The sequence below is a fragment of the Panthera tigris genome, chromosome X, assembly GCF_018350195.1.
Source record: "Panthera tigris isolate Pti1 chromosome X, P.tigris_Pti1_mat1.1, whole genome shotgun sequence".
Lineage (NCBI taxonomy): Eukaryota > Metazoa > Chordata > Mammalia > Carnivora > Felidae > Panthera > Panthera tigris.
This window is the reverse complement of record NC_056677.1, coordinates 87,668,618-88,822,050: the sequence shown is the minus strand read 5'-3', so window position 1 is coordinate 88,822,050 and position 1,153,433 is coordinate 87,668,618. Positions and strand designations below refer to the sequence as shown.

At 40.0% G+C, this 1,153,433-nt stretch overlaps 10 protein-coding genes, 2 long non-coding RNA genes, 1 other non-coding gene and 3 pseudogenes across 23 annotated transcripts; 8 read left to right on the top strand and 8 right to left on the bottom strand.

The window, feature by feature from the left end:
* Positions 1-96,979: 96,979 nt before the first annotated feature.
* Positions 96,980-97,546, top strand: LOC102952466 (annotated as a pseudogene).
* Positions 97,547-145,225: 47,679 nt separating this feature from the next.
* Positions 145,226-148,981, top strand: IRS4 (insulin receptor substrate 4). Its single transcript, XM_042975282.1, has one exon. It carries the CDS (start codon positions 145,226-145,228, stop codon positions 148,979-148,981), a length of 3,756 nt encoding a protein of 1,251 aa, XP_042831216.1.
* A 21,671-nt stretch (positions 148,982-170,652) lies between these two features.
* Positions 170,653-170,759, top strand: LOC122235560. Its single transcript, XR_006213614.1, has one exon. It is a non-coding gene; the product is annotated as a U6 spliceosomal RNA (small nuclear RNA).
* An 18,760-nt stretch (positions 170,760-189,519) lies between these two features.
* On the bottom strand, positions 189,520-425,873 carry COL4A5 (collagen type IV alpha 5 chain). 3 transcript variants are annotated; one of them, XM_042974017.1, is made up of 54 exons: positions 425,495-425,873; positions 332,798-332,857; positions 313,341-313,430; positions 306,044-306,088; positions 301,342-301,386; positions 301,191-301,253; positions 298,816-298,869; positions 298,452-298,478; positions 296,226-296,306; positions 293,800-293,862; positions 292,111-292,146; positions 291,980-292,021; positions 291,728-291,820; positions 290,495-290,548; positions 290,342-290,398; positions 290,034-290,078; positions 288,414-288,467; positions 286,242-286,283; positions 283,344-283,476; positions 278,226-278,399; positions 277,846-277,929; positions 271,925-272,017; positions 270,237-270,307; positions 269,746-269,937; positions 268,877-269,045; positions 266,072-266,164; positions 265,875-265,979; positions 264,768-264,865; positions 263,387-263,537; positions 251,565-251,678; positions 246,343-246,510; positions 245,321-245,410; positions 244,449-244,598; positions 242,583-242,681; positions 241,116-241,205; positions 240,556-240,695; positions 220,826-220,952; positions 217,757-217,837; positions 217,019-217,117; positions 216,170-216,220; positions 214,549-214,734; positions 213,023-213,037; positions 212,828-212,836; positions 207,714-207,722; positions 204,931-205,064; positions 202,479-202,551; positions 202,272-202,343; positions 201,364-201,492; positions 200,210-200,308; positions 197,593-197,805; positions 194,201-194,378; positions 192,170-192,284; positions 191,613-191,785; positions 189,520-190,806 (listed from the first exon to the last, which is right to left on the bottom strand). In XM_042974017.1, exons 1-54 carry the CDS (start codon positions 425,573-425,575, stop codon positions 190,725-190,727), a joined length of 5,091 nt encoding a protein of 1,696 aa, XP_042829951.1. In that variant the 5' UTR covers positions 425,576-425,873; the 3' UTR covers positions 189,520-190,724. The 3 variants fall into 3 exon arrangements, with proteins under 3 accessions (XP_042829951.1, XP_042829952.1, XP_042829953.1); XM_042974018.1 differs by lacking the exon at positions 213,023-213,037; XM_042974019.1 differs by lacking the exons at positions 207,714-207,722; positions 212,828-212,836; positions 213,023-213,037.
* Positions 382,958-383,317, bottom strand: LOC102949431 (annotated as a pseudogene).
* Positions 425,874-427,389: 1,516 nt separating the features above from the next.
* Positions 427,390-716,246, top strand: COL4A6 (collagen type IV alpha 6 chain). Its single transcript, XM_042974020.1, has 46 exons — positions 427,390-427,619; positions 427,813-427,864; positions 552,128-552,211; positions 643,147-643,281; positions 644,419-644,463; positions 657,886-658,002; positions 661,424-661,492; positions 663,195-663,230; positions 666,302-666,364; positions 667,438-667,473; positions 667,653-667,694; positions 668,705-668,797; positions 670,104-670,157; positions 675,570-675,629; positions 676,669-676,713; positions 677,201-677,254; positions 678,501-678,570; positions 679,533-679,640; positions 680,544-680,684; positions 681,540-681,644; positions 683,413-683,573; positions 684,075-684,254; positions 684,813-684,996; positions 687,499-687,552; positions 690,306-690,377; positions 690,652-690,759; positions 692,346-692,567; positions 692,962-693,123; positions 694,772-694,942; positions 695,680-695,823; positions 696,507-696,632; positions 697,067-697,248; positions 699,579-699,642; positions 700,234-700,308; positions 700,808-700,915; positions 701,009-701,116; positions 701,693-701,764; positions 702,083-702,208; positions 706,234-706,350; positions 706,678-706,839; positions 707,032-707,130; positions 708,932-709,078; positions 709,789-709,905; positions 710,810-711,001; positions 712,104-712,390; positions 714,658-716,246. The coding sequence occupies exons 1-46, from the start codon at positions 427,609-427,611 to the stop codon at positions 714,916-714,918; spliced, it is 5,121 nt and encodes a 1,706-aa protein (XP_042829954.1). The 5' UTR covers positions 427,390-427,608; the 3' UTR covers positions 714,919-716,246.
* ATG4A (autophagy related 4A cysteine peptidase) lies at positions 715,855-779,986 on the bottom strand. 3 transcript variants are annotated; one of them, XR_006213376.1, is made up of 14 exons: positions 779,927-779,986; positions 739,313-739,423; positions 736,732-736,803; positions 734,058-734,156; positions 731,268-731,369; positions 731,019-731,091; positions 727,869-727,948; positions 726,975-727,162; positions 726,775-726,853; positions 721,865-722,010; positions 720,712-720,768; positions 718,940-719,048; positions 717,704-718,151; positions 715,855-715,930 (listed from the first exon to the last, which is right to left on the bottom strand). XR_006213376.1 is itself a non-coding variant. In XM_042974021.1 (13 exons), the coding sequence occupies exons 1-13, from the start codon at positions 779,934-779,936 to the stop codon at positions 718,081-718,083; spliced, it is 1,197 nt and encodes a 398-aa protein (XP_042829955.1). In that variant the 5' UTR covers positions 779,937-779,986; the 3' UTR covers positions 717,141-718,080. The 3 variants fall into 3 exon arrangements, 2 of the variants coding, with proteins under 2 accessions (XP_042829955.1, XP_042829956.1); XM_042974021.1 differs by lacking the exon at positions 715,855-715,930 and having other exon boundaries at positions 717,141-718,151; XM_042974022.1 differs by lacking the exons at positions 715,855-715,930; positions 731,019-731,091; positions 731,268-731,369; ... (2 more) ...; positions 739,313-739,423; positions 779,927-779,986 and adding an exon at positions 728,933-728,986 and having other exon boundaries at positions 717,143-718,151.
* Positions 779,987-780,179: 193 nt separating this feature from the next.
* Positions 780,180-787,988, top strand: PSMD10 (proteasome 26S subunit, non-ATPase 10). 3 transcript variants are annotated; one of them, XM_042975030.1, is made up of 6 exons: positions 780,180-780,351; positions 782,763-782,861; positions 783,780-783,926; positions 784,021-784,126; positions 784,242-784,310; positions 787,035-787,097. In XM_042975030.1, the coding sequence occupies exons 1-5, from the start codon at positions 780,238-780,240 to the stop codon at positions 784,283-784,285; spliced, it is 510 nt and encodes a 169-aa protein (XP_042830964.1). In that variant the 5' UTR covers positions 780,180-780,237; the 3' UTR covers positions 784,286-784,310; positions 787,035-787,097. The 3 variants fall into 3 exon arrangements, with proteins under 3 accessions (XP_042830964.1, XP_007090708.1, XP_007090709.1); XM_007090646.3 differs by lacking the exon at positions 784,242-784,310 and having other exon boundaries at positions 784,021-784,187; positions 787,035-787,988; XM_007090647.3 differs by lacking the exon at positions 784,242-784,310 and having other exon boundaries at positions 784,021-784,108; positions 787,035-787,127.
* A 6,241-nt stretch (positions 787,989-794,229) lies between these two features.
* Positions 794,230-832,512, bottom strand: VSIG1 (V-set and immunoglobulin domain containing 1). Of its 2 annotated transcripts, XM_007090645.3 has the most exons (8): positions 832,155-832,512; positions 816,594-816,757; positions 812,968-813,075; positions 806,758-806,956; positions 801,739-801,894; positions 800,992-801,111; positions 796,490-796,643; positions 794,230-795,675 (listed from the first exon to the last, which is right to left on the bottom strand). In XM_007090645.3, exons 1-8 carry the CDS (start codon positions 832,201-832,203, stop codon positions 795,342-795,344), a joined length of 1,284 nt encoding a protein of 427 aa, XP_007090707.1. In that variant the 5' UTR covers positions 832,204-832,512; the 3' UTR covers positions 794,230-795,341. The 2 variants fall into 2 exon arrangements, with proteins under 2 accessions (XP_007090707.1, XP_007090706.1); XM_007090644.3 differs by lacking the exon at positions 812,968-813,075 and having other exon boundaries at positions 832,155-832,440.
* Positions 832,513-854,059: 21,547 nt separating this feature from the next.
* On the top strand, positions 854,060-854,184 carry LOC122235651 (annotated as a pseudogene).
* An 18,843-nt stretch (positions 854,185-873,027) lies between these two features.
* Positions 873,028-880,559, bottom strand: LOC102959884. The gene is made up of 4 exons (XR_006213547.1): positions 880,396-880,559; positions 879,928-880,091; positions 879,637-879,807; positions 873,028-875,043 (listed from the first exon to the last, which is right to left on the bottom strand). It is a non-coding gene; the product is annotated as an uncharacterized LOC102959884 (long non-coding RNA).
* A 3,398-nt stretch (positions 880,560-883,957) lies between these two features.
* Positions 883,958-895,448, bottom strand: LOC122235462. Its single transcript, XR_006213546.1, has 3 exons — positions 894,850-895,448; positions 892,156-892,245; positions 883,958-884,039 (listed from the first exon to the last, which is right to left on the bottom strand). It is a non-coding gene; the product is annotated as an uncharacterized LOC122235462 (long non-coding RNA).
* Positions 886,954-888,879, top strand: TEX13B (testis expressed 13B). Its single transcript, XM_007090642.3, has 3 exons — positions 886,954-887,009; positions 887,565-888,052; positions 888,154-888,879. The coding sequence occupies exons 2-3, from the start codon at positions 887,597-887,599 to the stop codon at positions 888,844-888,846; spliced, it is 1,149 nt and encodes a 382-aa protein (XP_007090704.2). The 5' UTR covers positions 886,954-887,009; positions 887,565-887,596; the 3' UTR covers positions 888,847-888,879.
* Positions 895,449-932,251: 36,803 nt separating the features above from the next.
* Positions 932,252-1,030,096, bottom strand: MID2 (midline 2). Of its 2 annotated transcripts, none has more exons than XM_042975161.1 (10): positions 1,030,012-1,030,096; positions 1,015,664-1,016,379; positions 1,001,882-1,001,977; positions 957,065-957,172; positions 955,272-955,420; positions 944,379-944,506; positions 943,039-943,272; positions 935,027-935,188; positions 933,402-933,609; positions 932,252-932,774 (listed from the first exon to the last, which is right to left on the bottom strand). In XM_042975161.1, the coding sequence occupies exons 2-10, from the start codon at positions 1,016,321-1,016,323 to the stop codon at positions 932,372-932,374; spliced, it is 2,148 nt and encodes a 715-aa protein (XP_042831095.1). In that variant the 5' UTR covers positions 1,016,324-1,016,379; positions 1,030,012-1,030,096; the 3' UTR covers positions 932,252-932,371. The 2 variants fall into 2 exon arrangements, with proteins under 2 accessions (XP_042831095.1, XP_042831096.1); XM_042975162.1 differs by having other exon boundaries at positions 943,129-943,272.
* A 36,465-nt stretch (positions 1,030,097-1,066,561) lies between these two features.
* Positions 1,066,562-1,117,938, bottom strand: NCBP2L (nuclear cap binding protein subunit 2 like). Of its 2 annotated transcripts, none has more exons than XM_015541311.2 (2): positions 1,117,713-1,117,938; positions 1,066,562-1,067,263 (listed from the first exon to the last, which is right to left on the bottom strand). In XM_015541311.2, the coding sequence occupies exon 2, from the start codon at positions 1,067,231-1,067,233 to the stop codon at positions 1,066,715-1,066,717; it is 519 nt and encodes a 172-aa protein (XP_015396797.2). In that variant the 5' UTR covers positions 1,067,234-1,067,263; positions 1,117,713-1,117,938; the 3' UTR covers positions 1,066,562-1,066,714. The 2 variants fall into 2 exon arrangements, 1 of the variants encoding a protein (XP_015396797.2); XR_006213571.1 differs by lacking the exon at positions 1,066,562-1,067,263 and adding an exon at positions 1,113,052-1,113,531.
* Positions 1,086,832-1,148,594, top strand: TSC22D3 (TSC22 domain family member 3). Of its 2 annotated transcripts, none has more exons than XM_042975163.1 (3): positions 1,086,832-1,087,361; positions 1,145,832-1,145,883; positions 1,147,004-1,148,594. In XM_042975163.1, the coding sequence occupies exons 1-3, from the start codon at positions 1,087,042-1,087,044 to the stop codon at positions 1,147,232-1,147,234; spliced, it is 603 nt and encodes a 200-aa protein (XP_042831097.1). In that variant the 5' UTR covers positions 1,086,832-1,087,041; the 3' UTR covers positions 1,147,235-1,148,594. The 2 variants fall into 2 exon arrangements, with proteins under 2 accessions (XP_042831097.1, XP_042831098.1); XM_042975164.1 differs by lacking the exon at positions 1,086,832-1,087,361 and adding an exon at positions 1,144,772-1,145,125.
* The last annotated feature ends 4,839 nt before the right edge of the window (positions 1,148,595-1,153,433 follow it).

The window sequence follows — 1,153,433 nt, the reverse complement described above, 5'->3', positions numbered from 1 at the left end:
ATTTTCATTTTCATTTGTTTCCATATATTTTTTAATTTCTTCTCTAATTGCCTGGTTGACCCACTCATTCTTTAGTAGGGTGTTCTTTAACCTCCATGCTTTTGGAGGTTTTCCAGACTTTTTCCTGTGGTCGATTTCAAGCTTCATAGCATTATGGTCTGAAAGTATGCATGGTATGATTTCAATTCTTGTAAACTTATGAAGGGCTGTTTTGTGACCCAGTATATGATCTATCTTGGAGAATGTTCCATGTGCACTCGAGAAGAAAGTATATTCTGTTGCTTTGGGATGCAGAGTTCTAAATATATCTGTCAAGTCCATCTGATCCAATGTATCATTCACGGCCCTTGTTTCTTTATTGACCCTTTGTCTAGATGATCTATCCATTTCTGTAAGTGGGGTGTTAAAGTCCCCTGCAATTACCACATTCTTATCAATAAGGTTGCTTATGTTTATGAGTAATTGTTTTATATATTTGGGGGCTCTGGTATTCGGCGCATAGACATTTATAATTGTTAGCTCTTCCTGATGGATAGACCCTGTAATTATTATATAATGCCCTTCTTCATCTCGTTACAGCCTTTAATTTAAAGTCTAGTTTGTCTGATATAAGTATGGCTACTCCAGCTTTCTTTTGGCTTCCAGTAGCATGATAAATAGTTCTCCATCCCCTCACTCTCAATCTAAAGGTGTCCTCAGATCTCAAATGAGTCTCTTGTAGACAGCAAATAGATGGGTCTTGTTTTTTTATCCATTCTGATAGCCTATGTCTTTTGGTTGGCGCATTTAATCCATTTACATTCAGTGTTATTATAGAAAGATACGGGTTTAGAGTCGTTGTGATGTCTGTATGTTTTATGCTTGTAGTGATGTCTCTGGTACTTTGTCTCACAGGATCCCCCTTAGGATCCCTTGTAGGGCTGTTTTAGTGGTGACAAATTCCTTCAGTTTTGGTTTGTTTGGGAAGACCTTTATCTCTCCTTCTATTCTAAATGACAGACTTGCTGGATAAAGGATTCTCGGCTGCATATTTTTTCTGTTTAGCACACTGAAGATATCGTGCCAAACCTTTCTGGCCTGCCAAGTTTCAAAAGAGAGATCAGTCACGAGTCTTATAGGTCTCCCTTCATATGTGAGGGCACGTTTATCCCTTGCTGCTTTCAGAATTTTCTCTTTATCCTTGTATTTTGCCAGTTTCACTATGATATGTCGTGCAGATCGATTCAAGTGACGTCTGAAGGGAGTTCTCTGTGCCTCTTGGATTTCAATGCCTTTTTCCTTCCCCAGTTCAGGGAAGTTCTCAGCTATAATTTCTTCAAGTACCCCTTCAGCACCTTTCCCTCTCTCTTCCTCCTCTGGGATACCAATTATGCGTATATTATTTCTTTTTAGTGTATCACTTAGTTCTCTAATTTTCCCCTCATACTCCTGGATTTTTTTGTCTCTCTTTCTCTCAGCTTCCTCTTTTTCCATAACTTTATCTTCTAGTTCACCTATTCTCTCCTCTGCCTCTTCAATCCGAGCTGTCGTCGTTTCCATTTTGTTTTGCATTTCGTTTAAAGCGCTTTTCAGCTCCTCGTGACTGTTCCTTAGTCCCTTGATCTCTGTGGCAAGAGATTCTCTGCTGTCCTCTATACTGTTTTCAAGCCCAGCGATTAATTTTATGACTATTATTCTAAATTCACTTTCTGTTATATTATTTAAATCCTTTTTGATCAGTTCATTAGCTGTTGTTATTTCCTGGAGATTCTTCTGAGGGGAATTCTTCCGTTTGGTCATTTTGGATAGTCCCTGGAGTGGTGAGGACCTGCAGGGCACTTCCCCTGTGCTGTGGTATATAACTGGAGTTGGTGGGCGGGGCCGCAGTCAGACCTGATGTCTGCCCCCAGCCCACCGCTGGGGCCACAGTCAGACTGGTGTGTGCCTTCTCTTCCCCTCTGCTAGGGGTGGGATTCACTGTGGGTTGGCGTGGCCCATCTGGGCTACTTGTACACTGCCAGGCTTGTGGTGCTGGGGATCTAGCGTATTAGCTGTGGTGGGTAGGCAAGGTGCACGGGGGCAGGAGGGGCAGGCTTAGCTCGCTTCTCCTTAGGTGATCCACTTCAGGAGGGGCCCTGTGGCAGCGGAAGGGAGTCAGATCCGCTGCCGGAGGTTTAGCTCCGCAGAAGCACAGATTTGGGTGTTTTCGCAGAGCAAACATTCTCAATAAGATACTAGCAAATTGAATTCAATAGCATATGAAAAGAATCATTTACCATGATCAAGTGGGATTCATTCCTAGGATGCAGGGCTGGTTCAACATTTGCAAATCAATCAACGTGATACATCACATTAATAAAAGAAAAAATAAGAATGCTATGATCCTGTCAATTGATGCAGAAAAAGTATTTGACAAAATTCAGGATCCTTTCTTAATAAAAACGCTCGAGAAAGTCAGGGTAGAAGGAACATACTTAAACATCATAAAAGCCATTTATGAAAAGCTCACAGCTAATATCATCCTCAATGGGGAAAAACAGAGCTTTTTCCCTGAGATCAGGAACACGATCTGAGAGTGGGATGCCCACTCTCACCATTGTTGTTTCACATAGTGTTGGAAGTCCTAGCATCACCATGCAGAAAACAAAAGCAAATCAAAGGCATCAAAATCGTCAAAGATGAAGTCAAGCCATCTTCCCTCTCCTCCCCAGAATATACTTTCATCTCGAGTGCACATGGAACCTTCTCCAAGATAGATCACATACTGGGTCACAAAACAGCCCTTCATAAGTATACAAGAATTGAAATCATACCATGCATACTTTCAGACCACAATGCTATGAAGCTTGAAATCGACCACAGGAAAAAGTCTGGAAAACCTCCAAAAGCATGGAGGTTAAAGAACACCCTACTAAAGAATGAATGGGTCAACCAGGCAATTAGAGAAGAAATTTTAAAAATATATGGAAACAAATGAAAATGAAAATACAACAATCCAAATGCTTTGGGATGCAGCAAAGGCAGTCCAGAGAGGAAAATACATTGCAATCCAGGCCTATCTCAAGAAACAAGAAAAATCCCAAATACAAAATCTAACAGCACACCTAAAGGAAGTAGAGGCAGAACAGCAAAGACACCCCAAACCCAGCAGAAGAAGAGAAATAATAAAGATCAGAGCAGAAATAAACAATATAGAATGTAAAAAAACAGTAGAGCAGATCAATGAAACCAAGAGTTGGTTTTGTGAAAAAACAAACAAAATTGATAAACCTCTAGCCAGGATTCTCAAAAAGAAAAGGGAGAGGACCCAAATAGATAAAATCATGAATGAAAATGTAATCATTACAACCAATCCTTCAGAAATACAAGCAATTATCAACAAATCCCTCAGAAATACAAGCAATTATCAGCAAATATTATGAAAAATTATACGCCAACAAACTGGATAACCTGGAAGAAATGGACAAATTCCTACGAACCGACACACTTCCAAAACTCAAACAGGAAGAAATAGAAAACTTGAACAGAACCACAACCAGCAAAGAAATTGAATCAGTTATCAAAAATCTCCTAACAAATATGAGTCCAGGCCCAGATGGCTTCCCTGGGGAATTCTACCAGACATTTAAAGCAGAGATAATACCTATCCTTCTCAAGCTGTTCCAAAAAAATAGAAAGGGAAGGAAAACTTCCAGACTCATTCTATGAAGCCAGCATTACTTTGATTCCCAAAGCAGACAGAGACCCAGCAAAAAAATAAAACTACAGGACAATATCCTTGATGAATATGGATGCAAAAATTCTCAATAAGATACTAGCAAATTCAATTCAACAGCATATGAAAAGAATCATTTACCATGATCAAGTGGGATTCATTCCTAGGATGCAGGGCTGGTTCAACATTCGCAAATCAATCAACGTGATACATCACATTAATAAAAGAAAAAATAAGAATGCTATGATCCTGTCAACTGATGCAGAAAAAGTATTTGACAAAATTCAGGATCCTTTCTTAATAAAAACCCTCGAGAAAGTCAGGATAGAAGGAACATACTTAAACATCATAAAAGCCATTTATGAAAAGCCCACAGCTAATATCATCCTCAATGGGGAAAAACTGAGAGCTTTTTCCCTGAGATCAGGAACACGATCTGAGAGTGGGATGCCCACTCTCACCATTGTTGTTTCACATAGTGTTGGAAGTCCTAGCATCACCATGCAGAAAACAAAAGCAAATCAAAGGCATCAAAATCGTCAAAGATGAAGTCAAGCTTTCGCTTTTTGCAGATGACATGATATTATACATGGAAAACCTGAAAGACTCCACCAAAAGTCTGCTAGAACTGATACATGAATTCAGCAAAGTCTCAGGATACTAAATTAATGTACAGAAATCAGTTGCATTCTTATACACTAGTAATGAAGCAACAGAAAGACAAATAAAGAAACTGATCCCATTCTCAATTGCACCAAGAAGCATAAAATACCTAGCAATAAACCTAACCAAAACTGTAAAAGATCTGTATGCTGAAAACTACAGAAAGCTTATGAAGGAAATTGAAGAAGATACAAAGAAATGGAAAAACATTCCGTGCTCATGGTTTGGAAGAATAAATATTGTCAAAATGTCAATACTACCCAAAACAATCTACACATTCAATGCAATCCCAATCAAAATTGCACCAGCATTCTTCTGAAAGCTAGAACAAGCAATCCTAAAATTTGTATGGAACCACAAAAGACCCTGAATAGCCAAAGTAATATTGAAGAAGAAGACCAAAGCAGGAGGCATCACAATCCTAGACTTTAGCCTCTACTACAAAGCTGTAATCATCAAGACAGCATGGTATTGGCACAAAACAGACACATAGACCAATGGAATAGAATAGAAACCCCAGCATTAGACCCACAAAAGCATGGCCAACTCATCTTTGACAAAGCAGGAAAGAATATCCAATGGAAAAACGACAGTCTCTTTAACAAATGGTGCTGGGAGAACTGGACAGCAACACGCAGAATGATGAAACTAGACCACTTTGTTACACCACTCACAAAAATAAACTCAAAATGGATAAATGACCTGAATGTGAGACAGGAAACCATCAAAACCCTAGAGGAGAAAGCAGAAAAAAACCTCTTTGACCTCAGCCGCAGTAATTTCTCACTTGACACGTCTCCAAAGGCAACGGAATTAAAAGCAAAAATGAACTACTGGGACCTCATGAAGGTAAAAAGCTTCTGCACAGCAAAGGAAACAACCAACAAAACTAAAAGGCAACCAACGGAATGGGAAAAGATATTTGCAAATGACATATCGGAGAAAGGACTAGTATCCAAAATCTATAAAGAGCTCACCAAACTCCACACCCGAAAAACAAATAATCCAGTGAAGAAATGGGGAGAAGACAGGAATGGACACTTCTCTAAAGAAGACATCCAGATGGCCAACAGGCACATGAAAAGATGCTCAGCGTCACTCCTCATCAGGGAAATACAAATCAAAACCACACTGACATATCACCTCATGCCAGAGTGGTTAAAACGAACAAATCAGGAGACTATAGATGCTGGCGAAGATGTGGAGAAACGGGAACCCTCTTGCACTGTTGGTGGGAATGCAAACTGGTGCAGCCACTCTGGAAAACAGTGTGGAGGTTCCTCAGAAAATTAAAAATAGAACTATTCTATAACCCAGCAATAGCACTGCTAGGAATTTACCCAAGGGATACAGGAGTGCTGATGCTCCTATGTTTTCTTCTAGGAGTTTTATGGTTCCAGGCATTACATTCAAGATATTAAATAATTTTTAGTTGATTTTTGTGTGAAGTGAAATGAGGGGTCCAGTTTCATTCTTTTGTATATCTCTTTAATTAGATAAAACTCCCATACACTGAAATATGCAAATTTTGCTGGGACCATTTAATAAGATTTAACAAATGCATACACACACACAACTCAAGCCCCACTGAGATAAGCATGTCATTTCAAAATTTCTTTCTGCATGCTATTGTGTAGTGTACTCTTTTTTTCAGTTAAAACTATATTTTCATTATCACTTGTAGTCAATAAATATAGATTGTTTTCTTTTATATTGTAAATGTAAAATATGTTCATGTTGTAATTTCAGATGGTCTTTTTCTCCCAAGTGGTGAGAGCATATAAACAATACTGTTTTGCACCTTGGTTTTACTTCTATCACCTACCAATACATCACGCATCTTTCCATACCAGTACATACTGCACTAATAAATTTTTTACCAAATATGTAATATTTAATAATAGGAACTTAGTATAATTTATACAATCATCCCCCTGTTGATGAACATGTGAACTGCCTCATTTTTCACTATGACAACCAAGGTTACAATGAAAAGCTCTGTAGATATTTACCTCCACTCTTGTTTTATTATATCTAGGACAGAATCCTAGAAATGGGATAACAGGACTTTTAGGCAGAGTTCATTCTCACATATATTCCACACACCCTGAAAGCAGTGTCTGTGATTTCTATTATCTGAGTGTATGTTTTCTGGGTTTTTAAAGCTGGGAAGTTAAAGCTTATATTCTAAGGCTGAGGAGCCAAGTTAAGGATCAAGGGATGGAAAAACAACCTGGGGCCTCTGGTCTAGGAATCTAAGCATTATAAAGCACAGGGGCAAAGGGAACTGGGACAATATTTATAACATAATAATAATAATAATAATAGTTAACACCAGAAAACAATACATCACCATTCCGATAAAGGAAAAAATCAGGAAGGAAGATGTATGATTATCCAGGGAATTCATGAAGTCCAGGAATTTAGAGCAGTAGTTCACTCTCAAACTTGAATTCAATCAGAATCACCTGCAGGGTTTGTCAAAACACAGATTGCTAAGCCCCATCCCAAGAGTTTCTGATTCAGCAGGTCTTTGGTGGAACCTAGAATCTGAATTTCTAATAAGTTGTTAGGTGATATCAATGCTGCTGGTACAGGAACTGTACTGAGAAGCACTTATCTAGACAATAGAAACTAGAAAGATAATTCTCCTATTTCAGCCTGTATCAGCCAAAATATTGTCCCAATTTTTCATTTAGCCCACATGGACAAATTCATGTAGGTAGAGATCTAGTGATAACCATTTCTTTCAAGTGTTGTTTGGACTTCCTCTTTTTCTGTGCATAAAACCATGCCAATTCCTCTTTAATCACAGCTTCCTTAATGTTCCATATCTCTCAATCTCTATTACAGGACTGATATTAGAAATTTAAAATTTAATGAAAAACATCTTCAAAACTGAATTTATCAAGCGATCATATCTGAAATGTAGGTACAGATCTTTGTCACATATGCCTGCATAAAGACTATCTAGAAAACATGCACAGATTTAATATTCCTACTGGAAAGTTGGACTGTAGAATCTCTAGATGTAGTGTGTATTAATTCCATTAATTTACAAGGCTACATGCCAAAATCAAAATCATACTGAATCAGAAAAAGAGAATTACAACTATGAGTACTTATGTATGCATGTACACAGTATTCCTTAGGGCTATTTAACCTTTGAGACATCAAATTTACTAGCTTTTCAGGAACAAGCCACCTCCATATGTCATAAAATTTCCTGTAAACCATCTATATATGCAGAACATAAATGCAAGATTACATGCCTCATTCTGCTATTTATCTTATTTTCATATGATTGATATCTTAAATAAAACTGATCTTCACTTCTAAATAAAAAGAGTAGCCAACATAATATCAGCTTGTGCAGCTCAAAAGCACATATGTTTCCCACAAACATTTATTGAGCACCCACTATGTACAGTTTAGTAGTGCTAGGAGTACAAAGCATTCCTGCCCTTGAGTAGTTCATTCTCTGTCTAGTGGGGGCAACAGTTATTAATAAATAGCTACAAGGCTATGTGAAAAAGGGTATTATAGAGGCATAAATAAAATTCTGTGGAATCACAAAAGAATGAACTACTGTGTTTTTTCTTAAGGAATCAGAAAGGTCTTCATAAAGATTGTGACATTTGAACAGTTTTGAAGGAGTTGCCTGGTAAAAAGATAAGAAAGGCCATTTCAGGCAAAGGGACTTGTGTACAGGCAGAAGTTTGGTGGAATGAAAGAAATTAATGTGTTCAAGGAAGAGCAAGAAATTTGGTGTGGCTGGGTTTTAGGTGATGGGAATGGAAGAGGTGGGAGATGAAGTAGGAAATGTGGGCAGGAACTAGATTATGTAGAACTTTGGAACCCATGTTAAGGAGTTGGGACATTTTAGTGAGTGGTAAACCTTTGAAGGAAATAGATGCTTCATTCATTTATTCATTCATTTAACATATATTGAGAACCTACTGTGTGAAAAGCACTATTCCAAATCACTTTGAGAACTACAAAGATGAATTGAATAGCCAAATAGCTAGCTTCCTAGTCTTGTATCCTAGTGAATTGTTTTGGTCACACACACACACACACACACACACCTTGAGCAGGAAAAGGGGAGAGAACTATGGACTGAATTATGTGTCCCCAAATTCATATGTTGATGTCCTAATCCCCAATGTGACTGTATTTGGAGATAGAGCTTTTAAGAGATTAAAAGAGGTCATAAGGTAGGGGTCTTAATCCAATGGTATTGCCCTTATAAGAAGAAGAAGAAGTAAAAGAAATTCTCTCTCTCCAGGCACATGCACTGAAGAAAGGCCATGTGCAGACACAGTGAGAAGGTGGCCATATGCAAGCCAGGAAGAGAGCCCTTACCAGATCTGACTATACTTGTACCCTGACCTCAGACTGCCAGAACTGTGAGAAAATACATTTCTGTTGTTTAAGTCACCCAGTTGATGGTATTTGTTATGGCAACTTGAGCAGACTAAGATGGAGAGAAAGGGTATTGCCAAGTTGATTTTGAACAAGAAGTCATGATAAAACCTTAGAGTAAGTCAAGATTTCTGAACTCATTTAGACCAAGTGTCCACTGAGTACAAGAATCAATTCTACAGTATACCTTGGCTTGAAGCTATTCAGTGATAAAGGATTCACTACCCAATGAGGTAGCCTATACCATAGTGGGTAGCTTCGATAGTTTGAAAAGTTTTATACCAAGATGCAATCTGTCTGCCGCTAATTACCATTGTTCCTACATTTTGCTCTCTAGAGTCACCCTGCAAAGATTGATAACTTTAAGACTTCTAGGTCTAATAAGCAGCAGTGTTCATTAAAATAGCAGAGACCCTTTTCAACCTTACATGTATAAAATGACCTGAGGTTGAAGATCTGTGTTTTTCCCATGAACCATTTTTGGAAAATGTATACTGACTATGAATTCCTATCAGAGAATTTACCTTAAGTCATTTACCTGATGTCAGCAACATGGAACCCTGAAATCCCTGCTGTTGCACCCAAGCTATGTCCCATCTGATCAAAACCCATGGGTTGAGGTACCCCGTGGCTGAAGTTTCTCTAGCCCTTCAAGAATTCTAGTTGTTGTCATAGCATGCTGTAGCATGTGTATATTCTGTTTTCACATCTAAATCCTTTCTTTTTTAGGGCGCCTGGGTTTCTCAGTCAGTTTAGCATCTGATTTTGGCTCAGGTCATCTCTGGTTTGTGAGTTCAAGCCCCACAAAAAGCCCCGCGTTGGGTTCCGTGCTGACAGTGTGGAGCTTGCTTGAGATTCTCTCTCTCTGTCCCTCCCCCACTTGCACTTTCCCTCTCAAAATAAATAAATACACTTAAAAATCTTTTCTTTGTACATAAAAGACTGGAAGTTTACCTGTATTATAAAGTATGACCTAACAGAAATACCCTAAGTTATTGGTCAGAAAAACTGGGCTTTCTCTGCTTTCTCCTCGTATTCAATTAGAAGTCACTACTTAACATGGGGAAAAGTCTAACACTTCTGTGCCTCAATTTATCTCTAATACATGAATATTATTTGCCTTTCCATTATGAATATTTAGTGAGAATAAAATGAGAATTTATTAAGAAATAGTTTACACAGATTTGTTCTAAAATGTTTTTAGAGACTTATTTTTCTAAGGAGATGTAGTAGACATACTTTTCTCTATTTCTTCTATCTTCCACTAAGTCTAATATATATACATATGTGTACACACATATGTATATATATTAGACTGTACATATATATATATATACACACACACATACACACACATATATAGGGTACACACACACACACAGGAAAGGAAGACAGAAGGTAGACTGACTAGAAACCTCAGGATCTAAAAAGTATCATAATGGTGAGCTCCCTAGGTTTTCTTTTTGCCTCATATATCCCAGATGAGGTGCTAAAGGAGCAGCAACTCAGAATGCCAATGAGCCTAGGCAAAAGTGTCCCCCAAAAGTACCGCTTTCTCTATCCAAAGGACCAGGAAAGAGGCAACCTAGCAAGACAGAAAACTTTTAGACAATAAACACTCTATTCGAGCTAAACACCACACGAAAAGCTGGGTCGCATACATAGCAGCAAAAGTGAAGTAGAAAGCCAAGTTTTCCATGTTAACCAGGCTATAATGAAGTACCCCCAAAACCCAGCTAGAGTGTGGTCACAGAAGGCCAAACAAGTTGCTGGGACTTCATCCCTGCTGGGAAGTAATGAGACTCCTCTTTCCTACACTGGCTGTCTCTTGCCTCCTCAATGTCAGTAGAGACCATGTGGAGAGCCTGAACTTCTTCCTCCATCTGACAGTAATAAGGCACCACTTCCCCTCCTCACTTAGGGTGATGTCAGAATAGGTTTAGAGATTTTCAAGATTTTCACCACCACCCAGTGGTAAGGAGGCCATCATCTGGTGGTGTCAGTGGATCACACTTGGGAAAAGCAGTAATGAGGAGCACCTAATCCTCCCATTCAGGGAGGTATTACTGTACACCTAATGGAGAGACAAATGTTACCCTTTTACAGCAATAATGAAGAGCCCCTCTTGAGTATCAAGAAAGACCAAGGAGGGAGACGACTTCTACTTCCACCTTGTAGTAATGAAGTAGCATTCCAACTTCCTCCAATGAAGTTGTCTTAAAGGAGACCAACTGAAGTAGAAGATTTAAATAGGAAACAACCTTATAATTTAATAACTCAAATCCATGTTTCAATCAAAAATCACTTGTAACAAGAATCAAGAAGATGAGTAACTAAATAAGACAATGAATAGATGCCAACACAAAGGTAACAGAAATATCAGGATAATCTGAGAAGAGATTTAGAGTAGCCATCATAAAAATGTTTCAATAAGCAATTATGAACACATTTGAAACAAATGAGCAATAAAAAGCCACAGGAAAGAAAAAAAAATGTCTCAGCAAATAGAAGGTTTAATAAAGACCCAAATGGAATTCAGCAAAGTTGTAGGGTAAAAGATCAAAACAAACATTATTTGCACATCTGAATACTTCCAGTGAACAATCTAAAAAGGAAATTATTTTAAAATTCCACATAAAATAGCATCAAAAACAAATAAAATACATAAGAATAAATTTCATTTATTATTACCAAATTCCAAATTCCATTTATGTATTAAATAAGTACAAGATATATACAACTAAAAATTATAAAATATTGTGCTGAAATAAATTAAAGAAGACCTATATAAATGGAAAAGCATCCTGTAGTCATGAATTGGAAGATTTAATACTGTCAAAATACTCCTCAAACCAACCCACAGATTAAATGCAATCTGTATCAATATCCCAACAGCCTTTTTTCCCACAGAAATGCAAAAGCTTATACTAAAATTCATATGGAAATGCAAGGTACCCAAACAGCCAAACAACCTTGAGAAAGAACAAAGTTGGAGAATTCACACTTCCCAATTTCAAAACATATTACAATACCACATTAATCAGAGCAGTGTGGCACTTGTATAGAAATAGACACTTAGATCAATAGAATACAGTAGAGTCCAGAAATTAACCATTAAATTTATGGTCAATTGATTTTCAACAAGGGTGCCAAGACTATTCAATAGGGAAAGGCTATTATTCTCTTTAATAAATGTTGCTGAGAAAACTAGATGGTCACATACAAAGGAATGAAGTTGCATATACTTCACACTATATACAAAAATTAAGTCAACACAATCAAAGACCTAAATATAAAACTCTTAGAAGAAACCATAGGGGTAAATTTTCATGACGTTGGATTTGTCAATTATTTTTTTAAAATATGACACAAAGAACATAAGCAACAAAAGAAAAAAATTGATGTTAGACTTCATCAAAATTAAAAGCATTTGTGTATCAAAGGACAACCAAGAAAGTGAAAAGACAACCCACAGGACAATCCAGTTAAAATTGGGCAAAGGACTTGAATAGACATTTCTCCAAAGATATACAAATTTCCAATAAGCACACAAAAAGATGCCCAGTATCATTAGTCATTAGGGACATGCAAATCAAAACTTCAATGAAAGGAGCACCTCGGTGGCTCAGTAGGTTGTGTCCAACTTTGGCTCAGGTCAAGATCTTACAGTTCATGAGTTCAAGCCCCACATTAGGCTCTCTGCTGTTAGCACAGAGCCTGCTTTGGATCCTTTCTCCCCCTCTTTCTGCTCCTCCCCCACTCACGCTCCCTCTCTCTCTCTCTCAAAAATGAATAAACATTAAAAACAACAACAGTAACAACGAAAAACTGCAATGAGATACCACTTCACCTCCACTAGAATGGCCAGAAGAATTAAAAAAAATGGGGGGGGGCTCTGGTCCAAGATGGTGACACAGGAGGACCCTGAACTCACCTCCTCCATGGATGTAGCAAATCTACACGTATTTATGGAGCAATTCCTCCTGGAGAAAAACTGAGGGCTGACTGAGCAACTTTTGCACAACAAAAGATAAAGAAGTCACATAGAGAACAACAAGACAGAGACATGGTAACAAAGGGAACACCCATTGCTGGCATTGCAAACTGCAGTGGGGAAGGGTAGTATTGAGAGACCATGAGCAGATTCATCTACCCTGGAGCACAGGAAAAAAAAGCTGCAGTTTAAAACAGCAACTAGAGTATAAAAAATCCAGCCCTAGATCTCCCAAAGAGCACTAGACTTGATGGAATTCTCTCCAGGTCAGAGGGGTTGGTGAGCATCATGGCTAACATCACTTTCCTCCTCCACCTTGATAGCGTAGACAGGATCAGGGTCCAGGCATGCTAGCTGGCCTTGCTGTCTCAGTGAGCCAGGGACCCTAGCCCACACCAGCCCCAGCCATACCACTAAGGTAGCCCCAGCATGGCACACATTGAGACACCCCTGCTCAGTGCTCACTATAGCTCCAGCCATCTCACCAAGCTGACACAAGGTGTAAAGCACTCCAGAACAATCTAGGCCCACACCATTTTGGATCCAAACAACTTGTCAGGGCACCCTGGTGCAGAGCACCCTGGGAATACCTGTCTTTAGCTGCCCCACCAGAGTACCCACTGCATGGAGCACCCCAGGACTCCTGCCTTCTGGTTCACACACACTTTGCAGCCACCCCAGCAGGTATCCCATGTGTAGGGCACACTGGGATACTGCCTCAGCTCCAGCTGCCTTGCTAGGGCACTCCAGAACATACCAGCTTGCACCCACTTCAGCTTCAGTCATCCTGCCAAGATGCCCTCTGTGAGGAGAGCTCCAGTACTCCTCACCTTGCACCCACTTCAGCTTCAGGGGTCCTACCAGGGTTCCCTCTGCATGGAAAGTCCTGCAACCACCCCAGCCTGGGTTCCACTTCAGCTTAGGTCATTCTATCTGGGCAGCCCAGCACAGAATGCCCTGGAAACATGAGCCCATGCCAGCCACAGTTCCAGCCAACCAATGAAACAAGGCACACACAGTCCACACAGAGGACAAACATACAAAAGACTATTCTTTCAAGTTCAGAAGTGGCTGTTCTGCTTAATTCATAGAAACAAACACAGAAAGTCAAGAAAAATGAGGAGACAGAGGAATATGCTCCAAATGAAGGTACAAGACAAAACCCCAGTAAAAGAACTAAATTAAATGGAGAAAGTCAATTTACCTGATAAACAGAACCAAGTAATGGTCATAAAGATGCTTACTGGACTGGAGAGAAGACTGTATGGACTCAGTAAGAACTTAAAAAAAGAGATAAAAAAGGAAAAAAGAAAAGAACCAATCAGAGTTGAAGAATAAAGTAACTGAAATTAAAAACGCACTAGAGGGAATCAATAGTAGATTAGAGGGTGCAGAAGAACAGAGCAGTGATCTGGAAGACAAGGTAATGGAAAACACCCAGGCTGAACAGCAAAAAAATAATAATAATAATTTAAAAATGAGAATAAGTTAAGGCACCTTTTAGAAACCACTAGGGGAAAAACCCCACATTTGAATTATAGGAGATCCAGATGGGGAAGAGAGAGAGAGAAGCATAAAATTTATTTCAAGAAATAATACGTGAAACCTTCCCTAGCCTGGAGAAAAAACACATCCAGGTTCAGGAATCACAAAGAGTTCCAAACAAGATGAACTCAAAAAGGTCCACATCATGACACATAATACATAAATGTCAAAAATTAAAGATAAATAATTTTTTTTTAATTTTATTTTTTATTTTTTAAAATTTACATCCAAATTAGCATATAGTGCAAAAATGGTTTCAGGAGTAGATTCCTTAGTGTCCCTTACCCATTTAGCCCATCCCCCCTCCCACAACCCCTCCAGTAACCCTCAGTTTGTTCTCCATATTTATGAGTCTCTTCTGTTTTGTCCCCCTCCCTGTTTTTATATTATTTTTGTTTCCCTTCCCTTATGTTCATCTGTTTTGTCTCTTAAAGTCCTCATATGAATGAAGTCATATGATATTTGTCTTTCTCTGACTAATTTCGCTTAGCATGATACTCTCCAGTTCTATCCACGTAGTTGCAAATGACAAGAAATATTGCTTGCCGAGTAATATTCCATTGTATATATAAACCACATCTTCTTTTTCTTTTTTTTCTTTTTTATTTTTTTTATTTTTTATTTATTTATTTTTTTTTTTATTTTTTAATATATGAAATTTACTGTCAAATTGGTTTCCATACAACACCCAGTGCTCATCCCAAAAGGTGCCCTCCTCAATACCCATCACCCACCCTGCCCTCCCTCCCACCCCCCATCAACCCTCAGTTTGTTCTCAGTTTTTAACAGTCTCTTATGCTTTGGCTCTCTCCCACTCTAACCTCTTTTTTTTTTTTTTCCTTCCCCTCCCCCATGGATTTCTGTTACGTTTCTCAGGATCCACATAAGAGTGAAACCATATGGTATCTGTCTTTCTCTGTATGGCTTATTTCACTTAGCATAACACTCTCCAGTTCCATCCATGTTGCTACAAAAGGCCATATTTCATTTTTTCTCATTGCCACGTAGTATTCCATTGTGTATATAAACCACAATTTCTTTATCCATTCATCAGTTGATGGACATTTAGGCTCTTTCCACAATTTGGCTATTGTTGAGAGTGCTGCTATAAACATTGGGGTACAAGTGCCCCTATGCATCAGTACTCCTGTATCCCTTGGATAAATTCCTAGCAGTGCTATTGCTGGGTCATAGGGTAGGTCTATTTTTAATTTTCTGAGGAACCTCCACACCGCTTTCCAGAGCGGCTGCACCAATTTGCATTCCCACCAACAGTGCAAGAGGGTTCCTGTTTCTCCACATCCTCTCCAGCATCTATAGTCCCCTGATTTGTTCATTTTGGCCACTCTGACTGGCATGAGGTGGTATCTGAGTGTGGTTTTGATTTGTATTTCCCTGATAAGGAGCGACGTTGAACATCTTTTCATGTGCCTGTTGGCCATCCGGATGTCTTCTTTAGAGAAGTGTCTATTCATGTTTTCTGCCCATTTCTTCACTGGGTTATTTGTTTTTCGGGTGTGGAGTTTGATGAGCTCTTTATAGATTTTGGATACTAGCCCTTTGTCCGATGTGTCATTTGCAAATATCTTTTCCCATTCCGTTGGTTGCCTTTTAGTTTTGTTGGTTGTTTCCTTTGCTGTGCAGAAGCTTTTTATCTTCATAAGGTCCCAGTAATTCACTTTTGCTTTTAATTCCCTTGCCTTTGGGGATGTGCCGAGTAAGAGATTGCTACGGCTGAGGTCAGAGAGGTCTTTTCCTGCTTTCTCCTCTAAGGTTTTGATGGTTTCCTGTCTCACATTCAGGTCCTTTATCCATTTTGAGTTTATTTTTGTGAATGGTGTGAGAAAGTGGTCTAGTTTCAACCTTCTGCATGTTGCTGTCCAGTTCTCCCAGCACCATTTGTTAAAGAGACTGTCTTTTTTCCATTGGATGTTCTTTCCTGCTTTGTCAAAGATTAGTTGGCCATACGTTTGTGGGTCTAGTTCTGGGGTTTCTATTCTATTCCATTGGTCTATGTGTCTGTTTTTGTGCCAATACCATGCTGTCTTGATGATGACAGCTTTGTACTAGAGGCTAAAGTCGGGGATTGTGATGCTTCCTGCTTTGGTCTTCTTCAAAATTACTTTGGCTATTCGGGGCCTTTTGTGGTTCCATAGGAATTTTAGGATTGCTTGTTCTAGTTTCGAGAAGAATGCTGGTGCAATTTTGATTGGGATTGCATTGAATGTGTAGATAGCTTTGGGTGGTATTGACATTTTGACAATATTTATTCTTCCAATCCATGAGCACAGAATGTCTTTCCATTTCTTTATATCTTCTTCAATTACCTACATAAGCTTTCTATAGTTTTCAGCATACAGATCTTTTACATCTTTGGTTAGATTTATTCCTAGGTATTTTATGCTTCTTGGTGCAATTGTGAATGGGATCAGTTTCTTCATTTGTCTTTCTGTTGCTTCATTGTTAGTGTATAAGAATGCAACTGATTTCTGCACATTGATTTTGTATCCTGCAACTTTGCTGAATTCATGTATCAGTTCTAGCAGACTTTTGGTGGAGTCTATCGGATTTTCCATGTATAATATCATGTCATCTGCAAAAAGCGAAAGCTTGACTTCATCTTTGCCAATTTTGATGCCTTTGATTTCCTTTTGTTGTCTGATTGCTGATGCTAGAACTTCCAGCACTATATTAAACAACAGCGGTGAGAGTGGGCATCCCTGTCGTGTTCCTGATCTCAGGGAAAAAGCTCTCAGTTTTTCCCCGTTGAGGATGATGTTAGCTGTGGGCTTTTCATAAATGGCCTTTATGATCTTTAAGTATGTTCCTTCTATCCCGACTTTCCCAAGGGTTTTTATTAAAAAAGGGTGCTGGATTTTGTCAAAGGCCTTTTCTGCATCGATTGACAGGATCATATGGTTCTTCTCTTTTTTTTTGTTAATGTGATATATCACGTTGATCGATTTGCGAATGTTGAACCAGCCCTGCATCCCAGGAATGAATCCCACTTGATCATGGTGAATAATTCTTTTTATATGCTGTTGAATTCGATTTGCTAGTATCTTATTGAGAATTTTTGCATCCATATTCATCAGAGATATTGGCCTGTAGTTCTCTTTTTTTACTGGGTCTCTGTCTGGTTTAGGAATCAAAGTAATACTGGCTTCATAGAATGAGTCTGGAAGTTTTTCTTCCCTTTCTATTTCTTGGAATAGCTTGAGAAGGATAGGTATTATCTCTGCTTTGAACGTCTGGTAGAACTCCCCTGGGAAGCCATCTGGTCCTGGACTCTTATTTGTTGGGAGATTTTTGATAACCGATTCAATTTCTTCGCTCGTTATGGGTCTGTTCAAGCTTTCTATTTCCTCCTGATTGAGTTTTGGAAGAGTGTGGGTGTTTAGGAATTTGTCCATTTCTTCCAGGTTGTCCAATTTGTTCGCATATAATTTTTCATAGTATTCCCTGATAATTGTTTGTATCTCTGAGGGATTGGTTGTAATCATTCCATTTTCATTCATGATTTTATCTATTTGGGTCATCTCCCTTTTCTTTTTGAGAAGCCTGGCTAGAGGTTTGTCAATTTTGTTTATTTTTTCAAAAAACCAACTCTTGGTTTTGTTGATCTGCTCTACAGTTTTTTTAGATTCTATATTGTTTATTTCTGCTCTGATCTTTATTATTTCTCTTCTTCTGCTGGGTTTAGGCTGCCTTTGCTGTTCTGCTTCTATCTCCTTTAGGTGTGCTGTTAGATTTTGTATTTGGGATTTTTCTTGTTTCTTGAGATAGGCCTGGATTGCAATGTATTTTCCTCTCAGGACTGCCTTCGCTGCGTCCCAAAGAGTTTGGATTGTTGTATTTTCATTTTCGTTTGTTTCCATATATTTTTTAATTTCTTCTCTAATTGCCTGGTTGACCCACTCATTCATTAGTAGGGTGTTCTTTAACCTCCATGCTTTTGGAGGTTTTCCAGACTTTTTCCTGTGGTTGATTTCAAGCTTCATAGCATTGTGGTCTGAAAGTATGCATGGTATGATTTCAATTCTTGTAAACTTATGAAGGGCTGTTTTGTGACCCAGTATATGATCTATCTTGGAGAATGTTCCATGTGCACTCGAGAAGAAAGTATATTCTGTTGCTTTGGGATGCAGAGTTCTAAATATATCTGTCAAGTCCATCTGATCCAATGTATCATTCAGGGCCCTTGTTTCTTTATTGACTGTGTGTCTAGATGATCTATCCATTTCTGTAAGTGGGGTGTTAAAGTCCCCTGCAATGACCACATTCTTATCCATAAGGTTGCTTATGTTTATGAGTAATTGTTTTATATATCTGGGGGCTCCGGTATTCGGCGCATAGACATTTATAATAGTTAGCTCTTCCTGATGGATAGACCCTGTGATTATTATATAATGCCCTTCTTCATCTCTTGTTACAGCCTTTAATTTAAAGTCTAGTTTGTCTGATATAAGTATGGCTACTCCAGCTTTCTTTTGGCTTCCAGGAGCATGATAAATAGTTCTCCATCCCCTCACTCTCAATCTAAAGGTGTCCTCAGATCTCAAATGAGTCTCTTGTAGACAGCAAATAGATGGGTCTTGTTTTTTTATCCATTCTGATACCCTATGTCTTTTAGTTGGTGCATTTAATCCATTTACATTCAGTGTTATTATAGAAAGATACGGGTTTAGAGTCATTGTGATGTCTGTATGTTTTATGCTTGTAGTGATGTCTCTGGTACTTTGTCTCACAGGATCCCCCTTAGGATCTCTTGTAGGGCTGGTTTTGTGGTGACAAATTCCTTCAGTTTTTGTTTGTTTGGGAAGACCTTTATCTCTCCTTCTATTCTAAATGACAGACTTGCTGGATAAAGGATTCTCGGCTGCATATTTTTTCTGTTTAGCACACTGTAGATATCGTGCCAAGCCTTTCTGGCCTGCCAAGTTTCAAAGGAGAGATCAGTCACGAGTCTTATAGGTCTCCCTTTATATGGGAGGGAACGTTTATCCCTTGCTGCTTTCAGAATTTTCTCTTTATCCTTGTATTTTGCCAGTTTCACTATGATATGTCGTGCAGAAGATCGATTCAAGTTACGTCTGAAGGGAGTTCTCTGTGCCTCTTGGATTTCAATGCCTTTTTCCTTCCCCAGTTCAGGGAAGTTCTCAGCTATTATTTCTTCCAGTACCCCTTCAGCACCTTTCCCTCTCTCTTCCTCCTCTGGGATACCAATTATGCGTATATTATTTCTTTTTAGTGTATCACTTAGTTCTCTAATTTTCCCCTCATACTCCTGGATTTTTTTATCTCTCTTTCTCTCAGCTTCCTCTTTCTCCATAACTTTATCTTCTAGTTTGCCTATTCTCTCCTCTGCCTCTTCAAGCCGAGCTGTTGTGGTTTCCATTTTGTTTTGCATTTCGTTTAATGCGTTTTTCAGCTCCTCGTGACTGGTCCTTAGTCCCTTAATCTCTGTAGCAAGAGATTCTCTGCTGTCCTCTATACTGTTTTCAAGCCCAGTGATTAATTTTATGACTATTATTCTAAATTCACTTTCTGTTATATTATTTAAATCCTTTCTGATCAGTTCATTCGCTGTTGTTATTTCCTGGAGATTCTTCTGAGGGGAATTCTTCCGTTTGGTCATTTTGGATAGTCCCTGGAGTGGTGAGGACCCGCAGGGCACTTCCCCTGTGCTGTGGTGTATAACTGGAGTTGGTGGGCGGGGCCGCAGTCAGACCTGATGTCTGCCCCCAGCCCACCGCTGGGGCCACAGTCAGACTGGTGTGTGCCTTCTCTTCCCCTCTCCTAGGGGCGGGATTCACTGTGGGGTGGCGTGGCCCGTCTGGGCTACTTGCACACTGCCAGGCTTGTGTTGCTGGGAATCTGGCGTATTAGCTGGGGTGGGTAGTCAAGGTGCACGGGGGCTGGAGGGGCAGGCTTAGCTCGCTTCTCCTTAGGTGATCCACTTCAGGAGGGGCCCTGTGGCAGCGGGAGGGAGTCAGATCCGCTGCCGGAGGTTTGGCTCTGCAGAAGCACAGAGTTGGGTGTTTGCGCAGAGCGAGCAAGTTCCCTGGCAGGAACTGGTTCCCTTTGGGATTTTGGCTGGGGGATGGGCGGGGGAGATGGCGCTGGCGAGCGCCTTTGTTCCCCGCCAAGCTGAGCTCTGCGGTCCGGGGGCTCAGCAGCTCTCCCTCCCTTTGTCCTCCAGCCTTCCCGCTTTCTGAGCAGAGCTGTTAACTTATGACCTCCCAGACGCTAAGTCGCGCTTGCTGTCGGAACACAGTCCGTCAGGCCCCTCCGCTTTTGCCAGCCCGACTCGGGGGCTCTGCTTGGCCGGCGAGCCGCCCCTCCGCCCCGGCTCCCTCCCGCCAGTTCGTGGAGCGCGCACCGCCTCGCCGCCCTTCCTACCCTCTTCCGTGGGCCTCTGGTCTGCGCTTGGCTCCGGAGACTCCGTTCTGCTAATCCTCTGGCGGTTTTCTGGGTTCTTTAGGCAGGTGTAGGTGGAATCTAAGTGATCAGCAGGACGCGCGGTGAGCCCAGCATCCTCCTACGCCGCCATCTTCCGGACTCCTCTCCTCAAACCACATCTTCTTTATCCGTTCATCCATCCATGGACATTTGGGCTCTTTCCATACTTTGGAATAATAATAATCAATATATAATAATATATCAATAATAATTGATAGTGCTGCTATACACATCGGGGGGTGCATGTGTCCCTTCGAAACAGCACCAAAGATAAATAATTTTAAAGGCAGCAAGGGAGAAGCAACTATTTACATACAAGGAAAACACCATAGCGCTATCAGCTGATTTTTTAGCAGAAACTTTACAGGCCAGAAGGGAGTGGCATGATATATTCACAGTGCTGAAAGGAACAAACCTGCAACTAAGAATACTCTACTGGGCATGGTTATCATTCAGAATTGAAGGAGAGATATAGTTTCCTATACAAACAAAAATTAAAGGAGTTCGTCACCACTAAGCCAGTCTTACAAGAAATGTTAAAATGACTTTTTTAAAAGGAAGAGTCCATACTTAGAAGTAAAAAAAAAAATTATGAAGGGAAAAATTTCACAAGTAAAAGCTAACATGCAATAAAGGTAGTAGAGCAATCATTTATAAGGTTAGTATGAAGGTTAAAAGACAAGAGTAGTAAAATGAATTATATCTAAAAAGTTAGCTAACATAATTCACAAAATAAAAAGATGTAAAATATGGCAACATATGCATTAAAAGTGAAGGAATGATAAAAGAAGTTTTTTTAGAATGTGTTCAAACTTAAGTGACCATCAACTTAATATTAATCACTATATACTTAGGATGTTATATATGAACCTCATGACAAACCAAAACCTATAATAAATACACAAAAAGTGAAAAGAAAGAGAAACAAGCCTAACACCAAAGAAAGTCATCAATCACAAGGAAAGAGAGTAAGGGAAGAAAGGAACAGACAAAAACTACAAAAACAATTCAAAAACAGTGAACAAAATGGCAATAATTACATAACTATCAATAATTACTTTACATATAAATGGTTTAGGTGCACCTGGGTGGCTCAGTCAAACATCTGACTCTTGATTTCAGCTCAGGTCATTATCTCACTGCTGTGAGATCAAGACCTGCATCCGTCTCAGCGTTTGGCATGGACCTGCTTAAGATTCTCTCTCTCACTCTCTTTCTGTCCCTCCCTCACTCAAAAAATATATATAAATGGTCTAAAGATCACCAATCAAAAGACACAGGGCAATGGAATGGATAAAAAACAAGACCCATCTATATGCTGCTTACAAAGGACTCACTTCAGACCTAAAGACACACACATAGTGAAATCGAGGGGAGGAAAAAGATATTCCATGTAAATAAAAGTGAAGGAAAAAAAATCTGAGGTAGCAATGTTTATATCAGACAAAATAGACTTTAAAACAAACAATATAACAAGAGATAAAGAATGGCACTACATAATGATAAAGGGATAAATCCAACAAAAAGGAAATAACAGTTGTAAATATCTATGTATACAATATTGAAATACCTAAATATATAAAGCAAATATTAATGTACATTAGGGAGAAATTGATAGAAATATAATAATAGTAGGGGACATTAACATCTTACTTATATCAATGGAATAGATCATATAGGCAGAAAATCAATATGGAAATAGTGTCTTTGAATGACACATTAGACCAGATGGACTTAATAGGCATATACACAACATTTGTAGGTAATAGAATAAATAGGTACAAATAGGTATTAGTAGGTATAAACACAACTGAATACATATTCTTTTCAAGTACACATGGAACATTCTCCAGGGTAGATGACATGTTAGGCCACAAAACAAGTCTCAATAGATTTAGGATTGAAATCATATCAAGCATCTTTTCTGATCACAATGGTATCAAGTTTTAGAAATCAAATACAGGGGAAAAAAACTGGAAAAGAACAAACATGTGGAGGCTAAACAACATGCTACTAAACAACCTATGGATCAAGAAGGAAATTAAAGAATAAATTAAAAAATGCATGATACAAGTGAAAATGAAAACACAATGGTCCAAAATCTTTGTGACACAGTGAAAGCCATTCTAAGAGGGAAAATATAGTAACACAGGCCAAACTCAAGGAACAAGAAAAATCTCAAGTAAACAAATTAAATTTACATCTAAAAAACTAGAAAAAGAACAAAGCCTAAAGTTAGTAGAAGGAAGGAAATAATGATCAGAATGGAAATAAATAAAATAAAGATTTAAAAACAATAGAAAAGATCAATAAAACCAAGAGCTAATCCTTTGGAAAGATAAATAAAACTGATAAACTTTTAGCCAGACTGAACAAGAAAAATGTACAAAAGACCCAAATAAATAAAAGCATAAATGAAAGAGTAGAAGTAACAACTAACACCACAAAAATACAAAGATTATGGGACAACTACAAAAAAATTATATGCCAACAAATTGGGAAACCTAGAAAAAAATGGATAAATTCCTAGAAATGTACAACCTTCCAAAACTGAATCTGGAAGAAATAGAAAATCTGCACATGGCAATTACTAGTAATGGAGTTAAGTAAGTAAAAACAGCACTCAACAAACAGAAGTCCAGGATCAGATGGATTCACAGGTAAATTCTACAAAATATTTAAAGAAGAATTAATACCTATTTTCCTCAAACTATTCCAAATAATAGAAGAGGAAGACAATTGTTCAAATGCATTCTACAAGGCCAGCATTACCCTGATACCAAAACCAAACAGACACTATTAAAAAAAAACAACTACAGGTTCCCTAAAGAACATAGATGCAAAAATCCTCAACAAACATTAACAAATCACATTCAACAATACACTAAAAGGATCATTCACCACAATCAAGTGGGATTTATTCCAGGGATGCAAGGGTGGTTCAATATCCACAAAGCAACACGATATGTCACATTAACAACATGAAAGATAAAAATCACATGATTTTATCAGTAGATGCAGAAAAGGTATTTGACAAACTTCAACATCAGTTCATGATAAAAACTCTCAACAAAGTGAACTTAGAGGGAATATGCTTCAACATAATAAAGGCCATGTATGACAAACTCACAGTTAACATCATACTTAATGGTGAAAAACTGAGGGCTTTCCCTTTAAGATCAGAAGACAAGGATGTCCACTCTCACTACTTTTATTCAACATAGTACTGGAAGTCCTAGCCATAGCAATCAGATAAGAAAAATAAATAAAAAGCACCTAAATTGGCAAGGAAGATGTAAAACTGTCACTACTTGCACATGGCATGATACTATACATAGAAAACCCTAAAGATTCAACCAAAAAAAACTATTAGAAGTAACACATGAATTCAGTAAAGTTGTAAGATACAAAATTAATATACAGATATCTGTTTGGTTTGTATATAATAATAATGAAAATATCTGTTTGATTTGTATATAATAATAATGAAATAGAAGAAAGAGAAATGAATAAAACAATTCCACTTACAATTGCACCTAAAAGAATAAAATACCTAGGAATAAAGTTATCCAAGAAGATAAAAGACCTGTCCTCTGAAAACCATAAAACATTGGTGAAAGAAATTGAAGATTAAACAAACGAAAAGATATTCCATGCTCATGGATAGGAAGAATTAACATTGTTAAAATGTCCATACTACCCAAAACAATCTACAGATTCAATGCAATATCTATCAAAACACCAGTGGTATTTTCCACAGAACTAGAACAAATAAGTCTAAAATTTGTATGCAACCACAAAAGACCCTGAATAGTCAAATCTCTCTTGAGAAATAAAAACAAAGCTGGAGGTATCACAATCCCAGATTTCAAAATATACTACAAAGCTATAATAATCAAAACAGTATGATACTGGCATAAAAGTAGATACTTAGATCAATGAAACAGGATAGAGAGCCCATAAATAAACCCAAACCTACATATTTAATTAATCTACAACAAAGGAGACAAGAATATACAATGGGAAAAAGGCAGTCTCTTCAATAAATGGTTCTGGGAAAACTTGACAGCTATATGCAAAAGAATAAATCAAGATAACCTTCTCATATCATTCACAAAAAATACACTCAAAATGGATTAAAGATCTAAATGTGAAATGTGATACTATAAAACTCCTAGAAGAACAAAATAGGAAGTAATCTGTTTGACTTTGGCTTTAGCATAATTTTGCAAGATACATCTCCTCAGGCAAAGGAAACAAAAGCAAAAATTAAGTATTGGGGCTCACCAAAATGAAAAGCTTTTATACAGTGAAGGAAACCATGAACAAAAGAGAAAAGCAATCTACTGAATAGAAGAAGACATTTGGGAAAATTATATCTAAGTAAAGGGTTAATATCCAAAGTTGATAAAGAACTCATTCAACTCAAAAACAAAAAAAAATCTGATTAAAAAATGAGCAGAGGTGCACCTGGGTGGCTCAGTCAGTTAAATGTCTGACTTCGACTCAGGTCATGATCTCACAGCTTGTGAGTTTGAACCCTGCATCGGGCTCTGTGCTAATAGCTCAGAGCCTGGAGCCTGCTTTAGATTCTGTGTCTCCCTCTCTCTCTCTGCCCCTCCCCTGCTCACACTCTCTCTATCTCAAAAAATAAATATTAAAAAAATTTTTTAAATGAGCAGAGAACCAGAATAGACATTTTTCCCAAAAAGGTATACACATGGCCATAGACACATGAAAAGATGCTCAGCATCACTAATCATTGGGAAAATGAAAATCAAAACCATAATGAAATATCAACTTATACCTGTCAAAATGGCTAGTGTCAAAATGTCAAGTAATAACAAGTCTTGGTGAAGATGATGGAGATGTGCTTCCAGAGAGCCCCTGCCCTGGGAGATACAGGGTTCCAGTTATGGAATGAATAATTTACAGAAGTGAATGGCACAGTATAGGGAATGGAATTCAGTCAATGGTATGTATTGTAATAGCACTGTATGGTGACTAGTGGTAGGTACACTTGTGGTGAGCATAGCCTAACGTATAGAAATGGGGAATCCCTCTCTTGTGTACCTGAAATCAATGTAACATTGTGTATCAGCTATACTTAAATTTAAAAAAGAGGATTATAAGTGTTTGTGATAATGTGGAATAATAAAAACTTTATTCATTGCTGCTGGGAATGTAAAAGGTGAAGCTCCTGTCCAAACCTGGTTAAGCATAGTTTATTATATATAGTTAAACAAAGAATGATTACTATGATTTGACAATTCCACTCCTGCATATATTCCCAAAAGAAATGAAAACAAGTGTTCAAAAAAAGTATACACAAATGTTCACAGCAGTATTACTCACATTAGCCAAAAGGTAGAGACAACACACGTGTCCATAAATTATCAGTTTGGATCATCAAAATGGATAGACAAAATTTGACATATCCATTCAATGGAATATTATTCAGCTATTAAATGAAATAAAGTACTGAAGAAGAGTTAAAATGGTGGAGAAGTAGGGAGACCCTGGGCTTTCCTCATCTCTCAAAAACAGCTATATTGAGGTCAGATTACTTGGAACACCCAGGAAATCGATCTTCAGAATGGCAGAATGACCTCCACCGTTGGAAGGAGACAGCTTGGAAAGTGTGAGGTGTGTGGATGTGAATTAGGGGAGAGAAAACTGGTGACACCATGGAGGAGAGGGAACGCTTTCCATGGAGAGACAAAAAGGAGAGAAAGAGAGAGGTTTTGAGACAGTGCAGCATCGAACTAGCACAAGAGGAAAATCTCTTTGACCACAGACTGGGGAGTGAGAAGTACTGAGTGTCACAGTTATTTTTTGCAAACATCTTTTGGAGCTCAAACTCTGAGGTTTTGGAAGTACGCAACTTTTTCTGGAGTGGAACTGTGCTGCACACTCCTGGGGAGGAGGGAGTTGGCCCCAGAGTGCATAGCACAATAGAGACATCTCTGGGGTGTTCTGGGAGAAAACAGTCCCCTTCTTGGAGTACTTTTGGAAGAGGGTTTATTGCCTCCCAAAGGACAATAGACCCTGCAGGCACCAGCAAAAGGCCTTTCTTCAGCAGGGTGGAAAGGCTCTACTCTGGAGGAGGGGAGCAGATCTGTGCTGTTCCAGGCCTTTAAAAGTTTGGGTTTTGAATCCCAGCTGCGTGCCAAGGAGGAGATGCAGGAGATTTGTGGTGCAGGGCAAGCTGACTGCTCTCACTACTCTGTGAGGGCTGTATGAATAGTGAGGACTGAGATCCCCAGTCCAGGGATGAGAAATTGGGATGGTGCCATTTCCTTCCCGACACCAACATGGTGGGACTTCAAGAGCAACCCAGCAGCCCCCAGTGGAGGCGGGACCCACTTACACCAAACCCTGCCTCTCTGTGCCTGGCAGCTATTTACTGGGACAAGACAGACTTTGAGCCAGTGCAGCCGGCCTCTCCTCCAGACCAGCACAGCTACCAACCCCCCAGGCACCAAAGGACAACTCTTTTCTTTTATTACTCTTTCTTCTTTTTTTCTTTTGGAATCACACTCATAGTTTCTGATTTGATTTTGTGTCATTTCCTTTTATCATTTTTATTTTTTGATCAGGTTTTTAATTCTTTTCCTTTTCCTTTCTCTTTTCTTCTGCTTTTTTTCTCTCTCCCCCCCCCCCTTTCTTTTTCTTTGGAATCAGCCTTATAGTTTTTTTATTATATTTTTTTGTTCCCTTTCCTTTTTTCTTTTTATGGAATCAGGTTTCCCCCCTTTTTTCCAGGGTTACTTCAACAAACAAATCAAAGCACCCCTAGTTAAAGGTCCAAACACTCCACCTCTGCAAGCAAAAAGGAGTTCTGCAGAGGACTGATCAGGGAGAAAGAGCAGCCAAAACACAACAACAGAGTGCACACAGCATACACCAGAAACACTTCCTGAAGTGCCAGGTCCTGGACAGTGTATGACTCATTTTTAATATAGTAGTACTCTCAGGTGCAGAAAACATAACAAGCTTTTAAAACACACAAAAGACAGAAACTTAGGCAAAATGATAAGACAGATGAATTCTTCCCAAAAGAGAGGTAAGAAGAAATCACAGCCAGGGACTTGCTCAAAACATATATAAGCAATATATCTGAACAAAAATTTAGAACAACAGTCATAGACTACTATCTGGGCCTGAGAAAAGAATAGAAGACACCAGAGAAACTCTTGTTGCAGAGATCAAAGACATAAGAACTAGTCAGGATGAATTTAAAAATGTTATATCTGAGATGCAAAATAAACTAGATATAGTCACAGCGAGGATTGAAGAAGCAGAGGAGAGAATAGGTGAAGTAAAAGATAAAACTATGGAAAATAATGAAGCTGAATAAAAGGGAGGAAAGAAATTACTAGAGCATGAGAGGAGACTTGGAGAACTAATTTATGCCATGAAATGAAACAGTATCTGTATCATAGGAGTCCCAGAAGAAGAGTAAGGAAAAAGGGCAGAAGGTTTATTTCAACAAATTATAGCCAAAAACGTCCTTAATCTGGGAAAAGAAACGGGCATCCAAGTCTAAGAGGCACAAGGAACTCCCTTCAAAATCAACAAAACCAAGGATCCTGGGAAGATGGCAGCGTAGGAGGACGCTGGGCTCACCGCGCGTCCTGCTGATCACTTAGATTCCACCTACACCTGCCTAAATAACCCAGAAAACCACCAGAACACTAGCAGAACAGAGTCTCCGGAGCCAAGTGCAGACGAGAGGCCCATGGAAGAGGGTAGGAAGGGCAGCGAGGGGGTGCACGCTCCACAGACTGGCGGGAGGGAGCCAGGGCAGAGGGGTGGCCCGCTGGCCAAGCAGAGCCCCTGACTCTGGCTTGCAAAACAGGAGGGGCCAGACGGAGTGTGTTCCGACAGCAAGCGGGACTTGACATCTGGAAGGTTATAAGCTAACAGTTCTGCTTGGAGAACGGAAGGGCTGGAGGACAACGGGAGGGAGAGTTGTTGAGCCCTGGACGACAGAGCTCAGCTTGGCGGGGAACAAAGGTGCTCACCAGTGCCGTCTCCCTCGCCCATCCCCCAGCCGAAATCCCAAAGGGAACCAGTTCCTGCCAGGGAACTTGATTGCACCACGCAAACACCCAAAACTGTCCTTCTGCGGATCCATCCCTCCGGTGTGTCTGACTCCCTCCTGGTGCCGCAGGGCCCCTCCCGAAGCGGATCTCCGAAGGAAAAGCTAGCTGAGCCTGCCCCTCCCACCCCTGTGCACCATGCCGATCCACCCCAGCTAATACACCAGATCCCCAGCACCACAAGCCTGGCAGTGTGCAAGTAGCCCAGACGGGCCATGCCACCCCACAGTGAATCCCACCCCTAGGAGAGGGGAAGAGAAGGCACACACCAGTCTGACTGTGGCCCCAGCGGTGGGCTGGGGGCAGATATCAGGTCTGACTGCAGCCCCGCCCACCAACGCAAGTTATTCAAGACAGCACAGGGGAAGTGCCCCACAGGCCCTCACCACTCCAGGGACTATCCAAAATGATGAAACTGAAGAATTCCCCTCAGAAAAACGTCCAGGAAATAACAACAGCTAACGAACTGATCAAAAATGATTTAAACAATATAACAGAAAGTGAACTTAGAATAATAGTCATAAAATTAATCTCTGGGCTTGAAAATAGTATAAAGGACAGCAGAGAATCTCTTGCTACAGAGCTCAAGGGACTAAGGAACAGCTAGGAGGAGCTAAAAAATGCTATCAATGAGTTGCAAAATAAAATGGAGACAACTACGGCTCGGATTGAAGAGGCAGAGGAGAGAATAGGTGAACTAGAAGATAAAATTATGGAAAAAGAAGAAGCTGAGAAAAAGAGAGATAAAAAAAATCCCGGAGTATGAGGGGAAAATCAGAGAACTAAGTGATGCACTAAAAAGAAATAATCTACGCATAATTAGTATTCCAGAGGAGGAAGAGAGAGGGAAAGGTGTTGAAGGTGTACTTGAAGAAATAATAGCTGAGAACTTCCTGGATCTGGGGAAGGATAAAGGCATTGAAATCCAAGAGGCACAGAGAACTCCCGTCAGACGTAACTTGAATCGATCTTCTGCACGACATATCATAGTGAAACTGGCAAAACACAAGGATAAAGAGAAAATTCTGAAAGCAGCTAGAGATAAACGTGCTCTAACATATAAAGGGAGACCTATAAGACTCGTGACTGATCTCTCTACTGAAACTTGGCAGGCCAGAAAGGAATGGCAGGAGACCTTCAATGTGATGAACAGAAAAAAATATGCAGCTAAGAATCCTCTATCCAGCAAATCTGTCATTTAGAATAGAAGGAGAGATAAAGGTCTTCCCAAACAAACCAAAACTGAAGGAATTCGTCACCACTAAAACAGCCCTACAAGAGATCCTAAGGGGGATCCTGTGAGACAAAGTACCAGAGACATCGCTACAAACATGAAACCTATGGACATCACAATGACTCTAAACCCATATCTTTCTATAATAACACTGAATGTAAATGGACTAAATGCGCCAACCAAAAGACATAGGGCATCAGAATGGATAAAAAAACAAGACCCATATATTTGCCATCAACAAGAGACTCATTTTAGACCTGAGGACACCTTCAGATTGAGAGTGAGAGGATGGAGAACTATTTATCATGCTACTGGAAGCCAAAAGAAAGCTGGAGTAGCCATACTTATATCAGACAAACTAGACTTTAAATTAAAGGCTGTAACAAGAGATGAAGAAGGGCATTATATAATAATTACAGGGTCTATCCATCAGGAAGAGCTAACAATTATAAATGTCTATGCACCGAATACCGGAGCCCCCAAATATATAAAACAATTACTGACTAACATAACCAACCTTATTGATAACAATGTGGTAATTGCAGGGGACTTTAACACCCCACTTACAGAAATGGATAGATCATCTAGACAAACGGTCAATAAAGAAACAAGGGCCCTGGATGATACATTGGATCAGATGGACTTGACAGATATATTTAGAACTCTGCATCCCAAAGCAACAGAATATACTTTCTTCTCGAGTGCACATGGAACATTCTCCAAGATAGATCACATACTGGGTCACAAAACAGCCCTTCATAAGTATACAAGAATTGAAATCATACCATGCATACTTTCAGACCACAATGCTATGAAGCTTGAAATCGACCACAGGAAAAAGTCTGGAAAACCTCCAAAAGCATGGAGGTTAAAGAACACCCTACTAAAGAATGAATGGGTCAACCAGGCAATTAGAGAAGAAATTAAAAAATATATGGAAACAAATGAAAATGAAAATACAACAATCCAAACGCTTTGGGACGCAGCGAAGGCAGTCCTGAGAGGAAAATACATTGCAATCCAGGCCTATCTCAAGAAACAAGAAAAATCCCAAATACAAAATCTAACAGCACACCTAAAGGAAATAGAAGCAGAACAGCAAAGGCAGCCTAAACCCAGCAGAAGAAGAGAAATAATAACGATCAGAGCAGAAATAAACAATATAGAATCTAAAAAAATGGTAGAGCAGATCAACGAAACCAAGAGTTGGTTTTTGGAAAAAATAAACAAAATTGATAAACCTCTAGCCAGGCTTCTCAAAAAGAAAAGGGAGATGACCCAAACAGATAAAATCATGAATGAAAATGGAATTATTACAACCAACCCCTCAGAGATACAAGCAAATATCAGGGAATACTATGAAAAATTATATGCCAACAAACTGGACAACCTGGAAGAAATGGACAAATTCCTAAACACCCATACTCTTCCAAAACTCAATCAGGAGGAAGTAGAAAGCTTGAACAGACCCATAACCAGCGAAGAAATTGAATCAGTCATCAAAAATCTCCCAACAAATAAGAGTCCAGGACCAGATGGCTTCCCAGGGGTGTTCTACCAGACGTTTAAAGCAGAGATAATACCTATCCTTCTCAAGCTATTCCGAAAAATAGAAAGGGAAGGAAAACTTCCATACTCATTCTATGAAGCCAATATTACTTTGCTTCCTAAACCAGACAGAGACCCAGTAAAAAAAGAGAACTACAAGCCAATATCCCTGATGAAAATGGATGCAAAAATTCTCAATAAGATACTAGCAAATCGAATTCAACAGTATATAAAAAGAATTATTCACCATGATCAAGTGGGATTCATTCCTGGGATGGAGGGCTGGTTCAACATTCGCAAATCAATCAATGTGATACATCACATTAATAAAAGAAAAGATAAGAACCGTAAGATCCTGTCAATCGATGCAGAAAAGCCCTTTGACAAAATTCAGCAACTTTCCTAATAAAAACCCTTGAGAAAGTCAGGATAGAAGGAACATACTTAAAGATCATAAAAGCCATTTATGAAAAGCCCACAGCTAACATCATCCTCAATGGGGAAAAACTGAGAGCTTTTTCCCTGAGATCAGGAACACAACAGGGATGTCCACTCTCACCGCTGTTATTTAACATAGTTTTGGAAGTGCTAGCATCAGCAGTCAGACAACAAAGGGAAATCAAAGGCATCAAAATTGGCAAAGATGAAGTTAAGCTTTCACTTTTTGCAGATGACATGATATTATACATGGAAAATCCGATAGACTCCACTAGAAGTCTGCTAGAACTGATACATGAATTCAGCAAAGTTGCAGGATACAAAATCAATGTACAGAAATCAGTTGCATTCTTATACACTAATAATGAAGCAACAGAAAGACAAATAAAGAAACTGATCCCATTCACAATTGCACCAAGAAGCATAAAATACCTAGGAATAAATCTAACCAAAGATGTACAAGATCTGTATCCTGAAAGCTATAGAAAGCTTATGAAGGTAATTGAAGAAGATATAAAGAAATGGAAAAACATTCCATGCTCATGGATTAGAAGAATAAATATTGTCAAAATGTCAATAGTACCCAAAGCTATCTACACATTCAATGCAACCCCAATCAAAATTGCACCAGCATTCTTCTCGAAACTAGAACAAGCTATCCTAAAATTCATATGGAACCGCAAAAGGCCCCGGATAGCCAAAGTAATTTTGAAGAAGAAGACCAAAGCAGGAGGCATCACAATCCCAGACTTTAGCCTCTACTCCAAAGCTGTAATATTCAAGCCAGCATTGTATTGGCACAAAAACAGACACATAGACCAATGGAATAGAATAGAAACCCCAGATCTAGACCCACAAAAGGATGGCCAACTCATCTTTGACAAAGCAGGAAAGAATATCCAATGGAAAAAAGACAGTCTCTTTAACAAATGGTGCTGGGAGAACTGGACAGCAACATGCAGAAGAATGAAACTAGACCACTTCCTCACACCATTCACAAAAATAAACTCAAAATGGATAAAGGACCTGAATGTGAGACAGGAAACCATCAAAACCCTAGAGGAGAAAGCAAGAAAAGACCTCTCTGACCTCAGCTGTAGCAATTTCTTACTTGACAATCCCCAAAGGCAAGGGAATTAAAAGCAAAAATGAACTACTGGGACCTTATCAAGATAAAAACCTTCTGCACAGCAAAGGAAACAACCAACAAAACTAAAAGGCAACCAACGGAATGGGAAAAGATATTTGCAAATGACATATTGGATAAAGGGCTAGTATCCAAAATCTATAAAGAGCTCACCAAACTCCACACCCGAAAAACAAATAACCCAGTGAAGAAATGGGCAGAAAACATGAATAGACACTTCTCTAGAGAAGACATCCGGATGGCCAACAGGCACATGAAAAGGTGCTCAACGTCGCTCCTCATCAGGGAAATACAAATCAAAACCACACTCAGATATCACCTCACGCCAGTCAGAGTGGCCAAAATGAACAAATCAGGAGACTATAGATGCTGGAGAGGATGTGGAGAAACAGGAACCCTCTTGCACTGTTGGTGGGAATGCAAATTGGTGCAGCCGCTCTGGAAAACAGTGTGGAGGTTCCTCAGAAAATTAAAAATAGACCTACCCTATGGCCCAGCAATAGCACTGCTAGGAATTTACCCAAGGGATACAGGAGTACTGATGCATAGGGGCACTTGTACCCCAATGTTTATAGCAGCACTCTCAACAATAGCCAAATTATGGAAAGAGCCTAAATGTCCATCAACTGATGAACGGATAAAGAAATTGTGGTTTATATACACAATGGAGTACTACGTGGCAATGAGAAAGAATGAAATATGGCCCTTTGTAGCAACATGGATGGAACTGGAGAGTGTGATGCTAAGTGAAATAAGCCATACAGAGAAAGACAGATACCATATGGTTTCACTCTTATGTGGATCCTGAGAAACGTAACAGAAACCCATGGGGGAGGGGACGGAAAAAAAAAAAGAGGTTAGAGTGGGAGAGAGCCAAAGCATAAGAGACTGTTGAAGACTGAGAACAAACTGAGGGTTGATGGGGGGTGGGAGGGAGGGGAGGGTGGGTGATGGGTATTGAGGAGGGCACCTTTTGGCATGAGCACTGGGTGATGTATGGAAACCAATTTGACAGTAAATTTCATATATTGAAAAAAAGTCAACAAAACCAGATCAACACCAGAAAATATTATATGAATCTTGCAAAATACAAAGATAAATAGAGAATTCTGAAAGCAGCTAAGGAAAAAAAATGTCCTTAACCTACAAGGGTAGACACAAAGTGTTAGTAGCAGACCTGTCCACTGAAACTTGGAAGGCCAGAAGGTAGTGGCAGGAAATATTCAATGTGCTGAATAGGAAGAATATGCAGCCAAGAATCCTTTATCCAGAAACGCTGTCATTAAGAATAGGAAGAGAGATAAAGGTTTTCCCAGACAAACAAAAACTAAAGGAGCTTGTGACCATTAAACCAGCCAAGGAAGAAATGTTTAGGTGGACTCTCTGAGTGCAGGAAAAAAAAGAAGACCAAAGAAGCAAAGACTACTAAGGACTAGAGAACATCACCAGAAGCACCAACTTTACAGATAACACAATGGCACTAAATTCATATCTTTCAATAATCACTCTGAATATAAATGGACTAAATGCTTCAATCAAAAGACATAGGGTATCAGAATGGATAGTAAAGCAAGATCTATCTATATGCTGCCTACAAAAGACTCATTTTAGACCTAAAGAAGCCTGTAGATTGAAAGTGTGGGGATGGAGAATCATTTATAATGCTAATGATGGTCAAAAAAAAGCCATAGTAGCCATACTTATATCAAACAAATTAGATTTTAAAACAAATACTGTAACAAGATATGAAGAGAACATTATATAATAATTAAGGGGGCTATGCATCAAGAAGATCTAACAATTATAAATATGCCCCCAAATTGAAGCACCCAAATATATGAATCAATTAATCACAAACATAAAGAAACTCATTGATAATAATACCATAATAGTAGGAGACTTTAATACCCCAGTTAAAGCAATGGACAGATCATCTTAGCAGAAAATTAATAGCAGAAAACAATAGCTTTGAATGACACACTGGACCAGATGGACATAAGTGATATATTCAGAACATTTCATCCTAAAGCAGCAGAATACACATTCTTTTCGAGTGCACATGGAACATTTTCCAGAATAGATTACATATTGGATCACAAATCAGCCCTCAACAAATACAAAAAGATCAAGATCATACCATGCATATTTTCATACCACAACACTATGAAACTTGGAGTCAACCACAAGAAAAAAATTAGGGAAGGGGCTCCTGGGTGGCTTAGTTGGTTAAGCTTCCAACTCTTGATTTTGGCTCAGGTCATGATCTCATGGTTCATGAGTTTGAGCCCCACGTTGGGCTCTGTGCTGACAGCGTGGAGCCTGCTTGAGATTCTCTCTCTCCCTCTTTCTCCACTCCTACCCCACCACAAACATTCTCTCTTTCCCTCTCTTCAAAGTAAATAAATAAACTTAAAATATAAAAGAAAAGAAAAGAAAAAGAAAAAATTTGGAAAGCCCTCAAATACATGAAGATTAAAGAACATCCTACTAAAGAATGAATGGGTTAACCAGGAAATTAAAGAAGATGTTAAAATGGTTCCAAAGAATAGAAACAGAAGGAAATCTTCCAAACTCATTCTATGAAGCCAGGATTACCTTGGTTCCAAAATCAGACAAAGACCCCCCCCCAAAAAAGGAGAATTACAGGCCAATATCCCTGATGAACCTGGATGCAAAAATTCTCAAGAAGATACTAGCAAATAGAATTCAATATTACATTAAAGGAATTATTCACCATGATCAAGTGGGATTTATTCCAGGGTGGTAGGTTTGGTTCAATATTTGCAAATCAATCAATGTGATACACCACATTAATAAAAGAAAGGATAAGGACAATATGGTCCTTTCAATAGATGCAGAAAAACCATGTGACAAAATACAGCATCCTTTCTTGATAGAAACCTTCAAGAAAATAGGGATAGAAGAAACATACCTTTCATATATGAAAGGCCCACAGCAAATATCATCCTCAATGGGGAAAAACTGAGAACTTCCCCAATAAGGTCAGGAATACGACAAGGATGTTCACTCTAACCACTGTTCTTCAACATAGTACTGGAAGTCCTAGCCTCAGCAATCAGACAACAAAAAGAAATAAAAAGCATACAAATTGACAAAGAAGTCAAACTTTCACTCTTCGCAGATGACATGATAGTCTACATGGAAAACCTGAAAGGCTCCACCAAAACCTGCTAGAACTGATACATGAACTCAGCAAAGTCACAGAATGTAAAAGAAATGTACAGAAATCGGTTGCATTTCTATGCATCCATGATGAGGCAGCAGAAAGAGAAATCACAGAATTGATCCCACTCACAATTGCACCAAAAACCATAAGATACCTAGGAATAGACCTAACCAAAGAGGTCAAAGACCTATGTGCTGAAAATTATAGAAAGCTTATAAAAGAAATTGAAGTAGACGCAAAGAAATGGAAAAACATTCCATGTGCATGGATTTGAAGAACAATATTGTTAAAATGTACTCAAAGCAATTTACACATTCAACACATTTCAAAATAACACCAACATTCTTCACAGAGCTAGAACAAACCATCCTAAAATTTGTATGGAACCAGAAAAGACCCCAAATAGTCAAAGTAATGTTGAAAAAGGAAACCAAAGCTGGAGGCATCATAACTGCGGACTTCAAGCTATATTACAAAGCTGTAATCATCAAGACAATATGGTACTGGCACAAAAACAGACACGTAGATCAATGGAACAGAATAGAGAACCCAGAAATGGACCCACAAGTATATGGCTAACTAATCTCTGACAAAACGGGAAAGATTATCCAAAGAAAAAAAAGTCAGCCTCTTTAGCAAATGGTGCTGGGAAAACTGGACAGCAAGATACAGAAGAATGGAACTTGACCACTTTCTTACACCACACACAAAAATAAATTCAAAATGTATGAAAGACCTAAATGTGAAATCATCAAAATCCTAGAGGAGAAATAGGCAGCAATGTCTTTGACCTTGGCCATAGCAACTTCTTACTAGACATATATCTGCAGGCAAGGGAAATAAAAGCAAAAATGAACTACCTCATCAAGATAAAAAAAAAACAAACAAAAACTTCTGCATGGTAAAGGAAGCAATCAACAAAACTAAAAGGCAACCAACAGAATGGGAGAAGATATTTGCAAATGACATATCAGAGAAAGGGTTAATATCAGAAATCTATAAAGAACTTACCAAACTCAACACCCAAAAACCAAATAATCCAGTGAAGAAATGGGCAAAAGACATGAATAGACACTTTTCCAAAGAAGACATCCAGATGGCTAACAGACACATGAAAAGATGCTCAACATCACTCATCATCAGGGAAAAACAAACCACATTGAGATACCACCTCACACTGGTCAGAGTGGCTAAAATTAATAGCACAGGAAACACCAGGTTTTGGTGAGGATGCAGAGGAAGGGGAACAATTTTGTATTGTTGGTGACAGTGTAAACTGGACAGGAGATGGGTGGGGGGTGGGTTAAATGGGTAATGGGCATTAAGGAGGGCACTTGTTGGCATGAACACTGGATGTTATATGTAAGTGATAAACCATGTTTCTACTTCTGAAACACACTACACTGTATATTAACTAACTTGAATTTAAATAAATATTTTTTAAAAAAGGAATAAAGTACTTATGCATGTTACAACATGTGTGAACCTCAAAAACATTACGCTAGGTGAAAGAGGCCAGACACAAAAGGTCACATATTGTATTATTCCATTTACATGATAAGTCTAGGCAAATAAATAGAGACAGAAAGCACATTAGTGGTTGCCTTGGACTTGGTGGAGAGAGGAATTTTAAGTGATTACTTAATAGGTAAGGGATTTCCCCTTGGGGTGATGAAAATGTTCTGGGACTAGATAACAGTGATGGCTACACGTAGTGAATGTACTAAATATCTCTAAGGGTAAAATTTTTGTTATATGTATTTTATCACAATTAAAGAGATAGAACCAAATTGAAGTTTCAGAACTAAAAATAAATATAATAAACAAAATAAAATACAAAATGGATAGACTAAAGAATGGAATGATGAGGTGGCAAAAAATAGTGAAAATGAAGTTAGAACCACATAAATTACACAATTTGAACAACAGAAAGACAATAGATTTTTAAATTAAACAGAGTCTTAATTTTCTGTCTGTGACATAATAACAAAATTTCTATGATTCATGTCCCTGGAGTCCTACAAACAAGAAAGAGAGCAGTGCTGAAAAAATATTTGAGCAAATAATGGTTGAAAACTTGCCACATTTGACAGAAGACATAAACATGCATATGCAAGATTTTCAAGTCCCAAACAGGATAATCCCACAGAACCCACACCAAAATCTCATGGTAAGACTTCTGAAAATTAATGACAAAATAAAACTGGACAACAGTGGAGAAAAATGACAGTTTACCTGTGAGGGATAAATAATTCAAATGATAGTAATATCAATAATGCATTAAATATAAATGGTTTAATGACACCAATTAAAAGGTAGGGATTGGCAAACTGGATTTTAAAATATGACCCAACCATATGCTATTTAAAAGAAATTCATGCAAAAAATAAACAGGTGAAATATGAAATCATAAGAAAAGATATATCACATGCAAATTAATAAAAGTAAACCAGGAGTAGATATATTAGATAAAGTAGACTTCAGAGCACAAAAAGTTACCAGAGGCAGTGAGGGCCATCATATAATTAAAGGCCTAATACACCAAGAAGACATAGCAATCCTAATGCATATCCACTAAATAACACAGCTTCAAAATACACAAAGCAAATACTGATAGCACTGAAAGAGGAAATAGTCAAATTTACAATTATAGTTAGAAACTTAAACATTTTTCTCTCAACAATTGATATAACAACTAGACAGAAAATAAACAAGTATATAGAAGAACTCAACAACATTATTAAAGCTGAAAAGATCTTAGAGACATCTATAGAACACTCCATCTGACAATAGCAGAATGCATCCTCTTTTCAAGTGCCTACAAAACATGTTTCAAAGTAGACAATAACCTGGACCATAAAACAAACATCATCAAATTTAAAAGAATTGAAATTATGCAAAGTGTTTTCTCTGACAAAATGAATCTACATTATAAATCAATAACAGAATGACAACAAGAAAACCCTCAGACATTAGGAAATTAAACAACACACTTCTAAATAATTCACAAGTCAAAGAATAAGTCTCAAGTGAAACAGAAAAATACATTGAAGAATAGAAATGATATATCAAATTTTGTAAGCTGCAGCTTTAGCGATAATGAAAGGGATATTTATACCACTAAATACTTACATTAGAAAAGAGGCAAATTTTCAAGAGTAAAACAAACCCTAAACAAGCCAAAGCAAGAACATAATAAAGATATGAGCATAAATCAATGAAATTGACAATAGAAGTTTAATGAAAAAACATTACAATTACAATTAAAAAATTAATACAATTTACAAACCTCTAAGAGGATTAAAAAAGAAAAAAGAAGACATCAAAACGATCATAAGGGAATACTAAAAACAACTCCACACATATCAATTTGACTACTTAAATAAATTAGACCAATTCACCAAAAAATACAAACTACCACAACTCATCCAAAATCAAATAATTTGAATAACCTTATATCTATTAAGGAAATTAAATTCTTTTTTAAAGTTTATTTATTTATTTTGAGAGAGAGAGAGAGAAAGAGTGGGGGAGGAGCAGAGCGAGAGGGAGAGAGAGAATCCCAAGCTGACCCCACGCCGTCAGAGCAAAGTCCGACATGGGGCTCAATCCCACGAACCATGAGGTCATGACCTGATCCAAAATCAAGAGTCAGATACTTAACTGACTGAGCCACCCAGACACCCTAGGAAATTAAATTCTTATTTTGAAATCCCCCCTCAAAATTTCCAGGCCCACATGGTTTCACTGGAGAATTCTACCAACTTTTAAAGAACAATTTTTGCCAATTCTCCACAACCTTCCAGAAATTAGAATAGGAGGATAGGAGGAAATTAATTTTATGAAGGTAGTATTACCATGATATCAAAATGAAATGCCAGTACAAAAAAAGAAAATTTTCAACTAATGGTCTTTATGAATATAGCCAGAAAAAATCAACAAAATATTAGCAATAATATTTAGCAATACATAAAAAGATTATCCACCATGACCAAATGGAGTTTATTCCAGAGATACAAGTCTGGTTCAATAATTGAAAATCAATCCTTATAATCTACCATATTACCAGGCTAAAAAATTTATGATCATATCAATCAATGTAGAAAAATAATTTGATCAAATTGAACATTTATTCATGATTAAAAGAAACACTCTCAGAAAAAAAGAGAATTTGCACCAGTTAATAAAGACCATCCAAATAAAAACTGAAGCTAAAATTTTAATTCTTTTTTTTTCTAAAAATTTTTAACGTTTATTCGTTTTTGAGAGACAGAGAAAGACAGAGCATGAGCAGGGAAGGGGCAGAGAGAGTGAGACACAGAATATGAAACAGGAACCAGGCTCTGAGCTGTCAGCACAGAGCTCGACGCGGGGCTGGAACTCACAAACTGTGAAATCCTGACCTGAGCCGAAGTTGGATGCTCAACTGACTGAGCCACCCAGGCGCCCCTAAAATTTTAATTCTTAATGGTGAAATGCTCTTCCCCTAAGAAACAAAGCTAGGAATCTCACCCTCATCACTCTTACCACACTTTACATTCTAGGCAGTTTATAGTAAGACCAGAAATGGAAATGAAAGGAATACAGAATAGAGAAGAAATAAAACTGTCCTTATTTGCAAATCACACAACGATGTTTGTAGAAAATAACCAAGAAATCTGCTCCAAAAAAATCTCCAATTTCTAATAAATAGCTACAGCAAGGTTAAAGTATACAAAATAGACATACAAAAAATCAATAATATTTCTATATTAGCAATGGACACACAGATGGTTACTGAAATTTTAAATATAGTACCATTTTGATGGATAGTAACTGGATTTATTGTGATTTTTTCATAGCTTATAGAAATAATAAATCATGTTGTACATCTGAAATTAATATTATATTATTTATCAATTATAACTAAATGTTTTAAAAAGTAAGAAAAAATAGGGGCACCTGAGTGACTCAGTCAGTTAAGTGTCTGACTTCAGCTCAGGTCATGATCTCACAGTTCGTGGGTTTGAGCCCTGCATTGGGCTCTGTGCTGACAGATCAGACCCTGGAGCCTGCTTCAGATTCTGTGTCTCCTTCTCTCTCTGCCCCTGCCCCGCTCATGCTCTGTCTCTCTCTCTCTCAAAAATAAATAAAACATTAAGAAAAAAGGTAAGAAAAAATAGACTACCATTTATAACACTCAAAAAATTATTTGTGTATAAATATTAAAAAACATGTTCAGGATTTGTATGCTAAAAAATGTAAAACATGGATGAAAGAACTTTTGTAAACATTTAAATAAATGGAGATGAATACTGTGTTAATGGGTTGAAAGACCCAGCATAGTAAAGATGTCAATTTTTTCCAAATTTATTCATAGGATAAATTCCCATAAAGATCTCACAAAAAGTAATTTTTTTGTAGATATAGCCAAGATTATTCAAAAATTTGTATGGAAAAGAAAGAGGACTAGCAAACTAAAACAATTTTGGAAAAGAAGAATAAAGTAGAGGAACCACTCTACCTGATTTTAGGACTCTATAGCTACAATAATCAAGACTATATGGTATTGATTTAGGAAGACACATCTAGATCAGTGGAATAGAATAGAGAATCCAGATGCAACACACCCATAGCAAAGGTAGTGAACTTATTTCAAGATATATTGAGTTTAGGTGAAACAAGCAAGGGTAAGTACCCAGCAGGGATTTGAACATGAACAGAGCTTGAAGAAATATTAGGGCCTGGAGAAAGTTTTGGGAGTCATGGATATTTTGGTGTCATGTGAAACAGGATGAGACTGTGTATATTCAGAAGAAAGCAGAGAGCCAAAGACTGAACTGAAATACATATTTGGGAAATAAGATTATGAAGGAGATCAGTAAGGAAGATAGAAAAAGGAGGAAGTGGTGGTGAGAGAGGTAGGACAGGAACAGTGCAGTATATGGTGTCATAGAAACCAAAAGAATAACATTTCAAAAAGGAGAGAGTGATCTACAGGAAAAATTATAGGCAACTAGAGGACAAGGATAATAGAGTCCAAGAGGCCCCTGAAGTATCATGTGTCCTCTTCAAACTTCCTGATCAGTTTTGTCTTTACTAAAAGGAAAAGAAATCAGAGAAAATTAAAAAATGATTTAAAGATCATTTGCAGGTCATTTCATTTAGTCTAAATCCAACTTTCTCCAAGCTTTTCATGGTGAGGCACTATTATGCTTCTCAACCAAACCAGCAGAGACAGCTGCTGCTGAAATCAGATGTAGAAACCTCTGAGAGATCCCCAAAATCTATTAAGAGAGGCCACATGTGCAAAGCATGACACTACCATTTCAGGCATGAGGGTATGGGAGCATTGTAACTCAGTGTTCACCAGGATGGATTTTGTGATAAACCACAGGGTGTATCTGACCACTAGATGATATCTTTAGAAGAGATTCCTATGCGATTATTTTTCTCTCGTTGTACAACCCACTAAAAAGCATCATTATTAGGCGCAATTAAGTACATGTCTCAATTTTCATGCAAACTTCATTAGTCTTTCATGGTTTGCTCCAATTTCTTTTTCTTATTGAGCCAGGTGAGTCTTAGTTTCTGATTATAATTAAATGCTGCAATGCTATATTAGGTCCGGCATCCATTATCAACATTACTTTTACCCAATTTTCATTTATAGAATGAATAAATTGACTACTAATATGTTATATTCATTATACCACACTCCAACTTCATGTACTGTAGATGCCCTGAGCATCTGTATATAAGTTGGCTAATGTACAAATATAACCATGATAAGGACTTATCTCTACCCACCATTTGCCTTCTGGAGAGAGATGGCCAGCTATAAACATCTTTCACTTACCCCACTTACCCCAATCACTTACCCCAATCACATGGTAATTCCTTATATCAGACAACTTCCTTCCAACCAGCATCACTCTAGTCTCAGATTTCATCAGCTGCTTGGCAATTTCTGCAGATCCCTGTTCATGGCATCACCATCTTTGTCTACTCTCATTCTGAATGATGCCTGCAGCTACAGGAGCTGGAAAGATAGGATGCTCGAACGTTTTCTCCTCACACTCACTATTAAGAAATCTTTGCTTTATCAAAATATTCCATTGAAACTGTTACATCCAGAGTGGGGTAGATTTTTAAGCATAGAGAAAGGACAACTCAATTTTCTGGGTCATTTAAATCAGCCCCAAAGATCAAGCCATTCAATCTTCATGTAAAGTGAGTAAAAGGAAAAAGTCATAGTTTGATATTTGGATGAAGTCAATTTTAGATCCCTTTCTAAGTGGAAGCCACACAATGGAGTCTTATTTTTGCATGTATTATAACTATTTCTTTTCCCAGATCATCAGACTCAATTATTAACTTAATAATGGTAACAATAGTAGTAACTAAACTTTATTGAGCACTTACCATATGCTCTGTATTGTTCCTAGCGTTCTACATGTATAGTGTCAGGTTCTCTTATATTTTATGAATGTCAAATAAATACAACACAATGTATGGTGAAGTACACAAGATGATAAAAGATAACTACTGTTTTTTCAAGACAAATTTTAGCATGCACAGTATAAATTGTAAATAGAATATAAAAGTAAAAGATTCCAAATAGTAAAAGACAACTTAAAAGATGAAGGGAACAACCAATGAGGAAAAATATTTGAAACATGCATGACAGGCAAAGGTTAATATCCTTAATAAGCAAAATAGTTCTTTCAAACAAATAAGAAAAATAATACCTTAATGAAGAAATGGACAAGAACACGGATAATTTGCAAAAGAAGAAATACAAAGGCTTAATAAAATATTAAAAGTATATACATTCTCAATAATATTCAAAGAGATATAATATAGTTATGAGATAGCCACTTGTCACATGTCAGATTTACCAAGAAGAAAAAATAGACTCAGTGATGACCGAGTGTGGAGAAATAGGCACTCTCATATATTTTTGGCAGGAGTGTAAGTTGCTGTAACCTTTTATGGATGGCTATTTGACAATATGCACCAAAAAAGAAAAAAAGAAAAAGAAAAAGAATTCCTTGACATAGAAATCAACTATAATAATTTATCACAAGAAAATAATAGGGGCGCCTGGGGTAAGCATATGACTTCAGCTCAGATAATGATCTCACAGTTTGTGGGTTCAAGCCCCGAATTGGGCTTCGTGCTGACAACTCGGAGCCTGGAGCCTGCTTCATATTCTGTGTCTCTATCTGCCCCTCCCCTGCTCGTGATCTCTCTCCCTCCCTCTCAAAAATAAATAAACATTGAAAAAAATTTAAGAAAAGAATATAAAAATGTGCAAGGATATATATAGAAGGACATTCATGCCAGTTTTGTATGTAATACTGAAATATTATAAATAAATGCTATAATAGGGGACCCACTGAATACAATATAGTATATATATATATACACAATAGAATATTATATATCCATTAAAATATTTTGTCAAATTATATTTATTGACATAGATAGCTATTATCAATGAATGAAGCAAAAATCAAATTTAAAATAGTATGTATTGGGGCGCCTGTGTGGCTCAGTCTGTTGAACATCTGACTTCGGCTCAGGTCATGATCTCACGGTTTGTGAGTTCAAGCCCAGCGTCGGGCTCTGTGCTGACAGCATAGAGCCTGGAGCCTGCTTCAAATTCTGTCTCCCTCTCTCTCTGCTCCTCCCCCGCTCATGCTCTGTCTCTCTCTCTCTCTCTCTCCTTCAAAAAAAAATTAAAAAGAAAACATTAAAATAGTATGTATTATATGCCTGTAAAATACATGTCCATCTTTAGGCATGTGTACAGAAAACACAAAAGAAGGTATATACCAAAATGGCAGCCATGGTTATCATCCTTTTTTTCTATTTTTTAAATTAAATGAACTTAATTAAAGTATAATTTTCTTAAGATAAAATATACAGATTTTAAGTAAAAGTTCAAGGAGTTCTTAAATTCCTTTTCAAAGCGGCTTTACTGGGGTATACTGAATATACAATAAACTGCACATTTTTAAATTGTATAGGTTAAGTTTGGACATACTTATACACCCATGAAACTATCACCACAAATGAGATAATGATCACACCCATTACCCCCCAAAAGTTTCCCCAGTGCTTCATTTTAATCAACTCATCCAACCTCTACCACCATGCTACCCCCATCCCAGCAACTATGACCTGGCTTTATGTCACCATGGATCAGATTTTCTAGAATTTTATATATATTAAATGTATTCTTGTCTGCCTTCTTTGACTAAGAATAATTATCTGAGATTCATCTATGCTATTGTGCTATCATTCCATTTTTTCTGACTAGTATTTCCTTCTATAGACAAACTACCATTTGTTTATCCATTTCTCTGTCGATGCACATTTGGTCTTTTCCAGTTTTTACCTATTACAAATAATGCTGCTATGAATATTTGCATATGAGAATTTATAGGGACATATCCTTTCTTTTCTCTTAGATAAACATCTCAGAGAGGAATAGCTAGGTCCATATGGTAAGTTTACCTTTTTAAGAAACTATCAAACTGTTTTTCAAGTGCTTGTGCTATTTTACAATACCACTAGCAATATCTGAGATTTCCAGTTTCCTCCATCTTCACTAACACTTGATATACTTAGTGGTTTTCATTTTAGCCATCCTAGGGCATATGTAGTGACACATCACTGTGGTTTTAATTTCCAATTCTTCCTAGTGACTCATGATATTGAACATGTTTTCATTGGCTTATTTACCATCCATATAGGTCTCTTGATGAAGTGTCTGTTTAAATCCCTTGCCCATTTTGAGGAACTGAATAGACAGCTTTCTTTCATATATGTATATTTTTATATAATATTATAAATTTAAATATATACATATGTATTTAACTTTTATTTATTCTTGAGAGAGAGACAGAGTGCAAGAGGGGGAAGGACATAGAGAGAGGGAGACACAGAATTGGAAGCAGGCTCCAGGGTCTGAGCTCAAACCCACGAACAGCAAGATCCTGACCTGAGCCAAGGTCAGACGCTTAACCGACCAAGCCAACCAGGCGCCCCGAACAGACAGTTTTCCAAAGAAGACATACAAATGGTCAACAAGTACATGAAAAGATGCTCGACATCACTAATCATCAGGAAAATACAAATCAAAACCATAAACAGTTATCACCCCACACCTGTTACAGTGACTAGCATCAAAACACAAAAGATGCTTAGTAGGGCAATTGCACTACTAGGCATTTATCCACGGGATACAGGTGTGCTGTTTTGAAGCGACACATGCACCCCAATGTTTACAGCAGCACTATCAACAATAGCCAAAGTATGGAAAGAGCCCAAATGTCCATCGATGGATGAATGGATAAAGAAAATGTGGATGGAGTATTACTCGGCAATCAAAAAGAATGAAATCTTGCCATTTGCAACTATGTGGATGGAACTGGAGGGTATTATGCTAAGTGAAATTAGTCAGTCAGAGAAAGACAAAAGTCATATGACTTCACTAATATGAGGACTTTAAGAGACAGAACAGATGAATATAAGGGAAAGGAAACAAAAATAATATAAAAGCAGGGAGGGGGACAAAACAGAAGAGACTCATAAATATGGAGAACAAACTGAGGGTTGCTGGAGGGGTTGTGGGAGGGGGGATGGGCTAAATGGGTAAGGGGCATTAAGGAATCTACTCCTGAAATCATTGTTTCACTATACGCTAACTAATTTGGGTGTAAATTTTTAAAAAGTAAAAATTAAAAATTAAAAAAAAATTAAAAAACAACACAAAAAATAACAAGTGTGGGCAAGGATGTGGAGACAAAGAGAATGCTTGTGCACTGTTAGTGGGAATGTAAATTGGCACAGCCACTATGGAAAACAGAAAGGAGTTCTCTCAAAAGATTAAATATAGAACTATCATATAGTCCAACATTCCCAATTCTGGGTATATATCCACAGGAAATGAAAATAGGATATCAAAGAGATATGTGCATTCCTGTGTTTATTGAAGCATTATTCACAATTGCCAAGATATGGAAACAAGCTGAGTGTCCACCTATGGATGAATGGATAAAGATGTGATTGATTATACACACACGTGTACAGGCACACGTGCACACACACACACACACACACACACAGGAATATTATTCAGCCATGAGGAAAAAGGAACTCTTGCCAATTGGGACAACTTGGATGGAACTTGAGGGCAGTACACTAAGTGAAATAAGTCAGACAGAGAAAGACAAATATTATATGATATCACTTACATGTGGAATATAAAAAGGACAAACTCAGAGAAACAGGGTACAGTGGTGGTTACTAGGGGTGTAGGGGTGGGGAAAATGAGGAGGTATAGCTCAAAGGGTATAAACTCCCAGTTACAAGATTAAGAAGTTCAGGGATCTAATGTACAGCATGGTGATTATAGCTAAAAATGCTTTATTATATACTTGAGTGTTGCTAACAGAGTACATTTTAAACATTCACACCACAAAAAAGAAATGGATATTATGTGACAGAATGGAGTTGATGACTAATGCTATGGTGGTAATCAATTTGCAATTTATAGATTATATTTATATACCTTAAACTTATACAATGTGACATGTCAATTATATCTCAATAAAGCTGGGAAAAATAAAATGTTCTAAGTCATTAAAAAATTCCTTTGCTCTTTTTATATATCTGGTTGTTTTCTTATTTTGGGGTTTTGAGAATTCTTTATATACTCTACATACAAGTCCTTTATCAGGTATATGTTTTGCAAATATTCTCTCCCAATCTTTGGCTTGTATTTGTATTCTATTAACAATGTCCTTTGAAAAACAGAAGTTTTCAATTTTGAGAAAGTTAAATTTATCCATTTTTTAGTCATAATTTTTGTGTTGTAAGAAATATGGATGTGTTAAATCTTTCTTTACATTAGATCTTCTTGAATTTTTCAGCATTATTTGATATATAAGATATTACATATTATATATATATCACAACTTCATATATATATATATATATATATATATATATATATGTTTTCTTCTAGGAGTTTTATGTGTTTCATGTCTTAAAGTTAAGTCTTTACTCCATTTCAAGTGAATTTTTCTGTTAGAAAATAGGGGTCTAATTTCATTCTTTTGCATTTGAATGATAAGTTTTCCCAGAACCATTTATTGCAGTCTATCCTTTCTTCGCTGAGCATTCTTGGTTCAAATATTAGTCAAATATTAGTTGTCAAATATATTGTCAAATATTAGTTGACTACATATGCATGGGTTTATTTCTGCGTTCTTAACTCTGTTCCATTGGTCTATGTGTCTGTTTTTATGCCAGTACCACACTATTTTAATTACTATGGAATTTATATAGTTTGAAATCAGGAAGTATGATTCCTCCAATGTTGTTTTTTCTCAGTATTTCTTTGACTATTTATAGTCCTTTGTGGTTCCATACAAGTTTTAGGATACTTTTTCTATTTCTGTGGAAAATGCCATTGGAATTTTGATAGGGATTGCACTGAATTTATATATGGCTTTGGGTAGTATGAATATTTTAATAATAGTAATACCTCCAATAACATGACCACAGAATAACTTTCCATTTATTTTTTCCTTCTTCAATGTCTTTCATCAGTTTCTTATGGTTCTTGGTTTAAATAGTATTTATTATTGTACAGTATGTACAGTATATATATATTATATGTATTGGTGTACATATCTTTCACTTCCTCGGTTAAATTTATTCCTAAGTATCTTAATAATTGTTATGGCATTGTAAATGAGATTGTTTTCTTTATTTCTCTTTTGGATAGTTCATTTTTAGCATATAGGAACCCAACTAAGTTTTGTGTATTTAATTTGTATCCTGCAATGTTACTACATTTTTAATTAGTTTCAACAGTTTTTTTGGTGGAAACTTTAGGATTTTCTATATATATAATTATGTCATCAACAAATAGAGATAATTTTAATTCTTTTTTTCTGATTTGGATACCTTTTATTGTCTTTTACTTACCTCATTGTTTTGGCTAGAACTTCCAGGACTATGATGAATAGGAGTGGTGATGGGGCACCTAGGTGGCTCAGTCACTTAAGAGGCTGACTTTTGATTTCAGCTCAGGTCATCATCTCACAGTTTGTGAGATTGAGCCTGGCATTGGACTGTGCACTCACAGCATGGAGCCTGCTTGGGATTCTCTCTCTCTCTATCTCTTTTCCCCTCCCCTGATTTGGTGTCTTTCTCTCTTTCAAAATAAATAAATATTTTAAAAAAAGAGTGGTGAGAGTGGACATACCTATCTTTTTCCTGATATAGAGGGAAAGATTTCAACCTTTCACTGTTGAATATGCTGTTAGCTGTGGGTTTGTCATATATGGCCTTTATGAAACTGGGGTAATTTCCTTCTGCTCCTAATTTGTTGAGAGTTTTTATAATGGAAGGATGTTGAATTTTCTCATATGCTTTTTCTGCATCTATTTAGATTATCATATGATATTATTATATAAATAAGATAAATAATAAATAAGATAAATAAGAATGATAGCCCTTTGGTAAAAAAAAATGAGCAAGGACATGAACAATTTGCAAGAAGAAATACAAATGCCCAATACAATATTACATTTTATCATTTCCTTTCTGCCTGAAGAATTTCTTTTAATACTTCTTATAGAGAAGATCTACTGGAGACAAATAACCTCTGTAAAAAATGTCTTTTTTTAAACTGTCATGTCTGAAGATTCTTTTTAGTGGATGTCAAATTCTGGATGACAGCCTTTTTGTTTGTTTCTCTCATATACTTTGGGCCTGCATGGTTTCTAGTGATATATCAGCCCTTATTTATATTGTTTTTCCTTTGTATGGAATTTCTCTTTTTTTATTTTGGACAGGTTGTGATGAAACAAGGTGTGGATTTCTTTGTACTTTTTTTCTTTGCATTCACTTAGCTTCATGGATCTGTAGGTTGCTGAATATCCACAAATTTTAGGAATTTTCAACCATTATTTCTTCAAATATTTTTTCTGCTTCTTTCTCTCTCTCTCCTATCTTGGATTCCAACCAATCACTGCAACTCTGTTCTTTTTTTTCTCAATCTTTTTTCTCTCTGTTCTTCAGATTGTGTCACTTCTATGGCTTTGTCTTCAAATTCACTGCCTCTTCCTTCTGGTATTTTCAGTTTGCTGTTAGGTTCATCTAGGTTGTTTTTTATATTTTTGTACTTTTTTTCTAGAATTTCCATTCTGCTATGATTCATCTTTATGTTCTTTAAGATTTTTTCTTCTGTATCTTTGAATATATTTAAGGTATTGATTTAAAGTCTTGATCATTATAATATCTGGATCATCACAGAGGTTTTTTTCCATTGACAGCATATATTGTCTTCATTTTGGTGATATTTTCCTGATTTTTCATATGTCTAGTGATTTTTTTGTATGCCAGTTATAGTGAATGATACATTTTAAGGAGTCTGGATTTTTCTTATGTTAGAGTGATGACTTTTGTTCTGTTATGCAGTTTATTTAATAGTGGTTCTTCTCTAATCTGTGGAGGCTTGGTTTTAAGCTTTGTTGGGATGTGTCTAGAGTAGCCCTACCTCTAGGGAATGGTCTTTATTCTTAAGTAATGCCCTTTCTGATGCCTATTCTGTGTGCCTAGATTTTAACAAGGTCTCTCCCCTCTGGCTGGAACAGATTTCCAATATTTCCCTACATTGTGTGACCTCTAGTATCTCCATTCTACTCACAACCTCTAACAGCCACATTATGCTAGGTCTCATGGAAATTATTCTGCAACTGTGCAGTTCAGACCTCAGCCAAATAACTGAAGGAAATCCTTCAGCAAACTTTGGTCTCTGTGTCATTGTTGGAAAATTGTTTCCAGGCAGATAGATGGGAGAATGTTAGGCTTACCTCATTTTTCTTCTTTCTCTCAGAGTTCATATTTCTCTACTGTCTGTTGTCCAATTCCTGAAAATAGTGTCCTCAAATATTTTTTCCAGTTTCATTGCTGTTTACAGCAGAAGGCAAATCCACTGCCAGTTACTCTACCATGATGCAGAAGATATCCAGCTATTACCTATAGTTTTCTAAATTTTTAATATTTTATTATTGCTACAATAACCAGAAGAAAGAATAAAGGCATTTTTTATTTAAAAATTTTTTAATGTTTTATTATTTATTTTTCAGAGAAAGAGACAGAGTGTGAGCGGGGTTGGGGCAGAGAGAGAGGGAGACACAGAATCCGAAGCAGGTTCCAGGCTCTGAGCTGTCAGCACAGAGCCTGACATGGGGCTCAAATTCACAAGCTGTGAGATCATGACCTGAGCAGAAGTTGGACGCTTAACTGACTGAGCCACCCAGGCACCCCTGTTTTTTAGAACCATAATAAAGTTAAATATAAACCACAGAGAAAATACATGTTTTTGAATCAAAGGTAATATTAGGTGTCTATGTTACACACTCTATTAGCAAAATGTTATTAAAGATACAATGACAGAAATATATAAATAGCTTAATTCTTATTTTAGATTGTTGGTTACATTGTTTCATTGAATTGGCTGAATATTCAAGCTGGAGAATAGTATAAAAACATGAATGGTAGGCTTTGAATGCAAGTTAGTGTAATGTAGATGATTCCCGAGTCTTTGAGAGTATGTATGGATGCATGTACAATGTGAGTGTGTGAAAGGAAAGAGATATGACTGAACGTAACAAAAGAAAAAATGGGGAAATGGAGACAAGATGTATGTTGAGGAAAAGGTGTTTTTAAAAGTAGGAAAAGAATGTGCATAAGTCTACACGATATCACTGTCCTTATTATGCATGTTACGTATTAATTTATTCACAGTATTGTCATTGATGTGGGACAGCTGGATACACAATAGGGACTTAGTAAGAATGTGTTGGTGTGATATTTTATTTGTTGTTTCTAAAATTCTCAACTATTGTATCTTATCTCTTTGGCATCACTTACCCAATTAGCAAAGAAAGGTATGCTTTTTGTAAATGAGTATGCTTGACTATATTAACTACCTAGGAAGGAAGGATTAATAGCTGATGGATTCAGGGAAGCATGAATTGAAAGTGATTTAGACAGTAGGAATAATAATTAGACTCTGAGGCCCAGGAGGCCCATCTAAACAATGGATGGAAAGAAAAGCATGGGACCAGGTGGGGGAGTGAAAGAGTGAGTACATAACGAAAAAGTCAGTTAGGGACCTATGAATTAGTACAAAAGTCAGTAGGCTTCTCTCACACTGTTTCTCCTTTTATGTTTTGAATTCTCTGTCTCTGGCTCCTCCAGCTTTCCTTTTTCCTCCCACTTATTCCCTCTGGCTGTCTCCCCAAATCCAATTCTTACCCCCCACCCATTCCCCTTTGTACTCACTCCTTTAGAGTTCATCTATTCTCCCAATTTTGGCTACTCCTTGTATACAAATGAATGTAATATGTCCAGCACCAGCACTGACTAATTCTAGTTTCTTATTTTCTTTTTTATATTCTAGTTTCAGTTACCCAAAAGATATTTTTCCCTTGGGTTTCCTACTGTCCTCTGAAACTTAATGCATAAAAATGCTAATTATTCTCCTTTCTCACTGTCCTGACCCTTTTAAAAAATTTTTAACGTTTATTTTTGAGAGAGAGAGACAGAGAGACAGAGAGAGAGAAAAGAGCACGAGCTGGGGACGGGCAGAGAGAGTGGGAGACACAGACTCCAAAGCAGGCTCCAGGCTCTGAGCTGTCAGCCCAGAGCCTGACAGTGGGCTCATTTTCCAGTGTCTCATCCTTGAAACTGTGGAATGTTTTTGATTCCTCTCAAATCTTTATACTATATCCAATATGCTGCCAAGGCTTTCTAATCCTGTCTCTGCAAAATTCATTGGATTTTAGCTTCATTTTTCATTCTAGAATCACATCACATAATATCTGGATTATCATAATTATCCTGATATGGCTTCTCTGACCCAGCTTCTTTTTGCTCTAGTGCATCCTTCTCAGATGCTAAATTCAAATCATGTTATTCCTCTTCTCAGAATCCCTTTAGCCTGGTAACTTTGTCAAGTTAAACTCTTCAGCTTTGACTTTAGTACTTTACCTCAACTCTGTCTGTGTCCCTCCAAACTCTGCTTTCATTCCTCCCCAATGTAGAATCACAGAAAGTGATTACATGTATCTTTAAGATGCAAATCCATGTCAGGCATTTAGGAGAGGTTTCTAGGGACCTACATCTAGGTGTCAGGTATCCAAATATCTGTATTAGTTGAACAGATGGTGGTAGGTAAGACACTAAGGAGGTACAGTATGATGGGAGAAGTAATTCAAAGGCAAAATCTTGGGCAAGCAAGACTTTTTAAGAAAGCAAAGGGAGGAAAACTCAGCAAAAGTGATTTTAAAACTCAATCACAGAAGGTGGGGGGAAATGACTTAATTAGCCCCTACTGTATACTTTACATCCATTGTCTCTAAACCTCATCAACTCCTGGAAAGGTAGATATTATCAACCTCTGTTTAGAGATAAAAAATAAAAACAACTGTGGCTCAAATTTTTAGAAAGGTACACAGTGGCAGGGTGAGGGTTTTAATTCAAATCCACATTGGTTTTGATCCAAAATCTGTGCCCTTTTCATTAAGGCCCATTATAAAGGAGCCAAGAATTAGGAGGATTACAAATACGCTTTTGGATCTGGTGACAAAGAGGATATTAGCAAGCATCCTGAGTTCAGTTTTGCACAGAAAGAAATTAGAAGTCAAACTGCAAATGGGTTGAAACAGAATAAGCAACACAGCTCTTTTATGAAATTTGAAAGGGAAGAGACATGAAGCTGTTGCTTGAGTATGTAGTAGGGTTAAAGGAAGGTATTTTATGGTAAGGGAGGCCTGTGTATACTTGTCTCCAGAAGAGAAGGAACCAGCTGAAAGGAAGGGTTTGAAAATGCATGCAAGAAAGGGGATAAGGAGGGTAATACATAGGAATAAAAAGCACAAGTAGAGAGGAGTCAGCTTTGGCAAGATAAGAGAAATAAGTTTTTCTTCTTTAAAAATTTTTTTAAAAACTTAATGTTTACGTATTTTTCAATGTTTATTTTTTTATATTTATTTATTTATTTATTTATTTATTTTTTAATATATGAAATTTACTGTCAAATTGGTTTCCATAAAACACCCAGTGCTCATCCCAAAAGGTGCCCTCCTCAATACCCATCACCCACCCTCCCCTCCCTCCCACCCCCCATCAACCCTCAGTTTCTTCTCAGTCTTCAACAGTCTCTTATGCTTTGGCTCTCTCCCACTCTAACCTCTTTTTTTTTTTTCCGTCCCCTCCCCCATGGGTTTCTGTTACATTTCTCAGGATCCACATAAGAGTGAAACCATATGGTATCTGTCTTTCTCTGTATGGCTTATTTCACTTAGCATCACACTCTCCAGTTCCATCCACGTTGCTACAAAAGGCCATATTTCATTCTTTCTCATTGCCACGTAGTATTCCATTGTGTATATAAACCACAATTTCTTTATCCATTCGTCAGTTGATGGACATTTAGGCTCTTTCCATAATTTGCTATTGTTGAGAGTGCTGCTATAAACATTGGGGTACAAGTGCCCTTATGCATCAGTACTCCTGTATCCTTTGGGTAAATTACTAGCAGTGCTATTGCTGGGTCATAGGGTAGGTCTATTTTTAATTTTCTGAGGAACCTCCACACTGTTTTCCAGAGCGGCTGCACCAATTTGCATTCCCACCAACAGTGCAAGAGGGTTCCCGTTTCTCCACATCCTCTCCAGCATCTATAGTCTCCTGATTTGTTCATTTTGGCCACTCTGACTGGCGTGAGGTGATATCTGAGTGTGGTTTTGATTTGTATTTCCCTGATAAGGAGCGACGTTGAACATCTTTTCATGTGCCTGTTGGCCATCCGGATGTCTTCTTTAGAGAAGTGTCTATTCATGTTTTCTGCCCATTTCTTCACTGGGTTATTTGTTTTTCGGGTGTGGAGTTTGGTCAGCTCTTTATAGATTTTGGATATGAGCCCTTTGTCCGATATGTCATTTGCAAATATCTTTTCCCATTCCGTTGGTTGACTTTTAGTTTTGTTGGTTGTTTCCTTTGCTGTGCAGAAGCTTTTTATCTTCATAAGGTCCCAGTAATTCACTTTTGCTTTTAATTCCCTTGCCTTTGGGGATGTGTCGAGTAAGAGATTGCTACGGCTGAGGTCAGAGAGGTCTTTTCCTGCTTTCTCCTCTAAGGTTTTGATGGTTTCCTGTCTCACATTCAGGTCCTTTATCCATTTTGAGTTTATTTTTGTGAATGGTGTGAGAAAGTGGTCTAGTTTCAACCTTCTGCATGTTGCTGTCCAGTTCTCCCAGCACCATTTGTTAAAGAGACTGTCTTTTTTCCATTGGATGTTCTTTCCTGCTTTGTCAAAGATGAGTTGGCCATACGTTTGTGGGTCTAGTTCTGCGGTTTCTATTCTATTCCATTGGTCTATGTGTCTGTTTTTGTGCCAATACCATGCTGTCTTGATGATGACAGCTTTGTAGTAGAGGCTAAAGTCTGGGATTGTGATGCCTCCTGCTTTGGTCTTCTTCTTCAAAATTACTTTGGCTATTCGGGGCCTTTTGTGGTTCCATATGAATTTTAGGATGGCTTGTTCTAGTTTCGAGAAGAATGCTGGTGCAATTTTGATTGGGGTTGCATTGAATGTGTAGATAGCTTTGGGTAGTATTGACATTTTGACAATATTTATTCTTCCAATCCATGAGCAGGGAATGTCTTTCCATTTCTTTAAATCTTCTTCAATTACCTTCATAAGCTTTCTATAGTTTTCAGCATACAGATCTTTTACATCTTTGGTTAGATTTATTCCTAGGTATTTTATGCTTCTTGGTGCAATTGTGAATGGGATCAGTTTCTTTATTTGTCTTTCTGTTGCTTCATTGTTAGTGTATAAGAATGCAACTGATTTCTGTACATTGATTTTTGTATCCTGCAACTTTGCTGAATTCATGTATCAGTTCGAGCAGACTTTTGGTGGAGTCTATCGGATTTTCCATGTATAATATCATGTCATGTGCAAAAAGCGAAAGCTTGACTTCATCTTTGCCAATTTTGATGCCTTTGATTTCCTTTTGTTGTCTGATTGCTGATGCTAGAACTTCCAACACTATGTTAAACAACAGCGGTGAGAGTGGGCATCCCTGTCGTGTTCCTGATCTCAGGGAAAAAGCTCTCAGTTTTTCCCCTTTGAGGATGATGTTAGCTGTGGGCTTTCCATAAATGGCTTTTATGATGTGTAAGTATGTTCCTTCTATCCCGACTTTCTCAAGGGTTTTTATTAAGAAAGGGTGCTGGATTTTGTCAAAGGCCTTTTCTGCATCGATTGACAGGATCATATGGTTCTTCTCTTTTTTTTTGTTAATGTGATGTATCACGTTGATTGATTTGCGAATGTTGAACCAGCCCTGCATCCCAGGAATGAATCCCACTTGATCATGATGAATAATTCTTTTTATATGCCGTTGAATTCCATTTGCTAGTATCTTATTGAGAATTTTTGCATCCATATTCATCAGGGATATTGGCCTGTAGTTCTCTTTTTTTACTGGGTCTCTGTCTGGTTTAGGAAGCAAAGTAACATTGGCTTCATAGAATGAGTATGGAAGTTTTCCTTCCCTTTCTATTTCTTGGAATAGCTTGAGAAGGATAGGTATTATCTCTGCTTTAAATGTCTGGTAGAACACCCCTGGGAAGCCATCTGGTCCTGGACTCTTATTTGTTGGGAGATTTTTGATAACCGATTCAATTTCTTCGCTGGTTAGGGGTCTGTTCAAGCTTTCTATTTCCTCCTGATTGAGTTTTGGAAGAGTGTGGGTGTTTAGGAATTTGTCCATTTCTTCCAGGTTGTCCAATTTGTTGGCATATAATTTTTCATAGTATTCCCTGATAATTGTTTGTATCTCTGAGGGATTGGTTGTAATAATTCCATTTTCATTCATGATTTTATCTATTTGGGTCATCTCCCTTTTCTTTTTGAGAAGCCTGGCTAGAGGTTTGTCAATTTTGTTTATTTTTTCCAAAAACCAACTCTTGGTTTTGTTGATCTGCTCTACAGTGTTTTTAGATTCTATATTGTTTATTTGTGCTCTGATCTTTATTATTTCTCTTCTTCTGCTGGGTTTAGGCTGCCTTTGCTGTTCTGCTTCTATTTCCTTTAGGTGTGCTGTTAGATTTTGTATTTGGGATTTTTCTTGTTTCTTGAGATAGGCCTGGATTGCAATGTATTTTCCTCTCAGGACTGCCTTCGCTGCGTCCCAAAGCGTTTGGATTGTTGTATTTTCATTTTCGTTTGTTTCCATATATTTTTTAATTTCTTCTCTAATTGCCTGGTTGACCCACTCATTCATTAGTAGGGTGTTCTTTAACCTCCATGCTTTTGGAGGTTTTCCAGACTTTTTCTTGTGGTTGATTTCAAGCTTCATAGCATTGTGGTCTGAAAGTATGCATGGTATAATTTCAATTCTTGTAAACTTATGAAGGGCTGTTTTGTGACCCAGTATATGATCTATCTTGGAGAATGTTCCATGTGCACTCGAGAAGAAAGTATATTCTGTTGCTTTGGGATGCAGAGTTCTAAATATATCTGTCAAGTCCATCTGATCCAATGTATCATTCACGGCCCTTGTTTCTTTATTGACCCTTTGTCTAGATGATCTATCCATTTCTGTAAGTGGGGTGTTAAAGTCCCCTGCAATTACCACATTCTTATCAATAAGGTTGCTTATGTTTATGAGTAATTGTTTTATATATTTGGGGGCTCTGGTATTCGGCGCATAGACATTTATAATTGTTAGCTCTTCCTGATGGATAGACCCTGTAATTATTATATAATGCCCTTCTTCATCTCGTTACAGCCTTTAATTTAAAGTCTAGTTTGTCTGATATAAGTATGGCTACTCCAGCTTTCTTTTGGCTTCCAGTAGCATGATAAATAGTTCTCCATCCCCTCACTCTCAATCTAAAGGTGTCCTCAGATCTAAAATGAGTCTCTTGTAGACAGCAAATAGATGGGTCTTGTTTTTTTTATCCATTCTGATAGCCTATGTCTTTTGGTTGGCGCATTTAATCCATTTACATTCAGTGTTATTATGGAAAGATACGAGTTTAGAGTCATTGTGATGTCTGTATGTTTTATGCTTGTAGCGATGTCTCTGGTACTTTGTCTCACAGGATCTCCCTTAGGATCTCTTGTAGGGCTGGTTTAGTGGTGACAAATTCCTTCAGTTTTTGTTTGTTTGGGAAGACCTTTATCTCTCCTTCTATTCTAAATGACAGACTTGCTGGATAAAGGATTCTCGGCTGCATATTTTTTCTGTTTAGCACACTGAAGATATCGTGCCAAGCCTTTCTGGCCTGCCAAGTTTCAAAAGAGAGATCAGTCACGAGTCTTATAGGTCTCCCTTTATATGTGAGGGCACGTTTATCCCTTGCTGCTTTCAGAATTTTCTCTTTATCCTTGTATTTTGCCAGTTTCACTATGATATGTCGTGCAGAAGATCGATTCAAGTGACGTCTGAAGGGAGTTCTCTGTGCCTCTTGGATTTCAATGCCTTTTTCCTTCCCCAGTTCAGGGAAGTTCTCAGCTATAATTTCTTCAAGTACCCCTTCAGCACCTTTCCCTCTCTCTTCCTCCTCTGGGATACCAATTATGCGTATATTATTTCTTTTTAGTGTATCACTTAGTTCTCTAATTTTCCCCTCATACTCTTGGGTTTTTTTATCTCTCTTTCTCTCAGCTTCCTCTTTTTCCATAACTTTATCTTCTAGTTCACCTATTCTCTCCTCTGCCTCTTCAATCCGAGCTGTCGTCGTTTCCATTTTGTTTTGCATTTCGTTTAAAGCGTTTTTCAGCTCCTCGTGACTGTTCCTTAGTCCCTTGATCTCTGTGGCAAGAGATTCTCTGCTGTCCTCTATACTGTTTTCAAGCCCAGCGATTAATTTTATGACTATTATTCTAAATTCACTTTCTGTTATATTATTTAAATCCTTTTTGATCAGTTCATTAGCTGTTGTTATTTCCTGGAGATTCTTCTGAGGGGAATTCTTCCGTTTGGTCATTTTGGATAGTCCCTGGAGTGGTGAGGACCTGCAGGGCACTTCCCCTGTGCTGTGGTGTATAACTGGAGTTGGTGGGCGGGGCCGCAATCAGACCTGATGTCTGCCCCCAGCCCACCGCTGGGGCCACAGTCAGACTGGTGTGTGCCTTCTCTTCCCCTCTCCTAGGGGCGGGATTCCCTGTGGGTTGGCGTGGCCCGTCTGGGCTACTTGCACACTGCCAGGCTTGTGGTGCTGGGGATCTGGCGTATTAGCTGGGGTGGGTAGGCAAGGTGCACGGGGGCAGGAGGGGCAGGCTTAGCTCGCTTCTCCTTAGGTGATCCACTTCAGGAGGGGCCCTGTGGCCGTGGGAGGGAGTCAGATCCGCTGCCGGAGGTTTGGCTCCCCAGAAGCACAGAGTTGGGTGTTTGCGTGGAGCGAGCAAGTTCCCTGGCAGGAACTGGTTCCCTTTGGGATTTTGGCTGGGTGATGGGTGGGGGAGATGGCGCTGGCGAGCGCCTTTGTTCCCCACCAAACTGAGCTCTGTCGTCCGGGAGCTCAGCAGCTCTCCCTCCCTTTGTCCTCCAGCCTTCCCGCTTTCTGAGCAGAGCCGTTAACTTATGACCTCCCAGACGCTAAGTCGCACTTGCTGTCGGAACACAGTCCGTCAGGCCCCTCCGCTTTTTGCCAGCCAGACTTGGGGGCTCTGCTTGGCCGGCAAGCCGCCCCTCCACCCCGGCTCCTTCCCGCCAGTCCGTGGAGCACGCACCGCCTCGCCGCCCTTCCTACCCTCTTCCGTGGGCCTCTCGTCTGGGCTTGGCTCCGGAGACTCCATTCTGCTAATCCTCTAGCGGTTTTCTGGGTTATTTAGGCAGGTGTAGGTGGAATCTAAGTGATCAGCAGGACGCGCGGTGAGCCCAGCGCCCTCCTACGCCGCCATCTTCCCTCTCCCTCAATGTTTATTTTTGAGAGAGAGACAGAGTGTGAGTGAGGGAGGGCCAGAGAGGGAGGGAGACACAGAATCCAAAGCAGGATCTAGGCTCCAAGCTGTCAGCACAGAGCCAGATGCCGAGCTAGAACCCACAAACAGTGAGATCATGACCTGAGCCAAAGTCAGACATTTAACTGACTGAGCCACCCAGGCGCCCCCTTTTTTTTTTAATGTTTATTTGTTTTTGAGAGAGAAAGACAGAGCATGAGCAGAGGAGGGGCAGAGAGAGAGAGAGATGGAGACACAGAATCTGAAGCAAGCTCCAGGCTCCCAGCTGTCAGCACACAGCCCTATGTGGGGCTCAAACCCACCAACCACAGGTTTGTGACCCGAGCCGAAGTTGGACGCCTAACCGACTGAGCCACCCAGGCACCCTGAGAAAAAAGTTTTTCTTAAAGATGGAATATAGCAAGTCAGAGAGGAGGCAGTAAAAGACTTTGAAATAGAAATTATGGGAGTCTCACTGAATCTCTTTACACTCTTGGTAAGAAGTCCAGCATGGGAGGTACTAGAGGAAAGTCGGAAGGAACTGAGGAAACATTCCACAAGAGCCTGTAATGTTCCAAGCTCCTTATGCATGCTTTCTCTTTAAATCCTTAGGGCCCTATTTATTAAGAATTTTATAGAGGAGGTAGTCACAATGAAGTAGATGACAAGAAGTGTATGGATAAATCTTCTCTCCACCTTTCACCATTTCCTTTCTAGATCACATTTCCTGATAATGGCTCACTCTGTTCCAGCCCCTGGGCATCTCCCCTGGGCCTTAAAAAATGCCAGGCATGCCCCTTCCACAGAACCTTTGCACTAAGCTATTCTACGTGCAACAAAGCTCTCCCCCCCCCACCCCAAAGCTGCATTTACTCTCTCCAATTCTTCAAGTTTGGGCTCAAATCCCACCTCCTTTGTAAGGGCAAGTCAGACTACCCCACTTAAAACCACAATTTTTTTTAATGTTTATTTATTTTTGAGAGACCGAGAGAGACAGAGCATGAGCAGGGGAGGGGCAGAGAGAGGGGGAGACACAGAATCCAAACTGGGCTCCAGGCTTCGAGCTGTCAGCACGGAGCCCGATGCGGGGCTCGAACTCAAGAGCCATGAGATCATGACCTGAGCCGAAGTTGGAAGCCTTAATCAACTGAGCCACCCAGGTGCCCCTAAAACTGCAATTTTTGACACCCATCTCGACACTGGAGCATATATATTCCCAGTCTCTAATACTTTGTCCTACATTATCACCTTCTAACATAGTATGTCATGTACATGCTTTTTATGTTTTTTTCTTTAAGCTGCTGGTTATCTGTCTCCCCACATTAGAATATGACCTCACGGCAGGCATTTTTGTCCCTTTTGTTCACTGATATATCCCACATGCGTGGAACAAACAGTATCTGACACATGAATATCCATCACTGACTATTTGTTGCGTGAGTGAATGAATACATGAATGAATAGAAGGTTATAGTAAGAGAGACAAAAATTCAGAGTTTAGGAAATTCACAGAAGTAGAAGAGCTGTGAGTGGCAACAAATCCTAAAGGTTTGGACTTCCTTGAGGTTGCTGAGGTAGCAGTGAGGAGGAACACTGGGAGTAAGGAAGCCAAGGTCACTGTGGTGTCGGGGTGTTTTCAGGGGCACCGGGGAAACACTTTGAGAACTACCTGAAGAATTTTATATCCTCAAATTGGTGGACTTACCAAAGATTACTCTCTTTCTTACTGTCACCCTTACAAGGCTTTTTCCTCAGGGTTCCTTCACCGACTCTTCTTCAGCATCTAGTAGGGTGCTGGGCACACCTCCAAAAGGTGTTTTGACTTAATCGTGGGTGGATATTCCTGGAGACAAAAATGGACAAGGCTATGGATGAAGAACAAAAGACAGGATAAAGATAGGAATAACTGGCTGAGGGAGGAGGAGATTTTGCTTTGACATTGGAAAGAAAATAAAAGAGGAGGAGGAAGAGGAGGTGGAGGAGGAGGAGGAGGAAGGAAGAAAAGAGAAGGGACAGACAAAATGAAAGGAAACATGGTAGGAGAGAATTCGAAGATCTGTATTAGGAGAGGAGTGAGGCTTAAGAAGGGTTTCACATTAGTGGTTTTGAGAACTGCTAATGTACAGAGCACATATTCTTTCTTTTCCTCACATACACACATACAAATCACACACAGAGTCAAATTACAATTTACACAGACTCTCTACCCTTCACACAGTTGTTTATACAGATTATCTCATACATGCCCATATCCATAAAAAAACTCAGATCTTAGACATGCACATCCTGATTACCTATATACTTAGTGACCTAAACACACATCCAGGTGTCCACCATGCCTTTATCCACACAGACGCATAGCCAGACTCCCTCACGTAGGCTACTATACATAGCATCCTCTTAAGTCCTTCTCCTTTGTATAAGTGCTCATGAATAGTCTTGGATGTGCGCACACAGACACAAATCCCCACATCCACATGGCTCAGCTTCACAACAACTCATCTCCACTTCCCTCTCCTGTTTAGCATCTGCAATGGGAAAGAGCTCGCCATCTTTATAAGAGGATGACTATTAAATAGATAGGGACCAAGAAAAGCATTTGTTGTACATTATTGTCAGTGAGTTTTGGTAACCAGATCAACAAAGCACTGTTATAATGGACCGTCTGCAGTGACATGGGAATCAGGGCTATAAAGAACTTTTGTAATAGGATTTTACCTGTAGCTACGAAAAGAGGTCTACTAATAGAGATCTCCTACAAATAAGGGAGCTAGCCTGTTTAAGAGTGAGGACCTTAACAGCTGCATAATAATGCTAATTTTACATGATGCATACCTCTTTGTTAAAGCACTTACATGACTCCCTTAGATTCTGTTCCAGTTAGCAGTATTACTGGATGTACTTGAAAGTAATACAATTCCATTTCTTTCAAAATGTTCTACTAACTTAGATTTTTCATTAATTCCGACTGACCTTAACTCTGCCCTTTCTCCCACCCCTAGTCTCCCCTTGACAATTGGGATGAATTAGAGCGGTTTCAGTGTATGTAAAGACTTAAGGTTTTTATCCTTTTCTGTCTTGTACTAGAAGGAAGTGAGGGAGAGAGCAGAACGTCAACACTGAGGCCCCGAAGGGGAGTGATCTGGGAGGTCTTAGCAGATGGATCAGAAGGAAGAAAAACAGGAGGGGGATTAAGAGGAAAGGGAGGAGAGCAGGAGAGAGGGGTACAGAGAAGGGGAGTGTGGAAAACGTGACACTAGAAGGGAGAGCAGCAGGGAGGAAGAAGCTGAGAGGGAAAGTGCTGAGGGCCTGAAGCCCAGGGAAGCAGGGCACCAGAAAGGGGGCAGGGAGGAGGCAATCGGGAAACCCAGTAGGAGAAGTATGAACACGGGCTGCAAGGAGAGGTTTGGGAAGGCAGCAATGGAGGACATTCAAAGCCAGTCTGCGTGCTAAATACTATGCGCCTCTAGGAATTTTACACACACACACACACACACACACATGCACACACACATGCACACACACACACACACATTTACTCAAATTTGTATGTAGACCAAAGCTAAACTGTGCCTCTCTCACAATTTTGTCCTAGACCCACTGTGCACATAAATACAGCACACAAACACTGCCCCACCTCTTCTTGAGAGAGTCTGCCGTCACTGCGCGGCTTCGAGGAGACTTAAAACCATGGCACAGTTGCCTATGACCCTGTCAGCCCCACTTTCATTTTCCAACATCACAGCGATTGCTTAGGCACAACCCCGCTGATTGATTTGTTTTCTCTTCATTTCTCTCCCACAACCCCCCTGCAACCTTCCCTCCAAATTCTTTCCCGAGCTCCATCCTCTGAAGTAGCCAGATGACACCCAACCCCACCCTGGCCTCACAGCAGCAGCAGCTGCTGTATAGGCAGCTTGTGGGTGTGTCAGGGCCCAGCTGTGGAGCTGCTTGAAAATGTGGCCTATCCTTGGGGTCCATGTAGAGGCAGCTGAGCTAGGCAGCAAACCGAATCTACTCTTTTTGCTCCTGGACTGAGGTGGAGACAGCGACTCACCTCACCAATATTTGCAACTTCTCCTCAGGCTCCTAAAGGGTAATCTGGTTCTTTGAGCTCCTGGTCCCCTCTGCTTAATGCCTTGGGATGAGCTGTCAAGAGCTGAGGTGGACCATATTTTATGTATTTACTTACTTTATGTCTTACTCAGAAGTGCTCTTCCAGAAGACGAAAAACTGATCCAGGATGTACTCCAGAGCTCTCAATACTCACCCACCTCTGGGTAAAATTCTTCCTCACTCTTTCGTTTAATGTTTATTTTTTATTTATTTTGAGAGACAGAGAGAGAGAGAGAGAGAGAGAGAGAGAGAGAATGAGTGCAGAAGGGGCAGAGAGAGGGAGAGAGAATCCCAAGCAGGCTCCGCACTACCAGTGCAGAGCCCAATGCAGGGCTTGAACTCACAAACTGAGTTCATGACTTGAACTGAAACCAAGAGTCAGATACTTAACTAACTGAGCCACCCAGGCGTCCCTCCTTTCTCACTCTTGACACCATTACACCCTTCCCCAAAAGGTGGTAAGTAGGAGACACCATTTTGTCCTCTCTTTGATCTGCAGTATTAATTTAGTTGTCTTATAGCCTGACCATTGGTCCCCAAATCCTCTTCACCATTGACCTCAAAAAGGTCTGGTATTCCTGATACTACTAGGTGGCTAACAACAGTTCGTCATGAGGGAAGTAGGGATGGGGGTATGACATGAGTACCTGCCTCCCTCTCTGCATGCCAACCCAGGCCCTCATTATATTCCTTTTGGGAATCCCTGTAAACCTTCCAAACAGGCACAGGGCAAATAAGGAAGTGCAGGGTAGTCTAAATAGGACAACCGAGTAACCCCAAGACTCGGTTCCCAGGATGGAGCATGCTTCCACATGCCAAGCACTCTAAACTGTGTGGGTGGCACACCAGAGATACTGAGGTATGCCAAGCTACACATAATAGAGTTTTCCAGCTGCTTTGCCCCAATACCTCTATCTTCAGGATTCTTGCTTCCTGGGGAGTTTCCTCAACCTAGCTCCCTAGTTGCCTTGAGTGCTAACAAAGGTGTTGTGGGTAGGGCCCTTTCAGAGCCCCAGAACCCTTATCCCGGATCCCAGGCAGCCAGGCAAGGGAGCCCAAGAATACAATACTGCATCTTCAGCCTCAGGTTAAGCAAAAGGGGTGGGGAAGAAGGGAGATGGATTTAGAGATGCATTTAGAGATGGATGAGGAGATGAAAACTGTGAAGCCCTAGATTAGAAGCATCTCTGGTGACAGAGACAGATGTGCACATACTTGTGGGGTGAGAGAAAAGCCATAAACATGTCTTTTTTAAAGTTATGTATTTCAGGGAGTGTTCCCCTGGAGACTTCCTCAGTACTAAGAGTTTTCGCCAGGTGCAGAATGCTCCATGTCCTGTCAGCACTGGCATTTGAGCAGCCGAGGAACAAGCTGGAGTCACCTGGGAGTAAGAGGTGCCCCTAGCTCATTAATCCCTGGGGAAAAACAGATTTGGGGGGGGGACCATCACTGGCCAGCAAGACATTTGAACCTGAGAAAGCTGATGTCACTATTGTTTGAAAGAACTCCCACTGTATCACCCACTCTTTACTGTCTTGATAGCTCAACAGGTCACAGCAGTAGGGTGAGGCAAAAGAAACACCAAAGGCGAAGAAGTTAAGGAGGCATTCGCTCTCGGGGTCATGTAGTTGCCAACCATGTTCCCCCATGATACTGCGAATGAGTGCCTCCCTAAAGTTTGCACCCTGAGTGCCTGTCTTGTCTCATCCTATTCTTGGCCCCGTATTTTGGTCGAAAAAGCAAACTGCAGGAGGCCACATCTGGAGTGGAAAAACCAAAAAAAAAAAAAAAAAAAAAAAAGGTCCATTGCCTCGCCTGCATCTGATTGTAGTACGCAGCTTGCACAAGCAAAGGAACTTTAACAAAACACTTGGACCACACAACCAAGAATTAAGACAGGGCACATTTTGTCGGGATATTATTTACCCTGTTTTATTGCTTCCCACACTGGAGAACTCTTAAGCTGCCGAGGCAACTCATTCCATCTTTGGTCAGTTCTATTAGAAACATCTTCCATTACTAGGCAGTAACTTGCCCCGCCCCAAGGCTTCTACCCACTGGCCCCTAGTTCTAACATACAGAAAAGCTCATCCCATCTTCTACAAGACATTCATTCGAATATTTGAAGAGAAATCCTTATGTGCATCCTTATGTATACATACAGTTGCCACTTATTCCACACCTACTAAGCCCCAGCACTGTGTGCTGAGCCAAACTCCCCACGTGCATCATGCACCACCCTATTTAATCCTCATGGTACTTTTATAAGGCAGGTGCTATTATTAACCCCATTTTACTGGTGAAGAAACTAAAACTCTATAAAGGCGAGGACTGGGCTTGTTGATGTTCCTGTCACAGACCCAGTGCTTAGCCTAGTGCCTGACACACGGCAGAAGTTCAATAAACATTCATTGATTTGAATGAGTGAGGCTCAGCACCCAAGTCACACAGCCAGTAAGTGGTAGAGCTGAAATTCAACTTCCAAGGCCAAAGCCTGTTGTTCTTTGTGTTATTCCCACATTGCTAGTTCACTCATCTGATCTTCATAAGACACTCATCTAAAGTCCCCTCATCCTGATAACTCTCCTCTAACACAGGTCTGTATCTATTTTAAGAATGACTGGGGTGGGGGGGGCACATGGGTGGCTCAGTCGATTGGACGGCCGACTACAGCTCAGGTCATGATCTCGCAGTCTGTGAGTTCGAGCCCCGCATCAGGCTCTGTGCTGACAGCTCAGAGCCTGGAGCCTGCTTCTGATTCTGTGTCTCCCTCACTCTCTGCCCCTTCCCTGCTTGCTCTCTGTCTCTCTCTCTCTCTCTTTCTCTCTCTCTCTCAAAAATAATAAGCATTAAAAAAAAAGAATGACTGGTGGAATGCTAACTGGAATTAAAATAAAAATTAAAAAACAAACAGAATGAGAAAAAAAAAAGAATGACCAGAACTGACCAGAGAATGCCAGCAAGCTCTCCCTTTTGACAGCACGATGCACAGATTTTCAGACAGGTGTACACAGTATTGATGTAACTGTGCTCCGTGTGCTCTCAGAGTTGGTCTTCTGGTGAGCTTTCAGGTCCAATTTCCAGCCAGAAGTTCTATTCCATCAGGTCTGCATGATACTAATGATCTCATGATTGGTGTCATTCTTTCTAATACAAATTTCACTTTATTACACATACTGTGTTTGGACATTAGCATACAAACATTTGTAGACACAAGTTCTGTGATTTGCCCTCTCCCCAGCTGCTTTCTCATGTTAATTACCAGGTAACTCCTAAATATCTGTTTTCCTTTCCTGTCATACCTGCCATTCTCCACTATACCTGGACTTAGAAGTGTTTCTGGGTATATTTCTGTTACTGGACACAATCTGTATCACCAGGCAGTTGCTTTCCAGATCCTGTTTACACTTTTTCCAAAGGCCTAACCTTTCAAAAGAAGAAATAGAAAAAACAAACAAAAAAGAATCTGTGTTCCTCGGTTCCCAGGCCCTTCAATTCACTACCTCAAATTCCACAATCTTTAAAGATACCTCCCCGATCTTCTGATGTTGTCAAAGAATTGACAGGAATGGGTAATAATCAACAGCTTTGCTAATTCCCTTGCAGTCTCTATGGCACATCCCAGATAAGTGGTCCTGGGAGATGGCTCACTCTCCCATATTTGAGTTACTCTCAACTTCCACTGTACCTTCAATAAAAATCCCAATGAGTAAGACCCTGAAGGTTTGAAGCACATTCCCTTGCTTCGAATAGTGCTAAGGAATCCTTCATGTAATTTATGCTTTTCAAGATGGTCCTGTTCACTCCACTGTGATTACAGTCACATATCTATTATTATATTTTATACATATTTATGTCCATATCTATTTATAGCGGCACAGAGATTCCTCTCCTTCTCTTCCGTTCCTGTGAACCTTTTTCCCACTGCTCCCCCATGACTCAATCTTTGATACCTTTATCCATGACACCTTTGACCTATGGATCCTGAGATGCTGCTGCTTCTTTAAAAAATTAATCTTTGTTCTCTGGGTAAAGGGCTTTATACCTACTGGACATGTTATATACCTCACTGGGTCAGGGGGGTGTTATTCCCCCTTCTTTTCCTCATCTGTGAAACATTCAACTAAAATTCAACTATGAGCAGGCCACTGTTTGGGGGGCAGTAGGTATAAATAGTTGCTAAAATTAGAAAGGCTGGCAATCTTGCCTAAGCTTTGAGTTCTTTCTATGTTATTAGGATCTGAAATTTCCTTGTTTACCCTTATTAATATTGCTTCAATTGTTGTGGATGTTTTTCACCTTCCCTGATAATATGAACTCCAGAGGGATGTTCTGTACAACTTTCACCTAGTCCACAAACATGACAACTAGTGTAACAATGATTTCAGGAGTAGATTCCTTAATGCTTCTTACCCATTTCACCCATCCCCCATCCCACAACCCCTCCAGTAACCCTCTGTTTGTTCTCCATATTTAAGAGTCTCTTATGTTTGGTCCCCCTCCCTGTTTTTATACTATTTTTGCTTCCCTTCCGTCGTGTTCATCTGTTCTATGTCTTAAAGTCCTCATATGAGTGAAGTCATATGATATTTGTCTTTCTCTGACTAATTTTGCTTAGCATAATACCTTCTAGTTCCATCCACATAGTTGCAAATGGCAAGATTGCATTCTTTTTGATTGCCATCTTTTATGGGCACCATTGGTAACCAACTCATTCAACAACCATAATATGCCACATTTTCTGTTGCCCTGGTAATATGAGCTTCTGCTCAGTACTTTGGAGAAAAAAAAAGTATATATGTATATTTTACTTTTAGAGAGCATGAGCAGGGGAGATGGGCAGAGGGAGAAAGGTGCAGAATTTAAAGCAGGCTCCATGCTGAGCATGGAGCCCAATGTGGGGCTCAATCCCATGACCTTGGGATCATGACCTGAGCTGAAATCAAGAGTTGGACACTCAACCGACTGAGCCAGCCAGTTGTCCTTCAAAAAATTTTTTTTGAAATAAATATGTAAATCACATACATAAATACATAAGCTACATGCAATTGTATACAAAAGTTTTATAAGCACACATAACTAGCTGCCTTGCTGAGCTAGGAATTACTGGGAATAGTGGGGATACTGAAATTGAGGCTGCATGACTATCCATAAGGGGTATTATAGTGGGGATTTCTACACTGAGTTGGAAGCTAATCTAGCTAGTCTCTAAGGTTCTTCCCACTCTAAGGTTTCATGTTCAAAAACCAATCCTCAAAAGGTATACCTCATGCTATATGACCCAGAGCCAAAGTCCTAGGCCCTGGAGGCCCTCTGCATATGTTTCAAATGTCTTCCTGGCACCCCTGCTACACGTTCTGAACTCTAGGGTAGTGTTAAGATAATTTCAGGACTGTGCAATTGAATACACTGCTCCTAGACAGGCTGCATCTTCATATTCCCCACTATATTTAGTATACTCACGCACATGGTAAGAACAGATGAATGCTTACTGTATCTGAATTTTCAGATCCAAAGTTGTCACAGAATACCTGCTTTCTGCCATCCCTGAAATTCATGGTAGCATGGTAATGACACTCTGGCCGGGTCATATCCAGTGGCCTCGGCAATTTACAAGCACGTGCTCCTCTATCATGGCATTCTTTAGGGTGGCATGAACCCAGAGTCACACAGTGGAGGAAGTCATGAAAGAAATCACACCATATTCTTAAACCTACTTAGTGTAAAATAAGATTCCAATGTACATTGGAGATAACTTTCAATGAAGGAAATAAAATTAAAAGGAAATATGTTGGAAGTGAGGAGGAGTAGCCCAAGTACTTTACACTGGAAGTAACAAGATTTTATGAGATTAATTTTTTGTTTGTTTGTTTGTTTGTTTAAAAGTCTCAAATAATTTTAGTGCTCATGAAGGGAATCACTTCTTCTCCCTCACTACCTATTCCCTTGTGCAAGGAGACCAGACAATTTTAAATTCACAGTGCTAGAAGGACAAGCCTGACTGAAGTTCATTATTGATTTTCTATTTAGTTGCTAGGATGTTGAGTTCTTTCCGGCTATGATTCTAGGCTACACCACTTAGCAGTAAACATAGTGATAACTTCAGTTGTTTCAGATGGAATATGGTGTGGTGTGAAGGTCAATAGAACAAGAATGAAGATGAATGGACAGGTAAATGGAAGAACGGTTACCACTGGAAACAATGGTTCAAGAGGTAGATGATGCAGATGAGTTTTGGCATCTTAGAAAGGTCACCCTTTTCCTGCATGAATTCTGTATCTATTGTGAAATAAGACAGAACAATTGAGCTTTTATTACTGGTAAGAGATAGGCAGGAAGATGTAGCTTATAATATTGGTCTAGAGGGCTTCTTGATACTGAATTCCAGAATTCACAGAGATAGCCACCTAGACACAGGCAATACTGTATGGAATTAGGCCGCTCCCCTCCGCCCACCTGGGTATGTGGAGAGTTCTTCTTTCATAAGAGCTAAAGAAGAACAAAAGAGGACGTAGCTCACTTTCAAGAAGGAGGGGAGAGTCTGTTCAAATCCAATTGTTGCTCTCAAACTCATCAACTGTGTCACCTCACCTCTCATGGAGAGGAGTAGTAAAAAATGGAGAGAGGACAAGTACATCACAGTGATGGCCATCTCTCTACATGATAGGAAACATCTGGAGTAAATAACAAGCATTTCACATTCCCCTTTACTCCAAAGTGGGCTTTTAGGTACAAAATTAGTAGTTAGCCATTTGTGCTGTATGAGAAACACTCTTAGTAAGATCCACAGTGTGCTATCACTTCAACCTACAATTACTTATCTGAATCCAATTAGTGCAGTAATTCAGAATTATACACTACAGTAATGAAAAGAAAGTCCTGATCACATTTAAATATTCTCTTTGATATAGAATACACCTTGCTGAGGGTAATTTTAGCACATACATGATGACTACTTTCGTCCATCTTAAGAGATCCAAGGCCCAGAGTGGAAATAAAACATAAGTATGCATACAAAGTGGCTACCAGTGATAATGGATTCCAAATATCTAAGAAACTTGTATAGTTAATAGCTAAATTCCTCTGAGACTGATCCTTTACTGACAAGCACATGAGTAGGGCAAGTTGTCCCTTGAATTTTATAACAGTCATCTATCCTAAAGCTGGATAGGAAATTAATATTTTTCATTATTCTAAGAGAGCATCCACACCAACAAGACAAAACTTAATAACTTTGTCTATCAATCACTTTTCATAGATGGACAAACTCAGTATTGGGCTTAGAATTATGAAATGGGGTGTTAGAAAGAATTTCAAACAACACAACAAAGGTTTAATAATATTGCATGAATTATGAACCAATCTCCATCAGCATTTTTAGGATGAGTTCTGGCTGGAAGCTATTACTTTTAACATGGTTATGTTCAAACTTTAAATTAAAATATATTTTGTTAAGCACTGCACACAATTATCATTTGCATTATTCCTCAGTAGGTTTAAAAAATTGCATGCAGTGTAAACATAGCTAGAGACAAAACTGATATTGATACCAGAGAGAGTAGTTTATAGTGGAACACACATATTATGTGCCATGCCCTGATTTTGATCCTCTCCACAATGACCAGGCCTCTTGCCTCTTAGATTACATCAAATTTCCAAATGGAACAAATGGAAAAGATGACTAGGAGCTGCCTTTTGATTACTACAGAATCTACAATAAAGGCAAACCGTTGATGGGAGAAGTAATTAACAACATCGCTATTACTTGAAATGGAGTTATACTCTCGCTCCAAACCTCCAACACCCATGAGGAAAAACAACAGCATAAAAAAACAATAGCGTAGCAAAAAATGATTAGCCTTAATGTTGGTAATTAAAACCTGATCTTAACATTTTAAAGGATTAATTACCTTCTAGAGCTTCTACAACAATCAAATCAAAACTGAATATAAAGGGCATTTGTGTGAAAGCACATGATTTTCCATACAGTTAGATATGGAGTTTTCTGAGTGCTGTGATTTCTTAGGTACAATAAACACATTTCCTCCATGGGTGACTAAGATTACCCTCTTTTCTTTGGTTGTAAGAACTCCCTTTTTGGCTTTTTACTTTCCATTAGTCTATAAAGGCAACAAATATTTATTGAACGCTGATTGTTCCAGACAGTGTACAGGTTTCTGGGGTTACAAAGATGGATAAGAGCCGTTCTCCACCCTCAGGTAGTAAAAATACTCCTCAGAGGAGTATGTTTAAATCCCTACCACCTAAGTGAGAATTAGTTTTATTGATCCCTTCCCTGCAAGAGATACTAAAGGATAAAAAGGTAGTTGGAGGGTACTAGTGTTCTGGATGTGAAAAGACAGGGAAAGGAAGAATTGTGAAAGGAGATTTTGGAATGCACTTCTACTAGCATTAATGCATGTTTTCCCTCAGAGTCATTAATCCCTTTCAATGTATCAGGAATAAAATAGAAACACATGAAATAAAACAGTAATTATATAAAATCTTTACTCGCTCCAGTAATACAAACTCCTACTTCTTTCAGCCAGTGGATGGAAGCAGGTTTTATGGCCACACTTAAATTATCAGTAAAATGGGTTTGGGATAAAGTGATGAAAGCCCCTCCTTTAGAGGCAGAAAAGGCCAAGGTTTCAATCCTAATGCTGCCATTCAGTACCTGTGTGATCTATACACCTCTTAATGACCCAGAACCCTGTCTCCTCACCTATAAAATGAGGATAATAATAAATAATGTATGCAAAGTATTAAACACAGTGCCTGGTTCATAGTAGGTATGTCACAAATCTGGTGTCTTTTTCCCTACACCAATAGCATAGATTTGCTCTTCTTAGTGTGGTCTGGGGATTCTGGTGGATCTTCAACAACTTTTCAGGGGGCCCATGAGATCAAAACTATTTTCATAATAATACTAAAATGTCATTTGTCTTTTTTACACTCATCCTCTTATAAGTTTACAGTGGAGTGGCGTATCACAATAGTTTGAATGCAGAAGTAGATGTGAGAATCCAGCTGTCTTTTTTTTTAATGTTTATTTTTTGAGAGACAGAGCATGAGCAGGGTAGGGGCAGAGAGAGAGGGAGTCACAGAATCTGAAGCAGACTCCAGGCTCTGAGCTGTCAGCACAGAGCCCAATGCGGGGCTTGAACTCACGAACCGCGAGATCATGACCTGAGCCAAAATCGGACGCTTAACTGACTAAGCCACCCAGGTGACCCCAGGTGTCTTCTATTAAGCAAGATATTAAAGATTTTCAAAAAATGTAAAATAATGTCATTCTTCTCACTTTAAACTGTTACTTTGTAGTTTTTGAAAATGTAGGCTTTTATTTACAAATATGTACCATTATATATATCAACATATAATGGGTCTACCATTGTTCATTTTAAATGAATTCAGAAATAAATATTTTAACTTTCTCAGTGTTAATTTCCAATACAGTAAATATTAATGGACATAACTCACGTGAACAAAAGCTCTTTGGGCTCTCCTGTTTCAGAACAATTGGGGACAGATCATTGAAGTCCATAGCATGCTCCCCAAATCTAATTTTAGACCTTGGTTTTCCTCTATTTACCTCTATTGTTTCCATAATTAATATGTATCAACTGATTTAAGTTTTACCCCATTCTGATTTTAGCCTCCATCTCTCTTTGGTAGAGGTGTGAATCTGCTAGGAACCAACCAAAATGTGGGCAAAGGAGCTAGAAATTTCACCAAATGGTTAATCATCTTTGAATAATTGTTCACTGTAATGGTTAATTTCATATCTTGCAGTGTATTTTCTTTTTTTTAAGTTTATTTATTTTGAAAGTCAGGGATATGCTATGGATTTCAGAGGGGGAGGGGCAGAGAGAGGGAGAGAGAGATCACAAGCACCCCTGCAGGGTGTTTTCTTAAAGGGAGATTTATTAAGATACAGTGAAATTTCCCTTACAGTGTACCATTCTATGAATTTTAACAAATGTATACACCCATGTAACTACATTCATGATAAAAAATGTTCCCTTTGGGGACACCTGGGTAATTCAATTGTTTAAGGATCTGGCTCTTAATTTCAGCTCAGGTCATGATCTCATGGGTCATGAGTTCAAGCCCTGCATCAGGCTCTGTGCTGACAGTGCAGAGCCTGCTTGGGATTCTCTCTCTCTACCCCTCCTGCGTTCTCGCCTCTCTCTCTCTCTCTCTCTCTCTCTCTCTCTCTCAGAATAAACTAAAAAAAAGTTCCCTTTGAATTCAACCCTTCCCCCTCCCCCAGCCATTGGTTTGACTTATACTCCTATAGTTTTTCCTTTTCCATAATGTAATATCAATGGAATTAAGTATTATGTAGTCTTTTGAGTCTGGTTTCTTTCACTTAGCAATACACATTTGAGATTCATCCATATTGTTGCATATATCAATAGTTTGTTCCTGTTATTATTGAATTTGTATTCCATTGTATGCATGGATGAATCAGAGTTTGTTTCTCCATTCACTAGTTGATGCATATTTGGGGGGTTTTCAGTTTGGGTGCTTACAAACAGAGCTGCTATACATAGTTGTGTACAAGTTTGGGTATAGACATATGTTTCCCTTTCCCTTGGGTAAATGCCTACTAACGGCTCCCTAAAGTGGCTATAAAAATGACTTTTTCATCATGTATGCCATTGATAAAGATTTGAAGATTTCAGTAATAAAAAAGTCTATCTCCTATTGGATAGCTGTGTTCATAAACAGTAAAGGACAGACATTGGGAAATATAAATGCATTCTGCTTGTCAATATTTATTCTGAGGAATAGAATTAGAATTTCCATATATCATTCTGCTTTTCAGCTTTTGTTCATTACAGGTATGTTGTTCGCATTTGATTACCCATTAGGAAATATAAGTTTATGCATGTTGACTAGTGCTATCATAACAAAATTCATAAAACATTTGATGTCTTTTTTTTTGTCTAGCATCCACCATAAAATACAAAACAGAACCTGGTGGGGGACACTACTTTTCACCTCCAGAAAAGGGAGTGAACACAGGGCAGTTATTTCTTATTTAAAATTATGAACCTAACAATGTGGCCTTATCCATAATTTTCAGTAAAACATTAATGAGCCAGTTAGAATCAATATTGAGACAGTGGAATTATAATTTTCTCTGCTCTTACAACCACACAGAGCCAAAGGGGATTATTCTCAGGAGAGGAGATCTGAGACCTGGAGAAAGCCAAATTTGTTTAGAATTTATGTTTTTTTTTTTTATCAGTAGCTAGAAACGTGCCTTTTTATATGCTATTAGAGGAGAAATACTCAAAAACTCATAAGCTGCCTTGAATTTCAGGTACCCTTTTCACATGCTTCAAAGCTTCTAGCTTCTATATTAAAATATTAGATTGCAAATATTACTATAGGACATACAGCATTCAACCATGTGGCTCTTTTGTAAATGACAGTTACAAATGTGGCTTCAGAATCACATAATGATGATTTGTATTCATAAGAGAAATTGTCTTTTGAATAGCCACAATAAGGTTCTAATCACTTGATTTTAAGATAACTATCAGTGCTCAAGTGAACACATTTAGGTATATTAAATGAAATCTGAGCTCTGATAATATGTGTATAGAGGAAATCCCTGTCTTAAAACCGTTGACCGTAAATCTATTCCCTTTAGTGGCTTTGGCAGATGTAAACCTATCTTTTCAAAATTCATAAGGCTCCAACATTAGTCATTCCTAAGATACTGCTAAGCTTTGAAATCTTTGAGCCATAGTTCAGACAGCTATCCTTATTCATTTTGCATGGCATATCAGTTATCATGCCAGAGGAAATGAGGCAGGGAGATTTGGATGACCACTAGGGCTAACAGCAAAATTGCAGATTTGGCCAAATTGTTTTTGACCCTTCTCATCTTTTCTGATCCCCACTCTCACTTCCAGTTAGCCTCTTTTCACTCTCCAGGGCCATTGTATTATCCCATTGTCTAAGTTCAAAGCAACCCAGGATGCTCCCCTCAGAAGTGATCTATACTAGGAGGGCCTGGATAGCTCAGTCAAGCATCTGAATCTTGATCTCTGCTCAGGCCATGGTTTCATGGTTTGTGGGATCGAGTCCTGTGTCAGACACTGTGCGCTGGTAATGCAGAGCCTGCTTGGGATTCTCTCTCTCTCTCTCTCTCTCTCTGCCCCTCCCCCCACGTCCATTTTCTCTCTCTCTCTCTCTCAAAATAAATAAATAAGTACACTTTTAAAAAAGTGATTTATACTAAAAATAATCTATCTCTCACTCTTCCCTCTCCTCAAGATCTTGGTTTCTCAGCTGAGTAGCCAAAAATGAAATAATCCTGGTTACTGAATAAAATAATTGATATTAACTAGGGTAGGAATGATTTATAGACTTGAAATTCCTGGGCTAGCTATTTTCTGTTGTCCACCCAGATCCATTCCCACCCTCATCCTGCTCCATGGCCTGAAAACTGGGCCTTCTGGGCTGTGTCAACAAATAATTTTGTCCTCTAGCTTCCCAGTAGGTTTGGCCAATGGGAGATACTGGCAGATGTTTGAAGGACATCATAGTGACATCAGAATATTTATTTCCCAAGTTCCTTTCCAAGTTCCTTCTCAAGGTTGTCTAAGTCAATTGAGCAAAGTCCATACCTTCTGTCAGGTAAGCTTTTCATACAGCTTTTTATGCACTCTGGCCACAATGCAGTCCTCTTGTTCTTCTGGGCCTAAAGGCTCCCCATTGTTCCTAGTTCTAGGATCTTGTACCATCCTTTGTTGGATTTCCCCAACCCTGCTCACACCTCTACTAACAGTACCTTTAATAAACTTTCCTCAATTACACCATTTATACACGCCATCTTTCACCTACAAAGACACTGACTAGGTCTGCAGGTTATTCACCCTGCTTTCTTCCTGCCATGCCCTTCCTCCCCAAAACAGAAATTAGACATCCAGATTATGGAAGTTATGAAGCCTATAAGATGTGGAAAGAAACCTCTGCTTCTGGACATATTGGTATGTATACCCTTCTTAAAGATTTAAGGAACATATCTGAATGTCAATAGAAATGATAAAGAAAAAAGCATATAATGATAATTCACATAATTCGACCCCTGGCCTTGCCTGAGGCACATAATTCATTTTCACTAATTACACCAATTAACCTTCATAATGATCCAATATTTATTATCTCCATTTTAGTTTTCAGAAGTTTAATTATCATGTATTTTTACATGGATTGATTTAGGTTCATCCTGGATGGGGTTTATTCAGCTTCTTGAACCTATAGTTTTGTGTCTTTTGCCAAACAGGGGAAGTTTTTGGCCATTATTTTTTCAAATACTCTCTCAGCCTTCCTTTCTTCTATTCTCCTTCTGGGACTCTGACGATAAGAGTGTTGGATATTTTGTTATTGCCCCACAGGCTCCCGAGGTTCTGTCCTTTTTGTCGTTGTTTTCAGTCTATTTCCCTTCTGTTGTTCAGATTAGGTAATTTATTTTTTAATTTTTTTAATGTTTATTTATTTTTGAAGGAGAGACAGAGCATGAGTGAGGGAGGGGCAGAGAGAGAGGGAGACACAGAATCCAAAGCAGGCTCCAGGCTCTGAGCTGTCAGCACAGAGCCCGACGCAAGGCTCAAATTTATAGACTGCAAGATCATGACCTGAACCGACATCAGAAGCTTAACCGACTGAGCCACCCAGGCGCCCCTGTATTAGGTAATTTCTATTGATCTATCTTCAAGTTCAACAAGTCTACCTTTTATCATCTCTGCCCTACTAATGAGCTCATCCAGTAAGCTTTCTCCCCCTGAGGGATAGAGGAGTCTCAAGGTCAGAGATCAAAGGGGTACAGACCTGGACACATTTTGTGGCATGGCCCCTCTTGCTAGTGCAATCCATCTGCCCGGGTGCCTCTGGGTAATAGAAGGAAGTCTCTGCTCTGCAGAGACAAAAAGGCTTCCTAAGCCAGTCCACTTTTAGTGGTGGGCCCCTCTTGAAGATACCTGCCACTCCAGTATTTCTCAGTGGCAGAGTAGAATCTCAGGTCCAATCTCAGGAAGAAGAACACTTCACCTGGCTGCTTATTGTCAGCAGGACTGTCAATCAGTTAATCCTCATTGCCTTTGCTTCTGGGCTTGCCTGGTCTTGTCGGTGGGACTTCCGTTTAATCAGAGACTAAATAAGCCTACCTGGACTGCCTTCTGTTGCTAGGCTGGCAGTCAGGAAATTCTGCACCTGGGTCACCTTCTGTTGGGTGGTTTGTATGCACTGCCCCTATGTTGTTTCTCTAGTCCTCAGGCTCCAATCTAATTCCCCTCCCTCTTCCCACTAATCAGAATTATCTTCTTGCATAATTTCCTGGATTTAAAGTGGTACTTAGTGGGGAGAATCAGGGAGAGACAAGTCTATGCCATCTTATCCACACTGTAAATCCTCATTCATATTCCAAAGATGAGGAGACAATATCATGGATAGGCTAATGAATTTGTGAAAGGTCATACAGCTAGTGAATGGCAGGGGTGGGACTCAAAGCCAGGTGGGTTTTTCCCAAAGTCCACTTCCCTACCTTCAGATTTGGGGAACTCATCAAATAACCAATGCGTAGAGACTGAAATATCTGCTTTATTGCACATGGAAGGAGTGAGCCCTGAATATAACTGCTTATCCTACAGTATGATCTAGGGGATGGTTTCAGTTTCTTCCAAGGGTATAGTTCATAGAAGAAAAGAATTTGAAGGCATGGAGTTAAGAAATAGTGGCTTTGATTTTATTGAACAATTTCTTCCTTTCAAAGTACACAATATATGAAAAAGAGGAAACACCAGACCATTTTATAACTATAACTTCAATTTGGCACTGTAATTATGTACAGCATTTTCCAAATTTATCCACCTACCCATTATCGTTATTTTCTCCCTGCCTCCACCCTAGTCAACAACAACAACAACAACAAAACCTTCATCAGACAACAAAAGAAGACTTTATGCCCCCATATACATTAACTCATGCAGATAGCTCTCCTTAAAGGTATTTGGATGGACAAACACTGGTTTTGTAGCACACATTGGTTCCACAAACTACAATCCACTTTAGGGACAAATAGAACACTCAACTACATTTATAATAATGAGATAATTGAAAGCAACCTAAATTGTCCAATCACAGGGAAAAATTTAAATAAATTATGCTAATTTCATACAGTTGAATAATATCCAGCCTTTGAAAAGAAAATGGTACTAAAAGGAACCAGGCAGAAGTGGCTGATTTCAGAGATAGGGCTGGTTTTGTACAAACAGAGGCTTATAGATACATTATTATGCCATAAAGTAAGGAAGTAGCTTTAAAGAAATGATGGGAGCATGTCAAAAGTACATGGGAGCCAACTTGAAGGAGATACCATTGGCCAAATCTGGAATAAATTAAGGATAGAAAAAAAAGTGATTAATTATAAAACATTGAAAAGTAAGAATCCATGAATCCATACTGATAACAATTAGATAAATAAGAGAGGAATGAGGTCTTGTAATTACTTAGAATGCTAGGTGCCGACTGGTGAATGTGAAAGGAGTGATGGAATTGGAAAATTATGATTTTGTAATCTTTATGATAAAAAGATTGGTCCAAGCAGGAATCATCAATGGATGCTAAATCTAGGGAAAAGGTTTGATTAGGAGGATATTTTCATGTTCTGAAAGTGTCTTCCTATGCATTGCTTATTATTTTCAAGGGAAAATTACTAATTATACAATGGAAAATCATACAATACCTTGAATAGAGGATCACAAGTGACATCACCAAGGAAGAACAGACGGACAAGGTATACCCACAGATATGTTACCCTAAGTTGGACATAGCATCACTTAAGTACTATTCTGACTAGGAATGCATAAACCTAATCTATGAAAACACCAGGAAGAAAAGAGAAACCACCTATTAAAAAAGAGAGAAGGGGACTATATTCTTCAAAATTGTCAATGTCATCAAAGACAAAAATAGTATGACAGCTAACTGCAATACTTGACCCTAAACTGGCTCCTCTAGCGGAAGAAGAGTAAATGGTATAAGGGGTATTTGGGGTCAATTAACACAAATATGATATGGCTGGACCATTAGTAAAAAACATTGTTTCAATGTTATATTTACTGAAGTTGGGAAGCGTACTGTTATGTAAGAGACTATATCTATTCTTAAGAAACATGCAGTGAATTATTTTTAGGAGTAAACATGCAACTTATTCCAAAATGGTACCAGATGGAGGGGAAGAGAAAAAAATAGAGCGCGCACAAATGATAAAGTAAGTGGAATAAATTGTTAATAATCAGTGAATTTCTATTTGGCTAAAAAAAAGAGAGAACAGGTAAAACTCTATATATTGCCATAGAAATACATTCACCATATATTTTAAGGGAAGGAAAGCAGAATGTAACATATAACTAGTATCCCATTATGTAAAGAAAAAATACCTATAGGAGCGCCTGGGTGGTTCAGTCGGTTGAGCGTCCGACTTCAGCTCAGTGAGAACCTATGATCTCATGGCTCATGGGTTTGAGCCCCACGTCGGGCTCTGTGCTGACAGCTCAGAGCCTGGAGCCTGCTTTGGATTCTGTGTCTCCCTCTCTCTCTCTGCCCTCCCCCGCCCCTCACACTCTGTCTCTAATTCTCTCAAAAATTCTCTCAAAAAAATTCATGTAGGCATAAAAACATAGAGAAGGATATACACAAAACAATTAACAAACTTTCTCTTTGAAGGTGTGAATCATGGGAGTTTCATTTTTACTTTATACGTTTCTGTACTGCTTGTATTGGTACGATGAACATGAATTACTTTCATCAATAATAAAAATATTTTCCACTTAAAAGAATTCACATGAGGAAAAACTCTTCTGAATTCCAAGTGAAAGAGCAAATCATTCACAATGAAGTTTGACTAGAAATATAAAGCTAAAATCAATGTAAAGCACACATACAATATAGAAAAGTATAGCATAGATATTCAAGTTATCAGTGGCAAAAGTGTAAATATCAAGTTGCAGCTGGATTTTCTTAGCAAAATAAATCCAGACCAAATCCAAAGCGAGTCGTTTTTCCAGTCAGGGTAAAACTAAATATTTTTTGGCTGTGTTAAGGACCTTTGTGAATAAAACCATAAAACTTTACTGAGAAAGAGAAAAGACACAAACGTAGACTTGAATGGAGAGATGTATCATGTTTCTCAATGGGAAGACTTAATAGTGTAAACATGTGACCATTCCTTCCCTCCTGAGACACATCCTTCTCTTGGCATTTATGCCACAACCCTCTCCTATTTTTGTTTCTACCTTACTGCCTGATCCTTTTCAGTCTCTCTTCTTCAGTTCTCCTCCCTGGAACCTCTGAAGGAGTTAGTCCTTAACCATCTTCTCTTCTATCTTGACTCACCCTCTCTTGTTATTTCAAATACTATTTATATACTGATGACGTCAGCCCTGACATCTCCTCTGACTGCCAGAGTCATTTTTTCCACCTACCTACTTGACATTGTCTAACTGATGAATCAAGCTTAGGCATATCAGACTTCAAAAGTACAAAACAGAACTCTTGATTTCTAACTTTAGCTTGGGATATTTATCCTCCAGATCTTCATAAGGCTCCTTCTCCTCACTCAGGTCTCAGTTTAAGTGTCAACTCCCCAGGCCACCTGATCTAAAAAACCCCTCTCCATATGAAACAGATATTCATATCATATTGCCCTGCTAAAATGTTTTCATGGCATTCATTCCTATCAGAACTTATCCTATTTGTGTATTGATTTACTTGTTTACTACCTATTTCCTTTGTCCCCAGCACCACTACTAACTACAATGTAAGCTTCTGAAGAGCGGTAATCTTGTTTGACTTGTTCATTGCCTTGTTCACTGATTCCCAGAACGTGTAACAGTGTCTGGCACATAGTAAGTGCTCAAATATTTATAGAATGGATGAATAAAGGGAAAATAATATGTAAATTTTAAATCATTTCAATCAAACCCCAGCAGTATGGGAGAAAGGGGTTCTTGACAAAGAGATTATTCAGCCTTTTGGGAAAAAATAAGCATAATAGAATAGTGAAGAAACTTCTGAGGAAAAAAAAAAGAAACAAGGGAAATTTGTCATAGTGGGTGTTTTTTAATGTTAAAAATCTAATAATGAATAATTAAAATACTGTTGTGCTGGTGAGGTATTGGAGTGGTAAATCCATAGAACAGAAAATCCAGACCAGAGCCAAGTACATATAAACCTTTAATATATGACAAAGGCAGTATCTTGCATGAACCACAGACAGTAGTGAAAGGTAGATTATTCAGTCAATAATGTGGAGATAACTAACTAGGTCTCCATTTCTTCTGTGTACTACAACCTCCCTGGAGTAATAACAGTTTCTTGTGAATCTTGCCAGAGATCACCTCTGTACTTCCAAAGATTTTATATTTATTGATTCTTTTCTCCCCATATAAATGGTAGTACACCACTCTGCTCTGCATCTTGCATTTTCATTTGAAAAATATCTTGGGGGCACCTGGGAGGCTCAGTTGGTTAAGCCTCTGACTTCAGCTCAGGTCACGATCTCACAGTTCGTGAGTTTGAGCCCCTCATTGGGCTCTGTGCTGACAACGCAGAGTCTGGAGCCTACTTCCAGTTCTGTGTCTCCCTCTCTCTGACCCTCCCCCCGCTTCTGCTCTTTGTCTCTCTCAAAAATAAATAAACATTTTAAAAAGTTAAAATAATAAAAACATATCTTGGATATCTTTCAATATAGCTACATATTGAGCTGCCACATCCTTTTTAGTAACTGGATAGTGTTGCATTATATAGATGTACCATAATTTAACTAGTTCTCTGTGATGGTTGCTTCCAAAATTTTTCAAGTACAAACAAGGCTGCAATAATTATTCCGCTCAGATATGATATTTGTAGGATACTTAGGAGTGGAATTTCCAAGTCAAATGGTTTGTCCCTTTTAATTTGTGATATATTATTTTCAAAATTCCCTCCATTGATGATGTTCCAATGTATTTTTTCCAGTTTTATAAGGATATTATTGACATATAACATTATATAAGTTTAAAGTGTACAACATGCTATCACCTCACATAGTTACATGTTTTTCTTGCAATGAGAACTTTTTAAGATCTACTATCTTGGCAACTTTCCAATACACACTACAGTGCTATTAACTATAGTTACATGTTTTTCTTGCAATGAGAACTTTTTAAGATCTACTATCTTGGCAACTTTCCAATACACACTACAGTGCTATTAACTATAGTCGCCATGCCATACATCACATCCCCAGGACTTATTTATCTTATAACTAGAAGTTTGTGCCTTTGAACACCTTCACCTATTTCCCCCTTATCCCAATCCCTACCTCTGGTAACCACCAATATGTTCTGTTTCTTTAAGTATGATTTTTTTTTGGATTCCACATATATGTGAGACCATACAGTATCTCTCCTTCTCTATATGACTTATTTCACTGAGGGAGTACCAAGTTAAACTCATACCAGCAATTCACGAGACTGCATGATTCCCCTTACAGTTCCCAATACAGAGTATTTGTGAACTTTCTGATCTTTGCCACTCTGATAGGGGAAAAATGTTATCTCACAGTGGTTTTAGTGTGCATTTCCTTTATAATAAGTGAGTTTGATGTAATTCCATATGTTTACAAGCCATCATTTTTATTTTCCTTAGAGTGGGGAATGGGGAGCTATTGCTCAATGGGTATAGGGTTTCTGCTGGGGATGATGACAGAGTACTGGAAATGAGTAGCTCTGATGGTTGCACCACAATTTTAAAAAGCAGATTGCAAATAATTATGTATAACATGATCCCATTTTGTGCCTACCATAGGCATATATATTCACTAAAATGCCCAGTTGATTAAACACCATCATGTAATCAGTGCTTTATCAGGTGGTAGTTTATTATGGGTGATATTATTTTACCTTTTCTATCTACATTTCTATAGTTTTTAAGTTAAATTCCAGTTAGTTAACATACAGTGTAATATTAGTTTCAGGTGTACAATACAGTGATGCAACACTTCTATCACTTCTATACAATACCTAGTGTTCATCACAACAAGTGCACTCCTTAATCCCACCACCTATTTCACACATCCCCCCACCCACTTCCACTCTGGTAACCATCAGGGTGTTCTCTATAGTTAAGAGTCTGTTTCTTGACTTCTCTCTCTCTCTCTCTCTCTCCCCCCCCTCTTTTTTCCCTTTGCTTATTTGCTTTCTTAAATTCCACATGAGTGAAATTATATATTTATCTTTCTCTAACTTATCTCGCTTAGCATAATACTCTCTAGCTTGATCCATTTGTTGTTGCAAATGGCAAGATTTCATTCTTTTTCATGGCTGAGTCATATTCCATCGTGTATACACACCATATCTCCTTTATCCATTCATCAGTTGGCAGACACTTTGGCTGTTTCCATAATTTGGCTATTGTAGATAATGCTGCTATAAACATTGGGGTGCATGTATCCCTTTGAATTAGTATTTTTATATTCTTTGGGTAAATACCTATAGTGAAATTGATGGATCATAGGGTAACTCTAGTTTAAAATTTTTGAGGAATCTCCATACTCTTTTTGACAGTGGCTACACCAGTTTGCATTCCCACCAATAGCACAAGAGGCTTCCTTTTTGTCCACATCCTTACCAATACCATTGTTTATTGTGTTGTTGATTTTAGCCATTCTGACAGGTGTGAGGTGGTATTGGTTTTGATTTGTATTTACCTGATGATGAATGATGTTGAGGACATCTTTTCATGTGTCAGTTGGCCATCTGGATGTCTTCTTTGGAAAAATGTCTACTCACGTCTTCTGCTCAGAATGTGCAATATTTGTATAAATTATTTTGTAAAAATAAAAACTGATAAGAAATACCTGATGGGTGAAACTACTGAATTAGAAAGCAGAAATCTCTAGAAATTTGGGAGAAACAAAAACTAAATATAATTCTTAATTAACTTACACTTCCCAAATAACAGATTACTCTGTCATAGCTTTGAAAGTAGGTTCTCTACTCTGTGTTTACAGGTTCTTTATTAACCTATATAAATCTTTCAAAGTTAAGTCTTAAGGTTTTAAAATTTACCCTAAAATTTTCAGTGCAGGAAGTTTTTAGTGTAGATCTTTATTGTCGACCTTACCTCTATTTAACTTGAATATTTCTGCGTTTTGCTTTAAAATAGGTATCTCCAAAATCTTAAAATTATTTAACAGATAAATATGTATGATCTTATTTGTTTCTAAATTAGCAATTGCATTGATTTGAAAATGGTACTTATATCAGTTTACTGCAAATTGAAGTACAGGAGTAAACAATATGTCATTCATTCAGTCAGGCAGTCAATAACGTTTACCAAATGCTTAATACAGCAGTGAACAAAACAGACTTAATCTCTGCTTTGATGAAAAAGTGAAACTTCAGTTGAAACTAGAAGAATGAGAAGGAGTAATAATAGATGGAGAATGGAGGGAAACACTACTTTAAGAGGAATGGCTGGCTTCTGCACATTTTTAGAAGCAAGAAAAACGTTAAAAGCTTCAGATCCAGTAGTGAGTGAGGAATAATATAGATAGCTAGATTGTAGCAAGGGAATGAGGAGGAAAATGCAGATGCAGAGACTGCAGCCAGGTCATACAGGGCCTATCTGACATAATAATACTCTTAAGTTCAATAAGAAGCTATTGCAGGAGATGACATAATCAATTGTACCTTTTTAAAAAGTCTCTTTCCCAAACTTCCTTTGCTGTAGTTATAGCTACTAGGTTTTGTGGGAGTACTTGAAAGTTTCCAAGGCCTATCCACACACATTATCTTTCCATATCCTGTTTGGTAGATATCATTCCCTCCATTTTACTTAGGAGGGAACCTAAGTTTACAAAATTATAAGTGAACTCACTAAGATCATATAATTAAATATCACAATTAAGACTGTAGTTCAGGTCTTCTGACTCCAAATCTTATACCCTCTATTACCCTGTTTTGGATGCCAATCATATCACTGGCATTTAATTAAACTCATCATCTTTTCAGTAGCTTATGGAACTTTGATCTTAAAGAGAAAGGACAAGATAATTATTTGGTATCCTCTTAATTTTTCAATAGGAAAATAAAAGTGCCATATATCTGGAAAAAGTTCAGTGTTCCACTTAGGGGGAAATCCGGCTAATAGTGAATTATTTGTACAAGATGAACTGCACTCAATATGGCTAATGCTGTTTTCCAGAAGTTTGATTATGAGACATGAAAAATATAATAAAATGAAATAGGAAAAGGTTAAGGCAGATGCACACCAAATTGGGTACAGTAGTTAATGCAAGTAAACACTGCAAAATAGAAAGCACTTACCAGTAACTCAGATGTAACCAATTATTAGAGAATGTTTTCCATAGAAATGGTTTTAATAGTAGCTATAGCTAAACAAAAAGATACACATCTTCAAAAACATACACAAAACTATGGAGCACAATTTGGGTACATACAGATAAGTACTATTTATCAGCAAGGCTGTATCTATCTGTAAGTACACAATGAATTAACTGAAGCCTAGCCAATCCATTTATTTTGGTTATCCTCATGATTGATGTGGAGATCCAAATGATTGAGCGAACCAGAGAAATCAGCATCAATCTCGAGGATGACCAGAATGAACAAAGTGGTTGTGCCTAACTCAAAAAGTCAATAAGTCAAGTGAACAAGTGCTTGTATACACTGGCTGTATGCCCAGAAATGTTCTAGATGCTGTGGGATCTACAGTTAGAAGACACAGTCTGGGCCCTAAACGAACTTATAATTTTGTTGGAGTCACAAGTTCTAAAGATATAAAGTACCAAAACAGTATAGCCCATGTAGAGTACAAAATATGGTACATGCTATATGGCTTCAAGATTGGTATGAGGCAGAGTGAACGAAATTAAGTTAAACATTAAAGAAAGATAAGATTTGAACTGTTGAAGAGAAAGAGAGGGAAACGGTAGCACACTTTTGCTGAATGCTTCCAAAAAAAAAAAATCTTTATCTCCTTTCTCCTGGCAACAACACTGAATTTTTGCTTAGAAACCATTCCATCCGCAACACTTAGCCAAGTGCTTTAGGCACAGTTGACTGTAGTTCCAGGTGTGCAACGTAATTGTCTTAAGTCAATCAGGATATTCTAACCTCTTGGCACTAGTGACTGCCTTAGGAACAGGCATGTAACCCAAGCCTAAATGAGTTACTGTATCTTATTCCTCTGGGCACAGTAATCAATTTAAAATAGATACTGGAAAGATCTTATCAGAGGAAACTTCTGTGTATTGTCTGGGAATGCTGGAACACAGATTTTCTCTTCTACTGGATTGTATATTATGAATATTCAAAGCTTCTAGCCATTTAAAACAAATAATATGTGTGTACTGGGGAGGTGCCATAGTTACCAAAGATCTACTATCTGGACCCTGAGGGTTAGTATGAACACCATTGAAAGCAGAATAGAAGAGATTCAGAGTAAACCTGGATCCTTGGTAACATCATAAGATGCTAGATTAATCCTTGCCTGAAGCCAGAATTATCTCTAGATTTTTCAGTTATATGAGCTAGTAAATTCCCTTTGTTTGAATGAGATCAGTTTTTGTCCAACCATTCACCTGACTAGAGCAAAGGATTCATGTTGGTGAATAGTGGACAATCATATTGGAGTTTCCAAAGAAACTCAAGTAACAGGGATACAGTTTAGGACTTTACTGATGGGCAATTAGGAACCATAACTTGTTCCTGAAAAAGGATAATTATGTGGGAACACCTGGGTGGCCTGGTTGGTTAAGCATCCGACTTCGGCTCAGGTCATGATCTCACAGTCTGTGGGTTCAAGCCCCGCCTCGGGCTCTGTGCTGACAGCTCAGAGCCTGGAGCCTGCTTGGGATTCTGTGTCTCCCTCTCCCTCTGCCCCTCCCCCACTCACGCTCTGTCTCTCTTTCTCAAATATAGGTAAATATTTTAAAAATTTTAAAAAAGATAATTATGTGAATGAAATGGTGGCGTAGGGATATTGATTAGACTAAGATGAGAAGAATGGACTGCAGGAAAAAGAACAAGAAGAAAGCAGGGAAATCCTTTAGGAGGAATTGAGGACCTGGCCTATGAGAAAATAGAGGAGCTCAGAAGTCTAAGTAATTTACCAAAATATATGTAATGTTCCTAAGATTAAAGTTTCAAATACAATTAAGTGATACGCATAGTTGGATAGAAGTCACCATTCCTGGTGATGATGGAAATATAGAGAAACAGCTATAGGAAAGGCAATAATGTATACTGGTTAAGAATACAAGTTCTGGAGGCAGATTGCCCTAGTTGGAATTTGAAATCTTCTATTGCTACTTATAACCTACATTAGCTTATTTTGGATACCAGTCATATCACTTCTATCCAACTATGCATATAACTTCATTATGTTTGAAACTTTAATTTTAGGAAGATTACATATCTTCTGGTAAACTATTTAGTTTTGTATGCTCCTCAGTTTTTCTCTGAAAAATGGGAACAAAAATAACACCCTCATCTTCAGGTTATCATTATGATTAAATATGAACAGACATGTAAAAAAATACTTGGAAGAGTGGGTAGCACACAGTAATACTCAATAAATGTTAGCTATTATTCAAACACTTTTTCAAGCCAGGATCTATAGTACCTGGTGACTGACTGAAAGAAACAAAAAAAGCAAAGAGGACAAGATTTGGACACTCGTGTTATAGCTTCAGGTCTGCCACACTAGCCGTTGTGAACCTGAGTAACTCTTAATCTCCTTGGAGACTGATGAGTCATCTGTAAAAATATGTATTTTTATGTATCTGTAAAAATATGTAAAAATATGTAGATGATCTCTAGAGCTATCTCCAGGTCTAACATTTTATTAGTCTATAAAATCTAAGTTGTGAAAATATACAGTATTATATATCTTATATGTTATATATAGTATATTATATACAATATTATATATAAATTAATATTTATATACAGTTATATAGTAAAAATTTATATAACACTTTGGATGCATTAATTAATTTAATCCTTTCAACAACTCTGAGGTGAATCATTTTACAGAGGCTTAGAGGGTTTAAATGATTTTTTCAAGAATATACATTTGAATATGGGACTCAAAGTTAGGGCCTTGGACTCTGAACACCACACCACTTAGTATGGCCTGCTACCTTCAGTTAAAAATGCCAAGATTAGCATGGAATCTATAGTACCCATGTAAATTGTGGCAGGCACACATTAGGTTCAAATAACTCTTGCCCCTCATAGAACAGCCTCCATTTCTATCAGTAAATAAAAGAGAAGTAGCAGATACAGACAGCATCAGTGGGCTTCTAGATTATTGTAGAATATTCCCATTTCCATGAGGGCAGTTATTGTAGTGCTCATGAGAAAAAGAGCCTTAGAGAAGGTGGGCTTAAATAAGAAAACACTCTTCAATAAGATCCAAGCATTAATATGATGACACAGTGTCCTGTATATGGAAAGTATGCCTCCAAAATAGGTTAGTAACAAATGGTGCTGCCGGATTAGATTGCAGGCTGTATGTACAGCCATGCCTATGCTAATAATGAAGGTGATGTAATAGAAAACCATCTTAGCCATATGGCTAACCTATGCCAAGTCGACTTCAGGTGATGGCAGGAGGAAAAGCCTGTAGTCACTGCATATCTAAATATGAAGACTTAAGAAAATATAGTCTTGGGTTCCTGGGTGGTTCAGTCAGTTGAGTGTCCAACTTCAGCTTGGGTCATGATCTCATGGTCCATGAGTTCCAGCCCCGCATCAGGCTCTGTGCTGACATCTCAGAGCCTGGAACCTGCTTCAGATTCTGTGCTCCCTCTCTCTCTGCCCCTCCCCCATTCATGCTCTGTGTCTCTCTCTCTCTCTCAAAAACAAATAAACATTAAAAATATTTTTAAAAAATTAAAAATACAGTCTTGAAAGCCAAACTTAGAGCCCAAGACAAGAAATTCCAGACCAAAATCTCTATGTTAGTTTTCTAAAAAGCATCAGTTCCATGCAGAGATTTAAAAAAAAAAAAAAGGTGGATTCTAAAAATTCTCCAGAACCCAGAACAACTCTTGTTGTAGGCCTCACAGGAGGGCTAGGCTCCTCTTAAACAAAATGTCACCAGAATCTTGTATGAAAAAGGAAAGACCATGAGGCAAACTATGCCAAAAGCATAATATTCAGACCAATGTAGATCTCACTAGAGTAAAAGAAACTAAACACAGGTGTGAAAATAGGTCAGGGCTGTGACAATGGTATAAAGAAAATTGACGGTAACCTAGGATGCCAACCTTTTAAATGTGCAATTGACATATATAGGAAGTGGTTAAAATTAAGCAAGAACATAATATACATACCTATATTTTTACACATTTTCTAGAAGCTTTAAAAGGAAAATAGCTGAATTGGAATGTGGGCCAGCATATAAGGATATATAACTACCAATTTGGTAGGAGGTGGAAAACCAACCATTTACAATGCCAAGTTACACACAGACTACAGAAATGTCCAGCTTGGGCTCATAGGTAAGTATGCTGTTATACGTATAAGAGCCAACATACATAGAATAAACAGAATATTTGAAGGAGAGAGCACTAAAACTTTTGTGAGTGCAAAGATATCATTTAAAAAATGTAAAATGTGTTAACAAGTTAGTAGCCTATGTCTACTTTACAGAAAACTTGACCAGAAAACACAGTTTTTCCCCCAAAATAGAAATTAGGCAATGTTATAATTTTGGAGGTTTTTACTTATCTACAAATAAATTTGTAAAACATTTCATTGAGAATAAATATAGAATTGAGATTTGCATAAAACAAATGGCTACTTCATATAATGAAGTTTCTATGAATGTAAATAAAAGAATATGATTTTCAGAGGACAGAAATATCCAAAGGAACTACTGCGTAACAGTAATTATGTTTTGTATACTAGCTTAAGCAAGAAAACTGGAATCATCAATCACTTAATTATTCACTTTTAGGTGAAAGAGTGATGATAAAATGTAGATGCTGCTGTTTTTTAAACATACCTTTACAAGTTAAGAGCCTACAAGAATACCTTTTAAAATCACTTAAAAAGATAAAAAATCAATGAAAACTACAATCCTTTGTTGAAAGAAATCGAAGAAGACAAAAATAAGTGGAAGGACATCTATGTTCATAGACTGGAATTGTTAATAGCTGATATTGTTAAAATGTCCATGCTACCCAAAGCCATCTATAGATTCAACACAATCCCTATAAAAATCACAATGGCATTTTTCACAGAAATAGAAAAAGCAACCCTAAAACTCACATGAAACCACAACAGAGTCTGAACAGCCAAAGCAATCAAGAAAAAAACAAAGCTGGAGGCATCACACATCTTGATTTCAAACTATATTACAAAGCTGTAATTAAAACAGTGTGGTACTGACATAAAAATAGACATACAGATCAATGGAACAAAACAGAGAACCCAGAATGTATGTAGAGGAAATACTTGAGACATATAACTATGTTAAATGTGTGATAGTAAAAGGGTGTCAACATTCAGGGCAACATGGAAGCCATGTGTTGAAGACTCTTGTGCTTTCTCAGCTAAGTCTTGAATAACAACATAAAGGAGAGCTATACCACCAACCTGAAAAATCTCTCACAACTGTTAGAAGAGAAAGAAAATATTTATATAGTGCTAATGTGATAAAATTTTGGAATCTATTTGTTACTGCAGCCTGGTATATCATAACTAAAAGGAAGAAATACCTTAACTGTGCCTGGGGAAGTAAGTAAAACTTAAAGTTTTACTTGAGAATGACAAAGTAATATTTGAGAATATTACTTGGGCCTTGGGAAATGAATGAGTTCTCTTTGTGGCAATGAAGGGAACAGAGATTCCAGGCAGAAGGAATAGCATGCCCAAGTGCCTATAGGCACAATGTGATGTGGGAATTGCAAGATGTATATAGATGGAACATGGGAAAATGAGAGAGACACAGAGAGAAAGTGATAAGAAAGGAGGCTGAAGAGTAGATAAGGACTAACTTTGAAGGGTCTTTTATGTATGTAAACAATTTAACTTTATCTTTTGGGTACTGAGAAAACAGTGAAGGTCTAAGCTGGGAAGTAAAACAATCAAGATAGTAGATGAGATATGTAACTAGAGGCACTAATGGTGATTAAGTTTTGGTTGCATAGAGGATAGATCTTTTTAACTACTCCATCTTTAAGTTCTGTCATAATCAAGATCAGAAATTTGTTAGAATTATACCCACTACTGAAAAGAAAACACATGCATATTCAAAAAGATCTTACAAAGAAAGGTTTAGCATAGAGGCAGAAGAATTCAAACTCCAAGGTTTATTTAAAATGATATTCTTAACATTGGAGATGATCATATTAATCTGAATAAGGCTTTTCTCCCCAAATTCCTAATATTTTGCAAATTCCATAATTACTGAATATTAGACTTTTGGTTTCAGGAATATTAAAAGCCTCAGTTAGCACTGTACATACAAAGAGGCTGACAGAACAAAATATAAAGTTTATTTCATCTCTCACATTGTATAAAGTATATTATATAATAATAGTGTCTGTTTCAGATTTAGAAATCCTAACATTGATATTTGGATCATTCACAACATTAAATTATTCTTTTTAAAGTTATTTCTTTTATGTCTAAAATAGCATTTAAGTGAGTGCAGTAGATTCCATTTCTGTTTAATATTATAGCTAGCCACAGATGTCAAAAAATTATTGAGTTACCTGTCTATAGAGAACAACTCTTTATTTATAGCATAAATTGGCAGAAATGTTAGATTGTAATAGTACATAAATACTTTTCCATAGTGTAAGGGCACAATAAAAGCTTTTATTAAGATTTAGGGAACTCAATATAAATATAAAAGCATGGAAATGTCATAAATTCAGAAATTACGAAGATGAACTGAGGATGACTTTTTCCACTTCAAATTATGGCCTTGTTTGACAAGCTCATGACAAATTAATCTTTTGCTTCAGAAACTCCAGGCTTTTCAAATTATCATATCACTAAAGAATATTATACCACCAGGATAACTGCAAAACAGAAGCCATTTCATATTTCTACAGTCTCTTTGAGAGAGAGAGAGAGAAAGAGAGAGAGAGAGAGAGAGAGAGAGAGAGAGAGAGAGAGAGAGAGATAGTTCTCCCCTAATCACAAAGACAAGGAAATTTCTAAAGATATGACAGGTATCATTCACTAATCACAATACACCTTCATCTTTTGAAAGACTGAGTCCTTATAATCCATAGAAATTGCCAAGATGTGTAATATGGCTTTCATTCAGATTTATCACAGCTATAAAGAAAGATATTACTAAAGATTTTGATAACCTATTTTCCAGCACAGTGGTAAGAGAAGATGCCTTTAAAGGCTTTCTCTTTAAAAATGAAGCAATGAATAATATCAAAAGGTTGAAAAATTATCTTTTGTAATCTCTTTTTCAAGTAGAAAGGAAATAAAGTTGATAGTAATGATTATAAGATAATGTATTTGCTTTTAATTATTGACATGTTGTTTCTAGTCCTTCAGGATCAACTGTATTATTAATGATGACTACCCTAAAAGGAAACTAAGTGTTCAGACCAAAAAATAGTAGAATGTATTTTTGTTGTACACAAAATATACGAAAATATAAAACTACGGTCTTTTCTGTTTTCTCAAAAGGTTTCATTTTAGCAACAAAACAGAATATGTGCCCAGAATGACCCTCCATCTGAAAACAACAAAAACAATTCATCAAATATTTTCAGTGCCTCTTATGCTCTGGCAAAAGGTGAGGAATAGTTTGGCTAGGTATTAAAAAAATATGGTTTCTGTGTATAGAATTGTTGAATCACTATATTGTCCACATGAAATTAATATAGCACTGTATGTTAACTATACTGGAATTAAAATTTTAAAAACTTAAAAAACATATGGCTTCCCAGAAAGTTAAGTAGAACGCTGAAGCTTTCATCTTGATAATACTAAACTGGGTGGAATTAAGCATTATTTTGTGCATATTTAAAGGGCACAGGGAACAGAAGACAAAGCCCAGGGCCTCCTCAGGTGTGGAATTAAACAAAAGGTCCTTATACAAATCTTGAATCCCCAATTTCTGAGGTCATTTAAGAGTAATCTAAAAATAAATCTGTCTTTTCAATAATCAAAAGGAATATATTTCCTGTCTTGAGCCTTGGAGCTGAATGATGATGGAAAAATAGAAGAAAATATAGGGGGGGGAAGCACCTTATGTATAAAGAAGGAGGGATAAAAATTATAAGAATTATTGGAGCCTTGGAGCTGAATGATGATGGAAAAATAGAGGAAAATGTAGAGGGGGGGAAGCACCTCATGTATAAAGAAGGAGGGATAAGAAGAGATAAAAATTCCCCTTCAGAAACCATGCAGTAAGAAGAAAGTGATTTAAAATACTAAAGTGCTAGGGGCGCCTGGGTGGCTCAGTCGGCTCAGGTCATGATCTCGCGGTCTGTAAGTTTGAGCCCTGTGTTGGGCTCTGTGCTGACACCTCAGAGCCTGGACCCTGCTTCGGATTCTGTGTCTCCCTCTCTCTCTGCCCCTCTCCCGCTAATGCTCTATCTCTCTCTGTCAAAAATAAATAAAACATTTTTAAAAAATGTTTTAAATACTAAAGTGCTAAAAGAAACAAATCATCAACCCAGGATTCTGTGCCCAGTGAAATGATTAATCAAAAGTGAAAGAGTAGCGGCACCTGGCTGGCTCAGTTGGTAGAATGTGCAACTCTTGATCTCAGGGTTGTGAGTTCGAGCCCAATGTTGGGTGCAAAGATTACTTAAAAATAAAATCTTTTTAAAAAAGCAAAAGAGTGGGGCACCTGGGTGGCTCAGTCAGTTAAGTGTCTGACTTTGGCTCAGGTCATGATCTCGCAGTTCGTGAGTTCAAGCCCCACGTCGGACTCTGTGCTGACAGCTCAGAGCCTGGAGCCTGCTTTGGATTCTGTGTCTCCCTCTCTCTCTGCATCTCCCCTACTCATGCTCTGTCTCTCAAAAGTAAATAAATAAACAGTTAAAGAAGAAGAAGAAGAAGAAGAAGAAGAAGAAGAAGAAGAAGAAGCAGCAGCAGCAGCGGAGCGCCTGGGTGATTCAGTAGGTTGAGCATCTGACTTCAGCTCTGGTCATGATCTCACGGTCTGTGAGTTTGAGCCCCACCTCAGGCTCTCTGCTGACAGCTCACAGCCTGGAGCCTGCTTCAGATTCTGTGTTTTCCCCTCTCTCTGTCCCTCCACCATTCACACTCTATCTCTCTCTCAAAAATAAATAAACACTAAAAAAATTTTTAAAGCGAAAGAGTAATACATTCTCAGACAAAAATTGAGGGAATTTGTTGCTACTAGATCTGCCTTGGAAGAAATGATTTTAAAAGTTCTTCAGGAAGAACAAAAATGATATAAATCATAAACTCAGATCTACGTGAAGAAAGGAAAAACATTAGAGCAGCATTAGGAATAAAGGTAAAATAAAACCTTTTATTTCTCTTATGGTTAACCAATCTAACAAGTAACACTTTGTTCAAAATATTAGCAACAATATATTCAGTGATATAGCTTATAGATAAATGAAATGAATGATAACAATACTATGAGGGACAGGAAGGAGAAAATGGGAATACTTTGTTATAAGGTATTTGTACTCTGCATGTAGTAGTAGACTATTATTTGAAAGTAGACTTGAATTAGTTGTAAATGTATCTTGCAAAAGAATGGAAAACCACTAAAACGTAAAAGAGAAATGTAATTGATATGCTAAGAACAGAGAAAAAAGGAAATCAGTCAAAATACTCAAAACCAGAGAAGACAGAAAAAGAGTGAAAGACCAAAAAAATAACAAAGAACAAGGGCAAGTAATAGAAAACAATAACAAATGTGGTTGATGCAAATTCAACTATAATAATAATCACTGTTAATCAATAGATTAAATATACCAGTTAAAGACAGAAATTGTCAAAATGCATCAAAAAACAAGACCCAACTATATTGTCTACAAAAAGACACTTTAAATGTGAAGACATATATAGATTAAAAGTAAAGGGACAGAGAAAGATACAACATGCTAAAAGTAAACAAAAGAAAGTCAGAGTAGCTTTATTAATATCAGACAAAGCAGACTTCAGAGCAAGGAAAATTATTACAGATAAAGAAGGGCATTACATAATGATAAAAGTTCAACTCTCCAGAAAGAGATAGCAATCCTTAATGTGTGTGCAACTAACAACAGTGTCTAAATATGTAAGGCAAAAACTGATAGAACTTCAAGGAGAAATCGATGAATCCACTATTTTAGCTGGACCACCAACTACTTGGCCCCTCTGGCCAAAGTCATCCATGACAACTTTAGCATCATGGAGGGACTCATGACCACAGTCTATGCTATCACTACCACCCAAAAGGTTGTGGATGGCCACTCTGGAAAGCTGTGGTGTGATGGCTGATGGGCTGCCCACATTATCCCTGCTTCTACTGGTGCTGCCAAGGCTGTGAGCAAGGTTATTTCTGAGCTGAATCAGAAGCTTACTGGTATGGCCTTACATGTTCCCATCCCCAGTGTGTCAGTCATAGATCCGACCTGCTGCCTGGAGAAAGCTGCCAAATACAATGACATAAAAAATGTGGTGAAGCAGGCACCAGAGGTCCCCCTCGAGGGCATCCTAGGCTACAATGAGGACCAAGTTGTCTCCTGTGACCTTAACAGTGATACCCACTCTTACACCTCTGATGCTAGGGCTGGTATTGCTCTCAATGACCACTTAGTCTAGCTCATTTCCTGGTACTACAGTGAATTTGGCTACAGCAACCAGGTGATGGACCTTATGGTCCACATGGCCTCCAAGGAGTAAGAGCCCCCTGAACTACCAGCCCCAGTGACAGCACAAGAGGAAGAGAGAATCTCTCAGCTACTGAAGAGTCCTTGCCCCAACTCATCCCTCAACACACTGAGAATCCCCAACCTCAATAAAGTTTCAATCTCAGAACCCCTGTAGAAAGGGACAAACTTAGGGAGCCCAACTTTGTCATGTACTATCAATAAAGTGCACTGTACCCAGCCAAAAAAAGAAAAAGCATTTGATAAAATCCAACACGATTCATTATAGAAACTCTTAGCAAACTATGAGTCAAGAGGAACTTCTTCGACCTGATAAAGAACATCTACCAACAGCCAATAGATGACATCTTCTCTAATGGTAAGAAAATAGATGCTTTTCCCCTAAAATCAGAAACAAAGTCAGGCTGCCCATCTCACCATTCAACATCATTCCTATTCAACATCATACTGAAAGTCCTAGATAATGCAATATGGCAAGAAAAGGAATACAGGTCGGGAAGGAAGAAATAAAACTGTCTTTGTTCACAGATGATATGATTGTGTTGAAAAACCCAAAGAATCAACCAAAAGGCTCCTGACCAAGAAGCAACTATAGCAAGGTTACAAGGATAAAACACAAAAGGCACAAATTGGAATTTGAAATTAAAAACAATAATGGGGATCCTGGATGGCTCAGTTAGAAGAACATGCAACTCCTCATCTCAGTGTCATGAGTTCAAGCCCCGTGTTGTATGTAGAACTTGCTTAAAAAAAAAAAAACCAACAATATCATTGTTGTATATGGTATCATGCACTTTAAAATATGTGAATATGATATATCCCATGTTAAGTACCCTTAACAAAACAAAACAAAATGCAAAAGAACACAATGAAATGTTTGGAGGTAATGGTTATGCTTAATACCCTGGTTGTGGTGATAAGTATCACAAATATATTTATATGCCCAAACTCATTAGACATATACATTTAATATGTGCAATTTTTTTGTAGTAAACCTCAGTAAATCTAAAAAAGTGTTTTAAACACAATGCATTTAGCACCAAGAAAATGAAATACTTAGATATAAATCTAACAAAATATGTGCAAGGTATAAATCTAACAAAATATGTGCAAGATTTATATGAGGAAAGCTATAAAACTCTGATAGAAAAAATCAAAGAATATCTAAATAGAAAGATATTCCATCTACAGAGATAGGAAGAAATAATATTATCAAGATATCAGTTCTCTCCAACTTGATCTATAGATTAGATCTATATATATATATAATCCCAATGAAAATCCCATCAGTTATTTTATGTGTATCAAAAAAACTAATCCTAAAGTTTATATGAAAATGTAAAAGTTAGGGCGCCTGAGTGGCTCAGTTGGTTGGGTGTCTGACTCTTGGCTTTGGCTCAGGTCATGATCTCACAAACTGTGAGATAGAGCCCCACACCAGGCTCCATGCTGTCAGCATGGGATTCTCTCTCTCTGCCCCTCCCCTGCTTGTGTGTGTGCATGCACATGTGCTCTCTCAAAGAGAACAAAATATTGAAAGAGAATAAAGTCAGAAGGCTGACACTATCTGGCTTCAAGACTTACTATAAAGCTACTTTAATCAAGACAGTGTAATATTGGTGAAAACAATAGACAAATAGATCAATGGAATAGAGAGACCAGAAATAGACCCACACAACTATAGTCAACTGATCTTTGATAAAGGAGCTAAGACAATCAGTGTAAAAAAGATAATCTTTTCAAGAAATAGTGCTGGAACAACTAGACACATGCAAAAATATTCATATAGATGCAAACTTTAAGCCTTTCACAAAAATTAACCCCAAATGGATTATAAACCTAAAAGTAAAATGCAAAACTATAGAACTCCTAGAAGATAACAAGAGAAAATCTATGTAGCTTTTGGTTTGTCAATAACTTCATAGAACACAATACCAAAAGCGCAATCCATAAAAGAAAAAATTAATAAGTTAGACTTCATTAAAATTAAAAACCTCTGCTCTACAGTAGTTGCTGTTAACAGACAAGCCACAGACTGGGAGAAAATCTCTGTAAAACATATCAGACAAAGAACAGGTATCTGAAATATATAAAGAGCTCTTAAAATTTAACAGCATTAAAAAAACAGAATTTTAAGATGGGCAAAATATCTCACAAGATACCTCACCAAAGAAGATATACAGATGGCAGGAAGCCTATGAAAAGATGCTCAAAGTCATATATCATTAGGGAAATGCAAATTAGAACACTGAGATACCACTACACACCCATTAAAATGACCAAAATCCACAACACTGACAACAATAAATGCTAGAGAGGATGTGGAGCAATAGGAACTCTCTTTCATTGCTAGTGGGAATGCAAAGTGGTACAGCTGCTTTGGAAGATAGTTTGACAGTTTCTTACAAAATCAGACATAATTTTACCATATTTTCCAGCAACTGTGCTCCTTTGTATTTTACCCAAATTGGTTGAAAACTTATTTCTATACCAAAACCTGCACACAGGGGTGCCTGGCTGGCTCAGTCTGTAGAGCATGCAACTCTTGATCTCAGGGTTGTAAGTCTGAGTCCCACATTGGGTGTAGAGATTATTTTTAAAAAATAAAATCTTAAAAAAAACCCTGCATACAAATGTTTATAGAAGATGTATTCACAACTGCCAAAATTGGAAACAATAGGTGAATGAATAAACAAAGCATCCATACAATGGAATGTTATTCAGTGATAAAAAGAAATGAAGTATCATGACATGAAAAGACATGGAAGAACCCTAAATGCATACTGCTAACTGAAAGAAGCCAACCTGAAAGGCTATACATTGTGTGATCCCACCTATATAACATTTTGGAAAAGACAAAACTATTGAGAGAGTGAAAAGATCAGTGGTTGCCAGGAATTTGGAGGGGATGGGCAGATGAATAGTTGGAGCACAGGAGACTTTCAGGGCAGTGAACTTTCTGTATGATACTATTAATAATTGATATATGTTAATATACATTTATCAAAACCTGTAGAATTTACAACACAGAAACTGAACCTTAATGTCAACTATGGACCTTGTAATCCAAGATGTTAAAGATAAAGGAAACTGCAGGGAAATGAGGAGCATATAGGAACTCTCTACACCTTTGGCTAAAACTTTTTCTGTAAACCTAAAATTGCTTAAAAGGTCTATTAATTATAATTTTAAGAAAAGAATGAAGATCTCTTAACATTAGTTCCAGGACATACTGTTAAGTAGATGGAAAAAGCAAAGTGTAAAAGTGTATTGTAAATTATATTTTGTGTAAGAAAGAAGGATAAATATAAATATAAAAGGATATATATATATATATATATATATATATATATATATATATGCAAAAGGAAGCATAGAGCATAGAAAGCAGAAATAATGAGATTTGTACTATGGCCAAGTGGTGGTGCAGGTGGTGCAGAAAGGATAAGGGATGGAAGAGGAATTGAGGATGGAGGTAATTACACTTTTCTGAGTATTCTTTTCTCTATGGTTCTGACTTTGGGAACCATATCAATGTTTCACATACTAAAAAAAAAAAAAAAAAACTCAAAAAGGATGGGGCGGGGGCACCTGGGTGGTTCAGCCAATTAAGCATCGGACTTGGGCTCAGGTCACAATCTGGTGATCTGTGAGTTAAAGCCCAGCGTTGGGCTCTGTGCTGACAGCTGGGAACCTGGAACCTGCTCCAGATTCTGTGTCCCCCTCTTACTGCCCCTCTCCCACTTGTGCTCTTTCTCACTCTGTCTCTCAAAAATAAACATTAAAAAAAAGGATGGGGAAAAACAGAAAATAAAATGAAAATAGAAACAAATGAACCTAGCTTATAACAAAGCTGAAGGAAGGGGCAGAATAAACTCAAATAATGTTTGAACATAGTGTTTTGACTACATGTCCTCAAACTAAAAACAATGACAACAATAGCAACAACAACAAAACCTGCAAACAAATAGTGAATATAAGTTATGGGGGGGGGTTTCACAGTGAAATGGGTTGGCAATCATAAAACTGCTTCCTCTGCATTCTAGGATTGAGCAAATGAGTAATTATATTATGGATAATGGGAGCCAGATATCTCACTGTTGGAAAAAGGAGTTTCAACTGTGAAAAGTGGGAAAGCTAGAATCAGCTCTGTGGTGTTGGACTAGAATTAAAGGTTTCAGTGTGAAGTCTTGGATTTTCACACACACACACACACATATAATTTATATATACATACAGATAATTAATTTATATATACAATACATGCATATATATTTCATTTCTTACCACTATATATTATAACATTATAAATTGAAATAAAAATTTGCATCTTATGTACTTTGTACTTCTATATATATAGTAGCTTGACCTATATACATACAGAGGACCTGGAAGCAAAGACACCTGCAGTAGCAATGAACACACATAGTAACACAGAACTCCTTGAAGAAATGGCTCGCTCATTCCAGAGCAGGAGCTGGGTAATTAAAAAATGATTTTGGAGTATCTCATAAAGTCAGAAAGCAAGGAAGTGCTCAAATAATAATAAGCACATGGCAAAGGGATATAAGCATCTGATGAAAGGGCTTTCACTAGCCAAATCTAAGATTGTTGAAATATCAAAATACATAATGAGAGTGATAAATTATAACCTGTCAAATAAAATAAGAATACATGAATGCATACTACTATAAGTAAATAAATACATAAAGAGCAAAATATATTTTTACATTAGAATGCCAATTAATGAATGTAGAAGGAATTATGCATTTAAAAATCAAAATTTGGAAGCCAAACTATCATGGTAATAATTGGCCAGGTAAGAATTTCCTTGGAATGCTAAAACAAGTGGGTGAAAGTTTAAGGAGGAGTAGGATATTTACATAATTTCAAAATCTCTCTCTCTAACATATTTGTTACTTACAAATTGAAAAATGGGAAGCTAGGGGCACTTGGGTGGCTCAGTCGGTTAAGCGTCCAACTTCAGCTCAGGTCATGATCTCACAGCTCATGAGTTTGAGCCCCACATTGGGCTCTGTGGTGACAGCTCAAAGCCTGAATCCTGCTTTGGATTCTGTTTCCCTCTCTCTCTGCCCCTCCCCTACACGCATTCTGTGTCTGTCTGTCTGTCTGTCTCCCTCTCTCTCAAAAATAAATAAGCATTAAAAAAATTAAATTGAAAAATGGGAAACTTATAGTGGAGAAATTTGGTAGATTCTACCTTATCCAATAAATCAAAATTAATATCAACAGAAATGGACAAACCAGCATTGTTGACACCTCACCTTAGAAGGACACAATATTAATTCTGTGGTACTCCTGCCAAAACGTGTAGCATGAATCTAGTCATGGAAAAAAAAAATAAACATATTTTGACAGTGTTCTACAAAAATAACTAGCTTAAACTCTCCAAAAGTATCAAGGTCATTAAAGACAAAGAAAGAATAAGGAACTATTCTAGATTAAAAGAGGCTAAAGAGACATCACAAATAAATGTGATGTGTGATCCTGAGTTGGAACCTGGACCGGAAAACAAAAATCTTTTTCTATAAATGACATTATTAGCATAAATGGCAAAATTTGAAAGAGGTTTGTAGATTAGATTACAGAATGAGCCAATGTTAATTTCCTAATTTTTATATTTGCTGTGTGGTAATGTATGAAAATACATACAAATATTTAAGGATAAATAGTCATTATATCTACAGTGTACTTCCAAACAGCTTCAAATATATATCTCTTAAGAAGTTCGTAAAATAACAGCAAAATAAGCCCAGATAATATAGAAAGAAATAATAATGAACAAAAGCATAAGTTAATGAACTAGACAAAAGCAAACAATAGAGAATTAATGAAGACAAAAGACAATTCTTTGAAAAGACCAATGGGAAAAAAAAAAAAAAAAAAAAAAAAAAAAAGAAAAGACCAATGGAACTAATGAAATTACTGTCAAGATTGAACAAGGAAAAATAAGATAAAAGACAGAAATAAACAATATTAGGAATGAAATGGGGTACCTAATTATAGATATCGCAGAAACAAAAAAATATAAAATATATAATAAAATTATGCCAATAAATTGTATCAATCTGTATAAACCATAGATAGATATACCTTACCAAAACCGAACTGGAAAGATTATATGTGTATGTATGTGTGTGTGTGTGTGTGTGTGTGTGTGTGTGTGTATGTTGCAAAAATTGAATTGGAAAGAAAAGAAATAGAAAAACTGAATGGTTTTATAACCTTTAGGTAAATGAGTAATTATTCAAAAATATATATACAAAAAAAGTCTAGTTCCACAAGGTTTATCAGTGAACAATAATTCACATTCAAAGAACAAAGAATTCCAATCTCACATAAACCAGGCAAAGTCAATCTCATTCATGAACCAAGACACAAAAATCATTTTTAAAAATTACCAAATCAAATCTGGAATTGTGTAAAAAATAGCATATCATGGAAAGAAGGTATTTATTCAAAGAATTAACAATTTACTATTTTTATACCAAATACAGTAATACCTCCTTATCTGCAGTTTCACTCTCTGTATTTTCAGTTCTCCGTGGTCAACCACTTTCCAGAAGCATATGTATCGTCAGAAGGTCATTGTTTGCCTAACATTACACCACAATGGCTACAGAATTCATCTCATTTCACCTCATCACATAGGCATTTTATCATCTCACATTGTCACAAGAATAAAGATGAGTCCAGTATAATAAGAAATTTGGAAAAAGACCACATTCATATAACTTTTATTAGAGTCCATTGTTATTAATTATTATTAATCTCTTACTGTGCCTGATTTATAAATTCAACTTTATTGTAAGCAAATATGTATAGGAAAAACATAGTATACATAGGATTTGGTACTGTCCACAGTTTCAGGCATCCACTGCTGGTCTTGGAATGTAACCCCCTGGGATAAGGGGGAACTACTGTAATGTAATTCACCACATCAAAGATTTAAAAAGAGAAACCAAGTGATCATCTCAATGGATGTAAAGAGAACTTGATAAAATTCAACACCCATTTGTAAGAAAAGTTCTTAGAAAATTAAAAGTAGGAGAAAGCTTCTTCACCTGATAAAGGGTACCTGCAAAAAGATGATGCTAGTTCATAAAAAAAATGAAGACATCCCCTTTAAAATCATAAACAAGATAAAAACTGCCCAGTATTATCATTTCTATTTGCCATTGTACTGAAGAACCTAGCCTGCATAAATAGGCAAAGAATAATAATAATTAAATAAAATGCATAAGGATTGAAATGGAAGAGACAAACCTGTCATTATTCACAGATAATATACTATACCAAAAATATGCAAAAGAAGTTATAGATAGATCATTAAGATAAAGAATATAGCTGAGCAAGGTAGCTGAACACGTAATCTACACAAATTAATTGTATTTCTATAACTGGAAACAAACAATTGAAAAAAAACTTTATTTTTAATTTTTATTTTGTTAGTATTCTCTACACCCAACGTGGGGCTCGAACTCACAACTGTAAGATCAAGAGTCATATGCTCAGGGGCGCCTGGGTGGCTCAGTCATTTAAGCATCTGACACCATCTCAGCTTAGGTCTTGATCTCAGGGTCATGAGTTCAAGCCCCATGCTGGGCATGGAGACTATTTAATAAAAAGAGTCGCATGCTCTACTGACTGAGCCAGCCAGGCACCCCTGTGTCCATCAACTGATGAAAAATGTTTTTAAATGTTATTTCTATTTTATATAACAAAAGTTTCAAATAGCTGGGATCACATTTCATAAAAGATGTATAAAAGCTTTAAGATGAAAACTACAAAGCATTACTGAGAATAGACATAAATGAATTGAGTTATATGATGTTCATGAATTGGAATTCTCAACGTTGTTAAGATATCAATTCTCCTCAAATTGAACTATGAATACATTTTAATCCAAATAAAGCATCCAGGAAGAATTTTTTGTGGAAATTGATAAGCTAATTTTAAAATTTGTATAAAAATGCAAAGGTTCTAGTATAACTGAGACAATCTTGAAGAAGAACAAAATTGGAGGATTTATACTACTAGTTTTCAAGGTTTACAATAAAACTACAATAATTAAGACAGTGGTATTGGCAGGAAGATAGACAAAGATCAATGAAAGAGAATAGAATCCAGAAATAGACAACCTTGATGACTATCTCACACCATAGAAAAAAATTTATTCAAAAAGGATGGTATTTCTAAATATAAAATGTAACAAAAAAGCTTTAGAAGAACACATAAAGGAATACCTTTATGACATTTAGATAGACAAAAATTTCTCTTTTCAAATTTTTTAATGAGACAGAGAGTGTGGGAGAGAGGCAGAGGGGGAGAATGAAAGAAAGAATCTTAAACAAGCTCCACGTCAGCACAGAATCTGATGCAGGGCTCAATCCCATGACCCTGGGATCATGACCTGAGCCAAAATCAAGAGTCGGACCCTCAACTGACTAAGACACCCAAGCACCCCCAAAAAATCTTAAATAGGACACAAAACACACTAATAATTACAGAATTATGAACTTGATTTTCTTGACACCAAAAACTGTCTTGTTTGCCAAAATGCTATTATTAAAATCAACAAAAAATAAAAACCTTTGTGCATGAAAGGATACCATAAAGAAAGTGAAAAGACAATCCACAGAATTGAAGAAATTACCAATGGAATGGGAGAAGATATTTGCAAATGATATACTGAATAAAGAGTTAGTATCCAAAATCTATAAAGAACATATCACACTAAACACCCAAAAAACAAATAATCCAGTGAAGAAATGAGCAGAAGACAATAATAGACACCTTTCCAAAGAAGACATCCAGATGGCTAACAGACACGTGAAAAGATGCTCAAATCACTCATCACTGGAGAAATACAAATCAAAACCACAATGAGATGCCACCTCACACCAGTAAGAGTGGCTAAAATTAACAACTCAGGAAACAATGGATGTTGGTGAGGATGCAGAGAAGGAGGACCACTTTTGCACTGTTGGTGGAAATGCAAACTGGTGCAGCCACTCTGGAGAACAGTATGGAGGTTCCTGAAATAAAAAATAAAAATAGAACTACTGTATGACCCAGAAATTGCACTACTAGGTATTTATCCAAAGGATAAAAAAATCCTGACTCAAAGGGGCACATGCACCCAAATGTTTACAGCAGCACTATCAACAATAGCCAAATTATGGAAAGAGCCCAAATGTCCATCCACTGATGGATGTACATACATACAATGGAATACTACTCGGCAATGAAAAAGAATGAACTCTTGCCATTTGCAACAACATGGATGGAACTAGAAGGTATTATGCTAAGTGAAATAAACCAGTCAGAGAAAGACAAATATTATATGATTTCACTCTTATGTGGAATTTGAGACACACAACAGATGAACATAGGGGAAGGGAAAGAAGAATAAGATAAAAACAGATATGGAGACCAACCATAACAGACTCTTTTTTAATTTTTTTAACATTTATTTATTTTTGAGAGACAGAGAGAGATAGAGTATGAGCAGGGGAGGGGCAGAGAGATTGGGAGACACATAATCTGAAGCAGGCTCCAGGGTCCGAGGTGTCTGCACAAAGCCTGACGTGGGGCTCAAACTCACAAACCACAGGATCATGACCTAGCAGAAGTCGGACACTTAACCGACTGAACCACCCAGGTGCCCCATAAGAGACTATTAAATACAGAGAACAAACTGAGGGGTGCTGGAGGGGAGGTGGGTGGTGGGATGGGTTAAGGGTGATGGGCATTAAGGAGGGCACTTCTTGGGATGAGCACTGGGTATCACATGTAAGAGATGAATTACTGGTTTCTACTCCTGAAACCAATACTAAAAGAATACATACAAGGGGCGCCAGGGTGGCTCAATCGGTTAAACGTCTGACTTCAGCTCAGGTCATGATCTCACGGTCTGTGAGTTCGATCCCCGTGTCGGGCTCTGTGCTGAGAGCTCAGAGCCTGGAGCCTGCTTCAGATTCTGGGTCTCCCTCTCTCTCTGCCCCTCCCCTGCTCATGCTCTGTCTCTCTCTGTCTCAAAAATAAATAAAGCATTAAAAAAATTTTAAAAAAAGAACACATACGAATGGCCAGTAAGCACATGAAAAGATTCTCAACATCATTAGCTATCAGACATGTGCAAATCAAAACCACAAGATTTCATTTCACACCCACGAGGATGGCTATCATCAAAAAAATACTGGACAATAACAAGTGCTAGTGAGGATATAGAGAAACTGGAACACACATGTACTGTTAACAGAGATGTAAAATGGTGCAGCCATTTAGAAAATGGTGTGGCAATTCCTCAAACAGTCAAACATAGAGTTAAATTATGACCCAGCAATTTCACTTCTAGATAGATTCCCAAGAAAAACTAGAACATATGTCCATGCAAAATCATGTACTGTGAGTGTTCATAACAGTGTTCTTCATAATAGTAAAAACAAAAAAAAAAACACCCTAAATGTTCATCAACAGATGAATGTATAACAAAAGTGGTATATTAATACAAGTGAATTTATTCAATCATAATAAGGAATGAAGTACTGATACCTACTATATGGATGGCACTTGAAAACATTATTCGATGTGAAATGAGCCAGTCACAAAAGACCACAAATTATAGGATTCCATTTATATGAAATTTCCGGAATAGGAAAACTTGTAGAGACAGAAGGCAGATTAGTGGTTGTCAGAGGCTGGGGGTACTGGGCTACAGTGAAAAGTGACTGCTAATGAGTAAGAGGTTTCTTTCTGGGGTGATGTCCTAAAATGTGTTGTGTTAATGGTTGCACAACTCCAAAAGCTATTGAATTGTATACTTCAAATGAGTAAACTGTGTGGTCTGTTAATTATATCTCAGTAATGCTATTTAAAAACACAGCTTTACACTGGGTGTTGTATGGAAACCAATTTGACAATAAATTTCATATATTGAAAAAATAAAAAATTTAAAAAAATTAAAAAAATAAAAATAAAAATAAAAATAAAAATACAGCTTTAGGGGCACCTGGGTGGCTCAGTGAGCTAAGCATCCAACTCCTGATTTTGGCTCAGATCATGATCTCATGGTTCGTGAAATCGAGCCCCAGATTGCTACTAGCACGGAGTGTGCTTGGGATTCTCTCTCTCTCTCTCTCTCTCTCTTCTCTCTCTCTCTGCCCCTCCCTTTCTTGCACTCTCCCCCTCTCTCAAAACAAATAAATAAACTTTAAAAACTATATAGCTTTAATAAAATGAAAAAGCAAGCTAGAGGATGGCAAAAGATATTTGCAATGCATAAATCTGACAAATGACTCATGCAGAATGTATATATTTTTAAACCCTAAAAATTAATAAAAGCAAGAAAACAATAAAAACATGGCAACAAATTTGAAGAGACACTTTACAAAAAAGGATACACAAATGAAAATTAGCATGTGAACAGGTGCTCATTAGTAGTCCTCAGTGAAATACAAATCAATGCCAGAGTGAAATACCACCCACCAGACTGGCTCTAATTACAAATATTGATAATTCTAATTGTTAGCAAAGATGTGGAAAAACGAGAACTCTCAGGGCGCCTGGGTGGCTCAGTTGGTTAAATGTCCAACTTCCACTCAAATCAAGATTTCGGTTTGTGGGTTGGAGCCCAGCATAAGGCTCTGTGCTGACAGTGTGGAGCCTGCTTTGGATCCTCTGTCTCCCTCTCTACCCCTCCCCTGCCACCTCTCTCAAAAATAAACATTAAAAAAAGAAATTGAATTCTCATTCACTCCTTCTGGAAATGCACAACTATATAACCACTTTGGAAAACAGAGTATTTACCAAAGCTAATCATATGCTTACTCTATAATCCATGACCTGGCAATTTCACTTCTGGGCCTAAATCCCAGTGTCATGAATCCATATATATCCACAAAAAGACATGTACAAAATTGCCTATAACAGCTTTATTTATAATAGCCCAAACTGAAACCAACCCAAATACTCATCATCGAAAAAATTGCCAAAGAATTGTGGCATATTCATACAATGCAATACTACTGAATAACAACAGAAGGACACACTAATGGTATCAAAACAGCGTGAATGACTCACAGACATATAACTTTAAACAAAACAAGCCAGATTCCAAAAGATCACATACTGTATGACTGCATTCATACGAACAACAGTCAAAAAACAGTCAAAACTAACTATTAATGATAGGGAAAGCTCACACAGGACTCTTACAGGGTGCTGAAAAAAAAAACTTTATTTTGGTCAGGGTGATGGGTATGTGATTGTATACATAAATTTCTAAAAAGCAATAGATGTATAATAAGTATTAGTGTACTTTATGTACTTTACTGTATATTATGTCTCAGTATAAAACATCAATAACAAACATGATTCAAGTAGAAGAAGGGCAGACATAAAAGAATACACACTTTTGACTTCATGTATATGAAGTTCAAAAATGGGCAAAATTAAGCAATGCATTTTTCAAGATACATATTTAAGTGTTAAAATTTTAAAGAAAACAAGGAATGATTAGCACAAAATTCAGATGTTCACCTCTTGAAAAATGGGAGTGAAATATGATGACAGAGGGTCATGTGCTTTTGGGGTGTAGTAATATTCTATTTCTTAGACTGAGTGGTACGTATATAGATGTTGATTTCTACCTTTTCCATCAACTGTACACATAATTTTCATACACTCTTCTGCAGGTAGGCTAATTCTCAAAATTAAGAAAAATTTGAAATGTAAAACTATTACCCTACAAAGGAAAAATATGTTAAAGTGCATCACACAAAGTTGGTTCTCTGAGAATTTCAGTCATGTTCTAAGGCTACGTAAAACCATTTCCAAAAGGAAATACTCAGAACATTAGTTATGAAACATTTATCCAAGTACATCAAATATTTCCATAAGTGAATTGCAAGAGTAATCAAACAAATTGTGTATGGCACTGACAAAAGAGTTTGAATTGATAATACACCAGAAAAGTGAACTAGTATCCTTTCAACATACCTCTTTCTTTACAGTATTCATCAGTGTTGTTTATAATAACAAACACTGCAAGCAACTTATGTCTACAAGTTAGGTATAAGCTAAATAAGTTGTGGTGCATCTATTCAATTAAGTACTCTGCAAACTATTAAAATGAATATGTAGGTATTATATACCTGTGCTGTCCAATATAGTAGTCATTAGGCATATGTGGCTACATAAATTTAAATTAATTAAAATTAAATAAAATTTAAAATCCAGTTCCTTAGTAAAACTATCATACCACATGTGGTATGTAGCTGCTGTATTGGATAGTGCCTAATGTAACATTTCCATCATTCCAAAAACTTCTACTGGACAGTGGTTTATAGATGTCTTCAGCAGGTTGTTAAGCAAGAAGTGTATGTTATACAGTTAGAAAATGAGTAAGTTCTGAAGATCTAATGCACAGCATTGTGATTATAGTTAACAACACTCTATTATATATTTTAAAGTTGCTAAGAGACTACATCTTAAATGTTCTCACCACAAAAAAGGAAATGATAATTATGTGACATGATGGAGGTGTTAGCTAATGTTACAGTGGTAATCATATTGCAAATATATAAATGTATCAAATCAACACCTTGTACACCTTAAACTTACACAATGTTATATGTCAGTTATATCTCAATTTATTAAAAAAGAAGTGTAAGTAATAAGAATAGATTCATTTTTAAATCTTTATTTGTATTTGTGCACATTCGTGGAAGGATATACCAAGATATTAAAAGTGGTTATCTCTAGGACAGGTTGTGGGATTTGGGGTGATTTTTGCTTGCTTTCTCCTACTTTTTCTCTACTTCCTGAAAATTTCTACAAGCATGTATTACTTCTATAACCAGAAAAAAATCAACAAATTATTAATTATTGGAATAATAAATTAATGGAACAATAAATTATTCCATTTTCTGGCAGAAAATATATAAATTGTTTGTTCTCTTTGATATATTTCTTGAAATGTGTTCCAGGGAAATGATCAGGAATGCAGACAAAAGTTTAATCACAAAGCTATACACTGCAACATTACTCATAATAAGGGAAAATTAGGGTGGAAATAACACTATAAATCCAATAATAGTAACATAGCTACATAAATTTCTGGTTTGCTTTTATGATGAAATATTATAAAAGCTGTTAAAAATAAAATTATTTGACATGAACAGACATGTTTCCAAAAAAGACATCCATATGGCTAACAGACACATGAAAAGGTGCTCAACATCACTCATCAGGGAAATACAAACCAAACCACACCTGTCAGAATGGCTAAAATTAACAATGCAGGAAACAACAGATGTTGGTGAAGATGTGGAGAAAGGGGAACCCTCTTACACTGTTGGTGGGAATGCAAACTGGTGCAGCCACTCTGGAGAACAGTATGGAGGTTCCTCAAAAAGTTAAAAATAGAACTACCCCACGACCCAGCAATTGCATTACTAGGTATTCACCCAAAATATACACAAATACCTATTTGAAGGGGCACATGCACTCCGATGTTTAGAGCAGCATCATCAACAGTAGCCAAACTACGGAAAGAGCCCAAATGTCCATCTGTTGATGAATGGATAAAGAAGAGGTGGTTTATATATACAATGGAATACTACTCAGCCATCAAAAAGAATGAAATCTTGACATTTGCAACCATGTGGATGGAGCTAGAATGTATTATGCTAAGCAAAGGAGTCAGAGAAAGACAAATGCCATATGATTTCAGTCACATGTGGAATTTAAGAAACAAAACAGATGAACATAGGGAAGGGGAAAAAAGAGAGAAGGAAGCAAACCATAAGAGACTATTGCAAACAAACTGAGAGTTGATGGAGGGAGGTGGGTGGGGGATGGGCTAAGTGGGTGATGGGTATTAAGGAGGGCACTTGTGATGAGCACTGGGTGCTATATGTAAGGGGTGAATCACTAAAATCTAAACCTGAAACCAATTTTGCCATATATGTTTTTTATAAGTTTATTTATTTATTTTGAGAGAGACAGCACGATCGGGGGAGGGGCAGAGAGAGAGGGTAACGGAATCCCAAGCAGGCTCCGCACCGTCAGCATGGAGCTTGATGCGGGGCTCAAACTCACCAATGGTGAGATCATGAACTCAGCTGAAATCAGAAGTCCAATGCTTAATGGACTTAGCCACCCAGGTGCCCCAATTTTGCCATATATGTTAACTAGAATTTAAATAAAAACTTGAAAAGAGAAAAAATAAAATACAATGATTTGATACTTTTATTTTTTTCAGCTTTATTAAGATATAATTGGCAGGACACCTGGATGGCTCAGTTGGTTAAATGTCCAACTTCAGTTCAGGTCATGATCTCACGGTTCATGAATTTGAGCCCCACATCCTGGCTCTGTGCTGAACAGCTCGGAGCCTGGAGGCTGCTTTGGATTCTGTGTCTCCCTCACTCTCTGCCCCTCCCCCACTCATGCTCTGTCTCTCTCTCAAAAATAAATAAACATTAAAAAATATAAAAATATATATAATTGGCAACTAAAATTGTATGTATTTAACATGTACAATGAAATGATTTAATATACATTTTAATATACATGTGCATATACACTTAATATACAAATACATTATAAAATACATGTACATACATCATTGAAATGATTCCCCAATCAAGTTAACTAACACAACCATCACCTCACATAACCATATTTTGTTTGTGTGTGGTGAGAACACTTAAGATCTACTCCCTTAGCAAATTTTATATATATAATACAGTATTAGTAACTATAACCACCATGTTGTGCATTAGATCCCCAGAATTTACTCAACATATAACTGAAAGTTTTCACCCTTTGACCAACATCTGTTCATTTCACCCACCTCCCCACCACTGCTAACCACCATTCTGTTCTCTGGCTCTATGAGTTTGACTCTTTTAGATTCCACATATAAACGTGAGATCATGCGGTATTTTTCCTTTGGTGCCTGGCTTATATCACTTGGCATAATGTCCTCCAGGTTCATAGACGTTGCAGCAAATGGGAGAATTTCCTTCTTTCTAAGGATGAATAATATTCCATTGAATAGGTGTATCACATTTTCTTTATCCATTCATCCATAGACAGACGCTTAACGTTGTTTCCATATCTTGGCTATTGTTAATAATGCTGCAATGAACATGGGAATGCAGATGTGTCTTCAAGATACTGATTTCATTTCCTAAACCCAGTAGTAGGATGGCTGGATCATATGATAGCTCTATTTTTAAATTTTCAAGGAAACTCCATACTGTTTCCTATAATGACTGCACCAGTTTGCGTTCCCACCAACAGTGCACAAGGGTTCCCTTTTCTCTACCCCTTTGCCAACACTTGTTATTTCTTGTCTTTTTAATAATAGTCATTCTAACATGTGTGAGGTGATGATATCTCATCGTGTTTTTCATTTGCATTTTCCCATTGGTTAGTGAGGTTGAGCATCTTTTCATATATCTGTTGGCCATTTTTATGTCTGATTTGGAAAAATCTCTATTCAGGTTCTCTGCCCATTTTAATCAGATTATTTGCTTTTTGCTATTGAGTTGTATGAGTTATTTACATATTTTGGATCTCAATCTCTTATCAGTGTATAGTTTGCAAATATTCTTATTTTCTAGCTTGCCTTTTTGTTTTGTTGATTGTTTCATAGGCTGTACAGAATCTGCCTTAGTTCACGTTGCTGTAACAAAATACTACAGAGTAGGTAGCTTATACACAACAGAAATTTATTTCTGTCTTTTGGATATCAGGATGCTAACGTAGTGAGGTTCTGGCAAAAGCCTTCTTCTGGGTTGCATACAACTGACTTCTTGTGTCCTCACATGGCAGAAGGGGACCCAATGGGACGTTGGATAGACAGGGATTCTTCTGCAGTTCAGCTAAGCAAGGCTGGAGCCAGTTCATGGGCTGCTTCCAGATATGCATTCGCACTGAGGTTGGTGGGCCTGCCTTTGTGACCACTGACAAGTGTGTCCCCTGGTAGGTCTCTGGCCAGACAGGATTGTGGCTGCGAGGGGCTGGAACTTGCTTACAGTACTGCTTCAATATCTGCAGTTGGATCAAGGACTGCAACCCTATCTCTGGGAACACAGATGGGCATACCATCCAGTGGATCCGTGGAATCAGGTCACTGGCAACTCCAGGGTCCACAACTAGGACCAAGGTTAGTGAGCCTGTTACCAGTGGCATGGGCAGGTGTTACTCTTTCAAGGTCCCTTGGCAGATGGTACTACTTAGTGATAGAACAAGGCTAAATGGGGCTACGCCAGAGTCCACAGGAGCCTGGGTTGTTGCCCAGTCTATAGCCAGGACCACAATGGGTGAGTCTGCCATCTGGGCATGGGCTTGGCTTCTCAAAATGGTCCTCCTCAGTCTAGTCTCCACTAGGGTTTCACAGTCTACTCCCTGGATTCCAAATCTCCCACAAAGGAACTTTTGTCTCTGGATGGCCACCAAATAATTGTTGCTAAGGGTGTAAAGAGTGGGTAACCTCCTATTCTGCATTTTTCCTGTCACTTTCTTATAGTTTAAATAACATGAGGAAATACTAAATTGATACAAAGTTAAATAAAAAGCAGAAGTGGGGGTGCCTGGGTGGCTCAGTCAGTTAAGCGCCTGAGGGCAGATCAGGTCATGATCTCACAGTTTGTGAGTCTGAGCCCCACATGGGGCTCTCTGCTATCAGCACAGAGCTTGCTTCAGATCGTCTGTCTCCCTCTCCCACCAGCGTTCGCTCTCTCTCTCTCTCAAAAATAAATGTTAAAAAACAGAATTATAGTTACAATGTGTTCTTAAAAATGTGAAAAAAATTTTGAATTTATTAGTTATATTTAGGTGGGTTTCAATGGGAATGTATTACCCATATAATAATATGAAGTGATGAGCATAGAAAAAGAGCATTTCCTTATAAAGTCTTCCAGCCTGCAAACTAACGTCCTAATGATAGAGGTCTTACAAGCAAAAGTGGGAAGTTATTTTTCTCCCTCCTGAAACCCCACTAAATCAAGTAAGGTGAATTGTGTAAATTGCAAAAACCGACAAAGACCCCCCAAAAAATGTTGGAAGGGGAGATAAAATCAACATTTCAGGTAAACAGACGGACAAGTGGTAACTGACAGCTGTGAAGAAAGACCTTTCTCCTAACTCAGTCCTCAGGACATTGGAAACCAGCTCCAGGCCTCCCAGACAAGAAATTTAAAGATTTGTTCAGATGAAGCAAATTTGCCACCAGCCCCAGAATACGATTCAGAATCCCTTCCAATAGCCAACCGCCCATTCATCGCCCAGAAGTAAACACTATTTTGATGGTAAGAACTTCCTTGATTTTCTAGTTTTACTACCTGATCATCCATCCCTAAACATTATTATTTAGTTTTGCCTGATTTTTTGGATTTCATATAAATAAAATCATATACTATATATTGTACATAGTTTCTTATACTCAAAATTATATTTGTGAGGCTCATCCATGTTGCTGCATATTGTTATGCTTCATTTATTTTTTTTACTGTAGAACAGTAATTCTCAAACTTGAGAGTATATTAGAATCATCCAGAAGGCTTGCTAAAACACAGATTTATAGGCCCATATCCCCAGAATTTCTGATTTGGTAGGTCTAAGATGAGGTTCAAGAATTTGAATTTCTGGGGCACCTGGGGCTCAGTGGGTTAAGTGCCTGACTCTTGACTTCAGTTCAGGTCATGATCTCACAGTCCCTGAGATTGAGCCCCACATCAGGCTCTGTGCTCAGAGTGCAGAGCCTGCTTGGGGTTCTCTCTCTCCCCCCCTCTCTCTGCCTCTCTCTCTCTCTCAAAATAAATAAGTAAACATTAAAAAAATAATTTGAATTTCTAATTGCTTTCTAGCTGATGTTGAGGCTGCTGGTCCAGAGACACATTTTTAGAATCACTACTAGAGGGGCACCAGGGAGGCTCAGTTGGTTAAGTAGCCACTGTTGGTTTTGGCTCAGGTCATGATCTCATGGTTCATGAGTTTGAGCTCCACATCCGGCTCTGCGCTAACAGTGTGGGGCCTGCTTGGGATTCTCTCTCTCCCTCTCTCTCTACCCTTCTTGTACTCTCTCTCTCAAAATAAATAAATAAAACTTTTAAAAAAGAATCACTACTATATAATATTCCCTTATATGAATATGTTATGATTTATTTATCCATTGTACTGTTAATAGACATTTGGATTGTTTCCAACTTGGAACTATTTAGATAATACTGCTATTAAGTAGTCTTGTACATGTGACTTCATGCACATACGCACGCATATCTACTAGGAATATACTTTTGCTAGGTTGCAGGTAAGGATATTTTTATCTCTTTTTATTTATTTTATTTACTTTTATTTTTAGAGAGAGAAGATAGAGTGCAAGCAGGGGAGAGGCAGAGGGAGAGAGAGAGAGATCAGCACAGACCCCAAGACAGGTCTTGATCCCATGACACTCAGATCATAACCTGAGCTGAAGTCAAGAGTCAGTGCTCAACTGACTGAACCACCCAGGTGCCCCAAGGATATTTTTAAATTAGTAGATAAAACCAAATAGTTTTGCAAAGTAGTTGTACCAATATATACTCCCCTTAGTACTGAGAGTTTGGTTAACCCACATCTTTCTCAACACTTGGTATAAGCCATTTTATTGGATCAATTGTATTATCACATTGTGGTTATGATTTACTTTTTCCACATAACTAAAGAGTATGAGCAAGTTTTCATATGCTTATTGGCCGTTTGGATGTCCTCTTTATGGAAGTGTATGTTCCTGCTCATTTTTCTATAGATTTGTAGGCATTTTGGCTATGAGCTCTTTGTCAAATAGATACTTTGCAAATACGTTCCATGGCTTCACTATTCCCTTTGCTGAAAAGATGTACTGAATTTTATATTATCACATTTTTTTCCTTTTATTACTTTTCATCATGTTAAAGAAATATTTCCCTGCTCAAAGCTCATAAATTATTCTCTTATATTATCTTCTAGATGCTATATTATTTTGCCTTTCATATGTAGACCTATACCCCTGGTAGAATGAACTTTTTATGTATGGTATAAAGAATAAAAATTCATTTTTTCTTTCTAAATTGCTAACTGTTCCTGAACTATTTATTGAAATAAAAGCCCTCATCTTTACAAATACTACCTCTGTCCCATTCTCTCTCTCATTCTGAAATTGCAGTTACATTTATGATAGATCTCAATGTATTCTCTATGGTTCCATTCTCATTGATTTTTACCTTTTTTAAAAAAAAAGTGTTTATTTTGAGAGAGAGAGAGAGAGAGAGAGAGAGAGAGAGAGAGAGAGAGATGGGTGGGCAGAGAGAGAGAGAGAAAGAGAATCCCAAACAGGCTCCAGGTTCAGTGTGGAGCCCCAAGCGGGGCCCAATTCCACAACTGTCAGATCATGACCTGAGCTGAAATCAAGAGTCAGATGCTTAACCGACTGAGCCATCCAGGCACCCCTGATTTTTACCTTTTGTTCATGCCTCATTCTGGCTATTTTCTTCTGATATTTCAGTTAACCAAATTACTCTCCAGTAAGGTTTAACCTGATGTCAAGACACACCCACCAAATTCTTAATTTCAGTTATCACAGTTTTTCAATTCTAAAATGCCCATCGTATAATATTTCAAATTTCGCACATCTTTTTAAAAATAGTTTTTAGTCTTCTACCAAAATTCTCAGTCTTGTCTTATATTGACTTGAGCATGGTAAGCATAGTTATTTTAAAATTCGTGTGTGATTCTTCGTATTTCTCGGTCTCCTGTGGGTATGTTGCTATTGTCTATTTTTTTCCCACTAGTTCTTGTTCATGTCAGATTTTTTATGATTCTAAAAATATTTTTTATTTACATTATCGAAGTATAGTTGGCATACCATGTTATATTAGTTTCAGGTGCACAACATAGTGATTTGGCAATTTATGTATTGTGCAATGTTCACCACAATAAGTGTAATTACCATACAATGTTATTACAATATTATTGACTATATTCCTTATGCTATACTTTCATCTCCATGACTTATTTATTTCATAACTCAAGTCTGTGCCTCTTAATTCCCTTTACCTATTTCATCCATTTCTCCACCCCTCTCCCAAAATGGCAACCACCAGTTTAGTCTGTTTGTGAGTCTGCTTCTGTTTTTTGCTGCTTTATTCATTTGTTTTGGTTTCTAGATTCCACATATAAGTGAAATCATATGGCATTTATTTTTCTCTGTCTCACTTATTTCACTTAGTATAAGATCCTCTAGGTCTATCCATGTTGTTACAAATGGCAAGATCCTGTTCTTTTTTATGGTTAATATTCCACTGTATATATCCTATATCTTCTTTATCCATTCATCTATTGATGGACACTTTGGTTGCTTCCATATCTTGACTATTGTAAATAATTCCCATTGCAATATTCACATTATTTTGTCTTCTGCTGTGATTTTATTGCATATTAAATATTTTAATTATAATTTATTTATAGAATTCATTTTAAACTTAGAATAATGTTATCATACTCCAGAGAAAATTTATACTAGCTTTTACCAATATGTGTGGCAAATAACAATATGGAATCACTATATTATAATTTCAGGGATTGATATGATTTGAAGACAGGCTATAATTCCTGCAAAAGTTATTCCAATTTAAGGTCACTCTTACTTCTGTGGTGGAGCCCTCAGGGCCCCAACCCAAAACATACGGGATTACCTATGCTTTCTGCCTCTTAGCAGATTTTGGATTCTTTTGCTCCTCCAAACTTTGTATCTTTGCCATGTCTTGTAGAATTGGCAACATCCAAGAGGAAGAGCAACCCCAAAAGGGCAGCCCATATTTCTGGATTTCCATCTTCTTTGATCCATTTCTAGAGCTTCTTCACTATTATTTTTTAATTTTTTAAATGTTTATTTATTTTTGAGAAAGAGAGAGACAGAGACAGAGACCGAGTCGGGGAAAGGGCAGAGAGAGAGAGGGAGACACAGAATGCAAAGCATACTCCAGGCTCCGAGCTGTCAGCACAGAGCCCAACGTGGGGCTCAAACCCACAAACTGTGAGATCATGACCTGAGCCGAAGTTGGACGCTTAACCAACTGAGCCACCCAGAAGCCCCATCTTCACTATTTTCTTTAAATGTTTATTTTATTTTTGAGAGACTGCAAGTGGGGGAGGGGCAGAGAGAGGGGGACAGAGGATCTGAAGTGGGCTCTGTGCTGACAGCAGTGAGCCTGACATGGGGCTTAAACTCACGAACTGTGAACTGCGAGGTCATGACCTGAGCCAAAGTTGGATGTTCAACCCACTGAGCCACTCAGGCACTTCCAGAGCTTCTTCACTGTCTTGTTTATTGTCTAGTCCACTGATTATTTTAAGAGATATGTTTTGTGTGAGTGTGTGGTTGTCCTCAGTGGGAGGGTTAGTCCAATTTACCAAATCTGTAATTACCAGAAGTCCCCACTCATCGTTTTAGTCCCACGATTTTTTAAATGAGCAGACAACCAATAATAACCTGGTAACGTTCTTTTATGAAGTCAGCAACCAAAAGAAATAGAAGAGATCAACTTGGAATAAACAGATTATGCAGTGTATTAGATAGGCTATAGATTCAAGTTCATGTAAATGACATGTTAACTTCCTCTCCCCACGCCACCCACACAGCAATAAAATGATGGAGTAAAATACAAGGCAAAATACAATAAAAACTTCATTCCAGAAAAGAATGAGAACATGTAATCACTGCTCTGTAGCATTTATCAAATCTTGCTAAGCATGATGGAAATGATTCATTCCCTACCTTAGACGTGAAGGAGTTTACCCTTTGGAAGTCTCTACTTCTGCTCCATCATGACAATCCTCTTATATAGTTACTTCATATTCCCCATGTGTGTCTTTTTATGGTTCCTCCTTGCCTATTTTCTTCGATGGGCATATAGCAGGTGGCTCTTAGAATGCTCTTCTTTGGGGGCTGGAGAACTTTACAGCCTGCTTTCTGTGGGTGAAAACTTGGGAGTGCAGGAGTGAGGCTAAGGAGTTAAATACACACAGGCTATATTTAGTTCCATTTCTTCCCTACTTTTTCATTGCAGAATAGTCTACAAATAGTAAAATTTACTCCTTTTGTTGAACACTCATATATGGCTTTAAAAAAGCATACATCTGTGTAACCACCACCACAATCTAGCCTTATGATGCTCCTTTGTAGTCAACCCCTCTCTCCAACCCCAGCCCCTGAAAACTACTGATTTGTTATCTGACCCTGATGTTTTGTCCTTTCTAGGATTCATATGATATGTAGACTTTGAGTCTAGCTTTGTTCGCTTAGCAAAGTATATTCATGCTGTTGTTTACATCAGTAGTTACTTCTCTTTTAATGCTGACATGTATTCCATTGTATATATAACCAAAGGTTTTTTTTTCCTCTTTACTCACCAAATTAAGGACATTTGGATTGTTTCCAGTTTGGGGCAATCATGAAAAATAAACTGCTATGAACATTCACATGCAAGTTTTTGTGTGAACATAAGTTTTCATTCATGTGGCTAAATACCTAGGAGTGGACAGAAATTGGTTGCATTTTGATACACTAATAATGAAACAGCAGAAAGAGAAATAAAGGAATCGATCCCATTTACAATTGCACCAGAAACCATAAGATACCTAGGAATAAACCTAACCAGAGAGATAAAAGACTTATACTCTGAAAACGATAAAACATTGATGAAAGTAATTAAAGATGACACACAGAAATGGAAAAACATTCCATTTTCATGGATTGGAAGAACAAATATTGCTAAAATGTCTACACTACCCGGGGTGCCTGGCTGGCTCAGTCAATTAAGTGTCTGACTTTGGCTCAGGTCATGATCTCATGGTTTGTGAATTTGAGCTCTGAATCAGGCTCTGTGCTGTCAGTTTGGAGCCTGGAACTTCCTTCGGATTCTGTGTCTCCCTCTCTTTCTACCCCTCCCCCCCACATGCTCTGTCTTTCTCTGTCTCTCAAAAAATGAATAAACGTTAAAAAAATTTAAATGTCTACATTACCCAAAACAATCTACACATTTAATGCAATCCCTATCAAAATACCACCAGCATTTTTCACAGAGGTAGAACAAGTAATCTTAAAATTTGTATGGAACCTCAAAAGATCCCTGAGTAGCCAAAGCAATCCTGAAAAAGAAAAGCAAAGTGGGAGGCATCACAATTCTAGACTTCAAGTTATATTACAAAGCTATAATCATCAAGACAGTATGTTACTGGCACAAAAACAGACACATAGATCAATGGAACAGAATAGAAAATACAGAAATGGACCCACAACTATATGGTCAATTAATCTTTGGCAAGGCAGGAAAGAATATCCAATAGCAAAAAAGACACTCTCTTCAACAAATGGTGTTGGGAAAACTGGACAGCTACATGCAAAAAATGAAACTGGACCACTTTCTTACACAATATACAAAAAATAAATTAAAATGGATGAAAGCCCTAAATGTGAGATAGGAAACCAGTAAAATCCTACAGAAGAATACAGGTGGCAACCTCTCTAGCATCAGCCGTAGCAACTTCTTTCTAGATAAGTCTCCTTAGGCAAAGGAAACAAAAGCAAAAATAAACTATTTGGACTGCATCAAAATAAGAAGCTTCTACACAGCAGAGAAAACAATCAACAAATCAAAAAAGGCAACCTACAGAATGGGAGAAAATATTTGCAAATGACATACCTGATAAAGGGTTAGTATCCAAAATATGTAAAGAACTTATATAACTCAATATCCAAAAAACAAATAATCCAGTTAAAAAATGGTCAGAAGACATGAACAGACATGTTTCCAAAGAAGACATCCAGATGGCGAATGGACACATTAAAAGATGCTCAACATCAGCCACTATCAAGAAAATACAAATTAAAACTACAATGGTATATCATTTCACACCAGTCAGAATGGCTAAAAGTAACAAAAAAGGAAACAACAGGTGTTGGCAAGAATGTGGAGAAAGGGGCACTCTTTACACTATTGGTGGGATGCACACTAAACTGCTGCAGCCATGTAGAAAACAGTATGGAGGTTCCTCAAAAAGTTAAAATAAAACTATCCTATGATCCAGCAATTGCACTACTAGATATTTACTCAAAGGATGAAAAAATAGTAATTCAAAGGATTAATACACCCCAGTGTTTATAGCAGCATTATCTACAATAGCTAAATTATGGAAAGAGCCCAAATGCCTATTGACTAATGAATGGATAAAGAAGACGTCATATACATGATGGAATATTACTCAGCTATCAAAAAGAATGGAATCTTGCCATTTGCAATGTCTGGATGAACCTAGAGAGTATTATTCCACTCTTGTGTGGAATTTAAGAAACAAAACAAATGAACATAGGGGCAAAAAATGAGAAGGAAACCAAGAAGTAGACTCTTAACTACAGAGAACAAACTGATGGTTACCAGAGGAGAAGTGGGCGGAGAGTGACTTAAATAGGTGATAGTTACTAAGAGGGCATTTGTGATGAGCACCAGATACTGTAGGTAAGTGATGAATCATTCAATTTTATATCTGAAACTAATTATTACACTGTATGTTAAGTAACTGAAAGTTAAATAGAAAATTGGGTAAAAAATAAAAGTACAATTAGAGTTTAGACAAAAAAAGAATCCAGAAGGAACAATTCAACATCTATTTAAAGAGCATTTAGGGGGGGCACCTGGGTGGCTCAGTAGGTTAAACGTCCGACTTTGTCTCAGGTCATGATCACTTCATGGGTTTGAAAACTGTCAGGCTCTGTGCTGACAACATGAAGCCTGGAGCTTGCTTCAAGTTGTGTGTGTCCCTCTCATTCTGCCCCTCCCCTGCTCACGCTCTGTCTCTCTCTCAAAAATAAATAAATGTTAAAAAAATAATAAATAGGGGCGCCTGGGTGGCGCAGTCGGTTAAGCATCCGACTTCAGCCAGGTCACGATCTCGCGGTCCGTGAGTTCGAGCCCCACGTCAGGCTCTGGGCTGATGGCTCGGAGCCTGGAGCCTGTTTCCGATTCTGTGTCTCCCTCTCTCTCTGCCCCTCCCCCGTTCATGCTCTGTCTCTCTCTGTCCCAAAAATAAATAAAAAACGTTGAAAAAAAAAAATTAAAAAAAAAAAAAATAATAAATAAATAAATAAAGAGTATTTAGAGGCCAAAACTTCCTCCTTGCTCAGCTCAGTAGATGGCTGCCATGTCTATTCTCATCCCAGCAGAAGTCTACAATTTTATTCTTTGGAGAAGTCTCTGAAACGCATAATAACAGGCACATACCATAATCCCAAACCTAACCCTAATACTAAACATAACTGTAACCCATAGCACCTAAAGTCTAATCCCTAACACTTACCTTAATGCTAACTGTAAATTTAACACTCTGAAGAGGTCTCTGAACTGCAGGATACCAGACTCATAGCCACACCCTGGCCTTAAACATAACCCTCACCCTGTCCCTAACCCTAACCCTATCCCTGGCCCTAACACGAACCCTAACCCTAGATCTGACGGGGAAAATGGAAGATGTGGTATGTGTGTGTGTATGTGTGTGTGTATATATATACACACACACATACACACACACATATATACATACATACGTATATATGTATACATACATATATGCATACATATGTATACATATATACATGTTTATGTATATATGTATGTGTATATATATGTATATGTGTGTGTGTGTGTGTATATATATATATATATATATATATATATATATATATATAATAGGATATCACCCAGCCATAAAAAGTACGAAATCTTGCTGTTTGCAATGACATATAGATGGGGCTACAGAAGTCAGTCAGAGAAGACAAATATTGCATGACTGAACTCATATATGGAAATCAAGAAACAAAACAAATAAAGGGGAAAAAAGAGAGAAACAAGCCATGAAACAGACTCTTAACTATACTGAACAAACTGATGGTTACCAGAGGGGAGGTGGGTGGATGGGGGGGATGGGTTAAAGGTGATGGGAATTAAGGAGTGTATTTGTGATGATGGGATCATGAACATGTTCATGGAACAATCCATGAACAACAACGGGGTGTTGTATGAAAGTGTTGAACTATATTGTACACCTGAAATAAATATTACACTGTATGTTAACTGGAATTTAAATGAAAACTTAAAACAAATATCTATGAGTGGGATTGTTGAGTTGTATACTTAAGTGTATGCTTAACTTTATAAGAAACTAAACAAGCTGTTTCCAATGTACAATTTTGCATTTTACCAGCAATAGCATGAGTTTTCCAGTTGCTCTTCATCTTTACCAGCACATTGTGTGCCAGTATTTTTATTTTATTTTAGCCAATATGATAAGGGTGTATCTCATTCTGGTTTAAAATTGCATTTCACTAATGACTAAGATGCTGAGCAGTTTTTCATGTGTTGCTTTGCATTTGTTTATCTTCTTTGGTGAAGTATCTGTCCAATTTCTTTTACCCCTTTTATATTTGAATTGTTTTTTATTGAGTTTTGAGAATCCTTTACATATTCTGGATACGGGTGCTTGATCAAGCATATGCTTTGCACAAATTTTCTCCCACTCGGTGTCTTGTCTTTTTATTGAATTCAGATTTACCAGCTCTTTCCTTCACTAATGAGTATGTGGTACCATATCCAAGAAATTTTTGCCGAACAAAGTTAACAGAGATTTTCTTCTGTTTTCTTCTAGGAATATTACAGTCTTCAGTTTTACATTTAGATCTATGGTCCATTTTAAATTAATTTTGTATAGTATAGTATGGTGTGCAAGGTATGGGTCAAGGTCAAAGCTTTGTTTTTTCTTTTTCCTTTTTTTTTTTTTTTTTTTTTTTTTTGCATATGGATGTCCAATATTTCCAGTACCATTTGTTGAAATGATCACTCTTTCTCCTTTGCAACTTTGTTTCCGGATTCTGTCTTTGGTTCCGCTAACCTATAGTCTATCTTTTCAGAAAAACCACACTGCCTTGATTTCTGTACCTTTATAGTAAATTCTGAATTCAGGATTTGTGAGTACTCCTACTTTATTTTTTCAAACTTTTTTGGCTATTCTAATTCTTTTGCTTCCCATGTAAATTCTAGAATTGGCTTATTGATATGTGCAAGAGATCCTGCTTGAATTTTGATTGGGATTGCACTGAATCTAAGAGTTAATTTAGGGACTACTGACATTAAGAATATTGAGTCTTCCAATCCATGAACATAGCATGTTTCTCCATTTCTTTAGGTCTTTATTTTAGCAGTCTTTTGTAGTCTTTAAAAAATATTTATTTTGAGGTGGGGGAGAGTGCAAGCAGGGGAGAGGCAAAGAGAAGGGAACAGAGGATCTGAACCGGGCTCTGTGCTGACAAGCTGACAGCAGTGAGTCCGATGTGGGGCTCGAACCCACAAACCATGAGATCATGACCTGAGCCGAAGTTGGTTGCTCAAGCAACTGAGCCACCCAGGTGCCTCCTTTTGTAGTTTCTAATATACAGATTCTGTGCATATTTTATTAGATTTATAAATAGTATTTCATGGGGATTTTTTGTATCACATGCTTTCGAAACCTTGGTTTGTGGTTTCTTTGGCAATTCATTGCCCTCAAAAACTTACAGGCTTCTGGGGCGCCTGGGTGGCTCAGTGGGTTAAGCATCCAACTTTGGCTCAGGTCATGATCACATTTTTTTTTGTGGGTTCGAGTCCTGCATCAGGCTCTGTGCTGACAGCTCAGAGCCTAGAGCCTGCTCTAATTCTGTGTCTCCCTCTCTCTCTGCCCCTGCCCTGCTCACACTCTGTCTCTCTTTCAAAAATAAATAAACATTAAAAAAAAAACCTTACAGGCTTCTACACAAATAAACTCCCACATATACAATCAACTAATATTTCACAAGGGACTCAAGAATACACAATGGGGAAAGGATAGTTTTTTCAATAAATGGTTTGGGGAAACCTGGATAAACACAAGCAAAAAAAATGAAATTGGATTCCCATCTTACATGACTCATAAAAATTGACTAGAAATGGATTACAGTTTTAAATATAAGACCTAAAAACATAAAACTCTTAGAGAAAACATAGGGAAAAAATGTTCTGTGACACTGATCTTCGATGTGACATGAAAAGCAGAAGTGGGGCGCCTGGGTGGCTCAGTGGGTTAAGCATCCAACTTTGGCTCAGGTCATGATCACATTTTTTTTTGTGGGTTCGAGTCCTGCATCAGGCTCTGTGCTGACAGCTCAGAGCCTAGAGCCTGCTCTAATTCTGTGTCTCCCTCTCTCTCTGCCCCTGCCCTGCTCACACTCTGTCTCTCTTTCAAAAATAAATAAACATTAAAAAAAAAACCTTACAGGCTTCTACACAAATAAACTCCCACATATACAATCAACTAATATTTCACAAGGGACTCAAGAATACACAATGGGGAAAGGATAGTTTTTTCAATAAATGGTTTGGGGAAACCTGGATAAACACAAGCAAAAAAAATGAAATTGGATTCCCATCTTACATGACTCATAAAAATTGACTAGAAATGGATTACAGTTTTAAATATAAGACCTAAAAACATAAAACTCTTAGAGAAAACATAGGGAAAAAATGTTCTGTGACACTGATCTTCGATGTGACATGAAAAGCAGAAGTGGGGCGCCTGGGTGGCTCAGTCGGTTAAGCATCCGACTTCGGCTCAGGTCATGATCTCGCGGTTCGTGAGTTCAAGCCCCACGTCGGGCTCTGTGCTGACAGCTCAGAACCTGGGGCCTGTTTCGGATTCTGTGTCTCCCTCTCTCTCTCTGACCCTCCCCCGTTCATGCTCTGTCTCTCCCTGTCTCAAAAATAAATAAATGTTAAAAAAATTTAAAAAAAAAAGAAAAGCAGAAGCAACAAAAGCAAAAAAAAAAATTAATAAGTGTGACTACATCAAACTAAAAGCTTCTAAACAACAAAAAATGGTTAACAAAATGAAAAGGCAATTTACAGAATGGGAGAAAATATGGAGTTTTGCAAACCACGTATCTGCTAAGGGGTTAATAAACAAAGTACATAAGAAACTCCTAGAACTCAATAAGAAAAAACCAAATGATCTGATTTTTTAAATGGGCAGAAGAGTTGAGTAGCCAGTTTTTCCAAGAAAACATCCAAATGGACACCAGACACATGAAAAAAATCCTTGACACCACTAATCATCAGGTTAATGCAAATTAAAACCACAATGACAAGATTATACCCCTCTGAGGAGCAATATCAGAGGCTTAATACTGCATAGAGGCAAATAAAATAGACTTCACTAATATATTTCAACTGATCACTAAGCAAATAAGCAAGCAAGAAACAGAAATTGGTCCAGAAAGGGTGGGGGATGGGAGCCAGGGTAGTACTTCGAGCAGATACATTATACGATCTACAATGTTTAGTTTCTAGCAAAATGTTACAAGAAAAGTAAAACCAGGAAGATGTGACCCCCCCATGCTAAATGAAGAAATGAAAACAGGCAAAATAAACTGGGAATAAAAGCAACCAATATCAGATTTGACAAATATTTCAGTGTAGACAATTTAGATATTTTTTAAACCAGAAGAAATTATGATCAAATCAGTGAGGATGACAATATCACATCAAATAGAGAATACTAATACAAATATAGAAATTATTTTATTATTTTTTGGTCAATTCAACTTATTTTTTTATTTAATTTAATTCAATTTAATTCAATTTTATTTTATTTTATTTTATTTTATTTTATTTTATTTTATTTTATTTTATTTTATTTCATTTTATTATTTTTTTCTTCTCCAGTTAGTTAACATACAGTGTAGTCTTGGCTTTCAGGAGTAGAACCCAGCAATTCATCTCTTACATATGACACCCTATTTTAAAAAGAACTAATGGGAAATTCTGGAGTGAAATTGGACAAGTAAAAAGAAATGTTTAACGAGGGAGCTCAAAATTTTTTAAAAATTAAAAAAATAATAAAACCACAATTAACTATCACCTCACACCTGTTAGAATGGCTAGCATCAAAAAGACAAGAGGTGAGTGTTGGTGAGGTTATAGAGAAAAGGGAACCCTTGTGCACTGTTGGTGAGAATGTAAACTGGTGCAGATACCGTGGAAAATAGTCTGGAAGTTCCTCAAAAAATTAAAAATAGAACTACCATATGATCCCAGCAATCCCACTTCTGGGTATATACCCAAAGGAAACGAAGACAGGATATTGAAAAGATATCTACACTCCCATGTTCACTGAAGCACCAAAATAGCTAACATATGGAAACAACATAAGTATCCATCAGCAGATGAGTGGACACAGAAAATGTGATACACACACACACACACACACACACACACACACACACACACACTGGAGTATTATTCAGCTATGAGAAAGAAGGAAATTCTGTCATTTGAGACAACATGGATGGACCTTGAGGGCACTGTGCTAAGTGAAATAAGTCAGGTAGAGAAAGACAAATATTGTATGATATCACTTATACGTGAAATATACAAAATCCAAAGTCATAGAGAGTTGGGGAGGGGGTGTTAGTTAAAGGATACAAACTTCCAGTTAGGAGATGAATAAGTTCTGGAATCTAATATACAGCATGATGAATATACTTAACAATATTATATTAGATACTTAAAAGTTGGTAGAAGAGATCTTAAGTGTTCTCACCATGAAAAAGAAATGGAATTATGTCAATGTAATGGAGGTTCTAGGTAACACCATGGTGGTAATCATACTGTAATATGTAAATGTATCAAATAAACACATCACACACCTTATGCGTACACAATGTTATATACCAACTATATTGCAATAAAGCTGGAAAACAAATAAGAATCAACAAAGAAAACTGACAGTCTTCTAGTCTCATTATTTCCGGTCAGTCCCACAAGGCATAGACTCATACAGAGAGCCTTTCTAGACTTAGTTTTTAATCCTGTCCTTGGTATTTTATTTATTGGCCTCTGTTTTTTTGGCTTGACCCTTTCTTTTTTTTTATTTTTTTTAATATTATTATTTATTTTTGAGACAGAGAGAGACAGAGCATGAGCAGGGGAGGGCAGAGAGAGAGGGAGACACAGAATCCAAAGCAGGCTTCAAGCTCTAAGCTGTCAGCACAGAGCCTGACTCAGGGCTCGAACTCACAGACCTGAGCCGAAGTCAGATGCTTAACCAACTGAGCCACTCAGGCGCCCCCAAATGTTATTTTTAATTATAGTACAGTTGACATATAATATTATATTAGTTTCAGGTGTGCAACATATTGTTTCAACAACTCTATTCATTATGAAATGCTCACCATGGTAAATGTAGCAGGATGGTATTTTAAAATGAACTTTCAAGAATGAAAAGACAGCTCCTGGAAGATGTTTTTGAAATGAAATGAAAAATGGAAAACCCAATAATGACAAAGAGTAAAAAAAATGGAAAATAGGGATGAGCACTGGGTGTTGTATGTAAACGATGAACCACGGGAATCTACCCCAAAAACCAAGACCACACTTTACACACTGTATGTGAGCCAATTTGACAATAAATTATATTAAAAATAAATAATAAATAAATAATAAAAATAAATAATAAATTAAAAATATATGGAAAGTGGGACAGCATAGAAAATGCAAGGATTTCCTGCATCCAGATGAATTAAAAACATATTTGGAAAATAGGTAGAAAATAGATGAGTGAGTTTTTTGGTTTTTTGTTTGTTTGTTTTTTAGCTCATAGAATTTATTCAGAAACTCATCACTGGGACTACATTATATCCAGCAGAAACCAACTGAAAAGAAAAAGGCAATGGGAGATATGATGCCAATAACACAGACTGCTAATAACATAGAGAATTCAACAACAAAAATAATTACTAATTCCAAGGAAAATATCAAGTTGTAGAGGTAATTGAAAGTATTCTAATGTACTAGCTGGCTCATCTGTTAATTGCTTTTACATCATCAAAACACTAAACACAGTATACTTATTTTTTTAACGTTTATTTTTGAGAGAGAGAGAGAGAGAGAGACAAAGAGTACAAGATAGGAAGAGGCAGAGAGAGAGGTAGATAGAGGATCCAAAGGGGTTCCAGACTGGAAGCAGAAAGCCCGATGTGGGGCTCAAACTCACCAACTATGAGATGGTGACCTGAGCCAAAGTCTGAAGTTTAACTGACTGAGCCACCCAGGAGCCACAACACAGTGTACTTCTAATGGGAAAATGAAGGAGTGGGCAAATCACATGTGTATGCTACGGGTACGACTGTGTATGTGAAGAAAAGCAAAATCCTCATATGCCACGGTGACAGGTTGACAGATGTCAAAAACTGAAAAATCAAGACATAGCAACAGAGACATTTAGTTCAGAAATAACAGGTAAGTATCAAATGATAAAGATATAGGGGTACCTGGGTAGCTCATGCAGTTAAGCCATCCGACTATTGGTTTCAGCTCAGGTCATGATCTCACAGTTGATGAGTTCAAGCCCCACATCCAGCTCTGCGCTGACAATGCAGAGCCTGCTTGGGATTCTCTCTTTCCCTCTCTCTCTGCCCCTCCCCTGCTCACTATCTCTGTCTCTCTCTCAAAAATAAGTAAACTTAAAAAAATTAAAAAAAAACTTATTCTCTAAAACAAAAATTAAAGATATAAAGGTTAAATATGGCTGTCTCTGGCAAGGAGAAAATGGGGGATGAGATCGGCTGTGTTTACAAGCTTTGTGGGCATATTTAATTTTTTAAACCATGTGCAATGATAAGAAGAACGTACACACAACTCTGCCAGGATTCCCCACCTAATTCCAGATTAAACAGAAGTGCTAGAATTTGGCACACCATCTTTCTCATAGCTATCAATCACAGACTACTATGGAGAGCCTGATAGCCTTTTGGGCATTCTCATTAGTGTCTTCCAGGAGTCCCACTTAACTTTAAATGGCAAGATAGAATCTTGGCAAAGTAAATGAGAAAGATGGATGAAAGCAGGCATAGTGATCTTCAGAGAGGAAATAAGGAGAACAGAAGAAGCATTGCAAGGGCATTCTGAATAATAAAAAAAAAGCTGCAAACAATGTAACATTCTCTGTTCAGCTGAGAAATAACAGCGGCAGAAGGCACATCAGTTTGGTTTATGTAGCTATCAGAGATTGAATGACTGGTTCCAGGATAACACCACTATAATCCAAAAAACAAAAATGGTCATCATAAAGCTGTCAAGGATCTTCTTATGCGTACTGGTTTTGTGCAACAGAGCCTTCTAGTACTAGCCAGACATGAGGACGGCTACAGTTAATTCATATCATGTATGACAGCATTAGTCCTAAAGTGACTTAATACCACATTTGAAACTAAATAGAACAAAACTTCCTCAATGCTCTCAGGTGCTCCGTGCAGCTAACATCTGGCAACCTTGCCTCCAGAGTGGCACATGGTTAAAAAATAAAACATTTTAAAATTAAATGATGTGGTTAGTTACCTGGTAGGTAAAGGTGCTTAATAAATATTTGATAAAGATGAAATATAGGGGAAAGCAATGTAGTATTTGCCCCCAAATTAAGGCGACAGTGTTTGTTTTTTTAAAATAAATGTTAATATTTGGGTAATAACAGGAATAATAACAAGGGCATGTATTAGAATGATATAGTCTTGCTGAAAATGACAAAGATTGCAGATTATGTTGATATATAGATTCATTTGCTTGAAATAATGTTAACTTAAAGATAACATCAAACAGGGTGCCTGGGTGGCTCAGTCGGTTAAGCATCCGACTTTGGCTTAGGTCAAGATCCCAAGGTAACGTGGGTTCAAGCCCTGCATCGGGCTCTGTGCTGACAGCTCAGAGCCTGGAGCCTGCTTCAGATTCTGTGTCTCCATCTCTCTGCCCCTCCCCCACTCATACTGTGTCTCTGTCTCTCAAAAATATATAAACATTAAAAAAATTAACAAAAAAATAACATCAAACAGTTCAAACATTCTGCTTCACTAATTATAGTTATACAAAATCAGATAAGCTTATACTAAAAGATGGATAAAAAAATTAAGTCACATATAGTTTAATGTTAATGAGTTATATTTTATTTTTTAAAACTGTTTATTTATTTTTTTTGAGAGAAAGAGAGACAGAGGGAATCTCAAGCAGGCTCTGCACTGTCAGCACAAAGCCTGATGTGGGGCTCAATCTCATAAACTGTGAGATCACGACCTGAGAAATGGGTTCTATTTCCGTAAAAATGTTTAACTTCATAACTCCACTAAACCTGCCCATGCCAGCCACCTAGGAGTTATCTTTGAATCACTCCTGTCCTTCACACCCTAAATTCAATCCTTCTGCAGCTTCTGTAGGCTTTACTTCCAAAACATACTCCAACTTTGTCCTCATATCTCTAATTACACTACTGTCACTGTTGTCTAAGCCACCTTTATCTGGAGCACTAAGATATTCTCCTAGCCAGTCTTTCAGCTTCTACTTTGGGTCACCATCAATCCAAGTGACAGCTGGAGCATCCTCTTTAAAATGTAAATCAGATCATGACACTCTCCAGCTTAAACTTCTCCAATGGCTGCCCATTGCATCTAGAATAATCTCCACACTCCTTACCTTGACCTACAAACCCTTCCTTGATGTGGCTCCTGACCTCTGACCTCACTGTGCTCCAGTATACTGCCTTCTTTCTGTTCCTCCAACAGTCCCCGCTCATGCCTGCTTTTATGCCTTATACTTTCTGTTCCTCTACATGGCATTCTTCCTTTGACCTTTGCATGGCTAGTGCCTTCTTGGCATTTGCATCTCAGCAAAAATGTCCTCTCCTTTGAGACAGACCTTCTCAGACCACCCAACACACTTATATTCTCTATATCATGCAATTTCATTTTTAAAACCAGACGTTCCATTAGCTGATATTTTCTTCTGCCCTTATTTGGCTACTCCCTACTAGAGTGTAAACTCTATGAAAGACATTGTGTGTCTTATTCACTGTCATATCTGCAATACCTAAAACACTATCTGGAACATATCTGATTTGTGATAAAATTTTTAAATATGTGATTTAAAAAGGGAATGGAGGGACACCTGGCTAGCTAAATCAGAAGAGCATGTGACTTTCATCTCAGGGTCCTGAGTTCAAGCTCCAACCCCTCTCCCACTCCCACCGCTGGGTGTAGAGCTTAAATAAATAAATAAATAAATAAATAAATAAATAAATAAATAATTTTTTTAAAAGAGATGAAAACAAATTTGTGTTTAATAATTTAAGGAGATGTTCAAGTTCAACTGCTAAGATTTTTGTTCTGAGAGCACAATAAAGCTTTCTCTCTGTGTATGATTCAAAATGAGGAACAATCTGCATATACAGAACCTGGAAGGTATGTGTTTGTCCTTTCTCTCTGTTTCCAAAACATTAGAAAACCCTTGCCTGTAACCTCTCATTTTTTAAAAGGGTAAACAAAGATAAATAGGATTAAATGATCATCCTAAGTGGCAGAAATGGGGCTAGAACCCACCTCTCTGGAGCTCCAGTAGAGTGTTCTTTCCACACTTGTCCTATTACTAAAAATCAACATTTTGGTCATTATCAAATACTGGTTCTATAATGGCATACCAAACTTAAAAGGCAATACTAATTAGTAAGGAGAACTGATGAACTGAAGAAAGAAGTTTGACTTAAGACTATGTGGTTTGCTATGGGGGAGTATTTGAAATTGTAAAACAAATATAAACCACACATGTACAAGCCTCACGAAATACTAACACTCAGCCAAAGCGGAATCATGACATATAGAAGTTAGAGATGTATTGCAATACAATTGCTAAAAGTAATTGGTAACATTGCAAAATGTCACAGATGATGATTAAATTTTAACATATTAGACTTTCAATTCACAAAAAGATTGTATATAGCAAATCAGTTTCAACGTCAAATAATAGCAGTTTAAAGAAATATTTCTCAACTGTTGGGCCATGTTTTTGTTTCAGGCATAAGAGAGTTCTAGTAAGTTGATAGATCTTTTTTTCTTTTATTATTTAAACTTAGGGTCACAATACCAAAAAGTCAATTTAACCTGATGCCTGAAAACTTTCAAAATTGACTTGCAGAATAATATCTTAAAAGATTTTCAGATCACATCATGCTTTCACATTTATATTTCAATCATTTTAATTGTGCAAACACCTTAAGACACCTTAAAACACCAAACACCTTAGGACAATCAGTGGTTAGAATTGCCACTACACTGTCTCCAGATCATCCACATTACAAGAGAGGCGGCTGTTAGCTTTATATTCTCCAGCACATTCTTTTGGTTATAAAACAGATGAGACAAAGGAGTCACAAGCTATCAGAATGTGACTTGTATGCATTTGCAAATCAAGCGAAAGTATTAGGTGACTGACACACAGGGAGGTCATGCAGGGAACATGAAAAACAATAGATTATCCCTTGTCCTCAAGAAATTTACAACCTGGTTGATGAGAAACAAGTTTACATTAAAAACCACACTGACATTGTACACACATACACACAGAAGGTAAAATCATAGAAAACAAACTTTAAAAGTTGAGTCTTCCCTGTAAATCAGTTTGTACTATTAGGTACTGCATATAGGGTTTCTCAGCTTACACAGCTCACTTTTTGGAGTGCACTTAGCTTTGATTCTCTAACACCTCAAAGATTCCACAGAAGTACTGAACCATGTGACAAAAAGTCTTCAGGTGAACCTGGAAGCAATCTTTAAAGAGATATTTTGGGGTAGGCAAAACACTTTATCTTATTTTGTTTTGTTTGGTTTGGTTTTAATTCTGAAAGCACCAATTTTATTTTCCAAGGGACCCCTCTTTTCAGATGCAAATGTAACTATTTCTTAAACACTCTATTCAAATGTTAACATTTTTCCTTTCTGACTGCTAATTAACAAAAGGAAAGAATGATTTATACTTATTTGGTTCTTGATTTTGAATCAAGGTGAAATATTGATGTTTCGCTTGTGGACCACATTTGTCTTCAAGGTATCTTTGATTGTAAAATATATATATACAGAAGAGAGTATAAAAATACAAATGTGCAGTTTAAATAATAACTGCACCCATGTAACCATCACTCAGGGTAAGAAATAAGATCCCAGGTGTTTTCAATGCATTTTCACAGAAGGAAGGGAGTTTCCTATGAGTCTGAGTCTAAATTTTCTTGTTGTTCTTTGATCAGAAATGCACGTTTTCCCTCCTTAGTCTCAAATTTGGAAAAAGATCCTGAAATAAATAATCAGAAACATCTTCCTTCCCAACTCCTGAACTCAAATTAAATAATTTACATAATAGTTCATAATTCTCCCTGATGACGTATTTCAGGGGAAGAGGGAACATGTAATTAATTAAGAATGAAATATTTTAAACCTATGCTGCTTCTTTTATAATTATGATGTACTTTCCTGGATTGTTGCTATTTTTACTAAACTCCGTGTGAAAAAGTTTGGTGAGAAGGAATGATTGCTAAGCCTAAACACAATGTGGTCTCTAACAGGACTCTCAAGTGAGAGGCCCTAAATACTGAAGATTGCATTGAATGACTGATGTTTCATCTTTTTCAAAAAGTAATACATTGTCTTCTGGGTTTATCATCTTATGTAGTATTTTGCATTTAGGTAAAATCCTTCATTCAACAAGTCGTTCCTGAGTACAATGCAGTACTAGGCACCATGAAGGGATGAACAAAAGTAGAAAAACATAATCCCTGCCTTCAGGGGAGGCCTACAAAACACTGCGGAAGATAAAGCATCCACTAATGAGGCAACTAGAAAGTACTTACAATCCATAAACAATTGTCTGACAGACAGTAAAGCACAGACTGAATGCAAAAACTCATGAAACTAAAAATGGTTACATTTCAAAAGTGGTTTGTAAGGCAGTTGTTTTGAACTTTGAACACATTTTACCCACAGGAGCATTATGAATAAATGTTGCCTGGATTTATAGGTTTGCCCAAAGAAACTCCTTTAATTCACAATACACGGAAATTCTGTCTGTATACCTATTTGCTATGGAAATATAGTACAAAGCAAATGTGTTGTAATATTAAACCATTAGATAAAAATAATTATGAAATACCCTTATAAAATATATCGGGGCATATTTTGAATGATAATGCTTCAGAAAAAGCATGTTTAATTAAAGCAGGTAGATGAAGACTTCTTGGAGATTCTGAAAGGGATCCCTATCAAGAGCACATGTGGTCCGTGAGGTATGTCTATTTTAACTTCAAAACATCTATTTTTCATTTTCATTCACTCATTCAATATTTTTAAGGGGGTGCCTGGATGGCTCAGTTGCTTAAGTGGCCGACTCTTGGTTTCAGCTCAGGTCATGATCTCACAGTTTTGTGAGTCCGAGCCCCACATTTGGATCCTGTGCTGACAGTGCGGAGCCTGGTTGAGATTCTCTGTCTCCCTCTTTCTTTGCCCCTCCCCCACATATGCTGTCTCTGTCTCTCTCAAAATAAATAAATGTAAAAAAAAAATATTTATTGAGGATCTTTGTTATGTGTCAGGCACTGTTCTAGGCACAGGGAATACACAGAGAACACACAGCAACACACGGAGCTGACATTGTAGTGCGGGGGGTGGGATGGAGAAACACAATGGTGTCAAGAAGGGATAAGTACTTTTCCTTGGTAGAGATTTATGATTACCATGTCTCCATGTTTATGCCCAGTATGAACTTTATATGTATCGCCCTACATGATTGGGGTTGGAATTTCCCTTTGTTCCCCAATAGAACTAAAAAACAGAGGTGAAAATATAGGGTACATTTTCTGAGGTTTCTGAGAACAACTGTAAGATGTGAAAGGGATATGTGTGAGCAAAAATTACCTCAGCTACGATGAATGAGAGGGAAAAATGAGCATCATTCCTTTGAGGGGGAAGAGATGTTACATGGGGCAGAAGTCACCAAGACTTTCTCTCACTCATGGAGAGCTTAGGCACTGTTAAAAAGACAGGGCATAACAAGTGTTGGCGATGTTGTGGAGAACACAGAACCCTTGTGAACTGTTGGTGGGAAGGTACATTGGTGCAGCCACTCTGGGAACAGTATGAAGGTTCCTCAAAAAGTTAAAAATGGAACTACCATATGATCCAATAATTCCACTACTGGGTATTTACCCAAAGAAAACTAAAACATCAATTCAAAAAGACGTGTGTACCTCTATGTTTATTGCAGCATGATTTACAATAGCAAAGTTATGGAAGCAGCCTAAGTGTCCATCAATAGATGAATGGATTAATGAGATGTGTCACACTCACACACACACACACACACACACACACACACACACACACACACAGAGGAATATTATGTAGCGATAAAAAGGGATGAGATCTTGCCATTTGTGAGAATGTGAACAGACCTCAAGGGTATAATGCTAAGTAAAATAAGCCATCCAGAGAAAGACAAAAGCTGTATTATTTCATTTATATGTGGGATCTTAAAAACAAATGAATCAACAGAAAAAAAAGCAGAATCAGACTTATAAATACAGAGAACAAACTGATGGTTGCTACAGGGTGGGGAAAGGTCAAAATGAGTGAAGCAAAGTGGGAGGTACAGGCTTCTAGTTATGGAATGAATAAGTCATGGGAATAAAAAGTCCAGTATAGGGAATATAGTCAATGGAACTGTAAGAATGTAGCATGGTGACAGATGGTAGCTGCCATGGTAGTGAACATAGCATAATGTATAGAGTTTTTGAATTGCTATTTTGTACACCTGAAACTAATGTAACATAATGTGTCAAACTAAAAATAAAAAGTATTCTGGAAGAGGAAGTAGTCTGCATTGGCCATTTTTTAAATGTTTATTTATTTATTTTTAAGGGTGGGGGAGAGAGGCAGAGAGAGAGAAAGCGAGAGGGAGAGAGAGCATCCTCAGCAGGCTCCTTGCTGTCAGTGCAGAACACAACTCGGGGCTTAATCTCACGGTGAGATCATGACCTGACCCGAAATCAAGAGTGGAAGGTTTAAGGAGGTTTAACCTACAGAGCCACACAGGCACCCCTACATGGGCCACTTAAACCTATCCTAGATATTTCTTTTCTTCTTTCCCTCCCTTTCCACCTTCCCTTCCACCATGCTTCCTCTCCCCTCTCTGTCCTTCCTTCCTTCGTCCCTTTTCTTCCTCCCTTTTCCTGCCTTCATTCTTTCCTTGAGGCAAACATGTATTGGAGGCTTGCTGGCACCATACTAAGCATTAAGGATACAAAGATGAATATGACACAGTCCCTGTCCTGTTCCTCAAGGAGTTTATAGTCTAGAACAGCGTTCCTAACTTAGGGATTAGTTATATCTGGGGGTAGTACTTTTAACTACTTAAGAGCCTGATTGGTATCACAAGCATACCAATCAGAAGGTATGCCAGTTCAAAGCTCTAGAGTAGGGTCTTGGGAATCTACCACTGTGCCTCCAGTTGACTTTGTAGTGGCTAGATATTGGAGAGGTTGGAGGTCCTGAAGGAAGGGCTGAAGCAGCCAGGACAATTGGGTGGGTAAGAGCACTTGGGAAGGGAAGGTAGTCCCAGGGTAGTAGCTATTGACCAACAATACTAAATCCTTAGCTCTACTTAACATCCAATGCTTATGAAAAGTTAGGAGTGACTGCAGTAAGATTATGTGATTATGTGAGTGAGGGAAGCTTTCCTGAGTGAGTCTTGAGCTTACTCTTGAGGAAGGTGGTTGGCATAAATTGGAAATTAGAAAGGGTAAGACATTTAGACATGAGAGATATCCTAATAGTGGAAATGGATAAATATACGCAATGCCATAAAGAGATCAATCTAACTGTTGGTGTGGGCAGGGAGAATGTATTGTATTAGATGAGGACTGACTTTGGAAGCATGGGTTGTGTGCAGCAAGGGGATGAGAAAGGGGGTTGGCTGTGGTGTCAATTGGGAAAAGGGGAATTTATAGGTTAGAGCTAGGAGTTTAGTTCTGACACAGCAGAAGAAACAAGGGGGGTGTTCTGTACTTCCTTAAGCAATGAATGGTATGATGAAAGGGACATAGGACAGAAAATATTCTGTTGACCATAGGGATACTGAAGAAGGGTAAATCCAGTTGAAGAGGCTACTTCAGCAATACTGGTAGAGTTGACTAGGGCCTGGACCAGAACCGTAGCTATGAAAACAAAAGGAAGGGTTCAATCTGATAGAAACTGCAGGCCCGTGTGAGGACTAGAGAAAGGAGAATCCGTGATAAGTGTAATACAAATCACATGTTATAAGATAAAATGGGATGTAGAAACATCCAAAGGAAAATGTCTCTAATAATAAGCCTTTTAAAACAGCAAATTCAGTCATGCCATGATGCTCTTTAATTTACAAAATAAAGATTCTAACTTTTGAAGTCAAGGCAATAGAAACCAATAGTCTTTTTGGCACTAAGAACGAGGTTGCTGTACAATACCAACGAGGACCAGCATTAAGCAAAAATTTATATTGGTCACTTATGTTTACATTACAAAAGTATGTGGTGTAAAATCCTTGAAATTCACGTGAAATATGCTAGATTTCATTGTTCTGATGTTTAGTTTACTTACTCCAAGTCATTTCCAAATGAGTTTTATGTTTCAAAGGTGGGGAGAAATGCTTGATTTTTAACGGAGTTAATTTTCAGTTGACTCCTAAGATAACAGGCAGGCTTTAGGAGCCTAATTAAACCATGTATTTGCTCTAATTACTCTAGCTGCAGAGTATGAGGAAACAAAAGCAGCAAACAGACCTGTTCTGTGTGCAGCAGTCAGGCATTTGATGGTTGTTTGCTCCGGCAGAGGTTCTGAGTAGCACAGAAGTAAAGAAGCTGAGACCAAAGCCATCATCTGCAAGCGGTGGCCGCAGCCACAAATCACAGGGCAGCCCTTATCCCTGCATAGTGTAGAAAGCATCATTCATTGTGCATAATTTCATTTATGTCCAAACACAGAGACAGCAATCATCATCACTAGCACCCATTTTTAATAGCAAGAGCAGCACATTTTTATCAACATACATATTAGCTCACAAAGACTATAGAGTTAATACTTAAAAATTTATACATGGGCAAAAATAATAGTGCTTTTATAATGCTTTTTTACTTTTGCCTCTTAGGCTTCATTCTCTTGAACGATGCCCACATTTAAGGCAAAAGTTTAATTTTTAAGCTAAGTAAATCCACATTTCTATTATCCATTTTGATTTTAGCACAAGTAGAGTTTAGAATAGTGATGATCATTTATGTGAGGGAAAAGCCTGATGAGTTTTTATTACCAGTGACTGCTCAATTCAGTCAAACGACTGCTTTCTTAAAACAGGATTCACAGGAAATTTCTTCTAAAGGCAAAGCCCATTAAAGGCATATTTCTTCATTAGTCAGAAACTGTTTTAAAGGCACTGTGGCTGTGTTTATCCATTTACCTTAGCATCTAGGTGTAAAATACCAGCTGAATGCTTGTGTTTCCCCCTCCTCAGCTAAACTGGCAAACAAGAACTACTGGAGGTTTTATTACATCTTATTCTGTTGTTTTAAATATCTGTATTTGAGACTCTTGGTTCAGAGTCCAGCCTTCACAGAAATCATACCTGGAAATGGAAAACAATTTCTTTCTGGGGTAACTTGTCATAAATATAAAAAGAAAAAGAAAAAATATATAAGAGGCAGGAATCTAGAACCAAAGAAAAGCAGAGCATTAAAGTGACCATCTGGTGAGTTCAAACCAAATACAAAGTCTCTACTTTTTGTGTTAACCATCTAGATGTCTGTACCACTCCTCTGCTTTATTTTGCCTATGGAAACCTGACCTAAACTAAACAACTATCCTATATCATTAAGTTGTCCAGGAAGATGAAAGTTTAAATACATGTCAGACAAGCTGCAGCATCTGGTACAATTCAGTAATGACGGTCTCCCCTAGAGAGCTTCAGTGTTGGAACAACTTTTAGAAGTGAGGATATCTGGTTGACCTGTGTAAAGAAAATAATGTTCTTCTAGCCACACTTTCTCCCTGTTCACAAGCACAATTATGTGCCCCATCTTCTCTCACTGTAGGAAACTTACAAAGTAAAATCCCTCTCTGAAATATCTTATGATATCTGTAACTCCATTTTGATGCAGCCAATAATACACTTTGGATACAAATGATCAGAATTGTTCATCTTTTCACTGTAATTGTTTAAACATTCTTTTCATACTTTTTTCTTGATACATTGATTCTTAGTCCTAGGGGTTTTCCCCAGAGTGGAGATTAATGCATTACAAAGTATCATTTAAGAGTACTACATAAAATGTAACAAGTTTAGATGCTCTCTTATAGTCTGTTGGTATAAGAACAAACTTAGTTGTCTCTTTAAAAGACCATATAAGCTTAGATACAGAAGATCTTTTAAAAGAAGAAATGATCATGGTGATATTTGTGTGTGTCAATCGCTCCCTTCTAAACTGCACTAGAAACCTCACTGTACAAGTTCACACACCTCTCAAAATAGAATATAATCAAGTTTGAATGCACTGTTTTTCACTAATAGACTGGGGGAAAAACTTGCAACAAATATGATAAAGTTTTAATATCTTTATTATATAAGCAAGTTGCACACAATAAGGAAAAAATACTGAGAATCCAAGAGATAAAGCAAAGGGCACTTTACAGAAGATAATCTATTGTCAGCAAAGATATATAAAAGTTTTTTTTTATCTTACTAGTAAACAAAAATGCAAATTAAAAGAACAGTCGAATACCATTTCACCCATCTTATCAGTGATTTTTTTAAAAATAAGAATGTCCAATTGTGCCAAACTGTATGGTGACATGGTAAACTGATATATTATTTCTGAAAAATAATGCATAGTGTGTTCATACATTTCACCCAGTAATTCTACTCCTTGGTTTCCACCCCAGGGGACTAATTGCAAACATTAAAAAAAAAAGCTGCAGGAACAACATGTTCGTTGCAGCATTATTTATAATATTACAAAATAGAAACAATCTAAATGGCTCAAAGCAGAGAGATTATTAAGTACATTAATACACAGCTCCCTAGAATACTCTGCAGCATTTTAAATGATGTTTAGGCTGATCCATAACAATACAGGAAACTGTTAGTATCCAATGTTAAGGGAAAAGAACAAGATACAAAATTATATACATTATAAGCCTACTACTCTGTGACAAGAATCTATAAGGACATGAGGATTTAAAAATCTAGTATTTCCACTATTCTCCAAATTTGATTCAGGATGTCATTTCATGTGTTTCAATACATTTTTAAAGTGCCATGTTTTTACTCACAGTACTTTCAAATGCACTGCCTTATTTTCAGAACACTTCTATCAAAAGCAAAACCTTATGCTTGGAAAACTTATGAAACATCATAATACCTACCATAAAAATCTCAAATCATTTTATTCATCGTCATTTTGGTTGTAAGTGTGGGGAACTGTCTACATGTCTGAGCAGGCAGCTGAAACATATAGGGAGCAGCTCCAGAGTCAGGACTCTCTGATCATCCACACTCATTCTGTCTCTGAGAGCCTGTTTCAGAAACCACGGATGTTCCGAGCACCTGTGAATATGCTGTGCTTATAAACCGGCGGCAGCGGAGGGAAGGTTAAGGTTTCTAATATTTTGGAGACAGCCAAAACCAATTTATTTTTTCCCCAAGTGGGAGCATCGAAAAGTAGCCCTTCATCCAAATATGTTTATTATGCTTCTAACAGAGAACAAATTCTTAAGAAGGCAGAGATGTGGCTTATTTTTATGATGTATACATTGCCTGGTTTACTGTTAGATTTTATAAATTAATACCCTTTTGCAGCATCCACCCTAAGGCAAAGGTGAACCCACATTCCATTCTTTCAGATAGAAATACCATAGGTCTCCCCTATTTTTGCTCCCAAATCCCTCTTTGCAACTGCGGTCACTCCTTTGACATTTTAATGTAATATTGACTCATCTCTACACTTAGTAAGCTGCAATACTAGTAAAAGACAAACTGAGAGAGAGGAGGTGGGGGAGGACAGGGCCAGAGGAAAGAGAGAGACTTGAAGAGGTTGAACTTACACTCCAGCAGTTTCTCCAGAAACAAGGGAGGCAGTAGTTCTTATCTTTGTAGCCTCAAATTGTAGACTTAAATTCAGCAAAAATCTTTTCTTGACGCGAGGGATGTGAACTATATTCTAGGATATGTATTCGGTGTGATCCTTTGTTCTAGGTACAAGCTTTTCTTTTTCTAAAGTTTTTCAGTCTCGCTCAAGGAAAGGGAAACAATATTATTCTGAAATTCCCTTAGAGGCGCCTTTCGATCCATCTCTCACGGGAAAATATCATGACAGCTCAACGCTGGCTTATTTCAGTGAGAATCGAGTCCGAGTTTTTTGTTTTGTTTTGTTTTTTGTTTCAACATGGCTGTATACTTTACAGGCCCCCAAATTCGTGCTTTCACGGACATCGCTCACTAATCAAAATGCCAGAAACCGCATCTTTAGCCAACCTGCGTTTCGTGGACTAGAAATGCGCTCTGATTAAAGATCGTGTTCGTTTTAAAGGCGTAGCAGTTACTGGGTGCCTTAGAGTCGCGGGCTTTTGTCAAGGCTGAGGCCGGCTCGGGAGCGCCTGCAAGCGCGGTGGGAAGCAGGTCTGAGGGCCCTGGTCTTTAACACGTTTCCAGGGGGTGCCCACACTTTCTCCCGAGACGCTCAGCTCCCGGCGCGCGGCAGCAGCGAGTACACCAGACTGTGACAGGAATAGAGAATTTCTGTGAGGGCCGGGAGAAGAAACGGAGGGAGCCTGGCTCGGTCCCCGGGTCTCGGGGGCTCAGGGATTTGCACGAGTTTGATCACTGCCATTAGCAGCTACTCGCGGAGGGTTGTTTACCGCTTGCGTGCGCGACAACCAGACTGCGGGGCCCACTCTGGGATTCAAGCCCCGCCCCCCTCACCCCTCAGTTCCCCTTCTGCTCCCCAAACTAATTAATTCAAAGCCGCCTGCCTGCCGGACACTCCCATTGGCTCCTATCCCGTCCAATGAGAACCTTGCAACAGTTTCACCTGGCTCCCGCTTCCCAAATAAACAAACAAACCGTCCTGCCGCCGGGCCAGCTCTCCTCCGCTGAGCGGCCCCAGACGGCTGTGCTCCGCCTCCGCCACCTCCTCTCGCCCCCTCCAGCCAATCGAGCCCGGGCTGTGGCGCCCCCGCCCGGCCCCGGCCGCGGGCCGCTCTCTCCTCCGCCCCTCCCGCCTTCTCCCGCCCCCTCGTGCCTTCGTGGACTCCTGGTTGGGACCAGCGTGGCCGGAGAGCCCCGCCTCCTCCCGTCGGTCCTCCCGAGGCCCACAGGCCCGGAGATTCACCAAGCATCTAGGCCGGGGAGGAGGTGGCCCCGCCTCTCGGGCCCGGCGCCCCCTCCCCCGTACACCTTTGCTGGCGCAGCTCGCGCCCCTCCGCTGCGCGGGTAGCTGGAGCCGCAGCGGCCGCCGCGTGAGGCGGTGGTCACGTGTTGTTTGCCCGCCGCCGCGCGCTTTGAGTGGTGTGGGCGGGGGCGGGGCCGAAGCGGGACGGGGCTGGGGCGGGCGGTCGGGCTAGACGGCCTCTTCCCCCAACCCTCCCTTCCCGGAGTCCCCCTCCCCCGCGCTCACCTTAAAACCATCGTGCATCACCATGGCGAGTTGCTCCTTCGCTCGCGACCAGGCGACAAGGAGGCTGAGAGCTGCAGCAGCGGCAACAGCTGCAGCGCTAGCTGCGGTGGCGACCACCCCGCTTCCTTCCTCGGGCACCCCGACCGCACTCATTGGGACCGGGTCGTCTTGTCCGGGAGCCATGTGGCTCTCCACGGCCACTGGCTCCCGGTCAGACTCCGAGTCCGATGAGGAGGACCTCCCCGTCGGGGACGAAGTCTGCAAACGCGGCTACCTGCGGAAGCAGAAGCATGGGCATAGGCGCTACTTCGTGCTCAAACTCGAGACCGCGGACGCCCCAGCTCGGCTGGAATACTACGAAAATGCCAGGAAGTTCCGGCACAGTGTGCGCGCCGCGGCGGCTGCAGCGGCGGCGGCCGCCTCCGGCGCCACGGTCCCCGCGCTCATCCCACCGCGGCGCGTGATCACCCTGTACCAGTGCTTCTCGGTGAGCCAGCGGGCCGACGCAAGGTACCGACACCTCATCGCCCTCTTTACCCAGGACGAGTACTTCGCGATGGTGGCCGAGAACGAGTCGGAGCAAGAGAGCTGGTACTTGCTGCTCAGCCGCCTCATCCTCGAGAGCAAGCGCCGCCGCTGCGGCACGCCCGGCGCGCAGCCGGATGGAGTGCCGGCCGCGCTGGCGGCTGCAGCGGCGGCGGAGCCACCCTTCTATAAAGATGTGTGGCAGGTAATAGTCAAACCCAGGGGGCTGGGGCACAGAAAAGAGCTGAGCGGCGTGTTCCGGCTCTGTCTTACCGACGAGGAGGTTGTCTTTGTGAGGTTGAACACCGAAGTGGCCAGCGTGGTAGTCCAGCTCCTGAGCATCCGTCGCTGCGGGCACTCAGAGCAGTATTTCTTCTTGGAAGTCGGTAGGTCCACCGTCATCGGTCCGGGGGAACTCTGGATGCAGGTCGATGACTGCGTGGTGGCCCAAAACATGCACGAGCTGTTTCTGGAGAAGATGAGAGCCCTGTGTGCAGACGAATACAGAGCCCGCTGCCGCAGCTACAGCATCAGCATCGGCGCCCACCTGTTAACCCTGCTGTCCGCTAGGAGGCACCTGGACACGCTCCCACTGGAGCCCGGTGGCTGGCTGAGAAGGTCCCGCTTTGAGCAGTTTTGCCACCTCAGGGCCATCGGTGACGGGGAAGACGAGATGCTCCTCACCAGGCGCTACCTAACACCCAGCGAGCCCGTGCTCCCCTCCAGGCGAGGAAGACTGCACCTGCCCAGAGCGCGCAGGTCCAAGAGAGCGATTTCAGTGCCAGCCAGCTTTTTTCGCCGCTTAACACCCAGTCCGGTGCGTGTCCCGCATCCTGTAGAAGCCCCCAACCACGGATCTTGCCTGTCCTCTGAAGCATCTCGCCCTGGCAACTCTGGGGAAGAAGACAGTCCTCAGGGCAAAGAGGATCAGGAAGGAAACGAAGGTGACTACATGCCCATGAACAACTGGGGCTCAGGAAATGGCCGGGGTTCCGGAGGTGGCCAGGGCTCAAGTGGCCAAGGCTCCAGTAGCCAGAGTTCAGGAGGAAGTCAGTGCTCAGGCGGAGGGCAGGGCTCCGGAGGTGGCCAGGGTTCAAGTGGTGGCCAGGGCTCAAGCGGTGGCCAAGGCTCAGGGGGCCAGGGGGCAGGAGGAAACCAGCGTGCAGGAGATGGCCAGGGCACTGCGGGTGGGCACGGTTCAGGCAGTGGCCAGGGAGCCGGTGGTGGACACGGCTCAGGCAGTGGGCAGGGATCTGGAGATGGTCATGGCTCAGGTGGTGGCAAGAACTCTGGAGGGGGCAAAGGCCCAGGAGGTGGGAAGACCCCCGATGGCAGTGGTGAACGTGGAAAATCTCTGAAGAAAAGATCCTACTTTGGCAAATTAACTCAAAGCAAGCAGCAGCAAATGCCACCACCTCCACCTCCTCCACCTCCACCCCCTCCACCTGGAGCAACTGGTGGTAAAGGGAAGTCTGGGGGAAGGTTCCGACTCTACTTTTGTGCCGACAGAGGAGCCACAAAAGAACGCAAAGAAGCCAAAGAAGTCAAAGAGGCAGATACCCCAGAAGGTGCAGCTCGGGGGCCCCACAGAGCCAGAGCTTTTGATGAAGATGAAGATGACCCATATGTGCCAATGAGGCCAGGGGTGGCCGCCCCTCTGGCAAGCTCCAGCGATTATATGCTGATGGCTCCTCAAAACTTCTCTGCTTCAAAACGCCACTCTCGATCACCTTTTGAAGATACAAGAGGGTACATGATGATGTTTCCCAGAGTGAGCCCACCACCTGCCACAAGTTCTCCAAAAGAGCCTGATCCTGATAAGGACGACGAGGCAAGGGACAATGACAGTGACAGTGACTATATGTTTATGGCTCCCGGAGCCGGCGCAATTCCAAAAAATCCCCCAAACCCTCAGGGTGGTTCTTCCTCTAAAAGTTGGAGCTCTTACTTTTCTCTGCCAAATCCCTTTCAGGGCTCCCCATTGGGACAGAGTGACCACAGTGAGTATGTACCAATGTTACCTGGAAAATTCCTGGGGAAGGGCCTAGACAAAGAATCTGCATCTAACAGGGGCCCCAAAGACGCAGTTTCAAAGCCTTCAGTTGAGGGGTCGTTCTCAAAGCCTGGAGATAACGGCCCCCCCAAGAACAAGGCTAAGAGACCTAACCGCCTTTCTTTTATTACAAAAGGAAATAAAATCAAGCCCAAATCACAAAAACCCACACGTGAGCAGAGAGAAGCTGACAGTTCTGGTGACTACGTCAACATTGACTTCACTAAGAGAGATACTAATATGCCAGCCCCCTTTATTCAAGGACTGCCAGGTTCGTGGAGTATCATTGCTGGCCCCAGACCGTCAGCCTTTTCTAATTATGTGAATGTTGAGTTCAGAGTGCCATTTCCGAACCCAGCACACAGCCTCTCGAATCTATTAAGAGCTTTTCCAGGTGCCAACCCCCTCTTTCTGGAAGGTGCTAGGTGGCCATTTGTGCCTCTTCCTCCCAGTGCTACAGGTGGCAATGCTAATGAGGAAGAGGGTGACTACATCGAAGTGATTTTCAATCCAGCAATGACACCAGCCGTGCCTTTTGCTGACAGTGCCATTCGCTATGATGCTGAAACAGGTCGAATCTATGTGGTCGACCCATTTTCTGAGTGCTGTATGGACATTTCTCTTTCCCCCAGCCGCTGCTCTGAACCACCACCTGTGGCTAGGCTGCTGCAGGAAGACGGGCTGGAGCGCAGACGCCCGCAGAGCCGTTCGCAAAGTTTCTTTGCCTCCGCTAGAGCCGCTGTCTCGGCTTTCCCCACCGACAGCCTTGAGAGAGACCTCTCCGCCTCCTTAGCCTCCGTAGCTGCGCCAGCCTTAGCCGTGGGCCGGGCTTTGGCCGCCGCCTCCGCCCTCGCCGCGGCCCCGGGCATCGGGGCGGCCGCCAGAGGCTTGGAGGCCTCCGCTGGACTTGACTCCGCCTCAGTCCGCCGGTTCCAACCTGTTGCTAGCGCTGCTGCCGCCGAAGCGGTAAGGGGGGCCCCAGGCGTTGCCCGTGGCTCGAACCCGAGGGCCCCAAACCCAGATGCAGACCTGGCCCGAGGTGAGAACGGGGCTGCAGCGGCCGCCCCCCCACCGCCACCACCCCGCCGCCGGGTGCCGATTCCCCGGGAGCGAGAGGATTCCGACGACGACGACGACGACACATACGTGAGAATGGACTTTGCCAGACCTGACAACAAGAAGTTCGACTCTCCCCACTGAGGTTGGTAACTTTAGAATTCATTTCCCCACGTTAATGGTTATTGCCTAATGAATCGATGTCTCTGGTGTTAGGAAAAAGGGAGTTAATATTTCATTAACTGGTGCCTACTTAGCAGGAGAAGTAGAATGCAGTTTTCAGTATTCGTGCAGTGCCTTGTGATCTTTGCAAAAACTTTTAAGTTTTAATCCAATCATACATTTCTTTATTTGGAAAAGAACCGATTGTCATTTAAACATGGGTTCCATCCTTTTAGGAGTAATTAAAAGCTTAAGGATATATATAGCATGAGGATGCTTTCAAAATCCTTCCCTAACAATGATTTTTTGCAAACAGGATACCATAAATTGGATCCCATCAACTCATTTTCAAATCAACAAGTAAAAGCTACTTTTCTACAAATGCCCGTATTTGATTACAAGTTTAATAAGACCAAGAATATTCAGCAGTGATGATCAACTGTGACATTTGGGGGAGGGAGACCTCCTTTGAAAGTCACTTTAAAAAAATCAGTCATTGTTACTTTTTAAAAGCGGTCATTGTTACTAAGCTAGTTTGCTGTGATTTACCAAGAAGGTTAAATCTCCACTGTTAGCATAAATGTCTGGAGGGAACAAAACAGAAATAATCTGAAACAGGTGATTAAAAGAAGACAGTATTTGGCTCTGGAATGTGTTTTTGTGTTGATTTGTTTTGTTTTTACACAGGATACATTGCCAACAACCTTGAGTGTTCCTTTCCTGTCACTCGTAGTGACAGGCAAGCCACCTTCGCTGTGCCTCATTTTCTTCATATAACTCCCCCAAAAGAGGGATTTGTGACAACTTGATAATGGGTATGAATATTGTTTGAAAGGTTTAAAAAGCACGGAAAACATCTAATTGGTATGTCTTCTGGGAAATCCAGTAAAGCAAGATAATAAGGCTGGAGGAAGACCTGACCCCAGGGGCAGTCTACCCTGGAACAGTGGAAGTTTTTTAAAGGGTTACTTTTCCAAAGGAAGAAATAAGGAAGAGTAGGAGCTGTCACATTTGAGAAGCAGACCTTGAGTAATCTCGTGTACATTATGCAATGTTGTTATCAGCGTGTTTAGACACACGCTCAAGAAATGATTTCGGAAGATGATGTCTCCATAGCATGTGCCTTCCCTCTTCAGTAGAATGTGCTTCTCTTCCAGTGAAGGGAAGAGATGCACCCCAGCAGTTTCCATTCCAGTAGTCAGTTTAGTGAAGATTTTTGCTTTGCTTGCTTTGTGGAATTCTTTTGTTATTGGATCTCTGCCCACTGTGCTTGATCAGGCAGAACAAGTTGGGGACTGATCACAACAGTCACCTAACAAGCTCCCTGTTTAGTGCAGGTGTAACCCCTCCCCTTTCTTCCCCTGCTTTGGAAAACTTGCCGTTCAAAAACTCACATTTGTGGCATGGACATATTAAACAGCAATCATTAAAACGACAAAAGGATGCTTTGGCTTCCCAGAGGATTCAGTTCAGATCTCCTTTAAATTGTGACCCCCACCTCCCAATACACACACACACACACACACACACACACACACACACACACACACGGTACCCGCTACTACCAGACCCACTCATTTAAAATAGAGAATTCTATTTCCAAGAATTTAATCCATAACCAGCTTTTCAGGAACAGGTCTATTTTATTCTGTAAAATATATCCGGAAATTGGTCTCAAGCTATGGCTTTAACCTCGCTGCTGAAGTTACCGTTTGTGATGTTAATGTAGGTGTGCCTAGCTGCCTGTTTCCCTGTGGTTCTTTGGCTGGACAACTTTTCATAGAGGTTTGTCTATACTTTTCAATACTCTTTGTTTAAACAAAGGTCACAATTAGTGAAAACTTGTTCCTGAAATAAACCCTGACTTCCCAAGGATTATCTACATCCAATTGTCATCATTTTAGGTTAAGTTATTGATTTATAAATAGCTTCAGATGACTTTATGGCTGTTTTGGAGATTTGCTATTCTCTAAATGTGTTGTCCATTGAGGACATTCCTGACTTTATTGAGTGACTACAGAGAGGAGGCTGCATCTTGCAGGGAGGAGGGTGCTTAGGTTAAAAAAAGAGAATGAATGTGGAAGCATTGGGGACTTTAAAGCAGTTTACAAATATAGTTTTATTTTGTGATTGGATTAACACTGAAGTTTCAGCTGTTTAAACTGCTGATTTAGATTCTTGCAAAAGTAAATTGGTCCTGAGAGTGAATCAGGCACATAAGTTGCTGGGATATAGATATAGATATAGATATAGATATAGATATAGATATAGATATAGATATAGATATAGATATAGATATCTCCCATATATATATATATATATATGTATATATATATATATATGGAAAGACATAGAGAGAAAGTATTGCAGGAAACAACTTTTGTTACCATTTTAATGTAAATTGATAAGGTAGAATGTTGTCTGTGAAGTGGTAAGAACTGTGGATAATTCTGATAGGTTTGTTTTTTTTTTTACTATAAACCTATAGAATAATTTTCACCCATTTTTTAAAAATTTTTTTTAACGTTTTATTTATTTTTGAGAGAGAGAGAGACAGAGCATGAATGGGGGAGGGTCAGAGAGAGAGGGAGACACAGAATCCGAAACAGGCTCCAGGCTCTGAGCTGTCAGCACAGAGCCTGACGCGGGGCTCGAACTCACGGACCGTGAGATCATGACCTGAGCCGAAGTCGGACGCTTAACCGACTGAGCCACCCAGGTGCCCCAATTTTCACCCATTTTTTATCTCTCTCCACCGTTGTATCTACATTAAATATATGTGTGTATATGTATCATATATATGCATCATGTTAGAAGAGAAAAAATCTTCTTTCACAAAGGAACAAAGTCATAGTCTTTACTAGGAGTTATGTATCTCAAAGGGTAATTTTAATTTATGGCAAGTGCTTAGAGCAGTGCCTGGCACATAGTAAGTGTTGTACATGAATTATTAGATAACTAATATCATTGTTGTCATTGCTGTTACACTGTTATTATTACCTTTAGAGGCACAAAGCTAAATTAAAGTTCTCTGTCCTCAAATCCCAATTTTCAGTTAGTCTTTACTTTCATTTAAAATGGTTTACATGGTTGTTCAGGGCTGGGATCCTTACAGTTTGGGTCTGTTTATAACAAAATGAAGTGAGACTATAAAGCCGTGTGACACCTTTGTTCATGTAACACAAAATTAATAGATAATCTCATTTACCCATAGTTACATTGCATATAAGTAAGTGTGTTAAAGCTATCCATTCAAGACAATTAGAAACGAGCAGAAAAATAACCTGGGTTTGACTTTTTTTTATCAATTAAATAATTTTTAAAGGGCAGAGAGTCTTCACATTTTAAACACATGGGCTATCAGCATTAGCATTTGGGAGGAGAATGTAGTTTCTTATTTGGCTTAGTCTGACTCTTGACTCATATATGCATTTTTGCCTCTTCTCCTGTATCTGAGGTAGAATCCATAGTTTGAAATGACTTAAGGTGAAAAACTCAGATTTTTCCATTCCAGAGATAGGAGGAATAAACAGCTCTAGAAGGGGCAATAGAATTGATCAGCCAAATTAGTAATGTTATGATACCACTTGTTATTAGAAAGCAAAAAGAAAGAAAAAATCTGTAGTAACTACCTTTTGAAATGTTATACACTGTTATTAGCATGAAGGAAGGGTAAGCTTCTTTTCAGTGTACTACTGCCAAATCCTCTTGCTCTAAACTATAGGTGCTGAAAGCAAATTCCTTTTGTTGTATTGGAGTTATTTATTATAAATTACTAGAATAAAATCTTCAGGATAGCGGAGATTTTCAGTCACCATTGGCAGGTCACTTATTTTAGACAACATCTACCCCCATCCCCTGAAAAAAAAAATTGGACAGTTGTTTGGAGTAGAGGTATTTGACCTATAATAATTAAAGAGGACCTCATTCAATTAAAGTTCACTAAAGTTGTTGGCAGTCATTACGCATTTACATTCATTCTAACAGTGATGCTCCCAGGGTAAAAATTTCGGCCACTAGCAAAACATCTTTAAACAAGGACTAGGACTTTAATTGAGCACCACATAATATCACACGTGCCTAAAAACACAAACAAGACCTCTTGCTTCCCTTTCCTCTCCCAGATCACCAAACATGAACTAAGATACTTCAGAGTCATTGGCAGGCAGCTGTTTGGGGATCAAACTCGGGCTTCCTTAGAATGACACAAAAATCTTCACATTGGATTAGATAAGAGTGACCAGTATAAAGGAGAAATAAATACTGCATGTGAGTTAAAAAGGGCTGTTATTAAACTGTCAACTTGCTGGCTGAGGGAATGTTTAACAGTTGCATATGGCCTTATAATTTGCAAAACTCATTCACATTCATTATTTTACTGGGGGACAGTAGGTACTGGAACTGAAGCTGCTGTTAAGAATTTTCTCATGGTCAAAGAGGTAAGTGACAGAGCTGAAAACCAAACCCATGCATCTGATTTCAAGTCCCTTTCATCATATGCCCAATCTGTTCTTTTCCTATTGATGAAAGATCATTATACAGATACACTAGACTGGTTATAGAATAAATAAGACATCGGAGAAACTGTATTTCTGGTTTAATAATGTAACATACAACCTTGTGAACATGTTTTCCTTCCTTGGACCAATTTGAAAGATTAAATATCAAGAAAAATGAGAAAAAAAACCCAGATTATTATATAGGCAAGGATTGAAAAAAAATACAAGTTTTCTTGAATTTGATAGTAGGAATTTGGGGGGAAGTAATTCATTTAGAGTGTTACAGCTGTGAACCATCTGCCAGAGCTTGGGTAATTTTCATTACGTTGAACTGTTTGTCATGGCTCTTAGAATAAAAGACTTTGACCTGTACTGGAATTGCATCTTTAAATCTGGTTTGGGTAGGCGTTTGCTAATCTTTGCCTCCTCCACACAAATGGTGTATCTAGTTGGATGCCAGGGACACACTGAAAGGAATGGAAGCGAGATGAGAGTGCATTCAGTAAACTTCCATTAATGGTCATTTCCTTACCAGAGGTTAGACATCTTTGGTTTTCCCAATAATCCATCGGCATTTGCCAGTTACAGCAAAAAGCCCTTTTAATTTCATTTTTCCGTGTGTATCAAATCTGATATTCGAATCTCAACTGTCACAGTGAGAAAATAGGAAAAAGCGAGACAGGTGGAAGAAAAGGGGTGGTAGAAATAGATGCTCTTCATTTGTTTAAAAAACGAACTTTGTTTTGGCAGTCAGGCAAGTAGATTTTAGAAGTCTTGAAAATCAAATCCTCTCCTTGGGACATAAAAATCCTTATTTAAAATTAAATTCATTTTCTTTAGCACCTTTTTTTTAAATGCTTTAAGACTATATAAAAATATCCCAGGCATTTTATTGGCAGTATTGGAAAATAGCTTTTGTGAAATGCTTAATTAAAGCCTGCAGTATGTTTTGTCTAAGAGGTGTGGCCAGGCTCTTAGATGGTTAGGATCATTCACTGGAAAATATCACTTAGTCCTGACTGAGGACTGAGAGATGAAAAAGGGTACCTTTTTATAACAATAAAATGAATACATGACAACACATTCCATTTTCACCACACCTACCAGCTTGCTAATTTAAAAGCTGTTGATAAAATTGCCAAGATAATGTGCTTGGCTCTCTGAACTTAAGATGTGTCCTCTAGCCATTCTGCCTTGATTACTGGTTGTGCAGCTATAGGTCTTACATTTCCATCTTCTTTTGGGAAGGTATGCTGAACACTTGAGAAACAGGAATTTTTCAAGATTTTTTCAAATGTAGATGTACATTCTATTATAGATTTGCGTTCTTTTAGAAGGTACTTTGTAATTTCTGCTTGAGAGCTTAATTCCTTGTGGAATTAATGGAAAACATGTACTTATATGTTTTTTAGTGAAATGAAAAAGTTACTATTTTTCCCCCTCGCTTCCTGACACCCCTTTCACATGGTTTAGGGGTGCATTGGTTGGGTTATGAGAGTCTTAGCCTCATGTGCCTTTTGCCAAATTTGTGTCCCTAAGTTTAGGAAACCATGTCCTTTCCTGGTATCTCTCTGGCTGAAAAGATGAGGAGTACTCTGGGAGTCCTTCGGGAGCTCCGGGAGGAGTCATTCCCCAGGTGTTGCTTGTTCCTGTTTCACAGTAGTTTGGGCTTAGCTTGCAGGAAGGGCCCTTCTCAAAGGTCTCCTTGCTCTGCAGGCCCAAGGCTGCACTGCCCGCTGTCCTATCACTTGTTGCCACAGAGGTGGCTTTGCCAGTGCTTAAAGCTATTTTCATGGTTGGATTGGCCACAGTACATCTGATGCTAGCCAGACCTTCTTGGTTTACTGAATATCCGATTCCCCATAAACTGTAGTCATTTTAGCTAGTTTTCACAATTTATATAATTTGCCTTTCTACAGTTACTCATTTTCTACTTGTAGACTTGAACCTTAGAGTATCAATGAAGTCTATCTCTACATTCATCTCGGAAGTTATTCCCAGTGCGCCTGGGTGGCTCAGGCAGTTGAGCGTCCAGCTTCAGCTCAGATCATGATCTTGCGGTTCATGAGTTCAAGCCCCGTGTTGGGCTCTGTGCTGACAGCTCAGAGCCTGGAGTCTGCTTTGGATTCTCTGTCTCCCTCTCTCTCTGCCCCGCCCCTGCTAGCACTCTGTCTCTCTCTCTGTCTCTCAAAAATAAATAAACATTAAAAAAAATGAAAAAAAAGAAAGTTATTCCCATGTGCACCAATGGTATCCTTGAAAGTCTGACCAATAAATGTGACTTTTCACTCCTGCTTTTTCATCAGTTGTACCTACAGCTTCAGAGGCATACCAACACAGTCCTCACCCCCAGAGCCCACCCGCTCCCACCCCATGAAGGACACCCTATTGTGGCTGAAGCTCTTACCATAGTTTCCTTTCTACTGCCACACCACCCCAGTTATTCCAGCCATTTGAGTTTAGAGGGGACACTCTTCCCATTGCCTTGGTTAAAAGAGCTACCTCCCTGGAGTCTTAAATCAAAGCCTCAAGTACATCTTCCGATAGAAATGAGGTCGTAATTTTAAGTGACGGTTGGGTAGAGTCAAAGCAGTTCCTCTATTAGGTTAAGAACTGCATAGATTAATATAGGCTCATGTAGATGGACCTCCGAACCTACCCACCATTTATTTACAACATTGCTTCTCTGGGGATAATTTATTCAGAGTTTCAACTAGACAATGAGCCTTGAAATATGTCTCTTTTGTAAATCAGAGACTGCCTGTATTAGAATTCTAGTAACTTGGATTCTTTAAGTCTGCAGTAACTAGGCAGCAGAGCGAAGTGGCCCAAGTGTGTGTTGGGAAGTAGGGAAAAGCTAACCTGGGGTAAGAATCCTGTAGCTGATCCCTGAATATTTTGTATCCAGATAATCAAGGCTGGAATGAACATACATAAGTCGTCTGGGGCCCGCTGGCGAAGGGCAGGTGTGCAACAATTGAGCTGACCTTTGAGGAGATGGAGGTTTACAAGTGTCATCAATTTCCCTTAGGGATTCTTTCGACACTTCTGTACCCAAACCATTGCCACCATGGGGAGAAGTGTTTGCTCTTCTGATCTAGGAAGGAGACAATAGTGGGGTACGATTGGTGTTGTAAAGACTAGCATAAATTATAGCTAGTTTTCACCCTTGAGGGACAGCACTTAGATTTTTACCAGTTCCTAGAGAATCACCCTCCTGTTATGTTCACAGGGTACAGTGAGGTGTGATGGTCTGTTCTTATTGAAAAAAAAAAAAGAGCTATATATAAGCCAGAGGCACCACTAAGCTGAATAATATAATTGTGTTACTGTGCATTCATCGTTGTGGTATATGCTTCTATTTCTCTTCGTTTCCTTGCATCTGTTTGGCTTCAACACTTGTCTTGGTTGCTCCAGTCTGATCACCAGTTGATTGCAGGGGTAGTGTACTGACTAATAAGTGGAATGAGGAATTTTCAGAAGAACTTGAAAAACTTTTTTTTTTTTTGAGTTATAGGAAAATTGGAGTTGAAAGATAACTAAGGCATTGAGATTGGGACGAATGGAAAGAGAAAGAGAGAATAACTGGATATCTTGTTATAGCTTTGGCTTTCGCTGGGCAAGGGAACTATTGCTGCTTTGGACTTCAAACTGCAATAGAGGCATGTTTATGATTGGTATAAAGAGGTCTGGAACGCCCTGGAGGAACTGCTTTCTTGGCTCGCCGTACAAATTTCCAGGGATATTGAAGTCATGTGTGCTTTATTAGTATATTAAAGATTAATGTTCAGGCTTATAGCATTATACAAATTGAAACAGAAAAGTTTACTTCATTTGTTTTGAGGAGAAAATAATACTTGCCAGGTTTTTTTTTGGGGGGGGGCAGGAGGAGTAGGAAAATGTTTTGATCCATCAGAGTCCAATGAGTTTTTTTAGAGAAAAAAGAACTTGAAGAGTATACCTCCCACTTAAATGGGTGGAATTAACTCATCACTCAAAAGATCTTTGATTAATTAGAAAGTAAGAATATCCAATAATGCAGTCATTTATAACCTGTCAGTATCGAGTGGCAATAACATGTCAAAAACTCGCCACATTTTTAAAAATCACCATTTACGCTTCTGGTGGTGGAATGACATCAAAATGAACAAGGGACAAAAAATAAATAAACAAGACACAGAACTAAGATGTGATTATCAGCCCTTTGATACTCATTGCACAGAGCAGAGTGCAGAGCAGAGCATTGTTGTGGAGTTTTAATCCTGAATTGCTTTCCTTTGCCACCTAGCAAGCTCCTGAGTTACTTCCTTCTCCTGTCCTTTGGAATGTGCTCAGAAAATGTAAACTCATTTTAATATTGGCCTAAGTAAAACAGGATTATAAAGGTAAATATGTGGTTCGAATTCTCACAATGCATTTCAAAAGTATATTAAATGATTTTTGGATTATCTTGTTTGGGATGGTGGTATTCATTTCTCCTAGCATTGAGTTGACAAATATATTTTGTAATGTAAACTTGGAATCCCACCATCATATTCTAGGGTTTAGTAGGTTATCAAGCATTCATTTCATGCAGGTATAATTGTTATAGGGAAGCAATTGAAATATGAATCCAAGGGGCACCTGTATGGCTCATTTAAGCATCCGACTTCAGCTCAGGTCATGATCTCACAGCTTGTGAATTCAAGTCCTGCATCAGGCTTGTGCTGACAGCTCAGAGACTGGAGTCTGCTTTGGATTCTGTGTCTCCCTCTCTCTCTGCCCGTCCCCTGCTCGCACTCTGTCTCTCTCTCAAAAATAAATAAGCATTTAAAAAAAGAAATAAGAATCCAATTTTTAGTAGAGTCTCATTTAAACACAAGTGAAGAAGAAAGTAAAGCAGCTCAAATAGTAACAAATGCTCCTAATTTCAGATGTAGTATAATGTTGAGGCAGTAGTCATATGAGGCTTAATTTGTATGTTTTTAGAAAAGATGTGGAATGTGGTGTATTACTTAGGTTAGTAAGAAATCATTTTTAAAGTACATGCAGTGTGCTATATATGAACATGTTTGGTTTTCATATTAAAACAAAGCAGCAATCCTTAGTTTCTTCTCTGTATTTAAGAGTGTCTTATGGTTTGCCTCCCTCTCGGTTTTTATCTTATTTTTCCTTCCCTTCCCATATGTTCATCTATTTTGTTTCTTAAATTTCACATATGAGTGAAATCACATGATACTTGTCTTTTCTCTGACTGACTTATTTCCTTAGCATAAAATAGGAGGTGGAAGGGATGGGCTACATGGGGGAGGGGCATTAAGGAGGGCACTTGTCAGGATGAGCACTGGATATATATGTAAGTGATTAATCACTAAATTCTTCTCCTGAAACCAATACTATACTATATGTTAATTAACTTGAATTTAAAAAAAAAAAAACAAAGCAGCAACGTAAATTAGGTGAGATGCCTTTCTAACCTTACATTTCTGTTAAAAATATCTAGCTGATGGTTGGTGCAAAATTCAATGATGCTCATTTTGCAGCAGATAATTGAGCTGCTCGTATGCACTCGCACGGATAACTCTCACAGACACCTTCCATCCTTGGTGTAAACCTGATAGATCAATAGAACTTAAAATTTCCTAAGCGCACTGCTGACACAAAAACTTAATGTCTTTACTAACTGGGGTTGTATTTTTTTTTAAATAAACCTTTTAATGTGGAGGAACAGCCCTATATAATGAGTTAGGACTAATAGCCACAAATGGGTGGACGTGGGGCATGGAGACCTTTGATGCTTCATCCACCTGCAAGTTGGTTACATTTTTAAAATCTCTGCGGAAAGAACAAGTAGTTATAATGTGTACTGACTGCTGGTTTAATACAAGATGTTATACTTTGACGGGAGCCTGGGTGGCTCAGTCCGTTGAGCCTCTGACTTTGGCTCAGGTCATGATCTCGTGGTCTGTGAGTTCGAGCCCCACGTCGGGCTCTGTGCTGACAGCTCAGAGCCTGGAACCTGCTTCAGATTCTGTGTCTCCCTCCCTCTGCCCCTTTCCCACTCATGTTCTGTCTCTGTCTCTCAAAAATGAATAAATGTTAAAAAAATTATTTAAAAAAATTAAATTAGAAAAAAGATGTTATACTTTGAAACCTCCTTTGAGGGATGCTTACCATGTATTCCTTTAGATTGGTTATAATGAAACAGAATGTGTGGTACTTTGCAATGACCTGATCTTAAAGGAACACTAGCATGCCATAATCAATTTCCTAACCATTTATCCCCATCCATCCCCCTCCAGTCTAGTATGTTCTTCAATGTACCAGACCTCCTTCCTCTTGTCCCACTCCTGGTCACCCATCCTCTCAAGAAGCAAAAGTCCAAGACAGTAATACCAGAGCTTCTTTTTATTAGACAGATGAGGATTGTAGCCAAATCTCCTTTACAGGTATCATTTTGCTCTTTTAGGAAAAATGTCAGTGACCAAGTCTGGAGACTGTCACGAAGGCTGTACTTAAATCCTTTTTTTTTTTCAGTGGTTTTTTTTTTTTTTTTAAGTTCATGTATTTATTTTGAGAGGGACAGAGAGAACGCAAGCAGTGGAGGGGCAGAGAGAGGGGAACAAAGCAGGCTCTGGGCTGACAGCACAGAGCCCAATGCCAGGCTCAAACTCATGAACCGTGAGATCATGACCTGAGCCGAAGTCAGACGCTTAACCAACTGAGCCACCCAGGCACTCCTGTGCTTAAATCCATTGACTTGTGCCACGTCATCTGTTGAGGGCATAATCAAGCATGTAGGAGAAGAAAAAATTTCTCTTTGCCCAATGCCTGGCTCACTTGACAGCCCCACTGGGAAGAGGTAGAACAGTGCACGCAAATACAAAGTTGCCTTCCACCAGAAATGTCAGAGGGACAGCCTGGGGGCAAAAGGAAGAACTGCCCTTGCATTTTTGCCAGGCTTGCACTAGTGTTTGTCACAGGCGGCAATAGTTTGCCATGCCTATGCCAAGGAAATCTCCTCAGCGTGGCTCACAAAAACTACTAGTTCGATTTTGGTTTACTTTAGAACAGGGTGGGGGTGAAAGCACTTCATGTTTTAATTTTGAAAGTAACTGTTTTGTCGTCTTGTTTTTCTAGAGTGATTACATTGCCACAAAAACACATTCTAGAAGAAAAGTGATGCTTATGGAGTTTCATCTTTGTCTACTCCAGATCTCCCTAAAAGAAAGAGAATTCAGAGGCTTCTGAATAGAAAGCAGCTTGAATTTCTATAAAAGCCGACAAGTGGATACAGGCAGGTGAATGATCCTAATACAGGTCATTCGTACTGCTGCCTTATGGATCAAGTAATTTTGAATTAAGAAATTCACACTGTACTTTGTTTTTGTCTTTTGGTTTCCCTCCCCACCCCTAATCTATCTCTTTGAAAAGAAACAAGTACTATAAAAGCAAGCCTCTCTTGTAACTCTTTCCTTTCCCTCTTTAAAAAAATGTTATTTACAGATGTGTAAATGTGGCCAACACCAATTTTACCGATGTATAATACTTAGATTTAGTTTTGAAGTTGAAAATCCTTCAAACAAGAGCAGAAAAAAAAAGTTACGTTAATGAGAAGGTAGGTATGATCTGGAATCTTTTTCTTCTGAGTATTACATACATAAATCATTTCTTGATCAAGGAGTTACACATTAACTGAACTGATAATCCTGATGAGACATTTCTAATATTTTAAAGGCAGGACCAAAGGACAGATCATGTCAGTTTTTGCTCAGTAACAAAACTGCAGCATTCTGTCCACATTCAACGTCAACTAAACTTCTGTCTTGAATGAACATTTCCAACATTTTTAAAGGCAGAACTGAGAAACAGATTATTTGTTCATACAGCACTGTGATGTTCTGCTCACAAATCAATTGAGAGTTTCCAAAACTGCTTTTAAAAAATTTTGAAACCTACATCTTTCCCCTCGAAGAAGCAAAGTTACCTAGAGCCTCCTCACAAAGCCCCTCTCTGCCTCTCTAGGCCTCTCCTGCCCCCTTCACCACCCCCCTTCCCACTGTTCCTCTCTTTCTGGCTCTCTCCGGGACACACACTCTCCCTCCTATGCCCAGGGCTCCTATAAAGATATCAGTTTCCCATATTTAAGAAACTAGTGTGTACGTATCAATCAGTATTCGAACTAAAACTCAAGCCAAAAGGAACCTCTTACAAGGTCTTGTTTTCCTTTGGATGACGAACCTAGGTAAGATGTATCAAATTTTAAAAAATCAGAGCAAGCTTCCTCCTCCTGTTTTTGCTTGCCTCTGATGGAAACTGAATTAAGATTTTAGGAACCTGGACCTTTGAGAACATGACACTAACAGGTGGTGATCACAGAGGATAGGTACAAAGGTCTTGAAGCTTGCTTAGAGCTTTGTTACGTGGTGGCACACCAGCCGTGACTTGTGCCATCACTGGCAAACCTCATCATATCACAGATGGGTGTAAGTGTCTGTCTAACTGTGTGAGTGCTAGTGTGTGTGTGCACATGTATACGCACACCTTCGTGTACCTGTGTACATGTGATTGTAGATGTACCTGTTGTGCGTAACTGTTTAAAAAAAAATTGCTTCGCAGTTAATGTGCAACTTTGAAGTAGTGTAACATTCACCTCAAGTTTTTTGCCGCTCGGTTTTGATGTCTTTGAGTGTGTACTTCTATTTTCAAGCAGGCTTCCAGTACATGTTGCTATACTAACTTTGCTGAAGAACCGAGTTGACTTGTGTTTTTTCCTTGCCTACCAACCAGAGGGATGGGGGGGGCTCTGTTTTTCCCTTGTGAATGGTGCTGAGGTGAGGATGTGACCGCAGTCCCAACCCCTCCTTCAGTTCCTTCAGACTCTTCTCTTTTCCCCACCTAATCAAATAGTGCAGTGTGGCTTTTGTTCATCCTGGTAACAGTGCACTCTTCAGGCAGCCTTTCTTCACGCCTTCTGTCACCACTTTATTTTCAAGTAAGTTTCCAGTCACAATCGTTCAGAATCGTGGAAAGAAAAAATGCTTTGAGGGGGAAAAGGCTATATTGCTTTATTTGGATATTAGGTTCTGGGGCTGCCAGCAGACAGGGTACAGCACGGATGTTAACACTTTGCTGAATAAATGAACAGGAGACCTCATACACAACAGTACATCCAAATAGTAACAGGTACAAATAGTCACAGGTACAGCATAACAAATATGCAATCTTCTTGACACTACTTCTTAGTTTACAGACACAACTAATTTATTCAGTATTGTGCTGGGAGGATCCTTGTAGAATATGCGTACCAACATATCACTTACCTTCCAGCTACCAGTTTATGCTGCTGTTAAGAAAAACCAATGATGGAACGATTTGTGTGTGTGTGTGTGTGTGTGTCTTCTGTATGTGTGTGTGTCTTCTGTATGTGTGTGTGTCTTCTGTATGTGTGTGTTTGTGTGGTGTGTGTGTGTGACCTCTGCATTTAATTTGGTATCAGACGTACTCATTTGGTCAGTAACAACTAACACATTTGCTATTTCTGCTTCACAGATCTACTTTCAGTTGCTCTGGCTTTGTCTTCCTCTGTAAATACTCTTATACTCTCCTTTCTTTGTAAACATCTCATTTGCCGTTTTGGGAGACAACCTTGCAACTTTGTATAGTGTTTATATATATATCTGACTTGCCTTTCCATAGAGCTACTCGCAATAAATGTGTTCATGGAAGTTGCGTGTACGGAGACTCATTTCTCTTAATAGTCTTGTCTCTACTCTGTTATAAATAGGTTTTTCTGCTCCATGGAAGCGCTGACTGCATTTTTTCAGAAAAAGCTGTTGGGATAATTTAGGGTTTGGAGAGAAGTTACTATGCTTAGAAACGTGAGGCTTTTCAGCGGTGTCAGCACACGAACTCTTGATTCTCCAAATGTGGAGAACACCTGAGTTTTCATGTCAACTGTGATGTGTGAAATATATATTGAATTGACTACTCACTGAGGTTAAGGTAATCATTTACAGTCTTCATTTGTCTCCTTCCTTTGCCACTTACTCTTGCCTTTTAATTGACTCCCTTTTCATTTACAGTTGACCCTTGAACAACACAGGGCTTAGGGGCACCGACCCCTGCACAGTCTAAAATTCACATCCGACTTTGACTTCCCGAAAGCTAAATGATTAATAGCCTACTATTGACTGAAAGCCTTGCTGATAACATAAACAGTCCACTAGTACGCATTTTGTATATGTATTATATACTGTATTCTTACAATAAAGAAAGCTAGAGAAAAGAAAATATTAAGAAAATAATAAAGAAGAGGGGCGCCTGGGTGGGTCAGTCAGTTAAGCATCTGACTTCGGCTCAGGTCATGATCTCACCGATTTTGAGTTCAAGCCCCATGTGGGGCCTGTGCTGACAGCTCAGAGCTTTGAGCCTGCTTCCGATTCTGTCTCTGTCTCTCTCTGCCCCTCTGTCACTCATGCTCTGTCTCTCTCTCAAAAAATAAACATTAAAAAGTTTTTTTTTAATTGTGAAGAAGAGAAAATACATTATGGTACTGTAGTGTATTTACATTTAAAAAGAATCCATGTATAAGCAGACGTGCACAATTCAAACCTATGTTGTTCAAGGGTCAAATGTACTTATTTTTAACCACTGGGAAGGCAACTATGAATATATTAAAAAAAACACCAATGAACAGACAGAAAACATTTTTGCATTGACGGCAGATAGAAGGATGGATGGGTTGAATATCAAGAATATATTAGTAAATCATATTGTCAGCCTTATCAGAAACCAAAGATTTAAAGGAACACTAGAAAAATAATCGCCTCCCTGATTCTTTTCTCTACCAAATCACCCTTGTCACACAGAAGGGCAGTGAAAGTAAGACTTTGGGACCAATGCTTGACCAAGGATCAATGGGCAGTGGGGACGGATCTGTGGAGTCAGATGGGGAACAGGGTAGGGAGTCAGTTCTCACATTATGTGCATAATCCACAAGCTATATTGTATATTTGCAGACAATTGAGTTCATTGTGCAACTTGACCTTACTTATGTACCTGAGTTGTGTATAAAGAACATCACAATGGGAAGGTATAATTAGACTGCCTTCATCATTTGAAACTAATAATCAAGGGGTATACATATATATATTCATTCAACATCATAGATTATATATGAACTCTAGCCCTAGTCCTCACTGTAAGAGAGGCAATCTGTATTTGTCAGAACACAGCCCAAATATAGTTTGTTCATCTTAACACAGCCCCTCAAAGACATGGGCACATCTGTGCTTACCAAGACTATGTGATCTCTGTATATTCATTTGGTGATTCACATCTTAATGAGACTTGAACTCCTGGAACAGTGGACAGAGTCAGTGAGGCTTCTTCAACCATCAGCAGAACTCACTACCTAGAAAGATCTACATTGTGGAGTGTCTGAGCAGAACTCTGCTGCTCCACTTCCCTGTTCTCCTACATCTTAACCACATGCTCACTAGAGAATGTGAAATGGTACTGTTTCTTTAAAGCATAAAACCTATTCGGAAGACTTATCAGGTTAAACATGCCTAAGTACACACTAGTTAAGCACCTCCAGTGACTTAGAAAAATATTACTAGGTGCTAATTGAACCCAAAAGGCATCTTGGAAATGCACCTAATTTTTTTTTAATATTTTGAAAACAAAACTGCCCAAAGGCAGAACCTGGAAAATGTGAGCATGGGAATTTGTGTGGGTAAGCCAGAGATCAGAACCCCTAATTTATAAAATGTGCAAAAGAGAAATATGCAAAATTAATGCACAGAATGAAGTTGAACTGTATTCTGTTTTAGAAAAACCAATTCATTTCCTCTCCAAGACATGCATGTTAATGGATGCTGGTTTTCAGGCAGCTACCTTAAGTCCCAGTTTGCTGCTTAAGTGTACTTCAGAGATAAGAAATGCAACTGAGCTGTACAAAATGAGACAACTTTCCTCCTGTCTCTTGTGCATGATAAATGCTAAAGCAATTAGGAACCACTGTTGCATGTTACATTGAAATTTGTCAGGAACATCAGTGCTGTGCTATATAAATGGAGGAAACTTATTTAGAATGAAGTCCTAAGAACCTAAGAGGAGACTACTGGTCTAACTTAATATTAAACATTTAGGGCCATAGAACTGAACTAGAAGCAATCCCCTCCTTGATTTTTCAATCTCAGAATATCCATCACAGTGTTGTCTATTTCACTGGCAGTGATCTGAATTAGCATTTCAATAACAAAAGGAGCAAAAAAATACTGGAATGGAAAGCAGATTTTTAAATGTCTACAGAGAAAAAAAATGTGAAACTTATAGTTCCTTCTGTAAGTCCAAGAAGCTTTTCAAAATTTTTTGCACTTTCTGCCTCATTTTCAGGGAATTGAATACATGTAGGCCTATATTCATGCTCATATTTTTGTTATTGTTTCTTTTCACTTTCTCAGAAGGAGTTTAGGAACAATCTGTCTGACCTTACTTTTTTATTCTTTTTTTTTCTTCTTTATATTAGGATAATGCTCATTCTAGGAAGACAGGCAGTATTGGTGGTGGTGCTTTAGAATTATAGTTAAATATATCACATTCATTACACAGTAGATATAACCCATGTAAGATAACAATACTGCAAAAAACCTCTTTTGCAAGACTACTGTGTCTTTTTGTGGGAGTGTGACAGTGACACTTGGTGAACACTGGAGTTGTCAAGGGTTCTCATCTGGTTCCTTAACACCTTAGAAAACTATAGTTGTCATTCTGGAATTGGGTTTAGAACTACAAGGGATCTTAGGCATGGTGTAGACCAAGCTTTATCACCCTTCCAACCATTTCTCCATTCACCCAGTTCTTTCCCATGGAGAAATTATTTTAATCACCTTTCTTAGCGACTAAAGTCCTGATAGGAAGTCTGGTAGGAGGACAGGATAAAATGATTAGAAATAATTCTTCCTAGTCTAGAGTTTATGACCCTTGATACTCCATGGAAAGTGAGAGTTCGCCACATAGGACTTGACAAGGGGATATTTTCTTCTGCCTCCTTGCCCACCTCCGCCAAGAAATGCTCACTACACCAATAGTGATCATAATATTTCACTTTGTGGATTCAGAAACTTAAACCCATTTCCTACTTCCCCCAGTTATTATAAAGTAAAACTTTATCTTGCCAGAATTAGTGAGAAAAAATATTACCCAAAATTCTAATTGCTAAATCACAACTGAGACAAAAGACCAGCCTCTCCTTATAGAAATAGTCATATTACAAAAGACACACCCGATGACCCTACACTAGAATCCCTATGTACCACATAGTAAACAAAATCCTCTAGGATGATTTTGATGTACTCTTGTAATGAATAATTACCCTATTCTGGCACCAAATTACTGTAAGTAATGAGAGATAAGACCTCCACTTCTGCTCAAGATAAACCAGATTTACTTTCCCACCTGAACAAACACAAAATAAAAACGCTTCAAAATATGAAACAAGGGTTTTCAAGCCACCAAGTATCAACTAACAAAAGGCAGTAATCCCTATAAGGTGAGAACAAACTTGGTAAGCCCTACAATTGCCTTGTCTTACTACCTTGAGAGCAGTTTCAGGCAATGGTGTATGGTTGGGAAACCCAAACCAACACCTTGAATTAATGAGATAGACCTTTAAGAACAAGGAAGTCAAGATGGCTACAATTCATGACATACAGTCCCCTAGAGGAAGGAGCTTCACAGAGAACTCCAGAGACCTGTAGATGGTTGTCCTTGAGTAGTCAACAGTATACTGATCACACCAGACATGAGAGGAAATTATCTGAGCCCATAGAAAGAACCACCTGAAAGGATTAGAGGTAACAGTGCTTGGTTCTCACACAGGTTCAGAAGTAGGACATGTGTCCTATCAGCCAGAATGGAAAAAACTCAAGAATTGGATATGGGATATTGGATAGAATACTCAGAAGGATCTTGCCTCAGTATCGGGGAAAGTTAGTCTTATATTGAGCAGTGCTCCAGACTTACCTAAGAAATCTTACAAACAAATTTGAAAGGAACAGCTTTCAAATAATTTAAGTGTTTTCCAAGAAAAAAAAAGAAAACCTTAAAGAATAAAATTACAAAATATCCAATAAAGAATAAAATTACAAAATATCCAACATTCAACAAGATAAAATCACAATTTCTGGCACCAAATAAAAAATTAGTAGGCATGCAAAAAACAACAATAACAACAGAGAAATATGACCCATAATGAAGAGTAAAATCAATGGAAACCTATCCAAAAAATAACACAGATGATAGAATTAGTATACATGACCATTAAACAGTTATTATAACATACATTAAAACATTATATAAAAATATATAAAAATAACAAATATTAATTATAACAAGGAAGGATGTATAAGTGACATAAATTGAAGAGCTAGACATGAAAACTACAATTTTGGAGATGAAAAAATGTACTAGATGGCATGAATGGCAAATAAGATATTGTAGAAGAAAAGATTGTTCAACTTGAAGTCATAGCAATAAAGTCAATTCAACATAAAACAAATAGAAAAGAGAAGCAACAAAAAATTAACAGGGTAGGAACATCTGGGTGGCTCAACTGAGTGTCCAACTCTTGATTTTGGCTCAGGTCATGATCTCATGGTTTGTGAGATTGAGCCCCGCATCAGGCTCTGCACTGACAGCGCAAAGCCTACTTGGGATTCTCTCTCTCTCTCTCTCTCTCTGCCCCTACCCTGCTCTCTCTCTCTCTCTCTCTCTCTCTCACTCTCTCTCTCTCTCTCTCAAATAAATAAATAAACTTAAAAAAAACAACAGGGCAATAGTGAATAGTGAACTGTGGGACAATTTCAAGTGTGCTAGTATATGTGAGTGAAGTCTGTGCAGGAGAGGTGGAATATCAGAAAAAAATATTTTAAGTAATAAGGGACAAAAATTTTCCAAATTTGATGAAAACTATAAATCCACAGGCCCAAGAGGCTTTATAAATACAAAACACAAGAACATGAAGAAACTACACCAAAACACATCGTGATCACATTATGGGCAGAGGAACAAAGATAAAGATCACAGAAGCTTTCTCATTAGAAATTGTGCAAGTTAGGGGAGCCTGGGTAGCTCAGTTGGTGAAGCGTCCGACTTCAGCTCAGGTCATGATCTCATGGTTCATGGGCTTGAGCCCCACATCAGGCTCTGTGCTGACAGCTCAGAGCCTGGAGCTTGCTTCAGATTCTGTGTCTGCCCCTCTATCTGCCCCTCCTCCATTCATTATCTGTCTCTCCCTCAAAAATAAATAAACATTAAAATAAAAAAAAGAAATTGTGCAATTGAGAAGACATTACATCAATATCTTTAAAGTTCCAGTAGGATTTTTTTAAAAAAAAAAAGTCTACTAGATTTCTATATCCAATGAAAAGAGCTTTCAAAATCAGTAGTGAAATAAATATTTTTTTTCAGATATAGAACAGCTAAAGGAATTTGTCAGCAGCAGCCTGCTCTTTTAAGAAAGGGAGTTTCTTATGCATGGAAACTTAAACAAGATGGAAATATAGATCTACACAAAAGAATGAGGTGACTGAAAATGGAAACTATATGGGTAAATTTGTGAACTATTTGTCTTATTACTTAAATGTCTTTAAAGGATACTTGAGGACATCAGTGGGAATATAAGGACCTATGAAAATTCTTTCTCCCCAAGGCAGCAGACTGACAAAAATGGTCAGAATCAACTTTTTTAGAACTCTGGAAATTAACCAAAGACTTGCAGCAATGCAGGAATGGTTTCCTCAGAAACAAACAAACAAAAACCAGTTGAATCTTGGTAAGAACAATGACCTTTGCAGTGTTTTGACTTGCCCTATTGCCATCTCCTCATACCCAGCTATGTGGTAGCCTGGAATACTAATAGCCCTCAATCATTGTGAAAACCAACCAGCTATTGGAATGGGCAGAAAAGGGTAGGAGCTCCTTCAAAAACTCATTCCCAAATGACTGCCACCATTGACCTGTTTGGTGGTTCCCAGGATGAAAATACTCACAAAAACTTGTCTGTGTTAAACCTAACACAGAGGTGTGCCAGTGACAACAAACTTTTCCCCGGGAGCATTTGGTAAAACCAATCACTATTAGTTGTTTAATATTGCAATGCTGTGGAGAACAGTTGAGATAAATAATAAGCTTACTAAAAATCTTAAGAAGAAAATCCAGAAGATATGATGTCCATAGGAGGCTCTGAGAAACTCTGAAATGTTTTTCTAGAGGGAAAAGAACAGGTGTAGTGATGAGGGGATGCCCAGGGTTGTGCACATGCTCATGTGAGATCTGAGAAGACTCAAAAGTTCTCACCACTGCCTAACCTGTAGGATTCTATACAAGCAGGAGGAAAAGGATAAAAGACGGTTGTAAGCTGCCTGGCTGAATGTTGAAGATGTACCCCAGCGAGCTCATAGAGCCACTCAGCAATGACTGGGAGATTTAATGGCTCCAGGCATTTAAATAAATCTCTGTAAAGTAATTATCTGGACACTAATGTAAGTGGGCAGAAACTTTAGTGGCCACACATGACAAAGAATACAAATTTTTACAGAATTAGTACAGAAATATCATTAAACAAACAAGCAACAACAACAAATCATTTATTGGGGGACATTTGATATACAGAGTCCTCACATTATTATTTTAAATTTACAATTTTCTTTTTTCAAATGTTTATTTTGAGACACAGAGAGAGAGAGAGAGAGGGCACACATGTGCAAGCAGGAGAGGGGCAGAGGGAGAGAGAGAATCCCAGGCAGGCTCTAGAATCAGTGTGGAGCTCAACATGGGGCTGGATCTAATGACTGTGAGATCATGACTTAAGCCAGAATCAAGAGTCAGATATTTAACTGACTGAGCCCCCCAGGTGCCCCTAAATTTCAAGTAAAATTTATGAGACATTCAAAGAAGCAAGACAATATGGCCCATGTATAGGAAAAATAGTCAACAGAAACAGAGCCTGAGGAAGTCTTGACTTTGGACTTAACTAGACAATCACTTTAAATCAGCAATTTCAGTTTTCTTAAAAGTAAAGGAAATCATGAAAATACAAAAATTATGTCCCACTAAATAGTAAATGTTAATCCAAAGATAGAAATTATTTTAAAACAACCGATAAGAGTGTTCACTTTGGCAGCACATGTAATAAGATTGGAAGGGTACAGAGAAGGTTAGCATGGCCCCTGTGCAAGGCTGACACGCAAATTCATGAAGCTTCCATATTTTTAGTCAGAATTTAAATAAAAACTAGAAAAAGAAGAAGAAAAAAGTAAACACTTTCCAAAAAAAACAATAAGAAATTCTGGAGTTAAAATGTAGAAAGACTGGTATGAAAAATTCATTAGTGGGGCTCAACAATATATCTGAAGAATCAGCATATGTGACAGTTGGTCAAATGAGATGATCCAGTATGAAGAAGAGAAAGAAAAAAGAAGGAAGAAAACTGAACAGAACCATCTGAGACCTATGGAGAATGGTCAAGTGAACCAATATACATGATAACAGGAATCCCAGAAGGAAAAGAGGGAGACAAAAGGGCAGAAAGAACATTTGAAGAAATGATAACCAAAAGCTACCAAAATTTGATGTGATAGATTAATCTGCACATGCAAAGAATTCAACGAACTCCAAATAGAAATAACTCAATAAGAATCTCACCAACATACGTTAGAATCAAACTGTCAAAAGTCAAAAACAGAGAGAATCTTCAAAGCAGCAAGGCAGAAGCAACTTGTCATGTACAAGGGATCCTTTATAATATTACTAGCCAATTTCTCATCAGAAACCAAGGAGGCTAGAATTATTGGGATAATATATTCTAAGTGCTAAAAGAAAATAACCCTATCAACAAAGTATCCTATTCTGGTAGAACTACCCTTCGAAAATGAAGATATCTTTTTTTAAACTTTATTTATTTTGAGAGAGAGAAAGAGAGAGAGCATGAGCAGGAGAGGGGCAGAGAGAGAGAGAGAGAGAGAGAAAATCCCAAGCAGGCTCTGTACTATCAGTGCATAGCCCAATGTGGGGCTTGAACCCATGAACAGTGAGATCATCACCTGAGCTGAAATCAGGAGTTGGACACTTAACTGACTGAGCCACCCAGGTACCCTAACTATCCTTCAAAAGTGAATGAGAAAGTAAGACATCACCAGATCCACAATCACTGAAAGAATTCATCATTAGCAGACTGTCATATAGGAAATACTAAAAGGAGTACTTTTGGTTGCAATGAAAGGACAGTAGACAGTAACTCAAATCCGCATGAAAAACTAAAGAATAATAGTACAGGTAATTATATGGGTGAATAAAAGAAACAGTGTATGTATATATATATATGTGTATATATACATATATACATATATATGTACATATATACATATATATACATATAAGTATATATGTATATATACACATATATACATATATACATATATACATATACATATACATACATACATATATACATATATGTATATATATGCATATACATATATGTACGTATATATACATATATACATATATACATATATGTATATATATACATTTGTTTGTAACTCTTCTTTCATCTAATTTAAAGGACAGTTGCATAAAGCAATAATTATAAATCTGTGTTGATGGACATGCAATATGTAAAGATGTAATTTGTATTATAATAAAAACATAAAGAGGGACAGATAATGGAGTTATATAAGAGCAAACTTCCATATACTCTTGAAATTGAGTTGCCAATATCTTAACTACATCATTATAAATTAAGATGTTAATTGTAATCCACAAGCAAGCAATAATAACTCCAAATAAATAGAATTTTAAAAATGTCAAGCGAATGAAAATGGTATTTAACACAAAAGAAGGGAGTTATGAAGAAATATAGGAACAAAAAAGACATAGGATATAAAAAACAAGGAGCAACATAGCAGTCACAAATCCTACGTTATCAGTAATTACATTAAATATGAAGGCATTAAACAATACAACCAAAAGGAAGAGATTGGCAGAATAGATATAAAAATTATAGTCTATCTATGTGCTGTCCACAAGAGATACACTTTAGATTCAAAGACACAAATAGATTGACTGTCAATGGGTACAAAAAAATACACCATGTAAAGAGTAAGAAAAAGAGAGATGGACTGGCTATAATAATATCAAACAAAATAGACATGTAAGACAAAACTTTTTACTAGAGACAAAGACATTTTATAAGAATAAAAGGATCTATATATATAAGGATATATACATATCCCATCAGAGTCCCAAAATATATGAAGCAAAATCTGACAGAATTGATTAATAGACAATCCAACAATAATATCTGGATATTTGAATACCCTAATTTCAATAATGATAGGACAACTAGGCAGAAGATCAACAAGAAAATAGAAGACTTGCACAACACTATAAATCAACTACATCTCATAAACTTCTATAGAATACTCCACCCAGCATAATACACATTGTTCTAAAGAGCACATGGAACATTATCCAGGATAGACCATATGTTAACCTATAAAAAACTCTTAATAAATTTTAAAGGACTGAAGTCATACAAAGTCTGTTATCTGATCACATCAGAATGAAGTTAGCAGCAGGAAATTTGGGAAATTCATAAATGTATGGAATTAAATAATACATCCTTAAATAACCAATGGTAAGTGAAGAAATAACAAAGTAAATTGGAAAATACTTTAAAATGAATGAAAACAAAACCAAAACACTTCATAACTTATGTGGTATGGCTAAAGCAGTGTTTAGAGAAATATTTATTGCTATAAATGTCTACAGTTTAAAAACCCAAAAGATCTCAAATCAATACCTAACCTACTATACTACACAAAGGGCACCTGGCTGGCTCAGTTGGTGAAGCATGTGACTCTTGATCTCTGGGTCATGAGTTCAAGCCTCACACTGGGTGTAGACATTAATTTAAAAAAAAAAAGACTACACAAAGAACAAACTGAATCAAAAGCAAGCAGAAGGAAGGAAATAATAAAGATTAGAGAGTAAACCAATCAAGTTGAGAATAGAAAAACAATAGAAAAAATAACAAAATCAAAAGTTGGTTCTTTGAAAAAAAATTAACAGAATTGACAAACTTTTAGCTAGACAGACCAAGACAAAAAGAGAGAGAGAAGACTCAAAATTAAGATTGGTATAAAACAAGGAACATTACTATTGATGTTACAGAAATGAAAATAACTATAAAAGAATACTATCAACAACTGTTTATAGATAAATTAGACGTACTGGATGGAATAGACAGATCTCTAGAAGGACACAAACCACCAAAACTGACAAGAAGAAATTGAAAAATTGAATAGATATAACAAATTAAGAGATTGAATAATTATTTAAAATTTTCCCACAAATAAAAGCCTAGGACCAAATAACTGATGAATTCTAGCAAGTGTTCAGAGAAGAACTGATGCGATCATGTACAAAATTTTCCCAAAAATGGAAGAGGAGGCAAAACATCCCAACTTATTCAATGAGGCTAATACTTCATAGATACCAAAACCTTGATACCAAAGCCAGACATCACAAGAAAAGGAAACTACAGACCAATATTACTTATGAATATAGATGCAAAATCTTTAAAACTCAACAATGAACCACTAGCAAATCCAATTAAGCAACATATAAAAGCACAGGACCATACCAACCATGAAGCAACAGAAAGAGAAATCAAGGAATTGATCCCATTTACAGTTGCACCAAAAAACATAAAATACCTAGGAATAAATCTAACCAAAGAGGTGAAAAATCTATACACTGAAAACTATAGAAAGCTTATGAAAGAAATTGAAGAAGACACAAAACAATGGAAAAAGATTCCATGCTCCTGGATAGGAAGAACAAATATTGTTAAAATGTTGATACTACCCAAAGCAATCTACATATTCAATGCAATCCCTATCAAAGTAACACCAACATTCTTCACAGAGTTAGAACAAATAATCCTAAAATTTGTATGGAACCAGAAAAGACCCCGAATAGCCAAAGCGATCTTGAAAAAGAAAACCAAAGCAGGAGGCATCACAATCCCAGACTTCAAGCTATACTACAAAGCTGTAATCATCAAGACAGTATGGTACTGGCACAAGAACAGACGCTCAGATCAATGGAACAGAGTAGAGAACCCAGAAATGGACCCACAAATGTATGGCCAACTAATCTTTGACAAGGCAGGAAAAAATACCCAGTGGAATAAAGACAGTCTCTTCAGCAAGTGGTGCTGGGAAAACTGGACAGCGACATGCAGAAGAATGAACCTGGACCACTTTCTTACACCATACACAAAAATAAACTCAAAATGGGTGAAAGACCTACATGTAAGACAGGAAGCCATCAAAATCCTCGAGGAGAAAGCAGGCAAAAACCTCTTTGATCTTGGCCGCAGCAACTTCTTACTCAACACGTCTCCGGAGACAAGGGAAACAAGGGCAAAAATGAATTAATGGGATCTCATCAAAATAAAAAGCTTCTGCACAGAGAAGGAAACAATCAGCAAAACTAAAAGGCAACCGACAGAATGGGAGAAGATATTTGCAAATGACATATCAGATAAAGGGTTAGTATCCAAAATCTATAAAGAACTTACCAAACTCAACACCTAAAGAACAAATAATCCAGTGAAGAAATGGGCCAAAGACATGAATAGACACTTCTCCAAAGAAGACATCCAGATGGCCAACCGACACATGAAAAAATGTTCAACATCACTCATCATCAGGGAAATACAAATCGAAACCACAATGAGATACTACCTTACATGTGTCAGAATGGCTAACATGAACAACTCAGGCAACAACAGATGTTGGCGAGGATGTGGAGAAAGAGGATCTCTTTTGCATTGTTGGTGGGAATGCAAGTTGGTGCAGCCACTCTGGATAACAGTATGGAGGTTCCTCAAAAAACTAAAAATAGAACTACCTTATGCCCCAGCAATTGCACTACTAGGCATGGGATACAGGTGTGCACTACTAGGCACGGGATACAGGTGTGCTGTTTTGAAGGGACACATGCATCCCCATGTTTATAGTAGCACTATCAACAATAACCAAAGTATGGAAAGAGCCCAAATGTCCATTGATGGATGAATGTATAAAGAAGATGTGGTATATATATATATATATATATATATATACACACACACACACACACACACACACACACACACACACACACACACAATGGAGTATTACTCGGCAATCAAAAAGAATGAAATCTTGCCATTTGCAACTATGCGGATGGAACTGGAAGGTATTATGCTAAGTGAAATTAGTCAGTCAGAGAAAGACAAAGATCATATGACTTCACTCATATGAGGACTTTAAGAGACAAAACAGATGAACATAAGGGAAGGGAAACAAAAATAGTATAAAAACAGGGAGGGGGACAAAACAGAAGATACTCATAAATATGGAGAACTGACGGTTACGGGAGGGGTTGTGGGAGGGGGGATGGGCTAAATGGGTAAGGGGCACTAAGGAATCTACTCCTGAAATCATTGTTGCACAATATGCTAACTAACTGGGATGTAAATTTTAAAAAAATAAAAAATAAAAAAAGCACAGGACCAGGTAACATCACTGGTGAATTCTACCAAACATTTATTGAATGAACACCAATCCTGCTCAAACTCTTCCAAACAATTGAAGATGAAGGAACACTTCTCAAGTCATTCTATGAGGCCAGTAATATGCTGATACTAAAGCCAAAGACACCATGAGAAAACTACAGATCCATATCTTATATGAGTATCAATGCAAAAAATCCTTAGCAAAATACTAGCAAAACAAATTCAAAAGTACATTAAAAGGATTATACACCACAATTAAGTGGTGTTTATACCAGAATGTGAGGTTCATTCAACATGTTAAAATCAGTGTAATACATTTAATTAATAGAATGAAGAAAAAAAAACACATGATTTTTTTTAATTTAAAAAAATTTTTAATGCTTATTTTTGAGAGAGACAGAGACAGAACACGAGTGGGTTAGGGGCAGAGAGATAGGGAGACACAGAATTGGAAGCAGGCTCCAGGCTCCGAGCTGTCAGCACAGAGCCTGACATGGGGCTCGTACTCACGAGCTGTGAAATCATGACCTGAGCCGAAGTCAGACACTCAACTGACTAACCCACCCAGGCGTTCCAACCACATGATTATTTTGATGCATAAAAATCATTTGGCAATATCAAACAACCCTTCATGATAAAAACACTCAACAACTAGGAATAGAAGGAAAATTCCTCAACCTGATAAAGGGCATCTATGAAAAAAATCATAGCTAACATCATACTTAAGGGTGAACGCCTGGAACTTTCCCCTTGGATTAGAAACAAGAAAAAGATGTCCACTCTCATCAACTCTATTAAATATTGAGCTGGGATATCTATCCTGACAAATTAGGCAAATAAAAGCGATAAAGAGCATGAAGATTGAAAAGAAAGAAGTAAAACTATTTCTATTTGTAGATGACATGACTTTACATATAGAAAATCCTTAAAAAATCCACTAAAAACTATTAAAACTAACAAATGCATTCAGCATAGTTGTAGGATATAAGATCAACATAAAAAGTTATATTGCTATACATTAGCAATGAACAATTTTTTTTTCATAGTTTTATTCTTTATTTTCACATTTAGATCTTCAGTCCACCCAATACAGAATTTTTTTTTCTGTGAAGTGTGACAAAGGGGTCAAATTGCATTTTTTCCTCTATGTATAGTCAGTTGATCTTGCATAATTTTTCTTGAAAAGTTAGTCATTTTACCCACTGCTATAAATATTCCATTTGGTATCATTCAAGTGTCCACAGATATATGGATCTATTTTAGTATTCTACTTTGTATTCCTTTTTCTATTGTATCCTGTTCTATTCTGTTCTATATATGTCTATACTTGTACCAATTCTACCCTGTCTTAATTAGTATAGCTTTACAATAAGTTATATATGCCATCTGGTAGACTAAGTTTTCCCATGTCAAGAGTTTTTTTTGGTTACATTGGCCATTTTTATTTCCATATGATTTTAAAATCAACTTATCATTTTCCACAAAATAAAGTGTTAGGATTTTGAATGGGGTTTTACTGAACCTGTGGATGAATTTTGGGAGAAATGACATTCTAACAATATTGATTTTGAACATAGTATATTAGTCAATTTACTTGGAGTTTCTTTAATTTATCCCAATATAATTTAGTTTTTTTGTTTATAGGTCTTATTTTATCTTTTGTTAAATTGATTCCTAGGCACTTTTTTTGGTATTATTGCAAATAGTGTCTTAAAAAAATTCATATACTGCTTGTAATTAATATATATAAAAATCATTGATTTTTGTATATTTACTTTGTATCTGGCAATCTTATTTATGCAAATTCTATAATTCATCTGTAGATTGTATGTTTTAATGTGCGCAACTGTATTGTTTGTGAATAATGATTTTTTTAATAATTCCATTTTCATTCATGATTTTATCTATTTGGGTCATCTCCCTTTTCTTTTTGAGAAGCCTGGCTAGAGGTTTGTCAATTTTGTTTATTTTTTCAAAAAACCAACTCTTGGTTTCATTGATCTGCTCTACAGTTTTTTTAGATTCTATATTGTTTATTTCTGCTCTGATCTTTATTATTTCTCTTCTTCTGCTGGGTTTAGGCTGCCTTTGCTGTTCTGCTTCTATTTCCTTTAGGTGTGCTGTTAGATTTTGTATTTGGGATTTTTCTTGTTTCTTGAGATAGGCCTGGATTGCAATGTATTTTCCTCTCAGGACTGCCTTCGCTGCGTCCCAAAGCGTTTGGATTGTTGTATTTTCATTTTCATTTGTTTCCATATATTTTTTAATTTCTTCTCTAATTGCCTGGTTGACCCACTCATTCATTAGTAGGGTGTTCTTTAACCTCCATGCTTTTGGAGGTTTTCCAGACTTTTTCCTGTGGTCGATTTCAAGCTTCATAGCATTGTGGTCTGAAAGTATGCATGGTATAATTTCAATTCTTGTAAACTTATGAAGGGCTGTTTTGTGACCCAGTATATGATCTATCTTGGAGAATGTTCCATGTGCACTCGAGAAGAAAGTATATTCTGTTGCTTTGGGATGCAGAGTTCTAAATATATCTGTCAAGTCCATCTGATCCAATGTATCATTCAGGGCCCTTGTTTCTTTATTGACCATGTGTCTAGATGATCTATCCATTTCTGTAAGTGGGGTGCTAAAGTCCCCTGCAATTACCACATTCTTATCAATAAGGTTGCTTATGTTTATGAGTAATTGTTTTATATATTTGGGGGCTCCGGTATTCCGCACATAGACATTTATAATTGTTAGCTCTTCCTGGTGGATAGACCCTGTAATTATTATATAATGCCCTTCTTCATCTCTTGTTACAGCCTTTAATTTAAAGTCTAGTTTGTCTGATATAAGTATGGCTACTCCAGCTTTCTTTTGGCTTCCAGTAGCATGATAAATAGTTCTCCATCCCCTCACTCTCAATCTAAAGGTGTCCTCAGATCTCAAATGAGTCTCTTGTAGACAGCAAATAGATGGGTCTTGTTTTTTTATCCATTCTGATAGCCTATGTCTTTTGGTTGGCGCATTTAATCCATATACATTCAGTGTTATTATAGAAAGATACGGGTTTAGAGTCATTGTGATGTCTGTATGTTTTATGCTTGTAGCGATGTCTCTGGTACTTTGTCTCACAGGATCCCCCTTAGGATCCCTTGTAGGGCTGGTTTAGTGGTGATAAATTCCTTCAGTTTTTGTTTGTTTGGGAAGACCTTTATCTCTCCTTCTATTCTAAATGACAGACTTGCTGGATAAAGGATTCTCGGCTGCATATTTTTTCTGTTTAGCACACTGAAGGTATCGTGTCAATCCTTTCTGGCCTGCCAAGTTTCAAAAGAGAGATCAGTCACGAGTCTTATAGGTCTCCCTTTATATGTGAGGGCACGTTTATCCCTTGCTGCTTTCAGAATTTTCTCTTTATCCTTGTATTTTGCCAGTTTCACTATGATATGTCGTGCAGAAGATCGATTCAAGTGACGTCTGAAGGGAGTTCTCTGTGCCTCTTGGATTTCAATGCCTTTTTCCTTCCCCAGTTCAGGGAAGTTCTCAGCTATAATTTCTTCAAGTACCCCTTCAGCACCTTTCCCTCTCTCTTCCTCCTCTGGGATACCAATTATGCGTATATTATTTCTTTTTAGTGTATCACTTAGTTCTCTAATTTTCCCCTCATACTCCTGGATTTTTTTGTCTCTCTTTCTCTCAGCTTCCTCTTTTTCCATAACTTTATCTTCTAGTTCACCTATTCTCTCCTCTGCCTCTTCAATCCGAGCTGTCGTCGTTTCCATTTTGTTTTGCATTTCGTTTAAAGCGCTTTTCAGCTCCTCGTGACTGTTCCTTAGTCCCTTGATCTCTGTAGCAAGAGATTCTCTGCTGTCCTCTATACTGTTTTCAAGCCCAGCGATTAATTTTATGACTATTATTCTAAATTCACTTTCTGTTATATTATTTAAATCCTTTTTGATCAGTTCATTAGCTGTTGTTATTTCCTGGAGATTCTTCTGAGGGGAATTCTTCCGTTTGGTCATTTTGGATAGTCCCTGGAGTGGTGAGGACCTGCAGGGCACTTCCCCTGTGCTGTGGTGTATAACTGGAGTTGGTGGGCGGGGCCGCAGTCCGACCTGATGTCTGTCCCCAGCCCACTGCTGGGGCCACAGTCAGACTGGTGTGTGCCTTCTCTTCCCCTCTCCTAGGGGCGGGATTCACTGTGGGGTGGCGTGGCCCGTCTGGGCTACTTGCACACTGCCAGGCTTGTGGTGCTGGGGATCTGGCGTATTAGCTGTGGTGGGTAGGCAAGGTGCACGGGGGCAGGAGGGGCAGGCTTAGCTCACTTCTCCTTAGGTGATCCACTTCAGGAGGGGCCCTGTGGCCACAGGAGGGAGTCAGATCTGCTGCCGGAGGTTTGGCTCCGCAGAAGCACAGAGTTGGGTGTTTGCGCAGAGCAAGCAAGTTCCCTGGCAGGAACTGGTTCCCTTTGGGATTTTGGCTGGGTGATGGGTGGGGGAGATGGCGCTGGCGAGCGCCTTTGTTCCCCACCAAACTGAGCTCTGTTGTCCGGGGGCTCAGCAGCTCTCCCTCCCTTTGTCCTCCAGCCTTCCCGCTTTCCGAGCAGAGCTGTTAACTTATGACCTCCCAGACGCTAAGTCGCGCTTGCCATCGGAACACACTCCGTCCGGCCCCTCCGCTTTTGCCAGCCAGACTCGGGGGCTCTGCTTGGCCGGCGAGCCGCCCCTCCACCCCGGCTCCTTCCCGCCAGTCCGTGGAGCACGCACCGCCTCGCCACCCTTCCTACCCTCTTCCGTGGGCCTCTCGTCTGCGCTTGGCTCCGGAGACTCCGTTCTGCTAATCCTCTAGCGGCTTTCTGGGTTATTTAGGCAGGTGTAGGTGGAATCTAAGTGATCAGCAGGACGCGCGGTGAGCCCAGCGTCCTCCTACGCCGCCATCTTCTTCCTCTGTCCAGCAATGAACAATTTGAAAAGAGAATTAAGGTAATAATTTTATTTCAGTAGCATTAAAAAGAATAAAAATGCTTAGGAATAAATTAAACAAAAGAAGTACAAGACTTGTACACTGAAAGCTATAATACATCATTGAAAAAAATTAAAGAAGACCTATATAAGTGGAAAGACAGGCAGTGTTTATGGGCTTGAAGGTTTAATATTGTTAAAATACAACATCACCCTGGTAATGCACAGATTCAATGCAATCTATCAAAGTCCCAGCTGACATTTTTCTTGAAGTGACAAGCTGATCCTAAAATTCATATGGAATCACAATAGGGACCCTTTTTCAATCATGAAAAAGAAGAAAGCTGGAAGACTCACTCTTGATGATTTCAAAACTTACTAAAAACTTACAGTAATCAAGATTTTGTGGTACTGTCATAAAGACAGACATATAGATGAATACAATGGGATTGAGAGTCCAAAAATAGGTCTAGACATCTATAGTCAGTTGATTTTTCAAAGAATGCCAAGACAATGCAATGGGGGAAAAGAATAGTCTTTCCAACAAATGGTTCTGAAAAATCTGGATAGCCACAAACAAAAGAATGAAGTTGGGGCCTTACCTCACACCATGTATAAAAATTAATTTGAGTGAATTAAAGAATTGAATGTAAGAGCTACAACTATACAGCTCTTAGAAAAAAACAGGGGCAGATCTTCATGACCTTGGTTTAGGCAATGGTTTCTTAGCTATCACAACAACAGCAAGAACAACAAAAGGAAAAACAGATAAGTGAAATTCCATCAAAATTAAAGTCTTTTTGTACTTTAAAACACACCAACAAGAAATTTGTAAGACAACTCTCAGAATGGGAAAACATATTTAGAAATCAATATCTAATAAGGGACTAATATTCAGAATATATAAAAGTACACTTGTAGTTCAACAATAAAACAAAAAATAACCCAATTTAAAAATTGGCCAAGTATATGAATAGACATTTCTCTAAAGAAGATATGCAAGTGGCCAGCAAACACACAAAGATATTCAGCATCATTAACCATTAGGGAAATGAAAATCAAGACCACAATGAAATATTACTTCATACGCACTGGGATGGTTGTAGTTTAAAAATGGAAAAATAAGTTTTGGAAGGGATGTGGAAAAATTAGAACCTCTATGCATTTCTGGTGGGAATGTAAATGGTGCATCTGCTGTTGGAAAACAGTCCGACAAATCCTTCAAGAAATTAACCATAAACTTACTATATGACCAAGCAAATATATTCCCTGGTATATACTCAAGGAATTTAAAACAGGTATTGAAACAAATACTCGTATATGACTGTTCATAACAGCATGATTCACAATCACCAAAAGATGGAAGCAACCAAATGTCGATGGACAAATCGATAAACAAAATGTGGTATATCCATGCAATAAATTATTATTAAACATAAAAAAGACTGAAGTACTCATACGTGGTATAATGTGGATGAATCTTGAAAACACACTGCTAAATGAAAGAAACCAGACTTAAAAGGCCACATATTATGTGATTCCATTTATATGAGACATCCAGAATAAGTAAATTCACAGAGACAGAAAGTAGATGTGTGACTGCCAGGGTCTTTGGGGAGTGGGAAGCGAATGCTTTCTTTTGGGATAATGAAAATGTTGTGGAACCAGATAGAGGTAGTCATTGCACACATCATGAATGTACTAAATGCCACTTGAATTGTTTGCTTTAAAATTGTTAGCTTAATGTTACGTGAATTTCACCGCAACTAAAAAAAATAAAGGAATGAAAGATTGATACGTTACATGAATGAGCCTTGAAAACATTATGCCAAGTGAAGAAAAAAACAGGCACAAAAGGCCCATATATTATGTGATTCTATTTATATGAAATGTCCAGAGTAGGTAAATCTTTATTTTGTTCTATTTTCATTGAAGTATAGTTGAAACACAATATTATATTAGTGTCAGGTGTACAACATGGTGATTCAATAACTCTACATTGTGCTGTGCTTACCACAAGTGTGGCTGCCGTCTGTCACCACACGATGCTATAACAATATCATTGACTATATTTCCTGTGTTGTGCCTTTTATTCCCATGGCTTAATCATTCCAAAATTGGAAGCCTGTACTTCCCATTCCCTTCCACCAATTTTGCCCATCTCCCAACCACCTCCCCTCTGGCAACCATTAGTTTGTTCAGAGTAGGCAAATCTTTAGAGAGTAGATTAGTGGTTGCCTGGGGATGGAGAGGGAGGGATCAATGGAGTGGCGGGGGTGGTGGTAGTGGGGAGGGGTGAGGGTGGTTGGGGAGAATAAGGAGTCACTACTAACGGGTATGGGGTATGGGTTTTTTTTTCTTGGGATGATGAAAATGTTCTGGAATTAGTGATGATTGCACAGCTTTGTGAATATACTAAAAACCATTTAATTGTGTACTTTAAGAGGGTAAATTTCATGGTAGGTAAGTTATATCAAATATAAAAGAGGATGAACTGTTTAAACAAAAATAACATGGATGTAGTATGGGGTTTATAACATATTAAAACTACAGTGTATGAAAATAGTAGCACAAAGCTCAGGAGGGGAGAAATTGCCAAGAATACTATTGTAACATTCTTAATGCATATGTGAGGTGGTATTATAAAACTTGAATGTAGATTGTGATCAACCTTAAGGCAGTCACTAAATTAATCAAACAGAATGCCATAGTTACTATACCAGAAAGAAGATAAAATGGAATCAGAAAAAAACACTCCATTTGTCCAAAATAACGCATTAAAAAGTGAGCAAAATACAAAATGATACAAATAGAAAAGAAATAGCAAGATGATAGATTTAAACCTAACCATATCAATAACATTACATGTGATCTACTAAAGGGCAACGATTTTTAGATTGCATAAAAAAGCAAGATCCAACTATATATTTGCTGCCTAGAAGAAGTGTACTTCAAATATACAGACAGAAAAAGATTAAAAGTAAAGTGATTGGGGGGTGCCTGGGTGGCTCAGTTGGTTAAGCGTCCAACTTCAGCTCAGGTCATGATTTCATGGTTTGTGAGTTTGAGCCCCACGTCGGGTTCTATGCTGACAGCTCGGAGCCTGAAGCCTGCTTCAGATTCTGTGTCTCCCTCTCTCTCTGCCCCTTCCAAGCTTGTGTGTGCACGTGTGCGTACATGCACCCTCTCTCTCTCCCTGTCTCTCTCTCTCTCTCAAAAATAAAGAAATGAACATTGTCTTAAAAGTTTAAAGAAAATTAGAAAAATAAAATATATATTTTTAAAAAGTAAAGTGGTTGGGAAAAATATACATGCTAACACTAACACAAAGAAAGCTGGATGGCTATATTGCTATCATTGTAGATTTCAGAGCAAGGAGCACTAATGTTTTCTTTACCATATTATCATTACCATAAGGATAAAAGGATCATTTCATCAAAAGGGCATAACGATCATAAATATTTATGCACCTAATAACAGATCTTCGAAACAGATGTAGCAAAAACTGATAGTAGCTAGGAAAAAGTTCTTAGCACGTTGTCTTGTGCCCATGGCTGCTTCTGCTTGCTCGGAGAAGTCAGAAAAAAATATACTGGTTTCTCAGACCAGAAGGATGTGTTTGTGCAAATGGCTTTAGGCTGTTATCTCTTTCCACTCCATAGGGGGAATTTTCTGTGCTGCTGGCCTTAAGGTAGGCAACAGCTGCACATCGAAAAGTACATAGTCAACTTAAGAACATATTTAAACCCAGTAATCTCAAAGCCTGGCTTTCTGCTATACTGATTACTATAAACTAAGTAGGGCCCTATTTTAGCCTAGATGTTTTCCAACTTGTCTTTAACTTTTCCTGCCTCTCTAATCTGATAAATAACCACATACTGCTTGGCCCAGTTGGCTTGATGTTTGTTCATCTGATTCCCAGCCTAAATTTCCGCTGAAGGGAGCCAAATAAAGAAAGCTACTACATGTGAAACATGACCAATGGAGTTTACAGTTAGTGAACTCGAGTTGTTTCTGTGTGTTTATGTGTATTAATGTAAATAAAATATAACCAACTTTCCTGTTGGAACTAAAGAAATCTTCCCCTCCGCAGAGTACGTACTGCAGCTTCTAGAACAGATGATAGATGGCATCTGCATAGTCTCAGATTTACATAACCATCAAGACACTCTGGTCCTTACCTGAATAGCAGTAGCACTGGAGAGTGTGTAGACTAGGGCATGCAAATTCCAGGAGCTTGTCTGGATTCAAGAGCCCTGAAGACACTCAAGTGAGGTGGGTGCAGGCCAGCCTCACAAGGTTTTCTTTAGCTACAGAGGTTTAGACCAGACAGACGAGAGTATCCTGAAGTGCAGTGAACTCACTGTAAGTCCCCTGTGTCCAAGGGCTAATTCTAAAGGGCCTCAGGTGCTGTGAGAAGCACTCATCCCTAACTGGGAACCGAGGTTTCCAAAACATGCAGCTCATTACTTCTCATGTGACAGAGATCTCTGTAGTGCCGAGGATCTCCACCACACAGATTTCTGATTTTTTTTTTTACAGGCATATTCATGACTAAAAGGTGATGATTAGATTTTGAGTGTGAAAGACCTTAGTAACTTGTTCTGCGACCTTGGGATAGTTACTTAACTTTTGTAAGGCTCACTTTCGGCATCTGTAAACAGAGACCAATCCTTGCACTGTTTGAATACATCAGGGGTGTTGAGGCTCAGACGAAATAACGTGTGATGAATGACATTTTAATGACAATTATATAAATGTAAGGTGTTACTTTTTGTTGTTACTGAGGCATCAGGAATAGTCTTTCTTAGAGTTTAAGCAAGGGTCAAATTATTATGTCGGAGAAAGACAAGGATCGGACATCTGGCTTACTGTTGTGGCTTGTGATAGACTTGCAATTGCAAGCACTTTACTGGCCCCGAAGAAATCAACCAGAAAACTGTTTTACTTCAAAAGAAAGTATCACCTTTAAAGTCACCTGTTGGTAGGTTCCATGTGACCCTGGTTGGAAATCAGCAAGTAGTCTCAGACTGCCTTTAGCTTTAGAGCCTGTCCCATTTTCTGCAATCTCTAGTGTTAAGTATTCACTCTTTCACCCCTGATAAACAGAAGGGAAATAGGTCTGAAGTGCTTCTGCAGGCTCACCTTTCACGGAGGCTCTTGAGGCCAGAAAACCGCTTATTTTAGGACATTTAAATTGTTTATTTCTTGGCCTAGTAACACGTTGGGGCATTTTTTTTTTATTGACTGCAGGCATGTACAACTGACTTGGCAAGTTTCTCTGGTGGAAGTAGAACTACCAGGAATTTTCTTTCTGGAGCTTTCAAAGATTATCAGTGCTTAGGATCTAGTCTGTCATTGAGGCAACTGAGATTCTCCATTTGGAGTAGGATGGGGCAAGGCAAATGACCACACAGGGGTAAGTCAAAATGTATTTTCTTTTAGAGATCCAGTGGGACAAGATTTGGAAAAAGTAGAATAATTTAGGACCATGATGAACATATTTTGCCTCATTTCACCCTAAGAGCCTTAGAATACAGCTTCCCATAAAGCATGGTAAGCTAGGTCTTAGATGAAGTAATGTTCATGCACACTTCTGCTGGTCTATCCCTCAGTTCAAAGTGGAAGATGCTAATTATGCCTGTCCATCTTATCAATTCACCCTCATTTTTCCACATGTAGGATAAAGCACCTCCGCTAGATCTTGGAAACTAGAAGCAGTTGTGCATTTGTCAGGGTGTCAATAGCAAAAAGACAAGACACTAAATTATGATCATCTGAGGAGGGTTTAATTAGAAAGATATAGGTGCTGTGTAGGGGAACCACAAAAGGTAATGCAGAAAATCAGGGCTAGCAGCATGGCAGCAGCAGACTTGTCACCATAAATATAGATTTGGAGAGATGAGAAGAAACGGGTTACTTAAATATGGTAAATAAGTTAAAAGAACAGATCATCTTGAGGGGAGCAGGAACATTCAATGGAGGCGCATAAGCCAACCCGAGTTCACTACATGTGCCCCCATGAAAATAAATTACCCTAACGTCAGTCTTGCCTTTCACTCTTCTATCCTGCTGAGGGTATCCCATTGGTTGAACTCAACCAGAGGCCAGAGGGCACAGGGTCCCGCTGGGGCAGAGAAGAGGGCAAAGAATGCCATGAGAATCTGGAAGAGGAAAACAAAAAAGAGATCTGACATAAAATGGTATCATGTCAGCAATCTGTCATCCTGTTAGGCCATGTGTTGGGCATGCTATGCACTCATCGAGAAAGAGAGTCAAGGTTACATAAATGTGATTTTAGCTTTCCATGTTTTAGGGAACAGTTTGGTAAGCCAGCTTCTTCTGGACAGCTAATGCTGCAAAAAGCTTCATGATATATCCTAGTCTAACCTAGAATTAGTAAGATTTGGTAGTCAAGATAGAAAAGCATACCTCTTCATAGAAGTATATATTATAGTGACTACGTATCTTTCTGGTTGAGTTGGTTTTGGATTGTTATCTATCATGGTGCTCTACAGCTAGTGAACATCTAATGAATGTTTGTCGTTGTGGAACTTGGGAGACAGGATTGTCTGGATTTATTCTTTCAGTGTCCCAATTTATGAGTACTTTCAGTACAGAAGCCTTCCAAACATCCTGAATATACTCTAGAAACCACTGCTTTAAAATAAATGATGTATGACTTATAAATATTATTCAATTTATTTTGGAGCTGCCTAGGGATCAAGGTGTTTGTATAGTCCAGCATGAAAACAAGAGCTGCTCTGCTAAAGAAGCCTACTGAAGTGTTGACCAAATGAACATAATTGCTCTTTGCTTCTGTGTTGAGAGGCATGGGAAGTACTATCACAGCCAATTCCTAATCAGGCTCTTAAGAAAATCTTTGACAGCAAAGCTGTCCTTTATTTTGGATGCAGACATTGGGAAACTGGGCCACCTCTTAAAATACTTGCTGTCGATCTTTATGAGGAAGAAAGAATGCATGAAGCTTAAAACAGGGAATCTGGAGGCAGAGCTTCAGACAACTTCACCACCACCATCAAAGATGAGCTCAACAAATTATTACACACGCTTGTTTATTTTTAGATGCAATAGTGCCCTCTTGTGATTAACGTATGAATACACTTCTGATGGCTTGGTATAACCAGGGAGTTTTCAATTAACCATGCCAATTGAGGCAAAGAACTTCACTGACACAAGAAATAGAAAGGGTTCTTCAAATTTGGCCAAATGGGAAAATACACTGTACAATCACAGAGTGTCCAGCAGAACTTCTTTTAGAAGCTCGGAAGTGATGAGTGACACCAACAAAATATATATATATATATATATATATATATATATATATATATTACTTGGTTTGTAGACGTAGAAACTACTTGTATCTGATTAAGCAAGAACAGCTCATTCATTGCTTGCTCCCATGGGAAAACCATTAAACATGTATGACTACAAAACTCACTATAGGTAACAATTAGAGCAGTTACATCAGAATAATTTCTGAATGTTCAATGGTAAGGGGGGGGGTCAACAACATCAAGGTCCTGCAGTGGATTGAATTCATGTACTTTAAACAACGAAGCAGGACTGGCGAGAGCTGGGTGTGAGGTGGTGGTTAAGAAACACATAGACTAGCTGCACATGCAACTATTAAAATGTTAGGTTCTTTTGGAGGCAAGGTTTTCAACCATATACAAATGAGACAGAAAGCTGCAAAGAGCAAGATCTCTGGACGATAACTCAAGGAGTAACCTTCATGTGCACTGCATGGAGAAAAATCTACATGATGTAATGTGGTGTTTTCATTTACAATTACCCATTAGTGTTTTCACTCATGTGGCTACATGGAAAAATAAGGCTTGAATTTGCACTTGGCTAGCTTGCCATCAACAGTATTATTAAGTAGGTATCATTGTTTAGAATCTACCTTCTACAACAATAGACTCTGAGCTGTAGCTTTTGCATGGGTTCATATTAGGGTCTATACTTCTGAAAATTGTTTTGGTTGCTTCATATTTTAATTGAACTAAAAATTTTCTTATAGAGGCTTTCAATGCCTCTTACTTTTAGCAAGTTCTCAACTGGAGAGCTACATGTGTTCATTTTTAATCATCAGGAATATTAACTCACTAATCTGCTTTAAACATTATTAATGAATTCTCCCCTAAATAGAAAGTAGTTCTGCTTCCTTTCTCAGCCAGCAACACAATATTGTTAATAAATGTATTATCTCGAAAATACTTTCCAATGGGTTGTTTTGTTTATTAGAAAAAAAGTTTACATTCCTCTACGTTTTCTATCAGCCATGAGAGTAATCAAAGTCTGCAGAAACTTCTATGGGAGCTGCTCAAAGTGATTCTTTGAGAAAAGACTGCTTGCTGATGTGCAGATATGAGTCTATCTGGAAATGCACAAGTTTTTACACATAGCCTGAAGAGATACACAACAATGCATTCTTATGACATATGATATCTTTAATTAAGTTGATATTGGTAAGTTAAAAAACATGAAGTGAAAAGAGGACAGCTAGGGAAATAAGGTACTCTATGACTATTTATAATAAAATGTTTAAAATAAAAAAGAGGAAGGAACATCAATTGGCTTCGTAATTGAAGAGAGACTAACCAAGTATGGTCTTCCCAGTTCTCGTACAAGCAGAGACCACAGGAGAATAATTCTTACAGAAGAAGCACAGGGAACAAATCATCATTTTTTTTGCATATTTTTGTTTCTGAAAATAATTTGGGAGAACTTTGCCTAGTAAGGGATGAGCAAAAACAAGATGCAAGAAACATTAAAAAGTGGGGGGCATCCGGTATTAAGAGTCTTAAAGAATACAGCAAAAGAGAAATTGCTCTATTAGATATTATACTTTGGCATGTAACATGAACATTTAAAATTCTGATTAAAGTGATGAAAATGAACTATTTTTTTTTCAAAAAGTCAAATACGAACTTAGGGAATAGAAATCAAAATAAATTTACTCTTGGTAGTAACTTGATGCAAGAATATAAGTCCTCTCACTTTGATAAACATGGATACAAACCTTTGTCTATATTGTAGGTTTTCCTAGATTGTCTGGAAAGAGTGCTTCGTGTCAGGCCACATCTACATGACTCGACATTTTGAGCTAAAAGGCTGTTTACACAATATACACATTCTTTACTTACAGAGCAAAATAAGCTTAACACTTTTATATTAAACACCTGGGATACAGTAGGATTAGTAGCACCATGAAAAATAATTCTTCCCCCAAACTGCAGTCTTTTATTTTACTCAGTGTGATTCTTCTCTTAATTGAATTTTTAATATGCTGTTTTAGTTACTGGGCAAAATATATAATCTTCATCTTACAATCCTTGGGAAAAGTCATTCTGGACCCAAAAAGTAAATTCATTTCCTTATTTCATTCATATAAAGATAATAGAGACCTTGCTCTGGCACATTGTTGAGGTACATCTGAATCTTCATGGTTACTAGTCAGCATGTCCTCTTGGTCATATATATAGTAGCACCATTGGTGGCAGCACTGGTAAAGTTGGGAAGAGTGAGACGTTGCATCCTGGGGATTTTATATATATATATATATATATATATATATATATATATATGTATATATATCACATTTAAAAACACACAAGGAATTCTGCAAAATGTTATGTCCTCTTCATGCACACTTGACATCGGCTAATTCGTGTCCTCAAGTCTCCTGCTTTCAGTGTTTCTGACTGAGGTTTGCTGGAAAACAAGAAACAAGACAATCAAATTAGCCTTTCCAGATATTTCACTTCTATTACTGGTTCAAATTCACACTCAGACATTCTATTTGTGCTTAAGTAGCTCTCCTTCTGACTCAATGATTAAATTCTGAGCAATGTGACTCTTCTCTCTACCACTATTATCTTTATTTGTCTCACCCTCTTCTTCTCTTATACATTTCTCTAATAGCCCTAGAATGAGGCAGATCTGGGCAACTGGTGGTAAATAAATGATAAAACAATAATACATATGAAATGCATAATGATAATTGTAACAAAAATATCAAGTAATGATAACTCAAAAGAAGTAATATATAAAAATTAATTTAAACTGAAAAAAATCTAATAGATTGAACTATCCTGAAGCAAATATACCATATGTGGTCTTATTCAAACACTGAGATGACAGCCTTGAAAACATCTTGGGAAAAGAGATCACTGGACTGGGGCAAGGATCATATTACAGCTTCAATTCCTGGGGTGGCCTCAGTAGAGTTTGAGCAGCTCAGTTATTGAGCAGGTCACATGACCTTTCCTTGCTTTGTCTATTTTGTTACTGAAGGATTAATACCAAGCCATCTGAAACCGCACATACTGAATATTAGCCACGTTTGTTTTTCTGACCTGAGTCAGGTGTATGAAAAGAACAAGTGAAAATAAAAAACACAGTCCACTAAATCCTTAACATTTGTTGGGTATAAACCATCCATGAATTGCTTCTCTCTTCCCCAGTATCTCTGAAGGAAGCTTAGGACCTAAACTAAACTAAAGCCATAAGTAACTTACCTGAACATGTCTGACACATCTACAGTTGCTAGCCAAAAGCTGTAGGAGTTGGCATAGTAATTGCAGGTACCCCGGCCGTGACATTCAATGAAAGGAGCTGAACGAAACTCTTCTAAGCAGGAACCAGGGGAGGCCAGGGCTTGACCTGAGCCCTCTGCTCCTGCGCTTGTGTGCTAGAAAGATAAGGGAAAATGTCCCACAATACCCATGTGCTATAATACCTGAGTGCATACCCAAAGACATGTGCTGAATTTGGCCAAACATTCAAATCCAGTGAAGGAATTAGGGCAAGAGGTAAGAGTATATGTGCTGCCAAAGCGAGCACTGGGCAAGAGGCAAGAGAATGGCACCCACACTAAGGGTATTCAACAAAAGTAACAGGCGGATTATGAAAATATGTTCCAGAAAATATGTGAAGGGGAACACAATACTTGGGCAGAAGCTATTTGAGGCTCAAGCTTACTATGAAAACGGCAGGGATTCCTCATATTGGTAAGATACACAGATATGATGGACAGTCAGCTGTGATGACAAAGACAAGAAAGAGTATTTCATACCATCATGAAGGAATAGCCAATCCAGAGAGAATCCCATCCCTGAGGACAGTGGGGAATCTGGATGGTCTGACTGTGAACTGCAATCACCATGGCGGGAGCTTCACATACTGCACATCTGGTAAGGGAAAGGGAGGGGAACACATCTAAATAGTGAGTACGTGGGAAACCGCAGTCCCTCTTCTTTGGAAGCCTTCCTGGTACAGAAACCCATTAAGGTGTCTTCAGTGCTCACAAAAGCAGGATTAAAATGCACTTTGAGAACTGCTTTTGCATATGCTCTGTCTCCAAATGTACACAATAAAGTTATAAACGAAAACTGTAAGCTTTTTTCAAGAAACTACACAACCCCTGTTAAAGCACTTTCATTTTCCATTCTGCCCTAAATTTGTATTCATACTTGCTACACTCAATGCCGTAATTGCTGTAAGACTTTGGCTTAGTGTACTGCACACACTACTTGCTGTCAAAGTGCCCAACTGAGGGTAGACATTTAGTAATGCTGAAACTGTGGTAAGAACAATGCCTGGTGAGCTGGAAAAGACAAGAAACAGACACTTTCTCAATCCCCACCCATTATTCTTGTTCCAAAAGATATTTATTAACCATTTGGCAATATTGAGAGAAAAACAGCATTTCCAGAATGCTGGGCAGCTACCCAGGCACGTGGAAACATGGCTTAAAATCTATAAAATCAAGTAAAGCAGCAACAAAGTAAATATAGCTGAGTCTACCAAATCTTTAATAAAAAGCATGAAGGGACCTTCTGACATATGACTGAACCAATTTGGTGAAGTTTATCTACAAAATAGGGTACACCTTTAAAGGACTTTTTACTCCCAAGAGTTGGGGCTGACAAAAATCACAAAGAATAAATTCCTCTGCAAATCTGGGCAACTGTATTAAAAAGAGCACTGTGAATTTGCTACTAAGAGAAGCTGAACTAGGTTTAACCTTTATATTCAATGTCAAAGAAACTATACTTTGCAAGGATTCATTCTAGAAACTAGACTAGTCATGTGCACTAATGATGGTTAGTGGACACCTAAGTCAGTTGGGTCATGATCAGAATAAAAAATGGCAATATCTCATAAGCCTAGAAGATCGAGTTAAACTAGAGTTCTATTGTGGCAAAACTCTAGAAAAATTTCTATTAATGGTACCACTCTCCTGTTAGTTATTCATGCTCTAAACCTCACCTATCACTTCCTCCCTCCCATAACTAATCAACTGCCAAAACCTATCTATTCTATTAAAGTGATACATATTCCCCACTGACAGTTCCACTCCATTCCTACCAGGACTATAGCAATACCTTCAATCTAACTGGTCTGTTTTAGGACTATCCCCTTTGTAATCCATGTTACATTTCCAATGGCTCTGTAATTTTCCGTGAAATGTACCTCAAAAGCTTTTAGGCTCCCCATTATATACCAGATAAAGTCCAAAATAAAATCAGATGTTTCATGAAAGTCTTCTGCAATCTGGGTCCACGCTAACTTTCCAATCTCTTCTTCCTATGCAGCCTTTACAAACTATATTCTAGATACATCAATCTACTACCCATTCCCATGTTCTCTGCCTAGTATGCCCCTCCCCCTTATAACTACCTGTGTCTCAAGTCCTTCCCATCCTTCTTCAAGTACTAACCAGGTTAAAATACATTTCTTCCATATAGTCATCCTAGATTTATTCAGTTAAAATTAAACATTCTTTTCCTTATGCTTTCATAACATTTTATTAGATCTACTGTAGCACTTAGCCAAGCCTGATATATATTAAATTAATTTACATATATTTGACTAATGATTAGTCTGATTTTATTGTATATTACACTATTTCTATCATAGGGTTTGGTCAAAAGTGAACCCCCAATTACTATGGCTTAAACTAAATACCAAATTGAATATTATAAAGGCACTTTGTCTTACCTAACTTGGGAAGAATATAATGAAATTCTTAGCTTTAGATTCATTTCTGACTAGTTACATTAACTGGGGATTGGTAAAAGTCAAAGCTATACCAGTATCTCACCGACTAATGAATGGCTGGATTCTCTGGCCCTTCAGGGGTTCCATGCTCATTGGCATGGGCTCTGGGGTGGACAGCCAGTAAGAATAGTCATTTCTTGAAGCAAAGTTGCAAACATTATTGATGTTGCAGAACATGAAAGGCATGGTACTAAAGCGACGAAGGCAGCTGCCAGCCGTCCCTAGGAAGAATTGGGGAGAAAAGGATGAAGGACTATATTATGATGATACTTTAGTTTCTTTTGAAACCCAAACAAGCAACCTTTCAAAGAGAAACTTGCTCACACTTCTTAGATAATAAATATACTTTAGTTCTTCAATTATAGGATGCACACTTACTTACATTTGTAACATTTCTAAAATCAGGAGATATCTTATAACTTATATAGGTATTTATTGTTGCAATTCATTATATATTCCCCAACGCCATTTTTATGCTGGAGATACATTTATAACAATGATGTCTCATGGAGAATATTGACTAATCTATTGCAAACAAATGAAGAACACACTGATTTCCTATAATATCTTATTAGTACTTCCTCTCCAGGACACCCTCTCTCCCTCCAAGACATCCCCAGTATGTTATCTTGTTTGTTTTTGCAATCTCTCTCATCCTAGGGACAACTGTAGTGCTGACCTATATGAACCATGAACAGGTTTGGAGGTGAATAATAAAAAGGAAAAAAAATAAAAGAGAAAGGAAGGATGTGAGCGGGAAAAAATTTCAGAACTGGTAAGGGCAATAGAGGTTACTTCTACCAGTGATTAGACCATTTTTCTTTTATTCACCAAAGAATGATGAAAAACTATGTATCCCCTCATGCATTTTTAAGTTTAAATATAAATTTTTTCATAAGAATTTTAAATTGATACTATGCCAGTTATTAAGATATTGGTTATTGTCTCTTGGCTCCAAAACCACTTTTTTATACTCTACTTTATGATCTGGAGTCTGGGACTTTGCAAACCATATTTCAAATGTTACCAGCTGTCATGTATAGTGTTTTGTGAATATTTATATTTAAAAACAGACTTCTTATCATGCTTTTAACTGTATCCAATATAATGTTTTGAAACCAAACAATAACCATTTTTTAAAGTATATAAACTTTTTTCCCAATTAAATATGCTTTATTATTTTTTATTTATTTAAATCCAAGTTAATTAACATACAATGTAGTGTTGGCTTCAGGAGTAGAACCCAGTGACTCATCTCTTCCATATGATACTCTATTTTTGCATATAAAATAGAAGAAAATGATACTTGTCCTATATCTTTCTTGATCATAATTGTGAAAATCAAATTGAAGAATGGAAATTCAAGTGCTTTTTATTTATAAAGTATTTAAAAAATAAAACTCATATTACTGCTTAATTGAGGACAGAACTGGAAATATCCCTGGTCTTAGAAAGAAATGAAAAGGAAGAGGTACATAAAAGGAAGGCCCACAATGATGAGACAGGGATATTCGGTTGCATTTGTGCTTTAGGCTGCCCAAAATGATGCAGAATTCTGTGTAGTTTCCAAATTTTCAAAGAAAATTTTGAAGAAAAATCTCATGAATTCTCAATGCCTCCATATTCTTACAATTATAAGGCTTTAATACACTAATGGTTCTTAGTATTTGTTTGCTTCCATACAGAACAGTTTTAGTATTCAATCTGTTACCTCCACCATCTATTTTTACACACCATAATCCCTTCACTAATCCAACATAGACTGTATTTATGTGATCATGTGATTGTTTCTTTAAATCAAACCTACAGCTGCCTCCACTCTTTGGATCAAGCTTTCTTCAGTTTGATCCTTGTGCGAGCCATGGAAGAGACTCTGCAATATGGGATCACCCTTAGCATCTTGGGCCTTATATCATGGCCTTCCCACATCTGAGGGCTAAACTACCTGAGCCAGGGCCAGTCTGTAGTCTCCAAGTCTGAATGCATATTATGACAGCCCTTGCTTGACCAAATACATGCATTTTGAAAAGTTACAATGACATGCTGGATATCAGATTCCATTTTCAGTTTGGATTATATTTTTGAATGTCATGGTTCTCAAAGCCTTCTAATGTATCCTCGACTTGAAAGGAGAGCAATCTGAACTTTACAGGCTTAATTATGGGTATAAGTTAAGATGCTGATAGTGAAGAAAAGATGGACTAAAAGGAGAAGAATTTTATGGGAGGAAGACTAGAGAAATTTATGTAAAAGGTAGGAAGACTAGAGAAATTTATGTAAAAGGTAATGATATTTTCACAATGAAGATTTTTCAATTATGAAATTAGAAAAAGAAGATGTTACATAAAAAAGTATAAAAAGGAAAGGCAAATAAAAGAGAAAAGATGAAAAGGAGACCAAGAAAAGTAGAAGTAGGAGAATAAAGTTGGTGGGCAAACTCCTACTTTATTTGGCTTCATAAAATAACCTTCATAAAATGACCTTGGTTTCCATGTAAGTGGATATGCTTGCTCTGGTGGGCCAGCACTGCCTGACAGGTGTGGCCACATGCCCTAGGAACAGAGTGAATAGAGGTCTCTATTGCTACAGAACTGTTTTCACAGAATAGTCTAGCTAGAGACCTCAGGAGGCTTCCTAACATGAGACCCCAGAAACTTGGAGCCCAGACTATCTTCTTAGATGTCCTTTGGAGGCAAAGGGGATAATGATCTCTAAAATTGGTAGCTGCAGGTCAAACAATGGGGCCTCAAAATGCAAAGTCAAAATTCCACAAAATTAAGGATTTAAAAAGGTCTTGAGAGTCATCCATCCAGTCCAGCCTCATTTCATCAACCAAACTGCCTATTACAGTATTGAGAAGATGCACAGGAACCCACGAAATGAAGTGGATTTTATATACAAATATGGTGCTTTGTGTAGTTTTAGTCAACTCTGGTAATACTTTACAAAGCTAAAGCACTTATTTTAGGAACTATAAACTAGCATCATTAAGAAATGACCTTATTATCTTTGATTTTAAAACCAAGATTCTCTTCAGAATTTATCTTTCAATTTGATGAAGACCAGTGTCAGAGAAAAAGAAACTATCTCCTCTGAGTTGTGAACACTGCCCTCTCAAGTAGCTGCTAGACTGCATAGAGCCCAGAGAATCTATGTCCTTAATAACTAAGCTAAAAGTACATGTGGCCCTTCCCCAAATATGCTGCTTTAGGCCAAGAATTGTACTTTACACTAGCTAACTAATGCTTTTAAAGTAAAATATTACTTATTTAAAACTTACAGTGAATATATTCAGCTGCCCTTGACATGGTCTTCAATTCGGAAGCCCCAAGAGAATAGAGAGATACATTTTATCCAAAGCTACTCTAGAACCCAACAGGATTTTCAAAACAAAACACAACGCACAGTAAAAAATTAAAATGCCAATGATCTCACCCAAGTCTTGACCATGAGCTCTTTTATTTCCTTGAACATACAGGAGAGAAAATCCTTCATAAATCTGGACAGTTCCATGTGGGCATTGTGGTGCATCTGTTGTCTGGCTGTGACGTGTGATGAGGAATCCATGGGCAATAGAGGAGGTTCCTGGGGGGCCTGGGGGACCCTGCAATCCATCTGGTCCAGGGGGACCATCCAAACCACGGGTACCTATTTCCATGGAATCATCAGTATACAAAATTTAAGTAAGCTCTGATCCACTATTATGGCTATTGACAAAACACTATGACCTCATTTGATTCATTATTTTAGTTACTATTTATAGAGTGTCTATAAGGGCATTGTTAGATATCATGTATTTGGAGATAAATAAAATATGGTCCCTGCTCTTAAAGAGATTTAAACATATATATATTTTTTCCTAATGGAATTGGTTGACAACATTAGGCATTAAATGAGTACTGGGCGACAGAACATCAGATGGGAAGAAGTGATGATTATTCAGGAAGCCTGTGTGTTATCTAGTCTCTCGCTCTACTACAGGAGTCCAAACTCCAGGACGAAATTTCAGTTTGCTGTTTTGTTCATCAATGAGAAAGGAAGGGTGTGGTTGCCATCAGTCTGCCAGTTTCAGTGCTGAAAAACATTTTCCTTTGAATCTGGGGAATTATTCTCCAGCATACCTTTTTGTTTAGAGAATAGGCAGGGCACTCTAAAGCAGTCGTTTCAAAATGTCTATTTTCAATTTGCCACTGATTCCCTTTCTCTAGTTAGCCTCTTGATTTGAGCTTATTTTAAATTTCTCTTTATACACAGGCATTTTGCCACTGTGTATACACATTTTCACTTTGGGGAACCTTCACAGCAATGCCCACATGTGATGATACTAACTTGTTTCTTTCCTGTATGCAGTTAATGAAATGGCAGGGTATTGGTTCCAGGAAGACGATAGGTATTACCACTCTGTTTTGCTGCCACTGATATTTTTTGCCAATAAATATTCTTTATGTTTATATTATTCAGAGTTATATTTATATTGTCTAGAGTTGCTAACACATATTAAAAATCTATTGAGTTTATTATCATTTATTTCTGTTTTAGCAATCTTCCGAGTGTGTTTTTTTAATTTTAATTTTTTTATTGAAGTAGAGTTAACAAACAGTATATTAGTTTCAGGTGTACAATACAGTAATCCAACAATTCAATACATTAATCATTGTTCATCATGATAAGTGAGTACTTTCAATCCCCTCTATTTCACCCACCCCCAATCCACCTCCCCTTTAACAATCACCAGTTTGTTCTCTGTATTCAAGAGTCTAGTTTTTTGTTTGTCTCTTTTTTTTCCTGTTTGTTCATTTGTTTATTGAATTCCACATATGAGTGAACTCATGGTATTTCTCTTTCTTTGAGTTATTTCATTTAGTATTATACACTCTAGGTCCATCCATGTTGTTGTAAATGACAAGATCTCATTCTTTCTTATGGCTGAGTAATATTCCTTTGTGTGTGTGTGTGTGTGTGTGTGTGTGTGTGTGTATCACATCTTTATCTGTTCATCTATTAGTGGACAGCTGGGCTGCTTCCATATCTTGGCTATTGTAAATAATGCCACAATAAAGAGGGGTGGGTATATCTTTTGGAATTAGTGTTTTTGTTTTTTTTTGCAGAAATACCCAGTAGTAGATTTACTGGATCATTGTGGTAATTCTATTTTTAATTTTTTGAGGAACCTCTATACTGTTTTCCACAATGGCTACACCAATTTGCATTACCACAAACCGTGCATGAGGGTTCCTTTTTATCCATGTCATTGTGAACACTCGTTATTTCCTGTCTTTTGATGGGATGAGTATAAGATGATATATCATTGTCATTCTGATTTGCACTTCCCTGATGAGTAGTGATATTGAGCATCTTTTCACGTGTCTGTTGGCCATCTATATGTCTAGTTTGGAAAAGTGTCTATTCAGTTCCTCTGCCTGGATTTTTTATTGCAAGGTGATTCAAATTCTTCTAGGAAGTAGCTGGAGAACATATTGGAAATCTAGTGGATACCAGAATCAATATTATCAGGAGCACCTATTCATCAATGAACGAAAAAGTCTGAGTATTAATTTGTCATCTCAGTATACCACTATGACTCTCAAAGTTCTATGGGGATCAGTTTAAACTTTACAAACTCTACAACTACATTTACTGAATTTTATGGGGGAAATTAAATTGTATTGTCATATTTTCAAACATGGAAGGATTCACAATAGTGTCAAGATGGTCATGGGATTTAAATCAATACACTGAAAAAGATCAGAACAGGTTAAGTACAGGGAGTGCCTGGAAAAACTTTTGAGGAAGAGCTGGGTTTTCCAGTGCTCTAAACACACACACACACACACACACACACACACACACACACACACACATAAGCTTTCTATGCTTTTCTTATACTGGGAAATTTCCTTGTATGTGCTATCCTCTTTTCCCCCAGCAACAGAGTCAGCAGGTAGGTACATTCTCTCAAGAGAAAACTCTCACAGCTCCAATTTGACACCATACATGTACAAGTGTCTCAGACTTGAGAATGCTATTGGCAGCATTATTCTACTTGTCTCACCTGGCTGGCCTGGCAGACCTGGGTCTCCTTTGCGCCCTCCTGCACCATCAAAGCCCGGGAGTCCGTTGCGTCCAGGATCTCCTGGAGGGCCAATTGGACCTATAGGGGAAGAAAACAGGTCTTCAAATATGGGTGTAATTCCATATCCAGACAGATACAGGAAACTTAAGGTCCTTCAGTGTCACTAAATTCATAATTTGGTCTTGTCTTCAATCCAGATACATGAAGGAATAGCTCAAGCCTGGGGCAAACGAAGCAGACAAGGATTTAGCTTTAGTTTTATTTTTTTTTTAATTTTTTTTAACGTTTATTTATTTTTGAGACAGAGAGAGACAGAGCATGAACGGGGGAGGGCAGAGAGAGGGAGACACAGAATCTGAAACAGGCTCCAGGCTCTGGGCTGTCAGCACAGAGCCCGACGCGGGGCTCGAACTCATGGACCGCGAGATCATGACCTGAGCCGAAGTCGGACGCTTAACCGACTGAGCCACCCAGGCGCCCCTAGCTTTAGTTTTAAATGATCAATTTTTCTCTGTAGAGATTCCCATAATATGGCAGTTGTGTCTTTGCCTCAGAACAAAATAGGAGTACAAGGCCTGACTTTGTTATCTGTCCCACCACAGGTGGGAGTTGTTACTGCCTGGTTCATTTAGATTATGGAAAGATTGACAACCAATCACTTAATAAGTGAGAAAGACTGAAGTTAGTTTCTAGCTTTGTTTTATAATCAGAGTTGGCTGCAAGCATAGAGCCAAATGGCCAACTAGACAGGATTTAGTTTAAAAATCATGAGGTCTCACAGTGGGGAAGTGAGTCCACCAACTTAGCTTTGTATCCTTCTGGTGGTTGGAACAGAGAAAGCACCAGATCTTGAATGCATTTTCATTTCTTCACAAAATTTGTAACAACATTAACACAATCATTCAAATTAGAATAGCCAGAGGAACTGGCTAGGAGAGGTCAGACTTGGCGTAAAGGATAAGATTAGGGCATGAGAAATGAACATTTTCAAGAAAACGGGAGATGGGACCTGTGGCAGTCTGCTATTCTACGAGCTGTTGAGACTCCTCAGAAATGAACTCTGGCAAGTAACAGGAGAACTAGGGAAATGTTCTCAAATAGATAAGGCTTAGAAAGATGATCTGCAAAGGTACCTGGTAAGCCTTGAGGTCCTGGTAGTCCTGGTAGACCTTTTAATCCAGGCTGGCCTGGGATCCCTGGTGGACCAACATCTCCTTTGATTATAATACTCTGTCCTGAAGGACCAGGTAATCCAGGGGGACCTAAGAGGTAAAATATTCAATTTTGAAGGTAGGAAAAAGAAAGGCCAGAAGGAATGGATGCCAAAGTGTCCTAAGGTCAGAATAAAAATTGGTATGAAAGACACAAGTTATAGGTGTTGAAATACTGCCATGTCCAAAAGAAATGTGTCTGGGAAAACTATCATCTCACCCAGAAGACTGAAAAAATAAATAATTTCCTTAGGGTCAATGGAAAAATTAGGCCTACTGTCCCTATTTTCAAGCCTTGAAGCATGACTTGGTTACTAGAAAGTCTAATCCATTACAAATCTGTGTCAGGAGAAGACAATTCTATTTCCGGACAAGTCCATTCTGATTCTAACATCATTTGCGCTTCTTTGTGCTTGTCAAGTGTCCCACTGAACTAGTGATGGAATTTAGCGCTTGTCCTATTTCAATTTACAGGAAACCTCTATAAGTCTCCAGCAAAAAGAACTATTCTCATATTAAAAATACTTCCAACTAAAAATGACTTGCTCTTGTGATTTGTTCAACTGAATACGGGAAGGTTAGTATAAAAGCCAATAAAAATCTTAGTGAAGCATTATTGTTAGCCCTGTATCCATCTTAAACTTAAAAGATCTGGTATCAATATTACATTAGTAATTAGAGAGGTTGAGAGATGAGTAAATAAAGGGAACAATCCCTCAGTTGTTGGGGACTGAGACTCTAAAATTTTAGTTGAAAGACAGAATGCAAACATTCAAATTCCTCAATGTGTTTAAAAATTAGGTATAACTAGCTCCTGGAGTAAGTCTTACCTGGGGGGCCAACAAGTCCTGGATCCCCTTCAGGGCCAGTTGAACCAGGTATTCCACTGGGTCCCTTCATGCCTGCAAAGAAGGTACATATAATGGCACAGAAAAGCAACAGGGGCCTAGCATTTACCCAGTCAAATCAGAAAATGGGTATCTTATCCCAAAGGAGTTTAAAATAAAAAGGGAACTTCAAAATATCCCTTCAAATACCTGGAAATCCTGGAACACCTGGGAGACCAGGATCTCCTTTCATTCCATTGAGACCTGGCCGACCAGGATTACCCTGAATAAACAAAATTGTTAATTTTAGAAAAGAAAATTGGAGGGGGAGAGAGTGAGGTTATATAGTATTCATATTCATTTATAGCACTGGCTCTAGAGTCAAACTTCCAAGATCCAAATCCCAATTTTGCCTCTTACTAGTCCGTGTGACCTTGAGTTGATTATTTAACCCCTTTGATTCACAGTTTTCTCACCTCTAACATAGAGAAAATAATAGTATTAACTTCATGGAGGTTTTGTGAGGATTAAATGAGATAGCTCATATTAAGTACTTATAAAACTGATTGCCATATAGTGTGTACTTAAGAAATGGCAGCTATTATTTTATCATCATTAACAAAGAGGTTTTTTTTTGTTTTTGTTTTTGTTTTTGTTTTTTAGTGTAGCACTGAGGTGATAAGTGCTTCGGTTAGAATCACAAGTGCAAGTGCAGAAATGATAGTCTGCAAGACTTAGCAAAAAATATAGCAGGACCTGTTACTTAATTGGGTTTGAGGGACAGGAAAACTATGGGAAGAAGAAGAGTTGAGAGGAAGTCTAGAATGTACCTAAAGGAAGAGTAAGTGTGTTAAAATGAAACTCTCATTATTAGGAATAAAAGAGGGGCAAACATGGTACATATTAGTCCAACATGTAAGAAACAGCTTAAAAAAACAGGGCATGTTAGAAAGACATAGGATCCAGCTTGAAGAAGTTTCCAAATCCAGGATAATTTGAGCATGAAAATAGGTAATTACAGTTTAAAAAACTTAAAAATGATTAAAAAAGAGAATTTATGTGTCCATACTAATAATAAATAAACAATACATGGAAGAGAAGGGAGGCTCTTGCTTACCAAAGGGCTGACTGGTATATGTAGAGGTAGTGCTAGAGTTAAAAAATTATCAATTTGCCACTATTCTAGTATTGGTTGGTTGAGACAAAAATCATAAATAGATTTAACTATATGGGGAAATTCTGATGAGCAATATATTTGCATGGTCTTAATGTGCATTCCTATAGTTTTGCTTATTAGTTACAAGGAGAAGAATAGTAACCATACAGTGGAGAAATCAGATAACAATTTGTTGGAATGATCAAAATTAAAATCACCAATGAAGGGCAGATGACCATTTTGGGCCTAAATATCTGATGGAGGACACAACATCACTCATGTAGTATTCCAGCTTGGGATGCATAACTAGAGTGAAGAAAGAGCAGACAAAAGAAGGAACATTCTATTTTTAAAAATAGAATATATTAAAATCAGTATGCACTCAGGTATTTAGTACTAAAAAAGCATGACAGTTGCAACTTATTCTCAAATGTTTATATATATACACACACATACAACATACAGGGTAAAACATTAACAACCAGTCCATCTGAATAAGTGATACATGAAGTTTTTTTTTTACCATTCTTGGAGTTTTTCTGTAAGTTTAACATTATTTCCAATAAAAGAATTAAAAAACATGCAAATATAAGAACTAATTTACACAAAAGAAAATGAACAGAACTTGATAATACTAGATTCATGAAATCTTGGTATCAGGCAGTAGTAGTCTTGAATCAAGTATAGAGACATGTGAACTGGAAGAATGAGGGAAATGAGTGAGGAGGGAGTAAGTAGAGAATGAATAAAGAGAAGACTAAAATTTAATTCTAGCATGTGTCTAGAAGAATAGTGGTGACATGAGGAAAAGAGGTTAGTTGCTGGAAAGCTTTAAGGACTACTTTTTTAGATCCTTTTTCTTTTTTCTGCTATAAAGCAGCCACCAGAGTTAAAAGACTGAGCCCAAACTGTGTTGGTCGCAATCTAACAATCCTCCTGAATGAATGTAAGAAACATTAATGATCCATAAAGAAGCATGTGACTTTCTGGGTCACTCAAACCAATGTGCAAAAGTACAGGAGTACAGATGTAGGGATATGTTATTCCTTTTTTACAGGACTTTTTTTTTTACTCATAGACACAAAGCAGAAGTGTGAAGTGGAGCTGAAATTTGAACCTAATTCTAATTTCAAAGTCTAAAATATCCCCACTCAACTCTAATTACTTCCCTGTGAAAGGTCTCATCCACATTCAATGCTCTGATATGTGTGTCTCCTTTTATGAATTTGCTTTCACTGAAAAGAAGGTTTCTCAAACCTAAACAATATACATAGCAATGACTCCAGGTAAAATATCTTCTGAGGAACTCCTTAACTATACAGTAACAAAGTTCCTTTAGTTGGAAAAAATAGGAAACTTGCCTTTTTTTTCTTTGTAATTCACCAGGGAGCCATATATACAGCCTTGACCAGTAAATACTAATAAAAATAATGCAGCTTAGAATTCTCATTTTGAATGCAAACACCCACACCCCTTTCTCATCAAATATCTACCCCCATTTCCTACCTGGAGTCCTGGTGGTCCTTGATCTCCTTTCAAACCAGGCAAACCAGGTTGCCCAGGTTGGCCTGGGTTTCCTCTCTCTCCTTTAATACCTCCTTTTCCAGGGAGACCCCGGGGACCTTCTGGACCTGGTAGACCTTGATAATGCACAACAAATGGCCAAATTTCAGTATAGCATAAGAGTAGTATAAAAGTCTGGCTTTTAAATTATCAGTCACCTAAATCCTATTAGTTTGCAGAATAAAATCCAGACTACATTAAAATATATAGACCTATGATAACCCTTTCTAATATAAATTAGGCTGGGTTCTTTTTGTTATTAACTCTTATTTGCAGACCATTTTAGTTTGCATTTTATTGTATGTTAAATCTAATAAGATCACAGTTAAAGAAAGGACCCAGGACATTATAATAAAGATTGCTTCTGTAACCCCAAGTGTTTAACTTAAGTGAAAGTAAACAAACACTATAGGACACTGTTCTCAAATTGGAGCATATATCAGAATCCCCAGGACACTCTGATAAAACATATTCTTGAGCTTACCCCCAAAGTTTTGGATTCAGTGAGGCTGGGGAGGGGTCCAGGAATCTGCTTCTAACAAGTGCCCTGTAACTAAAGCTGCTGGTTTCAGACCACACTTTAAGAATTGGTACTTAGGACAATCAGGGATTCAAGCAATTTGTCTCATTGCGATTAATATCAAATTGCTTTATAAGTAGTTATTTTGTAAGTAGTATTTGTAAGTGGTTTCATTCGGCTTTTATTACTATGCAATTAAGATAGTTACTTGAGCAAACTGTTTGATTTCATTTTAGTGCCATGCTTATTAATATACGGTAATATTTTAGTGTCAGAAATTCATTTAAATTATTTCTGAAGAAAAATTTTGCATATGTCTTGTGAATAAATAAAATTATTTAAAATAGGATTTTTGCTAAGCTCTTTTCCTTATACTATATTTTTAACTTTTCATTCTAAATAAAGATATTAGGTCTATGAAGCAACCAAGGGGATCTTGTGAATGGCCACATGTTTTGTCACTAGGTGGGAAATAACTGTTACTTACTTGCTACACAGTGATTGAAGCTAGGACTATCTAGTTCTGCCTTAAGAAACTAGTTATGAAGCACTAAGAAATGAACAGGCAAAAGTTAGCACTTACACATTTTCTCCTCTGGTTATCTTAGTGTTTCATTGGTTTCAATAAAAAAGGAAAATATATAGTGATTACTTTGGAAGGAAATATCATAGGCAAATGAATTTAGAATACCTGAATTCATGCTTACCTATGGACAAAGGGTCATCTTTTTGATCTGAGATAAAATTCAGACTTTAGTTCTCTTCCAATACTCCTAAGACCCAGAATCAATGACTACATTCTAACAAGGCAGCATGGCCTACAGATTAAGAACGCTGGGCTCTGGAGCTAGAATGCTAGGTTGGAATCCCAGCTCCAATAATCATTAGCTGCTAGGCTTTAGCAAGTTTGTTAATCTCTTTGGCCTCAATTTCCTCCTTTTTAAAATGGAAATAAGAATAGTACCTACTTTATCAGGTTGTACCAAGGATTAAATAAGATAATATGTATACATTATTTAACACAGTGCCTGCACTTAGTAAGAATTATGAAAGAGACTTTTAAAAATTATTAGCACTATTATTACCTTCATTCTTAGTAAAACTGAAAGAACCTATCTTTGAAATATGAGCCCATTTTAAATATTTCAGCTATTTCTATGTTATTTCATATGATAACACTATTCTATCTGGCACATAAGAAAGAGGAAGCAGGTCCACAACAGCACAATTGTTTTATCTTTAAGCAGTTTAAATTATATAGTCACCCAAATCCAGCAACCAGAAAGACACACTTAGAAATTCCCTTCCTGATCATAAAGAAAGGGCTGGAATACTTAACACTAAAATAAACAAAGAAAAGCAATTGTTGAGTTCAAACCCCTTAGATAGGGTTTTCTAAGCAAAATTATTTGCTTTCATCCATAATGTATAATTTGGACTAGAAATCAGGTAGCAAATCATCTTATTAGGAAAAAAAATAAACTGTTAATCAGCCCAACAATGACAAAGTAAGAGTAAGATCAGGGGAAAAGGGGAATCTTTTATGATTCTTTTCCCCAGGCTGAAAAGTTATCAGAATATTTGAAAAAAAAAGTAGGCATGTTATGGGCATTGTTCTTTCTGCAATTAAAATAAGATATTGGGAAATTTACATGTTATTAATTCATACCTGCCATTCTGGAGTCCTTCAAATTTAAATTAATGATTTGCTAATGATATAAGGGACATATAGATTTTATTTTTAAAGTCCTCAACAGCTATGCTCTTCCATTTTTGAAAATAGCCACATAAACACAAATCAGAGCAATGTCAAGCAACAAAACTTCAAGAAAATAATATCAATATGCAGAAATTACAAATGGACCAGATACCTGACTAAAAATCTTAACGCAGTCTTAAAGATAACAATATGTGTATATCCATTTAAAATTCAACATGTCTTCATGTAAGAATTACCTATTATAAACAATTGAAGCCACAAAAACCTAATGTCATTTCAAACTTGATTATAAACAACTAACATTACCCTCACCAATATGTTAAATACCAGAGCAGGTAGTATTTGAGAATAACAGCCCCCTTCAATGACTTCTGAGTTATAGCAAAAACAAAACAAAACAAAACAAAAACAAAAAACTGCATTTCTCTTATCACACATGCAAAACATTTAAAAAAAAATAAAGAATTGACCAGTGAAGAGTCTAACCTTGAAAACCTGGGAAGATCAGAGTTCACCAAAGCTCAAAGATCGATGTTAGCAGTATCAGACATCACACAGTACAAAATAAGATTATGAGTTAGAAGTGGTTCACATTATAGCACAAGTTAAACAATAATCCTCTTTGCCAGCATATCTCATACCTACAGCGTAATCAGTAGGCAAACAGAACCATACAGAAGTATAGAGAGCCAAACATTTTCAAATAGAGCTTATTATAGGAAATAAGCTGCTAGTTTTCATTAATTCAAAAAATGGAAAACTCTACTAAAGATATCATGTTAACACTACTACCATGGCTTTCCAAAAGTTAGCATCTCAAACATTAAAGTTGGAAAGACAGTACCATTTCGCTGATAGCCTTCCATTCCCTTCACGAAGGGTTAATTTTGTATAAATGTTTAAGTTTATCTTGGCCTCTGGCTTCTCTTAGGAAAAATTCATGGTGCAAACTTCTTGATATGTTCAGATTGCCTCAAAGAGGTACAGTTAACTTTAAAAGGCCCATTAGACAAAAATACAAAGATCACAGGTGACTAAATAGAGAAATTAAAATACAGGTACACAATGGCCATTACCAACTGTACTTCTATTTGCCTTCTTTGAAAATCATTCCATGTAGCCACCTTCTGATTTTTTTCATAATTCATCAAGAAACTTTCTTTTCTGCATTATTATTTGTAACAAGTTATTCAGAGAAAAACCAATATATATATTTGTTCATCACTGAACTTTAAAATATAAAGAGCCAAACTTTCCAAAAATGTGAAGGCCATCAGTGAAAGGGTACTTTAAAATATTTTGACATGCAATATCCTACCCCAAACCACAGAAAATACCAAATTAACTTTATTGTTATTCAATGCACATATTAAATCAGTCTATTAACTATTAAAAGAAGGATCATTAAATAAAAAGATAAAAAGCCTACAAATAAGACCACTCTTGGTTAATGTTAATTAACTGTAAACACAATTTCCTTTCCTTACAAGTCTTGCTATGATTTATAAACACTGAGGTTAGCAGAGAGAATAAATTGTGCTAGAGAACTGAATCCTAGGAATTAGAAAACTTAGGATCTATTCTTGGTTCTACTATTTATATCGATGGGATTGTGGACAATTCAATTTCTCTGAGCTTGTTTTCTCACCCACATAATGCGAACAGTGTTGTTTTAAAGATCAAATTGAATTTTGAAAATATGGACCTGATATCTCCATGTACAAGGTGCTACAGGGAACACAAAGGTTAGCTAGACCCAAACTCTGTCTTTAATGAGCTTATAATAAAAGTACATTATATGATGTAAATGGTGGCATGTCACATAAATATAAAACATTATTATTATTACTGCCAGGTAATAAACTTTTAAAGCATTTGGCAATTTGGAATTCAGAAGGCAAACTGATTTATGACAACAGTTTGGGAAGAGTCTGGCCACACAATTAGTTAAATAGAATTCCTACCTAAGATAATTCAGTTTGAGTAAAGACATTTTATCTATGTGCATGCTGCATGCTATAGTAGGACCAATACAAGAATGCTTAGAAAAATGTCACTGAAATATATATTTTGGTCTTAGTAGGTAACAAGGAAAACTTCAGATTGTATCATAGCAAAACTTCTAAGATCTTAATTTCCAAGAGGTAAAATTTTAATGAGTTATATGCCAAGTCAATTTTGTACATGGAGCTCTCAAAGCATTATTTCTCAAATGACCTAACAAAGTAACTGAAAAAATAAAGTAGAAAATTTAAAGTCTTGGACATAAGTGGTAATAACTAAAGATAAGCTGATGAATTGATTAGTAAATTTTAAATCCAGTTTCCATTTAAGGTTGTAGTCTTTCACTATTGCAAAGAGAACACTGTAGACACTAGGTTCCAATAACTATGTAATTTACAGTACATCTGGTAAATAAGATGTCAAATTGCTTTTAAAGTAATTTGGCTACTTCCCTTTTTCTTCTTTGAATATATTCTGGTGCCTCAGAAGAAAGCAATCTTCTAGCCAACACTAAAATCTGGAAGTGATCAAGGCAGCAGACGTCTATGCAAGTCAGACAGGGGCGTACTCAAAACTACTTCGAAGTATGCTTTAAGTTTTCTCTTTATCATGGTGATAGTTAAATCTTATGCACTTGTCTTAATCTTTTTGATGACATCCATTTTGTAAAAACACACGAGGCAGTTAATAGGGATTGATGGAATTTATGAGGTAACAAAAACAAGAGAGTGGAGGCAGGCTCCAGTTTCCTATAACTAAGAGTCTCCTAAGATGGCAGAAGCAGCTTTGCTTCATCACTTGTATTTTTTGAAGTTTATTTACTTATTTTGGGAGAGAGAGAGAGAAGCAGAGAGAATCCCAAGCAGGTTCTGCACAATCAGTATGGAGTCTGATGTGGGGCTCAACCCCATGAACCATGAGATCATGACCTGAGCCGAAATCAAGAGTCAGACACTAAACCGACTGAGCCACCCTGGCGTCCATTTTGCTTCATCACTTATTATAACTAGAATAAAAAGTCAGATCATAAGCATTGAGCCATATAACTGCCTTTGTAGAAGGATTATGTGTGTTACTAGTAAAGCAGACACTTAACACAAGAGCACTGGGAAGCTCTCAGTCAGATTCCCAGCTATGCCAGCGATTAACCATATGACCTTGAGCAAGCTTCTTGACATCTTTGGGCCTCTGTTTTCTCAAATGTGACAAAGATTCTCTCTTTGACTAAACTTTAGACAGGCTCCTCTGAGCCTTCTTCTCAACCTGGCCTCATGCCAGGGCCCTGTTCTTGGTATGCTGAGTCTAGTTTTAGCAAGAATCCTGCTAAGTCAGTTTAGGGAGAGTCACCCCACTGTTGATATCTGATCAAGTCCCCCATCCCCCAACCTTGATGTCTAAGTCTTTGGCTTGACTTTAGTAAGGATTCTATAAGGCAAGTTTAGCAAGAATCTACCTTCCCTTGATGTTTCTTTCTAGTAATTTTTCATTCACTTACTCTCACTCTGCTGGTTGACCATAAATCCTCATTTTTCTTTGTTGTATTCAGAATTGAGCTCAGTCTGTCTCCCCTAATGCAACTGTCGGTGCCCTACTGCAACTGTCTTTAAGTAAAACTTGTATTGCTATCTTTAACAAGTGCCTGGTGAATAATATCTCTTTGAAAAGTGTAAAACTTAGGTCTCTTCTACATCAGATACTCTGGCTGTATGAAATTATGGGTCTGCGGAAGGAATTAAGTAGCATGTAGGAGTAAGTTACTGGGGAATCAGTTCAGATAGAGATAGATGGCTTCCTAAAAAGAAACTTGAAAATCATGAATTTTAAACTCCTAGCCATTCCCAGTAGTCAGAACTCAGGAATATACTTTCCCCCTTGTAGTTCCTCCTTAGAAATTTGAAAAGGCCTATTTATCTTGAAATAACAAACACATTCAGTTATTTGTGGTTCTTTTTACTCCTATTAGGGTAACATCTTTCACTATGAATCAGCAATTTTCCATTGGACAACTTCTGGCAATTAACTGTTCTTTGGTGTGTACTGTTTTTATATGTATGGTTAAAATAAGATTAAGAGGCTTCTATTCTGTGCTGGTTGTAAGGAAATTTTTTTTACTCCATACCTATTAGTCCATTTTCATAGCAGTAGAATTTAGAACTTTGTGACAACCCAAAATGTGAAGATGAGATGATTTGAAAAATTACAAGAGTTGTGGCAAGTCAAGAACTGCGAATTTGCAGGATCTGATAACACATATTATTGTTTAAAAAAGAATGCCTTTTCAAGGATGTGGAGAAAGGGGAATCCTCCTGCACTGTTGGTGGGAATGCAAATTGGTGCATCCACTCTGAAAAACAGTATGGAGGTTCCTCAAAATGTTAAAAATAGAACTACCCTATGATCCAGCAATTGAACTACTAAGTATTTACCTAAAAAATATAAAAATACTAATTCAAAGGGATCCATACACCCTGATGTTTATAGCAGCATTATCTATAACAGCTAGATTAGGGAAACAGCCCAAATGTCTATCGACTGATGAGTGGATAAAGATGTGGTGCATATGTGTGTGTGTGTGTGTGTGTGTGTGTGTGTGTGTGTGTGTATAAAATATGGAATATTACTCAGTAATCAAAAAGAATGAAATCTTGCCATTTGCAATGATGTGGACGGAGCTAGAGAGTATAATGCTAAGCAAAATAAGTCAGTCAAAGAAAGACAAATAACATATGATTTCACTCCTATGTGAAATTTAAGAAACAAAACAGACAAGCAAAGAGAAAAAAAAGAGAGAGAGGTAAACCAAGAAACAGACTCTTAACTATAGAAAATAATTAGATGGTTACCAGAGGGGAGGTGGGGTGGATGGGTGAAATAGGTCATGGGGATTAAGGAATGTACTTGGATGTGATGAGCACTGGGTGCTGTTTGTAAGTGTTGAATCACTAAATTGTATTTGAAGCTGATATTACACTGTATGTTAACTAATGGGAATTTAAATTAAAACTTTAAAAAAAGAATACCTTTTTGAAGGATGGCTTGATTTCATTTACATTAACAGATATAAAACAAAAATAAGAAATACACTCTACTCTGAAGGTAAAAGTAAAATATCATACAAAATACACTTTTGGGCACTATAAATTTTTGGCTAAAAATGACAAAAACTTATGAATTTAAAATGTTAAATTAATGTTCCTAACTAGGTAATTTTGGGTTACTCCAATAGACAGAAACATTGGAGTCTACAAGTTCCTTTCAAGTTTCAGAGATAGGCCAACATGTAAGAACTGAATTGGCATATATGCTCTTAAAATACATCCAAACACTTGAAAGCATTAGGTACAGATATATATGTGTATTATATGTGTGTATATATATATATATGTGTGTGTGTGTGTGTGTGTGTGTGTGTACACATATATATCTGTACCTATATATAGAGAGGGAGAGAGAATTATATATACACACATATACATATATATACATACATGTATATATGTATAACTATATATACACACATACATATAAATATATATAAAAATATAAGAAAAGTTTCAAAGTTCATGCAGTTACTACTTTGGAGTTAAAGAGCTAACCTGTAGGACCTGGATAGGGATCAAAGTTCACCAAGGCCCAATGTCATCATTAACAAAAAGGAAAAATATCAAAATTGTTAGCAATATCAAGAAACTAAAGCATCACACTAACTTCTTTCAAGTTAAACTTTAATTCAATAAAAGAATACTATGAAAGTTCATATTCATGCATCTGTATACAAACCAAATTATTACCAGTCAGCATCAACACTAAAATAAAAACAGCATATGTGACATATTTTGAAAGGCAAAAAAGTCATTTTTATAATAACCATTACCAATGAGTTCAGACAAAAACAACCAATTCTATGATCAATTAGGTTTAAAACTCCATTTTAATTTGTAGTTTATGAACAAATGAGAAGTCACAAACTACTCATCAGGTAAGTGTTCTTCTTCCTATTTTTGTTATTATTTCTTTAGAAACAGTAATTTTTTAAGCACCTTTGTGACTAACGTCTTTATGTTGACAGTAATGTTCAAGAGTGACCTTCATTACTAGTAAAGAACAAATAACCAGAGTGCTGATTAAAATATAAAAAAAAGATAATAGTTTGGTTTATTTTATAATTATTGCGTGCATGCCAAGCAAGATATTTGTGTTAATTCTTTACATGTAAGAGTTAACATGGCTGAGGAGAATTTCACTGGTTTTCTTCAATAGTGAAAACAAGGTAAAACTCTAAACACCTTGTATAAATAATCAAGTCAGATCAGATAAAATCTGGTTTTGAAAATGACCTTCTGAACAAAGTGTGTGATCCCATTTGATTCATGTTTTCAGAGCATATCTTATTAAAATGAACTCCAATCACTTCAGAGTTTATCATAATTTAAATGGAAATTTTCATTTTTAAGTACATTAAAAAATGAGCCAGACTTTCAAAGGATAAAAGGACAACTGTTTTGTTTCTTTAACCTTAGATTTCTCTTATTATTTTAAATCACGAAGACCAAATTTTTAATTACCTGAAATATAAAAATTGAATATCAAGTCCCAAAAATCTGTTAATAATCTATCACCAGTGATTGGGCTCAGCGACATTAACCCCATATGAGAACAAGCATTCCAAACTTAGCAAAATGAAGTGACACAGCACATACACAAAATGAAAAGTGAACTTTGGATGCAAAATTGAGGCCACTAGAGCAGTTAACATAAGACAAATGAGGTATAGACATGAAGTTGGTATGAAGAGATCGCTATTCAATTTAATCATGCTGTGATGTTGAGGATAAATTTGATTGCCTAGTTCCTAGAGAAGATCACATTTTTTTATTGTGCTTGGTGACATTGGCTGATCATATGACAGAACCATAGCAACACTTTTGGTATGAACCACAAGCATCTATGGGGTGACCACTAAAATGATTTCTGTGATGACATGCTGAGAAGCTCACATTAAAAATGCAGAGGCATTTTGCTGCCAGGTTATCAGTATAGCTTTACGTTTAATAAAAAGACTAATAAATCCACAATTTTCTTTTTTCTTCCATGTTGATTTGTTTTAGTTCAACTTTATGTAAATGATGAAAGGCATTAATGAAAAGAAGGATTAGATGCCAGAGAAACAGATGGAGCTAGGTATAAACCAAGCTATTTACTTGTAAGAAGTTCTTAGATTATAGAGTCTAAAGTCCCAAAGACTGAATAACCTGCCAGCAAAATGAAATAAATTAACTAATAAAATAGACCATTCCCCCACCACTCATGTACATACCTGGTCTCCCAGGAGGACCTTGGGGCCCAGGGTTGCCTTTAGGGCCTTCCAGAGCTGGACCTGGAGAACCAGGAGGGCCTGGGGGACCCTGCACACCAGGAAAACCCTGAAAGCCTGGTTCTCCCTTTGGACCAGGAAGTCCAGGATTTCCTGGAATGCCAGGTAATCCTCCATCACCCTTTTGACCTATGAAAGCAAAGTGACATTAGGGAACACATTAAATGATATTGAGTATTAGGCTTGCCTGTAAGGCTAAATCTATTCATTCCTATTAGAACAAGTAATAGAATGTGCTAGGGTCATTTCTATCTCCTGCCAAATCCCTAACCCATTAAAAACATTCTTTTTATTAAACATATTAATTTGTTATAAGAAATATTTATTAGAGTATGTATAGAAATATAAAAACAATTACACCTTGGATCCTGAAAGATACCCTTTGTATTAGGGCACAAAGCAATGATCACATGATTAGTAGCTGTGAGAAAAAAAAAAAAAACTAGAACAGTTTAAAGCATTGGCATGAATAAGTTAGAGATGGCTGGAGGAAATTCCTTAAACAAATATTTTGAGACTAATTTTGAGACCAATGAAGACATAGATCTTCAGCAGCTGCTGTGTGTCTCTGAAGACCATTCTATCCAAGATTTAGAATCCCAATCTAGACAAACTGTTCTCAACATTTTGTATACACCACCAACATGCCTGAAAGTGATATAACAGTGGCACATTAAAGTAATAATTTTCACATTGGGATCATGGGAAGGATATAGGAATTTCTATGAGGTATGTCTGTGGTTTGAAAAAAGCCCCCATAGAATAGCCAATGGTCCTTTCAGAAAATGAACAGGCATACCTGTACACACATTCAGTCATTCATTTAACTATCTGGTGCTTACAATGAAAGTAAGAACAAATGCAAGAAAGTAGATGTGTATGTGCACATACTCACTCAAAATGCAAGATGTATATTAATATGGAGTTTTCAATTTTTATTATTGGTACATATTCCTACAAAGTTTCCTTATATTACCTTGGTTTTATTTCCATGGGGATAAAAGAGTGGTAGTTTTTTTTTCCAACTGAAAGACCTTTTTTAAAATTTTATTTATTTATTTATTTTGCAAGAGAGAGAGAGAGAGAGAGAGAGAGAGGGAAAGGGAGAGAGAATCCCAAGCAGGCTCCTCGCTGTCAGGCTATCTGCACAGAGTCCAACGTGGGGCTTGATCTGAACCATGAGATCATGACCCGAACCAAAGTCAAGAGTCGGATGTTTAACCAACTGAGCCACCCAGGTGTTCCCTGGCTGAAAGATTTTGAAAACATTTAGTGAAATCTACTTCTTCCTACAAATGTGCTTTATATCATTTCCTCAGCAGTTATTGATGAAAGTAATGAAGAGATGTCTATATGTTAATTTCTTTAAGAATGCATTTTTATATAGCACGATTCTTTATACTAAATTCTTAATTAAGAACTGCTTTAAGATAGAACTTGAGCTTTGAGTTTTCTGGGATTGTATGTGAATTTTATAACAGCAAATGGTGAAGATGGAAAATTAAGTGTGCTGGAGCATATTCTCTTTATTTGGACTGATTTAGCATGTTTTATTAAAGTTTACCAGAAAGTCCTGGAAGTCCAGGGGGTCCTGGGATTCCAAAGCCTGGTTGACCTGTCAGAGAATAAACCAAAAACTCTCAAATAGATAATAATAAATGAAACAAGGACAATTTTTTTAAGGACCATTCAGGTTTTTATTTTTTATTTATTTATTTATTTTTCGATATATGAAATTTATTGTCAAATTGGTTTCCATACAACACCCAGTGCTCATCCCAAAAGGTGCCCTCCTCAATACCCATCACCCACCCTCCCCTCCCTCCCACCCCCCATCAACCCTCAGTTTGTTCTCAGTTTTTAACAGCCTCTTATGCTTTGGCTCTCTCCCACTCTAACCTCTTTTTTTTTTTTTCCTTCCCCTCCCCCATGGGTCCTGAGAAACTTATCAGGTTTTTCCTAAGTGTTACTACATATATGAACCATGCAGAAGATTTATTTCCAACATGCAATCACAATTCTAACATGAGAAAACTGTATAAAATATATTCTACTTGTGATAAGTGTTAAATACATCTTTACATATTATACATATAATATATATAAATGGAAAATAGATTGCATAGTGAAACGAGGTCATCCAGAGAAGTTGAAAAAAGCTGGGTAACTTCTTCACATGAAAAACTTGGAAAGAAATTATATGGAGTTTTTCATAAGAAGGAGGCAACCTGATGGATAAATGTGAAGTAATATTCTCAGTACAGAGTGCAAGAAGGTAATTAGGAAGAGAAAAGTGTGTAGTAGCTTAGAGGTTAAGAAAGAAGATATAAGTTGATTGTGGAGAAAAAAGGGCAAAAATTAAAGAAGACAAAGAAGAAATTAGAAAATTAGGAACAATGAATAAATATGGCACCTGGTTCACCCTTCTGTCCAGCTGGGCCAGGGATACCATCTTGACCCGGATTGCCTTTTTCACCTGGAGGCCCTGGTGGCCCAGGACGACCGCCACCACCTAAAACAGAGTACAGCAGGTTTCACCTATCTTCCCAATTCCATTTCCTTCCATATTCCCCATTCTTTTCATACCAGCTTCAAACAGTTCTATCCAAATGACCACAAAGTACCTCTGAGACACCCCTTTAAACCACAAAATCTTGTGAAAAAGAGGCATTAAAAGAATAAAAGCTAATGAGAATAAGAGCCTTATCATGCATTCAGTACCCAAAATTTTCAGTTTCTCATTTTAATCTAGCTGTAGAATATCAAGGAGAGCAAGGTGTGGGAGTGGAACAGGGTGCATTATAGGCCTCAGATGGGGCCATGAGGAGTAATTTGCTTTAGAATGCAGCAAACAAACAACAGTGCTACACCTTGCCATTCTAAAAAATACGAGAGCTTCTACTATTGTAGAATACTTGAAATAACTCTCCCTGGAAAGAGCCCCCCAAATAAGGTTCCAAAGTACTAATTTTAAGTAACTTTTATTAAGAGTTGTTCAGTTTGTGCCTAACGAATGGTACTAAATAAATGAATGATCACCATGTTTCCTTGTCTTAAAAATGTTCACAACTCCCAGAAATGATCTGACTTTCTCAAAATGAATATGAGCCTTAGTTTTACAGAACAACAAATCCTTAGGTTTCATGCTTACCTACAGGACCAGGTTCTCCTGGAAGGCCAGGGTTCCCAGGAGGACCACTAATACCTTTTGGTCCAGGAAGTCCTGGGGTTCCTAAAGTAGAGTTCAATTTAATAATAAAAGGAAATCTGCATTGTGTTAAGAATTACAACTCAAACTCACTATTTATAGTATTAGCAAAAAAAATAGTGAATAGGAAAAAAAAGAAAGATGCTGATGTTTGTAATATTTTTAAGAATAATTTTAAGTTTTAAACTTATTTATCCAAGCATGGCATTATTATATATTCATAATAAAAATAATTACCACAACATTACAGTAGTAGAATTGATAGGATTCTATTGTATGGATATACCAATTTTTTAATCCATTCATCTACTGTCAGACATTTGGGTATTTGTCAGACATTTGTCAGGTTTTATGTATTACGAATATCTATCTTTATGGAAACCTGGTCTACTTCCAGTTTTTAGCTATTATGAAGTTAACACTGCTATGAATATTTCTGGACCAGTATTTTTGTGGACATGTCTTAATATATCTTGGGTAAATACCTAGATAGAAATGGAACTGCTGAGTCAGAGTAAGTGTATGGTGTGTCTTATAAAAAAAACAAAAAACAAACAAACAAAAACACAACCTGCCAAACCATTTGACGCTCACAATAATGTTTGGGAATTCTAGTTGCTCCAGATCCTTGTACAACATATGGTGATATCAGTTGTTTTAATAATAACCATGCTGATAGGAATAAACTGCTACTTCATTGTGGTTTTAGTTTGCATTTCTCTAATAGCTGATAATACTGATCACCTTTTCATGTGTTTATTGGCCATCAACATATCTTCTTTTGTGAAACGTCTTTTCAAAGTTTTCCCCATTTAAAAAAAGTGGACTGTTTATCTTGCTATTATTGAATTGTAGAGGTTCTTTATATATCCCAGATATCAGTCATTTGTCAGATACATGTTTTGCAAGTATTTTCTCCTAGTCTGTGGCTTCCCTATTCATTTCCTTAATGATATCTTTTGATGAGCAGAACAGAAGATCTCAGATTCTTTAAAAGAAAAAAAAAACGTGTGGAGCAATTGAATATCTGTATGGAAAAAAATGAACCTTGACCCCTACTTCATACCATAAAAATATTTTTATTTGAGACAAACCAAACCTAAATATAAAAGCTTAAACATTAAATGTTACAAAAAAATTAAAGGATATTTCCATAAACCCGAATAGGAAAATATTTGTTCAATAATTCAGGATACAAAAAGCACTAACTATGAAAGAAAATTAATAAACTGGACTTTATTAAAATTAACAACTTTTGTTCATCACACAACAGCATTGAGAATGAAAGGCAAATTTGAGACAGAAAGAACATACTTGTAATACATGTATCTGACAAAGACTCAGATCCAGAATATATAAAGAAGGGCTGTGAATCAATTAGAAGAAAAGGGCAAACAACCCAATAAATGTGATCAAAAAATATGGAGCAGGCATTTCAAAAAGATGCTACCCAAATGGTCAATAAGTATATGGAAAGGTGTTTAACACTGTCATTCATTTAAAAACTGTAAATGAAAATTTCAATGAGACGCTTCTTTTTGTATGTTAGCTAACTTGACGATAAATTATATTAAAATAAATAAATAAATTTGAACATCTAATGTTGAAAAAAAGACCCCCTATGTACTCACCAGAATAGCTAAAATTAAAAGACTGACAATACCAAATGAGGTGAGGACATGGACAACTGGATATTTCACAACACAAAGTACTAACCACAATATAAGCACGACAAGCCACTAGAAGCCACCCAGGAACATTTCAGATGTTGCAGGTTGGGCTATAATTTATAAAACCACTTTGGACAACTGGCTAAAAGCTAAAACTTCCTTCCTAGTAGTAGGAAAACTATTAAAGCTAAATGTCTACCTATTCTATGATTCAGTAATTCTACTACTAAGTTACTAAGAGAAATGAGTATATATGTCCATGAAAGGACACGTCAAAGAATGTTAATAGCATCTTTTTTTAATAGTCCCAAACTGGAAACAGCCTGAAAGTCCTTCAACAGAAGAATGGGTAATTGATTATTATGTATTTCTTCAATGGAAGGTTACAGAGCAATTATAAAAAAACAAACTACTGACACATGCAACAAGAAAAATGAATCTTACAGACATAAGTGAAAGAAGCCAGACACAAAGATATATACTGTATGATTCCATTTATATGAATTCCCAAAACAGGCAAGATTAATTGATGGTGATAGAAATCATAGCAGTGGTTACCTTGGCAGGGGTGGTTTCACTGTAAAGAGGCATGGGTAAACTTTATGGGGTGAGGGAACTATTTTATATCTTGATATGGTGGGTGTATACACACACACATACACACACACACACACACACACACACACCGGTGAAAACTCATCTATAGTCTTGCATATAGTCTTGTATATTTTACTCTACATTATACTTCAATAGAAGGTTAAGGAAAAGATAGCCAAAGGCCCACTCCATCCATGCCACTGTGAAATCCAAAAGACAAACAAGTGAACAAATTAAATACAAGCATAAACAGAGCAGATAGTATAACAATCTAGTTTAGGCTACCTACTTGACTATAGTGCTAAGTCCCTTTGCTTACATGACTCAGTCGTTGTCATATAAATGAACTGAACAACTGTTCTACCAACAGCCACCCAACTGTGTGCCCGAGTACAACTTTCTAAGAGAATCAGCAGCAGGCTAAGGTTTGGTAGTGTACATTATCACCTACAAAAATAGTCAGGCTTCTTAATTGACTTGTGGCTAACAGTCAAAGGTTGAAAAATGCTCTACCAAACAGTCTCTCTGCTCACAGGATATTGTCCTGCTGAGTTGGTAATACTCATTCTCATTTTATACAGAAAGAAATTTGGGCAAAGAGAAGATAAAGAGCTAGTTCAAGATTATGTTGCTAGTCAGTGTCTGATTGGGAAATAGAAATCTGCCAAATAAGAAGTTGCTCTGCAACACAGGTTAGACTAGATAAGGAAGGACATAAGGAAGCATTCAAGAAAAGGTATATTACCAGGGAATCCAGGAAGGCCTGGATGTCCTTTTGCTCCAGGGGTCCCTGGTAATCCAGGCAAACCAGTATCTCCCATAGAACCTTTGATTCCCGGGTTTCCTGGGTATCCAGGCAGACCAGGTTCACCCTAAAGCCATGAATAAGAAGATAAAACTGAGTCTCTACATGACTTAGATTGTATAACAACTTAACATTATTTATAGAGCTTTTATTATATGTCAGTCACTCTGCTAAGTGGTTTACAGAAAGTGCTTTCTTTAATCACTTGTAGAAATTTAACTTGAAAATGCTTTGTTTAATCATCACAACAGATCTTTGAGTTAGGCTTTATCATCTCCATTTATAAATGAGAAAACTGAATCTTGGAGAACTCAAGTGCCTAACGTCTCTAGCAAGTAGCAGAATTAGAATTTGAGCCAAGGTCTGTTAGACTCCAGAGATCATGCTATTTCCACAATATGTAGATGTATTTTCTCATTAATCCCTAACAATCCTAAGAAATACACTATTATTATCCCATTTTACAGAGTTGCAACTAATAAGTTGTGGAATCTGCATTTGGATCCAGACAGTCTCATTTGAACCTTTGATCATTATCCCTAGTATGCTAAAATGGAATTCACTGCTTACAATAAGCATGTCAAACAGTGGTTACAAGTAGGTTCTACCGAAAAAAGTAAACTTAGTCCACACATACATACGTCTATCAATTCTTCAGTGAACATCTGAAATCTCATATATTCCATGAAGCTTTCCAGAACAAAGAAAGCTCATGCTAAGAATGTATGGCATGTTCTTATTCTGTCAAATCAATAATGGCTTCACATATGCATGTCTTGACTCTTAAACAACACTGAACATTTCTCTGTGGTTAAAGACAACTCATATGTAACCATTTTTGGTTAGTGAACTTTTGCACTGTTTCCTTCTAATAGAATCTAAGAATTCATATCCACTTTCACAATTAAAACAAGTTTTTCCCAATAACAATGAGAACATGCTATAACTAAGTCTACCAGTGTCCACTGCTCTGCTCATGAATATCATGACCTCTCCAACAAAGTGTCAGTGTTCAACATCATCTACTGAATACCTCCTTCTCCATTTAGTGCCTATGCTTGTCTAGGTGATGAAGATCATCTATTTGTGACTCAAATGATTCTGCATTATGGTAAAAGCTTTTTCAACTAATTCCTTTTCTCCTTACAACCCCACTGGGCTGGAAATATATATATTTTGGTCTGAACTTTTATAAATCAAACATCTATCACATTTTTGCACACATAATAGTATACAATTAAATTTTGGATTGAACTGGTTCCATCTTAGGTATTTACACAGAAAAACTTTGAATAAACTACCATAATTCTTCTTGCTATTCATGAACCAGTGACATTTTATATCAAAATAAAAAGCAAGAAGAATATTCCAATCATCTGCTAATGGCAAACCTGAAAGGCAGTACATGAGCACTTGATGATTTATGATAAAGTATGTGAAATTCTACAATCTATAATTTCAACCAGCACTTGGATCCCCCCTACAATTCTTTTCACCACTCTATGACCCTACTTTAAATTCTAAAAGGAAAGTAAATGTTTTACCAGGGCTTTTGAAAAGGACTAAGAGTTGCTAGTTTAAGTTTTATCTAAATTTTTATTATTCACAAACTTGCAGAGAAAACAATGAGCTTCAAAAACTGTTTTTGTATTCAAAAACATACTGGACAAAATCATGTAAATCACTCTGAGAAGAGAAGATTTTATTACAAAACAGAAGCAAGACATGACTCGAATAGACTTAAACCACAAATACCTACATTTCTTCAAATGTAATTACTTGATATAGTTCTTTTTCATTTAGACAAAATTGACATATAACCTTATATTAGTTTCAGGTGTACAACACAATTTGATATTTGTATATATTGTGAAATGATCACCATAATAAGTCTAGTTAACATCCATCACCATAGTTACAAAGTTTTTTGTTCTTGTGATAAAAATTTTTAAGGCTTACTCTCTTAGCAACTTTCAATATATGACACACTATTAACTATAGTCACTGTGTTGTACGTTATAAGTTTGTACTTTTTAACCTCCATCATACATTTTACCCACTCTCCAATGCTCCATCCCCATCTCTGGCAACCACAACTTTGTTCTCTGTATTTATTAGCTCATTTTGAAAAAAAAAATTGTCTATTTTTAGACACATACAAGTTAAATCATAGGGTATTTGCCTTTCTCTAACTTATTTCACTTAGCATAATGGCCTCAAGGTCCATCCATGTTGTCACAAATGGCAAGACTTCATTCTTTTATATGGTTCAATAATATCCCATTGTATATATATCCCATATTTTCTTTATTCATTTAATCCCATATTTTTTTTATCCATTCATATACCAATGGACAATTGGTTTGCTTCCACATCTTGGCTATTGTAAATAATGCTGCCACGAACAGAGGGATGCATATACCTTTTCAAGTTAGTGTTTTCATTTTCTTAGATAAATACCCATGGTACTTCTATTTTTATTTTTTTGAGGAACCTCCATACTGTTTTTCATAGTGGCTGCACCAATTTACATTCTCACCAACAGTGCACAAGGATTCCCTTTTCTCCCCATCTTGCCAAAACTTGCGGAAATATGTCTTTTTGATAGTAGCCATTTTAACAGGTGTGAAGTGATATCTCCCTTGTTTTATTTATTTATTTTTTTAGAGAAAGAGAGAGAGAGAAGGGCAGAGAGAGAGGAGAGAGAATCCCAAACAGGCTCTGTGCTGTCAGCACCAGCCTGACCCAGTCCAGTGCTGGATCTTAAGAACCTAATTGTGAGATCATGGCCTCAGTTGAAATCAAGAGCTGGATGCTTAACAGACTAAGCCACCCAGGTGCCCTCATGGTGGTTTTGATTTGCATTTCCCTGATGATTAGTGATTTAAGTACCTTTTCATGTACCTGTTGGTCATTAGTATGCCTTCTTTGGAAAAATGTTTATTCAGTTGCTCTGGTAATTTTTAGTTGTATTCTTTGTTTCATTTTTAGTATTGATCGTATGAGTTCTTTGCACAGTTTGGATATTAACTCCTTATCGATATATGACTTGCAAATATTTTCTCCCATTCAGTAGGTTGCCTTTTCACTTGATGATTTCCTTTGCTGTGCAGATCTGTTTGATGTAGTCCCACCTGTTTATTATGCTTTTGTTGCCTTTGCTTTTCAAAATACAAGAAAAACATCACCAAGATGAAGGTCAAGGAACTTGCCTGTGTTCTTCTAGTTTTATGGTTTCAGGTTTTACATTTAAATCTAACCCATTTTCAGTTAATTTTTGTATATGGTATAAGGTAGTAGTCTAGTTTCATTCTTTTGCCTGTGGCTGTAGGTTTTCCCAACACCATTTATTAAAATGACTGTTTTCCGCATTGTATATTCTTGCTTTGTCATAAATTAATTGACTATATTTGTGTGGGTTTATTTCTGGGTTCTCTATTCTATTCCACTGACCTGTGTTTGTTTTTATGCCAATACCATATTGTTTGGATTACTACAGCTTTGTAATATAGTTTGAAATCAGAGAGTGTGATACTTCCAGCTTTGTTCTTTGTCAAGATTGCTTTGGCTATTCAAAATCTTTTGTGGTTCTATACAAATTTTAAGATTGTTTATTTCTTTGAAAATACCATTGGGATTTTGAAAAGGATTGCAATGAATCTATATATTGCTTTGGGTAATATGAAAATTTTAACAATATTAATTATTCCAATCCATGAGCATAGAATATCTTCACATTTGTGTCTTCAATCGTTCGTCAATGTCATCATTTTCACAGTGTAGGTTTTTCATCTCCTTGGTTAAATTTACTCCTAAGTATTTTATTCTTTTTAATGCAATTGTAAAGGGAGTGTTTCCTTAATTTCTCTTTCTGATAGTTTGTTGTTAGTATATAGAAATGCAACAGATTTTTGAATGCTGATTATGTACTCAGTGACTTTCCTGAATTTTTTTATTAGCTCTAACATTTTTTGTTGGAGACTTTAGGGTCTTTTATAAATATAAGTATAAAGTATAAATATACATACATATGTATACATATATTTGTCTGCAAATAGTGACAGCTTTTACTCCTTCTTTTCCAATGTGGATATCTTTCATTGCTTTTTCTTGCTTTCTTGCTCTAGCTAGGATTTCCAATGCTATCTTAAATGAAAGTGGCAAAAGTGAGCATCCTTGTTTTGTTTCTAATCTTAGAGGAGAAACTTTCAACTTTTCACCATTGAGAATGATGGTAGCTGTGGGCTTCTAATATATGACCCATATTATGTTGAGGTAAATTCCTCTGTACCCACTTTGTTGAGTTTTTTATCATAAATGGATGTTAAATTTTGTCAAATATCTTTCCTACATCTATTGAGATGATCATATGATTTTCATCCTTTATTTTGTTAATGTGATGTATCATATTGATTGATTTGTAGATGTAAACCATTCATGCACCTCTGGAATAAGTTTCACTTGAGCATGGTATATGATCCTTTTAATTGCTGTTGTATTGTTTCATTTACTTTGTTAATATTTTGTTGAGGACTTTTGCATCTGTTTATTAGGTATACAGGCCTGTAAATTTTTGCTTTTTTTTGTGGTGTCCTTATCTGGTTTAGGTATCAGTGTAATGCTCATAAAATGACTTCAAAAGTGTTCTCTCTTCTTCAATTTTTTGGAAAATTTTGAGAAGGATATGTATTAAATCTTCTTTAAGTGTTTGGTAGAATTCACCCGTGAAAATGTCTAGCTCTGGACTTTACTGGGAGGTTTTCTTCTTTTTTTCCTTCTTTTTTGATTACTGATTCAATCTCTTTACTAGTAATTGGTTTATTCAGATTTTCTAATCCTTCTTGATTCAGTCTGGGAAGGCTGTATATTTCTAGGAATTTATTCATCGCTTCTAGGCTCTCCAATGTGTTGACATATAATTGTTCATAATAGTTTTTTATGATCTTTTGTATTTCTGTGGTATCAGTTGTAAATCCTTCTCTTTCATTTCTGATTTTATTTATTTAATTTACTTATTTGAGCCCTCTCTTGGCGAGTCTAGCTAAAGGTTTGTCAATTTTGCTTATCTTTTCAAAGAACCAGCTCTTAGTTTCACTGATCTTTTTTTATGTCTTTTTAGTCTCTATTTTATTTATTTGTACTTTGACCTTTTTAATTTCCTTCCTTCTAACTTTGAGCTGCGTTTGTTTTTCTTCTTCTAGTTCCTTTAGGTGTAAATTTAGTTTGATATTTTTCTTGTTTCTTGAGGTAGGCCTGTATCACTATGAACCTTCCGTTTAGAACAGCTTTTCCTTCACATCATATATTCTGGTAGGCTGTATTTCCATTTTCATTTTTCTCAAGGTATTTTTTAATTTTTCCTTTGATTTCTTCATTGGCCCACTGGTTGTTCAGTAGCATGTTGTTTAATCTCCACTTATTTGGGTTTTTTTTCATTTTTTGTTGTAATTGATTTCAGTTTCATGCCAGTATGTGGCATTCAGAAAAGATGCTTGATACGATTTGAATCTTCTTAAACTTACTGAGACTTGTTTCATAGCCCAACATATGAACTACCTTGGATAATGTTCCATGTGCATTTGAAAAGAATGTGTATTCTGCTGCTTTGGGATGGAAAGTTTTATATATATTAAGTTCATTTGGTGTAATTTAAGGTAGATGTTTCCTTATTGATTTTCTGTCTGGATAAACTATCTACTGATGCAAGTGGTATATTGAATTCCCATACTATTATTATATTGCTGTCAATTTCTCCCTTTAGGTTTGTGAATATTTGCTTTATTTATTTAGGTGCCACTATGTTGGGTGCATAAATATTTACAAATATTATATCCTCTTGTTAGAGTGGTTGCTTTATCATTATGTAATGCCCCTGTCTTTTAATACTTTCTTTTAAAGTCTATTTTCTGTGATATAAGTATAGCTACCCTGGCTTTCTTTTGGTTTCCATTTATGTGGGGTATCTTTTTTCCAATCCTTTACTTTCCGTCTCTGTGTGTCCTTACACATGAAGTGAATTTCCTGTAGGCAGCATATAACTGGGTTTGTTTATTTATTTATTTATAAAAGTTTATTTATTTATTATTTGAGAGAGAGAGCAAGAGTGAGCACAAGTGGGGGAGAGGTAGAGAGAGGTGATTAAGAATCCTAAGCAGGCTCTGCACTGTTAGCACAGAGCCCGACATGGGGCTCGATCTTATGAACCACAAGATCATGACCTCAGCTGAAATCAAGAATCAGACACCTAATCGACTGAGCCACTCAGGAGCCATAACTAGGTCTTTTTAAAAATCATCACACAGTGTCTTTTGATTGAAGAATTTAGTCGATTTACACTTAAAGTAATTATTGATAGGTATGCAGCTATTGACATTTTGTTAACTGTTTTCTGGCTGTTTTGTAGTTCCTCTCTGTTCCTTCTTTTGCTCTCTTCTGTTGTGGTTTGATGACTTTCTTTAGTGTTATGATTATATTGCTTTCTAATTATCTTTTGTTTTTCTATTATAGGTTTTTGCTTTGTGGTTACCATGAGGTGCACTTGTAACAACCTAGATATACTAAAATCTATTTTAAGTTGACAGCAACTTCAGTTTGAACACAATTCAAAACTACATTTTTACTCCCCCCTGATTTTATGTTTTTGATATCACATTTTACATCTTCTAATTTTGTGCATCCCTTAACTGATTATTGTACAGTTATTTTTACTACTTTTGTCTTTTAACTTTCATACTAGATATGTAAGTAATTAATCCACTACCTTTACTATGTATTTATTTTCACCTTTGAGATTTATACAGTCACATGTTTTCTTGTCACTAATCAATGCACTTTCTTTTCAGCTTAAAGATGTACCTTTTTAATATCTCTTATAAGTCAGTTTAGTGGTAATGAACTCTTTTAGCTTTTGATTGTCTGGAAAAGTCTTTATCTCCCCCTCAACTCTGAATGATAACTTGGCTGGGGAGGGTATTCTTGTTTGGAAGTTTCTTCTTTTCAGGATTTTGAATTGTTCCATTCTCTTCTTTCCTACAAAACTTCTGCTGAAAAATCTGCTTATAGTCTTATTGGGGTTCCCTTGTACATAGCAGGGGTCTTCCTTTTGCTGCTTTTAAGATTCTCTCTTTAACTTTTGACAATTTTATTATAATGTGTCTTAGTGTTGATCTTTTTGGGTTGATCTTATTTGGGCCTCTGTGGGTTTTCTTGATCTGAATGTTCCCTTCCTCAGATTAGGGAGGTTTTCAGCTATTATTTCTTTAAACAAATTTCCTTCTCCTTTATCTCTCTCTTCTTCTAGGACCCCTATAATGCAAATGTTATTGAGATTTGTGTTGTCTCATAATTCCCTTAAGCCATCTTTACTTTTCAGTATATTTTTTTTTCCTCTTTTGAAGTTCTGTTTGGGTGAGTTCCATTGCCCTGTCTTCTAGATCACTTTATTGTGCTTCATGTAGTCTGCTCTTCCACCCCTCCTGTATGTATATTTTTCAATTCTGTTATTGTATTCTTCAGCAAAACAGCTACTTCTCCTGGTCTTGAAGGAATAGCCTTGTGTAAAAGATCCAATTTATTGGTCAACCTTAGCCCTTGTTCTTTGTTGTCTCTCAAACCTTTGTAACTGTCTAAGCAGCCAAATTTACTCTTGACATGTACTGGCTGCTGATGGTGTGCCAAGACCTCTCAGTGTTCTAAAGGGAGGAATCTCAAGTCAGCACCTAGTTTCAGGCTGATTGGAAACCATATCCTCAGGCAGAAGCTTTAAAAGTACGCAAATATATATAGTCCTGTGATATCACAATAGTAAACCCTGCTGGCCTGCAGACCAGGTGGAACTGGAGGTGTTGCAAAAATCAGGGCTTCAGGCAAATGTATCAGTTCCTTTCTGGGAGGTACCAGCAAACTGTAGCAAGGCTGAGGAAGAATGCAAAGATGGTATCCTCCAGCCTACATTCCCTGAGAGCACCCTTGTAGCCTCCAGACGTATGACAAACTTTTTTTTTTAACATTTATTTTATTTTGGGGGGGGGCAGAGGAAGGCGGAAAGAGAGGGAGACACAGAATCTGAAGCAGGCTCCAGGCTCTGAGCTGTCAGCACAGAGCCCGACGTGGGACTCGAACTCACGAACTGCGAGATCATGACCTGAGCTGAAGTCAGACACCTAACTGACTGAGCCACCCAGGTGCCCCCACGTGTATGGCAAACTTTAAGTCTGCCCCTCAGGCTGAAACTCCAAGGCATGTCCCTTTTCACAGACAGACTGGGGGTTTGGTTTAGTCTGCTGTCTGTGTAGTCCCCTGGTGATGGTAGCATGCCAAGAACTGTCTGTCTGATTATTAGTTTTGTGGGATTCAGGAATTCAAGCCCCCTGGCCACCAGAGCCAGATGACTACGGAGTGACCCCAGTATGGACTGCGTGCACCTGCAGGTTTTTGTGGGGGCCACTGAAGAGCACAGAACTGGCATGTCACTCTCGACTTTTGCAGGAATGAAGGAGAATCTAGGGCTGGTGCTTGCCAGCCATCTTTAGTGGGGTAATGGGAGAGTGCAAGGCTAGGTCACACTTGCCAGCACTATCAACGTAGAGGGAGAGTACAAAAATGGTGGCTTCCAGCACTTCCAACCCTGGAGAGAGGTCCAACGTGCTCTGGCAGATGTTTTAATACTAGCAAATGAATCTCCTTCACATATAGTGTAGACATTTTTCAAACTGTTGTCTTTTCACTGGTTCCTAAGGTGAGTGAGTTTGCATGCAAGTTCTTTAAGAAAGGTGTTTCAGTTCCCGACAGCCCTTTGGATGTAAGCTCCTTTGGTCTTCAAAGCCAGATGTTTTGCAGGATTGTCTCCCTGTTACAGGCCCCAGGGGTTAGCATGCTTGATGTGGGGCATGAATCCCTCACTCCTCAGGGAATAGCCCCAGATTTGTGAGATCCCTTCTGATTGTGGGTCATCATGGCAGGGGTAGGGTTTTGGATGAGTCAGTATCTCTGCCTCTGCTAACCACTATGTGGCCCTTTTACTATTTGTTGTGAAAAAAGCTGTTCAGTTAGTTTTCAGGTCTTTTTCAGAGGGAATTAAGTGTTCTCTATGTAGCTATAGATTTGTTTTGTCCATGAGAAGAGGTATGTTCAGGATCTTCTTATGCCTACATCTTCTACTGCCCTACCACTATCCTTGTTTCTTAGCAACTCACGAATTATAGAATTCTTTCTTATGCTTGCCATCCCCCAATAATACTATTATGTCTCCTAAAATGTTAATTCTACTCTTTCTTTATAACATAGGCACTACTCACTTTGCACAATAGTATGGAACAACAAAAATGAAGATGCAAGCTGAAACCATGCTAAAGAGGTCTTCATAATTAATGAGAAAAATATGATTGCTCCATGACCTTTAAAAACTTTTCTCACAACTTTAAAATCTCTCTTCATGTAAGTTATATATGTAAAGAGAAAAGTCATATATTGCTAAGTTTTCTTTCACAAACTTCCTTGTCTACACCTCTAAAGTCTCTCACCTCTAAAGTCTAAAATCTGTCAATGGTGTCAGTGTCAACATTCCAGTGTTGCCGTTTTCCATTTTTTTTTTTTGCTACACTTTCATTTCTGTTGGTTAATTTTCTCCTTTGAGTAACCGTCTTTTTAAAATTTCACATTGGTGATGGAAGTTGGAAGATGGCAGCATAGGAGGATGCTGGGCTCACCGCGTGTCCTGCTGATCACTTAGATTCCACCTACACCTGCCTAAATAACACAGAAAACCACCTAGCAGAACGGAGTCTCCGGAGCCAAGCGCAGACGAGAGGCCCATGGAAGAGGGTAGGAAGGGTGGCGAGGCGGTGCGCGCTCCACGGACTGGCGGGAAGGAGCCGGGGCGGAGGGGCGGCTCGCCGACCAAGTGGAGCCCCCGAGTCTGGCAGGCAAAAGCGGAGGGGCCTGACGGACTGTGTTCCGACAGCAAGCGCGACTTCGCGTCTGGGAGGTCATAAGTTAACAGCTCTGCTCAGAAAGCAGGAAGGCTGGAGGACAAAGGGAGGGAGAGCTGCTGAGCTCCCGGACAACAGAGCTCAGTTTGGTGGGGAACAAAGGCGCTCGCCAGCGCCATCTCCCCCGCCCATCCCCCAGCCAAAATCCCAAAGGGAACCAGTTCCTGCCAGGGAACTTGCTTGCTTTGCGCAAACACCCAACTCTGTGCTTCTGTGGAGCCAAACCTCCGGCAGCGGATCTGACTCCCTCCCGCGGCCACAGGGCCCCTCCTGAAGTGGATCACCTAAGGAGAAGCGAGCTAAGCCTGCCCCTCCTGCCCCCGTGCACCTTGCCTACCCACCCCAGCTAATACGCCAGATCCCCAGCACCACAAGCCTGGCAGTGTGCAAGTAGCCCAGACGGGCCACGCCACCCCACAGTGAATCCTGCCCCTAGGAGAGGGGAAGAGAAGGCACACACCAGTCTGACTGTGGCCCCAGCAGTGGGCTGGGGACAGACATCAGGTCGGACTGCGGCCCCGCCCACCAACTCCAGTTATACACCACAGCACAGGGGAAGTGCCCTGCAGGTCCTCACCACTCCAGGGACTCTCCAAAATGACCAAACGGAAGAATTCCCCTCAGAAGAATCTCCAGGAAATAACAACAGCTAATGAACTGATCAAAAAGGATTTAAATAATATAACAGAAAGTGAATTTAGAATAATAGTCATAAAATTAATCGCTGGACTTGAAAACAGTATAGAGGACAGCAGAGAATCTCTTGCTACAGAGATCAAGGGACTAAGGAACAGTCACGAGGAGCTGAAAAGCGCTTTAAACGAAATGCAAAACAAAATGGAAACGACGACAGCTCGGATTGAAGAGGCAGAGGAGAGAATAGGTGAACTAGAAGATAAAGTTATGGAAAAAGAGGAAGCTGAGAGAAAGAGAGACAAAAAAATCCAGGAGTATGAGGGGAAAATTAGAGAACTAAGTGATACACTAAAAAGAAATAATATACGCATAATTGGTATCCCAGAGGAGGAAGAGAGAGGGAAAGGTGCTGAAGGGGTACTTGAAGAAATTATAGCTGAGAACTTCCCTGAACTGGGAAAGGAAAAAGGCATTGAAATCCAAGAGGCACAGAGAACTCCCTTCAGACATCACTTGAATCGATCTTCTGCATGACATATCATAGTGAAACTGGCAAAATACAAGGATAAAGAGAAAATTCTGAAAGCAGCAAGGGATAAACGTGCCCTCACATATAAAGGGAGACCTATAAGACTCGTGACTGATCTCTCTTTTGAAACTTGGCAGGCCAGAAAGGATTGGCACGAGATCTTCAGTGTGCTAAACAGAAAAAATATGCAGCCGAGAATCCTTTATCCAGCAAGTCTGTCATTTAGAATAGAAGGAGAGATAAAGGTCTTCCCAAACAAACAAAAACTGAAGGAATTCGTCACCACTAAACCAGCCCTACAAGAGATCCTAAGGGGGATCCTGTGAGACAAAGTACCAGAGACATCGCTACAAGCATAAAACATACAGACATCACAATGACTCTAAACCCGTATCTTTCTATAATAACACTGAATGTAAATGGATTAAATGCGCCAACCAAAAGACATAGGCTATCAGAATGGATAAAAAAACAAGACCCATCTATTTGCTGTCTACAAGAGACTCATTTGAGATCTGAGGACACTTTTAGATTGAGAGTGAGGGGATGGAGAACTATTTATCATGCTATTGGAAGCCAAAAGAAAGCTGGAGTAGCCATACTTATATCAGACAAACTAGACTTTAAATTAAAGGCTGTAACAAGAGATGAAGAAGGGCATTATATAATAATTACAGGGTCTATCCATCAGGAAGAGCTAACAATTATAAATGTCTATGCGCCGAATACCGGAGCCCCCAAATATATAAAACAATTACTCATAAACATAAGCAACCTTATTGATAAGAATGTGGTCATTGCAGGGGACTTTAACACCCCACTTACAGAAATGGATAGATCATCTAGACACATGGTCAATAAAGAAACAAGGGCCCTGAATGATACATTGGATCAGATGGACTTGACAGATATATTTAGAACTCTGCATCCCAAAGCAACAGAATATACTTTCTTCTCGAGTGCACATGGAACATTCTCCAAGATAGATCATATACTGGGTCACAAAACAGCCCTTCATAAGTTTACAAGAATTGAAATTATACCATGCATACTTTCAGACCACAATGCTATGAAGCTTGAAATCGACCACAAGAAAAAGTCTGGAAAACCTCCAAAAGCATGGAGGTTAAAGAACACCCTACTAACGAATGAGTGGGTCAACCAGGCAATTAGAGAAGAAATTAAAAAATATATGGAAACAAATGAAAATGAAAATACAACAATCCAAACGCTTTGGGACGCAGCGAAGGCAGTCCTGAGAGGAAAATACATTGCAATCCAGGCCTATCTCAAGAAACAAGAAAAATCCCAAATACAAAATCTAACAGCACACCTAAAGGAAATAGAAGCAGAACAGCAAAGGCAGCCTAAACCCAGCAGAAGAAGAGAAATCATAAAGATCAGAGCAGAAATAAACAATATAGAATCTAAAAAAATGGTAGAGCAGATCAACGAAACCAAGAGTTGGTTTTTTGAAAAAATAAACAAAATTGACAAACCTCTAGCCAGGCTTCTCAAAAAGAAAAGGGAGATGGCCCAAATAGATAAAATCATGAATGAAAATGGAATTATTACAACCAATCCCTCAGAGATACAAACAATTATCAGGGAATACTATGAAAAATTATATGCCAACAAATTGGACAACCTGGAAGAAATGGACAAATTCCTAAACACCCACACTCTTCCAAAACTCAATCAGGAGGAAATAGAAAGCTTGAACAGACCCATAACCAGCGAAGAAATTGAATCGGTTATCAAAAATCTCCCAACAAATAAGAGTCCAGGACCAGGTGGCTTCCCAGGGGAGTTCTACCAGACGTTTAAAGCAGAGATAATACCTATCCTTCTCAAGCTATTCCAAGAAATAGAAAGGGAAGGAAAACTTCCACTCATTCTATGAAGCCAGTATTACTTTGATTCCTAAACCAGACAGAGACCCAGTAAAAAAAGAGAACTACAGGCCAATATCCCTGATGAATATGGATGCAAAAATTCTCAATAAGATACTAGCAAATGGAATTCAACGGCATAGAAAAAGAATTATTCACCATGATCAAGTGGGATTCATTCCTGGGATGCAGGGCTGGTTCAACATTCGCAAATCAATCAACGTGATACATCACATTAACAAAAAAAAAGAGAAGAACCATATGATCCTGTCAATCGATGCAGAAAAGGCCTTTGACAAAATCCAGCACCCTTTCTTAATAAAAACCCTTGAGAAAGTCGGGATAGAAAGAACATACTTAAAGATCATAAAAGCAATTTATGAAAAGCCCATAGCTAACATCATCCTCAACGGGGAAAAACTGAGAGCTTTTTCCCTGAGATCAGGAACACGACAGGGATGTCCACTCTCACCGCTGTTGTTTAACATAGTGCTGGAAGTTCTAGCATCAGCAATCAGACAACAAAAGGAAATCAAAGGCATCAAAATTGGCAAAGATGAAGTCAAGCTTTCGCTTTTTGCAGATGACATGATATTATACATGGAAAACCCGACAGACTCCACCAAAAGTCTGCTCGAACTGATACATGAATTCAGCAAAGTTGCAGGATACAAAATCAATGTACAGAAATCAGTTGCATTCTTATACACTAACAATGAAGCAATAGAAAGACAAATAAAGAAACTGATCCCATTCACAATTGCACCAAGAAGCATAAAATACCTAGGAATAAATCGAACCAAAGATGTACAAGATCTGTATGGTGAAAACTATAGAAAGCTTATGAAGGTAATTGAAGAAGATATAAAGAAATAGAAAGACATTCCCTGCTCATGGATTGGAAGAATAAATATTGTCAAAATGTCAATACTACCCAAAGCTATCTACACATTCAATGCAATCCCAATCAAAATTGCACCAGCATTCTTCTCGAAGCTAGAACAAGCAATCCTAAAATTCATATGGAACCACAAAAGGCCCCGAATAGCCAAAGTAATTTTGAAGAAGAAGACCAAAGCAGGAGGCATCACAATCCCAGACTTTAGCCTCTACTACAAAGCTGTCATCATCAAGACAGCATGGGATTGGCACAAAAACAGACACATAGACCAATGGAATAGAATAGAAATCCCAGAACTAGACCCACAAACGTATGGCCAACTCATCTTTGACAAAGCAGGAAAGAACATCCAATGGAAAAAAGACAATCTCTTTAACAAATGGTGCTGGGAGAACTGGACAGCAACATGCAGAAGGTTGAAACTAGACTACTTTCTCACACCATTCACAAACATAAACTAAAAATGGATAAAGGACCTGAATGTGAGACAGGAAACGATCAAAACCCTAGAGGAGAAAGCAGGAAAAGACCTCTCTGACCTCAGCTGTAGCAATGTCTTACTCGACACATCCCCAAAGGCAAGGGAATTAAAAGCAAAAGTGAATTACTGGGACCTTATGAAGATAAAAAGCTTCTGCACAGCAAAGGAAACAACCAACAAAACTAAAAGGCAACCAACGGAATGGGAAAAGATATTTGCAAATGACATATCGGACAAAGGGCTCGTATCCAAAATCTATAAAGAGCTCACCAAACTCCACACCCGAAAAACAAATAACCCAGTGAAGAAATGGGCAGAAAACATGAATAGACACTTCTCTAAAGAAGACATCCAGATGGCCAACAGGCACATGAAAAGATGTTCAACGTCGCTCCTTATCAGGGAAATACAAATCAAAACCACACTCAGATATCACCTCACGCCAGTCAGAGTGGCCAAAATGAACAAATCAGGAGACTATAGATGCTGGCGAGGATGTGGAGAAACGGGAACCCTCTTGCACTGTTGGTGGGAATGCAAATTGGTGCAGCCGCTCTGGAAAGCAGTGTGGAGGTTCCTCAGAAAATTAAAAATAGACCTACCCTATGACCCAGCAATAGCACTGCTAGGAATTTATCCAAGGGATACAGGAGTACTGATGCATAGGGGCACTTGTACCCCAATGTTTCTAGCAGCACTCTCAACAATAGCCAAATTATGGAAAGAGCCTAAATGTCCATCAACTGATGAATGGATAAAGAAATTGTGGTTTATATACACAATGGAATACTATGAGGCAATGAGAAAGAATGAAATATGGCCTTTTGTAGCAACGTGGATGGAACTGGAGAGTGTGGTGCTAAGTGAAATAAGCCATACAGAGAAAGACAGATACCATATGGTTTCACTCTTATGTGGATCCTGAGAAACTTAACAGAAACCCATGGGGGAGGGGAAGGAAAAAATAAAAAGAGGTTAGAGTGGGAGAGAGCCAAAGCATAAGAGACTGTTAAAAACTGAGAACAAACTGAGGGTTGATGGGGGGAGGGAGGGAGGGGAGGGTGGGGGATGGGTATTGAGGAGGGCACCTTTTGGGATGAGTACTGGGTGTTGTATGGAAACCAATCTGACAATAAATTTCATATATTAAAAAAAAATAAAATTTCACATTGGTTTATCAATGAGAGGCAAAGAGGCAACACAACTACATGCTTTGCTACCAGGGCATTAAGGGAATATCAGATTCACAGTGATTAATGACTGATTCAATTTGAAAGAACTGAAATAATTGTTCACTGATCATGATACACGACTGTTATTTATATAGTGATTTATAGATTGATGGATTGAAAAGCTAACATACCATGGTAGCTTGAGTTTGAACCATGCTGTTGTGGACTCATGTCATTTAAATAAATTGTGGCAACAAATTTGTGCATATCAGAACTGTGCGAAGGACTGCCTGCATCTAGTAGAAATGAGGTATAAAATCTTATTTTTCAGTGTGTCACCATTATATGATAAAATAACAACAGGCTACTTCAAATACATGATTTATTTGTTTTATCAGCTCTGCAAGTATCCAAATTTAGTTTAGAATTTGCTTGAAGGCTGCATAGAGAAAGAAACTAAAAGTTAGCCTCTTGCTTGAAGAGTTGAATATACTATGGACATTTGCCAACTGAAACATGTTTTTCTGCTGATATTCATTATAATTTCAGAGACAAGTTATGGTAATTTGATTTAATTATATAAATGTTAACATTTGCTCAGCCCAGCAAAAAATATATAGGAAAACATTTAGAAAAAAATTTAAATGGAATTTCAAATCAATGAGTAAGGAATGGAGACTTTACTCCAAACAAATGGAGTTGGGTTATCTGGATATCTAATTTGGAAAAAAATGAAGCTACTTCTCACCTCATACAACATATGGAAAAAGCCAATGGATTAAAGATATAAATATAAAGAACAAAATCATGCAGTATAGAAGAAAGACATAGTCTATTTTTATAATATTAGGATATAGGAGTTTTTATAACCATTAGAAGATTATGCTTCTGATCTTTCCCACTAAATCTCTTTCCCCACATCTCTCCTGTCTCAGTATCTAGCAACTCCATTGTTCCAGTACCTTAGGAAAAAAACTTTAGAGTTATCCATGATATCTCTCCTCCCATATTCCAAGCAAATCTTTCTGACTTGCCCTGGATCCAAACCATCAAGATATCAGGTCTGTATTATTTAAATAGTGTTATAACTGGTCTGTTTTCATCCTTATTCCTCTATGATCTGGTTCCAAAATAGGAGCTATGATATATTTTTAAATTTAAGTACAATCATGTTACTCCTTCCAGTCACTCCCCATTTCATTCAGTAGTAAAATCCCTTACTATGATCCACAAGGGCTCTAATCTATCTCCCATTACCCACCTGATCTCATCACCTACTTAGTTTCACCTCACTCACTCTGCTTAATCCACCCTAGTCACGTTTATGTACCTCAGACATGTCAGATACACTCCCACCTCAGGGTCTTCGAATGACTCATTCCCTCACTGCATGTCACTTGATCAACTGTTATTAGAGCAGCTTTCCCTCACTACTCTATTTTTCAAAATGTAACAATTCTCAGCAATTCCTATACCCAAGTTATGATAGCTAGGTCCGGAGCAGATATATAGTATGAATTTTTTTTGGTGTAAATTAAACTATAAGATACCTGTATTTGGAAGATGCAGCATCATTTCATGAATCAGTAACTGAGGAAAAATGCTTCCAATTATAATTGTAAGATGCTTTCCATTGTAAGATGCACCTCAATATCAGAGATTTTGAATATAAAAAATTGAGTCTTAAACTGATAAAATACTGGGGCGCCTGGGTTGCTCAGTCAGTTGAGCATCCAACTTGGGCTCAGGTCATGATCTCACAGTTCGTGAGTTTGAGCCTGCATCAGGCTCTGTGCTCACAGCTTGGAGCCTGGAGCCTGCTTCGGATTCTGTGTCTCCTGCTCTCTCTGCCCCTCCCCCACTCACACTGTCTGTCTCTCTCTCTTCCCAAAATAAATAAACATTAAAAATATTAAAAAAAAAATAAAATTGATGAAATACTTATCATACATACATGCTTACATGTGCATAAAATGTCTTTTCTGGGGGCACCTGGGTGGCTCAGTCGGTTGAGTCTCCGACTTTGGCTCAGGTCATGATCTTGCAGTTAGTGAGTTAAAGCCGCATGTTGGGCTCTGTGCTGACAGCTCAGAGGCTGGAGCCTGCTTCAGATTCTGTGCCTCCCTCTCTCTCTGGCCCTCCCCTGCTCACTCTCTGCCTCTCTCTCTCTCTCTCAAGAGTAAATAGACATTAAAAAGAATTTAAAAAAGTCTTTTGTGAACAACTATTAAAAATAATAAGAACTATGAATTTGAGGTATGTATATGTGTGGAAAAAGGACTTTTTGTTTCACATTGTTTCATACTGCTTGATTTTTAAAATCAAGTTTATTGATTACTATTAATATAAAACTTTATAAGACAAAAATCTAGATGTACTTATGTTTTGACCTAGACACTTTCAGGAATCTATACAGTATAACTAATTATACATGTGTCCACAGATATGTCTAAGAATATTCATTATGATATTATTTGCAACAACAGAATATCATGCAAATATTAAAAATAATGTACAGTGACAACAAAAATTGTCTAATATATATTAAAAAAGAAAGATTAAAAGATATAAATGATAAAGCAAATATAGGATAGCATGTATTCTATAATTCTACACACATACAATATATGTAGAAAAAACAAAACAAAATTTTGTATATATACATAAAAATGTATAGTAAGGGATTCAAATTTACACACTAATTATTATCAGTGGATTTCTATAGGGAAGGGAATGGAATAAAGAAAATATGTTATGAAGGAAATTTTCACTTTTACCCTTGACATGTCTGTATTATTATTATTTTTTTAATGTCATGTATTGCTGGTAAAATTTAAATAGAACAGAAAAATTCAGAATCCTTTCAATAGACTTTACACTGGTAATCTATAGTTAATATGCAGAGATTTCTCTTGATTATCTCTTACAATAAGTTGATTGACTACACAATCAAACTAAAATCTTTTTGTATACTGTTAAAAAGAAATGATCAAATTCCACATGAGTAAAATCATTGAACAACAACAACAACAAAAAAAAGCAAGAAACAGACTTTTAAATATAGAGAACAACCAGATGTTTACCATAAAGGATGTGGGTGGGGGGATGGGTTAAATAGATGACAGGGATTAAGGAGGGCATTTGTGATGAGCATGGGGTGTTGTATGGAAGTGTTGAATCACTACACTGTACACCTGAAACCAATATAACATTGTATGTAATCATACTGGAATTAAAATTAAAAATAATAATTTTTTTTAAAAATTAAAAAATAAAAAGGACAGCTTAAAAGGAAATAAAACATTATTCAGTAAATTCATATCTCAGTGGGAATTTTCATTAATTCCATGCAAGTTTAGTAACACTATTCTTTTTCTAATACTTCCTAGCTTTGTAGTCTGACTGAATGATTAAACAATATTATAAGACAAACAATTGACTAGGAGAAAACATCTGTAACATATATAATAGACAATGTATGCATCTCTCCTGGCTAAAAAGTACTTCCCCAAATCAGTAGGACCTATCACCTTTTTACATGGAATTAAGAAGGTATCAAATATTTGCTGAGTCTAATGATTCCAAAATACATCCTAAATTTGATTGGTGGAGAAACACTACCAAAGTTTTCACACTGACTAGGGGCATAGAGGGGCATGTAAAACTGTTTTAAGAGAACTACCTCCGATATGCAGTTAGGAATACTACAGCACTTTCATTAATTACGTAAGTTACTTTGTTTATATAAGTCTCTTCATATTCGTTTATAATAATATTAGGATACAGATCAACAATTCTGTCACTAAAAAGGAAAAATACACCTTTGGTTTACTGAAATATACTCAGAGATTAAGATAGAGGGAAAACAAAGAAATCAGAATGTCTTCCCCCTCTTTTTGGATTGGCTACAAACCCTACAAGTATCTCCTTACAAAATAAGAGAAAACAGAAGGAATGAATTTCTAGAATATACCATGTCATTCTATAGTTTGTTTAATGAAGAATTAGGAATGAGCACAGTATTTTAAAAAAATCACATCTGCTCAGGCATATGCATGGAGTAGAATTACCTTTGGGCCAGGAAGACCTGGAAGACCAATGCCTGAAATACCAGGATCACCTTTTTCTCCTTTCTGTCCAGGTAATCCTGGGGAGCCAGGTTGTCCAGGAACTCCAGGAGATCCAGGAGACCCTTTCACACCCTGAGGGCCTGTTGAACACATGTAACATGCATTTTTTTTTACAAAATATTCTTTATTTATGGCATATCTATGATGCATATGACCAAGGGAAAAGATTTTTTAAAAAAGAACTCTGCAAATTCTGAGTTAAAAATAATCCTTTATAACTAGGATTATTTAAAAGCCTACTTTTCAAGGAAGTTTAGGTGAAAGGGGTACAGCTAGAGAAAAGATACATGTTTGTTGATTCTTACTCTTAATGTTTCTAAAACTCTGTCCATTAATTCCCACTTCAAATATTTGTGTGATGGGAGAGCTCTATCCACGGATTACCTTAGTAATTGCATCAGTTTGATTTTATCCACAACCAGCCTCTATTTTGATAACAAATTTTCCAAAGCCATCTTCCATTGGTGGGATTAAATATTTGGGAGACTGCCATCACTCACCTGGAAAACCCATATCACCAATGCTTCCTTTAAGTCCAGGAGGTCCTGTAAGTCCTGGCTTCCCAGGGAGACCAGGGTTACCTTTGGGACCTAGAAAAGTCAAATTGGTTAAATTAAGATAAGTCAGCAATATTGAAGTTGCCTGGTTTCTTGGAGTGGGCTGTAATTATAATGCAAGCATGGGATTGGATGGATCAAATCTTAATACCTGATTAAGTTCCACAGATCTAACTCAGCATAAAACAGGCAAGAGATACCTAGGAAATCTCCTTGGGAACATATTACAATATAATCATGGTGATAGAGGTCTCCTAATTCAAATTAGTTTTAAAAATGCAAAAATTTTACCAGGACATCTGGTGTCTTGCCCTAAAACATTTCCAGTTGGAAACAAGGTTCTATTTGTTGTATGTGTGTAACTACCCTTACTGTATTTATCACAGATAAATCCAATGTAATGAGTCTGCTTTTAAAAGATTCATAAATGGCTTTCCCATGTAAGTCTGATATTATGAAACTGGCAAATGGAAAGTGGTATCCTGTTATGATATATTCCCAGTTCATGAGGCCAGGGATAGATGAAGATTGATGGAGAAGTACTATACTGTCACCTCCAACAGTCCTGGCTGCTGTGTTCAGACATTCTTCCTAGAGCTTAAGTGCCTAAGCTGTGCGGTGTTACCTAGGTGTTTTCTAAGGACCACAATGTTGCCTTAAACATTTTTTCTTTTTTTTTCTTCCACACTGGCTTCCAACTCAGGGAAGAGAATACAGAAGATATGAAGGATAAAAAGGAAGAGAATTTCTCTTTCCAACTATATTAAGGCAACGTAGTAGAGTCTAGAGCAGAATAACTGACCTGAAGGACGCTTATGAGGATGGAGACTAGCTTCTCTTAATTCCTTAGGAGCCTAACTGAATAAAGTGGCTTAAGAAGCAGCAAGAAAGAGTTTTATTAGAAATAAGGAAAAAATCCATGTGGCCTCTGAGGGTGATTCATGCTGAAACAGACTACCAAGGTAGGTTGTAAAATTTTCATCCCTAGAAACTTTAAAAAATAGAATGAGCAGCCACCTTCACGTGGTTTAATGATTGACTTGTCTGAAGGCAAAAACTAAAAAAAGGTAAATTTCTCAGCGCCTATCAGATAACTGTCTCATTTACATATGTTTCAACGTACGTAAATAAAACACAGCACCTTATTTGGATATACTTCTGATTCTGTATACACCCTCACTGCGTCAAAAAGAAGAAATTGAGCAAAAAAATATTCTACAAATCTTGTCAGTTGACGCTTGGGCCAAATGGCAACATTTTTGCCAAAAAAAGAGCTCCAAATCTCAGTAGTTACCCAAGCATCTTGTCATGAAAAGATCCAAAACATCATCACATATGATAAATACATAATAATTTTTCTAGGGTTTGAGACCAGTCATTATATTGCTACAGGTGGTCTATCATACTTACCTGATGGTCCTGGTAATCCAGGTTGTCCACTTAGTCCAGGTTGCCCTGGGTCTCCAGGCAAACCCTGGTAACCTTTTGGACCCGAAACTCCAGGAATACCTTCCAAGGATGAGTAGAGGGAAGACAAGTTAGGTTTATGGGCTAAATGGGTGATGGGTATTAAGGAAGGCACCTGTTAGGATGAGCACCGGGTGTTATATGTAAGTGATAAATCAATAAAGTCTACTCCTGAAATCAATATTACACTATATGTTAACTAACTAGAATTTAACTATAATAAAATTTTAAAAAATCTTAACCATAAAAAAATAATTTGACAAGGCAAGCAACCCAAATTCTGAACTATGAATGAAATACAGGAACCCATGATATTCTGATATAGCATGAACCAAATAGCACTGGACACATACTAAACTCCTCCACTTTTTATTGAGCTATCATTAAGAAATTCAACGCACTCATTACTGAAGTCACTTTCCTCTTTGGGCCTCAGTTTCTTACACTGTAAAATGAAGGAACTGGAGCAGATTATCTTTAGACTATCTCTTAGATTCTACAGCTATCTTTAATAGCCGTATTATATTATAATAGAGTTTACTGCTTCTTATTTTACAGAAGGCATAATTGAAAGAGAAGTCTTATAAGGAGTCATTCAAGAAAGATATCTCATTTTAGCAATACAAAAAATGGGGCAACCCTGCCTCTTTTCTGACAACATACAAAACTATAGTAATGTCTTAAACTCTTTTGAGAAAAAAAATCCCACCAAGTCCTGCTCATAGGGAAACATAACATCTGTGTACACACACACACACACACACACACACACGAACAATATTAACGTTTACAAACCAAAAAGAGCCACAAACTTTACTATAAGCTGCAAATAAACACAGCTAGTTTTAAAGTTCCATGTTTTTTTTGAAAGGCTATTCTATATAGATTAGATTGTAAGTACTTTATTTGATTCATGCTTATCTACATGTTCTGATGCCTTGTTATATGTTACAGTTTTGTAAAACAAAAAAAGAATTTTGTATTTAAAAAATCAATGTTGGGGTGCCTGGGTGGCTCAGTTGGTTAAGCATACGACTTCAGCTCAGGTCATGATCTTGCTGTCTGTGAGTTTGAGCCCCACGTCGGGCTCCGTGTTGTCAGCTCAGAGCCTGGAGCCTGTTTCAGATTCTGTGTCTCCCTCTCTCTCCCTGCCCCTCCCCAACTCACATTCTGTTTCTCAAAAATGAATAAACATTAAAAAAAATAAAAAAAAATCAATGTTATACTTCTTATTTGTTTCTAGTAAAATAACAATAGTAACACAGTTGTTCCCTAAACCTACTTTCAGCAACTTCCCCCAGGGCTGAGATTGGCTCTTCGTAGTCTAATACTTGTTATTCTTCCATGGCAGAATAACAATGAACTGCATTTAGAGCCAAGTATGATATGGATATCAAAACACTGCAGGGCAACAATATACCACTCATTCCCATCTGGTTTCATGGGAAAAAAATTAAAGGACCAGAAAATTTCCTAAGCACTGAAATCTGTTTTCCAAGTGATTCTGGCCATATATCCATTTCTCTCAACCACATCCTGTACTACTTTCTGGAAAGCCTGAAAATGACTGCCTTAAGTCTATTTTAAGACTTCATAGTTTGTGATAGATTAAACTACAAAGAAAATACTTAAATAAAAGTTGATCACTGAAATAGTACAAATCAGGTGAAAATTTTCATTACCAAAAATTGATACATCTAAGTGCCTTTTGTTGGTGACTCCTATGCTACAAGTCAACTTTTCATGATATTAAAAATTAAACTTCAGATATACCAGTAAACACATTCACGAATAAATACATTCACTCACCTGGTAATCCAGGGTCCCCCTTCTCTCCTTTTGAGCCCAGCAGATCTGGATCCATTGGTCCAGGAGGGCCTGGAAGGCCAGGCTCTCCTTTACCACCTTTTTCTCCTACAGGGCCAGGAGGTCCTGGCTGACCCTGAAAACCATTATCACCTAAAACCGACATGTGTGTGGAGGACAACAGATCAGATTCATCCTTCCAAGATTAATGCATATAAACATTATTCATATGTTCCACAGTTTGGTAGGTCACTGACCATCCAAAACACTTATGCGCCATGGTTATTGTCTATGAATAACTTGAATTCACACACATTTTTATACTCAAATAACACTTCATATATTTTCTGGGGTTCTTTGACAATTATAGGAATTGTAAAAAAAATCAAAATTTAATACCTATATTTTGTTATTTTGAGCTGAGCATTTACCACATTTCATGGTATTCAAATAATACATGCCACCACATTGAAAACAGAACCTATTTAAATGCCATGTCACATACAAACAAACACAAGTAGGGCACCTGGGTGGCTCAGCTGGTTGAGCATCTGACTCGATTTTGGCTCAGGTCATGATTTCATGGTTCTCATGGGATCAAGCCCTGCATTGGGCTCTGCAATGATAGCATTGAGCCTGCTTGAGATTCTCTCTCTCTCTCTCTCTCTCTCTCTCCCTCTCTGCCCCTCTCCCACTTGCATGCACACACGCTCTCTCTCAAAATAAATAAAGAAATAAACATTTAAAAACTTAAAAAAGAATATACAAGCAAGCATTGCTCATTTTAAAGCAGTCAAATAAAAATGTTTTGTATTGACATAAAAGATGTTAAATTTTCTCTCTTACATGCATCTGCCGCCAACTCTGAATATTACCTTTGAGACCAGGAACACCACTCCTGCCAGGAATTCCCAAAGGTCCTGGTGGGCCTGGAGGTCCCATCATACCCATTTCACCTTTGGCACCTTTGAAGAATATAAATAATTAACTTTTACCTTTCCTTGACCTTGGAAAGATAAAAGGTAAGTTTTAAGATGGCAGTTGGAAGACCTGAGGGTTGGAGGGAAGGTAAGTTTTAAGATGGCAATTGGAAGACCTGAGGGTGGGAGGGAAGGCACTAAGTCTTACCCCTTCTAAACTGTTGTAACCATAGTGACCACTATTGCCAATACCTATGAATATGAAGACTCACTGTGGTTGCTTATCTCCAAAGATGACCTCACAATGCACCACACTTACCAGTATACACACCCTTGTGTAGCCTTCTCCCCTTGAATTTGGGCTGACTCTGTGCCTTGTCCTTGACTAAGTGACACTGTGACTCCCAAAGCTAGATCATAAGAAGTCTTGTGGCTTTCACCTGAGGTTCTTGGAACACTCGGTTTTGGTTTGGGGGATTCTCTTGTTTGGAAGCCAGCTGCCTTTAGAAGGAGAGCAACTACCCTGACTTTATCATAATATAACAATCCTAAGCCACGTGAAGAAACATTATGGATAATCAGAGACATGTGAAGAGGCCAAGGTACACTCAGGTGTCAGAGAAATGCCATTCTGGAAGTAGATCCTTCATCCCAACCGCTCCAGTTGATGCCATCTGGATCAGAGATAAATGACCCCATTCAAATCATGCCTTAATTCCTGACCCACAAAATCTTGAACAAAATAAAAAAGGTTGATTTAAACCATTAAATTCTGGGGTAATTTTCTATACAGCAATATGTAACAAGAAATCTCCCAGAGAAAAAGTATAATGTAAATAACAAAGTGAGTCTCTTGAAAAGACATTTAACACTTTTCCTTAAGGACTAGGTCAATCCAGACAAAGGAATAATATAATGGAATCATAAGAGTTTTAACTTACTGAATCCAAAACCTGAGAAAACTTTAAATAAATTACCTGGAAATCCAGAGGCACCTGCTTTTCCTGGAATCCCTGGTGATCCTGGGGGTCCCATAGGACCGGGTGCTCCAGGAATTCCTGGACTGCCTCTCTCACCAGGGGGTCCTGGAACATCAAACCCAGGAGGTCCTGGATCTCCCTTCTCTCCTGGTATTCCATGTAAGCCTAGTTAATACAACACCAATATTAACCAGTTTTGAAGTAGTTTTAAGAGATGTGTCTGATCATTTTTCTAGCAAACAAGTGACAGACTCCTTTCTATAACAAACCTAACAGTGAGTCAGAGATTCTTTTGGTATCATGCACATAAAATGACCTAACCATCAAACTTCAGGATTTTCAGGTACATTTCTCTATGAAAGTGCTTCTCAAATTATTTCTGGTGAAGGACGAATCTTTTCTTAATTCTTGGTCAATCCTGGACTAATATTTTTCATAAAATATAGTAAAATGACTAAAAGAACTAAAATAAAAAAACCAGAGACATACATAATACATGTCTACCTTCGGCTATTAAATTCAACAACTACAATTACACTGTCAAATTGCTATAAAAGTTTCTAAATGCTTACTCTCAGTTTCTTTTAATTCCAATGCAGACTGGTAACAAGCAGTTTGTGATTTGACATTGGTCCGTTGACTGCATTTGGATTTGCATTGCTCTAAGGTACTATGGATTATTGGGCTATATTTCCATAATCCATAAGAATGATTAATTACTGAATAAGCCCATTGCATGGACCTTTTTGACTTTATTTTAACCTCATTTTACATGTTGTTTTAATAATACATTACCATAAGTTTTTGTTGTTAAATTTTGTTTCCCAGTATTCCAACCAGGATTTTACAGAAAAAATATGACATTGAAAAAATGCTTAACCTTAGTAAGTTTTGTAAGACTGAACTACTCCAAGACACAAGATGGTTAGAATATAGGGAAAAGAATTACTCTACAAACACAGAGCAAGTTCCCGCTCCAATACCTATCAGCTATGTGACTTAGTGAGTCACTTAATATTGTTGATCTACATCTGGGGATACAACTGACTGGAAGCTAGAGGCTGAGCCAGGTGACCATTCCAAGGGTCCCTTCAACAATAAGACCTAATTTTATTGTTGAAGCTTCATAGACAATTATTTTTATAATAGAGCAAGATGCTAGGATTTTAAGATCTGTTTGGTGTCATATACCAGCATGTCCTTAAACCAATAAAATTCACTTCGAAGATTAGAGAATTCCGTTTAGTTGGCACAGTGGTGATGGTTCCAATGCTGTCATTTCATAAAAAAATACTATAAAAAGGGGAGAGAGATTTTATATTATTGTATTTGTGAAGTATGATGATACCTAAAAATGAGCACTATTATAGCTCTATATGGATTGCTGCCTATTGTTATATTCCAACTAGTTTTTGACAGCTGAGGTTTTGAGATAAATAATTTGTCCTTTGAAATATGCTCCACAAAAGAATGAAAAGAAACCAAAGACTTAAGTCTGGAGAAATCTTGTTTGTTTTTCATGTTTAAAGCTTTACTTTAAGATCCAGCTTTTGGGAAAGAACTACAGTACCTGGTAGGCCTGAAGTTCAAGAGGCAGGAGTTACAGTTTAGTAGCAAGATGAACTACCCAGGCAGAAGCAAGTTGCCAAAAGATTGATTAGGTTAGGAGACAAAACTAAGCATGTTAAGATGAGAACAAAAACGTCTACAAGTAGAAGTTATTAGATACTGATTCATGACTGTCATATATCAGTAATGAGTAAAGAAACTTACTGTAGGCATTCATTAAGGTGTTCATATACCATATTCTATAAATGAGATGTATTTGCCAACAGAGACACACTAAAATATTTACATTCACAAAAAGTAATGCTGTCTTTTTTAAGGTATCATTTTATTTATTTTTATTTTTATTACTTGTTTTATTTATTTTTTATTTTTTTAAATTTACATCCTCTTTGATGAAAATCAGCTTTACATTTTTATCTCTGATCCTTATATTACTTTGAATAACCCTTTTGGAACTTAAGCTCCTAAAGATAAGTTAGAATTTAAAACTGAATTTGATGTTATACTATAACAGCTTAGGTACAGAGAATTCAATAATAATTAGTGGATGACTGTGATTAAACAAACCCGCATGTACTAGCAAAGATTTTTTTTATTGTTATTTGTAGTAGTAACAGATATTATGCTGTACTTTTCATAGCATAGATATTTTCCATGAATATTGTCAGAAATAGGCATCCTAGTAAGATCAAGAATTAAGATGATGAAATAAAAGAAATGACAAAACACAACAGAAATGATAAATTCATCCTTATATAATAATAGGAATTATATGGCTATATCTATAAAGGGTAAGTGCATGAGGGGTATACAGATGTGCTTAATTTATTGGCAGCTAAATGGAACCAGTTACTGAAAAAAGGGGAATAATTCAAAAACACATATTATCTGTGAGAACTTTACACACACACACACACACACACACACACACACACAAACACACACACGCTAACTGAGGGTTTGATAGCTGAAAAAAAGTTAGAAAACTTCGTAGATGAAAATATGTTAGGAAACTTCATCTATGAAATGACATGACTAATTCCTTGTTTCTTTGTTTCACGTTAGTAGCAATGAGGTTGAACTGATTCAGTTATGTACTTTTTCCTGAGGCCAGGCAAGCATTATAATATATTTGGCTCAGGATAGGGTATGATATGTGAACATGGAATTGAGTATATCTAACCGACCTCTAAAAGATTCACTAAAGCAGCGATCTCCTAGCTAATAGCCAGATCAAATAATAAGAATCAATAATTTCCATTTCTGCCCCGATGAGTAGGGCATGGAATGAAAAGCATTTTGCTTATCCTTTGGCATTTTTTTCTTTAATTTCCCTGCTGTCAAATGAGGAATTGATAATTCAACAGTTCCTTAATTTATAAACATGCATTAAACTGTGTATCCTGCCTTGGAAAGGAGAATGACAAATAGTAAAGTTTAATTAAATTACAGCAGAACGCTGGAGTCAAAAATGCTTGAAAAGCATAATGCAAACATTTTATACTGGGCAGATGACAATATAGAATATTTTGCATTACGTTTTCTACTGCAAAATGAAACACAGCAAGTATATTAAATAAGCTTATTAGAAAACATTAGTAGCTAGAATTTTAGCCATGCAGTCTAAGTCAGGTGTATCAAAATATAAGTAACAGCCTTCCTGATCACCCTTTCATTTAGATGTATGGACAGAAATTACAATGTTTTTGAAATGGGCTAAGATAATTTTCTGCTTTGGTGATATAAAAAAATTTATATAAAAAGTGAGTATATGTGGCTAGTATTAAATATAAAATGTGGTTTATCCTATAGTAAAAAAATCTGTGATTTGATAACATATCTATATTAATAAGAGTGCATTGAATACATTTTCATGACAGTTGCTATTAACTTCATTTGTTGAACCATATTAGTTAAGATCTTGACTTCTATGGCAAAGCATATATTTACAGAAGAAAGAGATGAGATTAAATCAGCAACATTACTTTTCCCCTGCCTGTCCTATCTAGACTTTATAAATTAATATACCTATATATACATAAGTTAAAAAGCAGAGAACATTGGAAGAATGAAATATTTAGAGTATTAGCTAAATTTGAGAAAGCATAAACCACAAATAGATGTATTCTTATTTTGTTCAGCTTGTTATTAACAGTAGTATTTCCACTCTTGTTTAGCTGTGATTTAAGAATTCAGAATGCTTACAAAACCTCATGCAATTTTGGGAAATAAAAGAAATGACAAAACACAACAGAAATGATAAATTCATTTTAGCCATCTTTGTGGAAAAGCAGGCCAAGACTATAATGACCAAACCTAAAAATTGTTTTTTCTCAAGATCCTTTCGCTGCGTTACTTGAACAGAATGGTTTTTTCATAAGTGTTGAAGCAGCTACAACAACCTGGTTTGAACAACCTGGTTCAAAGCAACACTGTAAGTTTTCTTATTTTTAAGTCAGTAGTAGTGACATGTTAGGGGCCATTAAAAAAAGGTACAATGTGCCATAAAATAAAATATTTAAACAGGAAATAAGCTAAAATAACCTTTACTTCCAGACTTTTTATATTGTTAATTGGTGTTTCTAGATTTTAGCATAATAATTAACAAAATATCTATTGTCATTTAAGGGCAGAAAATATATTTCTACTGTAAGTCTACATGTAAGTCATCTGACATATTCATGTAAGTTAAGGAATGATTAAGTTTTTCATATTTGTTTTAACTTCAGGAATTATTACATTGCTTTACAGTAACATGCCGGCTCAAGAGTGGCCCTTACTGTGCATAACCAGATGGCTCAGAATCCACAAAACTCAAGTAAACTCTCACACAAACGTAGAGGAACAATATGATTCTCTATCAGGTTACCAGCTGACAAAACTTGTTTTGCCTATGTATATAAAAAAAGTTTAGGGGCGCCTGAGTGGCTCAGTCAGTTAAGTGTCAGACTTCAGCTCAGGTCCTGATCTCATGGTTTGTGAGTTTGAGCCCCATGCCAGGCTCTATGCTGATAGCTCGGAGCCTGGAGCGTGCTTCAGATTCTGTGTCTCCCTCTCTCCTTCCCTTCCCCACTTGCGCTCTGTCTCTCAAAAATAAACAAACAGTAAAAAACTTAAAAAAAAAAACAATTTAAAAAAAGTTTAGCGAGCTTATGAGTTGCAAAGCAACTGCTGATTTAGGGGCAAAGGGGGAAAAATTCAACGCACTTGTTTAATTTAAAAAAGAAAAAGAAATGAGAATGCCTAAAAAATATTTTTAACAGAATGTTAAATGTGCAAAGAAATGTTAAAAGATTCCACAAAGGTCTATTAATTCTGTACAGCTACTCAGATCTGAAATAATCAGCACTAGACTGTGATTCCAAGACTGCCACTAGCTTAATGACCGTATGCTGTGGCAACATACTGCAATGTGAAACTGTATTATTGTCAATAGATCAATTTTAAATGAACACGAAGGGAAAATATGGGATTAAAGTAGCTCTTATGCTGTGATCTATACGTTTTCAGTTTTACAATATTATACAAGTAGACATGTTATTCAAATCTGTTTTCTGGAAAACTGTTACATAGGTTGTACTTTACTGATGAGCTAACCAACCTCTAATAATGAGTGCTACAAAATGCACATTTATTTACTCCAATCTTACCAGGTTGGCCTACTGGTCCAGGAATCCCTGGTGGCCCTGGTGGTCCCTGAACACCTATCCCTGGAAGCCCAGGAGGTCCCATTGGCCCAGGTTGTCCATTTGGCCCAATATCACCTTTAAGAAATAAATATAGTTTAAATATTAAAAACAGCAACAATAGCTGAGTCACTAGTCATTAGGAACCACAACACCCATGTGAAAAGGCACATCATAGTAAGCAGGGATCTTGAAAAGCTAACCAATCATAGAGCAAGAAAAGTATGCAGAAGTACTCACAGAAGATAATAGGAAATGAATTAAAAGTTACAGACTTATAATTTAACCTATGCTGAGCACTCAACCTCAATACCTAAAATCAAATTCACAAAATAGTACATAAGATTACAAACCACACATTTCTTTTGCCTGCAACTCATCTATAAGTATCTATAAGTTTGGGTAAGTATCTATAAGTATAAAATATATTTTCAAGTTGCTTTTTTAAGGTAGGTAACCTTTAACATCTTCTTATTTGTTAACTTGGGCCCATGTCCCATAAACAAGCTAAAGCCTGTCCCATCATCAGTAAAATACTTTGACCATAGAAACTTCACTGTCCCTCTATCTTCTGTCTCTCTTAGTTTAAAAAAATTTTTTTTACATATACTAAAACTCTCTAATGTACTCTGATGGGTTTTGACAAATGTATACTGTCATATAATCACCACCAACATCAAGATATATAAGATACATATATAGTGCCATCAAACCAAAAGGCTTCCTGTACCTGGTTGTAGTCAACTCCTCTCTACACTCTAACTCCCTGGCAACTGCTTGATCTGTTTTACGTCTTATAGTTTTTCCTTTTCCAGTATAGCATATAAATGCAATCATATAGTATGTAGCCTTTTGAGTATGTCTCCTCTCCCTTAACATAATGCATGATGCATCCAAGTTGCTGTACAAATCAGTAGTTTGTTACCTTTTATTGATGAATAGTATTCCATTATGCAAACATGCCACAATTCGTTCATCTATTTACCAGCTGAAGGAAACTGGGCTATTTCCAATTCTTGGCAATTATGAACAAAGCTGCTATGAACACTGACCTAGAGATTTTTGTGTGAAGTGTCACATTTTTTCTTGGAAAAATAACTAGGAGTGGGATTGCTGGGTCATGTGGTAAGGGTATGTTTATAAGAAATTGTCAAAATGTTTTTCTTTTTTTAAGTTTTTCTTTAAATTCCAGTTGGTTAACAGACAGTGTAGTATTAGTTTCAGGTATAGAATTTAGTGATTCATCACTTCCATACAACATCCAGTGTTCATCAAAAGTGCACTCCTTAATCTCCATCACCTATTTCCCCCATCCCCACATGCCCCCTCCCCTCTGGTAACCATCAGTTTGTTCTCTATGATTACGAGTCTGTTTCTTGGTTTGCCTTTCCTTTCCCCCCACCCATGTTCATTTGTTTTGTTTCTTAAATTCCACATGAGTGAAATCATATGGTATTGGTTTTTCTTTGACTTATTTCGCTTAGTATAATACTCTCTAACTGCATCTATGTCTTTGCAAATGGCAAGGTTTCATTGTTTTTATGGTTTAGTAATATTCCATTATATATGTACCACCTTTTCTTTATTCATTCATTAGTCGATGGACACTGGTTGTTTCCATAATTGGGCTATTGTAGATAATGCTTCCATAAACATCGGGGCGCATGTGTCCCTTTTAATTAGTATTTTTGTATTCTTTGGGTAAATATCTAGTAGTGCAATTGCTGGATTGTAGGGTAGGTCTATTTTTAGTTTTTTGAGGAACCTCCATACTGTTTTCCAGAGTGGCTGCACAAGTTTGAATTCCCAAAAACAGTGCAAGAGTTCCCCTTTTCCACATCCTTGCCAACACCTGTTGTTTCCTGTGTTGTTGATTTTAGCCATTCTCACAAGTGTGAGGTGATATCCACTGTGGTTTTGATTTGTATTTCCCTGATAATGAGTGATGTTGAATATCTTTTCATGTGTCTGTTGACCATCTGTATGTATTCTTTGGAAAAATGCCTATTCATATCTTTTGCCCATTTTAATTGGATTATTCATTTTTGGGTGTTGAGTTTGCTAAGTTCTGTACAGATATTGGATACTAAACCTTTGTCAGATATGTCATTTGCAAATATCTTCTCCCAAACTGTTTTTCAAAGTGGCTATAACATTTTGAATTCTAACTAGTAATGTATCAGTTCTAGTTACCCCACATTTTTGGCAGCACTTGGTATTGCCAGTTTTCCTTCTTTTTTGAAGCCTATTCTGACAGGATAAGAAATGGTATCTCATTGTAGTTTTGAATTGCATGTCCTAGATGACTGATTATATTGAAAATCTTTAGATGTGCTTACTATTCAGATACCTTCTTTGGTAAAGTATCTGTTCAAATCATTTGCCTGTATTTCCAAATTCAAATTTGGTTGTTTCCTAATTACTGACCTTGAAGAATTCTTTATATATTCTGGCTAAAAGTCCTTTTTGTCAGATACATGGTATGAAAGTACATTTCGTTTTAATTAAGTCCAATTTATCAATTTTTAAATGTACTGTTCTTTTGGTATTTTATCTAACAACTCTGCTCAACCTACAATCATAAAGAGTTTCTCCTATGCTTTCGTCTAAAATAAAGGATAATAAAGTACTGCCCATGGGCTAAATTTGGCCTGTAGGTTTCATTTTGAACTGCCTGTGAGCTAAGAATGGTTTCTACATTATTTAAAGTTGTTAAAAAGGAAAAAAATATTATATGACAAAACCCATAGGTGGCCCATAAAAACTAAAATATTTATTATTGGGCCCTTTATAGAAAATGTTTGCCTCTGTTCCAAAATTTTTTTTTATCATTTTAGGTTATATACTTAAGTCTATGATCCATTCTGAGTTAATTTCTGTATACGGTGTGAAGCGTGGGTTGAGGTTCATCTTTTTTGTTTTGTTTTACACATGGATGACCAATTGACTTAGCACCATTTGTTGAAAAAACTTATTCTTCTATTGAAATTGCCTTTTCCACTTGTCAAAAATCAAATTCTATAAGTCTATTCTTGGACTCCCTATGGCCTTCCATTGATCTGTATGTGTCTCTCATTTCACATATATCACACTATCTTAATCACTGTGGCTTTACATTAAGTTTGGAAATTAAATACTATGAATCCTCCAACTCTATACTTCTTTGTGAAATTATTTTGGCTATTCTAGGTCCTTTCCCTTTCCAAAAAAAATTTTGAATAAGAAACTACTGCGAATTTTGCTAGGAAACATGTTAAATCTATGAATAAACTTGGAGAAAACTGTTATGTTAACAATATTGAGCCTTCCAATTCATAAACACAAACGATCTTTCTATTTGTTTGGAGTTTGATTTCTGTCATAAGTGTTTTCTAGTTTTCCACATACAGATCTTGCACACATTTTTTAGAACTATACCTAAGTATTTCATGTTATTTTATTCTATTTCAAATAATGCTGTTCTGTGTAATTTTCATTTCTAGTTGCTCATAATAGCATGTAGAAATACAATTTACTTTTGTATATTTGCCTTGTATCCCATCAATTCTTAGTTCAAGGAGTTTTTTTTGTAGATTTTTGATTTTCCATATAGAAAATCAAGTCACCTATAAAGAAAGTTTTTTTTTCTGCCTTTCCAATCTGTATGTCTTTTATTTCTATTTTGGGGGGGTTATTTAGTGATGAGTTTTTTTTTAATTTAAATTTTCTTAGTTAAAATACATTGCAATATTAGTTTCAGGAGTAGAATTTAGTGATTCATCATAACAAGTGCCCTCTTTAGTACTCATTACACATCTAGACCATTTCCCACCCACCTCTCTCCATCAACCATCAGTTTGCTCTCTATCATTAAGAGGATCTTGTGTGTTTCCCTCTCTTCTCTGCTCCCCCCTTTTTATATGTTCATCTGTTTTGTTTCTCAAATTCCAGGTATGTGTGAAATCATATGGTATTTGTCTTTGACTTATTTCGCTTAGCATAATACATTCTAGTTCCATCCATGTCACTGCAAATGGCAAGACTTCATTCAGTTTGATGGTTGAGAAATATTCCACTGTGTGTGTGCGTGTGTGTACACACAACATCTTCTTTATCCATTTATCAGTCAATGGACATTTGGGCTCTCTCCATAGTTTGGCTATTATTGATAATGCTGCAATAAATATTGGGGTACATGTACCTATTTGAATCTGTATTTTTATATCCTTTGGGTAAATACCTATTAGTGCAATTGCTGGATGACAGGATAGTTCTGTTTTTAGTTTTCTGAGTAAACTCCATACTGTTCTCCAAAGTGGCTGCACCAATTTGTATTTCCACCAGCAGTGCAAGAAGGTTTCCCTTTCTCCACATCCTCACCAACACCTGCTGTTTCTTGTGTTGTTAATATTAGTCATTCTGATAGTGTGAGGTGGTATCTCATCTTTGTTTTGATTGTATTTCCCTGATGATGAGTGATGTTGAGCATCTTTTCATGTGTCTGTTAGCCATCTGGATGTCTTCTTTGGAAATGTGTCTATTTGTGCCTTCTGCCCATTTCTTAACTGGGTTGTTTGTTTTTGGGTGTTGAGTTTTCTAAGTTCTTTACAGATTTGGGGTACTAACCTTTTATCAGATATCAGATATGTCATTTGCTAATACCTTCTCCCATTCCGTAGGCTGCCTTCTAGTTTTGTTGATTGTTTCCTTCACTGTGCAGAAGCTTTTTATCTTGATGAAGTCCCAATAGTTCATGTTTGCTTTTGTTTCCCTTGCCTTTGGCGACATGTCTAATAAAAAGTTCGTCCAGCTTAGGTCAAAGAGGTTGCTGCTTGTGTTCTCCTCTAGGATTTTGATGGTTTCTTGTCTCACATTTAGGTCTTTCAAATGATGAGATTTTATTTTACTTGAGCATAGTTGACACACAACGTTACATTAGTTTCAGGTGTACAACACAGTGATTCAACAAGTATATATATTATGCTATGTTCACCACAAGTGTAGCTATCATATGTCACCATATTATTTGTATTTCTTGCCTGATAGCATTTCATTGCTTTATAGGACTTACAGTATGATAATGAAAAGGAGTGGTATGAAAGGACATCTTCATGCTGTTCCATATCTTCAGGTAAAATCAGTCTTTCACCACTAAATATAATGGATCAAGTTTCTTGTAAATGTTCTTTATCATGCTAAGGAATCTCTCTTTTATTTCTAATTTTGTGAGAGCAACCTTTGCAGAATGAATGTTGAATTCTGCCAAATAATTTTCAGCATCTATTAAGATGATAATATTGTGTTTTTTCTTTAGACTGCTGATGAAGCAAATTACCCTGATTTTTTAAATTTTTTAATATTTACTTATTTTTGAATGAGAGACAGAGTGCAAGCAGAGGAGGGGCAGAGAGACAGGGAGACACAGATCCAAAGCAGGCTCCAGGCTCTGAGCTATCAGCACAGAGCCCGACGTGGGGCTCGAACTCATGAACTGTGAGATCATGACCTGAGCTAAGTCAGATGCTTCACTGAATGAGCCACCCAGGCACCCCAAATTACACTGATTTTCTAATCAGCCTTGTATTCTGAGGATAAATCTTACTTGGTTGTAGAATATAATCTTTTTTATATACTGTTGGATTAGATCTGCTAATATTTTCCTGAGACTTTATATATATATAAATATGTTCCAGAGGGATATTGGTCTACAACTTTCTTTTCTTATGATGTCTTTGACGGTTTTTGATTTCAGGGTAATGCTGGCCTCATACAATTGTTGGGAAACAATCTATCCACTTCTATTTTTGGAGAGAGATTGTGTGGAACTAGTATTACTGTTTCTTTAAATGTTTGTTTGAATTTACCAACGATGCCATCTGGATCTGTAGTTTGTTGGTAGGATTTTAATTACAAACTAAATTTCTTTAATAAATATTGTATTATCCACTTCTTCTTCAGTGAGCTTCAGTGGTTTGTATCTTTTAAGAAACTAAACCTTTTCATCTAAGCTGTCAAATTTATGAGCATACAGTTGTCTGTCATATGCCCCTGTTATTCTTTTAATGTCTGTAGGGTCTACAACGATGCCCCCTCTTTCATTACTAATAGTGGTAACACGTGTCTCTTCTTGTTTCTTTTCTTGGCTGGCCTGGCTAGAGGTATATCCATTTTATTAATCTTTTCAAAGAAAGCCATTTGGTATCACAGAATTTTTCTATTGTTTTTCAGTGTTCAATTTCACTGATACCTGCTCTTACTGTTATTTTGCTCTATCTTCTGATTGTCTTTTTATTTTACTTTCCTTGTCTAATTTCTTAAGGTGAAAAGTTGTTCTTTTTATCTAATAAAAGCTTTTCACACATAAATTTTCTTTTAATTACTTCTTTATCTGAATTCTCTGAATTTGATATGTTTTACTTTCATTTTTATTAAATTAAAATACTTTCTAGTTTTCACAGTGATTTCCCTTTTGATTTATGAGTTATTTAAAAGTGCTTTGGTTATTTTCCAAACATGTCAAGATTTACCCAGATAGCTTTCTATTACTGATTTCTTGTTAAACACAGTATGCTAAAAGACTATACTACATAATTTCAATATTTTGAATTTTCCAAAGTTTGTTTTAAGGCCTAGATTATCATTGATCATGATGAATTTTCCATGTGTACTTTATTGTTTTACATTTATCTATTTAATTTGAGAGACAGAGAGAGAGAGAGAGAGAGAGAGAGCATGCGAGCAAAAGAGGGGCAGAGAGAGGAGAGAGATAATCCCAAGCAGGCTCTGCACTGTCGGCATGAAGCCCGACATGGGGCTCAAACCCACGAACCATTGAGATCATGACCTGAGCCAAAACCAGAGTAAGACATTTAACCAACTGAGCCACCCCGGTGCCCACCATGTGCACTTTAAAAGAATCTGTTTCGTGCTCTTGTGGGGTGGAATATTCTATAAATGTTAATGTTGAGGAGTTATGCACAAGGGAAACTCCTAACACTGCTCTGCTTAGAACACTGTACATCCTATCCTTGTATTCTACATGAAGCTGATGCAAAGTATGGCCTATGGTAGTTGAATGAGTATGACAAGCCTAGCTGGACTGAAGACCACCTGATGTTGGGCATTACAGTATCCCAATTTTCTATTTGTAATTTTGTATTCTCTTTATTAAAAAGAGCTGCCAAAATTGTATGATCTTAAGGTGCCACAGAAATCTATCTTTTTCTGTCTTCCACATTTCTCATCCTTTGAAAATTGTACTTTTCATAATTATTATTTCATTCTTTTTTTTAACATACTGTGTATCAGAAATTTCTTTAGTTGAGACCACTTACTCAATACCAACTTTAAAGAATCTATTCTTTCCCTACTGACTGAGGATATTTCTGTGATATATCAAGTTGCTATATATACATAAGTATGTGTGTATGTATGTGTTCCGTATATACATGTTTCTAAACTCTTTCTATCATATTGGTCTACTGGTCTGTTCCAGCACTGGTTCACAATGGTATAATTACAATTATATTGTAATATATTTTAGTAAATGTTTGGTAAATGTTAAGTTTCAGAATTAGTTATGTCAAGTGCTTCCAAAAAAGTCCTATTTGAATTCTCATTGAAAATGCATTATATTTAGACAAATTTGGAAAGAGTTGACATCACTGAGCCTTCCGATGCACACATATGATTTATCAACCAGTTAATTTTACCTTTTTTCAAGTTTGTTAATAATAGTTTTAATTTCTTCCACAAATACATTAGGCATACTTTATTTTATTAATTTCTAGATATGATATATATTTTTTGCAAATTACATTTTATTTGTATTTATTTCAATATTTCCATTTCTATACCATTCTATTTGTTACAATACTTTTGGATGTTATTCCTGCTACCTGGAACATCCTTTCCTAAGGATACAGCTCAAGTGTCACCTCCCTTATGAAGCCTCCCAAGGCATCTTGGATGAGGCCCTGAACAAAAGTAACATATGAGCCAAACTGAATGTTTCCAAAGTCATCTTTTTTTACCTTTTTAAGATGATTCTAATGCTGAGTCTTTCTTTTTCTAATGTTGAGTCTTAAGCACATTTTCATCCTCATATAGTTCTTTCCTGATGGGTATTAGCCTAATTAATTTATTATTGGTTACCATTTTGCTTTGAAAGTGCAAATCTCCTATTAGAAGAGATTACTAGGTTCTAATACCCAACTACTGGAATAAGCGTATCTGATAGGTGAACTTTTATTATGATTTGCTTATTGAGTTCTGACAGTGGTTTACTGACCCAAAACATTAGCAATACATATTCATAAAGGTTCCAGATAAAATAACCACTATCACAGTGAAACCATGTAGATTTTCTTATAGTAGTCACAGAGAAGACTCTATGCTTTTGTGTTTCTAGTGACTCAAATAGTATCTGGCACAGAATAAAAACATAATGTTTGAGGAATGAAAGAATTCTATGGCAGAAAATCCCAACTTCTTTTTCTTCTAGCGACATAGGAACTGTACTGGAGTTTTAATATTTCAGAATGATTCTTATTAGGATATGGGGATCCTATATTTACTTTCAAAGATTAGGAAAATAAATGCCTGTTAAGACACTGATGCTTAAAATAGTCTTCAACCCATTTCTTCCTAACCCGTCTCAAGGATATTTTAATAAACAAAAGTATCATGAGTGAGTAAATCCCATATGGAGACTGCCACATCGCTTATCATTTGGAATGTCTCTATCTGCAATTTTTGGAGTCACATGTCTCAGCTAGGGTAGATAATTGGTGGGGAACACTATGTGTAACTTTGAGTGTTACAGTTTACAGGTGGCCAGAAGTGTTTACATGAACACAGATAGGTATTTTTAAAAGAGCTTTATCTAAGAAGAATTAGTATTGGGCTAGTTTGGGGCTTTTGCTGGTAGAATATAGGCTGGATAAATTGGGCTGTGCTGTCATATTGCTTTAATGGGAAATAATCCAACATGTTTCGGGAGTATAGAGTTGCTCAGATTATTCTCTGGAAGCCAAAATATTGACCAGGAGAGCCCCATTCCTTGCAAACCAGTAAGGAAAAAGCAATTGCCAAACCATGTAGGCTAATTCTATTTCTGTATATAATTAGGGGAATCAGAATCAAGTGGGTAGAGGAAATCAATGGAGAAATAAGCAAAGTACATGACCAGTTCACAGGAAAAGTATGTATGACCCTTAAGCATATGAAAAGATGTTCAATTTTATTCATAATAATGGACATACAAATTTAAACTACCCTGAGAGTAAAGGCAAAGGATCTAGTATATTCAAAGAAAAATTTTAAAAAGAACAAAATTGGAGGATTACATTACCTGACATCAAGTCTATTATAAAGCTACTGTAATAGAAACAGTTGGTAATGACTTAAGGATAGTAAAATAGATAAGTAGAATTAACAGCACAAAACAGACCTACACATATATAGCCATCTGATTTTTGACACAGATGTCAAAGTAATCAAACGGGAAGGGAGATATTTTGAACAAATGATGTTGAATAAAATTATCTGGAATGAATGATAGTCTTAAACATAAAAGCTAAAATTATAAAATTTATAAAATAAAACAGAATATCTTTGAAACTTTGGGAAAGGAAAGGTTTCTTAGACAAAACACAGAAAATAATTATATAAAAATAGATAAATGAAACATCAATAAAACTAAAACTTTTATTCATTAAAATACACTTATAAAAAAAGGATAGGCAAACCAGATCAGGATAAAATACTCATAAACATATATTGAACAAAGGAACAGTATGCAGAATATATAAAGATCACTTCCAATTTAACATATAAATAGAAACAATCCATATTTTAAAATGGGGAAAATATATGAATGTGTAAATAATCCACCAATACATGTAAAAGAGTTCAACCTCATTAGTCATCAGGGAGATGCAAACTAAAACCAAAATATGTTACCAACACACTTACCAAAATTCAAAATTAAAAAGACTGATAACACCAAATGTTGGAGAGAATGTGGAAAAATTAAAACTTTCATACCATATTGATGTGAATTTAAAATGGTACAACTGTTTTGGAAAAAGGTCTAGTAGCTTCTCATACAACTAACATATACTTACCTTATGACCCAACAATTTTACTCTTAGGTATTCTCCCAAAGAAAAATTAAAGCACAAATCCACAAAAAAGACTTATAAAAGAACGTTCTTAACAGATCCACTCATAATAGTCAAAAACTTGACACAGTCCAGGTGTCCATCAACACAGAATGGATAAACAAACTTTGGTATATTTGTACAATTAAATGCTTAATAATAAAAAAATAAGAATAAAAACTCTCACCAAACACAACATAAATAGATCTCAAAAACAATATTCAGAGTGAAAGAAGCCTTACAAAGAAGATACCCACTGTGCTATTCCATATGGAGTTCTACAACAGGTAGAATTAATTTACAATGAAGAAAAACCATTACAGTATAGTTGTCACTGTGGATACTGGTGTAGAGACTGAGGAAAGGGGCAAAAGGGAAATTTCTGGGATTATATTTTGATAGGGGTTTGGTTACTCAGGTATATGCATTTGTCAAAATCCAGCAAATATCTCCTTAAGATATGTGCATCTCATTGAATTGTATGTCAAAAAGATTAGCAACCATAGAACTGTAATTATAATACACATGCTAAACTATTTAGGGAGAAGTGCACTCCCTAAATTGTAAAATTGACTTTGAAATGCATCAAAAAATAAGTTAATGGATAAAGGGATGGATTAATATGTGACAAATCATGTATAGTAAAACGTTGATGATAGAATTATCAATAATGCATATATAGTAGTCACTAAAAAATTTTTCCTACTTTGCTGTTTATATGAAATTTTAAAAACATATAATGTTGGCAGAGATAAAATGTTAATTGTAGAATCTCGATGGTGGATATAGGAGTTTTCACTGAACCATTGTTTTAATTTCCTGTGTGTTTGAAAATTTTCACCAATAAAACGTTTAGAAAACTATACTGATAACTACTTCTATCAAATTTGCAAAAATTAAAGAGTTTGTCAATATACTAACTTACCAAGGCTGTGGAGAAACAACTACACTCATACACTGCTGATACGGTGCACATGGAGAAGAATCTGACAATATCTAGAGATGCATTTAGCCTTTAATTCGGAAAATCTATTTTCATTAGTCTGTTCTACTATTACACCTGTACATATATAATAAAATAACATGTATGCAAGACAATTCACTGTGATATTATTTCTAATAAGAAAAGATTGCCAAAAACCCAATCTAGTGACTAGCAACTGGTAGAATAAATTATGGTATATCCAAGCAATTTAATACTAGGTAGCTGTTTCTTAAAAATCAAGATCTCGATGCAATGACATGAAGCGATCTCTAGGATATAAAATTAAGTAAAATAAGTAACGTGCAAAAAGTCAAAAGATATACTCTACTTTTTGAGAAAGGTAGAAAAATATATATTTTTACTGGCTTGTGTTTGTATGAAGGAACACTAGAAGGATAAATAACTCAAAATGGGTAAAACAGAGTGGATGGAGATGGGGTAAAAGGAAGACTTCTCAGTGCCACTTTTATGCATATATGATTGTATCACCTATTCAATGAAATAAAACGCCAAAACACCAATGGTAGATGAAAAAGAGCAGTGACAGAGTGGTAGCATAGGCTTTCAGCTAATTGGATTTATCACCCATAAACTTTTCCAAAAGTTTCAATTTCTATAAAAGTTAAACGCAAATTGAGAAGTAATAATAACTTCTATACCTTTTGGTCCAGGAAGCCCATCCAAGCCAGCATGCCCTGGAGGACCTGGAGGTCCTGGGAAACCACGATCCCCTTTTGGACCAAGTGTTCCTTTGAAACCTGGGAGTCCTGGGGGCCCAGGTGGCCCAGGTAGCCCAAGTCCTGGTTCTCCCTTAAGCACACACATGAGAAAACACAACAAAAACTCCCATGATTTTCTTGGTGTTTATTGTTTACCATGGAGAATTTAAAGCAGAAAATACAAGGTAATACCATTTTTCCCTATGGGGGGGAGGGAGGAGGACAATTAAATGAAAAATAATTGGTGTATTGGAGAGACCATCTAGAAGGATGAGAAATAAAATGATTTGGTTTCAGGACAAGAAAGATAAAGAGAGAATGAGATTAAAGAACTCAAGTGAAGAAATGGGATTACAGACTATTAGATAATTATTTTAAATTTGACTAAGTATGATAATGACATTGTGTTTTTTTTTTGAAATGTCCATTTACTTAGAGAAGAATACTGAAGTATTTATAGGTGAAACAACACGATTTTGAGAGGAGTTAAAATACTTTGTCAAAAAAAAAGAATAGATGAAGTAAATATGATAAAATCCTGATAATTTGGAAACTGAGAAGTGGATATATGAATGTTCATTGTATCACTCTTTTTACTTTTGTGTTCATTTGAGAGGTACGTAATAAAATAAGAACAATTAAACAATAGAGAAGAGGTTTCTCATTAGAACTGGGGTTATGGTCAATTGTTCTTCCCATGGAAAAAAATAGTAATGATGAAAACACAAAAAGTTTAAATTAATTAAATAAAAGAAAATTCAGGAACAGTCAGGGTAATTATATACCATAGTAGTTTGCTGAAGGCTGACTAAGGAAAATTTTAGATTAGCTAAGAAATAGTAATAAAAAGAATGGAAAATAACTCAAACAGTTGTTGTTGTTGTTGTTGTTGTTGTTGTTGTTATATTACTACGCTAATAGCAGTGGCTTGCATTATCTCTGTGGGATGGAATTGGGACTGGGAAACAGTATGGGAAGTTCCTGACATGATATTCAGCCAATCATCACATAGGCATGGATAGAGATGAAATGGTATGGTCATACTATAGAGAAGTACAGAGGGAGCTGATGATTGTATTCTCTCATCTAATTTCATCTCATCAAATAACCTGTCACTCTAAAACAGAAACTTTTTGTTTGCTTTAAATATGACCTCCTGGACTATTAAAGACTGTTTTGGGTTAAATATTTTTAAATTAAAATATAATCAGCTAACTTTATATAGTGAAGACTTGGGATAATAATGTCTATATCAAAATAGAGAGCTAAGGCTAACAGGAGAAATAGGAAAAGGAGAAAGAATAAATTAAATGTCCCAGACCTTTGGTCCTGGAAAGCCTGGTGGCCCAGAAGGGCCTTCTAGACCAATTCTTCCAGGTGTCCCAGGTGCTCCTGGAGGTCCTGGAATTCCAGGAAAACCTGTGAAATGATGAGTCATTTTTTAATTTTTAATCTCCAAAGAGAAGACACTTTAAGAAAGATATCCAAACTCCCAAACCCACACTTTTACCCTGTCTAATCATGCTTAGTGACTACAGTGAGATGTTAAAACTACAATGACATTCTACATGACTACTCAGAATCAAGCCTTACAAATATCGGATATTCCCTCTCAATCACCTTATGGTCCTACCATTTTCATACAGAGCTAATTTGTGTGGAAGATACATTCTTCTAAAGTAAAATGAGAGGTATTACTAATGAGATAGAACTAAACGTAAGGAATGACTACCACACAAAAATGCAGAAAAACTTTTATTCTGCTTATATCTGGATATAGTATGCTAAAAGGCCTACCATATTATTCTGGAAACGATTTAAAAACAATTACAAATATTACACAAATATATACACATAAAGCCAAATCTCTTTCAAAGTCACTTAGAATAAATGAGTAAGGACATGTTTAAAGACCGTTCTCACACCAATGTGCATGCTTGTCATTCATGAGAATAAATTCTGTGAGGAATAAGGCAGAACTGAAACAACAGCCCTAAAAAATTTCAGTAAATCAAGAAAACATGATTAAGATAAAACATTACTTGGATACATATGTGTAATAAATATGTTTTCCGTTTAATACAACCCATTCATTCAACCAATTATCTACTGAGTGCTTACTATGTTCCAGAAACTTTTCTAGCCCTGAAAATACAATGGTGAACAAAAAAAGACAATAATTCTGTAATTTTTAAAGCTTATATATAATTTTTGTATATATATGATTTAGATATTTTCTTGTCTAGACTGTTTTAGATAAAGACAATAAAATTATAGTGCATACATGCTGTGACTTTTCATTTACATTACTTATGGTACATAGAAAAGAGGTACAATTAATATATTTTACTTGTTGAGGGAATTATATCAAAGAATAATGTAATACTGACCAGTTGAAATAGCCTGCCTGCTGCCCAGTCCTACATACCTTTGGGACCAGGTGGTCCAGGAAGCCCAATTCCAGGGATACCTGGTTCTCCTTTGCTACCAGGTATTCCTGGCAAGCCTGGCTGGCCAGGAAGTCCAGGGTCACCTATGGATAAATAGCAGTTTTTTGCAAGGGATACTTTCAGAGAAAGAAGCCAGTAAGTGTTAAAGACATGACCAAATAAATTCCTCACATACCTGGAAGACCTACTTCACCATCTCTTCCTGGGTTACCAGGCAGACCAGGCTTCCCGGGTTGGGTTATGGTCTGACCTGGATCACCTTTAGGACCTAAGAACAAGAGGGAATCAATGTGAATGAGAAGTGTTCACTTGACTAAAGGTCTCCTTTCATTAAAAACAAAAAAGAGGGGCGCCTGGGTGGCTCGGTCGGTTGAGCATCCGACTTCGGCTCAGGTCATGATCTCATGGTCCGTGAGTTCGAGCCCCACGTCGGGCTCTGTGCTGACAGCTCAGAGCCTGGAGCCTGTTTCAGATTCTGTGTCTCCCTCTCTCTCTGCCCCTCCCCTGCTCGTGCTCTGTCTCTCTCTGTCTCAAAAATAAATAAACGTTAAAAAAAAATTTAAAAACAAAAAAGAGAAGTATCTATAATCTTTTTTAAATGCACAGTAACAAAAACCCACAAGAAAAATAACCACATATCATATATTCAAGGAATATACCAAACAGAAGTATAAAATTTCTAAAAGAAAAAGTAGATGACAGCTTTAAGAGTTTCCAGGATTGAAGACAGCATCTATAAAAATATTTTTAAATGTAGGTTGAAAGAGCCTAACAAATTTGAACTGCAGTAAACAAGAAATATGCTTTTTGGCTAATTAATGGTACATTGAGGTTTTATGTGTGCAAAGTCCAAATACACCTACTTCTCATTAATTAAAATAATGACTTGAAATAGTCTCAGGACAACGATGGATCTCTACAACATGACATAAAAAGCACTAACCAGGAGAGAAAAAATTGATACATTTGACTACATTCAAATTTACTTCTGTTGATTAAGGACACCATACAGAGAGTGAAAATGGCAAGCCACAGAGAGCAAAAATTTTGCAGAACAGATAACAAACAACTAACACACAGAATACATATATTTGAAAAACCCCAGGGGCACCTGGGTAGCTCAACTGGTTAAGCGTCCAACTTTGGTTCAGGTCCTGATCTTACGGCTGGTGAGTTCGAGCCCCATGTCGGGCTCTGTGCTGACAGCTCACAGCCTGGAGCCTGCTACAGATTCTGTGTCTACCTCTCTACCGCCCCCACTCCAGCTCGTGCTCTTTCTCTTTCAAAATTAAAAAAAAAAACATAAAAAAAAAGCTAAATCAGTAAGAAAGAGAAACAATCCAGTAGAAAAAAATGGTAAAAGAAAAAAACTACTTGAATAGGAATTTCACAAATGGATATTGAAACAGTCAATAAGCATATGACAAGGTGCTAAACTTTAATGTAAACAGAGAAATGTAAAATGAAACTGTCATGAGATATATCAAACTCAGCAGACTGAAAACATGCAAAAAGTCTGACAATAGAACATATTTATGAGAATGTAGAACAGTAAGAAATCTCCAATACTGCTGGTGAAATTGGTACAATTGCTTTGGACATAGTTTAGAATTATCTAGTAGAGCTGAAGATGGATTTATTCTATGCCTTGAGAATGCTCATCTTAAAGATATACCCTAACCCAGGGATTGGCAAAATTTTTCTGGTAAGGGCCAGCTAGTGGGCCATATGATCTCAGTAGCAACTATTCAACTCTGCAAAATGTTGAGTCTATGGTAGTAATACAAAAGCAACCACAGATAATAGTGAATGTGTGCAGATGTGCTCAACTAAAAGTCTCATTAATGACAAGCAATGGGCCAGATTTGAACCATGTGCTGTAGTTTACTGACTCTAGCCTCATAGAAGTACATGCACATATTTACCAGAATGAATATATATATATGTACATGTATATATACATATGTATATGTATATATATACATATGTATATGTATACACACACACACACACACACACACACACACACACACAAGGATGTACACAGAAGCATTATTCATTGTAGGCCAGAAGTATAAATAATCCAAATGTCCATCAACAACAGAATGGATAAATCAACTGAGACACACACACACACACACACACACAATGGGATACTATACAGCAATGAAAATGAATGTATTACAGCTATACACAAAGTTAATATAAAGAATACTTACCCTAGGATTCCATTATTAAGAAGTTCAAAAAGAAGCATAATTAAAGTACTTTGTTTAGGGATCCATATCTAGGTGATAAAACTAGGGGGCAAATGGAAGGAAACTGTGCAAAAGTCAGGACACTGGTTACCTTAGGAGAAATGCAAGGGGATTATGATCAGGAAAGGACAGAGAGAGAAGGATGGACATTTCTAGGATGATGGCAATGTTCTGTTTTTTGACATGTGTGGTAGGTACACATGTAATTCCATTATAATTATTTGTTAAACTTTATGTACCATGTATTTAAAAACAACAAACAACAACAACAATGAAGACTGTCAGAAGAACTTTAAAGAGGAAACCTCCTCCTCTTTAGAAAAAACACACACAATGTGCTCCCTTGCTAACGAGCTCTGAAAAACCCAAATATAAATGGCCAGGGAAACACATCTCTCATGAAAGGAAGCCAAGAGTGGCCAAAAGATAATACATTTCTGCTTTAAAAATTTTTTTAAATGTTTATTTATTTTGAGTGACAGAGAGAGAGACAGAGCATGAGCAGGGGAGGGGCAGAGAGAGAGAGGGATACACAGAATCTGAAGCAGGCTCCAGGCTCTTAGCTGTCACCACAGAGCCTGACACAGAGCTCGAACCCACAAACTGAGAGAGGAGGACCTGAGCTAAAGTTGGACACTTAATTGACTGAGCCACCCAGGCACCCCAATACATTTCTGCTTTTAAGCACCAAATTAAAAATGAAACAACAATAGTAAACTCACCTGGTATTCCTGGCTGGCCTGGATTTCCTGCCACACCTTGATTGCCTTTTTCACCTACTGGGCCTGGAGGGCCAAAACCCACAGGGCCCATAGGCCCCCTATTCCCTGGGAGACCTGGCAAGCCTGGATTCCCAGGGGGGCCTCTTTCACCTTTAAAAGCAATTCCACCCTGAAAAGGGAAAAATTTAATAAAGAAACATACAGATATAGGTTGGTATGCTGGTATTACTGAATACAACTGGAGAAATGATACAGCCATAAATAGTTCTTAAAAGTTGTAAAAGTGTGTGTTATTATGGGATGGTATGTGTGATCATTCCACTTAGTCTTTAATTCCTTCAACAAATTTTTTTTTTAACTCATACTATGTATCAGGGGCTGGTGATACAGCAAAGAACAAAAATAGACAAAAATCTTTGCCTTCATAAAGCTTACAGTCTAGTAATAAGTCAAGAAGTTTATAGTCTAGCTAACACATGGCCATCTACTCACAGTAATCTCTAAGCTTACTATATATAAAACCAAATTCGACTTCTGTTCTCAGATCTAAATAAACCTAGACAAAGATTTGTAGTATAAGAGAAGGGGAACCTCCCATTGACCCACAGGCATCCTAACCTCCTGCCCACCTATTTGTAGCCAATATTACTCAATATAGTAATGGGTTAAGAAGCAGGAATTTATAAAACAACTGAGAGAAAAGAGTGGTAAAGAAACACTACATAGTCAATAACAATGTACCATTACTATATATAGTCACATTCTTTTAAGCACTAACTCGGTGTTCATCTTAGCACCAGGACCATCCTGGGAAACAACCCTAAATAACATTTTGGCATCACAGAACCAAGACTATCAAACCAACTCACAGGTTCTCCTTTGGGGCCAGGAAGCCCTGGTAGTCCATCCTGTCCAGGGGTACCGGGTAAACCAGGAAGCCCGGGGACTCCAGGGGAACCCATCTCTCCTTTGTCACCCTTCATTCCTGGAAAAGTGAGGATGTCACCAGGTTCACCTTTAGATCCAGGAAAGCCTGGAGGACCTGGAGCTCCTGGTATGCCCTGAGGGAAGAAAAAAGAAAGAAAGAGAAAAGAAGAAGAGAAAAAAATCAGTTTCTTTTTTTTCTAATACTTTTCTGTCTCCAGTTCATCACATCAACCCACCCAGTAACATTTAGTATATGCAAAGCTATGAACAAAGTGAGGCATGTGAGTCAGGGAGACTCAAGGAATAAAAAACAACACAAATTAATAGAAACACTAAATTTCTTTTATTATATATATCCAAAAGTGAAAAACAAAGTGTAACTGGATTTCTTCCACTTTTTTTGTTGTTGTGCCATAATATACTCAAAACTTACTGTTAATCCTTTGGGACCGGTTGGACCAGCATGTCCTTTTTCTCCCTTCTGTCCAGGGAAACCAAGAGATCCTAATACACACACACACACACACACACACACACACATAATAATGTGAAATTTGACCCTGAGCCCCTGACAAAGCTCATATAAAAATCAGCAAATCAAATTTTAAAATAAGAACCCCATTCAATTGCATTTAACAAGTCACAGTTTAATTTTCTTATGCTATCCTCTTAAAATGGGCAAATCAGGGGCACCTGGTTGGCTCAGTCAGTTGAGCTTCTGACTTCGGCTCAGGTCATATCTCATGGTTTGTGGGTTCGAGCCCCATATCTGGCTTTGCGCTGACAAGGTGAAGCGTGCTTCGGATTCTCTGTCTCCCTCTCTCTGTGCCCCTCCCCCATTTGTATGCACGCTCTCTTTCTCTCTCAAAAATAAATAAATATTAAAAAATGAGCAAATCATCCTTTCTTTTACATGAATCTGATCTTTCATGTTACATACGATATTGTATCCTTAGGTATTTCCAACTACAAAGCTTCTCAGAACTCACAGCTACCAATTGCTAATGCACAGAGATGCTAAGGCCCCTGTAACCATCTTATTGCTAAGGGGAGAAAGAGATAAGGACACAGTCTGCATATCTTTCTTTGTTCTGATCTAAACAATTTCCCCAGTTCCTTTCGAGTTCTTCATTTGCTTCATCACTTCATAAATTTGGATTAAGAGAAACATTTGGTGCTCAAAGACTAGAGGAAATACTACTAAAGCAGTGGTCCCAAAATGGGTCCCTAGATCAGCTGTATCAGGATCCCTTAGGTACTGTTTAGAAATGCTAATTCTTGGGCCACCACCCCAGATCCACTGAATCAGAAACTTTGGGTGTGGGACCCAGCAATCTGGTTTTAACAAGCCCTCCAGGTGATTCTGATGTCCTCCCAGGTTTGAAAAACACTAGACCAGAGGTACAAGCCTAGATTATTAACTTCCAGTGGCAGCTATAAGACCTGCTCAAAATCTATTTCCAAGTGCTAAATAAATTGGTTTCTTTGGCAGACATACTAGACAGAAAGGTAAGAGATCTGGCATCTTCTCTCAGCCCTTACACAAACATAATGTGTAATTTCAAGAAAGTATAGTATTGGGATATCCCAAGAGGCAGTTGAGTGAGAGTTGTTGGTCTGATGGATATCAAACATAATTTTGATTGGAAACAGGGAAGGAAGAGTTATATATAGAAAGAGGAATATTGGCAGTTGGTTGCCAAACTACCGCAGAAGCCCCATCCCTTAATGACAACATGTGATCCATCCGCGAAGACTAGAAGCTATGCCACTGGAAACTATACTCAGGGGCCAGGCATTATGAACTTTTTCCCCAGCTTTTTGGAAGAGAGAAGTCTGACTCTGTATGAGTTATTTTCCTCACCATATGGAAAACAGGGAAGATATTTTTCTTGGAATAATATTGTCAAAATGCTTTAATAAAAGATATTGGTAGCTTCAGATATTAGAAACAAGAGAATAATCTACTTCATAGCAGATAGAGGCATTTCATATTCAATTATTTGTGGATATGAGTGAGTTGCTATCAACTGAGAAACTGGCATCATTATAAAACTATGAGCTCACTAAAATCTAGCCAAGTAATATTTTTAAAAGGTTGTCCTGAGGCAGAATGTTTACCTGGAGGACCTGGAAGACCTGGCAGACCAGGTTGACCTGGAGGCCCTGAAATACCAGTTCCAATACAGTTGAAGCAGGTATCACCTTTGTCACCTAGAGAGAAGCATAATGAAAAACAAATTTTACTCAAAGGGATACATCTACCTTCTTTGATAGGTTCTAAAGAAGTTTGTACCAAGGGACAACATTCCTACCCAACAGTGTAGTTTAGAGAAGCCTATATCTAGAATCAATTCATTTGGTAAATATTTGCTGAGTACCTATTATTTGCTGAGTACTGCTCTAGGTGTCTGTGGTATACTGGTAAACAAAACAGACAGAACAAAACAGGCAAAACAAACAAAAAAAAGACAAAAATTCATGCCTTCATGGTGCTCACATTCTACCAGTAGAAAGGGATAATAAACAATGAAGGTAATAAATTATTAACACATATACATATATATCAAAACATGTTATGTTTATAGAAAAAAATACACCTGGGTAAATGCGATTGGACATGGTAGGGATGGGTGGCAGGTTGCAATTTTAATTGGGTGGTCAAACAAGAAGATGATATATAATAAAAAGCTTAAAGGATCTGGCATGTGCCTAATGAATGCAGAGCACTCCAGGGAGAAAGAATAGCCATGTTTGGCATATAAAAGAAATACTCAGAAGACCAGAATGCTGGAGTACAGTGAAGAAGGGGAAGCAGGTCAGACAATTTACAGATTATAATGAGTGGATATTATAAAATGTCACATAGGCCCCCATAAAGACTGGCTTTTACTGTGAGTGAAATAAAAGTCTAGTAGAAAAATTTAAACAGAAAAACAAGATGGTATGACTCAAGTTTTAAAATGATGTCTGTCTCTGGCTGCTATATTAAGAATAGAAACAAAGTGCAATGATGAAAATAGGGTAACCATTTAAGTGGCTACTGCTGCAATGATCTAGGAGACATGACAGCTCATCCTAGAGTGATAGCAATGAAGATGATGAGAATTGGCTAGATTCTGGGTATATCTGAAAGTAGAGCCAATTAGATTTTCTCATGGAACATATATGGAATACAAAAAAGAAGAGAATCAGAGATGACTCCAAGGGTTTTAGCCCAAGCAAAAGATGTGGCCTGCACTTAAAAAAGGGAAGATATGAGTGCTAAAATTATGGGGGAGGAGTTAGCAGAGATGAGGACTTTACCTTGATCAAGATATCTGGTTCAAAATGTTGAATAAATAGTTGCATATACTAATCTAGAGGAAAAGACTTATATCTGGACAGGAGACAAATCTGAAAGCCACTGGCAAATAGGTGGTATTTAAAATCATGAGACTGAGTTCAAATACAGAAGAGGAAGAAGGACTAAAATACTGGGGGAATTCCAAAATTAAAAGTTGGGTATATAAATTTAAAATACGTATGGAAATGCAAAGTAAGCCAAAACTTACCATAAAACTACAATAATTTAAGCTAACACTGGTGCAAAGAGAAACAAATAGAACAGTGAACCAAATAGAGAGGTCACAAACAGACTCATTTTATGACGTATACTGTCATAAAATTTACAACACAAGTGTTAATGCATTTGAGTGGAGAAAATGATGGTCTTTTGTATTACAGTACTGAATCAATTGGATATCTATATGGGGAAAAAACTCTGATGCCAGCTTCAAACTATACACAAAAATTACTTGAAGACAGGTCAAAGATCAAAATATAAAAGTCAAAATGATAAAGCTTCTAGGAAAAAAACACACAACAGAAGTGGATGCTTATGTCCTACAAAATATATGTATAAGAATGTTCATAGCAGCTTTATTCCTGATAGCCCTAGACCAAATATCATCAGGTCCTTAGGATAAGCAAAGATTTCTAAAACAACATAAACAACACTAACCAAAAAAGAGGATACTAATGATTGGATTTCTTTTTTTTAATAACTTCTACTAAAAAAAAACAACGAGTAAAAAAGCAAGTCACAACATGGGGGAAGATAGTTGTGATACATACATTCAACAACCCAATTAAAAATAGGAAAAGACAGGCATTTTATAGAAAGAATATACAAACTATAAGAAAAGAGGCTCAGCATCAGTAAGCCATCAGGGAACTGGAAACTAAAACCACTCTGGAAAAATGGTTTGGTGACATTTATGGGAAAAAAAACCCTGCACCTACCCTAAAACCAGCAATTCCATTCCCAGGTAATACGCAACACAAGTGGATGCTTATGTCCTACAAAATACATGTATAAGAATGTTCATAGCAGCTTTATTCGTGATAGCCCTAGACCAAATGTTCATTAACAGTAGAATAAATATTTAGATATTTTCATACAATGAATACCAAAGAGCAGTAAAAAAATATTGCTACAAACAAAAATATAGGCATATCCTACAGATAGAATATTGAGCAAAAGAACCAGACACAAAAGAGCCCATGCTATATGATTCCATTTATACAAAGTTCAAGATTAGGCAAACTGATGAGTGATATAGGATAAAAGAGTGGTAGGATACAAAATCAATGTACAGAAATCAGTTGCATTCTAATACACTAATAATGAAGCAACAGAAAGACAAATAAAGAAACTGATCCCATTCACAATTGCACCAAGCAGCATAAAATACCTAGGAATAAATCGAACCAAAGATGTACAAGATCTGTATGCTGAAAACTATAGAAAGCTTATGAAGGTAATTGAAGAAGATATAAAGAAATGGAAAGACATTCCCTGCTCATGGATTGGAAGAATAAATATTGTCAAAATGTCAATACTACCCAAAGCTATCTACACATTCAATGCAATCCCAATCAAAATTGCACCAGCATTCTTCTCGAAGCTAGAACAAGCAATCCTAAAATTCATATGGAACCACAAAAGGCCCCGAATAGCCAAAGTAATTTTGAAGAAGACCAAAGCAGGAGGCATCACAATCCCAGACTTTCGCCTCTACTACAAAGCTGTCATCATCAAGACAGCATGGTATTGGCACAAAAACAGACACATAGACCAATGGAATAGAATAGAAACCCCAGAACTAGACCCACAAACGTATGGCCAACTCATCTTTGACAAAGCAGGAAAGAACATCCAATGGAAAAAAGACAGTCTCTTTAACAAATGGTGCTGGGAGAACTGGACAGCAACATGCAGAAGATTGAAACTAGACCACTTTCTCACACCATTCACAAAAATAAATTCAAAATGGATAAAGGACCTGAATGTGAGACAGGAAACCATCAAAACCCTAGAGGAGAAAGCAGGAAAAGACCTCTCTGACCTCAGCCGTACCAATCTCTTACTCGACACATCCCCAAAGGCAAGGGAATTAAAAGCAAAAGTGAATTACTGGGACCTTATGAAGATAAAAAGCTTCTGCACAGCAAAGGAAACAACCAACAAAACTAAAAGGCAACCAACAGAATGGGAAAAGATATTTGCAAATGACATATCGGACAAAGGGCTTGTATCCAAAATCTATAAAGAGCTCACCAAACTCCACACCCGAAAAACAAATAACCCAGTGAAGAAATGGGCAGAAAACATGAATAGACACTTCTCTAAAGAAGACATCCGGATGGCCAACAGGCACATGAAAAGATGTTCAACGTCGCTCCTTATCAGGGAAATACAAATCAAAACCACACTCAGATATCACCTCACGCCAGTCAGAGTGGCCAAAATGAACAAATCAGGAGACTATAGATGCTGGCGAGGATGTGGAGAAACGGGAACCCTCTTGCACTGTTGGTGGGAATGCAAATTGGTGCAGCCGCTCTGGAAAGCAGTGTGGAGGTTCCTCAGAAAATTAAAAATAGACCTACCCTATGACCCGGCAATAGCACTGCTAGGAATTTACCCAAGGGATACAGGAGTACTGATGCATAGGGGCACTTGTACCCCTATGTTTATAGCAGCACTCTCAACAATAGCCAAATTACGGAAAGAGCCTAAATGTCCATCAACTGATGAATGGATAAAGAAATTGTGGTTTATATACACAATGGAATACTACGTGGCAATGAGAAAGAATGAAATATGGCCTTTTGTAGCAACGTGGATGGAACTGGAGAGTGTGATGCTAAGTGAAATAAGCCATACAGAGAAAGACAGATACCATATGGTTTCACTCTTATGTGGATCCTGAGAAACTTAACAGAAACCCATGGGGGAGGGGAAGGAAAAAAAAAAAAAAGAGGTTAGAGTGGGAGAGAGCCAAAGCATAAGAGACTGTTAAAAACTGAGAACAAACTGAGGGTTGATGGGGGGTGGGAGGGAGGGGAGGGTGGGTGATGGGTATTGAGGAGGGCACCTTTTGGGATGAGCACTGGGTGTTGTATGGAAACCAATTTGACAATAAATTTCATATATTGAAAAAAAATAAAATTAAATTAAATTAAAAAAAAAAAGAGTGGTTACCTTTGGGAGTGTTGACTAGGGGGCACAAGAGTCCTGGAAAAGTTCTATATTTTGATTTAAAAAAAATTTTTTTAACGTTTATTTATTTTTGAGACAGCGAGAGACAGAGCATGAATGGGGGAGGGTCAGAGAGAGAAGGAGACACAGAATCTGAGACAGGCTCCAGGCTCTGAGCTGTCAGCACACAGCCTGATGTGGGGCTTGAACTCATGGACCGTGAGATAATGACCTGAGCCGAAGTTGGATGCTTAATCGACCAAGCCACCCAGGCACCCCTATTTTGACTTAGATGGTAGTTATATGGGAGATTATATAGATACATTTACAGAAAGATATATATATATATATATTTTCTCTCTATCTCTACATCTAATATATATTATTAATATTCCAAGGAGGTATGAAGAATGAAGAAACTCAGGACATGTAATATACTGAAAACCAAGTGAGGAAAGTATTTAAAAATGGTGGGGAAAAAAGACTGAGATTTGGTATCTGGATTAACAGGGTACAGACTGCTGGTGACTTTGACAAAAACAGCATCTATGGAGTAGTGGATTAGGGGAGCAAAATCTTGACTGAAGTATGCTTAAAAGAAAATGAGAGAAAAGTATCCACAGACAGCGAATAGAAAATTCTGAAGGAGTTTTGTTGCAAATGGGAGCAGAGGAATAGAGCAGTATCTGGCAGGGGAAGTAGGATTATGATAAGTTATTTTTTAGATAAGTGAAAAGAAAGGTGTATTTGTGTGCTGCTGAGAATGATCCAGTAAAAGGGAAAAATTGATGATGTGGGAGAGGCAGGAATTTCTGGAATGAAATCCTTGGGAAAACAAGGGGGAATGGAATCTATTGTACAAATAGAAGAACTGGCTTTAGATAGGAGCAGTAACAGTAATTAATAGGCAGGAAGGAAGAATATACGTGCACAGATGCAAGTAATGTGGTGGGTAAATGTGGTAGTAGTAATCTGTGAGAATTCTCTTACTGCTTCAATTGGTCAATGAAAAAGGAAGCAAGGTCAGAACACTAAAATGAGAACGGAAGAGAAAGTGTTAAAAATTTGAAGAGAGAAGAGAAGGTGTAGGCTCGGAAGACGTGGTAATTTGGAATTACCAAAACTAGGTTTTTGTTCCAAGTTAGTACAATGAAGTGAGAGGAGGGCAATGGAGGCCAAGATTTATGCATGGGATTGTTTACAATGATGGATCATGTAATTTTACCTAGGTGAAGAGGGAAGAAAGGACATGAAAAGGTTGAGGGATAGTCAAAGTTGGAAGGTATCAGTGTGGCTGAAGTGATATTGGAGTCAGGTTATTACAGGTAGTGAGCTAGCCAGGAGATAGTGGTCAGGAAATGGGACTCATGAGATCAAGATTACAGAGGTGTGCACTATTGGTAAGGAGATGGTCTTGGGGTAAGACCCTGGGAATGAGTAGCTGAGGTAGAGTGGAGGATACAGGGGATTTTGCCGATGATCTGAAAGAATGAAGGAATGACTATTGGGATCAAACCTTTCACTCCTTGTTCTCCTTGGAGTCCTCTATCACCTGGAGATCCTGGAGGGCCTGGAGGGCCTGCTTCACATATCTCATCACCTGAGATAAGATGAAGGATAACAAGCTACTTGTGAAATATTCAGAAGGCTAAACAAAAAGAAATCCTGATAGGGTAAAAAAATATTTTCAGTTACTTCTCCGTGGTAATGCAAGGACCTATAAGCAAAAGGAAGATATAATACTGGTGATGATTTGAAGTGAAAATTTAAACATCAAAGAATCACCAAAAATCAAAAGTAGAGGCAGCAGTAGAATAATGCCAACCTTCAGTTGGATTCACTTACAAATGAAAACAAAACAAAAACAAAAGAATTTAGGAGAAAAGTATATCTTACTAGGAGGGATTTGAGGGCCAGGAGGGCCAGGAGGCCCTGGAAGTCCAGGAGCCCCAGGCTGTCCATCAAGTCCAGGAGATCCAGGAATAGAAAGTCCAGGTGGACCTTCATCACCTTTCTGGCCCCTTTCTCCAGGAAAGCCAGGGGGGCCAGGAGGACCCATAACTGCAGTCCCTAAGATAAAAAACAATTAAAGTGATAAAATGATCTTATTTTGGAGATATTACTTTAGTTCTCAATGAGACATAAGTAATGATAAGATCTTCCTTTAATGTATAATGCAGTTATGTTGTTTTTTCTATGAGAATCAATATCTGAAGAAAGCATGAAAAGATTTTTTTAATGTTTATTTATTTATTTTTGAGATAGAGAGAGGCAGAGAGGGAGGGAGACAGAATCCCAAGCAGGCTCTGCACTGTCAGTGTAGAGCCCAATGTTGGGGTTGAACCCACAAACCGTGAGAGCACGACCTGAGCCGAAACAAAGAGTCAGATGCTTAACCGACTGAGCCACCCAGGCGCCCCACATGAAAAGTTTTAAATAATGTAAGTACCAGTTTGAAAGTAAGAAAGAATAATTTAGTGTAGCTTTACTACTTTTGGAAATGTACTAATAACCCTCTACCCACTCTTTGATGCTATGATCTTTTAATCTAAGAAATACTAGAAAACCATTAGAAAGAGAAAAAGAGGCATCTCAAAGTTCTCATGTATACATGGCTCTATTTCTGGACATTCTTCTGTTGCAATGTCTATTCCTGAACCACAAACATATTTTTATAATAATGAAAGTAATTATTATAATTATAAATAATTTGAAAACTGTTTTCAAAACGGGTAAGAAAAATATGCCCATCTTTGTCCTTTTTAAAAACCATCCTGGAACACTCGGGTGGCTCTGTCGGGTAAGTGTCAGACTTTCGACAGAGAAAGGGAGCCTGACTTGGGTCTCGAGCCCACGGACCATGAGATCATGACCTGAGCTGAAGTCAGAGGCTTAACTGGCTGAGCCACCCAGGTGCCCCACTGTTTAACTGTTTAAATGAACTAACTCTCTCTCTGCTCCTCCCCTACTCGAGCCTCTGTCTCTCTCTGAAAAATAAACATTAAAAAAAAATCTTTATTAGACTTATAAATTTATCTTCTAAATGCATTTTAGAATCAACTTGTCAGTTTCATTTTTTAAAAAAACAGCGGAAGTTTGAATGAGATTACTTTGAATTTAAAGACTAAATTTTGGAGAATCAACTGTTTATAATATTGAGTTCTTATATTAAGAAATTTTACAGAATTCTGAAAAAAAGGCATACGCATCTTCTCTTGAGTTTATTCATGGGTTAATTTGATTAGTACTGTGAATTTTATTGCTATTACTATTGTTAACTGGATTTTTTTCTCTTACATTTTCAACTTTTCATTGGTGAAGAGGAAGACAAATTATTTAAGTATGCAACTAGCATATCTGCCCACCTTGCAAACATTCTAAATTCTGGTAATTTGTCATTTGATTCTTTTAGGCTTTCTGGGTAGATTATAATAGGGTTTGTAAATAACTAAAATTGTGGGTTTTGTTCCATCCTTACACCAGACTTGTAGTGAATTGGCTGGGCACTCCAGTATAAGGATAAACAGTATAGGCGACTCTGAGTATGTGTATCTTATTTTTGACTTGAGTGAGAATGTTCCTGATGTTTCACCACAAAAATATGACATTTCCTGTACAGTCCTGTACTTCCTGTATGAAGCAGATAGCTTCATCAAGTTCCCTTTTAAACTTAGTTCAATAACTTCTTTACCCTTTAAAAATGAATGGATACTGAATTTTATTGACTGCTTTCTTTGCAAATATTGCCTATTCTCTTTTAATCTGTCAGTGTAGTCAATAATAGAAATGTTAAGCCATCCTTGCAATCTTAATATACTTCTGAATTGATCTGCTAATATTTTATTTAGTATTGTTGCTTCTATGTTCATAAATGAAACTGAATTATATTTATTACTAGTGTTATCTCCCTGGTCACTTGGCATCAATGCTTTTAAATTAAAGGTCTTTTTTTAAAAATATGTTCTGAAAAAGTTTGTAAAATATCAGAATTTCCCACCCAACAATTTAGTAGAATTCATTCACAAAGCTGTATAACCACTCATAAAACCAGTGCCTTTTTGTGGAAATTTTAACATTTCCAAATTTTCCATGGTAATTAATCTACTTAGTTTTTTTACTTTCTCAGGAAAACTTTAGCCATTTATGTTTTTTGTTTCCTGAGGAATGCGTATTTCATTTAGAATTTCCAATATATTGATATAGTTTTACAGTTTTCTTATAATTAAAAAAAATAATTGTATTTATGGTAATAATATTTTCTTTACTGATTTTATTTGTGCCTTCACTTGCTTTTCTCTTGATCACAGTTTATTCTTATTTTTATCTTTATCAAGTTTTTCCTAATTTTTTTATGTTTATGTTATTTCTTATAATTTTTTCAAAGTAGCTCATTTACTTTTAGTATCTTTAATTTTGTGATAAATTAAGGATACCATTTTGGCTATGTTTAATAAGTTTTGATATAAGTTAGTTTAGCATTCAGTAGACTGTCATTTCCATTTCTGTTTCCTCTTTACCTCTCGAGTTATTTACAAATGTGCATTTTAATATACAAATGTAAAGAAATTTGGTGCTTTCTGTTGTTAATTTCTAACTTCATTTCACTGTGGTCACGGAGCATGGCTTGTGTATAATTTTAAAAGATTTTTTTCTGATTGAATAAATTTCTATAAATGTTTCATGTAAGTTTGAAAATAATGTATATTCTCTGCTGCACACAGCTTTTCTCTTTCCCACATACACAGTTTAATTGTCTTACTCAAATCATTTATACCCTGATTTATTTTACACATCCTTGGTATGTTAGGGATTTACCAACTTATCACTTGTAGTTTTTCAGTTTTCACTTTATATATTCAAAGCTGTATTTTCAGATGCATGGTTTCATGACTTTTACATCATTGTGGTTTAATTTGTCTATCTATCCATATGAAATGTCTTTTTAATGTATTTCTTGAATTCTATTTCATACTATATTAGAATTGTTAAACCACCTTTCTTTTTGATATCACTTGCCTAATATCTTTCAACTGCTGTATTTAAAATTTTTTATGTCCTTTTAATTTATATAGGCTTGTTATGCACAGTATATATTTTTATTTCAATTTTATTTTAGTTTTTGTCTTTTAATCAATGCTTAGTCCTTTCACATTTATTGGAGTTACTGATTTATTTTTAACTTCTTCTTGTCATCTTATATTTTATTTTCTATTTACCACAGTTCATGTCTGTTTTGTTCCAATTCTAACTTGTATTATGTAGATCAAGTTTTTTGGTTATTTTCTTTCCTCAAAGGATGTGTAAGCCATGCATTTTATTTACATTTTCTCTAGTGGTTACTAAAATTTTAGCCTATGTATTTAAACTTATATTTTTCTAAAACCTTACAGAGTTAATAATATTAGTATTCTCTTTCTCTAATAAGACAAAAAAACCTTATGATTGATTTCCTCTTACTCTCTCTGCACCCTTACATCCTATGTTAATAATGTATATAGTTATCGTTCCATTTTGTTACTTAAAATACCTCTATTATTTTTTTGATCAATACTTACTTAGACCTCATATATTTTACCAGTATCTTTCCTAACCACTGGTTCTTGCATCTTACCCATCCCCACCCCCAACTTCATCCTGAATTAATTTCTTCCTTCTTAGACTAAACTGTCCAATATCCATTTTAGAGAAGTTCTGGAGGTGGTAAACTTTCTAAGTATCACATGTTCACATTAGGATGATAGTTTGATATAATACAGAATTCCAAACTCATAGTTATTTTCTTTATAACATTGAAAATTATCTTCCTTTGACTCCATTATCTTCCTCTGACTCTTATTGCTTTGTTGGTCATCTGCTTTTCCCTCATATAGTTGTTAAGGATTTCTTTTTATCCTTAAATTCTAAAGTGTCCAAACAATGTGTCATTATGTATTTTTGTATTATTCTTATTTCACTCTTGCTTGGTAATTCATAAGCTGTTTCAAAGAGACTCATGTTTTCTTTCAAATAAGTAGAAGTTCTCAGTCATTAATTTTTCAAATATTACCCCTTGTCCCATTCTCTCCCCTTTCAACTGCATGTAAATTCTAGAACTTCTAAATTTATACCTATGTCTCTTAATTTTTCTTTCATATGATCTAATTCTATAACGTTTTTGCTGCATCCTGGGAGAATTCCTTATCTGAATTTTCTAGACACAGTATGTGTTTAGTCCACTATCTTGAAATTGGAAATCCAAAGTGTATACTTAGAATTAAATGAGACCCACATTTATTCTTTTTCCTTGGGAGGATCATGGATTGTCACTCATCTCATTATGTTAATATTTCATTAGCCAAATTTTTGAAGGGTGGGGAATAATAATTTATTAAACATACATGTGTGTCAGGTACTATACCAGATGCTTCCTCAAATTTTACATAAATCCATACTATCACTTCATTTCAGAGAACATCCAAATAAACATGCTAGGCAAGGGTGGTGCTCAGGCTGGCCAATTTAGAAATGCTGTACTATGTTGTTTATCTTCAACAAGGGAATGATATAACAGTTAGTATTGAGCCCCCAAATTTTATTTCACACCAAATCACCATGGGGATTTCTAAGCAGATATTTCTGGCCTTCTAAGTGGATAGTTTACTATTTTTATGCAGGAAATCTTATAAAACTAGGCATTATTAGAATAGCATTCCCTTCCATAGCAGCATAAAAAAATGCAACGAATAATTTTTGGATCACAGAATCATTGGGTGTAATTTATTAATAATAAAAAGTGGAAATGGTATTTTTAGGGTAAAAGGGAACTATCCATCTGACTTGGTCTTTTTTCTCTTTTAAGTACAAGTGAGAAATTTGGTGAGACAGGTTATAGTAAGAGTTGAGAAGTTTCTGTCAATTAGAAAATACTCATGTCTTTTACTGCCATGCTCACCTTGGAACTAATATGATAATACTGGACATGGGGATTAGTAAGGGTGCTGTAAACACAAGAGCATTAAGTACAGTCTCTTTTACCTGGAGGTCCAGGGAGGCCAGGTGGACCCTGTATTCCAGGAAATCCTCGCTCTCCTTTTTCTCCAGGCAAGCCAGGTAACCCAATGCTTCCTTTTTCTCCCACAGTTACGCCAGTCCCAGGCCTAGGGATTACCTTTATTATGAAAGAAAAAAATAAAGGAATTCAAAGAGGAAGAGACTTGTTCTCCTAAAAATAACCTAGAAGCTATTTATGATTACAATCCCATCATTTCACAGAGCTCTTGGATGCAAAACTATTAAGACTACCACACAGATTATGGGTCACATTCCTCATCACTCCTTTCCTTCAACTGATTAGAAACTGCTTAATACCAGTAATAATATTGCCACCCTCCTGAACCCCAGCCCAAGATTACAGAGCTAGAATTATTTTTTATGTCTCTAATCACATTCAATTCATTCCAATTACCTAAGCTTGATAATTATTTACTGAAAATGTCTCTCTGATTTGTCCCCTTCTTTCCTGTTGCCACAGCTACTATCCCCATCTCACACTTGGACGAACAGAAGCACCTCTGAACTTCTCCCCTTAAATCCAAATCTGCTAACAGATACTTTCTCAAAAACCAGTTTTTCTGTGTTAGATATGCGGTGTAAGGCCTCAAAATTCACTACTTCTTACTATGTCTGATGCCACTTTTCACCCTGGACTCTGTCAAGTCTCTTCTCACTTTCAGTACCTCTCTCCTCTATCACATCTCCTGTTATTTTTAGCAGTAAAGTTTTAGGACAGTGAGGACTATCTCATTATAACCACTTCAGGCATCTTGCACATTCTTGTCTTTCCCTCTGAATATGCCATTTCTTTTTTTTTTAATGTTTATTTTTGAGAGCAAGTGAGCGAGCAACAGAGGGTGACCATGGGAGTTGCAGAGAGAGAGGGAGACACAGAATCTGAAGCAGGCTCCAGGCTCTGAGCTGTCCACACAGAGCCTGTCGTGGGGCTTGAACTCACGACCTGTGAGATCATGACCTAAGCTGAAGTCAGATGCTTAACTGACTGAGCTACCTAGCCACACTAATATTGTCTTTTTAAAGTAGCACCACGTATATTTATTTCAGTGATGCTACCATTCAACAAAGGGTGCTTGGACTCCTCATTTGTTTAATGTTTATTTATTTTCAAGAGAGAGAGAGAGAGAGAGAGAGAGAGAGAGAGAGAGTGCAAGTGGGGGAGGGGCAGAGAGAGAGGGAGACACAGGATCTGAAGTGGGGCTCGTACTCACGAACTGTGAGATCGTGACCTGGGCCGAAGTCGGACACTTAACCAACTGCGCTTACCCAGGCGCCCTGAATATGCCATTTCAAACATCTGTAATGCCATCTCCCAATCCTTCCCTTTATCAACCCACATTTTTTTCTTCCTGTAAAACAAAACAAAACAAAACAAAACAAACTCCTCTCTTTTGGGAGGGCTTTATTGATTTGAATCAACTAACTGATTATTGCTTTTCTCTTGGTCTTTGTAGAATCCCAGTGTTGAAACAATTTCATATTAAATAATCTAAATATAAAGAAATTAATCTCATAGAGCTGTAATGATAAATAAGCTTTAGTTTTAAGATTGGACTGAGGTACAAATCAACACCCACTGGCAAAGTATGGTATTTCATCCTGGCTCTGTTGGATAGAAGAAATATTCAGACAAAAGGAGACTGAAAGTTGTGGGACTTAGAATGGAGATAGTAGTTCAAAAAGGAAAGTGAGCTGCTGGATAGGACTGCAGTCCCCAAATTTCCATTTCTTCTGGTTTTTATCAAAATGTTATTATCTCATTTCATAAAGAAATTATTTCTTAGACAACAAAAGTTCTGATTTTACAATGAAAATTAATAAAAATTGTCTAAGATCAGGGCGTCTGAGTGGCTCAGTTAGTTAAGCATCTGACTCTTGATTTTGGCTCAGGTCATGATCTTGCGGTTCATGGGATCGAGCACTGCATCAGGCTCTGTGCTGACAGCATGGAACCTGCTTGGGATTCTCTCTCTCTCCCTCCCTCTCTCTGCCCCTCCTCCACTCACACTCACTCTCTACTCCCTCCCTCTTTCTCTCAAAATAAGTAAACTTTAAAAAAATTGTCTACGATCTTCTTTATGTATATCCTTGTTAGATCTGTGAAGTACTAACTATCAATATCTGAGACTAACTCTGGACAGAAATAATTAAATTAATATTACTCAAATGTCCTGAACATACAGGCTTTATGGCACTTGCACCTTTGCAGATTTAATGCAATATAAAAGCAAGAGTCTTACCAAATTTCAACACAAACAAAAGCCAATATATTAAATTGCATCAGTGATATTTTATTCTTAGTAAGATTGGAAACGTATTTGACTTAAATTTCATAGCGAATGCAAACATTACAGAAAATCCATAAACCCCCTATGTGTATTTTCATAGAGCAGTTACCTACATTTGATTAAGAGCCCCTAGAAGGCACATACTCAGGGAAGAAAGAGGTATCAATCAGGCAATTGTATAATTGAGAAAACCTATTAAGACCAAATCCATCTTTCCAGGGCTCTGTAAGGGAAAGGGCCGATCCCTAGTTCCCCAAATTTCTTTTATTGAAACTTTGTAAGCCATACTTGCACCACCTGCTGGTTACTTGATAAATACTTTGGCAATCATGAGGCAAAACAACACAATGCCATAATTTTGGATCTTTACCATGGAGAAGTAATATACAGGCAGAGCAATACAAAGACTTTCAGGTCAACAGCACTGAAGTTTTTATATGTAGACTTTTAAGCCAGTAAAAGTTGATAATGACTTAGAATTTTGTTCTATGAGGAAAAGGTACAGAGTACATTAAGGCACAAAAATGAAAATGCATTAAGAAGTTTGATAAATGAAGACTTAAAAGAAACTTACAAGTCCAGGAGGCCCAGTTGGGCCAATGTCACCTTTTTGGCCCTGTTCAATACAAGTGTAAAGTAGGTTAGTAAAAGTCATATGAAAACACTGATTTCCTTAAAAATGTAACAGATATCTAGGTTTCATGAAGACCCAGGAATCCATAATAAAATATCTCTAAGAGAAGTACTACTTGAGGTAATGAGACAATACTGAAATAAGCCTAGTCAGACCCGTGATGTTGTTTCAGATATACTAGCTATACAATTTTGACCAAATCAATTAACTTAACTGAAATAAGCCTAGTCAGACCCGTGATGTTGTTTCAGATTTACTAGCTATACAATTTTGACCAAATCAAGTAACTTAACTGACACATATACAGACCAGCCTTCTAAGGTTTTTCTAGATGCAACATCCTTTGATTTTAAGATTACTATTTTCTAGCAACTATAAATACTTTAGAAAGAAGATACTGAATAAAGAAATTGGTACCACTAGAATCAGTTAAAAGCATTATATTTTTTTACATCTAGCCTTGTTTCTTTTCATAAAACTTGTTGAAGGCATAAACTAGATGTCATTTCCATTAGTCACAGATATTTTAGAGCTGATGGACTTAGCTATTATCAGGAACAGCTAATAAATTATAACTGCTTTTGTGAGTTTGCTCTTAGAAACTAATGAAAGACAAATTCAGAAGCAAAACTGTTACTCTTAACCAGTAGCTACTACAGCATGAAAAACACAGTATATAATTGTTATTCTACTGGCCAAAACCCAAGGATAGATGTCTCTCTCACACCTCTCTTCTTGTTCTAGACTTGTTCATAGGAACTTTTCATCTATCTAAAAGCTCCTTTTAGTTTAAAGAGTTACTTTTTCCTATCACTTTATTTACTACTTGAAAAAAAAAACTTTTGTTCTCTGAGTATTTATTATCTTCCTTTATTCTAGCTGTGGTTCTCAGTCCAAGCTTCAAGTTGGATCTAGTTTAGAGATAAACCAACATTAAAATATGCACCCTCTGGGTACATTCAAGTTTGTAACACTTTTTCCTCCTTGCCTGCAGAACAAAGCTTTTCAGCACTAGTTTTCATATAAAGCAATTAGAGACCAGAGAGACTGGAAAACCGGATATTTTGTGATCTGCTATAAACAAGGGAAATGTGTGCTTCATATATTCTTTCAAGGTCACTTTTTTTCCAAAGTCACTTTTAAAATAAATAAATAAATAAATGACTTCAGTCAGGCTGTATAGCCAAATGGGAAAAAATGACAAAGAATTAGCCACAGACTTTCAGACAATAATTGCACAGAGAATTGAAATGTTTAGTGTAGACATTCTAAATTCACAGCTACAAGCCTTTTTAGTATGAGGACCTCACTAAAATAGTGCTGGATCCACTTTCTGGAGAACAAAAGTTTTGCTGATACATGCTCAAAATAAAGGCACCAACTTTTCACAATGTAAATGCTAAAGTTGAACAATTCTTCATGTATTTCCACGACATGAATTGTGATTTGTGGCAATGAACAAAAATTTAGAGGAAATGGTACAAAAGAAAAAGGAGCGATACCAAAAGATGAATAAGGAAGGTATGTTTTGAATACAAAAGCTAGTTATTTATAACTTTTTCATTTAGAACTCAACCTTGGCTTATATATATACACAATGGAGTATTACTTGGCAACCAAAAAGAATGAAATGTTGCCATTTGCAACAATATGGATGGAACTAGAGGGTATTATGCTAAGTGAAATTAGCCAGTCAGAGAAAGACAAGTATCATATGACTTCACAAACATGAGGAATTTAAGATACAAAACAGATGAACATAAGGGAAGGTAACAAAAAACAAGGAGGCGGACAAAACATAAGAGACTCTTAAATACAGAGAACAAACTGAGGGTTGCTGGAGGGGTTGTGGGTGGGGAGATGGGCTAAATGGGTAAGGGGCATTACGGAGGACACCTGCTGGGATGAGCACTAGGGGTTATACATAGGGGATGAATCACTGGAATCTACTCCTGCAATCATTATAGCACTATATGCTAACTAACTTGGATGTAAATTAAAACATAAATTAAAAACAAACAAACAAATAAATAAATGAACTCAACCTTGGCAGAGAACAGGATTATGTTAAGTGGAATAAAACCAGTCACTTCAAAGTATTAAAATTCTTACCTTTTCTCCATCCCTTCCTGGTTCACCAGGGGAACCAGGATCACCAGGTAAACCCTTTAAAACATAGAGGACAGAATGACATCAGCAAAAATGGTGAAGTAAGGATGTCCAAACATGCTCTCCTCCATAAAAGCAACAAAGAACACAGGCAAAAATGGTCAGAGTCAACTTTTTTAGAAGTCTAGAAATTAGCCAAAGGCTTGCAGCAATCCAGAAAGGTTTGTTGGGGAAAACAAAATGATTGAATCTTGGTAAGAGTACAGAGCTTTCTGGTATTTGAACCTGCTCTATTCCCATCACCCTTCTTCAGCTCCACACAGCCTTAAAAACCAACAGCTCACAATCAAGGTGAATACCAGCACCCTAGCAGCAAATGGAAGGGACAGAACTGGTTGGAGCACTTTCAAAGACCCACTGACAAAGAACTGTCATTATTTGACCTGTCTGGTGATTGTCTTTATTTGACCTGATTTGAGTTCTCCCAGGGAAAACAGAGAACATCTTTTCCCTGAAGATATCTGTGAAAATCAATCAGAGGTAATTACTAATCATGGCTGCCTAAAACATGAAACAAAGACCACAACTGTTCCCAAAAGCTAGGAACTAAGACCCCGAATTTACCTCCCATTAAACCATTTTATGTTAATTTGTGAATCTAGAGTTTATAAATTGAGGACTGCCTGTTTAGCAGAATCATCTGGACACTGATTTATCTGATTTTATTACTTCCAACTTCCAGTCTTGTTAAGAAGTATCCCTTTCTTTCAGAATGGTCTCCAAAATTTTATCAAATTTTGTCCTTGAAAACCTCTTTTAACATTACTGTAGATACTCTTGATACTGAGGTCGCTTGAAATAATGTTCCTGGACTTGCACATTTTTATTTTCCTCTTTAATTTATAGTAATTAGAATGATATGTAAAAAGTTTTATTGAAAAAACTTCTGTTCACACAAAATATCGTATGTGAATGTTTTAAGCAGCTTCATTCATAATGGCCCATACCAGAAACAACCAAAATATCCTCCAGTGAGTAAACAACCAAACTCCAGTGAGTAAACAACCAAACCTTGATACATCCCTACATTGAAATACTACTCAGCAATAAAGGGAATGAACTGTCGATATACAGTACCATGTATAATGCTATGTGAAAGAAACCTGATTCAAAAAGCTATATACAGTATGACTGCATTTAAATGAAATTCTGGAATAAGGAATATCACAGGGATGGAGAACAGATCAATTGCTGCCAGGGGCTTTTGGTGGTAGGTATGGGAGAAGACTACAAAAGAACATTGGGGGAACTTTTGAGGGTGATGTAACTGTTTTTTTTTATTATAAAGCTGGTTATACAATTATATGTGTTTGTCAAAACACACAGAACTATACACTGAAAATGGTTCATTTTACTGTATACAAGTTATAGCTCAATTAAAATATGAACAAAAATTCCTTTTTTAAAAAAGGAATTTTAAATTCATATTCAAAAGAGAAAGTATAATCTCAATTTCTGCTATTTCCAAACTCAAGCCTGTTTGCCATCCTGCTTCTCTACCACCACATACAAATGTTGCCATTTTAGGGGGTCAGGTGGGAGGATGGACCTTTATCTACTCACTGGAATTCCTGGCTGCCCATTCTCTCCATCTTTGCCCGGTTTACCCTATAAGAGTCAAAGACATGCAATAATATAAATTTGTTATTTAGGAAGTATGAGATTAAAGAACATAATAAGTTTTCTTTCTGCCTTAGACTATATATTAAGTAGACTCTTCAGATTTCAATACTATGATAAATAAATGACTATGTCAGTTGTGACATTTTGAGACAAAGAAAGTAGGATTTACGAGGAAAGAATAAAATTACACACGCACAAACACACATTTAAAATCTTTTGTAAAGAGTATTAATAGTCGTAACACTTACTCGTTTGCCAGGCTCTCCTTGCTCACCCTTCTCACCTTTCACACCACCTGGAGGACCCTGTACACAGAAAAGTAGTTTTACACAGGTTCGTGGAGTGCTATGTATCAATACCAATTTACATTAAATGACTCTAAAGAATTTTAGGCTACTTACTGGAGGACCACGTATCCCTGGAGGTCCAGGAGGCCCTCGGTCACCAGGAAGTCCCTATGCAGTAATAGGGGAAAGGAAAATAACATTAATACTAGAGCTAGCTAAAAACACTTTTAACAAGCTGAACAATGGACTCATGTAGTATAACCAAAGATAACAGGATGTTTCTAATTCAAAGTTGAAATTTTCTAGGCAAAAGAACCTGAGCCATCTTTGCTTACCTCAGTTAATTTCTAATGTGTGCACAAGCCAAGTTTTTAGATAAATAAAAAGACAACACTTAAAATGAAATTATTAATGGTACATTTTATAAAAAGCAAGAATACCCATAACCAGTCAATATAGGAGCTATATAACACACATCCACTTTGGCAGAGAATTAAATGACCCGATCCATACTGATGGCAGAGTTTCAGTGAATCTGTTCTTTATTAGCATTTAAGTGAAACAACAATGTACACACTTTGTTCAAGGGTTGGCCACTATACTATAAATGATTTGTATGATCCCATCTACACTAGTAGATACAAGGTATCAGATAATTATTTCTAAACACAACAAGGGTTTATACAGTAACACTATATTTGTCATCTAAGACAATGATGGTCTACCTTACCATGACCTAATTTCATACACAAATGCATTACCCATAATAGCCAAAAATGCAAATGATCCAAATGTCCATCAACTGATGATGCATAAACAAAATGTGGAATATTCACACAAGGGAATATTATTGAGCCACAAAAAGAAATGAACTACTGATATATGCTACAATAAGAATGAACCCTCAAACAAAGTAGAAGCCAGACACAAGATCATGTATTGTATGATTCCATGTATGTGAAGTGATCAGAATAGGTAAATCTACAGAGCCAAAAAGCAGATTAGCAGTTGCCTAGGGCTGAGAGTTTGGAGGGAAATGAAGAGTGACAATAAATAGGAATGGGGTCTTGTAGGGGGTGGTTGAGGAGAATGTTCTAGGATTATATTGTAGTGACAGTTTCACTACCCTGTGAATATACAAAAAAAATGTAACGGTACACTTTAAATAGGTGAATTGTGTGGTATGTAAATTATATCTCAATGAAGCTCTTTAAAAATTTTAATTATCTCAAATTCTTATTTTTAAAATACCTTCACATATATAACTATATTCCAGCTTATAATGCATTTTAATGGAAAGCCACTTTTATAGCAAAATGTTCATTGGTTTCCTGTCTACATACTCACCTGATCTCCTTTCTGAAACTCTACATCAATTGGTCTTTTCTGTTCACTGATCTGTCCAGGTGGCCCAGGGGGGCCCTGAAGGCCTTGCTCACCCTGTTTGCAAGATTTAATAAGAAAGTAATATTTCATAATTTACACAGACAATAATACAAAACGTAAGCTAAGTCAGTGGCAAGAAGAAAAAAGACAAGTTCAAATGATGAGGAAAGGAGAAAACTGAGGGCTGAATAATCAACTTTTTCCTTTACTCACCTTTTCACCCTTGGGTCCTTGGAAATTTAAGCCCATATTCCCCTGAAGAGAGACATTTTAGTTTAAAATCTCATTGACAATAACAAAAAGAATTCATACCAAATAAAAAATGTAAAGAAAAAGAAAATTACCTTTGGTCCTGGAAGTCCTGGTGGGCCAGGAGGGCCCTAAGAATAGTAGACACAGAAAAAGAGAAACAGGATATACATTTATTAAAAATTATTTGGCTTCAAAAAATTATTTGTTTTCATAAAAAGTGAGGACTTAAAATGCCCTTCAAAATAGTATCTTCTTGTTTTATTCTCACATTTAAATTGATTTTACCAATCTAGATGAATGTGGAGACTTCCTGTACCAGTATACAAGTAGGCAGAGGAAGAAATGCAAGGATGAGTAGAGGCAGAGGGGCAACACCAGTGCCAAAAATCAATACAAAAGTTAATCTCAACAAACATATCAAATTTCTCATATCAGAATTATAGGTAAATGTAGGTGTTACAAGGCAATTAACTCTCTAGTTCTAAAAAGCATGTGTTTCCCTTTTTTAGTTCTGTCTCATTTTTATGTGACCTGACTTTGTATATCTGAGAATGTTTCAAGGCTTGAAAAGTTAGATAAGCATTTGTTTGCCCAAGTATATCACCTCTTGATCTCAATGGATCCATTTATTTACATATTGGACCCTGGTGGCATTTCTAAGACTTTGCTTCACCTGTTGAATCAGGGTTAACTGAAGGAACATTCAGGAGTGCAGAGTGCATCAGTTACATAGCCACAAGAGTTGGGGAAACTCAAGATGTAATAATACTCGTAGGGTTTACTGATGTTGTAACAATGGAGTCAGGAAAAAGTGCCATAGTCCAGGGTCTCATGCATTGCAGGGTGTCTACAACTAAAATAAACTAAACAAAAGGGTTTACTAATTCTCCCCAATATATTTCCAGCAAAGCAGAAATCACAATCTTTTCTGGCAGATTCTCTTAGTATTTACCAAATACTATTTCCTTCATTCAAGAATAGAGGACCAATTGTCACAAGCAAAATTGTACAATCTATAAAGAGATAATGAAAACTGTCACTTAAATATATGGGACATGAGAGATAGAGTGGCACATGAGAAATAACTTTGACTGAAGTACAATTTTCTTGCCCTTTTAAGAGGGCAGTAGCAAAGCTCTAAGTCCAAAGCCTGACTCGAATGAAATCTAAGTATTGCAGGGGCAAAAATACTCAGAATTTAATTACAGGAAAAAACATGAGTGACCATTGAGGTAGTAAAGTAAGAGAACTGGTTGCATACTCAAGGTCTTTACAAGTTGTTGCTTCTTTCCTGAGGTGCACAAATCCTTATCCCACTGCAAAATGATCCACTATCCTCACCAATCCTGTTTAGTCCCAGGCCCCTTAGAAACAAGAGCCAATATTTTTTTGGGGGGAATACCTGTTTTTTGTTCCTCTTAAACTGAAAACTGCAGATGGAAGAAACATGTTTCATCAAGTGACTAGAGAATTGCCTGAGAAGACTTAATGAAATGGCCAGAATCAGCTTCAGCACTGACACATCAAGAGGTAACCAACAAGATATTTTATTTTAAATCTTTCCTTTTGTGTACCTCATTTTTCTCCATCTAGAAAATGGAACTATTACTTAGCACATATATTGTTCACCATAACATTGTAAAATAACCTGTAAATAAAATATATATATATATTATAAGCATTGACAATGCATTGTACTTTCAAGTAACAGAAACAATATTAGTATTCCTATAAGAAGTTTTTTTAAAGTAGGAGAAATGAAATTCCAGAAGCAAACTTACCGTCAAACCTGGTGGTCCTGGGGGACCAAATGGCCCTGGTAAACCAGTGGGACCAGCTGGGCCCTGTTATAAAGGAAGTGAAGAAAAGGATGAAAAAAAAAACCTCTCATTATATCACACAAAGAACTACACTAAATGAGATTTATACTTAAAGAACTGCCACAAATTGCTTATACAATTCTACAATTCTGCAGTATTATAAGCAGAATTTTAAAATGTATAAGAATAAAAGGATTAACTACAAAGAAATTCAACTAAACAGAATGGATGCAACTTTTAGAAAAATTGTTTTACAGTGGTAGATAACAAATATAGGACAAATACACTGTAAGGAAGTTTTACAAAATAAAGTGATAAAGATGGGCATTTACTGGGGTTTTTATGCTAGAAATGGGAAAGGAAGGGCTACCAGTTTCAAGGTAGCTTCTCTATTTTAAAGGAAAAAATAACTATGTATTTACCCAAAGAAAATGAAAACACTAATTTGAAAAGGTATATGCACCCCCATATTTACTGAAGCATTATTTATAATAGCCAATATATGGAAATAACCCCTGTCCATCTATAGATGAATGGATAAAGAAGATGTGGTACACACACACACACACACACACACACACACACAGAGGAATACTCCTCAGTCATAAAAGGAACGAAATCTTGCCATTTGCAACAACACTGATAGATCTACAGGGTATAATGCTAAGTAAATAAGTCAGTCAGAGAAAGATAAATACCATAGGATTTCAGTCATATGTGGAATTTAAGGAACAAAACAAAGAAAAGAGATAAACAAAAAGGCAGAGTCTTAAATAAAGAGAACTGGTGGTGCCAGAGGGGAGGTACATGGGGTGATGGGCGAAATAAGTGAAGGGGATTAAGAGAACACTTATTGATTGTGGTAAGTACTGAGTAATGTACAGTTGAATCATTATATTGTACAGCTGGAACTAATATAACACTGTATGTTAATAAATATTTTTAATAATAAATTTAAAAAAATTAAAGATTTTTAAAAGATGCAAAAAATTAAATTAAATTAAATTAAAAATAAATAAGATTGAATACAAGAAAGGAAGGCAGAATAACTGGAACAACAGATAAGGGAATGATGTAACTATTGTGGAACACAATTTGGCATCTTGCAAAGCTGAAAATTTGACTTCAGTGAACTCCAGCAATTCTATATCTAGGTGTAAATCCTGGATTATTCTGTAATTAAAAAAAATCCCAAAACAACCAAATATTCAACAATAGGAGGCTGGAGAAACAAACTGTAGTATATTCACACAATGGAATGTTATAGGGAAGTAAAACTGAATGAACTATAGTCACAAACAGTAATATGGATGTATCTTAACATATCAAATAGAAAAAGTTGGAGAAAACTACATAAATTTTATATTATTTTCAAGCAAAATTAAACACTCTTGCTTAGAGATATACATATATAAAATAAAACTATCTTTAAGAAGTAATAGAAAACTCAAAATGGTACTTATGTCTTAATAGAATGCAGAAGGATGTGAGTCCCAAGGGAACCACAGGCTGATTCACAATTATTTGAAATGTTCTAGCTCTCAAATGCTATTTTGGGATCATAGGTGTTCATTTGGTAGTTATGGTTCATAACATACATATATTTTGCATGTATTCTGCTGCATTTTCAAATATTACATAACAAAAAATTATAAGAAATAAAGGGCAACACTGAGAGTTCTTAACAGCACATGGATGGGTGATGTCAAGCATGGAATGAGATGGCAGTTACTGAAAAAAGTGCCCAACATTACATCTTAGTAATCAAATATTAGAAAATACTGATTATTTTGGCAAAGGGATCAATCCTTGTGAAATACAAACCTCAAGAAATTGACTACCTGATCTATAAATACTTGAAAAATATTGTTATTTCTATGCGTGTTATCTATAGGCTAAAATAACTTATTTTCTTAAAATTATGCTTGATGTTCACTATGCATAAATTTTATTCCTTCAGGCTTCAAAACATGTTCATGTGTTATGCATAACTAATAGTGTTACAAATGATGTCTTTTAATATCGCAAATGGGAGACCTATGATTTGTATTTTCAATCAGGCCATTTACAATTATCAGGACTACCCCTACTACTTACTGATCCTCACAGCACAAGAATAAGAATACAGAAGCCTATTTCCGCTGCCAAACCCAAAAACAAAAATTTCCATGGAAACCGGATAGAAAGATAAAATAACGAAACAGTCCTTTATAAAACTCTCCCTGGTCTAGATTGCTTTCATTTTCAGGTATGAGGTATATGCGATGTCTATCAAACTTCAGATGATGATTTCTGTAACTAAAACAGAGGGTACTAAAGGCTGAAGAGGAAAAACTGATGCTGTGATTGTATTTAATCAGTAAAGAAGAAAATCACTGGATGCTTACTTGTATTCCAGGAGGACCTGGATATCCTGGATTACCCTTTGGTCCTGGCAGCGATGACATAATTATACTACCTGGTTCTCCCTGAAAGAAATTATCAATGGAAGTTGTAAGTAACAGTTACAACACATGAAAACTGGCAAAAGCACAAAAAACGATCTGAGAATTAAATCTGTCACATAAATGTCCTGAGGATTAGGTGATCTCAGTAATTAACATGAATAAATTTACCTTTTAAAGACAAATGGGAAAGTGGCCAAAATACACTGAAGTACAATCGATTTATTAAGAGCCTGTGATACCTTCAGTTACTCATTCATTACAAAAACGTTTATTAAATATTAACATTTGCCAAGAATTGTGTTAGGCTCTGGATACTCAGTAGAGAAGGAGACAAACAAGACCTCTGTCCTCATGTTGCTAACAATATACTGGAGAAATGCAGACCATAACATGTAAACAAATAAGATGACAAAATGTTCTGTTATAGACTATGAAGAAAAAACATGGTACATGATAAAGAAATAGTGGAGGACTAAAATGAATTGCTAATTATGTGACCTGATAGAGGTGCTAATTATTGTTACAATGGCAATCATGATATATAAAGGTATCACATTAACATGTTGTATACCTTAAATGTATACAGTGTTATGTGTCAAATATATTTCAATTAAAAAAAGAAACAGTGATGGAAATCAATTTGGGTAGTCAAAACAAGGGCAATCTGTGAAGGCAACATACAGGCAGAGATGTAAAGGATAACGAGTCAGCCAGGTGAAAATGGGTAAGAGTACTAGGTAGTTTAAGAAGCATGTGTAAAGGACCCCAAACGTGAAGAGTTTGCTACATTCAAATAACTTAATGCAGACCCGTGTGATGAGCAAGCCCAGGGAAAAGTGGTTTAAAGAGAAGTCTGGTTATGTAGGCAGGGACCAGAATACGCAGGTCTTACAGGCCATGGAGAGGAATGTGGACTTTATCTCAGAGACAGTGGGAAGCCCTGTGAGATTAAACTATTGATTTATGTTTTTAAAAGATCATTCTTGACTACTATATATAGAATAAGTCAGGCTGGGAGGTGACGGGATAGTAGCGGGAAAAAAAAAAAAAAGACTAATTAAGAAGAAGCTATTGCAAGAGTCCAGATGAGACATTATGGTTAGTCTGGTGGCAGTGAGGATGGAGAAAAGTGGATGAATTTAAGATATATGTTATTTATTTATTTATTTATTCATTCATTTATTTATTTATTTATTGAGAAAGAAAGAGAGAGGGAGGGAGGGAGAGAGCGCTCAAGCAAGGAAGAGACAGAGGGAGAGGGAGAGGGAGAGGGAGAGGGAGAGGGAGAGGGAGAGGGAGAGGGAGAGGGAGAGGGAGAGGGAGGGAGAGAATTTTAGGCAGGCCCCATGCCCAGTGTGGAGCCCAACGTGGGGCTCAATCTCACAACCATGAGATCCATGAGATCATGACCTGAGCTGAAATCAAAAGTTGGATGCTAAACCGACTGAGCCACTCAGGCACCCCAAGATATATTTTATAGGCCACATTAACAATATTTAGTGATAGAATGGAATGAGGAGGTGTGTGAAGTTGTAGGAGACGTAAATATTAACTCTCAGGTTTTGGGGGGGTCTAGGTCTACATTGAATGTGTTAATTTGAATGTCTCGGGGATATCTGAGTAGAAGTCAGGGATGCAGTTTAATACATGCATCCAACTCCGAAGAAAAGTCTATTTTAGACTTACTATCCAGTAGCTGGGTAGTAAATAATACCATGAACATTAAGAATATTGCTAGGCATAGACGAACGTGTCAGAATTGTGTCCTGATACCTGCTGCATAGAATAAAATGAGCTTTTATAGAAGACTGTGTGATGACCAGAGAGACACAGAAGCAAAATCACAAAAAGGTAGTGTCACAGAAGTCAGGGGAAAAGAGCATTTCTAAAGGGAGCAAATGGTCAACTGTATCAAAAGGTAATGGGAATTGAAAGATCAGAAAAGAAATCTGAGTCTTATATACACGTTTACAAGTATAACAGCACACAGAAAATACTTAAAGCCATGGGAACAAAGGAGATTACTTAAGGGTAGCTTGTGTGTACCTGCACAACTTCTAGAAACATCCATTTTAAGACAGAAGTCAGAGACATTATCTGATTGAAGTTGTAGGCTTTTCATATATTTTATTCAAAATGTTTACTTTCCTAGCATGGAATGCTTACCTTCATACCTGGGATCCCAGGAGGTCCCTATTATTAAAAAGAAAAGGACTGTTTTATACATATGAGAGGGGATCGAGCAAAAGAACATACTACTTTCCAAATAGTCAGTTGAGTAGATTACTGTAGGGTCATTCTAAGTACAAAGTATCTTAGAGATGACATTTATATGAAATACAATGGAATCCTTACATTTACCCAGCACAGAGCTATACTACCAACTTTTTTTTCCTAAAAATCTTCTTATAGTTTACTAGTTTAAAATGTACTAACTTTGCTCCACATGAACACACTGAGCTCACTTTCTACCCTTCTGATTCTTCTGTCAATTCCTGTGTTCATTATAATCCTAAATTTTATAACTTACTGGAGGACCCTGTAAACCAGGAAAACCGGGACTGCCTGGAAATCCACGTTCTCCCTAGAAGGAGTTAAAAAGAAAGAGTAATGGAGGAACAAGAAACAAAACATAACTATACCAACAAACAATGTCTTACTAAAAAGATTTCGGTTAAAAGGCATTTTGAAACATGCCAGATTGCCAAAAATTCATTAGCCTTCTCTTTCCAATTACTTCAGTATCAACTGCCCATATCAATTCAACCTTCTAAGATACTTTTATCCCTACTCATCAATCCCAATCAGAAATAAAGAAAAAGATCTTCTACCCTAGTCATTTTCTTCTGACAAATCCATTTTGAGACAATCACACCACAGATTCCTGGTCATCATCACATTTAATAGTTAATGATTTATCTCAATTTCCTGCCCATGTATTATATAGATCTTTATTTTAACTGCCCCATTGCATTATTCTTTTATTGTAAACTATTTCAAATTATTTTTGTAAAGAGGAAAAGATGGTAAGAGAGAATGCCATTAATATCACCAAGAGGACAATAATAGCAATAGTTCTAGCAATTGCAGGTCATTATGTTTTCTAGGCATCCAATTTTTCTCACTCGCTATTGTAAAGTACTAATATACACATTTGGTTTAGAAAACAAAAGCTAAAATTGCTGTAGAAGAACCCCAATGCAACCTCCTTTCTAATACCTACATGCCATGGTAATCCTAAAGACATCTTTGTCAGAGGCTTAAAAGAGCAAAATTATTACAGCTCTGTGCCTTTGAGTTATTGTCCAGTACTCCTCTCTCCATCACTTTTTACATATGGAAAAAATCGGCCCAGAGAGAAAGGAAGTGGCCTGCCTATCAAGTTTAGAAGACAGAAAACCAAAGAACCCATATATTCTGATTCCATCTCTAGAGCTCATTCTATTAGTTACATAGTAAAGAATATTAAAAAAAAACCATTTAATCTTAAAGTATACATAATGAATCCATCTAGAACATTTTTTGCTCACATAATTGGGGGCCTCAAACACAAAGTAATCATGAGATCTGCTAAGGTGCTGCTTTACAAAAAAAAGAAAAAGATCCCTTTAATCACATAGCATACTATATACATTGTTGACACATTGGTCTTCAAATTTACAACTTTGGCTAGTGGTTTGTTGCTCAAGGCAGGCTGGCAAGCAAACAAACAAATAACCATAATAGACACAAGAATGCAGCCCATTTTAACAGCAATGTTCCATGCAAACTAGCTCCATGCAGGTAAGTTTGTCCCAGCTGAAATGAAGAACACAAGTAAGCCTCACAAATCCAAAATAAAAAATTTATTATTGTTGTTATTATTATTATTATTGGCTATTATTATTGTTATTGTTGTTAATTGTTGGTGGTAGTGTTGGTAAGGGTCACATGATCTGAAGAAAAGTTGGAGGTAAAAATAACTTTATTGCCTTCAAGTATATGCTACAATAATTATCACAAAATATAGCCTTCATGATACAAAATAGTTTGTTCAAGTTATTTTAAATATGTACCCTATATAAAATCTAACACATGCCATTAGCTACAAAATCTAGGATATTTCATGAACAGTTCCATAAAGTATCATGTGCAGAATGGAAAATGCTGAAAGGATATACAGAAAATAATAACATATTGCATTAATATATAGGAAAAGGAAAAAAGTGAGCGAATAAGATGTAAACTATCAAAAAAAGCAAATTTTCCTCATTGTTTTTCCTTGCTATCACTTTATGATAAACCCAAACAGCTGATGAAACACAAGAAAAATGGGTCATGAAAAAATGTTTTATCATATGTAAAGTTTTATTTTTCTTTTTAAATTGTTAAATTCATCATTTTTGCCGACAGGGAAGAATTTCTGTTTTCATACTAATAGTTTATAGTAAAAACTGATGTGCTGTATTATAGGTAGATTTTTAGGATTTTTCTTAGGGATGTTATTAGGCAAGGTCAAAAAAATGTTTTAAACATGAATTTTTGAGAACTTACATTGTACCTAGTTTTTAAAAAAGGCAAAGCTAATGAATGACATTTACAAGTATTACTCTTAACAACTGATATAATATTTGAAACATATATATCCTAATTCCTTTTTAACTCTCACCCTACTTTACACTAAAGTCAAAACAGGATTCAATAAAATAACTTTCAATCCAATGCAATATCACAGCTGAATACACGTGTTTAAAGAATTACTGATGTTGTAATATATTGAAAATGTTAACTCAGAACATATCCTATGTATGTATGTTCTAGACCTGTAGCTACTATATCACCAACATTCTTCACATTGATTTCTTCAAATTTTAAAATCTATTTTTATAAAGCATATTGCCTAAGATTAAGTTGAAGAAATCTCACCTTGGTTCCATTGCATCCTGGGATACCTTGAGGTCCTGGGGCTCCATCATGGCCTGGCATTCCCTTTGAAAAGAGATATAAACACATGTATAATATTTCTTTTAGATTACTTTTTAAGGAATCTTCAATTAAGAAGCCAAATTCTACTTACAGGAAGACCTGGTGTCCCTGGAAATCCAGGAAGTCCAGGAGGACCCTATAATTAGAAATAAATTCCTTGAACCAAACAACAATCAGTAAGAGTAAAATTATATTCTACCCAAAGGAATTATAAAAATTACATTTAGAATAGCAATGGACAAATGTGTCTCATTGATAATTAACATTCACTCTTGCTATAGAAAAAAAGGTCAACTCCTACACGTGTTTAAAAGTCTCTTTTATAGGAAACTATAGAAGCAACTCCTATTTGAGGGAGCATTGTCTTCATTGCACTTAGCAGGAGCAGACAAATTAGTGGAATAAATGTCTTTTCTAAAAGATAAAGCAGTTCTGCCAGGTTGGTGATGAATACTGAATTTAGCAGGGGATGGGTAAGTGGCAAATATATCTGCTCCTGAGAGTATCAATGTGATCACTCCAAAAATTCTTCAATCAAATTTACCTGACAGAATTGGCAAAAATACAAGTTTGACAATATTCTCTGTAGGTGAGGCTCTGGGAAAAGGTACTCTTATACACAGCTAATGGGATTCAAACACCACGGAGAGAAATTTGAAGTATCTAGCAAAATTACACATTTTTACCCTTTGAAGCAACCCATTTCTAAGAACCTATCCAAAGGTACACTAGAAATTAGGAAAAAAAATCAGAATTGAAAGGTTATTGACTGCAACACTGTTATAACTGAAGTTCGGAAATGACCATATAACCATAATTATAGCTAAACACTAGAAACGATAGGGACATAACTAAATAAATTATGGTACGTCCACATGTTAACCAATGCAGCTTTTAAAAAGAATGAGAAAAATCTATGTACACTGAAATGTGTAGTTATCTCCAGGACATAATATTAAATAAAAGAAACGAAGTATAAGTAGTGTATAGAATATGCTACATTTTTATGAGAAGGATGGTGGCACAAAACAATGAAAAGATGTACCAAAAATAGTAAAAATGATTACCTGTGGGGGAAAGAGGAAAAAGGGGATGGCAAGAATGGGTGGGAAGCATCTCTGATTATACCACTGTTAAACAGCAATGTAAATATTTTAAATAATTAAAGGTAAAAATTTAGAAGAGGTAGAAATATTATTAAAAATTGAAAACAAACTGAAACCGGTGAACCTAATATAAACCAAGTTGTTGACATAAACCATACAAAGAAAAAATTACTTTAAGTGCCTCTAAAACATATTTTGACTACACTTTCTTAGTGAAATTAGTCCATTCAAAGAGGAAAAAAGAACAGCAAAGAAATAATTAATGGCATTTAAAAATCCTATTATTACTATTAAAATTGAAATTGCTATTTTGTTCACTTGCAAATTGCTATTTTGAAGCTATCATAGGTATATTGTAGGATAAAGAAAATAACAAATTATACTAATGCTATTAGGAACCAAGATTTTCATCACAGGGAGGGAAAGGTGGTGAAGTGAGGGAGAGTAAGTATACAAATCTCTTTTCATTTTAAATTTCAATTGGAAGTAATAATATAAGCTCATGATATTTTTCTCTTTAAAAATACATATTTCCTAATTTTGTCAACTGAAAAGACATCAAATCAACTGACCATCAGTAACCATGAAAACCCCTAACACCAGATGGTAGCATCTAAATCACATCTTTCACTAAAGAAGAACCTAGTATCAGATATATGGTCACTTTCAGATTTGGAGAGTAAATGTACAACATAAGCCTGAAGAATCTTGTGTCAGAGAGCAAGGAAATTATCAAAGGTCAATAGAGTTTGTCAACAGGACACAGGAAAGGGGCCAGCCAACTTAAAGGGGCTCCCACAGGCCAAAGATCGGAGATTTTGGCTTCAAAAATAATAATGAGTAAAATTGATTTAACCACATAAATTCCACATGTTTATAATGATAACAAATTCTGTAAACCTTCCTGACCATCACTCAAAATTGCTGGTGTACTAATTCATTACCCTATTAGAATAACTCATTGCCCCATTACAATTCCAGTTGATAAATTAGAATTCTAGCTGATAAATGGTTCATAGGAATTTTTAAAATCATCATTTTGCACCTCTGAACAAAAAAATGGATCTAGGCAAAGATCATCAATGACTACTAAACCACTGGATCAAAGTTGATGGGGAATTTTTGGTGGCAAAATCAGGCTCATATACTGAACCACTGATCAAACTTAATAAAAAAAAAGTGGGATAACAGATATTTGTGAGAGAAGATGTAATTCAATAGTAAGTACACAGCACTATATACAAAGTATTCTTTTTTGTTTTCTTTAATTTTTTGCAGTATAATTTATGTATAGTATAACACACAAATCTTAAATGCACAGCTGTTTCTATATCCCCAGAAAGTTCTCTAGTTGGTGCCTCTTGCAAGGCAACCTCCAGTCTGTAGGAAATATTGGGGACAGAGGAACAATTTAAATGACATCATGAAGAAACAGTCAGATCAAGAATGTAGAATGTAGGTGCCTGGGTGGCTCAGCTGGTTAAGCGTCCAACTTTGGCTCAGGTCACGATCTCACAGTTCATGGGTTCAAGTCCCACGTTGGGCCCTGCACTGATAGCTTGTGGTCTGGAGCCTGCTTCAGATTCTGTGTTGCCCTCTTTCTCTCTGCCCTTCCCCTGCTCCCACTCTGTGTCTCTCCCTCTCAAACAGGATAAATAATAAATAAACATTAAAAAAGAATGTAGAATGCAGTAGAATACAAATGACCCAGTTTCTCTAATAGCATAATAAAAGAGTTTTAAGAAACATAGAAACCAAATGCAATATGTGAAACTTGAACAAACCAATTGTAAAAAGATATCCATCTTTGAGACAACTGAGGAAATCTGAATAAGGACTGAGTTTTCAAGTATATTTGAAAATTATTGCTAATCTTTTGAGGTGTAATAATAGTATAGCGGTTATGTGGTTATCAGTTGGAGTAACATATTGAAATATGTATTCATTGGTGGAATGGCTGATATGAGGGATTTACCTAAAAATATTCCAAAAAAATAGTGTGTGTGTGTGGGATAGATGTCAAACTGTTGCTAGCTTTTGAAGCTGAGTGATGGGTACATAGAGGTTCATTGTATTATAATCTCTGTACATTTGGGTATGCTTAAAAATTTCCATAATAATAAAACTTTTAAAATTTTCATGTCAAGAGTTGCCTCTGAGCTGAGACATAAGGATGCAGGAACTATCAGGCTACCTATTCCTAAGCACTTCTGAAGTTCTAGTTGAGGGACATGGACTACTCAGGCACTCCTAGACACTTGCAAATGGGAATTGAGAGAATGGACAAGTTTTTTTTTGAGTCTCAGAAGGGCTTATGACATAGTTAATGGTAGCTGTAGTTATTATGAGATATATTATGATTCTTAGGAAGAGCTTCAATAGTCTATTGATATCCACTTATTACACAATAACACAGAAACACATCTGCTAATAAAACCAAGGGTTTTGAGTTTCTTCCCTGCTTTTCCAGGTCCTTACAAACACCAGGCATGAGTAGCACATAAGGTAAGCTACATATTGTTAAGAAGTATAAAGCAAATAGGATGTTTTAATGTTTACATAAAATTTGTACATCCACTAAATTTCTGGAGATCAAGGGATCAGAATGTTTTAACTGTCTTTGTCACATAAACAGACATACTATGTCATCACCCATGTACTTTATACTTGTATAAGTATACTCATCAATCTATGAACACAGAATTTTAGAGCTAAAAGGCACCTTTGACTCTCTAATTTAACAAATGAGAAACTGAGGCTCAGAAAAGTTAAGTATGATTTTCCAAAAGCCAGGACTATTTTTGAACTATAGTTTCCTCCCAGCTCTAAAACACACTGAAAGATATATTTCTACCTAGAAGCTTTTCAGAAAAATTACACTAAATGTGTACTTCCATTTTGAGACACATCCTGATTTTCAGAACATTAAAATGAAAAAGTATACATCTTAGAATTGAGAAAACATTGTATACTTCCAAAGTAGTTTTCTTTTAAGCTTATTGATTTATTTTCAGAGAGACAGAGAAAACAAGCAGGGGAAGGGCAGAGAGAGGGAGAGAGAATATTGAGGCTCCACACTCTTAGCACAGAGCTCAACACGGGGCTCAAACTCACAAACTGTGAGATCACGACCTGAGCCAAAACCAAGAGTTCAACACTTAATTGACCAAGCCACCCAGGTGCCCCCAAAGTAGTTATTTTTTTTAACACAGTGGTTTAAATTAGTGCTTCCCAAACTGATGGTCTTCAAGATACACAAAGAAAGTTATAATATTTGTACATGGTACACTGGGAAGGATATACAACCTGCAGTGATTGGCCCTCTGAACCCAGAGGACTGAGATGATCACGAGGTTGGGAAGTTATGTTTAAGTCAGTTGTAAGATATACATATTTTTAATAAATTGACAAATTGCTAGGATTTAGCACTTTTGTATTTCTTGTCCACATAAAGTAATTTAAAATTTTGGTACATTAGTTTAAATAGACACCTGGATATATAGATAACTGCCAAAATAATAAAGAAAGGCTAATTGTAGGCATATGCCAATTCTTACCCTTAACTTTTTAAAAACTATTTATTTTTTCATTTTAATAGGAATCTTTTCCAGTTGTCTCATAACACTTCGTTTGCTTTTTCTCTGTCTTGACCAACAAAACATTTGATATACAGCAAATATCACTTACTCTGATCCCTTTTGGTCCTGGTGGCCCTGGAATTCCATCATCACCCTGAAAGATACAACAGATTTAGTTCTTGTTCCTCCAAAAATAGCCCTCAAATAACTAATTCTAGATTATGACAATAAGAGACTTAAATTTTTGTGAATCTTTGTGAAAGTGAGAAACTTACCCAAGGAAGAAGCATTTATTATTGAGACTGAAAGCACCTTATTTTTTATCATATAGAAAATAAGAAAGGTCTTGGGGTGTCTGGGTGGATCAGTTGGTTGTGCTTCTGACTTCGGCTGGGGTCATGATCTCACAGCTTGTGAGTTCAAGCCTTGCGTTGGGCTCTGTGCTGACAGCTTGGAGCCTGGAGCCTGCTTTGGATTCTGTGTCTTCCTCTCTTTCTGACTCTCCCCTATTTGCATTCTGTCTCTCTCTCAAAAATAAAAATAAAACATTAAAAAATCTATAAAAAAGTAAGAAAGGTCTTTATTTACTGAGAAGAAAACTGCTGATATGTAGTAGAAACTTTGTACCTGACCTGTAAAATTAATTATGAAAATCATACAAAACAAAAATGTAGTGGTAGTGATACTCCTCAAATCATTTATGCATAAGGAAAATACAAGCTGAAAATCTGGGCATTTTCTATATATTTTTTAAACATTATTTTTTAAATTTTATTATATCTTCTTTTAATGTTTTATATTTGGAAGAGAGAGAGTGCAAGCGGGGAAGGGGCAGAGAGAGAGAGGAGGACAGAGGATCCCAAGTGGGCTCTGTGCTGCTGGCGGAGAGCCTGATGCAGGGTTCCAACGCATGAACCCTGATATCATGAACTGAGCCAAAGAGCCAAAGTCAGATGCTCAACCACTCAACCAACTGAGCCACCCAGGTGCCCCAGGCAGTTTCTTTATTATGTCAATCTGCTGCCATGCTGGTAATAAATGGCATAATCTGAGCCTTAGTATGTGCTGCTCTTGAGTTTGCTGTTCTAAACCTTTGCTTTGTTTTATAAGGCACTTTCTACAGGAAGAGCTTAGGAAAGAACAAGAACAAACCAGACACTCCTTTCTACCTTCTTCTGTTGACTGTAAACAAAAGAGGCTGACCACATGTGTGTTAATTTACCCATTTCTAGTTACAATTGCATTGTTGAGAATTTGAGGTTTTGTCTCACTAAGTTTTTATTAACTAGTTTTTTTAAATAGAATAAAGAAAACCCAATTCTGCTCCAAAAGATGGGAATTTCAGTGGAACATATAAGCTAGTAGGCCACCACCTGAAGCGTTTAGACAGATTTTATTAAACTAAGACATCTTGCTTTACACAAGTGGTTTCTAAATCACACAACTCACAACCTTAGAGGCTCCACTGGGGGTTCCTTGATGCCTATGTCACTACCCTCTTTCAATCAGCGCAGCTTTGTTTTTATGTTTTATGTGGGGCTTCCAGGAAAAGCTTCATTTGGGAAAAGGGTTACCTGGTATATTAGTTTCTTATGCTGTTTTTATAAATTACTACAAACTTAGTGGCTTAAACCAACACAACCTTACTGTTCTGGAAGTCAGAAGTATGACAGTGGTCTCAGTGGCAGAACACTGTTGCTTTCTGGAGGTTCTAGGAGGATAAATCCATTTCCTTTCTTCCAGCTTCTAGAACAGCCAGCCTTCCTCAGCTCTTCAATCTTCAAAGCCAGCTATGGTTGAATGAATCTAACACTGCAACACTCCTACACTGATTCTTCTGCCTCCCTCTTCCCCATTTAAATGACTCTTGTGATTATACTGGGCCCACCTAGATAATCCAGAATAATCTCTGTGGTTGAAGACCAGCTAATAAGCAAATTTAATTCCATCTGCAATCTTAATTTTGCTTGTCTATATAAACTAACATATTCACAAATCCTGAGGATTAGGTCATGGACATCAATTAGGGGATGGGCAGTATTCTGTCTACTATCCTTAACTTCTTAAAAAGTTTAATAATCTATTTCCACAACAGACTCATCTCTAAGGAGATTAAAGTAAATCCAAGTGTATTTTATTTTATTTATTTATTTTTTTAAATGTTAAATTTATTGTGAAATTGGTTTCCATACAACACCCAGTGATCATCCCAACAGGTGCCCTCCTCAACCCAATTCTATTTTAAAACAAGGAGAAGACTGCTTAGTGCATCTTTTTGGGTCTTTCCACAAAAGGCAGGTATAAGACAAAGATTCATTAATGTTGTACTGGTTGTACTAACCAACATGGTTAAATAAGAGACAGATAATAGAGGTACCAAAATTGGAAAGGATGAGGCAAAACTACCACTAAAAGCAAATAAATGATTGTATGAGTGGAAACCCAAGAAAATTACATGAAAGCTACTATAATCAATAAGGTAACTCAGGAAGATAACTGTACACAAAATTAATATGAGAAAATAAATAGCTTTCTTATATACCAACTACCAGTTAGAAAACATAATGGAATAAAATATACAGTTTACAGTAGCAAAAGTAGGATAAAATATTTTGGGATAAACTTAAGAGATGTGCAAGATTCATAAGAAGAAAAGGTTAAAACGTTTCTGAAGTTCAAAATGGGAAATAAGAACAAATGGAAAGGCATTCCATGTTCTTGCATAATAGGAGTCAACATAAAAAATGATCAATTCCCAATAAATTTAGTTAAAATTTGACACAATAAACAGAAATAACATGAGTTTTGAAAAGGCAACTGGATAAGGTGACTCTAACGTTCATATGGAAAAATAAATAATCAAGAACATTGAGGAAAATTCTGGGGAAAAAAAGAGCAGTAAGGGGACGCTAGCCCTGTCAGATACAAAAATACAGCATAATACATCAATAATTAAAATAGTTTGGTTCTGACATTTGAATAAACATATCATTGGAAGAGTATAGAAGGTCTAAAACAAGTGCGTATATTCACATGAATTTGGTTTATAATGAAAGTGGCACTGCAAATCAATGGGGAAATTTATACTGGGACATACTTGTGAGGACATTTGTAAAAAAATAAACATGGAACTTACATCACAAACCGCACACCAGGATGAATTAGAAATAGATATTTACATGAAATGAAACAATATACTTGGATAAAACATGGGAAAATTATTTTATAATCTTACAGTGGGGAAGGCATTTCCTACTCAAAATTCAAAAGCCATAAAGGACCCCTGAAAAACACAGATATACAAAAATATATATACACACACGCACATACTCAGCAAAGACATGACCACCTAGGGGAAATAACTGCAACTCACAACACAGACCAAGGGTAATCTCCCTAATGTATAAATAGCTCATTAACATATAAAATTACCAATAATACAGTAGAAAAATGGGCAAATGATATGAAGACAGTTCACAGAAAACACAAATGATTCTTATACCTATGAAAAGATCCTTAATCTCACTCTTAATAAGAGAAATGCAATCTAAAAGCATTGAGAGACCATTTTCATCTATCAGATTGACAAAAAGTCAAGTCTCATAATAGGGTTGGTGAAACTAGGGAAATTGATCTTCCTGTATATTGCCAAACCAAGGATAAGTCATATAACTTCTTGGGGGGCAATTTGGCAATATCCATAAAAATACATAAAAACATGTACCCTCCTTATGGTAATCTTACAGAGATAATCCCCTATTGGGGAAAGGAAGTCTATTAAAATTATACATCTTAGCAGCACTGTTTGTAGTGGCAAAAAACTGAAAATTATTTAACTAATCATCAATAGGGGACTGGCTTAATAAATTATGGTTTATACATGCAGTGGAATACAATCAAGTTATAAAAGATAATGAGGAAGTTCTGTGTGTACTGACATGAGATGTCTACAATATATATTAAGTGAAAAACAAAGGCCAAACATGTTGAATATGTTACCACTTTATAAACAAACGTAGGTAAAAGTGCGTCTGTGTGTATATAAGCATGTATGTGCATGTATATATTTGTATCTGTGTGCATATCCATAAAAATTATTGAGCATATTCACAAGAAAGTACTAGAAATTAGTATCTGTTAGGGATATGTAGAATTCAGTGCTAATGGATACAGGTGGAAAGGAAATCTTTTTCACAATATACTTTCCTATGTTTATTATTTTGTGTAAATGAATATATTATCAAAAATTAATTTAATTTTATTTTTAAGAATAAAGAAATCCTTTGTAAATTTTTATATATACAATCTATACATGTATTTGTTTTATATATCTTTACTTTCATATATAAGAATATATATTGGGAAGCCTTGGTGGCTCATTTGGTTAAGTGTCTGACTTCGGCTCAGGTCATGATCTCACAGTTTGTGGGTTCAACACCCACGTCAGGCTCTGTGCTGACAGCTCAGAGCCTGAAGCCTGCTTCAGATTCTGTGTCTCCCTCTTTCTCTGCCCCTCTTCCACTTGGGCTGTCTCTCTTTCTCTCAAAAATTAATAAACGTTAAAAAATTTAAAAAAGAATATACATATTAAAAAACAATCCTACCAAATTTTTGACTGAGCATATATGTCAACATATATGCATGTACTAGAACACCCAATCACATAAAAATTATGAAGTATAAATTCAGCTACATTGGGAAGCACGAAATCAGACTGGAAATAGAGGTACAAGGCTCTTCAAATTTAGAATCCCGAAAGTTTAGAAAGCAGTCCAACCTTTTCATTGTACAGATACTGAAATGGAACCACAGCAAAAGACTGGACTAATTTCTAAATCTAAAATGCATACAATCACACCATTAAAAGCTGTCATACTATTGTACAATAGTTCTAGTTAATGCTATATTATTTCAAAGGGATTCTAAGGTAGTTAACTTTTTTTAATCTGCTGCAAATCTTTATTAAAAGTGCCACCTTTCAGCAAGTATGGTGCACAAGAAATTCAGCCCATAATTCACCTGGGTAAACTCAGGTGCAAGAAATGTATCTTTATTTTATTATGGTTCAAAGTAATTTCTATTTCGAAGCTAACATGACTGAACACTTCACTAACATGACTGAAATTTAATCTCAGTTGCTTGAAATCCCCATCTCATTTTTATAAGGCTGTGTCTAAATTATGGAGAGCTTAAGGAGTTCCGAGATGTTGAGGGGTGAGTTAGTCCAGTCCAAGCTAGAATTCATTGAGATGTCCCACGCCAGTAGGACGCATGGATTACTGCTGAGTTAGTGCTCAGTTCCATCCACTTGACTCTTTCAGATCCAGCTGCTACTTCTGTGCCACTTCTGGGTGCACAAGAAATAATCTGCTGTTTTTGCACTTCATTAGACATAAGAAATTCTGTTAAGTGCCCCATCTACTTAACTTCTAGGCAGTCATTTAGAGTCTTGCTTTTTCCTTAGTGTAAAGTTCTACTCAGAAAATTTAGTGCAGGTCCCTTCTGCTCTTGAATCTAACAAGACTACCTTGATATACTGTCACTTCCTCAGAGATCATGCCCAAGCACACCCCCACAATCTATGCTCTGATACAGTTAAGTGTTTATGAGTATTTATGTATTTAAATTAATTTCCTCCTTTATTGGAAAGACTACTTGATGAGTATCCATTTGATATCCTTAATACTCTAATGACATAATGTACCACTATTACATGAAATAAAATTAGGGGGAAAAAAAGGTTTTTAAACTACTTTTCATTTCCAGGCAAAAAACAGACTGGCCCCTTTCATGGTCAGTTCACCAGTCTACCTAATATAGATGGTAAAGGGCAATCAACCAAAAGAACTATTTTTAGAAAACCCAGAAACTTCTCCCAATCTTAGCATTCACTATTATCTCTTTGATTCCCTATCATAACATGCACATGGGGTGATATCCTTGCTTATGGTATAGGAGAGATTGCCTACGCAGCAGTCAACGGGGAAAAGTCTTCCCAACTGATAGGAAAACAGTACCTTTGGATCCATGAGCCTGCACATAGGAAAGAAAGGGTGTATGAACCTATCCTCTCATCTTTCTCTCCCACAGAACAGCCTATGTGACATCTACCTCACCAAAGTCACTGATATACCTATCCCAGGTAGTTGCCACGACTCTGAATTTGACAAACTGCTGAATATGTCACCCACTGTCCAACCCTATAGGTAAACACCTTACTGCTGTGCCACTGAATACAACAAATAGACATGTCTCTAAACATGAAACATTTTAGTACCTCAGATACCCCAACCGTATCACAGTGGACCTGATGTGTTGCCACAGTTGGACTCTGACACTACAGAAACAAAATGCCTCCTCACGTGTCAAATTTCTTCTGTCTGAGATGGGATTAACTGAAGCATCTGGGAAAAGGGAAATGAGATCTGCCACTAGGGCTATTTTGACCTCTATAGTGGTGGTTTCCTCCTCCCCTATACCTGTGCCCACCTGACACAAATTTTCCAATTCCACTTAAGTACCCTACCCACCAGAAGGAACTTTGGGCTGGCTGATCCCCACGGCAATCAATGGCTTTTATACTACCAGCACTGTGTGTGTCTCCCTTGGGGTATTATTATTTGGTAAAAGCCTGGCCTTCAACATTCCTACCAATGTAACACGTACCTACAGGGCATTGATAACAGACTACCAAATATTCAAGACAGTCTCTCCTATTGAGCATATCAAACTAAACAGAGTAAGAGGGGAATTCCAAAACCAGGTGTTCTGGTTACTGAGGAGAACTGTCACGTGGTGGTATTGATTCTATTCATGCGTATGCTCCAGGCAACTTTTCCCACTCAGGGTCATTCAATTACAGCAAGTTATGTACAACCTGTCTTTGACCATTATTTAACTCATCAATGACACTACTTCAGTTTTGGAAGCAGAACAGACTAGCCTCAACACAGCCCTCAACTTCCTCTTGGCCATCCAAGGCAAGATCCTCACTGGTACAGTTCCATGGGGAAAAATAGGACAGTGGGAAAGTTGGTGCTTTTTCTAGTTAAACATTTTGTTTATTACACTGTCACAGTAAAAGGTTTGACTATTCCTTTCATTTTGGCTTGTTGCCTTAATCAGCTACTCTGACACCTGGCAGTTTAGCTCTCTCCAGCTCAGCTGAGCTCCTGACAAAATTCAGTTTTTGTTAAGGATATCAATAATTACATACAATTAGCAACATCTTCCAAAACCATTTGAATATGACAGTAATATTCAGTTTTTTAAACCAACAACAGAATATAGACTCTCAGCTATCCTATTATTTTATTTAGATATATTTTTAGTTGACTTGATACCTAGTCCCACATTTAAGATGACTTAATGCCTCTAGTATTACTGGATGGCAACCTGGTACATACCTTTTGTCCCCGAGGCCCTGGAGGCCCTTCTGGACCTGGAAATCCAGGCAAACCTGGATGGCCTTCCAAACCTGGAAACCCTCTCTCCCCCTGCAATTGAACAAGAATGAAATGTGAGTGAATTTTCAAGCGAAGGCATGGTTGAGATTCAAAAAGATCAAAAAATTATCTAGAGAAAACTAACTTAATTTAATGATACTAAATTCACAGTACCCACAAACAGGAGAAAACCTGTAAGATGTGAGTGGAAAACCACAAACCATTCTGAATTTGTCATATATGGTAATGCAATCAATTGCTTTCCTGTAAAGGTAAAAAGCATATCAGAGATGAAATGAGGTTTAAACATACTGACATCAAGAGTTTACCACGGAAGATGGCAGTAAATCCAGGAAACCAGGTCTGTAGGGGTTACATAAAATAAATATGGTGCAGGGATAAAGAAGTGCAAAACGAAACCATCTGAGAAGTTTTCAGATTTGTTGCAAAGTGGAAGAGTTGCAGAATTACCCAGAAGGGAAATTCATTACTGACTGGAGATAAATTAGTCAGAAAAGGGCTCTAGAACACCAAAAAGTTTATATTTTTCTTATTGTAAGATTAATACAGAAAGGAATGCATGGTTATTGTAGAAGCACAAAAAAACATAAAAGAAAAAAAAAACCGGGAGGAAGAGTTAAGATGGCAGAGTAGTAAGGGGACCCTGGGCTTGTCTCGTCCCTGGAACATACCTAGAGCAACATCAAACCATTTTGAACACCTAGGAAATCGATCTGGGGATTAGCAGAACAATCCATAATTTGAGGGAGAGAATGCAGCAGGTACATGGTGCGGAGAGGTGAATTGGGGGAGAGAAGAGGCCGGTGCCACAGAGGAGGGAGCCGTTTTCACGGAAAGGAGAAAGAGAGAGGGGGAGATTGAGCAGGGCATCAGGTTTGCACAAGAAAGCACTGCCCCTGAAAGCAGCTAGAGAGAAAGAGTGAAGACACACACAGGAGACCGCATAAGAAAACAGTTCCCTAAAACCATTGACAGGGGAAAAGGGAGAGGGTTTCAATACTGCCAGTTTTTTGTAAACAGTGGAGCAAAAAGTCTGAAGTTTCAGAGCCCAGCCCCTAGTGGTGCTCTAGCGAGGAAGGAGGGCAGAGCACAGGCAGCGGACAGCTTGGTCTGAGGATCCCCTGGGTGACACAGAGAGAAGCGGTTCACCTGCTTGGACTGCATTTGATAGAGGTGATACGGCCTCTCCTCTGGCAAAAGACCCAGCGGGCATGTCATCAAGCTGCCATGCCATGTTCACCTCTATAGGAACAAAGACGCCAGCTGAGGGCAGCAAACCCTGGAGCCGGTTGTGTGTTGCAATTTATCATAAATTCTGAGCTGCTGCCACTGTGTGGTAGCACGACCATTTCTGGGACAAGCTGGCCACAGTGTGCACTGGCCACAGTGTGCACTGGCCACAGTGTGCAGAGACCGTGGGTTGGAACAGCGGGGATCTGTGAGGTGTGGGATTTTGAAACACAGCCACACCTGAGATAAAACTCTGGAGAGGGGCACCGCCTGGTAGGCAGACAGCTTGGACACAGATAAGAGGGAGGTGGGGAGCTGATGGAAGCCAGGGACACAGGAGCTGTCAGGGGTGACTGATAGTGTGCCTACAAGGGCACGAAATTCCCATTCCGGAGACTTGAGAGAGGGGTGAAACAATTTTCACCATTAGCCCACCAACACTGATCGACCTCAGTGAGCTAAACAGCGCCACCAAGTGGAGAACAGAGACAACATACCAAAGCCCTGACCACCTGCACACTACAGGCACATCTCCACTAAGGGCAAGTGGGCCTGAGAATCAGAACAGCAGGTCCCTCCCCCCCATAAGACCAGCACAAATCCTTTCCAAGGACTTACTCTACTGACCATAGACTGCTGCAAAGTTTCGACTCTAGGGGAAACTGGATCTACCTTCATGTGGGTTTTTTTGTTTGCTTGTTCATTTGTTTTGTTGTTGCTTCTGTTTTTTTTGTTGTTGTTGTTGTTTTTCTTTTCTTTTGTTTTTGGATACAGAACAAGCAACATTTTTTATTTTATTTGATCTTTAATTTATTTTATTTTTTTTACTTTTAAAATTTTAAATCTTTTTTCTCTCTTCTCTTTTTTCTACCAAGCTTCTCTTAAACAGATCAAAGCAGAGCAAAACATGCTTAGCATCTAACTTTCTTTATCTGATTTTTTTTATTTTTAAATTTTTATTTCATTTCATTATTATTTTTATTGTGTTTTTCTTCCTTAAAAGTGACAAGATAGAGGAATTCACCTCAAAAGAAAGAACAGGAAGAAATGACAGCCAGGGATTTAGTCAATGCAGATAGAAGTAAGATGTCTGAACCAGAATTTAAAACAACAATTATAAGGATACTATCTGGGCTTGAAAAAAGCATAGAAGACACAAGAGAATCCCTTTCTGCAAAGATAAAAGAACTGAAATCTAGTCAGGCCAAAATTAAAAATGCTATAACCAAAATGCAAACCCATATGGAGGCCATAAAAACGAGGATGGATGAGGCAGAGGAGCGAATTAGCGATATAGAAGACAAAATTATGAAATATAATAAAGCTGAAAAGAGGGAAACAAATGTCAGGGGTCATGAAGGCAGACTTGGAATTCAGTGATTTTATTAAGACATAAAAACATTAATATCATAGGAGTCCCAGAAGATGAAGAGGGAGAAGGAGAGGCAGAGGTTTATGTGAGCAAATTACAGCTGAAAACTTCCCTAATATGGGGGAGGACACAGACATCAAAATCCAAGAAGCACAGAGAACTCCCATTAAATTCAACAAAAGCTGGACATTACCCAGACATATCATAGTCAAATTCACAAAATACACAGACAAGGGAAGAATCCTGAAAGCAGAAAGTGGAAAGAAAGTCCTTAAACTTATAAGGGAAGACAGATCAGGTTCACAGCAGATCTGTCCAAAGAAACTTGGCAAGTGAGAAAGGAGACAAGATATATTCAATATGTTGAATGGAAAAAATATGCAGCCAAGAATACTCTCCAACAAGGTTGTCATTCAAAATAGAAGGAGAGATCAAGAGTTTCCCAAACAAAAACTAAAGGAGTTTGTGACCACTAAACCAACCCTACACGAAATATTAAGGGGGGGGGGTAAAAAAAAGATGAAAAGCAACAAAGGCTAGAAAGAACCAGAAAGCATCACCAGAAACGCCAAATCTACAGGTAATATAATGGCACTAAATTCATACCTTTAAATAATCACTCTGAATGTAAATGGACTAAATGCTCCAATCAAAAGACATAGGGTATCAGAATGGAGGAAAAAAAAAAAAAAAAACAAGATCCATCTATATGCTGCCTACAAAAGACCTATTTTAGACCTAAACACACCTGCATGTCGAAAGTGAGATAGAGAACCATCTATCATGCTAATGGCTGCCAAAATAAACCCAGAGTAGCCATACTTATATCAGACAAACTAGATTTTAAAACAAAGACTGTAACAAGAGATGAAGAAGGGAATTGTACCATAATTAAGGGGTCTATCCATCAAGAAGATCTAACAATTGTAAATATTACGCCTCCAACTTGAAAACAGCCAAACATATAAATCAATCAATAACGAAAGGAAACTCACTGATAATAATACAATAATAATAAGGGACTTTAACATCCCACTTACAACAATGGAAAGATCACCTAAGCAGAAAATAAACCATGAAATAATGGCTTTGAATGACACACTGGACCAGATGGACTTAGCAGATATATTCAGAGCATTTCATCCTAAAACGGAAGAATACACATTCTTTTTGAGTGCACATGGAACATTCTCCAGAATAGATCACATACTGGGTCACAAATCAGCCCCCAACAAGTACAGAAAGATCAAGATCACACCATGCATATTTTCAGATCACGACGCTATGAAACTTGAAGTCAACCATAAGACCAAATTTGGAAATGGGTGCCTGGGAGGCTCAGTTGCTTAAGCGTCCAACTCTTGATTTTGGCTTAGGTCATGATCTCATGGTTTATGAGTGAAAGCCCCACATCGGGCTTTGTGTTGACAGCATGGAGCTTGCTTGAGATTCTCTCTCTTTCCCTCTCTCTCTGCCCCTTCTTTCTCCACTCTCTCTCTCTCTCTTGCTCTCAAAATAAATAAATAAACTTTAAAAATAAAAGAAAAAGAAAAAAATTGGAAAGCTTTCAAATACATGGAGGTTAAGGAATATCCTACTAAAGAATGAATGGGTTAACCAGGAAATTAAAGAAGAAATAAAAAAATACATGGAAGTAAATGGAAATGAAAACATGACAGTCCAAAACCTTTGGGATGCAGCAAAGGCACTCCTAAGAGGGAAGTATATTGAAATTCAGACCTAGCTCAGGAAACAAAAAAGGTCCCAAATACACAACCTTACCTTACACCTAAAGGAGCTACAAAAGGAACAGCAAATAAAGCCTGAAGCCAGCAGAAGAATGGAAATAATAAAGATTAAAGCAGAAATAAATGATATAAAAACAAATAAACAAAAAACAAAGAGTAGAACAGATCAACAAAACTAAGACCTGGTTCTTTGAAAGAATTAACGAAATTGATAAACCCCTAGCCAGACTTAACAAAAAGGAAAGAAAGGACCCAAATACATAAAATCACATATGAAAGAAGAGAGATCACAACCAACACCACAGAAATACAATTACAACAGAATACCGTGAAAAATTATATGCCAGCAAACTGGGAAATCTGGAAGAAATGGACAAATTCTACAAAATTGCATACTACCCAAACTCAAACAGAAAGAAATAGAAATTTTGAACAGACCCACAAAAAACAAAAAAATTGAATCAGTAATTGAAAATCACCCAACAAACAAGAGTCCTGGGCTAGATGGCTTCCCAGTGGAATTCTATCAGACATTTAAAGAAGAGTTAACACCTATTCTTCTCAAACTGTTCCAAAAAATAGAAATGGAAGGAAAACTCTCCCAAACTCATTCTATGAAGCAGGCATTACCTTGATTCCAAAACCAAAGACCCGAGTAAAAATAATATCCAGGCCAATATCCCTGATGAACACGGATGCAAAACTTCTCAACAAGATTCAACAGTATTCAACAGTACATTAAAATAATTATTCTCCATGATCAAGTGGGATTTATTCCTAGGCTGTGGGGCTGGTTCAATATTTGCAAATCAATCAAAGTGATACACCACATTAATAAAAGAAAGGATAAGAACCATATGATCCTATCAATAAATGCAGAAAAAGCATTTGACAAAATACAGCATTTATCCATTCTTGATAAAAATTTTCAACAAAGTAGGGATAGCTGGAACATACCTCAACATCAAAAAGTCCACATACAATACACCCACAGCTAACATCATCCTCAATGGGGAAAAACTGAGAGCCTTTCCCCTATGGTCAGTAACAAGACAAGGATGTCCACTGGCATCAGTACTATTTAACATAGTACTGGAAGCTTTTGCCTCAGCAATTAGACAACAAAAAGAAATAAAAGACATCCAAATCAATAAGGAAAAAATCAAACTTTCACTATTTGGAGATGATATGAGATTCTATGTAGAAACCCCAAATGACTCCAACAAAAAAATTGCTAGAACTAAGTTGCAGGATATAAAATCAACGTGCAGAAATCTATTGCATTCCTATACACCAATAATGAAGCAGCAGAAAAAAAAATCAAGGAATCAGTCCCATTTATAATTGCACCAAGAACAATAAGATTCATAGGAATAAACCTAATTAAAGAGGTAAAAGGTCTGTACTCTGAAAACTATAGAAGACTTATGAAAGATATTGAAGAGGACACAAAAAAATGGAAAAGCATTACATGCTCATGGATTGGAAGAACAAATATTACTAAAATGTTTCTAATATTCAAAGCAATCTACACATTTAATGCAATCCCTACCAAAATACCACCAGCATTTTTCACAGAACTATAACAAACAATCCTAAAATTTGTATGGAATCACAAAAGACCCCAAATGTCCAAAGCAATCCTGAAAAAGAAAAACAAAACTGGAGGCATTACGATTCCAGATTTCTTTTTTTTTTTTAATTTTTTTTAACGTTTATTTATTTTTGAGACAGAGAGAGACAGAGCATGAATGGGGGAGGGTCAGAGAGAGAGGGAAACACAGAATCTGAGGCAGGCTCCAGGCTCTGAGCTGTCAGCACAGAGCCCAACGCGGGGCTCGAACTCACGGACCGCGAGATCATGACCTGAGCCAAAGTCAGATGCTTAACCGACTGAGCCACCCAGGGGCCCCACGATTCCAGATTTCAAGCTATATTACAAAGCTGTAGTCATCAAGACAGTATGGTACTGGCACAAAAACAGACACATAGATCAATGGAACAAAACAGAAAACTCAGAAGTGGACCCACAACTATATGGTCAACTAATCTTCTACAAAGCAGGAAAGAATATCCAGTGGAAAAAGGACTGTCTTTTCAACAAATGGTGTTGGGAAAACTGGACAGCTACATGCAAAAGAATGAAACTAGACCACTTTCTTTCTCCATACACAAAACAAATTCAAATGGATGAAAGACCTAAAAGTCAGGCAGGAAACTATAAAAATCCTAGAGGAGAACACAGGCAGCAACCTCTTTGACCTATGCTGGACCAACTTTTTACTAGACATGTCACCAAAGGCAAGGGAAACAAAAGCAAACATGAACTATTGGGACTTCATCAAGATAAAAAGCTTCTGCACAGTGAAAGAAACGATCAACAAAACTGAAAGGCAGCCTATGAAGTGGGAGAAGATATTTGCAAGTGACATATCTGATAAAGGGTTAGTACCCAAAATCTATAAAGAACTTAACAAATTCAATACCCAGAAAACAAATAACCCAGTCAAGAAACGGGCACAAGACATGAATAGACACTTTTTCAAAGAAGACATCCAAATGGCTAACAAACACATGAGAAGATGCTCAACATCACTCATTGTCAGGGAAATGTAAGTCAAAACCACGATAAGATACCACCTCACACCTGTCAGAATGGCTAAAATCAACAACACAAGATACAACAGGTGTTGGCGAGGATGCAGAGAAAGGGGAATCCTCTTGTAGTGTTGGTGGGAAATCAAACTATTGCAGCCACTCTGGAGACCAATAGTGGTCTGGAGACCACTCTTGGAGGTTCCTCAAGAAACTAAAAATAGAACTACCCTATGATGCAGCAATTGCACTATTAGATATTTACCCAAAGAATACAAACACAGATTCGAAGGGGTACATGCACCCCAATGTTTATAGCAGAATTATCAACAATAGCCAAACTATGGAGAGAGCCCAAATGTCCATTGACTGATGAATGGATAAAGAAGAGGTAGTACATATATACGATGGAATATTGCTCAGCCATCAAAAAGAATGAAATCTTGCCATTTGCAACGACCTGGATGGAGCTAGAATGTATTATGCTAAGAGAAATAAGTCAATCAGAGGAAGATAAATGCCATATGATTTCACTCATATGTGGAATTTAAGAAACAAAACAGATAAACATATAGGAAGTGGGCGGGGTGGGGGAGAGAAGAAAGGGAAACAAACCACAAGAGCCTCTTAATGATAGAGAACAAACTGATGGTTGATGAAGGGAGGTGGGTAGGAGATAGATGGGTGGTAGGTACTAAGGAGGGCACTTGTGATGAGCACAAGTATGTAAGTGATGAATCACTGAATTCTCATAAAATCAATATTGTACTATATGTTAACTAGGATTTAAATTTAAAAAGGGGAAATACATACATACGTACGTACATACGTATAATGAGGAATCACTAAAAAAAAAAAAAGAAAGAGGGCATTCTAAAATTAACTGGCTTATATTCTTCAAAAATGACAAAGAATACCTGAGGGACTGTTCTAGATTAAAGGAGACTAATGAGATGTGGCAGATAAATGTATGACCCTAGACTATGAGGGGTAAAATACACACACACACACACACACACACACACACACACACGTGCATACACATACTTTGAACAATCAAAGGGAAAACTGACAAAATTCAGATATGGACTGTGGATTAGATAGTAGCATTATATCAATGTTAATTTCCTGATTTCAATAATTGCACTAGGTTATTTCAAAATTTAAATATTAAGTGTCTTTGATAGAGCAAAAGTGGTAAAGGATGTAGAAGAGTTCCTTGTATTACTTTTGCAATTATTTTGTAACCTTAAATTATATCATAATAAAATGCTACCCAAAAATTAAAAGAAAAAAAGAAAAACCCATCAGTAATTCCTCTACTCAGAGTTACTATTTGAACTGTGACTCAAGTCCAATTCTGAGCACAGCACTTAATCAACACCAACACAGGAGGGCTGCCAACCCACCAGTGAGGATTCACTACATCTTATCAGCATCTATACACTAAGGTTGCCCAATATGCATATCTGCACAGATAGATAACTGGGGGTTGCAGAGTCACCATCTATACTAATATACCATCATATCAACACATTAAGGGTTAGTTGACTTGCATATAGCCAATTATAGAAAGAGTATGAATCCCGACAACCCTAGGCGATCCAATAACAGAAAGCAAATCCACCACTATCAAGTTTAAGAACTGTGAGGGCTCATAGCTCCATGACATGTGCTCCCAACAGCAGGGTCGCAAGGAGTTCCTCTACTTTTCTAAGGCTTGAAGGCTGAATCTCTGGCCAGAGGCTCTGGACCTCATTCTGGGAACCCTTTCACACCAGATCCTATCCACAGTGACAGCCTAGGTAGCACCTAGAAAGAGAAAGCATCCATATCTATAAAGCAACTGACTAGTGGGCCATTGCAGGCACATACCCCTAGAGGTTAAGGTACAGTAGAATTTTACTACACACCCCCAGTGTGCGTGTATATGTGTATGTGAGAGAGACAGAGAGACAGAGAGAGAGAATGTGTATGTGGTAAGTACTAAGTTTAGTCTAGGTAGCTTAGACAATTTTGTATTAAATAATTGTTATGTTGAATCATTTTATAATAAAAATAAGTACTTTGAAAAAAAAAGCTACTTCTGGCCAGTTTCCACTCATTACTTCAAAGCCAATAAAGCAAATGTCAGTCAAATAATGGTAGGTCTAAGAGCCCAATGTGGGGTTCAATCTCGTCAACTGTGAGCTCATGACTGAGCTGAAATCAGGAGTCGGATGATTAAGCAACTCTGATACCTAGGCACTCCTCTTTGTTATTTTAATTAGTGATATAATTATAATAATTTAGTATTAATCAAACTCATCAATTATTTTCAAGGAAACAGAGCAAGAGGGTAAATAAAAGGTTCAAACTTTTAGAGCTGGATTGTCTCAAATCATTACATAGCTCATTTCTGGCAGAGCTGGTAGTAGAAATCTGACTGCAAGTGCAACTCAAAAAGGAAGCTGGAAGGAAAAAAAAAACTAGTTTAAGTAGATTTCCGTAAGTGGAAAACATAGCTACATTTTGGGATCTCCACTGGTATTTACAGCATCTTTCTGCCAAGACTTGAGGATAATATTTGAAGAAAGCAAATTTTCTCAGAAGCAAAACTGCTATTTAGATAAGAGAGGAATAAACCAGAAATTGAAAGAGAGGGCTAAAAAGTTTAATTGTGTTTGTATTAATAAAACCATATACCTATAAATTACATATCCTGAAATCTCCTCATAATAGTCAAATGATGTGGCCCTATCTAGCTGACTGAGCAATATTATACCAAGGAAGATAGAAGAGCACCTACTGGACAGTGGCAAAAAAAAATTGTAACAACCATCTCCAGCCTTTAAAGGTAGAAAGTTTCCTGCAGTAGAAACTATAGAAGCCTGCCATGAGACGGGTGAGGGAGGTTTTTCTACCTAATTCCTACGTATGGTAGGGAGGGTTGACATCTCGTTTGCCTACCTTTTGCTACCAGTGGTAAGGCAATCATTTCATCCTTAAAACTAACCTAAAATTTACTGTAATTTGCTAACACTCACGAACATAGAAAATGGCATAATTGTATCTATTTGTGAAGGTCAAACTTTTAAAAAAAAAAAAACCTGGTTGATGCTGCCTGTCCATATTTGGATAAAAAATTACTCTTATTTTCTCTCTCTGCCTGTCCCTTAAATACTGTTTTACTCTGGATTCCCTTTTTGACCCTTCTCTGTCTTTCTCTGGGATATCTCAAATATCAACACTGTTTTTAAAATCTAGGCTCATAGGGCTAACTGTCTTAAATATCTCCACTTGAATATCACAGAGGAACCTAAAACTCAACAATAATAATAATAACAAACTATCGAACTATTCTAACTCTTTCCATGTTTTACCTTATTTGATTCTCCCAATGACAATGACAATATGGGGTAAATACTACTATTATTTCCATTTTACAGATGAAGAATTAGAGCAAAGAGAAATTGTGTAATTTTCCCCAGAGCAAACTTCATATAAAAAATTGAGTTCGTTATCTTTCTACCCTCTTCTCTATTCTAGGAAATAGGACAACTTAGACCAGAAATGTGTAATAATCTTGACTCCACTCTCCATTACACCTTCATCTAATTAATCATGCTATGTCCATCATCCCATTCTTAGTGCCCAACAGGACAAATAGTAAATATTCATTCAGTGAATGAACTTCCTTAATGGATTATATAACACTTATGGCACATACTTTTGCCCAAATTCAGAAAAAAAATGTTAGGGTTAGGAAAAATTATATAAAGGATAACTTTTTGTGATAAAGCACTTTTATATACACAAGACAGCATTAAAAAGAATAACAGACTGATTTACTTAGAAGGAGAACGTGCTTTGTGAGTCAAAGGTGCCCATTAAAATGTTACAATTTTATAGGAAGGGCACTTTATAATCACAATAAGAAAGTTACATGATCATGGGAATGAAAAACATATTTTAAGAATACTTTCTCAAGGCAGATACAAAATTAACAGGAAAAGTACTGGCTTTATGAGGATAGAAAAAATAAAAAGTGGGGAAAACTGCTATAATGAGCATTAAGGTTTACATTATTTTTGTATTATAATATTGCAAAAATCTAAAAACTATATAAACATGGGAAAGGCAATGTCGTTAATGAACAAATGAAAACAATGATTAACTTAAAAAAATGAAGTTATAGGCAATTTTCTCTTCTTTTTGAGTAATTACTATTGTGTTTTTATAATTATATAGTACAAAGAAATATTTGATGTAATATAATTAGGAGAACAAGAATATAGATCTTTGACAACTGCCAAATGGAGATAATGTAGGTCAGATTAAATTGTAGCTTGTATCAAAACCACTTAGACAACTTGTTAAAACACAGATTGCCTGGTCTTACCCCCAGAGTTACACTGAGTAGGTCTGCTATGGAACCTAGGAACTTGCATTTCTAACAAGCTCCCAGTAAGTACTGATGCCACTGGTAGAGGGGAACACCTTGTTAAGATAATGTGTCAGTGTGACATGAATTTTTATTTTACTTTATAATTTTTATTTAAGTATAGTTGACATACAATGTTATACCAGTTTCAGGTGTACAACATAGTGATTTGACAATTCTATACATTAATCTATGTTCACCACGATAAACACAGTTACAATCTACATGACATGAATTTTAGGTTGTCAGCTGGTAATTTCTTGTTGTCATCAGGAGTCTAGCAAGTTTTGGTTTTAGCAGTGTGTACTTGGACACATTTCTTTGCCAGAATTGGCATATTTTATTATTTCTGTATTAATCTTACTTTTTAAAAGCAGATTTACTGAGCTACAATTAATATACAATAAATTGCACATATTTAAAGTATACAATTTGAAATTTTTTTCACATAGGTGACAATCAAAATAATGAACATATCTATCACTCACAAAAATTTCCTTGTCTTTTCAACAAATGTTGCTCAAACAACTAGACATCCATATGTAAAAAAAAAAATCTAGACAGAGACCTCACACTTAATAAAAATTAACTCAAAACGGATCAAATAGAAAACTATAAAACTCCTAAAAGATAACACAGGAGAGAAAATCTAGGTGACCTTGGGTGTGGTAATAACTTTTTAGGTACAAAAAGGCATAATCCATGAAAGAAATAACTGATAAGCTGAACTGCATTAACATTAAAAGCTTCTGCCCTGTGAAAGATAGTGTTAAGAGAATGAGAAGGTAAGACAGACTGGGAGAAAATATTTGCAAAAGACACATCTGATAAAGAAAAATTATCTGAAATATACAAACAACTCTTACAAGTCAACAATAAGAAAGCAAAAAAACCTGATTTTAAAATGGGCCAAAGACTTTAACAGATATCTCATCAAAGAAGATATACAGATGGAAAATAAGCATATGAAAAGATGCTCCACACAATATGGCATCAGGGAAATGCAAACTAAAACACCTACATACAACCACACACCCAATAAAATGGCTACAATCTAAAACCCTGACAACACCAAAGGCTGGCAAAGATGTGGAGCAACAGGAACTCTCATTCATTGCTGGTGGGAAGGCAAAATGATACAGCTACTTTGCAAGACAGTTTGGCAGTGACTTACAAAACTAAACATACTCATATGATCTAGCAATGATGTTTCTTGGTATTTATCCAAAGGACTTTAAAACTTACATCCACACACACAAAACTGCACATGTATGCTTAAGAGCAATTTTATTCATCATTGCCAAAACTTGGAAGTAACCAAGATGTCCTTCAGCAGATGAACAGATAAAGAAACTGCCACATGCAGACAATGTACTATCATTTAGCACTAAAAAGAAATGAACTATTTGGCTATGAAAAGACATGGAGGAACTTTAAATGCAGATTACTAAGTGAAAAAGGCCAATCTGAAAAGGCTGCACACTGTATGATTCTAACTATATGATATTCTGGAAAATACAATTATGGAGACAGTAAAGAGATCAGTGGTTTCCAGGGGTGGGAATGGTAAAGTTGAATAGGTGGAGCACAAACGATTTTTAAGGCAGTGAAAATATTCATATGATAATAAAATGATGGATACATGTCATTATACACTTGCCCAAATCCACAGAATGTACAACACCAAGAATGAACTCTAAGGTAAACTTGAACTTTGGGGTGGTAATGATATATCAAATGTAGGTTCATCAATTGTAACAAACGTACCACTCTCATTAGGGAAACTATGCATGTATGCATGTGTGAGCCAGAGGTATAGGCGAAATCTCTGTATCTTTCTTTCAATTTTACTGTGAACCTAAAACTGCTCTTAAAAAAGTAAGTCTTTAATTAAAACCAATATTGAAGTTGGGGCGCCTGGGTGGCTGTCAGTTAAGCTTCTGACTCTTGATTTCGGCTCACATCATGATCTCACGGGTTCGGGGGTTTGAGCCCCGCATCAGGCTCTGTGCTGACAGCTCAGAGCCTACTTGGAATTCTCTCTCTCCCTTTCTCTCCCTGCCCCTCCCCTGCTTGCTCTCTCTCTGTCTCTGTCTCCGTCTCTCTCTCCCTCTCTCTTTCTTTCAGTCTCTCTCAAAATAAATAAACTAAAAAAAATTTTTTTAAATAAAAAAAATATTGAAGTGAACATCATAAATATAAAAAAATTTTCCATGTTCTCTTTTATAATATTTTCCTCATGCCTCTACTCATCCCCCACCCCAGGTGATGACTGATTTCTTTTCAGTCATTATAAATTAATTTTCATTTTCTAGAATTTTATATACATGGAATTATACAGAATGTACTCTTTTGTCTAGTTTTCCATTCAGCATAATTATTTTGATATTTAGACATGTTGTGGTTTATGTCAATAGTTCATTCCTTTTTATTGCTGAGTAGTATTCCACTGTATGAAAATATGACAATTTGTTGGTTCATCCACCTGTTAAATTTTTTTAATGTTTTATGTATTTTTGAGACAGAGACAGACAGAGCATGAATGGGGGAGGGTCAGAGAGAGAGGGAGACACAGAATCTGAAGCAGGCTCCAGGCTCTGAACTGTCAGCACAGAGCCTGACATGGGGCTCGAACCAACCAACCATGAGATCATGACCTGAGCTGAAGTCGGACGCTTAACCAACTGAGCCACCCAGTCGCCCCATCATGCCTGTTAATAGCAATTGAGTTTCCTGTTTCTGGTTATTACAAATAAAGCTACCATGAACTCATGTACAAGTTTTGTATGGACATATGCTTTCACTTCTCATCAGTAAATGCCTAGGAAAGGACAGTCGTCTGATAGGTTTATGCTTACTTTTAAAGAAACTGTCAAACTTTTTTCCTGTGTTCGCATCATTTTGTATTTGCATCAGCAATCTTGCTATTTGCAACAACGTGGATGGAACTAGAGTGTATTATGCTAAGCAAAATAAGTCAGTCAGAGAAAGACAAATATCATATGATTTCACTCAGATGTGGAATTTGAGAAACACAACAGATGAACATAGGGGAAGGAAGAAAAAATAAGATAAAATCCAAAAGGGAGGGCAAACCATAAAAGACTCTTAAATACAGAGAACAAACTGAGGGTTGCTGATTGGGAGGTGGGTGGAGGGATGGGTTAAATGGGTGATGGGCGTTATGGAGGGCACTTTTCGGGTTGAGCACTGGGTGTCATATGTAAGAAATGAATCACTGGGTTCTAATCCTGAAGCCAGGACAACACTGTATGTTAACTAACTTGAATTTAAAGAAAAAAAAAAGCAATCTATAATAGTTCCAGTTGCTTCACATCCTCACCTATACTTAGTATGGATGTATTTTAATATTTAGACATTCTAGTAGGTTTATGGTGGTATCTTATGGTTTTATTATGCATTTCCTTAATTAACAATTTTGAGTAACTTTTAATGTGTTTATTTGCCATATACATATCTTATTTTGTGAAGTACCTTAAAATCTTTTGCTGGTTTGTTTCTAATTTAATTTTATTTTGGGATACTTGTTTTATTATTGACTTTTGAAATGTCTTTACGTATTTTGCATAGAAGGCTTTTTAGGAGATATGTGATTTGCAAATATTTTTTCCTAGACTGTAGATTGTGTTTTCATTCCCTCAACAATGTCTTCAGAAAAACTAAGTTCTTAATTTTGATGAAATTCAATTGAGCAAACATGGGCTTGAACTCATAAGCCCAAGATTAAGAGTTGCAGCCTCTACCAACTGAGGCAGCCAGGCACCCCCGTCAAGGAAATTTTAGTAGTGACTATAAATTTGGTAATATTAAGGAAATGTTAATTCTTCCAGTATAATAATGGTATTTTTGGTTATGGTTTTAAAACTCCTTATATATTAAAGATATACAATGAGATACTTATGGATGAAATCTAGGATTCCTTTCAAAATAATCTAATACGTGTTTTGGCAAAGGGGATGGGGTAGAAGTGAAATAGAACTGGCCATGATTTGCTACTTATTAAAGTAAAATGATTGAGGGGTGCCTGGGTGGCTCAGTTGGTTAAGTGTCCGATTGTGGCTCAGGTCATGATTTCATGGTTCGATTTGTGAGTTCAAGCCCCGCGTCCGACTCTGTGCTGACAGCTCAGAGCCTGGAGCCTGCTTCAGATTCTGTGTCTCCTTCTCTCTCTGCCCCTCCCCCACTCGTGCTCTGTCTTCTCAAAAATAAATAAACATTAAAAAAAATTTTAAATAAAGTAATATGATTGATACATCTGTGTTTATTATATTAAAATTTTTAAATTTGATTTACATGTCCTTTTCTAGCTTCTTAAGTGGAAAGCTTAGATCATTGATTGTCAATCTTTCTTCTTTTTTAACATAGGTATTTAAAATTCTTTCCCACTAAGCCCTGCTTTAACTCCATCCCACAATTCTCAGCATTACTCAAGGTTCACCCTAAGTGTAGTCTCCACCTGTCACCATACAACGTTATTGCAATATTGTCGACTATACTCCCTATGCTGCACTTTTCATCTACATGACTTGTTTATTTTATAAGTGGAAATTTGTACATCTTAAGCCCTTCCACCTATTTAACCCATCCCTCCCTCATTCTCCCCTCTGGCAACCACCACTTCATTCTCTGTATTTAAGAGTCCAGTTTTTGTTTCTTAGTTTGCCTTTATTTTTATGTATATTTTAATTGTATATAACAATTGTGTTTGCAGATTTTTTAAATTCTCTAGTGATGTTTTTACATTGTTGTACAGTATCCATTCTCTCTGATGAGAAGCCTGTCATCATTCATATCATTGTGCCTCTTTATGTAATGTGTATTTTTCTCTCTAGCTTCCTTCAATATTTTCTTTTAATCTGATTTTTCAATAGATTCATTATGATGTGTCTAAGTATAGTTTTCTTTGTTGTTATTCTGCTTGTGATGTGCTGAATTTCTTATATCTATAAATTTATATTTCTTCATTCTTCTGCATGTTGCTGTCCAGTTCTCCCCGCACCATTTATTAAAGAGACTGTCTTTTTTCCATCGGATATTCTTTCCTGCTTTGTCAAAGATTAGTTGGCCATACTTTTGTGGGTCCAATTCTGGAGTCTCTATTCTATTCCATTGGTCTATGTGTCTGTTTTTGGGCCAATACCATGCTGTCTTGATGATTACAGCTTTGTAGTAGAGGCTGGAAAGTGTTATGCTAAGTGAAATAAAGTCATACAGAGAAAGACAGATACCATATGTTTTCACTCTTATGTGGATCCTGAGAAACTTAACAGAAGACCATGGGGGAGGGGAAGGAAAAAAAAAAGTTAGGGAGAAAGCCAAACCATAAGAGACTCTTAAAAACTGAGAATAAACTGAGGGTTGATGGGGGGTGGGAGGGAGGGTAGGGTGGGTGATGGGCATTGAGGAGGGCACCTGTTGGGATGAGCACTGGGTGTTGTATGGAAACCAATTTGACAATAAATTTCATATTAAAAAAATTATATTTCTCACCAAATGTGAAAAATTCTTGCCATTACCACTGTCCTATTAATTTTTATTCCTTTTTCTCCCCTGTTTGATCACTCCCATTGTTAGGGGACCACATTTACATTTACATTAAACCATTTTTATTGTCCCAGAGGTCACTGAGGCCCTATTCTTTCCCTTTGTTCTTCAGGTTGCATTTTTCCTCTGATTCATCTCTAAGTTCACTGACCCTCTATTCCACTGTCATCATTCTGCTGTTATAAGCCAATCTGGTAAATTGTTCTCTCTGATATTTTGCTTTTCAAATCTAGATTTTCTTCATTATTTTTAGTTTCCAGTGCTCTGTTGTGATGCTCTATTTATTCATTCCTAGGAGCACATTTCCCTTTAAAACAACAAATATATTTATCCTATCTGCTTTAAATCTTTATCTACAAATTTTAATATGTGTCATTTCAGAGTTAGTTTTCATTCATGAGTCTTCTTCTTGACTATGGATCACTATTACCTGTTACTTCTCATGCCTATAAGTTTTAATAGCACATTAGAAATTGTATATTGTAGACATCCTAGGTTCTTTTTTCTTCCTTGGAAGAGTATTGAACTTTTGCTTTAGAAAACAGTAAACTCAGGTGAACTAAAACTTAAAAATTATATTTTCCCTTCAGTGGACAGCAGTTAAATCTATGTTCAGTTATCGCAGCCTTCCAGCTATTCCTTTTGGTGGATTGTGTGAATCCTCCCCTATACATATAAAGTTCAGGACTCAATCAAGAATTTGGGTGGAGTTTATAAGGAAATTTTTGGGCTCCGTTCTCTGTGGCTCCCTCTATTGCAGCATATCTCCTATCACTTTCCAGTCATTCTGGAATCCTCAACTCTTTCCTCAACTTCTCAAGCCAAGAAGACTGTGGCTTTTAGTCTGGATTCTAGCCATCCTTTGCCAAGCAGACTGAAGGGTGCTCTCAGGAGAAAAGCCACCTAAGTGCAAACTTGCTCAGTGTACTCCCTTTCTTTCAAGAGTAGAATCCTCTCTAACTTTTTCCTACTTTTGGTCACTATATGACCATTAAGTAGGTGTTATTTTTGTCCAGAGTATTTACTTCTTATTTTAAGAAGAGTTAGTCTGATAAAAAATCACTGTGCCAATATCAGAAATGAATCTCTTTTGGTCTTTTTATCACTACAGAAAGCACCCTTACTATAAAACTACTCCCGGGGTGCCTGGGTGGCTCAGTCGGTTAAGCGTCTAACTTTGGCTCAGGTCATGATCTCACAGCTCATGAGTTTGAGCCCTGCATCGGGCTCTGTGCTGATAGCTAGGAGCCTGGAGCCTGCTTCGGATTCTGTGTCTCCCTCTCTCTGTCCTTCCACTGCTCGCACTCTCTCTCAAAAATAAATAAACACTTTTAAAAAATAAAAAAATAAATAAAACTACTTCCCTCAAACTAATGTCACTTAAATAGGTGTTCTAGGAGTGCTTGGGAGGCCTAGTCGGTTAAGCGTCTGACTTCAGCTCAGGTCATAATGTCACAGTCTGTGAGTTTGAGCCCCACATCGAGCTCTGTGCTGACAGCTCAGAGCCTGGAGCCTGCTTCGGATTCTGTGTCTCCCTCTCTCTCTGCCCCTCCCCTGGTCACGCTCTCTGGCTCTCAAAAAATAATAAATAAACATTTAAAAAAATTTTAAAAATAGGTGTTCTAGATAACACAATTCAATTATTATTAATAAGTGTTCTGTTAGAAAGAAGTGGGTCAAACTTGGAAATATAGCATTGCAAAACAAATACGTTTCTTTATATCAAGACTGAAGCAGGCTCCAGGCTCTGAGCTGTCAGCACAGAACCCGACATGTGGCTCGAACTCATGAACCTTGAGATCATGACCTGAGCCGAAGTCAGATGCTTAATCGACTGAGACACCCAGGTGCCCCATCAATACTTACTTTGTAATTATCGTATGTATACAATAGGGGTGCTGCTATTGGAAAAGTGAGATAAAAATAGAGGTTCACTAATCGTTAACTTACGTGGACTAGATAAAAATACATGAAATTGGCTAGTATGATACTCAACACAGATGAGTAGCCTGATAAATGTTAGTTTTTTTCTTAGTGTTTTTCTCTTCTTTTGCCTATTAAGTTAGTGGTTTTAACAAGATTGATCATAGATAGGTTGGCAGACTACAGCTCTCAGACCAAATGCAGTAAGAAGTCTGTTTTGTACAGTCCAAGAGCTAAGACATTTTTTTATACTCTTAAAGGACTTTTTAAAAAAAATGTTAAAAATTGTGTGATAGGGATATTATGTGGCCCACAAAACCTAAAATATTTACTATATGGTCTCTTACAGAAAATGTTTGCTAACTCCTGAGATATAGTCTAATCCTTATAAATTATCCCTTATAATTATCTAAAATAAGCAGTATGGTAGAATTCATTTTATTTACTTAGATGCTGAGGTAGAAGCCCTGATTTTAAAAAAAATATTAAAACACTATTTTACTGGTTTTACTAAGTTTCAAAGGCTCATCTCAAATCTCACCTTTTCTCCTTTTACACCACTACAGTCACATTTTGATCCTGGAGAACACCCATAGCAAGCCTATAAGGAAGAAAAAGAGGGAAAAAGATTATTAAATATGAACCTGAAAATCAGTCTCTGACTTACCCCTCAACTAAACTCAACAATCCAAATTTGTAAAACTAATACCAGAAAAATATCTGAACAGATATATACCAAATTGCAAACAATGGTTGCCTCTGGGGAAGCTTTCACCTTTTATGGTACACATTTCCATTTGATCTTTTCATAATGAGCAGATGTAACTTTCATAATTTTAAAGTGAAAAATATCCTTTTAAAAAGATACTAAAAATTAAAAAGCAATTCAAACAATTTCCCTGTAATATTATTTGCCATTTGTCCAAGCTCTTAGGAACTTTTCTTCCTCCTAACGTCACATTCAAGAAATGACCTTTCAATCTATATTAGCAATGACCTTGGTGACTAGCTAAAGATGTCTGACAGCCGAAGTTGCTTGACTCCCTGCACTCGTGAGCAATCATGGAGCATAAAATATGTAATGCTATCTTCTACCAACTTTTTTTTCTTTGCTCCCATTCTCTCTTGCTAGTAGTTCAGTCTATAATGACTCCAACAAGTTTTACCACAAATGTTGTTCCCACAGCCTAGATCCTCTAAAAAGCCACTACTAATAAATTCTTTTACTCATATTAAGAATTGAGGTCTCGAAGCCAGAAAAATATCCTCCTCCAAAATAAGGACCCATAAGAGAGGCACTTGGCTAGCTCAGTCAGTGGAGCAGTCAGTGGAGCCTTGATCTCGAGGTTGTGAGTTTGAGCTCCACATTGGGTGCAGAGATTAGTTAAAAAAAATAAAAATCTTAAAAAATAAAATAAGAACCCATAAGAGAAGAAGATAATAGATGACTTCTGCCATCCAGATCTACCCTATACTCTGACATAAAGCTGAACTCCTTAGAAAAACAAATAGTAGTTAGTTTAACCTATGTAGATAGCTCACCATTTATGGACAATAAGGTGGTATACTTTTCTTCTTTTATTTATTTATTTATTTATTTTTTTGATTTGGGGATATTTTTTATTTTTATTTATTTATTTTTTCAATATATGAAATTTATTGTCAAATTGGTTTCCATACAACACCCAGTGCTCATCCCAAGGTATACTTTTCATTAAATAAGAGAAACTTTTATGTGATGTAAATACCAAATAATGTGTATCAATGCTCAGCCTTAGAAAACTGTGACTTAAAAAGTACCTAAGTGTCCTTTCCAACATTCCCTGTGTTCCTTTACTCCAACCACTACCAGAATACTTTCCCCAATCCTTATCAAATTACTGACCTCATCCTTCTAGTCATAACTCCTAATCTACTCAGCTGCAACTGGAAGCTAGTCAGATGCTGGAACTCCTTTTCCTGATTAAGAGCAAACAACAATGGTTTGATGTCGGGGGTAATCTCTCACTCACACTGCAAGTTGTTGTTCCTGAAACAGATGCTCCTGACATTTCTAATCGAAAGGCTGTTATGCAGCTATTATTCATCATACATAGTTGATATTAGGTTTCAGTATCATACATCAACTACGTTACAAGTGAAATGGACTTATACAGACTTACTCATCAAACATGAATTGAGCATTATTAGAGGCCAGAAAACTTGTTAAGCAATAAACACGAATAAGACACAGCTCTTTCCAACATATAAAACTAATTCAACAAATACTTATTGATCACCTGTTATATGCCAGCCACTATGTCACATTAGGTGTAGGTAGAGATGCAAAGACCGTACATCACTGCTCTCTAATGGAAAGGATAATTCCATACAGAAAAATTACATTACAGTATGTCAGGAACAGAGGCTAATTTAAGATGTATAACTTTTTTGTGCAAACATGAATTGCAGATTCCAAAATATAAACTTACAAATTTTAGAAGATACCAATTCACAAGACGAGAACTGTCAATGGTCATATTCACTGAATTAGATTGTGCATATTATCAATAATCAGTTACAAGCATTAATGGAGGATAAAGGATAGTGTACAAAATGGCTATACATTTAAAAATAATTAACATTTGACTTTGAAATGTATGTCTATACTTTATTTTTTAAATTTTTTTAACGTTTCTTCATTTTTTAGAGATGGAGAGAGACAGAGAATGAGTGGGGTAGGAGCATAGAGAGAGGGAGACACAGAATCCGAAGCAGGCTCCAGGTTCTGAGCTGTCAGCACGCAGCCCGATGCGGGGCTCGAACTCATGGACCAAGAGATCATGACCAGAGCTGAAGTCGGATCCTTAACCGACTGAGCCACCCAGGAGCTCCTGTCTACACTTTAAATGTAAATATTGGTGCATAGTCTTCTGGTGTTACAACTAAAAGATAGTATAACTTTCCATTTTCATCTTTCATTAAGAAATCCTTCTTTTTAAAACATAAATTAAGCTCCTGAGAATAATGCAAAACAATAGACAGAAAGGGTTTGTTAATACGGAGAAGATACTACATGAATTTTACTTATAATATTTTTGACTTCTAAGTATCGAACAATATCCTCCAACTTCTAATATAATTTGTAAACAAACAATATAACTTTGAATAAGTGTGCATGTCAATTCAAAGGTAATTTTATATATAATTTTTCTTAAAAATTAGTAATTTCACCTTTTTGTACTTATTACTTCAAATGTAGCTATACTTTAGAGAGGTCGCTACTTAAAACATTTGATATTTGTTTGAATTCAGTTTTAAAATTTAATTTATATTCTATTTATTCCACCTACGTTACAATGACACTGGTACTCTGGCTTTTTTTGTTGTTTTTAAAGCCAATTGTAATACACACACCGACCACTAGATGCCACTTTTCATACAGTTATAACAGTGAAGCCCACATGGAAATAGCCCCAATTTGACATTCGGTTAATGCAGCAACATATTTTTTACAAACAGCCATTAATACTAATTAGGTGCCCAATAAGCACAAAGCACAGTTTTAGGGCTATGAGTTGTACCATAAAATGTGTAGACACGAGTGCTGTCTTTAAGAAACTTCCAATCTAGTTAAAAAAAAAACCAAAAAACCCTATGCCTAAATAAATAAAAATAAAATTTAAATACAATGAAATAATGACATAGGAGACAATGGTAACAGAATGAGCTCTAAAATACAAGAAATACATTCTGAGTTTACTTCAACAATTGAATCATTAGGAAACTCTAAAAAAAGAATATTTAAAAAAAGGAATCTATAAACAAGTCATTCCCATATCCTAGACCTCAATTTTCTCTTTGGTAAAATGACAGATGGATGATATAACCTCTTTAGGAAGCTTCCAGATCTTACAGTATGTGATTCAGTAGGATTTACCAAGTAAAAATGAATGGTATAGTCAATAATTGCTATCAAAGTTAACAAAGAGGACTCCCTTGAGTGTGGAGTGTTCACTAACAGCTCTGTAGAGAAGGTAAATAAATCAACTTCAATTTTGAAGAATGGACAGAAAGATATCTAGAGGGAAAATGTCCATGCTAAGTACTAAAATCAAAACACAAAATTTTTGTGGGCAAAGAGCCAGATTAAGTATTAAGTACCTCAGTCTAAGGACTTCTTAAATCCATATGAAAAAGTATAGTAGGAAATAAGGCCAAAGAAAGAAAATCTTTTCAAAAACTGGAAAAACTAATTCTGCAAAGTCACTGAACACTGTTAAAGCAAGAAAATGATGCAACTATAGTAATGTTTTAAAACTTTTAGGGAGAAAATAATAAAAAGTATGGAAGATTTCTTATTATCACATAGTAAAACACATCATGAAGCTACAATAATTAAAACAGTATGGTGTTGTTCAAAGAACAGGCAACTCAATGAACTGTAACAAAAAGACCAGAAACACACACACATAATATGATAAAAATTGGCTTTTGTCCAATAAATGTGAAAATAATGGATTGTTCAACAGAGGGTGCTAGGACAAGTATAGAAAACAATGAATTGAGATCTCAGGCCCCCACGGTTAAAAAAAAAAAAAAAGAAAAAGAAACAGATATGAGAATTAAAAGTGTAAATGAAAGCAAACTTCTGTATGTATTAAGATCTCTTAAAGAAACTCACAAAAATTCAGGTATTAGGATCCCATCTTACAAATGCTATTTCAATAAGCTTGAAATTGGCTACCAGAATCCAAACTTTTAATAAACATCTCCAGGTAATTCTGATTCAGTGATTCAAGCTATATACACTACAAAATAATGGCATAGAAAAATAAGAAATAGTCCAATAATGTGGCTAGTTAAGTATCCTGACTGACATGCCTGCTTAAGAAAGAAACTAAAAATGCTTTTAAAATGTAAATAGGTCTTAAAGCATCAAAAAGAAGCACAAAAGGAGGTATCAGGCCAAAATCTAGACAGAAAAAAACAACAGTAAACTGACCAATGAAACTACTTTTGCCTTGAGGGCATTTAGCAAAACTGGAGAATTTGAGATTCTTGTTTCACAACTTCTTCAGTGTAAAGGTATTATATAAGTACCCGATGGATTTCATCCCCAGGGAATTTTAAGAAAGATACCTTAGCACTCAGCAGAGAAGTACAGGGGGAAAACATCTTTGAGAAAGTATAACCACAAACTGGCCCTCATAAATATCTGCAATCCAAATTAGCATTTGGCTGGGTGACCCAGTAATCTCGAATTACAAATTTGCTTAGAGTAGACTCCTATTGCTTTGATCTCCCAGAGGCTGGGCAGAAATACATACAAATCTTATGTAGAAGAATATATCTTCATAGTAAACTTCAAAGAATTCAAAAATTTTTTTTATATTTTTAATGTTTATTTATTTGTGTGAGAGAGAGACAGAGAGAGAGAGAGAGTGAGCAAGAGACAGAGTGTGAGAAGGGGAGGGGCAGAGAGAGAGAGAGAGGGAGACACAGAATCTGAAGCAGGCTCCAGACTTTGAGCTGTCAGCATAGAGCCCAATATGGGGCTCGAACCCAGAGCTGTGAGATCATGACCTGAGTTGAAGGTGCCCCCCCCAAAAAATTTTCTTGAAAGGAAAATAAGATATCTTATTCAAAAATCACTAAGCACACAAGGAAACAAAATACCATAAGCAAAAACCTAGAGAAACATCTGACAGCAGAAGCTGCTCAGCAAAATTTCGGGTATTAGAATTATTAAACACAAAATATATAACTATTTTTATAATTATTATAGATATTTTAAAACTTGAAAATAATAAATGAACCAAGAAATTGTAAAAAAAGAAAGGTAACATAGCTGAATTGAAATAAAATATAAATTTTAGAATTTAAAAACCATGTAATTTAAAACTCAGTGGATGGGCTTCACAGCAGACTGCATATAGCTGAGAGACAGTTTAAAACATGACAAAGTTAAGAAATTATCTATAATGTATTATATATATAATGTATTTCTATACATTATAGATATATCTATAATTATCTAAAGTATCTATAATGTATAGATATAATGTATTTATAGAGATAAAACAGGGAAAATGTGAAATGATAGTTAAGCATGGAAGCAAAGTGAGGAAGGAGAGCATATAGGTAATCAGGTTTACAGAAGAAGAGGTGAAAGAAGGAATGGAGCAGGGACAAGAATTAGAGATAATGGCAGGGTTTTCAAGAAATAATTAAAAATATCTGTAATTCAATAAGTCCAAAAGATCCAATGGAAGAAAAATCAAAAATTTGTACACTAGATACAAATTAGTGTAACTTCAGAACATAAAACCAAAGACAAGGCTTTAAAAATATCAAGAAAGACAAGGGAGACTGCCTTCAAAGGAGTGACAATTATTTATAGATTAATTCTCAGAAGTACAATGGAAGCCAGAAGACTAGAATGTCATCTTTATATGCTGAGAGAAAACTGTCAACTTATATTTTTTACCCAGTAAAGATATCTTTCAAGAAGGTGAAAATACAGACATTTTTAGACAAATAAAAACTGAGAAAGTAGGTACTTAGCAGGACTACACAAAATGAAATTCAAAACCTTTTAATATCTTCTCCCTTCATATGACAGGAAATGCAATTGAAATGGGAGGTCTAAAATACCAAAAGTAATGGAGAAAAAAAGTGTTATATTCATGGGTAAATGCAAATAAGTAGTAACTATAAAACACAATTATAAAGAGAGCCACAGGGTTCAAAAATACAGACCTAAAAGAAAAACACAGTGATAACACATTATAAATCAGGAGAGGATGACTGAAGTTAAAATATTCTAAGGTTATTGTAATTGTGTAGAAAACAGGCATAGGTATTGACTACTTTAGACTTTGATAAGGTAAGCATACAATTTAGGTATTCTAATTCCTAGGGTAAACCTTAAAAGAAGGTAAGTGAGGTGTTAATTCTAAAGGAGTGGAGGGGACAATATTTAATAAATCCAAAAAAAAGCAAAAGAGAGAAAGTGCTATCTTAGAAAAAACAGGAAAAATAAAAGAAATGTATCAGTAATTACATCAAGTATAATTAATTGTAAAATGACATGATACAAGGAAATAATCAGACAAATTTGGAATGTGGTACATATGAAGGACAACTACCATGGACTCTTCAAAAAGTCAATGCCATGCCTTGGCTTTGTGAATGACAGCTTGAAGAGCTCTGTGGATCGTCTCACTAGCAAACGAAAAGAGCTGGTGACATTTAGGAAAAACAAAATTTATGTCTCTGGATATTACCCTAAGAACCTACAGCAAATGAAGAAACACCATTCAACAAAATTTACTACATCTTAGTTATGAAGAATAAGAATCTATGGCATTTTAGCCATGACCCACCCCCTTCCTCTCCCCTTTCTCTATTCAGCTTGACAAAAGCTCCACACAAGGTGGAAGCAGACATGAACGTGGAGCTCCTTCTCCCTCCCTCCAGCTCTGAGTTGAGTACTACAGTGTCTCACTAGAACAGGCCATCAGCATTTCTCATTCTCCCCCTTGACCAGTTTGAAGTTGTAAAAGCTCTATTCCAACTTGAAATAGCTGAGAATTCTAAGGCTTTTGTGTTCCACATAGCCTCAACTCACAAGACAAAAATTCTACCCCAGGTATGGCCAACTGAGAGTACTGTACTCAACTGCCCTAACCACAGTTCACTCACAGAGCACAGGGTGGATACTAGCAGAAGCAAGTTGAGAAGACCAGATGCTACTGTCCTTCCCTGTGCCCCTGCTCATAAAGCAGAGCGTCACTTCGAGAGAAGCAGGTCACTGTTCCTGCACCCCACTCTGGAACACTATCATGGAGGTTTTACCTGGGTGGTGGTGGGGCTGGGGTGGGGGAACCATAAAACCAGAGACCTCTGAAGCTCTCTCTAAGAAACTTGAGTTTACTTGGGACATTCTAATTATAACAATGTATTTTTGAGTTTGTAACTTATATAGACATAATATGTATAACAATAATAGCATAAAAAGGAGAAAAAGGGAATAGAGTTTCAGAGGAGTAATATTTCTATATCTTACTGAAATTAAGTTAATGTAAATCTTAAGTAGATTCTGACAGGCTATGATGCCCATGGTAAGCACTACAGCAACCAGTAAGAAAATAACTCAAAAATATAGTGAATAAAATCATTAAAGGAATTATAATATTTAACTAGAAGATATTCACTTCCTAAAAAAGAAGGCTATAAAGGAGGTACAGAAGAACAAAAAAAAAGCATGAAAAATATCAAAAACAAAAAAGGCAGAGAAAAATCTAATTATATCAATAATAACACTGAATGTGACTGTATTAAACAAGCCAATCAAAATTCAGAGATTGTCAGACCATATTTAAAAGCAGGATCAAATGATGGCTATAGGAGAATATATTAGATTAAAATATACAAAAAGCCTGAAAATAAAATAGAAATACAATCAGGCAAAGAGCATCAGCAATAGACAAACTATCTGTTTATCCCCAATACTTCTCCAATACTGCCAAATTCATATGTTGAAATCTTAATCCCAATGTTATGGTATTTGAAGGAGAAGACTTTGGGAGGTAATGAGATCACGATGGCACTGTCCTCGGAGTAGGATTAGTGCGCTTATGAGAAAAGGCCAAAGAGTTACCTAGCCCTCTTTCTGGCATGTGAAGATTTAAGAAATCAGCAGCCTGCAAGCCAAAAGAGGGCTCCCACCAGAACTGACCATGCTGACAGCCTGATATTAGAATTTCAGCCTCCAGAATTGTGAGAAATACATTTCTATTGTATATAAAGTACCAAATATGTGGTATTTTGTGATAGCAGCATGAAGATAGCAACCATAAGAAAGTTGGAGTGGATATACTCATAACAGAAAAAATAGATATAAAATTATTACTGAACATAAAGAAGGACATTTTATAATGATAACAGAGTCAAATCACCAAGAAGACATAACAAGTATAAACATGAATGCACCTAACAAGAGAGCCCCAAAACACATGAAACAAAAAATGACTGAATTGAATTGAGAAATAGTTCAACAACAATAGTTGGTGACTTTAATACCCAAATTTCAATAATGAGCAGAACAACAAGGCAGAAGATCAATAAGGAAATAGAGGACTTGAACAACAGTATAAACTAACTAGACCTAAAAGACATCTATTCAACACTCTACCCAAAAGCAGTATAATATACATTCTTCCCAAAATTGTATAGGACATTATGCAGGATAGATCATATGTTGGGCCATAAAATAAATCTTAATAAACTTAAGAAGGATTAAAATCATACAAAGTATGTTTTCCTATGATAATGGAATGAAATTAGAAATCACTAACAGGAAGATGGGAAGCCTGGATGGCTTAGTTGGTTAAGCGTCTGACTTTGATTCAGGACATGATCTCACAGTTCATGGGTTCAAGCCCCACATTGGGCTCTGTGCTGACAGCTCAGAGCCTGGAGCCTGCTTCAGATTCTGTGTCTCCCTCTGTCTCTGCTTCTCTCCCACATGCACTCTCTCTTTCTTTCAAAAATAAATAAACATTAAAAAAATTTAAAAAAAATCACTAGCAGGAAGAAACCTAGAATATTCATAAGCATGCAGAAAATAAGCAATTTATTCCTAATTAACCTTTGGGTCAAAGGAGAAATCACAAGGTATTATTAGAAATTCTTTGAAAAAAATGAAACTAAACCCACAAAATACCAAAACATATGGGATGCATTTAAAACATTGCTTAGAGGAAATTTATATTAGTAAATGCCTAGGTTTAAAAAAGATGTCAGGTCAATAAACTAATCTTTTACCTTTAGATATTAGAAAAAAGAGGAAAGGGGCGCCTGGGTGGCTCATCCGGTTAAGTGGCTGATTTTGGCTCAGGTCATGATCTCATGGTTCGTGGGTTCAAGCCCCAAGTTGGGCTCTGTGCTGACAGCTCAGAGCCCAGAGACTGCTTTGGATCCTGTGTCTCCCTCTCTCTCTAACCCGCCCCTGCTTGTGCTCTCTCTGTCTCTCAAAGGTGAATAAATATTAAAAAAAAATTTTTTAAAGAAAAGAGGGAAACTACCTGAAGCAAGTGCAAGGAAGAAAATAATAAATATGTGAAATTAATTAAATGGAGAATAGAAAAATAGAGAAATAGAGAAAAGCAAAGAAACCAAAAGTTGGTTCTTAGAAAAGATTGACAAAATTGACAAGGCACAAAGAAAGAGGGAGACTCAAGTTAATGGGTTTTTTAATTGAAAGACTCAAATTATTAAAAAATAAAAAGAAGAAAGAAAGAAAGAAAGAAAGAAAGAAAGAAAGAAAGAAAGACTCAAATTATTAAAATCATGAATGAAAGAGGGGACATTGTTACCAACATGAGTAGTAAGAACAGGGAACTTTCTCAGGCTAACATTATACTTACTGGTGAAAGATTGAATCCTTTCCCTACAAGATCAAGAACAAGACAAGGATGTCTACTCTGTTACTTCTTTCAAACACCATTCTAGAGGTTCTAACCAGGGTAATTAGATAAGAAAATGAGCCATCCATATTAAAAAGGAAGAAGTAAAGCTATTTCTATTCACATATAACATAGTCTTGTACATATAAAATTCCATTAAAGCTAATAAATAAGTTCACAAGATTACAAGGTATAAAATCAGTATACAAAAGAATCTATTGTATTTCTATACACTAGCACGAAATTAAGTAAAAACCATTTACAACAGTGTGAAGAAGAATAAAATACTAGGGAAACTTAACTAAAGATATATAAAATTTTTACTATGAAAACTAAATCATTATTGAAAGAATTTAAATAAGATCTAAACAAATGGAAAATAACCTATGTTCACGGATCAGAAGATATAATATTGCAAAAATAATAATGCTTCTGACTTTTTTCAGACTCAAAGCAATCTTTATCAAAGTTCAACTACCTTTTTTTTGCAGAAATGGACAAGCTGACTCTAAAATTGATATGGAATTTATATGAAATTGCAAGGTACCTCAAAAGTCAAAACAATTTTGAAAAAGAACAATGTAGAATTCACATCTCCCATTTTCTAAACTTACTACAAATCTACAGTAATCGAACCAGTGCCGTGCCAGCATCAGGACAGACATAAATCAACAGAATAGACATGAGAGTCCAAAAATAAACTCATGAAAATATGATGAATTTGTTTTTTATAAGGGAGTCAAGAACATTTACTAAAGAATAGTTTTTTTTCAGCAAATAGTGCTGAGACAACTGGATATCCGTATGCAAATGAATGAACTTGGACCTCTTCCTCATACCATACATAAAAATTAAAACAAAACGGATCATAGATTAAATGTAAGAGCTAAAACTATAAAAATATTTTTCTTATTTTTTAAAATTTATTTATTTTGTAAGAGAGAGTGCAAGCACAAGTTAGAGAGGGGCAGAGAGAGAGGGAGAGAGATAATCCCAAGCAGACTCCACGCTGTCAGCACAGAGCCCAAAATGTGGCCGAATCTCATGAACTGTGAGATCATAACCTGAGCCAAGATCAAGAGTTGGACCCTTAACCAACTGACACCCAGATGCCCCTAAAACTATAAAACTCTTAAAAGAAAATGTAAGAGTAAATCTTCCTGACCTTTGGTTAGTCAAAGCCTTCTTAGATATATTATCAAAAGCACAAATGACAAAAGAAAAAAGTTAATTTTTAAATTTCATAAAAATTTATTTTTTTTATTTCCATCAAGTTACAAAAAATTTGTGCTTCAAAGAACACTATCAAGATAGTGAAAAGACAACCCGTAAAGTGGGAAAACATTTGTAAATGATGTACATGATAAGGAGTGTGTATCCAGAATATATAAATAACTCTTATTAACTTACTGGCAAATAACCAAATTTAAAAATGGGCAAAGGAAGCAAAATGTCCATCAACAGATGAATAGAAAAAGAAGATGTGATAGATACACAATAGAGTATTACTCAGCCATGAAAAAGAATGAGATCTTGTCATTTGCAATGACATGGATGGATAGGTATAATGCTAAGTGAAATAAGTCAGAGAAAGACAAATACTATATGATTTCACTATATGTGGAATTCAAGAAACAAAACAAATGAACAAAGAAAAAAACAGACCAAAAAATCCCAGACTCTTAAATACAGAAAACAAACAGGTGGCTGCCCAGAGGGGAGGTGAGTTGGGGGCTGGGTAAAACAGATAAAGTTACAAAATAAATATGTCACAGCAATGAAAAGTACAGCATAGGGAATATAGTCAATAATATTTTAAAAATATTGTTTGGTATAATTATACTTAATGCAGTGAGCACTGCATAATGTACAGAATTATCATTATGTTGTACATCTCAACACAACACTGTATGTTAGAAATATGTTATACTTCTAAATAAATAAATACATAAGCAAGACAGAACAGAAAAAGTGAAAAAATAAATATTTATAATTATTGGTAATTAAATCAACTCAATTTTGAAGTATTTTATATATATATATATATATATATATATATATATATATATATATATATGAAGAATGGCAAAGATAGAAAAATACCTAGTGGTAAGGTAGGAAAGAAAAAGCAATGTCACATGCTAGTCTTAGGAAAATGACTTTGTATATCTCTATGTGTAAATTTGGAAATATTTTAATACTTACATTCAATGAGGAAGTTAGTTAAGACACTGGGTTAAAAATTAGTGATGAAGGCCACCTGGGTGGTTCAGTCACTTAAGCATCCAACTTCGTCTCAGGTCATGATCTCGTGGTTCATGGGTTCGAGCCCCGCGTTGGGCTCTGTGTTGTCGCCTCAGAGCCTGGAGCCTGCTTCAGATTCTGTGTCTCCCTCTCTCTCTGCCTGTCCCCTGCTCTCACTCTCTCTCTTTCTCTCTCTCTCTCAAAAATAAATAAACATTAAAAAAATCATAATAAAATAAAATAGTGATGAGAGGAAGGAGGTATTTTTTAATTATAAAAAGAAAAATAAAGGCAAAGTCTTCAGAAAAAAGATCTATAAAAGAAAGTCATGGTCCAAATAGGACAGAAACCAAGTGAATTTGTAAGACTACATTTGACTATAATTCAAGACTCTAGCTTGAGCTGCATAGATTTTGTGGCTTAAAATTATAATTTTTTGTCTCTGAATCCAATCATAATATGAAGTTCTAAGTATAACTGATATTTACATAATTATATTGCTGTCCATTTTTTATCAAATTTTACATTAACTCTGAAGGCAAACCCTAGGAGAATTAATTATTATGATAGAACAGCATGTACAAGTTATAAACTCTGATAGCAAAATAATGACACAACTGGGAGAAACTGGCAGGAGAAGGATGCAGGAGAGTAATATAGGAAGCCTTTTTTCCATAAAAAAATAAAATAAAATAAAAATGGGAAAAGGAATACGAATAGACATTTCTCCAAAAAAGATAATATAAATGTTCATTAAATACATAAAAAGATGATCAAGATCATTAGGAATCAGGGAAATGTAGATCAAAATTACAATGAGATAGAACTTCACACACAGTAGGATTGTTATAATAAAAAATATATAATATCAAGTGTTAACAATGATTCCAAAACAATTAGAACCGTCATATATTGCAGGTGGGATGTAAAATGATGCAATTGCTTTAGAAAACAATCTGGTAGTTTCTCAAACAAACATATGACCCACAGCAATTCTACAATTCCACACCTAGGTATATACATAAGCAAAATAGAAACATATATCCACACAAAAATATATACATGCATATTCATAGTATCATTATCCAGAATGGCCTAAAAAGTATAAAACAACCCACCTGTCCATCAATTGGTGGACTGACAACCAAAATGTAGTATTTGCATGCAACTGAATATTATTCACCAATAAAAAGAAATGAAGTACTGGTTCACTCTATAACATGGATGAACTTTAAAAACATTATGCTAAGTATAAAAAAACCAGACAAAGTACCATGTGTTGAATGATTCCATGTACATGAAATTTTCAGGAAAAGTCAAAATTACAAAGACAGCAACTAGATTTGTGGTTGCCTAGGGCTCAGTAGTTGGGGGACCATAGCGAGTGACAGCTAAGGGTTTCTTTTGGGGTTGATTAAACTGTTCAAAAATGGATATTGGTAAAATTCTAAAAGTATTGAACTGTGAACATTAAGTGGGTGAATTATATGTAAATTATATCTCAATGAAGCTGTTAAAAAAATCAGTGTCATGTGAGAAGTCCATTCTATCAAGAATAATCAAGGTTCTGAGATTTTTCCCTAGTTGGAAGCTAACCTGTTAGCCTGCCATAGTTTCATGGGTACTGGCAGAAAATACAAGACACTTTAACCAGGGACAATAATTTATTATTCACAGCAGTGGCCCTAGCTTCCCTGAACCACAGTTCCCACAGGGTGATATGAAAAGGACAAGGTAATGCCTTCACATACATATTATTGTTTAGTAGAGAAACTGAATGTTTAGAAAACCCACATATTTTATAAAGGACAGTAAGCTTGTTTGACTTTTGCTCTGAGATGTTATCTTTATTATACTAGACAGTAAACAAACCTGGTTTTTCCTCCAAATAGAAATACTATTTCTATTTTCCAAGTTGCTCACTACACAAATACCTTTGAAAAGATAATCCGGAACAAAGAGCCTGCTCCACTCCTCTCAAGATATACAGAGACATGAGAGAGCTATAGTAAATTTTCTTCCAACATATTCCAGCTTTTAAAAAATTTAAGAAAGTAAAACAAATGTAGGACATGAACAGCTATAAAAGACTTTTTAGGACCACTAGGGACATATGAATATTAAATTATACTTTAAAATCAGTGTTAATTTTTTCAAGTGTGATAATGATAATGTTTATGTAGTATAATGTCTTTTTCCTTTGGTGAGACATGATGCTTGCTGGGGTATTTAGGTATATAATGTACATGATGTGTGCAAATTACTTTTAAATGGCTTACCAAAAATAAGTGTTTTTTTACTTCTTGTGTATACTTGTGTATAAAGTTTTTTACACACTTTATACACACTTTATATACACACAAATTACTTATATAATCATTAAACTTGCACAGACACAGATATTGGAGAACAAGAGACAAAAATATAAATATGGCAAAATGCTAACAAGTATTGAATCTACAGGGACAATACAGTGCTTTTCATGGCATGTTCTTTCAATTTTTGAAAATATTGTTACTAAAAAGTTAGGTAGGTAAGTAACTAATAAAAGTGTTAAGAGGCAAGCATCCTCAAACTGCAAAAGAAAAAAAACAAAAACAAAAGGACAAATTGCGACACGTATGTTATTTCCCAGAGACATCAAAACATAAGTTTCCATGGAAAGGTTCAAATAAAAGATGAAAAAAGTTGTATCGTACAAATAATAAAGAAACCTGATATCACTATACTAATTTCAGATAAAATAGATTTCAAGGCAAAAAGATATTCATTACATAAAAAAGACTTCATTACAAAAGATAAAATAGGGTCACTTCAAAATGATAAAAGATTCTGTTCACAAGAAATACACTTTAAAAATACAGAAAAGTTGTATGCACTAGTAACATCCTAAAATATACACAGTTGAAAGTACCAGATCTACAAGGAGAAACAGACAAGTCCACAATCATAGTTGCAAATTTTAAACAGATCTCTGATTACTGATAGCACATGGAGACAAAATAATCTATGAAGATGTGGAAAGATTTAAACATGATTACAAACTTGTTCTAGTGAACATACATAAAATAGTGTACTCATCAAATGAAGCACACACATTTAGATCAGGCACACCCTGGATATTTATAAAAATTGACCATACATACACTAGTCTTCAAGGTTAATCTAAGCCAATCTTAAAGGATAGAGTTTATGCGGAACATGATCTCTGACCATAATGCAATTAAGTTAGAACAAATAGTTTAAATCTAACCAAACTCTTCCAGAGAACAGAAAGGGAGGAATAAAGCTAACATAACCATGATACCAAACCTAAATAAGACTGAGTGTAAATAGAAAATCAGAGGTCAATCTTACCAATGAATATAGGTGTAAAAATTCTAAATAAAATGTGACAGAGGTGGATTTAACCTAGGCCCTAGCTATTATTGAAAGGAAAGAAAAAGTTTGAAAAAGAAACAAAAATGTCATTCACAGATAATATGATTGCATAGGAAGAAAATTTAAAAGAATATAGATAGAAATTAGAAATAATAAAGTTTAGCAAAGTTTCTGGGTATAACCCTAATATATTAAAGTGAACTATATTTTTATATACTATCAGAAAACAAAAAAATAAATAAAATAAAATAAAATAAAATAAAATAAAATAAAATAAAATACAATAAAAAAAGACACAACTTACAATGGTGTCCCTAGTGCAGTCTCCCAGGAAAAAAAAAAGTAAAGGAACCAAATATGATGAGCATTTGACAAAAAGTGTATGAGAAACGCCTGTTAAGAATAGGTGAAATGTAAATGTAATCATAGAGCTTTTATCTGGCTCTACAATAAACAACATATTCATAATATTCACATCTTCAAAATACTATAAACATCGCTTACTGATTTAGCTGAAAACAGCATCTTTTATTGGGAGGAGTTAGAAGAGATAAGGGTGGTAGCAGAAAGAGCACTTCATCTGTCCTAACACAAAGCAAGTAGATAATGTGTTAATAAAGAAAAAAATTATTTGCAAGTTTTTGTTCTTAAGGAACTGATCCAGGAAGTCAAAATGGATGAGGAAAGGAACATGTTTTTTCAGTATAAGTTGTACTTTCTAAGCCATATCCATGCAATATAATATTGTGTCATATTACTATACAATGGTTACTCTCATGAGTCTCATAAACTCTTAGAAGATATTAATTTAAATTTAACATTTCAAAACAGAAGTCATCTTTAACCTGGCGACTCTTAACACAGAACCTCTGTTTTAGAGAGCATGTATAGTCCAAGGCTAAAAATTTTACATATCTTTCTTTACATCCTTTATTTGGTATCTCATCACAGTCCATAAACAGATCTTGCTGTTTCTTCCTTATAAATGCTATCAATAAAAGAATGGTAGCAGAGTTGAAAGAGGTCTTAGAGACTATCTAATCTATTCCCCTGGTTTTATACAAGAAATGAAGGGTCAGTCAATGACAGAGCCAGAGCTAGAATGAGTTTCTTGACTTTTCCAATACTTTACACTGATTCCCATTCAATTCCCAAATCTGAGCAAAAGTCAAGATATTTTGCCAGATTTTGTATGAAGAGGAAACATTTTCTTCTCACTGCCATAAAAGTATTTCTTAAAAAATCAAATTGTAGACAAACATATTAATCAATTTGAAAGTCCTATAACCAAAGCTGCCACTTTCTACAAACCCAGAACTGAAAATAAGAGGAGACTCATTAAAATATGATGACTACAACATGTTATTCACCAACACTAACAGTTAATGATTTTCTCTGATCAAAAACATAATAATTTGGGGGCATCTGGGTGGTGTAGTCGGTTAAGCATCTGACTTCGGCTCAAGTCATGATCTCTCAGTTCACGAGTTCGAGCTCCATGTCAGGCTGTGTGCTAACAGTTCAGAGCTGACAGCTCAGAGCCTGGATCCTGCTTCAGTCTCTCTGCCCCCTCCCTGCTTGCACTCTGTCTCTCTGTCTCTCTCAAAAACAAATACACATTAAAAAAAATTTAACATAATAGTTTTAAAGAAAACTAAAGAATAGGGGCACCTGGGTGGCTTAGGTCATGATCCTGGGGTTTGTGGGTTTGAGCCTCCCGCATCCGGCTCTGTGCTAACATGTCAGAGACTGGAGCCTGCTTCAGATTCTGTGTCTCCTCTCTCTTCCCCTCCCCCACTTGCACGCTCTCTCTCTCTCTCTCTCTCTCTCAAAAATAAATAAAAACATTTTGCAAAATGTTTTGAAGAAAACAAAGAATAAAGATACACTCATTTAGTTTTCAAGAAACTATTTTTTTTCCAATGGGAACGGAAGAAGGTTGGGGAAAGGGGGTGAGAGGCCTAAATAAAAGGTTACCAAGCAGATGTGTTCTAGACTATAAGTTTATACTCATAAACTAACATTGATCAAAGTTAGCAGGAAGATTTAAAGGCATCAGTTAACAGACAGTGGTATCTTATCTGGAAAAACTAGCAAACATGTCATTATCAGAAGTACTTTAACCTTAAAAGTCCATAGCCCTAGTGATTTTACACTTAGGATAAGGAAGCAATACCTATTTTGGGTAAATAATTTATTTCCATGTACTTTTGGATACCATTTGAAAATATGTCAAATGGAGAGCTTTTTAAATAATTAGGTTACTAGATGCTTTTAATGGCATTTGTGTAAATGTGATTTTTACATTAGAAAGTTATCCTAAATCAGAATGGCATTTGTTAAGAGTAGATTCTATGATTAGCAGATAAGAAAGAAACCAATTATAAGCTACTCTAATCAAAAGCAATTTTTCCCCCAATTTTAGGTGCCAATAACCAAAAATTAAATTTAAGGAGTTTTTATTGAGTCTGGCTTTGTACAAATTAATATGGGATATATGGAGATTCTTAAATATATTATCTCCCCAGAAAATTTTATAACCTAAAAAGGAGTATTAGAGAAATAAGCAAATAGTACTTAGTAAACAGAATGAGATAAGTGACATAAGATGAACATTAAGTATTCAAAAGAGAAAAAATGTTTAGAAAACTGGTAACAAACATAAAATGTACTTTTTCACATGCTACTCTAGTAGGTTTTTCCCTAGCAAGAATTCCCAAAGTTTTTAAGCAGAACACTATGTGAAAAAATAAGTATATATGCACATGTTAATTATCTAAATTTGAAAATAAACACAAGTGAGGATCACAACATGGCAGAATTAGCTTTCCAGTCCTCAGCTCTACATGATCTATGATATCCACTTAAAACATTTCTAACCGTCCAGTCTCATCTAGTTTACACCTCTAATGATGATGAACTCAAAAGGCAGCCCACGGTGCTGAGGCTTAAGACACTTTTGCAGTATGATTTAACCTGCTTAAGTCCTTTACAAAGAAAATTCAACAATGGGAACTTAAGCGAGTAATAGATTAAAATCATCTTAAAATGAGGTCAACCCAACAAATCACTTAATATTGCTTCTTAAAAGATATGATATAACCAGCAGAAGAAACATTTAATTTCTGTATTTAAACTGAAAGCAGTTATTTTACTTTGGGAGAATAGGGAGGTGGGCAGGACTTATACATAAATGTTTTCTGCCATAATGATTATTAATTTTTAATATGAACTTTTGGCAAGAAAATCTGGTGATATATATTTCTTATCTAACCTGCAACTAAGGGATTACATGCATGGCATAAATGTGTTAATGATTCGGGGGTGAAAGGGCTACAAAACAATAAAAATGTAGCTCTTTACAATTCACAAATTATATCACATATATCATATTTGGTCCTCTCAGTAATAATGCTGTGATGTATGCAGGTATGTTTATGGTTTTAAATGCAGAAATTGAGGTTTAGAGAGCTTAAACAAGCTTATCTAGGACCACATAGTAAGCTAACCCTTGAGCTCAGATTTTTGTCTATTGTCTCTAAGTGCCATTTCTTCTACTAACTCCAGAAGAAAAGTATCCAAACTTCCAACTAAGAATTAGTGGTCCAGAATGATGGGATGATAAACACAAGTAACACAATAAAGTCACTGGATTTTAAGTTATAATTTAATTTTGGATACAATGAAAACTTCCAACACCATTTAAAATGGTTTATTTTCAGATAAATGAGTTAACCACAGCTATGGCTTCACAGAGAAAACTGAAGAGTAAGATAAACCTTCATTTTGTGGCAAGAAGGTCTTTATGGACTGTCTACTGACAGCACTGCAGCTCTCCATTCTACCAGGCCTGTACAGACGTATCCTGAGTTTTCAGCAGTAAAGGAGTTCCATAAATATAAAGAGATTAGCACAAGTCGAACTTATCTGTAGTTATTTGTTTTAACTTGGCCTTGGAAAAGTACTAACATCACAGATAAAAGAAACAAAAAGACCACAGTACCATGATAATAAGAATAAAAACTTCAGAGTTGTGCTGAGCATAAATATGTCTGGAATGTCTCCTATAAAGCAGTCAAAACCTGTGTTCTAAGTGCATTTAAGACTCAGTGAGTCCAACTCCAGGGCTCTATGCCAGTGTAAAACTGTACTAACATGCCCCAGGCCTGCCTGTTGCCTGCTGGCAGGAAGGGAAGAAGAAGAAATTGTGTTTTGCCCATACACTGAGTAGACCAACATTTCCTGTGCATTTCTAACAGAATTACCGGCTAATGATCTCAGCTGCTGGTATTCATGGCAGATCAGCTAATATGATCTTCATTTCACAGGCAGCAAAGCAGGAAACCCTGCTACCACTTTCAGTAAAGCAAGTGTTCTGCATGAACGCCTCCATGGTATTTTCCAACATGGGCAGAAATCTGGAAAACCCTAGTTTAGTTCAATCACAAAAAGCAGGAATGCTTCAGTTCTGGTGGTTTCGCTTATAATCACTAGGAAAAAAAACAATGTCTTATTAAAAGTGTTCTTGATTATGGAACACTGATTACATAAAATCCCTTATCAAAAGTGGGAAATAGTAAACTATCACCACCACGGCCCCTCCCAAATCACAAGAGCTCCAGCTCCATGCAATAGTCTCATCAATATTTAGAAAACTAACAACTTCCTCTAATATTAAAGCTGGCAGCACTTTTTCACTCAAATAGAGCAATTATATCCAAAGCAGCTTCAACTTATATACTACTCAAAATCTATTGTTACTTTATGCCCTTGTCATAACAAAAATCTGTCCTTTACTTATTAGCCTCATCTTAGGGAGACCATAGTTGACAAAGACATGATTTAACAAGAGATGAAAACAGAAAATCCTCTACAGGCAGAAAGTGTCCACAATATACCTTACAAACACAGAGTCAATCAGTGAGCTTTTATCTTAAAAAATAGCAACAACCTGGCAATGTGCTATTTAATAAAATTTGTTAACATGGATTTGCACCTGATTTCTATCACCAGCTCATTTCCAGTGAATGAATACTAGATTGCTGGGTGAAAAGCTTTAAGAACCATACATAAACTAGCAAAAACAATTTATTTTTTAAATGTTTATTTATTAATTTAGAGAGAGTGCAAGTGAGACAGAGGCAGAGAGACAGGGAGAGAGAGAATCCTAAACAGGCTCCATGCCTTCAGTGCAGAGCCTGATGCAGGGCTCAATCCCACAAACCATGAGACCATGACCTGAGCTGAAATCAAGAGTTGTACACTTAACCAACTGAGCCACCCACGTACCCCACAAAAACAATTTTAAAAATCAAAGTCTATGAGGCTAGTCATCTGCAAACATAATTCAAGGCAACAGTGAATTTGAAACAAAAAGAATGAAATAAATATTGCATAAAGTACCTTCCAAAGGCACATCTGGTAGAACAAGAGCTACAGATATGTGATTAAACAAAATCAAAACAGAATGTATGCCATTTTGATTTGTGGCTAGACTTTCGAAAAATCGAATGCCTTTTTATTTTTGAGGGAATACTGACCACATTCCTAGTTACTAACCCTCTTCAGTGTGTTGGCACATCAAGAGATGGGCTGTATGAAACTCAATTCCATAAACATTTGTTGCATGCTTTAGTGTCTCAAAAAGCAATGAGAACTGCTGGGGATGGGAAAAGATGGCACAAAGATGTATATGGTACAGAGAATCTGCCTTCAGAGACCCGGCAATTTAGTTGGAGAAACACACAAAGCAAGACAATTATTATAATATAATAAAAACAATAGGAAATAAAAATACTATGAGAGAAGTATAAATAAAGTGCTATAAAAATAAAGGATTAATTCAAATTAAGAAGAAATTGTGACAAAAGAACAACCAAAAGGCAGATGTTAAAGGAAAATAATATGAACAATTTTGCATTTGGACCCGCTCTGCCCAATACACTAGCCACTAGCCACATGTGCGTATTGAACAATTGAAACGTGGCTAGTCCAAATTGAGATTTTCTACAAATGTAAAATACCGGCTTTCAAAGAATATAAATATTCCATTAATAAATTATGTATTTATTATACACAGCATGTTGAAGTGATAACATTTTAGATACAGTGTATTAAATAACACGTAACTAAAGTTCATTTCACCTGTTTTTAAAAATAATTTTTTAATGTTTTATTTATTTTTAATACAGAGAGAGATAAGGCATGAGTGGGGATGGGGCAGAGAGAGGGAGACACAGAATCTGAAGCAGGCTCCAGGCTCTTACCTGTCAGCACAGAGCCCGATGTGGGCCTCAAACTCACAAACTGTGAGATCATGACCTGGGCCGAAGTTGGACGCTCAACCGACTGAGCCACCCGGGCGCCCCCATCTCACCTGTTTTTACTCCTTTCTTAATGTTACTTCCAGAAAATATAAAATAATATACATGACATACTGTGACATTTCCATTGAATAAAGCTGATCTTGAAAGGAAAAATAATGACAATTGTAATGGTTACTTGCAAGATATAAGGGCAAAGAGTTATCATTCTATAGAATAAGACATTCTTAGACAAGATAGAGAGCCAAGGAAAAAAAAGAATGAAGAATGGGTGGAAAAAACTATCTTATGATGGGAGGAAATATTAAGAAGATGGTAATGAATAAACAAAAATAAATCTCATCACTTGGGTAATAGAAAAAGGTCTGTAATCTTCCTTTTCCATTACAACAGTAGTCCTAAATCTGACTGCCTTGTCCCCAATCCAGACCAATTAAGTCTAATGTGCACCTAGGGCTCAGAACCAATGTGTTTAAAAAATTGGGAAGACTGATAGCCTTGAGAGAAGATGGTTGAAATCAGATTATTTCCTACAAAAGCACTATGTACTTTAAGCCTGAGGAGCAGAGTTGAATTGATTGACATTTGTCAGTAAAAGGAACCTAAGGATGAAAAACTGTGATGTCAAATTAGGGTTGTTAATACTAAGGGAAGAGAAAGCTGAGTACAGTCGACCACATACCCTGTAAACTAAAAAAGTCAATTTTGAAGTTCAAAATTATAACTGTGATTTCATGACCAAAGATTCTAATAGGATAGTGATTATGGGCAATTTTGAAAAGTAAAATTGTATCAAACAAGCATGAGAATTCAATGAGAAAGAAAAAAGACGTGTGAATAAACCAGAGGTAGGACACAAGGGAACAAGTAAATCAGACTTTTAAAACATGTGATACATGAAAAAGGGGGGAAACAAAATAAAGACAGGCACGACTGAATAATGTAAACATGTAAGACCAATCACAAGAAAACTAAAAACCTAGAAGAAACCAAAGCTAATGGGAAAAAATGGCTTAGAAAAACAAAAGTAGCAGACAAGTGGTTAGTCTAGTTTTGGGGAAACGTTTGGTTTTCTTCATCTCCAACAAGAAAGGTAGTCTTCAAACTAAAAAGAACAGGAGTTGAGACCCTATTTAAGGGCAGGCAACATCATAACTGCTGCATATATTCATCTTTCAGGTTCAAATAAAGTATACATTAAGCTATTGAAAGCTTTCTCATTACCACTGTTAGGAAAAATATTAAATGTATGGAAAGTAGTAAAGATGTTTAGATGACTCAGTATTGTTAAAAAGAGAAGAGTTACAGGAACTATGGAAAAGTTAATATGACATAAACGGGTAAGAGAATAGTTTTTAGATAAAGGAAATGGAATAGAATAGTGATTTTAATTTCAGCAAGGCATTTAACATAATATACTTAACAGACAAAATGGCAAAATGTGATACAATGAAATCTGAATTTTGTCACATGGATTCCCTAAAGCCCTTTCCATAGGCCACAATACTTAATTCCCCTCCTACCTTTCCGACCTTACTTCTTCCACTGTCCTATTGTTTAACCTCACGTTCTGCCTCAAACATCTCAAAAAGTGTTCATGTTCATGCTTTGGGGCTTTTGCTCTTGCTGCTGCCTCTGGCTGGAATGTCCTAAATTCCATATATTCACATGCCTGGCTCACTCACTCACTCACTCACTCATTCAGGTTTCAGCTCAAATATTATCTCCTCAGAGAGTTCTGCTCTGATAATTCTATCTAAAAAAGCAAAACCATAATTCTCTATTTCTTATTTTTCTTCATAATACTTATTATTATGTGGTCCATGTATGTACGTGTGTGTGTGCGTGGTGGGGGGAGACCATGGTTTATCCAACTAACCTCTGTCTTCTAAGTTTCCCATTGGGAATACAGGACCACAGGCACCATGCACTGACAAACTGCTCCACAAATCTGCATGAAGTGGATGTGTGCATCACATGGAAATGTGGAGGTCATGGTTTTTATACAGCCCAAGAACATCGAAGAACAAGGCCATGCTTCACCCAGGCTATTCTCAGACAATGAGCATAGCCGGAATACTAGCACAAATCCTTTCCTGTAGGACAAGGGACTCCATTGACAGGTGACTTTGGCTCAAGGACTCTCCATTGCCGAGCTAAAATTTGTTATAACTGTACTATACAGTCCGTCATGCTTCGTACTCAGTCCTTTCTTCCCCCTGTCCTTTCACAGATGTCAGACCTTCAATGCAATCTGAAGTTGCTCCCTGCCTATTATTGCTTCTTTGTAGTTTATGATACCTCTTTGAACTAGCCAAGTTACTAAAACCGACTTGCCTACTGAAGGTTCTAACATGCTCAGAAAAAAATGACGACTTTTAAAACAAAATTATAAAAGACTGCCAGATAAAAACTGTAATGAAAACCATAAAAAATGTGAATTACCATTTCAAAGAGACTTTCATGATTTAGAGAAAATAAATAAACCTAAGTATATATGAGTTAAATACTTTTTCACTAATGTGCTATTGATCCACTTAATTCAGTCTAGTTTCTTGAAAACAAAGTTAGTAAGATGGCTGGTTCCTTTAAATTATGTTTATATTTACTCTAATACCAGATCCATTATTTAATGTATCATCAAGATAATTACTATCAAAGAGTGTGAACTCTTCGTTTTCATTGGTATTCAATGTAAGCAACCAAACCATTACTGTTGTACTGAAAACCAGCATGATGTTATCATCGGCAATGCTATCACTGAATAACACATTTGCAGTAAACATCCGTGGGTACAGTTGACCTGCCAGAACACCCATGAAGAGAAAAATAGGTAACAACAGTAATGAAAATAAGCAAATTGCTCTACTTTCTCCCACTTACATAATAGGAACAAATGACACTTTTAAACTTCTAACCTGTTAGGAGAAAGTCATAGTTTCTGACTGAGGTGATCGCATGGATGTAAACTTTTTTAGCATTTTTTAATTATCAAAAACAGTTCAAAGATTTATAAACATATAGTTTCCACTTTGGTACATAGCACAATACTTTTTTACCACGATAAATTCTCAAAGTCCTAACTGCAAAAAGCAACATAACATCTTTATATGCTGATTTTGACTTTAGGGACTGTTCGGGGGGTGGCGGGTAGAAGAGGTGCGAATGGAATGAGCTCTGGTGATCTTATACACATATCCTTTAGCTAGAGAAGCTACACTTTGATCTGCTTTATTTCTTTGAGACTTTTAAAATAAATGATTGAAACTGAAACTTCTAGTCTGTCTAAAGGATAAACACCTTATGACCTACCATGTACACCATATATATTTCTCTTTCCTTTTTTCCTCATCTTTCCTCTCTGTTCTTCTAATCTTTCTTGCTTTTATTTACTTTTCTACCAACATTGCCAGTGTGAATGGCACCCCCTGGAGGTGAACAATGTAAAACTAGAGCAGTGGTCCTGGATGTCTGAGTCCCACCAGGAGTTTCAGGAAAGGGTACTAATGCTAGGTTCAAATTTTCCCAAAGATTATGCCCCAAATTATACATATAATTAGTTTCCCTAGTAAAAAGTAGTGATTTTCTGAAAATTATAATGGCTTATTTAACCTAGTTGAAAATACTCAAAGTGAATCATTATTTGTATTAGAAAGATGAAGGCATTTATCATAACTTAGTTAAAATCTTGCTTTTCTTTATTAGATCTTTTGCTTAAACTTGATAGGGGTGTTCACAAACTTGACTTCAAGACCTACTATATATGTACAGTAATTAAGACAGTGTGGTATCATCATAATAATTGGAAAATAAATCAATTAAACAGAATACAGTATATTTGATTTTCTTTTTTTAAGTTTATTTATTTATTTTGAAAGCAAGACAGCACACACACAAACTGGGAAGGGACAAAGAGAGGGAGAAAGAGAATCCCAAGTAGGCTCCACTCTGTCAGCGCAGAGCCCAATGTGGGGCTTGATCCTGCAAACCACGAGATCATGACCTGAGCCAAAATCAAGAGTCAGATGCTCGACTGACTGAGCCACCCAGGCTCCCATATATTTGATTTTCAATAACAGTGTCAAAACAATCTGATTTGGGAAAACATTCAAACAATGGTGGTGGGATAATTGAGAATCTCTATGGGAAAAAATAAGCTTCAATCCCTACCTCATAACAAATACAAAAATTATTTGAAATGGATCACAGACAAAAACATAAAAGCTAAAAACCTACTGTTGTTAGAGGAACATATCATTATGTTAGGTTAGGCAAACATTTTTTTTTTAGACAGGAAAAGAAAAGAATAACCACAAAAGAAAAAACTGATAAATAAGATTTCATCAAAAGTGAAAATGTCTACTCATCAAAAGACAACATTATCAGTATGAATAAACAAGCCAGAGAATGGAAGAAGATATTACATATATTTAACAAAACTGATATCTAGAATATAAAAGGAACTCCTACATTGAAACAATAAAAATACACAACAACCTAATGGAAACACAGGCACAAGATCTGACCAGAAATTTTAAAAAAGAAGATATACAAACGGCCAATAAGGATATGAAAAAGTGATCAGCATCAAGTTATCAGTGAAATGGAAATTAAGAGCACAATGAGATACCACTATACAATCAGCACAATGGCTAAAAATAAAAAGATTGACAACATCAAATACTAGAGGAGTTGTGAAATAAGTAGAACTCTCATACATAATTGATGGTAATTTAAAATGGCATAAGCATTTTGGAAAAATTGGCAGCATTTTATGAAGGTAAGCATATATCTTCCCTATGACCCAACAACTCCTCTCCTAGGTATTTATCCAAGAGAAATAATAAAAACATAGGTCCACAAAAAAAACTTGTAATAAAATGTTTCTTGCAACTTTATTCATAATATCCAGACACTGGAAAGAGGTTAGGTATGTGTCATTATGATAATGAATAAACAATCTTTGATTAATTCATACAATGTAATACGACTCAGCCATTAAAGGAATGCAACATGGATCAATCACAAAAATAGCACACTGAGTGCAAGTCTTACAAAAAGTGGTACCTATATTATGCCATATATATATAAAATAGTGAAACAGGCAAAATGATTCTGTGGTAGAAAAAAATCAGAACAAAGAACAAAGAATGCCTCTTGTAGGGCATAAGAGAAAACTGACTGGGAAGATGACAAGAGAGAACTTTCTGGAGGTGATGTTAATATTCTGTAACATGATAGGGGACTCGGTTACACAGGTGTATGCATCTGTCAAAATTCAGTGAATGCACACTCGAGATTTATGCATTTACTTTATATAATTATATACAAAAATCTATAAACAAATATTGAATATATATTAACAATATATGTTGAAATATTTAGAAGGAAATGTACTTATTTCTGCAATTTACTTGTTTTTTCTCTAATAGCTTATTAAGCCATAGTTTCTGTACAATTCAATGTTTTTTAGTATATTCATAGAGTTTTGCAAACATCAGCATAATTGATTTTAGAATATTTTCATCATCCCAAAAAGAAATCATGTACCCATTAGTCATTCCCGATTTTCTCCAACACCCTCCCAGCCCTAGGCAACCACTAATCTACTTTATGCCTGTGAAAATTTGTCTATTCTGTATATTTCATATAAAAGACCCATTTTGAATTAAATTTTGTGTATGGTGGAGGTAGGGGTCCAACTTCACTATCTTGCATGCAGACCCAACATGATTTATTGAAAAGCCTATCTTTTCCTACCCCTGTCAAAAATCAATTGAAAAACTTAGGGTTTATTTCTGGACTCTCAATTCTATTCCATTGATCTGTATGTCTTTCCTTATGCCAATATAATATAGTCTTGATTACTGTAAATCAGTAAGTTTTGACATTGGGAAGTGTGAGTCCTCCAAATGTGTTCTTTTTCAAGATTGTTCTGGTTATTCTGGGTCTCTTGTATTTCCTATGAATTTTGAATTTTTTTTTACATTTTTTTGAGAGACAGAGCATAAGTGGGGGAGGTACAGAGAGAGAGGGAGACGCAGAGTCTGAAGCAGGCTCCAGGCTATGAGCTGTCAGCACAGAGCCCGAAGCAGGGCTCAAACCCACAAACTGTGAGATCATGACCTGAGCCGAAGTCAGTCGCTTAACTGATGGAGCCACCCAGGCACCCCTGCTTATGAATTTTAGGTCAGCTTCTTGATTCTGTAAAGAAGCCAGCAGCAATTTTTATGGAGACTGCACTGAATCTTTACATCAATTTGGGGGAGTATTGCCATCTTAACGATATTAATTTTTCAGATGCATAATCATAGGATGTATTTCCACAATTTACTGTTAAATGAGTCAAGTAATTCATATGGATTAATGGATAGATAATAAAATGAATATAAATTGACACAGAGACAGAACAACTGTACCAAAATTCAATGGTAAAATCTAGATAGTGGCTACATGAGTGGTCACCGTAAAACTCTTTCAACTTTACTCCAATCCTACTGCCATACCTATCATGTTGATTTGGATCTTTGCACATCGCCTCCTACAAGCTCCCCTGGCTCTTGTATTCAACTCAGCTGTAAACATTACCTACCACATTCATCCAGGCTGTCTATACAGATAACTGGACTAGCTGCCTACTGCTGAAACCTGCCACATATACTGGTTCTGGTCTATACTCTCTGTGCCCCGTCCATGTTCAACATACATCTGGCTGCAAAAAAATCAAAGATGATACTTCAATTTTTCCCACCACAGGATCTCCAAGTCCTTCTCCTATGGTTTCCTCCCTTTCGAATAATCAAAGGGAAATATGGAAATACAAATAACCCAACAGGACTTTGATAACGGCCTAGTGGGAAAAAAAAGAAGACAGGTAGAATGCTTCCCATAAGTTTTCAAATGCTGTCCATAAATTTTCAAACTACAAAACCCTCAAATTACAAAGAGCACTAAGGTATGTAATGTTCCAAACAAATTATAGTAGTAGGTAACTGAAGGGTCATTTACACAACTATTTCAGGGCTAAAGGTAACTTTCTCACACTACTTCACTTCTACCACAATCATTAGCAGGTAGCTTTCTGGTTAGGCTCATTGTGACTAAAAATAAATAAATGATACCTATATACATACGTACATACATACGTACTATTTATAACTTCACAACAATTAAAGCGCACCTAATAATGAGCAGAAGAAATAGGCCACAAAGAGAGATAGCTGTCCAGCAGGCAGTTGCCTAGACTCACTCACAACTCAAGTGACATGCCCTGTACTGGTTGAAGGTGCATTACTCAATTTGGTACCTCGGCAAAACAGCAAACAGCTATAAGCAATGTATTTTAGTCAGTACTGAAAAAAGGAGTGATAAGACCAAACAATTTTGAAGTGACCCCTATTCCAGATGAAGGAAATAATTCACATGTGTGTTTAAGGGGGAGGGGCAATGGGGTTGAAAAAGAGGAGAGTTACAGATTAGGACACAATGGGAACAAGTCAGCCTTATACACTAGACAACAGTGCTTCTCAAACTTTCCTCTGCTATGAGTCATCTGTGAAGCTTGTTAAAAATGCTGATCCCAGGTTCAAGCCTTCAGAAACTCCTTATGCTTGAAGTTGGGCTCAAGACACAATCAGATTCTATTTAGCAAGCATCCCAGGGGATGCAGCTGTGAGTAGTTTGCTGACTATACATTATGAAATACTGAAATAGAGAATTAGGGCAAATAAGATTTTACTCCTATCCTTCATTCTTTCTTTATCTTCTTGAAGGTCTAATTGTTTCTAGCATCATTTAAACCTAGACTGATGTAAAAATAACAGATGTTAGGTATAGATATTGATCAGAGCATCTAGAAGTCATCCAAATTTGGGAATTAAAAAAAGAAAAAAACTTCCTCACCATATGCCCAATACATTTTGGATTTTTTTCCAATTATTTTGTTTGCAGTTTTTCTCTCAAACCCTCGACTAACTCTCATCCTTCCTTGGCCCTCTGGTTCCATTCCTCCTACTATACTTATCCCTATCCCTCAATGTTGCTCTGAAACAGTCTAAGTAATCTTAGAGTTCTAATGATTTTACCTTCTTTTCCCCAATTTTGTTGAAAGGGAAAGTTAATACTTGATCTCTGCCTATATACATGTACCTTTTAAAAAGCCCTTCTCTCAACGTTTCTTCTAAAACTAGTAAGCTGTCACATACCTTTGTACAAGGCCAAATAAGAAGTTAAAGCATTTAGGTATCACCTTTAAGCTTCACCCACTTAATCATTCTACAGTCACTTGATGAAGTAACCATGTATTTTTCCAATATTTCTTAAGACTGAGCAATAAAGTTTATTTCTTTTTTTTAATTTTTTAACGTTTATTTATTTTTGAGACCGAGAGAGACAGAGCATGAACAGGGGAGGGTCAGAGAGAAAGCAAGAGACAGAATCTGAAACAGTCTCCAGGCTCTGAGCTGTCAGCAAAGAGCCCGATGCAGGGCTCGAACTCACGGACTGTGAGATCATGACCTGAGCCGAAGTTGGACGCCCAACTGACTGAGCCACCCAGGGGTCCCTAAAGTTTATTTCTTAATTGTCCTGAAAAACTATAGCAATCAGAATGGATTACATATTTTAAAACTTTTATTTTATCCTATCATTGGTCACATTAGCCCCATTTGGTTGGGTAATTCTTCAAAGTAATTTCTATCATCTCCCTTCCCCTTCTCAAACAACTTTAAAGTTTCGAGCCAAATTCTTCTGGTGTCTCCTGATATTGGCTGGCCTTCCATGTTGTAAAGCAAACAGAGTAACAACAACAAAAAAGGCTTTTTGCTATGAAGATTTTCATTTCTTTAAGACTTTGAAGAAGAAAAACTAAAAGCTGGACCTATTCCCAAAGAGCATAAGTGCCCTCTTAATCATTTGGCAATTCCCACGGTAGCCTAAAATACTACACCGACTCAGACATCATTTAATGTTTTGCTTTTGGGGGGAAAATCTCAAATGTGAATATTTCCAGAATTTTAATTACCATATAGTATTTTAGTAACTTCTCAACCTGCCTGTAATAGCTTTAAAAATCTCTTATTTTTTAATTCCCAAGAATAAAAACCGTCTAGGTCTTTTCTTTCCTGTCTAATTATAAAGTGACATTCTCAGTCTGGAAAAAAAAATATAGAAATACTGAAAATTATGAAAAGAGCACAAAAAAATTCCTGAACTCCCAACATCTAAAGTTGGACTGTACTGGAGTGCCTGGATGACTCAGTAGGTTGAGTGCCCGACTTCAGCTGAGGTCATGAGCTCATGGTTCATGGGTTCAAGTCCCACATCAGGCTCTATGCGGACAGCTCAGAGCCTGGAACCTATTTCAGATTCTGTGTCTCCCTCTCTCTGCCCTCCACCGCTTGTACTCTGTCTCTCTCTCTCTCTCAAAAATAAATAAACATTAAAAAATTAAAATTGGACTGTATTAATGCACTGATGTATCTAATACCAGAGTCTATCAATCTGCCTGTCACTCAACATATGTATGTACATGCATGTGTGTGTATATGTATTTTCATAATACACATTTATTTATTATATACATACACAATGTATATAATATACTCTACTATATACTTTTATATAACATATAATGTAATATATATGTTATATATAAATATTCATACACATACATGTATGTTTTAGAGAAAAAAGCATCATAATTTGATTGTTTTATTGTTTGGTAATAAGAGATCAATGAGGGGAATATATTTAACAACAATACCCAAATGTAGGGGACTAGTTACATACATTACAGTATATTTATTCAAATAAATGCTAAAAAATATCTTGCTTTTGAAAAATATTTACTGAAAAAGGAAAGTTCTCATGATTTAACGTTACTTAAATAACCACAATATAAAACTGTGTTATAACACAAAGAAAAATCTAGGCCCAGATAGCTTCATTAGTAAATCTGATCAAACATTTAAGAAAAAGAAATACTGATGCTACAAACAATTCCAGAAAATACAGTAAGAGAAAATACTCATTTAGAAGACTCTATTACCTTCATACAAAAACTAGACAAATGAATTACAAAAAAATATAATTAAAGACAAATATTCCTCAAGAACACAGATGCAAAACTATTTAATAAAATAGTACCAAATCAAATACAGTAGTATATAAAAAGATATTACATCTTTTTCAAATAGGGTTTGATTCCCAAAATGCAAGATTGACTTAGCAATCAAAAATCAATAAATACAATCCTATTCATTAACAGACTAAAGGAGTAAAATCATATGGTTATGGGACAAAATTCAACACCATTCATAATAAAAATGGTTCCAAACTAAAAATAAATGGGAACGTCCTCAACCTGATGATATGCATGTAAAAAATACATATCTAACAGTATAGTTAATAAGGAAATATAGGAGATTTTTCTTCCTATGACTGGGGACAGATACAAATGTCCCCTCTCATCACTTCTATTCAACATTGTGCTATTGAGCTTAGCCTTTGTAATAAAAAATAAAAAGCAATAAAAAAGCAAAGTCATACAAAAGGAAAAAACAAAATGGTGTTTATTTGAAGATACTATGATTTTTTAAATATAGAAAATTCTAAAACAATGAAATCTAAACAAATGAATTTTGTAACATCACAGTATAAAAAGTATTTATACAAACATCAAATTAACACTAAATCAATTAATCACTATAAAATGAAAAATTTTTAGATAATATCATTTACAATGGAATCCAAAGTCATAATTACTTAGAGATAAAGTTAATGAAACATGTACAAGACCCATACAATGAAAATAATAAAATATTGCTGAGAAAAACTAAGGGTCCTTAAATAAAGGGAAATATATGCTAGGTTCATGTATTGGAATCTAAATATTGTTATCAATTTTCCCAAAATTAATCCATAGATTCAACTTAACCCCCCTCAAAATCCTATGAGTCATTGTTGTAGAAATAGACAAACTAATTCTAAAACTTATATGGAAATGCAAAGGACATAAATGATCCAAAATAATATTGAAAAGAGGAAGAAAAATGTAAAACTTACCTTACCTAATATTTAGACTCACTCACTATAATGCTAGAGTAGCCAAGACAGTGTGGTGTTAGTAAGAGGATAGATCAATGGAACAAAATAGAGTATCCAAAATTAGATACACACACAAATAAAATAAAATGATTTCCAAAAATGGTACCAGAAAAGTTCAAGATCAATAATGCCCTTAAATATATGTTACTTAGAGCTTCTAGAAAAATATTATAAATATCTTTGTGACTTCAGCATAGGAAAATATTTGTTAGACAAGATACAGAAAGTACAAACAATAAAAGAACAAATAATAAGTTAGATTTCATCAAAACTGAAAACTTGTGTTAATCAAAAAACACCATTAAGAAAATGAGTAGGCAAGCAGCAGAGTAAAAGAAAACTTTTGCAAAACATATACATAATAAAGGACTGGTATCCACAATATATAAAGAACAGCTGAAATTCAACATTAAATGGCATTTTTAGCTTGGAGATATAGAAAACTAGAAAGACATTTACTCCTCAACTTGCAAGAAAAGAAAAGCTAAGCAACTTGTAGATTAACAGCTTTTCTTGGAACTATCACCAAGAACAGAGACCACAGGACAAACAACATGCCCAAACCTCTAGAAAGAAACAATTTTAAAGCATTTGCTAACCTGGGGAAGACAATACTGAATGCCATATAAGCAGATAGGAGGATTAAATTAGAAATTTTAACTAAATGCTAAAGGCCAAGCATAGACTAGACAGAGTATGAAAACTCTGGGAGGTAGCAAATTAGAGGAGCTCACACTCTGTAACAGCCTTCTCCAGAAACCCCACCAGACATGAGTGGGAATGTAAAATGATGTAGTCACTTTAGAAAACAGAATGATAGTCCTCTAAATAGTTAAACATAGAGTTACCATATCACTCAAATTCTACTTCTAGGTATATGTCAAAAATAAATGAAAACATACAACTACATAAAAAGTTTTATACAAATGGTCATGTCAGCATTATCTATAATAGCCAAAATGAGAAAATAACCAAAATGTCCATCAACTGATGAACTGATAAGCAAAATGAGGTGTAGCCTTATAATGTAATATGATTCAGTGATGAAAAGGAATGAAATAGTGATTTATGTTACAACATGGCGGAACCATGTAAACATTCTGCTAAGTGAACAAATCCAGCCACAAAAGACCACATATTGCATGATTCCATTTATATGAAATATCCAGAATGGGCAAATGTATTGACACAGAAGTAGCTTAATGGTTGCCTACATGTGGAGGATGAGGGGAGAATAGAGTTACTGCTAACTGATACAGGATTTAGTGCTGATACGGGGTTTCTTTATGAGGCAATGAAAATGTTCCAAAATTAGACTGCAGACATAACTGTACAACAATATGTGAATACACTAAAAAACATTGATTTGCATTGTTTTAAATAAGTGAATTACACCTCAATAAAGTTTTTTATTTTAAAAAAAGAATAACTGGGGCTGTCTGGGTGGCTCAGTTGGTTGAGTGTTGGACTCCTGATTTCAGCTCACGTCATGATCCCAGGGTCTTGGGATCGAGCCCTGTACTGGGCTCTGTGCTGAGCATGAAGCCTCATTGGGATTCTCTATCTCCTTCTGCCCCTCTCCCCCACTTGTGCATGCACTCTCTCTCTCTCTCTTTAAAAATAAAAAAAAAATTAAAAAATAAAAATGTGACTATATCAAAAAAATAAAGTTGCAATAGCAATATTAATTTTTTTTAATTTTTAATGTTTATTTACTCTGATACAGAGAGAGAAAGGCAGAGAGAGAGTCTCAAGCAGGCTCTACACTGTCACCACAGATCCTGACACGGGGCTCAATCTCACACTGTAAGATCATGACCTGAGCCAAAATCAAGAGTCAGACACTTAACTGGCTGAGCCAGCCAGGCACCCCAAAATATTAAGTTTTGACATCATAGTCTCCAGAATAAGAGATATTATCATAAATAAAAAAGAGAATTGTATAATAATAAGGGGATTAATTATTCAAGAGAACATAACAATATCTGAGTGTGTATACAACTAGCAACAGATGTTCAAAACACATGAGGCAAAACTTGATAGAACTGAAAGGATAAATGGGCAAATCCACAATTTTGTTTTGAGACTTCATTAGTCCTCTCTCAGTAATTGACAAAACAAACATGAAGAAATCAGTAAGGATATTTATAAACTTGATATTTGTAAAATATTTCATCCAACAGCAGCAGGATACACATTCTTCTCCAGTGTACACAGTACACTCACCAAAATAAAACCAATTCTGAACCATTAAAAATTATAAATTTAAAAGAATAACAATCATAAAAAGTTATCTGACCATGACACAATTAAACAGAAATCAGAAACAGAAAGATATTGTTAAACTCTCCAAATGTTTGGAATAAAACAAAACACTTATAAATAGGTCAAAGTAGAATTCTTGAAAAAAAAACAAATATTCTGAATAAATGAAAATAAAATCACAACTTGTCAAAAATGGGTGGCATACAGCTAAAATACTTCTTAGAGGGAAATCTGTAGCATTTAAATGCATGTATTAGAAAAAAGATCTCAGGTCACCTGACTAGTTCAGTCGGAAGAGCAAGCCAACTCCTAACCTTGGGGTGGTGAGTTCGAGCCCCATGTTGGTTATAGTGGTTACTTAAATAAATAAAATTTAAAAAGAAAAGAAAAAAAAAAGGTCTCAAATCAATAAAAAAATGTAAGGTTATCTATCACTTAAGAAATTAAAAGGAAAATATAAAATAAAACCAAAGAAAGCAGGGAGAGGGGCACCTGAGTGGCTCAGTTGGTTAAGCATTTGACTCATGATTTCAGCTCAGGTCATGATCTCACAGTTCATGAGATCAAGCCCCGCCTGTAGCTTGGGCTGAAAGCATGGAGCCTGTTTGGGATTCTCTCTCTCCCTCGCTCTCTGCCCCTCCCCCACTTGTGCTGTTTCTCTCTCTCAAAATAAATTAAAATTAAAAAAAAGAAGCAGAAAGAAAAGACTAGAGTAGAAATCAGTGAAACTGAAAACAGAAAAACAATAGAGAAACTCAGTGAAAACAAAAGCTCGTTCTTTGAAAACATCAATATAATTGATAAACCTCTAGCCAGGGTGACTAAAAGAAGAAACACACCTAAATTATCAGTATCAGAAATGAAAGAGGAGACATGATTACTAATCCAAGAGACCTTAACATAATAAGGGAATACAATCAACAACTCTCTGCTCATAAATTTGACAATGTAGATGAAATGGAACCAATTCCTAAAAGTCACGCCAAATGAAACAAAAAACTTGAATTGTCCTGTAGTTATTAAAGAAACTGAATTCATTATTTAAGCCTCCTGAAAACAATTGCTAAGCCCAAATAATTTCATTAGTAAATTCCATAAACATTTGAAGAAGTAATAATACAAATTCCATATAATCTCTTCTGGGAAATGGAAGGAGATGGAACATTTCCCAACTCATTTTATGAGGGCAATATTATGCTAAATCCAAAACCACACTAAGACATTCCAAAAAAGGAAAACAACATAAACATATCCTTCATGAACATAAATGCAAAAATCCTTAATAAAATATCCACATACTGAAATCAACAATATACATAAAGAATAATATATCAGAACTAAATGGGGTATGTCTCAGGAATTCATGGCTAGGTCAATATTTGAAAGTCAATGTAGTCCTACAAATTAACAGTCAGAAGAATAAAAACATCATGCAGTAAAAGCATATAACAAAATTCAATACTCATTCATAATAAAAACATTGAGCAAAAAATATAAGGGAAATTATTCAACCTATATTAAAAGCACCTATAAAAAATACATATGTAGTGGTGAAAGACTGAATGGTTTTGGAAAGAAGCATCTCTCTCACCCCAAATTAGGCTGAAAGTCCTGGCCAGAGTAGTGAGACAAGAAAGAGAAATATAAACCATATATATTGGAAAAGAAGAAATAAAAATGTCTCAATTCACAGATTACATGACTTTCTATGTAAAAATCCCATGACTCTTAAAAACACCTCCTAAAATGATAATAAGTGAATTTATCAAGTTGTAACACATAAAAATAACATGCAAAAATCAATTTAAATCAATTGTATTTCTATATGCTAGCAATGTGCAATTGAAAACTGAAACTAAAATGGAAACATCATTACCAATGCCAACAAATAAAATATTTTAGTATAATCCTAACAAAATATAAGCAGTTTTATATAATTTTTTAGCATTTTTAAAATAAAATGCTCATAAGGGCAGGGGATGGGCTAAATGGGTGATGGGCATTAAGGAGGGCACTTAGGATGACCACTGGGCGTTGTATGTAGTGATAGATCACTAAATTCTACCCCTGAAATCATTATTACACTATATGTTAACTAACTTGGATTTAAATTAAAAAATTAAATTGAAAAAAAGACATAGAGAGAGAGAGAGAGAGAGAGAGAGAGAGAGAGAGAGAGACAGCACTAGCGAAGGAGAGGGGCAAAGGGAGAGAGAGAGAAGCTCGAGCAGGCTCCACACTCAGTACAGAGCCTGATGTGGGGCTCGAACCCACGACCCTGGGATCATGACCTGAGCCGAAATCAAGATTCAGACACTTAACTGACTGAGCCACCCAGGTACCCCTAATATTTATTTTGTTAAATACATTAAAATATCATTCATCTTTGAAAAAAAATTAAGAGGGCAGGTGATGGGTATTGAGGAGGGCACCTTTTGGGATGAGCACTGGGTGTTGTATGGAAACCAATTTGACAATAAACTTCATATATTGAAAAAAAATTAAATGCTTATAAGAGAAATTAAAGACAATATATATATATATATTTTTTAATATATGAAATTTATTGTCAAATTGGTTTCCATACAACACCCAGTGCTCATCCCAAAAGATGCCCTCTTCAATGCCCATCACCTACCCTCCCCTCCCTCCCACCCCCCATCAACCCTCAGTTTGTTCTCAGTTTTTAAGAGTCTCTTATGCTTTGGCTCTCTCCCCCTCTAACCTCTTTTTTTTTTCCTTCCCCTCCCCCATGGGTTTCTGTTAAGTTTCTCAGGATCCACATAAGAGTGAAAACATATGGTATCTGTCTTTCTCTGTATGGCTTATTTCACTTAGCATCACACTCTCCAGTCCATCCACGTTGCTACAAAGGGCCATATTTCATTCTTTCTCATTGCCACGTAGTACTCCATTGTGTATATAAACCACAATTTCTTTATCCATTCATCAGTTGATGGACAATATAAACGGAGATGCATATTGTGTTTGTTGGTTGAAACGTGCAATATAGTAAAGATATCAATTCTACCCAAAATGATATATACATTTGGTATAATTCCAATCACAATCATAGCAGGAGTTTTTGTAGACATAGAAAGGCTAGTATAAAAATTTATCTAGAAAAACAAAGTAAGGTAGAGGGGTGCCTGGGTGGCTCAGTCGGTTAAGTGTCTGCCTCTTGGTTTTGGCTCAGGTCGTGATCTCGCAGTTGGGTAAGTTCGAGCCCTGCATTGGGCTCTGCATTGACAGTGTGAAGCCTGCTTGGGATTCTCTCTCTCTGTCCCTCCCCCCCCTCTGTCTCTCTCAAAATAAATAAAGGTGAAAAAAGTTTAAAAAAAAAAGAAAAACAAAGTAAGAAGAAGAAACCCATTAAAGGATTTCAAGACTTGATGACAAAGCTACATAATCAACACAGAGTTGTAGTGATGAAGGGATGTACACATAGATCAGTGTAAAAGAACAATCAGGGAATAAAATCATGCAAATACGGTCAAGTGATTTTTAATGAAGGTACAAAAACAATTCAATGGAGAAAGAATGGTCATAAACAAATGGTATTCAAACTGGAAAATCACAGAAGCATGGTTCTTAAATGGAATTCCAAATTTATACAAATTTAACACAAAATGGAAGACACATCTAAATTTAAACTTTAAAACTATAAAGCTTTTGTAAGAAAATATAGGAGAAAATCTTCCTTAGGCAAAAAATTCTTAGACAATAAAATTTGTCCAACACACACACACACACAAATTCTTAGAGACATGACAAAGAAGGCACATTCAATAGAAGAAAAAAATGATTAATTGGACTTCATCAAAATTTAAAATGTTTAACTTTTAAGTTTTCAAAAACACTGTTAAGTGAATGAAAAGAAAAACTATAGACTGGGATAAAACATTTTAAATCACATAGTAAACAACAGACTTGTATCCCAAGCATATAAAGAAATCTGAAGTTAGTAAATAAACATCCCAATTTAAAAATGGGCAAAGGACTTAAACAGATACTTCACAAAACAACAAAATAAGGTATATATATAAGCATATGAAAACATGTTCAATGTCATGAACCATAAGAAAAGGAGATCTAAAACCATGATGAAATATCACTACAAAGGAAATATATGAATAATTCAGTTTCTCTACATGCTTGTCAGCATTTGGTGCTGTCAGTATTTTTCATTTTAAACATTCTTATAGGTATGTAGTATCTCATTGTGATTTTAATTTCCATTTCCCTAATGGCTCATGATGTTAAACATAATTTCATGTGCTAAAGTGTCATCTGTGTATCCTTTTATATGAAATGTATATTCATATATTTTACCCCTTTTCTAACAAGATTCTTCTAATGATGAGCTTTGAGCTTTTTATATATTTTAGATACTAATCCTTTGTTGCATATGTGTTTTACAAATAGTTATTCCCAGTCTATAGCTTGTATTTTCACTCTTAACAAAGACTTTCACAGAACAAATGTTTTTAAATTGGATGAAGTATAATGTATTACTATTTCCTCACATGAATTGGGATTTTGGCATCAAGTGTAAGAACTCTTCACTTAGCACTAAGTACTGAGAATTTTCTTATTTTTTTTTCTAAAAGTTTTAAACTTTTATTTCTACATTTATTTCCATGATCCATTTGAGTTAATTGTTTTAAAAATGTGAAGTTTAGGTCAAGGTTCATCTTTATGTCTATGGATGTCCAACTGCTTCAGCATCATTTATTGAAAAAGCTACCTTCCTCAATTGAACTGCTTTTATTTCTTTGTCATGAATTAGATGGAAATATTTATGTAGATCTATTTCCTGATTCTCTATTCTGCTTCATTAATCCATGTGTCCACCCCTCTACCTTTACCACAGCTATGTTGACTAACTGTAGCTAGGTAGCAGGCCTTAATATCAGGTAGTGTGATTCCTCCACCTTTGTCCTTCTTTTTAAATATTCACAACTGAGTTTTTAAGCATCCTGCTCTAACCCAGAGTCTGAACACATCAACTGTACATCTAAATAAGTATTCAGTGTCTAAGTACTCATCATCTAAGTACTTCAGTCATGGGAATTGATAAAATGAGAGAGTGGAAAAGCTTAATTTTATGTTAATTGTTACAAAATCAGTGTTATTTCTGCAGCATATAATCTGCCACTCATATATCTTAATACATATAAGTCATTTTGAGAACATGTGGGTGACTCAGATGAGTATGTATAAAAACAATTATTTCCACATAAATCTCTCTCTACTTTATCTATCCTATAAATGCACTGAACAACACACCTGCAAAAAAACATGTTTAATTTATAATGACAGACCAAAGTCCTTCTGGAAGTACATGCTTATTGAATGCTGAAATACAAATTAAGAAAATAGCATAAACGTATTGAAACTAGAAATATGTTCTTGTCTATAAAAGATTTAGCATGTCAAAATAGAAGAACTAGATGTTCTCTTACCTCCTGCCCCTTGTACTAACTGCAGCTGATTATATCTTTATTTATGGGTCTTTCCTGTTTTTTCGCCCTTCCTATCACCCATTTGCCATAAGAATCCCTTATATAAAATGCTGACCCATGAGAAAATGCATGTGTTAGAGTGAATCATTTTTCTAGAATAATCATTTCAAGCAATTCAATGATGGGTCTTGTTATACCTTGAAGCAGCTTCTTTTATGTAGTCTCCATAATGCTACATCTGTTTGGATTTGCAGAGAAATTCTGCAAAACTACACACAGAGCTCAGTATTAAAATTGTTTTAGTCAAAAACAGCCTTAAATGTAGCCTTGTGCTTAAAAATTAGTTTATAATTTTTTTAGAGAGAGAGAGCAGACTGGGGGAGAGGGGCAGAACGGAGGAAGGGTGAGGGAGAGAGAGAGAGAGAGAGAACGAGAATCTTAAGCAGGCTCCACTCTCAGCATGGAGCCCAATGTGGGGCTGGATCCCAGGACCCTGGGGTCATGACCTGAGCTGAAATCAAGAATCGGATGTTTAACCAAGTGAGCCACTCAGGTGCCCCCAAAATTAGTTTATAAAAACAAGAAAGAAGTAATGTAGCCTTAAATAGTTGTGATCTGTTTTCTTATTGAGATTTTTAAAATTATTTTCTCAGCATCAGGCAATTATCAAAATAAACCACAATGTAAACAAAGCATAGTCACAACTCAACACTGTATTATAAGGTACTTCAGTTACATCTTTACCCTATTGCTGGCAAAATGCTAATTTACAATACAATTAAAACTGAAAATTGGTTAAAATTTCAAAGAACATTTATATGATACCATTCTTTACATCAGTTCTTTTATGTTGGAGATACAAGACATACCTTATAAATGCTGGTTAATCCCCCATGCAATTGGAGAGTTTACTCTAGTGATATATGGTACTTTATTTGATGGCTATATAGACCCGTAATCCCTGGATAACAGAGAAACTACACTGTACATACATTTCGTTTTTAAGAAAATCAGAACTGGAGTTAAACAACAGCATATCTGTTGCCATATGATTTCTACTGATGATGTGACTCACTAACATGAAGTATGTAAATAAAAACCAACATAAAAAAAACACTACATAAAAACAGCCCAGTCACTAAATTCAACTCTTCAAAGAAGTCTTAATTAAGAAAAAACTTTAACTTGTCTACAGGCTGTCCCAGTACACTTCTTAAATACTCACTACTTTAGTTAGTAACTTATGAAGTGAAATTGTTACTTTCCTCTTTCATTTTCCCTCTGAATTCATTCTGCTCAAATTGCTTTATATGCATGAAGTGCATTTAGTTAATAAAATCGAGAGTCTTTTCCCCTAGTGTTCTCTATTTTTTAACGAATAAGATCCCTAAAATAAATGGACAATTCGAGACTCACTTACTGAGCCCCATCTACCATTGCTATCTTTTTAGGGGCACCTGGGTGGTTCAGTCAGTTAAGCGTGCGACTTCGGCTCAGGTCATGATCTTGCAGTCTGTGAGCTCAAGCCCCGCATCAGATTCTGTGCTGACAGCTCGGAACCTGGAGCCTGTTTCAGATTCTGTCTCCCTCTCTCTCTCTGCCTCTCCCCCCACTCGTGCTCTGTCTCTCTGGCTTTCACAAATAAATGAAACATAAAAAAATTTAAAAAAACATATCTTTTAAAAAATTCTCCATCTCTTTGCAAAGTCTCAATAGCTACTCAATAACTCAATAGCTACAAAATAACCCATTTAAAATCCATTTTACAATGCTTTCTCTATAAAGATGAAAATGATAACCACCCATACTTAACATAATAAAAATGCCCATCAGAAGGTGCAAGTGACACAGTAAGGATTTAAGAGCTGGGCTTGGAAGAAAGAGAAATGTAGCAGAACCAGGTACTATTTAGGAGTTTATATATACTATCTTATCTAGAGTCAAAGAATTACAAATCCTATAAAAGACTCAATGATTTTCCATACCCGTGCAAAACTCATCAACCCATCTGCTCACAAGAGATGGGTTAGCTTCTACATATCATAATAAAAGAACAATAGTCAAAATTTAAATTATAGGTTATAGTGCAATAGAAATGGCCAGACATTTTTGGAATAGCTTTCAATCTCTATAGAATAAAATTTTACTAATAAGCAGGAATCCCTACAGTTGTGTTAAATATTTTACTTGTCCATTTTACTTGTCCAATTAGCTATATACAGCAAGTTAAATCTCTCTCACTCTACCATTTCCATCCTTCCTTTTCATCTTTAATGATGAATGTTACATTTGAAAAATAAAAACAGGGAGGGCACCTGGGTGGTTCAGTTGGTTAAGCATCCGACTTTAGCTAAGGTTATGATCTCATGGTTCGTGAGTTCAAGCCCCAAATCAGGCTCTGTGCTGACAGCTCAGAGCCTGGAGCCTGCTTCAGATTCTGTGTCTCCCTCTCTCTCTGCCCCTCCCCTGCGCACACTCTGTATCTCTCTCTCTCTCAAAAATAAACATAAACAAAATAAAATAATAAAAAAATAAAAATAGGGGTGCCTGGTTGGCTCACAGTTGGTTAAACATCTGACTTTTGGTTTTGGCTCAGGTAACGATCTCACAGTTTGTGAGCTGGAGCCCCGCATTAGGCTCTGTGCTGACAGTGTGGAGCCTGCTTGGGATTTCCCTCTCCCTCTCTCTCTGCCCCTTCATGGCTCTCTCTCTCTTTCTCTCTAAAAAAAAAATAAAATAAATAAACATTTAAAAATAAAATAAAAAATAAAAACAACCTCAAAATGGGCTGAAACCTACACATAAGGAGTTAAAACCCTAAAACTCTTAGAAAAAAAACATATAAGAAAAGCTTCATGAATCATACTGGATTTAGCAATGATTTCTTGGACATGACACCAAAAGCACAGGCAACAAAAGTAAAAAAAATAAACTGGACTATATCAAATACAAAAGTTTCTGTGCATTAAAGGACACAATCAACAAAGTGAAAAGGCAACCTATGGGATGGGAAACATGTTCAATTCATATCTGAAAAGAGATTAATATCCAGAATATATAAAGAACTTTTACAACTCAAAAACAAACAACGTGGTAAAAAAAAAAAAAAAAAAGACAAAAGATTTGAATAGGTATTTCTCCAAAGAGGATATAGAAGTGGCCAAGTACATGAAAAGATTCTCAACATCATTAGGCAAATGCAAATCAAAAACCACAATGAGATAGCACCTCCAAAAATTAGGATGACTTTTATAAAAAAAATAATTTGGGTTGGTAGGAATGTGGAGAAATCGGAGTCCTTGAACACTGTTAGTGGAAATGCAAAATGGTATAGCTGCTACGGAAAACGGTATGGCAGTTCCTCAAAAAATTAAAAATAGAATTGCCATATGATCCGGCAATTTCACTTCTGAGTACACAAAAGAATTAAAAGCAGGGTCTCAAAGAGATATTTGTACACCCAGATATTATTTTCAGTTGATCTTGTTTGTCTGTTATTCCTTGCCATGGGAGGTGGTGGTTAATATATTTGCCTTTAAGTGTTTTCCACAAGTGCCTCCCAAGTAGCTGCCTCAGCCTTGGGAGAGTTCTGAGTTAGGCAAAATAAGGGCAAGTCTTTTGAGCTAGTCCTTCAGGGAGCCACCAAACTGGTCAAAATAAACCACCACAGTTCCTTAAGAATGAGGCCACCTTTACTCCCTCCAATTCTAGAAACGTGTACAAGGAATGTGGACTGTTGTCTTCAAAGCTTCTGCCAAACTAGAGAGCAGGGAATGGAGACTAGGTAAGTTAAAACACCACCAAGCTCTTTAACTGGAATTCAACTGCTTCTTCCTTGATTAAGCATTTGCCTAGTTGCTATATTTTTTTTTGTTAGTTTCCAGATTGCCAATAAAGTTGATTCTGAGAATATTTGCTAATTTGCTATTTGTGTAGAAAGATAAATTCTGGGGGTTCCCTACTCTGCCATGTTCAATGGCATCAGAATCAAGTCTGATTACATCTAAACATTCTTTCAAGCCAAAAAATTACCCTGCGACTTCGCTGAATTCATGTATCAGTTCTAGCAGGCTTTTGGTGGAGTCTTTCGGGTTTTCCATGTAGAGTATCACATCATCCGAGGAAAGTGCAAGTCTGAATTCTTCTTTGTCAATTTTGATGCATTTTATTTCATTTTGTTGTCTGATTGCTGATGCTAGGACTTCTAACACTATGTTAAACAACAGTGGTGAGAGTGGACATCCCTGTCATGTTCCTAATCTCAGGGGGAAAGTTCTCAGTTTTCCCCCAGGGAAATACAAATCAAAGCCACACTGAGAAACCACCTCACACTGGTCAGAGGGGCTAAAATGAACAAATCAGGAAACTACAGATGCTGGCGAGGAGGTGGAGAAACAGGAACCCTCTTGCACTGTTGGTGGAAATGCAAACTGGTGCAGCCGCTCTGGAAAATAGTGTGGAGGTTCCTCAAAAAACTAAAAATAGAACTACCCTATGACCCAGCAATAGCACTGCTAGGAATTTACCCAAGGGATACAGGAGTGCTGACGCATAGGTTCCTTAAAAAACTAAAAATAGAACTACCCTATGACCCAGCAATAGGAATTTACCCAAGGAATACAAGAGTGCTGATGCATAGGGGCACATGTACCCCAATGTTTATAGCAGCACATTCAAAATAGCCAAATTATGGAAAGAGCCTAAATGTCCATCAACTGATCAATGGATAAAGAAGATGTGGTTTATATATACAATGGAATACTACTCGGCAATGAGAAAGAATGAAATCATGCCATTTGCAGCAACGTGGATGGAACTGGAGGGTATTATGCTAAGTGAAATAAGACAGTCAGAGAAAGACAGATATCATATGTTTTCACTCATATGTGGACCTTGAGAAACTTAACAGAAGACCATGGAGGAAGGGAAGGTGAAAAGTTACTAACAGAAAGGGACGGAGGCAAACCATAAGAGATTCTTCAATACGGAGAACAAACTGAGGGTTGATGGGGTTAGGGGAGAGTGAAAATGGGTGATGGGCATTGAGAAGGGCACTTGTTGGGATGAGCACTGGGTGTTGTATGGAAGCCAATTTGACAATAAATTATATTTTTATTTTTTTTTAATTTTTTAACGTTTATTTTATTTTTGAGACAGAGAGAGACAGAGCCTGAATGGGGGAGGGTCTGAGAGAGAGGGAGACACAGAATCCGAAACAGGCTCCAGGCTCTGAGCTGTCAGCACAGAGCCCGACACGGGGCTCGAACCCACGAACCGTGAGATCATGACCTGAGCCAAAATCGGACACACGGACCGCGAGATCATGACCTGAGCCGAAGTCGGAGGCTTAACCGACTGAGCCACCCAGGTGCCCCCAATAAATTATATTTTTAAAAAAACACACAAAAAATCAGCATAGCATCAAAAAGTTAAAAAGTGAAAAACAATTAATGGATGAAGTGCCACACTTTGCTATGGGCAAGAGGGGCCCCATAATTTAGCAGACCTCACTCTAGCCATTCCTAAGCTGCTCCTAGTTCTAGGAGAGGAATCTATGGGGCCGAAGGGAAAGAACCATCAGAAGCCTGTGCCTCCCCCTTCTAGATCATAATTTGAGTACCAAAGATCCCCAAATTTCCTGCCAAAATATCCCCCACCAGGAGCACACTGTATACACTGTATGTTGGCCAAATATCCCTAAGCCACTTTCATGAGCATGAGCCCACACGGACCTCTTCTTCAGGTCTTCTCTCCACCAGCTTTTCTCAGCTCACTAGCTTTTCTTAAGCCCTAAAGAAAATTATTCGTGTAACCATTTTACCCATTCTCCCAAATATGGTGCAATTTTATTATTTTTATCTAATGAATGCCTTAGGGTATTATGGCTTAATTCTCTCTTGGAACCCATTTTGAAGTGTTGTTCCGGAGGGGGGATCTTGCTATCTATATGCCTACTATTGGCTCCAAGGGGGTGTAAAAGCAAGTCGGAACCATGGACAGAGCTTATATAGATAGGCTGGAGTGAAACCTACGTTAGAGTAAGGCCCCTCATGCAAGACAAAGTCAGGTATCTAAAGAGAAGGCCAGCCAAGCATTAGAAGTCAGATTTCCCAGTGCAATCATATTCTAGTGTTAACCTGTGAGGAGTCTGAGAATTCTAAACTTGAACCTAACCTTCCAGTTCATTATAAAGGCATATGTCAAAACATGAGAATACATTATTCTAGCTAATAGTTTGTAAACTTGGTTTAAAATGTTTTTAAGTTTTACATGTATGGTATGCACAGTTGCATTTGTATTCTTGGCTCAGTCTACAGAAAGACTGACACAGGCCTGAATAGATAAACCAAACCAATGTTATCTCTGTAAAGTCAAAGAGGTTCAAACTGGATAATGAACTACCAGTAGATAGTATCCAAACGATTTACACTTTATTATATTAATGCAATACATATAAATATTGTAAAATGAAGACCTGAAATTTGTCCATTTTCCCAAGAGTAATATGTGCAATGCACACTTTAGGGTACCAGCAACCTTCTTCTTTTTAAATTTTTTTTAATGTTTATTTATTTTTGAGAGAGAGAGAGACAGAGTGTGAGCAGGCAAAGGGCAGAGAGAGAGGGAGACACAGAATCTTAGCAGGCTTCAGGCTCTGAGCTGTCAGCACAGAGTCCGTCGCAAGGCTCGAACCCACAAACTGTGAGATCATGACCTGAGCCGAAGTCAGACACCTAACAGACTGAGCCACCCAGGCACCCCAAACTTTCTAAAACCAAGAACTAAGACAACTCTGAATCAACATGACACCCCAGATAAGTATAACACAGCGTAGGTATTCTTTCTAAAAACTGGCTTTTAGGCCTAAATAAGCCTACTTGAAGGTAGCATATTTTCATAAATTACCCTTTACTATTATTAATCACAGTGACAACTAAAGTCCTTGCTAAGTGAGATGGTCCTGCCCACTGTTCCTAAACAAAGTCAGCCACAGACAGTCATGTTTTATACTATATGACCCAGAATTCCCATGCATGACTATGGGTAATTATAGACCAGGAAGGAGCAATGTAACTCAAAAATAACCAATCCATTGACTGGCCAGTAGACTAGGAGGAGGTGGCCAGCATGAAAAATAAAAAAACAGATTGAGCAGATTTCCTCCCATGAATTTGAACTAGGAAACAAGAGATTAATGTAGGTAGCAATGGGAACAAAGCCAAGAGGTCATGATACAGAATGGCCTCAAAGGCTATGTTGGCCAGGTACACTATGAGGTAGAGAAAAAAAGAACAAAATAAATACATATAGACAATATGGAATCTTGAAGCTCAAAAACAATTTATCTTCTTTTCGCTGCCTCACTCTTGGAATGCTCTACAGTTCCATTCTACAATAACCACTCCACCCATATCTTGGGCTAGACTGGATATCTAGTTCTCATAACCCAGATTATACCTACCAGTTCCCAAAATAAAAGACTGTTTCTCTAATCAAAATTCAAACAAATCACATTGTATTGATTAATTTGATTGAAATTATAAATATTTTAATAGATATGTCTTTTTATAAAAGGCAGCTACATGAGATACCGTGTTTTATGCAATTCTATTTCATGAAAATTCAGATCTTCACAGAAAACCCTGGGAATATCATTCCTTACAAAACTAGATATCCCTTTAATCTTCCTTAGTAATTTATGGGAAATTTTCCAGAAATGTGTTTACTGAGAATAGTAGAGAAAGCAAATAGTGAAAATCACTAATATCTCAAAAAGAAATACATAAATAAGGAATTCATTAAGAATAGGAAATTCAGGGGCGCCTGGGTGGTTCAGTCGGTTAAGCCTCTGACTTCAGCTTAGGTCATGATCTCATGGTGAGTTCAAGCTCAGTGTCAAGCTCTGTGCTAACAGCTGAGAGCCTGGAGCCCACTTCGGATTCTGTGTCTCCTTCTCTCTCTGCCCCTCCCCCGTTCATGCTGTCTCTCTTTCCTTCAAAAGTAAATAAACATTAAAAAACGGTTTTAAAAGGAAGAGGAAGTTCAACAATTCAAAATATTCAAAAGGAATTTTTAAAAGTAAAAATAAATGGTTGTGCTCTAACAAATGAAATATACAAAGGAATCAGCAGTTTGAAATATATACTCATTCCCAATATTCCTATAAACATGTCAATTTAAAACATATTTTTTCTTTTTTTAAATTTTTTAAAACTGTTTATTTTTGAGAAAGAGAGTGCAAACAAAGAAGGGGCAGAATCTGAAGCAGGCTCCAGGCTCCGAGCTCTCAGCAGAGAGACAATGTGGGGTTTGAACCCATGAACCATGAGATCATGACCTGAGCTGAAGTCAGACGCCTAACCAACTGAGCCACCCAGGTACCCCTAAAACATATTTTAAAGTGGGCTTCGGAACACCTGGGTAGCTCGGTTGATCGTCTGACTTCAACTCAGGTCATGATCTCACAGTTCACTAGTTCAAGCCCTGCATAGGGCTCTGTGCCAACCAACAGCTCAGAACCTGGAGCCTGCTTCAGATTCTGTGTCTCCCCCTCCCCACCTGTCTCTCAAAAATAAATAAACATTTTAAAAATTTTTTAAAAAGATAAAGTGGGTTTCAACTGTAACATGTCAGGAAGCGTACTTGTTTTGCTTTCCAGGATATCTATTTAAATATGAACATTTCAAAGGTTTCTACAGACTCCCTGATCTTTTTTGAATAAAGAGGAAAATACAATGCAACTCATATTTTTAACATTATCAGCCATTTATTAATGTCGATTTCTCATATCAAAGGTTGTATATGTCTTTCCTTTTGACATATATTACCAATTCACTAAATATACTTAAAATGGATGGCTCAGCTAAGACACAGAATCTTAGCAGGCTTCAGGCTCTGAGCTGTCAGCACAGAGTCCGTCGCAAGGTTTCTGATGGCTCAGAAAACACCTATATAAGTCATAATTAATTCATTTGACAATCAAATCAATAAATTCAAATATGCAGAAATCCAAAACCTTAAAAAATTAGTAAAACCAGAAATATCCTTGTAACTTAAAAACTGATATACAAGGTTGGTATTCCATTTTGTACTTACTACTAATACCATAAATAGGCCTATTCAAATAATAAATTTATCATGCCATTTACTTGCTGAAATAAATCTATATAGATGCTATTATTGCTATATTACTTGTCATATCACATTTTAAATTCCATGAACTCAGGGATACTTTTTTTTTTGCTTTTAAACCGCTTTATTAATTTAATATTGTGAAAAGGATAGTTTTTCCTAAAATTAAGTGAAATTGCCCTACTGGACAGAAAGTTTTATACTGAGACAAAACAATATTTAATTATAAATTGGTAAGTAGAAACATCAAAAGGTTTACAAAAAAATGAAATCACAAGACTACAAGCTTGTAGAGCAGAGGCCACATTATTAACCTCAGTGAAAAACTTAGGATTCAAGGTATAAGGCAAAAGTCATAATGATTATCAGGTTCAGGAGTTTGGAAGCACTTATGATGCCTCATTTGCTGCTCCTTAGTCTTTCTCTAGATTTCCATCATCTGCTCTATGAACTTTTCTACATCATCTCCCTCTTGATTGTGATCAATATGCCTGTTAGGTATGTTCCACTGAAAATTAGGGACAAGTCATCTCATTGGCCCCAGCCTGACATTTCCTCCAGGCTTCTGGCTTTCACTCCCTCTCAAATTGAGTGATTCCTCTCCATTCTGCACAGGGCCCTGTTCTCTTTCATTTTCCTGCTGGGCATTTTCCATGTTGAGATTTTTCACCGCTTGTTTCTCTTTGGATGCCATTGCTCCTGGGTCTATCCTTGCAGTTTCCTCCTCATTCCAAGGCTCACTGCAAGTGTGCCGCCAAGCAGTTAGACCTGAACACCTGCTCCCCCTTCACTTCCTAATATTTGGGGCCACCCCTGGCCCACAAACCTTCAGGGCCACTGGAAGCAGGTACCACACAAAGGGAGCAAGGGAGCGAGCAACTGCTGGGTCTTGGGATCCTGACTTTTAACAGCTATATGTTGCCAGACCCCAGCAAAATACGGGAAAACTGTAGGGGCTCCATAAATACTTGTTAAATGAATAAATGACTCAAAAAAAACTCAAGAAAAATTGATATTCCTATTTCAAGGAAGAGTTACAAACTTACCTAAAGGTTTGCATTACTCCATTAATGGGATCTCTCCAGTACAGCCCTTATATTTCTACTCTTTCCTAAATATGTAATTACTTAGTCCTACCTCCTAAGTTGACTCTCTTAATACCCTCTCTTTCTCTTGATACTGGGGTTAAAATTGCCAAATAAGAAAATTTTCAAAGATTATACCCTCCCTCTGCTAAATCCTATTCCTTTAGTCAGGAATCCCTCCCTCATCCCATCATATTTATTTAGTACCAAAGACAGAAATCTTTACAGTAAATATCATTACAAAAATTCCTTAGTGTACAACATTAATGTCCTTTCCTTAGTACAGTTTCTCATTTGTTTATAGGGTTATAACCTTTAAAATCAATATTAATGCTGCAAATAAAATAGTATCTATCAATTGCAATGGAGCAAGATAAATATATCTGCATTGTGAATGAATGAATGAATGAATGAATGAATGAATAAGTAAATAAATAGTGAATGAACAGTAATGAATTTAACCATTCTCAGCAAGCCTAAACTTTGAAATTCAGATTATTGTATGTAGTCTCATCTGACACCAAAACAAGGAAAACACAAAAGAGACTATTTTGGGTAGAAAAACCTAAATAATGGAGTGCCATACCATGCTCATGCATTGGAAGACTCTACATAGAAAATATGTCAATTCTCCCAAATTGATCTGTAGGTTTGATTAATTCCAATCAAAATTCCATCAAGGACTTGTTGACACAAACTAATTATAAAATGTATATAAAATGGGCACTAGAATACCTAAAACTACCTTGAGAAAAAAGAATAAAGTGGGAAGACGAATCTGTCTACTTAATATTAAGGCTTACCATATAGCTACAGTAATCAAGACAGTATGTTATTAATGAAAAAAGAGACACCCATATCAGTGGAACAGAGTAAAGAGCCCAGGAATAGATACACACAAACAAACCCAGGTGATTTTTGTTTTCAAAACTATAAGAGCACTTCAATAGAGAAAAGAAGAAAAGACAGCCAGAAATTAAAAATGGATCACAGACTTAAATGATTAAAATGAAAGTATAAAACTTTTAGAAAATCTTCAGTATCCAGGGATAGGTGAAGTATTGTTAGATGACACCAAAAGCACAACTCATAAGAAGAGATTATTGAATCATTGGACTTCATTAAATGTTAAATCATTTGCTCTGCAAAAGATCCTATTAAAAGGATGAAAAGACAAGCTACAGATTGGGAAAAAATACTTACAAACTACATATCCAAAAAAGAACTAAATCTAGAATATATAAAGAACTCAAAAGCTCAATAGTAAAAACACAAAACAAACAGTCCAATTAGAAAATGGGCAAAAGACAATGAAGAGCCATTTCACTGAAGAGGATACACAGATGGCAAACAAACACACCAAAAGATGTTCAACATCATTAGCCATTAGAGAACCACAAACTGAAACCACACTGCGCTATTACGACAAACCTATAAGAATAGCTAAAATGAAAAATAGTGTCAACGGTATATACTGGTGAGGGTGAGGAAAACACTGGATCACTCATTTAGGGTAAGAATGCTACTCTGTAAAACAGTTGACAGTATCTTATAAAAGTAAACATGTAACTACCATATGACCCAGCAATTTTACCCTGGTCATTTAGCCCAAGAAATGAAAATTTGTGCTTACACAAAAACCTGTGCAGTAATATTCATAGCAGGTTTATTTGTAATAGCCCAAAAGTGGAATCATTCCAGATTTCCTTCAATATGTGACTGATTTAGCAAACTGTGGTACATACATAACATAGAATATTACTCAGTAATAAAAAGGAATAAACTATTGATAATCAGAAAAACTTGGATGTATCTCCAGGGAATTACACTGATCAAAATGCTAATCACATAAGGGGCGCCTGGGTGGCTCAGTCAGTTGAGTGTCCGACTTCAGCTCAGGTCATGATCCATGGCTCATGAGTTCGAGCCCCATGTTTGGCTCTATGCTGATAGCTCAGAGCCTGGAGCCTGCTTCAGATTCTGTGTCTCTGTCTCTCTGTGCCCCTCTCCTGCTCATGCTCTCTTTCTCTCAAAAATAAATAAACATCAAAAAATTATTTAATTAAAAATTAAAAATGCTAATTACATAAAATTTCATACTGTATTATTCTATTTATGCAACATTTTTGAAGGACAAAATTTTGGAAATAAATAACAGATTATGGGTTGCCATGAATTAGGATGATGGGGGGGAGGGGAGAAAACGGGAGGTGTGTATGGTTATAAAAGCACAATAGGGGCGCCTGGGTGGCTCAGTCGGTTAAGCGGCCGACTTCAGCTCAGGTCATGATCTCGTGGTCCGTGAGTTCGAGCCCCGCGTCGGGCTCTGTGCTGACAGCTCGGAGCCTGGAGCCCGCTTCAGATTCTGTGTCTCCCTCTCTCTGACCCTCCCCCGTTCATGCTCTGTCTCTCTCTGTCTCAAAAATAAATAAACGTTAAAAAAATTGTTTTTTTAAAAAAAAGCACAATAAAATATCCTGTGGTGTTGAAACTGTTCAGTATTTTAGCTGTGGTGATGGATACATAAATCTACATATGTGATAAAATTGTACAGAACTAAAACCCACACACACAAATGAACACAAGTAAATATGGTGAAATTTGAATAGACTGATAGATTGTGTTAACATTAATATCCTGGTTGTGATATTATGCAATAGTTTTGCAAGGTGTCACCATTTGGAGGAAACAGGTAAAGTATACAAAAGAACTCTCTGTATTATTTCTTAGAACTGCATGTGAATCCACAATTATTTCAATAAAATTTTAAATTAAAAAAAGGTCATTTGAAAAGCTGTTCACTCTGTTATAGAACCTTCTAAATTACTTAATATTAGCAATGACCAGAACTTTAATTGCACATTTCAAATTGCCTACATAAATTGGGAACATAATGACATGAAACAATTAATATACCTTACCACAGCGCCCAATCTACCCACCATTGCCCAGTAAATGTTTGGAACTGCCTCTGGTTAAAAGTAAAGTAGGACTTTGATGGAAGAAAATGAAGAACAGTAAGGAAATATATGTACAATTAAAAAAAATCTACCTCTTCAATGCTATTATTAGAGGAGAATTTTGAGTATTTATTTTCAATACGAAGTCAATAATATCAGCAGAAAGCAAAGTCGAGCAGCATTAGAATAAGACATTATGCAAAAATGAAATAAAAACTAGGTGGAAAAGTGTTTTTAAAAATGCAACCTCAGAACCCCAATGTAAATGTGCTTCAATTCAATTCAACAAACATTTTATGAATATGGAGTCTATGCTAGTGCTAAAGGGGAATGCAAATTATATCCTCTAGAAGTTCACAATCTAGTGAGAAAGGCAGACACATAAATAACTAATGATGATACATGGCAGACATTAATAAGTGCTATAATAGAAGTGATATACAATGCCATAGACAAAGCTCTGAGAACAATTTGTTGTATGATGCAAAGGAGTCCAGAGCCATTTATGAATCAGCCAGCACATTTAAATATACACTGAACTTCTAACCTTCCTATAATGTGTCTTAGGCATTGAGAAAGAAAATTGCAAATGCATATTTTAAATGAGAACATATAATTTTAAATAATTCTGTGTAAATTCTAAAACATGGATAAGTTTCTTAGTAAAGAATAATTCTTTTTTCTTGATAGAAACATTTTAAGTATGATATATACTAAAAACTAACAAAATATTGATTTAAATTTCTTATAAGTAATTTAAATCATTTAAAATTACTAGGGGATACTGGTTCAGTTGTTTATCAACTATGATATGTTAGCTGTATAATGAGTTAACTGTAAAAAGCTAGTGAATTTTTAAAACACATAAAATGTTCTGACTTAGAGTTTAATGTGCTCTTTGGAATTACCCTTGTTCTCTTGTGTAAAAAAAAAAAATGTTCATTGGTATAAGTTAAGGAGAAAAGATATTATGCCATCAGTCCAGTAGCATCCCAACCATCAAAAAAAGGGAATTATTTTTATAAATATCACAGGGTCTTAAATATATGAAAAGATGCTCAACCTTACTCAAAACATAAATGCAAATTAAAACCACAATGAGATATCATTTTTCACGTATCATATTAGCAAAGATATAGTGTTTGATAGCACAATGTGTTGGTGAGGGTTGGGGAAACAAGCACTTTTATCTATTACTAGTATAAGTATAAATTGGTACAACCTCTATGAAGGATAATTTGGCAATATCCATCAAAATGACAAAGGCACATACCATCCAACCCAGCAATTCCATTTCTAGAAAATTATCCTACAGATAGTACACATCTGAAATGACCTATTACAAGGTTATTTGTTGCAGAAAGGTAATAGCAAAAGTCAGGAAACAAGCTACATATTTCTCAGCAGAGGATTGGTTAAATAAATTATGGCACATCCATACAATTGAATAATACTACGTAGCCAGAGCTCTTTATGTACTAACATGGAATGATCTTAAGCAAAGTACAGAAAATGTATAAAAATGGGAAACATAAGTAAGTGTGTGCATGTTTGCAAGTGCCCATGGTTATATATGCATGAAATAGTTCTAAAAGTAAAAACAAGAGAAGTTAGTTAACACAGGATGCCTCTAGGAAGAACTATGTGGCTGGGCACAAAAAATGAAAGACTTTTAGTTGTATAGATTCTAATAACTATCAAAATTTGAACCACCTGAGTGTATCACCTAATCAAAAATAAGTGTAAACTGTGGGATGGTGGGGAGAAAAAGAAAAACAATGCAAAGCAGCACAGCACATCTTCCAGAGCAAATAATTACAGCTAATTTCGGTTTAAAAAAACACCTTGGGGCAGGGGAAGAACCAAGGGAACCAATTTATTTCAGTCACAGAGTCAGCAGTTAAACAGGCTGATGTTTGTTTCATGGCATTGTAATTTTTCAAGTTATTATATGTATTATAAGTATTGCTAAGTATTATAAGTATTGTAGGGACAACCCCACTGAATTTTCCCAATTAGCTACAGGAGAGCTTTACCTTTAGTAGATCCTCGAGATCCAAAAGAAAATACTTGGTCAGAGAATCTACATTTTGGAATAAATCAATATTTTGCACATAGAGTGGAACTATGTTACAACATTGTGAGCATCATTACTTTCAAATTAGTGTATATGGAATAAACAACTTTTATTTACTTATTTTTCCTTTGAAAACTATTAGTTAACTCTCTTTTTTCTCTCTCTCACTTTCACCATCCCTCCATCCCTTATTCTCTGCCTCTGTCTTACACACACACACACACACACACACACACACACACACAGTTTTAGAACTCAATATAGATCATTTCGTCCTCAGCCCTATGTACAATTCTACTATTGCACTCATCATGCTATATTGTAATCTGCCTCTCAACAGAACTGTAGGTTTTTTGAGCGTGAGGAGATTATGTATTAGTCAACCTGGCACATGTACCGGAATGCAAAAGTTTGATGACTGTCTCACAAACCTCCTCCTCCAAACACTTTCTAATGTAATGATCATTTACTTTATTCCAATAATTTATTTTTTATTTTTATTTTTTAAGTTTATTATTTTTTATTTTTTTTTTATTTTTTAATATATGAAATTTACTGTCAAATTGGTTTCCATTAAGTTTATTTTTGAGAGAAAGAGAGAGCAGGGGAGGGGCAGAGAGAGAGGGAGAGAGAGAGTCTCTCAAGCAGGCTCTGCACTGTTAGCACAGAGCCTGACCCAGGGTTTGAACTCACTAACCGAGAACTGCAAGATCATGACCTAAGCTGAAATCATGATAATTTTTTTTTAGAGAGAGAGAGTGGGGGCATGCGTGAGTGAGGGCGGATGGGCAGAGGAAGAGAGAGAAAGAAAGAGAGAGACAGAGACAGAGAGAACCTGCAGTGAACTCCACATTCAGTGTGGAGCCAGCCAGATGCGGAGCTTGATCACACAACCCTGGGATCATGACCTGAGTCGAAATCAAGAGTCCAACACTCAGCCAACTAAGCCACCCATTTGACACTATTCTGATAAATTTAAATCAGAAAAAAATAACAATATCATATCCTTCCACATGTTTCTTGTTTTGTAAACTTTGAGAAATTCTATATTAATTTTAGACAGTCTATCTGAACATTTGCATATAGGACTATTTATATTTGGCATTTAGACCAAAGGACATTAAAATAAAAATATTTTTCGAGGCGCCTGGGTGGCTCAGTCAGTTGAACGTCCGACTTCAGCTCAGGTCATGATCTCGCGGTTCGTGGGTTAGAGCCCCGCGTGGGGCTCTGTGCTGACAGCTCGGAGCCTGGAGCCCACTTCAGATTCTGTGTCTCCCTCTCTCTGCCCCTTCCCCGCTCAAGCTCTGTCTCTCTCTGTCTCTCAACAATGAATAAACGTTACAATTTTTTTTTAAATAAAAATATTTTTCAAGGTATCATTTGAAAGCATAAATAAAAAATTTTCTTATGCATAGTGTACTCCCAAAATTCATGCCCACCCAGCCCCTCAGAATGTGACCTTATTTGGAAATAGGGTCTTTGCAGATGTAATCAAGTTAAAATGCAGTCAAATTGGATTAGGGTGGGTCCTAATCCAATTACTTGGTGTCTTTACAAGACAGGGGAGATTTGGATACAGAGACACACACAGAGGGAAAACATCATGTGATGATGAAGGTAGAGATTGGAATGATGTATGTATAAGCCAAGGACTGAAATGAACCACCAAAAGCTAAGAAGAGGAAAGGAATGATCCTCTCCTAGAGCCCTCCGAATGAGAATGGCCCTTCTGACACTTGGTTTCAGACTTCTAGCTTTCAGAATTGTGTGAGGCAATATTTTTTTGTTATCTTAAACCACCCATTTTGTGGTACTTTGTTAGGGCAGCCCTTGGTATCCATGGAATATTATATGTTCATTGCCAAGTAAAATGAAATAGTTAACTAATGTTAACAGCATTATCTTGGTTCTAAAAACATCCTAGTATTTTCCAGCTTGATTGCAATGAGATAATCAACAAAGGGGTAAAAATTGTCTTCCACATCTCCCAATGTGAGGCTCTGGGAGTCAGTTTAATCACACAAATCCCAAATAAATCAAGTGCATTCCTAGATCCAGATTTTGTTCCAGTTGTCTATGAACCAAGAGGGGTGCCTTCACCGGACACTGACTCTGCCAGCACTCTGATCTTGGATTTTTCTGCCTCCAAAACTAAGAAATAAATTTCTCACCCCAACTATGATACTTCGTTATAGCAACCTGAATGGACTAAGACAGTAATGCATTCTGTAAGTACAATAAAGGAAAAAATACTATATAATCATCTCTGTACATGCAGAATTATAGTAGCCATTTCTGATTAAAACTCTCACCAAACTAGGAATAAAAGGTAACTTGTATAATCTGATAAAAGGCAGCCCATAAGGCACACAGCTAACACAGAGTTTCTCAACAGTAGAACTATTGACATTTTGGCCTGGATGATTCCTTGTCATGCAGACTAGATGGGTATAGGTACTGTGTTTTGGAGGATAGTGAGCAGCATCTCTGGCCTGTACCCACTAGACACCAACAACAGCTCCCACTCATGACGACCAAGAATGACTCTAGACATTTCCAACGGTTCTCTGAGGGCAAAGTTTATGAACCCATTGAGAACCATTGAACTAACATCACATTTAATGGTAACAGACTGAATGATATCCCCCTAGTAATTGGAACAAGGCAGAAATGACTAATCTCACCACTTTGCTCTCACAGCCTCTACTGAATATTTTAGTGGTGGTCCTATCCCAAGACAGCAAGGCAAGATACACAACTAATAGGCAGACAGAATGGAAGGGGAAAAGTAAAACTTTTCAAAAATGACATAATTGTACATATAGAAAATCCTCAAGGATCTACAAAAAGGTACTACTAAAAATAATAAAACTGGTACACTGGAATGTATAAGGCACTGCCAAGAAAAATTAAAGAATACCTAAAGAATAAATATAACATAGACATACAAAGGGAGATTTAATATCATTAATGTCAATTAGGCTATAAATAAAAACACAATCCAAATAAACTTGAACTGCCTGATTTCAAGCCTTATCATAAAGCTAGAATAACCAAGACAGTGTGATATTAGTATAAAGATAGGCAAGCAGATCAACAAAACAGAGTATATGGTCCAGAAATAGATTCATACATAATATGGGCAACTGACTTCCAACAAAAGTGAAAAGTAACTCAATAGGGAAAGGATTGTCTTTCAAAAAATAGTGAAAGAACAACTGGATTTTCATATTAGAAAAATTTTGGACATCAGTGAAATGGTTGAGTAGGAAACTCTGAGCACCTGTCCCTCCACAGAAACATCAAAAAATCAAGGAGGAACTGTCAAAATTAAATTTTTCAGAACTCTGGAAAATGATCCAAACTTTACAACAACCAAGCAAATGTTGAATCAAGAAAAATACAAATGAAAAGTGGTAGAAAATGTCTGTGGTGCTTTTGTTTGTCCTTACCCAGCTGCCTCCCTGGCTCGGTGGCACCTTCCAAGAGAGCAGCCACCTTCACACTGTGGGACCCTTGTCCTTGGTACCAGAGGCAGCAGAGAAGATTTTGTTCACAAAGTATTGTTTGTCTGCACTCACCTGTCTGGGGGCCACCTGATGCAGGGTATTTGTCTTTGTTTCACCTAACTTAGAAAAGACTCAGGACAGCAGAGCAGTAGTCATTGTGAAAAACACTGTAAGGTGAATGGATAATTCACAGTTGCCTGGGGCAAAAGACTGAAGGTAAGTCATATGGATAAACTCCCAAAAGCCTGTGAGGAAAGCAGTGAAGTTTTGGGGGGAAAAAAAAAAAGGGCATTGAAAAATGTCCATGTTTACTGAGGAATTTAAAAAGCCAGGTATATGTCCGGGGAGGACCCATGCTCAGCAAAGACCTGAGAAAAACTTATGCTTTCACAATGGCTGATCTCCAAGCACAGTATAAGCAGGAAGTGAAAGCTAAGGCAGAGTTGCAAATGTCCTGGCCAAGTGTTGAAGGAGTGCTACAACAAAGAGCAAATGCACAAAGACGGGAGATTTTTCTTCTTCCTCCTCTTTTTTTTTCTCTTTTGTTCTCCTTTTCTCTCTCTCTCTTTTATTGGTTCCTGGCATTCAAAGAAATATCCATCAAAACGTTATCTCATGGGTGCCTGCGTGGCTCAGCCAGTTAAGCATCTGACTTCAGCTCAGGTCATAATCTTGCAGTTCGTGAGTTCGAGCCTTGTGTCAGGCTCTGTGCTGACAGCTCAGAGCCTGGAGCTTGCTGTGGATTCTGTGTCTCCCTCTCTCTCTGCCCCTGCCCCACTTGCAGTCTGTCTCTCTCTTTCAAAAATAAACATTAATTTTTTTTTAAAAAGCTATCTGAGCAATAGTTAAAGCAACACAGATTTCAGTACCACACGTGACAAGGTATATGGTCTCTACGTAAATAAGTTGCAAATGTCACTAAACAAATAGATAGCTACTTCCCTCAACAATAAAAAAGAGGAAACTCTAGTAAAGGGAAAAATCTGATTTCCAGTTACCACATTTAAAATAATCAAATTCTGTTTTCAACCAAATATTACAAAGTAAAAGGAAAGTGTAGCATGTTTAAGAAAACATAATTGACAGAAATTATCACTGAGGAAGTCCAAATGCTGGCCTTATTAGACAAGGACTTTACCTTTTTAATTTATTTTCTCATTAAACTTTAGTTTTAATGGGTCTCAAAATTCTGTGACAGATTTTTGGTCAAGTTATTTCCATTAAAAATTACTAATTTTAAAAACTAATAACAAAACTGTCTCTCTCTCTCTCTCTCACACACACACACACACACACACACACACACACACACACAAAACAAATGGTCTACAGAACATTCTTCTTTCCTTCTGAAGGTTTTACAATGCATTATTATCATTAACTTGTCTTTTACTATTAAACTTACATGGCCAATTGACAGAACCAGTTCTGAAACCATTCTTCCACCACTGTTTAAAGACTGGGGTGGCAGGTGGCAGGGTTAATATTAATTTTGCCTTCTGAGTTTTCTGGGCAGACTTGGTGACCTTGCCAGCACCAGCTGTCTTCTTGTCCACCACTTTAATGACACCCACAGCAACCACCTGTCACAACCAGCTGTCACATGTCATGAACAGTAAAACACCCCAGAGGAGGATAGTCACAGAACCTCTCAACACACATAGGCTTGCCAAGAACCATTTATTAACAATGGCAGCATCACCAGATTTCAAGAACTTGGAACCATCTTCCAGCTTCTTTCCAGAATGATGATCAATCTTCTCCTTTGGCTCAGAAAACGTGCAACGTGAGATTGGGACAATCTAGCACAGGTGCATATCCAGCACTGATTTGGCCTGGATGGTTCAGGATAATCACCTGAGCCATGAAGCCAACTGCTTCCATTGGAGGATCATTTTTGCTGTCACCAGTCACATCACCACAATGAACATTTTTTACAGATATGTTCTTGACATTGAGACCCGCAGTGTCCCCAGGAAGAGCCTCACTCAAAGCTTCATGGTGCACTTCAACAGACTTGACTGGAGCAAAGGTGAGCATTATACCAGGTTTAAGAACACCAGTCTCTACTTGGCCCACAGGGAAAGTACCAATACCACCAAATTTGTAGATATCCTGGAGGTGCAGAATCAAGGGCTTGTCAGTTGAATGAGATGGCATAATGCAATCCAGAGCTTCAAGCAGTGTGATTCCACTGGCATTGCCAACTTTATGGGTGATTTTCTATCTCTTGAACCAAGGCATGTTAGCACTTGGCTACAGGATGTTGTCACCATTCCAATCAGAAACTGGCACAAATGCCACCTGTGTCAGGGTTGTAGCCAATTTTCTTAATGTAAGTGCTGACTTCCTTAATGATTTCTTCATATCTCTTCTGGCTGTAGAGTGACCCAGTGGAATCCATTTTGTTAACACCAACAATTAGTTGTTTTACACCCAGTGTGTAAACCAGAAGGGCAGCTCATGGGTCTGCCCATTCTTGGAGATACCTGCTTCAAATTCACCAACACCAGCACTAACAATCAGGACAGCACAGTCGGCCTGAGATACGCCTGTAATCATGTTTTTGATAAAGTCTCTGTGTCCTGGGGCATCAATGATGGTCACATAATACTTGCTGGTCTCAAATTTACACAGAGAGATATCACTGGTGATATCACATTTATTTTCAGCTTTCAGTTTATCCATGACCCAGGCATACTTAAAGAAGTCTTTTCCCATCTCAGCAGCCTCCTTCTCACATTTTTTGATAGTTCTTTTGTTGATCCCACTACATTTACAGATCAGATGACCAGTAGTATTACATTTGCCCAAATCTGTGTCCAATGACAACGATGTGGATATAAGTCTTTTCCTTTCCCATTTTGGTTTAGGTTTAGTGGTGGTTTTCATGACACCTGTGTTTTGGCAAAAAACCCATTGCAAAAAAGCTAGACAAAGACGTTAAAACAACTGTCTTAAACATACTCAAAGAGCTAGAGAAAACCACGGACCAAGAACTAACGGAAACCAGAAAAACAATATGTGAACAAAAGGAAAATACCAACAAAGACATAGAAAGTACAAAAAGGAACCAAACAGAAATTCTAGAGCTAAAAAGCACAGTATTTGAAATGAGAATTTCAACAGAGGTGTTTAACATCAGCTATCACAGGCAGAAGGGAAAAAATCAATAAACTTGAAGATACAACTATTGAAATTATCCATTCTGAGTGGAAGAATGAAGACAAATGAGTAGAGCCAGGAAACCCATGGGACACCAAGCTGAACAACGTATGCATTTTAGAAGCACCAAAAGAAAATAGAAAATAATATTTAAATATTCTTTTAAGAGTATTTTAAGAAATAGCAGATGAAACCTTCCCAAGTTTAATTATACATGAATCTACATATTCAAGAAGTTCAATGAACTCCAGGTATGATAACCTCAAAGATATCTAAGAAATATTCTAATCAAACCGTCAAAGACAGGGGCACTTGGGTGACTGAGTCAATTGGGAGTCTGACTTCATGATCTCACAGTTTGTGAGTTTGAGCCCCACATCAGGCTCTCTATTGTCAGGGCAGACCCCACTTTGGATCCTGTGTCCCCCTTTCTCTGCCCCTCCTCCGCTCATGCTCTCTCTCTCTCTCTCAAAAATAAATAAAACATTAAAAAAACACTGCCAAAGACAAAGACAAAGAGAGAATCTGTAAAGCTGCAAGAGAGAAGCAACTCAACACAAAGAGATTTTCAATAAATTAGCAGCTGATTTCTCATCAGAAACCATGGAAGCCAAAAGGCAGTGGAATGACATATTTAAAGTACTGACAGTAAAAGAATGCTGAAAATCAAGAATTCCCTATCTAGCAAAAACCATCCTCCAAAAATGGGAGGTAAAATTAAGACACGTTTAGATAAATAAAACCCAAGAGTGTTCATTGCCAGTAGACCTGCCTTACAAGAAATGCTAAAGGAATTTTTTCAGGCTGAAATGAAAAGACACAAGATAATAACTCACAGCCTTATGAAGAAATAAAGATCTCTAGTAAAGGTAACTATATAGGTAAATATAAAAGCCAGTATATTATAGTTTCAATTTGTAAGTCTTTTTATTTCCTATATAATTTAAAAACCAAACACACAAAGAGATAGTTATATTTTACAAGGCACACAATATATAAAGCTGTAACTTATGAGAACAACAATATGATATGAATTCAAATCAGACTGTTATAAATTTAGGATATTAATTTTAATCCCTAGGGTAACTACTAAGAAAAATGTAGTACTACTATGTAAAAGAAATACATAAAAGGAAATGAAAAGAGAATGAAAATGGTACCATACAAATAATAAATTATACACAAAAGAAGAAACGAATAGAGAAAATGAAGGCAAAAAAGTTATAAGACATACAGAATATAGCAAAATAGCAATGGTAAATCCTTTTTATAAGTAATCATTTAATATGTAAATGCATTAAACTTTCCTATCAAAAGACAGAGACTGGCAGAATGGATTGAAAGTTAAAGAAAGAAAAAAGATATTCCATGCAAATAATGACCAAAAGAGAGCTAGAGTAGCTGGCTATAATATCAAACTATATTTTAAGCCAAAACCTGTTACAAGAAACAAAGAAGGAAGTTACATATATTTTTAAAAAGTAAATGCATCCGTAATTTATAATAATTATAAGAATACACACCAAACAGTAGAGCCCCAGTATATGAAGCAAATATTGATAAACTTGAAGACAGAATTAGACAGTTTTATAATAATTGAAGTTGGAGACTTCAATAATCAAGTTTCAAAAATGGATAAAAACATCTAGACAGAAGAATAATAAGAAAATAGATGTCTTGCACAACACCTTAAACCCAGTCCTAAAACACAAATATAGGACACTTCACTCTACAGCAGAATATACAGTCTTCTCAAATGTTCATGGAATATTCTTCAAGACAGAACCTATACAGGCCGCAAAACCAGCCTCAATAAATATAAAAACACTGAAGTCCTATAAAGTATATTCTCCAACCACTAAGAAATGAATTTAGAAATCAATAAAAGGGGAAAAACCGGGAAAATCACAAAAATGTGAAAATTAATACACTCTTAAAGAACCAAAGGTCAAAGAAAAAAATCACAAAGAAAATTAGAAAACACTTTGAGAAGAATGAAAATGAAAACACAACATACCACAACTTATGGGATGCGGTAAAGGGAGTAGTGCCAGGGAAATTTATAGCAGTAAATGCCTACATTAAAAAAGAGGAAAGATTTCAAATCAGTAACCTACTTTTGTACCTCAGAAAAACTAGAAATATAAAAGCCAACTAAATGCAAAGCAAGCATAAGGAAGTAAATTATAAAAATTAGAGTGGAGATAAGTTATATAGAGAATAGAAAAACAATAGAGAAAAGTCAATTAAACCAAAAATTGGTTCTTTGGAAAAGATCAGCAAAATCAACCAACCTTTACCTAGACTGAAAAACAGAGAAGATGTAAATAACTGAAACAAATAATGAAAGATTATGGAACATTACTACTAATTTTACAGAAATAAAAAGGATTATAACAGAATACTATAAATACTTACACACCAAAAAAATTAGACAACTTAGATGATATGAACAAATTCTCCCAAACATGCAAATTATCAAAACTAAATCAAGAAGAAAATAGAGATGGAGCTAGAATGTATTATGCTACGTAAAATAAATTAGTCAAAGAAATACAAATATCATGATTTCACTTATATGTGGAATTTAAGAAACAAAACAAAAAAGCATAGGGAAAAAGAGAGGCAAACCAAGAAACAGACTCTTAACTATAGAGAATAAACTTCTGGTTATCAGAGGGGAGGCGGGGGGAAGGATGGGTGAAATAGGTGATGGGGATTAAGGAGTACACTTGTTGTGTTGAGTATTGGGTATTGTATGGAAGTGTTGAACCGCTCTATTGTACAGCCAAAACTAATATGAAACTTTATGTTAACTAACTGGAATGTAAATAAAAACTTAAAAAAGCAGATGAATGGATAAAAAAGAAGTGGCATATAGAGAGAAGTAAATATTACTCAGTCATAAAAAAAAGAATGAGATCTTGCCATTTGTGCCAACATGTATGGACCTAGAGGATGTTATGCTAAGTCAGAGACAGACAAATACCATATGATATCACATACATGTGGAATCTAAGAAAAAAAACAAGTGATCAAATAAAGCAGAAAAAGACACTTAAATACAGAGAACAACTGGCAGTTGCCAAAGGGATGTGGGTGTGGGGACAGGCAAAATAGATAAAGGGGATATAGACGTACAAAACTCACAGTTATAACATACATAAGTCTCAGAAATGAAAATAAGCATAAAGAATATAGTCAATAATATTGTAATAATATATGGTGACAGTGACTACACTTATAGCGGTAAGCGTTGAGTGATGTATAGAATTGTCAAATCACTATGTTGTACACCTGAAACAAAGATAACATCATGTGTGAATTATATTTCAATAATTAAAATAAGAAAAATGAAATAGAGAATCTGAGAAAAAAGAAACATAGAATCTAAGAAAGCTTATAACAAGTAAAGTCATTGAATCAGTAATGAAAAACCTCACAACAAAGTATAGTCCACAGATAACTTCACTCATGAATTCTACCAAATATTTAAAAAAAAATTTAACATCAGTTCTTCTCAAACTCTTCCAAAAATAGAAGAGGAGGTAATACAACCTAACTCATTCTGTGAAGCCAATATTATCCTGATACCAAAACCAGACAAAGATACTAAAGAAAATTAGAGACCAACACCCTCTATAAAAAACAAATTTAAAAAATCTCAACAAAATACTAGCAAACTAACTCCAATAATATACGAAAAGGATTATATACCATGACCTAGTGAAATTTATCCCATGATTGCAAGGGTGGTTCAATATAAGAAAATTATTGATATAATAGGACACATTAATAGAACAAGGAGAAAAAAAATCATGTAATCATCTTAATTGATACAGAAAACACATATGACAAAATCCAACACCCTTTTATGATAAATGTACTCAGAAATTAGGAATAGATAGAAACTTTCCTTTTTAAAAATTTTAATTATTTATTTTTGAGAGAGAGAGAGAGAGAGAGAGAGAGAATCCCAAGCAGGCTTTCTGTGTCATCAGCATGGAGTCCAACACGGGGCTCAAACCCAAGAACCATGAGATCATGACCTGAGCTAAAATAAAGAGTCAGACACTCAACCAGGTGCCCGTAGATGGGAACCTTCTTAACATGACAAAAATTATTTATGGAAAACTCACAGCTAACTCAATACTCAACTGCAAAAGATTGAAAGCTTTTCCTCCAAGATCAGGAGTAAGACAAGAACGCTTGCTTTTATCAATTCTACTCAACATGGTACTAGAAGACTTTGCCAAAGTAATTATGTAAGGAAAAGAAATAAAAGACATCTAAATTTGAAAGGAAGAAGTAAAACTGTATCTATTTAGAAGAGATTATCCTCTATACATAGAAAGTCCTAAAGAATCTACAAATAAAATATTAAAGCCAATAAATGAGTTCAACAAAGTCTTAGGGTACAAGATGAACACAAAAATCAATTTTGTCTCTATACAATCCTAATGAGCAATCTATAAAGGAAATTAACTAAATAATTCAATTTACAATACCATCCAAAAGAATAAAATATCTAGGAATAAATTTAACCAAGTAAATGAAAGACATGTACATAGAAAACTAGAAAACATTGATGAAAGAAATTTAAAAAGACCTGAATAGGGGTGCCTAGCTGGCTCAGTTGGTAGAGCATACAACTCTTGATCTCAGGGTCATGAGTTCAAGTCCCACTTTGGGGGCAAAGCTTATTTTTTTTTTAAAAAAGTGGGGAGTGAAGATGTAAATAAGTAGAAAGACATCTTGTGTTCCTGAATTGGAAGACTCAACAATATCAAGATGGCAATACCACCCAAAACAATCAACAGATTCAGTGAAATCTTTATCAAAATTCCACCAGCCTTTTGAGCAAAAATGGAAAAGCTGATCCTCAAATTCATGTGGAATTACAAGGGTCCCCAAATACCCAAAATAATGTAAAAAAGGAAAAGAAAGTTAGAGGACCCACACATCCCAATTTCAAAACTTACTATAAAGCTAATGTTGGTACTGGCATAAGGATGAACAAATAGCCAGTGGAATAGAATTAAAAGTCCAGAAATAAACCCATACATCTATGGTGAATTGATTTTTGACAAGGGTGCCTAGACCATCCAATGTGGAAAGAATAGTTTCTTCAACAATAGTGCTGGGATAACTGTATATCCACATGCAAAAGATTTCTACCTCATGTCATTTACAAAAACTAATTCAAAATGTATCAAAGAACTAAATATAAAATCTAAAACCAGGGGCGCCTGGGTGGCTCAGTTGGTTAGGCGTCTGACTGCATCTCAGGTCGAAGTCTCGCGGTCTGCGAGTTCGAGCCCCACGTCAGGCTCCGTGCCCATTGCTCGGAGCCTGTTTCGGATTCTGTGCCTGCCGCTCTGTCTGACTCTCTCCCGTCCATTGTCTGTGCCAAAAAGATAAATAAAGGTTAAAAAAATTAAAAAAAAAATCTAAAACCATAAAAATCTTAAAAGAAGCCATAAGAGTAAATCTTCATGACGCTGGATTTGGCAATGGAATATTAGATATGACACCAAGAGTATGAGCAACAACAAAAAAATAAATTGGACACCATGAAAACTAAAAACTTTTGTGCATAAAAGGATATTACTAAGAATATGAAAAATGACCTACCGAATGGGAGAAAATATTTGCAAATCGTGTATCAGTTTAGTACCCAGAATATATACAGAAGTCTTATAACTCAACAACAAAAGGACAAACAGTCCAATTAAAAAATAGGCAAAAGCCTTGAATAGACATTTTTCCAAAGAATGGATACACAAATAGTGAACATACACATGAAAAGATGCTCAAAATCATTAGTCATTAAAAAAATGCAAATCAAAACCACGATGAAGAATTATTTCATTAACAAACTAAGATGGCCATAATAATAATAGTAATAACAAGAAAACAAAATAAAAACTATTTGAAAGAGGTGGAGAAATTGTGCTCGTGCATTGCTAGTAGGAATATAAAATGGTTCAACCCTGTGGAAAACAGTTTGGTGGCCCCTCAAAAAGACAGAATTACCATATGGCCCAGTAATTTTATTCTTAGTTATATACCCCAAAGTACTGAAATCAGGTGCTCAAACAAATGTGTGTGTGTGTATGTGTGTGTGTGTGTGTATACACACACACACACACATACACACACACACATACACACACACACACATATGTGTTCATAGCAGTGTTATTCACAATTGCTTAAAGGTAAGCAATCCAAATGTCCATCAATGGATGTATAGATAAACAAAATGTAATATATTCATATAATGCAATATTACCCAACCATAAGAATGAATGAAGTACTGTTAGATGATATGATGAGGATCAACCTCAAAAATATTCCAAGTGAAAGAGGCCAGACACAAATGGTCACATAATGTATGAAATATCCAAAAGAGGTTAAATCCACAGAGACAAAATGCAGATTGGTGGTTTCTAAGGGCTGAGGGGAGGATGGAAATAGAGAGAAACTGCTTAAGTATGAGGTTTTATTTTGGAGCAATAAAAATGTTTGGAACTAAACAGAGGTGGTGGCTGCACAACATGGTGAATGCACTAAATGTCACTGAATTATTCATGTCAAATGATTAATTTTATATTAATACATTTAAATCAATACATTTTTTTAAATTTTTTTTTAACGTTTATTTACTTTTGAGACAGAGAGAGACAGAGCATGAACAGGGGAGGGGCAGAGAGAGAGAGAGAGAGAGAGACACAGAATCTGAAACAGGCTCCAGGCTCTGAGCTGTCAGCACAGAGCCCGACGCGGGGCTCGAACCCACGGACCGTGAGATCATGACCTGAGCCGAAGTTGGACGCTTAACCAACCAAGCCACCCAGGCGCCCCAAATCAATACATTTTTTAAAGAATTGAACTAGGATCCTTACATACTGTACACAAAATAACTCTAAATGGTTCAAAAGCTCTAAGTATCAAATAAATAGAAGAAAAATTAAAAACTTTAATGTAAAGGCTTCTTGCACATGACACAAAAAGCAATAATGATAAAAGAAAATAATTGATAAACTAAACTTATTTGTTAAGGGAAAGAAAATACAACCCACAGAATGTAAAAAATACTGTGTGTGAGAGTGTACATATGACAAAGAATTTGTACTCAGAATACAAAAATTTTCAATTTAAGAAGATAAGCAATAAAACTTTTAAAAAATGGGCAAAGATTATAGAATACAGATCACAAAAAATATTTGAAATAAATAAGTCAGATAAAGATAAATATCATATGATTTAACTCATGTGGAATTTAAGAAACAAAACAGATGAACATAGGCAAAGGGAAGGAAAAATAATATAAAAACAGAGAGGGAGGCAAACTATAAGAGACTCTTAAATACAGAGAACAAACTGAGGGTTGCTAGAGGGGAGGTGGAGAGACAGGCTGGATGGGTGATGGGCATTAAGGAGGGCAGTTGGGATGAGCACTGGGTGTTATATGTAAGTGATTAATCACTGGGTTCTGTTCCTGAAACCATTATTACACTATATGTTAAGTAACTTGGATTTTTTTTCTTTTTCTTATTAAATATAATTTATTGTCAAATTGGTTTCCATAAAACATCCAGTGCTCATGCCAACAAGTGCCCTCCTAACTAACTTGGATTTAAATACAATTAATAAAAAAAGATATCTGAATAGTCAGTAACTACATGAACCCATGTTCAGCATTAGGAAAATCCAAATAAAACAAGATACCCTCTCATATCCACTAGGATGTCTATAATTACAAAGATCCTATACACTGCTGGTAGAAATGTAAAATAGTATCATCCGTTTGACAAATATTTCGGCAGTTTCTTGTTAAATACTTTATACACTCCATTTCTTTGTATCTACCCAAAAGAAATGAAAATTATGTGTACAAAATGACTTGTACACAAACGTTCATCGTGAAAGATAGATCAGTGGCTCCCAGGGAACAGAGACAGGGCAGGATTTCACTGGAAAGGGATATACGTGAATTTTGGGGGGTAATGAAACTATTCAATATCTTAATTATTGAGGGTGTATACATTTGTCAAATTTAGTAACTGTACACTTAAAATGGATGCAGTTTATTATATGTAAACTATACTTCAAAGAAAGTTGATTTAAAAAAATAGAAGAGAGGGAAGCCTAAATTGGGACTTGGATATCTTCAGTAAGATTTCCACAGGCAACTCCCAAGAGGGACGCTTCATTGAGGTCCCTGTTTGAGCCAAGGAATGCGGAGGCAAAACATTGTTGGAATAGCTAAGTTATTCACTTGTTCCCTTAAATTTACTAAACGGTATGCTGTATTTCCTGAAATATTCAAAGTATTTATTTAAATTTCCTTTGAGTGGAAAAGAACCCCCTAAATTAGTTTAGGAATAATAAACTTGCATATATGTGACATATATGCATAACAATATATGTACCTATACTGTATCTAAATATTTAATTTCAACTCAATAAATAATTAATAATCAAAAACCTTAGGAATCAAAATCCTTAGGATTTTCCTAGGAAATCAAAGTGCTCAAAGTAGTCGTAACAGTTTCTTCCTATGGCTACAGATAAACCTGTTTTCCTGTTTACAAATTAGTTTTAATTTTCTCTTTACAACTACTTCCATCCCTCCCCCCCATTTTCCTGTCTCTCTTTTGGTCCATTTAATTTCTAATCAGATAACACTATTTAAGGAATTGTATCTGGTTTTTTTTAATGTATCAAATATTGGTATATTCATATTTAACTGGCATATACCAGTGAATATGGTATTAATACCTTTAGAAATACCAATACCTTTAGAAATAAACCAAAAAAGTTCTTTTAAGTCATCTTTCCACTTGATGGTAAAGACTAAAGCTGAAGAAAGATACTCAAAAAAGGAAAAAACAAATTAGTATGCCTAAGGAAAGGCAACTAGATTTCACTGAATTATACTAAACGATACTACAGATCCCATGGAAAATCACAGTTATTATTTATTTAACACATACTATGTAATGCATATTAAGATACTTCAGGCTAATATTATTGACCTAATGAGTACATGGAAAAGTCATGACTTAAATTAAGCCTGACGTCAACATCCATGCTCTAAAACCAACCATTACTCAATTCTACTATAGAAACTTTAAAACCAACTATTTATTTATTTTTATTTTTTTAAAAAATCTGTTTATTTTTAATGTAAACCCAAGTTACTTAACATATAGTGTAATAATAATTTCAGGAATAGAATTTAGTGATTCATCAGTTACATACAACACCCAGTGCTCATCCCAACAAGTGCCTCCCTTAATGCCCATCACCCCTTTTATCTCTTTCCCCCACCCAACACTCCACCAGCAACCCTCAGTTTATTTTCTGTATTTAAGAGCCTCTTATGGCTTGTCTCCCTCTCTGTTTCTATATTATTTTTACTTCCCGTCCCTTATGTCCATCTGTTTTGTATCTTAAATTCCACATATGAGTGAAATCACATGATATTTGTCTTTCTATTGCAGGGACTTCATACTGCCATAAAAAGAGAAGAATTTGTCCTACCTAGTGCAAACACCAAAATTCTAAAACAGTCCATCATTCTAATCCTAGGCCCTTTGGTGTCCAGGATACAGTATTTCAGCATTCTTTCTACCTCAGTTCTGAAGTGTAACCTAACTTCCAAATCCTACTCTTCCAAAAGTTTGCCAAATTCCAATAATTTGTCATTCCTGACAAAGGAATGGCTAAGAAATGTGCAGAATCTTCCAAGAGGATGGATATAACAGCCTAATAGCATGCCACTCTCACTTTACCTAGCTGCATTCACCTATACCATCCTCTAGACAAAATCAGAAAGTCTACATCCTTTCAGGAATACAAACCCTAAAAGTGTTATCTCCCTTCCACAACACCCTTTGCTCCAGCTGGGAGACAGGGCCAAATCTCAATCACTGAGTTTGACACAATTTTCTTCGTCAGGAAAATTATAACTTGGGGTTGGGTATTGGGGAAGAAACAGGAAATATGATTCAAAATTTCCAATCAATATTGGGAAAAAAGCATAAACTAATTAAAAGTTATTTAATTAAGGCTTTGGAATAAATTATAGAAATTACAAGTAATTAAAAACTAAGATACCTTTTCGAAGTATTAAAGAGTGATGACATATCTTACAAATCCTGAATATTTCTAATTCAACTAGAAAACACACGTTAATTTATTTTTGAGAGACAGAGAGAGCACAACCAGGGCAGGGGCAGAGAGAAGGGGACAGAGGATCCAAAGCAGGCTCTGTGCTGACAGCAGCAAGCCCAATGTGGGGCTTAAACTCTTGAACTGCGAGATCATGACCTGAGCTGAAGTTGGACGCTCAATGGACTGAGCCACCCAGGTGCCCCAGAAAACACTCAAATAAAACATAAAGGTTTGAAATTACTTTTTTAACCAGGAAGGAATTTGTATTTTGTAGCAACTTTTATGTCAATTTATCTAAAGATTATAGATACATTCACAAGAACCTAAAATAAAATAGGTTTCATACATACATTACATATTTTGCTCCAAATATAAGTGAAAAAGTTGGATCCAGCATTCAAAATCACTTTTTAAGTGTTGGCAAAGTAAAAGTGGAAAGGTGTGTGTTACTCAGTGGGGGGCAGGGGGGAACATAAGGAGAATATGTGTTATGTTTTACATGAAAGAGTACAAATTAAAAATGACTCCTCTTCATTGTGTTCAATGACAAAATTATTACTGGCATTAGGTTATTCTGGCAGCCTCTGGAATTTTTTTCAAGACTTTTTAACCTTTATTTATTTTTGAGAGACAGAGAGAGACAGACCATGAATGGGAAAGGAGCAGAGAGAGAGGGAGACACAGAATCCGAAGTAGGCTCCAGGCTCTGAGCTGTCAGCACAGAGCCCAATGCGGAGCTCGAACCCATGAACTGTAAGATCATGACCTGAGCTGAAGTCGGATGTTCAACCAACTGAGCCACCCAGGCGCCCCGCCTCTGGAATTTTTTAAATTTTTTTAAATGTTTATTTTTGAGAGAGAGAGAGAGAGTGTGTGTACATAAGGAGAGGGGCAGAGAGAGAGGGAAACACAGAATCCCAAGCAGGCTCCAGGCTCTGGGCTGTCAGCACAGAGCCCGAGGCGGGGCTCAAACTCATGAACTCTGAGATCATGACCTGAGTGAAGTTGGACACTTAACCAACTAAGCCATCCAGGCACCCCCTGGAATTTTTTACTTAAAACAAAACAAAACAAAACAAAACAAACTACAACAACAAACATTGAAGTTCTATTTTACTACACTTGATCTTAGCCAAAAGGCTGAAAAGCAATGAAGTTCTATTTTAGAAAAGCAGATAGGAGAAAACTCAAAAGTTGACCTGTTTATTAAAAAAATAAAATCCTGTTTTAGTTATTTCATTAGTTCATCTAGCATTCTTGTCCTTAAATAATGATGGCATAAAATAGTTAACTGTAAAATATGTTGTTAAACTGTTTAAATCCAAAAAATGTTGAAATCTACAGCCATAAACTAATACTCAATATTACTTAATATTTTTTATTGCAAAAGTAATAAGCATTTACTATAAATAACTGAGGAAATACAGATAAGAAAAAAACCCTATAATTTCACTATCATCCTCTAAGTCTTTTTTTTCCAATTAATTTTGAATAAACATTTATCAAGGAGATGAAACTTTAGGCCCTAGAGTATTCTACCCAAATGAACCAAGTTAATGTTCCTATAAATACATATTTCCATTAACTATGATTTAAAGAGTATCTATGTCTATATGCTTGCTTTCTATATCAATTTACAATTCTATTAATGTTTAAACCCAATAAAAAATCTTTACAGAATTTTAAAGTACCATGAGGTAAAAATACAGATGAAAAAGTAAACATGTAAACAAAACTAAGAAAAAGATTATAATCTGAAATAATTTAATCCCTTTGGCCTCTTGAATATTTTTCGTTTTTTCAGATTAAATCAAGACTTGATTTTAAAAGGAAGCCTGGGCATGCTAAGTGAAGTAAGTCAAAGACAAATACCATATGATTTCACTTATAAGTATTATCTATAAAACAAAACAAATTAATAAACAAAAAGCAGAGCCAGACTATAAATACAGATGAAACTAATGGTTACTAAAGGAGAAGGGGAGGTGGGCAAAATGGGTGAAAGGGACTGGAGAGGTACAGGCTTCCAGTTATGGAATTAATGGGTCACAGGAATAAAAGGTACAGCATAGGGAATATAGTAAATAGTGTGGTGATGTCGTTGCATGGTAACTGATGGTGGCTACACTCCTGGTGAGCAAAACATAACCATAAGAGTTGTTGAACCACTATGTTGTATACCTGAAACTAACATAACATCATGTGTCAACTATACTCAAATAAAAACAAAGCCTGGGTAAATAATGTTCACAATGCCTCTTGAAAATCAGAAAGACTTGATTTTGAACTCATCCTTGTTTTTTACCATATTGACAAATTCAAATTATAATGATTTTAACCATCTGAACAAAAAAAAATATTTCCCTTTCCCTATATGTGTATCATGGTGTGGATTAAAAAAAATGAGACTATAAGTGTGAAAATCTATTAGGAAACAGATACGTTTATAAGCCCATGTTTTTAATATAAGGGTTGTCAATCTGCAAACTCAAATGTGTCAGTCAAATTAGTCAGGAAAACAAATTCAAGCCCCTGGAGATGAACCCCTTTTTCAGCCTCTAAAAAAGGTGACCTTTTTCAGTTTAGTCTCATTTGTTATTTTACAACATTATTCTGTGGTTTTTTTCCATTATACAGTATACACAAATGAAGGCATGAAGGCAGTGATAAGGTCTAATAAGCTTGTGACATAACAAAAAGAAGTCTTTACTGCGACTGTGGAGAAAAATGAAATGCCCAAATAGGCTGTAAAAGATAAGCGAGCAAACAGAATCAAGAGAGGTGATGGCAAAAAATGAATTTACCCACTATTAACCAAATTACTATGAACTGAGTATACTCATTCTGAAGGAAAATCATCTTTAAAAATTAAAAACCCAGAAACTCAACTGACCATAAGAACTAGAAAAAAAGCTATTATTTTCTTTCTTCCAAAATGTATCCAGTATTTCCAGGGAGTAAGGGGAATGGGAGATGAGGAAATCCAAAACCTATGGAGATAAATTCTGCCAGACAGTGGAAACTTTCAACATACTCACATCTGAAGAAAATGTATAGTTTATTTTACAAATCACAATGTAATAAGAACTGACTCCTTCATTTTGAAACAAAACAATGAAAATTAACATGACCTTAAAGGTAGGGCAAATTGGCTCATTAAAAGCCAGCTAGGAAAACTACTAGGGAAGGGATACTGAAGCTTAATAAATGCTTCACATTTCAAAAGGCTTCCTGAAACTAAATTAACTCAAAATGGGTAAGGCCATTTCCTACAGGGTCATTGTTGAAGCATTTTTCCTACAAAGTCAAAATGAAGGAGGATAGAAAAAGAGTCTTCCTTATTTCAAAATAAACTGAAGTACATTTTTTTCTAAAATATTTTCTAAAATATTTTTATCTATGACCAAATCTGACCTATTATAGTTAAATTCTGTTTCCTAAACATTATCAAAGAGAAATAAAACCCCTAAATAAATAGAAAATAAAAACTATCATACAATCCTAGCTTCTCTTCCCTCAAACTTCACAGGCAAGATCAGAAATATCTTTATCTTAAGATTAAAGAAAGATTCCGAGTATGAGAAAATTAATTAATCATAAAAACTTTAGTTTCTGTTAATTATGTGAAAGGCTTTCTGCTAGATGACGTGAAGTATAGAAGTAGAAAATGATCACTGCTCTTGAGGTAACTTGTATACTGTTGGTTTAGACAGATGGATAGATGGATGGATAGATAAGGTAGACAGATACACAGGTAGAGATATAGGTATATAGATGAAAATATGTAGTTTTAAAAGTCTTCTCAAAGGAAATAATCTGAAATACAAATAATTTTATTCAAAAATGTTGACTGCAGTGTTATCAAAAAAATGAAAGCAGGCTATGTTGGATCAATTGTTATTGGACTTGCTGTCTTCCATAAACTATCAGAAAACTGCAAAATATGTGAAACCAATATTTTTAGACATTGAGAAAAGTTAGAAAAGACAGTAGTCTCAACACTTATATTAAATGTTCTCTTGAATGACCTAACAATAAGATAAAGAGGAAAAAAAAAGAGTGTGCATAGTAGAATAAAAGAGGTAAACCTATCTCAATTCACAAAAGACATGACATTTGCAGATAATTCTAAGTAATCCACAAAAGACTTCCAGAAATAGTAAAAACAGTTTAGCAAAATCACAGAATATAGGTCAATAAAAAATCAATTGTGTTTCTATATATGACAATAACTGAAAACAGAAAATAAAATACAATACCATTAATAATACTATTCAAACAAATGAATACTTAGGGATACATTTAGAAAGTATGTATAACACCTACACACTAAACAGTAGGAAACATTACTGACAGAAATTAAAGAAGACCTTAATAAACAGAAATATATATCATGTTCATTTATCAGAATATTGAATGCTATTAATATATCAATTTTCTCCCAAATGATCTTCAGATTAAACAGTCTCATTCAAAATTCCATGAGTTTTATTTGTATGAGTTGAAAAGCTAATTATAAAAGTTATATAGAAATGCAAAAGATAAGGAGGAAAAGGATGAGAGGAGAAGGGAGAGGAAGATGAGGAGAAAAACCAAAAATCCGAAAAAGAACAAATGTGGAGATTTGCACCGCCTGATTTAAATCCTTATTATAAAACTACAGTAATGAAGACAATGTGGTATTAGCTTAAAAACATACATATAGGTTGACCGAACAGATTAGAGTCCAAAAATAGACCCACACATATAAGGTTAATTGATTTTCAACAAAGGCACCTAGTTAATTCAATGGAAGAAGAGATCATCTTTTCAATAAATGGTGCTAGAACTAAACATAATGGGGAAAAAAACTGCACCAGTATTCTTACCAAATACCATACACAAAATAACTAAATGAGTAAGAAGGTAAAACTATAAAAGAAACTTTTAGAAGCAAACATGGAAGAAAATCTTTATGCCCTTAGGGTAGTCAAAGATTTTTTATAAAGGACACAGAAAGTCATAACCATAAAAAGGTGATAAACTGGACTGTATCAAAATTTAACATTTCCTCTCTGAAAATACCAGTTACAAAATTTTTTTTTAATTTTTTTTAACGTTTATTTATTTTTGAGACAGAGAGAGACAGAGCATGAACGGGGGAGGGTCAGAGAGAGAGGGAGACACAGAATCTGAAACAGGCTCCAGGCTCTGAGCAGTCAGCACAGAGCCCGACGCGGGGCTTGGAGTCACGGACCACGAGATAGTCATCTGAGCCGAAGTCAGACGCTTAACCGACTGAGCCACCCAGGCGCCCAACCAGTTACAAAATTGAAAAGGCAAGCAACCAAAAGGGAGAACATATCTACAAAACATGTATGTATTAGATTAGACAAAATGTTGAATCCAGAATATATAAAGCTCTTAATACTCAGCTATGAGAAAACAAAAAAGAAATGGCCTACTGAAGCACATTACATGGATGAATCACAAATGTATTATGTTAAAGAGAAAAAAAAAGCTAGACTCAAAAGGTTACATACTGAATGATTCAATCTATGACATTATGAAAAGGTAAAATTATACAAAGACAAAATAGATGAGTAATTGCCAGGAACTGTGGGTAGGCTGGGGGGAGGGGGCTAATTATAAAAGGGAAGCATTTCATATTTTGAAATGATGAAACTGTTCTGAATCTTGATTACGGCAGTGGTTACAAGATCATATGCTTCTATCAAAACTCATAGAATAGTACACCAAAGATAGCAAATTTTACTAAATATAAATAAAAAGACAACTATAAGAAAACTACTACGTGATTACAAAACTCAGATATCAAAATGGTTACAATTAAAGAGTAACTGGGGCACCTAGGTGGCTCAGGTCATGATCTCACAGTTCCATGAGTTTGAGCTCCAGCCTTACATGGGGCTCTCTGCTCTCCATTCTCAGCATGGAGCCCACTTCAGATCCTCTGTCTCCCTTTCTCTCTCTGCCCCTACCTTGTTCACACATTGTCTCTCTCTCAAAAATAAACATTAAAAAAAGGGTTACTATAATAATAGCAAATACAGGCAAGGATGAGGAATAACTAGAACTTTCATATACTGGTGGAATGTACAATGGTACAACCACTTTGGAAAACAATTTATAAGTTTCTTGTAAAGTTAAAAATAGAGTTATGATAACCCAGCAATTCCATTACTTGATATTTGTCCAAGAAAACAAAAGCACATGTCCACACAAAGATTTGTTGCAACGTTCATAGCAGAGGAAGTGGGGAGAAACTGAAGACACTTTTCTCCATTCTGACTCAGTACTTGGTACTTTTCCACTCCTAGTCTTTCTCTTCTTCTGCCTCTGGGCCCCTAGGTCCATAAAACCCTGGGAGCTTTTTGTTTGGGGCTTCTTCATCAGTGAGATGACCTACCCCAAGTCTGTGCTTATCCAAAGGACCTGGAATCACTGTGTTGAGAAAAATGTAAATAGGAGGGACGGGGAGTCAGCCCTTTCCTTGGTTTAGTCTCTTGCTTATACAATCATAGTAAGCAATTAAAGACTTGACTGTTACTTTCATTTTGGCTTGTTTTAGTTGGCTACTCAGATTTAGGAGCTCAGCCGAGCTCCTGACAATATGATCATTTAAATAGGTGCCAGTTATTTCTTGATGAAATTTAACACTATATTTTTAGTCTAAGGAAATAGGAATGGAAAAGGGCCTCCTCAATCTGTAACTATGAAAAACTTAAAGCTAACATAAGGGCAAAATACTGAATATCTTCCCCAAAAGACACAGTACCAAAATGGATGTCTTCTGTTACCACTTCTATTAAACTTGTACTGGAGGTTCTAGCCAGTTCAAATAAAGCAGCCAGCACAAAAAGGCATAGGAATTGAAAAGGAAAAAGTGGAACTCTCTTTCTTTGCAGATAGTATAATCATGTACATGGAAAATACAAAGTAACTACTAGAACTAAAGAATAAATTTAACGATGCTGTTCTATATCGTAGATTACACTTACACTGTTGTATGGATCTATCAAAACGCACAGAATGCACTCATAAAATAGGTGAATTTTATAATATGTACCTCAAACCCTAGAAAAAAGGAAAAAATTAGTAGTATCTTAGGATAAAAGTATCAATCTAAAAATCTGAAACTATAAAGATTCTAGAAGAAAACATATAATATTATTGCAACCTTGGAGTTTTAAGATTTCTTAGAGAAGACACAAAAGGTACTGAAAGGAAAGGGGCATGAGTGAGCTTGGGGTAATGGAACAGTTCTACATCTTGACCTGATTGTGGTTACTGTGTATACAACTGTTAAAAAACAATGGAGCTGTTCACCTAAGATGGGTGAATATCACTTTTTGTAAATTACACTTCAATAAAGTAACAGTTGAAGTGCAAATATTAAAATGTTCACAGCAGCTTTACCTGTAATAGCCACAAACTGGAAACAAACCAAATGTCCATTAACAGGTAAATGGAAAAACAAAATATGGCATCTCCATACGATGGAATACTAACTACATAGCAAGAAAATAATGAGCTATGGAGACACATCACAACATGGATGACTCTCAAATGCTGAGAGAAAGAAGATAGAACAAAGTATACATACCATATGACTCCATTTAAATAAACTCTAGAAAATGAAACAAATGTAAGAAAGCAGATCAGTGGTTACTTGGTGGTGGAAGATGGATTTGGGAAGGGAGGAAGGGACCACAGGAAGGCATGGAAATCTTTTGGGGTGATATATATGTTCCTTATTTTTAATGTGCCAATTTCACAGGCATTACATAGGTCACAACTCCTGAAATTGTATACTTTAAATATGTGCACTTTACTGTATGTCAGTTATACCTCAAAGTTGCTTCAAAACTACAGAGAGGCAGATTTGAGCTCAATAAAAGAGCTTTTCCTTCTTACAACCAGAAAAATAGATTTTTAGAATTAAAAGAAACTTCATAGGTATTGCTGACAAGGTAGCATACATTCCCTATTTGAGCAATTTTAGTAATAGGACATTTCCATTATTAAATAGCTTAATTGTTAGAAAATTATTGGTATCAAGAGTTCCTGTAATTTAATCCATTGATTCTCAGTCTTGTCTGGTCTCTGGTGCTATCTAAATCTACCCCCCTCAAATTCAAAATTCATTCAACAACTAACTACTGAGAACCAACTATATACAAAGAACCAGTCTATATACTGTCTATATACTGTGTGAATACAGTCTATATACTGTGGTGAATACAAAGATATATAAGACAAAGACCCTGGTTTCATGGATTTTCCAATTTAGTATCTAAAAATAACTCTGATTATCTTTCTTCATCAGTCTCCTCTGCTTCGGTTCACATAGTGAGAAAATTTCTGACTTGACAATTGGACTGAAGATGGTAGGAAAGACACAAGTCCAATCTAGTATCATCATTTTGTATTTGCTAGATTTATTGTGTCTACTAGGATAAATAAAATTACAAAGTCATATTATCAGCTCACCAATCCCTAAACCAAAGTGGTATCCTGGAAAGAGGATGAGAATAAGATTCCTGCTCTGCTTCTGCAACTAGCCACATCCCTCATCAATATTTCGCTTTCCTGTAAAAATGATGGAGTTGGTCTCTGTAGTGGTTTTCAAACTTTTTGGTCTGAAGACCCTCTTACTCCCTTAAAAATCATTGAGAACCCCAAGAGCTTTTGTTTAGGTGGGTTATATCTAACAATATGTACCATATAAAAAAACTGAGTAAAAACTAAAAATTAAATAAAACTGAGAAATATTTAAAATAATTATTAATTCATTTAAAATGAACAATAATGAACCGATTACATGTTAACATGTTATACATTTTTATGAAAATGAATTACATTTTCCAAAAGTACAAAAAAAAAAGTATGAAGAAGGATTGTTTAGATTGTTTTACATATTTTTGGCAAATCTCTTTAATGTCTGCCTTGATAGAAGCCAGCTTCCTCATATCTGCTTCTGCATTCACTCTGTCTCACTCAATATGTTGTTTTGGTTGAAATAGTTGGGATCTCCATATCTGCTTCTACATTCATTCCATTGCAATATGTTGTTTTGGTTGAAATATATGAAGAAAATCTGGCTTCATAAAGTTATACATTTGAGTATTTTAATAGCCTTTTAAGATAATCGTGGATATTCTTTGATACAATGCCAAAGCTCTGTAAGTGGTAGAGTCTAAGGTTAGTTGCAACACAGAATCTGAATCCTTATCAATTAACTATTTGTACTCAGTTACACTAAAACTCATTGATCTATCTTGCCTCTGAATGGATCTTTTATCCATGCATGATATGGTAACATCATGCATTAGTCATTTGGAAAATACTGGTCCACTGAGATTTACACAACTTACGAATGTTAACACATTTCATTATACAATATCAAAAAAAAATCATATACATTAATATAGTTACTAATCTCATTAGAAAAGGCTAAGATTTTGAAAGCTGTCAAGCTCATAGTGGCAGATTCAAATTTTCCAAAATTCCAATTCTTACTTGAAAAGTTCAAATTTGTTTATTGGCAGCAAATACTGACAGTAATTTTCCTTTAAGTGATAGAGTCACTTTGCTCATTTTCGAGAAAATGCCTGCCAAATACCCAAGTCTGAATAACAACAGTTAGTCTCAGTTGTTCTTTCAATAAAAATGTGTTCCATGCAAAGATCAGCTAGTTTGAGCCACAACTGAATCAACTGCACACGTGCTTTCCCTAAAAACAACGACCTTACTTCAACATACAGAAGTGTTGTGTGTACTTCCCATTTTGTCATACAGTATGTTAAAAACATGTGCACCTAAGGGTCAAGACTTAATAAAATTAATGCTCCACTGAGACGATTCTTAAGTAAAATTGGCTTTTTATCCCCTGATAATATGAAGAATACAACTACTAGGACAATTTGGTACACTGCACTAGCAGTTTTACCCACCATCAGCGCAAATGCCAACACAGTGAAAAAGGCACACTTTGAAACCACTGACCTGAAAGATCTTTAAATGTACCTCTAGCTCTAAAATGTCTATAATTATGTAAATAGTCACCATCTTCCATTTGTACAACTCTACAAAACATTAGTTTCTCTATTAAGTGATACATCTTACATTTAACAAATAAATCAATTTCTTACAAATCTGCTATTTGTAAGGACATGCTCATGAGGTCATGCTCATGAGGACATGCTCATGAGGTCATGGAACACGACCTATTTCTTCCTTCCTAAACTAACCTTGATTTCATTCAGATTTCCCCACTCTCCAACTTTTCCAGGCACCAATGTGCTTTTGGGGAGGGGGGTGGTTAAGTCACTGGTCTAACTCTACTTTTATGGTCCTTCATTTGCCAATGTACTGGTATAAATATATACATATAAAACAATTCTAACCAATGAGATATAAGAGGTGTTTTCAGAGTGGAGGTATGGGACTCTTGAGAAAGTTTTCAGTACTGAAAAAAAGGACACAAATGAACAAACAGTTCATACTCTTCTTTACTGGCCATTGTGGTGTCTGCATGTGATCTCTGGAACTGCAGCAGCCATCCTGCTAGTATGAAGGGCACTAATCTGAATTGAGTAAGCTGATAGGCAGAGTATGGCAAAACAGAAAATGGAAAGAACCTAGGTCATTATTTGGCTGAATTAATTAACCTCGGAGATATTCTACTTCAAAACTTCTTGTTAAGTGAGCTAAAATTTGTCTTTATTGTTGAGACCATTGAACTGGTGTTTTCTACCACTTGGAACAGAAAAACCCTTATCTGATATAAACAGACACTATTATGTCTATCCTTCATATACAGAAATGTTTTACAACATCAATTAAAAGATGAGATTATGGACCAAGAAGGACCTCTCTTCCTTTAGCAAAGTCCTAGAGAGCTCAAAATGCAGAATACACTAAACAATCTCACTAGTGTCCGATTCTTAGTACCATTTCCCTCCCAAAGTTCCAAAATCTCCTTCCCTATCCCATTAATGTCATATATACTATAAGAAATTCTGGATGCAAATCAGCCATTTCTCATAACATATAGGAAGAGTGTTATTTGACTGAATTATAAGATGATATAAATGCCAACAGAATTTCTTACAGTCCTATTTTAGTACTCACTGTCATAAAACCAATTCCATTAACCTGACTAGCACTTGCTCATAAATGGTGCTTAAGTCACCAAGTTAATAAGTAAATGTAATGTTTACATCGGATTCAGTAAAATTAAAAAGTAAGTTAAAAATTAAATTTAGCGAAAGCTTGTTTCCTTTATAACATTTGCCTTTGGTTGGCTTTGGTTAGCAAATAGCAAGGGATTTAAGATTCTCGTTTCAACAGGGCAGCAAGTACCATTGCAGACTACACTTTTGGTTAAAGGCCAGCAGAAGCTGCTAAAGGAACAAAGGGCAGTTGGACCTGGATAGATTATGAAGGTAAATAAACTCAAGCATTGATGCATAAAATGAGAATCTGGTTTGTTAAAATTAAAGGAGCCTATGTATCAGAGATCACACTAAAGATACCGCTCCAAAATCCTCAAGAAATACTGCTATTAAAAACAAATCTTTGTAATCAAGATTTAGTTAAGTGGCTGGGTGGTTCATTTATAATGTTAATTAGAGAGAATATATTTTCAAAAATTACTTCTGTTCCATAGTTGCTATTGTCAGAAGGGGATGAGATAATGGAATCATTACACTTTAAAAAGAAAATCATTAGAGGATAGGACCAAATCAACCAACCAACTGGCAATCAATTGAGCATCAATTCCATAGTCACTCTACTAGATAGAAAAAAAATGATTAAGGTTGTCTCATAGGCACTCTTACACACTACTGATAGGAGTATAATTGGTAAAACCATTCTGGAAAGTAATTTGGCAAGAGCAGATCTCTATCATTCGGAAGCTTAAAGTTTAGCTATTCAAATGCCACCTGGAAAAGCCATAATGCATAACAGTTTGTGATTTTACAGAGGAATACATTTGAATTGCACAAGCTACAAGGCTGGCATAAAGGCAATAAAGTCTCTTAGCTAGTGAGGAAACACAAGAAGGTAAAGTGGGAGTGGTACAAAATGGATGGGGGACCTCTGATCTCATATATACTTACAAGTTTGTTTCTAAAAGAGGAGATGGGGGCTGGAATAGCATCAACCCAAAGTGGGAAAAATAGATTAGCAATTAATGGGGGAAAAGGTCCTGGAGTAACACTAAGGGAAAGATGAAAGCAAGGGACAGAACTAGACAAAGACACGGCCATTTAAGTGCACACATCATTGGCAGCTACGGGTCAGGGCTGGTGAAGAGGGTGGGGAGGGAGAGCAGAAGGGGCTTCCATTTCAGTCTCATTCCAAAATTCTCTTAGGGAAGGAGGGATATCAATGGGTTTGAGGTATGTTATACCCTTGCTATGGCTAGGAAGAAGTCAGTAGGGGATTTATTCATGGAGGGCAGGCTCCACCTTCTGTCCAGGGTAGAGATGTAGAGGAATGTATGGTTCACAAAATTAAAATTTAGGCCCTTGAAGATGGATGGCCTAGGCAATTATAGTAAAGAGTTATCAAAGGATGGGTCAGTGGTGAGTGTATCTTTAAAATCAAGTTAAGTGACCAACCGCAGGACAGGACTATGGGCAAGGCAGTGGGAATTATTCAACTTTTCAACATGACTTTACTTTTCTGTATTATCTATAATGTATTAAATAGGAACTGAGGAAAATCTCATGAGCAGGTTCTAGAGCCAGACCATTCCAGTTCAAATCTTGGCCCAATCACTTACCAACTGCATGACCTTAGACAAGTTATTTAACTACCTTGTGGGCCTCAGATTCCTTGTACATAAAAATGGAAAGAGTATTACCTATCTAATAGGGTATAACACAGGAACTACTAAAAAAAAGTTAGCTATCATAATTTATCTGTTAATGTCATCTTTCTAAATGTCAGAGTCTACTATATATACCAAAGACTCTGAAAATACTTATGGCCTCTAACCCACTAACTCCCCATAAAGGAGGAAATACTAAAAAAATAATACAAAATATGGAATAAGAATTGTTCACTGCAGTTTTTCTTACAATGGCTTTAAAAACTTGATATTTAAAGATATATTCTATACGGGTACCTGTCTGGCTCAGTCAGTAGAACATGCGATTCTTGATCTTCAGGGTTGTGAGTTTGAGCCCCACATTGGGTGTAGAGATTTTTTTTTCTTTTAATTTACAGGTTAGTTAGCATATAGTGCAACAATGATTTCAGGAGTAGATTCCTTAATGCCCCTTACCCATTTAGCCTATCCCCCCTCCCACAATCCCTCCAGCAACCCTGTTTGTTCTCTGTATTTAAGAGTCTCTTATGTTTTGTCCCCTTCCCTGTTTTTATATTATTTTTGCTTCCCTTCCCTTATGTTCATCTGTTTTGTATCTTAAATTCCTTATATGAGTGAAGTCATATGATATTTGTCTTTGTCTGACTAATTTTGCTTAGCATAATACCCTCTAGTTCCATCCACATAGTTCCAAATGGCAAGATTACTTTTAAAAAATCTTTAAAAAATATTCTGGGGTGCCTGGGTGGCTCAGTCGGTTAAGCTTCCAACTCTTGATTTTGGCTCAGATCATGATCTCATGGTTGTTGAGATCATACCCCAAAGAGTCCGGCTCTGTGCTGATAGCACTAGGCTGCTTGGGACTCTTTATCTCAGCCCCTCTCCCGCATGCGTGCATACACAGCCACTCTCCCCCTCTGTCTCAAAATAAATACATAAGTATTTAGAAAGTATTATATAGGGGTACACGGGTGGCTCAGTCAGTTAAGCATGAGACTCTTGATTTTGGCTCAGGTCATGACCGCACAGTTCATGGGATAAAGCCGTATGTTGGGCTCTGTGCCAGAGGGCAGGGAGCCTGCTTGGGATTCTCTCTCTCCCTTTCCTTCTGCCCCTCCCCTGCTTGCACTCTCTCTCTCTCAAAATAAATAAATAAACTTAAAAATATACATATATATTCTATAAAAGTGAATAGGTAAATTAATTGTGGTGTGTATACATATAAATTGTATACAGCCATTTAAAACTAATATCTTTAAAGGAAGAATTTTAATAACATGGGGAAATGCTTGATAAGTGAAAAAAGCATTAAGTTATAAAACTATATATAAAGTAATTCCAGCTTTTAAAAATTTTAACCAATATACTCTTTTAAGAAAAGATTAGATACATAAGGAAAATCATCAAAACAACAATAGAGGTTATTTCTATGCTATTGGTAGAATTGTGGACATGTTTTTATTTTGTTTATAATTTTCTGTATTTTTCAAGTTTCCCATACTGAACATGTATTACTTTTGCTATAAGACAGAACCAACATGGAAACTGGTTGAACAAATGAACAGATATACAGTTCTTGCTTATGATTTAATAGGGAGAACAGATAAAATCCCATGAACCAAAATACTTGTAAGACCAAATACATTTGGATACTAGACAGGAAGAGCATAAATACTGCAAGTGTTCAAAGAAGTGTAAAATCAGTCATTGGTATATAATAGTAAGGGAAAGTTTAAGAGAAAGACTATTTATTCTCACTAGCATGTAAACTCCATGAAGGCCAGAAACTTGTCTATCTTCTTTAGTTTTATCCACAGTGTCTAGCACAAACTGATTTTGTGAACAGTACATATCCAAGAGTGTGGAAATAAAACAACATAAATACAATTGTTAAATACTTGTAAGTTGCTGAATAAATATCTGCTGGATGAATATAAACATCACACTGAAACTGAGTAAAGATTTAGATCGATAGGACTCTAATCAAAATGGAGAGGCAAAATATGTATGTAGTAATCAAGGGATTATAGAAAAGCTGACCTAGGCTACAATGGAGAACATATATTATAAAATGTAATGAAAAATAAGGTTGGATGGGGAGAAAGATAATGTTAGATCCTGAAAATCAGGCAGAAAATTTGAGAGTTAATGCAATAAGAAATGGCAAGTCAATAGTTTGTAATGACAATAATGAAATCTTTAATTTATTCATTATTTGCCAAGTATTATTCTAAATACTTTACATACCTCTTCTCATTCTATCCTCAAAACAATCTGTGACATAGGTACCACTCACACCCTTTTGCCAATAAAGGAATTTGACTCCAGAGGCCAAGCTTTTAAAGACTGTACAAGACCTCTCCAAAGCCCATCAAACATGTCTGAGGAAAGATACCAGAAAGCAGTGAGATTCCAAAACATCAAAGATGTGTTTTTATTCTGTGGTCTTGGACTGGAATCAGTGATGTAAGTACAAATTCATGTTGTTTAATCATATATATACAAAGATAGGTTGTAAAAAAATAAGATATAGACGTGGGTATGTATCTATGTTTTGTCTGCTGAGAAGACATAGATGCAATGACACCTCAATAGCAATGAGCACACCAAGCACCCAGACATTGATCTCTAAATACCATTATCCAATAAAAGAATCAAAGCTCCTTGGAGAAACAGCTGATTCCAAGGCTGGGGCAGAGAAAGTAGAAAAATGAGGCTGGAACATCTTATGGTACCAGAATGTAAGGCAATGCTCAAAAAACGATAGGGACACACTGAAAGGACACAGGAGCCAACTAGAAGAGGCTCCTGTTAGCCAAAAATGGGGTAATTTCAGCCAAAAAAATTAGCAAAATTCATTATAACTCATAGAATAAACAAATATCCATAATTCCATACTACCTTAAATAACTGAATAAATAGATAATAAATAAATAGCAGAGAACATAAAGTTCTGTTACATTAGAATTCAATTATTAAATGCAGAAAATGTTAAAACCTGAAAATCACCATTTGGCAAATGTCAGAGTAATAATTATTCAGGCTAGAATCCTCAATAGATGCTAAAATTAGCAGGCAAAAGTATGATGAGAAACAGGATATTTACATTGTTTCATAGTATCACCCCAAACAGTCTCACAAGATCTGCTTACTCTGTAATTATGAAAAGGACAAAATAGTGACTTTATGGCATATAAACCTGGCAGACATAACATGAATCAAGTTATCAAGGTTGGATCTTGAGAAACTTAACAGAAGACCATGGGGGGAGGGGAAGGGGAAAAAAAGTTACAGAGAGGAAGGGAGGCAAACCATAAGAGACTCTTAAATACAGAGAACAAACTGAGGGGTTGATGGGGGGTGAGGGAGAGGGGAAAGTGGGTGATGGGCACTGAGGAGGGCACTTGTTGAGATGAGCACTGGGTTTTGTATGGAAGCCAATTTGACAATAAATTATATTAAATAAATAAATACTGTATCAACAACATCAAAAAGTTAAAAAAAAGGTTAACTCAAGTAAAGAGTCTTATGTGTTGTATATACAAACATCAAAAGCCAAATAAAAACAGAAAAAAAATGTACACACTCTTACACAAAGGACAGGTACATATATAAATATATACACAAGACTAAAGTTGTATAGATAGTTGAGTAAATACAATTGGATATGATGGGTAAGTAAATTGGTAAAAACAACATATGTGAATTGGGCATATTAAGCAGAGTGCCACCATATACACATACCCTGTTTTATCACAATAGACATGCTCCTGAAAAGTTCAGTATATTTAAAATTATGGAAAACTAATTAAAAGAAGGATAAAGCAAATCTTTCCTCAAAATAATCATCCACCACAAATTATAGTTGTTTTAGAAATCTAACTTAAGTTAGTTAATATAAAAATGTGATTGTATAAAATCATACAACCTGCATCAAGCAATTGCTTCTATATTGCTTTTAAATTATCTCTCTATATGTAGACATACATATGGAGATCAAACTGATCTCTATTATGATCTTTTATTCTACCTCCAAAGCTCTTTCCATTATGCCATGCTACTTCTCCCAACATCAGCAGGAAGAGATGTAATCCCCATTATCATTTCCATTTCAACTCTTGTGTCTCCACCACCAAAAAAAAAGAAAAAAAGTAGCAGAGATCCAAACACTCTGAAGAGCAAATAAATCTCTACACACCACATACAAAAGAGGCAATATAGTACAGTGATTGAGGGTAAAGGATTTGGAGTCAAGGTGTCTCAATTCACATTTCCAGCTCCCCAACTTAATAACTCTGTGACTTTTTGCAAGATACTTAACCTCTATGATCCATAGATTCTTGATCTGTAAAGTGGGGATAACAATGATATACACCTCATAGGTCTGTTGTGAAGATTAAATATGATAATGTACATTACCATATTAGCACAGTGCTTGGCACATAGTAAACACTCAAAAATGTACGCTACGGAAACAGTGTCAATAAATTCTTCCTATGGAGCAGTTAATTCATTGCATACTTCACAGGAAAAACTGTTCCTGGTCACAAACCACAATACCACCCTTAATGAGTTGTTGCCACTGGTCACAAGAGAGATGGTCCGTTTAAATTAGAGAAACCTATCCACTCTACTGCACAAAAAACTCACTATCCATAAATCTAAGTGCGTATCCTACTGACAGTGAATAAATACAGGTATAATTACCTTTGCATAAAAATATGTTATTTTCACCACTACAAATGACCATTGCGATCTAAACCTGCCTTTTTCTCTTACTGCTAGGTAAGTAACATAAAAGTTACTCTATTCCACCTAATAAACACTCTACTTAAAAAAAATCTTCCACATACTTGTGATATCCCAATTTGGCATGACTTCAGAGATAAATCACTTAACTATGAAAAATGAAAGCAATTTAGGTTATCAATGGTCTTCCTGATATAAAAGTCCCAATACTAGACTACTGAAGCCAATAATCAGTCAGCCCCAGTACCATCCAGTTTACTCTGGAGAAGGTCACCAATATCCCTGCACTAATATGGAGAGAAGATACCATTCAGATCTTTGAGATGATTAAAACATTTCATCTAACTAGGATATTGATGTGTGAAGCAGAAAAACCAAACCCCTGGCTTTATTACAGGCACGGTGTCCTAATGACAGAGAAATGGGATACAAAAATGCTCTTTTAAAATTACATAGAAAGAAAAAGGAAAAAACTGCACGGTATCTTCTGTAACTACTTCATGAACACTCAACCATTAAAGAGTCCAAGAAAACAAGCTTGCTCCCAAGTTTTGTCAACCATAAAAAGAGATCTCACTTTTAATATAAATTGATCTAATACAAATTGATGTATAGTATTGTTATACATACCTGTACAACTGGTATCTGGTACACATTTACTAATAGCAATGTCACATAAAAAATTCGAAATATTTAATCAAACATCCACAAAATCTTTGCCCCTGGCCAAATGCCATAAGCAGTAAGCACCATGTTTTTAAAGGTAACTATTTTCAACACAATTGTTTTATCTAAACGTCTATAAGCACTATCGAGTGGCAAAACCTTACCCCATTGAGATGCTCTGCATCCAAAAAGCAATTTTAAATCATATAATTGTTTTGGAGGCAAAATTACAAATGTAGTTACAAATACTTGATATTCATGGTTTTTCAGCAGATTTGCTATCATAATTATGCTGTGCTTAGAGTAATATGAAAGTTAGTTTTCATACCTTGAGTACACATTTTCTGGAGGATAAAAGAAGGACAATGTAATGTAAGGTATGCTGAGTGTATAGAGAAACCAGACAGCTAACTTAAAAGTGGACCCAGATAAGCCCTAACATAGCAGCTGCATATATAAAAAAGTGCCAAGTCACTCAACCACGTGAAGGCCTAAGCCATTCTCTCACATTAATGATCACTCAAATATAACTTTTAAATAATCTTTCACGTACTTAATTCTTTAGAGGTTAAGTGAAATGAAGGATGATGGCTTCAGGCTGGAGAACACTTCTTTAACAAGGCCATTCATTCCTACACATCTGCCTCTTCCCCAGAAAGAGAGTGGGTGGGACTACCCAGAGATCCTTCTAGGAGATATATTGGGGTTTTAATTCTCCATTCCTAAAAACTAAGTGGAACTTTTCTCTCTGTCATTTCACATGAGCATCCTCCTTCACTGTCCTTTAAACCAGAACACTTACTCTCGGGGGGAAAAAGAGAATTCCTTTCCTTTAAACAGGTGATGGGCAAATTCTCCATTTGTTTAGGTGCCTTAGTTTTTTTTTTTTTTTTTTTTTTTTTAAGTAAACAACAAACAGAAACCCAAAACTTAAAATTAAAAAAAAAAAAAAAAAAAAAAAAAGACGCAAAAAAGACCTGAAGCCTAAGGCCATCCGTCTGGATCTCCTTCTCTGGTGTGTTACCTCAGCTTTTACAGTAAGAATGTCAAAAGGGGAACGAGGTCTCTACAGAGGCTTTCCCGGCCAGAGAAGGCAGATTCGTGCTGCTTAAGGAAGGGGCAAAAGGGAAGCACTTCCTGGGCGCGCTCAGCACTTTGATGGCAGCTGGATTCGGAAAAGCCTAAATATTAATACTACAGCCCAAGTTTAAAGAGTGCGTGGGTTGGGCACAACTAGTGTAAAGGTTAGCCGGCAGACAGGGAAACCCCCGAGGGCGTAGGGTGGGGAGGAAAAGTTTCAAATACCCTCCAGAGCCTGGCGATCTGTTCACCGGCGTCCCCCAACCCCGGCCCCGCTCCGACCCCCGAGCGGCTAGCTGCAGGAAAGCAAGCAGCCCCATTTTTAAACGTAAACCTCTCCCCCTGGGCTGAAGAAGGCTGGAGTTACCAGCGTTGTAAATAATGTTTGTTTTTTGTTTTCCTAAACAAGTGAGGGCAGACTGGAATTCCCTAGCCAAGGCCGAGGAGAAAGGAAGGTAAAGGGACAAAAAAGTAATTTCTGCGGGAGAGTGAGGTGGCGGGGGAGGGGGGAGTGCATGGAGGGGGGGGGGGTAGATCGAAGGACTTACCGCAGCCTCTGCAGGCTGCCCCCAAAGACTGAGGGCCAGTAAGAACAAGCCGGCAGCCAGGCTGATTCCACGCAGTTGCATTCTTCTCCGGCTCCCGCAGCTCCTTCAGCACCCGCACGAGATCCCTGGCTAGCTCGGACCGACTGACATAATCTTGAGGGTTTATGGGGAGAGAGCTGGAGTCGGAGAGGGACAGCAAGGGTGTCCCAATTGTGCCCGTGGGCTTAGGTGAGACGAAAGCTTTTTAAGAGTGGAGCGGGGGTAAAAAAAATAATAATAATAAATAATAATAAATATTTTTTTAAATTGGGGGGGGGGAAAGGAGAAGCTCTTCTTCCCTCCCCCCTCCCCTCCCCAAAGCCGATCTCTCGGGAGCACTTTTCCCTTCTGTCCGCACTTGCAAACTTTTTCTTCACGCAGGTCCCACAGCTCTACTTTCCTCCCTCTCTCCTCCCGCACCGCCCCCTCCCCACCAGCCCTGGGGAATTTGAGGATCACTCCGCCCCAGTTTTAGCCTGCACCAGCAACCTGCGAGGGAGTGACGCTCAGTTATTTGGGGGAGGGAAACTTCCAGGCCAGTTGGCCGAGCACCGAAAGTCCAACCGGGAAGCTTTTCTATTTGTTCACTTGCACCTTCCTTTGGCATTACTCTTCCCTGCCCAGTCCCACTCTCATTGGTGAGATCCCCAAAGCCAATTACAAGTAGACCTTAGCTGGGACTATTTTTTTTTCGCGGATGAATCTTGGAGGAAGTGTGCTTTTTATTGTTAATGGTTAGAAAGAAATTTTGGTCGCCGCTCCCAGGGCTGCTGGTGCTCTTTACCTTACACCTGCTCGCAAGACAGTTTCTACATACAACAGAATATGTGAAAATATTAGAACTATATAAGTATATCTATATAATTAAATATATTCTTATAACCGAAGAATTAAGAAAATGAACATGCATGTATGTGAAGACTTTATGCGTGTTATATGCATCTAAGATTGAGGCGCATTCAGTAGATATTAGTAATTATCATATGGTTGGATGTTATTGTAATATAGTCATATATTTTTATTTAACTGCATCGCTAAATGCCATTATTTTTACCTTTTATATTGAACCAACGTAAAAGGTATTGATTCTCATTGCGATTGTGTTTCAGAAGGATTTAGTACAGGGAATTAAATAACTTTCTTGCAGTTGCCTTTAAAAGTAACACAAACACCAACTGGAAACGTTTATATAGAGTTAATGGCATTTGCATTGATGTTTCCCAAATAAAGTAGACTTGAACATTACTTTGGTAATCCTGATCTACAGATTGGTTAAAGTACCAACAGGCCCAGAAAATATTTTGTGTGGACTCCTGGGAAGATCTTTCAGAGATTTGCCCAAGAATTCTTCAGAACATTTCTGTTATCTCAGACCCTAGAATCTGTCACTAGGGAGTCTTTCAAGGCTTTGGACCTATTCATGGGGGCCTACTCATCCTTAGGTTCTACTCCACTTTGGCTAGATTTCCAATTCCAGAAACAACCACCACCGCCACTCCCAAGAGCTTAGTATACAATCAATTAGAATGAGTGTTGTATGCATTTGGGCCAAGTGTGCAATTGTAGTTTGGGGCCCATTTGTAGAAGTCAGTCCTGTGCCCTAAATCTATTTATGTGTAATAGTTAACAGTGGTTTATGGAAGTGTATGCTGCATAGTTGCTTAGATCTTAGTCTTATAGGTCTCTATGGGTCTGTGCATGAAAACTATGGAGATGCGTGCGAATGTTATGTGCAGAGGTGCCTGAAAGTGAGAAAGACGCCCGGCTGCCCAAGGTAGGGGGGATGATTGACAACAGACAGCCCCGCCCCTTTCCCCTCCATTCCTTCCTCTCCTGGTGTATGGAACTATCTTTTGAGTGCGGCAAGTTGTAGCGGGCACCGCTGACTGTTTCCCTTTGGGGCACGTCTTATCTAGAAGCTGAATTTAGTTTCTTCCGAAGTGAGCCAGTTCGCCCCCCAAGCCCGTCCTCCCGAATAAGGAAGCAGCCGCCGAGCATCAGCGGAGCCCTGATGAGCCTGGGCTGTGGAGCCGCTTAGCAGTCTCCCAGGACCCAGCTCCGGAGGAGCCGCAAGCATGCACCCTGGGTGAGCTGTTGCTGCCCGAGCTCCCCTCCCTCTTTCCCACTTTGAGCTACTTTGCCGGGCCAGGACTGTAGTTGTACTTATGTCATTGCAGAGAAAGTGGGGGCAGGCAGCAAGAAAGGGTCGGGGGCTATGGACAGACGTAGGACCCCGGAGCCTAGAGAGCCCATGTTACTCACCGTCCCTCCTGTTTCAGGTTGTGGCTGCTCCTGGTTACGTTGTGCCTGACCGAAGAACTGGCAGGAGCGGTGAGTCTCTTCTCCTGACCCCTTTCCCTCCTCCTCCCTTGACCCCCTCTCCATTCCACTTGTGTTTGTGTTAGGGGGTTACAGAAGGTTGCACTGCGAAGCAGAGTTTACATCACTCTCGTTTCTAGTGGGAGTTAATGGGGTTCTTAGAGAGGAATAGCGCAGTGTCACACGTATGCCTTTGGGACTCAGGCGTCTTTCTGTCCCAAAATCTTCGTAGCGGGTTGAGAAAATAAAAGTAGAAGACACAAGAGGCACACATTTCCCAGCGTGTTCCCAGACGACTTAAGAGGACTGACATCTGATGCCTTTCTCTGCATCTATCTCCAAGGCGGAAGAAATGTAATTTTCCCTGCTCTACAAGAACATGAATTGGCACACAGGTTTGAGAGTGGGAGGAGAGCACAAGGAGTGGGAATTGAAAGCGTCCTGAAAATTATGGAAGTTAAGCTTAAGTATTTGCTTGTGAGTCCTTTGACAGTACCAGATGACAACATCTGGATCTTTAACTACCTGAACTTAACTAATACCACTAATGATGTTCAATTTCTGTCTGATGTTTCCTTCCACTGGTTTTCTGTGTCATCAGAAAGTTAAAAGTTAGTGTTTAGAATAGAAAAAAAAATCTAAAAGTTAACATTTTATAGGCTGTTTAGATATCATCCATCAAATCAGCTAGGAACTGCAGGCAGAGGAATTTCTGTAGACATCTGGTCAAGAAAAGTTTAATGGATCCCAGAAAGTGGAGAGACCTCAAATGTAATTACTAGGATAATTTACCAAAGGTAGAATGACCCAAATAATCAGAGATGCTGCTGTTTTCCAGCCTCACTAGCTGTTTATGCTGGCAGAAATAAAGTTAGCTGTTAAGTTCAAATATGAAGTTGTTCAACTATTGACTACTATATCACTGCTCTACTTAATAAACTGTTAATAGCCAAAGTTACGCACTATATAGATGACAGATTAATATATATTCCAAATATTTACTTTGTGGGTTTTGACAATTTAAAATGATTGGCTGTATTTTTAATACTTAAAATGTTTTTAAATACTATTTATAGAGCCATACTTAATGCAACCCAATAAAATTGGCTAATAGTTTATGGGAGGAAAAAGGATTACTTTGTCCCGGCATATATCTTTAAGAAAATATTAAAATGAAGTGAAATGATTTCTCTTATGAAAAGAGAATGATGCCAGAATACTTGACTTTTAACATCTTGTGACCCCCCCCCACCCCCAACTCAGAACATCAGCTCCTATGTAAGTAAATTCTAAACTTTGTAAACAGAAGTATTGATCTAGGGTTCTGCCTACTTCTCCATCTGATTCCTCCAGTACACAAGTTTAGTTATGTGTTACCTTGAGGCTCAATACTACATTTATTGAAAATGCCACGTTTTGATTAGTTAACAATTTGTCTGGGAATCTTGCCACTTGTAAAAATGTTATGCTTGGGCAGCATACCCTCCAGCAAAACCTTTATTTTCAGACTCTAGCTGATTGTATTCAGTGTACTTTGGGAGAAAAGGCATTAACAAATCATTCTAGATAGCTGGAGACTTCCCAAACACTGCATCTTATCACTTGATCTCCTTAAAAGTCACTGAAGGATTATGCCTTAATTCTTAGAAGTATTTAAGCATGTCTCCAAAATCAAGCACTGCTTTGGTCTGTGGATTTTAGATTCTGTCTCATTGTTTTACAGTGTCACCTGCTATGTCAGTGTGAGTGACCCTGGTAAGACTAAAATAAACCTTGAGATACACTGACAATATTTTTTTTAACCTTACTTATGTCCAGAGCTGCTTCCTTCACTGCTGTTTACTCCTGCATAATATCTTTCGAAGTGTAAAGCTATTTTGTTTTCATTTTGTGGAAAATGGCAAAGAAGAAGAGGAGAGTCTCAAGATAAGTTCTCAAAAGGTGACTTTTCTGAAGGCAAATTTCTTATTTGTTTTTACTCTTTGTACCGGATTCTCATCTATATTGGATGGTTCTCATCTCCTCATCTCAAGTCCAGTTTATCCTCTGGGTTTGCGATGTTTCACCTTTCAAGTGGTCTTAGATCTTTGCATTCTCTGTACCTTGTTTGACTAACATTAATGAAAAATAACTTACAAATAGACTGACAAGGAACTAAGTTGTGGTTCTCTATAAGAAAATTTGTTCACTGTGAGAGTTAAGTTGCCAATAACAGAATATTGGTGAGCATTTGAGATAGGGTCTTTTAGGTGCTTTTGAGTTCTCTTTGTTTATACAGCAGTGCTATTTAAAGGGATGGAAAGCTAAATGTTAAAACCTGGGATTAAAGAATGAGTTTCTGTAAACTTCTTTTAAAAGAATGATGATCTTCATTGAGGTGAAATATTTGCACAATTTATCTGAATGAGATAGAGCCTAGGGTTTCAGAATATCCATAATCAGTTTTGGTTATTAAGTGCCTGAGGCACAGCACACAAAGATTTATTTAAACATAGTCTCTAACTTTCTAGGATTTTACTTTCTCAGACAATGGTGGTCATTACATTCCTTAAAAGATAAGATACCTAATGATAAATTATTATCTGCATGTGCCTGCATTGTGTTAAAGAAAAGACTAGAAAGATTCATGTCTCGCCATAATAGGCCAACATGACCAGCAGTTAAAATATGCGCCCAAAGTAGTCAGGGTCCTTATTTTTTCGTCCCACTTACCCCACATCTGCTTTCATGGGTAGCTCTAATACAAGCAAGTATATTTGAAGTCAAAGCCTGATGAGACTCATTTGGGTGGAGAAGATGCAAAGGGGGGGAAATATACGTCTGGCTGTTCCCTTCTGCAAAGAGCATAGGCAAATGCCTTTAGCCACATTCAAATCAAAGTCTGATTGAAATACAAACTTCGTTCCTTAAAGTTGTGACCATAAATTCACCCATTTTATGTATACAATTCAATGATTTTTAGTAAATTTGCCAAGTTGTGCAACTATCACCATATCCAGTTTTAGAACATTTTCATCACCTTGGTAAGATTCTTCATATCCAGTCATATCCCCATTCCCACCCCTAACCCCAAGCAAGCATGAATCTACTTTTTTAACTCTATATATTTTTCTTTTCTGGGTATTTTCATATAAACAGAATCATATACTATGTAATCTTTTGTTTGGCATCTTTCACTTAGCATAGTGTTTTTGAAGCTCATTCATGTTGTAGCATGTATCAGTATTTTACTCTATTGGTATTGGCATTTAATATTGCTATTCCATTATGGATATACCCCATTTTGCTTATGCATTCACCAGTTAATAGACATTGGGCTCTTTCCAGTTTTGGGCTATTATGAATAATGCTGTTATGAATATTAACATGCAAATCTTTGTGTGGACATACAATTTACTTTTCTTGAATAGGTATGTAGGAATAGATTTGCTGGGTCATATGAAAAATTTATATTTATGTTTATTTAAATATTTGTCCATTTTCAAATTGGGTTGTCTTCTTATTATTAAGTTGTAAGGGTCCTTTGTATATTCTGGATACATGTCCTTTGCCATACATATAATTTGCAAATATTTTCTCCCAATCTGTGGATGATGGTTGGTCTTTTAATTTTCTCAGCATGAAAATTTAAAGTAGTCTTTTGCTATACTTGCTAGCAAATAACCTATATCAGATCGTTATGAATAATCACAATATATAACATGTATTTGTGTGTGTACACCTAGAATATATCTCTTGGGATGACTGGGGATACTGATACATATGTATGAGTACATCATCAAGAGAATCTTCGGGGCGCCTGGGTGGCGCAGTCGGTTAAGCGTCCGACTTCAGCCAGGTCACGATCTCGCGGTCTGTGAGTTCGAGCCCCGCGTCGGGCTCTGGGCTGATGGCTCGGAGCCTGGAGCCTGTTTCCGATTCTGTGTCTCCCTCTCTCTCTGCCCCTCCCCCGTTCATGCTCTGTCTCTCTCTGTCCCAAAAATAAATAAAAAACGTTGAAAAAAAAATTAAAAAAAAAAAAAAGAGAATCTTCAAATGACTACATGAATGGATAACACATAATTGATAATGTGGCTATATTATTGACAGATCAAAAACAAACATTTCAAGACAAGAGAGGAGGGGAATTAGATACTAGTATTTAATTTGTTACTAAAGAAACATATATAATTACATATCACAAATTTGTTTTATTATATTTATTGATGATTGTATTTCAATATAATTGGTTTCCACTGTAATCCAATGTGCTTTATTGAATATATTTAAATTTTGTTAATGCTTATTCATTTTTGAGAGCGAGGGAGACAGAGCATGAGTTGAGGAGGGACAGGGAGAGAGGGAGACACAGAATCTGAAGCAGGCTCCAGGCACTGAGCTGCCAGCACAGAGCCCCACGCAGGACTTGAACCCACAAACCGTGAGTGAGATCATGACCTGAGCTGAAGTCGGATGCTTAACCGACTGAGCCACCCAGGCACCCCAAATACATTTAAAAATATTATTCTGAAAAGGAGTCCATAGGCTTCACTAGACTGCCAAAATAATCTATGACATTAAAAACAGAAATCCTGGTTATGCAATTGGATTTTAGAATAAACAAATTGTCACTTTCTAAGGCTTGTTCAGGCATGAGGGCATTTGTATTGACTATGAATACAAATAATCTGTTAGATTTTAGGCATACCATGGAGTCCCCAGTAAATATGCCCTTATATACTAGAATCTTATAATCCAGCCAGATCACAGGAGCAAAATATGCTGTTTCCCTTGTTACTTCCTTAATATAAGAATGAAATAATTCAACATCATATTGTGAGTCCTAGCCAGAGCAATTAAGCAAAAAAGAAATAAAGGCATCTAAACTGGAGAGGAAGAAATTGTCACTTTTTGTAGATGACATGATATTGTTATTGAAACCCCTAAAGATTCCATCAAAAAAATGTTAGAACTAATAAATTTAGTAAAGTTGCAGGATACAAAATTAATACACTAAAAAATCTGTTGTATTTCTTTACACTATTAAAGAACTATCAGAAAGAGAAAATAAGAAAACAATGCCATGTACAAGTGTATCAAAAATAATAAAATACCAGCGAATGAGTTTACCAAGAAGGTGAAACACTGTACAGTGAAAAGTGTAAGACATTAATGAAAGAAATTGAAGGAGACACAAATAAATGAAAACATATTCTGCGTTCATGGATAGACAAAAATTAATATTGTTTAAATGTACATACTACTCAAGCAACACACACAGATTCAGTGCAATCCCTATCAAAATTCCTGTGGTATCTTTCACAGAAATAGAGCAAACAATTCTAAAATTTGTATAGAACCACGAAAGATCTTGAATAGTCAAAGCAATCTTGAGAAAGAAGAAGAAAGCTGGAGGCATCACACTCCCTGACTTCAAACTATATTGCAGAGCTATAGTAATTAAAACAGTATGGTATTGGCATAAAAACACATAGAACAATGGAAGAAAACAGAGAGCCCAGAAATAAACTCATGTATATATGGTCAATTAATTTGTGACAAAGGAGCCAAGAATATACAATGGGGAAAGGACAGTCTCTTCAATAAATAGTGTTGGAAAAATTGGACAGCCACATGCAAAACAATGAAACTGGATCACTATCTTAGACCATAAACAAAAATTAATTCAACATGCATTAAACACTTAAATATAGGACCCCAAACCATTTAACTCCTAGAAGAAAACATAGGCAATAAGCTCTTTTACATAGGTCTTAGAGATGATTGAATTGGATACCAAAAATAAATAAGTGGCACTACATCAAACAAAAAAGCTTCTGCACAGAAAAAGAAGCCATCAACAAAATGAAGAGGCAATCTACTGAAAGGGAGAAAATAATTACAAATCATATATCTTGTAACAGGCTAATATCTAAAATATACAAAGAATTGATACAACTCAATAGCAAGAAAAAAAGCAGTCCTATTAAAAATGAGCAGAGGATCTAAATAGACATTTTTCCATAAAAGACATACAGATAACCAACAAGTACATTAAAATGTGTTCAATATTATTAATCTTCAGAGAAATGCATATCAAAACCACAGTGAGATATCACTTCACACATGCTGGAATAGCTAGCATCAAAAAGACAGTGATAACAGGTGTTGGTGAAGGTGTGGGGAAAAGAAAACCTTATGCACTGTTAGTAGGAATGTAAATTGCTGGGACCACTATGGAAAACAGTATGGAAGTTCCTCAAAAAATTAAAAATAGAGCTACCATGTGATCCAACAATTCTACTTCTGGGTGTTTATTCAAAAAACAAACAAACAAACAAAAAACAATTTGAAGAGATATGCACACCCCCATATTCATTGCAGCATTATTTACAATAGCCAAGACATGCAAACAACTTAATTATTCATTGATAGATGAATGGATAAAGAATTTGCTACACACCCACACACAGTGGAATATTATTAACCCAAAAAAGAATGAAATTTTGCCATTTGCCAAAACATGGATGGACCTCAAGGACATTATGCTAAGTGAAATAAGTCACACAGAGAGAGACAAATACCATATAATCAATCTTATATGTGAAATCTAAAAAAAGAAAAACCAAGCTCATAGATATAGAGAACAGATTGGTGATTGCAAGACGCAGGGAGTAGGGGATGGGAGAAATGGGTGAACTGTTTTTTTTTTTTTAGTTTCATAAATTGAATAAAAATTTTTAAAGAATGAAATAGATCGATATCAATTGTCAATATGTATTAGTTTTTACTTGCCTCAATTATGTGAATAGTTCCATAATTTCACCACCATGCTTGGAGTATAGACTTGTCCTATTCTGTATGGATGACAGAACATACACATATAGAAAGAACATATTAGGAAAGTGCCATGTTGTATTAAACTATCAAGTCCTTTTAAGCTGACTATATGTCCCAGTGAGGTAGATCATAGGGCTCTAACTTGTTTTAAAATATAATTAAATGTACATAAAAGATCTGATAAACATGCTCAAAGGAAAACGGTGATGGGAAAATTAGCTAAGAGCAATTTTCCACTCTCTTACCATCTTTAATTATTCCCTCTCCTAGGATTTCTTTTCTGTTCTACTATAATGTCTCCTCCATTATAAAAAAGATAATAAAAAACATAGCTTTGTTTTTCTCCATCACTCTAACCTTCTCAGTCATATTACCACCAAACTTCTTGTTATTGTCTACTGTTCTTCCACAACCATTTACCTCTAAGCCTATTACAGTCTAGACTGAGGCTATTCCACCAAAATTGCTGTCTTTCAAGTTACTAATAGCTGCCTAACTACCGAGCCCAGTGGATTCTTTTCAGTCCCCATTCTATCTGACTTATCTATTGGATTTTCCTCCAGTTTTATTGAGAAATAACTGGCATATATCACTGTATAAATTTAAGTCATACAGCATGATGGTTTGAATTATATGTATTGTGAAAGGATTATCACAATAAGTTTAGCAAACATACATCTTCCCATATAGATACAATAAAAAGAAAAAAGGGGAAAAAGTTTTTCTCCTTGTGATGAAAACTCTCAGGATTTACTCTCTTAACATCTTTCTTATTTACCATACAGCAATTTTAGCTGTAGTCATCATGTGTACATTACATCCCTAGTACTTATTTACCTTATAACTGGAAGTTTATACCTTTTGAACACCTTCCTCCAATTCTCCTTCCCCCCATCCTCTGCCTCTGGCAACCACAAATCTGATCTCTCTACTGTAGTGTTGGGCATTTTCCAATCATTCTGAAACTACCTTTACTTTTTTAACTTTCAAAACACTATGTCTCATTATTTATCCTTGTACTTCTCAGATATTTTTATTTGATTCATTCAACATTTTTTACTGAGCAAGCACTATATTCTAAATAGTATGTCAGGCTCTGATGACACAGTGATGAATAAGTCTGATCTGATCTTTGCTGTCATAGAGCTTATAATCTTCATTACTCTCTGGTCCTACAATGGTGCTTTTTTTTTCCTCAGCATTTTATCCTTTGCCTTCTTCTTGCATCAACAGTTTTAACTATGACTCCTATACACTGATGACTATCAATTTATATTTCCAACTTAGACATGCTTTTTGAGTTCCAAACCTATATTTCCAATTATCTAGTAAGCCCTTGTACTTGGATATCAATTCGTTGATACACACAAAGCACTTAAAACAGTGCCTAGAGCACTCAACCAATGCCAGCTATTGTTATTTTCTATTGCCCCTAGTACAATGTATCCAAAAATGAAACTGTTTTCCAATCCTTTCCATGACACTCCAACCTGCTGTTTTCTCTCTTTTTTATCTTTGTGAAATATCACTATTTACCCAGTTTCAAGCAAGAAACTATAGAATCAGCCACTAACTCCCATTATCTCCATCCTTCTCACCAAGCTCCATTAGTTTTACCAAAAATCTGTAGAATCTAGCTATTCCACTCATATTCTATTGGTTCCAAATCTCATCATCATGTATCAATAGCGTCTTAACTAGTTTTTCTACCTCCTGACTCCATTCTAATCTCTGCACTGCCACCAGAGTTATTTTACTAACAGCAAATCCAATTACATTATCTCCTCATTTCAAACCTTTGTTGGTTTCTCGTTTCTTCCAGTATTAAAATACATACTCCCTAGCTTAGCACATTTAAGGGCCTTCATTATCTGGCCCCAACTACCATTCTAGCCTCATGTCTGTGTGGTTTTTTTCTTGCCAACCCTCCTTCTCTAGTTCATAGTGTACATTACACTTCATTCAGACTGAACTCTCTATTTCCAAACTACCTTAGGTTCTTTCCTATCTCTTTGCTTTTACATATGTTGTCCTCCTTACTTGAAATGCCTTGCTCCATTATTTATACTTTCTCCTCTACCTAGGGAACTCCTGCTCAATCTTTAATACTCAGATAAAATGTTATTTCTTCTATGAAACCATCCCAGACCTCTTCAGAAAGAAGGTGTTCTTCCTTCCCCCCGGATTCCAAGGTTCTTTGGGCCTCCTTGTAGCCCCTGCCATGTAGTCATGAAAGTCCTGTGCTTACTTGTCTGTGTTGCCCTGTTCAGCCTTGTATATACAATGTCGAGGATACCGCCAACCATATAGTAGGTGATCAACAAATGACTTTCAAATGAGTAAGCAGATTTATTTTTAATGGCCTGCAACAACTGTCTTTTCCTTGTCTACCTTAACAGTTACTAGTGTTAACTCTAATAACAATTGCTTTGATGGCAAAATAGCAATCTTTTTCAATGGTGTAACATTGAAGAGAAAAGACTCTGGAATCAGACTTGTGTTTGAATTCTGCATCTGCCCTCTAACAGTTACTAGCTGTGGGACTTAGGGCAACTCAATTTACCTTTCTCAGACTCAGTTTTGTCATCAGTAAAAGTTGCATAATGACATCTTCCTCTCGAGAGTGCTGTGTGATTAGAAGAAATAACATATGTGAGATTACCATTCACAACATATGTGCTGAATTCCCCTTCTGTCCCCCCTGTAGGCATTCTTGATTTCTTTTATTCTTGAGGGAAAACTAAAAAAGGATTCCCCAATTTTGACAACTGATATATGACAAGGTGAGAAAAAGGGAGATGTCAAAGTAGACTCTCTCAACCACAGACTGTATGTCTGGAAGATTGGCTATGTTTCTCAGTTGTCCCCCTTATCTCTTTTTCCCTCTTCTACCACATTAAAAGTGACATATAATTTCTAGTGCTTTAAGTTTACAAAGTATTCTCTCAATATTATTTTATTAGCTGCTTACAGTGACCCCGTGAAATATACAGGGCAAATATTCTTAGCCCAGAGGGATTAACTGATTTATCCAAGATCACACATCCAGCGAATGGTTTGAGTTAAAACCCACCATACAGTGCTGTCTCTCTAATTCAGGCATTTTATCATCTCTTATCTGGACTCCTACAACAGACCTGACTGTTCTGGTTTAAGTCTTCTGCTGCCTCCTACCTTCTTTCCTGATATCCATCCTCTCTGCAAGCAAAGGCCTTATTCTAAAACACAAATATGATCGTACCACTCCAACGTTTGTGAAAGCTCCCTATACCCATCATCATCTGGCCCTGCCTACCCATTTGATTCCATCTGCTGTTATTGTTCTAGAACTGATGTTTAGATCACAGTTATACTTTTGATGTTGGCTCAACATGCCATGCATAGTCACTCCTCCTGCTTTTCCTTCTGTTTGATACACCCTTCTTTTCTCATCCCCTGCTTTCCTCCTGTCTCTGCAGATGGACATATTATTCTTCCCTTAAGGCCCACTTCAGTGAATATTTTTCTGAAACGACTCCTTTCTATCCTTCTGTCTCTCCTTCTGTTTTTCCTTCTTTCCTTCCTTCAAAATGGTATTTATTTAGTGCCTACTATGTGCCAAACACTGTAGTCATCCCTGTCGTTTGAAGGGCCGTGGCAAGTACTAAGCCAGGGTGGCTGGAGTGTGGGGGTTGGAGAAGTGGAGGGAGGTCGGCAAAGATGGTGTAAGAGGAGGCTGGAGGAATAGGAAAGAGCTAGACATGACCTGCACTCTTGTTGACTCCCTGACTCCTCAGAGCATTTACCTAATACCTGTAGTAAGGTGTATTTCCTTAGATGGAGGATCATAGGCATCTGGAAATTTTGGGAAGCCGTGAGGTATGTGTCTTCTCTCAAGCTCTTTTTGTGTTACATGACTAAGTCTAGAGGTCTACTTCCTAATTTTTTTTCCTTTATGGATTATAGTGTGGTCAAAAAATAGAGAACTCCAAATCTGGAGCCAGATGTTCCTGGGCTCAAATATAGACTCCAGAACAAACTATGGCCTGAGGACAATTCACTAAATATATTAGCAGCTGTAAAATTATTACTATTGTTATTCTTCTCTGATCACTCACTGTGACTTCCTGTGTGCTAGGAATGAGTAGTGAACACATTTGAGGGGACATTTTAGAGAAAATTGCTTAATTATTTGTTGAATTCCTTTCTCAAGCTTCCTAGGGGAGAAGAGGGGGTAGAATTGTTACACTGGGTCCAGTTTCTCCAAAGTCCTCTGCCTCTGTGGCCCTACTTTTGTGACCCCCTGTGGAGACCAAGGTCCCAAGTAAAGATTACATTTGAAGGGAGCTTCTCTGGCATCTTTGAAGTCCTAGTTCCCCTTTGTCTAACAACAATAGGGCTGGTTTGCCATTATCTTTCAATCTGGTTTACTTGTACTGAGTGGGGGGGGGGGCAGTTGGTGCTCTTCAGTGGAAATTTCCCTGGCCTTAAAGCTCTACAGCATTTACCTCAGAGAGACCAGGCTTTCCCAGAAATGTCTGGGACTGCTGGCCAAGAGGCTGAATTGGTCCTTTGGGAGGCAGATTCTGTGTTGAGGAGGGAATAAAAGTTAAGTGGTATTTCTCCTTGCTCTCTAAAGCTTTGAATGACCATTTTTTTTCTTACCCAGACGGAAGAGGGTTGGCAGAAACAATTGAAAATGCCTAGAATCTCTAAATTCTGTTTGTAAGTGTCGCAGATACCTTAAAGATGAGGATTAATTTTAGACTTACAAGATTTATGTGACCTTGCCTTAGAGATAAGATTAAGTTGCATAAATACTTACCAGCACCTAGCCTGCAACTAGATATCCAGAGCATGCTCAAAGATAATAATGTTCATGTTGATGTTGATAATGATGAAGAAAAAGAATAACTAAAGCATTTTTCAAAATTTACAGTAGACCCTTTTCTCCCCAAACTTTTTTGACACATAGGATATAGGGAGTTATTTGTATAGGCAAATGACCCCCAATGACTCCCTATGACCCCCAATATAATATCCAAATTTTTTCATATGATGCCCAATATAAAATCCAAACCAAAATAGCTGTTTTGCAGGGCACCTGGGTGGCTCAGTCAGTTAAGCGTCCGACTTCGGCTCAGGTCATGATCTCACGGTTCATGAGTTCAAGCCCCGCGTCCGTCTCTGAGCTGACAGCTCAGAGCCCGGAGCCTGCTTCAGATTCTGTGTCTCCTTCTCTTTCTGCTCTTCCCCCGCTCATGCTCTGTGTGTGTGTCTCTCTCTCAAAAACAAATAAATATTTAAAATTTTTTGAAAAAAAAACTATATAGCTGTTTTGCCAGTAAGTGAATGTTTTTAACATTCATTTATTTGTAAAGTCAGTAAGAAGGAAGATATTGAGAAAAAAACATAAAAATCTGAAATTGAAAGCTATTAGCAGTCTTGGTGTCCAGGTTTTGTTTTATTTTGGTTATAGAATATGAAGAAAATTTTGATGTACCCAAATAAATAGTAGACATCATAGGGTGAGGACTCTTTCATTTAACACCTGGTCTTGCCATTATCAGGATACACTTTAAACAGATGTGGCAAGAGAATCTATATTTCCAGATCTACAGACACTACCTTCTCTCTTCTCTCTCTCTCTCTCTCTCTCTCAGGCATACACATAAATACGCATTGTTACCTTGTTAACTTGGCAACACACATTAACACAATCAGTGGTTTCTGATGAGTTAATGCTTGGTATGTAACCCATTTGGATGCTTCATGCTGTGTTTTATTGCAGTTTTAAAATAGCTTAAAAATATATATCTTAAATGAAATTAAAATTAGATATTGCGGAACTGTTGCGATATCTGCACAGTTTTAAAACACCGAATTATATAATAATTGGGAATTAAACTTCATAGGACAGAATGAGGTGCTATAGAAGGTGAGAGAAGAAAGGTCGGTATGGGTTGTAGTTGGGGAAGGCTTCACAGAAGTAGGATTTGTTCCAGGACTGAAGGGACTAGTAAAAAATGAGTGGTAAATGTGAATACTCTATGTTCTAGGACATCCTTGATTTCCATTTACCTTCTCTAAGCCGTTATAAATGTATTTGCCAGGAAAGATGATCCATCTTTGATTTAAAATTTTTTTAAAGTTTATTTACTTTGGGAGGGAGAGAGACAGAGTGCAAGCAGGGGAGGGGCACAGAGAGAGGGAGACACAGAATCTGAAGCAGCTTCCAGGCTCTGAGCTGTCAGCACAGAGCCTGATGCGGGGCTCGAATCCACGAGCTGTGAGATCATGACCTGAGCCAAAGTCGGACCCTTAAATGACTAAGCCACCTAGGTGCCCCTCATCTTTGATTTAAAAATGTAGCCTTGTTAAGTCATCAGAGAAACAAACTGATCAGAGCATGAGCAAAAATATGGAGGAGGTATCAGTTTACAACATCTTTGGGGAAACTAGGAATAGGTCCTTTCCTCCAGGCAATCATAGCTCCCTGCCATGTCTTACTCCTTGCTGAGCAGTGAGCAGTCTGGATTTCAGTTCCCACTTGCACCCTCAATCAAGTTTCCTTTGGCAGTGGACCCTATGAACAATCATACACTATAGCCCTAGCAGGAATGAATATGGTTAAGTAGGGGACAGTGAGAAGAGCTACCTGGCTAAAACACAGCAGTAGAGGGAAATGACTACAGGTAATTGGAGCAGAGTCAGGCCATGGAGGCCTTAAAAGCCAGGCAAAGAGAAGAATTTGGCTACAAAGCACTGTATTGAATGCTGCGATCAGTGGATCTTTTGCCCATTCTTCTTGGGCCAGACAGTTGCCTATACAAATAACTCCCTATATCCTATGTGTCAAATGTAAATGCACATACCAAGAGTCTTCTTTTTTATTTACATTTTCATTATAAAGACAAATACTATCCTTAACCAGTTTTTGCCTTTAGTTTTTTCCTCTATATACAATGCTCCTAAATCACCTCTTTTATCTTTCACCTGCTCAAGAAGTTGTAACATCACCTAGACACCTAGTTGATTAAAATTTCCTATTTCTCCCCCAACTTCCCCAATCTCTCCCTACTGGACTGCCAGAAGAATTGAAGGCACAGTGGTCAAGTTGGAAGAAACCCATAGCTTTTTCTGGTTTGATGCCCGGTACCTGTTTGGAGTGTTCAGCCTGAGCTCTCCTGTCTTGAAGCCATGAGAGAAGCTTGAAGCTCCCACTCTCTCTCCCTAATGGCCATGAGAGCAAAAGGTGCTGACAGAGATTGCTGCTTCTTTGTCCAATGACTCCCAGTTTATCCCCTCCCAGTCAGAGTATTAGTCAGTGGGGAAAAGAGAGTTCTGCCATAAAACATTGTTCTTTAGAGCTAAATTAACAGCAGTTCCTTTGTCTATTTTGAAGGATCACTCCATGCATTTCTACAAGTCCATTTCTCTGTAAGTTTGGTTATGCCTTCCTGTATACCTGTGAGAGTATGTCTTTAATTAAGGTTTTTTTGTTTGTCAGGTTTTTTTTCTTTTTATTGTTAAGTGTCCATTACTGTTTTAAAAAACATTTTTGAAACAATCTCAGCATTACAGAAAAGTTTCAAGAATGGTACAAAAAAATCGTCCTTTAACATTTTGAGGGTAATGTGCCCATGTGATGCCACATAATTCCTTAATACTTCAGTGTACATTTCCTTCCAACAAAGATATTCTTGGAGCACCTGGGTGGCTCAATCAGTTAAACATCTGACTTCAGCTCAGGTCATGATCTCACGGTTCTTGAGTTTGAGTCCTGTATAGGGCTCCTTGCTGTCAGCGAAGAGCCTGCTTTGGATCCTTTGTCCCCTGCTCTGTTCCCCTCCCCTGCACATGCTCTATCTCTCTGTCTCTCAAAAATGAATAAACATTAAAAAAATATTCTCCTATATGACATTTTTCTATTTAAAAAGTTAATAACAAAACAAAAATGCTTTATATAAAATATTACATAAAATAATATAATGAACATTCATAATCATGTAATGAACATAATATAATGAATATATGAGCATCACTCAGCTTAAGAAATAAAATATTACCAGTGCAATTGAAACCACCTGTGTATTACTCCCACAGGTCCGTGTCCATCATCTTGTTATATATCATTCATTCGTAACCTGGAATTTCTCTGTGGGTTTCAGGTGGGTCTATGAGTGCCCCAAAGTTGTATGTAAATTAGATATGTATGTACATTTTTCTGGGGCGAAAAAGTCTATAGCTTTGATGAGATCTACAGGGATAAAGGTAAACTGTATGCAAAGTGCTGTATTTCATGAAAGAATGGTCTACAGTTAGTGTACATCCTTTTCTGCCACTCATTTATTGTTTAGCCCTTTGTCTTCTGGGTTTCTTCCCAACCAACTCACTGAAATTAACTTCTTAAGAGTCACTTCTTAATCACCAAAATTGAATTGCTTCTCTTCATTGAACTACCAGTAGCATCTTACTCTTGGTTCACATATCCTTCTAGGCTCTCTCCTTCTGCATCTTCCTTGACATTCTTCTGTCTCCTTTGAAAAATAACATTCAAAGTCTCATTCAAAAATTACATTTGAAAATTGTAATACCTACCTCATGTGGTTGGGAGTATTGACTATAATGTGCAGGAAGTAGCTGGTTGTTGTATGTGCTTCAACAAATGATAGCTATTATTGGCAGTTACTGTGGCACAGCTCATCATCTCCCAGCACCCCCATGTAAGGTGTCAGTAATGGACAGAGGTCATTTCAAGTAGACAGCCTGTAATTACCACCTTGGCTTCCTGCAGTGCTGTTCACTAGCCTAGTCATAGCCCCTATACCTATTAATAGTCCTGGTTAGGGCAGGATCAGTGAGCCTTAGAGTCTCCAGGAGAAAATAATTTAGATGGGGACTAGTTAGCCTTACATTACATAGGATATATTTTTAATTTCATTCTCCAAATTTCATAATGTTCTTCTCAGCCTGGTCACCTTTAAGAGCCTCAAATGGTGAAAAGGTAGTTCTTTCTTCCTTGTTTGTTCAGCTTTTTGCCCACTCTGCTACTGAATACACTGACAAATGAAGGTGCCAACTCTATTATGAAGGACACCTGCTGGCTTCAAACTGGCCTAGAGCCAGTTATTCTGGACAGGCCATTGAAGAGCCATATGACTTTCAGTCACTATTTACTTGGAACAGAATGAGAGGAAGGATTTATATTAAGTTGCCAGTCCCTTGAGCCTGCCCTGTCCTGAGTTGTCCTCTTTATTTTTCACGGCCACCATTAGCTGCCAGTAACAGTGACATGGTTCTGTTCATATCCATAATAGAACCTTGCAATATTTGAGGGCACAAGCCTCCAAGAAGCACCAAGTCCCCTTAACTGAGGCTCATCTGCTGAAAGAAAAGCAGCCAAGCTATTTTTTTCCCTCTGTTAGGTAGAGTTTGACTTCATGACTGCCATCCCTTCAGTCAGGATAGGATGGGCTATGTTGCTATAGCAAATGACTCCCAACATCTCAGTGGCTTAAAATAGCAAAGGGTTAGTTTTTGTTTACACTGCATGTCCATCATGGGTCACATGAGGGACATTATGCGGTCTTCAACCTAGGACCCAGATGGAGCAGCCACCATCTGGAACACTGCTGATGGTTGCGGCAGAGGGAAAGAGAGCCCTGAAAGTCTCACTCTCCAGTCCGAATTAAATCTTATTTCTACATCTGACACATGTCACTGTTTTCATATATCATTGGTCAGCTTTGATAAAGGATCAATTGGAGGCCAGAAAGTGCAATCCTACCATGTGCCCTGAAGGTGGAGAACTGGAAATACTCAGTCACCCCATTATTTAATGTGCCCTGTCGAAATACATCACTGGTCTCTCAAGCCCTGTCCTTTTTTCCTGGGATCATCTTGCTAAGTTGCTTTCTTTCAACTTCAGTCATTCTTGTTTTCTTGCTTCTGTAGAAACCAAGCTACTTGATAATTATTGTCCATACTGTAGGCTGTGTTGTTTAATGCAAGGTGTTTCTCCCCCCAACCTTGATTTGAATTCCTTCAGCCTTTTTGGTGTTCCTATAGTTTGTGCTGCAGTGATATACAAAGTTGTTGACCTAGAATGGTTGTTTCAATAAAATGCTCTTTTGGACTCTTCTTCACCTCCTGCTGTTTACTTTTATAGTCAAAGAACAGCTATAATTTTGTGCTCCTCTGACCATAAAGATGAGGTTAAATGACTTGCCCAAGGGTATGTAGTTAGTTGGTATTAGAGGAGCCTGAACTAGAACTCACGTTTTCTGACTCAGAGTCTGTTTTCTTTTTATTACACCAGGTCCTATTATAAAGAAAGTTGTATAACTGGCTGCTGTGTAATTTACTCCCAAAGATGACTGGTAACAACTGAATCTGGCCTTTAATCTTGAACAAAAGGAATTTTCCATTTAAATGTCTCCTTTTGAGTATTTTGATGAATTCCATGTCATAAAATCAGATTCCTGGGATTCCTATGCCAATGAATGTGTATTCTTTCTTGAAGCAAACAAATAACTGGCCCTGAATAAATCAATGACATGATCCCCACTATCTGCAAGATTCAAACATATAAGGACTTTCACCACCCCTGCTGCATCCCAATGTAGAATAAGCCATTGTATATATTGTGTTATTGCAAGTTGGTTTCTTACAAGTATTCAGAATGGGAGACAACGTTCAAGGATTAAAACTACAAATTGCATCAAAAGCCTAGTGAGAGCATTACTGCATATGCTGTATCAGCCTGTCTCAATTTGTAATTCATTTTTGTGTGAACTGCTGTGGTCTCTTCTCATACAGAGTTTGCTCTAAAGCTCTTCAGTGATGCTTCATGTCTTAACGAAATTTGCTATTGCTAATGGCTTAAGAAAAGGTCCTAGCCAATGGGACTATCCCTAAAAATCATAGATAATAAAGGAGACATCTCTAATATAAAGACAAATCTTAATACACAGGCACAGAGGTCTCGTGAAGATATCAACCAAATATTACATTGGGTAGCCTGGAGTATACGCAGGTACCACAAACCTCTACCTGGGCTTAGTATAGGCCCCATTACTTAATACACCATTAAGTCTTTATAGAGATTCAATAGTATACATTGTAGGTTACAAAGAAAGAACCTTTTTAAAGAATGCCACACAGAACCCATTAGAATGATGTTCTGAATAGTTCCAATACTTTGTCTTCTGGCATCAGGTGTTCTTGATTACTCTTCTGACACTAAAACCCGAGATGATTGTCACATATAGAAGCATAAGGCTAGATATTGGAGGACAGTGGCCAGTAGTGCAAACTTAAAGCCAATTTCATTTATGGGATATCGTGGTTATAGACTATCTTCCTTAATATTTCTTTACAGTGTTTTGTTGTAGTCATTTAGCTAACAGGTCCATTTTCCTTGTGGGAAATTTCATACGTGAACACAGCAGAGAAAACAGTATATATAATATGACTCCGTGTTCTTATCACCCACCTTCAACAGTTATCAACCTATGCAAATATACTATGAGACCATTATGAGGATTACCATAACCATTTGCATATCATGGCTATGAACTGTTTTTAAATGCTTTTCACTTTTTATGGCAACTGTAAGTATAAAAGGTATTTACATAAAGGAAATTTATTCACACCGCTAGAAAATGATATGCAAAATATTTATGTCACCAGAATAGCTCAACCACAGATATTATCAACCAGTTTCCTAAGAAACTTTTAGATCTCTCTTTTTTTTTTTTTTTTTTTTTTTTAATTTTTTTTTTTTCAACGTTTTTAATTTATTTTTGGGACAGAGAGAGACAGAGCATGAACGGGGGAGGGGCAGAGAGAGAGGGAGACACAGAATCGGAAACAGGCTCCAGGCTCCGAGCCATCAGCCCAGAGCCCGACGCGGGGCTCGAACTCACGGACCGCGAGATCGTGACCTGGCTGAAGTCGGACGCTTAGCCGACTGCGCCACCCAGGCGCCCCAAGAAACTTTTAGATCTCTCTTACCACAACTTCATTATTAGCGTATAGCAATGCAACAAATTTCTTTGTGTTAATTTTGTGTCCTGCAACTTTACTGAATTCATTTATCAGTTCTAGTAGCTTTTTGGTCTTTACTGTTTTCTATATATAGTATCATGTCATCTGCAAATAGTGAAAGTTTGACTTCTTCCTTACCAACTTAGATGCTTTTACTTCTTTTTCTTTTTTGATTGTTGTGGTTAAGACTTCCAGTACTATGTTGAATGAATGGGTAAAGAAGATGTGGTGTGTGTGTGTGTGTGTGTGTATGTGTGTGTGTGTGTGTGTGTGTGTGTATACACATATATACATACTATGGAATATTATTTAGCCACAAAAAAGGATGAAATCTTGCCCTTTGCAACAGCATGAATAGATCTAGAGGGTATAGTGCTGAGTGAAATAAGTCAGTCAGAGAAAGACAAACATCTTATGATTTCACTCATATGTGGAATTTAAGAAAGAATAAAAATGAACAAATTAAAAAAGAGATAAAAAAATAACTAGACTCTCTTAAGTACAGAGAACAAGCTGGTGGTTGCCAGAGAGTAGGTTGGCAGGCGGATGAAATGTATAAAGGGGATGAAGTGTATACTTATCTTGATGAGCACTGAGTAATGTATAGAATTGTTGAATCATTATATTGTATACCTGAAAATAATATAACACTGTATGTTAACTATACTTGAACTTACCAAAGAAAGAAATTCTTAGACCCAGCATCTTTCTATTAGGATCTATCCATTATATCAAATTACTTGAAAGCTAAAAAAGTACTGTTGCTTTGCATATTGTGGTCTATTAACCTTTGGGTGTCAGCAAATGTATTCTTGGGGATCTAGAAATTCTTACATTTAAGAAACATTCTTCTAATATCAAAATGGTAGTAATCCTTCTGCATGTTCACTCTGATAGTCGTGCTGAATTCATTTACCAGCACTTGCCTTTTAAAATGGCAATGCATTATCAGAAGGTTTTTTTTTTAATCAAATAAGATTTAACTTTATTATGTAAGTGTTTCTCAAATAGATCCATGAATCCATTCTAGAGTTCCTGGGCATTCTGAAGAATGAGAAATACCACTCTAAGGGAAGAACATAGGAAAATTTGAGAGTTTTAGCAAACAAGTTGCCATGGAAACAAATGCATAGGCCCTGAGGTTTATGCTAGCTGTGCCCTTAGTGAACAGAATGTGGACCTTCTGGTGGAGCAAAAAACTTTCCAAAGAACATGAGGTTGAAAAGTTAGTGGTGGAAAATAAGATTCGAAAGGTATATTGGTACTGGATTATTTGAATCAAAACGTAACACTTTTCCTTAAGGTTGAAGAGTTTTCACTTTTATATTTTCCATCAATGTGATACTATTTCATATGAGATTAGGAATGTTATAAATGTGGATTCTATAGACTTGGTATGTTTGGTAGGAGAATATTTTGGAAGTCATTTGCTACTCTATGTGCAGTGTGGAAGCCTGCTTCAAAATCTAGGTAGGATTCTGTACTGGGTTTTAATATTGTGTAAGTAAGATAGTATTCTCTTTATTTTGTCTCCATGAATAATCATTGAAACTGGCAACAATGGGGGTGCCTGGGTGGCTCAGTCAGTTGGGCGTCTCACGTCAGCTCAAGTCATGATCTCATGGCTCTTGAGTTCAAACCCTGGCATCGGGCTCTGTGCTGACAGCCCAGAGCCTGAAACCTACCTCGGATTCTGTGTCTCCCTCTCTCTGTCCCTTCCCTGCTCATGCTCTGTCTCTCTCCCTCCAAATAAATGTTTAAAAATTAAAAGAAAAGAAATTGACAACAATGAAGGCTTTAGTCCTTTTTTGTCATCCAGAACTGAACATTATTTTAATTTTATACCTATCTTACATGGAGCAATAATCTGCTGGATGGAGGACTCCCCTCTGCTGACACACAGGTTATTTAATTTTTTTTAATGTTTATTTATTTTTGAGAGTGAGAGAGAGACAGAGTGTGAGAGGGGGAGGGGCAGAGAGAAAGAGGGAGACACAGAATCCGAAGCAGGGTCCAGACTCTGAGCTGTCAGCACAGAGCCTGACGCAGGGCTTGAACCCACGGACCGTGAGATCATGACCCGAACTGAAGACGGACAACCAACCAACTGAGCCACCCAGGCGCCCCTGACACACAGGTTAGTTAGAGGCAGTCAGAGGATTCTAAGCAGGCTTCAGGATGGAAACTTACTAGTGCTTTCATTTCTCACTACAGAACTCTTAAAAACAAGAACATAGCGTAAGGTATTGTATGCAAATGCCTACTACTACTTATAATATGGTAACAATGGCAAAATGAAGATGATAATAGCATATGCCAGTCATTGTACTAATAACCTTATTTCCAATTTTATTTCATCCTTACAACAACCCAAAGGCAGTAGGGTGGTAGGATTCTCCTTCTTTGCTTGAGGTACTGTTGACATCAGGTAACGTACACTAATGGAAGGCCCTAGAGCTCATGTGTTTGTGTTTCATACGGGCAGTTTCTCCTTACTCATCTTCCAGTGTGGGTGTGCCACCACTATAATTCTCATTCCCATATCACAACATGAGCCCTTCATCAGCATCTAATATTCATATGCAGTTAACCAAATCTCTTTTATGTGTGCTACCTCATTTGATCTTGGCAAGAACACTATGAAACAGGAAAGGAAAATTTTGGAGAGTGTTACATTCATTTCAGATGAAAAAATGGAGGCTCAGGTCTGTGTAATTTGCTCAAGGTTTAAGTCTTGGTCACATTACCTTCTGCTACTGTTATATATATATATATATTCAATTTGACCTTCAACTCCTTTCAAACTGTTAAAAGTATATTCATATATATATATACATATATATACATATATATAAGAGGAGAAAGAAACTAACCTTCATTTACTATATCCTTCACAGCATGATGTCAGGCATACAACAGGCACTTAATAAATGCCTGTTGACTTGACTTGTTAGATTTTATATTTAAATGGAGGAAGGGATAGGAGAATAAAATAAATTTTAGGTAAGGCTTGCTATTAGTATGTGGCTGCTTATTAAGCTGAATAATCTCTAAATATTCCTAGGAACTACCTACTACACAAGGGTTCCAAATATTTTACCCGACATTTATTATACTCTGTCTAAAATCAGACAGTTATAGATTCATCCCTTTGGCCACTGATACTCCTAAACATTATCTTAATATATATCTAGAAAGTATAAGTCATTTACATATTAGTACAAAAAAAATTTTTTTTAATCTTCGCTGAGGATTTGGCTAGAGTAGTTTTGAAAGACCATTTTGGAGCAAGGATCACTACTGGGGAGAGCTGTGAGAAGTGTATTAGGATTGTTTATTATTTAGTATGACAACAATAACCAATACTTGTTTAGAATAAACTGTGTGCCAGACTCTGTGCCTTAATTACTATTATTATCTCATTTTACAAATGAGATACTGAGATTCAGAAAAGTTGAATAACTTGCTAAGGGTCATAATGCTAGCAAGTGGAAGAACTGGGATTTAAACTGGGATTTAAAAGAACTGGGAATCTTAAACTAAGATTACAAATCTGCCATTCGTAATCATTACTCTGCACTACCTAATCAGTGGGAATAAAGAAAGGCAGAGAAGAAGAATGGAAAAGGATATATAAATGGTTGCTAGGAAGATACCCAAGCCAAATATTTACTAAAGTCACAATGGAGACTGCAAATCTGTGGACTTAAGTCCTGTAGCAGGTATTTTGGCCTAGATTCCTGTAGGTAATCACCTTCCTTTCCTTCAGCATTACTGGCTACTTTGCCTTTATTTGTGATTATTTGGTTACCCTCTTTGGTCTTCACAGTTGTTTCTCAAGTGGATCCTGAACAATATAGTCAGATCTCCTTTGTAGAAGTCTTAACTCCAATGTGCAGCTCAAAATGTGTTACTTATAAATTCTCATCATGCAGGGCTACCAGGAACAATGAATAATAATATGTAACGAAAGTTGCTTTTTGCAACTAGTAAATTGACAGGTTGATCCTTCTTTCAGAGTGAACTTGAAGCAACCCATTCTCACAGACTGGAATGATGACTAATAATGATGGCATTACCTTTACACTTCTGATAAGGGCTTGCATATGTTATCTGATTTGAGCTATTCACCAGTTATATGACATAGGTAGAGATTATTACACCCATTTTATAGCTAAAAGGGACTGAGGCTTATTGATTTTAAGTGGTCATCTGGGTGATAGGCAGAAAATCCATTTACAGAGCCACAACCCAAATCCAGTGGTCTTCCAACAATCCCACATTGTTTGCTTTTCTGCCCATCCCATGACCTGATACATCCCATTTCACAAAAAGATCTATTTTATTGCAAACCCCTCTGTGAACAAAATAAATGGTACAGTCCTAGAGTAGTCAGTTGGAGTGGCTGAGGGGAGAGCTCATATGGGACAAAGGTAATCAGGAAAGTTTCCTTGGATGAAAGGAAATTTGAGTTGTAGCATGGTTTATCAAGTTACTTCCTTCTTTGATAAATCCTGTAGGTGGGAAAGAAATGTTTCCCTGATTCTAAATGGATGGGGTATAGGTATGTGCTGATAGGGAACAGTGAATGTGTTGAGTGTGTTGGGGGTAATGTTTGTAGACCTTTCAAAAGTAGGTTTACATGGGGCGCCTGAGTGGCTAGGTTGGTTAAGTGTCCGACTTCAGCTCAGGTCATGATCTCATGGTGGCTCTTGAGTTTGAGCCCCGCGTTGGGCTCTGTGCTAACAACTGAGAGCCTAGAGCCTGCTTTGGATTCTGTGTGTCGCTCTCTCCCTATGCTCCCCTCTCCTGCTCTGTCTCTCTCTCTCTCTCTCTCAAAAATAAATAAACATTAAAAATTTTTTTAAATAGGTTTACATGAAATGAAGTAGTTGGAGAGAGGAGAAATCCTACTCATGTGCAAAGATCCATCAAATTGCACTGCTTCTTCAAAGCATACTATAACCATTCTGACCTCCATTAATCTTTCTTTTCTCAGAAATTCTCTAATAACTGTAGTCTAGACAAAAGATTACAAACTGGTGAGCCATGGTTCAAATCTGGTTCAAAGACATGTCTTATTTTCACCAGCACTGCTGTATGCTACTTGTAGGATTTTATTTGCTTTCTTGGAGAGAAGGGCATACTTTTGAGACTACAGGCTTTTCATAACACCCTCCCTGTCCAATAAGGCCCTCCAGATGCTCTGGTATGATGAAATGCAACTATAGTGGGATATTCAGATGTCAGCAGTTCATAGCTAAGGACACGTGTGGTTCATTGAGCAAGATAACCCTCTTCTTCTTCAGCATGGATGTAGAATACATTTGGGAATGGTCTCAGCATTAGTGTCTTCCCAACTGGAGAGAAAATAGAAAGTGGCACCAAGCTTTCTGAGAGATTAGATCACTGTCCTATTATATTTCTTTCTGCCTCAGAGCATTTTCCACTGAAATTGATTAAAGTCTTGTAGTTAACAGGCAGATTGAATATAATCTTTCCCTCCTCAACCTATTAGTCACTGACTACTGAGCATAACTCTGAGAGTTTTGATTAGAGAGTTCTATTAAAAAACATCATACACTGCATTTTCCATGTCTCTATGAATTTCCCTTTGCTCTGTACGATCGCCATAGACTTAACCCTCAACCCATGTGTTTTGTAGCAAATGAGATGGGGAGAGCATGAAACCTTTAATTAGTGTCTCTTAAGAATGTGATGGTTCTGAACAGCTTTGCACAGATGAGAACCACTAGATACTACCCAAACTGTTCCTGAAAACCAGTAGTAATAGATGTTTAACTCCTATGTTGCCTTTAGTCTTTGTGAACCTCTAGAGTACAATGGACCTAGGCTGGAAAACCAGTTCTGACTGGACTATACAGAAACCAGGAAAAGTCAGTGCGTCCTATTTCTAGAAAAACCGTGGAAACTGCCTAAATGTTGCTAGCAGCATGGCAGGTCAGGTTATCTCTTCCCTTTTGGGATCCTGCAGACCATGCTAAATCAGCTCAGATGGACCAGATTGACCCTAGCTTCTGGTGTTATGATTAACTTTGTAAGGCAGGCAATCCAGTGACTCATTTCCCTCAAATAGATAATTTTTTTTCTTTTAAAATGTGTTAAAATGAAATCTATCATCTTTTTGCACCTGAATTTTAACATGAATACTTTCATTTGGAGATTAATTTTGTGTGGGATTGTGGTGCTGACTCTCTAGCATGATGATCCCCAAATAAATCCTTTTACCTTGTATTACCTTAATGGATGCAGCAATCTTCCTATGTGCCATTAAGGCTACTAAACATTCCAAGTGTATAATCTACTCTTGTAAATTCCACAGTAAGGTGTTACCAACCTTCAGCTATCCCCAAATGAGAACAAATGAGTCAAATAAGAGACTGCCCAGCAATGATAAACAAGACCTTTCAAAAGAAAGTCACTTTCTTAGCTTTGATTATTTGGCATGCATACCCCAAATCAATTTCACAGGACTCCAGGCTGGATGGACTTTTTGACTGTGCCAGAATTGTGTTGAATTAGCTGTAACACGAAATTCAATGTGCCATTTCCTGCATCAGGGAACTGCCTCTGTTATGCAGCGGTGGTTTGACTAACAGGTGTGTAACCACTTGAACCATTATGTGCTGCCTGTCAGAAACCCAGAACTTTCCTAAGTCAACTGGGCTCCCTTTTCATTTGGTGGAGTTGGTCCCTGAGGTGGTTGGGTGCCAGAAGGTCACAGGAAAGGCAAAGGTATTTAGCACTTTTGTCAAATTAGTGAGGATAAGGGTGGGGTGGAGTGATTCCCCCCCCCCCAAACCGGCCCCTCAAATGGCACATGATGATGATGATGCCTGACCTCTCACCTCTGCTTCCTCCTTCCTTCTGAATTTATGGCAGTCCTAGATTTAGTAGAGTGCTCCTTCACACAATAGGCTTAAGACATGTTAAGCAGTGAGAACGTTATCTCTGTTTTCAAATTTCCAGGGAGAGAGACAGAGAAACTCTGGCCCATGTGCTGTACTGCATCTGATATTTCCGAGAGAATATAAATCTTTGTTTTACCTTATGTTGTGCCAGATCATCTAATATAATTAGAATCGGCAGTAATAAACCAGTATTTACATACAATAGTTGTTTGGGAAAATGAGATAAGCCTACAAATCGACTGACTGACAGCATCTCTCACTCCTTTTACTGGGCAGGCATTTTGGATAGGCCCCAGAACACATTTCCTGCTTTTCTATTAAAACAAACACTAATGTTATTCCTGTGAGTCTTTTCTTTTTCCCTGATAAGGCTTATCTCCTGCTCCTCTTCATTAAGATCTAGGTATGCTTTTGTGAAAATGCCTATTTTAGCATGTGAAATGTAGCCCTCCAGCCCAGCAGGCACTCCTATTGCCTCCCTTGCATGGGCTCCAGAAGTCTCTCTTCCTTTCCTCTGATTCCCTCCACCACTATTGTCAACATTGAGTATCTCCTCCCTTCAAACAGCAGTAGAAGGGAAAACATGAAACTAAAGAGGTGCACTTGAAATGTCCATAGCTTTTAAAATAAAAATGCTCTAGGGGCCCCACCTGGGTGACTCAGTTGGTTAAGCGTCCATCTTCAGCTCAGGTCATGATCTCACGGCTTTTGAGTTCAAGCCCTGCATCAGGTTCTGTGCTGATACCTCAGAGCCTGAAGCCTGCTTGAGATTCTGTGTCTCCCTCTCTCTCTGCCCCTCCCCTGCTTGCGCTCTGTCTCTCTCTCTCTTAAAAATAAATACACATTAAAAAATTATAAAAAATAAAATTAAATTAAATAAAAATACTCTAAGCATCTACCTTGGCATGTGCAGGTACCCTAGAGGTACAAGTCTCAGATACTTACAGTAGGAAAGCAGTTGAAATACATTTCACTCTGTTTTTCCTGCTGTTCAGTGAGAGTATCTTGGATAAATGAAATCCATAAATGGCCTAGTACCATTATCTAACCCTTTGTTTCAAGGAAATAGGGGCAATGGATACTCATTGGGTACCAATTGGAAGACTTTTGGCCTTGCTGCTTATGGCCTCAGTTGATTCACTTCATCTCTTCCGGAGTTGCTTCCTTTGCAAAATGGTGATAACAGTATCTGCCCCCACACTTCACAAAGTTGTACACAAGTTCTCACATATAATGGATGTGTACGCAAGGCTCCACAGAACTTTAAAGTGATATTATTTCAGACACCTCCCATCCCTATCTCGGAGGAGATGAAATTGCCTACCATTTCCTATCAACTGGCAGCTAGAAGAAATTAAAGGGTAGACTTATTATAATCATCAATCTTTTCTGTAGCTTTATTATATTTTTAAGGCTCTGTCCACTTGCCAAGTGAAAGGTACCTCCTCCGAAAGACTTTATGATCCTGGTATGTAATTATGATTTACTGGCAAGATTTTTTAAGAGAATATATTTACTAGTGCCTGCCTTGGCCCACCCTTGGGCTTATCTTTCTTGTGCATTAATCACCATACTGAAGCGCAGTTTCTTTATTTTTCATCTACCTTTGCTCTGCCCAAATGCTTCATCTTGGCAGGTGTTGATTGTTTTACCCTCTGACAGTCCCCCCCACTTTTTAGTATGAGTTGATGTCTAGACAGATAACAGTTATGAAAAATTTGGGAAATGATTGTTGTCCTAGGTGGGCTGGCATATGGTTTGTTTAGGAGAAAACATTCTCTGTTTAAGCTTTAAAAAAGCACATCTCAGTTGTCATTCATACAAGATGGAAATTGAGTTTTTGGTGCAAATGTCACTTGAGAAATGGAAATACAGGGTGGAAAAGTGATATTGATGGCCAGAGTCTTGCTGCGGAGGGTCCAAAGCAAGCCTTTGTTCACCATAAAATGGTGATAATCAGTTGTTGAAGAAATACTTATTGATCAATTATATTAATTATGCACGTATTCAGAACCTTCAGAGAACATGCTGATCACTTCCGAAATGCCCTCAGACATACTGCTTGGCAGCCACTTGGGAAACTCTGTCCTTATTTTTAATTTCTCACCTTCTCCAAGGATCTCTCTTCTGGATGATCAAAGGAGGATCCTGGAGAAGACTTCAAGGGACAAGTCTGGAATAAGCTGCTTGAGATACGCAGAAAAGTTGATCATGCCCAAGTCAGGGAAAACATTGTTGGGGGAAATCTCATTAGCCATTCAGTGAAAGAATGAAGATCATTCTCCACCCTGGATCATATAGTGCCACTATTATCCTTAAGAGGGGCATAGCTTTCAGCAAGAAATTTGGTATTCAACCCATTTTCTGCCTGATGCCTTGCCAACTTTTCCTACTACTTTTGAGGGGCTTAAGTTGAAGAAAGCAGCATAATGGAGTTTTTATATAGCTGGCTGGGGGGCAGCAGGCTGTTTGCCATACCGGTTAAAAGCAGACGAGGTAGTAGTGCTGGACAGACCTGAGTTCCACTCCAGCTCTTCCTCTTCCTAGCAGTGTGACCTTACACCAGTGATTTAGCCCCTTCAAGCTTACCCAAGCCTGCATCTTTGCACTGGTAAAATAGAGATAATAATAGTACCCATGTACTAGGATTGTTTTTAAGAATAGATGAGATAATGCATGAAATCACTTAGCATAGTAATCACTTGATTACTGCTGGTAGTTGTTCCCAATGTCATAATTTCATTATCATTATTATTATAATATATAATAACTTCCTATCTTTGTGGTTATGGAGGGTCTCTGGGAAGCTCTGTTAGCCACAGCTTAAGAACAGCTGCTAGGGGCGCCTGGGTGGCGCAGTCGGTTGAGCGTCCGACTTCAGCCAGGTCACGATCTCGCGGTCCGTGAGTTCGACCCCCGCACCAGGCTCTGGGCTGATGGCTCGGAGCCTGGAGCCTGTTTCCGATTCTTTGTCTCCCTCTCTCTCTGCCCCTCCCCTGTTCATGCTCTGTCTCTCTCTGTCCCAAAAAAAAAAAAAAAAAGAACAGCTGCTAGATTCCTCTCCTCACACACTCTGGCCAAGTTGCTTCTACCCAAGGTAAATTATGCCTTCTGTGAGTACAGACTGCTTAAAAGGTGGCCATTGCAACCACAAGGTTCCCAGCTATAGAGACCAAACATCCTGAACATTTCAGTTAGGCTGCATCTCTTCTTAATTCCCAAAGTCCAGTCCTTAAATGGTCTAGACCAGTGGTTTTCAAAACTTTTTAACAAAAACTTCCTCCATCTTTCCCCAACTGAAATCATACAAAGAATCATAATATATAAAAGATACAAATATAGCATTCTATTCATATGGAATTTTTCATAGGTTCATATTTATGGTATTTGTACAGTTAACCCTTGAACAACATGGAGGTTAGGGGAGCCGATTCCCTGCACAGTGAAAAAGCCATGTGTAACTTTTGACTCATCAAAAAACTAACCACTAATAGCCTACTGTTGACTGGAAGCCTTACTGATAACATAAATGGTGATTGACACAGATTTTGTGTGTTGTATGTACTTTATACTATATTCTTACAATAGAAGAAACTAGAAAAAAAAGTTATTAAGAAAATCATAAGGAAGAGAAAATACATTTGCGGTACTGTACTATATTTATAAAAATATATGTGCATAAGTGGACCAATGCAGTTGAAAACTGTGTTAAGGATCAACTGTATATTATTTTCAGTGCACAAAATGAAACTGTTGCTAAGAATGACAATTATAGTCTTTTATCAGTGTCTATAATACAGTTTGTTTTTGCATTTTGTTTTCTGTGCAGTAGTATTTAAAACATAAAGTTCACAGAGATGTAGTAATTGCAAATGGCTGCAGGTTTTGTTTGTTTTAGTAATTGATCCAGAAGCTTAAAAGAATATTAATAGAAAAGATTTGTGTGGCCTTGTATAAGCTACTTATCTTCCCTGAGCCTTGGTTTCCTTATTTGTATAATAGTACCTATCTCAAAGGGTGATGTGGGTTAAATAAGACGTTGTATATAAAGTTTTTGCAGGATTTTGTAGGCTTTTCACAATGCCTGGCACATGATAAGCAATGAAGAAATACTAACTTGCACTATCATGATCACTACCATCACCACCAGCAGAGGCAACAACATCTGTTCGAATTCCTTAAACCACACAGCAATAGAATTAGTCAGTAGATTCCTTAGCTCATCGCTGTTGGGTGGGAATCACTTTTTCAAATGAATCTTACAACGTTAGTTGTAAAATGCTTAGTAAAATGCTTAGTCTTAAATGCTCATCTCTGTCAGGTACTAACATTAGGTCCTGAAGTACACAATTTGGAAACCACTGATATAGATGTCTGCCTCAGTTTCTGCAAAGTCCTTGCCTGGCAGATTATGAGCTCTTTGACAGGTCTATATTTTATTTATTTGTATATTCTTTGCAGTGTCTGGGACAACAAATGTTCAAAAACTATTTCATGGATTATATCCAAGTTCTCTAGATTTTAAAGAAATTTTCCATCGTCTCTAACCACCTTTCCATGTAAAAGTAGAATTTCTTCTCACCACCCTCACTGTTTTTCCAACATTGCTGTAAATTTTTTTCCTGTCTCCTGAATTGAAGGTTTCAACCTTTTTGTAGGTAAAGAGTTCCCCAGTTTCTCAGCTAGAAGCTCCAGATTTTGAAGGCATAAAATCCTCTAAATAAGGAAAGCAAGGTACTACTATTCAACAGTCACTAAAAGGTCACTGGCCCACCTTCTCAAATCACTGTTTGGGGCCCACCTGAGATTAATTTAGCATTAATCTCTCACGGGAGAGGCAAAAACATTTTATTTTAGACTTGACAGTTTCTAGTTACAAAAGTTTCTTCTAGCAGTCATAGCAAAGCCATTAATTACATATAATTTGCTCCCAGAATTTAAGTGTCTTGTGGTAAAATCACAAATGCCATAAAGCCTTGAAAGTTGTGTATTAATACAACCTATTCTTATGATCCAGCAGGCAAATTTAGATTGACATGCTTAGAGTTAGAGAAGTCCTGCCTTTCTGCCTCCCTTCCTTCCTCCCTTCCACAAACATTGTATAACCCCCACCACTACTATGACCATCAGTCCTCACTCTAGGAGTTAAGAGTCTAGTAGGAGAGACAGATACACAAACAGATTTACTTTACAGTTATTGCATGACATTCTAATTGAGATATGAAAGGATATTGTAAAAGCACAAAGGAGGGAAGTATCTAAAGCAGCCTTGATAGGACATCCTGAAAGATAGAGAGCACTTTCCCAGGGACAGGGGTGAAGACAAAAAGAAAGACTACTTAAGGCAGAGGTTGCTGCCCTGCGTATGAAACCAGGGCAAGAACCATCATGGTGTGTTTGGAAAACGTCAAGCAGTTTGATGTTAGAGAAACATAATGTACCAGGTAGAAATCAATGCAAACCAAAGCCAGAATAAGCAGGCACAAGAACAAGAAGGACCTTGGATAACATAAGCCTGAAAAGTATCATGTAAATGATAGTGATCTACTAGAAGATTCTAGTATAAGGGTGGACACTGGGAGACCCATAGAATGGTTTGATGATGATTTTTCCAAATAGTCCAGTGAATAAGAGGTGATAAGGGCAGGAAATAGGGTGAGGATTATAGCAATGGAGGGGGAAAACAGATTCAAGAGATACTTAAGAGATAAAATTGGCATGATTTGGGGATTTAATGCACATGGGTTCAGAAAAGGGGGAATTATTAAGGAAAACTCCTGTCCTGGTATCAAGCTTAGTGACGATGATGACTGATATGGACAACATGGTAAGAAGAAGACAGGAGGAACTCAACTTGGCCATCAGTTTAGAAATTTGAGATGACCAACCTCCCTTGGTCTATGCAAGTGTAGATAACCATAAAACAGTTGGAAATACTAGTAGAGGATTGGGCTAGATATAGATACAGGAAATACTTGGTAGAGGATTAGGCTAGATATAGATATAGGAATGATGGATATTTTTGATAATGGTTGAAACTATGGTAATAGATGAATTTAATTAAGGGGAACATGTGGAATAAAAAGAACAGAAATCTAAGAATAGAAGCCGGGTACAACACCACTATTTAACAAATATTTCTTGAGTATCTATGCTAAATATGGGAGGAATGTCTATGCTAAATATAAAGTGCCTTGACCTCAAGCACTTAACAACCCAGTTAAAGATGAAACCAAGGGTGCCTGGGTGGCTCAGTCAGTTAAGCGTCAGATTCTTGGTTTTGGCTCAGGTCATGATCTCATGGGTTCATGAGTTCGAGCCCTTGCATCAGTCTCCACATGCTGACAGTGCAGAGCCTGCTTGGGATTCTCTCTCTTTCCCTCTCTGTCTGCCCCTCCCATTCTCTCTCTCTCTCTCTCTCCCTCAAAATAAATAAATAAATTTTAAAAAATGATACTGAATTTCAAACTGTTCCTCAAAGTATCAAGATTCTGTGGAGCTACCATCCCTGCAGGCTACTGCATGGGGCAAGGAAAAGGCAGAGCAGCCCTCTCACTCATACTAGAACATGCTTCCCTAGAAACATGTTCAACTTCTCTATGTATGTGTGTGTGCACACGTGTGTGTGTATTTTTTTCTCAATGTTAGGTTGGCTTGGGTGGTGGTGGGTGAAGAGAACCCTACTGTTAAAAAAGAAAGTTGGCAATCACCTCTGTAAAGAACTGATTTAAATGTAATCAAAACCCAAAATATGTGAAATGAATATATGGTTCAAATGCTACTTTTGATGGAAAGGAAGGGATGTTATCAATGTTAAAAGATAGATGATTTATGGCTGCTGTTCAGTTCTATTTCATTCACTTCAGCATCATTAAATCATCACATATTGCTAAGTATGAAATAATATATGGGAAGGTGGAAGGCATATTTGTTAGGACATGCCTGCCAGATGAGGTATTGGGTACATGAGACGGGGCCAAGTAATGTTGATTCTTAAATATTACACTATTGAATTTGGATATGATCAGATGAACAATTAGAAGCCATTGTTCTCCAGTGGGCTTCTGCCTTATGTCTGTTTTACAACGATCGGTTTAACCTTTTCACTCATCACATATGACACATGAGGTAAATTGACAGTTACCATTCCTCAATGATGAAATTTCCAGAAATTAAAACTTCTTCTGGAATGTTAGTCAATGTTTCTATTGAAAACCTGAGTAAAGGATAAACTGCATGTGCAGCTGATAGCTTCTGTCTCCTCTCCATCCCACTCCAGTAATTAACCAATAAGATGTATATCAGGTTTACAATTTATCAGTAGAGGAAATAAATCCCTGGAAATTGAACACTTAATCAGTGTTTTTAATTTTAACCATTCTGATAGGTATAAGGTAAAATCTCATTGTAGTTTTGATTTGTATTTCCCTGATGATGAGTGATGTTGAACATATTTTCATGTGTCTGTTAACCATCTGGATGTCTTCTTTGGAGAAATGTCTGTTCATGTCTTTTGCCCATTTTTAAATTGGATTATTTGGGGTTGTTTTTGGTGCTGAGTTGTGTAAGTTCCTTATATGTTTTGGATCCTAACCCTTTATTGGATCTGTCATTTGCAAATATCTTCTCTCATTCCATACATTGTCTTTTAGCTTTATAGTTCTTTGATAAGAACGGATTAATAAAGTTTTCATACATCGAAAGTGAAAGATGAAGTAGTTATTGACAAGTTTTTACTTTTGTGTATTAAAATAAGTTATAATTGGTCCCTTGAAAAATAAAATAAATGTGCTTATTCATTATTATTATTATTATCATGAAAGCTTCTAGGTTTCCCTCCATTTGTGCAAAACCTGTATTCTAGTCAACTTGGTTGTGAAACAAAATTTCATAGATCAGACATTGCAGCAGGTGTAGAGGGAGAACTTGAAGGGGGCCATGAGGACTAGGGTGGGAGGAAAATCTGCTTCCAGCAGCTGAAAAGGGAGACAACTTTTACTTGCTTGAATTTGATAAGGTTAGAACAAATAACTTTTATATGAATCTCTGCCAAGTCAAATATCCAGGTAAGGCATACAACATTTGTTGCTGATTTGTCAATTCTTTAAGTTTAATAATTCACACTAGGCTAAGGGAAGACAAGTTATGAATTTTAGAAGACTATTAGTGGCCCAGAATATAGTCGTTTGTAGTAGTCTATCTGAGCCCAAGAATCAAGGCATTTAATATAGTGTTTGGGCATAAAAATGTACATTGCCTAGACATTGCTGCTCCCAGCCATATGATGTAATCGACATACTGGGAGTATTCTGTAACCTAGAAACAATAAGACCCTGGATAAAATATAGTTTTATGCATTTCTTGGATCACAGAAAGTAAAGGCAGATTCAAAGAACCATCTCAGATCCCCAAATTGAAAGAAATAAACCACCAACTAAAACAAGAGCTGGTATTGGGTTGCCTGGGTGGTTCAGTCAGTTAAGTGTCTGACTTCGGCTCAGGTCATGATTTCACGGTTTGTGCGTTCAAGCCCTGCATCAGGCTCTCTGCTGTCAGCACAGAGCCTGCTTCATATCCTCTGTCTCCCTGTCTCTCTACCCCTTCCCCGCTGGTTCTCTCTTTCTCAAAAATAAATAAACTTAAAATAAGTAAATAAAAATAAATCAAGAGCTGGGAGTGAGAGCCAGAAGAAAGCCAGACATATGGAAATTGCTCTGTGTGAAAATACCTATAGTAGTTCTGCTTTCAGTTCACTAAGACTTGGAATAGCAGTAATATTGGGGACACAGAAAGTGGGGATCTGAAGCCGACATTAAAGCAGGACACTTGAAGAGACCAAGGTGGTCCCAGATTAGTAGCATCATTCTTCCCCAGGAAAAGCAGACAAGAATACCCTTTGGAAAAACAACAACAACAACAACAATTTAGCCCTGCAATTATACATGTTATAGACAAGCATGTATGAGTTCACAGTAATCAAAGATCATCAAGCACTTGACAAAACAAGATACCATAAGCAAGAGTCAGCAGCAACAATAACACACAGATTTATATTCCCAAGGACTTCAGATATTCAGAATACCTATGTACGAAGTGTTTTTAAAAATTAAGTATATATCACAAAGATGAACAAGCAGTAAGAGACTATTAAGAGTTACCAGGAAATTTTGAAAAATAATTATATGGAAGTTTAAAAAATGAGCAATATATTTGTTGAAATAAGAAATACAGTGAATTGTTAAAAACATCTCAGAACACAGGTGAAGAGAAAATTGCTGAACTAGAAGAAAAATAAAGAAGAATTATCTACAATGGAGACTGAAATACAAGGAGTTGGAATATAAAAAATAAGAGATATGGAGTACAGAATGAGAACACTTATATCTGATTAGAGCCCCAGAAGACGAGAATAGAGGCAATTGAGGAGAGGTGCTATTTATAGATGTAGTCACTGAGAAGTTTCCAGAACTGATGAAGTACACAAATCTTCAAATTCAGGAAGCACAATATATACCAAACAGGATGAGACAGGTAGAGAGATAAAGAAATAGACTGAAAGATAGAGATAGGGAGAAAGAATCCTAGCCTACACACATGTAGTGAAACTTTAGAACACTATCAACAATAAAAAAAATCTTAAAAGCAAAAAGGCATATCATTTACAAAGTAGCTAAGTTAGACTGATAACAGGCTACTTATTAATCACAATGGAATGCAAAATTTAATGGTAATGTAGGAAGAAATTCACAAATTTAACATTTTAGAAGGAGATTTCAAAACACCTCCCCAAATTATGGATCCTTAAAGCAGATAAAAAATTACAAAGCTATAGAACATTTGAATAACCTAATTAACAAGCTTGATACAATGAATATTTATGGAACATTGTACCCAGCAAGTAGAGAACACACATTCTTCTCAGGCATACATGGAACATATGTAAAAACTGAACATATATTGTGCCCTAAAGCAAATTATAACAGAATTCAAAGAAATTCATATCCACAGAACATGTTCTCTAGCCAGAGTGAAATTTAGTTAGAAGCCAATAACAAAAAAATAATTTTGTAATCCTCATACAGACATTAAAAACACATTAAAAAAGAAATCATAATGTAAACATTAGAAGTAAATGATAATGAGAATTCTATACATCAAAACTGTGAGATGTAGTGAAAGATATACATAGAAGAAATTCTATAGTATTCAATGCTCATAATAAAAAATGAGAGACTGAACATTAATCATATAGGCATTCACCTTAAGAAGTTAGAAAAAGAAAAATAGAATAAATGCAAAAGTTTGAAGAAAATAAAAGTAGGATCAGAAATTAATGAAATACAACATAAACAGTCAGTGGAGAGCATCATTAAAATCAAAAGTTGCTTCTTTGAAAAGAATAATAAAACTGAAAAGCCTCTGGCAAGAAGAAAAGGTCACAAATAATCAATATGAGTAAAAAGAGGATATAACTACAGATACACTAGATATTAAAAATACAATAATAGGATGTTATAAGCAACTTTATGCCAATAAATATTGATCCAAATAAAATGGTCAAATTCCTAGAAGACTAATTATTTTAAAAATGAATTCTGTAGTTAAAATGTTACCAAATTTTCATGAAACAGATTATCCCAATCTGTCTACAAATCCTTTCAGAGAATAGAGAAACTTACCGTATCCCCCTACCCAACTCATTCTATGAGATCAGGATAACCTTTAGGAGAGAAAAAAAAAAAAGATAATGGCAATGAGAGAGGAAAATTACTGGATAGTTTCTTTCATGAACATAGATGTAAAGATCCTAAACAAAATATCAGGAAATTAAACCCATCAGGATATAAAAAAAGAAAAATCTCATGACATTTTCAACTGATTCCAGGAATGCAATAGTATTCCTGACATTAGGACATATATAAATGTAATTTACCATAATAATAAATTAAAGGAGAAGAAAAAAATATCTGCTGCCCTCAGTAGAGAGATTTTTGTACAATAGTATGTGGATAACTCCCTGACAATTCATTTGACCTCCATAGAAGTTTTTATATTTTTAGTTTATATTTTTATAAACATTTTTATATTTTAAAGTTTTTTAAGTTTATTTATTTATTTATTTATTTATTTAGAGAGAGAGAGAGAGAGAGAGAGCACAAGCTGGGGAAGGCCAAAGAGAAGGAGAGACAGAATGCCACACTGTGAGATCATGACCTGAGCCAAGATCAAGAGTAAAATGCTCAACCAACTGCACCACCCAGGTGCCCCAAATTTGAAACGTTTTTAAAGCAACAAGGAATAAACTTTATTTCTCAAATTTCTGTTTGGTTACTCTCTGTTAGCATGTAAATATTACTAATTTTATCTTATTTGAAAATAAAACTTAAAATTTCCAGATTACAAAATAATATATCTTTATTAAAGAAAGTAGGAAAATACTGAAAAGCATGAACAAGAAAAATGTGATCACTCATAATTCCACAATCCCCACCATTTTAGCATATATCCTTCCAATAGTTTTTGTGTATGTGTGTGCATTTGTAACTTACATGTATGTGAACTTACTGTACATACTACTTTGTTGTAACTTCTTATTTTCATTTACCAAAATTATGAATATTTTTCATATCATATCCCTAATGACTTTATATATAGTCTTGTAATGGCTATCTTATATCAAATGGTTATACCATAATGTATTCATGTACTCTCCTATGTGTATACATTTTAGGTTGTTTCCAATATAAATTCTTATGGATAATGCTCTGATTAACGTTCTTTATAGCTGAGGCTTTATACTTATCTATAATTTTCCCTAGGATACATAACTGCAAGTAAAATTGCTAAGTCAAAGGATATGCACATTTCTAAAAGCTCAAGAAATTACCAATTTCAGACACATATCCAAGTATGTACATGAAGGTAACATCTCAAGTCAGGTTTGGGAGACAGTTGACTAATAAGTTTGAAAAAGTCTAATCTGTATTGCATACAATGCACCAGAATATATATGTGCCAGGTATAGTAAAGTTTTAAATGGAAGAGAGAAACACTGCCAAAATCCTAAAAGAGAATGTAGAGAAATATTCTCATAAGTATAAAAAGTAGGGGGTAAATACTGTTATAAAGATCTGAAAGCATAAAGGAAAATATTGATACATTTGAACACTTTCTAAACTTTTTGTGTCAAAAATATATCATGAAAAAGTTAGTAGACAAATGCCACGTACCAGAAAACATTTACATGTGCACAAGAAAAGCTTAATTTATCACTGCGAATGAGTTAAAGACTACCTATTGTTTATATGTAAGTGCATGTATGTATGTGTGTGTGTGTATAAATATAAACATACACACACATACTTGCTTGTGTCTTTTTCAATAAAGAGAAGTCAGATCTTTCTTGGGAGCTGGAAAAGAGATTTTTTGAGACCAAAATGAAAATTACAAAAGGTTTTTTTACTCTGACGTTCTGGTGAAGTGAGGCATAGGCATTTCACCCTGCTATACTTGAAGCCCAGATAGAGGGCATATTCCTTTCATCATTGCTTCTTCATTGCTCCAGTCTTGAGCTAAGGGCAAATATAAGTGAGCCATGAAAATCTGGGAGTGACTATTTAAATGCTGATAATCTATTCCAAGCTAAGATGAGCAATGAGACAGTACCACCTGTATATAATTTGTATGGCCAAAGTCTTTATACACTGTAAAAGAGAAGTCTTATATTTTAAGGCACTCTGAAGGAGAAAGGAGAGGGAAGAGAAGAGAAGAGAAGAGGAGGGAAGAGAAGAGAAGAGAAGAGAAGAGAAGAGAAGAGAAGAGAAGAGAAGAGAGCAAAGAGAAGAGAAGAAGCAAGCTGAACTAAACTACAAACCTACAGCCTTTTTCCTAGCAATAGTAACAGCAAAATATAGAAACCATTTCTTACAAAAATGTCTTAAACATGTTTTCCTAGCACATACTAATCTCTACTAACCTTCACCTCATAATAAAGGAGGCTTAGTGTTGGTCTTCAGAAAAGAAATGTTTTATTGGCAGCCATGTAGTCTGGATAGAATGTCTTATAGAAATCTTAAAGCATGTCTTGACTGGTAGTAATGATGACAAAGACAGAATAGCTTTCAGGCACTGAAAATAAACTCCCTGAAATTAGCCATCTCCATTATCTTCTTCAATGTAAAACTGACTATCCATACCTTCCAACTCACTGTGACCTCTCTGTTTGACAAGTAGGAAAACAGAGTGGGCTGGGAAGTCTCGAAGCTTCTCTATTGTCTGGGTTTATGTACTTGGATGGACTCTTCCACAATCCTTTTTCATTATCAAACTTTCAAGATGGTTAATAATGAAAGATGCTAGGGTGAATCATTGGGCTATTCAATGATTATTAAAATCTTCTGCCTCCCCTGGGTGTCTCATCTTCTATCCAGCCCTAGCATTTTGTGTGTTGAAAAGAACATTGCCTGAAGGGGAAACACTTGGACAAACAGTATGCTTGGAAACAAGCCAACTAAAAACTTTGAGGCATGTTCCTGACCCAAATAGGAACATATCCTGTTGTCTTTTTGCCCCAGTTTTGCTTGATTTGTAATATCCAAAGAGTTGGAATTTTGAATAAATTCCAGTCTAATTTATACCAACCTAGAATGTAAATGTAATTCAGCAATTTACAAATTAGACAGGTCTGGTACTTCTGAAAGGCACAAAACAGAGCATCTTAGATACTATTTAAAACCGTCAACCAAGGCAGAATCTAGCATAGTACATTGAACCAAGTAGGCATTTAGTAAACGTTTGCTGTATCAAACTTAATAAATTAGTAAAACAGTATTTTCTCTTAGTGTCTTGCTAAAAACTCTTCAGTTGTTTCCTATTAATAAGAAATCCGGGGCGCCTGGGTGGCGCAGTCGGTTGAGCGTCCGACTTCAGCCAGGTCACGATCTCGCGGTCCGTGAGTTCGAGCCCCGCGTCAGGCTCTGGGCTGACGGCTCGGAGCCTGGAGCCTGTTTCCGATTCTGTGTCTCCCTCTCTCTCTGCCCCTCCCCCGTTCATGCTCTGCCTCTCTCTGTCCCAAAAATAAATAAAAAACGTTGAAAAAAAAAATTAAAAAAAAAAAAAAAAGAAATCCAAGTTCAAAATTGTCTTCCCATTCCAAACCTAGCTGTAGTCACCAGCTTTATTTCATACTACCTACTGGCCTCCTTTGCCTTGGCCAAATGGGTACAAAGTCTTTCAAGCCCTTGACTGGCCATACTACAACTTGCCCAAACACTTTACATCCTTCCATTTACAGCATGGATTCCACATCCTCTACTTATTCTGCCCTGATACTCTAGTTCCAAAGTACTTATTCCCACTTTTTTCTTTTGCCTTTCCCTCTCATTTGACTCTTATTGTGGATACTTATTGGTTTCTTCAAATTTCAGGTTTTCCAGGTTTTTTTCCCCTCTGCCAGATTATTAACTCTTAGATATGAGGACTCCTATCTCAATTCTTTTTATATATCCTACCTCTTTTTTCTGGGTTCTTAACCTAGGGAGGGGACCCCACTAAGGGCCTGTGGATAGAACTATATTTCAGTGTGATAGATGTCTTTGTAATGGTACATCTTATTTATTTTTTAACTTTTTCATTGAAGTCGAACATAACATCCATAAAAAAACACACAAACCACAAATGTACAGCTCAGTAAATTTTTACAAGGTGAACATAACTGTATAATTAGCATCCAGCAGAAACAAAAGTCTTGCCTGCACTCCAGAAGGGCCCCTCATGCTTCCTTCCAATAGGTACCCCCCCAAGGGTAACACTTATCCTGATTTTTGACACCATAGATCAATTTTGCCTGTTTTTGAAGTTTAAATGATAGGAATTGCTGTTAATCTTAGTTTAGGCACTTAAAAACATAATTCTGAGAAGGTATCCAAAACCTTTGCCAGACTGCAAAAAGAGTCTGTGTTGTGTGCACACATGTGCACATGCAACACACACACACACACACACACACACACACACACACACACACATACCACAATTACAAGAACCCCTGGACAATTTCTTAGACCTTCCTAGCTCTAGGATTTCTAAGAGTCTGATCTTTACATAAAATGAGGGAAAATTTACAGAACTAATTGCAAAAGCAAAGTGACTCAGAATCTGATAATGCCTAAAATAGATGGGCAGTGCCTAAGGTTTGAAAAGATTGATTCATTGTTAAGTCAGTTCTTGCTGCGAGGGCAGGGTGGGGAGAGTACTTTTTGACTGAGCAAAGATGAGCTTTATTTAACAATTTTATCATAGATTGCTTGCGGCTTTGTGTGTTTTTCTCTTTCAAAATAATTTTCAGAAGTCACCCATTTTGTAGATGTTGTGGATATTTCATCTAGCACAGGGTCTTGCAATGCATAAAGAGCTCAATAAATATCTGATTATTCATTTTGTGCTTCAGGTGGCCATCTTGAAACAAAATATCGGTGAATTAAACCTTTCAAAAAGGTAAACTTGTCTAATTTGCAGGGTTTTGTTAAAAACAAACTGGAATAGAATTTGTTTGCTTGGTGTCAATTGTAGGGAAATAGGTTTGCACTGAGGACGAACACTACATGGACCTCTGAGTACAAGCAGAGACTAATTTACTTGTTCAAGAAAAGCTGCAAACGAGCATCAGTTCCCTGCAATGTCTTTGGAACATAAATACATCACTATGCCTATCCATGTATTTTGCGTAGGGAGTTAGATGGCTCCTATCTGCATGTTCTTTTTGCCTAGCATTTTTCTTATCTTGAATATCTTCCACATAGTCAATATCATTTTTGGAGTGTTTAGTATTCACACAGAACTGCATTTAGAGGCTGTGGCTGATGAAGCAAATAGAGTATGCTGACCCCAATCATCCCGTAATTTAATAACTAGTTTGAGAAACAAGATATAATAACAAAAGAGCTAAAGAAAAGTATAAGGCTGACTATATTCAAATAACAACAATAAATGACAAAATTACTGAATGTTTAGTGATTAACATCTATTGGGGTGGTTGCAAGACCTCAAAGAAGAGATCATCACCACTGTGGCTGATTCAGACCTTCTGTATAGGAGAGGCTCAGGTGGTAGCAATCTGATTAGAAGGGAGGGCTGAAGGGCTTGTCTTGAAGCTGCATTTACATTACCAAACACATTATTCTTATGTGGATTATGTGTTTATTTGTGGTAGTCCTTGAAGAATAGATGGGGTCTGGCTTAGTGAAGGAGAGAGGCTCTTCTTGGGTTGAGGATTCAGAATCTGCTGTGTGTATAACTGCCTTTGTGGAAAATGTAATGTGGAAGACAAGGTTTCTATTTTCAAGAAAGTTGTATGTAAGAGGTATGATATACATACATAGAAAGTCATTACAGATGGAAAGCATTTTAAAATAAATGCCAAGTTCAGACAATAAGTGATCAGAAGAGAAAGCATTCAACATTTGCCTTGGTGGTCAAGGAAGTCTTCCTGGATCCAGTGGAACATGAGGTAGGCCTTGAAATAGACATGGAAATTGGATAGGCAGAACGAAGATGGAGCCCAGGCTGAATTATGTTGATTGTCTAGTCTCTGACTTCTCAGTCAGCATTGAACACTCTTCCTGTGACTCATCTTCTGCAAGACATCATTTTAAAGATCTTAAGCAAATAGTGCCTTGAATTGTTTTTGAATGATAAGCTTTATTTCCCCCAACCAGCCTGTTGAATGATTATTTAGCCTTGGGAGGTAGTTCTGGATCATACCTTTCTGTCCTGAAAGAGTTAACAGGACACTCCTATAGGTATCTCACTGCTAGGAGTTCAGGCACTGGGCCACAGACTTTAGATAAGAGAAATACCTTCGTGCTGGAGTGCACTTAATAAGAGGGAGCATCTCTGTCCCGACACATTTGATGAATTCACTCAATTTGGGAAAACCCAAGCCAGGGCACAGACGTTAAGATGAGTAAAGAAAAGCTCTGTTCACCTTCATTCCAAGGTTGTGAATTCATTCTTGGGAGGCCTTGAGAAGGGAGGGTGGAGAGAGTAGGAGGAGGAGTAGAGGTGGGGGATACAGAGTTTCTGACCTGAATTCCACATCAGAGGAATGTGTGAACAGTGAGAGCACAGGTACAGGCTAGTGCTTTCACATACCTGGGGAAAGCAGTTTTTATCCAACTCCCATTACTCCATAAACAGTTGACAGTTTGCTCTCAAGAATTAATATCATTTGCTGTGTTTCCCCCAGAGTTTGGAGAATGAGAGAGGGGTGCTATGAAAAGGGAGGACAGAGAAATAACATTTTAAAACAGTTATGTCTAGAATGACAATGTGAATGGTTTAATGCAAGTTAAAGCAGTCTTGGATCAGTCATGTTTTAAAGGGGGAATATAAGGAACACAACTAGTGTTTGTTCTGATTTATCATAAAACTACAAGATGGTTAACAGGGATGTAAAATGAGGTCAGCCTCTCTTATTATGAAATCCTTTGAAAAAAGCTAGATTGATATATTTTGAACTGTTTTAGTGAGTGACTCTTGGGCCAGGAGTTGGGTTCAGAAAATGTGAAGTGTCTGCTGGCATAAGCATAGTACATTTGTTCAAATTGCCATGCAAACTGTAAGGGTAAATGTAAAATAGAGTTCAAGGCACATAAAAAGGTAAATTAAATGCACAAAGTGCTTAAGCAGACTGACAGGATAAACCAAAGAAGTCAAGTCACTTCTATCAGATATAATGCTTTCTAGATATCAGGTTAAAGAAAAATATGAGATACCTATAGTTGTAGTATCTGCTGATTGTGATTTTTCCTCCCACAGTATTTTTCTTTGTGAATGAATACTATCAGGGGGGCTTCTGCTCCTCACCTTAAGATTGATTCTTTTAGCTGAGGGAGCACATTTCATACTGCAGGCAGGATCTGCCATCATGGAGAATAGTCTCCCTCAACCCCCAAATAGATGTTCTTATTTTATTTTATTTTATTTTTTATTTTATTTTTGTTTTTTTTTGTTTTGTTTTACTTTGTTTTATTTATTTTATTTTACTTTACTTTATTTTTAGAGAGAGAGAGAGAGAGAGCAAGAGTGGGGGAGGGGGCAGAGAGAGAGAGAGAGAGAGAGAGAGAGAATCCTAAGCAAGCTCCACACTTCGTGCAGAGCCCGATGTGGGGCTCAATCCCATAACCCTGGGATCATGACCTGAGCCGAAATCAAGAGTCAGATGCTCAACTGATTGAGCCACCCAGGTGCCCCTTTTCCCATTTTAAACTGTGAGTCAAAATCTGATGTTCCAGAAGTAGCATGTGGAAGGCCATAAAGTAGTAACATGTGGTTAGCATTTGATGAAAGAGCTGTTTATAAACTTCACTAGTAAAGGGTATTCTTGTCCTTATTGTTTTCTGTAATACATGAAGAGGCAAAGACAAACAATGGTAAATTGGATTCTGTTGGGGTGGGATGGTGATAATATAAAAACGAACTTCATTCAATAATATACATAAATATAGTTTTCTTTTTTAAATATTTTTAAACATTTATTTTTGAGAGCCAGAGAGAGACAGAGCGTGAGCGGGGGGCAGGGGGGAGCAGAGAGAGAGGGAGACAGAATCCGAAGCAGGCTCCAGGCTCCGAGCTGTCAGCACAGAGCCGGATGTGGGGCTTGAAATCACAGACCATGAGATCATGACCTGAGCCGAAGTCGGTTGCTTAACCAACTGAGCCGCCCAGGCCCCCTGCATAAATATAGTTTTCTAAAGAAGGTGGTGTCTAGCAACATAGAACCCCAGAACCTGTATTCATATATGGATCATTTTTAGTGTCAATTTTTTATTGAGGAGTAATACACATTCAATAATGTATAAAAACCTTAACTGTTCAGTTCAATATAGAAAAACAACCACCTAGATGAAGATATAGAACATTTCTAGAATTGCACAAGACTCATTTCTATTTAACATCTATTACCATAAATTATTTTTGACTGTTCTTAAACTTTATAAAAATGGAATCATAGTCTAGCTTTTTTGTCTCATCAGGTCTGTGAGATTTATTCATATTGTTGCAAGTAGAATTTACTACTAATTTTAATGGAAATCAACCAGTGAATAATTCAGTGATTTTACAAGTAGATAATGAATACCTTATATGCTCCAGGCATTGTGCTAGGTGCTAGAAATCCATAACCCAGATGTATGTGGCCCCTGCCTTCAAGGAGCTCACAGTTTTAGTAGGTAAGATGGACAGATTAAAAATGATGATATAGGGGCGCCTGGGTGGCTCAGTCGGTTAAGCGTCCGACTTCAGCTCAGGTCACGATCTCGCGGTCCGTGAGTTCGGGCCCCGCGTCGGCTCTGTGCTGACCGCTCAGAGCCTGGAGCCTGTTTCAGATTCTGTCTCCCTCTCTCTCTGACCCTCCCCGTTCATGCTCTGTCTCTCTCTGTCTCAAAAATAAATAAACGTTAAAAAAAAAAATGATGATATAGCCACACTGGCTTCCTTGCAATTACTATTTGCAAGGGAGACTTTTTCCATCCTTTTACTTTCAACGTACCTATGTCTTTATAGTTACTTAGTAACAGCTTTATTGAGGCTTAATTCATCTAACAGCATTCTATTCACTTATTTAAAGTGTACAATTCAATGATATTTCGTATATTTACAAATACATACAACCATCACCATGGTCAAGTTTGAACCAATTTCACTGTCTCAAAAAGAAATCCTATACCCATTAGGAATGACCCCCCCCCCATAACCTCATCTGCCCAGATCCTAAGCAACTCCTAATTTACATTCTGTCTCTGGAAATTTGCCTATTCTTGGGGCGCCTGGGTGGCTTAGTCAGTTGAGCGTCCGACTTCGGCCCAGGTCATGGTCTCACAGTCTGTGGGTTCGAGCCCTGGGTCGGGCTCTGTGCTGACAGCTCAGAGCCTGGAGCCTGTTTCGGGTTCTGCATCTCCCTCTTTCTCTGACCCTCCCCTGTTCATGCTCTCTCTCTGTCTCAAAAATAAATAAACATTTAAAAAATTTAAAAAAAAAGAAATTTGCCTATTCTTGACATTTCATATAAATGAAATCATACAGTATGTGGTGTTTTTAACTGGGTTCTTTAATTTAGCATAAATATTTTCAAGGTTCATTAATTTGTACATGAATTAGTACTTCATTCTTTTCTATGGTTGAATAACATTTCATCATGTGAATAAACCACATATTATTCATCCATTCATCAGTTTAAAGACATTTGGATTTTTTCCACTTTTTGGCTATTATGAACAATGTTGCTATGGACATTCACATATGTTTACCTATGTCTTGAGGATATACATAGGAGTGGAATTGATGGGTCGAATAATATCTATATTAACTTTTTAAGGAACCATTTAGACTGTTTTCCAAAACGGCTACACCATTTTATATTACCACCAGCAGTGTATGAAGGTTTCAGTTCTCACATCCTTGTCAGCACTTGTTATTGGCGTTTCGATTATAGCCGTTCTAGCGGGTATGAGGTAGTATCTCATTGTGGTTTTGATTTACATTTCCCTAATAGCTAATGATGTTTAGCATCTTTCCATGTGCTTATTGGCCATTTATACATTTCCTCTGGAGAAATGCCTATTCAGCTCATTTGTCCATTTTTAAAGTTTATTTATTTTGAGAAAAAGAGAGAGAGAGAGAGTGTGAGAGAGAGAGAGAGAGAGAGAGAGAGAGAGAGCAGAGAAGGGGCAGAGAGAGAAGGAAAGAGAGAATCCCAAGTGGGCTCCACACTGTCAGGGTGGAGCCCAATGCAGGACACCAGTCCACACACCACAAGATCATGACCTGAGTCGAAATCAAGAGTCAGATACTCAACCAACTAAGTCACCCAGGTGCCCCTCATTTGTCCATTTTTAATTGGGTTGTTTTCCTATTACTAAGTTGTAAGAGTACTTTACGTGTGCTAAATATAAGGACCTTTGATATATGATTTGCAAATATTTTCTCCCATTACCTGGGCTGTCTTTTCAATTTCTTGATGATGTCCTTTGAGGCACTAAAGTTTTTAATTTTAACAAAGTCCACTATATTTTTCCCCTTATTGCTCATTCTTTTGGAGTCATATTTAAAGATCCATTGCCAGATCTGAAGATTTATCTCTGCTTTTTTCTAAGAGCCTTACAGTGTTAGCTCTTACGTTTAGGACTTTGATCCATTTACAGGTAAATTTTGTATATGGTGTGAAGTAAGGAGCCAATTTCATTCTTTTGCATGTGGATACCCAGTTGTCACAGCATCATTTGTTGAAAAGGCTTCCTTCCACATTGGTGATCCTGAAATCCTGTCAAAAATAAATTGACTCAGATGAATGGGTTTATTTCTGTAGTCTCAATTCTATTCCATTGATCTATATGTCTATCCTTACACCAATACTACACTGTCCGGATTACTGTTGTTTTGTGTTAAGTTTTGAAATCAGGAAGTGTGAATCCTACAACTTTGATCTTATTTTTCAAAACCGATTTGGCTATTCTGAGATCCTTGCAATTCCATATGGATTTTAGAAGCAGCTTGAAATTTTCTACAAAGAAGCCGGCTGGGATTCTGGTGGGAATTGAATTGAATTTATAGATCAACAGGGGAGTCTCACCATTTTAAAATATTGTCTAATGATCATTGAACATGGATTTTATTTATTTATTTATTTATTTATAAAGTTTATTTTTATTTATTTATTTAGAGAGAGAGAGAGAGCAAGCAGGGCAGGGGCAGAGAGAGGGGGAGACAGAACCCAAGCAGGCTCCACCTGGCAGCACAGAGCCTGATGAAGGGCTCCAACCCATGAACTGTGAGATCATGACCTGAGCCAAAATCAAGAGTCAGACACTTAACCGACTGAGTCACCCAGGCACCCCTATTTCCACTTATTTAGGTTTAAATTTTTTTTCAAATATGTTTTACTGATTTCAGAGTATAGATTTTATACATTTTTATTGAATTAATTCCTATGTATTTTATTCTTTTGGTGCTATTATAAATGGAATTGCTTTCTTTTTAATGCTTATTTATTTATTTTGGAGATACCACACATGTGCGAGCATGGGAGGGGCAGAGAGAGAGAGAGACAGAGACAGAGAATCCCAAGCAGCTCCACACTGTCAGTGTGGAGCTGGACACAGGGCTAGATCCCATGATCTGTGAAATCATGACCTCAGCTGAAATCAAGAATCAGACACTTAACTGACTGAGCCACCCAGGCCCCTGAATTGTTACCTTAATTTCACTTTCCAATTATTCATTTTCAATGTATAGAAATATAATTGGGGGCACCTGGATGGCTCAGTCAGTTGAGTGTACAACTCTTGATTTTGGCTCAGGTCATGATCCCAGGGTCATAGGATCAAGCCTCATGTTGGTCTCCATGCTCAGTGAGGACCCTGCTTAAGATTCTCTCTCTCCCCCTCTGCCCCTCCCCTTCACTCGTGCACTCTCTCTCTCTAAAATACATACATACATACATACATACATACTTAATACATACATAAAATACAAAAAATATAATTGATTTTTGTGTACTGATCTTGTATCCTGCAATGTTGCTGGACTCTTTACTAGTTCTAGTAGTTTCTCTTTTACTAGTTTTAATGGATTTCTTAGATTTTTTATATACATTATTATGTCATTTGTCAATAGTTTTGCTCTTTTATAATATGTATGACTTTGATTTCATTTTCTTGTCTAATTGCTCTGGATACAATTTTCACAGTACACTACTGAATAAAAGTGGTGAGAACGAACATCCTTGTCTTGCTCCTAATCTTAGGAGGAAAACCTTCAGTCTTTTACCGTTAAGTTTGATATTAACTTTAGGCTTATAGTAGATGTCCTTTATCAAATTGAGGAAATTTTCTATTTCCAGTTCATTGAATGTTTTTATCATCAAAGCATGTTGGGTTTTGTCAAATGCCTTTTCTGGGTCTATTGAGATGATCATGTTATACAGTATATTACATTAATTTATTTTCAGTTTTGTTTGCTCTTCCTTTTCTAATTCCTTAAAGTGTAATTTTAGATTATTGATTTGAGATCTTTCTTCTGTCTTAATATAAGCATTTATAGCTATAAATTTCTCTTTAAGCACTGTTTGAGCTGCATGTCATAATTTTTGGTAAGTTTGTCTTTATTTTTATTTATCTCAGAGTATTTTATGATTTTGCTTTTTATTTCTTCTTTGATCCACTGGTTATTTAAGAGAATGGTTCAATTCCACATACTTGTGATTTTCCCAAGTATTTTCCAGCTATTGTTTCTAATTTCATTACATTGTAGTTGCAGAACATGCTTTGTATTATTTCTATCCTTTTAAATGTATTGAGGTTTGTTTCATGTACTAGCATATGGTATGTCCTGGAAAATATTCCATGTGCAATAAAGAGGAATGTATATTTTGCTGTTGTTCAAAGGAATAATCTATAGATGTCTGTTAGGCTTATGGTGTTGTTCAAGTCTGCTGTTTTCTTATTGATCTTCTGCCTACTTGTATCCATTATGGAAAGTGAGGAATTAAAGTCTCCAACTACTTTTAATGAATTGTTTTCTCCCTTCATTTCTGTTGATTTTACTTTATGTATTTTGGTGTTCTGTTAAAATGCATATATGTTTATAATTGTTATATCTTCCTAAATGATTTTAACATTATTAAATGCCCCTCTTATCTCTAGTAACACCATTTTAAAGTCAATTTTATCTGATTTTCTCTTTATTTAAAGTATGGTTTTTTATACTAAAATTATGATTCTATAGTTGAGTCAAATGGATCTTGCTTTTTATCTATTCTGACAATCTATGCCTTTAAATTGCAGTGTTTAGTCCATTTTCTTTGAATGTAATAATTGTTATGGTTGGGTTTAAGTCTGGTTACTTGCTATTTGTTTTCTATTTGCTCTCCTCCTGTTCTTTGTTCCTTTGTTTTTCCATTCCTGTATGCTTCTGAATTAATCACAGATGTTTTTAAATTTTGTTTTGTGTTCCATTTTATCTCCTCACAATATTTTCTTTTTATATATGGCTCTTGGTTATTGTAGTTTTTAAGGGGGAGGTTTCCACAGTGCTTGCGCTGGGAATTACAGTTCATCACAATACACATGTTGATGGGTAGAAAAATATGGAATAATCAAGATTTTCTTTGTACCTGGATCTCAAATACTAAAGTAGAGGTTAACATAACCATTAATCAGACTGGACTGATGATAATATTTCCATTTATCAAGCACTTATTATGTGCCAGGCACTATGCTAACTCCTTTATGCACTTTAAATTAAATCATTTAAACCTGACAACCACCTAATGGAGGATATATGAGAAAACCAAGGCTTGGTAACCTTTCAAAGTTCCCATAGCAAGCAAGAGGAGGTTCCAGGGTTGAAACTCTGCTAGAAATAGTGGAGATAAAAGAGAAGTTACATATTATTGTTGAGGTGCATTTGAAGATTTCTCAGCAGAGGTGAGATGTGAGCAGACTTGTATTTCAGCTCTGGGTGCTGAATTGGAAGTTGATTGGAGGAGATGAAACCTAGGGCTGAGAAACCAGTGAAGACACCACTGTTATAACCTAGGTGAGAAATGATGAGGGCATAAAATTAGTAATAGTGGAGGTGGAAAGGAAAATTCACATTCTAGAGAAAAAGAGAAATGAATGTATTCACTGGAATTAATATGACCTGCGGGGCACCTGGCACCTGAAGGGCTCAGTTGGTTAAGCATCTGACTCTTGATTTTGGCTCAGGTCATGATCTCACAGTTCATGAGTTCAAGCCCTGCATTGGGCTCTGTGCTGACAGCCTGGAGCCTGCTTGGGATTCTCTCTCTCCCTCTCTCTCTCTGCCCCTCCCCTGCTCTTGCATGTGCAAGTGTGCTCTCTTTCTCTCAAAAATAAACATTAAAAAAAGAGAGAAACTATGACTTTAGAAAAAAGAATTAACATGACCTGATATTGCATTAGTCATAAGGAGTGAGAAAAAAGAGTAAAATTGAGAATGAAAAGTTCTTACTTTGTGCCTAGTACTGTGCTAAACTGAGGAAGAATAATAATATCAATTATTCACTGTAGTATGATCAATTGCATAGACATATATATGTTAGACTATGTACTAATGCTGTTGACATTAATAACGTTGTTGTTGTTAATGATACTCTTGTTACCAATAACTTTTTAATGAATATGATAGTAATCAACATTTACTAAGTGCTACAATGTGCTATGTAGTGTTCTAATGGTTTTCTTTACATACATTACCTCCTTGAATCTCCGTAACAGTTTAAGAGTTAGGTACATAATTCTCATTTTGCAGTTGTGGAAGCTGGGGTACAAGGAGGTTAAGTAACTGCCTAAAGTCACACAAGCTAGGAAAGAGTGCGGCCAAATCTAGCCTGAAGGTGTAGCTATCTTTTATTTGGTCTGCACAATATTTTAAGTTAGTTTGTTTTTAACATGTAAACATAAAGACAATTCACATTTTTTAAAGGTACAAATAGATGGTTCAGCTTGTTTTTTAAAAATATGCTAGAATGTAGCTACACTTGGCTTGCTTTCCCACTTGGCTTGCTTTCCCACATGGCAATGTTCAGCCGGGCTCAATGAGCTTCCCCTTTAGAGGAGGCATAGGCTCTCATAGACCTCAATGCCCACCCAGCCTGCTTCACTCATTTATGTTACTTGACTGTTTCTCTGGGAATATCAGTCAGGAACCTTAAGGCGTAAGACATAACCTACAGTTCTCACGGAATTTTAGAAGTAGACAAACATGGATAAAACAAAAATTAAAAATACAACTTATAGTTTAATAATACACCCATGATTGAAAATACAGCATTTTAAAGGGATAGTGATGAAGTAGGCATTTTAATTGCAGATGTCTTACAATCGAAGAGTAGGTGAAAAATAAAGTTATAAGTGGTGTTTACGTACTTTATGGAAATAATATTCTAATAATAGTGCTCACCATGTCCCAGTCATTGTAATAAGTGCTTTATATGCATGTATCTCTTTGAATCCTTTCAACAACCCTATGAAATAGATGATTATTATCCCTTTTTTATAGATGAGTAAACCGAGGCCCATACCAGTTTGGCGATTTGTTCAAGGACACACAGTAACTTAGTGACTCAAGAACCCTGAGCTGCCGACTTACCGTTCAATGTCCTTCATAGTATAATTTCAGAAAGAGTTGAAATTCTAGACAGTTTCCCCATTCTCTAAGGACAGGTTGTAAACTGAGGAGGTAAAATGGTGCAACGAATTTACAAGTAGATTTGCCTCAGGTGTTCCAGAGTTGTCTCTAAATTTCTTTCAAGGGAACAGTTGAATAAAAGATGAGAGAGATCAGTGGTGGTGAAAGAGATCCCAAAAGTTAATCAATACCACAGATTGTTCTGGATTGAAAATGATAGTTATTGCTTTGTGGAAAAGCTCCTAGGCCCAATGTGTATCCACTCCCCTGTCCATTATAAAGCTCAGTAAATAACCTGTGGGCCAATGGATACCTCACTATTCACTCTGGCCAGTGGATGATCTATGCCTCTAGCTCTGAAGAAATCCAGTTTCCAAAAAGTCAGTTTAACATTTTTTCTTAAATAGCAATTCAGCTATTTATGCACTAGTTTACTGAGATAATCTCCTTAAGCTGTAGTGAGCAATTTATATAGGAAAGAATATCAACAGTCTTGATTCACAGAAGTGAAAAATAGCCTTCTTAAATTTAACCTATGTTAATTAGATATATTAAGATTAGATTGTGTTATGGAAATGGATTGATGGCATTACCTAGTTAACTGAGTGTAAAGCAGAAACTCGTCTGCTAAAAAGTCTCAATAATGCATAAACCCAGGAGATTCCATGCTGAATCCTTAGTGTGGTGGGTCAGTTAGTGGATTCTTGGGATCATTATCAAATATTGGTGACAGTGGGATTTGTAGGACAGACCACTGGGTTCAGCCTCTTGAAGAACTCTGAAGGACTCTGGTTGTTGGCAATAATGAAGAGAGAGGTCAAAAAGAAAATTTGTAGAGCAAATAGACAACTATGAGTCTCCAACTCCTGGTGGGATGTGTTTTTTTCTGTACCATCCAGCCTTGAGAGCTTTTTAAAAATATTAATTTATTTTAAATGTCATATGGGGACAACTCTTGTATTTTTTCACATGTAATGCTCTAATGCTACTAGTGTGTCTCCATCAGTTGTGAGGTGTACTTTAAATAACACAGTAGTAATAACACACTAAAATTTGTGATTTTCTGATATAAATAAACCAGACTCAAGTTTATTCCATGCATCGGTCAGGATCTCAGTAGAAAGCAGATGGCATACTCAAAAGACTAATTAAAGAGAATTAATTTTTCCCTAGGCACAAAACAGAATAGAAAAAGGTAGATCTGGAGAGGCAAGCAGAATATGCAACACAGCCCTTAACAATATGTTAGATCAATTGCAGTAACAAAACAAAACAAACCAAATTTCAGGGGCTTAACATAATAAAGGTCCAATGTGAGTCCATGGAAGAAACAGGTGCCTCTGTTCCACGTAGTCATTCAGGGACCCAAGCGCCTTCCATCAAGTTTGTGTCATGGCCTAAAGCAGAGGGCAGCAATCTGTTCTGTAAGGGACCAGGTAGTAAATACTTCAGGCTTTGTAGGCCATACATTCTCTCTCATAACTACCCAGCTCTGCTATTGTAACATGAAAGAAGCCATAGACAAAGCTTAAATGAACAAGTGTGGCTGCATTCCAAGAAAAATTTTATTCACAAAAATAGGCAGTGGTTGGATTTTACCCATGGACCATATAGGTTGCCAACCTTTGCCACCAAAGTCTTCCTTGGAATCCTCTGTATCTGAGGGCAAGTAAGAGGAGAGCTTGTGGAAGATTGCATGAGATATTTTTATGGATCACACCCATAAGTGGCATATAAGAATTCTACCCACATTCCATTGGCTAGAACTCAGTCATGTGGCTGCACCTAACTTCAAGTAAGGCTGGGGAATGTAAGCTAACTATGTGTCTGGAAAGAAAAGGAAAATCTTTGATAAACATGTAGCCAATCTCTACCACTTACTACTTCAAACTTTGCTCTAAACCAATATTTCTCAAAGGGTATTCCGTACATGCAACACATATACCAGAGACTTTCTTAGGAAAAGAAAATGAGTCTGAGGCCTTATAAGATTGGGAAATATGGGGCACCAGCATGGGTGGAAGAGTCGGTTAAATTTCTGACATCAGCTCAGGTTATGATCTCGTGGTTCGTGGGTTCCAGCCCCATGTTGGGCTCTGTGCTGAAAGCTCAGAGCCTGGAACCTATTTCAGATTCTGTGTCTCCCTCTCTCTCTGCCCCACCCCCCACTTGCACTCTGTCTCTCTGTCTCTCTCTCTGTCTGTCTCTGTCTCTGTCTCTCTCAAAAATAAATACACATTAAAAAATCTTTTAAAAGATTGGGAAATATATTTACTAAAGCCTCCCCTAATTTGGGATTTATAATGCATATTAATATATCAAAGGCTGTGAAAAGCCCTGTAGTGTATAAAATTTTAAAAGCTTTGGCAAGATCTGCTTTATAATGAAGTCACTGGTGCTCACTTGCATTCTGAATGGAAGATGAAGAGAGTAGAGTTACAGGTAGTGCTGGGGGAATTATTTGCAATCCCAGATATGCTCGTGGGAATTCTTTATGCACGAAAACTTAAAAAAATTAATTGTAAAGCCAGTACATGCATAGTTAAAAAATAAAAGTACCCTTCCTCTTAATCCTTCCCTACAGTCTGTATCAATTACCTGCTTACTTCAGTTTCTATGTGTTGTACTTGTATGCCTATTGCTGTGCTCTGCTTCATGCCTCTGGCATGCTGTCCTTCATGCCACATTTACATTCAGCTCTCCCACTGGAATATAAATTATATGATTCCAAAGACTTTTGTCTGTTTCATCTATCCCTTTGGTATCTTCAATGCCTATAACATTGCTTGACATATAGTAGATGTTCAGTAAATGTTGCATAAATAAAATCTTGTACTGCCTGATAGACTAGATTTCCTCTTCGTACACAGAGCCAGGTAAAACCATGGTTTTTTCCCCTCTCCTTATATCCAATAGTCAATTCTAGTTCCAGACACCCCCCAGTTAAGACAGGCCATTTAGGGTATCAAAGAAAACTTCCCTGTTGTTCAGAGCAGTGATTCACAAACCGGGATGATTAAAAAATCACCTGGGGAGCTTTTAGAAGAGTGTAGATTTCCAGGTTTCCAAAATCCACATTTCTAATGATGAAATCAGGGACTCTGGAACTTTAAAAAACACAATTATTACACTTTCAAATACACAAACATTTAATTAAAGGTTATTGAGTACCAACAGTGGACAAAATAGACTAAATTCCTTATTTCGTGGAGTTTGTATTCTAGTGTGTGTGTGGGGGGGGGCGAATTAGCAAATAAAATAGTTAACAAATAAATATATAATGTGTCAGTTCATATTAAGTCCCATGAAAAAAACTAAAAGAGTAATGTGGTATAAAATGGCAAGAATGCATATAATATTTTAAGTGGGGTGGTCATTGAAGGGTGCTGGTTGTTTTTTGATTTTCACCACCTCCCCACTCCATCCAGCTCATTCTTCAACATTCTCTGTTCTGTTCTGTGCCTATGGTAGGCAGTCTCCAAGATGACCCACAGTGAATCTCAGCTCCTGCTATTCACACCCTTGTGTGGTCACCTCTCACATTGACTCAGAATCTGTGTGACCAACAGAATATGGCAGAGGTGACAATATGTGATTTTCAAGGCTAGGTTATAAAAGACATTACAGCTTCCACTTTGACCTCTTGAATCACTCACTCTGTGGGAATCCAGGTGCCATGTCACGAGGCCACTCAAGCAGTCCTGCAGAGAGGCCGATTTGGGGGAGAACTAAGGTCTCCTGCCAACAACCATCATCAAGAGGTCACTCATGTGAGTGAGCCACTTTGAAAGGGGATCCTCCAGTCCTAGGCAAACCTTTAAATGACTGCAGCCCCAGCTGGCATCTTGACTGCAGACTAATGTGAGATCCAGGGCCTGAACCAAGATAACCTGCTCCCAAATTCCTAACCCACAGAAACTATAAGACAACAGGAATTTTTATTGGTTGAAAAGAAACTCAAGTGACTCTGATGCTTAGTTGGGTTTAGCACTCTTCTCAATATTTTTTTTTCATAAGCCATGACATCCAATGAAAATTCACATGCATGACCTGTAGAAATTTTTTTTTAAGAAAGAGAGAGAGCATGCAAGCTGGGGAGAGGGGCAGAGGGAGAGAGAGAGAGAGAGAGAGAGAGAGAGAGAGAGAGAGAGAATCTTTAAGCAGGCTCCAAGCTCAGTGCAGAGCCCGACACAGGGCTCGATCCAACGATGCTAAGATCATGAGCTGAGCTGAAACCATGAGTCAGATGCTCAACCAACTGAGCCATCCAGGTGCCCTGACCCATAGAAATTTTTAACAGTGGCTAGTTCTGAGGAAGGTGACTGGAATGTGCCTGTGGGAAGGGTAGGAAACTCTACATATATTTTATTATGTTTTTAAGTAATCTCTACCCCCGACATGGGGCTTGAACTCAATGACCCCAAGATGAAGAGTCGCATGCTCTACCGACTGAGCCAGGAAGGTGCCCCTATATATTTTATCTATGTATATATACACCCTGGGGCATGCATGATTCCAAATATACAAATACTAGGGTACTAAGTTAAGCATACTACGAAACTCAGGCAACATGACAGTTCAGGGAGGGATGGAGGGGCCCAGTTTCCATCATTAACAAGCATACAAAGTGGTGACAAGGTCTCTCCTGGACTTTCATAGCACCCTGGGCATTAAGTCTAGCTCTGAACACATGTTGATAATATTATGTGTCTGAAACCTTAGTAAGCTGTCTCCAAGGCCTAACTAAAGTACCTGGCACATAACAGATGCTAATTAAAGCCTGCTAAAGTGAACTGAATAGAAGAGCCATCAAATTATGAGGACAGGAATACAGAGTTGGGGCCAGATCAGCAATGACAGTGATGTTGCATTATGTGTAGATTAGAGAGTTGAGTTAGAGCTCTTTAAATGCTCCCCCTCTCAACTATTATTTAGATTTATCCTAGGGGTTAGAGCATAGTTGAGGCTTCAGGTGAGAAGCAAATGGCCCCAAAAGTGAGGACTGAGAAGGCTGGAAAGCAGGTAAAAGCCTGACTGGTATATTAAGATATCTGAAGAAAAGGCAGAGATGGAGTAGGTAATGGAATCTATTCTATACCAGCATATGAAGAAGGGTGTTAACAGCAAGGTGTTGGTATCATTTTCCAAGAATCTCAAACAATCACATTAAATTTCTAAACTCTCACTGATTCTGATTGTAAAATGTCTCTTCTTCAGGTAGCTCAGAAAAAAAAAATTTTTTGGATAATACTATTTTCTTTCATCTTCCAGTCAGGTTAATCCAGATTCTTGAGATCAGCAATTTGTAGTCCTTGAAATGTTAAGGAGAAAGCATACCAGGCATGTCAGATTAGTGGTGTTCACCAAAGAGGTATATTGTGATGCATACCCACACAGACCAGCATCTTTCACTAAATACCAAAAACGAAAAAAAAAAAAAAACTTCATTCCTGAGACAAACACCATCAAAATGATTGAAAAAGCTACAGTCCAAATCATTCAATTCTTAATCCCTAGAGATGCTCTTCCCCTACAACCTAGCTGAGTAAAGAAGGCACTTCCTTGGAGATAGCAATTAGATTAGAAAGCCTGGAGCCTTCCCCTTGATTACTTAAAATGATACTAAGTCCTTGAGCTAACTTAGATGGATGGTAATGGTTTCCAGGGGACAGAAAACTCAGAAAAGACAACTTCATTGCACTTCCTTTCCCGTCTACTTACTTCACGCTTTGGAAATACTTTTGTGAATTTTATTAAAGAGGCTGCAAGCCTTTTTAAAATGGATCAGAGAGCTCTCTCCTGATTTCAAATAGCTGAGTGAAATTCTGCCAAGTGCTGATAATAACAATCCTTCTGTGTCATGGATGGTCAACCCTTACTCCCACCCTTAGAGTGAGTGTGAAGTTCTAATCAGTATAATGAATGAAGTACTTATTAACCTCTCAAAAAATACCCAAAATTGCTGTTCTCTTGTGAATTATATTGGTAGATTCTAGCTTTTTTCTCTGGTCCAGCTGCTCATCCAGGGGCTTTGTGATTAAAAAGGCAGGAGGTTATTTACCAAATGGATAAATGAGGGGGTTGTTTACTAAAGAATTCACTTGACGTTGAGAACATTCTCTCCATGTTGAAAATAGGATTTGATTTATACCCCTTTAAAAATTACCTTTGAAGACTAAAATGTGAGGCACACCTGTGTTTAGGGACTATCCGTGGTTTATAAGCAGCAAACAAATGTGTAGAACGTTCATTTCAGGTATATATACCTTGGACAACTTTAGGCCCCTACAAGTCACTTAGCCTGGTTGTCTCAGTTTCCCCATTGTTTAAGTGTGATAAGACTTTCTACCTCAGAGAGGTGTTTTGAGAATTAAGCAGTTAGTGAGGTGCTTTGAAGATGAGCTATCATGTTTTTGTGATCCCTTTGCTTCTAGTCTGGTTCAGTTGCTACAGCAGTTAAACATTTGTAAATATGCCATGTTTGGTTTTCATATAACCATACTTTCTTGAAAACAAAATTTGCTCAAAATATTTTCCTACTTCTCTGCCTTTAGTCTGTGTGGGGCCTGGGGTTAATTAGCATCCACAGGCTCTTATCTAAGCCTTTTCAAAGGGCTAATTAACTAGTGTATACTTTGTCAAATTCTAATGAGAACTGATAAGGCATCTTCCTACTCAGTTTTATTTTCTCTTGGGGAGGATATATTATTTTGGCAAACATTTGTTTTTTTCAAGAGACAATATTTGTTAATTTAACTAATGTTTACAAAACACCTTTAAGGCCCATAGTGGATACAAAAGAATATAAAAGAAAAAAAAATTAAAGGAGCTGATGGATTTGAGAAGGTTAAGCTAGCTACAAAAAAAAAAAACAAAACAAAACTGTAAGCTACAAACATTATGCATATGTGTGAAGGGACTCTCCAGTAAATGAGCATTGAAGTGGGCTTAAGGTGACAGGCTTGACTGATGTAGAGGCCTTGCTTTGGATAGTAATGAACAAGATGAAGTGCATAGGATGAAATTGGTGGGGGAGATATAATGGGCTTAATCAGGGAAGAAGAGCTTAATCAAAGAGGGTAGGGAAGCAGGGAGAGGGAGGCCTGGGGGGCGGAGGGAGGGGGGAAGAAGTGCTGGACTGGGATTCAGGAGACCAGAGTTTAGCCCTGATGCAAACTTCACCATTCTGTAGCTCTTTGACCTTTGACTTGTCCTTTCCCCTCCCAGAACTTTAGGTCATCCCCTCCGCAATACAGAGGTTGGAACTGCAAAGGGACTTGCAACCAGGGTATTTAAGGATTGGATAGCTTCCTCGAAAGAAGGGAGTTTTCAATTTTAAATCCAGTCAGGTTCTTGAGTTCTCAATAGGTCTCATGGCTGAAGAGAAACAAGATTCCAAGGTAAAGAAATGAACCTTCTGATGGCTCCTCCATTAAAACCCAGGACCAGAATAAGGAAAATCTAACCATGGACAAAACAAACAAACAAAAAACATGTGAGAGAAAATTCTGTATCAAATACATTTAATAGATTCCTTGGGAAGTAGTATCATATAGTAGAAAGAACACAAGCCTAAAGAACACAATCTTTGGAGTTGAATACATGTGGCCAAGGTTTGAATCCCATTTTATCCACTTAGTTGGGATTTCTGGCAAGTTCCTTAACCTCTCTAAGCCAGAATTTTCTAAATATTAAATTGGAATAATAATACTATATACTTAATAGGGTTGTTTTGAAAACTAAATTAGTTAATCTGAGCAAAACATGTTGCACTCACCTGGCTCACCATAAACCCTCAATAAATGGCAGCCATTTATAGCTCCCAATTAGTGGAGCCCTGCTTTGTCTTGACTGCTTTGCTAGACAAGTTAGATTACACAAAGGGGCCTCTTTAGCTCCTCCTTAGCTCCTTCCTTAGACCTTTTATCATCTTTAAATTGAGGGCCTCCGTGTCAGCTTACACAACAGCCCCCTCCCCCAACACAATTAGACTTCCTCAGCTCCCCTCCCAGAAAACAAGTTTTGAGGCATCTCTGCTGTTTTCAGTTTGTCGGTATCTGGATCTGCCTGGTCCCAATCTAGACATAGAGGGTTGGACTGTATCCTTGTTCTCCAAATGCCTGTGGGTGTATCTGATGTAATTCCTATCAACATAAAGAGTTTTTCACAGAATCCTGAGGAAGCCCTTTCCCACAGCCAGACAGCTCGACCACCCTTTCTCTCATTTACAGGGGCTTACTGGGGGCCTCCGCTAGGGTAAAGACTTCGGCTCTGTTACTCAGATATGTCAGGCAAAGATCTGTTTGGTGATTAGTTTTGATTAGATAGGAGTTCCACACAAAAGGGAGCTTGTGCATTTATTGTCGTTACTGAGATTAAGGGAGCCAGGTACTGCTGTGGGAAGCTGCCTCTTTGAAAAGAGAGGCCATTCTTTGATGTTGAGAGGCCCAGCCTTCCCCAACAGAAAAAAATGACTATTAGTTTCCTTGATTTGGCAAAGCACTTGAAAAGCACTTTGACCAACTCCTTAGCTTGGATAATGCTTGTCTGAGGGTGGGAGTCCAAGTCTGTGTAGGGGAAACAAAGTGGAGATTTTGGTTTTTTTACTTGTTTCCCATGATCTCAATGGCAGCTTGACTGACATTTTTTCTCCTGCTTTTGTTCTTTCTCTTCTTTCCATCTTTCCTGTCTCCCATGCTGGCCTCTTTTTTTTTTTCCCAAGTAGCTCCTCTGTCATGGTCTACATTGATCTAACCCATACCTCTCCATAGCACTCACCCATTTTTTTTGACAAATACAACTCCTATCACTGTACACACTCCTTGCACTCAAAACCTTCCTCTCCATACACTTAGTTACTTGGATGATTAGAAGAGAAATTATATAGATCATCCAAAAGAGTATATAGATTTGCCTTTGAGTGCTGTACTGTGCTTAATATCAGAATAGCAGTGCGTCTGATCTTGAAACAGCCACCTAAATAAATTCAGAAGACATATTATAAGATCTAAAAGCATGAAAACCTGAGAAGTGACTCACTTTGCCTTCTCCCTTCTTTGTCCTCTACTCAGTGAAGCTGGACAGTGTCAGCCCTCCAACTGATTCTTTTTTGAGAGAGAGAGAGAGAGAGAAGCACATGAACAGGGTAGAGGGGCAGAGGGAGAGAGAGAGAATTATAAGTAGGCTCCATGTTGAGACCAATGTGAGGCTCAATCCCATGACCCTGGGATCATGACCTGAGCCAAAATCAAGAGCTGGACGGTTAACCAACTGAGGCACCCAGTCACCCCAGCCCCCAAACTGGTTCTAAAGACAAGCTTAAGCTAAGTGGAGTTGTTCTCTTCTTCCCCCATCCTGTTCTTGTTCTCCTCCCTCTCATTTCATCACATAAGGAACATGCTTGGCACTGAGCCCGGCATATAGGAGGTACTCAGCCAATGATAGCTAAACCAACCCCCACTTGACCCCCTTTCCCTGCTTTATTTTTCTTCATAACACTAGTCACCATCTGCCATAGAATATATTTTATTTAGTTTATTGTTTGTGTTCTTTCCAGTCTCCCCACCCCATATACACACTCAACAAAGACTGCACAGAGGCAGAGGGTTTGGATGGTCTCTGCTGTGCCAGTACCATTATCACTTAGGATGTACCTGACATTTGATAGCTGCTCAATACATATTTGTTGAATAAATTAAGAAGGTTTTGTCTGTTTGTTCTTCTCTGGGACATTTATTAAATGGATACACTGTTGATGATTTTAATGAGCTCACTTCTTCCAAGTAAGAAACTGCACCCACCTCAGAACCAAAAATGAAAATGACAATTCAAAGGTATTAAGCCACCTAAAAGTGCCTTGCTCTCAAGTGCAGGTTTCTGTCATCTAGATGTCAAGATCAATTGATAAAATGAGACAACATTTTCCTAGAGAAGATAGATCTCTTCCCGGAGGATGGATGATTCAGGACAGATTTGGGGGCTGGCTGAAACAATGGTCCAGAAACCTAAGAAGGCAATCAGTTAAGCAAGGTTAGGAGAAGCTCAGAGAAAGCTGAGCTCTTGCTTCAAATCTGAGTGATTTCAGCTTCTCCTGTGAAAGGAGGGAGTGTTTTTCTTATATAAATCTCCAGTTCTGCATCTGGCCTTATTTCTCTGTCTTGCTGTGCTTTGGCTCAGAGATACTGCTCTGAACGGAAAACTTTCTCTTTGAATGGACTTGCACTTGAAAACTTCCGATTTGGTGGGGTCCATTGTTGAAATTTCACAGGATATCAGAGTATCTCAAGGTTGAAGGTTTGAGAGAGCATTTCGTGCAATGATTTTCAAACTGTACTTCATGAAGTTAGGTACAATCTCTTTCTTTGGCAATTAAAATGTTGGCTATTGCCAACTGTTGTTAAGAGTGTGGGAAAATGGTCACTCTCCTACCTTGCTGCTGGGAGTAGAAGTTGATGTAGCCTTTTCGTTCAGCAATTTGGCAACACATGTCAAAAATTTAAACTCACGTACTCTTTGACCCATCAATTCCACTGAGACTATTTCACAAATATACCATATTTCATCAATTCTAAGGTGCACATTTATTTTATAGATGTGCATTCTATGCACATTTTAATATCTCTGAAATTGGGGTGCATTTTTTATTCAATATGGTACTTTCCCATATTCACAAAATGTTACTATACAAATTTTTTTTTACTATATGGATTTTCATTGCAGTGTCACTTGTAACAGTAATATTGAGAAAAGCATAAATGTCCATAGATAGGAGACTGTTTAAATAACTTACATTCATCCCAAATAATATCCTATGGAGTTACATAAAAGAGTAAAATTGATCTATCTGTGATAAGAAAAAAATGTCTGAGATATATAATTAAGTAAAAAAAAATAAGGTACATAATATTGTGTTGAGAAAAATCTTTTGTGTAAAAACCTATTTTAATAAGATCCGGTATATATACAAGTTCTGACATATATGTACAAATGTTTTTATGGTAGGATATGTAAACAACTGTTATCAAAAATTTCTTCTTGGGTGAGGGTTGGCTAGTGGGAGACTTTTACTTTTCATTTTGTACCTTTTTGTACAGTTTGAATTTTCTTACCGTGTTCATATATTGCTTTATTTTCTTAAAGACTAAAAGAGGTTTCTTGGAGATGAATTACGGTCCTTTTTCCCTTTCTATACTTATCTGTATTAAAAACACACAATAGATGTTATTTTAAAAAGGAAACCAATAAGATGGCCCCTGTCTCAGTAGAGCTCATAGTGTGATAAACCAGAGAACAGATGCTTTACTAGGTCCAATAATAGAGATTTGAACAAAGTGCTGAGAGGGGGGAGCCTAGACTAGAAACTGTGTGACTTTTACAGTGTCTGGATTGTCTCCAGAGGCATCAGGGAAGTATCATAAAAGAGGTGACATTTGAGTGGAGGCTTAGTAGAGCAGAGATATGTGGTGGGAAGCATTCCAGGAAGAACAGGCAGCTCATGTAAAGGCAAAGTGGTGTGGAAGGGCATTGCTTGTACTGGAAGTGTTGAGAGGTTCTGTATGGTCAGAGTGTGTGTCTGTGTTTGAGCATATGCAGGAGAGTGGTGAGTAACAAAAACAGATGAATGCATGATTCACTGCATTAATGCAGTGTCTAGATGCTAGACACTAGACTAAGTGCTTTCAGCCTTTCACCTCCAATCCTTAGAAGAGTGTTTAGGAATCAATAGCCTTGAGAATAGAAGTAGTGGTAAAAAATAGCACAGGGTTGCAACATAGATCAAATTGGGTTCCAGTCCAAGAAATTTAGTCCATCTGATTCTTCCTTAAAGGGTTGTGATGAGCATTTAGGGAAGTTGTAATATAATGTGCTTGATGTATAGTCGGAACCCATGAAAGTTAGCTGCTATTAATATTCTCATCCTTATCATTCCTTCCCTCCTACAGCTAGCTTAGTGTTGTACATATACAGTTGGAACTCGGTGACCCCTGCAACAGAATGATATGTGAGAGAGCTGGGTAAGGTGTGTGGCAGGGAAAGATATAACAGAGCTCTCACTTCCTATTCCCCCACATCCAGCCCTTGATACCATAGAAGTCAAAACATTTTGCCAAAAAGCACCTAGTATATACTCTCTCTGAATATGTAAGGAGGCAGACCTCTAGGAACCTGAACTAAATTGAAGGATTTGTAAAATCTCTCTGTGAAGCTGATTACTCCCAAGGCTCTTAGACTATATGGATGACAGAATAAAAAGGAAAAGTAAAAAAACACCAACACAAATCAAATCTAAGGTAAAGTCCCTTAGCATCAATAACCAAGGCAGTGTAGTACCAACACCAGGACTGAAGCAGGCCGACTGTCAAACATGGCTGCTATGGTGTTCTGGAAATTGAAGTTGGAGGTTGAAAGTTCCTGTTTGGTCCTTTATTAACGGTGTGATCTTGAACATACCATTTCCCCTCTAGGTAAACAGCCCTCTGTTCTCACCTATAAAATATGGGAGTTGAGTTAGGGTTGGATTAGGTAGGTAAGGTCAGCAAACTGCAGTCAAATCCAGTCTGCCACCCATTTTTGTAAATAAAGTTTTATTGGGACACAACTTTGCCTATTTGTGTAAATATTGTTTGTGGTCGGTTTTGCACTACAACAACAGAGTTGAATAGTTGTGACAGAGATTGTATGGCATACAAAGCTGAAAGCATTTACTATTTGGCTCTTCGCAGAAAAAGTTTGCTTATTGCTGACTGATATGTAAGGTCTCTTCCACCTTTGACATTCTGTGATTATCTGTCCTGCTAAAGGCTTGATACATGAGACCATCTGTAATCATTAGGTTTACCTTGGAAGCCTTTCATGAAACCTGGAAATGTTTCAGAGATTCCATCTATACATTTATTATTAATGCAACAAAACTTATCAGACCATTTGCTGTTTGCTATGGACCATGCTGGTTCTGGGGTGAAATGGGGAATGAAACCAGACATGATCCTGTCATTCATGGAACTTACAGTCTGCTGAAGGAGACAATTATTAATAGAACCTCATCACATCTTTCACTTTGGAAAGCAAAGTCAACTAATTATTTCACAGTAGGTTGATGACTAACCAGGCTTACCTATTGGTTTATGAACACCTTTATTCATTCATTTGTTAGTTTGCACATTTATTCATTCAACATATATTTATGAAATTATTACTACATGCCACATGCTGGGCTGGTCTAGATGCTGAAATATACTAATGATGGATGAAATTCCTGTTCAAATGGACTTTACATCATATTGGGGGAGATATATATTAGTCCAAATATATCACAAATAGATAATTATTAACTGTAATAACTGCTCTGAAGGAAAGGAACATGATCATACAGCAGCATATAACAAAGGAACATCCTCTAGATTGGAGAGATCAGAAAACGATTTCTGGGGAAGCATTTCAGCTAAAATTTGAAGGATGAATCGGACCAATAATCTAGATAGTACTAGTGAGAACTGTTTCTTTTTTTGATAGATAGAAATGGAGTTTAGAGGCATCTAAATCAGTATTTTTCCAACTACAGGTTGAACGAAACCCATTCTAATTTTTAAAAATCAATTGTATGGATCCTGACCAGCATTTGTTTCCCAGTACAATAGAATGGAATGAACAAGACAGGAGAAGAGTACAATAGAATAGAATGAAAATTCCCAATTGCATTACTGGAAATGATTATTTTGTGAAACTATGTAAAATGCCTCTCTTATTGTGAATCTCAATCCAGAAAGTGAGAATAACTGATCCAAATGACCTGCCTTGCCTCTATACGGTTTAACCCTTAGACAACATGTATCCTTCAATCAAGAAAAGAAACGGTTCTCACTAGTACTATCTAGGTTAGTAGTCCGATTCATCCTTCAAATTTTAGCTGAAATGCTTCCCCAATATCATTTTCTGATCTCTCCAGTCCAGATGATGCTCCTTTGTTATATGGTGCTGTATGATCATGTTCCTTTTCTTCAGAGCAGTTATTACGGTTAAGAATTATCTATTTATTTGTGTTATTTTTGGATTAATATATATCTCCCCCAATAAGATGTAAAGTCCATCTGAACAGGAATTTCATCCATCATTAGTATATTTCAGCATCTAGCCCAAATGAATTGTGTGGATCCATGTATATGCAAATTTTCTTACTGTCCAGTACTGTAAATGTATTTTTCTTATGATTTTCTTTTTTTTTTTTGCTTTACAATGTCAACCTTATTTTTTTTATATTAAATATAATTTATTTTCAAATTGGTTTCCATACAACACCCAGTGCTCATCCCAACAGGTGCCCTCCTCAATGCCCATCACCCACTTTCCTCTCTCCCTCACCCCCCATCAACCCTCAGTTTGTTCTCAGTATTTAAGTCTCTTATGGTTTGCCTCTCTCCCTTTCTGTAACTATTTTTCCCCCTTCCCCTCCCCCATGGTCTTCTGTTAAGTTTCTCAGCATCCACAAATGAGTGAAAACATATGGTATCTGTCTTTCTCTGCCGACTTATTTCACTTAGCATAATAACCCTCCAGTTCCATTCACATTGCTACAAATGGCCAGATTTCATTCTTTCTCATTGCCAAGTAGTATTCCATTGTATGTATATATAAACCACATCTTCTTTATACATTCGTCAGTTGATGGACATTTAGGCTCTTAGCCAAATTATGGAAAGAGCCTAAATGTCCTTATGATTTTCTTAATAACATTTTCTTTTCTCTAGCTTACTTTATTGTAAGAATACAGTATATAATATATATAACATACAAAATATGTATTAGTCGACTGTTTATGTTATCGGTTAAGGCTTCCTGTTAACAGTAGACTGTTAATACTTAAGTTTTGAGGGAGTCAAAAGTTATATGCATATTTTTGACTGCACAAGGGTAGGCACCCCTAACCCCCATGTTGTTCAATGGCCGACTGTATAATTACAATTTATCAGATAACAGCTCTGTTCTCCAGTTTCCTATCTTTAAAGACAGAGGGGTATGTTCTTCAGGTCTTTCTAAGTTTCCTTTCATGTTCTTTTCAGAGAACACATGAGTGAATGGGAGAACACCAGCCATCATTTCCTGAGCACCTACTCTGGTGCCAGACAGGGTGCAACATGCTTTGTGTACATTATACACGTTTAATCCTCACAGCAATCCCACAAGAAGTATAATTCATTATCCCCTTTTGAGATAATGATATTTGAGGTTCAGAGGGGTTAAGGGACTAGCCCACTAAATTCTTTTTTGCATTAATAATTAGTAACTAGACAAACACAAATAAATTCAATTTGGTAGTCTGAACATTCAACAGACATGTTAGAAATTAATCAAATCTGAAACACTGATTGAGGACCCTGTTTGATAATACAAGTTCTGTAGACCTTTCAACTGAGTCTGTCTCTCTGTCTTCTCCTTTCTAGAAAAAGTGTTTCCTAACTCCTGGGCTGCTTGGATGGAGTTTGGACCCACTTAATTCCAGTGTGGCAAAACTCAGTTCCCTGCAAGTGAAAAAAAAAGCATCAGAAAGTAGGACACTGATGTCACACTATCAATCCCCTTGCCCTGAAAGTCTCCGAAACATAATCTCTAAAGAAGGGGAATTTGGGAAACAGTAGATTCCTGTAGGATCATAATAGGGAATAACAGAGTGATCGCATCTCCAGGCTGGGAAATACAAACAAAAGATGCACGGCAAATGAAACTACAATAGCAAGGCCTCTGGGAGGAGATCCTGATGTCATTAATAGGCTCAAACTGGTTTCTTTTAAATTTCTTAAACAAAATAGATTAGCAAGTGCCTCCCCATATTCTTACGTGAATAATTTCATTCTTCTTTAACATACAATAAGAATAGGCAGGGAGAAATCCTTCAGTGACTAAATAGAAGGAAATTAATAGCCTTCTGGGTCAGAGAATTATAATTCTGAAGGCAGATTTCCCTTAGCCAGATAATGAACTGCAGTTAAAGAGAAGATTGGAATAATGTGAAGATAATTTCACAAATGCCCCTTTTTAGGACCCTCTTGTTTAAAGTGGCAATCTGCAGCATGATGTGATGAAAAATTACTTTGGACTGGGAGTCCTAAAAACTCAGTTTGGATACTGTCACTCATCCATGTTTGCATAACTGTGGGAAAGTCACTTCAGTGAGCCTCAGTCTCCTCATCTTGTGATGTGGGAATGAAAACAAGACACCTGACCCAACACTGTTGCATGAGGGTGTTGTGAGGATCAGATGGCAATAACCCTTAAGAAAATGTGTTTCATAAACTTAACATTTCTACAACAATATACAGTGTGAGGATGATACGTTGAGTTCTTGCTTAAGAATTTACACTGAAAAGTTCAAACTCCTCAGAAGAGTCTTTAGTATAGCTCATAATCTGGCCCTACCTAATCTCTCTGGATTTATCACTAATTATGCCCTTACAGGACCTCTCCACTCTATTTATATGGTTCTATTGTCCGTCCTGCAAATAAAATGTTCTCTTACTTCTGTTACTTTACTTTCGCGGTTGTTCTTGCCTCCCCTCCTTTTTTTTTTTTTTAAACAGATAGAAAATGCACCTAGCTTAAGAAGTGCCTCTTCTTTGGGGTGCCTGGGTGGCTCAGTCGGCTAAGCGTTCTGACTCCTGATTTCAGCTCAGGTCATCATCTCATGGTTCACAGGTTCAAGCCCAGCATCAGGCTCTGCGCTGACAGTGTGAAGCCTGCTTGGTATTCTGTCTCCCTCTCTCTCTGCCCCTCCCCTGCTGGCTCTCTATCTCTTTCTCAAAGTAAATAAAAATGAACTTAAAAAAAAAAAAAGAAAGGCCTCCTTCAGGAAAGCTTTCTACATCCTCACTACTACTCAAAGTATGGTAATCACACCAACAGGATAGGCATCACCGAGGAGCCTGTTAGAAATGCAGATTTGCAGGCCTCTCCCAGACCTACTGAATCAGCTTCTGCATTTTAACAAATTCCTCACTGCACATTACAGTTTGAGAAGTGCTGTCCTACACAACTCCAGCCTACACTCGACTTCTCCCTTCTCTGAACTTCTAGAGCACTTAGGGTTGTCTGCCTTGATATTGAATTTCTCTCCAGTTAAACTATTCAACTTTGACACTGTAAGTACTTGGGGGACAGCTATATATTTAATGATTTTCTATATAGAAATCATTTTTTTACCTGCTTTCAATTCCACGGAAGTAATTGTGTGTTTGCCTCATATAAGCCACTGTGGGTACAAAAATAAGTAGGAGGTAGTACCTACCCCGAAGGAGCTCAAGGTCCAGTAAAGGAAGAAATTCCTTCCTTTCCTCTTTCCCTTCCTTCCTTCCTTCCTCTCTCCATCCCTACCTTTCTTCCTTCTTTCCTTTGTTTGATTCCTCAAAATTTCCCAAACATCACTCACTCAGACACTGCATTAGTTGTTAGGAATATGAAATAGCCAAGACAAAGCCTCTGCTTTTGAGCCTAGTGGAAATACGTATACATAAACAAGTAATTTTAATAATTGTTTGTTAATGTTCTACCTGAAGAATATAGTTGCGTGATTAATTTGGGATTTGAGGAGGTAGGAAAGGCTACAGAAAGAAATTAGGGTTAAATTTGGAAGTTGAGTTTGAGCCCCCAGGGAGATAGGGGTCTTCTATACAAGGAATAGCATGGGTGCATGCACCACACACGTGTGCGCACACACACACAAATACACGGTGTGTTTTAGGGAATAGCAAGTAGTCAGTTGTGGCAACATCAGAATATATGTGTGTGCTGGGGTAGGGGGCAGAGAAGTCAAGATGGCTGGAAATAAGGCTCAAAATTAGGCTGGAAGTCACAATACAAAAGGTCATATATATAACATGTATCACACTGAGGAACTTAAGGGTTTTTTTCTTTCATTATACAATGAGGATTTCTTAGTGATTTTCAGATGTTATCTCATAACAAGTGCTCAATAAAACTTCCTTGAATTGATTGTGTAAGGAGAGAAAAGAGTCTCTTCAGGAGTATAGGCAAAATGTCCCTTACTTTGCTCTGGATTTTGCAATCTTGATTAGGATTGGCAAGAGGCTGCCATGGTGGTGGAAGAAAATGAGCCTGACTGAAGAGACTTCCCTATCAGGATGGCAAAGTCAAAGCACAGCTCTAAAGGCTCAGAGCAAATTGATCTGAATAAAAGGCGGGTTATTGAAACCCAGACAGAATGTCTGATGTGAGTGAAGAACCCTTCAAGGCCTCCTTTACAGGTAGCAGGCATACAAGGTGTCTGGAAAGTGAAGGTGCAAGTACATGAGCTTGGTGTTGACATAAGCTCGCAGCTGTGAAGATAAAGATGGGAGGTTTGGAGTCTTTATGCCCAGCTTCCAAGCCTTCCTCTTTGACTTACTAGTGGTGTGTCTGTGTTTGGGGGCTGAAAGTAGGCCCCACTACTTTCTGTTTTTATCACCTTCTTCCCTATTTGGGAAAGATCTTCCTGTGTAAAACCACCGGGACAGCTGTGGTGTTACACTACTAACTGACAACTACTTTCCTTGCAGGAACTTGCTTTATTGACTTGACTTTTGAGGAACCTCTGAAGAGATTCTGATAATCCCAGGCACAGAGATTTGTGAGAGATTGCAGGATGTCAGTTGATTCATGGAATCAGACTTTCAAGGCTCAAAGGGAATGGGGAAAGTATTGCTTAGCCCACCAAACCCCCTCTACCAAGTGATAATCTCATTTTGAGTTTACACTCTTCCAATAGGCCCACATCACCTCCAGCTACAGTTCACTCTGTCCTGTGCTACAGTAATTCTCTTTGGCCACTCTGAGTTTGAGGAGGTTCATCCTTGTTTTGAGCTACTGTAATATCACATTGCATAGGTAGAAATAAACATGGAATAGCCTCTAGACCAAGAAGCTTGATTGCCCTGCATTCTTCTGCAAAGTTTGAGGACAGTTCTGGGACGTGAGGTTGAACACATATGTAAAGCAACTTGGGACGTAAAGGTACAGGTGAAGGAACTGGGGCTGTTGAGACTGGAGGAGAGGAGACTTCTGGAACATGTAAGCTGTCTTTAAATATTTGGTAAGCTGTCATGGGGAAAGGGATTAACCTTTTTCTGTGTTGCCACAGGACTGGGGCTAGGGTCAATAGGTTGAAGCTACAGGAAATAAATTTCAGCTCAATATTAAGAAAAGCCATCTAACCATCTGACTCTCTAAAGGCATGATAGGCCACCTTGGGAGGGAAGGACTTGCCAGTCAGGGCAATTATTCCAACATTGGCTGAATTTCAGAAATAGAAGGGATGTTGTAGAGGACATTTCGTCATTGAATTGAGCAACCCTTGGTAGACCTTGACATGCCCTCAAGGAACCTTGTTGTTCCATGGAGTCATTTGAAAACCACTGGTTTAAGTGACTTTACAACTAGTTTATCCCTGATCATACATCAGTATACCTGGAGATTTGACCCATTTGTCCAAGTTGTACCCTCTTCACAATCTGTTCCTATTTTTTTAATGTTTTCTTAAACTTGCTCTAAGTAGCAAGTACTTGCTCTAAGTAGCTCTAACTAGCTCTGTGCCATCTAGTAGATTGTATTTCTCATGTCTCCAAATGAGGCCTTGAGCCAAATGACCTGTGACCACTCCACACAGATAGGTAAAAGAGTTACTAAAGTTATTAAAGTTATGTGGTACATTCTGTCTCTGCCCACACCTCCTTCTCCTCCTCTCTCTCTCTCTCTCTCTCTCTCTCTCTCTCACACACACACACACACACACACACAGTTTGATAAAATTGAGATCCATAAATGCCAAATGACTGGTCCAAGATCATACAGCTACTTAACGTTAACATCCAGAAATGAAATCAGAACAACATGCTCTTTATTAATAGTATGGCTTGAATCTTTGAAGACGTTTTAAGCCCTTCTCCTGAAATGTACTCCTACTAAATATTTATTGAATTAATTTATCTGGAAATATATGTTAGTAAGGTAAATCTATGGTTTCAAGATATGAAACAATATCTGATGGCATTTCAGATTTCTTTTATCTCAAATCAGTGAGGCTAAAGCTAGCCTCTGAAGCTGCTGTGATCTTAATGCATGAGACATAAGGTGACTATGAACACACCTGTTGCTCCCAGGCTCTCTCCTGTGAAAAGATTCTGGGATGTTCTTTATGCATGCTGTCCAGGTTTTATGACTTGGAGGTTCCATCCAGTTTCTTTTAAAATCCCTCGGCTAAAATCAAACGCTGTCCCAGGAATGACTTAGTGCACTGAGCCTGGGAGAGAGGGCTTCCTCTCTTGGATGGCTGAATAGCTCCTTTAATCTATTTACCACAAGGGTTCATTGCTCTGAGGCTCTGGGATTCCTCAGGATGAAAGCACTCTATAAATATTTGTTATTGTTATGATAACCAGTATGGCTTGAGTGAGATAAATTTGTCTTCTGGCTTCTGCTTCTCATAGCTTCCTTCCCTATCCTTTTATTTCTCTCCCCAGATAATTTTTAGGTTAGAGAAACAATCTATTTGTGCAGTTAATTAAGCTGAGTGCAGTGTGATAGGTGTTAGCGACTTTTCAGGTTGTGACTGCTAAGGAACAAAGAAAGGCACTGAAGCTGGAGGGGGGTTCACATAATAAATATATTATTTTAATCAGCCAGAGGGGAAAAAAGATCCTTGAAAACAGAATTAAAAGTGATAGCAGAAAAATAATTAAATATGGCACAGAGAGGTCGTAGGGACCAGCTTCTACAAAATTAAAAATGGTAAATCAATGTTTGCAATATCCTCTAGACTATCATCATGATAACTCTGGCTTTCAGGTTCCTATAGGATGACAGTCAGACTGTTTACTGGGAACACAAACCTCCCCAATCTGGCCTCAGACTAGTTTTCCACACTCATCCATTCCTTCTCTCTCCAATGAATCATTCCCATCCCTCATTGCTCACAAAGTTCCTTCCCCCATTTCTTAAATCACAACATTCAAGAATTCAGGTGACTTCGGATGACTTCGGGTGACTTCAAGAATTCAGGTGAATTCAGGTCCTTCAAGAATTCAGGTGACAATTCCTTCATGAAGCTATCCTGACTATGCTTACCCCCAAATATCCATCTCTCTGCCCCCTCTTCTGAAATCCGATAAACCTGTCTGCATTCTCATTTGGCACATCAGTTTAGGGTAGCAAATTCTAGTAATTTTCTCACAGGTCATTCTTGTCTCCCAAATATTAGTAGTTTATAAGTTCCTGAGAGACAGAGCCCATTGCTGCCTCTTATGATACGTCCTTGTGTTCCCAACAGCAGCATGTGGATAGTAGACACTAGATTAATAGGCTAATAACTTCATGTTAAAGAGAATCCTGGTTGGACAGAATGGAAAAGCGACATTCATGGTTGGATACTGCCATGAATGAAAGGATGTGGGGACCATAGCAATTGAAATGAAAGAAAATGATAGCTCTCTGGAGTTTGGGTTTATTTAGCAGCTGGGTACAGGCATTTGCTGGAGCCATGACACAGACCAAAACATCTGGTTGCCGCCAAATATGATTGACACAGCTGTTGGGGTGCTTAGAAATACTTCACTCTTGAAGTTAATGACTTTTGTCCAGCTGTGGCCAGTCTTCTAGCAGCTGCTCTGAATATAGCAGCTCTGGATTTTATCTGTTGACTCTACACAAATAAGATATATATATGGGGCTTCTTTTTTATTTTCTTAACTACAAATACATTATGCCGGTGTTATTTTCCTGAAACCCATACTCCCCAAAGCCAAATGATGACAGCCTTTGTCTTTTAACTTCCCTGAAGATATGAACGTTTAAAATAAATATCATATATTTTCTCACTCATCCTTACTCCCCACTACCTTGCATTCCATATCTATACTTTTCTCCCACTCCAAGCCAAGAACTTGTATCAAGTTCTGAAACACAGAATGGGCACCTAGTAGGCAGTTAATAAATTTTTCCAAGTTTGGCTGATTTAATTAAGGATCTGCTAAATAGAGTCTAAAGGCTAAACCATCTGTGTTTAATTTTAAGAAGAAATGACTAGAGATAGACTTGATCATGAATCTCCTAGTACAAGGTACAGTATTACATAGATAGTATAGGTAGTTGTCCTCCATTACCTTGGAGGACAGGATAATAGGAACAAACCTGCAACAGGAACTTTCTTGAGTTAGATAAGAAGACAAACATTAGCAGAGTTGGTTAAAAGCAAGGACTTTGGTTATCAGACAGCTCTGGGTTAGAGACCCGGATCTGGTCACTTACTAGCTTTGTGGCCTTGGGTAATTTACTTCATTCTCTGGCCCTCAATTTTCTCAATTCTTTTTTTTTTAATGTTTTTTTTTTTTTAGTTTTGAAAGAGAGTCAGAGTATGGGATGGGGGTGGGAGCAGAGAGAGAGGGAGACACAGAATTCCAAGCAGGCTCCAGGCTCCGAGCTGTCAGCACAGAACCCGATGTGGGGCTCAAACTCACGAACCGTGAGATCATGACCTGAGCTGAAGTCGGATGCTTAACCGACTGAGCCATCAAGGTACCCCTCAATTTTCTCATTTATTAAATGAGGATAGTGATAATGCCTACTTCATGGGGTTGGTTGGAGAATCAAATGAAATGATGCAGGAGATGTGCCCATTTTTTTAGGAGGTGGGGAAAGAGCCAGTAGAGAATGAGAGGTTGATGGCACAGGAAAGGGAGGGAATCCCTGATGGGCAAGAACTTGGAGATAATATCTTTTGATTGCAGTGGATAGATCTGCTTCCAAAATGGTTTGGGGTTCTGTTCTGTCTGAAACCACATCACACTATATTATATATCTCTAGTGTGGATCCAATCTCTAGGATTCTGAAGCTCTTTGCAATTTATGCCCTCTCCTCATGCCTGATCTAGAAACACCACCCTCTCAAAAGGATCTGGAGTCCCAACTTTCCATTTTAGCTACTTTGTTCTACCCATATCTTACCTTATGCTATGTTGTCAGCTCATAGAATTCAAAAGAAAGTGTTACTAAGGCAAACCTTCTGGTCTATTACGTTTGCAGTCTCCCACATCAAAAAGAGTATTGATTAAGTTCTATGAAAACTGATGGAATGAGAAGATGAGACAATTTCTTGAGAATAATCATCCATGGAACTTAGGTCTGCTTAGATGTGACAGGTAAAATAAGATGGAGCCATATTGGTCCTCAAAGGAATTCTTACTGTTTTCTAAGTTACTTTATCTGTTAATGTTTATGCCCTCATTCAGCACATGCCCACTCTGTACCATGTGCTGTGCCTGACACTGGAAATACAGAAGTGAATAATATATTGATTTGCTCATGAGGAACTCATAGTCTAGTAAAGGAGACAGAAAAGAAAACTGACAGTTTTAAAGCAGAGTGCAAAGTGCTGTATATAGGGGTGCTGTGGGAGTCTAGGACAACCTAAATTCTATGGGAGATGTCAGGCATGACTTCTTGTGGAACCTGAACAGTAGTGATATTATATAGGAATAACCTAGAATATGCTTTCAATCATTTGCAAACTTTGGGACTTTATCAATTCTTGGTAAAAATTATTTGGATATAGCCTACAACTGATTTTAGCAGATTGATGTGTTATGAAAGTTAAAATTATATAAAATGCCTTTCTAACCAGGGACCTTCCTAGTGCCTAGCTAACCCTGTTCTGGACCATCTGTACTTCACTGCCAGAGTTGCTCTTCTCAAAGTTCCCAGAGACAAGTTGGCAAGTTGGAGTTATCAGGAGAAGGGGGAAAGGGAGAAGTAGGGAGAGGAAGAAGGGGCACATTGCCGGGAGAGTAACAGTGTATGCAGAAGGAATGGGATGAAAGATGGGATTTTTAGTATAAAAGGAGGTTGGTGGAAGTGACAAGATTAGGTGGGAGAAGCAGACATAGAGGGCTTTGTATGCCATGGAAGGAAACTGGACTTCATCCTCTAATGAAAAACCACAGAAGCAGTTTGGCATAATAGGGACCATTACTGTGTTGCCATTGTCTCTTCTCAGTGGTTATTGAGGAGGAAAACTGAGGCAAGGGGTACAAGTGGAATTTTTACGAAATTCCAGAGTGGAATGAGGGCCAAACCTGGTATGGAGTCAAATCATTTTCTAGTGTCTTGACTGAGAAGTCACTCAGCTCTTGGCTGTCGACTGAAAAATAGCAAATAGGGGAGGCCTCGCCTATCTGTTGCAGGTTTTTGGATCTTGTATGGTCTCATCTCCAATGTGTATAATGATAAAACTCTGCCATATGTCTTCCAGTTCTAACATTCCTTTTGCTCTTGTCCAAGCCCTATGTATTTGCAAGCTCTCTGTCCATCATTGTAAGCATTTACCGAATGAAGTATCTATACTTGTCTCTGTATATATGTATGTATGTCAAGAAGATAATACTAACAACCATGAGACAGCTTAAAAGGAATAAAGGACAGTCTAGAATGAGCAGTGTGGATGAAAAGTATTTAGAGTTCAAAATCCTTCTCTTTTTCCCTTTAAAAGGAATTGAAAAGACTTTTCTGCACTTTGTTGTTATATCATGAGGACAATGTGTCAATGTTTGCAGGCATTTTTCATTTTTTTCAGGTGAAAGGTATTACTTCTGCTCTTATTATTTTAATAGATAAAATATTGCAGATGAAAATTTCCAGGGAAATGAAGAATAACGATTACACCCATGAACCCACTGTCTCTATTGATGACATGTTGCCAGCTTCTTCACACTTATCTAATTTAATCAGGCTGTTTTTCTTGGACAGTCCTTTAGGTAGGTGATGGAAACTTAGATTTATGGTTGTTGTTTATGAAGAGGGTTAATATTCCTACACTCTGGTATTTCCTGCCTTTTTTTTCCTGACGCTTCTGAATGTTTTAGAAAAGTTGAAGTCTGGGTACTCAAGCACAGTTCCATACATCAACATTCCGTGTTTCAAATCTGATTTAATATTGCAATATGTTCTTTTACTGCTCCAATCTACCTGCCTCCTAGGCGCCCTGTTACTGGGTGAGCTCCATAGCTTCCTAGGTTGCTTTGTAAGACTTTTCCGTGTGTGTTATGCAAATTACAACCCTTAAGGATAGATCCTTGTATTGCTTGAACACCTCCCCCCATTATGGTTGAGATACGGACTTTGGAGCAAGATTTATCTAGGTTTCAATCCCAGATCTGCCATTCATCAGCTATTAACTTTGGGTTAGTCTTGCAACCTCTCTTTGCCTCAGTTTCCTCCACAAAAACCTGGGGTTATTAATAGTATGTACTACTTTGTGGTTATGGTGATAATTAAATGATTTTGATATGCAAAGCATTTGAACAGTGCCTATCACATGGTTAATATTATTATTTGCCATTGAAACTTTGTATTTGATGTTCCCTCTCTCCATAACTTTGTTCCCAAAGAGATATGGATAGCTGACTCTTTACCATCATGCAGATGTCCACCCAAATGTCATCCTGTCAGGCCTTCTCTGGCCATCTAAAGTAGATCTCTCCTTACCATGCTCTATCACATCAGCCTGTGGTTTCCTTCTGTATCCAACCATTGTTTGTCTCTGAAATTATCTGGTTTCGTCTGAGTACCCTTGCCAAAACACAAGCTCCATGAGACCAGGGACCTTGTCTGCCCTGTTTCCCACTGTACCCGTATAGTAGTGCATAGCATCTGGCAGTGTTCAATTCATACATGTTGAATGAGTAAGCAAATACAGTGATTACACTTTCTGAACCCAAAACCAGAGTTCCTCTTTTATCAGAGAACCTTCGTATGTTCAAAGGTATACAAAACAGTTGGAATATATACTTTAGATCCTAAAACATTGAAATTTCTGGCATGTTTTTGATGGTTTAGGTGGTGATAGGACAGAGAACATCATTAGCACTGCCTTAGAAAATCCAAGCCTGTGATCTCTGCAATGCTAGTGTCCCCTATAGTGATCATTGCAAAATGAGTACCTTATGATGTTGTTCATTCCTTTTTCTGTTCCTATGGGTCTCCCTGGATAGATCTTGACATCCATCTCAATGGGTGTCCTTGCCATTTTTATTGTGGTATCCCGAGAGTATTTAGCACATGATTTGCACATAGCAGGAGCTCAATAAGTGACAACTATGTTTACAAACATTCACTTTTTCTTCAGCATTGCAACTGTACATGGCAGTGCGGTGTGGAAAGAAAAGAGACCACTTGCATAGGAATTTCAATAGTCAGGGCTTCTAGTTATGGTTTAAGAAGTGGATACACTAACAACAGCCAACCCCTTAAGAGATTGTCTAACCCAGGCCCTAGAGACTTCTCAAAGAGACCATTGTTTGGTGATTTCAAGGTGGGCTCCCTCTCAGACTTTCAGGTTGCCATAGAGATGGCATGTTTTTCTTCCTAAATGATATTTGCTTGTAATCTCAGAAGTCTGTTCAGCAAATTAGTACAGGTGATTTGGGAGTGGGGAGGGGGTGGCTATGGCAGTTTTGAGGCCTGGCTACCCTATAACGGCCTAGTGTGCTAAATGAAGTGAGGAAAGAAACTCTAAAGACCATCATAAGAAAAAGGCTATTGTTGGAAAGCCCTTCTTTCTCCTTCTGGTGAATGAGGAAGTATTAACATGAGGAAAGAAGGAAGGGTTCTAGGTCACAGGGTTCAAAATTCAGGGCTGCAATGTGCCAGTCATAGTTGTCGCCACAGAAAATAACATTTGTGGGGGAAAATGTGTGTTCATAAGTTGCTCTAGTCAGTGTCCTATAATAAAGCACTTATAGGACTGTGCTCAGCAGTATAGAATCATTTTACAGTGTTTGTTGGTTTAAGTTTATCTGAATTTGTGCTTCTTGAGGAAAGACAATACCTTAACATTCCTTTTGCATCCTGCATAGCACCTTATTTTGTTTCATCTGCAAGGTTTTCTCTCCTTTTCCAACTCCCTGGTATAATCTTTCTAAATCACTTGTCTGATAGCATCACTTTCTATCAAAACATTTAATGGCCCTGCCCTGCCAGTTGAGTAAAGCCAAACCCTTGAGTCTGACACTAAAACCCTTTCAAGATCTGTCTTTCCAGTTTACTTCTCACCACTTCCATAATATACTCTAATCTCAGACATCCTGGAGTACTTACCTTGCATTTCCTGGATATGCCCTGTGCTTTTTTGATTCAGTCTTTCCCATCACCCCTTCCCCCAGAATATGTTTGCTTATGCTGTTCCTTCCCTCTGGAATGCCTCTCCCTCACCCTATAATCTCTAGCTAATGAAATTCTTCCCATCCTTTAAAGCTCATTTAAATGCCACCTCAGTGGGAAGTGATCTTTTGGTGGTTTGCATTCCTCTAGCCTTTTCTCCTAATCTCCTTTTCCTCCTTCGAAGGCTTAACACAAAGCCCCCATACAGGTATTTGAATATTTGTAGAATCGTAAATGAACTGTAGGCTGATGCACATATATCCCAAAGCCATAGAGGCAGAAATGGTGGCTGTCTAGCAAGGCTGGCCAAGACACATAGTGTGTACTGAAGCCTGTTTTCTCATTACTTCCCATGATAACAAGAGAAGATGAACTTGGAGACTGTTTGGGAAGTGATAATCAAGCAAAGAGAAATAGGCTCACTTGACTACAGCTGGGAAGGATTTTCCAAGGAGACCTGGCTTGTCACTGCATTGAGGAGTGGAACACAGACCTTAGGGGGGAAGAACATTGGGACCTAGAAACCCTGAGGACTGTGGCCTTATCTAGCCTTTATTTCTTGCCACCATTACCTGCGTAGCTCAGCCACCCTATCAGAAAACTCAGTGCCTTTACCATCACCTCTCCAACCAGTGGCCTATCACCCTGATGCCAAAGAAACTTATGTGATGGGATTTCACAGGGAGGGGATTGATAAGAGTAAAGAAAAGCAGTATGTATCCCCTTAAGACATTCTCACAAGGAACCCTAAGTTCTAGAAAATCTCATAATATGATGGATGATTATTTAGAACCAGTATAGTATAATGTAATGCCAGTGACAGAGGGTGTAAAGACATACCCCTTAGGGACCTTGGCATGGTGCTCCAAACCACCTACCAGAAATTTCATTCCCATGCTTTGTCTTAAAAATCAAAACCAATTTTGTAGTCTCCTCCATCATACAGTTGTGTTTGTTTGAGTATTTAAAACGTTTTTTTTTAATTTTTTTTAACGTTTATTTATTTTTGAGACAGAGAGAGACAGAGCATGAACGGGGGAGGGGCAGAGAGAGAGGGAGACACAGAATTCGAAGCAGGCTCCAGGCTCTGAGCTGTCAGCCCAGAGCCTGACGCGGGGCTGGAACTCAAGGACCGCGAGATCGTGACCTGAGCCGAAGTCGGATGCTCAACCGACTGAGCCACCCAGGCGCCCCGAGTATTTAAAATGTTTTAAGTTGAAGTTGACACTCCAAAGGTGTGTGCTAGGTTTATGCTGTGGCTTTCCAAGGACTACCTGGCACAGAACTGAATATCACAAGAGCATTGTCAACTCTGATGCAGTGAAGATTAAATGAGGTAAATGCATAGAAAGCTTGTAGCTCAGTGCCAAACACAGAGTAAGTACTCCACGCGTGAGACTTGCCTGTGGTCGATTCCTCTCAGAATACAGTTTTTGGTCCATTAACACATTCATATCTTCCTCAAAGGTTTGTTACAAGGATTCTGTGGAGCATGTATGCAAAGCACATCAACTCCTTGCTTCCTGACAAAGCAAAAGTCCACTTTGGAGGGGAGTGCTTTGCTATTCACACCTTGCTGAGTAAAATGTTGGGTTGTATTCACTTTAAACATGTTTTTTTGAATTTGCTTCTTATGGGTCAGGTGTGTTTCTTCCTTTCTTTTTTAAAAATTTTTAAAAAATGTTTGTTTATTTTTGAGAGAGAGAGAGAGACAGAGTGTGAGTAGAGGAGGGACAGATAGAGAGGCAGACACAGAATCCAAAGGAGGCTCCAGACTCTGAGCTGTCAGCACAGAGCCTGATGTGGGGCTTGAATTCACAAACTGTGAGATCATGACCTGAGCTGAAGCTGGACACTTAACCAACTGAGCCACCCAGGCACCCCTTCTTCCTTTCTATCTGGAGACAGAGGAAGGAAAGCAGAGGCAATAGCCAGATGGGGAGCACGCATTCGTGTGTGCGCATGTGCATGAAGGTACACTCACACACACACACACACACACACACACACTCTTCATGATAGTCTCACCAAAACTCCTCCTAATGCCTATATTTAACGCCAAAGCGAGGACTGCAGGCCAGAACGTTCTGACCAAGATTCCTGTGTACCGAAGACCTTGCTACATTGATGGGGGAAGAAGAGGTTTTATAATAGCATGGCAATTATCCAGGCTATTTGCAGAGGATATTTTATCTGCCAGTAGGGCTCTCTGGCAGAAATGATCTCTGATTACAAGCCTGCAATGAATATATAGACAGGTTGTTTTACTATCTTGCCTGTGTGTGTGTGTGTGTGTGTGTGTGTGTGTGTAGTTTGTGTGGTTTTTTGCTGCCTGAAAAAAAATATAGCTTCAATGGTTTCGCCTTGCACATAACATCTCTATTTATCCCAGTTGGAAAGAACTTTATTTTGTTGTTCTTGCTTTTCTTCCTGTCCCTTTGCAAGCAAAGAATCTTTTTGTATCTTGAAACATCTGACTTTAAGATCAAGGTACAGTCTTGTAAGAGTATTACCATCTGGGATCTGTCACAGAGGCCATGTAGCCTCTGTATACCAGCAGATCATAACCAGGCTCAAGGTGTGGCTGTGAGATTCTCCCAAGCCACCCTTCGAACACACACACACACACACACACACACACACACACACACAGTCATTGGTGTTTTAGAAATACTGCTTATTTTTTTATGTTTAAAACTTAAATTTTAAAAGTTAAATCATACTCATTGCCAAGTAATTTACTTTTAAATAAAAAAACTACTGATAAATATAAAGGAAAAAAGGCCACCCCACCCTTCCCCCCCCTCCTGAAATAGCCACTGTTAACATTTATAACAGTGGCTATTATATCTTTCCAGAACATAAATTCATTTAATTTCACTTTAGTAATGAAAAGTAAGTTGTCAATAGGGCACAGTTCTTTTGGGGATGACAGTAATGTAACTTGCAAGGAACCAAAGTCAGGGTGCTTGGATGTGCACCTGAGAGCTGATTGCAACCCCTGAGGCTAACCTTGGCTCCAGTGGAATTCATCGCGGATAAAACAGAATTAAGTGCTAGAACATAAGCCATTTCTGAGGGATTGACTGTCCTTGCTGAGGCTCTGTAGTGTAAGCAAAACTTTCCCTGCTCATTGCTGGCTAAAACCTTGAGTTCGGGCTCTTGAGAAGAGAAGGGTTAGATTTTGACAGTCCTGTGCCCCCAAACCAGAAACAAAGTCAACAAAGTCAACACTAAGTACCAAAGTAAGTCCTTTGAACATCATTTATTTTTCAGTAACCACTTTTTCAAAAAACTCTATTAGAGGCACTTTTTGGGAGTGTTTGGATGTATGGCAAAAAGACATGAACTACATGTTCTATAAGATTTAGTTGTTACCTATAGAAAGACGAATGATTTCAGTCTTTCTTAAAGCTGTAGCACATTAAATATTCACTTATATCATCACCTTCTATAACCATTCAGGGCAATGTATTTATATATAAAGATTTCTTTAGACACCTGAATTGAATTCATTTTTTCCCTCACTTTTTTTTTCCACCTACCCAAACAACTCTGGTTCTCAAACTGTAGCATGCCTCAAAAGCACCCGTACGGCCTGGGAGAAGCAGTGGGGTTGCTCCCAACTTTCTAACTAAGTAGGTTTGGAGTGGGGGGCTGAGAATTTGTATTCCCACAAGTTCCAAGGTGATGCTGATTTTGCTGGTTTCAGGACCAGTTTTGGAGAACCCCTGCCCTACAAGAATGTACAGGAATGGTTCTATCCCAAAATATTTTAGGAAGAAGATGAAATCGTATAAAATTTCGAAAATATTATTCTCAATTTAGGCTAGTTTTATAAAAAAAAATTACTGGATTTAGCCACCACTACTCCACCACTCCATACCTGTTGCAGATTTTATTTTTTAGATCGATAATAGCACTTTTGTTCCAGGACTCCTCTTAATCTACCTCTGTACTTTGTAATCAACAGAATTGTTTCAACATTTGTGTTTCTGAAAAAAATATAGTCTTCCAGTACCTTCAGGTGATATGTAGGCTGGTCTCATTTGGAGAGGATTTCTGGCTCTGCCAATTATTAGCTGTAGACCCTTGAGCAAATGACTTAACACCTCTGAACTTCAGTCTCCACGTCTGTAAAAAGGGCAAAACCCAAAATAAGCAGAAAGACACCTGGCTTACCCAGGAAGTGTGAGCATTAGACAAGATAAAGAATGTATTAAAAGTCTAGCACAGGGGACAAGGAATGTTAGGCCCCATCCCTGTTTTATTGTCTATATTTATGTTGCAAGTGATTCTCTATCATGATTTCCAGTGCTGATTAATCTGTAATAAGTTATAAATATCTAATGGAGCTTGGACAACATCTTAAAATTATCATAGCAAATCAAGTTTTCTCTATAGTTTTAAGGCATTTTTGTGTCAGGAACAAGCAAGAACAGGTTCAATGATAATAGTTAGCATGTATTGGTGCTCACTACTATGACTGCTAAGAATGATCTCATCTAAACATAACAACAGCTGTATAATGAGGGTATTATTACTATTATTATCATTATCTTACTGATGAGAAAATGGAGGCTCAGAGAAGTTAAGGTAACTCACTAGGATGCTAGGAAATGAAGAGCCAAGATTCAAACCAAGGGCTGTCTTCTCTCCAAAGTCTGAACTTCTAGCTACTACCTCTTCAGCTTGGAATCATAAGTGGTCATTGTCTGGAAGGGACCTTAGACATCATTGTCTAGCCCTCCCATTGTGGAGATGAAAGAACTGAGGCCCACGATCAGGGGCAGGGGGTGGGGGTGGCAAGATGCCCCCACTGACTAATCACAGGGCCAAGAGCTAAACTTGGGTTCAGTCCCACCTCTGTGATTTTTACAGCAGTGTCATTTTGCTTTGGTACAAATAAAAGTTTCACTCCCCAATTCAAGCATTGGACAAGCAATACCTCTGTTGAATTCAGAGAGGAAGTTAGATATTCCCATGTTTAACAGCCAGCTCTCTGTGGGAGGAGGGGAAAGCTCTGATTTGTAGCATTTACCAATGTCCATGGCATAAATACTCCCCAAGGCTGATATCAAGCTACCAGTGTGATGTCACTGAATGCAGAGTTTTGCAAGAGATGTACACAATCTAAAGTCTTAAGTGGATGGGAGCTGGCTCTAACATACCTCGGCCTCCATCTTTGTAGAGAATGACAAACCAAACCCTGCGTGTTGTTCCAAGGTAAGATTCCACCAGTCAAGAAGAGAAAAGAGTGTTTCTTACATATGCCAGGATTCTGAAATTCAGTAGAATTGGTATTCTGGCCAATTCTTCTTTTAGGGTTTAGGACTGGCTCTCTTACTGATATTGAGCCCCTGCCAAGGGCCTCTTGTGATTTATTTATAGAATCTTTATTTTCCCGATGGGTGCATACATATAGTGTGTCATGCTCTATCTTTAGAAATGCAAATCCCTTTTCTCAGATGGGATCTTTGAGATTCAGGATAGATTAAACACTCATAAGAAGTTGTTTGTTTGATTTTATTTAAAACAACTCTACAACAACCAAAAACCTTCTCAAAACGTATAAAATAACCTAAGGAATATGTATTTATTTGAGGAAATTTAGAAACTACAAGCAAACAAAAGAAAATAGGTTAAAAAAATCTGTTATTCTAAGATCCAGAGATAAATGTGAACATTTTAGTGTGGATACTTCTAATATTTTTCTCTTCCTTTATGCAGATAAAAAAAGTTTTTTTAAATGGCTCTACTGTAAAGGAAATCCATTTACAAATGAAAAGATATCACAGATTATTATCCTCCTCATACAGGTCCTGCCAGTCTATTTGTATTCACGGAAATGGTATGTTAGCTATATTTATGCTGATGTTCTACACGCATCTGAAGATAATACTACTAATGGGGATTGTTATCTGTGAGGACAGATGGGGCTAAAAAGACCAGGGTGACAGTCTCAGCCCTTTCCAGTCGGTAGACCACTATTCACACAAAGACTGTTTTTGAGTTACAATTGCAGCTGTGCTGATACGGTGGTTGATTGGAACTCTGTCTCTGAGGCCTGAGGTCATCCTGGAGCTCAGAAAACAACACCCTCTTGTACTCCCTTATTGGTGTAGCCAGCCCGGCCTGCCTGCTGCTGGTTTCCTGCTGCCTGCAGCTCCGCCCAATTGTTTGAAGTGGGGCCTCTGAGCTGCTTTAATGGGTTTTCTTCCGCCTTCCCTGCTTGGGGTTGCCTCACTGCAGCTCGCCATACAACAGTCTGATCTGGTATCCTGGGGTCATCCATCCTTCACACATGTCCAGCCCAGTGGGGCACTGTTAGAAATGGAATTTGTTCATTCCCTCTACCCAGTCTTGATTTTAGTGAAACAATACCCTAGAAAAAGTTAACAGTCATGATAACAATGCCAGATCAGTGACTCTGGGAAATTAATGTTTTTTTCTGAAATAGATGCTCATTATTAGGTTGGGGGGACAATAGCCAACAGGAGTTGCCAACAGGTAAAGGTAAAGGGACTGACCTGTCTGGAATCTTTGCCTTTGGCTCCTTTGGCTCTTAGTCTCAGGTGTAGATTTTCTTGACCGATTCTTTTCTGCCATGTTTCCTGAGTCCGACTGCTTACTTGAAGGCCCAAGTTGAAAGACAGCTAACCACAAAATGCTTTGGGAGATGTAACTCTTAATTAGGAGCTGCTTGAAGTTGTGGTAAATTGCATAAATATAAATGGGTGATATTTGGTGGATTTATGCTGACATTTTTTGTTATAGTGCCTCATTATTGGTGAAGGTGGACTGCCAGGCTTGCTCCAGAGAGAAGAAACCTTTTTAGCTGGGAAAACATGATGAAAGAGAACCCAGGCCTGTGAATGGTTTGTGAAAGATAAAGCATGTTTCTAGTTCCAGAAGAGTTAAGAGTAGCTGTGTGACCTTGGGAAAATCACTTCACCTGTCTGTGCCTTAGTTTCTTCCTCAGTAAAAAGACAGTAAAGGTAATATATCCCTCATAGAGATGTCATGAGAATTAAATGAGACAGTGTATGTGAAGTTCTTCACACACAGTGCCTGCCTGGCACAAAGTAAAGGCCCATTAAAGGTTGGCTATTTTCTTTAAGGGGTAGGCAGTGTCCCCAGTCCCCACCTGTAAGGTACTAGTCCCAAGGCAGGGAGTTAAGTATTAATGCCGTCGGATGCGTGTCCCTAGTTTTCCCCTATCGTGTTGCTTTGAATCCTTGCGAATCACAGCATTTAGACGTGTGGTTCTCAACCGTAGCTGCACAATGGAATTACCCAAGGAGCTTTAAAAAAAACACAGATGCCTGGGCCCTACCTCCAGAATAGGGCCCTGCCTCCTTACTTCATTTGTGGTGGGGCCCAGGCAATGGGAGTTTGCAAAACTCCCCAAGTGATTCTAATGCACATCAAAAGTTGAGAACCATTTGATTTTAGGCAGATGCTGCACATCTGTGATAAAGATGATGAAAATTAATATCATGCCATTGAAGGCAGCTGCGTGCCACCACTGCCACTACAGCCTTGATCATGGATCTTTCCCAAATCTCTTGACCCAGGTCAATAATCACCAATCTGCAAAATTTGCATTGGCCCCACCTGTGTTTACCAGATGTCACCTCTAGGCATACTGTACCCCTCCCCATTTAATGTATCCAATTTGCATGAGGGGGGATAAAAAGCTCACACCTGGCCTTTTAATTAAGTTGAGTAACCATACAATGGTAGTCTAAGAGTTAATCTCATTAATGCTGAGCTCTTATGCTTGGGCTGTTAGCTATTGCTCAGTTTTTATTAATTTAGGCTTCAACATGTATCTGCCTTGTCCACAATTCCAGATGGTGCTATAACTCATACCCTTCTGTCGGTTCCAGAAGATGACTACATGTGTTTTATTTAGATAAACTGTAATTATGCCGACTTTCAACTGTTTTGGTAACTTTGGCCCATTTGTGGATAAGTGGTAAAATACACTCTTCATTATTACATACTAAAAATCATCTGAAAACAGATTTGTTTGGTTAATGAAGTCTTATGGGATGGGAGATATAGGTGAGGGAACATAGTACTTGAGGTTTTAGTTAAGTATGGATTAAAAACAAGTAGGACAACTTTTGTTTGCTTGGAGGGCTCAAATCCAGGCAACAAAAACCTGCCTTGGGAGGACAGCAGTTAGGAACAGGTCCCCACCCTATACATCTATGATGTATTCTACCTTAGTGTAGACACTTAATCCAGGGTGGGGCCTATTAGTAACATAGGCACAATTATTCTCCCCCCTACCCCCCATGGCTAGTATTCATCTGGGTAACAGGCTCGCTTTACAGTTAATTTCTCTGTAAAATAGAAATATAAATTATAACCACTCAAATACTTGCATCTGTGCCTGGATTCTTTCCTGTAAAAGTCTCATTGCTCTTAATGGAGGAAAATGGATATGGTTTTTACACAGGGACATGATTTACTAAGCAACTGCCTGAACCCCAAAAAATCCAGTTGCAAACAGATTTGTCAACTTGAAATCAAAGAATCTTGGATCAGAAACAAAAGATGGTTGACCATACAGTACTGTATTAATTTAAATCATTCTTTTCTCATAAACATTCACTGGAAATGAGTTACTGATAATATGGGGTTTTTTTGATACTATGGTTTTTAATGTGTGACTTCAATTGCTGAAGAAAAGTTAAAAGTATCTTTTTGAAATGTTTAAAACAAATGCCTTCTGGAAAGGCCTTAGTGCTGAGCCTCAGCAAAATTCAAGTTTTATCTGAAGCACAGATCTGTTGTATTCCGAAATTTTCCCCAAACTCTGAGATTCTGCCAAGTAGGATGAAGAAAGCAGAAGGGGAGGATAGTTAGTTTTGTTTTGTTTGTAAAGCTGTTCCCTTTTTCTTGTTTATTCTTGGTGGCCAGGAGAGAGGACCTAAGTTGCTTTATTCTTTGGCTGGGATCACTATTCTACCAAACGAAGGGTTTTGAGATCTTTAGTATCCTGCCTTAAAGTAAAAGGCAGAGGCAACTTTTGCCTCTAAGTGGATTCTAAGTGGAAACTCCTGTTTTGGGTGTTTTTGGGTGTTTGACTTTAGTCATGGAGTCCCGCCTTGGAAATTTTAATGCAGATCTGAGCCTTCAGGAAACATTACTTTTTGGAATGGGGTTGCTTTTATTCTTGGAGCATCATAAAAAATGGATACAGTACTTACTAGCACAACCGCTCAAGTGGATCTTTACAGACAGAACAGTCATGAAAAAGAAAACAAAAATCAAACTATTGTATTTCATCCCTACCACTTGGTCATAGGCAGTTAAAGGTTGTCTAATCAATTTCACTGTTGATGCTCTTCCATGCTGCCTGATAGGGCCACCTTTGCTTAATGGCTAGATATGTTTAAATGGCAGGCAACTTAACTCTCCCCGGTCCTTTCTCCCCAACTCCCCCTCCACCTTTTTTTGGCTTTTTGCCTTTGCAGACAAAAATAACTGGTAAATTATGTTCATTTCATCCTAATTTGGAATGAAAGGATAAAGCCAAAGTTTTACTGCAATCCTTTTGGTGCCTGAGCCACTTCTGGCATCCAGTCATTCTGAACATTTATTGAGTGTATGGATAATGAATGCTTGGTTTTCTGGTTCAACTAAGAATTAATCAGTGAAGTCAAATTGCAAATTTAAGGTCCTTTCCAATCTCCAAATCCTGTTCATCTCTGATCCCAAACCTATATGGCACTATGGCAAGGAATGTTTATTCTTGTTAGGTAACATTTGTTTTGTTATTTTTTTTTTCTTGAAAGAGAGGAGCTGTTTGATAAGCAGTAGTTTTCAGTGTGTAATTAGATATCCCATCCAACCAAAAATGAACCTGTTATCTGTATATCCCAAATCCTGCCACACTACTGTCCCCCTCATTTATATGGCATGAAGACAGGAGCCATATTTTGGTGGCTTACACATAGCAGATGTTTGTTAAATTGAATTTAGTCTATCTTATATTTTATGAGTTCATTGTCAGGCCCCAGACTTTGCACATATATACCAGGTGCTCAATAAGCCTTGGTAAATTGAATTAATTCTGTGTGTTGGAACTGGAATAGGGTAGGAATTAAAGAATTCCTTTGGTTAGAATATAACTTGTAAATAAGCATATGTGTTTATGATCTGTCGTTTGGGACATACACGCTTTACCAGAAAACCAGACTACTGCTGAAATATTCATATTCCTCAATTTAAAAGTATAGTGTAATTTAGATCAAAATATATAATAACTTTAAAATTTTTCACCTGTAAATATTTCAGTATGTATCTCTAAAAGATAGTCGTTTTATATAACTACAGTAGTATTATCACAACTGCAAAAATTAAGTCATAAATTTCATTTCATTTTATTTTATTATTTTTAACAACCAAATATTTTAAAAGTTAGATTTCTTAACTATTTGCCAAAGTTCCCAGCTTCTACCTTTATTTTCTTCTTCTACTCTGTTCTTTTGCTACCTCAGAAAAGAGAGACTCATGTGGTTTTTGGAGGAATATAACTGATGCTTCTCAGTCATCCATTGTGGGGTCCTGGGCTTGGATATTTTTTTCAGGTAGATTTCTTGGGGACAGGGAATATGAGCTTTTTCATGTGTGGATATTGGGCCAAGCATATGAGTTGCCTTCTTTAATCCTCACATTGTCCCTGCCAAATAGATTTTATCAACAAATACCTGATAGTTGAGTTTTGTAAGTCACTTTTGGACACTGGATACGAGTCTATGTAGGCGACCTTGACAAGGCAAAAAGAAGAATAAAAGAAGCCAATGAGCATTTATTGACCACTTGCTGTGAGCCAGGCACTATGCTACAGGCTTTTTATGTATTTCATTTAACTCTCAAATAACCCCAGGGCATAATTATTCTAATCCCCAGTTTATAAATAAAGAAACTGAGATTCGGAGATAGGAAATATTGTGCTTATTTTTTTAGAACTTTAGTTAAAAAATCTGAAGATCCTAAAGGCTAGATATGGCTAGAGTTGTTTACAGTGAGAAAAGAACTTAATGTTCTAGGCTCGTTCTGCGTGATTTATCACATATTCTCACCAGAACCCTGTAAGATATGTATCATTGATCTTCAATTTAGAGATTAGGCGCAGCAAAGTGAAGTCACTTATCCAAGGCACAGCAGGCAATAAAGTAGCATAAGGGGAACTTAGACCCAGGACAACCTTAAAACTTGTGCTTGTCCCCTTGCACTGTGCTGCTATTTCTCCAGTTACTGCTAACACTTAACATACAGAATTGTCTTTGACCTTACTTATGGCAATTAATGTGTATTATTAACATGCTTATTCTGTATTCTCATATGCGTATTATAGCTAATTGTATTCTCAACTGAACACAAACTCCATGAGGGCAGGGATCTGGGTCTGTTTTGTTCTTTGGTAATATCCCCATGGCCAAGAACAATGCTTGATATGCAGTAGGTGTTAAATAAATAGTTGTTGAATGAACATGTATAATCTTTGCTCCCCTGACATACACACTTTTTGTGGGTCAGTGAATCTTGGCCACCTAAGACAGCAACTAGCACAGTGCCATGCACCCAATAATAATAATGCCTTTAAATTTGGCTTTATATTTACCAAAGTGTTATCATGTATGTTAACTCGAGTGTTAACATAAACTGAAAACCCAAGACCAAGATTTATAGGAGATGTCAGGAGTTGGAAAAAGGTGGTCTTCAGAAGAGGCTGCAACACTCTAAATGAGGGAAGGAAGAAAAGGGACAACTTCCAGGGAAAGATAATGAGCACCTCTCCTTCTGGCAAAACCAGTAAAGGGTTAGCAACTTGTAAGTCTTAGCTTGAGAATATGTTAACAGGCCTGTGCAAGGCTAGGGGGAGCCGCCAATCACTGTGTGATCTGTAGAAGCAGAGAGGGTCTGATCTGTCAGCCTGAGTGCCCATAACTTCACCCTATCTAGACCCTCACTCTTCCTCCACCCCCTGCAACTTTGCCAGTGGCTATGGAAAGGAAATAAATATTTCCTGCCTGCTTCTAAGATTTGGTGGGTGCTACACGGGGAGCTGGGGAAGGAATAGACTTCAGCCCCATTTGGGGGTCTTAGAAGAAACCAGTCAGCTCTTTCAGGTCAGTTCCAACTAGGTAGGCTCAGAAGCTGCTAGCAGAGAAGTTACCACATCCTCAGAGTCTTATAGGCCAGCACATGTAGTCAGTACATGGTAAGGAGATGGTGGGAATGGTGCACTGTAAAGAATAATACTGTTTGGGGTGCCTGAGTGGTTCAGTTGCTCGAGTGTCCAACTTTGGCTCAGGTCATGATCTCATGGTTCGTGAGTTTGAACCCCATGTTGTGCTCTACACTCACAGTTCAGAGTTTGCTTGGTATTCTCTCTCTCCTCTCTCTTTGCTTCTTTCCCACTCATGCTCACGCTCTCTCTCTCTCTCTCTCTCAAAAATAAATGAATAAACAACAAAAAATAATACTGCTTGGGAATTCTCATGGTTCTGATGCAGTTCCCTCACCTAATGTTTGTTTGCACTATATAATAATTGTGTTAATTATGCTTCTTAGTGCAACTTTGTGGAAAAAACAAGTGTTTGTATTTCAGACATCCCCAGGAATGCTGAGAAAGGAAGGCAGGACTAGACCGATCTGACCATATTCCATGAAAGTAATGTCAAATTGCATGGATGCAAGGCCCAGACACATGCATCATTTAATTTGATCTTCATGCTAATACCGTGAACCAGAACAGTTATACTTCTCCCCATCTTCTAGATGGATAAGTGGGGTAACAAGGAGGGTAATTGTCTTGCCCAGGAACATACTGTTATTAGTTGGTAATTCTTCTGATTATAATTATTTTGTTCTTTCCACATTATATCTCAGTAAATAATGAACAATTTGTTTGTAGGAATATTAATCTGGTTTTGGTATTTTGTATATAAAGGAAAATACGGGAGTCCAAGGGCAGGGTGTTATCACCAAGCAACTGCAAAGATCTAGGTAAGAAATAAGGAGTCTGCACTATCAGTGAATAAATTACTCCCAACTCCAATGGTAACTTCTGTCCCTCTTATTTTTTTAAAGAGTTTATTTTAAAAAAAATTTTTATGTAATCTCTTACCCCAATGTGGGGCTCGAAATCATGACCCTGAGATCAAGAGTCATGCTTTACTGACTGAGCCAGCCAGGTGCCCCTGTCTTTTTTATTATTGGGCCCCTCATCAGTACTCAACAAAGTTGCCTATTCTCTTCTTTCCTCTCTGGAAGTTCTTTCCTATTCTACTTTAGTGGCTTAGTTTCCTCTGACCTCTAAATGTTATAATCCCCCAGGGCTTGGCACTAAGCCTTCCCTTTTCTTTGTATCCTAGTCAATCTTAAGGATTTCCATGGCATTAGTGATCTCTTAGATGCTGATGACTTCCAAAGTTATACCTCTGGTCCAGAACTGTGTTCCAAGTTCCACACCCACTTTTGTATTCATTCATTCATTCAATTTAGGAAATATTTATCAAGTGCCTGCTATGTGCCAGGCACTGTTCTAGGCACTTTGGTTTCATCATTAAATAAAACAGACAACAGCTTTCATTTCACTTACATTGAGGGAGAAAACAGACAGTGCATATATTAAGTTAGTTGTATGCCAGAAGGTCATAGGTGCTATGGTAAAATGGAAAGAGGCACCTGAGTGGCTCAGTCGGATGAGCCTCTAGCTCTTGATTTTGGCTTGAGCCCCGCATCGGGCTCCATGTGGAGCCTGCCTAAGATTCTCTCTCCCTCTGCCCCTCGCCTCTGCTCATGCTCTCTGTCTCTCTCTCTAAAATAAAATAAAAAAAGGAAAGCTAGAGCAGGAGGTTGAAAGTGTTGGGAAGGAAGTAGCAATTTTAATAGGGTGGTCAGGATAGGCTTCATTGAGAAGGTGAGATGTGAGCCAACACTTGAAGGAAATGTGAAAATTGGCTCTGTGGATATCTAGAGAGACAGTGTCCCAAGCAGAAGGAAGAGCCAGTTAGTGCAAAGGCCCCCACAGTGGGAATTTGGCAAGGAAGCCAGTGTGGGTAGAGTGAAGTGAATGGGAGGTAGAGCTGCAGATCAGGTTACAGGGTTTAAAAAGAGAGTATGTAAGGGTGCCTGGGTGGCTCAGTCTGTTAAGTATTCAACTTCGGCTCAGGTCATGATCTCAAGGTTCATGAGTTTGAGCCCCATGTCAAGCTCTGTTCTCACAGCTCAGAGCCTGCAGCCTGCTTCAGATTCTGTGTCTTCCTCTCTCTCTGCCCCACCACCACTTGTGCTCTGTCTCTCAAAAATGAATAAATGTTAACAAAACTTTAAAGAGAGTATGTAGATCATACACAATCTTGTAGGCCATTGTAAGGTTTTTTTTGCTATACTTTGAGAAAAATGAGAAGCCTTTGGAGAAATGGGGGTTGAGGGAAGACATTATCCACTTCTGTTTTAAAAGGTTGACTGGCCAATCAGAGAAAGACAGATACCATATGTTTTCACTCATATGTGGATCCTGAGAAACTTAACAGAAAACCATGGGGGAGGGGAAGGGGAAAAAATAGTTTCAAACAGAGAGGGAGGCAAACCGTAAGAGACTCTTCAATACAGAGAACAAACTGAGGGTTGATGGGGGGTGGGGGAGAGGGGAAACTGGGTGATGGGCATTGAGGAGAGCACTTGTTGGGATGAGCGCTGGGTGCACTTGTTGGGATGAGCACTGGGTGTTGTGTGGAAACCAATTTGACAATAAATTATATAAAAAAAATAAATAGAAGGGTGACTGGCTGCTATGAAGGGGCAAGAACAGATGGAGGAAGACCAGTTAGGAGATTACTGCAATCGAATTGTCTACTTGATAGCTCTTCTTGGATATCTCAAAGGTATCTCAAACCCAACAAAAGATATCTGCCTCCCCATCCCCACAAAAACCCTTTCTGGCCCTCCTCATTGTGCTTTATCATAGTGAATGGTTCTACCATCCACCTAGTTGCTCAAGGAGAAACCTACTTATAATCCTTGATTCCTTCCTGTCTCCCACATCCCCAAACCAGTTCTTCACCAAATCCTGTTGATTTGTATCTCACATTACATTTCTCTAATCTGTCCTTGTCTCTTTGTCTTTACTCATCTTTCAGACCACCATCATCTTTAGCTTGAATTACTGCAGCAGCCTTCTAGTGGTCTTCCTTAGCCACTGTCCTCTTCTCATGTATTTCCTACAGGGCAGTTAGTGATTTTTTTTTAATTTCTTTTTAACGTTTATTCATTTTTGAGAGACAGAGTGCAAGTGGGGGGGGGGGCAGAGACAGAGAAGGAGACACAGAATCCCAAGCAGGCTCCAGGCTCCGAGCTGTCAGCACAGAGCCCTATGCAGGGCTCAAACTCACAAACTGCAAGATCATGACCTCAGCCAAAGTCCGACACTTAACTGACTGAGCCACCCAAGGACCCCTCTACAGGGCAGTTAAATTATCTTTTCAAAATGCAGATCTGCTCAAGTCAGTGTCATTGATTAAAACTTTTCATTTGTTTCCCACAATCCTCAGGATGGCCCACAAGATTCTGGGTGGTCTGGTTTTGCTTCCATCTCCAGGCTCAACTCAGCCCATCTTCTCCCTCACTTATTACATTCTAACTATACTTTCATTTCCTCAACTGTACCAAATAATTTCCCCGACTATACCAAATAATCTCCTAACTCAGGACCTGCTCATTATTTATTTCCACTATCTGGAATGCTTTTTCTCCCATTTGTTTCTTTTTTTTAACTCTACTTTTAATATTTATTTATTTATTTCTGAGAGAGAGAGAATGAGAGAGAGAGAGAGAGAGAGAGAGAGAGAGAGAGAGAGAGAATCCCAAGCAGGCTCCATGCTGTCACTGCAGAGCTCGACACAGGGTTCGAACTCATGAACCGTGAGATCATGACCTAAGCCGAAATCAAGAATCAAACCCTTGACCAACTGACCCTAACCCTTAACCGGTGCCCCCCCAATTTGTTTCTATGACTAACTACTACCTCAAGTATTAGCTTAACTGACATTAGTCAGAGGGGCTTATCATCCCTGAGTACTCATCTAATTTAAGCTTTCTCATTAATCCTCCTCATAGCCTTTGTTCTTTTTCTCCAAGTGTTTATTACAATTTCTAAATTTATAGATGGGTAGAAACTGCATATCTACAGACATACAAAACTGCTGCTTAGTACTTTTCTATATGTTTGGAACAACTCTGTAAGTCATGTAGGTTCCATGAGGGTGAGAGCCATGTCTGTCTTGTTTTCAGTATATCTTCAGTATATAATATAGTATCTAACACATATCAGGCACTGTTAAAAAATTTTTTAATAAATTAACAAAGTCCCTTTTCTTCTCCTTAAACCAACCCCATACAGTTCTATAATTATACCATGTAGAGTCAGTTTCATTTATTAAATATCCATTGAGTGCTTACCTAGTCAAGCCCAGTGCTCTGCCCTATTGCAAGCCCAAATAATTTAGCAAAGCATGCCTGCCCTTGAAAAACTTATGTTTAAATAAAAATGCAAGGCACACCTATCCAGCAAGATTTCTGCCTAAAATTATCCATAGAATGTGCCATTGCTTTTCCCACTCAGTGAAAACAGTGTATTTGTTGTTCAAAAAGGGTGATAGCAGGGCACCTGGGTGGCTCAGTCAGTTAAGCGTCTGACTTTGGCACAGGTAATGATCTCACAGTTCATGGGTTCAAGCCCCATGTCGGGCCCTGTGCTGACAGTTCATAGCCTGGAGCCTGCTTCGGATTCTATGTCTCCCTCTCTCTCTGCCCCTCCCCCACTCATACTCTATGTGTGTGTGTCTCTCTCAAAATAAGTAAACATTAAAAATTTTTTCAAAAAAGGTGATAGCATAGGAGCGTTCTCAGGAGAAATTTAAATGGCCCTTTGGGTGGCAACTTACTTAGTTCCTCACATTTCTGAATCTGGCTCTAAGCATTGCCTACTTGGGAAATTAATTTTGTCAACCCAGAGGGAGTATATATTTTTCTTAGGGCATACCCACACTAGCCACGTTCACAAGAGGTAGATACTTAAACTAGAATACTAAATGTATTGAGTTAGCATAAGAAAAAATAACTATTAAGAACAACCAAATAGCCACATGAGCAGGTTTTCAGCCTGTAGGAAAACCCATGTGGGAAGCCAACAGATAACAGGAAGCCTGCTTGGTGTGTTCAAGGGGAGTTGGATGTATAATCCCAATATTTGTTGCCAGCCAACTGTAATGGGCTGACCCATCCATTTTCAGGATCAGGATGTGCTGACCTCAGTAAATGGAAAGTAGATTTCTTGAGCCAGAGGTTCTTCCTAGCTTTGGCAGTGCCCATTGCCAAGGATTTCCTTTTGAAAATGCCCATTTTCAACATTTCCAACTGACCTTCTTCCTCCCAATAGACTCTCTTTCTTTAAATATGATAATAACATTGATTGTGTTATTGTCTGGACTGGCACTCAGCCTAGAACCTCTGCTATTTCTTTTAAGGTGACTTTGCATCTCACTTGTTTTATCTAACATGCTTTAATTTTGTTCATCAAATTCTTAGAATTTGGTGAGTGCTCTGTGGATTCTCCATTGGGAGAGCAAAATGCAATCTGACCCAGGACACACTGCCATTTTTTTCAGGCAGAAGAAAGATTATTAAGTGGTAGGAGTAATTAATTTTGTCTTGGGCAGTTAAGAAAAGCTTTCCAGAAGAGGTGATGTCAGAGCTGAATCTCAAATTAGAAGCTTTGAGGGTGAGGTGGAGAACATGGTAATTTTGAAGTAGAGAGAACAACTTATATCAATGCTATATGTTATATGTAATATATATAAATGTATAAATGTTATTGCATACCTGTAAGGCACTGTTATGTATTAGGGTAAATAAAACAGCCCACTGGGAGCTTAGATAAGTCCAATGGCAGAGAGCTTAGGTACATCTTCTGTCCCATGGCTCTCAATCAGCCTTATAAACCCTGTGACATAGCAACTGTTGACTGTTCTGCCTGAAACACACTGCACACCAACCAAGCCTTGAGACTTGAACTGTCAAAATCTATCCTAAGTAAGCAACAACAAGTATGAGAGTCCTTCCCCTAAAAGCTTCTAAACGTTTTTCTCTTCTCATGGCCTATATGAAATATAGTTATTTGTGTAAATATACAAATTTGACCTGCCGTCCTATCCATCCCCCCTACTAGTAGACTGTAAGTTCCAGAAAGAGAAAGAACTTTATATTTTAATAAACCATTTCAGATATTTGTCATTCCTATGCACGTCTTTATACTTTTAGTACCTTCCTCAAAAATGTAGAATATTGCTTTACATGTTTAAATTTTCCATGAATGATATAAGGCACAGCACTCTCCAGTTTGCTGTTTTCTTTCTTTTTTTTAATGTTTATTTATTTTTGAGAGACAGAGAGACAGAGCATGAACGGGGGAGGGGCAGTGGGAGAAGCAGACACAGAATCCGAAGCAGGCTCCAGGCTCTGAACTGTCAGCACAGAGCCTGATGCGGGGCTTGAATTCATGAGCTGTCACATCATGACCTGAGCCAAAGTCAAACACCTAGCCAATTGAGCCACCGAGACACTCCCAGCTTGCTGTTTTCATTCAATATTATGTTTTAAAATTCATCTATGTTAAAGTCCTCTTTATTTCATTTTAACTGTTATATACTATTCCATAGTATACCTATAATCCCAGTTTGTTTATCTTTGTGTCTCTTATTGGGCATTTAAGTTATTTTTTCATTTTTGGGGCAACATAGGCAACCATTCTGGAAAACATTTGGCAACATCTAGTAAAGTTGAAATGTACATGTTCTTCTACCCAAGCAAGTCCTTTCCTAGATATATACACTAAGATCTACTGTATATATTTACCACATGTGGTTGTTTAAATTTTAATTAATTAAAATTAAGGAAAATTTAAATATTAGTCCCTCAGTTGAACTGTCCACAGCACTATCTATGCTGAAATGAATAGCACAGATACAGAGTATTTCCATCATTACAGAAAGTTCTATTGAACTCTCTAGTTGTGCCTCAGAGACTGATGTTATTTGCATATTCGCAGTATACTGTGAATACAAAAAACATTTGTTATCTGTGGACTGAATGGATGTAAAAATATTACATAATGAGGCTGTATATGTTAAGTGTTAAATGGGTTCCAGGAATACTAGCTAACCAAGTTTAGAGGGGGTGGGATTTGATCAGAGCTTCAGGGTCCTGTGCATGAGTTTGGAGAATTGAGTAAGGTGTTTGTCCAGGGTGGTCAAGTGCAACATAACAAGGAAAGGAGTTGGAATCATCATGGTAGAGGAAATCAGATAAGCCCCAACACAGAGAGAATGTAGCAAGAATCAGATCCAAGGCAAGACTGTGAGTGGGGAAAATGAGTCATGAGGTCAGAAGCCAAAAAAGATTAAAAGGAAGCCAAGAGGTGGAGTCAAGGCAGGTCAGAGAGAGCAGTTCAGGACACTGGCTCTGAAGCCTGTGCTCCTTGCTTTAAGATCAAAATCTGTTCATTTCCCAAGTAGATTGCCATCACTCACAGGAGTGGAGGGCCTGTCTACTTTCAGTGGAGGCTGTGGTTAGGAGAAGGTTATCTGTAAGAATGTGGACTAAGATTAGGATTTGGCTCCCACAACAAGTAGCTGTGAACACTTGGAAGGGTGAGGGTTAGGCCTGGACTAGGCTATTGAGAGCCACATTTCTGAGAGACTAATGACTCTGGGTAGAGCAAGAGACAAGGGAGGGAGGGAACAAGTGTAGTAAAAGAACAGATCAAAAAGGAAAAGGGGATGAAGGGGTCAAGGGTCGGATGAAGACAAAATGCAATGAGAGAGAACATTATACATGTCTTAATATTGGTTTTCAATTAATTGTAGAGTTTTTTCAATAAATAAATTTTTTAAAAAAACACCCAGCAGGAATGTGGTGTGAGATTCAGAAACCATGGGTCTGATTTAGTCTGAAAGTACAGTTTTAGCCCCAGGCTTTTGTCCAGCTCTGGAGCTGCCCTGTAGTCCATTCCTGGTTTTCCTGAAAGCTCTCCCCCACAACATCCCCACTCCCACCTTCCCTACTCCAATAATTTCCATAAGTCAGAGGTAGTGATTTTAAACTGTTGGTTCATTTTTGGCAGGGAGGGGACAGGTGTGTGGCCACAGGGAAAGTTGGGGATGAGTGGAAAATTAGAGAAATTCATTGTAAAGTGCATGAGTCAAGAAAGATATCCTATGTCATTCTCTGATATCTTGTGAAGCTTAGCTTGACAATAAAAATTCTCTCTCTCCTGGCCCACCTCTCATCTTTTACATGCTATAGATAGTCCAAACTCAGTTAAGATTCTAGTTGCGATTTTTAAAACTCAATAATCAGATTTGTGCCTACCTTCAAAAGAAATAAAACTAACTGCAGGACCAGACCAAACAAAGCTGTTTAACTGCTTGCTTACAATAGTGCAGACTCTTTTCTAACCATGGCTTTTGAGAACTGTGGCATATGGCAGAAAGGCTAGAGATAGTTCACTCAAACAGGCAAACAAACCTATCCAACCTTAGGAAAGTAATTGTTCAACTGGACATTGTGCATTATGAGAGTAGCCAATTATCTACCAACAGTGGGTTTGCAATCCCAGAAATCTTTGCCAATGGCTTTCTATACCCTCTAGTGATACTGACTGACGTTTGGATTCCTAAGCAAGGCCAGTCTGAAAGAGCTGTGTGTGTGCATTGCTAATTCTTTACAAAGATTACAGCCCTTTAATTCCCAAGGCCATTTCTTGTTCTGACTCCCCTGCTTCTTTCCAACTCATGTCACTTCACTCTTCAGCCTCAAATTCCTGTGCCCAGGCATGAGCCAGTCTACTGAAATGTGGGCAACTGTCTTGGCATGCATGGGCAATCAGATGTTTGAAGAAAATTGATGAATAACCATTTGTCCAAGAGATCCATGGGGCTTAGGGAACTAAAAGGCTTATTCTTGTGGTTAAACACTGGGAATGCCATCTCATTCCCGTCCACTGATTTCTCTATTATCAGCTGGTAAGCCACAAGCAGATCTCTTGTTCATCTGCCAGGATGCAAACTAGCCCTTCTTTCTAGTCGCACTTTTGTTCTCAGGCTTAGGAATGCTGCAGTTATTCCAAAAGGAATCTGGCTGGCACAGTTAATTGGACTTATTGGGTCATAATTACAGTATCACAGCATCAATCCACATTTTCCTGGATTTGATTACTGAACCTTCCTAATATATATCTTTGGGTCCTGATGCCATCAGTTAGGACCTTGTGGTTGAACCTACCATACTATAGACGTCTAGGCTGAATGCTTCCCTGAGCCCTAGGTTGATGAATAAACTGTTTCCTTAGGAGGGAGGTTTAGGAAAGCAACTGATAATCATAAATACTAACATATGTTGAGTGCTTGCTATGTGTCTGGCACTATGCTTGCATTATCTCATTGAATATTTACAATAACCACAAAAAGGCAGATACTATTGTCAATGTCCTGTGTTTACAGCTGAAGAAACAAAGAGGTAACATACCTTGCCCAAATTACACAGATAGTAAACACAGAATTGGAGTTTACTGCCATATCTGTTTTGGTTCAGAACAAATGCTCTTAAATACTACATCATTTTGCCTTCTTGGAAAGTGTCCGTCTGCTCTTTGCTTCACTAGTAAGAGCTCATCTGATCCTAATTTGTTAGAAACTGGAATACAGTAGAATAAACACATGTTTCCTTTCTGATGAAGTGATGGGTTATACTGTCCTATTTTACATGTCAGCAATGGATTTGAGACAGGTTGTGAAACTATGTAGATCACTCATCAGAAGTATTTGATTGGGCATCTATTATGTGCCAGCACATGCTGGGTGACTCAAAGATGTGTGAGAGACAGGTATTACCATCAAGAAGTGAGTGTCTTACCAGAGAAATAATGCTAACCCACAGAAACCCCTCCCAAACATATTTATATATGCATATTAAATAATATGCCAACTCATGTGAAAATTCTAAGTGTTGTGGGAAACAGTGAGGTGTTAATAGAAGGGACACTGGCCTGAGAACCAAAAGGTGTTGTTTTAAGAAATAGTTGTGTAATGGTTAATTTTAATGTTAATTTAAAAATAAAGTGGGGCTACTTGAGTTATTCTGGGTTTTTTGATTAGAAGCAGAAGAGAAGAAATAATCAAGAAGTCCTCATGGATGAGATGAACTATGAAGGATGGTTAAAATTTGAGGCGATAGGCAGGAAGAAGGAGAATCCAAGTCCAAGGAAGAGGGAAGGGATATTAACAGTATGGCAGAGACGGGGAAATGAGCCTAGAGTGTTTATGGGCCAGCAGAAAGGATATCCTTATAAATGCTTTAAGGAGCAAACCCCACAAAGTTAGGCATAAGGAAAATCAGGGACCAATGCACTGATTAATTGTTGATTGATTGATTTTTATTGTGGCCAAATACACACAACCTAAAATTTATCATTTTAACCATTTTAAAGTGTACAATTCAGTGACATTAAGCACAATCACAATGCTGTGCAACCATCGCCACTACCCAGTTTCAGAATTTTTTCACCACACCATTGGGAACCCTGTACCCATTAGGTGGTTACTCCCCATTCCCACCTCTCCCTAGACCCTGGCAACGACTCCACTCTTTTTATCTCTGTGGATTTGCCTATTCTGAATATTTCATATAAATGGAATCATACAAGACATGGTCTTTTGTGTCTGGCTTCTTTCACTTAGTATATATTTTAAAAATTCATCCATGTTGTAGTATGTATCAGAATTTCATTCCTTTTTATGGCTGAATCAAATTTTGTCGTGTGAATACACCACATCTTGTTTATTCACTCATCTGTTTATAGATATTTGGGTTGTTTCCACCCTCTGGCTATTGTAATTAGAGCCTCTATGAACATTGGTGTATAAGTTTTGGTGTGAACACTTATTTTCGATACTTTTGGCATATAACTAGCAGTGGAATTGCTGGATCATATGCTAGTTCTATGTTTAATTTATGGAGGTAAAATAATGCTTTTCACAGAAAGCTGGCATAGTGGTTAAAGGAAGGGCTTTGACATTTGAGTTGAATCCTGGCTGTGTGACTTACTAGTTGTATGACTTCGAGCAATGAGAAGTATGATATAATCATTGAGCTTCAGTTTTCTCATCTGCTAAATAAAGTTGTTTGGGGGATTACATGGCATAATACATAAAGCACTCAACACAGTGTCTGGCACATAGAAAGCACTGGATACATGGTAGCTACTAAGGAATACCCTATATCAGTCTCATGTAAAATGTGATGTCAACATCACAGATAGAGGTGTAGCCCTCTTACTGACTTTGCTAACTACCCCCACCCCACCTTGTAGAACTCAGAAAATGATCTGAATTTTGAGAAAAGTGAGCAACCCTGGTTTCTTAACCCCTCAATTTTTTTTATTTTATTTTTTATTTTTTAAAATGAACATCCAAATTACTTAGCATATAGTGAAGCAATGATTTCCGGAGTAGATTCCTTAATGCCCCTTACCCATTTAGCCCATCCCCCCTCCCACGACCCCTCCCGTAACCGTCAGTTCTCCATATTTATGAGTCTCTTCTGTTTTGTCCCCCTCCCTGTTTTTATACTATTTTTGTTTCCCTTCCCTTATGTTCATCTGTTTTGTCTCTTAAAGTCCTCATATGAGTGAAGTCATATGATTTTTGTCTTTCTCTGACTGACTAATTTCACTTAGCATAATACCCTCTAGTTCCATCCATGTAGTTGCAAATGGCAAGATTTCATTCTTTTTGATTGCTGAGTAATACTCCATTGTATATATATATATACCACATTTTCTTTACCCATTCATCCATTGAGGGACATTTGGGCTCTTTCCATACTTTAGCTATTGTTGATAGTACTGCTATAAACATGGGGGTGCACGTGTCCCTTTGAAACAACACACCTGTATCCCATTTAACTCCTTAATTTCTAATTATTTAAATTGTTTGTATATGTGGGAGCCTATGTACACACTACTAATTATTCTAGTGAAAAACTTTTTTCAAAATGTCAAAAGCCTGTGTGTGTGTGTGTGTGTGTTTTATAAAACAGATCCTATCCAAGAAGAAGCAACTCAGTGTAGTAGTTAAGAGCCTATGTTCTGAATCAAATCAGACATGAGAGTAAATTCCACTTCCGTGTTTACTAGCTATGTAATCTTAAGCAAGTTACATCATCCTGCTGAGCCTCTGTTTACTCATAAACATGGAATATTAATAATAGTATCTACCCTTGTTGACTTATTGTGAATATTAAGTGAGATAATGCAAGCATAGTGTAAGATGTGTAGCAAGCACTCAACCTTCAGTTATTGCAGGGATGCCCATAACTTTGACCTTCCTTTCTTTCCAGAACCCCTACAAGCCATCAAAGTGGCCCATGGGAGTTAAACAGCAAAGGAACTTTAGCCAGACCTGAAAGAATACCAAATGTCCATAAATATTCTTTCCAAATGACATGAAATTCCACCATAACAAAAGCAGCTCAAGACTCTATAATCTCAAATGCATCTTTTGAGTTTCCTGCTTCTGATTAGTCTCTCTGTTGGAGGTTGTATTTTTCTAAGATGGATTAACTTTCCACCTTCACAGAAAAGAATCATATAGTATTCGAGCTGAAAGAGGAAGAGGCAGTGAAAGGAATTAACATCTATTGTGCACAGTGCACCCAATTTGTCTTTTTTGATCTTTGTAACAACCCTGTTGTAAGTATCTGTATTTGCATCTTGCAGCTTCAGAAATGTGCTCAAAAGTAACTCATGAAAAACTAGTAACTGTTGGAACCAAGATTTGAACCCAGATTTTTTGAAAGCCTTCAATTTATTATACCACATTTGGTTTAAAGACTCTCTGGGATCTTGTTTTGCTGTTGGGGAAGCAGAAGCCAAGAAAGGTAAAATGAGTTGCCCAAGGTCACTTAGCCAGTTAATGATGAAGCCGGGCTAGAAACCAGTTCCAAGAATGCCAGCTCATGTTATTTTATTGCCTCTTAATTGATGAATAATGTAGTGGTTCATCAGTTAAAAAATGATTAAAAGATTGGAACGAATCTGGAAATAGATTCCATCTGTACCTTAATTACTTCCATTTTATGTTCCACAGGCTTTATTGAAAAACTTTTTTCTAGTCAGAAATGAACCAGTGCCCTGGTATTCCCTGAATGCTTGTGTGTCCACTGCATTTGGTGTTTGATATTCAGAAGCAGTATGTAAATGCAGGCATTCTGCTTTTGACTGCAGTTCATTTTCTAAACAGATGTTAACTACTGTGATGGTTAATTTTATGTGTCAACTTGTCTAGGCTCTGGGTGCCCAGATGTTTGGTCATATATCAGTTTAGATGTTGCTGTGAAGATATTTTTATTTTTTTAATATTTATTTATTTTTGAGAGAGAAAGAGAGACAGAGACACAATTAGCCGGGGAGGGGCAGAGGGAGAGAGGGAGACACAGAATCCGAAGCAGGCTCCAAGCTCCACGCTGTCAGCACAGAGCCTGCCATGGGGCCCGAACCCACGAACTGTGAGATCATGACCTAAGCTGAAGTCAGACACTTAACTGACTGAGCCACCCAGATGCCCCAAAGTACTTTTTTACATATGATTGACATTTAAATCAGTAGACTTTGAGTTAAGCAGATAACCTTCTACAGTGTGGGTAGGCGTCATCCAGTCAGTTGAAGGCCTTAAGAGAAAAAGACTGAGGTCCTCTGAGGAAGAAGAAATTCTGCCTCCAGACTGCCTTTGGACTTGAGCTTGTCCTGCAGATTTTGGACTTGCCAGCCCCCACATTGTGTGCGCTATTTCCAATCAATCAATCAATCAATCAACCAAATAAGCATGCACACACACACGCACACACACACACACACACACACACATCCTCTTAGTTCCGTTTGTGAATTAGTCAAGAGAGCCCTGACTAAGACAACCACCTACTAATATACCAGGCACAGTATGAGGTTCTGCGAATATAGACATCTCTGTATAGAGATTTGTACAATGTGGCAAAAAATGACAAAGCACATTGCCGAAGTAGGACAAGGTGGGAAACAGAGCCACAAGGAAAGCATTGAGGTGTATTTCCTGATGCTCTTTACACTTGCTAATGATACTAATGATACTCAGATTTTATTTGTAAGTGGACTACTTATTTAATTCTGAAAGAGAAACTTTGACAGTAAGCAAAAATAGATTCTCCTCCTCTTAGACTATCCTGATCTATTCATTGAATTTATTAATTCAGTAAACATTTCTTCAATCGTGGCTTTGTGCATGGTGTGTGACAACAACGTGGTAATGGTCTGAGGAGCCTCAGAGTTACTAAGGCCCCTTCTTAATCTTGGCCTAATTTCTGGTACCCAGGCTAGGGATGGAGAAGTTGCTTGATGTAGCTGTGGAGTGAAAATTGGGCACATGGAAGCCCACTTGTCTCTCTGACAACTTGATTTGGACCAAATTAGGTAATGTACCTATGAGCTGGGGTAGTAACCTGTCCCCAGCCTCATACCTCCTGGTTTCCAAGACTGCCTCCTGAGTTTTCAGCCTTACCAGTGTCTATTTTGCATGAACCATTCATCAAAAAGTCTGACCCTGGGTATTTTAGAGAAGGCTTATGCCCTTAAAACGTGAATTCCATTTATTCCCCCAAACACAAGCTTTTCTGTCACTCCCTGCACTGGAGTCATCTACAATCTTGTGGGAGAGAAGACTAGTTAATGCCCATAGAATACTTGGAGAACCAAGCAAGGAAGCCTATGAATATTTTCAAAAATTTGTCTTCTCCACAGTATTTGGGCTGCTAGCAGGCCTACGGAACTTATCTGAATGTTTCTCCCTGGCTAACGTGTGAGCTCCACAAAGGCAGAGTCTTTGTCTCATTCTGCTTTGTACCCATACAATTTTGGGCCCACTTCCTCTGCTCACATCTTAAATGTGGGTGTTCCTCAGGCCTCTGTACCAGGATCTCTCCTCTCTCTGCACAGTGCCATCAAGTCACAATTCTATGCTTCAGCCCAAATCTCTCTTCCAAACTCCAAGGCCACACATATCTAACTGCTGAGACATGTCTCCCTGGCTATTCACAGTACTTCAAACTCAGTACTTCATTCTCTACACACACACACACACACACACACACGCACACACGCACACACACACACGCACACAAATTGGTCCTAGTCTATGCTCCCCCAGCTCAGCAAATAGCACTACCATTCTCCCTGTCACTCCCTGTTGACTCCTTTCTCCTTCACCTACCACATCTGCTCATTCACCTTCATCCACCCATTCACCAACTCAAACCTGAATTCCTTTTCTAAAATGATGTTTTATAGAAAACTTCAGAATAGAATAGTGCAGTGAAACTCCTCTCATGTACCAATTGCTCAGCTTCAAATTTACCAGTTTATAGAAAATCATAGTTCATCTATCCCCACTTCTCTCCACTTTCAATTATTTTGAAAATAACCCCAGAGATTATTTCATTTCGTATTTCATTATGTATGTCTTCAAAATAAGTTACAAACATATCCAAAATCCCATTAGAACACCAAAACCAAAATTAACAATTATTAAATATCCAACCAGGGTTCATGTTTCCTCATTGTTTTCTTTATTAATTTTTATGAGAGAGAGAGAGAGAGAGAGCATGAACATGGGAGCAGGGCAGAAGGAGAGAGAATCCCAAGCAAGCTTCACGCTCAGCCTGAAGCCTGCCAACTGACATGGGGTGGGGCTCAATCCCTGAGATCATGACCTAAGCCAAAATCAAGACTCAGAAGCTCAACTGACTGAGCCACCCAGGTGCCCCTCATTGTTTTATAAATCGTTTTGCTCTCTTACATTTGAATAGTTAAATAAAATCCCTACATTGCAATTGGATAAGTCTCTTAAATCACTTTAATGTATAGTGACCCCCTTACTCTTGTCTTTTTCTCCCTGAAATCTTTTTCTGAAACAAAAAACTGCATCATTTATGCTGTAAGATTTTCCCATGGTTTTGATTATTGGTTGGCATTCCCCTACATTTACTGTAACATTATTGTAAAGTATTGGTAGTTAGCTCTAGAGACTTGATCAAATTCCGTTTCTCTCTCTCAAAGACTATTTGTTCAGGTGGCTTTATGCTTTCATTATGAGACGCAAAATATCTGCAATGTCTGATTGTTTCTCTTTTTGTGGTGTTGTTAGCAGCCGTTAATATTCATTGTCTCAATCTGTTATTTCATAGAATCTGTTGATTCTCTAATTCTGTCCTTTTTCCTCCATGAGAAACATCCCCTGATTGATTTTTATGGTTATCCTGAATTCATTTGGGATAGGTAGGATAAATGCTTGAGTCTGCCACCACTTCCCTTTTTTAAGCCAATTTTTAAAATACAGTAAAAACTTGGCTTGCAAGCATAATTCATTCCAGAAACATGCTTGTAATCCAAAGCGCTCATATATCAAAGTGAATTTCAAGAACGATTGGCTCAGTTGTGGTCATGTGAGGTTCAGCATCATGTACTACGCATATTGCAAGACAGCGCTCATTTATCAAGTTAAAATTTATTAGAAATGTTTGCTCATTTTGCGCAACACTCGCAGAACAAGTTACATGCAATCCAAGGTTTTACTGTAATTAGTTATTCCCCTAGCATCCTCCAAAGGTGGCCAGTGAAGGGTTTTTGTTGGAGGTGGGATAGGAAAGGGAGAGTTACTGTTACAAACTCATGGAGTTTTAAATATTTTAAGAATTTTATTTTTGCAGTTATCATTGTTGACTATCAAATCACCAGTCATTTGACCATTGAAAGCCTGTTCATATTGACTATAAAATCCTTGAGTACCCTATTAGTATTTGTAACAGCTTTGCTGAGGTATAATTGACATACAGTACTTTGCACATATTTAAACTATACAATTTGATCAATTTAGACATATGTATACAACCATGAAACCTTCATCACAATCAAGATAATGAACATATCATTCAGTAGCAAATGTTTCCTTATGCCCTTTTGTATTCTTTCCCCTCACACTTCACCACTCCCCATCCTTGGGTAATGACAAATCTGCTTTCTGTCACTGGAGATTAAATTTCATTTTTCAGAGTGCTATGTAAATGGAAATATAGAATATATATGCTTTTTTTACCGGCTTCTCTTTCTTAACACTATTATTTTGGTATTCATTCATGATATTGCGTGTTTTAATAGTCCCTTATGAGATATGTGATTTACAAATATTTTCTCCCAGTCTCAGACTTGTCTTTACATTCTTTTAAAAATATCTTTCAAAAAGTAGAAGTTTTTAATTTGGATCAAGTCCAATTTCTCAATTTTTTTCTTTCCTTCATCAAGTTTTTGGTGTTGTATCTAAGAAATATTTGCCTAATCTAAGGGCACAAAAGGTTTCAACTAATTTTTCTAGTGAAAATTTTAACGTTTTAGGCTTACATTTAGGTTGACAATCCATTTTCAATTATCTTTTGTATATGGTGTGAGGTATAAACCAAAGTTCATTCCCTCTCTCTCTCTGCATATGGATGTCCAATTGTTCCAGTATTATTTGTTGAAGACTATCCTTTCTCTGATGAGTTGCCTTTGCAACTTTGTCGAAAATCAATTGACCATATTTGTATGGGCCTATTTGGGGGCTCTCTATTCTGTTCCATTGATATATGCATCTATCTTTATACGAATAACACATTGTCATAATAAGTCTTTCAGGTCAAGTCCTATAAGTCTTAAAGCTTTGTTTTTCCATTTCGAAATTATTTTGGCTATTCTAGGTCCTTTGAATTTTCATATGCATTGTAAATTATATTGCGTGTATGATGATCAATGGGGGCAAAATTGGTTTCAACAATAGCTTTCTATTTCTTTAGGTCTTCTTTAACTTTCTCAGCAATTAAGTTTTCAGTGTACAGGTTTTGCATATGTTTTGTCAGATTTATACCTGTTTCCTACATTTGATGCTATCATCATCATATTTTTAATTTCAATTTCCAATTGTTGTAAATATATAGAAGTATAATTTATTTTGTATATTGATCTTGTATCATCAAACATTACTATACTTATTAGTTCCAGTAGCTTTTTTGTAGATGTCATATTATTTTTTACATTGTCATCTGTGAATAAAAGACAGTTTTACTTCTTCCTTTCACATTGGACATCTTTTCCTCATCATTCTTTTTTTTAAAGTTCATTTATTTTGAAAGAGAGAGAGAGAGAGAGAGAGAGAGAGAGAGAGAGAATCCCAAGCAGGTGCCACACTGTCAGTGAGGAATGTGACATGGGCTTGATCTCATAACTGCCATAACCTGAGCCGAAATCAAGAGTTAGAGGCTCAACCTACTGAGCCACCCAGGGGCCCCTTCCTCACCATTCTTTGCCAGACTGGTTAGAACCTGCAGTACCATGTTGAATATAAGTGTAAATGTGGGTATCTTTGCCCTGCTCCTAATCTTAGTGGAGAAAGCATTCAGGCTTTAGCCATAAGACATAATATTGCCTGTAAGATTTTTCAAAGATACTCTTTAGCTGATTGAAGAAGTTTTTTTTTTCTAGTTTGCTTTGAATTTTTATCAGGAATAGATGCCAAATTTTGTCAAATCATTTTCCTATTGTGATAATCATATGTTTCTTTTTCTTTTTTGGTCTGCTGAGATAGTGAATTACACTGATTGATTTTTGAATGTTAAACTAACCTAACATTACTGGGGTTAATTGCACTTGGTCATAATGTACCATAATTTTTATATATTGTTGTATTCAATTTTCCTAAATTTTTGTAAGAAATTTTCTGTCTATACTCCTCAAAGATGTTATTCTATAATGGTAATGCTTGACTCATAAAATGTATTAGTGGGTAATCCCTCACCTTCAATTTTCTGAAAGAGTTTGGGCAGGATTGGTATTATTTATTCCTTAAATATTTGGTAGAAATCACCAGGAAGAGTATCTGGCTTAGGAGTTTTCTTTTTGAGGAGATTTTAACTACAAATTCAATTTTATAAGTCAATGTAGGACTATTCAGATTATCTATTTCTTCTTCAGTGAGCTTTGCTAGTTTGTATATTTCAAAGGAATTACCAAAAATGTAGTTGAAGCCTTGCCACAGATCTGAAATCAGTTTTTCATTTCACTTTGCCTAGAAACAAAAGGAAAAGTAGATGAGTTTCACAGCCATGAAACATAGAATCAGAGACAAAAATACTGGACCACTCCTTTGCTTATGGGCTTTGTATAAGGCCAAAAAGTTTGAACTGGAGTTTGAACTTCACTTGTGATATATAGTGCTGTATTTATTTTAGCATGATTCTTTTTAAAGTCTGTTCCCACCAACCAAGTAGACTACTTGACTAGTTTCTATTTTCTGCATATGAGAAGGGATTAGGGCTGTTTCTCCTAATTTTAGAAATGCAGGCATACGTGACAAGTTGGTTTGTCTTGTTCACCCTGCAAGCAAGATTAAAATTAGCTTCTGAAAGGATTTACAGCTTAAAATTGCAGCCATAAAATTAGGTAAAAGTAACATGCTGTTCTTGGCAAATGAAGACAGAGATCCTGGTCTACTCTTTACTGGATTTGGGGGGAGGGGGTCTCCCTCTCATTTTTCTTCTAGTCATAAGGGATGGATTTGCTATGAGCCATTCTATTTCCCTGGTTCAGATCCTCCTCTCCATGTCATCTTTCCTCATCTCTGAGCAAGGCAAAACATCTTTAGCCTCATCTACATCAGTAGGCCTTAGAAACACTGGTGGTCCTTAGAGACATAGGCCTTATGCCTCTAAGGCCCACTGATGTAGATAATAATAGATAAATATTATTTTTATGGAAACAACCTGTATTTGTCTTCCATTCTGTCTCCTTCTTGTAGTTGCTACAGCTGGTGAACTCCACATGGGCTTACCATCCACCTCTGCTGGGCATTTGTTAGACTCTCTTTCCCTAGTATAAAATACAGAAATATCAGTGTCCTTAATCATTTGGACTCAATAACAGATGAGTTATTCTGTCAGGATATTTCCAGCAAAATGCAGCTTTTGTCCTGGAAGGCCCAATCCTTCCCATTTCTATAGGTTCAACTCTTAGACTGTTTATCGAGTCTTCCATCCTAACTTAGGCTCCCAACTAGAAAGCTCAAAGGATTTTGTTTGCAAATTTTTGGAATGATTTTCCTAAAGACCTCATATTATAAATGAGCGATACGGCTCTGGGCTAAGCCACTAAAGTCCATGGCACTGTATACCAAGACTAATAGCAAGAGTAGGCTCACAAAAAGCAGAAGGACATGCAGCCCCACCAAACATGCACAGCTGAGGAAACTGAGGCCAGCCTAACCACTCAAAATAATCTTGTATATTTTTATTAGAAAACTATCATCCAAATTTATCTGAAGTAGTCAAAAGGGAAGACTGTTAGAGTGGACAGTGAATACCATAATTCAACATAAATAGTACCATTTTTGGAAAAGAGAGAATGTGACATTTAAGAAAGGATGTATGAATGTATCATATATGAATATATCACAATAAAATTGTTACAAAAAAGAAAAACATGTGACTAGAATTCACAGAGAAATGGATGGAATACAAGAAGCATTCGAAGAAAATGGAATCTCTGATAAATAGATGTCTACGAGTAGAATATTAGAGCTGATAGGTGGGTCTGCAATGGTAGGTTGACCCTGATTTAGAAGGGCCCTTAAATGTCATATTTAGATGTTGAACTTTGCAACTTTACAGGTAAGAAGGAGTAATCAAAGGTTTTTGAGAGAAGACAGAACATAGCATACCATCTCAATTATAGAAAGGTATCTCTTTACTTTTTCCAATGATACTTTCTCTTTCTTCTTTTGATTATAGTTATCTCATTAGGTTTTAAGTTCCTTGTGTGAAATAAATGTTTTCTAAATATTTGTCTTTTTCCATAGTGGCCAGCATAGTGCCTTTATACACAGCAGATGTGCATTGACGGTTGTTCTCAAATCAGTGGATTAGATGTAAGATAGCCTTGGTTCTAGTCTTGTCCCTTGTTGGCCATGCCCCCTCTATTTAACTGTGCCTTAGATCCATTCACTTCTCCGCATCCAACCTCCATAACCCTTGTTCAGACCACCAACTTCTCTCATTGCAACAGTCTCTTAATTGGTTTCCCACCTCACTACCACCCCCTCCTGTCCATTATCCTTACTGCCACTAGAACATTTTTTTCTAAAATATCAATCTGATCAAGTTATTCCCTATTTAAAATTACTCAGTGACTTCTTGTTGCTCTGAGGATAAAAATCTACCTTCCCAACATGTCCTACAAGACTCTGTACCTAACATGTCCTACAAGACTCTGCATGAGCAGGTATTTCCCTGCCTGTACAGTATCATCTCATGTTACTCTCCCCTTTACTTTCTTGTTTCAGTCACTGTGGCTTTCTTTAAGTTCCTCCTATGTGCCATGCTTTCTTTCACCACAGGGCATGTGCCTATATTGTTTTCTCTGCCTGGAAGATCCTCTGCTCACTCCCATCCCTTGACTTAGTTTATGCCACTTCATTCTTCAGACCTCAGTTGAACTAAACTTTCTTAGATAAACCTTCACTGATCACACCATGGAGGCCAAGTGCCCCTGCTATATGTCCTCATATCCTTCTGTTGGTGTCCTTTGTATCATATAGCACAATTATAATTAAAAGATTATCATTTACTCTCCCAATGTCTGTCTCCTCTACAAGGATATACAGCAAAGAAGCAAGTCTGTTTTATTTAATGTTATACTCCCAGGGTATAATCCAGTAGCTAGCACAGAGTAGGCACTCAGTAAGTCTTTGTTAAATGAAAAAATAATGCTTATGTCTTAATGACTTAAACATCGTAAATTTTCATAGCACCCTGTTTCTCTCTGTCACACTTTTCACAATTATTATTCTTTAAATATTTGTTTAAGTATTTATCTGTATCCCATATGAGAATGTAAGCTCCGTGATGGCAGGGACTCTATTTTTTAACAGGGTTGTAGCTTACACAAATGAAATGTACTGATCATAAATGTGTATTTTCATGAGTTTTGACAAATGTGTACACTCATAAACATCACTCCAAACAAAATATAGAACATGTCTGCCATCCCAGAAAGTACCCTTTTACCTACCAGTCAACATCACCTTCCCACCCCTGCAGAGATAACCACTATAATGGCTTCTATGATCATGTACTCCCTTTGCCTGTTCTAGAGCTTTGTATAAGTAGATTCATACCAAATGTGTTTTTATGTGTCTGGCTTCTATAATGTCTGTAAGATTCATCCATGCAGTTACACGAATCAATAGTTTGTTCATTTTTAAATTCTTGAACAGTATACCACAATTTGTTTATTCATTCACCCATTGATGGAACTATTTCCACCTTGGGGTTATTATGAATAAAGCTCTAAGGACGATTCCTATACAAGTTGTATTCAATGTTTTTATCATCATATCCCCAACACCTAGCATAGTGCCTGGCACAATGTTAGTTATAATTCTACTTTCCTTCCTGCTTTGGATATTAGAATGGAAGTAAGAGTGACTTGATTACAGAAACTTGAATACCATCTCAATTTTCTGAAAAGTAACTTGCAGAGTTTGTACTAACAATTACTTCAACACACCTCACAACCAAACTTGTTGCACAAGTGTGTGATATCATGTGGCACTCATAGTATTTCCCAATAAAATAGAGGATGCACAGTTATATTTAAATTTCCCAATAAACAACAAACAGGTTTTTAGTATAAGTGTGTCCCAAATATTGCATGGAACACATTTATGCTAATTTAGGACACACTTATAATAAAAAGTTTTTCCTTTTTTTTCTGAAATTCAAATTTAACTCCGCATCCTGCATTTTTATTTGCTAAATCTGGTCACCCTAACTATGTGTGAACTGTGGAGCCTTGTGTCCTTAGGCCCTTTCCAGCCTTAATGCTCAAAGATGCCTCACCTGCTCCCAGTGACTGGCCCTAGGGAATGCTGTTCTTTCATAGCCGCTCAGTCAGTAGTTACTGGCAAGGGAAAGGGAGGCATCTATTTTAAGAACATTATGGGCAACATCTAGTTTGTCTATTTGTGTGTTAAGCGTTTGCTTGGCAAATTCATTTGAAAGTCTAACTGAGCAGTGCATCCCCTCAGGCCCTGGTTCATTCTGGCTGGCTCCGGTTTTTCAAGTGAAATCCAGCATGGCCATTTTCCTCCCTACCCCTACCCCAACCCCGTCCCCATCAGTTTTGCTTGTGAATGTGTGTGAACACAGACACATGTTGGAGGGAACTGCCTTCCTGAACTACTCAGTAATGTCTGGTGTCAGCTTCATCCTTAAAGTGTGGGTGACAAGTTCCACCTGATAGGGAGCCAGCTCCCACAGATCACTTCCTTCTTTCCCCAGAGCCTTTCATTCATAAAGTCACAGGGAGTTGTTCTTAAAAGGCAAATGCACATTAAACATGGGACAAGATTCAGGTTGGTTTAGGGGCGCCTGGGTGGCTCAGTCGGTTGAGTATCTGACTCTCAATTCCAGCTCAGGTCATGATCTCATGGTTCATGAGTTCGAACCCCACACTGGACTCTGTGCTGTCAATGTGGAGCCTGCTTCAGATTCGCTTTCTCTCCCTTTCTCTCTGCCCCTCCCCCATGCTCTCTCTCTGTGTAAACTAAATAAATAAGCTTAAAAAAAGATTCAGCTTGGTTTAGTGTGTGTATATGTTTAGATTTCAATGAACAGGTTGTGTTTTAAAATTGCTCAAAGTAAAGCCAGACTTTCTGTATTATTAGCATAAAGTTCAGAAACCTAGGCAGGTGCTTAAGGGGTCTGGTTTGGTGGATGAATACTAGCCGCGATCATGAATGTGGCCCCAGGAATAAGTCTGATCCAGCCAAAGAGGCCTCGCTGGGTTTCTGGGCCCTGAGATGACCCACAACTGATAAAATGGCACCTCAGCATCTTATATCACTTTTCCCCTTTTAGAAGTTTAGCTGTGCACTGAGATATGAAGCCCTGGCCTTGAGTCTTCACTTTGTAATTTAACTAGCAAGTGACACCAACTCTCTGAGATTTAGGTTTGTTTTGTTTTATTTTTTTAATCTGAAAAATGGACATATAAAAATTCTTCTTTTGTATGTTTCAAAAGTATCTATGAGAATCATATATGAAGGTTGTTTAGAAAGTGTAGAAATGGTACAAGTAATATTGTAAGATCAGTAAACTAATGTTGGTAAAAAATGCAAAAGAAGAAAAAGGGCACCTCTCTTGACCCTTATTTTTCTTTCCCTGACTCCTCAATTTCAGGGTAATTCTTGGAACTAGTGGCAGTGGGTCTGATGGAAAAAAACAAGAGGCAGAGAGTGAGGATACCTGGGTTCTTATGCCAACCCTGACACTGAACTTCCAATACTGAGGAAGTCATTAACAGCCAAGTTGTCATTTCTTCATCTTGAAAATGGAAAACAGGGGCACCTGGGTGGCTCAGTCAGTTAAGCATCCGACTCTTGGTTTCGGCTCAGGTCATGATCTCATGGTGCATGAGCTCGAGCCCCACATCGGGCTTTGTGCAACAGTGCAGAGCCTGCTTGGGATTCTCTCTCTCCCCCCTCTGCTCCTCTCTCTCTCTCTCTCTCTCTCTCTGTCTCTCTCTCTCAAAATAAATACACTTAAAAGTAAAAAAAAAAAAGAAAATGCAAATCAGTCATTGAGTCGACACCTGTTAGGTACAGCAGGCACAGTACTAGATACTGTAACTATAAATAATACCAGCTAACATATACTGAGCATACTATATCTGGCAAGCATTTTGTTAGGGGCATTATCTCTAACTTCATGAAATCCTATGAAGTAAAATATTACCCCTGTTTTAGAATTGACGAAATTGAGGCTTAAAGGGTTGGCTTAAATTGATTTGCCTTATGGTGAATAAACCAGTCTTCAATCTCAGGAGAACTTACTGTCTAGGAGGGTAGTTGTAGATAAAAAGAAATCATTGTAGGGCACTTGCATGGCTCAGTCGGTTAAGTGTCCAACGTCACCTCAGTTCATGATCTCACAGTTTGTGGGTTGGAGCCCCACGTCATGCTCTGTGCTGGCAGCTTGGAGCATGGAGCCTGCTTCAGATTCTGTGTCTCCCTCTTTCTGACCCTCCCCCTCACACTCTGATTCTCTCTCTGTTTGTCTCTTTCTCTCTCTCAAAAGTAAATTTTTAAAAAATTTTTAAAATTCAGGGGCATCTGGTGGCTCAATCGGTTAAACGTCTGATTTCAGCTCAGGTCATGATTTCATGGTTTGTGGGTTCGAGGCCTGTATCAGGCTCTATGCTGACAGCTCAGAGCCTGGAGCCTGTTTCAGATTCTGTGTCTCCGTCTCTCCTGCCCTGCTCGTGCTCTGTCCCTCTCTCTCTCAAAAATAAATAAAAAATTTTTAAAAAACATTAAAAATTTTAAGAAATCATTGTAATATTGTATATGGGTTTATGTTTCTACACATATCTGTACATCCAAAATACCCATTTCAGACTTGTGGTAGGAAATCAAATGAGATTTGGTGTGAAAGGTGTTTTGAAGAAACCTGAAGTCATCAAAAGAGAAGAGTTCTGTTATGTTGTATGAACCCAGGATTGAGCAACCATTTCAACCATTTACTGAGCTACTTCAGGGAGTATTTATTATATTCCAAGGTGCATCTGAGTTTGCACTATGTAGAGTATTAACAGGCCCCAGCCTCTTTACAACACCACCTCTTCTATCTTCCAAAATCTGGTCACAATTCTAAAATCCACACATTGCTTCAACTTCATCAGCATCAATCATCCATTGATTCTACTACCTTCTTCACTGCCTGTTACCCACCGCCTGCCTGTACTCACTTCCCTCCTTAGGAAGTCTAGATCCTTTTAACCACATATCTTTACCATATACCTTTGAATCCCTTGCCGTTCTTTTCCTTTATCACGCTCCCCTAGCAGAAACCAACTTTGATTATATCTGATTCTTCTGCCAATGTGCATCTGTACCCACCTGGCTGAACAAGGCTAAAGAAAACATCATGGTGTTGATAGCTGATGTTCCTTTAAGTTCATGACCACTAACCTCAAGTGGGCCCTGTACTACAGTTTGTCATTCTTTCTCTACATTTGCTCCCTTGGTACTATCATCTAGTCTTGTATATACATACCAGTAGTGACAGAAATGGTGCTCACCAAATAATCCCTGTTCTCTCCTAATTTCCATGCTGTTAGGTCATCCACTCTGTCTAGTTCTTTCAATGGGGAATATGAGCACAGTGGGGAGAAACTATTAGCATCTGAGGTAGTAGAGTTGCTGGACATAAGCATCTTGGAAATTCAAATCACGTTTGGAAAGAAACCACTAAAGAGACCTGCCTATCCCTCATTGAATCATGACATGAACAAAAAATAAACCTCAGTTGCATTAAACCACTGAGATTTGGGGTTTTTTACTACAAAATAGTGGAGTTGTTACTGACTAAAGTACCATATGTACATGTCTAAGTTAGCCATGCTCCCTGGGACTCCAGATTCCATAGCCAGCTAGCTAGCTGATTTCTCCATTTAGATGTCTAATAGATATCTCAAAACCAAAATTCTTGATGCCCATGAAGGCCACCTCCTCCAACAGGAGATGTCACTCCTGTGCTCAAAACCATTCTTTTAAAAAAGTTTTTATTTAAATTTCAGTTAGCTGGGGCACCTGGGTGGTTCAGTTTGTTAAGCATCTGACTCTTGACTTTGGCTCAGGTCATGATCTCACAGTTCGTAAGTTCAAGCCTGGCATCGGGCTCCATGCTGACAGCGCAGAGCCTGCTTGGGATTCTCTCTCTCCCCTCTCTGCCCTCTCTGTCATATTCTGTGTGTGTGTGTCTGTCTCTGTCTCTCTGTCTCTCTCTATATCTCTGTCTCTCTGTCTCTTTCTCTCTCTCTCTCTCTGTCGAGCACAAGCAAGGGAGGGGCAGATAGAGTGGGAGACACAGAATCCCAAGCAGGCTCCAAGCTGTCAGCATAGAGCCTATGACCTGAGCTGAAGTCGTGCATTCAACCAACTGAGGCACCTAGGTGCCCCTCAAAATAAATAAATAACTAATTTTAAAGAAATAAAATAAAATTCCATCTTTGTCCCAGCAATTAAAAAAATAAATATAAGCAAAAAATAAATAAATTCCAGTTGATTAACATAGTGTTATATTAGTTTCAGGTGTACAATAGAGTAATTCAGCACTTCCATACATCACCAGGTGCTCATCACGACAAGAACACTCCTGAATCCTCATCACCTATTTCTCCCATCCCCCCTGTCCTATCAGTTTGTTCTCTAGAGTTAAGAGTATGTTTCATGGTTTGTCTCTCTCTCTTTTTTCTTTGCTCGTTTGTTTCCAAAGGCAAAGTTCTTAGAGTGGTCTCTAAAATCTTTGATGATCTGGCTCCTGCTACATCTCTGACTTCCTCATCATTTCTATTCCCTTTATTCCATTCCAGCACTCTGGCCTCCTTGCTGCTCAGCCAAACATCAAGCATGTTCTCTCATCTATTGCCTTTGCTCTTGCTCTTCCCTTTGCCTGGAACACTCTTACCCAAGATTACTACCTAGCTCTCTCCCTCATTTTCTATAGCAGAGATTCTCAGACTTTACCATGCAGTAGAAACACCCGAAGTGCTTGTTAAAACACAGATTTCTGGGTCCCACTCTGAAGTTTATGATTGATTAGGTCTGGAAGGGGGCAATAATTCACATTTCTAATAAGTGTCCAGGGCTAATGACACTGGCCCAAGGACTATGCTTGAAGAAACACTGTTCTCTGCTCAGAAGTTACCTTATGAGCAAAGCCTTCCCTGACTTTCCTATATACAGTAACAAGCTGACTACAACATTTCATGTCCTTCTTGCCCTACCTTTATTTTCTTCTGTGACACATATGATCAGACAAATATGGATGTAGCATTTATTTGTTTACTGTTTGTCTTCCCCTCTGGATTGCAAACACCATGACAGCGGGGATTTGGTTTCACCTGTGGCTGTGTGATACAGCCTCTAGCTGCCATGTTTAGTGCAGTACCTAGCACATGGTAGATGCTTAATAAACATTTGTTGAATGAATGGTCAAGATAAAGTGTTGCACAGCCAGCTTCCTGTGACCTACGCTTCTGGAGGAACTTCTCACAAGAGTAAATCACTTTGGCCAACCATTCAGCCACTCCAGCTAAACTAAGCTGCTCTTATATTCTCACATCACATCTCTTGCTTCCTGGCTACCTTTTGTGTCATTGTCATCCCTGCCACCACTCCTGACAGAAAGCACTGGTGATGCCTGGAAAAACGTACTGACTTCTGGAAGGGATACTGTGATGTAAATGTCTATTTCAGGAAACCAAAGGGAGAGGGAGAATACCACACAGAGCCAGTCTAACACTTGTAACTCCATTGTTGTGAGATCAATTATTTCACAGCCCCTTACCAAGTACCTGCTTCTGCAAGGGCTAAAGAGAAGAATAAAACAGAGTTCTGTTTCCAGTCTGATGGCAGAACCAAATGTGTTGCGTCAAATATAGCAAAGAGGAGCGAGTAAAAACTTCTGCCTGAAATCACTGAAAGGCAAAAATTGGTGATGGTGGTGGTGGGGTGGGGTCTTCACCAAGAAGATGATGTTTGGGCTGGGTTTTGAAGAATGTGTAGAAGTTTGGTTTGTGATGAATGGGGAAAAAGGATAAGGAAAGCATTTTAGACAAAGGAACCAGCATCAGCAAACAGATAGATGTGATACTGGTGATAGATAGATACTGGTGATCTTAAAATATTTAACAATCAATTATATACAGACATCAACAATCCAAATATGTCCTCACCAAGCTGAGTGGATATCAGCCATAGATAAACTGGCATGGACATATCATTGCATATCACTTGACCCTCAGTTCCAGAGAGCAGCCGGAGTGTTACAGGAATGCCAAACAGTGTGGCCCAGCTAATATTAATGTAATATTAATAGCTGACACAAAGTGCTTACTGTGAGCCAGGCACTGTGCTTTTCGTGCTTTATCTTCTTGAATCCTCCAGCCAACCCCTATACAGTAGATATTGTTGCCATTTCCATTTCATACTTTAGGTCACTTGTCTAAGGTCAATCCCATCTAGGCTGGGATTTAAGCCTATAGAGATTGACTCCAGAGCTTATACACTTAACTAAGGTATACTGCCTCAGGTAATGACTAGATCCTAGGATGCCCTTCTAATACTGTGGGAATATACAAAGAGGTAAAATATGTTGATCTTTCTCTTATCAACATTATTGTTTGGTTGAGGAAACAAGACTCTCGATCATGCAACCTAAGAAACATTGCAAGGGCTGTCCCACAGCAACATGTGACACTTGTTCAATAGGCAGAATACTCAGGGCCTGCTGTGTCTTTTTACTGAGCTGGAGTACTCATGGAAGAAATGGAACCTGAACTTGGCCTTGAGGGGTTTTGAATAGTGGGAAGAATATGGAATTAGGATAACAATTGCTAACAGTGTGACATGGACCAAAGTTATTTCCTTCAGAGTTCTTATCTGTAAAATGAGTGGTGTGGCTTAGACTATAGTTCTTAGCAGAAATACCCTACCCCAGGAGGTATTTTGGAAATTGTGAGGGCACTTTTCATTGTTAAAATGATTAGGGGGTGTGGCTCTTTTAGGAGCCAGGAATGATAGGTGTTCTACACACTACAAAGAATTGTCTTGTATCTTTCCCTCCATTTAGAAGACTTCTGGACATTCAGGGAAGTGAAAACTGTTTATAATTTTCTGAGCCTAGAACATAACCACATGCTACATATGGCCATGAGTTGTTTCCTGGTTTTATTATTACTGATTAAAACTACACAGTAAATAGGGGCATCTGGGTGGCTCAGTAGATTAAGTGTCTGACTTCGGCTCAGATCATGATCTCACGGATTGTGGGTTCAAGCCCCACATCAGGCTCTGTGCTGACAGCTCAGGGCCTGGAGCCCGATTTGGATTCTGTGTCTCCCTCTCTCTCTGCCCCTCCCCTACTTATGCTCTGTCTCTGTCTCTCCCTCTCTCAAAAATATATAAACATAAAAAAATTTTTTAGATTAAAAAAACCTTCACAGTAAATAAAGGAAATATTGAACTTTTTTCCCCCAGAACTTTACCAGGAGTTATTCACCATTTCAGAGAATTACCATAGTAATAGCAACACTATTCATCGTACTTGAGTCACCAATACCACATCCCAGTGTCATTCTGCTTCAGCAGGCTGTCCCATTCATAGTGATTCTGCACTGAGTTGCTAGCCTCTGACAACTTCATTCCATCTTCTAATATAGTGATGTATGAGCATTTACATATTGGAATATATATTGTTTCATTATAAATGGCTTTTGTTTTTGCTTTGCAATACAATTATGGCATAATATGTGCTTTTTAAAGTATTGCTTACATCTTTATTATAACTTATTCCTATGAATTTTTTTTCAAGATGCCAAGAAAGAATAATATACATTCACAATTAAAAAAATGGTGTGCCAGTCTGATAGAATTAAGAATGGCTGTACCAGATGATCTCTCAGGGCCTTTCCAGTTCTAATTTTCTGCGGATGTAGGGAGGGGTTGGGTTTTGAGAGGAATCCAGAGAGAATTCCAGGATGGGAATGACACTAGTGATGTGATCTGGTTGAGAAGGAGTTGGAGTATCCCCAGACAAGCCAGGATAGGGAAGAAACTTCCTCAGAGCCTGGACTTGTCATGTTCCCTGGAAACAACTTCTTTCATTCCTCCCCCTGACTGTAATTGAAGACTCCTGGGGGATCTGCCAGGGCCAGAATTACAGGAAATTGCCTTGTGGCCAGTGGGTCTTCTCTAGTTACTTTCCTCAGTGACAGAGGGCAGTGATGGCTTCCTGTCTGTTAGCTGGATGTCTTTGCCTCCTTGTTCTGCCAAGTTCCCAAGAAACCTTAGCTTCTGTTCCTTACATTTTTATTCAGTGCCTGTTAATAGGATTTTATCCTCTATATTCTCCAGCTCTGTTGCTTCAGGCCTCCTTGCTCTATGCTAGTAATCTTGAAAGTTTTGGTCCATGATAGGCAAATTTTATGGGACACCAAAAAGGCATTGTTTGGAAGTAGGCCACAGCTCCAAATGGATACTACTTCAACTTTGGCAATGCCTGTTGAGTCCTCTCCCTTAAAGAGGATGACTTTTATCATTTAGTAATATAATTGCTTTTCTTCTTCCTAATTATATGTGCTCATTGAAGACTGCTTGTAAAATACAGAAGTATATGTAGAAACAAATGCAAATTATCCACTATCCCAAGAAATATAGTACTCAACATTAGGCAAAGGTGACAGCATGGGTGAAGGTTAAATTCAGAGCTGGTCTGTCTCTCTATTCTCTATCCTATGCCAGCCCCCTGCTTCCTCCTCCCACAGCACCTCTTGATCTCACCCTTATGAATACTTGCCTGTCCTATATACCATAAAATGGAGGGCAAACTGGAAAGTGTACAATAGCACTTACCATGTCAAAGGCATATAAGAGAGATAAAATATCTCATATCAAGAAGGTGTTTGGAATCTAAAATAGCAATATTTTGTCATAGCTCTGCCATCACTACCTTATTACCGAGGTGTTGTGGTGATAAAGTGTTGTGGGAATGTCTAAAGAGATAAGAGACCATCTGCGAAATTCACAGTGCTCCCTGGGGATTAGGAAAATACTCACAGTACAAAGAGGCAAGAATGATTAAGTATGAGACTGGCTCATAAATATGCCCTTCTCTTTTGAAAAAAAAAAACAGCCAACATTAAACAAAAAAGTTGGATGATACTAAATCCATCCTAGAGATAAAGTTCTTGTTATAGATAATAGTTAGAATTTATGTTTTGCTCTTTTTTCCCAAGGTGGATAGGGTCAGAATGGCACTTTTCTCATTTTTGAGCCCTTGCATTGAGGCTCTGGTAGACAGAGGACTTAGAAAACTCTAAGACATAAAGGTTAAGGTCAAGATTTTTGAGTTAGTCAGATATGGGTTCAAATCCCAGATCCATTCATATGGTCATCAAAACTTCTTATGTGCCATCCACTCTAGTAGACACTGGGGATATAATATCAGACAATATAGATAAGGCTATTACTTAAATGCAGCTTACATTCTAGTCGGGGGAGAAGGGATGTTTAATGCTGAAAGGATAGCATAGTAATATGATGGAAGTAATGGGGCTGCCTTAGGTTGAGTAGTCAGGAAAAGTCTCTCTGAGAATAGACAATTGAACTAAGACCTGGATGATGAAAAGAGGCCAGCAATAAAAAACATCTAGAAGAGCATTCCAGGCAGAAGTAACAGCAAGGGCAAAGGCCCTGAGGCAGGAACAGGCTTAAGCTTTTATAGAACGAATACCAGTGTGATTGAAGAAGAGTGAGCCAGGGAAAGAGTGAAAAGGTGAGGTTAGACAGGGTCAGTACATGTCAGGTCATGCAGAGGCTTTGCAGAAATTCAGCTAGTAATAATAATCATCATCATAGTAAGGCAGATAAGAAAGAAGGAAATTGAACACTTTGGGGTATACTGTATGGTACCAACTGAGGAATTTGGATCTCACTGGGCACAGGACTGTTAATGTAAGGTCTGAATGATGTGTTGCAAATAGAGCCTGAGGAGAAAAATTCCAAGAGCAGAGTACAGGGTGGCCATTTTTACCTATCATTACATTTCTAGCCCTTGAATTTCTCTCCAGTTCTCTGCTACAGCTACTGCTTTCTCACTGAACACAAATACACAAGTCCACTATGACTCAACATTACCATCAAATGAGACGATTAAGCCACTCTAAATTTACTTGGTTAGGAGGAGTGTGGCTAAGGGTTAGGTTCCCTGGGGCTACATTGCTTCTTGGTTCACATAGTTTACTAACTTTTCTCTCTCTCTTTTTTTTTTTTTTAAATAGGGAGAGAAGAAGTCCTATGGAAAGCCATGTGGAGGCCAAGACTGCAGTGGAGGCTGTAAATGCTTTCCTGAGAAAGGAGCGAGAGTAAGTTGCTTCTTCCACTGCTGAAAGACACATACTCAGAGGAGTTGTGACCTGAAGTGTGTGTGTTTTCTTTAGAATTAGGCTGCTTAGAATTTACTCTTATGACTTCATCAAACAAGAAAAGTGATGAGGACCAGCTGGAAGGAGCTTTGCTAGCCAACTGAGAGGCAGAACTAGATTGGTCAAAGTCCCTGGGGGACCAGGAGGAGGTTTCCTTCATTGACTTAATGCCAAGGTTTCCTCAAGGTTTCATCTGGAGTACTTCCAAAAGCCAATTTGGTGGTGAAGAACCAGATTATGTTTGTAGATATACATAAATTTTCATAGCTCATTAAAAATCTTTTGTATCATTTTTTATTTTAGAGAGAGAGAGTGCAAGTGGGAGAGAGAGGCAGAGGGAGAGAGGGAGAGAATCTCAAGCAGGCTCCACGCTCAGCATGGAGCCCAACACGGGGATTGATCTCATGATCTCATAACTGTGAGATCATGACCTGAGCCGAAATCAAGAGTCAGACACTCAACCCACTGAGCCACCCAGGCACTCCTCATAGCTCATTTGTATCAACTTGGTTCTTCTCTCTGGGAAACAAGTGGTCCAATTGTTATCTACAGACTATGGATGTGACTCATCAAAAATCAAGGGTTTACAGCGTAGCCAAAAATATGGATGACTATTGCACACAAAGAATGATTTGTTGATATTACATTAAAACTTAGGATTTGTTTAGAAGCATGATGTGATGTATTCAGTGTCTTGTTCCTTATTAGCAATGCACAGTTCAAACAGTGCAGATTGCAGTGAACACAGTGCATTTGCACAGCATTTCCATCAGTCCCTGTATATGCATACGGGAAGCATTACTCCAGATAATTTGTACCTCTACTTCTCACAGAACAAACCTACATCTTTAGCGTGACTCATAAAAAAAGCATTTGAGGGGGTTCAATCTTGAAAAAATAAAATAGAATCTATGCTTCTGGGATTTATGGCCACCGTTTAGAATTCATATCTTCTGACTTACTGCATTGCGTCTGTAATCTCATCACACTCAAGCCTAAGAGCTTCCGCTGTCAAAGAGAGGTAGCATAAATAGGTCAACCAAACCCTCAAAACATAGCCAAACAGGGAACAGAGTGACCACTCCACCTTCTCTTTCATTATCTTCCATTTAGAGTAAAGTGAAATATCAAACTATGCCAGAATTTGAAGGAAGAGAAAAAGCTGTCTTCTCATCAAAAGGGACCAGACCCATTATACGTTAAAGGCACTGACTTAGAGAATCCTAAAATATCAGAAAGAGAAAGTATCTTAGTGAGCTTCTCATCTTATCCACCGATTGTACAGAGGAAGCAGAGTCTGAGAAGGAAAATGACTTCCTGGGGTCACACAGCAAATTGATGACAGATTCATACTATTACTTGGGTCCTTTGATTTCTTGCCTATTTACTTTTACCCACTGGTGCCTTCCAGAGAAGTCATGTTCACCGTAGTCACCAGAGCCCGTGCCTTTGCCTCTGATCTACAATCAGGATACACTTCAGAAAACAGATAATTCTATAATAAGTATATGAATACGTTCTCAAGCAGCATGCAAGCGATATAGGCAAAGCAGAAGTCTCCTTTGAGACTCTAGTCCCTCTATTGTCTTCCTGGTCTTTCCCTGTACACAATCAGAGATATGTAGAAATATGAATAAAACTAGTTTCATTTTCTGTATTTTTTTTCCCAAAACCCCATCCTAAGTATATATTCTGTGCCTTGTTTAGTTTTTGGATTTTTTAGCCCTTTAATATGTTTTATTTTTAGAAAAACACATTTTTTAAGGTTTATTTTATTTATTTTGAGAGAGAAATAGAGCGCGTGTGTGAAAGGGGCATAGAGAGAGGGAGAAAGAATCCCAAGAAGGTTCTATGCTGTCAGCATGGAGCCTGACACAGGGCTCGAACTAACGAACTGTGAGATCATGACCTAAGCTGAAATCAAGAGTCAACCACTTAACCGACAGAGCCACCCAGGCACCCTGCCATTTGATATGTTCTTAAGATCTTTTTCCCTATCCCTTAGTTTAACCCAGCCATTCATTCCCCTTTTGGTGAACATTTAGGTTTTTTCCCAAATGTTTGCCATTAAAAAAAAATGGCAGTGATACAGTGGAAATCCTTGAACAGATCTTGTGCTTATGTCTAGCATAGATACTAAGGATCAGAATTTCCAGATACAAGATAATAGATATTTTTAATTTTCAAAGCTAATGCTCACTTACCCTGTAAAACATTTCAATTTACACTCCCATCAGCATTGTACAAGAGCTCCCACGTTTCTATACCCTTGCCAATACTTGATATTTTTGCTGATATGGGTAAAATCATCCCAATTCCCAGACTGCATGTGATGTTAAGTGTTATTTGACATACTCATTGAACAAATTTTGTATTTCTTCTGCAAATATCTTGGATATGTCCTCTACCTACTTTCATCATGGGTGATTCTTATTGACTTACTTTACCTCTGCGAAGGTATAATAAATAAAAATGGCCCAGGTGAAACTGATGAGATTTGAAGTTTGACACAAAAGGGCATTTCCTGGCAGGTTATAGGAGGTGGTTGGTCAGACCCCACAACCAGGGAACTGAGAAGCAGATCCAGGCTGTTTGTCGGGTTGCAGAGCCTTTAAAAGTAGAAAATATTTTTTTAACATTTATTCATTTTTGAGAGACAGAGAGAGACAGAGCATGAGCAGGGGAGGGGTAGAGAGAGAGGGGGAGACACAGAATCCAAAGCAGGCTCCAGGCTCTGAGCTGTCAGCACAGAGCCCGATGTGGAGCTTGAACCCACGAACCGTGAGATCGTGACCTGAGCTGAAGTCAGACCTTAACTGACTGAGCCACCCAGGCACCCCAAAAGTAGAAAATCTTCTTATATATCTGAACAGAGGTTAGTCCTACACCAGATAGACATGACTAAGGTGACCTCATTGTTTAACCTCTGGCTGAGATTTTGATCTTTGAAGATGGAAGGCAGTGGACTTCCTCAGTATGGAGCTCTCATTTGGGTTCCAAACATCTGGAGCCCTAGTCTGTCTTCTCCTTTGAAAACATGAGTGGTTGAAGGGATGTGGGACTGAGGAAAATAAAATATCACCACAAGGATTTTTTTTCAATATTTAAAAGATTCAGAGTCTGCACAGTTAAACATGGTCCTAAAGTTTATTTGTGAAGTCTGAAGTTGCTGGGAACGTTTGTCAAGGTTATTGAGCCAGACCAAGCTGTATTTCATGAGTCAAGACCAGGGATGTCCTATTTCCCAGATAGATCAGGAGGCCGGTGCACGTGGGGCAGACCCTGTGAACACGGATGCTTGAAGCCGCCTGGGCCACCAGGTCCCTTTTAGTCTTTCCCCCCTACCCTCCTGCGTTCCCAGGGCCAAGCAGGATTGTTTAAACTGGCCCCAGCACTGTTGACCCTGCAGGGCAGCCTCTTGGTACCCCTTTTGTGCAGATGTCAGAAAGATTTGAAACTGTTTTCCTTAGCCGAGCAGCGGGCCCCATTCGGATTTCAAGCTGTTCCTCTTGATCTCGGTGAGCTGGGAGGGGAACAGAACGTTGGGTCACCCCTGAGATATGCTGCAGCCCTTGGCTGGCCCGTCTCCTGCCTTGGGGAAACATCAAGCACATAGCTTGCCAGGCAGTGTGTACTTTTCCTTTGCCAGAGGCCTCTTGAAATGACTAGGACATTTACACAACACCTAGCACTCCTGCACACAACTGCAATCCAACCCGTTTCTGGCTTATGCTCTCTCAAACTGCCTTCTCGAAAGTATGCCCTGCCTGGTAACAGCCTCTGCCTAGCATTGCTGCACTGCTCTGTATGTTTTCAAAGATCTTCTCCCAGGGTCCGTATGAGCTCCATGCAACAAGTAAAGAAACTGATAAGTGATTTTGCCCAAGCTCCCTAGCCTGTCAGTGGCTAAACTTTATTTAGCCTACATTAGGAGAACGGCGACTTTATAAAATGGCACCCCTGCTAATGTTAAACAAAGGGAGGGGCACCTGGATGGCTCAGTCAGTTAAGTGTCAGAGCTCAGGTCAGGATCTCAAGGTTCCTGGGTTGGAGCCCTGCGTTGGGCTCTGTGCTGACAGCTCAGAGTCTGTAGTCTGCTTTGGATTCTGTGTCTCCCTCTTTCTCTGCCCCTCCCCCACTCCCGCTCCGTCTTGCTTTCTCTCAAAAATAAACATTAAAACAATAAGAAAGGATATTTTCCCCCCAGACATTGCAATTTGGACTTACTGTTTGACTTTCAGTTTCCTTTCTCAGGGATATGTTTTATTTTATGGGAGAACTGTTCTTTGGACTTTTTATCTTCCCTAGTATTATTTTTTTTTTACATTAAATTGAACAAAATATATCAGTTTTCCATTTTCATCTCTTCCCAAGTTTTCTCTACTGGATTTGCAAGCTACCTCTGCATTGTTTTCCATCGGCGTGTTTGTCTGAATCGGGAACAGGTGGACTGTTTGTTCTGTTCTGAGCCTGTTATTCCTTAATACTATTGCAGGGGCACCTGGGTGGCTCAGTTGGTTAAGCTTCTGACTTTGTCTCAGGTCGTGATCTCAAGGTCCGTGGGTTCGAGCCCTGCATAGGGCTCTGTGCTGACAGCTCAGAACCTGGAGCCTGCTTCAGGTTCTGTGTCTCCCTCTCTCTCTGACCCTGTCCCGCTTGTGCTCTGTCTCTCTCTTTCTCTCTCTCTGAAAAATAAACATTAAAAAAATTTAATATTATTTCAGAATTTTCCCTGTTTTAACAGTGTTCTGACATTTATATATCACACTGAGCTCCTAATTATCCATGCCATCTAAAGGAACATTATCATAGATTATCCCAAGCCACAGGGAATATTTGGGTTCCTCCCAACCCCGATAAGTGCTGTGTGCCCCTGTTGTTCGGCTATGTCCTAGCTAGAGAGTTAAGCGTGAAACAGCACAGATTTCTTAAATCCTCATCTCATGCCTGCATCCTGCTGCTTCTCTGTCAGAAACTGCGTGTTTCCCATGAATTCCAGGACCAGATGCATTAACCACTAAGTTTTTGTTTTGTTTTGTTTTGTTTTTGTTTTTGTTTTTGTTTTTGTTTTTGTTTTTGTTTTTACTCTCCTCCTGCAAACAGCTGGCATTCCCTGTGTCAGCTGCCTGGTTCCATGGCTACCAAGAGGCCTCTCCATTGGCTCCTGATTTAGGCAATGTTTATGTGCATCTTTCCCTTCTCCCTATGTACCCACCCCCCCACACATACCCCTGTGCAGACCAACCACTGCCACACACACCAATGTCCTTATCCTCTAACTCCTCCAGAGTCAGAGCTCATATTGCACATGACCTCCTTGGGTGGCCAGGCCTTGCTCCAGCTGCCTGCACTCAAGTGCCTTCATTGCCCCACCCACTCTTCAGCCCTCCACGGGCTGGCCTCGCTGCAAACACTGGTCACCAGTAACCTGCTTGCTGCCAAACCCAAAGAACATTTTTCATTTTTAAAAAAACTCTTCTTTCACTTCTCTGCTGCACGAGATACCTTCTTCTTTCCTGAAACTCTCTATTCCCTTGGATTTCATAATGTTCTCTCCTCGTTTTTTCCCTACAATTTGGGACTCCCCAGGGTTTTGTCCTCATCCTATTTCTCTTCTTGCTGTAGGCCTCTCCCAAAGTGGTTTCATATATGCCAGGGATTTCCACTCCCACCAATACAATGATAAATATTAAATCTGTATCTTTTGCTCAGACCTTTTTCCTTAGCTTCAGGTCAGCACAGTCAATTTCTGCTTGGATTTCTACTTGCACCACAACCATATCTCATATAGAATTCAACTATCAATCCCCACCAGACGTGTCCCTTTCTAAGTCTTAGCTATGTCTTCTCTATCTCAGCAAATGGCACCACCAAGCACTTTATTTGATCAAGCCAGAAACCTGGGAATTGTTCTTTCTTTTCTTCACTACCACCTCCAATTCATCTTCACATTCTGCCCACATCCTCCTAAACAAAGCCCAAATTCATCCGCTCTTCTCCATACCTGTCTGTCCACTCCAGACCTGTATAATGTCTTGTCTGAATTACCATAATAGCCTCCAGACTGGTCTCCGAATCACCAGTCTCACTCTTTTCCATTCATTTGCCACTCTGCTATCATAATCTTTCCAAAACATAAATATGATCATGAAACTCTTGCTCAAAAGCCTTCAGTGGCTCCCCATAGATCTCACAATAAAATCTTAGCTCTAGTAGGGCTTACAAAGTCCTCTGTGGCTTGGCACTTCACTGCCTCTCCAACATTATCTCTCGTTGGAGCCTCCTCCTTCGGAAAACAAAGCCAGGACATACACATGAGCTGAACTCTTTACAGTTCACAGAACCTGCTGTTATTTAATAGGATCTAGGTTTTCTACCTGCTATTCCAATTCCATGTACTCTCCTTCCACTAGCTCTACCCTCTTTCTGCTGACTTGCTTCTATTACCCATTCTTTAAAACCTTACACAGGCTTTAGAACCTCCTCATGAAGCTTTCCACCATATGCAAGGCTGAGGTTATCTACGTTCTCTTCATTCCCTTCATGCTGAACACAGCAATCTATATTGACTTGTCTGCCCTCCCCTATATTATGAATTCCTAAAGGACAGAGACTGGGTTATTTTAGACTCCGAAGGGGCAGTAGGCACTACAAACAGTTTCATGAATGACTGGCCAACTGTCCGACCAATTTGGTGAGTATGGGTCTAGCCCTACTCTCCACATCCTGGGTTGGCCATGAAGTTGCCATGAAGCAGATGAGAGTGCGCTGTCTAGGGAGGAATTCCTCCTGCTAAAAGAAGGCAAGGAGCCAGGGCAGTCATTTCCATATCATTTTTAGATCCCGTTAGCCATAAGGGCCCCAGCTCTTTCCCACACTCTGGTTCCTATAGCTTGCTTTGGGATTCTGTTCTACCTAACTCCTCAGAATTTTTGACCCTGACCTCTTCTTTTGTCTGATTCCTTTTTAATCTGTGCCTGCCAAGGCAAGGGACTTGGCAGAATGCTTTTATTTTGCTACCAGCAATTGGTCCTTCCTCCAAGGTGATATCAGATATTCTTGAATAATTGTGAGTCAAAGATAATCACAGGCTTTCTTTTTGACATTGATTGCATTCTCCTCTCCACCAAACCTTTTGCTTAAAGCCTCTTAGCTTTATGCAAAGTTGATGGTCTTCAGTTTCCCTTGTTTCGCTCCCTTGTGGGAGGAGAGGAATAGCCTTTGTGCAGGGAAGTAGCCATTGGGTAGTAGTAGGGGAGAGGTAAAAAAAATTAAAAGTCTCTGTGTATTTAAATATACTGTAGTTATTTAGATCGAGGATAATTGATGATAATGTTAAAGTGTAGTGTCTCTGAGCTGAATCAAGATGCATTCATAGCCCAGCAGATGTTTGTGGTTATCTTAATCCCTTCTTTGATCATTTTGGGGTAGTGTGGGATTTGTGGAATATATTATCCATACTAGTGAGGGAGGCTTCTCTTAGAAAGGAGCCAAGGAGCTGGAGGAGAAGATAATACACAGCTGTGGAGTCAAGAGCACCACTCTAGATATCCAGAGACCCAAGTGCCATGCCTGAGCATTGCTAACTAGATGACTTTGGGCTGATGCTTCCCCCTCTCAGGGTCTCTGTTTACCTATCAGTAAAATGAAGGGCTTATGCTGAGTAACCTCAAGATACCCACCAGCTCGGATCATCTAAGTCAGACACTGTTACTGTACTGTACCGTGACAGTTCCTTGCCCCTAAAGTGTCTTATTGTGCTCTCTAGTGTTGCCGTGAGATTTGGAAGGCAATGTTTGACAGTGTTCTACCATTTGGAGTGATGTCTTGGCAGCTGCCTCCAATGTAAATCACTTGCTGTGGCTTTTTACTGCTGGTGCTGGAAGCTCCGAACAGGTGAAGTTGCACTCCTGCAGGAATGTGCAGTCCTCCCCCTCCTTGGTCATCTGAGTGGTGTGACTTGAAAAGTATCACAGGGCTATCTCCTCACCATCCACACCCCCAAAATATCTTCCCTGCCTTGCCTGGGAATCACTCTTCTTACAGTTCTGGCTTCATAGACCCACTCTTTAGGTTAAGTGTTGCTCTACCCTCGCATTGCTTGAATAAGTTACATAGACTATTATTCTGACAAGAGGAGGCAGGTGCACACTGTGCACCTGGTGAGGAGTTGTGTGCACAAACCTTTTGAGACCACTTAGTTTTCCTTGGCCTGCGTTGCTAACCAATATGTCAGAGACATTGGATATCAAGCCTTGGGTGAGCTTCTTGCATGCCACTGTGTGACATATTCTCTCCTCACGGAGTCTGTCCTCATCTTCCCTTGCCAGCTGTTTACCCCTTTCTGAACTTCCTCCTTTCTCCATCCATGCTTCCTCACCTCTTGCTTCAGCATTTCTAGCTGTCCATCCCTCCTTACCATTTGCTCCACTGTGGCCTTCTCAGTTCCTCCCCTCTGCCTTTAGTTCCCTGGGATCATTTCTTGTGGTACCAGTCCTTTTTGTCATCTATCAAAAGGCATAAGAACTACAGCAGCAGGACATCAGAAAGAGTTGCTATGGGGGTGCCTGGGTGGCTCAGTCAGTTAGGTATCCAACTCTTGGTTTCAGGTCAGGTCATGATCTCACGGTTTGTGAGTTTGAGCCCTGTGTCAGGCTCTGCACTGACAGTACAGAGCCTGCTTGGGATTCTTTCTCCCTCTCTCTCTCTCTCTACTCCTTCCCCACTCGTGAACTCTCTCTCTAAATAAATAAATAAATAAAACTTAAAAATAAAGGAAGAGTTGCTGTGATGTACTTTATAGATGTATACCCACTTATCTGGAGATTCTAAACCTCAGAGCCTGGATGAGTGGTCTTCAAAATTGGAGGTGGGAGGAGTGCAGTGCATGGAAGTCAGTCCATAGGGGTGTAAATATTACAACTTCCAACTTAAGTTGAGAAAGTCTTGAAAGCAATTAAGATTTGGATTAAGTTATTTAATTTATGTAAAGTGTTTAAAACAGTATGTGGCAGGGGCGCCTGGGGGCTCAGTTGGTTGAGTGTCTGACTTCGACTCAGGTCATAATCTCACAGCTTGTGAGTTTGAGCCCTGCATCAGACTCTGTGCTGACAGCTCGGAGCCTGGAGCCTGCTTCAGATTCTGTGTCTCCCTCTCTCTCTGCCCATAACCCACTCACATCCTGTCTCTGTCTCTTCAAAAATAAATAAACATTAAAAAAATTTTTTTAAATAAAAAAAAACAGTGTGTGGCACACTAAGCACTAGTGTTCGTGTTAGCTATTATTACTGCTATTTTAAGCCTTTCAGATATGTAATACACAGGCACCCTCACCAGGTGGGGGCCTGTCTTCACCTTTCCAGTTGCATATGCTCCATAGGTAATTCCAAGGGAAGAGTGGGAGCCCACAAGATAGAAGGGGTGACCCTGGGCCCTCACATTTTTTCCCTATATGTATACCAGAGATATTGCTATTTCCTGGGGCCCAGTTAAGTGAATTTATGGATTATATTGTCTAACTCCATTAACCCTCACAAAATGGATAGTTTAAGAAGACTCCTGCAAATAAACCATGTATCGAAGATAATACTAACAACGTAAGCATGTGAAGATGGCAGTGATCACACTTCTCCTAGACCGAGTTTTTCCATCAGCCTCATTAAAAGGTTAAAGCTAATTATATCAGACAGGAAGCTGGCAAAAAAGTAATGCAAGAATAATCAAGAAGACTATATAAAATATGGATTTATACCCATTCTCAATAATGAAAATTCTTGTCCTAAGTGTATATAGAATCTTGAAAAGTTAGCTAAAAATATAATGAAGCCATCCTGACAAGACATTTGACATGCTATTTATTTCATCTTCTTAAATTTTCTATTTATTATGTGTTTCATAATATATATGTAGAGTAGGACATGTATATGATTTAAATAATTATTAATAACATATTGTGTGTAATATATAAATATATATTATATTTATATATATATTATATATATATATATATTATACAGAGAGACAAAGATAAAGAGAAGAAGCATGCTCAAATTTTTTAACCTAAGAAAAGTATGCAATCAGAAATTTTTGGAGGCCATTGACCTAGACCATATTTACAATAGGTGGGGACCCACAAGCAGAGGCAAAAGAACTTTAAGTAAGAGAAAAATAACTATCTTGTTGTCTTTTGCTCTTTCCCTGTAGAATGGCCATGCCACCAACTTTAGAGCTCTACCTTGGCAACTTTATATAAAATAAAGCAATAGGGATATCAGGAGTTGGGAAACATGAGGCAGTAAAGAAATTTTAAAATCATAAAATTTCAAGCCTAGAAGGTTGGATCCAAGCCCCAAGTGACATATCATAGTTTATAAAAGGCTTTCTCAGCATGCTTGTGAAATCCCTTACCCTCACTCTAAATATGAAGACTTTTAGAAGAAAAAGTTTCAGAGAGGTTAAGAGACTTTCCCAAGGTCCTTTGTAAGGGGCATAGCTGAGATTTGAAAGAAATATTCCATTCTCCTGCTCAGTGTTCTTTCCGTCATGCCAAATGTCCTTTTAATCCCATGGCCATAATCAGATGAGCCCATTTTGGCTGGATGGTTGTAAATGGAGAGACACTTGTAGTGGAGAAAATCTGCTAAGACATAGACCAGATATCAGTAAATGAGTAGTTCTTCCCCACGCCCAGTGAGAAATAACTCCTGTGTGGATAACATTTGTTTATACTCGTGTGGGTTTTAAAATGTTTTCCTAATACTCCTGTCTTTTAAAAGTTAAAGAAATATGGGGTGCCTGTGTGGCTCGGTCGGTTGAGCGTCCGACTTTGGCTCAAGTCATGATCTCACGGTTCGTGAGTTCAAGCCCGGCATTGGGCTCTGTGCTGATAGCTTGGAGCCTGGAGACCAGAGCCTGCTTTAGATTCTGTGTTTCCCTCTCTCTCTGCCCTTCCCTCTCCTCCTCCTCCTCCTTCTTCTTCTTCTCTCTCTCTCTCTCTCTCTCTCTGTCTCTCTCTCAAAAATAAATAAACATTAAAAAATGTGTTTAATAAAATAATTTAAAAAAATAAAATAAAAGTTAAAGAAATAAAACGCACGCATAAGGACAGCCTGGGTTTCACCTGTGACTACACGTTTTGCCAGGAGTCATGTCAGTCTTTATAGTTCTGGTGTAGGTCCCTCCCTCTATGTAGGCCACTCATTATATGGAAGTTCACTGCAATGGAGTTAGAAATGTGTGTAGATGAAATTACCAAGAATATATCAGGGAAGTAATTTGGTGTCTATTCTGAGAAGCCTTGTCTTAATGTAAGTCTTGCAAGAATGTTTGAGAAAATTAATTGCATGGCATCTCTCTTAAGCTATAGCAGAAGTGGATGGGAAAAAATGTGCACTGCTTTGCAGAAATTTGCTTCACTGTCATCTCTTCAAAAGAGCTTTTATTTTAACAAATGGGGCACATAGCCATTTGTTTAATGACTACCTTTATTTATAGAGGTAGAAGTCCTAGACTATGTTCTGTATTTTGTTTTCCTCATTGTGTTGTGTGAGGCTCAAGCCCATTAGACAAGATTTGAGAAAGCACTCTGGGGGCTAAATATTGGTGCGGGCACTGTGGGGAATGCAAACATATTACAAGTGCCAGACCTCATTTAGGGAGACTACACACACACATACACACAACAGTGCTTCACTACACAGCACTACATCTGATTGGAAATCTGAAAGGCAGAGCACAAGTCCTCAAAAGGAGATATTGGTATGGACTGGAGTGATTAAGCAAAGTATTTTTTTAAGTTTATTTATTTATCTGAGAGAGAGAGAGAGAGCCCATGTGTACAACTGGGGAAGGGGCAAAGAGAGAGGAAAGAGAGAGAGAATCCCAAGCAGGCCCTGCACTGCCAGCACAGAGCCCAATGTAAGGCTCGAACTCATGAACTGTGAGATCATGACCGGAGCCAGAGTCAGACGCTTAACTGACTGAGCCACCCAGGTTTCTTGACCAAACTATTTTTTTAATATTATAACAAAAATGTTTCTTTATGAAGATTCATTTGGTGGGGATTGTGCAGGGTGGATTGGAGTGCCAGACATAATAGGTAAGTAGAATGCTCCCTATTTTTATTTTTTTGAATTTTATTTATTTATTTTGAAAGAAAGAGAGTGTGTGAGTATGGGAGGGGCAGAAAGAGAGGGAAAGACAGAGAATCCCAGGCAGGCTCCGTGATGTCAGCGTGAGAGCCTGACATAGGGCTCGAACTCATGAACCGTAAGATCATGACCTGAGCTGAAATCCAGAGGGTCCCTATTTTTAAAGGTTAAGTGGCATATCCAAAATCCCCTAGAAAACCAGAATGGAAACTTTGCATCATTTTCTGCTGCTCAGGTTGTATCTGTCTTTGAATGATTCTCTCCAATCACAAACACACATATAGACACACATGTACCTTCACCTAAAATAGTGATTTGATAATGAGGACTTGTCTTCACGTTAGATGAGTGTATAACCTTTTCATTGTTTTTAATCAGCTGGAAGAGAGTGCTAGCTTCCTTTCCTCACATTTCTCTCACTCCTTGGAAATGAGTATCTCCATGAATTAGTCTCTACTAATCCCAAATGAGGAAAATTCATCCCCAAACCCAGTGAAGTAGGCAGCACTGAAGTGAGCCTTGTCTTGATTACAGAGAAGATTGCCATACCCAGTGAGAAAAGGCCACCCCTATGGCTTCTGAAAGAGCTTCTGTTGCCTAACTTGACACATTTTGTTACAGAAGTTATGAGTGAAAGGTAGGGTTTGGGAATCATGGAAGAAGGAAGTCATTCTTTCCCGTGAGACAAATTCTGAAGCTTGGTCAGCGGCAGTATCTGCAGTGTACCTCAGAATTGTGTCCTTAGGCTGAATCACCAGCTGTGACCATAGCAGGCTCATTCTGTGGACATTAACTAAGCACTCGGCTTTGCTATGACAGCTTTTACAAGTTTTCATCCTCAGTTTTACAAGCTTAGTTTTCGTCTTTAATTTTGGAAAACCCAAAGGGAAAAAAAATGCTCATTCCTTTGGGCCTCAGGGAGATTACTGTATATGTTTGGTTATTGTCCATATCAAAGAAACCATGATCTCTGTCCCTGTGCATGTCTTTGCTAGTTCAAGTAATTGTAGTGACTTGGCATTCCACTGTTTTAGTTGGGTTCCCTCTTGGAGCTGACACCAGTCACTGATTGCTGCCCTCTTCGCATGTTGCTGGGGGAATGCCAGCAAGGCTAGGAGCAAAGGAGGGAGCTAGGGAGAAACATGCTGTGGGGCCCAGAATGGAATGAGGGGTAACCAGGGTTCAGGAGCCAGGTTTCCCCAGAGAGAGACAAAAAGAAAGCAAACAAAAGGAAGAGACAGGTCTAAACAGGCTCCCCAGACAGGGCCCCTTTGCTGTAAGAACAGAGCCTTAAACTTCACAAAGCTCAGGGAGGGAAGGGAGCCAGGGGTTAAACATAGCCTTTGCAATTCACCTAAGAATTGTTAACTGAGCACACACAGAGAGAAAAGCCACACATGTTCATATACAGCAACATTTATTTTTCTTAAAACCCATTCAGACACTCCATGAACTCAGAAATGTATCTAAGCCTGCATGTCCACATCGATATTGATCCCTACAAACCTGAAAAGTGCTGACCCTACGCAGATAGAAACATAGAGACTCAGAGATTCAGCAGGGCAAAGACACCCTGAGCCTCATGATGCCTAACATAGGCTGGTGTTTAAGACATGTGATGGGAAGTTTAGTGACCTCATAAAATCCATATTGGAAGCATGACCCATGGCTCCAGTGACTGACACCACAGTAAGGCAAACTTCTCTCTGAGTTTTACCTTCCAAATCAAATCAAAACCTAGCTAGAGCTCTGAGAGCAAGATGGAAGCCTGTCTCCTTCCTCCCTTGTGAAGTGAGGAACCGGGCTTGAAGGCCTCTGGGGCTCCCTCAGGAACCGGAGCGTGGAGTGTCACAGATCCCCCTGTCCCCTCCCATCCTCCAGGCTCATTTATGGCCTAATGACAAAATGCCCCCACTCCAACCAGCTCCCAGAGGGCCTCCACCAGTCCCCAGCTTCCCAGATTCCTGAGGGGAACTTGATCTGGCCCAGGGGCCCGCACCGGCTCTTCACATCGTCCCTGGAAGTCCCTGCTCCTTGGGAGCCCCCAGCACAGAGCTCACTCCCATACCCAGCCAGCCCCACAGAGGCACAGGAGGCCGGGTCTCTGAGGGAACCTCTCAGGATCAGCTGCAAGGGTGCCGCACAGGTGAGGGGGCCCTGCCGAAGCCAGCAGGAGTGACAGAACTTCCTCCCCAGCCCAAGGGGGAGGTGGCCACTCCACCTGAAGCAGCTCAGGGTGACCATAAACCACTGACCGCTGCCCCACTGTGCCCATGGCCCAAACCAGAGTGGCCCTTGGCCCTTTGCAACGGGAGAAACGAAAACAAACACAGCTTGGGAACTTTGGACCAGCTTCCAAACTGAAGGTCCTCAAGTGTCCCTTGTCCCTCATCCCCCACAAAAAGCATTTGCCTCATGAAAAAAGGGAAGACATGTAGACTCTCAGGACATCAGAGCCAGTTGTCACTTTAGGAATCTAGTCAAACCATTTCATCTTACATATGGGAGTCCAGACTGGGGAAAAACTCTAGGAGGTTTTTTTTTTTTTTAACTCCTTTTCTTTTTTTATGAAGGTCAGGTGTGTGTGTGTGGGGGGGGGGAAGAATGGGAGGAGAGAGAGAGAGAGAAAGAGAAATATTGATTTCAGAGACTATATGCAAGCCCAAACCACAGAACTTGTAAGCAGGAATGCACTTACTTGCCCCAGTGGCCAGATACTCTTTGTACTTTCCAGAAATCCACAGAGACCCAGAAGAGGGTAGGGGAAATTTGTCATCTTTGTAGTACAAATAAGCCCAGTGGCTGAGAACACAGGTTTTGGAGCCAAATAAACCAATCATTTAAGACCCGGCTGTATCATTTACTAGATGTGTGATCATTACCCTGTGTACTCTTGTCCCCCAGGGAATATTTGGCCAGGTCTGGAAACATTTTTGATTGCTATAATTGGTGGGGTGCTACTGGCATCTAGTGGGTAGAGGACAAGGATGCTGTGAAACATCCTACAATGCACAGGACACTTTCCCACAACATGGAATTATCTGGCCCAACATGTCAAGATGTCAAGGTTGAAAAACTCTACATCAAGCAAAGGGCTTAACTATTCTGAGCTTCAGTTTCTTCATCTGTGAACTGGAGTAATAGTAACTGTCTCACAGGGTTGTTATGATCACTGTATAGGCATGATATTAATACACATAAAGCAATTGGGATAGCTCCTGACACCAAGTTAGTGCTCCATTAATTATTAGCTATTAGTATGATTAGAGCCTCCCTTAACTTTATGTTCTCCTATAGTTACCATCCCATTTCTCTGCTTCTCTTCCACCATAACCCCTTGAAATAGCTGTTTATTTACCCTGCTCTGGATCCTTTGTCCACCTCTCTCTGCCCCTCCCCCACTTGTGATCTCCTAAAAATAAATAATGAAAACAAAGAAGTAGCTGTTTATGCTGAAAATCTTCTTTTCCCATGCTCTCTAAAATCTACTCTAATCATTGCCACCACTCTTTTCTCATAAAGGTCACCGGTGACATCTACGTTGTTAATTCCAATGATCATCTCTCAGGTTTCTTGCTTGGCCTACCACCAGAATTTAAAATGGCTTTTCACTCTCTCTTTCTTGAAAAACTTTCTTTGCTTGACTTCCAAGATCCCACTCCTTTGATTATCCTCCTGCCTCGATGGAAAAAGCTTCTCAGTCTCCTTTGCTGCAAGTGGAGAGGGACTTGGTCTGATTTGTTTTGTTTTGTTGAGTGAAGGAATGAATAACATTTATTGTGAGGATTAAATAAGATAACACATGTAAAGAGCTTAGCACACATTAAGCAGTTAATAAATGGTCATCATCACCACCACTACAACTGTTATCACTGATGTTATTGCTATTATTTATTATTATTATTATTATTATTATTATTGCTATTCTCCCCTACTGCTTTGAGTCCCTTGAGCATGGGATCAATGTTTAGTTTGTCTTGGTCTTCCCTTGTATAGAACTTTATTCAATGGAAGAGTATATATTCAAGCCTGGATATATATCCAGAAAACAGTTTACTAGGGACAGGAGCAGTTAATGAGGGCATGAGACTGGAACAGGACCTTAAAGGAGAAACAGATTTGGAAGAGCTTGACCGGGGTGGGGGATGGGTGACTAGAGGCTCATGGGAATCCAGAGCATCCCGAAGGGAGTCACACCCTAGCCACTTTTACTCTCCCCTTCATAAATGATGGGGCTATAAAAAGAAGGGAGTAGCAGTTCTCACCCATTAATCATCCCAATTCCTCCTCTCCCAAGTATGGGGGAGAAGTGGGACTGTGGCCAAATGTTAGCATGAACAGGACGTATCTGTTGGGTTTGACAGAGTAAACAACATAAATCCACTTTACTCACAGGACTGGTTAAAATTCATTTTCATCCATCTTGAACTTGGAACAATTTTGTACACTAATCAGCTCCTACCACCATCTTCAAGGATTGACAAGTGGCACTTATAATTAGCCTGAGAACTTGGTCCCTTAAGGATAGCCACTGGAAAACACACAACCCAAATCTTATTAGGAAACTCGTGAACATTCAAAACATCCATTAGGTATTGCTGATCATTCTAATAACATAATTTGGCAGCATTTGGAGTGAAAATGAGGTAATAATCAAATAGGCTATTTGAACCAAGATTTTTTTTTTCCATTAAAAGTAGAATGTCTAGTTTTTTATAATATCCATGCCATTGACTACTGCCAGCTGTGGCAGTAAATGATGGCTAGCCTTTCCTTTCTCTCTTTTACCACCTACTTCCAGCACAATGTCTGTACCTTAGAACCTGAGAAAGGCTAGTAAATAACACCCATGTGTATCTGGTCCCTGACCATCCAAAACCTACACTCCTGCTCACTTGAATTACAGCCCATATGCAGTAACCAACCTGCTTTGCAGATGGGTCAGCCTATCTAGCTTACATAAAACTCCAAAAAATTGTTTTAATTTACAGAACCCAAATCATTGACTTCAAAGGGAATTATGTTAATACAACTTTATTTTTAAATTAGCATTTATTTTCTTTGAGTTTGAACTTGCCATCAACTCAAAGTTCTTCCAAAAATTAACTTAGTTTCTAAATTTTCTAAACTTTTTAATTTTAACAACAGTTTTATTTTTAAGCCTTCCAGTAGGTTAGGTGCTTAATAAATACACAAGTCACATAAAGGCCACCATGATTTTCCAACTGGCTGGGCTGTTGGTGGCTTTTGGAAGTTCTATTATTATTTGTCAAAGATTCTCCAGTATCCATCTGGCCCACAGATAGCCAAGTCTCCTGAAAGAAGTGTTGATAGAGCCCAAGGGGGAAGTTGTAATTCATTCTGGAAAGGTAACCCAGCTGTCTGAGTCCCCTGGGCTTCCTGTAGATGCCAAATGAGTTCCTAGCCTCGTAATCCCATCTGTGATCTAAATGTATCCAGAACCTACCCACTCATCTCCTTCTCTTGACTAATGTGCTCACAGAGATGTATTTTTTCCTAAGATAATAAAGGTTGCCTTCAGAACTATCAGAGATCATGATTGTCATCTTTTTCACCATCATAAAAAGTGATAAAGATAATACATAATAATGAGATAATAATAGTTTTACCATTTATAAAGCATTTACTCTGTGCAGGCTTTGTGCCAGCTATCTTATATGTGTTGTACCATTTAATGTTTTTAATGATATATAAAAGTCATACCACAAAGTTCACCATGTTACACTTGAGGAAACAAAGATTTAGAGAGGTTAAGTGATTTGCCAGTTTCCCACAGCATGTAAGTGGTAGAGCTGAGAGTCCGAGGCCCCCTTCCTAATCCCCAAACCCATGCATCTCTTTCTACATCCCTGATGGTCTTTAATATGTACCATGCTCCATTAACATTTTCCCTAATAGGGAAAACAGAAAACTGTAACTTTCTCGTTTCTCTCTTCTACATCCTGCTCTCTGCTCTTTTGTCCCTTAAGGGATTGATGTCTTTGCTGTCCCTAGCAACCACCCTCTTCCTGCCCACACCTCCTTCATACACATACTAACATACAGCACACAGTTCCCCTGTCAAAATCTGCTCTCAGCTCCTGATAGTAATTTGCATTGAAGGTCTAAAAGACTTATAACTTCTTAATTTGTTATACTATCTTAGGACTACTTTTGTTTAATAATAAACCATTATTTAGCATAGTGATATGAACAACACTTTGGCAGTAAGCTTGGACTTTAAGTTCCGGTCTGGTTTCCCCATGCTAAATGTGTTACTCTGGACAGCAAACCTTTATTATCCTCAGTTTTCTTAGCTGTAAGATGGACTCAGCAATGCTACATACATCAAAGGACGTTTATGAGGGCTAAACTGAACATACATGCTAAATGTATAATACAATGCTTGAAACAGAGCACATGTTCAATAAATGGGAATAGTTACTTTGGTGACATCTGTGAAAGAGTAGAATGGGGAATTATAGAGAACCCATCAAGTTGTATGGCTTAGAATCTCCCTAGGCTGCCTGCCCACAAGGCAAGCTTTGATTAAAAAAAAAAAAAAAGCATTTATTACATGAAGAAGTGAATGATAGTATGCCAGGTAGTATACCAATCAAGTTGAATACCTCTTGCAAACTCTTGCCAGTTTAATCAACTAAAAGCATAAAGATCACTTTTGGCACTAAATCTCTGACTGCTTTCCTCACAGCAATCACAGCATTTCTCTCTTTAAGAAACTACAGTGATTCACCATTGTCATCAAGGAGCAAAATTTCACTTGACCTGTAGGATATTGAGCATGTTCAGAAGTTGCCCAATGTCAGGATGGGTCTGACCTGCCTGAGATCAAATAGTCCTGCCAGACCTGTGTGGTTGTAGAAAGGCAAAAGGCCCACATATAGTTAGCAGGTTGAGATGAAAATTTGGAATATAGATTTCAAGCCAGGTTATCAATTTAGAGCTTAATTTGATTCTGAAATCCTATCCAAACATGGACAGGATGAGCAATCAGCAGAGTTTCAAACAGCAGGATGTCCCTATGCAATCTAAGAGCAAATACCGGAGACCTGAACTTGACTAATAATAATAGCTGCCATTAATAATTTACCATATTCCAGACACTTTGCTAAAGGCTTTACTCTGCATTAATTACCTCATTTAATTATGATAATCTTATAAAGGTAGGGGCACCTGGGTGGCTCAATGAGTTAAATATCCAACTTCAGTTCAGGTCATGATCTCATGGTTTGCGGGTTCGAGCCCTGCGTTGGGGTCTGTGCTGAGAGCTCAGAGCCTGGAGCCTGCTTCAGATTCTGTGTCTCCATCTCTTTCTGCCCCTCCCCTGCTTATGCTCTGTCTCTCTCTCTCTTTCAAAATTAAATGACCTTAGAAATATTTTTATAATCTTATAAAGGTAAATAGTATTATCCTCCCCATTTTAAAAGTGAAGGAAACCAAGGATTGCAGAGCTAGAGAGTGGTAAGGCTGGGAATAGATGCCAGATCCAGCTGATTCCAACATACATGCCCTCAAACACTATACTATATTAATGCCTCCCAGAAGACTAGAGTGCTTTTGGTAACCACAGGCCACACAATTGGAGATTTAGGCACAAGGATTAAATGATCCCAGCAATAAAGCTGACTTGCTGTTTAGCCAGAGAATTATTGAAGGGAGGCTCATGGTATTTTTCTACTGTGTGGTGACAGGAGTTGGCCAAGAGTCTGAGGTGTGGCTGAGGCTATCAGGGAGGAGCTAAGAGAGATTCTGGGTTGGATTGAGGCAGGCTACTGCAGGGATTTTTCAGGATTTTATTTTTTTGCTGCTGTATACAAGTTCACTTTGTCCTATAGATATGTCCTGGAAATTTTGTCTTTAGTGCCTCATGTATTCTCATTTTCAGTGATCACAAATGGAATGATAGTTCTTTAAATTTATTATCTGCTTCCCTTGACCTATAAAGAAAGTACAAGCAAGAGGAGATGGTTTTCTTCCTTAAAGAGCTCTGTAAACTTCTGGTAAATTAAATGACAATTCTTGGAGTCTGGGAGCTACAGAAATAGCCTCAGCAGGAAATTGCTGAAGAGTGTGACAGTGTCAAGTAGGTGGCCTCTATTGGAAACCACCTTGGTCCTTTTGGAGGATGGAGATAATGCTGTGAGCTACCTCTGAATGTTTTCTTCCCTCTAGTAGTCAGTGGGAGGAGGAAAGAATGATGGTATATGAGGTCCCCACTGTTTACTGTAGATGCAATCCTGGAATCCAAAGAAGATTGCTTCCTTAACAACAATATTATAATTGGAGCTATATTTCAGATCAAGGACACCTTATCAAATAAATTAAAAAATATGACCAACAATATGTCATATTAGCAAAGATACAATTACAGTAGGACTATAATAATTCTAAATAATAAAATTAAGGCATATGCCTTTTAAGGGCATAGATACACTGTACATAATGATTATAAGAGTGGCCTCTGCTGTATCATCTTTTTCACCGAAATATAAAGTGCCACTTAAAATAAACAATAAAATACACATTGACTAAACGTTTTATAAACATTTTTTCACCTTCTTAGAGTGTAACTTTAAAGCGTTTTCCAAAGTAAATTTTCCCCACAGAGCCATTTATAAAATGAAACTCCACAATCACCCAGATATTGTTCAAACCACTTCCAAATGTGTCTCAAAAATTAATACCAGCAATTTCCCTTCCTAATCTATTTTCTCTGAATTTTGGCAATATGTATCAATAGTCTTGAAAATGTTCACAGCCTCTGACCCAGTAATTTCACTCTTATAAATTTAACTGAAGAAAATAAGCAAAGCAGTGCAGAAAGATTTATGAATGAAAATATTCATCAGAGCCCTGTTTATAACAGTGAAACCATGGAAAAGAACTCAATGGCATACAATATGGAAATAGTTAAGTAAAGAAGTAAGGTATATCCCTTACAGTGGAATATCATATACTCATTAACCTGATGTTTCTTTGAAGAATGACTTGGAAAAATGCTCATTATATATTGTTAAGAATTATGGGAAACAAGTATTTATATAGTGTTATCACGAGTTTTTAACAAGAATAATTATAATACATACCCAACTTTTTCAAAAGATTAAAAGAACATTAATATTATGGGGGAAACATTGGACAGGCAATGGGGAGGAGCCCTCAAAAAAGACTGAGGAAGTATACAGAAATAAGGTGTTAATGAGAGCCGAAGGAACGAGGTGACAGCCAAGTAGGGTTTCTTGGCAAAAGGCCTGCGTCTATTCTGTGAATGAGAGGGAAGACTCAAGCACGGGGACTGATCATCCTAGCGTACCGAGAACAAAGGAGTTTTCCAAGACATGGGACTTTAAGTGTTAAAACTGGGAAATTCCTGTGCATACTGAGATGAATTGGTCAGCCCAGATCGAAGAAAATAGCCTGGGAGATGGATAGTGTCATGACCAAAGTCATGCAGGAAGCAGAACACCAGAGTGGGCATTCAAAAGGCTTAATTAGACTCCCTGCTCTGTTGCCTATTAGCAAGATATTTAAATTGAGGCTTAGCTGAAGCTATAAACACTTATGCTTGTTCACCATGTTGTTATGCAGACCAAATTCAATTATTCACGAATACAAGGGATTATCAGTAACCAGAAACATGGACTAGGCACATACGACATTGCTTTGGGCACAGTTCTAAGATCAGGAAAGTATTAATAATTCCAAATTTGCAGAATTGTGGTGAAGTCTCAGCAACAGTATATGTTTAAGTACATGGGAACAAATTTTGTCTTCTAATCAACACTTATTAAACATTTGCTCAGCAAAATACATAAATATATAAATAACACATGAATACGTATATACATAAATACATAAATAAATAAACATTAGCTCTGATGATTATGTGTGGTTGACTATATGTCTCAATTTGAAAATAGATTATGGGGATCCCATGCCACCTAATAGCAGCTCTGTGAGACAGGTACTTCCATTAATGCTCCTGTTTTACAGATGGGAAAATTGTGGCTTAGAGAGGTTAATTCCCTTTCCTAAGTTTATACATCAGTAAGTGACAGGGCCTTTTGTCTCCCAGTCCAGCACTCTTTTCCACTTCACTAAATAGAGGCCACAATTCTGTGGGGTATTTTGTTACCAATCCACAGAGAATTTCAGGATCCTTTAGAAAGGCTGTGAAACAATTAGAAGGTCTGCAGGACACCTCTCACGGGGTAAATGTTTTACCACTAGTTCTGGGGGAGGAGGTAGAGGGACCCTGATTTGTAGCATGTGCAGATATCCATGTCATAAATATTCCCACTATGGCTGATTTCAAATTGCCAATATGAGTGGCTTCTGTGAAATGGTAGTAACCAGTATAAGCCAGTGCAGGCCAGTTCCAGCATGCCACTAGAAGCAGAATATTAACTTTGAGTTTATATAAATTTCTTGAGTTTATATAAGTTCAGTGAGAATTAAAGTATGGGCATTATTCAAGGAACTTGGTTTTCATATGTGAAAAAGGTAGGCAAAGGGAACACAACGTGTTAGCACACTCCAGATGATGGGACGATTTGAGGGAAGACCCAGAAGAACAGAGGAGTTTCTGGTTACTGTCCAGGTCTGGTGACAAGTTCAAGTCTGGCCTCTCATGAAACCTCTCAGTAAAGCCAAAGCTAACAACTATAATAGGGATTAGAGAAACTTTTTTTCCCTTACTTGTCACAAGCTTTTTGTTTTCCCACCAACTTTCTATTTTGAACATTTTCAAACCTTAAGAAAAGTCACAGTGGAACAATGAACACACACACACATATACATATATGTGTATATATGTATATACACACAGACATATATATGTGTGTGTGTGTATATATATATATATATATATATATATATGCTTCACTTAGATTTACCAAATTCTTAATATTTTTCTTTTTTTTAATATGTATTTATTTTTGGGAGAGCATAAGCAGGGGATGGAGAGAGAGGGGAAAGACAGAGGATCCAAAGCAGGCTCTGCACTGACAGGCTGACAGCAGTGAGCCCAATGTGGGGCTTGAACTCACAAACCGCGAGATCATGACCTGAGCTGAGGTCAGACGCTCAACCAACTGAGCCCCCCAGGTGCCCCTTAATATTTTTCTACATTTGCTTTTTCACTATTTATTTTTATGAACTATTTAAGAGTCAGTTGTAGAAATCTTGACTCTTCACCCTTAAATACTTGAGTAAGAATATCCTAAGAACAAGAGCACTATCCCATATAATTAAAGAATAGTCATCACATTCAGGAAGTATATACAATGCTGACCCAATATTACAAGAATAACATCTGTGTTCAAAATTCCCCAGTTGCCTAAATAGTTTCCTTATAGCTTTGTCTTTTTGATACAGAATCCAATAAAATATTATGCATTGCATTTAGTTGTTGTTCTCTTGGGTCCTCTCTAATCTAGAACGCCATACCCCATCTTGATTTTTCTTTTTTGTTTGTTTGTTTGTTTTTTTTAATTTTTTTTAACGTTTTATTTATTTTTTTTTAATTTTTTTTATTTTTTAATATATGAAATTTACTGTCAAATTGGTTTCCATACAACACCCAGTGCTCATCCCAAAAGGTGCCCTCCTCAATACCCATCACCCACCCTGCCCTCCCTCCCACCCCCCATCAACCCTCAGTTTGTTCTCAGTTTTTAACAGTCTCTAATGCTTTGGCTCTCTCCCACTCTAACCTCTTTTTTTTTTTTTCCTTCCCCTCCCCCATGGGTTTCTGTTATGTTTCTCAGGATCCACATAAGAGTGAAACCATATGGTATCTGTCTTTCTCTGTATGGCTTATTTCACTTAGCATCACACTCTCCAGTTCCATCCATGTTGCTACAAAAGGCCATATTTCATTTTTTCTCATTGCCACGTAGTATTCCATTGTGTATATAAACCACAATTTCTTTATCCATTCATCAGTTGATGGACATTTAGGCTCTTTCCACAATTTGGCTATTGTTGAGAGTGCCGCTATAAACATTGGGGTACAGGTGCCCCTATGCATCAGTACTCCTGTATCCCTTGGATAAATTCCTAGCAGTGCTATTGCTGGGTCATAGGGTAGGTCTATTTTTAATTTTCTGAGGAACCTCCACACTGTTTTCCAGAGCGGCTGCACCAATTTGCATTCCCACCAACAGTGCAAGAGGGTTCCTGTTTCTCCACATCCTCTCCAGCATCTATAGTCTCCTGATTTCTTCATTTTGGCCACTCTGACTGGCGTGAGGTGGTATCTGAGTGTGGTTTTGATTTGTATTTCCCTGATAAGGAGCGACGTTGAACATCTTTTCATGTGCCTGTTGGCCATCCGGATGTCTTCTTTAGAGAAGTGTCTATTCATGTTTTCTGCCCATTTCTTCACTGGGTTCTTTGTTTTTCTGGTGTGGAGTTTGATGAGCTCTTTATAGATTTTGGATACTAGCCCTTTGTCCGATGTGTCATTTGCAAATATCTTTTCCCATTCCGTTGGTTGCCTTTTAGTTTTGTTGGTTGTTTCCTTTGCTGTGCAGAAGCTTTTTATCTTCATAAGGTCCCAGTAATTCACTTTTGCTTTTAATTCCCTTGCCTTTGGGGATGTGCCGAGTAAGAGATTGCTACGGCTGAGGTCAGAGAGGTCTTTTCCTGCTTTCTCCTCTAAGGTTTTGATGGTTTCCTGTCTCACATTCAGGTCCTTTATCCATTTTGAGTTTATTTTTGTGAATGGTGTGAGAAAGTGGTCTAGTTTCAGCCTTCTGCATGTTGCTGTCCAGTTCTCCCAGCACCATTTGTTAAAGAGACTGTCTTTTTTCCATTGGATGTTCTTTCCTGCTTTGTCAAAGATGAGTTGGCCATACGTTTGTGGGTCTAGTTCTGGGGTTTCTATTCTATTCCATTGGTCTATGTGTCTGTTTTTATGCCAATACCATGCTGTCTTGATGATGACAGCTTTGTAGTAGAGGCTAAAGTCTGGGATTGTGATGCCTCCTGCTTTGGTCTTCTTCTTCAAAATTACTTTGGTTATTCGGGGCCTTTTGTGGTTCCATATGAATTTTAGGATGGCTTGTTCTAGTTTCGAGAAGAATGCTGGTGCAATTTTGATTGGGATTGCATTGAATGTGTAGATAGCTTTGGGTAGTATTGACATTTTGACAATATTTATTCTTCCAATCCATGAGCAGGGAATGTCTTTCCATTTCTTTATATCTTCTTCAATTACCTGCATAAGCTTTCTATAGTTTTCAGCATACAGATCTTTTACATCTTTGGTTAGATTTATTCCTAGGTATTTTATGCTTCTTGGTGCAATTGTGAATGGGATCAGTTTCTTCATTTGTCTTTCTGTTGCTTCATTGTTAGTGTATAAGAATGCAACTGATTTCTACACATTGATTTTGTATCCTGCAACTTTGCTGAATTCATGTATCAGTTCTAGCAGACTTTTGGTGGAGTCTATCGGATTTTCCATGTATAATATCATGTCATCTGCAAAAAGTGAAAGCTTGACTTCATCTTTGCCAATTTTGATGCCTTTGATTTCCTTTTGTTGTCTGATTGCTGATGCTAGAACTTCCAGCACTATATTAAACAGCAGCGGTGACAGTGGGCATCCCTGTCGTGTTCCTGATCTCAGGGAAAAAGCTCTCAGTTTTTCCCCGTTGAGGATGATGTTAGCTGTGGGCTTTTCATAAATGGCCTTTATGATCTTTAAGTATGTTCCTTCTATCCCGACTTTCTCAAGGGTTTTTATTAAGAAAGGGTGCTGGATTTTGTCAAAGGTCTTTTCTGCATCGATTGACAGGATCATATGGTTCTTCTCTTTTTTTTTGTTAATGTGATGTATCACGTTGATCGATTTGCGAATGTTGAACCAGCCCTGCATCCCAGGAATGAATCCCACTTGATCATGGTGAATAATTCTTTTTATATGCTGTTGAATTCGATTTGCTAGTATCTTATTAAGAATTTTTGCATCCATATTCATCAGGGATATTGGCCTGTAGTTCTCTTTTTTTACTGGGTCTCTGTCTGGTTTAGGAATCAAAGTAATACTGGCTTCATAGAATGAGTCTGGAAGTTTTCCTTCCCTTTCTATTTCTTGGAATAGCTTGAGAAGGATAGGTATTATCTCTGCTTTAAATGTCTGGTAGAACTCCCCTGGGAAGCCATCTGGTCCTGGACTCTTATTTGTTGGGAGATTTTTGATAACCGATTCAATTTCTTCGCTGGTTATGGGTCTGTTCAAGCTTTCTATTTCCTCCTGATTGAGTTTTGGAAGAGTGTGGGTGTTTAGAAATTTGTCCATTTCTTCCAGGTTGTCCAATTTGCTGGCATATAATTTTTCATAGTATTCCCTGATAATTGTTTGTATCTATGAGGGATTGGTTGTAATCATTCCATTTTCATTCATGATTTTATCTATTTGGGTCATCTCCCTTTTCTTTTTGAGAAGCCTGGCTAGAGGTTTGTCAATTTTGTTTATTTTTTCAAAAAACCAACTCTTGGTTTCGTTGATCTGCTCTACAGTTTTTTTAGATTCTGTATTGTTTATTTCTGCTCTGATCTTTATTATTTCTCTTCTTCTGCTAGGTTTAGGCTGCCTTTGCTGTTCTGCTTCTATTTCCTTTAGGTGTGCTGTTAGATTTTGTATTTGGGATTTTTCTTGTTTCTTGAGATAGGCCTGGATTGCAATGTATTTTCCTCTCAGGACTGCCTTCGCTGCATCCCAAAGCGTTTGGATTGTTGTATTTTCATTTTCGTTTGTTTCCATATATGTTTTAATTTCTTCTCTAATTGCCTGGTTGACCCACTCATTCGTTAGTAGGGTGTTCTTTAACCTCCATGCTTTTGGAGGTTTTCCAGACTTTTTCCTGTGGTTGATTTCAAGCTTCATAGCATTGTGGTCTGAAAGTATGCATGGTATAATTTCAATTCTTGTAAACTTATGAAGGGCTGTTTTGTGACCCAGTATATGATCTATCTTGGAGAATGTTCCATGTGCACTCGAGAAGAAAGTATATTCTGTTGCTTTGGGATGCAGAGTTCTAAATATATCTGTCAAGTCCATCTGATCCAATGTATCATTCAGGGCCCTTGTTTCTTTATTGACTGTGTGTCTAGATGATCTATCCATTTCTGTAAGTGGGGTGTTAAAGTCCCCTGCAATGACCACATTCTTATCAATAAGGTTGCTTATGTTTATGAGTAATTGTTTTATATATCTGGGGGCTCGGGTATTTGGCGCATAGACATTTATAATAGTTAGCTCTTCCTGGTGGATAGACCCTGTGATTATTATATAATGCCCTTCTTCATCTCTTGTTACAGCCTTTAATTTAAAGTCTAGTTTGTCTGATATAAGTATGGCTACTCCAGCTTTCTTTTGGCTTCCAGGAGCATGATAAATAGTTCTCCATCCCCTCACTCTCAATCTAAAGGTGTCCTCAGATCTAAAATGAGTCTCTTGTAGACAGCAAATAGATGGGTCTTGTTTTTTTATCCATTCTGATACCCTATGTCTTTTAGTTGGCGCATTTAATCCATTTACATTCAGTGTTATTATAGAAAGATATGGGTTTAGAGTCATTGTGATGTCTGTATGTTTTATGCTTGTAGTGATGTCTCTGGTGCTTTGTCTCACAGGATCCCCCTTAGGATCTCTTGTAGGGCTGGTTTCGTGGTGACAAATTCCTTCAGTTTTTGTTTGTTTGGGAAGACCTTTAGCTCTCCTTCTATTCTAAATGACAGACTTGCTGGATAAAGGATTCTCGGCTGGATATTTTTTCTGTTTAGCACACTGTAGATATCGTGCCAAGCCTTTCTGGCCTGCCAAGTTTCAAAGGAGAGATCAGTCACGAGTCTTATAGGTCTCCCTTTATATGTGAGGGCACGTTTATCCCTTGCTGCTTTCAGAATTTTCTCTTTATCCTTGTATTTTGCCAGTTTCACTATGATATGTCGTGCAGAAGATCGATTCAAGTGACGTCTGAAGGGAGTTCTCTGTGCCTCTTGGATTTCCATGCCTTTTTCCTTCCCCAGTTCAGGGAAGTTCTCAGCTATAATTTGTTCAAGTACCCCTTCAGCACCCTTCCCTCTCTCTTCCTCCTCTGGGATACCAATTATGTGTATATTATTTTTTTTTAGTGTATCACTTAGTTCTCTAATTTTCCCCTCATACTCCTGGATTTTTTTATCTCTCTTTCTTTCAGCTTCCTCTTTCTCCATAACTTTATCTTCTAGTTCACCTATTCTCTCCTCTGCCTCTTCAAGCCGAGCCATCGTGGATTCCATTTTGTTTTGCAATTCGTTTAAAGCGTTTTTCAACTCCTCGTGACTGTTCCTTAGTCCCTCGATCTTTGTGGCAAGAGATTCTCTGCTGTCCTGTATACTGTTTTCAAGCCCAGCGATTAATTTTATGACTATTATTCTAAATTCACTTTCTGTTATATTATTTAAATCCTTTTTGATCAGTTCATTAGCTGTTGTTATTTCCTGGAGATTCTTCTGAGGGGAATTCTTCCGTTTGGTCATTTTGGAGAGTCCCTGGCGTGGTGAGGACCTGCAGTGCACTTCCCCTGTGCTGTGGTGTATAACTGGAGTTAGTGGGCGGGGCCGCAGTCCGACCCGATGTCTGCCCCCAGCCCACTGCTGGGGCCACAGTCAGACTGGTGTGTGCCTTCTCTTCCCCTCTCCTAGGGGCGGGATTCACTGTGGGGTGGCGTGTCCCGTCTGGGCTACTTGCACACTGCCAGGCTTGTGTTGCTGGGGATCTGGCGTATTAGCTGGGGTGGGTAGGCAAGGTGCACGGGGGCTGGAGGGGCAGGCTTAGCTCGCTTCTCCTTAGGTGATCCACTTCAGGAGGGGCCCTGTGGCAGCAGGAGGGAGTCAGATCCGCTGCCGGAGGTTTGGCTCCGCAGAAGCACAGAGTTGGGTGTTTGCGCGGAGCGAGCAAGTTCCCTGGCAGGAACTGGTTCCCTTTGGGATTTTGGCTGGGGGATGGGCGGGGGAGATGGCGCTGGCGAGCGCCTTTGTTCCCCGCCAAGCTGAGCTCTGCCGTCAGGGGGCTCAGCAGCTCTCCCTCCCTTTGTCCTCCAGCCTTCCCGCTTTCCGCGCAGAGCTGTTAACTTATGACCTCCCAGACGCTAAGTCGCGCTTGCTGTCGGAACACAGTCTGTCCGGCCCCTCCGCTTTTGCCAGCCCGACTCGGGGGCTCTGCTTGGCCGGCGAGCCGCCCCTCCGCCCCGGCTCCCTCCCGCCAGTCCGTGGAGCGCGCACCGCCTCGCCGCCCTTCCTACCCTCTTCCGTGGGCCTCTGGTCTGCGCTTGACTCCGGAGACTCCCTTCTGCTAATCCTCTGGCGGTTTTCTGGGTTCTTTAGGCAGGTGTAGGTGGAATCTAAGTGATCGGCAGGACGCGCTGTGAGCCCCGCGTCCTCCTACGCCGCCATCTTCCTTAAAACTCTCACGTTTTATTTATTTTTGAGACAGAGAGAGACAGAGCATGAACGGGGGAGGGGCAGAGAGAGAGGGAGACACAGAATCGGAAGCAGGCTCCAGACTCTGAGCCATCAGCCAGAGCCCGACGCGGGGCTCGAACTCACGGACCGCGAGATCGTGACCTGAGCTGAAGTCGGCCTGCTTAACCGACTGAGCCACCCAGGCGCCCCTTGTTTGTTTATTTTTAGGACATTGACAAATTTGAAGAGTCGAGGCCAGTTGCCTTGTAGAATGTCTGTCAGTTGGATTTGTCTGATTTTTTCTCGTGAATACATTGTGGTTAAACCTTTTTTCTGTGATGTTATATCCTCAGTGCCTCACAACAAGAGGAACATGGTGTCATTTTCCCCATTACTGGTAATGTGAAGCTTAATCATTTGGTTAGGTTCATGTCCAATGTATTTCTCCACTGCAGAAGTAGTAAAGCTTGGACTTTGTGTGAATATCCTGTTCCAGGAGAAGCTTCTTTATGCTGAAAGTACAAGTTACTTTATTACTGAAAATACAAATTACATGGTTCATTGCAGAACCATGGGTTGAAAAGGCATTTTCCCTAATTAAAAGAAAAAAAGTAGAAGATGAGATTTATTTAAAAAAAAAAAAACTGGCACTAAGCCTCTTAGGCAAATTCATGAGCTATTCACATGACAAGGGGTCTTATCTAAATGAGGTTTCCTTATCGAAATTGTGAATTGCTGGTGGAGGCTCACGCCCCAGTCTGTACATATATCCCTACAACTTAGCCTAGTGCCTAGGCTACAGTAGATGTTCAGGAAACCCTTATTGAATAAATTCCTCCCCAGTTGTACTGTCTCCATGAATGAGAAATTAATCACACTAAGCAAAAAAAATGTACTTTATTTTCTCAACTGGCACCAGCTGGAGTTGATTTGGCTGCTTAAGCACTACTCTTCTCATGGGAAATGACAGAGCTTTCAGTTTTCATCCAGGTATTTGACCTTAGGCGTTATTCAAGTCTCTGGTTATTCTAAAAATCTTAGCTTCTCTATATTAAAGTCACAAACTGTTCTAAATAAATCAAGGATCAGCCCTGTATTTGTTAGGATTAGACTTGGCTGCAAATGACAGAAAACACAAAATAACAGTGGATTAAACAATACAGCCATTTATTTCTCTCTGATGTAAAAGTCCCTAGTTCTGGCCAAGATGGAGTAACAGGGACCGGATTTACCTCCTGCCTGAAACAAGTGGAAAACCAGACAAAATGAAAACAATAGTCTTTAGACATTGGACACCAGGCAACAAAGAACAGTGATCTCTGAGAGACAGGAAACAAACAAGGTGAGCCCTATGATTGCCCCAGCTTACTGCCTGGAGAGAGTTTCCAGGCAGTGATGGAGGGAGAGGGAAGCCATGCAGGGCCACGTGGATGAGGAGACAGAGCTGGGAGTCAGGAAAACCAAGGCAGCTAGAATTTGCAGGATACTGTAGTACTGGAGGAGAGAGAGAGAGAGAAAGAGAGGGAGAGAGAGAGCTATGTAGAAAGAGAACTCTGGAGATCTGAGAAGAGGTCCCCCTGAATCTTCTGCTGAATGCTGATGAACACACACATAAAAGGCCAGGTAAAAACCACCCAAAAGGAGCAGGAGGAATAATCCTTAGAGATCACACAGAACCAGGAATAGTGCCTGTCCCCACTAGCCAGAGTGGAAAATCTCAATTCACAGAACATCAGAGAACTCAAAAGGGTCTGGCCAGTCGTGGTGCCAAATTAGCCCTAAACTCAAGGCTGCTCTGGACCTGCCTAATGAAGTTTAAAAACAAGAGTTGAGAGGATCAGACTGTTTCCAAGTAACTTAAATGTGTTCCAGAACAAGGCACAGGGCTATTTATAGAAGTATAAAGTATCCAACATCCAACAAGATAAAACTGACATGACAACCAGTTAAAAACTACCAGACATTCAAAAGAAAAAGGAAAATACAACCCATAATAAGAAGAAAAATCAGTCAAAACTGACCCAGAAATAACAGATGATAAGATTGGTAGACAAAGATTTTTAAACAGTTATTATAACTCTTTTCTATATGTTCAAGAGGCTAGAGAAAAGATTGAGCATGTTAAGTAAAAACATGGAAGACATTAAAAAGACCCAAATAGAACTTCTAGAGATGAAAAACTTAGTGTCTGAGATAGTGGAAAAGTCTGTATAGGTAATTGAGGGCTAGTATGGCAGCTCCATGATCACCAGGGACCCAGGAACCTGTCTTGTTTCTCCACCATTCTTGGTATATGGCTTCCATTTTATGCTCCAAAATGGCTGTTCTAGATCCAACCATCATAATCTGCATTCCAACCAGCAGGATGGGAGACTAGGGCAAAAGTATGTGCCCCCAACAATTTAAAGACACTTAAAAATCACATGATGTCACTTTCCCTTGCATCCCATTGGCCAGAACTTATTCCCATGGTCATACTCATCTGAAAGTGAAATCAAGAACTATAGTCTTTATTCGGGGTGACTTTGTGCCCAGCTACAATATCAAAGTTCTACCACTTAGTGAAGAATGGGAGAACTGAAATTGGGGGATAGCTAACCATCACTTTTCCAGTTCAGAACCTTATCAGGGCAAGAGAGGTCCTGATCCAGTTTGAATAAAATCATGACTCCTGGATTAAAAATAATCTGAATGAGACTGCACCTCAGTGTTTTTGATAATCAAAAATTAAAAATCTGAAGGGCTCCTTGGTGGTTCAGTTGGTTAAGCATCTGACTTTGGCTTAGGTCATGATCTCACAGCTTGTGGGTTCAAGCCCCATGTCAGGCTCTGTGCTGACAGCTCAGAGCCTGGAGCCTACTTTGGATTCTGTATCTCCCTCTCTCTCTCTGCCTTTTCCCCACTTGTGCTTCCCCCCCCCCTTTCAAAAAATAAACATTTAAAATTTTTTTTTTAAAATAAAAATCTGATTAATTCGTTTTGGAGTTGTTTGACTTCCAGCCCCCATACCTCCATATACTTTTGACATTATCTCAAACAAACTGACAGAGTTGCTCCATTTTCCCAATCAGTGACACCAAGCCAGAGATCGAGTTTAACATTTTGTTTGACTTATGCCTATGTTTATCCTGGCCAAGAAACCAGGGTCATTCAGTGTGTTTATGCCCTAGTCCTGAAACAGCTCAGTTTCTTTTCTTTCCTAATAAAGTCACTAACACCTGCAGCTGAAACCAACTTCCACAGGGGCATCCACATCGCATGCCCTGGAACCCAAGTGCCTTCTTCCTGATGGAGAAATTTTGGTATATGATAGATATAATCTTTTCTATTAACCATATAATACCCAGACTTTCTTTTGGTTGGCCATACAACATTCCTAAATCTCAAATCACTTGTCATTACAAGTAATTAACCATTTTGAACAGCCTTTCAGTATTTCTGGGGGTGTTATTGCTCTCATAATGCCAAAGTGGATGCCATTCTTTTCAAGAGATGGTAAGCAGGCATGCAATTGATCTGTTTTTGTCAGGAAAGAAAGCATTGCTGGAAAATGACAGTTCTTTCAAAGGTGCCATACAAACCAAGTATATGGCTGGCTCACTGAGTGATCCTACAAAATATTTTGCACTAGCTTTGTGTGCTGTCTTGAGCAACCCAGATCAGAAAATCTGTAGAAAGTCAGTCCTGGATACTTTCCATTTGCTATTGGCTTTGATTGCATTAACAACCTTGCAGTGTGACATATTTTACTTGCCCCACCCCATATAAGCCCTCTTCTCCTGTAATCCCACTGCTTTTCTTACTATTAAGAATAATGGTTGTGATGCTGATTATTAGCATCACCATCACCATTATTCTTTACACTAAATAATAGTGATTTCTGAGATAGAATATTGATAGGGTTTTCATATAGCAAACTAACAACCTAAAGAAATGGCTTGGCAGAAGAGGTTGGGATGGAACTTCCAGTGCTAATTTGGACCCCAAACTGTGACCTCAAGGGAAGACACTTTTCCCTTGGATTCTCCTACTGTGTACCTGTACACCAAGGTCACAATGGAGTAGGTTCAGTAAACATACTCACTGACCTTCTGTGCCCTATCCGGTTTGATTTCTCATCTGGCATCCAGTAGACCCAGAATATACTGTCTTGGCCACTTGGGAAAAGAGAAGATGGTTTTTGACCTGACAAAAATGCTGTTTGTCAGGTACAGTTTTGTTTTTAGTAATACCTTTCTGTTTGGATAAAATTAAGGATAAGAGTGGAGAGTTGATGTAAATGGAAAATAACTCATGGGATAGGGTAGGGGTTTTTACTCAATAAAGAAATGGATATTAAGAGGTTAAGTTGTTTTCCAGGTGAAGGTAAAGAGGAAACCTTTGTTAGGCATGGAAGCATGCTTGAAGCTTGATGCTTTATGAGCTCCAAAAACTGGAACTTTGTTCCATTTATTTTAACTAACCCCTCATTGACCAAGACTATCAAAAGATTGAGGTGAACACTTGAACTGTCAATGACTATTAACACTGTAAATTGCAAACATTTGCTATTTGAGTTCCTATCTTTCCAACCTCTCTTTTTTATTGATTTGGAAAACAACATTCTTTGAACTGGTTGGCTCCAGATCTGTGAAGTGTTTGGATCCAAATAGCGAATTGCCCCAAACGAGGCAAATCAAAGAGGTGTGTGTGTGTGTGTGTGTGTGTGTGTGTATGTGGTCTTAAAAAAAAAGTTGTTGAGAGTTTCACCCAATAATACAAATGGACAATTCAGCTTTAGGACCTTATCTTTTTTTTTTTTTTTTTCAGTGGATGACACCTAAATAAAGCATAAGAGCTGCCTGTCCTCTACTAGTCAGGCAGGGCAACAGTGTAGTGTTAATGAATCAAGAAATAGAACACTAAACCTCCTGAATGTATTACAATTCTTTCTGCCTCTGTATTTGGGGTTTCTTCATCTCACTTACATTTCTCAAGTGTGGCCCTTCTTCAGATGTTGTCTTGTATCACCAGAACATATTTTCAAACAGCAAATTGGTATCTAACAATCTTCCCTCACCCTGGTCCCTCTATTAAAGAGGTTCTACCTTCCCCCAGGCCCTCTTTTTTCTTGGGAGCTCATGTCTGATACATTCTTGTCACTTTGTATGCCATTGGCATGGTATTTTGAAGGCATTTTTAAAGTGTCTCAGTGATAAAGCACTGTGTCCCGCCATTTCCTGTAATCAAGGATATCAGATCCCACAACAGTCAGCTGTAAGTACTGAAGAGAACAGAATGACAGTCTCTGAGACTGGCTTCCCTCTCAAAATTTTAGAGGGCCATCCTATGGCCAAAAGAGGATGTTCATCTCTAGGTACAGACACCCCAGGGCAAATATTCTCTTTTAACCAATAGGTACATAGCAAATATTTACAGAACACTTATGAAGTGTACAGCATTGAGCTAGGTACCAGAGTAGAAATATGACAGGCATAGCATGGTCTTCATCCTGGATGATATTCTATTTTCAGCTTGAGGAAGGGAAAAATACATTGCAAAATCTAAAAGTAAACTGTCCAGCTTATGAACCGTCATGACCTTTAGCTTGCACCTAGTACAATTGTGTCTTCAAACCATGGACTCTCAAGCCCTAAGATTCAGCAGAGTGCTTTAAAATCTACCTCTCTGCCCTTCTTGCCTCCACCCCTTTCAACCAGTCACACTGCTTTGGATTTCTATAAGATTGTGTTTCTGTAACAAAGGTTCCATGGCTTTCGAAATTTAAAAAAAAATTTTAATGTTTTTCTATTTTTGAGAGAGAGAGAGAGAGAGAGAGACAAAGTGTGAGTGGGGGAGGGGCAGAGAGAGGGAGACACAGAATCCGAAGCAGGCTCCACACCCTGAACTGTCAGCATGGAGTCCGACATGGGGCTCAAACTTACGAACTGTGAGATCATGACCTGAGCCAAAGTCGGACGCTTAACCAACTGAGCCACCCAGGTGCCCCTTCAAAATTTTTTAAACCATAAATCAAGTCCAACCCTCTCGTGTTATAGATAAGGAAATAGAGCCCAGAAAGGGAAAAGAATTTGGTTGAGGGTCCGTAGCCCATTACAAGCTGCAACCCTCAATTTTCTGATTCCGCTGATTCACTTCCCCATGCCATCCATCACCCTAGCAACACGCATTTCTAAATATCAGAGTGGCCTTCTTTCAGGAAGAGCCACTTGACACGGGAACCAGAGGAAGTTGCTTCGCTGTATTCTGAGCCAAGTGCTTAGATCCTGAGTTACTCCAGGAGACCAGAGAAAAGAGACATCAGTGAGGGATATTATTCAGACTCCCATTTTTCTGCCCCCAAATGGGTTCTTATCCGTCACAAGAGAATATGAGGGTTCATTGAAGTCATGGATACAAAGTATCTGGCGCATAGTAGATGCTAAACAAATGGTAAATCTTAATAATACAGCTATTTCTTTGTAACATAAAGTGGTATCTTTCATTGATGTGTCTCCCAATTATTATATAGGCAAAGAAAATGAGGATTTATAAATCAGAATCCAGGTCCACAGTGAGTTAACCTGGTATATCAGATAAATACCAATTTCATATATAATTTGGTGGAGTCAAGGCACAGTCCTCACTTCCCAGGGAGCCTGGCAGAGTGTGGCAATCCTAATGTGCCCCACTGTGCCAGTTCAGAGAGCTAGACAGATGATGTGGCACTCGATTTCTTTTAAGCACAGATCTGGAAAATACATAATAATAAATAAATAATCTGGCATAAATGGAGGAGAAAATTGTCAGGATGGTTGTTTCTCTTGGATAAATTCAATTTCTGAAAAAAATCACACACGCAATTTCCTCACTTGGAATTAACATACTCATGCATTACTACAAATAGGAAGAATTCTGTCTTTTGGAGAAATGACCTGAGAGGCATCATTGATGACATTGCCTGGTTTCATGGAGCATTTGCTTCCTATTTAGTATCTGTGACTTTGGCTGGGGAATTTTCCAAGGCAAAGGTTATGTTTTTGGCTTGAACTTCAAAGCACCACTCATTTGTACCCCCATCCTGTCTCAGTCCTACACAGTTGATTTTCTTCTAAAGGCATAGTGGTCTCCTTGGGTTTTCTGACTTAGATATTTCAATTCCAGGGTTCCCACTTTTAGTTCCACTTGGATTACAAAATAAAATATCTCCTCCCAATCGCTTTATCTCATCTAAGTGGTGGTCCTGACTTACTAAAAGTGAAGCAATTTACCCCAGATCGCTTAGCAAGAAAGTAGCAAGAGCCAGGAGTAGAACTTAATACAACCTTAGAGTTTCAGAGCTTAACCCCTATCCTCTATTGCTCAGCGATTTCAAAAGCAAGAGGAAGCACTCATGACTGGTGGTATCAAGAATTAGTTTGCAGAGGAGATAGCAGTGGGCCTTGAAGTAATGGATAGGATTTTGACAGAAATAAAGCAGTAGAGTAATATGCGTGTGCCTGCCATATAGGTAGAAAAGCATAGGGTAAATTGTGGACCAGGGTACTTAGTTTGGCTTGAATATGGGATCATTTGAAGGGGGTATTGCAAGATGACTCCTTGAACAGAGTTGGGATTATGTTATGGAGAACCCATTTAGACAGGATGGATTTATACTTAGTTCCATAAGCAGCTGAAGGTTTCTTCTTTCTCCCCTTTTTCCTTCCTTCCTATTTTCTTACCTTGACTCCTAGATAAATATATGCTTTACAGAATAAAAATTAATCTAAAAAATGAATACCACAAGAAAGCCCCTCAACAGAGATATTAACATCTTCCAGACTTTTCTCCTATGCAAATACATACATATAAATAATTCCATATCTTGGAAGGCATAATTCTAAGATTCCTGCTACTTTCCTATATGCCCTGTATGATCTGCTCCTCTTTGAGAGTGGGCAGACATGTGAATATGATGTGGTATCACTCCCTCGGTTAAGTTATGCTATATGGCAAAGGTGACAAGATAGCCACACTTGTAATTACATTGAATTATATAAGAATTTTCTCCTTGGCTTTAAAGAAGAAACTTCATGTTGTGAGAGAGCCATTTTGCTAGGACTTATGAGCTGGGAGTGACCCCCATGAGTCAGCCAGCAAGATATCAGGGACTCCAGTCCTAAAACTACAAGGAACTGAATTCTGCCAATAAACTGTGAGCTTGGGTCCACAGCCCTCAATGATACTGCAATTTCAACCTGGTGAGTTTATTAGCTATATTTTCGTATTTTTTGCATTCTTGTTGCTCTGGCATCTGGGGCCTACTGTCTGGGGAGAGATTGTCTCTCTCAGGGCTAGCCAATTCTTAGAGATAGCAAATGACTTTCCCAGGAGGCTACATTTCATATGTAAACCAGGCAATCCAGACCCCATATCTGAACCACCTCCTCTATCTGGCTCTTATACTCTAGGAGGGAATATTCCTCTGCCCTAACCATCCCAGAGCCAGGTACCAGACAACTAATGACAGATCCTATACCTGAGAGCCCTCAGAAATTATTCAAACAAGCCAATCCTAAGCCTGCTTACCCTGCCTTGCCTTTTTTCATGAAAGCTACAGTAAAGTCTCTTGCCCATGTTCTCCCCTCACTCCTTCTACCTCCTGACCAACCCTGGTGCTTTCCCCTGTGGCCCTGTGTGACATGCTGTGCCCTCCTTTTGGGACCTGTCATAACAAACTATCTTTTCAATGGCAGTCATTCTCTGATCTGTTGGCTTCACTGTACCTGATTGGTAATAAAACCTACATTTTAAAACAGTGAGAGACCCTTAGCAGAGGGCCTAGTTAGACCATTGCTTAGATTCCTGGCTCATGGAAACTGAGACTTAATTAATTTGTGTTGCTTTAAGTTGCAAAGTTTGTGGAAATTTGTTATGCAGCAATAGAATACTAGTACATGTATAAAAATGATAATTAAACATTCTGTATTCTTCTCTAATGTAGGTTTTTTCATTTAATATGAGATATATATACACACGCCATTAAAAAATTTTTAGTAAGGGAATGAAACACGTGGGGCTGAGAATTTAAACAGCAGTGAAATTGTGGGACAGTTGAGAGAAGCAAGAGGGGGAAAAACATGGAAGTAGATTATAGCAGTCATCTGGATTGGTGGTTCTCAACCTTGGTCTCACCTAGATAAATTTTTAAAATACTGGTAGGGACTCACCACCCCCAGAGATTTTGATTTAGGGTGCAATCTGGGTATCCAGTGTTTTAAAAGCTCTGCAGGTGATTCTAGTACACAGCCAAAATAGAGAACCACAAACAGATAGGGTAGAGAGTACCATCTTGAATGTAAATGGCTTTATTGAAATAGGAAAGGAGGGATGGGTAAAAAAGGCATTGCTGAAGAAGCCACCAATAGCCCAGCAGTAAGAAGACTGGGAATCCTCCTGCCCATCTTGCTTTTGTTATTGTTTGGTTTGGTTGTTTTTAATTAGTTTTCTACTCATCTCATTAGTGTTATTAGGAGAATTTTCATGGAGAGATAGAAACTTGAGGCTACTTACGCATACATGCAATGGTAGGACTGTTGAAGAGATCTCAAGGAGCATTCCAAGCAAAGGAAATGATTTGAGCAAAGTCTCAAAGGTAGGCATTAGTGTTCCAGGTACTGGCCTAAACACAGTAGAGTAATGGTGCTGCCACACAGAGGCTTTGATGCTGTAAGAAACTAGGAGTCATTCTCGTTCTTGAAAAGAAGGGGAATAAACTGATTTTTCAAAATGGTAGGTCAGGAAGATGACCCAAGTTTAACATGAAGAAAAGTTACAGAAGACCTAGAAGCCAGGGAGCTTACAGGCTGCTACAATAATCAAAGCTTGAGAGAACAAATCTTACTATATGGCAAAGCAATGGAAGAAGAGAGGAACAGGACAAACCAAGAGATGAACCTGAAGAAAAGACAAATTTGAAGGACCTACTAGATGTGGGAGTAAAGGACAGGAAGGAAGGGTTGCAAACTTTTGGCATGGTAGGCTGGTAGTAACGCATCTGATCAAAAGGTATCTATTTTGACCTTGTAGTTAGAGAAAGGGTAAATTGGTTAATTAGGTTTCAGGTGTTCTTGTGTGTCCCTGGATAACAAGGGAATTCATCCACTGTAGACTCACCCTTGCTCAGGGTGGGTGGATGAAGGATAGATTTCACAAGGGAAACATGGTAGAAAGAAAGTGGTTTAAAGTAGTTTGTCTTCTTCTGACTCTCTGTAAAGGGGAGAACTCCCTCTGGACGGTTGCATAAATTGAGTACTAGCAATCCCAGCTGCCAATAGAGTGCACAGTTTTTTTTTTCTCTTTATAGACCCCCAAGGTAGAACTTGCTGGGGTATCTGGTTGTGACTCCTATCTTTGGCTGTGGTTCAAGCCTTGGCATGCGACATATAAGCTGGTCACTTGTAGCTGGAGCAGCAGATGGTCCATTCCTCCCTCCCTTAAATGGCTGAGTCTGCCCTGGATCCTTAAGAGTGTAAATAATTTACTCTCTATTCCACTGAGCCAAGTTAATATTATTTCTCCAAATACCCCTGCCTGTGCTTTTATATTTACTTATACTTTCTTGCCAAGGCCTTCTAACCATCCCTTCTGATCTTTATTTTATTGGTAGAAATGCTGGCCAGACTCAAACTCTGAAATAAATTGTGACAGGTAGGAGCATCTTAGCCCAATGGGACTTTTAAGTACAATTGTCCCCCTCCCTTGGGGGAATTTTGTACCAGAAACAACTGTGTGAGATCCTGCTTTTCATCAAGGGTTTATTGGTTAATGAGGCCTGTGGCTGGTGTGGTTTTCCTGTGTTTAGCTTTTGGAACTCTTGGAGACAGTTCCTTGGAATAGAGAGCTGACAGAATTATTGCCCAGCAAGCCTGCTGGCCCCAGACCACAAGACTCCACCAACACTGATGAATTTTATGGCAGAGTCAATGGACAGCACAAGTATTTGAGAAGGCAGAGTGAAGAGCTGTTGGCATCCTGTCCTGCTGTTTGAAGAAGTCTTTGAGGCTTCTCATTAAGCCATTCTTTTTTCTATCTCATTTTACTCTAGGCTTTATTGTCCTTCCTCAAGTGCCTGAACAGAGATTCGAGGTCAACTATGGTTTCAGGATGAGGTCACCAGAGTGGCACCTTGGGACTTCCCTTCCTTAGTTTTCTTGTGGCAAAGGGGACCCTTTCCATTCAAACCTGCAGTAACAGAACATGACCAAATTCCACTTTACCCTACCATCCGGCCCTTCAAGCTACTTAGCTGCTCCTACAGTAGTCCATTACATTTGTATAAACCTTAAAAATTTTGAAAAAGGTACTCATATATTATCACAGTTGAGACTCCTATCACTTCTATAAGTTTGTGTATCAATAGTTGCTCTATAACAAACCACCCCAAAACTCAGTGGCTTAAAACAACATTTATTATTTCTCGCTGGTCTGTAGGTTTGCTGGACATTGGCCAATCCAAGTCGGGCTGAGTCATGAGTCTAGAACAAGCTAGGGGTTAGCTGGTCTAGGCTGGGAGTGGCTGTGCTTCACATATTTCTCACACTCTTCCCAGAACCATGGGATGGCCTGAGCCTGCTATTTCCATGGTTAACACAGAGATGCAAGAGTGGGAAGAAACAATAATGCCTCTTAAGGCCTTGGCTCATAACTGACTCATTGTTACTTCCACATCATCCAGTTTGCTAAAGCCAGTTACATGATTGAACCCAGAGTCAATGAATAGGACATATATTCCACACATTTTATAGAAGAAATGAGTCAAGTGGCAGAGATAGAGGAAGGGCAACGAATTGGGGTCAATAATGCAATCTTCCACAGGTAGGTAGGGCAAATATGACTATTCTCATTTTACAGGTAAGAAATCTGAGACCCAGAAAGCTGAAATGATTTGCCCCAGGTTATACAGAAAATTTGGACACTTCTGGAATGCAAACCCAACTCTCATGACTTCTAATCCTCTCAGCTTTTTGCCACACTGAATTCTATGATTCCATAACATATGTCCCATCAACTAGTTAAAGGTGCACGACTCCTTTCTTTTTGGGAATGAATTATTATGGCCTGGTCCTTTTTTGTTCTCCCTTATGTTCCTGGGATTTGGCCCATGTGCCTTCTTCAGAGTCATCACCATCTACTTTTCCATTTGGACCTACTTGGAGTTGCAGGATAGATGAAAATCCCCCCCCACCGCAACTGAAGCACATAGGCACAAATTCTCCTGTCCCTGAAACAGATGTAGGAACCTTTCCATTTTTTAATTGTTTTAACTTTATCTAAATCCAAGTTAGTTAGCATATAGTGTAACAATGATTTCAGGAGTAGAACCCAGTGATTCATCACTTACATACAACACCCAGTGCTCATCCCAACAAGTGCCCTCCTTAATGCCCATCATCCATTTAGCCCATCCCCCAGCCCAACACCTCTCTAGCAACCTCTCCATTTTTAATAAAAATAGACCTTTAAAACAAAAACCCAAACAGCACATGATAGTTGGAACAGAATGACCTCAAACCCACCTGTATTCTGTCAACATGCTTATTACTGACTCTGAGCTTTGCTTAGATGCTAATAGGTCCAGGATAGTTTTCTTTCAGCCCTTCTCTGACTGCCTTTGTAGAGAGTTCTTTTAGTGGCACTCAAATTATGAATCTACCCCTTCCTGCCTAGTCTGGGCTGGGTAGAATTTTAGTCCAAGCTGCTCAAACCTCACCTGAAGAAATATGAGCTAGTATCTCTGATACAGCCTGTACGATTTTTTCAGGTGTGAGTCTCCATGGCAACCTTGTGTTTCTGTCTTTCAATATACTTGTACTCCTAGATCTGGCTTCTAGCATCCTAAGGTAGGAAGGTGCCATCTGACCTTAACTTCTCATCTTCTGGATCTCTGGCCAACATTCACATGATGCAAGCACACCTCAGTGTGTTTCTAGACAGAGGTCTCCATGGCCCCAGTCTCTGAAAGCCCTTCTCTTTTCCTTGGCATAGTTTTTTTTTTCTCCCTGATTTTTGTTTCTGTAGCATAACTTCCAGCAGCTAGTTGATATGGCTGCTGGCTCTACCATCCAGGGAGGCTTTGCCTAATCTCTTGATTCCAAGGGCTAACTTATGTGGCATAGCCATAGCAAGGAGGCTAAGTTCCGATCTTTCTTCATACTTGCATGGAAGACTGGAAGACAGATTACTTGCAGTAATTTCTGAAGGCAAAAGGTAAGTGAGTGACCTTTATAGTGGTGGAACCAAGAGAAAATGATGGTTGTCCTTGAGCTTTCAGAGATGATAACTAAATCCAGAAGGAAAGTAAATAAGGACAAATGTGTTTTAAAAAATGCTGCTGAAAAAAATAGCTGCTGCTGATAAAGAACCTCAATAAATTCAAGCAGTGTCTGCTTTTGGTCATTGATTATCTTTCTGGCTCATTGCTAGGGAGAGAGAACTGTGCAGCTACCATGTCAGAGAAGATAAGGAAACAAAGAAGTGTAGTTAGGACAATTACCATAGATATTTTGCCTTCTGGTTTGGAATGATCCATCACTGGACTATGAGGAGAAAGGAAGCAAAGGGGCAGCTGGCAGTGTGGCACCACATACTATGATTTCTGATATGCTTGTCTGGTAGTTGGTATAGTACAGTAGTAATATGTGTGGGCACTACAGGTAGACTTCCCGGGCTTGAATATCTTTTGATATGGGACATTTGGCAAGTTTCTTAATTCTTTTAATGTTTATTTATTTTTAGATAGAGAGTGGGGAGAGGCAGAAAGAGAGAGAGAGAAGGGAGAGGCAGAGAGAGGGGGACAAAGGATCTGAAGCAGGCTCTGAGCTAACAGCAGAGAGCCTGATGTGGGTCTCGAATTCATGAACTGTGAGATCATGACTTGAGATGAAGTCAGATGCTTAACGAACTGAGCCACCCAGGTGCTCTGGTAAGTTTCTTTTCTAAGTTTTAGTTATCTCATCTACAAAATGGGCTTGATGGATCTTACTTCATATGGTTGTTGTGAGGATTAAATAAAATAATGTTTATAAAGTGTTTGGCACAATGCTGGGTATATAATAAGCACACAGTAAATATTAACCATCGTTAATATTAACTGATACACCTTTCAGGGACTTACAGGAAGAGTATATTGAGACTATGTGGTATCTACTGATTGTTTCTTTTTTTAGTAAACTCTTAAATATAGTAAAAGCTCTCCTCATTTACCTCCATTTAGCTGACTTGGTGGACTAAGTTGATACTTTTCCTTCCTACTGAAATACATATTGACTGATGCTCAGGGTACAAGGAAAGCTCATGGTTAGTAAGTTACCCTCTGATTAACCCTCACACTTCTGCCCCACTGTGTCGAATTGATACTTACCAAGCACTAGTTGTTTTCTTGCCAAACCCATGTATGCCAGTTGTACTTGCTAATAAGATTAGGTAACTTAATGTAAGTTTATGAGATGTGAGCATAAAAAGGAAGCTATTGTTTCCATGAAAACATACTTCAATGCTCTGGAAAGATTTGATAAATAAATGTTACTTTTAAAAGATGTTCTAGGGGCGCCTGGGTGGCTCAGTCGGTTGAGCGTCCGACTTCAGCTCAGGTCATGATCTCGTGGTCCGTGAGTTCGAGCCCTGCATCAGGCTCTGGGCTGATGGCTCAGAGCCTGGAGCCTGCTTCCAATTCTGTGTCTCCCTCTCTCTCTGCCCCTCCCCAGTTCATGCTCTGTCTCTCTCTGTCCCAAGAATAAATAAACGTTAAAAAAAAATTAAAAAAAAATAAATAAAAGATGTTCTATTGTTAGAAAAAAACAACAACCCGACCTGGAAATCAAATGAAATGCATTAGGGAGGTAACCTATGTAAGAAAGAGTCTGTGCAATTCCAGTAAGAGGGCTCACACTCCAGAAAAGGGCCTTGGTCTCACATCACATCACCAGATTGGTGAATGAATGTACATTTGTATGTTTTAAGTTGAATTAAAATGCTTAAGGACTGTATGTATTCTTTTATGTGATTCTTCACGTTAATCAGTCAGTTACTTATTCTAATAGTGTTATACAAAAGAGCTTCTACTGTACAATGTACTGTGTTTAAGTGCTTTGTATGCTATGGGCTTGAAAGAAGGGAGCATTGTCCAGTAGAGTATATTTGCCAGTTTTATGGATGGAAGCTTGCAATAGGCAGAATAATGCCTCTACATCCCAAAGACATCCACATCCTAATCCCTGGAACATGGGAACATGCTATATCATATGGCAGGGAGGAATTAAGGTTGCAGATGGAAGTAATGTTGTTAATCAATTGACCTGTAAATGGAAAGATGATTCTGGATTTTCCAAGTTGGTTCTGTGTAATCACACAGGTCCTTAAAAGTGAAAGAGGAAGGCTGAAGAGAGAGTGTCAGAGTGATATGAAGTGAGAAGGACTTGGCCAATGTTGCTGGTTTTGAAGATGGAGGAAGGAGCTATCAACCAAGGAATGTGGGCAGTTTTTAGAAACTGGAAAGACAAAGACATGGATTATCTCCTGGAACCTTCAGAAAGGAATATCATTCTGCCAATATTTTTATTTTAGCTCCGTAAGACCCATTTCAGACTTGTGACCTACAGGAGAGTAAGACAATAAATCTGTGTTGTTAAGCTACTAGTTCGATGGTCATTTGTCACAGCAGGAATAGTAAACTAATGTAGAGGTTTAGCCAAGTTGATGACAAACAAAGCCTACCCCTTAAACGCCCCCACCCCCACAACTGTGCGTGTGGGAAACCTAGGCTTTTCATACTTTCAGGACCCTAGATACAAGATTCACACACTTAATATTTGGGTCTGGACTTAGAAGTACTATATTTACTCAGGCTTTACCATTTGCCAGGCAGTATACTGAATGCTAAGGCCACACTGGTGAACAGCATAGATATAGTCTTTCTTCATTAAGCTCTCAAGCTGTTTTCATTATCCTCCCATTTCAAAATCTGTACTTTGTGTGGAAGGGATTCTCAACATCTTCCTGTTTCTGGACTGAGGAACACCTTGTTTCTTGCTCAGTTGTAAAATAGGATATTTAAGCCATTACAAACACTCTTCTTCCTCTAACCATTTTCCTCAGATTGCCTTTGATTTGTGACTCTGGTATCACCATTTTCATCCATTCACCCATCCCACAAAGTGATCTTCCAGAATTCTGTCATTACCATCTTCCAACATCAAAATGCCAGCCACAAAATAGATATTTCCACCAAGAATAAAATAAGGGTGGTTCTCTTATGCTTCATCTTCCCACATGGCCAAGTTTATTATATTTATTTTTTTAATGTTTGTTTATTTTTGAATGGGGGGGGGGCGGGCACAGAATCTGAAGCAGGCTCCAGGCTCTGAGCTGCCAGCACAGAGCACGACGTGGGGCTCAAACCCATGAACGCAAGATCATGACCTGATCTGAAGTCAGATGCTCAACTGACTGAGTCACCCAGGCGCCCCCATGTTTATTTTAAGTTTTCCACTCCACTCAGGTGTTTTCCTCCATCCAAAATGAACCACCTCATCAAATTCCAGTCTCTCCCATTTATCAGGTCCAGGTCATATCTGCCTTTAATAATGCTCTCTGTAACCAGAGTGGTTCATCTTTGCCTCTATAGTACATATAGTTATTTCTGGGCCATGCCTTCATGCCCTGTATTATTTATGTCATTTCATTCTCTATTACTTGTGGCATCTGTGTTTTATTACTTCCTTGATTAGAAACCCCTGTAATAGTTTCCCACTGCACCCAGAATAAAGTCCAAACTCTTCATCATAGCAGTATGGGCCATTATGATCTGGTGGCTCTGTGTTCCTCTCCATTCTAGTGTCATTCTTTCCACCCCTCCACCTGCTTTAGCTCATTTGGGCTGCCATAACAAAAATACCATAGACTTGGTCACATATAAACAACAGAAATTTATTACTCACAGTTCTAGAAGCTGGGAAGTCCAAGATAGAGGTGCTGATAGACCTGGTGTCTGAAGAGAGCCCGCTTCCTGGTTCATAGAAGGCCATCTTTCTGTGTCCTCACATGGTGGAAAGGGTGAGGTTGCTCCCTGGGGCTTCTGCACTAATCCCATTCATGAAGCCTCCACCCTTATGAACACATCACCTCCCAAAGGCCCCACCTCCAAACACCAGCACACTGGGGGAGTAGGTTTCAACATAGTAATTTGGCAGGGACACAGACATTTAGTCTATAGCACTATTCTTGGTGGTCTTTCCAATATCTTCAAATGCACCATGTTCTCTTCAACTTTTGGGCCTTCAACATGCTGCATCTTTCTGAAATTCTTATCATTAAATATTTCTTCTTTCACTCCTACCCCCACCCTCTTCACCTGCTTTACTCATCCTCCAGTTGACAACTCAAATGTCACTTTCTATAAAAATCACCCCTGTATTAGGGATCCCTTGATAGTATCCTCCCTTAAGTGCATAATCCCTTAACACCATACATTTCTTTGTAGTCCCATGCATTTCCTTGCAACACTTATTGACTTGTAATTACTTGGATTTTTATTGCCTTCCTCTAGATATAAGCACCATATTTTTTGAAAAAGAGAGTGAATGGGTGAATAAACTAACGAATGATTGATTCTTTAGTCTCAACTTTTAAAATGGTTTACTATCTGTCTCCTTCAAGTAGAATGTAAGCTTAGCAAAGCCAGGAACCTCCTTTATCTTATTGACTGCTGCTGTGGCTTATAGTATATACCAAAAAAAATGCTAGTTAAAAATGATTTCGGGGGTGCCTGGGTGGCTCAGTCGGTTAAGCATCCAACTTCAGCTCAGGTCATGATCTCACGGTTCATGGGTTCAAGCCCCGCATCAGGCTGTGAGCTGACAGCTCAGAGCCTGGAGTTTGCTTCAGATTCTGTGTTTCCCTCTCTCTCTGCCCCTCCCCCTCCCCCTCCCCCAATCACACTCTGACTCTCTCAAAAATAAATAAACATTAAAAAATGATTTTGGCACTTTTGTAGAATTCAGTCAAAACATATCTTTGTTAATTCTTATGCCACTTAAAGAGAAAAGCAATGAAGGCAGAGAAAGCTTCCTATGTTTTGGGATTCCCTCTGAACCTGGAATCCTGAAATTCTCTCCATTTCCTTTCCTGTCATCTAAATGATGTTACTTAATACCACCTAGAAAGTGTGTAATGTTGTTTGCCTCAAATACTTGTACACAATTTTCCCATATGAGTTAATTGTATTTTTGTGGGACAAACAAGCCAGAAATAATCAGCCCTGTTATATAGATCAGTGGTTCTTACACTTAAACATGAAGCAGAATCACCAGAGTATTTGCTAGAATAGCTTATTCCTAAACCCAAGCCCAATTCTGATTCTTTAAATCCAGAATGTTGCCTAGGAATCTGCATTTTAACAAGCTCTCCCAGGTCATTCTGATGTTGATTGTCCAGGACTAATCCCTTGAGAAAGGCTAGTATGAATTTGAAATTGGGTATCCAAGCAGTGTAGTGACCTGATCAGATAATATTAGCCACCATTCATTGAGTGTTAGTGTTTGCTGGGCACTGATCTACTCTAAGAGGCTATCACTATCTAACTTAATCTTTTCCATTAGCCTAAAGGAAGGTATTATTATAATCCTCCATTTTGTAGGTAAGATAACTGAGGCTAAGAGAGGTCAAGTAATTTGCCCAAAGTCACACAGACACTAAGTGGTAGAGATATTTGACATATTCTCACTCCAAACTGCCTCCTCTTCCCCTTAATTCCAGGCTACTTGCCTCCCACAGAGGTTTCCTCATTGGCAGACTTCTAGATCCTTGGCATGCTCAGTGTGCACTTACTTCTCCAGTCCTAATCAGAATTATGATCTGTTGCCTTTAAAGGTGCTTTATTGCAGGTTACTAAGGGAAGAAGCCCTGTATTCCTGCAGTTCCTTGTTTTGCATTTGTTGAAACAACTGGCCCCAGGGAAAGAGGCCCTTCTTTAGAAGAAATAAATATGTTCTTTCTGCCCTCCTCACATACCACATTAATTATCAGCTACAGGCGAAACTGCCGAAACTTCTGGCCCACTGGGCCCTTCTTCTTCAAAGCAGGAAGCAGCACAGCAAGAGAAGAGTTTCATTCTGAAGCTCAAGTGCTCTCCCGCATACAGTAATCTGGGACAAAGGTTCAGCATGCTGGGTATAAGACAACCACCAATAGGTGGAATGTTTAGGGAAAGTAGATTGGTATCTACAAACAAGAACTCTCATCAGAGATTTGAGGTAAATATTGAGTGACTTCCCTTTACATTTGGCCTTTCCTGTACACTTGATACTAGAATGTCATACAGAGACCTTTCATTAACTCAATGTGAATAAATTACTCTGCATACATTTTTCTACTTGCAGCAGAAGATGAAGCTGAAAGTGCTTCGCTGGTTAGTAGAGGTGGCTAGATGGTGGCTCTCTTTATTGCAGCCACCTTCTCCTGCTCCAGAACAATCTGGACACTTAAGTACTATACCTAGAAACAAAAACCAGGAAGGGATTTCCAGAGGTTATTAGATTTCTGCCAGGCAAGATCTAAAATAAAGATGGCAAACAGTAGTTCCATGCTCACTTTATGGACAACGTACTGAGAAGAATTATGAGGCCATATATGGGCAGGAAAGAGTGCCAGAATTGATTAGTGATGTCTTCCATGGACATGAAAATACAGAGGACCAATAAATTGGCTACTTTTTTTTTTTTTTTTGCCACTCTTGCCCCAAGGTTTCTTAACCTGATTATACACAAACTGCTGGGAGCTTTTTAAAAAACTGCTGGTACCTGGGGTCCACCTCAGACCAATTAGATTCTCTGGAGATAAGATTCAAGCATCTGAGTGTCCAGGATTGAGAGCCACTGCTCTGCACCAACACAGATATACAGATGACTTAACTTAGTAGTTCTGAAATGTACTTCCTTCAACAAGGAACAGCAGGTGGTCTGAGGAGCTTGTAAGATTATGGGTTCATGGAACCAACTCTTAAAATTTCTAATTTGGGGGGCACCTGGATGGCTCAGTCAAGCATCTGACTCTTGGTTTCAGCTCAGGTCATGATTTCATGGTTCATGAGTTCCAGCCCCATGTGTGACTCTGTGCTGACAGAGCTTGCTTGGGATTCTCTCTACCTCTCTCTCTGCCCCTCCCACTCATGCTGTCTCTGTCTCAAAATAAATAAACTTTAAAAACTTTCTACTTTGGGGGGCAGCTGGGTGGCTCAGTTGGTTGGGCATCCGACTTCAGCTCAGGTCATGGTCTCATGGTCCGTGAGTTCAAACCCCACATGGGGCTCTGTGCCGACACCTCAGAGCCTGGAGCCTGCTTTGGATTCTGTGTCTCCCTCTCTCTGCCCCTCCATCCTCATTTTTTTAAATGTTCACTTATTTATTTTGAGAGACAGAGAGAGAGAGAGAGACAGAGAGAGACAGAGGCAGAGAGAGAGCGCAAGCAGAGAAGGGGCAGAGAGAAAGAGGGAGAGAATCCCAAGCAAGCTCTACACTACCAGCACAGAGCCCAACACAGGGCTCCATCTCACAAATCCATGAGATCATGACCTGAGCTGAAATAAGAGTCGGATGCTTAACTGACTGAACCACCCAGGTGATGCAAGAATTTATTTTTTAAAAACTCAAGAAGGATCCTGATGTGCAGTCAGGTTTGAGAACTACTGCTCTAAGCTATTCTTAATGCCTCAGATAAATAAAAACTTTGAGCAGAACCCTATTGCTCTAAGACAGTGTTCATCAACCCTGAGTACACACCAGAATCTCCTAGGAAACTTTTCGAAGACACCAGTACCTGGGTCCAACCCCAGATCAATTAAATGAGACTTTCTAGGGTGGAATCTGGATGATTCTAACGTGCAGCTAAAAACTGAGAATCTCTGCTTTAGAGAAGTGAGATGCAGGTATCTCCTTTGAGAACATAATCAGGTGCATTTCATTTCCCTTTTCTTATGGATTTAGTTACTGACTTAGTCTAGTGCTCTGGCATGGCGTTAGGTGGTAGAACTGCTTCTGTTTCCTAAACCTTGTTTACCCACTAGAATCTATCATTTATGATGGTTGTGGTGGTCTTCTGGGTCTTCCTGGACTTAGTAAACATTGGCTGCAGCCACTCATTTTTTTTAAACAAATAGATACTGAATGCATCAGTGTTTATAAAATGTAGATTCCAGTATCTTTTACCTCTGTAAACAAAGGTTTTTGATGACGGTTTATTTAAAATTTTTTTAGATCATCATATAAAAAATAGAGCAACTGATGCTTTTAAGAGGCAGAGTCTTTGTAAAGACAAAGTTGTATTTAAACATTTAAAACTAGAGGCATGCAAATAGACAGCTTAACTACAATCCATGATTGGCTCTTGTAAGGGAGGAAAATTTTTTCCTCATCCCTCCTAGGGTCCTTGGCTGCGTCTGAAAATTAAACTGACAGTGACGGATGAGCAGGGGAAAAGCACACAAATGTCTTTAACATAAGTTTTACATGACATGGGGGACGTCACAAGGAAATGACCCAAATAAATTGTTAGGCTTGTGTATTTTTATGCTAGGTTTGATGAAGAGTGGACAGTTGTGTAGAAATATCATAGGTTAAGGAGTATGAGGGGAGTGTAGTAAACTGATCGAAACTTAACAAGACCTCTGGGTATGGGGAGGGAGCCTTTCACATGAGGGTTTTATGACCTGTTTCAGGGGAGAAGGGTGGAGGGAAGGTCAAAGTTAACTTCCTGCTTCTGCTGTTTTCTCCTCAAGCTTAAAATATTCAATATGCCAAGGTGCCATATTTTGGAGTAGCATGTCCTCAACCCTGTCACCCTGCTAGTGCCTTTGGAAGCAAAAGGAAGGGATGTGATTCCTTTCCTTTAGAAGCTTTGCCATTATGTTTATCTGTTTCACATTAGTTGTATGAGACAGCCAGGTGACAACAGACAGTCAGCCTTACAGGGATGGTCACATCAGAGGTTTGAATGGTAGAGCAGGACTCTCCTTCTTCCTCAAAATATGTTTTAAAAAATTACTCCATTTTGGGGTGCCCGGGCATCTGATTTTGGCTCAGGTCATGATCTCATGGTTTGTGGGTTCGAGCCCCATGTCGGGCTCTGTGCTGACAGCCCAGATCCTGGAGCCTGCTTTGGATTCTGTCTGTCTGTCTGTCTGTCTCTCTCTCTGAGCCTCCCTGTTCATGCTCTGTCTCTCAAAAATAAATAAACATTAATTTTAAAAAATTACTCCATTTTCTCACTTATGCTTGAATTTCCATCATTAGTGATTAATGTATTTGATTTAAACATGCCTTCTTTGGATCCTTGTTTTAAAATATAAACAAAACCAACACATTAAGTCCTTAATACCTCCAATACCTAGTACCTCCAATACTGTCAGGTGGAGAAATTACACTAAAGGAGAGAGGTAAAAAGGCTTAGAGGACTAACTCCTCTTGTTAATACAGGTTAGTTTTTCCTCACACTTGCCATTTCATGACTTCCTTGCAGAGGTAACCTGCTTTGAAAGGCAATGTGAGTCCTTTAAGAAGTAGTGAATTGGGGTCTAACCATCTCTGTAGCCCTAGCACCAGTTTGGGTAGTTGAGGAAATGGCAGCCAGTGAAATGTACCATCCTAAAACTGTCATGGGAGGTTTTGGATTCAGTCTTGGACCCATCTGATTGCATCCCAACAGCCAAACCTCTGGAGGACAGCCTAATTATCCTTGTAAACAAGACCATTTCCTTTCCCCCCACCTGTGGAAAACAGGACCCAACAAACCCCTCACTGATACACTGCCCCATGCATGTGCTCTGAGAATAGACCATTGTGTTTTTGCCAAGAGCTGGTATCAAGTGAATAATCTGTTCCTATACATTTACACTCAGTGCAGAGTATCCCAGGACATGTTTATACTCAAGAAAGGTTAGTATTAACATTGTGTCAGGAAATTAATCCATTTTAATTGTAAATGCCAAGAACAAACTCCCGTCTTTGGGGCCCAGATGTATGACTTTGGTTAAATATTTATAGATCAGTTGGAATGTTTACTCTTAATTCTGGAGCTAGGTATTTACTTGCATAATTGCATACTCCTTCCCAACCTCCAACCCCATTTACTGTTCTGTTTTCTCTCTAAAATATAAGTGGATGGGGCAGGGGGAGATGAAGGGAACATCTGGCTACTGGAGTCGAGCTAGTGATATTGATGGGAGTTGACCCTGAGATAGAATAACCAGAAAACTACTCTAGGTATATTAACGGGATAATGTAATGAGTAGGGGCCTCAGAATCCAGAAAGTCTGGATTCTCGTCTCAGCTCTGCTACAAATCAGCTGTGTGACCTTCTCTGGCTCACAGTTTCCTAATCTATAAATAAAAGGAGATTAATTTGAATTTTTAAAACTCTTTCCAGCTCTGAATCTTCCCGGAAGCATTCTCTAACCCATTTTGAAACTCCTACCCCATCGAGGTGTAATATACTTAGGCTCTCTGGAGCACTACCATTCAATAGAACTTTCTGCAGCGATGGAAATGTTCTATATCTGTGATGTCCAATAAAATAGCCTCTAGCCACAAATAGCTATTGAAATGTGCTGGAAATGAGCACTTGAAATGTGGCTGAGGAACTGAATTTTAATTTTTTTTATTAATTTAAATGTAATAGACACGTGATTAGTAGCTGCCATATAGGGCAGTATAATGCTAGATGATTAGCAATAGTATTGGCTAGCTCCTTACAGAAGGCCATTATCTGTGTTAATGATGGCTCCTAATCTGGGGAAGATTAAAGAAGTAGTTGGTAAACACTGTTCAGTGGGAATGCTCTTTCTCTGATGTGGAAGGTGGGATAAAATCAAATATTCTAGATGTGTTGAAGTTTTCCAAATGCACGACTCCTGAGTTCTTATTAGTTCCACTAAAAAGTGGAAGAGGGTGACAAGCCATTGAACTAATTTCTTCTTTTTATCTGTCTGAAATGTTAATATGCTTTTAGCTGCACTATGTTAATCTGGGAAAACAGTACCACTGTAGGGCATTCTAAGATATACACAGCAGATAGCACAGAATCAGCTTCCATCATTCCACATTAATTAAACATTTTTCATACAAAAAAAGAGCTTGTTTACTTAATTTGCAGAATGTTCTTCGCCATTTAGTAGTTTATTGATCTATATCCCATAGCATTGACTGCAGAGAGTTATTAATCTGTCTGAATTAAAAAACAGTGGCAGGTCTTCATTATACAACTCATTGGGTTGAAAATCAGCTATGACTGTTCCTAGATTTGCCTTTCCCGCTTCAAAATGTACATTTGTCTTGATACAGTAAATAATATTAAGTATTATTATTGTTATATTACTAGTAGTCACATACCTAAATACTAATAAGCATTTATTAGTCAAAACTTTTTATTATAGCTTTTAGAGAGCATATAGCACTCATGATTAGTCTAACAGTATTTGAAAATATACTAAACTCCAGTTCCATAAACTGGTTAGAATGGAGGCTTCTAACTAATATGATCCAGTTGCCCAAGTGGCATTATCTGTGTTTGGGGTGGTAAATCCATGGCATGAAAGCTGTCATTCCCCACCCATTCCTTTTTCTTTTGCTTTCTTTTCTGCTAAGCTTGGACCTAGCCTCAGAATTCTTCTCAACACAGTTTCTGGACAACCAGGATCAAAACCATTAAGGCAAGCATCTGGCAACATTTAAGATGAAACTTTTCTTCCCTCTCTAATTTTTGCCATGGGGATGTGATCAATTTATAAGAAACAAAAACAAAAGCACATTCAGCGCTAGAGCTGATAGGAACCCAAAAGAGCACTTGGTTTACGCACCTTATAGATGAGGAGATTGAGGCTGAAGGAGAAGAGAGTTATACAAGGTCAAAAAGTCAGTTGGTGGCAAAAATGGGACCACGTCCCAGCCCCCTGACTCAGACTTGGCAAGACACCATCTCCAACTCAACATGTGATCATTGTACCTTGGATGTTTGGTGTAAGATTATAATTGCTCTTGAGTTTACTGGAAATGATGTCTACTTGCCTGGACAAATGAGGCTGGATAGCCCTATTAAACAGGGTTAATCTCTTGGTCCATCCAAACAGGTTATTTGATATATTTTCCAATGAGTTAGATTTATGTGTTTTCCAGACATCTGTGTCCAGTGCCACCTGACTAGAAGGAAGAAATAGCAGCCCATTAATTGAAACGACCACTCTTGCTTAGCAGGACCTGCTGGAATGTGTAGTACTGATTAACAAATATGATCTTTATTGTTATCATTAGCAAACTCCCAGATGTTTGCCTTCTTTAATGTGTTGCTCTCCACCTAATAATTTGTTCCTCTTACTTATGGCTTGTGTTCTCAATAGGGGTTGCTCCTATGCAAAAATTGCTTATTACGTCTAACAACATTGATATCATTGTCAAGCCATATCTAAGAGTTGAGCCCTCACAGTTTCAATAGAGAAAAACCTGCTATTCTAATAAGAGGCAAGAGCAGGAACCTGGAAGTCTTGGTTTTCAGTCCTTTAGATTGTCTTTATGATCTAAATAATCCTTTAGGTTGGAAATGTTAAATGGTTTGCAAATGTGAATCATGTTTACTTTATATTCAATAGTATAATTACCATAAATGAACAATCAGGGGAAAGGTATAATTCTGGTTAATGGAATTTCTGTGTGACTGCCAGATGCATCTGATTCCGAACAAACATTCAGTGCCTCTGTTTATAAAATGTGTTTATGTCCTAACGTTTCCTTTGCAGCTGAATATTGCCACTATGCAGCAAGTTGTATTAGAGTACTTTACCCCCCTTTCTTTTTTAAAAAAAAAAAACTCTTTGTTGTGTCTTAAAGATCCCATTCTTTGTTGTTGCAATTGGTTCCTTATAATCCTCTAAGTAAACTAAATTTTGGTGTGTTTGAAGCTGCTCAGCTCTTCTGAAGACATGAGTAAGAGGGGCCTCATCCCTCAGTTTCCTCAGGAAAACTCACCCTTCAGCTAATAACTTCTACTTGTAATTTCATTTACAAGACTGACTTGGTTCTTGCCATACTCTGGGGTCTTGAAGAAGTGATCTGGTCATCCAGGGATCTTTTACAGAGAAGACGGCATGAGTGTCCTTCCCACCAGTGCAAAACCAGCAAAGATAGAGTTGTAAATGTTTGGTGTTTTTTTCCACCATAATATCTCAGCTCATTTTTCAATGAGACACCACAGCTCATCCCTAATGAGTGCATTGCAACTGTTTCACAGATTATCTCCTCTAGGGTGTTAGATCCTAGGATGTTACTTCTCCCAGGATATTTAGCCAGGGAGAGACCCCTTCCAAAGAATTTATATGGTAGAAGTGTACACTTTTGAAACAGGAAGAAGTCTGACTGCCAACATCAGCTTCTTCAACTTCTGAAAAATCATTCTTCTTTCTCAAATGCGCTGTCACCACCATCATCATTTTCACATGGAATCAGATACCTTCCAATCATTCAAGGATAAAAGTATCTCATCCCACATTATGATCCCCCCACATCATCAGCTCCTTTCAAACTACTAGGCTCAAGGCCTTGTCAGCTTTTCCTGTGGAATCCTCATACAGAATAAAACTAGTATAAAAGTAAGCTTTACAAATGCTAATTTCTAAATGCCTGACATTTGTCTCTATGTTACTGAAGAATCTGAATGAAGCAGGTCCCCTGTTGTAAAGCTCCAGGGTTAAGGCTATCAGAATTTTTACTCCTGCTCCTTTTTACCTCCTTACATGTATTGTTACTCTTAACGTCAAACCATCCAACCTCAAGACACTCCCAGAGTCCACCTCTTCACTCATCCAGCAAATCATGGCTGATGATAAAGAACCCTTTACTGGTTTTTGGACCTCTATAAAGCAGAATCCAAGACGGAATTTAGACATACAAGAGATTTATTGAGTTAGGCTCATGTGAGGCACAAAGGAAAGGGGTCCGAAGGAATTCAGGGCTATCAGAAGACAGTGCAGGTCCAACTCTTGTGAAGGAGAGCGGGAAAGAAAGAGGATTGGACAAATTGAGGTTCAGACTGATGCACTATTCTAAGAAAGTTTCAGCCTAGCCAATAAGGAATTCTCAAGCCAAAGTCACTCATCAGAGGAGTCCCTGTGTCACAGGAATGGGCCTACCTTGTTATTCTTGCCATGTACAGTCATTGGCTGGAAACTGCCTTGTTGGAAGCATATCCTCAGCTTAAATGTAGTGATGGATCCAGAGGACCAACAGTAAGGCCATCTGTCAACTATGCCCCCAAAGCAAGAGATCTAAGTGGCACATTTTCATGGCTGCAAAAAAAAAAAAGCCAAAAAACCTAATAATCACTGGATTTAGTTCATTGGAAAATCATCTCCAGCTGTTACTCTGACCTAAGCACTGTAAGTACATATTATTTCACCCATGTCAATGTTGTGGCTCACAGCACTTTGCTTGAATCAGTCATATTTTTCCTTAAAACCTTATCACTTCTCCTCCACCATCACTAAAATCTGTTAATTAATTTACTTTTTGTCATACAGGCAAAAAATCCAAAGCATCAGGTTCTTCTTCCTTGAGTCCATCTTTGTTTTTTCCAATCCCCTGAAAGATAGGCATCCTCACTGTCCTTTGTGACCCCAAGCTACTCTGCTTTCTTCCTCTTCTCAGTTTCCATAATCTGGCTCTTTCCCTTTTGCTATCAGACATGTCCAGGTCTCTTCAACATTGCATTTACCTTCACTCTATCTCCATTTGTCATCCAAATCACTCTCCCATCATTCTATACTTGCTGCCATTGGTTCATTACAGCATAGTACCTGCTCAAGTGTGTGTGTGTGTGTGTGTGTGTGTGTGTGTGTGAGAGAGAGAGAGAGAGAGAGAGAGAATATCACCTGTAGGGCTTGTTAAAATACAGACTATTGGACTCTGAGTTTCTGATTCAGTAGGTCTGGGGTGGAGACCTGATAATTTGAGTTTCTAACAAGCTTCCAAGTAATGTTGATGCTGTTGATCCAAGGGCCACACTTTCAGAAGCACTGATATAGCAGTTAAAGAGTGTGGCTTCTGGATCCAGTCTTCATGAGTTCAAATCCTGGCTCTGACTCTTATTGTGTCACATTAAACAAGTTCTTAGTCCCTCTATACCTGTTTCCTAATCTGTAAAACAGATATAATAATAGTGCCTACTTCATAAGGTTGTTGTGAACATTATATGATTTAATATATATAATTCTTAGGATACTGGGACATGCCTGGCACATGATAAATACTGAAAAGTGTTAGTTACTTGTTTAAGTGGCCCAGAGTTCTAGAGCCAGTAGGAATCACTTAGCTCAGCCTTCATCAAATCCAAGTCAAAATTTGTGTGACGCCTTTACTCTTGCTATGTGCAGCACTTAAAACTTTACTAAATGCTTTTCTTTAAGTTGGTTCATGGTTTTACCTGGCTAAATTTATTTAAAAATGAACCTGTAAGTGAAAAACCAGTGTCTTCCAAATGTAAAATAGAGTATATATATATATATATATATATATATATATCTACCACAATACAAAAGACTTATCTATGTATCACCTCAAGCCACCAATGGTTTGGGTAACCCTCTTAGAAAGAGGACTGATTTCACTTATAAGCCCTCCTTTTCAAATAAGGAAACTGAGATCCAAAGAAAAGGAAGTAGTCACTTAAGAGCACAGAACGTTGATGGTAGAGCTGAGAGCAAGTCTCCTAACTCCCTGGCTAGCATACTTTCTTTACTGCCTCTGGAAAGAAATGCCCCACTACTCCCTCCTCTTGCCTTCTGATGACTTTCTAGCAACTGTATCTCTATTATTGAAGAGATTTCATTTTCTATTAAGGCTTCACCATTTAACCTAATTTTAAAGGTTTTGTGATGGCATCTGTTGTTATGTCATAGGGGTTTTGGCCATGGTTAAGTGTTGTCCTAAGGGCTTAAAGTTGGAAGAGAGGCTGAATGTACTGGCTGCTAGATAATTAGGAGGAAGTGTGAAAAATGAATGTGGGCGAGAAAAAGGAGTCAAGGTTTGTTAACAGGGTGAGGTTGGCAGGCCAGTGTGACAAGAGAGAACTGAAAAACAGATTCAGGATTCACACAGAACTTGGACTTTAACAAAATTAGGGGAAAGAGGGGACCAGAGCAGGGAAGAGAAGAGAGCTTCTGAATGTGATATTGTTTGTAGGAGGCCCTGGGCAGGCAAGGGAAAAGTAGATTTTGCTACCCAGTCTCTTTATTGAACCATCAGCCCTTTCTCAAGGTTCTTCAATACCCAAGGACATCCTAGCCCTCACTTTGAGACATGCTGCTCTACATTTTAGAGTTACTAAAGTGTGTATCGCTAACACAGATTCTTCTAGATAACATAGACCCGATTACATAGACCCTCTCCTTGGTCCAGGTCAAACAGCTTGGCCATCAGACAGCTCTCTTTAGGAGGTAACACCCCCATCCATTTAGGGGTGCCCTTTGTTTTTCTTTTTCTCTGTGAGGGTCAGAGTGGCTTGAGCAATCAGCAAAACCAACACTGGGGGTTCTTTGTAAGTGTACTTTCAAGAGGGACAGAGCCTTCTTAAGGCTTCCAACTTTTGGAAGGTTTCCCTGGCAGGTCTAGGGAAGAGTTTATACAAAACTTGGTCAGGGTTTGCTTTTTCTCTGAGGCACCATTTTCCATTGTTGCTTTTATATCGCTGGAGTTAAGAAGTTTAGGAGTTGCCTGGATAAGGTAAGGTGAAAAAAATGCTTTACCCCCCGGTGGTTTCTTCAAGCTCAACTTACCCTCTCTCCATCTGCTCCCATCCTTCCACTACAGACCCTATGATCCTGGCATATACCTACCTCTGACCCCTTTTCCATTCTGCACAATCCCTCAAGATAGGCAATAATATTCAGAGTGCCCACCCACATTACCATATCTTTTGATACAAAATTTAGAGGAGTGTGTTAGCTGTACAAAATGGACATTTCAGCCTCAAATCAGTGTGCATTTAACATGCACAATTGGTTGATTTCATCTTTTTTCTTCCCTAGAGAGGAACTAATTATTCCCCTTGCATATTAGCAAACCAATGTGTCATATTCTTTGGCACTTGGAGTGTTTATCCAAACCAAACTACAATAGTCTCCTGATATCAGCTTCAACTGTCCAGGAGTGCTTTTGTTGAAACCCTATTTCAGCCAACTTAGGAAAGAAGATTATAGAGTGAAAGTCATTTTTCTTAAAGTAAGTGTGCCTGTAGGATTACAGATATCTCGGTGAAATGCTCAGTAAAATCTTGATAAGCCAGAACTTCTGCTATCCGGGATATTTGTGGAATTCTTCTTTAGGAAGAATCATATATGATAGGAAAATGATCTGAGAAGAAGTGAGGGATATAGCCCAGAAAAATAAAGGATCCTCCAGGTAGCATCCTGGGCTCCTTACTTATTTAGTCCATGTCCTACATGTCTAACACCTAATGGAAATGGATGGATAATGGAAAATGATGTACTGGAAGATAACTCAGAGCCCACCTAGTCCTCAAACAGCAAAGGAAGATTTTCCATCATCTCCCTGTGACTCTACCTTGTGAGGCAGGAATGTTGCCTCTGACAATTTAGAAAGATTTGCATCAATAAAGGTTTTCCCTTTAGGCCTCAATGAACCATATAATTCTGTAAACTTTCACAGTCCGTACTCCAAGAATCCCCATTACATAAAAGATTTACTGTAATCTCTAACAAATGACTTAATAAATTAATTAGTTCTTTGAAAGATAGGACACCCAGGAGCCTACAGATCACAGATTGTAGAATAAAATTCTCAAGGGCCGAGGAAGGGCTTGTGAATCAGACAGTGCCTTCTCCAGCTTGGGAAAGGAAAGGGTGTTCTAGTTTTGCTCCAGCCTGGTCTGGACTCCATGGGGCTAGATGCATCCTCTGGTCTAACTTGGTTCTTGGGATTTTCCATGCAAATCATTCAGTGGTCTCAGTACTTATGACAAGGTCTGGGATTCTCATTTCAACAAATACTTTTGACCATGTGGATGAATTCTAGGGATACAAATAGTAGTAAGACATAGTCCCTGCCCTCAAGTACCTCACTACTCAGTGATAGGAAGACACCAAGAGATTAACAATCACAATTCAGACAGACAGATATTATTATAGAAGTATAAACATAATGCAAAGTAAGCACTTTTTGTTAGTTAACAGTGTGGAAATAGCTATATAAGGATGATGCTTTCCTTTGCTGATAACCACTTTTTTATTATGGGTTAAGATCAGATCTATCTGAATGAGAAAATGAAAAGAAACATAATTTGTTCATTACTGTACATTAATAGGGATATACACTGACCAGCATAAAACTTCTTACAAATGTTTCATGGCATGAGAATTCACATTTGGGCCTTTATTGACTATGTAATGTAATATTACTTTTGTATATTTATCTCCTCCATAATAATATAAGCTACATGAAGGCAAGGGAATTTTTTTCTGTTTCATTCACTGTTGTGTCTACGGAGCCTAGAACTGAGCCAGTAAATGTGTAATAAATATTTGTTGAACCAATGAGTCAAGTAAATATAGATAATTAAAAATTATGATACGTTCCATGAAAGAAAATTAACATGTGTGGTTGCAGATTATAACAAGGGGATCAGATGTAGATTGGGGCATCAGGATAGGTCTCTCTGAGAAAGAGACACTTGAGCAGAGACCTGAGGAGTTAGAGCAAAGACAACAGTGTTACCTTCCAGACAACAGACAGCTCACATTTGGCATACAAAAGCCCCTGGAAATCTGAAGATGTCTGGCTTTTAAGTGACTCACATTCACAGGCTACTCGGTTGACATGTTAAGGAACTGGTTTGAAGTGGCAATTTGGGGTTTTTCTTATTTAAAAGATTCTCAGAGTGTCCCAGCTCTACCTCAGTCTTTGGGTTTAAAACCAAGGAAGCAGAGTCCAGACCCAAGTTTCCCTCCTGCCTCAGTCCCTGTGTGGAATTCTGGATAGACTTAGCTCTGTGCATTCAGCCTCTTGAAACTCCTCTGTGAGCCCTTCGTAGCTGGCACCACCGTTCAGGATGCTTTTCTTCCTTGGCTTGCCTGGCAAGAGATGGGTCTGCCATCTGGAATCAGAAAAACAGCCTGCCATCCACTGAACAGTTCAGCCTGGGCCCCAGACAATGAGAATCTGGCAATAGTCAATTCCTTGTCTGCAATTTGCTGATTATCACACCCCAGGGTGTGGGATTGTACAGCCAGAACCGCTTTGCTCTGCCTCTCATCAAGGCAAAATGAACACAGATCCTGACAGGTCAAATCTTCCCCCAGACCTCAGAGGTTGCTGTACAAAGGACCAGGCTTAATCTCTGGCCAAGTGTATAATTCATTTATCTGCACGGTCATGAATTCTGGGCTCTCAGGGCAGGAAGCGTGGGGCATTGTGACTGGTTCTACAGGCCCGGGGAGTCACTTAAACCCTGATTGTATTGTGGAGGGAGGGATTTTAGAGACAAAGCCCTCTGTCCTCCAGAGATTGAGCAGACTGGAAGGGGAGCCTATGCACACAAAGGAATGGCGCTTTAGGGAGAGGTTGACAGCCTTGTCATCAATGCCCGTGAACTTCTCTAGATCATGCAAGTGATGACAAGGGGGCTGGAATTAATTATTTCATAGACTTTAGCCAAGGGGAATTGAAATAAAGAGTTCATCTCAGGATGTTTGCCTGATGCACATCCGCAACTTTGTAGTGGAGGGAAGTTTTAAACACCAAGAGCCATTTTTTCACTTATTCCCTTCTCAGGGAGTTGTTGGGGGGGGTGGGTCTTAAGTTTTGCCTCCAGCTGTCAGAGCTCCTTTACCACCACCCAAAACACTTGAAGTAAAAGGCAGTCCTCTATAGAGAGCTGGTACTTTACAGCTAATTGGAAATTGTTTGAAAATTTATGGTTTCCTGGCTTGGCCAGCTGGTTGCCTCTCTAATCCTCTGGACTTCCTGCTGAACAGAGATGGGAATGGGATGCCATTCTGTGTTCATGGAGTTTCATTTGCACAGTTCCACGGTCTGGGGGAGACTGGCCTATGGCAATAAATGTAGCCTCAAATTTAGAGTTATTTTGGATTTTGAAAGTATTTCAAGCTCCATGTCTTTCATGTCACTGCAACCTACATTGTACTGTGCAATGGAGGGCATTTTAATCACAAATTATATGTTATATATATGCTGCAGGCTCCAGAAATTGAGGAGGCAGATTGTCATGGAAGGCAGATAGTGCTGCAGAGGGATGCAGAAAACAGGGCTCCAGTGCTTGCTCTGACCTTGGAGAGGCACTTCACCTCATTGTACTGTGAAAAATCCTGATGCCTCCATTTTCCCTTTTCCCTCCTATTCATTTTTGCAGTGTAAGGTGAAGGATATGAGGAAGCCCCAAGCCCAGATCACCCCCAACAAGCCTCTTAGTACCCACAGCTGACAATCATTCATCACTCCACTAAAGGTCTCTCAGTGCAACCATTATCTGAGATGGGGGTCAGGCATTAACTACATTATCAGTCATTAATACATTGCCCCTCATATACATTTATCCAATCAGTCTCAACAGAAAATAGTGACCCCTGGAGAAATGGACTGGACAGGATTTTGTTTGCTTAGTCTTTTTACCCTTTGACACCTGGTTTCTAGATTATCTGCAAGTACTTAGACTTCCTGCTTCAAGCGAGTTCAATTATCTGCCACCCAATATCCTTATCATCATTAAGACCACCAGAGGACTCTACATCCCACTGTGTCCCAAGCAGTTTGTTGCTTTGTCTCCATTCATCAAGTCTCTGTTAAGCACTGGTTCTAGTACTGTGCTAGGTCCTATTGAGGATATGGGAAATATTTCCATAATCTTTCTTTAATGAGCTTGTTCTCTGTTGGAAATAAGTTGATAAAAGCTACAAAATACACATTTAAGAACCATCTGCTGAAGTGACATGAGTGTTCCAGATGGATTAGTCAGGATAGGCTTCTTGAAGGAAGGTGGGACTTTTCCTGGAGCCTTGAAAAACATGGATGTAATTTTAACATGCAGAGAAGGACGAGGGCAGTCTGTGCAAAGAGAAGTACATGAACCAAGGTCCAGGGGTGGGAATTAGCCTATAATGCATATGCAGGGGGTCACATGAAAGACACAAGGGCTGAAAAAAAACAGCTTTAGACCATAGAGTGAAGAGAAGAAGAATTTTGATTTGATTCTTTAAATCAATATCTTCAAAACTGTCTTGATCATACACTCCTATCAGAAAAATACACTAGCATACCCCCAATATGTGTATATTTATTTATAAACTTTATACTTATACTAATGCCCTCATACATAATAAAGCATACCAAAAAGTCATAAAGGATGATGTAATGAAATTTTAAAAGTTCTAATATTTCCTTCTCACATGCCAAAGAATCATCTTGTGCTTCCCCTGGGGTGCCTGTGCCCCTACCCTCAATACCACTGTCCTAGAAAATCAGCTAAACATTTTGGGGCCACAGAGCCCTTGAAGAATCTGATGAAAGCTACACATCCTCTCCCCTCCCCAGAAATCCATGCACAGATGCTTTTTTTTAAACTTTTTCATACACTTAATTTCAAGGAGGGTGGGGCAAGGAATGAACCCTCTGAAGCTTACTCATGGACCCCAGTTCAAGAACCCCTTGTCTAGGTACAGAAAAACACTGAAGACTTTTGAGTAGCTTCATGGCCTATAGACTTTAACCTTTTAGGAAGTTGAATCTGCTCAATGTGCAGAAGATGAATTGGCTGTAGCCAGGGTAGGGTGGGGTGGGGGCAGATGGTAGAAGCAGGGACACAAGTTGATAGGCCATTTCAAAACCTCAGGCCTGAAATGCAAATGTAATGACAATAGAAGAGAGATAGCAGTTGCAGGTGACATTTCAAAGGAAGCACTGGACAGGTCTCAGTGATCAATAGAAAATGAAGTTAGGGGTGGCTAGGTGGCTCAGCCAGTTAAACGTCCGACTTTAGCTCAGGTCATGATCTCGGGTTCACAAGTTCAAGCCTCGCACATCAAGTTCAGCACATCGGGCTCTGTGCTGACAGCTCAGAGCCTGGAGCCTGCTTTAGATTCTGTGTCTCCCTCTCTCTCTGCCCTTCCCCCACTCGCACTCAGTCTCTCTCTCTCCCTCTCTCTCTCTCTCAAAAATAAATAAACATTAAAAAAAAATAAAAGACAAAGTGAAGGGAGGGGAATCAATGGCAGTCCTGAGGCTTCATGTTTGGGGTGGTCAGGGAAGGGCAATGGCTACTGGAAATCATACACTAGTTTGAATGACAGCCCAGCATCTCAACAGAAATGGTCTGAGGGCAGTGAGAAACATGGGAGTGAAGCTGGGAGGAGCAATCGGACAGAAGACACAGACTGGGGCATTGGAACAATGGGAGCGGAGGCAGCTATGAGAAGAAACAATAACAATAGTAAACATTTACGTACCAGGCACGGTTCTAAGCACTTTATGTAAGTTGATTTGATGAATCCTTCCGACAACCTCTGTGAAGTGCCAATATGATCATTCCATTTTATGGATGGGAAACTGAAATATTTTACAAGTGGGAAACTGCCCCAAGGTCACACAGCTAAGAAGTATCAGAGTAAGGATTCAAACGCAAGCAGTGCCCCTGAGCACTATGTCATGCTGCTTCTCAAGAGAGAAAGGTGGGAAGTGAGTTATAGGAAAGTCCACGAGGCAGAGGGGAAGAGGAGGAGCTGAGGAAAGGACTGGTACCTTCTGAGTACCCGCCTTGGATCAAGCATTGTGATAATAATAATAAAATAATAAGCAGCAGCAACAGCATAGTTGAAACCAGCAAGCACTTTATGGGACAAAGTGAATACATGTCATTTTTAAATCACTTCAGCACCCAAGAGCCTTTTCTAGTTGGAAAGGATCTCTCATTGTAGGAGTCCCTTGTGGGCCAGGGCCCCACCTCTCACTGTAGAAGACAAAGGAGGTCAGATATTCCATTTACCTGTTCCTGGGGAGCAAGGGTGAGGGCATAGGACCTCTACTGCACCAACAGGACACTTTCCCAGTGACTTGCAATCTGTAGCAACTGTAGGCTAAGATGATGAGAAGAAATTCAACCATGGTCGTAGTTCGCACCTGTGTCTGTGGCACCCTGACCAGACTGCTCCTGCTACCTAGGCTTCAAAGTCTCCTCCACCCTTCTGTCTATTCTGGAGCTCTCTATATCACAGATTGGAAAGATACAAATGAAGCAAAATAGGGATTTACTGGATGGATGGAGAGCAGGGGTGGGCAATCATTTTCTGTGAAGGGCCAAGTAGTAAATATTTCAGGCTTGGTGGGCAGCTATAGACAGCCAAAAATATGCTGAATATATGGAGGGTTGGTTTCTTGTCTTTTATAGCCAAGAACTTTAATACAAATTAGATGACTTATTGCATCTAATCCTTACTGCAGCCCAGATAAGTAGGTGCTACTGCCAACCTGACATCGAAGATATGCAAACCGACACACAGGGACAGAGTCTGCCCAGGGTCACACAGACAGTAAATGCTAGTGCATGACACAGCTGAAATTCCAACCCAGACCTATCTGACTATCACACACAAAAGAGATGAAGAAAATGGAGATGCAGCACTTAGTGGTCTCAGAACCTCTTCTGAGATAACAAAAGAGAGGAAATTATTTCCCCCAGTTGTTCAGAGGCACCAAAGTGATCACTACCATGGAAACAGAGAGGTACGCAGCAGCTTGGGTTTAATGTGTTTATCTCCCTCTTGGCTGCTTCTATGCAGTCTATTAAAATACTGGTTTGAGCCTCTATCAAAAGGTTACACTGACCTCCCAATTCCTGGATCCTCCGCCAGCCTTTTGCTTGCTGAGAAATCTAGAATACATTTGAGTTGCAGCCCAGAACACAGTCTGGTAAGACTGTGGGGTTTGAATTCCCTCTTTAGGTCATTGGGACCTATGTGGGATCCAGGTGACAGTAACCAAAGTACCGCATTGTTTCCTCTGTTAAGATGTGTGCCTCTTGAGAACATGTAAAGCTTGCTTCCTAATTTCACCTGCATATGGAAATATGTGGTCTGCACTATTTTTTGAGGTGGCTCATAGGCAGAAGACCACAAAAGCTTATTTCATTAGCAACCCTCTGTCCTCTCCATGTGGCTAGGGCGGATGATCACTTTCACACTGAGCTCAGCGGTCTGGAGCTGTTGTTTTGCTAAACACAGAAGACAACCACCAAAAAGCCACAGGTTTTCAGGAGTGGGTGGGAGAAGTTTTGGGCATTTACAACTTCTCAGTCTTACCCACTGGGCCTGGAGTTCCTTCAGTAGGACTGCTGTGAATGCTTACAATAATATGGTGTTCCCTCTGCTCAGTGCACCATTTAATTGAGCTAATTAATGACAAGTAAACATCTCACAACAGTGAGCCTTCTGTTGGAAGAGTCGGAGGTAGGATCAACACGCACACTGGTGAAAGAGGCTTCTTGGACCAGGGCATTTGTAGTGTTGTTGGTCTGACCTGTTCCTGTGTGTGCACGTTTGCATGAATTCTGTTAAAATAACCTACTTTTTAAAAGCTAGTTGGGAAAATTTGCAAGTGAGTTTCTTTACTGTCTTGTCACATGTACTGATGGAGTATTTTCCTCTGTGATTTTTATCCCCAAACTTCAGTGACAGCTAAAGAAGAAAACCTTATGTCTGCCAAGTTGTTGGTTGGGAGAGAATTTGTGAGGGCCCTGTGTTTTGTAGCACATCCCCTAAGAATATCTTCATTTTACTCTCTGCTAATGTGGCCAGGAAACACCTGAATGGTGGCAGGAAACAGACATCTCTTTGCTGTGGATCAAACCCAGCTCTGTGGCTGTCCAGGCTGGCTCTTTTTTTGGATGAACGCCTGGAGCTAACTAGCAAGAGTGAACTCAGGGAAGCCATTGGGAGTGTTCATTATTATTTCTCAATTATCTCCATGTGGGAAAGGAGCAGTGGTTAGGACAGTTGAACCAGCCTACAATTTACTCATCCCAATGGTTTCAGCACGATCAAACATTCAAACGACCTAATCACCGTGCTGGGATCATATTCACCTGGTACTGAATCCTTTTGCAGAGTATTTTCCCATTCAAGATTTTCATTTAACCCTCCAAACAATCCAGTGCAAGTTCCATGATTAGAGGCTGCCCTGTAGATCAGTTGGTCAACAGCCATGCCATTTGGCAGGTCAAGTGCATAGGTGTGTATTTCCATGCCCTGGTCCTGGGACTTGGGAAACTGGCATGACTGGTCAGCCCAAAGAGAAGCAGAGCCTAAGCAAAACTGAGCTCACAGTTGCATGGTTTTTTTGATTGGTGACCACCAGTGCACAGTAGGTGATTAACAGGAGAGTTGGAACCCTCAGTTCTTTGATTTTGCCATAAGTCTTTCAAATTAAATCTATTCTTTTCTAACCAAACTCCATGCCGATTCTGACCATTCTAATTCTGAAAATGTTGCTTAAAGGTGAACACTACACATTACATTGCAGCAGTGCAGCCTTGCTTGGTTTAATCAAAAAAGAGTGTTTGATAGCTCTCCTTTCATTCCCCTGTGAAAGAAGCAAAAAAAAAAAAATGTTGATGAAGTTATCTGAAAGAACTCATTCACAGCGACTTTCCATATGCCCACTCAGGTAAGAAAATCATATGTCTTGGTTAAGGCCACAAACAGAAAATACAAATCATAACATTGTCTTCCACCTTTCTCCTGAACAGGACTAAGAGAAAATATGACAGTTGTCATTTTATTAAATGTCACATAAGCTGCCCCAACTGTTACGCAGGGCACTCATGTCTTTGACGGATATGACTAAGCTGTTTGAACAGGATGGGGACTCATGTCTGTCCTCTAATGAATCACTGGTGTGGGTTGGTATTTCTCCAAGCATACGCAGGAGCCTTTGTGTTCACACAGGTGCAAGGATGATGCAATTTTGACATGCATTCACTTCAACTACAATTTAGAGCAGAGGTTTCCAGCCTTGGCTGCGTATTAATATCACCTGGGGAGCTTTTTAAAATCCCACTGCCCAGGCCACACCCTGTATCAGCTTGGGCTGATACATAACAAAGTATCAGAGACTGAGTGGCTTGCACAACAGAAATTTATTTTCTTACAATTCTTTTTTTTTTAAGTTTATTTATTTATTTTTGAGAGAGACAGAAATGGTACAAGTCGGGGAGGGGCAGAGAGAGAGGGAGACAGAGAATCCCAAGCAGGCTCCACTCTGTCAGCTTGGAGCCCAACATGGGGCTCGATCCCATGAAACCACAAGATCATGACCTGAGCAGAAACCAAGAGTCAGACGCTTAACTGACTGAGCCACCCAGGCGTCCCTTCTAACCATTCTTGAGGCTGGAATTCCAAAATCAGGGCACCAGGATGGTTGAGTTCTGGTGAGAGCTCTCTTCCTGGCTTGCAGATGGCCAATTTCTTGCTGTGTCGTCACATGGTGGAGATAACTTTGATGTCTAGTCCTCTTCTTAGAAGGGCACCCATTCTCTCCATTTGAAATGCTACACTTATGACCTCATGTAACCTTAATCACCTCCTTAAAGACCCTTTTCCCAGTATGGTTACATGGTAGTGGTGAGAGCTTCAATACACGAATTTTAGGGGAACATAATTCAGTCCATTGGATACCCTAATTAATTAAATCAGACTGTCTGGGAATGAGACCCAGACATCTGTAGTTTTTAGAGCTCCTCAAGTGATTATATGTTGCAAAGTTGAGAACTTTGCTATTCAGACCCTTGCTATTCAAACTGAAGAGTAGCAGCAACATCACCTGGAAACTCATGAAAAGTGCAGAGGGGCACCTGGGTGGCTCAGTCAGTTGAGCATCAGACTCTTGACTTTGGCTCAGGTCATGATCCTAAGATCATAGGATTGAGACCTATGTCAGCTCTATCCTGAACATGGAGCCTGCTTGAGATTCTCTCTCTGTCTCTGTCTCTCTGTCTCTCTCTCTCTCCCTCTGCTTCTCCCCCCTCTATCTCTCTCTCAAATAAACAAACAAACAAATAAATAAAGTAGAATTTTGGGCCTCACTTCTGACATACTGGATCAGAACCTGCATTTAAATAAGATCCCCAGGTGATTGAGAGCATCTAGCAGGTTTCTACTCTAGAGAATCTTCCTATTGTACTCAAACACTTGCAACAATAACTATGTGAGTTCTCTGCATACTATAGGATTATCTCCAATTCCAGTTGTTTGTGCAGTCTTCTGACAATTGCTTGACGATACAGAGTACATGAGGTGGTATGCTGGGGTTTGATCACTTACTCAGGTGCCATGCACATTGTTGGGTAACCGCCAGTCAATGAGTGAAGTGACTGGTTTTAGGTTCTCTTCCCAACAGGGCTACAGTCCCCTTTCTCTTCCTGGTGATTGATTTGCTTTTGGATTAGTTTCATGGAGTTGTCTTCTCGCAAAGCCATTTGAAGCGTCTTGTTCACTCAGATGGGTTGCTTAGCTTTTTATTGCCAAGATTTTGTGTATTAAGAGGGTTTGCCACTAACCCAATCTAGACGCTTCCTATATGTACTGCTTATACTTAGCTATTTCCATGGTTTCCATGTAAATCAACCTCTTTGGTCTTGTTACAAGATAGTTGTTAATTGCATGGTTGTATGGGTTATACACTTAAAATTGGTTAAAATGGTAAATTTTATGTTATACATTTTTACCACAATTTTGAAAATTTATGCATTTTACTAAATGTGATGATGTATCCTGGTTTGACTCCTGGAACAGAAAAATGGAATTGGTATGAAAACTGATGAAATCTGAATAAAGTATGGAGTTTTCTTGATACTCATACCAATGTTAATGGTTTAGTTTTGATAAATGTACAATAGTTATGTTACATACTAACATCAGGAGAAACCAGGTGATGGGAATGTGGAGTAAACAGGAACTCTGCTACCTGTGTAATTTTTCTATCTCTGAGATTGTTCCAAAGTAAAAAGTTTATTTAAAAAAGACAAAATTGCTTCTATTATGAGCCATCATTTTGAAAAGGAGATAGAAATGATCAGTAGAAATAGTCTGATGGAAATCAGCAAGAGCTAGAAAGCTTTTCTTTTTTTTAAATTTTTTAAAGTTTATTTATTTTTGAGAGAGAGAGACAGAGAGACAGAGTGCGAGCCAGGTAGGGGCAGAGGGAGAGGAAGACACAGAATCTGAAGCAGGCTCCAGGCTCTGAGCTGTCAGCATAGAGCCCAATGTGGGGCTTGAACTCATGAACCATGAGATCTTGACCTAAGCCAAATTCAGACATTTCACTGACTGAACCATCCAGACACCACCCCCCATTCCATTTTAAATAAGGTTTCCTTTACTCAGTTTCACAAGCATTCAAGGACTTTGCCTGAGCAAGTGTCCCCTATTGGTCCTGCATTATTAACCCCTTCCCTGCAATGGAGCATTGCCATCCACATTCAAGTATACTGTAATGTTTCCTCTCTTTTTTTTAATTTTTTTTGTTTTTAAATTGTTTTAATGTTTATTCATTTTTGAGAGAGAGAGAGACAGAGTGTGAGCAAGGGAGGGGCAGAGAGAGAGGGAGACACAGAATTTGAAACAGGTTCCAGGCTCCCACAAACCATGAGATCATGACCTGAGCTGAAGTTGGATGCTTAACCGACTGAGCCACCCAGGTGCCCCAGAACCCTTTTCTTCTTCAGAGGACACTTTTCTTTCAGAGCTCTAAGCTGTAACAAACATACATATTCATATATGCATTTGTTTATTATATATTTATATATTTGTACATATATATATATTTGGTTGTATTTTATTTGGTTTATATTTTTTAAATATATAAAACATCATAATCACACTATCAAATGTCACTTCAGCATGCGCGTTAAGAGTGAGGAAACCTGGGTTTGAATAGTACTTCCTCCACTTCCCAACTGTACGGTTGCAAGTAGTAATTTAACCTCTCTTTGTCTCATTTCCCTTATATATAAAGTGTGGATGACAATAGTACCTCATAAGAATTTCTGAGCATTGAGACTGTCCTTATGAGGTGCTTAGCACAAGCATGACATACAGTAAATACTAGATGTTATTATGTGCAGGGGCTATATTAAGTGTTCTATATACATTTACATGTATATAAATGATCCTCATATAAATATATATGATCCTCCTATAAGTCTCATTTTTTAAAATTTTTTAATTTAAAAAATGTTTTTTTTTTTTTTTTTTTTTTTTGAGAGAGAGAGCGAATGCAGGGACGGGGCAGAGAGAGAGAAGGGGGGAAGGACAAAGGGTCCAAAGTAGGCTCCACGCTGACAGCAGTGAGCCGAATGTGGGGCTTGAACTCACGCACCATAAGATCATGACCTGAGCTGAAGACAGACACTCAACCGAGTAAGACACCTAGGTGCCCCTAAATTTTTTACCTTTGAATTATATATACAATGTGCCCAAATTATAAGTGTACAGAACAATACATTTTTACAAAGTTAACACACCCATGTAAGCAACAACCAGATCAAAATACAGAGCATTATCATCACCACAAAAGCCTCTCTTATGTCCCCCTCTCAGTCTTACCCACTACAATGAATTCCATTTGTTTATTTTTATTTTTTTAATGTTTTATTTTATTATTTATTTTTGAGAGAGAGATTGCAACAGGGGAGAGGGGCAGAGAGAGAGGGAGACAGAGAATCTGAAGCAGGCTCCAGGCTCTGAGCGGTCAGCGCAGAGCTGGATGCGAGCCTCAAATTCATGAACCGTGAGATCATGACCTGAGCCGAAGTCTGAGGCTCAGTTGAGCCACCCAGGTGCCACTCATTTGTTTTAGTTTCTATTCAGTTTCAAAGATCCTTCACCCTCCATATTCCATGGTTTAATTTAATTTGGGAGGGACATATAAAACATAAACATGGTTCAAAAGTCAAAATTATACATTAGTAGTAATCTATTTTTCCTCCTTCCCTCTCTTTCCTCCAGCACCCAATTTAAAGTAACACGGCATTTACTTTATTTTATTTTTTTAATTTTTTAAATGTTTTTTATTTATTTTTGAAGGAGAGAGAGAGAGAGACAGAGCATGAGCGGGGGAGGAACAGAGAGAGAGGGAGACAGAATTCGAAGCAGGCTCCGGGCTCTAAGCTGTCAGGACAGAGCCCGATGTGGGGCTCAAACCCACAGACTGTGAGATTGTGACCTGAGCTGAAGTCGGACGCTTAACTGACTGAGCCACCCAGGTGCCCCACATGGCATTTATTTTTAAATGAGAATCACACAGCAGTTTTGTCAGAAAAATTACATGGATGATAATTTCCAGAGCATTCTGAAGTACTTTGCAGTCCTCTCTATTCAGTTTAACTAATAATATTAAGTGAGCACCTACTATAACAAAGCACAGTAGTGGAAAGAAAGGTGAACCAAAGGCCTATCTTTAGATGCTTCAAGTTCAATTAGGGAAAACAGGCCTTGGACACATACTTCTAGTTCAGTGCACACTCTGCATATAATAACAGACATACAAAATTCTGTATGTAAATTAGCATTCACAATAACAACAAAAAAGAAAATCTGTTTAAAAAATGTTTAATGTTTTATTTCTTTTTGAGAGAGAAAGAGAGAGAGAGAGAGAGAGAGGCAGAGTACAAACAGGGGAGGGGCAGAGAGAGAGGGAGACAAATAATCTGAAGCAGGCTCCAGGCTCTTAGCTGTCAGCACAGAGACAAATGCAGAGCTTGAACTCGTGAACCACGATAGCCTGACATGGGGCTTGAACTCATGAGCCATGAGATCATGACCTGAGCCAAAGTCGGACACTTAACCAACTGAGCCACCTAGGTGCCCCTATAATGTATCTTTTTTTGTTAGTGATTTGTCTAACAAAAAAGATATATTGGACATTTTATAAATAAGAATTTTTAATATTTTTAAATGTTTATTTTTGAGAAAAAGTGAGAGTTAATAGGGCAGGGACAAAGAGAGAGGGAGACAGAGGATCTGAAGTGGGCTCCACACTGACAGTAAAAAGCCTGTTGCAGGGCTCGCAGTCATGAACTGTGAGATCATGATCTGAGCTGAAGTCGGATGCTAAACTGACTGAGCCACCCATGTGCTCTGGAAGTCACTTTTGTATTTTACACAGGGGTAGCAACCCAACTTTATTTCTCTCCATACAGCAGTGCTTCTCAGTCTTTTTCAATGTCATGGCACAGAGAGAATATAATAGCATATGGTTGGCATAAGGTGGGAAACTAATGGGGCTGCTCATGGCCAGAGATGGAAGCTATCAGCTTGGGAGCTCTGCCACTTTAGGTCTTGACTGGCCATCCTAAGGGTCAAAGGGGATCAATAATAGCTCTATACTCCTCTAATCCATGTGTGGCTTTCAGTGTGACACACTGGTTGAGAAGTTCTGTCACACAGTGATCTACTCTTTCTAACACCAAACAATCCAACCTTCCCTTGCTGTGAAATTGCATTGATATTATCATGCTTCTGAGCTCTATATTCTATTCCATTAGTTTATTTGCCTTTTATTGCCCTACAGTAACTTTTTATTATTATTATTATTATTATTATTATATTTTTGTAGTGTGTCTCAAACTGTAGAAGGACAAGCCTCTATTCCTTTTTAAAATAAACTTAGATAGGCATAGAAATTTATTTTTCTAAATGCATTTTAGAATAAGTTTTTATTAATTCCTTAAAGTATCCTGCTGGCATTTTGATTGGAATGGCATTGAAGTGGTGGATTTAGGAAAAATTGACATCTTTATAATAATAAGTCATCCCATTCATCAGTATGGTGTCTATCAACATTTATTCAGATATTTTATATCTATTAGTAGAATTTAAATATTTTATTATACAAAAGTGACTTCCAGGTAGATTAAAAACCTAAATGTGAAAGGTAAAACTATAAATGAAGGAGAATTTTTTTTTAATTTTGTTTTTAATCTTTATTTATTTTTGAGAAAGAGAGAGAAAGCAGGGGAGCAACAGAGAGAGAGGGAGACACAGGATCCAAAGCAGGCTCCAGGCTCTGAGCTATCAGCACAGAGCCCGACGTGGGGCTCGAACTCACAATCTGTGAGTTCATGACGTGAGCTGAAGTTGGATGCTCAACCGACTGAGCCACCCAGGCACCCCAAGAATTTCTTAATAATTTGAGATGGTATAGGACTTCATAAATAAAACCCTGAAGTACAGAACATAATGTAAAGAAGTCATGAATTTTACTCCATCAAATTTGAGACTTTCAATTCAATGAATGACACTACAAAGTTAACAGACAGATGCTAGACTAAGAGAAGATATTTGCAATATCTAAAACTGACAAGGCATTGATGTCTACGATGACTAAGAAACTTTGGTAAATTAACAAAGAGAAGCACAGAAAAAAAAAGGGCAAAGCATATTCATAGAATGGACAACTCACTGAAAAAGAACCTGGATTGGCTAACAAGCATATGAAGAGAGGCTAGATCCTGCTTGTATTCAGAGAAATACAAATTAAAATAACCACGAGATACCAAGTTATGCTCATCCAAATGACAAAAATTCAAAAGATAACACCAAGTGTGCATGAGCATGTGGGGGGAAAAGATCCTCAGCATCGCTGATGGGAGTGTAAGATGGTATAGCTTTTTGAAGAGCAATAACATGGCAGTTATTGATAATAACAATGTATACATTCCTACAACCCAGCACCTCACTCCTGAGTTTGTGTCCTGGGAAACCTCTCTGTGGTTCTAAAATGGGATGCTTATAAAGATATTTATCACAGAATCATTTGTTTATCACAGAATTCATTTGTGTAAGGGATTGGAGGCAAACTAGGTGTCCATCAGTGGGGAAATACACATGTAAAGTGTAGTGAATGCATACTAACAAGGATTAGAAGCCATAAAATAGTTGTGCATATACCAAAGAGATCTTGAAAACATTCTTGTGAAAAAAATAATAGAAGAATAGCCCAGTAATATTTACATCAACTTACACACACACACACACCAAAAACTGTCTATTGTGTCAATGTATCTATGTATCTATGTCTATCTATCTATCTATCTATCTATCTACACACACACCAACTATCTACCTATTGTATCTATGTATTTATGTATCTGTGTATCTGTATATCTGTATATCTGTATATCTATCTATCTATCTATCTATCTACCTATCTCCTGGACTTACATCAGATACATTATAGAAGGTTCCTGTGGGGGTATAAGAATGAGAATGGAGATTTGGGTGAAGGAAAGTAATAAAATAAAAGGAGGGACTTTATATGGACTAATGATAATATTTCATCATGAATTGAGGGGTATGATTAACTCATCTCTCTATACCTGAGCTCCAAACAACAACAACAACAACAACAACAACAACAACAAAAATATGTTCAAGTGTTAGGAGAAGGGAGACAATAACCTCAACCAGGGAAATCAGAGAAGTCTTTTTAAAAGAGGTCAGATTTGAGCTGAGCTTTGAATGGTAGATAGAGCCTTGGTAGAGAGTTCTGGAAGAGAGGGGTATATTTGGCAAGGAAACCACTTGGTTGAAGCCAGGTGGAGAGAGAGTAAAGGATGGATCTAAGTATCAGCAAGGAGACTTATGCCTGGAGTCTAGTCCGGGCAGGAGTATTTAGTGGAAAGCATGCAAAGGCAGTTGGGATCTGAATGGTGAAAAAGTTTTCAATGTCTGGTTAAGGAGTATAGGTTTTATTTTGAAAGTAATAGGGAGTGATTTACAGTTTTCAAGCAGAAGAGCAATAGGGTCAGATCTAGGAAGATTACTGTCCAGAGTGGTAGATGGCAGCAATGTTTGGATGCAGAGAGAACTCCAGAGATTATTGTCATTATCCAGGTGAGAGCTAGGCTTAATAAGAGGGGTGTAGACATGAACTTGAGAAATTGACAGGACCTGAGAAATAAGAGTGATGTCTCATCTTTATAGAGGAGGTAGTAGAAGCTTTAGGAGGTGGATAAAATCACCAAGAGAGGAGCAAGCACCTTTGGGCAGAATGGAAGAGACCAGTGAAGAGGACTGACATGATGAAAGACTGAAGGACCCACAGTACCATGCAATGAAAGCCAAAGAGATGGTCCCAGAATGGAAAAGAGTGTTCAGCAAGGACTAACACTGCAATGAAGGTCTATGGGATCAGAATTTAGCAGAGGTCACTGGTTACTTTCCGGAGAGTACTTTCAAGAGGGAGTTGCTGATAGGCCCAGATTGCCAGGGGTTGGGAAGGGTGGTAAGAGAGGGAGTGGAGGCAGTGAGTTTTGTCTGGTGTATCAAGAAGTTTGTTCTTGGAGGACACAGTGGTGGAGAGGTCCCTGGGCAAGGGTGGGAAGAAAGACTTTTGTTTTATTTTTGAGTATCAGGTAGATCAGAGCGTGTTTTAAAGACTATAAGAAAGCAACCAGTCCAGAAGATATAAGAGGGAGGAAGGGTAGTTACTAGAATAGGATCCCAAGGGATAGGAGGGCCCCTGTGAGCCTTGGAGCAGCCCTGGCAATGCTCATTGAAAGCCAGCCTTGCTATATACCTTGATTTACATGTTTCCCCTAATCATGCCCCTTCACCTTGCCTTTGAGGGGTCTTCCCTCTCCCATATGGCCTTACTAGATCTCCCCTCCCATTTTACCCCCTCACTTTCTTTTCTTCTCCTGGGTTCCAGAGAATGGTTGCAACTGGACTAAACAAACCTCTCTTTGTCAGTCAGCAAGTCAAGTGAAGCAATTAGCTTCTGGGTTCTCAAGCTGAAGGACCTGAAACACTCAAAGCCTTGAAGGGGAAAGAAAGTACTTGAAGGTTTGTTTACCACTCAGCTTTAGGGGACAATAGTTGTTACTCTCAGCTATGACAGGCTTCACTGGGGACTTTATCAAATCCTCTGTTAAATTTTTCTGAAACATTGCCAGCACCAGATCTAGAAACTTTTCAAATCCTCACAAAACTAGAGAATGGAAAAAAAAAAGCAGTGATGGATGGTGGGGTAAGGGGGGCATGGGGCCTCTTTCCCTGTTAACCTCCCCAGATCAGGCCCCTGGACTGGCCAACAGCTTTTTAATCTTTTTTCTACCCCTTTTTTCTACCCTTTTTTTCTACCCCAGGTCCTAGGGTTTGGCTAGTTTTGCTTTCTTTTCCAGTTGCCACTTCCTCCCTCCCCAATTTCCCATCCAGATTACTTCTCAGAATAGTTTCCTGATTTATCCCTAGCTCTGCTTTCCCTGGGAAGCAGATCAATGCTTTAAGTCATTTAAAGTGCTTTCATTGCTACTATCACTAAGGGAATAGTTGTGCAATATGACAAAAATGTAAATGACACTATGGAAGTGGGGAAGGTACAGTGAGCTGTGTACATGTAAGCTACCTGCCTCCCTCCTTATATAACATGCCGTTGACTCTGCATCAGCTGAAACCACCACCCTTTGAGCTAGATACTAGACCCAACTACAAGGTCTTCAGTCCATGGTGCATGTGGCATGGCATTGCCAACAGTGGCTTTTCTCCACCTGTGCCTCTCCAGGTTGTGCTCTCTGGCCCAAGATTTTGTGTTGACAGCACTGACTCAAGTACTAAATGCTATCCATCATTCATATCTTATAGCTAGTTCAGACTTCTCACTTTGAGCAAAGCCAACTTCCCAATAAATCATCTGTTTATCAGGAATTGCTAGCTCCCTTCTGGAGCACTCTCCAGCCAGGACCCCAAGATCAGCTATGTCAACAAGGCTCTCATGTCGTCCAATTGGACCTATCCCTCCCCCTCGCCCCCATCTTCACCCCCATTACTTCTGATGTATGTATCAGAGCCAAACCCTGGAAAACCCCACTGCCTGCTTTGCTGGCTCCTACTCTTGGACTTCCAAGTATTGTTTGAGGAGGCCTCCCTGACAAAAACATTCTCTAGTGTCAGCACAGTTCTTGGGGCTGCTTGGCAGCCCTTCAAACTTTTCTAACAGCTGACTTCCTACCCATAGCATCTCTTCCTGGGCTGTTCCAGTCATCCTCAGCCTCAACTACCTTCATTCTTATATAACCTCGTTTCCTATGTTTACTGGGAAAATGGAGTTCAATTTGAAATGGACTTTCTCCACTTCCCTCTTGCTTAGCAAATCTTGTCTTGGGTTTGTTTAGTTTTTTGGGTTTGTTTTTATTAGTTTTTGTTTGTTTGTTTGTTCATTTGCATCCTTCTCCACTCTCTACTTTGGAGGACTAAAAGGCCCCCCTCTATTTCTAAGACAAACTTATCAACATTCTTCGGTTGAGTTCAGAATCATATCCCTCCTGCCTTCCTCCGCCTTATGATAATACTCGTGTGTGTACATAACTCAATCTTTCTTTTTTTGAATTCTTTAAAGTTTATTTTGAGAGAGAGGGAGAGAGCATGAGTAGGGGAGGGGCAGAGAAAGAGAGAGAGAGAGAGAGAGGGAGAATTCCAAGCAGGCTCTGCGCCAACAGTGCAGAGCCCAATGTGGGGCTCGAACCCATGACCGATGAGATCATGGCCTGAGCCAAAATCAAGAATCAGACACTTAACTGACCGAGCCACCCAGGTGCCTTCATAACTCATCCTTCTGACTCAGAGTGAGCCCTCAAGGGCAAGGTCCATATTACATTTCTTTCTATGTTCCCAACATGTAGTATTGTGGCTGACATATAGGAAGTGCTCAACAAATGTTTACTAAATTGATGAGTTGTGAAGGGACTAATTAGAATGACTTGAGTTCTTTGCACCTTGTGCAGATACTTAATGGGTTAATGAGGGTGCCACCAGGCAGCAAGAAAAATGAAGGGAAAAATCAAGAGGGCTCAATAAGTTCCAGAACCAGGGTTTTTCATGGAGTTATATAGCGTCGTGGTGGGAATATTTTATGTAAAATTGACCTGTCACTTTATAAAGGGAGTAGTGGAAAGAGCACTAGAGTGGGAATAAGAAGGTCTGGCTGTGCCGCTCATAAGCTGTGTGGCCATGGACAAGTTAATTAACCTCTGGGCCTCAATTACTTTCTCTAGTACATTGAGGACGAGGTTATTACGAACATTAAATGAAGTTGTGGATGTGAAAACACTTTGAAATCTGAACCCCCTCTCCAATGCAAGCTGGTAACTCTTATTCTTGATATCACTATGACCCTGGAGCTTCTACTTTTCTTCTACACCACAGCCACCATCACCCCTACAACCCATCTTTCCTGCGGCAACAGAAGCTAGATTTTATCTCAGCTTCTAACTGTCCATCATGTAAAAGGGAAAGATATCAGAATTGGGGAGCCCCCACTTTCAACACCCCCTTGCCATCTCCTTTTTGGCCTGTATGTATCTGTGTGGATGACTTCACTTGTCCATGGGTACTACTGCATACAGTTGGTGGGGAAGATGTATATCATCATCCCATCTTCTGAAATTCAAATCCAAGGCTGACTGAGAGCTATATGGTGGACTATGCTGGAATACCAACAGGCCCTACCATTTTCACAGACTCCTGCGCCTGTGGGCCTGTATATTTGGGTTGGAATGTGTATCTCTTTATCTGCATGGGTGTGGCTATGAATATGGGGTGTGGGTCTTTGAGGGAACTGCACTGAGAGTATGTAAGTTGTTCCTCTCCCTTCGATGCCCCTCCCTCCCCTTTCAGAGCTCCCTGAACTCTTTGGCATGGGTCCTGACAGGGAATTTCTTTGATCCTACCCTTCTTTTATTCTCCTTTTGTTTAAGGAGCAGTAGTTGGTTACTCCACATTCCCTCCTACTCCCAAAACTTGATGGCTTCTCGTCAAAGACTTGGGGAAGCCAACATCGATCCAGAAGCAATCAGCTCACACCAGCTCAGTATTGGAGCAAAGGTTGTGCAGAATATCAATGATGGGTAATTTATTATGTTGGAGAAAAATGCCACATGTATTCCTTGTCTAATGGAATAGATACACTGCAGCAAAAATTGCTGGCAAGTGAATTTCTGGCAAATCCTCTTTCACTTTGATTTTTATTATAAAACCATGGCTATGTTTTACTGGAAAAACTAAAAGAAAAAGTTTGGCTTTGGGCTGTAATTAAACCATGTACTTTAAAATAAACCACATTTTAAAAACTACAATAATAAGGTGACAGTGCAGGTCCAATCATTTTTAAACTGTGATTAGAATCCTGTGCAAGACAGTCAATCTGCCCCCACCTTTATCAGCTTTAAATTCTCATATCATTCAAAATTTTTTTTCCTACTGAAACCTCCTCCTCATGGCTTTTATTATTTCATAGCTTACTGCCTTATATACCTAGCAAATGGGAAGGGGGGTTGAAAATTGGAAGTTTAGTTATTAGCATATATTTCCCCCAAAGCAGAGCTTTGTCAGTAGAATGAACTCTCAGCCCCTTTCACATACATTGTCTTAACTGATGCCCAAGGCAACCCAGGAAACAGGTGGGGCATGTAATATCCCCATTTTGCTGATGAGAAAACTAAGGTATAGGAGTAAATTGTCTTTCTCAAGATCATGCAGTTAGAAAGTTAGAACAGGGAATAGAACATAAATCTTAAGGTTCTGCTGTAACCAGGCAATGGCAATATCAATCCAAGTTTACCAGAAGGCTTTCTTTTATTTTATTTCTTATTTTTTTATTTTTATTTTTTGAGGGGGCCAGCAAAGAGAGACAGAGAGAGAGAGAATCTTAGGCAGGCTCCTCCATACCCAGTGCAGAGCCTGATGCAGGGCTCAACTCAGGGCTCGATGTGGGGCTTGACATGGGGCTTTATCTCACAATCATGAGATCATGATCTGAGCTGAAATCAAGAGTCAGACGCTCATCTGACTGAGCTACCCAGGCACCCCTACCAGAAGGCTTTTATAACAGGCCTGTGCCATCAAATCATACACAAGTTGTCTTCTAAATTCTAAGAAGGAAAACAATATTATGGCAAATGCAGTATTTCAGTTTTCCCAACTCTTATATCAGTTTTGGATTAAATTCATCCCAGGTAGAGCTGTATTTATTTTCTCATGCAGTCCAGAAACTCAGTGCATGCTTTGTAGTACAGTGGGGTTCTTTGTATAGACTGCATGCCCATTCAAAGGGGTGTGGTGGCTCATTCAACTATCTGTAATTATTACAGAAGTGGTTTTCTGTTTTTTTATTTTTATGGTCAATGGTCATATTTATAGTGTTATTTGATTTTTGGTTCTTATACTTCCCAATTACAATATTGACACAAAAGGAAAGTTTGGTCTGGTTTTGGATGTAGTTTTATGAATATGTTGTAGACAACAGGGAGACCTGAAAATTCTTCACCTTATCTGCTTCTATATAGCAGATACCTCTGCTTCATCCTATTTTAACAATTATTGGTGTTCCCCAGGGGCAAGGGAAAATATGTTTAAAAACAAAACTCTCCAATTTCTGCTCAGCACAATGATCATCAAATTAGTATACTGTTCCTGTAATCTGTTTTCTGTCCTTAATATGCTAGCATTAGGGACTCATAGCACATCAGAATTTGTCTACAAGAGCCTAGAAAACTGTCCATTGCCCACAGACCAATTAAAGAAGCCATTTTAACTGTAGAAATGGGAGAAGGAGAAGGAAGAGAAGAAGGAAGAGGGGGAGGAAGAGGGAGGAAATTCAACAAAAAGAAATCTCCCATCTTTTTAAGTTCTGGGGAGTATCATTCCTTCAAATGCCTGTTATGACTTAATTTATCAATTCCATTAAATGAATTTCTATTAAATATTACTTGTTCCAGTGAAAACATTGGGTAAATTGAGATCAGTTGATCTGCTGTTAATGAAAATGGCAATGTTTCCTGCCCAGAGTAGCTCTTACTATCCCTTTTCAAGTGGGTTTGGGTTTCTACCTTCAGAGCATTATTCAACGCAGAGAGGTAATGTAGCTTGGTGGAAGAAACAGACTTTTGTATCACCAAAATTAGCTTCACTAATTGCTTGATGTATGACCTCAGGCCAGTTTCTTACCCTCTATGAATTTGGATTTCAGTGTCCTCATCTGTAAAATGAGTCTAATATCCACTTATTAGGGCTGTTATAGGATTTAACGAGATGGATTCAAGGAGATGGTACTTAGTAAGTGCTTGGTAGTAAGAAGGTCATTATTGTGTTTTAGAAGAGAAATGTGAATGAACAGGCAGAAAGGAGGGATACAGAGTGTTGACTAGCAAGAGTTAACTTTATCCCTCTGGGAGGTGTCTTGCTGAAAATTTCAACATGCTGACAATAGCCAATGGAATAGGTGTGTGTGTCTTTGCAAACAAAACATGTAGATGCATGTCTTCATGCCTCGGCTGGCTGCTGCAAACACTGATTATAGCTTAAGGACCAGAAAATAAATGTGTTTTCATTTGGGTGTTGAGGGCAAGCCTCTGATACTGCTTCTTAGCTGTGGCAGACACTAACAATTTGGGGGTTCACTTTGCTAGACACCAATCACCTTTTACATACATATGTATGTATGTATGTATGTACGTATGCATGTAGGTAGGTGGGTAAGGTCACTGCCCTTGCTGGAAAATTGTAGATGATGCTATTGTTATCAAACTGAACCAGGGTTTTCTGGGCCACAAAATGGGTCTGTTTATCTGTATGATATGAGTCTTTGTCATACACTAGACTTATTCTTCACCTACTGGTATTCTTTCTGCCTTATTTACTTCTATGGACAATATTAGCCCATTAGTGCTATGACTAAGAGAGTGGAGTGTGAGGCTATATGGATGGCTGTCTCCATATGTTGTAACAGAAGGAGCACAGAGTTGATTGGGAGGCCCTGACACCAGCTCTGCCACTGACCAGCTATATGACATGGGCAATCCCCATTGGCTAACTGCTTTGCAGCTTGGTGTCCTCAGCCTACCACACAGATGTGTTGTGATCCTCCAAAGGAAGGGCAAAAGAAAAAGTATTCTGAAGTGTCTTAAATATTCTGCCCTTGGGGGTGTTATCATTAATTTTCTTCTTACCACATATTTCATGGCTAAGAGAGAGACCCCAGCTACTTAGGCCAGAGTCTGATAAGTTCTTGCATTTCCTCTACCCAGCCCCATTACTAAAATGGGAATTCCAGTTGGATGCTTTAAGGGCAAAGTGTAGAATTCAAGCCGCCTAGTTCTTAGGCTGGAGGTCAGGGGGTCAGCAATCTCTGCTTCATTTTCCCCAAAGGCCACACAGGGGTTTTTCAGGATAGCAACAAAGTCTTTTTAATCTAATTTTTCCCCTAGCTAATGAGACTTTGGACGTGGCCTTCTTGAAGATTCCCAAGTGCACATTTAACTCTGCATTTTCTTGCACTCCACAATTACACCTTTTTCTCTACAATTATATTTTGAGTGCCTACCGTATACCAGACACAGCATCTCTGGAGATACTGTGGTAAAAGTGTCAACTGAGCTCCCTACCCTCTCAGACCTATGGTCTAGTGAGAACAGCAGGTACAGAATATCCCCTTAAATGGTCCCAGGTATCTTAATCCCCACTTCTCCAAACGTGGACTCCTACTCCTCAACTTCCATCCAAGACTCTTCTTCCCCTAGGTTTCCTCAGGTCAGTGAAGAGATCCACTCAGTTGCCCAAGCAAGAAACCTGGGAGTCATCCTTCATAACCCTCTCTGTCTTACCCACAAATTTGATTCTAGCACTAAGTTTTATTCTTTTTACCCTCTAAACTATCTCTCAAATCTATCTTCTCCCTGTCTTTTCCTGCCATGAACGTAGTCCAAGTCACCGTTATTTCTCTCCTGGAGGTGACAGCCTCCTCACTGGGTTCTGTGTCTCTGGCCTTGATGCCTTATCCACTCGCTTCCTATATGTGCAGAGTTGATATTACATGGACTTTGATAAGTTCCTTTCCCTTTCTGGGCTTCAGCTTCTCTACCCTGAGCTAGATGATTTCCTAAGTCTTGTGCAGCTCTCTTTTCTGTGGCTCTGTGATCAGATGGTTCTTGATTGCACTCTGGTACGGCTATCTAGGCTTCCAATGAAGGTATTGCTGTACCTGGCCACTGGCTTCTCAGTGTGTATATTCATTCATTCATTTCTCCATTCATTCAGCATTTACTGAGGTCCCATTGTGTACTAGGCACTGTACTTAGTACAAGTGATTCAGTGAAGAAAAAGACATAGGACTTGCCCCCAAGGAGCTCAATCTGTTGGGGGTATAGGCACAAACAGGCAACCTAGCACATACTGTGGGGTGGGGGCAATCATGGAAGGCTCCCTGGAGGAGCTGATAACTTTATTGGAGTTTGAATGATAAATAGGAGCTAACCAAGAGAGCAGAGACATGTACAAAGGCCCTGGGGCAGGATGGATGCTAAGAGAAAGTAAATCAAGATTGGAGGTTGCCAAACCAACTAGGAGGCTGTGGCAACACTGTAGGGGAGACATGAGGAAGACCTGAAAGAAGACCATGAAGATAGAGAGAAATGGGCAGGTTTGAGTTGTATTTTGGAGGTGGAATTGACAGTCCTTGCCGGTGAATTGGATGTGGAAGATGAGGGAAAGAGAGAAGTCATGGGGAATCCTTGGGCCTCTGGTTTAGTCAACTTTATGGATAGACTGTCATTTTCTGAGTTAGTTCCATTAACTCAAGAGGAAGGAGCTGGTTTAGGGAATAGGTTTAAGGAGAAGATGATGAGTTCAGCTTTGGTCATGTTGAGTTTGTGATGGAATATCCAAGTGGAGAGGCCTGGTAAGCCATTAGCTATAAGAACCTGGCACCCTGAGAAGAGAAATTGGGGCTGGAGGTTCAGACTAGGGAGTCATTAGCATGTAGAGGAAATTCTTTTAAGAGAACGAGCCCAAGAGAGCAAGGACACCAACATTGAGTAAGGGGGGAAATGCTCTCCACAGATGTGGGATGCTGGCATACATGCTCTTTCATTCCTGGGCACACATCTCTGCCCCAAAGAGAGTTTCTCCATGATATGTGTGCATCACCCACTTAAACTTAAGAGAAGGAACATCAGGTACCCAATCATAACTTCTCCATCTTACCATGAATGATACCTAAAGAAGAAAGAGAACTGATACTTTCATGCCAGGTGTTTTCATTAACTCACTTAAATGCTTACAATAATCTACACCAGAGCTATTATTCCTCAGAGCCCTAAAGTCACTTGCCCAATGTCACATAGCTATTAAATGGCAGTAATGAGATTTGACTTCAGATCTGTCTGATTCCAGATCCAGCACCATGACACCAGGTAACAGCACCGAACCATCTCTGCTGTATAGCTGGGTCCTTAGGAAAGCCTGGGCACACCCCCTCTTCCCTTCTGCTTCACAGATATCATTTGCATCCCCTAGCTTAATGCTTTGCTCTCCATTAAAATACAAATCCCCTTAGGGAGAAGTAAAGCTCTAAGTTGTTGTCAGTCATTTATGCCTCAGTGGGAATGAGTTTCAGATTCTTCCGTAGGCATAAATTTTAATTTTATGGGAGAAGGACAGTGGAAACTTCAAGGAGGGATAAGAAGAGAGAAAGGGCCTAGCAATGAAAAGTCGGCTGTCTCTGTTTCACAATCCCACCTAGTCTGAGGTATGTGCTTTTAAGATTTGTAGATACTATTTCTGTATATGTGTACTAAATAGTCTCCCTTTATCCATGGTTTCACTTTCCACAGTCAACCATGGTCCAAAAGCAGATGATCTCCTGACCATAGGTCAGAAGGTCAATAGTAGCCTAACCCTACATCACAGTGAGTACATCATTGACCTCACTTCATCTCATCATATAGGCATTTTATCATCTCACATCATCACAAGAAGGGTGAGTACAGAACAGTAAAGATATCTTGAGAGAAACCACATTCACATACCTTTTCTTACAGTATATTGCTATAATTGCTCAATTTTATTATTGTAAATATTTTACTGTGCCTAGTTTACAAATTAAACTTTATCCTAGGCATGTATTTATAGGAAAAAAGATAGTATATATATGGGATTTGGTACTACCTGCGATTTCAGGAATCCATTGGGGGGTCTTGGAATATATATCCGTAAATAAGGGACTACTGTTCTTTATATGCAGACCCATTGCTGAGTCTGTCACCCTGGTTATCTGGGGTTGGGGATGTGGGTGTGGTCTGATCTAAGGTGACCTTTAGCTGCATACTAACCCCAATATTCTGTGGTCAGCAGGAGGAAGCCAGCCTGGGCTTCAGTCAGGATTTGCAGTTCCTGGCCTCAGGCATTCTCTTGAGTCCCAGTTCATTCTCTTGAGAATTAGACCCTGCTGTGCATATTTAAAATCCCGAGCAGATGGAGGCAGGAGAGCTTGTTGGAAAGAATTGGAGGAGTCCCTTCTGCCCTGTCTCGGTCTGTTTGCCAAAATAAATGACATGTATCAGGGCAGGGCATTGGTCCAAGCCCATTGAAATTCTGCTAGCGGTCCAAACAGTGATGGTGTTTCAGATTGGTTCTGTGAAATGATCAAAGTTAGGAAGAGAGAAATGATGTGTGAGCATCTGGTTGCTGCAGCCTACTGATGGGGACAGTCCCAGGGGTGGGCGTGGGTAAGGGGGGAGCAGCTTCGAGGACCCCCTAGGACATCTGCCACTGGCAAACAGGGAAAGAGCCACACACTGGCAGCAGGCAGTCTGGTTTGAGTCCCATGCTGTTTTCCTCACCAGCTATGTGACGTGAACAAGTCCTTCCCCTTCTCCAGGCCTGCCCCCCACCCCTCATATAAAATAGAACCTAGATGAAATGGTCTCCAAGGACCCTTTCTGCTCGAACATTCTGTGACTTCTCTGACACTGGTTTGATTTTATTTGTAGTGAGAGAGGCCCACCCACCCACCTGCTTATCTGTAGTTACAATGTTCTCACACTGACCTCTGCTGGCCATTTTGAGAAGTGCCACCGATAGCTTCTTGGGAGGAAAAAAAAAAGCAGTTCATCATTGATTTAGTATTAAGCTTCAACAATATGCTGGGCACTGCGACAGAAACCCTGTGTACTGGAGATGAGCAAAAAAGACCACATAGCTGTAAGCACAGAATAAGCATATCTAGAGATGGCTGACAAAACAATGCACAAAAGAAAGGTGTCTCCCCCCCCCACCCCGGCTTTTTTTTTGGCCATCTTCATTTGTTCATGGTGCTCTGTGCCACTGTACGAAAGGACCTCAGTGGGTAGGAAGATTCTTTGTCTCATATCCTATGACTGCAGGCTCCAGAAGGGCCTGGAACCCCACTGAGGAGGCAGTTCTGGGCCAGTAGTACCTCAAAGCCTTGAGACATCTCACAGGCCCTGCTTCTGGCCCCTAGATCATCAGTCTGAGAGGTTTCTAGCTGGGGCCAGCCCAGACACTGTACCTCAGAGGTATACATTCCCCTGAGGGGTGCCATTTCAAAAACCCCTTTGAAAAAAGAATTCAAAATCAAAGAATCCATGAGTTCTTTTTTTTTTTAATATGAAATCTATTGTCAAATTGGTTTCCATACAACACCCAGTGCTCATCCCAACAGGTGCCCTCCTCAATGCCTATCATCCACTTTCCCCTCCCTCCCACCCGCCATCAACCTTCAGTTTATTCTCAGTCCTTAAGAGTCTCTTATGGTTTACCTCCCTCCATGAGTTCTTTCAGAGAGTCACTTTAAGCTCTCCGGCTGGAACGGAAGAATTGGCTCTACAACTGTGGCAAATTCAGCATGGCCACCCAGCCAAGAGAAAGGAAGCAGGCCATGGAATCCTGCCTTTTATGGATGGAATCAGATTTCCTGTTAAGTCCAGACCTAGAATTGTCTCACTCCTAAGTCTCTTTAGTTACTTTTGCTGAGCATGTGCTCTACAAAGGCAAGAGGCCAGAGCTGGAACGTGCCAGCCCATGTGCCTATGCCAGGCACTGCTCAGGCTCTAGTGATGTGAGCAAGATGGAAATTGGGCCACACCACAGTCTGCTTTCTCAGTTCAATGGTTTATTGTGCTCTCCATCTCCCATCCCTTGATGTGGGAAAGCTTTGGGCAGGGCTCAGATTTGGGTCAAGCATTCAGTGCCTTGACCGCATCCTCTCTGCTAGTAATAACATGGCCTCAGCAAGTCCATCCTGCCCCTATCCTCCCACCAACTGGTCTCCTCCTCCCCCAACAGCTGGTTCTTATCTGTCTCCCTTGTTCCAGCCTCAGGCACGCTGCCCTGGCCTCATGCTGACACACACATGTTCTCCTGAATGCTCATTGATGAGTTTCAGCCCTGAAATGCTGCCTTCTTCCCATCCTCCCCTTCCCATCCCCAAACCTCTGAGGGTTCCCTATTTGCTACTATATCAAGTCTTCAACTTCCTTCCTTGCTTTTCAGGCCCACCTCAATTGGGGCCCACTCAGCCTTTCCAGCGTGGGCCGTGATTCCCCCCAGCCATGAACAGAATGTAAGCATTTCACAAACCCTCCACAGCCAACCCTTTCTTTGTGTTCCTGCACTACTTAGGCTCTGTTCTGGATTTGTACTGTTTGCTATGCTTTTGGGTACATTAGTCTTGAAAGCGAGGTCCCCATTTTAGACTTCTTTGTTAATCCTCAACACCACAGCACTATTTTTTAAAGTATTGGTCTTTTTATTTTTAGATATAGATAGATAGATAGACATAGATATAGATAGATAATTTATTTTTCTTTTTAGTTTCATATATACATGCATAGTAAAGTTTACAAGGGTAACAAATAAACAATCATTGTAAACAAAATTCCAGCTATGGGAGGTAAGGGCCTAAAGAGTGAAAGTTCATGCCCTGCTCCATCATTCCCATAAACAAGTTCCTTAAGTAGTCTAGAGCCCAGCACCCAGTAGAGGCTATATGTTGGGTGCTAGAGAAGGTTAAGTGGTGGGTGGTGCCCCCAGAAAATTGCATCTCTTTAGGAAAAGCATTTTTGTACTTCTTTTCAAGAGTCCTTGGTCTTTGTGGGCCTGATTGACACTGGAAATTTTACTCCAAAGGCCCCACACAGCTGGTGACCACTTGCATCTCCAATACGTGACTGTAGCCACTCCAGAAAGCATCTGTCCTGTTTCCAGCCTTTTAAAAAGTAACCATTGAAGGTGAATATTAAAGGGCATGTTTAATGGGCTTTTCTGAGTTTTTCACAGGTCTGTAGAAAATTGCAGACAGTCAGTAAAAGGGCCAAGAGGTAGAGATGGGAAGCGTTCATGAAAATAAGCTTTCTATCTGGTATGGTGTTGCGTTCTCTGAGAGGTAATGCATGTTACTAATGGTTGTAGTCTTTCTGCCAAGAAAATTCAGTCCCTACTGGGATTTGTTCTAAATGATAGACTAGCCCGCCTGTGCTGCACCCACTGGGGTTAATTCTCTGTTTCGGTCAGCTTTGAAATGTCAGCCTGAACTTTCAGACTTAATTGTTACAGACACTTTATAACTAAAGCATTCAAAATATTCAAGCTTCTCCCTCTTGCTATTATAATTAATACTTAATGGATATTTTCAGGCTTCTTGAATTTTACACATTCAACAGTCTACAGATAGTGGGTTGAAGGGAAAGAGATATATAGAAAGGGAACAAATAAATAATGTGTGTGTGTGTGTGTGTGTGTGTGTGTGTGTGTGTGTGTGTTTCCTGTAAGCATCTGTTTCCAGTTGCAGTGATGGGGTCCTGGGATCTGCCAATAAAGATGGGCTTTGACAGGTTGGTCAGCCCATGGGTTTCTGGGTTCTCCCCTCTCTGGACCCCCGAGGCAGTGTTCTTTAGACATTGCCATTTCTGGATTTCACTGCGAGTATGTGGTTGGCCATTTGAATGGGAGTTATAAAATGTCACGATGTTCTCCAGCATTCTGTTCTTTCACTATTTTGACAATCTGATGGATGCCCTGGCATTAACTAGGAAGAGGACAGTATTATCCCGCCTGAATAACTAATCTCCTAAGAAGTACAAAGTTAAAGGATCTTGGTGCACATGAATCTTATTAAATGTGCTTATAAAATATGTTCTATCCAAATAAGCTTAGCGGCCCCTAAAATAGCCTTTTCTGATCCGTGTCTGGAACTTTGGCATGCTTCACAGATCTCTAAGCCAAAATTGTTTAGTGAAGTGATGACAGTATTCTCTGTGTATGGGAAAATGGGAAGCGTTGATGTTAAGTCCTCTATTGACTAAGTGCACTCCTTCTCTCCATCTTAGGGGCGACCAGGACCAATTGGAATTCAAGGTCCAACAGGTCCTCAAGGATTTGCTGGCCCTAGCGGTTTATCAGGGTTGAAAGGAGAAAGGGGCTCCCCAGGTCCCCTGGGACCATATGGACCAAAAGGAGATAAGGTAAAAACACCAGAGTTTGATTTTTCTTTGACAGATGAACCATAGGTATGAAGGTGAAAAGTTCTAAATCTCAGTTCTGTTCGTTTATGGAAATAATACTAATCCTGAGTACCTTGGTGCCAGGCTATAGACTTTAATAAGAGACAGGCTGTGTGATATGCTGCTAATAGATCAACCTATTTCCAGAGAGACTCCTATGGCAAGCAAGCCACAAAGTGCATGTATTGGCTACTTGCTAGACACGTGAGCTTGCTGGGGTGGGAATTCATGTGGGTTTGGAGTGGGAATGGGTCAGAAGTTCAATCAGATGGGCAATAGAGGTCAGGAATCCAAGCAAGGAGACTGGGAAGCAAGATGTCGGAATGCTTGGAAGCAATCTGGGCCACAAATGTAGGGAAAGAGATGCAAGAAAGGAGATTGATCATGTCGTGCTAGCTGGCTGAGTTTAGCAGCTTAGTTTATGTTCCCTTCAGATTTTAATCACCTCCTCTTTGCCCCATTGGTAAGGGAGGGATTCCCAGCCTAGGGTTCTGAGGATGGCAGAAGACATGACACCTGATACTGGACAGAAAACATTGACAGCAGGTTTATTACTCACATATACTCACAGTGCAGGGTGAAAGGACACCACACACCACACAGGGCCACACAGGGGAGGCAGATTTTGAGGTGGCAAATGGGTGAGGTGCCCCTTGGCTCCTGAGGGATGTTTGTTTGAATAATACAGTGGGTCATCAGGGAACTGAAACCAGATTCAGGGATAAGCGGGAACTGTATCTGCTCTGTTTGATAAGGAGGGCCATTTGCCTAGGAGACCTCATCTAGGGGAGCAGAGTTATGGGGAACTTGTGGTTAGGCCTTTTGAGGCCCTCCACCCCAGTTTTCCCAGTTTCAAAGCAGCATGTCACACTGAGCCATCATTTTAGGTTTTGCACCACATTGCTTAAGATAAAAACTGGTCTCAGAACACAGACATGTTTAAGACCTTAGGTAGAGGCAAGGTGACACAATGTGGAGAGTGAGGTATAAAACACTTCTAACAACTTAGGTCATGAATCACATGAACAAACTCACCAAATCTAATGGACATCAGTTGGATTGTCTGTTACATTCCTCTTCCTACTCCTTTTATTCTAGGGTCCCATGGGAGTTCCTGGCTTTCTTGGCATCAATGGGATTCCGGTGAGTGTGTCCACAGAGGTATTTTTTTTTATTACCACTTCTAGGTTGTGCTTCAGAGGTCAAATATCTTAGCCTTAGCAACATCCTGTGGCATGCAAGCATTCTCTGGGTCAAGTGTTGAGATGCACATGATAAGGTTTGAAGAGAGGTGGTCACACACACTTTCCCTGGGATTTAGTTACAGGTAGCACTAAATCAGATGGTTGGGACAGATGCAGGCATAAGAAACCATCAATACCTTAGCCAAAATGCGTTAGGTCTCATGAGCTGAGGGGAGCTTTAATTAGGGATGAGGGACTGGTTCTGAAGTGTGGAGACAGTGCCACATTCAGAGTACATACGTACTCATTATAATAAAATTATGAAGACATGTGATATTAGATAGAAAAATATTTAGAGATATCTTGATACATTTCGTTTCAGTAATTTGTTCTCTTCCACCTTACCTCATTGCAGAGTGAATTTCCCTTTAGTTTTTACAAAGCAACCATTCCAAAGATCACTTGCAGGCAGCCCCTTTCCTTTATCCTGAAACCTGGTTTTGCTGGAGATGAGTGAGGAATCTGGAGCTCACAGATATCTCCTTTTCTCATTACATCCAGTCCAACCCCTTAGGTTCTCGATTTTCACACTGTATCCCTACTTATCTCACCACTGGAAAATCCATGATAACATTTCGCCAGCCTTGAAAATACAGTATTTGCAACTTGGCTTCTATCAATTTTTAGTTATATCTTTTGGCACATCTCTATATACTACATCTTTATCCTGAGCTGTGTTTTTCTATAGCAGAGCTCTTCAATCTTAAGAGAAGACACAAATGTTGTATGGAAGCTCAGAGTACAGATCAGGAAGAAATAGAGCTTCTTCATTTCAGGGACATGTTAGAGCCTGCTTTTATCCTTTCAGCCTCGAAGGGGTTCTTCTGAGCCATATCTAAGCACAGTTTGGCAAATCCTAGACTTAATAGCTTTTTGTGTGATACTGCATAACCATCTAGTATCAAGGAAGGGGGCTTAAATCTCTTTGTGACAATCTCTAGGTATTTCTTGGGTGCCGGCTAGGTGCTATGACTCTACTATGGGGATACAGAAAAAACTTATGGATCTACACTCAAAGACATTATCATTTGATCCATTTTCTTCCAAGATCTAGCATACATTTGGAGTTGGAGGACAGAAGTCTTGCTTCCTTGTATTTGTTGTATGTATCAACAAATAAGCCATCAGAATTCTGCATTTTATTCAACTGCAGACTCTGAAAAATGCTCAGAAATGGGCCAGCGGGCAAATAAGAGGATGGGGTTGGCTGTCCTTTTATAACATCCTCTGGCATTTTCTCCTGGCTGTGTTCCCACCTGCACTTTATCCAGAGCCTCCACTCAGACTGTGTATCTTCTGGGAGCCACTGGGTGAGGAAAACTAGAAAGCTGGAGATCACCTCTTGCATTCCTCCTGCGGAGCTGGCTTCCACTGGAGATGAGTGGGGGATTTGAAGCTTGCAGCAGTACTATGCCTTTCCTCCTGTAGTCTTTTTCTAATGGGGGCTGGAAGGAAGTGAATCCTGTGACGCAGAGGCTGATTCCAATTCTGGACTAGAACATACCCTAGGATCCAGCTGGCCACTTCTGCCTCCAACTTGTGTCCAAGAGAGCCGTAGACTTTGCAGGGATTGATCATTTCTCGTTGGGGCTTCATTGCTTGGGAGAATGAGTTACAGGTGTCCAGATACCTCCAAATTAATGTGCCACTCCCAATAGAAGTCCCCACTCACTCGGCCCTTCCCTTGACCAAAGGCTCTATGTGTTTTCTTTTGACTAATGACTGCATTACTCTCAGGCTCCAAGCCTCTCTTACTCCATGAAATGATTTTTTTCCTTGTTCCTTCCCTCTCTTCCATCTATTCGAGATGTATTTACTGAGCACCTTCTGTCCACTGCCTACCTCTCCCTTCCATCTCTAGTGTCTTAGGAGTCCTTGGTGTCTGTTCCATACACCTAGCTCCTTATTACATATGGCCCACAGTATTTATTATTTGTCTTGTGTAATGGTCTTATCTAGCTTTCTTGAAAGCACAGAATAGGTCTTCTGCTCCACTCATAAGCCTCAGAGACCCCAGGGCTGAATTTACCATGTACTAAGAACACTAGGAACACCAGAGGTGTGGTTGGGTGGCTCAGTCAGTTAAGTGTCTGGCTGACAGCTCAGAGCCTGGAGCCTGCTTCAGATTCGTGTCTCCGTCTCTCTTTCTGCTCCTCCCCTGCTTTCTCTCTCTCTCTCTCTCTCTCTCTCTCTCTCTCTCTCTGTGTGTGTGTGTGTGTGTGTGTGTGAGTGTGTGTGTGTATCTCTCTTTCTCTCTCTCAAAAATAAATAAACATTAAAAACATTAAAAAAAGAAATACTTAGGGGACTGATTCCAACCTCTAGTGCCTACAAAAGCAACAGTTCTCGGACTGGCAGGACTCCATCAGACACAGGAAAACAGACACCCTTGGCCTAGTCAGACTAATTATTTTGCTCTACTTTCGGCAGCTGAAACCAACAGCTTCCCCAACACATCTTAGTAAACTGGATTACTGCACAAATCTGATTCCCCTGTAACATACGTGCCACTGGTTTTAGTCCCCAAACTCTGTTTTTGCGTCATGTAGATAGTTTCAACATAAGTGAGCAAGTATGATCATCCAAGTCTGTGCACCAAGGGCCACAGCAATCAGTCGGGGGAATGAACAATCATGGGGTGCCTGGGTGGCTCAGTCAGTTAAGCATCCGACTTTGGCTCAGGTCATGATCTCGCAGTCTGTGAGTTCGAGCCCCGCGTTGGACTCTGTGCTGACAGCTCAGAGCCTGGAGCCTGTTTCAGATTCTGTGTCTCCCTCTCTTTGACCCTCCCCCGTTCATGCTTTGTCTCTCTATGTCTCAAAAATAAATAAACATTAAAAAAAATTAAATATATTCAACATTAGTGCAACATAGACCAGGGGTGGTTTTTTATGATATCACAGATGTGAGTTGGGGCTGTTGCCACCCACAAGAAATGTATGTTTATCAAATGTTTTCAGTTCTTTGGGCACCTCTGTGGCTCCGTTGATTAAGCCTCCAACTCTTGATTTTGGCTCAGGTCATGATCTTGTGGTTCATGGGTTCAAGCCCCACATTGGGCTCTGTGCTAACAGCATGGAGCCTGATTGGGATTCTCTCTCTCCCTCTCTCCCTGCCCCTCTCCTGCTCACTCTCTCTCTGTCTCTCAAAAATAAATAAATAAACATCAAATGTTTTCATTTCAAATAAGTCTGGAGCAGAAATTTTCAAGTTGTCCTTTGCAATTTATGTTTAGCTTTTCTCATGAAGTTAATCTCAAACATTTTCCTTCCTAAAGACTAGTAAATGAACACATCAGATTTATACCCTCAAAGTGAACACATACTACTCAACAAATGGAAATTTTCCCTTTAAAGTCTGGGTTCTGAGGAACATGGTTTTTCTGGATTACAGCGCATCTTCTTATTCTGTGCATTCAGTCCCTTGCGTTTATATAGAAACATGGTTTCCTCCCTCAAAGAGCTACATTCTCTTAGAAAGCTGGCACACATGTATATAAAAGCATTAGCTAACACTAGAAAAGGCAAAGTGCCAGAAATGCTGTGGTTCTACTGAGAATTGAAAAGTAACCGTGTATTTCATTTTAATGTTGGCAACAACCCTATGAGGTAGTATTATTCATCTCCATTTCACAGATTGTGAAACTGAGACTCAAGTTGGGCAGTGGCAAAGCTGGGATTGGAACACAAACTCAAAATTCAAAACTGACTCAAAACATTCTTTAGCTATCATTTCATGGTATCACCTGGACAGGAAGGGGCTGACAGGTCAAAGTCAAATGTCAGAGGTGAATTCCAGAGAATTCAGCTAAGGTAGGAAAGAGTGAGCAAGTACCCCTGGAATCCTACAGGTGGAAGATACTAAGAATTCAGGCAAGAAAACTACAGGAATATTGGGGCCCCAGTAAAAATACTGTGGATACCAAGGGATAAGAAGCCAGGCAAATGTTTTGGTGTCAAACAGAACCAAGGCCCCAGGAGTAAAAATGGTCCCCAATACTGAGCCAGCCTGTTGTCTTGCCTTAACTCATCCCTGTTACCCAGCTGAGAGATAACCTCTAGCAAGTTGGGCTGGGACATTTTTTTTTCTTCAAATTTTTATTTAATTTGTTCTTAGTTAACATATAGTGTAATATTGTTTTGGGGAGTAGAATTTAGTGATTCATCATTTACCTATAGCACCCAATGCTCAACATGACAAGTGCCCTCCTTAATATCCATCACTCATTTAGTCCCTCCCCCCTGAGCCTCCCTCCATCAACTCTCAGTTTGTTCTCTATCATACAGAGTCTCTTACGGTTTATTTCCCTTTTTTTCCCTCCTTCCCACATTTGTTTTGCTCCTTAAATTTCACATATGAGTGAAATATATGTTATTTATCCTTCTCTGACTGACTTATTTCCCTTAGCATAATACCTTCTAGTTCCATCCACATTGTTGCAAATGGCAAGATTTCATTCTTTTTGATGGCTGAGTAATATTCCACTATATACCCCATATTCTTTATCCAGTGATCAGTCGATGGACATTTGGGTTCTTTCCATAGTTTGGCTGTTGTTGATAATGCAAAGGGGTACATGTACCCCTTTGAATCTGTATTATCTTTATCCTTTAGATAAATACCTAGTAGTGCAATTGCTGAATCGTAGCGTAGTTCTATTTTTAACTTTTTGAGGAACCTCCATACTGTTCTCCAGAGTGGCTGCACAAGTTTGCATTCTGGCTGGGACATTTTTTTTTTTTCCTTTTCTTTCTTTTTTTTATTTTTTTTTATTTTTATTTTTATTTATTTATTTATTTTTTAATATATGAAATTTACTGTCAAATTGGTTTCCATACAACACCCAGTGCTCATCCCAAAAGGTGCCCTCCTCAATACCCATCACCCACCCTGCCCTCCCTCCCACCCCCCATCAACCCTCAGTTCTCAGTTTTTAACAGTCTCTAATGCTTTGGCTCTCTCCCACTCTAACCTCTTTTTTTTTTTTTTTTTCCTTCCCCTCCCCCATGGGTTTCTGTTATGTTTCTCAGGATCCACATAAGAGTGAAACCATATGGTATCTGTCTTTCTCTGTATGGCTTATTTCACTTAGCATCACACTCTCCAGTTCCATCCATGTTGCTACAAAAGGCCATATTTCATTTTTTCTCATTGCCACGTAGTATTCCATTGTGTATATAAACCACAATTTCTTTATCCATTCATCAGTTGATGGACATTTAGGCTCTTTCCACAATTTGGCTATTGTTGAGAGTGCCGCTATAAACATTGGGGTACAGGTGCCCCTATGCATCAGTACTCCTGTATCCCTTGGATAAATTCCTAGCAGTGCTATTGCTGGGTCATAGGGTAGGTCTATTTTTAATTTTCTGAGGAACCTCCATACTGTTTTCCAGAGCGGCTGCACCAATTTGCATTCCCACCAACAGTGCAAGAGGGTTCCTGTTTCTCCACATCCTCTCCAGCATCTATAGTCTCCTGATTTCTTCATTTTGGCCACTCTGACTGGCGTGAGGTGGTATCTGAGTGTGGTTTTGATTTGTATTTCCCTGATAAGGAGCGACGTTGAACATCTTTTCATGTGCCTGTTGGCCATCCAGATGTCTTCTTTAGAGAAGTGTCTATTCATGTTTTCTGTGGCTGGGACATTTTAAAGTGGTGATCAGGATTGCAGGAAGAAATAGACAATCCACCTGACAGGATTAATTGAAGAGAGTTGCATGAAGGGATGTAGACTTGATTCAGGGGAACAACAATGGATTGTAAAGTAACTAATATCACTTTTGCCACCCCTTGGCCCAAGGGGGAAAGAAAGAATGGTAATACTAAGAACCCTCTCAAGACCCATGGAATAGTGGCTTCTCAACAAGAGCTAAGACTTGTAGAGAAATGTGGCCATTTCCAAAAATATGGCCAGGGAGGGCATGGGGGAAATAAATGACCTGTGCTCTTTCTCTTCCTGTTCTTTGACCTTCTGCTTGTGTCTCCCAGTGGCCAAATAAATACAACTGGGAGGCAGAGGGCAAGGGAGTCTAGGTGGTACTGTTCATAAAGGTCAGCTTCCCAAGGCACAGATCTGGGGAAGGTGGAGTGTAGATCTTCAGGGCAAATAAGAATATCCATTTCATTTGGTAATAAAATGTTGATGACTTAGTAAGCTGTCTCACCCAGTGCAGCTAAAAAGCATCACCTGAGTCTGGACAGGCACAGATAACAGCAAGTTTACTGCAAAGATAAATTTATTGCCCATTCTTCTGTTCTTAGCATCCTATAAATCCAGAAGTCTAGACTCATACTTTTTGTATCAACAGATGGTCTATCTCTGACAACTATAATAACAATGAAAATGCATCAAAATTCTGTGGGATATTTTCTCAATAAGAATTTGACAAAAGCTCATTTCCTCTAATAATTTGAAAAGTTGATTTTTGAATACATGGCATGTTTTCGTCAAATTATTAAATATACATACTTGGCGTTAAAAACTGCATGTGGGAGGGTAGGAGTCTACCTTTTATTGACCCATCTAGATTTCTGTTGTTTCATGTCATCTCTTTGCTCCATACCCAGCAAACATTCCACTTTTGATAGATTCAAAAAGATAGATTCTCTACAAAAGCAGACTCTATGCACCTTGTAAGCTCCACTCTAGAAAATTATTGAATTCTGATCAATTATGTGATTGCTAATTCCCCAACAAAACAACAGCCTCAGTAGCAAGCATGGAGAAGAGGAGAAGATACATACAGTTCCCTAACTGGAGCAATAGCCTGACGTATGATAATGACAAAATAAGATTGGAAGTGTAGTTCTTCAGAGACTTGCTTATTTTTTTTAGCAACCATATAGAATATATTTCTTTCTTTATTTTTTTAATATATGAAATTTATTGTCAAATTGGTTTCCATACAACACCCAGCGCTCATCCCAAAAGATGCCCTCTTCAATGCCCATCACTTACCCTTCCCTCCCTCCCACCCCCCCATCAACCTTCAGTTTGTTCTCAGTTTTTAAGAGTCTCTTATGCTTTGCCTCTCTCCCACTCTAACCTCATTTTTTTTCCTTCCCTTCCCCCATGGGTTTCTGTTAAGTTCCTCAGGATCCACATAAGAGTGAAGACATATGGTATCTGTCTTTCTCTGTATGGCTTATTTCACTTAGCATCACACTCTCCATTTCCATCCACGTTGCTACAAAGGGCCATATTTCATTCTTTCTCATTGCCACGTAGTACTCCATTGTGTATATAAACCACAATTTCTTTATCCATTCATCAGTTGATGGACATTTAGGCTCTTTCCATAATTTGGCTATTGTTGAGAGTGCTGCTATAAACATTGGAGTACAAGTGCCCCTATTCATCAGTACTCCTGTATCCCTTGGGTAAATTCCTAGCAGTGCTACTGCTGTGTCATAGCGTAGGTCTATTTTTAATTTTTTGAGGAATCTCCACACTGTTTTCCAGAGTGGCTGTACCAGTTTGCATTCTCACCAACAGTGCAAGAGGGTTCCCGTTTCTCCACATCCTCTCCAGCATCTATAGTCTCCTGATTTGTTCATTTTAGCCACTCTGACTGGCGTGAGGTGATATCTGAGTGTGGTTTTGAGTTGTATTTTCCTGATGAGGAGTGGCGTTGAGCATTTTTTCATGTGCCTGTTGGCCATCTGGATGTCTTCTTTAGAGAAGTGTCTATTCATGTTTTCTGCCCATTTCTTCACTGGGTTATTTGTTTTTCGGGTGTGGAGTTTGGTGAGCTCGTTACAGATTTTGGATACTAGCCCTTTGCCCGATATGTCATTTGCAAATATCTTTTCCCATTCTGTTGGTTGCCTTTTAGTTTTGTTGATTGTTTCCTTTGCTGTGCAGAAGCTTTTTATCTTCATGAGGTCGCAATAGTTCATTTTTGCTTTTAATTCCCTTGCCTTTGGGGATGTGTCAAGTAAGAAATTGCTGTGCCTGAGGTCAGAGAGGTCTTTTCCTGCTTTCTCCTCTAGGGTTTGGATGGTTTCCTGTCTCACATTCAGGTCCTTTATCCATTTTGAGTTTATTTTTGTGAATGGTGTAAGAAAGTGGTCATTCTTCTGCATGTTACTGTCCAGCTCTCCCAGCACCACTTTTAAAGAGACTGTCTTTTTTCCATTGGATATTCTTTCCTGCTTTGTCAAAGATGAGTTGGCCATACGTTTGTGGGTCTAGTTCTGGGGTTTCTATTCTATTCCATTGGTCTATGTGTCTGTTTTTGTGCCAATACCATGCTGTCTTGATGATGACAGCTTTGTAGTAGAGGCTAAAGTCTGGGATTGTGATGCCTCCTGCTTTGGTCTTCTTCTTCAAAATTACTTTGGCTATTCGGGGCCTTTTGTGGTTCCATATGAATTTTAGGATTGCTTGTTCTAGCTTCGAGAAGAATGCTGGTGCAATTTTGATTGGGATTGCATTGAATGTGTAGATAGCTTTGGGCAGTATTGACATTTTAACAATATTTATTCTTCCAACCCATGAGCATGGAATGTTTTTCCATTTCTTTATATCTTCTTCAATTTCCTTCATAAGCTTTCTATAGTTTTCAGCATACAGATCTTGTACATCTTTGGTTAGATTTATCCCTAGGTATTTTATGCTTCTTGGTGCAACTGTGAATGGGATCAGTTTCTTTATTTGTCTTTCTGTTGCTTCATTGTTAGTGTATAAGAATGCAACTGATTTCTGTACATTGACTTTGTATCCTGCAACTTTGCTGAATGCATGTATCAGTTCTAGCAAACTTTTGGTGGAGTCTATCGGGTTCTCCATGTATAGTATCATGTCATCTGCAAAAAGTGAAAGCTTGACTTCATCTTTGCCAATTTTGATGCCTTTGATTTCCTTTTGTTGTCTGATTGCTGATGCTAGAACTTCCAACATTATGTTAAACAACAGCGGTGAGAGTGGACATCCCTGTCTTGTTCCTGATCTCAGGGGGAAAGCTCTCAGTTTTTCCCCATTGAGGATGATATTAGCTATGGGCTTTTCATAAATGGCTTTTATGATGTTTAAGTATGTTCCTTCTATCCCAACTTTCTCAAGGGTTTTTATTAAGAAAGGATGCTGAATTTTGTCAAATTATTTTTCTGCATCGATTGACAGGATCATATGGTTCTTATCTTTTCTTTTATTAATGTGATGTATCATGTTGATTGATTTGCAAATGTTGAACCAGCCCTGCATCCCAGGAATGAATCCCACTTGATCATGGTGAATAATTCTTTTTATAAGCTGTTGAATTCGATTTGCTAGTAACTTATTGAGAATTTTTGCATCCATATTCAACAGGGATATTGGCCTGTAGTTCTCTTTTTTTATTGGGTCTCTGTCTGGTTTAGGAATCAAAGTAATACTGGCTTCATAGAATGAGTCTGGAAGTTTTCCTTCCCTTTCAATTTTTTGGAATAGCTTGAGAAGGATAGGTATTATCTCTGCTTTAAATGTCTGGTAGAATTCCCCAGGGAAGCCATCTGGTCCTGGACTCTTATTTGTTGGGAGATTTTTGATAACTGATTCAATTTCTTCGCTGGTTGTGGGTCTGTTCAAGCTTTCTATTTCCTCCTGTTTGAGTTTTGGAAGTGTGTGTGTGTTTAGGCATTTGTCCATTTCTTCCAGGTTGTCCAGTTTGTTGGCATATAATTTTTCATAGTATTCCCTGATAATTGCTTGTATCTCTGAGGGATTGGTTGTAATAATTCCATTTTCATTCATGATTTTATCTATTTGGGTCATCTGCCTTTTCTTTTTGAGAAGCCTGGCTAGAGGTGTATCAATTTTGTTTATTTTTTCAAAAAACCAACTCTTGGTTTCGTTGATCTGCTCTACAGTTTTTTTTTTTTTGGTTCTATATTGTTTATTTCTGCTCTGATCTTTCTTATTTCTCTTCTTCTGCTGGGTTTAGGCTGTCTTTGCTGTTCCGCTTCTATTTCCTTTAGATGTGCTGTTAGATTTTGTATTTGGGATTTTTCTTGTTTCTTGAGATAGGCCTGGATTGCAATGTATTTTCCTCTCAGGACTGCCTTAGCTGCATCCCAAAGAGTTTGGATTGTTTTATTTTCATTTTCGTTTGTTTCCATATATTTTTAAATTTCTTCTCTAATTGCCTGGTTGACCTATTCATTCTTTAGTAGGGTGTTCTTTAACCTCCATGCTTTTGGAGGTTTTCCAGACTTTTTCCTGTGGTAGATTTCAAGCTTCATCGTACTGTGGTCCAAAAGTATGCATGGTATGATCTCAATTCTTGTATACTTATGAAGGGCTGTTTTGTGACCCAGTATGTGATCCATCTTGGAGAATGTTCCATGTGCACTCGAGAAGAAAGTATATTCTGTTGCTTTGGGATGCAGAGTTCTAAATATATCTGTCAAGTCCATCTGATCCAATGTATCATTCAGGGCCCTTGTTTCTTTATTGACCATGTGTCTAGATGATCTATCCATTGTTGTAAGTGGAGTATTAAAGTCCCCTGCAATTACCACATTCTTGTCAATAAGGTTGCTTATGTTTGTGAGTAATTGTTTTATATATTTGGGGGCTCCTGTATTCGGCACATAGACATTTATAATTGTTAGCTCTTCCTGATGGATAGACCCTGTAATTGTTATATAATGCCCTTCTTCATCTCTTGTTACAGCCTTCAATTTAAAGTCTAGTTTGTCTGATATAAGTATGGCTACTCCAGCTTTCTTTTGACTTCCAGTAGCATGATAAATAGTTCTCCATCCCCTCACTCTCAATCTGAAAATGTCCTCAGGTCTAAAATGAGTCTCCTGTAGACAACAAATAGATGGGTCTTGTTTTTTTATCCATTCTGATACCCTATGTCTTTTGGTTGGAGCATTTAGACCATTTACATTCAGTGTTATTATAGAAAGATATGGGTTTAGCATCATTGTGATGTCTGTAGGTTTCATGCTTGTAGCGATGTCTCTGGTACTTTGTCTCACAGGATCCCCCTTAGGACCTCTTGTAGGGCTGGTTTAGTGGTGATGAATTCCTTCAGTTTTTGTTTGTTTGGGAAGACCTTTATCTATCCTTCTATTCTAAATGACAGATTTGCTGGATAGAGGATTCTCAGTTGCATATTTTTTCTGGTCGTTACATTGAAGATCTCCTGCCATTCCTTTCTGGCCTGCCAAGTTTCAGTAGACAGATCTGTCACGAGTCTTATCGGTCTCCCTTTATATGTTAGAGCACTTTGATCCCTAGCTGCTTTCAGAATTTTCTCTTTATCCTTGTATTTTGCCAGTTTCACTATGATATGTCATGCAGAAGATTGATTCAAGTTACATCTGAAGGGAGTTCTTTGTGCCTCTTGGATTTCAATGCCTTTTTCCTTCCCCAGATCTAGGAAGTTCTCAGCTATTATTTCTTCAAGCACACCTTCAGCACCTTTCCCTCTCTCTTCCTCCTCTGCAATACCAGTTATACGTAGATTATTTCTCTTTAGTGCATCACTTAGTTCTCTAATTTTCCCCTCATACTCCTGGATTTTTTTATCTCTCTTTCTCTCAGCTTCTTCTTTTTCCATAATTTTATCTTCTAGTTCACCTATTCTCTCCTCTGCCAAGCTGTGGTCATTTCCATTTTATTTTGCAGCTCATTAATAGCATTTTTTAACTCCTCCTGGCTGTTCCTGAGTCCCTTGATCTCTGTAGCAAGAGTTTCTGTGCTGTCCTCTATACTGTTTTCAAGCCCAGCGATTAACTTTATGACTATTATTCTAAATTCACTTCCTGTTATATTGTTTAAACCATTTTTGATCAGTTTGTTAGCTGTCATTATTTCCTGGAGGTTTTTTTGAGGGGAATTCTTCCGTTTCATCATTTTGGATAGTCCCTGGAGTGTTGTGGAACTGCGGGGCACTTCCCCTGTGCTGTCTTGAATAACTTGCATTGGTGGGCGGGGCTGCAGTCAGACCTGATGTCTGCCTCCAGCCCACCGCTGGGGCCACAGTCAGACTGGTGTTTGCCTTCTCTTTCCCTCTACTAGGGGTGGGATTCGCTGTGGGATGGTGTGGCCCGTCTGGGCTACTTGCACACTGCCAGGCTTATGGTGCTAGGGATCTGGTGTATTAGCTGGGGTGGATCGGCAAGGTGCACAGGGGCAGGAGGGGTAGGCTCAGCTGGTTTTTCCTTTGGAGATCCGCTTCGGGAGGGGCCCTGCAGCACCTGGAGTGAGTCAGAACTGCCGGAGGGATGGATCCACAGAAGCACAGCATTGGGTGTTTGCGTGGTGCAAGCAAGTTCCATGATGGGAACTGGTTCCCTTTGGGATTTTGGCTGGGGGATGGTCAAGGGAGATGGCGCTGGCGAGCGCCTTTGTTCCCCACCAAGCTGAGCTCTGTCGTCTGGGGCTCAGCAACTCTCCCTCCCGTTGTTCTCCAGCCCTCCCGCTCTCCGAGCAGATCTGTTAACTTATAACTTTCCAGATGTTAAGTCCTGCTTGCTGTCCAAACACACTCTGTCTAGCCCCTCCGCTTTTGCAAGCCAGACTCAGGGCCTCTGCTTGGCCAGCGGGCCGCGCCTCCGCCCTGGCTCCCTCCCGCCAGTCCGTGTAGCACGCACTGCCTCTCCGCCATTCCTACCCTCTTCCATGGGCCTCTCATCTACGCTTGGCTCTGGAGAATCCGTTCTGCTAGCCTTCTGGCATTTTTCTGGGTTATTTAGGCAGCTGTGGGTGGAATCTAAGTGACCCTCAGGACGCGGTGAGCCCAGCATCCTCCTATGCTGCCATCTTCCCAGAAGCCTCTGAGACTTGCTTATTTTTGATCAAATAGCTTTTAAGAGAGATGGTGCCATGGAAACTGCTTCTACTCTGTTGACCAAAAGCCAGCATCATTTCCTAGGCAGAGACATATAAAAGCCCCAGGCTTTTCCAATACAGAAAGCCATGCCAAGCTTCCCAGGCTCCAGTCTGTTTTGAGGAGTCCCAAGGCCTGGCATGATTCCCTGATGGTAGCACTTCAGCTGCCAGCCAGCTGAGCCCTATCTTAGTAAATCTTTGTACCCAGGAAAGATGAAGTTGTAGCATCCTGAGTATCTCATCTCTTCAGGCTTGACCTCTTTGGTTTCAGCATGGGTCCCATTAGAGCATCGATCCTTTGGGAAGGGGTAACACTTAGCTACATATACCTGAGTATAAAGGAAAGCTGTAAGAGTATAGCTCTCACAGAGATAAGGGAGTGGACAAGGATCCAGAGTTTTGGCAGCATACTTGGTTTCTCTTACTGTGGAGCTTGTCAGAGTAGCTAAGAGTCCTATGGCTGACTTGATTCATTCTTTTCTCTTTGAACAGGGCCACCCGGGACAGCCAGGGCCCAGAGGCCCACCTGGCCTGGATGGCTGTAATGGAACTCAAGGAGATGTTGGATATCCAGGCCCTGATGGCTATCCTGGGCTTCTCGGACCACCCGTACGTTGTCAGATCTTTGAACTTTATTTCAAATGGCTTTCTTTGCCTCCAAGTGTGCCCCTTTTCTGCTTTTACAGAGATGTCATTAAGCATCTGTAGGGCAACCACTGCAACCCCTTGTTCAATGCAGGAGTCTATGCTGGCAGCACATTAAAAAGTGTAAAGAAGAATATCAGTTGCAGGGGGTGTACACATGCTCCACTACTTAGAGTTTTTTTTTTTAACTATCCTTTTAGAGTTGGCAAGATTGCTAAAAGACTAGTAAATTTCAGAGGAAAGTACACACTTGGGCTATTTGACATGTTCCCACATCACATACTTGGAGGGCTTACATGGGATCATGGAAGCTCTAATAATGACCCAAAGGGTTTGGCAAGCTTGGTCTAGACCAGTGATTCTTAACCAGGGGTGATTCCCCACACCAAGGGGCATTTTCCAGTTATTATTGGCATTTTTGGTTGTCACAACTGGGAGTATTCTACTAGCACAGGGAAGCTACTCCTAACATCAAGGAATCGTCTGTCACAGTCAATAGTGAGAAATAATTGAGAAATTCTACTCTACACTGGCACAGTTTTCCCCCTCCCCCCACACTCTCATAACCCTTCGTTCTGGGATTGATATGGTATTTATTACATCCTGAGGTCACCACTTTTATTTAATTTTATTCATAAGATAGAGCCCAGTTTTTGGATCTAAATGATCTCTAATAGGTGCCATGCCCTTGTAAAGCTACTTTTATAAGTGACTGGAAAGAGAAAAATAACACATTCAAGCCCATCATCAACCTTACTTGAAATAATCTAAGCAACCAAGGGTACTGATGTGATATATCTAGCTAGAAATCATGCTATTAAACAGATTCCATAGCTACATGAATTAATTGGCATTTTTTTTCAGTATGTCTTATTCCAATGCTATCTCATGTACTTTTTTGTTATTAAAGTATAATTGATGTATAATATCATATTAGTTTCAGTTGTACAACATAATGACATGATATTTGTACACATTACAAAATGATCACTACAGTAAGTCTAGTTACCAGCTGTCACCATACAGAGTGACAAATTTTTTTTTCTTATGATGAGAACCTTCAAGGTCTACTCTCTCAGCAACTTTCAGGTATGCAGTAAAATATTATTTATTATAGGAGCACCTGGCTGGCTTAGTAAGTGCAACATGAGACTCTTGATCTTGGGGTTGTAAGTTCAAGCCTCACATTGGATGTAGAGATTACTTAAAAATAAAATCTTTAGGGGCACCTGGCTGGCTCAGTTGGTTAAGCATCCAACTCTTGATTTTGGCTCAGGTCATGATCTCATCATTCACGAGATTGAGCCCTGCATTGGGCTCTGTGCTGAGAGTGCAGAGCCTGCTTGGAATTGTCTCTCTCCCTCTCTCTCTGCCCATTCCCCACTTGTGCACATACTCTCTTTCTCAAAATAAATAAATATACTTTTAAAATAATAATAATAATAAAATAAAATGTTTTAAAAAATTATTTACTATAGTCACCATGCTGTACATGACATCCCCATGACTTACTTATTTTGTAACTGGAAGTTTGTGTCTATTGATACCCTTCACCCATTTTGCCTATCCCCTTACCAATCGCTCCTCTGCAACCACCAATCTATTCTTTGTATCTGAGATTTGTTTTGTTTTGTTTGTTTTGTTTTTGTTTTTGAGTCTACAAATAAGTGAAATCATATGGTATTTGTCTTTCTCTGTCTGACTTATTTCACTTAGCATAATATCCTCAAGGTCAATCCATGTTGTTGCAAATGGCAAAATTTCATTCTTTTATGGCTGAATAGTATTCCAGTGTGTGTGTGTGTGTGTGTGTGTGTGTATCACATCTTCTTTATCCCTTCATCCATTGTTGGACACTTAGGTTATTTCCATACCTGGGTATTTATACCAAGAAAAGAAAAACACTAATTCAAAAAGGTATATGCACCCAATGTTCATTGAAGCTTTGTGTAACTAGCATTTTATTGGAAAAGCAGCACCATTGCCTTCAGTGACCAAGTTGTTGGTGTGGGTATACATGTAAGAAAGTGAGATAACAAAGCACAAGCCTCAGATTGGCATAAAGGACCTTGACATCTAAAGACCAAACCAATATGCAGTGCGGGTGGGGAATGGAGAAAGATGTATTACCAACATAGTACCAGCTGTTTGAGTCACAAAGGCCTCCAAACACTGCCATGGCAACAGAAGAGAACAAATCACATCTATGTTAAGAGAATGGAAATCCAGCAAAGTAAGTAAATGCTGCCCCCAAGAGGGAGAAAAGAAATATTTAGATAATAAACATCCCCTGACAGCCAAAAGGACAAGGTTAAAACCTAATCCTGTCCCTAAGCTTCCCCTTAAGCCTAAATAGGATTTGGGCTTATATTTTACTAAGCTGGACATTAATAACCATGCTGAAACTCCAGTGGCTATTCTTTCAAGTTTCTTTGATAAAAGTAGTTTCCATAAGAATAAAGGGAACAGGAAATGTTAGGAAGGAAGCTGGTTTGTTTTTCTGAGACCATTTGTTTTTCTAACATACCTATGATCCTTGAGCTCAAGGGATCCATAATTCAGGCAATTCTTCAGTCCCCAGAGCTTAGTCCTACTCCCAATACTAACTGGGAAATCCCATGACTTCCCCTTAGCTATAGGGATATTGATTTTCCCCAGGAGGGCAACATTTAGCAGACATTAGCCAGCATCTGCCAGTGAGACTGTAAAAAGCCTGGTTGACAGACAAGTTGGGTATACTTTGAACTGTTTTCCATGTTAATAGTGAGGCACACCAGACTCTTAGATGGGTGTTGAAGCTGAGGTCTTATGGTAGAAGCACAGGATAGAGATGATTTTGTAGATATTTCTTAAACCAGAGGGCTGCAAACTGGCCCATGTGACCCTTGGCCTGTGGCTTGGTTTTACAGTTTTAAAAGTGTGTGCAGAAAAAAGAGAAGAAGCATATAAGGCAGAGCCCAGATACAGCCCACACAGTCCAAATTACTTACTCTTTGGCTCTTTACAGAAGTTCTTCAACCCCTGTCCTAGACAAAGGCCCTGTCAGAGACATATCTGTGAGGGGTGGAGCAGATGAGCTATAAGCTTATGAATGACATGCGCATTATATGTGGACTTTCAGATCAGTGTTCTGAATAGAGTCAAAGTGTCTTACTTTCTAATCCCTTTATAGACTTTGGACTCAGGATTTGGGGAAGCAGGTATACAGCTTTGAGACACAACACCTGTTTGGGGGATGCACTTTTTGTTCCTTAGCACAGCCATAGAATAAACGACATAATTTTACACTGTTGCCGTTGCATCCCCTAGGTGATCAGGTCATATCGTTAACAAAGCTGTGTGTGTTTGTGTGCATTTCCTCACAAGTTTTTCTTATTTTACTCAGGGGCTTCCTGGCCAGAAAGGCTCTAAAGGTGAACCTGTCCTTGCCCAAGGTAGTTTCAAAGGAATAAAGGTAAGAGCCTCTAAGGCAGACAGCTAACTAGGCTGGCTATAAGCTGAGCTTCCTGGGATTGGGCCCCACCTCCAATAAAAACATTTCCAGAACTAGCATCTGTGTCTCTATTTAAGGAGCAGACCAAGCTAGATTTAAAAGGGATCCGGAGCTTTTTGTGGTGGAAACACTGACAGAAATGTTTGCAACCATACCGTCAAAGAGATTTGCTTTGTAAGATCTAGACCAAAAATAGGAGATAGATCAGCAAACAAACGGTTTGCATGGGTATCATTTTCTTTGACAAGCCAAGACATTTCCTGGAGACAGATACTTTTTGTCTACTCTACAATCCTTGATGTCTGCATGCCTTGGTATGAAGCCATGCATATCTCTGCCCATCTCAGCATGCCCACCAGCCCAGGATCCTGGCCCCGCCCTTTTCTGTACCTGCACACCAACCCATTGCCCTAGCTGGGCCCCTGGCTGTCTGCAAAAATTGCCCATCAACTCTTCAGCTGGCTGGAAAATTTTCGTCTCTTCCTAGAATTGACAAGAACCTTCTGTATTCTTGTGACTGTACTCTTGATGTATGCTACCTGGTATCCTGTGGGCCCCTCAGTAAACTCTGGTGCCAAATGATTGACCCTATTCCCTTGCAGAGTAGGAGGTGAGCTCATCATTTCCCTGGTAGCAGATGGGTATCTATGTGCCCAACATATGAAGGGAAGATGCACACATGTTCATTCAGCTGAGGATGGCACCTTCCTGTCTTCCATCCATGCACAGAACCAGGAACATTAGACATCATTTTGGAAGGCAGTGATTGGGGTGGGTGGCCGAGAACTGGAGAAGGCACAGGGTTTGGGCTCTTGGTTTAGGTTCCACAGCAGAAGATAGAATGGTAGACTTGTAAAGGACCTCATGATTGTTGGATTCATGTTGATCATTTTACAGATAGAAAAACTGAGGTACACTGAGGCTGTGTGACTTCCTCAGACTCACATAGCTAGTTTACCGAAGAGCTAAAACCCAGGCAGTGCTCTTTCTGTGTTGCAGAGAGCTGATTTTTGACTGTACGCCAAATGGGGTAAGACTAGCAGGTGTCAAAATATGGCCATTGTCATAGCAAGCACTGATTAAATGGTTTTGCCAAAAATCAAAGAGACCCTGGACCCAGTGGAATACAGCAATTTCCACAAGATGGTTATATTACAGATTCATACAGTGACTTAAGATGCTTCAAAGTAATTAAAATGTAATCAGAGACTGTATGCTCTGTTGATTCTCCCTTGAAATGTCTGATTTGCATTGTATACATATGGGCACAGATTCTCTGGAGATGAAGGCACACAGGAAGGTAGTTTTGCTTTCTTCCAGAAAGAGCAGGAAAATCACCAGCCCACAGAAGCCGTTTCTAATTGATAAGTTCCTAGCAAAGGTGAAAATTAATTAATCCAAGTAAAATATTAAACCCTGTTCAACCAAGGCTATAATATTTGTCTTCTAGACAAATCTAGAGTCTGGATTTTTCTTAGGAAAAAAAAAGTAAGTGGCTGAATATGCCCAATTCATGCATTATTTAAAACACAAGACCTTGACAGAGGAGGCCCAAGCATCAGCAGTGTTGTGTTTCTGCCCATGAAGTGTGGGTTAGTATCTATGAAATAATACCACAGCTTTAATGGATCTCTTCAGTGTCCTGCCTTTGTCTGTTTTTCAGGGGGAGCCTGGACTGCCTGGACTGGACGGAATCACTGTAAGTTATTATATATGTGTGGAGCTCTCAATGTTGAGTCAATAGCTACTGCTGGTCCCTTTGCATTCTTTATGGTATTCAAAGGTCTTTGGAGACATTCTCAAGGAAAATCCAGACAGTTGAGGTAGAGCGGATCACACTGTTGACATTTTCCAGGTGAGAACATTCTGAGAGAGTAGACCATCCCCCTCAAGTTAACATGACAGGCAAGCTTTCAACCCTTTAGGCCAGGGACCTGCAAACTCCCTGAGATGTATTAGGAAAGAATTTGCCTTTCATTCAGCAACTGTTTACTGTTTTCTGTGTGTGCCAATTGTTGTGGGTAAAACAAAACAAATAGAACACTCTTCTTTAGAAGCTATTCCATATAGGGGTGCCTGGGTGGCTCAGTCAGTTAAGCATCTGACTTCGGCTCAGGTCATGTTCTTGGGGTTCACGAGTTTGAGCCCCGCATCAGGCTCCATGCTGACAGCCTAGAGCCTGGAGGCTGCTTCAGATTCTGTGTCTCCCTTTCTCTCTGTCCCCCCACCCTACTCATGCTCTCTCTCTCTCTCTCCAAACTAAATAAACATTTTAAAAAATTTAGAAGCTATTCCATATAGAAATTCCTTTCAGGGACTTTTAATAAAATAGGGAGTCCATGAGGAGCCATGAGTTGTATTAATAAGAGCTTTCTACTTCCTTGAATTGCCACATTGTCATTGCTTTCCTCTGAAGTGGCTTAAGAAAAGCCACATCTTTCTTCCTTCTTTCCTATATGAGGGTTCCTTCCTTTCTTCTTTTCATTCGAGAACAGGTATTGAGCTCCCACTAGCAGCAAAGTGCTAGGAGTGATCCCTGAGACAGTGTAGACATGATCTTTGCCCATGCCCAACCCACCCCACCCCCCACACACCCAAATGTGAAAAACTAGTAGGACTGGGGCATAAGAATTCCACAACAGCTTTGAGAAAGAGATGCTGTCCACCTAAAGATACATCATGGGAGACTTCATATCTTCATATCTAAGACAAAGAAGGTAGCCTCATAGAAGTGTGGGTAATGTTTAGGCTGGCTGGCAATGGGAGGAAGCTTCGTAAACAGAGAGAGCAGTGTGAGAAGAGGTAGGTAGGCAGGAAACGAAATGCAGTGCAAGCACACATGCAAAACAGAGGTGAAGTAAAGATCAAGCACACACAGATCCCCTAGTGCCAAACAGCACTGGCTTAGATGGTGTGTTAACTACATTTGTACAATCACATCCACTGTGGTAGCTGCATAGGTCTTCTTAGGAATTCATTTCTCTGCCCACAAAGGTAAAGTGTTCGCTTACATACACAGGCATGATAAATACATCCACTTAGATTTGGGGAGGATGGTTTGGTGGCTGAATAAGAGATTTGTGGTCAGTAAGGAGACCACAGATTATTAATTTTGTCGAGGCGATGTTCTATTTCCTGGGGAACCTCTGAACCCCTACTTTCTCTTGACTTCACTTAGCCCCTCCATCCCTTACATATCACCTTATTACCATCCCCAGCTTTAATTGAGCCATACTTTGCCCCATGCCATCTTTCTCTTCAGATTTTGTTGTCTGGCTTGTAATATTGTTGTTATCAATTCAGTTCCACGTATTTTCTTGTTTCTCTTCTGTTTTTTTCTTTGACCCACGGAAATGTGCGTTGTTTAATTTCTCAGTATTTGGCAACTTCCCAGCTATCTTTACATGGCTGATTTCTAGTTTGGTGTCATTGCACTTAGAGTGAACACTTCATATGATATCAATACTTTTAAATCTGTTGACATTTGTTTCATGGCTCAGCATATGAAACAATCTTGGTGAATGTGCCATATGCACTTAGAGTATGTGTTCAAGCTGTTTTGGGGTTTAGCAATCTAAAAAATGTCCATTAGGTCAAGGTAGCTGACAACGCTATTTCAATCTACTGGGTCCTTATTGGATTTTTTTGTTTGTTTGTTTGTTTGTTTGTTTGGTTTGGTTTGGTCTAGTTCTGTTTATTACTGAGGAAGGGATGTTAAAATCCTCCAGCTCTTTGCAGATTTGTTTATTTCTCCATGCAGTTCTGTCAGATTTTGCTACATGCCTTTTGAAGCTGTGCTATTAGATGCATATACATCTAAGATTATTATGTGTTCTTGATCCGTTGACCTAGTTTACCATTGCAAAATGCCCCCTCTTTACCTCTGGTAATATTCTTTGTCCCGAAGTCTACTTTATTTTATATTAACATAACTGTTTTCATGTTCTTTCTAAGTTTTTTTTACATCACTTTAATATAAAAATTGTCAAATATTGAGCAAAGCTGAATGAATTTTGCAGTGAACACCCATACCATTAATATTTTACTATACTTGCTTTATCCCACGTCAATCCATCTATCCATCCTTATCCATCCATCAATCCATCTTATTGTCGATGCATTTCAAAGTAAATTGCAGACAATAGTACTCTTACCCCTAAATGCTACAGCATGCCTATCATTACCTAGGCTTCAAAATGTGTTTGCATCTTTTCTTTTTATGTAAAAGTTACATACAATGAAATACACAAATCTTAAATGTATACTTGCTGAGTTCTGACAAATATATACTCCTATGTAACCCAAAGCCATCTTAAGGTATAAAACATTGTCATCACCTCAGAAAGTTTCCTTCTGCTCCTTCCCAGTCAATTCCTGCCTCCACCCAAAGGAAACCACTGTTTTGATTTCTCTCCATCATAGTTCAGTTTTTCCCATTCTAGAACTTTATATAAAGGGAATGATATAATATATAGGCTTTGGGAGTCTGGGCTTCTTTCACTTAGCACAATGTTTTTGATATTTATCCACATTGTATCATATATCAGTAGGTTATTGCTTTTTATGGTGAATATTTATTCCACTGTATAGATGCATCACAGTTATTTATCAGTCCTTGTATCAATGGACACCTGGGACATTTCCAATTTTTTTTTTACTATGAATAAAGTTCCCGTGAACATTCTTGTGCAATTCTTGTGGACACATATTTCCAATTTTCTCGAGAAACTGTCCTCTTTTTGACCTTGGGGTAAAAACTTGTGTCTTCAGGGCCCACAAGGAGCACCCGGATCTCCAGGAGCTGTAGGACCCATGGGACCACCAGGATTGCAAGTAAGACCAACCTAAATCTACCCATGTGATCACAGTATTCACAGGGATGCTTCCCCGCCAAGGCCATGGATTAAATAGAAGCCTATATAGGCTCTCCTAGTGGAAATTCTCCAGCCTATATAGGCTCTCCTCCTCCTTCCATTCTTGGAGGATTAATGTGAAGCATGCTTCTGTAAGGAGCTATTTGTTGTCTCTATCAGGGTCTTTCTGCCTATCCACTGTGTGCTTCCAAAGCCTCCTACTCTAGCTGAACCTGAAGTACGGCCCAGGGGCGTAACTGGCACATCTGTTGCCCGTTTCCACTCCCCTCACTCATGACAGACCTTGCCAATTAATCACATGATCACCACCATCACTCACCCTGGTCACAAAAGAAGCTTCAAAATCCTTCTCCACACTGCAGCTTGGACAGTGCTACCTACTTACCTGTCTTTCTGATACCAAACCTGTTTGCCCTCACTGGTATAGAAAAAGCATATAGCCAGTTATCCATGTGGTTCTGGGAAAGGCCCATCCCCAGATTGTTCTTTCTCCCCGGTGCATGAAATCTCACCACTGATTACTTTGGTTTAGCTTCACCAAAAGCCATTATTTTTAAATTTCTGGCCATTTGGGAAGAATGATGCATGAGTCTTTACCACCTTAGCATAAATGTGATTATCAGGCCAATTTGGGAGATTTCAAAGGAGATTAAAAAACAAAAGAACCATGGGAGAAGGAGCTAGAATCTGCTACACTAAAGCCAGAATATACTGTGTGGAGCAGGGGCACCTGGGTGGCTCAGTCGGTTAAGCCTCCAACTTCGGCTCAGGCCATGATCTCGCAGCTTGTGAGTTCAAGCCCTGCACTAGGCTCTGTGCTGACAGCTTAGAGCCCGGACCCTCCTTCAAATTCTGTTTCCACCTCTGTCTGCACCACCCCTGGTTGCACATTCTCTTTCTCTCTCTCTAATATAAATAAACATAAAAAAAAAGAATATACTGTGGGGGCCTCATCTCTAGTGACTCTCAACATGCTCACACTCTTTTTGCCTGAAACTAACAAGTGCTCTTTCCTTCCATTTTTTAATATAGGGTCCTCCAGGCCCTCCCGGTTTCCCTGGTCCTGATGTAAGTATACTTTGTCTTGGGGCATTTGGCCTCCTACCACTAAGTACTCTAGTTTCCCCAGAGATATTCTGGTTTGGTTAAACACACTTTCTGGTAAAAAAGAATGCATTCCAATTTAAGTTCCTAGAGCTTGTTTAGTAATTGATTTTGTTTTTCCTCCCTGCAACCCTGTGCCCCAGGGGAATATGGGGTTAGGTTTCCAAGGAGAGAAAGGAGTCAAGGTAAATAGATTTTGGAAAATACAATGTGCATTCCATATGCTCCAAGAAACATCTCTGGCTGCACACATGTGCCTGCTTGTGTTTTAAGGGGATTTGGACCTTTGCCTTGGGAAATGAGCATTTCCCACTCCACGTGGATCCTCTGGTGGGATCTGTGGAGGGCTGCATGTGCACATGACACACATAGGTTCCTGTGGTCTTTTTCCTTCAAAATATTGTAGTCTTCCTGCTTCCTACTTGTGAAGTGTGTATATCTTACAAACATACTCTCTTGAAATAGATTCCATCTTCCTTCCACCTGGGTATTTCCCTAGTATTTTGTATATTGTCTCACCTTCTCTTTCCTTTCCTTTGCTTCCCCTCTTCCCTCCATCCTTCCTCTTCCTCTTCCTTCTCCTCCTGTCTGCCTTTCTATCCCCTCTGTCTCTCCTCCTTAACCTCTCTTTCACCACTCTCTTCTATCCCCCTTCCCTTATTCTCCTGTTTCCTTCTGCACAAACTGGACAGTGATTTGGGAGCCTCAAGGGAGACTGGGAGCTTGTCCTCTCCACCCTTCATGGCTGCCTCTTGTAGATTGCACTGCCTTCAAGGAGCAAATCCAGCCTCCAGTGTTCCAACACAGACTGCCTCTGCTTGTGCTGTTGGCAAGGACTAGACCAGTTATAGTCCAATCACCATTGCCGAGAGGTGGCCATTCACCTTGCTCAAAACCCTTTCTTGCTCTCTTCTAAACACCCTTTGATGCATGACCATGGCAACCATGAACTTGTGGTTTCCTTTCATTCATCTTGCTTCTTCCCTCTGCAGTGCTGGTACAAAATGCATTTGTTCAGGCTTATACTTCTTCCCACCCCTTGGCACTGATAGTTTTGTTGCCTCACTGATGCAAGGCTGAGGGTAAAGAGGCCAAAGTAATGGAGAGTTTGTGAATTACATCCAGAGGACAAACCTAGCCTCTGAAGTGGTTTGTGTGGTTTCTGCTTTGCTTAACATCCCCTTTGATCTTACAGGGGGATGTTGGCCTCCCAGGCCCTGCGGGACCCCCACCATCTACTGGAGAACTGGAATTTATGGGATTTCCCAAAGGGAAGAAAGGATCCAAGGTAGTGAATATTTAAGCCCAGGAAATGTTAATAATCCTTTTCCTATTAATACCAAAGTTCAACTCTAGTAACGAGACTATATTGGAAAGATATTCTGGGTAATGCTTTTTTGTTTGGAAGTGAGGGTAAAGCCTTCTTTGTTTTGTCCCTTACAAAAAGCTCTGTAAAATGTCTGTGTGTTGGTGTGTGGCTATGAGTGGGCCTGGGCTCCTGAGTATTTATTTAAGTCCTATTTTCTATGTTTCGCTTTTTCAAATTCAATTATCAAGATGCTGAATAACTTAAAACAAACATTAAATAATTGGGTTTTTTTGTCCTAACTCCCAACCCTCTCAATACTTATGTTGTCCCCAAAGCACTATGACAGAACACATAGGGTATAAATGGTTGCTTTTAAGTTATCTTTTTAAAGAAGTTATTTGCCCTCAAAACCTGACCTTACAAATAGAATATACTGTCACCAAGAGGCAGTAGATGCCTTAATTCACCTGATCTGAACTACCAAGGCTAAAGCTGTTAGACCTGTTTAGCTGAGATATGTTATAATCTCTATTTCGATGTGAGTGGGTGTGTATTTGAATGCCTATATGCTGTTAAGGTATGCAGGTATCTTTCAGTAACCTGCATTTCCTTCCTTCCTTCCTTCCTGGGGTTCCCTTAAGTTTTGTGACTCTGTTCCTGTGGTCAAGGGGCCCAGTGAGGGGAAGGTGCTTACTTCCATGTCTTTAATTTTGTCTTTGAGAAAGCAACAGCTCCAGGCCCTCTTCAGGTTTACAGAAAGTAATAATTAATTTGGGAACACTTTGGGAATATATGAAAGATCACCTGCCTCCTTGATCATTCCCAAACCTTAGGGAGCCCTTTCATGGCACAAATAAGTAAACTAGCACATCAGGGAAAGACATATTAGAGTGTTATGGGTCCCTATCCAAACTGTAGTTGTTACTTTTTTCTCCAAACCATTGATTTCTTTGCAACCTATAATTTGTAACAGGAAATCACACTGAACAGCTCTTCCACTAGGAAGATCACAGATGACTGTCTTCTGTCTCCCAATTAGCCTCAACATTTGAGATTCTGTTTTAGACAGTTTCCATTCCCTGCCGTAGGCCTTGGTCCTTCCCACACCACAAGGGCTCCCTAAGCTGATATCCTGCCGCAGTTATTAGTTAGGAATCCTGGGGAATTTACACCACCTGATACCCCATTGGTTCCCCACTGCTCAGCCCATGCAGCTCAAGGGAACCATGTCCTTTGCGTTCACTGTTTCCTGCTGTTACTCACTAATCTTTGGTTGATTTTTCAGGGTGAACCAGGGCTTCCAGGTTTACCAGGAATAAGTGGCCCTCCAGGTCTCCCGGTAAGTCTCCCTGTTTGGTCAACATGCATTTAAGGACCTGATTGGACAAGAACTATAGCAATAGAAGGCTAACAGGAAGACCTCTTCCTGTGGTTATTGTAGACAATTCTATCATCTTCATTATTAGAAGGCATTTAAGGAAGTATTCTTGTTTCTCAAAACTATGGAGACATTAGCATGGTTCTTCATGAAGCCATAGATCTTAGCGGTTATTAGCCTAAGCTCTAGAATTAAAACAGACCTAGGCTTGACTTATGGTCTCACTAATTTCTACCTTTGTGAACTTGGACAATTTTCTTAACTTATCTGAGTTCCAGTTTCCCTCAAAAAACAGGGGGGGGGGATGATAATGGTGTGGTTATAAGGATTATGTGAGAAAAGGACTTAGTACCTGCCTGGCATATATCAATTGTTCAGTAAATGGTAGTTAATCTTAGTAGCCCTATCTTCACTCCACTATCTGCCTTGTACCTTAGAGTCTTTCACTCAACTTATACCTTTTGAGAGGCCCTATGTTCCAGGCATTCTGCTAGACAACAGTAAATAACAGTCAAATAAGTAAAAGTCCTTGTCCTTGAGGAGAGTACATTCTAATGGGGGAGTGAAGGAGGATACAGACACTAAACAAGTAAACAAATGTATTAAGGACAAGTTCATATAGTAGCAAGTGATACATAGAAAATAAAAAAGGGTAAAGTGATAGAATGTGGATTGAGAAAGGAGTGGGCTACTTTGGGCAGAGTGGTCACAAAGGGCCTTTCTGAGGAAGTGAACATTATGGAGAAGTGAGTCACATGAAGATCAGCAAGAGTGTTTTTGGTAAGTGCCAAGACCCTGAGGTTGGCAAAACTTTACTGCTTGTGAGGAACAGCAAGAAAGTGAGTATGTGGAACAGAGTCAGCAAAGGCAAGAACCAGGGAGATAGGCAAGAGCCAGACCCTTTGTAGGTTGAATGTGGCTTTTGTGTTAAATGTAATAGGAAGCCATCAGAAGGCTCTGACTTACATTTAAAATTTTTTTTTCAATGTTTATTTATTTTTGAGACAGAGAGAGACAGAGTATGAACAGGGGAGGGGCAGAGAGAGAGGGAGACACAGAATCCGAAACAGGCTCCAGGCCCTGAGCGGTCAGCACAGAGCCTGACGTGGGGCTCAAACTCACGGACCGCGAGATCATGACCTGAGCCAAAGTTGGACGGTTAACTGACTGAGCCACCCAGGTGCCCCAGTAGCTCACATATTTCTATTGGATAGCACAAATACAAAATACTTTGCAAGTGGGTTGGGAAACAAGGTTTGTACTTTCCTTTGTGAGCATTGTACATAGACTCTAATCACCTCACATCATCCCCAAGAGGTAAGCAAGGTGAGATGGGCTTATCTCCCTGTAATGAAAAGGAAACCATGGCTTGAATGGATGAAGACGCATGTCCAGAGTCACACAGCAAGTCATTAGCAGAGTTAAGACTGGAATCCAAGTTTCTCAAAAGCTAGCCAATTCATACTGCCTTTATCATACTGCTCCCTACAGTCTAGTTCGTATTTCTCATGGTGGTGGTGGATTTTATGATATCTGGTGTTATTGGGTTCTCTGGCTCATGCTCCCTCCCTCCAATTCCCTCCCATTCCTGTTGTGCCTCAGAGGACTTCCTCTACTACAGTTTCACCTCATTCCCTTTTGTTCCGTAAAAGAAAGGGAGACTGACTGACAAGAATGCACAGTGATAAACTGCAATACCATTTCAATCTCAGCATTTCTGGGGTTTCACTGTGTAGACTGCAAAATAGAAACCCCAGTTGACTGTAAAGACATCCAAGCTGGAAAATACCTCCCTTCATGTGGCACAGAATATTTTCAGAGAGTGGAAGTCAAGAACCCAGAGTTCTCAGCCCACTTTGGCATGGATTTGATGTAAGACCCTGGGCAAATCATTCTTTCTTCTCCTAATATCTCTGTCTGCCTAATGGGAACATTCGCAGGCACCTTATGTGCCTTCTGACAGAATGGTTGTAAGAAGAAAGATGGTAACATGTTTGAGATGCTCTAGGCTTTCCAGAGGAAACACACTTCTCAAACCCAAAGCCTGCACATCAGCTTTCAATTATCTACAGTCACTGAGAAACATGGCAGCACTGAGGATGCAAATCTCTAGGGAATTCAAAAATGTTTTCTTTAAGCATTTGTTTCCTTTCCATCCAAACCCAAATCTTTGCAAGAGCTGCTGACAAATGGCCAACCTGACAAATGTATGTGTCACCTTTTTTGTCTTGTCCCCTCTGGCAGGATCAAACATCCCTGATTTTCTGGCTCGGCCCCATCTTCACACATTTTGCCATGTTGTCCCCAGCAGTTGTGGGCACAGGTACTCTCATGGAGAGCATCAGAGAGAATCTTATATCTGTGTGCCCTGTGTCCAGGGGACCAGCAAACACAGGGTAAGGCAGAATGGAAGAGATAAGCGGGGGGTGGAGGGGAAGAAAAGAGGAAACTGTCAAATCCTGAGGAACCTATTGAGTAGATCTGAGGCAACTATTGTGCACGTGGGGTGCTCCTTCAACTGAGCACCAGGCTTTCCAGGCCCTTCAGGTAGGTCCTTTGGAGGAGGGGTCCCAGCTTGACAGACTTAAGCTGGGCCCTGGGCCCTGGTGCCCTGAGAGCCATAGCAGCCCTGAGACCTGCGCAGGGTTTAGAAGGACATTTGACATTCCCGACCCCTCATGTTTCCAATCTCAAGTGACCCTTGCAGTGCTGAGCAGAATGGATTTCTGTAGTTTGGCTTCCAAAATGTTACCACAGATCATTCCCCACCCCTCCCCCACGGCCTCACTCCCCCTCAACTATGTGCTTCAGCCTCCCCCCTGCCTTTCCCAGTTAGAGAAGCTGCCCTGGTTGTGGAGGTGGGTCTAGCCATGTCCACCACTTTGGCTGGGACCGAGGGGAGCCTGCTTGGTCTTGGGGGGAGAAGCTAGAGAGGAGGATGACTATGCGGTGGCCTGCCTCTCTGATGAGCCTGCCTCTGAGGGCCTGTGGCCAAAGTGGCCTTCACTGGGCCTCGGGGCTGACACCCCCTGCATCTGGCCTAGTGTTTGAAGCTTGCCTTTTTCTTGCACCGCCCTCCTCTCCCCTGCCTCAGTGACTACATCAACCCCCCTTACTGCAGGCCACGTGACTGATATTGAGTTTTTGCAGAGCCACTAACAACCTTGAACCAAAAATGAACAGCTAAGCCAGTGCTCTAGTGAGGTTTTCCTGGACATGGGTAAGAAGAGGTATGGGAGCAGTGGATGCAGGACAGCTTATGACAAGGACTGACTATGACAGGGTTGGGGCCCAGGACATCTTTCTAGAACAGCTTGTTCAGCAGGGCTCTGTATGGTACCTCCTGTACTGGGAGACAAGCTGAGCCTACATCCCAATATCTTGCCAAGTCATGTATGTTTTATTGGCTTTAACCACCACCACCCCCGCCACACACACACACACACACACACACACACACACACACACAAGTAAGTTTCTTTGATTTTGTCCTTTTTAAACTTTTTGGGTATTTATTTTTGTTCACATGGTAGCACAAGCTCTCTGAGAAAGCAAGAGTCCTGATACACTTTCTGCTTTCTGAAGAAGGAGGACAAAGTCCCATTGTCTTTCCAACTACAGGCAAGATAGGTGGAGAATGTGAGACAGTTCCTGGACAGTTCTAGGACATGCTTCACTTTTTGCCACAGTTTTGGTCTCCGGGTCATTCTTCTTAATTCAACAAGTGTGTATGTAACCACCTTGTATGTGTTCAGCCTGCAGAGTAACATGTCTTGGAGGAGATGGAAGTGAGTGTGATATAGACCTCCTGCTTACAAACTTTCATACATTTAAGTCATCTCAGTGCTGTAAGAGTCTGGGGCAGTGTGGGCTGCTATAGCTTCCATGGCCAGACCAGGGAAAGCTGCATGATGTTTGGCTTCAGAGACCCATAGACAGATTCCACCAGGTGGCAGCATGCCTTGGTTTCCCATTTGAGATGCAGAACAGATTTCAAGTAAGTTTGAGTTCATTTGACACATAGGCCTTTCAAATAGAAATCCTATTCAGCATGAGGTCTGAGCCATTTGACACACAACTATTGACGTAGAAAAAAGAAAGGCAAGAAGGAACCAAAGCTTGCTTTGAACTAGACCCTTCACAGATGCACACTCGACCCCACAATAAAAAAGACACACACACACACACACACACACACACACACACACACAAAAAAACACATTAAAAAACAAAACAAACACAACTTGGGCCTACAAAGCTAAGGTTTATTCAGCCAGATTTCAGTACCGATGGGAGTTCTCTGAGTATGTAAGAGGAAGGAAAAACTCTAAGTGGGATTAGAGCAGAGCCTGCATAACCAGCTGAGCCAGGTCACATCAAGAGGACAACAGGAGACATGCCACAACATTTACCATCTTTTACAAGCTTACATTTGAGAAAGAATCACTGCTTCCTTTACTCTTACAATAGGCATGAATGTTGTTTGCCAAAATCTATGCTCCAGAAAGTCCAATTTTAAACAGTAACAACAAAATGGCCTTGATGAGGTTTGCCGTGAAAGACTCTATCCACTTTAATAATGAACTTTTCTGTATCTCAAGGGCCCAGAATATGCTTGCCTTGGACCCAGAGGGAAGGAAGCTTTTCTCACTCAGTCTGCTCTTTGGATTTCTGCTTGTCCCCAAGTCAGGTCTATGACTGAAAGTCTTCACAGTCTTTGAGCAGGGCAAGAGGGATTGAAGACCATCTCATAGTGCCCTTTAGAGTACTGCTATGGTCTGCAGGGTTCTAGACCACACCTAGAAAGAAATAATCCTTCCCACTGAAGAGAATGACACAGTCATCATGTTTCCAGAGGGCAAAAGCTCTTCCCTCTAGTATCGACCCCCAACAATTAGCAAAATTCTCCATCTGTGGGTCAAAGAAATGAGTTCCTAGGTGATGGAAGATAGCCTATTCTCATGGAAAGGGCCCTGGAATGGAAATTTGAAGACCTGGCCATCTCATTGATTCTGTAACCCATATGATATGCTTAACCCTTCTCAATGTTAGTATTACCATCTGTAAAACCAATGAGGTTAGATATTTAATCATTTCTATGCTGTCAGTCCATGTTTCTATAAATACATGCTATAAATACTAGTGTTCAGGGGAACTTGATATTACTTCTAAAACCAAGAGGGAAACTTGAATCAGTGGTCCAAATTATATTCAGGACCCATGTGTTTCTCAGGCAGTGACAAGAGACTCATCATGGTGAGCCTCCCCAGTAGGTCAGTGGCACTGATTTAAAGTTACTTCCCTGCTTTGGATGGAGCCAGGAGACCTATGAAGAAATGGATGTTATAACTTGTGGTTTCTTTTTTCCTTTAGGGATTTGGAACTGCTGGAGAAAAGGGTGAAAAGGGAATCCCTGGTTTGCCAGGACCTAGGGTATGAACCTGGAATGTTGCTTGCCTAAGTCTGTCATGTCACCCAGTACATATTTTTTTGTCCTGTTTGCATCTTTATGTTATGTAACCTGATGGCCACCAAAGCTTCTCTTGTTTCTCTTCCTCAGCCCTCTGTCTCTATGATCTCCTCCTTTTCACTTTGCCCCATTTCCTTGACTTAGTGGCTCCTTTGAATAAGGAATGGCTCCTCAGCCTACTTACTCTCTTTGTTGTCGTACATAATTATCTTCTGGGCTAAAAATGGTGTGAGTGTTGTCTTGTTTTAATTACATTTTATCCTGAGGGAATGTGGGCAAGAGTGTGGGTGTTGCAGGAATGGAAGAAAGAGGGCCAAGTACAGTCTTTATAGGACAGAAACAAGCCTGGGATGTTCTAGAACATAGTGATGTTTGCAATCAACAATTTCTGATAATAAGCTCAATTCAAGTGAAGAAATAATTGTTAGCCTCAGTGATTTTAAGTGTTTCAGTCACTTAGATGTTGGGCTGTAAGCAATTGGCCAACATTTAGCCCTAAAGAAGTCACATTTTAGAAAATTATGATTTTAGTGTGATCATAAAACTTGTTAAGAGTATTTTGAATATTCAGCAATGTTCACCCATTATCCCACCATTTCTTCCTCTACTTTACTCTCTTGTCTTGAAAAACACATAATCACTAACCAAGAATGCATTTGGGGTGAGAGACAAGAGGCCCTCCCACAATCTATTTAAAAAGTCTCATGACTTGGAACTAATGCACACTAAGTATAATACCACCCATCCCTTCTACCAAATTCCACCTAGTACTTAAACTGTTTCCATTTGTTTAGGTCTTTAAAAATGCTCTGTGTGGTTATTCAGCCTGATGGATTAGTGCTTAGAAGAAAAGTCATTAAGCCAGGTCTAGGAACATTCTTTTACCTGATTTTAGGATAGGCTAAATCCTGAACTCAGTTGGATAGCTTTGTCATGTAAGTCTATTGGTTTTTTCTAGGGTGGGCTATTAATCTTTCTAAGGTGCCTCCATTCTCTTTACAGGGTCCCATGGGTTTAGAAGGACTCCGAGGGCCCCCAGGGAGTCAGGTATTTTGGTTAATATTAAAAGCCCGCATGTAAAGTCATAATTAAAAGGCCCTCTTGCTTTACTTAATGTGGCCATCAGTCCAAAGGGAATCACTGCTTATAATACAAAGTATCTACCTCTCTTTGATTAGTATAATCTCAGCCACTTTCTTCTTTTATCTTGACCCAAGAAGCGGAGTCTCCAGTGTTACCAATCCAGTGCTGTGCCATGGTCATACTTATTTATTACGTTATCAGGGTCTAGCAAGGCCAGCCTGCTTGTATTCATCTCTAGCCGGTGGCCCTTATACCTCCTAAGATGCAAGGTGGCTACCTTGTCCATATTGCCTTCTGGAACCTTTTACACCCTCCAGAGTCAGGTAGACTCCTGGAATACTCTGGCATGCCAGCCAACGTCCCTGTGCCATTTCCCCTGGCCTCGTCCAAAGACCAGTCCCCCGTATGCTCTTAGACATTTGACTTAGTTGTAACTATGTTTCTGTCGCAGGGCAGGAAAGGGTCTTCAGGTTTCCCTGGGTTTAACGGATTTCCAGGAATTAAGGTAATGTTGTTGGGAAGTGAAAATCCTGGATTGGGGAGGTGGAAGAGTGAAAAATTTCCATAAATGCTGTTTAGTCCATTTGGCTGCTATAAGAAAATATCACAGACTGGGTGACTTATAAACAACAGAAAATTATTTCTCACAGTTTTGAGAAGCCCGAGATCATGGTGCCAGAACAGTTGGGTGAGGGTCCTCTTCCATGTCACTGACTTCTCACTGTGTCCTCACATGGTGGAAGGGGCAAGCTAGCTTTCTTGGCCTTTTCTTATAAGGGCATTAGTCCTCTTAAGGGCATTAGCTCCACCCTTATGGCCTGATCACTTCCCAAAGATGCCACATCCTAATACCATCACCTTGGGCATTAAGTTTTCAAAATGAATTGAGGGCGGGGCAGGGGGAAGGGGGACACAAACTCTTGGACCTTAACAAATGCCTACAGATGAGATGAAGTATTTTTTAACATTTTAAAGGTTACTCTTTTCATATGCACTTCAGTGCGTGAACTACTTTTAACACACAAAGCCATTGAGCATTCCTTAGATTCCACTTGATCAATGGCAGACTAAAAGGCCGGAGGCTGTGAAAGCAAATCCATCTCTTCAAGGAAGAATATTCTACTACTGACATGGTTTAGAATTGCCAAATTTGGGGGGGAGGGTATTGTTATTAAATTCTCTACAGACCATGCATCCCCTCAATGCCTGTACCTAGGACAGACAGCTCCCACCACCATACCTGGATATGCCATTGTATCTGATTCTGATACCCGAGTCCCCCTTTTGGGGACTGAGTCACCCTTTTGGAAAGTCCTTTGACTTCCTCTGCCTGATATCATCCACTAACAAGGCCAGTGATGGTAGCAGAGTCCTAGGCCTGCTAAGTGTGGGGAAAATTTTGCAACTGCTCCTTCCTTTGCACCTCTTTGGTGCAGCAATGTTGTCTATTCTTGTGACATGTTCCTCGGGTCCAGAAGCAGATTATCCTTGAGTCAGGTTGCAAAATAAGATTGAGATCCCTTGTTTTTGACAGGTTTGCAATTGAGTGTAAGACCTCTGACCTGCCTTATGTTGCCTTCATCTGAAATTTATTGAGCTCTGGAATTAACCTATGGACTAGTTGGCCCTGGGAATCAGGGGTTGCAGTAGGAGAAACCTTTAATTTTCCTGAAGAGTGGTTTTGAGGGCACATAGATCTTGAGTGATGAGGTCACAGAAATATTTGCATTTAATGCATTGAATCTTTACAGGGCGAAAAGGGTGGCATTGGCTTGCCAGGCCCAGATGCTTACATCGATACGGATGGTGCTGTGATCTCAGGTGCAACTTTTCATTGATTTGAGTGAAAAAGAAAGGACCAGGACTTAAATTCTATATTCCCTGCGATTGTGAAAAGGGTACTTTGTCAGCCACTGGATTGCTGCTAAACCCAACACCCTCAAGGGCCCCTCATGAGTCCTGTACTTAGAAAATTGAACTCCAATGTCTTTGGGCAAAGAAGCCAAGCCCTATGCTTCATGTTGGTGTTGGGTCCACTAAGACTAGGATTTGGGTCAGACTGGGCCTGAACTTGCTGAAAATTGTTCTCGTAAGGATGCTTAGGGAAGGATTGGTATCCTCCGCAGCCAGGCTGACCAGCCTCATACCATGAGACACTTGGTGTCTCATCTACATGATCCCATTCATGCTTGGGTTTGACGATTTCATAGGAGGTGAAGTATCCAACTGTCTCCATTGCCTTCTCCAAACATCCATATGCCCAGTATCTCTAACTACTCCTTGCTTGAGCAAAGGCTTCTACTATTGTACCTCTTCTACCTGAGTGTCCTAAATTATTTCTCCTCTCTCATCTTCTCTGGCCCATGCCCTAACCAGTAAATTCATTGAAGCCAAGGTGTTAATGATCAACAGTGGCTTCTTATGTTCCACTTCCAGGGAACCTATGTGTATAATATGAATGGTAGACTTCAACACCGTAACACAAATAGTAGACATTTGATGCATGACAGCAGGTTGGTAGTAGTAGAAAAACGTTCCTAGTACTTACCAGATCTTACCATGGAAGGTAAACCCTGGCCAGACTGGTTCTGGACATTAATGGAGCCTTAGCTCAAGTGGGCCCATTATCACGTGAGGCCATTAGCATCTGAGAGATCTATGAAGTACAAGAAAGGCATGTCCCCCATGAGGACATCTCCTTGCAACTCCTCTTAGACATTTTGTGGCATTAGTGGGCCTTCTCTGGGTTTGCTTATGGCTTTTTTCTTTCATCACAATGCCAGGTTACCCTGGAGACCCCGGTGTGCCAGGCCTCCCAGGACTTAAAGGAGATGAAGGCATTCAGGGCCTGCCTGGCCCTTCCGGCCTCCCTGGCTTGCCAGCTTTACCAGGTGAGGCAAACTAATCCACCCCCTGCACAGATCTGTCCTCTATCCATTCTGGTCTGGGTATGTACCTAGCCAAAGTCAAAGGAAAGGTAAATGGTAGTCACTAAGCTCCCTACCACTGTCCCAAAGCTAATGTATATGAAGATAGGACCTGGGTGAGCAGCTTTCCTTTGGCCTGAATAATGTAGCATTGCTAAACAGGCAACTCTACTGAGGTTTGTGGTAACCAGAGGGGGCCAGTGTTGGCCTGCTAGAACCCTGTCACCCTTCTGTGGATGTGCCATCCCAGCTGATGCTTGCCAGAAAGGGCCAACAAAAGCCCAGAGGAGAGTTTGTACCCAGATCCTCACTCTGTGCTTAACTCAGGCACTAAATGGCCCAGGATCCTATGGATGACCCCCTTGAAACAATTGGAGGAGCATACCTGTCTATCATTCTATAGTAGTAAATAGAGAAAGGGCATGCCAGATTCTGAGAGGCCATGGTGACCCAAATACAAAGCTTCAGACATTGCTTTTAAAGGCATCAGTTTCTAAGTTCCTTGGAGATGGGCATCTGTAAGGATACCTGTGCTTTTAAAGCAGCCACTGGAGGAAGTACAGATGATCCCACTACCAAGGTTGAACAATCACAAAGTACGAGGCTGGAGACCAGGTTTCCCTCTCAGGTTTGCCACTAAAAAGCTTTGCACCCTTGACCATGTTTCCTCATGACTTTGGGTCTCAACTTACTGAGGAGTTAGGCTAGATGATTTCTAATGACCCCTCTAACTCTGATGCAAGAGAAGGGCAAATGCTTTTCCAAATTCTTCCCTTGGAGGTAGTTTCCAATGTATGCCACTGATTGCAATGCTCCTGAAGAGTAGGGTGACATGAGCAGCATTATTGTGTGGGCTTATTCTTCCAGGTGTCCCAGGTGCCCTAGGGCACCAAGGAGTTCCAGGTCTCAAGGGGGACAAAGGAAACCCAGGCCGCACCACAGTTGGGGCAGCTGGCCCCCCTGGCAGAGGTGGTTTGCCAGGCTTACCAGGCCTAGCAGGCCCACCCGGTAAGTCATTCATTTTTCTCTTTGGTGTTGAGACTCAGGTGTGACCCAGATAGCAGAACACTCATGATTTTTGAGGGAGAGAGCATTTCACAGGAGAAATAGCCAGGATACACGATGACTGGCAGAGGGGCAGTGACAAAGGCCTTGTCCTCTCTGAGTCAGAGCCTTCTTCTACAGGTAAACAACCACATCACTCAGAGTGCTCATCAAGGAAAAAGCAAGCTAAGGCCATCTCAATAACCAAACACTAATTCCTTCCAATTTCTGTACTCATTTCATTCCACCCTCCACTGTTCTCAGCCCCTTGGCCTCTGGTCTTGCAGCTCATGATGAAACAATATTGGCTCCTTCAAGCTCCAGTGGGGTGGGCTGAGAGCCTGAGAAATGGAAAGCCAAGCCTGGATCCTCAAGATGGTTGCTAAAAGCCTCTACAAGGCTTATTTTCCCTAAATCTCCTACCTGAGTATGGAATTCTAGATTCTAAGAGAAAGGCTAGAGATATGTCCAGCATGCTTGTTTGTAATCTAAACCCCATGACTTCTGCAGCTTGCACCCATTCCCTCAAACTTTCTGGGGTAGACATTGGGCCTGTTAGCTTACTGAAGCTATCTGGGTCATTCCTGTACCCTCAGTGTCTAGTCCAGTGCCTGGACCATAGTAGACCTTCTGTAAGCAGTAGTAGAATGAATAGAGTCAATAAGGGATAAGACTTGCTGTAGACTTTGGGTCCCTGTGTCTGCTTTGGTTGTTTAGCCTCAAGGATACTTAGTCCTTAGTGACTGAGCTGCTGTGCTGAGTCATGTAAGTCTAGGCTCGTGTGAGATGCCAATCCTTCATGCTTCCTTTGTCCTGAAGGTCGAACATTTGAGACTGGAACACTACAGAACACAGAGCCAGGGTTCCCTGGTCTCCGAGGAGAACGAGGTCCAAAAGGAAACCCAGGCCTCAAAGGAATAAAAGGTAATTTTGTCCCCTTGGGTTTCTTTGTTCCCCACACTCCTTGCAGAAAGCTTTCCGGGGAATGAGCAAACTAACGGCCTTGGGAATGTGAACAAAAGCAATTTGCGATCTTGATCGGGGATTTGATTTTAAGATTGTTGGAAGGGCTATGTTTAGGGCTCTGAGACTGAGGCTGGAAGTTGAGGTCACATAGAACAAAGTGGCTTGCAGGCTGCTCGTCCTATTGTGTCCACCTGCAGAAGCTGTTGCCATTAACCCTGGTTGTTAACCAGTACATGCGGCAACATCAGCTTGCGAGGCCAAGGCTGGATGCCACTTATCATTACCTTCAGTCTGAAGGATAGGACTCTGAACAGGTCAAGAGTTGGCACTCTGAAACAGCCAACTGGCTCCAGAAAAATAACTGCATCTCCCTCCCCACCCCCCGATGTTGAAGGGCTAACTGATTACCCCAGCCTTTGGCCACACTGCTCTGTCCATCTTCTTGCTGTCTTTGGGTCATTCCTCTGTTTCATACTCTAGAGATGCAGATGCTTAAAGCTCAAATAAATCAATTCATTTTAGTTGCAGTCCAGGCCTAAGTGGAGGAAGAGGTGAAACTCTGGGCTCCAGAGAGGTTTGGGGATGGCCTAGGGGGTTCAAGTTATCTGAGATCTTTTCCCTTCTCTCGCAGAGTTAACAGCTCTTCTCAGCCTCAAGCAGAGAGGTCCTAACTTACTCTTCCCCTTTCTTGTTACTGAATCATAAAATGTCACTACTTAAATATAGGAGCTAGTTGAGAAGTTTTTAAAAGTTCCATCTCTGTTGTTCAGATGCAAGGAGGACTATTTGGTGAGAAAGGAGATAGAATTGCAAGTTTTGACTTAGGATGTTAACCTTTGCCTTTGTGTGACTCACTACAGAGCTAGTGTACTTCCGGATACCATTCTCACTCCTGAAAAGACATAACTCTAATGCTCCCCATTCTATATTCCCATGGGACCAGAAGGTTTTCCCTAAGTCTGGAATAGTGATGGTGATTCTCAAGCTTCATCGTACATGAGAATCACCTAAGGGAGATTACTCAAAATTAGATTCTTGGTTCTGGCCTCCTGAGAGTCTGCTTTATTAGAATTGGGGTGAGGCCCAGCAAGCTGCCTTATGAACAGGCAACATAACTGACTGTGATCCATTGATCACACTTGAGAAATTCTACAGACTGTTCTTTCCGAGTTTCAGGGATTATCAATTTTCTGAAAGTAAAAAGAGGCCCTTCAGGATGTTCAGAGTCACCTACATTGGCCTAAATTCTCATTTTCCACACCATAAGCATGGAAGGTATAGGTGGCTGAGCTATAGTGTTAGTGATTCCTTGATACCACTTCAAAGGTGCTTTGCCGAAATCCCTGTCATACATTTATTGGACATTTGTCTCTGTTTACAGAACACAAGGGAAAAGACATTATGATGAAGAGAATTTTTGAGTGGCTTAGATTCCAGATCCAAGTGGTTAGCATAGGGCAGTGGTTCTTAACTCTGGCTGTACATTAATTAGACTCACTGATCACTGGGTTGTCTCCCCTGAGACTAATGAAATCAAATCACTGGTACAGATGTACTTTGATAGAGAGTAGATTTGGTTCATAAACCTAATTCATGTGAGTTTGTTCTCTGTGGACATTCTGATTCCCTCCATGGGGTTGTTCAAGTCACAAATTACTGCTATTGTATCATCCTTTTTCTTAGAAAGATGGTCTATTTTGTTTAATGTTGTCTTTTTCTCCTCCAGGGGACTCAGGGTTTTGTGCTTGTGATGGCGGTGTCCCTAACATTGGACCACCTGGGGAGCCAGGCCTGCCTGGGTCACAAGGTCTCATTGGCCTTCCAGGCCTTAAAGGAACCAGAGGAGATCCAGGCTCTGGGGGTACACAGGGCCCATCAGGGACTCCAGTAAGTCTCACCAAACTTTGGCCCTGAGGGAACAATAGGAGCTTTCCAGTGCCCCGTACTCCTCCCCAGTCATGTTCCTAAAACACAGGAAAGACAGATGGGAATAAAACAAAGCTTCAGGGTTTTGATCTGTAATATGAAAAAGTCAGACTAGCTGATCTCCGAAGTCCCTTTCTGCTTTGACCTACCTATGTTCCCTCCCTTCCCCCCCTTCCTTAATCCCTCTCTTCCTTCCACAAAATTATTTGTATTTGCCTAACACTGCGCTGGGCCCTGAAGATGAAATTGAATTAAGACAGTGTTACCGTCCTCAAAAATTTCAAAAATTTAGAAAGGATAAGAAAATAAATGGGCAGTCGTAATCCCAGATGAGGACATTATCAAGTGCCCTGAACAGTGCCAAAATGTGCCCAAGGTTCTGCTTTAGGTCAGACCTATGCTAGGTGCCAGAGTCCTATAATGTATACATCTCCTGATTGTTCCCTTTTGTCTCTTTTGCAGGGTTTATTTGGACCTCGGGGTCCTGCAGGCCACAAAGGAGAGAAAGGGGAGCCAAGTCTCAGTTCAAGATCAAGGATGCCAGGGGAGCGGGGTGATCCTGGCCCCCAGGGGCTCCCTGGTAAAACAGGAACCCCAGGGAAGGATGGAGTACCAGGTTTACCAGGTCTGCCAGGCCTCCCAGTAAGTTGATAGTTCCTGAGTGATAAGCTCTATAAATCCTCACATCTGACTTAGTGGGGGTCCTGATGGCCACTAGACCATGAGACAGGGTAGAACATCTCCTCCCACCTCTGCTGACACTCTCTGTTCTGTGCTTTTCTTTTCTGTAAAATGGAAATCTTTTTCTCAAAATGGGTCATTGCCTTATTTGAGAAATGCTAGTACCCATTGACCATATCACTGAAAATGCTTTAGCTTCTCAGTAGCTTTCCCTTGCAGGTAATCCAGCTGCTTTCTGTGACCCAACCCCTGCCAGGGACTGTTACCCTGCTCCAGTTTCCTGCCCCCTCCCCACCACTGATCCAGAATATTTTGTATTATCAGATCATCAAGAATTGACAAACTTCATTTCCATGAACCAAATGAACTAAATCAGAGGAACTGATTGATAAACTAGAGTGACGGAGAATTTTAACAAAAAACCAAACATCGGTCACACTGGCTACCTCTTTCCTATGGTCAAACGAGTCAGGATAAATCTTTAAGTTGGGATTGCATTCTTTCTTATGTGTTCTCTAGGGTGATGGTGGACAGGGATTCCCAGGTGAGAAGGGGTTACCAGGACTTCCTGGTGAAAAGGGCCGCAGTGGTCCAGCTGGTCCCCCAGGAAATGGACTGCCGGGATCTCCCGGACCTCGTGGGCTTCCTGGAGATCAAGGAATAAATGGATTACCAGGGAAGCAAGGCCTCCCTGGGCTTCCAGGTGAGTCATGGAATCAGATGGCCATGGACTTGAAAAACTGACCCCTTGTAGAGTATAGATATGACCCAGGTACATGAAATGTGTCATAAGAAGAGTCTTGGCTGGTTATAATCACTTCTTGCAATTTTTTAAGGTTTTTCATGAGGAAAAAAGATCATAATTGTACATAATTGTGGTACACTTATACAGAGAAATCTAGACTTCAGTTCTACTTAGTAAAAACAAAACAAAACAAAAAAGACTTCCTAACAGCAGTCTGAAAATGTAACAGAGCTGTCTTGGGAGGTTGTGAGCTCATAATCCCTGGAAATTTCAAGCAGATGCTGGATGGCCATTTGCTACAAGTATCATCGAAGTAATGAGTGAGAGATTGGATAGGTGTCCTCTTAAGTTATATGGTACTATCATCACCAGAGAGGAACCTTTCCTTAATTCATGAGATCTCAGATTGAGAAGAGACTCTACTTGTATCTAGTCTAATCTTTATTTCATACCTTAAACCCCTCGCATTTGTATATCTTCTTTTTCTATCAGCATTTCAGGAATTGTAGGGAGTGACAGTCCTGCTTGTAGATTGTGACGATGCTATGTTAATAACTCACCTTCTTGCATACAGCCGGAATAGCCCTCCATCCCAACTTCTGTTTCCATTAGCAGTACCATCCTTATTGTTATCTGAAGTTTGAAAACTTGAAATTCATTTCTTATTCTTCATTTGCAGTGCTTCTTATATTCTTTCCCTCCTCTTCTTGCTACTAAGTTCTCATTGTCTCACACCTAAGCTTATCAAATACCTACATGCTTTTCAGAATAAATGGACAGTTGGAAGGAAGGATGAGTGGATGGATGGATGGATGAGTGAGTGAATGACATTGGAAGTAAGGATGAGTGGATGGATGGATGGATGGATGAGTGAGTGAGTGAATGACAAACAGCTTCCAAACAGTTTCTCATCTCCTACCTCCAGACTTTCCCCACTCAGTTCTGCTATGAACACTACTGCCAATTCACTATTTGTAAAGCACTGATATTGTCACGTCTTGCCCCTAGTCCAAAGCCACAAGCGGTTGCCTTTTTCTGGAATGCTCTTCCTCTTTTTTTCTGTGCAGTCAGATTTTATCTGTCTTTCAGGGTACACACCTACTTCTCCACTAAACCTTCTCTTGACCTCCACAACATATGCCATTGCCTCTTAAATTACACATTTTCTTCCATTAATGCTTTTAGTTTTCCCAATTGCTTTGTAAGTGTCTGGATACTAAAGAAGGCAATTCTTTTTAGCATTTCTCAATTTGCCTAGTATAGTGTAATGCTCCATAAGAGACTAATATACACTCACAGAAGAAAGGGGCTTCTCAATAACCAAGGGGCTATTTCTTAGACCTATTTCTTCTCATTCTACCTTGTCACCTTGAAGAATTACCAAAAAAGAAGATAGAAACCAGGTCTTGTCATGTCTATTGACTTTAAAATCTACTTGTATGTGTTGGCATACCAAGGATGATGGTATATGTTAAAAATTGATGATTCAAGATTCTTAAAACCAAGTTGTATTTCAGTTTACAAAACCCTGTGAAGGCTGTGAGGAATTTTATCAAACTAAAGCATTGTACCTTTGGAAGTCCTAGCTTTGCCTCCATCTCTGTTCCCGGAGATATTATTCATGGTCATTCCACTACCCCTGTGCCAATTGGGTCTTTATTCTAGGCCAACCATTTCTGTAGGCAACTGGGTTTTAAACTGAGTTATAAACTGAGTTACCTATATACTTACACTCAAATCTGGCTATTATCAACATTCTGACTGCTTGAAAACAGGCTGAGTCAACAGAAGGAGGCCCAAGGGACCATTTGTATCCTAAACTTCACTAGGCCCCAGACACAAAAAGTTCTTAGGAATATAGTGATATAGTAAGCTCTAGCCTGAGAGATACCCCATGCAGAAAATGTTCTTGTTGCAGTACCAAGACTTTCCAAAAAATTACTTCCAATAAGAGCATTAGCTTTCTTTTTCTTTCCGTGGCAACCACATATAACTCCTCAAACCTATCTTTTTTTTCCACACAATTTTAAAAAGACGTAACTTGGGAGCCCCTGACATTTGCATCATGGCCATTATTGTTGCCATGAAAATCAAAGGATGCTGTTCTTTAAATGTGTTCACTCCAACCAGTGGTGGCCCAGGCTAGAGCAGCTGCATGGATAGGGATGTAGTCACTAGAAGCTTTTCAACCTAGTGGTGTGAGTCATTACAAACCTTGGACGAGCAGACAACTGGCTGTTTCCAAAGAGGCTCTGATCCAGATGGTCACAGTAATCAATCACCCTGGTTATTATTGAAACAGCATCTGTGTCCTTGATCCTGTGTGGGTGCCAGCTCTCTCCATTCGATCTGGATAGGGAATTTGATTAGTGGGCATACCCAGGCTGCAGACAAGACTTCCCTTGGGCCTCAAGGAACTTCTCTCTGGGTTTAATTTTCTTCTTTACTGGATTGGTCTAGGTGACTGTTGTTGCAGGGAGAGCATTGGTAAAGGAGGCTTAGACACAGAGGGAGGTGAGAGCTAGCTCAGTCTCGAGGTTCTCAAACACTGATGTTGCCAAAATGTCCCTTCCTTTTTGTTCACCTTTCTCTCAAACACTCATGATGGCCTGAGCACCATGCTAGAGCCTTTGGCTGGGGAGGGGTGCATGAAGGCTGACACTGACACTGTCACTCCTGATTTTTGGGAGGGGATACAGGAGTAAATGGGCATGCAGTCTCTGACAGGGACTGATTTCCTTCACCATGCATGTTGATGGCTTTGCTGATGTCTGCCTTGAGCACCTTCATTTTATGAACTTAGCTGGGGTCGTAACTTGCCTTGGGAGGTAGCTGGAAGATGAACACATGTCTGATGTTTACTCACTGGACCCAGAGTAAACTGAAATGATAGAATCTTGATAAACAGAGGTGCTTTTTATTTTGACGATGAATTTGGGCATTTATGGAGGAAATCCTGACTAATTAGATTGTGTGTTATAGAACAGAACATGGATAGAGCTGATTTCTGCTTTGTTGAAGAGAAGGCTCTGAATTCACAGATAAGAAGTAGAAGACAGAGATGTAATGTGAAAGAGCCAGATACCAGGATGACTTGAAGGTCTTACCTTCTCAGCATTTTGACCCTCCACCTACATACACAAGGGTGCTGTGGTGTACAGGCCTGGTCTGAGGCAAAAGGGAAACATGCCCTTGATTTCCATCTTCCCTTTTGTCATTATTTGTCCTGTCCTGGAACATTTCTGATGCCTGACCTTGGCCCCATGCTCTAAACGTTTGTTTTTAATCTGGCTGTCACAGGCAAAGAGAATTTATGAAACTTATCTGATGATTTAGTGAGGATGGATGGTTCATGTTTGGACCAGTGCAGAGATATTTGTGTTTTACTGTTTGTTGTAAGGTTGAAAGCAATGGAACTGCAGTGTTTGATACATTGGAGTCAATGGGCTATTGAAATATTTGGGGCAGGAGAATCTTCTGCGGGATCCCTTTCGTGATACCATCTAGGGAGGCAGTTCTTCAGCCTAGTCCAAGGGACTGAGGCCCAAGCTGAACACAGGACTGGCAGTCCTCTCCCAGTGAGGCATCTCATCATAAGGTGCTTGTCCATAGGTTATAGTTCCACAGTAGGGAAATAGCCCTGAAAAATAGCGCCATCATTTCAATGTCTGGCAGGATGGAGATGGGTGTGACCACTAATGGGGCAAGATCAGGCCTATGGCTATCTCCACCTGTAGAAGTGTGGCTATGGGAACCTGAGGTCTACAAGGCAGAAAGTTGCTGCCCAGGCTACAAAGTAGCATCACTAACCTGACTAAGGTAGAAACCAGGGGCTGGTCTTGGAGGAGCTCTTCTGAATGCTCCTCCTTAAATAAGATAATAAAAAACTACTGTTTGCTGAGCAACCGCCAAGTTGCCAGACACTGTGCAGAATGCCGTTAGCATTATTTCATATAATCCTCACAAGCGCCACATGAGAAAAGTAGCTCCAGTTTTATACTTGAGGCTCAGAGAGGTTAAGTATCTTGTTCAAACAGCTGGTTAATAGCAGAACTATTATACAAGCTCAGGTCTGTCTGGCTCGGTGTCTATAGTGTATTGGTTAAGAGCCCCCACCTCTTAACCAATACACTATATTCAATTCCCCATGTTTCTTTGTGAATAGAGCAAGTGCAGAAGGAATGCCATCTGGTTGAGTAAGCAGTCTAAATCATAGGTTGTAAACATATCTTTAAGAAAGGCAATTTGTGATTTATTTTAGGTACAGGCAAAAACTATAGCAGTTTACTAGAACTGTTGGCTCTGTGGCTTAAAGCAGGCCTTGGGGGATTGTTTTAATGAATAGGCAAGACTAATTTTAATTAGCATAGCAATTATTTGTAAATGGCACTTGAGGGAGCCTACACAAATTTTTTCATCGGTATTTTATTAAACCTCCCCTCTGTGATCTTGTGTAGACTCTTTTTATTTGCATTATGAATGAGCAAGGAAGAATTTGCTAGAGGAAGGCTATGCATGCAATTTCAAAGTCTTGAACACTGAAATTGACTACTGCATCTCCCTGAGTACCAGAGTTGACATTTTCAAAGGAAGAGCTGAGGGAATGGTCATTGTTTGTCTGCCATGGCCAAGAGAGTGGCCTTCAGTGTTTGTCTGGTACAGAAATACAGCTACCTCTCACCCACAGTAATCATCAATAGACTTCTGTAGATCCCAAGTGATGTGGGTCAAAAGAACCCAATGGTTTAGGAAAAGAACCCAATAGTTTGTTTTCATTCCAAGAAAAGGGCAGACATGTGAACTTGAGGGGTCTTGACTTCAAAACCTCCAGTCTAGTCACATGGCCATAATGGATACTCAGGCCTATCCCCAAGCACCTATCCTAGGGAGAGGCTTCATATGAGGGTAGGGTGAGGAGGTCATTGCCATTTGCTGCTGCTCCTACATAGGCTACCTCTAGGAAATCTTGTTAGGTAACATCTACTGCATAGGTAGATGCATAGGTAGATGCCTGCCCAATGGATATTGATGGTGTAGGAGGTGACATTCTGGCACTTGGACACTAGGAGTACTCTTATCTGTAAGCAGTTGCACTAGGGGGTAACTCCCGAGAGCTTCTGATGCCACAATTCTTCTGCATGGGCTCCCAGCTGCTGGGTAGGAAGAGCTTGGTTGGCTCATCCAACAAAACTGGAGGAAAGGAGCATGCTAGGAGAGCCCACCCAACTTAGTGGGCTCACAAGATGCTTACATGTTACCATTTACAGGGGTCACCTTGCCGTGTATAATTCCCGGATCATACGGTCCATCAGGCTTTCCAGGAGCTCCCGGATTCCCAGGTATGGAATGAGGCCAGAGAAAGCCATTGAACACACTTGTAAGGGCTGTGGGCTGAAGGAAGCAGGGCATAGCCTGGTAGCATTTGGGGATCCACATTCTTCCTGAGAGGGCAGCCTTGAGGATTGAGGCAATAGAATGGCTCCTGGAGAGGTCTGTGTGGGGAGGTAAGAGTAAGAGGCCCTCCAAGAGACTAGGATTCTTGAGTGGACATTACAAATGAAACCAGCCACACTGACTTTCCTTTCCCCTCTTGATTCATGTTTGGGTTTGCAGGTCCTAAAGGGGCCCGTGGCCTCCCTGGGATTGCAGGCCAGCCTGGATTGCGTGGAAATAAAGGAAAGGCTGGAAGTCCAGGATTAGTTCACCTTCCTGAACTGCCAGGTAAGGAAAGAAGCTTTTCCTTGCCTGCTTCTCCTTTTGTGTGAGTGTGAGTTTATATTGTGGTAGCCATCCACTGATTATAGGAAGTTAGGTTCTCACTCTGGTGTGGGTGGGATGGATTTTTTTTTAATTTTTTTTTTTATTTATTTTTGAGAGAGAGAGAGAGTACAAGTAGGGGAGGGGGGATGGGTCTTTTTTTAATGTTGTATTTATTTTTGAGAGAGAGGGAGAGTACAAGTAGGGGAAGGGCAGAGAGAGAGGGAAATGCAGAATCTGAAGCAGGCTCCAGGCTTTGAACTGTTAGCACAGAGCCTGATGTGAGGCTTGAACTCATGAACCTCGAGATCATGACATGAGCCTAAGCCAGAGGCTTAACTGACTGAGCCACCCAGGCATCCCTGAGTAGGATGGCTTTGACTTCATACTCAGGCAAGGCAGAGCTTCAAGATAGAGAGTGACAGTATATCAGAGCAATAAGGGCCATCAGCTGGAACAACCCTTCACATTCAGATGAGGAAATTGAGGCTCAGATGGAAAGTGACTTGCTTGAGGTCACAAAACCACTAGTGACAGAACTAGTACTCTACCAGGTTATCTGACTGCCGAGTACCTCTGGCAATTTCTTGGATCAACTCCCTCTAGCTCAGAGAAAGAGATCCAGATGAGTCAGAAAGAAGTGGTTCATATCTATCCCTTTGCTCACACCCTCTTGCAACCTTGTTCTATGCTGCACCAGTGGTTCTCAAACTGTGTTCCCTGCAGCACCAGCATCATCTGGGAATTTGTTAACAAGGCAGATTTGGAGCCCCTTGGCAGAGTTACTAATCAGAAGCTCTAGGGGGGCGGTGCCCAGCAATCTGGATTTTACCAAGCACCCTCTCCTCCAGGTGGTTCTGACCCACACTCAATTTGAGAACAACCCTGCTCTACAATACAGGGCTCATCTTGGGCCACACAATCTATGGTTTCTTGGTGCTTCAATTTCCTCCACCCCCGAGGAAGAAGGAGGCAAGACAGCAGGCGTTAGATGACTTCAGAAGAATTGGGCCTTTAACAGGAAGTCCTGGATGTAATCTATGCACTTTGGCCAGTGGATCAGCCCCAAGAGTGGGTTGCTAAGCTCAGCTGAAGGCCTGGCCTCACTGAGCTAGAACCTTCTCCGGTTCACATGGCACAGTCCTTTCTTCTGGCAAGTTCTCCCAGGACCAGGACGCTCCTGACTTTCAAGAGAAGTGACACACATTATTAATATGTTAGTTAGCTTTTTAAAAAATGTTTATTTCTGAGAGAGAGAGAGAGAGAGAGAGAGAGCACTCCAGCAAGGAAGGGGCAGAGAGAGAGGGAGACACAGAATCCAAAGCAGGCTCCAGGCTCTGAGCTGTCAGCACAGAGCCCGACATGGGGCTCGAACCCACAAACCATGAGATCATGACCTGAGCCAAAGTCAGATGTTTAACTGACTGAGCTACTCAGGTGCCCCTAGTTAGCTTTTATAATAGATAAAGAAAATCTGTGTCAGAGATCTCTACCCAGACCTGTTACTTCTAAACCTCCATGGTCTTTTATTTTTGCCTCTTTACATTTAGGATTTCCTGGACCTCGTGGGGAGAAGGGCTTGCCTGGGTTTCCTGGGCTCCCTGGAAAAGATGGCTTGCCTGGGAAAATTGGCAGTCCAGGTTTACCAGGTTCCAAGGGAGCCTCTGGTGACATCTATGGTGCTGAAAATGGTGCTCCAGGGGAGCAAGGCCTACAGGGATTGCCAGGGGACCGAGGATTTCCTGGAGACCCTGGCCTTCCAGGACCCAAGGGTGACTCTTTTTGACTCACATATTTAACAATCTACAGAAAGTCTTCCCATGGCGGGTACACTTGCATGAATATATGCATGAGCCTGGGCTGGTGAATTAACTAGTGGGTTAAAAATAAAAGTCATTTTGTTCTGTATCTCCCTGTTGGGAACTTTTTCTTAAATCACCTGAGTCTATTCTCCTTTCTTACTAAATCCAGAAGTGACCACAAGGAATAGTCATATTTCTCGTAAAGCCTGTGATTTTGCTGCTGGGAACAGCAGCAAGGCTGGCGCCGAGAAGACAATGGCATCTGGGGTGTACCCTGGGCCAGGCTTCTGCACTGCAAGTTGGTGTGGTGACCAGTTCCTGCTATTGATCCAGACTGTGACCATCTGCCCCTTGCTTTCATTAGGTCTGCCTGGGAAGTCAGGCTTGCTGGGCCCCAAAGGTGAACGGGGCAGTCCTGGAACACCAGGCCATGTGGGACAGCCAGGGTCCCCAGGGCCTGATGGCCGATTCGACATCAAGGGCAAACCCGGGCTCCCAGGAGCACCAGGCTTTCCAGGCCCTTCAGGTAGGTCCTTTGGAGGAGGGGTCCCAGCTTGCCAGACTTAAGCTGGGCCCTGGGCCCTGGTGCCCTGAGAGCCATAGCAGCCCTGAGACCTGCGCAGGGTTTAGAAGGACATTTGACATTCCCGACCCCTCATGTTTCCAATCTCAAGTGACCCTTGCAGTGCTGAGCAGAATGGATTTCTGTAGTTTGGCTTCCAAAATGTTACCACAGATCATTCCCCACCCCTCCCCCACGGCCTCACTCCCCCTCAACTATGTGCTTCAGCCTCCCCCCTGCCTTTCCCAGTTAGAGAAGCTGCCCTGGTTGTGGAGGTGGGTCTAGCCATGTCCACCACTTTGGCTGGGACCGAGGGGAGCCTGCTTGGTCTTGGGGGGAGAAGCTCGAGAGGAGGATGACTATGCGGTGGCCTGCCTCTCTGATGAGCCTGCCTCTGAGGGCCTGTGGCCAAAGTGGCCTTCACTGGGCCTCGGGGCTGACACCCCCTGCATCTGGCCTAGTGTTTGAAGCTTGCCTTTTTCTTGCACCGCCCTCCTCTCCCCTGCCTCAGTGACTACATCAACCCCCCTTACTGCAGGCCACGTGACTGATATTGAGTTTTTGCAGAGCCACTAAAATCCTTTTTAATCCCTTTTATCCTTATGTGTTTCTGGGGTCTTCCCATAGGCCATCCAGGTGAGAAAACAGCACACAAGCCCACAGACTGACTCCCCCGCCGGCTTTCCTGCTCAGGGAATTATCTGACTATACACTCTAACCTTGGCAAGGCCAGGGGTCCCCAAGCCCATGCTGTGGAGCTGGCCCCCATTGAATTTCCTTCCCTTGTTGTGGAGTCCCCTTCACAGCCCCCCATTAGAATCCTGGGGCTTGCAGCTACTTGATGCTTTTCAATTCATAGAAAGCCAAGTCAGCCATTCAATTAGGTCCTTGGGGGCCCAAATACCTCTGTCGTCACTGATTTAATCCTTTGGTTTTTTAATTTCCTTGCTTTGTACCTGAACATTCCACTCTGGCAGCAGCTCAGGAGGTTAATCCCATTGACCAACTTAAAGCCTGGTGAAAGAAGTCTCAGACAACCTAGGAGACCAAATGGGCCTTGGGGATTTCTACAGTACTTGGCACTAGGGGGCCTTTCAACCTTAATGCCAAGGAACTGGCTGACTTAACTGCTTGCATGAGGGATTAAAAGGGCAGCCCTGTATCCATGGCTCCCTGGGAGGCTGAAACAATGGCTCAGCTTTAACCTCTACTTCACCGATTGGCTCAGGAAACAGCCATTGTAGTGCAATTCAGACTGGAAGTACCAGGAAACTGGAGTCCAGATGCCACCTTGGCTTCCCAGAGCTCCATTCAGAGGCTAAAATGTGTCACCACATTCATAAAGGAGGAAGAAGTTCTAATCAGAAGGGGGTTTGCTGGCCCTGCCATGCTGAGAGTAACAGCTGCTGGCGTGGTGCTCTGGGTGGTAAGAGCTAATGCTTCAGCTAACAGAGAATTCTGCCAGTTAGCAGCCTGCAGAGGCCATGGTTACAGGACCATTTCCAAAACCCAGCCAGCCAGCCAGCCAGAAGCCATGGGAATGGGCAGTGGCCCAGATCTGGACACAGCCTTGCTTGACGGCTGTCCCATGTTCTCTCCTGTGCTGATTCAGGACATCCTGGAAAGAAAGGTTTAAGAGGCGAGACAGGTCCCCCTGCATCAGCTGGAAAGAGAGGCCTGCCTGGGTTGGAAGGCCTTCCAGGATCTCCAGGGCTGATTGGCTTCTTGGGGAACTCAGGCTTGCCAGGGAGCACTGGGTTGCCAGGCCTGCCGGGTCCGAAGGGTAAGTGAAGTGCTCAGAAAGGCACTAGTGGGTGCCTCAAAGGATCATCCATGCTGCCCAGCTTGCCCCCCTTCTCTGCCTCAGAAGGGGGAATGGGGCTGAGAGGGGGGGAGGGAGGGAGGTGGGTGGGACTTTTTGTGGTAAGATGGCTGGACAAAGCTAGCACTAAGGGAAGACTCCAGCCACGGTGAATCACCCTCACTGCTGGCCAGGTGGAACGCTGGGCTGAATAGCATTGTCAGTAAAGCACAGGACAGTAACTGTCACACTGGGTTTATTCATTTGCATGATCCCCCTACCATGGAGCCCGATTGCTCTCAGTTTCTGTGATTGTCCTGCTAGACACCAGAGGTTGGATGGGAGGCATCTCCATTTTCTACAGGGGTAGATGACTGGTCCAAGGTCACACAACTGGTCCTAGGCTTTTTTTTTTTTTTTTTTTTTTTTTGCTCTGTGCCACTCATGAGCTCTAACTTGGCAAACCATAAGAGAGGTGCCCACCTCTTCTCTCCCTTCTATTGCTTAGTGTCATGCCCCTGTTCAGGGAAGTAGTATAATGTGTAAGGACTGACAGCTTGGGCTTTGGAGTTAGAGAAACCTGGGTTTGAATCCCTTCTCTACAACTTCCTAGCTGTGTGATTTGGGGTAAGTACTTCCATTTGGGGTAAGCCTCTCTGTGCTTCCATTTCCCTGTATGTAAAAGAGGGATCATAATCGAAGTTCTTTTTTCTCAACAGGTGAGAAGGGATCTGCTGGGCTGGTAGGTTTTCCAGGGATACCAGGTCTCCCTGGTATTCCTGGTGCAAGTGGATTAAAGGGCATTTCTGGGTCAGCCGGAAAGGTGGGACCATCTGGACGGGCTGGTAGTGCTGGTAAAAAAGGTAAGCTGGAGCACTGAATTCTGAACTTGCTGGCCATGCTTCCCAATGTACATTTTGTGTGTCAACTTTGTTGCTGGTGTGGCTTATAACAGTCTTGTGTTAGATAATAAGATTTGGGGCTTCTGAATGAGGTCTTTTTTATTTTTTTTAGAGTTTTTATTTATTGTGTGTGAGAGAGAGAATGCAAGTGCATGAGCAGAGGAGGGGCAGAGAGAGAGGGAAAGAGAGAATCCCAAGCAGGCTCTGCAAGGTCAGCACAGAGCTGGGCGTGAAGCTTGAACTCAGGAACCGTGAGATCATGACCTGAGCTGAAACCAAGAGTCAGACACTTAACTGACTGAGCCACCCAGGTGCCCCCCTGAATGAAGTCCTTTTAAACCAAGAGATCTAATCACTTCTGAGTTATCACTGCATATTAGAGGCCCCATCATACATTCCCAGATACTCAGTGGAGGAGTCTTTTGAGTGGGGCCAAAGTTGCTGATGGACCTTGGGCTTGTCAAAGGAGAGGGCATGCACACTGATGCAAAGTTGGGGAAACAGGGCCAAGAAAGGGCCCAGAAAGGAAGCCTGGGGTGGGAGGGGGGACAGAGAGGGGAAGAGCTGAGATGAAAGGTCAGCTCATGCTTGACTCCGTGTGTAAGCTTCCTTTCACGAGGGTCTCGCAATCTCCACCCCTGCAGGAGACAGAGGTGACCCGGGGCCAGCTGGAATCCCCAGTCCACGACCTCCAATCCTGAACCTGCAGCTGAAAGGAGACAAAGGCTCTAGAGGCTCAGCTGGATCTGACGGATTTCCTGGGCCCAGAGGTGCTGGGGCAGGCAATGGGGCAAGAGAAATGCTCAAATTTAACCTCCCTCCTGAGAAAGGGCAAGACCCCCTAGACTGGCAGTATGGGTGGCAACCAGGGTTCCAAGGAGTCTGCCTTCTCTGGGCCTGAAGGGTGCTGGACTTTGAGGCTGCCAGTTTTCACTGCCACTGCAGGAAACTGAGGTTTTGAGCCAGAGGCTGTCGTACCCCTGGAGGAGCCTGGTGGATGATGGGGCGTGGGCACTAGCAGTGCTAGAGCTGGGGTGGCCTTGACTGGTGCCCCCTAAGGCTGAAGGCACCTCCCCCACCCACACCTTCACCCCCGAGCTAACCGTCCCCAAGGTTAGCTGTGATCCAGGGTACCTGCACCTTGGGGGAGCAGGTTTTTTCTTGCCCAGAGTCCTTTTTCTAAGCTTGTTTGTGTCTTTCCCAGGTGACAAAGGAGAGACTGGCCCCCCAGGGCTACCAGGCTTGCCTGGAGTTCCCGGCCTCCCCAGTATCATCAAGGGACTTAATGGGAAACCAGGCCCCCCTGGCTCCATTGGATTACGGGGCTTACCCGGCCTTAAAGGGTCCCCTGGAATCACAGGTTTCCCAGGAATACCAGGAGCAAGTGTAAGTGTGCCCAGATCTTTGTCTCTCCACCAGGGAAGGGCCTCCATAGCAGGGAGACATGCCCCTATTGCCCATCTTTCTGGCCCCAGCCCACTTCCCAGACCCCTCCCCCAGCTCATCCTGGACAGAGTCCTCTCATTGAGCCTGACAGGTCTTCCCACTCTCTCCTGAATGTCCCTGCCTCTGGGCCTTTGTTCATGTTGTCTCTCCTGTGTGCCAGAGTCTGCTACTCTGCAGCTAACTGCCCAATGCCTACCCATGCTCTGGGCCCCAGCCCAGGCACCCATTCCTCCAGGAGTCCCTGAGCTTCCTCCCTGCTGGCATGCTGCATTTCTCACTGCTTATATGAATCCCAGTCAGTTCTGCATGGGTCTGATTTCCTCAATGAGGTCATTAGGACTTGAGAACAAGAACTGCCTTACCTACTCTTTTGTTTGCACCTCTCTGTCAGTATCACTCATTGAGCCTGGCACATCATAAGGATTTGGTACAGGCCTCTGGATATTTTTTTGATTTCAGGAAGGTCATTGCTGCTTCTGTGCAAGGCAACGATTGGCAAATAATCAAACCAGCTTGTCTGGGTTCTTAAAAGGCAGGATGGTAGAGTAGGGGTAGCAATGAGATGCATTTGGGTTTGAGTCTCAGCTCCATGGCTCATTAGCTCTATGATTCTTTGCATATGGCTTAACTTGCCTGAGCCTCACTTTTCTCATATGCACAAAATGGGAACAATATTCAAACTTCCTTCAGACAGCAGTGAGGATTAAAGGAGATGATATGTGTAAAGCAATTAGCACAGTATCTGGCAAATAGTGGGCTCTAAATAAGTAGTAGCAATACTTGTAGCAGTATTGAAGGGACTGAATGGACTAGGTCACAGAACACCTGTGCTCCTTACAGGCAAAGTCCTTGTCCTTTATTTATCTTTTTAAGTTTATTTATTTATTTTGAGAGATAGAGCATGCACAAGCTGGGGAGGGCAGAGAAGAAGAGAGAGAATCCCAAGCAGGCTCCACACTGTCAGTGCACAGCCCGATGTGGGGCTTGAATTCACAAACCATGTGATCATGACCTGAGCTGAAATCAAGAGTCAGATGCTTAACCAACTGAGCCTCCAAGGTGCCCCAAAGTCCCTGTCCTTTAAAAGTGTCAGTCCAGGGGCGCCTGGGTGGCGCAGTCGGTTAAGCGTCCGACTTCAGCCAGGTCACGATCTCGCGGTCCGTGAGTTCGAGCCCCGCGTCAGGCTCTGGACTGATGGCTCAGAGCCTGGAGCCTGTTTCCAATTCTGTGTCTCCCTCTCTCTCTGCCCCTCCCCAGTTCATGCTCTGTCTCTCTCTGTCCCAAAAATAAAATAAAAAATGTTGAAAAAAAAAAAAAGTGTCAGTCCATCTGATGGTGAGAGCACACACACACACACACACACACCTCTGAAGCAACTGCAAAAGAAATCATTCTCAGCTGGATGGTCCTTGCTACTCATGCACTAAGAGGAATGGAGTCAAAGTGGGAGGGGTCCCAACATGAGCAAAGGCTCAGAATTAGCAGATATCCCAATGTGCAGAAAAAGTAAGGCAGATGTAGGAGGTATCCTAGGTAGTGGGTCAGTGAGCACAGTGACCTGGTCCAGAGCTTAGACTCCCACCCAAGGCACTAGGTAGCGTATGTCTTTAGTAGGGACATCACAACAAATCAAAACTATACCAGATAGCAGAGGAATAGTTATACTGATAACAGCTGACATGCCCACTTCCCAGACTCCGATAGTGTGTTGGACATTAGTCATAAAGTCAGTTTATCCTGTGAAAATGGTAACATTAGCCCAAATTCAGATTCCAGTATACGCACATACAGCCTGCTAATTGGTTCCTTGCAGGAAGCCGCAGCTTACAGAATCTGTGGCTGAGGGCTGTAGCTCTGCATGGTGAAGCAATACTTCTTCTTGTGCATAATGGCTCCAGAGTTCTGGCTCTAGCCAACTATCTGCAGAATGCACCTGCAGTATCCGGCCTGACTGTCACATCCTGTGTTTTCTAAGAGACTTGCCAGAACAGCCATACCTGATTTCCCAAGATTCCAATTTGGATAGGCATTGGGAAGTGATGAATGATGAGACCAGGATTCATCTGCAGAAAGAATCCCTCCCCTAAAACATCTGAGTATGCATTTCTACCCTTTGCTCATCACCTTCCCTTCTGGAGGATGCCCCCCCCCCCGCAACCCACTTCACCCCTGCCACAGCATACAGGCAGCAGTTCAGGGAGAGGGGAGGGTGAGAGCATGGGAGGCCCTGAGCAGTGGGCAGAAATAATGATTTACATATTGCTTCAAAGGGTTCACAGGGTCTCAATGGAGCTCCCGGACTCCCAGGAGCATCTGGTCTCCCAGGTTCAAAAGGTGAGAAGCATTTTCTCTTTTAATATGTTTTTCCAGAGCAAGGTGAATTTCTAGCGGGTGCAGGGCTCTTCTGGAAGGAAGCTCTGTGTTTAAAGGAAAGTGAATTGATTTACATTTCCCCTTTGGCCAAACCCCCTTTGCAGTCTCTGCTCCTCATAGACATGTGACAAACAGTGGTTTGACCCACGTGCCTTCCAGACTCAGCAGCAGAGGAGAACCTTGGCTCTAGACGGTCTTTTCCCCTGTTGAACCCAGCCCACTGGGCAGGAAAAACTCCCATCCTTGCTGCCATCATTGTTCCATTCTGGTGATGTTCTGGTGCCCCTCCTTCTATCATCTTCCCTGCCCATACTGAAACTAGCAATGTCTTCCCAGTGGAGATATGCTTCCTGTAGCAGCATTTCTTGCCAGTAGGCTGAGAGCATCCCACCTTTTTTTTGGCGATTGGTTACCTTCTACCCACTGCATACTTTTGTCAAAGATCTCCTCTGTCTACATGGAATCTGAAAAGGTTTTGCCATCAAAAGATCTCTGCTACAAAATGAGCTATAGCTTCTCCTGACCACTTCAACAATATCTTTATATCCCCAGGAGATCAAGGCCAGACCCTTGGAATTTCTGGTAGCCTGGGACTCAAGGGACAACCTGGGGAATCTGGGTTTAAAGGTAAGGCCACTGTACTTTTGACCTCATGTGTTTCACAGATTCCTCCACACTGAGGATCAGGAGGAACTTGGGAGGTCAACCCCAAGTTCTGCAAGTTCTATCCAATGCAGAAAAATTCCTACCTGACTGGCAGTCCACAGCTTCCCCAAGCAAACTAGCCTGCTCCTCCTTCAAGACCCATGGAGATAAGTCTAATAAGACCTTTGAGATGATGGCATCCACCTCCTTAGTTTATTGTTATCTAAACAGTTTCTTGAACATTTCTACCCATTGCTCCTACTTCTGGGGGCACTCGAGAACAAGTTTAATATCCTTAGCGGGCAGCACCTTTCAAATGGGAAGTTACAGCTGCCCCCATCATTTTCAGAGTCGTTTCACTGGACCTAGCTCTCTTGGCAGGTCAAATGGCTTCACCTTCCTGCTCACTCCCTCCCTCCCTTGGAGAAATACATTGCCCAAAATGTGGCCTAATCACTCAGCATCTTTCTTGATTTTGTAGGTGTGAAAGGAAAAGATGGACTAGCTGGTGATGTGGGTTTCCCAGGAAGCAAAGGTGAAGATGGCAAAGTTGGTATTTCTGGAGATGTTGGCCTTCCTGGATCCCCAGGTATTGTGCAACAGGACGACTTTACTCTGATAAAGTAAGGGTTAGCTTTAAGCCATGACCCTTTCTGACCCACTACCTTGCTTTCATTTTCAGGACTCCCTGGGATTGCAGGCATGAGAGGAAATCCAGGGCTACCGGGTTCTGCAGGCCATCCAGGGGCCTCTGGGCCCCTGGGAGCCCCCGGCCTAATAGGAACCAAAGGTATGTATTTTAGAGGAGGAAGTGGGGAGAGGGTTTCTGCTCCCCCCCACCAAAAAAAAAGAGCAGCAACTACTTTATATTGCGAGACACTATCTGGGGCAAGCCACATCCAGGGGAGTCATTGATGGGGCCATGTGATAGATAATGGGAAGGGGGAAGGAGGAGGAGGAGGAATGGAGGGCAAGCAAGAATGGGAAGAGGAGAACATGGAATCCATGGAGAGAAGAGTTAGCGAGGAAAGTTGTTGTCCTGGTATATATAGCCTTTCCCTGACTTCAAGATTGGGCAGTGAGTCTCTGGGAGCTGGCAACTCAAGACCTTGGCATTGCCACTTGGCATTCTTGAAGATATGTAATTATCTACCACCCTGCTCTTAAAGCTGTATTGGTTTCTACTGAGAGTCAGGAAAAGCAAAGGTGGAGAGTGGAGGTTAGGGGTGGTTCGGTCTCCCTGAGGGCCTTAAGTTATGCCTCCAGGAAGACCGCAATCTTTGCAGTGCCCTTGGGGGCAAGACGTTTTGCGGACCCTTCCTGATTCAGAGTTGCTGGAGCCATTTCTGATCTTCTCTCCCCTCAGGTTTCCCTGGACTTCCTGGTTTACATGGACTGAATGGGCTTCCAGGAACCAAGGGAACCCATGGAACTCCAGGTTAGGAAGATCCTAAAGGGCAAGCGGGAGAGTGCCAGTTCTTCCAGAAGGCTGGCAAGGACTGGCCATGAGTTCTCAACTGTGGTGTATCCTATATACTTAAACTCATGGATCTCCTTGCCAGCCCCCAATTCGAGGTGCCTTGATTTGTGGAGAAAGGAAGAAAGAGTCTGTCATTCTATCCAGAATGAGCTCTCCTTCCTGTTTTGTCAGTATTCAGCTTCTCGTGTATGTCAGGCAGGCCTCCAGCAAGTGAGCGAGGCATGAAGGCCTCACCTGCATTGAGTTCTCTCCTCCTCTTTCTGCTTCTCCTCCTAGGACCCAGTATAACCGGTGTTCCTGGGCCAGCTGGCCTGCCTGGTCCCAAAGGGGAAAAAGGTTCTCCAGGAATTGGCATCGGAGCCCCAGGGAAGCCAGGAGTGAAAGGACAGAGAGGTGGCCGAGGTAAGTGGGCCCAAGTCAGGCCTTATAGAAGTTGAGTAAGGCCTGGCTAGGGAGCCAAGGCTGGGGCTCATCAGGACCATGTGGCTTACAGGGTTGAGAGTTAAGAGTTCACTGGGGATTGTGCATGTCTTCACACTTCTGGGGATCTCAGAACCCAGTGGAACTGACTTCTGAGAAAGAGAAGGGAGGCCATGCTACAATGCTAGGGCTTTCCTGGAAGGAGTGTCAAGGAATAGTCTAGTGAGTTCCCTCCTGCTCTCCCTTATCAACCTCAGGGTCTGTCTTGCCCACTTGGCCAAAGCCTGAGATTAATGGCCCCAAGGGACAGGGCTTGTCCTCTTAGCAAGAGATTTGCCAGAAGTTCCTCAATGTCCAGCGTGGATGGCCCTCCCAAGGCCCTGAGAAGACAGTGCGGCTGCTAGAAGGAGCCCAAGACTAAGAGGATAAATGCCTCCCTGGGACAGGCACACACAAGCACTCAATTAGGATTCATAGGTTACTAGCAAACAGGTTTTGCCCTAATTTTGGCCCCTGACTCATCATATCCTCTGAAGTCTCTTTCTGAGCCTCCCTCTGCCCACCTCACAAATAGAATTAATTCTGATTCTTTAACTCTCCTCAGGATGTTCTGAAGACCCATATACATTGCACTCAATGTAAAACAGGAAATGAATTCAATGTAGCATCACAGCTAGGAGTATGGGCTCTGAAATCAGACCATTGGATTCAAATTCCAGCTCTACGTCTCACTAGCTGTATGACCTTGAACAAGGAAGTTACTTGTCCCTCAATTCCCAGTGAACTCTTAATGTTCCTTTTCTGTAAAATGGGCATAATAAGGGAATCTACTGCACAGGTTTGGTGGAGAATCAATGAGGAGTGAGGTAATATGTATAAAAGCACTTAGCGCAGCACCTGGCACGTTGTAAGTACTCAAGAAATGTTGCCCGGTATATCATTACGTGGTACCTGGGGAAATCATGTTTGCAAAATGCTCTGTTTCTCTGTTATAGTTCTAGGGCTTGAGGTCCTACCACATTTTATTTGTTTATGTGCATGGTTGTATAATGTGTGTATGTTTTCCAGGAACTAATTCCTACATTAATTCATTTTCTGCTGAATTTTATATTGGTGCATCTGCTCTCTCTGCATTTACTCTTTCCTTTGGTCTGGACCAACCTGTTCTTTTCTGAAAGCCAGCAGCTTCTCCAGAGGGAAAGCTCAAACATGGCCTGAGCCTGTAGGGAAATCGTGTGGCTTCTTTCACAGGAGGTAGCAAAGAGGGGACTCAGATAGAAGCAAAACCCAGATGTTTTCAAATCCTGACTATGAATGCCTGGCCTTTAAATTATCCATTTCCTTTCGCTGTCTGAGGTAATAAAAATCACAATTACAAATTCAGTAAACAGCACATGTCAAGATGGATACGTTTTAGGAACATAATGTTGATTAAAAAAAAAAAAGCAAGTCACAGAGAAATACGTTGGGTATGATCCCACTGTTAAAAGTTTATAAATAAATGCGAACAACCAATATATTGTTTAGGGATACAGATATACATGGGCAAAGCGTGGGGGTGCTGAACACAAAATTCAGGAGTGGTTGCCCCCGAGAGTCAAGGAAGAGGGTAGGATCTGTAAAGGGCATGCAAAGAAATTCAAAGGTAATGTTATCTTCTTTTTCTTAAATTGGGTCATTGGAACAGAGGTATTCATTGTATCTGGGTTATTTTTTACTTATGATTTATAAATATTCTTCTGCTCTTCTCGGTATCTAATTAAAACAATGTTTTAAAAGTATACAGCAAATATCATACCCCCCCCATAGGAACCTATCTCTGACATGATCATAGAAATCAGTGTAAAATGAAGATTTACCCCTAAGCAAACTTCCAAAAGCAATCCTTGTCCCTGTAATACCTTTATCTAAATAATTCTGAATTATGCCATTCATTTTCATATTTGCACTAAATATTTAGAAGCTGCATTTGTGTATTTAGGGTTTTCTGTCTTTTTTATGAATTTTTAAATGTTTATTTTTGAGAGAGAGTATTAGAGGAGAAGGGGCAGAGAGAGAGGGAGACACAAAATCGGAAGCAGGCTCCAGGCCCCGAGCTGTCAGAGCAGAGCCCGATGCGGGGTTCCATCTCACAAACCATGAGATCATGACCTGAGCCGAAGTTGGACACTTAACCAACTGAGCCACCCAAGTGCCCCTAGGGATTATTTTAAGTCTCTGACACTGAAATGAGTTTGAAAAACATGCCATTGTGCATTTTCATGTGCTCATTTAAAGTGTCTCATCTTAAATATGCGAGCTTTTTTTTTCTCTTTTCTTTTCTTTCTTTCTTTCTTTCTATTTCTTTTTTTTTTTTTTTTTTTTTTTTTACTACTTGAGATCAGAAGTACCTCTGTTTCAGGTTTAATGATATATTGGTGTAATTCTAAAATCAAGAAACAGGTAAAAAGAGAAGGCAGCTCCAAAAACTGCTATGGGAGCTTCTAACAATCTGTGTGCTGCCCACACTACTATATGATGTCTTGTTTATTGGTTTTCACTTAATTTCAGCATAGATATGTATTACATATAAAGGTATATTTTCAGGAAAAAAAACCAATATGTCTTTCTTTTCAGATTTTTACCCTTGTGAAAAAGAAAAATACTTCAAAGGTTCATCGAGACATAACTGACCATACTAAAAGTAGCACCATGTGACTTTGAAGCTAGTTTTTCTTTTTGTTTTCCTTTTGTTTCTTTTCCAGATCTATAATAATTGGAGACTTTTCTTGAAATTTCTTTTTTTATTCTTTATATTTCCTCAACTTTCAGTTAACAAATGAGCTGTAAAAAAAAAAAACACCTGAATTAACCAATCTGCCATCTTTCTTTACACGTTTTTATGGATTTGCCATTTCTTTACTTAAATATGAGAAACTCAACATTAATATTTTTGGCTTTCCTTGTTGGAAAAATATAACTCCACACTAATCTTTTTGGATTTTATTGTTACAAACACACAAACAAAAATCATCTCAACCCCCAGAATACTTTATCAACCAGTGTGAATCTATTTCTCTTCATTTGAATTTCTTCTAGAAGATACCAAACTAATAAATACATCTCTTTCATACTAGAAGTATAATATGGACTTCTACATTTGTATCTATGGCTTCGATGTGTTTTCCCATATAGTTTCCATGTATGTAGTTGACGTGTGAATGTGAAATAAATCTTCCCTAAGCAGTTGAAATTTTTTGGTTTTGAACATTATAGTAGACATCGCTCCACAAACATAAAACACGCAGTATTAAAACGTGAGCAAACAAGTATTCTTGTATCTACTCTAATAAATGGCTTTTTTCTTTGACCAAAAAGGGGGAAGGGATTTAGTGTAGACAAATTTGTTCTATTGGCAATTAAGCAAGCACTCAGCTGGTATCATGAATTACCTATAAAAGCATTTTTGAGTTTGCCTAGAAGACCCAGAAATTAGCCCTAGAAGACACTGGGAGTCACAGCGTCCTTGCAACCTCCATTTCTGACCCAGCAGGTGTCTGTTCGGACTCGCTGGAGCCAGTGCCTCACCTCAGTTTGTAACCTTCTCTGGGCACCATCAGACATAACTGGCTAATTTAATGAAAATGTACGACTTCAGTTCCAGGTGCTGCAGTCATGCTTTCTTTTCTTCCCGGTTTGAGGGAAATCTGTCTAAAATATTTCCATTTCCAGCGACGCTGGGAGCTAGAACTTTCCAAAGCTCCATCCCCATAAACTACGGCGCCTGCTGTCCGCGGGGGACGGGGCACGGGAAACCCGGAGTCGCTGAGACCCTGTGTGTCAGCGTGTGCGAGACCCGTGTTCCTCTACCGGCTGCAAAGGGAGACTGAAGGGAGAGCGCCCTCTGCTGGTGTTCGCCGGTCTGGCCCCCTATCTAGCCGCTTCCACTTTTTCTGCTTGAATTTCCATTTTCTCTGAGAGCTTGGCCACACGAAGCCCATGCAGCCCCTTTTATTTATTATTTGCAGGTTTCCCAGGCTTCCAGGGACCTGCTGGTCTGCCCGGTGCCGCAGGCCTCTCCTTGCCTTCAGTCATAGGAGGACAGCCTGGCGACCCCGGGCGACCAGGCCTAGATGGAGAGCGAGGTAAAGACAGGAAACCCAAAAGAGGTTTGGCCTTTGCCTTCTGTCCGCAGTTTGGGGAGATCCTAATACAGTCCAGCCCCATTCCTACTGCTGGATGTGCATGGGCCTGCATGGCCTCATGTCCCTCCCCCAACAGGGACACGGGGGACTGCAAAGGGCTGTATTTGCAAAAAGGGTTTGGGAAGGTCCAGGCACTGGGACCCCAGATGCAGCAAAGGAATGTTCTCTGCCCTGGGAACAGGCTTTGGCTTGATATTAGCCCCGAGGCCTTCAGTGGTGGCCTCCTCCTTCTCACCTGCCTTCATTCCTCTCTGATCTTATCTCTAGGCCGCCCAGGCCCTCCAGGGCCCCCAGGGCCCCCTGGGCCATCCTCTGATCAAGGTGACCCTGGAGACCCTGGCTTCCCTGGAATTCCTGGCCGTCAAGGGCCCAAGGGAGACCAAGGAATTCCAGGTTTCTCTGGCCTTCCTGGAGAGCTAGGACTGAAAGGTATGGCTGCTTGGCTGGCTGTTGGGCCCTTACCCAGTCTGCAGTTAGAGACAGCTCCGTCCTGCAGCCCTGTGAAGACAGGCCAGCTAAGAATGCTCTTCTTTCCCTCAAATCTGTCTAATCTCAACCCCTCCAACCCCCACCAGCACCACCATGCCAGGCCCTGACTTGCTTTCCTTTGGACTTTACCAGGCATGAGAGGTGAGCCTGGCTTCATGGGGATTCCAGGCAAGGTTGGGCCACCTGGAGACCCAGGACTTCCCGGGATGAAGGGGAAGGCAGGGCCAAGAGGTGAGTTAAGAACATGTACCCAGCTGATCCCGAGCTCCCTCGAGGGATGGGTCTGAGGGTAATTGTCCTATAGGACTCACGCTAAGAAAGCCTGGATGTCTGGGGCAGCTGGATGAAGCTCCTCCCTGGAGGCTATTTCTCCACCTTGAGGATATCTCTGCCTCCATCAGCTCCCAGGACTGAAGACCATTGCCACCATGGGTCCAGCCCACTGATCTCCCCTCTACATTCTTTCTGCATCGGCAAGCATTGGGTTTGCACTCATCACCACTCACCCATTTCCTCAATCCAGAAAGGAAGAACGACACTCTCCATCCTTTACCACCATCCCCCTCGCTTGCACCCAATCCATTAGCAAGCCCTGAGGGTCACGTCTCCTAATTGTGCCTTGCATCTGCTCACCTCTCAGCACCTCCATTGCTGCCACCCAGGTCCAAGGCACTGACATTTCACATGAGAATCACTGCAGTGACTTACTACCTGATCTCTCTGTTTCCTCTTCTGTTGTGCATCTCCCCCAACAATTATTTCTTCACGAAGTGGTCAGACGGATCTTATAAAACATAAATCACCCCCTGGCCTCCCACAGCATAGGAATAAACTATGGCTCACAAAGTCCTATGTGATACCTCCCTCTTCATCCTCATCATCAGCCCTTCCTCTTTTGTGTCCCTGTTCTTGCCACACAAGCCTCTTTCTGCAGGGCTGACTGCAGGGCCTTTGCACATGCTAGTTCTATTTCCTGGAATACTCTTGCCCCTCTGCCCCCCAGGTCCTTCTTTTTTTTTTTTAATTTTTTAATGTTTGTTTTTGAGAGAGACAGAGAGCGAGCAGGAAAGGGACAGAGAGGGAGACACAGAATCTGAAGCAGGCTGCAGGCTCTGAGCTGTCAGCACAGAGCCCGATGTGGGGCTTGAAATCATGAACTGTGAGATCATGACCTGAGCCAAAGTCCTATGCTTAACCGACTGAGCCACCCAGGCGCCCCACTCCTTCTATTCCTTAATGGCCTCAGCTTAAATGTCACTGCTTGTAAGGGGCCACTTGTCACTCTTTCTAAAGCAGGTTCTCTGCCCCATAGCGCCCTCTGCTCCCTGTCGCTGTCACTGCACTGTTCATTTCCTTTGTAGCACGTCTCACAACTTGCAGTAAGACTAATGGCATTTGTCAGGTTATGCATTTTTCATCTTTATCACCAGACCATAATCCCCATAACGGGTCTGTCTTATTCACTCCTCCATCCCTTAATCTACCAGGGTGTGGCACATAGTAGGCACTTGAGATATTTGTTCAATGAATTAGTAAGCGAATTGGCTTGTTTGGCTTCTCTTAGTAAACCAGCAGGCTAAGGCTCAGGGTCCTAGGCTGTGATGCCAACTGAATCTCTGAGGTTGGATGCATCCCCTTGGCCTCCTTGGCCCTGTTCTCTGACCAGTAAGTGAATAAACCAACCATCCCAGCCCCGAGCCAAAGCTCAGCCCACCTTATTTGCAACAAACATTTCCTGAATTGCCTACCATGTACCAGTCTCTGTGCTGGGTCCTGAGGAAACAAGATGAATATAACCCATTCCCTGCCTTCAAGAATCTCCCAGTTCACTGGGGAGATAGATCCGCAAGGGGGACATTGTGTAAAGCGTGGTGGAAGTCACCCCAGAGGTATCCAATGGGCACTGTGGGGCGGGGCAGGGGGGACAGGAAAAGTGGAAAGCTGGTGATTGTGAGGTGGAAAGGAAGGCTTCTGGGGACCCATGCCTCCTCTGCCTCTACCTGCTATTTCCATGTCCCCTGCTTGCCCGCAGGCTTTTCCGGACCCCGGGGTGCTCCTGGACAAACACCAATTGCAGAAGCTGTTCAGGTTCCTCCTGGACCCATGGGTCAACCGGGCATGGATGGCATCCCTGGCCTCACAGGAGACCCTGGGGTTCAAGGCCCTGTAGGCCTACAAGGTAAGGAGGGCACCAGCACCAGAGAAAGGGGACTTCTCAGGGAGCTAAGATAGCCTTGGCTGAGAAGCTGAAGCTACTGGCTGGGAACTCCAGCCCCAAGGGGGCACCCGCATCAAGCATCTCCTCTGGTCCTTCACGAAGCTCCCAAGCTTCTTGCCAGGAAGGGGGGCCAGCTGGGTCAGCAGTTCTACTTGGCTTTAGAGAATGTGTGGGCAGAGCATAGCAACTACTCCAGCTGGCTTGTCCCTCTCTCATGTGCTGCTGAGGGAAGGTGAGAGTGTGGTGGGGGATAAAGAGCAATGGAGAAAGCCCAGGGCTGGGGGGACAGGAAACCCAGCTTCCAATCCCAGCTTTGCACCAACTGAGGTAAGTTAGTAGTCTCTCTGGGCCTAGGGGTCCTCGTTTCTGACAAGGGACGCTGGCAGGTTCTGTGCATTGTATGCGTCGCTGGGAGGAGGAGAGGAAAGAAGGAAGAAATAGGTGTGAGGCGGCTCAGAAAGGCTAAATTCAGAGTGGTGGTCCCAGGACAGATGTCCAGACTAGAACTAAGGACTAGCCCCGGGAGGCTCAGCTCTGAGGGCTCTAAGATGATGGCCAGTGCGCCCTCTCCTGGTGAGTCATGGGCATGACACATGAGTCCTTTTCCTCTGGGGTGGCTCTTCTGGATCTCCCCCATTGAGTACGCTGCTGTGGGCCTTCTCTCCTTGCAGGCTCCAAAGGATTACCTGGCATCCCTGGAAAAGATGGTCTCAACGGACTCATTGGCCCACCTGGGCCTCTTGGTGATCCTGGTCTCCCTGGACTGCAAGGCCCTCCAGGACTCGAAGGTCTGGTGATGTCAGCACTAGGGAGCAGAGGGTTTCTGTGAGGGTATGAGGCCTTGGGGTGAGCCAGAATCTCACAGCTGAGAAACAGGAAACCTGGCAGTAAAGTTTGGCACTACGAGGAGGCTGGAAAACCGAACTGTATTCCATTCGCTCCCACCCACCTCTGAGCCTGTGAAGGATTAGAGCCCTACATTCTGTAAGGCAAAGGACTCTTTCAAATCCTTTTCTGGGTTCTCTTCCAGCTCTTGAGAGCTGTGACTGTACTCTAGTATGCCTCACCCCTGCCTCTCACTGCCCATATTCTGCCCACAGATCCTGACATGGATGGGCAGGGGATGATTCAAGGGACGAGAAAATTTGAGATAACGTATGGCCACTACTTAGCTCCCAGTTTATATCAGAGATGGCAAACCAGTTGTCCTGAGTAGAGAACAGTTCCGAGGCTCGGTGGGAAAGTGGTGTGATTAACTAGCCACGTTGCATGGGCGGGAGAGAGGGTGTGATTTTGTCCTGCCAACCCTAATTCTGCTATTGCTGCCTCAGATTCAGCAGGTATACTTAGTTATGTCCTGTGAGAGCCTGCAGGGTCCAAGAAGTAGCCCTCTCAGCCCCCTCAGCCCCTTGTAGAGGACCCAAGGCCAGGTGACCGTGGGAGGGAAGCTGGATAGCATGCTTTTTCAAACAGGGGACTCCCTAGCTGGATTCCTCTGAGTTGGCATTCCAGCTCTACCGCTTACCAGCTGTGGGACTTCTGAGCCTGTTTCCTTATCTACAAACTGGAGTGATAAGGGTATCCGGTGAGCTAACACGTGTGTGTATACAATGTGCCCTGCTCAATGCTCAGCACAACGTCAGTAGCTGCTGTTATGACTGGCTCGCCCCTTTTCTGCTCTCTCCCTCTCAGGAGCTCCAGGGAAGAAGGGTCCCTTCGGGACGGCTGGAATGCCTGGGCAGAGCTCGAGAGTGGGTTACACGTTGGTGAAGCACAGCCAGTCGGAACAGGTGCCCCTGTGTCCCATCGGGATGAGCCAGCTGTGGGTGGGTTACAGCTTGCTGTTCGTGGAGGGGCAGGAGAAAGCCCACAACCAGGACCTGGGTAAGTACCGGCTCTGACACCAGCCATGGCCATCCATCCCCACAAGGACCTAGAGCCACCCTTTTCAGTCCTCCCAGCCCTAGGTGGGCCCACTGTTTGGTGGTGGGTAACAAGCACCAGCTGTTGCATCAGGCACACCTAGGTTTAAACCCTGGCTCTGGGGTGCCTGGGTGGCTCAGTGGGTTTAGCGTCTGACTCTTGATCTTGGCTCAGGCTGTGATCTCAAAGTTCATGGGTTTGAGCCCCATGTCAGGCAGTGCAGAGCCTGCTTGGGATTCTCTTTCTTTGCCCCTCCCCTGCTCACTTGTGTGTGCTCTCTCTGAAAAATAAATAAAAACATTTAAGAAATGTTTTTAAACCCTGACTCTACCACTTACTAGCTGGGTACCCTGGACAAGTTATTCAACCTCTCTGAGCTTCCACTTCCCCCTTAGTGGAAACCAAGCTAGTTCTAGAGCCTATCTCATAGGGTGGTGTAAGAGTTGCATGAATCACCCAATGTAAACTGCTTAGAACAATGTTTGGCATATTAGGTATCCATTAAACATTAGCGATTAGTAGTAGTAATAATGAGATGACCTGTGGGGCAACAGTGATTACCCAAGAATTAATTGTGTTGTCTACAGGTGTGCAGACTGTGAACAGCAGACTCAGTCTATTAAATGCTAGTTCTACAAAGCAGGTTAATTAGGGAGTCGTTACGTGGCTTATAAAAGCATTCTTTTCAGGGTGCCTGAGTGGCTCAGTCAGTTATGCATCTGATTTAGTCTCAGGTCATGATTTCATGGTTCATGAGTTCAAGCCTGGCTTCAGGCTCCATCCTCTCTGACAGTGCAGAGCCTGCTTGTGTCTGTCTCTCTCTCTCTTAAAATAAACAAACTTAAAAAAAAGATTCTTTTCATTATCAAACTTCCCTGGTGCATTGAGAATAGGATTTGACCCACAGACTTGAGTGTATGTACAGTGTGCCAGGATTGTAAGGAGAGGCACCCCTGCTCCAGTCCAGGCAGTTTCACGTAAACCCATTTAGTCCAGTCCTAATGGCTCTGGGGATAATCTCAGCCAGACCTTACCTGCCCCTGCCCACCTTCTCTCCTCCCAGGATTTGCTGGCTCCTGCCTGCCCCACTTCAGTACCATGCCTTTCATCTATTGCAACATCAACGAAGTGTGCCACTATGCTGGGCGCAATGATAAATCCTACTGGCTGTCCACCACCGCCCCCATTCCCATGATGCCCGTCGGCCAGACCCAGATTCCCCAGTACATCAGCCGCTGTTCTGTGTGTGAGGCACCCTCACAAGCCATTGCTGTGCACAGCCAGGACATCACCATCCCGCAGTGCCCCCTGGGCTGGCGCAGCCTCTGGATTGGGTACTCCTTCCTCATGGTAAGGCCCTGCACTGCCCCCTTTCCCCAGTGTAGAGATGGACCGCAGGGAGCCCTGGGAGGGTGCCTCAAGCTGGTCCTCAGGCTCAAGTGGCATGAGATAGAAACCACAGAATTTGAAAAGAAGGAACATGCTTGGTCTGGCCTTGACTAAAGACCAAGCAGGCTCAGCTCTGCACAAATGATGGGTAATTCTATGAATAGAATCGAGCAGTTTGCACTCAGTGGTCCAGGGATGAGAATTTCTATGAATCACCAGCAAAGGCCCTAACATCTCTATGCCTGCTTCAGTTATGCCACAAGCAAGGGAAGGAGGAAACTCCCGATCCCGGTGGACAGTGAGGGAGAGGCTGTCCCCACTGAAGGCTGGGACACACTCTCATTGCTCAGGCTGGGCACGGACATTTCTCCTCTTCTGCCCCCTCTCCTAGGCCCCTCTGGCCACTGTCATCTCCTAATGAAAGACTCAGATGAGGGCACGCTGTGTTTGTACCTCCTTGGTGGGATTTTTGCTGCTTCTCCATCTCAGTGGGAAGGCTGTCGTGTTCCTAAGAGCTGAGAATGTCTGTAAGCCCAAGGAGGCATCAGGTCCCTCCCACGACATTCCGTGAATATCGGGGGACATTAAATGAGCATAAGGTCAGGTTTAGGGCCAGAATAACTCACAGGTAAAACCAGTGTGGCACCCACCAAAGTACTCTGCCTCACCAGAACTTCTTTACTAAATTGCCAGGGGTGACATGATGAGAAAGTGTCTTTGAAGAGTCACCAAAGCCTTAGGCTTCCTCACATTGGTGCACGTACCTGAGATGAGGCCCTTTGTCATTTTGCTCTATGTGAATTGGGTAGCTTATCCCAAAGGAATATAGAATCACCTCACCTATCATTCTGTCCTATCCACCACCCAGACCGGGAAATACGTTGGAAAGGCCCCTGAACTTCCACAAGGAATGCTACAAAAACTTTACAATATCTTACCTGTTTTGCTTATGGGAGCACTCTTAAGATCTTATTCAGAATCTCTTTGCTTTTACTTTACACATAATTCTATCATACTAGAATATCTATATTTTCCTGAAGACCTATAAGGGTGCGAATTTGGACTGCCTAGTATGGCATCTTGAAGCAATAAGACATGCCTACTAAAGACAAGAAATGAGGGAGAAAAGGATTCAGAGGTGGCCTAAGGACTTCACAAGCTGAGTCCCTTGGTGTGGGGCCCCTCCACAATTGCCCAACACAAAAACCAACATTCACGGCAATAAGCCTGTGTCATGTGCAAAATGTAAAATACACAGTGTCTGCCATTTAGTAAGGCAGGGAAGCATGTTGTTTGTTCTAGAAAGTTTTCTGAGGATCAAAGCGAGGAAAACTCTGATGCTGCATTTATCAGGAAAGGTCACTTAGATGGAGACCAACTGTCCCAAAGAGTTGTAAAGTATGCCATCTCTGAGCGTCCTATTTGGCCATCTGTCCCATTGGCTGTTTGCTGACCCGGCTGTGTATGAAGCCTCTTCCTCACCTCTTGTCCAGATAATAATCCAGCTGACATGAAGGGAGGAGGGGGGATGGGGAGTGGAGACACAGGGACTGCTGTCTGTGGGTACAGTGACTGGAGACTATCGGCTGAGTGGCACTAATGGGGAAATCCTGACCTTGTATGCGGAGGGAGCCCTGAAGTGAGGGCCAGGACGTTAGGCCAAATGCGATGCCCACTAGTACTCAGCAAGCAAAACACACTGCATGTTGCCCTGAAAGGGGTGGTGCAGACTGAAAACATAAGAAGTTCTAACAAAGGTAACCTCAGAGTAAGCACTATTGATAGGCTAGGGGAGGGGCGTGTGGTTTCACCACTTTGTGGAGCATTGTGCGCTCTCTCTCTTGGAGTACACCACCAAGGGCTGGGAGTTGACAAGGGCCCTGAGAAGACCTGCTTTCCAAAATCTATTGCATCTTCCTTAATCCAGCCTTTCTCAGACTTGTCTGTGGAGATTTGCGGAGAGGCAGCGAACACACCTTGAAACTCAGTGGGACGGCGGCAGTTTGGGAGACGCTGGCTGAGATGTACCCAGTGCCCAAATGCAGTGGGTTAGAAGGGCACTAGGGGCCGCTCCTGGCTCTGAGGAGCTACAAAGGAGGGATAAGCGGACACTGGTACTATAACACAGCTTTCCTGATGCTGGGGCCGAGCCAAGAGCCCAGCGTTTCAGAAGGGCCCACACCTCCCATGGCAGGTGCAGCTCACACACTTGACCCTGTCTGTTTCAGCACACTGCTGCTGGCGCCGAGGGCGGGGGCCAGTCCCTGGTCTCACCCGGCTCCTGCCTGGAGGATTTTCGTGCCACTCCTTTCATCGAATGCAGTGGGGCCCGGGGCACCTGCCACTACTTTGCCAACAAGTACAGTTTCTGGCTGACAACAGTGGAAGAGAGGCAGCAGTTTAGGGAGGAACCTGTATCTGAAACACTGAAGGCTGGGCAGCTCCATACAAGGGTCAGCCGCTGCCAGGTGTGTATGAAAAGCCTGTAGGGGGGGGGCACCTGCAACCCTGCCCCTTGCCCTCCCCTCCCCCACACAACGGTCACCTCACAAACCCCAACGATCTGAAGAAGGAAGGCCCAAGCCCTATTGCCCACTGTCAAGTTGTACGTTGGAGTCTCTTTTGGGCTGTACTGGACACTGGTCGCCCCAACCCTCAGGCCCAATGGGTGAGCTCACCCTACTGAGATCTGCTGTCCCATTTCAGTCAACCTGGTGCTACCATTTGATTCCGATGTTTGATTATTCATGGCTACCTCAGAAAGACCCACTGGGCTACTGCTTCCTTAGACCACTGGCTTTCCTCACTGCCTTGATCAGAAAGGTCTTTGTAATAGCTGGTAAGTCATTTCTTTATGTCCAGAGAGCACCATGCATTATTTGGCTTAAACCAGAACACAGTGTTTCCACATTAAAAACAAGAATCCTCTGGCTGAATGTTCATGGATGGCTCAAGCCTGCATGGGGCAAGCTCTCACTCTTCAAGGACATGCACTGTGTCTAGGCAGGCAGCAGACCTGGAATGGGGTGCCAGCCAGTAGCCTGGGGTGAGCTTTGCCTCCTTGGAGAGTGAGCAAAACTGGGCCCCATAATGCTTAGAAGGGGAGCTCATTAACTTCATAGGGTCCTAGACAAATCACTTCCTCCTTGCTGGCTCCCTCCCTGGCCAGAGACCTAGGACTTGGCCTGGTCCAGAGTAGAGCAGAGGATGCCCCAAATGCAGCCAGGCCCATCAAGGGAAATGAGAAACACAGCCCTTTCTCCCAGGCTGGGGTTAGAGAGGTAGATGGGTAAGGAGGTGTGAATTTTGCTTTTGACTCCAGGAACAAAAAGGCAAATCCCTTGGCCCAATTGCTCAGAAGTCCCTGTTTATTTCAAATGCCATCCAGATGTGTGCAATGTGGCAGATCGAAGATCCGGTGTGTTGGGTCCTTTGCGCTTTGAGGCTGTTGTTAGAGACTTTCCATTAAAATGTCCATCCAACTGCTCTTTCACAGGTAGCCTGTTAAACAATTTTAATACGGTTTTAAACCTCATAAAAATCTAGCACACTCCTCTCTTTAGCAGTTGGCAGACCTGAAGAAAACCTGAGTTGACTATAAAGTGTATTGTATTCTATTCAGGGGATGTGTTTTCACCATTTCCTCTATCACTTTCCCAGAATACTTAGCTATGTTGACATGAGGTGATTCCTTCCAGCTGATTCTGTTTCCTTAAATATTATGTAAACTGTGCCAACACAGACCAAGCATAATCAGTATAATCTGTGTTATTGTTACTTTCACCTCCTCAGTAATAAGCATGGTGCCAGCCTTGTACATTGCAAATAAAAGGAATTAAATATCAACATTTGACTCTTTTGACATTCTTTGATGAAAACTTTTCTAAAGTCCGTCTCACTACAATTTGTGAACCCCACCCCCGCACCGCCCTGAGCCTATTAATGCAAGCTGAGCTTTACAAGAAAACACTGAGGCAGGAAAAATACAATTAAAGTCAAATGGCAGAAGGCAACCAATCTACAACTTGTTTCAAAATATGCCTATAACTGTTTTTAGCCCTATCCAGGCTAGAGTTCAAGAAATGGGTTTTTATACTCTGGGTCTACAGGATCCTTTATAGACAAATCAAAAGTAGAGAAACAAGGTTGTTGAAACCAAATATAAGACATATATGCATATATTTGTATATGCAGAATATAGATATTCTGGACCAATAAACAAGAAAGTAACGACACTGGGAGCATTCAGGAAGGGAACCGACCTGTGGGAGACACAGACATTTCACTGCAAACCATTTTGCACCTTTTGAATTTTGAACCACTGTAATATACTGCCTACTGGGAAAAAAAAGAATAAAATGGAATTTAAGGAGACAAATGTTCTAATGTTCCTAAATATACAAGCAAAACAAAGCAAACTTGGGTTTTGTGCGAGCTTTCAAGCTGTGTTGCTGGCCTTCCTTGGGGACTTGGTGGAGGAGGGAGGTGAAATGCACACAAGTTAACAGGTAAGGAGAGGAAAATGGGAAGACACCACTTGGACTTGAGGTATATCCACACAAAAGAGTGTTTAGCAAAGCCAATTTGACGAAAAGATTTTAAGATTTACTCTGTTGCTCATCCTGAAGTGGTTTGGAATGGCATCTGATGTACTTAAGATTAAATGTCACCACATGAATAATTTTTTTCTAATTATGACTGCCAACCAAAGTGGAGTCTAATTCAGACACAATTTTTTATTTCCCCCAAATCAACATTTAAGTCAGTGACTGGCAAACTATACAGCTTGCAGGCCAAATCCAGCTCGCCACCTGTTTTTGTAAATAAAGTTTTATTGGCTTACAGCCAGGTTCATTTGTGTGCACGCTGTCTATGGCTACTTTTGCACCTCAACAGCAGAGCTGAGTAGCTGTGACAGAGGCCACGTGGCCTGCAAAGCCCAAAATGTTTACTATTTGGCCCTTCACAGAAAGTTTGCCAACCCCTGATTTAAGCGATCATGATTTGATTTAAGGATAGGGTGACATCTGACAAAAACATCAGTAAGGACGGTGACAGTAACCCATCAAATGGTGAGGTTCCCTCAAATAGGAAGGAGGCCAATGAGTGCACATTTGATATAGTTTCTTTGACACATTTTTGATGTAAATTATAATTATTTAAAATACATATTCAAATAATTTAACAAGAACTTTCTCTCCCTGATGCAATCACTTTATTATTAGAGAAAGAGAATAGATTGCTTCTTAGTATTTAGCTCCAAAGAGGTCACACCTGAAAGGGTGAAGAAGCACAGGGTAACCATCTCTCCTCTGCTGGTGCTGGAAGCAAGATGGGAGCTGCTGTCTGACCTCCACCTTCTCGTTTCAGTAGCTGAAGACTTGCGGTGGCCAGGTAAGACAAGCTGGGAAGCAAGGGACAGCTCCTAATTCTTTCTGCTCCTACATTCCATGATTGTTCTAGTTCATTCTGGGGAAGGGTTGCTGTTGTTTGTTTTCTGAGAAATGGTGATTGGCTCAGTCATGATTGCTATCAAGTTTGTATGCTGTTGGCATATCAGGCACTTGCTGACTAGAAAAGTGTTATGTAAGGGCTTCGTGTTCTTCTGGTGCCAGGTGGAAGACAGATCACCAAGATGAGGTTCCATTATTCTATACACTCAGAATTTCGAAATCTTCCTCCAGGTCAGACTCCTCTAGTTGCTCAGTAGAGTCGATGAATTCTATCAGGATATGGAAATGAAAAAGAAGAAAGCTTGACACTTAGGTTGGAGTGGTCCATATGGTACTCAGTAGTTAAGACTGGGCATGTTTTAATTTTTTTAAAGTTATTTATTTATTTATTTTAAGAGAGACAGAGAGAGACAGAGAGAGAGAGAGAGAGAACAAACACAAGTCGGGGAGGGACAGAGGGAGAGAGACAGAGAGAATTCCAAGCAGGCTTTGTACTATCAGCACAAAGCCTGATGTGGGGCTCAAACTCACAAACTGTGAGATCATGACCTGAACCGAAGTTGGATGCTCAACCAACTGAGCCCCCCCAGATGCCCCAAGACTGTGCACGTTTTAATAATTTTGCTGCAGAAAAGCATGTGTAGAGGAGACCCACAGGTGGGGCCACTGACGAGTGCTAGAAATTCTTTCTAAAGAAGCTAAATAATGGAACTTGTTACCTAGTCTTATTCACAGTGATGAGGATGAGACTCTGTAATCTTTGAGGTACCTTTCAAATCACCCATGGCCTCTGGTTTGTTTTTTGAACAGACCATGAAAGTTCTAGGCATTTTCACTTTGCAAGGAACTTTTGCATCGAGCTCATTTTCTTCCACTGCCCCTCTTGGAAATTGATAAGTATCAGTTCCTCAGTAGATTAAAATCATCATTCCTTGATCAGACCAGCTGAGTGGAAATTGTACATTCCATGGAAACATGGGCCACCATTGCTTCTGTCTCATAAAACAACTGCTACGCCTAGGTCTGCTGGCCCAAGAGCCCCGGACCAATGGCTTACCTGCCCCAGAAGTTGTCACTTCTGGCTTGGCTGGAGGAACAAAGGGAGGCCAGTGCGATGGGTGTTTCTGAACTAATTCAAACATCCTTAAATTTTCCTTTAGAATTTCCTGAGGAAACACAGCAACAGTTGTAAACACTTCAGACTTACTACATTTCTGCCCAATTGTCCATTTGTGATCCCAAACCCTATGAGAGGGACCTGGTTGTTGAAAGGTGAAAACAAAGCTGTAGCCAGCATACCCATCCTCTACTTGACCCATCCGAAGACCCAGCCCTCTTCAACTCTAGATACTGTTGGCCAGGAAGGAAGGACCATGGAGGGAGTATCTGATGGAAGGTCAGTACTCACTGCCCACAGTCCATCAGGAGGTTCAGGTCATATGCCAGTTGCACGGGCCTAACTCAATATGGGGCTGACAAGTTCCTGAAGTGTTGGCTCCAAAGAAATGTGTGTTAATTACATTAAATCTGCCCCAAGAGAATACATGGTTTTGGTTTAGTTTGGTTTGGTTTTAGCCCAACACTTATGGTGTACATCCTAATTTAGATGGCATAGTCTCACAAGAGACTTTTATTTGAACTTTTTTAAAAAATGTTTTTTAACATTTATTTTATTTTTGAGAGACACAGCATGAGTGGGGAAGGAGAAACAGAGAAAGAGGGAGACATAGAATCCAAAGCAGGCTCCAGGCTCTGAGCTGTTTGTCAGCACAGAGCCCGATGCGGGGCTCCAACCCACGAACCATGAGAGATCATGACCTGAGTAAAGTTGGACGCTTAACTGACTGAGCCACCCAGGCGCCCTTCATTTGAACTTTAAATGTGGTATAAATACAGTTTTTCTGCATTCTGAAATGTTAAGCATTGCCTTTAGAAAATGATTTTCCATTATGTTTCAGCCAATTATTAACTGGGGTTTGAGATTCAGCTCGGGACATTAGTGTAAATTATTTGTTCTCTTGCGAAGATAAATCTGCTCTTACACTTGCAAGAGGCTCTGGACTCCCATCTTGTCAACTTTTTTTTTTCCAAATAGGAGAACATCATGTCTCCTGCCACCCCATCCAGGGCATTTTAAACTTCTCCCTGTGATCTCCATTCTTTCCATACGCATTTATCAATGTCACCCACATATTTGGCATGTGTTAGAAGTGAGGATGAGGTGGGCAGATAGAACGATTGGTGAGCTAGCAAAACACGATCAATACCCTTTTACACAAAATACCAAGAAGAAAGAATATCTTGCTTTGGTATTTACATATTTCTGAAAATTGTGTTTCCTTTAATGGCAGCATGCCTGTATTTTATAGAAATGAGACAGTTGAAAGACAAGCTTCCTAAACCATAATTGACTATATGAAACTGTAAACAGACCACTAAACAAATAAAAAACTTTAGTTTAGTTCCTTCAACCATTTCAGCCTTATGAATGGAATAAGGAAGAATTTAGGCTGAACTCTATGAAATCAGCATTTTTAAGTTAAACTGGTAGAATATTCATGGACTATTTCATGACTATTTCATATAACTCGTAGGCATAATGAGATGAAACATTACTTAGCTAAAAATATCACTCACTTGACATACTAAGCATATTTCAACCCAAAGTTTTTCTTTGGTTCCCCCAAGGTTCTGCATAACCCCCCACATCTCAGTTTCTCTCTTGAAATAAAGTCCTAGCAGGCTAGATTTAGGTTACTATGAGAAACGGTCTTGAAAAGGAATCCTATTGAACAATTTTGTTTTTAACACTAAGAAAAACATACATACCTTCTGAACAAGGCTACACCAGTTATCAAAGTCTTTTTCTTCTTTGCAGAAAAATCCCTTGGGGGGAAAGCAAGAGAACACAACTTAGAACTGGGCAGGTGCACTAAGTCAGGCCCTATGCACTGCAAGATGGAGCCACTGGCCCAAAGCTGTGATATGGGCCACTCTCTATAGATGTGTCTTCTGGCAATAATGAAAAATACTGGCAGAATTTCTCTCTCTCCTAGGTCATTGCCTCACCTGGACACACACATTGACTTGTTCATTCCATCTCTCCCTCTCCATCTTTATCTCTTTCTCTCCCTCCCTCACTCTCTCCCTCCCTCTCCCTCTTTCCCTGTCCTTGGCCTTCCCCATCCATCACCCCTCATACTATGAGACACAGTAACTTGAAGGCCAATCTCCAGAGCATGGGGTTAATTCCATCACATTCAGTGCACAGACACATCCATAAAGAACAGTCAACTAAACCAACAGATAAGCCAAAGAGTACTTTTAGCTAGAGGCGGTACTTAATAAGATGGCTTTCACCTTAAGGAAATTATCTGTTAGAACAAAGGGGACCATGAATCTCCTTCCCCATCCTCAGAGCCATCCTTCCAGGGGGGAAACCCTGCAACTTCCTGGATTGTGTGTCCAGAGAAATCAGCACTAGGCACCCAGAAGTGCCCCTGGGTGCCCTCTTATCCCTCCCTCCCTCTGTATGTCCTACCTTATTCCCTGTGCCTGTGTGGCAATAATTAGACGGCAAGAAGTAAAAGGGGAATGACTGTAACACTAATAATAACTATTTACAGACTGCTTACAATGTGCCCGCCACTGCACTGAGTGCCTAATGCACAGTATACGTCATATGACCCTACGGTGAAGGAACTATTGTTTTGCTCATTTTAGGGATGAGAAGACTGAGGCTTAGAAAAGTTAAGGGACTCCCACTAAGTCCATAGCTAGTAAGTGGCAGGGCCTGGATTCCAACTCGAGTAGTTGTCTTCAAGGTCCACCCCCTCCCCACAATACTATGCTACCCCTTGTAGGGGTTGGTGACTGAACACACTCTTGCCGCCCTACCTAGCAGCATGGATGACCCTCAAGGAACCAATCTGTAATAGGGTGCTGTTGTATCTCTTGGCCCACCTAACCTTCATATACCCACCAATGCTACGGAAGGATCCAAGTTCAAGATGTTCATTCGCTGAGGGGATTGCAGGCAATGGAAAGTCTGGTCATCAACTGTTCCATTTTCCTCGGTGTTAACAAAAGTCTGGGTTGTGTGAGGGTCCAAGAAAATGAGCTCATCACCTGTTTAGAATGAGATATGCTTAATCTAGAAAGAACCACTGGCCCTGGCCTCACTGCTGCCCTTGGGAGAGGCACTCTGGTTTTCTAAACCCGTCCCTTGGTGACAATGAGAATGAGGTGACAGAAAGCCCGAACGTGGGTGATCATGCTTGAAGGAAGCCAAGTCCAATCATTTGATGAGAAGACTTGCCCTAGCATTTGTATCTCCTTAAGGTCAAAGACTGGAAATGGAGAGTGACAGGTTTGAGAAATGGTTTGAGGAATGAGAGACCACAGATGACATGGCAGGCTCTGTGAGCAGCAGTAGCAAAGAGGCAGTAGGTAGGATCACCAGGGCATGAGCCCAGGTGCCATTAGGGGGAGCTTCCTGCCTCTTTCAACATGGAAAAGCATCTCACTCCACACCATCAGTGCTCAGACCTCCAGTCAGAGAGCCCATCTGGTAAGAAAAAAGGCCTTGGCCTTCAAAAGAAATGGGAATGCGGACTCTGCAATGGATAGGATACCAGGGCTCTGACTTCTGGTCTTGATTTAGCTAGCAAATTAGTCAACGTTAGCAAGTTAGTAATTCCTGTTGGAAAGTACTGCCTTGGGCTCCTTAACATCAGTACACATACGCCTCCCTGGGAGAATTCACTTCAACATGTTCAATCTTTACAAATGAGAGGAAAGCTACATTTTGTCAAATTGAAAAGGCCTAGTCCAATGATGACCCTGGAGGAGTCTGAGATAATAAAAGCTCTACTTTGATATTCAAGGGGCTGAGAGTCCCTCTAATGCTCATCAGAGGCAGGCTGAGCTGCCAAAAGTTCCTAAGGTGGAACCCCAACCTCACTGTCCAGGCCTCAGGGCCATGTGGGCTTCTGTGTAATAGACTGGGTTAGGCAACCAGAGAGAGATCTACCTGAGGCTGGAGGGCATGGTAGGGAGAGATGCCCCAAAGAATCTCCCTGGAATGGCACCCAGGGCTGTGTTGGGCCCCATCTAAGTACTTCTGTTGGCAAAGAATGTGTTTCTGATGTCTGATGAGTAGCTTAACTTGTCTGTGTCACAGACCAAGGGCAAACCATTCAATTCAATTGGTCTTAAATTCTCTTGTTTTTAAACTGGGGTTACTAGGCCTGTTCCAGTTACCTCACAGGGCATTATAAGAACCAGAAGGTTTCTTTTCTGTGAAATGCTTAAAACACAATACAAATACAAGGTGGCCACTGAAGTATCTCGCTTTGACTCAAAAGTATTTCCCTACAAATACATGTTTAAGAGTACATGAAAATCAATGCCCCCATATGACTTGTTTTATGAAAGTCAAGGTACATACATATGCCCCCTAGACCACAGGTGGGTGAGATTAGTTATATCAAAAAAGCATGAAGTCACAAAGAAAAGCAACAACCAGAATGTTTAGAAGGAAGCCTACTTATGACAACAGAAAAGTAAGAAGAAAAGGAAGTTCTGCACAATAAAATAGAGATCCAGAGCATGGTTAGAATCAAGCATCCTACCAGGGCGTTTCAAGTTAAGATGCTGGGAATAATAAGAGCATCCTCTCTGATTCTGGCCTTGTGTGTGTGCGTGTGTGTGTGTGTGTGTGTGTGTGTGTGTGTGTGTGTGTGATGGAGCTTGGCAGGCTGCACTGTTCCTTAGAGTGCTTAAAAGAGATACAGGAGAATATCTAAGAAGCCCTAGAAGTGATGTGGGGACTAAATCAAGGTCTCTAAAGAGGCTCAAGTGTAAGAGGCAGTCTGGTCAACCATCTGCAGACACAGGGCTCACACTATGCATCTCAGGTGACAACCTTTCTTTACCCAAGTACAGGGGACAAACATCTCCTGTCTAAGCAGGCAAAATTGGAAAGCCAGAGTCTCATCCTGGCCTTAGTGTCCACATTGAGAGCTTTCCCCAGCTTCCCACCAAGAAAGAGGGCCCTCAGGAAGCAATGTGGCATGGTAAACAGGGATGGCCAAATCGGGATTATATCCTGGCTTTGCTACTTTCTAGCTGGGTGGCCTTGAGGAAACAATCCCTCTAACTCTTAGTCTCACTATAATAACAAGCTCTAACTCACAGGGGTATTATGCTATCTATATCTATACATCTCTATATAGGACTATCTATATCTATACATCTCTATATAGGACTATATATGTATATGTTCTCTATCTATCTACCTACCTACCTATCTACCTACCTACCTACCTACCTACCTTCCTACCTACATGGGGAGTGGTACTTGGCGGGGTCTCTGACACAATACAGCTGTTCAGAAAATGGCAGGTCTCATCTGTTCCCTCCTTTCAGGCATTTTACAATCTGGAACCCCAACCGAATACAGTAAGGGGATAAGGCAGAAAAGGGGATTTAGGGGGACTTTGGAGCCTCCAATGAAGGTGAAGCAAAGAGTTTATGAAAGCCAATGGGCAAATGGGTACTATGTAAACCTCTCTCTGGGGAACTAAAGATTGCCGTCACCCCTTTCACGAGTAGTCAACCCTCACAAGTCACCCTGACCCAGTGGGCTTATGAAACAAAAGGGATATGCCAGCTTGGCAAATTCTCTCTGGGTAACTTGAGGAAAGCGAGGCCAGGGTACCTGGGAATCCCATACACTCTCCATTGAGCCCCCTCCAAAATTATTTCGCCTCTGTTTCAGCCTTGTGCTCAAGTACCAAAATACAGGAAATTGACTTTTTTACAACATTGTATTTGACAGGATCCCAAAAATTTAGAAGCAGAGGCTGTCTAAATTTATATAACTCCAAATACTGGATTTTGTACTTGGAGAAAGAAATGAAATGCCTCCATGGTTTGCAAATTTTCCATCAAGCTGTAGTTTTGGGGCTCAACCAATAGATGGCAGCAATAGAGAGCTCAGGCAACTGTGTAGACAGCCTCAAAGAGAAGAAAGAGTAAGCAAAGACCAGACCAGTTGGGGGTCAGGAAGGGTGGGGCTATCTTTTACTGAGTGCATACTGCATGCTTGGCTATTTGCTGAGTGCTCCCCTGTGAGGTGACAACACGGAGAGTTAAGGGGTAGGCCTATTTTCTTTTTTGTTTTTCTTAAAAAAATTTTTTTTTGCTGTTTTATTTATGAGAGACAGAGAGACTAAGTGCGAGTGGAGGAGGGACAGAGAGAGAGAGAGAGGGAGACACAGAATCCAAAGCAGGCTCTAGGCTCTGAGCTGTCAGCACAGAGCCCGACTCAGGACTCGAACTCATGACTTGTGAGATCATGACCTGAGCTGAAGTCGGATGCTCAACCGACTAAGCCACCCAGGCACCCCTCTTTTTTGTTTTTTAAAGTAAGTTCTACACCCAACATGGGGCTCAAACTCACAACCCTGAGATCAAGAGTCACATGCTCTACCGACTGAGCCAGCCAGAGGCCCCAGCCCTATTTTCCATTAGAGGAAACTGAGACTGAAGAGTCGATATTTGTTTCCTGCTGTCACACAGCTGATAACTGGGAGACTGCATATGAGGCCAGGTATGTCTGTTTCCACCCCCTCCTCACCTCCCTGAATCTCCAAGGAGTTGGGGGGGGAGGGTGGCCAAGCCCATTTCACCCTCTCCTCTGCACATCCCTTGTGCCTTTCCCCAGGTCTGCTCTGGCTCGCTCTTGCCTAACTAAGGCTCTCCCTTGTAATCTAAGCTCATGTTCCTCGAAGCCCAGTTTCATGCCACATCGCCCCCTTCCCTGTGCCCTTCAGCACTAACCAGGGGTCTAGGCCCTTGGTACTCAACGTGCAGTGTGTACACCAGCAGCCACAGGACCACCTACTTAGAAATGTAGACTCTCAGGGCCCACCCTGGACCTGCTGAATGTGCATTTTAAATAGGCTCTCAGGGGGCGCCTGGGTGGCTCATTCGGTTAAGTGTCTGACTTCGGCTCAGGTCATGATCTCACGGTCCGTGAGTTCGAGCCCTGCATCAGGCTCTATGCTGACAGCTCAGAGCCTGGAGCCTGCTTCAGATTCTGTGTTTCCCTCTCTCTCTGACGCTCCCCCGTTCATGCTCTGTCTCTCTCTCTCTCTAAAATAAATAAACATTAAAAAAATTTAAATAGGCTCTCAGGGTGATTTGCATGCACATTAAAGTTTGAGAAGAACTGGGCTAGCTCACCTTGTGTGCCATGGGCCTTAAATGACTCTGACCACAGCTAGTGAGTAAGGCAGCTAGATTTCGAGAGGCATCGACCTAGGCAGGGGATCCTGGGCTGCTTGTTAGCATCTGCATTAGGAAGTTAGTGGTTTTAAGGCTTAGCCCCTGTTATCAGAAACAGGATAGCTCTGTCTTTGCCTCCTCTCACGTCTACCCAGTCATGGCTCTGAACAAGGAGGCAGCAGGCTCAGCTGCAAGGAAGTCAGAAGGTGGCTCCTAGCACGAATGCCCAAGTCCCTAAAAGAGGGGGATCGACAATGCCAGGGGAGTGAAACCCTGCCACCCTGGACCCCATAGAAAGGAGACAGAGATGCTGAGATAATGCTGTGACCTTGGGGTGGTCCAGTGGGAAAGCAGCTATAGAACCATCTTATCAAGAGGCAAGGAAGTGGGACACTGAAGGAGGGGATCCACTCTCCAGCAGACACAGAGAAGTGTTACTCTCCACAGATCAGGCCAGAGACAGAATGAGCTGGCCAGAGGCCACAGCATGTCTGGGCTAGAAGAGGGCCCCCTAACTGGAATTGCCTGGTCTCACGTGCAAACCTTCTGCCCACCCTCCCCTGGCCCATAACGACTTACTTGTGATTCCTCTTTTCTTACCTAAGAATCCTATGAAATAATAGGCGTTATTTGGTTTTCCTCCTAAGGCCCCTAAAGACTGGGGCATCTTAAAACACTCCTAGAGGGAAAGAGAGTGCAAGATTCTCAACTCACTTGTGGACTGCTGCTCACGGACCTCTGTGCTTACATGGCGGTGTGATGGGCGGGCGGCACTGGGCCTGGGAAACGGGGTGACTTACTTTGAACGCATCGACATAGACAGGATTGATTTGGTTTATGCCCAGGCGAAGGGGCACAATAAGCAGCAGGGGTTTCCAGGCTGGGCAGCAGGCAAAGGTGCCCCTACTCTGATTCGAAGCATTCAGAGTGCCAGGGGGGCTCTCACCAACTGTGTCAGCACTTGAGGGAAGGACGCAGCACATTTTTTCTGGAAGCGGAAGACAAGAGAGCTGGGTGAGTAAGGGGTATCCGGTCATATGAGATACACCAAGGGCAAAACTAAGGGCAACCTCACATGACATCTGCCTGGGAAGCCCTCCCATCTGCCACTGAGGCCCAGCTTGCCCCGCCTTGCCCCACAGGAAGCCCAGACCACTTCTCCAGACCTTACTCCTCTTCCTTCTGGCAACCAGGCACTCACTTACCTCCTGCCAGATATTAGGGGCTCATTGAAAAAAAAATCTGATTTCTAGACTAGTTTTTCTGCCTTTGAGACAGGGACTGTATCTTTGGTTTCTCTAACCCCATGGCAGAAAGCACAGGGCTGGGGCAAATGGGGACCTCCACAGAAGAGCTGTTGGGTTTAACTGATTATCTATACTTTGAGTATCCTGCAGGGAAAGGGTCTGATAGCTCACTTAGGGTCAGAAAAGACCCTCATTGTTTTCTTCCTTTCAGAAAGCTGAAAGGAAAGAGAAGAAAAGGCATAGCGAATGATTAACCAGAGTCCTGTGCCCTCCCCCCAAGCTTCCCTGCTTTAGTGGAGCAGGCCAGAGAGTCAGTGCCTGTCTGTCAGTCTGTCTGTCTGTTGTCCCTCTCTCTCCCTCTCCCCCACCCACCCCCACACTTTCTGAATGTTGAGGAAGGACCTCAACCACCCACCACCTGGGAAGGTAGACAGGCTAGGGACTCACTGATATCTTCAATGACCACTGTGTTATCCATTGAAACATAAACAGCCAAGGAATTCCATTCGTCAAATAAAGCAAGTTTTCTGCAAAGTAACACACAATGAAGTAAAAATGGGGGAAGATGGCAACAATAGCAGGAAGCAGTACAATATATGCCCACTGTTCCTAAAGTCACCAAATGCTGAGCCACAGAGAAGTTAGGGTTCAGGTCAGCTCTGGCTCCCCTGACCGAGAGCTCTGGAACATTCCATGTCCAGGGACCTTGAGAATGCCACAGAGTCACTGTTTTAGAACGCCGAAAAAAAAGTCCTGCTTTACAAAATGGAAAAGTCTACCTCACAAAGTGACTCCTGTCAGGCAAAAGAGAAAAGATGTCAACGTATCTGCTCCCAGAGATTTTGTTTTCTTAAACAAAACACATTCTGACTTACTGCTTTTTTCAAAAAAAGGTAACTGTCATGAAGTTATAAATATAAATATAAAATATAAAATATAAATACATACATATGTTTGGGAGCACAGATAATGTTGAGGATAAGGCTAAGGAAAACGCAGAGAGAGAGAGAGAGAGAAATATCTCTTACACCCCTCCCCATGTGCAGTGCAAATGCTGTTCAAGAGACGTAGGCTGCATATGGCCTTGGTGTGGGGCCTCTCTGGTCAACAGCTGAACAGAGAGAGAGCATGCTGAATTGTATAACTTTGGAGGAGGTTAGAAAGAAAACCCCTTCAACACAAGGATTATCTGAGGTCTGAGTAAAGCACCATTGCCGGGGCACCTGGGTGGCTCAGTTGGTTAAGCATCCGACTTTGGCTCAGGTCATGATCTCACCATTCATGAGTTCAAACCCTGTGTTGGGCTCTGTGCTGACAGCTCACAGCCTGGAACCTGCTTCAGATTCTGTGTCTCTCTCCCTCTGTCTCTGCCCTTCCCTTACTCACACACTCTTTCTCAAAAATAAATAAAAACATTTAAAAAAAAAAAACAAAAGAAAAAGTAAAAAAAAGATTAAAAAAAATAAAAAATAAAGCACCATGGCCATTTCTCTCTTATGTTTCCCTCTTACCAGTCTGAAAGAAGGTGTATTTAACCTGGCTACTTCTGGAATTCTTGAGTAAATCACAGCCTCATATATATATATATATATATATGATTTTCCTAACCAAAGTAGCTCCCAGGAAGAGGTTAATTACCATTACACTTTAATTTCATTCCTTGTAATGTATTACCTTTCCCTGATACACTAATACTCTGTTATTAATGATAACAATCACAGTGACTCAAAACCCACTTAGGGGTGCCTGGGTGGCTTAGTCGATTGAGCGTCTGACTCTTGATTTCAGCGCACATAATGATCCCTGGGTCGTGGGATCAAGCCCTGTGTCAGACTCCGCACTAAGCATGCATCCTGCTTAAGATTCTCTTCCTCCCTCCCTCCCTCCCTCCCTCCCTCCCTCCCTCCCTCTCTCTGCCCCTCCCCCACCAAAAACAAGCCACTTAAATTCTTTATAAAAGGTATGTTTCCATTTGCTTATTGTTGAGAACTTCAAAATTTAGAAGAAAGAAGCAGATTCTGAAGGACATCATGTAAAAACTAAACATTTCAGGCTGGGTTTGGGGCTCGGCACAGCCATTCTCATCCATCTTCTACACCTTCGACCCTGGGTTCCTACGGTGCTTCCTGAAATACTGCCAGATCTTCACTCAGCAGAATCAATGATGCCCCGCAAAGGGACTATGGACTAAGGCAAGGAAGTGGTCACAGGGGGTTTGCAGCATTAGCAAGGAATAACGCCAAAATACAGATTTTGCTTGGGTCCCCAGGAAATCCAGACTACTCCCCTCGTGAGCACATTTCCAGAGCATTCTGGTTCACGAAGACTGGCTAATAATTGAAACAGTGCCCCCTCTGTACTTTTCATGGAGCAGGTCCTGCCATCATCCTCCAGAGAGCCCGGGAATTGAAGAAGCAAGCTACGCCAAAGGATTCCAGATGGTTTCAATCTTCTGATGCCTAAATCCAGCTTCAGATTCTGGATGGCATCTCCATTCACCCGTCAAGTATCTACTGATCACTTATGTGTGCCAGGCAGTTTTATGTGCTGGTGTTACTGTAGTGAACAAGACAAATGTAATCTCTGCCCTTGCGGAGTTTTCATTCAGTGACAGGCTGTCAGGAAGGAGAGTGACAACAGGTGAGGTGGCCTACATGTATAGGTGCTGATGCCACCCAACCCATTCACTTCTAAAATGTTCATCTTAGATTCTCCACCTTGCCTCTTGGTATCGGCAGTAAATTCTGCGATTTAACAGAGCAACTGCACAAGTACCATGCTGGGGTACCTGGAGTCTGCCAAGACACGACAAACTGATCCCAAGACTCCCTTGGGGTTTGTCTCCTCCCACAGGTGTTGAGTTCCTTGAGGCAAGAACTGTGTCTAGTTTATTTCTGTATACCCAGCACTTTGCACAGCACAGCCACTCAGTAAATGTTGAATGGATGGGGCGCCTGGCTGGCTCAGCTGGTTTAGCATCTGACTTTGGCTCAGGTCATGATCTCACGGTTTGTGGGTTCAAGCCCTGCATCAGGCTCTGTGCAGACAGCTCAGGGCCTGGAGACTGCTTCTGACTCTGTGTCTCCCCCTCTCTCTGCCCCTCTCCCGCTTGTGCTCTGTCTCTCTGTCTCTGTCTCTGTCTCAAAAGTAAATAAACATTAAAAAATTTTACATCTTGAATGAATGAATGAATGAATGAGGTTTTTTTATACTATACAGAGTGGGAGTCCTTGTCTTTCCTAAGCTAGCTCAGCCTCCGCCACTTACTATTTAGCCTTTTGGCTTCAAAGTGACCCTCAGGCTGATGGTTCCCTGGAAGGTGAACACCAACCTGCAGAGGGAACAGATACTGAATGAGTCCTGAGATGCCTCCCTCTATACCGGCACCAGTGACTACGACTCTGAAATATGAAAACAGATGTCTTCATCTGAGTGAAGATCCGGCACACTTCAAAGAACTGTCTGGGCAAAATAGTGCAGATGTCTGGTGGCTTAGTGGGATGGCAGGAATAGTTAGATTGATGGGACACTGAGTTGGCAGAAGAAGGAGGCATAGGAGAGAGTACGATAAGGCAGATGCCAGACTCTTTTACTTACTTTAACACCTGTGCAACTGTATTTGGTCCAAACCATTCGCCAATTGATTTCCCTTCTCCTACACCCATTTGTGCTGTTTTTATGTGGAAAAAAAAAGATGTTAGCAAAAGTTCTTCTAGCATACCACAAACTCCTATTTTTTTTTCATAAATAATTAAGCAGATGGACAACTTAGCAGAGCCACATATAAGGCAGGGGGTGAAAGCAGTAGGTACAGACATTGCCATAAAACTACTGATGTAACCTTACCCATTTGATGGATAGAGTAGCAACAATCCTTTCTATCTAAGAAGCACTGTAGGATCCGTTGGTATTCTTTGGGTTGTTCTTTTTGTTTCTCCCAGTTCCAGTCTTTTTAAGAAAAAAAAATGAGTTAAAATCATTTAAAATAACTGTTTATTTACCTCTCTGCACTCTTACTGTAACCATGGGGTTAGAGGGAAAACACACGAGTTGCATCTGGAAGGCAGGAATGATCAAGTTAGAACATTCCTAAGGAACTCCAATATTGACAACAACGGCATCTGGAGACATTACTTTCAAAGTCTCAGTGGGTGTAAAGTAAAAGCAAAACAAGACTTTAACCAAGGAATTGACTTAGCCCAAGGGCTTGAGATAGATAAATATTACATGACAACAATGTCAGGAAAGGCCTTTCTGGTCAGCTACTCAGCGAGAAGGAGCTCACCGAAAACCCAGCAGTATACCCTTAGATCACTCTGATGCCACAGTGTCTCATCTCTACACAGACAGCAACAGCTTTGGTCCCTATATTTTGGCCACATTGCCAAAAGAGTCTCAATTGCCAAAAGAGTGGGGGGTACTGCTCTTCTCACACATGACAGTGCACAGGGGAATATACACAACTTACAACTAAGGGGTTTAAAAAACAATTGCATGCTGCCATTTTTACACAACCTTGAAAACGTCCACACTGACCTTTGGAAAAACACATACCTTTGCTATCAAGCGTTCAAGGTTTCTTTATGACCAAAGCCAAAATAACGACATCTCTAGGAATCCTATCTGTGCCTTAGGCATGGCGCCCCCAAATGCTGCAGGGGCTATTTATCCCTCCCAAAGGACACCCACAAAAATTCTCCATAATCGCCACTGTGGAGGGGATGCGCTTCTCCCCTTCCCTCAGCTTTAGGAACTCTGTGTAACGGGACAGACCTCCGGGGCTCCGTTTGCTTCCAAGACACAAATTTCTCTCCCAAAAGTTCGAGGGAGATTTTAACCTCACAGCTGAAGTATACTTGAAGCCAAAGGCCATTACCTCCAGAGTCTTCTGTTCTCTTTGCTTCCAGTGGATCTGAAATCAAACTTTTAAACTTTGTGGCCAGCATAGTCTTCAGAGGGTGAACCACATCCAGGTTGATTTTTTTTTTTTTCATTTGCTACTGAATTGTCCAAGTCTGGGGAAATCCTGAGTAGCTGGCTGCTAAGTACCGCTAAATGTTGACTGATGATAGCGATGAGTAGGTGAATACTTAATTATAGAGTAACTGAATAGGAAGCACTCCAAAACACTTCTTTACGAAACTACATCTTCAAGGGGCGCCTGGGAGGTTCAGTCGGTTGAACGTCCGACTTTGGCTCAGGTCATCATCTTGTAGTCCATGGGTTTGAGCTCTGCATCGGACTCTCTGCTGACAGCTCAGAGCCTGGAGCCTGCTTTGGATTCTGTGTCTCCCTTTCTCTCTGCTCCCCCCCGCTCTCTCTCTCTCTCTCTCTTTCTCTCTCTCTCTAAAAATAAAAATAAACATTAAAAAAATACCAAAATTACATCTTTGAATATATCTTAGCTACAAGAGCTATTTCAAATTCTTCCTGCTATTTGCTTTTATATTAAAACGACTGAGGCTACTGACTTTGGGATTTTATGTTTTCCTCGTTTGCTTCCCACAGAATTCACTTCCAGGAAGATCATCTTGCTGTGTTTTATAAATGAGAAATTAAATAGAATGGATCTGCTCCAAGAAGTATGTGTACCGTAGAGAAATCACTGGACAATGAGTCAGAAGACCTGCCTTCTTCTATTCCCAAATCCATGCTTTCTTGCTGTTTGACTCTGGGTAAGTCCTCGTACTTCCTGAGCCTCAATTTCCTCATCTGTAAAACTGGAATTATGATACTACCTAGGAAAAGTGGGTTTAGGCTCCTCTAAACTCTGAAAATAAGGCATTAAGCCCTAAAACCTCCCCAGGCCTTTCTGCAATCCTCTCTGGTAACTGCAGCAGGGTGTGTGAGGCTGTCAGAACAGGGGGAAAGGAGTGATGTTTTCATACCTCTGAATCTCAAGGAGCAACAATGAATTCAGCCAATGAATTCATGCAGCCAATGAATTCAGCAGGCCAATCTCATCCAAGGTGTCCTTTCCCTCCCTCATCTCCATGTTAAACCAGGCCTTCACCCAAGTGCCTGAACTGGCATCCAGCCAAGGTCATCCTACAGATGCCCACAGGGAAGCACGCACATACCTTAAGAAAGCAGGAGACTCAAGGGTTCCAAGCATACCAGAAGTTTCTTAATGAATTGGCTTCCTAAGAAAGCTAAATTAAGGATTCCTTCATTGTCAAGTGGATATTCTCAGTGAACCCAAACCAAAATAGCACCAGCTCCCTCATTAGGCACTTCCTTTAGGTCACTTACATCCTCACCAGGCAGACTTTTTCAATGAGGTCAAGAAACAGATTTACCACCACACCCTTCTTCCTGCTCCCTTTGTTATCTGACCTGTTTAAGGACTCACTCGAATAATAGCGAAGATGGAAACTCTAATGACACACCTGCCTCAATGTTCAGTTCTGTCCCAGGAAAATAACTCTCTGGCTTCATGAATCACAAGGAAATGCCAGCTGTTTCCTTCTCCTGGGAGGCTTTATTGACTTTTCGGCCCCATCACTTGAGCTGGCAGATAGCACTTTAGGACCTTCGGCTCTGTTACTGAATGCTCCTGAAGCTCGGCACCAATGCTAAAGTACCAGCAGGAAGTGCTACTGCAGAGGTCTCTGAGGCAGAACGAATTTAACTCACCCCTGCCCAAGTGTCTGCAGATAAGAGCTTGAGCCAGCATCATCTGTCCACAGCGGAGCATGCATCCCCAGCCGGCATCTGATGAAGGGCCAGTTCCCCCTGTTGGCAAAATGGATGGGAATGACTATGTGTTCCTTGGATTGCCCTTTCCTGAAACATTGGCAAATGTGGGAATCATACAAGACAGACAGAAACACAGACTCTGAAAAGAGACAAGAGATACAGCTGAATATCAAACAGGGCTTGTTATAGGATGGAACTTGCAGAGATAACACTGAGTTAGCCAAAACAGTTTCTATGACCAAAGACAAAACAAGCAAATGAACAAAACCTGCCCCTTAGGTTTTCTCCTTGGGGACTTCTAGGTATGCATGCAATTTTTTTTTTTTGTAGATGACTTCCAGGTATGACTACCAACACTGGGCCCATGCCATGTCATTATCTGCCTAACCAAACCTGGCTTTTTGCACAGCTCACTTCTCAGGGAAGCCAGTCTTACCTTAGTTAAGGAATAAATGCTACCAAAGGCAATCATCAACATGGTCAAAGAGATCTGGGAGGCTCTTGACTGTTCTAAATATACATTATGAAGATCTCAACAGCAAGAAGGACAATGTAAAATAGAGGAAAGAGTCCCAGATTAGGCATCAGAAGAATGGTCTCTAGTTACCTGATCCAAGACTCAACTATAGACTGGGAACAACAGCACACACCCTGCCTGTTAGTGGATATTATAAGAACTAGATGAAAAAATATCTGTGCAAGTGTTCTACAAACTCACTCAGGATGATGTAAATATCTGGTGTTATGAGCATGGCCATAATTGAAAATGCTACTAATAAATTAGAAATGTGCTACATCTTTAAAAGGCATAAAACCAGTTAATAAATGAAAGAAGACAACAGGTTCCACTTTAAGAACACTTGATGTAACTAAAATCCCACGTATGTGGCCAGGGTGAGCTCAATATCCTTTTTCAAGGTACCAGTGAAATCAGATAACTTGGATGGCAGAGGAGACATTCTGCTTTCATTGCTCTCTGTCCTCAACATGGGAGTGGAAAACTATGCTTATAAGCATGATCTCACAAGACTAACTCTAAGGAGGGTCATCAGCCATGTAAGACAAATGGGCCACAGTGGCCACCCTTTTCCTTTGGTTGTGGGGACTGAAGGAGAGTTGCTACAGAAAGATGGGGATGGTTGAGCCAACTCATAAACTTGAAGGAGAGTCCTTTGGCTCTTGCTAATGGTAGAATTATAGGACACATTAGTACAGGAGAGATGCAATGAAGACTAGATAAAGAAGAGATCATCTATTGCCAAAACATTGTCAGAATTGGGGTGCATGGCCGGCTTAGTACAGGAGAGATGCAATGAAGACTAGATAAAGAAGAGATCATCTATTGCCAAAACATTGTCAGAATTGGGGTGCATGGCCGGCTCAGTCAGTAGAACATGCAACTCTTGATCTTAAGGTCATGAGTTCAAGCCCCCCATTGGGCATTTAGCCTACTTAAAACTTAAAAAAAAAAACTGTCAGAGTTGAATTGCAAATGTTTTTAAGCCTTGTAAAGATCTCTTCACCTAGAGAAAGTTAACAGTTTAAAATCACTGGGTACTAGGGGTGCCTGGGTGGCTCAGTCCATTGGGCATCCAACTCTTGATTTCGGCTCAGGTCATAATCCCAGGGTCATGGGATCAAGCCCTGTGTCGGGCTCTGTGCTGAGTGTGGAGCCTGCTTAAGTTTCTCTCTCTCTCTCTCTCTCTCTCTCTCTCTCTCTCCTCCTCCTCTTCCCAGCTGGTGCATGTACTCTCTCTCTAAAATATAATTAAATACTTAAATAAATAAATAAATAAAATCACTGGGTACTAAAGATTTTTCCTTTGGGCATTTTACTGCTTGGGTACTTCCTGTGGAAAGCAAAAAATGTCCATGTGGACTTTGTTTTGGGCACTGATCAGAAAGTAGGATTTCATTCCAGTTATTATGTCCAGTCCTGCATCAAAATCAATCAGACAGGTTTTCTCTTAGGAGAATAGCTTCCACCACTTGGATTTGACATTCTTTTTCCTACAGGGCCATGATACTAGGAATAGGCCACCTTACTTGCAAACATTTTACAGATTTTCTCTAAAGGGAGACAATTCACTTAGCTTATTGACCTTTTTTTTTCCTAGACAGCAGGTGGTAACCTAATAGCTGATAATTAGTTCCAAGGAAATCTATCATAGTTCATCTTCCAGTGGTATGGTGCTTTAATATCATAGGGGGTGGAAATCATAGGAATTATTTTCTTTCATTCAAGGCATAACTGTCTTTAATAATCAAGTAACTCCACAAAGCAGTGGATTATGAGTTAATAAATATTACCCAGACTAGAAGTTTGACTTTCTCCTTGCTCCTGGAAAACAACTAATACTACCTGGTGCCTGAACACTTGGAGGTGGACTCATAAATATCCTGGCAATTACATATTCACACCAAGGAACCATACATGATGCAGTACTTGGGCAATGAAACTTTCGAATAAAGTATATGATTTAAGTATTCCCCTAAAGCAAATTCTTCACCACAGTGAGCTGTTAATTCTGAGGTTTCTTGGATGTCACTGATCACCTCAGGCAAGCTATCAACATGGAAGAAAGCAAAGTACAACAAATGATATACCTACCAATTGGTGAAAATTTCCTTCTGTATGTAAACCACAGACGAGCACTTATATCAGACAACAGCTTAGATTTTTCTGAAATTAAATGTGAAATTAAAATTAAATCACCACATCCCATCTAAAGATATCTGCCTTTGATTTCTGAGCCAGCAGGAAACTCATTTTCAAATAAACCAGTCAATTCCATTGTTATGGGGCTAGGGAAGTTCATAGGAAACCCAATATCACCTTAGCCAAGTAATTTCAGCATTCCCTTTCACCTATGTTTTGACCAGTACTACTGGCCAGGTGGTTCCTGTCTCCTACTCACTGAGCTCCATGGCCCTGACAGGTACTAACACTGGGGTCAGTGGCCAAAAGACAAGGGATAAGAAAAGCAAGGATAACCCACTAACAAGGCAACCAGCCCCTGCCTGAAACGATGATAGTTGGTTGGATCTCTCATCAGTACCCAGTGTCCATTATCTAAAACTAGGGGTGTGTATGTGTGGGGGTGTGTGGGGGGGGTGTACACGTGTACATGCATGTATGTTTAACTAAAAAGGAAGATCCACAATAAGTAAATTAAGTGTGTAAAAATATACAACACCACCCAGTGCAGCTGGCATTTGTAATCTAATGGATAAATTAGACACAAACACTTTGGTGTCTTTATTCAAAGCATTTTGTGCATTTTATGACATAAATTTACTTCAATGACCACATATATGGCGGCTTTCACGGGTCCATCTGTATAGAAGTTAGAGCCATTGCACTTTAAGAGAAGAAAAGAAAATTTGATTTTAGCCAATAATTTCTGTTTTCTCTCCTGCCTTTCCTTTGAACAAACCAGAAAGTTGAGTGGTCTGAATTCTCCCTGCCCTTCACGTCCCCAGTGCCTACCACATTATGGGCAGCAGATGTACACTGGTTAAGAGTAAAACTTCTGGAGTCATATTCTGCCTGGGTTGGAGCCCTGACTCTGTTCCTTGCCAACTGTGTGGCCTTGTCACATAATCTCTCTGAGCTTCAGTTTTCTTATCCTTAAAATAGGGAGAATAAGAGCACCTACATCATAGAGTTGTGAATATTCTGCAAGATAATGCATGGAAAGTGTTTAGATGGTACAGTATGCGGTAAGCCTGTGATACATGTTAGCTGTTTTTATATACTTCCCCTCTCAAATGTTCACACCACTCACTCCTTCTTCTGATATTCTCTAGGCCTTTCAGCTTTCCTCTATGCTAGAAAGGCTGGGGGTAGTTGTATGGACACTTTAACCATAAGTGCACTTTGAAAGGTATTTCCCAACTTAACATTTGGATATGGCCATATTTGACAAGCTGGGGATTCCTGTTATCATGGAATACAGAACTAGAAGAGATCCCTTCCAGTATTCCTCATTTTAAGTACCTGTGAAGGAAGTTAAGATCCAGAAAGAGAAAGTGACTTATCTAAGGTAGGGGAAGAGTCTGTATACAAAAGGTCTCCGAACTGCTAACCCTCAACTCTCTCCACTGTTCAGGATTCTCCAATCCAGAGGATGAAACCAGACACAGGGTGGAGCCAGAAGATGCTAACTTCCCCTCCTGCCTTGTGATCAGCTCCTTCCTATTTCTTCCTCTATGCTAGGGCCTTCAAAGAGCATCTCTCCTCAGACAGACAGACAGACAGCTGACTCTCTCCAAGCTCAGGCTTTATCAGGGTGCTGGGCTGTTGGCAGTTTTAGGTTAAAAGATCTTCCCTGGGGTGTCTGGGTGGCTCAGTCGATTGAGCGTCCGACTTCACCTCAGGTCATGATCTTGTGGTTCTTGAGTTCGAGCCTCGTGTCAGGATCTGTGCTGGCAGCTCAGAGCCTGGAGCCTACTTTGGATTCTGTTCCTCCCTCTCTCTCTGCCCCTCTTCCACTCATGTTCTGTCTCTCTCTCAAAAATAAATAAACATTAAAAAACTTTTTAAATAAAAAATAAAAGGTCTTCCCCAATCTGTAAGTATATAAGGGTAAGGAAGAAATATTCAAGCCTCTTTTCCATCTAGCTGCTGTGGCTAAAAGTTCTATACAAAATCAGAATAAACTGAGAAGGTGCTACAGTCAGCAAAAGATCTACACCTACAAAACTTCTTAGTGTCTGACGTGGTTTCTGACAGCCCTGGGCTGATTAGAGGTCCCCTGGGTGGCAGCGTCTTTCATCTAGATAGAAAAGGACACAAGGGGAATGAGAAGTATGTAGCCCAGGCATTACAGTCTAAAACTGGTTAGTGATACCACGAGTGGGTCCATGGTTTTTGAAAGTCAAGGCTTATGGAATTCAGGGGTGCTCCTTTAAAGAAAAGAATAAATATATATATGACCCTTTCAAATTGCACAAACACCTATGATCATGTGAACATGCTGCTAAGGACTCTCAGGGCCTCGGAAGGGACCTGTGCAAGCAAGGAGTCTGTGGCTTGACCTCCTCTGGCTGCAAGGTATGTCCGCCTACAAGTGGCATGAACAGTTACCAAAGTCACACTCCACCAACCCCACAAGGAAAAATGGATAGGACCTTAACCTCAGGCACCCACCTCATTTAGGTTCTCACAGACAAATGCTACCAAACCTTACCCGTTTTAAGGAGATGCTGTTTCCCCAAGATCCATACCAGCTCATCCGTATCTGGAAATTCTTCTAGGTAGTCAGCAAAAATAGTAATCTGGTTTTCATATTTGGATAAAACTGAAAGAAAAGGAAAGAAACTTAAGCAAAATGTAACAGAGGGGATTTGCTTCTGTGGTTTTACTGGTTATTACCTTTGTCCTGAAGGTGAAAGATCATTGGCTTGAATCGAATGGAGGCAAATCCTTGTCTTGGAGGAACAAAGATACTCACAAAGCCTCAAATCCTTTAGTAGAGGGATTTACTTTTGACCACCTATTTTCACCTTCCTTTTCTCATGGTCCCATTTGGCACCATCTCCAAATATTTAGTTCAGGGTCATTTCAAAACCTTTTCATCATGGGGTATTCTTTGTAAACAGCCACTTATCTAGCTTCTCCAAGCAAAAGTGGATCAAGGTGATACAATAATACCTAATACTTGCATATCCAACTCATGCCCACATTACAGGGAATATTATGAGGTTTCTAGTGGCTGGAGGCATTGGAATGGGCTGTGACAAACTCCAAAGATTACAAAACTGTGAAAATGTAGTATTTTAGCTGGAAGACCAGCGGTTTTAACAGTACTTTTGTTTGCCATCTTATTCACATATGACTTCTGCAAAGAAGAATCTTGAAGCTGACGATAACTATAACTTGTTCTTGGGATTCACAAATGACCATGCTTATCTCTCAAGATAAAGTAACTGAATAACATATAATTAAACCTTGTAAGTTCACAGGCCAGACTCTCAGAACTTAGAACCATGTAATGTGAGATGAGGTAAAATTCACTTTTGTACCACTTGTGGGGAAAGAGTCTGCTCAAAGAGTTAAGACTGACTTATGAGAGGGTCCTAATCTCAAAAGTTCTCTTTAAGTGCCTTCCTGAGAGAAATAATATCATAAGTGGTAAACAAGTTTCCCACAAAAACCTATTTTAACCTGCAACCAGGAAATAAAATTGATGGTATATTTCATTGTGTATATGGTGCTGTGTCTATGAGAAAACACACTTCAAGTTCAAAGCTAACACATCCAACACATGCCTTCTCACCTGAGCTCTTGGAGGCTCCCCAGCCCCTATGGGGAAGGGAGCTCAGAGAGAGTAAGTACAAGCACCTGCAGGGACTCTCCCACAGCAGTGCCTGAAAGCCCTAAGGGAATGATTTTCCTGTAAAAATGGCATTGTGAGATATGTTTAACTCACTTGAAAGGACAAATTGTTTTCTTTTGGTTTTGTTTTCTAAGGCAGGAGCATGCTGTTTTCATAGAAATAAATGTTCCTAAATATAAATGAGTCCTCTTTGATCATGAAAACAGGTTAACCTGCTCTCACTGCTTGGTTGGAGGTTGACATTATGCCGTGTATCATTTGTATAAACTGAAGTTATAATTTGTGTGAAGTTATAATTTTAGAAACAGAGCTACCCAGTAGTTCAAGAAATACTGCATTTCTTGAGATGTATTACAGAAGTCCAATATTTCAGGGATTTAAGTAGCTTTTCTCCTCAGAATGTTTTAATCATTAAGGTTATAGACTCGGCAGTCTTTCAAACCTAAAGAGGTTAGAAATGAGACAGCCATTTTGTTCCCCGGTGAAAGCTCATCACTGCTAGATCTGCCAGAGAACCTGTGCCCTCTTAGCTTCTCTGTCACTGGCCTCAGCCCCTGGCCTAAGCCCAGGAAATACCAGGCTAAAAATGACCACCCAGGTCAGGCCATCCACAGGAGGTGGTGGACTGAGGTGGTGTAAATCACACTGTGTACCTTCCCACCCTACTCTCTACCCCTCACACGCAGAAGAAATCAGGTTAAAATGAACATCCAGTGGAGCCTAGAAACAGAGTCTAGAAAATGAGGGGCTTGAGAGGGGCGTGGGAAAGGGGCAGCCTGTCTGGCATTCCCCTGATAGGGGTGAGGAAGGGTGCATTGGGTGAATGTACAGCATGTATGCATATAAGCTTTGGGTCTTTTTTTTAGTACTGGCCAAGAAAAACCATTTCTCTATCGCCAACCCTGGCCAGCTGGTCAAATTAGTACAGCCCCTTAAAGCCTGTGAGAACTCCACTGCTTCATTTGGGATGGCCCTGACCAAAATGGTAGCCAAAGAATTTTCCTCTTGCTCTTCAGCCCTTCTCAGGCCAGCAAGAAGGTCAAGATGGTCTCTGTTCTTCCTGATTCTCCTCTTAGAAAATGGACTTCAAGAATGCAGGGCTACAGCCAGCCCCAGTTGAAGCTACATGGATGAAACAAATGAAAGCCAGAACAGACGTGAAGAGCAATAACATGGGGAGAGTGTATACAAGAGGATCCAGGGAGGAAAGAGGAATAAGGTCTTCCACAAGGAGAACTCAGAGTCATGAAGAAGCAAACTGGGGCATCATTAAGGTGCAAAAGTGAAATCGCATTTCCAACAGAATCACTTCTGACTAACACAATCCTTTAAAAAAATTCATAAACTACTTTTATCTTGCCTTAAAATGAACAAACATCAGCCCCATATGAGTTTACTGCCCCTTTCATCCTGTTTAAAGAGATAGGAGCTATACAGGCAGAGCTACAAAGACCACAGCTGGGCAGACCAAGAATTAGCTTCTACAAGGTCTGATGAACAACAGGCTTCACTCTGTTCCATTTTACTTTAATAATAATTATTGCACTGAAGTCTCTGCTAGGTTGGCTTAGTGGTCAGCTAATAACTGAACAAAGACTTCCTTAAACTCTTGGAACCAGCAAGTCTCCCAGTCTTGGCCAAGAGGTTATGTGTACATGTTGGGACATGCCTTCAACACTCAGCCAGGTGGCTGATAACTCTGCCTTAGTCTTCCCTTGTGCAGAGCTTGAGATCAGCCAGAGCAAAAGCTTAGAACCCTGTCAGCTCTTTCCTGAGCATGAACACAACACTGGGAATGCACACAGTCCTGAGCATGCATATAGTCTTCTAGATTCCCAGGGATATGCCCGAACTTTTCAAGCTCCAATGGACATGTTACTCACTAGGTTTTTCTTTTAAGCTTTCTGCATCAGGCATCTATGATCAGGCCTGATCTACTGCATCAGGCATTTATGAAGTTAATCAGTTGCCTCTAATGGTTTTCTTTTTTTTTAATTTTTTTATTTTTAATTGAAGTATAGCTGACATACAATATTATCTTAGTTCTAGGTGTACAACATAGCGATTTGACAACTTATATGTTACTCAATGGTCACTACAATCAGCGTAGTCACCATCTGGCACCATATAAAATTATTACAATATTATTAACTACATTCCCTATGCTGTACTTTCAGTCCCCATGACTTATTTATTTTATAGGTGGAAGTTTGTACCTTCTTAATCCCCTTCACCTATTTTGCCCATCCCTCACCCTTTTCCCCTCTGGCAACCACCAGTTTGTTCTCTGTATTTTTAAGTCTGTTTCTCATTTGTTCACTTGTTTTGTTTTTTAGACTCCACATATAAGTGAAATCATATGGTATCTGTCTTTTTCTGGATGACTTACTTCACTTAACATAATACCTTCTAGGGGTGCCTGGGTGGCTCAATCAGTTGATCATCTGACTTCAGCTGAGGTCATTGATCTCGCAGTCCATGAGTTCGAGCCCTGCACTGGGCTCTGTGCTGACAGCTCAGAGCCTGGAACCTGCTTCGAATTCTGTGTCTCCCTCTCTCTCTGCCCCTCCCCTGCTCATGCTCTGTCTGTCTGTCTGTCTCTCTCTCTCTCAAAAATAAACATTAAAAAAATAATACCCTCTAGATCCCTCCATGTTGTCACGAGTGGTAAGATTTTATTCATTTTTATGGCTGAGTAATATTCCAGTGTGTGTGTGTGTGTGTGTGTGTGTGTGTGTGAGAGAGAGAGAGAGAGAGAGAGAGAGAGAGAGAGAGAGAGTATCTCACATCTTCTTTACCTTTTCATCTATTGATGGTCAGCTAGGTTGCTTCCATATCTTGGCTACTGTAAATAGTGCTATAATAAACATAGGGGTGCATATATCTTTCTAAACACTGTTTGTGTTTTCTTCAGGTAAATACCCAGAAGTGGTATTACTGGATCATATGATATTTCTATTTTTAATTTTGTGAGGAACCTTCATACTGTTTTTCCTAGTGGCTGCACGTCTAACAGTTTTCCATAAAAGCCTCCGGGGAAAGGCTTTCTGTGGCTAACTTCCACGGTTCTGAAAAGGTTGACTATGACCATTTCTGCCAGTGTTTTTCATTGCTCTTATAAATAGAATTTTCAGAGGTTCTCACTCTGCCATTTCTGCGATATCTTACTTTAATATTTTTTTCCAGTCATTGACTGTATTTTTAAAGGTTGGTTTTTATAAAATTGCAAGCAAATGAAAAAATGGCTTTGAACAACACATTTTCTGATGGGGCTTAACAGAGACACTTGTACCTGAAGGTTCCCAGATTCTGTGAGGCTTGTGTCCCACAAACAACACAAATTCTCTTAAGTGAAATCTGTCACAGAATCTCAGGGCTAGAAGGGGCCTGAGATACCACAGCATGTCTTCCTTGTAGGCCACCTGATTCTAAAGGCATGCCAGGATACTGCTGATTCCAGAACAGCCTTCTCAGCAATACATGCACATTTAACATAGTATCAAGTAACAGTTTCAAAAACAAGAAAATATCCATGGAAAACAGGTATGGTAAGGGTCGAATATTCATTAACATATTCATCCCATAAACTTTTACTGAGTACCTACTATGCACACAATGGATAAAACATCACTGAGACGTAGCATCCATCCTCCAAAAGCTTTTAATCTAGTGGAGAGGACAGGTCTGAAAACAACTAATAGCAATAAGTATTATAATAAGGGAAAGCAGTTGTACAACATAGGGAATGTTGTCAATAATACTGTAATAATTTTGTATAATGACAGATGGTAACTAGCCCTACAAAGGTGATTATTTCATAACATATAAAAATGTCAAAATACTATGTTGTATACCTGAAACTAATATATTATTGTATGTCAATTCTAGTTCAGTTTTAAAAAGAAAGCGATGTGAGGGGCACCTGAGTGGCTCAGTTGGTTAAGTATCCAACTTCGGCTCAGGTCATGAACTTGCAGTTCGTGAGTTTGAGCCCTGCGACATACTCTGTACTGATAGCTCAGAGCCTGGAGCCTGCTTCATATTCTCTGTCTCCCTCTATCTCTGTTCCTCCCCCACTCACATCCTGTCTCTCTCTGTCTCTCAAAAATAAATAAAGATTAAAAAAAATTTTAAAGAAAGCAATGTGGAAGGCAAGAAACGATTAATTCCAACTGGGGGTGAATGGGCCTTGCACAACCTAGAAAAGGTGGTATCAGAGCTGAGCCTTGATAGAAATAAGATATAAGTGGAAAGGGGGAAGGGAGAAATTCACTAAAAGGATTTGGCAAGCAACTGAGTGTGGGGTGGGGCTGGGGGGAGAGAGAGAGAGTCAGAGTTAAAAATACCTTCCAGTTTGTAAGTGTGAGTGATGAAATAAATGGTAGCAGAAAAACATGGTGCAGTGTAGGGAGATAAAGTTTGGTCTAGCCACAACATTTCTTCTTCATCTTTTTCAGAAGAAAAGGATGTCACTTTTTAAAAAAAAATTTTTTTTAATGTTTATTTATTTTTGACAGAGAGAGATAAAGGAGATAGGGAGATAAAGTTTGGTCTCATGGGTTTGGTTGACAAAGGAAGGGTTTAAAAAAAAAGTGAAGAGGGGCATGGTAGATGGCAGGTAGATAAGCAGAACCTAGGAAGGCAGGAGGAATTCAGAACAACAAAGCTCAGCCTAAAATGTGCCTTCACCTCCTTCCTCCTGGGTCCACTTAGTGTTCTTGCCTTTCCAGCCTCTGCCCACCCATGCATGGACCCCACCCCATCTTCATTTCTCTTCCTCCCAGTGCCCTGCTTTTCTGACAATGAAGAGCTTTAAAAATAGAGAACTGGACATCATTTCTCATTATTTCCATGGGGGATTTTCATGTCCCAAACTGAAAGTTTTCTTGAATGTATTCAGCAAGTCAAATTCTAGCAATGCTGGGTGGTCAAATAATGTGAAAGACATGCATCCTTTCTCTACAGACCAGTAAAAAATTTGACGCCCTTTATCATTTTAGACTTACCATATAGACTCTTAGCCGAAGGGTTATCATTCAGCTAGACTTTATGACTTTCTAAGATTCTATTTAACTGACTAGTACTGGTGGTGGTGTAGCATAGGAGGCTGCACCTGACCCACTGTAGGGCAAGTCAGCAAAGGGATAACCAGTCTGTTTGGCAAGGGACTATTGGTAAATGAGTGTTAAATGAAAGTACTCCTTACTTTTCAGCTAGAAAAATCAACCAGGCCATTGATAGCTTGGCCCCACAAAACACAACATATCTTACAGAATTCAGTCACTTCATCTTACTGACACAATGATGGCAAGAATCAAACATAAGGCAAAATTGGACTCTTTGGTTTTCCTTTAAAGTGATTCTTTTGAAAAACTTATTGCCCTTTTAAGTATATTTTTGTTGTTGTTCTCACTTAAGGATAAATTATTGTCTGCTATCTGCTGACTGAAATGCATTCAGAAATATCCATGAGGAGGGGCACCTGGGTGGCTCAGTGGGTTAAGCGCCCAGCTCTTGGTTTCAGTTCAGGTCATGATCTCATGGTTTGTGGGTTTGAGTGCAGAGCCTGCTTGGGATTCTCTCTCTCTCTCTCTCTCTCTCTCTCTCTCTCTCCCTCTCTCTTCCCCTTCACAGCTCTCCTTATCTCTCTTAAAATAAATAAATAAACTTAAAAAAAAGAGATATCCATGAAGAAATGGGATCCCATGCACAAACTGGTGAGGAAGGCAGGATCTACCTTACACATACATCACCTCTAAATTGCTGCCTCATTTTGCTTTTGATAAGGTAACTCTGCTCTTTTTGGAGAGATGCATTTTTTCAGAAGAAAAGGATGTCACTTTAAAAAAAAAATTTTTTTTAAATGTTTATTTATTTTTGACAGAGAGAGAGAGAGCATGAGCGGGGGAGGGGCACAGAGCGAGGGAGACACAGAATCCAAAGCAGGCTCCAGGCTTGGAGCTGTCAGCACAGAGCCCGATGCGGGGCTCAAACTCACAGACTGCAAGATCATGACCTGAGCCAAAGTTGGACACTCAACTGACTGAGCCACCCAGGTGCCCCAAGATGTCACTTTTATAAAGCTTATCTTTGTTTATAAGACATACAAAGAAGGTAGGACATTGGATGGATGGATGGATGGATGGATGGATGGATAAAAACATTTCACTGGTTTTATAATTCAAGACTTGTGGTAACTATCCCACAAGCTGAGGTAAGAATCACCTTGATTATTTATCAACAGGTTTTGTTGTTAAGAATCAAACTGTTAAGTGGGAAGTGTGGTTGTATTCACCAGGAGTACAGATGCACATTAGTGCCACTGCCACATCATACAGTGGGTCCAAAAAAGCCCCTGTGGCATTGTATCTTTGATTTTGGATAGTACCCAAGCTAAAAGAGAAGGAATACTCAAATATAGAGCTCATGATTCATGTAGGGAGCATATCATGACAGTATTTAGCCAAAATGAAGAGTGTATCAAATAATTTTGCTCGACATAAAAAATGTGGGGGTTTTTTGGCAGATGAAGAGAAGGAGGGATCACTCTTCACCCCTCTTAAAAACAGCCCTAGCCTAGGAAACCTAAAATGTAGTTTCTAATCCTACCCTGCCAGTAACTAGCTATGGGACCTTTGAGAACTTACTGCACTTCTTTGGGCCTTAGATTCTCCATCTATAAAATGAGCAGTGTGTTTTTCAAACAGCACATCATAACTTATCAGTGGGCTTTGAAATCTATATAGTGGGTTGAAATCAGCATATTTAAAAAATGAAATCAAATAGGGGCACTTGAGGGGTGCCTGGGTGGCTCAGTCGGTTGAGCGTTCGACTTTGGCTCAGGTCATGAGCTGGCAGTTCTTGAGTTCGAACCCCACATCGGGCTCTGTACTGATAGCTCAGAGCCTGGAGCCTGCTTCGAATTCTGTGTCTCCCTCTCTCTCTGCCCCTCCCCCACTCACACTCAGTCTCTCTCTCACTCAAAACTAAATAAACATTTAAAGAAATTTTAAATAGGGGCATTTGGGTGGCTCATTCAGTTAAACATCCGATTCTTGGTTTCAGCTCAGGTCATTATCTCACAGCTTGTGAGTTCAAGCCCTGCATCGGGCTCTGTGCTGTCAGCAAGTTGCCTGCTTGGGATTCTCTCTCTTTCTCTCTCTCTCTCTCCCTCTCTCCCTGCCCCTCCCCTGCTCATTCTCTCAAAATAAATAAATAAGCTTTAAAAAATGAAATTAAATAGAATAGAAAATATTACAATATATCATACATAATAAGGATTAATATCATTTCACAAAACTTGTGTGTATATAAATTAGGTTGAAATATAAAATGTATTTCCCATTGTATTGTTGGATCAAAAAAGCTTGAAAGCCAGTGGTCTAACCTATATTGTCCATATAGTAGCCACTAGCTACATGCAGCTGTTTACATTTAAATGTATTCAAATTACATACAACTAAAATTTAAGTTACTCAGTTGCACTAGCCACATTTCAAGCACTCAACAGCCACATGTGGCTACTGGCTACCATACTGGACAGCACAGCATAGGATCATCACAGCAAGTTCTATTGGGCAGACCTATCTTAACAACCTATTTATGGTTCTGTAGGAGGTAGAGGTAGGGTGGGTTGTTAGGAGGAGTACTTTAAGCTCTGGGAAGAGAAGATGGATTCACTTGTCAAGAGAGTCTGTATGTGAATTTCTAAATAAATGAGCCAACAATTATTTATTTAAGTTCTGTACTTGGTTCTGTGATGGATACAGAGGAAATATCCTCATAAATATTCACTATGTGTTAAATGAACAACCTAAGGGAGAGAGAGGGAAGATGGCGGCGTAGGAGGACACTGGGCTCACCGCGCGTCCTGCTGATCACTTAGATTCCACCTACACCTGCCTAAATAATCCAGAAAACCGCCAGAGGATTAGTAGAATGGAGTCTCCGGAGCCAAGCGCAGACGAGAGGCCCACGGAAGAGGGTAGGAAGGGCGGCGAGGCGGTGTGCGCTCCACGGACTGGCGGGAGGGAGCCGGGGCGGAGGGGCGGCTCGCCGGCCAAGCAGAGCCCCTGAGTCTGGCAGGCAAAAGCGGAGGGGCCTGACGGACTGTGTTCCGACAGCAAGCGTGACTTCGCGTCTGGGAGGTCATAAGTTAACAGCTCTGCTCAGGAAGCGGGAAGGCTGGAGGACAAAGGGAGGGAGAGCTGCTCAGCCCCCAGACGACAGAGCTCAGTTTGCTGGGGAACAAACGCGCTCACCAGCGCCATCTCCCCCGCCCATCCCCCAGCCAAAATCCCAAAGGGAACCAGTTCCTGCCAGGGAACTTGCTCGCTCCGCGCAAACACCCAACTCTGTGCTTCTGCGGAGCCAAAACTCCGGCAGCGGATCTGACTCCCTCCCGCTGCCACAGGGCCCCTCCTGAAGTGGATCACCTAAGGAGAAGCGAGCTAAGCCTGCCCCTCCTGCCCCCGTGCACCTTGCCTACCCACCCCAGCTAATACGCCAGATCCCCAGCACCACAAGCCTGGCAGTGTGCAAGTAGCCCAGACGGGCCACGCCACCCCACAGGGAATCCCGCCCCTAGGAGAGGGGAAGAGAAGGCACACACCAGTCTGACTGTGGCCCCAGTGGTGGGCTGGGGGCAGACATCAGGTCGGACTGCGGCCCGCCCACCAACTCCAGTTATACACCACAGCACAGGGGAAGTGCCCTGCAGGTCCTCACCACTCCAGGGACTATCCAAAATGACCAAACGGAAGAATTCCCCTCAGAAGAATCTCCAGGAAATAACAACAGCTAATGAACTGATCAAAAAGGATTTAAATAATATAACAGAAAGTGAATTTAGAATAATAGTCATAAAATTAATCGCTGGGCTTGAAAACAGTATAGAGGACAGCAGAGAATCTCTTGCCACAGAGATCAAGGGACTAAGGAACAGTCACGAGGAGCTGAAAAGCGCTTTAAACGAAATGCAGAACAAAATGGAAACGACGACGGCTCGGATTGAAGAGGCAGAGGAGAGAATAGGTGAAATAGAAGATAAAGTTATGGAAAAAGAGGAAGTTGAGAGAGAGATAAAAAAATCCAGGAGTATGAGGGGAAAATTAGAGAACTAAGTGATACACTGAAAAGAAATAATATACGCATAATTGGTATCCCAGAGGAGGAAGAGAGAGGGAAAGGTGCTGAAGGGGTACTTGAAGAAATTATAGCTGAGAACTTCCCTGAACTGGGGAAGGAAAAAGGCATTGAAATCCAAGAGGCACAGAGAACTCCCTTCAGACGTAACTTGAATCGATCTTCTGCACGACATATCATAGTGAAACTGGCAAAATACAAGGATAAAGAGAAAATTCTGAAAGCAGCAAGGGATGAACGTGCCCTCCCATATAAAGGGAGACCTATAAGACTCGTGACTGATCTCTCTTTTGAAACTTGGCAGGCCAGAAAGGATTGGCACGAGATCTTCAGTGTGCTAAACAGAAAAAATATGCAGCCGAGAATCCTTTATCCAGCAAGTCTGTCATTTAGAATAGAAGGAGAGATAAAGGTCTTCCCAAACAAACAAAAACTGAAGGAATTTGTCAACACTAAACCAGCCCTACAAGAGATCCTAAGGGGGATCCTGTGAGACAAAGTACCAGAGACATCACTACAAGCATAAAACATACAGACATCACAATGACTCTAAACCCGTATCTTTCTATAATAACACTGAATGTAAATGGATTAAATGCGCCAACCAAAAGACATAGGCTATCAGAATGGATAAAAAAACAAGACCCATCTATTTGCTGTCTACAAGAGACTCATTTTAGACCTGAGGACACCTTTAGATTGAGAGTGAGGGGATGGAGAACTATTTATCATGCTACTGGAAGCCAAAAGAAAGCTGGAGTAGCCATACTTATATCAGACAAACTAGACTTTAAATTAAAGGCTGGAACAAGAGATGAACAAGGGCATTATATAATAATTACAGGGTCTATCCATCAGGAAGAGCTAACAATTATAAATGTCTATGCGCCGAATACCGGAGCCCCCAAATATATAAAACAATTACTCATAAACATAAGCAACCTTATTGATAAGAATGTGGTAATTGCAGGGGACTTTAACACCCCACTTACAGAAATGGATAGATCATCTAGACACACGGTCAATAAAGAAACAAGGGCCCTGAATGATACATTGGATCAGATGGACTTGACAGATATATTTAGAACTCTGCATCCCAAAGCAACAGAATATACTTTCATCTCGAGTGCACATGGAACATTCTCCGAGATAGATCATATACTGGGTCACAAAACAGCCCTTCATAAGTTTACAAGAATTGAAATTATACCATGCATACTTTCAGACCACAATGCTATGAAGCTTGAAATCGACCACAGGAAAAAGTCTGGAAAACCTCCCAAAGCGTGGAGGTTAAAGAACACCCTACTAAAGAATGAGTGGGTCAACCAGGCAATTAGAGAAGAAATTAAAAAATATATGGAAACAAAAGAAAATGAAAATACAACAATCCAAACGCTTTGGGATGCAGCGAAGGCAGTCCTGAGAGGAAAATACATTGCAATCCAGGCCTATCTCAAGATACAAGAAAAATCCCAAATACAAAATCTAACAGCACACCTAAAGGAGATAGAAGCAGAACAGCAAAGGCAGCCTAAACCCAGCAGAAGAAGATAAATAATAAAGATCAGAGCAGAAATAAACAATATTGAATCTAAAAAAACTGTAGAGCAGATCAACGAAACCAAGAGTTGGTTTTTTGAAAAAATAAACAAAATTGACAAACCTCTAGCCAGGCTTCTCAAAAAGAAAAGGCAGATGACCCAAATAGATAAAATCATGAATGAAAATGGAATTATTACAACCAATCCCTCATAGATACAAACAATTATCAGGGAATACTATGAAAAATTATATGCCAACAAATTGGACAACCTGGAAGAAATGGACAAATTCCTAAACACCCACGCTCTTCCAAAACTCAATCAGGAGGAAATGGAAAGCTTGAACAGACCCATAACCAGCGAAGAAATTGAATCGGTTATCAAAAATCTCCCAACAAATAAGAGTCCAGGACCAGATGGCTTCCCAGGGGAGTTCTACCAGACGTTCAAAGCAGAGATAATACCTATCCTTCTCAAGCTATTCCAAGAAATAGAAAGGGAAGAAAAACTTCCAGACTCATTCTATGAAGACAGTATTACTTTGATTCCTAAACCAGACAGAGACCCAGTAAAAAAAGAGAACTACAGGCCAATATCCCTGATGAATATGGATGCAAAAATTCTCAATAAGATACTACCAAATCGAATTCAACAGCATATAAAAAGAATTATTCACCATGATCAAGTGGGATTCATTCCTGGGATGCAGGGCTGGTTCAACATTTGCAAATCAATCAACGTGATACACCACATTAACAAAAAAAAAAGAGAAGAACCATATGATCCTGTCAATCGATGCAGAAAAGGCCTTTGACAAAATCCAGCACCCTTTCTTAATAAAAACCCTTGAGAAAGTCGGGATAGAAGGAACATACTTAAAGATCATAAAAGCCATTTATGAAAAGCCCACAGCTAACATCATCCTCAACGGGGAAAAACTGAGAGCTTTTTCCTTGAGATCAGGAACACGACAGGGATGCCCACTTTCACCGCTGTTGTTTAACATAGTGGTGGAAGTTCTAGCATCAGCAATCAGACAACAAAAGGAAATCAAAGGCATCCAAATTGGCAGAGATGAAGTCAATCTTTCGCTTTTTGCAGGTGACATGATATTATACATGGAAAATCCGATAGACTCCACCAAAAGTCTGCTAGAACTGATACATGCATTCAGCAAAGTTGCAGGATACAAAATCAATGTACAGAAATCAGTTGCACTCTTATACACTAACAATGAAGCAACAGAAAGACAAATAAAGAAACTGATCCCATTCACAATTGCACCAAGAAGCATAAAATACCTAGGGATAAATCTAACCAAAGATGTACAAGATCTGTATGCTGAAAACTATAGAAAGCTTATGAAGGTAATTGAAGAAGATTTAACGAAATGGAAAGACATTCCATGCTCATGGATTAGAAGAATAAATATTGTCAAAATGTCAATACTACCCAAAGCTATCTACACATTCAATGCAATCCCAATCAAAATTGCACCAGCATTCTTCTCGAAGCTAGAACAAGCAATCCCAAAATTCATATGGAACCACAAAAGGCCCCTAATAGCCAAAGTCATTTTGAAGAAGAAGACCAAAGCAGGAGGCATCGCAATCCCAGACTTTAGCCTCTACTACAAAGCTGTAATCATCAAGACAGCATGGTATTGGCACAAAAACAGACACATAGACCAATGGAATAGAATAGAAACCCCAGAACTAGACCCACAAACGTATGGCCAACTCATCTTTGACAAAGCAGGAAAGAACATCCAATGGAAAAAAGAGTCTCTTTAACAAATGGTGCTGGGAGAACTGGACAGCAACATGCAGAAGGTTGAAACTAGACCACTTTCTCACACCATTCACAAAAACAAACTCAAAATGGATAAAGGACCTGAATGTGAGACAGGAAACCATCAAAACCTTAGAGGAGAAAGCAGGAAAAGACCTCTCTGACCTCAGCCGTAGCAATCTCTTACTCGACACATCCCCAAAGGCAAGGGAATTAAAAGCAAAAGTGAATTACTGGGACCTTATGAAGATAAAAAGCTTCTGCACAGCAAAGGAAACAACCAACAAAACTAAAAGGCAACCAGTGGAATGGGAAAAGATATTTGCAAATGACATATCGGACAAAGGGCTAGTATCCAAAATCTATAAAAAGCTCACCAAACTCCACACCCGAAAAACAAATAACACAGTGAAGAAATGGGCAGAAAACATGAATAGACACTTCTCTAAAGAAGACATCCGGATGGCCAACAGGCACATGAAAAGATGTTCAATGTCGCTCCTTATCAGGGAAATACAAATCAAAACCACACTCAGATATCACCTCACGCCAGTCAGAGTGGCCAAAATGAACAAATCAGGAGACTATAGATGCTGGAGAGGATGTGGAGAAACGGGAACCCTCTTGCACTGTTGGTGGGAATGCAAATTGGTGCAGCCGCTCTGGAAAGCAGTGTGGAGGTTCCTCAGAAAATTAAAAATAGACCTACCTTATGACCCAGCAATAGCACTGCTAGGAATTTACCCAAGGGATACAGGAGTACTGATGCATAGGGGCACTTGTACCCCAATGTTTATAGCAGCATTCTCAACAATAGCCAAATTATGGAAAGAGCCTAAATGTCCATCAACTGATGAATGGATAAAGAAATTGTGGTTTATATACACAATGGAATACTACGTGGCAATGAGAAAGAATGAAATATGGCCTTTGGTAGCAACGTGGATGGAACTGGAGAGTGTGATGCTAAGTGAAATAAGCCATACAGAGAAAGACAGATACCATATGGTTTCACTCTTATGTGGATCCTGAGAAACTTAACAGAAACCCATGGGGGAGGGGAAGGAAAAAAAAAAGAGGTTAGAGTGGGAGAGATCCAAAGCATAAGAGACTGTTAAAAACTGAGAACAAACTGAGGGTTGATGGGGGGTGGGAGGGAGGGGAGGGTGGGTGATGGGTATTGAGGAGGGCACCTTTTGGGATGAGCACTGGGTGTTGTATGGAAACCAATTTGACAATAAATTTCATATATTAAAATAAATAAATAAATAAATGAGCAACCTAAGGCATCAGAAAAGCATAATATCTAAAGATATGAGCCTTATGTAAATGAAAGATCTAATAATAAAAGGCAATACATAAGCAAGTATTGATAATAACTGAATTCTATAAAAATTCAGAAAAGGGGGAAATCAAATGAGCATTGGAGCCATCAAGATTTCAAAGAGGGTATAGCATTTTAACTGATCCTTAAATTATTGCTTCCATTAGGATGAGCAGAGATAAGATAGGAGAATATTCCAGATCAGAGGAGTACTATTAAATATGTATGTATTAGAGACAGGGTAAATTCTGGAGAATAGAGAGCAATGAGATTAGAGAGGTGGCTTGGGACTGGATTGTAGAGGGTGGAAAGCCAGCCAGTAGAGTAAAGCCATTGACAGTTTTCAGAGTTCTTTCACATGATCCTTGAGACAGCCCTTGAGATAGGGCAGAGATCATTACTTACAGTTTGGAGTTGAAAGAACTGAGACTCAGAGAAGTGATAAAACTTGTTCAGAGTCATATAGCTAGTGCGAAGTAGAACAAGGATTCAAGTTAATCTAACTCTTGATCCAGTATACTCCCCACTATACTTCCCACTATACTGGATGGAGAGTAGCTTGCTGTTAGGATAAAAGCTGGATCCGAGGCATTGGAGATGGGACACCAACGCGAAAGTTGTTGTAATAATCCAGGCATCAAGTGTTAAAGGCCTGGCCTAAGGTGGCAACAAATCAGATGTTCTGGTTATATAACATACTATACAACAAACTGACAATGCAGTACCCACTGTTTATAAGAGAGAGTAAGAGTAGACAGTCTGAGGTTAGAACACTATAATTTTTTTTAACTGGAAATGATCTAAACTACCCCAAAGGAATAAATATTAACAATATAATTCATATAGTGTGTCCGGATTTTTCCAGATGGCTGAAGGCAATGTTTTGGACACAGTTCCTAAGCAAACAACTCTTTATACGTCTATGCATTTTTATGAGCCATTTCTGTCTTGCAAGTGTTTCCTTCCTCTGTCAATTTCAGTGTTCATTTCTCAGAACTAATTGGTCATATGACTTCTTACCTCATCTAGATTTCCAATGAGAAAGGACTCATGCAAAAAGGTCAAGGAGCTACAGGCCTTGAAGTTTTTCCACACTATTTAGTAAAAGTAATTATTGGTAATTAATTAGTTAATATTTACTAAGGAAATACTAAAAGACGCCATTACCAGACTAATCATAAAGGATCTCTTCAGTTGTGTCACTGAGCTGCTCAGAAACTTCCATGGGCTTCCAAGATTGCTCCAACTGATAGGAATCAAATACAAACTCATCAGCCTGGCATTTAAGGCCCTCTCCAATATGACCACCTCCTACATTTATTTGTATTTGTTCCCCACTGCTCATTACTCCTTCAAGATATGTACTCTTTTTAGCCAAAAATAAACCACATGATACATTGGAGGCTCCTGGCTCATTCATGTCCTAGTTAAACACTTAAGTCCTACCTCAAATGCTACTTTCTCTGTGAACCCTTCTTCCTCAATTTTGCCACCAAGAAATACTTTTTCCTTCTTCTAAGCTTCTAAAGTCCCTTATTTTAACTTCTTTTATGGCACTGGGCACTTTGCTCTCTAGGTTAGTGTTATTCGCAGGCTTGTCAGCTCTCTGCCATTGGAATGAACTCTCATCCTAGGACACACTGTGTTTATCTCCATATCCCCTAAAGCTCCAATCATAGTGCCTTGCAATAAGTTGTCCCCCAAGGTCTCTCAAATGTTTACTGAATGAATGAACACAGTGATAAAAGTCCAAATGCTGGTTTATATGTTTATGCAAATGCAATTTAATAATCCTTTGCAGAGTACCTACCATATGACTGGCATTGTGCTAGGCCCTGGGGAGAGTAACACATGTTAAGCAATTCCAAGTCTAATGGGAAGATAGAAAGAGAATTCATTTTTATATGATACGGTCTGTGTCTGTACAGGGGGCTAAGGAAGCACAGCAGAGGATCATCTAAGCCAGCCTAGAGTACAGAGAAGGCTTTGGGAAGAGAGGTGATGACAGGGCTTAGCCTTAAATGATGAGAGTTAAGCAAATATGGCAAGAGAAGGATATTCCAGGCAGAGGAGAAGCTTGGACCAAAACACCAAAGACTGAGAGACTGTGGAACAGCGATTCCATATGGAAACTGTCAGGGGTTGAAGCTGGAGAGGCAAAAAAGCCTAGGAGATGTTGGCCTTGGAAGCCTTAGTAAGGGTTCTGGACTCAACCTAGGCTTCATGGAGCCCCTGAACACATTCAAATACACTGAGGAGGAACTCTGGGTATCTCATACATTAGCAGAATAGAAACAGTGCAACAAGTAATCACCTGAAATGCAAATCCTAGTTGATGTTTTTTTTTTAACATTCATTATCAAATTAAATTGTTAAAACACACACACACACACACACACACACACCAAAACCTGAAGTGACCATCTTTGTCAAGGAAGGGGTTAAGGTGGGTCTGGTCTCTGTCTTGTGACATGCTTAGTGGTACAGCACAATGGGAGAGGCTCTTGAGTCCTTTCCAGGAACAGGACTCTTCATTTAGAGTACTTTCCCAGTTTTCTCCTCTGTTTACCATCACCTCACTCGCTTCCCAGACCACGGGAATTTTCCCCATACCCTTTCAACATTACACTTCATTAGTAAATGTTGCCAGCAGACATATGATGTTTAAAAATTCTTTACCTTTGATGTAATGTAAAATTATACTGCCAGAGTTAAGTTTTGGGATTACATAAAATTATACATGTACCTTCACTTTCAGAACAAAAGATGTATTCCAAGTTAATCCTAAAGCAAATTTCTGTAAAGTGAACTTGATTTTCCAACATTATTTTATAATTATTTGAGCCATGTTGCCCCAAAAAAGACAAATTTTACCCCATCTAAAAAAGATACAGCTTGCAATAAAATGGTTCCTCATCCCTGACGTGCACTCTATGTTCCAGATACCAGGAAAATACATACCTATCTACCCAAGAGCATGAAAGACCCAACCCACCAACCACAGCAAAAAATACTCTCTAATATTGGACAAGCAGAGAATCTTGATCTGCTAAACAAAACACAGATCCATTTTTTAACTCTGAAAGTGGCTCTTAATGAAGTGGGTTTTCTTATAAAATGCTCAGCCATCAGTTCTTTCATTAATACTAAATTACCTTATTCTAAGTTAAAAATGTCTTTTATTGCACCTACCCTAGTGACTCCACTCCTAGGTTTATACCCAAGAAAAATGATTGCTTTTGTCCACCAACAGATATGGCCAAAAATGTTCATAGAAGCTTTATTCATAATATCCAAAACTTAGAAACAATCCAAATGTCCATCAATGTGGCGCTACCAACACAGTGTTCGTGTTCTCCCAAAATTCCTATGTTGAAGCCCTAATCCGCAATGTGATGGTATTTGGAGGTGTGCCTTTGGGTGGTAATTAGGTCATGAGGATAGAATCCCAATGAGTGGGATTAGTCCCCTAGTAAGAAGAGACACCAGAGAGATGATCTTTCTCCATCATGTGAGGACACAACAAGGTGGCCATCTGCAAGCCAGAAAAAGAGACCTCACCAGATATCAAACCTGCTGGTGCCATGAACTTGGATTTCCCAGCCTCCAGAACTGTGAGAAATAAATGTTTGTTGTTTAAGCCATCTGGTGTACGAAATTTTGTTACAGCAGCCTGAATAGACTAAGACGTGGGAAATGGATAAATTGTGGTGGATCATACATGGGAATGGTATATAGCAACAAAAAAGAACTAATATTATGTATAAAACATAGATGAATCACATGGACATGTTAAAGCAAAGGAAGCCAGGCACAAAATAATACCTAGAATATTATTCTGTTTATATAAAGTCTGAAATCAGGCAAAACTAATCTATGATAATAATGGTCAGAAGAGTTGTTACAAGGGTACCTGGGTGGCTCAGTCGATTAGCATCCAACTTCGGCTCAGGTCATGATCTGGCATTCGTGAATTTGAGCCCCACATCAGGCTCTGTGCTGACAGCTTAAGAGCCTGGAGGCTGCTTTGGATTCTGTTGTTACCTTTGGGAGGTGATGTTGGCTGGGAGGCAAGAGGGAAACTTCGGGGTGGGGTGGAAGGAAGAAATGCTCTTGATCTTAATCTGGGTGGAGGGTGCACATATATAACATTTAACTGAGCTGTACACTTAAGATTTGTGCACTTAACTGTGTGTAAAGAATACTTCAATTCAAGCAAAAAGAAAAAGTTAAGTCTCCATACTGGATTTATTTCTGGTATAGATTATTGGCGATTAGATCAATATTATGCTAATAACAAAATATTCTTCTGTTATCAGGAGTAGAGATAGAGTTCTAAATTTGTCGCACGTCTCTGAACACACACACATCGAATCCCAGTGAAAGCAGTTTGGGGCTTCAGATATTATTTAGATGTAAGGCTAACTTACTGGATTTTTCAACTTACAACATTCCAAAATGCTATCTACTTTTCAGGTCCACTTTGATTAGAAATTCAAAAATTTATTAATTATTCTTTTCTACTATAGCATTAGCTTGTCTTCATAAGAGAAATATATATTGAATTTCCCCCCAAATCTTAGTGAAAGAAAGCATTGTAGACTTAAGAAAACACTGGCCTATGAATTAGAAGAGCTAGGTTCTATTTCTGCTCTGCCTTTTACTATGCAAGTCACCTTGGGCTATTCTTTTAAACTAAGATTCCCTTTCCTTATCCATAAAATGTAGATAATACCTTCCCACCCCACCCCACCCCACCCCCCCACCCCCCCCCGGGCTATGGTGAGGATCAAATGAGAGAATGACTGTCAAAGTGCTTTGTACACTTTAAATAAGTGTCAATATCCCAAAGCTAAGTGTTTCATTAGAACTTGTGCCTGGTTGTGGCTAATAGAAAATTTACTTAAATTTCAAAGCTTGTAACCTCAGTCTCACCTGTCTTACATTTCACCAGGGAATTAGGATCAGCAACTGCACTCACATTCTAACATCTCTGAAAAGTTGAAACAATTCCACAATAATGAATACTGAAAATAGATGTGTACAAGGAAGTACAGTGAATAACTGTCTGCCTTGCTTTTCCCAACTATGACTTTTTGGTGTATTTCTAGCTATGTAATATCCATTATATTCAGTTCACACTTCTAGAACTTTGAACTGCTTCTACAACACCCATGCCATAGCTCCCCCTCTCCATCATGAACTTCACAATAACTTCCCCTAAAGGCGGTTCCCATTTCTACTTTCTTCCATCTACTGAGACTATGGTAGCAAAACTTAAAAAACACTCCCTACTCTAGGGGCGCCTGGGTGGTTCAGTCGGTTGAACATCTGACTTCTGCTCAGGTCATGATCTCACGGTTCACGAGTTCAAGCCCCGTGTGGGACTCTGTGCTGACAGCTCAAAGCCTGGAGTCTGCTTTGGATTCTGTGTCAACCTCTCTCTCTGTTCCTCGCCTGCTCACGCTTTCTCCCTGTCTCTCAAAAATAAATAAACATTAAAAAAATTAAAATAAATATTCCCCACTCTGAATTCTTTGTCAGAACTTGGAGTACTCCTTGTCACAGACCCCCAAATAGAAAGTGCCTTTTCTTAAGTGTCACCTTTTGAAGTTTGTTTCTCTGATGACAGGAAGTGATATAGGCCAGAGTTTCCTCAAAATGCTTCCTGTCACCAACTATTCTTTCCAGCTGATCCAGCAGGAAATGTCTGGAGAGTCATGCAGTGTGAGCGAGAGAGGCTTGACAGAAGGAAAAATTAGGGTGATTTTGGTTTCAAGGACCCCAGTGGTTCCTGTTCCTGGAGATTTTGTTCTTAGTCCCACAGTTAAGTTCTCCAAACTAGAACAAACCTACCAATAAACAAACAAAACAGACTATAGAAGGTAAATCTGGAAACTTTCAAGATCCTTGAAAAGCACTCCCTTCAGGCATCAAGTCCCAGTTAAGAAATTTTTCTTGAGCCTTCTGAGCTAGGGAATAAAACCTGATTTTACAAAAGTAGATTGACAGCAACAAGAAGGGCCAACTGACAAGAATACAGACAGAATATAACAAAAAACTAATACAGATTAACACACACACACACAGACTAAATGGCCTGGGACCATTAAATGTGGGGAACAAACATTAAATCACATTTCAATAGGCCTTAGAATACCACTGTATTATAGCAAGCAATAACTGATAGTCATAACAATGATCCTTAATTAATTAAATTATGCCTATAAATGCTGTATAAGAAATCAGAGGACTAAATTGTCTCTAGGTTGGGTTTTTTTTTTCTTTTTGGAGAATTCTATTCATGACAGAATGTTAAAAGCTTATGGTGCTCAAACAGAGGAAATCATGAGCCATTTTTGAAAACAGGTTACTAAAAATGCCTTTTCCCCAGAAAGAGTTAGGTAACTGAGGTCTTACTCTACTCAGTAAGATGGGATGAAGGCTGGTTGTGTAATAGACACAAGTGTTATTGGGACGTCAGAGAAAGGAGATAAGCATGCGATAGCATAATTAAACAAGGCTTCATGGAGGAGGCAGGGCTCAGGGTTGGGTTTGCTTTGAAGTCTCTCTCCATCCAAAGCCTGGTTCTAGCTTTCTCTATTGCCACCCTTAAGCAATTGTGCCAGGGCCTCCAGTTTAGAGTCACTAAACAGGACTAGTTTAAAGGGAAATATAATGATAGTGAATAAAGACAAAGATGGGATGCAGATCCTGTCCCCCTTTCTATTGCACCATAGGTACATACAAACTAAGGCTTCCATGTCTGAATAAGCAGAGTTCCCGGTATAGGCAGCAATTCTGCCAAGCAGCAAATAATTTGTGGGAACAATGGATGGCACCCCATCCATAGTTCTGCACTCTGAAATTACTGGAAAAGCAGGGTTTATCAAAGTATTTTACTTGATAGCCTACTTTTATTTAGTAAACAGAGTGTGCCAATGGGAAACTACAAAACATTACTGAAAGAAATTAAAGATGGCACAAATAAATGGAAAGACACCTGCATTCTCGGATGGAAAGACTTAATGTTGTTAAGATATCCATACTACCCAAAACAATTTACAGAGTCAACACAATCCCTCAAAATCCCAATGGATTTTTTTTCAGAACTAGATAAATTCATAAGGAATCTCAAGGAAGTCTAAATAGCCAAAACAATTTTTTAAGAAAACAAAGTTGGAAGACTCACACTTTCAAAATATATTTCAAAGCTACAGTAATCAAAACAGTATGATACTGGCATCAAGACAAACAAATAGACTAACAGAATAGACTAGAGAGCTGGGAAATAAACCGTTGTGTATATATATGGTCAAATGGTCTTGGACAAGGGTGACAAGACAACTCAATGAGAAAAAGACAGTCTCTTCAACAAATGGTATTGGGAAAACTGGGCATCCACATGCAAAAGAATGAAGTTGGACCCTTATTGTACACCATATACAGAAATTAATTTAAAATGAATTAAAAACCGAAACACAAGATCTAAAAGTATAAAATGCCTAGAAGAAACCATAGAGGAAAAGGTTCATGACATTGGACGTGGCAATGATTTCTTGGATATGACACCAAAAGGACAAGTAAGAAAAGCAAAAATAGACGAACGCGACTGCAGCAAACTTCAAAACTTTTGTGCATTAAAAGTACATCACATTGAAAAGGCAACCTATGGAATGAGAGAAAATATTTGCAAATAATACATCCGTTAAGGGATTCATATCTAGAACATATCACGAACTCTTACAATTCAAAGACAAAAATCAAATGATCTTATTTTTTTAAATGGACAAAGGACTTGAATAGACAGATGATACATAAATGACCAACAAGCATATCAAAAATGTTCAACATCGCTAATCATCAGAGAAGTGTAAAGCAAAACTTCAATGAGCTATCACCTCATACCCATTAGGATGGCTACAGAAAATAACAAGTGTTATCAAGGATATACAGAAACTGGAAGCCTTGTACATTGTTGGTAGGATTGTAAAATGGTGCAACCACATTGGAAAGCAATATTGAAGGTTCCTCAAAAAATTAAAAATAGAACTGCCTTATGATCCAGAAATTCCATTTCTGAATATATATTTAAAAGAATTGAAATCAGGGTCTTGAAGAGACATTTGAACACCCATTTCCATAGCGGCATTATTCTCAGTAGCCAAAAGGTAGAAGCAATCCAAATGTCCATCAGAGGATGAAGGAATAAACACACACACACGTGCGCACACACACACGCGTGCACACACACACACACACACACAATAAAATGTTATTCTGCCTTAAAAAGGAAGGAAATATGACATATGCTACAAAATGGATGAATGTTGAGGACGAGTAAAATTCATTCATGTTGTGGATGAATGTTCAGAGCCAGTCAAAGAAGGACAAATGATACAATGATACTGTATCATTCCAGTTTATATAAGATATCTAAACTAGTCAAATTTATAGAAACAGAAAGTAGAATGGTGATTTCCAGGGACTAGAAAAAAAAAGGAAGTTGCTGTTTAGTAGGTATAGAGCTTCAGATTTTCAACATGAAAAAGTTCTAGAGGTCTATTTCATGATAATGTGAGTATATTTAACACTTCTAAACTATACACTTAAAATTAGTCAAGATAGTAATATTTGTGTCATGTGCTCTTTACCATAGTGTAAAAATAGCTAAAATTAAAAAGTAGTATACCATGGGGGTAGGAGTCAGAGAAATTTTATCCATTCTTAACTAGATTTTTACAGGGAAAAAGGCTATCACTAACAGTATTCATGGTTTCTTTAAGTAACCACTTATACATCTTCTGATTCCAAGAAAAGATAGAATAAACATACTTTTTTTTACTTTTTCCAATAAATATGGCTGGAAAAAAAACACTGGACGTTTTATATATGTGTATATATAATATACAAAAACAGTGGACATTATTATAGATATACATGTATTTATATCATATAATGTTTTGTATATTATATAACTCTGAAAGGTAGAGAGAAGACAGTCTGGCTAGGGACCTCAAGACCTAAGTAAGTTCCCTGGGTTTTGTTTTTGAGTAATACATCCTGGACCCAGTGATGGAGAAGCCAGCAACCCAGAAATACCAATGGCTGCAGACAAAAATAGACCCCAGAAAAGCTCTAGCCAAAGGAACAGAAAGTGGTAGCCTAGCAAGACAGAAATCTTTTAGACAGTAACTTCTGTACTTTAGCCAAATGCCACAGGAAAAACCGTGGCCCTACTCCACACCTATCAGCAAAGACCAAGTGCAGAGCCTAGACTCCCACCTTCATCTGGCAGTAAAGAGTCACACACCCTCCTCCTCCTCTCTCTGAGGTGGTTTCAGAAAAGGCTTAGTGGGTATCTGGAACTTTCATCCCTGCCAGCCAGTAACGAAGCCCCCAGAACATGACGGTAAAAGAGCCCATAAGCAATAGCAAGATGTTCTTCTCTCTCCAAGCCAGGGTTCTGTCAGCAGAAGCCTAGGGAGAGCCTGAAATTCTACCCCTGCCCAGTAATAATGAGATGCCCCTATTCCTACCCCAGTATCAATGAATGGTAAGTGGGAAACTTTGACTCCCACTCCCATCTGGCAATAATGAAGTCATGCCCCCATTCCCTCATCAGAGCAGTCTCAGAAGAGACCTCCTAAAACAGAAGATTGAAATAAGATCCAGAGTCTCATAACATAATACTTGAAATGTCCAGTATACAACAGAAAATCACTCATCATACAAAAAGTCAGGAACATCTCAACTTGAGTGAGAAAAGACCATCAACAGAAACCAACAGTGAGATAATACATTTAATTAAATCACCCAAGAAAAAAAATTTTATTAAGTTTTTATTTTAATTCCAGTACAGTTAACACATAGTGTTATATTAGTTTATTAGTTTCAATTGTACAATATAGTGATTCAACAATTCCATACATCATCCAGTACTCATCACAAGTGCCCTCTTTGATTCCCATTACCTATTTCACCTATCCACCCACCCACTTCCTCTCTGGTAACCATCAGTGTGTTCTCTAGAGTTAAGAGTCTATTTTTTGGTTTGTCTCTCTCTCTCTTTTTTTCTCCCATCGCTCCTTTGCTTTGTTTCTTAAATTCCACATATGAATGAAATCATATAGTATTTGTCTTTTTGACTTATTTCACATTATACTCTCTAGCTCCATCCATGATGCTGCAAATGGCAAGATTTCATTCTTTTTTATGGCTGAATATTCCAGTGTGTGTGTGTGTGTGTGTGTGTGTGTGTGTGTGTGTGTGTGCGTGCGCATCACTTCTTTATCCATTCATCTACTGATGGACGCTTGGGCTGCTTCGATATCTTGGCTATTATAAATAATGTTGCTAGACACAGAAGGGTGCGTATATCTCTTTGAATTAGTGTTTTTGTATTTTTTGGGTAAATACACAGTAGTTAATTACTGGATCATAGGGTAGTTCTATTTTTAACTTTTTGAGGAAACTGCATACTCTTTTCCAGAGTGGCTGCACCAGTTTGCATTCCCACTGACAGTGCACAAGGGTTCCCCTTTCTTTGCATCCTCACCAACACTTGTTGTTTCTTGTGTTTTTGATTTCAACCATTCTGACAGGTGTGAGGTGATATCTCATTATGTTTTCTTTTTTTAACTTTTAATCTTCATTTATTTTTGAGGGAGAGACAGAGTGTGACCAGATGAAGGGCAGAGAGAGAGAGAGAGAGGGAGAGAGAGAGACAGAATCCGAATCAGGAGTCAGGCTCTGAGCTGTCAGCAGAGTCCAACGCGGGGCTAGAATCCCCAGGCTGTGAGATCATGACCTGAGCTGAAGTCAGACACTTAACCGACTGAGCCACCCAGACACCCCTCATCATGGTTTCGATCTGCATTTCCCTGATGACAAGCAATGCTGAACATTTTTCATGTGTCTGTTGGCCATCTGTAGATCTTATTTGGAGAAATTTCTGTTCGTGTCTTCTCTTTTTTAATTGGATTATTTGGGGAGTGTTGAGTCGTATAAGTTCTTAATTTTTTTGTATACTAACCCTTTATTGGATGTGTCATTTGCAAATAATCTTCTCCCATTCAGTAGGTTGCCTTCTAGTTTTGTTTATTGTTTCTTTTGCTGTGCAGAAGCATTTTATTCTGATGTAGTCCCCAAAATTTATTTTTACTTTTATTTCCCTTGCCTCAGGAGACATATCTAGAAAAATGTTATTATGGCTGATGTCAGAGACATTACTGCCTGTGCTCTCTTCTATGACTTTTATGGTTTCAGGTCTCAAATTTAGGTCTTCAATCCATTTTGAGTTTATTTTTGTGTATGTTGTAAGAAAGTGATCTATTTTCATTCTTTTGCATGTAGCAGACCAGGTTTCCCAATACCATTTATTGAAGAAAGTATCTTTTTCCCATTGGATGTTCTTTCCTGCTTTGTCAAAGATTAATTGATCATATAATTGTGGGTTTATTTCTGTTTTTTTTAATTCTGTTCCATTGATCTATGTGTCTATTTTGTGCCAATTCCATACTGTCTTGATGGATACAGCTTTGTGTAATATAACTTGAAGTCCAGAATTGTGATGCCTCCAGCTTTGCTTTTCTTTTTCAAGCTTGTTTTGGCTTTTAGACATGAGTATACATTGTACTTTGTGCAATGCTTTTTCTGCATCTACTGAAATAATCATATGGTTTTTATCCTTTCTCTTATTCATGTGATGTATCCCGTCGATTGATTTGTGAATACTGAACTGCACTTCTATCCCAGGAATAAATCCCACTTGATCATAGTGAATGATTTTTTTTAATGTATTGTTGGATTCAGTTTGCTAGTATCTTGTTGAGGATTTTTGCATCTATGTTCATCAGAGATATTGGCCTATAGTTCTCTCTTTTCGTGTGTGTGTGGTATTTTTATCTGGTTTTGGTATCAGGGTGATACTGTCCTCATAGAATGAATTTGGAAGTTTTCCTTCTTCTTTTATTTTTTAGAATAGTTTGAGAAGTATAGGTATTAACTCTTCTTTAAATGTTTGGTAGAATTTGCCTGTGAAGCTGTCTGGACCTAGACTTCTGTTTGTTGGGAGTTTTTTGATTCCTGATTCAATCTCCTTGCTGGTAATCAATCTGTTCAAATTTTCTATTTCTTCCTGCTTCAGTTTTTTTAGGTTACATGTTTCTAGGAATTCATCCATTTTTCTAGGCTGCCTAAATTGTTGGCATATTGTTTTTCATAACATTCTCTTAATATTGTTTGTGTTTCTGTGGTGTTGGTTGCTATTTCTCCTCTTTGGTTTGTGATTTTGTTTGAGTCCTTTCTCTCTCTCTCTCTCTCTCTCTCTCTCTCTCTCCCCCCCCCCTCCCTCCCTCCCTCCCTTATTTTATTTATTTTTTATTTTTTGGTGAGTCTGGCTAGATGTTTATTAATTACTAATAGGTGGTTTTTTAAAAAAGATCAACAAGGGGCACCTGGGTGGCTCGGTTAAGAATCTGACTTTTGATTTTGGCTCAGGTCATTATCTCACAGTTCGTGAGATCTGAGGCCCACATCAGGCTCCATATGCTGACATCACCAAACCTGCTTGGGATTCTCTTTCTCCCTCTCTCTACCCCTCACCCACTCATGCTGCTGTCTCTCAAAATAAATGAATAAAATTTTAAAAAGAAATAAATAAAATAAAAAGACCAACAAAATTGACATATCTTTAGCTACAATAGGTAAGAAAAGAGAATACCCAGCTAAATAAAATCAGATATGAAAGAGGAGATATCACAACCAATGGCACAGAAATTAAAAGGTCTATAAGAAACTACTATGAACAATTATAAGCCAACAAAATGGACAAACTAGAAGAAGTGGTTAAATTCCTCAATACATATGACTTATCAATAGTGAATCGTGAAGAAACAGAAAATCTGAACAGAAGTATAACTAGTAAGGAGATTGAATCAGTAATCAAAAAAAAAAAAAAAAACTCCCAACAACAACAAAAAAGTCTAGGTCCAGATGGAATCACTGGTGAATTCTATCAAACATTTTAAAAAGAATTAACTTCTTTTAAAGAATTAACTTTAAGTTCATTCTTTTAATTAACTTTATTCTTTTTAAAAGTAATTTCAGAAGCCAATTTTTCTTAAACTCTTCCAAAAGACTGAAAAGGAGGGAATACTTCCAAACTCATTTTGTGAGGCTGGCCCTACCCTGATGCCAAAACCAGAAAAAGACACTAGAAGAAATGAAAATTGCAGGCCAACATCCCTAATGAATATAGATGCAAAAACTTCAAAAATATGAGCAAACTAAATTCAACAGCATATTAAAAAAATCATACACCGGGGTGCCTGGGTGGCTCAGTCAGTTAAGCGTCCAACTTCAGTTCAGGTCATGATCTCACAGTATGTGAGTTTGAGCCCTGCGTTGGGCTCTGTGTTGACAACTCAGAGCCTGGAGCATGCTTCGGATTCTGTGTCCCACCCTCTCCCCCTGCCCCTCCCCTGCTCATACTTTGTCTCTCTCTCTCAAAAATAAAATAAAAAAAAAACATAAAAAAATCATACACCACAACCAAGTAGGATTTGTCCTGGGATGCAAGGATGACTCAACATATGCAAATCAATCAGTGTGATACACCGCATCCACAGAATGAAGGGGGAGATCACATGATTATCTCAACAGATTCAGAAAAAGCATTTGACAAAATTCAATACCCTTTCATGGTGAAACGTTGAGTATTCTAAATTTAAAAAACTAAGGATAAAAGGCCATTACCTCAAAATAATAAAGGTCATATATAGAAAGTCCATAGATAACATCATACCAATGGTGAAAAACTGAAAGTTTTTCTCCTAAGATCAGGAACAAAATAAGGATTCCCACTGTCACCACTTTTACTCACTCTGGTACTAGAAGTCCTGGCCAGAGCAATTAGACAAATAAATAAATAAATAAAAAGACATTTAAATCAGAAAGGAAGAAATAAAATTAGCTTTGCTTGTACATGACATAACCTTACATGTAAAAATCCTAAAGACTCCACAAAAATTGTTAGAACTAATAAGTGAATTTAGCATATACTCTAAATTTAGGTTTTTTCAGGATACAAAATGAACATACACAAAATCAGTTACATTTCCATATAATAATAATGAACTATCTGGAAAAAAATTTAGAAAATGTTTCCATTAACATAGCATCAAAAATAATAAAATACTTAGGAATATATTTAACCAAGGAGGTGACAGACATGTACACTGTAAATGACAAAACACTGCTGAAAGGAATTTAAAGACACAAGTAAATTGCAAGACATCCCATGTTCATGGATTAGAAGACAATACTGTGCAAATGTCCACACTATCCAAATCAATCTACACATTGAATGTGATCCCTATCAAAATCCCGGTGGCATTTTTACAGAAATAGAAAAAATAATGCTAAAATTCATTTGAAACCACAAAGGACCTCAATAGACAAAAGACACTTGAGAAAGAAAAACAAAGCTACAGGCCACACATTTCCTAATTTCAAAATATGTTAAAGTTTACAGCAATCAAAACAGTATCGTACCAGCATAAAGATAGACACATAGACCAATGAAATAGAACATAGTGCCCGGAAATAAACTCACACATATATGGCCAAATGTTCTTTGACAAGCATGCCAAGAGTACACAATGAAGAAAGGATAGTCTCTTCAACAAACAATGTTGGGAAAACAACATTCATATGCAAAAGAAAAATCAGGCCCTTATCTTACACCATACACAAAAATCAACTCAAAATTAAAGACTTCAACATAAGGTCTAAAACTATAAAATGCCTCAAAGAAAGTAGGGCAAAAGCTTCATGGCATTAGTCTTGGCAATAACTTCTTGAATATGACACTAAAAAAAAAAAGGCACAGTTAACCAACACAAAAACAGACGGGTGGGACTACACCAAACTTAAAAGCTTCTATTCAGAAAAAAAAATCAGCAGAATGAAAAGGCAATCTATGGGATAGGAGAAAATATATTCAAACCATGTATCTGATAAGTGGTTAATATCCAAAATATGTAAGGAACGGCTACAACTCAATAGCAAAAACAAAAACACCCAAATAACTTTATTTAACATTAAGCAAAGGATTTGGATAGACTTTTTTCCATAGAAGACATACAAATAGCTAACAGGCATATGAAAAGATACTCTACATTGCTAATTGTCAGCAAAATGCAAATCAAAACCACATTGCTAATTGTCAGGGAAATGCAAATCAAAACTACAATGCAAAATCACCTCATACTTATTAGGATGACTATTATAAAAAAATAAAAAATAACTAGTAGTGGTGAAAATGTGGAGAAACTGGAAGCCTTGTGCACTGTTGGTGGGAATGAACAAATGGAATGGCCATTATGTAAAGCCCTATGGCAGTTCCTCAAAAAATTAAAAATGGAACTACCATATGATCCAGCAATCCCATTTCCGGGTATTTATCCAAAAGAACTAAGATCAGAATCTTGAAAAGACATTTGCACTGCCATGTTCATTGAAGCATTATCCACAATAGCCAAGAGGTAGAAATAACCTAAATGTCCTTCAACGGATGAATGGATTTTTTTTTAAATGTGGTATATACATACAAGAGAATATTAGTCTACTATATAAATAGAAATCCTGTCACATGCTACAACTTGGATGAACCTTGAGGATAATATGCTAAGTAAAATAAACCAGTCACAGAAGATCATCAAACACTGCCTCATTCCATTTACATACGGTACCTAAAGTAGTCAAACTCAAAGAAACAGAAAGTAGAACAGTGGTTTCCAGGGGTTGGGCAAAGGGGGAAACGGTGAGGGGGGGGGGGTGCTGTTCAATGGGTATAGAGTTTCAGTCATGCAAGATTAAAAAGTTCTAAAGATCTTCCATACAACATCATGCCTATAGTTAACAATATTGTAATGTACACTTAAAAATTTGTTAAGAGGATGGATCTCATATTATGTATTTTTTACCACAATAAAAATATGTGACGTGCAGCTAAAACCACTGCTGAGTGGGAAATTTATAGCACTAAATGTTTGCCTTAGAAAGGAGGAAAAGCCTCAAATTAAAAAATATAATTTCCTACCTCAAAAAGAAGTGCAAAATAAACCCAACGGAAGTAAAAGGAAATAATAGATAAGAGCAGAAATCGATAAGATTTAAAACTAGAAATCAGTACAGGGGCGCCTGGGTGGCTTAGTCGGTTGAGCATCTGACTTCAGCTCAAGTCATGATCTCACAGTTTGTGGGTTCGAGCCCCGCATCAGGCTCTGTGCTGACAGCTTGCTCTGAGCCTGCAGCCTGCTTCAGATTCTGTGTCTCCTTCTCTCTCTCTGCCCCTCCCCCGCTCATGCTCTGTCTCTGTCTCTCAAAAATAAATAAATGTTAAAAAAATTTAGAAATCAGTACAGAAAATCAATGAAATAAAAGAGCTGATTCTTTGAAAAGATCAATAAAATAAACTCCTAGCAAGAGTGATAAATTAAAAAAGAAAGAAGACACAAATTCATATCAGAATGAGACAGGGGATATCACTGGAGACTCTGCAAACTCCAAAAAGATAATAAGGGAATACTACAAACAAATTCACACATATAAATTTTACAATTTAGGTAGACGGGACCAATTTCCTGAAAAGTGTAAACACATACTCACCCAATATGAAATAGATCATTTGAGTAGCCCTATAACTATTACGGAAATTGAATCTGCACTTTTAAAACTCCAAGAAAAGAAATCTCTGGGTCCAAATGGTTACACTGAAGAATTCCACCAACCACTTAGAGGAGAATTAATACTGATATTACACAATCTCTTCCAGAAAATAGAAGAGTGAATGCTTCCCAACTCTTATAAGGCCAACATTTCATTGGTACTAAAATCAGACAAAGACAGCACAAAAAATTAAATAACAAGCCAATATCATTCATGAATACATACACACAAATCCTTAACAAAGTATTGGCAAATAGAATTCAGCACTATATAAACAAATTTATACACTATATGACCACGTGGGTTTATTCTAGGGATACAAAGCTCGTTCAGTATTTGAAAATCAATCCGTGTAATCCACCATATTAAGACTAAATAAGAAAAATAATATGGTCATATCAACTGATACAGAAGAGGCTGTTTAACAAAATTCAACACTCATTCATGATAAAAATCCTCAGAAAACTAGTAACTGAAAAGGAATTGCCTCAACTTTAAAAAGAATATCTGCCAAAAAAACAAAAACAAAAACAAAAACCCTACGGCTAACATCATACTTAATGCTGAGAGACTAACCACTCCTTCCTTAAGACTGGAAACAAGGCAAGCGCTCACCACTGCTATTCAACACAATACTGGAAGTCCTAGACAGAACAATATGGGAAAATAAATAAATAAATAAAACGCCTATAGAGTAAAAGGGAAGAAACATCATTGTCCCTATTTGCAGATGACAAGATAGTCTACAAAGAAAATCCTAAGAAATCTACCAAAACAAATAAATAAATAAAAACAACCTCCTAGAATGTAGTCAAGAAATTCAGCAACAATGCAGGGTACAAGCTCGTCATACAAAAATCATTTGCATTACTAGCAATGGACACATGGAAACCAAAATTAAAAATACAATACCATTAGGAGTCACTCAAATAAATGAAATAGTAATAATTCTCAAAAACTATGTACAGGACTTGTATGCTGAAAACTACACAATGCTAAAAATGATACAATGCTGATAAAAGAAATGAAAGAAAATATAAATAAATGGAGAGATATTCACCATTCACGGATTGGAAGGGTCAACATAGTAAAGATGTCAATTCTCCCCAAACTGATATACAGGTCGAATATAATTCCTATCAACATCCTAGCAAAAATATTTTTTAGATATAGGCGAGATTATTCCAAAATGTATAGGAACAGAAAAAGAAACAAACAATATTGAAAAAATAATAAAGGAGGAGGAATCACTCTACCCTACTTTTAAATTTATTATAGAGCTATAGTAATGAAGACTTTGGGGTACGGCAGAGTGACAGACACATAGACAGACACATGAATCAGAACAGAAAACCCAGAAATAGGCCTATTCAAATTCAGCATACTCATTTTTTTTTACCATGGTACAAAAGCGATTCAGTGAAACTGAAACAATCGGATAGCCATAGTTTAAAATATTAATCTCGGGGCACCTGGGTGGCCCAGTCGGTTAAGTATCCAACTTCAATTCAAGTCATGATCTTGTGGTTGTGAGCTCAAGCCCCACATTGGGCTCTCTGCTGTCAGCACAGAGCCCACTTTAAATCCTTGGTCTCCGTCTTTCTCTGCCCTCCCTTGCTCGCGTGCGCGTGCTCTCTCTCTCAAAAATAAACATTAAAAAAAATTTAATCTCAACTCAAACCTCACACTATATACAAAAATTACAAAAAAATGGATCATGGACTTCAAATGTAAAATGTAACCATAAATCTTTTAGAAAAAATCTAGGAGAAAATCTTTGAGATCCAGGGCTTAATTAAGAGTTATACACAACAACAAAAGCATAATCCATAAAAGAAAAAAAATCGATGAATTGGACTTCACCACAATTACGTTCTTGCTCTGTGAAAAATCCTATTCATAAGATGAAAAGACAAGCCACAGACTGCTACTTGCAAATTACACATATGACCAAGCACTTGTATCTAAACTATATAAAGAACTCTCAAAACTCAACAGTTAAAAAAAACAAACAATGCATTTTAGAAAATGGGCAAAGTACATGAAGAAACATTTCATGGAAGAAGATACAGGGATGGCAAATAAACACACAAAAAATGTTCACTATCATTAGCCATTAGAAACATTCAAATAAAATCATAAGGTATCAAGCACTATGCACCTATCAGAATGGCTCAAATAAAACAATGACAATACCAGTACTGGCAAGGATACAGAGAAACTGGAACTCTCATACGCTACTGATAGGAATGCAAAATGGTATAGCCACTCTGGAAAAAGTCTGTCAGTTTCTTTAAAAACTAAACATATACTTACCATATGACCCAGCAATTGCTCTGCTGGGCATTTATATCACAGAAATGAAAATTTAGGTCCAAACAAAATCCTATACTCAAGTGTTCATAACAATTTTATTTACAGTAGCCCCAAACTGGAAACCAAAATGTCCCTCAATAGTAGAAGGGTTCAACCTAACCCTAATTTTGGTATATCCAAAGCATGGAGTACTTCTCAACAATAAAAAAACAAACTATAGATACACCTATCAACTTGGGTGGATCTGAAGGTCATTTTTATGAAGTAAAAAAAAATTGGAAAAGTTACATATTTTATGATTTCATTTGTATAAAATTCACAAAATGACAAAATTATAGAGAAGGAGAACAAATTAATATTTGTCAGGGGTACAGACAATGGCAGTTAGTGGTAGGTGTGACCATAAAAGGGCAGCTTTCTAGTGATGGAATAGTTCTGTATCTTGATTGCTGTGATGGTTACGCAAATCCACTCATGTGATAAAGTAACACAAGACTGTGCACACACATCATTCCAGTGTCAATTTCCTGCTTTTCATATTGTATTATGATTATATAAAATGTCTGGGGTAAACTGGAGGAAGAATATATGGAGACTTTTTGTACTATTTTTACAACTTGTGAGTCTTTTGTTATTGATAATAAAAAGTTTAAAGAAACCACTTAGAAGGCAAATCACTCAGAAAGAAGAAAGTGGGAGCTGAAACCCAAGGAACAAATAAATAAAATGTTTTATTATAACAGCCAGTTTTATGAAGGGATAGATTTTAAATGGGGAAGGTTTATATAGGCCAGCGACATGCAACACCAAAGACATTTATCTGTAAGATCAAAACATGTGTTTAAAAAATATTAGGGGTACCTGGGTGGCTCAGTCAGTTAAACGTCCTACTTCAGCCTAGGTCATGACTTTGCTAGTCTGTGGGTTCGAGCCCCACATCAGGCTCTGTGCTGTCAGCTCAGAGCCTGGAGCCTGCTTCGGATTCTGTGTCTCCCTCTCTCTCTGCCCCTGCCCCACTCACACTCTCTCTTTATCTCTTAAAAATAAACATTATTTTTTTTTAATATTAGAGCCACAGATTAAAACGTCTCCTCTTAAATCAGGCAACTGTCAATTATGTTTGCAATAAGCCACATAAACAGATTACATTTTAAACAATGAAAAATGAATTGCAAAGTACCTTCATGCCAGTTGTTCAAACTTTATCCAGTAAGTGGTAGGGATGGAGGAGTTTCATTCTGGTTAACCCAGAATATATCCCTGAGACTATTATATGGTTAATTGATTCACATTCACCCTGTGTAAGGTATCCTCAGGTTTGCTTCACTATAGAATATTTTCATTTCCAGTTATGCTATGAAAAGAATATTTGCACTGAGTAAAATATTTTGTGATACTTATCACCTTTCTAATTAGAAAGGAGCACCTGGGGGGAAATTAGCTCTCTCTGCACTGTCCAAAATGATAACCACTAGCCACATGAAGCTGTTTAAATTTAAAATAATTAAAATTAGGGGCGCCTGGGTGGCGCAGTCGGTTGGGCGTCCGACTTCAGCCAGGTCACGATCTCGCGGTCCGTGAGTTCGAGCCCCGCGTCAGGCTCTGGGCTGATGGCTCGGAGCCTGGAGCCTGTTTCCGATTCTGTGTCTCCCTCTCTCTCTGCCCCTCCCCCGTTCATGCTCTGTCTCTCTCTGTCCCCAAAATAAATAAAAAACGTTGAAAAAAAAAATTTAAAAAAAAAAAAATAAATAAAATAATTAAAATTAAATAAAGTTTAAATTTTAGTTCCTAGACACATTTCAAGTGTTCAATGTGAATAGTGGCAATTGTGAAAATTAATAAATGGAAACATCAATAAAATGGAATCAAGAGGCTAGAAAGGGAGGTTTGTCAATCACAGACCCCCAACAGGAAGAGACCTATCTTGTATTCCCATCAGAAAGAAGCCTATACGCTACTATCCCAGCAGGAGGAAGAACGATTTTCTCCTTGGGTGGAACCAGACCAGCCAATGAGAGACTCACAGTTCAACCAGTAAAAAGCCACTACACTTCAAACTCCCAGGTTACCCCAATGGACTTTTTGCTTAGAACAGCTCCTACCAACTCCCCCCTTTTCAAAAAGAGCCTTCCTCTCCTTTGTTCTCCAGACTTGCCTATGGTTTTGCGGTAGCTTACATGTCTTGAATTTTGATTCTCTGCTATTCCTTAATAAACCTATTTTTGCTGTTAAAATCACTGCCACTTTTAAAGTTAACACTACCAAACTAGAAAAGCATAGATACAGAACTTTTCCATCATCACAAACAGTTCTATACAACAGCGTTGCTCTAGAGTGTGAAAAACATGTCATTTCCCTACAGAGGTAGAGTTACAGCCCAAAGAGCTACAGGAATTAGTATTGCATCATCTGAGGTTTTCATTAATACATAATTTCATCTTTAGCAATACTGAGCAGTATGTTGTAGTGGTTAAGTGCTAGGGCTTTGGAGTAGAATAGTCCTGGATTTCAACTTTAGCTCCAACTTTTACTAAATTGTGTGGCCTTAGGCATGTTAGATTACCTCAATTCTCTGAACCAGCATTCTCAGTTTTAAATAGGCGGGGACTGGAGGGACAATAGTACCTACCTCATAAGGTTGTTGTGAAGGATTAAATGAGATAAGACCAATAACTGACACAGGTGATCTATAAATGTTAGTTATCCTTAACATTATTAAGTCCAGAAGATGAACTTGGCATGTTTTAGGACCTACAGTCTAGGTGACCAGTAGAAAAGCCAATAGGAAACATTCAATCATAAGAGCAGCAAGGGAGTCAGTCCCAACAGGGGCCTCTTTGACTCTTGATAGATAAACAGTAACCACATTGTTCCTTCATAACTTGGGGCCAGAGACAAAAGGGACCTTCTCCCTTATACATCTGTTTATCTTTCAGCTTTCAAAAAGCCAAGGGGTACCTTACCCTTAGCCTTAAGGGACTCAGAATTGAAAGTTAACTGCCATGTTGTATCAAAATAAAAAAAATAAATAAAAATAAATAAAATAAAAGTACAGCACATCATCTATAAAAGAAGATTACCCAAACAAGTCACTGAGTAGGAGAGGTACTTCGAGTTGTTTTTCCAGCTGTTTTTAGCAATCAAATCCAATTCCTTGATGTATTATTAAGGTAAAATGTTACTATATTCACTCCTGTGTGAATACCATACAACAAGCCTGCTGTATCTCTGTAATCAACAAGATAAACATTTACTGAACACCTACTACATACAGGACACTTTTACTCTACATCAGCCCATCAGCAAACTAGCATCTGGCAGGCCAAATGAAGTCCACTTGTGTTTTTTTCTACGGTAAACAAGGTAGTAATGATTTTTACATTTTTTAACTGCTGGGAAAACTGCCCTCAACCACTATTATCAAACACTGAATGGCTCTGGAAATTAGCTTTTGCTGAAGACTTGATAATGTTCCTTAATCAATCCAATCTAAAATAACAAGGCAAACAGCCTTCTTTGTGAAAGTTACACTGCAGGAAAGTCATTTCAACAACTAACATTGTTTGAGTCAAAAGCAATGTCCACATGCTTTATACACTTCCCATGCTCTCACAAGTCAAAACAACAAAGTCACAGTGAGATACCACTTCACTCCCACTAGAATGGCTATAATAAAAAAGGTAGACATTAACAAGCGTTGGTAAAGATACAGAGAAACTGAAAGCCTCATGCATTGCTGGTGGGAATGTAAAATGGTGCCGAGGTGGTAGAAAACAGTTTGGCAGTTCCTCACAAAGTTAAATAGAGTTGCCTTGTGGCCCAGCAATTCTACAAGTAGTTATGTATCAAGAGAAATGAAAACATGTCTGCACAGAAACTTGCACACGAATGTTCATAGGGAAGCATTATTCATAATAAACAAAAGGTAGAAACCACCCAAATTCTCATCAACTGATGAACCGATAAATAAAATGTTGTAAAACCATACAATGGAATATTATTCAGCCACAAAAAGGAACAAAGTTACTGATAAATACTAAAATTTGGATAAATGTCAAAAACATGCTATGTGAAAGAAGGCTGACACAAAAGACCACATATTGTGTCATTCTGTTCATGTGAAAACCCAGAAAAAGAAAATCTGTAGAAAAAGAAAGTATTGGTTGCCTAAGGCAGGAGGTAGAAATGGGGAGTGACTGAAAATGAGCACGAAGTTTCTTTCTGGGGGGATGGAAATCTTTTAACTAAGACTGCAGTGAGGGTAACACAACTCTAAATTACATTAATAATAATCAAATTGTACATTTTTTAAAAATGCATAACATCAAAAGCATGGCCTACAAAAGAAAAAATTATAAATTGGACCTCACCAAAATTCAAAACTTTTGCACTTCAAAAGACACCATTAAGAAAATGAAAAGACAAGCAATAGACAAGAAGAAAATATCCACGTATCATCCATCTGGCAGGGACTTGTATTTAGAATACATCAACAATTCTTACAACTCAACAGTAAAAAGGTAATAAAGATCATAACTCAATTCAAAAGTGGAAAAAATATATGAACAGACACTTCACCAAAGAAGATACACAACTGACTCATAAGCACATAAAATTATGTTCATCATCATTAGTCGTTAAGGAAATACAAATTATAACCAGATGAGTTATCATTTCATATCCATTTAGAATGGCTATAGTAAAAAGACAGACAATAACAAATGTTGGTGAGGATCTGGAGAAACAAAAACCCTCATTCATTGCTGGGGGAAAAACAAAATAGTGCTGCTGCTTTGGAAAACAGTTTTGCAGCTTCTTAAAAAGTTACACGTAAATTTGCCATATGTTATAGTAATCCCACCCTTAGGTATCTACCAATAAGAAATGAAAACATATGTCTACAGGGAGACCTGCACACAAATGTTCTTAGCAGCATTAGTCATAATAGCCAACAACTGGAAACAAACTATTAACTAGTAAGTAGACAGACAAAATGTGTCATAGCTATAAAGTAGAATACTGTTTGGCAATAAAAAGCAATGAAGTATCGATACATTCTACAATATGGATGAACCTTAATAATATTATGCTCAGTGAAAGAAGCCAGGCATGAAAGACCACATATTGTATGATTTTATTTAAATTAAATCTCAAAAAAGGGCAAATTTATAGAGACAGAAAGTAGATCAGTGGTTACCTGGGGCTGGGAGTGGGAATAAGAATTAACTATAAATAAGCATGAGGGCAATCTTATTGGGAGAGCGAAAATGTTCTAAAACAGATTATGGGGATGGCTGCACTACTAAGTAAAGTTACTAAAAATCATTTGATTGTACACTTGAAGTGAGTGAATTTTATTCAATGTAAAAAAATATTTCAATAAAGCTGTTAAAAATAGGAAAGCAACAGTAAGGGAAACTGGGTGAAGGGTACACAGGAATTCTGCTCTATCTTTGCAACTTTTCTATAAAACTAAAGCTATGCTGAAATTTAAAAAGTCAAATAAAAGTTAACAAGGGTATGTTTGTCGGTTGATATCAGTATTTGGCAGTACCTATCAATGCGAAGAGACGTTTACAAAGATGAAATAAAAAATCTCATTACGGATCAGCATTAACAGATGAACATTTGACATGATTCTTACGATGGGGAACACTGACTGTAATCCCCAATTAAACCAAATGTTATCCCCCAAAAAAAGAATTCCATTATTCTTATTAGTAGTCCTGTATTACAAAACAAGTACTCAACTATTATTTTATTTTTGGATTCCATCAATAAACATTTGTTGAAATTTGTTTTCTGTCTTGTTATATACGTGCCTACAAATTATCCTCAATTTTGCTTTTTGGCCTGCAACACCTAAAATATTTACTATCTGGTCCTTCACATAAAGTTTGCCAAGCCCTGCTCTACACTATAACAGGATACATACAAACATTATCAGTCTCTTTCTTGAGTGTATTCTTATCATTACCTAGTTTTGGCATAACGCCCTCCTGAATATGCCTATAAAGGATAAGCCTTGCATCTCTTCTGCTATGGCACTATTTGGGATTTCCATAAATAGAAACACTATTAGCTTAATATTTCTAGCAAAGCCTCCAGGCCATCGTTGTTATCATGACACTAAAGGGCCAACACCATACCACAATATCAAGACTCTCATCGAGTTGTGATGTCACCAGGCCATGGACTCACCGAGGTCAATTAGATATCAAGTGGCTCTTACGGCCTCACACCCTGCCTTTGGCATCACCCTGGCACATCACCTTACTATGGAGGCATATGCTATCACTGCTGTTACAGAATTCTGCCCTGATGCCGCTCCGCCAATATGTCAGAATAATTAACCCCTACTTCTTTCCACTCCTTTGGCGGCGGCAGAGAGGGGGAGGGTAGCCACAGCCATCCACACAAGCTCAGGAGGTAGTCCTCAGCTCCTACTGTTGTCCCTTCCGCCTGCCACTGCAAGTCACAGGGCCCCCGTGGGACAGGACCTTCAGGCTCCCATAACTCTCCTGCCAGGACCCTGTACCCGTTTCTCGTGGCCGACTCAATGGCCCAACAGTGACCACCCACCCCGGTTCCACACGAAGCCGCTCCCCGTACCTGACTCCATTCTCCAGCTGTCATCCTGGGCCAATTCCACCGGCCACTTGACTACGGCGGCCGCAAGGACCCTGGGACTTGTAGTTCCGCGCTGCTAGGGGCAGAGCCGGCGACCGCCTCAAAGGAGCCTCCCCTCCCGGAATTGCTCTCGAACTACAACTCCCAGAGGCGCCCCGCGGTGGGAAAGGGGCAAAGGCACGAGAAAGATCAGTGATTGGTGGAACTCTGTCGGCTCTTTTGATTGGCAGTCAAGGCTGGAGACGTGAGGCGGTCGTTGGTCCGGTGTTGCACGGAGATCCTGGAAAGGCGAAATGGAGGGGTGTGTATCTAACCTAATGGTCTGCAACCTGGCCTACAGCGGGAAGCTGGAGGAGTTGAAGGAGAGGATCCTGGCTGATAAATCCCTGGCTACTAGAACGGACCAGGTAAAGGAGTGCTGGGGCCTCTCCGCAGGCTGCCGTGTCGACAAGGCCCAACGTGGCCGCCTGGCCTGGCCCAGACGGAGGCCGGTTCCGTGAGGGCCAGATCCCCGCCCCCGCCGCCCTATCCTTCCCCGGGGTCACCTCAGGACTCGGGATCGGGCGGTAGGAGCTAGCCCCGTAAACCTCAAATATTTGGGGGAAGAGGAGGCCCATACTAAGCACGCTAAATTTTGGATATTTCTAGAACGTTTACCGCGTTTCTCAGAAATGCCTACTCTTTGAGATACCCGTGAGGAGGAGATGGAAGGCTTTTTTTTTTTTAATGTGTTTGTTTACTTTTTCTAGTAAATGTATACAATGAAACATATGTAACCGAAAGCCAATTCTCTGGCGGGCAGTTTAGTAGGAGCTGGGGATAAGTCGAGTGGAAGAAGCAGACGTTGTTAAAGTAACCCTGGATCATGCGTCCGGTAGCATTGTCCTACGAATACTCAGGAGAGAAGTTTACATGGGGCTTTCAGAACATAGAATGGCAGGACCTGATTCAGTCTCCCTGAGACTTGGAAAGGTTTTGCAAAGGAGAGAAGGTTGGTTAAACCTTGAAGGGTGAGTGAGATTTTCTTAGAGGGTGAAGGGGCATTCTTAGGCGGAGGCCGAACAAAAGTGAATGGACTTTGGGAAATCTGCTCTTCGGCTCAAGGGACCCCCATGCTTTTCACCCTGCGTTTCTAGAGAGATTCACTGTGACCTCAACAAGCCAACAAATATTTATAGATTGCATTCTACATGACAGGCACCCTGCTAAGCACTAGCCAGACAGCGTCACATACTTGTGAATCCCCATTTTGTGTCTTTGAGAAGAGTAGAAGTCAGGAGACTTTACTCTGGAACTTTCCTTTATTGCTTAACCTGAAAATGGCCTTATCTTTATTTAGTTTACTTTCATTATGGTCTGATCGTTTTTAATACTTTTAATTTAACTTAATAATGTCAAATGAAGTTTTAATAATCTATTCATCAAGTCAGTGGCATAAAAAAGAGGGAAGCTATTTAAGATCAAGAGACTTAAGAACCAACAATCCTATGCAAATTATGGGCCTTGTAAGGAGCCTCATGGAAACAAAGCAACTGTTAAAAAAACATTTGGGGGACTACTGGGGAAATCTGAATACAGACTGAGCTTTGGATGTTATAAAGGAGTTAGTGTTAATTTTGATAGGTGTAATAATGGTCTCATAGCTATTTTAGACAGCATCCTTCTTTAGATACTGAAATGTTTAGGGATGAAAAGTCATAATATTTAGGATTTGTTTTTTTTAAATGTCATGGAGGAAACTAAGTGAGGCAAATATGACAAAATACTAAATCTAGGTGATAAGCATATGGGTTTTATTATATTCCCTCTATTTTTATGTGTTTGAAATTATTTTGTAATAAAGTTTGAAATACCACATTCTTTTCCATAGAGCTAAGAAATACAGCTGTCACTGCAAAAAGGAAATTCCCTTTGAGAGAAATGACTAACTCCTAGCTTATTATTTTTTAAAAGCAACGTTGCTGTCTAATTTTGTGGGTAGCATGATTTTTAAATGATTATGTGGATAATCTCAACTAGTTGTATAGACATTTCTTTCCCATAAGATTCATTTGTTCTTGGGCGGCCTGAATGGCTCAGTTGGTTAAGCGTCTGAGTTCAGCTCAGGTCATGATCTCACAGCTTGCGAGTTCCACCCCTGCATCGGGCTCTGTGCTGACAGCTCAGAGCCTAGAGCCTGCTTCAGATTTTGTGTCTCCCTCTCTCAATGCCCCTCCCCTGCTCTTGTGCTCTCTCTCTCTCAAAAAAATAAATAAACATTAAAAAAATTTTTTTTAAGATTTGTTTTTTTTTTTTACCAGAGTATCTAGAAATTTTGTGTCAGACAGGGGTTTGTGTCCCAACTTCACCATTTAATAGCTATGTGACCTTGGACGAATTGCTTACCCTGAGGATTCTTAGTTTCCTCATCTGTAAAATGGGGCTCATGTCCACTGTACAGGAACATGGAGATTAAATGACATGATGCTTGCAAAACTCCTAGTGCAGTGCCTGGTATAAAAGAACATAAATAATATAACAGTAAATAGCCAAAGCTCTATTTCTGCCAAGCCTTGAAATCAGTTTCTTGCTCTGCCATTTTCATGGCTGTATTCTGCACAGAATTACACCTGTCAGTGGATTCTCCTCCATGTTACTAAAACCTTGGTGTCTCTTACAGCAATAAGTAATATAGTTTAAGGACCTGAGGGTCCAGGGCTCTCTACTTCTTGTTTCCAAACTGTAGGTTTGCTGGCCTCAATATTAATTTTTTATGCTTTCTTACCTTCTATTTCATCTCAAGAATGTTGATCTTCTCACTTCTCTGTTTCCCGTGCAGGACAGCAGAACCGCATTGCATTGGGCCTGCTCAGCCGGACATACCGAAATTGTTGAATTCTTGCTGCAGCTTGGAGTGCCTGTGAACGATAAAGACGATGTGAGGACCAGGCAGAGTTGATAAATGCCCAAGTTATCTGTAGCCTCTAGTCTAGTGTTCACTGAAAACTGAGTATTAAGCTCACAAACAAAATTGAAACCTTTATGACTAGGCAGTCACAGCAAGGGGCCCTGGTGACCAGGCACAGGACTAGAGGTTGCCTTATTTTAGAATGTTCATTCTGCCATTCATACCCTGGAGGTTAAGGTTAACACGCAGATTAAGGCTATAATACTACAAATCCTTTTTATTATGTTGGGAAGTTGGGGGGGGGTTGTTGTTGTTTTTTGTTTTTGTTTTGTTTTGTTTTTGGTGAATACGACCTGAATACTTAGGGCTTGAATATCCTTTTGTTGTTATAGAGAGATTTATTGTAATGATATTGGCTCTATTAAGATAAAACTTGTGAAGAATAAGGATGGAATTTTTTGTAGGCAAAGATTCCTCTTCAAGGATACTCACTGAAATAATACTTATAATAGCCAAGAAATAAAAACAATTTAATGCAGGAATGGTTGAATACAGTATGAATATCTCTACAATAAAGTAATATGCAAGCAATAAACATAAAAATCCAAAGAATAACAACAAAACGATAAGTGGACATTGTGGGAAATGCAAACTCACAGAACTTTATATCCTGCCATCCCAATTTGAGAACACGTGTGTGTGTGTGTGTGTGTGTATATATATATAATTATTTGTTAGGGGATTATGGGTGGTTTTTCTCCCCTCTTGTATGCATCTACTGCCCACATTCTCTGCAGTGCTTAATGAGGGAAAAAGAATGTTATTTTCTTAAACCGTTCACACACAGCTTTGTGTAAACCTTACCTGCATGCTAGTATTAATCCCTGTGCCTTTCCTCTACCACCCTCCCCCGCCCCCCCGTTTTTGTGCTGCCTACCTCTTTCACAGGCAGGTTGGTCTCCACTTCATATTGCTGCGTCTGCTGGCCGGGATGAGATCGTAAAAGCTCTTCTGGGTAAAGGTGCCCAGGTGAATGCAGTCAACCAAAATGGCTGTACTCCCCTACATTATGCAGCTTCCAAAAACAGACTTGAGGTAGGGTTCCATTCCTTGGCTGCCGTTTTTGAGTTTTAAAGCTGTCTATGGCCACAAACTGATACCTGCGTTGTTTTCTCCTCCATCGGTCCAGATTGCTGTCATGTTACTGGAAGGCGGGGCTAATCCAGATGCGAAGGACCATTACGAGGCTACAGCAATGCACCGGGCGGCAGCCAAGGGTAACTTGAAGATGATTCATATCCTTCTGTACTACAAAGCATCCACAAATATCCAAGACACTGAGGGTAACACTCCTCTGTAAGTGACAAGTAGCAGTCATTTGTATTCTCCTTGACATTAGCCCTCTTGCACTAATTACACATCGTTTTCTTTTTTTATTCTGCTTGGAAATGTAATACATGTGTATGACCAAAAAAAAAGGTAAAGTACACAGATGTGTGAAGATGAAAATTAAAATTCCCTATGTCATTTTTTATATATTTCCTCCCATTCTTTTGTACACAAATGTGCATATTTAAAAAAATTTGTTTGCAAAATTGGGATAATGCTATGTACGTAATTATATCTTGTTTTTTTAACCTAGTATATCATGAGCATTTCCAATGTTGCTATTTTTAAAATGTTTTTGAATGGCCGTATGCAGTTCCATTTTATGGATGTGCCAAAATTTAATCACTCCTCTTCCTGCACATTTAAGCTTTTTTGGGTTTTCCACGAGTATAAATAATGCCACATTGACCAAGTTCATACAAAAATCTCTGGCCCTCTTGCTTATAATTACCTTAGAATAGACTCTTAGAAGTAGGATTGCTGAGTCAACAAATACACACATTTTAAGAGTATTGCTAGGTATTGCCAGGTTGCTTCCAGAGGAATTGTATCATTATACCCTCCCAGCAACAGTTTGAGGGTGCCTGTTGCCCCCTCACCAACACTAGAACTATCCTTTTGTTCTATCAGACATGGTGCCTCGTAGTTATCATTTATATTTTTTCATTTTCAGGGAGGTTAAACGTTTTTTAATGCCTTCAACTAATTAGATTTCTTCTCTAACTTGTACCTTTTTGGGTTCCTTTATCTGTTTGCTTTTGGGGAATTAAATTATTTTTAGTGATTTTTTTAAGCTCCCTTGATTGACATACTAAAAATGTTAACCTGCTGTGTTACTTGAAACTGTTTTTTTCCCAGTTTGTCCATGTTCATTATTGTTTTAAAGAACAGAAGTTTTTCAACTTCTAAGCAGTCAAACCTAGTCATCTTCCCTCAGGAATAGAAATTCCTTTCTCACCCTGAAGTTAGTTAAATACTTAACTATATTTTTATTATAGGCTTTTTTTTTTTTTAACATTGCATTGGTTTTGGTTGACAGTTACTGTTACTGTCAAATCCATCTGGAATTGCTTTACATGTGTGACCTGAGGCCGTCCTCTGCCTTGGTATTTTTTTCTGCATTACTTAGCTACTTTTCTTCCTTATTGGGTGGTGACTTTTTTGAACCAGAAATTCTATGAATCTCCTTTTTAGTCTAAAGTGAGATTCAGTTTTTTTAAGTACCGTTTTCTTAACTCTTAGTTTTTTTTAAGTTTTTTAAATGTTTGTTTATTTTTGAGAGAGCAGGGGAGGGGCAGGGTGGGGGGGAACACAGAAGATCTGAAGCAGGCTCCTTGCTGACAGCACACAGCCCGATGCTGGGCTCGAACTCATGAATGGTGAAATTATGACCTGAGCCAAAATCAGATGTTCAACCAACTGAGCCACCCAGGCACCACTTCACTCTCAGTTTTAAAAGTCTTTTCTCAGGGCACCTGGGTGGCTCAGTCAGTTAAGTGTCCGATTCTTGCTTTCAACTCAGGTCATGATCTCACGATTCATGGGTTCGAGCCCCACATGGGGCTCTGTGCTGATGGTGCAGAGCCTGCTTGGGATTCGGTCTTCATCTCTATCTCTCTCTCTCAAAATAAATAACATTAAAAAAATAAATACATAAATAAAAATCTTTTCTTTAGTCCTGAGTGACTCTGTTTAGAAAGACTTGCAATTTCTAGCTCTTTTCTCCATAACAAGGAGGAACCCGAAGAGTCAGGCAGGAAAGGGTCCTGGGAAGAGGCTAGGATTGAGGGATAGCTGGAGACTGTTTACTCAATTCAAGCTTAGCCACCTAACCAACTATATCAAATACTTACATTAGGTAACTTGGAGAAGTAAATTAACCTTCCTGAGTCTTACTTTCCTCATCTGTAATATGAGAAGAATAATTCCTTCCCCACTACATTGTTTTGAGGCTTAAATAAAATAACATGAAATGTGCCTAACACCCTGCCTGATAAACTGTAAGTGCCTGCCAAAGTTTCTCCCTCAGTTACTGCTCAGCTGTGTCATCACAGGCAAGGACTCTAACTTCTGTCACAGTTTCAACTATAAAATGGTGATAATAGTACTGTGCTGACTTACAAGGTGGATATAAGGATCAAATGAGGTAAAATCTTTTAAATGGTTCTTTGAAAAATTTAAACTACACAACTTGCTATTAGCCTGTTATACAGATTGGGGCTTTTCTAAATTCTAGCCCTGAATTATTGTGTGCATTCGGTGTAAACCGCCCTAATCTCAGGGGCGCCTGTGTGGCTCAGTCAGTTAAGCGTCTGACTTCGGCTCAGGTCATAATCTCATGAGTCTGTGGGTTTGAGCCCCACATGGGGCTCTGTGCTGACAGCTTGGAGCCTGCTTCGGATTCTGTGTCTCCCTCTGTCTCGGTACCTCCCCCGCTTGTGCTCGCTCTCTGTCTCTGAAAAATGAATGAAACTTTAAAAACATTTAAAAAATAAATAAAAATTCAAAAATTAGAAAATTAAAAAACACCCTAATCTCCATAAAGCATGGAAGTTGCTCTTAGGCTGGCATTTCAATCCCTTCTTGTCCTGTAATGTGTCCAGAATTATGATTTATGATCAGGTATTACAAGGCCATTCCACTGAATTTTAATTTACAAGCGGTCCTTCCCAGGCAAATTGATTTTCCTTTCCTGATTAAATACCCTGGTACTATACTCCCTAATAATGTGCAGTTCAGACCATGTATCAGGAAATCCTCATCGTTACATGGAGTTGGTAGGGAGTAATCAGTCTTTGTGGTCTTCAATTCCAGACACTTAGCCTGTGATGAAGAGAGAGTGGAAGAAGCAAAACTGCTGGTGTCCCAAGGAGCAAGTATTTACATTGAGAATAAAGAAGAAAAGACACCACTGCAAGTGGCCAAAGGTGGCCTGGGTTTAATACTCAAGAGGATGGTGGAAAGTTAAGCAGCTCAGATTCATTCTTCCTGTGTGCGTCTTGTGCTTGTCCCCAGTGCCCTGGAAGCTAATGTACTCGTGCCCAAGGCACCATCTGCAGATGATGGAGGTCTTCTCTCATCTTCAGTGTCCTATAAATCTGTCGAGTATCGTTCCTGCTGAGGTGTTTGGTCCAAGCTTGCAACTTGCTTTCCAGGCATAGATTAATTGTTGAGATTGTTTTACTCTTGTTGCGTATGATTATGTACTGAATCTTGGTTAATTTTGAGTAAGCAATTCTGTGGCTGTTGTGAGTCTTTGGCACCCTCCCGCGTACCCTCAAGTCCCCTGTGAGGCAGAACAACCCCAGTAGCACCAGGCCATTTGTCCCACCACGAGTTCCTAGGGAGGTTTTCGAATGTTCCCTCTGTCTGGTCAAAACACATCCTGACTTGTCTCTCAAGCTCACTCAGAAGCCTATACCAAATATTTGTTTTTCTCAACAGTACACTGCAACTTTATTTTTGTTACAGGAGGAATACGTATATATTTTAAAGGACCAAATTTTCCGTTGGAGGGCATGCTACCCAAGTTCGGAATTCATAAACACTAAAATATAATGAAAAATAACAGCCTGTGTACCCATGCATCTTTTTAATAAGCCCTTTTCTTCCAAAATAAAATGTGTTGTTTTTAAAAAGGGAGTTTCAAAGTACCTATATTAAGTCACCGTCCTGTACTGCAAAGAAATGTCAAGCTTGTTACATGTAACAAAAATGAGTTCTGATTTGTATTTCAAAAACCAAAAATAAAATGTTGTTAGAATCTTCCAGTTTTTCTTTCAAATCTGTTAGAAATTCATGCAAGCCTTAAAATCCTTCATAAAGACATTTCTCACTTTTGCCGACTCCAAAGTCCATAAAATTCATGAAGCTTGAACTGCCACTAAAATCTTTAAAAGTACTCATCTTCTGAATTGCTAATTAAATGTGGAGCAAAAGAAAGTAAGTGGAACCTTGAGTTCAATTTAGGGAAACAACTCAAATGGTTACCAGTCGTAAACTCTAATGGACTCCCAAGTGGCTCTTCAAATTATTTTTTTAATTTAAATCTTATGCTGCATATATTGCTTAAAGTAAGTGATCCAGGTGAGCCCACAAACTTGGATTAATTTGGGGTCAGAGACTTAACAACCCAGTAGCTAAAATGAGTTTTGTAAACGTGAACCATGTCGTTGATAGGCAAAACTCACATAAATATTGTGAGCGCTGATCTTTACAAATATTAATCAGGGAGGCATCTTCTTAAGGAATTAAACTTCTGTTTATTGAATGCCAGGGTTAAAAATGATGACAGGGGAAATCATTTCTTTCCAATCCTTTTTAGCGTGATCAGAGAGTTGTGTCTAATTGGGCCTGTCCGGTCTGAAGGCGTTTACTCTTCGTAAATGCTGACTTTATTAGTCTGAGGTAATAGGCTTTGTGGGTGTGAAAAAAAACTGATCTTCGTTCTTTAATAAGAAACAGATGGAACCAAGCCTCAGTTAAGTTGTGGGCTATTGGCATTTTCAGTGAAGTGGTTTGTTAACAATAAATCACTGATTTGTATAAACTAAGGTTGTTAGGGGCACTGGATATTGATCAGATTGTTATCTGTTCATAAAGGAAACCCAATAGAGATGAAGCTGATTTAATGTCAGCAGGTTTTATAGTCACTTCCAAATGAACTGAAGAAAAAGAATTTTAATTGCAAAGCTTAACTGGAAAGAAGTTGAAAGATGTGAGTAAATAGGAACAGTGGAAAAAATTCTAAGTATCTTGGACGGAACCTGCAATTTGAGTTTTATGATATTCAGGGTAAATCAGCATTTTACTTCATAATTTTAGACACAGTAATGTAAATGTATGACCCCCGTGTTTTGATTTCCCAGTTTCTTAACTATACCGACTACAATGAATTCATTACATGGCTGTGCCTGCTGCTTTCTGTTTCTGTGTCCTATTAACACTATAGAGCCCCCAGGTCAATCTGTGAGCAAATCTGATACAGAGTGGGGGCTCCTTGTTTTGGGTTCTATGGCTCCAGGCTCACAGTTCTGCAAAAATTTGTATGTGCATTTCTCTGCAAAAAGGGCTCTGTAGCTTTCATCAGATCCTCGAAGGGATCTGTGACTCGCCAAAAGGTTAAGAGTACCCAGTCAAGAGAAAAAAAAGAATATTGAGTCAGTTATCAGGGGAGGTGGTTTCTACAACAGTATAGTTCTACCACACTATATAGTTTATAAATATTTATAATCCCTTCTCCACTGCAGCCTTTAAGAAAGCAAAAATCATCTCCACTGTATAGTTGAGAAGACACCCAGAGCTAGAGGAATCTAGCTTTCCTCGATCCTGGTCCATTTTCTTTTGACCTCTATTCAAAAAATGGACCAAATGGAAAGTACTATGACATTTTGATAACCTGTTAGTTGTAACACCTCCCCCCTGCTCCCCCGCCCCCGTGCTTTGCTTTTAGTTATGTTGGTGGTTTGTTTTTGGTTTCCTGGAACCCTAACATTAACATCTCTAATTCTTTGTTTTGCCTTGTTTTGAAACCAAAGTTCCAAAGACAAGATTATTGACTATTGATTGATTTAAACCTTTCATAAGACCCTCTAACTTGTTTTCCCGCACATAGACATTGTAAAATGATCTTTTCATTACTAAAACTTACGGTTTGGGGACGCCTGGGTGGCTCAGTCATATAGGCGTCCGACTTCCGCTCAGGTCATGATCTCACGAACCGTGAGAAGTCGGAGGCTTAACCGACTGAGCCACCCAGGCGTCCCAGAATGATCCAGCTTTTTAAAACTACATTTACCCCTTCCTGCCTCCCCAACTAAGAAGGTAATTCTGTATTATCTCCCACCTCTACCCCATAATAGGCCATCACAATAACACACATGGTGTGTGTTATTACCCTCAGAGGTGCTGCAGTTGAAAAAGGTCAAGTGCTATTACCTCAAAGCTCCCTTCTAGCTCTTCCACCTTTCCTTACTGAAAGTTCATCAAACTTGAGTTACACAGTGGCCAGTGTAAGAGCTGCAAATATCGGGGCGCCTTGGTGGCTCGTTAGGTTAAATGTCTGACTTCAGCTCAGGTCATGATCTCGTGGTTCATGAATTGGAGCCCCGGGTCGGGCTCTGTGCTGATGTCGCAGAGCCTGGAGCCTGCTTCGGATTCTGTGTCTCCCTCTCTCTCTGCCCCTCCCCTGCTTGCTCTCTCTCAAAATAAATAAACATTTAAAAATTTTTTAAAAAGAGCTGCAAATATTAACTTCTCAGCATACAATATTGGAGGTAAATTTCACCTGGTACTCTGAAGGACATTGAAGATATCCATACATGATTCCTTAGCCATTTGGGCAAGAATTACTATGTTTTAGTCCCTTTTTCATAGACCACTGTGATTTGGAGGCCCTCCCCAGTGCAACACCAAAGCCCAGGCTTCCTCGCCTGCAGTCAGCACACTACTGTTGATCATATGCAGGATTTGTCATAGTTAGCCAAGCTGTAATTCCTCGGGGACAAGAGCTTGCTCTGCTTCTGCTCACCGTTGTATCACCCATCACCATATCTGGTTCATAGTAGTCATTCAATAAATATCCAGTAGATGACTGAATAAACATGAATTCGAGGAGAATAAGGGCCTATAACCAAAAAGCTTTTCTGTTTACTTGAGCGTATCCTAGTTGCTAAATACAGAAACAGAGGAGAGAAGTCCCCGGAAGTCTTTTTGGGTAGTGCAAAGTGAATGATTATGAAACCCAAGGCTGCTTTGGGATTTGATTGGGACCACCCACTTAAATTTTAACAACCTACAGCAAAATAAATCTGGTAGTACCCTCTCTGAGAATTAGGCTGACATGTAATCAGAATGTTTGGGTAATGATCTATTCCATTACTTATTTTCTGATTCACTTTTGTTCTTTTCCCTTATTGGAAAGCTCTTCAACATGAGCCCATTTTCCTGCCCAAGTAAAATTTAGTGAAAATTTTGTTGTGATTTAATATTTTATAGGGTCTCAGGACTGATCACAAACAAATACATGGTGTGTTATGGAAATGGTAATAGGAGATTAAGGACACTGAAATGAAAGTTGCACTTATCCAGAGTGGCCTTGTGCATAGGTAGTGTAGATGGTTAACCCATATGATTTAATGTGAGAAGAGCTGAGAAGGGTCCTTTTCCCGGAAGTCTCTCCCCTCTGGATTGTTCCAGTGCGTGAAATTCCACCATTTAGACTCTTTTCCCACCATTTAGACTCTTTTTTTAAGCTTATTTATTTTGAGAGACACAGAGACAGAGCAGTGGGGAGGGGCAGAGAGAGAGGGGGAGAGAGAGAATCCCAAGCAGGCTCCACGCTACCAGTGCAGAGCCTGATGTGGGGCTCAAACCCATGAAACCGCGAGATCATGACCTGAGCTGAAACCAAGAGTCCAACACTCAACCGACTGAGCCACCCAAGAGCCCCCACCATTTAGACTCTTTGGATTAAGTAATTATCTGTATTCAAGAATCTCCTTCTAAAAGGTAAATACTCAAAAGAGAGCTAACTCATTATCATTCCAAGTGACATCACTGGGTGATAAAAGATCATGTTCACTAGACAAGAACAGGTCACAGAACAAACAGCTGCTTTTTTTTTTAAATGGTATCAAGGGTAGAGGTAGGTCCTGAGCAATTAATTCTGCCTGAGGGATGCAAAACTGAGTGGGTCACTGAGCTAGTAGTTGCATGAGAGTCCTGGGCGTTTGGAAAATAAGACACCAGATGGCTAGGAAGGGTACTGAAAGGAGAGATCCAAAGATACCACTTCAAATTAACCTCACCTACATCCCAACTTTGCCCAGCTAAGGTTTCTGCATGGACAACATGCAGTCTCTATATTTTTTTAAAGTTTATTTATTTTGAGAGAGAGAGAGAGAGAGGACATGAGCAGGGGAAGGGCAGAGAGAGAGAGAGAAACCCAAGCAGGCTTCGCACCATCAGCGCAGGGCGAGACGTGAGGCTCAAACTCACAAACCATGAGATCATGACCTGAGCCCAAATCAAGAGTCAGAAGCTTAACTGAGCTACCCAGGCACCCCTGTACTCTATATTTTCAAATCCAGTCTTTCCCCTGCATTCTTGTTGATTTCAACTCAGCTTCCAGGCTATGGAGATCATTTTGAGTCACACAGCATCATAACCATTCCCCCACAGGAGGAAGGCATCCACAGATTTATTAAGTGTGCCTTTTGTGTTTTTATCTAAGTTACTAGCTCTTAATCTTGGATCCAGGGAGTCTTAATTCATCTAAAACTGTACATGACACTTTGTGTATATAAATGTTTTTCTATGGAGAGGGGTCCAGAATTTTCAGCAGATTGTTGAGGTGATCCGTGACCTCAAAAAAAGTTGAAAACCACTGATCGAACTATTCATCAGTATTTTGAACAGAACAGTGTTATTAAGGAAAGAGCTCTAAAAGACCACCAAGAGTGACTTCTTTCCTGCTCAGCACTGATCCATCAGAAATTTGGGGGTGTAGTAATTAACTATTATGTATTAGTCTTTTTTCTTCTGATTTGCCTCTATTATAAAAGTGGAAGAGATAGGTGAATTACAGCTACCTTGGTGTTCTGGTCATTGAGATTTTTACACACAGCTGGTGTTTTAGTTTTTAATCTTTAAATATTAGATCATTCTTAAAACCTTCATTATTTTGCTTCCTGGACCCATCAGACACTGTATATCATAATATTATATTTAATACAAATGGAATTATATATATTTTTTTAAGTTTATTTTAATTTGTTTTGAAAGAGAGCACACGGAAGGGGCAGAGAGAGAGGAAAAGAGAGAGAATCCCAGGCAGGCTCCGTGCTGTCAGCACAGAGCCTGATGTGGGACTCAAACCCACTGACTGTGAGGTCATGACCTGAGCTGAAGTCAGATGCTTAACTGACTGAGCCACACAGGCACCCCTTTTAAAAAATTTTTTTGAATGTTATTTATTTTTGAGAGAGCAAGAGTGCACATGCGAGTGGGGATAGCTGAAAATTGACACATTAAAGAAAACACCTAAGTAAAAGCTGTTATTTCTCTCCATGGCTCTGGACATGTGTAATGTTAATTTTAAGTTCAACCTACCTTAAAACAAGACTCTACATGAATTAACGTACAAGTATGATCTCTACATAAAGGGCTTCACAGGGGCGCCTGGGTGGCTCAGTTGGTTAAGCCTCCAAATTTGGCTCAGGTCATGATCTCACGGTTCCTGGGTTCAAGCCCTGTGTCGAGCTCCATGCTGACAGCTCAGGGCCTGGAGACTGTTTCAGATTCCGTGTCCCCCTCTCTATTAGCCCCTTCCCCACTCATGCTCTCTCTCTTTCTCAAAAATAAATAAACATTAAAGAAAAAATTTTTTAAGTAAGTAAAGGGCTTCACAGCTTAAGAAAATTCTCTACATGAAAATCTGGATGTGGTAAGTTAGAGATTCATTACTTCATTTAAAAACGATTCACCTTGGAAAGAAGTCAGATACAAAAAAAGTACATACTGTATGATCCAATTTATACAAAGGTCAAGAAAAGGCAAAGCTAATCTCTAATGATCAAAAGCAAATCAGTGGTTGCCTAGGTCCAGTGTGATGGGGGGATTGCACAAAATGGTATAGGAAACATTTTGGATTGATGGAAATGTACTATTTATTATTATTTTTGTTTATTTTTGAAAGAGAGAGTGTTGTGAGCAGGGGAGGGGCAGAGAGAGGGAGACACAGAATCTGAAGCAGGCTCCAGGCTCCGAGCTGTCAGCACAGAGCCTGATGTGGGGCCCGAACTCACAAAAGGTGAGATCATGACCTGAGCTGAAGTCGGACACCTAACCAACTAAGCCACCCAGATGCCCCTGGAAATTCCCTATTTAAATTGTGGTTTCATGGGTGTATCTACATCTGTCAAAACTCATCAAATTATACACTGGAAATAGGTGTGGTTTATTGTATGTAAAGTATATGTCAATAATGTTAATAAAACATTCACCTGAAGATCATTAAAGTAAGATTTTATTAGTATTATTTATTGAACTTCAAAATAAGATAGAAACTCTGATTACAGATGAAAAAGTCTACCTATAAATTTCTTCAAGGTAGGACGTGGGTAAAATATGATAAATGGAAAAGATATTTTAACAGGTGGAGAAGAGGTGACATCAATGCACTTTAGTTAATATTTAGCATTTATACAAGAATAGTATCTATTCACGTGGAATATCCCAACAGTGAAACAGATCAAATAATTAGTTCAGATTATCTAAAATAGATCTTAGGTGTTCATTTACAACAGTTTCCCATTTCTGGCCCTTCCAAAGTAGATAGCATCGGACACAGTAGTAACGTAATATCTCATTAAAAGTGAAATTGTACATCCCCTATGATGTGTATTCACCAAAGGAAAATACTATTTGGAATTGTCTACTACCTGGAATGTACTACCTGTACATTATTTTCAATTTAAAATTTAGGTTATTTAAAAATGTTGCTATGCTCAAGATACTGTATAGCAGGGTGGGTCCTTGGGAAATCTAATGTGATAAATGAAACACTGATTTCAAGACCTAGTTTTAAATGCTATGTACCAATTAAGATTTACCCTTTACTTATTCTCCTCCAGAATTTTTGAGGATTGTTTTTTCTAATCTATGACAGAATGCTGGTAAACTCTTGTCTTTGGGGCCAATGTGAAATGTGAAAATGAATAGGGAAGCCTGGACGGCTGATCATAGAAATAATATGGACCCCAGTTAATGCCACCTTGTCATGTGTGCATGTGGAATGTAACAAAGTGTAGCTAAAAATAGAGAAATATGGTTTTCTGAAATACAACGTAGGTGTTGCTGCAAAACACTTACAACTGAATTAGAAATCACATGCCTTATCCTTAGTTACGCTTACATGTTAGTAAAATGGTAATAATGCAGGAACCCTTGTGCTTATTTAGTAGTTATCTTGACCTGTTTATTTAGGATTGATGGTGGGAGCACCTTGTTAGAAGAGGGTTGGTTAGAATGGAGGGAGGTGGTGGGAGATTGGTTATGTCAGCTGAATTCCAAATGCCAATTATGGGTTCCTTAGTGATGAACACTACTTAGGCTACTGGCCTATGGCTTATTCACTCCCTTTTCCTTGCCACTCAAGGGCTGGATGCCAATCCCGGGCTCAGGCTCAGGCTCAGGCTCAGGCTCAGGCTCAGGCTCCAGCTCCTGCTCCTGCTCTATCTCAACCTCCGGCACCAGAACAGGCTCAGGACCTGAGGCAAGCTGTGGGGCAGGCTCCTGGACAGGCTCAGGCTTGGGGTTAGGCTCACAATCTGGTCCCAGGATGGTATCAGGTTCATTTTCATGGATGGAAGGTGGCAGACGCGCTTCTAGGTGGGTAACGTCTTCAGCTGGTATGACCTCGCACTCTGTACTTTGTTTTATCTTTGTCATTGGTCTGCAGGAAGAAGGCCCAAGGAAGAAGGAGTTAGGGTATGCCATTTCACATGGAACCACAGGTTGTGTCGCTTCAGTGACCATGGGTTCCAATCTGTTCAAGACCTCTGTGATTTCTGATATTCTGACTCATTGTCAGACCATGAGTTCATTTTGTCTCCTGACCAGAAAGGATAGATCTCAACAATATAAAGAGAGTTCAAGAGAGAAAAGCCAGTATTCAAAAGGTAGGAAAACTAATGTCAGGACGAAAGGGTCTAAATAATGTGTTTGAGGGCCAAATCCATGGCTCTGAGCCACTGCTAGCTCTCACTCTATCTAGCACAATACATACATAGTTGTGCACAATACAATACATAGTTGTGGAAGCATAGAAATGGAGACAGAAACAAAGGAACGAGTGTGATACACATTCAAGAAGAAATAGCAGAGTGGTCAAGAGAGTGGGCTGTGGGCAGAGCCGCATGCCGATTTCCATGGGCCACAGGCACTCTTGCCTTCATGGTCCTCTTGTTCCAGGAAAAATATGAAAAATTATTTTTTTATGACCGTGTTGGTAGAAAGACGAGTATATCAGCATGATATATTAACACATTTTCTTAGACCTAAAAGGGTTGTTGCGGTGGTTCAATGAGTTGATACACATAAAGCGCTTAGAACAGAGTCTGGCACACAGATCTCAAGAAATGGTGGCCATCATCGTTCTTCCATAGAAGCAGTGAGAATGAGCAGAAAGATACCCCCGACATGTTAAGCTAAAAAGAGCACTTAGGAAGAGCTGGCTGTCAAGTAAAGGCAACAAAATAAGATCTTACTCAAGTTCTGTGGTGGTTTTCGAATTTCTCTTCCTTCCTTTCCCCTTTGCCTTCACCTTTGTCTTGCTCTTTGCGAAGCACACAACAGAGACGATAATGGTGGCACCTACTACGGTGCCCACCAATGCCCCCAAAATGATTCCAACTTCTGGATCTGGAAGATATAAGCTGCTGGTTGGTAAAGTGGAATGTACTGTCTGCCTTTTACATGTGCATTTGTGACCAGTGCAGAATATCTAGAGCATTCATACAGTGGGAAAATGACTTGTAGAGCCCAGAAACCCCAAGAACTCGGCCAGACTCATAGGGGGAGAAGAAAGATGACTGGCTTGACTATGTTGCTTACCCATTCCCATTGATACACATAAGAAGACATGCCTACGGGGGGGGGGGAGGGTCACTTTCAAAATGGGGCTTAGAGAAGTGGGTTTTCAATGGGCATCTTCTCTTGTTTTTGCTTTTTTAAAATGTTTATTTAGAGAGAGAGCGTGCATGGGCACATGCGCATGCACATGCACACACACACACAGGGGAGGGGCAGAGAGAGACAGAAAGAGAGAATCCCAAGCAGGTTCCACACTTAGCATGGAGACCAATGTGGGACTTGATCCCCCAACCCTGGGATCATGACCTGAACCAAAACCAAGAGTCAGACACTCAACCAACTGAACCACCCAGGCACCCCATCAATGGGCATCTTCTTGACCAATGAAAACCTGTGGAGCTACAATCTGGTAACCAGAGAAATGACCTCTGTTACAGGGAGGGACGTTTCACCAGGCTTATTCAGAGCATAGGTGAAGTAGTTCCCTAAAAACCTCTCCCACAGATTCCATGCTCACCAAGGAGCCTCGTGCATTCCGACCCCTGGAAAAAGATGTGCCCCTTTCCATGAACAGGCATCTGGTTTATTAGATCAGTCTATGGAACAACCCAACAAATGTGAGATGACCCAGCTGAGCACCAGACCTTCCAGCACTAAAGTTCTGTCCCTGGGGGACCCTGTCTGAGCTCCAGGGGGCCCGTCCCCATCTGCCTCCCTTCAAACAAGACTGAACATCTTATACTTTGAGATAAGAGGCTAGTTGAGTTCGTTGATCATTATTTCGACTTTTTATGATTAAAGGAATCCATGCGTGTAAATTGCAAAGTGAAATGATTCAACTAGACTTCTAGCAAAGAAACAGCAGTCCCTTCCTTCTCCTCTCCCCATCTCTGTGTCCCATTCACTAGAGGCAACCACTCATCTCTCTCTCTCTCTTTTTTAAATCATCTTGATATTTGCCCCCATGTTTCTATTATGCTTGTTCTAATTCTCCAATTTTTGTCCTTTTTTGATGACTTCCTACCCTGGAAGGTGAAGATTGTATTCTTATACCCACCCCCCACCCACATTCTCCTGATAATAGCTATAGCACAAGTTGTTGTTATATCAAAGTTTGCAGTATGCAAATGTTCACAGCTGTGGAACTTAGTATATATATATATATATATATATGTATATATATATATATATATATATATATATATATACTATGATTCTGGTACATTTACAATTTTTCATTGAAGTTCATTATTACCTCATTTGGGGATTTTTTTTTAATGTATTACTACTAACCCCCCAAATTTCCACCAAAACTATTAAAAGTCCTTTCCTTAGATTTAAACAGGTCAGATAATCTATCGGTTTCTTTTTTGTTGTGGGGGGGGGGTTGCAGAAAGAGAGAGAAGCGGGGCTCACCCGAAGCAGGGCACATGTTTACCTGAAGCGGGGCTTGAACTCACGAAGCATTAGATCATGACCTGAGTCAAAGTCAGATGCTTAACTAACTGAGCCACCCAGGTGGCCTTTATTGGTTTCTTATGTTTTTTCCCCCTTGGAGACGTCCCTTCTGGAGCCCTCCATCCTCCTCCCCAGCATGGACTGTTCACTCTCCTAAGCCTGCTGCTGTACTGTCATCCCTCCCCTGCCTTTCACCTTCATCCCTATTTTCTAGATAAAGAAACAGGTTTTGCAAGTTCTTTCAAGATCCAGCTCAAGTAGCACTTTTTTTTTGGTAGAGTCACCTGGGTTCTATAAGCATAATTAATTGTTCCTTCTTTGGTGTCCTAGAGACCCTGTACAGACCACTATTATAGCATTTAAGACATTTTACTGTGTCCTTCTAGCTAAACCGTGAGTTCTTGAGTGTAAGACATGTATCTTACTAACCTCTGTATCTCTATCACCTATGATAGTTCCTGGCAAATAGTAGATATCCAATTAATGTTTGAGGGAGGAAGATAGGGAAGCAGGGAGGGAAGAGAAGGGAAGGGAAGGAAAGGGAAGGGAAGGGAAGGGAAGGGAAGGGAAGGGAAGGGAAGGGGAAGTGAGCAGGCAGTCAAATGCCAAAATCATTTAAAAAAGTATTTGAGTGGAAGCAAGGTTCAAGTACAACTGCTGTGAGTTCTTGAGTGTAAGACATGTATCTTACTAACCTCTGTATCTCTATCACCTATGATAGTTCCTGGCAAATAGTAGATATCCAATTAATGTTTGAGGGAGGAAGATAGGGAAGCAGGGAGGGAAGAGAAGGGAAGGGAAGGGAAAGGAAGGGAAGGGAAGGGAAGGGAAAGGAAGGGAAGGGAAGGGAAGGGAAGGGAAGGGAAGGGAAGGGAAGGGAAGGGAAGGAAAGGAAATCTCCAGAAAGGCAGTAAAATGGGAAGGGAAGGGAAGGGAAGGGAAGGGAAGGGAAGGGAAGGGAAGGGAAGGGAAGGGGAAGTGAGCAGGCAGTCAAATGCCAAAATCATTTAAAAAAGTATTTGAGTGGAAGCAAGTTCAAGTACAACTGCTGAGTCTCTACATGTGCAGTATAACTGTACCCTTGGAAAAGCAAAACAGGATTGGGAAAGATATAGAGACACACATAAGACATGATCAAGGGACTGTGGTAGAATGAGAACACAGACAAAGACCAAAAAGATGTCCCTTCACCTTTGAATAGAAATTAGCTGAATGAAGAAGCAACCTGGAATTGCAAAATGTTTTTGTTTTTTTTAAGTTTATTTATTTATTTTTAGAGAGAGAGAGCACAGGCAAGGAAGGAATAGAGAAAGAGAGAGAGAGAGAGAGAGAGAGAGAGAGAATCCCAAGTAGGCTCTGCACTGTCAGCGCAGAGCCCAACACAGGGCTCAAACTCAAGAACCGTGAGATCATGACCTGAACCGAAATTAAGAGTCAGATGCTTAAGGGACTCGGCCCCCCAGACACCCTTGTAAAACTCTCACCTCTTTGTTTTCAAGTTTATTTATTTATTTTGAGAGAGAGTGGGGGGAGGGGCAGAGAGAAAGTGTTTGATTCAGGACACGTGGAAGGAAGAAACCTTAGCTTCACAGGAGAGCAATGGTCCAAGGGAACTGGCCACCTGGATACAGTATATGCTTAAGTCACAGATTCAAAGTGAGTTAGAAATAATGAATAGGTGACATGATCCTAAGTGTTATTAAGTGACCATTCAAAGGTGTGGCAAGATAGCCCTTGTGACAGCTTGCCCCCGATTGGCCCAATTTTACAACTCCGGGCCCTCAACTCTGCTTAGTAACTAAGCACCTTTGAACTGGAAGGTTGTGTTTGTTTTGGGTGTTTTGTTTTGTTTTGATAGAAAGAGAGCATGTGGACGTGCACCTATAAGCGGGGGAGGGGCAGAGAGAGAGAGAGAGAGAGAGAGACAGAGAGAGATTGAGAATCCCAAGCAGGTTCCACGACCAGGACAGAGCCCAGTGGAGGGCTGGATCTCACGACTGTGAGGTCATAACCTGAGCCAAAATCAGGAGTCGGAAGCTGAACAGACTGAGCCACCCAGGCGCCCCTGAAAGGTTGTGGTTTAAAGGCATCCTGGCTGTGCCAGTCACTAACTGGATGACCTTGGGCAAGTCACTTACCTCCTTGAGTTTCAGTCTCCTTTTCAGTAAAATGAGGCTAACAGTACATTGTGCCTCCTCAGCAGGGTGGTTGGAGGAGTGAGATAACGCTCACCACACCCGGCCATGTATCTGGCACACCATTTGTGCTCCACAAATATTAGCTGTAGGTACAAGTGCTATTATTGCTATTATTATTAGAGACAGATCTTAACAAATTACTGATGAACTGGAAAGTTTGTGAGCTCCGTATGTGACACAGATTGCTAGTTTCACCAGGATTCACCAACAGCATCACAAAGAAAATTCGGTCTGGTAATATCAATGGGGCTGTTGTTTTATTTACTAAATAGTAATACCTACTTTCTAGAAATGTTATGAGGGCTAAACAAAATTTTTGTAAATGACTTAGGGCAGATTACAGCACATATTAAGTTATTAGATTTTAGGATAGTAATTCATCATATCAACCTATAAATAAACCACCAAAATCTCCAGAAAGGCAGAAAGGACTAACCAGGGATCCTAATTCATTTACTGGGTTGGCAGGCCCAGGATACTTGACCTAAGGAGAAACTATTGAAGCTGGATGATTAACTCACGTGAAGAAGTTAGATCAATTTCGCAGGAACTATTGCCAAGGTTGTTGATAGCAGTGCACAGGTAATAACCTTGTTCAAAATTGGTCAGATTTCCAATAACCAAAATCCCGGTGGCTGGGTCTGTCAGAAACAGGAAACAGACTTTTGAAATCTCTTATGTGGCTACAGATCATAACAATGTAGCAGAATTGCCCAATTTCCACCCACATCCCCACATTGGCCTCCCTTCCCGGAGATGTTCTGGGTCCAACTAGACCCCGTGGGACTATTCCAAAGGTAGCCCATCTGGAACCATCCCTATTCTCTCCATACCCACCACCTCCGAGCCAAAAACAGGCTTGACTTCTACAGGCTGGGGATAAGACCAGACCATAGTCATCTTGTTAGGAGATCTTTTGACATCCCATTTCCAGAAAAATTGAAGACTGAGTTCTAAAGATGAGCAACCAGCCCCACACACATACTGTCAGCCAACCACACACACCACACCTTGCCAGGGGCTGTGGAGGACGGTACTTTTTTTTAAAGTTTATTTATTTATCCTGAGAGAGAAAAAGAGACAGCGTGAGTGAGGGAGGGGCAGAGAGGGAGGGAGACAGAGAATTCCAATCAGGCTCCGTGCTGCCAGCACAGAGCCCGACCCGGGACTCAAACTCATGAAACTGTGACATCATGACCTGAGCTGAAACCAAGAGTCAGAAGCTTAACTGACTAAGCCACCCAGGGTCCACAGAGGGCTGTACTTACTGAAGTTTTCTTTCACTGGGACGATGTCTCCTCCTTCAACTTTATACCAGTAGTACACAGGGGAAGGTGTCCCAAGGACCGAGAGGCAAGAAAGAGATATAGGATGGCCAGTTTCCGGTAATCCTTGGATGCTGCAAAGGGGCTTAGAAGGTTTGACTGTAAGGCAACGACAAAGAGTAAACATCCTGAGGAGGGAATTGCACTCTGTAACAACTGCAGTCACCTCCTCACTGTCATTTTGTAGAATGTGCGCGCTCCATTTTTAAAGCTTTGAAACGTTAGTTTGACAGTTTTCTGATTGTACCACCAGGTGGGGGTAGAGCACTTCAGGTTCAAGGGCCTTCCAGTCACCAGGCCATTAAGATTCTAACAGCATCTCTTCTGTCAGCCTCCTCCCCAGATTCATAACCATGCATATCCGCATTGTCTTAAAATATGCCTTTATTAAAACTGCCAAATGTAAGCAAACACTAAATGACTAAGGACAGAGTTTACACTTTTGAAGCACAGTTTTAAAGGAAAATAGGACCCTTAAATACGTTGCAATAAGTTGTTATTTATTCTTTTTACAAAATTTGTTTTACTAATGCTATATTTTTCCTTTCCTTTATAAGTCTTTTTTGACATTAATTTCTCTGGGGATGGGTGACACAAAACTATTGGAGGGTTTGAATTTGCCTGTATCCCTCATCGGTAGGGGAAGCCCATTTTGAGAGGATGTGTTACGTGAAGCTGAGATCTTTATCTTTCACTCCACGTGCATTTACTTGTTTGCCTTCTATGTGCCTGACACTGGACAAGGCACCAAAAATTCAAGAGTAACCCTGAAACACTTCTGAAGTGGGGTGGGGGGAGTAGTGAGAGATGAGGCCAGAGAGCAGCAGAGGCCATAGCTTGGAGAGCTTTGCATTTCGTGTATTTGTCTTAAGTTTATTTATTTATTTTGAGAGAGAGAAAGCACAAGTGGGGGAGGGGCAGGGAGAGAATCCCAAGTAGGGTCCACACTGTCAGCGTAGAGCCCGACACAGGGCTCCAACCCACGAACCATGAGATCATGACCTGAGCCAAAGTCGGACACTTAACCGACTGAGCCACCCAGGTGCCCCTCATGTGTTTTATACAGAGAGCAGGAGCATCATGGAAGGATTATTTTTTAATTTTTTTAATGTTTATTTCTGAGACAGAGAGAGACAGAGCATGAATGGGGGAGGATCAGAGAGGGAGACACAGAATCTGAAGCAGGCTCCAGGCTCTGAGCTGACAGCACAGAGCCCGACGCGGGGCTTGAACTCATAGACTGTGAGATCATGACCTGAGCCGGAGTCGGAAGCTCAACCAACTGAGCTACCCAGGCGCCCCATCATGGAAGGAATTTAAATAGGGGAAGGACAATGGTCATTTTTAATGCTTTAGATGGTTTGCTTGCTCTCTGGGGGTGTGAGGAGGGAAAATCGTCACAAGGTATCAAGGAAGTAGAATCGACAGGACATGGTGACCAGACGAATAGGGGGCATGAAGAAGAAAGTGTAGGCAATGATGATTCCTAGGTTTCTGATTTGGACAGCTGGGTACATGAGTTTGTCATCCTGAGATAAAGAATACAAAAGGAGCAGGTTTTCAGGGAAGGAGGGCAGAGGAGGAAGGGGTGACAATAAGGTCAGTTTGGGACATACTGAGTTCTAGCTGTTTATGAAAACGTCTCCGTGGAGAAGTCCCATGGGAAAGTGAGAATCTGAATTTCCTCATTCATCTTGCTGCTCACAGCTTATTCGAAGCCTCGTGTTACATGTAGATAATAATCTAAATTCCAATACTTACCAACTCACCTTTCTTCTCTTCACCTAGGCCTGAAACCCTCCAAAGACACAGCTTCTCTAGCTCAGGCCAGTTATACCTTGAATGCTCTGGACTCCCCCGGCTCTCCAGCTATCAGTTTGGAGGCAGCAGTTAAGAGCACAGTTCTGGATCTGCATAGACTGCTCGCTCTGCAGTTTTACTCTAGACGGTGTTTAGGCAAGTAACCTAACATAACCACCCCTCAGCTGACTCATCTGTAATCCAAACCATCCAATTGGATATTGGATACTATATATCCTAATATATTGACTTTGTCTCCGACTAATCCAAATATATTGAATTTATGTAAGTAAAGTAATGCCTATAATGCCTTGCACATGGACTTGCTGTTGGGCATGGGCTCCTACATTTTGTGGCCTGCTACTGAAGTTAAGCTTCCAGTCTCGGGCTCTAACCCACTCTACACATGAGTGAGAAGACGGATGCAGCTGTAGCTCTTTGACACCCTTCACTAGCCCCATTGTTTAAACAGGTGTTTTTTAAATTAAAGTATTTTTCTTCCACTTAGCTCTTTATTCTCTTTTCCTTACCCCATGGCAACCGTCTGATTGTCTGATGGCAACTGTCTGATTATCACCATGATGATTTGATCGGATCGCCTTTACAGCAGAATAGAGCATTATGAGCATAAAATTAAATGGGGAGTGTTTCTAGAGCCCAGAATCAAACCCAGATAGGCTTTTTTTCCCCCCGCTGGACACATTTCTCTCATTTTATTTTTTTTATTAGCAAAACACTTAGTGAATCACTTTGAACCACATCCCAAACCTATATATTTTCTAAAACTACTGAATCAGGATGGGATTGCCATTTCAACCAGTTAACATCCCCAGTAGAACTTGGATGTTTTACTGGCATAGCCATTGATCTACCATTTAGCATTATTGCTTTCAACAGAACCGGGTTGGGAGGAAGAGGCTTACCTCACAAAGTAAATGAAAATGCTTCATTGTGTTCTCAAGCCTTCTCTAAATTCATCGTTTTCTTTTTATGTGCCAAATCACAGAAGGAATAGGGTGCTTATTCCAAATGTATACAAAATAATTATTCAAACTTCTATCTGGGTATTTTTCAAAGCTTCATTTTCCAAGGCTGTCATACCTAATGGATATCTCTCAAATGAATGGTAGTCCAAACCACCTGCGCCTTTGCTCACTGCTGTTTCCTTTACCTAAACTGTGTCCTGCCACCCCAGCCCCTATTTTCTAAACTTTTGGAGGGCTGAAACCCTGTCTTTTCTATCTTTGCATCACCATTGTGTAACACAGTAACTGAACACGTGTTCAGGATTTGTTGAATGAATTTATGCATGAATGAGCAAAAGCATGGGATCTACGTCCATCACTGGGTAATGGAATGTCTCTGGGAAATTCATTGCTAGGAAGAGTGATCTCTAAGGAAATATCAACACCTCTCCCCACAGTTGGCCTCCTTACTCCCCACGGCCCCCACCATGCCCAACTCCTCAGACAGAGGCTTGGCTTCTTTAGGTTGTTTCTGGTCAGAAGGACAACCCAGAGCCAGGGAGCAGCAGAAAACCTTTAGAGGGCTAATTCCCCCAAATTCTTTGAAAGTTGAATCTCCAGTATATCATTTGATCCTCAAACCTGTAAATACAGGGCAGAGATTACAACCCCATCTCCAAATGGCCAGAGAAAAGTGGACTGACTTGCCTGAGGCTACTGAGTAGTGGAGTATGAGCCAGAACCTAAGCCTTCTGACCCCCAGCATATATACCACACTGTTTAGTTCCCATGTACATGACTAGTCTTCCAAACTGGAGCATCAACTCTCCCAGGAAAGGGCTTGTAATTCTCTTGTTTTCCCCCTGTACCCCAATGCCTAACATGGTGCTCAGCAAAATAAAAGCATGACTGAGCTACCCCACTCTTAAAAATCAGCTCCTGATGACCTTTCCCTCTTTTCCAGTTGGGTAGATGTGGGCAAACCTCACAATTCATTTTGGGCATCACCTGGGAGGCAAGCTCAGATGATTCTGGATGGTTCTCCTGGATGTGCACCTTGTTACCAACTACTGCTTTTCCAAGCTAGTCAATTATCAAGTCACTGGTTGGATCTAGTTCCTTCTTTCCTGTGATGGATGTACACAGCTCAAGAGGAACAATGACTGGATCAGCTCCATTTAGGATTACTTAGAAATGGGAGATCCCTTAGCTCAAATGGTTGATTGGTGAGGTTTGACAGCCCTTTCGTTTTTCCCTTCAGTACTTCCACAGGCCCTCAGACAGGAGCAAAACTCTCATTGTCCTTTTAGAGACTGGAAGGAGTGCTAGAAACCACCAAAAATTGTGAACTCTCCAAGAGCAGAAACTATGCCTCCATCACTGTAAACCTCATGGGTCCTGGCACAAAATGGGCACTCAATAAATACTGTATAAATGAACCACTCCAAATGCATTTGAAAAGCAGATATGACTTGCTGAATGCCACATAATGAATATCTGTATATAAATAAATTCTCACTATGGCTTAACATGTGGTCCTTTCTCCAAATAGTGCTTTTTTTTTTTTTTAATATAATTTAGTGTCAAGTTAGCTAACATACAGTGTATATACATTGTGCTCTTGGTTTCGGGAGTGGAATCCCATGATTCACTGCTTACATACAACACCCAGTGCTCGTCCCAACAAGTGCCCTCCTCAATGCCCATCACCCATTTTCCCCTCTCCCCCGCCCCCCATTTTAAAAGGGACCCTCCCGCCTTTATTCAAAAGAATGGTTTAATGGTGGGAATTGTGCCTGGCTTAGGAGAGATAATAAAATGACAGTTCTCTCCCCCAGGTAGGACTGGCTCCAATTGGAGGTTCCCTCTGGAGGAGCCGCTAGTGATCATTTAGTGGCGACTATGCATTGTCCCCCTGTTCCCATTCTACCCATCAGAGATACGGATCCCGAAGGTTGGATTATCTTCTGCTTTCTGCCATTTTGGCAACACGGTTTCAACATGTTTTGTGAGTGATTTCTCAGTGTTACTATGAAGGTTGGGATGGTGGTGTGTTTCTCTTTCCCTGCTAATAAAAGGAGCCGGGAGGATATTTACCCCCTGGGACTTAATTAGCACCATAACTCACTGCTCATTTAAGGTCTTAGTTGTTCCAAGAAGAGAAAAAAACAAACAGAAAAAAAAAAATTGCCCATACCTAACACATTGACTTTGAGGATGCCTTGATTTTTTCCAACAAAGTCAGGGGGGTTGTTAACATCACAGACGTAGACACCACTATCTGTTGGTTGCATATGTGAAATAGTGATAGATGCGTTATCTGGGTCGTTGGACCCTACAATCCGACCTTTAAATTGCCCGATGGCTGTAGCTTGTCCACCTTCAGAATAGTAAATCTAGGACATAAAAATGACAGAAATGAGAATTGGAGAGTGGCCAAGGCTAAGGTAAGCTACCCAGAAGCACCCTCTATCTGATGTCACCTTTGTTGGTAAGAGGCAACATCCCCATCCATCCTCTCCCACAGGAAACAGATCCCACGGCAAAAGTTGCCCAAGCCAGTGGGGTGCTTTAGCTTTCTCACAGGTGTGCACAGCCACCTCCTCACTTGTGCACAAAGCAGTTCTGTGATGTCATCAGAGCAGTGATGCGTGCCCATCTGACAGATGATAAACAGCTGGAGCTGACAGGATTCAACTCCTACGCTTTGGCTAGATCAAGATGCTCACCTGATGACCCTACCTGGAGGAAACTCATTGCCTAAAACACAAATGCCTGATGGGAAACCAAAACCATCATTTCCCCCCACCCCCGACTTTATAGACTTTGTTTGATTTGAGTTTACTTTACTCAGTGGGACTGCAGGAATATCTGGTTTTCCTAAAGTTAGAGTATTCATACTCCTTTCATACACACATACTCCTTTGGAGAAGCAAACTTGGGTTTATCCTGTTCGTTAGAAGAAAAACATTTCATAGCAGAAGAGGCCCCTGAGAAATCATCTGGTCCCATCCCCTTATAGTGGCCAGGAAGTGCTTCGTCAATGGCAGCTAGTACCATTCTCCTCACGTGGAAGGAGGCAGAACTGGAGTTATTCTTTCATTTAGACAAATAAGGGCACTCAAATCCAGAAAGATTAAATGGCTCCCCCGAAGTCACAGGATTCATTTATTATTATTATAATTTACCACAGTCAAGGAAGACCTGGATTCTAGTCTCATCTCTAGTAGAGATATGAATAGTTAGATCATAATGGCAACCATGGGAGCGGCATGGTGAGGTGGAAAGAGGCCTGATCTAGAAATCAGATGGTCTGGGCTTTAGCCACAGCTCTGCCTCTGACTGTGACATAGTCAGGGAAGGTGGCCTCTGGTTATGCCTCCATGGCAACCTGTGATAAGAAACTTTGTGATAAGAAACTCTGTTATTTAATCATCTTTCCAACCTTGAGTTTCCACATCTGAACGAGGAGCCCAAGCAAGATCGTCCAAATTATGAGATGTATTCCCCAAGTCTAGGCACATAAGTTGATTTTAGGTGGCACATAAATGAAAACTTATTACAAAGATACATATCTAGCACATCAAGTCTGTGACTTCATGGATATTATTGCTTAGGGTGACACTAAGATATTTTTAAAATTTGAAGAAACCAAGTCAATATAGAAAATGACATTAAATAATACTGCTGGGGGCGCACAATTATGACAAAAATCATAAAGACATAAGGGGTTGAAGCGTGGGTATCACGGGACTAGGTGATCCCTAAGATTTCTTCATTGTACACAGTCTATGCACACACTTTGTTAGTTTTATATAAATGTGTGTTTAAGTGATTGTTTATTATTTAATAAACTGGTATTGCGCTAGTCCAGTGGAACTAATTAATGTTTTCATAAAATGTACTTAAAAAGCCTTATTCATTGAATTCATTCTTCTAACATTTTAGAAGAAACTGAAGCCCAGAGAGGGGAAAAAAAAAAAGACACACACAAAGTTAACAGCGGGGAAAGGTCTAGCACCCAGTTCTTCTAATTCCTTGTCCAGTGCTATTTACCTTAATAGGATGAGGGAGGGAAGGCAATCCGCAAACCAAAAAATATTATCAAGATAAATTCAGATATATTCCCCTTCAAATAGAAAGCCAATATATTTTTAAACTAAAGCAGAAAGGTAGATTCTGAGAGAAAATTCAAAGAGCATATTGAAGGAGAAAAAAACCTGTCTCTCTCCCCGAGTTCTCTAATATCAACTAGCTTTTTTTCCTGCTACAAATGAGCCATTTATAATTCAATTTGTCCACTCACACCTACTGAAATCACAAACTTTTGTCCCAAAGGAGTCTTGTTGGACTTAAAACTGGAAAGTCAACATTAACACAAGGTATCCCAGTGGTCCAGGAGGAGGTTCAGCTCATCAAAGGTCTATTACCTTAATCTGGGTTAACACCCAAGCTATCCGACTTTCCATTTCACTAGCCAGCATTGGGCTTATTTACTTTCTAGTCAACAATTTGAGGTCCTGTGGACTTTTACCTGGAACACATCCTGCGGTCCATCAAGGAAGCCCTTCTACACCTTAGACATCTGGCTGCTACCCCTGCTCCTGGGAAGACTGGGGGAGGGGTGAGTCAGCCTGTCTTATGCTGTGGCCTGGCGACATCACAACAAGATACATCAGTCCTGCCTGCAGCCCTCAGCCAGTGCCAGAGGGTAAGGAGAAAATATCTGATTTCTGCAGAGAGCAGGGACCCAAGAAAGCATGTTTTAAGCCAGGACTAGAACATTCAAAGAAGCCACTGTAAAAGTCACAGTGTTGGTTATGAAGCAAGGTGAAATGAGCAGGTAAGTCATGAGGCCCTGGACTTGTAACTTCCCTGTAAAAAGGACCTTCACTGGAGCGCCTGGTGGCTCAGTCGGTTAGATGTCCAACTTCTGCTCAGGTCATGATCTTGCAGTTTGTGAGTTCAGGCCCCGCGTTGGGCTTTGTGCTGATGGCTCAGAGACTGGAGCCTGCTTCAGATTCTGTGTCTCCTCCTCTCTCTGCCCCTCCCATGCTCGTGCTCTGTCTCCCTCTGTCTCTCAATAATAAAATAAAACGTTAAACATTTTTTTTTTTAAAAAAGGACCTTCACCAATGCTTTTACCCAAGCTCCTCACACTGTAACCTCATATATATATCTTGCCCTTTCACAAATAATACTAAAAGGTGTCAGGGATAGGAACGGAGGTGAGGAGGGATAACAATGGGCACCTAAAAGGGAAAGGCCTTGGCCTGAGAAGGAAAGTCCCCAGGGCTAGCCAGTGGCCAGACACAGAGATGGAGGGGCTTTTCTGTTAGGGTAAGTCCATGCTGTCACACTGTCCTTGTAAAGAAAAAAAAAAGGAATGTTTTCCTGAAACTGCTTATCTAATCACACAGGAAGTACTGAAACGTGGTTCCATTTGCCACAAAAGAATAACTCTTTTAAAAATCAAAGCTGAACAATGGCCAAGACCCAGCCCATGATCCTGTGAGGCTTGTACCTTTTCAAAGAAAGTATATTGTCAGTTTAGAGATCAAAGCAACTGAGGTGCAGGAAAAGCCATGGATGTTCAACAGGCCATATCCTTTGGGAGGTAGGGGAGAGAAAATCTGCTTAAAGAAAATCACACCTACCCAAGTGTTCCCTTAAGTGGTACTTGTTAGTTTTTGGCCTACTTGTGCTTCATGGATGCCCTGCTTTTCTCCCAAGGTCCTCTCTGCTCCTTGTGATGTTCGAGGCTGATATGGAGACACATTAGTTATAAGACCCCTTTAGAGATCACTTCGTTTATGGTTTCTAAGGTTGATGACCCTTCAGGAGCCAGATGGATATTGGGGTTATGGGGTTATGGGAAACAGCTGAGAGGGGATGGTGGCTACTGGTAAGATCATAGAGGAGAGTGGGGAATGTGGTGAACTGGGGAGCCAATGCACACAAGGCTTTCAAACCGTGGAAACAAACACACACAATCCCGGGCCGGTCAAGAACATGCATCCACTGGCCAAATTGGGCCCAGAGGCCTCCAATTTGCAACCTCTGATTCATCTTCTTCTATAACAGAAAAGGACACTGGAGGCTCCAAAAGAGAAAGTGATTTTTCCAAGATCACCCAATTTATAAGCAGATCTGGAATCTGGACCTCCTGACTCTCCCTGAATACGTGAAAATGGCACTCATAGTCCTGCCTTAGGCGAAGAAGATGATTCTTAGGTAATCTTTCCCTTTTGGGGACATTCCATCCCTTACTCCAGCCCGACCCTTTTCCTGCCAATTGCTGCTATTCATTGGCACGATGCTTCCCATGCTGAGCGGTCTCGCCACCTGATGCCTTAGACATCTGCCAGCTGCAATAACAGCCTTTCCCCTCCTACTGTGCCAAGTTCCTATTCACATGACACCATGCAGCTGGGAGCCAGATTTGTCCAAAAAGATTTTTTTTTCCTTCAGCTTTGTGATATTGTTCTCTAACTAGAGGCTAGAGTATAAACAAGAAGGGTTGAAAGAATTCAGTCTGCTTTCTGTTTGAGGCTGAGTTGGAATTCATAAATGCATTTAGCCTCCAGAGCTGCTTTTGTGGGTTCCTTTTGGAAATGTGGAGGGTGTGGAAGTCCACAGCAAGCAACCCTTTCTTTCCCTTCAGCTTCTTGCTTTCCTGCATGACTCATAAAGGGGCTAGCCTTGGGAAGGGAGGAGTGTGGAGTGGCAATGGCCTCAAGCCCAGCACTTTTTCTGGACTGTCCTTGTGGACAGGTTGCACAGGGGAGGGAAAGAACACCAATAGAAAGATATCCCTGTATTCAAACTACTACTTGCCCAGCCTGCCAGTTGCCCTAGATCCCACCATTTGAATGGCTTCCTCTGGGTGAAGGCGCAGAAAGTCTATGCTTACACGATTTTCTTTGGAAGAGAACAAAATTAAATATCAGTAGGGGTGCTTGGCTCAGTGGCTAAGCATCTAACTTCAGCTCAGGTCATGATCTCATAGTACATGGGTTTGAGCTCCACGTCGGGCTCTGTGCTGACAGTTCAGAGCCTGGAGCCTGCTATGAGTTTTGTGTCTCCCTCTCTCTCTCCCCCTCTGCCACTCATGCTCTGTCTCTGTCTCTCAAAAATAAATAAATACTAACAATTTTTTAAATAAAAAATAATAAAATAATAAAATATCACCAGTCCCTAACACCTTAGCATTAGGTTAATTGATCAGATTTAGGAAGAATATACAACGAGACAATGAGATATAGAATAGATAAACTTTGATTGGAGGGGTGGTGGGAAGGGAAGAACTTGGAGTGTTTCTCAATGGGAGTTACACTGGTATTTTGGGCAGACAATTCTTTCTCACGTGGGTTTATCCTACATACAGCAAGATAGTCAATATCTCTAGCCACCACCTACTAACTGCCAGTTATAAATCTCATTTATAACAATTAAACCAACACCCCCCTCATTTTCAAGTGCATGTGAGGAAATGATACACCCCACCCTGCCAACATTTAAAAAGTATTTGATATAATGGTATTTGTAAAGGAGAGGCCAGGTGGGGAGAATCTGAACATCCACAGAATATGATGACATTAGGTTCTGGAAGGAAGTGGTCCACATTAAATGTATACTGGGGAGATTAAAATGGCAAAGGGTTCCATCCAGTATGGATGTTATAGAAGAGTTAGTACTGTCTGTGAGACCTATGCTAAGTAGGATCAATGCCTGTTCTGTTCATGGGCAAGTGAGATCTCTTTAGTTTTACCAGTTAGTGTCTGGGTGGAAGAGGAGGAAATTGGTGTGATCAGAGCGGCACAAAACCACCCCAGATTTCCATGCTAGCTTGCCTGTTCCAGGGCCTAGAGTCTTCAACTAAGTGTCCTTGATGAAGGATTGATCATCTAAAACTGTCCATGTCTTCCAAGAGGAAGGCTTCTCTAAAAGGAGGGACTTGCTAATAAATATCCTGACCCTCCTGGTCGGAAGACTTATGGGATACCTTTGCAGTCCCCATTCACCAAAGGAACCCCTTGGAGGGGATAGTCAGTAAGAGATAACACCCTCCCCTGGGTGCTGAGAAACACTATATCTTGGAGTCAACTGATTCTTTAACACAATGATGTTGGGGTAGGAGAAGAATATGAGCCTATGGCAAGAGTTGGCCACTTCCGTGTTCAAGGCAGCAGTATAACCCTGAGCCTTTTGGAGAAGACTAAAAAGAATTCCAGACATGGGCACGAGAAGACAAACTCAAGACTATCCCAGTTTTGCCAAGAGCTTGTGCTGATTTGGACCATTATCAAATTTGGACCATACCATCCCACTCCTAAAGGCTGGTGTCATTGCCCTAGATATTCCAAACAATGAAGGGGTCCAGTAGTACACCAATAGGTGTTCTTACCTGAGAGGTCCAGCTACATCTTCCCCGAGCGTCTCTTGCATGCGCCATATTTAGACACTGACTGACTGCCTTTTCCTCCATACCCTCAGTATTGAGGCACGGGCTGTGCTGTGTTTGAGCAGAAATGGGTGGATCTGAGAGCCGAATGCTACATGGTAAACTGCCACATCAACCCAGGAGTTGAATTGAATCACTCAGTAATCAGTCTGGCAACATCTTACGCCCATAAATCATAGAATTGTCTAATGGCACAGCTGTCTCTTTTTATCATCCCCCAAATGTTCACCAGCCCTTCCTAGATTAACATACAACATGCTTTACTGAATTCTGGATGCATGGACGTACTCACAGAAGAAATGAATTTGAAATAGAGGCCAAATCCCATTTTGAAAAATTCCATCTCACCTGAAGAGGTCTACAACTTCATTGTTGAGCAGACTTTCTGTTCAGCAATAGGAGCAGGCAGAGAAGCCTGACCCTTGTCTTTAGACACAGGGACCTGGCAGTCAATGGAACAGGAAACTAATCCTGGGCCAGGATTCCCCCAAGAGCTTTGCCCCAGCTGTTAAGCTATACTAAATGTCTCTTGTAGGGCTGGATTCCCTAGTGCCCATGATTCAGAGGGTATTGATGGGATGGGGATTTTGCAAAATCACCATTTTGTAAGTAATGATACACTTTGAATTGAATTCATTGAATTACACATTCAATTACTACACATTCATTGAACGGCTACTACATGGAAGGCTTCTCAGTGCTTTACAAGCATCATCTCATTTAATCTTCACAGTAAACCTATGAGGTAGGTAAGTAGCGCCATTACACAGATGGGAAAACTGACCCTCTGAAGGGTCAACTGAATTGCCTAAGGTCACCCAGCCAGCAAGTAGTAGAGCAAAGCAAGGAGTAGAACCAATATCCATCAGGAGGTTTCCACTGGTGCTCCAAAATTACTCATGTGGAAAAGCAGAGAGAAGCACATGCTTGCCAGGATGGGAAAAGAGGGGAGGGACTCCAGTTCTCTGGAAGTCGACCCCCAAGGATGGTTGAAATGTGGATATCACTGGAATAAGCTGAAGCAAGATGGAAAAAGAGAAAGAAGTGAAACCTTGACTTTATAGAGGTGTTTTTCACTGTCTCTAAGCCAAGTGTTAGACCTACTCTACCCTGTCTTCTATGCAGCTGAGGCACAGGCATAGCACAGGTCTCATGCACTTGGAGAAGCATCTAAAATGTTTTAAGATCAATGGGGCACCTGGGTGGCTCAGTTGGTTGAGCGTCTGACTTCGGTTCAGGTCATGATCTTCCAGTCCACGAATCCGTACCCCTCATCAGGCTCTGTGCTGATGGCTCAGAACCTGAAGCCTGCTTTGGATTCTGTGTCTCCCCCTCTCTCTGCCCCTTCCCTGCCCACAGTCTCTCTCTCTTTCTTTCTCTCTCTTCAAACATAAACATTAAAACATTTTTTTTAATGTTTTAAGATCAAGAAACATATTCTCGCTGAATCAGTGGCTCAGCTCAGAGGACCTCCTTTGATTTGGACATCCAAAAACACTAGATACCTTAAATTCCTTGCCTTGCCTGTACTTGTCATTTTGAAGAAGGAGGCAAATGGCAAGGAAATAATCCACTCAACAAATAACATTTTAATAGTTTCTTTCCAAAGTGCCCCGAAGAGATGCCCTGAGTTCAAGCCATGTTCAGTTCAATCACCTGCACCTTTTGTGTATCTCCAGGCCTACAAATAACTCACTGCTGGTCACAAGATCCTCCTGCCTGCGGCTCCCAACACATAACTACATAGTTCAACCAAGAGGCGGCCTTGTAAATTCCAGTGTCAGAAGAGGCGTAAAGAACGATTTGTATTTTTGACCTCAGATTGGCCCTGGCCTCACTTCCAGGCAGTTGAGGACATCTGGATTTGAGTACCAAGCATTAAAAAAAAAAAAAACTCAAAATATAGTGGCAAGGCCTCCCTAAATTCGGCCTCTACTGGCAAAATGGGAAAGCCTTCAAGCCTGCAGATAAAGAATGTATTGAAAAGACTATTTAGGAAACTGAATTTTCAAAAGGAAGAAATTTCACATGATTATTACCATCCACAATCTGAGAGAGCAACCTGCAAAGGAAAGGGATGTTTTCTCAGTTGATTGCAATATATGAGGTCTTGGGTCAGGGCATTTGGGTGACAAAAAGTGGTAAAATTAGTGTTGTTGCTGCTACTGCTAATTAAGGAGATAAAGCTGTTTACAAGGGAGAAAACTTACAGGACTTTATATTTTTTCCAAGCATTTTCACATGCATTATGTTAGCAGATTCCCCATGAAATTGCAGGAGAAGTTAGTGCTCCACCACATTTTGAAGAGAGGCACAGAGTGATTCAGACACTTGTCTGAGGTAACCAGTACTGGGCAAAAATGTTGAAAGTTGATTGGAAAGTGGCATTAATGAAATCACATGTTGAACTGTGTCTCCTGCTACAAAAGTCCAGGCCCTCTGTTGAAGAGAGAACTTAGCACCTCCAAAGGACCAGATATGGCTGAAGTGACAAGGGCCAAGGTGTGGCTCCTCCCAGCTAGCACCCTCCTTCTTCTCTACCTCTGCCCTTAAAACTCCTCTAGCCCACTCAACTCGCCCTCCATTTTTCTACTAATCAAAACCCTTCCTTTTTTTCAAGGCCCAATTCAACTACATCCGACTATTCCAAACTATACTGATTAGTTTCTTCTCTGAAATCCTTGTTTTGGACCATACATCCTTTTTGAAAATCTGATGAAAGCTATAGGCCTTTTCTCTCAAGAGTTATGTATTGGCAGACATGTTGCACACTCATGCAGATTGTTACATATGCTCTCTCTTTCTCTCCTCTCTCTCTCTCTCTCTCTCACACACACACACACACACACATGTACACACACACTTTTGAATATACAATTTTAGTCCTTGGGATAATTTAAAAAGGAATTATCTTTAAGGCCAGATGAAGAAAACCTGAGACTAGGCAGCTTACAGGTAGAATGACTCTCCTTTGACTTTCATGCACCCTCTTCTAGCAACCTCTTAGCCCAGACCTTAGCCTACTTTCCCTATCCTGTATCCTCTAGCTTCCTGTTGCCCTTGATTACCCATGGTTCATCACTACTTTGGCCCTTGTCTACCCATCTGGGAGTCTCATTCCATCAGGACTCAGTCAGGCACAATGACTTAGCTCACTTGACAGGCAGATCCCAGATACTACATCTGCCAGAGATCTGCAGATCAGGTAGGACATGTATTTGAACTGGGGTCTTCTAGAAATAATAGAGAGATTATCTGAGGGGAATGAGAACCTTTCAGAACTACTGCTCATTTTACCCATAAGAAGGACCATTCCTGTCTACTCTAGAAAACACAATATATTCAATGTTGACCTACTCAGATTTGAGATAATAGGCTATAACTGAATATGAAGAGAGGACAAAGGCCAAGTCACATAGATGATGGTCTTCCCTAAACAGTTGTCTTTAAGCTCTTTCTATCTGAGGTTCTGCCACTATTGTCACTGGCTTACCACTCCTTCACATACCGACCCCAACAGTTTATGTCTGAACTACCAAAGGGGAATAGTTGAGGAAAAACGTCCTTACGGAAGTTGGTGGTAAGTCCTTCTTATGAAAGAATGACCACTGGATGGAAAGCTTGTCCCGGGAGACCACAGTGCTGGTGTAGGTACAGACAAGCGTGACATCAGATCCAACAGTCACGTTCACGACGCTGTCTGGGATGGTCACCTGCACCATACTACCTTGATCTGAAAAGATAATCATCAAAAAGAAAATGGTACATACTCACATTCTGATGACACTCTTTCATTACAAAGCACTTTCAATGACATCTTATTTGAGGAATCCAAGGGAAGGAGGAGAAGGTACAATGGGCTGTATGGCAAAACTGAGCAAGCAATGGGCATGGGGGTAGGGGAGCATCTAACAAATTACAATGTGACAATACTCAAATACTATGAGATAATAACACCAAACTGTGAATTGCTTCTGTATAAGAATGGCCTTACACAGAGGTTCTTAAAATGTTGTCCAGGGACACAAAAAGGTCCATAAGTATGGAGAACAACCCATCCAGTTTGCCCAGGACTAACATATTCCTTGGATGTGGAAATTTTCAGTTTTAAAATCAGGTAAGTCTCAGGCAAACCATACTGGTTTTGCTAGGGCTTTCAGTGCTTAAACCAGGAAAATCCCAGGAAAACCAGGATAAGTTGGTCACCCTACCCCTAAGACAATTTTGAGAGGCTTCAAGATCAAAATGATATTCATAATAATGCCAAGATGTTATTTTTCTTTTCACTCTCATCCTCTCATGAATGTACAGTGGAGTGTTCCACTAGCTACATGGCAGGTGACATCATTGCTTTGGCACCTAATGAAATGTGTGCTTGTGGATTTTTGTTCAAATAATTTTTAGTTTTAATTTCTGATTCAGTGAATATAGATGGCAATAACTGACATAGCAAAAACTCTTTGGGAGTCCTCAATAATTTTTAATTGAAAATTTTATTGAGATAATGGTAGATTCATTCACATACAGTTCTAAGAAATCACACAGATATGCCATGTACAATTTACCCAGCCCCCCACAATGGTAGAATTTTATAAAACTGTACTATAATATCACAATTAGGACACTGGCATTGAGACAATCCACTGACTGTATTGTATTTCTCCAGTTCTACTTGTACTCGTGTGTGTGTGTGTATGCATTTAGTGTTATACAATTTTATCACATGGGTGGCTTTATGTATCTACCATCGCAATGAGGATACTGAACAGTACACTGATCCCTGATATTGCCCTTTTATAATCACCCTCACTTCCCTCCTGCACCCCATCCCTGATTCTAAGCATTGGTAACCACTAATCAATCTGTCTTCGATTTCTAAAATTTTGTCGTTTTGCACATGTTATATAGATGGAAGCATGGTAACCTCTTGGGATGGGCTTTTTTTCATTCATCATAATTACCTAGCAGTGAACCCAAGTTGTTGTATGTATCTGTAATTCATTGCCTTTGATTAGCAGCATTCAATTTGTTGAACAATTCACCCATTTAGGAACATTTGGGTTGTTTCCAAGTTTGGGCTATTGAATAAAATGCCAATGAACATTCATGTACAGATTTTTGTGTGAATATAAATTTCCATTTCCCTGGGCTAAATTCCGAAGAGTGCAATTTCTGGGTCAGATGATAGTTACGTGTTTAGTTTTATTAAAAACAAAAACGAAAATCGGCCACACTGTTTTCCAGAGTGGCTATCCCAATATACATTCCCCCCCAATAACATATGAGTGATCCAGTTTCTCCACATCCTCCTCAGCCTTTGGTGTTGTCACTATTTTCTACTTCAGCCATTGTATAAGTGTGTAGTAATATATCACTGTAATTTGAATTTCCATTTCCTTAATGCAAATTAATGATGCTAAACAATTTCTTGTGATAATTTACCATTTGCATATCAAATGGTATGTGAAAGGTCTATTCACATCTCTAGCCCATTTTCTAATTGTACTGTTTAATTTTCAACTGTTGAATTTTGAGAGTTCTCCATATAATCTAGATTCTAGTCGAGACAGTTTTATTTCTTCCTTTCCAACGTATAGGCTTTTAATTTATTTTTATGACCTTATTGCAATCACCATAACTTCCGGTACTTTACATGTACAACTTGTACATAACATAATACAAAATATGTTTTTTCTAGGTTATTTGTAGATGCTTTTTATTAAGTTGAGGTAATTCTCCTTTGTCGTGGGTTGAATTGTGTCCCACCAAAAGATATGTACAAGTTTTAATTCCAGGTTTTTGTGAATGTGACCTTATTTGGAAATAGGGTCTTTGCACTGTAGTTAAGGATCTTGGGATGAGGTGATTCTGGATTTAGGGTGGGCCTTAAATCCAATGACTGTTGTCCCCATGAGAAAAAAGAGGGAGATTTGTCACCAATACACAAAAAGAAAGGCCATATGAAGATAAAATCAGAAATAGGAGCATTGTAGCAGTGCCTGGGTGGCTCAGCCGGTTGGGTTTCCAACTTCAGCTCAGGTCATGATCTCACAGTTTGTGAGTTCAAGCCCCTCATCGGGCTCTGTGCTGACAGATCAGAGCCTGGAGCATGCTTCCGATTGTGTGTCTCCCATTCTCTCTGCCTCTCTCCTGCTCATGCTCTGTCTCTTTCTCTCAAAAATAAATAAATGTTAAAAATTAAAAAAAAATAAAGAATTGTATATACAAACAAAGGAACACCAAGAACTTCTACCAGCCAGGTAGCAGAATGGCATGGCACTGATTCTCCTTCAGAGCTTCTAGAGAGAACCGATATTGCCAAAGCTTTATCTTCAGACTTTCGACCTCCAGAACTCTGAAAGAATAAATTTCTCGTTGTTTGTTTTTTTAAATGTTTATTTATTTTTGAGAGGCAGAGAGAAAGAGAGAGAGTGGGGGAGGGGCAGAGAGAGAGGGAGACACAGAATCCAAAGGAGGCTCCAGGCTCCAAGCTGACAACACAGAGCCCAACGCTGGGCTAAACCCATGAACTGTGAGATCATGACCTGAGCTGAAGTTGGATGCTTAGCCAACTGAGCCACCCAGACCCTTCTAAATTTCATTTTAAGCCACCCAGTTTCTGGCAGTTTGCTACAGGAGCTCTTGGAAACAAATGCATCTTTTATTGTTTAACTTGCTAAGAGTCTTTATCATGAATGAGTACTGAATTTTGTCAGATGCTATTTCTGTATCAATTGATATGATCATTTGCTTTTTTTCTTTAGCCTGTTGATATGATAGATTACACTGAATGACTCTGGGTGTTGGACCAGCCTTGCATACCTGAAATAAATCCCACTTGGCCATGGTGTAGAATTCTTCTTGAACATAGTAGGATTCAATCTCCTAGTACCTGGTTGAGAATTTTGAGTCTAAGTTCATGAAAGAATTTGGTCTATGGTTTCTATGTATGATAGTCTATGTACTATCTTTGTCTGGTTTTGGTATCAGGGTAATATTAGCCTCATAAAATGAGTTTGAAGTGCTCCCTCCTTTTCTATGTTTTGGAAGAGATTGTGTAAAATTGTTGTTAATTATCTTTTAAATGTTTAGTAGAACTATCCAGTAAAAGTATCGAGGCTTGGATATTTCTTTTTCAGCACCTTTTTAACTTATGAATTCAATTTCTTTAAGGGTTATAGGGATATTCAGATTATCCATTTTATATTGGGTGAGTTTTGGTAGTCTGCTGTTTTGAGGGAATTGGTTCATTTCTTCTAAGTTGTCAAATACATGAAGGTAAATTTGTTCATTGTATCTCATTATTACATTTTTAATTACTACAGGATATGTGGTGATATCCCATATTTCATTTATGACATTGGTGATTTATGTCTTATCTCTTTTTTATTTTTACCAGTCTTGATAGAGGTTTGTAAATATTATTTATCAGTTTTTTTCAAAGAACCAGATTTTTATTTCATTTAACAATTTTCCTATTTCAATTTCATTTACTCAGCTCTTTATTATTTCCTTTCTTCTATTTGCTCTGGGCTTATTTTACTCTTCTTCTTCTAGTTCCTTGATGTGGAAACTCCAGTTATTGACTTGACACTTTTCTTAATTTCAAATGGAAGCATTTAGTGTTAAAATTTTCTCTCTCAGCACTGCTTTAGTTGCATGTTACATATTTCCATATGTTATATTTCATTTTAATTCAGTTCTATCTATAGCCTGTAAATTTCCTTTGAGATTTCCTTTTTGGTCCATAGATCATTTAGAAGTGTGTTGTATAATTCTCAAGTATTTAGAGACGTTCTTGTCTTCCTGTTCTTGATTTCTAGTTTGATTCCATTGTGCTCAGAGAACAGGCTCTGCATGATTTCAATTCTTTTACATTTGTGGAGATTTGTTTTATGGCCAAGCATATATTCTATCTTGGTAATATTCTTCAGGTGCCTGGGGGGAAACAAGTGCATTCTGCTATTGTTGGGTGGTGTTATATACAAAGAGACATACTTTAAAACACTATAAATACTCACTAAGGTAGACTGTATTATGAGCCTTAAAACACATCTTAACATATTTAGAAGAAGAGAAATCACACAATGTATGCTCCCAGACAACAATGGAATTAAAGTAGAAATAAATTAACAAAAAGATTATTGGAAAGTCCCAAAATACATGGAGATTAAACAATACATTTTTTATTTTTTTAAACAACACACGTTTAATTTTTTTAATGTTTATTTATTTTTGACAGAGAAAGACAGAGTGTGAGTGGGGGACGGGCAGAGAGAGATGGAGACACAAAATCAAAGCAGGCTCCAGGCTCTGAGCTGTCAGCACAGAACCTGACGCGGGGCTTGAAACCACGGACCATGAGATCATGACCTGAGCCAAAGTAGAATGCTCAACCAACTGAGCCACCCAGGTGCCCCTAAACAACACACTTTTAAATAACACATGGGTCAAAGAGGAAAGCTCAAGAGAAATTTTAAAATATTTTAACTAATGGAAATGAAAACAACTTGTAAAAATTTGTGGTATGCAACAGAAGCAGTGCTTAGAGGGAAATTTGCAGCATTGAATGCGTATATTAGAAAACAAGAAAAGATTTAAAATCAATCATGTAAGCTTGCACCTTAGGAAACTAGAAAAAGAATAACAAATTAAATCCAAAGTAAGGAGAAGAAAAGGAAAATTAGAGCAGAAATCAATGGAATTGGAAACAGGAATTCAATACAGAAAACCAATGAAATCAAAACTGGCTATTGGAAAAGATCGATAAAATTGGTAAGACTCTAATTTATCTAATTAAGAACAAAATAAAAAGAACACAAATTACTAGTATCAGAAAAGAAAGAGGGTCATGACTATAGATACCATGGACATCAAAAGGATAATAAAAAATATTAGGAATAACTCTCTGCCCACAAAGTTGATAACCTGGATAAAATGGACCAATTCCTAGAAAGACACAATCTGCTAAAACTCACACAAGAAGAAGTAGACAATTTTGGCAACCCTATATCTACTATATATCTACTAAAGAAATTGAATCAATATTTAAAAACCTTCCAAGACAGAAAGCACCAGGCCCAGATGAGTTCACTGGTAAATTCTACCAAACATTTAAGGAAGAAATTTTACCAATTCTCTACAATCTCTTTCAGAAGATAGAACAGAGAGAATATTTCCTAACTCATCCTATGATGTCAACATCACCCCAATATTAAAATCAGACAAAGACATTACAAGAAAAAAAAAACTATAGACCAATATTTCTCATGAAAATAGATGCAAAAATCCCAACAAAATGCTAGTAAATCAACTCCAACAATGTATAAAAAGAATTCCACACCATGGCCAAGTGGAATTTATCTCAGGTATGCAAAACTGGCTCAAAATTTGAAAATGAATTAATGCAATCTATCACATCAACAGGTTTCTTAAAATCACATGACCGTATCAGCATATGGAGAAGAAGTAGACAAAGTCCAACGTCCATTTGTGATAAAAAAAAAAAAAAAAACTCCAGGAATATAGGGGAACTTCCTCAACTTGATAAAGAACATCTACAAAAAACCTGCAGCTAACATCATCCTTAATGATGAGAAACTAGATGCTTTCCTACTAAGATCAGGAGCAAGACAAGGAAGTTCCCTGTCATTACTCCTTTTCAACCTTATTCTGGAAGTTATAGCTAATGCAATAATATACAAAAAGGAAACAAAAAGTATACAGATTGTGAAGGAAATGACAAATGACATGATTGCCTATGTAGAAAATCCAAAAGAATCAACAAAAAAACCTGGAACTAATAGGGATTAAAGCAAGGTTTCAGGATGCAAGGTTAATGCACAAAAGTACGTTGCTTTCCTACATACCAACAATGAACAAGTGGAATTTGAAATTAAAAACACAATACCATTTATATTAGCAACCCCCCCCCAATGAAATACTTTGAGTATAAATGTAACAAAATCTGTACAAGAGCTGTAGGAGGAAAACTAGAAAACTCTGATGAAAAATAAAAAAAAAAATAAATGGAGAGATATTCTATGTCTCAATAGAATAGGAAGGCTCAATAATTTCAAGATGTCAGTTCCTCTCAACTCGATCTATAGAGTCAGTGTTATTCCATTCAAAATCCCAGCAAGTTAGGTGTGCCTGGGTGGCTCAGTTGGTTAGGTGCCCGACTTCGGCTCAGGTCATGATCTTGTGGTTCGTGGGTTCCAGCCTTGTGTCGGGCTCTGTGCTGACAGCCTGGAGCCTGCTTCAGATTCTGTGTCTCCCTCTCTTTCGGCCCCTCCCCCTCCTCGCACTTTGTCTCTGTCTCTCTCTCCCAAAAATAAATAAACATTAAAAAATTTTTTTCTAAATCCCAGCAAGTTATTTTGTGGATATTGACAAAGTTATTCTAAAGTTTGTATGGAAAAGCAAAAGACCCGGAATAGCCAACACAATACTGAGGGAGAAGAACAAATTTGAAAGACTGACTTCCAAATTTGGAAAAACAAATTTCAAGACTTCCTATAAAGCCATAGTAATCAAGACTGTATAGTATTGGTGAAAACAAATAGACAAATAGATCAATGGAACAGAATAGAGAGCCCTGAAATAGACCCACCTGCATATAAAAGAGTCAACTGATCTTTTTTTAAAATTTATTTATTTATTTTGAGAGAGACAGGCAACAAGAGAGAAAGGCAGAGAGAGGGAGAGATAGAGATCCCAAGCAGGCTCTCCACTGCCAGCACGGAGCAGGACGCAGGGCTCGAACTCATGAACCATGAGATCATGACCTGAGCAGAAACCAAGAGTCAGACATTTAACCTACTGAGCCACCCAGGTGCCCCCAACTGATCTTTGACAAAGGAGCAAAGGCAGTACAGTGGAGCAAAGATGATCTTTTCAACAAATGGTGCTGGAATAACTGGCTGCCTATGTACAAAAAAATGAATCGAGACTCAGATTTTATACCCTTCACAAAAATAATCTCAAAATGGATCATAGATAGAAATGAAAAAAGCAAAATATAAAAATTCTAAAACATAATATGAGAAACTCTAGATGACCTTAAGTATAGTAATGAATTTTTTAGATACAACACCAAAGGCACAATCCATGAAAGAAATAATTGATAATCTAGACTTTATTAAAACTAAAATATTCTGCTCTGCAAAAGACACTGTCAAGAGAATGAGAAAACAAGCTACAGACTAAAAGAAACCATTTGCAAAAGACATGTCTGATAATGGTCTGCTATCTAAAATATACAAAGAACTCTTAAAACTCAATAATAAAACAAACAACTCGATAAAAAATATCTGCATTAGGGGTGCCTGGGTGGCTCAGTCAGTTAACTGTCCAACTTTGGCTCAGGTCATGATCTCACAGTTTGTGAGTTCAAGCCCCGCATCGGGCTTTGTGCTGACAGCCCAGAGCCTGGAGCCTGCTTCATATTCTGGGTCTCCCTCTCTCTCTGCCCCTCCCCTGCTTGAGCTCTGTCTTGCTCTCTCTCAAAAATAAATAAAAACATTAAAAAATATATCCGGATTAAAGACCTTAACAGACATCTCACCAAAGATGATATATAGATGGCAAATAAGCATATGAAAAGATGCTTCACATCATATGTCATCAGGGGGATGCAAGTTAAAACAATGAGATACTACCTCACACATATCGGAATGGCCAAAATCCAGAGCACTGACAACACCAAATGCTGGTGAAGATGTGGAGCAACAGGAACTCTCATTCATTAATGGTGGGAATGCAAAATAGTACAGGCACTTTGGAAGACAAGTTTGGTGTTTTTTTTTTTACAAAACTAAACACAATCCCACCACATTATCCAGCAATTATGCTTCTTGGTATTTACCCCCCAAAAGTTTAAAATTTATACCCATGCAAAAATCTGCATGTGAATTTTTTATAGCAACCTTATTTATAATTGCCCAAACTTTGAAGAAATCAAGATACCCTTCAGTAGGTGAATGGATCAATAAACTGTGGTATATACAAACAATGGAATATTATTCAGTGCTAAAAAGAAGAGCTATTAAGCAATGAAGAGATATGGAGGGACATTAAATGTTTATTACTAGATGAAAAAACCAATCTGGAAAGTCTATATCCTATATGATTTCAATTTTCATATTCTGGAAAAGGCAAAACTATGGAAACAATATAAAGATCATTGGATTCAAGGGGTGAGTAGTGAGGAAAGCATAAATAGGTGGAGCACAGAGGATTTTTAGGGCAGTGAATATACTCTATGTGATAATATAATAGCACATACATGCCATTATACATTTGTCCAAACCCATAGAAATTTTGTCTATTTTATTAGGGAACTCCTATTTAAATCTGTCATTTTAGCAGACAGTCTCTTTTATTTTGTTTTATTTATGTTTTACACACAGGTCTCAGCCTACTTTTGTGAGCTGTGGTTCTAATGCTAGTTTAATTTTTAGAATCTCTGCAGTGTTGTTTTGGTCTCTTTGGTTTATCTGCTGTCACTAGGGCTTCTGTTTGTCCCTCATCCTATTGCCTGAGAGGGTGGAAGTGTTTCTCTAGGTCAGGCTGCTGGGTGTCTCTCAGTGGGGGATTGATATGGTGGGACACTCCTACTGGTACCCGTGACTGCTCCTGTGTCTCTGGGGGCAGGGGGAGTCTCAGACACACACAAAAAGCTTTCCAGAACTGAACATTTGCTGTGACTTCATTCCTTTTGTCTGTTCTACCCTCCCACCTCAATATCTCTAGATGAAAGTGAGTTCTCAGGCCAGTGAGGAAAGAAAATGCTTCCTTTGTCTACGATTGTTAGTGTGGCTTCTGATGACTCACTCAGTGGTGTTGGGCTCACATGATGTCAAAGGGACTTTCATTAGATCTGGTGGAAGAATAATCCTCCCTGGGCTGCCCTCTGTGGCTAGGTTGGGATCTGGAAATGCCAGAACTGGCTACCCTTCTTCTGTTGGGTAGAAAGACATAAAACACCTTGCCACTGTGTTATTTCCAGGGCTCCACATCATTTTGCTTTCTTCTTACTGTCTTTCAGAGTTCTCCCTTGGTTTTCTCTTACATTATTTCCAGGGAGGGTTTACACTTGTGTTTAGCAGAAAGAAGCAAGGAGAAGCATGATCTATGCCCTTTTATCCAGACCAGAAATTTCCCTCAAGTTTTTTAAAAAATATAATTTATTGTCAAATTGGCTAATATACAGTCTTCGTTTTGGGGGTCCCTCAAGTTTTAAGAGTGTAAAAAGGTCCTCATACCACAAAGTTTGAAAACGGTTGGCCTTCCAAAACAGTGAGATGCCCCTATTATTTGGAGGACCATGCAAGATCCCCCTACCCAAAAACCCAGCCCACCACCGTACTTGAAATTCTTGGTACTATACAAGCATCTTCCAAAGGTCTATGATAAGGGACAATACTTTGGGGAATACTATAGAGGCATTGACTCACTCGATTAACTGGTTATTATCCATTGCAAAGTCAGAGAGTATAGACGTTCTCCAGGATGGAACAGAAGACTGTCAGATAAGTATTAGAAGAAAAGGTCAAGTTTAAGAGATGTTCTTCATGCTGCAGGGGAACTAGAGTGAGAGTTCTAGCTGCTTGCAGGGTTACAGACAAGGAGTAGGAGTAGAATGAAAATACAGAGATCATGGGAAGATCAGAGGAAACAGTACAGAAAGCCAAATCCTGGCCCCCTTCCTAATTCTGCACACCCAAAGACTTCTTTCATTTTATTTTTCATACTTAATGACAGGCAAAAGGAATCAGGGAATTGACAAACATTTTGAAAAATTAGAAGAAAAAGCACACCATTGTCCTGAGACCCCTGGTTTTCTGTACTCAATAGCCAAGTTCTCTGTCACAGCCAGGCCACCTGGTCCAGCTGCTTCTGTGCCAGAGGTTGGCTGTTTAGAGAGGGCAATTGATACCGTGATAAATTGAGATACGTGATTTAGGATAGACACAATGCAGCACCTTCTAACTCAATGCAGTTTCCTTCTTCCCAGTGCTGTATATCCATGCTCTCCGGGTTCTGGTCATGCTTTTCCAAAAATTAAAATTTGCATACAAAAAAGCTACTCTTTCCAGTGGAAACTTTATTGGGGAAGGCTAAGTGGCTCTCTCCTGCCCTCAAAGACCCCATTTCATTTCTCCTGGAAGTTAGACACATCTCTGGCTATGCTTAAATGATGACTTCCAAATGTCTTTAAAGTGTTCAAAATAAAAAGGACAACATGGGGATTTGGTGGCTGTTAAAGTTCCCAGAAACTTTTCCCCCCAAACAGAGATTTTTCAGGTTTTATTTGGCCATCATTTTGGCCATCATTTTTGTCTTCTAGTTTGGGTCTCAATATCTGTTATGGGATGGGCTCATGGTGGGAGCTTATGACAACGTAAGCACGCTGCTCCCGCCCCCTCCCCCCCACCCCCGCCCCAAACCTTTTAAAGGCTGCTCTCAGTATAAGTGCTTGAAGGCAGAGTAAGCATTAATTCTCACACAAGGCAAGCCATGGAAGAGGCCATGGTGCCTACCAACAAATACACAAATAGAGCCTATTTTGTGCCACATATAGTGCTAACCACTGGGGAAGCAATAATGAACAAGACAGACACAATCTCTGCCTTCCCTATCAACACAGTGGGAAGTCATTTTGAGCACAGACCAGAATGAGGACAAATGAAAATCAAGCATTGGGGAACTATAAACGTGATTTAAACATTTTCAACATTTTCTAAAATAGGAGACATATAAATGCCCAAAGAAGTTGAGATCTGTAGAAGCTCAACAATATCACCTTAGAATAAGAATGGCAACCTCCAAATCTAGTGTGAGACAGTATTTTCTAGGACTACCACACAGTGTCCTGTAAATAAGTAACAGTTGGCAAGACAATACTTCCAGACCATTTTATTGCCCAGATTCCCAATACTCAGCACCATAATCAATCCTTAAATTGTAAAGAAAAGATGGTGCTCAAAAATTGTCCATCCCTAATACAGCAACAATACACTTCAGAGCCAAAAGCTACATATTTACAGATGAACTTAAAAAAACATGTGCCATGAGTCTGCGTGGCTCAGTCGGTTGAGTGTCCCACTCTTGATTTCAGCTCAGGTCACGATCCCAGGGTCTTGGAGCCCCAAGTCATGCTCCATGGAGCTTGCTCAAGATTTTCTCTCTCTCCCTCTGCCCCTCCCCTACTCATGTTCTCTCTCTCTCTCTCTTTCAAAAAAATTAAAAAATATATATGTACAAGATATGTCACATGTTTCCATTACCATACATTACTTAAACCTTTGAGATCATTCTCTAGCCCATTCAATAGAACTTCCTGTAAACTGAAAGTGATTCTGTAAGAAGCAGATAAAAATAAAAGCTCCCTTCCTTTGGATAAATTTACTCTACTTTGGAAATTATTTTAAAACTGAAAAAGTCGGGGAAAAAATCTCTATATTAACAAGACTGTGAATAAATAGCAACATGAAGATTAGTACCTGATTTAAACAAAACTCAGAACTGCAATTCCCCTCACTACCCTGGTTGGATTAAAAAGCAAAACAAGGGACGCCAACTCTTGATTTCGGCTCAGGTCGTGATCTCACGGTTGGTGAGTTCAAGTCCCACGTCAGGCCCTACACTGACAGCACAGAGCCTTCTTGGGGTTCTCTCTCTCTCAAAATGAATAAACATTTTTAATAAATAAATAAAAATCAAAACAAGAAACACATATGTGGTTGAAATATGTGTAATGGCTGTTAAAAATCAGTGTTTATTATTAAAAAAAGCTAATCCAAAGTGTATGCTTTTTACTTAAATTAACCAATGTTTTTAAGAGATTTTTTTAGTGCCTCATGTTTTGTCGTGGTTTTTCACTCCAGTACTTAATGCCTACAACATGGCAGGCACTTTGCTTATAGGGAATTATTCTTTTAATATACCACAGCAAAAATATTCTTTTAAATAACCATATTCAACATGAGGCATTTGCAGTGATTTAATTTCCAACAACTTCACATATAATTTCTTCATTTTTGACTTATAATATAACCAAATGATCACTTACTTTTTGGATTTGACTGTGAAACCGAAGTTAAATTATATTACTGCTGTAAAACGCATAGCACATACCTCCAGAAAATGAAAACATTAACATATCTTCTTAAAAGGTGACTAATATATATTACAAGTATCTAAAATGATATGGGTGAACTTTTTTCAGAAGACGTTTTTTATGAAAATGATTTTCCTGCAATGGAATTTAACCTAAGACTTCCTAAGAAGTCATAAGAAAGATTTTTGATTAAATCAAATTTTAATGGAGTGTAATTGACATATAACATTATACAGAAAGATTCTGATTAAAATCTGTCTTGCTTAGTTTTACAGAAAACTGATTTTAAATATGTATGTGAAAATTATTTCTGAATGCTTGAGGTTTGAGAAGTTAATTCATTCTTTTATTTTTCCAGCTTTACTGATATATAATTGACATATAATAATGTGTAAGTGTAAGGTGTACAATGTGTTGATTTGATACACTTCTATATTGTGAAATGATTACCAGCATAGTGTTACCTAACACCTCCATCACATCACATAATTACCATTTCTTTTTTTGTGGTGAGAACATTTAAGATCTGTTCTCTTAGCAAGTCTCAAGTATATATCCAGTATTATTAACTTGAGTCACCACGCTGTACATTAGATCCCCCAGAACTTATTCATCTTCTAACTGGAAATTTGTAACCTTTGACAAACACCCCCCAGCTCCTGGTAGCCATCATTCTACTCTGTTTCTATGAGTTTGGATTTTGTAGATTCCACTTATAAGTGATACTCTGCAGTATTTGTCTTTGTCTGACTTATTTCACTTAGCAGAATGCTCTCAAGGTCCATCCATGTTGTTCCAAATGGCAGCATTTCAGATGATTCATTCTTCCAACAAACGTTTACTATGAGCCCACTATGTGCCAGGCACCAGGCTTGACACCAAAAAATGGGACATTCTTTCTGCCCAAGAAATAAGTCCAGATAGCACATCAAATTTCACATTGATAAAAACAGTATCAATCATTTCACAGCCACATCTGGATCAACTCAGGGACGCTACCAATGACAAGTACAGATTACTGAAATCTCCCTCTCTCAGACTTCTATACGTATGTAAGCACAGGAAGCAATATATTATACCATATTTCCATTCCATCTGCTAGACTGACACCATCATATTTTGCTATGGGCCAGCTAGATTATCTGTGTACAGATATGCAGTATACACTATATGCCAGCAAAACCAGTTATGTAGTCATTTAAGAACAAAGGCTCTGAAGTATTTATTGGTCACTCTGTTTGGGCCTTGTTCTAAAAGTCACAATCAAATAAAACCTTAATATCATCCAAGTTATTTTTTAAACAATGGGAAATTGTATACAAGGTATAAACCCAATTTTGTAATGTGATATATATACTTGCAAAGGAAATATATATATATAAGAAATTCAACCAAATCTTTGAGTGGTAGAATTGTTGGTGATTTTTATTTTCTTATTTATATGTTTTCATAGTTTCAACCTTTCCACAATGACCATACACTACACTTGTAATCAGTAAATTTTATATATATATATATATATATATATATACATACTATTAAATTATATATATAATATATATATTACATATATAAACTAGCTAACTAATTAACTACTATTAGTTAGTTAGTTACAGTAAAAACCATTCTTGTAACTATTCCAAAACTGCTGTCTAGTGTAGGCCTGCATAAGGCCTCGCACAAGGAAATAGCTATTGACTACATGTGTGATTTTAGGGGGTTGGTGCAGAAGACCCAGGGATAACCAAATTAGCTAATGACTGGAAGCTCTTTAAGAAGGAACAAAGACTTTCACTGTCTAAAGTTAAGGTTTAAAATGAATATTCCTGGGGGAAGGGAAAATTGTGACATGACATAGTCCCATTAGCACAGAAGCTGAGAAAGGTGTTCTAGCTGTTCCAGCTCTGAGTCCTGGTTAGATCACAGGATAAATGCAATATTGCCTTCTGGTGATCCATAGAACACATGTGTTTAAACATTTAGTAAAGAACATCTAGAGAACTATTACTAACTACCATATAGTTTCGAAAAGTAGCACTTTTAATTATACAACTAGTATAATATTCTTTGTAGAAACCCCGGAAAATATGGAAATGCTGGGGAATACATGCAAATCATCTATAGTCCCATCAGCCAGAGGTAATCACCATGAGCACTTTGGTATATAACCTTCTAGCAATTTATTCTAGTCAAATGTGTGGACCTGCTCTTTCACTTAATATTTTATCCTGGACATTTTCTTATGTCATTAAATATGCTTAGTAAACCTCATCCTAATGACTGCCTAATACTGCCAATGGCTTAACAATATCAGCATGACTGTAAACAATATTATTGTACCTAGCTAACATCATAAAAACAGATTCAAATGTATCTGGTACTTGAGAAAATGAGCCAAGAGATTTTCTGAATTAGTGATCTCTCCTGGGTCTAACCAACATCAAATAATTTAACCAACATCAAAATAATTTAAAAATTATTTTGTTTTGCTCGGATCCCTAAAAACACCCATGCCATGTACAATAAATCACTCACGGATTTTCCAAAATACAGTCTTAGGCTTGGAAAACAGCAACACCCAAAGAAATGTTAGAGAGTGAAGCATAGTAGGCCCTCCAAGCCCAGCTCTGCCTGTTGTAACAACGCAAGTTGATCACAGTGAGTTCCCTTAAAGGAAACACTAAACTGAAACAGAAAAAAACACAACTATCCCTAGTGCAAACTTCAGCTTCTGAGTAAATTAAGCTGTTCACCTTCCCAATCAAGAAAAGGAAAGCTACTGTGATTTTTCAGAGAAATTTTTTTTAATTCAGATGCTACATAAAACAATTACATTTACAACATGGCCTATATTTGCTAAGCTAGAGTTCTAACATTTATTTTATTCTGCAAACGAATCATAATTCCCTTGAAGTGCAAGAGAAGAACACATGTAAAAATTCATGATTTGAGTTTAAAAGAAAACCGTTCCCAATCATCTTTGATGGTTTGGAGACACTTCCCTTACCTGCAAAGCAGCTTAGGATCAGACAGACCTTCCAAAATGCGAACACCATTGTGTCGAGGTTCCTTGAGCTCAGGCGAGGCCCGGTAGCTTGCCTGGGCTAGGCTGAGTGTCAAACTGGCTTCTTCAATCACACCGAGGTTTGCCAGGCTTATCTGCCGGTATCACGAAGCAAACAGCTTCTTCGGGCTTACTTATTGGGTATACTCCTTTCTCACAGCAGATGTGTGTTTCTTTGAAACACTTTTCATGGGGCGTGTTTCTTGATATATTTGCTACTGTGTTAATAATAAACCCATGTATTTAAATTCTTCAAGCTCTTTGTATACAGATTCTCTAAGTTTTATTGTTTAAAATCATACTTATTAAAAAGTTAAATTTGGGGGGGACTATACAGTTGGAAGTGAACCTATGCAAATAAAAGCTGACAAGGCTAATTAATTTCAAATATTTCCATAAAAGTCTTACAGTATGGATCCACTAACCTCCTTTTACAAATTAAGTTAGTAAATTCGTGCTCTGAGATTTTCTCAGGAGACAGGGTTCACAGGAAGGACACAGAGGTTATGAAGCAAAAAGTATTCATTTATTGTGTGAACCAACTGTGGACACATCACACTTTTTTTTGAAGACCTGGTGGTTCTCACTACCTCGGCAGTGGAATGAATAGTATGCTTTGGCCTCCCTGGTCAGAAACCCTGTAGCATTTATCAACCCACCTAACTTTGTAAAAGGTGAGTGAATAAACGCTTCAAGACTTCCATTGGAGGGGCTCCTGGGTTGCTTGGTGGGTTAAGCATCCAACTCTAGATTTCAGCTCAGGCCACAACCTCACAGTTCAAGAGTTCAAGCCCCACATGATCTCATGGTTCAAGAGTTCAAACCCCACACCTGGCTCTGTGCTGAATGTGTAGAGCCTGCTTGGGATTCTCTCATTCCCAATCTCTCTCTCTCTCTGCCCCTCCCCCACTCATGCTCACTCTCTCTCAAAAATAAATAAATAGACTTAAATAATAATAAAAATAATAAAGACCTTCATCGGATAAATCTGAATTTTTGCAGAATTAGGTTACTGTGTAGGTGCAATAGGGTTTCTTGGGAAAGGGGGTTCCCTAGGAGGGCATGACAGGCTGCATAGGTGAGAAGCCTTCATAACAGTGTTCCTCTTGTGTTTAAATTCAGATGCAGGAAGGCCTCCTCTGGCTCTTCTTTCACAATACTAAGTCCTTTTGTTTTTACCTGTGCAATGGCTCTCAGATTTGTCCTTTCACAAATTTGCTGCTTCCACCCTGGGCCAGGCACTTAGCTCTTTACCCCTGGCCTACTGTGGCAACTTCCTAAATGGTCTCCCTGACTCCCTCCTCCTTCATCCTGTGTACCAACCACATCCTGATGTTCCAACCCTGACTAAGCATCTTCAATTAACACCATTATGGATGCCTTCCAACAAGACCAAAGTCCTTCATCTGGATTCCCTAACTTTCCAAGATCTGACCCTCACCTCCTCTGAACTTTAGTCATGTTAAATCACCCACCTGAAACACGCTGCCATGATTTATTGCCTCACTCACTCTGAAACATGTATGCACTGCACTGATATGTTCTGTGAACTTTAATTTACAGGGAATGTTTGAGCCCAACTCAGCGGAGCCAGGCCAATTTCCCACTGCTTCCATCAGGCCTGATTCCTTCCCACAGCCTTTCTTGTCCATGCTCATGGCTGGTGCCAAACCTTGGCTCCAGGTGAATTCCGGCATTACTTAGAATTTTCTCCTCCATCCTCTTGCTGTCTATGCATATTCTTAGGGCAGATCAGTAATGCCGTCTCATGTGAAAATTTTGATGAACGTGCATACAACCCCTGTCTGGGCCCCACCTTGGAAAGATTTGCACTGTACTTAGAGCCAATACCCTATGGTTGGCACTTGATTGCTCTCCAGTAGTTTCCTATTTATTAACTGGGTCTCCCCTAAATCTAATAGCTGAGCCACTCAAGGGCAGAGACAAGGTCTTATACAGGCAGGTCCCAAATTAAGAAAGGGCATATACTAGGGCGCCTGGGTGGCTCAGTTGGTTAAGGATCCAACTTCAGCTCAGGTCATGTTCTCACGGTTCATGAGTTTGAGCCCTGCATTGAGCTCCACACTGACAGTGTGGAGCCTGCTTGGAATTCTCTCTGTCTCTCTGTCTCTGTCTCTCTCTCTCTCTCTCTTTCTCCCCCCTTCCCCACTTGCGCTCTCTTTCTCTCTCTCTCTCTCTGAAAATAAATAAATAAACTTAAAAAGATAAAAAAGGAAAGAAAGGGCATATACAAAAATGTATTGGTAAGCCCATTGACTGAATCCAAGAACACATTCCTGTCAAAGCAGGATGCTTTAAATGGAAGTCTCATTCCCAGACTCATGTGGCACATAGTCTGCCATTGGTGTGAATTCTGGGTGCTGGGCCATATAGAGCAGGGGAAGAGGAGAAGGAGCAGTAGGTGGCCAAGTAAGAACATTCCTTTCCCTTCTTAAGACATGGGCTGAGCACAAAACAACATTTTTCCCCAAATAACTATTGCGTATTTTTGACACCCACCTTCCTTTCTGCTCCCAACTTTCATGGCCCCCTGGCCTCTTGATTTCCTTGGTTGCCCTGAGGGAGGGTCTAATTCACCAGCCATAACTCATGCTCCAAGATTACCTTTTCCTTTCTAACCTTATTCCTCCAGTCCCCTTCCTCCATAGAAGCAGACCATCAATCAGCTCCATGTTAGGAGGGGAAAAAATCAATTGCCATAAACGTTCCCCAACCTGTTTACACTATTGAAAATGGAATGCTTGCTCCCCCCTCCCACCCCAAATAAATCTCTGGCCAGGAGTATGAGGCAATGCAATAAAGAGAAATGGTCTGAGGGAGGAGGTTTTGCAGAGGAGGGCAACTTGTGGGGCAGCCCTCTGGAGGTCCACAGCAGCTCTTCTCAGCCTTGGTTCTGAGTCCATTAAGTCTCCAAAAGATCCATGAAAGTAATACTGGATTTTCCAGTGGTGAAAAGCTGGGAATGGGAAAGAAATTTCTAAGACTGGTGTTTGAAGCCAGGGGCTTCCTGTGTTTTCTTCCATGCCCCATAGTTGACAGGACACTTTTGAGAGTGAATAGGCTGCTATTAGCCATTACGGAATGGGACAGTGTAAAACGTAACAGTCCCAGGCAAACTTGGGTATCTGGCTACCTGCTTACAGTGGAATGTTAAGCACAAAGCCGGTGCTAAGTAAAAGCTTTCTAATTAATTCACTATGACCAAGCTAGCTGGCCCTGAAATGGTTGGCATGAAGAGTATGACGTAAGGCTATTGCCCAAACCCATCTGCACCAGAACGTCTCATACACATAACTCTCTAGAACATTGACGTACAATGCCTACATTGCTTCTATAGGTAAGACCTAATCAGGACAGGAAGAATTCTGTTAAAACCAATTCAAAGAGATCATCTAAATTCTCTTCTTGGTATTAAATTTTGATGTTATTGACAAAGAACTAGCACATGAAGTATTATTAAGTATGCTTCATATTTTTACAAGGCTTTATAATTTTTCAATGGCTTTTCCATTTTATCTTTGCAACTGATGAAAACACACAGCGCAGGTATTATCTACATTCTCCATAAAAAAAAAAAAACACAAAAAACAGAGGCTCAGAAACATTGTGTCCTTCCCAAGGCCACATAGCACGCATTAGATGCTGTTCTTCCTGTCACAGTGGCACAATGTGAATTTAACGTAACAAACATGTTACCGCTTCCAGGATTCTTCTTTGGGAACTTTCAGAAATCTGCAGTATCTGACATATTTCTCATTTTTTTAACTTAAAAATTACAAAAATAACACATTTTGATTGTAAAGGGGTTTCAAAGAACAAAGGAGTATACAGAGAATAAGAAGAAAGTCTCTATTCTCTCACCCACATGTGTAAGCCCATGCCACGCTCACACTCAATAGGATTTTCACATTTTTCTCAGAGCGTCTATGAATTTACACACACACACACACACACACACACACACATGCATGCATGGTGGCTATTTTTTAAATCACAAAGGTCATCATACTACGCATACTGTTCTATAGTTTGTTTCCTCCCTTGAAAAAGCATTTTTATTGTCTCTTTAGGTCAGCATGTCCAACTACATCTATACAGCTGCCTTATATGCCTGAAGGCTGGATGATATTTCACAGTACGCATGTACCACAACTTACTTAGCCATTCTCTTGTTGGCCAATTCTTATGCCTAATATTTTTTCACTATTATTAACAATGGTGAAATGGACATCCCTTTGCCTACATCTCCGCCTGCTTGTGTGATTATTTCTGTAGATTAGGTACCTAGAAATTGAACTACTGGGCCAAAGGATATGAACGCTTTAAATTTTGGTAGATGTTGCAATATTATCCACCAGAAATTATTTACAAATCTACACCTTCACTAAGAGTGCATATGTGGAATTTAAGAAACAAAGCAGATGAAGGCGGGGGAGAGGGAAACAAACCATGAAAGACTCTTAACAATCAAGAACAAACTGAGGGTTAATGGAGGGAGGTGGGTGGGGGATGGGCTAGAAGGGTGATGGGTATTAAGGAGGGCACTTGTGATGAGCACTGGGTGTTGTATGTAAGTGATGAATCACTGAATTCTACTAAAACCAGTATTTGCACTAGAATTTATTTGTTCATTTATTTCAGAGAGAGAGAGAGAGAGAGCACAGAGGAGGGGCAGAGCAAGAGAGAATCTTAAGCAGGCTCAACGTCCAGTGCAGAGCCAGACACGAGGCTCGATCTCACTGTGAGATCATGACCTGAGCCAAATCAAGAGATGGATGCTCAACAGACTGAGCCACCCAGGTGCCCTAACTAACCAGAATTTGAATAAAAAATTTGTAAAGAAAAAAAAGAGAGTGCCTGTTTCCCACAGCCTTGTCAACAATGAAAATTATTGGTCATATATTTTACTGGTAACGTGGGCGAAAGCTGGTATTACGTTGCTGTTTTAATATTTATTTCTGTAATGAGGCTGAGCCTTTTTTCATAGGTTTACTGGCCTAGTTGGTATTCCTTTCCCTGTGAATTGCCTGTTTATGACCTTAGGACACTTTCCATTGAATTATCTGTCTTTTAATATCATAGAAGTGTTCTTTATACCTTAGGAATCTTAATTCATATCCTTTAATTAAAGATTAATTAATTGATTGATAATTAATAACTAATTTAAGAGGAATTAAGTTTGGTATATATATTATCAATATTTTCTTCCAGTCTGTCACTTTTTTTTTTAATTTCACATCTTCTCCCATAAAGAAGGTTTGCATTTTGTCTTTTTTTTAAATTTCATGTCTTCTGTTGTAGTTAATCTGGGAATTTTTTTCTTCACAGCTTGTGAGTTTCATGTCTTCCTTAAGAAAGCCTTCCCTAATTAAGGGCACCTGGGTGCCTTAGTCGCTTAAGCATCTGATTTTAGCTCAGGTCATGATCTTATGGTTCATGAGTTCAAGCCCCATGTCAGGCTCTGTGCTGACAGCTTGGAGCCTGGAATCTGCTTCAGATTCTGTGTGTCTCTCTCTCTGCCCCTCCCTTTCTTGCTCTCTCTCTTTCTCAAAAATAAACATTAAAAAAAGAAAGCCTTCCCCAATCCAAGACTATAGAAATTTTATTATGTATTATTATACAATATTAATATATATTTTCTCTTAATGCTTCTATAATTTTGTTCCGCCTTTCAGTTATGGCAGCTCTGTCCTCTCAGTTGCTCAGGCCAAAGCCTTTGCATCATCTTTGCTTCTCTTCCCTCATGTACCACATCAAATTGTCTACAAATCCTTTTGAATCCATGCTCAAAATATACCCGGACTCTGATGACTTTGCCCAACTTCACTGCTACCACCCTGGTGTGAGCCACCAGCATCAATTGCCTGGCTCACTGCAATGGCGTCCTAACTGATCTCCTTGCTTCTTCCTTGTCTCCTTACATTCTATTTTCATCACAGCAGCCAGAATGATCCTTTCACATGTAAGTCAGATCACATCTCACTTTTGCTCAAGATCCTCCTATAGTTCCCGATTTCTCTGAGTACAAGCTGAAGTCTTTAAAGTAGCTGAGAAGATGATATAAAATGATCCACCTCACCCCCTCCACCTCAGCTCCTAGCATTCCTCCCTGCTCACCCTGCTCCAGTCACACTGTTCTTGTTGACCCTTGAAGAAGCCAGGCATGTTCCCATTTTTCTGGGCATTTGCCCTGGCAGTTTCCTCTGTTTGTGACCCTTTAACCCCAGGTATAAGCAGGGCCAACTCTCTCATCTTCTTTAGGTCTTCACCCAAATTTCAGTTTTCAACCACACCTCCCTTGCTCCCACAACGTAAAACTGCAGATTTTTCCACTGCAGCCCTCCCAATTCCTCACTGCTTTTTCCTTTTTAGGTAGCAGTCATTACCTTCTAACACACTATGCAGTTTACTTATTGTTAACTTTTCCACCCAGCTAAAATGTAAGTTTCAAGAGGGCAGGGATTTCTCTCTGTTTCATTTACTATTTATTCCAAGCGTCTAGAACAGAGCACCTTGCCCATAGTAGGTACTCAATCAGTATTTGTTAAATGAATGGATTTGGGAATCTGTATTTAATTCATTTGGAATCGATCTTTGTGTATTGTGTGAGATAGGGAGAAATGGTTTTTTTTTTTTTTTTTTAGATGTCCTAATGTCCTAAATCAAAGCAAATCATTGCCCTTTGAAAGAATTTGGTCTTTGGAAATAGCTTTGTCATTTGAGATTAATTTTAACAAATAAGGTAGATGATCAAGTTCAGTGATGCTGTTTTGTGCTCACAAAACAGGACATAATAATAAAGTAATAAGCCTGTTGTACTTGTGTGGCTTGGGAACAGGCTCAGAAGGCTGTCTTGGGTTCCCAAAAGACAGACTGAAGCCATTCTTACTTATGGCACCAGCATGAGATAGAAACAGAGAGACAGATTTAGGAGTAAAGATTTTCATACATATTTTTTGATCCTTGAAGTAGTCATCACAGGAAAACTAAAATTTATTGGACTTCCTTCTACATATTTTTATAGTTTTGTAGGATTCTTTTAATTATAAATGCCATCCAGAAGGGCAGAATCTGGTCAGTGCTTAAAGGCTTTAATTCATTCCTGTTGGAATGGTTCCGAAGTGAGTGTTTCAAAAATTCCTTGTGTAATCACAGCACTATTGAGTCTTCATTGCTTTTTCTAACTCCCTGCTAGGCAACTCCACTTACATGGCCCACTGACACTTCAACATTTACTTCACACAGATCATCCTCTGGTCTCCAAACATGTGCTACTTCCCAGCCGCTGTGGCTGGCACCCCATTAACTCTTATTTGACTCCTACTTTAATCATTTTGCCATTCCAGGAGTACCAAATCCTACTGAGAGCTCTTCAGCCTATCTTCTCTTTTCCATCTCCTGAGGCTTTGACCAACAACAGCCTTATCTGTGAGGAGGATGACTAGCAGCCATTTCAAAACAGTGAACTGGTAAAGGAAGGTTAAAATGGCTGCTCACTAGATGTGTGTCCTAAAGGATGGGGAGGGGGAGCAGGAGCCAATAGGTACTGCCCAGTGAAGAGAACACAAAACTACCTGTGAAATACATAACAGGAATCGTTGAGGTCGATTGAGAGAGGTGAGAATATGAGTCCTGTCATCCTCTAGTTTGGTCCTTGTTAGCTCTCATTTAGATAATTGTGGTTACCTCCTGGCCCGTCTCCTGGCCTCCAATTTTCCTCTGTCTCAAATCCATCCTATATAATCTTGCCAGATAGGTTTTCCTAAAGTTCAATCTAAACGGGTCATTCTCATACTCAAAAATCTTCCATGACTCCCCATAACCTTTTTTCCAAGGCATAAACATTATCCAGCGTTTAATAGGTGTCCAACCTACCCCTCCTGACTATGTTCTGCAATTTGTAGCACCAAAGAATGTCGGGGCTGGCCAAGGCCTTACAAGTGGTCTCCAAACAAAACTGAATACTTTCTTTTCCCTGAACACATGCCTTACTTTTCCATCCCTGTGCCTCTGCAAGCCTATTCCTTCCTTCCTGATCTGCCACCTCGCCAAGTTGAATTATCAGAAATCTACTCATCCTGTGAGCCTCATCACAAATGTTAACTCCTCCATAGATTGTCTCCTGATTCCCACATGATGTGATCTCACTGTTATAGCATTAATTAATACCTTTTGCACAGCACTTAGTGGATATCACAACTATTCATGTACTGGTCCTCTTCATACCTCTAAGAATGCAAGCTCCCAATGAGGATAAGGACCATGTTTAGGTGATTTTACACACACACACACGCACACGCACACACACACACGCACACACACATGCATGCACACATTGGCCAGGCATTGTGCTAAGTGCTTTATATGCAATATCTCACTTAATCTTCTTCACAGTCTTATGAGGTAAGTAGGATTATTATCCCCATTTTAAAGGTGAAGAAATAGAAGTTTAGGGAAATGAAGCAATTTACATAAATCTCATGTACAGCAACAAATAGACTCAGGACTCATATTCTCACCTCTCTCAACTGACCTCAACTATTCCTGTTATATAACCCACATCTTATTACACATGTATTGGGTAGTTTTGTGTTCTCTTTGCTGGGCGGTACCTTTTGGCTCCTGCTCCCCCTCCCCATCCTTTAGGACACACATCTAGTGAGCAGCTATTTTAACCTTCCTTTACCAGTCTGCTGTTGTGAAATGGCTGCCAGTCATCCTCCTCACAGATAGGGCTATTGCTGGCCAAAGCTTCAGCCCCTGGTAACCATCTTATCGATAAAAATGAGGCTCAGAGAGAATTTTTTTTGAAGATCAGATAAACGCCAGAGTCAGGACCTCACCTCAAGTCAGCTGACTCCAGAATATGTGCTCAGAACTTATGGTATACTGTGACTTGAAGGATTGGGCATAGTTATGTTTGGTGAATTCACTTTTCCAAGTTTGTGATATGTCAAAGTGACTATTTGAAAGGGTATCACTCACTTGGATGTGCATGATCCTGGTGTATTTGTTGAAAAACAAACCTAGAATAACATCATTCTCATTAACAACAACTTCCTTATTCCAGGTTAACACCTACTTGCCTTGAAAACAGTAAAAAGAAGAGGTGGCACATAATTTTACAATTCTCCAAACCAGGAGGCTGGGAGTCCCAGACTATGGGTTCTCATGTGAATTCTGTGATGGTGTTAAGCAGTGAGTTTCTCTTCTCCTTTCCATCCCTGTGTGTAAGGACTGGAATTTCTCTCAACAAACAACCTGGTGTGAATACACAGTCCCTAAATGTGCTCTCTGGACACCTTCCTGGAAGTCCTCCAGAGAACTTCCAAAAGTGACCTCCAATAAGACTGTGAAACAGGAGTGTATATAGGTAGGATCATGGAAGTTCTCTACTCTTAGATTTGGGAAATCTTTGTTTCCTTTCCTGGACGGAAGAATCATGCAGAAAGTTCTCCTTTGGCAAGTCATGTTTTAACAGTAAGTATGAGTCAGCTTGTGTTGAGTAGCCTAGGATTGCTTACCTAGCGATAGTAGGGAGTCTGGAAGGGGTTAGTACCAGGAACTCTGTGTTACCTGATAGTGTGACTCAACCTGCTGTGTACATTAAAGTATCTGGGGAAGCCTACTCCTAGGCAATTTGTGTTGACACACTGTACAAACACATGTCGTAGGCTCTGCTTTGAGAAAAATCACATGTATGTGCAGGAGCAAGCTTGCACACGTGTGCACACACATGTACCCACCTATTCAACCCAAAGAGATGTTAGATCTTCTCATTTCCTTCCAATTCCTTCCAATTAGCAGAGGTCAAACTTGACTTGAACCAAAAAAAAATTACATTCTAATTGTATAATTGTAGAGCCTTGGGTTGTTGTGTTTTTTTTTCCCCAGCCAGTCCTATTCAACATTTCCTAAAAATGCCATATACCTGAGTGAAGTTAACCCTACGGACTAGAGATCTGTTTAGAGCCCAGTGATTGAAGCCTTCTGCCGCTGCCCAAGCTGATTCAAGGTACCTGGGACATGGTAATAAGAGTTGTCAAGTGCTAAGGCTTCCCAGATGATAGTCAGGCCCCAAGTTAAGCATTCTGTATGCATTATGTCTCAAAATAATCCTATGAAGGAGATTCAGAGAGGTCAAGTGAGTTTTCATTGGTCACAGAGTTTGTAAGTGGCAAAGTCAAGGCTTGGGTCCAAGTGCTACTTCTCCAAAGCTCATGCCTTTGCCGATTATGTGATGTGACTTCCTGGCACTGCAAAAGGGACAGTAGAATACAAAACAGCCCCTGCTTTCCTGGCTTCCACTCTTGCTGGAAAGATAAGACAAATACACACAAAACAGGGATTGATACTAAGAAGTACATGTCTATAAAGACTGCATTTTGCGACACAGCAAATAATACCAGTATAGAAAGAGAAATGTGGGCCATTACAAGGGGTGGCTGTGAGCCCCCAAATACTCATTGCAAAATAAGTCCCTGGGCATCCGCCTGGCAGGAGACAGGGATTCTGGGAGGATTTGAGTAGAATTTTTGAAGGGAAAGATCGAGAATGAACCATGAAAAGTGAGAGGTAGCATTTCAGAGAGCAAACATGACAAGGCCGAGAGGCCAGGTTGCTTTATGAAAGGGCTGAAAACAAATCAGCGTTGGGAATATCTAAGAAAGAGTGTTGTTAAGATGGGGGTTGGGCATGAAGAAACTGACAAAGAAGACGGACGACAAAAGCAGAGGAAAACAGCAAAGGTGTCCAATTGTGCCGGATCAGGTTTCAAGCAGAGGAGGCAAATGAAGGGCTTGTTTTTGCATCTGCTCATCTGCTTGCTTTTTGTCCTGCACGGTGTTTTGTTTTTGCTGTTTTGTGTTTGCTCATTTGCTAGTTTTAATGAGGCAGCAGAACATAGCATCAGAGAGCATGGACTACAGTCAGGCTGCTTGGCTTTAAGCCCGGCTCTGCCACTTACCAGCTGAGGAAGGACTGGGAGCAAATTACTTAATTTTTTGTGCCTCATTTTTCTCATCAATAAATGAGGTAAAGGAAGATCTACCTCGTGAGGTTGTTATTGTCCTAAGAATTGTCTGAGTTATTATTTGCCGCATGCTTAGAACAGTGTCTGCATATAGTAAGCAGTATTAGATGTGCTTGCTGTATAAATACGAATGCAATTCCTTATCAACATTGAAACATGTGGGCAGTTTCTAAAATCATTGTGTGAAGCTCTTTTTCTTGGAAACAACTGGTAGAGGGCCACCTGGGTGGCTCAGTCAGTTGGGTATCTGACTCTTGGTTTTGGCTCAGATCATGATCTCACGGTTCATGAGTTTGAGCCCCACATCAGGCTCTGCACCAGCAGTGTGGAGCCTGCTTGGGATTCTGTCTCCCTCTCTCGCTGCCCCTCCCTGCTTGTTTTCTCCCTCTTTCTCTCTTGCTCAAAATAAATAAAAATAAACTTAAAACAACTGGTAGGGAGAGCCATCCAGGCAGATTTCAGCATGGCAACTGAGAGGACCTCAGGAGTGGCTGCTGCCTTCAGATGGGGCTCACTCAGTCCCCACCACCAACTGCTTGTACCTGGCTCACTTCATGTGATCTTGTTTATTTATTTATTTAATGTTTATTTTTGAGAAAGAGAGAGAGAGAGAGAGAGAGAGAGAGAGAGAGAGAGAATGAGCTGGGGAGGGGCAGAGAGAGGGAGACACAGAATCTGAAGCAGGCTCCAGGCTCTGAGCTGTCAGCACTGAACACAACTCGGGCCTCGAACTCACAAACGGTGAGATCATGACCTGAGCCTCAGTCAGAGGCTCAACCGACTGAGCCATCCAGGCGCCCCTTGTGGCTCCTAGTTTAAAGTGAAGGGATGTCCAGGTTCCTAATATGCCCCTAAATTTACAAGGAGAGCTCATAAAAGAAACAGTTTGGGCCAGGAATCCAGGCCTGTCTGAGCTCACAGCATGCTCTAACCTTTAGAGTCTAAGGGAAGTATCTGTCCTCCTTCCCTAGCTGGGGTCCCTCCCTCTTCCCGGGGGGTTGGGCCACTGGGGTACAGCAGCTCCCCTATCCTCATAGCCTCCTCTATTGCTTCAAGCCTTCCTGTACTAGAAGTACTAGACAGTTCTGTACTTCTGATGAGTAGGAAGACTTAGGGTTCCCACAATCCTTTGCAACAGCAACTCTGGGGGAAGCACAGAGCTGAAATCAGCAAAGCTGGAATGGGCAAGCTTCCTCTGAGTTACCAGCCCTTGACAAATTGTGTCCTCCTCCTTGCGCTCATTTAGGGGGTTAAACTGTGCCTCAAAGTATGAAAATGCCACAGCTCAGGAAGAATTTATGCAGCAAGTAGCCCCAGACCAAGCTACAAGGATGACCAAGTCTTTCTTCAGAACTACCATCCATTACAGCATTCCCAGACACTGACATTCCTGTGGTCCCTTATTCCTCATATTGTGGATCTGCTCAGGGCCACTCAGCAGGAAGCCTGGCCTGAGCCTTTCCTAGTGGTTTTCTGACAGTCCTGGATGGAACCTTGTGTCTCTCCCTCAGAGGAGATGCTCTTTCATTCTGCACCCCAGGAAGATGATGGAGTCCCACTTGGGCAGGGTGGGTTTACAAGCCTTCTGGCACCCAGGTGTCATCCCTGGAGATGGCCTCGCACCTTTGCTTGTGAAGAAGGATTAATGGTAAGAATGTCAGGGCATGCAGGAAAGGCAAGGACCTTGAGGCTTCAGTCCAACCTCACCACTACCACTGCTTTTGAATAGGTAGTATAGCTATATTCCCACCTGGGTGCAGCTACCAGAAGATAGCTATAGAAGGCCCACTTCCAAAGTTAGAAATCAAGTGGCCCATCAGGCAGAAAGGGTCAAGGCACAGATGTGACATATAGCATTAGACCATCAAGTCTTGATCCTTCATTGCACAGAGCACCAGACCTGTCCTGGCTCTCACAACCCATTGTGGAGGTCAAGCAGGAAGTAGAACATAGGTCTTCTCTTTTGGTATGGCTTTCTGGGAGAGGAAAAGGTGTAGAAGTGGGAAACTCGGGACTTTTTCCAAACAGTAACGTATCTGATGAATAACGACTCTAGAGCCCTTTCCAACTGGGTGGAGGTGCACAGCCTGGTCCCAACCCCAACTAGCAGGAAATAACTTTGGCCAATCTCCACCATTTCATGACCCTCCCAAGGCAAACAGTGCCTGGTCTCAGGTGGGACCTGCATCTGAGAGCCATGTGGTAAAGACTTTGGGTAGAGAAGGCGCTACGCAAAGCATGTATCTGTGAGGAGAACTGTTTTTGACCTATGCATATCTCCCTGGCACTGCCACCACACATTCCACCAAGACTCATATTCCTTACTCCATTATTCAGCAAGGTTTGTGTTCAATGAATGACTGAGAGGTGTGATGATAAGACAGTCTAGCCCTCCATTGCCTCTCTGACCTCAACTCTCACCACTCTCCCCCTTGCTCACTCCTCTGTAGCCACTCTGGCCTCCTTGCTATTCCTCAAATATGCTAATCATGGTCCTACCCCAGGGTCTTTGCACTTACTGTTCCTTCTGCCTGCATGTTCTTTTCTGTCTATTTGTATGGTTTGCTCCTGCCCTTCCCACAAGCCTTTCCTCAAATGTCACCTTCCCAGAGATCCCTGTCAGAAAGTATACCTGTCACCCTCTAAGCCCTTTCTCTGCCTTTATTTTCTTCTCATAGCATTTATCCCCATCTTCCATTAGATTAAATATTTTCTTTAGTGTCTTCCCACACTAAAATATGAGATATGTGAAGGCAGGGACTTTGTCTGGCATGTTCATTCTTGTATCTCCATCACTTAGAACAGTCCCTGGCATAAAATAAGTGTTCAATAAGTATTTGCTGGAAAAATGGATGAGTGGATACAGAAAGGTACTTATATATTTTTCTTGGTGCATATTTACATATAGTAAGTGACATTGGAAACATACATTTATTCCATTCATTCTTTTACCAAACACATATCTACTGCATGCTCTTATGTCCCATACATAATATACTTAGACTCGTGGAAAAGAAAGGCAAGTAGACAAGGAATGGCCATAGGATGCAGCTAATAGTGTCCATGGGTTTTGGAAGCATGGGGAAGGAGTTAGTGAAGGCTTCTGAAAGGAGATGGCTCTTGAAGAATAGGAGATGTTAGTCCAGAGAAGAAAATTGAAGTGGGCAGATGGAGAAAAGCTCCTCAATGACCTCTACGTGAACACAGAGGCTCATCTGGGCAAGAATTTTACTATGTGGGGCCACAGAGTGGCAGAGAAGGAGAGATGTAGGGGAAAACAAGGCTGGAAATGAAGCAGAAGTGCTTATTGGAGGGCCTTGTTTGTTCTACTAAGTACAGAGTTAAGCCTTTAATTTTTTAAATGTTTATTTATTTTTGAGAGAGAGAGAGAGAGACAGAGAATAAGTGGGGAAAAGGCAGAGAGAGAGGGAGACAGAATCTGAAGCAGGCTTCAGGCTCTGAGCTGTCACCACAAGGCCTGGTGAGGGGCTCAAACTCACAAGCTGTGAGATCATGACCTGAGCTGAAGTCAACCGCTTAACCAACTGAGCCACCCAGGCACCCCCAAGAGTTAAGCGTTTAAGTCAGAGTGGGCCAACTTGCCATCCATGAAGAGAACCAGCCTACAGATATGTGCAGTTTAACTTGTAAATTTATCTTTTTAAATTTAATGACCAGTATTTTAAAAATAAAAATATTTCACATAAAAATCCAGAATTTCAGTTTTCTTGAACTATCAGAATATCACACCCAACTAGACCACATGGCTATGACTGCCAGCATCTGAGCAGGAGTTGTCCTTGTTAAACAGGACTTTTGCTCTCTAATTTGTCAACCTCCACCCAGCCTGCTTCATTGATTATGTTATGGCTGATCACAACCCCTCGTATGGCCAGGAAGTGGCAAGCCTTGGGGTTTGAGTCTTTGTCCTCAAAACCCACACTCTTACCCAGAACACAATTAATGCCTGACACAAAGAAAGTCCTCCATAATATTCTATTTGAAGAATTAACAAACTCATACCATTGTATGCTTCTGGAAGTTCTTTCCCTCTGCCTCTACCCAGGCAGATCTTGTCCCGTCTCAAGGCCTAACTCAGATACAGCCTTCTCCATGATTCTTCTCCCTGATTTCAGTCTCCACACCCAACTAGATGTGACCTTTCCTGTAACTATGGGGCAGAGGATACAAAGGCAACAAAACTGGAGTGCAGGGGAGTATTAGGGGGAGCAGTGGAATGTATAGAACTAAGCCGCAGGGGGAGGGGGAAATTTGAGGTTTGAACTTGAGAATTGGTGTACCTGAGTGAAGGGTGCATAGAATTGGTGAAAGCTGAGGCAACTGTAAAAGAACTACTGGGACCTCATCAAAATAAAAAGCTTCTGCACAGCGAAGGAAACAATCAGCAAAACTAAAAGGCAACCGACAGAATGGGAGAAGATATTTGCAAATGACATATCAGATAAAGGGTTAGTATCCAAAATCTACAAAGAACTTATCAAACTCAACACCCAAAAAACAAATAATCTAGTGAAGAAATGGACAAAAGACATGAATAGACACTTCTCCAAAGAAGACATCCAGATGGCCAACCGACACATGAAAAAATGCTCAACATCACTCATCATCAGGGAAATACAAATCAAAACCACAATAAGATACCACCTTACACCTGTCAGAATAGCTAACATTAACAACTCAGGCAACAACAGTTATTGGCGAGGATGTGGAGAAAGAGGATCTCTTTTGCATTGTTGGTGGGAATGCAAGCTGGTGCAGCCACTCTGGAAAACAGTATGGAGGTTCCTCAAAAAACTAAAAATAGAACTACCCTACGACCCAGCAATTGCACTACTAGGCATTTATCCAAGGGATACAGGTGTGCTGTTTCGAAGGGACACATGGACCCCATGTTTATAGCAGCACATAGTTTGGATTATTCCTCAGTCAGTGAAAGAGGGACAACCTTCAGGGATTGTGTAGAAAGTTTTTCCCTCTGTCTCTGCTCAGGCAGATCCTGTCCCATTTTTCAAAGCCTGTGTATATATATATATACACATACACACACACACACACAATGGAGTATTACTTGGCAATCAGAAACAATGAAATCGTGCCATTTGCAACTACGTGGATGGAACTGGAGGGTATTATGCTAAGTGAAATTAGTCAGTCAGAGAAAGACAAAAATCATATGACCACTCATATGAGAACTTTAAGAGACAAAACAGATGAACATAAGGGAAGGGAAACAAAAATAATATAAAAACAGGGAGGAAGACAAAACAGAAGAGACTCATAAATATGGAGAACAAACTGAGGGTTACTGGAGGGGTAGTGGGAGGGGGGATGGGCTAAATGGGTAAGGGGCATTAAGGAATCTACTCCTGAAATCATTGTTGCACGATATGCTAACTAATTTGGATGTAAATTTTAAAACATAAAAAATAAAGTTAAAAAAAAGTAAAAAAAAAAAAGAATTAAAACAAACCCCAGTTTTTCCTTGCTTGGAATGTTGTCACCTTTCTTTTTATTTCTTCTTCTTGTTCTCTTTCTTTTCTAGCTCTCTGTTTCTGTACCTCAACTGGCATTAGACTGTTAATAGACAACCCACAGGCTAACAAAGATCACTTTCAGAAGAGCTGCTCTGACAGCAGCCAAAATGAGATTGCACCAACAATCCCGAGAGCTAGAACAATCTAGTATCCTAGATTCTAGCATCCTAGCTAGAACAATACTGCATCCTGGTGCAAGACCACAGTTCTATACTCCTCTTTTCTCATCCTATGAAAACCCCAACACTACTTTGGCTCAGGGAGTTATCTGATGTCAGGCATTCCCAGATGTGCCTGAACTGAATAAAGCCTGTAACCTCTATTTCAATCACTTTAACTATTTTGTATGTGACAGTCTGGTGCAATGACTCCAGTTGGGTCTGGATAAGCCCTTGAACCAAGATTTCAGGCAAGAACACAAGTCAAGGCATCTCTCCCTCCATTCTTAGAGGCCCCTATCGGGTCACATGTGATGTCCTGTTCCCACTCATGTGCTCTAGTTCTTTGTAGCATGAAAGTTGCAGGCTTTGATTCTTTGAGAGAGTTAACCTATTGTCTGAATGAAGTCACTGTCTCTATTTTTTTTTTTTTTTGTCTCTGTGAGTTCTCTGGCCGTCTATGTTCTCTGGGATCAGAGAATGAGGTGATGATCCTAAGGTAGAATGCCTTTCTTTCTTCTTCTATGATGGAACTTTTATTATGACCTAAGTGGAATAACTTTGAGGAAGACAATTTTGAATGGCAAGGGTTCATTTGGGATTCTTGGGACACATAAAGACTTCTGCCTTAGAACAAAAAACAAACACATAAACAAACAAACAAACAAATAAAATGGCTAACAACAAGCAGCTTTCTTTAACTGGTAAGGTGATGCTGAGAAAAGAATAAGATCAGAAAGTTTCCAATCTCTTGATTCTTTGTTTAAAACAACCTCAGCCTTCTCCCTCCCTAAAGAATTCCTTCTTTCTAACTCTGTGTCTTCCCCTGATAACCCAAACCCCTCCTGGATTTCTACCTATCCGTTCTCTGTCCTTTGCTCTGACCTCTTTCTCCTCCTTTTTCTCTTTCTCAGCTCCCTCTAACTTCTAAATCCCCACCTTCAGAACTCTCTAGACATGCAAAAGCCATAGAGATAGAAGGCTGCATGGAGGAGGTGGTATCTGAGCTAGGCTTTGAAAAATGGGACAGGATCTGCCTGAGCAGAGACAGAGGGAAAAACTTTCTACACAATCCCTGAAGGTTGTCCCTCTTTCACTGACTGAGGAATAATCCAAACCTATCAATAAGGGTGTGATCAATCTGTCTCTAATTTTAGGGACCCATTACAAACCAAATTTAAAGCATCAAAGCTAACACCCCAACAGCAATCTGCATATTTTTTGTTAATTGCCTTGAGCCTGAAATATCAGATGGCATTCAGAAGCTTAAATTGTCTGGCAGACCACGCCCATTCATGAGTTATAACACTTTGAATCCAGTGCTTTTTAGTTCAGCATTTTGCAGGGAGCATAATAAGCAAAGAAAAAATCCACACACCACAAATTTATGTCATTATAACTTGAACAGCAACCACAAATCAAAAATGAATAATAGATATGCAAAAACTAAAGAGGAAGGAATCCAAGTATATCACTAAAGAAAGCCAACTAGTCCTAAGAGAAGAGAGCAAGGGAAGGAAGGAACAGAGAAGAAATACAAAACAACCATAAAACAAGTAACAAAATGGCAATAAATACATACCTATCAATAATTACTTTGTAAATGCACTAAATGCTCAAATCAAAATACATAGGGTGATGGAATGGATTTTAAGAAAAAGACCCATCTAGGGGTGCCTGGGTGGCTCAGTTGGTTAAGCATCCAACTTTTGCTCAGTTAATGATCTCACGGTCCATGGGTTCAAGCCTCACATCAGGCTCTATGCTGACAGCTCAGAGCCTGGAGCCTGCTTTGGATTCTGTATCTTCCTGTCTTTCTCCCCACCCCCACCCCCACTCGTGCTCTGTCTCTCAAACATAAATAAACATTAAAAAATTTTTAAAAAGAAAAAGACCCATCTATATGCCGCATACAAGAGACTTATTTCAGACCTAAAGAAATATGCAGATTGAAAGTGAAAGGATGGAGAAGTATTTATCATGCAAATGGATTTGAAAAAAAAGCTGGGGTAGCAATACTTACATCCTATGAAACATACTTGAAAACAAAGACTGTTAGAAGACACAGAGAAGGACACTCTAATCAAAAAGGGAACAATCCAGCAAGAAGATATAACAATTGTAAATATTTATGCACCCAACATGAGAGTACCAAAATGCATAAAACAGTTAATAACAAACATAAGGGAATTTATTGATAGTAATACAATAATAGCAGGGAATTTAACACTCCACTTATATCAATGGACAAATCATCCAAACAGAAAATTAACAAGGAAACGCTGGCTGTGAAAGACACATTGGACCAGATGGATTTAACGGATATATTCAGAACATTCCATCCTAAAACAGCAGAATACACATTCTTTTCAAGTGCACATGGAACATTCTCCAGAATAGATCACATATTAGCCACAAAACAAGTTTCAACAAATCCAAAAAGATCAAAGTTGAGCCATGCACCGTTTCTGACTTCGGTTCTATGAAGCTAGATATCAACCAAAAGAAAAAAATCTGGAAAGCACAAATACATGGAGGTTAAATAACATGCTAGTAAACAATGAATGTGTCAACCAAGGAATCAAAGAGGAAATCAAAATATACATGGAGACAAATAAAAATAAAACAGAACAGTCCAAAATCTTTGGGATGCAGCAAAAGCTATTCTAAGTGGTAAGTTTAGAGCAATACATGGAACTAGAAAAAACAAAACAAAACCAGTAGAAGGAAAGAAATAACAAAGATTAGAGCAGAAATAAATGAAATAGAAACAAGAACAAAAAAACAATAGAACAATGAAACCAGGAGCTGATTCTGTGAAAGGATCAAGAAAAAAAAAATGGTAAACCTTTATCCAGTCTCATTGAGAGACAGAGAGAGAGAGAGAGAGAGGACTCAAACAAACTTAGAAGTGAAAGAGAAGAAAGAAAAACCAACACCACAGAAATACCAAAGATTATAAGAGAATACTATGAAAAATTATATGCCAACAAGTTGGACAACCTACAAGAAATGGATAAATTCCTAGAAACATATAACCTCCCAAAACTGAATCAGAAAGAAATAGAAAACTTGAACAGACCTATTACCAGGAAGAAAATTTGAACAGACCTATTACCAGGAATGAAGTTGAATCAATAATCAAAAAACTTCCAACAAACAAACGTCGAGGATGAAACAGCTTCACAGGTGATTTCTACTGAACATTTAAAGAAGAGTTAATACCTAGTTTTCTCAAACTATTATTCCAAGAAATTGAAGAAGGAAAACTTCCAAATTCATTTGATGAGGCCATAATTACCCTGATAACAAAACCAGATAAAGATACTACAAAAAGAGAACTACAGGCCAATATCTCTGATGAACATGATGCAAAATTCTCAACAAAATATTACCAAACTGAATCCAACAATACATTTAAAAAACCGTTCACAACAGTTAAATGGGATTCATTCCTGAGATGCAAGGGTGATTCAGTGTTCACAAATCAATGTGACACATCACATCAATTAAAGAAAGGATAAAACTATACGATCATTTCAGCAGATGCAGAAAAAGCATTTGACAAAGTACAACATGCATTCATGATAAAAACTCTCAGCAAAGTAGGCTTAAAGGGAACTACCTCAACATAATGCAGGCCATATATGAAAAACCCAAAACTACCATTATACTCAACGGGGAAAAACTGAGAGCTTGCAACCTAAAAACAGGAACAAGACAAGGATGTCCACTCTCACCACTTTTATTCAACATAGTTCTGGAAATCCTAACCGTAGCAATCCGACAACTAAAAGGAATAAAGGGCCTTCAAACTGATAAGGGAAATTTAAAACTTTCACTATTTGCAGACGACATGATATTATATATAGAAAACACTAAATACCCCACCAAAAAAACTACTAGAACTGATAAATGAGTTCAGTAAAGTTGTAGGATACAAAATCAATGCACATAAATCTGTTGCATTTTTATACATCAATAATGAAGCAGAATAAATAAATATTAAGACAATAATCCCATTTACAGTTGCATCAAAAATAATAAAATACCTAGAAATAAACTTAACTAAAGAGGTGAGAAGGCCTGTACCCTGAAAAATAGAATTCATTGATGACACAAACAATTGGAAAGACATTCCATGCTCATGGATTGGAAGAACAAATATTGTTAAAATGTCCATACAACCCAAAGCAATCCACAGATTTAATGCAATTCCCATCAAAATACCAAAAGCATTTTTCACATAACTAAAACAAACAATCCCCAAATTTGTATGGAACCACAAAAGAACTTGAGTAGCCAAAGCAATCTTGAAAAAGAAAAACAAAGCTGGGCATGTCACAATTGTAGACTTAAAGTTATATTACAAAGCTCTAGTATTCAAAACAGTATGGTACTTGCACAAACGTGGACACATAGATCAATGTAACAGAATAGAGAGCCCAGAAATAAACCCATGATTATATATGGTCAATTCATCTTCAGTAAAGGAGGCAAGAATACACAATGGGAAAAAGTCTATTCAACAAATGGTGTTGGGAAAAGTGGAAAGCTACATAAAAAAGAAGGACACTGGATTTTTTCTTACACCATACACTGAAATAAATTCAAAATGGATTAAGAAATCTTGTCATGATGAGCACTGGGTGATGTATGAAATTGTTGAACCACTGTATTGTACACCTGAAACTAATATAACATTGTATGTTATCTACACTGAAATTAAATTTTTTTAAATGGATTAAGGACCTAAATGTGAGACCTGAAACCATAAAAATCCTAGAAGAGAGCACAAGCAGTATTTTCCCTGACATCAGTTCTAACAAGATTTTTCTAAATATGTTTCCTAAGGCAAAGGAAACAAAAGCAAAAATAAACTATTGGGAGTACATCAAAATAAAAAGCTTCTGCACAGCAAAGGAAACAATAAACACAACTAAAAGGCAACCTACTGAAGGGGAGAAGATATTTGCAATTGACATATCTGATAAAGCTATCCAAAATATATAAAGAACTTATAAAACTCAACACCGAAAAAAAAAACCCTACAAATAATCCAATTTAAAAATGGGCAGAAGAAGCTTTTCACAGTGGCAGTATGGTAGCCAATGAGGTTTATCCAAGGTGCGATTATTGCTAATTGAAAACTTTTCCCAAATGGGCAGAAGACATGAATATACATATATCCAAAGACATACAGATGACCAACAGACCCATGAAAAGGTGCTCAACATCACTCATCATCAGGGAAATGCAAGTCGAAACCACAATGAGATGTCACCTCACACCTGTCAGAATGGATAAAACAAAAAACTCAAGAAATGACAAGTGTTGGCAAGAATGTGGGAAAAAAGGAATCCTCATGCATTGCTGGTGGAAATGCAAACTGATGCAGTCACTGTGGAAAATAGTATGGAGGTTCTTCAAAAAAACTAAAAATAGAATTATCATATGATCCAGTAATCGCACTACTCAGTATTTACCCAAAGAATATGTAAACACTAACTTGAAAGGATATATGCACCACTACGTAGCATTATTTACAATAGCCAAATTATGCAAGCAGCTTAAGTGTCCATTGGTAGATGGATAGATAAAAAAGTGATACACACGCAAACACACACAAACACACACACACACACACACACACACACATGCGCGCGCATGCATACACATTATTCAGCCACAAAAAAGAATGAAATCTTGCCATTTGCAACAACATGGATGGATCTAGAGACTTCAATGCTAAGTGACATAAGTCAGAGAAAGACAAATACGATATGATTTCACTCATATGTGCTATTTAAGAAGCAATACAAATGAACAAGGGGAAAAAAGAAACAAACCAAAGGAGAGACTCTTAACTATAGAGAACAAACTGCTGGTTAGCAGAGGGTAGGTGGCAGGTGAGATGCGTGAAATAAGTGAAGGGGATTAAGAATACACTTATCTTGATGAGCACTGAGTAATAAATGGAATTGTTGAATCACTATATTGTACACCTGAAACTAATTAAACATTGTATGTTAGCTATAGTGTAATTAAAGTAAAATCAAAATTAAACATTTTTAAAAAGAGGGGCGCCTGGGTGGCTCGGTCGGTTAAGCGTGCAACTTCAGCTCAGGTCATGATCTCGTGGTCTGTGGCTTCAAGCCCCGTGTTGGGCTCTGTGCTGACAGCTCAGAGCCTGGAGCCTGCTTCCGATTCTGTGTCTCCCTCTCTCTGTCCCTCCCCCGCTTGTGCTCTTTCTTGTTCTCAAAAATAAATAAACATAAAAAAATTTTAATTCTTTTAAAAAGAAACAAAGTGATTCTCCTCTCCAAAGAAAGGAATCCTCCAGTTTTCCCAACTGCCTTTGGATCAGCAAGGAGAAATAGCTATATGTATTCATAAATGATTGTTCAATCTCATTCTTAGTAGACACTAGAGTCACACTCAATACTTTTAATTGCTTCTAGTTTCCTACCACTCTCTGTCAGGTTAATAAAACATCTCAGGTGGGACCTACCAATTGAACACATTTTCTCCTTCTCTTTTAACCATATGCCTATCTCTTAGGGACCCTTAACTTCTCAATATGCCTTTAACTGCAGTCCTTCCACACTCCCTAACCTATTCAGAATGGACCTTTGAGCAAAATGGAGAGCTACTATAAGGTATGTACTCAAAGGCTGTTTCTTGATCTCCTAGACTCTGATAACCCAGTATGCCATCTTACTGATAACTTCCCTCAACTACTTGAGTACCACCTATAGATTACTCCTGAGTCCCCTTAAAATTACTTCAGTTTTCTGAATTAATTTCTTCAGTACCCAATGTCCTTTGGGCTCCATCTACAGACAAGGGAAAAATGAAGGACATAGAACCTTTATAAGTCTGTATTGAGCCCACAACACCTCTGCCTAAATTGGCCAGTATCCCCTAAAACCTGAAATCACTAGAGGGAGTATGACCAATTGTGGCAGATTTCATAGATAAAGGTTTAATCATTCTTTGTACTAGTGGCTGCAAAACTCCTGTCCTTCCAGTAAAACCAGACTGATGGACATAGGCACTACTTTGTACAAGACATAAGGGCTATGAATCATATAGTATTGCCCACATTTCCCTATAGTCCCCAACCCAAACACTATCCTGTTTTCTATACTTCCAAATTCAACACACTTCAGAGTAGTAGATGTCTGCTCAGCCTTCTTTAGTGTTCCCTTACATCCTAATTTCCAATACCTTTTCACCTTAACATGGGAAAAACAGCAATACACCTGGACTCTGATGCCACAATACCTCAGTTGAAGCCCCTTCATACTTATCTTAGGTTCTCAATCACAATCTCCAAGACTTACAATTTCTCTGCTCCTCTACCTTAATCCAACATGCAGGTGAGTTGCTCTTATATCCACATGATCTAAACTTTTCTCAACAGGGCTCTCTTTATCTCCCAGAAACTTTGGCTATAAAAGAATATACAGATTGTAAAGATAAATTACAATTTTGTTGGACCCAGATTCACCATCTAAGCCCTGATATATCCTAGGAAGGCAAATACCTCTGAGTAGATAGAAGCATAGCCATTCAAAACTGCCCTCATCCTATTCCAAAAGACAACTTAGTGGATTTGGAAGATTTAGAGAATAGGGCAGTTGGTAGATTCCCAAATTTTCTGAATTAACTGCCGCTTTCTATGACATGACTAAAATTGACATCCCTGAACCTCTGCCTTCAGAAGTCACTGCAGAGTTAGCCTTTGACCAACTCAAAGTTACTATCCACAGCCCTGCCATTCTGAGTCACCCCAAAATTATACTAAGTATTATTTTTCTGTTTATACATAAAAGAAATGGTTATGTTCTTACAGTTTTATCTCAGAAATACAATGAAAATCAGTGATTCATTGGGTATTACAACCTTTCTCTCTACCCAGTAGTTAAACATAATCTCCTTTGTCTGAGGGCAGTAGCAACAACTACATTTAATCTTGAGGTCACCTGTCCACCTAATGGTACCTCAAGCAATCCAAACTCTTTTTACCAAAGCACTCAACATTTCTCTGCTTTCAGATTCACTTCCTGTTAATGCTGCTTCCACCCTCAGTGTATATTACCATCTATAGGAGTCATACTCTTTTTAAAATTTGAGATACAATTTTCATATCATAAAATGTATCCTTTTTCAGTGTACAATTCAGTGGGTTTTAGCATATTCACAAAGTTGTGCAACCGTCACCACTATCTAATTCCCAAAGATTTTCATCATCCCCAAAAGCAAAGCCATACCCACTAGCAGTCACTTCTCAGTCCATTTTCCTCCCAACCATGGGAAACCATTATTGTACCTTCTATATCTATGGATTTGTATATCCTGGACATTTCATGTCAATAGAATCAAGCAATATGGGCTTTTGTGTCTTACTTTTTTCACCTGCTATGCTTTAAGGGTCATTCATGTTGTAGCATGCATCAGTACTTCATTACTTTTTCTTGCTAAATAATATACCATTGTATGCATATACCACATTTTGTTTAGCCATTCATAAGTTGATGGAGGTTTAGGTTGTTTCCACTTCTTGGCTACTATGAATATGGTTACTATAAACATTCATGCACAGGTTTTGGTGTAGACATATGTTTTTAATTCTCCTGGGTATATCCTTAGGATTGGAATTGCTAGATCAGATGATAACTCTACATTTAACCTTTTAAGAAACTACCAAACTATTCCACAGTGACAATGCCCATTTTACATTCCTACCAGAAATGTGTAGGGTTTCCATTTCCATATCCTCAGAACATTTGTGTTTTTTTATTATTGCCATCTTTGTGGGTGTGAAGTAGTATCTCAGTGTGGCTTTGATTTGAATTTCCCTGATGACTGATGTTGTTGAGTGTCTTCATGTGTTTATTAGACATTTGTATATTTTGAAATTATATCTTAATTCAGCTTTTTACTTCATCTTCCAAAGAAGGGAAAACCTCATGATTGTTTAAATTTAACCTAAGAATTTTGCCTGTCTCCATCTTGTTTCCTTGAACAATCTCTACTTAAAAATAAGGCTAAGAATTCTTTGTAGATGAGTCATATCTTGAGACTAACCTAATATTCTCAAGTTGGGTATGCGGTCTTCCTACCAGTTTGTTGAATATAACTCCCTTCCTGAAGTCAAGTTAACTTGACTCTAGCCTACCAATAGCAAGGAATCAAAGGGCTAACATATACACAGAAAGCAGATATGCCTTTGGTGTGGTTTGTTATTTTGGCATGCTATACAAACAACAGGGTTTTCTAACAGCTGCTGATACTTCCAATAAGCAGTGTGAGCATGTTCAAGCTTTACTAGATGCCTTGCTACACTCCATGGAAGTGGCTGTAATTAAAGTTGAAACTAAGGAACAAACCCATGAAGCAAAAAGAAATGCCTTTACTGACCAGTATGCTAAACAGGGTACTCTTACCCAAGCTCAATTGGCTCAGCAAATTAAAGATTATCTGATTATTCCAGATTACTTCTATGAAACCTTGAGCAAATTTCAGTTAAAGAATCAGACTGTGAAAAAAAAAATGATAGTGAGAGAGTTCTGGATGTTCCTACAATCAGGCTATAGAGATACCAACACTGTCCTTTGGTCTCTCCTTCAATTATGGAGTGGTGGGGGGAAATGGGGAGACATTAATGCTGGGATTGCAGAAGTGTGTTGGGTCCTCTGTAATGGGACAGAACTGGATTGGAGGGAGAATCTTGAGTTTTACAGATGGAGATTTTTGCACTTGAGTTTGTCTGTTGTAGGTAAGGTTGATACAGGGGATTTTACCTGGTGAAATCCATGACATAATAACCTATACTGAATCCTACTTGGGAGAAGTACCTGGAAATTTTTATTTTTAACAAGTAGTTCTGGTAATTGTTATAATCAGGCATATTATGGAAACTGTTCTCATCTAACCATCTCAACTTGCAGATGGGGAAACTGAGGCCAATAAAATAAAACTAAAATACCCAAAGCTACATAGTCAGTTAATTACAGAACCAGGATAAAGCTTAATCATTTATGTCTTCTAAAATAGCCTTATATTAATTCCCCCCAAAACAGTCCTATATCTCAAACATACTAAGTCATTTGGTAAATACAAGTATGAATTAATACATAAGACTAGCATTTGCCACCTGCCAGGATTCCAGGGAATGGGATGCTAGAAGAGTAAATTTTGATAGAAAAGTGAAAAATTGGTCTGGAACATGAGACTACTCAGTTAAGTGAATAAAGCAGAGGGCACAGGGAATATCATAGCATGTATATAGTCCTTCAAAATCCTCAAGCCTTGGATATGGGAATAGAAATTATTATGTTCAGAAGGTTTTCTGAATAATAGTAAGTAGGTAGCTATGTAGCTCTATGAATCCGGACCTTGAGAAATCAAAGTCTGGCCTGGAAACATAGACCTGGAAGTCATCGGTGTACAGGTTGAAGCTGAAGCCATGGTATTAGATGAGATCATGGAACTAGTGAGAGATGTTGAGAGGGGCAGAGATGAGGACAGAAGACTGAAGGGACAGCTGTTTAAGGAATAGATACAGGAAGGAGAATTTCCAAAGGAAGCAGAGGAAGATCAGCAAGAGGAGTAGAAGGCAAACAAGTAGTGAGGAGAATGGGATCAACGGCCGCTCTGTCACTAAACCCCCCTGTGATCTTAATCATTCCACCTCCTTCTCTAGTCCCTGTTCATCATCACTTGACTGTTCCCAACTGAGTGTTGGAGCTGAGCCTTTAGAGACTTTTTTTTTTAATTTTTTTAATGTTTTATTTATTTTTGAGAGAGAGACAAAGTGCAAACAGGGAGGGACAGAGAGGGAGGGAGACACAGAATCTGAAACAGGTTCCAGGCTCTGAGCTGTCAGCACAGAGCCTGATGCAGGGCTTGAACCCACAATCCATGAGATCATGACCTGAGCTGAAGTTGGAGGCTTAACTGACTGAGCCACCCAGGCACTCCAAGACTGTTTATGCCAGGGAATCTTAACCTTGACGCTATTGACATTTGGGGCCAGAAAATTATTTTTTGTGAGGGGCTGTCCCATGTATTGTAAGATGTTTAGTAGCATCCTTGGCCTCTACCCACTTGATTTCAACAGGACACAGCGCCCCTCCCCCAACAAGGCCACCAGCCATGACCACCAAAAATGACTCCAGACACAATGGTCTTCAGTTGATAACCACTGATCTACACAATCTTCTCATATCTGAAATTCTGGTAGGAGACATTCAAGTGGTGAACCTTAGGCAGATGGTTAGTAGGGTCTAGAACTCAAGAGAAAAGTCTGGATGAGGGTACAGATTTGACAATTTATCAGCATATGGTGGTAGTTGAAGCCATGGGCATGGATGAGATCACCCAAGACCAGGGTATGTCATCAGAACAAGACCCAGGACAGAACCTTAGAGAGCACTGACATTTAAAGGGGAACCTAAGAAGAAAATTCAGAGAAGAATAACAATAGTTCTACTAATGCTATGACTGTCATTTACTACCACTTTCCATGTGCCACTGACTGCTAAGTGTTTCACCAGCATTAGCTCATTTAATCCAGAACAAAACTTTATGTAGTAGGCGTTATCATTCCCCTAGAAGGAAACTGAGGCTCAGCGACCTTATGTCCAAGTTTATGCTACTAAGTCAGTGGCAGAGCCAGGATTTAAACCCAGATTTGGCTGCCTTTTCAGTTCACACTCTTGCTGCCAGGAAGCCTGAAACAGTTTGGTCCTGGGACCCAAGAGATAAAGGAGTAAAAGAAAGAACAGAGTAACCCATAACATAGTATCAACCAGTCCTGCAACTTGGGAAGGCCAGATAAGTACAGAAATCATCCAGTAGATTAACAACAAGGATGTCATGGGTGACCTTGGTGAGGATGATTTCAGTAGGCTGTGGGAACCCAGGCCATATTGCAAACAATTGAGAGACTGGACAAAAGAAATGGAAACAGTGAGTGGAGACAATTCAAAAAGTTTAGATTTGAAGAAAAGAGCATAGATAAGGCGTAGCTACAGGGAGGGAATGACGTAGTGTCTAGGGAGGCACTTATTACAAAAATTACATGTTTAATATAGATTTAGAAAATATTGGTGAATCAAAGGTATACCACAAACCAGAAAAAATTATGGGTAGCATTTTGGCAATTATCTCCCTGGCCCATCAGTGCCCTATACAAAATACAGACACCTACATTTTTACAAAAACATTATCAAACCATTCGTATTGTTCTGTAACTTGCTTTTAAACTAAAATACATTGTAAACACTTTGTCATGGGAATAAATGCGCTGTGTAAGAATCATTCCAGGAGCTGCTTGATATTCCTACAGGCTATATTGAAACATATCTTACACTGTCAACGTCCTTCTCTCTCTTCTCTTCTCCTCTCCTCTTCTCTTCTCTTCTCTTCTCTTCTCTTCTCTTCTCTTCTCTTCTTCCCTTCCCTTCCCTTCCCTTCTCTTCTCTTCTCTTCTCTCTTGTCTCCTCTTGTGTTTTCTTGTCTTCTCTTCTCTTCTCTTCTCTTCTCTTCTCTTCTCTCTTGTCTCCTCTTGTGTTTTCTTGTCTTCTCTTCTCTTCTCTTCTCTTCTCTCTTGTCTCCTCTTGTGTTTTCTTGTCTTGTCTTCCCTTCCCATCACTTCCCTTCCTTTCCTTTTCCTTCTATTCTCTTCCCTTCCACCACCCTCCACACAAACTTTTGTGTAGCAGAAATGTAATCAATTCAGTCAAAATAGATTTAATTTTGAATAAAATATCAAAGAAATACCTTTTTGACAAGAGATTTTTTTTTAAGATTAATGATACTTGAGCTGTTTATACCAAGCAGTGTATGTGCGTATGGTGTGTGTGTGTGACAAAGACAAGATAGTAGAGAAGGAGAGGTTGAAGATACACCTGAGAGACTGGAAGGGAGGGTTTTCAAACAATGGATCAAAGTTCCTAAGAAGGAAGGAGGATACAGAACCTAGATGTCATACTTAACCATAGACAGATGCCTGAAAGTCTGTGAGGTTTGTATCAGGTTGGGTGGCAGGAAGTTGAGGTTATTTTTGGCCTCTGCATTTATGGTAAAGTGGGAGTATGGGTTATCTGCTGAGAGACAGGAGGAAGGGGACTTAAGAAAACTGAGGAAGAGCTGAACTGGCTTCTTAGGTGAATGGGAGAGAATGCTGATGAAGGGCATACAAAGGATCCATGGCAGTGTGGAAAGCCCATCTGAGACTGAAGCCAGTCCCCATGCATAGGAGGTAGACATTTTGGTTTGACCTAGGTTCAGGGTTCTGCTATTATAAAAGTACAGTGGGTGGACCAGTGGCAAGGCAGTTTGAAAATATTAGTGAGATAGTTGTCAGGGACAGAAACAAAGAAGAGAGAGCTGATAGATTGCTTGGGAAATAATGAAAGGTCCAAAGGACTAAAAGGCTAAATGAGTTAGAAGAGTAACTTTAGTGACAATAAAAACATAAAGACTAGAGAGATAGAAGGTGCTGGTCAGAAAAGTGGAATTTTAGCCACCAGGGATGCCACAACTCCAGGGCACAAGGATTGAGACCAAAGCCACATCTTCTGGGACCAGTTCCACTCCAGGTCATGCCAACACAGAAACTATAACCTCTGGGTTTACCACCATGTTAGTCCAAATAGGCAGAGATTATAGATGCTAGGCCCAGGGAACTCTAGCCATTAGGCTTGGTTTTCACTCTCCTACAAGATATCTGAGGCTAAATCCACTAGACCCTTACCCAGACCCTTCTAAGGGCTCCCAGATCCTTGCTCTCCCCTCATTCCTGCCCTTTAAAACTAATATGTCCTCCATTTCTAAATTTTATCATTTCAAGAATGTTATATAAATGGTATCCTAAAGTATGTAGTCTTTTGAGATTGACCTTTTTTCACTCAGCATAATCCTCTGAAGATTCATCCAGGTCATCACATGTATCAATCAATATTTATTTTTATTGCTGAGTAGTATTCCAGGGTATGGATGTTCATATTTTTTTAACCCATTTACCTGTTCTCTGTTTATCTCTTGAAGGACATTTGGGTTGTTTCCAGTTTGGAGCTATTATGAATAAAATGCCGATGAACATTCATGTATAGGTTTTTTTGTGAACATAAATTTTTATTTCTCTGCGACAAATGTCCAGGAGTATAATTACTGGGTCATACAGTAGTTGTATGTTTAGTTTCATAAGAAACTGACAACCTGTTTTCCACAGTGGCTGTACCACTGTGGAAAATGAGTTTTTTGTTGGCCATGAGTTTGTAAACATTTTCTCCTGGTTTGTAGCTTGTCTTTTCATCCTCTTAACAGAGTCTTCTGCAGAGAAAATGTTTTTAATTCATTTTTAAGTTTTATGTAGCCCTAGATCCAGAAGATTTTCTCCTATGTTTTCTAAAGTTCTATACTTTTATACTTTATTTTTACACCTGCAATTCATTTTAATTTTTGTGTAAGGTGTGAAGTTTACGCTGAGCCTCATATTTTCTTTCTGTGTGTGTGTGCCTGTGAATATCAAATTGCTCCGACACTATTTGTTGTAGAGGCTATCCTTCCTCCATTGAACTGCTATGTAAAACAAACGAAAAAAAAAAGTCGGGCATATTTGTGTGGGTTTATTTCTAAGTTCTCTATTCTGTTTTAATGATCTATGTGTCTATCCCTCTTCCAATGCCACACTGTCTTCATTATTATAGCTTTGTAGTAAACCTTAACAAATGATGCCTGTTTTGTTCACCATTGTATCCTCAGCTCCTTGAACAGTGCCTAGCAAATTACAGATACACAACACATTTTTTAATATTTTGGGGGTGGAGCAGCTCTGGTTGAGAACAATGTTATGATCTATGCTTTCTAATAGAACTTTCTCCAATGACAAAATTTTTTTCTATCTGCATTATCTACTATAGTAGCCACTGCACATATGTGGCTATTGAGCAGTCAAAATGTGGCTAGTGCAGTCCACAGTGAATCCCGCCCCTAGGAGAGGGGAAGAGAAGGCACACACCAGTCTGACTGTGGCCCCAGCTGTGGGCTGGGGGCAGACATCAGGACTGACTGCGGCCCCGCCCACCAACTCCAGTTATACACCACAGCACAGGGGAAGTGCCCTGCAGGTCCTCACCACTCCAGGGACTATCCAAAATGACCAAACGGAAGAATTCCCCTCAGAAGAATCTCCAGGAAATAACAACAGCTAATGAACTGATCAAAAAGGATTTAAATAATATAACAGAAAGTGAATTTAGAATAATAGTCATAAAATTAATCGCTGGGCTTGAAAACAGTATAGAGGACAGCAGAGAATCTCTTGCCACAGAGATCAAGGGACTAAGGAACAGTCACGAGGAGCTGAAAAGCACTTTAAACGAAATGCAGAACAAAATGGAAACGACGACGGCTCGGATTGAAGAGGCAGAGGAGAGAATAGGTGAAATAGAAGATAAAGTTATGGAAAAAGAGGAAGCTGAGAGAGAGATAAAAAAATCCAGGAGTATGAGGGGAAAATTAGAGAACTAAGTGATACACTGAAAAGAAATAATATACGCATAATTGGTATCCCAGAGGAGGAAGAGAGAAGGAAAGGTGCTGAAGGGGTACTGGAAGAAATAATAGCTGAGAACTTCCCTGAACTGGGGAAGGAAAAAGGCATTGAAATCCAAGAGGCACAGAGAACTCCCTTCAGACGTAACTTGAATCGATCTTCTGCACGACATATCATAGTGAAACTGGCAAAATACAAGGATAAAGAGAAAATTCTGAAAGCAGCAAGGGATAAATGTGCCCTCCCATATAAAGGGAGACCTATAAGACTCGTGACTGATCTCTCTTTTGAAACTTGGCAGGCCAGAAAGGATTGGCACGAGATCTTCAGTGTGCTAAACAGAAAAAATATGCAGCCGAGAATCCTTTATCCAGCAAGTCTGTCATTTAGAATAGAAGGAGAGATAAAGGTCTTCCCAAACAAACAAAAACTGAAGGAATTTGTCAACACTAAACCAGCCCTACAAGGGATCCTAAGGGGAATCCTGTGAGACAAAGTACCAGAGACATCACTACAAGCATAAAACATACAGACATCACAATGACTCTAAACCCGTATCTTTCTATAATAACACTGAATGTAAATGGCTTAAATGCGCCAACCAAAAGACATAGGCTATCAGAATGGATAAAAAAACAAGACCCATCTATTTGCTGTCTACAAGAGACTCATTTTAGACCTGAGGACACCTTCAGATTGAGAGTGAGGGGATGGAGAACTATTTATCATGCTACTGGAAGCCAAAAGAAAGCTGGAGTAGCCATACTTATATCAGACAAACTAGACTTTAAATTAAAGGCTGGAACAAGAGATGAACAAGGGCATTATATAATAATTACAGGGTCTATCCATCAGGAAGAGCTAACAATTATAAATGTCTATGTGCCGAATACCGGAGCATCCAAATATATAAAACAATTACTCATAAACATAAGCAACCTTATGATAAGAATGTGGTAATTGCAGGGGACTTTAACACCCCACTTACAGAAATGGATAGATCATCTAGACACACGGTCAATAAAGAAACAAGGGCCCTGAATGATACATTGGATCAGATGGACTTGACAGATATATTTAGAACTCTGCATCCCAAAGCAACAGAATATACTTTCATCTTGAGTGCACATGGAACATTCTCCGAGATAGATCATATACTGGGTCACAAAACAGCCCTTCATAAGTTTACAAGAATTGAAATTATACCATGCATACTTTCAGACCACAATGCTATGAAGCTTGAAATCAACCACAGGAAAAAGTCTGGAAAACCTCCCAAAGCGTGGAGGTTAAAGAACACCCTACTAAAGAATGAGTGGGTCAACCCGGCAATTAGAGAAGAAATTAAAAAAATATATGGAAACAAACGAAAATGAAAATACAACAATCCAAACGCTTTGGGATGCAGTGAAGGCAGTCCTGAGAGGAAAATACATTGCAATCCAGGCCTATCTCAAGAAACAAGAAAAATCCCAAATACAAAATCTAACAGCACACCTAAAGGAGATAGAAGCAGAACAGCAAAGGCAGCCTAAACCCAGCAGAAGAAGATAAATAATAAAGATCAGAGCAGAAATAAACAATATTGAATCTAAAAAAACTGTAGAGCAGATCAACGAAACCAAGAGTTGGTTTTTTGGAAAAATAAACAAAATTGACAAACCTCTAGCCAGGCTTCTCAAAAAGAAAAGGCAGATGACCCAAATAGATAAAATCATAAATGAAAATGGGATTATTACAACCAATCCCTCAGAGATACAAACAATTATCAGGGAATACTATGAAAAATTATATGCCAACAAATTGGACAACCTGGAAGAAATGGACAAATTCCTAAACACCCACACTCTTCCAAAACTCAATCAGGAGGAAATAGAAAGCTTGGACAGACCCATAACCAGCGAAGAAATTGAATCGGTTATCAAAAATCTCCCAACAAATAAGAGTCCAGGACCAGATGGCTTCCCAGGGGAGTTCTACCAGACGTTTAAAGCAGAGATAATACCTATCCTTCTCAAGCTATTCCAAAAAATAGAAAGGGAAGGAAAACTTCCAGACTCATTCTAGGAAGCCAGTATTACTTTGGTTCCTAAACCAGACAGAGACCCAGTAAAAAAAGAGAACTACAGGCCAATATCCCTGATGAATATGGATGCAAAAATTCTCAATAAGATACTAGCAAATCGAATTCAACAGCATATAAAAAGAATTATTCACCATGATCAAGTGGGATTCATTCCTGGGATGCAGGGCTGGTTCAACATTTGCAAATCAATCAACGTGATACATCACATTAATAAAAAAAAAAAAGAGAAGAACCATATGATCCTGTCAATCGATGCTGAAAAGGCCTTTGACAAAATTCAGCACCCTTTCTTAATAAAAACCCTTGAGAAATCCTGGATAGAAGGAACATACTTAAAGATCATAAAAGCCATTTATGAAAAGCCCACAGCTAACATCATCCTCAATGGGGAAAAACTGAGAGCTTTTTCCCTGAGATCAGGAACACGACAGGGATGCCCACTCTCACCGCTGTTGTTTAATATAGTGCTGGAAGTTCTAGCATCAGCAATCAGACAACAAAAGGAAATCAAAGGCATCCAAATTGGCAAAGAGGAAGTCAAGCTTTCACTTTTTGCAGATGACATGATATTATACATGGAAAATCCGATAGATTCCACCAAAAGTCTGCTAGAACCGATACATGAATTCAGCAAAGTTGCAGGATACAAAATCAATGTACAGAAATCAGTTGCATTCTAATACACTAACAATGAAGCAACAGAAAGACAAATAAAGAAACTGATCCCATTCACAATTGCACCAAGAAGCATAAAATACCTAGGAATAAATCTAACCAAAGATGTAAAAGACCTGTACGCTGAAAACTATAGAAAGCTTATGAAGGTAATTGAAGAAGATATAAAGAAATGGAAAGACATTCCCTGCTCATGGATTGGAAGAATAAATATTGTCAAAATGTCAATACTACCCAAAGCTATCTACACATTCAATGCAATCCCAATCAAAATTGCACCAGCATTCTTCTCGAAACTAGAACAAGCAATCCTAAAATTCATATGGAACCACAAAAGGCCCCGAATAGCCAAAGTCATTTTGAAGAAGAAGACCAAAGCAGGAGGCATCACAATCCCAGACTTTAGCCTCTACTACAAAGCTGTCATCATCAAGACAGCATGGTATTGGCACAAAAACAGACACATAGACCAATGGAATAGAATAGAAACCGCAGAACTAGACCCACAAACGTATGGCCAACTCATCTTTGACAAAGCAGGAAAGAACATCCAATGGAAAAAAGAGTCTCTTTAACAAATGGTGCTGGGAGAACTGGACAGCAACATGCAGAAGGTTGAAACTAGACCACTTTCTCACACCATTCACAAAAATAAACTCAAAATGGATAAAGGACCTGAATGTGAGACAGGAAACCATCAAAACCTTAGAGGAGAAAGCAGGAAAAGACCTCTCTGACCTCAGCCGTAGCAATCTCTTACTCGACACATCCCCAAAGGCAAGGGAATTAAAAGCAAAAGTGAATTACTGGGACCTTATGAAGATAAAAAGCTTCTGTACAGCAAAGGAAACAAGCAACAAAACTAAAAGGCAACCAACGGAATGGGAAAAGATATTTGCAAATGACATATCGGACAAAGGGCTAGTATCCAAAATCTATAAAGAGCTCACCAAACTCCACACCTGAAAAACAAAGAACCCAGTGAAGAAATGGGCAGAAAACATGAATAGACACTTCTCTAAAGAAGACATCCGGATGGCCAACAGGCACATGAAAAGATGTTCAACGTCGCTCCTTATCAGGGAAATACAAATCAAAACCACACTCAGATATCACCTCACGCCAGTCAGAGTGGCCAAAATGAACAAATCAGGAGACTATAGATGCTGGAGAGGATGTGGAGAAACGGGAACCCTCTTGCACTGTTGGTGGGAATGCAAATTGGTGCAGCCGCTCTGGAAAGCAGTGTGGAGGTTCCTCAGAAAATTAAAAATAGACCTAGCCTATGACCCAGCAATAGCACTGCTAGGAATTTACCCAAGGGATACAGGAGTACTGATGCATAGGGGTACTTGTACTCCAATGTTTATAGCAGCACTCTCAACAATAGCCAAATTATGGAAAGAGCCTAAATGTCCATCAACTGATGAATGGATAAAGAAATTGTGGTTTATATACAAAATGGAATACTACGTGGCAATGAGAAAGAATGAAATATGGCCTTTTGTAGTAACGTGGATGGAACTGGAGAGTGTGATGCTAAGTGAAATAAGCCATACAGAGAAAGACAGATGCCATATGGTTTCACTCTTATGTGGATCCTGAGAAACTTAACAGAAACCCATGGGGGAGGGGAAGGGAAAAAAAAAAGAGGTTAGAGTGGGAGAGAGCCAAAGCATAAGAGACTGTTAAAAACTGAGAACAAACTGAGGGTTGATGGGGGGTGGGAGGGAGGGGAGGGTGGGTGATGGGTATTGAGGAGGGCACCTTTTAGGATGAGCACTGGGTGTTGTATGGAAACCAATTTGACAATAATCTTCATATATTGAAAAAAAAAGAATGTATTAGCATAGTGCCTGACATATAGTATGCTCTCAATAATCAATAGCTATTATCATTATATTATCATCCAGATTCAACTATGCCTTCTATTAGATCTATTAGAACAGTGTGTGTCCTCTCTGTTCAATTATAATCATGTTAAGTGCAAGGACTGTACATATTCATTTTTTATACCCCATTGGTCCAGCAAATAACAGGAAGTGCATATACATTTGTTGAATGAAATAATAATTATTCTTTCACATCTGCTTCCTTCTTTGTCCAACCCTAGACAGAGTATGATTGTTAACAACACAGATTTTGGGGCAGACAGGTTTGAATTTTGGCTCTGCCACTTACTACCTATGGGAACTTTGGCAGATTACTTCACATTCTGTATCTCACATATAACATGAAAAAAAATCTACTTCATAGAATTAAACAAGAAAATATAATACATAAAAAACCCTAAATATTCCACTAGAAAACTACTAGAAGTAAGAAATGAATTCAGTAAAGTTGTAGGATACAAACTTAATATATAGAAATCTGTTGCATTTCCATACTAATATCAAAGTAGTAGGAGTAATTAAGAAAATAATTCAATCTATGATTGCACCAAAAATAATAAACTACCCAGGAATAAACTTAACCAAGAAGGTTAAAGACATGTACTCTGAATCTCTAAACATTGATGAAAGAAATTGGAGACAACACAAATGGAAAAACATACCATGCTCATGGATTGGAAGAATTAATATTGTTAAAATGTCCACACTACCCAAAGTAATCTACAGATTCAAGGCAATCCTTATTAAAATACCACCAGTATTTTCCACAGAACTGAAACAAATAATATTAAAATTTGTATGAAACCGCAAAAGACTCTAAATATCCAAAGCAATCATGAGGAAGAAGAATAAAGCTGGAAGCATCACAATCCCAGATATCAAACTATAATAAAAAGCTGTAGTAATCAAAACAGTATGGTACTGGCACAAAAATAGACATGTAGATCAATGGAACAAAATAGGCCAGAAATAAGCTCATGCCTATATGTGTCAATTAATCTATGATAAAGGAGTCAAAAATATACAATGGAAAAAAAGTCTCTTCAATAAATGGTGTTGGGAAAACTGGGCAGTTATATGCAAAAGAATGAAACTGGACCATTGTCTCACACCATACACAAAAATAAACTCAAAATAGATTAAGGACCTAAATAAACTCAAAATAGATTAAGGACCTAAATGTTGAGACATGAAACCATAAAAATCATAGAAGAAAACATAGATAGTAATCTATTTGACATCAGCCTTAGCAACATTTTTCTAGATATATCTCAAGCAAGGGAAACAAAAGCAAAAAATAAACTATTGGACTACACTGAAATAAAAAGCATTGCACAGTGAAGGAAAGTATCACCAAACTAAATGGCAACCTACTGTATGGGAGAAGATATTTGCAAATGATATATCTGTTAAGGAGTTAATGTCCAAAATATATAAAGAACTTATACAACTGAACACACAAAAAAACAAATTATCTGATTAAAAATGGGCAGAGAACCTTAATAGACATTTTTCCAAAGAAGACATGCAGATGGCCAACAGACACATGAATATATGCTCAAAATCACTCATCATCAGGGCAATGCAAATCAAAATCACAAGATACCAACTTACACCTGTCAGAATGGCTAGGATCAAAAAAAGAAATAACAAGTGTTGGGAAGGATGTGGATAAAAAGGAACCCTCGTGCCCTGTTGGGGAATGTAAATTGGTGCAGCCACTTTGGAAACAGTATGGAGGTTGCTCAAAATATTAGAAATAGAAATACCATACTATCAAGTAATGCCACTACTGGGTAGTTCTAGCAGATCACTGAAAGAATCCTGGGAAAGTCACTCCTTTTCATGCACATGTCTCTTTCCCACTGGTATGCCACAAAACACTGAAAACCCACCATTTAATTTATTCCCTTAATCTGAGCTCTTTGATATACTAAGAAGAGCCAGGCTAGGAATAAGGATACTTAAATTCTAATCCCAGTCTTATGAATTGGCTGTGTGATCTTGACCTGTTTGGACTCTTGGTTCCTTACCTGTACAATAAGGAGGTTAGACAACAGGTGTTCTTAAATGAATCTTTCAGATATGCTTGTGTGTGTGTCTGTGTACATGTGTGTGTGTGTGTGCACGTGTGTTTACAGTTATAGCCAGGTAGAATTCACATACAATGAGCTAGACATATTTAAAAAGTATAATTTGATGAATTTTGATTAAAATCACCACCACAAACAAGATAATGAGCATATCCATCACCCCCAAATATTTTTGTGCCCCTTTATAATGCATCCCTTCCTCTCTCCAAATCGTTGCTAGGTAACCACTAATCTGCTATTATAGAATACTTTGAATTTTCTAGAATTTTATTAAAATGGGATAATACAGTAAGTATGTATGCTGTTTTCCTTTATTCTGCTTGCTTTGAATTAAACTTGATCTTTTTCTAGTTTCTTATTGTGAAAGCTGAGGTCATTGATTTAAGATCTTTCTTTTCTAATATAGCTGTTTAGTGCTATAAATGTCCCTCTAAGCACTGTGCTATTTCCCACAAATTTGTCTCCTGTTTTCATTTCACTGTTTAAAATACTTAATTTTCCTTGAGACTTACTCTTGAGCCATAGATTATTGAGAAGTGCGTTATTTATTTTCCAAACATTCAGAGAACTTTCTATATATCTTTCTTTTACTGATTTTTAATTTACCTCCATTGTGGTCAGAGAACATATTTTGTATGTCTTGAATCCTTTAACTTTATTGAGACTTGTATGACCGAGATCTGGTCTATCTTGGTAAATAGTCAATGTGCATTTGTAAAGAACACATTTTCTGTTGTTGGGTTGAGTGTTGCTTAGGTGTCAACTAGGTCATATTTATTATTTGTGTTGTTCAAATCATCTATATATTCTTGCTTATTTTCTATCTCCTTGGTTTATCAGTTATTGAGAAGGATGTTGAAGTCTCTGACTAAAATTGTGGATTTGTCTATTTCTCCTTGCTCAGTTTTTGTTTCATGTATTTTGAATGTGTTGTTTAGGTGCAAGTATTTTTAGGACTTTTATGCCCTTATGATGAATTAACTACGTTATTATTATAAAATAGCCCTCTGAATTTCTGGTAATATTCGTTGTTTTGCAATCTGCTTTCTCTAATAATATACTCACGCCAGCTTTTTTAAAATCAATGTTAACATGGTGTATTTTCCTGTCTTTTATGTTTAACCTACTTGTGTTTTTATACTTAAAGTGGGTTTCCTATAGGCAACATATAGTTGAGGTTTTTTTCTAATTTTCTATTCTACCAATCTCAGTCTTTTAATTGGGTTGCTGTGAGACCATTAATATATTTATTGATATGGTTCTGTTTAAAACTACCACCTAGTTATTTGTTTTTTATTTTTCTCAACTCCACCAATGTTTGAAAACTGCTATTTCATATATTTTGCCCATTTTTTGAGTTGTTAATGTGGGAAGATGAGTCCATTCATTGTTACTTCAGCATTGCTGGAAGTAGGAGTCCTTCACATTTTGTTTTTCATGCTGATTTGTTATTTATATTATGGACATTAGCCTTGTCTTTATAATATGCCAAATAGGTTCTTGCAGTTTATCACTGGTCTTTTATTTATGTATTTTTCTCATAAAAGTATTTTTAATTTCAATTTTATCAAATCTTTCATTCTTTTCCTTTGGGTTTTTATCATGCTTATAAATGTCTGCCCTATATTTTCTTCTCAACTGTCATGTTTAAAAGAAGAAAAATAACTCCTCAGTATAAATGAGTTTTATTTTTAACATCAAGTTTATTAATTATAAAATTAATACATGCACATGGTAAAAACATCAAGTAGAACAAAGGGCTATAGATAAAAATGGCCCCTCTTTGCCAAATTCCTCTTAACAGAGATAACTCCTATTGGCAATTTCCTGTATATATTCTTCCACACATATTCTGGACACATACACACACATGTGTATTTATCCTTTTATACACAAATGGGACACACACACAATGACCCACACACAGAGTTCTGCAATCTTTCATTCAACATTATATCTCTGAGTTCTTACTGTGACTGAGTTTTATCAGATTTTTACCAGACTGACAGAGGGACCAGGGAAGTCAGAGAAGATGGAGGGGGATGTGCACAGGGAAAGGCATATTCATCTCTATAAAGCCAATACTTAGCACAAAACCTGGCACATAATAATTGTCAATAAATAAGTCTTAAATAACTAAAAGGAAAGAACTTAAGAAAACTGGAAACAAAGTGCTGTTTTGACCATCTTAGGCCAGATGTGGTCTCCAGACCGAAAGTTACCATCTCCCAGGGCAGCAAGGAACAATATATGATGATGGACGAGGACATGGAGCAGCTAGACCTCTAGCGGGCAGTAACTTCCCACTATGTGTCTCTTCCCCCACTAGATTTACTGTCTCCAGCACACACATTTAGTTCAAATGCACAGTTAACACTGACTACACAGCAGGAAAATCTGGGAGCTCAAAGACTACAAGCTGAGTTGTATCATCACATTTACACACTCATACAAATAGCTACCATTATAGTACCTACTGTGGGTCAGCACCATGTCAGGAACAACAGCCATATAAGGTTAATGTGAAGTTATCCCCATTTTACAGATGAGAAACTAGAAACTGTTAGAATCCAAGTTGACTTGTTCAGGGTCACACAGCTAGTCAAGTAGCTTCCAGAGACACCTGTGTATCTTAATTGGGTCAGCCTACTTTTCTGCTCATCCCATACCACATTAACTCCTATATCATGGACTTTGTGCTATTTTCTTTGCCTGGCATTCCCTTCCTCCACTTGTCTCATCTGGTGTTTTGTAGAAGCTAGGCAGAGAGAAACATGGGGTTGTGTAGGACCCATGCTAGGCCATGCAATTTGTTGTCACGGATGAGGAGTGAGTCAGCCATAGGAGTCCATGAATAAGAACAAACACATGGGGTATTAGAAGTTCAGAAAAGGAGTTGAGCCTGGAAACTAGAGAACACCCTCAGCTAGAATGTAGATACTGCCACAGCTCAGGAAACTCTAATGCAAACATTTTTCTCTCCCTAGGCGCTTTTGGCGAGCAGCTCACAAACACAGCCCTGTTGCCTGCAGTCTTACAGCCACTGGCCTATGTATCTGCCCCCCATCTCAATCCTGCTCATTCTCAAGGCCCACATCAAGTTGCATCTCCATGAAGCCTTTCCCTATTAATGGAACTCATTCCTCTCTTTCCTTTGTGAATTAGTTTTACTTAAAATCAGCACCATAAGATATATGTTTGTATACTCTCTTGCTCTTTAATCATTTCAAGTATCTTGTTTCTTTAAGTTGACTCCTTCACATTCTTTTTCTATTGTTTCTCTGTCTGGTCTGGGTATTGTAAAACCTGGCTAGATTCCAGTCCCAATTCTCTCACTAATGAGCTGTGTGACCTAGAGCTAGTCACAGCCTATCTGAGCCTCATCTTCCCACTTTTGAGGGTTTCTGTGAGAACATAGTAAACATTATAATACAACATATGAATGTAAGGTATTATTGCTGAAGACATTTGAACTAAAGTGCCTCTGCCTTTCACACCTACTTCGTGGATGATTCTGTGTAAGAAATAGAAATCACTGCTGTTTGTTTCACATTTGGGTCCTTGGCAATGGTTAACAGGTTTAGAACAAGAATATTGCACAACTGTTAAAGATGGTGGCAGATCAAGGGAGTCTATATGCAGCTGATTCAGGGGCTTTCCTTGGAAACTACCAGGTGATTCCAGGCTTGCTCATTTTTAAAGCTTCCATCTTTCTGAACGTTTCTTCATGTAAATGATCTGTGTCAACGCTATGAAAAATGAAAAGAATCTTGTGTCAAGTCAAGCCAGCAGATGCCTTCAGTAGCTTTCCTATCCGCAAAGGTAAGATTCCCATTCCACTTGTTCCATAGCACCACCACTGAGTTACTTCACCCACACCAACTGCTTCCCTTAGCCTTAGCTCCTTTCCTTGAGAAAACTTCCTCTTGGACCCTCACTCTTGTCCCTCTCTGACTTTGTCCAAGGCCCCATTGCATGAGTCCATTAGTTCCTGCTCCTGTATATGGAACCTCTCCCTCTCTATGGGCTCCCTTCACTCAGACTACAGAATTGCCTATCCTCAACGAGCCAGAAAAGGAAAAGACCAACTCTCTCCCTCCTCCCTGCAGTTCCACCAGTCCTCCCAGCTATAGCCCTACATCTCTTCTCCTTTTCACAAACTTTTTAAAAAAATTTTTAATGTTTATTTTTTTGAGAGAGAGAGAGCACAAGTTCGGGGAGGGGCAGAGAGAGAGGGAGACACAGAATCCGAAGCAGGCTCCAGGCTTCAAGCTATCAGCACAGAGTCCAACACAGGGCTTGAACCCACAGACTGTGAGATCATGACGTGAGCCAAAGTTGGACACTTAACTAAGCCACCCAGGTGCCCCTCCTTTTCACAAACTTCTTGAAAGATTAGTCTCTGTTCCTTCTCCCCTCCTTACTTCCTATCCTCAAGTCACTGCAGTCTGGTTTCTGGCCCCACCATGCCACTAAACCAGCCCTTGAGAAAGTCGCCTCTGGCCTCCAAATTACTAAATCCAATGGATATATGTTTCAGTACTCGTCCTCTTGAACCTCTCTGATGCATTTGATACTGTTGAGCACTTCTTCCTTGAAATTCACTTTTCCCATAGCTTCCAGGACACCATTTCTCTCCTGGTTTACTCCATGGGTTTTCTTTCCCATACCCACTTCTTAAAAAGTTGGTATTTCCCAGGGCTAATTCCCCAGAGGTGTTCCTCAGAGGTTCTTCTCTTCTCACTCTCCCCAGAGGATCTCATCCATTGCCATGGCTTCATCTATCATCTCCAAGGCACACTCCTATATCCAACTGCCTACCTACTAGAAAACTTCCCACAGTGCAAACTCCATATGTGTGTCCCTGATTAAAACCCATTGACTACAAAAGAAGGCACAGCTCTTTCAAGTGTGTAGTGAGGTAAAGATTTCAGTTTTAATGGATAGAAGCTAATCTTTAGCAAAGTGAAATGAGTAACCATGCTAATTATGAGATTGTATAGTAAGTAGATATTTAATGCCACAGAAGTGTAACAAGACCTTCCGAATTTTTTTTTTACTGACTTAGCAAAAGTTGCCTTACCTCTTGATGTATAGAGCTCACTGTTGGGCAAGAGGTAGGCCAATATGCTTAGGAAGCCCAGAGGTCTTCTGGGAGTTAAGAGACCAGTTATTATCTACCCCTTCTTTCCAAATTTAGAATTAGGAACACATACCAGGGTGAGCTAGGGGCCTTTATCCAAGACCCAGTGCCAGTGAAAGGCACCACAGCCCATAAAATAAGATTATCTTGAAGAAAGAAGGTTTAAGTGGGTCCCCTGACTCAACTCAGGGGCCTATGTCTTTGTGGGGCAAGGGCAGGTTTCATATATATATATATATATATATATATATATATATATATATATATTATGTATGTGTGTGTGTGTATATATATATCTATCTATATCTATATCTATATATATCTATATATCTATATATCTATATCTATATCTATATCTATATCTATATCTATATCTATATCTATCCATATCTATCTATATCTATATATATATATATCTGTATCTGTGGCTGATTCCAGGAGCTCCTCTAGACCCAACCACCCTGACATATACAGTACTTTAGAGAACAATGGCTGTATGTTTGGGTGTGAACTAATATATCTGTAGCCTTAAAGCCCAAGTATAATGGCACTGCATGGCTAGCAGGGATCCAGACCAGCCAGGGCATCACAGTCTAGTAACCAAACTTCTATGGGACTGGTTAGGTTCAGTTCTTAGGATCAGCCCCCTGTGGCAGTGAGAAACAGCAGCAGCAGTGGACTGATTCTTCAACCAACTTTGGAAGCAAAACTAGCTCTACTTTGGGGACCAATTTTGGAAACATGAGGAGAGGCCTCAAAATGTACCACTGCTAGAGTATCAGAGATAGGGAGAGAGAGAGAGAGAGAGAGAGAGAGAGAGAGAGGGAGAGAGCGAGCAAGGGTTGAATTTGTACCCAGAATTCTGCTAACAGGTCTTACTAATCACATATGGCATACAGGCCTTACCTACCCCCTCAGTCTCACTTCTTGACACATTCTGCTTTGTACTTTATGCTCCAGAAATAGCAAACTCCTTGGATATTTCCCACCCATTTCCCTATCAAGTACCATAAACTGTACTGTTTATTGTCTGGCTACCTTGCTCATGCATCTCCTGAGCTTGGACTACCCTTCTCCATCCTTACCACTATTTCTCTTGGCAATAGTCCTGAAACTTAACTCAGGTGGTCCTTCCTCCAAGAAGTTTTCCCTGCCCGTCTTGGACTGGGTGGGTTGTCTCCTGCCATGACTCCCTCAAGACCTTACGATCCCCTTATTGCATTATTCAGTTTATGTGCCTGTCTCTACCACTAAGCCCACTGGCCCCTGAAGAGCACAGATCATGTCTCCTGTCTTATTCACTCTTGTCTCCTAGCACCTGGCACACTTGCCTAGTACATGGCACATATTCAGCAAGTACTGGTAGAATGAATGAAGGTGAGCTCTGTCCTCTGAGGCCACAATCTCTTTTATTCCTTGACCTTTTGAATGTCTAGACACATAGTCTTTATTGGATATATCATTAACTGTCTCTTTGCCTCTAGGTGCTCTAAATTACTAATTGATCTTCTGTATGTATTTACTATATGCAAAGCAATGAGCCAGCAACTTTTTATTGGGGCAGGGGGAGAATACAATGAGGAATAAGATTCAGCCTCACACTCAAGCAGCTCTTAGAAAATAACCTTTTTCCTCCAGCCTTTGCAATTTCCAGCGGAATTTCCCCCTTTTAGAAGGCTCTCCTGGATTTACTCCATCTCTATCCTACCACAGCATTAAATCATCCATAGTTTCCTCTCACCTTACGTGGATAACTATATATTTCTATTAATTTCAGTGTTGTTTGTTTTATATATACTCTAACATTCAAAACTGATTTGAGGTCAGTGAATGGTGTCTATTCTGTGTGTGTGTGTGTGTGTGTGTGTGTGTCCTTTGTTTTGTATTCTGAGCTATTATTGCACACTGTTATCAACTTCTTGATTGACAAGTTATAAAGGTTTGAAGCCTGGCCTGAAAACACAATGGAAGCACATTGGTTAAAAGGCAAAGAGCAAGAGATACAGGAAACAGCATAACAATTTACAATAAAAAAGCAAATAATGGCATGCCATCACAACAAAAAAAAATTCTCCTTGCTGTCACTTAGGATCATTGCTGAAGCATACACAATATAGAATGCTACCACATTAAATTACTCAATATTTAAAGAAACATTAGGATTGGTCATTAAGCTTATTCCAACCTGCTAACAATATAGGCTACAGTTATTTCTTTTGAGAAAGACACCATGAAGGTCCCTAAATCCCTGATGCTTATCATGTTGTGAGTAGCTCCCCCTTTCTGGGCAGTAATCACCACACTTTCAAGCCTTTGAAACTAACATACTTCACTTTGCTAGTAGAGAACCAGCTTCTGTTTCAGCCATACTTGTAATCAGGCCTTTATGTTGTTTGCATTTATACTTCAATCCATCAAATTGGCCTTGAATGTGGAATTTTTGCACTCGGCCTTTATTTTCCATTATGTGTTCCAGTTCTGAATTCCAGAAATGAATGGCCGTTTGGTAACTGGTTAGCTGCCAACACAGCATAGCTGTATCCTAATTAAGAATGACTTTGTGTGTCAATGCCAGCCTGATGAGCTGGCAGATGGACACTGACCAGAAAGGGTCAAGACCTCTACTTCCTATCATTGCATCATTATAGCTTCATTTCCTTGAGTCTTGAAGACTCTCAAATGTAAACATTAAGACCTCTAGCAAGTATTAGAAGAGAAAAGGGAAAGAATCTAACATTTATGGAGCACCATCTATGTGCCAAAGGTTGTACTGGGTCCATTTATAATTAATGTTTCACTTCATTCAATCCCCATGTCAACACCAGATAGTCAAGTACTAGTATTAGCTCCATTTTACAGACAAGGATACTTAAGTGCAGGGAGGTTAAGTAACCATGGGTATGCTAGTAGATGCTAAACCTAGTATTTAAGCCAGACCTAAAAGAATCTAGATCTGATACTCTTTTTCCTATACCATGCTGCTTTTCTTAGCAGTGAGATCCAGTGCTGCCTGTTCTCTGCCTCTCTCTTTGGCCCCGTGTCCAAGGAGGAGGCCTACTGGTAATTTCACTTCCTTTGATATTTTGCCTCGGCATGGCTTGCTCTCAGTTCTTCTTTCCCCACTGCAGTAGCCTATGATCAAACCGAACATGTCTGCCTTGACCCCCTCCCTCCCACTTCTCCCACCACATTAACTTACTAGAATGTCTGTAGTTTACATAATGGCTAAATCAGTGCATCACACAGCATTTGCACTCCAAAATCCTTGAGGTCATTTCCACTTAGGTCTAGCAGTGTTAGGTTCTCATTTCTGTTGAGGACAGAGGCAAGGGCTCCACAGCACGCATCTGTGAGATGACATTCTGCTAACCTAAGGAGGATTAGGGATTCGAGGAAGAAATCAGTTTTACCCCAAGTTCCAAAAAGACCCTCCATTTCATATATAGCCTGGAACAAGAGCCTGGTGAATAAAGGGTCCCTGTGCACTTACCACAAGGTCTGTAGTTTACAGGAGGGGTGTTTCAGCACAGCACCTGCATACCCTCATCCCCTAAGGCATTATCACTGAGGTCAAGGTCTCTCAGGTACTCATTGGTGTAGAGTGCATTGCACAAATCCTGACAACACTCTCCAGTCAGGTGGCAGGTCCACAGTCTGCCGGGAAGTAAGGTAGAGAAGGCTGGCATCATTTCATCTGCACTGAGTCACTTTAGAAATTCTATTTGCCCACTGGAAAAACACATTAGAAACTCAGAGTGTCTTGTAAAAAAAAATCCCCTGGGCCAGGTCCAAGCAGAGATTGTGGAGTAGAGGAACATTTATTCCCCCTGAATTATTTGGATCTTCAATTATTGCTTCCTTGGAGATTCAATCACCAGGCCAAAAAATACTCACTTAATTTTAAGAGTTGCTGAAACATCAGGAAACTCAGCCTGTGGCTATAGTCCATGATACTTACGCCAGATCCTTTAACTGACAGTCAGGCTGTTTTAATCCTTCGCACAGCCATTTCAGTCCCAAATCTTCAATTTTGTTATTAATTAGAAGCAGCCTTGTCAGGCTCCGGGTGGAGCTCAGGACTTGGGCGAGGGACTCACAACAAGCCGCAGAAAGGGAACACTGGGAAAGCCTGGAGGAATGGGGATACCAAGGTGGCTGTTAACCATAGAGTCCCACTGAACTTCAAATGCCAAGGCCCATGAGAACAAGGATAAGTAGACACTTACACAAGACTCTCGATTATACCCTGTGCATGCTGCAGACCTTCACAGAGATGCTGTACTCCTATGTCCCCTAGGGTATTGGCGAACACAAACAACTCTTTTAAAGTCTGACTCACTTGCAAGAAAGAAGAGAGCTCCATACAGCTAGCATCTGTTAGGTAACATGTGCTCAAGCTACCAAGAGAAAAAGAAGAAAAATCAGCCACTGCTGCATTTAGCTTTTCCTAGCCTCCCCATTTAACTAAGTTCTAGCCATCCTTCAAGTTCTAGCTCCTAGTGCAGCTCCTTCACAAAGACTCCTCCTGAAGTCTCCAGCTCATAGGGACCTCCTACCTTTCCGTGGGCTCATCTAGCATTTCTAAATGATTCCACAGTGTTGGGCACTTCATTACATATTGAATGAACTGTGTTGTTCTCCAATTGTTTCATATCTGTGTGCCCTTAAGGGCAGCCTTATCACTTGTCCTTCTGACAAAACTACCTACATCTAGTCCAGTGTTGGGTGCATAGTAGGTGTTCTTTATAGAATTAATATTTAAGTAGTGGCATTCCTGTAAGCATGCAAGATGGTAATATAATGGAAAGAGCATGAGATTTGGAGACAGATTTTGGAGTCACATCCTGACTATACCACTTTCGAGTGCTGTGACTTTGGACAAGTCACTTTTCCCTGTGATCTTCAATTTCCTCATCTGTACAATGGAGATAAAAATCCATTTTTTAAGGTTATTGGAAAGAGTGAATTAGATGAAATAACTTCTGCCAAGCACCAAGCATAGATCTTGGCACACAGCAGGCACTTGACAAATTCAATAGTCATAAGATGCTACCAGACAGTTCTAAGAAACTTACTCTAGTTTCTCCACTTTACAGTTGGAATGTCTGAGACCTTCACAAAGATACTTCACCCCTGTATCCCCCAGGGGATTTTCACCCAGGTCAAGCTCAGTGAGGTTTGGATTGCAAATGAGAACAGAGGCAAGATAGTTGCAAACAACCTCTGAGCTTTCAGGGAGAAAGCTAGCACACAACCTTGAGAGAAAGAAAGATGAACAGAGATAAAATTGGCTGCTTTACCATCCTACTCACCCCCTGCCACAATACCTCATGAGCAGAGAAAATAAACGCCCACCTATACAAGACTGCCAACCTTGAGTATGTCACAACCTCCAGAGGAAAGAGTTATACATTGCTCCCACAATACTGTGTCCCCCAGTAGGAATTCAGTAAGTGTTGACTGCCCCTCAAAAAAAGTATTGGGAGGAAATATCAAGGCAACCTAATCTTATTTTAACTCCCTGCATGAATTTATAATTCTATCTTATAGTTTCTCTCAAATCCCAGGGGGAAGTACTATAATATCCTTAATAAGCTTCATAGTCAAAAGATCTTCCCTCTTATCTACAAGTCCATTATCGGGGTGCCCGAGTGGCTCAGTCAGTTAAGCATCCAACATTGGCTCAGGTCATGATTTCATGGCTCGTGGGTTCAAGTCCTGTGTCAGGCTCTGTGCTGACAGCTGGGGCCCTGGAGCCTGCTTTGGATTCTGTGTCTCCTTCTCTCTTTGCCTCTCCCCTGCTCACATTCTGTCTCTCTCTCTCTCTCAAAAATAAAGAAACATAAAAAATTTTTAAATCCATTATTAATTAATTTTCCATCCTTACAGAGACCCAGCCCATCATCCTCTACATGATATTCCTTGTTTGGGATGAAGAGTGGTTTTTACCAACCTTCCTGTCTTCTAAATCTTTGTTTCTCCATATTAAGTAGTTCAATTTCTTGAACTATTTCCCATCAACTTTTTCTTCCATCAATTAAAAAAATTTCTATGATATGCACTACAATTTTTGAGTCCTCAATTTTCTCTTGAGTTACCAGGCTCCAACCTTAGCTTTGAAGGAGGGCTTATAAGTACACATGTCTGTATCTCCCCAATTTAGAAATTTTAAATAGAGGCATTCTGCCAGAAAAAAAAAAAGCTTTAAAGTGGATTTTTTAAAGCTTCAATGCTAAAGAGGTTTTGCCTTAAAAAACCCACATATATATTATGATAGTTAATTTTATGCCTCAAGTTGGCTGGGTCATATGTCCAGACATTTGGTCAAACATTATTCTAGATGTATTTGGAAAGGTCCTTTTTATATGAGATTAATATTGAAATCAGTATACTTTGAGTAAAGTAATTTACCCTCCATAATTTGGATGGGCCTCATATAATCAGTTGAAAGGTTTTCTAGAAAAAGACTGACCTCCTTGAGAAGAAGACAGAATTCTCCCAGGAGAATGCCTTCAGACTTAAGCTGCAACATTGGCTCTTCCTTGTATCTCTAGCCTACTGACCTACTTTGCAGATATTGAACTTGACAGCCACCATAATCCACATGAGCCAATTCCTTAGAATAAATCTCTCTATACAGTTGACCCTTGAACAACACAGGTTTGAACTGCACAAGTTCACTTAAACATGACTTTTTGATAAATACAGTATAGTACTGTAAACGTATTTTTCTCTTATGATTTTCTTAACATTTTCTCCTCTAGCTTACTTTATTTTAATACAGCATATAATAAATATATACAGAATGTGTTAGTTGGCTGTTCATGTTATCAATAAGGCTTCCAGTCAACCGTAGGCTATTTGTAGTTAAGTTTTTGGAAGGTCAAAAGTTCTATGTGGATTTTCAACTGGCGGGGGTAGGAGTGGCCCCCCAACCTCCATATTGTTCAAGAGTCAACTGCATATTTTGTATATATCTTATTTGTTCTGTTTCTCTAGAGAACCCTAACATGTATATGATAAATTATATATTAAAATCATTACCATGGACTTTGAAGTCAAACACATGTCGGTTTTGAATTGTGCCTTTACCATGTTATTTAGTCTTATGATCTTAGGTCTCCAATTCCTCATCTGCTAAAATGGGGATAATAATTAAAGGAAATAATGGATACAAAGCACTCAGCCCAATGGTTAGCACAAAGTAACTGTTCAATAAGTGTGGGTTATTATTATAGTCATTGATGTTATTGTTACTTACAATGAAAATTCTCTTCCTAAACTTGTTGCATAGAAACAATTTTAGGGACTGTCACTTTTTATTCTTCCTCTCCATGGCTCTTTGAAATGTTTTGATCACAAAATGTCCATTTTGAGTTGCATATTTAAATTTTTTTTCTTGCAGTAAGGAAACTAACAGTTACAACTTACTTGAGCTTCTGTAATTTGCAATTTGGGTCTTTTAAACCTTCACAGAGCAATTTCAGAGCTGAAGCTTCCAGTTTTGTTTCCCTAAATTCCAGATCAGTGAGCCACTGACTGGTGCTGAGAACAGCTGCTAGTGCCCCACAAGAAGCAGGAGATATAAGGCATCCGTACAACCTTCAGAGAAAAGAAGAATGACCTCATCATCTTGTTCATGCTCTCCCCACATGCAAACAGAAATTGACAAAAAATGACATGAACAGAGAAAACAAAATCTCCTGCTGTCAGTTACCTCAATGTCTGTAAGACACAGTTTGGCTGCTTTAATCATTCACACAGAAGCCTCATTCCTGAATCTTCCAGGGTATTTTTTACAAATTCCAAATCTGTCAAATACTGGTTAGTTTCAAATACTAAAGAGAGGTCCCTACCACAAGAAGCTGTGAGGTGGCAGAAAATCAGTCTGTGTGGAGAAAAAGACATTTCAGAGAAGAAAGAAAATAGGACTCCCCTTAAAGGTACCTGTTTGTACCTTACTGATGTAATGAATTTTTTCAATCCACTCAACAATTTATCGGGTGCTTACCACTGTGCCAAATGCTAAAAGCACAAAAATAATTAAGACCCCAACTTGGCCTTCAAGGATGTCCAGTTAATGGGAAAAAAAAATTAGAAAATCATGGATACAGTGTGAAAAGTACTTCAAGTGGTATGTGTAAGGTATCATGGGGACACAGAAAGGTAGTACAATTCAACCTAGCTTGGGGTGGGGCTTGGAGGATCAAGAAATATTTATAAAAAAATAAATACTTGAGTGCTGTTGTGAAAGGGGAAGAGAAATTGAACAGCTGGATGAAGAGAATGGAAGCAGGAGGAAGTGGAGGAGCTGAGGGACAATTCACTCATGGAGCAGCCAGTGCAAAGGCCAAGAGATGGAAAGGCCAGAGACAAGACAGAGGATGTTTTGTTTGAGAAACTTCCAATTACAGCTGACCCTTGAGCAACTCAGGGGATTAGGGGCTTCAACCTCCACAGAGTTGAAAATCCACCTACAACTTTTGACTCCCCCAAAACTTAACTACTAATAGCCTGCTATTGACCAGAAACCTTAACAATAATCAATTAACATGTATTTGTATGTTATGTATATTACATACTATATTCTTACAATAAAGTAAACTAGATAAAATAAAATGTTACTAAGAAAATCATAAGAGAAAATACATTTATAGTACCGCTCTGAATTTATTTTTAAAAAAAATCCACATATAAGTGGACCTCCACAGTTCAAACTCCCTGTTGTTCAAGGGTCAATTGTATTTGCTATGGCCTATTTTAAAAGACTAGAAGGACAGGGGCGCCTGGGTGGCTCAGTCGGTAAGTGTCCAATTTCGGCTCAGGTCGTGATCTCACAGTTGGTGGGTTCAAGCCCCGTATCGGGCTCTGTGCTGACAGCTCAGAGCCTAGAGCCTGCTTCAGATTCTGTGTCTCCCTCTCTCTCTGCTCCTCCCCCACTCACACTCTGTCTCTCTCTCAAAAGTAAATAAACATTTAAAAAATAAAAGACTAGAAGGACATATATGTATGTATATATATATATATATATATATATGCACACACATATATATCAAATTATTAACAGTGGTTATCTTCTAGGTTGGGAAAGGGTGAGATTACAGGGAGACATTTACTTTATAGGTATTTAAAATGTATTTACAATGATCATAAGTTATCAAAGAGTAGTTAAAAATTTAAAAACATAATATATGCTTACTATAAACAATTTCTATAATAGAGAAAAACGTAAAGAATAAAGTTTTTTTAAGTACTATATTACTATCACCCCAAAATAACCACTGTTAAAATTTTGGCACACGAATTTCCAGATTTTTAATGTATGCATACATATGTTCTTTGTAACAAGTGAAATCATAGGAAGATGTATTTTAAAAAGATAAAAACTTTTTTGGAGCACCTGGGTGGCTCAGTCAGTTAAGCATCCGACTTTGGCTCAGGTCATGATCTCCCGGTTCATGGGTCCAAGCCCCACATCAGGCTCTGTGCTGACAGCTCAGAGCCTGGAGCCTGCTTTGATTCTGTGTCTCCCTCTCTCTTGGCCCCTCCTCTGCTCACACTGCCTTTCTCTCAAAAATGAATAAACGTTAAAAAAATTTTTTTAAGAAGATAAAAACTTTTTCCAAACCTCCTCTCCAATTCCACCTCCCAGAGATAACCAATGTTAAGAGTCTGGTATATACCCTCTCACTCCTTTCTCCAAGATCATAGAAACATACAGACACACACACAGATTTTATTTTACAAAAATGTGATCATAGAAGAAATTACATCAAGTTTACAATGTACTCTGTCATTTGTCCTTGCAGTAGGCCCATTGATAGAAATTAAGATTCATTTACAGCAGAAAGTCGTATAGTAAGTGGCAAAGTAGGACTAAACCTGAAGTCTGTCTGATTTATCCAGAAGGCTTCGGAAAGTCAGTGGAGATTTAAAGTGAGATGGTCATATCCCTCTAATGCCAGGAAGCAGGAGACAGACCAGATATCAGAGGGCTGCAGTCCAGGGAAGAAATAGGGTAGGGGTAGCTGACCTAGGATGGTGGGGGCAGCAAAGGTGGACAGATTCAAGACATGGTTTGGGGGTGAAGTGGCCAAGATTTATGTCCATTTAGGGTCACTACAATATTCAGTGCTGGGCCAATGGGCAATGAAGCTGTTCCCTAGCTCCACCTTCTTCCTCCAAGGCATTCAGGAGTCCCATGGGGGATTGGGGCTGCCTCTTGTTCTAGAAAATTCCATCTCTAGGAGGGACGGGCCCCCTGGTGTGGGACAAAGCATTATGGTGGGGTGCGCATAACTTCTTGTATTTGATTACAAGTCCTTTATGTTCTTGATTCTAAGTCTTTTCTGACCACTCCTGCTATTTCCGGCTTTCAAGGACTTTCAACAATATAGCAGGTCCTCTTATGTCCTGGAGTTGGGACAGAACCTTCCTCTCACATTCCCTCCCACCCCCACTATCACTGGAAGATGGAACAGTCCCAGAGTAAAAGATTCCAGAATTGGCCCTAAGACTTCCTTTTTCTCAAGCCCTTGGAGGGAAAAGTACCCTCTTGCTTGGGCTTATTAGGTAGGTATGGTTAGGTATGGTTAGTCTGCACCCCATCTGGCCCCGGCTGGAGGTGTACTAGGGTGGGGCAAACCAGTCAGTGGACCTTTCAGAGGGTCTGAGGGAGGAGGGGCAGGGCAAACAGATGGTTGGAAATGCTGGGTGGGGGAGGGGACGAGAGGGCAGGACTGGAGAAAGGGGGACAAGGGGACCAGACGAGGGAGGCGGAGGTGCAGTGGGTGTGTGGGGACAATGTGGCAGGATGGGGGAGGGGGTGGGACAGGGGCAGGGGGGATAAGGGGGCAGGACGGGGGGGGGCGGCGGGATGGGGAAGTGGGGTGGGGTAGGGACGAGGTGGCGGGTCAGGGGAGCGGGTAGGATGAGGGGGTGGGACAGAGGAGGCGGGGGGGGTGGGGGGGGTGTAGGGGCGGGGGGGGGCAAGAGGGCAGGACGGGGGGAGGAGGGGGGCAAGGCCAGACGGGAGGAGAGGAAGGGGGATAAAGAGGGAGGGGAAGGGGGACAAGAGGAGAGGGGCAAGGGGGGTCTACGGGACAACTGGTTTGCTCGTTTCTGCAGGGCCAGCCAAACCCCTAAGGTTCTCAGTCATCATGGCCTTGAAACCCGACGACCCCAGTGGTGGGTTCCAGCACAGCAAAGTGGTAACCTTCATCAATGAGAAGATGGCTGGGCACACAAAAGGCCCGGAGTTCTACCTGGAGAATACATCCTTGCCCTGGGAGGAGGTGGAGGACAAACTCAGGGCCATCCTGGAAGACAGCACAGTGTCCAGTGAGGCCAAAGAGGCCTGTGCCTGGAGCAGCCTGGTCCTAGGTGTGCGCTTTGCCCACAGGCAGGGCCAGTTACACAAGCACAGGGTACACTGGCTGCATGACTTCGCCAAACTGCATAAGACCGCTGCACAGACCTTGGCCTCAGACCTAAAGGAGTTCACTACACAGCAGGAGATGGAACACAAAGAGGCAGCCTTCCAGCTACAGATGGCCCAGGCCAACCTGGAAGAGGTGCAGACAGAACGGGATTTCCTGAAGTGGAAGCTCCTCCAGGTCTTAAAGATTATCTCTGCTTGATCCCTGCCCTATCTCCCTGCCACATCCCCTCACCACCCCCAGAATGGGTCTCAACACTGCCTACTTTTCTCCAACAGCTGCAGTCTCTGCAGAAGCAGGTCCAGGTCTCAGAGGAGCCAGGCCTGGCCACTAGGACAGAAGGAGCAGGTAAGGTAGAGGAGGCGGGAGTTGCTGCCACTTCTACTGCTTCTACTGGCACTGCAGGAAGAGGAAGAAGAGGACAGAAGAATGCAGAAGGGGCAGAAGCTGCAAAGGAGCCAGGTGGAGGCCTCATGCACCTGCTTGGAGCTGTGGAGCAGAAAAATTACACCACCAGTGGGCAGAGGAAGGGAGATATTAAGTCAGTGGAAACAGCCATGTTTTATTTCTCTGGGACCATCAAGCCTAGGGCCACAGTCACACCATCACCCCTTCCTGTCCAGCTCCCTGCCTCATTCACATACTCTTACGCCTGTCCCTTTTCCCCCTTCCCACCTGCGCCCACACCAGTCCCACCAGCAACACCATTCACCGTAGGAACTCCAGTTCAGACATCTCCCCACTGGAGGCCCTCTGAGGTTAGTGTGAGGTCTAATGTGGGGTCCCAGGGAAAAGACCCTCAAGAATCCCAAAGAGACAGGAGAGACTCTGATCCCTATCATCATAGAAGACCTCCCATATTTCGCAGACCTGGGGATTGGGACTGCCCTTGGTGTAAAGCTGTGAATTTTTCAAGGAGGGAAATTTGCTTCCGCTGTGGGAGGGGAATCTGGCTGCAAAGCCCTCAGTAAATTAAGAAATGTCAAATAGAACAGAAACCTATACCAGTGGAAAATCAATTTTTGAGGGATGGGGGAAAGGTGAGGGAGGGGACTCAGTGGAGTGGGGAAGGGGATAAGTGGGAGAATGGGGCTAAGGGAATGGGAGGGAGGTGGGGTGGGAAGTGGAGAAGGTGTAGATTGACAGGGAGAGACATGTTTTGATGACCCCCTTTGTGTTCCAGAGCATTAGTGTTCCATACCCCAGAAGCACCGTAGCTTTTGTTCTTCCTCCTAAGCCCTAGTATCTAGTGGACATGAGCAGCCATGTATATGACAATCCACCCATCTCCCCACCTAGGCTGTATATGATGGGAGGAGTGGACATCTGACCCATCCTTAGCCAAACAGGTTCTCGAACAGAGAGGCAGATTTCATAGAGTGGTGTTGGGCAAGGAAGCAGTGGGTTATTTGGAGTCGGGCCAAGGTCAGAGTCATGAATGCCGAGGCCACAGCCAAGGACTGGCCCCGGCTGTCAGAAGAACTGTGTGCTTTATAGAAGCCAAGTGTCTTAGAGGATACTAGAATGAGGTCCCAGGGAGCAGATAAGGCATAGAGAAAGCACAGGAGTTGATCCTGTAACCCTAGAGATGGAGACAGTGGTGGTCTTTCTACAGTTATGCTGCATGAAAATCCAATCCACACAGATACCCTTTTCTTTAAGTTAAGTTGAGTGGGTTCCTGATCTGGGTAACCAGATTATTTCCAAGTCAGAAATTGGCACCAAGAAGAGCAGTCACAAGCCACAGATCATCCAAGAAAAATGTCAACACTGGCTGGGGAGGAGTATCAGAGAGCTACAGGTAGTGAGGATTCCTATATCCCAAGAGTCTCCCGGAATGAACTGGACAGGAAGCTTGTTCATGTTCTGATCAAGTTATATCATGAGAAACCATCAAAAAAGGCCTGGGGTTAACCCTGGGCTTACAACACAGCAGAGATTTGCCACCCTTAAGATGAAATCCCTCAGGACTGCATACAGAGGACACCAGCACCAGATGCAGACAACTGCTATGGCTGTATAGCCCCGAAACATGAGAATCTTCCCCAGTCCTCAGTGGCAGAACTGGGGACAGACAGATCTGAACAGGGAACCCCTACCACTTCTAAGGAGGTGAGTCAGCAAATGATAGTGCCCAGAGGGTTTGCTGGTCTAGTTTATGGACCAAAGTGTGGTGCTATCCTGAGCAATTCTCTCCCCAAACCCACTGCCAGAATAATAGTGGGAGGGGGGATCTGGTTACAAAGGTCTCAGTGAATTCATAAATGAAATAAAACATATCCCAATGGGAAATCAATGTCTAGAGGGAGGGGGTAAGCTGGGAAAAGAGAAGGGGAGAGGATGGTTTGTGTTTCCTTTCTCATGATTCTGATTCTAAGTGGTGCTGAGGGAGACTAAATGTATGGATTAGCCCACAGGTAGAAGGATCGTGAGGTGTCACACCTGGACCAGAGTAAGAAAACTGGAGGAGCCCTGGACATCACCCAGGGACTACAGACATAGAGCCTGAAGCTATAATGGCCCTGGTTCATCATCATAGCTCCTGGATAGGACTTTGGGCTGTCTCCTATTGGGGCAGGTGTGGACAACCATCAGGATTGGGGGCAACATCCCTAACCTGCATTTTCAGGAATATCTTTGGGCTTGTTTATATTCTTCTAGGACAGAGTTTTCCAGCCTCAGCACTCCTCACACTTGAGGTTGAATAATTATTTGTTGCAGGGGGCTGTCTAGTACACTGCGGGATGTTTGACAGAATCCCTGGCCTCTACACATTAGAGGTCAGTAGCACCCACTCCCCAAGTTGTGACAAGCAAAAATGTCTCCAGGTATTGCCACACATCCACTGGAGGGTGAAACTGCCACTGGCTGGGAACCATAGAGGCGACAAGGTCCTTAGGAGTAGTCATGACAGTGGGAAGAGAGATGCAAGGAGGGCATTCTCAGCGTGCCCAGGGCTGCAGGGGATGCCCTAAAGTAGGAACTGAAAAGTATTCATTGGATTTGGTATTATTTCGATCTTTGAACAGATCTGGGCCAGGGAGGGGTAGAACCCAAACCACAAGGACTGAGGAGTAAATGGGAATTGAGGAAGGGGGGCTCTTCAAGAACTCCTAGCAGTAAAGGGAAGGAGTGGGGTACATGGTTGAGAGAGGGTTCCTTTTAATATGGGAGAAACTTGAACCATGGGGAAGGAGACAACTGAAGAAAGCTTGAAAACATACAACACACAAGAGAGAGACCCTGCTTACCACATTGGGAGGCATGTTCATTGTACTATTCAATAAAAAATAAAATATGACGGCCAGTTTTTTTTGTGTGTGTGAAACAAAACCCCCCAAGCTCTGTAACTGCATGTGCAGGATATATATATATTATAGGTTTATTTGTGCCTTATGTTACACATTGATGTTTGAAAAGGCATAGAAAAAAGGTCTGGAAAGATATTTAGCAAACAAGGTGTTACCTAGGGAGGTATGGTCAGGGCATGGTAAGCAGGAGTGGGGATGTTGGGGTATAAGGTGGGGTGGGGTATGGGACAGTAGGGGGGGAGGGCTTTTATATCTTTATATACTTCTGTGTTGTGTAAAGTGAAATAATTAAATGCTTAAAAATTAAAAATTAAAAAGTGAATTTACTTGCTTGGGGAGGTTTGGAAAGGCCACCTCTTCCTCTAGGACAGGAGGGAAGGAAGGAAAACAGACACTGATCTGTGTGGTGAGGGGTTTAGAAACAAGGGAGCTCGTGCCTGTGTGCTTGAGATGTGGACTAAAGGAGACAAGATACCTGAGAGTGAGCACGGAATGGAAGTCAGCGTGGTGGGTGGGGAGTTTCTGAGCAATGGCACTTTGGGGAATAACAGCAGGGGATGGAGGTGAGGCATGGAGGGAGAGAAAAAGATCACTGAGCTGCATGGAGTGGGACAGGACCCAACTGAAAGAAAACCAAGGAAGAGGACAGCTGGATCTGGAAGGAGAAGAGGGTAGGTCCAGGAGGGGCACAGACACAGATCTCTTAGATGTTATAGACTTCCATCCACTCCCTACAGCAAAAATAGCATATACAAAAGGGACAGAGGCTGGAGGGGCTGACAGGGATCTGTGCCTGACTCTCTACCCCTTCTAGGTTTGTAGCATATCTTATCATTTGCTATTCTGCTATGGAGAAGCTGAGCACTAGTTATATTTTGTTTGCAGGTCCCATCAGCTGGGGGTACAATTTCTAGCAATCCAGTTTCTACCTTACAAATACCTAAGTGTTTAAAGCAAAGTTCAACTTACTTCAGGTCTTTGATTTTACAGCATGGATTACGTAGTGCTTGGCAGAGCAAGTGTAGCCGAGACACTGGCAAATTGCATAGCTTGAAGGACCTAAAAAAAATGAGAAAGCAAAAATAATTTAAAACAAGACAGTTAAGAACAAAATTTTAAGTAAAAGGCTTACTTTGGCTTCTGATTACCATACTAGTATTCATTTACTTCTTCCAAAGTCCCATTTTGCAGATAAGGAAATTAAGGCACAAAAAAGTTAAGATATTTGCCTCAGGTCACATAGGTAGGAATAGAATGGAGGTCAGCACTCAGATCTGTCTGACTTCAAAGCCCAAGCCATGTTACTGTGTGCCAGGCACCAAGGTAAGCACTTTACATATAAAATTATCTTATCTGGTCCCTAACACAATGATGGATATCATAATCATCGTTTTGCAGATGGCTCAGAGAAGTCAAGTGAGTTGCCCAAGCTATCTACACTATAACTATATTTTGGTTGTCAGTACTAATAGAATAATTAATCATTAAAAACTAGAAAAGTTCATATGTTTTGAACTAGAAAAGTTCAAATGTTCATATGTTAAACATAATTCTATGTTTAATTTTTTGAGGAATACCCAAAGAAAACAAAAACACTAATTTGGTAATATATATGCACCCCTATGGTTATTGCAGCATTATTTACAATGGACATATTATGAAAGCAACTCAAGTGTAGATCAATAGATGAATGGATAAAGATGTGGTGTGTGTGTGTATGTATGTGTGTGTATGTGTATTTATATATACACAAACAATACATATATATATGTATGTATATATATACATACATACACAATGGAATATTACTCCATCATAAAAAAAGAATAAAATCTTGCCTTTTGCAACAACATAGATGGATCTAGAAGGTATAATGCTAAGTGAAAGAAATTAGTCCAAGAAAGACAAATATCACATGATTTCACTCATATGTGGAATTTAAGAAACAAAACAGGGGCGCCTGGGTGGCTCGGTCAGTTAAGTGTCCGACTTCAGCTCAGGTCATGATCTCACGGTCCGTGAGTTCGAGCCCCGCGTGGGGGTCTGTGCTGACAGCTCCGAGCCTGGAGCCTGTTTCAGATTCTGTGTCTCCCTCTCTCTCTGCCCCTCCCCTGTTCATGCTCTGTCTCTCTGCCTCAAAAATAAATAAACGTTAAAAAAAAATTAAAAAAAAAAAGAAAAAAAAAGAAACAAAACAAATGAACAAAAAAAAGAGAGACAAAAAATAAACAGACTCTTAAATACAGAGAACAAATTGGTGGTTGCCAGAGGGGAGGTGGGTGGAGATGTGTGAAATAAATACAGGGGATGAAGAGCACACTTATCTTGACAAGCACTGAGAAATGTACAGTATCACTGAATCACTATATAGTACACCTGAAATTAATATAACACTGTATGTTAATTACACTTGAACAACAAAATAAACCTAAAACAGTACAATAGTGAACTCTCTGTCAACATGCTTGTGAAAGTTTAAGCCCCCTGATAAAGGCAATAGGGCTGGGGTAGGGACTCCATTTAAGGCTGATTTTCTGGAAATCTAGAATGAACCAGAAGCCTCTTTTTGTTTCCATCAGTGTTTAAAAGTTCTCAATGCATTTATCCATCATTTTACTTTATAATATACAGTTGAAGTGGTCTTGAATTTATCAAGACATTGTAGCCAAGGTCCTTGGTAATTCCAAGTCCATGTAACCTCTCCTACTCCTTCCACTCTAGTCCCAAACACCCTTGCTGCACTTCCCTTCCCCTCCCCACTTCCCTCAAACACACCTACCCCATACTCATTTCTACCTCTATGCTACTCCCACTGAGGAAATATAACTATCAGAGAAAAGACTCGGGTTAACACTTCCTAAGTAGAGCCTTCTGCCCACTCTCTTCTTCTCAAGGTCCCCTACCTCTCAGCTGGTCGTACAGCTAAAGGAGTGGCAATGCCCATCTTAACCCAAGTATTGAGAACGGACTTATGACCAGTGGCATTTTCTAGATAACACAGGTCAATAAGTCAATAGAACTGTATTTTGCAATATATAGAATCTGTATGAAATAAGGCTTAGGTTTACCTAAGCCTCTTTGAACCCTTTGTGAAGGTGGAAGCCTGGTAGAAAAAGCCCAGGATTCACAGCAATATATGCAGGAGTACAATTCTTCCCCTTACTAACCTGAGGCTCTCTGAGGCCTCAGTGATGAAGTATATGTAGAGGAGAGTGATAACCAATTCAATGTTAAGTTTACCACCTTTTCCAGAATAGCAGTCATCAACACCAAAATAGTAGAATCCTCAATGATAATCTTGATGACTTACGTGCTCATAACACTTTTATAATTATAAAGTACAGTCACAAGGTAACAGTGAAGACTAATATATATATACACACACATACACACACACAGTGGCTAGCACAGTGCCTAATACATAATAAGTGCTCAGAATTGTTAACCTTCCCTTAGTGTCTACCTAGTCTAGTGTCCAATATGTGATATATATTGAATAAATCCTTACTGGGTTGATTGACATAAAATATGGAAAGTGGAGATGATTCATTTTATTTATTGACAATACCAGAAATGATCATGTGCCTGAATACTTGAAATAAACAAGAAAGCCCATGATTTCTGAAGGCCAAAACATTGGAGAAAATACATTAATATACTCACTGATTAAGTGTAAAGACTGGTGTCATGAATGCAGAGACTTGCTCTTCCTCCTCAAATCCAATTAGGTGCTGACACTTCAGAGACACTGACAGATGACTGTGACTGCTTTTTACACAGAATGACATAGCCAGAATGTCCATTTTTGTGTAGGTAGGTTGAAGCAATATAATTGATTATAAATCACCAATTATCTTTTCTGCATATTCTTCTTCCTGAATCTCATACAAACAATGAAATAAGTCCATTGGCTCAATCTGTAACATAGAATATTTATCCTTTATTTCTTTCTCAGTCCATTTCAATAATTCCTCTCGAAGTCCTGGGGAGACTTTTCTTCCAAAAGTAGTTTCCACAGCCTTTCCCTTTCCTTTACGTAAGAGGCCAAACAAGAACTGTATCGTTAATGATGAAAACCCTTTCCCATATTGTTGGAATATTTATTGCCACGTTTTCCCCACTTGATCAAAAAACATCCAGCTGCCGTCATTCTTTAGGGCATAGAACACAGCAGTCAAGAACTCTTGGAAACTGAAGTGAAGGAAAGTGTAGACATTGACACTTCCTTCAGATTTTTTCAAAAAGTAATTTAGAAAAGTGCAATTGATATCATATACCCCTATCCCATGTCTCCTGAGGTCATGGACTTCAAATAGGACCTGTTGGTTCTGTAGTCCCTCCGCAGCCAAAGAGCAAAGGCCCCACAGACAACTTTGTCCCTTCCACACTGAGATAACTGTAATGGTTTTGAGGCACTTGGAAAAGTAAAACAGATACACATCAGTCATGGTCTGAAGTGACCTCATAAGACTCCTGTCACCATCTTCCTGTGACTGCGGGACACTGCAGATCATCCAGGAGATGATGGAAAGAGAGGACATAATGTCAAGGCTTTGATTTTGTCGCAGCTCATAAAAGACTCTCATTGCTGCATTAGCACCTGAAAACTGACTCAAGAAATATGCTCTCTTTTCAGCATTTGTAAACCAAATGATCTTGGCCTGGATAGGTTGTTTTAACAGAGAGTAGAGCTTCTTCATGGTTGCAGGCCGGGCAGTTATCAGCAGGGAGGATTCAGGGAACAGTTTTTTCCTCACAAAACTACGTAAGAGGGTCTCTACTGGTTTCTGCTCCTGGGGGTTAGCACTAAGATCCTCTTCCAGGTTACCTACAGGATGCTGGAGCTCAGGAAATCCATCAAGTATGAAAAGAAGCTTCTCTGGATACACAAGAATAATGTCCAGAATTGATCCATCTATATCTTGAAAAGTGTTAGTGATCAAGTCAGCAGCACTAAGGTTAGCAATATGGCTTATTTCTCTGCAGTTTACATAGATGAGATAGTCAAACCTTCCTGGAGTAACCATTCCTGCTGCCCAGTCAAACATGAACTTGTGCACCACAGCTGTTTTCTCAATCCCAGCACATCCCTGAAGCACTACAGTTTGGGATGAGCTGCAGTTCTCTTCGTCAGGATCAAATACATGTCCCATATCAATAAAATTATCTTGTTGAGGAATCCCACACGGTGTCTTTTCTGATATACCATGTTCTTTTATAAGAAGCAGCCGTGACTCTATATGATTGCCATGATGATAACATTTATGGACTCCTATGTTTAGGTATTTTTCTTTCAGATGTTTTCTAAATATTTCCCAGGAATCTAATGAGGTGACACCAAGAGTTAGTAATCACGGAATCCTAGACAACAATACAAAACAACAGCTATAACTAATATCACCATCTCCACTTGGACATCTTATTTTACATGTCTAAACCTGAGCTCTGGATTTCTGTGTGGGTGCCCTCCCCCCCAAAAAAAAAACCCTCCGCAGGCATATCATCTCAATTAAATGATGTCACCCAGTTGCCCAGAAAAATATTAGGAGCCATTCTTTATTTCTTTTTTCCCCTTGAATCCTCCACATCCAATCAATTAACAAGGCCTATCATAAGCTTTCAATCCACTTATTTATCACTACATTCTCAAATACCAACCAAATACAAGGTACTACTAACTCTTTCCTGGAGAAAGAAAGAAATAGACTCCTACTATTCATCTACTCTAGCTTATCTATGGCTCCTCTCCACACAGCAGCCAACATGATCTTCTAAAAATATCAATTACATCATGTGACTACCATACCTGAAACCTTTCAAAAGCTTTTCATTGCACTTCGTATACAATCCAAAACCTTACCATACAAGGTGTGCCACAAATCACTCTCCTTCTCAGTCCCTGAAGACACACTAGCTTACTTTTAGTTTCTCACAAATGCCATGTTCTTTCCCACCTCAGGGCCTTTCCAGTAGCTTTTCTCTCTGCCTGGAACACCCTTTCTGCTCTTTCCATGGAGAGTTTTTTTTTTTTTATCCTTCAGATCTCAACTTAAACATTACTTCCTAGAAGAGGACTTGCTTGACCACCCAATTTAAAGCAGATCCTCTCTATTATTTCCTTTCCCAGCACCTTGTTTTCACTTTATAGCTCTTATCATAATTAACAGTTGTTTATTTATCTGTCTTTCCCACTAAGCAATAATCTACATGAAGACAGGGACCTTATTTGTATTCTTCACCATAATATTCTAAGTACCTAGTGTGGTGCCTGGCACATAGTAGACACTCAATAAATAGGTTATTGAATATGGCTATAAATACTTTTGAATTAAAAACAAGTCATTTATTACTGCCTATTCTGTGCCAGATATTTTACTAGGCTCTTTATATATATTTCTGATTGAATTCTTGCAATAATCCCATGAAGTAGGTATTATCCACATTTTATAGTTGAGGAAACTGAAATTTGTTACCAGGGTTATAAATTCATGGGTATACAATCTGCACACAGGTCTTGTGCTCAGAAGGGCCCATTGGTATAATGCTCTGCTGTCACTATCTTGGATTTAATATTTTTTGAACAAAGGGTCCTGTGTTTTCCTTTTGTAGCATAGCCCATCAATTATGTAGTCAGTCCTGCTTATCGCATTAGATAATTTGTCCAAAGTTCAACAGCTAGTAAGTGATAGAGACTTACTTAAGATTAAGGTTTGTCTAAAGTCATAGTCCATATGCTTAAATACTATATTACATAGTTTTTCACTTTATGCAACTAGAAAAAATAATCCAAGGAGTCAGTTATCAAGTTCAAACTTCTGTCAAGTGAATTGTCTAAGTTAGCATTTCTCAATAAGTGTTCCTTTGAACACGATTTTGTAAGGTATTAGTAAGAGAGCTGTGGAAAAGAAGTCCAGTGGTCAAATAAGTTAAAGGGAATACACCCTCTATCTCCTTTTAGAGTTTCTCAATGCATGTAGCATGTGAAAGGATCTGAAATGACCTATAGTAAAAAAAGAAAAAAAAAGCTGTTTAACTTGGTTTAATCCAGCATTTTCTGGTCTCAAATGACTATATAACCCTTTCCCAAAAGCAAAATTATTATCTCCTGGACAATAGTGCTCTGTAGAACTGCTTTGGGGAATGCTGATCTAGATAACTGTTAGCAAATTTCTTCTGTAAAATCCGTAAATAGTTTAGGCTTTTGGGTCTCTGTTTCAGCTACTCAATTCTGTCATCTTAGCTTGAAGGTAGCCATAGATAATATGTAAATGAATGGGCATGGCTGGTTCTACTAAAACTTTATTTATAAATCAGGCCCCTGGCTTGATTTGGCCCACTATCGTAATGGCCTCAATTTAGATCACTCCAGAATTGGATAGGTCTATTCTAGCCTGTACATCTAAAATTCTGTACATCTGGTGCCTGACCACCATCAGAGGTCCTCCTGGTATTCCATTACCTATTCTATCTGATATAAAATTCCTATTTGTTATAACAGTTTGGAGCTTCATAGATACTACCAAAAAAAAAAAAAATGGCTGCTGCCCAATGAATATAGGGCAAGAATAGGAGTGGAATAGGGATGAGAAGCCCGGTTCATAGGAGGCACTTTTCACAAAACAAAAAGAGTGAAAGAGAGAAGACATCTACCTATGAGCTCCTTCCATGACAATGAAGCCTGAGAATTTGAAGCAGCTGTGGGAGGAAAGAGTTGAGATTAACAGAAGCACAAATACACCTTCACATCAAAACACGAAATATACAAAAATTTACCCACACTGCTACAGCTATTCATGCTGTTCCCCAGACAGAAATACAAGGAAGAAAATCATCTCACATCTATTCTAACTCACCCACAAAGTTATAACTAATGTCCAATGTAAAGTAAAATGTAAGACCTTCTCAGATATATATTGAGGGTATAAACATTTACATTTATATGCTCTGTAAGGAAAATTTAGGCATTAACTTAAAGGCTCATACATTATCTGAAGTGACTGTTTTAGGTATTTTGCTTTCCGTTGAACATTAGCCTATTGCATCTGTTGGAGCTTCTGTTGAACTTAACTTGTGGGGCGCCTGGGTGGCTCAGTCGGTTAAGCGGCGGACTTCGGCTCAGGTCATGATCTCACGGTCCATGAGTTCGAGCCCCGCGTCGGGCTCTGTGCTGACAGCCCAGAGCCTGGAGCCTGTTTCAGATTCTGTGTCTCCCTCTCTCTGACCCTCCCCCATTCATGTTCTGTCTCTCTCTGTCTCAAAAATAAATAAACGTTAAAAAAAAATTTAAAAAAAAGAACTTAACTTGTTAATGAGAAAGAATAAGGCATTGCTGATGTTAGTGTGACAGATACATACAATGATCTACAATTTGAATACATATACACATACATTCATTCCAAACACTTACATATATAGGTTTATAGGTAGAAATACACAAATGAAGGCACATGTGAATGTGTGCACATGCACACGCACATACACATACACACACAGCCTCCACATTCCTATAGGTTTTTAGTACTCGCACACCTTTTAAAAGCAAGAGTGAGACTTATACTTGGGAGAAGGTATGACTAGATGGATGGGAGGAAGCAGAGTCTGGAGAGGCAGATATTAGAATGTCACAGAAATGGGCAGGCAAGTGAGTAGTCTGTTGAAGATAATCAGTTTCTATTCCCCATAACTAAATATTCCTTGGAGCTCAGGAATCAGCCACAAGGGGAAGGACTCCAGCAATCTTCACTCTTTGCTCTTTTGTGCTGTCTCCTGTGAAAATCTGTGGTTACAGTAAAGGGAGAGACTTAAGAGTCTTTTAGGATTATAAATGCTTTTGGAATCATGGAAAACAGTAGAAACCACAGTTGCCTCTTCTCTTTTCTTTCTTTTTCCTCATTTTGGAAAACATAAAAAATATGGAGACATATTAAAGAGATTATTAATAGGCAAATACTGTATCCATGTAATATCTCAATATACACACACCTATACATGGGCAACACAACGTTAAAGATTCGGAAAAAAAAATCCCAAAGTCCATGAGGAGAAGTAGGAGAAAGAGAATGAACAGGATTACCTAGATTGTACCCTCTTCTAACCTCATTCAGTTACTCACCTTTCTGTTCAGACAATAAACTCCAAGTACGAGCAGGTTCCATATCTTTTCTTTTCTTTTGACTGTTCATCCTGGCAAATCAAGAAGACTGTAATCCAAAACAGAAATGATGACTGAAAGGCCTAGTGGAAGCCCAGAGTAAAAAGGAACTCAAGGAACACTACTTAAGGCATTACAGAGTTGGGGAAGAGAGAAGGCCCAATAAACCAAGTAGGTTGTTAGGGTGGGACTATGGGATCACACAAAAATAGATCAAAACCAACAGTCTTCAACTTGAAGAGGCAAAAAAACTAAAAGAGGATAGAATGTCTGTAAACTTTTGGACAGTACAAATATAAGAAATGTGAAATTGGGCCCTGAATTGGGTTACTAAGGGAGCACAGGATTTAGAGAGTACAAGCTCTAATGTCTAGGGTCAAGATAAAAAAAGAATGAGTGTGTCTTTCCACAACATATTTTTGGTGCCACTAATAAAGGAAGAATTCTAAGACCATAGATTGGAATACTGTGGTACGAGAGAAACAGTCCACAGCGTTAGGAAACATGGAAGCCCTAGTTCCATTTCTGTAACTATCGACCTATGGACCTTGAGTAAGATTCTTCTACTTTCTGGGTCTGTCTTATTATTTTCAAAATGGTTGAGGGACTGTTAGCACAGGTTTCTTTCCAGGTTGAACACTGTAAGATCAGTGGTTCTCAGCCCTAGCTGCACATTAAAATCACCTTCATACCACCCTCCAGAATTTTGTTTGCAATATTACTTACCACTTTCTAATACATTTGAAAGTTTTCTTATGTATAATGCTCAGTGTTCAGTTTCATTCTTTCCCACTTAAGTTTATTTACTGGTCCCAATTCTCAGCCTATGCCATGAACTTTGCAAGTCCACACAACAGAAATGGGGCTTATTTTTCCACCTCTTGTCTTTGAGCTCAGCCTTGACACTTGCTTTGGCTAATGAAGTGTACACAGATGTTACTCAATTAGGAGTTTGAAATATACTTGCATAGTTGGACACGTCCCTTCTTGTGATTCTACCACTGGTGTGAGATGAGCCATGAGAGACACAAGTGCCAGCTAGTCCAATGGTTTGGGGAGAAATGCATGAAGCAGAGCCACATGAGTTTACTCATAGTCCTGAAGCAAGTAGTCACTCTAACCTAAATCAGAGTTGTCCGAAAAAGCCCTGACTAATCAGCTGAATCCCAGCTGGCCTCCAGAAGTGTGAGAATAAGCACTTAATCAGTTCTTAGTTTTTCATGCCACCAAGATTTTATAGTCATTGTTATGCATCATTGTGGTGACAGCTAACTGATATATCTTGCTTAGGAAGTAAATGCCTAGAAAGTATTTGGCATACAAAAGACATTAAATGTTTATTAAATAAATTGAATGAATGAATAAAAGCTTTTTGCAAAAAAAAAATCCCAGGCCTGGTCTACATTCCTGATAAATTAAATCAGAATCTTTTTTTTAAAAATCAGAATCTTTGATGATAGGTTTGGCATCGATTTTTTTAGGTTCCCCAGGTGATTGATTCTAATATACAGCCAGAGAAGAGTGCCATGATTCTAACATTTAGTTATTTTTGATAGGGGAGAGTATATTGGTGAAGCACACAGACTTTAAAATCAAACAGAAGGGTTCAAGCCCTGACTCTACCACTTATGCTGTGACAACGATTGAATTAACATCTCTAAGCCTCAGATTCCTCAACTGTTAAGTAGGGATAACAACAGTACTTTCCTTATAAGGTTATTATGAAGATTAAATGAAATAATGCATATAAAGTATTCAGTACACTACATGGTACACAGCAAAGGCTCAATAATCCTAAACTATAGCTAATATTGGCATTGCTTTATCATTTGATATGGGGTAGAAATGTCTTTGAACTCACATAGACCTTACTTAAATTCCATTTCCACTGCTGTCTAGCAATATGACCTTGAGGAAATTGCTTAAACTCTGAGACTACAGTAACCCATCTGTAAATTACGGTGATAATAATGATTTCACTAATTTGTTGTGAGGATTAAATAAGACAACATACATAAAACATTTAGCACAGGACAAAATGCAATATAAATAATTATGAGAGGAAAAATAAGCTGGCATTTCTTATAACTGACAGAAAGAAGTTACATTCCATTAAAATCTCCACATAACAACCTCATTCTTAGGAGATGGAATGTTCCCAGCACAGTGTTATATTCCCATGCCCTGGACACTTTTCCCAGTTAGTAGGGATATCATGTCCTCCAAAACATAGAAACAATTCTCCAGTTACAGTAAGAGTTCCTGCCCTCAGGTAATGATGCTGGAGAGATGTATGGCCACCTACTCTCTTCCTGGGAAATTTCAAACATGCCCATTATTTTGATCATCCTTACAACCTCTTATTGTTTATCCCAGTCTAGCCCTCTACTCTGAGACCTACATTTATACATCTAAAGGCTTACTCAACATCTCCACTTGGATGTTGGCATCCATCTTTTTCTTACCTCCGTTGGTAGGTTTTATTTGGTTTGTCCAGCATTCTTTCCTGATCTGTGTTCTGATAAGAAACACTATCCGTCTTAGTGGAATAATCAAATTTTCTGTGACTGAATTTAAAAGCCTGAGTGGAGACTACAAGCACTGAGGTTCTGCTACCCAAACGCTCCAAGCTTCCTTAGTTCCTGACCTCCTTGAGGCCTTGTTTTTCAGCACTTCCTTTGATTTTGATCAACTCTAGTAGTCTTCCAAAAATCCCTATTTTTGCTTAAGTTACTCAGAACCAAGTTCTGTTGCCTGCAGCTAAAAAACCCTGACATAGAAATTATACCAGAGAGTAAGTTACAGTCAACAGACCTTTAGAAAAACTATAGGGGTATTTTATAACTGGTTATTAGACTGAGTAAAAGGCTGTGAGATGGTTCAAATTCCAGGACAGGAAAGCAGTATCCATCATACTAGGATCTCCACTAGAACATATTCAATCTTTATGCAGTGTAGTAAATTATGCCCTCTCCAAGAAGACAAATCAAAGTAAGATGTCTCCTCTGGGCCCCTGAATTACAAAATGGTAAAATGGTGATTCCTTCCCTGGGCTGGGGCAGCACCAAGCTTGGGGACACAAGTTAGAGAGCAGGATATGGGCTAATTTCAGCCCCCATTCAGACCCTTGGCTGTGTGCCTTTTCAGTCAACAAACTATACAACTTTTCATGGTGACTCTACATGGTATGCATGCTGCCAAAAATAAGAGAGAAATGCTACAGATTTAAACATCAAATCTTACCTGCAGGCCTAAAATGAGACTCTGTGATTTTTTTTTTTTTTGCTGAGATATAATTCACATATCATAAAACTCACCCTTTTAAAATGCACAATATAATGATTTTGTAGTATCTTCACAAAGTTTTGCAACCATGACTATCTAATTCTGGAACATTTTCATCACCCCAAAAAGAAATGCTGTGCCCATTAAACAAATACTCCCCATTCTCCCCACCCCACATTCCCTAGCAACCACAATTCTACTTTCTGTCTCTAAGGATTTGCCTATTCTGGATATTTCATATAAATAGAATCATACAACAATGGTCTCTTGTGTCTGGCTTCTTCAACTTAGCATAATGTTTTCAAGGTTCATCCATATAATAATCCACATTCACTAGGATGGCTATAGTTTTTAAAATGGAAAATGGTAAAGATGTGGAGAAATTGTAACCCTCATATATTGCTCATTGGAATATAAAATAGTACAGCCACTGTGGAAAAATTTGGCAGTACCTCAATAAGTTACACATAGAACTACCATATGATCCAGCAATTCCACTCCCAGGTATATATCCAGAAGAATTGAAAACAGGTATTTAAAAAAAATTTGCACACGGATATTCATAGCAGCACTATATACAATAACAGAAAGGTTGAAACAACCCCAGTATCCATCAACTGATGAACCAATAAACAAAATATGATATATACTTACGATGAAATAGTATTCAGCCATAAAAAGGAACAAAATATTGATATATGCTACAACATGGATGAACCTTGAAAACATTATGCTAAGTGAAAGAAGCCAGACACAAAAGGCACATATTACATGATTCCATTTATATGAAATGAAAGGCAAATTCATAGACACAGAAAGTACATTTAGTGGTCGTTAGGAATTGGGAGAAAGGAGGAATTGGTAGTAACCCCTAATGGTTACAGGACTTCTATTTGGGGTGTTGGAAATATTCTCGAATTAGATAGTGGTGATGGTTACACAGCATTGTAAATATACTAGAAATCACTAAATTATACACTTTAAAAGGGTGGATTTTATAGTATGTAAATAAAATCAATATCAATTAAATAAAATCAATAAACCAAACTTATTGTGGCAATCATTTTGCAATATATACATATATCAAATCATTATGTTGTACACCTAAAACTAATACAATGTTATGTCAATTTTATCTTAATTAACAAAAATAATCAATTGTAAAAGTAGAAAAAAATTAATATAAAATACAACTATAAAAGAAAATAGGAAAGTAGAAACAACCCAAATATCCATCAATGGATAAATGGATAAATAAAATGTGATACACATACTATGAAATATTATTTAGCCTTTAAAAGGAAAAGTCTGAACATGCTACATGGATGAACCTTGAAGATCCTATGCTAAGTGAAATAAGCCTGACACAAAAGAACAAATCTTGTATGATTCCACTTAAATTTGACAACAGTCAAATTTATAGAGTCACAAAGTAGAATTGTGGTTACCAGGGGCTGAGAGGAAAGGGCAATAGGGAATTGCTTAATGAATATAGGGCTTCAGTTTGGGAAGATGAAAAAGTCGTAGAGATGGATAGTAATGATGGTTGCATAACAATGTGAATGTACTTAATGCCACTGAACTGTATACTTAAAAATTCTTTCTCATTGCCACATAGTACTCCATTGTGTACATAAACCACAATTTCTTTATCCATTCATCAGTTGATGGACATTTACGCTCTTTCCATAATTTGGCTACTGTGGAGAGTGCTTCTATAAACATTGGGGTACAAGTGCCCCTATGCATCAGTACTCCTGTATCCCTTGGGTAAATTCCTAGCAGTGCTATTGCTGGGTCATAGGGTACGTCTATTTTTAATTGTTTGAGGAACCTCCACACTGTTTTCCAGACGGGCTGCACCAATTTGCACTCCCACCAACAGTGCAAGAGTGTTCCCGTTTCTCCACATCCTCGCCAGCATCCATAGTCTCCTGATTTGTTCATTTTGGCCACTATATCTGAGGGTGGTTTTGATTTGTATTTCCCTGATGAGGAGCGACGTTGAGCATCTTTCATGTGTCTGTTGGCTGTCCGGATGTCTTCTTTTTTTTTTTTTTTTTTAATTTTTTTCCAACGTTTTTTATTTATTTTAGGGACAGAGAGAGACAGAGCATGAACAGGGGAGGGGCAGAGAGAGAGGGAGACACAGAATCGGAAACAGGCTCCAGGCTCCGAGCCATCAGCCCAGAGCCCGACGCGGGGCTCGAACTCACAGACCGCGAGATAGTGACCTGGCTTAAGTCGGACGCTTAACCGACTGCGCCACCCAGGCGCCCCAACCGGATGTCTTCTTTAGAGAATTGTCTATTCATGTTTTCTGCCCATTTCTTCACTGGGTTATTTGTTTTTTGGGTGCGGAGTTTGGTGAGCTCTTTATAGATTTTGGATACTAGCCTTTTGTCCGATATGTCATTTGCAAATATCTTTTCCCATTCCGTTGGTTGCCTTTTAGTTTTGTTGGTTGTTTCCTTTGCTGTGCAGAAGCTTTTAATCTTCACGAGGTCCCAGTAGTTCATTTTTGCCTTTAATTCCCTTGCCTTTGGGGATGTGTCAAGTAAGAGATTGCTACGGCTGAGGTCAGAGAGGTCTTTTCCTGCTTTCTCCTCTAGGGTTTTGATAGTTTCCTGTCTCACATTCAGGTCCTTTATCCATTTTGAGTTTGTTTTTGTGAATGGTGTGAGAAAGTGGTCTAGTTTCAATCTTCTGCATGTTGCTGTCCAGTTCTCCCAGAACCATTTGTTAAAGAGACTGTCTTTTTTCCATTGGATATTCTTTCCTGCTTTGTCAAAGATTAGTTGGCCATACGTTTGTGGGTGTAGTTCTGGGGTTTCTATTCTACTCCATTGGTCTATGTGTCTGTTTTTGTGCCAATACCATGCTGTCTTGATGATTACACCTTTGTAGCAGAGGCTAAAGTCTGGGATTGTGATGCCTCCTGCTTTGGTCTTCTTCTTCAAAATTACTTTGGCTATTCGGGGCCTTTTGTGGTTCCATATGAATTTTAGGATGGCTTGTTCTAGTTTCGAGAAGAATGCTGGTGCAATTTTGATTGGGATTGCATTGAATGTATAGATAGCTTTGGGTAGTATTGACATTTTGACAATATTTATTCTTCCAATCCATGAGCACGGAATGTTTTTCCATTTCTTTATATCTTCTTCAATTTCCTTCATAAGCTTTCTACAGTTTTCAGCATACAGATCTTTTACATCTTTGGTTAGATTTATCTCTAGGTATTTTATGCTTCTTGGTGCAGTTGTGAATGGGATCAGTTTCTTTATTTGTCTTTCTGTTGCTTCATTATTAGTGTATAAGAATGCAACTGCTTTCTGTACATTGATTTTGTATCCTGCAACTTTGCTGAATGCATGTATCAGTTCTAGCAGACTTTTGGTGGAGTCTATCGGATTTTCCATGTATAATATCATGTCATCTGCAAAAAGTGAAAGCTTGACTTCATCTTTGCCAATTTTGATGCCTTAGATTTCCTTTTGTTGTCTGATTGCTGATGCTAGAACTTCCAACACTATGTTAAACAACAGCGGTGAGAGTGGGCATCCCTGTCGTGTTCCTGATCTCAGGGAAAAAGCTCTCAGTTTTTCCCCATTGAGGATGATGTTAGCTGTGGGTTTTTCATAAATGGCTTTTATGATGTTTAAGTATGTTCCTTCTATCCCGACTTTCTCAAGGGTTTTTATTACAAAAGGGTGCTGAATTTTGTCAAAGGCCTTTTCAGCATCGATTGACAGGATCATATGGTTCTTCTCTTTTCTTTTATTAATGTGATGTATCACATTGTTTGCTTTGCGAGTGTTGAACCAGCCCTGCATCCCAGGAATGAATCCCACTTGATCATGGTGAATAATTCTTTTTATATGCTGTTGAATTCGATTTGCTAGTATCTTACTGAGAATTTCTGCATCCATATTCATCAGGGATATTGGCCTGTAGTTCTCTTTTTTTACTGGGTCTCTGTCTGGTTTAGGAATCAAAGAAATGCTGGCTTCATAGAATGAGTCTGGAAGTTTTCCTTCCCTTTCAATTTTTTGGAATAGCTTGAGAAGGATAGGTATTATCTCTGCTTTAAATGTCTGGTAGAACTCCCCTGGGAAGCCATCTGGTCCTGGACTCTTATTTGTTGGGAGATTTTTGATGACTGATTCAATTTCTTCACTGGTTATGGGTCTGTTCAAGCTTTCTGTTTCTTCCTGTTTGAGTTTTGGAAGCATGTGGGTGTTTAGGAATTTGTCCATTTCTTCCAGGTTGTGCAGTTTGTTGGCATATAATTTTTCATAGTATTCCCTGATAATTGCTTGTATCTCTGAGTGATTGGTTGTCATAATTCCATTTTCATTCATGATGTTATCTATTTGGGTCATCTCCCTTTTCTTTTTGAGAAGCCTGGCTAGAGGTTTATCAATTTTGTTTATTTTTTCAAAAAACCAACTCTTGGTTTCATTGATCTGCTCTACAGTTTTTTTTAGATTCTACATTGTTTATTTATGCTCTGATCTTTCTTATTTCTCTTCTTCTGCTGGGTTTGGGGTGTCTTTGCTGTTCTGCTTCTATTTCCTTTATGTGTGCTGTCACATTTTGTATTTGGGATTTTTTTGTTTCTCGAGATAGGACTGGATTGCAATGTATTTTCCTCTCAGGACTGCCTTCGCTGCATCCCAAAGCGTTTGGATTGTTCTATTTTCATTTTCGTTTGTTTCCACATAGTTTTAAATTTCTTCTCTAATTGCCTGGGTGACCCACTCATTCTTTAGTAGGGTGTTCTTTAACTTCCATGCTTTTGGAGGTTTTCCAGACTTTTTCCTGTGGTTGATTTCAAGCTTCATAGCATTGTGGTCTGAAAGTATGCATGGTATAATTTCAATTCTTGTATACTTATGAAGGGCTGTTTTGTGACCCAGTATGTGATCTATCTTGGAGAAGGTTCCATGTGCACTCGAGATGAAAGTATATTCTGTTGCTTTGGGATGCAGAGTTCTAAATATATCTGTCAAGTCCATCTGATCCAATGTATCATTCAGGGCCCTTGTTTCTTTATTGACCATGTGTCTAGATGATCTATCCATTTCTGTAAGTGGAGTGTTAAAGTCCCGTGCAATTACCACATTCTTATCAATAAGGTTGCTTATGTTTATGAGTAATTGTTTTATATATTTGGATGCTCCGGTATTCGGCGCATAGACATTTATAATTGTTAGCTCTTCCTGATGGATAGACACTGTAATTATTATATAATGCCTTTCTTCATCTCTTGTTCCAGCCTTTAATTTAAAGTCTAGTTTGTCTGATATAAGTATGGCTACTCCAGCTTTCTTTTGACTTCCAGTAGCATGATAAATAGTTCTCCATCCCCTCACTCTCAATCTGAAGGTGTCCTCAGGTCTAAAATGAGTCTCTTGTAGACAGCAAATAGATGGGTCTTGTTTTTTTATCCATTCTGATACCCTATGTATTTTGGTTGGTGCATTTAGACCACTTACATTCAGTGTTATTATAGAAAGATATGGGTTTAGCGTCATTGTGATGTCTGTATGTTTTATGCTGGTAGCGATATCTCTGGTACTTTGTCTCACGGGATTCCCCTTAGGATCTCTTGTAGGGCTGGTTTAGTGGTGACGAATTCCTTCAGTTTTTGTTTGTTTGGGAAGACCTTTATTTCTCCTTCTATTCTAAATGACAGACTTGCTGGATAAAGGATTCTCGGCTGCATATTTTTTCTGTTCATCACATTGAAGATCTCCTGCCATTCCTTTCTGGCCTGCCAAGTTTCAGAAGAGAGATCAGTCACGAGACTTATAGGTCTCCCTTTATATGTTAGGGCACGTTTATCCCTTGCTGCTTTCAAAATTTTCTCTTTGTCCTTGTATTTTGCCAGTTTCACTATGATATGTTGTGCAGAAGATCGATTCAAGTTATGTCTGAAGGGAGTTCTCTGTGCCTCTTGGATTTCAATGCTTTTTCCTTCCCCAGATCCGGGAAGTTCTCAGCTATTATTTCTTCAAGTACACCTTCAGCACATTTCCCTCTCTCTTCCTCCTCTGGAATACCAATTATGCATATATTATTTCTCTTTAGTGCATCACTTAGTTCTTAATTTTCCCCTCATACTCCTGGATTTTTTTATCTTTTTCTCAGCTTCCTCTTTTTCCATAATTTTATCTTCTAATTCACCTATTCTCTCCTTTGCCTCTTCAATCCGAGCCATGGTCGTTTCCATTTTATTTTGCAGCTCGTTTATAGAATTTTTTAGCTCCTTCTGACTATGCCTTAGTCCCTTGATCTCTGTAGCAATAGATTCTCTGCTGTCCTCTATACTGTTTTCAAGCCCAGCAATTAATTTTATCACTATTATTCTAAATTCACTTTCTGTTATATTCTTTAAATCATTTTTGATCAGTTTGTTAGCTGTTGTTATTTCCTAGAGATTCTTTTGAGGGGAATTCTTCCGTTTGGTCATTTTGGATAGTCCCTAGAGTGATGCAGACCTGCAGGGCACTTCTCCTGTGCTGTCTTGAATAACTGGAGTTGGTGGGCGGGGCCACGGTCAGACCTGATGTCTGCCCCCAGCCCACCCTGGGGCCACAGTCAGACTGGTGTGTACCTTCTCTTCCCCTCTCCTAGGGGTGGGATTCACTGTGGGGTGGCGTGGCCCATCTGGGCTACTTGCACACTGCCAGGCTCGTGGTGCTGGGGATCTGGCGTATTAGCTGGGGTGGATAGGCAAGGTGCACAGGGGCAGGAGGGGCAGGCTCAGCTTGCTTCTCCTTCGGTGATCCACTTCAGGAGGGGCCCTGTGGCAGCGGGAGGGAGTCAGACCCGCTGCCAGAGGGGTGGCTCCGCAGAAGCACAACGTTGGGTGTTTGCGCGGAGCAAGCAAGTTCCCTGGCAGGAACTGGTTCCCTTTGGGACTTTGGCTGCGGGATTGGCGAGGGAGATGGCGCTGGCGAGCGCCTTTGTTCCCCACCAAACTGAGCTCTGTCTTCCCAAGGCTCAGCAACTCTCCCTCCCGTTGTCCTCCAGCCTTCCCGCTTTCCGAGCAGAGCTGTTAACTTATGACCTCCCAGATGCTAAGTTGCGCTTGCTGTCAGAACACACTCCGTCCAGCCCCTCTGCTTTTGCAAGCCAGACTCGGGGTCTCTGCTTGGCCGGCAGGCTGCCCTTCTGCCCCGGCTCCCTCCCGCCAGTCCGTGGAGCGTGCACCGCCTCGCCGCCCTTCCTACCCTCTTCCGTGGGCCTCTCGTCTGCGCTTGGCTCCGGAGAGTCCATTCTGCTAGTCTTCTGGCAGTTTTCTGGGTTATTTAGGCAGGTGTCGGTGAAATCTAAGTGACCAGCAGGACGCAGTGAGCCCAGCGTCCTCCTACGCCGCCATCTTCCTCAAGAATCGAGGAGGGATAGTTCTTAAAGAGTGGTATGCTAGCTAATAAATGATGAAAGAATTATGGAATTAGAATCATTACTATGAAACCCTTAATGAAATTATTGATTCAGATAACAGTTATCAAATGGATGGTAAAGCCATTAGATGAAAAGATGATGGAGAACATTACAGCAAAGGGATAAGACTATCACCATCTCAATTCTTTTTCAGTACTATTAAAAGTAAGATTAGCAGACTATGCAAATGGAAGTATATAGTGTCAACCATGAAATAGTCTCACCAAAAATAAAGAACCTGAATCTAATAAAATGTTTAGATCTAACTTCCAGTCCATAGGAAATACAGGTAGGCAATACAAAAATAAGTAAAATAGTACCTCAAGGAAGTAATCAGCCAAATCCATATTGTGGGAGAGTCTACAGGACAAATGTCAGGTGTCTTCAACAAACCAATGGCACGCAAATAAAAAAGAGGAGGTATTGCCCTATTTTGGCTTTTCAAAACTTGAAAGAAACTTAAGAGATATAATCTAATACAACAAGTTAACCTTGGTTCAATCTTGACTGGAAAAAACCTAATGGTTAAAAATATTTTTAGACAACTGGAAAAATCTGCATATGTATTGGGTATTAGTGTGATAATGGCATTATGATTATATGAGAAGATGTCCTTTGTGCCATAATTTTTTGTGATGCATACTGAAATATTTAGGAGTGAAGTCATATGACATTCATGATTAACCTAATACATCCTAGCACAAAAGAGGGGAGGGGGATAGCTGATCCAAGTATGGCAAATGTTTATGGCTACTGAAATTGAATAATGGGTACATGGGGTTTATTTTATTCTCTACTGTCATTTTGTTTGGAAAATTCCAAAACAGGAAGTTTTTAAAACACTACCAATGCAGTTCAATGCATTAACCATTTAAAGGAGACAGACCTATATGTCCAACTTATAGGTAAAAAAGCAAATGATAAAATTTCATACCTATTCTTGCTTTAAAAGGTAAGCCTCAAAAAAGTAAACATTAATGAAAGCCTACTTAATTTAATAAAAAGCAACTGCCAGAGACCCATAGTGAGCATCATACTTGGTGAAATTTTAGAAGCATTCCTACTAAAGGGAGTGATAAAATAAGGATGTCTGATATCATTGACACTATTCAATCTTAAATGGGTGTCCTAGCCAATGCATGGGTGTACAAAAAATGCACACAGAATACAGGTTGAAGACAAAGAAACAAAACTATCAATATTTGCACATAATCTGTTTGCGTACCTAGAAAATCCAATAGAATCAATGAACAAACTATTACAAATAAAATAGGGGTGCCTGCGTGGCTCAGTCGGTTGAGCATCTGACGTTGGTTCCAGTCATGATCTCACAACTGGTGGCTTTGAGCCCCGCTTCGGGCTCTGTGCTGATAGCTCAGAGCCTGGAGCCTGCTTTGGATTCTGTATCTCCCTTTCTCTGCCCCTCCCCCACTCACACTCTGTCTCTCAAAAATAAATAAATGTTAAAAAATTTTTTTTTTCGTAAGGAGGTCCTGAGGAAGATGGCGGTGTAGGAGGACGCTGGGCTCACCGCATCCTGCTGATCGCTTAGATTCCACCAACATCTGCCTAATTTACCCAGAAAACCGCCAAAAGACTAGCAGAACGGACTCTCCGGAGTTAAGCACAGACAAGAGGCCCACGGAAGAGGGTAGGAAGGGCGGAGAGGCGGTGTGCACTACACGGACTGGCGGGAGGGAGCCAGGGCAGTGCAAGGGCAGCCAGCCCACCCGGCAAGGCAGAGCCCCTGAGTCTGGCTTGCAAAAGCCAAGGGGCCAGATGGAATGTGTTCTGACAGCCAGCAGGACTTAACATCTGGAATGTTATAAGTCAACAGCTCTGCTCAGAGAATGGGAGGGCTAAAGCACAATGGGAGGGAGAGTTGTTGAGCCCCGGAGGACAGAGCTCAGCTTGGCGGGGAACAAAGGTGCTAGGAAGCACCATCTCCCTCGCTCATCCCCCAGCCAAAATCCCAAAGGGAACCAGTTCCCATCACGAACTTGCTTGCACTGTGCAAACACCCAACGCTGGGCTTCTGTGGATCCATCCCTCTGATGGGTCTGCCTCCCTCCCGGTGTTGCAGGGCCCCTCCCAAAGCAGACCACCTAAGGCAAAGGGGGCTGAGCCTACCCCTCCCGACCCTATGCACTTTACGGATCCACCCTGGCTACTGCGCCAGATCCCATTGAATCAGCACCACAAGCCTGGCAGTGTGCAAGTAGCCCAGACAGGGGCCACACCACTCCATGCTGAGACCTGCCCCTGGGAGAGGGGAAGAGAAGGTACACACCAGTCTGGCTGTGGCCCCAGCGGTGGGCTGGGGGCAGACAATAGGTTGAACTGCAGCCCCGCCCACCAACACAAGTTACTCCAGACAGCACAGGGGAAGAGCCCTGCAGTTCCGTGTCACTCCAGGGACTATCCAAAATGATGAAATGGAAGAATTTTCCTCAACAGAAACTCCAGGAAGAAGTGACAGCTAACGAACTGATCAAAAACGATTTAAGCAATATAGCAGAAAATGAATTTAAAATAATAGTCATAAAATTAATTGCTGGGCTTGAAAAAAGTATAGAGGACAGCAGAGAATCTATTACTACAGAGATCAAGGGACTAAGAAACAGTCAGGAGGAGCTTAAAAATGCTATAAATGAGCTGCAAAATAAAATGGAGGCGACCACAGCTCAGATTGAAGAGGCCGAGGAGGGAATAGGTGAATTAGAAGATAAAATTATGGAAAAAGAGGAAGCTGAGAAAAAGAGAGATTAAAAAAATCCAGGAGTATTAGGGGAGACTTAGAGAACTAAGTGACATAATTAAACAAAATAATATATGCATAATTGGTATTCCAGAGGAGGAAGAGAGAGGGAAAGGTGCTGAAGGTATACTTGAAGAAATAATAGATGACGACTTCCCTGAACTGGGGAAGGAAAAATGCATTGAAATCCAAGAGGCACAGAGAACTCCCTTCAGAACTCAACTAACTTGAATCGATCTTCTGCACGACATATCATAGTCAAACTGGCAAAATACAAGGATAAAGAGAGAATTCTGAAAGCAGCTAGGGATAAACATGCTCTAACATATAAAGGGAGACCAATAAGACTCATGACGGATGTGTCTACTGAAACTTGGCAGGCCAGAAAGGAATGGCAGGAAATCTTCAGTGTGATGAACAGGAAAAAAATGCAGCCGAGAATCCTTTATCCAGCAAGTCTGTCATTTAGAATAGAAGGAGAAATAAAGGTCTTCCCAAACAAACAAAAACTGAAGGAATTCGTCACCACTAAACCAGCCCTACAAGAGATCCTAAGGGGAATCCTGTGAGACAAAGTACCAGAGACATCACGAGAAGCATGAAACCTACAGACATCACAAACTCTAAACCCGTATCTTTCAATAATAACACTGAATGTAAATGGTCTAAATGCTCCAACCAATAGACATAGGGTATCAGAATGGATAAAAAAACAAGACCCATCTATTTGCTGTCTACAAGAGACTCATTTTACACCTGAGGACACCATCAGATTGAAGTGAGGGGATGGAGAACTATCTATCATGCTACTGGAAGTCAAAAGAAAGCTGGAGTAGCCATACTTATATCAGACAAACTAGACTTTATTAAAGGCTGGAACAAGAGATGAAGAAGGGCATTATATAATAATTACAGTGTCTATCCATCAGGAAGAGCTAACAATTATAAATGTCTATGCGCCAAATACGGGAGCCCCCAAATATATAAAATAATTACTCACAAACTAAGAAACCTTATTGATAAGAATGTGGTAATTGCAGGGGACTTTAATACTCCACTTACAACAATGGACAGATCATCTAGACACATGGTCAATAAAGAAACAAGGGCCCTGAATGATACACTGGATCAGATGGACTTGACAGATATATTTAGAACTCTGCATATTTAGAACTCTGCATCCCAAAGCAACAGAATATACTTTCATCTCGAGTGCACATGGAACCTTCTCCAAGATAGATCACATACTGGGTCACAAAACAGCCCTTCATAAGTATACAAGAATTGAGATCATACCATGCATACTTTCAGACCACAATGCTATGAAGCTTGAAATCAACCACAAGAAAAAGTCTGGAAAACCTCCAAAAGCATGGAGGTTAAAGAACACCCTACTAAAGAATGAATGGGTCAACCAGGCAATTAGAGAAGAAATTTTAAAAATATATGGAAACAAACGAAAATGAAAATACAACAATCCAAACACTTTGGGATGCAGAGAAGGCAGTCCTGAGAGGAAAACACATTGCAATCCAGGCCTATCTCAAGAAACAAGAAAAATCCCAAATACAAAATCTAACAGCACACCTAAAGGAAATAGAAGCAGAACAGCAAAGCCACCCCAAACCCAACAGAAGAAGAGAAAAATAAAGATCAGAGCAGAAATAAACAATATAGAATCTAAAAAAACTGTAGAGCAGATCAATGAAACCAAGGGTTGGTTTTTTGAAAAAAATAAACAAAATTGACAAACCTCTAGCCAGGCTTCTCAAAAAGAAAAGGGAGATGACCCAAATAGATAACATCATGAATGAAAATGGAATTATGACAACCAATCCCTCAGAAATACAAGCAATTATCAGGGAATACTATGAAAAATTATACGCCAACAAACTGGACAACCTGGAAGAAATGGACAAATTCCTAAACACCCACATGCTTCCAAAACTCAAACAGGAAGAAATAGAAAGCTTGAACAGACCCTTAACCAGCGAAGAAATTGAATCAGTCATCAAAAATCTCCCAACAAATAAGAGTCCAGGACCAGATGGCTTCCCAGGGGAGTTCTACCAGACATTTAAAGCAGAGATAATACCTATCCTTCTCAAGCTATTCCAAAAAATTGAAAGGGAAGGAAAACTTCCAGACTCATTCTATGAAGCCAGCATTTCTTTGATTCCTAAACCAGACAGAGACCCAGTAAAAAAAGAGAACTATAGGCCAATATCCTTGATGAATATGGATGCAAAAATCTCAATAAGATACTGCCAAATCGAATTCAACAGCATATAAAAAGAATTGTTCACCATGATCAACTGGGATTCATTCCTGGGATGCAGGGCTGGTTCAACACTCGCAAAGCAAACAATGTGATACATCACATTAATAAAAGAAAAGATAAGAACCATATGATCCTGTCAATCGATGCAGAAAAAGCATTTGACAAAATTCAGCACCCTTTTGTAATAAAAACGCTCGAGAACGTCAGGATAGAAGGAACATACTTAAACATCATAAAAGCCATTTATGAAAAGCCCACAGCTAATACCATCCCTAATGGGGAAAAACAGAGCTTTCTCCCTGATCAGGAAAAAGACAGGGATGTCCACTCTCACCGCTGTTGTTTAACATAGTGTTGGAAGTTCTAGCATCAGCAATCAGACAACAAAAGGAAACCTAAGTCATCAAAATTGGCAAAGATGAAGTTAAGCTTTCACTTTTTGCAGATGACATGATGTTATACATGGAAAATCCGATAGACTCCACCAAAAGTCTGCTAGAACTGATACATGCATTCAGCAAAGTTGCAGGATACAAAATCAATGTACAGAAAGCAGTTGCATTCTTATACACTAATAATGAAGCAACAGAAAGACAAATAAAGAAACTGATCCCATTCGCAACTGTACCAAGAAGCATAAAATACCTAGGAATAAACCTAAGCAAAGATGTAAAAGATCTGTATGCTGAAAACTATAGAAAGCTTATGAAGGAAATTGAAGAAGATATAAAGAAATGGAAAAACATTCTGTGTTCATGGACTGGAAGAATAAATATTGTTAAAATGTCAATACTACCCAAAGCTATCTACACATTCAATACAATCCCAATCAAAATTGCACCAGCATTCTTCTCGAAGCTAGAACAAGCAACCCTAAAATTTGTATGGAACCACAAAAGGCCCCGAATAGCCAAAGTAATTTTGAAGAAGAAGACCAAAGCAGGAGGCATCACAATCCCAGACTTTAGCCTCTACTATAAAGCTGTCATCATCAAGACAGCATGGTATTGGCACAAAAACAGACACATAGACCAATGGAATAGAATAGAAACCCCAGAACTACACCCACAAAAGTATGGCCAACTTATCTTTGACAAAGCAGGAAAGAATATCCAATGGAAAAAAAACAGTCTCTTTAACAAATGGTTCTGGGAGAACTGGACAGCAACATGCAGAAGATTGAAACTAGACCACTTTCTCACACCATTCACAAAAGCAAACTCAAAATGGATAAAGGACCTGAATGTGAGACAGGAAACCATCAAAACCCTAGAGGAGAAAGCAGGGAAAAACCTCTCTGACCTCAGCCACAGCAATTTCTTACTTGACACATCTCCAAAGGCAAGGGAATTAAAAGCAAAAATGAACTATTGGGACCTCATGAAGATTAAAAGCTTCTGCACAGCAAAGGAAACAACCAACAAAACTAAAAGGCAGCCAACAGAATGGGAAAAGATATTTGCAAATGACATATCGGACAAAGGGCTAGTATCCAAAATCTATAAAGAGCTCACCAAACTTCACACCCAGAAAACAGATAATCCAGTGAAGAAATGAGCAGAAAACATGAATAGGCACTTCTCTAAAGAAGACATCCAGATGGCCAACAGGCACATGAAAAGATGCTCAACGTTGCTCCTCATCAGGGAAATACAAATCAAAACCACACTCAGATATCACCTCACACCAGTCAGAGTGGCTAAAATGAACAAATCAGGAGACTATAGATGCTGGCGAGGATGTGGAGAAATGGGAACCCTCTTGCACTGTTGGTGAGAATGCAAACTGGTGCAGCCCGTCTGGAAAACAGTGTGGAGGTTCCTCAAAAAAATTAAAAATAGACCTACCCTATGACCCAACAATAGCACTGCTAGGAATTTACCCAAGGGATACAGGATTACTGATGCATAGGGGCACTTGTACCCCAATGTTTATAGCAGCACTCTCAACAACAGCCAAATTATGCAAAGAGCCTAAATGTCCATCAACTGACAAATGGATAAAGAAATTTTGGTTTATATACACAATGGAGTACTACGTGGCAATGAGAAAGAATGAAATATGGCCTTTTGTAGCAACGTGGATGGAACTGGAGAGTGTGATGCTAAGTGAAATAAGCCATACAGAGAAGGACAGATTCCATATGTTTTCACTACTATGTGGATCCTGAGAAATTTAACAGAAGACCATGGGGGAGGGGAAGGAAAAAAAATGGTTAGAGAGGGAGAGAGCCAAAACATAAGAGACTCTTAAAAACTGAGAACAAACTGAGGGTTTATAGAGGGGCGGGAGGGGGAGTGGGTGGGTGATGGGTACTGAGGAGGACACCTCTTGGGATGAGCACTGGGTGTTGTATGGAAACCAGTTTAACAATAAATTTCATATTAAAAAAAATTTTTTAGAAATAAAATAAAATTCAGTAAAGTTGTTGGACACAAACATGATTTAATACAAAAGCAAATAGTTTTCTTACACACCCATAATAATTATAAGATTAAAGAAAAAAATCCTATTAACAGCAGCAAGAAAAACGATAAAGTATCTAGAAATGACCCAAACGAGTTCAAGTTTTATGCTTTTGGAAATTGCATAATAAATTCCTTTTGTGAAAGATAAAAAGAAAAAAAAAAGAAATGACCCTTGAGATATGTTCAAGATATTTATGGAGAAAATTATAAAACATTACTAAAGAATATAAAAATTTGAATAAATGGAGAGCCACACTATGTTTATTCATATAAAGGAAGACTCAAGGTAAAGATGTAACTTCTCCCTGTAAAATCTGTAAACTCAATGCAATATCAACAAAAATGCCAATAAGATTCTATATGCTTATGATGATCTCATTCTAATATCCATATAACAGTAAATATGCAAGAATAAAAAATGTGAAGAAAAAAGCCAGATATCAAACATTATAAAACTATAGAAATTAAAAATGTGGTGTGAATGCAGGCATAAATAAATGGATCTGTAGAACCCAATAGAGAATCCTGAAATAAACCTAAATATGCATAAAAATCTGGTATTGATTAAAGACAACATTTAGAAGTCAGCAAAGAGGGGCGCCTGGGTGGCTCAGTCAGTTGAGCGACTGACTTCAGCTCAGGTCATGACCTCACGGATTGTGGGTTCAAGCCCCACATCAGGCTCTGTACTGACAGTTCAGAGCCTGGAGCCTGCTTCTGATTCTGTGTCTCCCTCTCTCTCTGCCCCTCCCCCACTCATGCTCTGTCTTTTTGTGTCTCAGAAATAAACATTAAAAAAAATAAAAAAAAAGAAGTCAGCAGAGAAAGGAGAGAGGCATGCATAAGGATACATTGCAGCACACTTTGTATGAGTAATAAGTTGGAAATAACCGTATCAATAGGGAAATTGCTACACAACTCACAGCCTATCTATTCTGTAGAACACTATTCAATAGTGAAAAAGAACAAGTTGGATTTATATGTACTAATATGAAAAATTCTCAGACATATGTTGGGTGAAAGTAGCAAATAGCAGAGCAATACATATAAGCATGATATAATTTATATTTTTTAATAACACTAAATAATACTATATATTCTGTGTGGGGGTGTGGGGGAGAGGGAGAGAGAATGAATAGAAATGAATAGAAAAAGGTCTATGAGAAATTAAGTCAAATAGTGAGTAGGGAAGGGGAGAGGCAGGGAGGAAATCAATTATGACAGAAGGTTTTTTAGCCTTCCCCGTAACATTCTAATCCTTTGAAATAAAAACAATAGGGGCACCTGGGTGGCTTAGTCAGTTGACTCTTAATTTTGGCTCAGGTCATGATTTCATGGTTCATGGGATCAAGCCCCGCATCGGGCTCCAAACGGAGCCTGTTTGGGAATCTCTCTCTCCCTCTCTCTCTGCCCCTCTCCTGTTCATGCTCTGTCTCTCTCAAAATAAATAAATAAACTTAAAAAAGAAAAATATATGAATTCATGTGTCATATGTGAATTAAGTCAATAAGTTAAGTCACTAAATAAAAAATTTAAAAGCTGCATAACAATATGAATGAGTCCAGTTATGTGAAAAATTCTGTATGTGTATAAGTACTTATTTTTTAATATAAATGCATGGAAAGGATACTGTAAGGATACTTACCAAACTGTTGATGGTTTGGTTTGGTTTTGTTTTTTAATGGGATGGCAAGTAGAGAGGGAACAGGAAAGGCAAGTTTCAAGATTTACTTTCTATATACCTGTATATTGTTCTGATCTTTTACCATGAAAATATATATTATTGAGGAATTAAAAAATAAACACATGGAGGGGCATCTGGGTGGCTTGGTCGGTTAGGCATCTGACTTCAGCTCAGGTCATGATCTCACAGCTCGTTAGTTCGAGCCCTGCGTCAGGTTCTGTGCTGAGGGCTGACAGCCTGGAGCCTGCTTTAGATTCTGTGTCTCCCTCCCTCTCTGTCCCTCCCCCACTCTTGCTGTCTGTCTCTTTCAAAATAAATAAATAAACTTAAAAAATCATTAAAAATGAAAGAAAGAAAGAAAGAAAGAAAGAAAGAAAGAAAGAAAGAAAGATATATATAATATATATGTGTGTATTTATATACAATATAGTTATATATTATATATTATATATTATATATAGTATACTATATATTATATATACTATATATACTGTAGTATTATACTATATGTACTACAATAATGTATACATATGTGTGTATATACATACATAAATTCTAATGTACACACACAAAAATACAAACTAGACTTTCACAATTTACATACTTCCGTGTTTATTTTTTATAATCAACGAGCATATAGTTATGCATTACTTAAGAAATGCTATAATAATTTTGCAATATAAACATATATCAAATTATTATGTTATACACCTTAAATTTCCCCAATGTTATATATCAATCATATCTCAATAAAACTGGGGCAGGGAGAATTAACATACAAATACAGAGAAATCTGATTATGTCATTCACCTAATCAACACCCTTTAATAAAGTATTCACTTTGCTCCTAGAATAAAGCCTAAAATAATTAAGTAGGAATGCCATTCAGCCTCAGCTCACAATACTCTCTCCCTTCCTTAATATGCTCTAGTCATAGGAGATGCTTTCCAGTTCTTCAAGTCCCTTATACATGTTCTAGCTTCAGATCTCCGCACATACTATTTATTTCTTCTACCTGGGACACTTCCTACATGCACCCCTCATCCACCTCCATCTACCCCAATTGATCCTTCAGTTCTCATCACCTCTTCAGAGAAGCCTTCCCCAATCTTTTGGTCAGGTCCTCCTGCTATAAGCCCTTAGAGAACCCTTCTTTTTCCTTCATAGCTTTTCTCACAGTTTGCCTTCGTCTATTTATAGGGTGGAATTATTAATGCCAATTACCACTCCTACTAGACTGGAAGCTCCATGACAGCAGGATTTTTGTCTGTCTTGTTATATCCTGGCATCTAACAAGGGTTCAGTAAATATCTGTAAAATAGATGATAGTCCCCTGTTAATCAGGGTAGACCTTGGCTTTGGCACTAGCTCCATTTTCCTCTTCATTCCAACCCATGCCATTCATCATGACTATGGATGACTCACCCAAAGCTTCAGCCTCACTGCCCCTTGATCTCTATTTCTACAATCTCTGATCACATCATTTCACATGCAATTTCTAGCCATTAGAGTTCCAGACTACCTGCTAAACATGCGACTGTTCCACTTGAGAATTCCTGGGCTCCACTCTGTCAGTCTCTGGCTACAACCTCCCACCCTTATTACTTCTTGGTTCTCAGAAGAGTACCTACTCCTCATTCTCATCAAGATCTCCCATTCTTTGACTTCTTCCATTCTCCAGCTCATTACCGCCTCATTGCTTTACTCTGTAGCCAGTCTAGACGCCATGGTACACCACTGCAACCACTCTCTTGTTAGCAGCCTCACTGTCCTTACCATTTTTAAGCTACCATTTACTGAAAAGTTACTATGGCCCACTCCGCATGCATTATCTCTGTAACTTGTCGCAACTCCTATGTATGAGGTAAAGACTATCATTTTCCACTCTTACTGATAAGGAAAAGGATTTTTTTTTTTGGCGTGGTGGAAGGATTCTTAAAGAGGGGAAAGAACTTGTCCAAGGTCACACGACCAGAAAGTGGTGGAGTAGGGTGGAGCTGGAATGTGAACAAGATCTGTCAAACCTCGAGGCCAATGCTCTGAACCAGTAGGTTATTTTGTCACTCAGAGGGAAAGACATGGAGAATAAACCATATGAGGGAAGAGGGCAAGTGTCAAGGGTTGAAGACCAATGCAACAATCCAGGTGAGAGTTGATGGTGGGTAATCATGATCTACTTCAATGTTGCAAAGAATTCAAATTAAAGTCCCACTTACTTCAGGCGTGTGACTTTATAGGATGGTGCTTGGTGGGCTTTGTATGAAGATGGCACAACTAGGTGTGCCTAGAAGAGACCAAAAAGAAATCATCAGTTTAATACACTCTTCTAGAATAAAATGTTTACTTTAATGTTTACTTTAACATATATATATTTCTACTTATGCTGCCGTTTACTAAATCTTCCGTGTGCTGGGAATTTACTGTAATCTTAATTACACTTGCAACAACCCCGTGAGCTACTATCCCGTTTTGTAAGTGAGGAAAGTGACACCCAGGAAGATAAGGACAATTGCTTCAGGTCCCAAGGTTAGTTCATGACAAAAATGGTATCAGAACCCAAGCCCACTGCTCTCCTTCTAGTCATTTTCCCCCAAAAGCGCCAACTTGGGGGTCACCCTCCCACACTCCACACTGGCTGTGGAGAGACCCTTGGGTGGGAATCAAGCAAGGGTGCGATCCTAATCCCTGCGTGGCAACTTTAGCAAAGCACAGGCCAACAGGTGTGAGGCTACTGAGATCGCCCCGCGCGCCCGGGCTTCAGGGGACAGACACGAGATCCCCTCCTGCAGTCGTTCATGAAGAGAGGGGTGACCCCGCCCCGTCGCCTGTCTCTGAGGGCCACCGGGTCCCAGAGGCACAGCAAACCCGGCCTCTAAGCTACACGGAGCCCGGGGCGGTCCCGAAGGGAGAGCAGGCAACAGCTCCGTCACCTGTTCCCTTCCTCCTCTCACACAATCCGAAGACCCGATGGCCAATCCCTAAGTGGCCATTCTGGGGTTTCTCCCCGCTTGAAGCCATAATCTGGGGGCCACGGATGGCCATCCGTGGGCCCAGGAGCCCTCTATGCCTACATGCAAACCGTGTCTTCTCCTCCCTTCCCCTCCCCTCCCCCCTCCCCCTCCCCTCCCCCTCCCCTCCTTCCTTCTTTCTTTCGAGATGGTCAATAGTTTTCACGGATTTTCAAAGAGGTCATGTCTCCCTCCCTCCCCTCCTCAAAAAAATAAAAGTTAAGAGTCAGGACTTTCGGCTCCGTGAGCCCGAGCTTCTCCGACATCTTTACCTCGGTCCCGCACGCACGCAGTGTCCGTCCCACCCCCGTCGTCAGTCAGCTGTTCTTTCCGTTCACCCCGCCCCCTGACGCACGCCTACACGCAAGCACCTCACACGCACGTACCCCCATACGCACGCGCCCCGCGTACGCGCTGCCCTTCTCCAGGCACACCTCACACACACCCTTGCAGGTCGCCAAACGCGCGCGTCTCCCACGCCCCTCCCCACCCACTCACGGCCGCACGCAGGCGCCTCCCCACAGATGCACCCCCGCACACACCGCCACACGTGGGCCACCCCGCTCAGCATCTAGGGCAGCACGCAGCGAGTTCCCCACCCGGGAGCTCCACTCAGCCCGCGATAGCCCTGCCAGCTTGTCTGGGCCGCCACTTCCCTCCTCACATCCCAGGAGACACTGTGCGGGGTGTGGCACCTCCCACGCTGGGCCACCGGGGCCTTCAGATGACTGGAAAGCCGGCCGCTCAGGCTGCAGGAACCTCCTAGATTTCCTGTCCCTCTGAAAGTAGGGGGAGGGGAGGGAGCCTTTCTCATCCCCTGGGAAAAGCGCTCACCTAGTTCCCAAAGCCAGTTAGCCCTTCCTCTATTTCCTGCCAGAGGGAAGGGACACGGAGGGAAAGCCAAGGTCTTTGGGGCGGGGAAGGGGAAATGAGTCAGAGAAGAGGCGGCTCAGAGGGAGGGGCTGTCCTGGAAATGGGGATGGGGGGGGCACCAGGGGGCGGGAGGGAAAGGGGATGAAAAAAGAAAGGGAAAACCGTGGCATAGTCCTGGGACTACTTCCTGGTCAACCCCAAATCCTGGAGCCACTGGGCGGGATCATTTCTGAGGTGCTGGGCATTAAACTCGTTTTACCCCGTGCCCAAGGTAGCTAAGGCCAAGACCCGTGCTAGCAGCTCACGAGGCACCACCGAATCTATGGGTCTGGGCAAGGGCACAGGGATTAACTCTTCATGTTCTATGGAGCCAATAATAGTCTTTACCTCTTAGGATTGCTGGAAGGATTAAATTAGTTACTACATTTCAAGTGCTTAGAATAGTGTCAAGGACACTGTAAGCAGTCAGTGATAGCTCCTATTACAAGATTCATTCATCGGTGGTCTGTCACCCCTCTAGATAATGAGTTTTATGAGGGCACAGACTATGTGTTACAGTCATCACTGAACTCCAACACCTGACAAAGAGTCTATCAGTAAATTATTTGTCGAATGAATGAATAAATGAGTAATTGCATGATAAATGCCAAGACCCTCTCTCTTCCATGTAAGGAGTGTATTTGTGGAAGTTTGAGGAAGAAAGGCTGTGATTGGTGACACATAGGACCCCTGTTGGTTTATGTATCAAATGAACTATTCTGCCCTTGGAAAATGTAATGTCTTTGGCAACTTTCTACCTGGACATATGGAAATCTATCAGGCAGCTGACCTGAAATTTGAAACTGAGACCTGACTAGAGCAGTATCTGTATTTTGTACAGTTAGTGAACAAATCAAGAGAAGAGGGCTGAAGTGGAAAATTAAAAAATAATGGTGGCAAATGTAAGTGGGGGAGATTGGCATGGGATCTCTGAGTGAACAGAAGTGTGTAAAGGGGAGTATAGTCCTCTCAAAAGAGTCTGTTGGCGGTCCCAAAGTAACTGTAATGTTATCCACCTTTCTGTTCTAGTCATAGGGTTCCTGATGATCTGCCCTGATGTCCCAACATTCTTGGGGTAGGTATGCAGATTAGGTTCCTACCACTACATTCAGTAAATTTGCGTTTGTGGAAATGCATAGTGTTAGAACTAAAAGCGACTGTAGAAATTACTCATACATTTCAATTTGTGGTTGAAAAACAAAGAGCCAGAGATAGCAAAGGACTTGGGTTTGGGGATTCTCTGGCCTTGGTACTGAATTCTGCAGGTTCTGAATTCGTTGTGTGTCCCGTTATTCCTTTAATTTTTTACCCATACCCTATCCCAACCCCAAAGACACAGAGGAGAATGAAAGGACATGAATGGAAGGTCAGGAGAAGGGAGGGAGAGAGTTCCTCAACAGACTCTGACTTTGATTCCTTTTGCTTCCCCCCAAGGAAGGTACCTGGGTGTTCAGCTAGCTGCTAGAGAGGAACAGCTCCACCATGGCAGCCTCACACTCTCCACATAGGTCCCGCAGGTAAAGGCTTAAACCATAGCTAATCTGAGTCTTGGCAGAACACCTGTTATATTCCCAGAACGCTAGAGGATGGGAGGTCTGCAAGGAAGTGCTTCAAGGCCACTGCTACTTACTTTCCACTGCCTCCTTATCCCCCCCACTCCCCTGGAGGGCTGTCAAGAGAATTTTTCATCCCTTCCCACCTCCTGGGATCTGATGAGATAAGAGTCTTCCTGACTCATCCCTCTCAGAATAGAGCTACATACTATAAAGCCACTTAGCTGAAGTCTAAAATTGGCTTCTTAGCAAGGGGATGTCCAATGACTACTGTTGCAGTCCTCTGGCCCCTTTTACAGTGTCTTCCTTTCACTAGGAGCAGGAACCTTTGACTGCTGTTTCTTTCATTGTATAAATAATAAACTGAATCTAAAAATGATTCGTTGTACTTTACCTGCTGAATCAGGCGGGCCTTGGACTTGTGTGATTGACAGCTGCTTGCTGTGAATTTCCCATTTCTGGCATATCACAATACCCTCCATTATCACCAGGGGAGTTAAGCTGGACAAAAAGATATGTAGATCATAATGCCTTTTTCCTGCCACTGTGCATCAAAGAGAACACCAGCCCAAATACCATGTTCTGGGACTTCAGTCTGGCTGGAGGAGTAGCAGATCCCCTGTGTTCTGTGTACGAGGCTAAGCCGACAGGAAGTAGAGTTGGCATCTATATTCCATTATTTGAAAGATGCCTCTTGGCCCCAAATATGTCCCCTGCAAGGCTACCAGAACATGGCTGGCTGACCTTTTCAAACCCTCCCCACCTTGTCACCCCCAGGTTGGACAACAAGAGCATTGTCTCCAGAAGGTTCTTGTTAACATTTTCTTGTTTTCTGAGAAGGAAGGAAGAGGTAGAGTGAGAAGCTGGAAGGGATATGAATTTTCCCCATACTCCTCCACTAGCCCATTACTGATGGCTAATTTATTAATTCTCCTAATTGTTCTCTTTGAAGACTGGCCTTATAGAACAAATTGCCTGTTACAAAGAGGCAGTTGTGGGAATGCTGGACCAGAGCTATGTGCCTGAGAGGGTGGTGTAAAGTTCACTTAAGACAAACTTCACAGTGTACAAGGTGGCCTGCTTGTCGTTCTGCTCATCAGGTTCTACTTCTATTCAGTCAGCATTTACTATGTATGTCCCATGTACAAGTCTGGTAAGAGCTGCCACTCTCACCTGTGTCTTCCAATGCCTTCCTTTCTCAGATGCCATGAGCAATTTGCATTTATAGGTTAAAAACTATTTGGGAAGACCAATTGAATTGGGTACCCCACTAGATTATAAATGTTAGGAATACTCTTTCATCTTAGTATGCCCCCATAGAAATGAGAATACTGGGAACAGAGTGAATGCCTCTTGAATGACCAGTCCAGGCCAGTCACAATTGGAATTTGTATATCGTGCCCAACCGTTATAGGAAGGCCACCTTGATCCTCCACCCCTGGAAATTCACAGTGGAGGAGAGTCATTCTCATCAACTGTTATGCTATATACATTTCCAACGTCCATGTAACAACCTACTTGTCCTCTGTTACTCCTAATCTTTATAATATACCACCTCACCTCCAACTGCAGGCTCAGTTTCACTGGGACTCCAGGACCAACCCTATTCCTAGGTAGGCGAACATAAAGGGCTCCATATCTTCTCTGGCCTAACGTATAAAACAGACTTCCAAACTTTACATCCCCAAAAAACATATGCAATCCTAGCTGTGGGTAATAGCCCCATATTTGCCCTTCGCCTAGACTGCTCTCCAGTAAGACCACTAAGCCCCTGGTACTCCAAATTCTTGCCTCTTTTATATTTTAATCTTGCTTTGGGGCCATAGTTTCTATAGGTCCATGGTCTGACAAACTGTTTCAAGTCACTTCTGACCCTACTCTGACCTTAACCAATAGGTTCCAGCACTGGGATTTTCTTTATTCTCCCTAAATTCCCACCTTCTGCTTCAATCCCTGAAACTTAATGTGCATGTCTCCTTGGGCCTTAGACCTTCATTTATTTAGTCTTCCTGACTGTTGTCTGCTCTTCAAACCAGTCTGCATGACTGGATCTCAATTTCTAGACCCCCCCACCCTGGGTCTTCTCTGCCCAAATCTCTACCTAGTATATGATAATTGATTTCCCCCAAGTCATTTAGATAATTCCAGTAGCCCATGGCCATCTTCATTTCAATGTTCCCCCCCAATTTAAACTCCAGTGAGAGACAATCAAGAACTCATGAATACATATATATTTATTTAATTCATAATATAGCATTTTGGATGGGCTGGGATATTTTAGAGGGATGAGGCTGTGTAATAATCTGCAGATGCTCAGATTTCTGTCACTAGAAGAGACGCTATTGGTCCAGAGCTCCCAGTACAAACAAGCCTGGGTTAAAATATTTGATAAAAAATAGTCCGACATTAGTCTAATAAATATTCTAGCCAACAACAACAACAGAGAATATGTCTGAAGATGGCCGACCAGACCATAAAAGGCAGTTTTACCTGACCTGATGGCAGTCAACTGGCCAACCTGTAATAACACGGCCAAATACAGCCAATGGCTCTGAGGCTGCAATTGGCTTCAGGAATTGAAATAAGCATGGGAGTGGTTCTTATCTGTCAGCCTCACATTCTCCATTCTGTAGAGGAAAGGGTATCAAATATTTGAGCTTATCAAAAAGTCCATCCATGGATTGCTCCATCCAGTTAGTCATATATAAATATGTAAACCATGGAAACTTAGAAAATTCACCTAGTGTATTTTTAGCTGAAAAGAACATATAAGTGGTTTTGTTGAAATCTGAATTTCACTGCATCCAAAGTTACACAATGTGATTACATGATAAAAACACATACAGATGCAGGAATCCTTACTTACAAGTAGTCACAACTCCAATGTGGCATTAAAATTTCTTTCATATTCTCAAAACAGGTTTAACTTTATTTTGATTATTTTTGTGCTTTCTTCAGTAAGACAATATAAAAAGTGGAAATAAGCATAAGTTGCAGACAGAAAGAATAATTTGCTAGCAGAAAGGATTGTAGGAGAATAGGTTGAGTAGGGCAACAACAATGAAAACTGAAGAAGTCACCTTCCTTGAAGATGTTAAATACAGGTCCTATTCCCTTTGTCCGACTGGGTTCAGCTAGAGGTAGTCAATGACTTCTCTTATGGTCCCTAGCATTGCCATTATCTAGGAAAGCCTTGAAGTATCTGGGACTCACCACACCCCCACTGAATGCCACCATGTTGTTTCTTGAAAAGCACTTTCCATTATTTGTCTCAGAAACTTCATTGCTTACCTCAAGCCCAGTTTAATTTCCTACATTATTCAGTAGGCTAACCTCTGAGTGATTTGGGGCTATAACCAAAACTTAAATCCATCTTCAAAGAATGAAGTTCAAAAAGACTAAAAAGTTTTTGCAAAGAATGGTGCCACATGCTCTAGACATTTCCCCAAGTTAACTTCCAAAGGGCTTTTGAGGCAGACAACACTCATTTATATGCCTAAGTCCCGGGGCTTTTGCAAAATAATATCAATATAGCCCAAATGGAAAAGTAACCAAGCTTTTCTGCCCAGGAAATAACAAACACCAGTATGGATATCAGACTACAACAGGGAAACTTTTGATAATTCATTCATTCATTCATACATTCATTCAATAAACATTAGGCAGCTACTCTGTTCCACACACCATGCCAAGTATTAAAAATACAACAACAAAAGACACAGTCCCTGCCCTCAAGGTATTCACAGGCTAGTAGGGAAGATGATCATTATACATTAGACTTTTGTGTGCATCAGAATCACCTGGGAACTTGTTAAAAATGTCAAATTCCACTTATGTGCCCAGATAGTCTAATTAAGTAGATCAGGAGTGGGGTCTAGGAATCAACTGTTTTAACAAACACCAAAGGTGGCTCTAACAGGTGGTCTGAGGACCACACTGAAAAACACTGCTATACAGTGTGATTATTGCTGAGAAGGGAGGAACACTCAAAGGTGCCACGGAAGCTCAGAAGAGAACATGCCCCAGGCAAGGGTGTCAGGAGTTAATTTGGTTGAGAGGGGTCAGGGTGGGGAAAAGTAGTCTAGGCTAAGGTCAAAAATAAGGTGGGGGAAGTTGAAGCTTTGTCCCAGGCCACCAAAACCTAAAGGGCACAAAAAAACCAAATGAATAGCTTGGGAGAGCTGAGGATCAGGTAGAGGAAATTGGTCCAGGCGGAGGTGGAGTGCTCTGCATTTATAGCATCTTCACACTATTCCCTTAATTTAAGAACAATTCCTGTTTACTCTGGGCATCAAAACTGTCAATAATGTCTCCATTCCAGGCCCAGAGAACAACCCATGTGAGTAATTGACCTTGTCCAGAGTAACGACTGTAAGGAGGGAAATGGCAAAAGGTGAAGCTAGGAAAGCCAACAGGGACCTGAAAAGCCAAACCCCATGTAAATGGGACCTTCTACTGAATGCTATGGGAGCCAGTGAGAGGTTTTAGGAAGGGGTGTGGGGAATAACTTGTGTTTAAAAACTGGGGGATAAGCCCTAGAGGAGAGACCAGAGTAACTTAGAGATGAAAGGCATACATTGTAAAGCACCACTACAGTGTAATGGGGCTGGGGCTGGGAAGAGGAGGTTAATATTCCTTGTGCACTTCACTAAATGCCAGGTGCTGTGCTAGGCAGTTTACATGTGCTATCTTTTTAAATCTTTGCAACAGCCTTGTGAGGTAGGTATTATTTTACGGAAGAGGAAACAGAGGCTCAGAGAAGCGAAGTAATTTACCCTAGTCCCACCGCTAGTAAATGGCAGAAGAACTAGGATTATTTTAGTCCAAAGTGCTATTTCCCAGCACTGCTGGATCTTACTGAGGTTGCTCATATCCTGATCAGCAGAAATTACATACAGTTTTTTAAAACAAAAAAAGCGGACTTTGCTACCAGATGCCTATGTTTGAGCCTGCCATCTGTACCTGCATCAGTGTTGCTTTCCATGTTAGGTGAAAAAAACAATACAAAGCTGTTATTTAGGGGGGTTATATAGATTATTTGTCTCTCCTACAGAATAGTAAGGCATTTGACAGCAAGGGACTGTGTTTTATCAATATATCGGCAGCAGAGCGGTACCCAGCATGTGGTAGTTTGTTGAATGAATTAATGAATGAACATCCACCAAGATACTGGAAAGGAAGAAGGGAGTTTTGGCATTGTTTCAAGGCTCCAATCTGGTGGCTTGTTACAGCTACCATTTTGTACAAAAGTAGTCTTTTCACAGCTCCGAAGAAGTAGACTCCTTGAAGCCTGGAGACTCTTCTCCTGGGAAGGAGAAAGCTCTGGTTCTGACATCCCCAATCCCCGCAGTGGAAGTGACAAAAGCACAGACCATAAACTTGATGCCCCTCAACAATAGTGATGACAAACTGCATTTGCCATGAAGGGTTGGCTAAGCAGATGGATAGTGTAAACAAGATTGCAAGAGGAATGATTATTTAACCTGTTTAAGAAAACAGACTGTTCGCAGGCATTCTGAAGCACTTCGGAAGTGTTTTATCTGAAAATACAAGTGCCTTTATATGCAAATAGTTGTTGCAGCTAGAACACTCCATTCTCACAGACTAAGTAAATAAAGTTCCTAAAGAACATCCATTATTATGCAACTCTTTTTTTAGCCTAATTCTAGTAACTGTATGTACTTGAGAGTAATAAAGCTATATTTCTTTGAGATATTCTGTGAAGAACTTTTAACAATTCAGATGACCCTCTTCCATTAGGCAGCCTCAGTGAAATTGCACTACACATAATGCTTGTATTGGATCAATTTTCTACCCAGCGCTAGTGGCTATTGTGCAATCTTGTCCCCCAATCTTTCCTACTCCAGTTTAGAGCTCTTCCCACCATCTATGTCATTGCATGTGTGTGTGACACGAAGGAGAATGGGAGGGATGAACGGAGGGAGGGGGGAATTGTTGCCTGATTTCGATGTTCCCTTTAGGGGACAAAAATGGACGATATAATTTCTTTTCCCTTCCAGTATATTTCTCACTCAAATGAGCAAATAAAAAAATTATTATGTATATATAATTATAAAATGAATATATAATACATATTTATTCATTTTATGTATATTATATATACACATTTGTGTTTTTACTTTACAATAAATCCTTGATGGTAGGTTTTTATCAAAAACTACATATGTGATCAGCCGATCCTTCAAAATTCTACTTGGCCAAATTGACCAGTACTAGAGAGGCTGACACCCTACACACGCCTTTCCTGCTGGCTAGCCCCTCGTTCAGAGCATCTTTCTACATTATTTACTTAGAATTATCCTAATTCCTTCCAGTATCATTTACACTCCTAAATCACCAGGAATTTTGAATTCTCCACTGATGAGAAGTATTCTCTAGATTTCTCCTCCAATGGCTTGACCCCAGACTACTTGGAAAATTTGCTCAGAGAAACTCAATACATTAATTCAGATACAAGCTTTAGTGCAGAAAAATTAAATCTATAATACCTAGTTATTTTGGATGCTTCAGATGAACTTTATTTTTTATCTTGTATATTGGACACTAACTGAGGTTTAGGAGGGGAAGAACTGCTGAACTGTAGACCCAGTGAATTCTATGCTCTCCTGAAACTTAATGGCAAGCTTTCATCCCAGAAACATAAGGGGATTCTTGAGGCCTACAGTTGCATTCCTGCCGCTCAGGGTAATCAATAAAATCTGGGGCAGGCAAGCCAGACAAGATCATTAGGGATTTGTTCCAGATTGTAAATGTTGGACAAACTGGAAGAATGAAGGTCACATCAAAAGTATGAAGATGGAGAGAGTTAGCTGGGTCATAGAAAGACAGCATGTTGTTGTCATAATCCAGAAGGACACCCAGACGCTTCAACTGTGGGGGCACATCCACCAGCATTTCTTTGTTGTTATGTCTCACTACAAAGTTGCTATTGCATCGAGAGAAGACCCATGAGGAGGCATTCTTGCCAATCCATTCATTCTTGGGAGCAGATTTGTAGGCAATGCCAATTGCATACCTGTGAGACAGTGGAAAGGAGAAAGAAATAAACATTCATTATTTGATCTGAGTTAGGGGCGCCTGGGTGGCTCAGTCGGTTAAGCGTCCGACTTTGGCTCAGGTCATGATCTCACAGTTTGTGGGTTCGAGCCCTGCGTCGGGCTCTGTGGTGGCAGCTCAGGGCCTGGACCCTGCTTTGGATTCTGTGTCTCCCTCTCTCTCTGCTCCTCCCCTGCTCACGCTCTGTCTCTCTCTCTCTCAAAAATAAATAAACACTAAAAAAATTTTTTTAAATGATCTGAGTTATGCTAGACACCATATGGGATATATAAGAATATCCCATAGAAGCAGGTATCCTTAACTTCTTCCTTTACTAAATAGTTTACATTTAGATCCATAATGTTGATAGCACTAGAGCTTTACAAAGTCAGCAATTAGAATGCTGTAGTAATTTCCAACTGTGATCCCAGTATATTTCCCATGATTTTTTTGTTTAAAGCTGGCCAATTTTTCTAGGAGTGGTTTTCATCACATGCTTTTTAACCTTGACATACTGGTACTACGTTTGTGCTGTGGAACTGAATCTCCTAGGAACCTGACAGCAGGAGAAAGGAGAAGAAAAAAACTACAAGTGGGATCCACTCACCATGTTGAGGAACCCATGACCACCTCCCAGTAGTGGCAGCCACTGTCAATGAATATATTTCCTGCTGCCCCATAGCACCCTGTGCCACTAAACCTCTCTGGGGTATGGCTCTTCTTCAGAGAGCTTTCATCCTTCTCCATCTGCAATCCATCATTGGAGATCTTCAACTTCTTGTGAGTCATTTTGGGATCTAGTTTAAAGGGTTGGCCTGAAAAAAGTAGAAAAAAAATGCATAAGAAAATACTTAAGAATTCCATCTTCGTCCTTCAGGGCTATCACTACCAGGAGATTCTTGATATCATGCCCATTCGTGGGCCAGTGCAAGTTGGTGCTATTTGGATTATATTAAGGAAGTAGGCCTGAAGCCACCCTTTTCAATAAAATAAGAATAAGCTGCCCCCCACTTCGTATGTTATCAAATTAAAAGGGTCTCATGTTCTCAAATGTGTTTTTTACTCTGCTTTATTTCAGTGGGTGATTTGGGATTTGAGTGGGTTTTAGGGGAAGGAGCATTTGAGGTGAGGCAAAGTGAGGGGAACTGATGAGGTGGCTGCTGGCAGAACAAAAAAACAAAAACAACTCAGTAATGACAATCTTTTTACCCTCTTACAATTGGGATGTAAATAACATATGATTAGGTAACTTTGTCAGAGTGTTGCATCATCATCAACAATCAGAGAAAACATTTGTCATGTAGGATCACTCGCAACAGAGGATTCCTTATAACCATATGACAAAACAAGTTACTAGGAGCCAATTGCTGGATATGGCAAGAGCTGTATTATACAACATGGGTCTGCGGCTGACACTGCTGGCGAACACAACACCCATTCCCTACTTTTTCTCTGTGACCCACTTTCACTATAGAGGCCAAAAAAGCTAAATATTCAAGCTCCTAGCCTCTCTTGCTGCTAGGGGTGGCTAACAAGGTGGAAGCAGAGGGAAACAGAAGTCAGACAAGCTTGGAGACACTTCTGCAATGTGCCCGTTTTCCCAGTAAAAGGGATAGCCATCATGTGTACCAACCCCTTCCCCCTCTTCCTCTCTTAAAAGGAAATAAGACATCTGGAGGCTGAAATGGCCATACTGTGATCATGTGACAATAAGCCAGTACACAAAGGGAGGAGTTTGGATCTTTCACGACATCACAGAACGAGCTGCCACACTAGTCCTGAACTGCCTACGTTCCAACTTCTTGCTATGTGAGAAAGAGAAAAAAAATACTATGTGTTAAGCTAAGTTAGTTGGATTTTCAGTCACCTGCATCCAGAAGCATTCCTAAGAGGTATGGCTTCTCTGCAGAAGGGTTCTACCAGATCATTGCAAATTAGTACCGTTTGACACAACTGTTCCCCACGCATGGGATGGGGTGCAGAGAAAAAGTCTTGACTAACATCCTCCCCAAACACCAGCTACTACTACATATACTTTGTGTATATCTTTGTACTCAAGTATCCCCCAGGGGCACCAATGGAGCCCGTGCCCAAAGCATCAACTAAAATGGTAAACTCCTCTACCCAGTGCCTCTGCTCTCTCGCACTGCTGTGGGTGCCTACTCAGGCTAAATGTACTCCCTGGCACGGAGGGGAAAATGGATCTCTCCTTTTGGGAACACCATAACATACTATTTGTTTTTAGTCGGGTAGGTTCACTGTTCCGGCTGCCTGCTTGGTTTATGGCTTTAACGATGAAGATGTAGCGCGTCCCGCTCTGAAGTCCATGCACTGTGTAGTGGTTCTGTTTAATGTTGGGCACAATCATCCAGCTATCCACTGAATTATACAGGCCTGTAAGGTGGGGAAAGACAAGGACATTAACCAGCAGGTAGTAGAGATAGGATGAGAAGCACACTGCAAATTCATCAAAAGCCTCCCCCCACCACCAAAGAAAGGTCAATTTCACTTTGTTTTCTTTTGAGTCCTAGGATACAGAGTGAGATAAATATCTTCTGTTTCGTTTCTCCCATGGAGCTAGGCTTATGCCAGGCAATTGAATGTCACCACTAGTGAAGTTTAGGTTGCTTCAATTTTCTGCCCAATAATATAGGAAAGGCCACTATACAAAAAAAAAATCACTGAATCACCACTTTTATGGAGTCTCTGGATCTTTACGCCAAAGGTCCAATCCCCTGAGAGCTGAGTCTAGACTCATATGGGTGGAGCAGTCCTGTGCACAGCACAGGAACATGGAATCTCAGAGCCAAAAGGACACCTACATGCCATGTTTCTGTCCTTTTACAAATGGGAAGCTAAGATTGAGAGAAGGTGACTTGCCCAAGGCCACAGAAAGATGGTGATGGTGCTGAGAGTGTAACGCTGGTTTCTTTAACCCTAGGCCAGTGTTCTCTCGGCTACGTCACAACTCATGGGGTAGACAGCAATGTTCCTTGGTCTCTGCAAGGTAGTGAAGCTTTCAGGGCTTATGGCTCATCTCACCTTCCCCATCCTCACCCTCACTTCCCAATCTAACCGGACTCTGAGGTATCATAGGGAAGCCAAGGAGATGGCATGATAACCAAAGCAAAATTGCCATCTCCCCACTTGGCACTACCCATCTTTTGCTCCTTCCTGGTTCCAATATTCATTCGAAGTTGGGTGGTCCAGGAACACATTGTTGCCTGGAACCTTCTTCCCTCCCAAGCTCAGAGATCTAGGTTTCTGCTTTCGAAACTCTTTAGACCATAAACATTGACTTAAACCAAGAAAAATGCACATAATTAAAAACATGTATTTGGCTAACTGTTAGTAGAAGAGGGGTTGACGTTCTGGTTTGTGAATTATCTAGGCTTCTCTCTTCTGTTACCTGTCTTTCAATCAGTTTATTGCTTTTTAACCACAATTCTAACAAAGCATGGACAGGAATGGGCAAGGAAAATGAACAGCGAATGTAGTCACTTCTATGCAGCCCTAGTGAAGGATTTAGTGAGGTTGAAAATGAAAAGTAATCATGAGTGGTTTGAAAGAGATATGATCATGAGGGTTTTATAATTAATTTGGTGGATGGTTGAAAAAGTCTAAAATAAAACTGAAAAAGAAGCATGAAGGAGGGAAAACACATATGTTAGAAAAAGAATAACTGGTGAAGACGCTCAGTTATGCTCAGGAAAAGACAATAAGGATAAGGGCCAGGAATCATGTTTGAGGGCCTGGTTAGCTATGTACCAATTCACAATATGAATCATAAACTGCACACTAGACTTTAATACAAAAAGGGAAATAAATGGTCTTCCAGATATACTTCTAACAATACAAAACAAAAAACAAATGCCACAATTAAGTACTATGTAGCTATGAAAAAACACTGAAGAGTGGGGTGCCTGGGTGGCTCAGTCAGTTAAGCTTCCGACTCAATTTCAGCTCATGTCATGATCTCATGGTTTGTAAGAACGAGCCTCACATCGGGCTCCATGATGACAGCATGGAGCCTGCTTGGGATTCTTTCTCTCCCTCTCTCTCTCTGCCCCTCCCCTGATCTAAATGAATAAATAAATTAATTAATTAAATAAGCTTAAAAAAAGAGTGAAGAAGAACTCTTTTAACTGATATGGAGTGATTTCCAGGGTTTACTGTTAACTGAAAAAAGCAAATTGCAAAAGAGCATGCATGCATAGTACAACACTTTTTTTCCAAGGAAGAAGGGCAAATAAGGGAGCATACATATATCTGCTTGTTTACAAAACACCAATAACAATAGGAAGGAAAACCCAGAAAATATTGTAGTTGGCTAGCTACAAAGGATGGGGGGAGGGCAGGGGATTAAAAAGATAGGGGTGAAAATGACACTTTTTTTTTTAATGTTTATTTTTGTGAGAGAGAGAGAGACAGAGTGCAAGCAGGGGAGGGGCAGAAAGAGAGGGAGACACAGAACTCAAAGCAGGTTTCAGGCTCCAAGCTGTCAGCACAGAGCCCGACACAGGGTTTGAACTCACGAAACATGAGACTGTGAGATCATGCCCTGAACCGAAGTCAGATGCTTAACCGACTGAGCCACCCAGGTGACCCGAGAATGACACTCCTTTGAATTCACTTTTTTCTTGTATCGGTTTCCCTTTTGGAAACACACTGCTGTTTCACAAATTCAGAAAATTAAAATTAAATCAATATGAATGGGAAGAGCAGGGACCAAAACTGAAGGCAAACTGAAGCAAATGAACCCAAATGCATTTCAAATGAAAAATAACCACACCAAAAGGATGGGGGCAGGAGGAGAACTGAAAACAAATCCTGAACTATTGTTTGTTTTTGTAGTGGTGTGGACAAAGCACTTCTGGAACTGTTAGATCTATTATGGGATTAAGCAAATGAGTACATGTGTTGATGTTGTTGGGAGCCAAGGTTCTCATTGTAGAAGTAGGAATATACAAATATCAAATGGGGGAAGGCAACAAAGAATGTGTGGACATGGACTGGAATTGGAGGCATTGGTATGAACTCATGATTTCTATATATGTGCGTGTATATGGGCATCCATATGTGCACATATGTTAAGTACATGCGTATGTACATTATGTGTGTGCACATGCATATGTGCATGGGCATATGTGTGTATTTCTATTATCCAGATCTTATTCTATAATAACATTCTCCAATTAAAAGGAACCAAGGTTCCTTAGAGAAATGGCTGATTTCAAGGCTGGGGCAGGATAAGGTGAATACGACCTTAGAATCTTTTGTTATGCTAGAAAGTAAAGAAGTATTCAAGAAAATTATGGCAGAATATAAGAACCCAGGAGTAAGCTTCAAAGTCTTACTGGCTAAACCTGGACAACCTGAGCATCCAAATAAGCAAGGGCAGTGAAGAATTATAAACCATTGAAAAGAGAATTCATGAGGCCATACTGATAAGTAGATAAAAAGACAGAGGGTGGGGCTTTGGCTTACAGTAGAATGTAGAAGGCCAACTTGTAAAACTGGGAGGGGATCCTCCTTTGGAAAATTATAATTTTGTAATCATCAGAGCAAAGACTGGACCAGGCAAGGAGTTTTGATTGGTGCTAAAACAGGAGTGGGGGTGAGATAGGTTTGATGAGGAAGCAAGACAGTTTCCTTGATTCAAAGTTATCACCACACAGATTGCTCATTAGTTGCAAAAGGAAAAGCAGTAACTACAGGATGAAGAAATCAGGCAACACCTTTGACTTGCTGAACAAAATTAGCATCACCAACGAAGGGCGAGTGGACATGATGTGCCTCGAGATGTGATGTCCTAAGGAGGACACCCGTCCCATGTGGTATTCCAGCAATGAATTCATAGTCTGAATATAAATCATGAGGAAACTTCAGAGAAACCCAAAATAAGGGATAGTATAATAAAGAAATAAAAGGACATTTAAAAAAAATCTGTCAATGTCGTTAAAGACAGAGAAAGACTGACAAACTAAGTGTTCCAGATTAAAGGAGGCTACAGAGGGGTGCCTGGCTGGCTCAAATGGTGGAGTGTGTGACTAAGTCTCAGGGTTGTGAGTTTGAGCCCCACGTTGGGTGTACAGATTACTTAAAAATAAAATTTAGGGGAGCCTGGGTGGCTCAGTCAGTTAAATGTCTGACTTCGGCTCAGGTCATAGTCTCATGGTTTGTGAGTTAGAATCCTGCATCAGGCTCCGTGCTGACAGCTCAGAGCCTGGAGCCTGCTTCAGATCCTGTGTCTCCCTCTCTCTCTGCCCCTCCCCAAATTATGTTCTGTCTCTCTCTCAAAAATAAACTTTAAAAAAATTTTAATAAAATTAAAAAAAATAAAGGAGGCTACAGATATGACATTAAATGCAATACCTGATCCTTGACTCTAAAGGACAATATTGGGTCCTTCACATTATAAAGGATATTATTGGGTCAACTGTCAAAATTGGAATATGAATAGTGGATCAGGAAAAGTACTGTATCAAATCTCTTAAAGTTGATAACTGTACTGTGGTTAGGTAAGAGTTTCCTTATTCTTACAAAACCTACACTGAAGAATTTAGGGGTAAAAGGTCATGATGTATGCAATTTACTCTCAAATGGTTCAGAAATAAATAGAGAGAGATAGGGAATGCTAGCAAATGATAAAGGAAATGAAATAACATGTTGGCAAGTAGACGTTGACAAGTGGATGAATCTGGGTAAAGAGTTTACAGGCATTCTTTGTGCTACTCTTACAACTTTTCTGTAATTTCAAAACCAGTTCTACATTTTAAAAAGGTAAATATAGGATTCTCTGGGTATTACCGAGACTTGGTGAGATAGGGTTTATGACTGAATTATGGTAATGGAAATATACACCTTGTTCCAAAGGGAAAGACCACAATATGGAAATCCATGAAGCCAAGTGTAAATGTGTAGTGGAGAACATTTGCATGGAAATGAAAAGGAGAGGAAATAGAAGTTTTATCTTTGTGGCAGTTTGTTACAGACTGCCTGGCCAGACAGAGTATAGCCAGTGCTTTCATAATGCAAATCACGAAACTGAAAAGGAGAAAAGATATACAGTAATGGGGAATACAGTCAGCTAAACATCTGTTTGAATTCAGCTAACAGCATCATCTGAAACATCATTGGCTTGTGACCATCCCAAATCTTAGATGAGGTGGGGAGATAGTTAGAAATGAAGGGAGAAAGCTGAAAAAAAAATAAGGGGACTATTTCTCCAGACAAAATACTAACCAACAAGGAAGACATTTCTGGTTAAAGAAAATGTGGAGTTGGACTATTTTAAGATTCCTCATATAAATGGTATCATGTAGTATTTGTCCTTCTGTGTCTGGCTTATTTCACTTAGCACAATGCCCTCCGGGTTCATGCATGTTGTCACACATGGCAGAATCTCCTTCTTTTTTAAGGCTGAATTACATTTTATTGTATGGATATATCACATTTTCTTTATCCATTGATCTGTTGATGGACAACTTTTTTGTATGTTGACTACATGTAAATAAAGTGGTCTAAGAAAAGAGAAAATGTGGAAAAACCTCAAGGGGAAAGCATCTCTCAGAGTCCAAGTTCAATCAACAGCAGCAGAACAGGGGCAGGCCAGACCAACAGATAGGACCGAGACCTTGAATCTTCCTGAATATGTATTCCCAGTAAAATTGTTTCATCTTATCTGCCCGTTGCCAGACAAAATTTTGCTCAGGGCTCTGCACTTGTCCCTGCCTTATCCCATTTTTCTATTTATGATTGGAAGAAGACATAGAAGGCAGGCTGGGAAGGCAGAAACTGGATTTAAAAGGATTTTGGCGGGGCGCCTGGGTGGCGCAGTCGGCTAAGCGTCCGACTTCAGCCAGGTCACGATCTCGCGGTCCGTGAGTTCGAGCCCCGCGTCAGGCTCTGGGCTGATGGCTCAGAGCCTGGAGCCTGTTTCCGATTCTGTGTCTCCCTCTCTCTCTGCCCCTCCCCCGTTCATGCTCTGACTCTCTCTGTGCCAAAAATAAATAAAAAACGTTGAAAAAAAAATTTAAAAAAAAAATAAATAAAAATAAAAGGATTTTGGCAGGTTTGAATGTGGAGTCACAGCTAACCAGACAAAACGTAATAGGGATGTACTCAAGGTCTTGTATTTCAGTTTAGACAATCAACTATATAGGAACAAGTTTTTGAAATACCTAGAGATTTCAGCTGACTACATGCTCAGGAGTCAACACAGGCAATGTGACTACTGGAATAAAAAGGTTTGGGGTGGGGGTCATCAGCTAATGTATAAGACAAATAATCCAGCTATCCTCCGTGGTGGTCAGACCACTTCTGGAGTACTGTTTTCACTTTTTTGACAGCATGTTGTATAAAACACTCTGACAAACATGGATGTATTCCTAAAAAGGATACCATGATGGTAAAGGGTCTGAAACCAGGTCACATGAGGAGCGATTCAAAGACCTGAGGATATTTAAGCCTGGAAAAGAGAAAATTTAGAAGGGACATATATGAGAGCTATGTAAAATGATCTGAAGAACTGTCATGTGAGAGATGGATTAGGTTTACTAGTGAGGCATAAAAGGGCAAGACTAGGACAAATTGGTAGCTGTGGGTTTAATTCAAGAAAACATTAAGATTAAAGTCTGACAGGCTTGGGTTCAAATCTTGACTCCATCAGTTTGTAGCTCTGTGACCTTGGGCAACTCATTTATCTTGAACCTCAGCTTCTTCATCTACAAAACAGAATTAATATCAACTCTTTCATATGGCTAAGGAAGAACTCATGAGGACTAAGTGGGAGTGTTTGTAAATGACAAAGCATAATGCATGTACACATTATCATTGTCATTATTAGTTACTAGGTGGGAGAGTTGGGTTTTCTAGGGATGCACTGACAATTATTCATAGCTGCACAACAACTGAATGAGTTATTTTGTTAGAAGTGAGCTACTCATCACCGGAAATGTTCGAGTAGAGACAGGACAATCATCTACTGGGTGACTGGTAAAATGGAAGATTAGCTTAAATGACATCTAAGTTTCCTTCCAATTCTAAGGTGCTATGATCCTATTATTATTAAGAATTGTCCGTTAAGCTCTTCTTCATGGAGGACGATATATCTTTGAAAATAGGGAGGACAGCCTTTGGATCTTTGTCACTTCTTGGACTTATTTCTCAACTCCCAGGAGACCACCAGTCTCCCCATCTCAGGAAGGAGGAGCACAGTTGCTGTCTGTAAGCCATTCCAGAGCAGCAGAGACAAGTGCAGAAAAGCATGTCAGGGAGGCCTTAGAGTTTGTGTCTCCACCACCTGGAAAAAATACCTAGGAATACAGCTACCCAGGCCAAGTGGCTTAGGTTGGAGCTGCACGAGGCAAGTGTTTTTAGAAATTTGACCCCCAATGTGTTCTCATCTCCCCACCCCAGCATGTGGCCCAGAATTGTCACACAACCAAAAAGGGAAACCTATTGGGAGGGTTTCATTGGAAAAACTCCTCTCCCTGTGAAGTCAGACACAGAAGCACAAGCACAGAGGTCAAAGGAAATACTAATTTGCAGCTGTGTGGATGCAACCTTAGGGTGGGAATCCGTTCCAGCCTGGAATCCAGTTTTAATTTTGCTTTCCAGTTCTCCCCAGCACATGGAGGGGAACTTGCAGCTGGTCCCCTCCAGTCTGGCAATCGATGCGTCAGGTTTCTACTCTGCCGCGTCTTGCTCCAATTCATCAGGAGGAGAAACCATAGAATGGGAGCCCAATGACTGCTTTTTGACCATCTTTCATCTTGCGGCCTGCTGACACATTTTTGTATTTGGTGTAATTCTTGAAGGAAAGGGACAAGGGGTACAGTGACAGAGGCAGGAGGCTTGTCGCTACAGTCGCCGATACAAATAGGTGCGTTAAAGGAAGTAGTAGTCTTTGAACATAGCATATTTTACCATGATAATGAAGTGGAAGAATAGTCAAGGAGAGAGATGTTCACACACAGAGGATCAGCAATGATGGTGGTTTAGCTACCCAGGAATGAATTCTGAGCTGTGTTCTGACTCGGGGAGAGTGGAGTGACATGGAGTAACTGAGGAAAGGCTTAAGGATTACATAAACAAATGGGAGTGGCCCCAGTGACTGCCCAGCAAGGAAATACACAACTTGCTTGTCACCCATCAATAAGGTCTTTGCAATGCACTGGGGGAGTTTGCACTGTCTACGAAACACTGTGCTAAACAACCTAACATGTCTTACAAACACTTGCCTCGTGGCGCCCCGGCCAATCTTGAGCAGCTTACTGCTTCCTTACATTTCCTTATCTCTGGCCACAGGCCCCAACTACACCATGACTTACTGATGAAGTTAGCCTGGCCAGTGAATATGGTGTACTGAAGCTCATAGGAGCTGATGCTGAACTCATCATCCGAGATCCAGTGGACTGTAATGGTGTCATGGGAGGCAGTACAGAGTTCCTCTCGGATAGATGGTGGGTTTGGGGCTGTAAGGAAAGGTGGAAAAGAAGGTAAAGGAAAGCACACTCTCCGTTCTACAAGTTTAACAATTGTTACCCTCGCTGCCCAACTCTACACCTCATAGAGAAGAGGCTGTCTTAATAAGAAGCTTTAGATAGCATATCCTGAACAACCTGAAGCCAAGTGCTAAGACTTCAAATTTCCCCAAACCGCTTTTGCTTCAGTGACAGAGACATTTTAGGCAAAGATATAAGCCTAAGGTATTGAACTGATTGCCCGGATGTCTACTCTGCCTGTACCAACACATATGTAGATATTAGAGCAAAGTGGTCAAATGGTTTTCTTACTGCATGACCTTTGGCCTATTGCTTTTTATTTTCAAATAAGTTTTATTATAGACTGTTGGCAGTATAGCCAAGTGCAAATTAATATTAGTTGCTTCATCTGTAAAATAAGGGATGATAATTACCTCATAGATTGGTTGTACGTATTTATAATATAAAATTAATATACAGTGTCTGGCATAAAGGAGATGTTCAGTAAATGACAGTTACTTTAATATATTAGCCAAAATAATGACAAATGCAAGGCTATTTTATGTGTATATTTTTCTCATGAAATGGTCATTCGTTAATCCTGAAGGTATCCAACATTTTTCATAGGCTGGATGCACCCCTCATTTCCTAGAATTGTGTGCAAGCCAGATATTTCTTACATTTTTCTTCCTAATCTGCTAGTTTCTAAATTTCCTTAAAACCATTTGAATGGTACCTATTGCTATGCAGGAGATTCTTTAATATTCCATAATTGCCACTTGAGTTCTAACTCCCTCAATAACAAGCAACAATATATTACTGATAGGCTCGTAAGGAGAAATCCATCAGCAACGTCTTGTTTTTTCTTTACCTCTAAGTATAATGGTATACCCATCTGTCCCCAGAAATATTTCACACATCATCTCCTTTTCTGTTACGTGAACTAAAGTTTATTCTGTCTAAAAAGATACATGAATTGCCCTAAAGTTTATAAAAGCATTGTCATTATAAATATTGCTCTTTTCCGATTATCTTAAAGTAAGAGAACACCAAAAGAAAAGCATTTAAACAGGAACGAAACCACAGTATTTTCACACCTGTTAAATAATCTAGCCCCTCCAGCAGTTTCTTTTCTCTGGAAAAATCTAAAGCAAAGTTTTCAAAGGCATCGTTAAAATTGATGTCTGGAATCAGAACTTGAGAAGATGCTGTTGCCATAGCGACCCTGGAAAAGAGAAAAGTACATCAATATACATCAAAATAGGTGTGCAACCCTTATCCAATGTTTGATTTCTGGTTGAACAAGAAGAAAATAAAGGACTAGTAGGGCTTGATTCATTAAGTGAAAAATATCGTATCTATGCTTTTCCAGTGGGAACCATTTACATTTTAATCATCAGGAACCAATTAAGGGTTATACCATATTTATTCACATATGTTCACCCCTCAAACACACTCCCCCATCCTGTCTTAATTTTGAGAAGTAAATACAGGATTTTTCCCCCTCTGCATCATTTTCCATCTGGCAGGCAGCATCAAAACTAGACCTCTGAAGGCTTGGTAAGAGCAGTTTGAGAGATTTTTTTTTTCCTCCCCCTCTATTTTTTTATTTTTTTATGCTAATCAACAAGCCAGCATGCTGGGGCTGAATTACAGCTTTCACTTAAATACTGTACATTATTTGATCTTTTATAACATCTATGTTTAATTTTATTATTATTTATTATTATTATATAATGCTATGCTAGCTTTAACTCCCCAGCTAGTTTGATGCATCTCAAGAGCAGGTATTTTGTACCTCTTATATCTTCCACAGTTTATAACAGAGTATTGGACACATAGCAAATAAATAATTGTTGAGCGAATAGTGGAATGACTAACAGCAACACAGCTTCTAACATTTATTGAGCATTTAGTAGGTAGAAGAGACCATGCATGTACTTTACATACATTGGTTAATTTACTTCTTACTATAATCCTGTGTAGTAAATGTTATTTCCATTTTGTACATGAAAAGGACATGTAGTTTAAGTAAGAAATGACACATAGAAAGGTTAAGTAACTTGCCCAAGGTCACACAACCAGGAAAAGTCAGGAAAAAAGAAATATAACTTAATCCATGTTCATCAGATTCTAAACTCTATACCCTGAACCAATTTAGACCGTTTTTTTTAAATTAAGGTAAATTTTTATGTGCTTCAGCAATTCTTAACCATGATTACACATCAGAATTATCTTGGGGGAGTTTTGACCAAAACATACATGTTGAGGCTCTGTGACAGACCTTCTGAATTGGAGCCAATGAAGATTCTTGAGCACGCAAATGACACAATGGAAAGAAACATGAACTTGGCAACAATACGCAGGTAGAATGAAGGGAAGAGGCACTGGATGTAAAAAGACCAGAGAGGAAACTTTTATGATGAATTAGTTGTAAGGGGTTGAGGAGTTAAACAAATATATATCCTCATGCATGTGTACCTTGCTATACTTCTGCCAACAATAGCTCTTGGTTGTTTGTGAAATAGATGTTTTAGGAATAAACTGCAGGCCAGCATAAACAAATGAAAGGCTAACCCAGTATAATCTTTTTTTTTTTTTAATATATGAAATTTACTGTCAAATTGGTTTCCATACAACACCCAGTGCTCATCCCAAAAGGTGCCCTCCTCAATATAATCTTAAAGTCTCACTCTTTAGGCTATTCTTCCAGGATTTGATGAGTAAGAAGAAAACAACCTCTTTAGGGCAAGAGTTAAGGTAGAAAATTGGCTCATGAAATTTATTCCTGACCTCCCCAATCTTCTTTCTTCCATCCATCCATCCATCCATGCAATACTTACTGAGCACAACTAATGTTCCAGGCACTGTGTTAGGCACTGGAGATACACAGCTGTGGTCCTTGCCTTCACAAAGTTCATAGTTCATGGAGGAGAAAGACATTAAATAGGCAATAGAAGTGCTGCTACAAAGGGAGTGTAACATACACAAGATCCACCTGACAAGGACTTGGGCACTAAGGGAACTCTCCCCAGAGGAAGTTTATGGTAAGCAATGACCTACACGATGAGTAGGAGTTAGGTAAGCAAGACTACATGGATGTGTGTGTGTGTTCTCTCTTGCCCGAAGGCTGGAGAATTAGCAAAGTCACGCAGAGCCTTGTAGGTCATGTTACAAACTTTACACTTTACCCGGAGAGCAATGTGGGCCACTGAAGCCTTTTTAGGCAGAGTGATGCTCAAATGTATGTTTCAGGTAGAGTACTCTGGCTGCAGTAATGGACTGGAAGGGGTCAAAATTGGAGGCAGAGCAGATTTTAAGGTGATCAGAAAGGAAAGTAGTGACAAGAGTGTAGACAAATAAAACAGAAAATCAATTCATACAACATGAAAATAAGTAGCCAACAAATATATTTAAAAGCCCAACTACTTGAGGAATCAAATAAATGTAAGATAAAATGAGATAGCATTTAAGATTATAACTAATGACAATATAGGAGCTTTTTATGCCTATATTAGGTAATGCCTCCATATTTTACCAGGACTGAAATTGACAACAAATTTTGAAGATCAATTTAGCATTAAATACCCAAATAGTTTAAAATGCAAATATTCTCTGACACCAGTTTTACTTCATAAAGTTTTTACTAAGGAAATAATTGAGGTGTATGCAAAGATACAACTGTTTAAGGGCACGCAATACACTATATGTAACCTAATTGTCTAACCATGGGGACTGAACTAAGTAATGTGTTACACATCAAAAGATGAAATACTATGAGGTCACTGAAAATCAGGTTATATGATACTATCCAATGACAAGGGGACACCTGGCTGCCTCAGTTGAGCATCTGACTTCGGCTCAGGTCACGATCTCACAGTTCGTGAGTTTGAGCCTGGCATCGGGCTTCACGCTGATGGTGCAGAGCCTGCTTGGGATTCTCTCTCTCCCTCTCTCTCTGCCCTTTCCCTCACTTGCATGCTCTCTCTCAAAATAAATGAATAAATAAATAAATAAGTAAATAAATCAATCCAATGACAGGGACAAGTTCATGATATATTGTTAAGTTTCAAATGTAGGGTATAATGAAGTATATACAACATGACCTTATGTTTGTGAAATACATATTAAAGATAAATATTGGGATACTATACTCCCAAATATTAACAGTGGCTGGAAGGGTGAGTAAAAATGGCATTGGGGTATATGTAAGTGTGTGTCTGTTTGTGTTTCTATGTTTAATACTTTAAGCAAAACAACGTTACCTGTCTCTCAAGGCTCTGACCTCCATTAAGGACAATATAATAAGTGTCATTTGTAAGGGAGAAGGAATACTCTCCCAGCTAAAATTTGACTTTAACTGAAATCTTGGTCCTTAATATATTACAATTATTATTGGTGAGGAAGAATTTCAGACCCTATGAGAAACCATCGATGAAGATATTTAGGCTGGGCAGATAATTCTCAAGAGAGAAGAGAATGGCCTAAAACAAGAATCATAAAGAACACTAGCATTAAAGGAATAGGTCAAAGGAGATCTGCTCACAAAGGCAAAAGAAACCACATAGGTAGGGAGGAAACCAGGAGTGTTTATGGAAGCTAAGGGCAGAGAAATTTAAGTAAAAATCGTCAGTAGGGACAAGTGCTACTGCGTGATTAAGTAAGATGAAACAGTATGGGAAGACAAAGGAATGTCTATTATATTTAGCAGCAAGGTATTCATTTGGTGACCTGGAAAAGAACACTTACAATAGTGTGGTAATGGCAGAAGATATTTCGGAGAATTGAAGGGTGAGCGAGGATGATTAAATACAGTGGTTTAAATTTATGTTCATCTCGGCTCTCATGAAATACCACTGAGATGACAGTCAAAGAATAAAATGTCATAAACCCACAAAAACAATGAGAATGGAAAAAGACATGCCAGCAAGTAAAAGACTGTCAACAAATGTTGGGAAGCTAGAAAGGGATGGGTGAGTGGTACCCAACAACAGACCAGAGAAAGCTGGGTCAGGAAGCCAACAACAGCAAGCTGATGTTGTGCCACAGACAGTTGGAAGTTTGTATGAAGAGCAGCTAGACCCTGGATCCACTGAATCAGAGACTACTCCTCCCTCATCCTGGCAGGAAATGTGAGGTTTACTTTCCGCTGTACTAAAAGCAGTCTTAAAACCCCTAGCAACCTTTCCCTGCTTGGCTCCTAGAATGGTAGCAGCCAGGCTTAGTTAGTCCCCTCCCTCATCTCCCACCAGAAGCAGGAGATTGGTGGATTACTTCCAGGGAAAACTGACCCACTGAAGACAAAACACCTACAGACCTAACACTTGGGTCCCCTCAGTCAAAATCTGGCATGCCACCTTATTATTCTAGAGTGAAATTCACCAAGCAACAGACTGTTCCCATCCCCTCGGATCTTCTAGTCATCTTCTAGTGCTTAAATTCAAACAGGAAGGCAAAAGATTATCAGACATTTAGGGAAAGTCAGAAAGTGAAACAAACTAATAGAGAAAAGGCACTTGGAGGACCCAAAACAATGCAGAATTTAGAAGAAGCTTTTTAAATGTTCACTCATATCTCCAGGAAGATAAACAAGAAACTTGCAACACAAAGCAAGGACAGAATGCAAAAAAAAAAAAAAAAAAAAGAAAAGAAAAAAGAAAAGAAAGAAAAGAAAAGGAAACAAGATGAAGAAAGAGCACTTATAAATGAAAATAGGAAGGCTGAAATTAAAATTTTATTTTTTTTATGTTTATTTTTGGGAGAGAGAGAGACAGAGAGAGAGAGAGAGAGACAAAGCATGAGCAGGGGAAAGGCAGAGACAGAGACACAGAATCCAAACCAAGCTCCAGGCTCTGAGCTGTCTACACAGAGCCCAACGTGGGGCTCAAACAGCAACCTCAAGATCATGACCTGAGCCAAAGTCGGATGCTTAACCTACTGAGCCACCCAGGCACCCCTGAAATTAAAATTTTAATAGAAGAATTGGATGAAAAATTAAGGAAACATCTTAGATAATAGAACAAGAAGACAATGTTGTAAAAAATAGTAAAGAAAAGGGGCACCTGGGTGGCACAGTCGGTTAAGTGTCTGACTTTGGCTCAGGTCAAGGTCTCACAGTTTATGCACTCAAGCCCCACATCAGGCTCTGCGCTGATAGCTTGGAGCCCGGAGCCTGGAGGCTGCTTCAAATTCTGTGTCTCCCACTCTCTCTGCCCCTCCCCAACTTATGCATGTGTGCTCTCTCTCGCTCTCTCTCTCGCTCTCTCTCTCAAATAAATAAATTAACATTTTTTAAAAATAGAAAAGATTTTAAAACAGAAAATCTAGGGTGTCCAACACTTGACTAATTAGAGTCCCAGAAACAGAGAAGAGAGAAAATAAATGGGAGGAAATTATTAGTGAGTAATATAAGAAAATCTCCCAGAATGAAAAGTCACTAGTCTTCAGATTGGAAAGAGTACTTCATGTCCAACAAAAGTGATGGATAAAAGACCAACACCAAGGCATATCCTGGAGAAATTTCAGAAAAACTGGGTTAAAGATAAGACCTTAAAAGCTTCAGATTTTAAAATATAAATCATATTTAAAGGTCAGGAATCAAAATAGCAGTGAACTTCTCAACCCAACACTGGAAATTAGGATACAACAGAGCTATGGCTTCAAAATTATAAGGGAAACTTATTTCCAGCCTATAAAGTGTGATAATAAATTTTAAATATTTTTGAAACAAAAAGTTCTCAAAAATTTACATCCCATGTACTCTTTCTTAGAAAACTATGGGAAAAAAATTGTTCCAACAATATTAAGAGGGTAAAATGGTACATGAAGGGGAAATCCAGAAGAGCTTAATGGAATCCCTAGTTAAGAACACTGAGGGGTGCCTGTGTGGCTCTGCCGGTTAAGTGTCCAACTTTGGCTTAGGTCATGATCTCATGGTTCACTGGTTCAAGCCCCGTGTTGGGCTCTCTGCTGACAGCTCAGAGCCTACAGCCTGCTTTGGATTGTGTGTGTGCCTCTCTGTCTCTCTCTTTCTCTGTCTCTCTCTCTTGAAAATAAATGTTAAAAAAATTAAAAAAAAAAAAAAAAGAACACAGGGAGTTCGGGAGACTAAGTTAGCTGGAGTTTAAAGGGCAGAGTACCAGAGAGGAAAATACTGCACAGAGAGAATTCTGGAGACCTTCTGAAGGTTCCCCTTTAAGTATTCAACAAAATACTAATTGACACATGCACATGAGGAAACTGCCCAAGGCCAAGGAAACAGCACCAAAAAAAAAAAAAAAAGATGAAAGGGAACAATCCCTGGTGCTTACAACAGGCCAGGAATGGTGTCTGTTCCCAACAGCCAGGCTGGAAAATCTCATGATGCATGGTGCACTCGTCAGAGTACTCAGAAACATCTTGCCTCACTAGTGTGGAAAAATTCCCCTTAGACTAAACACTGCTCTGATTCCAATGAACAAATCTTAAAAGCAAGACCCAAGGGATCAAGATATTTTCAAGTGACTTAACTGTGTCCTAGAACAAAGCTTAAGAACATTTATAGAGGGGCGCCTGGGTGGCTCGGTCGGTAAAGCATCCGACTTTGGCTCAGGTCATGATCTCACAGTTCGTAGGTTTGAGCCCCGCATTGGGCTCTGTGCTGACATTTCAGAGCCTGGAGCCTCCTTCGGATTCTGTGTCTCCCTGTCTCTGCCCCTCCCCTGCTCACTCTCTGTCTCTGTCTCTCTCAAAAATAAATAAACATTAAAAGATTTTTAAAAATTAAAAAAGAATATTTATAGAAGTATAATATATGGCACCTAATAAAATTCATAATGTCTGACATCCAGTCAAAAATTATCAGATAGGAAAAGAAGGAAGAAAATACAACCCATAATGAGGAGACAAAGCAATCAATTGAAACTGACCTAGACCTGACACAGATGTTAGAACTAGATATTGTAACGGTTATGATAACTGTATTCCATGTTTTGTCCATGTTTTGATTTTAATGATTTTGATTTAGTGATTTTGAGTACAGCTGATACAAAACATTACATTAGTCTGAGGTATACAACATAGTGATTTGACAAGTCTATACGTTATGCTGTGCTCACCACAAGTGTCGCTACCATCTGTCACCATTCAACCCTATTACAATATCTTTGACTTATATGCCCTATACTGTGCCTTTTATTCTTATGAATCATTCATTCCATAACTGGAAGCCTGTATCTCCTATTTCCCCTCACTCATTTTGTCCATCTCCCACCCACTTTCCCTTGGCAACCATCAGTTTGTTCTCCATATTTATAGGTTTCATTCTGCTTTTTGTTTGTTTATTCATTTGTTTTGTTTTTTTAGATTCCATATATGAGTGAAATCACATGGTATTTGTCTTTCTCAGTCTGAATTATTTCACTTAGCATTAAACCCTCGAGGTCCATCCATGTTGTCACAAATGGCAAGATCTCATCCTTTCTATGGCTGTGTAATATTCTATCGTGTGTGTGTGTGTGTGTGTGTGTGTGTGTGTGTGTGTGTGTATACCACATCTTCATCCGTTCATCTATAAATGGACAGTCAGGTTGCTTCTATAGCTTGGCTATTGTAAATAATGCAATAAACATAGGGGTGCATATATCTTTTTGAATTAGTGTTGTTCCATATGTTCAAAAGCTAGAGGAAAGGCTGAATATGTTAAGTAGAGATATGGATGATAAACAAAGACCCAAACCGAACTTCTGCAGATGAAAACAATAATATCTGAGATGAAAAATACACTAGAGAGATAAATGGCAGATTAGGCATTACAGAAGAAAAGGTTAGTGAATTCCAAGACATATCATTAGAAATAAATGAAATACACAGAGAAAAAAATGGCTAAAATATGAACAACACATCAGTGAGCTGATAACTACTTCAAGCAGCCTAATATACATGTAATTGGAATCTGCATAAGAGAAGAAGGCAGCATAAAAAAATACTTGAAGAAATGATGGCTGAAAAATTTCCAGATTTGTAGAACTCAATTGTTAATGTCTAAATTTGAAGAAAATAGCAATATAACGATGCTATTTAGAAATGTAAAGGTAATGCCAACAGAAATACCTAATGGAGGGGTGCCTAGGTGGCTCAGTTGGTTAAGCATCTGACTCTTGATTTTGGCTCACGTCATGATCTCATCATTCATGAGATCGAGCCCCACATCGAGCTCTGACCTAGCAGCACCAAGGCTGCTTGGGATTCTCTTTCTCCCTCACTCTCTGCTCCTCCCCTGCTTGCTCTCTTTCTCTTTCTCTCAAAATAAATAAACTTTAAAAAAAAAGAAATACCTAATAGAGTTGAAATTGCTTGCCTTTGTTGGAGAAGTGTAGACTTCCTGGGTTTTAATCCTGCCTCTATCCCTTACTAGCTGGGTGATTTTAGGCAAGTCACATAACCTCTCTGAGCCTCATTCTCTCACTCCTAAAATGTGTATAATAATAGTGTTTATCTCATGAGGTTTTTATAAGGATTAGATGAGTTAATACTTATAAGGCCTTAGAATAATGCCCAACACAAAGTAAATGTTAAATATTGTTATTATTGGAGAGCAGAAATTGGGAGTGAGGAGAAGATTGTTATTTTTTTGCAATATGAATGTTAATAATATTTGACTTTTTAACTATGTGCAAGTATTACTTGAATATAAATAACTTTTAAATGTTTAAGAAGAGGGATGCCTGGATGGCTCAGTTGGTTAAGCGTCCAACTTTGGCTCAGGTCATGATCTCGCGGCTCATGGGTTTGAGCCCTGCGTTGGGCTCTGTGCTGACAGATCGGAGCCTGGAGCCTGCTTCGGATTCTGTGTCTCCCTGTCTATCTTCCCCTTCCCTGATCACACTCTCTCTCTCTCCTAAAAATAAATAAACATTAAAAAGTAAATAAGTACATAAATAAATGTTTAAGAAGCATAAATCAGAGGTGAGGAAATGGAAAGACCTTCAAGAATTTTGCCATAAAGGGGGCACCTGGGTGGCTCAGTCGGTTGAGTGTCCAACCTTGGCTCAGGTCATGATCTCACAGTTTGTGAGTTTGAGCCCCACATCAGGCTCATTGATATCAATGCAGAGCCCACTTCATATCCTCTGTCCTTCCCTCTCTCTGCCCCTCCCTGTCTTGTGTACCTGATGTCTCTCTCCCTCCCTCTCTCTCTCCCTCTCTCTCTCTCTCTCTCTCTCTCTGTCTCTCTCTCTCTCTCCCGCTTTCTCTCAAAAATAAACATTAAAAAAGGAGTTTGCCATGAGGGAAAGAGAGAGATATGGCAACGGCTAGAGTAGGTAGGAGGTAGAGGAATGTTTTAGATAGGAGAGACATGAATGGATTTTTAAAAGTCCATGTGAAGTCAACTAGAGAAAGGTAGAAATTGAAACTATGGTAAAAAGGAAGCATGTGGCACAAAGCACATGTCTTCTATTATAATCAAAAGGGAGGGGGAACTCATGGATGTGGATGTAGATATGCCCCCAGCTTGGCTTGAGAAGCTGAGGAATTTGTCATTTCTTACCTACCGCTCTCTCTATAAAAATAGGATGTAAAGTCATCTGCTGAGCATGAGCAGGAAGGTGGCAGGGTCGGAACTTTGAGTTGAACACAGAAAATTTGAAATGGCCATTATGGAGACAAAGCAGAAAGAAAGCTGACCAAATCAACACAGAAGGATTTCAGGTCAGTACCGAGGGCCCAGGGGAGATTAGAAGCCATAAATTTGCGATGCAGCAGTACCAACCTCTTTGATTATTGAGTTTTCTCCCCCAGGGTTCTGCAACTCAAACATAGGCATGGAAAAGGTGAGAAGAGCTGGGCTGCTTCATGGTTGGGGGTCTTACCAGGTTGGTGGGATAAAAAGACAGTGGGGCAAGGGAACTGGGTACACAGAAAAGAGAGTAAATAGCTGAAATGAGAAATCATATACCCTAAATAGGCCAAAGAAAGAAGTGAAGACAATAGGTAGCTGGTAGATAGGAGTCAGGCCTTAGAGGTCCCAATGAAGTTGAAGAATGGATGTACTGGAAGAAAAACAAACAACCGTAAGTACAGAGGTTATAGTTAGAAGGTGGGATCTTTTAGTTTATTCTGAGTGATGGTGAGGTTCAGCATGTGAGCCATGGAAGTAGGTGGATGAAGGGGAGCAGAGGTGAGGGTCACTGGAGGATGGGATGGCAAGGAGCCAGGAGATTAGATGGCTAGAGTATTAGATGTGGTCAGCTGCCAATGTCAGCTGGCATTAGATGTGGATGCTGCCAATGGCACCCAGAACAATGGCAGAAGCAACAGAAAGGAATACTGTGAACCCAGAGCCAAAGTCTCCAGTAAATGAGAGAGAGAGATAGGAGGAAGTCAGATTTGCCTAATGAGCCCCTGCAGCCCCTCGAAGCCTTGGTGATTGTACTGAGCAATGTTTCACTTTCATCTTCAGATTCTTTGCAAATGGTGTATAGATGGCCTGCTAAGTATTCATGAGTTTTCTGAAATTGTATGCAAGATTCTGTGTGTATATATCTACTATGCATTTTTTTCCTCAGGTAGAGGGCTCATGACATTCATCACTCTGTCGAAGGAGCCATTGATTAAAATAAAAGCCTAAGAATTACTGCTCTAAAGGATCTGTGTGATGGATAACTAAATGAAAGCAATGAGAACCGCACAAAGATTTAGGAAGAGCACACACCTATCTCTGTGGCCAAATATTTCTCTGGCCCTACACTAACATCAACATAGAAAGCTCTAGCACGGAGTGGGCCACGAAGAGCTAGGGCACAGCTAGGGGCCATGACTGGCTGGACACTAGAGGAACAGATGAGCTACACAGAGAAAAGGGTGCCAGAAATCCACAGGGCAATGAACCACTGAGGCTTCGTACCTATCTGGTGGTGGCTGCTACATACATACATGCCTGAACGGAATTAAGGGACTTCAAGCTGCCCCCTGTTCATAAGAGCAGGCGCATAAAAAGAGACGGAACTCACCTCTCAGCGATATTTTTTGCAGACTGGAGAAACCGTGCCTGGTCATTTTCTTTCAGGATATGTTCAGCTTGGTTGATGAGGACTGTTGACCGTTCAAGACACTGGCGGCAATTAGCAACCTGCTGTGCCAACTTTCTCAGCTTCATTACCTTCAAGGAATGAGCCAAAGAAAAATGAGATTAAATATCCAGGGCTTAATTAAAAACTATAAAACAACATGAAGGAGATTTGCTGCAGTGATTCTAAAAATAAGGCCTATTGATGTCCCAAGGTCCCCATACTTACCACTCACCTCCTCACCCTACCCTCTACATCTGTCTTGCCAGCCCCTCCTCCCACCTCCAGCCCACTTACCCACATTGCATATACACCCAGTCATATACTGTAGATCATTGGCCTCCTCCTTTTTATTGGTAACATTAATTTTTCTGATTATAAAAGCAATGCATAGAATATCACCATAGAATATTTTGAAAATAATAAAAGTATAAAAAGAAACCCCAGCACCCAGAGATCACCACTGTTTACATTTTATTGTCAATAGCTTTTCACATACAAGTTTAATAAAAAGTAACTCTTTGTTCTTTATGAGTAGCTACATTTCTGTGTATATATTTATCTATGTATCTGTATGCATACCTGTGTGTTCACAGGCCTGGGGTCACAGAAATTTCAACTCCTGTGTTAGCTGGACCCAACCATCCAGCATGGCACAAAGTATTGATTATCACTCCAGACTCTCATAACTCCTCACATTGTATACACAACATGAACTTATTATAATCACTACACTGACCGGCAGACCAATAAGCCTAAAACCATAGAGACGCACGGAGGCTCACACCTGACCTTGACTGTGCTTCTTCAATTCCCAAGCTAAAAACCTGAACGTCTTCTCTTTCCCCTTCATCTTTGTAGCTAATCAGTTAATGATTCTCATCATTTCCTTTCTAGTAGTGCCTGTTATGTTCTTCCTTTCCATTTGTGCTGGTGCTTCCCTGGTTTAGGTCTTCATCAACTCATACCAAAAACCATTCCATGGGGTGCCTGGGTGGCTCAGTTGGTTAAGCATCTGACTGCAGCTCAGGTCATGATCTCACAGTCTATGAGTTCAAGCCCCATGTCAGGCTCTGCACTGACAGCTCAGAGCCAGGAGCCTGCTTCGGATTCTGTGTCTCCCTCTCTCTCTGCCCCTCCCCCACTCACACTCTGTCTCAAAAACAAATAAACATTAAGAAGTTAAAAAAAGAAACACTCCATAAGCCTCTTAACTTGCTTCTCTTACTTCAGTATCATCCTGTTCTGATCTATCCTGCATACCTCTGCCATATTGATCAGTCTTCTCCCTTCCTAAGAAACTAAAATGGTTTCCCAATGCCTTTTAGATTAAGCCCAAAGTCCTTAATATTAGCATACCTGGTCCTTCCATAATTCTGACCCTCATTTCCACCATTACTTTTTTTCTTTTTTCTTTTCAGGTTGACTTATAACACATTCAGTAAAGCACCCACCTCTGAAGTGTAAAACTCAATGATTTTTTTTTTGTATATACAAACACCCATGTAACCACCAACCTGGCCAAGATATAGAACATTTCCAACACCCCAGAACTGCCATCATTTTTACTGGATTCATCGCACAAGGTCAAACATTGCTTCTTCTTTGCCTCCCTCCCTACCACCTCCTTTCTTCTTATTTTCGCGATCCATGTTCACCCTGGAATCATCAGGAGGAAACTCTGACATTTGTAAAGTCAACTCTGCCTTGGTCTCACTGAAGCGGCTGTGAATTACCTTGGTCTCTTTGATTTTGACAGCAATCATTTGCTTCCTCTGCTGGATGATCTCTACCAACTCGTCACATTCTTCCATAAGTTTTGCCTCATGCATAGCAGTATTCACCTGCCAAGAAAGTCCAGAATATTACACAGTGATTGCTGCCTTTGTCCCCTGCTGCCTCTCAAAGGTTCGGATTGACAGCTAAGCATGCACAACTTCTTCCATACCTCCCTCATAAGATCCACTCCTAGAAGAAGGGTAGAGATGATGATATTAATGATGCAAGGGCATTGAAGCACCACAGATAGGAAACTCTCCGGCCTCTGGTAGATCATGATGGTTAATGGAAGGCTGGGCAGAAGGACAGATGAGATGGGGGCATGTTATTCCCACTGTGCAACTCCCTTTACCCCAGCACCCTATTCTCCTGCTGTTCTTTTGAAAAGACGGTAAGGAGATTTAAGTATGTTAGGAAAAGAGGATCCCTCTCCACAGGCACAGTAATATTGAGATAACATCGCCAACAATTGATTTCTACCATCCTAAAACAATGGTTTCGACTTTCCTTGTTCCCTTCTAATTCTAAAATGTATGAACGAGGGATGCCTGGGTGGCTCAGTCGGTTAAGTGTTCAGCTTTGGTTCAGGTCACGATCTCACGGTTCGTGGGTTCGAGCCCTGCATCAAGCTCTATGCTGACAACTCAGAGCCAGGAGCATGCTTCAGGTTCTGTGTCTCCCTTTCTCTCTGCCCCTCCTCTGCTCTTGCTCTGTCTCTCCTTCAAAAATAAATAAACATTAAAAAGAAAAAAATTTAAAACATATGAACGTGCAGCTATAACTTCACATTAGAGAAATGCATGTGTAGCTATATTTTCACATTTTTGCCATCATGCGTTAGTAGATACCTCTCACCTTAGGCTGTCCAGTATCTGAATACCTCTTCTATTTTGGAATACTGGCTACATCAAAATATCTCCACTGCAAAGTCAGAGTGGGGTTGTAAAAAAGAAAAGCCACCGTTTTTCATTGTCTTTCTGTATCCTGATTTCTCCTTTCTCCCATCTCTACTACTATTGACATTAGATGATAGGAAGTGCCCAGCAGGGCTGAACTGAGAGTGGGCATCTCTGGGTTGCCCAAGTGGAAAAGCAAAGGAAGGGGAACTGACTTATGTCATTTAAGCACTTAATGTTCCAATGCTTTATAGATGCATTATTTCGTGTAATTATCATAAGCACTTTATAATATAGGAGCCACCTTTATTCCCATTCCACAGATGGAGAAACTGAAGCTTGGACAACGTGAGTGACTTGCTAGTCATTGGTAACACCAGAATTCAGACTCAGTTCTGTCAAGTGAAACCCCTGGCCTGGCTGGGTGGGTGGACGAGGCTCAGTTCCATGTGAGCAGCACACAGAGCAGTCACACAGGGAAACACAATCATTCCAAGAGTCTACTCAAGGATCCTTTACCTACTCCAAACCTGGCAAAATGCCTGTCACTGGACCCTGCTGCCTCCTCTCTTGCCCTCAAAGGTCCCCGCTGGCCAATTTTTGGTTGCTTATTTAACTGAAATAAAATACGCTGGTGGTATTTCAACCTTATTTCATTTTATTTCCACTTTCCAGAGGGAATGCCATAATGAGAGCTTCCATGTATTGGGAATAAACAGTCCCACTCCGGCCAATGTAATTTTTTTTTCTCAGACTCCTCACCCCTTCCCTAAATTGGATCTACATTTCCAAGGCAGATATGTCACCCTTGCAAGAAACTCCCACTCATGTGAGAACAGGAGATTCATCTAGTGCGCCCTGGATCCGTGCTTAGAGTATCTGTCAACTTTAGTTCCCATTTATAATTTCCTTTTGAACCTGCTGATGATGTAGGACACAATGGTGTAGTGCCTTGTTTCTTTATAATTTAGCCCTTGGGCCAACATAACACTCAATATATGCTAGGCACTACCTCAATCAGTTTACATACACTTGCTCTCTCAATCATCAAAACAATCCTCTGAGGCAGGTACCAGCAGCCACATTTCATAGATGGGAAAACTGAGAACAGAGATACTCAGTGACTCACTCCAGGCCACACACCTAGTAAGTGGTGGAGATGGGATTTGGACCCAGGCAGTCTGACACTATAGTTCATACCTTTCAAACCATCACACTAGACTGCCTCCCCAGGCTAATGTAACAAAATTCCTGTCCAGTTTCTGACAACCATCACCTCTTTTGCTCCATCCATCTTTAAAAAAAAATATTTTAAAGTTTATTTGTTTTTGAGAGACAGAGAGAGACAGAGAGACAGAGAGAGAGAGAGAGCAGGGGAAGGGCAGAGAGAGAGGGAGACACAGAATCTGAAGCAGGCTCCAGGCTCTGAGCTGTCCGCACAGAGCCTGATGAGGGGCTCGAACCCACAAGCTACGAGATCATGACCTGTGCTAAAGTCGGACGCTTAACCAACTGAGCCACGCAGGTGCCCCCATCTTTATTCTGTTATCCCATTCTCTTTAGTCACTCCAGGTCACTTGTTGTTCCCCTGGGGTGCCACACACCCTGTGCCTTTCCTTGAGACTTCATTCACTTGGAAATTCATTTCCCTATTAGTTTATTGAACAAACATCCACCGATATTTCCAGGCCTTGCTCCAAAATCATCACTTCTGTAACTTTTTCTCATCTGCTTGGACCAAATGCATCCCCTATTTATGCTATCATAGCACTGTGTATATAATTCAATTATACCATTTACTACCTTATACTGTAGGAATTTGTTAGTCTGTCGTCCCCACTCAAACATAAGTTCTGGAGGCCAGGGATAGTGTCTTATTTGACTGCATCTCTAACATAGTGACAGCATACAGTAGATGTCCAGTAAATATTTGTTGTATTGAATCAAATGGGGGTAGGGAGTAGCTCACTGCTTGCTAGACATGTCTACTTGGTTACTTAAGTTACCTTAAATTCAGTATGTCTAAAAACAAACTCATCATCTTCCCTCTACATCTGGCTTCCACCTCTGATTTCTTTCTTTCTTTCTTTCTTTCTTTCTTTCTTTCTTTCTTTCTTTCTTTCTTTCTTTCTTTCTTTTTCTTTCTTTTTCTTTCTTTCATTTTTGCTAATGCTATTATCATTACTGGAGTTACTCAGGTTGGCTTACTTCTGACTTCTACTTCTCTCTCAGCCCCCACATAAATTCACAACAGTACCAAAGTCCTACTCTTTCTTTTCTTTTCAAACTCACTGAATTTATTCTGGCAATACAATGAGGCTCTGAGCCAAGGAATCAATAAGCTGAAGCCCTTATCACCCTTTTGGACTGTTACTGTAAAAGCTTTATTAATTCATTCCCCACCTTCAGGATCTTTCCTTTGCCACCCACCCTCATAACCCATCCTATACATACCCTGAAATCAGGAAAAATCATCACCATCTTCATCATCAAACATGTATGAAGCATCTTTTGTGTGTAATACATTACATTCAGGCCCTGCGTTCAATAAACTTGTAATATTTAATGTTGTTGTTTTTTTTTTCTGAGAGAGAGAGTGCAAGTGGGGAAGGGGCAGAGAGAGAGGGAGACAGAGGATATGAAGCGGGCTGTGCACTGACAGGGTGACAGCAGCAAGCCTGATGCAGGGCTTGAACTCACAAACTGTGAGATTAAGGCCATGAGCTGAAATTGGACATTCAACTGATTGAGCCACCCAGGTGGCCCAATAAATTTGCAATCTGAACAGGGAAAAGCCGCATGCATATAAAACAAACAAGTCAAGGTAGCGTACCAATGAGTGATGTAGAATATAATCTACAGAAATTGAAGGGAGAGATTGCTCTCAGGGGGGAAGTGTAGAAAAGATGCCTGAATGCAGTGGGACTTGAGACTTAAAGATGGATAGGACTTAGATTTTAAAGGTAAAAAGGAGAGAAATCTTGAGCCAAGATAACAAAATTGAACCTTATTCATTAGACAACATGGTATCTTTGAAAAATATTTTTTGGGGGAGGAGGGTAGGATGGTGAGAGAATGACTTTTTAAAATACGTATATTTTGGGGGGAGTGCCTGGGTGGCTCAGTGGGTTAAGTGTCTGACACTTGATTTCAGCTCGGGTCATGATCTCCTGGTTCATGGGATTGAGCCCTGCATCAGGCACTGTGTTGACAGTGCAGAGCCTGCTTGGGATTCTCTCTCCCTCTCTCTTTGCCCCTCTCCCACATGCATGTACACAAACTCTCTCCCTCTCTCCCTCTCAAAATAAACTTAAAAAAATAAAAATAAAAAAATACACATTTTTAAATTGAAGTATAGTGGGCACACAATGTTACATTAGTTTCAGGTGTACAACACAGTGATGCAACAACTCTATATGTCATGCTGTGCTCACCATAAGTGTTGCTACTGTCCATCACCATTCAACACTATTATGATATCATTGACTATATTCCCTATGCTGTACCTTTCATCCTCTGTGACTTATCCATTCCATAACTGGAAGCCTGTACCCCCCCGGCACTCCCTTTCACCCATTTTGTCTATACCCCCCATCCCCTCCTCTGGCAATCATCAAGTTAACTTTTTCTTAAAAAAGATGACCTGGGATTGATTTGATTGGGGGTAATGGTAAGCTGGGGAAGCAATTTAGGAAATGATTTTGATGTGAACAGGGTCTAGCCAAAGAGGGTAACAGGAATCAAAAGGAAAGGTCAAATATGAGAAGCACTCCCTCGCTTGCAAAACTTCAATTAGACAGCAAGTTCCTTGAGGAAAGTTTTTATGTCACTTTGTTTCTCCTGCTGTAACAGGCACAATGCCTTACACACAACATTTACTGATTGACTTAGTAAAATGAAAAATCAGAATAAGAATGACAAACATTAGAAAATGTACTATGGTAAACACATTTTGTACAGAAAATGTAGATTGAAGTGAGGGAGCTAGGGTGCGGTTTGGACAGTTGCAGTGGGCAAAATAAAACAGCCAGGCACAGGTAGCAGAAATTTGGCTGAAGAGGCAAAATCCCAAATGAAAGGTAAAGCAGTGACATTAAAATTTTTCCATGTCAAGAAGCAGCCCAAAAGAGTAGTTTCCTTGAATGTTTTCCGAACAGGAAATACTCCAGGGTAAAACTGTCTTCATGATGTGAATAAAACATCTCAAATTGCTTGGAAGGTACTTGAAAGCCCTGGTATTTTCCCTGTCTGCAGTTTTCCTTGAAAATGCACTGACATATTTCACTTGTTTATTAACCCTTAGTTGAAAACAACCAGGCTTATCTTAATAAGCACTTTTGGTTGGTTGGTGGACAGGCAGGTTGGTCTGCTGGTGGGAGATTCCACATCTTTATTTGGCCTTTGCTCTTTGGTTTGGGTTAGTGGGTTTGACAGGCTTTTCATCTGTGGAAAAATCTATCCTCCCTGAAAACACCATTAGAGTAATCTTGGTAACCTGCTTGTATAAATCTCTCCACCCCCCAAAAAGGGCAATTTTTGCGGGGGCATGGAGGAATTTTTGATGTTTAAGACTGACTCTCAGCAGGAGTCTTCTAAGGCCCAAGCCCTAGGGAACACAGGCCTCCCTATTAGGTCACCAGGTCCGCTTCCTGCTCTGTGCTCTTTTCTTTCTTCCAAAAGGCAGCAAGAATTTGACTTGCACGTTTTTATCCAACTGCCCATCTACTGTTTCCCAAAGTTCCTTCCTACTTCCCAGCCAACAGATTAAACCCACAGTCAGACCTAGTCTTCCCTAATCCCCACCCTTCCCTGACACAAACACACACATCCCATTAGAAGGACTCTAATGCTGGTCACTACAAGGAAATAAGTATATGGGAGTTCACAAAAGCCACACGTTGCAAAGGCTTAAAAGAGGGCACAAAAAGTTATTTTGGCAATTGTTTCTATTCTGTATTGAAATGTAAATGGACTAGACCTTTTTACCCTGAGCTTCTTTCAGCAAGCTTATTTGATAGTTTTCTTGGGCCAACTCCCACACGCTTGTTCTATAGGTCTTTTATTCTTGGGTTCAAAGTGCATCAGCCTTCCCTCCACCCATCCCCATGAGAAACTTCCTCACTCACACACTCTCCTCAGCTCAGTCACATCCATCAGTCATGCGGACGACTGCACAAGAGTTCAGAAGGAGCTGGGATTTCCTGTTCAGGTGGAACAGCATGTATGAAGTAGTGGATGAGCCCTATACCCAGACTCAGGTGAAATTCATTTATGTGGTAATAGCACACCAGGTTGGCATCTTCATCTCAGGGTCCTCCACTCTACAGTCAATGCCATCCTAGTTCATTCCCTGAAATCTTCTGCCCAAATAGATCTCCCCACAAGAAGATTTTGAAATGCCAGCAATAAGATCGTTGGGGGAAGTTTTTATCAGCAAACATTTATTGAGGGCCCACACTGTGTACAAGGCACTATGTGGATTCCCGTGTGGGACAGAATGATGCAAAAGACTTCAGCTTCTGCCTTCAAGGTACTTACAGTCTAGTGGAGAAGATGAGTGCGAATCAAACTAATTACAATTCAAGGAAGAGCAGAACAAGCAATATAGCAGAATACAAACAAAGCTCTTCAAGGGCACAGAAAAGAGAAAACAAAGTTTGCCTGTGGCAAAGGACAATCAGGGGATTAGAGGTTTCATGTAGCTGAGCTGGTCCTGAAGGATGAGCAAGACTTGGACGCACAGAAATGAGGTTTAAAGAGAGAATTCTAGGCCAAGAGAAGGATATGAATAGCATGAACAAAAGCACAGGCGGGAACGTAGAGGATGTTTGGATAAAGCAGATCATCCTGACAGGTGCAAGGGAGGGAAATAAGGCTAGAAACGGAGGTTGCAGATACACTATGGAGAGCTGCGCTGTCATTCTGAGCCTTCAGGTGTACCTGGATAAAATTTCAGGATCTTAAGACTGTAGCAACATCTTAACCATCGTTAGCTAACACACTAATTGAGAACAAGGTGGAGAGGAAAGGCAGGCACAGTACTCAAGGAAGTGGGAAGGCACAGCAAATTTCTCACTCTCCATTATCGCCCAGGGCAGGTCAGGTGACCACCAACCCCACCTTCTCAGACTCCACAACATCAGAGAAAAGTGGCTGAGGTGGGCTGCCTTCAGTCTGCAAAGTCACGTTCTGTGCAAAGGAAATGAGAAGGAAGAGTGAGAGGTACATTGGCCGTCTAATGGATTATCAAGGAGTTGTTATGAACAGCTTTGTCACCTTACTGTGCTGCAAAGAATTCATTACTCTCTTAAAATGATGCATTCAAGAAAATGCAATGTTCTCTGTTTCTAGGAGTTCAGGTTTATTAGATTCCCTGATTATAGTTAACAAGACTGTATTGCATGCTTGAAAACTGCTAAGAGAATAGATCCTTAATGCTCTCACCACACAGACTAAAAGACAACTGTGAGAGGTGGTGAATGTGTTAACTAACTTTATTGTGGTAATCATTTTGTAATCTACATGTATATCAAATCATCACATCATACACCTTAAATTTTCGCAATATTATATGTCAATTACATCTCAATAAACATGGGAAAAAATAAGAGGCCACAATGTTTATGAAGCAGATATGGCACCTACGATGGCAGCATCTAAGCTAAGGTGCCTTTTAAAATTGATTTATTTACTTTTGAGAGAGACAGAGACAGCATAAGTGGGAATGGGGCAGAGAGAGAGGGAGAGAGGGAGAGAGAGAGAGAGAGAGAGAGAGAGAGAGAGAGAGAGAGAATCCCAAGCAGGCTCCACACTGCCAGCTCAGAGTCAGACATAGGGCTTTAACTCATGAAACTGAGATCATGACCTGCACCAAAACCAAGAGTTGGACGCTTAACAGACTGAGCTACCCAGGAACCCTAAGCTATTAATCCAGATCACACTAGGTCAATATCACACACACTCACACACACACACACACACATACACAACCACCACCACCACCACCCCAGAGCCCTTGTATCAGGAAGGTTCAAAAGTATAAAAGGAAAAAGAAGACAAGACCATCTTTTCTTGTTTTCTAAAGCAAAACAACACAATATTTCAAAGATGGTCCTGACAGCTTTACATAAAAATAGGTAAATGAAATAGGTCTGTTTTTCAAATGGATTTTATCTGTTTCTTTAGGTTTGGGGGGAGGGTGATCACTTAAAGTTCTGGTGGATATGCAAAATTATTAATAGGATTTTTAGGCCCCCTTGCTGGAGTAGCTACAGCTTAGGAGGAAAAAAAATTACTGAGGCAGAGTTAAGCAAACTTCTGCCTCAGTGCCCAAGTTAATTTTTTTGGCAGAGGAGTGGGTGAGGGGTTTATAGCGGTAAAGGTGGGTGGGGGGTGGGACTATTGAAGTTAGAAACGGAGTGTACATTGTGGGGAGGTGGCAGCCAGGCCATTTCCAGAAGTGTAAGAGTCCTAATATGTTGCACTCAGGGATCCATGCTGTGGGAGGCCTCTTGACAGACAGACAGTGACTGGCAGACACATTTCCTGCAATGCAACAAGCACTTTTCAAATTGTTTCATATATTTTAACTCATTTATGTATCCTATTAACCCTCTGAAGTTGGCATTATTATCATTGCCATTCTACAGAAGAAAGTGCGAGACGTAGAGGTTATGTGACTTGCCCAAGATCATATAACTAGCACATGGCAGAGCCAGGATTTACACCCAGGCAGTCTGGCTCTTGTCCACGATCTAACCATTGTGTGTGTGTGTGTGTGTGTGTGTGTGTGTGTGTGTGTGTCCATATGTATATGAGAGAGAGAGAGAGAGAGAGAGAGAGAGAGAGAGAGAGAGAGAGAGGCAGAGACAGAGAGACTATGCTCACATAGTTCTTTTCATCTCAGAATTGGCTCCCAAGATAATCGCATTCCTTAGACGTAAGCATTGTAAATATTTTGTAGAATTACTTCCTGACTTTTGAAAAAATATATAGGATAAAAATGTATACAATGAAACGTTTAGAAAATATGCATCATGCACACACATACATATGGACACACACGCACAAATTCCGTGTTTATTTTACTCTGAGTGTAACTAACAACAATACTAGCAACAGAAGGAGTTCGTTCCATATACATGACATAGGAATGACCCTGTGCCATGTGGCAATTCTGTGTTAGTTTTAAAGGCCTTTCTCCTCAGGTATCAGACCTCCAAGCCTTTGTAGCATTAAGATTAGTTACTTTCTGCAGCACCTGGGTGACTCAGTCGGTTAAGCATCTGACTTCAGCTCAGGTCATGATCTCACGGTTCTTGAGTTAGAGCGCCACGTCAGGCTCTGTGCTGACAGCTTGGAACCTGGAGACTGCTTCAGATTCTGTTTCTCTCTCTCTCTCTCTCACTCACTCTCACTCTCTCTTGCTCTCTCTTGCTCTGCCTCTACCCCACTCACACACACTCTCTATCAAAAATAAATATTAAAATAACTTCTAAGATTAGTTACTTTCAAACCCATATTCTCTTTCCACACAAGGGAACTGTTTAGAACATGCAAGGAAACAAGTGAGAGAGGAATAATCTAGGCTTGTAGCTGGTATGCTACTTGTACAGCTAGAAGCTAGAAGTCCTCTATGAAATAAGGTAGAAACCTCCTTTTTATCTCTTCAGAACCACAGAATTGTTAGATATGGAAAAGACTGAAGAAATCATAGGTTCCTAGCCCCTCACTCTACATATAGAAATTTGAGTCCTAGAAAGAAGGGCTTACCTAATATCATTCTACCGATCAATGACAGAGCAAGGCTGAAGCCATATCTTTCATGTTCTTTTCACTCTGTGAAGCACAGCACTTGCTTCTAAACTACTCTGAAGACCTAAAACTCTAGATTCCACCATAGAAATATGAACATTTATGTCTACAGAAAAAAGGACATGAAAGTTCATTAACACCTTATTTTATTATTATTTGTTTTTAGTTTTTAAGTAAGCTTCACACCCAGCATGGAACCCAGTGCGGGCTTGAACTCACGACCCTGAGATCAAGACCCGGGCTGAGATAGAGTCAGATGCTTAACCAAATGAGCCACCCAGGTATCCCAATAACACCTTTATAAGTATGAGCCAAAAACTGGAAAAAGCTGAAATGCTCTTCAGTGGGGGCATGTATAAACAAATTGTAGAACACTGGCAATAAAAAAAATTGAAAAACTATTGATACACACAACAACTTGAATGGATCTCAGGGGCATTTTGATTAGGGACATAAGCGGATCATAGTATGTTATACACTTCATGTTTCCATGTACATAACATTCCAGAAATTATAGTGAAGAAGAACAGATCAGGGGTTTCCACGGGGGCAAATGTGACTATAAAAAGGTAGCACAATTAGTTTCTTGGGGGTGATGAAACTGTTGGTCTAAGTATGATGGTGATTACACAAATCTATACATGTGATAAAGTTCACAGCATTATGAGCCCTCCCCTGCCGCCACAAGGTTGAGGGCATGTAAACCCAGGTGAAATTTGAATGAGGTCTGTAGTTTGCTTGGTAGAATATTACACCAGTGATCCTTTCCTGGTTATGGTAGTTATGCGATTATGTAAATGTTAACAATGGGAAAGAGTAGGTGAATCCTTTGTGGGAACTCTCCATATTATTTTAGCAACTTCTATGTGAAGTTAAAACTTATTTCAAAATTTAAAATAAAAGAAAGAAAACTCTAGAAGTCCCATAATGTTTTAGACAGATCTGATGAACCAACATTTATATGGTTTTCTGAAGTTATAACTATGTTTTAAGCAGGCCTGATGAACCAACATCTATGTATTTTTCGGAGTTATAACTAATATGTATCCAGATGCTCAAGTGGCATCTCATTTCACACCCCACTCTATACCCTAGTCTACTTTTTCCAATTTTATTAATAAATAATTGACATACATCACTGTAGAAGTTTAAGGCATACCAGCACGATGTTTTGATTTACATATATTGTAAAATATATGTAATTATCCCAATAGGTTCAGCTAACATCCATGTTTTCATTTAGATAGAATAACAAGAAAAGGAAAAAAATTGTCTTCTTGTAATGAAAACTCATAGGATTTACTCTCTTTACTTTCCTATACATCATACAGCAGTGTTAGCTCTAGTCATCATGTTGTACATCACATTCTTAGTACTTATTTATAACTGGAAGCGTGTACATTTTGACCACCTTCCTCCAATTTCCACTGCCTCACCCCCTGTCTCTGGTAACCACAATTCTGATCTCTTTTTCTGTAAGTTTGGGGTTTTATTTTAAGTTTATTTATTTTTAGAGAGAAAGAAAACACTAATGGGGGAGGGGCTAAGGGAGAGGGAGAGAATCCCAAGCAGTCTCCAAACTGTCAGCACAGAGCCCAACACAGGGCTCGAACCCACAAACCGTGAGATCATGACCTGAGCTGAAGTAGGAGGCTTAATTGACTGAGCCACCCAGATGCTCCATTTTGGGTTTTTTTTTAGATTCCATTTGTGAGATTATATAGTGTTTGTTTTTCTCTGACTTATTTCACTAGCATAATGCCTTCAAGGTCCATCTGTGTTGTCACAAATGGCAGGATTTCCTTGGTTTTTATGGCTGAATAATATTCTATTGTATTATATACCACAACTTCTTTATCCATTCCTACATTGATGGGCACTTAGGTTGTTTCCATGTCTTGGCTATTGGAAATAATGCTGCTATGAACATGGGGGTGCAGATTATCTTTTTGAGTTAGGGTTTTCATTCCCCTATTTCCCGAATACATCTGGATCATATGGTAGTTCTACTTTTAATTTTTTGAGGATCCTCCATACTGTTTTGCATAGTGGCTGCACCAATTTATAATCCCACTTATTGGGATTATACACAAGGGCTATACACAAAGGCTCCCCTCTACTCCACATCCATGCCAGCATTTGTTACCTTTTTGATGGTGGTTTTTCTAATAGTCATGAAGTGATATCTCACTGTGGTCTTAATGTATATTTCCCTAATTACTAATGATGCTGAGCATCTTTTCACGTACCTGCTGACCTTTTGTATATCTTCTTTGGAGGAATGTCTATTCAGGTCCTTTGCCCATTTTCTAATTTGGCTATTTGGGGTTTATAGGAGTTCTGCTATGGGGTTATAGGAGTTCTTTATGTATTTTGGATGTTAATGCCTCATAAGATACATGGTTTGCAAATATTTTTTTTTTCATTCTGTAGGCTGTTTTTTCACTTTGTTGATGGTTTGTTTTGCTGTGTAGACCTTTTTAGTTTGATGCAGTCCCACTTGTTTATTTTTTATTTTGTTGCTTGTGCTTTAGGTGTCATATCCCAAAACAAGTCATAAATACACCTATCAAGGAACTTTATTCCTATGTTTTCTTCTAGGAGTTTCATGCTTTCAGGATTTACATTTAAGTCTTTAATCTATTTGGAGTTAATTTTTGTGAGTGGTATAAGATAGGGTCCAGTTCCATTCTTTTACATGTGAATAGCCAATTATCTCAGCACCGTTTGTTGAAAACACAGTCTTTTTTTCCATTGGGTATTCTTGGTTCTTTTGTCACATATTAGTTAACTGTATATACTTGGATTTATATCTGGGCTCTCAATTCTGTTCCATTGCGTGTTTTTATGCTAGTACCATACTGTTTTGATGACTATGACTTTATAGTATAGCTTCAAATCAGAATGTGTGATGCCTCCTATTTTCTTTTTCTTTCTCGGAATTTCTTTGGCTATTCAGGGTCTCTTGTGTTTTTCCTACTTTGGTAAAAAAAAATGCCATTGGAATCTTGATAGAAATTGCATTGAATATATACATGGCTTTTGGTAGTATTGACAATTTAACAATATTAATTCTTCTAATCCACAAACATGGGATACTTTTTAATTCATTTGTTTTCTTCCATTTCTTTCATTACTGTCTTGTAGTTTTCAGAGTAGAGATCTTCTTCCTTAAATTTGTTCCTAAGCATTTTCTTGTTCTTGATGCTATTGTAAAAGGCATCAATTTATTTCTTTTTTAGAAAATTCATTGTTAATGTATAGAAATGCCACTGGTATTTATGTTAATTTTGTATCCTGCAACTTTACCGAATTCATTGATTAGATCTAACAGTTTTTTGGTTAAGACTTTAGGATTTTCTATATATAAACTCATGTTATTTCAATTTTACTTCTTTTCCAATTCTTATATCTTTTCTTTTTCTTGCCTGATTGCTCCATCTAGGAGTTCTAGTACTATGTTGCATAAGAGTGCTGAGAGTGGGCACCCTTGTCTTGGTCCTGATCTTAAAGGAAAAGCTTTCAAACTTTCACCACTGGGTATGATGTTAGCTGTGGTCTTGTTATATATAGCCTTTATTAGGCTGAGATATGTTCCTTCTATGCCTAATTTGTTAAGAGTTTTTATAATGAATGGAAGTTCAATTCTGTCAAATGCTTTTTCTGCATCTATTGAGATGATCATGAAATTCCTTTCTTTCATTCTATTAATGTGATGCATCACATTGATTACTTTGCAAATGTTGAACTATCCTTACATCTCACAGGTAAATACCACTTGATCATGGTGTATGACCCCTTTCATGTGCTGCTGAATTTGGTTTGATAGTATTTTATCAAGAATTTTGCATCTAGGGGCACCTGGGTGGCTCAGTCAGTTAAGCATCTGACTTCAGCTCAGGACATGATCGTGCGGTTTGTGAGTTCAAGCCCTGCATTGGGCTCTGTGCTGACAGCTCAGAGCCTGGAGCCTGCTTTGGATTCTGTGACTCCCTCTCTCTGCCCCTTCCCCACTCACTCTCTCTCAAAAAATAAATAAATGCTAAAAAAAAATTTAAAAAAAGAATTTTGCATCTATATTAATCGGGGATATTTGCTTGTAGTTTTCTTTTCTGGTAGTGCCCTTTTCTGGTTTTGGTATAATGCTGGCCTCATAAAGAGTTTGGGAGTGTTCTCTCCTCTTGAAACTTTTGGAAGAATTTGAAAATAGGTATTAATCCTTTAAGTATTTGGTAAAATTCACCAGTGAAGTCATCTGGTCCTTTGTTAGATTTTAAATTATTGTTTCAATCTCATTACTAGTAATTGGTCTATCAGATTTTCCATTTCTTCCTGATTCAGTCTTGGTGAATTGTTTCTAAAATTTTCTTCATCTCTTCTAAGTTATCCAATTTGTTGGCATATAATTGTTCATACTAGGCTCTTAGGATCCTTTGAATTTCTGTAGTGTCAGTTAGGTAATGTCTCTTTTTTTCATTTATAATCTTGATGATTTGGGTCCTTTCTCTTTTTTCCTTGGTTAGTCTAGCTAAAGATTTGTTGATTTTGTATCTCTTTTCCAAGAACAAACTCTTAGTTTGGTTAACCTTTTCTATTGTTGGTCTGTTCTCTATTTCATTGACTTATGCTTTTATCTTTATTATTTCCTTTCTTCTGCTAACTTTGGGCTCAGTTTGTTCTTCATTTTCTAGTTCTTCAAGGTGTAGAGTCAGGTTCATTATTTGGGATTGTTCTTGCTTTTTAAATGTAGGCATTTATTGCTATGAACATCCCTCTTAGAACTGTTTTTACTATATCCTATAAGTTTTGGTATGTTTTATTTCCATTTTTGTTTGTCTCAAGAAATTTTTTATTTCCCCTTTAATTTCTTCTTTGACCCATTGGTTGTTCAGGAGAGTGTTGTTTAATTTTCATGTGTTCATGAATTTTCCAGTTTTCTTCTTTTTATTGATTTCTAGTTTCATGCCATCATGGTTAGGGAAGATATCCGGTATTTCAATGTTCTTGAATTTTCTAAGAATTGTTTTGTGGCCTAACATATATATGGTCTATCCAAAAAATGTTCCATGTGCACTTGAGAAGAATATGTATTCTGCTGTTGTTGAATAGAATGTTCTGTATATGTCTATTAGGTCCATTTGGTCTATAGTGTTGTTCAAATCTGCAGTTTCCTTATTGATTCTCTGAATGATGTATCCATTGTTGAAAGTGGGGTATTAGAGTCCCCAACTATTATTGTATTTCTGTTAATTTCTTCTTTTAGCTCTGTTAGTTTTGGCTTATATATTTATGGGCTCTAGTGTTGGACAGACAAATATTTATAAGTGTTATGTCTTCTTGATGTATGGATCCCTTTATCATTACATAATGACCTTCTTTGTCTCTTTTTACCATTTTTAGTTTAAAGTCTATTTTGTCTGATATAATTATAGCTACTCTTGCTTTTTTTTTTTTGAAATGTCTTTTTCCATCCCTTCACTCTCAGTCTATGTGTGTCTTTAAGGCTAAAGTGAGTCTCTTGTAGTCAGCATAGTTTTCAATGTTTTTTTTAAATCCATTCAGCCATTTTTTGTCTTTTAACTGAATAATCCATTTACATTTCAAATAAGTATAGATAGATAAGGACTTATTATTGCCATTTTAAAAATTGTTTTCTGGTTGTTTCACAGATCTCTTTTTCTTTGTTTCTTATCCTGCACTTTTTTGTTGTTGTATTTGGTGTATTTTAATATCAGCATTCTCTGGCCTCTTTACAGTGTTCTCTTGTGTAATTACTATGAGATTTTCCCTTGTGCTTAACATGAGGTTTACATAAAATACCTTAAATTTGTAATTCCTTATATTAAAATGATAAAAATTTAACTTCAATAAAATTCATAAACTTTACACTTTTCCTTCTCCTCCCCCTCACATTTTAGGTTACTGCTGTTAGCATTTACGTGTATTTTTTTAAGTTTATTTACTTTTTTTGAGAGAGACAGAGAGAGGGTTAGCAGGGGAGGGGCAGAGAGAGGGAGAATCTCAAGCAGGCTCCACTCTGTCAGTGCAGAGCCCGACAGGGGACTCAAACTCACGAAACTGTGAGATCATCACCTGAGCCAAAATAAAGAGTCACACACTCAACCGACTGAGCCACCCAGGTGCCCCACAATTTACATGTTTTTGAGATCATGTAACTAATAACAGATTAATGTATTTATGGTTATTTTTCCTATGTTCTTTCTTCTAACTTCTAAACTAGAGTTGTAAGTATATTATACACTACTAGTACCGTATTGCAGAATCTATGACTATATATCTACCATTACCAGTGAGATTTATACTACCTTTTTATGTTTTTATGATATTAATTATCATAGTTTTACTTCCAGTCAAAGAATTCCTGTTAGCATTTCATGTAAGGCAGGTCTGGTGGTAATGAACTCCCTCAGCTTTTGTTTGTTTGAGAAAGTCTTTATCCCTTCTTTGTTTCTGAAGAACAGCTTTGCTGGGTATAGAATTTGTGGTTGAGTTATTTTTTCCAATATTTTAAATATGTCATCCCATTCTCTCCTAGCCTGAAAATTTCTGTTGAGAAATCCACCAATCTTTTGGGGGTTCCCTTGTATGTAGCATCTCTCTTTTCTCTTGCTGCTTTTAAAATTCTTTCTTTCAACTTTTGACAATTTAATTATATGTCTTGGATTCAACCTGTTTGGGATCCTTTGGGCCTCATAGGGGATGTCCATTTATCTCCCCAGGTTTGGGACATTTTCATTATTGCTTTAAATATACTTTTCTCTTTCTTTTCTCCTTCTGGAATTCCCATAATGTGAATATTTTCTTTTCATTTTGTCCCATAATTCCCACAGGCTTTCCTCACTTTTTCATTCTTCTTTCTTTTCTCCTCTGACTGGGTAATTTGCAATGTCCTATCCTCCAGGTCACCTGATTCTTTCTTCTACATGGTCAAGCCTACTTTTGAAACTCTCTATTGTATTCTTCAGTTCAGTTATGGTATTTTTCAATTTTAAAATTTCTGTTTGTTTGTGTTTTTTAATGCTTATTGTTGAGAGAGAGAGAGAGAGAGAGAGAGAGAGAAAGAGAGAGAGAGAGAGAGAGAGAGAGAGAGAGAGAGAATGTGAGCCCAAGTAGGGGAGGAGCAGAGAGAGGGGGAGACAGAGGATCTGAAGCAGGCTCCACACTAACAGCAGAGAGTCCGATGAAGGGCTTGAACTCACGAACCATGAGATCGTGATCTGAGCTGAAGTCAGATGCTTAACCAACTGAGCCACCCAGGTGCCCCTGTTTGTGCTTTTTTTAAATTTTTTTTAATGTTTATTTATTTTTAAGAGAGAGAGAAGGAGATAGAGCATGAGCAGAGGAGGGAGAGAGAGATAGGGAGACACAGAATCTGAAGTGGGCTCCAGGCTCTGAGCTGTCAGCACAGAGTCTGATGCAGTGCTCGAACTCATGAGCTGTGAGATCATGACCTGAGCTGAAGCCGGACACTTAACCGACTGAACCACCCAGGCATCCCATCTGTTTGTGTTTTATTGATGGTTGCTATTTCCTCATCAAAATTCTCATTTTGGTCATGCATTGTTTTCCTAATTTCATTTAGCTGTCTGTGTTTTCTTGTAGTTCACTAAACTTCCTTAATAGGATTATTCCAAATGCACTGACAATTATAGATCCCCATTTTTTTAGGGTCAGTAATCATGGTTTTATCAATTTCCTTTGATGGTGTCATATTTACCTGCTTTTTCAGGATCCTTGATTTCTTACATTTGTATCCATGCATTTAAGTAATTGAGCACCTCTTCCAAACTTTACAGATTTGCTTTGGCAGAAACAACTCTTCACCAGTCAGCTCAGTTTGGGTTTTCTGGGCATCTGCTGGTAATGTCCTTGGGCAGAGATGACTGGTATTATGATCTATTTTTGGATGAGGCAATAGTTTGAACTCTGAAGACAGGAATGGGGGGGTGTGCTACTGGCTGAGAACAGTTGGCTAGGACTGCTGGCTTGGTTCCCTACCCAAGTGAGGCTGCAGGATGGGCTCCACTGTTGCCTGGATTCTCTGATCATAACTAGTAGATGGTTGGAACTGGATACTACATTATTCACTAGTGGATGGGGCTATGAATTGGTTTCCCTGCCCTGCCAAGGGAGCCAGCCAGGGCCCAGAGTCCATACAGCTTGTTGTTTGGGGGCCAGAATCAGGCCTGAGTGTGCACTTAATTCACTTGCCAGGTGAGGCCACCAGTTTTGCTCTTCAGAAGGGGGGACCCACAGGCTGTGCTCTCTATTTAAGTGCCACTATACACAGGGCTGTTGAATGGACTATGCAGCTTCCCATATCCTCTGGTTAGGTTCCCTGGTTAGACAATCTGAAGATTTTATTCAGTGATGAGCAGGGCTATGAATCAGATTTCCTGACTGGGCACAGCAGGAGAAGCAGCTCTAAAGCCAGTAAAGCTCTTTGTTGTCTTAACTCAAGCCAACCCACACCCCAAGTTCCCTGACCGAACAGGGCCGCTGGCTTTATTCTGAAAACTCTCAGTTCTGCCCACTTGCCTTTCGGCTTGAGTGCCGCTGGACTGCACAGCTTTCAGGAGTTGTTTCCAGACCTTCCAGTTAGATGGGGCCAGAAGACAGTCTTCACAGTGGGTGGGGCTATGTCTTAGCTCCCTTGCCTGGGTGGGATGGGGAGAGACTGCTCTAGGCCACTGTCAATTTCTTGGTCTCTCTGGTTTGGATGAGACAGGAGCTACCCTCAGCCTTAGCTAGAAATCAATCTCCCTGCCTTTATATACAGAAGGCTTCACCACAACTGGCTTTGCCCTAGGGGTGATCAGCTCTGCCTGCTGGTCTCTCTGCTCAAGTGCCACTGGGCTGCACTGCTTCTGGAAGTTGTCACCAGCCCTTCTGGTCAGATAGGGCTGGAAGACACTCCCCAAAGTGGGTGGGACTGTGATGCAGCTCCTTGCTTGGGCCTGGGCAAACTAGGCTCAAGTGTTGGCAAACGTCCTTGTTTGAGGATCCACATCTAGGTCTGCACTCCACAAAGTACTTTAGTTAGAGTGTTCCCCCAACTTGATTCTGTGGGTAAGCAAAGCTGCCATTGGGATTACCCTTTGGGCCAAGATTCCTACACTAGATGTTTCAATCCATTCCCCCTCCTCCACCATAGTCAGATTCCCAGTGGTTGAGCCCCACAGATTCCCCTGAAATCCCCGTGGTGTGAGATCAGAGTAGGGATTCTCACAAAGTGAGCCCCAATGTAGGGGGGGGTGATAATTGTCCCCAGTGGGTTCTCTTTCCCCATGGGAGGAACTGAAGGCTCACGGGAGACCTCTCTGCATAGTGCTGCAATAGACTGAAGGAGGAGCAATGCATAGCCACTTCTCACCCTCCTAATGCAGTCTGTCTGGGTCTCTGTGGAGCAGAAGGGTACTTCAGCCTCACCCCCATATACTAGGATCCTCTCAGCTGTGTCTCGTTCTTGATTTGATGTTAGTTGTTCTTCTTGTGAGGGGAAACAAAGTCAGGAGCAACCTAGGTTGCCATCTTGGTGACGTCACTCTCCCCTAATTTTTTTTTTATCCATAGCACTTAAACCCTTAATAAAAATACATTTGTTTACTGTATATCTCCCCCAACTAGAATGTAAACTTAATGTTAAAGATTTTATTTCATTCACTACTTTATCCCCAACACCTAGAGTAGTGCCTGGCACACTACAGGTATTCAACAAATATTTGTTGAATGAATAAGTGAATATGAGTGTGTTGGCCCTGAAATAAAGGTATAATAAAAAATTGTATAGTAGGTTACATTTCCTTGTTGCATGGGATGAATTTCCCTTAGGTTTTCTTTTTACACAATTACTCAAAATGGTAATTCTGTTCTGTCATTTACATATTATTTGCTGCATTATGAAAGACTTGTTGGGACAACGACATAGCTTCTAGGAGACCACACATTCTGAAATGGTTCCTTACCCAATATTAAAAGAAAGAAAATTTTACCTCTCCTGGGTAATTGCCTACGCTTTCCTCCCTTCTACAATGCATAAAAGATTGTACTTACAAGAGCTAGCCACCAGAGGGTACTGTTTATTCAATTATCCTTCCTTGATATCTATTGTGTACCAAGTCATGTGCTGGGTATAAAAAAGTGGATAGGACACAGTTCCCACTCTCAGAGATTACAGCCTGGTGGGGAGACAAATTGGTACACAGAAGTGCTATGATGGAAGTATGCATAGGGCACTCCATATACACATGGGGAACCAGACTAGGAAGATGGGGAGAAAGGTATAGAGCATGGGTGATGTCCCTGAAGGAGATGGTGCCCGAGTTGAGTCTTAAAGGACAAGCAGCAGTCAGTCAGCAGAAAAGAGGAATCTAAGTCCTGTGAAGGCAGATGCCATGTTCACATTGCATTCCCAATGCCTGGACCAAGGCAGAAACATGCTTACATATTTGTGGAATGAGCACAGTATAAAGTGCAAGTAGTAAAAGGGCATGCTAGAGATACAGGCAGGATCTAGATCATTGTGGGTCTTATAAACCTTTACCTTAATGGTGATGAGGAACAATGGAAGGGTTTGTGCTAGGGGAGTGACATGCGGGCTTTGCAGTTTAAAAGGCTCATTCCCACAGCAATGTGGAAAATGGATTTGAGGGGTAGAGAATGAGTCAGAGAGACTAGTTAGGACCTGCAGTTTCTGAGATGAATGTGGCATGGTCATGGCCATTGCCTTTAAGAAGCGGATAGTCCAACAAAGGAAACAAGATGTAATCAGGTAGTTCTAATCCAGCAGAGCAGGCAGTGTGACAGAGGTATGTACAGGCTCTTTGGCCCAAGTTCATGCAGCTACTGGATGGCAGAGTCAGTATCAGAACTCAGGTTTCCTGATTTCTAGTCCAGGGCTTTTCCCCAAGCCGTCCTTTTCACTGCCTTTCACGACCATAGAATTATGGAAGGGAAGGAGAGCAGGGCAGGCCACTGAAAGATTATGCCTTCTCTAGTCACCGACTAGACTGTGGGGGAGCATTTAGCCCCTCTTTGTACTCAAGTCTGACATAAGCATCCCTTCCCAAGACCTTTGTTTCTGAGAGATGGCTTCAGTACCCTGATATTCCCTATATATACACAGAGCCAAGAATCACTACTGGGAGGGCCAGGGACATTCTAGCTAAAGTCAAAGCTGGCATATTCTGAGAAAGAAGTCATTCTTTCTGAGACAGGGGACTTTGGATGACAACAGAGAAAAAAGAAACCTGGTTCCATGTTCAGAAAAGGCAGATGGTCGCTAGAAGAAGCAAGGGCCCAGTGGAAGTGTAAAAATAGCTGAAGAAGGGGCGCCTGGGTGGCTCAGTGGATTAAGCATCCGACTTTGGCTCGGGTCATGATTTCACGGTGTGTGAGTTCAAGCCCCGTGTCAGGCTCTGTGCTGACAGCTCAGAGCCTGGAACCTGCTTTGGATTCTGCTTTTGGATTCTGCTCCTCCCTCCCTCATGCTCGCTCTCTCTCTCTCTCTCTCTCTCTCTCTCAAAAATAAATAAATGTTAAAAAAAATAGCTTAAGAAAGGCCTATATTGCTTCCAAGCTGAAAGGGTGGAGTGGGGTAGAAGAGTGGGGGATAGGGAAAGAAGATGGAGAATTCCAGGAAAGAGCCCCAGGACAAGGGCTTGAAGAATTCTATATGAGCACATCAGTGAGCAGGGAGGCTTCTGAACAATACTCAACTCCATGACTAAGTAACAAAGATGTTTTGAGAACATATTTCCAGCAGCCCCAAGTACCTCATGAGTGAGGACAGAGACTAGAGCTAAGGGTTTTGTACAGTGAAAAGCCTAAGGGGGCTAGTGGGTTCCAAGGAGAGCCCTTAGTCAGGTTATCTTGGTGGGGATGGGGAGAGAGAGAAAGACAATGAGAAGGAGAGAGGAGGTGTGCAGGGGCTCTCTGGGAAGGGTCCCTGGGAATCCTGGGGTAGGGGTTCCCCATTACTGAACCAAAAACCAAAATTAAAAATGGAACTCATTAAAATAATGGGCTTTGAAGTCAGACAGCCTCACATTAGCCTCTTGGTTCTGCTGCTTCCCAACCACCTGTTTGGTCTTGGGTGACTGGACTAAGTAAGTTTCCTTTTCTGTAAATGAGGATAATACTGACATCTGGCCTCAAAGGGTTTTGCACATGCTTACTAAATTAAATAACAGAAATAAAGCACCTAATACATTTTCTGAATCATGATAGGTAGTCGAATAGTTGTTTCTGTTTTGTTTTGTCTTTACTACAACTACTATCGTGATGACAGTGACCATGATTACTACTATTGTAACCACTATATCTTCTGGGTTTTTCTGCAGAACAAACAAGTGAGCACTGTTCCACCATCTGCTTTATTTTTATTCCATTCCTCTATCTGCTTTCCCTTTCTGGAAATACTGGGTCACTATTTGCTTGTCTCAGAGATTGCCATGTCTCTTTTTCTTACTCTTCTTCTCCTCACACCTTAAGTACCTAGACCTCATTCCCAAATGCAGTTACCTCCATACTACTGAAAAGGGTTTGCCCTGTCTCTGCAGGTAAGATGGCCTCTCTTCCTACCTGGAGCCAACTATCACCTACTCCCTCCATTCAGAGCAGGAAGCTGATGCCAAGAGGGAGGTCAGCTGCTGATTTCTGCTAAAAACGCCAATTACATTTCACATCCTTGGCTGGGAAGAAATTCGGCTGGCCCCAGCTTGTTACTCTCTGTTTTTCTGCTCTGGGTTCCCCCATAATCCACACAATCCCCCAGACTCAGAGCCCCCAAAATATTAGGTTGAGTCTCGAAGAAACAGGTATGTGATCAAGAAAGCTACCTAGCACATTCCCTCATGTATTAGAATATAGTACCGTAATTACATTCCATTTTAGCTTCCTCTGCAGTGCTCCCTGAGGGAGAGGAACCCATCTGTCCTGCACTCTCAGCTCCAAGCAGAGTAGAGCTCTATACTTTGGAGGCTCATTAAAATACTTGTTAATGCATTGATGAGTCTGCACCCTCCCACATTCAATCCCTGTGCTACAGAGCTGGGAATCTACCAGTCAGCCTGCCTGTGGTATTGATGAGGAAGGATGAGAGGCAGCTGTCAAAAATATGAACAGAGTGTGGTATTATGAAAGTATTACTGGAACCAGAGATGGCTCTAGGTTACACTGGTTCATCCAGGGACCCTATCCTGATGGATGCTGCCTTAAGGTGAGAAGTCCCAAGGTTCACATACATGTGAGTATGTGTTCGTGTATGTTTCCAGGTACATAATGCCTGTAAGCCATAATCTCTCTTCACTGCCTCCAGGAAAAAGCAGGTAGGTCTTGTGTGTCCATCATCACACTTGCTCAGACAAAAGGCTACCTTTTTGGAGCTTCTTTTCCCTTACAGGTCTGCCTTTGATGTCCCTCTTAATACGATTCACCTATATACAATCAGTGAGGACATGAGGGGGCACAGAGTGCAATTTACTTTGGGTCTTTGCTTTCTGCCTAGGGCTCAGGGCTCCATTCCTCACTTTGGGAGATACAGTAGCTTCTAGAGAAAATATAAAATAAAGGACAAGGAATCTCAATTTTCTGGGAAATTCCAAAGGGGTGATCATCTTAACACACTGCTACTGTTAATCAAAGAAATCATTAACTACAGTCGTGTAGCTGTTATAGCTCTATAGTTGTTGTGGTGTAGACTAGAGAGAGCTTTCAGATAGATTTGGTCTCTATATTTGATCTCTATAACAACCTCATGAAATAGATAGGACAGGCATTATTGAATTTTATGAATGAGGAAACCAATCTCTAGCGAGGTAAAAGTGAATTATCAAAGTCATATAAGCTAGCAAGTGATGAAGTTACAACCCAAACTAAGCTTTCTAATCCCAAGGCCAGGGCTCCTTCAGATTCCCTGTTTCACTTTAACCATAAAAGTTATCCTGCCCTTTGATCACTCTCTTTGTAGCTATAACTTTTTTTCTTTTTGAGCAAAAAAACCCCGCATTCCTTTTTTTTTTCTTTTTGAGGACTTTTGTGTGCTAAGTTTTCATTTCTTCTCAGCACCTTTTCCTCCCAGGAGGCAACAAAGTAGAGCGGAAAGAGCTCTGGATTTGAAGTCAAGCAGGCCTGAGTCTGAATTCCAGCTTTGACACTTACAGGCTGAGTGAACTCAAACAAGTCAATCAACACCCCTGAGCCCATCTTTCTGATGAGTAAAACAGAAACAACATCACCCTATCTCACAGGTTGCTGGAAGAATCAAACGAGAAAATAGAAATAAAGGTCTTAGCACAGAACCTGGAACATAGTAGTAGTTAAATAATACAAATGCCCTTACCCACTCCTCCACCACCTCCAGTTGCTAGGCTAGTCTGAAATATGCAGTACCTCTTTCCCAGAAAACTGAAAGTCAGGCTTTGATTTATGTGGACACTTACTTGTCTTAGCATAAAATCAGTTGGCTGACATTTCAACTCTTGATGATTTATCAGCTGAAATTTCCATAATTTTTCATTGGTTAATTGAGATAGTCTGGGTACTTATGACTTGTAAGTGTGTATGTGTGCACACACAAATGTGTTTCTAAATCATGTAAAGGCTTGGGGTGCCTGGGTGTCTCAGTCAATTGAGTGTGTGACTTTGGCTCGGGTCATGATCTCACAGTTTGTGAGTTTGAGCCCCATGTCAAACTCTGTGCTGACAGCACGGAGCCTGGAGCCTGCTTCGGATTCTGTGTCTCCCTCTCTCTCTGCCCCTCCCCCACTCACAGTCTGTGCCTCTCTCTCAAAAATAAATAAACATTAAAAATTTTTTTAAAAATAAATCATGGAAAGGCTTAAGTTATTGCTCAAAAGGTATTTATATTCTATAAATCATTCTTGTTAATCTCATCTGGAACCTAAAGAAAGGGCTGTGTTGGCCTCATTTGAATAGTGGGCTGATTTCATTGACCTTGTTCTGAATATGATCATACTGCAGGAACTCAGGTTTATGATCTCTTGGAGTTCAGATCTCACATTGCCAGCACCAGCTTCCAAATGCATTTTCTAAGGAAGGATGCATTGACTAGCAGCCAATTTCCTGTGCACTGTCTTTGGACAGTAGTGTGGTTTAGTTCTCACACCTGGATCTTTCCCTGTCATCACATTTTCCTCACGGAGGAGCTTCAAACAATGTGACTTTAAGGGAAAAGGAGTTGGTAGGCAAAAAATAAGCCAGGCTGTAGAAGATTTCGATGGAGAGAGGGGTAGGAAAAAGTTTAAAATGTTTTCTTTATACATTTTAGCATGGTTTTACTGGTTGCAATTATGTAATTGTTATCATTTTAAACATTTTTATTACGAAATGTTCTAAGCATATTTAAAACTTGACAATATGATGAAATGCCTTGTACCCCCCCCGCCCCCCGCTTTAATAGCTATCAACAGTTTGCTATACTTGTTTGATCTATTTCCCTCCCTTTTGCTGGAATGGTTTTTTTAAATTTTTTAAATGTTTTTTTTTTTATATTTTTGACAGAGAGAGAGAGAATGCGTGAGCAGGGGAGGGGCAGAGAGAGTCGGAAACACAGAATCCGAAGCAGGCTCCAGGCTCCGAGCTGTCAGCACGGAGCCCGATGCGGGGCTCGAACTCATGAATTGAGAGATCATGATATGAGCCGAAATTGGCTGCTTAACCAACTGAGCCACCCAGGCGCCCCTGGAGTGTTTTAAAACAAATCCAAAAGACTGCACCATTTCACCCTAAATATTTCAGATCACATCTCAGAAATAAAAGGATATTTTGTTGCATAATCACAGTGAACAAATAATTCCTTAATAACATTCATCTAATGATCGCTTCATATTCATTTTCTGAATTCTATTTAAAAATGTACTTTTATAGTTGACTTTTTTGACTCAGATTACTTTGTGAAGAGGAATTTAATACTGGGTTTTCAAAGGGCATGTGTATTTCTAATGAATCCTTAAATACTACTGTTATATGGTAGGGGAAAAAAAGAAGATGCTATCAGTACTATGCACTGCCTCCACTCTAATTATTGACCCTTAAAATTATATCTTCAGAAATGGATGTCCTTTATGAAAATTCAGATCTCTGTATAGCAGTTTTCCTTCATTCATGAATTTCAAGAAACTGACAGACATATTAGAGAGAAGAAAAAGTCAATTATTGGACAGAACAAAGACAGTGAGAGTCTTGGGGATTCAGGCATGGGGGCAGCAGGAATTGTAGAGAGAGCTATTTAAGAGCCAACCTGGGGATATTTAATTGCTTAATCAAAATCACTTGATCTCTCTGACCTCTCTCTGTACTGAGGCAACCCAAACCCTAAAGACTCAATGGTTTTATCTGCAGTGGGAATACTAGTCCTACTAGATGACATCTGTCCGTTTTGATGACCCTAAGCCCAAACCAGTGGGAGCTCCTGTTTTTGACTACTGCCTGGCATCCAAGAATTTTTCTTTTAAAGACCAAAAAAAGGCAAATGTAAGTGACTGAACTCAATAGCATTCCAAAACAGCGTGGTAGAGGAAAACTTAGGAAAGCCCCATCTGCTTTCTTGTACATTTCTGGTGGGAGTATAAATTGCTTTGGTGAACAGAGATTGATGACAATATGTATTAATAACTTTAAAAATGTGCGTTTGCTTTAAACTATCAGTTGTACTTCTAGGAAACAAATACTCTTAAAAATAGATGGAGAGGGGCACCTGGGTGGCTCAGTCCATTAAGCCTCCATCTCTTGATTTCAGCTCAGGTAATGATCTCACGGTTTGTGGAATCAAGCCCAGAGTTGGGCTCTGTGCTGACAGCTCAGAGCCTGCTTAAGATTCTCTCTCTCCCTCTGTCTTTGTCCCTCCCCCACTCGCACACCCACAAGCACGCACTCTCTCTCTAAAGAAATAAACATTTAAAAATAGATAAATTGATAAGACAAAAAGATATATGTGAAACTGACAGCTGAAGTAAGGTTTCACTCTAAAAAAATAAGCAAGGATATAGAGGATTTACTTTAATCTATCAGTAAAACAATGTAATAGCTATGTATAGAACTTTGTACTCTATAGAAAATGCACCTTATTCTCTTCTATTCATGGAACATTGACTATTGATCATGTACTTAGCCACAAAGAATAGAATACAGATACATTTGAAAAAGTAGAGATTTTATAGTCTACCTTCCCTTATCATAAACCTGTAAAATAAGAATAACAAAAATATAAACCCCTAAATCCTCAATCACTGAAATTAAGACACACACCCCTAATTTTAGAATCAAAGAGGAAATCAAAACTAAAATTCTTCATTTTATAGAAAAAAAATGGAAAAACACAATTTAAAAACTATAGGATACAGTTAAAGATCTACTCGGGAAAATGTATAAACATTGAAAATAAATGAATTAACTTTTCAACTTAAGAGAAACTTGAAAAGGACAATAAAATAAAATAAAAGGGGGATGCCTGGGTGACTCAGCTGAACATCGACCCTTGATTTTTGGCTAGGGCCGTGATCCTAGGCTCCCGTGACTGCTCCCCACATCAGGTTCCAAGCTGAGCATGGAGCCTGCTTAAGATTCTCTCTCTCTTTCTGCCACCTCCCTCTAAATTAATAAATAAACTAACTAACTAAAAGAGAGAGATAAATCATAACAGAGGATTTCATTTTTAAAAATGGCTTTTTTTGAGGGCCAATTATTAAATGTTTACCAGCACACCATTGTCTATGAGTATATCCCCTTTCCATTGTTAGTATTGTGTTGTTTTGTTTTGCTTTGTAAAAAAAAAAAAAAAAAAAAAGATGTGTAGTTTTTTTTTTTTTTTAATTTTTTTTTTTTTTTAACGTTTATTTTTGAGACAGAGAGAGACAGAGCGTGAACGGGGGAGGGTCACAGGGAGAGGGAGACACAGAATCTGAAACAGGCTCCAGGCTCTGAGCTGTCAGCACAGAGCCCGATGCGGGGCTCGAACCCACGGACCGTGAGATCATGACCCGAGCCGAAGTCGGACGCTTAACCGACCGAGCCACCCAGGCGCCCCAAGATGTGTAGTTTTTTTAAAGACCCCATGTTCCAATGGTTTTGAGGCTAAGTTCCATAAATGTTTCAGAGAACAGATTGTTCCCATGCTGTTTAAGCTACTGAAGACCACAGAGGAAGATAAAAAGTTCCCAAATCCATTTGGTCAATCTAGTATAACCACAATACAAGAAACCTAAAAAAGATACTGGAAATAGTAAGACTACACATTGATTTCACTTCTGAATATACACAGATAAATTCTCAATAAAATAAAAATGAAATCCAAAAGGGCAATGAAAGAATAAAATACTATAAGCAAACAGGGTTTATTCCAGAAATAAAAGAATGATTCAACATTAGAAAATATATCAACATATAGGGTTATATTAATACATTCCAAAAGGTTTTTATTTTTTATTTATTTTATTTATTTTTTAATGTTTATTTTTGAGAGGGGGGGGAAGGGGAAGAGAGAGAGGGGGACACAGGATCTGAAGCAGGCTCCAGGCTCAGAGCCATCAGCACCAAGCTCAATGTGGGGCCCGAACCCACAAACCGTGAGATCATGACCTGAGCCGAAGTTGGACGCTTAATAGATTGAGCCACCCAGGTACCCCTCTAAAAGGTTTTTAAAAAAAACTCAGCAGTCAATCCAGATATAAACTCTAAGTAAATGATAATTTTTAAATACACTAAAAAACAAATAACAAACATCACACAAAGTGGTGAAAATGCTGAAGTGTTTCCCAGATCATGAACAAGGCAAGGATGTCTGGTATTACCACCATTATTCAGCAGTGTTTTTAAATTTTTTTAATGTTTATTTTTGAGAGAGAGAGCATAAGCTGATGAGGGGCTGAGAGAGAGAGAGGGAAACACAGAATCTGAAACAGGCTCCAGGCTCTGAGCTGTTAGCCCAGAGCCCAATGCGGGGCTCGAACCCACAAACCGTGAGATCATGACCTGAGCCAAAGTCAGATGCTTAACTGACTGAGCCACCCAGGTGCCCCATTCAGCAGTATTTTTAATGTTTTAGCTGAGGCAAAAGAAAATGAGAAAATTAAATAAATGGTATAAATATTGGTTTAAAAGAAACAGAGGTACTTCAGATAAACCTAAGAGACTCTAGCTTTTTTTTTAGTTAAGAGACTTAATTTGGTAAGACTATTATATACAAGAAAATATATAAAACCAAGAGCTTTTCTACATATGCTGTTTTAAATCGAAATAGAAAAGCAACCCATTCACAACAGGGACAAGACCATAAAATACCTAAGGATCAATTTAGCAAGAAAGCTACTATACCTATTTGAAGAAAACAATAAAATATTAAAGAGGAGGTCCCAAAAATAAAACTTAAAAAATGCAGAGATAATACTATAACTCTAGGAAAATTTATCATCATTTCTCCCTAAAATTAATATTTAACTCTAATGCAATGATAATCACAATCCAAATTGAGTATATTTTGTAATGGGATAAAATTATTTTAAGGTTCATGTAGAGAGTGACAATAAAATATCCAAGAATAGCAAGAAAATTATGACAAAGAAATAATAGATATTGCCAGATATTAAAAGTTACCATAAATCCACTAGAACAAAAATAGTCAGGTATTGGCATATGAACAGAAAATTAAATCAGTGGAACAGAGTAGTCTGGAATAGGTCCAAGTGCATATGGAAACCCAATATATGCCAATGGTGACAGATCCATTCAATGGGAAAAGGACTCTTGTGAGAATAAATGGTCTTGGCATTGTAGCTATTCATCTGGAAGAAAACAAAACTTCATATCCTAAAATAAGCTGTAAAGCCTCATATCCTAAAATAAATTGCAGGTCTATTAAAGACTTAAGATACAAAAAAAGAAAGTCACTAAAAATATGAAAAGAAAGTTTAAGGAGTGGAGACCTTCCTCCACAATCCAGAAAAAACCAAAAGCCATAAGAAAATAAAGATAAATGGCAAACTGAAACAAAAAAAAAAATACAACACATGTGACAGATAAAATGTTTAGATAACTAATATAACAATACATTAGATAAATAGATGATGGATAGATAGACAATCTCCATCCCTCCTCTTACCTAGCCAACATACTCTCCCTGTGTGTTTTCATTCTCATGGTTTTAGGTGTGACTTATATGCTGATCACATAAGCATAGACTGACTCCCCTTTAAATTCGTAGTGTCCAGCTTCAAGGGGGTTCCCAATGTTTCCTACCGATCCTATATTTCTCTTAACTCTCTCCACATCTACGCAGTGAATTCAAATCTTACAGTCCTCCAAGTTCCAACCTCATCACCTCCTCTCTCACTCATAGGAAAAACATGGCAAATGATTTTACTTCCTTCTTCACAAAGAAAATAGAATTCACCCTACAGAATTCCCTCAAATTCTCACAACAAACCAGTAAACAAACATACCTGTATCCTCAACCAACCATCTTTCCCTCCTGTTACAAGGAAATGAATGATATCTCTCTTCCTCTAGAAAGTTCATCCCTCTACCTGTGCACTGTGTCCCATTCTCTTGGGGTCCTCGCTTGATTCATCTTCCCCTCTCTTTCCTTCATTCAACTTCTCCCTGTCAAATGGCTCCTTCCTGTTGGCAAGTAAAGATATTTATGTCTCTCCTATCATTAAAATGAAAGAGATCATCCATTTAAATCTTCTGTAAATACTACACTCTCTTCCCTCGGGTTCCATGACACAAATTCTTCTGGTTATCCTTCTGATCACTCCAACATTTTTGCCTTAAATGCCAGTATATTTAGAGAGTTCTAACACGTGAACTTTCTCAGGTGATCTCATCCATTTCTAAGGTCCCAATACCACCTATATGGCAGTGCCTTGCTTATCTTTTTTTTTAATTTTTAAAATGCTTGTTGAGATATAATTAACATACCATAAAGTGCATCTGTTTTAAGGGGATGATTCAATGATTATTGGTAAATTATGAAACTGTGTAATCATTACCACAATCCAACTTTAGAATAATTCCATCACCCCAAAAAGATCTTCATTTGCCTTGCTTATCCTTACTTCCATCCCAAACCCCTATCCTGAAATTTAGACCCACATATCTAACTGCTCAGTGACATCTTCATTTGCATAACCACAGGCACCATGAACTCAGTGTTTCCAAAACCGAACACATCTCCTTCCCATATCCTTTTCCTTTAGACCTGATTCTTCTCTGGTGTTCCCTGAATGAATGAATGGCACCACTGGCCCCTCAGAAATCCTGGGCATCATTCTAACTTCTCTTTCTCATCCCCTATATCCAATTAATCATCAAATCCCATACATTTTATTTCCTAACTATAACTATAACTTCCTAACTATAACTCAAATCTATCCCTTTCTATCCTTTATTATTACTTCACTAGTTCTGTCCACCAGAATTTGTTCCTTAAAAATCCACCCATCCACCCATCTAACTATCCATCCACCCAACAAATGTGCATTGAGTGCCTACTGTATACCAGCCACTGTGCTACAATAGTCACCTAACTGGTCCCTGTCTCTTTGGTCTTAAATCTTCTGAGTGTGTTCTTAATTCAGCAGCCAGACAGCAAAATCTCTTTAAAAACACACTATTCCCATACTTAAAAATGGCTTCATGCTGACTTTTAATTGGCTACCCTCTGACCTGGGGATGAATTCCAAACTTCTTAACGTGACTCTTAAGGTCTTTAGGGATCAGGTCCCTCCTTGCCTCTCTAAATCTCGGGTCTCATCACATCCCTTGGATAAGTCACTTAGTTATCTGAATTTCCTCATCTGAAAAAAAAACATGGATAACAACAGTGCCTATCTCAGAGGTAGCTGAGAGGATTAAATGAGATAATGCATGTGAAGTGCATAGCACAATGGCTAGCACATATGAAGTGTCAGTAAATGTCAGCTATCGAGGACAGTGATGACAACGTTAGCTTTCTTCAACCTCCTGCTCCTCTGAACTCTTACAGCACTTCAAGTTGGTCTCACACAATTTGGCACTCAACCATTTTCTTTTGTATTGCTTACTGCTGCTTCATACTGTTAGTTATGCTTTCCACCTAGACCACAATGTCCTTGAAGACAAAGATAGTGACATACATACCTCCTCTAGTTCCTGGAGCACTTCAAACAATGCTAAGCACACAGTGGAGTTTAATAAATACTTTCTGATAAAGGTTCACAAAGGAAAAAGGGACATAGGTTTTACTGACTCTCTATTGTTCAAATGACCATAAATAAAAGGGGATGGGGTGCCTAGGTGGTTCAGTCAGTTAAGCATCTGACTTCGGCTCAGGTCATGATCTCATGACTCATGAGTTTGAGCCCCGTGTCGGGCTCTGTGCTGACAGTTCGGAGCCTGGAGCCTGCTTTGGATTCTGTGTCTCCTTCTCTCTCTGCCCCTCCCCTGCTCATGCTCTGTCTCTCAAAAATTAATAAACATTAAAAAAATTTTAAAAAGGGGGCGCCTGGGTGGCTCAGTGGGTTAAGCATCCAAATTCGGCTCAGGTCATGATTTCACTGCCTGTGGGTTCGAGCCCTGAGTTGGGCTTTATGCTGACAGCTTGGAGCCTGGAGCCTGCTTCAGATTCTGTCTCCATCTCTCTGCCCCTCCCCCACTCATGCTATGTCTCTCTCTCAAATATAAATAAACATTAAAAAAAAACATAAATAATGAACAGCAAAACCCTGGGAATACCATTTGCTTTTGCCTACTGGACTAATGGTGTGTCACTGCATTTGCAGCTGTACGGTAGGTTAGCATTAAGCATGGGACTCGGCAGTGCTCACTGTAGGTCAGTGGTTTTCTTCAGACGGTTTGCTGCCAATAACCTGTTTTTGACAGAAATGGAGTGTGAAAGCATGAAGATGTTTAATTCTACTCCCTGGCATGCAGACAATATATAATTTGCCTACTCATGTGTGAGATCAGATTTTTGTGTTTTACTCCTTCAATGTAAATGTTCTTTCTGCACTACCAATAGAACATAAATTCCATTTCATTCGAAAGCCAATGGAATCCTGAAATAGTTCGGGTTTCTGGGCTGATGACTGGGTGGCAATCAGAACCCCAGAATAGCCCCAGGAGGCCAGAAAATTCAGAGCTCTTCAGATGCTAGAACACCCCCACAAATTTGGCAAGAACTCTGTTGTGTGTGCACTCAAGAGTAAACTGGCACATTGGGATTGTTTTCCCTTTCTTTTTCACATACCCTCTCACCATCTACCATTGGACTCCTTTCCTGCCTTGTCCTCTAACCTTCTCCAATCCTCCTCATGCCCTGTGATTGCCCCTCCATCTGACATGTTTCTAAGAAGACATCTTCGTGCACTCCAGGTGCCTGCTGATTTGTGCAGGAGCACAATTACTCAGATGCAGTGGGGGAGTGGAGGAGCTAAAGGTGCAATTTTGTGCTCTTATACGACATGGACTCCCATTGATAAAATGCAATTTTTTTGTAGCTAATGTTTGATTAGTTTAGAAATTATTCCAAAGCCAGTGATTGGCTTGTGCCTTTGATGTTGCTAAGGAGAAGCCAGAACAGGCCTGGGAAATAGAGGAGAAGACAGGGGAAACCTGCTCTAAACACAAGAGACAACACTTCTGATTGGAAACAGGGCAATCTCCTCCAGTTACATCCCGGTTTCTCCTGTATGGAGAAAATACCACAGGCTCGAAAAGAACCCTCTGAGGGCAAATACAGAGGTCAAAGATGTCCTCACGACCCACTTTAAACACCAGTTCTCTCTCTAGACATACATTCTTCTTTCCACATATACCCTCTTCACAATATCTCCTCTACACACACACACACACACACACACACACACACACACACACACAGACACACACACACGCATACACACACACGAGATGAACACCCAGGCAGCCACCTATGAAACAGACCAATACATAGCATGTGCAAAGGCACGTAAGAGCATGTGTGTGCTCTATGGAAAGCTTATCACCACAAAGAAAGGCATGTGCAAATACCATTCTAGATACACACCATGCCATTCCCACATGGACACACACTTGCACAACACAGATGGACATCTGTCCTCACCCAGACCACAGGCAACAATAATATGCAACTTGCAAAACACAGTACATAAAGCCATCGATTGATGAATCTTGTCAGCTTTGCCCTTCACTTTTTTTTATGTTTACTTATTTTTGAAAGAGAGAAACAGAGTGCAAGCGGGGGAGGGGCAGAGAGAGAGGGAGACACAGAATCCCAAGCAGGCTCCAGGCTCTGAGCTGTCAGCACAGAGCCCAACGCAGGGTTCGAACTCACTTACCGTGAGAATATGACCCAAGACAAAGTCGGACGCTTAACCGACTGAGCCACCCAGGTGTCCCTGCCCTTCACTTTTAATATAGCATGTGGTTAAGAGCAAAGTCTCACTCTGCCACTTATTTGTGACTTTGTACAAATTAGTTACCTGCTCTGTGCCCCCATTTCCCCATCTATAAGATGAGAATAATAATAGTACTTACCCCCTAAAGTTGTGAGGATTAAATGAGCTAACGCACACAAAGCTCTTGGCAGTAATGAGAGTTTCTAGAACTGCCTGAGAAGGGGTAAGCTTGGACTGAGGATACAATATAGGTGAGAGAAGTAGTGGTCATGGGCTGAGGTGTGAAATTCTCTTTCTGTCCTGATGGAGTAAAGAGATTCCCTGGGCATACACGCACTTCTCAGTAATCCCCACCAAAGGACACGGGTCCACCATTAATATTAACAATGTACCCACTCTCCCTGAGGAAATCTAGGTATTTGCAGTCATTGGTACATGGTATTTATTCACAGTCTGTTACTTTTTAAGTTTATTTATTTATTTTGAGAGAGAGAGAGAGAGAGAGAGAGAGAGAGAGCAGGGGAGGGGCCGAGAGAGAGGGAGACACAGAATCCTAAGCAGCTCTGAGCTGTCAGCTCAGAGCCCAACACAGGGCTCGAACTCACAAACCATGAGATCATGACCTGAGCTGAAACCCAGAGTTAGATGCTTAATGGACTGAGCCACCCAGGCGCCCCTGATAATCTGTTTAAATGTGATAACATTAAGTACACTTTTGAGAGTAAATCTTTACTGTCTCTTTTGTAACAATCAAGAGAAATGCATGTGGCATGGATACTACTTCTCCCTGACAACAGCCCTAGAAGGAGCACCCCACAAAGCAGTCTCAGGAAGGAAGTGCAGGTCCCACAGTAAATCGACTGTGTGACTGGGGTTTGGTAACCTGAGCTGCATACTCTCTTTTCACCCCTCACTTGGGTCTCATGGCACAAAAATAATCGAGCAAGTACAAATGCCTTCATAGTGGGCACTACGGCTTCCCTCTGCCAACCCTGGCGATAATCCTCCTTCTGCTCCCTACCCCATGAAGGGCTGTTAGGACGGAGCTGCTCTGGGCTCTCAAAGATAGGTAATCACGAGGCTTGCCATGGAGCTGAGAGCGCCAAGCCTGCAAACAGACTACCTGTTCCTCCAGGGCTGTTTAATGAAGGGAAAAGAAAACATCTAACTTCTCTCATTCTCGGGCTTGTCATTTGTAAAATGTGAATACCACCAAGGGTCTCATGGGGTTGTCACAAACACTAAGTGGGATTAGGAACAAGAATGCCTCTAGCACAGTGCCCAGCACCATGGGATTCGAATAGGATTCTTTCACACTCCCCATCCCTGCTCACCATATCACACTGCTGGACTTCTCTAGACAGGCAGGGGCAGAAAGGGCATTACAATGGCTGTGTGTGTGTCTGTTAGAGTGCTGGTGGTTGTTTTAGTTTTCCGGGGGCTTTCTTTCGGTCTTTGGTTTGGTTTGGGTTTTTAGGTTGGATTGAAGCAAGAAAGATTGGAGTAGGCTTAATAGGACTTTAGCTTGAATTACTAGATTCCACCAACTTTCCAAGTTGGAAATGGGGAACCTGGGTGGGTTGTGCAAATTGCAGAGCAAGGAGGGGGTCCAAAATTAGGCGGGTGTTCTGGTCATTTGGTGAGTAACCTGGAATTTGGACACTGAGGAACGGGAACTGGAGGAGGAAGGCAGCAGATGGGAAAACAGGGCTATAATATGAGCTTCATTGTGCCAAAGAAAGTGCAGACATAGAACGAGAGAGAGTGCCGGGTGCCAATCCAAACTGTTTTGACTATGAAAACATGACTACCAGAAAACTTGTATGTGCTACAGATGTGGGGGAGGAGGAGAGGAAAACCAATATTAACCCTAACTCATTTCATCCTTTACAACCCTGCCATATGTCCATACCCTTCGAATGTTTCAAATGCAGTAATTCATGCCTTCCAATTTCTTATTTCACTGGAATATAGCAAGAATTGCCAAAAAGTATGTTTGAGAAAGAACCGAGCATGTTAGATGACTGAAAAATGATAAAGCATTTGCTTTCCTAGTATCAAAATGGGCTCTGCCCACGCTTCAGATTCCACAGTTAATTTATGTTTTTCATCTATATTAAATGTCAATTGCTATATACTTAATAGGATTGAATGTAATACTTTGAATTAATCATTTCAATGGTGTAAATGAAAAGACCAATTACGTCACTATGCACCTCTTTCCCATTGTTCATGAAAACCATTTTCTCCACCTATAATTCCACATTGGTTTCAAAATAGCTATTTTATTCTCACCAGGTGCTAGCAGCCCAAATCTTCCTCAGGAGCTATTAAGTCTACTCCCCTTGTTCTTTCGTCTCTCACAAAAATACAGAACATTTTGACTAATACACATTCAAACAATCCCAAAGAACTCTCTCTTTTTAAAACCACTAGAAATGAAAGTATGTGTCCCTCCCTAAAACTTTTTTTTTTTTTTTTGCCTTTGCTTAGAGGCAGTAATCAAGAGGAATTTGGGCAGGATAACAGGCAAGTTTATGGAGGTATCAACTTAAAGACTCCCTTAGATATTCTTGCAGAAGGGCAGTGAACTTTTTCCCCACGAGAGAAAATTTAATTCAGGAACTGAAAACCAGCAGCTTATTGAGCACAAGAACCCTTTTTAGTGTACCACCTTCGCAGAGTTGTTGACGGGTTATTGAATGGGGTCATATGGCTGAGATTCCCAACATTTTCAGTGCCGTAACGAAAGTTCTAGTTCACGTGTTACATTTGAAATTGATTGTAAACGTTTGGGAACCACTTTCCTCCTCGCCCTTGGAAATAAAGATAAATACCTCTAGAAGTCCTGAGGTCAGGGATAGGCATCTCTGACAAAGGTGTGGTGCCCAGAAATATTACTAAGTACTACTACTACTAACAATTGCTTCCACTATTACTCCTACTCCTATCACTACAACAACAACCATTGGGCCTTGACTCATTGGGCCACTCATTGGGCCTTGACTATCCCAGGTGCAGTAGCAAGTGCTTTGTGTATACTACCTTTCCCTTCAAGGTATGATTAGTCTGAGCTTTACAGATGATGAAACCGAGGCTTAGAGCTGTTCTGTGTCCAAGGTTACAAAAGCTAGCATGATTCCTGTCTTCCCAGCTCCAAACCTACCAGAGCACACTGCATCCCAGAGCCTGCGCACCATTTCTAGGAGGATGAAATTGTAGACACGGAGGCTTTGGAGCTGGCAAGCGGGCCCTGGGTTGGAAAGGTGGCTGGAAGCCATGTGAGGAAGGGAACGAATGGACCTACTGACTCCTATTACTAGCCACCCAGTAACAGAATAAAAACAGCTAGAGTTTCTTTGTGTGTGTTTGTGAGTTTGATCGTTCTGCACTTCAAAAGGTGAATAACTACCACTCTATTTCTCCATTCACCTTCACCATCAAATGTCTTAGCAGTCTGCATTTCCTTACATCTTAACTTTCTCCTTGACCTCTCTGAATCTGTCTTCCATCTTCACCTTTCCACTGAACCTTCGCTCTCAAAGGTCACTAATGAGATCTTCCTGTATGATGGGGCTACTCCAGTGGACTCTATCAAACCTTCCACACCTTGAAGGCCTCTGGTCCTTTGCGATTTTGATCCTCTGCTTTGCCAGTGTTTCTCCTCCCTCCCGTTTTTTGCTTCTCTTTTCCTCTCCCCCAGCACTCATGTCCCTCTGTCATACCCCTTACTCACTCCAAATCATCCTCACAATGGGACAGGAACCACTGGTGATGGACAAGAGACATCCAAAGGGTGTGTACCTTGGCTTTGACATAGGAAGCATGATGGGGTGGTTAGGAGCACAGGCTCTGGGGCTGAAGTACCTGGCCTCTGTTACCGACTAGCAGCACAACCTTGGTAAATCACTTCAATCCCCCCACACCTCAATGTTTTATCCGTAAAGCAGGAGGAATAATAGTGTTTACCTCATTGAGTTGTAAGGATGAAATGAGTTAACAGGGGCACCTGGGTGGCTCAGTTGGTTAGGCATCTGACTGCAGTTCAGGTCATGATCTCACGGCTCCTGAGTTCAAGCCCCAAGTCAGGCTCTGTGCTGACAGCTCAGCGCCTGGAGCCTGCCTGGGATTTGGTCTCCCTCTCTCTCTGCCCCTCCACTGTTCTCTTTCTCTCTCTCTCTCTCTCTCTCAAAAATAAACAAACATTAAAAAATGTTTTTAAAGTATGGAATGAGTTAACATATATAAAATACTCAGAATTTAGGAAATCTTCATTAAGTGTTCACTTATTATAGTCTTTATGAAGGCATATTGTAAAATGTTGATCATTTCCACAAATGAATTGTTTACTGCTGATATTTAAATTTTTAAAGGCATACCATCCCTCTGTAATCTCATAAAAAGGTCTGTGCTCTTTCCATTTATTTTGGGAAAATGAGTCTGTTGTTGTATTCTGAGTGACAATCGGGCTGATCTGTCCTGGGTCTTCTCGTTCTACACATTCTGCATGGCTTTATGTGCCACTTCGGTGCTCACGAGTCCTAGGTCTTTATCACTTTCCCAGACCTCTCTCCTGACCTCCAGATCCAGCAAGCCAGCTGCCCACTTACTTACCTGCCTGTCTGACCCACAGCGCAATAAACCTCTCATGTATAAAAAGAACTCCATCTCGGGGTGCCTGGCTGGCTCAGTTGGTAGAGTGTGAGACTCTTCATTTTGGCGTTGTGAGTTTGAGCCCCACGTTGGGTATGGAGATTACTTTAAAATAAAACCTTAAAAAAATTAAAAGAGGGGCACCTGGGTGGCTCAGGTTAAGCGTCCAACTTCAGCTCAGGTCATGATCTCAAGGTCTGTGAGTTCGAGCCCCATGTTGGGCTCCGTGCTGACAGCTCAGAGCCTGGAACCTGCTTTGGATTCTATGTGTTCCTCTCTTCTCTGCCCTCCCCTACTCATAGTCTGTCTCTCTGTGTCTCTCAAAAATAAATAAATGTTAAAAAAAATTTTAAAGAAAAAGAAAATTAACTCCATCTGTACTCCATAACTTAGTTAAAAGGCGACACACCCATTCAGTGACCCAAGCCAGAAACGTGGGGATCATCCTACTATTTTCTCACCCCTTCACCCATTGCATCTAACTGATCACCAAGTAATATTGATTCTACTTCCCACAAATGTTTTGAATGTATCCCCTCCTCCCTAACCCTACTACCACTGCCTTAGGTTGGGTCTTTGTCTCTCCCTGTATCAGTAAAAGCCACCTAACTGGTTGGTCTCTTTGCCTTCACTTTTGACCCTTGACCCTTGCTCTATCCACCATACTACAGTCAGAGAAATCCTGAAGTGCTGGCCTTATCCAGTTATTCATCTGCTTTAAATCCTTACATGGCTCCCCAGAGTCTTCAGGATAAAGTCCAAATACCTATGCATGGCCTACAAGGTCCTTCATTATCTAGGCCCTAGCTACTTCTCCACACTCATCTCTTGTGATGGTTCTCACATCACACATTCTGGCTGAAGCAAACTTGTAATGGTGCCCTGCACATCTCTGTGCTCTTTACCCTTCTGTGTTCTTGCCCGTGGTCCCCTTCACTACCTCACCTCATTTTTGTTGGGAAAATTCTCCTCCTATTTCAAGAGAACTCCATTTTTATTTCACCCTATTTTCTTTCCTAAGTCCCTCGGGCAGACTTAGGTGTTTCTTTCTCTAGGCTAGCTTGTCATCTTGCACTTTGCTTTCATTACAATAATTATCACTTGACACTATATTTGACAATTGACCTGCCAGGTCAGTTCCCTGAGTTGAGGGCAGGGACCATTTCCTATTTATCTCTATCTACCCAGCATACACTCAGAGCGTAGCAGACCATTTTGCCCATATGAAACACTGTCTCAGCAGAGGGAGTACTTTATTTTCCCTCCTTAAATCTTCGGCTAAAATGCATTTTCTCTATGAAATTTCCCCTGATTACACTTAGTTCACTCTACTCACTGCTTAATTTTGTCATGGCCTTGGGGCTTGGAGAAGAGTCTTCCAACAACAGATTTGTGCTTTAATGATTTAGATTTGATTCTCTCTTCTAGCTCGACCACTCTAAAACACTAAAGGACCATCTACTGAAATCCATAGAAGTGGGGTTCTTAAAAATCAATTCCTGGGGGAAAAAAAAACACCTGTTTTTATGCTTGGAAAAGCAGTCAGGCATTTATTCTTGCCCTTCCCAAACCAAATGTCCTTCCAGTGCACAGTACAAACAGTAAGCCACCCAAGTAACCAAGCCACCCAAGCCACCCACAGTAAGTCTTCTGAAAGGTACTGAAGCTAAGAGCTGGGGGCAAGACAGAAAGCTGAAATTCCCCTCAACTAAGGAAAGTCCCCCAGCTCCTTGAAAAGGCTTGGGAAGGGCCAGAAAGAAATCAATCTGCCCATGGAGCTCCTGGGATGGACTAACCCGTTGTGCTGCAGCAGTTCCAGAGGGAAGGAAAACAGGGCGCACACAAAATCTCCAGGAAAGTGCTTTCATATGCTCAGTGCCCAGAAGTTACCGACAAGACTAAATAAGTAAAAGTGGAAAGCCTACATTGCATTCATTTGTACTCCCCATACACATGTCGCTTGCTTGAGAGACACAGTGTTTTCCCTAGCTGGACTCCAAAGTTCCTGAAGGCCATCAACAGCATATGTTTCTTTTATAGTTCCCAAATTGCCCACCACACTGAGTACACAGTATCTGCTGCAGAAACACTTTGTTGTTGACTGATTGATTACTAAGTATTTAACTATTTTTCTTCCCCTCGATGTTTTCAGGAATGCTTGTTATTCACAAAACGGTGCAGTCTTGGAAGCCAAGAGGAAATATTCATCTGTTGGTATACATTTTCCCTTGGCTATGCATTAAACAGAGATTTCCTTTGGCAATGTCAACAAAGGATGCTTGATGAGACAGGACAAAGAACTATATATAGAGATCAAGTGGCCAGAGGAACAAAGTCGAAGCATGCCCTCCCTTAACCAGATTAAAGGAGTCTTCTTTCTGCTTCTACTCCTTCCGGGGCTCTCCAGTCCCAACCAAAATAAAAAATATTTTCCAACTGCCTATCCCCTGAATTCTGAAGGCTGGGCTGTGACGGGAACAAGCTGAATTGCTGAAGAATTCAGCGAACAAATCTGCGGTGATCCTAATCTCTGTTTCTGTAATAATAGGAAGAGTGCAGCTTTGTTTACTTTTGAGGAGAATAGTGAACAAGGAGAGAGAACTGAGAGAGAGAGGCAGTATTTATGGCCCCTTTATGAAAAGTCAGTCTGTGACAAAAATATTTGCAGACAATAAGGAAGAGGAACAGGTTTGGCAGGAAAATAGCCTCTTCCAGTTTTCTCAGAAGTGCCTTAGCTGGTATCGTCCATCCCCACCCTAAGTGAAAGGTCTGCTTTGCTCTGTGAATATAGTCATTCCCTATAGATAAATCTATATTAGATAAGATGCAAAAAACTCAAATCACCCTTTAGTGTCCAGTTCTCATGGCAGACGGTATCCTACTATTTATTTCATTTTGGAAACTATTTACAAGCATTTATGGAGTCTCAAGTCCCTTCTTTAACTGCATTTCTAATCCCAGGCCTTGTTCCAAAGCCTCCTGGACACACAGGCTCTGTGCTGAATGAGTATAATGAGTACCCTGGATTCACCCTATTATTAGGAGCAAGTTTAGGGCACATCCCTAACCTTTCAGAAGGGATGATGTCAGAGCCCAGCCGCGCTCTTCCATAAACCATCCTGAATGGTTCCTGTCAAAGACAGAATCCTAAAACTGGAGAGCCAATGGAGTCAAGTCCCGACATACACTCTCACCCTCGACATACAATGCAGTATGTCATGGTTCTTTGCCAACTGTCAGTTGACCTTTTATTCCATTATCTATATTTCCTGCACATGTATATCTGTATCAGGGTGGATGTGTGCAGCGTGTAAGCCTTCCGAGGGCAGACACTGTGCCTGTGCTCTTTTCTTTGTACCCAGCACAATGCTGTGCATAAATACATATTAGTAAAAGGTGACCTTTCGTGTGCCAGAACAGACAGAGGCCTATACAATGGATTTAACAAGCATCCCTAAGGGAGCTTCTTAATCACCTCCTCTGCTGTTTCATCATGGGGCTGCTCTTCCCTCCCATTTGGCAGCTCTCGTGTCATCTCCTGAAGGCTCAAACAAGGCACTGTTAAAACATCACTTTTACCTAGGGGGGCCAGAATGAGTAGTTCTCTATTAACACAATGATGCATTGTTTTATGAGACTAGCTCCTTGCTACTTGAAAAGAGTGGGGCCCTGCATACAGAGGTTTGATGGATGAAGTGGGCTGGGAAAGGCCACAACAGGACTATGTTTGGGTGAGGCTGGTCAGAGTGATACAATTCCCAGGGGTGGGATGATAAGATGTTAGAGAGGTATTAGGATGAATAAGCAATGAGAATAAACTGCTTACCTGCCTAATTTGACTACAACTCAGACACTATACTTAATAGTCTTTTTGATGAGAATGAGGAAGGTGATAATTATAATTTCTAACCACATTTTATTCACTATTAGCCATTACCCTGCCCTCAATCATTGAAAATTCTAAGCCAAGGGATTCCTTATCTTGTCTCCTGCTTACAATGATTCCTTGTCTCTCCACCAGTGTGGGTTTCTCATACTGTAATCTAGCAGCATAATCAGGAGCTTTGATTGAGTGGAACACAGAGGGATTCTGACTAGCTGAAAAGCACTCTGAAATGCCTTCTGTTTTGTTTCTCCCCACTTGTAAAGGATGAAATCAAAGAGCAAAAGAAGAGTATAAAGAAAGTAACCATTCACAGAATCATGACCTGTGAAGTCTGGAAGACACATCAAAGGTCATGTAGTCAGTTCAAGCTCTTATTTTGCAGGTAAGAACACTGAAGCTGAGAAGCTAAATGATTTACTCAAATTCATACTATCAGTTAACGGCAGAGTCAAGTCTAGAAGCCAGCTTTGCAACTTACGTTCGATTCTTTCTTTCCATTCCTTGGGCTTCTCCCTAAATTTCCCACAATATTCCACAATCTCGCACCTGGTATCCTATGTACCCTCCACATAGCACCACTCTCTTCCACAAATGGGAGTGCCCAGCAGGGATTAAATTGCCATGGTATGCTCATCATCCAAGTACACCCCACTTTAAGAAATGCAGTCCTTTAGGGGTGCCTGGGTGGCTCAGTTGGTTAAGTGTCCGACTTCAGCTTGGGTCATGATCTCACAGTTTGTGAGTTTGAGTCCCACATCAGGCTCTGTGCTGACAGCTCAGAGCCTGCAATCTGCTTCGGATTCTGTGTCTCCCTCTCTCTCTGCCCCTCCCCTGCTCATGCTCTGTCTCTCAAAAATAAACGTTAAAAAACTGTTTTTAATTTTTTTTGTATTTTTATTTATTTTTTGAGAGAGAGATAGAGAGCAAGCAGGGAAGAGGAAAAGAAAGAGGGAGACAGAAACCCAAGCAGGCTCCACGCTGTCAGTGCAGAGCCTGACATGGGGCTGGAACCCATGAACTGTGAGATCATGACCTGAGCCAAAGTCAAGAGTCAGAGGCTCAACCGACTGAGCCACCCAGGTGCCCCAATATTAAAAAAAGTTTTTTTAAGAAATGCAATACTTTAAGAAATCCAAACAATCAAGAGTGGTTACTCATATAAGATTCTTCTTGCAACAAGAGTCTCATACTCTCTTAAATATAAATCCCTAGGTGGGATTTAACTTAAACCATTACATTTATCTGTCACATGAGTAAGATTAGAACTAGACTATCAGGTTGTAAATAGAATTAGAAATATTTTTATCTTGTCACTGCCCAGAAGGGGTCCTATAACATTTTACCCAACCCTGTTTAGACTTTAAGCCCTACCATTGCCTCTTTAACAAAATCAACACAAAACCAAATGCTACAGCTGAAGTTCCATGCTCTTGAGAAAGAGGGAGAAATAACATCTTTCTTTTATTACATCCACTTATGAAAAGACTCCTCTTGTAAGCTCTGCTCTATTGATGTAGGTATCACGTAGGTAACAAGTTTTGAAAACCTTATACTTGTATGACACTTTATAATTCACAGAAAACTTGAACATAGATCTTATTTGTTGATGACAAGAGTAAGTGGCAAGGCGATGAGTGAGGACCAAATGAGGTGTGTGGGGACAAAGGGAGGAGAGGCTAGGAAGAGGAGGAGCAGTCTTGATAATACTGTCGCAGACACGATATTGCACAGAACAAACCTCACCCTATACTGAGGACCCAGGATTCCCAGATCCCCTGTGACACCCCAGAGATCTCTTTAGGGGGCTAAGATGTCCAGAATTGATGAAAGAAGAAACACACCTCATGTTGGATTCTCCTATTGCCTGCCGCTTGATAAGAAGTTCTGTCTCCCCAATCCATCACCACCAAGTATCTATTTTTGTGTAAATAATATCTATCTGCCCCTTTTCTTGGAAGAAGCATCCTAAAAGAATGAGACTTCCCCAGAACTGCCATTCAGTCTTTCACTCCAAATGGCTGAGCTACACTCTGACAGAACTCAAGTGCCCCCCAACTGACCACCTGATCCAGGTCCTCTGAAGGAAATGCAAATGTTTCTGTTACGTACCTCCACTTGCTGGCAGATCTGTATTAGTTTGGCCATTTGATTTTCTAGTTCACTGTTGCGCTTAACCAGGTTGGTGAGGTTCATCTCCAGAGTTTGCTGTCATCGCAGAGAGTATGAAGCCAGAGGGAAACAGGGAAGAGGGGAAAAAATAAGAAATGTTCAATGAGCTGGAGAACCAACATTATGTGGAGGTCATTTGGTCAATTGACAAACATTCAAAGATTCACTGAGCACTTGCTATGGGCCAAGCATTGTTCTAGGTGCTAATTAACTACACTGTACCTTTTTTGCTCCAGGGTCTCATTATTGGAAAAAAGATGACATTCATGACTTCATGGATGTAGAATTTCATGATATTAAGGCAACTTTATGTTTTCTATAATATTTTTAACTTTTTAAAGTATTCATAGAATTTTGCCTTCATAGTAACAGTGTGCAATAAGACTAGGTATTATTCTCTCTTTTACAGATGAGTAGACAAAGGGAACTATAATTTATTGAACAATCAGTACTTGCCAGACATTATGCTAGGCGATTTCATATATACCATTTAATAACCATAACAATCCATGAGGTAGGATATATCAGCATTTTACAGATGTCAGCATTTTACATTTTTCATAGTTCTATAATTAGTATGTGACAAAACTGGGACTAGAACCCAGGTCTCTTGCCTCAGCCACAGCTTTTTCCAAGTATTTGTGATTTTTTTTGTCTTTTTATTGAAACCATTTTAGATTTATCAGTAGGTTCCTTCAGGGGAAAAAAAGACTGTACTTTAATTAAGTGTGAGATTCATCAAGATCAAGCATTGTATGGGGCACCTTGGTGGCTCAGTCGGTTAAGCTTCCGACTTAGGCTCAGTTCGAGCCTCGCACTGGGCTCTGTGCTTACAGCTCAGAGCCTGGAGCCTGCTTCAGATTTTGTGTCTCCCTCTGTCTCTGTCACTCCCCCATTCTCTCTCTCTCTCTCTCAAAAATAAATAAACATTAAAAAAATTTAGGGGTGCCTGGGTGACTCAGTCAGTTAAGCATCTGACTTCAGCTCAGGTCATGATCTCACGGTTTGTGAGTTTGAGTCCCACGCCGGGCTCTGTGCTGACAGTTCAAAGCCTGGAGCCTGCTTGGGATTCTGTGTCTCCCTCTCTCTCTGCCCCGTCATTTGCCCATGTTCTCTCTCTCTCTCTCACTCTCTCAAAAATAAACATTTTACATATTTTTTTAATTAAAAAAAATCAAGCATTGTATCTCATAGCTCCTCTTCTTTGGCCCTAAGGACTAGCCCATGGAGACAGTAGACTTCAAAGTGACAACTCCTGGCCATATCAAGATAGGACATCCATTGCTTATCATTGCTTACTGGTATATAGATCTTCTTAGGTGTGCATTAGAACCACTGTGCAAATCTGTTGAATATAACAAAATTACAACAGCACTCAGAACTCTTAGCACATTTTCAGTTGAGCAGGCTGCTCCCTCCCATTCCTTATGTGAAAAAAACAGAATGTTCTTTACTCTTGGTTGATAATGGGCTTTTATATTCCTTCCTATTCCCAAGTCTTCAGCTTTGGTGGCTGCTTCTCCTCTAGGACTAGTCCCAAAATCCACTCCTCTCTCACTCACCATCCCAACACCCCCACAAAGTCTGTTCCAAATACCCCAACTTCTTGGCCCTTCCTCTGCTAACATTCCTTCCCTTGGTTGTGTACATTGCTTCATCATGGTCTCCATGGCTCCTTTGGTTTGTAATTGTTCAAAGTTCATGTTTTCGATACAAGGGAATGGAGGGAGAAGCAAAGGGAAGTGGGGGAAGGGGGAGAGGACTCATGTACTTGGCCCCTTTCTTGTCTAAGTAGCTGTGGCTCCTTAGTATTCTTGGCACTGTCCCAGGAGTCCATCCCAGAGAATGTATTCCCATGGATATATGTAATTCTATGATGGGCAGTCTGATCTCAGTTGTTCTCAAACCGGATTATGAGAACCAGCTTAATCTTCGCTTCCCTCTTGCCAGATTTCTATTAGTTTCTTTGGCTTTATTCCCATGGAAGTGATTTTTCCCCATTTATTCCATTGTTCTTGGCTTGTGCATGGTTTCTCCCCTGGCCCTCTTTAACTCCACAACCATCTCAATCCGTGGCCTTCTCCTTAGCAAGGGCAAAGAGAATGGAGAAGGGAAAAAGAAGGGCAGCAATTGTTGGTTTGGGCATGATCTCTAAGATAAGTAGATATCACAAGAAAAAAAAAGAAATGGCAGTAGTTCAGAGATTTAATACAACAAAAAGTAATGAGTACCTACTCTGTTGAAGGTGCAGTAAATTCAAAGAGAAAGAGAAGGTGACATTAAGGTGGGTCTTGAAGGATAAGTAGGATTCTAACAAACAGAGATGGAGGGGGACAGGGTGTTCCAGGCACAAGGAATAACATGAGTAAAAGAGAATAAAGTATAAGGACATGTTCAGGGAAGAGAAGTTGACTTGGGCTAGAAGAGAGGGTACAAGAGAGTAGTGGGGGACAAGGTCAGAAATGGAGGTGGAGGTCCTGTTTTGAAGGTCTTGAATGCCTAGGTAAGGAATTTGTACCTCCTTTTATTTTTTAGCAGTGGGGACTTCCCAAAGGCTTTTGAGTAAGACAATGACATAATCTGGGCCGTGTTTATGAGATCAACATATCAGCAATATGTGGGGCAGACTGAAACTAAGGCCAGGGACGCTGGTTAAGAGGATGCTGCAATATTCAAGGCAGTTGGTAATGCAAGTCTGGGCCAAGCTGAGAGGATAATCGAAAGAAACATGTTTCAAGAAGGGATCTGTCACTGTCAAACATGCAGAGAGTGCAAGAAATATGAGGACTAGTAAAAGGCAGTTGGATATGGTAATTAGAAGCCACAGGTGACCTCTGAAAAAGGAGTTTCAGTAGAGTGTTGGAAGCAAATGCCAAAACGCAGAGTTAGGGAGTACGTCAGCAGTGACGATGTGGAGGCTACCAGTCTGGACTCCTCTTCAAAAATTTGGCTGAGTGTGAATAAGATAGAGCTACGGTCTGATGAAAGGGTCCAGCTTAGGTTAGAGAGTGGGCATTGGTAATGGGCTCGATCAGTTTATGACTTCCACTAGCACAGTGGTCCCGATTCCTAGATCAATGGAAAACCCATGTATCACCATCGACTAGATTGACATATTAGGTAAATGTAATGTAGATTGATGAAGTCGGAGCAGACACAGTATTAGAAAGTCATGTTTCAAACTGTATTGTGTTTCCATTCAAACTTAGGATTCCATGGGGAAAATGTTTTCTAACAAGTACATGCAACCTGTTGCAACACTTGTCATGAAACAAACATCCTATAAATAATTCATAGTACAGAGCAGGACTAAGATCCGTGTGTTCCTCATTTATGGCCCAGAATGGAGACTCACAGTTTCTGTGAAGCCACTGAAAATAAAAATTAGGGCTGAAAGCATAATCTGGGGTCTGGTTAGACTATGAACCTTGGGTTACTGTCACAAAATTGTGGCAAATGGTTATTTTGCTCTGGCCTCCTAGCAATTTGTAGAACACCAGCACATTTTAACAACGCAGAACTAGAACTGACAAGATGACTCTAATTTCAACCTTACTTCATTAATATGAAAATGCTTTGAAAAAATAAATCTCTGGCTAATGAAAACACCATCTGTTGATGGCTTTTTGCCACTGTTTTCTTACATTACAAGACATAATTTGAGGAAAACCCTGAACATTTATTTACCCACTTCCTATTCATTTACAAGGAATTAAAGCCTCCTCTCAAACTGAAATTGATTCTCAATAATGAACATATGCAAAGGGAAGCAGAGAATTGATACAATTATGCAGTCTATTTCCTCACCCTTCCTTATCATGCCTAGCACTGACAAATCACTTAGAACTAGAAATTCTGGGCCACTTTAGGCTTGAGTCATTTCATTGATTTAGCCAAGTAATTATCTTGCCTATCCTCTGGTGGGGCAGACCAAGAGAGTACACGTATGTATGTGTTTGTGTGGGCATGCATGTGCCTCTGTGTGTGTGTGTGCGTGTGTGTGCGTGCATGTGTGTGTGTGTGTGTGTGTGTGTGTGTGTGTGTGTGAGATTATATAGTCTCTATATGTAAAACTAAACATGACTCTTTGTGGTTGTGTTGTGTTTGGCTTTTAAAAATTGGTTTGTTTTGCTCTTCTCTTGTGTCGTCCAGTTAATCACTGGGCTGGGCTCCCTGTGTCCAGGCCTAGTTTAGTGTGGCTTTCTAGAACAGTTGAACCATGACAAAAGAGAGAGCCAAAGTGGCAGGGGAGGTTGGAATGGAGATATCTGCTGGGAGGAAATGGGGATGGGAGGTTGGCAGGGGAGCAGGATGAAGCTCCCATTTCCTGCTGCAGGAGGTTACCTCTGGGTCCTTCCATGCTTCCCCTGTGTGAGAGTTAGAGAAGCCATTTGCACTATGAAACTGAGATCCTCTTCACCTCCAGATGACTCCATCATTACAGCTTTCACAAAACTGTACACGCGTCTCAATGGCGCAACGTGAGGGGAATATTTGGCTGATTTGCATAATTGAGGTTTTAAAAGGCCCGAGTTAGCTAAACTGGCGGTCAACACCGATTCCATTTTTATCCAGTTTTCACTTCATTTGTATCATATACACTTGACCTCTTTGTGTTCTGTTATACCCTTCACAAAGAGGAAAATGTTTCCCGATTCTGAGAAACCAGACTCAGGCTATTCTTGCAGACAGCATCCCATAAAAAGAAATGGGATAATTGCTGGGATTTTTTTTTCATTTCTTGAGACACAGGTTGTTTCAGATTAACTTTCCCATTGGCTCCCTCAAGAAACCAAGAGGCAAAACACTGCCTCTTCATGAAAGCCAGAGATTCCCCTGGTGGCACACACTCTCGACCACGATCACCACCTGTCATGCTCTGTGAAGGCATACGTGCTCACACATACATGAGCACACTTACACACACCTACCTGCCACAGCAAGTCTCAAAGCTTAAAAAGGGGGTGAAGCTTTCTGTGTGTTCTATTTAAACATATAGTATTGCCACCAAATGCCTGTAGAGTCTTTGGCTTTCTAAAAGGTACCAGGGGAACATTATTTAAAGTCTATGTAAGATCCCAACAGTTTTGATGTGGGAATTGAACTTTGGGAGAGGCAGGGGGAGGAGGGAAGGGAATAAAGGTCAATGTACCCCAAACTGGAGCCTTCCCCAATCCGCAAAAGACAACGTCATCTTTAAAAATGATCTGATGGGGCACCTGGGTGGCTCAGTAGGTTGGGCGGCCGACTTCAGCTCAGGTCATGATCTCGTGGTCAGTGAGTTCGAGCCCCGCGTCGGGCTCTGTGCTGACAGCTCAGAGCCTGGAGCCTGCTTCAGGTCCTGTGTCTCCCTCTCCCTCTGCCCCTCCTCTGCTCACGCTCTGACTCTCTCTGTCTTTCAATAATAAATAAACGTTAAAAAAAATAAAAGAATCCTGCTGTGATTTAAAAAAAAAAGATGATCTGAGCCAGTGATCCCATTACTATTTATTGACATGCTCTTTTTCTGACATCCTGTCTGCTCACTGATGTTCCCAGATATTCCAAAAGCCAGTAGCCAAAAATCTTAGCACATTTTTGGGGTCACATTCTGCTTTCTTTTTTTAACTGCTTGTCTTAAAATACTTACTTTGCTTTCGCTTCAGTCTGTCACTTTATGTATCAATTACATATGGCCTTTCAACAGCAGAACACACCATCTGGTCCACCAACTGAAGCCCACACCCTTATGCTGGAGTGTCTTCCATCCCCAAACATGTATTTGCTGTTATACAGGCATGGGGCTATGTCCCAGAATGGGATCCAGGTGATATACTGGATGTACAAGGTCTACTACTTGAGGTTTGTTAGAGAATGACCAGACTGGTCCTCAAGCCAGGTGAACCAGGTAGCCATCCCTCTTTTTTCCAGAGTGTTCTGAAGTCATTCATTAAAGACCCATGTCTCCCATAGGGCCCTTATCAGGAATGTTACATGGACCATTCTGCATTTTGTTTCTTCCCCCTCTTTTCAGGTGCACAGCATGGTTAAATCTCTAGCGTTAAAGCGTATATTGTTATTTGGTCCTTCTAAAAGGAAACACTAAATCCAGTGTTTACTTTGGCAACAGAATAGTGAGCCAAAGCCAACTCTGCTTTCCTGGAATCCTCAATATTGCATTCCACTTGAGCAGTTCCTCTTCAGTTCCTGCCTGTCATGTACATCTCCCTCTTTCTCCTTCACCTGCTCTTCTTTCAGGTCTACCTTCTAGACCTTGAGTGTGCTTCAAGGCACAGTCCTGGGCCTTCACTCAGCTCACTACTGCATGCCTCTACCTCCATGCTAAAAGCATTCAATCTAATGTCTCTAGCCCTGATCGTTCCGCCACCACAAAGGCCTGAATTTCAACTCCTTCTACAACACTTGCCCTTTTGGTTCTGAGAGTATCCCGTGCTTTCTCTCCTGCAGATATTGAGCAAATTATTTTCTCTCTGCTGGAGCAGAGGCTCCTTACTCCATCCCTGTCCCCCAACTGGGCATCCAAAAACCTACCCAAAGTCTCTTTTGATGTCCCTCCTGTGCTCTCTCTCAATCCCTTGTGCTTCCACTGTCACAGAACTCACCACACTGTCTTGTAACTGTGTCCTTAACTATCTGTCTCACCACAGTAAGCTGAAAGCTCCACCAGGGCTGGGAATGTTCTTTCTTTATCACTATAACCCCAACATCCCTTCTGGTACTTGGCATGTAATAGGTGTTCAGGAAATGTTGGATGACCCACGATCGTATCAAACTCAAATCTGAAGCCAAATCATCCCACCCAAACTGCCAGCCCCTCCCTAATTTCCCCATTTCTATCCCCGACCCACTGTTCTTCAAGACATCTCCTACTCCAAAATCATTTTTTACTTCTTTCTCTCCATCGTCTGTAACCACAGTCATTGGCCAAGTCCCGTCAATTCGTTCTTCAGTCTCTCTCCATTCTGACCCTCTTTTCTGACAAACTCATTCCTGGTTCCCCGTTTTGAGCTCAGTGACTTCCTTTCCCTGATTCTTCCTCTTTGCTTCAGAGCATCCTGTGCAAACCTCTGTCATGGCACTTATCAGGCTGCCTTGGAATTTCTGATGTACTTCTTTGTCTCTCTTACTAAGTTCAGAGCTCCCCAGGGCAGGGACTGTGCCTCATTTCCTGTGTCCCCAGCTCTGACCACAATGACTTGAACACTGTAAGTGTTCAGTAAACAAAATGAGTGTTCATGGATTGTTTGTTAAATGAATGAATGAATCCCTGGCCTCGATCACTGGTGCTACAGTTTAAGTTATTATCTGGTCTGTCTTCGGGGGAGATAAAGAACAAGACATTACCTCATTATATCAACCTTCAAGAACTTGTATGTCAGTATCACATTTTCCCCTTTCAAATTCACTTCTTTGGGTTTAATAATTCTTTCCTCACCTATTTTATATTTCTGTAATATGTTCCTTTGCCCAATAAGAATAGACAGGATTTTCATCCGCCCAGGAATTGGTCTCTGAGTCAACATCTTGTAAATTGTGCTCAGACTAATGATTGTTGTTAGCTCCTTGCAGATGTTGGGTAGGAGAAGACTTGTGACAAAAGAAACAACAAAAACAGAGAGATAACAGCACAGATAATAGGAGTATCCACTTGCTAAGCTTGCTCTCAAACCTATAGAAAAACAACAGAAAACATCTTCCAACACAGAAATGTTCTATGAGAACAGAGCCAGGTACTCAATATAACTATTGGAGGGAAAAGAACAGGAATTCAGATGAGTGTGTTAGCACACAGTTTGAGTAGAGATGGAATAAATGCATTTTTATCCCCCTGCCACACACAAAACACACAGAGAGAGATTTGTATATAGTATAGTAATGGGGAGCAAGTCTTGGACAATTAAGAGACCACAGAGAAGCCAGATCTATAAGCAAGAATGATTTTATGATTGTCAGTTGAAAGCTAGTTTAGCTGGTTTAGAAACCCCATGACAGATATTACCCTTACCCCCATACATACATGTCCACCACCATATGTTAAGAGAGTGTGAATCTGGACTCAAATGCTTTGCTCATATTATATTTCACTACAGTGGCTCAGTACCTAAGTGAGTGAAATTGAGGAAAAACTTTTTCCCTCACCTATGGTAACCCAATCTGGCCTCACTGAAGATTTTTCTAATCATGAGGACTTATGATATGGCTTATTTATCAGGGAGATCCTTAGTCTCAGGATAGGTTCTACTGAGGCCATACCCCTTCTTAGGGGGAACATACTCATGACCTTACACTTATGGCTCCCTTATACCCAACTTATCCACAGATATGCCCACAGAAGATTAACACAGACGCTCTCTCCGCCTCACACACAGAGACAACACATTTATAGATATACATAGAAATACAAACACAGTCATTCTCAGCCACTCAACCATGCAGAAATACATACATTCCTGTATGGTGACACATACATATGTATGCAAATACACCCTCTCTCAACCCAGGCTTTCATAAAGATATTTCTTTCTTTCTCTTATATGAATCAGCATGCTGGTTCTGAAACTGTCAAATGTCCATTGGTAGATAAGTTGAGAGGGCATCTGTCTTGGCAGACAGAAGTGGGTGTCAAGTGGGTGAGCAGAAAAATGACTGGGAAAAGGCGGTGGCTGAGTGAGAATGGGTGGGTGGATGACAGAACGATGGAGTAGGAAGAAGAGCAAGTAATCAACTCTGATAAGATTCTAGAATATCATATTTACCAACTTTTTAACTCTCGTTGTGGGTTTCCTTTGAACACTCCCCAAGTCTCATATCTCCCTTCTCTTTGTCTAGCAATCTTTAGTTCTGTCTCAGCCTCTCTTTTCGTGTGTGTGTGTGTGTGTGTGTGTGTGTGTGTGTGTGTGTGTTTTACTTTCCCATGACAAAAAGCTTACTCTAGTGCCAGGTCATATTTTATAACAAGATCCCTGATATGTAAATGTAACTGCATTTAAGAATTATTTGTAGTAATGAATTTGTGGAAATGTAATGAGAAAAAGAAAATGTGCTTGTTTATTCCTTTCAGGAAATTCCTCTATTCCCCCCTGGTTTTCATCAGCTATATTTTTGGCAGGCTGTTGGCATGGAAATGTGAAGACATCACTCTCAAAGAGAATTAGAATAATCACATCTGATTTATACAGATGTCACCATAGGGTTAGGCAGTTGGAAAATCCAGCAATTCAAATGAATAGGAACTTAAAATTAAGGACATGCCATACTTTTACTAACACTCTGGCTTTGAACATTATCAGTAGTGCACAGGCGATTCTTTTCAGACTTCCAAAGTAGTCATAATGGCAAGACAGATTTCCATCTTATAAGATGAGATCTAAAGCAAGCTAGAGTCACTGGTATACTTCCTGTGGATCCATTTTAAAGATTTAATTCATTTGGATTTCTTGAGCATATACTTACTATGTGTGCAAGACAGCAAGAATACTGAAGAAGTAAAAGACATTATGTCTGGCCTCAAAGAACATATGGTATTGTTGGGGTGTGTTGGAGTGGCCTTGTAGGGGTTCAGTTGAGAACTACAGAGTAGGTAGGATTCCTCAGCAGGTCAAGAGAAGAGCATGAGTCAAAGTTAAGAGTTAGAAAAGAGAATGAGTGGTATGTCTAACAGACTGTTAGGAGGCTAGTCTGGGCAGAAAAATGTAGCACGTCTGAGAGTGGTAGCGGGGAAAGATAGATGGGCAGCACGGGAACCGAGTGGTACAAGACTTCGAATAAGCAATTGAGATCTGTCATCAATACAGAGCCACTAAAACCTGACCTCTTTTTAGAAAGCCAACACTTACTAATGCAATAACATTGATCTTTTCTAAGGGGAGAAACTCGTGACAATGAAAACTCTAATACGTGAAGCATTTTTATAGTAAATGAAAAGAAGTAATGGAGAAAATAATTACTCTGATAGCCCTTACTATTGTAATAACTGCCACAAACAAAATTATTCTTTGAAATTGAAGAATTTAATTGAACCACTAGTAAGTAGCCTTCTGAAGGATACATAGTTAGAATGGACAACTAAATATGGATAATAAACCAGAGTAAGTATCCCAAACCCTCTAATTCATTTTGAGTACATGTTAAGAAGACAGGCTGGCCTCTGGCTATTCTGACCTTTCATCTTATAACATAACAGTTTGTTTATTCTTTATCAAACAAATAAACACTAGAGACCACTAATCCAACCCGGGGAGGTTAGTACAAAAAACGGTGGTTATAAAGGCCAAAAATGAAGCTCCAGAACCAAAAAGTACAAATAAAGAGCAATTATGGGTGCCTGGGTGGCTCAGTCAGTTAAGCATCTGACTTTGGCTCAGGTCATGATCTGGCAGTTCTTGAGCTCAAGCCCTGCGTCAGGCTCTGTGCTGACATCTCAGAGCCTGGAACCTGCTTCGGAATCTGTGTCTCCCTCTCTCTCTGCCCATCCCCCACTTGTGCTCTGTCTTTCTCTGTCTCTCAAAAATGAATAAACGTTAAAGAAAAAAACAAATAAATAGCAATTCACTTACTGGCCAGAACGTAAATCCCCTAGATATATATACTATCATCCTTCTACTTCTCCTGTAGGACTCTTGTGCTCCCCTCAGGGTCAGCAGAGTATGCCCAAGCCCATCTCCCCCATAGCTTCTGACAACCAGCTTTCTCCTTTCTCCTTGGGGAAGAATCCAGCAGATTAAGGGGATAATCCTAAATGCTTTTCTAACTTAAAATGAACCTAATGAAGTGAGTATGTGTGACACTAAAAGTCAGGCTTCCTCTCTGCTTAATGTGGGGAACTAATAGCCTTTTATACTTGGACACCAAACCAGAGTGATCCCCACACATCCAACACACACACACACACACACACACACACACACATGCGCGCGCGCGCGTGCACACACACACGCACACACGCACATACCACCTCTCCCTCCCCAAAGTCCAAGATGTTCCAGACAACATAACAAACCACACGGTTGGGAATGATTCATATGTTTCCACTCTCGGTCCAAACATGAGCAAAAGAAGTTTCCACTTAATTTATAATCAGAATTTTCTGCACATTTCCTAAAAAAATTAAAGGGGAACAATTCAAAATCTGGCCATTCTTTCTCCAAAACTTTCCGATTAGTTACAGACTAAAGTATCTTTTTGGTAAAATACTTTTGTGCTCCATCCCAGCCTGGAGACTTAGCGCCGTAGCTGCATGGTGCCAAGTATCTAATCAGTCAGCCAATGTTTTCATGTTTTCGGATGTTTTCAAAAAGCTGGGGTTCTGCAGATACAGGCTTATTCTCTCCAGTCTTTTGTTATCTCAACCGTACATATGGATACAGATTTTTCTGTTTGGAGTATTTCTCAAGGCCAATGCCTTATTATAGTTCCAACACCTGCAAATATTTGGCAGAGACTGTTCCATCCATATCCTCCACTCTTCCTGCAACCCCACCCCCATCTCTTACCATTATGAGGCTGTAAGCTTATACAGTATGTCCCTCCCCGTCCCCCAATGCTGTTAATCATTTATCTGTGACCCATGAAGTGTGCAATTGCCAGAGCATAAAGGTAAGTTTCAAATCACATTTCATGGGCAAAACTTAGGTCCAAAACAAAGGCAGCATGCCACAGTAGAAAGGATACTTAGGTCAGAGTCTAGAAGCTGAGTTCCAGTTCCAATTCTGTGACTTTGACCAAATCACTTAGTCTATCAAAGTCTTAGTTTACACCACATTAAAGTGGAAGGCTTCAGCTAGACCAAGAGCAAGGCCTAGCATCTTAGGACTCTAAGAACTGAAATCAATGAGATTATTCCTCTCTGCAGCTTTGATAGGAATGAGAATATCATTCTCATTGAGTGAAATCAACAGACAAACATTGAGCTTTGTACAAATTTGTAAATATTAGATATAAATAAAAATCAAAAAAGGCACAAACCATTGTCAAAGTGACTACTCTCGATATTACCTGCAACAAATTACAGAAGGGAAAAGATATCCTGTTCTGAGTATTGCTACTTTCACCAACTTCATAAAATTTGTACCAATTTTTTTAAGTTTATTTATTTATTTTGAGAAAGAGAAAGAGAGTGAGAGGGTGGGGCAGAGACAGAATCCCAAGTGGGCTCTGTGCTGACAGCAGGGCTCGAACTCATGAACCAGAGACCATGACCTGAGGTGAAATCAAGAGTCGGACTCTTAACCAACTGAGCCACTCAGGTGCCCCCCTTCATAAACTTTTTATGAAGTTTTTATGAAGTCAAGTTACCCTGACTTTTTCAGAGCATCACAAGAGGAAAATCTCTGCTTCCTTCTTGCCCTCCTTCCATCCTATCTGGGTCTGGGTCTTCCTTCCAAACTGGCTTATATATCCAGTCTCTATTTTGGGGTAGTAATTTTATCAGTCATTTAAACATTTTGCTTTTCTGGAATTTCTGCTAAATAGCTCCCTTCTTAAGAGAAGTTAAACCACACAGCAGGCAGGTAATGGGAATAAGACAATTGGCCGGGGTTGGGGGGGTGGTGCACCTGGGTCGCTCAGTTGGTTAAGTGTCCGACTTCAGCTCAGGTAATGACCTCATGGTTCATGAGTTTGAGCCCCATGTGGGACTCTGTGCTGACAGTTCAGAGCCTGGAGCCTGCTTCAGATTCTGTATCTCCCTCTCTCTCTGCCCCTCTCCCACTTGCTCTCTCTCAAAAATAAATAAACATTAAAAATTTTTTTAAAAAGACAATTGGCCAGAGCTGACATTTGTTAACATCAATGTGAAGTAGTAAGGTTTTACAAAATAGGCACTGAGACCTGCACATAAATATCATGTGGCACAACCACTTCGGAAAACTCTGTCCACTGAATGCAAATGAAAGACTAGGAACTTCCAAGGCGGGGAATGCAACCAAGTGCTTCAGTCTGCAACCCACAAAAATGAACATTGGCACAAAATCTGGTACTGGGTTAAATATTTATTGCCTTCGGCTTAAATTTTTAGGTCCGATACTTGATTATCCCTCCTGATTTCGTGGTAAACTGAGGTTCCTTTTTGTCCGTTTGTGTGTTTTGTTTTGGATTTTTTTAAGGCAGGCTTAGAATTAGCCCCCTGTTAAGGGCTTGATGGCAATTTGTTGCAAGCGGCCGATGCCAAACATTTGTTGCTTTACTGTACTGAGCGTGCAAACACATACACAGCTGTCATCCACAAAAATCTCTCGCCTCCATATAAATACACTCAGACACCTCCACCCACACCTCCACAGACACACACCCAACCTTCCCACTGCTAGACCCATACACATGCATATCGGCACGTATGCTAATTACAGCACACCTACATAGGTACTCACATACTTAAAAGAAGAGGTGGAAAGATCATGACAAAGATATGTAGTGTGCAATATGTCACTGACAGAGGAGAGAGGGCATTGTGTCTCTGGACAGACTACTGGTGTGGCAGGCCAGGGGCTAACCCTTCCAGAACTGGCCAGAGGTGAATAAATGCAAGGAGGTTTACACAACAGACGAAACAGGTTCCAGTGAGAGCTTGCAAGTGAGCAGAGGCTATACCTCATGAGAACAACTTGGAGTGAACTTATTTGTCATATAGGAAAAGTGGACCTAGCTTTATTAGGGAGCTTGCTAACTGTACAACTGTGTGTAAAGAGACCAAGTTGGGTAAGGGATATGTCCCAGATCCCTTACCTTGAGTTTCTCAAATCGGTCATTCAGGGACGCGACCTGATGGTCTCGGTGACGTCCCACCAGTTTGCATAAGGCACAGATCAATTGGTCATCAGATACACAATACATGTTCACTTTCTCATTTTCATGGTCCAGGCAGGTGATCCCTCGAAGATGTGTGTCTGGCACTGGTTCCACCAGGCGGTGGCTGGTAAAAGGTTTCTTGTTAGGGTGTGTGGCCCGCAGGCAACGGTCACAGTAGGAGACCTCACAGGTGATGCATGTTTTCACTGCATCCCTTGGCGGGTCCTGCTCACAGAATTGGCAAGCAATTCGCTCACTAGACATGGCAGTGCTGGGCCTGTAAGTCCTCTCCCGGCGGCTCTCACTTGGGGAATTGGGCCCACTGACGGAAGCCTTCTGAAAGCGATCGATAATGTTCTGCAGAGTCACATTCCTCTTGAGGCCGTCCAGGCCCCGGTGGTTCAGTGAGATAACATACCTGCACGTTGGACACTGAAAAGCGGTAATGGGTTCAATGGATTCACCAGAGCCACAGCTCGAGACCAAGATTCGATGCGCACAGCTGAAGCAGAGGCTATGAGCACAAGGGAGAAGAAGGGGGTCTTCAAACAACTCTAGGCAGATTGGACAGGTCAATTCAGACTCCAGTGTTTCCATCTTTAGTGAAAATAATCCTGCTGAGGCATTAAGAACCGCAGAGGCTGGGCTTTCACCTGCAAGGAATACAAAGCAAGAGTCACTAAGCATTTCCAAAGGAAAAGTGGTTGCAGCATAATTATACACTAACCAATGGAGGCTTTACATGCTAGATTCCTCAGCGATGCTGGAGCAATAGCAATGCGATCTGGGCATTAATCAAAAAGCCTTTCTCCCCTTCACACCTTGTGGTTGACAAATGCTTGAGTTTATTTTCCTGCACTAATAAGGAGAACCAAGTGACCACCTCGGAGTCCTGGTTTACTGGTCGACATTACTATTCCAGCTCATAATACTGGCCCATGCCAGTCACATATTATCCACTGAAATCTCTTGTCCTGGACTATGATGAGCCTGAGGCTGTGCAAAATTCTCAATCTCCATTCTCCAATATTGGTCTGTATTTTACTTCAAGGTAAAATATAGGGGCTGCACCTATTTCACCTCTAGTGGAAGGAAAATCAGGCCATATTTCAAGCTAACTCTCTGGCTTTTGAAGTGATTCCATTCTGAGAGCCTGTGTAAAAAACAAGAGTGAGCTGCAGAAGAATGTAACTTCTCGGTGCAGAATAATAAGTTCTTCAGAGTGTGAACTTTAATTACTTCCTGTTACCACTCATGGAAATTCCTGTTCTATCCCATTTCTAGTAAACTGAGTTACTAGAAACAAATGATGCTAGTATCCACTTCCTTCCCCCACCTCCAGAAAACCCCTCATCTCATCAAGCTCCATGAGAAATGATTTCAACCATTCAACTTACTCAGCAATAGTTGCTGATCAATACTGACAACATATCACCTTGTGGTTTCAGCTGGATTTTATTATAAGACACCCACTGAATTAGCACAAACCTACTATGGAACTCACCTCCCCATGTGTCTTAAAATGTAACAAGATGCAAATCAACATCCAGATATAAATTAGCAAGGTGAGGAGCCAGAAATTTTCAGACCTGGTAGTCTTCATTCTGGTACATGTTTTGGAGAGTAAAAGAAGTCATCCAATTAACATGAAACTAATCTCTTGGCCAACCTATCTCTTCTGCCACAGATATTTCTGAGCTGAACATACAGATACTGCCACGGGTCTTCTGTTAAATAAAACCAACACAGAGAAATGTTCTAACCTAGCCTTAACTAAGGACAAAACTATCTGACAAAAAATGTTAATCCTATTTATAGAAAAAGAAAAACATCATTTGCTTTTGAATAACTTTTGTTCATCATCTTACTAGCACTGGATACCCTCACCAGGGCTTGAAAATTTTGATTCTGCCACTGATATTTGTTCAGATTTTGTCAATCAGTGACCTCTGCCTAGCCTTCTCACAGGATACTTAAACACTGAGTACAATTATACCTTGTGAATAAGTACAGTAGATGCATCCCTAAAAGCTGTTTCTAAATCAAACCTTTTAAGTGCATGAAGATAACTAGCTATTTAAGGGAAATCTAAAGGAAACTGGGCTGTAGAAGTAGAGTCTTTTTGTAAAATAGCCATTCTCAGTTGGTCTGGAATGTTCAGATGTTTGGATAACCGCTTTCTTAAACCGTGAGACATGTGATATTCTTATTTTATAATTCACAGGTGCTTCAAAATTGTTGGCTGGCAATATGTAGCTTATATTATCTATCAGCTTTCACCTATAGAGATGAAAAAGTAAACCAATTACAATGTGCATATATCACAGAACCTTAAAATTGGAAGAGACTTTAGTTAGAGATGATGGATTCCAACTTTTGTTCCAGGCAGGAATACTGCCTTTGATAGCCCCACTGATCAAATTCAACATGTCCATAAGTGAATTTTTTATTCTCCCCCAACCCCCCCCCCCCAAAAAAAACCCAAAACACCTGCTCTTCTTCCAATTTTCCCTATGGGATGAATATCACTATCCAAGCCTGGAAACCTAGGGGTCTTTTCATTTACATGGTTATCATGTAAATGATAATGACATGGTTATCACCACAACCACTGGTGGCTTCCAGAACATTCTGTTTTATTTCATTTACATATCTGTCTCCAGCTAACTCTCTCTGCTCCTTGAGGGCATCGACTATTTCATATTTTTATTCATAGCATGGTGCCTCATACATGCTAGGTATTCAATAATTGTTAAATGAAAGATCCCTTAAAGTACAAGTTGGAAGAAAGGACCTAGCATTTATTGAGCACCTCTTGTATTCTGAGTACTGTTAAGCACTTTACACACATTATTTCATTAAATTCTATCAAGAAGCCTGTGAGGAGGGGCATTTAGGTGGCTCAGTTGGTTAAGCGTCTGACTCTGGATTTCAGCTCAGGTCATGATCTCATGGTTTGTGAGATCGAGCCCCACATCTGGCTCCCCACTGAATGCAGTGCATGCTCGGGGTTCTCTCTCTCTCCCTCCCTCCCTTTGCTCCTCCCCTGCTCGCTCGCTCTCTCTCTCTCAAAATAAATAAATAAAACTTTAAAAAAAGAGAGAGAGAGAGAATCCTGTAAGGAAGGTACTACCATGCCCCTATTATAGTTAGGAAATTGGGGCTCAGCATTGTTAAGTAAATCAACCAGGAATTATACATACCCACAGCATTGGGTCAGTCTAATGCCAGCGCCTGTGCTCTTTCCCCTACACCTTTATTTCAATCATCCCACCTCCCTCACTGAAGTTTATCTTGACTATTTACAAGAGTGTTTCTAAACAGCATGTTTCCACTTCTATTTTTGTCTCTCTGTGTCCCTCCCAGTTTCTCTGATTCTTCCTCTCATTCCAAGTCCCCTCCAGAATCATATCTTTTTCTTCTAGGCCCAATGCCACTTCACACTGCATTTCTATTACTACCTCTTCCAGAACTGGATGTCTGCATTCTTTAACATCTGCATTGAAAGCTACCTGGGAGAATTGAGTAAGCCTCCCTCCAAAATGACAGTTGGTCAGGGGCATCTGGGTGGCTCATTTGGTTAAGTCCGACTTTGGCTTAAGTCATGATCTCACGGTTCATGAGTTCGAGCCCCGCATCAAGCTCTGTGCTGACAGCTCAGAGCCTGGACCATGGTTCGGATTCTGTATCTCCCTCTCTCTCTGTCCCTCTCCCACTCAAGCGCTCGCTCTCTCTCTCTCTCTCTCTCTCTCTCTCAAAAATAAACATTAAATTTTTTTTTTTTAAAAATTGACAGTTGGTCAGAAGCATTGCTAAAGATGTCTATTCATTCAAAGCTATACAAAAACAATTAGAGTACTTGTGGTACTCCTCTAAGTCTTACTTAGGAGGGTGCCATACAAACCCTTCTCTACAAGCCAAAAAGCTCTTCGAATTTCCCTGAAACCATAAATACTGCTCCTGAGTAAGTGTGACACTTGAACCTCACTATGAAATTAAGCTTGGGAAAGTATGCTATGGGTCAGCATTGCCTTGAATAAGGTCAAAATAGGATTTTTAACCAGGGATTTCTGAACTTCCTAGAACAGTTTAAAGAATGTTGTGTGTTTGTCATATCTGCATTCTCATGGGGAGAGGGTTGTCCACAGCATTCAAAATGTTCTCAAAAGATTCCTTGACAGGGGCGCTTGGGTGGTTCAGTTGGTTTCGTGACCAACCCTTGATTTGGGCTCTGGTCATGATCTCACAGTTCATGGGTTCGAGCAGCATCAGGCTCTGTGCTGACAGTGAGGAGCCTACTTGGGATTCGCTTTCTCCCTCTCTCTCTCTCTGCCTTTCTCCCACTTGCACTCACTCTCTCCCTTTCTCTCTAAATAAATAAATAAGCATTTTTAAAAAGCAAGAAAAGGGGCATCAGTTGAGCATCTGACTCTTATTTCAGCTCAGGTCATGATCCCAGGGTCGTTGGATGAAGTCCTACATTGGGCTCCATGCTGAGTGTGGAGCCTGCTTGGAATTCTCTCTCTCCCTCCCTCTCCCTCTTCCCCTCTCCCCCACTCATGCTCTCTCTCAAATAAAAAATGGAAAAAACATTTTTAAAAAGCAAGAAAAAAGAGTAATTGACAGAGAAAGTCAAACACTAGTGCTCTAAAATAACCCACCTTAATGATTTTCAGCTCTACAAAGAATAATAGAGGATGGTTACAATTTGTTGCTTATGGTAAGGAATTTTTCTATACTGCTTCTATTCTGTTTTATCTTCAAGTCACAATTGCTTCAGCTGAGACTGTGGGACTGAATTTTTTTCTCAACTTCTTCAAACATCTGTTCATCTCATCTCTCATTCATGAGGCCACCTTGTTCTGGTCACTCCTAATATTTCAGCATCCTTTCAACTATGCCCATTTTCACTACCTTCCTGATTATCTAACCACATTTCCCCGTAAAATTTATCTGGCATTTACTATGTGCCAGACACTAAATAATACCCTTTATATGCCTTATCTCATTTAATTTTCACAACAATCCTCTAAAAGGTAGGTAGTATTATTATCAAAAAAAGTAACTTCTCCCAGACCACACTTATTTGCAAGTAGCAGAACTAAGATTCAAACCTAGAATAAAACTGAGAATCCAGAAATAACCTGATATATTCCTATATTTACAGGCAAGTGACTTTTGATGAGGATTCCAAGTCCACTCAGTGAGGAAAGAATAATCTTTTCAACAAATGGTATTGGGGCAACTCCATATCCACATGCAAGATGATGAAGTTAGAGCCCTACCTCACACCATATAAAAAAATTAACTAAAAACAAATCAACAACCTAAATGAAAGTGTAGAAGCTATAAAACTCTTGGAAGGAAACATAGGTGTAAATCTTTGTGAAATTAAATTAAGCAAGGGTTTCTTACATGATACCAAATGTACAAGCAACCAAAGAAAAAAATAGATAAATCTGACTTCATCAAAATTTAAAACTTCTGTGTTGCAAACCATCAAGAAGGTGAAAAGACAGCTCACAGAATGGGAAAAAATACTTGCAGGTCATAGATGTGACACAGGTCTAGTATCTAGAAATATACAGAACTCTTAAAACGCAACAATAAAAAGACCAAGAAAGTGGGCAAAGGATCTGAATTGATATTTCTCCAAAGATGATTTACAAATAAATGATTAGTAAGCATATGAAAAGATACTCAACATCATAAGCCATCAGGGATATGCAAATAAAAACCACACTGAAACACCACTTCATACTCATTGGGATGCCTATATTACTACTTCATACCCACCAGGATGACTATAATTTTAAAAAATAGCAGCTGTCAGCCAGGATTTGGAAATACTGCAACCTTCATACATTGCTGGTGGAAATGTAAGATGGTGCAGCTGCTTTAGGAAATAGTCTGGCAATTCTTCCAATGGTTAAATGTAGAGTTAGCATATAAGCTAGAAGAACTGAAGATGTGATCACTCAAAAACTTGCACACAAATGTTCATAGCAGCATCATTCATAATAGCCAAGTGGTAGAAATAGTCCAAATGTCCATCAACTGATGAACGGATAAACAAATGTGGTATGTCCATACAATGGAATATTATTCATCAAGAACAAGTAATAAAGTACTGACACATACTACAACATAGATGAGCTTTAAAAGCATTATGCTAAAAATCATATGATTCTTTTTATATGCGATGCCAGAATAGGCAAATCCATAAGAACGAAGGTAGATTAGTGGATGCCAAGGGCTGGGGAGAGAAAAGGATGGGGTGTGTGTGTGACTGCTAATGGGTACAGAGTCTCTTTGGGGGATGATGATAACGTTCAGGAATTAGTGGTGATGGTTGCATGACTTTGTGAATATAGTTAAATCCACCAAATTGTATGCTGTCAAACAGTGAAGATATTATGACACATGAATTACATCTGAATTTAAAACAAACAAACAAAAAAGATTCAAACCCAGGTCTGACCCTGGAGTATGAACAGTTCACCACTGTACTACACTGCCATCTATGCAACTATGTAGTCATTCTAAATCCTACTGGATTGCTTACTCCTGCCAATTGTTTTTCTAGGTCAGGGTTTGGCAATCCCCTGGAACACCTCTAATGATCAGTGGATGTCAGAAAGCTCTCAGCTCCCAACTTTTATTCGTTTACATAATACAAGACTCCTAACAAAAATACTTGACTCCTACATCACAAAATAATTTCAGAAAGGACAGGGGGAAACAGTATGGCAGAAATGAAACAACGGCAAAGTATTGCAACTTCAAAAAGTCTGTGAATCACTAATCTATGCAGAATTAGAGAGCGCACTAAAAGATAAAGACAGGATGTGAACCTGATAGAGTGTGAACTGATAACAGGTAATCATGAAGCTTTAGCCAGGAAACACAAGAGTTTGTCATAAAAATGCACTGATGAAATGGCTGGGCAGGCTGGTCTACCAAGTGCCATGTTAAGAAACAAATGCCCACATGTACATACACTGATTTGTTCATTTAGTTACTGCCATGTAGTCAAATATGTACATTTACGTATTTGCCCTTGCTCTATTATAAAACTGTTTCTGTCTGCTCTTTCTTCACCCTGAACCTCCTTCAGGCTGAGAGCCCTGAAAAACAGAAGTCTATGAGAAAAAAAAAAAAGTAAGAAGGTATCATAAGGTTGTGTGAGTAAGTAGAAATACAAAAAGAGGAGCTTTGGTACAGGTGATTAAGATAAAAATAATGCATTCTATGCTTATGAAATGAAAGATTGATTTCAGCATGATCTGCACTTGGCAGAATTCTATTACTTCAAATGTGATTTGAACATAATTAAATGTCCCCTTATTTCAGCAGTTATATTCCATCCAGTTTTCATCTTCTAGGTCTGCAGAGCATGGCCCAGGGCTCTCATTACCTCCCTGAGAAGCCATGGTCCCCCCTTCTTCACAGAGAAACTGTGAGTGTGAAACCAAGCCTGACCTCTGGGCTGTAGAATGAGGATTGAGCTGAGCTGTAGGACTTGTTTAAAAAAGAAATTAATGTAAAATAAACATTCTCCAGGATATTAGCGTGAATGTCCCATGAGCTTTTCCTTTAAAACACTACAAACCCTGCCTTAGGGGAGGAGAGAATGAGTCCCGGCTTTAGTCTGATGTTTCCTTAACTATAAAGTGTCGTTCAAGTTGGACTAGAATCACCGGACGATCTCTTTAAGATGCTTTCCAGCTCTGACATCCTATTATTACAGAGCTCTTGCTATCTGTTCCCACATAGGAAAGACACCATGGCTTATTGAAAACTAGCTCCTCAAAACACAAATCTTATTTATTAGTGTGACTAGAAAGGCTGACCAGTGAAGGGCATCATCATGAAAGGAACAAAATGCATTACTTTGGCTAAGGCAAGATGCTGAATGACAGTGGCTAGTTTTGCCTGGTGTATACACCTCAAGGAAGATATAATGGGTGCTCCTAGAGGACAAGGAAAGGGGAGAGGAGTCCCATGGGAGGACAAACCAATGAGAACACCTTTTGAAACTGAAAAGGAAGACAACCTTATCCCGGAATGCAATTAGTAGGAAAGGACCCCTTGAAGCTGAAAAGATCATTTGGGAACCTAAAAGGCAACCAAGGCATAGAATTCTCACCCTAAAGGGGCACAGACTGCAAACAGAAACCCAGAAAAAAAGAGGCTAGGTGGTCAGTAAGCATAACTAATAATAACAGCCATCTCACATTTGCATACCATTTTATACTTTCAAAATGGTTCCAAAGCCATTATCTCATTTGATCCTCATAATAGAGCCTCCTTAGAGTCCTGGCTCTAAACTGAATTAGCTGAGTGATCCTAGGTGAGACATTTAAACTATCTGGGCCACAGCCTCCTCATCTGTGGATTGAAAACTACCTGCCCTACCCAGCTCACAGGCTCTTATGAAGATCACATGTGGATAAAATAAAATTATTAACTGGCTTTACAAATACAGATATTCTCATCATACGTTCACAGATGACAGATACAAAACAAGTTATTGAGGAAAGCAGCAAATGTTTGGAAAATCGTCCAAACACATGGTTGGCATGATGGAGAACAGTCACACTCCCCCGCGAGTTTTCTGGAGGACCATGTGTCTGATTATGGTATTTCTTATGTTCATATGTCTCCCCTGTTAGAATGGAGCCCCCCCCCCCCACCAAGGGAAGAACTGTTTCTCTCCTTCCTTTCAGCTTTTATCATGCTCAGGACTAGAGGTTGATTACCGACTGACAGCACCAGAGTCAGTTCCTATCTAAAAGATTAAAGCCTAATTAATATTTTATAGCATGTGGATTTAATGATGTTTTCTTTACAATGATTAGCTCCTAAATCCAACCATTGGCCATTTCATATAATATGGTCATCATAAACATTAAAATGAATATCACAAGGGGCGCCTGGGTGGCTCTGTCAGTTAAGCATCTGACTTCGGCTCAGGTCATGAATTTGTGGTTCATGGGTTCGAGCCCTGCATTGGGCTCTGTGCTGACAGCTCAGAGCCTGGAACCTGCTTTGGTTTGTGTTTCTCCCTGGCTCTCTGTACCTCCTTGGCTCTCTCTCTCTCTCAAAAATAAATAGACATTAAAAACATTTTTAATAAAAAAATGAATATCACAATAGCAGAACAAAAAAGTCCTAAATTTACTACAAATGCGGGAGATTAATGTAGGGAACCAAGGAAAGGATTTGCCAAGGTGACACATGATAATTGACAGGAATCCTAAGTATAGTTCATAACACCTTTATCTTAATGCGAAATACACTGGCAGTTGCAAGGTTGGAGAACAGACTTAATCTACCTTCTGCTACCAGTACAGGTTTCCATCTAGGACTGCTTTTCCCAACCTATCTAACCCAGTGAAATATTTGCAAATTTTTAAATGCTCAGCGACACACCTGGATGGGAAGTCCTCTCTACTTCTACAGGATAAAATTGGCAATATATGTATGTAGGGCATACTGTTGAATGTTAGGCTGAGAGCACCCCAAGTTCAGGTCAGAAACAAGGGACAGAGAACAGAAGCCTATTTGAAATCAAGCTTCTACTCCCTGAGGAATCACATGGATCCTAGCAACACTGAACAAAGGGCTATAGACAAAGCAATTGAGGATTCGGACCGTAAACCATTTTGCTATCTCTGGGCCGTATACATTCAGACACGTCACTGTCTTACATTAGTGTTGTCTACCATGCCTGGACATTATGTTCCTAACTGGAAAAACTGTAAATGCTGAAATTTTCCTTTTCAGGAGGATTTTCGTTTGTATAATGGGTTTGTTATCAGATCATTTGGTCTCTGTAAGAGAAAAGATCCAAAGCCTGGGGATGCTGTTCATCAACCAGTGGAGTCTGACCTGCAGGAAAGAGTATGAGACAAAGCCCAAGGTCAAGCAGTCATAGCTCTGCAAGGAGACAAGAACCCAAGTAGGCTAAGTCTTACTAAGGATATTTTGCTAACCCACTTAAACCGAACCCACACCCTTGTGTGCACTCAGGTGAGCCCTACATGGAGCAGGGAGTGGTGGGATGTTGGTACGTTGCTCCAAACCCCTCCACCACTCATACTTTAACCATCTAGCAGTGTTAGAAGCTCATAGGATTTCTAAGGGAAATGCAGGAACTGGGCGATCGATTACTGAAAAAATTATGTCCATCTATGGTCAATGGAGAAGGGGAAGATGGAAAAGGAGAAATAGTAGGAGGAGCCACAGACCTCTAGTGCCTGTGGAAGACTTTTAGGAGAGCTTTCATTGATGGAAAATAGGAAAACATACTGATCCTTGGAAGAGAGGGGAAATAAAGAGGGGGCTAGTAGTTTGCACAGGGGGCTAATTGGGAGTTGGAGTTTCTGGTCCCAACACCACTGATCTGGTCTTCCCATTCATTAGCATGATCCAATATGCTGGTTGAGAAACACTTCTCTAGTCTCTTCCCTACACTGCTCAGTGATGAACACAACATTTTTCAAGAGACCCGAAATACAGAGATTCCCGCAATACCATCTGGGTACCAACACTACATTCCTCAAAAAGTGAACCACGGGAGACCCTTTTGAACTGCTGTGTATCCAGCAACAACATGTTACACGTCATAATCTGACAATGCCATGCCCTAAGTCAAGACCCCCAGCTCAAGTGAGGAGGCGTTTCTCAAACACAGTGCCCTGTCTTCCCCTTTGCACGCAAAAGAAGATGAAAAATGCGAAACGGAAATGGAGCACCCCCTGGCCTCCACTAGCAGCTAAATCACATGGCCCCACAGCTAGGGAGTTACCAAGATCCCTAAAGATTGAATGACAGACACACAAGAGGCCAATCAGGTACCTCTGGGAACACCCATTCGAGACACACTCATGCCTCAGACCTGCCTTTGCCTCTTTTGGGGGGCTCTGTGTCCCTGGTGGGAAAGAGAGAACCTGAGTGCTAAGAGACAGACAGAAAAGAGGGCATTCTCCCCCTCTTCACCACGCCAGTGGGGTTTGCTGAGTAGCAAAGACATACTCCTTCTGCTGTTTCCTTCTCAACTGTCATGGTGCCAGCAGATTTTATGGGAGGAGGGATGAGGGAATGGACGGGCTCACTACCCAGAGCAATTTTTGGATGCAATTATGAGACTCCACTGGCACTGCTTTAGGATCTGCAAGTTGGAGCAAGTTGCCCTGCTCTTAGAGGAGGGATTAACTAAACCAATTTCAGCTAAATCAATTTGCACTGTTCAGATGATACTGTTCATGAAGCAACCAAGTCACTCTGATTTGTGGCAGGGCTTCCCAGGGGTGGCCCTGCAAGGTACAACATGCTCAAGGAGAAGTCTAGCAGTCATGAGAGAGGGAGGGGGAAAATTACCCCCTTCATGTCCCTAAGCCTCTACCCCTGCCTCACTCCTCCCTGTCCTACTCCTGGAGCTGCAAGTATGGAGGCAGGCCTCAAATAAGCAGGACAAAATACCAGGCCAAGACTGGGGCCTCAGCCCAGCCAGCAGAGGACTCTTCACATTGTAGGTGCTTAATAAATACAGTTGACTCACCGCTGGTAGATGCTAATCATGCTTATATTGCCATGCCTGAAATGATTTCTGCCACTTTTCAGTAGAAATTAACTGCCCCCATACAGGCTAAAAATGGGTGAGGTTATGTTTTCAAAGGGAGTCTGACTCAGATTGTTGGGTTGGAGTACATTAGATATGATTTAAGCCTTGACTTAAAATAATCACTCTTACTCTGTATGCCTAGTGTTATGCATGTTTTCATTCAGTCGTAGATGCATTAGGAACAAAAACAAAACAAAACAAAAGAGACATGGGACCTAAGTATGCTGATAGATTTGGCTCCCAGGGGGGCTAATAATGGCAAATGAAGGTTTCCAGTAAACTGGGGTTCCTACTTACACCCAGTCAAATCCATTATCCCAATAAAAGGTAAATGAAGTACTTTATTTGAAAAGTATAATGCTGAGTGTTTATAGAACCCTTTCATCTTCAAAGGACCAAGCCGAGACTCACAATACCCAGCACACAATATTATGCCTTTTACACAAGTGCATCAACTATGAAAGAAAGGTCATAGGAATGTCCTAAGGCCAAAAAGCCAAAGTAACATCAGATTTGGGGTAAACTCTCTGATCTTCCTGACTCCTAGACCTGTACTTCCACCACACAAATCAAGTCATGAGGAACAATCAGGAAAAATATAATTCACATCATGTATCTGTATTATGTTAATTGATTGGGCAGGAATATATATAAATAGCAAAGACTGTTTCCCCCTGGGGGCAGTGATGAGTGGAGAGGGGTGAAAAGCGGGATGTGAGGGTTGGGGTAATCAGCTGGGGTTAAGCCAGACAGAGGGGAGGGATCTCCCCATTCAGCATTCCCCTTCTATTGGAACATTGCCAGAGAAGTGATGAGAGAGAATACTGGGAGGGAACAGAATAGGGTTAAAGGCAGCCCTTATGGCCCAACTTGAGAATCCAAGGAATCAACCCACACACATTACATGTCTATTTACACAGTCTCCACTATATTCCTGCATAAGGGCTCCTGCTCACAAACACACAATCATCACTATCCACTCACCCCACACTCGGAAATCCTCAAAAAGGCAAACTGGTTGAGAAGCAAGAGGCTGCAGAGCTGGGAGGCAGAGCACACGGGTTGATGGGGGGCACTCTGGGGAATGGGTGGGTTCTGGTGGGAGATTTGGGTGGGCAGGTAGATGTGTGAGGAGGCAGGAAGAAGGCAATTGAACGTGAAGGCGGGTAGGGAAGTGTGGAAGAGAGAAAGTGGAGAAACCAAAGACCCCAGGATCCCAATGTCCTTCTCTGCGGGGTTGGGGGGTGGGGGGCGAGCCCTCCAAGAAATAATGTGCTATACACACAGTACTAAGTAACCTAAACCTTATCATCACCAAAAATGTTTCTGAAAATCGACTCCGCCGTTATTTACTTAATTCTTACGAGCCAGGAATGGAAAAACCCCACCTCTCCCCGGTTCGGTGGCAGTCTGTCCTCTGGACAAATGTTAAGTTTTCCCTCTCCCACTGAGCCGGTTTCGCAGCTAGGCCAGAAATAAGGAACCACCCAGACGGAGACCGGAGGATCGCTGCCCTGGCAGAAAAGGGATTAAGTTTCACGGGGCCTCCCCGCCGGCAGGGTGTCCGCAGCATCTCGGGCTGCTGCGGCAGCCACCGCCGGGCGGATGGCCGGCCGAGGGGCGCCGCCCGGGCCGAGGAGGCTGCGGGCCGCGGGAGCGTGGGAAGGCGGCGGTGCCCTTTCCCAGACTCGCGCCCAGGCGCCGGGGAGCCGCTCGACCGCCCGCGCCGGGCCGGCCGGTGCGCTGGAGGCCTCGGGCAGCCCCGGCCCCGCACCCCGGAGTGCAAACTCCTTCCCAAGAGGGCAGCGACGGGCGCCCCGGCCAGGCCGGGGGCCGCCGCCGTCGCGGCCGCCGCCACCTCCAGCCCCGCGGGCCCCGTCACCCCGCCCCGCCGAGCCCCAGAGTCCTCGGCCCGCGCCGGGCCCCAGCGGCACCTGAGAGGCGGCCGGAGCGGGAGCCGGAGCCCGGGCCGAGCCCTACGCGGGCGGTGGCGCTCGGCTCCCGGGGCCGCGGTGAGTGGGCGCGTTTTACCCATAGCGTTCCCGGGTGCCAGCCATCTCCTTGGAGCGCCCGAGGGCGCCGGGCGCTCGCCTGCCTCCGCTGGGAGCTGGCTCGGGCTCCGGCGCGAGCTCCCCGACCGCCGCCGCCGCCGCCGCCGCTCTAGGCCGCCGCCCGCCTTCGCTGCCGCCGCCGCCGCCGCGCAGCAGCCTGGATCCGCCCGCCCGCGCGGCCCGCCAGGGACAGCGCGGCGGCCGCGACGCTACCGTGGCTGGCTCTCCCGAGCCAAACTTAAGAGTTTTCGCCCCTCAGTCCAGGGGCAGCACCATGACACCACGGCGGCACCACACTGTCATTTCCGCCGCCGCAGAGGAAAAAAAAAAAAAAAAAGGCAATCCCTACGAAAAGGGGGGTGGGGGGCAAACAGGGTTACAGGGCTGGGGCTGACGCCCTGAGGGAGCACTGGGAAGGGCCCCGGCAGCAGGGGTGCTCGGCCACCTTCTCCGGCTCACCTTCCGCCGCCCCCGCCGCTCCCAGCTCCCCCAGCCCCTCCTGTGGAGGCGCATCTACATGTTTTCTCCCCTGGCAGGAGTGACCGGAGAAACCTGAGCAAGCAAAGACAGCGAGTGGGTGGGGTTCGGGTTACTACTGTACCTACCAGCTGATTCCAGCAGCCTTTTCTCCAGCGCCCTGTCATCTTGAAGGAAGACACACGGAGACGGGCCCGGGCGGGCGTGTGTGTGTGCGAGAGAGAGAGAGAGAGAGAGAGAGAGAGAGAGGGCGAGAGCGAGCGAGCGCAGAATGTGTGTGAAATGCAGAAGGAAGACTATGGCCAAACTCTTCTCCCACCCGCCAAACCCCTGGTCCCACAAACCACCGGGTTAGAGCATCGAAAAGGCTGCTGCAACCGCAAGAAGAGAGTGCCTAGGTCCACCGCACAGGTCCTCAGATGAAGCTGCTGGATGCAAAGTTAACTACAGAGTAAAACAAAAATAGTGGAGGAGACAGAAAAAGGCAGACAATTGAAGGAAACCCAACCCCTCTTTCTTTTTACAAAGGGAGAATGGCTAGGTTTTATTGGCCCTGGGCAGAAGTTGTGGGGATGGATTAAAGCCACAAAAATTTAAAAACAAAACAAAGCAAAACAAAAGAAAGTACGGTTTCATTTGCACATTCAAATCTTTGATGGGCAAAACCAGAGAGTCATTAAAGAGGACAATGGGACAGATGCCAGCTACCCAGGTACAATGTCGCTAATAAGCTAATGGGTTCATCTGGAACCGGAAGCCTCATTAGTCTGGAGCCAGTGTGTTGGCTGACCTGTCATTGGCTGGGAGACCACCACCCCACGCAAAAGGAGGATGGGAGAGTGAAGAAGGAGGAGGCCCTAGAGAAGATTCTGTACCTAGCATGAGGTAAAAGAGGAGATTAAGGGGCAAGAAGACAGAAAATGGGAGGAAACACCCCCCTCTCACATAGGCCTCCCATTAAGGCGCACGGAAAGGAGTCCAGAAAAATTAAGGTAGTTCTGGGTGTATCCCATCAGGGAACCAATAGCAATTAGCCAACACCCCTGTTAAACAATGTGCTAGAGATCACTGAGGTGGAAACAAAGGCAAAAATCACAACCAGGCTATCCTGATGAAAGTCTGACCCTAAGAGAAATAAAAGTTAATGAGTCACACCGAAAGCACAAGCAACGAAAGCAAAAAGAGACAGGTGGGACTACATCAGACTTAAAAAGTTCTGCACAGCAAAAGAACACAAATGGAGAGCAAATTTGGCAAACCATACATCTGATAAGGGGTTAGTATCCAAAATATACGAAGAACTCCCACAACCCAATAACAAAACAAATAACCCAACTAAAAAATGGGCAGGGGTGCCTGGGTAGCTCAGTCAGTTGAGTGGCTGACTTAGGCTCTGGTCTTGATCTCGCAGTTCGTGAGCCCGAGCCCCAGGTCGGGCTCTGTGCTGACAGCTCAGAGCCTGGAACTTGCTTTGGTTTCTGTGTCTCCCTCTCTCTCTGCTCCTCCCCCACTCACACTCTGTCTCTCTCTCAAAAAATAAATAATAAACACAAAAAATTTTTAAAACGGGCAAAGCACTTGAATAGGCATTTCTTCAAAGAAGATAGACAAATGACCAAGCATATGAAAAGATACTTAATATCAGTAATCATCAGAAAAAATGCAAATGCAATGAAGTATCACCTCACACTGGATAGTATGGTTGTTATTTAAAAATAAGCAACTGAACAGAAAATAATAAGTGTTGCTGAGGATCTGGAGAAATTGGAACCTTTGTACACTGTTGGTGGGAATGTAAAATGGTGCAGCCACTATGGAAAACAGTATAGGAGTTCCTCAAAAAATTAAAAAGAGCTACCATATGCATTAGCAATCCCACCTCTGGAAATATATCCAAAAGACTTGAAAGCAAAATCTCAAAGAGGTATTTGCACCCTCACATTCATTGCAGCACTATTAACAGTAAACAAGAGATAGAAGCAACCTAAATGTCCATGGACAGATTAAAGGATAAAGAAAATGTGGCATATATGTACAGTAGAATGTGGTATGTAAGGGCTCCTGGGTGGCTCAGTCAGTTAAACATCTGACTTTGATTTCGGCTCAGGTCATGATCTCACAGTTCCTGAGTTTGAGCCCTGCATCTGGCTTTGCACTGATCATGTGGAGCCTGCTTGGGATCCTCTCTCTCTCTCTGCCCCTCCCCCACATGCATACACACACACTCTATCTGTCTTTCTATCCCTCAAAAATAAATAAATAAATTTTAAACATTTTTTAAATAAAAAAAAGAATATGGCATATACAAGTCAGCCTGAAAAAAGAAGGAAATCCCATCACATGCTGAGACATGGATGAATCTTGAGGATAATGTGCTAAGTGAAACAAGTCAGTCACAGAAGGACAAAAACTGCATGATTCCTCTTATAGGAGGTATCTAAAATAAACTCATAGAAACTGAAAGTAGCACAGTGGGTGCGGTGAGGAGGTTGTTGTTCTATGGATGTAGAGTTTCAATCATGCAGGATTCGGGGTTCCGGAGGGTTCTGGGGAATCTGTTGCACAACAATGTGCACGTGGTTGACAATATTGTACTGTACCCTAAGAAATTGTTGAGAGGGTGAATTCTATGTTCTGTGTTTTTTGCCACAATGAAACATTTATTTTTTCAAAAGCTGAGTCAGAATGGGGCACCTGTCATACAGAGAAAGACAGATACCATATGGTTTCACTCTTATGTGGATCCTGAGAAACATAACAGAAACCCATGGGGGAGGGGAAGGAAAAAAAAAAAAAGAGGTTAGAGTGGGAGAGAGCCAAAGCATTAGAGACTGTTAAAAACTGAGAACAAACTGAGGGTTGATGGGGGGTGGGAGGGAGGGCAGGGTGGGTGATGGGTATTGAGGAGGGCACCTTTTGGGATGAGCACTGGGTGTTGTATGGAAACCAATTTGACAGTAAATTTCATATATTAAAAAATAAAAAAAAAAAAAAAAAAAAAAAGAATGGGGCACCTGGGTGGCTCAGTCGGTTAAGCGGCCGACTTCGGCTCGGGTCACGATCTCGCACTCTGTGAGTTCGAGCCCCGCGTCAGGCTCTGTGCTGACAGCTCAGAGCCTGGAGCCTGTTTCAGATTCTGTGTCTCCCTCTCTCTCTGACCCTCCCCTGTTCATGCTCTGTCTCTCCCTGTCTCAAAAATAAATAAACGTTAAAAAAATTTAAAAAAAAAAAAAAACAAAAAAAAAACAAAAGCTGAGTCAGAAGTAAACTGATCCTAGCCTAATGGAGGAGGGAATAAATAAGAATTTTTTTTTTATTCTTACAGCTTATTTATTTTGAGAGAGAGAGCATGCACAAGTGAGCAGTGGAGAGGCAGAGAGAGAAGAGAGAGAATCCCTAGCAGGCTCTGCGGTGCCAGCGCAGAGCCCAATGTGGGGCTCAAACCCATGAACCATGAGATCATGACCTGAGCCGAAATCAACAGACACTCAACCAATTGAGCCATCCAGGTGCCCAAGAATGTATATCTCATATATTTATCTCTCTCAAATATTGTTAAATGAAAAAAGCAAGTGATGTATGGTTTGCTATTCCTGTGTAAAAAAAGTGGGAGGGTATATGTCTAAGCATGCTTATATATGCATAGACTCTGCAGAAAGATACCTAAAAAATTGATTACACTGATTTCCTGGGGGTCAAGCATAGGAGGAAGTACTTAACATTGTATATGCCCTTTTGTAGTGTTTGAATTTTTTTTTAATAATGTCCATGTATTACCTTTTTGGAAACAACTTTAAAGGAACAAGTTGCATAGAGACAGAATAGAGAATAGAGGTTACCAGGGACTGAAGGAAAGGGAGAATAGGGAGTTACTGTTTAATGGTTACACAGTTTCTATTTGGAATAAGGAGAAAGTGCTGGAACTAGATAGTGGCGGGGCTTATACAGCATTGTGAATGTACTAACTGCCACTGAACTGTACACCCAAAAATGGCTAAAATGGCAACTTTTATGTTATACATGTTACCACAGTAAACAATTTTTTGAATTAGAAGAACAAGGAGGTATATAGAACAGGTAGAGATGGTTGTATTTGTGTAAGAAAATATACAGTTGACCTTGAACTACATGGGTCCACTTATACACAGATTTCTTTACAGTATAGTACTTTAATGTATTTTCCTTACTATTTTCTTAATTATATTTTCTTTTCTTTAGTTTACTTTATTTTAAGAATACAGCTGGGGCACCTGGTTGGCTCAGTTGGTTAAGTGTCTGACTCTTGATTTCCATTCAGGTCATGATCTCACTGTTCATGAGATGGAGCCCTGACTTGGGCTTGGCACTGGGCATGGAGTCTGCTTAGGATTCTCTCTTTCCCTCTGCCCCTCCCCCACACATGCACACTGTCTCTCTGTCTCTCTCTCTCAAAAAAAAAAAAAAAAAAGAATACAGCTATATTGTACACCCGAAACTCATATAACACTGTATGTTAACTATACTGGAATTAAAAGAAAAACTTAATAAAAAAAATGTTGAACAAAAAAAGAATACAGTATATAACGCTAATAACATACAAAATATACATTAATCGGTGGTTTATGTTATCAGTAAGGCTTCCAGTTGACAGTAGACTATTAGTTAAATTTCGGGGGAGTCAAAATTATACACGGATCTACAACTGCACAGGACTCTGTGCTTCTAACTTCTATGTTGTCCAAGGGCCAACCTATGTACATTCTGGGTAAATGCGTAGAAGAGAACTTGAGAGCATGCTACAAATAGCATGAGCCTGGAATTATAGGGGGTATTGAGAGGATTTTTCAGGTTTGATTCTATGTATGTTTTAATTGCTTAAATATCCTACAATGAGCATTTCTTTTATAGTGAAAGAATTTTTTAATTTTTTTAATGTTTATTTTTGAGAGAGAGAGAGAGAGAGAGCACGAGTGGGGGAGGGACAGAGAGAGAGGGAGACACAGAATACGAAGCATGCTCCAGGCTCTGAGCTATCAGCACAGAGCCTGGGGCAGGGCTTGAACCCACAAACTGTGAGATCATGACCTGAGCCAAAGCTGGACGCTTAACCAACTGAGCTACCCAGGCGCCCGTGTAGTGAAAATTTTTTTTAGGTTATGTCTCACAAAAACCCCAGGTTGAGTCAGAAGTCAATCAATCCCTTAGAATTCTTTAACCTCACTGGATGATCTCTGCAGAGAGCTAGAGAATTTTCTAAAACACAAAGTGACTACTTTGTCACAGACCCCAGAACCAAACCAGCTAGCTCTTGCCAGGACTGTCATTAAGAGGACATTTGCTTTTGGGGCACCTGGGTGGCTCAGTCGGTTAAGCATCTGACTCTTGGTTTTGGCTCAGGTCATGATCTCAGGGTTCATGAGTTCAAGCCCTGCATTAGGCTCTGTGCTGACAGCACGGAGCCTGCTTGGGATTCTCTCTCTCCCTCTCTCTCTGCTCCTCCCCCATTCGTTCTGTCTCTATCAAAATAAATAAATAGCTTTAAAGAGGACATTTGCTTTTATTTTTTTTTGATTTTTTTAATCTTTAATTTATTTTTGAGAGAGAGGGTGAGTTGGGGAGGGGCAGAGAGAGGAGAGAGAGACACACACAGAATCTGAAGCAGGCTCTAGGTTCTAGGCTCTGAGCTATCAGCACAGAGCCCGACTCAGGACTCGAGCACATGAACCACAGGATCATGACCTGAGCCAAAGTCAGACATTTAACCGACTGAGCCACCCAGGCACCCCAAGAGAACAATTGCTTTCAATAAAGACCTTTACCATTCTTCAGAGGCTGCTGTCTCCTTCACTTTTTACCAGTCTCCCCTCCACCTGAGTATCCAGTGCTTTCAAGCTAGTCCCTCTGACTGACCAGAGCTCTATACAGAGTGCTGGAACCCTATCTCCCCTCCCCAGACAGCGGCCCATATTCGGGACCTTTCCTTTCCCTAGTCAAAACTGAAAACAGCTTCTGGGTCCCTTTCACCAAAGACCTTACTGATTAAGGATTTCAATCGACTAATTTGAGCTAAATGTTAATAGCTTCGTTTGTCTCTCTATGACTAGATAATGTTTTAATTTTAACAGAGGCCTTCAATGTATTAACTCAAAGGAATGACTAATAGTGTGTGTGGGTGGGTATGAGGGGGTGGGGGAGATTTTGCTAATCACATCACATAAGCAGCTGCTTTGGAAATATCCCCACGTTTCAGTGGTTTTATGCAAATTATCACTGTAAATGTATTAAAGTACATGTTTTGTATCTGGCAGGAGATGCAAAGTGGGCTGTGAGTATGTGATGAAATTATTTGTTTATAATTATTTAATGGTTACCTTTGTATATAACATGCATTGATCCTATTACCAAAATAAATCAGGCCCAAAGGGGGGGGGGTGGGAAAGACGTTTGACAGATTCAGCTTGAGGTGTTTAATTGAATCAATCTGAAGCTGACTCACCACACCACAGTCCTAGAGTATGAAAGGGACAGTTCATGGGCTCTTTTTTTTTCAGCTAAGAATTGGCGAGGGGGAGAGGCAGAATGGCTCCAGATACTTTCTACAGAGAGAAGCACAGAGCCCGGTCTGTTTCAGAAGGAAAAAAACAGAGAACGGAGATTTTGTTGCACCAGAGAATTGTTGCTTCTGCAGAAGGGAACCTTCATACTGCTCTCAAAAGAAGCAGCTAGTTGTCTGAAATCCAGAGGTTTACCAAAGGCTTTTCTAACTAGGGAGCTCTTAACAGGATGGTGAGAAGAAAGGTACTTTGGCAAAGGCCCATCAATAGGACATTGTTCTAAAACTAGTTGTGAACCGGGCATTTCATGGCTTAAGAAACAGTGATTAAAAATAACTAGGGGGGCGCCTGGGTGGCTCAGTCGGTTGGGCGTCCGACTTCGGCTCAGGTCATGATCTCACGGTTCATGGGTTCGAGCCCCACATCGGGCTCTGTGCTGACAGCGCAGAGCCTGGAGCCTGCTTCAGATTCTGTGTCTCCCTCTCTCTCTGACCCTCCCCCGTTCATGCTCTGTCTCTCTCTGTCTCAAAAATAAATAAACATTAAAAAAAAATTAAAAAAAAATAACTAGGTTTCCAGCATGCAGAAATGGCATGTTCCTGATACTTCTTACTCCTTTGATCTATAATTTGGTATTGTTTTTTCTTAATTTTGTAATTCCTCCAAATTGATGTTTGTTACAAGAAACGCACATCTTTGATATACACATTACATCACCAAGTATTTTCCTGGAGTCTTTCCTGGGTCTTCATGCCCTAGCCCAAACGTTCTCACTGACCATGCCTTCCTAACCACCACACCAGGTCACTTAGAGTCTGACTTCTGACACCACAGTCTCCTGGTTTTTCCCCCATCTTGCTGCCTGTTCCTCAAGCTCTGTCGTTTCCTCCTCCTCCTGGTCTTCTGTCTCCAAAGGTTGGTTTGTCCCAAGGCTCCGTCCTTGGTCCTATTCTTACTCTGCACTCACCCCCTTGGTGACCTCCCCTAATCCCATGGTTTTCAGTACAATCCCCATTTTATCTCTCTAGCTCATACCTCTCCCTTGAGTCCAGACTTGCTTAGCCACCTGGCTATTTTACATCTCCATGTGGATGCTTCGTAACTGAATGTAACTGAAGGAGAACTCTTGGTTTCTACTCCTCCCCATTTCAGTAAATGGCATCACTCAGCTGTTTAACACCAGACCCTGGGATGTTACCCTTGCCACCCTCTCCTCTCCCCAACACCCAGCATTCAATCCATCAAGTCTTGTTTTGGTCTCCCCACTTCCACTTTTGACTCCTTGCAATCAATACTGTGGCCAGAATGATCTTGTTTTGTTTTTTTTTTTTAACGTTTATTCATTTTTGAGAAACAGAGAGACAGAATGTGAGCAGGGGAGGGGCAGAGAGAGAGTGGGAGACACAGAATTCAAAGCAGGCCCCAGGCTCTGAGCGGTCAGCACAGAGCCCGACAAGGGGCTCAAACCCATGAACCATGAGATCCTGACCTGAGCCAAAGTCGGGAACTTAACCAACTGAGCCACCCAGGCACCCCGAGAATGATCTTCTTTTTTAAGTTTATTTATTTATTTTGAGAAAGACAGAGACAGCTTGAGTGGGGCAGGAGCAGAGAGAGAGGGGAGAGAGAGAATCCCAAGCAGGCTCTGAGCTGCCAATGCAGAGCCTGATGAGGGGCTCGAACCCACAAAGCTGCAAAATCATGACCTGAGCCGAAACCAAAAGTCTGACTCTTAACCGACTGAGCCACCCAGGTGCCCTTAGAGTGATCTTTTTAAAATGGAAATCCAATATTTTACTCCCTCCCCTCACTGCCATTAGAGTAAAATTCAAATTGCTTACTGTGATCTATCAAACTTGGCATTAGCTGACCCCTGCCTACCTCTCCAACCTTATCCTATTCCACTCTCGTTCTTACTGTAGTCCAAACACACTGGCACTCTGACATGCCTTGAACCACAAGCTCTTGGCTACCGCAGGAGCTTTGCATGTTCTCTTCCCTCAGCTGGATACTCTTCCTTCTACTCAACACATGGTTGTCTAATTCCTTCTCTTAAGTTACATATCACCTACTCAGGGAAGCCCTCCCTGACTACCTTATCTAAAGTAACCCCTTCACATTATTCTCTAATACAACACCCTATTTATTTCCTTCAGGTTACTTATCACTAGCTAAAATTACCATATGTGTTTATTATATGCCTTCCTCCATATTCATACACACTAGCATATACATTCCACAAGAGCAAGAACCTTGTCTATCTCCATCACTGGCATATCTCCAATTCTTAGAACACTACCCAGCTCATGGCAGGTGCTAATATTTCCTGGATGAATGGCAATAAGCAGGAAAGAGTGTGCTCCAGAGATGATCTTTGCTACAGAATCACAGAATTACCCCAATCTTCAGTCTGAAATGAAAATATCACACATGGAAAGAAACTCTTGGCAGAAACTAGGACATTTGTAGCAGATTCATGCCAGGAGGCCAGACACATTACTCAGGGCCTCGACTGCCTACATGCCAGCAATTTTCAAACTGACTCAAGAAACACTAGAGCCCCTCAAGATATTAACTGGTGTTCTGAGAAAAAAAAGAATGTGATCAAATAAATTTAGGAAATGCTGTGCCCTGAATCTCCTTTTCAGAGGCACAGCACACATTAGCATATCAATAAGAAGTCCTACCAGACATAAAACCTATTTTAGCTTTATTTCACATTTCCCAAATATGTTTGACCATGGAACTTTTATATTCTTCTCACTTACTAATATGTCATAGGACACTAGCATCTCTCAAAATACAGTTTTGAAAATGGTGTTGAGGGGCGCCTGGGTGGCGCAGTCGGTTAAGTGTCCGACTTCAGCCAGGTCACCATCTCGCGGTCCGTGAGTTCGAGCCCCGCGTCAGGCTCTGGGCTGATGGCTTGGAGCCTGGAGCCTGTTTCCGATTCTGTGTCTCCCTCTCTCTCTGCCCCTCCCCCGTTCATGCTCTGTCTCTCTCTGTCCCAAAAATAAAAAAAAAAACAAAACAAAACCAAAAAAAACGTTGAAAATGGTGTTGATGTAGATATATAGATATAGATATGTAGGTTGTAAAAAAAAAAAACGTTGAAAATGGTGTTGATGTAGATATATAGATATAGATATGTAGGTTGTTATATATATACAGGGCTCCCCTGCTATCTGAAGGTACAATGTTCCTGTGAAACCTCTCTTAAGCTGAAATGACAATTTCAAACAAATGGCAGTAGCAAAGAAGCAATTAGCACTAAATTATAGGGAAATTTTTTGAGACCCCCAAAATAACCTCTCTTAGGCTTTTCTGATACCTTAGAAAAGATAACGGATCTTGCTAACAGATGCACAAAATAAGTCACAATAGGGGTGCCTGGGTGGCTCAGTCAATTATCCGACTTTGGCTTGAGTTCAAGCCCAACATTGGACTCTCTGCTGTCAGCGTGGAGCCTGCTTCAGATCTTCTGTCCCACCATCTCTCTGCCCCTCCCCACTGGCTCTCTCTCTCTCAAAAAAAAAAAAAATTTTTTAAAATAAGTCAAGATGAAGCACAGAAACTCACAAACCCAGTTCAAAGCTATGGCAACTTGATGCTGAGATACTGAGTGTGGTTCCAGGGGAAGGAGCTAGTTAGGCAGCGTCTCTCTTGCTGCTCAGGATGCTTCCTGCCTCTATAAGAGCTCACTTGAAAACACTAAACGCTGTTTTCGATTTTCATCTCTTTTTTGTAAAAAAGAGAATCCTCTTCAGATTTTCTTTTTTTCATTAGTGAAAACAGATACTAACAGAAGTCTTTTGTGAATGCAAAATGGTGTAATGTGAACTTCCAAAAAGCAGTGATACCTGTATAAGAGATTAACAGGGGTGCCTGGGTGGCTCAGTTGGTTAAGCGTCCCAGGTCATGATCTCGCAGTCCGTGAGTTCGAGCCCCACGTCGGGCTCTGTGCTGACAGCTCAGAGCCTGGAGCCTGCTTCAGATTCTGTGTCTCCCTCTCTCTCTGCCCCTCCCCCGTTCGTGCTTTGTCTGTCTCTCTCTCTCTCTCTCTCTCTCTCAAAAATAAATAAACCTCAAAAAAAATTTTAGGAGACTTTAACAAGAATTAACTTAATATCCAAGACAATAAATTCCAATTCAAAGGTATCAGTGAAATGAGGTCGAGATTCAAATTTTAAATAAGGCCTGGGGCACCTGGGTGGCTCAGTCAGTTAAGCCTCAGACTTCAGCTCGGGTCATGATCTCACAGTTGGTGAGTTCAAGCCCCGCATCGGGCTCTGTGCTGACAGCTTAGAACCTGGAGCCTGCTTCGAATTCTGTGTCTCACTCTCTCTCTGCTCCAACCCCGCTCATGCTCTGTCTCTCTCTCTCTCTCTCCTTCAAAAATAAATAAAAACATTAAAAAAATTAAATAAGGCCTGAATTAATCACTCCCTAGGCTACTTAGAATGCGCAAATAAAACGCGCAGATAAGATTGATGAACTACTGTCATTGAGAAATCATACACCTGGGAGAAGCACCGGTATCAGATCCTCCAGGACTAGAGATGAACTGTTTCAAACAGGGAAAGAAGGTGGATTTTTCAAACTACAGACCAGTGGGCTTAATATTGATTGGAGGCAAGATTAATACTACTCCTACTACCTATATCAGTACTTTTTTCTGTTCCTTGAACTCTTCAAACTCAGCCCAGCATAGGGCCTTTGTATCTGCACGGGTGGGCAAACTTTTTCTGTATCGAGCCAACAGTAAATGTTTTAGGCTTTGTGAGCCATATGGTCTCTGACACAACTACTCAGCTCCCAGCAAAGGCAGCCATAGACAGTGCATAAACAGTAAAGCTTTATTTACAAAAACAGTCTGTGGACCGGATTTGGCCCAAGGACTATAATTGGTCAACCTGGAGTGTACTTTGCCAGGATTGTTACATAGATAATTTCTTTTTGTTCAGAATTTAGCTCAAACATCATATTCTCACAGTAAACCTTTCAAACTAAAGTAACTACAAGTTACAAAATCTTCTGATTTTCTTTCTTTCCATTGCACTTACCACTAACTCGTATTTTGTTGTGTATTGACTTGTCTCCATGCCCCCTCCACACCAGAATAATAACTAACATTTTTTGAGCTCTTATTATCTGCCTGACACTGTTCAAAGCATTTTACAGGCATTAGTTCTTTTAATCTTAATAATAACCTCCAGGCAATAATTCTTCATCTCCCTATTTTATAGATAAAGAAACTAAGGGTGAGATTAAGTAGTATATCCATGTGGTCACATAGTTAGCAGAGAGTGATTCCATGATTTAGACCCAGCTCATAAGCATTATGTTATTGTGATATTGTGATTTATAAGATATACATATTTGGGGGCCACCTGGGTGGCTCAGTTGGTTAAGTGTCTGACTTTGGCTGAGGTCATGATCTCACAGTTCTTGAGTTCGAGCCCCACATCAGGCTCTGCACTGACAGATCAAGGCTTGGAGCTTGCTTTGGTTTCTGTGTCTTCCTCTCTTTCTTTCTCTCTCTCTCTCTCAAAAATAAGTAAATAATAATAATAAAATAAAAGTAGCTATTGTTTTTCTTTAAAAAAAAAAAAAAGTGGCGGGGAGGCACCTGGGATGCTCAGTGCGTTAAGAAACCGACTTGGGCTCAGATCATGATCTCATGGTTTGTGGATTCAAGTCCTGAGTGGGGCTCTGCACTGACAGCTCAGAGCCTGGAGCTTGCTTTGGATTCTGTGTCTCCCTCTCTCTCTCTGCCTCTCCCCTGCTTGTGCTCTCTCTCTCTCTCTCTCTCTCAAAAATAAATAAACATTTTTTAAAAAGTAATATGAATTTGATCTTTGTCCCTATTTCTGGCACGAAGTTCATAAAACTCTTTGGAATTTCCTAAGTGATGAAAGCAGAAAAATATGTCTTTTGTTATGTTAATGAGGTGACTTTTGGACCACACCTAAGGATAAGGACTGCTTGCCAGGAGAAAGAACCACATGATTAGAGGGTTGTAACTTTCAGTTTCTCTTCCCCCACACCCCTGATGTCCAGGGAGGGGAAGGGCTGGAGGTTGAATCAATTGCCAATGGCCAGTGATTTAATGGATCATGGCTATGTAATGAAGCCAAAAGGACTGGGTTTGGAGAGCTTCCAGGTTGGTGATCACATGTAGATGCTGGGAGATTGGGATATGGGAGAGGGCACAGAATTTCTGCACCCCTTTCCACATACTTTGCCCTAGGCATCACTTCCATCTAGCTGTTCCTAAATTATATCTTTTTATAATAAACTGGTAATCTAGTAAGTAAAATGTTTCTCTGAGTTCTGAGCAAATTAATTGAACCGAAGAAGAGGGTTATTGGAACCTCCATCTATAGCCGGTGGATCTGAAGCACATGGGAGAATCTGGCCTTGTGATTGGCATCTGAAATGGGTGGCGGGGGGCAGTCTTGTAGGACTGAGCCCCTAACCAGTGGATTCTAACACTACATCTAGGTAGATAGTGTCAGAATTGAGTTGAATTATAGGATACTCAGCTGATGGTGTACCAAGAATCGCTTGGTGGTGTGGGGGAAAATATCCTGCCACACGTTGGAATTGGACTCAGAATCATAGCTATAGTGCATCTCAGTTATAAGCTCCATGAGAGCAGGGATTTTTGTCTGTCTGGTTTACTAATGATAAACCTAGAACAAAGTCTAGAATAATGCCTGGTGTACAGTAAGTGCTTGATAAATATTTGCTTAATAAAAGTTCTGGAATTCTCAGATTATTAAAGGGAGGTAGTTTTCATTACAAATAGTCAATTGAACCTGATTTTCTTCTTCGTTGAGGCTAATCAGTACAGAGAAAAGGGAAATGGGAAGAGAATTTTGAATTTCTTTGGCTTTTAGAAAAGCATTAAACAAGGTCTTTCCTGGAACCCTTATTTTACTAGATCTTCTGGTGTCATTTAACACTGCTACTCTTTTCTTTCTTTTTTTGGTTTCCATGACACCACACTTTCCTAGTTCCCTTCACACCTCTATAACTATTCTTGCTTTGTCCTTCGCATGATCCTCCTCCTCCACCAACATGTAGGTGTTGACCAGTATCTCATCCTCGGTCCTTGGTTCTCCCCACTTTCCAAATTCTCCATGATGGCCCCATCCATTCCCATTGTTTCCATTTTACCTTCATTCTGATAACACCCAAATCTATATTTCCAGGCCAGAACTTTACCCCAAGTCTTGAAAAATTCCACAGGTACCTCAAGTTTGACATGTTCAAAACCAAACTCAGTATCTCCTCCTCAAACCTATTCAATGTTTTCTTTTCATTTTTTAAAGGATATTTATTTATTTTGAGAGAGAGAGAGAGAGAGAGAGAGAGAGAACAAGCAGATGAGGGGCAGAGAGAAGGAGAGATAGACTCCCAAGCAGGCTCCAGGCCATCAACACAGAGCCCAATGCATGACTTGGACCCACTAACTTGAGTCCATGACCCAAGTCGAAAGTAAGAGTCGAATGTTCAACCGACTAAGCCACCTAGGCACCTCCCTATTCAATGTTTTATATTCCCTGTCTCAAATGATGGCATCACCCCATCACTGCCATACCAGAAAACTGAAAGTCATTTCTGTCTCCTCATTCCCTCTCACTACCCTGAAAGTGAAACCCTGACCCAATCTTGAGAGTTGAATTTCTCAAATATTTCTCAACTCATCACACACCTAGTAAGTAGCTAGTCTCCCTGCCTCAGGTTTTAACTGTATCCAATTATCCACACAGCCACCAGAATTAGCTTCTTAAAATGCAAATATGATCATGTAATACCCCATTGCCTACAAGATAGATTCCGAGCTACCTCAGGATCAGGTGAATCTCCTGGAACCTGCCAGCTCTATCCCCCACCATGTCTCATGCATAGCTAACGTTTCAGCAATACCAAACAGCTTGCAACCTTGAAGTTCCCAAAACATTTCTATGTCTTTGCCCACAAGGCAGCCTCTCCTTTGATGCTCATTTCCTCTGTTGCTCACTCTTCCTTTGCTTGGCACACTTCTTGTCATCCTCTCAGACTTGGCCCAGGGCATTATGTCCTCAAGGAAGCATTCCCCTAACATGCCCTATCCTGGGCTGGATTAGATATCTCTCCTCTATGCTTCCAAAGCATCCTGAACTTGCCTCTCTCGCAACACTTATCCTGCCATGTCTTTCTTGTCTGTTCATATGCTTGTATCCCTCCTTAGACTGCGAGCTTCCTGAGGGCAAAGGTTCTGCTTTATTCAAAATTGTATCCACTGCACCATTACTGTGCCTGGCCCATAGTAAAATTTCAATGAATGTTTGATGAGTCAGCTATTTTATGGCCATAACATGCTGTTAGCTCATTGAGTTGACTTACAACACCCTTAACACTTTCTCACACAAATAATTGTCACATAGTGTGGTAAGTGCAATGGTAGAGGTAGACCAAAAGAACAGAAGGGGAACACATAACATGGCCTGAGATGAGGCGGGGAGGGGAGGGGAGGGAATGTACTAATTCAAACCTAGGCTACAGGAATAGAAATCAAGTATGTGGAACCAGGGAGGAAATAGTGTGGGTCTATTCTGCACGGTCAAACTGCTCAAACAACATTTCAATCAGTGAGTCAAATCGTATTATTCAATAAATGCCAGCAGTTTGGAAAGAATAAAGCTGAACCTCAGGAATGACTGAAGGAACAGGGAAGATTTAACCCAGATAAAGGAAGACTATAAGGGATTTGATGGTTTACTTCAAATATTTGAAGCGGTCTGTCATGGGTTGAATTGTGTCCCCCCAAAACATATGTTGAAGTCCTAACCCCTGGAATGTCAGAATGTGGCCTTAGTTTTTTTTGTTTTGTTTTGTTTTGTTTTGTTTTGTTTTATTTTTTAGAGACAGCATGAGTAGGGGGAGGTGCAGAGAGAGTTGCGGGGGGGGGGGCCGGATAGAGGATCCAAAGCATGCTCCGTGCTGACAGCAGAGAGCCCAACATAGGGCTCAAACCCATGAACTGCAAGATCATGACCTGAGACGCAGTTGGATGCTCAGCCAACTGAGCCACCCAGGCGCCCATGGCCTTAGTTTTTAATGGAGTCTTTGCAGATGCAACTAGTTCAGATGAGGTCATATTAGCATGAGGGGGCTGCTTAATCCAATATGACCAATGTCCTTATAAGAAGAGGGAAATCTGGCCCCAGACACAGAGGAAAGACAGCCGTGTGCAGACAGAGCTCAAGATTGGAGTTGCACTTCCACAAGCCAAAGAACAGGAGCCCCCAGAATCTGGAAGAGACAAGGAGGAATTCTACCCTAGAGCCTTCAAAGAAAACAGCCCTGCAAGGACCTTGATTTCAGATGTCTAGTCTCCAGAACTGAGATATAAGTTTCTGTTGTTTAAAGCTACCTGGTTTGTGGTACTTTGTCACAGCAGCCACAGGACACTAATACAGGCTGTCATGGAGCAGAGGGAGTAGATTTGTCCTGTGTAAAGACCCAGTGGAAAGAACAGAGAGACAGAAGTACTTTTTTATGTTGAATGGAAACCTAGTAGTCGTGCTATCCAAAGGTAAAATGAGCTGCTGTGGGAGCTGATAAGCTCCCCATCACTGAAGGTCCAGCCTTGATATTTGTGAGACAGAAATAATAATAGTAATAATACTACTAATAATACAACTTCCATTCATATCCTGATTTTAACAAGCCAACTTCAAAAAGATGTTTATGTGGGGCACCTGGGTGGCTCAGTTGATTGAGCATCTGACTTCAACTCAGGTCATGATCTCACAGTTCGTGGGTTCAAGCCCTGCATCAGGCTCTGTGCTGACAGCTAGAGCCTTGAGCCTGCTTCAGATTCTGTCTCCCTCTTTCTCTGTCTCTCCACTGCTCACATTATCTTTCTCTCTCAAAAATAAATAAACATTTTTAAAAATTTAAAAAAAACCAAAAAGATGCTTATGAGATCACTGGAGATATTTGAATGATGATTGGGCATTTGATTATATTAAAGATTTTTGTGTTAAAGTTTTAGGTGAGAATAATGGCATAATGGTCACAATGAGAGAGAGAGGTCTTATCTTTTAGTAATACACACTGAAGTATTTATAGAGGAAATGATATGGGTGTTTAGTATTTCCTTTAAAATAACCCACGGGGTGCCTGAGTGGCTCAGTCAGTTAAGCATCTGACTTCAGCTAAGGTAATGATATCATGGTTCGTGAGTTCGAGCCTCGTGTCAGGCTCTGTGCTGATGTCGCAGAGCCTGGTGCCTGCTTCGGATTCTGTGTCTCCCTTTCTGTCTGCCTCTCCCTTGCTTGCTTTCTCTCTCTCTCTCTCTTTCTCTCTGAAAGATAAACATTAAAAAAAATTTTATATAAAATAAAATAATCCAGAGGAGGGAGAAATGAGTTGGTGTACACATGGAACATGATTGGCCATTTGTTGATAATTGTTGGAACTGGGAGATGGATACATGGAGGTTCACTTATACTATCCTCTCTACTTTGTATGTGTTTGAAATTTTCCATAAGCAAATCTTTTTATGTTTGTTTGTTTGTTTGTTTGTTTGTTTTGAGAAAGAGAGCAAGCAGGGGAGGAGCAGAGAGAGAAAGAGAGAGAATCCCAAGCATACTCCACTCTGTCAGGGCAGATCCTGACGTGGGCCTCGAACTCAAGAACGGTGAGATCATGACCTGAGCCAAAATCAAGAGTCAGATGCTTAACTGATTGAGCCACCCAGGCACCCCTCCATAAGCAAATCTTTAAGAGAGAGAGAGAGAGAGAGAGAGAGAGAGAGAGAGAGAAGCTACCAGCTACTAAGTACTGAGGACTACAACATCCAGGAACCATGCTAAGTGCTTTTAAAGCATTATCTCATTTAATGTCTCATAACACATAAAAAAAGACAAATAAAAAGTGACATATTCTTGTATGAGAAGGCACAGTACTGTTAAAAGATGTTCTCTTTGAATTAGTCTTCAAAATCAAGATGAGGAGAAAGTTCAATTTGTTTGGATTGCTCGAATTTTCAAAAGAATCTATCTGTGTCAATTTGTATACCTCAAAAAATCTCCACCACAGCCCAATGAAGTCCTTAACACACTGAGACACCCAGGAGCCCCTCCACTGCTCTTTCCTTTTAAGGCCCTTGATGTTCAAAGTGTGGGCCGAGGACCAGCAGCATAGTATTATAGGAGAGTTTCCTAGAAATGCAGAACTTCAGGACCCCTACCCAGACTGAGTAAAATTCTACATTAAAGTTTAAGAAGAATTGTATATCCTATACTGCCATCCAGGGTATTTAGGCACTGGCAGGATGACTAGACCCCATCAAAGTTTCTAAACTGATCTCCGATTATACTGCATTGTACCTCTAGGGTGGACCTGCAAGTCTGTATATGTACAGGCTCCCTTGGATGAGCTACTAAAGATGGGAATACTGGAAAATGAAACCTATAAAAATCTTTTTCAACTCTCAGATTCTCTAATTCCTGATAAGTTCAAAGGAGAGGATGAAGAACTCAGGTATGTGCATCTGTGGAAAATTACTTGCCTGTTCATTGAAGATAGTCATTTAGAAGGGACTTTAAGGGGTGCCTGGGTGGAGCAGTCAGTTGGGTGTCTGACTCTTGATCTCAGCTCAGGCTGTGATCTCACAGTTTGTGGGTTCAAGCCCCACATCAGGCTCTGCATTGATGGTGTGGAGCCTGCTTTGGATTCTGTCTCTCCTTCTCTCTGCCCCTCACCTGCTTGTTCTCTCTCTCTGTCTCTGTCTCTGTCTCTCTCTCTCTCCAAATAAATAAATAAACTTAAAAAAATAGAAGGGACTGTAAGTTTTCTTCTGAGGAAATAGAATCTTTGAGGAATGAAAATGAAGTCCACATGGACAGAATGAGAGGATTAGCAAATATATAAAAATACATGGATGGTTGATATATAAATCTTACATTTTATTTCAAGGAATTGTCATTGTGTGTATATATAGACACACACAATAAAATAAGATACATACCTGTGACTACAAAGGTCACAAAAACAATTAAACCAATTTAATTGGTTTTCACTACTGTCATATGTAAATCATATTCATTATACCAGAGTCTATGTTTTTTCTTTTTCTTTATTTTTGAAATATTATTGACATGCAATGTTATGTTACTTTCAAGCGTACAATGTATTAATTACATTGTATTAATTACAATGTGTTAATTCTATATATTACTTGGTGGTCACCATGGTAAGCGTAGTCACCACCTGTCACCATGCAACATTGCTACAATATTATTGACTCTTTCCCTATGCTGTACCTTTAATCTCCATGACTCATTTATGTTATAACTGGAAGGTTTTACTTCTTAATCCCCTTCATCTATTTCCACCATCCCCCTACCTACTTCCCCTCTGGCAACCACCAGTTTGTTCTCTGTATTTCAGGGTCTGTTTGGTTTGTTGGTTTGTTCATTTGTCTTGTTTTTTTAGATTCCATATGTAAGTGAAATCATGTGATATTTGCCTTTTTCTCTCTGATTTACTGCACTTAGCATAATGCCCTCTAGGTCCATCCATGTTGTTCCAAATGGCAGAATTTCATTTCTTTTATGGATGAGAGTTTGTTTTTGTTTTTGTTTTTGTTTTTTGATGTATACTGAGTCCTTGTCCTCAAAGAGTCCACAGTCTAGTAGGGGAAATACAAGTGAACAGACAATTACAATAACGTGTGACAAAGTACTGAAATATGAGAACTACAAGCTGCTATAAAGCATGTAGGATGGGTTCCTAATAGGCAGTGGAAGTGAGAGGAGGGCAGTCAAGGGAAGATGAGTCTTGAAAGCAGTGTAGACATTATTCAGTGGAAAAAGGGCATTTCAGAAAGATGGCAAAGAGAATATGGTAACTGCAATGAATGGATAATATCGTAGGCAGATAGGTTGGGTGTAGAGTAGAATAAAGAGAAGAGGCTGATGAGATAGTCTGAAAGTAGATCACAAAGGACTCTATGCAACATTCCAAGGAATATATGGACATTACCCAGAAACAGTGGGCAACCTCTGAATGGTTTTTGATAGGAGACCACCACGATGAAATTTGCATTTTAGAAAAGTTACTCAGGTAGCTATGAGAGGGGTGGACCCAAAGGGGTTGAGACTGAAGCAGAACAGCTGTTGGAAACAACTAAAATGTATTAAGAAAAATAAAGAGGAGGGGTGCCTGGGTGGCTCAGTTGGTTGAGCGTCCGCTCTTGATCTTGGCTCAGGTTATGAATTCAGAGTTCATGAATTCAAGCCCCGCATCAGGCTCTGTGCTAATAGTGTGGAGGCTGCTTGGGATTCTCTCTCTCCCTCTCTCTCTCTCTCTGGTCTTCCCCTGCTCACTCTCTCTCAAAATAAATAAACAAACAAACTTAAAAAAAGGAAAGATAAAGAGGATAAAAAGAACACAGATATAAAAGAGATTTAGAACTTTGAGTAGAACTTTGTGACAAAATAAATAAAGAAGAAGGGCGAGTCAGGTCAGTCTGACTGGGTACCTGGGGGATGGTGGTGTCACTATCTGGGGAGGGAACACAGAAAGAGGATCAGACTTTAGGGAAAAATGTAGATGGGGAAATGTTGGGGGAGAATAATAAGATCAGTTTGGGACATGCTGAGTTGGAGGAGTCTGTGGAATAACAAGGCAGAATAATTGAGTAGACAAATGGCTGGGCAGATGAGGAGCTCAGATAAGGATTGAAGACATGGGTGTGGAAATCATGAGCATGAACGTTGAAATTATGGGAGCAGATAAGTCCACCCAGGAAGAGATGGGCTGGAGACAGAGCCCTGAGGAACATCAACATTTAAGGAATGGCAGAGGAAGAGGTGCCAGGGAAGGAGCCCAGGAAGGAGGGAAGAGGAGCAGCCTGAGTGGTAAAAAAAAAGGATAGTGTAGTGTCATGGAGCTAAGTGTATTCATTTTCTATTGCTATTGTATTGTATAGTAGCCCCCCCAATCTGTGGTTTTGCTTTCTGCTATTTCAACCACAGTCCAGAAGCATATGTTCCCTCTTCTGACATACAGTCAGAAAGAAAGTCAATAGTTGCTTAATGCTATGTCACAAAGCCTACTTCATTCACCTCACTCCATCTCATCACATAGGCATGTTATCATCTCACATCATCACAGGAAGAAGGGTGAGTACAGAACAATAAAATATTTTGAGAGAGAGACCACATTCACATAACTTTTATTATAGTATGTTGCTGTAATTGTTCTGTTTTCTTAATAGTTACTGTTGTTACTCTCACTGTACTTCATTTATAAATTAAACTTTATCCTAGGTATGTAGGTATAGGCAAAATCAGTATATGTAAGATTTAGTACTATCTGTGGCTTTAGGCATCCACTGGGGCTCTTTGAATATATCCCCTGCACATAAGGAGGGGATTTCCATTTTTATTCTGTTAGTTATCAAACTGCCACAAACTCAGTGCCTTCAAACAACACATTTATTACCTTATATCCCTGGAGGTCAGAAATCTCAAATCAGTCTTGGGGTGCCTGGGTGGCTCAGTTGGTTAAACCTCCGACTCTTGATTTTGGCTTAGGTCATGAACTCAGTTTGTGGGATCAAGTCCCGCATCATAAGGCTTGGTGCTAAGGCCCAGAGCCTGCTCAAGATTCTGTGTCTCCCTCTCTCTCTGCCCCTCCCCCACTCATGCACACTCTCGCTCTCAAAAATAAATCATTTTTAAAAAATTAAAAAAATAAAATCAATTCCACTAGGCTAAAGCTAAGATGTTAATGGGGCCGGTTCTTTCTAGAGGCTCTAGGGAACAATCCATTTGCTTGCCTTTGCCAGCTTTGAGAGACCACCTACATTCCTTGGCTCATGATCACTTCCTCCATCTTCAAAGCGAGCAGCATAGTATTGTCTCCTTCACTATCTCTGCCTCTGTCATCACATCATCTTTTCTGACTGCTCTCCTTCTTCTTTCTTATAAAGAACTTTCTGATTACATTGGGTCTATCCAAACAATCTAGGATAACCTCCCCATCTCAAGATCCTTAACTCAATCATATCTGCAAAGTCCTTTTTTCCATATTAGGCAATATATTCGTAATTTCTAGGAATTAGAACTTGAACATCTTTGTGGGGGGCATTATTTTACCTACTGCACTAAGGAAGTGGTGACTTTCAAGGAGGAGTTTCAGCAGAGTCATACACAGAGGAGAGGTCAAGGAAGATCAGGGCCAGAGTGAAAATACTGAGGAGTCTTGTCAGATATTATGCCCCTGTGGGAAGTACAGTAACTTGAGGACTTTGGTTTTGGTTTGTTTGTTTGTTTGTTTGAGCTCAGAGTGTTGTATTAGTTCCAGGTGTACAATATAGTGTTCAACACTTTCATATAACACCCTATGTTCATTCCTACAATTGCACTCCTTAATCCCCATCACCTGTTTAACCCATCCTCCCACCCACCTCCCCTTTGGTAACCATCAGTTTGTTCTCTATAGTTAAGAGTCTGTTTCTTGGGGCACCTGGGTGGCTCAGTTGGTTGAGTGTCCGACTCTTGATTTTGGCTCAGGACATGATCTCACAGTTTGTGAGTTTGAGCCCCGCATCAGGCTTTATGCTGACAGCACATAGCCTGTTTGGGATTCTGTCTTTCCCTCTCTCTGCCCCTCCCCTGCTCCCTCTCACTCTCTCTCTCTCTCTTAAAAATAAATAAATTAAATTTAAAAAAGAGTCTTTTTCTTGCTTTGTCTCACTCTTATTTTTTCCCTTTGCTTGTTTTTTTTTATTTCTTAAATTCCACATATGAGTGAAATTATGTGGTATTTGTCTTTCTCTAACTGACTTATCTTGCTTAGCATTCTGTTATAGCTCCATCCATGTCATTGCAAATGGCAAGATTTCATTCCTTTTTATGGCTGGATAATATGCCATGGTGTGATGGTGTGATGGTGTGATGGTGTGATGGTGTGATGTGTGTGTGTGTGTGTGTGTGTGTGTGTATATATATATATGAGAGAGAGTAAATAATGCTGCTGTAACATAGGGGTGCATGTATCCCTTTGAATTAGTTTTCTTATATTCTTTGGGGAAATATCCAGTAGTGTGATTGCTGGATCATAAGATAGTTCTATTTTTAACTTTTTACTCAACACTCAAAAAACAAATAATCCAATTAAAAATGGGCAGAAGACATGAACAGACATTTCTGCAAAGAAGACAAACAGATGGTCCACAGACACACGAAAAGATGCTCATCATCACTTATCATTAAGGGCTTTGGTTTTGATGATTCAACACACTCGCCAGCTCAGCAGACACTCGGGCCCACATAGGATGACAACTCTCAAGCAAACAGGCCCCATGCCAACCAACCTCCTCCAGGAAACTTCTAGCTTAAAACTGAGAGGAGACTCAGCAACACTTCAAACCACAAAAGTCTCCTGAGTTCTGGCCTAGTCCTGACATAACCCTGAAGCCTTGAGACTCGAAGGTAAGGGGATGCCCATGAGCTGAGATTCCCACAACATGGACTATGGGCTCCTGGGGTTCTGGAATATTTACCCCAATATGTACCTTCTTAAACCAATACTATAAACACAACTACTATCTTGGGGTTTTCTATACTCCCAAATACTGGAGACTGACTTCATACTCAGGATTATCAGAATTACTAGCAAATTCGAGTGGTTCGTAACCTTTCCCCAATTCTGCAGGCTGTCTAATATTTAAGAATATGTACATTGGCTCTATGGAAGAAGGGATAAGAATCTACACTTATATGTTCTAGATATATATTCTATCAAAAAATAGAAGAAATCAAATTGCACAGCCCAGAAAAAAAAAAAAAAAAGGAACAGTTTCAACACAGTCAGACACACAGGAGAGATCAAGGAAGATCAGGACCAGAGTAAGCTTTGGATTTAGCAATTACAAAAATTTGTGTCCTTGGCAAGAATAATTTTGGCAAATTGGTAGAACCAAAGCCAAAGTATAGTACGAAAGAAGTGATTATAATATACTGTGGATAATGGGAGTCAGATTATCTTACTGTTGGTGAAGAAAATTAAAATATGGAAAAGGAGAAGGACAGAATGAATTCTGTGGTATTGAATTGGAATTGAACCAGCAGTGTGTTTTTATGGTTTTTAATATAGATAGATACAGAAATAGATCTAGCTGCAATGCAGGTATTCATTTATGCACATTATATGCATATACATATGTGTGTAGGTATATATACATACATCTATTTCATAGTTCTGTGATGCTCTACAGGCAATGAGCACAATAAACACCCAGATCTTCATTCCTAAATGACATTCTTCACCAAAAGGAACAAGATTCCTTGGAAATGTGACTAATTTCAGAACTAGGATAAGGAGTAAAATGAGCTGGGACTATCTGGTTTGTGAAAAAAAGTAACAAACTACTCAAGGAGTGATAGGAGCATGTCAAATTGATACTATAGCCAGCATGAAGAGACTTCTGCTGGTCAAATCTGGAAAAATTTGAGCATTAAAATAAAGTATCATAATAAAAGATGATAAGCCTTTGCAAAATATAGGAATCTTTAAGTTCACACAGATAGAAATAAACAAATGGAAGAGAAGAGAAAGGTCATCTTTACAATAATAATAAATGTAGGAGGGGCCCCCCGGGTGGCTCAGTCGGTTAAGCGTCTGACTTCAGCTCAGGTCATGATCTCACAGTTTGTGGGTTCGAGCCCCGTGCCAGGCTCTGTACTGACAGCTCAGAGCCTGGAGCCTGCTTCAGATTCTGTGTCTCCCTCTCTTTCTGCCCCTCCCCTGCTCATGCTCAGTCTCAAAAATAAATAAAAACATTTTTCAAAAAATGTAGGAGAACTGGTAAAAATTAGGGGGGGGCGGAGAGCATTTGGCCACCACTTGTTTGGAGTCATCAGTGTATTCCAAAACTAGCAGAAGAAAGTTTGAGGAGTAAAGACATTTATATATAGTTTTGAAGTGTCTCCCTACTAGATATCTATTAGTAGAATAGGAAAAAATATAGTAACTTTATAATGGAGAAACCCAGCAAATGGGATCTTAACCAAGTGATCAAAGTTAACGTGACCAGCAACAGGACAAATCAACATCCTGAGGAGATAGCACTTCTGTGACGTTCCTTCCACAAGTGCATAATCTGAATCTAATGAGGAAAATGCAGATACTCTCACATGGAAGGACACTCCATAAAATAGCTGGTGCATACTCTGCAAAATGGACAATGTCAGGAAACACAGGACTGTAGAACTATTTCAGATTAAAAGAGACATGAAAGCTGAGTGCTACTCATGAACCGAAATTTCTTGCTATAGAGGACATCACTGAGTCAACACATTCAGCAAAAACTGATTTAGGAATTAGGTCTGTAGCTTAGTAAATTCCTGATTTTGATCATCATGCCTCGGTTGTGTAAGACAATGTCCTTATTATTAGAAAATATATTCTGAAGTATCAAAGGTAAATAGCATCATGCCTGCAACTTACTCTCAAGTGGTTCAGAATAAAAGAGTGTGTGTGTGTGTGTGTGTGTGTGTGTGTGTGTGAAAGAGAGAGACAGAGAGAGAAACAGAGGGGGGAGGGAGGGGGGAATGAAGGAGGAGGAGCTGGGGGTGAGAGAAAAGGATGAAGAAATGTGGTAAGATGTTAACACTTGGGGAATCTGGGTAAAAGGCAAAATGAGTTTTTCTTTAAGTCTCATTGCAAGTTTTCTGTAAGTTTGAAATTATATCAAGATGATAAAGAATTAAAAGAGAAATAAAGAAGTGATTCTGAGATGAAGAAGTGGAGACAGCAATGCCTTCTCCACTAGTTTTACTTTACTTTCAATGAGTTTGCCCGTGTGGACAAGCCCAGATGAAGGACAGTGGTGGTAATGGTTGCAGTCACTGCTGTTATACAGATGGGACAGATGTGTGCCAGTTCAGAGCCTCAGGGGAAACATTGAGTAGAAATAGGGTAAAGATACAGAAGAGAGGGGATGTTGCCGGCATGGGGCACATTTGTGGAGCTCCACATTGATGGTGCATTAGTCTTAGGAGAACAGATTAGATCCCACTTAAGGAAGAAACGGTGGTATTGTGCATATATAAGTAAGTTTGTATGTAGGGAGCTGGTGTGAGAGATTGCCCTCCTGATAGCCGATGGTCTTTGATGGTAGGAAGCAAAGTCATGCAGAAAGCGTGAGGAGAGAGGTACTTACTTCAGAAAGTAGTATATAGCCAAAATAACTGTTCTGAGGAATGAGAGAGGGAGCTAATTAGGGAAATGGTGAATTACCCAGTATCGCAGAGGGTCCAGCTGAGGTTCAGAGCAGTTAGAGTCCAAACACAAAAACCAGCTTCTTTGGAAAAGAGCAAACACACTGATTGACTCACACTCTGTAGATGATGTTGTCCTCCTACTCCACAAAGTTAGTGCTTCAGCATTCACATGGATGAACCACCAGATTCTCAGTTTCTTGATCTAGCCATCTCCCATGCTTTTTTTTTTTCCTTCACTCCAACTCAGCCACCTATTCCTATAGCTACCCCTGGACATTATCATCACCAACATCCTACCACCTCTGCCATTTTTATTTGAAATGTCACACTCCTCTGCCAACCATCCTTACCACCAATACACACACACACACACACACACACACACACACACACACCCTCTCCAAGACCTCCTATCTGTTGGCCATCACTCTTCACAATATCCATCAGCCTCCATTCTGACTTTATTTCATTCCTTAGCCAGTCCTGAATCCATGTTTCATCCTTGCAAATACAGTCAATTCCCTTGGTCATCTCTCCCTCTGTTGAAACTCTCTTTCTGGCCAAACTCCAATCCCGAATGACCTCTGTCATTTGCCTTCTTGGAGACTTCACCCAAGCAGGCAGCTGAATAGTGCAGGGGGGTATCACATGACTAAGTTGATCAGTTTTGCTTTAAGTTTGCAGACTTAAACTTTGAAAGGGCACTCGAGTCCATCCATTGTGCTCTGAATCCTGTCCCTTTTCTTTACCTCAAGGAATCTTCTTCAGTTATCTCCTTCCTCTTCTGCAACATCAATCCTTACCTCTCCTTAGGATCATTTCCATCAAAGATCAAGTGTGCTCTAATACTGCTGATCTTAAGAATATACATTCTCCCTTGTCCATATATCCAACTCCCACCCCGTTTATCTATTCCTGTTGAGAGCCAACTTTTCATATATACAGCTCTCTACATATGCTGTCTCCACTTCTTGCCTTCCCATTCAATCCTCAATCCATTGCAATCAGACCTCCACCTCTACCATTCTACCAAAACAGCTCTTGTCACCAATGACCTAGATATTGCCAAATATAATAGGCACTTACCTGTCCTCATTTTACTCATGCTGTCAGCAACATTTAGCACTGTTGGCCACTCCTTCCACTTGAAATACATTTCTCTCTTGCCTTTCTCGACACCACAGTCTTGTGGTTTTCCTCCTAACTTCTTGGCCACCATTCACTATGTTTTGCTATCTGCTCTTCCTTTAGTTAATTTTTAAATATTGATATTCTTCGGTGATCTGTCTTATACCTTCTTCCCATTTCATGCTATGTTCTTTCACTGGGTAATCTCAGCCATTCCCCTAAATCTAAGTGCCCTTTTTCCTGGCAACCCCCAAATAAATCTCCCAGTTAGGAGTTCTCCTATGGGTTCCTGTTGTCCACTTGAGGCCTATATACAGATATCATGCAAATATACCACATTTTACATATCCAAAACAGAAGACTGGATTCTCCTAATCATTTCCTTACATTCAGCAAAGAGCACCACCATCACTCCTTTGCCTAAACCAGAAATCTATGTCATCTTTGATTCTTCCTTTTCTCTTATCCTGTGCTTCATGTCTCACTCATCGGCAGGCTGTTTCTTCAAAACGTATCTGAAAGTTAGCCACACTTCTCCATCTTCGTTGTCACCACTGTAACCTGGCTACTTTCACGGCTAGCCTAGATTGCAATATGACTGAATTTCTCCACTTTCATTTCTCCCCCTCTAATCCTTTCTCCCACAACAGCAAAAGTGACCCTTTCAAAATGAAAGGTCACACCACTACATTGTTTAAAAACCTTCGGTGCACCTGGGGAAAAAGAAATAAAAATTCTTGACCACCTGGCTAGACCTTGTGCAATCTAGTCTCTGCCTCTCTGGCCTCATCTTCCTTGTTTTAGCTTCCTTGGTTTTCTTTAAGTGTTTGGAACACACTTAAGTTCCCTCTTTGAGCCAAAGTCTTTGAACTTGATGTTTCTTCTGCCTTGTACACTCTTACCACCATTCCTTTGTGTCTTTTAAGTGTGAACTCAAATGTCAACCCCTTAGAGATGACATCCCAGGCTAGTGCCTCTAAAGTAGGTCCCCTATGTTACTCTTCTTATCCTCTTGTTTGCTTCCTTTGTAGAATCTAACATGATTTATAATTATTCTATAGATTTACTTTTTTTGTCTGTGTCCTTTGGGCAGAATTCAGTAGGGAAGGCTCATCTCTGCTCCACATGGTGTCAGATTGGGCAGCTTGACTGGATCTGGAGTATCCAAGATGGCACCACTCACACGACTGGAGCCTTGGCACTGGCTGCTGAATGGGACACCTTAATTCTTTTCCTCATGGTCTTTTTTTCCAGCTGGAGAATTTAGACTTCTCTAAATAGCAACCATGTACTAAGAGGTTAACTGCTAAAACAAAAGCTGTGAGATCTCTTAAGCCCTAGCATTGATGGTTTTACAAATAATTCTTATCCCATTCTGTTAGTTAAAGCAAATGACAAGACCAGCCCAGATTGGAAAAGAGAGGGGGCAACTCTACCTCTTGATTGGAAGTGTAGCAAAGTCACGTTACAAAAAGAACATACTGGATGAGAGGAATTATTACAGTCACAAAATCTATCACACTCAGTATCCAAATGGCTTACTCCTTCACCTCTTAAAGATTTTTGCTCAAGTGAGACCTACTGAGCATTCTATATTCCATTGCAGTCCAACCTTGTGTAGTCCTTATATCTCTTCTTTGATTTATTTGAACACTTCAGAGCTTATCACCATCCAACCTACTTATTTTACTTATTTCTTTTCTGCCCTCTCCTTCAAAAACACAAGTTCCATGAAGGCAGGAATCTTTGTTCATTTTGTTCATTGCTGTATTCTCAAAACCTATAGAGTGGCTGGCACATAGTAGGGACTCAATAATTATTTATTTAATGAATATGAGTTTTAAAATAGTAAAAATCAGGGGCGACTGAGTGGTTCAGTCCATTGAGTGTCTGACTCTTGATTTCCACTCAGGTCATGATCTCGTGGTTTGTGGGTTTGAGCCCTGCATCAAACTCTGTGCTGATAGCATGGAGCCTGCTTGGGATTGTCTCTCTCCCTCTCTCTCTGCCTCTCTGGGGATAGCCAGTTAAAGTTCCAAGGGAACTGGTTTTTTAATCTGGAAAATCGGTAAAGATGAAGATTTCATTGGCCAGATACACAAAGAAATCCAAAAGCATCAAGTGGTTAGCAAAACTATCTTTCAGAGAGGAGATGATTTAAATGTTGCATTATATATCCATTCAAGCTATCCCTGGATTTAGATCAGAAATTGTTCCAGTGTCCTATCCTTACCCAGACAAGCAGATAGTTCCTCTAGGACAGAATACAGCAAAGAATCCAAATATCGGACTTAATATACATCCCCTCACCCCACAAAGGAAGGTGTTTGTGGTACTAGCACCATAGAAAAACCCATCAAGGAACACAAATCAAAAGAAAATGGGCTGAAGTTGAAAGGGTTGTAGGGAAGGCAAGTCTTAGGTAAGAAGTGTTTAATCGAGCAAAGCCTTCCATATTACTAGAAGAGACACAGATAAAATAGCCTGCCCCCCTTTCTCTGTCCACCTCCAACAAGCTTTTTATTCATCATGATCTTTTAATGTTTATTTATTTTGAGAGAGAGGGTATGCATGCAAATGGGAGAGGGGCAGAGAGAGAATCCCAAGCAGATTCTGCTCTGTCAGCACAGAGCCCGACTCACAAAACATGAGATCGTGACCTGAGTCAAAATCAAGAGTCAGACACTTAACAGGCTGAGCCACACAAGCACCCCTATTCAGCATGATTTTTTTAATTTTGTTTTATTTTTTTAATGTTTATTTATTTATTTATTTATGAGAGAGCGTGCAAGCAGGGAAGTTGCATTGAGAGGGGGGAGCAGAGGATCCAAAGCAGGCTCCACACTGACAGCAGAGAGCCCGATGTGAGGCTAGAACTGATGAACCATGGGATCATGACTGGAGCTGAAGTCAGACACCTAACTGACTAAGCCACTCAGGCACCCCCAGCATGATTTTGTAACAGCTTTTATTGAGCTATGTCACATATCATACAATTCATCCATTTAAAGCTTTTGGTATATTCACAGACCTGTGCAACCATTACTACAATCAATTTTAAAACATTTTCACCACCCCAAAATGCAACTTCATATGCATTAGCAATCACGTTTTCCACTTTCCCCCAAATCCTGGCATTCATCTACTTTCTGTCTTTTATGGATTGGCCTACTGTGAACATTTTATATAAGTGAAATCATATAATCTGTGATCCTTTTTGACTGGTTTTCTTTCACTTTAGCATAATGTTTTCAAAGTTCGTTCATATTGAAGCATGTATCAGTTCTTCATTCCTTTTTACAGCCAAATAATATTCCTTCATATGGATATATCACATTTGTCCATTCATCCGTAGATGGACTATGGGTTGTTTCCAAGTTTTGGTTATTATAATTTATGGTACTATGAGCTCTCATGTACAAGTTTTTGTGTGGACATGTTTTCATTTCTTTTAGGTATACACTCAAGAGTAGAATTGCTGGGTCATATGGCAATTTTATGTTAACATTTCAAGGAACTCGCAGACTATTTTCAAAGCAGCCACACAACTTTATATTCCTATCAGCAACATACAAAGGTTTCAATTTCTCTACATTCTTACCAACGCTTGTTATTATTGGACTTTTTGGTTATAGCTGTCCTAGTGTTTGCAAGCTAGCATCCCATTGTGGTTTTGAGAGCATTTCCCTGATGGCTACTGATGCTGAGCATATTTTCATATGCTTATTGACTATGTGTATTTCTTCTTTGGAGAAATATATATTTACATCCTTTGTCCATTTGTAAGTTGAGTTATTTGTTTTTTATTGTTAATTATAAGACTTTTTTATATATTCTAGATACAAGTCCCTTATTAGATACGTAAGTAGCAAAATCTTTCTCCTATTATTTGGATTGTCTTTCTACTTCCTTGTTGGTGTCCTTTGAAACACAAAAGTCTTTAATTTTGATAATATCCAAATTATCTATTTTCCCTTTGGCTATTTGTGCTTTTGGCATCATATCTAAGAAGCTATTGCCTAACCCAAGGTCTTGAAGATTTATGTCTATGTTTTCTTCTAACATGTTTATAGCTTTAGCTTTTTAAGTCTTTGATCCATTTGGAGTTGATTTTTGTACATGGTGTGTGGTAGGGGTCCAACTTTATTCTTTTGCATATGGATATCCAGTTGTCCCAGCACCATTTGTTTAAAAGGCTATTCTTTGGGTAAATACCTACTGGTGCAATGGCTGGATCGTAGGGTAGTTCTATTTTTCACTTTCTGAGGAAACTTCATAGTGTTTTCCACAGTGGCTGCACCAGTTTGCATTCCCACCAACAGTGCAAGAGGGCTCCCCTAGCTCCACATCCTTGCCAGCACCTGTTGTTTCTTGTATTGATTTTAGCCATTCTGACAGGTGTGAATGATATTTTATTGTAGTTTTGACTTGTATTTCTCTGATGGTCAGTGATGTTGAGCATCTTTTCATGTGTCTGCTGGCCATCTGGATGTCTTCTTCCCCCCACCCACCTCCCCCCTGGTAACCAACAGTTTGTTCTGTATAGTTAAGAGTCTGTTTCTTGGTTTGCTTCTCTTTTTTTCCCCTTTGCTCATTCTTTTTGTTTCTTAAATTCCACATATGAGTGAAATCACATGGCATTGGTCTTTCTCTGACTTATTTCACTTAGTGTAATACTCTGTAGCTCCATCCACGTCTTTGCAAATGGCAAGATTTCATTCATTTTTATGGTTGAGTAATATCCCATTGTACATATATACCACAGCTTCTTTATCTATTCATCAGTCGATGGACACTTGGGCTGTTTCCATAATTTGACTATTGTAGATAATGCTGCTATAAACATTGGCGTGCATGTATCCCTTTGAATTTTTATTTTTGTATTCTTTGGGTAAATATCTAGTAGTGAAACAAACGGATGGTTACCAGAGGGGAAGTGGGTGGGGGATAGGTGAAATAAGTGATAGGGATTAAGGAGGGCACTTGTGATGAGCATAAGGTATTGCATGGAAATGTTGAATCACTATATTGTACACCTGAAACTAATATTACACTGTTATGTTAACTAACTGGAATTTAAATAAAAACTTGTATTTTTTAAAAAATTTTTAATGTTTCTTTATTTTTGAGAGAGAGAGAGAGAGAGACAGAGCATGAGTCGGGGAGGGGCAGAGTGAGAGAGAGACACACACACAGAAACCTAAGCAGGCTCCAGGCTCTGAGCTATCAGCACAGAGCCTGATGCAAGGCTCGAGCTCAAGAACTGCCAGATCATGACCTGAGCTGAAGTTGGACGTTTAACCGACTAAGCCGCCCAGGTGCCCCTAAATAAAAACTTATAAAAAAAATAAAATGCTATTCTTTCCCCCATTGAATTGTTGTAGTTCCTTGTCAAAAATAATTTGACTGTAAATCTACTTCTGTACTCTCAATTCTATTCCATTGATGTATGTCTATCCTTATGCCAGTACAACAGTCTTGTTTACTACATAGCTTTGTAGTAAGTTTTGAAATCATGAAGTGTGAGTTTTCCAACTTCTTCTCTTTATGATTGTTTTGGTCATTCTATTACATTTCCATATGAATTTGGGGGTCAGCTCATTGATTTCTACAAAATCAGCTGGGATTTTGATAGGAATTGCATTGAATCTATAGATCACTTTAGGAGTTATTGTCTGTTAGCAATATTAAAAAGTCTTCCAATCCATGAACCACAGGATATTTTTCAATTTATTTCCATTAATTTCAATTATTTCTTTAATTTCTTTCAACAATATTTTGTAGTTTTCAAAGTATACATTTAGCATTTTTTGTTATATTTTTCCCTAAATATTTTATTATTTTTTATTTTCTTATACATGAAATTGCTTTTTTAATTTCATTTTGGATTTTTTATTGATAGTTCATAGAAGTGCAATTGATTTTTGTATATTGATTTTGTATCCTGCAACTTTGCTAAACTATTAGCTCTAATAGTTATTTTTTGTGGACTCCTGGGTTTCTTTTCTTTTTTTTCTTTTTATTTTTTAAAAAAATTTTTAATGTTTATTTATTTTTGAGAGATAGAGACAGAGAGAGAGCGTGAGCACGGGAGGGGCAAAGAGTGAGGGAGACAGAATCTGAAGCAGGCTCCAGGCTCTGAGCTGTCAGCACAGAGCCCAATGTGGGAGCCCACGAACCGCGAGATCATGACCTGAGCCGAAGTCATACGCTTAACCGACTAAGCCACTCAGGCGCCCCCTGAGTTTCTTTATATAAGATCATGTCACCTGAAAATAAGAATATTTACACATATTCTTCTCCAATGTAGGTGTCCTTGATTTTATTTTCTTGCCTAATTGTCCTAGCTTAAAACCTCTAGTACAATATTGAATAAAAGTGTCTTGTTCCTGATCTTAGGGGTAAAGCTTTCAGTCTTTCAACACTGAGTATGTTAGCTGTGGGGTTTTCATAAGTGCCCTTTTTACATTTTTTTAATGTTTAATTTTGAGAGAGACAGAGACAGAGTGTGAGCGGGGGAGGGGCAGAGAGAGAAGGAGACATAGACTATGAAGCAGACTCCAGGCTCTGAACTGTCAGCACAGAGCCCTATGCAAGGCTCAAACCCACCAACCGTAATACGATCATGACCTGAGCTGAAGTTGGATGCTTAACCGACTGAGCCACCCAGACGCCCCTATAGATGCCCTTGATCAGAGTGAGGAAGCTCTGTTCTATTCTTAGTTTTTGAGCATTTTTATCATGAAAAGGGTATTGAATTTTTTCAAAAGCTTTTTCTGTGCCTATTGAGATGATCATGTGACTTTTATCCTTTATTCTATTGATGTATTCAGCATGATTTTGAAGAACTTGGTGTATTGTAAAAACTACTGGAGGAGTCTTCTAGCCATACAGTATGAACATTCCTTTACTTAACCAAAAGTATGCTTCACAAGACATTGCTAAATGCTTTCTCTGAGCCTAGGAAAAGACATCTTGGGAGCAATACAAGTGGGGCCACTAGGAGGAGGGGTTGAGAGATACGCCAAGATATTCCTCCAGAAACATTATGTAATTAAAAACAAATTTTGGATCCCATGACTTTCAAAATCTCTTTTTCCATTTCAAGGAAGTTGTAAAAGGGAGATCATAAAATGTTGGTAAACTCCATTACTGTATGCAGAGTAAATTATGTTGGCCAGAAATCCATGTCAGATGCTCCTTTTTCTCCCATGAAGTCAAGATAAATATGGCTGGATGGTATTCGTGTTGAGCCTGAGTGATACTGGATATCAAGGCAGAAAGGACAACACATTCAAGGTGCTTGCTTGGAGGAGAGAGAGCTCAGATACGATGTAGTCAGTGGGATAATTTCCAGAGAAAAAGGAACGTCAAAGAGAGGTTTAGACCTAATGGCCTGACTGAAGGTAAGCAAGGGCAGGAGACAATGGAGTACCCTGATGAAGGGCACCAGCTTTGACATAGAATCGCTTGCCTTGAACCCCAGCTCTGCCGCCTGCTAGTTGGTGACCTTACTTCTCCAATCTTCAGTTTCCTCACTTATGTAACAGGCACAGGGTTGTTGTGAATAAATGGGACTGTGTTTTAAAGCCTCACCCAAAGCGCCCAGTGCATAATAGTCATTCTATAAAGAATTGACATTCCCTTTCCTCTTTTATTCAGGCAAGAATTTTGTTGACCAGAGAGGAGTAACTCAGGTCACAGGGTGAAGGAATCAGGAGTAAGAAACTGATTTTACTAACTTTCCAGATGTAAGGTCATGAACCCAGGAGATAGATGCTTGAGCTCTCAAGAGAGAAACTTAAATCATTTACACAAGAATAGAATCAAGAAAAAGTATTTGGTACCAGAGTGCTTTCAGCTGCCTGTTAACAAGCTGGCTTACACAATAAAATAATGTCTTATCTCACACAATAGGACATTGAGACACAGTGCGCGCTGCAAGATTAGTTGATTTCAGAAGCTGAATAATTTCGTGAAGGATGCAGTTTCTTTGGTCCCTCCTTTTACCATTTAAAGTGTCCAGTTCTTCCTGGGGCTAGTTTCTGCTGTGATTATAAGGCTGCTTGTAGCAATCCTTCTATACATACTTATTCACATCCAGTGGGAATGACAGAGACAATCTCTCCTTCATGCATAAACTAAAAATGCTTCATTTCACTTTTACTGGGGTCCCCATTGATCATCGTCCACTCCTGAATTTATAAATAATGATCATCACAGGGTTTGTCAACCTCTGGTCGGCTTAAGCCGGGATTCCTAAACCAATCACCAGCAAGAGGGAAGGAATTGCGACAACTAATTCATACTAATGACAGTGTCTAGGCCTTCTGGGCCCCAGAAGGAGGATGATCACTGCAGTGTGGAGCAGAACCTCCAGGCAACTGGCAATGGAAATGTAGTGTGAGGAACAAACTTTAGTGATTTTAAGCCACTAAGGTTTTTTAGATTACTTGTTACTGCAGTATAACCTGACCTATGTCATGTAACAATAGAAAAAGTAAATAAAGTGTTGGGGTGCCTGGGTGGCTCAGTCGGTTAAGCGTCTGACTTCAGCTCAGGTCATGATCTCACGGTTCATGAGTTCAAGCCCCGCATCGGGCTCTGTGCTGACAGCTCCGAGCCTGGAGCCTGTTTCAGATTCTGTGTCTCCCTCTCTCTCTGCCCCTCCCCCACTCACACTCTGTCTGTCTCTCTCTCATAAATAAATAAACATTTAAAAAATTTAAAAAAAAAGTAAATAAAGTGTAAACTATATTAAGAAGATGGAGAAAAGTTCAAATGTGAGTGTAAGTGAACTAAACACTCATCTATGAAAGCAAGAAGTCAATAGATGATGTTTAAAATGAAAATAAATAGTATATATAGTCATGGTGTTTTAGAAATATGGAAGAAACTACCAGGAAAGAAATGACAACAACCAAAAAACTTGCTAAAAAAAATTAAGGCCTCCTGGCTGGCTCAGTTGGTAGAGCATGCGACTCTTGATCCCATAGTTGTGAGTTCGAGCCCCACATTGGGTGCAGAGGTTACTTAAAAACAAAATCTTTAAAAAAAAATTAAAAGTTATTGCCCAGGGAATAGGCCTGGGATAGGAATAGGTGGAGAAAGAGGATTTTTGTTTCATTATAAACTCTTCCATATTTTTCTAAAATTTTTTTAACATTTATTTATTCTTGAGAGACAGATCACTAGCAGGAGAGGGGCAGAGAGAGAAGGAGACACAGAATCCGAAGGAGGGTCTAGGCTCTGAACTGTCAGCGCAGAGCCCGATGCAGGGCTTGAACCTACAAACCATGAGATCATGACCTGAGCTGAAGTCAGACACTCAACTGACTGAGCCATCCAGGCACCCCATTTATTCAACATTTACTGAGTGGCTCTACTGTGCAAAGTGCTGGGTATACAGAAATAAACTAGACACAGTTCTTGCCTTTTTCTTATGTTTTAAAGTAATGTGCTTTTATTCCTTTGATATATATTTGTTAATTTTCCATTTATTTGACTTTACTTGTCAAATATCTTTAAAAAATCATTTCAGGCCCTGGAAACATGACTATAAAATCCAACTGAAGTCTTCCTGAAATGGAAGTTTGGTTGACTCAGATCTTACATACCTCATTTATTCCTAAAGAACACTTCACTTTTGACCACCAGATGGACAAATTGGTAATCTGACAGCCAGCTTCAAAATTAAGACAAGAACAAGAGAATGTTTTGGTTTGTGCCATTTAATAACATTTCAGAGAGAAAAAAATACATCAAAAGGGTCTCTGCTCAGCAAGTAATTTAAACTTGTTACAAAATGGGTTATGTGCTGACCTGGTGGTGCTCCTTAATAGACTTTTCTAGGGGCCAGAGCTGCAGGTTTGTCATTAGTGGATTTCTCTCCTATCACAGGCTTCTCTAAAGCCTCCTCTACCAGCATTAAAATCTTCATGAAACTCATCTCTTACCTGGCCCCCACGTCGGGGACGGCCATACTGTCTGCCCTGTCTAAAGCCTAGATCCCAATCTGTGTGGATAATACGATCATCTAGGCGGGTCCCGTTTAGGCACCACATGGCATTTTCGGCCTCAAATCTATTATGGTATTCTACAAAACAGAAACCACATGCCATTTTCTTAATTTTATCCAGGCCCATAAACATATTCTTGACATCACCATATCTACTAAAGAGCTCATATATTTGCTCTTCCGTAGTATAAAAGGAAAGATTCCCCACATAAAGTGTGAAGCTTTCTTTCGGTAATTTCTCCTGCTCATCATTATTGCCACCGAACTGCTGGTCCCGGTACTCGCTCAGCTCCAAGGAGGGATCGCTGCGCAGAAGTCTCAGGTCATTGGACATGGTGCCTAATGGGCACCCTGAGGGCAGGGGCTTGTGGTCCATCTTGGCAGCAGTGACACCGCTAACAAAACCCTAAATTAAATTGTTAAAAAAGTAAAGTTACAAGGAAGGAAGCAGAAACACAAACCTGGTATATTTAAGAGGTTTGTGCCCTGACGCATAGACACCTCAGCTCTTGACTATGAGGCTCATGTCAAGGCAAACTTAAAATAGAAAGTTCCAGGCCCCAGGAGCAAGGTCATAAAATGCAACTTTGCAAGTCTTCTTGAAAGGGATGTTATGGTGCCTTTGATTAACTCAGATCTTACATACCTAATCTATTACCAAAGAACAATTTAATAACAGAATGCTATGGAAAAATATGGCACAAAACAGTAAAACGGATCAAAGTTTCATGGAGAATGAGCACTACTATCATTCCTGATCAAGGACTAGGCATCAGGTAAATCATATATACAATCAGGGCCAAAGCACAAATACAATTGTAATATACCCTGTCATAGTTTAAAATAACAAATTTATGATTCAAGTCTATAATATGGAAATCAATATATGGTATTTTTAAGTTAGACAAAAGTCTATCTATCTATCTATCTATCTATATACACTATCAAGTATACATGTAGCTCTATAAAAATGAAAACATTCTGGCATCATAAATTTGACTTAAATTAAGATTAGATTTTATTAGCAATAATTCTACTTTTCATCTTAGACTAGTCCATCTATTTAAAAAACCTCCCCAGAGAATTTTAACTAGTGCCCTTTTCCCCCTTTACTAAATTTTCCTACCGCAGTCAGAGGCATTAAGAATGATTCAATCGGTTTTAGCTACACTTTCCAAAAATAGCCGTTAGCTCCACACCCCTCCATTTTGCAACAGTTCCCAAATTTTAATGCGCAAGAAATACCCACAGTACTAGATGGAAATGTAGATTCTTGCAGCCCAACCTTCAGAGATTCTGACTTGGTAGATCTATTATCAATAATCACACCTCAGATAAATTTCATTGGCTATGATACTGATACTGCCACAAAGCTCTGACTCAGTAGATCCAGAGCAAGATCCAGGAACTGACATTTAACATCTAAACTGCACCCCTCCAGACGCAAGTAGTGCAAGGACCACACTTGGAGGAACTCTGCTGAGGAAATGCTTTCTCTTAAACACTTAATGAACACTCTTTATTTGCCATGTACTATGCTAGGTGCTATGAATACAACAATGAAAAAGACATGGTGAACTTACGATTTTCAGAAATTATTGTACCCCCAGCACTAAGCATGAGCAACGATCTGCACACACAGTAGACATGCAATAAATATCTGTCAAATGAACGAACTTGTAAGTTCAAAATTGAGGGATGAAACCAGACAAGTAAACAAGAAAATACAATATGGTGTGATCAACACTGTTGTAGAAATATATAAAGGCGAAAGGGAGAAGTGAACTAACATTTCCTGGGGATCTGCTCTGTGATGGTCACCTTGTGCACTTTCTACTACGTCACAGAGGAGAAGCAGTTACCCAGCGTGGGGGCATCAGAGAAGGCTTCCAGAGGGGGGAGCTGCATATGCACTGACTCTCAACAGACAAGGAGGGTGAGTGTGTGTGTGTGTGTGTGTGTGTGTGTGTGTATGTGTATGTGTTTGGAAGGAGGATGTAGAAATTTCGGGAATGAACCAGACAGAGAAAACATGTGCAAGGGCAGAACACAGTCAAAGAAAAATAAAATCGAAAACTTAAATAGAAGCCTAAATAAAAACCAGGTGCAAACGACAGTGCTGTACAATTCAAAGCAATGAAAATGGCGGGCCCTGCCTATTTAGATGTCATTTGAAGAGCAGTGGGAAGCCCACTGCCCAAAAACCATCTTCCTGACAGCCTCTCAATGATGTCTGAAAGTCTGCAGCTAGAAACTCATTACTTTGAGTCATTGACAAATTGCGCTGTTAAAAACAAATATCCCTCCCAGGCTTCATTTCTTCCTTTTTTTTTTTTTTAATCTGGTTACTAGATTGGCAGATCAGAGAATGTGATAGCTATAGTGGGTTGCATTTTATCCAGGCATTGGACAAAGTTTCCCATAATTTTCTTGTAGACGAGATGGCAAAATGTAGGCTGGGTGCTCCAGCTGTTTGTTGGGATGAGTCTGTAACTAGTTGAGTAAACTAATGGCTTGGTGTCAGACCAAAAGGGAAGTTCTAGCAGGGAGCCAAAAGGCTCTATTCTTGGCTGTGTCTTTTTCAGCTCATTTATAATTTTGGCTTTCTACAAACAAGAACTTTTAAAATGGTCAAAACTGCCTGAGATGGAAGGGACTGCCTTGGTGAGCAGTGAGCACTAGGCACCAAGAGCTTCAAGCCAACGTTGAAGAACCCCTTGCAGAATGGTCAGGCAGTGGGGAGGCCCCTTTCTGTCAGTGTAGTGTTATGAATCAATTTTGAAGTCAAATTGATTTTTGATGTCAAAATTTTGAAGTCAAAAGACCTCAGTTAAAATCCCAGCTTCACCACTTGCTAGAAATGTAACCTTGGGCAAAGTGCTTAACCATACTAATGTCAATTTCCACATCTGTAAACCGGGGATCAAAATATCTACCTCTCAGCAAATGCTGTGACAGTGTCAAGTGTAAAAAGCACCTGGCACAATGCTTAACACATTGTAGGTGTTCAATAAACAGCATGTGTTGGACAAAGTATTCCATTCTGTAATTCAGTAACCCAGAATAAGACATATAAATACCGATCAAATCTTCCAATGATTCAAGGTAGGAGGGATTTTGAATGGATCTGGGCAGCCTTGGATGATGCTAAATCCAAACTGACAAGGTGATGGATAATACTTAATATATGTAAATTATTACTTTTAGATTCAACACAAGGCAAAAGAACAAAGTGAGGGAGATTTGGAAAGACACAGGCTTGGGAGCCCTGTTTTACAATTGGGGCATCCCGTATTTCATTTCTTCATTTCTTCTTTGGCTTGATAAACATTTATGGAGCACCATGCCAGATTCTTGGGAAATAACCACAGACAGCTTCTGCCCTCAAGGAGCTCACAGTCTGGAGAGACAGATGATGTAAAAGATCAATTACAACAAATGTGATTAGTTCACTTACATGAGCATGTACTAGACCCAGAAGTAACACAAAGAAAGGAGGTAAAATCACAGAAGGGAAAGGATGAGAGGGAGACCACTTTCTAGAAGATAGGATCCCTAAGTCTCCTTAAAAAAAGGATCACATTGTATTTATGTTTCAAGTAGGCAATTCACATTTCTGGTGCAAAATAGGAAATGTAGAAAAGAATGAGAAACGGGAGGGAGTCTGAAGTTGGTCTCCTACCCCTTTGCCCCAGCCACCCACTTCTCTGCAGAGGCAAATTACTGTTATTTTCTTGTGTAACTATCTTGACATACTCCAAGCTCAATTTTGAAACTTGAATAAGTTTGGCTGGAAGACAAGGGGTCATTCTCGGCAGAACCATGTGTACAAAGGCATGAAAGCTAAATGGGGTGTTCAGTTTGGTATTATTTGGGTAGGAGGACAAGGAAAATATTATAGGAGATAAGACTGGAAGGGTAGGCAGGGCCAGGTTATGAAAGGCCTTGTAAAGGCATATAGAGCAGCTTGGACACTACCAGTAAATAGTGGGGAGTCTTTCTAAGGCCTGAAGCAGAGGAGTGATGTGATCTGATTTGCATTACAGAAAACTAATTCTAGCACCAATATGGAGAGCAGATTAGATGGGGAATAGGCCAGGGAGCCTGGGTGGCTCAGTTTGTTAAGCCTCTGACTCTTGATCTCAGCTCAGGTCATGATCTCATGGTTCGTGAGTTTGAGCCCCACATCAGGCTCTGTGCTGATGGTGCAGAGCCGCTTGCGATTCTGTCTCTCCTCTTTGCCCCTCCCCCACTTGTGTTTTCTCTCTCTCTCAAAATAAATAAATAAACATTAAAAATGTTTAAAAAATAAAGGGGAGTAGGTCAAGAGGCAGGAGACCAGTTGAGAAGCTATTTAAATAGTTTAAAGAAAGGTGATGGAAAGTCTGGACTAGTATGCTTGTAGTAACATAAAGAAAAGACACACTTTTTGTAGTAACAAAAAGAAAAGAAAAGAAGATAGACTTTAACAACTCTTGGCAACTGGTTGAATGAAGAGTCTTGGGTGACTCCTAAGTTTCAGGTCAGGACAACTGTGTGGATAAGAGTCTGCATCACCAAAATGGTGGTAGTGGGATGGATGGGGGTGGGGGGCAGATGTGAGTAAGGAAGATGAATTTGTGACATACTGAGCTTAGTTTTGAGGTACCTGTGGAACATACCATGTCCTATATGTTTAGTCACAATTGAATATTCAGGTTTGGAGCTCATGAGAGAGATCTGAGGCTATAAATATAGATCAGGGAGTGAACAGCAAAGTAGGTAAAACCATGGGGATGGATAAGATGACCCAAGGAAAGGTATAGAATGAGAAGAATCCTGGAAAAGAGCAGCATTGAAGGGGTGGCAGAGGAAGAGTCCAGAAAGGAAAACAGGAAGGAATAACCAAGAGGAACGAGGAGAATCAGGAGAGGAACAGCATGACCAGAGTCAAAGTGTAGGCACTTTCAAGAGAGGCATGAGGACGGAAGTGGAGTGAGAGCAATCATTTATGTTAAATGCAGCAGAGAGAGCTCCAGGAAAATAAAGACTTAAAATTGTTTGCTGGGTTTGGCAATCGGGATGTCATTGGTTTCCTCAACAAGAGCAGTAAGAGTGGTGTTCTGGGGTCAGAAAAGCCAGACTTTGGGGGAAAAGGCAGGGCTGAGTTTGGAATGGAAGGTGAGGAAATGGAGACACCAAGTGTAGACTGCTATGTTTGAAAAGCTTCCGTGATCACGGAAGGAAAGAAATAGGGTGAGCACCAGTTGGGAACAGAGTTGAAGAAGAATTTTGCTTGTTTTTTTTTTTTCCTTTGAATGTGAGAAAGTCAAGCATATCTAAATGCCAATGGGAAGCAGCCAGTAAAAAGAGAAAGAGTGGTTGAGGATACAGATGAGAAAAGGGATAGCCAATGGAGAAAAGTCTCCAAGGAGATGGGAAAGAACGGGCTCTGAAGCATAAATACATGGCTTAGCCTTGAACTGGACAAGCTAGGCCTATTCCTGCAAGGCAAAAATAAATAAATAAATAAATAAATAAATAAATAAATAAATAAATAAAATAAAAAAGGAAAAATAAAAAATTAGAAAGAAAAGAAAGAAAAAAGAGAAGATTAGGATGTGTAGAGAGGCAACTATATGGCAGGGTGGGGTCAGGGCAGGAAAATAAAAGTGAGCATCTGATGGCTTTGATTTGCATAATGAAATAAGTGGTGAGGTCCTCTGCTGAAAATAAAGTAGATCATGGGAATTGGTTGGTGAAGTGGATTGGAGGTGAAAATGATTGAAAGGATGAAGCTTGAGGGCACCTGGCTGGCTCAGTCCGTAGAGCATGCAGCTCTTGATCTTGGGATTGTGGGTTCGAGCCCCACATTGGGTGTAGAGATTGCTTAAATAACTAAACTTTAAAAAACAAAAAAGGAAGAAAGGATGAAGCTTTAGATGAGTCATTAAAGTCACTCAGGATGGTAACCAGAGTTGGGGAGATGATAAGTGAGGTGCCGAGGTCGTCAATAAGTGAGAGACCTGGAGGGTGGTAGACAACAGGAAGAAGTATTGGAAGAGGTTAGCTATATGCCGTCTCCTGGCCCGATGGGGTAAGAGAGAACAGAGACCCTCTACCACTGAACCTTTGGAGAGGTTGCTTAGTAGATGTTAGGTACTGTATCTGACCCAAGGTAGATGCTCAATATATGTGAAGAGATGACTTTTTTTTTTAATGTTTATTTATTTTTGAGAGAGAGAGAGGCAGAGTGCGAGTGCAGGAAGTGGCAGAGAGAGAGGAGACACAGAATCTGAAGCAGGCTCCAGGCTCCAAACTGTCAGCACAGAGCCTGATGTGGGGCTCCAACTCATGAATTGCAAGGTCATGACCTGAGCTGAAGTCAGACGCTTAATGCACTGAGCCACCCAGGTGCCCCAAGATGACTTTTTTTTAAGCCAACATAATCGTAAAATTGTATTAGAAGGTCACAGGAAGGAACGGTTCAAATGTACTCAGCACCAATGAGTATGGAGCGGTATATCCATTTCTAGGTGCCTTATTTTAAAGTGTATCTAGATAAGGGTCAAGAAACTACTGAGGACTGATTAGGAACTGGGCTAAGAGATGGTTAAAAGAAAATATGACAGCCGTCATGAAACATTTGAAGGATTCTTTCTGCTCCATATGGTAAAAGTAAGATTAATGGATAGAAGTTACAAAGGAAAGATTGCAAGTCCTTTTCAGTACAGCTTTTCATTTATCCAATCATGAAATGTGAAGTTATCTAGTGTACTCAAGTGGAGGCTGGACAAACACTACCTACAAGGGGAATTAGAAAGGACACAGAGAGAGAGAAGATGGAAAAGCAATCCAGTCATTGTGCACCACCAATCATCAAATTGATTTGTAGACACTGTGAAAGACTATTTCCAACTTTAAAAAGGAGAGCTTGGCTAGAACAGAAGGCCCTCCCTGACTTTTGCTATGGGGGAAGAATGAGTCAGAGACTCTAAAAATAGAAGAAAAATTTGAAGAATGGCTCAAAAGGATCACGATCAAAATCCTGGGGGGAGGGAAGAGAGACAGTGGCAAGGTAAGGCAAATAAGCTTCCAGGAAAAAAATTTTACTGGCCTTTTGGAATTGGCGGGAAGACTCTGTGAAGAGCCTTTCCAATGGCTGCCTTAGACTAATGCTTGGTATTATTTCAACTCTGCCAAAGAAATAAGCCAGGTTGTTTCTGGCTGCAGATGAAGGCAGCAGCTCTGAGAAAGGAAATTAGAAACAGCTGGAACAGTAGTGTTACACGCTTTACCTTTATAAAGCCTGTTCCTAGTGGTAGAAAGATAGCTGGGAGCAGCTGTTGAGACCTGGAACCCCATGGCCAGAGATCTAGCCAGTGCCAAGAGAAACTAATGCCTGATTAAGGCTGCTTAGAGCTCAGAGTGGCAGAAGATGCTTATATGTCTTTAACACCTGGATTTAAAAGAGCAGGTGGGCATAAGCTGAAACAGACAGGCAGACCCGAAGCAGAGACAGTGGCCTGGGACAGCCTACAGGAGAAAAGAGAATAATAAAGTGACTGTTCAGTGTACAAGCTGATCCTGATTAAATTAAGAACGGGGTAATGGGGCACCTGGCTGGCTCAGTCAGTGAAGTGACGGACTTCAGCTCAGGTCACGCTCTCATGTTTTGTGAGTTCGAGCCCCATGTCCAGCTCCGTGCTGACAGCTCAGAGCCTGGAGCCTGCTTCAGATTCTCTCTCTCTCTCTCTCTCTCTCTCTCTCTCTCTCTCTCTCTCCACCCCCCTCAAAAATAAATAAACACTGAAAAAAAATTAAGAAAGGGATGTTAATGATGTCTGATTTTTTTTGTTTATCATTTACACTATACAGCCTTGCTATTCAAAGTGTTGCCCTGGACCAACAGGAGCAGGGGCACCCCGGAGCCTGTTAGGAAAGCAGGAATCTCAGGCCCCTCCCCAGACCTGCTGAAGAATAATCTGCACTGCTGGCATCAGGTGATTTATATGCACAGTACAGTTTGAGAAGCACTTCTGTATCTGGGGTTCTTCATTGAGCTTCTCCCTAGCTAAAACCTTTCCCTTCCTCCATCCTTTCCTCCCTCCCTTCACCTCTCTTGACTTCTTCGTTCTTCGTTTCCTTTATGAGCTAACAAACAACTCTAATCATGGCTGATAAACTTAGGAGTAATGCTCATAACGTACCTCCTGACAAGGGAAAGAAAAGGGTGGCTGGGTACACACCGTAAAAGCATGGGGTTGGGGAATGGGAAACCACTGGCTTTCTTTTCAATTGTACCTAATAACCTTCGTCAAGCTCACTGACCTTTCTGAAACCCAGTCTCCTGGTCTGTAAAATAAAGGTCATTATAGTACTTACCTTAGAGTGCTACTGTGAGGATCAAATGAGGAGCAGGTATGTGAATTGTCACACAGTAGGAGCCCAGTATTTGGTGGTTATGATTACTGAAAGCCATCAGTTTTGTTTTTTTTAATAGGCTCCACCTCCAACATGGGGCTCGAACTCAGGATCGTGAGATCAAGAGTTGAGTGCTCCCCCAACTGAGCCAGCCAGCCACACCTGAAAGCCATAAGTTTTTTTAAAATGTTTATTTATTTATTTTGAGAGAGAGAGAGCACACAAGTGAGGGAAGGACAGAGAGAGAGAGAGAGAGAGAGAGAGAGAGAGAGAGAGAGAGAGAATCCCAAGCAGGCTCTGTGCCACCATGTGGGGCTTGAACTCATGAACTGTGAGACCTGAGCCAAAACCAAGACTGACTCATCCAGGCACCCTGAAAGCCATCAGTTTTGAAGTGAAATTAGAAATAATAAAGAACTAGTGTTGTGACCCTCTGCAACCTTGCAAAGTCGTCAAAAGTCCCATAGAGAGCCTCCATGAAAGCTTCATCTACCTCATCCAATTCAACTTCCTTGGCTCCAGCTCCAGCCAGCAATAAGGCTAAAGCATTTCTTATTCCCTTGGATTCTCTTCCTGTTTTAGCTGGATGACCAAGATTTTCTAACTTTTCCTTGAAAATGGCCCACATTTTTTTTTAATTTTAATTTTTTTAATTTACTTTTGAGAGAGAGGCAGACAGACAGACAGACAGAGTGTGAGCGGGGGAGGGGGAAAGAGAGAGGGAGACAGAGGATCTGAAGCAGGCTCCAGGCTCTGTGCTGTCAGCACAGAGCCTGATGTGGGGCTCGAACCCATGAACTGTGAGATCGTGACCTGAGCCAAAGTCGGACACTTAACCGACTGAACAACCCAGGCACCCCAGGCCCACACTTCTAATATATATAGTGGGCTAATGTATATATATATATATATATATATATATATATATATATATATAATATTATATTATACTATACACACTTCTATACACACACTATAATATATTATACACACACTATAATATATATATTATACACACTTCTAATATATATAGTGGGATGGCATATATATATGCATATATATATATATATATATATATAGTGGGCTGGTCTGAAACTGTAACTAATATTTATAACATTTTTTCTTTTTTTCTTCTATAGAAAAATGCATGTCTCCTTCCAAACAACCGACTTCAGAATGAACTTTGAGATCTTAGCCTATGTATGAGTTGGAGGCTGCCTTTATGTCTACATATGGAGTGGTGACAAAGGACTAGATAAACCAGGTCCAGAATTCCAGAGGTGGCTGAAACGTAAATGAAAATGGCCCAAGGAGTGGAAAGTAGGGCTAAGAGATCAATCTGAGTGCACAGTATCAAGATTCAGAAAGCTAATACAGGAAGGGACATACACATTGGGAAGGATATTAAAAACCAGCAGCAACAACAACACAAACCATTTTTCTGCTATATTAGGTCAGGGGTCCCTAATCAGTAGCTTGGGATCTACAAGCAACGTGGAAGCCTTACAAGTTACCTCTTCAAGGTAGTCACCTTCCTCCTTCCCTGCTCTCTGTAATGTGCCTGGGTTAGCAGCTCAGAGGGGAAGACAGAAAACAGTGTCCCTACCCCACAACCCTCCTCACTCCCACACCCTGACGGACAGCCCCTAGGTTCATTCAGCTTCCTTCTACCCTTAACCTCCCTCTTGCCAGAGGAGATCAAATCTTCAGGAAAGTTCAGCACAGTTTTTCCTTACAAAAAGGCAGAGGACTCCTGTATTGGGTGAAAGGAGATGACTCCCGAAAACAGGATCATCAGGATGGAGGTGTGGAAAGCTAGTTCACAAAGGACCATGGAAAAAACAAAGGTCTTCTGTGCCTTCTTACTGAAGTCTTTAGTAAGAAGATTGATTATATTCAGGGCACTCTGGGTTAATAGGGTGGCAATCTCTAGCAATCTCTGATACCCACCATTTACAAATGCCCATTAGAGGGGCAACTGTGTGGCTCAGTTGGTTAAGAGTCTGACTCTTGGTTTCAGCTCAGGTCATGATCTCATCGTTTGTAGGTTCAAGCCCCGCATCAGTCTCTGCACTGGTGGAGCACAGCCTGCTTGGGATTCTCGCTCTCTCCTTCTCTCTCTGCTCCTCCTTCACTTGTTCTCTCTCTCTCTCTCTCTCTCCCTCTCTCCGTCTCAAAATAAATAAATAAACATTACAAATTCCCATTAGAATACCCGCAAAGCTCTGCAAAAACCCTAAGAGTTGCACTAACTAGGGACCCTGGGAAAAAGTGACCACCAGCTGCTGGTGAGGAAGGAGTTGCTCTTGGCTTTTGTGGGGAGATGTGGTTGGACTGAGGAGCACACTTGCAGCCTATGTACGCTCTACCCTCTGGTCCAGAATAATGAAAGTGCCCCAAAAGATGGGGAAAGCTTTTGATTCACTTCTACCAGCTGTCTTCAGCAATACAGGAGCTGTACTAATCAGAAACCCAGAAACCATCTCTTTAGTATACAAAAAATATTTTCTAAGGCAAACCAGGGGTCTGCTCCACTTCTACCATCAAGCTCCAATAGGTTCTGTATGCTTTTGGAGATTACAACAGGAGCACACCACGTGGCTGGTGATAGTGGCAATGGTGGTTAGCCAGTGGTTGTTGTGAGGAGAAGAGCTCCGAACATAAGCATACTTGGAGACATCATATCTTAATGTAACAGAACAGGGGCACCTGGGTGGCTCAGTCGGTTAAGCATCCAATTTCAGCTCAGGTTATGATCCCACAGTGGTTCCTGGGTTCAGGCCCCACGTCGGGCTCTGTGCTGACAGCTCAGAGCCTGGAGCCTGCTTCAGATTCTGTGTCTTGCTCTCCCTCTGCCCCTCCTCCACTCGAGCTCTGTCTGTCTCTCTCTCAAAAACAAAATATTTTTAAATTTTTAAATCAAAAAATAAAGAAAATAATGTAACAGGACAAACTCCAGAGTCAAACAACAGAAGATCAGAGACAGAAGATTCCATCTCAATCCAGTAGAATCCCAAAATAATAAAACCACTACCAACAAACAACGCTATAAACTGCTGCCATGTACCGTGTACATATTAGATGCCAGGCACTATCTTTAGTACTTTACATGCATTATCTCAATTACTCCTCATAGCGAACACAAGTTGCCATTCAAATCTGTTTGAAAGGGTCAGGTAATAATAAGGTCTAGCTCTTACTATGTGCTAGCCACTAAGTGTTTTATATCCACCATCGCATTATGCAAATGATTACTAGGCACTAGAAAATGGGCTCAGCCTTCGCAAGTCATCTTTAAGGCTCAATCCAGACATCACCTCTTCTGGGAAGCCACTCTTCCTCTCTCTCTCTCTCTCTCTCTCTCTCTCTCTCTCTCTTTCTCTTTCTCTTTCTCTCACGAGACCTTGAGCTCCAGAAGACAATGCGCTGTGGATATTAGGATGTGATAACATATGACCTCCATGACACAGTTCTGTAAAGAGGGAGGCTAAGTAAGATAAAAGTTGCTCTTGGCTGGCAGAATTGTGAGTGAATTTGGAGGCTTCTTCACACCATCCCACACCAGCTGTTTTCTAAAATAACCTTGTATTGGGGCACCTGGGTGGCTCAGTTGGTTAAGTGTCTGACTCTTTTTATTTATCTATTTTTGAGAGAGAGAGAGAGAGAGAGAGAAAGAGAGAGAGAGAGAGCGAGCACAAGCAGGGGAGGAGCAGAGAGAGAGGGAGACAGAGAATCCAGAAGTGAGCTCTGCGTTCAAGCAGAGAGCCTGATGCAGATTCCAGCTCATGAACCGTGAGATCATGACCTGAGCCAAAGTCAGATGCTTAACCAGGCACTGATGTCAACTCTTGATTTTGGCTCAGGTCATGATCTCATGGTTTGTGAGTTTGAGCCCCGCATCAGGGCTGTGCTGACAGTGGGGAGCCTGCTTGGGATTCTCTCTCTCTCTCTCTCTCTCTCTCTCTCTGCCCCTCCCCTGCTTGTGCATGCTTTCTCTCTCTCTCTCTCTCTCTCTCTCTCTCTCTCTCTCTGCCCCTCCCCTGCTTGTGCATGCTTTCTCTCTCTCTCTCTCTCTCTCTCTCTCTCTCTCTCTCAAAATGAATAAACTTTAAAAAAGATTTTAAATTACAAAAAATAATCTTGTGTTACTTTATTAATAAAATTATTTAATTTATATAGTAAAACATACTAATTTTTTGGCACATAAAACTAGAAAGTCCTTTGCCTTTACTCCTTTCACCCTCCCTAACCCCACCCCCTCGTTAGAAGTAACCACTGTCAGTACTCCATCTAAAATTCTTCTATAGGGGGGATATATTTTAATTTCACCAAGAGAAAAATATGTCAAATCTGAGTAAAGCAAATCCCAGTTGTAATAGAGGGATAGAAAACCAAACTATAGTAAAACAAACCAGTGTTTAAAGAATATCTAAAAAAACTACAGATTCTTTGAGTACCACAGCCTTATATTACTACAACAACTACTACTATTTTTAAAAAATTATTAAGGGGCACCTGAGTGGTTCAGTCGGTTAAGCATCCGATTTCGGCTCAGGTCATGATCTTGAGGTTCGTGGGTTCAAGCGGGGCTTGAGCCTGCTTCGGATTCTGTGTCTCCCTCTCTCTCTGCCCCTCCCCCACTCACTGTCTGTCTCTCTTTCTCTCAACAATAAATAAAACTGTTAAAAAAATTTAATTATTAAAATGGTAACCATTTCTTGAGCTCTATGTAAAATGGCCCTCAAATGAGATCAAGACACCTGACACAAGTGCCCATTCACACACCCCTCTATACAAATCCTCTTTGCTCGTATATCTCCATATTCCAACATCGCCCACACACATCCAATATCCACAGGCAAAGCTCCACATAGAAGTAAATACACAATCACAGACACAAATATCCTACATATATAGGATCTTATTTTTGTTTCCTTATTAATGCTATCCCTTTCAAATCAGTTCTTAGTTCATGTTCTCTTAACACTTGCTTATAAATTTGCACCTTCTTTTTGCGTATAAAAAAACTAAAAGGAAGAAGGATGGGACATTGAATTCATCGGGTCCAGCTCCCTATCTGCAGAGGTGTCTATTTGAGACCTAACTATTTAACTTCTACCTGATGATCCTTAAGGACTCTTGAAAATGTCCCCCACGTGCTCATCTCCATATTCTATTTCTTCTTGGTCAAACAACAAATATTTATTGAGCACCAACCATGACCAAGCACTGTGCTAAGAAAGTTTGTAGTTGGGAACATAATAGTTCCCAAACCTGCCTGCCTATAAGAATCACCTAGGGACCTATTAAAATGATAAATCTCTGTTCCCTACCCCAAACCTACTGAATCTGAATCTTTGTGGCTGGGGTCTGTAATGGGCTATATTGTTCACCTCCCCCCGCCCCCAATCCAGTATGTTGAAATCCTAACCCCCAGTACCTCAGAATGTGACTGTATTTGGAGATGGGGGTCTTTAAAAAGGTAATTAAGTTAAAAGGGTTAATGAGGTCATTAAGGTGAATCCTAATCCAATATGACAGATGTCCTTATAAGACAAGGAAATGTGGACACAGACGTATACAGAGGAAAGACCATGCGAAGACACAGGGAGAAGATGGCCATGTAGAAGGCAAGGAGAGAGGCCTCAGTGAAAACCAACCCTTACAACACCTTGATCTCAGACTTCTAGCCTCCAGAACTGTGAGAAAATACATTTGTCATTCTCTTCCACTTGCCAGCTGTGTAACCTTGGAAAATTAATTCCATCTCTTCCAGAGCCATAAAACAAGGCTACCTCATAAGCTTACTATGAGGGATAAATGAAAAATTGTTGTAAAGATCCAGAACAGTAGCTTGCATGTAGTAAAGGCTCATTCATGTTAACTATTATTTTAATATTATAAATGGTTGGTCTAGAACAAAGATTCTTAAAAATTCAGAGGATAAATAAATTTCAATGGAAAAATGTCTTTATTTTCCCCAACCTCTAACTGAAATTTAGATTTCCTTCCATTACAAATAGAAAGAACAGATCACAGTAGGATTAGCAGTACCCGTGACTTCATCACTGGTGGAAATCAGTATTTTGTCACATTACTGTTATTACAGGTGTCTTTAAATACTTTTACACTCATCATTACTTTGAAGTTATCATAGCTGCATCTAGATCTTGTCATTTACTACATTAATAACAAGCACTTATATACCTATATCACAACCTTCTATTTTTAATCTTTTGATAACAGCATAACAATATAGTTGATTTCCTTTGTAATTCTACATATTTGATTTTATGTATCTGAAAACATTGTTCTAAACTTCACTATACTTTCAAAGGGGTCCTTGGCACAAATAAGATCCCCTGATCCAGATTTTAAATCCTTGCCAGGCTATAAATCTGTGATGGACAATTGAGAAAAGTTTCCGGAAGTATAATCTGCTTTCCCCAGTTAAGAAATGTTAACAAAATTGAATTTCAATGGTAGGGAAAAGGGATTGCCTGAAGATCACTGTTTGTGTGCCTTACTTGAACATAGCTGGATTGTAAGGGCTTAGAGGGCAGCTACCTATTCTTTAGATAGGCCAGATAATCTCTCTGTGCCTCAGTTTTCCCATCTCTTAAGTGAGGGTGATGGTAGGAGCTAATTCGCAGGATTGTGGTGATAAATTAAACTGGATGATGCCATGTCAAGCACTTAGAACAGTGCCTGACACATGGTAGGTGATCCAAAACTCAGATATTCTCGTATTAATTATTATACCAGATTTGCCAATTTCCTTACAAATAAAAATCTTTTAATATATTAGTAAATCGTTGATTGCACCTTTTTATTTTGAGTATGTGATCTTCTTTAAACAGCCGTTATGCTTTATAAATGTTTGATAAACCCATCATTAAAAAGTCACCTAATTGTTGGGGTGCCTGGGTGGCTCAGTCGGTTAAGTGTCCAACTATGGATTTCAGCTCAGCTCAGGTTTGTGAGTTCGAGCCCCGTCTGCATCAGGCTCTGCGCTGACAGCACGGAGCCTGCTTGGGATTCTCTCTCTCTCTCTCTCTCTCTCTCTCTCTCTCTGTCCCTCCCCCACTCTTTCTCTCTCTCGATCAAAATGAATAAATAAACTTTACAAAAAGTCACCTAATTGTTAAAGGTACAAGCTTCCAGGTCTGAAAGCTCTGTGTTCAAATTCAAATGCCTAACTTACTACTTATGTAACCTGAGAGCTTCTTTAACTTCCCTAAACCCGTTTCATCACTGGAACTACAATACCTATTTCACAGGGTTGTTGTGAGGATTATATGCGATAATATATGTAAAGTGCTTGGCACATAGCAGGGACTTAATAAATGGTATCTATCCTTTTTCTTTATTTTATTTTATTTTATTTTATTTTATTTTATTTTATTTTAGAGAGAGAGCATGAGAGGAGTGGGGAGGGGCAGAGGGAGGGAGGGAGAGAGACAGAGAATCTGCTCAGCACGGAGCCCAACTTGGGGCTTGACCCCACAACCTCTGGGATCATAACGAGCTGAAATTGAGAGCTGGATGCTCAACCGACTGAGTCACCCAGGAGCCCTTATCCTTTTTCTTAACAGTTTCCAAATGCACAGCAGCCTTGTGTGTCGAGATCCCCTTCATGTTTCACACAAGCCCCTCTAAGACCTGGTCCCTCATCCTTTTCCAGCCTCGACTCACACTATTCCATCTCTCATCTTGTTCTCCCACAACACCGACCTGCTTTGTAATCCCCCCCACCCGGGCCCCAGCATACACTTTGTCCTCACCACCAGGTCTCTGTTCTCTACTCTCTTCACCTAGATTGCCCTTCTTCCTTCCAGAGCTGACATCTTCTCCACACTCCACAGCACCTGCTCCCACCACACACCAGGCCTCCCTCATCACCGCTCATTTGTACTGTTTTTGTCTCTTGATGTATCTGGTTTGTTGGCTAGACCATACCTTCTTTGAGGGCCTGAGCTGTGTCTCATTTACCTCTGAATCTCCACTAACACCATACTTGGCACAGGGCAAGTGCAGAATAAGTGACCCTTGAATGACCCCATCTGAGAAGGAGATGCCCCTTATACTCGCTTTCTGCTCCACCCGGAGAGCCACCAGCTCTGTCTTGAAGTGGGGCCCCCTTCTGCTCACTGGGCTTATGCAAGAGCATTTTGCTGCTTGTAGCGTCTCCACCCAACACAATATATGTAGGCAAAGCAAGGCTTCACAGAGAGAAGCCAAGGGGGCCCTGCCCAGTCAGCCTTCCCTATGGAGGTATACTATATATCAATACAAGCTGGACTTGTATGCAGACACACAGCAGCTTTCTGAACTCTATCACTGAACTATCTAGATTTTTCTATACCTAGGTTATATTTGCTCCTGATCAGCCTGGATATAGTATGCAAAGCTGCACTGAATTATTAACAACACTGATGAGAGCAAGGAGTACAACAAGGGAAATGTCAAGGGGACAAAATCTTGGGTTTAATGGTGCCAAATGCCAAGAAGGAAATACTTCCACCAGGGCCTTGTCCCAAGGTTATGCACAAAGATAAGAGGACTCAGGCATGTATAGAAGCAAAAGGCCCCAGCAGTTCTCAAAACACAACTTAAGTAAACATTTATGTAGCTAATACAGTTTGTTATAATGTTTACTATAAAATAATTATAAACAAGAGGGAAAATCATAACCACTGTAATTAAAAAACAATTCAGTAGGCTATAAGTCTGCACAACCATATGAAATTTCATATTCTACTACCTCCTCTGGCTTTTACCCAAGTACATTAAAAAAAAAAAAAGACCAGGAAGAAGAAGAAAAAGGGAAACTATTGCATCTAAAGGATTGCCTTTCCCAAACTGAATCCTCAGCAGTCTGTGAGAGCATAGGGACCATGCTCTCAGTTCTGCAGGTCTGCTCACTGACCTCCAAATGCCTCTTTCATCTCTGATCTTGGGACCTTGTCGGGAGCTATGGATACAGGTCATTTCTGGTTTTCTGGCCCCTACAGCAGAGAGTACTTCCCTCCCTCCATTTCCTAAAGACGTGGGGCCCCATATAAGACCTATAGGGCCGGGGCGCCCAGGACGCTCAGTAGGCTGAGTCTCACACTGTTGGTTTTCGGCCAGGTCACGATCTCACGATTTCTCACGAGAGTTTGAGTCCTACCTGGGGCTCTGGGCCCACAGACTGGACCCTGCTTGGGATTCTCCCTCTCCCTCCCGCTCTCTCTGCCCCTCCCCCACTCGCGCTGTTTCTCTCTCAGGATAAACAAACTTTTAAAAAATTAATTAAAAAAAAAGACCCAGAGGGCATTGGGAACAGGAGTTATTTGGCCTCCCTTTGCTGCTAATCACAGGGCTGATGCTTGTAGCACCTAGAGAGAATTTCAAGTGTATGGAAGCCCGGTCTACAGGGACTGAGGCAAGCGAAGCTCCACCAGAGACAGGGTGGCTCTGGCCCAGACTGGCGTCCGCGGGTACAGCTAGGTCATGGGGGGTGGAGGGGCGGGCTTTTAGTGTAAAGGCTCCGCCTAGTTTTCCCTCCTGTTCTCAGAAGTAATGCCCTGTGGATTCCACTAGGAGGCATCCCTGCCGGCTCCTAAAGATTGAACTCTGACCGCGAGGCACCGAATGTTGTTCCACGTCTTAAACACAAGATGGCGGTATATACTGCTGTATGGCCAGGGCCGCGGGCTTGTGAAAAAAAGCGAGCGGAAGGGGGGTGGGAAGTGCTGACTGAAACTGAAATCCATTGGAGTTCTGTGTGAAAACTGATCATGAATATTTTGAATTTTTTTCGGGAGCCAATAATTAGGGAATCCTCCACATTCGACGTATTCCAATTCTCCAATCCTGAGACACCCTGAAAGTCTACCACTTGCCCACCCATCACATCCCTACATCCCGCAAGCCTGGGGTATGACCCAAGGAACCAGCCTGCCTTGCTCTCCACGGATTTGACCTTTAACCTTTCCGTGGCCCCAGAATCACATTCTCCTCAGAACTGAGAATGCCACAGCCCGCAGTTTCATTCGACACGGCCCCAGTGCCGGTGAGCGTTCCCTCACCGCAGCTCTTGAAAGGGTGAGGGCAGAGACGAACTAAAGTGGCAGGTGGAGATCAAAAAAGGGTGCGGGGAGTAAGCTTGGAAAAGTAGGGGAAGATACTGAAGTGAGGAGAAAAGAACAGAACGGAGGAGAAAGGGGGGTGCCGAGGCGAAGGACGCGCGGAGAAAACACAACGGGGGAAATGAAGGGGGAAGAAAAAATGAGGAGAGAAAAAGGAATGGGGGAGAAGAGGGGGGGAATGAGGAAATACAGAAACGGAGAAAAATAAGGAAAGAAAGGGGGCAAGAAAGAGAAGGAAGAGGGGGCGGAAATGGGTAAAGAAAGAAAAACGGAAAAGAAAAAAAATGAGAGAAAGTGAAGAGAGTGGAGAAAAAGCGCTGAGAGACGGAAAGGCAAATTGAGACGCGAGCCCAGAGAGGGTGAGGGGGCAAGGCAGCGGGAAGCCTGCCGGGGAGCCGGGTATTCCCGGAAGCCCGGGCAGAGATCGCCTCAAATGGGGTTCAGGGAAAAGAGGAGAGAGCCAGTGGGGGAAAGAGGGGAAGAGAAGTGAGAAGAAGGGGACAGAAACCGAGGCGAGTTTGAGCGCGCTTCTGTGAGTTTCGTTCAAGGCTTTCACTGGGCACTCGGTAGAGCGTGCCTGGCACTTCGGACTCTGTGGGGGCAATCGCTCTCTTTGCAGCCCCCACCCACCCCCGCCAGAAACAGGCTTGTGGGGGGCGGCGGTTGAAGGCGGCCACGAGGCAGGCTCGCGGGGAGCGGCGGCGTCTCTCCTGCAGGGGGACCCGTCCTCGGTGGGACGCGGAACGTCTGCCCTCCCGCGGAGCTCTCGAGACCAGAGATCGCTAGTAGATTTATTAACGGAGGATGCGCCCTGAGCGGCGAGAGAGCTCGAGCCCAGGCACCGGGCGCGCGGACGGGGTGGGGAGAGCCGGACCCGGCTCCCGGCAGCGCGGGCGAGGGTGCGGGCGGCCGTGTGGGTGCGAGGGTGCGAGGGCCCTAGGGTGCGGGGGGGGGGGGCGGGGGCGGGGGATTGGGGGCAGAAGCCAGCCGGCCGCGGCGGCCGAGCGTTTTCCACCGCCCCCCAACCCCCCGCCCCGCGGGGTAATTTACATGCTATCACAGCCCCGTGCTGACTCCTGGGCATGAGGCTCACCGGCTCACTGGGTCACTCGCTCTCGGCTCCTGCCACCGCTCAGCCGGCACAGCCCAGGGGAGCCCGTGAGCGGGAGAGCCAGCGAGCCGGGGAGGGAGGGAGCGAAGGAGGGAGGGAGCGAGGGCGCGCCCCAGCTCTCCCTCTGCCCTGCCGCCCGCCCTTCCTGCTGCCACAGGTCCGCCGAGCCCCGCTCACACTTGGGAAACTTGGGACTGTGCTAGGGCCGCGGGTGGCACCTAGGGGGAGGGCAGAGGGGGAGGGGAAGAGGAGGAGGAGGAGGAGGAGGAGGAGGAGGAGGAGGAGGAGGAGGAAGAGGAGGAAGTGAGCCCAAGGATCCGCTCAGAGCTGTTTGTCCAGCTGTTTCTATTCGCACCCGGAGCAGCACAGCCAGGAGGTGGCCGAGCCGAGGGTGGCTGGCTTTAGGTGCTAATTTCCAACTCTTCTCGCAGCTCGTGTTTTCCATACACCCTGGAGTCCCCTCAGGCCAGCCCGGCGGGCGCGCACCTGCCAGCCGACCCTGACCTCGCAGGCCAAGCGGCCCCTGAGTCTGAGAAGATGGCCCAGTCCAAGACCGACTGCCGCTCACCTGTCGGTCTCGACTGCTGTAACTGCTGCCTGGACCTGGCCCACAGGAGCGGGCTCCAGAGCGACAGCAGCAGAGAGAACAACAACCCGGGCAGCCCTACCGTGAACAACTTTCGGCAGCTGCAGGAGAAGCTGATCTTCGAGAACCTCAACACCGACAAGCTCAACAGCATAATGCGGCAGGATTCGCTAGAGCCCGTGCTGCGGGACCCCTGCTACCTGATCAACGAGGGCATCTGCAACCGCAACATCGACCAGACCATGCTGTCCATCCTGCTCTTCTTCCACAGGTGGGTGACTGGGCATACAGATGGGCACGCGGGCCGGGCCAGCGCCAGCCTCTGCCGGACCCTCACCTCTGACAGAAGGCGCTACCGGGAAGTTCACAAGGGGCGGGGCGATAAGACTCGTCGCTGATGCTACCTGGAGTCCCGTGGGGCTGAGGGAAGGCCCTGCAGGTGGGAGCCCGATCTTGAAAGGTGCGCGCAGGAGACTTTCCCAGGGAAATGCTGGAGTCCAGAAGGTGGACAGAGCCCCAGATAGGTTGGGGGTAGCTGGCAGCACCCATCCTCAAATGCATACATTTCCACTGCCACTTTGGAGATTCTGTCGCGGAATGCTCTTGGGATCTGAGTTCTACCCTTCTCAAAATATGCAAACTCAGATTGAAATTGCAAGGGCTTTTAAATTACCAAGTGGCCCTGGCTGACCGCGAGGGTAAGCAAAATGTCAAGACAAATTAAGCCCTCTGCTGGTGTGGGGAGAGGGTGGAGAACAAGAAAAATTAGAGATGTGTGAGAATTTTTTGAGACTCTGGATGGGGGTACCCCCACCTCCTCCATGGATTACAGACTTCAATTTCCAATGATGGGCAAAAGCAGCCCCAGAGAGCATCCTAGGACCGGTGGGTGGATGAACCCATATCTTCCCAGGCCTGTGTAGGAGTGTGGGTCATACTTTCTAGAAATCCTGCTGAAGGGCAAGGAAAGAGGGAGAGGGGAGAAACGTAATAGGAAGATATAACGTGGCTTCTGCCCTCCATCCAGTCTGAGACACTCTGGTAAGAGTCAGTCTTTAGCGGGGAGACAACTGAGGCAATTTTGAGTCAGGGGAAGCAGGAAACCCAGCCTTAGGCCTGGTGTTCTTAGAACCATTGGGATGGGACACTAGTGTGTGTGTGTGTGTGTGTGTGTGTGTGTGTGTGTGTGTGTGTGTGTTAGTGCGTGTGTATAGGGGTGGATCTTATTCTCTCAACAACAAAGGTTATATTAAGAGAAAGAGAACCCCGCTGAGATAGACCTGGGTTATGGTACAAATTGTGGCTCTACTTCAGTGTGTGAACCTGGGCAAGTTCCCTGATCACTCTGGCCTCTTAAGGTTCCTTGTAGTTCTGAGATTCCAGGTCATGGGCAGGTGGTATGTTGAGGCAAGGTAATAAGCAATTTTGAGCATCCACAGAATATTTGAATCATTGGGCGGCTTTTCAATGAAGCACACATAGGAAATTTTATAAGCAATTAAGATTGGTAGGAACTGCCCTCACTTGATGCTAAGGACCAGGTTTGCCTCTTCGGCCCAGAAATTCCAGGAGGGGACAAGCAGGGCTGCTGACTTCGCTAAGCATTATCATAACAAGTTGTATTTCTCAGGCATTTTCCATGCCTTCAATTCACTTTCTTATTTATTGTTTCACATTATGCATCAATTTATCTCATTGTCTTGAAGAAACCAGGCCACATGTGGAACAGGTTTCGAGGGAATCTTCCATTTCTGGCCAAAGATTACTACAAGTGTATTCACACCACAGACAGACTCTGCATCCCTGCGAGCTAAAGCCCTCCGCTCTGTAGGAAATTGGTGGTGGGGGAGGGGTGGCAGAAACACCTGGAAAGAGGGCCTGTAGCATTTGTACTATTTCAACTGGGAGAGAAACTGCCCCAAAATGGCATTGCTGAAGTATAAGAGGGAAAGCTTCCTCAGCTCTTGTTCCTAGGTTCAGGGCCTAAGAGGTCAGACCTATGTGCATGAGGTATGAGGCTGAGAGCCTGAGATCAAAATGTTGGCTTGTGCCATACCTTGGGATGCTTTCTGGTTATCTGGGTTTCTTGAATGGAAAAACCTCCTTTGTCACCTACTCCATTGACACCTGTCTGTTGACTCTTGGTTCTTGGCAAAGCCTGGAAATACTATGGGTTGGGGGTATGGGTGGAGGGAGCAGGGCGAATTGTTAAGAAGGTGTACCTGAGTACCCTGCCTCCTGGAATCAGAGCAACTCAGTGTCCCAAACAGCTGAGTAGCAAACCAGCAAGCCCTCTGGCTTCGGTGAGGCTGGGGAGTGACCTGGTCCTATGGTAATAGCCCTATAGTTCCAGCAGGACAAAGCATTATCTCATCTTCCTTGACCTTTCCTGGGACCTCAGAAATTGGAGATTCTGAGTTTGGTTTAGCTTTTGCCCAGAATGACATGCTCCTTAGCAGAGTAGGAGACCATTATTGTCGGTCGTGGGACTTCTCCTGTATCTGAGCTGGCCAGCCTTCTCCAAAGTGAAAATTTTGTCTTTTCTTACTTCATTTATTCCAGGGTTTCTGTCTTCAAAACTCAGCCATACTTTTTACTTCTGTTCCATTTAATGATTTGATGTTTCAAGTGCCATCATTTTTACTTCTATTCCATTTAATTATTTGATATTTCAAATTCCTGCTTGGGTGTCTTTTTTCTTTTAATTTGTCTACTTTCAAGCCTGCCTCTTCTCCTGGGAGAGAGACTCTCCTGCCTCTTCTGCAGCCTACTCTCCTACTGCAAGGGCCCCTATATTCTAGGGAGGTAGGGCAGGGCACATTCTTCATTTCTATCTGGTTTGTCTGCTTTGATCTGTCCCTGGCTCCTGGGCTTAGCTCTTGGTATCCTTGGAACACAAGGGTGTAAGCAATATGAGGGCAGGGATTCGTTTTACACTCACTTGGTTTTCCCTTGGCTTCCTGTTATATAGCCAGTGCTCATAACCATTGTGTTGTTATGTTGCTGTTGTTTTTTTGTCAAATGACTGCTTAATTATTGGTGTGGTCTTATGTAAAGATTTTACAATTTTAACCTAGTCTTTGGAAAAATACTTACTAATATTTAAGTGGGATTTCTGTTGTTATTTGAGCCACATGCATTAACTCTCATAGCCTGGTAGTTCCAGTGGACCGTGCTATGTATATACCTATGAATGAGTGGTAACAGGCATGCAGCTTGTTGGTATGTGAAGTTGCCTCTAAAATATTGGGGGGGGTGCCTGGATGGCTCAGTTGGTTAAGTATCTGACTGAATTTCAGCTCAGGTCATGATCTCATGGTTCATGAGTTTGAGCGCTGGGTCAGGCTCTGTACTGGCAGAGCAGAGCCTGCTTGGGATTCTCTGTCTCCCTCTCTCTCTGCCCCTCCCTGACTCGTGCTGTCTCTCTCAAGATAAATAAATAAACTTGAAAAAAATATTGAGTGAGGGAAGATGTGTTTTAAATACCATCCCTTCAATCTTGTGTTAGGTAACTAACAATTATAATAGATTAATAGCTAACATTGATGGAGCATTTACAACAATATATACTAATCTCATTTGATACTTATACCAACCCAATGAAATGGGTACTGTTATCACCCTTTTTGATTTTTAATAAAGGAAATTGAGGCTTGGGAAAATTAAGAAACTTGCCTGATGCCTCACAACAAAGAGCAAAGCCAAAACTCCACCTAAGATCAATCAGACGCTAAAGAATTGTCTGCAAAGAAAGAATTGTTAAGCAGAGGTAAATATTAGCCCAGAAACTAATCAAGTGGTTAAAATGTCCTTACTAGGTAGGGTGACAAACCCTCCAATGTGAGGAAACAAGACTTTCAACACTCAAACTGGGATAGTCCCAGGGAAACTGGGATGGTCGGTCACCCTTTTATTAAGGGACTCTGCCTTACCATTTGAATATACTTCTAAGACTGGAAAACTAAGGAGGCAGATAGAACATACTGGATAAGCAGCTAAAATTTCCAATTTAAATATAGCCTATGAGGGATGCCTGGCTGGCTCAATCCGTAGAGGTGACTCTTGATCTCAGGGTCATGAGTTCAAGCCTTACGTTGTTGGGGCGTGGAGCCTACTTTAAAAAAAATGTAAGTAAAAAAAAAATGTAAATAGGGGCGCCTGGGTGGCTCAGTAAGTTGAGCATCTGACTTCGGCTCAGGTCATGATCTCACAGTTCATGAGTTCAAGTCCTGAGTTGGGCTCTGTGCTGACAGTTTGGAGCCTGAACCTGCTTAGGATTCTGTGTCTCCCTCTCTCTTTGCCCCTCCCCTGCTCACACTCTGTGTGTGTGTCTCTCTCTCAAAAATAAATAAACATTAAAAAAATTGTAAATAAAACAAAATAAAATAAATGTAGCCTATGAAAAAAACCTTGCAAAGTTGAAATTCGAGGGGCCTTAACTGATTGGTAAGGTGTGGCAAGCTGGTGTGAGAGCTTTTGCCATAGTCTATTATTGCTGTTGTTATAACCTCAAATTTTATTTCTAAGAATTTATTCAAAACTTCTTAATCGACTGTTCTGCCTTTGGTCCCCAAGCACACTTGCCCATTGTGGTCTGAGACACTCTGAATCTGAGTTTGCTTCCAAATCTAAAAGTCCTAGGAGTCTACCTTTAAGCTTCTAGCTGGCAACAACTAGTTCCCACACTCAGATGCTTAGAAAGTAATAAAGAGCAAAAATGTTGAATGGCTTTGTGTGTGCTAATTTATTTCACTTTCCCTATTGAGTTGATATATAGCAGTAAGGGGAAAGATGGAGATTCAGAGAGCAGGTTTCCAAGAAAAATTTGCATAAAAATTATTTGTGCTTCTCTAAGTAGGTCTTAGTACTAATGATTTCATAAGTGTATATTCCTGGATTTGACTTCTGAGGGCGTAGCCACTTACATGGTGTGATTTGAGGGGCAAAATGACTCCCCTGCCTGTCTGCTGTCATGTCCAAATTCATACTCTAAAATTCAGTTCTATGACTGTGTAGCATCTAAAACCGAACCCCTCTCCCGTGGCACCAGTGGTATGCAGAACCACACCGTGAGAAACCCTGAATTAGAGATTGCAACCTTTGTCAACTAATTTGCCATTTGATTTTGAGGATGGAGGTTTTTTGGTTTTGGTGGGTTTTTTGTTTTTTTTGTTTTTTTTTGGTTTTTTTGTTTTTTGTTTTGTTTTGTTTTTTTTGTTTTTGCTATGGAGAGGTTTTGGGTTTCCCTGTGGTTAAGCCTGTCATTCTTTGCCTTTGTGATTTTTTGCCTTTGGTATCAAGCTTCGAAAGTCCTTCCCTAGCCCAAGGTTATTTAAAATAACTATTTCTTGGGGCGCCTGGGTGGCTCAGTCGGTTAAGCGGCCGACTTCGGCTCAGGTCATGATCTCGTGGTCCATGAGTTCGAGCCCCGTGTCGGGCTCTGTGCTGACAGCTGGGAGCCTGGAGCCTATTTCCGATTCTGTGTCTCCCTCTCTCTGACCCTCCCCCATTCATGCTACGTCTCTCTCTGTCTCAAAAATAAATAAACGTTAAAAAAAATAAAGTAAAATAACTATTTCCTGAGTGCCTAGTGGTCTGACAAAGAATAGGCACTATTGGATTAAGGAACATTCCCTGTTAAAAATGCAAATGCATTTGCAAACTTAACATTTATGGTTTGGATGCCTCATGAAAATCTCAACATGTAAGTAATTGTCTTTTTCTTGAAGCACAGATGTGAATTCCATGTGCTAAGAGGCTTTCGCCGGTATATGTATATGACATGCGTATGTCATATGTATATATGATGTGTGTGTATTTTATGTATGCATATAAAGTATATAAGTAGTATATACATATATTACAGTAAGATGTATGTAACATAACATTTGCCATTTTAAGCATTTTAAGTATACAATTCAGTGACATTAGAACCATTTTTAAGTATACAATTCAGTGGCATTAAAGGCATTCACAATGTTGTGCAACCATCACTGCTATCCATTTCCTGAATTTTGTGATCATCCCAAACAGAAACTCCATACCTATTAAACAATAACTCCCCATTCTCTCCTCCCGTCAGCCCCTGGTCACTTCTATTCTACTTTCTGTCTCTATGAATTTGCCTGCTCTAGATATTTTACATAAGTGGACTCATACAACATGTGGCTTTTTGTGTCCAGCTTCTTTCACTTAGCATAATGTTTTCAAGGTTCACCCATGTGGTGGCATGTAACAGTACTTCATTCCTTCTTAATGACTGAATAATATTCCATTGTGTGGGTAAACTACATTTCGTTTAACCATTCATCTGTCCACAGACATTTGGATTGTCTCCACCTGTTGGCTATGGTGAAATATGCTGCTAGTAACATGGGTAGGCAGGTATCTTTTTTTTCTTTTTTTTTTCTTTTTTTTTTTAGAGAGAGAGAGAGTACACACACATGGGGGAGGGGCAGAGAGAGAGAGGGAGAGAGAGAATCTTAAGCAAGTTCCACGCCCAGCACAGAGCCTGACACGGGACTGGATCTCATGACAGTGAGATCATGACCTGAGCCGAAATGAAGAGTCAGAAGCTTAACCGACTGACCCATCCAGGTGCCCCTATGGGTATCTTTTTGAGTCCCTTTTTTCAATTCTTTGGGGTCTAGACACATAGAAGTGGGATTGCCCAGGTCCTCTCCTCAGAGTCCAGACAAATGTAGTGATTCTATGAAATGAGGAAACATCTGTTTCTTTGAGGACAACACCCCCTTCCTGAGTCAGCTGCTAGTGAACACCATGAAAAGAAAGCTAAAAAGTTTAATGAAGTTGGGAATGCAACCTGGTGCAGCCACTCTGGAAAACAGTATGGAAGTTGCTCAAAAAACTAAAAATAGAACTACTCTGTGACCCAGCAATTGCACTACTAGGCATTTATCCAAGGGATACAGGTGTGCTGTTTCAAAGGGACACATGCACCCCCATGTTTATAGCGCACTATCAACAATAGCCAAAGTATGGAAAGAGCCCAAATGTCCATAGATGGATGAATGGATAAAGAAGATGTGGATATATCATATATATATATATATATATATATATATATATATATATATATATACATACACAAATATATATCATATATACATATATATTGTATATTGTGTATATATATATATATATATATATATATATATATATACACACACAATGGAGTATTTCTCGGCAATCAAAAAGAATGAAATCTTGCCATTTGCAACTATGTGGATGGAACTGGAGGGTATTATGCTAAGTGAAATTAGTCAGTCAGAGAAAGACAAAAATCATATGACTTCATTCATATGAGGACTTTAAGAGACAAAACAGATGAACATAAAGGAAGGGAAACAAAAATAATATAAAAACAGGGAGGGGGACAAAACAGAAGAGACTCATAAATATGGAGAACAAACTGAGGGTTACAGAAGGGGTTGTGGGAGGGGGTATGGGATAAATGGGTAAGGGGCACTAAGGAATCTACTCCTGAAATCATTGTTACACTATATGCTAACTAATTTGGATGTAAATTTAAAAAAAAATAAAAAATTAAATTAAAGAAATAAAAAAAGAAAAGTAAAAAAGAAAAAGAAAAACACAGCCATTTCCCACCTTGATGGGTCCTCTGGCCGATACGTACTCATGTCCAAATCCTGTCACCAAATGGACATCCAGAAAAAAAAAAAGAAAAAAAAGAAAGAGAAGAGTGGGCAAGGCTTCAGCAGCTTCTTATCGTTTCTAAAGAAAGGAGTATGGAAAAGTTCAAGTTTTTTCTTTTTTCTGTATTCAAGCCTATAAGCACAAAATGAATTACAGAAGACTAACGATTTGAGACCTGACTGCTATGGCCTGTATTGTGTCCTCCCAAATTTAACTCCCAATGTGACAGTGGTTAGAGATGTGGCCTCTGCGAGATAGGTTTAGCTAAAAGTGGCTTCATGAGAGTGGGGCTCTCCCAATGGCATCAAGGTCCTTCTAAGGAAAGGAAGAGACTCCACAGTTCTCTCTTGACTAGATGAAGACACAGTGAAAAAGTGGCTATCAGCAGAAGAGAGCTCTCACCAGGATCCAGCTGGCTAGTATCTTGAATTTGGACCTCCAACTTTTAACTATGAGAAATCACTGCCTATGGTTGAGGCCACCCAGTCTATAGTATTATATTATAGCACCAGGGCCGACTAAGCTACTTCCACATACATTAGCAAACAAAATGGGTTAGAGAATCACTTCAAAGTAACCCTTGTACTTTATTATCCCTCAGTAAAGCTTAATTTAAGTGTATTTAACAAGAAAATAAAATGAAAAAAGCCTCCAGTAATTCAGTACATGTACCCTAGGTTCACCAGTTTTACTGTTAACATTTCTTCCATATTAACAAAAATAAAAAAAATTCTTTAAAAAAAGTTTAATGAAGTGATGGACATAGAAGCTTTATAGGGAAAATGATATGGTCTTGGGATGCTCATGAATTAGTGAGTCCCTTTCATAAATGTCCAGGGTCTACCATACCTTTTAAAAGAGTCACATGTGACATCATTAATTATCATTGACTTCTTTGTGTGGATTTATTTACCAGACCTTCTTTGAGGGAGGCAACTGACTGGAAGGAAGGCTCTATGGGAATGAAGCATGGGAAAGCCAAGTTTGGAGAAGAGAGGTAGGGAGACAACGCTGGAATCCACAGAAGGTTTGCTGCAGCCCAGGGCTCTGGGTAGCATGAGAGCTGAAGAGGTGAAGGTGGAAGGTTTGTGCTCATAAAGACAAATAGTAAGAACAGAGCACAAATTTCACCTACGCCTCCAGTTTGCCAGGAATGGACCCATGTGAGTGAGCCCACCCCTCAGAAAATAACTCTTCCAGGGTGACCTTATTTTCCCTCCCTGCCTGAAGAGAAGGTTAATACTCCTGCTTATATTTGCACATCCAGATAAACTAACAAGCTCTCGATTCCAGGTAGAGTGTTGGCTCCTTTCCATAACAGGTCCTGAAGGCCAGGGAGTCTGGATAAATGGAGATGGATGTGTCTGGCCAGTACTTGCCCCCGACCTTGTGGGGCCGGGTGAGAGGAGTGAGGCCAGCCTTGTCTGCACCTGGCGGTGGCCGTTGCACTGTGTTTGCTCATCACGATGCTGCTCCTACCTGAACTTTCTCCTCTTATTTAAGGCATCCCTCAAGATAACTACAAAGCCAAAATTTGTCATGGGTGGTTGAGTTTACATAATAAATTGGTCGGTGTCATGCAAAATAGACTCTTGAGCTCCAGAGAAGCCAACATGCCAAGTGGGACTAAAGTTTGGGCACATTTGGTGGGGCACTCTGTGTGCTCAGTGCACTCAAGGGAAGGCATTCCATGACCACAGGGGTCAAAAAGACAAAATTTCCCTTTTAGATGAAGCCACAGTAACAGCCCGGGACATGCTGTGCCATCCCAGTGCCTGCAATAATGGGACAAGGATTAGGCCTTTGCTGTAAGACCACAGCTTTTGGCAGAGCAGGCCCTCCATAGAACCCTGTGGGCTAATGGAAGCCCCATGAAGTCCAGAAGGCTAGATCTTAGCCTCAAAAAAAGGTTTGATGAGGAGTCTTGGCAGGGGCTTATGGAGGCCCCTATCGACCGTGCCGAAATTCATCTGGGCTAAGGAATCAGAGTGGGCATAAGACAGGGGTCTGTGAGAGTAGAAAGCAGACTTTTCCAAATGCTAATCCAGGCAGCAGGGAATCTTATCAGTGGGCAAGTCGAATTCACTTGTACCTTCTAGCTGGAGATCCCTGCCTTAAAGTAACTATTGCCCTTTCGGGAACAGGTGTGAGATCCTAGCCAGCCAGTACAGGAGACCGAATGGGAAGCTTCCCATGGTGCAGACACTAGCCCAAGGAGAAACAAGAGCTGGAAGCAGGCTTGATCAGTGATGCCCCAGGCTACGCTATCAGCCTTCCTCTCCTGGGAGCCGCTTTCCTCAGATAGGCCCAGCTTAAAATCAGGGCCCTGCCTGTGGACAAAGCCCCACAGGGACCTTCCTCATCCTTTCTCGAAGGAAGAATTTAGTCACAAAATAGGCTTGGGTATTCAACCCACTTCCTCTTGTCTTCTCTTCAGGGGAGATGTAGAGCAGCTGCTCACAGCTTAGGGGTCTGGCCAGGATTTCTGTCAGAGCTGTCTAGGCCATTGATTGGCCATGCCTGCTATCCCTGAGGAAGAAGGGGGTGAGAAGTGATAAGAAGAGAAGTGGTTCCAATGGCTCCTTGCTGGCTTCCTCCACATATACACACCACCCCTCGACCACCCTCCCTCACCTCGCATAGCCTCACTCCCAGACTAAGTTGGGCCTAGGCCAGCCTGAGGGCCCTGACTCATATCTCCCATAGTGCCTTATGTAACAGAACCAGGTTACTGAGGCATCAAGCTTCTGCTTGCTCAGTGGCAGGCTTCCCTGAGGCCAGGCATTCAGAAGCCTGCTGGGGGTCTACAGAGCTCAATCATATTTCCAGGGGAAAAGCCTACTCTCCCTGTAGTGTCAGGCAAGCAGTCTTCTCAGAGGCAACCAGGTTGCAAAGGTGATCCAGCCTGAGTCCCCGCACTCAGCAGCAAATGTAAGCAGGCAGGTGAGCTGCTGTGGGCTTAGTGTGGTTTGGGGCATTCGGCGGTGGGGGCAGGAGGGGGGCAAGGAGGGCAACTTCTTCTATTACCTGATCCTATGCTGCTTAAGAGACAGCCTGGTGCATCTGGAGGGGCCCCAGAACAGGTCTTAGAAGTCCCTCTTCCTTTTGTATCTGCTTGTTGGTTCAGGGGCTGCTCTGGGACCCCATGCAGAAAAGGGTTTACTATAAGCTGGAGGAGCTGTTTAAAAGAAGGCCAATTCCCAGTATAGTCTTCATGAAGCCTTAGAGTCCCCAGGCTGGCCTGAATTCACAATGATTCTTAGCTTTCTTCCTGGTCTATTCAGAAAATTACATTACCAGCTTGCTGCAACTGAGCCCCCAGCGAAATCAGGCTTACCAGATTCGCTGACATATTTCTTTAATAAGCTCATTTGACTATCTACAACACAGAATAGCCCAATCAATCTAAAATTCCATTGGCTCAAAGTTTGTGACTAAACCAATAGTTCCTCTTCTGCTCTTCCCCAGTGTTTGCCTGAGCCCGCCCCACTGTGCTGCCAGCTGGTAAGTGGCTCACAGGCTGAGAGTAGTTGGGGACACTGCTCTCTGGTTAGAGAAAAAGAGGAAGAAATGGAGAAACAATGTAAAAAGAAAAGTGGTGTGGGAATTACCAGTAGACATGTTATATCCAAAGCTCAGATTCATGAATCCTCAGACAAACTCAAGACCATCATCTCAGGGCTCAGGAGAGCTCCCTGAAGTTTCCCAGATCACGGCCAGAATCTAGTCAATGTTGAGGAGTGTGAGGTTGAGGTGCAGAATTTCTTTTTCTTGAGAGCCCTCCCAGGCTTTGAGCCCTTTGCTTGTCCCTATCCCCCTGCCCTTCCAGTTTAGAGTCCATTGCAGTAAAAACAAAGCCAAACAAAACAAAACATAACAAAGACGAAAACAACAACAAGGAAAGAATAAGAAAAGCCCTGCTCTGTTTTAAGGCAGCATACTTGGCCGGCCCAGGTACACAGAGAAATGAATGATGGCAGCACCTCATTCGGCCTTGGACTGAGTGACCAAGCATCTCAGTCAATCAGTTCATCATTTACTGACGAAGGGCCCACTTTTACCGAGCACCCACTGTGGATTTATTGAGTGCTTACCCTGCCTAGCACTGAAGAAGAGCTGGAAGGAGGAAGAGGCTAGGATGGGGCCTGGGGAGCTAAGAATAGAGGAGTAGAGTAGCTGTCCCTAAGGCCTTCAGGGGAACAAAGCAGTTCCACTAGAGCAACTCAGGCCCAGCAGGGACTCCTGCTCCTTGACGGAAAGGCCTTAAACTTGTTGCGCCCTGGTTCTGCAGGTCTGGAACTTGGGTGGTGCCGAAGCAAACTAGGAAGGGAGAGTCTCTGTATGGTGGTGGCTTCCAGCAGGGCCTTAAGAATGGTTTGGCTTTGGCATGATGGGAAGCAGCTACAGTGCTCCCTGGTTGGGACAGGGGAGGGGAGCCTTGCCAGTCCAGTGGGGATCGTGGGTAGGAAGGGGCTGGCCTGGAGTGGGGACAGCAGCCAAGAACACTTTCCATTCTTCCTACACTGAAACCCAGAGTCTCCAAGCTTCAGGAACTAGAGGAAGGCCAACTCTGGCCCTCCTCTCCTTGCTTCTCTTGACTCTAGGTGAGCTGGTCCCTAGCACTCTCTCCTCAGGGACCTGGGCTAGCCCTGGTAGGTTAGGGCCTCTAGGGCCTGAAGAAAGCTCACTGGGACCAGGTGGGTTGAGCTTGGGAGTACAGTCGAAGGTGAGCACCAGAGGACCCAGGGGGGTGTGCGGCTTCATATCTCAGCACCCCTGGCCTTGATCTCCACCAATCCCCTTCTGAGGTGGGTAACAGAACCAGGGACATGTCAAGGTGCTGCCATGAGAATATATACACAGTTTGCCCAAGTGTCTTTGGAAAAAAGTTGCTAGCCTTAAAAAGTTGCTAGTTTTAGCCTTATATGCACCTTGGTCAAATCCTTCTTTCCCGGATGCCCTACCAAAGAAGGTCCTGGGGTAAAGCTGAGAAAGGAGGGAAGCCTCAAGCTGATAGGAAAGGGATAGCAAAGGGAACCAGCTTCAAGTCACCTGGGGAAGGAGAGTGCTACTTATGGTCAGCACTCTGCCCTTGCTTTCTGGGACCCTCTCCCCCAACTAGTATGCTGGGCACTCGTGCTCACACCCTTTCCCACCAGTGCCCTGGAGAACTCACATTTAAATTTATGAGCATGTTTGGTCAGCAACAAGTATTTTCTGTACACCTTCCATGTGCCAGGCTCACTGTTAGGCACTGGGAATAGAATGGGCAACTCACAACAAGAGACATGGTCACAGCCATCATAGAATAATCAGCAGAGTAGGAGAGATAGACAACAACCAAACAGTCACATTAATGGATGTGTATTTACAAACTAAGTAAGTGCCAAGAGGGAAAAGGAACGAGCTTTTGACAGAGAATATAACAACGGAGCAGACAAGGCTTCCTGAGGAAGTGATATTGAGTTAAAGAAATGAATCTCTAATACTGAAATCATCAGACCCAGTCTAATTCTAATGAGCAGATCCGGGCCAAATGAGACATTTTTATTTATTTTTTTTTAATTTTTAAAATTTTTTTAATGTTTATTTTTGAGACAGAGAGAGACAGATCATGAACAGGGGAGGGGCAGAAAGAGAGGGAGACACAGAATCTGAAGCAGGCTCCAGGCTCTGAGCTGTCAGCACAGAGCCCAACGGAGGGCTCAAACTCACAGACTGTGAGATCATTACCTGAGCCGAAGTCAGATGCTTAACTGACTGAGCCACCCAGGTGCCCCCAAATGAGACATTTTAAAACAGAGGACTTAGTAAAGACCCACTGAAGTCATACCACTAGGTAGCTGCTCACACCCTTGGAAATATCTCTAGGCCATGAGTAGCTGGCAGGTCCAAAAGAGGAGGACTAATATTCTGACAAGAGGAAGAGATGAGTTTGAAGCACACGGGGCAACTAGTACTTAATGTCATCCTTTGCTAAAAATAGTCCATGACAGTATGGAAATGTGTAAAGGCTGGCCCTGGGGACCTGTGATAAAGTGAGTATAGCCTGTGGGGAGGAAGATTTGGTTTTGTAAATTATTTACTATAAAGAAAAGAGAAAGGGGAGGGTTATCTGGGTTTTCTTTTCTCTTTGTGGGCTTCCTTCTGAGTTATGAATGCTCCTCATTGTACAGAGGCAGTGGGGCACAGAACTTCAGGCTGTACTCCTTTCTGGAGCCTGAGGTGTAAATTTTCTGGGCTGCAAATGTCAGATATTTGTCCAGGCTGAAAAACAACTTGAAAACAGAGGGGAAGGGGGGCTGCACCTTGGAGAGGGGCAAAGACATTGATCAAGGGGCTCCAAGGAGCTTTCACTGGAGAGAGGTGGTCCCACCATAATGGCAAGGCAGGTAACAGTCAAGAGCTTGGCACGATCCAAGGGAATCTAATTGTGAAGGGTCCAGATAAGGCCACTGAGACTTATTTAGCCAATGGGAGGTAAACTTGGTACTTCAAGGAGCGGTGGGGCAGAGCTATAGGAACTAAGATGATGATTGATCTAAGAGGAGTTTGAGGGTGGAGGGGAGGGTGGTGAAGAGAGAGAAGAGTGGTTGATCTTCAAATATAAGAAAAGTCACAACTCAGAGATGGTGACTAGCTGCTTCCAAGCCACACTAGGAACAGAACAAGAGGAAACAGGCCTCTACTGTAGCATGAAGAATTGAGATTAGATAATAGGAAGAACTTCCTGACTACAAGCATTCAGAGAAGCTAAATGAAAGTACCATGGGATGTTATAATACTTTGTAAATGTGGGGAAGGTGGTGACGGTAGAAATAAAGAACTGGGTAAAGGTGTAAGAGGAGCTGGTTTATAAGGACCATGGACAGAAGGGGACAGACAGGCAAAGGAGTCAGAAGCAGGTACTCAGAAGGAAAAGCAAAGTGCATGTGTGGCATATGAAAAAAAGTGTTTGCATGAAAATACTTGCATAATAAAAATGTCTATGAAATTTCCATTGGAGGCCAGTCATTAAACCTAGCACATACCTCCCGGGCCTGGAATGGTGTGGGGGTATGGACTCAAGAGCGGTTAGGGCAACTTTCCCCATGCCTCCTTCTCATCTCTTAGTCAAATTAGCTTCAGTGGGGGGGGCACCCATTTTCCACCATCTTACAGTTTTGGGGAGCACCCCTGTGCTGGGAGCATTGGTATAAGACTGCCCACCCCAGGTGGAAGAAGAGGATTTCTTCTTCCTCTCACACAAAGAAGATTAGACACAAGGGACACAGTGGCAGCCAACAAACCAGGCAGAATCCTTGTGGCAGGAAACTTACAATCTAGTGGTAGAGACAGACTTTAAATAATAATTACACAAATAAATGTATCATACAATTGGTCATAATGAAGGAAAGGTGCAGGAAGCTACAAGAACACAAGCTAAGGGGGCTTCCTCTAGGATTAGAAAGTCTGAAAAAAGAAGTCACCTTGTTAAAACTTTGAGCACTGCATGTACCCCTCTATGAGCAATTCTTGCCCCAAATCATTAGCGAGGAAAGGCAAAATGAACCCAGTCACTACGATGCCCTAAGACATGGATTTTGAAGTTCCTCTGGCTCACTGAAGCCTTCATATAGAAGCAAACCCCAAGGACATTTTCTCATTGCCAAGATCAAGCAGTCTTGATTTAGGCAGAGTGATTCTCTAAAGGCTGTAATAGTCTATCAGCCGAAAATCAGGATCAGGAAGACTTTGAAGAGCTCACTTGCCAGATGAACAGGATGAAGGTCAGTGAAACAAATAAAGAATTAACACACTGAAAATTATACTTGAAATTGGCCCCCAGAAATGGCCATGTCTCCAAAATGCTGTGTTTTTACTCTCCTATTCAAACGTAGGAGACATATTATATCATATTCTAGTAGTAGCTGCGAGGCGTACCCAGGGCTGTTGAGTCCTGGGGAGTCAGGATCCTAGAGAATCAGGATCCTACTCTGCTTTTCCCTGTCCCTCTACCAGAAGAGTGGGAGGTGCTGGCCATTGTAGGGGAGCTGGGATGGGCTTCTCCACCCTCGAAAGACCCTGAAAGGGACACCAAGAAGCAGAGAACATTAGCCACCATGTGCTCATGAAGCACAGGGGCTTCACATCTGATAAACTACCGTTGGCAGATTCTGCAACCTTGGCAAGTGACTTCCCTGGACCTCAGTTTCCTCATCTAAAGAATGGGGGAGTGTGGTTGGAAAGGTTAAGTGAGAGGGTGCTCCCAGGAAGCATTCAGTTCATTACATTAGGCAAATCTTCTGTGGAACCAGAACAAAACCTTCTCTGATTTGCCTTCCTCTCTCACCAGTCCACTCACTGACCCCTCCCCTCACTCCATCAATCACACACCCTCTCCTGCCCAGAGCCAGGTAACACCTGCAACCCAGTCTGGCAAGCTTTCTCCCTGTCAAGGCTTGCTCTCTGAACCTTCTTCATTCACACTCAGGTATAAATGACTGAGAAGGCTTTTGGCTTTCTTCCTTCCTGGGAGGGTGGCAGTACGCAGGGCAAGCTTTTGAGATTTTTACCAGAGATCAAAACCCACAGAAGCATGAGAACACTCTACTGGCATTGCTAACAAATGAAAAAGGGTTTCAGAGGGCAGTGAAGATGGGGATGGACTACCTCTTCAAGACCTTGAGCCTCCCCCTTCCCAGAGTTGGGGGCCAGCACCTTCTGCCTCCACATACATCTTAGACACAGACTCAGAGGCTCAAAACTAGTAGGGCTTTCGCAGCCATTTGGTCTGATCCCCTCCCATTACAGATGAGGAAACTGAGGCCCAGAATAGGCTGCGTACCTGCCCCAAAACAAACAGCCAATTAGTGACCAGCTGAAAAGAGAAACCATGTCTCCTGATTCTCTGACCCAATGGTCTTCCGACTTCTCGTCTCTAGACGGCCGTGCACATCCCATCCCAGTAGGTACACAACATCTCCATGCCAGGAGACCAGCTTTGGGTCCACCTGATGCCAAAAAAGGTGTTTTTTTATTTGATTTTATTTAATAGAATTGACCAGTGGTTTGGGTGTTATGGAGCCCCAGCCCTGGAATCCTGCTTCTGCTCAGGTTGGGGCTGCTTGCCACAGCCACAGTCATGCAAGGGGGACAGAAAGGCCTGCTGTTCATGTTGGAAAAGAAATCAGTTGCTGAAACATTGGTCTTTTTCAAAGTTCCAACCACAGGGGCTGGCTGGCAGAGCCGCCGTCTGGGCTCCCCCCAGAGGATCCGGCCCTCCCCTTCAGTCTGGGAGTTAGTTTAGGAAGCTGGCCCGGCCTTCGGCCTTCGCAGAAGATCCAGAGGGCAGGGCTCACCCCAGGAGCTCCAGCCTTCCCTCAGAGCCTAGGAGCCCCCAAGGCACTCAGGGCCAGGAACTTCCTCCTGCCTCCACAGCCCAGCCAGCTCAGGCTGGCCCTGAGGCTCCCAGAGCACTTTTCTTTTGAGCTGGGAAAGAGCTTCCAGTTGCTCCCACCCTAGCCCAGCAGTGACAGAGGGAGCTAGAGAAGGAGAGAGCAATTGAGAGAGACACAGAAGGAGAAAGGGAGAGAGGGAGGAAGGAAGGGAGGGAGGGAGGGGAGAGAGACAGAGACAGAGACAGAGAAAGGGAACCAACCCCTGCCAGGCAATCGAGGCTTTCCTGGGCAGCAGTGAGATGAAAGGGGAAAGGCTAGAGGAGCCCCAGCTCGTGGAGGAGCCCCAGCTTGGGGAGGACCCTGAACTCGTGGAGGAGGCACAGTTCCTGGAGGAGCTACAGCTCGAGGTGGTGGAAAGTGGGTCAGATTTAGATCCAGAAGATCTGGGTTCCAGTCCCGACTTTGCCACCAATCTGATGCTTGAGCTCGAGTAAGTAACTCCCTGCCCTCCTGTGGGCTGCTACTTTCCCTACTGACAAAATGGGGGAGGGGAGAGCCTCTTCCACTCAGATATTCAGGAAAACACCTCTAAACTCCTGATGTGCATGGATGGGATATACAGACACTTGACTAAGTCATTGGACCCCTGAATGTTAGAATGGTGTGGTTGGGGAGAAGGAGTTCACGGGAACAAGAAGAGGGAAGGAGAAGGTGGTAAGTGTGTAAAGAGTCATGACCTTAAGAGGGAGTCCAGATTAGTAGAACATTAGGGTTGATTTTCAAAACTCAAAGGATGATGGGCTTGGAATGAGTTAGTAAGGAGAACTAGGATGTTAGGGGGTGTGGTCAATGTACTGTTGCTAACAAGCCTCTCTGCTAAATATCTCCCAGTGGCCCCTTAAGCCCCAAAACTCAGGTACTCAATCCAGAATGCATTTTTTTAGTTCTTCGTGTGTATCTTTGTGAAGATTCTCAATTGAATCAGGGGTATTTTCAGGTCTTGGATGTTCACATCTAGATCTAAAAAAAAAGCCTAAGAAGAGAGACTAGAATGACCCCTTGTCTTAGAAACCTGCTTTCTTGGTAAATCCCCCAATTTCACCAGACCTACAGCTGCATGACTCAGGCAGGGCCCTTTGAGAATTTGACAAACATTATATATAGCTACTCTCCCCCCACTAATGCACAGATGAGCTACCATAAAACCAATCTGCTTGGTGAGTATTAGTGTTTGGTACATTGCACTGCATTCAGAGTCTTTCAAAGTTGGTCATCCCTCCCCGGGTTGTGTGGTGAGAGTCTATAAGTCATAGTAGGTGACATCTCACTAACCAGAGAGCTCCTAGCAAGGCCAGGCATGAGAGCACAGGGCTCTCTCCCTATGTGGCAGGTCATCTCCGATGTCCTCTGCCAACCATGTTCCCACCAGCATCTCCACTGCTGGGAAGCTGCAATGGGGAGATTGAGTAGAAGAGAAACACCCCCACACACACACTTGTCCAGACACCTGCTCACTGCCCTAGTGCCCTCATCCTCACCAGCACACGCCCTGCTCCCTTGCTATTAGTCCTCATTCTTCTTGGCTCAGTACCTTCAACAATCATTTCTTGCCACTCAATCAGTCATAGATCCCTGAGATCGGAAGGCATATTGGAATTCCTACAAGAAACAGTGCTGCACTATAGGCTCTATAGTCTTCCTTGGTACCTTAGGGGCTGCTGGAAGGAGAGAGGAAGAAAGGGAGGAGAGGTCTGAGGAGAAAGGAGGAGAGGCCAGGTAGAGGGTAGAAGGTGAATTTGAGGGAGGGAAGGGGAGGAGGAGAGAGTTTAGAGGACAGAAAGAAAGAGGGGAGGTAGATTGTGCCACGCCCAGACCAAGTAGAGGTTAATTAACCCCTCCAAAGAAACAAGGTCACAAATAAGAATCTACCGGTATCCTTTCAAGTTGTAGGGTTTGGGTCCTCACCTGGCTTGCTTTTCCTCACCACAGGGTTTTCAAACTCAGCTCCCCTGAACTGGAAGGCGTCTCCCCTTGGGTGGTGGAAGTTAAGAGGCTCTGGGCGCCCCGGGAGCCGCCAGGAGCCAGGAGCCGAGTGGGCGGGGCTTCCAGCCTAGGAGCAGTTTTGCTGCTCTAAGGGCTTTGTATCCAGAGACCCTGAGAGTGTCCAGGTTAGATTGGGGGTAGGGGGTGGTGAGGGACGGGGCGGGGGGGGGGGATTATTATCTGTTTAATAACAACAACAAAAGTTGTAACACTCCAGCAGAAACAGGAATCTCTAGTAAAGCATCCCCAAGGGGTCGACACCCTGCCTGGGCTTGAAGGAATCTCAGCCCTGATTTTTAGAAAGTCCTGGGGTTTAGCCAATATGGGCGCACATCTTTCTGGCCCGCAGCAGGCTTTGGCCCCTCCTTTCGTGTCCCTGCTCCAGGCCTCCTTCTATCTCCCAACGACCACCCGAGGAGCAGAGGGCCGGTGGCTGGCTTCCGAGCTAGGGGCACCACGTGTCCCCAGCTCCCAGCCAGAGGTTGCTGGGGCATGTGTGAGCACCAGGCCGCACTGGCAGGCTACTGATGTGGGCTTGGGGCACTCCGCCAATGCAGCCCCTGGGGCCAAGGCTGAAGAAGTCCACTCCAGGGAGGGCACTGTCCGAGGTAAGTGAGGTCTAGTGTGGAATTCTCAGCAGGGGAAATAGCTCGAGGGAAGGAGCACTTGATTGAGAATAAGGGCCCTGTGTTCCTTCGCAAACTCGAAAACTGGAACCTTGGCTGGGGCTGGCCCCTGAAAGGGGAAAACTAATAAAAGGCCTGGGCCCTAGCCCTAAGAGGAAGGCACAAGGGAGGCAGGCTCAGGAAAGGTATTCCAGGCCAAGCGGGAATTCTAAAGCCCTGCCTGCTTTACATTGGAGGAGGATAAAGCCTTGCCTGTTGGCGGTGGGGACCATCTGCGGGCACTATACAGAGAGTACTGTTTCCCCAAGCATGGTAAATGTATGCTGGTGGTAAGCAAAATGATTTTAGGTGTTACATGGACTACTTTGTTTTTCTATTTGTATAGCTATTTATTTATTTGACATGTTGTGGGGGAGGGGATGTGTCTAACACATACACTGTTTGATCTCAAAAATGTTCCTGAGGTGAAAGCATTTTTCACAAGTGAATCTGCTTATTTTAGAGAAAATATTAAATAAATGACTATACTAGCAGTACTCAGATGTGGCTAATATTTTTTTAATGTTTATTTGTTTATGAAATAGGGAGAAAACAAGCTAGGGAAGGGCAGAGAGAGAGGGAGACAGAGGATCTGAAGTGGGCTCCACGCTGACGGCACAGAGCCCAATAACGGGGCTCGAACTCATGACCGTGAGATCGTGACCTGAGCCAAAGTCAGACACTTAACCGACTGAGCCACCCAGGTGCCCCGCATGTGGCTAATATCTTGACAGTGGTAAGCAAATCACTGCATTTGGGACCCTACTACCACACTGTGTTAGCAGAGGCGGGAAAGAGGAGGAGGAGGATAATGAGAGCCATACTGTATGGTTTGAGATCATCTCATCCATGTACACCTAGCTTGAAGGCCTCCTGTGACAGCCCTATTCCAAGTGTAAGAACACCCTGCTATTTTTATACCCCCAGTGTCCTGCGCTGCCCCATGACACTCAACACTCCAGATTACCAGCAGGCCTTTGCCTTGCTCCAGGGCACTGTCTCTACCACACCCCCACACACAGGGTGGGGAGAATGCCGCTGGAAAGTTGGTGGGGCTGTCCTCACCACCTTCCAGCGATTTCTTCTCAGCATTGTTCGCAGGCAAATTCAACTCAAATGTAAGGAGGTATTTCCAGGAAGCAAGTCAAGGAGGTTACAGTCTTTCTCAGAATGCACAAAGCCACAGCAGGACAGGAAATAAGTGACTGTGGCAAGCGACATGGACTTGTGCTGATTTCTGGACAGATTCGGACAAGATTTGGTGGGAAATTTGTATAAAATCAAACTGTAGAAGAGGGTTCCTGTTTCTGCTGGGAGTTTGTGATGGGCTCTGGGTAAATAAGTTTGGCCCACTTCCTCCTTCCCTTGCCCTGAGACAGGGAACATGCCCTGTTTCCTCCCAGGGCTCACCTTGCAGATAATGGGGATGAGCCCTGGAAGGGAAGCAGAAAGGTGGTCTCCTGCCATCAAGCTAGGATGCACCTCAGGAGCCTTACATCTCTTTCCTGTGTTGTTTGGTCTCTGGAACTGTCTTTAGCAAAAGGGCCAAGTAGAGACAGCTGAGCAGCCAATACCTCCAAGAGAGGAAATACCATCAATATCCTTTGGTGGTAAATCTGCTGTTAAACAACCTTTGCTTTCTGAGACTGTTCCTCCTAAATTCTGACCTCCATCTTTCTTTTCTTTTTTTTTAAGTTTATTTATTTATTTTGAGAGAGACAGAGAGAGCAAGAGCGGGGAGGGACAGAGAAAGAGGGAGAATCTCAAGCAGGTTCCCTGTGCTGTCAAGCGCAGAGCCTGATGCGGGACCCATCTCAGGAACCTTGAGATCATGACCTGAGCCTAAATCAAGAGTCGGACGCTTAACCAACTGAGCCACCCAGACGTCCCCGACCTCCAGCTTTTTTATACACCACTTAATATGCTTTAATGGTAGTTATTCTGCACCTTGTCAGCCCTCTTTTCCAAGTTAGCGATATCTATTTTTTTAAAGACTTTGAACCACCTTGTATTTCTCTATCCTTTAGACCATCTCCAAATTCTCCACTTAGATTTCATTCTGTCCTCTGTAACAGTTGAGAATGTAACAGGCACACCTTTGCCTTTAGCCAACCCCCCCCCCATCTCTCCTCCGACCAGTGACACACATTTGGAAGATGGCAAGATAGGAAAGGAGCAGAATTAACTGGACTACAGAGGACCCAACTGCCTGCCCTAACCCCTTGAGCTAGCTGTCCAACAGGAGACTGGAGCAGTGTAGGGTTTCATTAGTGCCTGATGGCCATAGAGTAGAAAAGGGAGATGACCTCATAGTTCCTACCTGTTTCTTTCCTATTTAGAGCATCCAGGATGCTTGTTTCTTAATGATATTAAATTGTGTGCTAACGATTCATTGCCACCTCTGTCTTTAGCTGCCATACCCACGTAGCCACATTCTTTGATCTGGGTAGAGTCACATTTTGATTTACTCCTATATTCATTATGCATTTTGTGGAATATCCGCAGCAGTCACTGAATCCCACATTGCCCGCCCTCCACCTTCTAGCTAGTCTCTGGGAACTCAAGAATGCAGGGTCTCTTTGACACCAGTCTGAATTGAGCATAAACAAGGAAGATTCTTGCAAAAATAAATTATCCGCTTGTAAATGGATTCCAAATACAATCATGGTTGAATTTCACATGGCGGGGGTAACCTCGGACATGGCAGTGGATAATCCAAAAAAAAGGGTAATCTTTTTTTTTTTAAATCATGTATAGCCAGCTTTGAAACTGTGCTATGGCTAATTTTTTCCCCCAGTAGTTCTTCCTTCCTCATTATTTGGGTTGAAATAAAAGTGAGCTTGTGTCCCTGTAGGTATATAGGAACTAGAAGGAGAATGTGAGTGTAAGGAGAAGGTGAGCTGAGACCAAGCACTGCCGTGGACATTTCACAAAGTGGAAAAAGACACCCAGAAATGCTTGGGAGTTGGCTTTCAGTCACACAGATGTCATTTCTGGGTGTCTTTGGAACCTGTCTTATGGTTGTTTATGCCATGGACTCGTCCAGGAAGTTCTAAGGGGCCTGTCCACTGGCACCTGGTTTGACTCGGGGAGAGACAGGGCCAGGTTGCTGATAGGAAATCATAGTTCCCTTCTCCCTCTTCATTGCAGCCTGATGGCTATGTCACTGTGCCTGGTCAGGTCATCTGACCCATGCAAGTCTGAGGGAGGTGGTGCAATTCATCTGAGGAAATCGTGTCTGAGACAGGAAGGGGCACGGCAACCTCTTCAGCCAAGGATTTATGTATCTGTCACAGGAGGGAAGTGTGAGCTGAAAAATGACTCCCAGACGTGCTAGAATTGGAAGAGGCTGTGCTGCTACCTTTCACCGTCAGTAGTGTATTCATTCGGAATCTACCTCAGGAGGCTGGCATCCTGGCCCTTCCTCCCTTCCTCGAGTCCATCCTCCTCCCTCCCTTGCTCCTCTCTGGCTCAGCACACACTTAAGAAAATATCAGAGCTGGCCAGGTGTACCCTGCCAGGGGCCAAGCTGTAGGTGAAGGGCAGAGAGGCTCATGCTGCTTTTTGCAAGGCAGTTAGGCCGAGACCCTGGAACCAGCCGCAACAGCCATGTTGCCATGGCTGGCCCTGTGGCAATCTGGGTGAATGTGGCTCCCCCAGTCTCTACCGCCCACGAGAGGCAGGGGGTGCACAGTGGCTCACTCTGTCGGGCTATAGCTAGACTTAATACTTGCTGTCTTTGTGAATGATCTTTGCATTTTTGCCTGCCATGCCTATCTTGGCTATGGGCCCTCTGTTGGAGCCTGGTTCTGTGTCTTTGCTCCATATCCCTTCCCCTGATGTGAGGCTGCCAGACGGCTCCCTTGGCAACCTCATTAGGCTCCCGTGTGTCTCTGGAGAATCTCAGCTGGGCGGCAGCACTCCATCTTTAGAGCTCTAGTTGTCCAGATGGCTTCTAACCTCTCCAGTGCAAAGGGACCACAGCAAATTCCAACCCAGCTGTCTTTCAGAGCACCCATTCCACTCAGGTCTGTGGCACTAGTGGAGACAGACTCCTGGCCTCCAGGTGCAGTGCTTTGTGCATTCCTTCCTTATTCTTTGTCTCCAGGGCTGGGGCTTGGCCAAGGGAGCACATATCCCCTCCCACTCCCACCCCACCACAGACAAAGAACTAATGACTGTTTTCATGCTCCCCAGGAAGCAAGGGGTGGGTCCTGCCAGGCCTTGGAGCCCAGTAGGGAAGGTGAATGGCATCTTGGCTCCAGACCTCACCAGCACATGGTCCCTGCATTAAGTGGGCAGAGATGGGTATGAATTCTGGGGAAGGGCCTCAGTCTGGAGAGGAGATTGTGTCTCCCTTGTTGTAAACCTAGTTGTCAAATCAGAAACATTTTCGACTGGGACAGAGGAAGCAGACACATCTTTCAGAAGACAGCAAACTGGGTAGGATTGGTCTTTGACACTGTCTTGTCTTCCCCAATCCCTCTTCTAGCACAGGCTCCCTCAAACTATCCTCAGCTGCTGAGGGCTGTCAACTATATATTCAGAACTTTCCAACCTCCTGACCTCTGAGCCATCTATCCCCCTAGGGGAGACCTGCTTTCTGCTACTGCTAATGTGATGAAATGAATCCTGCTAAGGTATAAACAGTTGGTAGTAGCTGAATGTGCTTTCCCTTCCCAAGTCACGATTCTGTTTAAACCTGGATCTTCCACAGAGCGCCTAGGTGGCTTAGTTGGTTGAGCGTCCAAATCTTGATTTCAGCTCAGGTCATGATCCCAGGGTCATGGGATTGAGCCCCGTGTCAGGCACCACACTGAGTGTGGAGCCTGCTTAGGATCCTCTCTCTCTCTCTCTCTCTCTCTCTCTCTCTCTCTCTCTCTCTCTCTCCCTCCCCCTCTGCCCCTCTCCCCTGTTTGTGCTCTCTCTCTCTCTCTCTCTCTCTCCCTCCCTCCCTCTCTCTCTCTCTCTCAAATAGAAAAAAAAAAAACCTGGACCTTCCAATGGAGTAAGCAAAGTGAGAACTGCAAGCTTAGCTGTGGGCTGATGGAACTGACCTTTTTGGGAAAATTTGTTCTGACCTCTAGCCCCTCAAATCATACAAAGCAGGCAGCCACCTTCTCCACCTATGTATAAGGCCATCCCTTGGGGATGTGGTTACCTTTCACAGAGGTAACTGGAAGACTCCTGGCTGTGCCCCAACTCCACCCACACTGAAGCCCAGACACAAGGCACTGGGTATCAGGATGAAGGCTCCGGCTTAGCCTAAGGATCAGGGAGCTGAATTGGGCCTGAGCCTCTGTGCCCTCCCCCAACCCAGCCAGGCCCGCACTTTTGGAAGATGCAGGGAAGAATCTGGAAAACCCCCTCATGTGTACCTGAATCACTTGACTTTTTAAATATCTCAGAAAGCAGGCGTGAGGCAATTGCTTGTAATAGCAAAACCATTCTTGCTTGAAGGGAGGAGTGCTAACCACTTATGGAGCAAGGGTTACAGTCCTTCAGGAGGGGTCTGTTGCAAAGCTATTTTTGGCTCATTTGCTCTTCTTTCCTTCTTGAGTTCTGTCCCTCTCCAGGCCCCTCAGGAGCCCCCCTCTCCACCTCCTTCCCCGTGTCTGCACTCACACAGGCTTATGCAGGGGAAGTAACCCCTAGCCAAGTGATTCTCTCATCCAACACATTTTCCGAGACGGTCCCACTGCTCCCTTCCAGAAGAGCAGGGACAAAGACCGTCTGGACCGATGTAATGACCTCTTCCCCTCCGCCCAAGCACACCGGAATTCCAAATGTTCGCGTTTCCTTCAAGCACAAATGGCTTTTGCTGCTGATCCTCTGCTCTGGGTTACCCATTTCCTGCCCAGCCCTGGCACAGCAAACGTGTCTCTGTAGCAGCTACCTCAGGGTAATTTGAGAAGGAGCTCTAGGCCACCACATGTGGAGAAGGAATCAGGGGAAGACACATGTGGAATAAGAATCTCCTAGAGAAAGATGCTGGGCTTTTCGCAAAGGGCCTGCATAATATAGAAATACCAGCACCGGCTATTTCTAGGATGCCAGCATCATTTACTCTAAGGTGATTTTTTTATTATTACGATATCCTCCCCATTGCAGCAACTTTCATGAAATCCCTGACACTGTTCCATCAGCCTTGGAGTCAGCAACTACCCATGGCCTGCCTGTGTGAAAGTCCTGGGCACATATAACCCCTATCGGCCTGGATCCTTCATCTGGTACCTGCAGTATCTGATTGGTTTCTGCCTAGTTAGCTGTGCGTTGTTGCTGAGCCTGTTTGGGTGGGGAGAGTGGGAAAAATGGAGCAAGGGCTCCAGCAGGGAACTGTTCTCAGTTTTCCCAGACCCCCTGGCTCCCCAGCTCTCTCTCCTTGTTCTTTGACTCCGCTTCTGGGCTCCAATCTTGACCAGGCCCAATATGCCTTGCCTGGATTGCTGGGTCCTCAGTTGTACCCGCCAGCACTTTCAAAGCTCCTCTTCTGCTCAGCTCCTGGGCTGGTGGCAGGTATCTGTCTGCCTGGCCACTGACCTCACCTGAGGATGTCCAGCCAGTTCCTTCTGGCCTTTTCCTCCTCACCATGCCAGGGATGCTCATTCATGGTGGGGCCACACGTTAGAAGGACTTCAGTGGATTCGCCCTGGGGAGCAACTCCTTCTCCCTTAAGCTAAATGAGAAAGCAAGAGTACTGTTCACATTCATCTAGCCTGGGCCTTGGTTTCACCCATTGCTGGACCCACGTTTTGCATGGGCCTTCCAGCACTGATTGCCAGTGCTGCAACCCCATTCTGGCGTTATCCAAGAATGCAGGCCTGGGGCCCTAGACAAGGCTGCTGAGTAGGCAAAAAGTGTTGCACCCAACTCTGTCTGCCTTTCTATAGCATTTTCTCACCCCCGTTCTCTGTGCCCCATACCCTTGTCCCTCCAGTGCCCAGGCTGTGGCTGGCTGTCCTCTGGATGCTTAGAGCACTAGGTGCCAGGCATGAGCTCCTGCTCTACACTGCGAGTTTTCCAGTGTGTTGCTTTGGAGCCCTACAGAGCCATCAGAGTGATCTTAAGGGCAAGCAGAGGGCCCATCCACTGGGGCCTCATGCCCCTCACCCCAGCCTCAACTACTTAACTATTATGGTAGCTATGCTTGTTTTGTTTTGTTTTGTTTTATAAATTGGGTTTTCCCTTGAGACTCTGTTTGATAAAAATTTTAAATCACTACTCTAGACGTTTCTCTCACCATGCCCAAATTGACCTACTCCTTCCTTGACCTCTTTCCTCTGGTCCTACACTCCGCTAAGGGAAAATGGAGTGCTAATCAAAAAACCATCCCTCCTGATATGTTAGCTGGCCACAGGCTGGCTGGCAGTGCCAGTGCCTTCACCCAGGGGAGATGGTAAGGAGAGCAGGCAAGTTGGCACTCAGCTTCTGGCATCACGTGACTGCCTCCCACCCATCGTTAATAATAATCTCTCAAATTTGCATAGCACTTGACAATTTCTAAAGCACTTTCACAGACTTTATCTTATTTGATCCTTTGGAAAGCCTGTGAAGGCCGCCAGGGCAGGGGCTGTTATTTACATTTTACAGACTTGGGAGACTCTCGAGACCATTTAATCATTGCTAAAGGAAACTAGTCGGTCTGAGCTAAAGGGCTGGTTCAAATGAACAAGTATTGGAACAGTGGTTTATACAAGGAATGACGGGAGAGGGAGATGAGGCAAAAGGGAACAGTAGAGCCTGCGCTGCCTTCAACCCACCAGCCCAGTTTGTGAACAGTTTGGGAAGTAGTATGGAACTTTGGGAAGGGCTGACCCCAGGAGGCAGAGATATTTCCCCTTCTCTGTCATGGTGACTGTTCAGGCTCCTGAGCCAGCCATTGTCCTAGTCTCATTCCCATTTTACAAACCTGACCTGATCACCCAGATCCTTTGGGGCTCAGGAAGCAGAATGTCAAGTCCCAGAACCAGAAAGGCCATAGAGAACTAGTCCCACCCTCATTTTATAAGCATGGAGGCAGAAGCCCAGAGACAGAAAAAGTGTTGCCCAAGGTCACACAAAAAAGCAGAGGCAGAATTGGTTGACACCAAGATCTCCTGACTTGTGGTCTAGAGTGCTTTCTATCACCCATGGCTGCCTCTGCATGTGTGCGTGTGTGTGTGTGTGTGTGTGTGTGTGTGTGCACGTGCGTGTGGTGTGAAGGAAGGCTGTGTGCAGTGCCTGAATGCCTGTCTGGTGAACTTCTGTGGCCTGGACTTTGTACCCATGTGCAATGGCTGGGAGTTAAAGCCATTTATGGGACCTGGGGTATGATAGGGTGTGAGAAACACAGGGTTTAGGGTTTCTCTCCCAAGGGGATTCACCCATATAAACTGCTCCAGGTAATTAAAATCCCAAAAGAATTGGCAGCTGCTTGCTGAACAAATTAGACTCTGCCTTTATGGGCATGTTCTGTGCTGGAGATCAGAAGGCCCTCCCTGATGTTTGGTTCATTAGTCATTGTTCCCTGTCAGAGCAAGCACTCAGAAAATTGGATGTCTGGCAACAGCCTGTATTCAGAAATTCAATAGCAGGAGCAGAGACAGCAAGAGCTAAGTGTCTGGGACAGTGCTACATGCACAGTAGGTGTTTGGAAAATGCTTGTTAGCTAACTAATGAACTAAGTAAAGAAAGCCTTTAGTCCTCTGTGCTATTCGGAATGAAACAGTGTCAATAACAGATCTGATTGCTTTTCAGCCGAGCCACATTTGAACTTTTTAATATGCAGACTGGCAGGACTTGGATCAAAACTCACTGGACCCTAGATTTCCTATGCAGATGGCACTGCTTAGATCACAGTGCCCACCACTTGGATCTCAGACCTAATAGACTCCCTCTAAGTTTGCCCATGACCTCCTTCTAGTCAAATCCAAAAGCCTTTTCCAAGTTCTAGTCTTAGTTGGCCAGAACAGAGTAAGCCTGGCAGAGGACAAGATGAGGACCCAGGGCAGGTGGGCTTTAAAATGAACTTTTCCTTCTTTACCATCTTGCCACAGGCCAGGCCTGCCAGGTGAATTGGACAGATGCTTTAGTATTGTTCTTAAATGTCAGGGAAAGATTTTGTTTTTGTTTTGTTTTGTTTTATATCTTATACTAAATGTCCCTAGTTCAAAATACCCAGGATTCCTTGCAAAGGTCAGCTAGCATAGCAGGACTAAGAGAGTCTTAGAAGCTTTTGGCAGTCGCTAAAGGTTACTGCTGGTGTCTTGTCTATAGGCCAAGGGAGTGAACTCTGTGAGGGATTTCAAATGTCCTTGATGGACTTTTCCACCATACTAAGAGCCATTAGAAAAAGTACTTTGCAAGTTCCCCTAACTATCCAGTCACTCCTTCAGATCCCCTCCACCAAGGAACAGAGCACTAGGTTTTACTGAGTGTGGACTCCTTTTGCCTTTGTTGGGAAGGAGAATGTATGTGAGTGTGTGTCTATGTGTCACTGTGTACCTGAGTCGGGACTTGAGTGTGTGGAGGGGATTGGGGTAGTAATGTGGATATACATTTTAAAAAACTGGTTTAAATATGCAAAAAAATGTATGAAAAAATGTACGGTGACTACATTTATGTGGGTTGGGAGATACCTGTGTTTGTGAAGGGGCAGCTGGAAGGATAGCATCTGGGAGGGATGGTGTTCTCGTGTGTATGACATATGTGTGTAAATCCATCTGAGTCTATTCCTGTATTTGGAACTTGAGAGTCATGGCGAGGAAGTGTATGTAAAAGAGGTCTGTGTGCTTGTGTGTGTGTGTGTGTGTGTGTGTGTGTGTGTGTGTGTGGTGTGAGGGTTTGTGAGGGTGTATATGTCTGGACTATCCTCAAGTCTTAGGCTTGCCTGGGAGAACCATCTAGGCCTCTATTCCCCATTCTGTACCCCAGACCTCCTGGAATTCTCTGCCTCTGCTTCTTCCTCCTTAGGAAGGTATTTTCTACCATGAATCCCCCCACCTCTCTGCTTCACGATCTCTAGCACTGCCCCCCTTTGCTGTCCCCTCTCCCTGGCCACCTGCAGTTTCTACCAACAAAATGGGGGTGACTCCACAGTTGAGAAGGGCAGCATTTAATGATGGGGAAACAATCTCTGAGCCAATGAAATGTCTGCCTAAAGGTTGTTCTTGGATCAATGGGAATCCTGTGGGTCACCCTTGGACAGATTAACATCATTAAGAAATGTAATATAGATATTCAATCCTAGAATTGGGTGAATTAATTAAAGCCTTGTTTTTAGTTCTGTTGAGAAGAAAAATCATTTATTATCTTTAGTCTGACCCTGTGCCTTCAAGAGGACTCTTATTCTGTGAAAATAAGGGCTGAGGTAGGCAATTCACACATACTTGTGAAATCTAAGCAGATTATCTCACCAGTGGCTATAACTGTAATAAACTAAAGTGACATGGTTTAAAGAAACAGATGTTTGGGGCTGACAATTGAAGTGCAAACATGACCCTAATTAACAACTTGGTTAATAGTAAGTAGTTCACTCTTTAGGGATATTAGCTAAATTCTCAGTCTTAGCTATAACATAGGTCACTAGACAACCTTTGTATTCTTCCTATTAGCCATGAGAGATTTCTAGCTCCTCAGTCTGTGAGGCCACTTGTGTAATAGGAGAGAAGGAAAACCAAGAGACAGTTCTGATTGGAAAGAGCATTTTAAGAAAAGTGTTCCTAAATACCCAGGGTTCCTATCTATAAAAGTGTTCCCACCATTAAAACCAGTCCCCTCATATTTTCTCCTAGGCAAACCCATAGCAAGGTGTATGTTAATACCCACAAATGAGCAAACATGTTCTCTAATTTCACCAGTTTCCTATCAATAACTCACTCTGGATCCGATGTAGTCATGCAACTAGATTCAGGAAGACCGCCACTTCTGAAAATGAACCTAGAAAGCATCCTGACACCCTTGTTGCCAAAGAGATGGACAAAACAGAGTAGAGGATGCTGGGAAATGGAATGTCCAGCTTCTGGGCTTAATGACTGCTTGGTGTGAGGCACCCCACCCTTCTCCCAACTGCTTATTTGTTATTTCATGAAGATGGGATGGGGAGGGGTGGTTAAATCAACTGACATGTTGGCTTTGGGTGGCCCTCCCTTCAAGAATAGCTCTTTCTTTGCCACAACAGATACATCCAGTTGCAGATTTTCATCATCACTGAATACACTTGCAGATGAATTCAGAAATTATACTGGCCTCCTCAATTGTTGCTACTGAGTTGAACAAGCACTATTGAGACTGTCCTCTTGGCCATATCACTGTCTGAATGCCACAGGAGGAGGGAGGAAGGGAGAAAAAAAACACCAAAAGCATGCTTCTCACCCTTCAGGAGTTTTGGGTCAAGTTCGGGGGTGGAACACATGCAGAGAAATCACTCAAGAACAATTATAAAAATATATCTCCACATATGCAGAAGAGCACATGCCAAAATGTCTTATAAAATGGTGGGCTCCATAAAAACATGGGTGGAATTAAGTAAATGCCAGTTGCAACTGTCTGGAATCTTGGTGCAGAACTCCTTGAGTGGAAAGTCAAGAAAGACCTTGTTCTAACTGATGCTTGTATACCACAGGCCTGAGCAAGAACAAAATGAACTGATTTAGTGGGCATGATCATCTTCCATGCTGAGCTCTTTATTTTAATGGAGCTTCTCCCAGATATCCAGGTCACCCTGTCTCAGAAAACAGCATGTGCTGTTTCCACACCAGCCATAGTAAAGGGTTGGCAGCTTCTAGTATTGCAGGGCTGGCCATGTCAGAGAGGGAAGGGCCAACTCAGCTTCAGCCCCAGACCATGGCTTGAGCACAGACTCAATCAATTTAATTTTGGCCTAAGTATGCCACAGTCAGCCTGGTGGACTTTGACATCTGCCTACAATCTGGCCCCAGAGTTTGCTCCCAGTTGGGAAAGCTGTCCATGGCTTATCACCTTCTCAGAGCTGGTTTGCACTCCCATCCACCCACATCCTCTGTGTTCACAACTGGGGTATTAGGTCTGAGTTGGGAAGAAGCAGGTGGGCTTTGAATCCCAAAGGAGTGGTAAGGGCCAAATACCTGGGTTTGTCCCCCATCCACCCCACCAGGGGGAAAATTAGGGCTGGGCTTCCTCCCCATTACAGACCTTGAAACCTCAGTATAAAGAATATTCTAGAAAGGGTGAAGGTGGGGAAGAGCAGGGGTTCTGAACCCAATTCAGGCTTGACATTGAGCCCCAGGTATGATGCCCACCTGGCCCAGCAGTGTCAGCAGACATAACTATTGGCAGGCGAAAGGGGTCTAGAGTGCTCACAGCCCCACACCACCCTCATGGCCTCAGCTCATCAGGCTACACTGCCCACTTAGAGCTGGGTCTATAGCTTCTGGGTCCCAAAGCACCTTCTTGGGCTTCAGGTTGGTGTATCTTCTTTCAACCATGGCCAGGACCCAGAAGTCTTTGGGATAGTGCCCTGACTTCTGATGCCAGTTGTTCTGCTAACCAGCAGAAGTCTCTGCCTCAGTCTGGACCTCAGTTTCCCCATATGTAAGATGAAATGGTTTGACTAGATGATTCCTAAAGTGACGACTGGCTCTGATGTCCTGAGAGTCTACATGTCTTCCCTTTTTTCATGAGGCAAATGCTTTTTGTGGGGGATGAGGGACAAGGGACACTTGAGGACCTTCAGTTTGGAAGCTGGTCCAAAGTTCCCAAGCTGTGTTTGTTTTCGTTTCTCCCGTTGCAAAGGGCCAAGGGCCACTCTGGTTTGGGCCATGGGCACAGTGGGGCAGCGGTCAGTGGTTTATGGTCACCCTGAGCTGCTTCAGGTGGAGTGGCCACCTCCCCCTTGGGCTGGGGAGGAAGTTCTGTCACTCCTGCTGGCTTCGGCAGGGCCCCCTCACCTGTGCGGCACCCTTGCAGCTGATCCTGAGAGGTTCCCTCAGAGACCCGGCCTCCTGTGCCTCTGTGGGGCTGGCTGGGTATGGGAGTGAGCTCTGTGCTGGGGGCTCCCAAGGAGCAGGGACTTCCAGGGACGATGTGAAGAGCCGGTGCGGGCCCCTGGGCCAGATCAAGTTCCCCTCAGGAATCTGGGAAGCTGGGGACTGGTGGAGGCCCTCTGGGAGCTGGTTGGAGTGGGGGCATTTTGTCATTAGGCCATAAATGAGCCTGGAGGATGGGAGGGGACAGGGGGATCTGTGACACTCCACGCTCCGGTTCCTGAGGGAGCCCCAGAGGCCTTCAAGCCCGGTTCCTCACTTCACAAGGGAGGAAGGAGACAGGCTTCCATGGAGCCACAGGACCAGGGATTGGAGGGAGGGCTTGCTGGTCTGTGTGATCACATGACCCTGGGACTTCCCCTATTTCCCAGTCCTTTCCAGGGAAACATTAGTGAGCTGGAAGGAGCCTAGGCAGGGAGAATAGTGATGATGTGCCACACAGAAGGCAGCGTCAGCCACAACAAACAAGCACAGCCTCTCAGACAAACACAAACACACACAGTCTCCACCCCCGTCTACACACACACACACACACACACACGCACGCACGCACACACACACGCACACATGCCTAGGCCTCACTGCACACCCGTCTCAGGCCCTCTGCCACTCTGTCTTTCTGTGAAGACACACTGGTGGCCCAGCCCACATCACCTGTTGGTACAACTTCAATTTGCCAGGGTGCAGGGAGGAGCAAGGTTCCTTGGAAGGGGAGGGGCATTTTCCAGAGCTTAAAAAAAAGACAGAAAGAAAACAAAGTAAGGCTGAAGTCCTCCCACAGGCAGGCTCGTGCTCCGGGTGTGCTTTCGCAGGCCAGAAACTACAGAACTGGGAGTACTGCCAAGTGCTTTATCAAAGGAAACAGCCCGCCCAACAGCTGGAGATGGGCTCCTGCCAGCTGTGTGTGGCTCTCCGTCTCTCCTTCTCCTTTTCTCTCCCCTTCTCCTTTTCTCTCCCCTTCTCCTATCTCCATCCATCCGTCTCCCGCAGCCTTGCACTTTGCATTGGGAGAGCCTACAGACGGACTTCCTTGGACCACAGGGTACCCTTGATGTTGAGTAACCGAACAGAATGCAGCCCCAGCTGGAGGGGCCATCTTTGCAGTAGGGCTGTGCTGCCCAGAAATAGGTCTCCTGGCATTGGTGGCGGGCATTTCTGCTGCAGCTGGAGCCTTGGGGAGACATAGTCAAGTAGTCCCTCTGTAGCCTCCTCTTCGCCTACAGAGGGAGGCGGGTGCCTGGCTTGGCTGTGTGTGTTGGTGGCAACAGGGTGTTTTCCAGCAACCTCAGCAACTTTGCCATCCATATTCATTAATTAGTTAATTACTTGGATTCATTTCTCTAAGCCTTGGGCTTCCTGGGGAGGGAGGAGACAATGTGCCAGTGGGGGAGAGCTCTGAAGAAGGGTGTTCTCCCCTTCCTGGTGGTGGAGGGTCCGCTGGCAGATGTTAAGGAGAGAGAAGGCAAGGGTAAGCTCCTGTGGTCTCACCTCTTCTCCTAGCCCTCACCCATTTCAGGCTCTAGCTTTGCCAGTTAAAGCGGCCAGCACTATCCTAAGAGACTGCTCTGAGCTGCGTTTGTAGAAGCAACTGAATGAAGAATGGTTCCAGTGGGGCTGCCCAACTCCAAGAGTGGAGCTGAAAGGCAGCAGCCCCATCCCTGGGGAGGCCCAGGGGCTTAGTTCTGTTCCCTGACTGAGCACAGCCTGCACCCCTTGCCTCAGTTGACCCCTTGGGGTGGCTCAGGGCAAATCTAACATCTCCCCTGTCAATCTGGCCACGTCTCAAGGCTAGGGACCCTATTGGGTTTGTCTCTTTATTCACAATGCCTGCCACGTGCCAGGGGTAGGGGATTAAGTAATGTCTGGTGACCCAGTCTCTGGGGAAGCCACTTTAAAGCTTGGGTCTTAACAAGTGGGAGGCAACACCTTGGTCTGTGTGTATTCCCCAAGGTTGCCATGTTGGGCTTATTTGTTCTTTAGCGGTTTTACTGAGTGAGTGCCAGTGTCATGACAGGCACCACGCTGGGGGTAAGGGGGGTTACCAAGAGACAAGCTGCAGACATAGATAATCTTAGCTGGGGTGTCTGGTAGGCATTCCACTGCCCATCCTCCCTCTTTCATACCCTCATCTGCCATCCCTCCCATCATTGTGGTTCTTTTCCCAAGGCCAAGCTCTTGGATCTTCCCTCTTACCCTTCCCTTCTTTCCTTCCCCAAGGTTTTTTTTGTACAAAGGAACGAATAGCCTTAGTCATAAGGTCCCTGTAGTGTAATGAGCACAGGCTTTGGAGCCAGAGAGACCTTGCATTGAATCTTCTGCAGCCACTCACTCTACCTGGTGGGACTTTGAGTAAGTTGTTTCACCTGTCAGAGCCTCAGATTCCCCCTCTGTAAATTGAGAATGATTCAAATGATACCGACCCTCTAGGGATTGGAGAGGGTTAATTGAGATAACATGTATACTTGTATACTGTATATGAAGTGATTTGAACTATGGTGCTAAGTAGGCACTCAGTGAATGTTAACTGATGCAGTGTGTGTGTGTGTGTGTGTGTGTGTGTGTGTGTGTGTAGCTTGCAGACTTGGCATACCAGTTCCTCTGCACATTTAGACCTTGTGGTATCAAGATTTCTCATTCCTAGTCCAAATACTGACTGCCTGACCTTCCTTTGGCAGCAGCCTCTGGGAGCCAGGCAGGCAGAAGGATACTGATGTGGGCATGTATATGATTTTGGTATCTAGGTCTTCACGAATAGAGGCTTGTGGGGCTTGCCCCCTCCAGTTCCCTCATAGGGGCACTTCCGATGGTTGGCAGCAGCAGCACGTCAGCTGCAGGGAGCAAATGGTGTGAGGGAAGAGATTCCAGGTCTTCTTTGGCTACGGCTGATTCCTTATTTCCTCTCCTTTCCCAGTTTGGGAGCATTTGTTGCTGTCTGAAGGGCCGGGCAGTGCCAAGACCACAATAAACAGCTTGTCCAGTACACACAAGCTCTTTGGACCCTGAAATGTCAGCTGGCCAACTGGCTCACAGCTAGACCCCGCTGCGTGCCATTTGCATCCGGCCCCTACAATGCCGCTCAGCACTTGTAGAACCATGTGTCATAGCAACAAGCCTGGGAGTGGGGGGTCCCATGGGACCCAGTCCTGGCTCTAGGGTTGCCAAGTTTAGGGACTGCACTTAGGGTCCCCCATGAAAACAAAATGACAGGCTTAGGGACCCAACTCTGCAGATCTCAGACCAGCAGAGTGGCCTGCCCTCCCCTCCCCACCAGGCCTGGCCCCATGGGCAGCAGACCGCCAGATTCCCTATGCCCCATATGGCTGAACCACTGAGTGGTGTTGGGCAGAGATATCTCACCCAGTGAATGTTAGTCGTGTGTGGAGCACATGCCTCCAGAGGGTACAGACAAGAGCAGCACAAAGGGCAAGAGATGAGAGGGAGAGGTAGCAGGATCTGGTGGCAAAAGTGCCAGGCCAGAATCCAGGAAACCTGGGCTCTGCTCCCAGCCCCTGCCACCAACTCCTTTGGCATCCTTGAGCAAGATCGCCCAGGGGGCAGGGTTGGGGGAACATGCCCAGGGCCAAGGCCTTGCCTAGGAGAAGATGATCTGTGAAATCCAGTTCATGCATTTGGGCATTGGGGGTAGGATGTTTAATCAGGAAAATTTTCCACTGAAGAGCTACCTAGTTGCCTTTCAGTGCCTTGGATATATCCTGACCAGCAAAGGAACCAAACTTAGTGCCCAGAGGACATATCAGAAAAGAGGGAACCACTTCTTCCCAAATGTCTTGCCCTTTGCCTTGCCAATGGGCAAGGAACCCTGCCATGGAGAGAGAGGGCAGAGGGCACAGTTGTGCCTTAGCCATGGAAGGCCTTGTGATTGTCCTTATGTCTGCCTCTTGCAGTCACCCAGGACAACTCCTCTGGGGTGTGATGTTTGTCCCTGGTCCTATGAGTGTGTATGGAAAAGGCATCTCCTGCTTCATGCCCCATTCCTCGATGCCCCCAGTGTCCAGAGACCCACACCCTGGCACACACTTACTCTTGGAAAATAGCATAAAATACAGTTGATAGAAGCTATCAGTGTCTGACACAGAGTAGGTGGTCAATGAATATTTGTTGAATGAATCCAGGCTAGAATAAATTGACAACACTTTCATATAAAGAACTGCATTTAATAGTAGAAATTTCAGGCTCTGTGGTGCGACCGGTTTAGGGACAGGAGGAAGAAGCCTGTTTGTGACCATGCAAATAACAGCATAGGAGCAGCCATCCTCTGTGTGCATGGAGAGAAGGTAGGACACACCCACTGGAGGTGGGGGAAGGATGTCTGGGAAAAGGGCCAACATCCACTCCAGTCTGAGGGCCTCAGACACTTCCCAGTGCAGGAAGGCCCCATGGTGTTTTCTAATTGGCTTTCTAGTTGTTCTCTTCCTTAGCAAAGGCCCAGTGAGGTAAAGCTAGGGTAGGGCTCAGCCTCCAGGATCTCTACTGGAGCTCTGAGCAGCTTCTGGTTATTTGCAACCAGGAGCCAGTTGCCAGGGAGGGATTTGATTAGCATTTGCCTGAGAGATGCAGGAGGGCCATGGCAGGGGTCTTCACGAGCCATTCATACCTCAACATGCCCCCTCTCTGCCTTAGATTCAGGGACTCTGGGACCTGGGGGCTGGCCTTTGCAGATTCCTGGCTTCACTTGCCAGATTCCTGTGTTGTCTATGCCTTCACAGTAGGGTGGGTGAGAAAGAGCAGCTCAGGAGGAAAAAACAAACAGAGGAAAGGTCTCCGGGTCTGTTGACATTATAAGTGCTATTGATTTTACAAGATTTTTCCATTGGAAGGACAGTGAACTGACCTCGTTTTGCAGCCAGCTCAGGCTTTGACGCCACTGTCTAGGCCATGAACTGAGAATACGAGAGGCTATGGCTTTATCTCAACACATACTTGATAGTCACCACTCTCGACAAGGCCAGGCTGGGGCCTCCTGGGGTGGGATGTGGGAGGATGTGAGTGGTTACCAGCCTCTCTATTCCTTCTACCTTTCCCCAGGGGCGTTTATGACCCTGGGCGCAAGCGCTCTCAGATCTTGCTGGACCTGGATGGCAGGTGAGGGGGGATTTTCAAGTAAGAAGGACTCTATACATAAAGCTCAGATGGGAAGAGGGTGGTTGAAAGAGCACGGAACTTGGGGTTCACTCCCCCAACGGGAGTTGGGGACCCGGCCTTGAGTCCCAGCTGGGCCACTAATTAGCTGGCTGATTTTAAGCCAATGACTTCCCATCTCCTGGTCTCAGTTTTCTCTTCTGTTAAGTGATAGGTAGAATCAAATGATCCCTGAGGTCCCTTCTCGCTCTGAAATCCAGCAGGTTTGTGAAAAAGGCAGAAGTTAGGAAGGAGGAGAAGATAAAAAAGGGAGGAAGGGGCAAGAAGGAAACATTTCAGTAGAGTACAGAACGGGGGGAATGGGAGAGCAACAGAGGTGCCCTGCATCGCAATGTAGTAGAAGTGGCCCCGAATGGAGACTAGGAGGCCCATATCCTGTTCCCAGTTCTTTCACTAATGAGCTGTATGACCTTAGGCAGGTCATTTCCCCTGCTTTTTACCTCCTTCAGGTAGGAGGAATTAGTTGGCTCCCTGCCCCTAGGGACTACTTTTTTGTTGGGAAACCTAGGTATATACACATGGAAAGCAATCAGGGAATAGAATCCGTGCCAAGTGGGGTGACATGGACAAGAGGTGCATTTGGAGAAGGGGAGGGAAATGGTGGCTGATGGACTAAGGCCTTGCTGCCTTGCAGCAGCCCCCAAATCAGACAGACCTGGATGAAGCCCCTGCCTAGCAGTATCACCCTGGGCAAGTCATTTACTCTATCCAAATTTCTCTTTCCTCACTCATAAAAGGAGGGAATTGAACTAATTGATCCTCAAGGCTCCTTCCATGTCTCTGAATATGTGGGAAAACAAAACACAACCCAAAGAGGCCAGAAGATGCCAAGTAGGCCAAAGGGGAGAATTGCGCGTTCAAGGAGGAAGCCAGCTGGTGTGCGTCAGACATGTTTGCCAGAAGAAAAGAAGAATGGTGTTCCCAGAGCAATAGTGGACAGGGGAAAAGGAGAGGAAGAAGGGGAGGAAAGGGCAAATCAAGGTCATCTCAAAGTAGTGACTGGAAGGCATATTGATGCATGTTCAGGGAGAGAAGGCTTGGTTGATAAGGAGCTACCTCCTGGCCCAGAGGTCTTGAGTGGATCCCAGACTAGATGCTGAGGGTGGTGGTGAGTGTTATAGCAGACTAACCAAAGGGTAAGCCCGGAGTGGGGAGTGGGAGCACTTTCAAATTGGCAGGCCTTCTTCCATGGAGGAGAGGGTGGTCAGTGGCCCATCACTAGGAATTTGATACTCTTAGATTTTATACATTACTGATCCCTGCCTGGGACCAGAGAGAATGTCTGGGAAGGTGTGGAAACTGAGGTCCTAAAAGAGGATTCAACCTGCCTGGGGTCACGTGATAATTTCATGGCAGAGCCAAGAACAAAAGTTGGTCTCTTTCCTGATTCATGTGTCTCTTGTGTGACCCCTGTTCCATCCACTGGATGCTCTTAAACGAATCCTTGATTGCAATTGTTGGCTTCTTAGGGGAAAAAAGCAGGATGAAGAAAAGTCAATTCCAGGTAACTGAGGCTCTCAGGGAATTGGGAGCCAAAACCATGCTGGAGGGTACCTGGTGGGCCCTTTGGCCACAGGGCCCATGCTTGGGACAGGAGCAGTGAGGGCTGGGTTAGGGGTGAAGAATATGGGTTCCAGAGTCAACAAGGTCCTCAAATCTCAGCTCTAGGCTTGTGACATTGGACTGGTCACAACCTCCCTGAGCTTCTATTTCCTCATGTGTCATGTGTAAAAAAAAAATTACATAGGGTTGTTGTGAGGAATAAATGAAATAATGCATGAAAAGCGCTGGACACAATGGTACATAATAAACTCTCAATAAGTAGTAGCTATTATTATTATCATTACTCTTTCCATTACTGGTTTAACAAATATGAGAGTTTGTGATCTTTCTTACCAATGTCCAGCCTCCATCGAAGACCTAGACTCTGTCCTATTGATTTCCTTCTTCCCTCACTTACCTCAGAGTCCTACCACTGCTCCCTCCGACTGCTTAAACTTTGGGCCCCTGAGACTGCCTTCACCATCTCTGTTATGGGACCAGCTTTCTCAGTGGCCTCCAGAGTCTCACCTCTCCCCCAGACCTGCCTGCCAACATGGGGGCCCAGCAGCAGGCAGAGGGAGGGAGGCAGGTGGGCGGGGGCCAACAAAATGAGGACATGCATTGCTGCCCCGTCACGGGTCCCTGGCAAGGCCTGCCAAGGTCACCTTTTGCTTCTAATTTCCTCCTTTGGGGAGGAGAGGGTTGAAATGAAGCCCTGAGGGAGCATTCAGAGGCAAGCGATGGCTTTGCCTCCCCCCCGCCCCCCCCCCCCCCCGCAATCTGGGAGAAACTTTCTCTCCAGTATTTGCCAGGCCAAGGGACTGCCATGGCCCCTAATGTAGGAGCACAGCTACAATATCTGTGTGGAACTGTGGTAGGCATCACTCTCCAGCCTCTGGGAAAAGGCTCAGGGGCCTCTGATTCTGGGGAGGAAACCCAAGTTTCCTCAGGTAGAAAGACTCTTGGGTGCGGTCCTTCAGAGGGAGCTGATTGCTTATGCTGGGAAATTCAGAGGGTGCCCCAAACTGCTCCCAGCCTTTCGTCCCTGGGGCAAAGGTGGGGTCACCAGAGAAACTGTGGCACTAGGCCAGGGAGGCCCGAGATCACATGCAGGTCCTGCAGATGAAAGAGCCCAGCCCATTCTCAGGGTTGAGAGGTGAAGGGGAAGATGGGTGGGAAGAGCAGGCTGGTACAGGGCCTGGTGAATCTAGAGGTGGAGCAGGCAATTACCTATCTGGCAGGATTTCAGGGGCCCCAAAGCAGACTCCACTCCCAAATCTACCGCCCCCCCCACACACACACACATCTGTAACCAAACAATGGTATGTTTCTTGAGCACATGCTGGGTGTTCTGCACTGTGTTCAGCCTCGATAGCAAATTGTCAGGTTCAATCATTACCACCCCCCGACCCCCCCGCCGACCAAATCCTTCCTCTTAAAAGATTTGGTGGGGGTGGGCTGAGTTCAGGGCTGAAAGAGCATTGGGCACACCCATGGCCATGGTCATGGCCAGAGAGGGAGAGAGAATGGCTGGAGGCCCTTGGATAGTAAAGGAAAGCTTGTGGGTGACAAGATGGGTGGTGAAGGGGACAGGGGCAGAGCAAGAGATGTTCTTAAAGCAAAGCAGAGGTGCGTAGGAGACCAAATCTGGCTAAGGGCCAAACCCTGGAGGAGAGACAGAATGAGAAAGAGGAAAGGTTCTGGGGCACGCTGACATTTTTCATAAAAGGAGGGCACTGCCATGCAACCTGAATAGGTCCTTCAAGCACAGCAGAAGGGAGACATAATAATTCCTGGTATTTGTCCGGGACCTTGCCATTTAGAAAGCTCTTTCTCTTTCTCTGGCTCTTGCTTTCGCACTCTCTCAGACACACACACACACACACACACACACACACACACACACACACACTCACACTCACACTCACACTCTCACACACACTGGCTCTTGCTTTCAAGCTCTCAGACACACACACACACACACACACACACACACTCACAAACTCACACACACTCCTTTACTTTTAACAGCTCCATCAGGGTGGGTGGGGCATGGGGTAATTACTCCCATTTGACAGATGAAGAAACTGAGACTCAGAGGGATTAACTGATCTGCTCAAAGTCACACAGACAAGTTTAATGGCAGTGCAGGAACCAGAACTTTGGTCTCCCAACTCCTGGGGCAGCAAAGGCCAGAATTGGCCTAATGAACACTCAGAGCAGAGTATGGAGGTAACCACCTCCCAAACATTATCTCAAGAATTCTGGGAAGGGCCCCTGCCCCATAAATAATCTTTCACTCCACTCACTAATACCTGAAATTTCACTCTTAAAAGGTTCATCATTTTGGACTGAAACTGTGGCCCGTGTTAAAATGGGAAGGGTGCTGGAGAAAAGAGTGGGGCCATGGGAGAAAATCTCAGTGCCTCAGAATAATGCCTGAGAGCGTTTCTAGGAGAGGGCCCTAGCCATGGAGTGGAGGAGGGGAAGCAGGGGGTGTGTTAGGAGGGGGAGGGGAGGCTGTGCTGGCCAACCTCCCCTCTTTTGCGTAAGAAGGGGAGGAGTTGCGTCAGAGCGTGAATGCGGGCAGGGCAGACACTGAGAAGGGGGGCAGGCTTGCCCAGAGGTGGGCCTCTGAGAGCTCTGATGGGTGACTGCACTGGAGTCCTTGAAGGGAGGCGGGTGGGGGGCGGAGTAGGATTCCTTGTGGCCTTGGGGGAGGGCAGCAGGCTGGAGGCTGGAATTGTGGAGGGGATGGGGGTGGGGGAGCTATTCAGGGAGCTGGCCTGGAGCCAGGGGCAGCCCCAAGGGGGTGAGTGGAGGCTTGAGAGCTCTGGGCCCCATTCCAGCTCCTGACCTTGAGTCACCACGCAACTCGGCACTTTTCCTACCTCAGCCCAGACACTCATCAGTTTCTCTGTTATCTCGGCTTCCCGTTTTACAGAAAACTGTGTAAAAGTTACTCTCCTGACTCCTCCTGACCGACCCTGCCCTTCCTACAGCCCTTAACTGCCCTCCCATCCAGCATCCTGCAGGCATCCTGGGCCTCACAGAAGCTCTTGCCTGCTACCTAAGGTCCTAGAGGCTGCCCCTGCACCTGATGATCCTGAGCACAAAGGCCTGAGGGCTTCACCCAGCCCTTGGCCTGGGTCCCTCCACTCTAGGCACAGCTGCATCTGACGAGGTCGAGGCTGAGACTATTAGAACGGGCAGCACAGTCAGAAGTTGCCTTGCCATTCATTCATTCAGGTCATTCACTCATTCATTCTAGTATTCCATTTGTTGAGTGCTGCTATGTGCCACACACTGTTCTAGACCCTTGGCATATGGCTTCATGGAGCTCCCCATCTAAATAGGGGAATCATTCATCAAATAAGCACCCAAGTAAATATAAATTTGCATCCCTGATTCTCTTGTTTTATGTTTGGGGAAAACTGGGGTCCAGAATGGTTACAGGACTTTTCCAAGGTTGTTCTGGTAGCCAGGGGCAAAACCAGGCCAGAACCCAGGTCTCCTGATTACTATTCCAGTGCTCTTTCCACCATGTTCTGGAAAGAATACAGCACAAGTATAAGGACACAGTATTTATCCCTCTCTGTCTATCCAGACTTACCTATAGTCAGAGTAGCATGTGGCCTACTTGGCCAGTTTTGAAGATCACTGAAAAACAACCTACCCACTCCCACTGTCGTTCTCTCCCCCAACCTTGTTTCCTCCCCAATCCCATGCCCCACCCATGCCTGAAATACCACTGACCAAAATCTGTGGGTTAAAGCCCCTGTGATCTGGTGGAGCAAAACAAGTTAAGTCATTACCTGCCATTGACACAAATACATTTCTCTAATTTGTCCTTTAGGATTGGCCCTCAAACCAGGTACGTTTGATTTGGAGGAGGGAGACAGAGTCTCCCCTGAAGTGGGCACTGCTAGGGAGGGCAGGGCACCCAACATAGTAGTAAGGGGCCCCATGGAACTCCCAGCAGCAGGAGGGCACAGGTCGCCTGAGGGAACAGGCAGGAGGAAGGTACCTGTAAAGGAAGCAGGAACGTTCTGAAGACAGACTCCTACTTCACAGTTTAGCCCTGGGGGCCAGCCCTGCACCAACAGCATGATTGGTGACATTTTGTTTCAAAATACATGTTTACATTTGGTCTTTCCTTATACTAGATTATTATACTGAGTCTTTTGTCCCTTCCCTGGCCTGGTGTGTGAGTAATTTGGACTTATTTGCAGTTACTTGAGGGGCCTTCCCAGAGTCTGGTCAAGCAGTTGCCATTAAACAGTCAGCCAGTCCCTGAGTTGAAATGCAGATCCATCCCATTCTGACATGCTAAGCTCCCCCCCCCCCAATCCAGGGGACTGAGATGGGAATCCTTTAATCAATGGAAAGAACCAGCCCCGACCCCAAGGGCTTCCCCACCCTGACCCTGAGAGGTTCCCAGTTCCCCTGCAGTTGTGATGCAGAGGGTTCAGTGGGAAGGGACATTCGTGCCTCAGATGCCTGGAAATCTCCTTAAAACAAAGCAAAACGCCTAGCCAGAGACAGCCTGGAACTTTAGAATCACACACCAGGGGATCATATTTGGCCTCTGCCACTTACTAGCCCCACTTACTAGCCTGGGGACCCTAGGCAAGTCACTTAACCCTTCTGAGCCTCTGTTTCCCCATCCACCAATTGGGCCTAATGATAATATGATACCCATCCCCCTACTGTCGATCCTCCAACTGCTGATAAGGTTCAAAAGGCTAATGTATATAATTACTCTAGCACAGTGCCTGCTAAGCTAGCAGTACACAGGAGCCACTGATATTATTATTTGGACCAGATGTGGCTTTGAGAGCTCCCAGTGATAGGTCAAGACCTAACAGCTGTCCATCCCCACCTGCTTATTGAATCAAGGTTTTCATATGTCAGGTTTGCTTAAAGCAAGGCCCACCTGCAGGGCATTCCCCGTGCTGGTGATTCATGGGTGGGATGTATTCCACCCACCTATTTTAAGCTGTTCTACATTGTCTTCCCCCTGTCATGGATGTGTTTACACAGGGGAGGACAGTCCCAGTCAAAACAAGATGAAAATACACTGCTGGCTGGGAGCCCCAGGCTAACTGGTTTCAGGTCCTCTCCCAGCTGCCAGCGCCTCACAACAGGGCCACAGGGAGGAGTGGGGGGCTGTCCCCCCACCCTGCCCCCCTCCATTGACCCGGCTCTGCCTGGTGTTAGGCGGTTGGCCATCACCTGGTCAGACCAGAATGGGTTTCAGGGAGGAGGTTCTGCCAGGCTTTTACAAGAGTATGAAGGAGGGGTGCGGAGGGGCAAGGGCTGGCCTGGCTAGCTCTGGTGTGAGTGTTGTGTCTGCTGCCAGGGCCGCCTGGTGCACAGGCAGAGAAGGCGACTGCCAACAGAGAGTGGCAGAAAATGGCCAAAGACAGCTCCCCCAGCAACCTGCCTTTCTGCCTGGCATTTCCCCCACTAGATTTCATTCCTTTGGGTTAATAGGAGGCTCTTGGGAAAAAGAAATTACCCCATGGGAGGGAGAACCCATCAACCCCTTATCAGCCAATGGAGCCTTCCTGGGGGTCAGTTTGTCACCCGTGCCAGCTTATTAATGAGTAAGTCGAACTCGAGGAGGGTGTGTCCAGGGAGGATGCCTTGACAAGCAAGCAAACAAAATCCCCTGGAAAGGGAACATGGAAGTTAAATGTCCCCAATAAGGCTCAGGCATATCCCTGCTCCTCACAGATTCTTCAGAACCGTTTTCCCAAGGAGGGCAGGAGAAAACCATCTCCTTTGTCATAAACTCCACTGCTCTTAGAGTTTGCCCACTCAGGCAGTTTGGTTTCTTGACAGTGAGTCCAGGAATATGGGGGTACATCTGCCTGGCCCCTGAAAGCCCAAGGCCACTAGTCAGCCAGGACCCATTGTGAGGCCCCTTCCCAGGCAGCACCCCACCTGTCTATACTTAGCCAGCCTGAGTCAGTTCTCCCAGAAGCCCCCCACTATTCAGAACCACACCAGGCAGGCCGTCATGTTCCTTCCCTGAAAAAAACTGAACATTTCCCCTTCTGAGAAAGACTTTTCATTTTAACAGGGATCCTCAAGACTTCAAACCCAATGGTGACATTAACAGTGAGAATTTCCTTAATCTTGGCGGGTATCAGGGTATTTTTGATCAGGACAGGTTTGTGTGTGTGTGTGTGTGTGTGTGTGTGTGTGTGTGTGTGTCTGCCCCCATTCGCCCCCACCCACCCCACCCACATCTTTCCAGTTAAATGGCTGTCACTGGCTCAGAATGAGGCCTGCTTGCCCCAAATCCCTCTTTGATGTTACTGCCAGCTGAGACTTGGCTGCCCTGCTCTTGGGCTTCATCACCCTCCACTGCTCCCTGTGGGTGCTCTGTTCCCAACTGACCCAGCCCCTCCAGCTAAAGATGGAAACTGACCAGAGTCCTAGCGTTAGTGGAGAACCAGGAGCACACACGGGGGTGAATTATCCCTTTTTACTGAAGAGGTCAGGCCTCGGTTCCAGGTCATTAGTGGCCACTTACTCAATTAAATTGTGTTTGGGTTGGGTTTCCCAAGTATGTTTGATTTTCACTAGTCTTTCATGTTTTTAACTGCAGAATCGCTCTCAGACAGTGATTGTCCCCAAATTAAAGCATTAACAGAAAGCAAATTCATGAATTGGCCTATAGTTCCTCCCTGCGGGAGCCATTAACAAAGTTCTAACACTTATTCAAACCTTTTAGTTAGTTATTAAGTACATATTTACCATATTGAGACTGTGTGCCAGGTACTGTCCAGACTCTGAGGGTACAGTGCCCACTTCCGGTCATGGTCTTATCTGGCTGTGCCTTTAGTCCTGTTTGAAAGACAAGAGGTCCTGCCGACTACTGACTGCTTGTGCCATCGAAGAGACTCTCGAGGCCAAAATGTTATGCAAGTGACAAGTCCTGTGTACAGGGACAGATTGCCAAAGACCTCCAAGCGAATGAGTTAGCCTCTTGTCCCTCATGCTAGCCCCTCCCCATAAGCAGTACCAATAACTTATGAAACCTTGGAAACAAAAATTGAAACTGGGCACAAAGGTAGCAATGCCAGGCTTTGAAATTGCATTGATAGGGCTGCTTACCCAGTGAGCCATTTTGCCAGCAGTGTTTGGGGCCCGGGACCCTTACTTATGGAGTGATCATGTGGCCCTTCTGACTTTCCGAAGAATACAGCTATGTCACTGACAGGATAGCCACCAAGTCAGGAAACCTGGGCAAATATGTATATATATTACTGTCAAGACATTGTCAGTCTGCAAAAATAATACAATGATGTTATCTGTTTCCAGACTTTGAGGTGTCTATAAACCTATCCACCTTGTATGGTGTATATGTTGGGGAGGGAAGCATCGTTCCCATTTCATAAATGAGGAGCTGGCAGTACAGGGGGTTTAGAACCTTCCAAGCAGTCCCCCAGCTGGCTAGTGGCCAAAGTGGAAAAAGAACTCTGGCCTCTTGACATATTCTCTTCCTACTTGACCAAGTTCATGTAGAAAGCTGTGTTTCTGAGGGAGCACCTCCCTTGGCATGTGTATTAGGGCAGTCCCTCTCGATTCTTACCATTATTCTCTAAGGGCTCAGGACCCAGCTCTGTGGGCCAAGCCCATTATTGCAACAGCCTATTGTTGGAGAGAAATCATCCGGTGATGTGACAGATGCCTCCAGATTACCTCCCCACTGTGCTCAGGCCCCAGTGCCCCAAGATGCCCAAGGAATAACTGTGAAACTCCTTTCTTCTCCTCTGCTGAGCTAGTAACTGTCTATACTTGGCCATTCCTCAGTTTCCATATTTACTTTAGCTCTCCTGAAAGTCTGTCAACAAACTCCATGGTATTATTAGTTTTAGCAAATAACAGGATGTCAAACCAGGATTCATTACTTTGCTGTTAGAGTTCTATCCTAGGACATAGGAGCCAGTGTTCATCTTATTTTTTAAGGTGTATGAGCTTTGGCAGGGAGCCTTCCTTAGGTAGGCAGGCCCACCGTACTCTACTCAGTCTATAGGCCTTTAAGCCTGCTCTGCCCACAAAGACCTGGGACCCTTCTGTCTTTGCTTGGTGGTACAAAGTTGTCCGGAAGTAGATTTTTTAAAAAATCAATAAATACTTTGAATTTCCCATTTTTGTGGGTTCTGCTGTGGCCTTTAAAACAAGTCTGTGCTTGGTAAGGTGGCTTTGGAACTTAACATACATGTTGTCGAGAAGGGCGGGGGTGAGGATGGTATCTTAAGCTGGCACCAAGAATTTCCAGGCTTTGTATCCAAAATATCTTTTTCTCTTCCAATCCCACCCCCTGCACTGCCTGTCTCAAGGAGCAAGAGAAGAGGATAAAAGGGTCACTCTGTTGCTGACAGGCAACCAGGAAGTTCAAGCCTTGGGGGAAGCATAGCCTTTGTTTATTTAAGCCCCAAACCTAGCAGGCAGTATAAATTAAACATAAAAATAAAATAAAATACCAAAACACAGGCCGGATGCATACCACAGAGAGAGAGCATCTAATTCCCCTTCTGCCCTCCCTTGGAGATGAGCATGGTTGCAGAGATCCTAGTAACTCTTTGTAGTCAGCCCCAGCAGGCTCCTGAGGAGGGAATGAGTCACACCCCTCTAGCCTACCTCTGACAGACCCACATTTGACCAGGTGGTGACAGGCACAGGGCTGGCGAAGAGCTGACTTTTGTAGAAGGGAGGCAGGGCTGGTTAATTGACCAAACTGTGCTGTTGGAGAAAACTCAGCTCTTCCCTGTTCTCTCCCTCTCCCCGGGTTCTTCTCCCTTCCCACCCTGTGATGCCCACCCTCTGCGTCCCCAGCCTCTCAGGCAGAGTTCCCACCGACAGCTGTGAAGTGTCTTAGAAGCAATCTGTTCCTCATAACAGGTGAAATTTGTCAGAGACTGGTTTATAAATTAGAGCAGGTTTGGGTTATCCTTCTTTTAGCAGTGCTCATTCATGTTCTGATCAAATTTTCAGGAGTTGACAAGGCAAGGGAAAGCGAGTGAAGGGCAGACAGACCTTAGGCCCAGAATATTCTGAACCCCATCATGGTGTATCACACAAAGTAAGTCTTGGTGACCCTGACCCTCTGGGGACTCTTTGAGTAGACCCTGTCTTGGCTGTCACCTTTAGGCCAGTGATTCCCAAAGGCAGTTCCATGGACTGGGACCAGAAAAGCTGCATCCAAACCATCTGAAAATACCCTTCCCAAGTCACACACTATTCCACCGGATTTTCTAGGGCTGGATGGAGCCCAGGACATTCATATTCTTCACAAGCTCCCCCCCAGGCTGATCCTGATATTAAGAACCTCATAAGCGGGGGTGCCTGGGTGGCTCAGTCAGTTGAGCGTCCAACTTCGGCTCAAGTCATGATCTCATGGTTTAATCTCATGATCTCATGAGTTTGAGCCCCACGTCCGGCTTACTGCTGTCAGTGCAGAGCCCACTTCGGATCCTCTGTCTCCCTCTATCAAAAATAAATAAACACAAAAAAATAAGAACCTTGGGGCTCCTGGGTGGCTCAGTCAGTTAAGTGTCCGACTTCGGCTCAGGTCATGATCCCACGGCTTGTGAGTTTGAGCCCCGCGTCGGGCTTGCTGTTGTCAGCTAGGAGTCTGGAACCTGCTTCAGATTCTATGTCTCTCTCTTTCTCTGCCCCTCCCCTGCTCGTGCTCTGTCTCTCTGTCTCTCTGTCTCTCTCTCTCTTAAAAATAAATAATCACTAAAAAATTAAAAAAAAATTAAAAACCTCATAAGGATCCATTTCTTTCCCTCTGCAGCCCACCAAGCAAGGTTTACCTGCTGTGTGTCCAGTTGTCTTCCAGTGCTGATCTGCCCCTGACCACTCTGTTGAAAGTAATATGAAAAATGAGTTCATACTTAAGTATGCATAACCGATCGTGGCAGAATGTGGCACTTTCCCAGGGCTTTTTCATGGAGATAAAAAAAAAAACACCTTTCTTAATTCCTCAAATTATAAAGAAGTCCAGGAATGATCATTAGAACCCAAGAGTATGACTCAGATGGTGATGTCGTTAGGCAGTACAGCAGCTAGGTCAGGCAGACATCTTGTACTGAGAGGATTTTTTCTCAGTGCCCTTTAAATCACATTTCTCAGGTAACCAGTCACATAGCATCTGTGCCAGGACCAGCTGTAGTTAGAACGGTCTTCTTCTAGGAGCCTGTGAGGATCCTTTCTTTGGTGTTCATATGATTGCGTGCAAGCAGTGCTTGCTTTTATTTTTCTTTTAATTTAATGTGTGATCGACATCTTTGAAACCTGTGCACCTGGCAGCACGAGGGCTTCCTGTTCTTGGTGTACAGTGGGAGGCTTCAACTGGTTCCCCCAGTACCCATCTGACTGCCTCTCCATGCTTCTCCCAAGAACCCTATCACCTATGACTCTGCACAGCATGCAGCCGGCCCTGGATGTCAGGGAGAGCCAATGCTGTGTCTTTTTTTTAATGTTTATTTATTTATTTTTGAGAGAGAGTGCAGGGGAAGGCCAGAGAGAGAGTGAGTGAGAGAGAGAGAATCCAAAGCAGGCTCTGCACTGTCAGTGAAGAGCCCGATGCGGGGATTGAACTCAGAAACCATGAAATCATGACCTGAGCCAGAATCAAGAGTCAGACACAACTGACTGAGCCACCCAGGAGCCCCCAAGGCTGTGTCTTTTGATATGCTGGCTTGGTCTAGAGTGTCCTGCCTTGCCATCTTGCCATGTCCTGTTGTCTTACTACTTATTTGGGGTCAGGAGGAAGCTGGCAATAGCCAAGAGAGAGACAGAGACAGAGACAGAAGATATGCATGATGTCCTTCTCCTGCCTATCTCTGTGAATTAGACTTGGTGAAAGGCTGAGAGAAATGTTTGCATGGATGTGTGTGCCTCTGTGCTTCTCTTTCTTCCTGATAAGGTATGTATATTCCTTGTCAGCAATTTTCAAACCGAGCCGGGAGGCCTTCCTTAACCCTCCCAACAAACACTCTTTTGAGCTCCCGGGCACTGTTCCCATGGCCAGGGTGGGGGCTGCCCAGGGAGGAGCTTTGCCTTGTATCTCTCCTTCCTTTCTCTGGTGCGAGTAGCGTGTCCCCTGCCCCCTCCTGCCACTGGCCTCACCGAAGCTAGGCTGCCTCCTTTCCATCCAGGAACCTCTGAGGCTTCTGGGGGTAGCTGGAGAGTGGGGAGGCCCTTTGCAATCTGCAGAGCCCCTCTTCACAAGTCAGAGAATCCCACCACAGAGGATCAAGGAGCTACCTCAAGTGAGCCCTTGGTGAATAGCTCTGCTATGAGGTAAGCACGGGCCTGGGGCATACAACGCAAGAGCCTTGGGAGGCTCATAATGCTTGCCCATCGTGGCCCAGGAGCCCAAGCACCTAAAGAGGCTGGCATTATTACTGGCGTTTTGTTCCCCAGGAAACCTGTACCACTTCAAAGGTCACCCATTCTATAGCAGGGCCCACAATGGAGCCAGGTGCTCCACCTTGGAGGCCCTGGCCTCTTCATTAGCTTCTTGTCGGCCGGCTCCACATTCCCAGCGAGATCCTCCTGGTTCTTGTCTTCCACGCATTACCAGTAGCCCTGAGTCCTTCACACACCACTCAAAGTAACCCTGGCAACCCCATTCGAAGAAAAAATGGCTTGGAATTTTAGCTCTTGGGGCTGCTCCACAGAGCAGAAGGGACAGGGAGAGGCCCTGCCAGGGTCTCCCTGGCTCGGGTTGGCTGGTGGAGGGCTGGTGCAAACGTGAAGGGCGGCCATGTTCTTGCCGCTTTCTCTCCCAGCTCCTGAGCAGGCTGGGAGCAGTGGGCTAGGACTTCCAGAGGGTGGGCTGTGACTGGGGGAGGGGAGGCCTTCCGCCTGCCTGAAGATGGTGCAGGCTTGGGAGGGTGAGCCTCCCAAGGTTAACCTTAACCAAGGTTAAGACCAAGGGGAGCTGGCCAAAGAAGGAAGACCGAGAAGTGGGCAGGTAGAGGTGATCCCCACACTAAACATGGACACCCTTCTTGGAAGGAAGGCAGTGGTAACTCAGAGAGCAAATATCTATGCTTTGTTTACAAACAAGGTTTACAAACCCCTTAGTTTACAAATGTTGAGGGTTAAGGAAGAGAATCTGAGTGAGAGGCACTGGCACTTAGGCTACAAGGTCAGAGCAGCTATGTAGGTCCTAAAGTCCAAGCTCTGCGGCAGCTGTGTTATCCCCGTCTAGATGGGCATGGCCCAACGGTCAGGGTAAGGAGAAAAAAAAGCACAGCCAATTCTGAGGAATGAAGTGATGCCTGGGGATGGCAGTGGTTGTGGCCCTCCTGAACCCCAAGCTACCCTTCCAGACACCCTCAAGTCCTGGGCTTTTTCCTGAAGCAGACATTTCACTAAGATATAACCACCAAGTAGGGAGACTCCCAAATTTGCTGCAGGCCCAGGATATTCTGGAAGGAAGCACAATTTTTGACTGGTCAAAAATTTGTTTGTTTGGTTGTTTAAATCCCCCCCCAAAGGGCCTTAGGCTTTAAATAGGCATTCAGTCAATTTAGAATTGAATTGAGTTGAACTGACTTGAATTGAATGATAATGGCAACAAGGAGAGGGAAAAGGAGGAGGAGGAGGAGGAGGAGGAGGAGGGGGAGGAGATTCTATTGACTGAGGTTAATTTTGCCGTCTCTTTTTCAGGAACATCTATTTCATGCTAGGAGATGGGTAATGGGGAGGGTGGAAAATGAGAATAGGGCTCAGAAAAATGATGGAGGTCAATTTTCCCAGCTGCGAGGCATAAGGGGAAAGGAGACAGGCATAAATATTGACACAAGGTTCATAAGATTTAAGATCCACTGAGCTAAACAGCGTTCTTGGCTAACGTTGCCAATACTTCCAGTCTTGCCGAAACACTGGGAGGAACTGCCTCCCCTCAGAGTTAGCCGCCAAAGTTGGGGTGACCAAGATGATTCGACAAGAGCGCTTTTTGAACTTCTCTGAATGAGGGTGAGCGGGGAGGCCCACCCTGTCAGAATGGGGTTTGGTTCTGCCTGTCATCCCTAGTGTCACTCAGAGATTGTTTGTGAGGCTCACATGGGACCCTGTCCCGGAGGGAGCTGAAAGGCACGATTCATTTGCCTCTGTCGTCATTTGGTGTCAGGGCTTGGCCCAAATCAGTGGTTAGAACTGCTTCTCCAAGAGAGTATCCATCTCCACCAGGACTCTCCTTGGGGTCCCTCCTACCATCGCCTTCTGCATCTGTGTTCGCATCTTCCCCCACCATTTTCCTGCCCCCCCCCCCCCCCGAGAGTCAGGGTTCTGGGCCTTGGCCATGCAGGGCAGTTCACATGACCCACAGAGGACAAGGCGCTCTCTCTGTCCCCGTCTTTCCTTCTTGCTTCCCTCCTTCTGGACTTTGGGGATTTTCCATGAAGCCAAAGTAACGATGTAAGTTGCAGTGGCCTTCCTGTCTATGGTCTTCCACACTGGAGGGGGAAGCAGAGGGGAAGAGAGAAGATAAGACAGAAGCAAGGACAAATTAAACGATGGCATTTCAGCCTCCTTATTCCCCCAGCCTCTTCAGAAAAAGGGACAAGTAAGTAATTAGTAGTAGCCAGAGCTTCAGCCGGAAGGGGGCCGGGGTGGAGGAATAAGAGGGGAGGGCTGTTTTGCTGCCGCCCCATTAACTGTGCTAATGCTCCAGTGCTCAATATCCTTTTTGATTTCCTTTTCCAGCTCCTAACCCTGTGTTTGCTTTGTGGCTTGTCCTGCACCTCTCACGTCGTGTCTTTTTCCGCTTCTCCTGACACAGGACCCTGTGTTTTGCTGGCACCATTGCCGAATCTTTGGGTGGAACATTCCCTGTAGAAAATAAGGAAGACTTGCCTATAAATAGTTTCCTTTGGGCTACATGGTACACAATGCTTCAAGTGTGACAAAAAGGGAAGTGAGATGTTCCCCCTCATCGCCACCCCCAACCCTACCACACCCACCCCAAGTCAGCTCCCCACCCCTCATCAGTGTGCTGAAATCTGGCCCACGCCTTCTGTGGCCCAGACTACCCAGTCTCTGTCCCGCCGTCCCGTGGGAACCCCAAGTAGGAAGCTCTCTTGTCCTAGAGAGTCTGGCTTTTGAAGTGGAACATATCGGTGGGAATGCTGAGACACTTCTTCCAGCTCAACAAGTCAGCTTCCAGGCCCTCCTAAAATGGAGGGAGTTGGCTCTGTCCTCCTGTATGCCACCCTGCATCTACAAGTCACCCCTGAGAGAGGGAGGGGGCAGCTGTGTCTGTTTAATTGCCGAATCCCGTGGCCACTGGGGCTAGACTGTGAGTCAGCAAAGGACCTGGCTCATCAGCCAGCCCCTGTTGCTGTGCTGGCTCTGGGTCCAGCCCAGCCTGTCGAGTGTAGGTCAGAAGAAAGGGAATTTGGATATATGCACACAGGTCGCTGGGCTAGTGAATCCCTAGCCCACGGTTTCCTACCTGGGGCCCACCTCCGTAGGACATAGGGATGCAGAGAGCCCCTCGGATCAGCACTTTCTCAGAAAAGTTAGATAAGGTCATAGATACTTCATACAGCACAAGCCTCCACTCACTGTGAGGTTTCTTGCAGATATTCTGGGCAGGGGAATTTTCTAGTGTGCCAGGGGTTAAGCAGAAAACCTTCTGGAGTCCTCCTGCTTCTTCTCTTCTCCCCCTCTTACCTGCCTTTGTTTGAAAAAAATCTCTCTACAGGGACCTTTATGTCCATTGTCTTGCCTTAGCGAACTCTGGGATCCTGGGATCCAGCCATTGTTTCATTGTTTGCTAATGGTGGACCCTAAGGCCTCAAGGTGATCACTTCTCACTTGGCTGGCAGTGGGCAAAACTAGAGGTATAGAGGGGATGAGAGATTGGCTGAGCGTGGGCTGAGTGGGCTGAACGTGGGACATCCTTTCGAAGTTGTTTTGTAAAACTAAATCCTTGGTAGGAGCTTGTTTTCTTGTGCCTGGCTTCATTCTCCTAAAAGCTGAGCATAGCAGGAATATGAAACAACAACAACAAAAAGTTAATTAAGGATGCTAGTTAGTGGGACCCTAGGAAGTGGAGGTTTGCCTGTACTGTGATTATTCTCAGACTGGTTACTTTATTTGGGGTATCGTATACCCCGACTACATATTTGTCATTGCAGGAGCCACCAGGCTGGATTAATATTTCCTATTTCCTTAGACAGAGTGAGCTTTCTTTGAGGACTGTGTGGCTGCCTTTTGAAATGATGTGGGTGAGCCCAGCCCACTATAAATTTCACACGGACACTTTGGATATTCTTCTGGTCCCCGATGCTGCTGTCCCCTGCCATGAGCGTCAGAAAAGCCAGCTGTGCTGACGGAGCTAAGTCCATTCTCTAACAGTACTGCTGCTGGCATCCTAGAGGCATATGTCCTGCCCCTCATCCTTTCTTCTTCCTTACTGCTTTTTGGGCACCTCCAACCCAGCCCCCCAACTGCATTGATTCACTTATTCAACACACCTACCCCCTACCCCACTCCTAAATGCAGTAGGAACGAACTTGGTCTCTGGGTCAGGAAGACCTAGATTGGAGTCCCAGCTCTGTAATTTACTAGCTGTGCTACCTTGGGCAAGGTAGCCTCTCAGACTGTTGGTTTCTTCATCTGTGAAATGATGGTGACAGTGCCTACACCACAGGTTTTGTGGAGCAGCTGGCACAAATGTCTGGCCCATAGCTGGTGCTCACTTAATGGTAGACATTATGGTCAGTAGGTCTCAAACTCAGTTGTTGTTTTTTTTAAGACAGTCTTCTTTTCTTTTGAATGTTTATTCTTTTTTAGAGACAGAGGGCATGAGCAGGGGAGGGGCAGTGAGAGGGGAGACAGAGGATCAGAAGCCTGCTCCTCGCTGACAGCAGTGAGCCTGATGTGGGGCCCCGAACCCACGAACCGCGACATCATGACCTGAGCCGAAGTCAGACATTCAACAGACTGAGCCACCCAGGCGCCCCAAACTCAGCTTATTTTTAATCAAAGCATAATTAATGTACAATTCAAACGCAACTTTGCTAGCAAACTTCTCTTCCTTTCCCTTCCCGAACCACCTTGGTTTCTTTGCCTCTGACTCCATATAAGGGAGTCCCCATGGAAGGAGCTATTTTTTCTTCTGTCCTATGCCTCGTCTCCCTGGTGGTGTTTTTTCTCTGCCAACCCAGCTTATTTATCTCTCCCTCTTTCTTTTCATCATTTCACTTGGAATTTTGGGGGTGGGTAGCAATAGTTAGCTTAGGAAAGATTTGCAAGCCAATGAAACCTCCTCGACTCTTTCCTGGGGCCAAGAAAGCTCCCTGTGGCACAGAGGGCAGATTACTCTATCAGGGAATTCCAGTATCAATTAAGCTTCTGATTTAAGAAAAGTATTTTTTTTCCTCAGCTAGTGTTCTCGATGACCTACAAATATAGTCTGTGCTTTGTTCTGCCAACTACACACAGTTGAGTGCAAAATTGGGAGAATTTATGCCCTAAAGGTAACATAATATCCAGAGACTGGGATTATCTCCCACCTAAACTAGGGTGAAGACATACACTATCCTGGGCCTGTGCACAGTAGGTTCTCTCAGTTCTATTGTCAGCTCTTTGCAAGTAGAACGGCCCCTTGTGCGTGTGTTACCACTTGTGGGATCCAGTGGGAGCCCCATTTCGTAGTGGCAAAAATGTTGGCTGTTCGGTGGCACAACAGCACTTGCCGCCTGGAGAAAATCAAGGCCTTAAGACTGGGCTTAACTGGGGCCTTGGCCAGGGTGTCAGTGCCAGGCACCTGGTTAGGAGAAATAGCCTCAGGCAAATAGTAATTACCTTCTTCGCTGATAAGAGGCCCCAGTACTTTTCCAGGAGCATGATTGCATTAGGGTATTTCTTTGGACCACTGCCTGAATCACAAACTGATTCATGGGTACTGGCCCCAACTTCATCCAAACTATTGTGTATGTGGTGGAACCCGATATTCTCCTCACGGCCCTGAGTCCATGTCAATAATCCTTGCCGTTGGGTCATCACCTGTCCCTTGTTCTGTCTAGATTGCTCCTTCTGGATGCAATTCCGCCTCTGTCCACCAGGTGGCCTCGCTTAGGAAACAGCAGGAGAAAAGGACCTCTAGCCACTGCAGACTTTTATTTAGTTTAAGCTTGAGACTGAAAAGAATGAAAACAAATTTTCATGGAAACATATGTAACTCTTGGTAGGCAACAACCACCTCATTTTCCTTGTAACTTGGAATCTGTTCCTGAAGTGAAGTAGCCTTTCTTACCTGTGGCTGGGCGAATCACAGGGCAGGTATTTTCCTAGGATAATTTATATATAGCCTTGGTTTGTAGTTTGCTGTTTATAGGAAAGTAAGGAAATATTGTTTTTAAAAATAGGGATATGAAATCCTGGATAATGTGGAAGGTATTTTCTCTGCAGAGTAGGGTATGGAGATCAAAGGAAAAGGGCCCTGTCTTGTGGTCACTCCAGCACTCGTTCCCCTACCATCTCCTCCCCCACCTCCTCTGTCACCCACATGGCCCCCAGCCTCCCCATGGTACATGTTCCTCCGGCTCACTGGAGTTCTTGGACACTCTCCTCTCCTTACATGCACACTGAGGCGCAGATTAGTTCAGCTGCATCCTGAGCATGTCACAGATCTGTGCATGTGTCAGTACACAGAGGCTACATCCAAAGGAGGAGGAGGTGAGTGTACAGGGGCTGGGACTGGGTGCAGGCCAGCGGGCTGGGTGAGGGGACATACAGATGACAAAGTGTGTGTGCAGAAGAGCGGCTGAGAAGGCAGGCGGCAGGAAGAAGGTGAGGCTCCTGACGGTGAGGGTGGGTACCCAGGGAGCATGGTGTGTGATGGCATTGCAAATCCATGGGGGTGTGCCGGCTGACACCTTAAGAAGAGCTTTGAAAACCAGCGCCACCCTTTACTGAATGCTTTCTGCTCTTGTTAGGGCATTTGGACTTCTTTCTTCAAGAATCAGCTCCAGTTTGATTTTTACCAATCTCCAGAGCCCTCTCTGCAGATGCCAGTTGGCACAAGAAAGTGCTGAACTGTTTACAGTCCTAGCTTAAGGTTCAGGGAGGGGATGTGGTTTAACTGGACCACAAAGCCCGGTACAGGACTCATTTGCATGGCCCCTGACGCCATGTGACGCAGCCAGCTCCTCCTATAAAAAGAAGCAGGAGCCGAAATATCTCCGAGTCTGGGTTGGACTGGAGGCTGTGGAGTTTGTGACACACTAGGTGACACCCCTCGAGTCACTTCCCTTCAACTCTGAAGCGCCTGCCTGGCTTTGGGTCCCATCGGCAGCCTTCGCCCCCCTCCTAGCCCCTGGGCCCGACTCGCAGAGCCCAGCCCCGTGCAGCGCTCCAGCAGCCGCCAGCAGCCCAGCCCGCCCAAGCAGCCCGAGCTATGAACGCCGAAATGTATCAGACCCCCATGGAGGTGGCGGTCTATCAGCTGCACAATTTCAACATCTCCTTCTTCTCTTCCTTGCTTGGAGGGGATGTGGTTTCCGTTAAGCTGGATAACAGGTAACCACTGGCCGCAGCTCCCGAGCCGAGGCGCCGGCGGGGGCTGGGTCACCAAGCTAGCCGTGCACCGCCGGTCCCCGTTCCCCGCGGTGCAGCATCCTGGGAAGGGGCGGGGGTAGGGGACGCAGGGAGGGGGGTCACCGCCGCGCTGGGATCCGCCGTCGGAGCGTCCCTGCGGCCGATGCGCCGTGATAACGAACTGCTGCAGCCCGAGGTGGAGACAGCGGGAGGCAGAGGGGCGGCGGGGCCGGGCCGGGCAGGGCCAGGCCGGGCAGAGGGCTGGCCACGCGCCGTGCGTCGCTGGGGAGCAGGCCGGAAGCTTCCGAGCCGAGAAGGAATTCCTAGCTAGCTTCGGAGCGCGGTAGGTTCACCCGGGACCTTCTGGGCCGGCGCTGGAATGGGCTGGCGGCGGGGGTACTCCCCGGGCCGCGCGCCCCCATTGTTTGCCTGTCGCCCGGGCCGGCTGAGCAGACCACGCTAGCTGGTGCGCCCCGGGACCCGCGCGTTGCTCCACGCGGCGGGGAGCCGGCCCGGGTGGGGAGGTGCAGCTTCCTGCAGGGCCTGGGAACAAAGTGCCCGGGACTCTGGGCCAGGGAGGCGGGAGAGAGGAAGAGCTGGGGCAGATGGAGGACTTTGGCTGCAGCTGCCAGGTACTCAGAGTGGAACCAAGTGGGTAACGCGGTCGCTTTGCTTTTTGTTTTGGCAGTGCCTCTGGAGCCAGCGTGGTGGCCATAGACAACAAGATCGAGCAGGCCATGGTGAGTGGCATCACTGCGTCATTCCTGTCCCCAGACCTAGCTGCCGCTTATGTAACTCGGGCAGGACTGAGGGGGTGGGTGCAAAAGCCATTAGGCAAGAGCCTGAGGAAGCCAACGGCCTGCTTCCTATGCTCTTGGAGCCCCTAAGTAGCATCCCAACAGAGCAGCACCTTTTAGGGCATTTGCAGTCTGCCTTTGCTGGACCCCCTCCTTTCCTCCTCCCTCTCTTTGCAGCAGCCTGTAGCTCCCTCCTGGGGAGGTTGCAGAGCAGGGAGCTCAGACTCTTGAATTTGTCTGCATCCCCGCATTTGGCAGGGGCGGGAGCTCATTGGATGCAACTGCACTGCAGTGCCTCTGCAGAGCCTGGGCTAGGGTCAGGAGTTGGGAGGAACCAAGAAGCAGAGCACCCCTCCCCATCTCCCTCTCCTTACTAGGTAGAGGTCATACTCCAGGGAGCAGTCAAAATGACTGCAGGGGGCTGGGGCCTCCAGCAGTCAGCAACCACTTCACTGTGCCCCCAGTGCCCAGTGACACAGTTCCCTACCCCCAGTGTAATCATCAGGTTCAGAGAGGATGCAGCAATCCCGGCACCTTCCCCCAGGGCCACCAGTGTCCTGTCTGGTTGCACCACAGATGCAACCGGTGTGCTGGGTCATTTGAAGAGGAGGAGTCTCCAAAAGAGCCAATTTTGTTCTGGGGAAGATGTGTACAGCAGACAAACTTTATGGGGGTGCTTAGCAGGTCCTCCCTGAGAGGTGGTCAGCCAGCAACAGGACCTTATGTAGAAACGGGTATAGAGCCGACCACCAGCAACCAACAGAAGTGGCTCCTAAGTGGCCAGCTCTGAAAGTCAGTAGAAACTTGCAGAAGGCATCCTGTGTAGTTCAAAGCTGGGCTCCCAGATCAGGCATTGTCCAGCCGGGCAGCTCTCTTGAGTGGGTCTAAGTGCTTTGGAGAAAGGGAGGAATAGAGCTGCAAGGCCAGGATGCTGATAGGGGAGGTTGGGGGGAAGGCCAGTGGCACGAGGGACAGCACAGGTGCCCCGACGGCAGGGTGAAGGTGCTGCAGAGGGGCCGTGATGGCTCCTGGATGGCTTTGTTGTGATTCCCCTCTGTGGCAGGATCTGGTGAAGAATCATCTGATGTATGCAGTCAGAGAGGAGGTGGAGATCCTGAAGGAGCAGATCCGGGAGCTGGTGGAGAAGAACTCCCAGCTGGAGCGTGAGAACACCCTCCTGAAGACCCTGGCAAGCCCAGAGCAGCTGGAGAAGTTCCAGTCCCGCCTGAGCCCCGAAGAGCCAGTTCCAGAAACCCCACACGCACCTGAGGCCCCCGGTGGTTCTGCGGTGTAAGTGGCTCTGTCCTCAGGGTGGGCAGAGCCACTAAACTTGTTCTACCTAGTTCTTTCCAGTTTGTTTTTGGTTCCCCAAGCGTCATCTCACGTGGAGAACTTTACACCTAGCATAGCTGGTGCCAAGAGATGTCCTAAGGACATGGCCACTTGGGTCCACTCCAGTGACAGACCCCTGACAAAGAGCAGGTCTCTGGAGGCTGAGTTGCGTGGGGCCACATCACCCCCAGCCAGTGAGCCTCTAATGCCACCGTGTCCTGGGGGCTCCCAGGGTCTGAGCAACTTGGCCGCAACTGGCAAAGGAGAAAGGTAGTGTGAGATGTGATGCCAGTTTACTCCAGAAAGCATAAGGGGTCTGTTTTTCATTTCCATGGCCATCTTCAGCAGCTTCACCTGACAACGACTGTTCCTATGAAGAAGCCACTCATGTTTTGAGCAGAGGCAACCTCTCTCTTCTCCCCTGTCTCACCAAGGCAGGGCCACAGATAGGAGAGATTGAGCCAAGTCAGTCTTCTGTTGGTTCATATGGTCTAATGCATGGCTTTGCGCACAGCCCAGTGTGGGATTACGGCTTTGGGATGACCGCTTACAAAGTTCTGTTTGGTTAGTATTGGCATAGTTTTTCTATATAGCCATACATGCGTATATATACCCATAGGGCTAGATCTATATCTTAGTGTAGCAATGTATACACACACACACACACACACACACACACACACACACACACCTATGCACACACACACACACACACACACCTATGTGTTGAAGGGCCTAACCGGCTTTGGGAGTATCAACTGGTCCCTTATCTCTTAAGGCTAATTCTTTGACTGTGTTCATTTACCAAGTTGATCCAGTGTGTCCTTTAGGTTAAGTAAGACTAAAGAGAAAAGGCAGGGAGGAGGGCCAAGCCTCTGAATGCGGCCACAGATGCCTTGCTGCTGCAGCCCTTGCCCCATGTGTGCCCCGGCCCAAAGATGCGTGAGGTCCTCATTCAAATGCCAAACCCACCATTCACTGGTGCTGACTACATAGAATGGGGTTCAGAGAAGAGCAGCTGGGACTTCACATTGTCATTGAGAAACTTTTGTTTTGGTGTTTGTGGAAAACTTGCAAGTGAACTGCATGATTGGCTTGCTGGTGTCCCCTTGTGGACAAGGGATGGACGAGGGGATGGCTTTGACCCGACGGTGCCTGGGTGATGTACTCAGGGAGCTTGTGTCTAGGGGGTTCTGTGGCAGTGAACATTTTCCACTTTCTGACACCTTATCCTGATGTATGTCTCCAGGATTTGGATTTTGATTTTTCAAATGTAGCTTGAAATTTCAATAAACTTTGCTCTTTTTTTTTCTAAAAATAAACCTGGCGTCTGAGTGTAAATGGAGTGGGTATTAGGGGGGCCCCTGGTGTAGTTGGGGGCCCTGTTTCTCTGACGCACTGAATATTCATGAGCACCCTCTAAGTGGCAGGCCAGTGCCACATCCGTGATCTTGCAGAACTCTCAAAACACCCGCATTGTACGGGTGAGGAGGCTGAGGCTCAGCCATTGCAAGTGACTTGCCGAAAGTCACACAGCTATTATGGCAAATTGGGGGACTCAACCCCACATCTACCCCATTGGCCTGCTCCCTGCTTTCATAAGACGGCTCCAGAGCAAGTGGCTAAGTGACCACTAACACACAACCTCAACTTAAGGGGCTGATTGGGAGGAAGGATACCCCAAGAAAAGGACCCAAAAGAAAAGGGAGGGAACCAAATAAACGCGAGTGGGCCTCTTCCCTCTTCTGAAAACATCATTGGTATCACTTCGCGCATTCTCCTTAATACCAATCCACGTGAGACCCTTGACCTTGGCAAAGGAGTTCAGAGGACCCTCGTGAGAAAAGGGCACAGAATGTATATGGTGCCCAAACAGGATCCCCCTCCCCCAAGGAAAGATGCTCAGGATCCCTGCCCTTGCACTTGTCACCGCTGAAAGTTGGCTCACAAAACCCACCAGCTGTGCACGCATGGCCAGGTCGAAGGATCCTGACTCTGCTTCCTTCCTCTGGCTCTCTGTGGGGTCCATTCTCATCCATCACTCTTTCCCTGACCCCAGGTCTCTGGCATCCAGAGTCCTGCCATTTCTCTGATTCTGTCCACGAGTTATTCCATGTCTCCTTAGCCACACCCAACTCTGGAGCCACCATAGACCCTGAGCTGTGTACTAAGCCCCACCTTATTCCCAGGGAAGTGATCCCATTCACTCTCAACTTCCTCTAACATCTATGCCTATCCCTTTGCCACTTGAAATTTAACAGAACCCCCTGATTTTCCTGAACCACAAACCTCAAGGACCAAGAGGTCTTGGCCCCTGTCCCTTGTGCCAATCACTGTCCAAATATATTCAAAATGCCAGGCTTCTTTCACTGTAGCAGTCATATGTGCTGGCCTCTTCTTTTCCAATTGCCAAAACTCTTCTTCAGAACTTAACCTCTGCCTGGCTGGCCTCTCAAATCCCAATTTCCCCACCTGCTCCTAACCTCTCTGCTCCTAATGCCAAATTCGTTGTGTACACCGGCCAATTTGATCACAGCGCACACACTTCACACAGCTGCAGGAACAAACTTTGGACCAGGCATCCACCCTGACCCAAATACTGCTCTTCCCAGCTCCCACTAGGTCCCAAGCCCCTCCCCCTTTCAAGAGGCCCTCAGGGACTTTTTGACTCTTCGGTTCATCTGTAGACTTCCCACACCCACTCTCCAGCCAAACAAGAACCCACAGATGCAAAAGAGAAACCCAGAAGATGGCTCAGCAAACACACGGCCCTCCCCAGTCATCCAGCCTTTCCCTACAAGAAAAGGGGGGGAAAAACTGGCCCACGGTCACAGAGTGGGAAAGAGAGAACAACTTTGTTTCCTAGGGAACCCCAACTAAACAGAGACAAACACTACAACTTCTGAGGCCACATCGGTTGCTAGACTAGATAAGAGGAACTTTGCGGCTGTTAGTCACATACAGGAGTTCTTTGTTGTTGCTCCACAGAAAACCAAGTAGGGGTGTGGAGGGACAAAAGAACACATTAGTCCCGGAAAGACCTTCACGGGCTTTGGGGCTCTGGGCTCAGCTGGTCTAGCTGGACCCAGAACAAGGAAAAGAACAAGAGGAACAGCAGCATTAATGCTCCCCTGCCTGAACATGCCTCCTCTCCCAGAACCCTCTTATCTCTTATCTCATCTGATCCTCCCCATACGTTGATGAGAATCACAAGTACACGGCTCTGTGCCCCTCCTCATGAATGCAGAACATTCTGTTTCTTGATCTTAGAAAAAGGGGTAGTTATGAGTTACCTCCATTTGACAGGAAAACTGACAGCCAGAGGGCTTGGTGCTACTCCCCACGGCTTCCACGTACCCCATGGGGCAGTGGTTCCCAGCCTTTGTGAGAAGAAGTGGCTCTTTTAAAATGTCAGGGGTGCCTGGGTGGCTCAGTCAGCTGAGCGACCAACTCTTGATTTTGGCTCAGGTCATGATCTCATGGTTCGTGGGTTTGGGCCCTGCTCAGGCTCTACACAGATGGTGTGGAGCCTGCTTGGGATTCTCAACTCTCTCCCTCTCTCTCTGCCCCTCCCCCAGTTGTGCGCTCTCTCGCGCGCACTCTCTCTCTCTTGTGCGCGTGCACGCTCCTGCTAAAAATAAATAAACTGAAAACAAATTAAAACTAAATAAATAAAATGTCAGAAATATTCTCAGACTCCCCTCAACCCAATAGTAGTTGAACTTTTAGTATTCATTGAGAGACAGAGAGAACACTTAATGATAGTGACTGTGGATTCAGTAGTGCTTTTAAAGGAATTCATTGTATTTACCACAAAAACACTGAGGGGGATTTGAAAAGTAGAACTGAAATGTGGGCAGTAGATTATTTACAGACAAGGACTACTGGGGTACAAGGTGCAAAGCTCTCAGGCTGGGAACTACCACTGAGACAGGCTTTCCCAGTTGGCCTCCCAGAAGGAACCCAGGGAGCAAGCAGATCAGGAAGGACCTGAAGTATAGACAGAAGGATTCTAGAAAGATCATCGGAAAGAAGGCACCCAACCCACCGTCCTTTTAGGGTATTTTGAAGTTGTCCTAACATCATCGTACATATTCTGGAACACTCTTGCTTTCAAATCTCACTCCCTCTCCTCCTAGTTGGTTAGAAATTAATGAACATAATTAGAGCTTGGTAGACAGCCCAGTTCCTCAGGTTGTCTCAGGCAGAGAAGCTCTGCGGATCACCTCTGCTAGATTGGGCAGGGTTTGACAGAGAACTCCCTCAGTTAGCTCTTCCAAGCAAAAGTGGTTTCCAGGGAGAAGCTGGCTGGAAGGGTCATCATAAGAATAATTAGTAATAATAGCTAACACTTACATGGCATTTACTTTGTGCCAGACACTGCTGTAAGCCCTTTTACATCCATGACCTCTTTTAATCCTTTCCACAAACCTATGAGAATGGGCTAAGATCCCCATTCTGCAGATGAGAAAATGAAGTTAAGGCATGGAAAGGTGAAACGGCTTGCCACGTGTCACGTAGCTAGTGAATGGCAGGGCCAGCACTGGTGGGGAGGGGAGACAGACACACTGAGAAATGGGACAGAGGATCAAGACAGGTTTAAGGTTTTTTTAAAAATATAATTTATCAAATTGGTTTCCATACAACAGCCAGTGCTCATCCCAACAAATGCCCTCCTCAATGCCCATCACCCACTTTCCCCCCTCTCCCACCCCCCATCAGCCCTCAGTTTGTTCTCAGTATTTAAGAGTCTGTTATGGTTTGCCTTCCTCCCTCTCTGTTTGTAACTATTTTTTCCCCTTCCCTTCCCCCATGGTCTTCTGTTAAGTTTCTCAAGATCCACATATGAGTGAAAACATATGGTATCTGTCTGTCTCTGACTGACTTATTTCACTTAGCATAATACCCTCCAGTTCCATCCACGTTGCTGCAAATGGCATGATTTCATTCTTTCTCATGCCAAGTAGTATTCCATTGTATATATAAATCACATCTTCTTTATCCATTTGTCAGTAGATGGACATTTGGGCTCTTTCCATAATTTGCTTATTGTTGAAAGTGCTGCTGTAAACATCGGGGTACAAGTGCCCCTATGCATCAGCACTCCTGTATCCCTTGGGTAAATTCCTAACAGTGCTATTTCTGGGTCATAGGTAGATCTATTTTTAATTTTTTGAGGAACCTCCACACTGTTTTCCAGAGCAGCTGCACCAGTTTGCATTTAAGTTTTTTTTATGTTTATTTATTTTTGAGAGACAGAGAGAGCACAAGTGGGAGAAGGGCAGAGAGAGAGGGAGACACAGAATCCAAAGCAGGCTCCAGGCTCCAACCTATCAACACAGAGCCCGACATGGGGCTCGAACATACGAACCATGAGATCATGACCTGAGCCCAAGTCAGACCCTTAACCGACTGAGCCACCCAGGCGCCGTTTTTTAAGTTTTTAAAAATTTATTTTGAGAGAGAGAGAGAGAGAGAGAAAATGAGCACAAGCAGGGGAGGGGCAGAAAGAGAGAAAGAGAATCCCAAGTAGGCTCCGCACTGTCAGCACAGAGCCCGATCCGGGGCTCAAACTCACGAACTCTCAGATCATGACCTGAGCTGAAACTAAGAGCCAGACGCTTAATGGACTGAGTCACCCAGGTGCCCCGAATCTCTACAGCTTTTCTAATTCCTCTTGTGTAAGCAGAAGTTTTCGGGGTGGGTAGAAAGGATACCACCCCAAACTAGCAGAAGAGGCTCACATTAGATTAAAATGATCAAGGAGCTTGCAGGGATGGGAGTGAACAGGGAAGGAGGAAAGAGGGGGGATGGGAGGGCAACTTGGCTGGCTCCCAGTCAGATGAATTGAGATAGGATCTAATCAGGCTGAGGGAGCCATGGTAGGCTTCTAAGCAGGGAAGTGATGTGATGCCAAAGATATTTGCAGAAGATGGGTGCTGGCAGCTGGGGAGGCTGAAGCAGAGAAAGGCTAGCCAAAGGCAGGCCAGCTGTTGCTGTAATCCAGGTGTGAGGTGATGAGGGCCAGCCGGGGCAGGGACAGGGGTCATGGAAAGGAGACAAAAGACACTGCAAGGGAGTGTTTGTCCGAGTGCGGTCTGCAGCCCATCCCCATGAGCTGTGTGGGGAAGTTTGTTTAAAGGCAGATTCCAGACCCCACT

Bases quoted from the DNA above. Each gene is read 5' to 3' on its own strand.
- VSIG1 (XM_007090645.3), bottom strand. From the start codon at position 832,203: ATGGTGTTCGCATTTTGGAAGGTCTGTCTGATCCTAAGCTGCTTTGCA. The intron at 816,758-832,154 runs GTAAGGGAAGTG...TTATCTTTTCAG, and splicing joins GATCCTAAGCTGCTTTGCAG to ATCAAGGTAGTATGGTGCAG. The intron at 801,112-801,738 runs GTAAGTACAGCC...TGTTTCTGACAG, and splicing joins CCCAGTGAAAGAAAACTTCA to ACCCAGCCACCGGGATTTTG.
- ATG4A (XM_042974021.1), bottom strand. The intron at 734,157-736,731 runs GTAGGTATATCA...TTTTGCCAACAG, and splicing joins AAGGAAATTTTCACCAATTG to GGGGAACTGGCCCTTCATCA. The intron at 719,049-720,711 runs GTATGTATGTTT...GTGTTTCCTCAG, and splicing joins GGTGTAGCCTTGTTCAGAAG to GAAATTCTAAAGGAAAATTT.
- MID2 (XM_042975161.1), bottom strand. From the start codon at position 1,016,323: ATGGAAACACTGGAGTCTGAATTGACCTGTCCAATCTGCCTAGAGTTG. The intron at 944,507-955,271 runs GTGAGTTCCGTC...TCTCTTTTCCAG, and splicing joins GCAAAAAATATCGCTGAGAG to GGTCGCTATGGCAACAGCAT. The intron at 935,189-943,038 runs GCAAGTGTTTGT...CCCACCTTACAG, and splicing joins ATTGGCCGGGGCGCCACGAG to GCCTGTATAATTCAGTGGAT.
- TSC22D3 (XM_042975163.1), top strand. From the start codon at position 1,087,042: ATGGCCCAGTCCAAGACCGACTGCCGCTCACCTGTCGGTCTCGACTGC. The intron at 1,087,362-1,145,831 runs GTGGGTGACTGG...TTGTTTTGGCAG, and splicing joins ATCCTGCTCTTCTTCCACAG to TGCCTCTGGAGCCAGCGTGG. The intron at 1,145,884-1,147,003 runs GTGAGTGGCATC...CCTCTGTGGCAG, and splicing joins ACAAGATCGAGCAGGCCATG to GATCTGGTGAAGAATCATCT.
- NCBP2L (XM_015541311.2), bottom strand. From the start codon at position 1,067,233: ATGGACCACAAGCCCCTGCCCTCAGGGTGCCCATTAGGCACCATGTCC.
- IRS4 (XM_042975282.1), top strand. From the start codon at position 145,226: ATGGCGAGTTGCTCCTTCGCTCGCGACCAGGCGACAAGGAGGCTGAGA.
- COL4A5 (XM_042974017.1), bottom strand. From the start codon at position 425,575: ATGCAACTGCGTGGAATCAGCCTGGCTGCCGGCTTGTTCTTACTGGCC. The intron at 290,079-290,341 runs GTAAGTGTTACG...TGACTCTTATAG, and splicing joins AAGGAGAGCCTGGCAAACGA to GGTAAACCGGGCAAAGATGG. The intron at 240,696-241,115 runs GTGAGTGATGGC...TGTGTTCAACAG, and splicing joins TGGTGATATGGGTTTTCCAG to GCCCTCAGGGTGTGAAAGGG.
- PSMD10 (XM_007090646.3), top strand. From the start codon at position 780,238: ATGGAGGGGTGTGTATCTAACCTAATGGTCTGCAACCTGGCCTACAGC. The intron at 780,352-782,762 runs GTAAAGGAGTGC...TTTCCCGTGCAG, and splicing joins TGGCTACTAGAACGGACCAG to GACAGCAGAACCGCATTGCA. The intron at 783,927-784,020 runs GTAGGGTTCCAT...CCATCGGTCCAG, and splicing joins CTTCCAAAAACAGACTTGAG to ATTGCTGTCATGTTACTGGA.
- TEX13B (XM_007090642.3), top strand. From the start codon at position 887,597: ATGGCCTTGAAACCCGACGACCCCAGTGGTGGGTTCCAGCACAGCAAA. The intron at 888,053-888,153 runs GTCTTAAAGATT...TTTCTCCAACAG, and splicing joins TGAAGTGGAAGCTCCTCCAG to CTGCAGTCTCTGCAGAAGCA.
- COL4A6 (XM_042974020.1), top strand. The intron at 679,641-680,543 runs GTGAGGCAAACT...TTATTCTTCCAG, and splicing joins TGGCTTGCCAGCTTTACCAG to GTGTCCCAGGTGCCCTAGGG. The intron at 696,633-697,066 runs GTGCTGGGGCAG...TGTCTTTCCCAG, and splicing joins CGGATTTCCTGGGCCCAGAG to GTGACAAAGGAGAGACTGGC.